Here is a 1,084,892-nt window from a genome sequence, read left to right on the forward strand (position 1 = left end):
ATCGAAAGACAATAATTTAATTTTCTATAAAAAAATATTAATTGCTGAGTGAGATTTTTTTTTCTCTAAGAGAGAAAAAAAAAAGTGTTTTTTTTAATGTTAATTTAGTAATTTTTTTCAAGAAATTCTTTTAATGTCTTGACTTTAAATTGTTTCAATGCATTTGTATTTTAAAAGTCTCAAATTTATAATTCAATATTTATCAGTCATTATATTTCCATGTTCGTTTATTTATTACTCTAGAAAATATTCATTTTGAAAGGTTTTTGTTAATCTTTCTTTCAGAGTAAGGAATGTTTTGTTTATTCTTTATTTTACTTAACCTCTTGCCCTTTGTCAGGTATATTATCTTTTCCGAATAGAGAGAGAGAGAGAGAGAGAGAGGGGGGGGGAGAACGCTTAACGTCTTATGGGATACGGAAAGGTATGGCACCGTGTATCCCAATAAGATTAAAAGGCGAATCTCTTATTCATGGAGAATCAGCACACTGATACCTGAAGAGAAACTAGCAGATGCATTCCTTAAGATGTCTAAAAGAAATCACTTTAGAGTCCACTGTTGTTCAATATTTAACTATGTTCAATAACTAATGCTCCATAACGTCTGCAAACAGCTTTGCTCGAATGAATGTTATTTATGGATCCATGTTGACTCTTTTAGGAATTGAGACAGTGGTCTACATTATCTCTAGTACAAATGAAATCAGTTGGGACAGAGTTTTTATAACCGTCGTGTTTGCAGAAGGTAATCGTTAATCTTTTCATTACTTTACATTCTGTAAAGGCGTCATGAACCCCAAGTAGAAACTGTATTGTTGTTAAAGAGAAAGGTAACGTTTGCGTTTCTATTCTTTTTTACTCTACTAGAATTAATTGTAACATTTCATTTGGGGTTTCAAATTCCCAAATAAATTAAAAATTATATAGGCTATCGGAATATATGGATAGTAATCATATTAATTTTATACCATTGTTTGATGTAAACGTGCTGTTTTAATCTGTTTCTTTTTTGCTGTTTGAGCTTCTGTAACTCAGCTGGTAACTACAATGCACTTGAAAAGACAGGGGTTTGAAGCCATCTAGAACGAGAAGGGCTAGAATGAAGATGAGTCAGCAAGTCAAATATAGGGGTATATGGGTTGCCTCTCGGAAACTCGTGTTTTTCATCCCAAAAAATAGGCAAACTTGACAGAAGAACATGGTTAATTAACGACATAATACTGGTCTCATAGCTGGTTGATTCCACCGTAATTCCAGTCGAATCCAACCCAATTCTTTGTTATTTCAGCAACGATAAAGGGGGAGGGAGTCACGTTTAGTAAATCAAGTCTTTGAGTTCCACATAAATAGAGCTTGCGGATAATTTTCTCGGAAGTCATATTAACTGAAATAGTAAGTCTCCCCATTAAGATCAACAAAAGATCTGATTTATAAAATTCTAAGATAAATCGTGTTTTGGTTTCGGGACTGAAAAACAAAAATTTTATGTGCTAATACATAAGGAAGAATTTTTGCTCATCTATATACATTTGCATACCTACCACCATCAAATTTTGCAACCCGCCTATCTGATTATGAAAAAATTGTAGACTATTCTTGAATCCAAAATTTTGACCATTTGCGGCAAGCTACAAACCCACGAAATATGTCCGTTTTGTGATTTTTTTACTTATTCACTAAGTATGTGGCTCTCTTTTAATTTTTCTTTTCTTTAACATTAGGTAACAGAATTCTTGTATAGTTATATTAATCATTATTTTGGCATCTGAAATCGTCCGATTGAAACCATAGTTGACATTACTAGACCAAGTTTAAAAGATATTCTAATAAACTTCATTTATCTGCCTATAGCAGAATTATTAGTATAATTCTGAATGGATTTGTCAATTTTTCACAATAAAATGGCTTGGTTAAACCGAAATTATACTGGGGGAACAAATTTTTGCAAGTACCCTAATTGCCAAATCTCATTTAATCATATTAAGCCAGAGCAGAGTTAATACTTGGCGTAATTTCGAAAGTTTTGACAAATTTGGTTTCTTTAAATCGTCTCAGGAATGCGAATAACCTTATTAAAGAATTTTTTCTCAGATGCAGGTGAATTCGCCGGTCTCATATGGAAGTGGCAAGGTTTCCTTCCAGTAGTTTAGATTTTCATCCCGCAAAACAGTCCAACATGCCAAAGAAAATACACAGTTTACAGACATAATATCATGGCCTCACAACCTTAGTTACTTCGGCCGTAATATCAACCGAATCAAACCAAACCAAGAAAATGGTCCGATTAATTTCCCAACAAATTTCTATGATGAGTGCAAATATCGAATTTCAATAAAATTCGTTCAATCAGAGTCAAAGAATAACATCACACATATGGAATGACAGGGAACTGGACAAAACGAAAAGATACTTGTACATTATCCGAAACGCATAAAAAGCGTTCTGTTGAGGACCAATGGCAATAGTGATTTATCTAAGTACTATTAATAATAATAATAATAATAATTTTTCACAGTTTTATTATTTCCAGGTAAGTTTCCTGCATAAAATTACAAATATTGTAATTAATAGTATTAATATCATTTGTAATATTATAATTATTTTTAAAATTATAGAATTTGATATATTTCAAGCAATTAATTGACATTCAACTATAATTCATGGTATTAGTAATAATCATAAAAATAATTTACAGTTGCATTTGTTACATTTAAACAAGGTAGGTGCATACTAATACACTTTTTGTTAACACATAACAGGCAACATTATTTTAATTTATTTTAATTAATTAATTTATTTTTAATTATTTATTTATGTATTTATTTATATTTATTCATTTATTTTTGTTTTTATTTTTATTTATTTATTTATTTATTTTTATTTATTTATTTTCATTCATTTTTGCACAAACAATTCTGATGTACAATGGTATACTGCTGCTGTTTGTTTTTAATATTTACGGTATATATTTCTTTTAATCACTTACAGATGTACTGTTGGTCAAAAAAAAAAACATAACTTATAATTATAATCTTAAAACAAGGTGGTAGGGAAATAAAATGGATAAGGGTTGATTATAAGCAAGGTGGTTTCCGGTTGCCTTCCTTGCCGTAGTATATGTTATGACTGTAGCCGTGTGTATTCACGTAACTGATTTGCCTGTTTTGAGGGATGAAAAACTCGAGTTACCAGGGGGGGGGACCCTCCACCTCTGTATGAGACCGGTTAACTCCCCTTTAGTCGAAAGAGAACAGATAAAGGTTCCTCTCTTCACTGATGGGAATCGAACCTAGGTCTTTCTGCCCAAAAGGCTTCGTCTATACTGACTGAGGACAAGCCAAACTCTACATGGATTGGCGAATATTGTTCTATGTTTATTGGTTTGGTGATTACTACTTTGGTGAATCACGCTAAACGAACTAACGAGCAGATGAACGGGTGTGGTATATGCCTGGTGAACAATTCTCTTACCAGAATGAGTAACCCCAAATATGAAATTCGAAGGTGGCAGTGTGATTCTGGTTTGACCTCGGACCTCTGTTTGTGGTGCCACAAACATTGAACTCCGAGGTGTATCTGAACATTGTGGACAATGCAATGCTTTCTACTTTGTGGTGTTTCTACGGAACTGACCATTGTCTCTTTCAGCAAGCCAATGATCGGTTCAAAGGACGTCCTCCCCACAACAGCTAGGATCTCATTACATGTCTACAATAAAAATAATCCAAAATTCCCATTGATCGTTATCGTATGCTTGTGATGTATGCTCAGTAGGATTGCTGCAGTGATCGTAGAGAAAGGAGGTCCTATATCTTGTTAAGGTGGGCCTCATGGCTGTTTGTTCCTCTCACTGTGGTTTGCATTGACTTCTTTCCCACCATCGTATAACAGCAATGCTCTAGACAGATACTCTCCATTTAGGATCACGCCAAAAGGTGTTCCTTTTGTATTTTAACGTCCAATGGACATTTTGCCATTTCAAAGCTGGGATCGAATACAGTTAAAATAAGTATCATATTGCATCTGTATTTGTAATTATATCTATATAAGTGCCAATTCGACATATATCCTGAGAATATACAAAATATTCTGCTGATATGACAATCATAAATAAATTAGACAGGAAGGATGCTGAAAATCTGGAGAGCAGAAACAAAACAGCAAAATTGATATAGACGACAAGAAACTTGGCAAGTTAGAATTAACAGAGCGAACTTCTAATTTAAGCAACTGACTGAACTGAACAACATAACCACCTTATTAATAATACAGAATGCTTCTTTTCACAGAGTCAACAGAAGTGTTGAGATCGCATTACATTCTAGACAGGACGAAACTATATGGTGTGTGTGTGTGTGTGTGTGTGTGTGTGTGTGTGTGTGTGTGTGTGTGTGTGTGTGTGTGTGTGTGTGTGTGTGTGTGTGTGTGTGTGTGTGTGTGTGTGTGTGTGTGTGTAAATCAATAATGCAAACTCTTTTACCACATCAGACCTTGTATACAAGAGAATGAAAATACATAATAAAGCTTAGCAATGAACAATATATGTAATCTCTTGCTTCAACTATAAAAATTGTTATAATTGGAAAGCCTATTTCAGCTCCGACGATGATTAACTTTTGTTAATTAATTTTCAACATTCGGTAGACTGTGAAAATAGCGATACGGAAAGCACTAAGGAGGGGTGTTGTGCGTGGTCACAGAACACCCCTCCTTAGTGCTTTCCGTTGGTGTGGTGTTAAAATCCAATAATTCATATTTCAGTCATTAATTTGGAACTACTGACTAAGGAAGTAAAGGATGAAGAGAAGCTCGGTTTTTGAGTGGCTGACTATCCATGACTATCCAATGGTGAACTCTCTGTAGATACGATAGCGAAGAACATTGCAAAGCATATAAAAAGCTATCTACAATGTGAATTAAGAATAGAATAACGAGTACTGAACCAGTTTCTCTGCATGTGATTAAAGTTAATATTGACTGTTGTTCTTGACCTATGTTGAAGATATTTAGCCAAACGCTGAATAGTGGTAGTTCTCTTAAGCTCTCTGGTTTCTTCACGGTACTGTCTCATATCTGATGCAATTACTCCTACAGAAAGCAAATGAATTTTTGATGGCAGCGTGTAACAGTTCGATGCTTTCATAGTTCCTCAAATGGATGTCTTCACTTGTCCCTCTGCTAATATATAATATATCAGTTCTTATGCAACTGCTTACAGCCTAAGGGCTGTATTTACAACATTGAGAATACATGACCATATCGAAAAGTCCTTTAATTTTTATAAGATTATCTTCGAAATAATTTGATTTAATTTGATTTAAGGAAATTTTTTCTAATTTACTAGTTAAGTGATAATAGGTTGCTTGTTTCTAAAAAGCACCTTAATTGTGATTTCATGCAACAACAACTAATGAAAGATAGATCGAAGAAAAATTCAATTAATTAACATTTTATCTAGTCACTAGAAGAAGAAGAAGAAGAAGAAGAAGAAGAAGAAGATATACTAATCGATATTAGTTCTCTTCCCTTTTCCTTTTCCCTTCACCTTTTCTTTTCTCCTTTTCTACTACGTACACTAGTTTTTGTTAAGTTATTTTTGGCAAATTATCGATCCATATCGAAGGAACGTATAAGACGACCTTCAGAGAACCATTATCAGGAAGGGGAACAGAAGCTGACAATGGAATCAGCTTTTGATCTCTGTTTTCCTGCACTTCGCGTCTCATTGGTCAAAAGCTCTTACTTAGATGGATTCTCTTTTCAGACAGAATCTATGAGAACGCATTTATTAATGTAAATTTCGCAAGAAAAGATTTTGTATATGTTCACTTTCAAAAAGACAAACTGGAAATGAATAAGTATGCAAATAGTTCCTATTGTTCAAACTTCGTTATTTGACATTTCGTCTTGTGTTTGTTAGTTGTATATATCGAAAAATGATACATTTCCACAGAAACACTTAATCACATCTTCCCAACTTTAGTTTCATACATTCAAACCATTATTATTTTATAATAGTATAATCATTATCCAAGTCCAATATTAAATTACTATGTGACAAATTCCAACATATTAATATAATTTCATAAAAGTATTTGAAGAATAAATGCGATAAACTCACTTTCAAAATAAACAATCCCGTATGCACACCATACCAATAAGCAGTACATGCATCCATTTGCCTTTAGAACTTTTGTCATTAGAATGAACAGCATTGTTTTCCCATTCATGTTTTCTAATGTCTTCATAGTGCATTCGACAGGATGTCTAGACATTTACCTTTCTGCTGGGGAGAATTTCGAGTTTGAATTTCATCTAGGGGGCCAAGAATCTTTATAAGAGTTTTTCTAATGAAAAGGCGGCAGGTTTTTCTTACAAACTCAGATTTCACATTCCGCACAATAGGCAAACCGGCCAAAAGAATACACGCAATTAATAGATTTATAATACACTCTTCGTAACCCTAGTTACCTCCAGTGTAATTCAAACCAAGCCCATTTTCCCTAATGTTTTATAAGAGTCATTTGATTTGTAATAACTGCTATCGACGTTTAACTTATTGTAAAATGTTCACTTACTTATGAACTCAACGCTTTCCTTTCTTCGCATGCTTATCTTTTAGGGTTAAACAGCGTTTGAGATATATTGATTTCTTAACTGGAAAAAAATCGCGAACATTTCTATGAACAAATCCAAAATTCACTACACAATTGAAAAACATGACAATAACCGCACACCTTTAAAGAAACACAACTAAATTTTATGAAATACGAATGGTTGTTCAGAAAGGGTGACACTTTACTTAGATGAGTCGTTATCCCATGTACACTTCAAATAAAGTGATATATTGTTTACACTGTATATCCGTTTATTTTAAATATATTTAACGAGTATGTATGACTCACAGAGAAGAAGATGCACATTTGAACTCAGTTTTTACATGGGAGTAGGCGCGCGCGCGCGCGCGCGCGTGTGTGTGTGTGTGTGTGTGTGTGTGTGTGTGTGTGTGTGTGTGTGTGTGTGTGTGTGTGTGTGTGTGTGTGTGTGTTACATTTCTGTAGCTAAAAATAACTTAAAAACAAAAGGATAAAATATAGAAAAAGGGAGTCCTTTTTGAAGTATCTGAAATTCAGGCTGTTTTAAAGAGGTTACTTAACATGTAAGGTTTAATATTTCTGTCAGAGACCCAACTGAATATACCCGGAAACAGGAATCTCTTTTAGGGAGGTTTCTGTTAAGAGAAGGCTCACTGTATATTAAAAAATTCCAAATACTGCTGTGTGATTTTTAGTGCAATATCGAAGTATTGAGTTTGATCACAGCTTAAATTTAGTATTTTATCGGAATTTTTTCATGATGCACTTTTCCTTGGATGATTACCACAGTCCAAGTAGCAGTAACAAGATGTTGCCATCTTCATAATTTCCCATTGGAATTCTTTTCTCCCGAAATCTATTAAGAGTAATGCATAATTTACCTCTCAAGTGTGCCATTTCATTGCCGGCCTGTTTGGTCGAGTGGTTAAAGCACTTGCTATCCTGTCAACAGGCTGCAGTTCTGAATCCTCCATGGACATGGATGTCCGTGATTGTCTTTGAGTGAGAGAGGAATCTCAATCCCAAGTGTGAGCCCACCGTTTCGCTTATTGAAAGCGAAACGGTGGCTTGAATTTTTTCCATTTTGGTCTCTAGAGTAGCGTTTCATGATTATGTAAATTAGCGTTTCTGGAATAAATAAAAATTTCATATAAAATAAAAATATTGCAAAATATTCCTAGCCTGCATATGGTATACTAATGTATTATAGGTTTACAGCCTTTCGTGAGTGTGGATCACCTAAAAAATAGGTTAATGCAAGGACTCGAGTCATTGATTACCTGCTGTCGATATTCTGCACAAAAGTTTCCGTTACAGGCTTGTGATACGAATTCAATCAATAATAAAATACTGATTTCCACATATATGCAAATGTACATTTTGTGTATTGGTTCGAATCAAAATCTCGCGAAATAAGTTCGGTCAGTGCTGTATTTAATTGTATACTATATTTCGACACGCTGGCATAGAAATAAATTAAAATGTCAAAATAAAAAGTTCTTTATTTACAAGATGGGTTATCACAAATTGTCTAGTTTTGCAATAGTGTTCTGTATTCTATTAGTAAAAAAAAAGTATGTTTATTTTCTTAAATTTTAATGATACTGAAAAAATACCTCTGTTGCTTATGATCGTCCACACGACATTAATTTACCTTGGAATTAATCAAATTAAGTATTTAATGTAACACTTATTTCTTCCAAATCCAGTAATTCAAAAAAGGTGTCTATGAATTTTTTAAAAAAAAAATGCAATTAAGAAAATTAACATAATAAATTTAGTTTAATTTCAGCAAACAAAGTTTGCGCCTGAAGTACCTTCAGGACTGAGGCAACTCCGAGCAAAGGTGGACCAAGCTCTCATCACTCCTTGTCTCAGTATCTCCCATAATGCAAAGCACATCTCCTTGTAGACCGGTTTCGACCTTTACTGAGGTCTCGTCAGTGGGAGCCAGACCCAGAAGTGGTGATACTAAGACAGAAGCAATGTAGTCTCACCACCTCTGGGCCTGGCTCGCACTGACGAGACTCCAATAAAGGCCGAAACCGGTCTGGGTAAGCCCTTCCCTTAATGCATAGCATTGTACATGTCCTCAAGAAGATGTGCTTTGCATTATGGGAGATACTGAGACAAGGAATGATGAGAGCTTGGTCCACCTTTACTACGAGTTGCCTCAGTCCTGAAGATACTTCAGGAGCAAACTTTGTTTGCTTACGCTTGGATAAAGGATTAAACTAAATTTATTATAGTCTAACTAAGTGGAAAATAAACTTCCAACATAATAAATCTTAATTTTCTTAATTTCATTTTTATTAAATCTTTTATTAAAAATTATTCATTTTAAATGACATTCACAAAATGCGTAAAATAGATTCATTTTATTCATTCATCTGTTTGTACCAACTTAAATATATATGCTATTCCTCGACTGGGGATGGACAGATTTTATTGAAATTCGGTGTTCGGAAAAATTTTCTAGCTATTTAAATTTTTGATTCAATCGGATCATTTATATATTCAAACCAAACGATTCGAAATGATTAAAAGGTATAACTCTACCGTGGCCACATGAAATTTAATGAAATCTGATATTTACAATGTCTACTGAAATGTAGACATTGTAAATATCAGATAAATGAGTAGAAATCCACTCATTTCAGTTTGGGTTTTAATGATATAATTTTATTATCAAACGAATTCAAGGAAATAATAATTCCGCTCTAGCAGGATGAAATATAGCGAGGTTTAATATGTAAGATATCTGCTAAACTTTGTTGAGTAATTTCAATTTTAGTGTCATTTGGTCCATTCACAATTGCAAAACAAAAAATGTTACAGCGTATACGTCTGAAATATCTCTGGTTTGAACTGTTATGACAAACGAATGGTGATGACACCATTGTACAAGAAGGCATTTACGAAACACATCTTTTTTTTCGTGCTCGTTCCCAATCAAAATAATAATATGTATAAGCTTAGCGGAAAGACCTTACAAAAAATATGACAAGGCTTATTTAAATTTTCAATTTCCAAAGCAAGTAAAGTAAAAAATGTATAATATTCGAAAACAAATTTTTGCGTCATTGATTTTTAAACAAGCAAAGGCACGTATTGAAATCTAAAGCTGAGTTTTTTTTAGATGTCGGTAAGTTTGTTTATTTGTGAGAATGCCGATTCAAGAGATGAATTGATTCCCTGATAACACAGAATAAATTGAATTATACTGAACACGTGAAGTATGGTTATATCTTTTTCTCTCCATTCTCAAATTAGGGAAATGTGAACCCAGTATTGAAAACATTAAATATTATTGTGAATATTTTATCATCAAATTTAAAACTCGAGTAAGATTACAAATTTGCAAATACATATCGCATATTTATTTAAAAATTTGCAAACATATAAAATTGGTCTCTATGTGGTAGTTGACTCTCGTATCACAGTTGAAAGAACGAGAAAATATGCGCCTTCTTGATGCAAAAAGACAGTTCGATTCTATCACCTTTTTTCTGTTTTTTTTTTTTTTTTTTTCAAATAAAGGTGAATTAGCATATCTATATGTAGGTTGTAAAGATTTTTTCCTTGAAACTCGGGTTTTTTTTTGTGTAGAGAATACACGCAGTTATTTAACAAGAATATTCTGTAGTGGTGTAGTAAATTAGTGGGCTGAGGTGTCTGTGTGTAAGGGAGCGGGGGGGGGGGTAGCACAGGTTGGTTTCCCGCGATTAAGAGCCCGTAGTGCAATGGGTTTCGACGATGCCCTTTAGTTGGAAAGACCTGGGTTCGAATCCTGTCTCTGATAAAGATTATCAGAGACAGGAGATGTGGCTAACTCCCTTTCAGTTGAAGGGGAGTTAGCCAGTCGGTATCACACGAACGCGGAGGGGTTTTTCATCCAGCAAACAGTCATTAGAATATACTCAATTAACAGGCATAATACACTAGCCTCATAGCCTGAGTTGATTCGGCAGTAAATCCAAATCAACCAATCTCCTGCGATGATTCCTCGGACGCCATGAAATAATAATAACTAACTTATTATTAAAAAAAAAAAAAATTAAAAAGGCTCCACTATATAGATAGGAAGGAAGGGTTGAGATATTATTATTACTTTTTTTTCTTTAATGTGAATCCACCCAAGAAAGATAATAAGTCTGTCGTAATTAATACCATGGGTGGAATAAGTTTAAATCTAGAGACCGGACATGGAACTTTTATCGAACTACTTCAGGGTTCCACTAAGCAATGCAGCAGTCTCAAGACAGGCAATGAAATCCATCAAGTGGGTCACAAACATCCATCCCGACGACAGTATATCAACCCCCAGGGCCTGTTGATTGGAGAATTGATACGCTACACACTCGAATAACTGGTGATTATCAAATATTTATTAAAGTTTTTTTTTTTTTACAAATTACGAATGTATTCGTAATTTTATTAAATTACGAATACATTCTCTTGTATTCGTAATTTAATTTTCATCACCATTTCACATATATTTGATGTATATAACATGTATTTGAAATTGAAATACATGTTATACAAGTCCTCTGCACCTTTCGCTGTCTAATGGCTATCAGTAACATTGGAAGATTGCTTAATATAAATAAAAAAACGACAAAAAACAAGTGTAGATAATTTATTATAGCTGTTAGAGGCTAAATCTTCAAGTGTAAAATACCTAGTTATTAGGTAGTACCAGCATGTTTCCGAGAAAGCGCAAATCATAGGTTCGCAATCAACAGTAAAAATGATGTTTTTCACATAAAATAAACAGCAATAGAGACAGCGCTTCCGTACTGATAATACGAAATGTGATAAAATAAAAATTAATATCAAAAATGACGCATAAGGACTTTTTAAAACTAATATTTAGTTATTGCAGTTTCAGAGCTTTTATGGTGCCACTTACCATTTTTAAAGCATTTTACTTTATTTATTTTTTATTATTTTTTTTTAAATTAACAACAAATACAATATACGTACATGGAATTATCTATCCACGGTAAATGACTCATTTACCCTGCTCTGTCCTTCAGGTGGAATCATAACTACTATAATTGGTAAACTGATGATTCATCGCTCTTTAAGTGCTGCTGTCACATCATGCCAATCGGGAATGCGAGGTTTCAGTATTATCGTTAATTATAAATTAATTCGCTTCCATTCAATAATACTATCATTCAAACAATAAAGTGATATTTCCATAGCTGGCAATTTATTTTTATTTTGCAATTTCTGAAATTCCTGACGTTTCTGTTAAATGAAAATTACGTTTTTGCTTGGAATAACAGCAGAAACAACTAATGTTATGAAGCATATTATGTCTGTTAATTGTGTTTCTTTCTTTCTTTTTTTTTTTTTTGGCCGGTTTGTACGTTTTGCGAGAGATAGACCCAGAGTATCTCAGGATAGAAAACCCTACTACCTCTATATGAAAGCAAATAGGAAACTGATCCAGAACAAATTTAATAAGAGTGTCACAAACTTTGCAACAAATAGAAGATCAATTCACGAATTCATGCTGCTCTACTCTAAATGACTTCTGTTTCCTGGTGGAATGCTACAATAATAACAATCATAATGAATTTGACTGTTCTCAGTGTTCATTTACAATGTGAAAAAAGACTAACATTTGTAAGCATCAGTTACAAAAACAAAAAAACTAAAAACAGCATCAGAAAATTAGATCCTTCCCAAATGCTATGAACAGCTGAAACGCAATTTCTGGAGCACATCTTATTTTAAAATGAATAAAAAGAAATAACATAAACTCGAAATCCTTAGAGTATGCATTTCATTGATTAAATTTCGTAATTGAGCTGGTGAAGTATAAGTTTTCTCTGCTGTGTCATGTAGTCACTCAAAATATTTAAGACGTTAAATATTTAATGTTTACGTTAAAAAAACTCACGTGATTCCCGTGCATACCACGAAATGTCGTGCATAGGAGTCGCTTCTTCTCATGCAGGTTATTAATGTTTATGATTTTACCAGTTCTTGGAAAAACTTGTCGGAAGAAAACCATTGTATTTAGAAAGAATTTGTAATAAACCCTCATTTGAATTTCGGAAATATTAGCGAAACAAGCAGGCATCTTTTGTATTATATTTTAAAATATGATGATATATACGGTAAAATGTAATCCACGGCATGTTTTATCGTGCTTGTTTCCTCCATAGGAAAGTAGAGAATATGCGAATGTTTATTTATAAGGGTGAGTATGCTGACGGAAGATGTTCAGAAAAGCGTTCGGAACATGCTTGCATATTTTTGTTTTTTTTAATTTTAAGCTTATCACAGAACTTCCCCTCTCTACTCCCTACCGAAGTCATGGAATTTTGCACAAATTTCACGCTATTCCTCCATGTCTATTATGCTTGTAGAATGAAGTCCAGCTATAGCTTAGCTTGATATGTCTTACTATCTATATATCTGTACAGTGCAGAGAAATGCAGAGTTTAAATTGTAATATTAAAAAAAAAATAGCGACCTAATAGGCAGCTTACTGAATTGTTATGAGTGGTGCTTGAATAACACGTCGGTTAATATCACGTTTGTCAATTGCAAGAGAGAGAGAGAGAGAGAGAGAGAGATTCCCTCAACTCTTATTAAAGAGAGATAAGTTCTTCCTTCTCTCTCTCACACGCACGCACGCACGCACACACACACACACACACACACACACACACACACACACACACACACACACACACACACACACACACACACACACACACACACACACACACACACACAGTATCCAATTAATATTTATAGTTATCCCAATTAATATAGTGTGTATAAATATAAACCATTCGTCGAACCATTTTGTTATTTTATAAGTGTCATCCCTTTGATCCAGACACGTACTATAGAATATTGTGATTAATTAAGTTCTTCAAACAATTCTACGAGTTTGACACCAAATTAGCAGTTTATAGGCGTTCTTTGAAGTGAAGTCATATATTTAAACACATCAGTTTATGAATGTTTCGAACAATTAAAATCGAATTCTTCGAGAAAAAAACTCCCATACAAAAAGCATTAAAATGTTGATTATATATAAACAAAATATGTTTATATTATATATATTTATAAAAGTTATAAACCTATCATAAGATTAGCAAGACGGGTGTTAAAGGTTAGATAACCATGAAATATAGGTCTAAAGCTCAATAATGGAATTTTTGCATGTATTTTCAGGTCTCCAGTAAGTAGAGTGGTAATTGCGCACTATAAATATCCATGCCCAAGCGAATTTCATCCTGTTCGTTGGAGAAAGGAGAAGCACTATCCACTCGTCTGACCAAGTCAGCAGCATACACTGTCTGATAAAAAATATTCGGACGCCTACTCATTTCAACTCTCACTCTACTATGAAAGGCGTTAATATGGAGTTGCTCGACTCTTTGCTGCTATAATGTTCTTCTGTCTTCCGGAAACTTTTCACTAGATTTTGGTACCTTGTTGTAATTCACTTCCATTCTTCCAGAAGAGCATTAGTGAAGTCAGTCAGTGATGTCGAACTATTCAGCTTGACTTGCAATCAGCGTTCTATTTTATCCCTCAGGTGTGTTTGGTGGATGGAAATCATGGGTCACTGCAGACCAGTCAAGTTCTTCGACACCCACTCGTCAAAACATTTCAGCGCAAATCTCGCTTTGTAGACGGAGGCTTTGCAGTGTTAATACAGGAAAAGACCTTCACCAAACTGTTGTCATAAAGTTGGAAGCATGACTACAATCTCATTAAAAGCCACAGCGTTAAGATTTGCCATCACTGGAACTAGGGGTCCCAGCGAGAACCATAAAAAAAAACACCAAGATTATAATGTCTCCTCCACCAAATTTCACAGCTGGCACCACACATTCGGGAAGATAGCATTCTCCTGGCATCCGCCAAACCCAGACTTGTCCTTCACTAGACTACCAGATGGTGAAGCGTGACTCATCACGCCAGAGAACGCGTTTTCATTGCTCCAGATTCCAATGGTGACAAGTTTTACACCCCTCCACCCGATGCTTAGCATTGGCTTTGCTGATGTTAGGCTTATTTGCTGTTGAGCGGCCATGGAAACCCATGTTCTTCAGCTCCCTACCAGTTCTGGTGGGACATTTCAGAAATCATTAGCGAGTGTTTCAACGAATGAGGGGCGATTTTTTTTCTTTTTTTTTTTCACACATGTATCAGCACTCGGTGATTTCGCTTTGTGATTTTAAGTGGCCCACAAGGCCGCAATTGGGCAGATTTGGTCCCATACGTTTCAATTTCACAATAATATCACTTACAGTTGATCGAGAAAGCTGCAACAGGGCAGAAATTTCTCGAAATGAGTTATTGCAAAGGTAGCATCCTATGAACGATCCATTTTACTGGTAATGTTCGTCTGTGAAGATCGTGTGCTTCCTTTTATATCTGTATCAGCCATGGTTGTGTTGTATATATAGCTATATACACCACTACAAAGAGATGTCCAGATATTTCTGCTCAGATAGTGTAACACTACAATTGTATAGCTGCAGCTTTACACAAAACAAAATTAATAATTTTGAAACCATTGATGTTTCACTCACAAGTTTTTCCAGTATATCAAATCAAAATTTTGATATTATCTAATTTTGTAATGTAAGTATATTAAATCGATATTGTGTTTTCAAACTGTGTTTTCACGCCAGTTTCATTGACCAAAGCAATGGGAAGAGGGTAGTCTTTCGACTGGAGCTGAAGCAATATGTCAACGAAAAGATAAAAAATGAAATTTTCCCTTCACAAAAATGATTAAAAATTGAAATAATCGAAATACTTGACTGCTAACTGAGAAATATTTAGAACACTGGTTTCTGTTAATGTTGGACTACTTCAGTATGAAAACTGACAAAAGAAGGAGTCAGTTTATGCTACTTAGCTTCGCAGGTGACAGTACACTCCATTTCAACTTTTCATTTCACAAATCATGTGCAGTGCTCAACAGTTAGACCTCTCATGATCCATCATGATCAATGTCAGGTGACAGTACACTCCATTTCAACTTTTCATTTCACAAACCATGTGCAGTGCTCAACAGTTGGACCTCTCATGATCCATCATGATCAATGTCTTGAACTCTGAGCTCCATTATATTCCAACAGGACAACCTCGTAGACTTCAGTGCCGCCAAACTTTAGTCTTGTCTGATCTCTCGCAAGAAAGAGCTCGCATCCCTTCTCTTAACGTTCAGTAATACTCAGATATTCAAACATGATCAAATGTGCCTTCTTGGACTAACCTGTACCTCTAACCTTTCCTAATACAAACACATCCCAACCACAGCTTCTTCAGCCTCCAAAAAAACTTGGTGTACTATTCAGCTCGAGACACTACTTCCCCAATTTACAGTTGCTAACTCAAATACAAATCCCAAATCCGATCATTCATGGAATATTGCTCACATATTTGGGGCGGTGCGCGAAAATCCACCCTAATATTTCCCGATGCCATTCATAAGAAGGCAGTCTAGTCAGTTAATGATCCCTCTCTAACAGTCCCATAGACGTTCAGTTTCCACCATTTCTAGAGATAGGACAGTGTTCTGCTGATTGACCATTCTTCCAAAACCATAAGAACAAGAGCTGCTGTTAACCAAATCCCATGTACAGTCCAGTGTGAAACTCCCAAACAACTTCTCTGCTTCCTGTTTCATTCCTTCTACTTCTGTTCATTGGAGCGGCCTTCCTCATTCTGCCTTCCCCAAAGAATACAATCTCCAGCTGTTCAAAAATAAATAAAATAATAATAATAATAAAATTTAAAAAATGTGTACAGATTCTTCCTTTCTTCTTCTTCATCACCTCTTACCCACACACGGTACTGATATACTATATATCTTACAACCTTTCTTGTGTGTAGAAGATATAAAATAAATAAATTCCGAATTACATACCATTCCCAAGGGAAGATAAAATGCGAACTGGTCAGGACGAAATTTCTAAAACAGGAATATCTCTGTGGAAACAGAGCTTATAGTAAGTCTAACGACGAATGACTTCCGAAGAAGTAAACTAGAAATAAGGAACAACTTCAGACCGATTCTTTGAACTCATAAATGAAACCTAAAAGTGAATGATTGGGTTTCAAACTCGACACAGAGCAGGCAATGGATGTATGGATTTCCCTGATAGGCATACATTAGAGAAGCTCTTGATTTTCAAATACACAAGTCACAAATACAGTTTCTTCTTCTTCGTTATGGTTGCCTGAATTTCAATGTGTTTTTCTTTCTTCCATATACTTGTTAGTGCTGCATGACGCAGTAAGAAGGTGGCTTTGTGAGAAGTGAATCCTAGATATAGCAAAGACTTTTCAGAAAAATGAATTAGGATCTCTAAATCAAAGAAAACTTTGTACCTGCTTGAAGAAAAGCTGAATGCTATAGATAAAATATAGATGCACAAAGCTGTCCAAGCTTCCTTGGACAGCTCTGTGCTCTCTTGTTAAAGATGATTTGGCAAATTCGTATTGTTTTTCATCCGTTTCCTATTTTGTTGCTTTCTTTTTTTTTATTTTATTTTTAGACTTATTCGTGCATTTCATTTCCATTTCCCCTTCCGCATTTTCTTTACGATTGCCTCATGTGTCAGGCACAACTCGGAAGCTTAGAGCAGATGTTGCCGTCTGCAAAATCGGCTTTAGCAGGGTTAGAAGGAACACTTAGTAATATGTCTGATTTCCATGAAATTCAAAGCTGCCTACCACGATAAGCCTGCAGTCGGTTCAGTGAAGGTTTCTTTTTTCTTTATATTCGCGCCTCAGTCTTTTATACTATTTCTAGGCAACGAATGCCAACAAAAGGAGTGAGACAGCCTTGAGGTCAATACTCTTATTCAGTTTAATATGAGTAACCTATAGCAAGAAGATCACTTACTTTAAAAATTCGCTTTGAGAGTTGCTACTGAGTAAAGGCAGAAGTTATACTTCGGTTGAGAAAAATTGCAGACATCGATTAAGCATTTTTAAAATTCGAGGAAAACGAGGAAGAGAAATTGCTATGATCTGTGGTCGTTTGTTGTTGTTATTTATGATTACATCACAGCAACAGAAGCTATAAAGTCAAGTTATTATTTCTTTTAATTTAGGTCTTCTGCTGTTTGTTTTGGGGTAGGGTGGGATATTCTTCACATCCTTATGAGACTGGCTAATTTATCTTCACTTAAAAGACTCTCATAATATTCATCGTATCCTACATGAGATTCGAACTCAGGTATTTCCAACCAAAGGTCACGTGACACTCACCCGAGTGAGTTTCTTAGCAATGCAGGTGACAGGCAGGAAAGTTTAGGAATGTGGACGCTGGAAAAATACAGTAAATCGGTTATTTTCATTTTAAATACAATTTTATTATATAAAATAAATCACTGTAAATATATGCAGGCAAAACTGTACTTGAAAATAGTGACTACTTTTGAGATTTGTTTTTAAATTAGTACTTTCTGGCTGATGCACGTTTCCGCTTGCGATCTCAGTTTTTGTGCTAGGAAAGTCGAGGGATAAATGAACTAATCTTATAAATGCGGCACGTGCTAGAAAGAGATCTAGCAGTGGCGCTCTTTAAATTAATGATCATCCACTCAGGGAAATGTCAGCTCAACGAACTGCAGTCTTTCGTTAAATGAAATAATAGACTAAGATTATTTTGACACTCATACAATGCGGAACGAAGTTAATAGCGAGCTCACTTCAGCGTGATAATAATAATAAAAATAATAAATAAATAACCTTCTTCTTTCTCTTTCATTTCTTTACTCTGTCATGTGAGTCCTTCTCCAACACTCTTTTTATTTCCATGAGAAGATTAGTATCAATTCTTTCTCTTTTTATTGTTCCATTTGAAGCTTTTATAGAGTCAGCTGGGCTTAAGTAGAGTATTTTGTTTGTTTTACTTCGCATAATTTCCCTATCCCGTTAGGATTAAATTTATTTGTTTTTTCTTGATCACACTAAACACTCTGCAATTCATCCTGAATTCCTTTCTATCCTTGGATATCGATTTTCTCATATAAGACTTCCCTAATGGTCGTTTTATTTGATAATTTTAATGCTCATATCTTCTACCGGTTCTTTGTTTTCAGTTCTATACAATGAACTGATAGAGATTACAAAGTATTTAATAATTACTGGTTTTCCCATTCAGTCGTTTCCGACCGTAAGTGACTTTGTATGCATTGCCCAAAAGGTATTCCTGGTGAGATTTTTACATGGTAGTTCACCATTGTTTTTCCCGGGCTCGGGAAAAGCAATGGTGAACTACCTGAAATGGCTTTTTATCCGGGCTCGGGACCGGAATCGAACTCAGGTCTTTCCGACCAAAAAGCTTCGTCTATACTTGACTGAGCTACGGAGGCTCTGTATTTAATATTAACGTATTCATCTTTAAGTTAAATCCTCTTTGTCGGTTCTGATTTTGTTCTGATCAAGTTATTTGATCATTTTTATTTTCATTTGAAAATAAAAACAAATTTGCATGTCCGTTGCACTGCTCTTCCAACTCCTGCACTGATGATTTGGGAACCCGTTTGGTTGATTTCAAAATCAACTTAGAAATTCAGAAGGTTTTCTTTTCTCCCAGCCTGTAACATGGTTTTTAAAAATAATACAACATGACAGCGAAGCTTCCTAATAAGGTATAAGATCAGCGTAAATTACTTGTGCTTACTAGAGAAAATTGGACTTATCGTCTATCTATACTTGTTTACTTTTGCTTGATTTTATATCCTTCAACACTAAAATAATTACTTAATTGGAGAATTGAAGCTGTCGGACGTATTTCCGCTTTTTCCCATTAATTAATTATCGAATTATCGTAGGCTCTTTTTAAAGCCACTGAGATTTATTTAAAAAAGAATATTTTAGAAGTCTAATTTGGTGCACAAAGGACAACACCTGATTCGCTGCATATATCACTGATTTCTAAATGGTAGGATACGATGCTGTGTCAACTGTGGGATGAAGTGATGTCTGGGTAACAAATTATTTATTAATAATTTTAATTAAAGCAGCTTATTAGCAGCAATTTGTAGAAAAGTATTTAATGAGAAGTATTAGCGATATGAAAATATTCTTAATGTAGAAGGAGTAATCAAAAGTTTCTAAACCACTTGCATATGTGGTTTTCGATATTTGATACGTTGCATTTTGTTTATTAGGTAACAAAAGAATGTTTAAAATATAACAGAGTAGATAATTTAACGTTTGATTGAATGAAGGATTTAATGATTCATATAAAGTCGCTGGTTATTTTATTTTATTTATTTTTTATTTCTTTATTTTTTGCCATGTATATTAAATCTTTTTAAATTACAGTATCCTGCCATAGGATCGTATTGTGTTTTCTCTTTACTTGTTTTTCATTATATGACTGTTTTAAGCTAAATATTTGATTTGATATATACTTTTTTAATTAATTTATCACCTGACAGTTCATTTCAAGAGTGTTTTATAAATAATTAATAATTTAACAAACATATTTAGGGAAAAAACAAAACAAATATTTTTGCTGGCCGGATTTGCCATCTAAGTTATAATAACTCAGTAAATTTAGAATGAAGATTCAAAGTTTGTCGAAATAACCTATGATCATAGTAAGAATATAAATATCCTGGAATAATCCACAGTAATAGGAAGTTTGAAATCATTTGAAAACGAGAAAATTATTGTAAAAAAATGGTAGTACAGAATGGTATTGTTTTGAAAATAAATGAAACAGAAGAATATTATAAGAACACCATTAAAGTACAAATAAATGGACTTGGACTTCAGGGCGTTTAATTTAATATCTCTCATTATGAGAGAAATTAAAATTATAAATTCATTCATTTATTCATTCATTAACGAAGTCCTTACTTTTCAGCTGATTTTATCTTTCATTTCTTAAAAATTGCGATAGAATAAAGAATCACGTCAAAAGCGATGTCTGAAGCTGTCATAAAAACCCTATTAATGCAAGGCAAGTTTTAACTCCCGAACCGGTACTGAAAGCACAAAACCATAGCAAAAAAAAAAAAACATTCATGGCATATTACCAATGTACACATCATAATGAACTGAATAATACACGCGATACTTAGATATTGTCTACGTCTCATAAATGTCACTAACAAGTAACTAATTAAAAGGCTGGCACCGATCCAAAAATAGGCACATAGACGGAAGCTAGTGTCAACTTATGTTTCATTTCATGACTACAACTTCATCATTCGTAGTCACGATACGCTTTCACTTAGCCATCCACATGGCATATATAAGTAGTAGAAAGTTATTCCTTCCAATTTAAGGCAAGGAAAAGGAAAACTGTACGTTTCCCTTTTCCTTACCTTTTGAACAGTTGTAGTACGAAAACATAAATATTCAAAATTTATTTTCTAATACAGCAATTGAGAATCTAAAGAATTGCATGTGGTCTAGTTTTGCAAAAGAACCTACCACTTTGTGTCGCAGTTCTGTTGTTGTTGTTTTGATCATGAGACACGTATATCGCATTTCTTAATTTTGGAAAAAAAAACAAGGACTTCCACGTGTGTGAGACTGCATAACTCCCTTTCGGTTGAAAATTCATTATAAAGGGTCATTGCATCCTAATATTCTAATCCAAGTCTTTCCAACTATATGATTAACTACAAATTTGATGTTAAGCCTAAACTTTAACCAAGTATACTTCCCTCACCCTCCATTTTTAAGGATAATCCTGTACATGAGAAGTTGTTCAACCGATAATAAATCAGTAGGGTGCATCGGCAGAAAATTCAGGAGAAACAAAATGTTGTTAACATTGGATTTGAAGTCCTATACTATTTAAGAAATATATAAGGGGAAGACTGTTACAAAAAAACAGTAGCCTTTTAAAAGAAATGTGGTATGCCTTTTTTTTTTCAAAAAAAAAAAAAAAAAAAAAGAAGCGGATTTTTGTACACAGCGAGTAGTACCGCTACGACCATTTGGAGAGCCTATTCGTTAACCAGAAGAAGAACCGTTTGCTTTTTTTTTTTATTATAAATAATTTAACTAACTCACAATTGTTGTACTTTTCTTAACTCGTACGACATGTATTTATTTAATTTTTTTGCTAAAATCCCCACTGTTAGAATAGTTTATCTTCAAATAATGAGGTATAATAAGGTATAATATCCCGACTCATTGGTCACTTTAAATTGAGTTTGTAAAGTTTGCTTCATTAAAATGAATGTTAGAAAACCACATCTTTTTATGAACAGCACGGTAAAATAGCACAGATGATCAAAATAAAAGGAATTCTCTCTACCTTCTGACAATTGGGTACTATATCATAATTGCCAAGTCTCAAACGAGTATGCTGAGAACGCCAATTTTCTCCTTTTCTTCTTTTTCTTCTCAGACAAATACACTGCCTAACAAACATCTACGGTTTGCACAGAATGGTACTAAAGAATGCTTTTTAATATATATAACTCTGTGGCTAGAAAATTCAGCATAATTTATCATCCTTCACGATTTAATGAAAATATACGGAACTAAATAGGCAGAAAAATGAAGAAAATCCAGTAAGATCATTTAAGACTTTAAATGATCTTACTAGAAATCGATTTGTTGTTGTTTTGTGCTCAAGGTTAACTTAATCTAAATGTCTTCTAAAATAAATGCTTAAGAAATTTTTCTAAAGTTTAATGTTCTGTACCAAAACATTGATCGAATAGATTAATTTCTGTACCAAAATTTTGAACGAATAGAAAAAAACTAATGTGCCAAGAAAAGAATTCCCACGCCATCGCACCCCCCACCACCAATAAGTTCAGTAGTTTTAACTCAAATAAGAAAATGGAATTTTATGAAATTAAATTTATTTTTAGCATTCATGAATATTGTAAACTGCACTTGAGAAAGTGCTCTTCTACATCGCTCTAGCATTTTAGATGACTGCTTCTACTTCAAGAATTGAAGAGTCCCTAAATAACAATGCGAATGATCTATTTTCATGCGTATACACGGAATGAATTTTATATGATATCAGCGTGCATTAATATACACTAAGTAGCCACTTTATTAAGAACAGTAGGACGAAAACAGTCCCTTTTTTTGCCTTTAAAACAGTCTGTGTTCTCCATGACATTGAGAATGCAAACCGAATTGTTGGAGATTGGATGGTAGCTCGTTGCTATTGCATGGAAGTCTATCCTATTGAGTGGAAATCTGGGAACTGAGCTGACCACTAAAATAAAGGAATCTCACTGTCATGTTTCTCGAACTACTTCGACACGCTATGAGCTTTGTTGCATGGTGCATTGTCTTGCTGGAAGTATTCATTTGACAATGGGTAAACTGTAGCCACGAATGGATGAATATGACCAGCTACGCCGACGATGGTAAGATAGACTGTGCATTCAGACAGTGTTCAACTGGTATCAGGGGAAAAAACACCTCCTGTGCCAAGAAAATATTTCCCACGCCATTGCACCCCGACTACCAACATGTATCAATATGAGCTGTTGATACCTGGCGAGAAGGGTCCATGGCCTAATGTTGTTGCCACCTTATTCTGGTTCTGCCATCAGCATGATACGGAACAAACCGCTACTCGTTATATCAGGAGACATTTTTCCAGTCATTAGCTGTTCAGTGTTGCATGAAGCCCACTGAAGCTGCATCTTCCTGTTCTTAGGTGACTACACAGGGACCCAAGATGGTAGCCTGATCCTGTACCCCATCCAAGACAGGGTGCGACGAACTGTGCACTCCAAGATGATGCTCTGACCACAACTGTTTTATATAAATCCACTGTTTTATATAAATTTTATATAAATAAATCCTTTAGCAACTTAATTGCTAAAAAAAACTGAATGCAAATATCAACAGACAAAACAAATATCATGGCTTTTAAAGGACCATCTCTAGTCATTAATGAACTAGCAACTACTATTCCTCCACTCCCCTAATCATCCAGAAACTAGAGCAGCCATTGTTCAACATGGATACACAGTCCAAATCCAAACATATCACACCGTCTCATAATCTTCCTTCATTCCAGCTGCCAGCGTTCTTTGGAGCAGCCTTCCTCCATGCTGTTTATACCAATGATACAACTCCAGCTTTTCAAGACACTCTTTAATAGATTACTTCCTTCTCCTTAATCACTAGCCTGCACATTGTACTGTTATGACCTCTCATGTTAGGGATATTTGTTCACAAAGTAATTTAAATTATCGGAATTCTACGTAATATCGCATTTATCGTCACCATATCTTCGTTTTTGCTTCTAAGTTCTTTATGTTTCATATTTCTTTTACATGAAGAAGTACGTGTAATTGAGATGAAACTAGTTATGTCATTAAATAACTACAGTTAATTTTGCATTTACTTCATTCTAGCGGCTTCAGTCATATGAACGTTTCTCTATATACAGGGTGTTCGGGATAAATTTGACAGTTTCGTAAGGAAAGGAAAAAGAAAACCTTCTTTGTATCTATTAAATTTAATGAATTGACAAAAAAACATTACAGGCAGAGTTAATTACAATACTATCAACAAGATTTACTCAAAATAACCACCATTAGCATCGATCACAGCTTTAATTCTGCTTCGGAACCTCGAACAAGCTGATGCTACAGTCTCCCTGGGAAGGGCCGCAAAAACTGTTTTAATTTTATCCATTAACTGGGCTTTTGTATTACTGGAAGTGCGATTGGTGTCTTTTTCAACTGCGCCCCATACAAAATAATCCATGGGGTTAAGGTCTGGGGAGTTTGGAGGCCAAACATTTGGACTGGTGAAGTCGTAGAAATTTTCAGACAACCATTTTTGACTTTTCCCAGAGGTGTGGCAAGGGGCCGAATCCTGCTGCCATACATACGGCCTACCATTGGCTACCCTTGTTATCCAGGGCTTGACTACAGTTAGCAACTCCACGAACAAAGCCCGAATTCCAATGCCAGGGTTCTTCAACACCTGTTCCTGCAGATTTGCGAGGAATTCTGCTGTACGAACGCAATCAGATCGTCTGCTAGGGATCTTTCTTCTTGCTACATCCTCGTAGTCACCATTGCAAGTCTCTAGTTCATGCCTGATTGTTTTTACTGTATTCAGGGAGCATTGGGCAGCAGTCGTAATATCCTTATTTTGATGGCGGGCACGAATCATCATGATACAAGTTATTCTCTTCCATGATTCAGGTGGGTTCCAGCTATCCATCCTTTCTGACATCTTGTATATGAATGAAGAAGGGTCCAAACTTTTAAATGAAGAGAAGTGTGTGTTAATACATGTAACTTACGGAAAAATATAATTAATTATAAATATGTCAAATTTATCCCGAACACCCTGTATGTATGTGCCTAAGTTTACATTCCTATATTATTAACATTCCTATATTGCGAAGGAAGTTTTCTATATTATATTAAACATCGAGATTAGCAATGAAATGATAATTAAAAGAATAAAAATATACATTGTGCAAAAATTATGATCGTTATTAATGTTACAGCCAACAATGATTCTAGTATTGCCGACAAGAAGTTGTTGAATTGAGATTGAAATGCCGTTTTCAAGAAAATGTACCTGGCCAACAACAGAGTTACCAAAACATAAATGGGTGGAGAATATGACTGAGGAAAAGTGAGTGGGAACAGAGCTTGGCAGAGCTAGCGCAGAAGTTGTTGATGGTTGCAGGAATGAACAGTATCTCTGGTATTCACATAAATATTTTCATAAACATCCATAATTCATTGGAATTCAAAGCCACATCTTTTTTTTCAAGCTTCCAATAAGCCTGTTAGTTAAGCTAATAAGTTTAATCGAAGTTGAAAAAGTACTATACTTTTTCTTGTTTGGCCGAGTGGTTGGCGTACCCTCTCTGACCTGCTGCGGATTATAATCCACATTAAGCATGGATGTTTGGGATTGCCTTTAGGTGGAATATGAATTTCACGTCCGGTGTGAAACCACTTCCCCGCTTATTGAAGGCCTGAAGTGGCTTGAAAAAAGTTCCATGCTTGGTCTCTCTAGAGCAGGGTTTCCGGACTACATAAAAAATTAAAAATACAAAAAATATAAAATTGATAAAATGGAAAAAAAAATCCCTAATTAGCCCACTCATAGTATAAAATGTACTATAGGTTTCCAAATAACCTTTCGTGGGTGGGAGCAACATTAAAAAAAAAAAAAAAAAGTTGTTCTCGAGAGCAAGATTCCCGAATTATTTGAACCTAAGCCCATCTATAGTACTAATTTACTACAGGTTTACAATCTTCCCTTTATAGTATTCTCATAAAAATATTACACAAAATAAATTTCTTTGTTTTACATAACCGTTCAAATGAAGTAAAAGTTGGTGTTAAAAATTGCCTAAAACGTGTCTGATATAACACTCACTTGCATTTCTAGAACAGTAGCGTAATACCATTGTTATATGATATTGGTATAGTGAGAGGCATATCAGCCAGTCTAACATTGATTAGCTAGAAGTGGGCAGCGCTTTATTATTTAAGCTAATTAATGGGAAACTCTCTAATTTACTTGCCACTTTACTAGCATCTTAGTGTGAACCCGGCCAAACTTGCCAGTTCTTTACCTGTCGGATTATCTCTCTCCAAAGCTGACATGTGAAGAATACGGAGAAAGAAGAAGCGAAGCATTTCGTACCAAAAATTACTTTCGCCTTGAACTAACTAATTGAAATTTTGAGTAGTGACAGCTTATTGACACAGTGTATGGCACAAACTACGAGGGGTACGAGATGTAACAGATTACAATTCATCAGGACGGACACACACACACACACACACACACACACACACACACACACACACACACACACACACACACACACACACACACACACACACACACACACACACACCATTTATGATGTAACCTGATAAAAATAAAAATGAATAAATAAAATAAAATAAATGTCTGGGAAGAGTGCAGATATTCTTATACATCTCCAACCTGAAAGTCGTAGAATCGTGAATATGATTCCTGATTGTTCTTTAAACAAACCTGAATAGCTCAGGATCTCCACTACGAGGGGTGGTCTGAAAGGTTCTCGGCCTAACAATGAAATATTTCAAAATTATTTTTATTTTTCAACATAATCTCTCTCAAAACTAATACAGTTATTCCAGCTATGCTCCAGCCCATTATCCCGTCCCTGTAGTAGTTCTCAGTAAGATCTGCAAAATACCCCTCTACAGCTGCAATAACCTCTTCATTCGAAGAAAAACGTTGACCAGCGAGGAGGAGTTTTAGTTCTGGGAAAAGATAGAAATCAGAGGGAGCCAAATCTGGGGAATATTGTGGATGTCCCAACAATTCATAGTGCAGATCCCTTAATTTTCCCATTGCCAAAAACATTTATGGGCAGGTGCATTGTCCTGATGAAACATGATTTTTAATTCTGCAAATCGGGTCTTTTCTCAAGAAATTTTTTCGTTTAGTCTGTTTAAAATATCGGAATAATATTCCCCGGCTATTGTTTTATCCTTTTCAAGATAATTAAAAAAAATGCCTTTAGCATCCCAAAACCCTTTCCTGCTGATGGAACCGACTTTATCTTCTTTGGCGCTAAACAACCGGCTTCTTTGACTGCTGTTTGCATTTTGGTGTCTAATGTTGAAGCCAAGTCTCATCCATAGTAATAAATCGACGCACAAAATCAGTTTTATTCTTGTTAAAACGCTCCAAGCACTGTTCAGAGATTTTGCGCAAAGCTTTTTCATTTGCAATTCTTCATGCAAAATATATCCTATACATTCTTTTAAAATGCCTATAGTCTCAGCAATTTCACGCACTTTGACTCTCCGGTCATCCAATACCATATCGTGCACTTGATCAATTTCTGGTATTGTTAAACTTTTTGAACGTCCTTCACGTGGATCATCCTCAAGGCAGGTACGGCCACGTTTAAACTCGGCAGCCCATTTCTTAATTGTCGAAAATGAATGAGAAGAGTGCCCATAAACTTTTATAAACTTCGAATGAATTTCTTTTGGCGTTAAACCTTCTTTTACAAAGAATTTTATAATCGCGCGATACTCAATTTTATCCATTTCAAGGGATACAGACAACACTTTTGCTTCAGACAGCTGTATAAAACAAACTGCTTGATAGAATGACTTGCAATTTCACATGGATGCTTATGACAAATGTACAACTTAGAAAAAAAAATCTTGCCGATAGTGTTGCCATCTACGGTCGAGGCCGAGAACTTCTGAGACTACCCTCGTACAAGAAGCATAAAAATATAAATTCTTGAGAATAATATTTTTTTTCTTGAATAACAGATATAGAAATTGGATAATAACTTTATCTTGTTTTGTTTTGATATGAAAATGCCACCGAGAAATTAAAGTTGATTAACACACAGTAGAAGTTTATGTTGATACTGAAGGTGGAACTGGCAGGGATATAAATGCAAATATTGACAAAAGCAAATACTGCTTTCAGAGAATTGAATAATATATGCAAATTATCCACATATCATAATAAAACCATAATAAGGATCTTCAATGGCAATATTAAGGCCATATTATTATATGAACCAGTGACATGGAAACTGACCGTAAACAGACTAAATTAAATACCTTTCAAAGAAAATGTTTGCGAAAATTATTAAAAATATTTTGGTTCCAACATATAACAATAACAAACTATGAATTATAAAAGCGTACTGGAAAAAAAAAAAAAACATTAAAAGTGAATTAAAAAACGCAGATGGAAATGGATTGCAAATGGACTAAGAATGGACAGCAGAGAGAGAGAGAGAGAGAGAGAGAGAGAGAGAGAGAGAGAGAGAGAGAGAGAAGAGAGAGAGAGAGAGAGAGAGATTCCAAGAGCTCTGAAAAGGATTCCGGAAGGGGGGAAGAAAAAGGGAAAGATCTAAATTAACCTGGCAAGGAATGACAAAAAATGTATAAAAGAAAAATGGTTGGTTGGAAGAGCTGGAGAGAAGCAGAATTAGTGTCACGAGACATGGGTATCTGGAAGAAACGAATCTCGGTCTAACGGGCCATGTGGTACTCAGAGGATAATTAATTGGTAGCAAACTGTATAGTGGCATTAATATTTGGAAATAATCATAACATTTTATTACCTTTGAATTTTACTATTATCACTGTTCTCTTTATATTCTGCTTATTAGAAAATTGGTCCGGGTGGTTAGCCTAGTGACTGTGCGCTTCGCAACCATATGTCTGGTGGAAGGAGTGTCCTAGGTTCGATTCCTGTCGACGACGTGAGGAGCTTAAGGATCTTCCTCAGCCATAGTCACGTTAGCCGGGCGTGGACAGTAGGGGTTTATCCTGGAGATGGATAAACTTTTACTGGAGGGAGATGGCTGGAGTGTTATGCGATAAGAGGGTGCCGATCAATCTGAAAGGCAAAATTTATAGGACAGTAGTGAGGCCAGCTATGACATATGCTATAGAAACTGTGGCCCTGAGGAAAAATAATATCAGCAGGATGGAAGTAGCAGAGATGAGAATGCTTAGGTGGATGTGAGGTGTGACCAGAAAGGATCGTCTGAGAAATGACTATGTCAGGGGAACAGTGAAAGTTACGAACTTAGGAGCAAAAATACAGGAGGCAAGGTTGAGATGGTTTGGTCATGTGATGAGGAGGGAGGACCAATATGTGGGAAGAAGGGTTATGCAGATGGATGTGCAAGGAAGGCGGAAGCGTGGGTGGCCAAAGAAGAGATGGAGGGAGCTGGTAGAAGAGGACTTGAAGATGAAGAACTTGGATGTGGTGACAGCCCAAGACAGGAAGGTGTGGAAGAGACTCATTACAAACAGTGACCCCACTTAAGTGGGAAAAGCTGCAGAAGAAGAAGTGTGCGTTTTACAAATTCTACACATACCAATTAAATTGGTTTGGCCCATCCAAAACACACAGACAATTCAGTTCTCACTGAACAGAGTTGAATTATATTTATGATATTGACTAAAGTTGTATCATCTCAATTTTAGTTTAAAGTGGTCTGTTTTTAGTGGCAAGATTTAAAAAAAATCGAAACCATATAAAATATTTGTTGCAAATGACAATTAAACTGTTTTGAATATATTCAAACGTGCAATTACAAAATGCATCTTTTTATGATTGTCTCAGATCATACATATTATTATTATTATTATTATTATTATTACGTAGCACCTCCAAGGAGAGGGATCCAAAAAACTCTTCGCGGGATGACACTCTTCACCAAACAACGCACCATTTACATTACTTAATCCACCATCTACACACTGCAACACTATGCAGTATTTTTTTATGTAACTCCCACCCACGAAAGCGTGTGAACCTATAATACATTAGTACCATGGGTGAGATTTGTTTTGTATTTCTTTTCATTATTTTTGTAATTTTCATTCAGTTTTTACTCCTTGTGCGGAAACCATTCTCTGGAAACAAAATACGAAGCTTTTTAAGTTCACTTCAGAGCTCCAATAAGCTAGGAAGTGGTCTCACGCCAGACAATAAAATTTCATCTTCTATTTAAAGACGATAATATGCATCCATGCCAAAGGCAGGATTCGAATCCACAGTCCTTTGATTGGAAAGCAGATATACACAAACCACACAGCTAACAAGGCCGACGTTATAGTATTTTTGTCTATTAACTGTGTATGTTCTCTGGATGATTTATCTATATGGGAATGAGAACTCATTTTTCAGTTTGCTAAGTTTCAGCAAATGAAACTCAGCAAAACGTCTACCTTGTATGAAATCGGCTAATTCAGTTGAAATATCTAATATAAATCCCTCTTGTCATGAGGAGAATCGAACAGCTCAGGTCTGTTTCAGTCGATGGAGACGATGTTCCTTCGTTATTCCGATTGAGCTAAGGAGACTCATTCTCGTTTATTCAGCGTAAAAATTATTTATGGGATTGTTTAAGGAAATCAATAAAATTCTAATCTCTTTCTGATAAATAAAAAATCTTAAAAACAAAAGAAAGAGATCTTTGAAAAGGGGGAAAGAGTATGAATATTGGAAGTTAGACGAAAATGATGAAATTCTGAATTAAAACCTGAATATCCAATAATTCGTTCTGTTTCTTGTATTATGCAGGAAAATTACTTAGTGGTCCACAGGCATTACCTTCACTTTTTTTGCCTGCTTTGGAGTTCATAACATTAGTGTGTGTATTTTCGATTTTAGGTTAAAACAATATCTAAAAATTCTTTTAACACACCAAAATATTATCGAAATTCGCTTGATACATATAAGAAATATATTGGGCAATGTAAAGCAGCATAAATCTTTAAATCAATAATTTTTACTGATCTATTTCAGAGATTTCTGTTTACGGAAACAGAGGTTTCACTTAAAAGAGCAGCAGAGGGAGAGGTGCTTTTCTAAGCTCTTCATAGCATATCTGGAGAAGATCTGCGAAGAACTATATGGGATTACAGCAGTTGCTTGTCTGTTTCAAAACGCTGTCTTTACGTTACGCAAAAGCGGCTGGCTGTCGCAGTTATTCACGTCACCTTCACAACTAGGACTAGTTTTGGATCCTAAAATTTAATTACAGTAAAAACAGCTAAAAAGGATAGCAGCAAATGTCTTTTGAAGAAGAGAAGGACCTCCCTTTTTAGGAGAGCAGCGAGTAAGGAAATTTCATAATCTAAAAGTAGTCCTCTTTCATATTATGAGCGGTCTCAGTAATCAGTTGTGAAGAAGACTTTTTTTTTTTTTTTTCAGTTTGCGCAATTCAGCATGTTGTGCAAGAGAGAAGGAGTTTAGTTGGAGTCTTTTCTGCTTCAAAAGTAAGTGCACATGCTAAAGATGTTGCCTTACGGCGCTGAAATACAGCGCTAGATCGTAATTGTTTTTCTTTAAGATAGGAAAGCTTTTTTATTATTATTTTAGATATAATAAAATTAAGACTTGCTGACTTTACCTTTTATGCTGAACAGCATGGCTTCAGCAGCAGACCTCGCCATCTTCAATAACTTCGTTTTTTGTTTATTGTTGTTCAAATTTCCGTTCTATAAAATGGCTGAAGTGGTTCTTTGGTTATTCTACCAACACCGCACGAAAATATAACTCAAAATCTTGCCTCCCGAGGACAATTATTACGAATAATGAAAAGCAGACAAGCAATGACGAAAAAAGTAATATACGGAAGTAGACTGTAATGAACTAATTGACACTTCCATGCTGGGAACGTAAAAGAAGGCAAGAAAAATTGAGTTGTAGCTCCACGCTCGCTGTCTAATTACTATTTATTTCCTTATCACTCTTTGCACGACTGTTTCCGACAGCTATCGGCGTCACGTGGTAAGAAGAGGGGAAAAAATGCGTCCTTTATAAATATAAATTAAGAGGAATTCCCTGTACTCTGGAAATGTAAAGAGATTCAGAAAATAACTCTGCTAGTGGTAAATGTTGCAGGGAAATTGGGACGTATACGCTCAAGTTTAAATTCCCTAAGGAATACTTCTACTTTGTCAGATGAAAAACGACAGACGAAAACGACACAATAAATGCAACAAGTTATGCTGACAAAGTCCAGTTACAATAACATAAAATATTTTAAATACAATTTTGAAGAGCATGAAAAACGACTTTATTCCCTTTGGTATTTAGTCTGTTACAAGATTGCAATGTTATTATGCTGATATAGTTGAGAGTTGTGTCTTGAGAGTTTCCGACCACTTTGGTATATCAACAATTTTAAAATTCTATCATTCTCATGTAAAATATTTGTCAAGCAGGCTGCTGCTTATAAATATCTTTTCCAAATTGGGAGTAATGCTCTTCAACTGAGTAAAGTTTTTTTTTTTTTTCATATCAAAACATCTTCTTGGGAAATTTTTAAGTTTACAATCAGAGTTATACCGAAGTTTGATTATAATCCTATCACTTGGAGTGTCCAGCAAAAAATATGCCATAATAGACTACCGTTATATCTGAGATATAGTGAAAGAACATTTTTATGATAAAAATATTTTTATTGGCCACTAAAGTATTTACAAATTATAATGAGAACATTGCAAATCAATAGAATAACGCCATTTTAATTCATGCAGGAAATGCACAATAGTATTCACTGGATTATACGATCTTATTGTGTATATTCACAAGAATAAGTATTGCACTTTTAGTTTTTAATAATTTGTCGCAGGAATGGTGCATATGTATTGTCCTTTTCAATTACTATAACATTTGTCCCCCTAATTTCAAAATAAGACAGAGTATAATAAGCCTGAAACACTGAGCTCGAGTACGACAAACCAGCCCAAAATACAACTGATAGGAACTAGTCCTATCTGAGAAAGTTGGTAACTCAATCTCACTCTCATACCCCTAGAGAATTTGAAACCGCGAGCAGTCACAATATAATAAGTGTTGTTTCCACCACGTGTAGCATGTCTTCACAAAAAAAAGCTACAACCCATAGTTTATTATTATTATTATTATTATTATTATTATTATTATTATTATTATTATTATTATTTAATAACAATGAATATAACTTGTTCGACTTGCTTCAGAGTCAAGGAATCTAGATGTAGAACGGTATTATGGACCCAAACACGTTTGCCATTGGAAGAATAAGCTACATGTTCTTCTGATATTATGAACGTACTACAACCCGACCTGTAATCACGGAACATCGGTGGGATAAAATGAAACATAGAATTAGGGCATCGTCAAGACTGCTTTCTTCAGTAGTGGAAATTAATGATATAAAGGGAAAGTGGACTACATTGTTATCAACTTTCTATCAGAATTTAATAGAAAGTTTTGAAGTAGCCCAAGGAGGCACGTTATCCATTACTGTAAATAAAGCAATAACAGTATTTTAATTATATCTGCAGATATCCCATAAGGCAGGGGTTCCCAACCTTTTTGTTTCCTAGAGCACATTCTAAAATACCGATAGGGCGACGGGCACCATTTATTTTTTCAAGCAAATTTTTTGAATTATTTTGTTAAATGAATACATAAAAAGTTTACATTATAATCAAATGTTTTATTACTTAAAAGTTTACATTATATAAAAATTTAAATATATATATGTAAGTTAGTGTGATCTTTGGCATTGCATTTCATTGGCCAGTGCTTCATAATTAGGAGAATATGATGATATTCCAGTTCTTAAACTAGAATGAACAACTTCGAATGCGCATCTACTTTATATTGTATGCGTTTAATACTCGTCATGTGTCATTAACGCATGCGTCTTATAGCATGCCATGAATTGTTGCGTGATTATTTCAAACTATACGGCACACGGTTGAACAGCGGCGGGCACACACAAATTGGTCGACGGGCGCCATGGTGCCCGCAGGCATAGGGTTGGGAACCCCTGCCATAAGGTTTACCATGGTAATGTATTATAGGTTTCAGGCCCATTTTGTGTTATTTAAAAAATATAAAATAAATTAAAAAAAAAAAACATTTTGTGGCTTTGTTCCACTAAAATAAAAACAGGCAGCTGCAGGTCAATAGAAATCAGATTACTGTATAATTTTTCAGTATACACAAATCTTAATATTGAGTTTCAATGTCATAAATTGTCAGTAGCTTTATTTTCAACAAATTTTGATTAGTAATACTTAGTAATTTCACTTTCATTATTTCAGTCACTAAGTTATCCAGCAGTATAACTATGTTTTTTTTTCTATTCTTTCCTCCGCAGGCAATAAGTTTTCTATGGACTCTTTGAGAACTTTAGATGATAATCCCAATTACACACTTCCTTGAAGGTTGGACATTCGGTGGGTCTTCTTCAGATGCCATAGCATAATCGCCAGGAATTCATGCTATTTCCGTTTTGATGGAAATAGCTGAGTTCGATCCTGTCTAGAAAGAAAGTAAGACGTCCTTAATAAGTGCTTTTAAACTGATGGTGAGTTAGCCAGTCTCATTCGGAGGTGGAAGAGTTTCACCTCCGGAAAACTCAGGTCTCATCCCGAGTTTTCTTCTGGCTAGACAAATTTGTCAGAAAGAACACTCCGTTGACAGACAAAATACATTGCTTCATAGCCTTAGTTGCTTGATCCAAAATTCCACCTTACTCAACGCGACTGACACCTATATGCATTGCGGATTTTTGTGAAGTGACAACCACGTAACCGTTCTTTCCGAACCACGTGAATATTCCATGACTTAGTCTTTTTATGATGACCCGTTGAAACATTGACCCAGTCACCTTCCCACTAATTATGAATTATGGGTACCTTCCACCAACTGATTCTTTGTGGAAGGTAGCTTCCACAAGAATCAGTGATATCATAATATCATGCTTCTATTGATGACAAGTAAGTTATCATCAAAATAAATGTATAAAAATAAATAAATATACTTCACCGAGAAGATCAACACACTGCCAAACCCATTCAAATAATTTCATCAAAGCCAGAAATATTCTATAAAATCATCCCTTATGTGGAACTTGATCTAATATATCCCACTGACTTCTGAAAATTATCATTAATTGGTTTCTAGTTCTACTAATGTTTTTTTTTTAATTTACCTTAAAGTCTTATAATTTGGTCAAAACGTTAGAACGGAAATAAATTTGCTGGTAGAGAATAGCATAGAAATACATCATATAGGCGAAGATCTGTGATAGCCGAGGTTGATTATGTGAGCTGCAGCCATGTGCATTATCCTGGTGGAGCAGCAAAGATCACAGATTCTGGTAGTAATGCCAACTTCTGCGTTCCTTTCTTTATTTTCTCGCGAGCAAAGGTAATTTTTCGCTCAGAGACAGTTTCTGCATCCTGCTCAGCCATAACTACACTCCAGATGCTCACAATGCACAATGCATAGATGCGTAGTCTTCAAGTTTGTTCTGTTATTCTAAGTGCTTTTTTTTTTCATGAGAGTACAGCAGGAATGAAAATAGCTTTCTTTTTCCCACGCATATTTCTAACCGAATGGCTATTACTGAAAGAAGTATTGGGAAAGTGGTGCGTTTTCTTCGCAAACTTTAATGGCCAGGAGATAACTCAAACTGAAAATAAGGTTTCTGTCAATGCCCATTCATGCTTTGTGAATGTCGCTTTCGACTTCAGGATGTTACCATTAATTTTAAAAGATTTTCGCTCCGGTGAGTTTTTTTTTTTTTTTTTTGATATGAACCTTTTTTAACGTACCATCTTATTGCCTTCGCTCTTTTGATCTTACTCTAACTTTCAGTTATCAATTGTGGATTCATCGGCATAATACTTGCTAAAAATTATTTCAACTGCTAACTAATCAGTTGGAGGAAGACTTTATGAACAAATTATTCTTTGCTTTTGATGAATATTGGTGGAAAATAATAGAGAAACTGCAATTGAAATGCAACAAAAAAAAACTGCAGGAAGTGAAAAAACTTAAAATTGTTAAAGAAATTTCATCCTTTTTTCTGGAAAATATCCTCACAAAATATTACAAAATATTTTAATTACATTTTCATTACTGAGCTGATCTTCCGTACTTTTTTAACCTTTCGTGAGTGTGATTACGTAATAAAAAACGTCACATGAAAAATTTTCTTTCGGAATGTTAATTTATTTGTTTAATCTCAAATTTGCCAGTTTATTATTCTATCCTCTAAGAAGTACATAATCTATTATAACTTGGTTGTTTTCTCTACAATTTTGATTAGAATATCTGTTTTTCTAATCGCTCATTATTTCCTTTCCTCTTCCATGTGGTGATACCAGTTGATAATTCAGCTCCACTTGTACATTCTCAGATATTAAAATGTCTATTAAGTTCCTTTGATGTTTTCATTTTTAGAATTTTGACACATTGACTTCTCCTGCACTACTTCACCTTATAACTGGCGTCTTCATAGTCTTTAATCACTTTGTTTTCCATCCTTCTTTTGTGTCCATATTGGCACTGTTTTCGTGTGTGTTTGCAAATTTCTCTTATTTCCTGTAAACGAAGTTTAAGTTTCGAAGTTTTTTTATTTTTATTTTTTATTTATTTATTTTTTTATGACTTGAATGCTCTTCCAGTGTACAAAAATATTCCGACATTCCTCATTAAAAGTAAAAGACTAACTCGATGCTTTTTAATTCTGATAATTTCTGTTTGGGACACGTTTTGCCACGAGGTGTAATCAACTAACTTTGTTCTGTTTTTTTGTTCGCAAGGAGACTGTGACTGAACCTATTCAGAACAAATTTGAAGTCATTACTAGAACTTGTAGTCATTTCTGAACTGACTCGAAAATTAAATAGATTTCGATACCTAATTTATGAGAATTAATACAAAACTATGCTTTCTCGCATTTAACAAATTTTGAAAACAATAACAGAAAACAAGTAAATGTGAAAATTAGTGATGTCACTAATTACAATTCGCCAACTGTTAGACTAGTTTTTGTCTCTATTCGCTTCTGAGCAAATAGAATATCGAATTCTGGCCAAGAGAATGTTATTAAAATTCCTTATCTGGGATCTCAAATGAAAATTTTTGAGGTATCTTAATTTTGGTTTTATTCTGATTCTGATGCTTTCTAGTAGTAAAACAATTCGAAATGATACACATGGCTGCTACTAAATTAGAAACATTTATGCAGATATACAGATATACGAAAACGTCACTTACACATCGTACAGGTAAAATACTTGGTTACGTGCGTCTCCACGTGTTCTACGCAATTATTTAAGAATGTTGCTGGTCAAAAATCGTCAATAGTGTTGATCACAATGACAAAAAAAATGAAACTCTGGAAAGTCGATAAAAGGCTTATTGTTTTCAAAATCGTGGCTGGAGTCACGATTTTGAAAACAGCAGCGCTGACTGATTTCTTAAAAGGTGTGATATCCCGTAGCTTAATCAGTGGAAAAATAACCCATTTTGCTTGTCTAAGAGGTGTAACTGTGGTACTAAGACATTCTGTTAGGAACGAGATCGCCGTCATCTGAGAAGGCTTTTACGAACAAAAAGAACTTCCTGTTTGCAGCAATTGACCGAAGCATTTAATGAACGCTGCTCCCGACCCACATCTCGCCGAACTATGCGCAAGGAATTGAAAAGAATCGGTATTCGCAGTCACATGCCTACTGAAACCATTATTGTTTGTGAGAAACCGGAAAGTTCGTCTACAGTGGTGTCAGGAACATCGTGACTGGACACTGAAAGACTACAAAAAACTCATGTGGTCCGACGATTCACAGTAGACCTTGTTCTGTACCGACGGTAGGCAGAGAGCTTGGTTGGAGCCCCATGAAGCAATGAACCTAGCTTGTCTTGTAAACACAACTCAATGTTCTGGAGATGGTGTCATGGTGTGGGACATGTTTCGTTGGTACGGAACGTGTCCCTGATATTGCTGGAAGGTCGGGTGTCCTCCAAGTTATCTAAACATTGTTACCGATCAAGTCCATCCTGCAATGTCGACTTTTTATCCAGCAGGTGATGGTTGTTTCATAGACGATAGTGCTACTGTCTATCGGGCAAGAATTATTCAGTAATAGTTCAGCGAGCACGATAGAGATGTCCGATTTTCCCGGTCTACCACAAAGTCTGGATCTGAACCTCTGGGATCTGAACCGAGATTCCAGCGGTTCAGACATGTTAGGAAAAACAGATTCGGGATCAAAGTCTTCCATCAAATCTGAGCCAGTTAAAGAAGTCTGGTGAACGCTCGGCATATTGTAGACGTAAATTCAATCTAACACCTTGTGGAATCTACGTGAAACTGCATATGTGCTGTAATTCGGATTAAAGGAAGTCCAACACAGTATTAAATAAAAGTTTCTAATTCAGTGGTCGTATGTGCAAAAATTAATAATTTTAATCTCGATGAATTTAATGAAATAAGATACTGTATTTATAAGGATCTTCATAACTCTGGATGTGTATCTCAATTTTAGTTTAAATCGGACCAGCTTTATCGCAGAATGATTCCAATACAAAAATGACAAACCAGTAAATAATTAAAAGAAAGGATAATAAATATCTTTGTTATTCAAAAGTTAAAAAAAAAACTTTTGAGAGTGGTCTGAGCTTATCAGCACGAATTGTCTTGCACTGTACTGCATTGTGCACTAAAAAGCTTTGTTTATGATGAATTCTGTGATTCGCTTTTTATTAGTGTTTTGAGTTCGTTGGCCTAGCAGCTATTTCGAAATAGTAGTGCTGTCTGACATCAGACAGAAATCCAATATACCACGTTAGTTCATGCTTGAAAGATGTTTTAATCATAAATGATAATCTCGATTGAGATGTAAGTCATAAACATTGAAGATTTTTTGGATCTTGTGGATGTCGACATTATCCTTTAATTGCGACCAGATAATCATTTGATCCGTCAATCAAAAGCACTAATAAAAGACATATGCTTCTGGGCGAATTCAGTATCTTAAGTAGTGCCTGTCAAGATAGTTTATGCGGAATGTCGTATTACTAGGTTATATTATGGACTTTTCATCAAAAAGTTTCAAGTTTCGAAGGCAAGCTAAAAAAAAACAAGGAATTTTTATAGACGTAATTTCCTTTAATGAATTTGTGAATGCCCAGCTGAAGTATCTTTGGCTCTTTTCTTCAATTTTTATAATAATAAAACTATTTACTGTATGCAGGTGAAAAAGCACCAGGTTCTTGTGATAATAGATGACGTCAATACCCAAAAATACTATTGTGAAAAGCATCTCTTTGTGATTGCCTTGAATCCTTTTCATATGTGTTTGAGTCTCCAACCTAATCCATATTTATTTTTAGGAGAAAATTCTAATATGCATGTCAAAATTATTTTTTTAAATACTACCTATAAAATTTTATTCATTGAATTAGTTACCGAGGTTAGAAACCGACATCTGCATGTCCTTTTCTTTTGAACACACGAGGTTATTCAGTTTGTGTGTGTGTGTATAAACGCAGAAACGGAACATACATGCTATCCAAGAATTACGGTTCTACGAGTATATGCAAATGTCTCCAATATTTTACAATTATTTGCCTACTTCCCGAAGAAAATATCTTAACTTTCACATCCTCTCCTTTTAAATTATTAAAAAAATATAATCAAAATGTTTTAGGATAAAAATATAATTTACTTAACTACGTATGGGATTTAATTTATAAGTTACTATGATTTACATATAATTTATTATCAATTGTAGTTTGTAGTTGTTTATGAAGAACTCGTGCGCATAAAATTAGTTGTTATTAGGAACAAAAACACTCTGATTACACAAATAATTGTTAAAGAAACTAAATTTAGATTTCTCGTCAGCTCAGTAGATAAAAGCATTGTTTGTTTCTTTGCTTACTACAAAGGCTTTGAGTTCGAATCCCGTACAAGGGGCGGATGTTTTTAAAACTCTGCTCTGGACGAACTTGTATATCTCCTTGAGTTTATAAAGCATGGCTTAAAAATGTAATTTAAAAAATAAAACATCACCTATATGCACATTTCTGGAGTCTCTCATCTTTCATTTTTTCATTTCATTTCTTCAATGATGAAGAAAATGTACCAGACCTAGATCCGATTCCATCAGGCATTCATGTTGACAAGTACTTTAATGCTGCAATTTGTATAAACAATTTACTGTATTCACACCAATATAAGCTATATTATGACATTTCCTACATAGTTAATTCGATAAAAATGCTCCAATCCTTATATCGAACATATATTTGTTGTGCAATTATTTACAAGTGAAGATGATCGCTATTGACAATATCTTAATAAAAAAAAAGTCCATATCTAAAAAATATCACTATATTCATTCCAGTTAAACTTAAAAACTGGCAACGCACAACTATATTCACAAGAAAGCACCAATATTTAGTTATATATCAGCTTATTCCGCTCCACTCCAATAGTTCGTAATTTTCATTAGACCAGTCTAACGAGTCCATTTCCCACCTTCCTTCTTCGTGAATACTGACATTGGTTCTCACATCTGTGTTTATACTAGCATCCTTATGTGTTGTCGATGACGTATATCATTCTAGGTTAGGGGTCGCCAAACTTCTTCGACCGTCGACCCCCTTCAAGAGTTTCTTGACTTTTTATCGACCCCTCTATTTTACTATTGCGTATTTATAATAGGACATGCAAAAAAGACGCTTATGTGAGTTTTTGGATTGTTTATTTTATAGTTATAGTGTTTATTGAATGTATGATATAGTATATATTATTATATTGGCTTAACGTCAAAGGGATACGTTTTTGTTTTTGACGTCCTTCTTAACATTACATATTTGATAGGAGGGATAATTAATATATAAAATATAAAATTTAATTTAGATAACAAAATAACAATAATACAATCTTCCTTATATATATGAAAATAAGACTTTTATTAACTTAGTATACATTAACTTAGTATACAATTTACTAACGTTGCCAACGTGAAGGTTGTGTTTCGTGACTCTTGACAAGATTAGCAATGCTGGGTTCAAAATTAGTAAGTTTCAGCTTTAAATTGCCACGAAATTCTATATCTAACTTATTTCTTTGTTTTGTTAAAATGGAATTAACATGGCTGAAACCAGCTTCAACCATGTACGAGCTTGGAAATGCAAGCAAAAAAGGGGATTACCACTTCAGAAAGTTTGGGATATTTTTCTACAACCTTTATATTCGTCCAAAAGTAACTTAAAGTCCTATTTTTAAAAAGCGTCTTAGCTTCAAGATCAACTGACAATTCAATAAGTTTATCTTGTAAGTTACATTCAATATTTCAATATCTGCAGAAAATGGAGTGATAACCCAATCTGGACTGTGCATTTTCATATTTTCATATTTTCTGGACTGTGCATGTCAAATTTTCATATTTTCATGACCTTGCTCCATCTTACAGGTCCTATTCATGTCACTGTTCCTATGATTCACTCTTAATTGCGTTGTCATTCAGGATGGAGATAATCCAAGTTAACCGAATTAAATATTACCCGTACAATGATGTTTTATATTTTTCAATCGACCCCCAATCGATCCCTGAGCCCGAATCGACCCCTGACAATGTTATATCGACCCGGGGTCGATATCGATCACTGTTTTAAGTGATTCTTCTTCAATCCACCATCCACCAGTTCCTTAGGATGGGTAGCCCCTGATTGGAAGTCACGGCGAATTAATGCAGCAGGCACTCCACTTTGCTGCTTCCCATGAGGGCAGGTATTCATGCCTGTAGATCTGTGTGCTCACGGGTTACTGGGAGGTTTGTCTGGTTTGAGAGGAGAAAAACGCTAGTTTCTGGAAGAAAAACTCTCCACTTTGCTATGAGACAAGCCAACTCACCATTTGATTGAAAAGACCTGATAAAAGTTTCTCGCGTCATAGACGGGATTCAAACTCAGGCGTTTCGAACTAAATCGTCTCGTCTCTACCAACTGAACTATGGAGGCTCTACCTGATTTCAAACATACTCGTATACTTAGTATGCCTGTTCTTGAATGCATATATTACAGGTGTATGGCTCAGTCACAAACATCAAGATAATCTTAACAAAATACTGAAAAATGCAGAAAAATAACCATTCGAAATAATTTACGCAAACATGGGAAGGATAACATTACCTCGTTAGGAGAAAATTTGTGATAAGGTATAATAAATTATATCAATCAGTTGTCGATCTGTCCGCATGGTTAGCCGAGTGGCTATGCGCTTCGCAACCTTATGCGTGGGAAAGGAGTGTCCTGGGCTCGATTCCCGTCGCCGACGTGAGGGGCTTAAGAATCTTCCTCAGCCATAGGTAAGTTAGCTGGTATTGGGCAGTGGATGTTTTTCTCCCGCAACCAGGCAAATCGGCCCCGTGAACACACGAATCTACAGACATGGGAGGCATAGGGCCAGCCACCTTATCCTCGGAACAGGTACGGCTTAGAAGGGCTAAGGATAGCCCCGTAACAGGCCACTAGGCCTAATACGTGAAGGGAAGAAGAAGCTGTCGATCTGTTATATTGTTAGGGCTTTAATTAATTAATAAAAATAAGCTTTTGGAATAATTAAACAAATGGGGGAAGGTAGATTATCGTATTATGACAATATTTGTAATAAAATATAATAAATAATTTATAATAAATTATATCAATCAGTTCAGGATGGACATCATCACCAATTCCCATCCGCCAAGGCGGGTTGAGGTCCCTAATTAAGGCTCTAGACAAATTAATGCAGGCGGTTTGCCACTCCTCTGCTGCATTCCCTGAGGGCAACTACTTATGAGTGTAGATTTGTGTGTCACGGAGGTGGTTTGCCTGTGTTAAGGGACGATAAAAACTGAGTTTCCGGAGAAAATACCCTCTATCTCCTTAGACCGGCTAATTGATCACCTGATAAAAAAAGGCTCAGCAGGTCAGAGACCGGATTCGAATCCAGGTTTCTTCAACCAAAAGGGTTCGTCTATACTAACTAAGTCGTCTGTGGAGGCGCCATCAATCAATTAATATTGTATTTACACAATAGAGTGAATAATATTAAAATATTAAAATAATAGCCAAAAATAGTACACAATATTGCACAATGCGTTGCATGTTTCAAAATCATTGATCATTACAACTTGTGAAATCTAGCAGTAAAATTGATTCATCGCATTTTCTTCATTCTGTTTAAATACTTGGTCTACACTTATAGTTCTTGAGCTTTTCGTTTTCAATTGTGCGAAAAATCTGTACTATTGCTAGTTACAATAATAATAATAATAGTAATATGTATAAACTTTATTTTTCAAGATCCGATTTCGGAATAAACATTATCTGGTGATACACGCTTAAAGCAGAAGGAAATATGGAAAGAACTGTAGAAATACATATAAAAGTATTGGAAAGACATCCTTTGGTGGGATGGGGGGAAGAGGAGTAGATAAACAAAAAAGTAACAGAGAAGGGAGTTTATTATTACCTTTCAATTTTCGTCATTCATTTGCCTCGACAGCTTCAAAACAAGTTGCAATCAATATCCCAAGATATTGTCTACAGCGAAAACGAACGAAAGTATCGAAGTAAAGTATCATACACCACGAGCAGCTATTGTTTCTATATTTCTGCGAAAAGATTAATAATGTAAGCGGTTCAATTTATGTTCTAATAAACTTCTTCCTCCCTTAAATAACAAACTCACCTGCGGAGTTTCCCCCCGCAATTTGGAAGCTGTGGTCTATAGGAAAATCTAGTGTAAATGTTGCACTTCTTTTTAATGGCACACTTCAGCTATACTTATGCATAACTATGCCCCTTACTCCATAATAAGGATCTAATGAATTACATAAAGTTTATCAATTTACATAATTAGCTTCTCCTCACACTAGCCTAGTTAATTATGTTATCTAGTTCCATATGCAGCAAACAGTAACACGGTTCTCGTGTTGTGTTTTGTGTTGCATGTTCCCATCGGTTCATTATTAACAAAGTGAGCTTGAAGTTTTCTGTTTTCGTGTTTACAGTGTTCTACTTTTTTATTACTGATTTCCATTCCAAATTTGTTACGGCACTTATTCAGTTTAGTTTAATGAGTGAAACCTATAGAGAATTTATTTAAAAGGTGATATCATCTGCTTAGAGTAAAGAACTGAATTTAATCTTTCTTACGTTTACATCGAGTTTAATATCACTTTCTTTAATGATGTGATCAGACAGGTCATAAAGAAGAAAAGATATTAATGTACAGCTGTACCTTATACCCACTTTAATCAGTCTCTTCGTAAAGGCGTTCAATTTAACTATCAACTTGCAATTGATCCAATATTTAAAACTTTAAAATTATTTCCTTCAGAGCCATTTCTTTTATTTTTCATCGAAACCATTATTTTTATTTTCAGAAACGGTTTTTACATGCAACGTATGAAAGTGGTAAATTCATCTAAGCCGTATACTAGAATCTATGATGGCATCGAGGTTATGAAATGGATAATTTCTTACCTAGAGTTAAGGAACTCTTGGTGTGTTAAAATATCACTTTATTCTTTTTGACAGTAGCATCATTTATTGGCAATACATTTATGCCTGACAGTGGAAACGTACATTGACTGTTCTGCCATCTAGTATATCCAAGCAAAACCTAATGTTGCCATGGGAACATGAAAGCATAATGTCACGGATGGGATGTTATTCTTCCATGAAACAGCCACACTATTTTATTATATACAGAAAAATATATTACAAAAGGAATAAGGTTGTCAAAAGTAAAAAAAAATGTTCAAATTTATAGAAGATAATGTTCACATTCAGAATAATGTATTAAAGATATAGAAAACCTGAACATCAAAAATGAACAAAACTCATAATATTTTATAATAAAGAGTAATTTTATTAAAAACAGATGTTAACTGAGCTGGACAAAAAATCACTCACAGAAAAGTAACTTAACATTAGAATTTGGAGTGATGCTCCAAGGCATTTTACTTGATCACTTGATCATACGTTAGTCGACAGAATGCATGTTTACTTTCAGAAAATAAATATTTGTGTTCGATTATTCATCTTCCCGTCAAATAGAGTTTGGTACTCCATATCAGAAAATAGATAGCTTGATCATATTTAGGAAATCTGTCACTGTGCTACTTACAAAATTCTCAAATCCCAAACATAAAAGCTGATGATTAAAAAAAAAATGCTCTCAAACTTCTTGAATTGTACCAAACCCTCGTAAATTATATATATATATGAGGGTAGTCTGAAAGGTTCTCGGCCTAACAATGAAATATTTCAAAATTATTTTTATTTTTCAACATAATCTCTCTTAAGACTAATACATTTATTCCAGCGATGCTCCAGCCCATTATTCCGTCCCTGTAGTAGTTCTCAGTAAGGTCTTCGAAATACCACTTCGAAAAAACCCCTCTACAGCTGCAATCAGGCCGTAGAGGGGTTTTTCTTCGAACCTCTTGATTCGAAGAAAAACGCTGACCAGCGAGGAAGAGGTTTAGTTTTAGAAAGAGATGGAAGTCAGAGGGAGCCAAATCTGGGGAATAGGGTGGATGTTCCAACAATTCATAGTGCAGATCCCTTAATTTTCCCATTGCCAAAACACCTTTGTGGGCAGATGCATTGTCCTGATGAAAGATGATTTTTTCTTCTCCAAATCAGATTTTTTCTTCTCCATAAACGGGTATTTTCTCAAGAAATGTTTTTGTCTAGTCTGGTTAAAATATCGTAATAGCATTCCCGGTTATTGTTTTACTCTTTTCAAGATAATTAATAAACAAAATTCCTTTAGCATTCAAAAAAAAAAAAAAAACTGAAGCCATGACCTTCTGCTGATGGAACCGACTTTGTCTTCTTTGGTACTGAACAACCGGCTTCTGTCCGCTGTTTTGACTGCTATTTGGATTCTGGTGTAATAGTGAATTCAAGTCTCATCCATAGTAATAAATCGAAGCACAAAATCAGTTTTATTCTTGTTAAAACGCGACAAGTAATGTTCAGAGATTTTAATGCGAGTGCATTTTTGATCTGCTAGAGCGGCACCCATCTTGCGCAAAATTTTTTTATTTGCGATTCTTCATTCAAAATATATCCTACACAATAATGCCTATAGTCTCAGCAATTTCATGCACTTTGACTCGCCGGTCATCCAATACCATGTGCACTTGATCAATGATTTCTGGTGTTGTTACACTTTTTGGACGTCGTTTACGTGGATCATCTTCAAGACACTGGTACGGCTACGTTTAAATTCGGCAACCTATTTCTTAATTGTCGAAAACGAAGGAGAAGAGTGCCCATAAACTTTTATGAACTTCAAATGAATTTCTTTCGGCGTTAAACCTTCTTTTACAAAGAATCATATAACTGCACGATACTCAATTTTATCCATTTCAAGGGATACAGACAACACTTTTGCTTCAGACATCTTGTATAAAACAAACTACTTGATAGAATGATTTGCAATTTCACATGGATGCTTATGACAGATGTACCAACTCAGAAAAAAAAATCTTTCCGATAGTTTTGCCATCTATGGTTGAGGCCAAGAACTTTTCAGACCACCGTCATATATATATATATATGTATATTTATAGAACAGCAATACGTATAAATTACTGATGGATGGGTGTGTAGTATAAAACTTTATACATACTTGCAGAACTATACGTGTTACTTGGGTAAAATTCAACAAGAAACTGCGTTATGCGCGATTATTCTTAGAAGAGTTTCACAACAATATTTATCCAAAAACTAGCTTCTCGATGAGTGACAGACATATACAAGAACTTTCAGGGTTGAATCGTAAAATACATATATATATATATTTGTTTTTTAAAAATCCAGTAACGCCTTTAATTTCCCAGAAGGAACAGGAGAGGCCATTTAGCTCCAACATTTGAAGAGAGCCTCTATATCTCAATTGATTTTGACAGAATCCTTTGGTTAAAATGACCTGGATTCAAATCTCGACTATGGCGCAAAGAACCTTTAGCAGGGCTTTTTGAAAGATGAATTAATCGGTCTCACAAGTAAACTTGATTTTGTCCCTCAAAACAGTCAAACCGACCCCGTGAAAACTTATCTGCAGAAATAAAATAAAATAAAATTCCATTCATATGCTGCATTAATTGTCCAAAATCCCTAATCGATGCGTCTCAATCCATATAGAAGAGACAAAATTGATGGAACATTTGAAGACATGTGGGTAGCTAGCATCCACACTTAGCCAATCACAGAATAACTGGCCCAAGTAATTCTGACTGACACTAGGGAAGGAGGGTATCTGCAGCCATCTCATTATACATAATCCTAACGCTATATATTATTGTCTGAAATGGTGTGAGTACTACGGTCGATTTTCTTGGGTTTACGTGATGCAAAATTCGAATTATCGGAATGAATCTTCTAATCGAAGAAACGTTTAGAAAGGCTTTGGACTAGTGGAACTTTTTAAGTTCAGCTAGTCGAAAGTTAGAATCGAACTTAAGACATCTTTCTTTGGGCAACCTAGCGCTATGAGTGGATGCAAAGACCATTTGCATAGGACTACACAGACCTGGTGAAATCATCTGTTATAATAATTTCATAAATAAGTAAACCCAACATTTTCGAAATTTGCCTGAAAATGACAAGCAGATGAGATTTTCGTATTTAAAAATAACTAAGATTTGTTTTGATATAATATTCTTTCCATATATAACTATTCCTGTCTGACTAGACGGAATTTGATAAAGTAGGGTGTTTGGAATTACTAGTAGAATTTGTTAAGCTAACTAAATTTTGGTGATTGAACCATTTCAAGTAACAAAATATTACACACAACAAATTATGTTACTAATTACAATAAAGAAACTGTGTACAATTAACTAAATACGCACTCAAAATTCAAATATTTGGATAATGTATTACGTCACTATTCTCTTGCATAATTTCCATACTTGGGGGAGGGGGGAATGATCATTTTTAGCAATTAGAATCGTCACAGGAAATTGAGAAAACTTTCCTAAATGACTGGTATGGGAGTTTCTAACCGGCTTAAGGATGAATATAATAAGGTTGTGCATACAAATACCCTATCCATATAATCAACCTGATAAATCTCAAACACCAGTGGTCATCTGCCGAGAATATCCGTTTCCCTTTTATTAACTAACTGTCGCAGCGCGCGAATGGAGCATTTCGATTAACTCCTCAAAATTCCCTTGGCAGATATTAACTTAACTTATGCTTTAGTGTTACAGAAATTGTGTAGTTTCCGAGATGGAAAAACGAACAAACGAACAAACAAAAAAGGCGTTATTTGTGGCACAAAATTATTGTAATGCATTACAAATGATGAAAGTAAAAGCAGTAATAACCCCCATAAACTAAAAGCGTCAGTATCAAGTGAATGGAAAACTGTGTGGATAGCATGTACATAGTAGCAAACTGCATGCTTTGTATCAGTTGTACAGCAAAACAATATATGAGAAGAAAACATTTATAACAATATATTTTCCCTTAATCCTCATATATATATATATATATATATATATATATATATATATATATATATATATATATATATATATATATATATATATATATATATATATATATATATGTTAATAATTCAATTTAAAACTGGAAATGTGTCAAAGATTTTTGTTGAGATCTAAGTTCCAAATTTTATAAAATAATATAAAATATAAAATTATGAAATTTTATAAGCCATTTCATATCGAATCATGTTGCGACTTAAACAACTCCATTTAAACCAAATATAATATTTAAACCAGATGCTATATTCACTAAAATCTGTCCATTCAGAGAGGAATTGTTATAGGCATATGGCGTGAAGACATACACAGACGAATAAACTCGAAGCTAATAGGCGCTAACCTGTTTTGCGAAATGCTACTAAAAGTGGCAAGGTGGTGGATGCCATTCGAGAAGCGGCAAAATTGGAAGTATTTCCGTAGCAGAAATACTTCTAACAGTTTGAGCACTAAAGTAAGTGATTCTGGTGTGTTTAGATTTGCTACTTAAAAATTAAATCGATTATGCTGATTTATCATATATTTATGAGCTAGTGTAAAACTGCGAATTTGTGGACAATAACCTCTAATAAGTAGAGCAATAATCAGTGCAACTCCTACAAGCCTCCCTTAACTCACGATGCTTGGTTATCTTGTTGACAAAAAGTTTGTTTTTCATTGTGGCTGAATATTAATACAAATATACTGTACTTCAGCTACACTCTTTAAATAGTTATTTCGACTTTTTTTTATTTAAATAGTATTTCGTTATAAACTGTATAATTATCCTTCGAAAATTAACTGTGACGTACATAATCACGTGTCAAGAGGAAGCCACTGCTAAACTATTCATGGATATGGATCCCAGTAAAAATGCTTCATTGAAATGATAATTGCACTACATCTATGCACGTTATCGAAGAATAAAAGAGAAGCCTCTTCTTTTCCTTCCAGTATGGCAACCAATATGAAATGTGTGGGGGAGGGGGGGTTGAACTGTGTGTCTCTTTTCCTAATACCCGCTAACTTCGGTAGATTATATGTTGTGGGTTCGAATTCTATCTTGGTATAGGTATTTATACAACTCTTTCCTAAGGTATTTTCCAAAGCGGACTTTTGGCAATACCTTAAAACTATCCAAAATGAATAAACAATTTTGAAATTATAATAACCCTAATGAAGTACTTAAAAACTACTAATGTACAAATATGGATTATACCGTTGAGCATTTCAGCAGAAATTTGTGATACATCACTTAATCGAAAAGTGCTATATTTGGAATCTCATCATAGACGCGAGAAATTTTACTGGCCTTCTTCAGTTAAAGCTGGATAGGATATACCAGCCGCAGGTGGAGGTGTCGTCCTGTAGGACGGAAAAAGAATCCAAGAGCACACATTCACGTACGTACGTACGTACTTCACTTTAGAGGGTAGCGTGGCAAGATGATGGACCTAGATCTGCCGGGAGAAGCTATGCAACTCCATGGAGATCTAATGATGACAATAATAGTTACAATGGTTATGTTGCAGGTGGCATAATTTATCGTTCGTTTGAACGCAGTAAATGAAATAAATTGAGAACGCTTAGCACAATAGACCGTGTTCTCTATTAAAACAATAACCGTAGACGAGCTTTCGAACTAGACAAGTTGCTACTATTAGCCATGTCTCTGACTGTCCATTCAAACGTGTTGAACTGCGGTGTTTGACAAGTCACAGCCATAATGAGGAAAATACGAAAGCTACTCCTTGAAAAACTAAAATGTTTGTTTACCTGATAGTAGTGAAGTATCGCGAATTAGAATGAATGAATACTAAGATTTCCTCTGCTTCTGTTTACCTTTTCTGTTCCCAGATTGTAAGTCACCAGTGTCAGTTGGAAGCCATCGCACAAGATCGAAGGAGGAAAGCCTATCGGTAGTAGTCAGATATTAAAACAATTCTGCCACTATATTTCTATATTTCGTAAATTCTCACTCACCTTTGGGAGACTGGGTTAGATGTACGGAGATGATGTCAGTTTCCTGAATTCTGCTCGATGAAAGAGATGACCTTTTAGAGCGTCTCTCTACAGAGTCGCTCCCGCGCTCTTCCATGTTGACCCTTCCCGTCATACTCTAGGCCACAAGGAGCCGTGATCTGCAGCGAATCGATAGCGAATGTCAGGTCGGCACTTCCGCCGATATAGTGGGTAGGAGTGTATGATTTACTCACTGGCGACTCATCTGTTCCTGAAATGGATTATGTTGTAGTGGAGTGGTTTGCTACATATGGTAAGTGGACCTTCCCTACTTGTGTCACGACCCCCTGGTGAGGATGAAGTGAACTAAGTTTGATCAATACAATAGCAGCAAAACAACCAACGAGTAATTTTGCCTGTAGACCATTCGTGCTCTCCATATAGTGAGCAGAATGTCCTGTTTATTCTCAACACGGACCGCGTTATAAATGATTGGATTGTTTTACTTCATTGTTATTTTTACAATGCGAATTTATTCACGTGGGATTTTCAGTATCAGGTCGTGTTGCCAAAGCAAGCTACTTCTTTTATGAGGAGAATCCATATACTTTGAGCTGAATAGAAATTTTCATTTAATGTGCTATGTATATGAAATTCAGCTACCCAAACGTGCCAGAAATATAAAGTATAATAATATAACAATGACTCATAACTATATGGTATGGATGCAGTTTTTTTTTTTTTTTTTGTATATTTGCATATTTCACACACATATCTGTATATTCATGTAACTCTCATCCATGAAAGATTGTAAACCTGTATTACATTAATACCGTAGATGGACAAGGATTTTTTTTCTATTAATTTTTATAATTTGTATTCATTTTTACATGTTTTTTCCGGAAAGTCTACTCTAGAGAGCTTTTTCAAGCCACTTCAGGCTTTCAATAAACGGTGCGGCAGACTAACATGGGAGGACGAAATTTATCTATCACCTAAAGACAATCACATACATCCATGCCTTCGGCGGGATCCGAACCAGCAGTCTACTGGTTGAAGTGCGAATAAGCTAACCGCTCGACCAACAAGTTGGCGATATAATCACTCATTAGAAGTTTTCAGAGATTTCTCAACTCATGTAGCAATATTTCAAGCAATGAGTTATAAGATAATCACAACTGTTTTATAAGGCGAGTCTATAAATTAAGTAATACCGCTATTCGAATTTATACATATCCTTTCCTGATATTTGCAAACTGTCAGAGAATCATTTCTTATCAAAAATTAGAACTTCCTTATTTAAGTTTTATGGGAGAAATTATCATTATTGTTTTTTTATATCTTGATTTTACAGTTAATATAATTACTTATTTGAACCTCGTTAGTTTATTCTTCATTTATGTATCAGATGAAACGTTAAACATGTACTGAATATACTAGAAAAGTGTCATCTAGTTCATCACAGAATTTATTAGAGCTGTCAAATTGATCCACTTGATTTAATTCGTGCCAGTTAATTAGCAATAATTTATTCATTTTTTATACTGTGATGGAAATTTAAAAAAGAAACAGAAAAATGGAGAAAAACTCATGTTATTCATCTTATAAGAATCTCAGACTTAAACAAAATGTTCATGCAATAATGCATAATGTTTTTATTTAATTTAAAAAAGTAAAACAGTAAAACAATGAGTCTATCTTTAGGCCATATTGATTATCATCAATACGCATTTCTATGTGCATATATTATAAGAAACAAGCCTTCTTTCTTTCTTTCTTTCTTTTCTTTTTTTAAAAGAGGAAAAAATTTATTGGCATAACATTTTAGCTTCTCTTTTAATTTATTACAAGTGTTCTCCTTTTTACCGAAAAGTGTTATGCAATTTATAGATGTAATGTTTATTTTATGTAATTATTATGGAAACATTTCCATAACAGTTACATAAAGTTGCATAATACGTATGAGCTCTATTAGGAATAATAAAGCTCATTTCTATTTACAGAAGAATGGCATGATCTTGAGGCCATTTTAACTGATAACTTAAATACGTTGAAGACTGCAACTAATCGTTCTATCTGAGACTACTTGCTGTTTGAAACGTAAATAGCATAAAATAGGTAGTGAAGAAAGGATGCCAGGCATATATTTCGAGGTCTTTTGTTTCTTCGTCACATTATGTAATAGTTGCACGAATCTATTTTAATGGTTATGTGCATTTTGTAGAAATACCGACCAGATCCTACTTTCTTGTCTGTTCTCTTAGCAATTGTGACTACAAGAATTATTGTAGACAGCGAAACTTTCATTATTTTGTAATCTGAATCCGGAATTTTTCTATGAAGCAAATTATTATCCCTCACATCTCACCATTTCAATATTTGTAAAGCTTGTAAAGCAGGAACTATAAGTAAGCAGATTTTTTTAAAAAAATGCAAACTAAATAAAACTGATAGGTTCGGTTTACAAAAATTAATTTAAAAAGGATCCAATATACTTGTACTGTATATAACCCTTAGCCCAAACTGGATGAAAGTGCGCATTTGATATGTTTATAAGATATGATTTTATATTATAATATCATTAATATCGTGCATATTTTACTCCTATTTAATTATTTATTTAATCCAATTGCTTATATTTATTTACCAATTTGCTTATTAGTAAATCTAATAGCCTATTAAATCTCATTATTTATGTGCTAGTACCTGTTCGGTGCGCTAAAAAAAACAATCAAATCTCTAAGCTTCTGGATTTGCCTAATTTAATCTAGAAAATGCTGACCACGAAACTGCTCTCTGAAAGTAAAAATAAGTCCTTTAAGACGCTCACCTACTCAAGCATAACTTCGTAGATTTGACATAGTATACTGGTTAGTCTGAAATGAGAAGAATCTTTTATCTGCATCTCACATACAAGATATTCTCTTTTTCCAGAACTTTCTTGAAAAAGTTATGGAAAAATAAATAAATGGGAGGCTAACATCATTTCGTGTTAGTTCCTGGGGTGATGTTCGGAGATTTCGGTATAAAGAATGCTTGGCAAACGTTTTACGTTTGAGTGTATCATAACAACTATGATTTTTGGTTGGGAAGGGTAATGGTCTGGAACTGTTTCTCTTTGTGCAGAGTCGGACTCTTTTTTTTTTTTTTTTTTAGTGGCTGGAAGGATGATGCCAAAAATATCTTCCTGGATAATGCAATGTTTCATTAATTACATTATTGGGATTTAATGGAACAGACGTATCTTTCAGTGTGACTTTGAACCGTGTCATACGGATGTTACTGCGATGTGATTTGAAGAAAGTAGTGTGGAAAAGCTTGGTTGACCTGAACAGTGTCCGGATCTCAACTTGCCAGTTTATCTTCGTTCGTGCACCCAGTGTTCCAATTTTCCCTGGAGACGAACTTCGAAAGTTGGTTACAGTTCAGATCAGTGCATATAACAATGGTACAGGAAACGGGCATCGTGCTGGAGGGTGGATTAAATAAATTTAATCTGGCATCTCTCTCTCTCTCTATCCTTCCTTCTCCTCTAAAAAAACAAATAGTCTATTGTATACATTGTTTGCACGGTATGAATATGCTTAAAGATACTTTCTAAAGCAGACAAAAAAGGTTAAAACTGTAAACGTGTACTCTGAGATGTCATAATTACACAATTATAACATCTCCGAGTACAAGTTTGTGATGTAAAAACTGAAGTTAATAGGAACTGGAGACAAGAAAGTGGAAACGTTAACCAGGATTTATAAACATAAACGACGAATTAATAATGGCATTGAAAAAATACCAGTTGACCATCAGCAACGTGAATACATTCTAAAGAATATGAAGAAATAAGAAGCATGACTTTAGTGGCAGTGGGAGCAAAACGAACCTGATAAATGCAGAGAGAAAAACAAACAAAAAACGCATTTAAGTAATAATATTTAGGCTATTGGATCCTAGACTGCCCTGCACTAAAAGTAACAAAAGGCATTCCGCATTCCTTCCTCGAACATTAGTAAAGAAAAGAAGCGCACAGTCTGTCTGACCAGGCTTGCGCTATTTTATTACCAATGTGTATTCAGTGTGTAATACATTCTGTTGCAGTAGAAAAATATACTTCTATGTTCACCCGACAAGAAAGTGCGATGTTTATTATGACAAACGAGATAGAAACCAAAAATTTTCAAATTACATTTTTTTCTCTAAGATAGTGGTGATGTCATCAATATTTTCTCTTCCTTATTCTCTTGAGTTTTTGGAAGTGAAAAAAGAAAGAAAGAAAGAAAGAAACAGAATGAGATGGAACTGATGATAGAGAAGCCAGTATCCAGTGTGACACTTTCAGGATTGTTTATACCCATCTTCCAGACGCCACAGAATGTCATTCTGACATTCTGTGGCGTCTGTGGTTTTGATTCATTGTTTGATCTTCGAATGAATCTTAATGCACAAATCCATGACTGTAAAGAAAAAACAATCAACAGACTTCCCTTCAGTTTTCAACTTGGAAACCAATTAATGCTTCAGTTTTGCTCTTTACCTATCTTGAAACAAACTATCTCAGTTGTGAGATGTTCCCCCAGTTTGAAGTATAACTTAATGCACTTACTTTTCTTTTTTTTTTTTTTTGAAAAATGCATTTTTTAAGGAAAAGAAATCTCAATGAATAAAAACACAAAATCAAACTTTTCAATTTTTAATAATGCAAACTACGACTGGAAAGAAAGAATAAATGACCCCATAGATTTTATTCTACATACATGCATTGGAATTTACAAATGTTGTCTGATGATCGCCAATTTAGTGAAACAGGTAAATTCCCGAAAAAAAAGTCTCTCGTTAACTGAAAATTTATTAAACAAAACTACTTCCTATATAATAGTATATAAGTGAAATAAATACAGTATTCATTCCTCGCGCAAGAAGCTTTCATATGATCGTGACAACTCTGAGAGATTTATATTGGCTTTAATTGTCTCGCTAAGCCTCTTGTGTTTTTTATAGCACTGTGTGATTTATATTGTATTTATACGGAATAAATTGAAGCAATGTCATAATACACGCTAATGTGCGTGTATTATTACAGAAATTATAATATACATGTTTCCCTCGCTTTACGCGATTAATTGGTTCTATGAAATAATCGCGTAACACGAAATTGCGTAAAGTGGGTTAAATTTAGTATGGGTGAGATAGTGAAAACTTTACACCTGTGAGCAAAAGAAATTGTAATAAATGAATTATTTAAACTTATAAACAAAACACACAAATTTTAATGAATGAATGGCCGGATGAATGAATTTAATTAATACGTAAAGACCTAAACACTACATACTTCTGACAGTCTTCAATCGGATAATGAATGGACTGGTCCGGTGAGTCTGGATCATCACTCTCTTGCTCTCTTGAAGTTCTTGGAATGATAGACTGATAATCTTCAACTTTTTTAATGAAATAGTCGAGACTCAGCCGACTGGCAGCATTCTTCTTCTCTCTATGAAGTTCTTTGTAGCAAGTCAAAGAATTTTGAATTTCTCTCTCAAGTTTGGCGCTTCTAGTGTCATTTGGATCATTTTCTTCAATTATTCTGATGGCACTGTCATGTGTTTAAAAAATTCAGCCATTTGTTTTGTTGAAAGTTGTTTGATGAGCTCAGCAACAAAGGGCTCCTGACTTTCATCATTCATGTTGTTTTCCATTTCCAGAAGATCTTCATTAGTGAGCTCTGATGAGTGGGACTCGAGCAGTTCATCTACATTTGTCTCATCTACATCCTCAAATCCAACAGATTTTGCCATTTTAACTATGCCATGTCGCACCTTGAAACGTTCAAACCACCCAGCACTTGCAGCAAAATATTGCACTTTAGAATCAAGATCTATAGCATTCAAATCATCAAGCAAACTTTTCGCTTTAGCCTAGATAATCAAGGTGGATTACGGAACAGCACGTTGATTTTCATGTTCAATCCATTGGGACAACATCCATTCCAATTTCTCCATAATTGGTGCCCTTATCTGTGTTATCTTAGTTGTCGACATTCTCGTCGCACTTTTACAACTTTCTTTTATTTTCTCTGCTTGATTTTTTATTGTTCTTAAAGTTGATTCTGAAATTCCTGTAGCTCTGACTATGTCGACTGTGCGCTGATTATGTTCATACCTCTTTATAACTTCTAATTTTTTCTCCAGTGTTATAACTTTTCTCTGTTTATTTAGTCTTTGGAGTATTTTTATCACAATTGCCTCTTTTATCTATAATGTTTGCGCTGCACAAGACTGCAACAATGGAGCTTACTAGTTCTACACCTTCTGTGAGACTGGCATGCAGCACGATGCCGCCTTGTCAAAACGGTCCGCGCACAGTCACGTGACCACGCACAAGGTGACTGCAAAATTGCTACCGGTTGCGATTTTTTAAATTAACTTTTTAAATCGCGTTATAGCAAAAACGCGTAAAGTGAGGTCGCGTATAACGAGGGATACCTGTACTTAAAAACTGAGGGGATAGAAAATTCGTGATACCAGAGGTAAACTGCTATTAGAGATCAATAAATAATAATTTACTGCTGGCATTGTTAGAAGAGTCACAAGTGTCAATCAACTTTAGGATGAATTATTAGGTTCTGAGATATTGGTCATTGAGTGGCTGAAATATACTAGATACCCATTAAAATAATTACACCACTTTTTTTTGACAGAACAAATAATCCAAGGCATCTGTATCTCAGTAGAAGTGTCGTTTGCTTTCTCTGCGCTAGGCTTCCCGAAGAAAGGCTGGTTCAATTCTAGTCGCTGACTAGAGAAACATTTTCTAAGTCTTTCTTCGACTGGTTCCCAAGTTAGTTGATCTCTGTCACGGACAAACAAGTTTTTATCTCCCAGAAACTCGGTTTTTTCTCCCTTAAACTCTAGAAAATCACAGACAATAACATATCGTGTTAGGGTTAGGGATCACAAGATGAACGCTTGCCTGTCGTCTCTTCGTCGGATGTCGCTTATAATCAGTGATGGTCTTGGGCCAGTTATCTCTGATTATCAACTGATTGAGGTTGAACTGCCCACTCAGTCTCCAAAAGTTAGATAGGACTAAAATGGTCTTGCCTACTCCCTACAAGGGAATAAAAGGCGTTAGCAGAACAAATAATTTTATTGGTGCATTCTAAAAAACTCCAACATCTTCAAAATATTCACTTAGGGTATTTATGCAATAAGTCAACCAATGTTCATAACATTTGGCAAACATTTCTTTTATAATTATCTTCAAAGACTGCAAACTTTCATTGGAATGTCTTCAGGGATGGTATATTATCCACGAAATCCTCTCAGGAGCATAGAGAATTCAATGAATGTGATTAGAGACTCTGAAAACTCTAAAGAGAAAACTCTAAACTCTAAAGAGTACTCTGAAAAAACTCGAAACTTTTAAGGGATCTAACTGACGCTTATTCGATGATGGGGTTGTCTTAGTGTTGCCGTTGATGCTCGATGCTAGCAACCCTCTGTTCTTTCAAGCTACCTTTGAAAAGTGACAGAAATCCTTAAGAAGTGAAGTGTGAAAAAGAAGAAGGAAGGAGGAATGGATGATCTAGCTAGGCGGTAACATGGTATACTAAAAACCGTTTCCTCTGACAACGCAATATAAACTGAAGCATTACATACCCTCCTCTTTCTTCTTTCCTCATCATCATTTTTATTAATCTTGGGAATGTTCTGACAACAGCTTTGTGCATTGTCACTTACATTTTTTACACTCTCTTTATGCTCTTTGTGTTAGTCAAAATGTTTCACTGGTGATGCTTTCTTGTTTGGGTTTTAACCTTTTCAGGGTCTCTCTCTTTATCGTAGAATTCTCCATCGTTATACACAACATTTAATGCTATTATTTGTTCTAAATCGGTAGCCAGTGTCGTAGGAACGCTTTGGTATTGGGACAGTTGCCATGTGCCCCAGTGGCAGGATATTTTATAGAAACTGTCACACTGTAAAAGGCGCTTAGCTACGAAGTCGCCAGGTGCGCTAAAAGCCTAGTTATGCTGCTGTCGATAGTTTAACTTCAATTGTTAGGTTTCTCAAATATCTTCCTTAGCCCTTTAAACTTTCACCGGACATCCAGTGAACAACACTTTTAAATAATAACATTTTCGGAAATTAAAAAAATAATAATAATAAAACTTAAAAATTTAATTCCAAAAAATAAGTTTCCTTTCATGTGCGACTTCCTGTGTTTCTAGTTTGCTGTAAAGAAACGGTACCTCAGCTTTCATTTGTTATGCAGAAAAAGCGACGCTGATGTTAGATATGCCACGAGACATTCCAAAATTAATCTTATTATGCTCACTGGAATATGTTTTGTTTGTAAATTGTATATGTTCCTTTGGCTAGTTTGCCCGACGAAAAATGTTTTTTCTGGAAGAAAAATCCCTTCACTTATGTCAAAATTAATTGACATAAGTGAAGAGTTTGGTCTGGTAACTTGCTGTAATTTTGTTAGTTTTAGTTATAATTTTCCAGCCTGATTGACTGAGTGGTTAGCATACCTGCTTCCCAACAAGCACGGAGTGGGTTAAAGTCCCTGTGTGGCCATATATGTTTTGTAGATGTCTTTATTTGGTATGTGAATTTCATTACTCAACGTGAGACTACCACTGTTTTATTTGAGGCCTGCCTGAAGTGGTTTGAAAAAGCTCGATGTTTGGTATCTGTAGAAAGGGTTTCCGGAGTATCTAACCCTGAGCTCAACCACGATCCTAATGTACGATAGGCTAATGAACAGCGTTTTGTGAGTGGGATTCAGATAATATTACATGTGTACTCCGGCCGATCTGCTTGTTTTGAGGGATGAAAATCTCGAATTTCCTGTAGGGAAGAAAAAAAAAAAAAAAAAAAAAAAAAAACCTCTTCACTTCTATATGAGCTTGGCTAAATCACCTTCATTTTAAAAAATATGATAAAGGTTCCTGGCATCCTAGACGGGAATCAAACCTGGTTCTTTTCGACTAAAAGGTAATTAGCATAATCCTTAGAGGTATTCCTATATAGCCTATCTTTGTAACGAAGAGCCTTTGTAGATTAGTCGGTTTCGACAAAGCCCTTTATTTGGAAAGTCCTGGTTTCAAATCCCAAGTAGAACTCAAAGAACATTTAGCAAAAATTTTTTCAATGGAAAGCGAGTTAGCTGATCGCATAAGGTGAAAGGGAACACTTGCAAATATTTATTAATTAAGGCATAAGACTAAGCATCATATCCTATATATATATATATATATATTATGAACACGATTCCTGAAAATAGAAAGGTTTGTAATCTGATAAAATAAACGACCTCAATATGATAATATAATTTTTACTGTAATTCCGCAATCGTTTCGTATTCGTTATTGCCGAATAAGGCTGTTTTAGTACAATAGTTTTTAGTAATGTATACAAACGAAAGATTTCTAGAAATCACATCATACTAATGCGTCGTCACGTATTTAAACTTAGTAATGTTTAAGTCAAGGCTAAAACAACGGGATTGCAGAATTTTTATGCTGGGCTGAATCAGCCTGATATTTGAACAAGAAATGAATGTCAGTTATTTCCCCTAGCTCATCTAAGAGAAAAAGGAACTTGTTCTTCTTTAAATGTCTTCTTAATTTTCTTCATAAAGCATTTGTTCCTTTGAAAGAAACAAAACAAAACAAAAAAAAATTAACGTAAACGGTGCTGATTGCATTTGTGAAGGTTATTTTCAAACTTTCTGGGACTGTAAACATTAATAACCTTATTATTAACGTAGAAAGGTTATGTGTGAAATCATTCTTCAGCAACATTAGGAAAAATCATAAGGTTTTTATGAGTTTTAACTTGAAGAAACTGAGCTCAGCACTTACAGCGGACAGGGGTAGAGTTAGTTCGTAGAACAACTTATCAGTAGAAATACCAGCCAGTTTTGGGGTACAAAACTGTTGAACTTGCCCAGGAGAGGGTGTATGTAATTGGCAAGATACAACGAACTATGTGCCCCTCATTCACTTCAAACTGCATAGAAAAAGAAGAAGGAGAAAAAAAAAAAAACTTACAGTTTCCTAAATATATGTGCGCACTCAAAATGCGCTCTCCTTCAGAGATATTATACCCTGGGCAATCTCATGTCTTGCTGCCACTAATGATCGCGATGCGCAAGTGTGATATTTTTAATTCTTCGAGGTGAAAACTCAAACCGCCGTTTTTTTTTTTTTCTTTAAGTCGCTTTTCAAGATGCTAACAGAAGTAAAAACTGTACAGAAATGCTAGATGTGGTAATTACAAGGCAGAGAATCATAAATTTATAAGAAGGTTAATTTTGTCCAAGTATGAAAGGAATTTTCTTTCCGTAAACAGTGGTATTAATACGAAACTGGTATTAATTAACGGAAGATTACACAGCCCAGTGACAGGCTCCATAGCTTGATAGAAAGGTGAGGATTATGAACAAATTAATTAAAAAAAAAAAGAAAACATAGGACGTTGTTGTTGTGCAAAAGTAACAAAGAGGATCAACTGCTTTTAAATACGAAAATATAAGAAGCATCATAAATTAATTAAATCTCTAGTTAAAAATACAAAAGCCAAGATTGCTAATTTAAGTAAGAGCCATCAAGAACTACTAGAATACATAACAGTTTCTAAAAACATCCTACAATAAAGTTTTTGTAAATTAATTTAATAAATATTTTACCCGTGGTTTATAATTATAAACTTTCTCTCTTATCCTACTGTCAGGGCAGCCCCTAGGAATTTTGCCGCCTCATGCAGTAGCATATTTTGCACCCTTCTCCCTTATTTTTCACATAGTTTATGCCAACTTTGCTGCCCCAAAAAACTTGTCGCCCCTTGCAAATGCACGTCTTGCACGGTCGGTAGAGCCGGCCCTACCTACTGTATAATCTGATGAATTGTGAAATTAGAAATCTGTTGGTAACGAGAGTGGTCAGACATCATAGGATTGATATTCACGTGGTGGAATATCTGCATCATCCATTCATTAAAACAGTTTTTAGCGATTATGTGACTTAGTACCTGGTTCTGAAATTGTACTATGATCAGTTCACAGAAGAAAAAACCCACAGATCGACTAACTGTACCGCTCGAAGAAAGGCTTCAAAAAGTTCCTCTATTCGGTGACTACATTTGAATTAGATCTTTCTTCGGGCGGCCTAGCGCTCTGGGTCCAACTGCCACTTCATATTATAGTGCTTTTCCTTTTATGGTACAATCATTGATGTGGAAATGATACAAAGCTAAAAAAATTCGGATATTTCAATTCTAATGGCAAATGAATGTTTTAACTAGCAATTGCAGAATGTGGTTTAATGCACCAGCATCAGCTGGCATTATTTTCTTCATAAGATAATAAGAATTTTTTTCGTTTAATGTCAGATTTTTTTTTCTTTATTTCCAAACATCAGCCTACTTCCAACACAGCAGTCAAACCAATAAACAATAACTAACCAGTGTCATCCTCAGATAAGCTTAATAAAAAGCTTCGAGGAGGCAAGCTGAAACATTACATCTCAACCGAGATAAACACAAATAAAAAAAAAATCCATTTATTATATTTAAGCGCTGTAGTTGCATTAAAGCAAAAATAGGAAATATATATAATTTATTGTTATTGTATAATGCTGCAAAAATATAATCTTATTCAACTGCAACTATAAATTACCAACTACAGTAATTATTATTAATACATTATACAAAAAAGGAAAATTTATATGAATTTGATTGTTATAAAAGCAGAACAACATATGTTGTAAATTATTATTGTTCATAATATATAATCATAATCTTAATAATAAAATTATTCCATTTTTAATAGAAATCTAATGTAGAAAATGAACTATAATCGGCAGCACTTAGTTGCTGTACTTTGTAAAATAATATGTTGGAATGTCACTTAAGAATATTATTTTATATATGTAAATATTTTGAGATCAATAAAAAAAATTATTATTATTATTATTAACATATAGCTACGGATATAGCTACGGAACACCTAAAAGACACCGTAATATAACTAAGCCAAAAATTGGCGCTCCCATTGAATCAAAAGATATCCAGTCAGTACATCGGTTATCACCAAAAAGGAAAAGAGAAAATAATTCCCATCCCCCTCCAGTCGTAATATGAGTCACCAACAGCCCAACAAAAATTACACTTATAAAAGCTAGCAGGATTAAAAAACTAGTAGTCAAGGATCTGAAAGGAGCCCACGACAATACCCCAATATACTTGTCCGAATACTAAACGCCTTATTACCAGAAACTATTCTACCAAACAAGGAAAGTAAAAACAGAAAAAAATTATCAGTTTATATGGATAAGAGACAGCAAAATATTCCTTAAAAAGACACAAGACACAAAACCAATCCAAATAAAATCCGTAGAAGACCCCAACAGCCTGCCACATTAAAAGGAATATTGACGACTCGTAAAAAAGGGAACAGCACTAACATACATGAATGAAGACCATCAAGCAGATGTAATCACCCCGGAACATGATAATTGCCACATTCTGAAATCAATAACAGAATGGAAACAAGTGGCTGTCCCCAAAAAAGGACTGTCTATTCTCCACGTCAACATCAGAAGCATTCAAAAATACTGGCTGACCCTTCAAGCTTGTCTGAAGGAAGATATATACAACATAAACATTTTAATACTGATTGAAGTATCTACGACAAACGAAGAGTCAACCATCTACCAAATGCCACTCTTTCAACAACACAAACACTGCAGACAAACTAAACTAGGAGGTGGTATAATAATATTTATCAAACATAAACTTGAAGTAACAGAAATAAACTATAAACTAGAATACGCAGAAAACATATGCATCAAAATTAAAAACATCAAACAAGAAAACTCCATGATATTAAACGCAATATACAGACCACCCAACTTAAGCACCATAAATTTTCTAGATGAACTAAACAGATGGCTCTCAACCATGAAAGAAGGCACCTCAGAATACTTGATAATAATAGGAGACATGAATATAAACATTAGGAACATAAATAGAACAATACCTAGACCTTTTATCAGCACATAACATAAACCCATCCATAGAATCGTATACACGAGAAGAGATAGTCGGAAATACAACAACCTCATCCTGTATTGACCATATAAATATAAGGGCTCCTCCAAACAGTCACACAGCAGCCGTCATAACATGCAAACTGGCAGACCATTACTTCACAGCATTACAGTTACACACTGAACCAGAACCCATAAAACTCACTGAGACTACAAAACTGTATTATAGGATTCTAAACGAAACAATAGTAAACGACGAAATCAAAAAAACAGACTGGATGCAGATAGCATCTTTAGACTCTGTTGAAACTGTATATAATAATCTTAAACTTGCATTTAATAAAATATATAACAAAGCATTGACAAAAATAAAAATACGCTCCCAAACAAAACAGAATCCTTGGATAACAGACAACATATTAACAGACATACAAAGAAAAGATGCCCTATGGAAACAACTTAAGAAGTTGCCAAACAATATCGCTTTGCAAGCTGAATACAAAAGAAAACGGAATCTACTAACAACACAGATTAGAACGGCAAAAAGAAACTACTATAGCAAAAATTAACAACAGCGCAGAACGACATAAAGGAAACCTGGCACCTGATTAATGAAATGCTGGACAATATATACAGAACCACTGCTCAGAAACAATAAAACACAGCTTTGCTTGCGACCCCAAATCCCTTAAACAGTTGGCAAACAACTTTAATAAGCACTTCGTGAACTCTGTCCAAAAACTACAAGAAACAATCTTTCCTCACACAAACGAACATTCTCCACTAGGTCCACGAGCAACCCAGTCGATGTGGTTCCCCACAGTAACAAAAGAAGAACTATCGCTGGCAATTCAACAAATGAACCCTAACAGAGGACCGGAGATAGACGGAATCAGACCAAAAAACATCAAGAAACACTCAACCAATCTATGTCCTTTTATACAAAAACTGTTAAATAAAATCTTCGAAACGGGACACATACCTGAAACACTGAAGACTGCATTAATCACACCCATACACAAACATAGAAAAAGAAACATTATAAGTAATTACAGACCCATCGCCACGTTGTCTCTAATCAACCAAATCATGCAGCGCATCGTGCATTGCAAACTCCCCACATACGTTGAAAATTTTGAAATCATACCCAAAACACAACATGGCTTTCAAAAATATAAAGGAACAGCAACACTCCTGGAAGATTTCACAGACCTAATAAACGCTGCATTGGATAAAAACAGAATAACATTAGTCGTATTCATTGACCTAACAAAAGCATTTGACACACTGACACACAAAACGTTGTTAACGAAACTCATGCATGTCGGAATCGGAGGTCGTCTACTCTAGTGGTTTAAAGCATACACGAAAAACAGGAAGCAAATCACACGTATAGCATCAGCGAACAGCAAAGAGGTACCGATAACCTGCGGAGTACCGCAAGGAGCTGTCCTATCTCCCATTCTATTTAACATATACACACACGACATAAGCCATCTTCCCTTAAAAAGTAAAATCTTCCAGTACGCAGACGACACGGCCATAGTATTATCCATTCACAACAACGCAAATATCGCTTACACAAAAATGCAACACGACATAAATCAAATCACTAACTGGTTAACCGAAAGCAGCATATATATATAAACCCTGGGAAAACAAAGCTAATGATATTCAAAACCTCCACACCTTGCCCATAGAAATTAAATATCTCACTATCCGACATTCACCCTATACACAAAGCGCTGAACCTAAAACCATAACCATCAAACAGGTGAAAAGAACATGCTATCTCGGACTTCCCTTTGATGCTGATCAAAGTTGGAATAGCCATATAAACTACCTACACGCCAAGCTTAGGATAATAGCAAGCAAACTATACCGGTTAAAAGACATATCCCCGGCACACATAAAAATACTAATCTGTAAAGCATTATGGGAAAACATTTTAAGTTACGCAATCATATCATGCATTCTGCGCAGACTACAGACTTAACAGGTTACAATGGTTGCAAGATAAAATGGTAAAACAACCCACACTTATGCAGGCAGCACGGAAAGAACACAAAATATTTAAGGTGAAACACTTATTCCACTACACAGTCATGTTAAAACATTACTACAGTCCAACCTATAGAGTAATCAGAACAACAAATCAGATAACAGACTACAGTCAACAAACTACATAAGATATAAAGTACAACAATCACCACGGCAAAGCCACCCGAAAGTTCAATGTACCTAACATGATAAACAAATTGCCATTCGACGACAGAAACCTTGGGACGACAGAAACCTTGGGACATGCTTGCGTGCGCGCGTGCACGCACGCACACACACAAAAACCTATGACAAACCCCTCTCAAAAAACACCACTACAAGGACACAAACAAACACACCATGTCCAAATTCAACCATACTTGCAAAAAAAAAGTAAAACTCTGTAATAGTAGTTGAAGTATCAAATGAAGTACCAAGCACGTACCAAAAACCTATGACAAGCTCCTCGCAAAAGACACCACAACAAGGAAGCAAACAAACACACCATGTCCAAATCCAACTCTACTTGCAAAAAAAAAGTAAAACTGTGTAATAGCAGTTGAAGTATCCCAAGCACGCACCAACAAACAGTAAAATCAACAGCTGGATTTAGACCGGTATAGAAACATAACCACGAAACCACAGCAATCTATTATCTTCCTCAGATAAGCTCTGCAAAGCTTCGAGGAAGAAATTAGAAATGCCTCCCAAATTATTATTATTATTATTATTATATTAGTTATTCACTTAAAAAAATAAATAAAATAAAAAATTCTGTGTAATCATCACTGTTAATATTAGAACATGTGTTGCAAAGGCATAATACAGAGTAAAGAGTGTTATTAAAATTAACTGAAATCCAATGTAGAAAAATTTTGTAAAATTATACTCAAGATAACTATTGTACATATATGTGTAAATGTTCTAGTAATGAATAAAAATATTATTTATAAAAAATTTATTATTATTATTATTATTATTATTATTATTATTATTATTATTATTATTATTATTATTGGAATTGTATGTGTAAATATTTTAGCCATCAATAAAAAAAATTATTACGAGAGATCTCCAGGCAGTCCGGAACTATCTTTGCTCACACCATAAAATCATAAATCCCATATATATCAAAGTCCTGAATGACTCTTTCAGAAGTTTGTGTCTCAATGATATTACCCTTCATTTTCATATTGCTAGTGTCTGCAGTCTACAAATTCTCAATTTGTTTTCGTAATCATATCATTCCACAATCATATCATTTTAACATCCAATCCTCTGTGTCAGATTCACAACGAAAAACAGGGGAGAAGACCTCCACGCAATATTCCAACTGAGCTTTTATCAAGATTGTAGAGATGCAAAATGACTTCTTTATAGTTACATGTCAAGTTTCATTTCAGCATTGCTATTATTTTCTGAGGTGTATTTGCAATTTTTGCTATATTGGTCTTGAAATTCAATTTCCTGTTAGCTAAAACCACAAGATCCCTAGCCCAATAAGTTTCTTCTAGCATAATCCTACAATACTACCACATAGGATATCTAATCACACCATTTAATAACATTGATTTGGTAGCCATTTTTACATACCCACAATTCCAGTCTTTTCAAATCGTTTTGAAAATACAGCATACCAGCAGCACTCCTGATTACCCTACCTCTCTTTGCATAATCAGCAAATAGCTGTAAGTTGCATGTGAAGTCTTTAACAATACCATTTAATGTACAGATTGAATTTACAGTCTGTATTAATCTCCATTGATGAGAAGATGCAATCTTCTCACCAATGGAGATTAATAGTAATCTCAAAATGAAGATATATAGTAATCTCATCAATCTTACCTGGAGAGATTACTGTTACACATTGAATAACAATTGACCAAGGACTAATCCTTGTGGCACAATACTAATTACCTAAAACTTGCAGACTTATATCTCCTATATACCACTTTTTTGATATCTGTCACTGAGCCATCCTATTATCAATGCAATAATTTATAATCCAATCCCATATTATCTAATTTAGGCAACAATCATTCATGCTGTATTCTACAAAAAGCCTTAGCAAAATTTAAAAGTGTTATGGTATATCCATTACCCTTGTTTAACTTAATGGCAACATTATTATAGAATGTGAGCAAATTGCTGCCAAACACGATCTTCCCTTAATAAACTATATTCATTGCAAAGTAGAAATCGGTCCAAAGTAGATATGTGTCAGCCCATACATGAAACGCATCCTTTACTAACTTTTCCAAAATCTTCACCACCACCACTCCAGAGATACTGATAGGTTAATAGTTGGATATATTAGATTTGAACCATCTGCATTCAGCAGAATTATTCTGGCATGTTTATTCTTTCTTTTATTTGCAGCATAACGACAGGATCATTTGGGTTTTCTTTGGCTTGTAGAGAAGTTTCTTTTGATATGCTTCTGTACAACAGCTATAACTCTTTCTGGCCTGCTCCTCATAATTTTCATAACTGACAGCATCCATAGGCACATAGTATTCCTTCCACATCAATCTTTCCTTACGAATCATTTGCTTAAATAGATTACACATTCATTTTACTCCTACCTTATTCATTCTTCGTACTCTACGGACACATTCTGATATTACATTATCTAAGTCTTTTAAGCACTTCCCACCAACAACTGATACCATGGGAGCAGAACTCAGCACTCCTAATGTGGTCATAATTTTCTGCTTGTAGTTCAGCATATAACCTTTTCTGAATGGAACACTCATAATCTTAGAATACTTCCCAAGTGAGAACGGTATGATGACTCTAACCAAGCAGAGACAGAATAGTTATATCTTATTCTGAAATCCTCCTATACTACTACTAATAATAATAAGCTAACAACTTTTATTCCCTTAGAGGGAATAGGCAAGGCCTTTTAACGCTATCTAGCTTTTGGAGATGGAGTGAGTAGTTCAATCAATTTACTGGTAGTAAATCAGAGATAACTGGCCCATGACTATCACTAATTATTGGCGGCAACCAACGAAGATACCGGCAAACAAATACTGCCATCTCTTGGTACCTAACCCTACCAGGATGTATTCCTGGCTGAAATAATGTGAACTGCGATCGGTTTTCTTGAGTTTCCCGAAAAAAACCCGCTTGCCTGTGCCAGAGATCGACTAACTTGTGAACTAGTCGAGGAAAGGCTTAGAAAAAGTTTCCCGTTCGATGACTAGACGTGAACTTAGGTGTATCTTTGGACAGCCTTGTGCAGAGAACGCAAGCGTCACTTCACTGAGTAACTCAGTGGAAGTGATGTGATTATTTTATTAATACATAAGTCTTCTAATAACTTTACAATCCTTCAAGGGAATAACGTCGAGCTTTTGTTCCTAAATTTTAAGAAATCGATCTGCAGCTGATATCAGCTTTCATAATGGTCTATAAAAAATAATAAATTAATAAATATGTAAAAACTGCTAACTAATTTTTATTCTCACATGGAGTAAGTGAAGTGGTTTAGTTTTTGAAGACCACTGAACAGTTTAGTTAATCATGGAAGGTTGGCACAAAGTTATCAATTATTTTTTATTATTTGGAATTCAGAGAGCAAAGTATGGCAGACATCTGTTGCTGAGTCATAGTATCTAACCTGAACCTAACATTATTTATATTATTGTTTGATTAATGTAAGGTTCTATGTCGATTTTTTCAGTTAGGGAATTAAACACAGAGTTTTCATGAAAGGAAACACTACATTCCAAGCAAAAGATCATCAAATGGGAATCATCTCAATAGTTCATTTTACTTCTACAGCGTTTCTGATCCTGACTGATATTTATTTGTATGTACTCTGTGATCCATTTACTAAGTGGTTGGAATTAAAATCTGAGTTTGTTCAAGGAGGCAGGGAGAACCAACTGCTTGCACAAAAGAGAACTAACTCTGAATTCAGACGAAAAATGATCCAGAAAAAAGTTCTGAAGTCAATGATCAGAATTAAAGCACGCTGATGTTTATTCCACAGACATCATGTCATGGCGGTTGGAACAAAGGTTTTCAGGACTTTTATTATTATTATTATTATTATTATTATTATTATTATTATTATTATTATTATTATTATTATTAATTTATTAATTATTGACAGAGAGAGGGCGCTGTGTAGGCAGACGGATGCACGTACGCTGTATCGCTGCTCCTGGTTTTATAGGTTTAAAGTGTTACTTAACTCATGTTTCTAACTTGAAAGTGCTACTTTTTAATTCTACTAGTCACGCTGAAGACAGGGACGTTCAAATTACCAAAATCGGATAAGTAAGATTCAAATTTTCAGTGTTGGAAGTTCATAGAGTGTACTGCAGTCACCAGCCAACGAAGAACAAAGGACGTCGCCATTTTAAAAGTCGCACTATAGTCGCTAACGGGAAGAAAGGCTAAAGATCACTGAGACAGCGAAGTTCAAGCAAAATGAGCTGTAACAAATGCAATAAGCGATGAAGGGGACGGGCCGCATTGTTCTGGGTGTAACAAAAAACAACACTTCCACTGTTCAGGGATCTCAGAAAGCACGTGGAAAGCAAAAGGAGCCGTGAAACGGACCGAATGGCAATGTCAACAGTGCCGTGAGAAAACGAAGAACAAAGACCAGACACCAAAAAAAAAGTAACGACGCACATCAAGGTAAGCCGCTTCCTGATCCTAAAATTACAGATAACTTTGATTCATTTAAACTGATGGTGAAAGACTTATTAAATGCACATATGGAACAAATTAACAAAAAATTCGAGGATTATGAACATTACATACAGTTCAATAACAAGACCTCTGAAAAAATGTTAGGAACCGTGCGAGAAATAAAGACGAAATTAACGGTAACGATAGATATGCAAGAAACACTCCAAAATCTACACAAACGAGACGACGAATAGACAACAATCCATGGATAAATGACGACATACTAAATACTATTACTGTAAAAGAAAATTTTTGGAAAAAACTTAAAAAGTCACCCAGTAATACACATTTACAAACCTTATACAAAAACAGAAATAAACTAACAATAAAAATTCGTAGGGCAAAAAGACGCTACTACTTCCAAAAATTCATGGAATATAACGACAACATTAAGCAAACATGGGCTACACTCAACGAATTAGTAACCCGAAAAAAAAAAACTTCAGCACAAGATTTTATTGCAAAAAGCTTCGGTCAGAACACAAACCAAGAGGAACTCGCAGACGCATTCAACCATGCTTTCACAAACAACATCACACAACTCAAAAAAGACAAACTACCAACGATCAACAAAAAATACCGACACAAAGTCAACAACAAACGATGTATTTTCCACCCGTAACAAAACAGGAACTGAAAGAAGCAATCCTACAACTAAAACCAAAGACCACTCCAGTAATAGACAAAATAAGACTCACAGACCATATAACACACTTTGAACAAATAAATCCAATACTTTTAAAACTCGTGAACATAATATTCGACACAGGCATTATTCCACAACAACTAAAAACTGCAATAATTACGCCAATATACAAACACGGCAAAAGAAACGGTACTCAGAACTACAGACCAATAGCTACACTACCAGTCATCTCAAAAATTCTAGAAAAAATAACACACACCTGACTACAGAACTATTTACAGAAGTACAACATCATCTCACAAAACCAATACGGCTTTCAGAAAACAAAAACCACCATTACTATTTTTTTAGAAGACATCGCCGAAACAATAAACCAAGCTCTCGACAAAAACAAGTATGCCGTCCTCATACTGTTGGACCTAACCAAAGCATTTAACACACTTGAAAATGCATACTACTCACCAAACTATACTCAATAGGTATAAGAGGAACACTGCATACAATGGTTCAAGAACTACCTCTCAAACAGAACACAAGTAACAAAAATAGGTACATGTCACAGTCGGAGTATACAAGTAAAACAAGGTGTACTTCAAGGTGCCATATTATCACCCACTCTATTCAACATATACATTAACGATGTTCATAACATATCCATAAGAAGTCAAATATTTCAATACCCAGATGACATTGCACTACTAGCAATCCACACAGACATTAACACAGCTCTCTGCAAAGCACAACAAGACCTAAACGAAATCACAACATACTTCCACCAAAACGCAATTCTAATCAACGGCACCAAAACACAGATGTTGATAATACACAACCCAAGAATCATACGTCCAGCATCACAATCGATACATTGTCACACATACCGCTGCATTAACAACAAAAATACCTGCCAATGTTCAGAAATCAAACCTGTAACACACGCAAAATACCTCGGTCTCTATATAGATTCCCACCTTAAATGGACACCAAACTCCGGATCATCACAGCAGATCTCTTCCAAGTTAAAGACATTATTCTACCCAACATAAAAAAACTCCTATATCACAGTATCTGCGGATCCCTACTCAGATACGGAATAACAGTCTATGAGAATACATCAGTCACCTAACAAAATTAGAAACACTACGCAGGAAAATCGTATCAACAGTGATCTGGATACCTTACACGCAACAACCAATATCCGACAAGCACATGGCGATACACAGAATTCTGAGCATTAAAAACCCGAAACACTACATGATATTTACAAGGAATGACTTCAACATCACCTATCGAAACAACAGAGACACATATCGTATAACACGACCTACGACAACTCTCTACATCCCCACACCGTTCAACAACTCATACGGTTCTTTTGTGAGATCACATCAGATACCCAAGCAATTCAATAACATACCAAGAAAGTTAAAACACGTAGATAACTACAGAACATTAAAAAACGAACTCTGGAAAATATATCAACAAAGTTAAGAAACCATTAACACTAATATACACATCACAAATCACCAGCATCCAATGCCTACATCACTTACATAAACAGTAGCAACAACACAAATAGTGAAGGGTAAATCCCACTCTCTTCATAAATGCTAACCCAAGCTTCGAAGTAGGTGGCATGAACTTGCCTCACTCATCTACAAGTAATCCTTATAAGCAAATGCAGAAATTTGTATGTATAATAACTCTTTCTCAAACTTAAAATAAAATAAAAATAAAATAAAAAATAAAAAATTATACAAAAAATTCTGTATAATCTTCATTGCTAATATTAGAAGAACATGTGTTGTAAATACATAATAGAAAGGCAAAAAAGTATTATTAAAAATTTTAATTGAAATACAATGTAGGAATTGCAGCACTTAGTGCTGAACTCTGTAAAATTATAAGGCGCAATGTCACACAAGATGTTTATTGTATGTATAAATATTTTAGCAATCAGTAAATATTTTAGCAATGAAAAAAAAAATTATTATTATTATTATTATTGCTGCTGCTACTGCTGCTGCTATTGGCACTTCCATGGATAAAAAGGCGTTAGTTGATTTTTTTTTATGTAAGATGGGCTGCATTGATTTTCCAGATTGTCAATTAGGGCTTCTACTTTTTCTTCATCTGAGTGTGCAGTTCCAAGATTGCTCTTCAAAGGGGAAGTGGTTCTCTTTTGGTATGAAGAGATTTTACAAACTTCCACATGGAGTTATCTTCTGGGTTGATTTCCATGAGTTTGGATTCCCGTTTAGAATTCTTGTGTGTGTGTGTGTGGAGGGCTTCTCAAACCTGTCTGTTCAAGGAGTTTAAGGTTGATTTGTCCTGCGGGGCTCTAGTGTTGTGATATCGCTTTCTGGCTTTAATTTTGGCCCTAATCAGGTCCATTATCTCTTCTGGGACCCAGTTAGGAGCGTGGAAGACAGTGATTTGAGTAACTGATGCTATTGCTGTGTTGATTTGCCTAGTTAAACAGCTTGGTCTATTTCTTCTTTTTTACAAATGACAGGGGGTGGACCGATGTGGACTGGGAGAACCTTAGAGAGTTTGTCCCATGGTAAGAAAGAATGATGGGGAGAAAGCTGATCTTGAAGTCCCAACCTGAGCAGGATGGGATTATGATCTGAGTTAAGCTCTTCTACTGTCTCCAGCTGGTATTGATATTTGATGTTTTTGACGATAACTATGTCTAATACATCAGAACTTCCTGATGGGCTGTAGTGGGCAGGTTCAGTGGGTCCAGCTACTATTGATGAGTTGAGTAACGAGTAGTTAAATAAGGTACGGCCTTTGGAGTTGATTGACGAACTGAACCAAGCTGTATGTTTGGAGTTAAGGTCTCCTGCTATAATTATGGAAGCCTTGGAGCCGAGAATGGAGTCTAAGTCTGCTGTCAATAGTGGAATGCTGGGGGGAATGTACGCTGTGTAGATTTTGAGTTTGCCTGCATTATTAGTGTGCACCTCCAAACCTGTCACCTCAAGGTTTAGAGTTTGGGGGTTGGTTAGCGAGTTGTGGCTTAAATAATGTTTAATAAAAATAGCTGTGCCACCTCCACTAGAGTTAAGTCTGTCTGTCCTATATAAAATATGACCTCTTAGTTTTCGGTTGTTTGATGGTCTGAGGTGGGATTTGGATTGTATCTTTTTCCGAATTCTTGCAGCTCGAGAATTTTGTTTATTAAGCCATTGGCATTCCATGCTGTTATCATGAGGGAATTCGGTTTAAATTTTTTAAACATTATAGAGAGCTGTTAATATGGATTGGGTTTCTAGATAGAATCTCTTTCTGGAAGATGGTGAGGTGCTTGCTTTGCTGAATTCATGCAGCATTGTTGCAAGTGACGAGGTTAAAGCTGATGTGAGATTTGAGCTTGTTCGCTCTTGCGATGAAGGAGTCTGGGTTCTTACCGCTTCCGCATATGATTTGGAGATGGATGAAGGTCGAGTGCCTTCCTGTGAAGCCAAATGTGAGGTATTATGATCTGGAGGGCGACCTGTTTCGTTGTTTGTGTCATTGCTTGGAGGTGCGTGGCTCGTTCTTGTTGATCCACGGTTTTTTGGGTGGAAAAGGCATTCCTTGTAATTAGAGGGATGTGGTCCTCTACAATTGTCACAACAGGCAGGTGTGGATCTGGGCTTGGTGCAGAAGTTAGTTTGGTGACCCTCACCGCATTTTAGGCATCGTAAGCAGCTCTGCACAGTTTCTGGTCATGCCCGAACCTCTGGCATCTGTGGCACTGCCCTGCTGATGCCTTCTTCCTTAGAGGTTCAGTTGTGATTTTAAGATTAGAAATGTCAGTAACTTCGTAGATTCTTTTTTGTGTGTTGAAGATTTCGACCAACACCAGTGGCATTGGAATTTTATCTGACCTCAACATTCTACTGACTTTGGTTGGCGTCAATCCTTGACTGATGAGGTCCGTTGTGATCTCATCAGTTGTGATGCCCTCAGCCACTCCTCTTAGAACCACCTTTAAGTTCTTCTCGCTTGCTAGTGCAAAGGTGTGGAAGGGCAATTTAGAGTTGTCCAGCATTGTCGTCATCATGCGGCAATCTGTGATAGTGGTAGGATGAATCTTTACACCCTCTTCAGTATTTCTTGCCCAGAAGAAATTGATATTTTGTTCCCCTAGGGATCTGGAGACTGAGGTCCATTTATCTTTATCTCGAAGGATAACAGGAGGGACATTTTCTTTTCTATCTTGGGTGACCTGATTTTGGAGAGTTGTTACATCTTCTTCCATTCCGTCTTCCAATGTTCTGCGTCTTTTATTAGATTGTTCTTCCTGTGAACAGTCGAACTGTCGGGGAGTCTTTGTAGGTGGAACAGGTGTAATATCCTCTTCGATGTCTTAATTATCATCTTCAGTGTCATTTACTTGAGTGAAGAGATTCAAGCAACCAAGATAATCCGTTTCAAATTTCTTTAGTATGAATTTGAGAATGTCAAGTGACATATCTTTGTTTAAAAATTGTATGGCGTCCTTGATATCTTTTACATTCTCCATCCTTGTGTACAATGGGGGAAGCTTCCAAAGTCTTATTCCTGACGATCTAGATGGGTAGTCTATTGACAAATCCCTTAGACTCACTCAAGAGTCTACCAGCTAAGAAATGAGTAATCACAAAAATAGACAAAACGAAAAACGCTTACCTCTATCTTTATCATTCGAGAATCCAGAAAGTATCACACTTAATCAAAAAACGCGAGCCGCCATCTTTTCACCGCCATCTTAAGTTCCACTTTCAATTGTGTCCAATTCCTTTTGGTTCCTTCTTCCTCTATCTCATAAATTCTCTCTCTTTTTCCCGCCCAAACCACGAAATTATCACGTGATCATTGTACAGTTCTCAATGCTAAGGCACGCGCTATCATGAAATAACTTAGTTTTCTGACAGCAGCCAATCAAATCACATTAGCAGAGTCCGTTAGAAATACTTTCACTTTCCGTAACAACAAATAAAATGCATATATTACAGTTCACTTAGGATACATTTACAAGTTATATTAATAATTTATACAAGATAAAATAACTAAAAAAAATTACAATTATTATTTCAATGAACAAATAACAGTAAGCGTTTAAATTACAATTTATTTAGGAGCAAACTTAGCTCAGGAAATGCAATTTATGTTAAATCATGAATGAAGTATTAATAAATCATAAAATTCTCCACTCAAAATTTAACAGTACATCAGAATGTTTTGACAGAAGTGCAGTGTAAAATGAAGTCAGGGATATTGGAACATATGAACTCCATAAATGACCATATAAGACTACCACCATTAAAAGCTTTACAAAACTCTAAGACAAAACAGCTCCTCTTAGATGCAATGCTGTAATTGAAACCATCACAACCAAAAGTATAAAGGAAACAAATCATCTCCTATACAGCACAGCCTATATCATTTCAGTTAAGCTTGTTTGCAAACCGAAAGAGCAAAAGCAGAAGATGAAACAATCTGCACCATGGAAAATCCGGTTAGAACGAAAAGCCAACAAACTTCGAGCTGATCTGAGCAACTTTAGAAAGTTATTGTTTTAGAGCCGTTCTTCTTTAAAAGGTGTTTTAAAGAAGGACGGCTGAAAAATAATAACTTCGAACACAAACTGATTAACACATATAATTTGGCCAACAAAACAATTGCTGAAGTTACGGAAAAGCTAAAACAGAGAATTATAGCGACTGCACAAAAAATTAAAAGATGTGAAGCAAGAATAAACCAATATGTACAAAATATGCAATTTAGACAGAACCAACGTGAGTTCTTTCAGTCTCTCCAGGGAAATATACATGCAAACCATCATTCACCAGGAAAAGAAGAAACACTGAAATTTTGGAAGTCAATCTGGGATAATCCTATTGAACACAATAAAGATGCCTCATGGATTAAGGAAATGGAATCAGAAATGAAACAAAAACAAATGCAAAATGTCATTATCACTAAAGAAATGGTCAGTGCTCAAGCTAGGAAATAAAAAAACTGGAGTGCACCTGGCAAAGACGAACTACCTGGATTTCGGTTAAAACATCTAACCAGTCTACATGATCGAATGGCAGAACATTTTAATTATTTGTTGCAGTCAGACTCAGTGAAAGACTGGATAATATCTGGGCGCACTTTTCTCTTCATGAAAGATAAGGGTGCAGGCCCAAGTAACTACGGTCCCATAACATGCCTCCCAACTATGCTTAAGCTGTTCACTGCAATTATAGCAAGTTCCAAATACCACTGTTTATCAGATAATCAGATTTATCCGATTGAACAAAAGGCAATTTTCAAAAATCTGGAGGAACAAAAGACCAGATCCTTATTAATAAAATGATTCTCGGAAACTCAAAAAGACGAAAAACTAACCTAAACATGGCATGGATAGACTACAAGAAAGCATTCGATTCCCTCCCACACTCCTGGATCCTAAAACCACTAAAAATATTTGGGATTAGCAAAAACATATGTTCGTTTCTGGATGCTGCTATGAAATCATGGAAAACTTTAATAGTGAATAAAAAACGATTTGGAGATATCAGCAATAAACGTGGAATTTTCCAAGGTGATTCCTTGTCACCATTGCTCTTCAATATTTCTTTAATACCTTTGTCTATGATTCTGAAGAAAACAAAACTTGGATATGAAATTCCTAAATGTAATATTAAAATTTCCCATCTGTTGTATATGAATGACTTGAAGTTTTTTGGAAAATCGGCCCAGCAAATAGATTCTATTGAACACAGTTCGTATTTTCAGTCAGGACATCAAAATGGAATTTGGTTTAGATAAATGCGCAATTTTATCTATTAAATGAGGAAAAATTAATGATACTGCAAGGTATATAAGAGTATATAAGATGATTTCGTCATGATTTTCTATGATGTTTCCACTATCTGTTGTTATAGCAGATATAGTTGGTGCACTCTTGTTGGCGTTTTTCCAGTGAGAAGAAATACTTTGTGGGTGCATCTGCGAAGTTAATGTGTTTGTGTCGTGCTCCTCTTGCAGAGTGCTCTAGGTCTGAGCATATAGTGACACCTAGGGACTGGTATTCCTCAGATTCCGGATGATGTAATTGCTGTTGTTGTTGCAGATTTTGAGGACTGAATATATATATTTTTATTTATTGTAAACATAACAGTATATATGCTTTTTTTCGGTAAATGTGTAGGAGGCGAGTTCACGCACCCACAAACCACTACTGCTCGAGCAGAGTTTAACTGTTTTTGCTAGCAGTGGGTTGGATTTGGATGTGGTGTGTTTGTGTCCTTGTAATGGTGTTTCAGAGGGGTTTGTTATAGGTGTGTGTGTGAGAGAGAGAGAGAGCTAGAGAGAGAGAGAGAGAGAGAGAGAGAAATTTCCCTCTAATTTTCATTCTTGCTGTAATATTTATATGGCACCTGTTTCGGCTTTCTGTAGGTCCCTAGGTTTGTTTCTGTCGTCGAATGGCAATTTGTTTATCATGTCAGGTATGTAGACGTTTCAGGTGGCTTTTCCTTAGTGATTATTGTACTTATATGTTATGTTGTTTGTTGACTGTGGTCTTATTATCTGATGTGTTGTTCTTGTACTGTAGATTAAACTGAAGTAATGTTTTAACGTAACTGTGTAGTGGCATAAGTGTTTCACCTTAAATATTTTGTGTTCTATCTTTGCTTCCGGGATAAGTGTGGGCTGCTCTCTTTGTTTCCAGAATATCAGTTTTACTATTTGAATTTGCAACGACTGTAATCTGTTAAGTTTGTAGTCTGCACAGAATACAGAATATGATGTAATTGCGTACCTTAAAATGTTTTAACATAATGCTTTATAGATTAGTATTTTTGTGTGTTGGAGACATTTCTTTTAATCGATATAGTTTGCCTGCTGTTATGCTGAGTTTGTTGTGTAAGTAATTTATATAGCTGTTCCAACTTTGATCAGCACTGAAGTGAAGTCCGAAATAATGTGTTGTTTTCACCTGTGTGATGGTTATGGTTTTAGGATCAGCGCTTTGTGTATAGGAGGATGGATGTCGGATAGTGAGATATTTAGTTTCTATGGGTAGGGTGGGGTTTTGAACATCATTAGCTTTGTTTTTTCAGGGTTTATTTATATGCCGTTTTTAGTAAGCCAGTTAGTGATTTGATTGATGTCGTGTCGCATATTTTTAAGCGATATTTGAGTTGTGAATAGCCATGAGATACTATGGCCATGTCGTCTGCGGACTGGAAGATTTTCTTTCTAGGGGAAGATGGCTAATGTCGTGTGTGTATATGTTAAACAGAATGGGTGACAGAACAGCCCCTTGTGATACTTAGATTACAGGTACCTCTTTACTGTGCGCTGATCCTATACATGTGATGTGCTTTCTGTTTTTCTTGTATGCTTTGAATCACTGGAGTAGACAACCTTCGATTCCGATATGTGTTAATTTGCTCAACAGTGTTTTGTGTGTTAGTGCGTCAAACCCTTTTTTTAGCTCAATAAAAACGACTAATTCTATTTTTATTTAATTCAGCGATTATTCGGTCTGTGAAATCTTTCAGGAGTGTTGGTGTTCCCTTATTTATTTATTTTTTTTGAAAGACATATTATGTTTTTGGAATGATTTGGAATTTTTCAATGTATGTGGAGAGTTTGCAATACACGATGCGCTCCATGATTTGATTGATTACAGAAATTGTGGCGATGGGCTGTAATTACTTATATTATTCCTTTTTCTATGTTTGTGTATGGGAGTGATTAATGCAGCCTTTAGTGTTATAGGTATGTGCCTGTTTCGATGATTTTTTTATAATTGGACATCGGTTAGTTAAGTCTTTTTTTGATGTCTTTTGTTCTGATATTGTGTCTATTCCAGGTCCTTTGTTAGGGTTAATTTGTTGAATTGCAAGTGACAATTCTTCTTTTGTTACTGCGGAGAACCAGACTGACTGGGTTGCTCGTGATCCTAGTGGACAATATTTCTTTGTGTGAGGAGAGAATGTTTCCTGTAGTTTTCGGACAGAGTCCGCGAAGTGCTGATTAAAGTTGCTTGCCATCTGTTTGAAGGATTTGGGCTCACAAGCAAAGTTGTGTTTTATTGTTTCTGAGGCAGTGGTTTTGTGATTATTGTCCAACATTTCATTGATCAAGTGCTAGGTTTCCTGTATGTTGTTCTGAGCTGTTATTAATTTGTTTCTCAAATAGTCTCTTTTGTAATTCTAATCTGTGTTTTAAGAGATTCCATTTTCTTTTGTATTCAGCCTGTAAAGAGATATTATTAGGTGACTTCTTAAGTTGTTTCCATAGGGCATCTTTTCTTTCTATGTCTATTAATATGTTGTCTGGTATCCATGGAATCCGTCTGGTTTAAGGGGTATTTTTATTTTTGTTAATGTCGTGTTATATATTTTATTAAATGTAAGTTTAAGATTATTATATATAGCTTCAGCAGAGTCTAAGGATGCTATATGCATCCAGTCTGTTTTTCTGATTTCGTCATTTACTATAGTTTCTTTTAGGATGTTATTATACTGTTTTATAATCATGGGTTTTAAGGGGGTTCTGGTTCAGATTGTAACTGTAATGAAGTGATATTGTCTGCCAGTGTGCATGTTATGATGGCTGCTGTATATCGTTTGGAGTAGGGTGGCATATATTTATATAGTCAACACAGGATAAGGTGATTGTGTTTTCGACTATCTCTTCTTGTGTATACGACTGTGTGGATGGAGTTATATGCTGATAAGAGGTCTAGGTATTGTGTTGTTATTTATGTTCTTAATGTTTATATTCATGTCATCTATTATTATCAGGTATTCTGAGGCACCTTCTTATGTGGCAGAAAGTCATCTGTTTAAGTGATCTAGAAATTTTGTGGTGCTTAAATTGGGTGGTCTGTATGCAGCGTTTATTATCAAGGAGTTCTCTTGTTTGATATTTTAAATTTCAATTCATATGTTTTCTGAAAATTCTAATTTATAGTTTATTTCTCTTACTTCTAATTTATGTTTGCTAAATGTTATTTTACCACCGCCTCGTTGAGTTTGTCTGCAATGATTGTGTTGTTGAATGCTTGCCATTTGGTAGATGGTTGCCTCCTCTTTCGTTGTGTCTACTTCTGTTAATATTCAAATATCTATGTTGTCTATATCTTCCTTCAGATAAGCTTGCAGGATCAGCCAGTATTTTTTGAATGCTCCTTCTGTTGATATGGAGATTGGATAGTCGTTTTTTGGGGATAGTTCATACTTGTTTCCATTCTTTTAGCGAGTTTAGAATGTGGCAATTGTCATGTTCTGGGGTGATTACATCTGCTTGGTGGTCTGCGTGCATGTAGGTTGATATGTTGTTCCTTTCTTTACGCCTCATCAGTGTTCCTTTTAATATGGCAGCCTGTCGAAGTCTTCAACAGATTTTATTTGCATTAGCTTTGCACCTTGTGTCTTTTTAAGGAATATTTTGCTGTTTCTTATCCGTATAAACTGGTAATTTTTTTCTGTTTTTACTTTCCTTGTATGGTAGAATAGTTTTTGATATTATGGCGTTAAGTATGCAAACAAGTATACTGGAGAATTTTCGTCAGCTCCATTCAGATTCTTGAGTACTGGTTTTTTAATCTTGCTAGCTTTCATGAGGTTAACTTTTGTTGGGCTGTTAGTAAGTCTCACCACGACGGGGGGGGGGGGGAATCGGTGTAAACCTTCTCTTTTCCTTTCTTGAAGTAATCGATGTACCCACTGGATATCTTCTGATTCTATGGGAGCGCCAATTTTCTGGCTTAATTGAATTACCATGTCTTTTAAATGTTCAGTATACATTTCTGGGAGATCATCTATGAGGAGATAATTTTTATACTGTTGTTGGTTTAGATGTTCGTAATGTTGTTTTAATGATAGTTCTTGCCGTAGTTCAGTTGTCTCTTTAAATAAGTTATGCTTACTTTCTGTTAGCTCTTTAACGCTGTTCTTAATTTCACTAAGGTCTGCAATACGTCCTCTACCGAACTGTTAGTAAATCTAATAAATTCCTCATATTGGTTAAATTTTTCGGTAATTTATGCGGTATGTTTTTCAATCAGTTCTCCAGCAAAATTGTTGTAACAGTCTTTTAGGGTTTGTAATCTATTTTCTAGTAATGCATTCAAATTGGGCTGACCTGAGATTCCGTTATTGTACACCCTGTTTTTCATTTCTTCTGCTGTTGATTGTTATTGAGTGCTGTTGATTTTAGCGTTAGCTGTTTCCTGACTGCCGTTGAAGGCTACATTCCTTTGTTTTCTATACAATATGGGCACTTCCACTCGTCACGTTTTGCATTCCATTTTCACTGCCAAATGGCCTTAGACAATCTCCAACATAGAAAATGCATATTTCTGTGAAAGTTCCTGCATGTTATGTAGTTTTCTTTCCCTAATAGATCTTCCTGGCATTTGTAGTACTTCATATCAACAAAGCCAACAGCCTTTGTTCATAGTGAAATGATGCTACCATTGAACCAAGGCTGAGGGGAGGAGGGAGTATGACAAACAACTATAGTCATTTGACCCTGAACATAATGTGCATATTATTGTTTACTGTTTGTAATAGTGTGAGGTCTGATGCTGTATTTTTGAGATGGGTTAAAAAAATTAGATAAAATCAGATAACGCCTTTATTGCCGTGTAGGGAGTAGACGAGGCCGTTTTAGTCCTATCAAACTTTTGGAAACTGACAGGACAGTTCAATCTCCACCAGCAGCCAATCAAAAATAACTGGTTCAAGACTATCACTGCTTATACGTGGAGTTGGCTGAAGAGAGAGAGAGAGAGAGAGGCGACTTATAAGTGCAGCCATCTCGTGGTTTCTAATCCTAATACTATATTTACTGCCTGAAAATACAATGTGTTGTATGGTCGATTTTCTTGAGTTTCAAAAACTAATGCCTTTTATTCCCTAATAGGGAGTAGGCGAGGCCTTTATACCCTATCTAGCTTTTGGAGACTGAGTGGGCAGTTCAATCTCCACCGGTAGCCAATCAGAGATAGCTGGTCCATGTCTATCACCAATTATAGCAGCCGCCGATGAAGAGGCTGGCAAACAAGTGCTGCCATCTCTTGGTACCTAACCCTAACAAGATATGTCACTGTCTGAAATAATGTGGGTACTACGGTCGATTTTCTTGAGTTTATGGGACGAAAACCCCGAGTTTGCAGAAAAAAACCGCTTGGCTGTGCCAGAGATCGACTAACTCAGGAACAGGTCGAAAAAAGGCTAAGCAAAAGTTCCTCTAGTTAGCGACTAGAATCGATCTACAAGGCTCTCTCTCTTTGAGCGATTTAGTGCCATGTCATCTCCACTGTTTTAATAGTGCGAGTTCTGATGCTGTATTTTTGAGATGGGTTAAAAAAATAAGTTATAATCAGCTAACGTCTTTTATTGCATACAGGGAGTAGGCGAGGCCGTTTTAGCCCTATCTAACTAATGGAAACAATGAGTTGCAGGGTGAAAACCATATTTACGTCTTTAAAAATGAGTAACCCGAGAACTGGCAGAGAAAAATTCTAGAAAATAGATTCAGGCAACGACTAGAATCAAGTCTTTTCCCACCTTACTAACACCAGGTTAAGATTTTTTGGACAGCTCAGTCCTAAAGAAGCAAACACATTTTCAAAGAGTCTATGCAGGCAATGTCACCACTACGACTACTATGGTTACTACTACTACTACTACTAATAATAATAATAATCGACTTGTCATAACCATTTGGATCATTTCTGCAGTTATGACCAAAGCAATATGGTAATTACCGCTCAGTAATTTGCCTCTCAAACAATATTTAAGTTATTCACTGGACGTCCAGTAACTTCAATTAGTCAATATATTTCATGACACCAATTCTGTCTGTTCAACAAAAGTAGTGTAGCAGAAACTCCAGATGAACAGATTATCAGCTAATAATTGACAATTTTGATGTTGTAAAATTCGAAAAGATATAAAGAAAACTAATATATCACATTAATTGATTTCCAAAATGGATTTGACCCTATGCCACACACACTTGAATTTTAAAATATCTACAAAGTTTAGCTTTGAGTAAAACACGTGGAACACTCGACATATTGTCAATGGAAACAATCTGGGTACAATGAATGCAAGAGAACTTCTATTGCTCATCCTAGCACTGAATCATCTGTCATTAATTCTAAAGAAAGCTAAGTTTGAATAACAAACATCAAAGCAAGCAGGAAAAATATCGCTTCTTTTATATATGGATGATCTTAAACTGTATGAAATATCATTCAGAGAAGTTACTTCACTGCTCAGTATAGTCTGCAGTTTCAGTGAAAACATTTTTATGAAATTTGGACTTGGTACATATGCAACAGCTTGAGAAATAATACAGACAACAAAGGAATCGCATTTGCGGATGGAAAGAAAATTAAAACTTGTCCGAGAATGAATCCTACAAATACGCAGGAATTCAACAGATGAACTAACCCTGCAATCGCATGAATAGTTGCTATCATTAGCTGAACACAAATTGATCTGGATGACTATTCGTAAAATACGAAAATTAATGACAGTGAATCATGCATTGTGAGAACTGATTGGAGACCTGACGTGGCTTGAAAAAGTTGCATGTTTGGTCTCTCGATCATAGTTTCTGGAATATATAAGCATAAATTTAAACATACAAATATATATATACTGTATATATAAAACTGATAAAAATGGGGAAAAATCCTTATCCCACTCATGATTCAAATGTACTATAGATTTACTAATAATTTTTGTGAGTGGGAACCACATAAAAAAAAATGCCTTGCATCCAGACAGTGATATGGATCGGTTACAATAGATAGTAAAGGTGGAGGACTTGGTCTTTTAAAAGTCAAGCAAACAATAGTAGTAGTAGAAGAAGAAGAATAAATAACGTAAGCTTTGAATGATTGATTACAAGAAAGCACAATAAATATGCTGGATGAAGTTTATAAACTAAATGTATTCGATTCAAAAAGGCTGTACAAGAATGAGATCAGAAAGTTGGAAGAATAGAGCACTTCATAATCAATATTTGAAGGATATTGTTGAAGGAAAAGTGACAGTTGCTTAACTTTGCATTTGCTTCAGCAGGGAAACATCAGAAAAGTGTCAAATCTGATTCTTGCTGTTCAGGAAGAAGCATTAAAATGAATGCAATAAATGCAAACATTGAGAAGATCCATAGCGATAACAAATGCCTGATCAACAGAGATGAAGAGGGAATGAATCACCTAATTAGTTCTTGCAGCAAGATTGCTCATACAGCCTATAACTTGCGAAGCCAATTGGGAATATGCATTTGAAAAAGTTATTGGAAATGAAAATGCCAAGATATGGGATGTTAAAATTCACACAGAGAGATATCCTGAACATAATATGCCACACATGACTGTAGTAAACAACATATGCGGTTTATTGGTGCAGCAGTACGAAAGGATAATAGAATAGAGTGAAAATGTGTATGAAAAACTGACCAACAATAAGGATCTAGAGATTAAAACTCAAATTACGCTGAACGCCTTCTATTCGCGTATAGGGAGTAGGCGAGGCCGTTTTAGCCTTATCTAACTTTTGGAAACTGAGGGGGCAGTTCAGTCTTCACTAGTAGCCAATCAGAGATAGCTGGCCCAAGACCATCACTGCTTATACGTGGCGTCCGGCGAAGAGAGAGAGAGAGAGAGAGAGAGAGAGAGAGAGAGGGAGGGAGGAAGGAGACTAATAAATGCAGCCATCTCGTGGTTTCTAATCCTAACACTATGTTTACTGTTTATGATACATTTTGAATCCATTTCCTGAAAAGTTTGGAACAAGCAGCAGTTCCGATTATCACAGGAGCGTTAGGAGGAATATCAAGAGCATTTATGAAACATTTATAAAAGTTGAGCCTCTCAGATATAATACCGTCTCATCTTCAGAAAATGTCACTTTTAGGAACATATCACAGTTTACGGCAGCATTTCTGAAACTTTTCCTACGATGGAACAACTTCACAATTCCTGAAATTTTCAAGGAAAACCTTGGTTATTTTGTAATGTATTAATTAATGATTAATTGTTAATTTAGCCGATTTTCATTATTAATTAATAAATTATCATTAATTATTAATTAATTAAACATCAATTAAACATAAACATCGTTAAATTAATTTGTGCTGATCTTCATTGACATTTCCCGTTCTAATCACCAAAATTTATAATATTATTATACGTACTTACGAGTGAATGCAGACTTTTTCTCCTGTCTGCTGATAGTTTTCCCCTCCTTTTGTACATCCTGGAGATCGCTTTGTAGGCTGGTGGTGGATGACTCACTATCTGTTGCGTCACAAACACCTTCAATAAGAGATTTCTTAATACCAAAATTAAACAAAGTCCCTCGTCTCTTATTCATATTAAAATTCAAATCTGCAGGCCTATTACTTTTAAAAAATCACGGCACTGCGGTTTCGAAACTTTCACCCTACAACACGAACTTGCGAAGAAAGTATTCAATAATACTAGATTTAAGGACCGGATACAGACTACCTTGATCTTCAATTTTAGTGGAAAAATTTTCTTTATACTTTGCTGCTGATTGGTCACTAACATTTGCAACACAGATGTTATATCTTTCAGTTTTGAGAACAGAGGATATGCCGTCCATTGTTGTAATCGGCTTGCAGGCAATTTTTATGATCGGTCATAAACAGTGATATTCCTTTTCCCAAATGTAGAAAGGTTTCGATGTGTGAAAATTAACGATAATTCACGAATACTTCCACGTTTAAAAATACACAGCTTGGTCACTAACATTTGCTACTCAGATGTTATTAGGCGTTCTGGGTCTGAGCTTTTCGACATATTCAAGAATATTATTCTCCTCAGAATATTTCCACTATAAAATATTTATTCATGAAAAATGCTTAGAAAACTAAAATGACAAATTCCAGGAGAACTTCTCGCGGAACACTGGTGTTTCGCAGAACACAGTTTGAGAAACCCTGGTTTACGGTATCTAGCCAGTTCCTCTGCCTTTGGTTAAGGCCCCGAATTGGATTCAATTTCCAGTCAAAGATTTCATTATACGTTTTCATGTTTCCTGTTAGTCTTTGACTGTGAGCTCTATTGTTTCAATATTCAAATCATAATGATTCCACATGATCTTATCTCATAATGGTTTCCCTGCCTTTTGGAAGTAGAACACATACAACCGTTCCAATATGACACAAGTTAACTTACTTTGTTGTTGGTAGTTCAAATTTCTTATAAATGTTTTTCACGTTATAATTAAATTTGAATCCATTTCCTGAAAACCAATCGATGTATTTACTAATTAAATATTAGACTCAACTAAGTTTGTTTAAATCATATATATAACTTTTATCATATATGTATCTCAACCTATCCACTTTGAATTAATGATATTTTGTTGTTTTAGGAATTTTATTATAGTACCCTAAATTTTCAGGGGTCGCTCTTAAATTTAGTCACATTCTTGTACACATTCTTGTATGTACTTTCGTGTTATTAAATTTTAAATTAAATATGATAGTGGCCCGGCGGTTTTCGTGAAAAGATCTGTTAAAATTTAAGTTGTGTGGAATTATTTTCGTTTCTTTTTATTCGGTATCACTTGCGGCCTTTCTTAGGCCCTCTATAATAAATATCATGTTCGTCATTTAAAACTTGAGGTGAGATTGAACGCTGACAAATTTATGCGGTTTAAATGTGTTTAGTAAATTTTCATTACCCTTTATATTACGCGTAGAGAAAGAGCACAATTAGCTTGTTGTAAATAATACGCTCGAATTTCGGTACATTATAAAATTAGTGGTTTAACATTATATGAATACATGTTAATCAAATAGGAATATACAAATCTAAAAGATGAATTGCATTTTTTTTTTAAATTTGTGATAATAAAATTCAAGGAAAAAAATTGAGTATTTTGAACAACCGTAAAGAATTATTTAGTTTAATTAGTTTTCCAAATTAAACCACTAATGTATTAAACTAAAATGATTTAAACCAAAATTAGTTGGATTTAATATTTAATTAGTAAATTAAATTACTACCATTATCGCCCATTTGACATTCACTTTTTGAAAATAAAATTTCAATAACAAAACTTTTATATTATGTGTTAGTTGCACTTGCACAGACCATTTGCGGAGGGAAAAGAGATGGGTGAATGGAGAGTAGCTAAGATGAATTCCGAATTTTAAAAGTATGTTGCAGCTATGGTTTGCTAATTGAATACTGTTTCTATTTCCAATCCTGCAGGTCATAGGTATGAATGACACAATGATAGATGTTTGTGAATGGATTTTAGACGGCATGCAATTTTCATTACTTGATGCAAGACCACCATACTCTGCTTGGCGGGGGGGGGGGGTGCTTAAGAGGCTTGTAAATTGAAACATGCCTTTTGGGGACTCAGTATTTCACATAGGCCACCAAGACATCTTCAGTGACACAAAGAAATCTATTAAGTACATGTATGCAGACACCAGCAGGAAGGCAAACAGATGGAATGAGATGATTGTACAGTCCAAACTCTTTATGGATGCAGTGATAGAATATTGCTGAAGGTCTCATGATGGTCTTTTAGATTTTTGGCAAAGTGAGGTAACTGGAGTTATTAAGATTTGGAGAATGCTGTAATGATGTGGCAGATTCTAGAAATGGTCTCCCAGATTTATATTATTAGCTTCTGCATAAAAGGGAGGTTTTGTTCCATTGGATCCAGTGATCCGTATATATGGCATGGTATCCTTCTCCAGATATGATGCAAGTAATTGAGATAATTTCTGTGCTCCTCCAGCAAATATTTGCCGTTCATGTTATTCAAAGTAAGATGGTTTGTAGGAGCAAGGGATGCTGTAATGCTGTAGACCCCAGGATGGTTTAGTATGGCTTGAAGGAAGTTGTGTCATACCTTTTTAAATGTTTATTTATATAATTGTTCATGTATTTATTTTCAGTGGTGCCCCAGCTAGGATGGCAATAGATTTTTTTTCTGTTCTGGATTTTTATTTTATTTTATTTTATTTTATTTTTTTTTTTGGAAGGGGGTGATGTTTTGATGATTAGGTGAAGGGGAAAGCAATTGGTTAAAAAATGTGTCATTAATGTGATTGATTTCTATGGAGAGACCAGTGTAGTCCTATCACTCAGTCTGTGTTTACCATCCTAATGTGCCTGTGTGCACATGCTTAGCATCTTTCTTTGTGCTCATGGAGATGCCTTGGTGGCCAAGATGAAATATTGGCATGTTAATTTATTAGCTGAATAAACTTATTAATTATTATCTCTAGACGTGCTTTTTCCAACTGAACTTCAACATGGAGATGGAATATAATCATAAGTACTAAGATGCTATTTTAAGGTACTACATAGATATTATTTAACCTGACACTGCCTTGGAGCCTGAATATCGCAGGTGACCCAAACTATCAACACAGTCTATCCTACCTCTTCTTGAATCTATTAACAGACACAGCTCTCACAACTGATTTTGGCACCCCATTCATTCACAACTCCAAGCAAAAAATCTAGTCCTCGCATTTATTAACCACACCTTTACTTAACTTCCAGGGATGACCTCTTGTTCTCCCCCTCCCCTCTAGCCGAGTACTGAAACATTTCCCCAGTATCAATCCTATGAAACCCTTTCAGTAACCTATATGTGTCTATCATATCCCCCCTCTTTTTTGCCTATCCACCAACTTCTGCAATCCACACATCCTCAATCTCTCTTCATAGGGAACATTCTACTGATTATTCATCATCTTGGTTGCTCACATCTGAATCCTCTGCCACTTCTTCATCCCCAAGAAATAATTCAGATGTTGATGTATCAAGGCATTATAAAGAGGAACCACTTCTGCTTTATAATGCCACTTTTTGATAGTCCAGCAGCTCCCCCCCCCCCTCTTATCCATATAACCAGTGTGGATAAGATCATATCCATCCCCATTTGTTCTAATTTGATTAACAGAATTCCATGTCATATTTGGTCAAATGCCTTTGCAAAATTAGGCAGAATCACCATGTAGCTGTTTCCTTCATCCAACTTAGCTATCACCCTATTATAAAAAGATAGTAAATTACTAAGACCTAACCAACCCTTCACAAAACCATGTTGCCTCTCATAGAGTATCATATGTTTATCCACCCATTCGTGTATTCTCTTTTACAATAATTTTTCCAGTACTTTATCACAACTCCTATGATACTGTCTATAGTTTGCTACTGCAGTCTTAGAGTCTTAGAACCTCCCTTATGAAAGGAAGGTTCTTTCCACTCCTGTGGAGCTCTACCAGAGCTGACTTAAAGAGTCTAGTCAGAGGCATTGCCAGTTCCCTTGCATATTCTCACAAAATGTGAGCTGTTATCCATGTAAATACACCTGTGTTATTAGATGCAATATCCTAAGAACCTTCAATTCATCCACCTCTGCCTCACTTCTGTCTCTGTCACATATGTTATAGGAGTAACCTCAAGGTGATACTCCCTTGCAAAGTGGTTACTCAGTATCTCAACTATTTTATCTGCTTCTGTCACCTTGTCACCATCAGCATTCATTAAGGTTATTCTCCCATAGTCATTCTTCTTCTTACTTGCCATATAGCGATAAACTCTTTGGGATTTCCTTTGGCCTGCTCAGCTAGTTTCTTCTTGTAATCTGATTTTGCCTTCTTTACCATGCTGTACACCTGTCTCACTAGACCTCTCTGCTGTACATGAGTTTCCTGGTCACCTTTCTCCTTATATACCCTCCCACAAGAAGAATTCCCTCTGCTGTACATGAGTTTCCTTGGTTACCTTTCTCCTTATATACTCCCCACAAGAAGAATCCCCTCTGCTGTACATGAGTTTCTTTGGTCACCTTTCTCCTTATATACTCCCCACAAGAAGGTGTTTTCACACACACACTCATTTACATTCACCCTAATTGCTTAAGTTTTCCTGAATTTGTGCTTCAGCATGCTTGGTAAACAAAGTTTCTCTGGACATGTAACACCAAAATCATTTAAATGCAGTCCATCAGCATTATACAAATCCTGCTTTCTGTCAGACCATCAGTCCATAAATCCTACATCAAACATTCTGCACAACCTGTGTGTTGATTCATTTGCTATCACTGCCCTCCTCCTCAATTTGCTTCTGTCATAGTATGGCAGGAGACTTAAAATCCTCATTTTCTCACTTTTAATTTTTGATTTGACCAGCAGGTTCTTCACATCCTCCCTCACCTCTCAGATCATTAATGCAAACCAAGACAATTAGTTCATTTGCTTTTCTGTATCCAGATGGCGTGATTAATATCATTAATTTTTGAGTGACGAAAACATAATTTTTCTATTTTCATTAAGTTCCTCCCTGATTGTAGGGTCTTCGTACACAATTTTCTTACCTCCTTTTTCTCATTAGTTCACACGATCTCAATTCTTACCTCAGACTGCCCAGTACTTTCTCTTCTCATCCCTGCTAAGTTGCCACTTCTGCAACTTTTTAATTTTGTGCTTTGTCCTGTGGAGGATAACATGTAAGTGCACTCTTTGTTTTACTGTATTTCCACCGTTGCATGTTCAACGTTGATTCCAACATCAGCATTATCCATTCTACCATTGATACTGTCTACTCCAGTAACATTTGCTTCATTCTCGCCACCTAGCTGGCACTCACTCTTGAAATGCTTCATAAATGCTCGCTAGTTTCACTCTCCTTACATAAATTCTTTAACTTTGACAATGAATACCTTTTACACACACACTTCACTAAACAAGATCATGTTAATTCAAATCGCTCAACAATGACGTCTTTGCTGCCATTGCTTTACCATGCATTAGCGGCATGCAAAAAATATCATGTATTATGCAAAATAATACAAGGTTTACTTACAAGCTGAATAACTCGGTCAAATCACATCCCCGTATAAAACAAAAACTACATTGAGTTAACCGAATGTTATTAGCTAAAATAAGAAAAAAAGACTTTCTGCAGTGCTACTAAGGACATAACATATACAATGCACCACCTCGTGGTGGACTCCACTGAGTTTTAATGCTAAGAAGATTTTTGTAGTTTGAAAAGAAATTAGTATTAGTGCACAAAAATGAGGTTACTTTGATTACATTATGATAGTCAGTGTTAGATGTGCTGGTGCGAGTTATTTTGAAAACTACAATTTTTCTGCTGTGTACTTGCATAGCAAAATCCAGAAAGTGCTAAGAAATGATCTAGCAACCAGAAAAATCTAGACAGTAGTAATCATGTGTCACACCAGAATCCAAACAGCAGTCAAAACAGGTGGACAGAAGCCAGTTGTTCAGCCCAAAGAAGACAAAGTCAGTTCCATCAGCAGGAAAGGTTATGGCGTCAGTGTTTTGGGATGCTAAAGGCATTTTGTTTATCAATTATCTTGAAAAGGATAAAACAGTAACCAGGGAATATTATTCCGATCTTTTAACCAGACTAGAAAAAAAAATCATCTTTCATCAGGACAATGCACCTATCCACAAAGGTTTTTGGATAGGTGCATTGGCAATGGGAAAATTAAGGGATCTACAAAATGAATTGTTGGAATATCCACCCTATTCCCCAGATTTGGCTCCCTCTGACTTCTGTCTCTTCCCAAAACTAAAACTCTTCCTCGCTGGTCAACATTTTTCTTCGAATCAAGAGGTGATTGCAGCTGTAGAGGGGTATTTCACAGATCTCACTGAGAATCACTACAGGGACAGGATAATGGTGCTGGAGCATCACTGGAATAAATGTATTAGTCTTAAGGGAAATTATGTTGAAAAATAAAAATAATTTTGAAATTATAAATTCATTTTTTCATTGTTAGGCCAAGAACTTTTCAGATCACCTTCGTACAGGAAGGTATTGTGATGTACCTTTTTTAGCATTCAAGGATGCACAAACACAACTAATCTAACATGGTATAGTTACTTAAACATAATGGGAAAGAAAGATTAGCAAAACACCAATACAAGAAATATTAGGATTAGGGATGCAGAGTTTTGTTGCCTTGATACAGTTAGTCCACAAATCATTGGTATTGTGAAACATAGTTAATGGAGGATGACTGACATACTGATGGAAATAGAATGTGATGGTTATAACATTTTTCAAAAAGGGAGAAAATTTAGAAGTAGAGGTGGGGTATTACCCAATGATGTTAAAAGAGTTTTGTCCTCTCAATGTGGAACTTGAGAAAGCAGTAATGATAATGGCAACACGCGCGCACACACACACACACCAAATGGCTATGAGGCCATTTTGTTTGAAGTTCAGGTTAGCAAATTTTAGATATTTAGTGAGATACTACAGGTGAAAAAATGCAGAGAGAGAGAGAGATGATTCTGAACTGTTCACAGGAAGGTGATAATGGGTGACTAACTGGCAACATTGACTGGAAGCAGGAAATATGTGTGAATAAGGAGATTGAATTCCTTGAGCTACTTAGAGACCACAAGACTCAAGTGTTATTCAATAAATATCATCTCATATAGTGATAATAGATGCCACCAATTGGGGAGAGTGATCACGTGGTTTTGATGTGGGCAGTGGATAGGCAGGTGCAAGCTTCATAGAACAAGAGAGATGTGTACAATTACAGAGCAGGGGACTGCTAAATTAAGGAAACAGATTGGTAATGTACAGTGGCTTAATCAGTTGAAATCATCACTACCTGGGACAGTTTGGAATCGGTTACTTATGGCAATGTCTGATTGTATTTCTAAGGTTTAAAGGATAAAATGCGGATGCTTCTGAGAAAGAGGAAGTATAAAGAACAGGGTACCCCTCTGCAGCATGAGGAGTATAAAGCAAAGCTGAGGAACGTGACAAGTAGTAAGGAAAGAGATTGGCTGAAACACTATAGTTATGTTGCTAGTACTTTGTTAGTACTAGCAACATGAGTACTTTGTTAGCGTATTTCATGTATGAGGGTTAACAGTAGTATTGAGTAGCAATAGGAAGGAGGACAGAAGACTGACAGTTCATGAAATGGAAGTGTTTAGAATGTTAATTAACCTTGATGCTAATAAAGCTGTGGGACTGGATGGAATATCACCATGTATATTACAGGAATGTACAAAAGTGCCCGGTGCCCTTGACTTGGTTGTTCAACAGAACAGTTCCAGAAGAGTGGAAAAGGAAAAAATAGTAGTGCCACTGCATAAGGGAGAATCCAAGTAAGTAGTATCATTCTATAGGCCAGTGTCATATTTCAAGTTTAGTGGTAAAGATGTTAGAGATAGAATTCAAACCTGGACCGATGAGAATAGAAATCTTTTGAGAGAGAGCAGCATGGATTTGTTAACTTGGTTACCTTTTATAATAGGATGACTAGTGTATCAAAAACAGAGGAGATGCTTATACTATGATTTATCTAGATTTTGTTAAAGAATTTGGTCAAGTACTGCATGATAAACTCCTGTTGAAATTGAGCAGGGTCGGATAGTTATTCAGTAGTTTGGTTACACGGATGATTAAATGATAGATGCCAGTGAGTTGTGTATAGAGGTGCAATGTACTGTAAAAGGAAAGTGATGAATGGGATACCACAGGTTATTTATTTTCACGGTGTTGATGAAAACAAAGAATGATAAGAAAACAATATTTATTAACTTATTTGCTGATATTTTGCTGGTATTATATCTGACATCTTTAGAGCACAAAAACAGTTTGTCACAGTATGCGAAACAACAATTTGGTATAACCACTCGGGCAGCTGGCCGAGTGGTTAGTGCATCCGCTCTCCAGCCGAAAGGCTGCGGGTTCGAATCCCGCTGTGGGCATGGATGTTTGTGATTGTCTGTGGAAAAAACTAGCGGTGGTAGTCGGTGGTAGATGGCGTTGGTGTAGTTGCAGTCAGTTGGTGGATTGAGTGGTGGAGAGACAGTTGTAGAGCAGGTGTCCTCCCTTGATGAGTCTTTGGACTCCCTGGAGGTGTCTAATAATAATAACAGTGGGACCATTGTTGTTTAAGTTATATATCTGTAACATAGTTCATGGTGTGAAAGGTGATTAATTTGCTTGCTGATGATACTAAATTAGTAAGAGCAATGTTAGGAAGTTCTGACATCATATTACTAGAGAATTTAAGTAGGTTGTTGCTTTGCTGAAGAATGGTGATATCGTTTCAATGTTGCTGAATGTAAAGTTATGAAGTTTAGCCAAAGAAGATGGAATGAGGTTTACCCTATTGGAGGAACTTTATTCAGGAGGCAAGAGATCTTGGTGGCTAGGGAAATGAAGTTCAGAGAACACATTGTACAAAAGTTGAGTTACCCAGAAAATTGCTGCTATAAAGCAAAGAATGCTGACATGTATGGATAAGGAGGTAATAAGTTCCACTGTATAAGGCACTGATCAAATCAGGCCTCATTTAGATTTCTATGCAAAGAACTGGTTACCTGGCTGTATTGGTGATAAGGAAACATAAAGACTCTTCGAGGACTCTGGAATGAGTGTGTGTGGACAGATTGAGGGAATGTGGTCTTTGAATCATGACAGATAGGAGTGCTATGACCGAGCTATGATAGATATATGGGGAATTATTGCATAGGAAAATGGGTGATGCAAGAATGAAAGGTTATCTCTGGATGCTGTATTATTTAGAATATGATGAATTTTTATGCAATTTGATGAAAAACAGTATGATATGAGATGCAAAAGAAACGCCCACAAAAATTGTAAATAAATAGTTTAATTCAGTAACAAATGGATTAATGAAGACAGTGATCAAAAAACAGGTCAATATGAGATTGCCAGAATGCCTCAATAAGGAATGTGGTCATTCCTCACAACAAAACACCACTCACAATGATGTTTCTTACTGTTTTTATTATTTATATGGGTACTCCATGGAATCAAAAGACTCATTGCAGGAGACTCACTCTATCCATTAACACGATACCTATCATACTCTAACCTATTTACTGTTGGGGCGCTCACAACCACCTCTGGCAATCCATTCCACTCATTTACCACTCTCCAAGTTGAAGAACCTAGTCTGTACACCCTTGCTAACCACACTTTTAGAAAACTTCCAAGTGTGACCGCATTTTTGAAAATTATGGAAACAACTACCATGTTTGAATAAAAACTTTAGTTTAATATAACTAAAATCTACATTCGACGTTTCGACCTTTATGTCAAGGTCATCTTCTGGAGCATACAACTATACACAGAAAACAAGCTACACTACAATCAAACTGGTTTGTTACAGACTCTGACCAACTGCTACAACAATTGTTGGCCTGACTTCTGGTGAAAAAAAAAAATTATACATCAACGCTAGTCCTATTATTAGTGTTATCTGTTGGTTGTATATAGATAGATACTTGTTGTTGTTGTGCCTAATGTATTTCTACAACCAACAGATAACACTAATAATAGGACTCTAGCGTTGATGTATAATTTTTTTTTTTCACCAGAAGTCAGGCCAACAATTGTTGTAGCAGTTGGTCAGAGTTTGTAACAAACCAGTTTGATTGTAGTGTAGCTTGTTTTCTGTGTATAGTTGTATGCTCCAGAAGATGACCTTGACATAAAGGTCGAAACGTCGAATGTAGATTTTAGTTATATTAAACTAAAGTTTTTATTCAAACACGGTAGTTGTTTCCATAATTTTCAAAAATGCATTTGGATCACCGTGTAAGCTTAAAAGAAAGGGTCCAAGTGTGACCACTTGTTTTTTCCCCCTACTCCCCATATATTGAAAAATTTCTTGTGTGTCAATGTTATAGAATTCCTTTAGTAACTCATAAGTTTCCCTCTCATCCAATTGTCAGCTAAACTCTGCACCACACACAATCTCAATCTATCCTCATAAAGAACATTCCCAAGACATGTCCCCAGCCTCGTCACTTATCTCTAAATCCTCTCTACCTAATCCCCCTAAGATATGCAAGTAACCATATCTGTGCTAGTCAACATGTGGCTGAACTTATTATCCCTCTTTAGAAGGATAATAACCTCTATCTTTACGTGTCAATGTGTTTTCTTCAGCATCCCTCTGAGCTATTTTGTCAACTCTTGCAATATGTCCTCTGAATTTCAGATCTCTATCCACCATCACCCCCAGATCCCTAGTCTGATCAATTTCCTGTAAACTACTACCATCAGTATGATACAAAGTGTGTAATATTTCAACCCAAAGTGTATTATTGTGAGGGTGATCTGAAAAGTTCTCGGCCTAACAATAAAAAACGAATTTATAATTTCAAAATTATTTTTATTTTTCAACATGATCTCCCTTAAGACTAATACATTTATTCCAGCAATGCTTCAGCACCATTATCCCATCCCTGTAGTGGTTCTCAGTAAGATCTGCAAAATTCCCTTCTATAGCTGCAATCACCTTGATTCGAAAAAAATGCTAACCAGCAAGGAAGATTTTTAGTTTTGGGAAGAGATAGAAGTCAGAGGGAGCCAAATCTGGGGAATAGGGTGAATGTTCCAACAATTCATAGTGCAGATCCCTTAATTTTCCCATTGCCAAAACACCTTGTGGACAGGTGCATTGTCCTGATCAAAGATGATTTTTTTCTTCTGCAAACTGGGTCTTTTCTCATGAATTTTTTCGTCTAGTCTGGTTAAAAGATCGGAATAATATTCCCGGGTTATTGTTTTACCCTTTTCAAGATAATTAATAAACAAAATGCCTTTAGCATCCCAAAACACCGATGCTGTGACCTTTCCTGCTGATGGAACCAACTTTGTCTTTGGCACTGAACAACCGGCTTCTGCCCACTCTTTTGACTGCTGTTTAGATTCTGGTGTGTAATGGTGAATCAAAGTCTCATCCATAGTAATAAACTGACACAAAAAATTAGTTTTATTCTTGTTAAAATGCTCCAAGCGCTGTTCAGAGATTTTCATGCGAGTGCGTTTTTATCTGCTGTAAGCAAGTGCAGCACCATCTTACGCAAAGCTTTTTCATTTGCAATTCTTCATGCAAAATATGTTCTGCACGTTCTTTTGAAATGTCTGTAGTCTCAGCAATTTCATGCACTTTGACTCACCGGTCATCCAATACCATATCGTACACTTGATCAATGATTTCTGGTGGTGTTACACTTTTTGGACGTCCATCACATGGATCATCTTTAAGGCTGGTACGGCCACGTTTAAACTCGGTATCCCATTTCTTAATTGTCAGAGACGAAGGAGAAGAGTGCCCATGAACTTTGAATGAATTTATTTTGCCATTAAACCTTCTTTTACAAAGAATTTTATAATCGCACGATACTCAGTTGTATCCATTTCAAGGGATACAGACAACACTTTTGCTTCTGATAGCTGTATAAAACAAACTACTTGATAGAATGACTTGCAATTTCACATGGATGCTTATGACAGGTGTACCAACATTAAAAAAAAAAACATCTTGCCGATAGTGTTGCCATCTATGGTTGAGGCCGAGAACTTTTCAGTCTACCCTCATACTTTACATTTTATAACACTGAATTGATAACCATTGTCCTTTGCCCATGCTGCCAGGTGATATAAATCATCCTGTATGATATCTACATCACTTTATCAGCTATTGCCCTCCCTAGTTTTGCATCATTGGCAAACAACTGAATATCCTTCTTCAGATCTTCTGCTATATCATTAATGTACAAATTAAAGAGTAATGGTCCTAGTGCAGAGCCCTGGATACTCCACTAGTCACCTTCATTTGCCTTGATCCCACTCCACTACACAACCCTCTACCAGCAACCCCATCCATGCCATCAGTCTCATATCCATTCCCATGTGCTCCAACTTATGTAATAGTTTTCCATGCACTATTCTGTCAAATGCCTTTGCAAAGTGGCATAGCCATTTCATTTATTCTGCATAATGCTACTGTCATGATGGGTGAAACAAAAATGCTTTTCATATTCCCCTTTGTCTCTAAAGGAAGCTATTTGGAAAAGGGAGTTTTGTGAGCTTTAAGCTCGTCCTCTTGGGGCAGTTGTATTAGTTATGATCAGCTAAGAATAGCCTTTGGTCTTTTGTATTTGTAATACTCTGTTCATTGTAATTGACAGCTTTATGATCAGCAGGTTTGAATGCGAACTTGACTTGACTTGACGAATTTTTCTGCGAGATCACGAAGACGGGGAGGAGATGTATGGAATTCTGGTTTCTCGATGAATCGGTGAATTTCAGATAAACCATGGGGCATCTTGAATCGTCCTTAGGCACTTATTGTGGATTCTTTGTAGTTTTAAATGTTTGATAGTGAAGTGCGACTCCATGCTGGTGAGGTGTAGGTAATAACTGGATGTATAACCATTCCGGTAAAGTAGTAATTTATTTTGTAAGTTCAGTTTACTCTTGTGGTTGACTATTGGGTAGAGTTGAGCTATTACTTTGTTCTTGGAGCCAATGAGATTGATGTGCTTGTTAAAAAAGGAGTTTCTTATCCAGTAGTACCCCAAGATATTTGGTCTCTGATTGCCATGGGATCTTTTGACCAGAGAGCAAGATGCCTTCTCTAATGCAGACCTTTTTTCTAGAGAATAACATGGCTGAGCTTTTGAGGGGGTTTACTCTTGCAGTTGACCATTGGGTAGAGTTGAGCCATTACTTTGGATGTCTTGGAGCCAATGAGATTGATGTGCTTGTTAAAAAGGAGTTTCTTATCCAGTAGTACTCCAAGATATTTTGGTCTCTGATTGCCATGGGATCTTTTGACTAGAGAGCAAGATGTCTTCTTTGATGCAGACCTGTTTTCTATAGAATAACATGGCTGAGCTTTTGAGGGGGTTTACTTGAATCCTCCAGTTGGTGAACCATTTTTCCGGTGCATTGATACTTCCTTGGAGTCTACTGATTGCCAGACAAGGGCTGAGAGACCTTGCTAGAATAGCGGTGTCGTCGGCATAAAGGGCCATAATGATTGTTCTTGAATTTAGAGGGATGTCTAATATGTAAATTGTGAACAGTAGTGGGGCCAGAAGGGAACCTTGAGGTATACCAGCTAGAATTTTGCACCTTGATGAAACAATTCCGTTAAGCTTTACTTTAATGTATCTTTTGCTAAGGTATGAGTTAATACGTTTTACTAGCTTAATTGGGATGTTGTTTTCAATAAGTTTGAAGATAAGACCTTGATGCCAGACCTCGTCAAAGGCCTTTGCAATGTCCAAGAACACAGCAGCAGTCTGGAGGTGCCAGTTGAAACCATGGATGATGTGTTCTGTTAATTGGTGAATTTGTTGCACTGTGCTGTGAGCTTTGCGTAAACCAAATTGCTCATTTGGAATTATTTTATGTTTGTCCATTGCTAGTTGTAGCCTTGTTAGGATGACTTTTTTCCTGTTATTTTACTGAAATAGCAGAAAAAGGACTGATGGACTTATTGCTTTAGGGGAGTTGTGGGTTATTACCAGGCTTTTTCAGAGGGATGATGTCAGCAGTTTCCAAGCTGTGGGAAAGTACTTGAGTCTTAATATGGAATTGGTTATATTAACTAGATGAATTATGGCCTTCCTTGGAAGTAATTTTATTATTCTATTGGTGATGCCGTCGGGACCAGGAGCTTCTTCTTTTGGGATATAATGTTGATTATTTCTGTTGGAGTAGTGGGGGTAATGAGATCTGAATTATCCTTAGGCTGTCTTAAGGCTTTTCTGACCTGACGATGAGCTTTATAAATGAGATTAATATTTAAGTTTCCGTAAGCTCCTGAAAGTCGAGAGCTCCTGAAAAGATTAGTTATTATTTTGTGTTAACATTAGATATTTTACTAGAATTTTAAGTAGTATTGTTTGCTTTTTGTTTCTTGCTGTGTCTGTGCAATTTTTGCGTGTTTTCTGTTATTTTAATTATTATTTTTAAGAAAAGATATCATACACATGGCACTGATAAAGAAAAAAATGGCGGCCAGGTCGCCATGTTTGTTTAAGAGTTTTGATGTAAACAAATTTATGCAATGTGCTGTCTGTGAGATGTATGCCTTGCAAAGAGCAGTGGGAGTCTGGTTAGAAAGTGATAGTGGAATTAATGTGTAGAAAGTGTAAAGAGAATGAGGACTTCAAGCGTGTTTCGTGTGTCGAGACTGATATCGTTAACGATAGTCAGAATGTAGAAAATGGCGGTGTGCTAGAGAATTGCGTGTTAGTGCCAGATAGGTGTGAGAGCGTCGCTGAAAGTGTAAATGAAGGTAGAAACACAGAAAGAATGGATGATTTGATCGATAATGAAAATGGTGAGATAAATGCGAGGAGCGAAATTGCCCGTTTGAATGGCGCGATACACAGAGCCAAAAGACAACTGGAGCATATGGAAAAATGTGTGTTGAACGTACCGACAAATAACCGGCGGAAGTCTGTGATGGCAAAAAATAGAATGTTCGTAAACGTCAATAAAATGAAGGAGCGAGTGCTGTATGGGGATTCGCTATTAAGAGGCGTAATAATTGAGAGTTTAACGAAGTCGTACCAGCCGGGTGCGAACATAAAGGACGTCAGCGAATCTATTCGACTGCAAAAACAGAGGGTGAAAGAGATGATAATCGTGGCAGGAACGAATGATTTGAAAGAGGACAAAATGGAAATGATAGAGGATGTGAGGGAGTTGTTTGAGGTAGCAAAAGAGAAGAGTGAGAGAGTTAGGATGGTGAGTATCTTACCGTGGTATGACAGCGAAGTGTTTAGAAGGAGGGCCATAATTGCCAATGACTTTATGCGTGGGTTATGCATGGAGAGTGGTGTGGAATTTGTGGATGTGTGGAATGAGTTCGATGGGCAAAAGGACTTATATAAGATGGATGGGTTACATTTGAATGGAGTTGGTGTACGGAGACTTGAAAGAGTGTTGATGAATGATGTGGAAGTGGATGTACAGACTCAGGGAAACTAGATTTATTAAGAGGGGGGGGGAGTAGATATGCAGACTTTGGGGGGGCAGTTAAGTGTATGAATGAGTATATTATGCCCGGGCAAGTACGACGGACAACAAATCAGAATGGGATAGTTAGTATAAAGCAACAAAGTAGGTATGGGACAAATGGTCTTCTGCGATTCATGTACACTAATGCCAGGAGTATTAGGAACAGGAAGGAAGAGTTTTTGGCCATGGTTGGCACTTCCAGGCCACAGGTTGTCGGTATTAGTGAAACATGGCTGACAGAAGATGATAAAGCTAGTGGGATTGAATGCGATGGGTATAGCGTGTTCAGGAGTGACAGGGTGAATAAAAAGGGGGGAGGAGTGTTATTGATGATAGCTGATGAGCTTCAGCCAAGGAGTATAGAAATTGAACTGCAGGATGGGGGAAAAAGCACATTTGAGTTTGGTGTGAGATAGAATCTAGCAGAACAAAATATACAATTGGGTGCTGCTATAGACCGGGTGATGGAGTGGATGGTGGGGATAGTATGCATAAGCAAATAGAAGAAATGAGTGGAAGGAGGGTAATTATTATGGGTGATTTCAATTATGGTAATATTGACTGGAAAGAGGAGAGGGCACATGGGAGGAAGGAATTGGATTTTATGCAGTTATTAAGGGACAACTATCTACGGCAACTTGTATTGGAAAATACCAGGGGGCAGAGAGTGCTGGACCTAGTAATTGCAACTGAGAATGTAGCTGTAACGAACATGACCATGTTGCCACCAATTGGTGAGAGTGACCATAAGGTCATGACTTGGAAGGTGGCTAAAGGAGTCGAATTTACAATTAAGACAGGGTACATGTGGAATTACCGGGCTGGTAAGTATGACAAGCTTAGGTGTGTGCTTGGCTCAATGCCATGGCATGTAAAACTGCAAGGGCTGGATGTTGATAGTGCATGGGAGGTGGTTAAGAACTGTTTGCAGGAGGCAATGGTTGACTGTATACCAAGAGCCCGAATAATAAATCAAGTAGGGGTTAAATGGATGAATAACACTATTAAGCTTGAGCTGCAAAAAAAAAGAAACAATTGTGGAGGGAATTTAAGGAGAAGGGTGACCATCAGGTGCAGGAACAGTATAAAGCTCATGCCAGGATGGTAACAAGGGTGGTAAGAAAAGCAAAAGCAGATTACGAAAGGAAATTGGCCATGCAGGCTAAAGAGAATCCCAAACAGTTTTTTCAATATGTTGCAAGTAAAAGGAAAAATGCTCATGGTAGACTGATCTTAAAAAATGCTGAGGGTAGGGAGGTAACCGAATCAGTCGATGTTGTGGAATTACTGAGCGAGCACTTTGCAAGAGTATATCATCCAGGTGGTGATTTTGTCGAAATGGAAGAACCAACAGCTTATACTGGAATTGTGATGAATGAAGTAGAGGTAACTAGTCTATTACAGAACCTCAATGTCAATACATCTGTGGGATTGGATGGTATACCAGCTCGTGTCGTACGTGAAGCGGCCAAAGAATTGTCAGTGCCCTTGACCATTTTGTTTAATTTGAGCCTCAGGACTGGGTCAGTCCCAAGGGGGTGGAAAGAGGGGAAAATAGTTCCACTGCACAAAGGTGGTTAAAAGGCTGCTGTTGAAAATTACTGGCCAATCAGCATAACAGGAATCATTATCAAGGTCTTAGAGAAAATAGTCGAGGAAAATACAAGATTGGATAGAAAAAAATGGGATACTGTATCGGGGACAGCATGGTTTTGTGAAGGGTAGGTCATGCCTCAGTAACTTGCTCACGTATTATAACACAGTGACGGCTGAACTGGATAAGGGTAATGGGTTTACAGTGATTCTGCTGGACCTTGCTAAGGCCTTTGACAGGATACCACATGGAATTCTAATCAGTAAATTGCAGCATATGGGAATGGACATAGGGTTGGTGAGATGGATAGGAGGGTGGTTGAAGGAGAGATATCAGAGAGTGGTTTACTCAGGAGTAGAGTCCACAAGACGGCCTGTGACTAGTGGTGTGCCACAAGGATCTGTTCTTGGACCACTGCTGTTTAATTTGTTCATAAATGATATAGGAAAGGATCTGAGAGGAACAGTTCATTTGTTTGCGGATGATGCAAAGTTGGGTAGGGCAATAGTGAATGCAGATGACGTCAAAATTTTGCAGGATGATTTGGATAGATTGGAGGTCTGGGCTAGGGAGAATGGATGTCAATTTAATGTGGCAAAATGTAAGGTTATGCATTTTGGGGTGAAAAGATTGGAGGCAGTTTACTGCATTGGTGGAACCGTGCTCCAGGAAATTGATGAGGCACGAGATTTAGGAGTGTTGGTGGATAAGGAATTGAAATTTAGGGGACACGTTGCAAAAGTGGCCAAATCAGCTCATCAAATCACTTGGTTGCTGAAGAATACGTTGACAAGCAGAGACAAGCAGGTTATTGTTCCTCTGTATCGAGCCTTGATAAGACCTCATCTCGACTACTGTGCTCAGATTTGGTCACCTAGGTTTCTTCTTGATGGGGAGGAGGTGGAGAGGATCCAGAGGCGAGTGACCAAGATGATAGCAGGTCTGTGGAATGAACCGTATGAGAACAGGTTGAGGATTTGTGGGTTGCAAAAATTGGTTGATAGGCGGAGCAGGGGAGATATGATTGAGACATTCAAATTACTGAAGGGTTTCTATAAAATTAATTCAGAAGATATTTTTGAGAACAGGGCTGGTTGTGGGAGGACTAGGGGACATCCATGGAAACTGGGGAAAAGTGTGGTTAGTAAAGGTGTTAGAGCTGGGTTCTTTACTTTTAGAGTAGTGAATGAGTGGAATGCGCTCCCTGAGTCTGTGGTGGATGCTGTGACAGTGAATGAGTTTAAGGCGAGGTATGATAGATACTGTATGAATGTCGAATAGTTGTGATGAATATGATTGGGGCCTCCCTCGATGAGTCTAATGACTCCCTGGAGTTGTCCGTAATAATAGTAATAGTAATAGTAAGATAGGCTGCGTTGATTTTCCAGGTTGTCAATTAGTGCTTCTACTTTTTCTTCATCTGAGTGTGCAATTCCATGTTTGGTCTTCCTAGGGGGAAGGAGTTGTCTTTTGGTATGAAGAGTTTTTAGAAATTTCCATATGGAGTTATCTTATGAGTTGATTTCCGTAAGTTTAGATTCCCATTCAGAATCTAAACTTATGGCTAATGCCTGTGTTTCTGAAGAACTTCTCAAACCTGTCTGTTCGAGTGTTTTGTCCTTCGGTGCTCTCTTGTTGTGGTTCACTTTCTGGCTTTGTTTTTAGTTCTGAGCAGATTCAAAATCTCTTCTGGAATCCGACTAGACGAGTGGAAGACAGTGGTTTGTGTGACTAATGCTATTGCTGTGTTAATTTTTCTTGTTAGGTTGTCTATTTCTTCTTTTTTTTGCAGATGACAGGAGGTGGGTCAAGGTGCTCTGGGAGAACCTTAGAGCCTATCCCATGCTATATCCCATGCTATAAAAGAGTGTTGATTCTGGGTACCTAGCTTGAGCTGGATGGGATTATGATCTGAAGTAAACTCTTCTGTCTCCAGCTGATATTGATATCTGATGTTTTTGAGGATGACTATGTCTAGTACATCTGAACTTCCTGATGGGCTGTAGTGGGCGGGATCGGTAGGTCCAGCTACTATTGATGAGTTGAGTGACGTGTAGTTAAATAAAGTGTGGCCTTTGGAGTTGATTGACAAGCTAAACCAAGCTGTATGTTTGGAGTTGAGGTCTCCTGCTATAATTATGAAATCCGTAGAGCCGAGGATAGAGTCTAAATCCGATGTCAATAGTGGAATGCTGGGAAGATTGTATACTGCATAGACTTTAATTCTACCTGCGTTGTTGGTGTGCACCTTCACACCTGTCACTTCAAGGTTTAAAATTTGAGGGTTGGTTAAAACATTGTGGCTTAAATAATTTTTAATACAAATGGCTGTGCCACCACCACTGGAGTTAAGTCTGTCTATTCTATATAGTATATATCTTCTTAATCTTGGGTTGTTAGATGGTCTGAGGTGTGATTCGCTGATCAAGATTATGTCCGGATTGTATCTGTTTGTGAATTCTTGTAGTTTCAAAATTTTATTTGTCAGGCTGTTAGCATTCCATGCCATGATCATGAGGGAGTTTGGTTTGGAGTTTTTATACATTGTAGAGAGCTGTCAATATGAATCGGGTTTCTAGATGGAATATCTTTCTGGAAGATGGTGAGGTGCTTGCTTTGCTGAATTCATGCAGCATGGTGGCAAGTGAAGTTAGAACTGATGGTAACTTGGCGCTTGTTCACTCTTGAGATGAAGGAATCTGAGTTCGTGCCACCATGTTTTGGTCATGGATGAAGGTCACGTGCCTTCTTGTGCTGCTGAATGGGAGGTATTTCGAACAGGAGGGTGACCTGCTTGATTGCTAATGGTGTCATTGCATGGGGGGGAGCAGGGTTCACTCTTGCCGACCCATGATTTTTTGGGTGGAAAAGGCACCCCTTGTAATTAGTGGGATGTTGTCCTCTACAGTTAGCACAACAGCAGGTGTAGATCTTGGCTTGGCACAGGTGTTGGTCTGGTGTCTCTCTCCACATTTCAGACATCTGTAGGCAGCTCTGCACAACTTTTGGACATGCCTGAATTTTTGGCATCTAATGCATTGCCCTGCCGATGCCTTTTTCCTTAGAGGCTCAGTTTTAATTTTGAGCCTGCAAATATCTGTCACTTCACATATCCTTTTCTGTGTGTTGCTGATTTCAACCAACACCAGCGGCACTGGCCTTTTGTCAGATCTCAGCATCCTGCTGACTTTGATTGGGGTCAGTCCTTGACTGATGAGGTCGGCATTGATCTCATCAGTTGTGATGCCATCGGCAACCCCTCTAAGCACCACTTTTAAGATTTTTCTTGCTTGCTAGTGCAAAGGTATTGAAGGACAATTTGGAGTTGTCCAGCATTTTCATCATCTTATGATAATCTGAAACAGTAGCAGGATGAATCTTTACACCCTCATCAGTATTTCTTGCTCTGGAGAAGTTGATGTTCTCCTAGGGACCTTGAGACTGAGGTCCAATTCTCTTTGTCTCGGAGGATAACTAGAGGGACCTTTTCTTTTCTATCTTGGGTATCGTGTTGCTGCATTCTCTTCCATATGATCTTTAGATGTTCTTCACCTTTTGTTTGATTGTTCCTCCTGAGAACAATCATATTGTCGGGGAGTGGTGGTGGCACAGGTGTGAAGCCCCCTTCAGTGTCCACATCACCTTCTTCCGTGTCATTAACCTGAGTGTAGATATTGAAGAAGCCAGGATATACTGCCTCAGATTTCCTTAAGGTAAATTTAAGAACGTCAAGTGGCAGATCTCATCTTAGATTTTGAATGGCATCCTTGATGTCTTTTATGTTTTCCATTTTTGTTCACTGTATACTGTTGGAGAATATTCCGGTGTCTGTAGATAATCCTGTAGATTTAAGAGGGTCTACTGACAAAAATTCCAAAGATCTTACGATCTTCCAGCAAAGTACCGTAGACACACAGATGTTATGGTACTTTGATCTCAAACTTAAGTTTAAAATACCCTGATTAATGAGGAAGGAGTGTCAAGAATTCACTTGGCCACAGGATGAAAGACTACCTCCCTAAAAAACCATAAATCCACCACTGGTCCTCATTTCAGGTGGGACCTACACAACCATCAGACCTCGTGCATTTTTCATGCAGAGGTGGAGACAGTAGGAATCAAACTGTGTCAGCGCCACTGCAATATGAGATTCCCGAAAAATCTTGTATGAAATCTAATCAGGCTCAATCTAAAATAACACGTCTGATCTCGTCAAAAGTCCAAGCGACAATTGTCAATCATTTATTCTGCTTCCTATGTCAGAGAGTAGTATTTTTCATAAGTGAACTCTTGGTCAGTGTATAATAGTAATCATAAAAGAAAGAGGCCATATGGCTTCATTTCAATGATATAAATTATATAGAAATAGTAGATATTAAAGATCCAACATTATTTCAAAGCTGAATATATCTAGAAACTTCGAAGAGTTTCAAAATTTTGACCAGATAACTGAATACAATCCTCAGCATCAATCACCTAGCTTCCACTACTTAAAAGATATGAGTGAGCGCTGCCCAAGCATCCAAAGAACTTTCCTTTAGTATTGAATAGGAGTTCTTGCTCTCTTAAGGTTTCCACCTGGTCTCTGAATAGAATCAGCCAGTTTCGAACAGCTGTCAGGCCAGGGGAACTTTTATCAAAATGTACTGATAAAAGGCAAACATAGAGATGCATGTGCAATACTCGTGACTTTTAAGCAGTGCAAGCTAAGGCAACTTCGATGCCAAGGATTATATTCTCATAAGCTCTCTGGTCAAAAATTTTCAAACTTTCAAGGTTAATGTTGGATCTTTAATATCCGCTATTTCTATATAATTTATGTCACCGAAATGAAACCGTATGGTCCTTTCTTTGATAATCAATATTCATGTCTTATTATAACAGACAAGCCTCTGTAGCTCAGTCATTATAGACAAAGCCCTGTGATTGGAAAGACCTGGATTTGATCTACAGACGTAGTGTTTAGAGAAGAGATTATTAATTGCCATTTGTTATGAGATAATGGTTATGTTATAAAAAATATATAAGATATTTTTTATTCTGAGTGTTTATTATTATTTACACAAGGGTTCAATTCCAGTTGATGCAATGACTTTTAACTGTTTCTTTTAGAATCCGAAAAATCAGTGACTCAAGACCAAATACAAAAAATATGCACATTTAATAAAACTAAAACAATATATACACTTTAGATAAAATTCCTTTAGATAAAAGCCTTCTAAATAAATCTACACTTTAGAGATTTTCTTATCCAAAAATATTAAAATCACCCATTCTCTGACTCATTCTATTACTGGATTGTTTAATATGTCTACCAGACTAAACACCTTGTTTTCACAACAAAATGTTCATTGTCAATTTCTTTGTCAGGGCCTTTTCCGAAAATATAAAATTCTCTTCTTCTTTTCCATAGGTTCCTTTCTTATTATTCTTGTTTAGTATACAATATTATTCCTCACTGAAGTATAAATACATCTTGCCTCTTGCAGCTCAGTTTGACGCACAATTTACTAATTTTTGTACCGGAGAAAAAAGTTTCTTCTACCACTTCATAAACAACATATCTAAGTTGAGCTAATTCCATCGTCCTTTCCAGTAGAAATAACAACTATATCCGGCATCCTTAAGACAGATGAAACTTTTCAATCAATGTTGTTTCCTCGAACATTCCTTTTGAACATCAACTGCAATATCTTTTTTTATTTACTAATTACTTGTTGACAGTCTCAACTCTTCCAGTTTTAAAGACTCGCAGTTTTACAATTCCTTTTTGGAATCTACTATTAATTTTCTTTGATTGTCACATAAAACTAAATAAATTTCATAAGAACAAAATTCCTCTGGCCTGCGTTCCTAAACTTCCATTAGCTCTCTCTTGTTTTTCTAGTTACTTCGATACAACACTCTATCAGCTGTCAATTCACCCATCAAACTTGGCAAGCATGTGCACTCCATGAAAGTGGCAAGCAAGAAGTTAGGTATAATGGCTGACTCGTCTCTATTAGCATGATGAGAATGTCTTTATAAAACACAACACTTAATAATTTTAAACTACATTAAAATTTCTGAAAGTAACTCAACTATCCAATTCCAGTAAGTACATAAATTTTTTAAATGCTTTACATTTCATTTTGACAAAATAACATCAATAACGGGCACATCACATTCGCAATACTATTATGAAACTAAAACTAATAATGTACTAACATAAACAATTTGTAAAAATATTCATAATTTTAAATTATGATTATTTTTACAATAGGATACACTGGGAGGCATATGGCTAACCACCTTATCTCAAGTTACGGTTGCAGTTGCAAGAATAAAAACCTCGACACCGGAAAAGGTAAAAGAGGAGGATTAAGTAAGTCCGTATTATAACCGACTATGTGTAGAAGAATAATCTGTAAAAAAATGTTTAATGATGGATCTAGTGAAAATTAAGAGTGTGGAGCAATGAGCTTAACCATGTCCAATGAACATAAATTTGCATCCATATTACTGTCCTTTGTTTGAAAGCAGTAATGTTAGTAAGTGTCAGTGATACTATTTTTACATGTGGGGAGGGATGAGGATTGTGCAATAAGAAGTAATTTTTATTTCCATTTATTTTATTTTATTTTATTTATTTTTATTTTTTTATTTTTTATTTTTTTCAAACATATACAGAAGTTAGAAAAGAAAAATTAAAATTGTTCAACCAAAGCATCATAGAATCAAAATAAATGCAATAATACAAGTGATATTATGCTCACTTGTATTATTGCATTTATTATTAGTGCATGTGAGCATGTGTCCATGGTTCTTTCTACAGAGTGATACCAGGCGTGCTCTGATCTGGAGAGAACCAGGGATGTGTTATCAATAGGATTAAGATCAGCAAACCTGGCTGGCTAATCTATACACTTACAATAGTCTCTTCTTGAAGATATTGGTCCATGAGCTTTGCTCAATGAGGACAAGCATTATCATCTTGTAGGATAAATATCTCCCCCTATCACACCAATATGGCTGACAGAAGATGATAAAGCTAGTGGGATTGAATGCGATGAGTATAGCGTGTTCAGGAGTGACAGGGTGAATAAAAAGGGTGGAGGAGTGTTATTGATGATAGCTGATGAGCTTCAGCCAAGGAGTATAGAAGTTGAACTGCAGGATGGGGAAAAAAGCACATTTGAGGCTGTTTGGTGTGAGATACAATCTAGCAGAACAAAATATACAATTGGGTGCTTCTATAGACCGGGTGATGGAGTGGATGGTGGGAATAGTATGCATAAGCAAATAGAAGAAATGAATGGAAGGAGGGTAATTATTATGGGTGATTTCAATTATGGTAACATTGACTGGAAAGAGGAGAGGGCACATGGGAGGAAGGAATTGGATTTTATGCAGTTATTAAGGGACAACTATCTACGGCAACATGTATTGGAAAATACCAGGGGGCAGAGAGTGCTGGACCTAGTAATTGCAACTGAGAATGTAGCTGTAACGAACATGACCATGTTGCCACCAATTGGTGAGAGTGACCATAAGGTCATGACTTGGGAGGTGGCTAAAGGAGTCGAATTTACAATTAAGACAGGGTATATGTGGAATTACCGGGCTGGTAAGTATGACAAGCTTAGGTGTGTGCTTGGCTCAATGCCATGGCATGTAAAACTGCAAGGGCTGGATGTTGATGGTGCATGGGAGGTGGTTAAGAACTGTTTGCAGGAAGGAGGCAATGGTTGACTGTATACCAAGAGTCCGAATAATAAATCAGGTAGGGGTTAAATGGATGAATAACACTATTAAGCTTGAGCTGCAAAAAAAGAAACAATTATGGAGGGAATTTAAGGAGAAGGGTGACCATCAGGTGCATGAACAGTATAAAGCTCAGGCCAGGATGGTAACAAGAGTGGTAAGAAAAGCAAAAGCAGATTACGAAAGGAAATTGGCCATGCAGGCTAAAGAGAATCCCAAACAGTTTTTTCAATATGTTGCAAGTAAAAGGAAAAATGCTCATGGTAGAATGATCTTAAAAAATGCTGAGGGTAGGGAGGTAACTGAATCAGTCGATGTTGTGGAATTACTGAGCGAGCACTTTGCAAGAGTATATCATCCAGGTGGTGGCTTTGCGGAAATGGAGGAACCAACAGCTTATACTGGAATTGTGATGAATGAGGTAGAGGTAACTAGTCTATTACAGAACCTCAATGTCAATACATCTGTGGGATTGGATGGTATACCAGCTCGTGTCGTACGTGAAGCGGCCAAAGAATTGTCAGTGCCCTTGACCATTTTGTTTAATTTGAGCCTCAGGACTGGGTCAGTCCCAAGGGGGTGGAAAGAGGGGAAAATAGTTCCACTGCACAAAGGTGGTTCCAAGGCTGCTGTTGAAAATTACCGGCCAATCAGCATAACAGGAATCATTATCAAGGTCTTAGAGAAAATAGTCAAGAGGAAAATACAAGATTGGATAGAAGAAAATGGGATACTATATCGGGGACAGCATGGTTTTGTGAAGGGTAGGTCATGCCTCAGTAACTTGCTCACGTATTATAACACAGTGACGGCTGAACTGGATAAGGGTAATGGGTTTACAGTGATTCTGCTGGACCTTGCTAAGGCCTTTGACAGGATACCACATGGAATTCTAATCAGTAAATTGCAGCATATGGGAATGGACATAGGGTTGGTGAGATGGATAGGAGGGTGGTTGACGGAGAGATATCAGAGAGTGGTTTACTCAGGAGTAGAGTCCACAAGACGGCCTGTGACTAGTGGTGTACCACAAGGATCTGTTCTTGGACCACTGCTGTTTAATTTGTTCATAAATGATATAGGAAAGGATCTGAGAGGAACAGTTCATTTGTTTGCGGATGATGCGAAGTTGGGTAGGGCAATAGTGAATGCAGATGACGTCAAAATTTTGCAGGATGATTTGGATAGATTGGAGGTCTGGGCTAGGGAGAATGGATGTCAATTTAATGTGGCAAAATGTAAGGTTATGCATTTTGGGGTGAAAAGATGGGAGGCAGTTTACTGCATTGGTGGAACCGTGCTCCAGGAAATTGATGAGGCACGAGATTTAGGAGTGTTGGTGGATAAGGAATTGAAATTTAGGGGACACATTGCAAAAGTGGCCAAATCAGCTCATCAAATCACTTGGTTGCTGAAGAATACGTTGACAAGCAGAGACAAGCAGGTTATTGTTCCTCTGTATCGAGCCTTGATAAGACCTCATCTCGACTACTGTGCTCAGATTTGGTCACCTAGGTTTCTTCTTGATGGGGAGGAGGTGGAGAGGATCCAGAGGCGAGTGACCAAGATGATAGCGGGTCTGTGGAATGAACCGTATGAGAACAGGTTGAGGATTTGTGGGTTGCAAAAATTAGTTGATAGGCGGAGGAGGGGAGATATGATTGAGACATTCAAATTACTGAAGGGTTTCTATAAAATTAATTCAGAAGATATTTTTGAGAACAGGGCTGGTTGTGGGAGGACTAGGGGACATCCATGGAAACTGGGCAAAAGTGTGGTTAGTAAAGGTGTTAGAGCTGGGTTTTTTACTCTTAGAGTGGTGAATGAGTGGAATGCGCTCCCTGAGTCTGTGGTGGATGCTGTGACAGTGAATGAGTTTAAGGCGAGGTATGATAGATACTGTAAGAATGTCGAATAGTTGTGATGAAAATGATTTGGGGCCTCCCTCGATGAGTCTAATGACTCCCTGGAGTTGCCCGTAATAATAATAATATACAACATGAACAACTAATCAAATGCATCAGAGATTTAGGAGTAGATGGAAAGATACCAGATTACTGATAAATCTATATTGGGAGCAAACTGCCTCAATAAAAATAGCAGGAGAAATCTCATAGGAATTCCCAGTAAAGAAGGGTGTCAGACAAGGCTGTGTTCTTCCTCCTATATTTCTAACAGATAAGCTTAGGCGTTGATGGTTATTCATGACTTATTTTTCACGGTATTAACAACACCACAAACACTTTTATCAACAAAGATGTTTTATTAACGCTAATATTTTGCTGATTTTCAACTCAGCATCATCAGAGCACAACACACATGTAAACGCGACAGTGAGTGAGTGAAACAATATAATTGCAAAAGACAAAAGATCTAAAGTCCTATTTTTGGCGCCCTCTAATGGGGAAAAAAAAAAAAAGCTAGTCTATACACTTACAATAGTCTCTTCTTGAAGATATTGGTCCATGAGCTTTGCTCGATGAGGACAAGCATTATCATCTTGTAGGATAAATATCTCCCCCTATCACACCAATATACAACATGAACAACTAATCAAATGCATCAGAGATTTAGGAGTAGATGGAAAGATACCAGATTACTGATAAATCTATATTGGGAGCAAACTGCCTCAATAAAAATAGCAGGAGAAATCTCAGAGGAATTCTATGTTAAAACAACCCGTATTTATGGATTACCAAAAATCCACAAAACTAATATTCCCCTACGCCCCATAGTTGATAGCATAGATAGTCCCACGTATAAACTGGCCCGGCATTTAGCTAAGTCGCTTGCCCCTCTTACTGGCAACTCCTCTACTTTTGTAAAAAATTCAATCCATTTCAAACACACTGGTTAAAAATCTAATCCTAAAAAATTCAGACATAATGGTTAGTTTCGATGTCACCTCCCTATTTACCAATGTATCACTTATAGACACTCTTGATTTAATCAAGTCTAAATTTCCCCCAGTTATTTCAATTTACCATGAACAGGTTACTTTACATGGGGGGGGGGGAATTCTACAAACAGATTAATGGTACTGCTATGGGTTCCCCCCCTCTCCCCAGTTAGCAAATTTTTACATGGAACACTTTGAAAACAAAGTACTTACCACAGCTACATACAAGCCACAAGTGTGGTTGCTCTATGTAGATGATGTGTTTGGATGCTTTTATCACCTACCTAAACAGCCAACACCCCAAAATTCACTTCACAGTAGAAAAAGAATCAAATAACTGTTTACCATTTCTTGACACATTAGTCACCCGCCTTTCAGATGGATCACTATTTTTTTCTATTTACAGAAAGCCTACACACACAGGAAGATACCTACATAAACAATCACATCATCATCCAGTCCAACAGTACGGCATTTTAAAAACACTTACACACAGAGCCAGAGCCATTTATTCTAACGATACAGCTCTGACCACTGAACTCCAGTACCTGCGCCATACGTTCTTAGCCAACGGCTACAATCCCTACAAAATAGATAAAATACTACATAGGCCCATTACTCTGCCCTCCCCTAATACACAAGAATACAACATGACCATTTCTATTCCCTATATCAGAGGTACATCGGAAAAGATAGCCAAAGTATTGTTGAAACGTGGCCTTCGCACCACCTTCAAACCTCATGTCAAGCTGGCAACTCTGATCCGCTCGCCAAAGGATAAACTTCACCCTTTAGCACACCCAGGAGTGTATGAAGTTCCATGTGACTGTGACTTGGCCTATTATGGGCAAACAGGAAGATCAGTGAACATCCGCCTGGAAGAACATGAAAGATACATTCGCTACTATTACTATGGCAAGTCGGGACTGGCAGACCACGCTTTGGACACTCCTTCACACAGGATTAGATGGAGGAAAACGAATTTGCTATTTAGGAGTCGTTATAGATCTGAAAGATTATTTTTTGAGTCAGCAATGGCTTTGAAGAATTCTCCCAACCTTAACAAATATGGTTGCATTAATTTGCCAAAAATTTGGGAGACAGTTATCCTAAGAAAAACTCCTGGATAACTGCTGTTTTTTTTGTTAGAGGGTGCCAAAAATAGGACTTTAGATCTTTTGTCTTTTGCAATTATATTGTTTCACTCACTCACTGTCGCGTTTACATGTGTGTTGTGCTCTGATGATGATGCTGAGTTGAAAATCAGAGAAATATTAGCGTTAATAAAACATCTTTGTTGATAAAAGTGTTTGTGGTGTTGTTAATACCGTGAAAAATAAGTCATGGATTCCTCCTATATTGTTTAACCTCTATACTGAAAATATCTTCTGGCAATTAGAAGAATTTAAAGTAGTCAGCATAGGAGGCAGGAATATAAACAACTTAAGATATGTAGATGATACAGTACTGCTAGCTGAAAATAAAAAAGATCTTCAAAACCTACTAGAAGAGATGCTGAAGCTAAGTGAAAAATATGGACTTAATTTCAGCTTCAAAAAAAAAAACCAAAACCATGCTGGTAACAAGAGAAAAAGGGGAAAATACCGATATAAATATTAAGATCAGAGGAAATACTTCAGATCAAGTAGAGAGTTATATATATTTGGGTCAACTAATTACAGAGAATGGAAAGTGTGATAAGGAAATATTTAGAAGAATAGAAATTGCTAGATCAACCTTCATTAGCATGAAAAGCATTCTGACCTCAAGGGGAAATTCACACAAAAACAAGAATTAGGCTGTCCAAATGCTACGTATGGTCAACAGTGCTATATGGAGCAGAAACCTGGACAATATCAGAATATTGTGAAAATAAACTAAAAGCCTTTCAGATGTGGATCCTCAGAAGAATTCTTAGAGTCCCATGGACTGCCAAAAAAACTAATTTAGAAATATTAGAGATGATGGGAAAAGATAGGAATCTGTTGAAAACCATTAAGAAAAGGAAAATTGCCTATCTTGGTCACATACTAAGGCATGAATCCCTACAAAAAACACTTCCAGAAGGAATGATACAAGGAAAAAGAAGAGGAAGACAAAGAACAGATTGGATGGGAAATATTAAGGACTGGACCTTTTTGTCCTATGAAGAATGCAAAAGAGAAGCACAAAACCATACATGGTGGAAGCTCATTGTAGTCAACCTCCTGGAAGGAGATGACATCTGACAAGACAAGACTATCGCACCCCTCATATGGACCAACTGGAGAGATCCAGGACCTCGGTCTTTATAAATTGCAGCATTTATGGTCCCATTAAGAAGCACATGCAAGCAAGAAGCCTTTCCAATTCATTTTCACTGTACGTGTCCCTTTCATGGATATTTACAGTGAAGATGATGATTTGGAAAGGCATCTTGCTTGTATGTGCTTCCTAGTGGGACCATAAATGCTGCAATTTATAAAGACCGAGGTCCTGGATCTCTCCAGTTGGTCCATATGAGGAGTACAATAGGGGGAGACATTTATCCTACAAGATGATAATGCTTGTCCTCATCAAGCAAAGCTCATGGACCAATCTTCAAGAAGAGACTATTGTACGTGTATAGACTAGCCAGCCAGGTTTCCTGATCTTAATTCTATTGAGTGTCTGGGATGCTCTAGATACAAACTAATTATAAACTTCTTTTTTTTTTTTTTTTTTCTGAAATATCAGAAATAAAGGAGAGGAATTTGGGGCATTGGGCAGCTCAACTTGGCCAAAAATTATTGGCATCAGCAAGACCTGATTGTCAGAGAATGATGTAGTTACAGGGATAGAACGTAATGGATATTGCATTTTCAGAAGAAATAGGGCAGGAGGAGGGGTATTATTAGTGATACCTGAAGAACTTTAACCAACAAAAATAGTAGTTGAGGAAGATTGTAGATCTGATGGAAATAGTTCATTTGAGGCTGTCATTAGTTGCTCCTATAGACCTGAGGGTCCAGAAGAAGATGTGGGCAACATACATCAGAAGATGCATCACAATGAGCGAAGGCTGAGCAATTATCATGGAAGATTGAACCCAGGCTAAACTTCAGCTTAACTCTCCTTTATTCACCAGACCTCCTTGTCCAATGGTACAATGCCAAAAAGATCACCCAATTAATTGTTCCTTCCATCTCCTTACATTCCTCTCAACATGTAGACTATAGTAATGCTATCGTTATTCCTTATATCCAGGACACCTCAGAAAAAATAGCCAAAACTCTAAAAATATACATTCTCTGCACTGCATTCAAACCTCATCTGAAGCTGGCTGCCCTCATCCACTCTCCCAAGGATCCTCTACCTCCTCTCTCTGTCCCAGAGGTTTACAAAGTTCCATGTTCTTGTAACTTATGATATTAATGATCAAACTGGAGATTTGTTTGCTAACATCCACCTAAAAAGAGCATAAAATATACATCTGCTACTCTAAGTATGGTCAGTCAGGTCCAGGTGACCATACCTTGGAAACCTTGCACAGAATCAAATGGAAGATACTACTATGCTTCACCACAACAAATATAAATCTGAAAGATTTTTTTTAGAATTAGCAGAAGATTTAAAAAACCAGTGTAATCTGAATAAGTATGGCTGTAGAGAACCAGGTGGTGGGGGTTGTGTGCCCTCAAGATTTGGAAAACTTTAATATTTAGGTCTCCTACCCAACAGTACCCATAGAGGACACCCCCTTATAGGACTTTAGGCTTGTCTAATTTTATCACTCATTGTTTTGTGTGTGTTTTTGCAATTTTAATATTGTTTCCCTAATGATGTCTCAGTGACTGAGATGAAATATAAAATCAATTAAACTTGTTTAATTATTTATATGTACTGTATTCATTCCATCAAACCTTATAATGAGTACTCTTCTATTCTTTCACTGTAATTTATTCTATTATTAACTTTCATTTTCACCTATACATTTTTGCATCCATGTAATGATTTTTTTTTATTGCCCTGCTGTACTCATACTTTCACACCACTGTCATTCTGTTCATTTCCTCATGGCTTAGATAAAATTCTTCCATTCTGTAAACTTCTCCGTTCCCTATTAAAAAAAAAAAAAAAAAAAGTACACATGACATAAACTGACAAAACAGCTTATAGGTTTCATTGTCATCACTATTGTTTACTAATTGCACACTGTGTTGACTACCAAATTTTAATTAGTTATTTTATTAACCTATAAACTATCTGTATATATATATATACACACATGCAACTACTTGAAAATTAATTCTGCATATACACAGTGTGTATATGCAGAATTAATGATGGAGGTCTCACATCCTGTGTGAGACCTCCATCCTGCTAACTGAAAGCCCATGAAATGGCATGAAAAGTTCACATTTGGTCTACAGAGCTAGGTTCCTGGACTATGTAAAAAAATAAATAAAAAATGATAAAATTCCTTAGTTTATCTTCAGTACTGTTATACTAGAGGTTTACACACACAAAAAAAGAGGGAGGGATACATGTGCACAGATCCCAGCTTTCATAAGAGTTACATTCAACACCCTCCCCCCTTCATATAACATGAATTTCTTGTGATTTGGATTTATAACCTACCTCACCCATTAATCACATGTTGCTCACATGTTTACATTACATTCACAGTATATGCATACATTAGTACATTCTGTTAGTTTCATTCACAGGATGTATGCACAAATTAGATATCAATATGTAATTATTAATGCAAAGCAATATAATACAATATAATATTATGAGAAAATAGAAAAAATTTTAAAAAAATGTTTAGTTTGATCTTCCTTATGAAATTATCAAGAGATGACAGCAGTAAACCAACCATTACTTGCCACAAAGGATTAAGAGTCATCTGGATATTTTGAGTTTATATCTTCAAAAAGACTTGCCTTCAACTGAATCATCATTAAGTTCAGTGAAATGCACTTTTGGATTTAGTCTTCAACCTGTTTCGATCTTTATTGAGGTCTCATCAGTGGAAGCCAGACCCAGAAGTGATACCAATGTTGAAGTATATACTACTTTAACATTTATTATACAAAAGGTAAAATACTTTCTACATTTATATCTCCTCCTGAGATTTTTATTTAATAAGGTTACCTTATGGTAACTTCTTTTGGTAAAATACTTATAAGCTCTGTATTACTAAATCTTGGTATTTCTAGCCTGGCTCCCACTGATGAGACCTCGATAAAGGTCGAAACTGGTCTGGGTAGTGGCCCCTTGCCTTTATTACAAAGCATCATACATCTCCTCCAGGAGATGTGCTTTGCATTATGGGTAAATATTAAGATTAGTGATCAGAGCTTATACTACTTTTACCATGAGTTGCCTTGGTCTTGCACTATGTGAAGGGTCAGCCAGACTTGCAACACTTGCAGGCGCAAACTTGACTTGTTTGTCTATTTGCTTACTTGGGAAATGGAGTAAAAACCAGGTTTAAAATTGCTTGGTATCTTTAACATTTATTATACCCAAGGTAAAATACTTTCTACAATGTTGAAGTAATGCAGAAGTCATATTTCCATATACAAGTAGCCAAAAGGTGTCACACCTTATTAAATAAAATACTCTGGATTAGAGATAGATGTTGCAAGTTTTTCCTCAATAAAGGTCGAAACTGGTCTGGGTAGTGACCCTTCCCATAATACATAGCATTATATATGTCCATAAGGATATGTGCTTTGCATTATGGGATACTAAGGCAAGTAATGTGAAGTCATTAGCCTCTGTGTACGAGTTGTCCAGTTGTGAAGTTACTTCATGCGCAAACTTTGTTTGCTTACACTTGGATAAAGGATTAAACCAAGAATATAATTCCTTGGCATCTTTAATTTATACTGAAATAAGAGGAAATTTATATAGTCACCAGTTCAAGTAAAATAAATGAAATTTTGCTTTACTGTATTGAATATTCCACAACATGAATTTTCCCTATTCATGATGTGGAAGTAAAATTAAATATTGTTGACAGTGACTCTGCAAAGAATATGATGACTGACATGTATGCATGATGGAATCATCTGACTGTTAAACTTTTTCAGACTTTAAATTAAGGGGATAAAAATCCTTTATTATTTTACATCCATTATGCAAAACTCTAAGATCGAAAACTATGATCTAAGAGTTTCATGCCGAAGAACTATCGGCGAATCCAAACGTAAGTGACCACCTGGTAGTACAACACCAAGGCAACTCAAAGCAAAGGTGGAGCAAGCTGCCTCACTATCCTTGATATTTTCTCATAATGTAAAAACACACAGCTCCTAGGAGATATAATACTGCTTTACATTATGAGGAGAGGTCACTACTCAGACTGGTTTCAACCTTTTTTGAGGTCTCATCAATAAGTAGCTAGACCTGGATGATATCAAAGTTTAAGTGAAAAGAACTTACATACCTTCACTATATGAATGCCAGAAAAGTGTGCCCATATATTATATTATAACTAAGATGAAAAGCCAAATGGCTATTTTTTCTGGCAAAGTTAATTAAATGAAGGGGATAAAAATCCCTTATTATTTTACAGCCAGTATTCGAAACTCTAAGATCGAAAACTACGATCTAAGAGTTTCATGCCGAAGAACTATCGGCGAATCCAAGCGTAAGTGACCACCTGGTAGTACAACACCAAGGCAACTCAAAGCAAAGGTGGAGCAAGATTCCTCGCTATCCTTGATATTTTCTTATAATATAATAAAATATAATATATGGGCACACCTTTCTGGATTTTTATAGCAGTTTTTTTTTTGATTGAAAGTATTACTTGATAAAGAAGTATGTTCTTGTTTTCATCCTTGTGTTCATGATTGAGCTGCATGTATATAAAGCAGTTGACTTCACATTCATCTTTTATATCCCATAATACAGAGCACACCTCTATACACAATGTATATTTTACTTTAATATTATAGTGTGATGTTTGCTTTGCATTTTGGGATATAAAAGGCAACTCAATGTAAAGCCAACTGTTTTATATATATATATAAAGCTTGGTCTTTGAAGATATTTCTGCAAACTTTGTTTGTATATATTAGGGTAAAATATAGATGAAAACAAGAAGTAACACTTGTTAAATTCAAGTTAAAATAAACACAGTTTGTTGATCCAGTTAATAGGGAATATAACATACCAAATGTAAGTGAAACTTGTGTTGCTGTTGAACCTTTCAGTATCATCTAGAACAGCCCTGTTCCAGATTTTATGCACTCATCAGACAGTGCCTCTAATAAAGGAAATGGTGTGAAAAATGTGTAGTTTACTATACCCAAGTGAGAATTATATATGATCTGATTGGAGTGGGATTTTATAATACATGGTGTTTAATGCATATTATTTTATATTTAATAGACAGAATTTATTTTAAATGATTTTTCCCTATTGTTTAAATAATTAACTACAATAGGTCTTATGCCATGAGGTTAATTGGATTTTTGAGGTGCCTCTCCAAGCTACCTAAAGATTATTCAAACTTTCCTGAAAGTTACATAGAAAGAACCAGAGAGCAAATTGAATGGAAAACACCAGATGGACCTCAGTATCAGAGAAGAGTAATAAAGAAAAAAGCATTTTATTATGGTATGCATAGAAGTTGGACAGAAGAATTCAGAAGAGAAAACAGCAAACAAGGTGTTAAGCCTGTTTTAATTGAACCAATTAAGCAGTGGTATGTCTTTAGAGGAGACAGGGTAAGTTTTTTTTTTAAGTCATTGGTATAGCTGAAGAGACTAACAAATGCATAACACACACCACTTGGTCATTCTGTGCAAAATCAAATTAAAAATTAAATTGAAGCTACATGATTTTGTATTTTGATGAAAGTGAGTTATTTTACCCTATCTTTTAAAATGGAAGTCATTTTTATTCAGTGAATCCACAAAATTTTTACAATTTCTGAGAGATTTAAAATTAATCACATCTTATGCTCTGATTTTTTTTTGCTGCCATTTTAATTCTCAAAGTATATATTTTTTTATTTCTTATTTGTATTTTCAGACAAACTAATTTTTTTTCACCTGTTTTTGCTGTTTCGAGTGCTTATTTTCATCAGTTTGTAGGCTGTAGTCTGACTTTGTGTTTTATATATACATGTAGTGAAATAGGGATGCCTAGTATCGCCTTGATTGAAGCCTTTCTTCTATTAACCCTCTTATGCATAAAGGCCTCATATGAGGACACATATTTTCCCTCATAATAATTATTCGTAATTTAGTGCTACTGTATTCATGTAAACCTCATCTGGGGAGACTAAAGTGTTCTTGGAAACTATACTAGATGGCAAGAGTTTCAACAGAGTTACAGAAATACCAATCTCTCTCTGCGGTGCATGGTGGTATCAAGGAGGAAGTGAAGAGCTGCTGTTTTGTTGATTTGAATTTGGTGATTTTATGATCTTCTGGAAAGGTTAGTATGGTTTTATATATTGTTATACCTTATAGATGAAGTGTGAATATTTAATTTGTTCATGTTTATTACCATATTCATAAAACAAACTTGAAAACAACCTGACCCCACATGAAGACAATATGTTTGTAAGGTAATCTATGCGGCAAATACTTTGAGGTTAGAAAGTACTTGTACAATATTTTTATAATTTTATTTATTTTATTTTTGCAAACATAAATGAATAGTAAGTGTGTTAATTGGCATTATCATCTCTTTTACAGATGAATAACCAAAAGCCAGGTCTATCAGGCATATAAAAAAAAGGCCTATTACCACAAGATACTTACTGAAGAGGAGATTGACAAACTGTTGGAGGAATCTGAAGATGGTTTGGAGCTGAGTGATTCTGATGATGATCCTATAGAGAATGACAGCTCAAGTGAAGACAGTGATGTTCAGGATGTTCAGTGTCCTTCCCCTGTTGGTCAGACTCACAACATTCAAAGTCCAGCTAGTGTGCAAAATACAGCTGTTGCTGGTCATATGCCATTGCAGAGACAACCAGTGTGGTTTAGTCAGAAAGATAATCCCTTTGCTGGTACTTAACCACAGTTTAGAGGAAAACACCAAGTAAATATTCACAGAGAGAGCCCTGTAGATTATTTTTCACAGCTGTTACCAGATGAATTGATGGATGAAATTGTGAAACAAACTAATCTGTATGCATGCCATAAAGGAAAAGATAATTTAGCACTTATTGTGACTGAACTCAAAATTTACCTTGGAATTGTACTTGTCATGACATACATAAAATACCCATGTGTAAGGCAGTATTGGTCTTCTGACATGGACTGTGCATGAATGTTATAGCTGATGCTATGTCAGTGAACAGATGCGAGGACATAAGGTGATATTTGCATTTTGTTGATTCAGACACAATGCCTATCAACAATAAAGACAAAGCAATATGTATAAGACCAGTGCTGCAAAAGTTTCATGAAACATTCCATGCTGCTGTCAACCCAGAAGAATTTCAGAGTGTAGATGAGATGATGATTCCATTCAAGGAACGTTCACAGCTCAAACAATACTTACCTAAGAAACCAAAAAAATGGGGTTTCAAAATGTGGGTGAGGGCAGGCATTTCAGGCTATATATTGTTTTGATCTTTATGTAGGTGCAGATCCTGGAAGACAAAATTGAGACTCATTCAGTGCAAGTGAAAATGTAGTACTTAGGCCTTTGTCATGATCTTGCTGATAAGAACTTAAAGGTATATTCAGACAACTTCTTCACAAGCATCCCCCTAATTAAGAAACTAAAGGAAGAGGATATTTATTATGTGGGTATATGTAGAAGAAATAGCAGGTGCTGACAAGAAACTGAAAAATGAAAAGGATTTGCAGAAGATAGGACAAGGAAATATGTCAGTTACCATGTCCTCTGATGGCACTAGATGGGTTGATAACTCGATAGTACATGTGGTATCTAGCTACTTAGGAAAGGAGCCTGTCAGTGTATGTCAGAGGTTCAGCTGGAAATAAAAAAAAGTATGTTGAAATTCCACTACCTTGCAGCATAGCTTTTTCTAACAAACATATGGGTGGAGTGGAGTGACCTTATGGACTCTCTTGTGGCTTTGTATTGAAGTGATACCAGGAACAAATGATGGTATATGAAAATTTTTTACCATATGTTGACCATACTTGTTTGTAATGCACAGATCATTTGGAAATGGGAAGCAAAAGAAAAATTGGATTTGTTGGAATTCAAATATCAAGCATGACAACTGCTTTGATATATCAAGATTTATACAAACAAACGAGGACTCCCTTCAAGTCAGACACCACCAGCACTAAAGAAACACCAAACTCACTCTCTGCCACATGAGAAACATTTTGACAGCGGTGAACACTTCCCAAAAAAGACAATGGATGCTAATGACAATCATTGCAGAGATGTACACTGCAAGAGTAAAACAAGACACATATGTGGTAGATGTGAGGTTCCAATCTGTCTGGAATGTTTTCAGTCTTTCCATACAAAATGAGGCAAAGAGAAAAAGACTGTCCTTGATTTACATAGCTCTACTGCAAATTCTAATTGTTCTACTTTTTTGTATGTACTAAGTAATCCATATAAGTGTACTTAACCCTCTCATGCATGAGAGAGTTAAGTACATATTCGGTGCATATTTAGTACATCCACCTATCAAGGGGGGGGGGGGATGCTTAAGGATCAAAGCTATATAACTGAGAGGAGACCTCCACATAGTCTTTAAAGGAATGCTGGGAACCAGGGCTTCTGACCTAACGTCCAATTCTCACCTTCTCATGGTGCACCCTGTTGGGTATCTACCTGGATACTGAACGAACGAGGATGGGCAGACAATTTGGGATTTAGCCGACCAAATTGTATTCCTATTGGTTAAACCAAAATACAAAATGATGATACAACATGACAAAATTTCATGCAGGCTGGGGTGTCGCCTGGTTAAACAAGGCCCCGTTGTTTTCGCCAGGGAACCAGGGCAAACAGCGAAAAGTCGCCTACTGGAACAAATCTGAAAACACACCACAACTCAACATCACCGGAGTTAAAGATCGGTACTATCAACATAAGAAGCCTGAATGGCAAAGAAATGGAGCTAGCGGAGGAATTAGATAAGTACCAGATCAAAATAATAGGGGTGACTTAAACAAAAAAGACATAAACTGGTGAGATCATTCTGAGCAATAAATACAAAATGTTATATTCAGGCAATGACAATCAAGTAAAAGAAGGAGTAGCCATAGTATTCAATACAAAATACGAGACTCATCTTCTTGAATGGCAGGCAGTGTCAAGTAGAGTGATTTGGGCAAATATCAGAATGGGGAACTGGACAATGAGACTTATTTGTGCCTATGGTCTCACAGAAGGTTCTACTAAGGTAGAAGTGGAGGAATTGTTTGCGGCTCTAGAAAGCAACTGACACAATGAAAAAGGAAAAGTTGGTCCTTGGTGGGGATCTAAATAGCAGAGTAGGAAGTAATTGTCAGACATACAAAAATGATTTGTGAAAATTTGGAGAACAGAACAAAGCTAATAATAATGGCAAATACCTGTTGGATTTCTGCTCAGGACATGGACTGGTTATTACTAACACCATGTTCCAACATAAAAATGTGCACAAATTCACATGGAGAGAAGAGGCAAGGAATAAGAAAAGTCTCATTGACTATGTTATTGTTGATAGTGATGTTTTCGCCCTTGTGCTGGACACCAGAGTGTACAGAGGATTTGAAATTGGAAGTGATCACTATTTAGTCTTGAGCAGGATAAAATTGAATTTCATATTGAAAAGAATGACATGTAAGAAAGTTTTAAAGCGAATAAAAGTTGAGCAGCTCTCAGATGTGAACTGTAGACGAAAATACACAAAGATTATTGAAGGAAAAATGAAAGAGTTTGAGAACAGGAACCAAAGAGGCAGTGAAGGAAAAGCATATCAAAAGTTCCTGGCAAATAAGTCAGCTTGTGCTCTTTAGAGAATACAGAGACAAATGTAAGAAAGCTAAACAGTGTGTAAAACTAGCTAAACAAGAGCCATGGGAGGACTTTGGCAAGAACATAGAAAATAAATATCAAGAAGGTGGCAAAATATTCTGCAGGTTGTTGAAGAAGCTTAGGAATGGAGAAAAGAGTGCTGTAAAAGGAGTTAGAGATGATAAAGGTGAAATGAAAACAGGAGAAAAAGATATCCTTGAAGTATGGAGTAATTAATTTGAAAATTTGCTAAATGAAACATGCAGTGATGACAGTACAGTGGTAAAAAACACTGACCAGGCATGCAGTCAGGAATACATATCCATACTTGAAGTAGAAAAAGCCATCAAAGGCTTGAAATGTGGAAAGGCAGCAGGAGTAGATGATATTCGACCAGAAATGCTGAAGTATGGTGGTATAAAAGTCTTACAGTGGCTGCACTGCATAATTCAGAATGCCTGGACAGAGGGTGAATTCCCAATGATTGGAGTAGAGCTCTGATAGTACCTATAATATAAAAAGGGAAATAAAACTGAATGTGAGAATTACAGAGGTATTTCCCTACTGAGTGTTCCTAACAAGATTTATGCAAGTATACTTGAGAAATGGTTGAGAAGAATTGTGGAAGAACAAGCTGGATTCAGGCCAAATAGAGGCTGTCAGGATCAGATCTTCACTTTACGACAAATAGTGGAGAAAGCATGAGAATATAACAGAGATCTGTATTTAAGTTTTGTCGATTTGGAAAAGGCATATGACAAGGTGCCAAGAGAGAAGCTATTCAATATGCTACAGTTATATGGTGTCAATGGGGCATTATATCAAGCAATACTTACTCTTTATTTGAGTTGTAAGTCAGCAGTTAGAATTGAAGGAAGTACAGGAAGATGGTTTAATGTTAAATGTGGTGTGAGACAAGGATGTACATTATCCCCTCTGTTATTCATTATCTGTATGGATCACATTATGAAGGAAAGTGGTATTAAACATGATATCAAAATTGGAGATATTAAAGTCAGCTCTTTGCTCTATGCAGATGATGTTATACTTCTAATAAATCAGCTATAAGTCTGCAAGATTCTCTGACTAAATTGAATAACTGTTGTAATAGATATGGTATGAAGGTCAGCAATAAAAAGACAAAGACGATGAAAATAGGCAGAATCATTGAAAATGTCAACTGTGTTGTGAATGGAGAACCTGTGGAACAAGTGAAACATTTCAGCTACTTAAGCACGATTTTTACTGAAGATGGTAAATTAAATATAGAAATAGACAACAGAATCATTCTGTTGTCTATTTCTATATTTAATTTACCATCTTCATGAGGGTACAATTGAATAAATTCATATGGAATAAGAGAGAAATTAGTCGGAACACTAAATTAGCTATACAAGACAGTGTTCAAACCAGTTTTAACTTATGGATCTGAGCGCTGGGTCAGAAGTAAAACACTTGACCAAAGACTTGAGACCGCAGATATGAGAGTCCTGAGAAAGATTAGAGGCGTGAACAGATGGCATCAATGGCAATATCATATTAAAAATGAGGATATTAGGAAAGAACTTGACATTGTCAGCATCTAGGAATGCGTTAGCAGAGCTAATCTCAGGTGGTATGGTCACTTAAACAGAATGGGCGAAGAAAGATTAGCAAAACAAGTGTTCTCTGCCAGGTTGGTAGCAAAATGACACAGAGGAAGACCAAGATATAGGTGGATTGATACAGTACAAAGTGCCTTAGACGATAGAAATATAAGATCTGATAATGTTGGAGTCTTGACAAGTAATAGACTGATTTGGAGGAAAATTGTAGATAGGAAGTTAGTAATGATGTAATTTTTTTCATGTAGTACTGTCATATCCTGTACACCCCTTGAGGGTACATGGCAGGAATTTGATGATGATGATGATATTAATATAAAGAGTTTATTAAAAATAAACAATTAAAAAACCTAAAAAGTTTAGATAATCTTTAAAAGCAATCAGCTCATCTACCGTTCCCAGCCAAATAATGAAAATATCATCAACATAACGTAGCCAAACTTTTGGTCTTTTCTGATAGGTTTTTAATGCATTTGTTTTGAAATTTTCCATAAATAGGTTGGCTAGAGCTGGAGAAAGGGGGAGGAACCCATGGTCCTTCTTTTTGTTTCCCAATTTGTCTTGAAAAATGAAAAAAGTATAGTTCGCCCACCGTTTCCAGGTCCCTGCTTCGCGTCTTTCCAAGAATAGTCGATTCATGCTGAAGGGGAGAAAAAAATGAAGGACGTCCGAATTGGTCACCAACACGCGAAATCACATGCTTTATAGGTAAAATTTTCCAACTGTTATACAAGCAACATAGTTAACTATAATAATCATAAAAGAGAAGTTAATTTTCCGACCGGTAATAATAAACAACTCATCCCACTATACGGACTGATTACTCTATTATCGGAATGGATTCTTCTTTTTCTGAGATGCACAGAAGTGTCGAGGGACCTCAAATCGGTGGGCGAACTATATTTTGCATGCAGTGTTTGAAAAGTCCTCGAGTGTCTAGTGCGAAAAGGTTTCCAAGTAGATCCACTGTGTCATTTCTGGATTTATCTAAACAACTTGCATCCCAATATGAAAGTTACCTTTGAACTAGAACAGCACAAAAGATTACCTTTCCTTGATATCCTTATTGAAATAAACAAAGAGAAAAAAAAGGTTATCCTTCTCCGTATACAGAAAATCCACCACAACGGGAAGATTTTAAATGCTGCTTCACACCACCATCCACTGCAAAAAATCAGCATACTTAAAACTTTGCAAGACAGGGCATACAATATATCTAGCATACTGATTAAAAGAAATGAAGAATTACTACCCGGCACAGAACCTTGCACTTAATGGTTTTGAACCCAAGACGATCAAAAAAATTCTTAATACAGCTCCTGCAACTCCCTTACTTAAACAAGATTTCAAGAATGCTATCACGCTGCAACAAAAATATCATGGGCAAAGTGGCTATGATGCTCCATGAGTTCAACATAAAAGTGGCGTTTCTACCTTTACAAAAAATATTAAGATTCCTATATCCACCAAAACTGTCACGTCACATCATACCACATCACCCCATGAAAAAACCAGGCGTCTATGAAATTCATTGCTCTTGTGGCAATTGTTATTGTAGGCCAGACAGGAAGGTTGGGAGAGATATGCATGTCTGAGCATATAAACGACATTGAAAAAAGAAGGGAGCACAAATCAGGTTTAGCACAGCCACTACTGGCCATCAAGTACTCTGGCAACAAACAAATATGTCATATATTGATAATAATTGTTTCACGAGAACATTTAAAGAAGCTGCAGCCAAATGCTTAGGATCCCTACACAGTGCAATAAAAATCAAGGCTTGATTTTACATCGTGTGGTCTGCCTTCATCAAAAATTTAACTGCCACAGACCCAGGATATAGCACACGTAAACTACAGAACGTAAAAACGCAATGTTCCGACACGCATACAGTAACGAATATATCATTTGTATTCTGGTTTCCCAATTATTTACCAATTGTGAAGTTATTGAAAAATCTAATATGTGTAATTAATTGTCACTAAGCTGTGTTAAACTTTTATGTACCATTACCCCTGATGATATAAGCCTTACGACACACAAAACTTGTCAGGTTTTTTAATTGTTTATTTTTAATAAACTCTTTATATTAATATGTAGTCTCATTATTACTACAGAACTGCTTAACCACAGAAACCTATGTTTTACGGCTGGTATTTCCTTTCAGATTATTTCCTATATCATGCACATACAAATTAAACAGCAATGGGCCCCAACACCAAACCTTGTGGCACGCTACTAGTCATCTGTTCTTATCTTGATTCTGCCCTTCCATATACCACTTTTTGATATTTGTCCAGCAGCCGCCCTCTTATACACTTAACCAGTGTCCTATCCATCCCCATTTGTTCTAATTTGAATAATAGAGTTCCATGTGTTATTCTGTCAAATTCCATTGCAAAAGCCAGCAGAATGATCGTGTAGTTATTTACTTTATACAACTCAGCTGTTACTCTTTATTAAGGCATGACGACCCTTCACAAAGACACGTCCCTCATAGAGTATCATATTTTTATCCACCCATTCTTGAATTTTCTATTTGACCAATTTTTCCAGTACTTTTTACCACCATGTCTGAAATACTGATTTGCTATTGCAGTCTTAGAACCTCCTTTAATCAAGGGAGTTATTTTTCCCTCTTTCCACTCTTTTGGATCTCTACCAGAGCTGAGACTTAAAGAGCCTAGTCAGAAGCATTGCCAGTTCCCTTGCATGTTCTTGCAAATCTAATCTAATCCCACAGCTGTATTTACATTGAGATTCTGCAATATCCTAAGAACCTCCAATTCATCCACCACTGTTCCCACATTAGTGTCTGTCACATATGTTAAAGCAAACCTCACTAGGATGACATACCCTTGTAAAGTGGTTACAGTAACTCAACTATTTGATCTGCTTCTGTCACCTCGTGACCATCACTCATTAAGGTTAATCTTCCATAGTCATTCATCTCACTTGCCATATAACGAAAGAACTCTTTGGGATTTCCTGTGGTCTGCTCCTCTAGATTCTTCTCATAATCTGATTTTTCCTTCCTTGCCATGCTGGTCACCTTTCTTGCCTAACTCTTGTACTGTTTGTGAGTTTGCTGATCACCTTTCTCTTTATATACCTCCATAGAATTTTCTTCTTGCACAGCTTGTGCTTAATGATATTACTCGTCCATCTAACTCCTATCTGATTAACCCTCATTACCATAGGTATACAATTTAATATTTCTTCCCCTAGATCAGCGCTTCCCAAACTGTGGGCCGCAGCCCCCTGGGGGGGGGGGACATGAAATAATGAAAACAAATTTAAAATGTTTTAAGACTAAGTAGTTTTTTTTTTTAATCTTAAAAGAAACATATTTAATTTTTATTATTATTTATTTTTTGTTATTTTTTATATTTTAATGGAAAAAAAAATCACACATTGGTGTTGGTTTACAAATTTTGCTTCCTGTGTATTTCGGTGCTTAATGAATATTAGTAAATATATGCTTATTCATATAAGTTTCATTTCAAAGGTATTGATAAGAAGCACAAAAAAGCTTACAAATGCAAAAGCTTGAATATAAATACAATAAATATTATAATGTCTGTATTACGGGTTTGTTTTCGATGGGGGTGGGCGAAATATTTTAATTTTTACAAAGGAGGCATTTACATCCATAAGTTTGGGAAGCACTGCTCTAGATGACCCTTACCCCAGAGTGTTTTATGCCGTGGCACAGATTTAAGCTTCCTCCTAAGCTCATCATAATCACCTGCTTTGTAGTTCCACATATACTTCTTCTTGACAGAATATTTCTCATGTTGTACAATCTTCCAAGTCAAGATTGCATGTTCACTTTTACCAATCAGAGGCAATGTGGTCACTTCAAATCCTATAACCTGTGGTTCAATACTCTCTCACACCCCTATTCCCCTCCATCACATGCTGCCTCAAGTAATTATCTCTTAGTAGGTGTATAAATTCCATTTCCTTCCTGCATTGTGATCTTTCTTCCTTTCAGTCTATATCTTCATAGTTGAAGTCCCCCACAATAATCACTCAACCTGTATTCATTGTACTAATTTGGAGATACATGTCTTCCAGATCATCCATGGAACTCCCTGGCCTATAGCAACAACCAACTGTATATTTTGTCTTACTGGCCTTAATCTCACTCAGACTGCTTCAAATGAACAGTCACTCTCCTACCTATCTCCTTTTTGGCTGCAATTTAATTGCCATCATCAACAGTATCCCTCACCCCATATATATATATATATATATATATATTGAACCTGAAGCCAAGCTCCTTGAAGAAAGATTCAAAAAAGCAGAGGAAATTGACACAAAACAAGAATGCATTATGGCTATATCCTAGCTAATGAGAAAAATATTGCTCTTTGCTACTACTCTGTTGTACTAGTCTAATTCAGAAATAAAGTTGTCGGTTTGCTGATTGATCATCTTTCTCTTTATATACCCTCCATAGCATTTTCTTCTTCCACAACTTGTGCTTAATGATATTACTCATCCATCTAACTCCTACCTGATTAACCCTCATTACCATAGGTATACAATTTAATATTTCAGGCATCAAAGGTTATTTCACTACACTGAATGATTATGTTTGTAGCATGTATGACACTATTAAAATTAAAATCGACTTACTATAGAATTTCTATCAAAACAGTATCATATATTTTGTTAAAAAAAAAAAAATTATGTTTAAGTGGTGAGTACCAGTTCTTTTTATTACCTAGCTAAGTATTTTATTACCTGGCTAAAATAGAAAAAAATTTTATCATCACTTCAAACTGCAGTGCACCTGTTCTTTGTAAACCTTATCAATATGAAACTGCATTGCCTACATAGCTAAGTTACTGGTTTAAAAGCAAATCATTTTATTTTTTAATGTTTTATTCTAGTTTAACATTAATGTTATTGACATAAAAAAAACTCAACAATGTAATTTTAAAAAAAATGCAGTTTGCTCCATTATCAAAAGCTCCCTAGGCTAGGCTGAAGAGATGAAAATAACAGAATATCAGTTTTACTTTATAGCTACCTACCTACCAATAAAGGAAGTTCATAAATCCCATAAATGAACTTCATCACCCAGACCATAGCTCACTTATTAGAAGCTTTGAAGTATCTGAAAGAAGTTCTGTGTTTAGTTTAGTCTATATATCAGAGTTTCTGGACTATGTAAAAAAACAAATTTAAAAAAAAAAAAAGAAGAAGAAAATTCTTAATCTATCCATGGTATTAAAATACTATAGGTTTACAAGGTTTATGGGTGGGAGTTACATGAAACCCAAAGAAAAAGAAAATTTTCAATGTGTCCCATGTAACTTTTTTGGGGGTGCTTCAAGTTTGTTTGTTTTTTAACATGAAGTTTTAAAGGCTTCAGTCAAGGTTGATTTTGGGACAAACGTACTTTACTGCACACATATAAGCACAAAAATTCACCATCTTGAAAAAAATTAGTTGTTTAAAATTGCACATTTTGTATCCAAAATGTGCAAAAAAGTTGTTTAAAAATGCACATTTTGGATACAAAAATGACAGTAAACATTCAGAAATTTGACAATCTGGAAATAAGCTGTTATTAATTTTAAAACCCTTCAGAATTCTGTGGATATGCCGAATAAAACTGGGAGCATAATTTTAAGATGCTAGACAAAATCTAAAAAAAATTTTTCTTCCATCTAAAGGATACAGTGGCAAAATAACTCATTCATCAAAAGAAACACACAAGCCTTATACAAAGATAATGAGGGACTAGAAGTGTGACTTCTCCCACAGACTTTGTTGGCCCACCAAGATTCAAGTCTAGGTTAGTTGCGCTTTACTTAATTTAATTGAGAAGCCCTGGTGTAGTATAATATACCATATAGTGTAATATATATGCAGCTATGATGATATATGTATAATATATACATATATCCTTGTATACATATAATATATACAATATATATGCTATATACAATATATGGTATATAGTATATAACTAGATATTATATAATTTTATACTCTATTATATGGTGTATATATATATATACCTGGTCTAGCCATAAATACTGTTTCAACTTGAACAGTGAATAAATCTTTTATCTGTCAGTAAATCATTTACGGCTTTCAGCACATACAAATCATATATAGCAGCGCTCAGTGTTCAAAATTTTCCCCTTTTGCCTTCATGCATGGCACACATAACATCCATTGGAAATGCTGCCACTGCCTGTTCCACATCCACCTTCAGGCTGGCTATGCTGAGGTGTTGTTTCTTGCAGGATATTCTCTCTCTCAAGCTCCGACCACAAATTGAAGTCAAACAGACTTCAATTTGTGTTTGGAGTTATATATTGGGACTTCCAGATGGCCAATCAGATGGTAATATATGGTCATGCACATTTGTCTCCAACCACTGTTGTGTGGGTCCTCACCTTGTGTGCAGGAGCTGAGTCCTGTTGGAAAGTCTACTGTCTACCATGAAACAAGGTGTTGTTTAGGGGCCATACCACAGGTTCCAGCATGGTATTTTGATACACTTTGACGAAAGTTTTGACCCCTTTCTTGCAGAAATGCAACTTGGGTACGACCTGATACGTCACTGCCACCAAACCATCACTGATGTAGGGTGATGACCTCTCAGAATCCTGGGTGCTATGTGTGCCCATCCGGGAGTCGTTTTGGCAGTTTAACGACTCTTCATTTGTGAAAAATCTTCTCATCTGTGAAGAGGATATCTATGTGTCTGTTCACATACTACCAGAGAAGTGCCTTTGATTTTATCTCCTTTGGCCACATAAGTTGTGCTGTTAGGAAGTGTAGAATGATGATAGGTTCTCACCCCCAAGTCATCAGTTAGTACACGTGACATCATTCTCTGCATAACGTTCATCTCTCGTGACATTACTTTCTGCATTCTCACAGGATTATGGCAGAGGCCTTCACAGTCCTCACAAACTGTTGCCTCATAATGCAGCATGGTCAGCCTGTTCTTTGGTGGTCAGATATATCTTCTATATTGTTATCATTATTATTATTATTTGAGACCTCCAGGGAGTCAAGGACTCATCGAGGGAGGCTATAATTCACCCAAATGACCTATCATACCTTCCCTTAAATTCATTCACACTAGATGCACTCACTACCCCTAAAGGCAAACTATTCCACTCACTCACTGCTCTCTGGGAAAAAAACTTAGATCTTACCCATTTCTTGACTGCAAATAAATTTAACTTCCATGGATGTCTCCATGTTCTCTCCCCACCTTCCATATAATGAAAAATTTCATCAGATGATATAACACCCATTCAAAAGTTTATAGACCTCTATTACATCACTCCCTCTTTCTCCTGTTGACCAGTCTGTAATCCACATACTCGCAATCTGTTCTCATAATCCAGGTATAATCTTTTTAAAATAACGAAACCTGTGGTGCGATCATAATTAAAACAAACACACGTATAAACCACAATGAAAATTATTTAATTGTTAATATTTCATCCTAAGTATCTTAGGACATCATCAGTACAGTATTTAAACAAAAATCATGCGCCCTAACATACAGTTAGGGCACATGATTACAATAGAATCTCATGAAAACATGCATAACGTGCTAAAGTAGTAAAAAAAAAAAAAAAAAAAAACGTTAATTATTTAACACAGTTTTATATGATAATTTCCCATACTTTAGGAATAGTAAGAACGTCGTTGCGGTTTAGGTTTGGTCTGTGTAGTAGGGCTTCAGAACTTTCTTTGTATAAACGTTCACGTTTAAATAAAGATCTATGTAAAAGTTTAGCCTTTTCCCAATGGATCCTATGGTTTGGATTTTCAATTCCGTGTTGAGAGAGGCCAGATTTCTGCGGTTTAAGAAGGCGAATGTGGTCTTGATGTTCCGAGATGCGTTTCTGAACAGACCTACCTGTCTGTCCAAAGTAAGATAATTTGCATGAGCATGGAATCTCATAAACACCAGGTAACATCAAGGGTGAGAATTTGTCCTTAGGAGAAGGTAATAAGTTGTAAATTTGGTTGATAGGTTTGTAAGTAGTGGCAAAATTGTATTTCTTCATAATTTTAGAAAGACGTTCTGAGATGCCTTTAACGTAAGGTATGGGAATCCTATGCACTTCTTCCTGTCTGGTTTGATGTATGCAGAAGTGACTGATGATTTTTTGAGTTGTTTTGGGATTATATCCATTTAGGATGGCTGTATTTTTGATAACTTCTAATTCCTGGTTTAAAGATTCTTCAGAGGAGCAGAATTTGTGTGCTCTGGAAACTAGTGATTTAATAATGCCAAATTTCTGAGATGGATGATGAGCAGAAGAATTGTGAATTTAGTGACCTGAGAATGTAGGCTTGCGAAAGATGGAAGTGGCGATGGAACCGTCTTCTTTTCTTTTGATGTGTAAATCCAAAAAAGAGATACCCTATGGCGATTCTTTTTTTTTTTTTGTACTACTCTAGCACGTTATGCACGTTTTCATGAGATTCTATTGTAATCATGCGCCCTAACTGTATGTTATTCCTAATTTTTGTTTAAATACTGTACTGATGATGTCCTAAGATACTTAGGATGAAATATTTACAATTAAATAATTTTCACTGTGGTTTATATGTGTGTTTGTTTTAATTAGGTATAATCTTTGTAACTTTTCTTTGCATCCTTTCCACAGCTTCTTTATCCCTTTGGAACTCAGCAGACCAAATCTGCACACAATAATCCAGATGTGGTCTTATCATAGTCTTATAAATTAGCAAAATGACTTCCTTATCCTTACATGTCAACGTTTGCTTCAACATTACAATTATCCTCTGAGTTGTATTTACAACTTTTGCTATGTGACCATTGAACTTCAAATTCCTCCTATTCACCAATATGCCAAGATCCCTTGCCTCCTCTTTTTCTTGTAGCATAACCCTGCTAATATAATATACCACTGGAACTCTAGTCATGCCAAAGTGCATAACTTTACACTTACTGACATTAAACTGACAGCCATTTTCGTTTGCCCAAATTTCCAGCCTATTCAAATCATTTTGTAAGTGCTGAATATCAGTAGCATCCCTGATTGCCCTGCCTATCTTCACATCATTGGCAAACAGTTGCACATATGATGTTAGACCCTGCCTGATGTCATTATTGTACAAATTGAACAATAATGGCCAAGGACTGAACCCTGAGGTACACCATTGGTCACCTTAAATCTGGCAGATTCACACCCACTGTATACCACTTTTTGATATCTATCTGTCAACCATCCCCTGATCCAAGTCAAGAGTTTATATTCCAATCCTATATTCTCCAGTTTATGCAACAGCCTTTCATGTGGTATCCTATCAAATGCCTTAGAAAAATCCAACATTATCATAGTGTATCCATTCCCTTTATCCAACTCGGCTGTAACATTGTTATAAAATATAAGCAAATTGCTAAAGCATGACCTTCCTTTAGTAAACCCATGCTGCTTCTTGCAGAGTATAGCTTGTTTGTCTACCCATTTCTGTATGCGAGTTCTTACTAACTTCTCTGAAATCTTCACTACTACACCAGAGATACTGATGGGACAGTAATAGACACATCAGTTTTTGCACCACCTTTGTACAATGTAACTATCATACATTCCTTCCATTCCTGTGGTATCATTCCTGAGCTGAGACTTAAGTTATACAAACATGTGAAGGGCCTAGCCAATTCGGCTGAACATTCCTTTAGCAAACGGGCTGATATCCCATCTGTCCTATAGACAAATTCTTATCCAGGGTATGCAACAGCTCATCAACCTCATTTTCTTGAACCTCTAACTCTTCGTCTAATATAGCAGTAGCACTGTTCATCATATTGCATACACCTGGTTGATATATCTTATGCAATGTGAGCACTCCTTAATTGAACAATCTCATTAACTTCTAACATCATCTACATTCAATAAAGTTATTCTTCCATATTCATTCTTTCTTTTGATTGTGGCATAATGATAAAATTCTTTTGGATTGCCTTTAGCTTGCATGGCCAATTCTTTTCATATTCTGATTTAGCTTTCTACACAATACTCGTTACTTTTCTGGCTTGAGCTTTATATATTTCATAACTCCTCTCACTATTATTCTCACTATATTCTTTCCACATCATCTTGTGGATCTCTTGCCTAATAAGATTGCATATCCATTTCACTTCCAACCTATTTATTCTTCGAACACTAGGGATACATTCAGATACAGCCACTTTTTCAAAGATTCCCATGCATTGCTGACGTTTTTCCCATTCAGTAACTGATACTATGGGACCAAGATAGTATTCTCCTAAGTTGATCATAATTTCCAGCTTTGTAGTTCAGCATGTAACCTGTTTTAATTGGAGCATCAATACAATTAGATACTTCCTAAGAAAGTACAGCATGATCACTGTCACCAATTGGTGGCAAAATAGCCATATTCTTAATAGAGACCCCTTCTGATGCTATGAGCAAATCCAATACTATTTGACCTTGAGTTCTTCTTTCATATGCTGCTTGAGAAAGTTGTCACGTAACAATTCAATAAATTCCTCTTCTTTCTTATCATGAGATTTCTCTTCTACCCAAGCAATGTTTGGAAAATTAAAGTCATCCATAAAGATTATTCGTTTAGTGCCCATAAGGCTAAATTGGCAATGCATTTCTTCGTCTCCTACAACTGAGCCGTCAAGTCTATAGCAACACCCCACCATATATTTCATTCTATTAACCTCCACTTCACACCAGGTAGCCTCAAACTCACCACTACATGGGACGTTGTTACCATCATTGTTTTTTTGCGTTTCTATCCTAACTAGATTTAAGTTGTCTGATCTCATTAGTAGTACTCCTCCTCCTCTGCTTTCTCTTCTATCATTCCTAAAAATAGTATATCCATTACACTTGAATCCACTTACCATATCTGATTCTGAGAGCCAAGTTTCACTAATGCCAACAATCTTAGGCCACATCGTATTCAATAAAGCAACGAACTCAACCCCTTTGTTTCTAATGCTCCTGGCATTTGTGTATAGGCATAATAAATTACCACCTAGCTTATTCTTATAATTAGATATGCAATCTATTTGGTCTTGTTCTAAAATTTTCTCTCTTCCTTCCCCATATATACTTAAAAGGTCCAAACCCAAAGCATATTTTCCCACCCCTTCGCTGCATACACAACCATGTTTGTGAAGACATTCATATCTTTATCATGTTTGCATACCATAACTGAACTTTCACACACATTTTTTCCAATTCCTATCTTGATGATCTAGTTTCCCTGACTCTCTGAATTAGGTTTCATACCAAGAAGTAATTTCTCCAGGCTCCTGATGCCAAATGAATTCAAGTGCAGGCCATCCTTCTTATACAAGTCTTTTCTGCCATCAAACTCACTCCACACATCTAAAAACTCGCATCCATTTCTTCTGTGCAGCCTGTGCGTGAATCATTTGCTATCATCACCCTTCTTCTTAACTCGGTACTATCATATCTGGGTAGCGAACCTACAATTTTTATTCTCTTACATTTCTTTCTCGCTTGTTCCAACAGATTTTCATATCTTTTCTCATACTATATTTATCACTACCTAATAATTTAAGTAGTGATAAATATCTTTTCTCATACTATATTATATTTATCACTACTTAAATTATTAGTACCTACCATAACCACCATTTCTTTTTCTTATTTGCTTTTAAATTACATTTGTCATATTTTTAATTTTCATCCCTGGGAAACTAGAATTGGTGACTCCCTTGGCAAGTGCAAATTTTAAGATTGAGTCACCATACCATATCGCTTTTTTTTTCTTAGATTTTTGATCGACTTACCTAGTTGTTATTAATATTATGGTTACCAACTTCAATACTTTCCTGTATGTTCTTGTTCTGATCCTTTTTCTTATCATGTCTAAGTTTAGTTAAACGTTTTTCCAATTCTTCAGTCGATTTTCTAATAATTTCTTTTAATTGAGATATTTCTAATGGCAACTTATCCTCAGATAAATTATCATTATCACTGCAGCAGTACTTTTGCTCATCAGGACAAATGTTCTCCTCAGTAGTAAGAACTTGAGCTTTAGACACTGCCTTGTTATGACAAGTTTTTGGCGCTATTTCTAAGAGTAGTAAAAACTAATAATATTTCTGCAATTATGTTATAAAATGCTGTAGTATAATAATTACACTAAAAAAACTACAATAATATACTAAAACTACACAATTAAATCCAAGAAAACACTTAATAAATCAATAAAATCACAGGTCTTTCTAACTGCATGTCTTTTCACTGATAACCTTGACACCAGTTATACTGGTTAATAGTCCAATTTACAAACATTCTACTGAATGATTGTATATATGATTATATATGAAATGGGTGGCTGCATTTAAACCTTGTGAAGTGTTACACCCGGTTCTCATAATCTCTCCACTGCATGTTAACTCATACAGCTAGACAGCTCTCTCTCTCTACTGATTAACATATGAATGTTGACTGCCCACAGTGCCACTAACAGATCCAGGATCTCACAATTATGTGGCCGACCCAGGGGTGTGCGGAAGATGTAACAGTATTTATGGCAAGACTGTGTATATATAATGTAGTATGTATTACATTTTATTTTAAAATACTTACTACGAGTAGTAGAGTGTGTCTTTAAAATAACAAATTTTGAATTTCATATGATGCAGCTGCTTATTATTTTTTGCTTTGAAATATAAGGGAAAAAACTGAAAATTTGAAATGATTTAGTATATTTAGGAATCGCAAAGTAAATTTTAAAATTTTTTATTTAATTAGTAATTTTTAACTTTTTTTTTTTAATGAACATCAACTTCAGCTATATGACAAAATGAAACTTTATTATTCAAAGATATTAATATAAAGTTTACAAATTCTTAAATTTACTGGTCTTCAACACTGGTATGCAGTTTGTTGTATTCATTCAAGGCCCTACATCTCTCTGCAATGTCATTGAAAACTCTCATGCATTGAACGGTGTTTTTACTGACTTGAATGATGACTCATCTTCATTCCATTCAGCAGCAGCATCCTTGTTCAGGAAATCAGTGGGAAGTCTAGTAGAGAAGAACCACAGAGTGTTTGATGTCACAAAGTCTTCCAGTTACATACAAATGATTATAGCTAGATCTATTGTAGTAAGTGTAACTTGTTTCATTGGACTACCTTCTCTGGACTTCTAAGCTTCAACTCAAAAGAAACTTTGCCAACAAAAATAACAGATGCAGTCAATTCCTCTAAAAGACACCAGAGATTCCCTAGGAATTTTCGAGGTGCAGCATTTCAGATTCTTTCATTTACTTCCTTGTACAGGTAAATGTCCTTCTGGAACCGCAGGTCTCCTAGAGGCAGACACAATAATGAATATGTTCAAGATTCCTTCTTCACCTCCGAAGTTTAATCATATGTACCAATAGTCACATTATGTACAGGCTGTACATTGTTCTGCAAATTCTGTATGTGTTTGCTGGCACAAGAGATGTCATGAATATTACATACACTAATTAATGACTTCCAGATGTCATGAAGTATAAGTGCTTGGTTTCTGTTTAGTGTGCCGTGTTAGCAACTGACCTCGGTAGAATCCTTGTATTCTCTTCTAAGTAAGGCATGAAGGAAGCTTCCCAATCTATTGTGTGATTTTCGGCAAAGATGTGTCCTATGAGTAGTCCGCTTCCTCCTCTTCTCTTATTTTCAACGTCACCTTCATGTTCTTTTTTACAGATTTCAAAACATCTCCCAGTTTAACCCACATACACTTTTCCACAAGAACAAGGAATCTTATACCCTCCAGGATGTTTGTAGAACAGGCAGCTGTCTTTAGGAGGACATAAGAAACTGTCAGTTTTAATCAATAAAATGTCTAAGCCTAATCCAGTTAATTATTCATGCTTTTTTTCTGGAAAAAGAAGGTGCCGGTACTCACCATGAAGATGTTATTACAGCAACTTCCACACTTTTAACATATCCTCCGATATACCCTCGTCGTCTCTAGATCACTTCTTGCTTTTGGTATCAACTGCAGAATGAACCTTGGAGCAACCTTGAGTCCACATATTTGATGCCTGAATGTCCAAAGGATGCTTTAGAGGAAGTAGTATATCTGGGACTTTATTTTCTTGAAGATATTCACAGAAACCACAAACTGCTTCTCTTTCATTTAAGCGAAATTTGCATGCTAACTTTTTAATTTCAGCTTCACAAATGTCAGATGCTTCCCAGGATTTTCTGGCCAATACTTGGAATCTAAAATCTTAGCACATTCAGGCAAATCAGCATCATCTCCATGCTAGTTTTCTGTTTCACAGGATCACAAGCTGATCCAACAATTTTTGCTTCTTCAGGCTTCCTTTTTTTACTCATTGGCATAAAAGTAACTACTTATTTTACTCATTTTGAACAATGATTGCACTGATTTAACTTAGATTAATTCAAAACTCACGTGAACACCTGCCTGTTGCAGAGTGAATATAGAACTGATAAACTGATATTGGAAGCAATCGGAAGTGAATACAACCTATGAAACAGGAAAGCAGGGTACCAACTTATGAGTAATCAAAACTGAAAATTTAATTCGTGAACACAGTACCATCTACTGGAATATTTATAAAACATTTTGCTGTCAATAAAAAGCAAATTTTTAAAAACTTAAGGAAAAAGGTGCCAGTACTGCGTACCGTTGCGTACTGCCAGAAAAAAAGCACTGTTCATAGTACATATTACAATACATGGTTTAACTTTATACTTATAGTTATACTGTACAGTATACTATATATTATACTATACCACATAGTAATAGATATTTTATAAGATAGCATATAATATGCATAATATATTATACTACATAATAATGTATATGTTACAAGACATCATATCTTCTTTTACTTTTTCTTATAGGTCGAAATTCTTGTGGGTACGGACAAAGGAAAACATGGCATAGTCAATTATATTGTTAAGGAAAGGAATTGGGTTACTGTGGAAGGTCTCAATTGTGTAAGAAAATTAATTCTCAGATTTTTGCTTCCAAAAATGTTTACAGTTATAATGTAGGACAAACTTTATTGATACCTGAAATAATATTCAGTTTATAGCAATTTTTATAGTAAAATCATTTGCTGCATAGGAGAGTTTTTTTGTTGTTGTTGTTTAAATTAACTACTTTTGTCTTTTAGATTGAATTTGGATTTGCCTATTTATCATGTAGGAATTTCCTAATCATTTATTTGACTAATGCATTAAACTTTAAAGACGCATTAAAATTTTTATGAGATAGAAAGGAATATTGCTAGCCTAAAATCACTGTATGTGTGTGTGTTCTTTTGTTTGAATTCCAATCCAGTTAAAATTAGTTCTTATAGTGTCACAAGGTATAGTGTCGTGCAATGCTCATGTCAGTGGCGGCAGCATTATCAAAAATGTTATCACGTGTTTCACTTCCATTCCTTTCCCCCTCTAAAGGAAAAAAAAAAAAAAACATTTCCAGCAAACAAGAGTCATGACAATATAATTTCAATACCATACGTATGGGGTTTTCTCACAAAAATTTTAAAAAATCCTAAAAGAATTATAGTAAAAAAACCCTTTGTACATATTAAGGAACTTAGCATCCGCCATCCTTCCTAAAAAAATGGACCAGCCATACTGACTCAGGTGTCTACAAGATTCTGTGTAGTTGAAGGCTTCCCTACTACTGATGATATTCTGAAACTGTAATTTATTCTTCTTCATGTGAAGAAAATATATATTTCCTTCTTGCTCTCATCTCTCTACATACAGAAAAACATACTTTTCACTTCCTTACACAATTTTATAGTACCTAAGGATGATCTTATTCTTCTACTGCCTATTGTCTTATGCAATATTTCTCTTATATCTGTCTGATAGGCTTCTCTTTCCAAATTATGTGTCTCAGTCATCTCACAACTTGTCTTCCTATTTGTAAAGCTTGGCAGAGCAGATATTCCTTCAATCTGTCATCTCAAATATCCAAAATTTCAAAGTTTTGAGACAATCTTGGTCACTTGCCTCGGTATTTTCTGTTTCCCGATCACTGAGTTATCCAAATGACCTGAGATCTATGCACCCAGTAGGTCACTTAAATATCTAGGTGAAAAATCACACCAAGTTCCAGCAACTTGCTATTCCAAATTGACTGAAAATGTTTCACCCAGGAGCACTGCTGTCATTTGGCTGAAAAACATAAGATGAACCTACATAGTTTTAATTTCTTTATGAAAAATCAGTTTTCTTAATTGTTAGTAGTGCCAGAGTACTTCTGAGAATTTATGGTATGTTTTTCTAGGTGCAGTGCATCCATGATGATAAAAATTATTATTTAAAGTTTTTAAGTTATTACTGTATTCAAGTCATTTCTTTTCTGTTTTTCTCATAATTTCTGTATTATATTACTCAAATGCATACTATTGATTTGATTTTAGGAATACAAGACAATGGATTATCCTGGTGGTGGTAAAGTAATGTATAAAGATGAAGTTCCTTTATTAATCACTAGTGAGATTGCACTTCTTGATCCATCTGACAAGTAAGTGAATTTAAATTAAGTTTTAAATTTTTGAAAGGAATTTATATTTTAAAGTGCAGTCATACCTCGACTTACGCAAATCCGGAGTTACGTGGTTTCTTATATATACGTATTCCCTTCACGCCTCACCACTAGTCGTATCTTTCAGGCACCGGCCATATTCGCCAGTGTCGCACATGCTGTGAACAAGCACTGACGTATTTCGCGCGTTCTCCATTCATACACGATTTTTATAGTCTACAAACCTTGCGATTGTTTAATGTTATGTTCTTGATAAAAATTTTATCACATAAAAAATAATAATGTCATCCAGAAAAAGCAAGTCCGATTCTTCTACTGCTAGCAAGAAAAGAAAAACATGGACTTTGGAAACAAAACTCAACATTATTAAGGATTTTGAAGGTGGAATGAAAATTTGTGAGCTAGCAAAGAAGTTCAATCTACAGGAATCCACAGTAAGAACAATCATAAAAGAATGGTTTACAGATTTTGGAGGACATAGATTCTAACGAGGAACAAATTGTAGCCACAAGGCAAGGAATAAAAAAATCATTAGCTTGCTATGAAGAAATTTTGCATGACAAGAAAAAGACATTATGCTGACATTCTAACATAATAATCTAATAATAAAATCCAACAGATTCTAACAGACGAATCTATTAGATTTTATGAAACCACCAACATCGAAATAACTTTCTTTTTTTTATGTACTGAAAAATTACAATTATGATTATATTTCTTAAAAAATATAGGTGTTTTTGTAAACCTTTGGTCCCAATTGTATGTTTGTATATATAAATTACATGCAAAATTATACCCCGAGTTACGCGAATTCGACTTATGAGCTTTTTGTTGGTCCCACCTACCGCGTAACTTCGGGGTTTTACTGTGTATTAACAGTGAAGAACTCCACATAGTTGGTAAGGAATGCAGACAAGTAACTAAGTCTTCTAACCCAATGTCCAGTCCTCACATTAATGTTGTTGGATCATACTTCCTTGTTTTTTATCCACCATCTTTGTTTTAACTGTTCTTAAACAAGTAATAAGTTGCTGGTTGATTACTAATTTAAATATAGAGAAATTTATATTTTTAGGCTGCACCACTCTATATCTAGATTAGTCTAATGGAATGTAGTGAAACCAAGCATCAACTAATTTTATATCAACATTATTTCTTACGTAGACCGAGTTTATCTCTTATCTTTAAAGCTCCCGCTAGGTCCGATAATTTCATGAATGGTGCAGTAAAAGAGATTCAGGCAAACACAATTTTAAAATCATCAAAACAAAACATTTAAATCAGGGTTATATATTATACATATAAACTCAATTCTGAAAACAAAATAATATAAACGTCTTAGCTTAACTGGTAAAGCTAAGAACACAACATCTTACAGATTCAGTTTATGGGCATTCTGCTATCAGACTTATAGCTTTCACAATATTAAAATAACTTTTAATAGAGATCAATATCACAAAATCTTTTAGTAACAAAATTTACTATCATCACACAGTCAGTGACGTCTCAATACATTAATGGTGACAACAACTGCTTCATGAGTATACACTTTCACACTTCATACTCTGGCTGATTTCAGCAAAAAACGTTATAGTTAATGTGGGGAATAACAGGAGGAATTACACATATATCTCTGCACTGAAGTAACATAAAATTGGACAGTTCTTACCGGATAAATCCTTTGCTCATCAATTTCACTATGGGCACACTTTATAACTATATTAACTTAGCACACTATGGCAGCACTATTTGGAATAAATCTCAATGATAACTGAACTATTAATGGTCGCACTTCACGTGTATAGATGTACTTGGATAAAGGAAAATGCTCATTCCTTCTTTAACACTATTTGACCAATTCAGCTCTCTGTTAAAGTTCCATGAAACTAATGGAACACATGGTAATTCTTTAACTTCTAGAATTATTCTCAGTTGCCTATTACTTTTGCGGTCCTCAATTAGTCCAATTACAGCACTAAAGTTCTAGACACAGCAATCCTTTGCATTCACTTTGCTGCCTTGAGTATTCTCCTCGTCTGTATGTGCTATACTCATTGCTCTCATGTCCCAGCATAGTCGGTCCTGAAAAAGAGAAGAGCCTCGGTTTTCTCCGCTCAGCTTATATACCTCCCTTCTTTTTCCTGCCCAAAATTATTTCTCATGCTCTCTTATGTCAATTCCTTCTCCGCCGTTGAATACCATATCTCGCGATCCAAGCACGCGTTAGCTATTTCTAGCCCGTCTCCATAGTAACAAACAAAATAAAATAAAAACAGAAATATTGCACAACATTATACCTTTACATACTGGTAGTGATAAATAAAAATGAAAATATTATAATTCACATAAGGCATATTAAACTTATATATACAATTCCTCATAATATTAATTTAGGAATAACCAAAATAAACAGAATAACATTTTAATACAAGGTCCTATCATTGCTAACACATATTTTAAGATTAATTAATAAAACATAATAAATAAACTCAAGGCAATTACATGAATAATAATTTACAATCATGGGATTAATATCAAATAATTTTTACAAGTATAGCCTTTGGTATGGTGGATTAAGTTGGATTCTCTAAGGAATATTAATAACTTAAATTTCTCCTTATTCAGAATCCAACAATGTGGTAACCCCATAGGAATGAGTGAAAATTTAAAATCCTAAATATTTTTATGTATTATTTATGTTAGTATGTTTATTAGTTTTAGTTTCATAACATGCATTGTCGGCACTTGCAATGTGCCTGTTATTGAAATTTTTTTGTCAAAGTGATATGTAAAGCAGTTAAAATTTTATGTATACTTACTGGATTTGAATAGTTGTGTTACTTAAAACAATTTTATTCTAGTTTAGAATTATCAAGTGTTGTGTTTTGAAGAGACATCCTTGTTACACTGACGTAATCTGCGTGTCAGCCATTGTATTTAGTTTCTCGCTTGCCATTTTTAAGGAGTGCGCATGCTCGCCGAGAAGTTTGATGTGTGATTGACAGCTGACAAGAACAGCGTTCGGTATCAGAGTAATGAAAAGAAAACAAGATAGTGTTCAGGGAGACAATTAGAACACAGGCCGGCAGATATTTAGATTCGGAGAAAATTGAGTTTTTTTGTGTGACAGTCGGAGGAAAATTGATTGTATATTCTGAAAAAGGAATCGTGGAACTATGAAGTTTCAAAGTGGAATAAGTATTGATAAATAAAAGAAAATATTGCTATAGATGTTTTAAAAGGAATATTCGAGGAAACGCTAATTGGAAGATTAGTAGTAGATTTCAAAAAGGGAATTGTAGAACTGGAATTTTTTAAAGTGGAAGAGTTAAGACTGTCAATAAGCATTAGTGAATAAAAGAAGAAATTGCTATTTATGTTCTAAAGGAATGTTCGAGAAAACTCTGATTAGGTAGTTTCACCTGTCTTAAGGACGCCAGATCTAACTGTTATTTCTACTAAAAAGAGACAGAATTGAGTTAGGAAGAATTAATGTGTGCTACATGAGTGATGAGAAAGGATCCTGTAAAAATGAAGAATAAAGTCATATATCTTCGGAAATGGGCCTTGACAGAGAGAGAAACTGGCTATGAACATTTTGTCATGGTGAAAACAAAGTGTTTAGTCTAGTCTTAAGTGTCAGTTTATTTTTTAAAAGGCCTTGGATCCAATTAATTCTGTAGTTAGTTATGTAAAGTTGTTTGAAGTGTATATATATATATATATATATTGTTTTTGTTTTATTTAATGTGTTTATTTTGGATTTTGGTCTTGAGCCAGTGATTTTTGGATTCTGAAAGAAATAGTAAAAAAGGAGGTCATTGCACCAATCAGAGTGAACCCTTGTGCATATGTAGGTACACTCGGAATATAAATTTAAAATAATTGTTGAACAGAGATCATTTCTATATAAACATCTAAATATAAAAATCTCTTTCAATTAACAGTAGCCCCATAGGAATGAGTGAATGAAGGCATGCTGGCAATCCAGGGCTTAACTAATGAATATATAGTTTCAGCCAATACTCTGTTGCTGAAACTGCATGTCCATAATGATGCAGCATATTCAGATATCATGCTGGCTAAAAAATCTCTCAGGTAAAATCAGTGGGCCAAGGTACCCACTGATTTTACCTGAGAACAAGAAGGCTGAGTGGTGAAGTTAACTATTATTATTATTATTATTATTACCATGGGCTACTCCAGGAGTCCTTAGACTCATCGAGGGAGGCCCTAAACATCATGTTCACACAGCTGTTCAACATTCTCACAGTATCTATCATACCTTGCCTTGAACTCGCTCACTGTCATAGCACCCACAACAGACTCTGGCAGCTTATTCCACTCATTTACCACTCTAAAAGTAAAGAACCCAGCTCTAACACCCCTGCTAACCACGCTCTTGCCCAGCTTCCATGGGTGTCCCCTAGTTCTCCCACCACCAGTCCTGATCTCAAAAATATCATCTGAATTAATCCTATAGAATCCTTTTAGCAATTTGAATGTCTCAATCATATCTCCCCTTTTTCGCCTATCAACTAGTTTCTGCAACCCACAAATCTTCAACCTGTTCTCATATGGTGCATTCCATAGACCTGCTATCATCTTAGTCACTCGCCTCTGGATCCTCTCAACCTCCTCCCCATCAAGAAGGAACCGAGGTGACCAAATCTGGGCACAGTAGTCGAGATGAGGTCTTATCAGGGCTCGGTACAGAGGTACAATAACTTGTTTTTCTCTGCTCGTCAAGGTATTTTTCAACAACCAAGTGAGTTGATGAGCTGATTTAGCTACTTTCGCAATGTGCCCCCTAAACTTCATCTCCCTATCCACCAACACTCCCAAGTCCCTGGCCTCATCAATCTCTTGGAGTACAGTTCCACCATTGTGGTATACTGCTGCTAATCTTTTCACTCCGAAATGCATAACCTTACATTTTGTCACATTAAATTGACATCCATTCTCCTTAGTCCAGAACTCCAATCTATCTAAGTCATCTTGCAAGACTTTGACATCTTCTGCATTCACTATCGCCCTACCCAACTTTGCATCATCAGCGAACAAATGAACTGTCCCACTTAGACCATTCCCTATATCGTTAATGAACAGATTAAACAGCAGTGGTCCAAGAACAGAACCCTGTGGCACACCACTAGTCACAGGCCGTTTTTTGGACTCTACTCCTGAATAAACTACTCTTTGATATCTCTCCATCAACCACCCAGCTATCCATCTCACCAACCCTATATCCATTCCCATATGTTGTAGTTTACGGATTAGAATTCCATGTGGTATCCTGTCAAACGCCTTTGCCAGGTCCAGCAGTATCACTGTAAACCCATTTCCCTTATCCAGTTCAGCCGTCACCTTGTTATAAAACTTGAGCAAGTTACTGAGGCATGATCTACCCTTCACAAAGCCATGCTGTCCTCTGTACAGTATCTCATTTTCATCAATCCATTCCTGTATTTTTCCCTTGACTACTTTCTCCAAGACCTTGACAACGACTCCTGATATGCTGATCGGTCGGTAATTTGCAACCATAGTCGTGGATCCTCCTTTATGCAGTGGAACTATTTTCCCCTCTTTCCACGCCTTCGGGACTAAGCCAGACCTGAGACTCAGATTAAACAACATGGTCAAGGGCACTGATAATTCATTAGCCGCTTCATGCAAGACCCGTGCCGGTATACCATCCAATCCCACAGATGTATTCACATTAAGGTTCTGTAATAGACTATTCACCTCCACTTCATTCATCACAATTCCCATATAAACTAATGGTTCCTTCATTTTTTCAACGTCACCACCTGGATGATATACTTTTGCAAAGTGCGCGCTCAGTAACTCCACTATATCGACTGGTTCAGTGAACTCTTTACCATCGTCATTCCTTAAAATCATTTTGCCATGTACAGTTTTTTTCTTGCTTGCAGCATATTGAAAGAACTGTTTGGGATTCTCTTTTGCTTGCATAGCTAGTTTCCTTTCATAATCGGCTTTTGCTGTTTTTACCACACTCGTTACCCTTCTAGCCTGTACTTTATACCGTTCGTGTGCCTGCAGGTCACCCCTTTCTTTAAATTCCCTCCATAGTTGTTTCTTTTTTTGCAGCTCAAGCTTAATGGTGTTATTCATCCATTTAACCCCTCCTTGTTTCACTATTCGGACCTTAGGTATACAATCAGCCATAACCTCCTGTAAATGCTCTTTGATCACTTCCCATGCTCTATCGACGTCCAGCCCTTGCAGTTGTACATGCCATGGCACTGATCCAAGCAATCTCCTAAGCTTGTCATACTTGCCAGCACGGTAATTCCACATATACCCTGTCTTAATCACAAATTTCACACCTTTAGCCACCTCCCAGGTCAAGACCTTATGATCACTCTCACCAATAGGTGGCAACATGGTCATATTCATTACAGTCAAATTCTCAGATACTATTACCAGGTCAAGCACTCTCACACCCCTAGTATTTTCAATTACATGCTGTTTCAGATAGTTATCCCTTAATAATTGAATAAAATCCATTTCCTTCCTCACATGTGTCCTCTCCTCCTTCCAATCAATGTTACCATAGTTGAAATCCCCCATAATAATTACCCTCCTTCCACTCATTTCATCAATTTGTTTATGCATACCATCTCCACCATCTATTCCATCACCTGGTCTATAGCAGCACCCAACTGTATATTTTATTCTGCCAGTATCAATCTCACACCAAATAGCCTCAAATGAGCTCCTTTCACTATCCTGCAATACTTCAATTCTCCTTGGCTGCAGTTCATCAGCTATCATCAATAACACCCCTCCCCCAATTTTATTCTCTCTGTCCCTCCTAAACATACTATAACCTACACATTCTATCCCACTAACTATATCATCTTCCGTCAGCCATGTTTCACTAATGCCAATAACCTGTGGCCAGGAAGAGCCAATCAAGGCCAAAAATTCTTCCTTCTTGTTCCTAATACTCCTGGCATTAGTATACATGAATTGCAGTGTTCCCTTTGTCCCACCCCTATCTTGATGCGTTATTCTAAATATCCCATTCCCATTTTTTGTCCTTATTGCTGGCTCAGGTACATTATATACATTTTTACACTCAACTGTCTCACTGATGTCTGGATATCCACTTCCCCCCCTCCTTGGTAGTTCTAGTTTCCCTGGTTCTGCACATCCATTTTCACTTCATTCAGCAACACTTTTTCCAGTCTCCGCACACCAAGTCCATTCAAATGCAGTCCATCCATCTTGTATAAGTCCTTTCGCCCATCAAACTCATTTCACACGTCCACAAATTCCACACCACACCGTCCGCATAACCTGCGCATAATATCATTTGCGATTATGGCCCTCCTTCTAAACTCCTCTCTGTCATACCGCGGTAACAGACTCACCATTCTAACTCTGTCACTCTTTTCTTTCGCTACCTTTAACAATACTTTCAAGTCCTCTCTCATAAAAAATTTATCACCTTTCAATTCATTCGTACCAGCCACAATTGTTATTTCTTTCACCCTCTGTTTTTCCACTCTAATGCTCTCACTTACATCCTTAAATTTCGCACCCGGCAAGTACGATTTAGTTACACTCCCATCTATTACTCCTCTTAATAACGAGTCACCATACAATACTCTCTCCTTCATTTCGGAAACTCGCCCACGCTGTTTATTTCCGTTAGCCGAATCACTCTGGAAAGAGTTTTGCAGGTGCTCTAATTGCCGCTGCGCATCTTGTATCACTGCGCGCAGCCTAGCGATCTCACTTCCTACAAATAATTCCTCATTTTTTTTATCATTCAAACCATTTTCTCTTTTTGTATAATTGCTCTCACTCTTTCTTAGATCACCGCTCACATTGCCATCTTGTACACCGCAATTCCCTATCGAGCCACTATTTTCACTCGCATTCTGGCTTTCTTCAACCATAACTGTCTCACAACCTGACACATACTTCGACTCCTCACTTTGCATACACTTTCTACACATTCTCCCACCACTATCACTTTCAACCCATACTCCAGACTCATTCGGGAATGCATACATTCCACACACATCACACCGGACAAACTCTCTCACACTACAGTTTTTGAACAATGGTGTCGTATTTTTGGACGCCATTATCTTACATCGCATTGGCGCCATATTCAAAAAAAAAAAAAAAAAAACAGGCTATTGGAACAATAGCCTGTTTAAAAACAGCCTAGTTTCCTGATGTCTTTAACAGAATTGAAGATAGGCTCCAACATAAACATTAACAGAAAAAGAAAGAAGTGTAGCTAGCAAAGGAGCTAATGACCAAAATAGGTGAGAGCCTTTTCAATAATAAGATCAATTCAGTCAAAGGAGAAAATAGTTATAGAATTCAGTAATAAATATGAAGATTCATATTAAATATTGAATGGAAGCCAATTTGAAGTTGAGTGATGGGGAAGATTTCAGAATGGGACAATGAGATTTAACTTGTGCCTGTAATTCCACAAAAAGTTCCAAGTAGGAAAGAAGTAGAATAGTTTTTAAAATCATTAGAGCTAATATAAGTTAAAGAAATAGCTGGTTCTTTCTGGAGACCTAAACTGCAGTGTAGAAAATGGATCCCAGACAGTGGCAGAACTAATAATAATGGTAAGGGTCTCCTGCTCATGACATGGACTAACCATTACTAAGATCATATTCCAACAATAAATGTGCATAAATTAGCCTAGAACAAACCAAGAAATTTATTGTATATAGCAACGTCTTCAAATTGGTCTGAGATAGGATATTGTTCAAGGGATTTGAAATACGAAGCTACCATTACTCGGTGTTGAGCAAAATTAGAATGACCTTGTTGAAATGAAAAAAAATGTGTACTGCAGTTTTCAGATGGGAACTATAGACTGAAACATACAAATATATTGAGGAAAATGTGAAGAAATTTGAAAGCAGTGACTAAACCTTCGAAACAGAATGGCAGAATCTGGGGAAAAAAAAAAATTGACTCATTTAGGAAGCATATAGTAATGTTTTCTCTAAAGAGAGAAAAATAAGAACTCCGGGGTATCAGAAGTTAAAGAAATGATCCATGAAAAGCAGTAATTGTATAAAAAGTTCTTGGCTAATAATTGTGCTCTCAGAGAGCATAGAGAAACATGTAGGAAAATTAAGCAGCTAAACAAAATCATGGAAACATTATTATGTGACACTCTGGTGGGTCCAAAGACTCATCGAGGGCACCTACTCTACAACTCTCCGTCTCCGCCAACTACAGTGAATCTCATCATCTACTGCTCACCACAATCACAAACATCAATGTCCATGGCAGGATTCAAACCTGACAGCCTTTTGGCTGGAGAGCAGATATGCTAACCACTTGGCCAACCAGGCCAGCAAAAGCACACTGCACCCGGTGTTCTCAGGTGGTGAACCTCCCAAGTACTGACCAGACCAAATGCTGCTTAACTTCGGTAATCAGACGAGAACCGGTGTATTCAGTCTTGTATGTTTTATTTTAGAAAGAATATAGAAGATAAAGACCATAAGATAGTAAAATGTTTTGCAGACTACTGGGAAAGCTTAGAAATGGAGGGAAGAGTACTCAAAAAAGAAATGATGTGAAAACTAATGATGAGAATATTCTAGATTTCTGGAGTAATTACTTTGAACAGTAATTGTAAAAGTATTGAAAACAAAAATCTGCAATGAATTTTTAAAAAGAATCACAAATGAGCAGCTTTTGGAGATAAACTGTAGACTTGTATATACAAGTATTATTGCAGAAAGAATTAAAAAGTTAGAGAACAAGAAGAAAATGTTGATTGATTTAGCCATGAAGATGTGTGATGAAGTTGTTTGCACATATAAAAAAAATCCAAACTTTATGATATACTCAAAGTTATAGATGCCTCTAAAGAAGAAGAAGAAATATCAAAAGTTTCTGGCAAGTAAGTCAAGCAATTAATTTAGAGAATATAGAGAAAAATGTAAGAATGCTATGTGTAAAGGTGATAAACACAAAAGTCATGAGAAGACTGGAAAGAATAGAAAAGATAAATTCATAAAGGTAGCAAGATATTGTGGAAGTTGAAAAAAAAACATTAGAAATGGAGGAAAGAGCACATGTAAAAGGAATCAGAGATAATAAAGTTGACATAAAAAAATTGAAGATAAAGATATTCTGGAGTAATTATTCTGAGAGATTGTTGAAATAAGCACTGGTAGAAAATAGAGGTAGAAATTATTCAGGGGAAATCCAATTAGTGTGTATGTGTGTAAGTAGATGACTACTAAAGTAGATGACTGTCACCAAAAACCTGGTATGTGGAAGAACAACTAGAGTGGAGATGATATTTGACAAGAGACATGTTCATATATGCAGGTTTAAAAGTTTTACAACTACAGTATATAATTCAAAAGGCCTGGTCAGGTGTTGTCAAATTCCAAATGATTAGAATAGAGCTCTCACAGAACAAGTTTTTTTAAAAGTGAAATAGAACTGAATGTGAAAATTATAAAGGAACTCTCTGCTGAGTGCCTCATTGAGATTTATGCAAGATTCTTGAGAAAAGGCTGAGAAAAATTGTGCAAAAGAAATTTGGGAAAGAATAAGCTAGATTCAGTCCAAAAAATAGACAAATCATGAAAATATAACAAGGATGTGTACTTGGGTTTTGTAGTTTTGGCAGAGGTATATGTAGAGTGGCATTAAAAAAAAAAAAAAAAGCTTTTTTTTTTCAAGTCACTACAATTACATGGTTTAAATAGAATAAGCTGGATTAAGAGGGGGTTGTCAGGATCAGATTTTCAGGACAGTTGAAAATCATGGAAATTTAACAAGGATCAGCATTTCAGATTTTTGTAAATCTAGAAAAAGTTCCAAGAGAAAAGCTGTTCAAAATGCCATATGGCATAAATGAACATTGCACCGAGTGATACACAATATATTTAAGTTGTAGTTAGGAGTTATGGGAAGCTGGTTCAATGCAAAATCAGGTGTGCGACAATGGTGTACACTGCTGTTATTCACCATCAGCTGCATTAGGTCTCTGATATCAAAATTTGGGAATATTCAACTGTACTCTTTGTACTAAAATCTGGTAAGAGCTGCAGGATTTCCTAAATGGATGCTTAATTGAATAACAGCTGTAATAAATTCACTGTTCCAACAGCTCCAACTCAACATCTAGAAGAAGAATAAACCCAACATAAGAAGAACTGAAGATAGGAACCATCAATATAAGGAATATTAATGGAAAGGAAAGGAAATCAAACTTGCAGAATTGGAAAAGTACGTAGATTGGCATTACTAAGACAAAGAATACAAAAACAGGTGAAATATTACTAAATAATAAGTATAGGATGCTATTTTCAGGAAATAATGATCAAGGAAAGGAAGGAGTAGCAATAGTATTCAACACCAAACATGAAGATAAACTTCTTGATTGGAAAGCAGAGTTATATTGGCAAACTTCAAAATGGGGAAATGGACAATGAAACTGATTTGTGTCTATGGTCCCACAGAAGGTTCTTCTAAGAAAGAAGTGGAGGAATTTTTTGAGTCATCAGAACAGACAACTGACATAAAGAAAATGGAAAAAGTGGTCCTTGTTGGAGATCTGAACAGCATAGCTGGGAAATGAATCTCTCCAGGCATATGGGAAAATTTGGAGAAAAGGGCAAAGTAATAATAATGGTAAGTATTTAACTGGACTCCTATTCAGGACATGGACTAGTTATTACTAACACCATGTTTCGACATAAAGATATGCACAAATTCCAAAGGAGAGAAGACATAAGAAAAGCCTGATTGACCACATCATTGTTCATTATAAAATATTAATACCAGAAACACATTTCAGCTAAGTTTCATAGCCATTGTCAATACAGTTATAGGAAAACTCAAAAAAGAACAATTTAATTGAAAGCATGTGATATGTGCAGGAGAATAGCTCCATCTGCATTAATAGATATTAAAAACAATTTACAATAAATTGATTTAGTTAATGATTTTTAGATTATAAACAAAATTTAATTGCAATTATGGAACACATGAATGGTGAGTATTGGTTAATATAACTTCCCAAAATTGAGAAAGTTCAGGCAATCACTTTTGTTCAGATTTGATGTGTGCTTCACAGCTTTCTTGTAGAGTCTTTCTAGAAGAAAGTAACTTTTGTGTAACACTTTGGTTTTGTTTCACTGAATTCTGTGTTTTGTAAATAAAGTGTGGTTTCCTAAACCAGATTTGTTTGGGTTCGTTAAGAGAAATGTATTCCTGATGTTCTTCCAGATGAATTTGTCCATAATAACATAAGCCACAAGAGCAGGGGATTCTATAAACTGCAGGATAAGATAGAGGAGGATATTTTTCTTTTTGATGAGATATGGAATGTATTGAGTTTGCAAACTGGACAGAAAGCAACTGTACATTAATCTGTCAAAGTAATCTTGCTATTTTTGCAGAAAGTCTCCCTTAACATATGGAATACAAGTTCTGGTAATTTCTTCTTGAGGAATAATTATATAAAAAAAAAATTATTTTTTTTGATAGTTTTTGCATTATAACCATTTGCACTAAAGGTAGTTCTGATAATAAACAGTTCTTTGTTTAAAAGAGAATTTGTAGAACAATTTTTTTTTTTTTTTAATGAGCTCTGTCAACTAAGGATTTGATTACACTATATTTCTGACAAAGGTGAAGATGAGAGTTAGAATCAGTCGTCGTATGACCACTTAAAGAGGATGGGTGAGGAAAGCTTAGAAAACAGGTGTTCGATGCCAAGATGAAGACCAAGGTCTAGGTGGATTGATTCAGTCAGAACTGCCTTAGAAGAATGAAATGTTAGATATGACACTATTGGGGTACTTACAAATAATAGACTAATTTGGAGGAAAATTGTGGATAGGATAATAATGTAAACTTAATCATGTAGTGTAGTGTAGTGCTGTCATAGTAACCTGCAAACACCCCTTAGGGGTACATATCAGGAAATTGATGATGAGGATGATAAATTCACTGTGAAAATCAGTAAGGAAAAACAGACTACTATGAAAATAGGAAGGAACACTGAAAACTGCATCCTGAATGGAGAACATATAGAACAAGTAAAAAATTTCAGATATTTAGGCACAATTTGTAGTTAAAGTGACAAACTAAATATGGAAATAGCTTGCGAAATTACCAAACCTGCATTGGTAGGGACTCAAATAAATTTATATGGAATAAGAGCAAAATTAGTTAAAAAAAAAAAAAAAACTAGCTATATACAAGACAGTGTTCAAATTAGTTTTAACCTAAGGATCTGAGAGCAAAGTCACAAATAAAACATTTGATCACAGACTGGAGACCACAAATGTATGAGAGTGGTGAGAAAAAAACAGATGGCATTAGTGGCACCACTTTAAAAATGAGGATATTATGAAAGAACTTTGACATTGTTAGCATTCCAAAATGCATGAGAAGAGCTAATCTCGTAGTATGGTCACTTAAACACAAAAGAGGGGAAATATTAGCAAAATAGGTGTTTGATGTCAAGATGTTAGGAAAAAAAAAAAGACCCAGAAGAAGACCAAAATTTAGATGGATTGATAATCCAAGTTTTATTACAAAGAAATTGGGATGTATGGAGTAAAAACTTTTGCTCTGTGGATGCACACAGAAACATAACTCTTTATCAGAAATTTTGAAACCTGCATGGAAGGCAACCTTCTTGATGGATGGCATAGATAATAATGATTTGAAGCTTTTCTTGTACTCTTTTGAACATTGCAGAAATATAACAATGAGCCATTATTTTATATCACTTGCTAAAGGTAAACTAATTACAAAATGAAGCAATGAAGATGATTTGCTAATTACAAAATATGGAACCAATAGCTGGTACTATTTGAAAAAATAAAAGAGGAATTCCTTCTATTTTATGAAATTCCTAAAAGAAGGCAAGCACCAAATAGTATATCTCTGGATTCAGAAAAGACGGCTAACATATGTATACCCGAGAAGAAAATCAGCAAGAAGAATGCTTGCTGATTACACATTTACAAAAAGCAGTTTGTGAACAGGAGAAAACAAAACCAGAATCATGGCTTTGCAAACTGGCATAAAGGTTGGGATGGTGCAGTCTACTGTTGTCCTGGAGGAGGAGAAGCAGCTCAGTTCCAGATATTTGCTTATAGCTAGGATGACGACATCCAAACTGGGGCATTTTTTGAGAGTGAAGTCAGGCTAAAAATAAATGTTTTTGACCGACAAGTTAGTTTTATTATATTGGTGAACCTATAAAATACTTCTCTTAAAAAAATATTTTCAAAAATAAAATTCTTTCTAAAGAAAATAATAACATATGACTGTCTCAATTAAAGAAAAATAAAAAAGAATCAATATAATAGTTTTTTATCGAAACATTAAAAACTAACATAAGCAGAATAATTGTTTTTGGTGAATATTCATGTACTTTAATCAGTTTATTGGCATATCTAAAGCAATGTCATTTGTATTAGTCTAGAGTGTTTTTTCAATATGATCTTATTAATTTTTTCATAAAATTTGCCTGTAGTCTTCTTCATAGTTGCAGCTTATGGTTAATAAATTTCAAATTATTGACACTTTGAGTTGACTCTTCTCTGCAGACCATAATAATTTTGAGAAAATACTCTATGCAAGTGCTGGTGTATCTAGTAAGCTCAGAGCAAATTCTACCAAATTGAGAATATTCTTAATTCTAATTTTATATCACCGAGCACTCTGCATGCTGTCTTTAAAAATAATTGTTTGTTATGTTGCACTGGGAAAAAGAAGATAGTGTTAAAAAATAAAAACCAGGACAAATGCTAAACTAGACAGGACAGTAGGAATATACTGGGACAGTCCTGACTGAATTGGGTATGGTCACTCTACTTATAGCAATACCCTGGCAGCATGCACTTGTTTTGGTTTTGAGAATAAAGATTGCATTGATGGCATGCCTTTGAACCTGCTCAGAATGCATGCCTTAAATTTCACCAAACACACAAAATGTTTTCAAACCAGTTTCTTATCACATCATGACATGCTGCTTCATCAATTTTTTTTTTTAATTTATTTAATGATACATTCATCCTATGGATCAGCAAGCACTTCTCTATAGACATTGCCAGGCATGTTCTTATGTCAGTTCATGCAGAATATGTTGACAGTTTGTTTTGCCAACCTTAACAGGCTGGCAAAGATGATGTTGCACAGTTTCCATTTTGGCGAGTTCACCCAAAAATCTACAAGTGCTTATGTCCAGATCTTTTGCAAGTAGTCATCCAGGATGGATTATTGATTGAATGCTACTTTTTTTTTTTAATATATATATAGAGAGATTGAATGCATTTCATCATAATGTTCTGGCATGTTGTTTTTAGATGTTTGAGACTATTTCAGTTGCAATAAGCTCATATTCAAACAATTCTGGCCACACGTTCTTTGGGAGAGGGGGGGGGATTACTTAGGCATTTGTATCCTATCTTTGATGTACCGTCATCTCAAAACTCTCCCAATACAACAAAATTTTCTGAAAAGTCATAACCAAAGCCCTATTGGTGCAATGCTATGATAAAAGAAATTCATTATAGTAAGCTGTTGACTATAAAAAACTATTCCTATAGTCCTATGAGCTTGCTGCAATGAGAGTCAACTGTATTTGTTCCAGTAAACATAAACATGCAAACATTTTATGGACAATTAACTTGGCTTTTTTATGAACCTAATTTTGGTAATGATGGATGGTTAGTGCTATGTGGGTTGTGGGTGTGTACATTCTGGCTTGTATGTGTTGCTGGAGAGAAAACCTTGCCACCACCACCAATATAAGACTGGTTAATTCACCTTCCATTCAAAAGTCCTTTTAAATGTTTCTTGCATCCTAAATTCCGTAGGTTTAAATTCAAGTTTCTTTTCAGCCACACCATTTCATTGCTATCAACTGCACTGTTTTCTTAAAGGAACATGCTTTTTAATTAGTTCACACATAATAGGTATAATTATTTATTGGCATAATAAATAATGAAAATACAATATAAAGATATAAATTCTGAAACTTATGGGTTACACTTGTAAAGTAGATGAAAGTGAAAGGAATTTATCTGAAAGAGTAAGCTAGTTTGAGAACATGTGAAATTGACAGATTTAAGACATCTTGTCCTGGTTATATTCTTTTACAAGAAATTTTTTTGTTTCTTTTTTTTTTTTCTACAGCAAACCCACAAAAATAGAATGGAGATACACTGAAACTGGAGAAATGGTGCGTGTATCATTGAGAACAGGACGAATAATTCCTATTCCTAAAAAAGCAGAAGAGACTATTGATTTTAAAGAAAAGAGTATATATGTTGGTAAGTAATAAATGTTCTTAGTTTATTTGTAAGTATGAAACCTTATGCTGTAGAGACAGTGTTATTGGTTGTAATATCAGTATAGCAGGCTGTGGTGTGCATTTCTAGCAAAGCTGTTGGATAAAAATTAGGTTTAACATAACAGACTTTCCCATAACTTATTATGGGAAAATTAAATTTAGGAAAACTTAGTTGGTAGTGTAAAAAAAAAAAAAATATATATATATGTGTGTGTGTGTGTATGTGAATTCTCTCGTTTATATTATTCTATTATTCTTTACCTTAATTGGTTTTTGCTCGGCTGCGCTTTTGTAATGCTTTATACTCACTTGCTTTTCATAATTTATTTTTACTTTCTTCTGAGTCTCTTCTTCACTTACTTAAATTCCCTTATTACCTATTCGTGTATCTATTTACCTAATTTTACTTCCAAGCAGTCTTCAGGTTAATGTTGGGCCGTTAATTTGTCTTAAGCAGAGTGCACGTGTATATGAAAATAAAGGGATTGCCGTTGGGTAGCACCAACCTCTTTGTCTCCATCCTAGTGCTAATCCTTTCTTTAGATTTAGAGAAAATTTCTAATATACTGCACTACTCTAATTCCTAGACCAGAGAATATCTTAAAGGTCAAAGAAATAGCACTCAGAGAGCACACTACTATATTACTCTTAGACAATCTCGTAACAACTCTTAAATCATTATGCAACTAATACCATTTGCTATGCAGTTATAGCTTCCCTTAAGTCTTACTTTCTCCCCCCCCCCGCCTTGGTTCTAACTTAATGAGAGGTGCAGTAGAAAGGAAATCAGGCAAGTTGTTAGGTAATTACAAAGAAAAACATTTAATTATCAACCTAAGGAATACACGGTTAACTTCAATTCTTGGCACATAATCACAGCTATCTTTGAGAGAAAGTATAATTAATTAAAACATATATTCTCTCTCTCTACTCATTTTTACAATCTGAATCTAGGCTAGAAATTTAATCAATGGTCAATCATTCATCTCGTGCTTAACATTCCTATTGGTCATTAATTTTAGCAAGATATGAGTATTTCACTTCATCACAATTCTGCACATTCCGTTTTCTTAGAACTTAAGGTGCGCAAATAAAGACTATTCCATTTAGCACTATAGTATATCAGAACTTAAGGGGTGCTTAAGGGTCAAAGCTGTATAACTGAGAGGAGACCTCCACATAGCCTTTAAAGGAATGCGGAGAACCGACCAAGGCTTCTGACCTAATGTCCAATCCTCACCTTCTCGTGGTGCACCCTGTTGGGTATCTACTTTGATACTGAACGAACGATGATGGGCTGGCAATTTGGGATTTAGCCGACCAAATTGTATTCCTATTGGTTAAACCAAAATAAAAAATGATGGTACAACATGACAAAATTTCATGCCGGCTGGGGCGTCGCCCGGTTAAACAAGGCCCCCGTTGTTTTTGCCAGGGAACCAGGGCGAACAGCGAAAAGTCAGCTACTGGAACAAATCTGAAAACAAACCCCAACTCAACATCACCAGAGTTAAAGATCGGTACTATCAACATAAGAAGCCTGAATGGCAAAGAAATGGAGCTAGCTGAGGAATTAGATAAGTACCAGATCGACATAATAGGGGTGACTGAAACAAAAAAGACCAAAACTGGTGAGATCTTTCTGAGCAATAAATACAAAATGTTATATTCAGGCAATGACAATCAAGGAAAAGAAGGAGTAGCCATAGTATTCAACACAAAATACGAGGCTAATCTTCTTGAATGGCAGTCAGTCTCAAGTAGAGTAATGTGGGCAAATATGAGAATGGGGAACTGGACAATGAGACTTATTTGTGCCTATGGTCCCACAGAAGGTTCTACTAAGGTAGAAGTGGAGGAATTTTTTGAAAAAGGCAACTGACACGATGAAAAAGGAAAAGTTGGTCCTTGTTGGGGATCTAAATAGCAGAGTAGGAAATGATTGTGAGACATACAAAAATATTTTGGGAAAATTTGGAGAAAAGAGCAAAGCTAATAATAATGGCAAATATCTGTTGGATTTCTGCTCAGGACATGGACTGGTTATTACTAACACCATGTTCCAACATAAAAATGTGCAAAAATTCACATGGAGAGAAGAGGCTAGGAATAAGAAAAGTCTCATTGACTATGTTATTGTTGATAGTGATGTTTTCTCCCTGGTGCAGTACGCCAGAGTGTACAGAGGATTTGAAATTGGAAGTGATCACTATTTAGTCTTGAGCAGGATAAAATTGAATTTCATATTGAAAAGAAAAACATGTAAGAAAGTTTTAAAGCGAATAAAAGTTGAGCAGCTCTCAGATGTGAACTGTAGACTAAAATACAGAAATATTATTGAAAAGAAAATGAAAGAGTTTGAGAACAGGAATCAAACCTTGGAGATTCAGTGGCAAACTCTGAAGGAAACATTGATTGATTCTGCCAGAGAGGCATGTGGTGAGGTTGTGTGCAAGGATAAAAAAATCAGAACTCCCTGGTGGACACAGGAAGTTAAAGAGGCAGTGAAGGAAAAGAAGAAAGCATATCAAAAGTTCCTGGCAAATAAGTCAGCTTTTACTCTTACAGAATACAGAGACAAATGTAAGAAAGCTAAACAGTGTGTAAAACTAGCTAAACAAAAGTCATGGGAGGACTTTGGCAAGAATATAGAAAATAAATATCAAGAAGGTGGCAAAATATTCTGGAGGTTGTTGAAGAAGCTTAGGAATGGAGGAAAGAGTGCTGTAAAAGGAATTAGAGATGATAAAGGTGAAATGAAAACAGGAGAAAAAGATATCCTTGAAGTATGAAGTAATTACTTTGAAAAACTGCTAAATGAAACAAGCAGTGATGACAGCACAGTGATAAAAAACACTGACCAGGCATGCAGTCAGGAATACATATCCATACTTGAAGTAGAAAAAGCCATCAAAGGCTTGAAATGTGGAAAGGCAGCAGAAGTAGATGATATTCGACCAGAAATGCTGAAGTATGGTGGTATAAGAGTCTTACAGTGGCTGCACTGCATAGTTCAGAAAGCCTGTACAGAGGGACGAATTCCCGATGATTGGAGTAGAGCTCTCATAGTACCCATATATAAAAAGGGAAATAAAACTGAATGTGAGAATTACAGAGGCCTACTGAGTGTTCCTGGCAAGATCTATGCAAGTATACTTGAGAAACGGTTGAGAAGAATTGTGGAAGAAAAGCTTGGTGAAGAACAAGCTGGATTCAGGCCAAATAGAGGCTGTCAGGATCAGATCTTCACTTTACGACAAATAGTCAAGAAAGCATGGGAATATAACAAAGATCTGTATTTAAGTTTTGTCGATTTGGAAAAGGCATATGACAAGGTGCCAAGAGAGAAGCTATTCAATACGCTGCAGTTATATGGTGTCAATGGGGCATTATATCAAGCAATACTTGGTCTTTATTTGAGTTGTGAGTCAGCAGTTAGAATTGAAGGAAGTACAGGAAGATGGTTTAATGTTAAATCTGGTGTGAGACAAGGATGTACATTATCCCCTCTGTTATTCATTATCTATATGGATCACATTATGAAGGAATGTGGTATTAAACCTGATATCAAAATTGGAGATGTTAATGTCAGCTCTTTGCTTTATGCAGATGATGTTATACTTCTAAATAAATCCGCTACAAGTCTGCAAGATTCTCTGACTAAATTGAATAGCTGTTGTAATAGATATGGTATGAAGGTCAGCAATAAAAAGACAAAGACAATGAAAATAGGCAGAATCATTGAAAATGTCAACTGTGTTGTGAATGGAGAACCTGTGGAACAAGTAAAACATTTCAGCTACTTAGGCACAATTTTTACTGAAGATGGTAAACTAAATATAGAAATAGACAACAGAATCAGCAAAGCTGGTATCGTGGGAAGTCAATTGAATAAATTCATATGGAATAAGAAAGAAATTAGTCGGAACACTAAATTAGCTGTATACAAGACAGTGTTCAAACCAATTTTAACTTATGGATCTGAGAGCTGGGTCAGAAGTAAAACACTTGACCAAAGACTAGAGACCGCAGATATGAGAGTCCTGAGAAAGATTAGAGGCGTGAACAGATGGCATCAATGGCAATATCATATTAAAAATGAGGATATTAGGAAAGAACTTGACATTGTCAGCATCCAGGAATGCGTTAGCAGAGCTAATCTCAGATGGTATGGTCACTTAAATAGAATGGGAGAGGAAAGATTAGCAAAACAAGTGTTCTCTGCCAGGTTGGCAGGAAAACGACCCAGAGGAAGACCAAGATATAGGTGGATTGATACTGTACAAAGTGCCTTAGACGATAGAAATATAAGATCTGATAATGTTGGAGTCTTGACAAGTAATAGACTGATTTGGAGGAAAATTGTAGATAGGAAGTTAGTAATGATGTAATTTTTTCATGTAGTACTGTCATATCCTGTACACCCCTTGAGGGTACATGGCAGGAATTTGATGATGATGTATATTAGAACAAAAGTCTACTTTACCAATTACTGTAGATTTGCCTGGCTTTTCCACACGTGTCTCGGGAGTGCCTCCGTCTCATTTACCTTTCTCCAAACAGATTACATCTACATGAAATGACTGGTAGGTTCAGGCATGCTTCCTCTCCATCGGTTCAATTCTCTCGGGCTTGCCGCTCTCAGGTCTGGCTGCTCGGCATGGCTTGTCGATCTCTGTACTACTTTCTGCAAGATCGGGAACTATGCTTCGCTGAGCTACCGCTTGACCAGTGCATTTCTTGTAGTCATCACGCCATGCTCCCACGACCTCCGAGGGATCTCTTGAACTTCTTGACCAGTAAAACACAGAAAACAAAAAGCCCTGAGCTGGTGCTGCCATGCTCTATATATCACTCGCCGATGTTCTATCTGCTACGTCATCATTCTTCTCCCATACACCTAGCGCCGCTGTCACCCCTAGTGTGCCTTGCTAGAAACTACCACTTGCAATTTCTCTCGGGTGCACATGTACTACTTCAGGCTATCCTTTCTAATCCGATTATCTCTTTCTTTTCATGACACAAATATTTTATACAAAGTTCACATAGTTTTAAAATTCAGAAATCTCACAGTAAGTAGTTATAACAAAGTACATAGATAATATTACTTAATTTACAAATACTGTTGGTAGTTTACAATTAGTTTTGTATTATCTGATACGCCTATATTGGCTCTGGGAATGCCGTTGCTTGTTAAATCGGAATGAAAAAATTATGGATGTAATTTTCTCTCATTCATAATTTAACAGTAGTCTCTCACCAAGTCACCAGAAAAATTGAAATACCAAGAACATTTTCACTGTGTATGTACGTTTCTCAGCATTGAATCATCTAAGGTTGTCCTTAGAAATTTTGCACAACACTATCTAGACTTAGTTCATTGATGATAATGATGGTTATTAGTAAAATTTCTTGCTTTATAGTTGGAAGGATTGTTTCTGTAGTGGTATTTTTTCAAAACATCATAATGTTTTTACAGCTATTGTTTTCTTGTTGTTGATTACACTGTTCATATTGACCAAAATTTTCATATTCATCTCAGACTTATAAATCAACCTGGGTACTGTAGATCTGTGTGGAGCTTTCATGCACAACTAGAATAGTACACTTATATTAAAGCAAAATCTTTTTGAGAGACTTGTTCAGGAAAATGTTGTTCATTGAGAACCTTCAGTACTGCAGATACTATACTTGTCTAAAATTTCTTTGAAATTCACATCCACACCTTGAAAAAATTGTTCAGATGCATGGAGATAATGACTAACATTTGCAATATCTTCATTAAAAAATTAGTGTCATACATAAACGATGCACTATACCACTAACTTTTATTAAGGTAATAAGGTATTTCCATTATTTCATGGAGGTGACCTACACACATGCATGTTTTGCTTTATTAATGCAATCGTTCAAATGGACCTTATCACTAAACCAGATGCTTGACATATTGCAGGATTTCTTTTTGAAAATCTCACATGAACATCAAGGGATTTCTATATTTGAATTTTGTGTAAAACAATTTCACATCTTCAAATGTGGAAAGTATATTGATAATTCCCCAAATATAGTTATTTATTTAGAAAACTTTTAGCAGGCTTATAATCTGTCTTCTTTCTCTCTTCATCCAGTGCAATTGCAGTAATTTATTGCTTGTAAACTAATCTGTTAATTGCAACACTGAACTTTGCTGCACTCCATTTTCGCTAGAAATTCACGCTTTGCTACCTCTGTAGAGCAATTGGAAGAATAACAGGACATTGCACCCTTCAATTGGAAAAGATGTTTGATTCTCACCATGATGAGAGGAACCTTCATATGGGCTTTTTTCAATTGAAGGTGAGTTAGCTGCAGGGGCACGCCACCCATATGTGCAATGTATGCAACGCACACAGGTGCCAGGATAGTAAAGGTGCCGAAGAGGAGGAAATACTTAAAAAAAAAAAACGTTTTTTTAAAGTGATTTTTTTTTTATTGGAGGGGGGGGGGGATAGGGGTGCCAACTAAAGTTTTGCACACAGGCACCAGACACTACTGGCGTGCCCCTGGTTAGCTGATATCATGTGGAGGTAGCGGGGTTTTTTCTCCCAGAAACAGAAAAATTGGCCATGATAACACGTGCAGTTTACAGACAAAAAATACTGTTGTTGGTGGTGGTATTAAGTGGTAGAAGGTGTGTGTCGATGGTAGTAGTGGTTGAAGGATTAAGTAGAGGAGATGGTGAGTTGTGTTCAGTGGAGTGGATTTCCCTCCTGCAAGGAGTCCTTGGAGGTGTCCTGTAATAATAACTTAAAAAACACTGACAGTCTAGTAAAATCTGTTCTCTATGTTGCAACACCTCATATACAACAGCCAGCTAAACTCCATTGATGCTTTAATTAATGAAAATAAAAAGGATTTATATCAAATTCAGAGTTTTTTTTATTGGACAAAATCTGCAAAAGTCCACAACCAACTTTTATAAGTTGGTTGGAAGCCTAGGTAGGAAAACCCAACCAATTGTTTAAAATTCTGATCAGATTAAGCTATATACCAAAATTTGGTAGGCATTGTTAAGTCAGAGTGAAGCAGAATATTAAAGAAAATTATGTTTCACTCGGACTTAACATCATTATCACTCTCTTAAAAGAATTAATGATTTATCAGAAATATTAAAGAAAATTATGTTTCACTCGGACTTAACATCGTTATCACTCTCTTAAAAGAATTAATGATTTATCAGAAATATAGGAGCACTTGTATAGAAATTTTACCTTTAGTTTTATATCTTATTTTGTAATGTGAAATTTCATTATAATTTTGGTGAATAGCTGCTTAGTCTCAGATACTATGTAAATAACTAACCATTTGCTGGGTGAGAGATAATAACCAAATTGTGAAATGGCCGACTTCAGAAATACGTAGTGAGAGTACAGGTACATCTGTTATGTAGCACCGTGCCTTCACCCCCCCCCCTCACTGCGACGCTACGAAAGTTACGAGAGGATTCCGCGAGCGGCGCTTAGTGCCGTATGACATAGATATCAATGACGAAAGAGAAAAGCGGCGCGCTGTTTAAAAGGAGCGGTAACGCTGCACACGAGGCTTTCTAGACGTTTTCCTGCTGCTGTATTCTTGTGCTTCGGAAGTCCGGCTGGTATGGAGCCTCCACATGGGTTTCCTTTGTTCGAGGAAGTTACGACCAAATGACCAAGGGAACTTACCAGTTGGAAACAAAAGCCCAGCAGATCATGATAGTGGAAAACTACAGAAATCTTCCAATATGAAGTATGGAGAAAATCGTAAAGAGTATCCAGTAAAGGGTGAAGTGAAGCGGTCAATGTAGGTAGATATCTGACGAGATACTGAAGCGGTTAAAGTAGCATACCAGCAAATTGGTAAGGTGAAAACTTTGTCTTTTAACTAATGGAATTGAATAAGAAGATTTTATTGTATGTGCTACTAGAGACTCTTTGGACTGTTAAGTGATAGATTTAAGAAAGAAATAGAATATTGTCTCACAAATGTACCTTGTGAGAGAGAGAGAGAGATATATATATATACAAGAGTTCTTAATTAGGCTTGAGATATATGTAAATTGAATAAGATTTGTCAGAGAAGATTGTGAATGGAATTTGTTATATATTAAGAATGAGATTTGATCGAGTAGAGTGATACAACGAGACTAAGTGATAAAATGTTATTAATTAGGTTTTTCAGATAGAAATTTATGGAAAGGATAAATAACTGTATGTAAGAGTGCTAATGCTGTACCAAAATTTTATTGAATGATTAACTCAGTACTTCAAAGTGTATTATATGTATTCTACTTGTAATTAAAATGTTTTGTTTAAATATAAATGTTGTGCCTGTAGTTAGATCCTACTGCACTTGCTCATAAAATATAGCAAACCTCGAAGGTGAGAAAATTAAATATTATCAGGTCATGACTGCAGGTTTAAAATTTATAAATGACAAGAGTGAATGCTGACCGGATTCTAGCTCCTTGGTCTTACATGTTTAGTATATCCTAGGATTCAGGGTGGCGCAGCGTTAATAAATAAATTTTCTCTGAATTTGAAAAGGGATAGAACCAGTGCTGAGACAAAGAAATAGGCATCTGCCATTTGAATTTCTTTGTCTCACAGAACAACAACTTCACTCTCGTCAACGATTTCGGCCTAAGTAATAAGTATATTGAGATAGAAGTTAAAAGATAAATGATATTGAAAAGGTAATAAGAAAGTAATAAGTGGGAATTATTGAAAAAAATATACATTAGTGTGATATATGTGTACAAGAGATGAAAGAGGGCCTTAAAACATAAGAGGACGACACAACAGCATATACTTTAGAGAGAATCTGCAGATTCTCTCTAAAGTATATGCCCACCAAAGAGAATCTGCCCCTTTGCTGCATATCTCCAGATATGTAGCAAAGGGGCCCAGTGAATCTTTACATTTCTTTAAGATGCATGTAGAATTGGGTGATCCTATTCTCTTGACATATAGAAGTGTTTGGAACAGACATTCTAATCCTGTATTATCATTATTATTTTCTGGTATATATACTCTCAAGGTGTGTACCACATTATGCTCTAACACAAATGATATTTTACAGTTAGTTTCTGATCAACAACTTGCTTTGAAATTGTCTATAGCTTTAGCTGTTATATTTTGATTTTAGGCACTACTAAATGCATCAGTCAACCTGTCATGGAGTTTTTTTCTGGATCCTTCTTGACATTTTTGTTTCAGACAGTTTTTTGAAAGAAGCTTGCTAATCTCTCATGATTAAGTGACCATATCTTAATTTGTTCTACTTACACGTTGAATATTAATCATGTAAAGTTATTTTCTGGCATCTTCATTTTAAATGATTCTGCCATTTACCATTCCTTTAATTTTCCTCAGAACTCAGTCATCTCCAATCTTAAATTTATTTCTAATCCAGTTCATATGTTAAAATTACTTTGACCTCTGTCCTAGATGGCACTTAAGTTTTTTGGCTGATTTCTCTTGTTCTATATAAATGTATTTATATAAATTCTAAAAAGCAGAACATAGTATAAAATCCCACCTTACACTCAATATAACATTGCACTACTTCCTTCAGTAGTGCAATGTTATATTTAATTTGAAACTTTGTATGAATTATGTGTTGTTCTGTATAAGGTTCCTATTTACACAAAGATTTGGTGGTATCAAAAAGTTCTCTCCTTGGTAATTTATAAGCTTTTTTGAGATCAGCAAAACTTAACACCATTGAGGTGAGAAGAAACCTCCTTGGTGAGGTTTCTTCTCACCATACTGCAGACATAGGAAAAATTAGAAGTTTTATTGTATGAATAATTGTACAGAAACATCTATGTTCTGCTTTTCAGTCTGTGTACTATATTTAGCAGCGATCGGTTTAATTAGAGACATCTGAAATGAAAATGACTACATAATGAAAAACAAACACCTATCCCACCACAGACACTATACTGCATACATGCAAGCAAAACGAAGTTTTTATTGTAGCACCAAATACAGCATCTAACTAAATAGATTTATGGTAATACCTGAACATGTGAGATTTTCTATATCAATAATGCAGTTCATAAATATATTAATTTACAAATAAAACTCTACTGAAAAAATTGCAACTAACATGCTGTATATATTATGGAAAACTTGGTTACCTTAGGTTAGGTAAAGAAGTAGTTCCTGCAGGAAGAGGAAACATTGCCTGGTCCAAATGTATTAAATACAGATACTCATGATTTTTTGACAACCATTATTTGTTCTACATCTTTGTTCATCACCCATTTTCTTTTCAATTCTTTTCCTCCTGTTTTTCAGGCATGCATAAATCTTTCCAAGAACACTTGAAACTTTGCTGTTCCCATTGTTTTATTTCTCCTTTCTTTTTATAAATTGTTGTAATTAGAACTCTTTTCTAGCCACAAGCACAGAGAACCTAACTTTGCATTGAACATTATGGGTTTATTAGTAATGTTTGCACAAGTTGCTCAAAACTCCTATTGCAGAAGAGGACTGGATACGGCATTGAAGACTTGTATAAGTTGGAGAATATGGATTGAATTATAAAAGAATATTAGTGGATAAGGGGATGTGAGTCTGCAATCAAGAATGCAACTGTTATGCTGTACTTTCAGAATGATTTGAATAGGCTGAAATTGTGGGAATGTGAAAATGGCTGTCGGTTCAATGTTAGTAAATGTAAAGTTATACACTTTGGTGTGATGAGATATCCAATGTCATAGTATATTGGTTGGATTATGCTAGAGGAAAGCAATCAGACTAGGGATCTTTGAGTTATAGATAGTGAGTTTGCCATATAGCAAAGATTGCAAATACAACTCAAATGTAAAGATAAGGAAGTCATTTTGTTTCTTTACACGGCCATGATATGACCACACGTGGACTATTGTGCATTGTTGTGGGTTGGTTTCTGTGGGGATGCTGATACAGAAGAAACAAAATGTTAAAGATATTGGGATTGTAGAATATAGATTGCAAGGACAGATTTAGAATTTGTGGCCTGTAGACACTAACAAACAGGAAAAAGAGGGATGATATAATTGAGACAAACTTCTGAAATGGTGATACAGGATACCAGTAAATGGAATTTTTCATTTTATGGAAGGTGGGGAGAGAACATCCATGGAAGTTGAGAATGAATGGAGTGAAAAAGGGCATGACAGCTAGATTTTTTTCCTGATAGGGTGGTGCATGATTAGAATAGATTGCCTTTGGAGGTTGAGTGCAGATAGTATAAATGAACTCAAGAAAAGATATGGCAGCTGGTTTGGGTGATATGTGACCTCCCTGGAAGCTTCTTAATATGGGATTCAACTTTCTGATCAAGCTTGTTAGTTGGAGTTATCAATAGAGGCAGTATTTGTGTTTGTTGTATGCCTTCTCTAACCAGTTTGCCTGTTTTGCAGAATGAAAAATTGAATTGTTTGGAGCCCCTCCATGTGAGACTGGCTAACTACTTTTAAAAGTTCTTCCATCACAGACATGATTTGAACTTGGGACTTTAAATGTCAGGACAATTGTTATATTTTTGCAACTGCACTACAGAGTTATTCATCCCTGTTGGATTATGCAGCATAGCCATTACAAAATTTTGATATCAGCATTTTGGAATATCATCTACTCTACTTTTCTATATGTTTCAGATTTCTTATAGCTTTTCAACCTAAATATTAATAAACTTTCTAGCATTTTTCTCTATATTCCTTAAAAGCACTTGTTAACCAAGAACTTTTTGATATGATTTCTTTTTTTCTTGGCCTATTTCTTTAATTAGGTCACTGTGAGGTGCATGTTTTTATCTTGCATACGAGTTAGCTGAGTCAGTTTTATTCAGATTTTGCTGCTGTCTCTAAGATTTATCTCTTACTTTCACCTTTTTCTCTTTCAATTTTGATTATTTTCAAAGGAGTACTCATTCTAATCTGACCCAACACTAGGTAGTGGTAAATTTCTGCTTCAAGTTCTCTGTACTCTTGTGGATATTGTGATACCTTAGAGTACGCTGTACCCTAAGGTTTTCTAAAGAACAGGAATGATTAGTTTGTGTTCTGAGCAGAAATCTAGTAAGTACTTACCTTTATTATTAATGTTATCATCTACCTACCCTTTCATCCATCTAAATTATTTTTATAAAATAATTTAGAGAAATCATTTTAGAAGATAGTGCAGTAATATAACATCACACTGTCTTCCTGTGTTATCTTCAGTTTTAATGACCAATTTGTAACTTTGTATGAGTTGTGTTGCTGTTCTATTTACACCATAAAGATTGGGTGTATTGAAGAGTTCTCTCCTCAGTAATTTATCATATGCTTTTTTATCAGTAAAACTTAAGATGGCTTTTTTCTTTTCTTTATATAAACTGTCTCCTGTAATGAACCAAAAATTCTTCTACTTCTTCCCTCTTAGAACCTTCTGTTGAGACCACGGGCACGAATAAGTCTTGTCCCACGTTACTCTACTTGAAATTAGCTCCCCTTTAAGAAGCTTATCTTATTGATATATGAATCTTGAATGGGATGATAATAAATACAAGATGACTATTCATAATAAATCTTATTTATATTATTTGGAAGGCTCTTATGTATTACTGGTCTTCCAGTCATGGTGGAAATATGTTGATATAACACTATTTCAGCATATTTCTTTAATTCTTCTGATTACACTTTTTGATTAATGCTTCATATTTGTTGCCCTATTTTCAATTCTGTTGAGGTTATTCCAGTATACTGCATTTTTCACTCTGATTACATGAATTTGGGAAGGTGAACATCATAGCAATGTTGTTCACAAACCCAAGAATAAATCAAGCCCTTACTGCTCACATCTTTGTGGAACACCATGAAATTGCTTGGTCGTTTACTTTCATCATTATTTTGAAAATCCTATCTCTCTCATCTTTTCAAGGAGTCTAGTGGAGTTAACTCACATGTCATTCTAAACAAGAATCAGAACCTTATTCTACACAACATTGAGAAGTCACTCATCCATTCTTGCAGTACACTAGTGTTTTTCTCTCTTCCAGCAGTCATCTGTAAGCCATATAGCATGTATGACTGTCATCTCTGGATTTTATTATTTTTATTTTTTTTTAAATAAGTAGTTTATGTTATACTTATATTCCAGTGTTTCATTCTAATGATGCTGTCAGATAATTGACAGTGAAACATATCTATAAATTACCAAGTAATTCACTTCTAAATAACTTAGGGAATTGAAACAACGTAGATCCGAATATAAATTAAATAATACTTTAATAGATATTTCCGATATTTCGGCAATGTCTCATTGCCATTTTCTAAAGGAACTTAACAAAAGGCAGGAGCACAACAGGCTCTAACAATATAGTAACTGGAAATGAAGATATGAAGCTATCTTTCTCCTAGAAGTCCTAATGGTGCCCTCTGGCGGGCTAAGTAGGCATTCTTGGCCGTTGGGCTGAAGGTCTGCTGATGTATGCCTCCCAAATTTGGGGCAGTCGCATACAACCAAATTTGTTGAGGTTTGAAGAGTTTCTTAGGGCAGAGGCTGATTCCATAAATAATCTTTCGAATTTATATTTGCTCCGGTGTATTATTTTTGCTTTCTTCCACCGTATTCTGTGGCGAGTATCCAGAGCATGGTCTGCAAGACCAGAATGGCTATATTTGTAAAACTAGATGTAGTCCTTGTGTTCAGAAATTAAAACCTACAAACCACAGCCCCCCTCCTCCATAAAAAAGATTATTCTAAATCCATCATCATTCCCTACATCCGAGGCACCTCAGAAAAAATTATCAAAATTCTAAAAAAACATGACCTCACCTCCTGTTACAGGCCTTACAGAAAATTGGCATCCCTTATCTGCTCTACCAAAGACCAACCACTTCCCCTAGACCTACCTGGTGTATACCAGGTCCCTTGCAGTTGTAAACTGTCGTACTTTGGCCAAACAGGCAGACAGCGAATATCAATTTCTGAACACAAGGACTACATCCGGTTTTACAAATATAGCCATTCTGGTCTTGCAGACCATGCTCTGGATACTCGCCACAGAATATGGTGGAAGAAAGCAAAAATAATACACCGGAGCAAATATAAATTCAAAAGATTATTTATGGAATCAGCCTCTGCCCTAAGAAACTCTCCAAACCTCAACAAATTTGGTTGTATGCGACTGCCCAAATTTGGGAGGCATACATCAGCAGACCTTCAGCCCCAACGGCCAAGAATGCCTACTTAGCCTGCCAGAGGGCACCATTAGGACTTCTAGGAGAAAGATAGCTTCATATCTTCATTTCCAGTTACTATATTGTTAGAGCCTGTTGTGCTCCTGCCTTTTGTTAAGTTCCTTTAGAAAATGGCAATGAGACATTGCCGAAATATCGGAAATATCTATTAAAGTATTATTTAATTTATATTCGGATCTACATTGTTTCAATTCCCTAAGTTATTTAGAAATGCATAACCAACGTATAAGCCTATCTACGAGAATCAAGTAATTCACTAAAACAGTTTCCACATTTAGATACTCCATCATTTAACCCAACACTTAGATATTTTTAGTGGCTTCTCCCCAAAATTTGTATTCAGTGCACTACACTATTCCAGTTCAATTATTTCTAAGCATTGCTTACAATATGGTCAACATAATGCTCGTCATTTTTTTCCCCTTAGGTTTTTATCCAGGACAAGAAAAATAAAAACACATACTCAAATTGTAATATAAATACGTTACTACTTAACGACTTCCTAGCTAAACTACTCTAATAATATTTTTAGCAGAGCTGAATGGGTTCTGTAATAGTAATATAATACATATAACAGTCAAAATTATACAGCTCAGAGGACTTGTTTTTGTACACATGCCACTTATAAAAAAAATAATTTGCTTTGCAGTAGGTACTGTGATGATGAAGGTTCTGCTATCTAAATAAACACTTAAGGTTTTGTTATTATTATTGCTAAAGGAAATTTCAGATATTAGTGTGAAAATGATAAAGTACTATTTATTGAGACATATTATTTTTACTTTTTTTTATCTTTTCAAGATCAAGTCAAAGATACCACTGCTAGTGTAGTTGAAAAAATTACTTTTGAGCCCAAGTTGATGACATTTGAACAAGACATAATGAATGAAATGGGCATCAAAGAAGATCGGCAGCCGTATCCTACTCACTGGTACTAATGTATGTGAATGAAGAAATTAAATAAGTTCTAAAGACCATTTTTATTTTTTTATTATTTCTTTTTCGGTATTAAATATCTGGGTAATTCTGAAATCACACCTCCCTCTACATGCAAGATGGGGAGGGGCATAATTTGATAGTAATGTCTTATATAGTCTTACAAATAGAACTACTCACAAATAGCTATTATGAACACCACTACATGATCAAGCCCTTATTTTGGCATGTTTAATTATATACAAATAGTCTTATCTATAACTGTATAAACACAGAAATTACAGCTTCGAAGAATGCATTTCTATAGCCAGATTTGAATCATCCAAAATTGAATTTAGCACATTTACACTGCATTCTGAACTAGCATCCACACTGCTTACAAAGCTTTATCAAGACAAGTACCTATGGCTAATTAATTATATTATCAAAAGAATGTTGATCCCTACAACATTCCTAAAGTGGACATAATAGAAAATGTAGAAAAAAAGGACAATGAAGATTTTTAGCAGACCTAATCTGTATTCAGATAGCAGCTATATTTCGAAAAGCAAACACAGCCTGACAGAAATATTTTCAAAATGGAATTTATCCCCCCCCCCACACACACACCAGAAATTACATTGCAACCACAGCAATTATAAAAAAAAAAGGACACAAAGACAGTGGTACAGATACTGAGGAATGCACATTTAAAATGAATAACTTGCTAAATAACTATAATATCTAGTACTTACTAGACTGATCCAACTGGCAGATGCACAAGACCAATCATATGATTGAGAGCCTTCTGGCCTGAGAAAATTAAAATGAATCCCTTCTGAATGCTAAGTATTCCAAGAATTTAGAATCCTAAAGATAAGAAGTGCCCTTGATTATGGATGCTAGAGTTTTACCAATTTTCCATAGCTCAGTTGGTATTGATAATGCCTTTTGGTTGGAAAGACCAGAGTTCAATTCCATCTAGGATACTAAGAACTTTTATCAGGGCTTTTCAACTGAAGATGAGTTAACTGGCCTCATACAGGAGTGCCATGGCACTTCACAAATATATTATGCTAGCATAGCCTTAGTTGCTCCAGCTGTAAATCTAAAACCAACCAACCAGCCTTTACAAACATCTGTCACAGCTAGTAGCATTGCACATAGGAAAAAGTCCTTTATATATACTGTAAAAAAAAAGGCGATAGATCCCTCACATCTGGCCTAGAGGTAATGAATCTGTTTGTAAAATGTCCTCCAAGAAGAACTGCTACAAAATCATCTTCCCAACACCTTTCTGCTGTTAAAGCATTGCATAGTAAAAACTTTCTTCCAGTTTCAAGAATGCTTTAAACAATTATGGGTTTACTGCTTTCTGTGACTCTAGCCAGTTTCATTATGGAGATACTTGGAAAGAAAACCATAGAAAACTACCATCAAAAACCAAAATATGGTTATTATGTGGATAATATATATTCATCACCCTACCAGGTTCAGCTAAAAGAGATTAGACTTCACAGACCAGCTGAACAGCCTACATATTCTTAAATTTCGCTCTTGAACTTGAAAAAAACAAACAGGATTTGGTTTTATACAGAAAAGCTTAGGTGTTATTCATTATCCATAATAAAGCTTAGAGGTATTCACTAACACCAAGAGGAAAAAATGCATTTATTAAATTCACTAATATTTTGCTGGTTTTCTACCCAGTGTCATCAGAGTACAATGAAACTGACAGGCACACAGCACTAAACCAAGTAATTGCAGAAACAATTTAAATTGTAACTGACACCTAATGTCTATGGGTAAATCCATCTGATGGAGAAAAACATCTTTATTACATGGAATTTGTTACAAGTCTGAGAGGCTATTCTTAGCATCAGCTATGATGCACTCTCCCAACCTCCCAACAGTTCAGTTTGGTTGCATTAATTTATCAAAGATCTGGAAGACTATCATTTTAAGACCTAATAACTGGACTTCTCTGAATTAACATAATAATATCTGATCCATAGAGCATGAAAGGACAAAATGGTGTGAGTTAAACCAAGTAATTGTTTCTACAATTACTTGGTTTAGTACTGTGTGCCTGTCAGTTGCATTGTGCTCTGATTGTTGATGCTGAGTAGAAAACTAACAAAATATTAATGAATTTAATAAATGTATTTTTTCCACTTGTTAGTTAGTTATACCATTAAGCTTTATTACGAACAGGACTTGGACACTCCTTTATTCAGTATATAGAAACCCTACTCATACTGGATGATTACCATGCCACATCTAACCACCATCATGCTCAAAAGATAGGAATAATCAAAATGCTAACTATGTTGTCTCTAGTACTATAGAGAAGGGCAATTAAGGACTTAGCTACAACCTATATAAAAATAAATATAAAACAAAAACATCTTGCAAATCCCACTCCCTTCCAGGTACAGTAATCCCCTTATATTCCCATCTAGCATATCATCATCAAATTCCTGTCATCTACTCAGTGGGGTACAGGATATTATGATAATGATAGAACATGAAAAGTTACATCATTACTAACTTCTTATCAACAATTTTTCTCCAAATTAATCCATTATGGGTAAAGACTCCAATATTATAAGATCTTACATTTTCTCTTCTAAGTTACTTTTTATTGTATCCATCCACCTAAATCATGGTCTTCCTCTGGGTCTTTTTCCTGCCATCTTTGGCAAAGAACACTTGTTTTTGCTAACCTTTCCTCTCTCATTTTGTTTAAGTGGCCATTCCACCTGAGATTAGCTAATACCGAGTTATTTCCTAATATCCTAATTTTTAATATGATACTGACAACATCCATTTATTCCCCTAATCTTTCTCAGAACTCTCATATCTGTAGTCTTTGATCAAGTGTTTCATTTCTAACCCAGCGCCCATATCCATAAGTTAAAATTGGTTTAAATATTATTCTATACAGCTAGTTTTGTGTTTTGACTAATTTCTCTTTTATTCAATATAAATTTATTCAGCAAACTTCCTGCCATATCATTTTTGCTAATTCTGTTGTCTATTTCTATATTTGATTTGCCATCTTCTCTGAAATGTTTTCTATGCTTCTGCCTATTTTCGTTGTCTTTTTACTGCCAATTTTCATGCCAAATTTATTACAAGTTATTCAATTTAGGAAATCCTGCAGACTTGCACTGTATTCATTTAGAAATATAACATCCTCTGCATAAAGTAAAGAGCTGAGATCAACATTATCAATTTTGATAACAGATTTAATATCACTTTCCTTCATGTGATCCATATAGATGGCGAATAACAGCTGAGATAATGTGCACCATTGTCTCACACTGATTTAACATCAAACCATGTTTTGTTTATCTAGTTAAACACAGTGCTTTGCTTTCTTACATTTTTCTTTGCATTCTCTAAGGCAGAGTTTCCCTGACTTTTCCTATGACGGAACACTTCACAAATCCTGAAATTTTCATGGAACACCTTGGTTATTTTGTAATGTATTAATTAATTCAACATAAACATCATTAAATTAATTTGTGCTGATTTTCATTGACATATCCCATTCTGATCACCAAAAATTTATAATATAAGTACTTACAGTGAATGCGGACTTTTTCTCCTCCTTTTGTACATCCTGGAGATCGCTTTTGTAGGCTGGTGGTGGATGACTTACTATCTGTTGCATCACAAACACCTTCAATAAGAGATTTCTTAATACCAAAATTAAACAAAGTCCCTTGTCTCTTATTTATATTAAAATTTAAATCTGCAGGCCTATTACTTTTAAAAAGTCACAGCACTACGGTTTCGAAACTTTCGCCCTATAATACGAACTTGCAAAGAAAGTATTCAGTATTACTAGATTTGAGAACAGGATACAGACTACCTTGACCTTCAATTTTAGTGGAAAATTTTTCTTTATACTTCCTTGCTGATTGGTCACTAACATTTGCAACACAGATGTTATTTCTTTCAGTTTTGAGAACAGAGGATACACCGCCCATTGTTGTAATTGGCTTGCAGGCAATTTTTATGATCGGTCATAAACAGTAGTATTCTCTTTCCCGATTGTTGAAAGATTTCAATGTGTGAAAATTAACGATAATTCATGAATATTTCCATGTTTAAAAATATGCCGCATGGTCACTGACATTTGCTACACAGATGATACATCGCCCATTGTTATAATCTGCTTGCAAGCAATTTTTATGACCAGTCATAAACAGCAGTGTTCCCTTTCCCAAATGTTGAAAGGTTTTGATGTGTGAAAATTAACAATAATTCATGAATACTTCCACGTTTAAAAATATACAGCTTGGTCACTAACATTTGCTACACAGATGTTAATAGGCGTTCTGGGTCTGAGCTTTTCGACATATTCACAAATATTATTCTCCTCAGAATATTTCCACTGTAAAATATTTATTCATGAAAAATGCTTAGAAAACTAAAATGACAAATTCCAGGAGAACTTCTCGCAGAACACTTATTCACCTTCCGCGGAACACGGGATGGGAAACCCTGCTCTAAAGTAACAAGCAAGCTTACTGACTTACTTCCATGAACTTTTGACATGGTTTGTTTTTTTTTTCCCCTGCACTGTCTAACTTCTTGAGTCCGTTGTTTAATTCTGATTTTTCTATCCTTGCAGATAATCTCACCACATGCCTCTCTGGCTGAATCAGTCAATATTTTCTTCAGGGTTGCCACTGACTCTCCAAGGTTTGATTCTTGTTTTCAATCTTTTATTTTTTTCTTGAATAGTGTGTGTATTTAAGTCTACAGTTCATGTATGAAAACTGTTCAACTTTGGTTTGCTTTAAAACTTTCTTACTTCTTTTCAGTATGAAATTCAATTTTATCCTGCTCAACACTAAATGGGATCACTTCCAATTTAAAATCCTCTTTCTCTCTCTATATATGTACTCTTGTGTCCTGAAGAAGTGGGGAAAGCACTGCTATCAACAATATCAGAAGTACACATGGCATCATGCATCTATTGTTAAACCATTTTCAACTGTTGATTCCATTCCAGTTAGCTTTGATACAGTAATCTCTATTATTTAGCTAACTCTCCCAAAGTGCAGAAAAGTTGAGACTTGTAGATAGAACTGATAATTTTTTTTTTAAATCACATATGTGATCCTTATGCTGGAATGCTCAAGAATTTCAATATGATCACAAAAGTTTTAGAAGCTAGTATTGGTGTTTATTTTTTTCATTAATTTACCATTTTACAAAGTGGGCATTCTCACATTTGCTGTTAGTTGGCTATATCAGTGTATATTCTGCCTTTAGAAAGGCAGAATATAGAGAATTTATAATTTTCTGTTTCTTGGAAATCGTGTACTCCATGAGCAGGCAAAAAATTTATTCAGATTTCAAATTACCTACATTTGAAAAATTATTTCTAATTCCAAAAAAATCTATGTACAAAGAAAATAACACGTTTCTACATAAATATGAAATGACAATCATCTCATTTCCGATACCACATTTGAATTGCTTTCATTCTTTTAATCTTTTTCTGTAACTGAAGAACCCCATAAAGAAGAGCTTCAGCAGTGGGTGGACAACCTAAAAAAAAATATTATTTAACATTAATGAGGCTTTTGAGGTTAAAACTAAGCAAATTACATTATTCTCAAATAAATAATCTTTTAAAGTAAAAAAAAGTAACAAATTTGTCCTAAGCAAAGTCATCCTCCACAAAGATTTAAAGTTATTTTATTATTTATAAGGATTTCAACTGAAGATAAGTTGGTCAGACTCAGAGGTGGCAGAGTTTTCCTTCCTGGAAATTCATCTCTCAAAACAGCAAATTGGCTCAAATAACACCCAGTTTGGCCTCATAGCTTTAACTGCTTCAGCATTAATTCAAAACAATAAAACAATCCAGCCAATTTTTTTATGTGTGGAAATCTTTATTTTCTCCATTTCACTTTAAATTTTTATCCCTTATCTAGGCATTGGTGTTCAAAATGTGTCAAGCTCCTCCAACTTTCTTTTCTGCTTGGACAGATGCAAATTCCCAAAATTGATTTTGAAAATGTCAAAAAGTAAGACTCAAATCACTCCCCAACAGCATTTAAGCTTTCTGATTCCCTCATTAAAGCCAGTAACACTAAACTTCTGACTGTATCCACATGCTGACCTGGTTGAGTGAGTGGATAGCTCTCAACCAACAAGCCATGGGTTCAGCAGTTTGGTAAAGATTTTATATGGTAGATGTTCATGGTATAGTTTGAGACAACTATCCTGCTTTACTGGAGACCTGAAGTGGGTTGAAAAATTACTTTTTAATTTCTAGTGTAAGGTTTTCAAATTATGAAATGTTCAGCTCCTGTGATGCTAAAATATATAGTAGCTTTCCCTTTCATTGATCGGATTCACATAAATAGATCTACTAAAAAAAAATTATCAAACTACAAAACTAATCCCCTAAATTTTGTTTATATAGCCAAGATAGTGGATGAAAATAAAAGCTATCAGCATTTGTGATTTTTGTTATGCAAATGGTTTCTTCTTGATTGGTCATCATTATGTAATGGTATGATGACAAAACATCAGCACAACATAAATATCCATGTTTAAGCACTATTTGGACTGCACACCAAGTACAGCTTACCCCCCCCCCCCCGTTTTGATGAATACCAATAGATCAACATAATTCTGATCATTCTCAAAGCATGTGCTGTTCACTCCCCATACTGTACACTGCCTTTTCACACTCCTATTCCCCCTGATTGAAAATTAGTCCAAGGAAAACACATCTTTATCTGATAATTTTTGTGTTTTCTTGTGATGATAAGGTGAAACAATGTGAACAGTTGCATGTGTTCATAAGCCTGGTTCTCATTTAAAGGATGAAAATTGCTCCTAATATTAGCTAACTTAGTTTTGTCTATAGAAGGCATAATAAAGTTACTCATTTCTTTTTTTCACTGGTACAATCTTAAACCAAGCTGCTTTCTTTCTTTCTAAAGCAAAACCACTTACTTAACCAGGAAGAAAATTTAAATGTTAATTTATTTGAGATGAGTTAGAAAAATGTAGCATTAGTTTGTAAATGGCAAGAACATAATGCTGGTCAACACTATGACAAGGAAGAAGAATGGGAAGTACGAAAATGATCCAAGGTGATCAAAAAAAAGAGTACATTTACAATAGTTATATATGAGGGGAGCAGGTCTGGAAAGTTCTAATAAACATCTAGAACAAAAATGATATAACCATAAGAAAGATGACATCAAATTCCTGGCATGCACCCTCAAGGGGTGTACAGGATATGATAGTACTACATGAAAAATTTACATCATTACTAACTTGCCATCTACAATTTTCCTCCAAATCAGTCTGTTACTTGTTAAGACTCTAACATTATCAGATCTTTCATATTTCTATCGTCTAAGGCACTTTGTACCGTATCAATCCACCTATATCTTGGTCTTCCTCTGGGTCGTTTTCCTATCAACCTAGCAGAGAACACTTGTTTTGCTAATCTTTCCTCACCCATTCTGTTTAAGTGACCACCTGAGATTAGCTCTGCTAATGCATTCCTGGATGCCGACAATGTCAAGTTCTTTCCTAATATCCTCGTTTTTAATATGATATTACCATTGATGCCATCTGTTCACGCCTATAATCTTTCTCAGGACTCTCATATCTGTGGTCTCTAGTCTTTGGTCAAGTGTTTTACTTCTGACCCAGCACCGTTTGAACACCATCTTGTATATACGGCTAATTTAGTGTTCCGAACTAATTTCTCTCTTTTCCATATGAATTTATTCAACTGACTTCCTACCATACCAACTTTGTTGATTCTGTTGTCTATTTCCATATTTAATTTATCATCTTCACTAAATAGCTGAAATGTTTTACTTGTTCCACAGGTTCCCCGTTCACAACACAATTGACATTTTCAACAATTCTACCTATTTCCATTGTCTTTTTAATGCTGACCTTCATGCCATATCTATTACAACAGTTATTCAATTTAGTCAGGGACTCTTGCAAACTTGTAGCGGATTTATTTAGAAATATAACCTCATCCGCATAAAGCAAAGAGCTGACATTAACATCTCCAATTCTGATATCATGTTTAATACCACTTTCCTTCATAATGTGATCCATATAGATAATGAATAACACAGGGGATAATGTACATCCTTGTCTCACACCAGATTTAACATTACACCATCTTCCTGTACTTCCTTCAATTCTAACTGTCGACTAAGTATTGCTTGATATAATGCCCCATTGACACCATATAACTGTAGCGTATTGAATAGCTTCTCTCTTGGCACCTTGTCATATGTCTTTTCCAGATCGACACAACTTATATACAGATCTTTGTTATATTCCCATGCTTTCTTAACTATTTGTCGTAAAGTGAAGATCTGATCCTGACAGCCTCTATTTGGCCTGAATCCAGCTTCTTCTCAACCATTTCTCAAGTATGCTTGCATAGATCTTGCCAGGAACACTCAGTAGGGAAATACCTCTGTAATTCTCACATTCAGCTTTATTTCCTTTTTTATATGTGGGTACTATTAGAGCTCTACTCCAATCATCGGGAATTCGTCCCTCTGTACAGGCTTTCTGAACTATGCAGTGCAGCCTGTAAGACTTTTATACCACCATTTCTGGTCGAATATCATCTACTCCTGCTGCCTTTCCACATTTAAAGCCTTTGATGGCTTTTTCTACTTCAAGTATGGATATGTATTCCTGTTGAGTGTTTTTTACCACTGTGCTATCACAGCTTGTTTCATTTAGCAATTTTTCGAAGTAATTACTCCATACTTCAAGGATATCTTTTTCTCCTGTTTTCACGTAACCTTTATCATCTCCAACTCCTTTTACAGCACTCTTTCTTCCATTTCTAAGCTTCTTCAACAACCTCCAGAATATCTTACCACCTTCTTGATATTTATTTTCTATATTCTTGCCAAAGTCCTCCCAAGACTTTTGTTTAGCTTTCTTACATTTGTCTCTGTATTCTCTAAGAGCACAAGCTGACTTATTTGCCAGTGTTGTGTCCTGAATAATCAAAAATTGGGACAAAAGATTAATTCTATTCAGGAACAACTATCTTTGATTGTAGGCAGAGAATGTTGTGCTTTGGCAAGGAAATAAAATTCTACATTATAACTTTAAGGCAAAACTGAAGAAATATTAGCATAAGAAATGTGAGATTTAACCTGTTTGTACAGAGTCAAATAGAGAAATTTAGATAAGATTATAATTTAATCAGAGTATCCCATTTTATGTATTGCATGAATGCAAGTTGAATGTAAGCCAAAGTCCAAGGGTCACACTTTAGAATAGTGTATGGTCTAAGGGAAAGAGAAATTATAAGGAAAATGAAGCGAGAACGCATTCTCGGAAGAGCGCCATGTGGTAAAAAACGTAGCTAAGTGTGAGAATCTCCGAGAAAAAAAGGGAAGAATATAAGAGTCAAGCTCCACCCGCATGAGGCTTTTTGGTTCCTGTTTCCTGCGCTCATGGACGTTGGCCAGTGCTCTCCGCCAACGTGAAGATTCCGAGTCGGCCGTAGAAGTCGTGTGAGGCCTATCGATGTTTGCGAGGAAAGGTTAGCTATCTCTTCATAACAGAGTAGCTATGCCATATCAAGTGACCAGTAATCCAGATGTGTGCCCGCGGTACCAGAGAAAGTCCAGAGCGGTACATTGCCTTATCGACTCGGGGAAGGGAACCAGGCCGTGCTGTTATTGTAAGTGACCCGGAGAATAAAGGTGTCTTGATGTCCAGACAAGGCTGAGGATAGAAGAGAAAGTCATTCCATGGGACGGTAACATAAAAATGTTAAAGTATCTGAATTCCTATTAAAGATTTGTGTGTGTATGGACATGCTGTAGAGAACTTTAGAGATTATCCCAATTTGGCAGTGACCTGTCCCTGTTTTGTTTTAAAGAATGTCTCCCATTGTGAGATATGTGTAGAGACCAGAGCATGATTGAAGTTTGTATGTTTATAGAAATATTCTGGGGATCTAGTTATTATGCTTGTATTCTTGTGTTAGTAATGATATCAGAATTTTACTAGGAAAGTGATTATGTTAACCATGTACTTTAATTTTCTCATGTATATCTTTTAAACCTAAATAAAAATGTTTTATAGCATTCGCCTGACTTGTGAATTCAAATAGCCACTCATAAAATTATTATCGAACCTAGTGGGAGAGATATATGAATATAAGTTGATTTTTTAGACCACGACTGCATGCAAAGACAAAGCGAATTGAAATTAGTTGAATTAGTGTTAGAAAGCCACCTTTGAATAAGAGTCTCATCTATCCTATATATTGCTGGCACAGCAAAATATAAATTCGTCAATATTTAACAGACGGACTGTCTCAGAGGGTGGACTTTAAGGCCTTGTCCCATACTTAGACAGAGCCCTTATGAGTGAAAGAATTACACGTGACTAAACTTAAGAGCGGCCTAAATTTTAGTTTGTTTAAGGATAGAAGGGAAATAACTGTGTACGAGTGAGTAATGGAACATACAAATATATAGGCCGCTCTTAAGTTTAGTCACGTGTAATTCTTTCACTCATAAGGGCTCTGTCTAAGTATGGGACAAGGCCTTACAAAGAATTACACGTGACTAAACTTAAGAGCGGCCTAAATTTTTGTTTAAGGATAGAAGGGAAATAACTGTGTATGAGTGAGTAGTGGAACATACAAATATATATAGACAGTAAAAGGTAATAATAAACAAGAAAAGGGTATGCAACACCAGGAACTTTTGATATGCTTTCTTCTTTTCCTTCACTGCCTCTTTAACTTCCTGTGTCCACCATGGAGTTCTGATTTTTCTATCCTTGCAGACAACCTCATCACATGCCTCTCTGGCTGAATCAATCAGGATTTTCTTCAAGGCCTGGTTCCTGTTCTCAAACTCTTTCATTTTTTCTTCAATAATCTTTGTGTATTTTAGTCGACAGTTCACATCTGAGAGCTGCTCAACTTTTATTCACTTTAATACTTTCTTACATGTTATTCTTTTCAATATGAAATTCAATTTTATCCTGCTCAGGACTAAATAGTGATTGCTTCAAATTTCAAATCCTCTGTACACTCTGGTGTCCTGCACCAGGGAGAAAACATCACTATCAACAATAACATAGTTCCTTGCCTCTTCTCTCCATGTGAATTTGTGCACATTTTTATGTTGGAACATGGTGTTAGTAATAACCAGTCCATGCCCTGAGCAGAAATCCAACAGGTATTTGCATTATTATTGGCTTTGCTCTTTTCTCCAAATTTTCCCAAAATATTTCTGTATGTCTGACAATCATTTAATACTCTGTTATTCAGATCCCCAACAAGGACCAACTTTTCCTTTTTCATTGTGTCAGTTGCTTTTTCTAAAGCTTCAAAAAATTCCTCCACTTCTACCTTAGTGGGACCATAGGCACAAATAAGTCTCATTGTCAAATTCCCTATTCTGATATTTGCCCACATCACTCTACTTGACACTGCCTGCCAATCAAGAAGATGAGCCTCGTATTTTGTGTTGAATACTATGGCTACTCCTTCTTTTCCTTGATTGTCATTTCCTGAATATAACATTTTGTATTTATTGTTCAGAAAGATTTCACCAGTTTTTGTCTTTTTTGTTTGTCAGCCCTATTATGTTGATCTGATACTTATCTAATTCCTCAGCTAGCTCCATTTCTTTGCCATTCAGGCTTCTTATGTTGATAGTACCGATCTTTAACTCTGGTGATGTTGAGTTGGGGGTGTGCTTTCAGATTTGTTCCAGTAGCTGACTTTTCGCTGTTCGCCCTGGTTCCCTGGCGATGCCCCATCGGTATGAAATTTTGTCATGTTGTACCATCATTTTCTATATTGGTTTAAGCCAATAAGAATACAATTTGGTTGGCTAAATCCTAAATTGCCAGCCCATCCTCGTTCGTTCAGTATCCAGGTAGATACCCAACGGGGTGCACCACGAGACGGTGAGGATTGGACATTAGGTCAGAAGCCGTGGTCGGTTCTCCGCATTCCTTTAAAGGCTATGTGGAGGTCTTCTCTCAGTTATACAGCTTTGACCCTTAAGCACCATATCTTAAAACTCTTTATCCCCCATGTTTTGTTAGATTGTAATGATTTGTTCCTTTAGGATATATAAGATGACATAAAATTAATTTTTGTTCTAGGTGTTTATCAGAACTTTCCTCCCCTTCATATATATTTATATTTGATGCAATAGATTTACTCGGCTATATGATATAATTAAAGAAATTTAATGACTAGAAGCTGAGAAAAAATATCATTTGACAGCATAACTAGTTTTGTCTTCTTAGAAGACTTCATCAGATGCATAACATGAAAAGAGAAATACAAAAATGTACATTACAACTATATCACAGCTATAAATTAACTTACAAACTTGAATCAATAGAGCCTGTCCTCAATCTGATCCATCTTAATACTGACCTTCGCTATAAATTATCTGATTGTCGCTATTCAGCTTTAGCATACACAAAATCATGCCCAACAATATACGTTTGCATGTTAATTTATAGCTGTTGTTCTCTTGTAATGTTATGCACCTGATGAAGTCTTCTAAGAAGACAACTAGTTGTTCCTTCAAATAATAGTTTTTTCTATTTTGGTATCTCTCGGCTTCCAGTCATTAAATTTAATTAAGTCATTCATTGTCATAGAATCTAGAGCTGTTTATGCTAATGCATAGACCTGTCACTTGCAACATACAGGCTACTTTTGTTTAGCCCTGCCGCTTTTTTTCAATGCCATTGGCTTTTTACTCAAAATTTAAGACATTACTAATGTGTTATAAAAACTGATATAGGAGGAAAATTCGGATATATCTTTTTGGATGTTGTTCGCTGTCTCCTTATCCCAGCAATATGCATTCATCTGCTGTTAAGCTGTTAAAGAAAGGGGTTTTAGGAAAAGTGGCGATATTATTTGAAAAAATCTGGGTTTTTTATATTTATATTATCAAGGGTCGGCAGAGAGCAATGGGGGGGGGGGGAAGGATCTGAAATATAAACTATTTTTTGGGGAAGAGGAAGGATTGATGGGAAAAGGTCAGGGGTGAGAGTTACCTTTTCCCATCAATTCTTCCTCTTCCCCAAAAAATAGTTTCTATTTCAGATCCTTCTCTCATCCCCACCCTTAATAATAATATAAATATTAAAAAAATGGATTTTTTCGAATAATTCTCCCACTTTTCCCAAACCCCCTTCCTTTAACAGCAGATGAATGCATATTGCCAGCCAACAACAACATCCAAAAAGGTATATCCCAATTTTCCTCTTATATTGGTTTTTATAACACATCAGTAACTTAATGGAAAGTTAACCAATAACAGAACAGATGCATTACAAAAAATTACATCTCCCCCCCAACTGTATAAAGATTAAGCAATTCATTTATTGTACAGAGAGAGTGTCAAGTCACACTTTCATGACATGCTCACATCAAAACCACATAACAACATGAATTCTATTCTCATCATCATGCGTATCAGGGATTTAGGCCTAGCACGGCCTGTTCCAGCCTTAGAAGTCATCGTTTAAGAGGACGTCCTGGTTTTCTTTTTCCTAATGGCTTGTACTTTAAGGCTGAATTCTATTCTTCAGGTCTTAATTCTTTTTTTTTTAATGATCATATAATGTACTTTAGAAACAGTGAAGTGGTTATCCAGTGACCACCGAGGACATAAGATAGAACTATCTTATCAATCCACCTTTGAATGTGTGCATGTCTTAGTAAGACATGCACACATACAAATCTGGTGTGATGCAGCACCATCATGTTAGAAAATTATACTAGAAACAAAAAACACATGACTTAGGTGAAAATTAATTAAATTAACATATGTATTTAGAGCATCTTCAGTACAACTACAAAAAAATGGAACAGCATAATATACAATTAACAAATATTCTAAAAAGCACCACAAATGTTTCAGTAAGGTAAGAAATGATTAGAAAAGATTAGTAGATTAAAAAGTGCTATCTCCCATAAAGAAGAAATATAGACCATCAGATCTATTTAAGTTTGGACAATGTAGTAATGTTTCACAAACTTCCTTATAAAGACATTCCATACATAATCAGCTCTTATATAGGATTTTAGTTTTATTCCAGAGGACTCTATGCTTAATAGCCACATGTTCACTGAATATATTTTAAATAGATCTGATGACCTATATTTATCTCCTTTGTGAGAAATAGCACTTCTTCAATCTACTAACTTTTTTAATTATATTTTTAAATTTCCAAAGCTTACTAAATCTATTGTGGTGCTTCTGTGAATTTTATATTATGCTCTTCCTTTTTTATTTTTACTTATACTGAAGATGCCTTTGGATACATAGAAGAAAATTAAAAATTTATTTAATGTAAGTCAGTCATTTCTTTTATTTCCAGCATTATGCTTATTCTTTATGTTCTTTCAATTCTAAAACAGCTAGAAAAGATGAATATTAAGTTAGCCACAGAAACCATGAGATAGGACCATCTCATAGCATACATCCAAAACCTGGTATAGTGCAGCACATTGGAAAATAATGAGGATTAAATTAGCAGCATAAGACACAGTTTAACATAAAAGAAACAATTTTGAACAATTCTGTTAATATTTCTCTAGTAATTTCAACTTACATCTTAAATTGAAAACAAGAACCAAACTCTGGAGATTCATTTGCAAATCCTGAAGAAAACACTGATTCAGCCAGAATGTGGTGAGGTTGTCTTGCAAGGATAGAAAAAAATCAGAACTCCATATTGGAGTTCTGATTTTTCTGAGCTCTGAAAAGGAAGCAAAGAAAGCAAAGCACTGTAAAACTAGCTAAACAAAGTCACGGGAAGACTCTAGTAAGAACATAGCAAAAATGAAGGCAGGAATATATATCCATACCTGTGGAAAGGCAGAGTAGATGATATTTGACCAAAAATGTTCAAATATAAAGGTACTAAAGTTTTACAGTGCTGCAATGTGTAATTCAGAGGATCAAACTCCTTATGACTGGAGTACAGCTCTCATAGTACCCATCTATGAAAAGGAAAATAAAACAATGTGAGAACTGCAGTGTTTCTGGTAAGATTTATGCAAATGGCTAAGAAAAATTGTGGAAGGAAAGCTTGGTGAAGAACAAGCTGAATTCAGCCTGGAACAGATTTGCACTTTAAGACAAATAGTTGAGAAATCATGGGAATATAATAAGGATCTGTATTTAAGTTTTGTGGATCAGGAAAAGACACAGGACAAGGTGCCAAGAGAAAAGCTGTTCAAAACACTAGTTATTTGGTATAAATGGGACATTATATCAAGTGATAGATTATATTTGAGGAAAAGTCAGCAGTTACAATTAAAAGAGGTAAAGTTGAGAAATCATGGGAATATAATAAGGATCTGTATTTAAGTTTTGTGGATCAGGAAAAGACACAGGACAAGGTGCCAAGAGAAAAGCTTTTCAAAACACTAGTTATTTGGTGTAAATGGTTTGATGTTAAATTGAGTCCTCAGATCTTATGCCTTCTGAGAATGAATCCTGTGTTCCACTTCCCAGTTTCCAAGCTCGATTCTATAGAATGCCTCGGTTTCACACTCAATGTAATAAATAACCTTTGTAAATCTCACTCATATATTCTTTTCCCTTAAAAATTAATGGGCTATGGCAGCCATATACAAATTTAAAAAGTGAAGTAAGAGGCCAAATAAAACTTTGTTAACTTGTCATCAGTAAGTAACAAGCAACCTTTGGTTCAGAACTCCTTAATAATTAAAATTAAGTTGTTTAACTTTTAAAAAGAAAATCTTTTTGGTTGTATATGATTTTAATTTCCTGGTGTGATACTGAAACTCTGCTTGTTTGAAAGCTTGTCGATGCTTAAAAAAGTTCATTTGTTTTCTAGAATCTGGTCTCACACAGTAGTGGTACAGGTTTTCCGCTAAGAAACTTGGAATTCATCTCACAAAACAGACAAACCAGCTGGAAATATACACACCGACTTCATAGCCTTAGCTGTTTCAGCTGTAATTGCAGCATCATTCAAAATCTAATCAGTTGGATTTAGTTTAGAAGATTCAGTTCATCAATAATTGTCATCTTTAAATTAAAACTTACCAGGCACATATATATCTACAGGAATGATTCTATCACATCCTCGAACAACAGAATAGGAATAATGATAATAGCCACCACCATTTGCACAGCTACCCATAGAGATCACCCATCTAGGTTCAGCCATTTGGTCATAAATCTAGATTTAGATAAATAATTAAAATAAATACAAATGCAAACATTCTATAACACATTGAGTTATATAATACACATCATATCACTTTTTTTTCATCATCAAAAATTTAATAAATACAGCTGACTCATTACAGCAAATAACATCGATACACACACACACATACACACACTTGCAACAACAAATTACTGACCAAAATCCCTATAGGCACAATACTATTCTAGAAGAAATTCCTCTTATGATCCCTACAAGTTTGGTGTAGTGAGAACCAAGTATAATACAAATAATCAAACAAAATCTAAAAACTTGCCCGATGTTATACTTTTTCCTATCCGACACTTCAGCAAACTGCAATTGCATGATACCTTCCCACAATTTCCCCTCCAACCTAAAAAAAAATGCAATAAACCAACTCCAGAATGATACCATGGATTAACTTCGTTCTGAATCTTATGTCATCAAAAACAAATAGCATTGTGTGGTCTTCAAGTTCCAGAAACTTGCCATCTAGTGAAAGACAGAGCTTAAAATTGTAAACACATAAAGCAAGTACAAAAACGATTGCAGAGAATCATTAAAAGATGAGTTTCATAACGATTCTTGTACAGTGACACAATTCATTATCATAAATGAACCTAGAATGATTCTTGGAACACATAATGTAGACATAATTTTCTCTAATTCAGCCATTAAAATAGTTCCAACGGAAATAAAAAAAAGTTGATAGTGATCCTAAATAAACATGGTACAGTTATACTGTAGGGTGGTAATAAAATTATATATACATAAGCATGAGTGGTAAAGGTCAATAGCAAACCCACTCTCTAATCAACACGATGCAGGCTCGAATTCCACCATGGGCACCGTCATTTGTCAATTTCTTTTATATGGCAGATGAATTTTATCATTTGCCATGAGAATGCTGCCCTGCTTATTGGAAAAATGAAGTGGCTTGAAAAGAGTTACAGGGATTTGTTTTAATGAATTTTCTTTAACAGAGTAATGATGCTATGACATTTTATTCAGAGCTTTTTTTTCCTTTTTTTTGCAGAGTGAATTCACTATATATTAGAGCAATGTAGCAAGATTTCACAGCTTTCTTTGTATACCATTCCTTGAGAAAATACTTTTTATGTAGGATTATAGTCTTTTTCCAAAGAATCCTGCATTTGTAACAGATGGTACTTTCTGCAAAGTCAGACTGTTCTGGCTTATAGATTTTGCAGAACATGCATTCCCTCCCAAACACAAAATTCTTTGGAAGAAGACTAAAGTACTCCCTATATGTATAATGTATAAAAGTATAAATATATTTTCTCATGTATAAATGCCATTTTCCATGAGAAAATGGCTTATGTATAATAGGCCAAATGGCTAAATCTTCACAAGGCTTTTTCAAAGGAGGTGAGTTAGGTGGTATCATATGAAAGTGGCAGAGTTTTCTTCTCCTAGAAGCTTAGGTTTTCATTGTAGAAAACAAACTGGCTAGAGAATTCACAAAACTGACAGGCATAGCAATTATTCAGATAGAATTAACTACCTAATCAAATCATAATTAGGCTTCTAAAAAAAACATTTTACTTGGCCGCAACAGGCTACTGAGTTTAACACACAAGGATGAATTAATCAACACTTCAAAAATGTACAGGTATCATTCCAGTAAAAAAATAAAAAAAAAGTATAAACATCTGTCTTCTCAAATGCTCACCATGTATTTATAAACAAATCCCATAATATAACATTGCAATCCTCTCCATGTTGCAGTTTTATGTGTGTATACCCACATATATATATCAACTCCCACACACAAAAGGTTAAGAGAGAGGGGGGGGAAAGGAATCTGTTGATTTTTTATTTGAACAGCTAGCAGTTGTAGTCTTCGGAAAGACTTCCAAAAAAAAAAAAAAAAAAAATGGATGATATGAAAGAAAAGAAATTGGTTTGACATGTTTAAAGGCTAGATAATAAATAAATGTTGAGAAGCAGTGGCCAGCTCAGCAGAAAAACATTCATGAAAATATCTACAGAAGAGACATAAGGCAGAAACATAATGTTTCTGCTTTATGAAAGACAGAGTAACTGGAGTGAATCTGTGGGAGAGGGAATATCTATTAATTGAATTGTACTATTCTGGACTGCATCAAGCACTTGTAGGGAGGTTTTTGGTACACCATCCTAAATGTGTGAGCAGTATTTGAAGGTTGGATGGATTTGTGACTTATACAGCAATTGTACGGAGAAGTGATATCTTGAGCAGAAAAGGACATCTGGTTTTCTGGAATGAAGAGGATATAGTTGTGATGTGATGTGCTTATGCAAGGAAAGGTTTAAGTGTTAAGTGAGTCCAAGAAGAGAAATGTGACATTGTGAAAGTTAGATGCTATTTAATGGGAAAAGAAATTAAGTCTTTCGTGTAAGAAAGTGTAAACCATCAGTAAATGTATACAGATGCTCTATGGTATTTTTATTTAATGAAATAAATGTAAACTTAAATTTTCTGTTTCAAATTATCAGTTTCTGTTGTTAGTGCATTTATATTATGTAGAAAAGCACAATTGGTTGTTTATAATAGTTGCGCATTGTAAATATATTATGTTTAAGTGTAGCATTAATTATTTTAACAGAGTGAGTTCATTCACTTGATTTTGTGTGACCAAAATAAGAATTAAAATTTTAGTGTTTGGATATGTTAGAATACATAAGTTAAAAGACATGTATTTCACTGAAAGACTGAGTTTTTACTGCTTACAAACAAAGTGCCATGAAGATAACATGTAATGGCAGCAGCTTCTTTCACTTTATAACTGAAGCAGAACCAGAAATGTTATGCTATCTGGAGCATGCATGAGTGGAAAGCACAGGGTAAGTAAGTAAACAGTTGAAAATAGTGCTGTGAGGGAGAGCTACAGATATGACTGATATGGAAGAATTTTTGAAACAAGTTTAATTAGTAACAGTAACAGGTATTTCATAAAGAAAGAAGTTTAAAAGATTTTAGCTCTCATGTTACAAAGGTAAATGAAATAACAGTTGTGGAAGAAATTTAAAGGAACTTGATAAATGAAGTTTCTTGTATAAGAGGAGAAATGTTTATCTGATATTAAAAATTCAATTAGTACAGTAATGATTTAATGACTATTTCAGAGAATAGTTACAGCAAGTTGATTTTTAAGTGTTTGATCATTTTTCTTTGGAAATCCTTTGTAAAGGAAGTTGGGAATCTTGAAGAAGAAAGTGGAAAGAAGAACGTTTTTCTGGAACACTGTCTAGCATTCCTTTAAACGAGGAATGTTAGTCAGTGTTCGAATTTCTGAATTTTATTCTCAAAATGTGAACTTTCGTATCTCTTACTAAGAATAGGAAATCTACTTATTTTCAAGATAAAGTGGTTATCAGGAGAGAGAGACAGGAGAGAAACCAGTGAAGAAATAAAGAAACTGTTTCCTTCAACAGCAATCCACATGTAAGAAATATAATGTTCTTTTTAGCTGGCATATTTTGGACCCAAAAACCAGATAAGATATGATTCGTTTAATTATCTTTTTAGATTTTAAGACATGTTTCTGTTGTGGTTAAAGTTCAGAATCTTGTATGTCTTTTAATGTATTTTAGTATTATTAAACTTTTTGTCATTTTTTATAGAGAAGTGTGAAGATTCAATTCACTTAATTATCATTGAGGTAAAGATTGATTTTTAAGAATAGGAAAGAATTATCACAGCAACATCTAGGATCTTACTTGTGTGCTTAGATTTCAGTATAAAAATCCTATAATCACCAGGATTTAATAAATAATAATCTAAACTTTCTACAAATAGTAGCAGTTAACATTTCTACAAAAAAACTGCATACACAGATCCAAAAACTGAATTCCAAAATACCAGATTTAAAATCAAATAACAAAAATTTAAAACAGCATGGCTTAATATTATAAGACTTTGGCTAGAATTTTTCGATAGTTTGAGCAACTGACAGTATTTTGCACAATTATTGAAAGTTTTTCACAGTTAGATATTAACTATTATGAAATTTAATATTTAAGATGCTGAGGAAAAATGTGAACAAATTTTTTTTTTTGTTAAAATCAGATAACTGCCACAAAAAAATAAGTATTACTTTACATAAAGAACAAATATATTTTTCACTGTGGTAGTGAAGTGGCAAGTAATATCAGTACACTAGTGATGCATGCTGTAGAATTAATCTTAGGTACTGGTAATTTTACTTGTTCTCTTGGAATATTAATTGTCCTATGAACAGAATTCTGAACTAATATTCCTTTTAAGTAACATATCTTACTACCATAAATGAGTACAGAATGTTATGTTGACTTATTCATAACCATTTGCAACTGTTTACTGTCCATAATCATTTGTAATGTGTCTTGGCTTAAACACAGTCCAGAAATGAAACAGCGGTCAAATGTTTGAATATAAAACACAAAGAAAGGAAATTATGAATATATGCAAACATGTTAAGTCTCTGCACATAATTCAGAAAAAAACCAGTACAGTTCTTGACAAAACGGTGGATTTTGTTTAAAACAATGGACTATACATGGCAATGGAGATGGTGGCAGCCATCAGAGGTTATATATATATATATATATATATATATTAGGATAACCAAGTTATTTTATAAACTTGGTTATTTTAACTCCTAATCCCAAGTATGCAAACAATTAAGTTTGCGCCTGAAACAAAGTTCAAGTCTAATGATGGTACAACACCAGGGCAATGCATTGTAAAGGTGGGTAAAGCTCTGATCACTATTCTTAGTATTTTCCCATAATGTAAAGCACATCTCACTAGAAGATGTATAGTGCAATGCATTATGGGTGGGGGTCACTACCCAGACCAGTTTCAACCTTTTTTGAGGTCTCCTCAGTGAGTAGCTAGACCCTAAATACCAAGGTTATAGTAATACGGAGCCTTATCAACTTTACCTATAGAAGTTGGAACAAGGTGTTTTTATTTTTAATAAAAATCTCTGGAGGAGATATAGATATATCTATACCAAGTTAAAAAATTTATTACATCTATATCTCCTCCAGAGATTGTTATTAAAAATAAAAACACCTTATTGCAACTTCTATAGGTAAAGTTGATAAGGCTCCGTATTACTATAACCTTGGTATTTACAGTATATCCCCAAGTTAAAAAATTTATTACATATATATATATATTCAAGGTATACATTTTTGGTCGTTTTTATAGATAGAAATATACTTTTATTAATACAGACCAGTATTTTACAAATAAACATTTATTAAAACCTACCAGTTTCGCCAGCAAACTGTCTGGCTTTTTCAAGGTATTATGGAGATATGAAAGTAAATGCAAATTAAAAGGAACATAAAAAACGTTGTAAACCAAACTAGTATCTATGGTTACACGTTTCGCGTGACAAAGATGGCTTATTGTTCTTATTCATTATCACGCATGCGTGTTTGTTGTAGACTTGTAATGTGATTACTGGCTAGCTGTAGTTCAGATTGATTGAGAGAGAGGATCAAGCTTTTCCACGAACTGTTGAGAATTATACCCTGATTTCTGTTGAGGTTTCCGCCGGTTATTAGTACTATTGTGGCTTCCTTAAATACACGATGCCTGTAGTCGTCATCGAGATATGGCATGGAGCTGTTTTGCCAATCTATCGTGTGGTTAGACGTGCAGAAATGATGTGCTAAGCCGGAAGAAATGCTTCTGTTGTGGTTTATACATCACCAACATGTTCTTTTTGTCTAATTTCTAAACTTCGTGAAGTTTGTCCAATGTAGGCAAGACCACAGGAGCAGGGAATGTAATATACTCCTGGATATTTGTAGAACGGAACTTTATCTTTTGGAGATCCTAAAACTTGTCTGATGTTGGTGGTTGGTTTGAAGACCACTCTGATGTTGTTGGCTCTTAGTATTCTTGCTATTTGATAAGAAATTGACTTGATGAAAGGTATCACTACAGTAGAAACGTGCTGACGGTGGGATTCTCCTTGTCTGGGGTTGTCATTGTATAGATATTTTTTGATGATGTTTTGAGGGTATCCATTTTGTGATAATGTGTTGGCTATTAGTGAGAGTTCATTCTGTGTATCCTCCTCTTCTGATATAAACTTTTTGGCTCTATGTTTCAACATGTGGATAATACTCAGTTTGTGTGACTTGTGATGGTTTGAAGTATAGTGAAGATATCTTCCAGTATCTGTGGGCTTTCTGTAAATGGATAATTTGACACTGTTAGGTTGTTTTTTTATCAAAATATCTAAAAAATGCAGTTGGTTGTTGTTTTCTACTTCCAGAGTGAATTTTATCTTGCTATGTATTGAGTTGATTTTATCCACAAACGATTTAAGGTTGTCTAAGCTGTCTTGCCATATGATGAATATATCATCCACATATCTCCGCCATGTAGATGGTTTCGGAGAGATTGCAGAGATAATTTCTTTTTCAAGTTTTTCCATGAAAAGGTCTGCACAAGATGGTGATAGTGGGCTTCCCATTGCTAGGCCTTCTAATTGTTGGTATATGGTGTTGTTAACTTTGAAGAAATTAGATTGAAGGCAGTGTCTAAACATCTGTGTGATGTCTAGAGGAAAGAGGTCTTGGATGATGTTTATTACCTCTTCTACTGGAACATTGGTGAAAAGGGATACAACATCTAGGCTGGCTAGCATGTCAGTTGGTGCAATCGTAATGGCTTGGAGTTTATTTACAAAATGTTGACTATTCTTGATATAGGATTCTGATGATCGTATTTTATTATTTAATAAGTTTGCAAGATGTTTTGCCAAAAAGTAGGTTGGTGATGATCTTCCATCAACTATTGGACGGAGAGGTATATCCTGTTTATGTATTTTAGGTGTTCCATATAGTCTTGGGGTGATAGGATGTGAGGATTTTAGCGTTCTCTTCACTTCTTCTCGCCAATTGTTACAATTTCTGATTAGTTGGTTTGTTTCATTATGATTTTTAATTGTGGGGTCTCTGTCTAGGATTTTATAAGTTGAGGTGTCTGATAGTAATACGTTTAACTTATCATAATAATCTTTAGAGTTGAGGATAACTGTAGAATTTCCTTTATCAGCTTTTGTAATAATGATATCTTTATTTTTCTTCAAGTTGAGAATTGCATTTCTTTCACTTATTAAATAATAAAATACGATCATCAGAATCCTATATCAAGAATAGTCAACATTTTGTAAATAAACTCCAAGCCATTACGATTGCACCAACTGACATGCTAGCCAGCCTAGATGTTGTATCCCTTTTCACCAATGTTCCAGTAGAAGAGGTAATAAACATCATCCAAGACCTCTTTCCTCTAGACATCACACAGATGTTTAGACACTGACTTCAATCTAATTTCTTCAAAGTTAACAACACCATATACCAACAATTAGAAGGCCTAGCAATGGGAAGCCCACTATCACCATCTTGTGCAGACCTTTTCATGGAAAAACTTGAAAAAGAAATTCTCTCTGCAATCTCTCCGAAACCATCTACATGGTGGAGATATGTGGATGATATATATTCATCATATGGCAAGACAGCTTAGACAACCTTAAATTGTTTGTGGATAAAATCAACTCAATACATAGCAAGATAAAATTCACTCTGGAAGTAGAAAACAACAACCAACTGCATTTTTTAGATATTTTGATAAAAAAACAACCTAACAGTGTCAAATTATCCATTTACAGAAAGCCCACAGATACTGGAAGATATCTTCACTATACTTCAAACCATCACAAGTCACACAAACTGAGTATTATCCACATGTTGAAACATAGAGCCAAAAAGTTTATATCAGAAGAGGAGGATACACAGAATGAACTCTCACTAATAGCCAACACATTATCACAAAATGGATACCCTCAAAACATCATCAAAAAATATCTATACAATGACAACCCCAGACAAGGAGAATCCCACCGTCAGCACGTTTCTACTGTAGTGATACCTTTCATCAAGTCAATTTCTTATCAAATAGCAAGAATACTAAGAGCCAACAACATCAGAGTGGTCTTCAAACCAACCACCAACATCAGACAAGTTTTAGGATCTCCAAAAGATAAAGTTCCGTTCTACAAATATCCAGGAGTATATTACATTCCCTGCTCCTGTGGTCTTGCCTACATTGGACAAACTTCACGAAGTTTAGAAATTAGATAAAAAGAACATGTTGGTGATGTATAAACCACAACAGAAGCATTTCTTCCGGCTTAGCACATCATTTCTGCACGTCTAACCACACGATAGATTGGCAAAACAGCTCCATGCCATATCTCGATGACGACTACAGGCATTGTGTATTTAAGGAAGCCACAATAGTACTAATAACCGGCGGAAACCTCAACAGAAATCAGGGTATAATTCTCAACAGTTCGTGGAAAAACTTGATCCTCTCTCTCAATCAATCTGAACTACAGCTAGCCAGTAATCACATTACAAGTCTACAACAAACACGCATGCGTGATAATGAATAAGAACAATAAGCCATCTTTGTCACGCGAAACGTGTAACCATAGATACTAGTTTGGTTTACAACGTTTTTTATGTTCCTTTTAATTTGCATTTACTTTCATATCTCCGTAATACCTTGAAAAAGCCAGACAGTTTGCTGGCGAAACTGGTAGGTTTTAATAAATGTTTATTTGTAAAATACTGGTCTGTATTAATAAAAGTATATTTCTATCTATAAAAACGACCAAAAATGTATACCTTGAATATATATATATATATATATAATAAATTTTTTAACTTGGGGATATACTGTAAATACCAAGGTTATAGTAATACGGAGCCTTATCAACTTTACCTATAGAAGTTGCAATAAGGTGTTTTTATTTTTAATAACAATCTCTGGAGGAGATATAGATGTAATAAATTTTTTAACTTGGTATAGATATATCTATATCTCCTCCAGAGATTTTTATTTGTAGAATACTGGTCTGTATTAATAAAAGTATATTTCTATATATATATATAATTATTCACTTATATTTAAGTTACTCTATTAACATTTTTATTCCATTATTAATAATTTATTTTTAATAATTAAAATATGCTAAAAAAAGGTAAAAAGACAACAGTCCAGAAATGAAACAGCGGTCAAATGTTTGAATATAAAACACAAAGAAAGGAAATGGTGAATATATGCAAACATGTTAAGTCTTTGCACATAATTCAGAAAAAAACCAGTACAGTTCTTGACAAAATGGCGGATTTTGTTTAAAACAATGGATATATTAACTATACATGATACATGGCAATGGAGATGGTGGCAGCCATCAGAGGTTATATATATATAATTATTCACTTATATTTAAGTTACTCTATTAACATTTTTATTCCATTATTAATAATTTATTTTTAATAATTAAAATATGCTAAAAAAAGGTAAAAAGACAACCCACAGAACAAAATACTTACTTGGAAAACCTATGAATATTTTAGTATGGGAGCTAAAATTTAGGTAATCCTGAAACCCTACTCTAGATATCAAATATACTTTTCGATACACCAGGTAATGAAAATCAACTCCATCTGAAAACATTTACAAGCATCCATAATACAATGACATTTGAAGTTATAGACTGTTAGTTGGAGAGTGAGAATGCTACCCATCAGCTAATAAGGCTAGCAGTATTGCATTTGTATTGATGAAAAACTGCAGAGAAAAATAGAAAGGAAAGAGGATTTTACAATTCCTAAAATGGTCATAATTTTTTTTTTTTTTTTTTAAGTATGAGAGTTCACAAATTATCACCACATATACTGATAATGTCAGCTGTAAGTATACAACTTCCTCTTTTCTGTGCTTGAGTACTCTATTTTCAAAATTATTCAGATGATGCCATAGCTCCTCCTACACTTCATTCAGCTTACTTCTCCAGATGATGCCATGCACGACTTCCCTGTAATGCAAATCAAGAGCATTTTTTTTTTTAATTATTTTCTTTCTTATTTGTATCTTACTTTTCTTTTTGTTATATTCTGATTTCATTTTTCTGTTTTCATACATCTCATTGTACCCCAAAATTTAAACACTGATCTTCATGCCTTCATTAATATAAACATGCTGGATATATATTTTTTTCCCTAGCATGTTTATATTCCTACAATTCAATTAAAAGAGTGTTTTAAATCTGCCCTCACCTACCAGTCTTCTGCTTCTGTTAATTTTTTTTAATACATTTAATTTAATACTGGATTAATATATGTGACAGAGAGCCTTAAATGAAATAGGGGCTGCTCTTACTTACTATTATAGCTTACCATCTCTTAATCTATGAAATGAACTAGTATATTCATAATAAAATATTAATTTATTTATATGCACTATTTTTGCAAGCTCTTTGGTCTGCTTCCTCAAGATTAGAACTTACATAAGATACCCTTACAAGATGTTAAATATACTTAGCATAAACTATATTATTTAAAACTTTTAAAAAATGCATTATAAGATACCATATGGTAAAACACAAAAATGATTTCATGATGTTAAGCAACACTTCATCTGGCTGAAATGTTAACTTCCTATTCTATCTCTGCTAAATTAAACTGTCTTATGAGAGCTGACCACAAGTAGCTGCATATTAAATCTGGGTTCTTATTGCACTGTCTGGTTGAAAAAATCATTTCTAAAGCTTCACTGAACTGTGGAATTTAACTATATGAAATATATGGCGTTTAGGTTTGATTCTAAATAAAGTTACATTTATATCTGCTTGTGTGGAAGACTCAACCAAAACAAAGTATTATTATTCTGTTAAGCAACTATGGAATACGGATATTTTCATGTGTATGTTGGAAGTGGGGGGGGGACAAATTAACAGTGGGAAAAGAAAAAAGGAAATTAAAACTGAAATATTACACTGAAAACAGTCTCTTCCTCTCTCTTTAACTGGATCTTATATCCTAGTTCATGTAACAGCCCATTATTTATGTTTCTATTCATGCAGAAGAAAATCAGTAATATTTGGCATAATGATCATGTTGGTCTGGTTGGCCCAGTGGTTAGCATACCCACTCTCCAACCAACAGGTTGCAGGTTTGAATCCTGCTGCAAACTTGGATGTTTGTTATTGGCTTAAGGTGGGAGATGAATATCATCACACCTCACTTATTAGGAGGCCTGAAGTAGCTTGAAAAAGTTCCATGTTTAGTCTCTAGAGTAGGATTTCCAGACAATGTAAAAAATTAAAAATTACAAAAAATATATAAAATTGAAGAAAAAATCATGAGCCTACCCTTGGTACAAACATACTATAGGTTTGCTAATAATTTTTCATGGGTGGGAACCACATAAAAAATAATTTATTTTTAATAAATTTTTATTTATTAATAAAATATAAAATTACAAATTAATAATTTAAATAAATCTGCTAATTTATGTTGATTAAAAAAAAAATAATACTTAAAATAATACCAAACATGAAAATATGAAGAAATTTTAGTTTCAATCTTATACATTCAAAATAATTAAATACATGTGTAATTACTAACATAACTATCACACTATGATACCATGTAGTAAACCCCTCTCCAATAATTTAGGTTATTTGGAGGAGGATAGAGGGGGAAAACTAAGTTTTTATGAGGTCCACTGAAAGTTTGTTGCCAGGGTAATTCAAAAAGCCATACTTAAGCCTACTAAATGCCATGCTTCTAAGGATATTCATTCAAAAGAACTAATTCCAAAGGAATATTTCTTCCCTTACAAATTCACTATAACAAGTTTTGCACTATATTAAACTGCTTCCATGGTCATATAAGTTCACTATAGTCAGAAATCTACTGTAAAGAAGAAAGAGAATTATCTAAAATATTGGTGGGGAGGAACTTTGGAAAAAACGTGATGTCAAGATCAGCCATTAAAAGCAGTTCACAGAAAACAAGACTGGGATGTCATAGAATATGATGAGCAATTTTCAGTTGAGAGTTAGAACCTAGCTTTTCTGTAATCCTATATATCTCTAAAGATAAACAATGAATGCATAACATCATCTTATAAAAATAATAGTAATTATTTAACTACATTGAAGGAGTACAATCAGTAGTTTTACACCACAAGAGAATTTATACACGTTACCTTCCTCAGTGCTGGTGCCATTTTATTAGTGAGAGTCCCTGCAACAATGATCACATCTGATTGACGAGGACTGGCTCTAAATACTACTCCAAAACGATCCATATCATAACGAGGTGCAGCCATATGCATCATTTCTACAGCACAGCAAGCAAGTCCAAATGTCATTGGCCATAATGAACCCTAGAAATTATAGAATATATTATTATTGAAATAATTATTACATTATCCAGTTATTTTGATTAGAGTTGAGGAGTAATTTTGCTATTTTGATGATGTTGATAAGCAATTATTACAATATAATAATTATAATCCAGTTTCTGATGCTTTAACCACCACACCAGTCATTATGGATCAAATACGCATCTTCATACACTTCGTATCCATCATATATTTCAATGTAATATCAATGGTATCAATTTTAATATGCACTTTGCATCCATGATAAACGATGTCTTGGCCAGTAGCATGTTTAAAGAGCACTAAAGAATCTAACAATATTTAATATTGTGTGTGTGTGTGTGTGTGTGTGTGTGTGTGTGTGTGTGTGTGTGTGTGTGTGTGTGTGTGTGTGTGTGTGTGTGTGTGTGTGTGTGTGTGTGTGAGGTGCGACAATTTAATTCCCAGAATGCACCTGTAAAATCTCTTCTTTTCTCATACTATCAAACACAGTCCTTTCTTATTTTTGGCAAGATTAGATTTCTCTTCTAGAACTCACATTTCTAGCCGTTCCTGGTTTAAAAACTTCATAAGACTTTAGTTATTCACATGTGGCATCATTTTGATGCTGTATGGTTACTCCTGTACCTCATTGGGTTTTGGGAGTGAAGCCTTCTACTAGAAGAAGTGGTAGGGTCACAGATGCTCTTTTCACAGAGTAAGAAGGACAATCAGAAACATCCATATCCCTGATGGGATTCGAACCTGCAGCCTCTTGGTTGAAGAGAAGCTACGCTAACCACTCAACCAACCAGGTCTGCTAAGATTATATAGCCTCAAAAAAAAAAAAACTGTATGTGTCCTTTTCTGTTAAATAAACTATGAAACTACTTCTCACTGACTGTTACCACTATATAAATCCCAACCTTGTTAGAGTACTGTTTTCACATTTCAGATGGTGCACCAAAAAACCTCTCATCGTCAAATTCCTGACATGTACCCTCAAGGCGGGGTGTACAGGATGTGATATTACTACATGAAAAACTTACATTACCACTAACTTCCTATCTACAATTTTCCTCCAAATCAATTTACCTGTCAAGACTCCAACATTATCAAATCTAATATTTCTGTCTTCTAAGGCATTGTTTATTGTATCAATCAACCTATATCTGGGTCTTTTCCCTGCCAACCTGGCAGAGAACACTTGTTTTGCTAATTGTATCAATCAACCTATATCTGGGTCTTTTCCCTGCCAATCTGGCAGAGAACGCTTGTTTTGCTAATCTTCCCTCTCCCATTCTGTTTTAAGTGACCATACCACCTGAAATTAGCTCTACTAACACATTCCTGGATGCTAACAATGTCAAGTTCTTTCCTAATATCCACGTTTTTAATATGATATTGCCATTGATGCCATCTGTTCACAACCCTAATTGTTCTCCCACAAAGGAGGAGTCTAACATATTCCTAGTTAGGAATATGTTAGACCTCTGTCTGTGTTTATATATATATATATATATATATATATATATATATATCTTTCACTCAGCAACACATATGAAATGCTGGAAATTCTGTAACAAATTTAGTGATGTGGTTGGTTAGTTAAAGAAAAGAACCAATCTGTTGTGGACTTGGGAAAACTCTGAGAAAGAATGTTTCAGACGGAGATAAATAGATAAAAGATCTATATGATAAGTTGTTTAGGCAGGTTTGACGCCAACAAGGAAATGGATGTTGACCTGCTGCTCATGCTTTTACAGTTTTAAAGGAAAATGGAGACTCTCATATCTGCAGTCAAAAAACCTCTCTAAAATGTTTATTGCTATCTACTAACAGATGCTCCCCCCCCCCACTTGCTTCTAATCCATCTACCTCTCACATACCAATCTCAATCACTTTCTTGTGGAAATTATGTTTCATCATCTTTTCCAGGTATTTTCTAGGCTGCAGTTGTGCACTGGCTACATAATTTCTCCATTTTCCTTTAAAACTGTAAAAGCATGAGCAGCAGGTCAACATCCATTTCCTTGTTGGCGTCAAACCTGCCTAAACAACTTATCATATAGATCTTATATCTATTCATCTCCGTCTGAAACATTCTTTCTCAGAGTTTTCCCAAGTCCACAACAGATTGGTTCTTTTCTTTAACTAACCAACCACATCACTAAATTTGTTACAGAATTTCCAGCATTTCATATGTGTTGCTGAGTGAAAGATATATATATATATATATATATATATATATATATATATATAAACACAGACAGAGGTCTAACATATTCCTAACTAGGAATATGTTAGACTCCTCCTTTGTGGGAGATAATTGCTTGCACCCATTATGGCATTGTCTCCACTAGACCACAGAAGGTATCCTGGACCAGCTAGACAGAATACCATCCTGGAGGTCAGCGACCAAGTAAGGCACCATCATTAACCACGGATACAGCATTCCACATTATCCCGCAAATGTTTGCTGGAATACTTATCAGGAGAATCAAGCAGAAGGAATACTTGGATATGGTCTTTTAACCATGCCTACACACACTGCGAACCTTGTGATGACACAGGGCACTGTCTTGGTGGAAGAGTCCGGATCCGTCAGGCCACATTGTCACCGTGCAGGGCAATACCTGGTCTAAAACAATCCCAGGTAAGAATGAGAGGTCAGGGTATTTGTTCAGTGGGGATGAGAAGGCCCATTGATATCCATGAGAACAATTGCCATACCAAGATGCCACCAACAACCATCCATGCAGTCTGGTTAGCGAGAAACAAGCTGGGTGGATCATGATGTTTTGGCTAATGAGTGTATATAAATTATTAATAATATAATTGTATGATGACAGGGTGCTTAAGGGTCAAAGCTGTATAACTGAGAGGAGACCTCCACATCGCCTTTAAAGGAATGTGGAGAACTGACCAGGGCTTCTGACCTAATGTCCAATCCTCACCTTATCGTGGTGCACCCTGTTAGGTATCTAACTGGATACTGACGAACAAGTATAGGCTGGTAATTTGGGATTTAGCCAATCAAATGGTATTCATATTGGTTTCAACCAAAATAAAAAATGACGGTACAACACGACACAATTTCATGCCGGCTGGGGCACTGCCCGGTTAAACAAGGCCTCCCTGTTGTTTTGTTTTCACCAGGGAAACAGGGTGAACAGCAAAAAGATAGTTACTGGAACAAATCCAAAAACACACCCCGACTCATCACCAGAGTTCAAGATCAGTACTATCAACATAAGAAGTCTGAATGGCAAAGAAATGGAGCTAGCTAAGGAATTGGATAAGTACCAGATAAACATAATATGGGTGACTGAAACAAAAAAGACAAAATCTGGTGAGAAATCTCTGAGCAATAAATACAAAATGTTATATTCAGGCAATGACAATCAAGGAAAAGGAGTAGCAATAGTATTCAACACAAAATACGAGGCTAATCTTCTTGAATGGCAGTCAGTCTCAAGTAGATTAATGTGGGCAAATATGAGAATGGGTAACTGGACAATAAGATTTATTTGTGCCTGTGGTCCCACAGAAGGTTCTACTAAGGTAGAAGTGGAGGAATTTTGTGGAGGAGTAACTATAGTATTGAACACAAATACAAGACTAATCGTCTTGAATTAGAAGTAATATCAAGTGGAGTGATGTGAGCAAATATCAAATGGGGAATTGGACAATGAGACTTATTTGTGCTTATGGTCCCACAGAAGGTTCTACTAAGTAGAAGTGGAGGAATTTTTTGAGGCTTTAGAAAGAGCAACTGACACAATGAAAAAGGAAAAGTTGGTCCTTGTTGTGGATCTAAATAGCAGAGTAGGAAATGATTGTCAGACATACAAAAATATTTTGGGAAAATTTAGAGAAAGGAGCAAAGCTAATAACAATGGCAAATACCTGTTGAATTTCTGCTCAGGACATGGACTGGTTATTACTAACACAATTTTCCAACATAAAAATGTGCACAAATTTACATGGAGAGAAGAGGCAAGGAATAAGAAAAGTCTCATTGACTATGCTATTGTTAATAGTGATGTTTTCTCACTGGTGCAGGATGCTAGAGTGTGCAGAGGATTTGAAATTGGAAGTGATCACCATTTAGTCTTCAGCATGATAAAATTGAATTTCATAGTGAAAAGAAGAACATGCGAGAAAGTTTTAAAGCAAATAAAAGTTGAGTGGCTCTCAGATGTAAACTGTAGACTAAAATACACAAAGATTATTGAAGAAAAAAATGAAAGAGTTTGAGAACAGGAACCAACCTTGGAGAGTCAGTGGCAAATCCTGAAGAAAACATTGATTCAGCCAGAGATGCATGTGGTGAGGTTGTCTGCAAGGATAGAAAAATCAGAACCCCATGGTGGGCACAGGAAGTTAAAGAGGCAGTGAAGGAAAAGAAGAAAGCATATCAAAATTTCCTGACAAATAAGTCAGCTTGTGCTCTTAGAGAATAAAGAGACACATGTAAGAAAGCTAAACACTGTGTAAAACTAGCTACACAAAAGTCTGGGAAGACTACTTTGGTAAGAACATAGAAAATAAATATCAAGTACAAAATTAATAATGGAAAAACTGACGTAGAAAGATTATTTAATAGTATAATTTTCACCTGTGTGTTACAGGCATCTTCAGTACATTTTAAGCTCAAATTAAACAATAACTGACAATTCCAAAAAGTGCCACCTAAGTAGCTAGTGTAAGATGACTAAAAAGGTCAATAAATTTCCTTAAAAAAATATATATATATATAATAAAAAGTTAGGAAAGATTAGCTGAATTATAAAGTACTATCTCCCATAAAGGGGATAGATGTAAACCATCAGATCTGTTTAAGTTAGGCGAGTGAAGTAAAGTTTCACATATTTCTTTATAAAGCCTATGAGGAACCGACTTTTGTGAAGGACTCTTGTCTTTTTCCAATGAACTCTATGTCTAGTGATGATGGCGTGTTCTGCAAGTCCAGACTGTTCAGGTTCAAGGTATTGAATATAAGACTGGTGTTCTTCTAGCTGAATAGAGGCAGATCTTCCTGTTTGTCCGAAATAAGATAATCCACAAGAGCAAAGAATCTGGTAAACACCTGGATAATTAAGATGTGGAAGCTTGTCCTTAGAAGTGAGAAAGGTGGAGATTTTTCTGAATGGTCGAAAGGCAACAAAAATATTCAGTGGTTTTAAAACTTCTGCTATATGTTCACTAATGCCTTGTACATAAGGGATATGAATGTGCGTTATTTCTTCTGTATTTGAAGAGGAAGACAAACTACTCATAGCTCTTTTGATGAAGGAATTCTTATATCCGTTAGATAGAAAGGAAGAAGTAATATATTGCAGTTCTCTCTGTAATAGATTGTGTGAAAAACAAAAGGAGTGGGCACGATGAACCAGTGTTTTAATAGTTACTGCCTTTTCACTGGGATGGTGATGAGATTCAGCATGGATATAATGGGTTGTATGAGTCTTCTTTCTATAGACTGAGAAATGTAGGTTACCATCTGGTTGGCAAAGAATTAGAAGATCTAAAAAGGCTAACTACTTATTTGATTCTACTTCTAGGGTAAACTGGATCCTTGGATTAAGTGCATTTAACTTATATGTGCCAGAAAAATTTTAAAATTTTTCTGGCACATTAGAACAATGTGTGGAAGCATGAATTTTTGAAGCATCACTTGCACCCAAAATTTTTTTTCATGCACGCATGAGCTGGCAAAAATTAGAGACAACATTGCTCATGTTGTTGTAACTTAGCCTGACCCATTCACCTGCTCTCCAACAAGTTCACCCCATCACTTCGATGCTGTCAAAATCTTTCCATAATCATTTGATCATGCTCAGTACTCTTACCATTTTTCCTAGTATTTCTAACACTCATTTGCTTCTTAATAGATATTTCTACATTGTTAAAAAAAAAAAAAAAAAAAATTAAACGAATTAACATAGCACCAATTTCTTCATGCATACTATGTAAAGGAATGAAGAATCCTTCAATGCATTTAACTTAGTGAGAAACTGTTGAAGTTCATCAGAAGAGCACCAGTCTTATATTCAATACCTTGAACCTGAATAGTCTGGACTTGCAGAACATGCCATCATCACTAGACATAGAGTTCACTGGAAAAAGACAAGAGTCCTTCACAAAAGTCGGTTCCTCATGAAATGGCTTTATAAAGAAACATGTGAAACTTTACTTCACTCGCCTAACTTAAATAGATCTGATGGTTTATGTCTATCCCCTTTATGGGAGATAATACTTTATAATTCAGCTAATCTTTCCTAACTTTTTATTGTGTATATATATATATATATATTTTTTTTTTTTTGTTAGGAAATTTATTGACCTTTTTAGTTATCTTACACTAGCAACTTTGACGTTTTTGGAATTGTCAGTTATTGTTTAATTTGAGCTTAAAATGTACTGAAGATGCCTGTGACACACAGGCAAAATTTATACTATTAAATAATCTTTTTACGTGAGTTTTTCCGTTATTAATTTTGTATTTATATGTCTGCTCACGGTTTGCCATTATTAAAACTTATAAATATCAAGAAGGTGGCAAAATATTCTGCAGGCTGTTGAAAAAGCTCAGAAATCGAGGAAAGAGTGCTATAAAAGGAATTAGAGATGATAAAGGTGACATGAAAACTGGTGAAAAAGATATCCTTGATGTATGAAGTAATTACTTCAAAAAATTGCTAAATGAAACAAGCAGTGATGACAACACATTAGTAAAAAACACTCAACAGACATGCAATCAGGAATACATATCGATACTTGAAGTAGAAAAAGCCTGAAATGTGGAAAGGCAGCAAGAGTAGATGATATTCGACCAGAAATGCTCAAGTATGGAGGTATGAAAGTTTTACACTGGCTGCATTGCATAGTTCAGAAGGCCAGGACAGAGAGACAAATTCCAGATGATTGGAGTAGAGCTCTCATAGCACCCATATATAAAAAGGGAAATAAAACTGAATGTGAGAATTACAAAGGTATTTCCCTATTGAGTGTTCCTGGTAAGATTTATTCAAGTATACTTGAGAAACAGTTGAGAAGGATTGTGTAAGGGAAGCTTGGTGAAGAACAAGCTGGATTCAGGCCAAACTGATCAGGATCAATTTTCATATTACAATAAATAGCTGAGAAATTGTAGGAATACAACAAAAATCTGTTTTTAACTTTTGTAGATCTGAAAAAGGTATATGATAGGGTGCCAAGAGAGAAGCTGTTCAAAGTGCTATAGTTGTATGGTGTCAATGGAGCATTAGACCAAGCAATACTTAGTCTTTATTTGAGTTGTAATTCAGCAGTTAGACTTGAAGTACAGGAAGATGGTTTTATGTTAAATCTGGTGTATGTCAAGGATTTACATTATCCCCTCTGTTATTTATTATCTATATGGATCACATTATGAAGGAAAGTGGTATTAAACCTGGTATCGAAATTGGAGATGTTAATCTCAGCTCTTTACTCTATGCAGATGATGTTATACTTCTAAATAAATCTGCTACAAGTTTGCAGGATTCCCTGACTAAATTGAATAACTTTTGTAATAACTTTGGTATGAAGGTCAGCAATAACAAGACAAAGACAATGAAAATAAGCAGCATTGAAAATATCAACTGCATCGTGAATAGAGAACCAATAGAACAAGTAAAACATTTCAGCTAATTAGGCATGAATTTTAATTGAGATGGTAAATTAAATATGGAAATAGACAACAGAATCAATAAAGCTGGTATGGTAGGAAGTCAACTGAATAAATTTATATGGAATAAGAAAGAAATTAGTCAAAACATTAAATTAGCTGTATACAAGACAGTGTTCAAACCAATTTTAACTTATGGATCTGAGAGCTGGGTTAGAAACAAAACACTTGACCAAAGACTAGAGACACAGATATGAGAGTCCTGAGAAAGATTAGAGGGTTGAACAGATGGCATCAGTGGCAATGTCATATTAAAAATGAGAACATTAGGAAAGAATTTAATATTGTTAGCATCCAGGAACGTGTTAATAGAGCTAATCTCAGGTCGTGGTGTGGTGTGGTGTGGTCACTTAAACAGAATGGGAGAGGAAAGATTAGCAAAACAAGAGTTCTCTGCTGAGTTGACAGGAAAAAGACCCAGAGGAAGACCAAGATATAGGTGGATTGATACAGTAAAAAGTGCCTTAGAAGATAGAAATATAAGATCTGATAATCTTGAAGTCTTGACAGATAACAGATTGATTTGGAGGAAAATTGTAGATAGGAAGTTAGTAATGGTGTAAGTTTTTCATGCAGTACTATCATATCCTGTACACCCCTTGAGGGTACATATCAGGAATTTGATTATGATGATGACAGTAGCAACTTGTAAATAATAACAGAAAAGCAGACTTTATTAATGCATTTCATCGTTATTATCATCATCAAATTTCTGATATATACTTTCTAGGAATATACAGAATATTATGATGTGCAACACAAAGCATTTACTTTATTATTACCTTCCTGTTGACAATTTTCTTCCAAATTAATTTGTTATCTATCAGTACTCTAAATATTGTCAGGTCTTATATTTTAATATTCTAAAATACTTCTATCTACATCAATCCACTCACATTTTAGCCTCTGGGTCTCTTTCCTGCAATTCTGGCATTAAATACTGTTTTTGCCAACTTTTCATCTTTCCGTTTCATTCCATGTAAGTAATCATATTACCTGAGATTAGCTCTACTCATACCTTTTAATACTAACAATTCCAAGTTCCTTCCAATATCTCCATTTTTAATATGATTCTGACAATGATGTCACCCATCTGTTCACTTTCGTAGTTTTCCTCATATCTGTAGGGGTTTTTTTTATTTTTTATTATTTTTTAACTCAGCTGTCAGATCCATGAGTGAAAATTTGTTTAATTACTGTCTTGTATACAGCTAGTTTAGTGTTTAGGTAGCTTCCAATGATAACTTATTATTGTCATTTGAAATAATGGGGAGTACTACAATAAATTTTTTTCAGAATCTCTGGAGGAAGGAAGAGGGGAGGGCAGGAAACCAAACTTGCCAGCACCAAAAATCAACAATTAAAGATTATTATCCTTACATTTAAACAGAGTACATCACTAATGATGTATTTACTATGCAAACATAAAAATACTAACCTTTCTTGCCCAGTTCAGCAAGTCATCAATTCTTGCAAGAGCAAATTCTGCTGTGTTAGCTGTATTTTGAAAAGGAGAATAAGGCCTTTTTTTAACTGGAACACTAGATGTTTGCACAGGTTCTGTAGATGTATTACTTAGTGCTCTGAAGAGTGGGACTGATGTAGATTTGTAAAGTTGTGGAAGTGGACGAAACATACCAATACATAAGGCTATAAAAGAAGGTAAATAACACTTGATTATATATATACTGATATAAATCATGATAATCAACACAATTTTAAGCAAATACATGGATACAGTTATTTCTTGTTTGGCAACAGTCTATCTGCAAATATGATTCATGCTTTGCCACATGAAAAGTTCTCTGGTACTCTTTGGATCCGTGATCTCCCTCAAGGATCTTAAAAAAATATTAACATCTGATCATGATGGAGGCTATAAGCTTAGCTTACCTCTATTCTCAACAATAAATAAATAAACTGATTCCATACTACATCTATTCATTATTATACTCAGTGGTGAGCTATGGAAATTTTAACAAAGGGCTCACATCGTCGAGCAAAGAAAAAGCTGTATTTCACACAAAAACTTTTATTAATACGAATTGTGTGCAAATGCCAATCAAAAAGTATGAGGGAACAATCTACCTGTAAAGCCTATCATTTTTAAACAAATATTTCATGATCTAAACAGAAATATTTCCACACAATCATCTATGTTAATTTATCTTACATAAGAAAAATATTTTTTAACTATCAAAATATAATAAGAATAAAATCTTTTATAATCGCACATATGCAATAATCTGCATTTTTTATAAACAAAATAAATTTGTTTTGTTTGCTATAGAAGTTTTTATGACAAACAATCTATAAATAATATAATAAATATTATCTAAACACAATAATATTGAAATACTTTTTTACTAAATAGCTTAAGGAAATTACAACGTATACTAGGCTATACATTAAAATAAATTTTAATACACTTCCAATATTTCGGCAACAACTGCCATTTTCACAGGAACTTAAAAACAAGACACATGCATGCAAGCACAACAAACAGTAAATGAGGATGAAGCAGGAAGCTATTCTTTCTCCTAAAAGTCCTGATGGCGCTCCCTAGCAGGCAATGTTGGTATTCTTGAGCGATTGGGCTGAAGATCTTCTGATGTAGGTTTCCCAAATTTGGGGCAGTCTCATGCAAATTTGGGAAACCTACATCAGAAGACCTTCAGCCCAATCGCCCAAGAATACCAACATTGCCTGCTAGGGAGCGCCATCAGGACTTTTAGGAGAAAGAATAGCTTCCTGCTTCGTCCTCATTTACTGTTTGTTGTGCTTGCGTGCATGTGTCTTGTCTTTAAGTTCCTGTGAAAATGCAACGTCATATTGCCGAAATATTGGAAGTGTATTAAAATTGATTTTAATGTATATTCTGGTAAACATTGTAATTTCCTTAAGCTATTTAGTAAAAATGTATAACCAACGTCTAAGCCTTTCCACGAGAATATTGAAATACATTATATTTCTCTTTTGTTTTTTATCCTTCAAGTGATAATCAACGATACCAATCAAGGGGCATTATTTTATAGTCCTATTTCTTTATATGTGATTACCAAAAGTGAATTCTTATTTGTAAAATGGTAATAGCAGTAACCATAATATTTTATTTAATAAAATTACTTTTGAGAAGATTTCACATGAAAAAAAAAAAAGAACTCACTGTCTGGTGCACATTTACTCAGAAAAAAACAACTCCTTTACAGGTTAATATTTACAAACAATTACTTTAAGGAAATACTTATGACAACAGCTGCCACACTTTATTTCCTTCCTCCTTCACATCTTGTGTTCTTCTAGGAGGATCTATAGCCGAGCGATGATTTTCTAGAAAAGATTTGAAACAGGGATTCGGATTAAATTTATTCAAAGGTTTCCCATTTATACATATTGTCATTAAATCTGAAATATGTTTTATAGTGAGAGAAGATCACTTTGTCACGATATTATTCATCACACTAAAAGCTCGTTCAGCTTCAGCACTGCAAACTGCAATTGTTGCCATAATCAATTTGGCTTTTTTTCACCATGCTGGGAATTTCATTTTGTAACTTTCCAGTCAAAGCCATTTCCACTAAATCTCTAAAATCATTAATTTTAATTTCATATTTCAAAATAAAATTTAAAGATCTTATTCTCTTTTCTCCTTCTAACCATGGACACATAACTTATTCCATGTTTCAGGATAACACATTTAAAATTTTTTTCAGTTCTTCATCTTCCAAATCTTCATAATTTTCATTTTTAAGTTTAAAATTACTTTGCTGCATTAATCTATCCTTTAAAGACATTATAAGAGAGTTTAGTAATATTTCTCGTGGTAGTTTGTGAAATCTGATTTTGCTTTCAATTTCTATTCCTTCAAATTCTTTTGATTTTAACATGGTATCAATTTTAGATTCATAAGAACCTACCTACACAATTTTTAAAATCATTAATTGCATTAATTGTTTGCATGATTAATGAGTTAGCCCTTATAATACTTATATTGCAACTCTGTAGAGCTTCTGACAGATATGATAATTCCTGTAGGATATCAATCATTAATGCTAGATCTTTTAAAAATTCCAAATTGAGAAGTTGGTTTAAAAAGCCCTTATATTTATCGTTCGATGCAAAATGCTTGCATAAAGCTGGGTAATTTTTCCACACAGCAAGAGCCATTCATAAACTGCAAGCTGTCCATCATAGTCCAAACACACGACTGATCCTTGAAATTTCGATACCAAGGTCTTTTGCAATCGTATTTAATTCTCATTGATTTTTTGGTGATTGATGATAAAAAGCATATAATTTATCCATAAATATTTCAAAATGATTTATTTCTTTAATGTTTTTTTATCAAATCGCCTAATGCTAATTGTAACGACGAGCTACGTAATGCCAAATCACAATGTTGGGAATTTTTTGTAGAAGTTTGATTGCAACACCCGATTTGTTTCCCACATCACACTAACTCCATCAGAACAAAATGCAATGAGATGATTTTTTAAATAGTCATCAGAAAATCCATATGAATTTAAAGTAGCAATTATAGTAGCATGTATACATTCTGAGGTGGTATTTTCTAGTTCTACAAGATCTACAAAAATCATACATGGTTCAGTGAGCTCAACTTGTACGTGAATAACTAAAACACTTATTTTCGATAATGTTGTCGATTTGCCTGCTATTATAGAATTTTTTTTTTTCTATGGAGAATATTTCTTTTTTTGGAGAATATTTCTAATTTTATTTGTTTAGAAATATATTCAACTATTCTAATTCCTGAGAATCTAGAATGCAATGATAATCATAGATCAATACCATTTTTAATTTGCAGCTCGATTAAATTTGGTAAATCACACATTGGTCGGTTTCTCTTCATTTAGTTTGTCAATTAAATTTGGTAATATAGATTTGTCACATTCTTCATTTATTTTTATAATTTTATTATGAGCAAATGATTCATTATGTTTGGATAGCTTTTTACGCAAAGATGCGGTTCTTGAGTCTGTAGTGTTTCCATTCGGTTCTATTTTCATTTCTACCCATTCCTTTGATAGGTGACAACTTTTTTCTCCTTCAACACCTAAGTTTTTATATTTTGAACAAACACGACATCCTAATTTACCATTTTTAACTTCTAACCACTTATACTGTGTTTTGAAATACGATGCTTGCTTCTCATTCCAGCAATCAGGTAAATGATTTTCTTTTTCTCCTCCAACTTGTTGCATATTCATTGAATCAATGTGCATATTATCTTCAACTTTATCTTTGACTTCATTTTCAACTGCAGTAGAATCGGCAGAATCACTTTTCATTATTTTTTCTTTCTCAAAAAAATTTAATAAATTTGACTGTCTTTTCATGTTTCACAGATAAAAATACTTTTACAATTATAAAAATAAAATTTGCTGAATATACAGTTTTTAAATATATTATTATTTTTAAATTTTAAACACAAACAATTGTTATACATCAGTGTACTGACGAACACAGAACTAATGTCCAGTGGAACAACCCGTTGATGACAGTTTTACGAACATTTGATTGGCTACTGGTTTTACCGTATGATTGGCTACCAGAAGGGAGAAGAGGAGTTATAGAGGAGTTGAAACAATAATTCCAAATAATCTATACATTGCCGAATAGACTAATTTTTGTTAGGTTACCGTATGAGTTTGCTGCTTAATATATATCAAAAAATTATGTTTTTTTTTTTTTTTTTTTTTTGAAAAAATAATAAAGTAAACAAGAAGAACAAGGAGTTCGCAAATTTGAGAAAAATTTAACAGCTCGCACGAGCCCCTTATAGCTCACCACTGATTATGCTGATATGTAAATCAATTAAATCATTTTTTTTTGTATTTTTTTATATTAACCACACAGAGAAGTAATCACAAAACCTATAACAGTATAGTACCATGTGTAGACAAGTGATCCTTGTACCTAGTAGTAAAAGTAGAAACCTAGTAACAAGGTTCTTAAAAAGCTGGGAAAAACAATATGGGGAAAGCTGTTCCAAAAAAACACAGATTTAATGAAGTTGAATTCCATCCATCCACCCACCAACCTGTGGATGGATGGTGATGAGTGGCTGCTTGTATCCTTACATGATTGGAGGAAATGGAAGAAAGGTGGTGGTGGTGGTGGTGGTGGTGGCTAGTTCAGTGAAAAGTACCTAAACAAAAAATAATAATGTATAAATAGCACCTATTGGGCAGAATGTCCTCTTCTGTATATCTCATAAGTCAAGATTCTTAGGGAGGTTTTAGGTGCACTATCCCAAATGTGAGAACAATATTCTAAGGATGGTCTGACTTGGGAGAGAAATAGCATCTTTCTTCTGGGTGATAAGACAGGACTTTCGATAGCTCTGAAATTCACTAGAGCAAGGGCACCAAATTATCTAACCCTTAGCCCAGTGACAGTTAAATGTATTATAGCTTTTAGTTTCTTGTAGATAGGATTGACATAAAAAAGTTTAGGTTGTCTTAGAGCAGCTTAATCCAGTCTGTATAGTATCTTAAAGACTGTAGCCACAGTCTTTAAGATAAAGTTTTTATTATTATTATTATTATTACCACGGGCTACTCCAGGAGTCCTTAGACTCATCGAGGGAGGCCCTAAACATCATGTTCACGCAGCTGTTCAACATTCTCACAGTATCTATCATACCTTGCCTTGAACTCGCTCACTGTCATAGCACCCACAACAGACTCTGGCAGCTTATTCCACTCATTTACCACTCTAAAAGTAAAGAACCCAGCTCTAACACCCCTGCTAACCACCCTCTTGCCCAGCTTCCATGGGTGTCCCCTAGTTCTCCCACCACCAGTCCTGATCTCAAAAATATCATCTGAATTAATCCTATAGAATCCTTTTAGCAATTTGAATGTCTCAATCATGTCTCCCCTTTTCTGCCTATCAACTAGTTTCTGCAACCCACAAATCTTCAACCTGTTCTCATATGGTGTATTCCATAGACCTGCTATCATCTTAGTCACTCGCCTCTGGATCCTCTCAACCTCCTCCCCATCAAGAAGGAACCGAGGTGACCAAATCTGGGCACAGTAGTCGAGATGAGGTCTTATCAGGGCTCGGTACAGAGGTACAATAACTTGTTTTTCTCTGCTCGTCAAGGTATTTTTCAACAACCAAGTGAGTTGATGAGCTGATTTAGCTACTTTCGCAATGTGCCCCCTAAACTTCATCTCCCTATCCACCAACACTCCCAAGTCCCTGGCCTCATCAATCTCTTGGAGTACAGTTCCACCAATGTGGTATACTGCTGCTAATCTTTTCACTCCGAAATGCATAACCTTACATTTTGTCACATTAAATTGACATCCATTCTCCTTAGTCCAGAACTCCAATCTATCTACGTCATCTTGCAAGACTTTGACATCTTCTGCATTCACTATCGCCCTACCCAACTTTGCATCATCAGCGAACAAATGAACTGTCCCACTTAGACCCTTCCCTATATCGTTAATGAACAGATTAAACAGCAGTGGTCCAAGAACAGAACCCTGTGGCACACCACTAGTCACAGGCCGTTTTTTGGACTCTACTCCTGAATAAACTACTCTTTGATATCTCTCCATCAACCACCCAGCTATCCATCTCACCAACCCTATATCCATTCCCATATGTTGTAGTTTACGGATTAGAATTCCATGTGGTATCCTGTCAAATGCCTTTGCCAGGTCCAGCAGTATCACTGTAAACCCATTTCCCTTATCCAGTTCAACCATCACCTTGTTATAAAACTTGAGCAAGTTACTGAGGCATGATCTACCCTTCACAAAGCCATGCTGTCCTCTGTACAGTATCTCATTTTCATCAATCCATTCCTGTATTTTTCCCTTGACTACTTTCTCCAAGACCTTGACAACGACTCCTGATATGCTGATCGGGCGGTAATTAGCAACCATAGTCTTGGATCCTCCTTTATGCAGTGAAACTATTTTCCCCTCTTTCCACGCCTTCGGGACTAAGCCAAACCTGAGACTCAGATTAAACAACATGGTCAAGGGCACTGATAATTCATTAGCCGCTTCATGCAAGACCCGTGCCGGTATACCATCCAATCCCACAGATGTATTCACATTAAGGTTCTGTAATACACTATTCACCTCCACTTCATTCATCACAATTCCCATATAAACTAATGGTTCCTTCATTTTTTCAACGTCACCACCTGGATGATATACTTTTGCAAAGTGCGCGCTCAGTAACTCCACTATATCGACTGGTTCAGTGAACTCTTTACCATCGTCATTCCTTAAAATCATTTTGCCATGTACAGTTTTTTTCTTGCTTGCAGCATATTGAAAGAACTGTTTGGGATTCTCTTTTGCTTGCATAGCTAGTTTCCTTTCATAATCGGCTTTTGCTGTTTTTACCACACTCGTTACCCTTCTGGCCTGTACTTTATACCGTTCGTGTGCCTGCAGGTCACCCCTTTCTTTAAATTCCCTCCATAGTTGTTTCTTTTTTTGCAGCTCAAGCTTAATGGTGTTATTCATCCATTTAACCCCTCCTTGTTTCACTATTCGGACCTTAGGTATACAATCAGCCATAACCTCCTGTAAATGCTCTTTGATCACTTCCCATGCTCTATCGACGTCCAGCCCTTGCAGTTGTACATGCCATGGCACTGATCCAAGCAATCTCCTAAGCTTGTCATACTTGCCAGTACGGTAATTCCACATATACCCTGTCTTAATCACAAATTTCACACCTTTAGCCACCTCCCAGGTCAAGACCTTATGATCACTCTCACCAATAGGTGGCAAGTTATGGCAGATCATTGTCCTATATCTCTGTATAGCTTCTCTGAGAATTTCAACAGAAAATTCCGAGGATGGGAATATACTGTTATTCCAACAATGAAATAATGTACACTACACAATTAAATAACAAAATCATAATTGAAAAACTTAAGTTAAACACTAACACGGAGGACTTCCTAAGTTATGCAGCAAGAGATGCTCTTGCCTATCACTTCTCTCTCTTTCTTTTTTATACTACCACCTCTACCATTAAAGACTATGTATGTGACATAAGTTTCTTTTTTTGAAATATGAATTTTAACTGATGTATTTTTTTCTATGGAAATCTTTTATAACTTATTTTTTATTTAAGCACTTTATAGTAAAAATTAAAGCTATGGCAATACTACTGGAAAGGATAAAGATGCTCTAAATTTAAAATACATTAACAAAATTATTTGATCATATTACATGATATAATTAAAAGCAATTTCATACTGCCTGTCAAATGAAACAATCAAAAGTAATATCCCTCCAATTTATGGCATTAAAAAGATACTGTTTCATTTGCTGAGCAACATGAAATATATCTATCATCTGTAGAACCTAGTTGTTGTTCTTTGGTGCATCAATCCCAAGATTGGTTAGTTAGAGCAACACATCATAACATCCTATCTTGAGACCTCCTTTTTATCTCTTCATAACTCTTAGTGCCAGTTAGCATTATTATGTTATTATATATGAAATTCTTGGTCTGCCTCATGGCCTCTTTCCTTCTACAGTCCCCTCCATTATTTCTGTAATCAGTCCCCATGCCTCAGATGGTGTCCAATTAGGATTTTTCTTCTTATTGATGTGGTTCATTAATAACTGCTCTTCATGAACTATATTTGGAACTTCATTACTTTTTTTTTCTGTCCAACTAATTTTCATCATCTTTCTCCAGCACCAAAGTTCAAATGTCTCCAACTTTTTGATGTCTTGTTTTGTTAGCGTGCAGGCCTCACAATAATATAATGCAATGCTCCATATGTATGTTTTCACTGGCCTTTTTTTTTTTTTTTTTTTGAGCTGGGTTACCAGTCCTTTACTGATAAAAATGTTTCTTCTGTTTTATGTTGTAAAATGAACATTTTACAACATAAAAGTATTTTATGTTGTAAAATGCTTTTTTGGCCAAGATTATTCGTGCTTTAATATCTGACTGGTTTCTTCCATTTATCTATTAGAACCTACTAATAGATAACTTACATAAAAGTGCCAAATCAGTTAAGAGAATAGAAATTTATAAATACAATATGAAGAAAAAATTCCCAACAATATGGAATAATGAAATGGTACAAAAAGGACACAATAACTCATATGAGAGCAGAAAGAGAGAAGAAGTAAAGTTACCAAAACAATAATATCAGAATTTCCTTCACATATGACTCTGATTTTTATACTTGTATATCATCATTGTTACAGGGTATTCAGGAATAAAATATACATATAGCAATACTGTAAAATCTTCATAAAATCAAAACTGTGGACTTACTTTTTATGGGTTGCTTGAGGGTCAAAGCTAGATAACAGAGAAGACTTCCAAATGGCCTTTAAGGAATGCACAGAATCAACCAGGGCTTCTGATCTAATATCTAATACTCACCTTCTTGTGATGCACCTCAGTTAATAGGTCTCAACCTAGATAGTAAAAAAAGAGAATGGGCTGGAATTTCGGACTTAGCCAACCAAACTGTGTTCTGTTTTGGCTTAAACCAACATGATGTTGATACAACAAGACAGAATGCCATGCCAGTTGGAGCATCACCTTGCTAAACAATACTGCTGTTTTTGTAAGAGAACAAGAGCAAAGAATGAAAAGTCAGCTACTGGAATAAATTCCAACTCAACATCAGCAGAATTCAGGATAAGCACTATCAATTTAAGAAGAATCATTGGTGAAAAAAATTTATAATAATAAATATAACATTGCGTGTCAGTTAAAGAGAATCTTTTAACTCGCAGGCAGTTTCAAGAAGAGTGAATGGGCAACCATCAAAATAGGGAACTGGAACACAAATGAGATATTTGTGTCTATAATCCTAAAGAAACCCTTAGTAAGGGAATACCGTGAGTAGACATATAAATACAAAATTAATGAAGGAAAATCTCACGTAAAAAGATTTTTTTAATAGTATAATTTTCGCCTGTGTGCCAAAGGCATCTTCAGTACATTTTAAGCTCAAATTAAACAATAACTGACAATTCCAAAAAGCGCCACCTAAGTAGCTCGTGTAAAATAACTAAAAAGGTAAATAAAATTTCCTAACAAAAAAAAAAAAAAAAAACTATATATACAATTAAAAGTTAGGAAAGATTAGCTGATTTGTAAAATACTATCTCCCATAAAGGGGATAGACGTAAACCATCAGATCTGCTTAAGTTAGGAGAGTGGAGTAAAGTTTCATATATTTATTTCTTTATAAAGCCTATGAGGAACCGACTTTTGTGAAGGAGTCTTGTCTTTTTCCAATGAACTCTATGTCTGGTTAAGATGGCATGTTCTGCAAGTCCAGACTGTTCAGGTTTAAGGTACTGAATATAAGACTGATGTTCTTCTAGCCAAATAGAGGCAGATCTTCCCGTTTGTCCGAAATAAGATAATCCACAAGAGCAAGGAATCTGGTAGACACCTGGATAATTAAGATGTGGAAGCTTGTCCTTAGGAGAAGTGAAAAAGGTGGAGATTTTTCTGAATGGTTGAAAGGCAACAAAAATATTCAGTGGTTTTAAAACTTCTGCTATATGTTCACTAATGCCTTGTACATAAGGGATATGAATGTGCGTTATTTCCTCTGTATTTGAAGAGGAAGGCATATTAAAACTACTCAAAGCTCTTTTGATGAAGATATTCTTGTATCCATTAGATAGAAAGGAAGAAGTAATATATTGCAGTTCTTTCTGTAAGAGATCATCTGAAGAACAAAAGGAGTTGGCCCGATGAACCAGTGAATCTTACACTAGCTACTTAGGTGGCACTTTTTGGAATTGTCAGTTATTGTTTAATTTGAACTTAACATGTACTGAAGATGCCTGTGACACACAGGCAAAAATTATACTATTAAAAAAATCTTTTTACGTGAGATTTTCTGTCATTAATTTTGTATTTAATCCTAAAGAAAGTTCTACTAAGGAGGAATACGAAGTATTTTAAGTCATTAGAGAAGGCAGCTGGCATAAAAAAACAATGGTTTGTATTGGAGATCTAAACAGAGCATGAAACCAGACATATATGACTTGAGAAAATTTAGAGAAAAGAGCAACACTAGTAATAATAGTAAGTACTTGTTACATTTCTGTTCAGGACAAGGACTAGTTATTACTAACACCATGTTCCAACATAAAGTAGTACATAAATTCTCACAGAGAGAAGATAAAAGAAATAGGAAGTCTACTGAATGTTAGTGTTGATAGTGATGTATATCATCATGCTAGTACAGAACACAAGGTATAAAAGAGATGTGTAACAGGAAGTGATCACCATTTAGTTCTGAGCAAAATAAAATTGAATATCACATTGAAAAGAAAGGTGATTAAGAAAGTTTTAAAAAGAATCAAAGTCCAGCAACTTCAGAGGTGAAATATAGAATCAAGTATATAAATATTTAAGAAAGAATTAAACCATTTAAAACAAGAAACACACCTTGGAGATCCAGTGGCAGACTGAAGTTGTCTATAAGGAAAGAAAATGCAATTTTCTTTGAAAATGAATTATTATTATTCAATTGAAAAATTATCAATAATTATAATTTTTCAATTGAATTTCAATTACTTGTACCATATTATGGATAAGGACCATGTTTTTGATGGGCCATATTTTATATACTGTGTATGTACTACACAGTATATAAAATTTATTCACTACATAATATATATATATATTAATTTAATTTATGTACTACACAATATATATATACATACATATATTATTAAGTGACATTTCTAATGAGTTCAAGGACTCGTCATGGGAAGGCACTTCAAATCTAAAAAATAACAATAATAATATCTGTGCATCTCTGATGTAATGAGAAGTTTAAAAATGTTATAATCAAGATTCAATAGAAAATCAAGTGGGCAGGAATTAGGAAATTAGACTAGCAGTACAGGAATAAAATAAAGCTGGAGATACCAAAGTGGAATATTTCACTGCAATGATTTACAAGGAACTGAAATTTATAGGGTATGCTGCAAAAATTGGGAGGATAACATAGAAGATTATTGCAATAACAGAGAATGCTGATAAACAGAAATACAGAATGAATTATCCCTTTAGTAATAATTAATACTAAGATGTAGATCTATATGCAGATTTAGTTATTCCTAATTGCATTTTCATCAAATTAGGATGCACAAATCTGCAGCATATTCATATTTGTTTCCAGGAAATTGTAAAAAACTGGAAAGAAAGAGTTACAAAAATTGTCACTGATCGCTGAAATATTAGCGAGACAAATTGCAGGGATGTGCATTTTAGAGTTTGGCATATAAGAGGAAAGAGAGGTAACAAATTGGTGAGGGCTATTAACACACTAATGAAAAAATATCATATGCTACAAAAAGCAGAATTAGAGTTATCGGGAGAAAGTAGACAAAGGACATATGAATGTAAGACAGAATCTAAGAAATTGTTCCTTAGTCAAGAGGATGCCATATCTGTTCTCAATCCCACTATGGACATGGATGTTTGCAAACAACTTTAGGTGGCAGATGAATTTCATCATTTTGTGTGAGAACACCTTACTTATCTGAGGCCTGATGTGAGCATCACTGTTGCTCTGAGCTGACACATTGCTTTTCATATCTCATGTCTGCTAAGATAAAGTAAGTTAAACACTATAATGGATAGACCACAAATGACTGAGTATTAACCTTTAGTTCATAATTAGAGATTGTCACTCCTGGATGAACAAACCATTCCTGATACTTTGTTCACTTAAGTGATCAGTAAAGGTATGAAGTTTGAAAACTTCAAGACTTCACACCTTTGCTTGAGTAGTCTTTAGAAGATTCGCAGATTATCTGATATATGTAAGTCCATCTACAGGGGGAAAAAAATGTCCTGCAGAATTGAATCTTGTATAGGTGAGACTGACAATAAAAAAATACATTCCATTTTTGAGTTAAGCAACAAATATCTACACTTTAAGATTTAGTGAACAAGGGTTTGTTTCAATTTAGAACGGTACATTTCTACAAATGGAAATTTGTTCCCTTATCCATAATATGGTAATTATTAATAATTTTTCAATTGAATAATAATTCAATTTCAATAATGGATAATTGAACACAATAATTTTTTTTGAAATTATCCATTATTGAAATTGAATTATTATTCAATTACTTGTACCATATTATGGATAAGGGAACCAATTTCCATTGATAGAAATGCATTGTCCTAAATTGAAACAAACCCTTGTTCACTAAATCTTAAAGTGCAAATATGGAATGCATTTTTTTATTGTCAGTCTCACCTATTATTATTATTATTATTGTTCCAGGCAACTCCAAGGAGTCGACAGACTCATCGAGGGAGGCCCTAACATCATGTCAAGAACAACTATTCGACATTGACACAGTATCTATCATACCTTGCCTTGAACTCATTCACGGTCGTAGCACCCACAACAGACGCTGGAAGCTTATTCCACTCATTCACCACTCTCCAAGTAAAAAACCTAGCTCTAACACCCTTGTCAACCATGCTCTTGCCCAGCTTCCATGCATGGCCCCTAGTCCTCCCACCACTAGTCATATTTTCAAAAATATCTTCTGGATCAATCTTATAGAAACCCTTCAGTAATTTGAATGTCTCAATCATATCACCCCCCCATCGCCTATCGACCAATTTCTGCAACCCACAAATCTTCAACCTATTCTAATAAGGTTCATTCCACAGACCTGCTATCATCTTGGTCACTCGTCTCTGGATCCTCTCCACTTCCTCCCCATCACGAAGAAACCCTGGTGCCCATAACTGGGCACAGTAGTTCAGATGGGGTCTTATCAAGGCTCGATACAGAGGAATAACAACTTGTTTGTCTCTGCATGTTAAAGTATTTTTCAGAAGCCAAGTGATTTGATGAGCTGATTTAGTTACTTTTGCAATGTGCCCGATAAACTTCAATTCCCTATCCACCAACACTCCCAAATCTCTGGCGTCATCAATCTCCTGGAGTATGGTTCCACCAATACGATATACTGCTGCTATTCTTTTCACCCCAAAGTGCATAACCTTACACTTTGCCACATTAAATTGACATCCATTTTTCCTAGCCCAGTCCTCCAAGCTATCCAAATCATCCTGTAAAAGTTTGACATCCTGGGCACTCACAATTGCTCTACCCAACTTTGCATCATCAGCAAACAAGTGAACACTTCCTCTCAAATCCTTTCCTATATCATTGATGAACAAATTGAAAAGCAGTGGTCCAAGAACAGAGCCCTGAGGCATACCACTAGTCACAAGCAGTCTTTTAGACCCAACTCCTGAATAAACCACTCTCTGGTATCTCTCCTTCAACCACCCTCCTATCCATCTCACCAACCCTATATCTATCCCCATCTGCTCCAGTTTACTGATTAGGGTTCCATGTGGTATCCTGTCAAAGGCCTTGGCAAGGTCCAGTAGTATCACTGTAAACCCATTACCCCTATCCAGTTCAGCCGTCACTGTGTTATAAAATGTGAGCAAGTTACTGAGGCATGATCTACCCTTCACAAAACCATGTTGTCCCCCATACAATATCCCATTTTCATCTATCCAATCCTGTATTCTTTTCTTGACTAATTTCTCTAAGACCATGACAATGATTCCTGATATGCTAATCGGTCGGTAATTTACAACAGCAGTCTTGGAACCTCCTTTATGCAGTGGAACTATTTTCCCCTCTTTCCACCCCCTCGGGACTAACCCAGACCCGAGACTCAAATTAAACAAAATTGTCAAGGGTACTGACAATTCTTTAGCTGCTTCTCGTACGACATGAGCTGGTATACCATCCAATCCCACAGATGTATTGACATTGAGGTTATGCAATAGACTACTCACCTCCACTTCATTCACCACAATTCCCGTATAATCTACTGGTTTATTCGTTTCTGCAATGTCACCACCTGGATGATATATTCTTGCAAAGTGCTCACTCAGTAACTCAACTATATCAACTGATTCAGTTACCTCCCTACCCTTGGCATTCTTTAAAATCATTCTGCTATAGCCCAAAAACTATACAAGATTCAATTCTGCAGGACATTTTTTTCCCCTGTAGATGGACTTGAATATATCAGATAATCTGAGAACCTTCTAAAGACCACTCAAGAAAAGGTGTGAAGTCTTGAAGTTTTCAAACTTCATACCTCTATGAAGGAATGGTTTGTTCATCCAGGAGTGACAATCTTTAATTATGAACTAAAGGTTAATATTCAGTCATATGTGGTCTGCTCATTATAGTGTTTAACTGGAAATATTCTCATTTTAAATAAGAATGCCTCCTTGACAATCATCTGGCTACAAATCAGATCAGATTTTTTTTTTTTTTTTTTTTATGTGGCTCTAACACAGGAAAGGTTTTTGCAAGCCTATGTAGTACATTCATACTGGGAGGGCTGAGCACTTTTTTTCCTATTTTTATTAATTTTATTATTTTTGGCTTATTTTTACATAGCCCAAAAACTGCTCTGAGAGATCAAACATGGAACTTTTTTCAAACCATTTCAAGGGCCTCCAAATAAGCAGGGCTGTGATCTGTTTACTGACTGCTATGTAAGTCACAGGAACAACTGCACTAGATTCCTTGAAGAGACAAGACAGGAAGTTATTTTTGAGATAAGCTTAAATTTCATTCATTTCATTTGAAGCCATTCTGTGAAGACATGAGCATTAAAGCCTGACTCATTAATTTGTAAGCAACATCACTACAGTGTTTACCTTCCTGGATTTCATAACTTCTCTCAGCACTTAAAAGCAATATGAAAAGCTTTTAAGTGTCAAAAGTGGTTCACAGAAGACTGACATTTTGTAGCACAAAAGTATACGTTGTGAAGCTCCATCAAAGAGTGGTTAAAAAAAAAAAAAATGAAGTTCGTACATTCGAGAGTAATAGCACATATGTATAAAGTTCTCTGTATACGACAATCTGAACTTTTTTTTCCCTTCTTAATCATTAGGAATCAGTTGCTTGTAAAGAATGTCTTTTTTTTTTTTTTTTCAGAAGGAAGGGCCAGAATGAGGATACTGATATGTACTAGTGGACTTTCTAAAAACATCAGGCAACATAAATTAGCAGCTTCTTTTGAGAATGAATTTTATTTTTTAGTAGAGCCAACTGTTCAGGTCATTCTGGCTATGTTGCAAATAAAAGTAAGCTTTCTTCAGAAATGCCACTCATATAGGCTGTTATCTTTAGCATGAAGCCAATCTCAGCAAAATTTAAAACTGGCTACCTAGTGATTTTGTCAATGCAGTGGCTAAACTCTTTCAGCCACTGCACTCTCTCTGGAAAATGACATATTAGGATTGTATATATATATATATAAACTGCGCAGTTAGCCGAGTTAGTATGCACTTCGCAACCACATGCTTGGGAAAGGAGTGTCCTGGGTTCGATTCCTGTCACTGATGTGAGGAACTTAGGATCTTTTTCAGACATAGCCAAGTTAGCCTGTCTTGGGTGTGGACTGCAGGTTTTTCTCCCCAGTTTATCTGGGATTTTTCATTCTGCAAGCAAGAAAACCGGCCTTGAGAACTCAACACTTCTACAGACAGAGGATACACCAGGAGGCATAGGGCTAACCACCTTATCCTTGTGTACAGTTGTGGTTATGAATAGAAAACCCTTGACACCATGAGGGAAAAATGAAGGATATATATGTGTATATATATATATATATATATATGATGATCACACCTATAAAAGGTTACAAAACCAATGCAAATTGGTATGATGGATGAGCTAATGGTTAGATAATCCCTGGAGAAACTAATTTTATTGTCTGCAATTTGGAAAATAGGGCAGCCATCTGAGAAATCCAGGCTAGCTAATAAAAGTAGAAAAACTTACCATAAGCAGAATTTTCCTTGTAACTATTACTGCTTAATTTCGGTTTAATCGATGAAAACAAGAGATACAAAGTTTTTTTTTTGTTTTTTTAACGCAAATCGCTATATGCGTACATATTATTGTGATATCTTCTGATAAAAAGTAGAGGAAGGGAAAGGGAATTTAGGCCCTCGGGGATTCATTAATAACTTGGAAAACTGAAAAACTGATTCACTTAAACGTATCACAATTAAAATATGCATCGAAAGAGTTTTAAGTATCAGATTAAAGACTTAGGAGAATTTTATGCTCCAACATATACATGTCGTGTGGGTGTATAGCTATGCAGAATTTTCAAATTCTTTCAACAAAGTAAAGTTCTAAAACAGCTAAACCATAATGATCCGTATCGTCATATTAAATATAATGCAGCAATTGCATGTTCCAAACATTACCTTGTCCAGCCATGTTTAGATTCAGCCCACCTAGCGTCTAATTTTGTAAACAGAGTGCACATAATTAACATGTAAAACATTTTGCACTTAAGAATGCATCTTGCAGGGAGATTTCGATACATATTCAAATTAAAATAAAAAACAACTAATTATTTACTATAAAATTAAAGTAACGAATATTAGTTCTATGAAACGAAAGTTTTAATATCAGATAGTATCATGTTGGCTTTCGGGAAAGATTTTTCACAGTCGTTCACTTTTTCCCATAAATTAAATGGAACATTCGATTCCGGATTCTAACTGGCCAGCCCATCCTTATCCTTAAAAGTTTTATTTTCAAGTCAAGCGTGCAGGTTCCAGCAAGGCAATGTTCTCTGTACGTGTCAGAGAACATTGCCTTGCTGAAACAGACATGGCTCTTCACCATAAAAGTCCATAAATGCAGGGTGTGCAGCCTTACCTAGAAAGTTGAGAGACGGTAGTATTAATAAAAAAGTACTACACCAATTATTATTATTATTATTATTATTATTATTTATACAGATATCTCCATGGAGTCAAAAGACTCGTCGCGGGAAACTCATAATACCCATTATTCACCCAGTACTTATCATACCACTTAAACGTATTCACCGTTGTGGCACAGAGCACTACCTCTGGCAATTCATTCCACTCTCCAACTAAAGAAGCTAGTCTGCACATTCTCAGACAACTTCCAGGTGTGTCCTCTTGTTCAATCTCTATTCCTCATGTATTTGAAAATTTTCTTTTGTGTCAATCTTATAGAATCCCTTTAGTAACTTATAAGATTCTCTCATATCCCCTCTCCTAAGCTAAACTCTGCAACCCACACACATATAATGAGAAACATTCCCACACCATCACACTTCATTAGCAAGCATTACAGTCGAACCGATTCAGAGTCTAGTCATAACGTTCGCCGAAAGATCCTGCTGGTTCACCATCATAAAAACAGCTGCATAGAGAGAGAGCTGTGGGCTCTCTCTCTCTCTCTCTCTGATAGAACAATGGAAATATGTCCTTTGGTAGGACACGTTTCCAGTGTCCTATCAGAGAGAGAGAGAGAGAGAGAGAGATTTAAGATCCACTACAACAATCGTGATTATTACCTCCACATTTGTTCTTTCGAGTAGGGTCTTCAAACATATTCACACTGATAGTAAGGAGAAGGAGGAAGTGAAGAGTAAACACTTGGTGAGAGTCATTTTAAGGTCGACAGCATCTAGTAGGTCTTTGCTGTGCAGAGTTAAATAGGACTTTCTGTTCTATTACTAAATTTCCTATTTCGCAGGATAAATTGCTGGTAGAGATATCTCATATATACAGAAAGACAATAGTATCATATGCATTTTGATCATGCCATCATAAAAATTGCTAGTGAGAGGTGATGGATACCAAAGACTTGTTCTCTCCAAAAGAATCGATATAAGGAACTGTAAAACGTGATAATAAATTTTTTGGTCAAAATTAAGCACTGAATGGAATATTAAAAGAAGGAAAGGTTGCAGAAGAACAAGATGAAGGAATGATCTAGAAATATTTGGTATGAGATCGTGGACATTAGCTTTACATAAAAACACCTGAAAAATTAAGGGGAGGGCGATATTCCAGCTGTGAATGGAAAAAGGCTGAAGAACTAAAAAAGATAATCGGCTGGTTTCAGTTCCTGTACGTATTGGATTTTGTAAGGATATCTCTTGAGGATGATCCTGAGTGATCGCCACACAGTCCCGTACGAAATGTCAGTTCGTCTTGAAATTTCGCGCGCACTGCATTCCCCATGTGCGGAAGCTGCCCTTTCTGTGTCGGTCTCGTGTTCGACCTCGTTCACAACTGCAATAGTTTTTTTGGGTCTCCCGCTTCTTGCACGTGCTTCCAAACTGCCAGTGTCCTTAAACCTTTTCATCAGTGAGGAACAAGACATCGGTCCCTTTCCACTTCTAATACCCCGCATCGAACGATAGGTGCGCAAAGCCACACTTGCACATAGTTCTGATAATACAGCTTAACTAAAAGTGCTTTATCTCGTAACGATAACATGCTTCACCTTGGCAGAACGTTTAACTTCAGTAATAAATGTTAAATGATGAAAGTTTAACTTCAGTATTCACTATATCTGAATTTACGTACCTCACCGTTTAAATAGTGACAGGTAGCAGCTCCGGGACCTTTACAGTGCCACTGTCGGTGATAAATGTAACTATTCCGGCAATAAAATTTTTCGTTATTAAAAAAAAATCCCATGTCTTTCTGTGCATTTCTGTGGAAATCGCATTGTGCTACTGTCTATACTTTTCGAATTATTGAATTTTTACTTTTTCTGTGACTTTTGGATCACCCAGTATATATATAAACATATTGTTCTCCAGTCCAATTTAATGTTGTAACCTAATAGATAATGATAATGATAATAATAATAATAATAATAATAATAATAATAATAATAATAATAATAATAATATTGTAACCTAATAGATAATAATAATAATAATAATAATAATAATAATAATAATAATAATAATAATAATAATAATAATAATAATAATAATAATAATAATAATAATAATTTTTAAACACTTTGTTATGTCTTGCATACATATAATAATTAATTATAAAATTATAGAAATTACAAATTTTAAAAATTCTAAAAATTACATACATTTTTACAAAACATGTTCTAGTTTTTTTTTTTTTTAGCAATGAATTTCATACAAATTTTCCTTTTTTTATATAACGTGTTAATAATAGTTACTATGGATGGTAACTTATAGTTTGCAATTGAATAAGATAACATTTTAACAACATTTATAGTATAACAACATGTTATATTTTTCAATTTATGCTTTTAATATGTTTATAATAATTTTTTTAATCTTTAATTCCTATATATTTTATTATTAAAAAAATCAGTTAACGCCTCTTTGTTCCCGTATAGGGAGTAGACGAGACCGTTTTTTAGCGCTATCTAACTTTTGGAGACTAAGTGGGCAGTGCAATCTCCACTGGTAGCCAATCAGAGATAGCTTGCCCAAGACTATCACTAATTAATCAGCATGAAGTGAAGAAGGCGGCTAGAAAGTGCCGCTATCTGGTGGTCCCTAATCCTGACACAATATATTTAATGTCTGAAAATAGTGTGGGAAAACTCTGGCTATTTTGAATTCGAAGGTAAACTATACAAACAGGTCAAAGGATTAGCTATGGGAAGCCCTCTCTCTCCTGTGTTAGCCAACATTTTTTTCGAAGACTTTGAAGAAAAGGCGATCTCCTCTTTTACTTTAAAACCAAAAATTTGGCTTAGATATGTGGACGATATATTCCTCATATGGGAGCATGGTACTGAGAATCTTAACAAGTTCCTCGACCACTTAAACAACCGCCATCAAGATATAAAATTGACTATGGAGATTGAAGAAAATAGTTCCATCTGCTTCCTAGATGTTAAACTCACCAAGACGCCTGAATCAATTAAAGTCTCTATTTTTAGAAAGCCAACACACACAGACAGATATTTGCATGCGTCCTCCCATCACCATCCAGCGCAAAAGTTGGGTATTATATCAACTCTAGTGAATCGTGCAAGATCTGTACTGTCAGATGAAGAAGAACTAAAAAAGGAACTACAACATCTTAAATGGACCTTTAAAAACAATGGCTACTCTCTAAAAAGTATTAACAACCAATTATCCCGCCACCAACGTAACAACGTAGAGACACAGGACGACTCCAAAGGTCATATCGTCTTGCCATATATCAGCACACTATCCAAAAAGCTGAGCAGAATTCTAAAGAAGTTTAACATAAAAACGTGCTTCTCGACTCTGCCAAAAATAAGATCACGCTTCAACAACTATAAACAACCTCACAACCTTCTACAATTCCCAGGTGTATACAAGGTTACTTGTGAATGCGGAAAGCCTTACTATGGACAGACAGAAAAATCTATCTTACTACGTCTCGAAGAGCATCAGAGAGACATTGCCTATAAGAGAGCCAGAGCTACTGCTCTGTCGGGCCATGTCCTGCTTTCAATAAACACGAACAACGAAGGCCGCCAACATGAAATAGATTGGACATTGACTTCAAACCTACACATCAGCCATGATGAAATAGAGCGCCGCATTGTGGAGTCAAGGGAAATCACCTTAGACCCTTTTCATTTGAATAATAATCTTAGCTATAATTTGGCAGACTCTTTCAACTCTACTATTAGATACTGGAGATCGCGTGATTCCACACACGCACAGGTGTACAACAATAGAACTTTAACTCGGACTGTAGTTCAAGCTCATAACTGTAATTTACAGTCGAATATTATGGCTTTATAGTTGTATAGCTTTAGAGTGTGTCAATGTTAATTTAAGTGTCTTTTATTGTCTTTCTATGTTCTTATCGCCTGAAGAAGTCATTTTTGACGAAACATGTTGCGTTTTTTTCAAATAAATGTCATTGTGTTATAATTCTCGGGTTTAAGTCAGTTAATTTAAAAAATGAACATATCCCAACCCCGAGTTAATAGTACGTTTCATCATATATATATATATATATATATATATATATATATATATATATATATATATATATATATATATATATATATATATATATATTTATGAAAAATATTGAATGACTAGAACCGAGATTTAATTAAAAAGGTTTTAATATAAACACACTACTAGTTTCGGCCTGTAACAGCCTTCTTCAGGTGACATTATAAAAGAAAAAACACTAAACATTGAGGGTTAAAAGACTATGAACATCATAGACAGTCTTTATACATAATTAGCATTAAAACGTTGTAGTTGTATTTGAAGCTGTTCTTTCATTTGTTGCATTGTTGGGAGAGTGCGTGCTTGCTGCATCACGTGAACGCCAGTACATGATTACAGCTGAATGACTATCCGGGAGGTTGTAGCTTAAGTTGTTATTTAGATGAACAGGATTGAAGATGAGTTCTCTCGATTCCACAATTTTTCTCTCTATTTCGTCACTGCAACGGAAGATGTTTGTAGATTTTTCCCAGCAGACTTTGTGACTTTGGTTATTATCATTAGGATTAGCCGAGAAGAGGATATGACTTCATAATGCACTTGCTCGCTGTCTCTTGTAAGTAATGTCTCTCATGTGTTCTTCCATACGCATTTCGACAGATTTGTCTGTCTGCCCGAAATAAGGAATATCGCAGTCACATAATATTTTATATACGCCAGGGTATTTGAGTTGATGATGACAAGGTTTTGGGTGGCTAATTAAGGAACGGATCTTTGGAAGTGGAGTGAACAAGGTTCTGATATTGTATTTTTTTAGAACTTTTGCTAATTTATGTGAAACAGTACTTATGTAAGGAATAGATATATTGCTTTTGAATCTATTTGTTTCTTCTGAGTGATGTCTGGGAGGATTAAGAAGGAATTTGTTAATGATTTTCTTGGAATATCCATTAACTTCGAAAGAAGTTTTCAGATGGTTTATTTCTGTAAGCAGTTCATTTGGATCATCAAGAAGAAAACGGGCTCTATGTCCCAAGGTGGACATAAACACCAAACTTTAGGTGTTTATTTTAACACCTAAAGTTTGGAAACGTTATGTGGATGATGTCTTCATTGTTTGGAGCCATGGACATGAATCCCTTATGGTTTTCCTCGAACATCTCAATAGCCGACATCAAAGTATTAAGTTTACTGCTGAGCTTGAAACGGATAATTCCTTGCCTTTTCTTGATGTCAAACTGACTCGCTCTTCTGCTGGTAAACTAAAAATATCGATATATAGAAAACCCACACATACCAACAGATATCTGCACAGTCAATCTCATCATTTCCCTCCTCATAAGCTTGGAATAATTGCCACCTTGGGACATAGAGCCCGTTCTCTTCTTGATGATCCAAATGAACTGCTTACAGAAATAAACCATCTGAAAACTTCTTTCGAATTTAATGGATATTCCAAGAAAATCATTAACAAATTCCTTCTTAATCCTCCCAGACATCACTCAGAAGAAACAAATAGATTCAAAAGCAATATATCTATTCCTTACATAAGTACTGTTTCACATAAATTAGCAAAAGTTCTAAAAAAATACAATATCAGAACCTTGTTCACTCCACTTCCAAAGATCCGTTCCTTAATTAGCCACCCAAAACCTTGTCATCATCAACTCAAATACCCTGGCGTATATAAAATATTATGTGACTGCGATATTCCTTATTTCGGGCAGACAGACAAATCTGTCGAAATGCGTATGGAAGAACACATGAGAGACATTACTTACAAGAGACAGCGAGCAAGTGCATTATGAAGTCATATCCTCTTCTCGGCTAATCCTAATGATAATAACCAAAGTCACAAAGTCTGCTGGGAAAAATCTACAAACATCTTCCGTTGCAGTGACGAAATAGAGAGAAAAATTGTGGAATCGAGAGAAATCATCTTCAATCCTGTTCATCTAAATAACAACTTAAGCTACAACCTCCCGGATAGTCATTCAGCTGTAATCATGTACTGGCGTTCACGTGATGCAGCAAGCACGCACTCTCCCAACAATGCAACAAATGAAAGAACAGCTTCAAATACAACTACAACGTTTTAATGCTAATTATGTATAAAGACTGTCTATGATGTTCATAGTCTTTTAACCCTCAATGTTTAGTGTTTTTTCTTTTATAATGTCACCTGAAGAAGGCTGTTACAGGCCGAAACTAGTAGTGTGTTTATATTAAAACCTTTTTAATTAAATCTCGGTTCTAGTCATTCAATATTTTTCATAAAACTATGTATGTTAACCGAGTCAATGATCATTCTGTCATATATATATATATATATATATATATAGAAAGTTTTTTACCTTGGATATAATATATGTTAAAGATAAAGTAGCTTGTATCTTTAACATATATATATATATATATATATATAAAGTCAACTGGCCAGAAGAAGTCTACTAACTTCCAAAAAAGTGCTATATGATTCCTTTAATTTTCAGTTCGGACCGTGAGATCAGGACCGTTAGAGTATAAGCCATCCTAGGAACAGTATTTATTGCCTGCAAATCCAAGAAAATATGTGAAATTAAAAACAAAAACTGTGTTTTTATAATTAGCAATAGTCTTGGCCAAGCTATTTCTGATTGGCTACCGGTGGAACTTGAGCTGCCATCCTCAGCCTCCAAAAGTTAAGGCTAAAATGGTCTCGCCTGTTCTCTATAGGCAATAAAGGCGCTAGTGATATAGCTGGTATACAATTTTGAGGGTGTTTTGCCATCCTTCAACTTCGCTGCTTCTAGGCATTTCTTTAGGTGATAGTGGTTTAACGGCTCTGCTTACCACTCTCATTTCAGAAATCACAGAGACTATGTTATGTGACCCAAATTTGTAGGGTCTTTTGAAGTATCATAACGAAGGAATGGAATTATGTTTTTTCTTCATTTTCTCATTCATAAGAAAGATTTGATTTTTATTTCCTAAGAAACCGCTACATATCCTGATCACCGTATAAGCATGAAAGAAAGGACTCTTCAAAAAATAATTTAAATTTTGTGTTATGTATTCAACATATTTTGACCACTATGAAGGGGGAAAATAGTAAACATTTAGTATAATAAATGTAATTATAACATGTAATTATCACATCACATCTTGCGTTTATATTAGTGTGTAATGAAACAGGGTTGACTCTAGGAATTTTGATATCCCGATGCAAACCTCAGAATGTCCCATAAAATAAAGACTTATTGTTACATAGACCATATATTTATAACGTACTTATGTTCTTACAAATTGCCTACCGGTTTCGCTAGTAATTGACTAGCTTTATCAAGGATTGCATAGTACAAAAAAGGTAAATGCAAAAAAGGTTTAAAAATACAAAGAACCGTTAGTATCTGTTAGGTAGCTATGGTGACACGTTCGCGTGACATAACTACTCAGCATCATGAACACGCGTTACATGTAAACGCGTAATATGAAAAAACCCAACGGATACTGGAAGTTATCTACATTACTCTTCTAACCATCATAGGTCACAAAAACACAGCATCACCCACATGCTAAGAAATCGAGCTAGATAATTTATCTCTGACGAGGAAGAAGTTCAAACAGAACTATCTCAAATAGCTACAACTCTATCACAAAATGGTTATCCTAGATACATCATCAACAAATTTCTATACAAAGATAACCAACAAGAAAGAACAGTCGCCCAGCAAATTTCAACAGCAGTCATCCCCTTTATAGGTTCAACTTCCACAAAAATTGCAAGATTGTTAAAGACACATAACATCAGGGTTGTATTTAAACCAACAAATAGCATAAGACAGGTCCTAAGATCTCCTAAAGACAGTGTGCCATTTTATAAATATCCAGATATGTATAATATTCCATGCACGTGCGGTCTTTCCTACATTGGACAGACTTCGAGAAACCTGGAAATAAGACAGAAAGAACATGTAGGCGATGTTAATCACAACAGAACGATCACAACAGAGCGAGGTTAATCACAACAGAACGAAGTTGAAAAGTGATTGGCACATCACTTTTCAACTTCGAACCACACTATAGGCTGGAATAACAGCTCCATGCCCTACGTAGACGAGGATTACAGACATGGAGTATTTAAAGAAGCGGCAGTTAGACTACGTACGGGAAGTAACCTAAACAGAAATCAAGGAGCCATTCTGAACGATACCTGGAAAAATCGAATTAACTCCCTCAGTTCAACAGAGCTACAGTACGCGAATAATCACATTACGCGTTTACATGTAACGCGTGTTCATGATGCTGAGTAGTTATGTCACGCGAACGTGTCACCATAGCTACCTAACAGATACTAACGGTTCTTTGTATTTTTAAACCTTTTTTGCATTTACCTTTTTTGTACTATGCAAGCCTTGATAAAGCTAGTCAGTTACTAGCGAAACCGGTAGACAATTTGTAAGAACATAAGTATACGTTATAAATATATGGTCTATGTAACAATATGTCTTTATTTTGTAACACTTTATGACCAAAAACATGTACAATTTAAATGTCCCATAAAATTAATTCTAGCGTAAAATTTAAACACAAACCTCTAAGCTCATTATGAACCGACTTATATTAAAATAATTTACATAGAATTGTGCGTACAAATATTAATACTAATGGGGTCAGTTAATTAATGGAGTGTATATATATATATATATATATATATATACAGGGTGTTCGGGATAAATTTGACATATTTATAATTAATTATATTTTTCCGTAAGTTACATGTATTAACACACACTTCTCTTCATTTAAAAGTTTGGACCCTTTTTCATTCATATACAAGATGTCAGAAAGGATGGATAGCTGGAACCCACCTGAATCATGGAAGAGAATAACTTGTATCATGATGATTCGTGCCCGCCATCAAAATAAGGATATTACGACTGCTGCCCAATGCTCCCTGAATACAGTAAAAACAATCAGGCATGAAGTAGAGACTTGCAATGGTGACTACGAGGATGTAGCAAGAAGAAAGATCCCTAGCAGACGATCTGATTGCGTTCGTACAGCAGAATTCCTCGCAAATCTGCAGGAACAGGTGTTGAAGAACCCTGGCATTGGAATTCGGGCTTTGTTCGTGGAGTTGCTAACTGTAGTCAAGCCCTGGATAACAAGGGTAGCCAATGGTAGGCCGTATGTATGGCAGCAGGATTCGGCCCCTTGCCACACCTCTGGGAAAAGTAAAAAATGGTTGTCTGAAAATTTCTACGACTTCACCAGTCCAAATGTTTGGCCTCCAAACTCCCCAGACCTTAACCCCATGGATTATTTTGTATGGGGCGTAGTTGAAAAAGACACCAATCGCACTTCCAGTAATACAAAAGCCCAGTTAATGGATAAAATTAAAACAGTTTTTGCGGCCCTTCCCAGGGAGACTGTAGCATCAGCTTGTTCGAGGTTCCGAAGCAGAATTGAAGCTGTGATCGATGCTAATGGTGGTTATTTTGAGTAAATCTTGTTGATAGTATTGTAATTAACTCTGCCTGTAATGTTTTTTTGTCAATTCATTAAATTTAATAGATACAAAGAAGATTTTCTTTTTCCTTACGAAACTGTCAAATTTATCCCGAACACCCTGTATATATATATATATATATATATATATATATATATATATATATATATATATATGTATGTGTGTGTGTGTGTGTGTGTGTGTGTGTGTGTGTGTGTGTGTGTGTGTGTGTGTGTGTGTTCATATTATTTACTGACTGAATTCCGAAAACAAATTAATTTCATTAAGCACACAACATGTTTCGTCGGAATGCTGACTTCTTCAGGCATGAGAACATTAAAAGCAAACACCGTAAAAAAAACACCGTAAAGAAACATTGTACCACTGCAAAAACAGACTATGAACTGAGGATAGTTATAACAACAGAAAGGGATATAGAATTTACAAAAAAGCAAAATTAGAACTTTTATCAGAAAGAATTAGTGATACCAAACGCAATTTAGCTTTTCTCTTTACGAAAAAAGCATCTTTAGAAAACCAATTAGCAGCATCCTTAGACTAAGTGTCATGGGACTACATTCAAGAGATAAGCATACATCGGACCTCAAGATCTCAGAACATTAATAAATATAAGTTAATTAGGAAATTTAATTCGCTCTAATCAGCACAAGAACGATCCGCCCATAACAATCATCATGAAGGCCTCAAAAAATTAGTGATAAACCAATGGTCGTATATTCTTAGTCCTGAAGAAGAACATGTTCTCTCAAAAGGTCTCAATTTTATCCTTTCACCTAAAACAATCCATAGAGATTTATTTCTCACTAAGATAGAGAAAGCTACTTCACTTCTTCCTACCGCAGAGGCGAATTTACTTCGCATGGAAGCCATATTGGCGATCAACAACGCAAAACCTCCAGTTGACAACATTTCTCCTGGTGAAAGACTAGCCATTAAAAAACTTACGAAGAACAAAGATGTTATCATCCTCCAAGCTAACAAAACTCCAAGCAAAATCTTAGCGTTATTAGAGTCAGACACATACTCGAAGCTAGAGAGAGCCCCAACGAGAGGGATACATAATAGAACCAACAACCTTCTAAAAAAAGACCATGGAACTTCCAAGAAACATACGCCTTTCCCTTCGTTGTCTCATCCACTCATACCCAGATAATACAACCTTCCAAAGGTACATAAAGAAAATTGTCTACTAAGGCCAATTGTTGATAGTATTGACTCACATATAAGTTATTAAAATATCTAGCATCCTCCTTAAAAGATTTAGCAGGGAAATCTCCTTCTTACATTAAAAATTCAAAGGACTTCGTCTCTAAAATTAAAAATATAAAGCTCAAGAATTCAGACATTATGGCGAGCTTTGATATTGTGGAACTCTTTACAAATGTTCCAACTCAAGAGGTTCTCAATATTTTAAGTAACAAGATCTCAAAAAAGATGCTTGCTCTGCTGTTACATTGTGTTAATTCGGGCTACTTTAAGCTTGAAGGAAAACTTTATAAACTAAATAAGCGATTAGCAATGGGCAGTCCCTGACTCCATTACCAGCCAACATTTTTTTCGAGGATTTCGAAGAAAAGGCCATCTCTACTGCTACACTTAAACCTAAAATCTGGCTCCGTTATGTGGATGACATATTCCTTATTTGGGAATACGGAATAGATAATCTTCACATTTTTTTAAATCACTTAAACAACTTCCACCAAGACCATCGAAATTGAAGAAACGTACTAAAATATCTGACTCCTTAAAAATTTCGATCTTCAGAAAATAAACGCACACGGATAGATACCTGCATGCCTCCTCGCTCCACTATCCAGCACAGAAGTTAGGTATCATCTCCACTCTGGCTCATCGTGCCAGGTCTGTATTGTCAGATGAGGAGGACCTGAAAAATGAACTACAACATCTCAAAAGAACCTTCATAAATAATGGCTAATCTTCATTAACTATCAACAAACAACTATACTGCCGTCCTTAAAACAACACGGAGACACAGGACAACCCCAAGGTGTATATCTCTTTACTTTACATAAGCTTGCTCTCCCAGAAACTAAGAAGAATTTTGAAAAAATTTAATATAAAAACGTGCTTTTCCACTCTTCCTAAACTCAGATCAATTCTAAGCTAATCAAAACAGGCTCATCTTCAGTTTCCAGGTGTGTATAAAATCATATGTGACTGTGGGAAGCCTTATTATGGCCAAACTGAGAAGTCCATTCTCCTGCGTATCGAAGAACATCAGAGAGACATCGCTTATAGTAGAACCAGAGCAAGCGACCTCTCAAGCCATGTCCTGTTCTCAGTGAACACAAATAATGAAGGCCGCTAACACGAAATAGACAGGAATACAACATCAAACATTTATATAGCCACGATGAAGTAGAACGCCACATAGTTTAATCCAAAGAAATTATCATAGACTCTTCTCACATAAACATTCACCTTAGTTATAATCTACCACAGCGCTTCCCAAACTGTGGACCGCAACCCCCTTGGGGGCGTAAGTTTTGTTGAGGGGGACGTGAAATAATGAAAACAAATTTAAATTTTAAGACTATATATATATATATATATATTTTTTATTTATTTATTTATTTATTTTATTTATTTTTTTTAGAGTCTGTGTAGCTCAGTGGATGTGGCGTTTGAACACCACAGCGCTTGTCCGCACGAAGGAAGACTTCTTGGTTTCGAAAATAGTCGGCGACTAGAAGAAATTTTCTAAGCCTTTTTTCGACCGGTTCCCGAGTTAGTCTACCTCTGGCACGGGCAAGCGGGCTTTTCTTCCCGGAAACGCGGGTTTTTCGTCCCGTAAACTCAAGAAAATCGACCGTAGAATCCACATTATTTCAGACATTAAATGCGAGTGTTAGAGTTAGGGACCAAGAGATGGCGGCGCTTGTTGAGCCATCTTTCTTCACTGCGTGCCGCTTAATTAGTGATAGCCTTGGGCCAGCTATCTCTGATTGGTACCAGTGGAGATTGAACTGCCCACTCAGTCTCCAAAAAGTTAGATATGGCTAAACGGCCTCGCCCTATATACGGGAATAAAAAGGCGTTAGCTGATTTTTTTAAATTATACATATATATATATTTAATCTTAAAAGAAACGTATTTAATTTTTATTATTTCTTTTTTGTTCTTTTTTTATATTTTAATGGAAAAAATCACACATTTGGTGTTGGTTCACAAATTTTGCTTCTTGCGTATTTCGGCGATTAATGAATATTAGTAAATATATGCTTATTCATATAAGTTTCATTTCGAAGGTATTGAAGAAATGTAATATTTGTTGGACAATCTGTTCTCTGTATATCTTATATCTTAGCTTATATATGTTTCTTTAATTTAATATTCGTTTTCTATTATTTCCCTTCTTTATTGTTCTACCTCAAGTAAAATTTTTTCTTGCGTGGGATCTCCAGATATTTATTTGATTTAAGACTGCGCCTCTGAAATTCCCCTATAGGCAAAAGAAAGTTTTTTTTTATACCCTAGTAGATCAATTAATCACTTATATCCTATTTTAGCCAAGGTTTGCAGTCATGGCAAAATTTACTCATAAATCACTACTAATCATTGGCGTTCCGATATCAGGTTCCAATGTTATTTGGATCAGTGCATTGCAAAAAAAAGATTGAATCGAACAACTATTTTTATCAACAACAACAACAAGTTTAATTTCTGATCAAATAATTATACATATCACTTGAAATCAGAAGATTCACTTATGAAAGATAATTCTTAGTCTTTCTCAATCACTCAAATTGGTTTCTATTAAATTCTTTCGCACTTACTTAGCTGGACCTTCAACAAGCATACTTTATAATACAAATATCAGGAAGTATACCTATAATATGAAATCGTTAGTTGCGCTTGACATTTCTAATTTAGCATCAATCAAAATACAACATACATGTATACAAATATATCTCTCAGAATCTCATTCCTTTCAAACACCTAATCATAATCTAGGCAATTATATTCATACAATCCACCTCATTGAGTTTCAAACATTCCAATGATACGATAGCAGGAACATTCTCTATCACAAAATTCAATCATAAGTACGCATGTAATCAATTAAGAAATTTCAATAGCTCAATCTTTTCTCCAAGGGGAATTAACTACGTTCATGCTTCACTCATTTGCGATTACACACATTTATGAGAAATATTAACACTCTAAATACTATATCCTTAAACGAGACAATTTAGCAGTTCGATAGAGAATTCTTTCTTTATTCACAAACAATAAATGAATGCATAGACTCACATTGGTCTCATCCTATCTTACATGTGTAATCCAATCTTAAGTACACCTACAATTCATTAAAGAAATTTCAATAGTTCAACATTTTCTCCAAGGGAAATTAACTGTGCTCATGCCTCACTTCTTTTTGCGATTACTCACATTTATATACTCTAAATTCTATCTCTTTAAATTAGACAATTTAACAGTGCGATAGGGAATTCTTTCTTAATTCATGAACAATAAATGAATATGTAGACTCACATGGGTCTCTTCCTATCTTGTATGTGTCTTTTGTCCTTCTTTCCTTATTCCGGGGCTTGATTGGAATTTTGGAATTAATTCCGTGTTTAGGAATTATCCTCGAAGCGACACCGGGCACCGATGAATAGTCGTAGTAGCAGGTGGAACATAGGGTAGGCGTTCCGGCGTCTTCAACTGCCCGGAAAAGGATTTCTGCATTGGCCTGGTCGCACTTATTCGACTACATATATTTATATGAAATCTTGCTGTAAAGGGACCTTCATGGCAAGATTTCTCCTTAACTATCGCCTCCGGACATCTTCGGCTGTAACTGGAACGACACTGGTGGATGGGTGTCTCCACCCTCCCCCTCTGGAACTTACACCTCGGGTCCTCTCTCGTGGATGGTTCACTCAGGATGAAGAAAAGGAAGTCCTTCTCATCTTTGAACCAACTCTTTTATACACCAGAGTCCCTGCACCTTTGATTAAGTTTTTGGAATCTCTAGCGTCCCCGTGCGAGTCTTGCTAGTAGTTTAGAGAACCCTGTATAATGTTTTCTGGAAAATTCGCCGACAATCTTACTTCCTCCCCTTACTGCCTTAATCTTGCCTAGGGGTCTTTCTTTTTGATTCTCGCCGCACCCTTTCAATATTGACCTTGAAGGTCACCTGCGATGAGTCTTGCACACAATCTTCAAAAGACATGCCGAATTTCGGGCGATGTTCTTAGTTTCAATACTTCTACATTACTTCTTAAACAATGAGCGAGTTAATTCCCTTTGGGCTTATTTTGCTCTTTATACAGATAGCTTTACATAGAGAAGTAAAATATACATTTGTACAAGAAAATTCAGGTGAACTCCTATAAAAAGTCGATGATTTGGATAATTTATTTTGGCAACATCGAATTTTTACAGAAACAAAATATTATAAACACAAAATCTTGAATATAAATTGTATTGAATATAAATACGATACATATTATTATAATATATGTCTATTTCGATGGGAGAAGTGAAATATTTAAATTTTTCCAAAGAGGCCTTGGCATCCATAAATTTGGGAAGCACTGGTCTACCAGACTCACATACCTCTGCTATCAGATACTGGGCACTCGTGAGGTCACACATTCGAAGATGCCTAACAATAGAACTTTAGCCCGGACTGCAGTTTCAGTTCAAACTTAATTCCAGTTCATAATCTGTTTTTGGAGTGGTACAATCAGTGGCGTAGCTAGGGGGGGGGGGAGTGGTCCACTCTGGGCGGCACTTTGCGTTAGATGAAAATACGATGAAACTCTTTGATTCCGAACCTTGAGTTTCTTATTCGGTTTTAAAACAATGTGGGATTTAATATCCCCTTAATTTAAATAATGTTTTACATCGCCGAAATGAAGCCTACTGGCCTTTTATTGTAAATAATTTATGGATGCATCTTTTTGACAACTCGTATAGCAGAGTATATAAGTTCTTTTCGCTATACTCACTAGCTACTCACTGATGAGATCTCAATAAAGATCGAAACCGGTCTGGGTAGTGACCTCCCACCATAATGTATAACATCATACATCTCCTAGGAGATGGGTTTTACATTATGGAAAATACTAAGAATAGCGATCAGAACTTTCTCCACTTTTGCAACGAGTTGCCGTAGTTTGTACTACGTACTTGAACTACGTGCTTTAGCTTACGCTAGTAGTCGCCAATACGTTTATAGTCACTAAATTCGGCATGAAACTCTTTGATTCCGAACCTTGAGTTTCTTATTCGGTTTTAAAACAATGTGGGATTTAATATCCCCTTAATTTAAATAATGTTTTTTACGGTGTTTTTATGTTTGTTTTTAGTGTTCTCACGCCTGAAGAAGTCGGCATTCCGAAGAAACATGTTGTGTGTTAAATTAATTTGTTCGTCTAATTCTCGGAATTAATATGAACATATCCACATACCAGTAAACATATATATATATATATATATATATATATATATATATATATATATATATATATATATATATATATATATATATATATATATATATATATATATATATATATGTTTTGGTTTTGCTGCCAAGCTAGGAACAGAGTTTAGTTAGAGGAATAATATAAGTGCTGATTTTATATTTTTCGAGAATTCTGGCTAACTTCTGTGAATCAGAGTCGATAAGCAGAAAAGAAAAGCATTTTACATCATTATTATCTTCAATGCGGTAAGCAGGGATTAAATAGGAGCTTATTAATAGTCCGCTTAAGATAACTGTTCTTCTGAAAGGTTGTTAGCAGAAACTTCAGTTCTTTGGCGATTTCTACTTCACTGATAAGGAAGTGAGCACGTTTAACTAATGTGGAAATCATGCCAAGCCTCTTTTGGTTTGGGTAATGATGAGATTGCGCATGAAGATATCTGTTGGTATGTATAAATTTCCTGTATATAGAGATCTTCAATTATCCTGACATTCGTGTGAGTTTGACATCCAAGAACGGGAGAGAACCATTAACTTGCAACACCACAGTAAACTGTATTCTAGGGTGCTGGTTGTTGAGATGGTTCAAGAATTCTTGGAGGGAATCGGCACCATAACTAGTTGTGCATTCAAAATAAAAATAAAATCTTGAAAATAGCTTTTTCTATATTATCATCCCTCGGTTTTAGAAGTCATTTAAATTTACGTTTCTTATATATATAATTGTCACATAATTGTACACTAACTTATATTTACTGTATACTTAGCTTCTCTTCATTCTTTTGGATTTTTATGAGATAGACCTATTTACTTAATTCAGCGATATGACCATTTGTTCATTTTTATCCCATTATGATATGACAAATATTTTTCTTTCACAGAGTCAAACAATGATAATAATATGTGTCTATTTCTCGAAACCATTCTGAAATGCGTTCAGAAAAAAAACAAAAAACGAATGCTTTTCAAAATCGTTCACAGCCAACATATACTAGTATAATACAAATGGAACAGTGGAACATATATAGCTGTGAGGAGTTTATAAATATATAGTTTCAAAATAATATTTTGAAACTATATATTACAGGCACTAATGGATTACAGGTTTCTAATTTTTTTTACAGAAAGGTTGGACATATACAGCACGAATGCCGAGGGTGGTTCAAGTTCGAAAAATCCGGGTTTTAAAGCTTCCAAATATAACACTCTCCTCTCACAACAACCCAGCTTCATAAACGTCTCTGTTACAGTTGGATTGCTTCTTCCTATCCAAGGTGAGTCGCTATACACTTGCCCCTCAGATCAGCACACAGGTCATACTAACTGGTATTTAGTCAGCAGTATACCAGCTCGGTATCCTCGGTAAGTATACCAGCTCGAGTCTTACGTGAAGCGGCAAGGGAATTATTATTATTATTATTATGTGACACCTCTAGGGAGTTCACAGACTCATCGAGGGATTGTCAGTGCCCTTGACCATATTGTTTATCTATGTCTCAGCTCTGGGTTAGTCCTGAGGGGGGGGGGGTAACCCAGAGCTGAGGCCCAAAGACTGCTTTAGCAAATTACCGATAGATCAGCATATCAGGAGTCGTTGTCAAAGTATTGGAGAAATTGATCAAGAGCAAAATACTGGAATGGATAGACGGAAATAGGATACTGTATGGGGGTCAGCATGGTTTTGTGAAGGGTAGATCATGCCTCAGTAACTTACGTTTTATAATACAGTGGTGGTTGAATTGGATAAGGGTAATGGGTTTACAGTGATACTGCTGGGCTTTGCAAAGGCATTTGACAGGATACCACATGGAATCCTAATTAGTAAACTGCAGACATGGGGATGGATATAGGGTTGGTGAGATGGATAAGAGGATGGTTGATGGAGAGATATCAGAGAGTAGTTCATTCAGGAGTAGTAGAGTCCATTGCTATTTAATTTGTTCATTAGCATGGACAAATTAAATAGCAATTTAACATGATATAGGAAAGGATCTGAGAAGAACTGTTCAGTTGGGATAAGGAGAATGGATGCCAGTTTAATGTAGAAAATTATAAGGTTATGCATTTTGAGTTGAAAAGATTATCAATAGTATACCAAATTGGTGGAACCGTACTCCAGGAAATTAATGAAGAGAGAGACTTTGGTGTGTTTAACTCCCTATCCACCAAAGTGGATAGGGAGTTAAAGTTTAGGGGGCACATAGCAAAAGTGGCTAAAGCAGCTCATCGAATCACTTGGTTATAGATGAATACTTTGACGAGCAAAGACAAGCAGGTTATTGTTCCTCTTTATCTAGTCGTGATAAGACTCCATCTTGACTACTGTGTGCAGACTTGAACGACAGGATTTCTTGGTAATGGGGAAGAGGTAGAAAGGATTCAGAGGCGAGTGGGTTACAGAAACTGGTTGATAGGCGGAAAAGGGTTTATATGATTGAGACATTCAAATTACTGAGGGGTTTATAGAAGACTAATTCAGAGGAAATTTTTCAGGACAGATGTTGTGGTGGGAGAACTAGGGGGGACATCCATGGAAACTGGGCAAGAGTATAGTTAGCAATGGTGTTAGAACTAGATTTTTACTTGGAAATTGGTGAATGAGTGGAATTGGTTTCCAGAGTCTATTGTGGGTGCCATGACTGTGAACAGGGCTGTCACTCACATGGTGAATGAGTAGAATTGGTTGCCAGAGTCTGTTGTGGGTGCCATGACTGTAAACAGGGCTGCCACTCACATTTTTCGAAATTCCCCAGATTAGACCTCACCATTTCCTCGGATTAGGGAAAAATTCCCCAGATAGTAATACCTAGGGCTCGGATTTTTAGGTCGTAAAAAAGTGCAAAATATGCGTCCAAGTATACACTAAAAACATTTAAAACATCAGAAATATGCTCTTAAATATGCAAAAAACTCAAACTATATACTTAAATATGCCTTTATTAATTTATAATTCTGCATGGTTTAATTAAAACATTACACATAAATTAAAAACATAATATAAAATACAAAAAATTGACATTTAAATAGTTACCTACTAACTGACCAGAAAAATGACTTAAAAATTTGCTCATTTTTTTTTATTAATTCCTTCTTTCTCTTTTCCTGTAACAAAGTATACTTTCACTTAAAAAAATGTATAAGTTTATATTATAATTGTATAATTTAATAATTAGACAATTCATTTTACCTTTTACCTGTTTAAATTTTACAATTTCTCCTCTTTTTTTTTTTTTTATTAATTCTCTCTTTCTCTTTCCATGTGACGAAGTATACTTTCATTTAAAAAAAATGATAAGTTTATATTATACGAAGAATATATGCTTAACTTACTTTAATTGACATTTTCTCTCTCTTCTTCTTCTTCTTCGCCAATATCTTCTAGTAATTGATCACATTCTCTTTGCTGCTTTGCGGTATTAAGTCGATTTTTATATCTATTATGAACTGTGTGACTTTCCAATTCCTTGATTAATGTTTTCGGTGGCTCCCAAGAAGTACACGTTGTATTTTGTCTCGCTAAGCACTGCTTTACTAGGATTCTGTCTCTCACAGTTTCTATTTGTAAAATTAGGGTAATTTTGTTTTTATAAAATTCACGTGTGAGAAAATTCGCTCCACACATGCAGATGAATGCGGCAGATAGTAAGATTTGTCATAAAATATGACAGTAAACCATATTTATTATTATTCATGCCATCTTTTATGTCAGTCAATGAATGCCAATATCGAGGAATGCCAATATCTTTAGGAATTGGTAGATCTGATGCTACGAGACGATAACTTCTCCACTCATCATCTATTTGATTTAACCTAATATCATCACCAAGTGAGGGGAATTGAGCAAAAAGAGGAATGATGGTAGATGATGACTGGCTAGGGTCACTAGCAACTTTTGGGTACAAGATTCGTAATTTTGCAACAATGTTGTCTTCTTCGAAGACAAATCTTTTCTTTATTTGCGAACTATGTTCCACAAGAACCTTTAAACAATCATTTTTAAATCTCAACAAAATAGAGTTATCTTCGAAAGGGTTTCTAATTAAGTGCGCCATTGCTCTACCACCGAAGTAAATATCATTGACATTTTTATAGTTGTTTTGGTTTCTTGGATTAATTTCTGATAATTTAGCTGTTCTTAAAATCTCATCTTTAATGAAGCAACTAAGTAAATTGAGATATTCTGTTGATATATTTAGGAATAGTTGGTGTAACCTGAAATGCTCTGATTGAAAATCTATGTTAAGTGTGTTTACTTTTTCAAGAATATACTGAAGGAAAAAAGCATTGGTCTGGTTCCAAGGTCAGTAAGTGTATCATAATTTTTTTTGGCATTGTCAATTTTATCTGTCCTTGATTCATTTTGAAAGTATAGAACTAATGCATCATACTGTTCTAAAATAGTTGATACCACTTTTTCCCTCGACAGTCACCTGGTTTGAGCAAGTTTGGGAATTTTATGTGTAGCTATATCAGCAGCTTTTTGAATGAGTACAAAATCTCTTTGCCGCTTATCACTGCGGGAGAAGTAGGAGGTTAAATCCTTTAGAAAAGCTTCTAAGTATGCGGGTAAAACACTGACTGCATGACTAGCGCATAGAGCAAATGAATGACAAACGCAACCCATTACAAAAACAGATGGGACATCATCTTTCAACAGTTTCTGAAATCCACTGTTAACGCCAATCACGGAGGAACAGTTATCACTATCAAACTCAATGATATTGCTAAGGTGAATGCCATGATCCAGTAGAAGAGTTTTGACAGCACTGTAAAGACTTTTAGCACTTCCGTTCTCTACACATACTATGTCTAGTAATGCATCAGCTACATCTTTTTTATCTGTATCAAAATACCGTACAACAACAGCCAAGATTTGAATGATGGAGATATCTGTAATCTCATCTATTATAATTGAAAATTTTTGATTCTTGCATATTTCGGTAAGTTGAGACTTCTCATGGAATGATATTCCATCCTGAATAACATAAGAAAGTTTAGTTTTCTTCATTGCCAACTTTCCAGCAATTTGGCTATCCGGAAATGCGCGTTTACACATCGTTACAAAATGATCAACATGAGAAAATGGAACGTTATGCTCAGAAAAGAAGCTAGCAATTATTAACTCACTCCTAGCTAATTGTTTATCCTCTGTTGACGCTTTCTTATTAAGAAATTGAGTAATAACAGTTGTCGACTTAGCAGACCGATAATTACTTTTATGTTTGGCTGAATCTTTATGCTTTATTAGCGCAGATTTCTTTGCGTTTTTAAATGTAATATTACAACACTTACAGTAACTGGTATCTTTGCCGTTCACGTCTTGCTGCAGCCAATCTTTTAATTCAGGATATTTTAACCAATCTTCTTTAAATGCTTGAGAATACCACTTCTATTTTTTCTTTGATGGCTCCATATGGTTAGATTGGAAGTACCATAAATATGAAAATAATTAAAAATATTGATAATTTAAGCAATTTGTCAAACACTGTACAAGCACAAGGATCTCTACGATAACACTGCAAGAGGTTGAGCTATATGTATGTAACGATGTAAAACCTGTGTGATAAGAAAAGGAAAACAAAACCAGAACAGAGCAAAAACGGTTTATTTATCAGATTTATCAAAAAAAAAAAAAATCGTGAATATAATAGTAAAATATGACAAAAATATTAAAATTCAAACTTCTGTTCAAATTTCTCAAGATTTTGGGAATTTTTTTATTAAAAATCCCTAGATCCCTAGGTAGCGGCTAAATTCCCTAGATCTTGAAAAAAATCCCAAGGAGTGGCAGCCCTGACTGTGAATGAGTTCAAAGAAAAGTATGATAGATACTGTGTAAATGCTGAATTGAGGGCCCTCCCTCTATGAGCCTAAGGATTCCTTGAAGTTTCCCGTAATAATAATAATAATAATAATAATTATTATTATTATTATTATTAACACACTACCGAATTATCATTGTTGCACAGTAAACAATACAGTGACTAGTGAAAGACTAGTAACTAATGTGAAAAATGAAGATGTAAAGTGAAAGACTAGTGAAAGAAACAGTTACTAAAGACATCCACAGAAGTGGCAAGTGTATGCTTGATACAGTGTATACCAACTCATAGAGTATGTGTTCTAAAGCCCATACTGGAGCACAGTATTCAGTTAAATAAAAGGAAATAACGTAATTGTTCTTAATCAGTTGCTCCCATAACACCAACGACGTTAATGGTGCTGTTTCAATTCAGCTTCTCTCATACTGCTATTCTTTTGATTTTTTTTTTTTTTATGGCTTCCACCCACGAAAGATTTCTATAAACCTATAATACATTCATACATTCGTGAGTGAGCTAAGGATTTTCTTTTTCATTTTTATTAATTATATATATATGTGAAAAGTTTTTTACCTTGGGGATAATATATATTAAGAATACCAAGTAATTTTATAAACTTGTTTTTTTTACTCCTTCTCCCAAGTAAGCAAAACAGTTAAGTTTGGAAAGATTATCTAAAATTAAAAAGCAGTCAAGGGGGATTCTCACTTCCCAGTTTAAAATGTTTATTTTACGCAAATACTCTTAAAACCATACGGAAGGCTTTAAAGTCAAACCATATTTCAGGCAACTTAATTAAATACTTCCTAGGACATTTCCTTCCATACTTCGGTTGTGCCTAAATGGTATTATTCACTTAGTAAACACATCAAAAAATTTAAAACAGAGGGAATAGATATATTAAAATGAAAATCACAAGCAGTATACTGGGAATTTTTCCAGCTTTCCATATCTGATAAGCCAAATTTAGATACAAATATGGAAATCCTATTCCAAAACATCAGGAATAGCTGGCGACAGCCGTTTCACAGGGATTTAGCATGGCGAATAGCCTACGGACAACTCTCCCTGTGAAACTGATCAAGTGCCGCTATAGACCAAGTCTGTGCGACTCCTTCTGTGACGTCTGTCAGAGCGTTGAAATGGTAGGACACTTCTTTTACTTTTGTCTCCCCGCCCAACGTGTCTGGCAAAGACTAAGTACAGTGTTGGGAATCCCGATGCTGCCAGTGGAGGAGGTCGTACATCTGCAATTCCCCCCTCCGGTCAGAAAAATCCAAAAATTCATAGTTTTTCTGATCAACGCGATCAAGTATCACATCTGGAAAGTGCGGGAAAAGTCCCAGATACGGGACGAAAGCCTAATCTACGCAAGAGTCGTAAGCGGGCTCTATTTCTATCTGTCACAGTTTCTAGCCCAAGAAAGGCATCTCCTAGGAGATTATAAATTTGTAAACAAATGGTGCAAACCACCCATAATATGTTTCCTTATACAGAGGCAAATAAAACCCTGTCTCTTCCTATATGGTAATCCACAGGTCTTACAATTCAACAAACAGGAGGGGGTCGGCCTGAGAACCCGAGAAGCGAAGGCTTACGTTGAGGCGGTGCGGCTCCTCGTGAAGGTTCTTCCCCCAAAATCTCCGTTCTCAAGTTCCCCCCCCTCAGTCGCCCTTCAAAACAATGGATCCCTTTAATTCGGCACTAAGCTAATCAGTTAAGTTCCAAAATGCAATCCTATATAATTTAAGTTTAAAATGTTTTCAGTTTTTCTTTCTTGTAGGAACAGAAGACATCCACAGACACCTGGTTTAATTTAATTTAATTTAAGTCACGTTTTTTTTTTTTTATATAGAACAATAGGTGTTAAGAGATGACATCTTCAGACACCTGGTTTAATCTAGTTTAAGCTATGGGGTAAAGTAAAGTACTTTTAAAGTTTTTTTTCAGAACAGGTGAGGAGAGATGACATGTACGGACCGTTTAGCTACAACCTCTTGGTTACATAGCTAAACAGGTTGACTGAGGCCTCTTTATTATCTCTTGCTATCATACTCTACCTTTCGTTCTCTTCCCCTCTTACTACCATCAGCACTCTTTATACTTCAAAGGCCGATGATGAGAGACATGAACTCCCATTCTTACTCACTGAGGAGACCTCAAAAAAGGTTGAAACCGGTCTGGATAGTGACCCCCCCCACCCATAATGTATAACAGTATACATCTCTTAGTGAGATGTGTTTTACATTATGGGAAATACTAAGAATAGTGATCAGAGCTTTACCCACCTTTATTAGACTTGAACTACGTTCAGGCGTAAACGTAACTGTTTTGCTTATATATATATTCTATATATCCTAATTCAGACAACAGCATTCATGTAAGGGTTTTATAATACCCTTACATGAATGTAAGATGGCGGTTGTTTTCCGTACTTGCGCTTTGATACCTCCAATCATCGATAACTCAAGCTGAGCTTTCAAGGATGGATAAAGGCAGAGATCGGATTTCTAAAGAGTTCATTAAAGCTAAAAGAGCTGTGCCTACACCCTTTAAAATAAAAGGCACTAGAGGAAGATTTTTTTTTTTTTAGAAATGTCTATTGTTATCGGAGGGTGGGGGTACTTCCCCCCGCAGCCCATTAAAACACCTATAGTGACTAACGAACATCTGCTCAAAATTCAACTTACATCTTATATATTTCCTAAAGAGCATAACTTGCAGACCTTCAAATTACTGTTTGATCTTTCTCCTCCACTTTTTGTCCATTCGTGATACAATACGTAGGTTGAACAATCTTTAATGTGTGAAATTACTATTATAAATAATTTAAGAAATTAAAATTAGTTATCCAGAGCGATATTAACTCAGAAGTAAAATATTGTGACGTAATCAAGTCTCAAGCTCAATATGAATTATTTAAAACCGAAGTTATAGTCCCGTAGCTCAGTTATCGACGATCCTCCTTTGACTGGAAAGACCTGGGTTCAAATCTCGTCTAGGACATGAAGAATATTTATATGGACGTTAACTGAAAATGAATTCTTGAATTATTCTGTTTCACGGGAAGGTAGCAGGATTTTAATAAAAAACTGGGAAATCAGTAAGAATGCGTGCGCATACACACCCACACTTACCCAGATGCTCACTAGCGCGCGATTGCAATTTGATGCTGTGAGTGCAAGTAGCATGAATGAATTCAAGAACAAGTATGACAGCTGGTGCGTGTAGTATGTGGGTTCCCTTGAAAAGTTCCTGATTCCCTGGAGGTCTTTCTTAATAATAATATAAATTATTTTTATATATTGTAAAGAATTTTTCTATGTATTTGGAAAAGAAACACACACAGGAACGTTTAAAATAATCTTCAGATTTTTATATAATTATTTGCGAGTGTCGTTCATCTTGGTGTCTTTTCTTCTATATTTATCTTTAATACACTGTATTTTTTGTAGTACCTCAAACTTTATCCGTCTGAAGTCCAGACTGGTAAATCTTGGAAATTTGTTGTGGTGGCTTATGTAGCTGAACTCACATACTTTTCAGAAGAATACTGTATGTCGTTTTTAATATTGTTTTTATTCACGCATAAACTCGTGAAAATCATTGCACTGAAGCAAATGGAATCAGTCAGTGTCAAAATAAGAACAGTGGCTTTCGTAATCTCAAAAGGAATGGAATGTTTTCATTATAAAAGTGTTGGAAGACTACAGGAAAGAAAGAAAGGAAAAAAAGTCTAATATTTTAATTAAAAAATAAATCCATATACGACTTATATATAAGTTATCAAAATATAACAAAATATACTCTTTATTTCTGCAACAGTTGCTTGTTTTATGAATGTTATATGAAAATACTTTATCCTCGATGTTGGATATTAAAAAACGGGATATGTTGGCGTTCCGAACGCATATCTGGCGACGCTGGGACACTTTTTGTGAAACCGGGACTGAGGGGGCACACCTATACTAGAAGGATATGTAGTGATTTCTGTTATCTACTTTCTGCTATACAGCACAGCCATAGTAATCATTGTGGGTAGCACAGAATCCTTTATTTGGGACTTGCGTTTAGTTCTGGTATGAGAGGAATATCTATAAAGGCTTTTTAACTGAAGATGGGCTATTTGATTCATAGGCGGTGGTAGTTTTTTTTCTTTTTTTTCTGGAATCTCAGGTTTTCATCCACTGACATGCCAACCAACCAGAAAACACACACACACACACACACACACACACACACACACACACACACACACACACACACACACACACACACACACACACACACACACACACACACACACACACACACACACACACACACACACACACACACACAAATTTCCTTTTATAATAGTAGCATTTATAATCTGAAAGCGTAATCTGAATTGATTCAGAGATTATGCTTAAACTTAACAAAAAGGCTGATTTCTAAAACAGAGAGTATGAGCTGTTTGTGAAAATAAAATAAAATATGTTCTCTGATGATATTACGCTCTAATACTCTTTATTTTATATGATTATCGCTCTGAATATATGCATCATACAGTGTTTTACAGTTTTATATACACTAAATATCTTCTGCTAACTAAGAATTGGCTTCCCTCATAGCGTTGACCCAAGTAGGAAATTACCGATCATTATAGTAAAATACCCAATTACAATAAATTATAATTATATTGCTCGGTATTTGAAATATATGATCATTTTAAAATACTTTACGTCATATAAAAATATTATATGACATAAAGTAAATTCCTTTTGCTGACTAAAGACAAAAGCTTTCATGCGCTGTCTTATTTTGGTAGTTGGGATTAGTGAAAAATTCAAACTTTGTAGTAATGGCATAGATCTTCTTGATAATCATATGTATCACATTTCTTCGAAAGGAATATTCCGGGATGCCTTAGCAACAGTCCTAGCAACCGCGTATGTGATAGCATGGAATGATGTGTGACGTCATCTTGAACATAAGGATGGGTGTGGTCAAAATTAGAACTACATTCGAGGTGCTATCTCGAGCAGTTGTATGTCATCCACGCCCACAGGAACGTAGCATCACGATTCAATCCAGCACATGGGGAACAAGGTTGTAACATTTACGGAGGAGCAGCTGGAAGATTATCAGGTAAAGCGGAAAATTAATAATTCTGAAAATCACGAAATTTTAAATTAGAAGTAGAGCTGGAATATATATATATATATATATATATATATATATATATATATATATAGAGAGAGAGAGAGAGAGCTATGTTAAAAAATACAAATAATAAAGATGATACTTTGTTTTAACGATAATTTCAGATAATATCATTTTTTAAAAAAGTCTGCTAGTAAATCCTGCATATGTAAGTTTTTATTTTGTCATTAGCTTTGTTTCAATTTCAGAAGCTCTTTGAATTACTGCTCAAACTTATGATTCACCAACTCTAGGACATTTTGAGGCCTGCAAAATGTTCTCCTCTTCCTACTCCTCTCTTTGAAAATTATCAAAGAGCTTCTATCCAGTCTCACGCTATGTGAAAAATCTATCGCGCAAACTCAATCAGAATTCAATCACACGAAGTGGAAAATCGGCGTTTTCAGAGGATACTTGATAGAGTCACACAAAGTATTTGGAATGATTGGTTCGAAATCTTGGGGGTCAGGATAATTGCACGGACTCACTTGAAAGAGTCATGCATCTCAGATTTTCTGTCAATTAGAGATCGAAATGATGCGAATCCTAAATTATGAAGTGTTTAAAAGAAGGTTAAAATAACATTGTATAAGTTTCAGTGATCATTTCCTACGTGTATCATAAAATAAAAGTCAGTGAAAAAATCGAAAAAAAAAATCATTGGTTGGTGAACAAAATTTGGGTGTCCATTTATGAGGCCTAATTTGTACTTTAAATTAAACTTGCCGGGAAATTATATTCTTGTTTAATCTTTGCCCAAGTGTAAGCAAACAAAGTTTGCGTATTAAATATTATACCAAACTTTGTTTGCTTACACTTGGGTAAAAATATGATTTCTTGGCAAATTTAATTTAATTTGCAACCAACTAAAAAAAAAAAAAGCTTCTATTTCTATTACGATGATACTTCTACTAAAAGCAGTTGGATTTTAGTTATTTTGCTTTCTCTATGAGTTGCTATGCAGTTCTAGCAAGTATTTAAGCCTTTTACATAAGTATTCGTAAATGCAATCTAATTAACAAACCGGAACACCAGAACATCGGAAATAATTATTTAATGGAACGCCTACAGGATCAGATTTCTAATACCATTTATCCTCAATCTCGCATATTGAGCGAAATATGTAGGATCCTCAAAGAAAGGACTCTATTTAGTTTTTTATTTACTATTATTTATTGTCTTGAAATGGCGCCCCTCCTGATCAGGCGCCTTTGTGCGGGACACAACCTGCATGCCAGCACGGGGCGGCCCTGCTTCTGTTATGTAATAATTGGCGAATGAAATAACACTGTTTTCAAAATTCTTGAAAACTAACTACCATGAATAAAATTTCATGTATAAAATAGTATTTGCTAAAGCAGATATACAGCGTTTTGGATAAAAAGTAGGTTGGAAAATCCCTGCAGAATGAATTCGTAATATCGATTCCTGTAGTAATTATACCCGTGTTAATGTGAAATGTTGCACATTGTCACTAAAATTGTAAATAAATTCAATATATAATTACATTAAAATTATTGGGACATAAATAGTAATATGAAATAAATTTAATTACATCATATTTTGATTAGGAGAAGAAAGTAGTTTTGACTAATAATTTATGGCTGATAATTTGATTATTATTAATTCCAAGCTTCTTCAAAGTAACAGAAAAAATCATAGCATTATTATAAAACAGCTGTAATTCTGAATACTAATTACTTGTTTTCTATTTCAGGATTGTACATTTTTTACGAGAAAAGAAATTTTGAGGTAAGTTCGTTTGCTAAAATATAACACACACACATTTTTACAGATTCTTTTCTTCAGATCTCTTTAAGTTAGTGGCAGGGGAGGAGAGGAATACAAGCCTGATCAAACTCTTGCGATTGTCTTTGTACTAGCGAGTGTGTGTGGGGGGGGGGGGGGTGCGCGCGCGCGCTAAGGTTGGAAAGAAAATACACCATCAGAACTTATGATTAGGCAAAATGCTACCATAGAACACCTGGGTGCATAGTGCTGATAACTGCTTCTATGATTAATACAAACACTCATTTAAACACCGCAACATGTGGAGTATGGACAGACGTGAAGTAATGTGCGAAAGGAAAACAAGCCTATGGATAAAAATCTGGGTTGCTAGAGTACAGATTGCTCGTGATTGCTGGCAAGGTAAGGGGAAGCATGTAGGAACTAGAACTTGGTGATATAGGCCGTACTATGGCTACTGACATTTCGATAAGTTTGGGTTTATTATTATTATATGACACCTTCAAGGAATCCAACGCATCACTTCGAAGAGCACTCTATACCCACACAATCCACTGTTCTTCATTGCTTAAACATCCATGTGCATATCGCATCTACACGGCATGCCGCTCTCTCCATGTATGGCGAAGAGCGGCACGCCACCTGCCGCCCACGAATAGTATTTCATCTCTTAATTGCATGTTTTCTCGATTTGCCTGTATATGGGATGAAATCAGAGTTTTCGGTAGAAACAATGATATTTATAACTCGTGTCAAGCTGCATTCTGCCCTTTCCAAAAGCTCTCTTCATTTTTAAGTTCTCGAAAGGATGAACTTTCTTCTTTGGCATTCCATTCTTGGTTCATCAGGTCCCCTGCACCTGTGGTTTATTTAACTTTGGAAAAATCAGGAAGATCTGCAGAAGGAACATAAAATTCACACCATTTACCATGAGATGGAACAGTCTTGACTTGCACCAACAGCAGAACATGCCAAGGTTTCAAGAAAAACTAAAAAGGATGATTCTTTACGGAAAGATGGAATCAGGAAAACCATGAAGTGTTTACATCATCGTGCTAATCCAAAATGATCCGAACGGACTGCGTTTATACCTATTGTGGAAAGTAGTACTGTTTAACTTTACTCATCGTTATTTATTTACTCTTTTTTTTTTTGCTATAACACTTCGCTATCAGTTTACGGATTTCATTATAATCAGACTGCTGCTTCTTTTTCAAATCTCATGAGTTTATATCTCTTGTAATCTTGCTATCGTAATCATGTAAAATTGTAATCGTGCTCTCTCTCTCTCTCTCTCTCTCTCTTATATATATATATATATATATATATATATATATATATATATATATATATATACATATACACACACATACTTGGATACTTGGGCTTAGTCCATCTTTCATACCGAAGACTAGCGATACGCTGAGTGATATTTTATGGTTAAAACGGTATTTATGGGTTAGAAACGCGTAATTATTAATATTTTAATGATTTATAACATCCTCCCAGAACCTTGTCCATTATTGTGATAAGGTTCGTTCCCTTGACTCTTATTGAATCAGAACTATCGCAGCATAGCGGTCATCGACGTTAAATTGCTAGTGGACCAGATCTTCTGTAGAAGATTTCTATTATTATTTCATGTATGCGAGCTTTTTTTTTTTTTTTTGTTTGTTTGTTTTAATATTTTTATCTTTGTTTACAGAGATATAAAACAAACTTTTTATGCTACTGCATTTCATTTGCATAAAATACGATTAAATATATCTATTTAGTAAAACTGAGTTTCACCTTTTTTTAATGGAGGCAACTTTCATGAGCACACCCATACAATTAATCAAGGCATACTGTTCACATTTTTATTGGTAGTCAAATTCAATTAGTTGAAATTTGCATTACTTAGATGGATATTCAAAACTTTAATTTTAGGCAGTGGCATAGCTAGGTGAGGGCGAAGGGGACGGTCCGCTCCGGGCGGCACTGAACTTTTTCAGTTAATTCCAAAATACACTCTCAAGAACTCAGTTTGTAATTTTCCTCACAATTGCTAGTTGTGAGAGGAGTTTTTCTAAATAAAAATTGATTAAGAATTACCTACATTACTATGAAATAGACTTCGCCAATATCATCGACGATTTTGCGAACAGAAAAGCAAGAAAAATAACATTTTAGAATGTTGGAATTAAAGTTTTACTTCAAAAACAAACATAGTGTTTTAATTAATTTCCGTATACGTCGTTTTGACTTTCTGTAGTAATTTTTGTGTGTATTGAGAGGGGCGGCAAACTCAGGGGCCGCCCCGGATGGCAAAAGCTCTAGCTAAGCCACTGGTTTTAGGGACTTTATATGTTTACTTTCTCTTTCCTCAGACACTGAATTTTAAGGATGTCGGATTGATAGCGATGTTCTCACAAACAGTTGCTCACTAGTTCACGTCCCTTCACACAACTGTTTATAACCTCAGATTTTCTAATGTAAGCTCAAAATTCAAGGAGCATGTGATATTCAGGCACACATGCTGGGCGGCAATATATGAATTTTAAGTACTACTATGAATGTTTAAGTTGTATTAATTTCTAAATGCATTCAGTGTCCATAGTTATGCAAATCGCTAAAATTTCTTAGCTGTCCAAATGAACTATCTCTCCCCCCCCCACCTTTTTTTTTTTTTTAAATTGATAAATAGCTTATCGAACATGCACACATGTTCTCCGCTCCCTTCAGCAGACCCTTGATTTCTATACTTACGAAGACACGAAAGACTCGTATATCACGCTGTTTGCGAACGATTTCCTTTGTGCTTAGCCGATGCAGGTGGTCGGAAAGCTTAATTATGCACGCTGTATCACATTTGCATAATATCTAAAACAATCAACTATTTCATCATGTCCGATTAATTCATTTTTTCAGTTCACAAAATTTCATTCCACCTGTGCATTCTTTGCGTTTCTCCTTTTTCATTCATCGTAATACTCGAGATGTTAATCCACATTGTAAACATTTTCAATCAATATACACAGCCACATTGATTTATAAATAATGAACACAATGATGCGAAGTTTAGCACACGTTTCGCTGGACCTACAACAGAAAAATGAGGCCCAATTTTAAAGTTCTTGTTTCGCCGTTTCGGGAATTTCTATTTCTAGAATCTATCCAGTTCATTTGGTACTTTCAGCTGAAATAATAAGAAATGCCACTTTAAATTCAACAGCTCGAAGAAAGAAAAAAAAAAGATTTGGGGAGAGGGGAAATTTGAGAATGAGTCATAGGATATCTCCCTTTTTTTCCTTATCTTTCTAAAATATGCTTTAACCAAAATAATGTTTTCTCTTCCAATATTGTATCATATTTCAGTGTTTAAGAGATTTTAAAAGGAATTGTTACGAGGAGCCGAGTTCCGAGCAGCTGGCTTTTACTATGGCGACCAATAGTTAGTCTTATCATCAGAAGACAGGTTTCTCTCTAGACACACGGACAATTGTGTGGCACTTTCCAGGTGTCAAAACAGACAACGAGTTAATAATATGCGGTGAGCACGAAAGGCTTAAAAATATAAGATCGTGATTAGATCGATCTGGGTAGGCACTATTCTAAGTGAGATTACATTCATCTCGGGAATTTTCCAGAAAAACAAAACAAAAAAAAAAAAAAAAGCTAATTCTCTGAATTTCCGGAAATGGTGAACAAATTAAAGGTAAAATATTATATTTCTTTCATTATAATTAAGTTCGGTTGCAAATTAAAAAAGAAACTTCATAAATATAAATAATTTTAACCTGTTATCACAAGAACTTTTATCTTAAAATATTTAACAATACAAAGAATAATAAAATAAAATAAAATTCATTATAAAAACAATTTTATTCTTTTATAACAATAAATAAAGATCGACTAACTTGGGAACTGGTTAGAAAAAGTCTAGAAAAAATTCCTCTAGTTGGCGACTTCTTCTGGGGCCTATGGAAGCAAACGCTATTTACACTGGGCTATACAGACTTTGTCCTTTTATCTGAACTTTTTTTTTCTTTTTTTTAAGAAAAATCAACTAGCGTCTCTTATTCCCTTATAGGAAGCAGACAAGGCCTTTTTTAACCCTGTCTAGCTTTTGGAGACTGATTCTCTGTTCAATCTCCACCGGTAGCCAATCAGAGATAGCTGGTCCAAGATTATCACTATAAGTGGCATAAAGGATTAAACTAAACACTTGGATAAAGGATTAAACTAAATATATAATTTATAATCTAACCAAGCGGGAAAAAATTTCCAACATCATTCTCTAATCCAGAGTAATTTATGAATAAGGGGTGACACCTTTTGGCAACTCGTATAGGTAAATATGACTTCTGCATTGCTTCAATTGCTTGGTATCAGGGTGTCGCTAGTGAGTCTTCACTGATACGGTTGTGAACTTTCTTCTCTGTAGAACGTGGTAATTAAATATGATGGTTTTGAAGTGTAGCTGCTAGATTAACTAGCAGAGACGCGTTTATTTAAAGTCATTAAATTGCGGACTATACTGAATCTAAGAACATCAGCAAAGGTAAGTGGACGGTAATTGCAACGAGGGCGATTCGTTAGGCCTAACAGCCGATAGAATCGCCATTGTTAGCATATCTATTCCAGATACATTTACTTGCGTTTATACGCAAACTGTCAATAATGAATGTGTCAGATTTGGACGCCCTCACAGATTCGCTGGACGAAGAGCCAGCGCTCATACTTGTAAATAAACTTCAAAGGAAATTTAAGCTCAAATGGCCATCAAACTTGATAGATCCTGATACAATTATAGACTCTCTAGATAAAGGATTGGCTTTCAGCTTCATAAAGAAACTCCTTAAGAAGTTCGAGCGTGAATGGCCCGGCTTCCTGAATCTTTACTCTTCACCTGAGACTGACGATGATCCAAATGAAGACACTCCTCAAATGGAGGAAAATTTAAATCCAGTCACCTCTGAATCTACTCATTCAGATCAAGGAGAGAAGCACGTGCGTAAAAAACGCAAAACTCTCGCCTCGGAGTCAGCAAACGAAAATGGCATGGATGAAGATGCCCCCAACATAGATTCCTCTGCCTCCACCAATGAAAAGGTGCCTCCAGTCATTCTTAGGGAAAAACAGAGATGGACAGCCCTAAGAACCACCATGGCCAACCTGCAAATAAATTACTCCACTGCCAAGAACATAGAGGAGGGCATCAAAATTCAGCCCACTACAGTGTCTGACTATAGAAATCTAACCAAGGAGTTGGACACAAGAGGTATACAATACCATACATTCACACTTACCTCGGAGAAAAATCTTAAAGTGGTACTCCGAGGAGTATCTGAAGACATTGAAACAGCTGAAATAGCTGCTGACCTCAACATGCAAGATCTGCCTCCCATCAAAGTCAGTAGAATGTATAGATCTAACAAGACCCCTATGCCTCTAGTATTGGTAGAAATACACAACATCTATAAAGATATTTACAATTTGAAGACAATCTGTGGACTCAAGATCTCACCAGAGCCACTTAGGAAGAGGGCCTCTTCTGGGCAATGCCATAGATGCCAAAAATTTGGTCATGCCCAGAAGTTGTGCAAAGCCCAATACAGATGTCTGAAATGTGGTGACACCCACCCCACATATACCTGCTCCAAGCCAAAAACCACACCGGCTAAGTGTGCTAATTGTGGTGGCCCCCACCCTGCAAATTACAGAGGATGTATATGCCACCCAAAAAACAGACAAACTGAGTTAATCAGTCAGTCTAGCTCACTGACAGAAACGAAAGCCCCAGAAGCCCAAGTTCATCAGGCTCCTATTAGCTTGAACAAGATGACAGGTGTTCAACCACCATCAACTGAGCCCTCTAAGAAAATAAATCTTCAACACCAAACAAGAACATATGCTGATGTGGCCCGCCCCAAAAAAGCAATCCATGACCAGAATATGACAAATCCACATTCAAATATAACAGCCATCATCACCTCTTCTCTTGTAAATATGTTACAGGATTTCAGTAACGCAAATCCATCACTGAGCACTACAAAAAGTTTCTTGCAGCAAACACAGCTCATTTTATCTGCACTCTCCAATGCATAGGAAAAAATTTACCCCAGATTCTCTAATGATTATCTCATGGAATGCCAACGGCCTTAAAAATAAAATACTAGAAGTACAGGAATTCAATGACAGATATAATCCGGATATATTATTAATTAATGAAACTCACCTGAGACCTGCTGACAATCCTAAATTCAAAGGATATCAGCTCTACAGGAATGATAGACTGGATTACAGAGGCGGTGGCACCGCCATCCTCATCAAAAATCACATCAATCATCATTCTGTAGCCATTCCTACAACCACCAATCTCGAACTTACAGGTATCAATGTCATCACAAACTCTATCGGAAACATAAAAATATATTCTGCTTATAACCCACCATCAAAAACATTGCTGACCACAGATCTGGATGCTATCCTCGGCATTAAACTGCCGGTTATTATTGCAGGAGATTCTAATGCAAAACATCACGCCTGGAGCAGTAGGTCTATAAATAGGAATGGCCGCATCCTCTATAACTACACAAGCTCAAATTGCGCAACTGTGGCTGGTCCCTCAGTGCCAACTCACCACAGTCCTACTGGCTCATCCGACGTCTTGGATATAGCTGTCCTTCAGAATGTTAACCTACAGTACTCCCTGGAATCATTGAATGAGTTATCATCAGACCACAATCCTATTCTGCTCCAACTGGGTTATCAGAGGGATCTTCCCCATTCGCCTCATACCTTCATTCCCTGGGAAAAACTATCCAAAATGCTTCCAAACTACATTGATCCCATCCCTCATATTAATTCCAAGGAAGAAATTGATTCTGCAGTCAATAAACTTACTGATCAAATCAACACAGCCATAGCATCTATCACCTCAAATTCAGTTGCCTTCAAGCCTAAACGACTACCAGATGACATAATGAACTTAATCAGGGAGAAAAATAAAGAAAGAAAAAGATACCACAACACCAGAGCACCCCAAGACAAGAAATATCTCAACAAAATGAACAGTGCAGTGAGAGATGCACTTAAAGTCCATAGAAACAAACTATGGGAAGATAAATTAGCCTCCATATCACCTGGTGATCAATCCGTTTGGAAGTTCCTGAGAAACATCAAAAACAAAAACAAATCTCTTCCTCCTCTCAAATCTGACCTGAACATTGTTTACACATATGCAGAAAAAGCCGAAACTAAGCTAAAAATTTAGAAAAACAGTGTAGCCCTTCATACAATAATCTAAATTTCAATCATATTTACAAAGTCCACCGCCACGTCAGACACGTGTTAAAACGGCCTGATACCTGTACTAGCCAACTCACACCTATTTCCCCAGCTGAAATTTATGACATTATAAAGAATTTAAAGAATAAAAAAGCTCCAGGGCCTGACGGCATCTCCAACAAAGTTATTAAACTGCTACCCCGAAAGGCCATCGTATATCTCACAACAATAATAAATGCTATGTTCAGGTTTAAGTACTTCCCCTCTGCATGGAAGTTGGCAGACGTAGTTCCTATATACAAACCAGGCAAGGATCCTCAGCAGCCTCAAAGTTATCGTCCCATAAGTCTGATATCTAATCTGGGCAAAATAGCAGAAAAAGCTATCCTTTCCAGAATTCAACTTTCAGTAAAAAAATTAAACATCCTTCCTTCAGAACAGTTTGGTTTTCGCCAATTTCACAGTACCACCCAACAAATTCACAGACTAATAGAATTCATTATCACAAGTTATAATTGGCATCAATACACCGGGGCAGTTTTTCTTGATTTAGAGAAGGCATTTGACAAGTTATGGCACTTTGGACTACTATACAAGTTGATTTTAGCTGGCATTCCATCAGATCTAGTTCAAATTATAAAGTCATTTCTTAGTGACAGACGAATGCAAGTCAAACTAAATGATATATTATCTACCCAACGACGCATCTTGGCAGGAGTTCCTCAAGGGTCCCTTCTGGCACCGATACTTTTCACGATTTACATGGCGGACATTCCGCACAATCCAATGTCATCCATCATTGCCCTATACGCAGACGACACAGCTATACTAGCCAGATCTATTAAACCTCACCTTGTCACGAAGAAACTGCAAGAAAATCTGCAGAGATTAGAGCACTGGTTCTCGGAATGGAGACTGCAAGTAAACCCTCAGAAGAGTATTGCCATGCTCTTCACTAAAAACTCAATACTCCCCAAAGATGATATCTTCCTATTTAATACCAAGATTCCCTGGAAAGCAGAAGCCAAATATCTGGGTGTACTGCTGGACAGAAAACTAACTTTCAGTTCACATATAAAAGCCTCATGTTCAAAAGCCTCAAGAGTCATTGCACAGCTTTACCCTCTTATCAATAGGAATAGCAAGCTGGATACCAAAATAAAACTGCTCCTTTATCAACTATTGATTCGACCCATTATCACTTACGCATCCCCAGCCTGGAGTCACACCTCAAGTACAAATATCCTCAAACTACAGAAAGTGCAAAACAAATGTCTCCGCATGATATTAAACGCACCATGGTACGTCAGAAATGTCCAACTTCACCGGGATACAAATATTCCCTACATCTATTCTTTCCTGCAGTCTTCAGCAGTGAAGTTCTTCTCAGTATCCTCTTCACATCCAAATGAATTAGTGCAACAAGCAGCAAATTATGATGAAACAGACTTCTCAAAATATAGGAGACCGAAGGCCATCCTACTTCCAAATGAAGATCTCTGAATCGCACCCACTCAGGCAGAGCTCTTAGCTCATAAACTTTTCCTCACACAGTAATCCTTATCAGATAGCAGGGAATAAAAAAGCATTTTGCTTCGCCCTTATAGTCAGCAACGTCTTGCTTGCTTGGTATCACCTCTTGGTCTGGCTCTCACTGAAGAGACCTCAATAAAGGTCGAAACCGGTCTGGGTAGTGACCCTTCCCATAATGCATAGCATTATACATGTCCGCAAGGACATGTGCTTTACATTATTATGGGATACTGAGGCAAGTGATGTGAAGTTTGAACCACCTTTGCCACGAGTTGCCCAAGTCCTGAAGATACTTCAGGCGCAAACTTTGTTTGCTTACACTTGGATAAAGGATTAAACTAAATATATAATTTATATATGCAAATTAAAATAATGATTGCTTATTTAGTAAAGTGGAAAAGTAAGTCAGGATTAACAGCACAGTTTTCATATTTCACCCTAGCATTTAAATACCATCAGCCCAACTGAAATAGCATTTCTACTTTCACTTTTCCTCTATATTCGATTTTTTTTCTTTTTTTCATTTTCTTAGCAAATCCCAATTTTTGTTGACTTAGTTCATCGAATACACAATTTTTCTGTACATTGTGGTAAAGTAGGTGGGTTAAGGTTTTTGTTTTCTATTTTTATCAATTTTTACATTTTTAACATAGCCCAGAAACCTCGCTCTAGAGATCAAACAAAGAACTTTTTTCAGGCAGCTTCAGGCTTCCAAAGATTAAGGCGATGTTATTAATCCAGCTAATATAAATAAATAAACCTTATAAATAAACCTTATAAATAAACTCAAGGAGTTCTAAAAACCTTGTTCACACCAGGCTTGTGGAATTTAAATTCACGACCTGTTGCGTGGAGAGGCGGGCATTCTAACCACTCGGCCAACCATGTGATGAAAAGCCTGCTGTACGAAGTGTTTTAATACAACCAGCAATCTCTCTCTCTCTCTCTCTCTTTCTCTCTGTCAATCTGTGCAACGTTAGGCTATACAGTGCCACAGCGAAGAATGATTGCACGTTCTTACTTTGTATGCTATCGTCCAATGTATTGCAATCTATCTCTCTCTTAATATACAGAAGCTTATCAAAATAATGGCGAATTTTTTTATTAATAAGCCGTAGGCTTACCTCGGGCTGTTATAACACCATGAATTAGACGTGGGATAGACTGATACAAGACATGTACATATGATAATGGAATTTGGGACCATACTTCCTGCAAAATATGTCCCAACTGTGCCAGTGATGTTGCAGGCGGAAAATGTGATCGAACTTTGGAAAACCGATTGGAGACAATGCTGTCCCTTTTTATACCTTGTCATAATCTTCGATATTGTGGCTCATGATATACCTACAATTTCTGCCGTTTGGGTTATGGCAGCTCCTGCAAGCCACACTCTAATGATCATACCTTTTTGAAGGTCACTAAGACTGACATTTTGCACACTAACTGCACAACAGCTAATTCAACATCTATTGTGGTATTGCTGTGTGATAGCCAGTATCATAAAAAGGTATAATAAAAAAACAAATATATGTGATAGCCAGTATCATAAAAAGGTATAATAAAAAAAACAAATATATATAATAAAAAGCCGCACTCCAATAATCATAACTCCAAAAAAAAAAGGTAGGATCATTGGAGTGTGGCATGCAGGAGCTGCCATAACCAAAACGGCAGAAATCGTAGGTGTATCACCAGCCACAATATCGAAGACTATGACAAGGTATGGAGACAGACAAGGCGTTGTCTCCAGTCGGTTCTCCTAGGTTCGATCACATTTTCCGCCTGCAACATCAATAGCACATATTTGCAGTTGAGACATATTTTGCAGGAAGAAGTCTTAAATTCCATTATTTGTTTTAATAAAGAAATACTGTGAGTAGGCATATTTAAGTAGATTATAAGACCGGAATAAACTTACGTAAAATATTATTTTATTACTATCATTTTCGCTTAAGTGTCAAAGGCATCTTCAATATATGTAAAAAACTAATCGAACAATAACTGACAATTTCAAAAGGCACCACCTAAGTAGCTAATGTAAGATAACTAAAAAAAGGTGTGTGTAGTTCAGTGGAAGTGGCGCTTGAGTCCTCTGCGCTTGGCCGCTTGAAGTGAGACCTAGGTTCTAGTCTAGTCGCCGACTGAAGGAACTTTTTCTAAGCCAATCTTCGACCGGTTCCCGAGTTAGTTGATCTCTGGCATGGGCAAGCGGGTTTTTCCTCCCGTAAACTCAAGAAAATCGACTATAGTACCCACATTATTTCAGACAGTAACATATCTTGTTAGGGTTAGGTACCAAGAGATGGCAGCACTTGTTTGCCAGCCTCTTCATCGGTGACTGCTGAAATTAGTGATAGACATGGGCCAGCTATCTCTGATTGGCTACCGGCGGAGATTGAACTGCCCACTCAGTCTCCAAAAGCTACATAGGATATAAAGGCCTCGCCTACTCCCTATAAGGGAATAAAAAGGTGTTAGCTGGTTTTTTTAACCCATTAAAATAATAATATCTTATTATTATTATTACTGTCGAGGTAATAATATGCGCTGTCGAGAATTATTCTACATTTAACCGCTATCATATTGAGGATAAGGTGGTTAACCCTATACCTCCCAATGTGTCCTGATCTCTATAAGTTAGGAGAGTGAAGTAAAGTTTCAAATGACCTTTTTTATTTCAAACGTGGTTTCCAGATGAACCACTCACTTATAAAGAATCACTGAACATAATTATCCCATTTTATGGGAATAACTTTGTAATAACTTACTCTGTAGTCGTCAAATGCTATTATTATCGTTATTTTTTTTTTCTGTTTTTCTTTCTTTCTCTATTTTTTTTTTTTTTAGAGTTCAGCAGCGTTTCCGGGAACTAGATCCTAGCAATGTACCTCGAGAAATGACAGGAGATGAAGCTCATACAGTAGCAGTGCCATTGGAAAAGGTGGAAAAAATGGCTGAGCTGAAGGTCAGTTCTCATTAACATTACCTTAAGGAGGGAAAATACTTGAATATATGTTTATAATATACTGTATGTATCTGTAAAAAGCAATTTTTTTAAAACTTTTAAAGAAGCATTTTCTCATGCAATTAATGAGTTTTAAGTGTCACGTGTACCTATTCATCCAAATAAGATATTGAACTCTCTTAAAACATCCTTAACTTTTAGAAATCATTTGCCTATTAAATGTATTATTATTATTATTATTATTATTATTCGTGACACCTCCAAGGAGTTCGAAGACTCATCGCGGGAGGACACCTACTGTACAACTCTCCGTCTCCACCACCACCGAACCTCTACTACCAATCAACTACATCAGCGCCATCTACTGCTCACCACAACTACAACAAGTACTTTTTGTCTGTAAATTGCGTGTGTTCTGAAGGGCCGATTTATCTGTATGCGGGATGAAAAACCCGAGTTTACAGTAGAAAAAACCCTGCTACACCCTCCAACGAGATCGGATAACTCACCTTCAATTGAAAAAGTCCATATAAAGATTCCTTCCGTCACGACGGGAATCGAACGCAGGCTTTTTCCAATCGAAGGGCGCAATGTACCATCGTTCTTCCAATTGCGCTATGGAGGAGCTAACTTTCTAGATCCACCAATTGGATACATTCGCATGTCTACTTTGTGTATATGGGGATAATCCGTAGATTCAGGAAGGGTAACCACATATACACTCTGATCAAAAATATCCGGACATCCAAGTAGTGGATATGGTTATATATATTACATACATGACTCATACAGGTATAAAAGGATGCACATGGTCTTGCAATCTTTATATACAAACATTAACGATAAAACAGGCAGTACTGAAAAGCTCAGCGACTTTCAAAGAATGGCAATAATCATAGGATGCCATGCCACAACTCGCTTCGGGAAATTTCTGTTCTGCTGCAGCTGCCTCAATCAACTGTGAGTGATGCATTATGAAGTGGAAACACCCAGGAGCAACAACAGCACATCAGCGACCTGGTAGGTAAGATGAAATCGTAGAACGAGACCGAAATGTGCTGAAGCGCGTGGCGCGAAAATCACCTGTCCTTTCAGTTGAAACACTCGCTACTGAGTTCCAAATTGCTTCTGCACACAACACCAGCTGTGTCGCTGGTGCTGCACACAACACCAGCAAGCGCGACACTAAGCATCGGGTGGAGTGGTGTAAAGCCTAACGTTATTGAACACTGGAGGAATTCCACTGCTTACAAATGGCACCATTTTGCACTCCGAAGGAGTTCTACTTAGTGTCACATGGTGAACTGCGATTCATCACTCTGGGATTGGCAGATGCCAGGAGAAAGCCACCCGAATGTGTTTCGTCAGCTATCAAGTTTTTTGGAGGAGGCATCGTGGTATGGAACTGTTTTTCATAGTTGGGGCTGGGTCCCTAGTTTCAATGATATGGAACCTTAACGTTAAAGTATAATAACATTCTAAACCAAATTTATGTCAGAAAGTCGATGAAGGCAATTTCCTGGAATAACACGACAATGGCCTCATTCATAAAGCAGGTCTTTTCAGGAATGGCTTGATGAGATGGATGTTGAAGAACTTGACTAGCCTGCACAAAGCCCTGATCGCAAACCTTGTGAAAAATACACCTGTTGAATGAACTGGAATACTGATTGCGAGTCAGCCTAATCACGTGACATCAGTGACTGACCTCAGTAATGCTCTTCGAAAAACGAAGAATGCAAGTCAATTACAGCAACAGCATACCAAAATCTAATAGAATTTTTTTCAGAAGAATGAACTCTATTATAGCAACAAATGGAGGACCAACTTCATGTCTTTCATATTAGAGTAAGAGTTCGAATGGGCAGGAGTCCGGATATATTTGATTACCGTATTTTTCGCCGTTGTATTGGACACATCACATTTGTCGAATTAAATATTCTTCGCAGTATAAGATGAACGAAAGAAAATAACACACTATTCCCGTTTCTGATACTTTTAGCATTAGTGTTCAAACACCAGCTACCTGCATGCTTTATTTGCACACTCTTCTCTGTAGTCTGCCAAACACAGCTGGATAACTTGCAGATATCTGTTCTTATCTGATGCTTTATTTATGCAGACATCATTGCGCTTGCTTGATAGGTCCAAACCTGATAAACACAAAATCATTCTCTCCTCATAATATCCATGATAATTCCCTTTATTAACACAGTAACATAATATTGTCGCTCTTATACACAAGTTCTCACTATTGCTCTCATCATAATTTAGTTTCCCTGGTTCGCTGTGTTAGGTCTCATAACATTTAAAAATAGTCAAGACTTATACCAAACGCATTCAAGTGGAGGCCATCCCTCTTATACAAATCTATTTTTCCATCAAACTCACTCAACACACCTAAACCTTTCATCATTACTTCTACACGGCCTATGCATCGAATCATTTGCCACATGGCCTTTCTTCTTCATTCATTGCTATAATATCTAGGGAATCTAATTACTATTTTCACTTTCTTCACTCTTGCTTCTTCCAACAACCCTTTTATATCTTCTCTCATACTGAACTTATTGCTAGTTAAGTCGTATCCACTACAATTACAATCTCGTCTAGTTTTCTTTTCTGTTTTTCGACTGCATGTGCTATATTTTTAATTTTTTCTCCAGAAAACTTGAAATAACCCACTCATAAATAGCATGCTTTATGATAGTCACCATACCAAACAATATCCTTATTTTTAGAATGAACCTCCTTTGATTTCCGTGCACGATATCTTATCTGATTCTCTGCTTTATTGTTTCTTATTTTGCTGCTTAATTTTTTTATCCTCTCTATGTTATTTTAAAATCCACTCGACTTTTTCAGTATTCTCCTCAATATATTAGGTTGACGAAGACAGAGATTTGGGTGTGTTGGTGGATACGGAGTTGAAGTTTAGGGACACAGCAAAAGTGGCTAAATCAGCACATCAGATCTTGGTTACTGAAGAATACTTTGACGAGCAGAGATAAGCAAGTTATTGTTCCTCTTTATCGAGCCTTGATAAGACCCCATCTTGACTACTGTGCCCAGATCTGGGCCCCTGGGTTTCTTCTTGATGGGGAGGAGGTAGAGACGATCCAGAAGCGAGTGACCAAGATGATAGCTGGTCTATGGAATGAACCTTATGAGAACAGGTTGAAGATTTGTGGGTTACAGAAATTGGTTGATAGGCAGAAAAGGGGTGATATGATTGAGACATTCAAATTACTGAAGGGTTTTTACAAGATTAATTCAGAGGAAATTTTTCAGAAGAGGTTTGGTGATGGGAGAACTAGGGGCCATCTATGGAAACTCAGCAAACATGTAGTTATCAAGGGTGTTAGAACTAGGTTTTTTACTTGGAGAGTGTTGAATGAGTGGAATAAACTGCCAGTTTGTTGTGGTGCCATGACTGTAATTGAATTCAAAGCAAAGTATGATAGATACTGTGCGAATGCCAAATAGTTGTTCTTGATATGATGTCTAAGGCCTCCCCGGATGAATCTAAGGAAGAATCCCGTAATAATAATAATAAATATCCTCCTTAGAAGGGAAAGCCTTCTTTTCTCGACTTCACTATTTGTTAGCAATCCGTTTCTTGTGCGTTTTGGCGCCATTTAAAATGGTATTTAATATCGCAATATCCTAATAAAAATATATGAAAACACCAAATACCCATAAAGCACGAAAATCTACACTAACCACTCTTAAAACACGAAAATCTACAGTAATATGCTATAAAAGACCAATATTCTAAGGAAAACACATATATTTAATGTACTATAGAGCCTTTGTGGCTCAGTCAGTATAGACGAAGCCCTTTGGTCAGAAAGACCTGTGTTCGATTCTCGTCAGGAATCTTTATCTGCTCTCTTTCGACTAAAGGTGAGTTAGCGAAGGTAGGGTTTTTTCACCTGGCAACTCGGGTTTTTCATCCTTACAGAACAGGCAAATCCTCCCTGTAAACACACACTTCTACAGTCATAAATATTGCCCCCATCCAATGCCAGACTCTGCGACAAGCAAGATAAAAAGCACCATAAAGAGGAAGAAAAATATTTAACCCCATAACATACAAAGACGTCTGTGACACGTCTTTTGTTTATTGCACCAGAATTGATTTTGAATTTTGGTACAAAATATACAACCGAATATAGACGCTAGACAATCTTGTGCCTATTTCTTTTCGACCGAGAAAAGTTGCCAACGGCGTGTATCAGCTATTTAGTTTGCGTTTGCACAAATTCATCATTGTTGTTCAAATAATGATGAATTTGATCCAGCAAATCATCCTCGCCCAAAAAATTGGCAAAAAAAACGACCACTTTCTGATTTTTAATTGGTACAGTAAGGGGTTAATGTACTGCATTAAGACCTGTGTAGCAGAAGTGATGCTTGCATCCTCTGCTCTAGGCTGCCCAAAGATAGACTTAAGTTAAAGTCTATTCGCCAACTGGAGGAACTTTTTCTAAACCTTTCTTCAACTGGTTCTGGAGTTTGTCAAGCTCTGGCATGGACAAGCGGGTTTTATCTCCCGGAAACTCAAGAAAATCGACTCAAAAACTCACACTCTTTCAGATAACAACATATCCTGTTAGGTATCCTATCCTATCCTATCCTACTCCTTGTAAGGCGTTCTTTTTAATATTATATATCGATTTTTATATAATATTATTAAACACTTTCAAAATAATGACTATTCTACTCATCTCTTCCAATGTTTGGAAGAGGTGAATAGAATAGTCCCCTCTTCCAATTTGGTTAACTCATCAGCAAACCTTTTTTGTTGTTGAAGACGTGTTTGATAAGCAGAATTCATTTCTCATGAAGTGAATCTTTAAACTTACGAACATCCTCAGTAAAGAGGGCTTGTGTCAGGATATGGGAAGAGAGGAGAGGGAACTCTTGCCATCCATAGCATCTTTGATGGAAATTATCCAATTGTTCATTGATAAAAATTTATGGATTGGGTAATAACAAAAGATTTCAAAATTAAATCGATCCAGGTGGTTCGGAATATTAACATCAATGTAAGTGATATTATTAGTGCTATAAACATACAATAAATACGACTATGCAAGGTTGCTATAAAATTTGTGCAATAAACAAACAATGACGGTTATACAAAGGTTTCGATGTTTATGAACATAAAAGCTCTTTTGAATTGATTTTGTATGCTAGTTTCAAAACAAATATGTTTTCTGTGCTTGCCATAGCCTTGCAGCAAAATTTCTGGTACTGTAATGCTCGACCACCAAAGGAAAGACTTATAGGATCGAGTTTAGTCACCTCCTAGAGGAATGTTTTCTAGGCTTTTTATTTATCAATAAGTTCTCAGGATAGTTGATCTTTAGCACAGACTCGCAGTATTCCCTCCAACTTCGGAAATTTGGTTTTTTATTCTTGCATCTCAAAAAACCGACCATAGAAAACACTATATTTTCAACAATGATAGAGTGTTAGGATTTAGGATCACATGGTGACTGCTGTTGTTTGCCATAGTCTTTCTCTGATGACTTGAAAAAATTGATGGTCACAAGCTGAAATACTGGTTATGGCCAATGGTGGGGCAGGCTACCCACTGATTTAAAAAAAAAAACCTTTGGGCCAAAAAATTTCTGGTACTCTCTTTGGACAATAAATGCACTTTAGAAAACTTATTTTCTTCTATCATGTAGTTTTTTCGAACGTCTAATGGTGTTTTTAGTGGTAAATTTGTTATAGTATAGCAGCCAATCAGAACTGTAAACGGAATAACAGAATCTCTTTAACCACTCGTAAATTATTACTTTGTTTCATGTTGATATTTCCATGCCATGTAGCTCAGTGGAAGTGGCATTTGTATCTTTTGTGCTTGCCGCAAGAAGATAGACTTATAGCTCGAGTCTAAGCCTTTCTTCGACTGGTTCCCGAGTTAGTCGATCTCTGGCACGGGCAAGCGGGTTTTTCTCCATGAAACTCGGATTTTTCATCTTGTAAACGCATGAAAATCGACCGTCGAACCCATATTTCAGACAGTAACATCCTGTTAGGTACCAAGAGATGGCAGCACTTGTTTGCTGGTCTCTTCATTGGTGGCTGCCTATAATTAGTCATAGACATGGGCAATAGCACACTCAGGATTTAATCTTGGGGGGGGGGGGAGTTGAGTAGATGATTTGAGAATACACCCTACTCATTGCATACGACCTGTGACTGAGCATCTGCAATGATCGCTAATTCATTAGTATAGGAATAGAAGACACGACACAACATAAATAAAAAAAATTAACTAGGAAAAGATTTTTCGAAAATTTTCTAGTGTTTTTTTCCTTTTTCTTTTGGGAGATCAGGGCCCCTTGGCCTCCCTTCTGTGTGTTCGCTACTGGACATGCCAGCTATTTCTGATTACCTACTGGTGGAGAAAGAACTGCTCACTCAGTCTCTGAAAAGCTTAATAGGGTTTAAAGGCCTCGCCTACTCCCTATAAAGGAATAAAAGGAATTAGCTTATTATTATTATTTATTTCCATGCCGTAAATGGTGCATGTTACTTTATGAGTGGTTAGACCGATTCCGTTAGTACGCACCTAGAGATGATAATAAACAACTAATGATAACACTACCATTCTCTTTGTCATCTCAACCACTAATTGCTTTTAAGTCGCATACGAGCAGCACTCTAAAAAGTTTTAGTGTGAGATGATTTCAGCAATGTCTTGTTCAAGCTTGGTTCTTTCCATTCGTGGTTTTTGTTATTACAGAGTCATTGTCAGTAGAAAGTTTTATCTCTGGGTAATACAATATATTATAAAATTATTTATATTATGAAAATTATATATCTATTATAAATTTCTACAACGATCTCTGGTCAGGAGTATTTAATGTGGTGACACACCATTTATGTACTGGAACATATGAAATACATGATTTCTACATTGATTTAACTTTGGCGTCTTTCTGGGTCTGGCTTCCAATGATAAGACCTCAGTAGAAGGTGAAACTGGTCTGGGTAGTGTCCCAGATACATAGCAATATACATATGCGAAAGGAAAAGTATATTTTTTATTATGAGATACTGAAGCAACTGATATGAGATCAATCAACAGCCTCAATATACCAGTAGACTAGTCGTGAAGATATTTCAAGCTTAAATTTCGTTGCATTCACCTGGGTAAAGGATTAAAACAAGAATATAATTATTTCTTATCATTTACAATATAAAGTCATTGTCTCTTGACTTTATTTAAAAAAAATTATTTTGTGACGTGTGCAGAAGTTATTGTTTGGGAAACAGATTCAAGACATCACTAACGTTCTAACCAAAGTGTATTATGCCTATTTTAAATTCAGTAATAAAATCAAGCCAAAGATCCATCATAAAGTTTTTCACTAGATTTCAAGGGAAATCTAGTGACAGCTTCTATTATCTCTAAGGTTTGATAATGAAAATGAAATAACCCCAACTTCAAAATAATTTAAGCCAAAAACATAGCAGAAATGAGGGGGAGATTATGAGAGAGAGTCGAGACCTTACAAAAATGAATTCTGCGGTTTCATGTTCTTTACAGTTTTGGTTTTTGCAGGATGAGAAATTTCTAGGGCTTTCAGCATTAATCTCAAAATGTCCATTCAGTTGTGTATTTTGCTGGAAGGAATATTCAAAGGTTTCAAAAGGAAGAGCAAAGTGGCAAAATCAGAACAGCGAAAAGAAATGAGAAGCATTATTCTAAGTGGCTGTTTAGAAAACCAATAATTAAAAAAAATAGCCTTATATCCTCAAAGAGCTATACAAGCTACTCGTCCAGAGTAGGCCTTTACAAACATCAATGCCCAAGGCAGGATTCAAATCCACAACCTGTTGATCGGAGATCGGGCATGGTATCTACTCGGTCAACCAAAATGACTTTTTATGTCACGATAAATGATACACCGTTTATAGTTGAAGATGAACATCTCTAAAAGGAAAAAATATAGTTTCAAGGAGGTGAAGGATTTTAACTCAAACAAAGCATAGACATTCCAGAAAAGATGCAGTTATCTGGCATAATCGTCTCTCCTCATGGTCTTAGTTTCGACAGCACAATTTAACAATCCAGTGTCAGAAGACAAATTTTGGATTGCTGACCATTGGTAAAATATTCTATGATCATGGAAATCAAAATTCCAGAGTTCAACACAGCAGTGTGAAGGCTTGTATCTAGTATGCATTGCATTTTTATTCAAACGATGGAACCATCATAAAGTGGGGAAGCCTTTTCCGTCTCCGGATCTTTTTTTTGAATCAGTTCTCTTTCCGGGTACATTGACAGGGATTCTTGAGTTTGAATCTCTTCTGGGATGCAAAGAACAATAAAGATGCAATAAAGGCTTTCGACTGAAAAGAAGTCGGCCGGTCTGATATGGTGAAGACATCAGAATTTTTCTCTCCTTAAAAACAACAAGAGAACATGTATTGTTCGACATAGCAGATTATGAAGACAGGAATAAATCTAACATAATTAACTAAATTATGTTTATAAAAAGCCAAGTTATCGATAACAGGCCATTGACCTAATTGGCAAAACAAAAAAGTGATGAGATTGGATTTAAAAAAATAAAATAAATAATAAAATACGAAGACAGAAAAGTAAACAAAATGCAAGTCTTCTGACATTGATTAAACGTTTTGAGAGTACTAAATGATTTCAAAGAATATGCCGTTTACTATTACTAATTCAGTAATAACTGAAGAATGTGTTATACTTTCTGTAGTCATTATAAATCATATTATGCTGGTGGTCAAGTAATTCTTCTCAATTTATTTTAGGAAAATCCATTTCGTCAGAGAATATGTAAAGTATTTTCCCACGATGGAAGTGGAAATATGACATTTGATGATTTCCTTGACATGTTGTCTGTATTTAGTGAGCAAGCTCCCAGAGATGTCAAGGTTGTATACGCTTTCAGAGTCTATGGTAAGTATCTGTAACCATAATTTCTGCATGATTCACAAATATTTACTCTATTTATGCATATTATGGAGTGAAAAACCTACCTGCAAAGGGCAGTATACTGATGGTGTGAGAAAACCTACTTGCAATGCAGAGTATACTGACAGTAAATGATTTCAAGCAAAGGCACTACAAGCAACAGGCATAAAACAAGTTTTGACTCATTATGAAATCAATATATGTCTTTTCTACATTCTTCCCCTAAGTCAAGGAAAATAAATTATAATAATAGATGGAATGGGAAAGTTGATTAAAACGACTTTAGTCTCACCTGTTAAAAACAATGATTAAATTACTAAATGTATCCAACATTTAGAGTATCCCTGTGGAAAAAGCATTTGTTTCCATAGTGAGAGACTATCAGTAGAAAAACTGTCATAAGTTCGATTCTAATCAGAAACTAGAGGAGGGTCTTTTTCTAGGCATTTCCTCACCTGGTTCCCGAGTTACGATCCTTGCACAAGCAAGTATTGCTTTATTCTTTTAGTGAAAATTGTTTTTTTTAAACCCCGAAACCGAGAAATATTGAATACACAACTTACGCTATTTCAGACGACGATATTATTATTATTATTATTATTATTATGTGACACCTCCAAGAAGTCCAAAGACTCATCGAGAGAGAGCACTTACGCTACAACTCTCCGTCTCCACCACTCCATTCACGAACTACAGCGAACCGCATCATCTACACCTGGGTGGCCACAACGGTCACGAGCCGCATGCGGCTCGCGTCACATGGCTCTTCACGCTCTACCAGGAAAAATAAACAAAAGAGAGAAGAGGAGACAACAAAAAAGAGGAACAAAATAAAAAAAAGAGAGAGAGAGGAGAGAAAGAAAAACAGAGTTAATAAAAATTACTGCAATAAAAAAGTTTAATTCGAAACACATTAAACGAAGTTTACTTTGAACAATTAGAATAATTTTAAAGTTGAAACAATAATTTTAGTTATTTACTAGCAGAGGCCTTTCTTGTATCCATTTTCTTAATAAACTCCTTAAACTTAAGTGTGTAATTAGTCAAAGCAGTTCTTACAAGTTCAAATGTTCATCGTTTAAAACAGATATATATTTAGATTTAATAAATTTAAAAGTCGAATATAGCGCTTCACAGGAATACGTGATCTCAAAAATAGAGATCAGTTCTCTGGCACTTTGCTTAAGTGTTGGATACCGTTGGTCTGCAACTTGCTTCCAAAAGTGAATTATGGAACTTCCACTTTGCTTCACTAGCTTGTCCTTCATCCTCTTGAAGTTCCAAAAGCTCGTTCTGCACCTTCGAAATCCATCACAATTGGTTTTGAAATAGGACAACCGCGCTCAAGCACGTTCGTGAGGAAAGGGTTTTCCAAAAAAGCGAATGTTGGCTTAAGTTCTCGAAGGTCGCAAAATCGATTGTTAGTTCTCAGGCCAGATCATTTAATTTACTAACATAAGATACCGTTTCTAATTCTACTCCTAGCGCATTTGATATATTTTTCAGACAAATGAAGTGATTGAAAGTTTTATTTTCAAGGTCTCTCTGGAAAAGTTGCAGTTTGCTTTGGAAGCTTAGCACAATCTCTGCGAGATCGGTTATTAGCTTTTCTTTCCCTTGAAGTGAAATGTTTAATATCTTTTACTCTGACCATGGAGTTGTTTTTTTTTTAAAGTTGAAAGTTTAGTTCATCTCAGATCGGAACCAAGAAGAAATTCTTTACTAAAATTACTGTGATGCATGTCATAATGACGCTTGAGATTGAATTGGCCGGCTTTGAATTGCGTGTTATTTGGTATATGGCACACATTGGTTTATTTTGTCGTTTCAAAAAAGAAACTCCTCTTCCCACTCTGGCCTAAAACTTGAGTTCCTCTTCATATTTACGTTTTTTTTATGCGACATTGTTAAGCACTTGAAAAAGAGTTCAATGAAAACAAGCGCTGCCAATGGACTCGCAATATGTTGAAAGATACCGATAGATGAGCGCCAGAAGTGTAACTAACGTGTTGTGGTGGGCAGGCATAGCTTCTGCATCCGCACCCACCTCGGAAAGCGCACTCACTCCCGTACCATTGCATCGGTCAAAAATTGCGGCTTTTCTGAATTATTTTGGCTACAAAAGGACGGGTAGTTGACCACCCCTGATTTATACTAGTATTTTTCAGACAATTACAAACATCCATGCCGACAGGATTCGAACCTGCAGCCTTTTGACTGGAGAGCGGGTACGCTAACCACTCGGTCGGGACCACAAAATGGTAGGCCCATTTTGATAGCCTCCAGAGTGGAATCTACCCACCGATCTTCAAAAAGTCAGTTAGGGCTAAAGGTCCTCGCTTACTTCCTGGGGAATAAGTGTAAGGGAATTTTTTTAAAAAAATTATCTACTATATTACTCTTGAAGTCAACACAGTGCTGTTTCGATAAATATAAATATATCCTCAATAAAATGACCAGAACAAAATGTTTTTCATGAATATTTTATTTTTAGCTGTCTGTGAAGGTGACTACATGAGGTAATAGGCACTATGTCACGTAAATTCCGAATAGCTAATAGACACTGATCTACCACTCAAGAGGTCCGTACACATCGTAAATTACCCTACCTAAAATAATAATGGCTTACTACATTCTATTCCATTTCACTTCATTCCAGTTTTTTTTTTTTTTAATGGTCTGCCACTAGACTGGTCGTCTAGTGGCAGACCACTAGACGACCAGTCTAGTGGTCTGCCACATTCTACATTCTATTCCATTTCACTTCATTCCAGTTTTTTTTTATTTTTTTTTTTAACTTACTCAGGGTGTTAGCTACATTTCCAGTACCTTCAGGATTTGTAAATCATCACCACCATTTAGATAATTCTTTGATGTGGCAGACCACTAGACGACCAGTATCAGGAAACTACATCTATAGTGCCAAGGGAACACTTTGTGTTCTCCTTGGCACTATAGATATAGTTTCAGGAAATAAGAATCTCCCAGGATAGTTGTTAGAAATGTTTTTTTTTCACCTGCGGCTGTAGCAACCTCAAGAGACAGTTGGTGATAGAAAACTGTAGGGTTCCATCAGCCATTACAAGAAGAGCAACGCAAGGTCGTGAGGGCCGATGGAACTCTACAGCTTTCTGTCACCAACGGTCTTTTAGGGTTGCTTCTGCCGCAGATGAAAATAACATTTCTAATTGGACTAGGTTAAGTAGGCTCATTTCGAGTGGACTGTATGCAAGGAAACTAGCAGTTTCCTTGCATACAGTGCGCAGGGGCAGACTGGCTAAGCAGGTTACGAGGATTTTCCGGTGGGCAAAACTATGAATGGGCCTAAATTGCTACCATGGTGTTTACTATTATTATTTCATTTAATTTTTTTTATCATTCAGATCATTTTTATTCGGAAAATACGATCATTAATACGAATGTTTCTTAAACCTGCGATGCAAATATGGCGAAATAAATATGTAATGGAATAAACAATTAAAATAAATAAATCAGCTAACGCCTTTTTGTTCCCGTAGAGGGAGTAGGCGAGGCCGTTTTTTTTTAGCCCTAACTTTTGGAGACTGAGTGGGCAGTTCAATCTTCACTGGTAGCCAATCAGAAAGAGCTGGCCAAAGGCTATCATTAATTAATCGGCACGCAGTGAAGGCGGCGGCTAGTAAGTGCCGCCATCTGGTGGTCCCTAACTCTAACACAATATTTTTAATGCCTGAAAATAGTGTGGGTTCGACGGCCGATTTTCTTGAGTTTACGGGACGAAAAACCCGCTAGATGTGCCAGAGATCGAACTAACTCGAGAACCGGTCGAGAAAAGGCTTAGAAAAAGTTCCTCTAGTCGGCGACTAGATTCGAACGCCTTTCGTCGCGCGGTTAGGCGCTATAGAGTGCAAACGGCACTTTCTAATTTTTAAGATAAACGAACTAGAATTTAGGGGAAAAAAAAAATCATAGAGACATTGGTTCCGATAACACAAGCGAAATCCAATAATCAATAATCTTTTTGAAGAATTTTCCTGTTGTATTTTAAGAATTTCGAAAATATACAAAATTGTATCCAAGAAAAAGCACTTCTAAACCTCGGCGAGGTATGAAAAAAATTTAACAATGATATCACAAAAGAAGTCTTACAAGCAGAGCTGATGGATTTTGCAAGAAATTCATCTATCCTGAATAATACTCCCCCACCACGTTTATCTTCCCTATCCTTCGATTTCTATCTCTGTTAGAACATCTTCCTCAGCCAAGTTTCAATGTCTGGAGAGACTGAGTCAATGAATGCCACAAACTCATTCCCTTTATTCCTAATTCTCCTAGCATTTGAATCCAGTGTATTGCCAGCCTTCTTATAGTTATTACTCCCGTCATACTCCACTTGGTTCTGTAATATAGTGTACACCACCTTCTTTCTCAAGCCATTATCCCCACTTGAGGCCAGCCCTGCAATATTCCACCTGTGCAATTCTAGTTTTCCTATCCTGACACTTACTTGCCCAGAAAACGAGTTTCACAAAATGCCTGTTCCTTCTGCATTCAAATGCAATCTATCACTTGCATACAACTTTCTTCTGTCCTCAAACATACTCCATGTATTCCAGACCCCTTTTCCTGCACACTTACTATCACCTCATTCATCAACACTGCTCTTCTCCTCCATTCCACATTATCATACTGTGGTAACATGCTCAATATCTTTCCTCAGACAGTTAGGCTGTACTATGTCTATCATCAACCTCCTAAAATCTTGTGCTACACAATTCACATTTTGTCTACTGTTGAAGGATACTATTTTTCCTCAGCACATATTCAATATTGATACTATCTAGCAGGACAGGAATTTTTGAGCTATTAGTCATTATTGTAATTTTTGCAAAATACATTTCAAATCCAACCAGCTTACTTGCATTCTTTAATTTGCTTATCAGTTCAGTGGAGTCTTCTTAAAAGATAATATCATCAGCAAATTGATAGATAAAGCATACCCCAACTCAACATCACCAGAGTTAAAGATCAGTACTATCAACATAAGCCTGAATGGCAAAGAAATGGAGCTAGCTGAGGAATTAGATAAGTACCAGATCGACATAAGCGGGGTGACTGAAACAAAAAAGACAAAAACTGGTGAGATCTCACCGAGCATTAAATACAAAACATTATATTCCGGCAATGACAATCAAGGAAAAGAAGGAGTAGCCATAGTATTCAACACAAAATACGAGGCTCATCTTCTTGAATGGCAGGCAGTGTCAAGTAGAATGATTTGGGCAAATATCAGAATGGGGAACTGGACAATGAGACTTATTTGTGCCTATGGTCCTACAGAAGACTCTACTAAGGTAGAAGTGGAGGAATTTTATGATGCTTAAGAAAAAGCAACTGACAAAATGAAAAATTGGTCATTGGTGAGGATCGAAAGAGCAGAGTAGAAAGTGATTGTCAGACATACAAAAATGTTTTGGGGAAATTTGGAGAAAAGAGCAAAGCTAATAATAATGGCAAATACCTGTTGGATTTCTGCTCAGGACATGAACTGGTTATCACTAACACCATGTTCCAACATAAAAATGTGCACAAATTCACATGGAGAGAAGAAGGCAAGGAATAAGAAAAGTCTCATTGACTATGTTATTGTTGACAGTGTTTTCTCCCTGGTGCAGGACATCCGAGAGTACAGAGGATTTGAAATTGGAAGTGATCACTATTTAGTCTTGAACAGGATAAAATTGAATTTCATATCGAAAAGAATAACATGTAAGAAAGTTTTGAAGTGAATAAAAGTTGAGCAGCTCTCAGATGTGAACTGTAGACTAAAATACACAAAGATTATTTAAGAAAAAACGAAAGAGTTTGAGAACAAGAACCAAACCTTGGAGATTCAGTGGCAAACCTTGAAGAAAACACTGATTGATTCAGCCAGAGTTGCATGTAGTGACGTTGTCTGCAAGGATAGAAAAATCAGAACTCCATGGTAGACACAGGAAGTTAAAGAGGCAGTGAAGGAAAAGAAGAAAGCATATCAAAATTTCCTGGCAAATAAGTCAGCTTGTGCTCTTAGAGAATACAGAGACAAATCTAAGAAAGCTAAATACTGTGTAAAACTAGCTAAACAAAAGTCATGAGAGGATTTTGGCAAGAACATAGAAAATAAATATCAAGAAGGTGGTAAGATATTCTGGAGGTTTTTGAAGAAGCTTAGAAATGGAAGAAAGAGTGCTGTAAAAGGAGTTGGAGATCATAAAGGTTACATGAAAACGGGAGAAAAAGACATCCTTGTAGTATGGAGTAATTACTTCGAAAAATTGCTAAATGAAACAAGTAGTGATAGCACAGTGGTAAAAAACACTCAACAGGCATACAGTCAGGAATACATATCCATACTTGAAGTAGAAAAATCCATCAAAGGCATGAAATGTGGAAAGGCAGCAGGAGTAGATGATATTCGACCAGAAATGCTGAAGTATGGTGGTATAAAAGTCTTACAGTGGCGGCACTGCTCAGAAGGCCTGGACAGAGAGATAAATTCCTGATGATCGGAGTACAGCTCTAATAGTACCCATATATAAAAAGGGAAATAAAACTGAATGTGAGAATTACAAAGGTATTTCCCTACTGAGTGTTCCGGGCAAGATTTATGCCAGTATATTTGAGAAACGGTTGAGAAGAATTGTGGAAGAAAAGCTTGGGGAAGAACAAGCTGGATTCAGGCCAAATAGAGACTGTCAGGATAAGATCTTCACTTTACGACAATTAGTTAAGCATGATAATATAACAAAGATTTGTATTTAAGTTTTGTCAATCTGGAAAAGGCATACGACAAGGTTCCAAGAGAGAAGCTATTTAATACACTACAGTTATATGGTGTCAGTGGGGCATTATATTAAGCAATACTTAGTCTTTATTTAAGTTGCAAGTCAACAGTTAGAATTCAAGGAAGTACAGGAAGATGGTTTAATGTTAAATCTGGTGTGAGACAAGGATGTACATTATCTCCTCTGTTATTCATTATCTATATGGATCACATTATGAAGGAAAGTGGTATTAAACATGATATCAGAATTGGAGATGTTAATGTCAGCTCTTTGCTTTATGTGGACAATGTTATACTTCTAAATAAATCCGCTACAAGTTTGCAAGATTCCCTGACTAAATTGAATAACTGTTGTTATAGATAGGTATGAAGGTCAACATTAAAAAGACAAAGACATTGAAAATAGGTAGAATTGAAAATGTCAACTGTGTTTTGAATGGGGAACTTGTGGAACAGGTAAAACATGCTACTTAGGCACGATTTTCAGTGAAGATGGCAAATTAAATATGGAAATAGGCAACAGAATCAACAAAGCTGGTATGGTAGGAAGTCAACTGAATAAATTCATATGGAATAAGAGAGAAATTAGTCGGAACACTAAATTAGTGTTCAATTAATATTGTCTTGTATAACACTAAATTAGTGTTATACAAGACAGTGTTCAAACCAGTTTTAACTTATGGATCTGAGAGCTGGGTCAGAAGTAAAACACTTGACCAAAGACTAGAAACTGCAGATATGAGAGTCCTGAGAAAGATTAGAGGCTGAACAGATGGCATCAATCGCAATATCATATTAAAAACGAGGATATTAGGAAAGAACTTGACATTGTCAGCATCCAGGAATGCATTAGCAGAGCTAATCTCAGTGGTTTGGTCACTTGAATCAAATGGGCGAGGAAAGATTAGCAAAACAAGTGTTCTCTGCCAGGTTGGCAGGAAATCGACCCAGAGGAAGACCAAGATATAGGTGGATTGATACAGTACAAAGTGCCTTAGGCGATAGAAATATAAGATCTGGTAATGATGTTGGAGTGTTGAGGTAAATTTTTCATGAAGTACTATCATATCCTGTACACCCCTTGAGGGTACATGTCAGGAATTTGATGATGTCTTTATTAGGTTATAAACTAAACATTATTAAAATATTAAATTAATTCCCATAATATTACTATTTGCCATTAAAAAACTAAGCAAGCTTAACTTTTTTTACTTTAGATTATGATGGTGACAGATTTATTGGGCAGAAAGACTTAGAACAGGCTACTGTTGCTCTCACCAGAAGTGAACTTAATGCTGATGAAGTACAACTTGTAGTTGAAAAAGTTCTAGAAGAGGGAGATGTCGATGATGATGGAAAATTGTCTTTCATGGAATTCCAGCACATCATTTCAAGAGCACCAGATTTTTTGAGGTACTTTTTTTTTTTTTTTTTTTTTTTTTTTGTAACTAACATTTTATGACCCAGCTGAGATTTGCTTCTCATCTTATGGTTCTCATAGAATGAAGGTATGGTATTAAAAAATAAACTGCTGTTTTAAGTGTTGCAGTATGATTTAAATCAGATGTGGCTGATGAACCTAAGTAGCTAAAACTATTTACTTGTTCTATTACATTAAAAATTGTTACTTTTGTCTTTCTTCACATCTTTTTTTTTTTTTTTTAATTTATTGATAAGAAATCGGCTAATACCCTTTTATTCCTCAAAGGGAGTATGCAAAACCATTTAGCACCGGGGGGGGTCCAACCCGGGCAGCACTTTGAACATTTTTGAACTTTTGCAGTTAATTCGAAAATACAGTCTCGCAAACTCAATTCCAACTATTGTAATATTAGAGTGAATTTTCCTCACAATTGCTGTAAGTGTTGTTAGTTGTGAGAGGAGTTTTTCTACATAAAATTGATTAAGAATTACCTACATTACTATGAAATAGACTTCGACAATGTCATCGACGATTTTGCTAACAGAAAAGCAAGAAAAATAACATTTTAGAATGTTGAAATTAAAGTTTTACTTGAAAAATAAACAGTGTTTTAATTTATTTCCCTATACATCATTTTTACTTTTTGTAATATTTTTGGTATTGAGAGGGGCGACAAACTCAGAGATCACCCCGGGCAGCAAAAGCTCTAGCTACACCACTGTTTAGCCCTAACTAAATTTTTAAGACTAGTGGACAGCTAGCATCCACTTTTAACCAATCACAGAATAGCTGGCCCAAAACTATCAGGATTTTAACTGATAGTTAAAATCCTGATATATTTAACAGAGTATGAAAGACAACTGCCACCATCCTGTGGTCCTTAATCCTAACACTGTGTAACACTGTTAATAAACGTTTAATTTTCTTGACCAAAAAGCTCTGGAAAAACTTTTATTGGGATTATATTGATCAAGTGTATATAATAAACAACTAAGTTATACAAACTAGTTTCACCAACTAAGTCTGTTGGCATCTTCAGGGAACAGGAACCAAGGACTAATCTTGCCCGTGATCTGGAAGACCCTTATCCTTCAACTAGCCAGAACTGAATTATAGTGCCAACTATAGAATGTTCCTAAATAACAACAAGTGAGATCATCCACGCTCTATGAATGTATTGTACGTGCTCTGTTCTTTGTTTAATATAATTGGAATCAGTTGATTTTAGTTTGTAACAGTTTTTTACTTTTTAGTGCCTTACATCAGTTATGTACCCTGAAGATGCCAACAGACTTAGTTGGTGAAACTAGTTGGTATAACTTAGTTGTTTATTATATACACGTGATCAATATAATCCCAATAAAAGTTTTTCCACTGTGTAACACTATTTATTGTCTGAAATAGTATGAGTTCTACAGTCTTTCTTGAGTTTGTGAGATGAAAAACCCAAGTTTCCAGGAGGAAAAAATCCCACTTACTCATGCCAGAGATTGACAGACTTGGGAACCAGTTGAACAGAGACTTTGAAAAAGTTCCTCTAGTCTTCAACTAGAATCAAACTTAGAGTCACTTAGCAATCGATGCAAGCACCATTTCTACATGGCTACAGAAGCCTCTGCTTGAGCGATACTGACGAATATATTTTACACATCAGCTAATTTTGCTATATGATACTGTTGATCAGGTTTAATACTTTTTATACGAGTGATGTCTGCAACTTATAATTATTTCTTTACTGCAATAGTGGGGTGCAATTCTAGCTCATCTCCTCATGGTGCATCTTGGATTACGCTAAAGAGCTAGAGCAACTTGGCAACCAGACTATCTTCTCAATCTCCTGGTTACTACACACACAAACTCAAACATACGAATTAGCTCTCGTTAGGGCAAGATGACTAGAAATATTGGACCTGTTGTCTGAATTTGCCAAATTAATGAAAAGGGTATATATAGAGCAAAATGTGAATACCTCTCAAAGATTTTATATGACAACAATGTTGACATTGTTCTTGTCTAAGAGACTCGCTGTAAGGTACACTGTTATGAATGTACTCACTCATACAATTTATAACTTTTAAAAATTTTTCTTTCTATATGAAAGACTTCATAAATATCCACTTTCAAGTTAAAAAAAAATCTCATTTCTCACAGGAATATTACAGGGTTCTTTTCACTCCATGCATGCTCCATGGCAACACACTCCCAGTTTTTGCTTTAATTATTATTATTATTATTATGATGGGCGACTCCAGGGAGTCCTTAAACTCATCCACACAACTATACGACATTCTCACAGCATCTATCATACCTTGCCTTGAACTCACTCACCGTCATAACACTCACACCAGACTCTGGCCGCTTATTCCACTCATTTACCACTCTAAAAGTAAAGAACCCAGCTCTAACACCCTTGCTTAACCACACTTGCCCAGCTTCCATAGGTGTCCCCTAGTTCTCCCATCACCAGTCCTGATCTCAAAAATATCCTCTGAATTAATCCTATAGAAATCTTTTAGCAATTTGAATGTCTCAATCATATCTCCCCTTTTCTGCCTATCAACTAATTTCTGCAACCCACAAATCTTTAACCTGTTCTCATAAGGTTCATTCCATAGACCTGCTATCATCTTGGTCTTGCCTCTGGATCCTCTCCATCAAGAAGAAATATGGGTGACCAAATCTGGGCACAGTAGTTGAGATGAGGTCTTATCAAGGCTCGGTACAGAGGTACAATAACTTGCTTGTCTTTGCTCGTCAAAATATTTTTCAACAACCAAGTGAGTTGATGAGCTGATTTAGCTACTTTTGCAATGTGCCCCCTAAACTTCATCTCCATATCCACCAACACTCCTAAGTCACTGGCCTCATCAATCTCCTGGAGTACAGTTCCACCAATGTGGTATACTGCTGCTAATGTTTTCATTAGCAGCGGTATTCGTTAATGAACAAATTAAACTGCAGTGGTCCAAGAACAGAATCCTGTGGCACACCACTAGTCACAGGCCGTCTTTTGGACTCTACTCCTGAATAAACTACTCTCCTATATCTCTCCATCAACCACCCACCCATCCATCTCACCAACCCTATATCCATTCCCACATGTTGTAGTTTACGGATTAGAATTCCATGTGGTATCCTGTCAAATGCCTTGGCCAGGTCCAGCAGTATCACTGCTGGACCTGGAGTGAATTGTGAAGTTCCTGGAGCAGATTATGAAGTGAGAAAAATGAACCACAATTACATGTTATAGTTATGGCACTTTACTTGAAAACAACAAATCTCACACACTTCATGTGTATGAGAAAATATGAAGATTTTTCATGCATTTAAATTAAATTGCAGTTATAACCATTTTCAATAAATAAATTTTTAAATCAATGCATTCATTTAGTTCAATATTAAACCTACACATATACACAGTATGCAAAACTTATGTAATGAATAATATATTATTTAAAAAAATTAATTGCACGTTCCTTATAATATAATTTCATCAACAAAATGAACTGGTAATTATAAACACAAAAAATTAAAACTGGCACAATTTAATTAAATACTGCAACACACACACACACCTTATTCTTCAAACAACTTTGGCTCTAATGCAGGGATGCAATTGTAATAGAGTATTGTCCTAAGCTTATTTTCACAGCTCACAACATGAATTTATTAAGTGTAATTAAATGCTTGAAAATTTTACATAATGAAAATGCTTTTTAATATTCAGAATATGGATATAAAGAAAAGTTCTTACTTCAAGTTTCATATGAATATTATATAAAAAAATGCAGTTATCTTGCAAAGACCAGATCATGTGATGGAGTGCACTGTGAGAATGAATGTGGCTCCACATCAAGTGATACTCACTTTCTTGTTTTTGTGAATTTTATTGTTTTCCTTGTTAAATTATTGTTCATGGATAATTTATATAAATTAATTCTTCGATATGAACAATAAATGAAAGAAAACACAAACTGAGTTGTGATGAGCTGTATTGAGGCATACATTTTAAACCCACCTTAAAGGAAAGCTGATTTCGGTATAATTACATGTACTGTACAGTGAAAAGTAAAGAATGTATTACTTTGTTTTGTCAACATAACATTTTTTTTTTTCTAACATCACCTATAACAATATTTATAAAGTAGACTGATACCTTGGGAGAGTAAACTTTTTTTCTGAGTAGTAGATTTAAGTTGTATTTCTGGAGCCCTGGTGTTGATAATGATGTATACTTAGTTAATTGCATGTGGGAGTGGGGGGGGGTTAGTTTGCATGTACACAGACCTATATTTCATATCGAATTATAATATTTGAAATTTTTATTCATCAGTATGTATTATGATGCATGGAACAAAATTAAGACCATTTTAAGTATTTTTCTCTGATTCCAGTTTTCTTTCTTTTAGCACTTTTCATATCAGAATTTAACATTAGAAGACAACAATATGGATAAAATGGATATTGCACCAGCATCCTCTACTAATATTTAGCAGACAAAGGTTCTATATAATATTCATATGAAACTTGAAGTAAGAACTTTTCTTTATCCATATTCTGATTTACCAATATTGCAGAATAAAACCTTTGTAAATTGTCTTACTAAGAAGAAAAGATTTAAGGTAAATTATGGCAACTGTATAAAATGTACATTGAGCCAAATATATGCCAGGATATATATATTCTAAGATTATTGCAGCTGCTTTTTTTAAATTGTTAAAAAATATTGAGATATGCATAACTAATGCTGTGCTCCTTGGAGGTTTGCAATAAAATATTATCTGATGTGAAACTATCATCTTGTGAAGAAAATCATGTCATTTGTACAGCTTACACTAACATATTTAATTTGAACAAGAAATGACAATTCTCTTAAAGCAATAATTCACAAAAATGGATATTTTTTTTAAACTTTCCAGGAAATTCATAATGGCAGTTTTAGTTCTGCATATCTGAATTTTACTGGAAAGCTGGGGATACTCAGCCTCATCTTTGTAATTCATTAAAGCTGAGGTAAATTAACCAAATTATTATTATTAATAATGACAATGTATGTCTGCACGTTAGCCTAGTGGCTATGCGCTTCGCAACTGTATGCCTGTGTTCTAGGTTCGATTCCCATCTACGGCGTGAGGAGCTTCAGGATCTTTCTCAGCCATAGCCAAGTTAGCCAGTCTTGGGCATGGACAGCAGGATCCCCCCCGCAAGCAGGCAAACTGGCCCCGTGAACACACACACACCCCTACAGTCAAACCCCCCCCCCCCGGCAGCAGGCTCGGCGACAGGTCGGTTGGGGTTGTACTAACAAAAAGTCGCATCAAAAATGTAACACGTGGATCCTGCATTGGAAGCAGAATAAACGCATAGAAGAAGATTAATGACAATGTATCTTTAAAAGGTTCTTTATTGGTCTTTTTACCAATAGTACTGGCATACTATTGGTAAAACACCAATAGTATGCCAGTACTATGAATAAATCAAAAGTAGTACCAGGGGCTCTATCCTAAGTAGAGGAAATTTATGCAAACATACATGAGAAAAAGCTAAAAATGAAATGTGGAAGGGAAACTTGGAGGAGAAAAAGCTGAGTTCAGGCCAAATACAGGTTGTCAGGATCAGATTTTTTTAAAGGCAGATAGTTGAGAAAATTATGGCAATAAAACAAGTATCTATATTTAAGTTTTTTACATCTGGAAAGGCCTATGCCAAGAGGAATATACCATTCGAACTGCTATAATTCTGTGGTGTAATTTGAGCACTGTACTGAGCAATACACAGTTTGTATTTGAAGTGTAAATAGCAGTTAGAACTGAAGGAAGTACAGTAAGGTGGTTTGATGTTAAATCATGTGTGAGACAATTTTATCAAATTTTATCATATTTATGGATGACGTTATGAAGGAAAGTGGCATTTAACCACCTTACCGGCCATTATAAATCAAATACACATCCTCATACACTTCATATCCATCATATATTTCAATGTAATGTCAATGGTATTACAATTTTAATATGCACTTCACATCCATGGTAACTTGGATGTATATATATGTCCTGGCCAGTAGCATGATTAACTTGATATCAAAATTGGAGATGCAAATCTCACTTCTTTATTTTATGCAGATGATATTATACTCCTAAATAAATCCAGTACAGGTCTGCAGGATTCCCTGACTATATTGAATAACTGTTGTAATAAATTTAGTATGAAAATCAGCAAAAAAAAAAAAAAAATAGAGAATGAAAATAGGCAGAAACATTAAAAACTTCAACTGCATCCTGATGGAGAACCTATAGAACAACAAGAAAATCAGCTAATACTTATTTTTATTCCCTTATAAGGAGGAAGAGGCCATTTTAGCCCTATCTAACTTTTGGAAACTGAGTGGGTGCTTCAATCTCCACCAGCAGCCAATCAGAGATAGTTGGTCCAAGACTCTCACTAATTATAAGCAGCAACTGATGGAGAGACTGGAAAACAAGTGCTGTCATGTCATGGTCCCTTAATAAAACTTAATATGATATGTTATTGTCTGAGATAGTGTTGTAAAGCATTTTAGCTTTTCAGGCACAATTTTCAATGAAGATGGCAAATTAGATATGGAAATAAAAACAGAATTAGGAAAGCTGGTATGGTAGGAAGTCAACTTATTTACATTTATATGGTATAAGACAGAAATTAGTCAAAACACTAAACTAGATGTATACAAAACAGTCTTCAAATCAACTTATTATTATTTTTACTATTATTACGTGACACCTCCAAGGAGCTGAAAGACTCATCAAGGAAAGGTACCTACTCTACAACACTCCATCTCACCACTTATCCCAACTATGCATCTGAAGGCTAAGTATGATTCTGAAAAAGAATAAGGGAGTAAATAGATGACTCCAGTGGTAGTAAACTTGGTGTTGTTAACACTGAGGAATATGTTAGCAGAGGTAATCTTAGGTAGTATGATAATGTAAACAAAATAGTAGAGGAAAGGTTAGCAAAACAGGTGTTTTATTGCTAGGGTGGCAGGAAAAGTAAGATCAAGAACCAGGTGGAAAGCATATATCAGGTATGAGTATATATAAGGAATTTGAAAATGATGATAATGATATTTTATAATGTTGTCCATCCAGTTATACACAGGAATGCTGTAACAAATGAAAATAACAGAAATGAGTGTTAGAAGGATATTCAAGTATTTATGGTGAAAGGCGTAAAAATACATATAGGCATTTTTATTTTTGCAAAGATTTAAACAACTGCACATGGTTCTTATCTAAAACTGGATGATACAGAAGATTTTCATTCAAACTAACAGTGACCACAGGAAGAGATTGTTATAGTGGATAGTTTGATGTAATGAATTTCCTTTAGAATAGTACTGTGCTATAAGGTTATGATCAGGAGTTTCAGTAGTTTGCTAGAATGATGCTTGATCTTTAAGAAATATATTAGCAAGTAGAATTGCTTCTTTTTATATGAAAGAGTAAATTTTTGTATTGTAATTCACAGAAACATTGTTATAAACACAATATCTTATTTAATCAATATTTTTAATAAATACAATTTACAAATTATTCTTTGAATGATGGGGACTTCAGAGTCCTTGAACTGATCTCTTCATGCAAGTTGTGTAAATGCTGATCTGTAGAGTATTCTGCTAATAACTCCTGTTGGAAAGTGAGGGAAATACAAAATTTTGTATATGAAATTTCTATAGCAGTTTGTCTTCATTCTTATGAAAATATAATCACAGAATAAATTGTGCAATTATAATTGAGCTATATAAATACATTAAATAACTTGTTAAATACTAAATAAACACAGGTATCTTGAATTCAAAAACATGTAATTTTTTACACAACTTTATTCTTGTAATTATTTTTGTGCAATCTTTACTCTGAGAAACACTGATCTATGTGACACTGAATCTCCATTCTTGTTTACAGTGATTCCTGACAACATGAAAAAAGGAGTCTCAGCCACTAGTGTGTATGTCAGTCAGGCACATTTGAATAATATAAACCCTAACATACAGTTCATCATGGTAATGAATCATGACAGATCACTACCTTTTTTAGAAACCATGATATCAAATATAAGGAAGGGTAATTGCTGGAATTTATGGTGTATTCAAGAATATGCGTATACTGTAAATATAAATTTGCACACTTGTATAGAAATACCTGCACACTGATTTTCTACTGCTCAACTCAAATTAGCTGAAGATGAACTCAAAAACTAGAAATGAAAAATATCAAAGAAATTTTTGTCCTAAATTGTAATAACAAAAACTGAAGAGCAGGGAAAATAATCAAAACCCAATGGAAATTCCAAAGCATTGTAACTATGCCATTCATTAGTACTAAAATAAACATTCTAACACTGATAGACCCAGAGCAAGATCAAGATAAAAAGGTATTCATCTGTGTGCATCTTCTACTGTAATTTATCTTTAAAAAAAGTTACATTTTTCCTTAAGAAGAATTATTGTAATTACAGAAAAATAATAGATTAGCTGAAGGAACATAAATCAGTACAGGGATATAACTATTATGCTAAGGAAAAAGACACTCATGAGTAGGAATAATTTTCTCTTTTTAATGTATTTCTCCAACTGCATATGGAGTTTGTGCATATTTAAAGTTTCAGGAAAATGTGGAAATAGTAGAGAAAGTGCAAAGATAGGCAAATAGGATGACTTCAGAACTATGAAATGTTGAATAAGAGGAAGGAATTGTGGATTGCATTTAGCATTACCAAACCAGGTAGAAAGCATAGGATACAACAGCAATATACAGGTTGGCAAAGGGATTCTAAGACAGATACAAGGGAGCTATTCCAATAGAGAGTTGAAGAGGAAAGAACAAGGATCATCTCTTATTCTTTCCTCTCCTTTGTGGTCACTATAGGAGGAAGGAGCAGATTTTTCTTACAGCAAGTGAGCAAAATATGTTGCTGGAAAAAAAAAAAGCTTCATTATAATGAGAAGAATAATAAGCATTACATGTATAGAATGAGTTTTTCATAATGGGTTCTAGGACTACAAGGGATATCCAATAATAATCATATGAAGTTTAGCCTCGTATTTAGTGTTGAATACTATGGCTACTCATTATTTTCCTTGATTGTCTAATTGCCTGAATATAACATTTTATATTTATTGCTCAGAAAAATCTCACCAGATTTTGTCTTTTTTGTTTCAGTCACCCCTATTATGTTGATATGGTACTTATCCAATTCTTTAGCTTGCCGCATTTCTTTGCCATTCAGGCTTCTTATGTTGATAGTACCAATCTTGAACTCTGGTGATGTTGAGTTGGGATGTGTTTCAGGATTTGTTCTAGTAGCTGACTTTTTGCTATTAGTCCTTATTCCCTGGCAAAAACAATGGGGGCCTTGTTTAACCAGCCGATGCCCCATCGGCATGAAATTTTGTCATGTTGTACCATCATTTTATATTTTGGTTTAAGTCAATAAGAATTCAATTTGATCAGCTAAATCCCAAATTGCCAGCCCATTCTCGTTCATTCAGTATCCAGGTAGATACTTAACAGGGTGGTGCACCACAAGGTGAGGATTGGACATTAGGTCAGAAGCCCTGGTCAGTTCTCCACATTCCTTTAAAGGCTATCTGGAGGTCTCCTCTCAGTTATACAGCTTTGACTCTTAAGCAACCCATAACAAATATATATAATATTATAAAACAGAACTAAATTATCTGAAAATCTTTAAGGGAGAAAACTGCATTCTGTATTTTTTTTTTTTTAATTTGACATTTTTATTTTCCTGTTTTAACAGCCATTTCAACAAGACTAAGGAAGACAATAAAATTGTCTTACTTCAGGAGCATAATGGGATTTGAAAATTGCCACATATTTTCACTACATCAAAAGATTAGAACAATCAAAGATACAATGGATTATTCCAAATACTAGAAATGAAACAAAGTGAGCTTATCTTGCCCACCACACCAGAGGAAAGAAAATATATTACATTACATTACATTACAGTTGTTCCTTATGAACAAGCACACTTAGCTATTGCTCCTGATCCCGTCAAACAAATTTGGCATGTCAAAAGAGTAAATTCAGTGCAAGAACATACATCATTCCCAACTGGATAAAATAATAAAATTAAATTAAAAAAAAAAAAAAAACTGGAGCATGAACAACAACAGAATATAACATGTCTGAAGGAAGTTCATCACAGTCCTTTAAGCCTGCCAAGTTCGAGACACTGCCACGATAGATGATCTTCACTCAACCCCACAACCAAAAAATCACATAGAGTAATATCAGGGGGAAACAAGGTGGCTATGCAACGGGAAAGAAGCTAATAATCATCTTTCTTCTGTGAAGTGATGCTGTAGAAGCTGCTGTACAGGTGCACAATGTGGGGAGGTGCTCCATCTTGCATAAAAATGGTCTGGTCTAGACATCGTCATTGCTGATGTGAAATGATGAAACTGTTTAGCATATTGCAATATTTTCATGCAGTAATGAAACAAGTTATTGGTACTGTCGGAATGATGTCCTCAGAAAAAGAAAAAAGGCCCTATTATAAAATTTGCTGTGTGATTTAAAATTAAAAATTCCCATTACATAACATTGGCCGAAAATGACCAAATGGTAAATTTTGCCAAATGCAATGGGAGTTCCTGGAACACATGGGGTGATTTGGAAGCCCAAATTCAACAATTTTGGGTGTTTACTGTCCTGTTCAAATAAAAATGTGCCTCATCTCCCCACAGAATTTTCCAAGGCCAGGCATCATAGACTTCCAATCTGGCCAGAAACATTAGAGCAAATGTCAGTTGCTTATCATAATCATTGTGTATCAGCTGATATTATATGGATAAGATGTAATCATTTTGTGAAAGTAGACCCAAAATTAATAGAAGAACAAAATGGATTCAGAAAATGCAGGTCTAGCATAGACTCTGCATTTATGTTAAAATTACTAATTGAAGAACACAGAGAAATGAACATAGAAATACACGTAGCTTTTATAGATTACACCAAAGCATTTGATAAAATTATCAGAGAAAAACTATGGGAAATCCTAGAAGAATATGAAATACCAAACCAACTCTTTAGAGCCTTATATAATATAATATATATCAAGATAATAAAATATCTGTGAAGTACAATAATTCAACATCAAGCTGGAAACCAATAAATAGAGGAATGTGTCAGGGTTACCCTCTCTCACCTGTTTTATGTAATATATACATAGATAAAATCATACAAAAATGGAAGATAACTAATGAAGGAGGATTCAAGATAAATCATAACAACAGATTAGCTATTCTACTTTTCACTGATGACCAAATAATCCTTGGAAACAATGAAGATGAACTACAAAAATCATTATGCAGTCTAAATAATCTGATAAAAATGTCAGGTATGGAAATATCAATAGACAAAACACAAGTCATGACCTTCAAAGGTACTAATCCAATAAGAAGAAAAATAGTAATAAACAACAAAATAATAGAACAAGTAAATGAATTCAAATATTTAGGATGCACAATATCATATGAAAATGAAGCTGATATAGAACCAAAGATATCAAACTTTTTAAAAGTAACAGGCATTATAAATAAAATTTTTAAACCCAATTGTACAAAAATATGTATATTTTTAAACCCAATTGTACAAAAATATGTACAAAAACACACAAGAATAAGAATCTACAATACAGTAGCTAAACCTACTCCTTACTTTATGGCAGTGAGATATGGACAATAAAAAAAAGCAGATGAAAGAAGAATTGAATCATCCGAAATGAAATTCCTGCGCAGAACCGAAGGAGTCACAATAACGGACAAAATGAAAAGCAGCGAATTCAGAAATAAACTTGGAATTACAAACTCCCTATTTGCTATAGAGAAAAATGAAAAGAACACATATTGAGAATGAATAGAAGCAGAATACCTAAACAAATTCTAAATTACCACCCAAAAGGTACCCGATGCAGAGGTAGACCCTTAAAAAGATGGAATTGAGTCCGGAACAAGCCACTTGGCCTATAAGCCCGGAAAAGAAGAAGACGACGACGACTTGGTTCAATAAATAAGGCATAGCCAATTGTCATGGTACTCCATGATCACATGAAAATATCACTACTAATAACATTTTTGTGTGATTTGTTGACAATTGCACTGGCAACCTCTTCAGTTACTTGTGGTGGCAATGGTGTCAAACTACCAAAGAACCTATTTCTTCACACTTCTGAATCATCAATCTAAGTGTGTTTAGCTGATAGAGGACCTTTTTGGCAGGTTCTAAACTCACAAAAGAGAATCTGATGCATTACACTCGTTAAGGTAAAATAACTTTACAAGTAATGAGTGATAAGGTAAAGTGAGGCACACGATGAACACGACTATCAATAGGAATGCATTTGTGAAGGCTCTTATGATGCCAGCAAAACAAGTGTTCAACTTCATTTTATGCAATTTTTTGGCTTCTTTGGGCTACAACAGCACCATATTCTCCCTATTGGCAACTTTTCTAACTAAAATTTTTTTTAGTGGGATCAAGACATGGGAGAATCCTCCCATGTCTTGATTAGTCTTCTTGCCAAATTTGGTGACATTACGGTTGTTAGATGAAGCTACATAAGGCTCTGAATAGGGGAAGTTTAATTATTTAAATTGTACATGTTTTGGTCATAAAGTATTACAAAATAAAGATTTATTGTTACAAAGACCATATATTTACAACGTACTTAAGCTCTTACAAATTGCCTACCAGTTTCGCTAGTAACTGATCAGCTTTCTCAAGGCTTGCATAGTACAAAAAAGAGGTAAATGCAAAAAAAGGTTTCAAAATACAAAGAACCGTTAGTACCTGTTAGGTAGCTAGGGTGACACGTTCGCGTGACATAACTACTCAGCATCATGAACACGCGTTACATGCAAACGTGTAATATGATTATTTGCGTACTGTAGCTCTGTTGAACTGAGGGAGTTAATTAGATTTTTCCAGGTATCGTTCAGAATGGCCCCTTGATTTCTGTTTAGGTTACTTCCTGTACGTAGTACAACTGCCGCTTCTTTAAATACTCGATGTCTGTAATCCTCGTCTACGTAGGGCATGGAGCTGTTATTCCAGTCTATAGTGTGGTTCGAAGTTGAAAAGTGATGTGCCAATCTTGAGGTGATCGTTCTGTTGTGATTAACATCGCCTATATGCTCTTTCTGTCTTATTTCCAGGCTTCTCGAAGTCTGTCCGATGTAGGAAAGACCGCACGTGCATGGAATATTATACATACCTGGATATTTATAAAATGGCACACTGTCTTTAGGGGATCTTAGAACCTGTCATATGCTATTTGTTGGTTTAAATACAACCCTGATGTTATGTGTCTTTAACAATCTTGCAATTTTTGTTGAAGTTGAACCTATAAAGGGGATGACTGCTATTGAGATATGCTGGGCGACTGTTCTTTCTTGTTGGTTATCTATGTATAGAAATTTGTTGATGATGTGTCTAGGATAACCATTTTGTGATAGAGTTGTAGCTATTTGAGACAGTTCTGTTTGAACTTCTTTCTCGTCAGAGATAAATTTTCTAGCTCGATTTCTTAGCATGTGGATGATGCTGTGTTTCTGTGACCTATGATGGTTAGAAGAGTAATGTAGATATCTTCCCGTGTCGGTTAGTTTTTTGTAAATCGACAGTTTGATGCTGTTTCCTTGTCTTTTTACTAGTAAGTCCAAGAAGTGTAGCTGTTCGTTATTTTCTACTTCTAGAGTAAATTTTATTTTATTGTGGAGTGCATTGATTCTGTTAACAAACATATGTAGGCTTTCTAAGTTGTCTTTCCATATGATGAAGATGTCATCCACATATCTCCACCATATAGAAGGTTTAGGAGTAATGCTGGTGAATATTTCATCTTCAAATTTCTCCATGAAAAGGTCTGCACATGGTTGCGACAGAGGGCTGCCCATGGCTAGGCCTTCTGTTTGTATATCTTGTTGTTAACTTTGAAAAAATTTGATTGTAGGCAATGCTCGAACATCTTTGTGATATCTGCAGGAAAGATATCTTTGATAATGTTCATTACTTCTTCTACTGGTACATTCGTGAACAAGGACACTACATCTAGGCTGGCCATTATGTCTGTTTGTGTAATTTTTATGTTTTTTAGTTTGTCCACAAAGTGTTGAGAAATTTTTAAGTAGGACTCTGTTTGTCTAATTTTTCCTTTAAGTAAATTCGCTAGGTGCTTAGCCAATAGGTACGTTGGGGATGACCTGCCATCCACAATCGGACGAAGTGGCACTTCTTCTTTATGCACTTTAGATGCCCCGTACAGTCTAGGAGTGATGGGATGCGAGGATTTAAGTTTTCGTTTTAATTCTTCAGGCCAAGTATTCATGTTACGGATCAGGAAGTTTGTCTCATTGTGGTTCTTCATTGTGGGATCTCTGGTGAGGATTTTGTACGTGGAACTGTCAGATAGTAAGTCGTTTAACTTCTTCATGTAGTCTTTGGAGTTAAGGATAACGGTGGCATTCCCCTTGTCTGCTTTCATAATTATTATTTCTTTGTTCTTCCTTAAGTCCCCAATAGCTTTCCTATCATATGGAGTGGTATTCAGTTGTGTTTGTTTTGCTGTTGCTAGAATGATAGTGCTTTTGAATCTAATGTCATTGGCTACACCTTGTGGTAGTGGGTAGAGACTTTTTTCAATTCCACACATAAAGTCCATTTTTGGGATGTAATTAGGAGTGATAGAAAAGTTAAAACCTTTTTTTAGAATCTCCGATTCATGTTTCGAAAGGCAGTGATTCGACAGGTTAAAGATCACTTTGCTAACTGGGAGGCCATTGTGTGTCTGGTATTTTTTCTTGTACAGTTCATTAAATTTTCTAATTTGTTTGGCTTTATTGAACTGGAAAGTTTTCTCGTAGCTCTGTTCTAACGTGTGGTCTATATAATTCCAGGTCGTGTAATCAAGACTGTTGGAAATGTCATCAAAATATTCGCGGCAATTAATATCACTAATATTCAATTGGTACCTGATGTGTTGGATTCTTTCTCTGAGTAGTGCCAAAGACGCCTTGTGGTAAATTCTTCTGGCTTGTATGGATTTAATATGCCCGTTGATTATAAGAAATTTAGGGATGATGGAGAAATCCCTACACCTTTTTAGGAAAGTTAAGTGGTTCAATAGCTTGGCCTTTCTGCATACTCCCAGATCTGCATCTCATAGGTTCAAATCCAGGCTTTGTGGTTCAATGATCACTATCATGCTCATCGAACCACTGCTGAACAATTGTTTCACGATTTCTTGCGTGATGGACTGTAGCAGTGTCTTCCATGAAACCATAGATCCTTTGTTTTTCCTATTATGATCAACACTACTGACGATTACTGACCAGCAGCATTCTTAAATAGTTGACTAGAACATGTAGTGATAAATGTGACCAAGTATTTTGCATATACGCTGCATAAGTGATGTTTATGTATATCTGCATAAAAGTTTCTAATTCAGTGTAACAGAAAACATGCATCTGATGCTATCTGTTGATTCTCTCATACAGTAAATTTACATGCCCAAAGGAATAATGTGTCATAGAGCAAGGCTCACCCATTGCTTCTGGAAAAACACTGATGCTAACTTTTTGGTAGTTTTCTCATTATAGTGAATGAATTCAGTATGATGGTTTCACCATAAAGATTTTCTATAAGTGAGAGATGACTGTACAAAGTCCAGCTTGATTATTAAAAAAATAACCGATATGGAGTATATGATATGGTATATAATGAAGGTGTGATTAATTACACCTTTATCGTATACAAAAAACACAAATCATTTAACTAGAAATTAAAATACACCAGTTTATTAATTACATTATTTTAATTCAACCCCCCCCCACATACAAATGTAGTTATTCAAGATAATCTTACCTCAATAGTATTGTTATCTATTGCAAGCTGTAATAGAATTTTTCTAGCAATGAATTCCACACGTTTTGGTTCCTTGAGATTGCTAACAGAAAGAATATGCTTCAAGCATTTCTTAAAAAAACTGAAAAGAGAAAATAAATTTTAATGAAAAAGAATGTGCCATTCTACATGATATGATATCGATGCATAACACACTTATGGGTGTATTTCATGAAATAAAAAAAAATAAAAAAAAACTGGCAATATATTTTTTATATGATCCTCAATACTGCAAAAGCAAACCTATACATTAGACCCTAGGTGGATTAAGAATTTTTTTGTATTCTTTATTTTTACATAATCTGAAAACACTGTTCTAGAGATCCAACATGGAACTTTTTCAAGCCACTTCAGGTCTCCTAAAGTGGGAAATTCATTTTCCACCTGAAGACAATCACAAACACACATGCATATAGTATGATTTGAATGCAGCCTGATGGTTGGAGAGCAGACACAATTACCACCCAGACAACCAGGCCAGCAATCAGGTTAACATTACAATGAATTTAATGGTTATTAATATAATTTACTTCAGTTCAGATTCAGAAACTGAGAACATGAAAATATAGGTTTCTTGATTATCAATGGCTTAACTTATATTGCAATTAATTCAGACACTTCTGAAATATCCTGACATTTCTCATATTGAAGAAAATAGGTGTGTTTATTTTATTTAATTTTTTTTTTTTTGGGAGGGGGGAAGAGAAACTGCTTTACTTCCTTTAGTAGTTTAGAGGGTGCCAGATTTGATTTAAGTATTTTTGCAGCCCATGTTGAATTTTGACAGACCTCAATGAAAGTATTATTATTTATTATATAACACGGTAGTTGTATAAATATAGTTTATTATTTACTATTAGAAGGAGATACATTTTTCAGTAAATTAAATTAAAAGAAATTTGATTATTAATTTAATTCTATAGAAAAAGTTCTGTTATCCACAATCAAGTTACCAAAAAGTCCCAGCCAAGGCCTCATAGCATCAGCCCCCCATGCTAAATAAAATCCAGTATAGCAAACTATCCTCTATAACAATCTACTCCTTTGGTTCTTGAGTTTTTCTATAGTGGAGTGACTGTATTTTTCAAGTTTTTATGAATATTTGAGAAAAATAAGTTCTTCTGGAATATCTCAGATCCCATTTTGTATTATACTTCATGATAATGTTAATGCCATACTACAGTTTTCTTATTTTATTCATCTGAAGGATATAGTTCCCTCAAAGTCTTTTAAATTCCTTCACTCACATTCTACATAATGTTGAAGTCCCCCCCCCGCCACTTTTACTCAAGGAGTCTTAGAGACAAGAACATCAACAATAGAAATGGCATCAAGTATAATCACCAAAGGAATACAAAATATAGCTTCTTTTTTTTTCTTCTTACTGTTAACTTCCTCATTTGTCTACTTTAAAATTGTATTATTACATATTCAGAGAAATAGTACGTGTGTAAGGATTTTTTTTTTTTTTCCCTGTAGGATTTAACACTGCATTGTACAAAGATGAGAGAAAGAATACAAGGAAAGGTTCTCAATATAATACGAATACTGATTCGTGTTATGCTTTAACTGAGTGAAATTGAATGTTAGAGAAATGCTTTATATTTTCTAATTAGAAAGTGACTGAAGTAGTACATTAACTATTTCAGCAAAATATTTGATGACCAAATTAGGTTACTGAATAGTTTTTCTTGGTTACCTATCAAGCCCACAGATTTCAAATAGCTTTTGCTCCTCTATGTGCAAATGTTAATTTTCTAAAGTCATAATATAGAACTATCTATTAATTAGTGATTGAATGAAGAACACTTTTCATAGTAGTTAAATTATTCCAAATTCAGAATATCACAACCTTTCTTCTGCATTTCATCTGTTATAAACATGCCATACATAATATTTTTCCATTATATATGTAACAACAGTATCTGGTCTGATATGTCATTAATAAATTTATGGCACAGAATGGCACTAACATCACTCTGGCAAACCAAATTTTTTCTTTTACAGACCATACGTCTGTGTACTGAATGAAACATATGTGTTATTCCTTAATTATTATATAAAGTCTCAATCCTTTCATCTGTGCTATATTTTTCAATGACAGGCCCTTTACAGGTACTTCATTCCCATGCTTGCCATATCACTGTCAACCATGTGTCTTTGCTGGAGTCAAATAATTGCTTTTAAGTTCAATAATTCCACATCTTCCCCTCAGTGATTTCATGTCTTGTTTATATAGTATCTACCGTCATGCAATAAGAGAATTTTTTTTGTTTTCATAATTGTTTTGCTATGATGTAAACAATAGAAGGCATTAATTCTTGTAGATAAACTTATACGTTGGTTACACATGACTTTAAATTTTTCAGGAAATTACAACGTATACTAAAATATTAATTGAAAAACTTTAATCAATACTTTCCAATATTTTGGCAATGTTACATTACCATCTTCTGAGAACATAAAACTATGATATGTGCATGCAGGCACTAACAACGAGCAAATGAGACTGAAGAAGGCAACTGGCGTTGGTCCTAAGGTTCCCCCCCCATCCCAAGCAGGCTAAATTGGATTGTCTTGGCTGTTGGGCTGATGTTCTAAGGATGCAGGCTTCCCAAAACTTGGGAGAGTCTCATGCACCCAAATTTGTTGAGATTTGGGAAGTTCTTTAGAACTGAGGCTGATTCCAGGAACAATCTTGGTGTAGTCAAGTGTCTTTCTTCCAGCGTATTCTGTGGTGGGTATCTAGTGCATGGTCTGCAAGTTCTGAGTGGCTGCATTGGTGAAATTATATGTAGTCTTTGTGTTCGAATATTCTGATATTAGCTGTCCTGCCTGGTTGGCCATAGTAGGACAGTTTACAGCTGCAAGGAACCTGGTATACTACAGGTAAGTCTAGGGGAAGTGGCTGGTCTTTGGTGGAGGGGATAAGGGATGTCAATTTCTTATGTGGTTTGTAACAGGTAGTCATGTCATATTTTTTTTAGGATTTTTGTGAGCTTTCAGCCATGCCCTGGATATAAGGAATGGTGATAGATTTAGTGTAATTTCTGTTAAGAAGGAGCGGAGTTGTGGTTAATTGGTTTTAATATTTTCTGGATTTTTTAGAGGTTGTAGCCATTGGCTGAGAAGGTGAAAGATATGATTAAGTTCAGTAGTTAGGGCATTGTTGTCTGAACAAATTAATTTATCCCTGTTACATAGGGTTTTTATAATCCCTTGTTGTGAGGTGGGGTGGTGTGATTGCTGGTGAATGTATCAACCTCTATGTTTGGGTCAGTTTTCTGTAAACAGAGAAAGCCAGGGATCCATCAGGTTGGCATGTAATCAGAGTGTCTAGAAAGGGAAGACTGTTGTTTTCTTTTTCCAAGGTGAACTGGATTCTGGGGTGTTGATTGTTTAAGTGTGATAGGAAGTTGTGAAGTGTGTCTAAGCCATGTACAGGAAATTTGGCTTAGATGAGATGTAAGGTATCTTTGAGTGAGACATTTGTGAATAAGGAGGAGACATGAAAACTGACCATTATGTCAGTGTGTTGGAGTGAGAGGTTCTCTATACTGACTTTAAAGTGGGCTGAGTTTTTAATGTGTGATGATGATGTGTTGCCAGTATGTGTGAGCACTTTGGCTAAATGTTTGGCTAATTTGTAAGTGGGGGAATCAATGCCATCCACTTTTGGAGCTTTTGGAGTGTTCTGATTTGGGAGCTAGTGAGATCATATTCAATGGGGAGCTAGGCAGAACGATCTAACAGTAAAGTTGAAAACTTACCTGCGTAGTCCGTTTAGTTGAGAACCACAGTTGCATTTCCCTTATCCGCTTTGGTGATTACTATTTGGCAGTTAGTCTTCATTTCTTGTAGAGCTTTTAGATAGGTTGGTTTTTGGTGGTTTAGCTTTGGCAAGAAACTTGTATCATTATTTCTTCAGATGGTATTGCATGCACTAGATACCCACCACAGAATAAGCTGGAAGAAAGAGATTTTACTACACCGTAGCAAATATAAATATGAAAGATTGTTCCTGTAATCAGCCTCAGCTCTTAAGAACTTCCCAAATCTCAACAAATTTGGGAAGCCTGCATCCTTAGAACATCAGCCCAACAACCAAGACAACCCAATTTAACCTGCTAGGGTGAACCTTTACGACTTTAGGAACAATGGCAGTTGCCTTCTTCAGCCTCATTTGCTTGTTGTTAGTGCCTGCATGCACATATCATAATTTTATGTCCTTAGGAGATGGCAATGTAACATTGCTGAAATATTGGAAGGTATTGATTAAAGTTTTTTAATTAATATATCAGTATACATTGTCATTTCCTGAAAAATTTAAAGTTAAAGTCAGAAGGCATTAATATCAGTCACACATTACACAAAGTAATTAAATCCAATAACTTGACAATTAATAATATAAAATTATTACTATAAAATACTTAAATAATACTAAAGTAATATTTTAGATTTCATCATAACAACTATATGAACATTCGTTTAGCAAAAATTATGTAATTTTCCTTAAAGTGGAATAATAAAAAACTAGATTTTTATGCATGATTAATTAAGCCACTGTACTTCATATGAATACACATTTCTATATAATGTACCCATTTCTGCCGCAAGAAATTATATTATAAATCTAGATATAGTTTAATGAGGCAATAGCTATTGAAATTGGCTGAAAACAACTGAAACATTGTAACAGAGTATGTTATGATAAACCTTAATAGCGTTTTTATATTTAGTCCATCACTTTTATTCAACAGAGGTACTCAACAGAATGTGGCTTTCCAAATTTGACTTCAAATTCATGTAATACTATAATTCTAATTCATAATAATAAACTAGAACACTCACTTTGTAAATGGCAGAAAATCAAAACCATCTGTCATTTTCTTTAAAATATTCTCCAGAAAGAACTTCAGAACCAATTCTGACCAATGCTGAAATAGTTAAGCTGCTGAAAAATCCCCAATAAATTCATCCTAATAAGACTACAATGAAAGTGGGGGAGGGGAGCTTAAAGTTTCAGCTGAAGACAAATTCAACATGTGGTATCATTTAACTGATTTGGACCAAATCTAGAATATAATTATCTTTTCCAGAGAAATGTTTACACTCAGATAATCTAAGCTCCTCACATGGACAAAAAAAAAAAAAAAAGGTGACTGTAAGGAAAGCTGTGTCCTTTGCCCATACCTTTACAGGTTAATTAATTTAACTAACCGTAACTAAGTTTGGATATAGTGATTTCTATGTATGTTCTGAAAAATTAAGATCAATCAAACCAAAGCAAGAAATAGGAACAGTCATATCCTTTTCAGATACTTTAACAGGTTGCAGCATTCAACTGATTTTGATACAATTTGAAATACAGCTATTTCTGATACTACTTCAAGTCTTCTGATATAATTCGGTCCAATGTGTGTGTGTTTGGAAAGAGAAGTTGCTGCTTCCCCAGATGCTTATGTAGGTCACCTCAGTCAAGTATTTCAATAAAATTTGGACTATAACTTTTTCTTATATTAGGATGCCCCTAACAAAAAATGAAATAGAGTTGTATAGGAGAAAGGAAAAAAAAAAAAGTAAAATGCCATAAAACACAAACTGAATCACTATAGAATAAGTGATTCTATAGTTTGCTGTAGTCTTGCTTGTATTTGTGTCCACATGCAGGGTAGCCCAGATGTTAAGAGGGTAGTCTGAGATTTCAGTCTTCTGATATTATTCAATTCATATGGACTAAAATGTGTGTGTGTGTGGAAAAATATATTAGCAGAATAAAATAATTATCAATTAAGAACATCATATTCATTAATAATAATTAAATAAACAAATAATAAATTATAAAAAAATAATAAACTGCAATGACTACTGTTCTGGTAGCTACCCTATTACTTCTGGGCCACACGTATATATGTTAATCCTCTCCCCATGAAAGGCTGTAAACACTATTAATATACTTTATGTATATTAATATTGTGGATGGGTTAAGGATTAAATAATCTGAAAACCATGCTCTAGAGGTCAAACATGGAATATTTTCAAGCCTCACTTCAGGTCTCCTATTAGTAGGATGTGGTCTTACATCGGATAATGAAATTTATCTACCACCTAAATACATTTGCAAATATCCATCCTTAGGCACGATTTTTACTGAAAATGGTAAATTAAATATAGAAATAGACAACAGAATCAACAAAGCTGGTATGGTGGGAAGTCAATTGAATAAATTCATATGGAATAAGAGAGAAATTAGTCGGAACACTAAATTAGCTGTATACAAGACAGTGTTCAAACCAGTTTTAACTTATGGATCTGAGAGCTGGGTCAGAAGTAAAACACTTGACCAAAGACTAGAGACCGCAGATATGAGAGTCCTGAGAAAGATTATAGGTGTGAACAGATGGCATCAATGGCAGTATCATATTAAAAATGAGGATATTAGGAAAGAACTTGATGTTGTCAGCATCCAGGAATGCGTTAGCAGAGCTAATCTCAGGTGGTATGGTCACTTAAACAGAATGGGCGAGGAAAGATCAACAAAACAAGTGTTCTCTGCCAGGTTGGTAGCAAAATGACCCAGAGGAAGACCAAGATATAGGTGGATTGATACGGTACAAAGTGCCTTAGACGATAGAAATATAAGATCTGATAATGTTGGTGTCTTGACAAGTAACAGACTGATTTGGAGGAAAATTGTAGATAGGAAGTTAGTAATGATATAATTTTTTCATGTAGTACTATCATATCCTGTACACCCCTTGAGGGTACATGGCAGGAATTTGATGATGAATATCCATCCTTGTGGTGAGATTCAGACCCACGAAAGTACTATCCACACAGCCAACCAAGCTAGCAAATATGTATGTATTCCAGATGATGAAACTGATGAGAATTCTGTCATATCAAGTAACTTAAGTTTATTTTAATTCATGTTATTATTCAAACATGATATTGGTCTTCACTTTTTTTTTCTTTGCAAAATGAATAGAGAAAGCATACACAAACACACAGATGCAAATAATTTTCATGTGCAAACTGAAACTCAAACATATGAATGGATAGCATACCCACTGTTTGACCAACAGGTTGTGCATTTGAATCCAAGAATGAATAGTTGTGAACCATCAATACTCAGGCAGGAGATGAATTTCATTGCACAATGTGAGACCTGCTGGAGGCCTGAAGTGACTAAAAAAAGTTCCATGTTTCTCCAACCATGGCATTAATGTACTTTGGGTTTAAAACCTTTTGTGAGTAGGAATCACATAAAAAAAATAAAACATAATATAATTTCTTTAATAAATAAATAATTTGTGTAATAATTAAACAAAAAAGTACAGTATTTGATTAACAGCATAAATAAAATATCTAACCGAATATTTTGTGAATCCTTTGCTAGTGCTGCTTCCAAAAGCCAAGCTATCTGACAATGGGGTTCCTTTTTAAGAGCTGAAGATGTGGTTTCTTGACATACTTGTTTCCATTTTTCCTTGTCTTTCATGTTCTAAAACAAATTAAAATTCAACTGATTTAAGCTTAAATTAGAAAAGCTTAAGCCAGAAATCTAAGATTTATAAATAGAAAATGAGACTGATTAATAAGGATAAAGATCTACATAGCCAAAATGTTCTAGAATTAAACACAGATATTCTTACTTTACATATAGCCTATACTAATATATGCTATATTGGTGGATGAGTTTCACTATCTGATGTGAAACCATTATCCACTATACTGGAGGAATCAAGTGACTTGAGTAAGTCTCTTGTTTGGGTTCTCTAAGAAAGCATGGTTTCTGAGTTATCTAATCCTTAACTTACCCATGAAAGTAGCATACTATATACCAACTTTTGTGGGTAGTATTCATATTAAAAAAATAGATATACCCTTACAGTCAACCATACATTTACTATCAATGATACACGGAGAATTTATGGATTGTGAAAGACTATCATAGGATGCTATATCACTGGCTTATCAGTTTGTGACATTTGTAAAATACTGCATTATTCAAATATAGGCAACATCAACTGGTGTTGCCTATATATACACACATATATATAGAGAGAAAGAGACAAGCTACATTACATTTTAAACTGTATGCCAAAGTGACAATGATCTGATCAACTGTTATTCTGTTGGCTTATTAGTGAGGGGGGAAAAAACCTATCAAAGCTATATCGTATTTATGACATGTTCAGAGAATGAATTCATATTAATTATTTTAAAAACATACACACACAACACTTTGTAAAAACAAAAAAAATTAAGGATATCAGACTTGATAAAAGTGATTTATTAGTCACTTTTGAGATATCTACTCTTCACAAATGTCCCAATCAGTGACACAGTTATTCTTTTATAGGACAAATTCCTACCAAAAAAGATGGCACAGCCATGGGTTTGGTGTCCCCCCCCCACACCAAATTGCTAACTTTTATATGGAAGCTATTGAGCGACATACTCTAGATATATCCATTTACTTCACAACCAAAGTCTTGCTTAGGTACATTGACTATGTTTTCTTCATCTGCCCTCGTGGCCACCATACTTTATACACCTAAACACAGGACACAAACATATACAAATCACAATTGAAATCACAAGTCAGAACACACTCCCATTTCTGGATACACTTGTCACGAGTCTTCCTTCTGGCAGTCTTTCATTCACTATTTACAGTAAGCCTACAGATACCAGCTAAATACGAGGGCTGTTCAATAAGTAATAAGACTAATTTTACTGTCGCGAAACCACTCATCACAATATTAATTTCTGTGGAATAAAGAAATGTTGCCGCCTGTATTAACAAAAGTGGTTGATAGATGGTGTATACGGGCTGATGTGCCAGAGTGTCACGTGACTAAACACAAGCTTGTTTCGGCACGCCGATGAGCTGCAACCAGTTGTCGAAATGGAAGCGTCCTTGGAACAGCGTTATGCAATTAAATTTTGTGTACGTTTGCAAAAATCGGCATCGGACACTTTTAACATGATACGCGAAGCTTTCCATGATGAAGTAATGTCGAGGGCAAGTGTTTTTCGTTGGCATAAAACTTTTAAGGAAGGAAGGCAACATGTGGAAGATCTTGAACGTGAGGGAAGACCTTCAACGTCCATCACAGAGACAATGATCAACACAGCAGCGATTATCATCAAGGAGGATTGCAGAATTATAGTACGCCAGCTGCATGTTGTCCTGAATATTTCTGTGGGAAGAGTGTTCATTCAATCATGGCTGAACATTTGGGACTGAAACGTGTTTGCGCCCGATGGATTCCCAAAAACTCTTGACACCGGAGCAAATGCAGCATCGAGTGGATGTGTGCACAGAATGGAATGAAAGACTGGAACAAGAAGGCGACAACTTCTTAAAACGCATCATTACAGCAGATGAAGCTTGGTTGTTTCACTATGACCCTACAATGAAACAACAAAGCAGTGAATGGAAGCATCCATCTTTGCCTACCCCCAAGAAAGCAAAACTGTAAAATTGGCTGGTAAAGTTATGACCATAATGTTTTTCGACTATGAAGGCATTGTTTACCAACACGCTGTAGAACACGGGAATACTGTAAATGGCTCATACTATGCGGATGTTTTACGGACAATGGTACAGCAAGTCAAAATGAAGCGTCCATTGCTGAAGAATGGCTTCTTATTGCACCACGATAATGCAAGGCCACATATTGCTGGTTGTGTAGTGGACGTTTTGCAGAAGAACAACATAGCTAACCTACCACACCCTCCATACAGTCCTGATCTCGCACCGTGCGATTACTGGCTGTTTCCTCAGCTCAAGAAACCACTAAGAGGCTGCCATTTTGAAAGCTACAAAGCATGTTTGCTGAGACGGTTTTGAAAGAACTCTCAAAAAACGGGCTTTCACATGTGTTTAAGAAGTGGACGCAACGTTGGGACAAATGCATCGCGTCTCACGGTAGTTACTTCGAAAAAGACCACGTAAATGATGACGATTAAAGGTAATCTGTTTTCTGTATAAATATAGTCTTATAACTTATTGAACAGCCTACGTATATACACATAAACTCTTACCACCATCCAACATCTAGGTGTCATTAACACACTAAAAAACAAGGTATTAAAGATTTGCTCTAATGAATAAGTGCTTAAGTATAAATTAAACATGATCAGCAATACTTTCCTAAAAAATAACTACAGCAAAAATACCACCAACAAAAATTTTCACAAGATTGCACACCTAATAATAAAAATAAACTAGATTAAAATTAAAAAGGAATTAATAAACATTAAAGAGGTATCAGATAAAATCAACAGAATGCTACAGAAATGCAACCTTAATGCCACCTTTAAACCTTCTGCAAAATTAAAGAATTTCCCCCTGGAGTATAACATAGTGAAACTGGATGTACAATTCCTATCAGAAAAAAGGAACATAAATGATACATTACATTTAATAACCACGGTAAATCTAACCTTTCTGATCATGTCCTGAATACTCTACATGGAACTGACTGGAAAGGCCCCTGTTCATCATATTACACAAAAAACACAGTATGAGTGCAAATTTAAAAGATCTGTGACATTCTAATCAACCAGCCTAATCTTATTGTTGGAAGTTTTTTCACTTGTTATGCTATAAATTAAAGATACAAAGAAATTATATCCTGTTTTAATCCTTTATCCAAGTGTAAGCAAACAAAGTTTGCACCTGAAGTATTTTCAGGACTTGTTGGCAACTTGTTGTAAAGGACCAAGGTATAATTTCTTGGTATCTTTAATTTATAGCATTACCAAGTGAAAAAACTTCCAACAACTTTTCTCTAATCCAGAGTAATTTAATGATAAGGTGTGACACCTTTTGGCAACTCGTATATAAAAATATGACTTCTGCATTACTTCAACCTTAGTATCGCCTCTGGGTCTGGCTCCCACTGAAGAGACCTCAATAAAAGTCGAAACCAGTCTGGATAGTGACCTTTCCATAATGCATAGCATTATACATTTCTGCAAGGAGATGTGCTTTGCATTATGGGATACTAAGGCAAGTGATGTCAAGTCATACCACCTTTACCATGAGTTGCCTCAGTCCTGAAAATACTTCAGGTGCAAACTTTGTTTGCTTACACTTGGATAAAGGATTAAACCAAGATATAATTTCTTGGTATCTTTAATTCACATCCTAATCTTAACGATAATATTGGTCTAAAAATCCCAATAATATGGATGGCACATACTCTATCTACATAACCTTTTGTCCTAAGAGTTCATTATAAATTATAATTAGGACTTTACTACTCCAGGATCTTAGCCTTAATATAATTTGTTCTCTGACCATGTTATAAATAAGATATAGCTTTGATGTAGAGACAATCTTTCAGTATACTGTGCCTTGTAGCTTCTGTTCATCCATTATATTGTTCTTCTGAACATCTTTTTTCCAGACCGGTTTCATTAAAGTTGAACACTTGGAGGTTGCATAACCATGACCAAGTTCTTAAAAATTTCCAAGGAAATCGTTAGCTGCAGCTATATCTGCTGATGCTATTTCCTCCATACCTTTTGTTGGTTTGATTTCAGTGCTATTCTTAAAATGCCAAAACTTCATATTTGCTTCAAATTCAGATATGCAACTTGGATTTTTTTTTTTTTTTTTTTTTTCCAAATCAGAAAATACAGTCTGCATCTTCTCACAAATCATTTCTGCCAACAATTTTATTTGGTTTAATTATGGATTTATTGGCACAAGGATGGCTAAGGTCATACTGTGCAAATACAAATAGTACACAAATATCGTAGCAGTATACAAGGTAATAATTATTAAATGAAAGGAACAGCATAAAACAGGTATAGAAATGAGTGTATATAAAAAAAAAAGTGTAAAAAGGTATACAAAAACAAGTGTGAAAAAGAAGTTAATAAAAAGGCATAAGAAAAAACAACCAGATATTAAAAGTCTATATACAAATAACTAAATTTTTATGAATAAAAATAATACATACAACATGTACATGTGTTATGTCGTTACTTTTGTGTAAATAATTTACTTTCTTTATGAATTTACCTCTCTACAATGACTACAAGACTTACAAAATTTCCCTGACTCTAATATCTGTATCCCTTCTTACGTGTTCATTCTATAAGGAAAGCAAATTCTATATCTCTAGCCGATTCCTAATTTTACTCACATGCTTATCCTGACTGTTAAAGGTTATTCCTTGCTAAAAGAAATGAATCCTCTAATTTCTTTCTAGGGCCGTCTCCTCTTCAGATATTGACAAATTTATTTTTTAAACTGTGCCAGCCAATATCTTAGAATAGAGGGGACTCTTATTCAGGGAGACTTTTCCAGACTTTTGGTGCACATAGGTGAATAAATTAGTGCTTAAACTCATAAATTAAATGCTGTACTGGCTAAGTAAATTCTGGTTTGCAGTAGTAACCTCTATAACAACATGTTATACCTTTCTTTCAATTCCCCCCCCCGCCGATATGGTTCAGATTAATAAGTGGTAGTTTTGATTCATATCACAGGCAAGCTCAGATATAGAAGAAAAAACATATTTATTGGAATCTAAAGACATATACACTTAGACCAATCTCACTTTCAATTAGTTCAATGACATGCTAAATCAAACTGTATCAAACTGATTAATACTCTAATGCATGAACAATAAATCCTTCTTTTATGTTAGAGATTGAACACACATAATATACACATTATACACTTCTAATCAATATTCTATCTACTATGTTAGTTTTGCACATTAAACTAGTCATAATCATCTATAATCATTCCAGACAATTTGTCTTATGGACATTAGCCACTGCTACATAATCACTTAAAGTTCCTAAATACTGTCCATACTCGATTATTACACTACAATGATCTTTCCCTTTTACTGACTGGGTAATTACACAACAAAATCTGTACTTTACCATTTCTTGGGGCAGGATCTCCAGGTCCATCTGGACTGTCCTTCTTTGTTTGAATTACCTCTCGATACTTCCATAAGCCTGCGTCCATGTGGTGGGTCACTATGGTCATCGGATTAAGCTAAGCTCTGAACCTGGCGTTGTTCCCACGTCTATTCTCGATCTGTTTCGGGCCATCCTCGTTTCTACTGCTGGTTCATAGGATACGTCCGCAATATTATTCCGTCGAAACTTTCAGCTAAGGAGCGAAGACAGCATATGCCGACATCTCACACTTTAATACCGGCAGAAATTCACACATCGAAGGGAAAGGCACACCGTCCGATATCGTACTATCACCAAGAAACACCATCGGGAACTTCTGGTCCATGGGAGAAGTCGAATCATCATCCATCAAAATAGGCGAAAAAAAGGCCTTGAAAAAGGGGTGCAAACCCTTTTTATTCTCCCTTCACTTCCCCCCTTTTTAGCAGCCTGTTACTAGCTGTGACAGTGCCTTCTTACTTTCTGCGATCTTTTCCTGCTTGCTACTTTCTTCGTCCACAGAGATTTCACACATCGCGAGATCTCTATCAGCATCTTCCGGGAAATGAATGTGCATCACTTTCCAAGATTGCCAATGCCTCAAGCCTGCCCGTGACCTTTGGACTATTGTTTACATCGAATTTACCCATTCATTGTATACATGATGCATTCATATAATACTAATTTATACACAAAGTTCTTTACATGGTATTACAATTCTACTAAAAGGAGGTAATTCTATTTCTATTTACAGTTAGTACTTTATTTCTTCTGCTCGAGTATAAGTTTTTTCTCCTTGTTTACATTTTAGACTTGTTAGATCCTGAATGAATAATTTCTTTTAATAAATGTTTCATTCAGGATGTAACACGTGATCTATATATATATACTGATGTTCTGTAAAAATTTAGAGATGGAAAGAAACTTGATGAATTTAACGAAACATTAAATTCATCAAGTTGTCTGAGTGTGTAGGGCTCAGGAATATGACTAAATGAATACTGCAGAACTTGCGCATAGGCATGTTAGCACCTTGCAATAGGAAGGAGTGTGTAAGATGACCATGATCTATGTGGAGCTGAGCAAGGACTTCCTACAGTCCTTGCATAGAACAGACTGCCACAATTTAATTTCAGGCTTGATTCAGTAGAGTGTGTTAGTGGGCTCTCTATTCCACGATGACCACCAATGAGATAAAAGTTTCTGTCTTATGATCTGCATGAATCAATTTAGGGGAGAAGCAAATGGTGAAAGTTTGAGAATTTGAGAAACGAGCTGACCTAGATGCAGTATCTATAGCCTCATTTCCCATATTCCAAACATGGCTTGGAATCCAACCAAAGTGCATGTACAAATGTAGCTGAAGAGGACATGTTTCTGCAGCTCACTGCCTGTACAGAGCTTCATGAATCTGCATATATAATGAATCACTGATAATGCTGCAGCCTTATATAGTTTAAGGCAAGCTCTTTGCATACAGCTCAGCATGGAAGTTGTTGCATTACAGTGGGATCTGAGCAAATATGCTATCTTGGAAGACAGTAGAAATCCCACTAGAGCCTCTAAATTTGAACTATTTGTGTAGATAGACAGAATATCAGGGAATTCCATTCTGTGTGCTTGAAAGAATTGCCAGTAGACACAGGAGGGGTGGAATGTTTGAGTAGCCTGCAGAAATAAAAGTTGTGTGGTGGTATATATGAATGCTACTGTAGCAGTGTATTTAATGGCATCTGTGCAATATTGGCTATCCAGATATTGCATCAGACTGCCATACAACTAAAGGGTTGTATGGCAGTCTGATGAATGTTATGGATTCTCCAGCCTTTGACAAAAAATAACTGGCCATGCAGGATGGTCAATGGCTTGCCGCAGCTGTCTTTCTATGACCCTCATATTATATGAATGGCAGAAGATGGTAAAATCATTCACACAGACAACATTACTCACAGTTGGAGAAAGCTGTTTGGTTCTCAAGGTAACCTTAATTGCAAAGAGGATGACACTTAAAACTGAACCTGTGGGACTCCCTCCTTTTTTAGGTATACAATTGAGAGAGGTTTTATCTAACCTGGAAGATTTGGTTGTATATAAAAGTTCTCAATGAAAAGTTCTTGATAAAAGAAGTAAAATACTAACTAGGTGAGTTAGGATTTTTAGTTGTGGCAGCTTGTGTTATACACTCATTCATGTGATTCACTTTATCACTAATATGTGCTGATAAGTTGTTTGGTTATCACGTTAACCTTGATTGCAGAAAGTGTGACACTAAAAACTGAACCATGCAGGTCTCCCTCTTTTCGGGCATTCAACTGAGACAAGTTGGTGCCCATTCAGACTTGGGAGGTTTGGCTCGATATAAAATTTCTTGACAAAAAGAGAAAGACTCTCTCAGTCCAAATCCCCAAGCAATGTTGTATGCTTTTTCCATATCAAAGAAAACTGACACTAAGTGCTTGAATTTTAGGAAAGCAATATCCAGTTGGACTATCATAGATAATCAGTTGTTGAGTGATGTTTGTGGAAGTCAGATTGTGTTCTGGAAAAAAAAAAAATTGTAATGTTGGTTGTTTCTCTCCAGAAACAATAAGAGACAAGAGTTAACAATTTTTTCCAGAATCTTACACAAGCAGGTGGTGAGAACAATTGGTTAACAGTTTTTATTGGAGATTCTGGATTGTTCCCTGGTAAAGCAATAATAATAATCTTTTTTCTGGATATCCAGAAACACATTCTCACAGAAAATTCTGTTGAATATGTATAACAACTGATCCTTGGCAGATGACAACAGATGCCTGATCATCTTATAATGGATGATATCTGGCCTAACAGCAATTGGGAAACATTTAAATAAAGCAGCTTTCATTTCTTGTTTTGTGAACGGTCTGTTGTAAACTTCCATACCACCTGAAGAGAACAGAATTTGTTGTTTTTCTGCTTTACACTTTTGGGCAAGGAACTTGGAAGGATAAGGAAATATTGCTAATGTTTGGCAAAAATCTCCCCAAGAGTATCAGCAACTACTGTTCGGTAGTTGCTGATACTCTTGGGGATGGTAGAGCAAATGGGCGCCTAGTATGTTTAAGGATCAAAACCAAGTGGGTGGTATATCTTCCCTTCATTTTCCAGATTTTATTCCAGACTTCTTTGCTATTAGTTGCTCTTGTTGTAGAAGATGTGTATTGGATTCAGGAATCCTTTCGGTTCTGATGATGCATGTGTCTTGCTTGAGCTCAGGCACACTTGAAAGCAATGGGGGTTGGTTATTGTGGGACATCTGCAGAATATGCTCAAAGAATTCTTCTAAGCTTCCTTGACTGCTGTGCAATCAGTGTACCAACAAAGTTTGGAAAAAATTAGAAAGCAACCAAATGTTTTAGGAATAGCAGTTGTGGCAGTTTGCATAATACACTCTGGTCTGTCATGTGATTCACTGAATCATTGATACAAGATGAGCTGACTATCACAGAATTGAATTCTAGGAAGAGAGGGTAAGGCAGTCAGCATCTTCAATTTCCCATTCAGTTTGTTAGACATCCCACTGGTCATGGGAAAATGATCACTTTCAAATAAGTTGTCATCAGTTCCCCACTTAAAAGTGGGAAGAGTGAGGGTGAGCAGACAGTTAGGTCAACAGCAGTGAATGTTTGGGTAGGTATACAGGTGTCAAGCATGTGCTCACCAACTGTTCCTTTGATGTTAGTTTGGGCACTACTCCACAGTATGTTTGTTTAAATCCCCCATAGTGTTATAAGAGATCTGATCGAGAGTTGGATGGTAACTGCTTGTATTACGTGAGACTTGCCAGAAAGGGGGGTATGGTTGCCCAAGGATGATGACTCCCCCATGAGTGGGTCCATCCCCTGTCCTGTTTTATGAATGATGGCTACATTTCATAATGCTGGATCATCACTGGGCTTTAAGTATGTTTCCTGCAGGCAAAAGCATATTGGTTTATATTCCTGCAAGGAGACCTTGATGTCACTAATATTTGATGGAATCCATAACAATTCCATTGTAAAAATGTTTTGAGGTCTTGTTTACACTGGCCTCAGATTTTTTCTTTTGGGGGAATTGCCAGTGTTCATAATTTCTTTTTCATCAGGAAAGATATTCAAAATTTTGTCAAACTGAACTCCCTCTAGAGCACTAGGTACATTAATTGTTTTATCTTCATATGCAGGAGTGAAAATATCCATCCTGTCTATTAATGGGTCTGGAGGCATGGCCTTGATTCTCTGCAGTACATATTCCATTATTATTTTTTTTTTTCACTAGTGGATTCTCATGTAGTGGGACCATTTTTGGTATGTTATCAGAAGTGAGCAATAGTGATTTTTCTCTTTTGATATGCTCGAAAGAGACACAAGCACATCATACCATTCAGGATGCTGTAGTTGTGAGAAGGCAGGACCGACCACGTGAGTTTAGGTAACTGTTGATGCATTCTTTACAGTTGTCTTCTCAGCATAAGAGGGTTGATCAGATGTTGCTTTTTGTGGAATACACTCTCAGCCTCCTGATAGGGAATGCTCTGCAGAGTCTTAATTTTTGGTATCTCCTTTTCATCTTTGGCATACTCAGGAATAAGCTGGGTGATCTTCCTCACAATTGGGGCATTTTAGTATTTTGCACTTATAGTCTTTATTCTCACAATCTTTACACCCACACTAGGCACAGATGGTAGAGCAATGACAATCAGTCTGAAAATGATCATACTTTTGACATTCAAAGCATAAAGGGTTCAGGATGCAGAGCCTTGCTGGGCAGTTGAGATAGCCTGCTGTGATAGCTGTTGGTGTTAAAATACTGGAAAGCTGGTTTTTTTGAAATTGTTACTGTTTTTCCAGTGTATTATCTTTTTTTTTAAGTATTTTATTATCAATTTTCTTTGCATTATATTTGAATTTTAAAAAGGCAGATTTAATTCACAGCCATTCTATTCTGAGTTCTCACTGGAACGCACTGTTACCACTCTTTTCTGAGGTTGTTTATTATTCCTATTTTCTGTGTTGGTGATGATAGGATTGTGATAGATGGTGTAGGTTTGCAATGAATGCTAAATGATAGACAGGCTGATGACAGGTAAGATACAAGTGTATTCAAGAACAGTGAGGAGTTTTGTTTTTCTATTTCTAACATTATGTGTAAACATGTGTTGCATAGTTTGAATATCACACAATGAGTCTTCAGACTCTATGAAGGTTCTCATGCAATAATAACAGTACACACAAAAGTTAGTGCATTTTTATAATTTAAAATAATAAAATAAGTCTCTGTAATTAAAAATAAAAAGACATAAAAAAGAGAGTACCATCATTTTAAATTGTGGTTTAAGCCAATAAGAATACAATTTGGTCAATTAAATCCCAAAATTACCAGCCCATCCTCATTCATTCAGTATACAGCTAGATACCTAACAGGGTGCACCACAAGAAAGTGAGGATTGGACATTAAGTGAGAAGCCCTGGTTGGTTCTTTGCATTCCTTTAAAGGCTATGTGAAGGTCTTCTCTCAGTTATACAGCTTTGACCCTTAAGCACCCCCAAAGAAGACATAAATATAAGATCTATAATATAATCTATAATATTATAGATTATATTATAATATTATTAAATATTATAATATAATATTAAATAATTATATTTAATATCAGAGATCTTATATATTTGTCTTCTAATAATATCTATAAGAAAGATATTATTAGAAGACAAATATATAAGAACTAATAATGTTGGACAGGTAGCAGATTGATTTGGAGGAAAGTTGTAGATAGGAAGTTGGTAATGATGTAAGTTTTTCATGTAGTACTATCATATCCTGTACCTACCCCTCCCTTGAGGGTAGATGTCAGGAACTTGATGATGATAAAAAAGAGAGATTTAATGACTTTATCCATATTAGCATCTCGACTAATGGTTTACACAAAAAATTTCCAGTATATCTGAGACATTGCCATGGAATACCAGCAGGATAGGATGATAGGTGTGATTCTGAGTTTAGAGCACAGTTTATTTACAACTTACATATAGCTGCAATACTATTACAAAGGACTTCAAATTTTCCTAAATTCAGAGACTTAACAAGATAATAATTCAGTGAAATTCTAAAATATTCCTTACATTCATTGCCAAATAGGATAATACACCCAGCTGCATTAAGAGTACTAGATGGAATTTTGAAGATCTGGAAAAAAATAAAAAAATTAATTGCACATAAATTTCAAAAAATTATAGCACAAGTATTTTTACATTTCTTAGAGCAATGTTTGAGTTCTCTTAATTCTCTGCTCAGCCATCCAGTTAAATTATAATACAATATTGTTTCTATAGTATGGTGCACTAAACATTGATTTATTTATTTATTTTTGAACTCAGAGATGTAAGAAGACCACAGTGTTAATATGTGATAGATTATGATTTTAGGAATTCCAATCTTATCACAGTTTAACATATATAACCCAATGAAAAGGAAAATAAACACATGTGTTTGTCTCTAGGTATTATAATACAGCTTTGTAAATATGTTAAATGGTTCAAACTTAAGAAAAAAGAGTAGTTATCATGTATTTCAACAAAAGACCACTCACTAGTTTGTGTAAATAACAGTGGAAATGTAAATACTTAATATTTGTTAGAGCCATAAGTATTAAGAGTTGTTGAATGACTTGCACAAATTTCTAAAGGGGATGTAAATCCAAAGGTCACGAAACAGTAATGCGAGTGGAGCGGTTTGCCCCGGGCAATCACGTACTGACGGTGCTCGAGAAGGATAGCGAAGAAAGGTAGACGGTGTGATGTCGACCCACGTGAAAGCGCTAGGTTGACATCGCGGAGTGCGAGAATTGCCAAGATAGAAGGCGAAATAAAAGGGTCAGGAACACCCCACACAAGGCTTTTTTGTTCCTAATCTCCTGGTGTAGGTCTCTCGGTGTCGTGAACTGGAGAAGGGTGACAGCGCCTCCACTCCGGAGGTTTCGATTGAGGGATCGGCGGAAACTCCAGGTCCATAGTCCCGTGAAGCGGGTATAGGCCCAGCCTGTCCCAGAAGAGAGAGTTATGTGCTCGTTATGCAGAGATTGTAAAAGTTCACTGATAACACAGAGAACCATGTGCGTACTTAGCCAGAGAGGAATCTATGGAAAATTCGATCAAGGAGAAACAGATTCCTGAAGATCAATTAATGTGATAAACTTTCAAGATAGATAAGTAGAATTTATTAAATTGAACCTTAAAACTCACCTTATCAAAATTAGCCGATGATCATATCTCGAATTGGGATGTCTTCCTAGAGCACACTCTGTTTGCATGCAGGACCGCCTTGCATACAGCCATAAAAGAAGCCCCTGCTGTCGTACTTTATGGGTTTCAACCCGCATTCCCCAGTGACTTCAGAAATAACCATGTGGACTCTGGATTTCCTGACATAGACACCTACCTAAAACTTTTTTAAATAACGAAACCTGTGGTGCATTCATAATTAGAAGAAACACATGTATAAACCACAGTGAAAATTATTTAATTGTAAATATTTCACTGTGGTTTATACGTGTGTTTCTTCTAATTATGAACGCACCACAGGTTTCGTTATTTAAAAAAGTTTTATTCCTTCACGGGGAAATGACAGCGCAGAAGACAAACTTACTAGGAAAACTGCAACTAAAACAGGGTAAGCTACGAGCTAGAATATCTTTTTAAAAAAAGTGCAGACGTGATAATCTTATTCCAACCTTTGCAAAACTGAAAGAAACCATCAAATCTCCAGGCGCCCATAAAATCTATCAAAAAGCAAGTCATTCCTTACTACTCAATTAGTTACGAGTGTCTAAGCAAGAACTAGCAACAAACAATTTAAATATTACAGAACTAGAAACAGATTTGTCAAATACGTTAAATCAAGAATTGCTACAATTAATTATAACTGTCTCAAAGAATTCGGGAAAAAAAGCTTTTGATAAAAGCAATAGTGCTCTACATATTAAATACCTTAATCTATTAAATCGATCAAAAAAGATCACTAACAAATTACCAACGGAAAAATGGGTAGTCAATTTATCTAACCATCAACTAACAAAAGATTAATTAAATGTTCTAGCAAGAGGCCATAAATTTGTGATTTCAACCAAAGTGTTTCCCATATTTAGACTTTATACACAATATAGAAAGAAACATCAAGCATCTCTCCAGTATTGAAGCCAGCAAACTTCGTTTCGAAGTAGCTAAAGTGATCTACAATGCCAAACCTTCAGAATTAAATATCCCACCGTCGGAATTTAAAGCTATTATTTCCTTAAAACGTAACAAAAATTTAATCATTACTAGAGCTGATAAAGGAAATACCACTATGGTTCTTGATACCAATTCATTTGACCGAAAAATGAATTTACTTCTTCGAGATCGTAATACTTACTCCAAATTGGATTTTGATCCTACGAATCGTCAACTCAGAAAATTAAATAAGCTACTTAATGAAACTTCCTCCTTAGATGAAGAAACAATCAAAAAACTTAAGACATACCATGCAAGACCTCCTAGAATTTATGGCTTACCTAAGCTACACAAAACTAATGTTCCACTTAGACCTGTCGTAGACTGTATCGGCTGTCCAACGTACAAGTTATCAAGATTCTTATCTAACCTTCTCCGCCCCCACATAGGCCACTCAGTCTCTTCAATCAAAAATTCTACTGAGTTTCACACAAAAATTAAAGCCATTCAACTATCAAAAACTGACTTGTTAATCAGCTTCGACATTGTCTCCCTCTTCACTAACATTCCCCATAAAGAAACAATAGAATTACTAACTCAAAAATTTCCGTCTGATATAGTTGAATTGTTCAAGTTTGTTATTGCATCAGGTTACTTCACCTGGAAAGGTCAAATTTACAAGCAAGAGGAAGGAACAGCAATGGGATCTCCTTTATCACCAAACCTAGCAAATTTGTTTCTAGAACACCTTGAGGAAAAAATATTCACTTTTGAACCCAAACCAAAAATTTGGCTAAGATATGTCGATGACATATTTGCAGTATGGAATCATCCCGAATCTGAATTACAACTGTTTCTAGATAAAATTAACCTTCTTCATCATCGCATCAACTTTACGTTAGAAAAAGAATCTCCACAGGGTATCTCTTTTTTGGATTTACACATCAAAAGAAAAGAAATCACTAGTTTCCAGAGCACACAAATTCTGCTCCTCTGAAGAATCTTTAAACCAGGAATTAGAAGTTATCAAAAATACAGCCATCCTAAATGGATATAATCCCAAAACAACTCAAAAAAATCATCAGTCACTTCTGCATACATCAAACCAGACAGGAAGAAGTGCATAGGATTCCCATACCTTATGTTAAAGGCATCTCAGAACGTCTTTCTAAAATTATGAAGAAATACAATTTTGCCACTACTTACAAACCTATCAACCAAATTTACAACTTATTACCTTCTCCTAAGGACAAATTCTCACCCTTGATGTTACCTGGTGTTTATGAGATTCCATGCTCCTGCAAATTATCTTACTTTGGACAGACAGGTAGGTCTGTTCAGAAACGCATCTCGGAACATCAAGACCACATTCGTCTTCTTAAACCGCAGAAATCTGGCCTCTCTCAACACGGAATTGAAAATCCAAACCATAGGATCCATTGGGAAAAGGCTAAACTTTTACATAGATCTTTATTTAAACATGAACGTTTATACAAAGAAAGTTCTGAAGCCCTACTACGCAGACCAAACCTAAACCGCAACGACGTTCTTACTATTCCTAAAGTATGGGAAATTATCATACAAAACTGTGTTAAATAATTAACGTTTTTTTTTTTTTTTTTGTACTACTTTAGCATGTTATGCACGTTTTCATGAGATTCTATTGTAATCATGCGCCCTAACTGTATGTTATTCCTAATTTTTGTTTAAATACTGTACTGATGATGTCCTAAGACACTTAGGATGAAATATTTACAATTAAATAATTTTCACTGTGGTTTATACGTGTGTTTCTTCTAATTACCTACCTAAAAGATCTAAGTAACAACAAGATAGCGTATGAAATGGTAGCCAGGTCCAGTGAGTCATGTTCCCAACGGGCTAGGAATTATGCGAACAGGCTAAGAAGATATAAGGACTTGAACCCTGGCAACCTCGTCTTGCAGAGCAAGGCTCTGTTAACAAGAAAGGAGGTAAATTTGGAAGGAGTGCTACCGGGCCGTTCGTGATTCAAGAGAAGTTATCCCCGGTGATGTTTAAAATAAAGGAACCATCCAAGAGAGGAAGAACTTGGATAGTTCACTCAGACCGACTAAAGCTATATAGAACTCGGTCAGAAAGACTGTTTTGTCAAGGAGAATCCCTGGAGAATATGTATGAGGAGAAGAAAAGCAACCTTCAAAGAAAAATGAGACCCAGTGAGAGGTCCAGAGCAGACAGGAGTAAGGATGAGTACAGTAGGGATGAAGAAAATCCTGCTGGAAGCAACTACCTATACAGATATTATAAAAACAGAGAGTACCAACAGGAAGAGGGCCTGGGTGAAAGAACTTCGTCCGAAGTGAGAAAGGCCATCTGTAATGCCGGAAATGAAAAGGAAGCATCAAAGCAGACTAGGTACAACCTCAGACCCTGGCGAAATGGTAAGGTGGACCACAAAACAAGGGTTTATCCTTTGCAGGAACGAGCCTCTGAAAGAGGGAATTCTGGAAAAGGAAGCCTAGGCTCGAATGAACCGCGATATGTTGTACCAAGGATGAATGGGGGTGGAATTACGACAAATAATAAAAAGGAGTCAGGAGAAAGGGATCACCATCATGACAAGGCGCTGGGTAGGACCAAATGCCTAAAGTTTATCAGGCAGTTCTTTAGCAGCCTGAAACAAACACTGCATTTTAAAAGCAAAACCATTCACAGTACGAAAGGGGGAAAAGGAACAAGGAGCCATTACATGAGACCCCCCCCCCCTTAGAACAGAAAGGAGACACTTGAAAAGGAAAATTTTAATTGGAAGGGGGAAACCTATGTTAAATTGTGATAGATTGTGATTTTAAGAATTCCAATCTTATCACGGTTTAACATACATAACCCAATGAAAAGGAAAATAAATACATGTGTTTGTCTCTAGGTATTGTAATACAGCTTTGTAAATATGTTAAATGGTTCAAACTTAAGAAAAAAATAGTAGTTATCATGTATTTCAACAAAGGACCACTCACTAGTTTGTGTAAATAACAGTGGAAATGTAAATACTTAATATTTGTTAGAGCCATAAGTATTAAGAGTTGTTGAATGACTTGCACAAATTTCTAAAGGGGATGTAAATCCAAAGGTCACGAAGCAGTAATGCAAGCAGAGCGGTTTGTCTGGACAATCGTGTACTGACGGCGCTCGAGAAGGGTAGCAGAGAAAGGTGGATGCTGTGACGTCGACCCACGTGAAAGTGCTAGGTGTACATCGCGGAGTGCGAGAATCGCCAAGATAGAAGGCAATTTAAAAGGGTCAGGAACACCCCACACACAGGGCTTTTTTGTTCCTAATCTCCTGGTGTTGGTCTCTTGGTGTCATGAACTGGAGAAGAGTGGCAGCGCCTCCACTCCAGACATTTCGATCAAGGCATCGGCGGAAACTCCAGGTCCGTAGTCCCATGGGGCAAGTATAGGCACAGCTGTTCCCAGAAGGAAGGGTTACGTGCTCATTATGCAGATATCGTAAAAGTTCACTGATAGCATGGAGAACCACATGCGTGCTTAAAGCCAGAGAGGAATCTATGGAAAATTCAATCAAGGAGAAATAGATTCCTGAAGATCAATTAATGTGATGAACGGTCAAGATAGATAAGTAGAATTTATTAATTTTGTTAACTATGGATGAAAGGATTTGTGCCGCGTTGTGATTCAGAGGAAAGAACATTAATAGTATCATAAAGAACTGAACTGAAGTGATCTTGAGATAAATACCGTAAATTTACTGTCTCCTTACGGAATTGAATTATAATATGTGTTTATAGAGTGTTATGATAAACTTCAGAGTGAAGAGTGATATTAGTAACAAATTGTAAAAGACATTGATGCTATCTAGAGTGGTTTGGTTGTGACTGGATTGGAATAATTATTGCTGTGAATATCATACCTAGTTAGAGTGCTAGTTTGTTGATAAGATTGATATTGCTAATATAGAAAATAATCAATTTGAATATCTGTATGTTGTTAGTGTTTTAATGTTAACCTAATTGTCAGGAACTCTTTTAGAATGAGAACTAAAATAACATGTACTGTATATATAGAATTATAGTGTTCAATAAACCTTGCTTTTGAATCCAATTAAGACTGTCTGTAATTTGGAATCCGATGCACCTCTTATAAAACTTAATACGAACCTAGGCGGGAAATTGGAAAGGAGAGGTTTTGGCACGTCTGCAAGGTCAAGGTATCACTTAAGTACTATCTAGAGATCGCCTCTTGATTGATATAGTTCATTTAATCTAAAAGCCCTAAGTGGTGCAGCAATAAAAATAATTTCTTAGTGCTTTATGAGAGGTTGATCTCAGATACTCTGGTATTGGCTCGACCCTGAGGCAATTCCATTGTTATTCAGAGATACCACATGATATGTGAGAAAGAGTATTACAAGTATTTGTATAATAGACAAAAAAAGTACATATATTAGAAGGAAGTCGACACAACAACAGAATGTTAAGTCAAAATTTTGAATTAAATGCATATTGTTTAGAAATATATTAATTATCCAGTGAAAGCATTATGACTACTAACAGATCAGCCATTCATCATAAATTTATTTTCATGCACAATCTTCCATTTGTGCAAGGACAAGAAGATATTTGTGTCTCCAATATACAATAATGCAAAACAAAATCTTGCATCTCATTTCATTACACTGACAGGATGACTGATTTATAAAGTGCTGGACTACAGTCAACTTTATAAGAAATTCCAAAGGATCAAAGGAACAGTTTCTGATAGTGGAATATGGTAATCTACTGTTCTGATAACTGAAGTACAGTTACATGGTGCTGTGCCAGAAGTCAGCTGACATGCAAGAATTGGTTAATTGAAAGGCTGTTCTTTTGAAGATCACATGAAAGGTAGATTACTTTTTTTTATTAAGTTTGCAGTAGTGCATTTATTTTATTACTATTATTATTATTATTATTACTATTATTACGGGCAACTCCAGGGAGTCATTGGACTCATCGAGGGAGGCCCCAAATCATATTCATCACAACTATTTGACATTCATACAGTATCTATCATACCTCGCCTTAAACTCATTCACTGTCACAGCATCCACCACAGACTCAGGGAGCGCATTCCACCCATTCACTACTCTAAAAGTAAAGAACCCAGCTCTAACACCTTTACTAACCACACTTTTGCCCAGTTTCCATGGATGTCCCCTAGTCCTCCCACAACCAGCCCTGTTCTCAAAAATAACTTCTGAATTAATTTTATAGAAACCCTTCAGTAATTTGAATGTCTCAATCATATCTCCCCTCCTCTGCCTATCAACCAATTTTTGCAACCCACAAATCCTCAACCTGTTCTCATACGGTTCATTCCACAGATCTGCTATCATCTTGGTCACTCGCCTCTGGATCCTCTCCACCTCCTCCCCATCAAGAAGAAACCTAGGTGACCAAATCTGAGCACAGTAGTCTAGATGGGGTCTTATCAAGGCTCGATACAGAGGAACAATAACCTGCTTGTCTCTGCTTGTCATCGTATTCTTCAGCAACCAAGTGATTTGATGAGCTGTTTTGGTCACTTTTGCAATGTGTCCCCTAAATTTCAATTCCTTATCTACCAACACTCCTAAATCTCGTGCCTCATCAATTTCCTGGAGCACGGTTCCACCAATGCAGTAAACTGCCGCCAATCTTTTCACCCCAAAATGCATAACCTTACATTTTGCCACATTAAACTGACATCCATTCTCCTTAGCCCAGACCTCCAATCTATCCAAATCATCCTGCAAAATTTTGACGTCATCTGCATTCACTATTGCCCTACCCAACTTCGCATCATCCGCAAACAAATGAACTGTTCCTCTCAGATCATTTCCTATAGCATTTATGAACAAATTAAACAGCAGTGGTCCAAGAACAGATCCTTGTGGCACACCACTAGTCACGGGCAGTCTTGTGGACTCTACTCCCGAGTAAACCACTCTCTGATATCTCTCCGTCAACCACCCTCCTATCCATCTCACCAACCCTATGTCCATTCCCATATGCTGCAATTTACTGATTAGAATTCCATGTGGAATCCTGTCAAAGGCCTTGGCAAGGTCCAGTAGAATCACCGTAAACCCATTACCCTTATCCAGTTCAGCCGTCACTGTGTTATAATACGTGAGCAAGTTACTGAGGCATGACCTACCCTTCACAAAACCATGCTGTCCCCGATACAGTATCCCATTTTCTTCTATCCAATCTTGTATTTTCCTCTTGACTATTTTCTCTAAGACCTTGACAATGATTCCTGATATGCTAATCGGTCGGTAATTTACTACAGCAGTCGTGGAACCACCTTTATGCAGTGGAACTATTTTCCCCTCTTTCCACCCGCTCGGGACTAACCCAGACCCGAGACTCAAATTAAACAAAATGGTCAAGGGTACTGACAATTCTTTAGCTGCTTCTCGTACAACACGAGCTGGTATACCATCCAATCCCACAGATGTATTGACATTGAGGTTATGCAATAGACTACTCACCTCCACTTCATTAACCACAATTCCCGTATAATCTACTGGTTTATTCGTTTCTGCAATGTCACCACCTGGATGATATACTTTTGCAAAGTGCTCACTCAGTAACTCAACTATCTCAACTGATTCAGTTACCTCCCTACCATCGGCATTCTTTAAAATCAATCTGCCATGTACATTTTTCCTTTTACTTGCTACATATCTAAAAAACTGTTTAGGATTCTCTTTAGCCTGCATGGCCAATGTTCTTTCGTAATCCTTTTTTGCTTTTCTTACCACACTCGTCACCCTTCTGGCCTGTGCTTTATACCGTTCATGTGCCTGCCGGTCACCCTTCTCCTTAAATTCCCTCCATAGTTGTTTCTTTTTTTGCAACTCAAGCTTAATGGTGTTATTCATCCATTTAACCCCTACTTGATTTATTATTCGGACTCTAGGTATACAGTCAGCCATTGCTTCATGCAAGCACTTCTTAACTACCTCCCATGCACTATCAACTTCTAGTCCTTGCAGTTGTACATGCCATGGCACTGAACCAATCAAACTCCTAAGCTTGTCATACTTTCCAGCCCGATAATTCCACATGTACCCTGTCTTAATTGAAAATTCTACACCTTTAGCCACCTCCCAAGTTAAGACCCTATGATCACTCTCACCGATTGGTGGCAATGTGGTCATATTTGTTACAGCCAAATCCTCAGATGTAATTACTAGGTCAAGCACTCTCTGACCCCTAGTATTTTCCATTACATGCTGTCGCAGATAGTTATCCCTTAATAACCGCATAAAATCCAGTTCCTTCCTCCCGTGTGTCCTCTCCTCACTCCAATCAATGCGACCATAGTTGAAATCTCCCATAATAATCACCCTCCTTCCACCCATTTCTTCTATTTGCTTGTGCATACTGTCACCACCATCTTTTCCATCACCTGGTCTATAGCAGCACCCAATTGTATATTTAGTTCTGCTAGCCACAATCTCACACCAAATGGCCTCAAATGTGCTCTTTTCTCTATCCTGCAATTCAACTTCTATTCTCCTTGGCTGGAGCTCATCAGCTATCATCAACAATACTCCTCCCCCCATTTTATTCTCTCTGTCATTCCTGAACACACTATACCCATCACATTCAATCCCACTAGTTATATCATCTACAGTCAGCCATGTTTCACTAATACCTATAACCTGTGGTCTGTTATAGCAATAATACTATAGAAGTTTTTGATAGTCTGTATAGTGAGTAAATTCATTATAATGGTATTTGCTACATTGAGAGTTGACTATATATGGGACAAAAGTCACTGGTTCCACCTCTCCCCTCCTCCATGCAAAAGGAAAATTGTCATGTTTATGAAAATAAATGTCATATTTATGTTCCCAGACTTTTCAGAAAGAAATTCTTATCAAACTTACCTCCTATCTCTGTAGTGGAAAATATGTTTAAAGGGATGACAAGGTGAATCAGAGCAGTCATACAGGTTGAATATTTGAAATTTTCTGATTGGATTAATATCATACTAATCAGTGGATCTATAAATCTATTTATACCTTTGTCTATGGAGCTATTTAAACTAAGTAGGTATGGAAACATTTATTTCCCATACACTTTATATTCAACTATTAGGCATACTACAACTAGCTTGAATCACTAATCTCCATCTATCTTCTACCTATTTCAAAAGTACTATATGTAATAACATGCATAATGTTGAAATAGCAGTCATACTTACTAATCCTCACCAATGCTTTTGCCTATAACTTTAATCCAACCTTGCTTCCACTTCTTGCATTTGGATGGTTATATTGCATTATTAATCAGAGAAAAATCAATCCTGATTTCTTACTTCTATTCCAATTCTTGCAATGATGATCTCAGTAAATGTCTCCTTCCACCATACCAAAAACTCAACGTTGAATTCGCCCCCCCCCATGATTTTTTTTTTTGTTTTTAAAGATAGAAAGAAGAATCTTAATAATCTGATTACTAAAAGTCTAGTAGTATTTTCTTTAGTATTCTGAAGGTTTAAAGAGATGACTCTACCTTTATGTTGCCTTTTTATATATTTCTATTTCACTTCTTCAGCTTGGAAATTAGCCAACATCACTAAGGTGGTGACAAATTTTTGTATTCAAATTATTGTCCCACTGCTTCTGAAAGTAATGGAATGGAAAAAAATAGAGGGAACAAGAGGCTCAAGAGTTTTGGATTTGGTCATAGCATCAGAACAGTCGATAACTGAGATGACATCTCTCCCACCAGTTGGAGAGCGTGACCATATGGTTTTGACTTGGAAGATGAATAGACATGCAGGAGTATCAAAGAGACGGGAACGTATGTGGAATTATAAGGCAGGTGATTATAATAGTCTTAGACGTCAACTTGGGGAAGTTTCATGGAGGGGGGGAATTGGAAGGCCGGGATATCATTAGTGCATGGGAAATTATGAAAGAATATTTGTTAGCAGCAATGGAAAGTTGTATACAACGAGTGAACAATTGGAGTAAAATGGATGACAAACAATATTAAACAGGAATTGCATGCGAAAAAGAGGCTATTGAAGAGATATAAGGAGACAGGTGAAGAGAAGATGCATGAAGAATATAAGACACAGGCCAGGAGAGTGATTAGTATGGTAAGGAAGACGAAACTGGAATATGAGAAGAGATTGGCCCTAAGATCCAAAGAAAATCCTAGGGAATTTTTTAGCTATGTAGCCAGTAGGAGGAGAAATGATTGTGGAAGAATGACATTGTGGGATAAAAATGGGAATAGAGTGACTGATGCAGATGCCATAGGAATTGTTCAATGAACACTTTAATGGAGTATTTCCTCCTGGAGGAATAAATTTTAATATTAGAGGGATAAGGCAGGTTCGAGGTTTTAGAGGTGCAGGAGGAGAGTGTGTTCCAAATACTGGGTATTTGGAACACACTCTCCTGGATGTCAGTAAAGCTGTGGGACTGGATGGTATTTCACCATTGAGTTCTGAGAGAATGTGCTAAAGAACTGACAGCTCCTTTTACTTGGCTTTTCAATGAAAGTCTGGCTACGGGAAAGGTGTTCAGGAAATAAAAGGAAGGTAAGATAGTGCCACTGCATAATCGCGGTAGTAGCAGACCGGAAGTGTGTAATTATAGGCCAGTCTGTTCATCAGTAGTTGTTAAGATCTTGGAGAAATTAGTGAGGAACCATATACAGCATTAGGCAGATGAGGGTAACGTTATCTGTGAGAGTCAACATGGATTTGTTAAGGGGCGCTCTTGTTTTAGTGAAATGCTAGCCTTTTATAATAAAGTTACAAGAGCAGTAGATGAGAGAAAGGCATATACTGCCATTCTCTTGGATTTAGCGAAGGCATTCGACATGGGTGCCACATGATAAGCTGATATTTAAGTTGCAGCACATGAGTTTGAATGTCAGGTTGGTCAACTGGATTCAGGATTGGCTGTCCGATAGGTATCAGAGAGTTGTGTATGGTGAGGCAGTTTCAAGGAGGCAGAAGGTTATGTGGGGTCCCACAGGGCTCAGTACTGGGACCTATGTTGTTTAAATTTTATATCAATGACACTGTCAGTGGATTGCAGGGGGTAATATTCAGTTGTTTGCAGATGATGTGAAGCTGGGAAGGGTTATTAGTAATAGTGCAGATGTGGTAGCCCTGCAACAGGATTTGAATAAGCTAGACAGATGGGCAAATGAATGGGGTGTCCGTTTTTTTTTTAAAGCAGCAAAATGTAAGGTCTTGAGGTTTGGGACAAGGGGACACTGCATACTCTATTGGTGAAGTTGTACTGGAGAAAGTAGGGTTGACAAGAGATCTGGGGTTGATGATTGATAGAAACCTGAAATTCAGGTGACATAGTGCAAAGGTGGTGAAGGTAACACAGAGGATTGCTGCAATAATGAGAAGGACGCTGACCTGCAGAGATAAAAGAGTTATCATTCCATTGTATAAGACCCTGATCAGACCACACTTAGACTATTGTTCTCAGATTTGGTCCCCAGGATTTGAAGGGGATAAATTAATGTGGAAAGGGTACAGAGGCAGATAGCAAAGATGGTTTCAGGACTGTACAATGTTAGTTATGAGGATATCAGCTGAGGGAATGTGGACTGCAGAGTTTGGTTGATAGAAGAAAGAGAGGTGATATGATTGAGACTTTTAAACTGTTGAGAGGTAGTTACAAGGTTGAACACTGGGGGAGTTCTTTCACTTGGTTGAACAGCAGGAAGGAGTGATCACAAGGGGTCATCCCTGGAAGTTACGAAAGGAAGCTGTGAGCAGGAGGGTGAGCATTGGTTTCTTTGCATGGAGGATGGTTGAACCGTGGAATGCATTGCCTGATAGTGTGGTGAGAGCGAGAACGGTCAATGAGTTTAAGGAGTGGAATGATAGACTTTGTGCTTCCTAGGAGGGACCTCCCGTGATGAGGCTTTTGATTCCATGGAGGCCTGAATAATAATAATAATAATAATAGAAATACTGGGTCACCTGAAAATACAGATAAAAATCAGGCACATTATCAAAATATTTGATCTTTTTGAAATTTAGTGTTCAATGTGGTACATAATAATATGTTAAATTATACATATTTGGTCGTTTTATAATAGAAATACAATTTTATTAATACAGACCAGCTTACAATAAAACTTATATTAAAACTACCACTTTCGCCAGCAAACTGTCTGGCTTTTTCAAGGCGTTTACAGAGATATGAAAACTAGTAAATGCAAATCGAAAAGAACATAAAAAACGTTGTAAACCAACTAGTAGCTAAGGTTACACGTTCGCATGACAGAGAGGACTTATTGTTCTTATTCATTATCACGCATGCGTGTTTGTTGTAAACGTGTAATGTGATTACTGGCTAGCTGTAGTTCAGCTTGATTGAGAGAGAGGATCAGGTTTTTCCACGAACTGTTTAGAATTACACCCTGATTTCTGTTGAGGTTTCCGTCGGTTATTGACACTATTGTGGCTTCCTTAAATAAACGATGCCTGTAGTTGTCATCGAGATATGGCATGGAGCTGTTTTGCCAATCTATCGTGTGGTTAGACGTACAGAAATGATGTGCTAAGCCGGTTGAGATGCTTCTGTTGTGGTTTACATCACCAACATGTTCTTTTTGTCTAATTTCTAAACTTCGAGAAGTTTGTCTGAATAATCGGCAGAAACCTCAACAGAAATCAGGGTGTAATTCTAAACAGTTCGTGGAAAAACCTGATCCTCTCTCTCAATCAATCTGAACTACAGCTAGCCAGTAATCACATTACACATTTACAACAAACACGCATGCGTGATAATGAATAAGAACAATAAGTCCTCTCTGTCACGCGAACGTGTAACCTTAGCTACTAGTTGGTTTACAACGTTTTTTATGTTCCTTTCGATTTGCATTTACTAGTTTTCATATCTCCGTAAACGCCTTGAAAAAGCCAGACAGTTTGCTGGTGAAACTGGTAGGTTTTAATATAAGTTTTATTGTAAACTGGTGTGTATTAATAAAATTGTATTTCTATAATGATATGTTGTCAAAAGTTCTGGGTCACCTGAGAAATATGGATGAAGATCAAAATATCGCTTTTTAATAAGGTATAAGGCCATCTTCGGTTTGTATCACAGCATTTACTCTATCTCACAAATATATTTCTGACAAGTTTTAGGAGAAATTAACAATTCTGCACACATTGTTCTACCTTATCCTAAAGTGTTCAACTGTGTAAGATCAAGAAAGCTTTAAGCTAGACAGTTCATTACAGGCATGCTATTTTTTCCTCAGACAAGTCATAGCAGAACTTGCTGTATGGCAGCCACCATGTTTAACAGCTGGGATGGCTGAGTTCTGCTTGTACCATTTACTGGTTTGTTGGCCAATTCAGAATCATCATCCTGACAAATACAGACCAACAAGATTTGTATTCCGATGTACCCATTTGTAGATGTACAGTTAAAAATTTAAGCAACATTGCAACTTCTGAGCATGAATTCTTGTTATCATGTTGAAACTTGTTAGGTTCTGCTCTGTGTTGTACTGTTTTAGTTTAAATCAAATGTAGCAGTCATTGACATCTCTTTATATAAGTATCTTCCTAAAGTGCTATCTATATTACAGCCTCAATAGACACATGCTTTGCACCATATACATTTCTCTTTGGAATGAGTACATTTGGCAACATAACATACAAAACTGTCTGGTTAAAAAATAATAATTAGAATCACTGCCTCAAATTCATCAAATGGCAATAACCATGCCATTTGATGAATTGGAGACATCTTTATCATCTAGCAAAGATGATAAAAAATTAATTTAATAGAAATTTTTTTGTTTAGCTTTCACTGTAGTATCTCAAGGGCATCATTAATACATACATAATTTTTATATACTAAATTTGCTGTTCTTATTCCAAAAACAATATCACACAACAAGGTAAATAATGTTTAGCTTTGTTTCCATATCCTTTTAATTTTCAATTAAATCGCAATTTAAAATTCAATCCAATTTTCCAGTTAGCAAAGAATGAGTACTGGCACTACTGTCTTGCAAAAAAAGCACTGAGTTTGACATCCCTACAATCAATAACACCTCACAGTCAAATGGAAGAAAATTAAATAATTCACTTGTTCAAAAGATGTTAAGATAAATAACAGAATAAATATTCTTGTAATCCTTCACAAGGTAAAAATCCTTTTAAAAATTTTCTCAGCTTCAAGAGAAATGATTGCATATATCACCTTATTTCCAAGTGTCCCAGATAACAACAGCAACAGTTCTAACTAATGCCATTTGTGTTTGTTATTCTCCCCCAGACTATTTAATTTATAATTTCATTAACTCATAAAATGATTGGTAAAAATATGTTACAGACATTAGAATAAATACTTAAAATGGAACAAAATGCATAAAACTTTATAAAAATTTATCTGTATGCAAGAGCATCAAAAATATATTTCCTGGAAGTAAAGATCTGTCATATTACTGAGGCTATACATAAACAATTAGAAATGAGTGAATGACATGGTTATGGGGGTTGCTTAAGGGTCAGAGACATATAACTGGGAGGAGACCTCCAAATTGCCTTTCAGGAATGCAGAGAACCAAATGGAACTTCTGATCTAATGTCCAACCTTCACATGGTGCACCTGTTAGTAGGTATCTACTGGGCAATGAACAAATGAGGAAGGGCTGGAAATTTGGGACTTCATATGATTGTACAACATGATGAGATTCCATGCCAGCTGGGACATTGCCCAGTTAAACAGGACCCTGCTGTTTTCATCAGGGAACCAGAGCGAACAGTGAACAGTCATGTACTGGACCAAGCTTCAACTCAGCATGAAGAAGAAGAATAAACTCAACATAAGAAGAACTGAAGATAAGAGCCATCAATATAAGGAGCATTAATGGAAAGGAAATCAAAATTCAAGAAGAATTGGAAAAGTACCAGGTGGACATAATTGACATTGCTGAGACAAAGGAGGCAAAAACAGATGAGATTTTATTAAATAATAAGTAAAGGAGGTTATCTTCAGGCAATAATCATCAAGGAAAGGAAGGGGTAGGGATAACATTCAACATCAAACATGAACATAAACTTCTTAATTAGAAGGCAGTTTCAAGTAGAGTTATGTGGGAAACTTCAAGGAAAAAGGACAATGAAACTTATTTGTGCCTATGGTATCATAGAAGGTTCTTCTAAGGAAGAAGTGAGGAATTTTTTGAGTCATTAAAACAGGCAGCTGACATAAAGAAAATGGAAAAAGCAGTCCTTGTTGGAGATCTGAACAACACAGTAGGAAATGAATTCCACCAAAGCATATAGGAATGTTTTGGGAAAATTTCGAGAAAAGGGCAAAGCTAATAATAACGATAAGTATTTATTAGACTTCTGCTCAGGACAAGGACTAGTCATTACTAACAGCATGTTTCAACATAAAGATGTGTACAAGTTCCACATGGAGAGAAGACACAAGAAATAAGAAAAGCCTCATTGACTACATCCATCGTTCATAGCGATATTGTAATGCTGGTTCAGGATACATAAGTGTACAGAGGATTTGAAATTGGAAGTGACCATTACTTAGTACTAAGTAGGATATCACATTGAAAAAGAACAGTATGTAAGAAAGATTTTAAAAAGAATTAAGGCTGAGCAGCTTCTACAGGTAAACTGTAAACTGAACTATACAAACATTATTAAAGAAAGAATGAAACAGTTAAAAAAAAAAAAACAAGAACCAAACTTCGAGTCTCAGTAACAAATTCCAAAGAAGACATTGACTGATTCAGCTAGGTAGGTATGTAGTGAAGTTGTCTGAAGGGATAAAAAATAAGAACACTATGATGGACACAAGAAGTTAATGAAGCAGTCCTGGAAAAGAAGAAAGCATACCAAAAGTTCCTAGCAAATAAGTCGGCAGATACCCTAAAAGAATACAGAGAAATATGTAAGTGAGCTAAGCTTTGTGTAAAACAAAACTCAATGGAAGACTTTGGTAAGAGCATGGAAAATAAATATCAGGTGACAAAATGTTCTGGAAGCTATTGAAGAAGCTCAGAAATGGAGGAAAGAGTACTGTAAAGGCATCACAGATGATAAAAGTGACATGAAAATATCCTAGATGGCTGGAGTAATTACTTTGAAAGACTGTTAAATGAACCATGCAGTGACAGAACCATACTTGAAAATTTTCAAGAGTAACGTAAAGAGGAGTATATATCAATACTTGAGGTAGAAAAAGCCATCGAAAACTTGAAATGCGAAAAGGCAGTTGCAACAGATGATATTTCACCAGAAACTTAAGTATAGTACAGGTATAAAAGTTTCGCAGTGGCTACAGTGCATAATTCAGAGGGCCTGTTCAGACGGTCGAATTCCCAATGATTGGATTAGAGCTCTTATAGTACCTGTCTATAAAAAAGTGAAAAAAAAACTGAATGTGAGAATTATAGAGGAATTTCTCTACTAAGTGTTCCAGGTAACATTTATGCATGCATACTTGAAAAGAGGTTGAGAAAGATTGTGAAAGAGAAACTTGGAGAAGAACAAGCTGGAATCAGGCCAAATAGAGGTTGTCAAGATCAGATTTTCACTTTATAACAAATAGTTGAGAAATCATGGGAATATGACAAGGAATCTGTACTTAAGTTTTGTAGATCTGCAAAAGGCATATGACAAGGTTCCCAGAGAAAAGCTTTTCAAAACACTACAATTATATGGTGTAAATGGGACATTATATCAAGCAATCAGTCAGCGGTTAGAATTGAAGGAAATATACAGGAAATTGGTTTCGTGTAAAATCAGGTGTAAAATCTCCACTCATATTCATCATCTATATGGATCCATTATGAAAGAAAGTGGCATTAGGTCTGATATTAAAATTGGAGATGTTCACTTAGCTCTTTTCTTTATGCAGATGATGATGTACTCCTAAACACATCTAGTGAAAGTCTCCAGGATTCTCTAAATAAATTGAATAACAGCTGTAATTAATGCAGTATGAAAATCAGCAATAAAGAGACCAAAACTATGAAAATAGGCAGGGACATAGAAAACTTCAGCTGCATTCTGAATGGTGATCCTATAGAACAAGTAAAATATTTCAGCTACTTAGGGACAGTTTTTAGTGAAGATGACAGGTTAAATCTGGAAATAGACAACAGAATAAGAAGAGCTGTGATGGTTGGTTGCCAGCTAAATAAATTTATATGGAATAAGAGAGAAATTAGCCTAAACAACAAACTAGTAGTATACAAGACAGTGTTCAAACCAGTTTTAAATTATGGATATGAGAGTTGGGTTAGAAATACAGCACTTGATCAAAGACTAGAGACTATGAGGATTCTGAGAAAAATTAGGGGAGTGAATTGATGGCATCAATGGCAGAATCATATTAAAAATGAAGATATTAGAAAGATACTTGACACTGTTAGCATTCAAGAATGAGTAAGAGGAGCTAGTCTAAGGTGGTATAGCCACTTAAATAGAATGTGTGAGAAAAGGTTAGCAAAACAGGTGTTTGATGCCAAGATGGCATTAAAGAGACCCAGAGGAAGACAAAGGTCTATGTGGATTGATTCAGTCAGAAGTGTGTTAGAACAAAATGTTAGATATGACAATATTGGAATGCTCAGAAGTGATAGACTAATTTAGAGGAAAATTGTGCATAGGAGATTAATAATGTAAGCTTAATCACATAGGTGCTGTCATAGTAATCTGAACACCTCTTGGGGATGCATATCAGGAAATTGATGATTTGAAAGCAGATAAGTATATGATTGTTAGGTTAGGTTAGGTGAGGTGAAAAAAGAAGGGCAAAAGAGTCAGTTTTTGAGTCTGTTGCAATGGAAGCTGGGCAGGAGAGCGCTGCGATTGCAAATCATTCAGTGAGTAAACTATGTGGAAGAAATAGTGTGCATTATGTTGATGCATGAGATGATTTTGATGGTCAAAAAGTTTATATCTGCATGGAGAAACTGCAAGAAGGGCTTGTCTTGATTGTAAAAAAAAAAACACAATAATAAAAATAAAAATATATTAATTAAATTAATATAAAATAACTTAAAAAGAAGATTAGGAGAAGCAGACTGTGTGAATGCAACATCTGTTTTAACTTTAGAACTGATATATCTGAATTTTAAAATAGCATGAATGCTAATTTAAAGAAACAGCAATAACACTTACGTCATTGATCCTGTTATCTGGAAAAAGTGACGAATTATTTTTTCTGCTTCAGAAGCTTTTCCTAATTTCAAATAAAACTTAACCAGAAACTGAAACAGAAAATATAATATGAATACTACATGAGCACATAGTAATAATATAAATAAATTCAAATAAGATTACTAATAACATGACTAATAATATTCTAGTTATGAGTGTCTTGTATTGTTTCCATCTTTTGAATGCACTGGGGATGTTTCTTAAGTCATATTATGCAAAGAACTGAGCATCAGTACTGGAATTTGCTACATTTCAAATGATTTGGATGATTTTGCATAAGTGTTCAAAACAACCACAACAGTCAAGTGATAATATAAAATACAATGTGGATATAATTTGAGACAGCAAAGTTAACTAGAATGGTATAGAAAATGGCACTTAGGAAATAGTTGTAGATGTTCTTGTGATTTGTTTATCTGTGAGCTGGAGGCTTACTGACATGAAAGGGAAATAGTAAACTTTTCTCAGCAAAACTATGAATAACATTTGATAAGTAAAAGGATATCACTGCTAGTTTCATTATTAATTATTTTCATAGCTCCAGGACTTATTGTGAATTTATTAATATATTTTTCTTTAAATTCATTCATTATTCAAAGTACTCACCTATCATACTATTAATAATGAAAATGCTGTTTGACATTTGCGGCTCATGAGAAAAATTTGCTCCTCACCTCCTTTGCTTTATCACTCAACTGCCAGGGATTGTCACAATTTTTTCATATTCACATATTTCTCTCAAATCTATCTTGCAAAATCCTTTTACCACCTAACGCCTCTATCGTGTCCTCTTCTTTTCCACCTATTCTATCCACGCTCACTTAATCTGTCCTTAAGCTCAACATTACAGACTCGCCTGCCTCTGTACATTCTTTCCCATTTCCATATCACTCCAAAACCAGGAAATCTTAATACAGCAGTGCATATGTGATCATAATGTTTAATCACATTTCCATCCTTATATTTTGAAGTAATAACCTCCCTCTACTCTTTTTTTTTTTTTTAACACAGTAGTATCCTTTGTAATATGCTCCTGTACTGTCAAATATTGTATCTAGAACCCTTGCTTCCTCAATCTCATAGAATGCAGTCTTGCGATGCAAACAGCCTGCAACTGTTACAATCCAAAATGCCAAACATCCATATTTCCATTTCCTCTATTTGGCACTACTCAACTGACATCTGTTCGCATAAAATCCATAACCTGCCAGCCTGATTGGCCAAGAGGATAGCACATCTGCTATCCAACCAACAGGCTATGGGTTTGAATCCCATCTTGGGCATGAATGTTTGTAAAAGCCTACTCTAGATGAGTTTGTATAGCTCCCTGAGTTTATATATATATATATATATATTTTTAATCCAATTATGTTTAATTCGTATATAAATATATGAAATCAGCCTGAAAGAAACAAGAAACGGAAAATCACCTGGAGAAGATAAGCTAGGTTCAGAACTATATAAATACGCAGGAACAAGATTAAAAAAAAAGACTCTTACTATTTTTAAATAAAATTTACTCAACTGGTATCCCCCCAATAGAATGGAAAAAAGCAATTGTGATTCCTATCTTTAAGAAAGGTAATAGAGATGACCCTAAAAACTATAGAGGTATCAGTATACTAAATTCCTGTTACAAAATATATAGCAGAATCTTAAATAACAAACTAATGAAATATTCCGAAAACTTTATTCTAGAGGAACAGAATGGATTTAGAAAAGGACGATCATGTATAGACCCAGCCTTTTGCCTAAAATTAATAGTAGAGAAAAGAAGAGAATATAATTTGGAAACACATATTGCATTTATTGACTTTGAAAAAGCATTTGACAAAGTTAAAAGAAACATATTATTTAACATATTAAAAGAAAGACAAATATCAAATAATATCCTGAAAGCTATCACAAGTATATATGAAAATAATCAAATACAAATAAGATTAAATCACGAGCTATCATATACAAGAGAGATAAACCAAGGGGTCCGACAGGGATGTCCCCTCTCAGCAACTCTTTTTAATATCTACTTAAATGAAATAATAATAAAATGGAGTAAAAATTTACACCAAGGAATTAAACTTTCACCTACAGTTAACTTAAACACTCTCCTCTTTGCAGACGACCAAATAATTACAAATTCTGAAGATAACTTGCAGAAAGCTATTTTAAATCTAAATGAGATATCCAAAGATTATGGTATGATAATATCAACAGAAAAATCAAAAACTATGGCCTTTAAAGGACAAGATCCAGCAAGAACTAAAATAGTAATAGATAACAAGATCTTAGAACAGGTGAATTCATTTAACTACCTTGGATGCATGATCACATATGAAAATGAAAAAGATATAAAAGTAAAAATTGCAAAATATTTAAAAGTAAAAATTGCAAAATATTTAAAAATAACAGGTGTAATTAACTCTATATTTAAACCAAACCTAGTTCAAACACAAACCAGGCTAAAAGTATACAATACATTAGCCTTACCGGTCTTAATGTATGGAAGCAAAATCTGGACAATAAAACAAAAAGACAAACAAAGATTAACAATAGCAGAAATGAAGTTTATGAGAAAAACTGCAAAGTATACCCTATTTGATCACAAAAGAAACGAAGATATTATGAAAGAATTAAGCCAAGAACCAGTAATAGAAAAAATTAAAAAATATAAACATAAATGGATGGAACACGTTCAAAGAATGAAAACAGAAAGATTACCAAAACAAGCCTTAAAGTACAAGCCATTAGGAAAAAGAAAACCAGGATGTCCTCTTAAACGATTCAACGATGACTTCTAAGGCCGGAACAGGCCATGCTAGGCCTAAATCCTTGATACGTATGATGATGATATATGAATTAAACATAGTGATCCAAGGAAAGGATCTTATGGCATCTCACTGGTCATTTCCATTCTTTCATGATTTTGTTGGAATAACCATCCTCTTATCCATGACACCAACTTAATATCAATTCCCCACCATTCTAATTTATGCAATAACATGCTATGCTGTATTCTGTCGAGGCCTTCGCAAAAAGTTAGTATTATAATATGGTGTGGCTACTCCTTATCCTCAAGTGTCACTTATTACAAAATATGAGCAGAATACATAGACAGTAACTCCTCTTAATAAAACTGTTTTGTATACTATAAAGTTTCATATTATTATCTGCACCTGATTTCTGATCTTAACAAAATTCTATTACTTTAACAAGACTTCAAATAACTACTGAACTGTACTTTGATGCCCTTGTTTTGTAATGTAATGGGTTTGTAATGGGATTATTTATCATCCTTCTGCTTCTTTAGAGAGTTAAAAACTCAAATTTAGCAAACAAGTCATAAGTACTAGCAATTCCATTGTACTTTGCCTTAACACAAAAGCTGACATTCTATCCAATCCCACCAGGGTATTTATATTAATTAATGAAGTTCTATTTATATTGCAATATTTTTAACACAATATTCTCTCATTTGTTTTCTTTCCTTCATTAGAAATTATATTATTTTCTTACAGATGATATACAGCCATTTGTTCAATAATTCAACATCTACAGTGGTCACTTTTCTACTATCCACATTCACAACTTATTTTTCCATAATCCTTTTTTTTTGCTTGATAGATAACAAAAGAACTCCCCAGGACCACCTTTGGGTTACACAGCTAATTTTCTCTAATAACCCAATTTTGCTTTCCCTACATACTTGTCACTTTTCGACTCTATGTTTACATCTTCATAATCTTTCTCTTATATTTCCTCCAAATCTTGTTTTTATGTTTAATCATGGCATTCATCTTTTTACCTCTCCATTTTATGTTTAACTCTAGGAATACAATTAAACAGTACCACTTTCATGCATTCTCTGATTAATTTCAATTAAATATGCAAGAAAAAAAAGTAGGCTAAAGTATATTCTGATGTTTTAAATAACGGCTTCACACATGCAAGAGAAAACTAAATAGAATTTATTAATCCTATATATTTCATTCAGTATGTCATGAGGGAAAAGGCAGAAAAATTTGCTACAACATTTAAATTATGGACACAAGAATGAGTCATATAACATGCATATACTTCCAGGTGTCTTGATCCTAGCTGTACAAGTAGGAGGAAACACTATTAGAATCAGAGAAGTAGGTATAGATGCATAATTAATTTTAAAAAATTATAAACAATTAACGGCTTCCCACAATTTAAAAAATAGATGATCAAATTTGAACCTATTGTAGTATAGCATTTTGGTTTGGTTCCAGTGAACTCTGTCTAGTGTTGATTGTATGAGAAGCAACGCCTTCAGATTCCAGAAATCTTATATAATCTTGATGTTCTTCACTAAAAAACACATGTACTAACCACAGTGATAAGTTTTAAAACTTATCACTGTGGTTAGTATGCGTGTTTTTTAGTAATAAATTCACCACAGGTTTCATTGTATAAAAAAAAAACTTGATGTTCTTGGATTCTAATTATAAAAGAATGGCCAGTCTATTCAAAGTAGCAAAGATAATAAGAACAGGGTATTTGATAAACGCCAAGCAAGGATAGAGACGACAATATATCTTTGATAGACAGTAAGAAAGATGACAACTTCTGAACTGGTTTGAAGATGATATACAGATTATTTCTGTGAAGAGTCTTTGTTATCTGTTCAGATGTTTCTTTAAGGTAGGGTATGCAGATCATTTTAACAATTATCAATTCTTTTCTCTATAGATGTTTTGCTGTATCCATTAAGTAATAGAGTAAGTTTTAGATGCTATCTTCCTGAAATTTTTTTTTTCATGTTGCTCCTCTAAAATACAATCAATATTCTTATATTGATTATTGAAGAATTAAATAAAATAAAACTTACCCGAGTAAGTTTTATTTTATTTAATTCTTCTAAAAGAAAAGATTCATAAGAACAAATTGTGCATGCTTAGTGCACAAAGCTTTGATAATACCTATTTTTTGTGAAGGATGATAATGTGAAGATGCACGGATATATAAAGGATAGCATCCTGTAAACAGAAAATTCAATATCACCAGCAGATATGATGTATTAAAGTACCCAAAAAAGGGGAAGACTGTTGTTGGATGGTCAATAGTGAACTTAATGTGGGTGTATAAGGAGTTAATTTTATCCAGAAATTTGAAGTAGTTGTTTCAGAGTGAGACCAGATTGCAAAGATATTTCATCCACAAAACACAGCCAATATGAGGTCAGGAAGAAATGGTGTTAGAAATCTGATCCTCTAAATGTTTTATAAAATAATCACCATATCCTAAAGGTGATATAGGACTACCCATTGCAATACCCTTGATTTGTTGAAACAATTTATTATGCCAAGTAAAATAACCAGCATTGATAATAAACTTGAATAATCTAATCTAATGATTAGATTATTCTACTTGAAAAAGCTGTCAAGTTTCTTGAAGTGTATACTTGTAAACAGTGAAGCTACATCAAAGGAAACCATCATTTCAGACTCTTGAAGATGAAGATATTTAATTTTTTCTTTGAAGTCAAAACTATTTTTGATATAAGAGGTGGTTTTTTCCAGCAAAGTTTCATAGAAGTCTTGAAAGATATTTTGTCAAATAATAAGTAGGAGATCCTATGAAATCAACTACTGGACATAATGGATAACATAAATGGGTCATGAAACATTAAACAGCCAACATCCTAAAATCCACTTCCCAGAAAAATAATCAAATAACTGTCTGCTCTTCCTAGATATGTTAGTTATATGCCTTTCAAATGATTCATTACCTTTTTCTATTTATAGAAAGTCTACATACTGGAAGATATTTACACAATCACACCATCATCTAGCCTAACAGTACGGTATTCTAAAAACACTAACACATGCACATACTCACAGCCAGAGCTATCTGTTCCAGTGATACTTCTCCTACCTCTGAAGTCACCTACCTTTGCCATTTTTTTATCTAATGGCTATAATTTTCAAAAAAATGACAAAATACTAAATCCCTTCCCTCTAATACACAAGACCACAGCAAACAGTCATCATCATCACCAAATTCGAGATATGTACCTCAGTGGGGTGTAAAGGATAATTATGATAGTACTACATGAAAAATTTACACCACTACTAACTTCCAATTAATAACAAAGGTTACTATCCAAAATATTCAGGTCAGTCATCACATCTGAAAGATATCCACAGAGTGCTTAATAAGTTCCACCCCACATATAAACTGTATATTAAACTAGCAACCTTCATTCATTCATTCACCTAAGGACAAACTTTCTCCTTTATCACAGCCATACGAAGTGCCCTGTGCTCATGATCGAGCATACTATGTACCGACAGGGACTCTTAGTCTGCCTAGGAGAACATGCAATATACATTCATCATCACTATAATGGCAAGTCGGGACTGGCAGACCATGTTTTGGACACCCTTCACACAGATTAAATGGAAAACAAACAAACAAACTGCTATATACAAGTCATTATAAGTTGACAAGACTGTTTTTAAAATCAGCATTAACTTTAAAACAAACACGAGCAAGTATGGCCATATCCATTTACCAAAAATCGGGAAGACAGTAATTTTAAGATCAAATAAACTCTTGTAAACCTCTCTTTATCCAACAATAGATGCCACTAATTAGGAATTTAGTTCTTTGTGTTGCCCATTACAATTTTCAATTATTCCTGCTATTAACTAATTGTTGCTGCTTGCATATTGTGACAGCGCTCTGAAGATGCTAGACATATAACCAGCAAAATAAATAAATATATTATTTATTTTGTCTTGTGAATTAAATCATAAACACACACACACACACATATATATAAACTGTATGCCATTTCATCATTCCACAGTACAAAATAGGAATATCATTTCCCAAAATTGACATTCCTGTTTATCTTCCTCTGAACCAGCCTGTTGAAATTCTCCTGAACTAGCAGACTGATTTCTTGCTTATTTTTAAATCTTTTGCAATCATTTTATCACTGATTTGCATACGTTATATGTATTGCATTCTCCATATTTCAGCATTTCAGGCTAAAACTACTTTCTTGCTATTTTTCTTTTTCTCTTCACCTATGAAATACTAACATGACAGTAAACCTAAACAGTATCAGTGCAGTTAAAATAAAAATCCCATCTCCCAAAAATTTCTTCCATATTCATTTCACCAACATTCATGATATAAACATCAATCTAAATTATGTGCACTTTACCTGCTGACATTCAAACATAATCTGGTGTTTTTATTAAAACCCAAAATCTGCCACAACAACTAGAGCCAATCTTAATGTATAAACTATGCCCTGTATGATTCCTTAGCCCATAAAGATGGTAATTGTACTTTTTTTGTATGATCCAATATTCCTTATGAGAGGATGACCAATCTTGAATTTCTCCTTTTAGGACTACTCGTAGCTTAACATTTCCTTGCCTCATTATGTATCATTCATTTACTGTCTCTTACTTACTTATGCTCCTTGCATGATGACACATAACGTCAAGATCCATTTTTCCCAGATACTTATCTTGTAATTCTGCTTCTCTCCAGCAATCCAACCAGCCATTCTTCTTTCCTTTTCTGCCAACTTAATTTAAACCTTCCTCCTTTTCCTTTTTTTTCTGCAATTCATGTCAAAGCCACTATTGGAATTTCTGCTGTCTAAGTATGTGTCCAACCCATTTCCATCTGTATATTTTTTATTTCATTGGAGATGCTTTTTTTTGCTGTAAGTTTATATAAATCATCATTTGTTATATGATGGGGCCGAAATATTTTTAATATTTTATGCAGACATTTTGTTTGAAAACTATTTAATTTAGCTTCCTGTTTCTTGGTCAGTTTCCATACCTCAGATTCATATAATAATAATAATTATTATTATTATTTGACACCTCCAGGGAGTCCATAGACTCATCGAAGGGGAGGACACTTGCTCTACAACTCTGTCTCCACCAACTGACCGCAACTACACCAATACCATCTACCACCATCCACCACTGGTATTTTCACAGACAATCACAAACATTCATGCCCATGGCGAGATTCGAACCTGCAGCCTTTTGGCTGAAGAGCAGATACGCTAACCACTCAGCCAGCCTGGCTGGACAATATGGCCTTAACATTGCTATTGAAAATATTTATTTTGGTTACTTAAATATAGAGATCCAACAGGCTTCATTTCGGCGAATAAACATTAATTAAATTAAGGCATAAAAAACTATAAACGTATTGGCGAATACTAGCATGAGCTAAATGCAAGTACTTTTATAGTTTTTTTAATACTATATTCGGCATGAAACTCTCTGATTCCAATCTTCATTCATCATCATCACCAAATTCCTGCCATGTACCCTCAAGGGGTGTACAGGATATGACAGTACTACATGAAAAAAATTACATCATTACTAACTTCCTATCTACAATTTTACTCCAAATCAGTCTGTTACTTGTCAAAACTCCAATATTATCAGATCTTATATTTCTATCGTCTAAGGCACTTTGTACCATATCAATCCACCTACATCTTGGTCTTCCTCTGGGTCGTTTTGCTGCCAACCTGGAAGAGAACACTTGTTTTGCTAATCTTTCTTCGCCCATTCTGTTTAAGTGACCATACCACCTGAGATTAGCTCTGCTAACGCATTCCTGAATGTTGACAATGTCAAGTTCTTTCCTAATATCCTCATTTTTAATATGATATTGCCATTGATACCATCTGTTCATGCCTATAATCTTTCTCAGGATGCTCATATCTGCGGTCTCAAGTCTTTGGTCAAGTGTTTTACTTCTGACCCAGCTCTCAGATCCATAAGTTAAAACTGATTTGAACACTGTCTTGTATACAGCTAATTTAGTGTTCCGACTAATTTCTCTCTTATTCCATATGAATTTATTCAATTGACTTCCTACCATACCAGCTTTGCTGATTCTGTTGTCTATTTCTATATTTAATTTACCATCTTCAGTAAAAATCATGCCTAAGTAGCTGAAATGTTTCACTTGTTCCACAGGTTCTCCATTCACAGCACAGTTGACATTTTCAATGATTCTGCCTATTTTCATTGTCTTTGTCTTTTTATTGCTGACCTTCATACCATATCTATTACAACAGCTATTCAATTTAGTCAGAGAATCTTGCAGACTTGTAGCGGATTTATTTAGAAGTATAACATCATCCGCATAAAGCAAAGAGCTGACATTAACATCTCCAATTTTGATATCATGTTTAATACTACTTTCCTTCATAATGTGATCCATATAGATAATGAATAACAGAGGAGATAATGTACATCCTTATCTCACACCAGATTTAACATTAAACCATCTTCCTGTACTTCCTTCAATTCTAACCTGACTTACAACTCAAATAAAGACTAAGTATTGCTTGATATAATGCCCCATTGACACCATATAACTGTAGCGTATTGAATAGCTTCTCTCTTGACACCTTGTCATATGCCTTTTCCAAATCGACAAAACTTAAATACAGATCTCTGTTATATTCCCATGCTTTCTCGACTATTTGTAGTAAAGTGAAGGTGTGATCATGGCAGCCTCTATTTGGCCTGAATCCAGCTTGTTCTTCACCAAGCTTTTCTTCCACAATTCTTCTCAACCGTTTCTCAAGTATACTTGCATAGATCTTCCCAGGAACACTCAGTAGGGAAATACCGCTGTAATTCTCACATTAAGTTTTATTTCCCTTTTTATATATGGGTACTATGAGAGCTCTACTCCAATCATCGGGAATTCGTCCCTCTGTCCAGGCTTTCTGAACTATGCAGTGCAGCCACTGTAAGACTCTTATACCACCATACTTCAGCATTTCTGGTCGAATAACATCTACCCCTGCTGCCTTTCCACATTTCAAGCCTTTGATGACTTTTTCTACTTCAAGTATGGATATGTATTCCTGACTGCATGCCTGGTCATTGTTTTTTACCACTGTGCTGTCATCACTGCTTGTTTCATTTAGCAGTTTTTCAAAGTAATTACTCCATACTTCAAGGATATCTTTTTCTCCCGTTTTCATGTTACCTTTATCATCTCTAACTCCTTTTACAGCACTCTTTCCTCCATTCCTAAGCTTCTTCAACAACCTCCAGAATATTTTGCAACCTTCTTGATATTTATTTTCTATATTCTTGCCAAACTCCTCCCATGACTTTTGTTTAGCTAGTTTTACACAGTGTTTAGTATTCTTGCTAAACACTGTTTAAAATTCTCTAAGAGATTCTCTATTCTCTAAGAGCATAAGCTGACTTATTTGACAGGAACTTTTGATATGCTTTCTTCTTTTCCTTCACTGCCTCTTTAACTTCCTGTGTCCACCAGGGAGTTCTGATTTTTTTATCCTTACAGATAACCTCACCACATGCCTCTCTGGCAGAATCAATCAATGTTTTCTTCAGAGTTTGCCACTGAATCTCCAAGGTTTGATTCCTGTTCTCAAACTCTTTCATTGTTTCTTCAATAATCTTTGTGTATTTTAGTCTACAGTTCACATCTGAGAGCTGCTCAACTTTTATTTGCTTTAAAACTTTCTTACATGTTATTCTTTTCAATATGAAATTCAATTTTATCCTGCTCAGGACTAAATGGTGATCACTTCCAATTTCAAATCCTCTGTACACTCTGGTGTCCTGCACCAGGGAGAAAACATGAATATTATTCGGTTTTAAAACAATGTGGGATCTAATATCCCCTTAATTTAATTAATATTTATTTTGATTTTATTATATTTTGATGATTTCTATATATTATTTAATTTTTTGGAAGTAGTATTTACTTTTGTCAATCTTTGCATTATATCGCAATCAGTTCCACCTTCAGTATCTACATTTGCTCCCAAGCACATAAAATTCTTAACTTCTACTACTGTATGCTGATCAATTTTAATTTCTTTTCAGCATAAGTTGTTCAATTTAAGAACTTTTGTTTTAATAATATTTATTTTAAGATCAAGCTTTTCAGCTATTTTATATAATGTGTCTGAATATGTTTGTATATGAGTGTTTTGATCATAATACCAGAACTACGTGGGCTGCATAACCTAGATCTTCCTACTGTGATTCCATTTAATTCTTCTTCTTACATTCCTGTAACTCCTAGTTTTCATATAGCATATTCAAAGTTGCTGTAAAATTGGTGAAATGGAATCATCTTGTCCAGGGATGCACAAACTTGTTAAGGCCGAGGGCCGCCAAAAAAAACTTGAAAGTTATCTACCATATATTGTTTTATTTTATTTATACCTATCATAATTGTTACAATAAAAGGTAATAAAAAGTAAGTGAATTTAATTTGATGCGTGACATTGCAATGATTTGACAATTGTTTTGATATTTGGTTCCAGTCTTGTAGTAGCCAACTGCAAAATTGATTCTAAATTTTCATCAGTCAAGCAGTTCCTATTTTTCGATTTGTTAATATTCATGACTGAAAAAGTTTGTTCACAAATATATGTTGAGCCAAAGGAGCTTGCACATTTTAATGCATTATCTAGCAACCATTTATAATTGTTTTTATCGACACAATGATAGAAGTTTAATAAATTGTCTTCGTTAAATTTATTTTGCAGGTTCTCATTGTTTTGAACGTCGATGAGTTCAAGCTGTGCTGATTCGGGTGCATTTTCGGGCTAAATAAATCTAGCAACGGTTTCACTTTTTTAAAATCAGAAAACCGATCCTTGAAGGCTGATATCAAGTTATCAATCTTTTCAACATACACAGTTTTGAAGTTGACATTGAACTTTTCAGAAACTTTCTTACAATTAGGAAAATGGATGTAATTCCCTGACTTCAGTTGGATTTGAAATAGATTTAACTTGCACTGAAAAGACAAAATGCAGCCGTAAAGTTGAGTAACCAATTGATCTTTGCCCTGAAGTTGCATATTTAACGCATTTAAATGATTAGTAATGTCAACCAGAAAGGCTAAGTCACATAACCAATCCAGACTTTTTATGTCAGGGACGTTATTTTTTTTTTCAGTCATGAAGATTTCAATTTCATCAATTAAATTTAGGAACTGTTCCAATGTTTGTCCACAACTTAGCCACCTCACTTCTGTGTAAAAAATTAAGTCACCATATTCACTTTTAATGTCTTCAAGAAATTTTTTAAACTGTCGGTGATTAAGGCTACGGGATTTTATAAAATTAGTCGTTGAAACCACAACTCTCATGACATGTTCAAATCCAAGTTTCTTAGGGCGCAAGCTCTCTTGGTGGATTATACAGTGGAATTGTATCAACTCATCGTCGTGCTGTCCCAAATGCTGTTTCAATAATGTTACCAAACCAGAATCAGCTCCTATCATGGAAGGAGCTCCGTCAGTCGTGATACCTGATAATTTTGTCAGATCTAAATAAATTTTGGAACACTGTTCCAAAAGCCCAGTGAACATGTCATTACATTTCGTTTGATCTGACAATGAACTCATTCCAATCAGCTCCTCACTTACCTCAAACTCTTGCGTTATTCCACATGCAAATATTAACAACTGGGCTGTGGAAGTAATGTTAGTTGATTCATCAATAGCTAATGAAAAATAGGCAAATTTCTTTGAATAAAATGTTAATTGGTCCTTTACATTTTCCGACATTGCAGTAATTCTTCTTTGCACAGTCATCCTGTTTAACTGAATTTTCTCAACATTTTTGGCTGATTCAGGACAAATTTTTTTAGTAGCTATCTCAAGGCAATCTTTAATGAGATCTCTGTCTGTAAATGGTTGGCACCTTTTTGCTATAAGGCGAGATATTTCAAAACTTATTTCTGTTCCGATTTACGAATCTTGAATAAGTTTTGTAAACATCACTTGCTGACCTCTCAATTCTCATTTCAAAAATGAAATCTTTTGTTTACGTAGTTCTTCGGGTAGATTTGAAAATGTAGAATGCAGACTTTCATAGTGTCTCCTTATATTGTATTCTTTTGGTATGGCTATAGCACTTTTGCAAATCAAGCACACGATATTATTAAAAGACTGCACAAAACCATATTTTTTGGTCCAGCTATCCTGAAACTGCCGTTTTTCATCCTGTAGTTTGCATTTCCTACTTGGCCCTGCTTTATCCATCGTAGAATTTATTTTTAGTGCTTCCTAGGGGTGATAATTAATTGTAGCAACTGCACCTATGAAAACAAAATACTCATATGACAAATAGACAAATTATAAAATTTGTTAACATTATTACTAACCGATTATCATAAGTAGACAGGCAATCGTGATGTCACAGCTACTTTGATTTGCGCATGTACCATTTTTAAAAATTACCTATTGTGTAACTTGTTAAAGTTACAATAATACACAGTGAGACGGGCCACCAGCAAATCAATGGAGGGCCATAGGCGGCCCGCGGTCTGTGCATTCCTAATCTTATCTAACCATAGTTTTTTTTTTTTTTTCAATATTTAATAAAGAGATCAGCAATAATAATTACTGATCCTGTCTTGTGTGCATGTGTGTATTAAAATCTTAATATTTCCCATTTGTTTTCTTCTATTATACTATTTTACAAAAGTAAATCAAAGTTTTTTTCATAGCAAATGAAAGCCAAGGAAATTGGATTATCGTGTTTTTTGTTTTTTTCCCCTCACTGCTTAATAGGAGGAAAAAATGTATAAATGATATGAAGTTGAGAACTATGTTCTACAATGTTTCTTATCTTTTCGTTAGTCATGGAAATTTAATAGGGTGTTTAATCTAGTACCTATAATTTTTTTGTAAAATTTAAAAATAAATAGGAGAAGAATAAATACAGGTCTATAATGTTTTATTACTATTCTTATACAGGAAGAGTGATTCATCTTTATTCTGTCATTAAAATTCTTTCTTTTATTAACATTATACACACATTTCTGCAAGTTTATAAGTAAGAGATAATTAATTCACCCCTTTCCCACCTTGAACATTTCTATTAGTATTTCACCAAATCCAAACATTTCCATTTTTCATTTTTAAGTGCATTTTTAACTTCATCTTAACAAGTTCTTTGCTACTATTTCAGTTTATTTCTTTTTATTTATATATAATTCCTTATAATTACTCTTTTTTTTTTCTTTATAATCAGTATTCCATTTCCATCTTCTAGGACTCTCACTTTTCCACAGTTTCAAGCAGCAGGAAAGAAACTTTGTTTTCTTTATAAATCTTACCATAAATTATTTTTTAAAATAATATTTGCATTAAAATCCCTCAATTATACTTAATTATATGAGACTAATCTTCCTGAATGGCAGGTAATATCAAGTAGAGTGATGTGGGCAAATATCAGAAAGGGGAACTGGACAATGAGACAACTGTGCTATGGTCCCAAGGAAAGTTCTACAAAGGAAGAAACGGAGAAATTTTTTGAGGCATTAGAGAAGGCAACTGGCACAATGAAAAAGGAAAACTTGGTCCTTGTTGGAGATCTAAATAGCAGAGTAGAAAATGATTAACAAACATGCATAAATGTTTAGGAAAATTTCGAGAAAAGTGCAAAGCTAATAATAATAATAAATGCCTACTGGATTTCTGTTAAGGACACGAACTGGTTATTACTAATAGCATATTCCAACATAAAAATGGACACAAATTCACATAGAGATAAGTTGCAAGAAATAAGAAAAGTGTCATTGACTGTGTTATAGTTGATAGTGATGTTTTCTCGCTGGTGCAGGACACTAAAGTGTACAGAGGATTTGAAATTGGCAGTGATCACCATTTAGTCTTGAGCAGGATATTTCTCAATATGAAAATTGAATTTTATATTGAGAAAAAGATCATGTAAGAAAATTTTAAAATGAATAAAAGTTGTGTAGCTTTCAGATGTGAACTGCAGACTAAAATACACAAACATTATTCAAGAAAAAAATGAAAAACTTTGAGAACAGGAACCAAATCTTCGAGAGTCATTGGCAATTCCTGAAGAAAACATTGACTGATTCAGCCAGAGAAGCATGTGGCGAGATTATCTGCAAGAATAGAAAAATCAGAACTCCATGGTGGACATAGGAAGTTAAAGAGGCAGTGAAGGAAAAGAAGAAGAAAGCAAATCAAAATATCCTGGCAAATAAGTCAGCTTGTGCTCTTAGAGAATACAGAGACAAATGTAAGAAAGCTAAACAAAAGGCATGGGAAGACTTCGGTAAGAACATAGAAAATAAATATCAGGAAGGTGGCAAAATATTCTGGAGGCTGTTGAAAAAGCTCAGAAATGGAGGAAAGAGTGCTGTAAAAGGAATACAGATGATAAAGGTGACATGAAAACTGGAGAAAAATATATCCTTGATGTATGGAGTAATTACTTCAAAAAATTGTTAAATGAAATAAGCAGTGACAGCACAATGGCAAAAAACGCTCAGCAGTCATGCAATCAGGAATACGTATCCATACTTGAAGTAGAAAAAGCCATCAAAAGCATGAAAATGTGGAGAGGCAGTGGGAGTAGATGATATTAGACCAGAAATGCCCAAGTATGGAGGTATAAATGTCTTACAGTGGCTGCACTGCACTGCATAGTTCAGAAGGCCTGGACAGAGGGACAAATTCCAGATGATTGGAGTAGAGTTCTCATAGTACCCATATATAAAATGGGAAATAAAACTGAATGTGAGAATTACAGAGGTATTTCACAAACGAGTGTTTCTGGCAAGATTTATGCAAGTATACTTGAGAAAAGGTTGAGGAGGACTGTGGAAGGGAACCTTTTGTGAAGAATAAGCTGGAATCAGACCAAATAGAGGCTGTCAGAATCAGATTTTCACTTTACAACAAATAGTTGAGAAATCATGAGAATATAACGGATCTGTATTTGAGTTTTGTAGACCTGCAAAAGGCATATGACAAGGTGCCAAGAGAAAAGCTATTCAAAATGCTACACTTGTATGGGATAAATGGGGCATTATATCAAGCAATACTTAGTCTTTATTTGAGTTAAGTCAGCAGTTAGAATTAAGGAAGTACAGGAAGATGGTTTAATGTTAAATCTAGTGTCCAACAGGGATGTACATTATCCCCTCTGTTATTCATTATTTATATGGATCACCATCACGTTGGAGGCTTAATGGATTGTATACAGCACTCAGAAAGGATTAAAAACAGAATTTAATTCTGCCTATATTTTGTCTCAGTCAATGAGACATCTTCAGGGATTACAAAAAAACTAATGTAACATAAACACAAATGACAAACAATACTAAGCCCAACCACGTGGGTGACACTAAAGTCCTATCTAGGTGGCCCGGAATGTAAAGTGGGATCTCTGGTGATAAGCGTTTCCCAAATCTTAGGAAGATTAATGCAACCATATTTCTTAAGATTTGGTTGATTCCTGAGAGCTGCTGCTGATTCTAAGAATTGTCTTCCTCTTTTGAATTTGCTGTGGTGGAGCATGGTGGTTTTTTCCATGAGATCCTGTGGGTTGTATCCAAGACATGGTCAGCCAGGCCTGACTGACCATAGTCGTGCTTGCAGATGTATGACTTATGTTCCTCCAGGCAGATAGTAGCTGATCTACCTGTCTGTTCAAAGTACGCCAGTTTACAGGAACAGGGTACTTTATAGACTCCAGGCACTGAGAGAGGAGAGAGCTGATCTTTTGTAGAGCGGATAAGAGTAGCAAGTTTGCAGTGGGGCTTAAATGCTGTGTGTAGGTTGTACTTTTTTAAAATCTTGGCTATTTTTTCGATGTTCCACGGATGTAGGGTATCGTGACGGCATTTCTAAACTCTTTTTGAAGAGAACACCGGGGAATGGGGGAGGACCTGATTATATTTTTTTAATGCTGTGATCGCTGTAGCCATTGGAGAGGAAAGTGTTGTGTTTGGTCAAGTTCAGTTGTAAGGGCAGTTCCACTGGAACAAAGATTGTGGGCTCTCTTGGTAAGAGTTTTAATAATGCCATATTGTTGAGCAGGGTGGTGGTGGGAGCACTTGTGGATGTATCTGCCTGTATGCATGGGTTTTCTATATACCGTGAAGGAAAGTGTACCATTGGGAAGGTGTGTAACTAAGGTGTCTAGGAAGGGTAAGCAATTGTTCTTTTCCTTTTCCATCGTGAACTGGATTCTTGGATGTAGGCTGTTGAGGTGACTGAGGAAGGCATCTAATGTGTCTGGGTCATGAGGCCAAATAGAGAACACATCATGTACATATCTTAGCTGGATGGAAGGTTTGAGAGGAGCTGAGTCTATGGCTTGTTTTTCAAAATCTTCCATATAAAAATTGGCAAGAGGGGGTGAAAGGGGGGAACCCATAGCGGTTCCTTCTATCTGCTTATAGATTTTGTTCTTCCAAGAAAAATAACCAGAAAATAGATGGCAAAGGAAAAGAGATCTCAGATGTCAGAAGGAAAAACGTTTTTTAAGAGTGTTAAGGTGTCAATTAAGGAATATTGGTAAACAATGAGGAGATGTCAAAACTTACCAATATGCCTGTGTTATTTAAAGTTAAATTTTCTATGAGGGTTTTGAAATGGGTAGAGTTTTTTATATAGCATGTGGAAAGTCCAGTGAGGGGGGGGGGGGAGAGTCAGAGAGTTGGCCAGCTGTTTTGACAGTTTGTAGCAAGGTGAGTTAGTGGAATCTACTATAGGTCTTAGTGGGAAATTGGGTTAGTGGATTTTTGGTAAACCATATATTGGGGTGGCCAGGAAGACACTTTTTAAAATAAGTTTTTTAGTTTTTTAACTTGTGTTCTAGCAGGGTGTAGGTAGAGCGATCTTGGAGGATAATCTCCATTTTTTTATTGTATTCCGTGGTATTACCCTGATCAGCTTTAGTGATAATGATACTTTTTTCTTTTTTGTAATTTCATGAGAGCAGTGCATTGGGAGGACGATAAATTACATTTTGAAGGCAAGACTGGGTGAGGATGTTGGCGACGTCAAGTCTGATGTTATTTGCTATCTCCAGTGCTAAGTGACAGATCCCGCTTTCGATGTTGAACATCACATTAAGCACCGCCGCTTCTTTCGGAGCGACTGTGAAATTGAGGCTGAGGCTTAGGGCAATGATGGCATTGTCGTTGAGCCTTTTGGATGATAAGTTAACTACTGTCTGGAGCAGTTGAATTTGCAGTGGCGGCTTGGCTTTACAAAGGTTGTTAAATTTCTTGATATGTTTATTTTTTATTTTTTAAAATTCTTTCTGTGTAGTAGCTTCCGAGATGCTAAAGAGAATAGGCCAATGTTCAGGGTTAAGTACAGCAGAGAGCTCCGATTTTAAGGAGCCAATGGCGGCGTTCGTCACGGAGAGGGTGGCACAAGTAGCGGCGATTTGTTCCCTCAGTAGTGGTAAGCTGGCATGGTTATAAACGCGGAGGGCTTTTTTGGAGCAGAAGTTGATCTTTAGCTTAACACAGTTCGGTATACTCTTGTATCCCGACATCTTTTTAAAAAGGCCAGCCTATTTGGTTGCCTAGATAGTCGTAGTTTTGACTTACCGTATTGTCTGGATTTGCGAGCTATATCTTCTCCATGAATGATTAGAATCCGTGTCTGGAGGCTTAAGTGCTGTGAGGACATCATGTTGGAGGCTTAATGGATTGTATACAGCACTCAGAAGGGATTAAAAACAGATTTTAATTCTTCCTATATTTCATCTCAGTCAATGAGACATCTTCAGGGATTACAAAAAAACTAATGTAACATAAAAACAAATGACAAACAATACTAAGCCCAACTATGTGGGTGACACTAAAGTCCTATCTAGGTGGAGTGCCCTTAGAGGGCACTCCACCTAGATAGGACTTTAGTGATCCACAAACCCAGTTCCCACTAAGACCTATAGTAGATGCCACTAACTCACCTTGCTACAAACTGTCAAAACAGCTGGCCAACTCTCTGACCCCCCCCCCCCCCTCACTGGACTTTCCACATCCTATATAAAAAACTCTACCCATTTCAAAACTCTCATAGAAAATTTAACTTTATATAACACAGACATATTGGTAAGCTTTGACATCTCCTCATTATTTACCAATATTCCCTTAATTGACACCTTAACACTCTTAAAACGTTTTTCCTTCTGACATCTTAGATCTCATTTCCTTTGCCATCTATTCTGGTTATTTTTCTTGGAAGAACAAAATCTCTAAGCAGATAGAAGGAACAGCTGTGGATTCCCCCCTCTCGCCAATTTTTATATGGAAGATTTTCAAAAACGAGCCATAGACTCAGCCCCTCTCAATCCTTCCATCCGGCTAAGATATGTACATGGTGTTCTCTATTTGGCCTCATGGCCCAGACACATTAGATGCCTTCCTCAGTAACCTCAAGCCTACATCCAAGAATCCAGTTCATGATGGAAAAGGAAAAGAACAATTGCTTACCCTTCCTAGACACCTTAGTTACACACCTTCCCAATGGTACACTTTCCTTAGAGGGCGCTCCACCTAGATAGGACTTTAGTGTCACCCACGTGGTTGGGCTTAGTATTGTTTGTCATTTGTGTTTATGTTACATTAGTTTTTTTGTAATCCCTGAAGATGTCTCATTGATTGAGACAAAATATAGGAAGAATTAAATTCTGTTTTTAATCCTTTCAGAGTGCTGTATACAATCCATTAAGCCTCCAACATGATGTCCTCACAGCACTTAAGCCTCTACACACGTATATGGATCACATTATGAAGGAAAGTGGTATTAAACCTGATATAAAAATTGGAGATGTTAATATCAGCTCTTTACTTTATGAAGATGATGCTAGCCTTATAAATAAATCCAGTACAAGTCTGCAAGATTCCCAGACTAAATTGAAATCAGCAATAACAAGACAAAGACAACGATAATCGGCAGAAACATTAATAATATCGACTCCGTTGTGAATGGAGAACCTATAGAACAAGTAAAATATTTCAGCTACTTAGGCACAAGTAGCTGAAATGTTTAGTGAAGATGGTAAATCAAATATGAAAATAGCCAACAGAATCAACAAAGCTGGTATGGTTGGAAGTCAACTGAATCAATTTATATGGAATAAGAGAGAAATTTGTCAAAACACTAAATTAGTTGTATACATGACAGTGTTCAAGCTAATTTTAACTTCTGAATCTGAGAGCTGAGTTAGAAATAAAACACTTGATGAAAGGCTAGAGATCGCAGATATGAGCTTCCTGAGAAAGATTAGGGACATAAACAGATGGCATCAATGGCAATATCATATTAAAAATGAGGTATATTAGGATAGAACTTGACATTGTTAGCATCCAGGAATGTATTAGCAGAGCTTATCTCAGGTAGTATGGTTATTTAAACAGAATGGGAAAGAAAAGATTAGCAAAACAAGTGTTCTCTGCCAGGGACAGGAAAAAGACCCAGAGGAAGACCAAGGACCAAGATATAGGTGATTGATACAGTAAAACGTCCCTTAGGAGACAGAAATATAAGATCTGATAATGTTGAAGTCTTGCAGATAACAGATTGATTTGGAGGAAAATTGTTGATCAGAAATTAGTAATGATGTAAGTTCTTCATGTAGTACTATCATAATATCCTGCACACTTGAGGGTACATCATGTAGCCTCAGGAATTTGATGATGATAATTGACAAGCTGTATAACTCAGAGGAGACCTCCGCATAGCCTTTAAAGGAATGCGGATAACTGACCAGGACTTCTGACCTAGTGTCCAATCCTCAACTTCTCGTGGTGCACCCTGTTGGGTATCTACCTGGATACTGAACAAATGAGGATGGGCTGGCAATTTGGGATTTAGCCGACCAAATTGTATTCTTATTGGCTTAGGCCAATATACAAAATGATGGTACAACATGACAAAATTTCATGCCGGCTGGGGCATCGCCCAGTTAAACAAGGTCCCCGTTGTTTTTGCCAGGGAACCAGGGCAAACAGCGAAAAGTCAGCTACTGGAACAAATCTGAAAGCACACCCCAACTCAACATCAACAGAGTTAAAGATCGGTACTATCAACATAAGAAGCCTGAATGGCAAAGATCTTTCTGAGCAATAATTACAAAATGTTATATTCAGGAAATGACAATCAAGGAAAAGAAGGAGTAGCCATAGTATTCCACACAAAATACGAGGCTCATCTTCTTGAATGGCAGGCAGTGTCAAGTAGAGTGATTTTGGCAAATATCAGAATGGGGAACTGGACAATGAGACTTATTTGTGCCTATGACCTTCTATGGTCTCACAGAAGGCTCTACTAAGGTAGAAGTGGAGGAATTTTTTGAGGCGGTAGGGAAAGCAACTGACACAATGAAAAAGGAAAATTTGGTCCTTGTTGGGGATCTAAATAGCAGAGTAGGAAGTGATTGTCAGACATACAAAAATATTTTGGGAAAATTTGGAGAAAAGAGCAAATCTAATAATAATGGCAAATACCTGTTGGATTTCTGCTCAGGACATGGACTGGTTATTACTAACACCATGTTCCAATATAATGCACAAATTCACATGGAGAGAAGAAGCAAGGAATAAGAAAAGTCTCATTGACTATGTTATTGTTGATAGTGATGTTTTCTCCCTGGTGGAAGACACCAGAGTGTACAGAGGATTTGAAATTGGAAGTGATCACTATTTAGTCTTGAGTAGGATAAAATTGAATTTCATATTGAAAAGAATGATATGTAAGAAAGTTTTAAAGCGAATAAAAGTTGAGCAGCTCTCAGATGTGAACTGTAAACTAAAATACACAAAGATTATTGAAGAAAAAATGAAAGAGTTTGAGAACAGGAACCAAACCTTGGAGGTTCAGTGGCAAACCTTGAAGAAAATACTGATTGATTCAGCCAGAGAGGCATGTGGTGGGGTTGTCTGCAAGGATAAAAAAATCAGAACTCCCTGGTGGACACAGGAAGTTAAAGAGGCAGTGAAGGAAAAGAAGAAAGCATATCAAAAGTTCCTGGCAAATAAGTCAGCTTGTGCTCTTAGAGAATACAGAGACAAATGTAAGAAAGCTAAATACTGTGTAAAACTAGCTAAGCAAAAGTCATGGGAGGATTTTGGCAAGAACATAGAAAATAAATATCAAGAAAGTGGTAAGATATTCTCGAGGTTGCTGAAGAAGCTTAGAAATGGAGGAAAAAGTACTGTAAAAGGAGTTAGAGATCATAAAGGTGACATAAAAATGGGAGAAAAGGATATCCTTGAAGTATGGAGTAATTACTTCGAAAAATTGCTGAATAAAACAAGTAGTGATAGCACAGTGGTAAAAAACACTCAATAGGCATACAGTCAGGAATACATATCCATACTTGAAGGAGAAAAAGCCATCAAAGGCTTGAAATGTGGAAAGGCAGCAGGAGTAGATGATATTCGACCCAAAATGCTGAAGTATGGTGATATAAAAGTCTTACAGTGGCTGCACTGTATAGTTCAGAAGGCCTGGACGAGGGATAAATTCCTGATGATTGGAGTAGAGCTCTAATAGTACCCATATATAAAAAGGAAAATAAAACTGAATGTGAGAATTACAGAGGTATTTCCCTACTGATTGTTCCTGGCAAGATTTATGCCAGTATACTTGAGAAACGGTTGAGAAGAATTGTGGAAGAAAAGCTTATTGAAGAACAAGCTGGATTCAGGCCAAATAGAGGCTGTCAGGATCAGATCTTCACTTTACGACAATTAGTTGAGAAAGCATAGGATATAACAAAGATATGTATTTAAGTTTTGTCGATCTGGAAAAGGCATATGATAAGGTGCCAAGAGAGAAGCTATTCAATACGCTACAGTTATATGGTGTCAATGGGGCATTATATCAAGAAATACTTAGTCTGTATTTGAGTTGCAAGTCAGCAGTTAGAATTGAAGGAAGTACAGGAAGATGATTTAATGTTAAATCTGATGTGAGACAAGGATGTACATTATCCCCTCTGTTATTCATTATCTATATGGATCACATTATGAAGGAAAGTGGTATTAAACATGATATCAGAATTGTAGATGTTAATGTGAGTTCTTTGCTTTATGCAGACGATGTTATACTTTCTAAATAAATCCGCTACAAGTTTGCAAGATTCCCTGACTAAATTAAATAACTGTTGTAATAGATATGGTATAAAGGTCAGCAATAAAAAGACAAAGGCAATGAAAATAGGTAGAATCCTTGAATTGTGTTTTGAACGGGGAACCTGTGGAACAAGTAAAACATTTCAGCTACTTAGGCATGATTTTTAGTGAAGATGGTAAATTAAATATGGAAATAGACAACAGAATCAACAAAGCTGATTTTGTAGGAAGTCAATTGAATAAATTCATATGGAATAAGAGAGAAATTAGTCGGAACACAAAATTAGCTGTATACAAGACAGTGTTCAAACCAGTTTTAACTTATGGATCTGAGAGCTGGGTCAGAAGTAAAACACTTGACCAAAGACTAGAGACCGCAGATATGAGTCCTGAGAAAGATTAGAGGCGTGAACAGATGGCATCAATGGCAATATCATATTAAAAATGAGGATATTAGGAAGGAACTTGACATTGTCAGCAACCAGGAATGCATTAGCAGAGCTAATCTCAGGTGGTATGGTCACTTGAACCGAATGGGCGAGGAAAGATTAGCAAAACAAGTGTTCTCTGAAAACGACCCAGAGGAAGACCAAGATATAGGTGGATTGATACGGTACAAAGTGCCTTAGACGATAGAAATATAAGATCTGGTAATGATGTTGGAGTCTTGATGTCTGATGTCAATAGCAGACCACCAGAACTACGTGGTCTGCTATTGACATCAGGTTTACTCAGTTCCTCATATACCTCCTGCTTACTCACCATCAGTGATTCTTACCCCTTTTCAAATGCTCTAAAGTTCAACATTATGTTACATTCACAAGGATGGAATACTTTAATGAAATGCTCCTTTAACACCTTAACTATATCCTAGGGCCTTAGTGGTTATCATTCAACCATTATCACTGACCAGCATTATCCTCCGATAATCATTCTTCTGTTCACATATCGAAAAATCTCCCTAGGATTTCTTTTAGCCTCATTTACTTACTGCTGCTCATACTGCACTTCTGCTATCCTTACCAAGGGAGTTACTTAACTTGCTTGCTCTTGGTATTTCTCATGTAAGGGATTATTGCCACTCATCTTGTGCTGCCTCCACAATGCCTTTTTTTTTTTCAGATGCATGCTTTACCTCTTCAGTCATCCATTTTACATCTACCCTATTTGATCTTTTGACCTTTAGAATAAACCCAGCCACTGCCTCTGCCAGATAGTTCCTGAGTATTGACCAAGAAGTACTGACTTCCTTCTCATCCAATTTCTCATTCCAATGGAATGAGGAATTTCTGCTCTTTATAACTTCATTTAAACTTTTTCATCAGCTTGGTGCTTGATTTCCCTGGTCATCTATTAAAATTTATCCCAAATCTCTTTATCTCTCTCACATGAGGTATGGAAATTGCCTTTCCTGTTAACAATATTTCTCACATAGCTTCCACTCCACTGACCTCTCTTCATTCAAATTCTGACATCCACAATACTGACTCAAGCTGATCTGTTATAATCAGTTACCTTATAATCTCAAAATTCCTCCTTTCTTTGAAACTCTGCATACCTATTTGTCTCTCCAGTCAAGACTACATGATCATTCTCACTAAATGCAAGTATGTCAGCCACAATCAGATCCTCTGACGAAATGACCAAATCCCAAACTCTTGATTCACATTTTTGCTTCTTCCACATGCTGCCTAAGACATTTGTCTCAAGAATTTCACAATATAATGATCACTTGCCAAATTAATATAGCTAAACATTTCCTGCTTGTTGCTATGTAGGTGAAGTAAAGTAGGTGTATGAACTAGAAATGGCAAGGCCGAACTATCTTGTCAACTAATATCAGCAAAAGAATTATGCAAGGAAATGATAATGACAAATTCTTTTATATGATTAAGAAACAAACAAAAACAGTTACAGTGGTATGGACTTGAGTATAGAATGCCTAATAAAAGGTTTCCTCATATTCTCTAAAACTGAAGAGTAGAAGGAAATGTACTGCCAGAAAGACCTATAAGGAAATGCTAGAAAACATCAAGAGTATTAGTGGTCTGAACTCTTGCAGAAATTTAAAAAGTTCCTGCAGATAGCCTGGATTGGAATGCTAGCATTATGGTATGGTAGCTTCAACTCCACCTCAGGCGGAAGGGAAAGATGATGATGATGAAATCCCTGTCAGTAAAAATACTGTTAACAGTAAATCTTAATTCTATATTAAAATGCAATTTTAATCTGAAAACATTAAATGATGTCTTAGAATCACAGTAACTTTAAGAATAAAATAAAGTATGTCAAACTGATACAGCTATAGCTGTGACAATAAATATTTACTGACTTGCCATCCTAAGAAATGTGTATGATTTTCTTGAACTGCAATGATGAGTTTACTTATTTGGTCTTTAGTTCCACCAGATAATAATATTGTGCACACGATCTGAAGTAACTGAAGAAGAGCTATCATCTGTTGGTCATTTGTAAACACTTTTAATGCCTAAATAAAAGAGAAAGCAATCATTATTAAATAAAATGATAATAAATATTGACTGTTATAGCCAAGTAAGAAAACTTCAAAAGTTTTAAGCTTGAACTTGAAATGCAGGCAAATTTTGTCTTTAAGGAAGAATTATGTAAATTTTTTTTTTGTTCTAAGTAATTATTCCAACATTTGTAACTTACATCTTATTCTAATTCAAACATTTATGAATATATAAATGTTTTTTCAACCAAAGGGTATGTCTTTCTGATTGTGTATGAAGATATCATTACTGCTATGAAATTACTGAAAAATGTCTGAACCAGCAATTTTTTTTTTTTTTTTTTTTTTTTTTTTTTTTTTTCAAAGAAGATATATGCTGACATCTAAGGCAGCTAAAAATATGATGGATGGGTTTATAGAATCTTATGGGTTCTGCAGGAGAAAAAAAACTGAATTTTTCCTCCTTCTATAAGGGGGAAAAATCTTACCATCTATAACTAAATCTGTCTTTTAAAAACTAACCAAAAAAACTAATAAATTTTGCTTAAAGAGTTATAGAAAATTTTAAAATTCTCCCCATCATAGATGAGAATGAAATTTAAAAGTAAGAGGAAAGGCAGTACTCTGTTTCATTAAATACATAATCACTTATTAGATGTATTTTGTCCATCTAGGTCTCTGTCATTTACATTATCTTTTGTTGTTGTTTTGTTTTATGTGAATTTCCCCTCAAGTAAGGTTGTGTCTTCTGCATGCATACATATAACAATTCTGACTGGTATTTGTTTTTGATGAAATCTGGCACTTGGAATCTTTATTAAAATCTGTTGTTCCATTTCAATTTTGGCATTAGTAGAGAATTCTAAACCAGAATTCAAATAAAACACCTTTTTTTTTGGAATTCTATCCCTCTCTCTCTTTTTTTTTTTTTTTACCATTATCAAAGAGAACTTATCTCAATATGGTGCGATTCCATTGGAAAATACCATAAATTACATAGCATCTAATCCCTCCCCTTATTGTAAAATAAAATGAAGCAGTTAGCTGAAAGAAATGAAAGTTTGGAATTAAAAGAAATTCTACCAAGCACCCTCCCCCCCCACCAACACACACACACACACACACACACACACACACACACACACACACACCTACTTATTGGTGAAATACAATTGAATGCAATATCAATGCCCATGGGTGTTGATAATCAGAATATTATAATACTGAATACTAAATGCTAAGATGATGCCTGCCAGAGGGCACCATCAGGACTTTTAGGAGAAAGAATAGCTTCCTGCTTCATCCTCATTTACTGTTTGTTGTGCTTGTGTGCGCGTCTTGTTTTTAAGTTCCTGTGAAAATGGCAACATCACATTGTCGAAATATTGGAAGTGTATTAAAATTTATTTTAATGTATATCCTAGTATATGTTGTAATTTCCTTAAGCTATTTAGTAAAAATATAAATGCTAAGATGGTTTATATCATTTTTATATATTTTAACATCCTTATGACAATACAATTTAATTAGTTCATTTTTTTTTTATATATGAAGGATGCCTTTTCTTAGGCAAAAAATTTCAAAAATCAGTAAAATCAGTAACTGCAATAATAATTTTTAAGAGCTATATACAGCAAACATTAAAGTGCATTAAGCAATTTTAATAATATGAGAACTATCCTTTCTCAAGCACAAAAAATTATGTAATAATTACTGCACTCTTTAGTATAAACCATAAAACAAAGCAAATCTGATGATAATTGGATAACACTGATACCAGATAACCTGAAGCTTTTTTCTTTCATAGTTACATCTATGAAAGGCTGGCAATCTATCATACATGAGTATAAATGATCAGATGATTTATTGTGCAGTATGGTGCAGTACTGAACTTTGACACCTGTTTACTCCATAACATATTGTAGTTATTCAGTACTGTTTTTTGTGCCATACTGTACATTAGTATATTAAAATAATCTTGCAAATCTCTTAGAGACCAAATATATCAATTTTCAAGGTATTTCAGGCCTTATCTTCGACATTCAGGCTGGTTCTATTACCCAAAGGAATTCATTCAGTGGTGATAAGTAGACATGTGGATAACTATACAACGAATAGGCTTGCTTTGAATACCACCAGCCATGGCTGTTTATGAATGCCTCCAGGTGGTAGATGATTTCTGTCACCCAGTATGAAACTACCACTCTGCTTAATGAAACCTGAAGTGATTTGAAACATCTAGAGCAGGGCTCTGATTATCCAATCCTTAGCCCTGTACTAAATGAACTATATGTTCACAACCTTTCATTGATGGGATTCACATAAAAGCATCCATGTCACAATTGGATTTGAATTCACAGTCCACTGAAGAAAGATATTATCACTTTGCTAGCTACATCAGGTGAGAAATAAACACTGGTGGCAGCAATTGTAGCAGTTTTTGCTTGTGAGTAAATGAATAAATTATACCTGAAAAGTATAATTAAGTATTATAGTATGGGAAGCACTTCTGGGGGCCTGTTGATTAAGGTGAACTCACACATGCAGTCTAAGAAAAGTCAGCTTACAGGAGAAATAGCTAAATGACACTTCCCACAATGACAATCCATAACAAGGAAAGAGACAATCTAAACTCTGTGTAGTAGAGCATTTAACATCTCATGTGATGACAAGAAGAGGAACCAACACTATGGCTCCATGGTACAATCCTGTCACAGAATGGCTATGAAAGAACAACATTAAAAATATATACAGGATGGCCATAATTGAAGAGGAGGTGTTTAGAGCCCTGCAGCATATATTTTTGTATTGGATGAAATTCAACCAAACTTGATGTAAGTATACTATGGAACATGGGGCTTTTATTTACAGAAGGTAAAAGATAGTACAAAATTCTGCTGCCAGGTGACATTTGGCGCTATAAGCACATGGTTTGGGATTAATTAAACAGTAATGGCTAGAAGAGAGACAACAAATCAATCTTCGTGCTGTGGTTCAATATGTCCTCCTTTCAGATGTTCTAAGAACTGCATTCTGTGAATGACATTTTCTACAGTGGAACGCAACAGATCTGCATGTGATACGCCTCACATGCTATATTATTCTGTCTTTCAAGGTTGCTAAATCAGGAACATGTTTTTAATACACCACATGTTTCAGATGGTCTCACAACCAAAAGTCACAGGGGTTGAGATCAGGTGAACGAGGTGGCCATGTGAGAAATGCACGACTAATCACTATATGTTCTGTGAAGTGTTTTCGTAACATTTGCAGTACTGGCAATCCAATGTGAGGTGCTCCATCCTGAATGAATATGGTAGCATCACCTTGCAGAACAACAATGTTGCACAGCATCTCTCAATACCTACAGCAGAAATGGTACAAGTCACTGGTCCTGTTGGGCAAAGTTCTTCGAAAAAGTATGGCCCAATAATAAATTATGCAGTGAAACCACACCACGCTGTGACTTTCAGTGAGTGTAAAAGGGTCTTCTCATGGAACACACGAGGATTATTCTCAGCCCAAATGTGGCAATTGTGAGAGTTAACACCATTCAGATAAAAATGTGCCTTGTCATTCTATGGTTATGCATCATCCACTCCATTTGAGCTAAGAATGTTAGGGCAAACTGCAGTTGAGTTTCCACATCACCATGAAGCAAAGCTTGAGCATGGAAGAACTTGTAGGGGAAAAAACTTCAGCAATTGGATGCAGGATTTTCCACACAGTTAAGTATGGCATGCCCAGTTGCCTTGATATTGCCTGAGTGCTGCTGGATCCTTGTGCATTATTCATTCTGTGTTCCACAACTGCAGTTGCAACTTCGTCAATTTGTTGAGGAATAATTCGTTTGCACCCATGTCCTGGCCTCACTGATAAAGATCTGCTATTTTCAAATCATAAAATCATTTTTGTAAGATTTGTTATTTCAATGAATCTTTTCTCCTATCCTTCAAATGTTGGAATTCTCAAAGTGCAGCATTAGTGTTACCACGCTGTTGATAGTAAAGCTCGACTAGCAATGCACATTCCAGTAAGGTGAGATCCATAGTACCTTCAGTCTTATCAGAATGACGTGAATCTGTTTTGGTCTTCCTTATATCCACCAACTTATCAGTAGAAACATAAGATTATGCAAATACTACATGATTCTAGCACCAACTGTCTGCTGGTGGCAGAATTTTGTACTTTTCAATTTTTTCTGTAAATCAAAACCCCATGTTCCAGAGTATAGTTACACCAAGTTTGGTTAAATTTTTCATTACAGGGCTTTGAACACCTCATCTTTAATTATGGCAACACTGTATATACGAGGGACGTCCACAAAGTAAGTTCTGTTTTTAAATATTTTCACTGCAGCGCTGTGATCGCAATGCCAAATGCATGCTGAGTTTGTTGATTCCATAGCAAGGCGTTGGTGCTATTTTCAGACATTCTCTTAGCGCGTATGCTTCTTGGTGTCTGTTTATAATGTCTAAGAAAATCGAATCACCTGCCACACATAAAACTGAATTGCCCGCAGCATGTGAAATTAGGTCAGTTATCCGTTTCTTGAATGTGAGGAATGTTAAAGCAGCTGAAATTCATTGGCAAATTATTGAGGTTTATGTAGAACACGCAATGAGTGATTCAATGGTACGAAGATGGGTAAGACTTTTTAATGAAGGAAGGACAGGTGTGCACGATGATGAACGGAGCGGACGGCCATCTTTAGTGACTGACAATTTGGTGCATTCAGTTGAAGAGAAGATTCAACAGAATAAGGGACTCACTACGATGTCACTCTCACTGCAATTTCCAGAAGTTTCATGTTCATGACTTCATGAAATTGTGTCAGAGAAACTGAATTATCAGAAATTATGTGCACGTTGGGTGCCGAAGTTGCTTACAGAACAATACAAAGTGAATTGGCTGGGAAGTGACATTGAAATTCTTGACACACTACCATGAGGATGCCAATGCTTTCCTGAGCAGACTTGTCACCGAGGACGAGACTTGGGTGTGGCACGCAACCCATGAATCCAAACAGTCCATGGAGTGGAGGCACATCTCATCACCAGTCAAGACGAAATTGAAGACAATGGTTTCCATTCAGAAAATCATGTGCACTGTGTTTTGAGACAGACAAGGAACTTTGCTGGTAGACTTCTTGGGTCAAGGCTCCACAATCAATGCAAGTATGTACTACCAAACCTTTAAGAAAGTGAGTCGTGCGATCCAGAATAAATGACGTGGCATACTTACCAGGGGCATTATTTTGATTCATGAAAACATCTGTAACATCCCCACACATGCGTAACACAACAACTTCTCACCACCTTTGGCTGGGTAAAATCCCCCCCCACCCACCACCACCATATAGTCCTGACCTCACGCCAAGCAACTTTCACCTGTTCAAACATCCGAAATCTTTCTTCCTTGGTGGCCAGCAGTTTCAAGACAACGATGAGGTCAAAGAAGCAGCCAATACATGGTTTGCATCACAGACGGCAACCTTCTACGACGAAGGTACACAACTTTTGGTGCCCCATTATGATCAGTGCCCGAACAATGGCAAATATGTAGAAAAGTAGTGAAAGATGTCTACTTTAATTTCCAATAAAGTTTTTTTTGTAAGTATATTTTTGTTTCTCTGACAGCCCATCGGAACTTACTTTCTGGACGTCCCTCATATATATGTATATTCTGCAGCAATCTCCCAGGGAAGGTTCAAACATCCAGGATAACAAGGACTGCAGATAAGCCATAACTCTATCATGCATTCAATGTGATGGATAGAATAGCAATGATACTGAAGCATTATGATATAAAAGTAGCCTTTACTTCCCAATGCAGAGTCATATATTTTTATGTCACCTAAACTGCCACATTTAACTCTAAAATAAAAAAGCTTAAGAATTTACCAAACCAGTTGCACATGTGGTATTTGTTATGTAGAACACACACACACACAGCCTTCTTAGGAGAAAATCTGTAACAGAACACATGAATGATATAGAGATAAAAAGAAAGCATAAGTTGACTCTTGTATTCCATACCAAAAGTGAGGATCATCAAGTGCTTGAACAACAAACCAAGATGGCTTATATTTCATATAACAGTTACATCAAGAGGTTCAAATATTCTGAAATGTTATACAGCCACGTGTAACAAAAAATCAGGGTTTTACATTAACCAATGTCTAGCCTTCTCTCATTAAACTGAACAACACAGAATGAGAACATGATGCCATTATGCATTTCATCTTAATAATATCACATGTGTGCAGATATATGTTTAATTAACCAATGGTTGTTTCCAATGTGTGACCATTGTTATACATTGGAAACAACTTTCTCTGATTTATAATATCTTAATTTATATTTTTTTAGTACTTCTGTTGAAGTGAGTCATAAAGAATGCATAGTCAAGAATAAATAATTTATTTTATTTTACTATTTATATTTATTTATTTATTTTATGGGCACATTCTGGAAAACCTTACCATACAAATGCATGAACACAAGAAAGGTTCTACAGGCAACATCAACAGGTATCTTTCTTTATAATCTATGCATTTTTAAACCTTTTCATGTGGGTTATCATTAAGCACCTATGGAAAACAGTTGGAAGAAGGATAGGACAATGCCACCTACAACTGGAAATGACCTGTCTTATCATGACGAAATCTTCATAGGGATTATTTTAAATTGATAATGAGTTAGCCACACTCATATGGAAAGGAGAGGATTTTTTATTTTCTCCCAGAAACTCAGGAAAATTCAGAATATGCAAAATTAACTCACCAAAATACCATTTAAGCAGCAGATAATGTAGATGTGATGGCAGATTATGTAGTGTATTAGTAGGTGATAGATGAAGCATTATATAGTGTGTGTGAATGGTAAAATAAGAAGTGTAGCTAGTGGAAAGTATCAACATCAGGTAGAGTGAGTGAGTGAGTGCATGGTTCTCAATCGTAGAGAAAATGTAAGTGTTAATAGTGTTATACACAATGGGAAAGTCCTGAAGAGTAACGAAAATTTCAAATATCTGTGCAATGAAATTCATCTACCACTTAAAGGCTAGATAAATTTAATCAATTCTAGTGATGGAAGTTTAGATCATGCAATAATGAGAAGGATTTCAATGGATCCAACCTTTTTTAAGAGTATAAGTAGTCTACACTGGGACAAATAAGATCCCATTGAAATGCAAACTTCTGATTAACAGAAGTTACTTTTTGTCCATTTTGTCTTATGCAGCAAAAACATGGAGAGTAACAAAAATAGATGTAAGTAGAATATAAGCAAAAATGCAAGTTTTAAGGACAATGTTAGTAAAAACAAGGAAGAAGATGATGGAAAGTGTGGTGTGAAGTGCCCTCCCATTATTATTATTATGTGAAATCTCCAGGAGTCCAAAGACTCATTGAGGGAGAGTGTGCCAACAGCATCGAACAATTGAACCCCTTCCAACAACTAACTGCACTCAAACTTGATTAACTTTTTGCGTGAGCCATTAGTAGCAGAGGCTCTACCAATCGACCAACCTTTGCTGGCTCAGTTATTATGAGTCCTTGAAATCAATGGAGGTGTCACATAATAATAATATACTTCTAATGCTTATGGTAGCAATTTATGAGAGAATTTTTATTTAGTAGGTAAATTTTTCAATTTTGAAATTTTGCATAGTGATAAACTTCCTAAATATGAATATTCTGTAAAATAATTAAACATGTTCCCAGTTTACGGGAAAATCATGTGTCATTAACTATAATTCATACCATAAACTACTGCTATGCATAATCATTATATTATCCATAAATCATTCATAATAATTACCAGCATAGTTACCAAGAAATCTTTCTGAGCAATAAATACAAAATGTTATATTCAGGCAATGACAATCAAGGAAAAGAAGGGGTAGCCATAGTATTCAACACAAAATACGAGGCTAATCTTCTTGAATGGCAGCCAGTCTCAAGTAGAGTAATGTGGGCAAATATGAGAATGGGGAACTGGACAATGAGACTTATTTGTGCCTATGGTCCCACAGAAGGTTCTACTAAGGTAGAAGTGGAGGAATTTTTTGAGGCTTTAGAAAAAGCAACTGACACAATGAAAAAGGAAAAGTTGGTCCTTGTTGGGGATCTAAATAGCAGAGTAGGAAATGATTGTGAGACATACAAAAATATTTTGGGAAAATTTGGAGAAAAGAGCAAAGCTAATAATAATGGCAAATATCTGTTGGATTTCTGCTCAGGACATGGACTGGTTATTACTAACACCATGTTCCAACATAAAAATGTGCACAAATTCACATGGAGAGAAGAGGCAAGAAATAAGAAAAGTCTCAGTGACTATGTTATTGTTGATAGTGATGTTTTCTCCCTGGTGCAGGACACCAGAGTGTACAGAGGATTTGAAATTGGAAGTGATCACTATTTAGTCTTGAGCAGTAGAAAATTGAATTTCATATTGAAAAGAATAACATGTAAGAAAGTTTTAAAGCGAATAAAAGTTGAGTAGCTCTCAGATGTGAACTGTAAACTAAAATACACAAAGATTATTGAAGAAAAAATGAAAGAGTTTGAGAACAGGAATCAAACCTTGGGGATTCAGTGGCAAACGCAGAAGAAAACATTGATGGATTCTGCCAGAGGAGGCATGTGGTGAGGTTATCTGCAAGGATAAAAAAATCAGAACTCCCTGGTGGACACAGGAAGTTAAAGAGGCAGTGAAGGAAAAGAAGAAAGCATATCAAAAGTTCCTGGCAAATAAGTCAGCTTGTGCTCTTAGAGAATACAGAGACAAATGCAAGAATGCTAAACACTGTGTAAAACTAGCTAAACAAAAGTCATGGGAGGAGTTTGGCAAGAATATAGAAAATAAATATCTTGAAATCAATGGAGGTGTCACATAATAATAATATACTTCTAATGCTTATGGTAGCAATTTATGAGAGAATTTTTATTTAGTAGGTAAATTTTTCAATTTTGAAATTTTGCATAGTGATAAACTTCCTAAATATGAATATTCTGTAAAATAATTAAACATGTTCCCAGTTTACGGGAAAATCATGTGTCATTAACTATAATTCATACCATAAACTACTGCTATGCATAATCATTATATTATCCATAAATCATTCATAATAATTACCAGCATAGTTACCAAGAAATCTTTCTGAGCAATAAATACAAAATGTTATATTCAGGCAATGACAATCAAGGAAAAGAAGGGGTAGCCATAGTATTCAACACAAAATACGAGGCTAATCTTCTTGAATGGCAGCCAGTCTCAAGTAGAGTAATGTGGGCAAATATGAGAATGGGGAACTGGACAATGAGACTTATTTGTGCCTATGGTCCCACAGAAGGTTCTACTAAGGTAGAAGTGGAGGAATTTTTTGAGGCTTTAGAAAAAGCAACTGACACAATGAAAAAGGAAAAGTTGGTCCTTGTTGGGGATCTAAATAGCAGAGTAGGAAATGATTGTGAGACATACAAAAATATTTTGGGAAAATTTGGAGAAAAGAGCAAAGCTAATAATAATGGCAAATATCTGTTGGATTTCTGCTCAGGACATGGACTGGTTATTACTAACACCATGTTCCAACATAAAAATGTGCACAAATTCACATGGAGAGAAGAGGCAAGAAATAAGAAAAGTCTCAGTGACTATGTTATTGTTGATAGTGATGTTTTCTCCCTGGTGCAGGACACCAGAGTGTACAGAGGATTTGAAATTGGAAGTGATCACTATTTAGTCTTGAGCAGTAGAAAATTGAATTTCATATTGAAAAGAATAACATGTAAGAAAGTTTTAAAGCGAATAAAAGTTGAGTAGCTCTCAGATGTGAACTGTAAACTAAAATACACAAAGATTATTGAAGAAAAAATGAAAGAGTTTGAGAACAGGAATCAAACCTTGGGGATTCAGTGGCAAACGCAGAAGAAAACATTGATGGATTCTGCCAGAGGAGGCATGTGGTGAGGTTATCTGCAAGGATAAAAAAATCAGAACTCCCTGGTGGACACAGGAAGTTAAAGAGGCAGTGAAGGAAAAGAAGAAAGCATATCAAAAGTTCCTGGCAAATAAGTCAGCTTGTGCTCTTAGAGAATACAGAGACAAATGCAAGAATGCTAAACACTGTGTAAAACTAGCTAAACAAAAGTCATGGGAGGAGTTTGGCAAGAATATAGAAAATAAATATCAAGGTGGCAAAATATTCTGGCAGTTGTTGAAGCTTAGGAATGGAGGAAAGAGTGCTGTAAAAGGAGTTAAATGATAAAGGTGACATGAAAAACGGGAGAAAAAGATATCCTTGAAGTATGAAGTAATTACTTTGTAACTGCTAAATGAAACAAGCAGTGATGACAGCACAGTGGTAAAAAACACTGACCAGGCATGCAGTCAGGAATACATATCCATATTTGAAGTAGAAAAAGCCATCAAAGGCTTGAAATGTGGAAAAGCAGCAGGGGTAGGTGATATTCGACCAGAAATGCTGAAGTATGGTGGTATAAGAGTCTTACAGTGGCTGCACTACATAGTTCAGAAAGCCTGGACAGAGGGACGAATTCCCGATGATTGGAGTAGAGCTCTCATAGTACCCATATATAAAAAGGGAAATAAAACTGAATGTGAGAATTACAGAGGTATTTCCCTATTGAGTGTTCCTGGGAAGATCTATGCAAGTACACTTGAGAAACGGTTGAGAAGAATTGTGGAAGAAAAGCTTCGTGAAGAACAAGCTGGATTCAGGCCAAATAGAGGCTGTCAGGATCACACCTTCACTTTACGACAAATAGTCGAGAAAGCATGGGAATATAGAAGAGATCTGTATTTAAGTTTTGTCGATTTGGAAAAGGCATATGACAAGGTGCCAAGAGAGAAGCTATTCAATATGCTACAGTTATATGGTGTCAATGGAGCATTATATCAAGCAATACTTGGTCTTTATTTGAGTTGTAAGTCAGCAGTTAGAATTGAAGGAAGTACAGGAAGATGGTTTAATGTTGAATCTGGTGTGAGACAAGGATGTACGTTATCCCCTCTGTTATTCATTATCTATATGGATCACATTATGAAGGAATGTGGTATTAAACCTGATATCAAAATTGGAGATGTTAATGTCAGCTCTTTGCTTTATGCGGACGATGTTATACTTCTAAATAAATCCGCTACAAGTCTGCAAGATTCTCTGACTAAATTGAATAGCTGTTGTAATAGATATGGTATGAAGGTCAGCAATAAAAAGACAAAGACAATGAAAATAGGCAAAATCATTGAAAATGTCAACTGTGTTGTGAATGGAGAACCTGTGGAACAAGTGAAACATTTCAGCTACTTAGGCACAATTTTTACTGAAGATGGTAAATTAAATATAGAAATAGACAACAGAATCAGCAAAGGTGGTATGGTAGGAAGTCAATTGAATAAATTCATATGGAATAAGAGAGAAATTAGTCAGAACACTAAATTAGCTGTATATGACAGTGTTCAAACCAGTTTTAACTTATGGATCTGAGAGCTGGGTCAGAAGTAAAACACTTGACCAAAGACTGGAGACCGCAGATATGAGAGTCCTGAGAAAGATTATAGGCATGAACAGATGGCATCAATGGAAATATCATATTAAAATTGAGGATATTAGGAAAGAACTTGATATTGTCAACATCCAGGAATGCGTTAGCAGAGCTAATCTCAGGTGGTATGGTCACTTAAACAGAATGGGCGAAGAAAGATTAGCAAAACAAGTGTTCTCTGCCAGGTTGGCAGCAAAACGACACAGAGGAAGACCAAGATGTAGGTGGATTGATACGGTACAAAGTGCCTTAGATGATAGAAATATAAGATCTGATAACGTTGGAGTCTTGATTTGGAGGAAAATTGTAGATAGGAAGTTAGTAATGATGTAATTTTTTTCATGTAGTACTGTCATATCCTGTACACCCCTTGAGGGTACATGGCAGGAATTTGATGATGATGATGAATAATTACCAGCCTGGTTAGCTTAGTTGGTAGTATATTTGCTCTCTTACCAATTAGCTAAGAGTTTGAAATACACCTTTAAGTGGTAAATGAATTCATTGCCTAATATGAGATGACCTACTAATTGAAAATCTAAAGTGGCTTGAAAAAGTTCTATGTTTGGTTTATGAGCAAGACTTCTGCCCTAGTACTGCTCCTACAAATATTTTCTAGTCCTTAGACTATCCACAATTGACAGCATTTTGTGGGTGGAATTCAGATATAAAAAAGTAATAACAAATACAGTATATAAACTGATCATAACTTATAATAAATATAAAATATAAAAAGTAACTTCTGATTAACAGAAGTTACTTTTTGTCCATATTGTTCTCATGCAGCAAAAACATGGAGACTAACAAAAATAGATGTAAGTAGAACACAAGCAAAAATGCAAGTTTTAAGGACAATGTTAGTAAAAACAAGGAAGAAGATGGTGGAAAGTGTGGTATGAAGTGCCTGCCATTATGAGTCCTTGGAATTCATATCTATACCTTAAAAGTACTAAAGCAATATTAAGTGAAAAAATTATGCAATAAACTAAACTTACAGAATTAATAAGTGGTTCAACAGTAGAAGTATTTTGTTGTGATATATGGTACAAAATTTCCATCAAGATAAGCCATTTCAATAATTCACCCCTGACAGGTCTATCCAACTGCACTAAAATTAAAAAGAAAAACATACTCAAAATGAGCAACAAAATTTATCCTATTCAGAAAAGGAAAAAATTTCTCACTTATATTAATTGCAAAAAAATTTTAAAAATAAGAAATTTAAGAAACAAAAAAATTAAGTATCCTTAACACATTCGCTGCCAACTACGAGTATACTCATAGTTGGTATATGAGTTTCACAAGCCAACTATGAATATACTCGTATGTCGATTACCGCCAGCTTCGAGATTATTTGTACTGACCTTGAAGGAGTGAAAGCGCTTGGTGTGTGGTAACAAACTACGCCTGAGGAGCGTGGCAGCGAACGTGTTAATTACTAGAACAAAACTTACTTTTCAAGCATTATTATCTATTCAGTTCTGGTCAGAGACAAATAGTTATTGTACCTTAAAGATATTTTATTATAATATTTTGTTTATGAAAAGTATACATATGATATTTTTTATTTTAATTTTATTTTTTTTTATTGTTGATCTTATTTCCCACTTTGGCTTTTTAAGAACTGAATAAATAATATATACCATTTTGGATTTTTTTTAAATCAAAAAATTATTTACATGTTTGTCAAAGCATTTCTTTAATGCAAGGATTGAAATTAACAGCTATAATTTAAATTGCAAACATAAAAGGCTGACTTATACTAATTACAGAACATGTTAGAGAATCATTTTATTGGAACAATTAAACACTGATGCATTATGTTCCAAGTTATTCAATCTACAATTTGTAAAAGGATTTCAAATATGAAGTTTCAGTTGAACCTTCTTCTAATTGTCAAATGACAATACCATGTTTGTAAACACATTGAAGAACTTCTTTTACATAATAAGGTAAGCTAATGTACAGTTCATGGTTTAGCTAGATTTTGATAAATCCAGTCTTTTATTTTATATTATTATTATCTGACCTCCATGGAGTCAAAGGACTTATTGCGAGAGGTGTATACTCTCTCATGCCAAAAGACTGAGCTTTCTCCACATTAATCTGGTAACAACTCCTCATCAACTTATATGTCTCAATCATATCTCCCTCTTGTATTCACAGAGCTCTGTAAGTTGCATTCCCTCAATTTCTCCTCATATTTGACATTCAATAAACCTGATGCTAACCTAGTAAACAACTCTGAAACTTTTCCACTACATCATTATAATTTTAGCAATGAGACACCTAAACTTCAAGTCTCTGTCCACCATCACTCCCAGATCTCTTATCAACTCTATCTCCTTCAACATTTCTCCATTAATTGCATACTCTGCATCCCAAGCTTGCCTACTAAATTTCAAGAACTTTAACTTTGCAACATTCAACTGCCAGCTCCAATCATTTGCCTACTCACATAGTCTATTCAGATCCTCCTGCAAAGTCACAATGTCTACCTTACTTCTCATAACCCTTCCCAACTTTATGCCTTCTATTATGCTATGCATTCCATTGATATTCTCCTTCCAAACCCACATAACTTTCTAAAGCTCTGTTTCTTGTGTATTTGCAAATGGGTCTTTTTTCTCTATTATGACCTATGTTATTGATCTGTTTGGTGACCATTATCCCTTGTTGTAATGAAATCCTTGCATCTTGAAATAACAAAAGAAGAATACACAATATGTTGTGTGTGTGTGTGTGTGTGTGTGTGTGTGTGTGTGTGTGTGTGTGTGTGTGTGTGTGTGTGTGTGTTGGGTTAAACCTTGAAATCTAAAATGCTAGTGGAGTTGTGTTTATGCCGCCTTGAGCAAGGTATTTTCCATAAAGCCTAGTCATTCACTACTAGTAACCACAACTGCTTTAAACTTCATATTGAAGAGGCTATTAGTAACTTATTTTATATAGTGAAACCTGTGGGGTATACATAACTAAAGAACAACACTTATGACACAGCAAGTACAGTGGAACTGCGGTTATCAAATTTAATTCATTCCCGAAGGCTGTTCGGAAAATGAAACCATTTTCCCATAAGAATTAATGTAAAATGGATTAATCCGTTCCCGAACCCCAGATGATTGTTCATTTAAACCTTTACAAGAGTGCTTCATGCATAAAATCATATACAAACATAATGAAAATGCATAAAATCTTACATAAAAAGAATAAACACAATTAATAGATAAAATAAAAATGAAAATTTAACATCACTTTAACTATGCATACGGAGGAGTTGATGGCATAAGTGGAAGGAGATGAGTAAGGGGAGTCTCCTTCCATAAAAACATCAGGTTACTGTCCTTCTGGGGTTTTTTCTCTTTCTCTTTTCTGTCTCTTGGCACCACTCGACTCTGCTTGAGACACACTGGGCCTCTGTCTCACTAAAAACCTGTCCAATGACATTTGTTTTTGCCTGCATTTTAAAATGTTTCTGAAGTGAGACATGCCACTGTCATTGAAATAGTTTATGAAGGTTTGCTACAGCTTTGTGAGGGTGATATCTTGCCACAAAACTTTGCACCTCATCCCATTTTGCACACATTTCTTTGATCAAAGAACTAGGATCATCATCAATCCCTTCCTCCATGTCTGCAGACATTTCTTCCACCTCCGTCTTTTGCTGCTCCTTCTGAAGGTGTTCCAGTTCTTCCATGGTGAGCTCATTCCTGGGCTCCATATCCTCCACTAACTCCTCCACATGAGCATTGTCAACTTTCAAGCCCATGCTTTTGTCCAGAGACACAATATCATTGACAAGTGAAACATGCTCAGTCTCAATGTCTCTGTCTGCTACACAGTTTGGCCACAATTTCCTCCAGGCCGAGTTCATCGTCCTGTAAGTCACTTGTGCCCAGGCTTTGTCAAGGATACTTAAGCAATGGAGGATGTTGAAGTGATTTTTCCAGAATTCTCTGAGTGTTAATTCTGTGTCAGAGGTCACTTCAAAACACCTTTGAAACAGTGCTTTGGTGTAGAGTTTCTTAAAGTTTGAAATGACCTGCTGGTCCATGGGCTGAATTAGAGAAGTTGTGTTAGGGGGCAGGAACTTCACTGTGATAAAATCAGACTCCACCACTAACTCGTCCTCCAAGCCTGGAGGGTAAGCAGGCGCATTGTCCATCACAAGAAGGCATCTAATTGGCAAATTTTTTTCTTGAAGGTATTTTCTCATACTTGCGGCAAAGACTTCATGGATCCACTCAATAAACAATTGCCTGGTTACCCAAGCATTACTATTATCCCTCCACATAACAGGCAATTTACTTTTCATCACGTTATTTTTCTTAAATATCCTCGGATTCTCAGAGTGGTACATAAGCAATGGCTTGTGTCCTTCATTGGCTTGTGTCCTGGCAATGCTTTTTCCTCCTGAGTGATGAAGGTCCTCTTTGGTAATTTTTTCCAAAATAGGCCGGTTTCATCACAGTTGAACACTTGTTGGGTAAGAAAACCCTCAGCCTTTACACAGTCACTAAATTCTTGCACGTATTTTTCAGCAGCTTCTCGGTTCGAACTCGCAGCCTCCCCATGCCTAACCACACTATGTATACCGCTTCTCCTCTTAAATTTCTCAAACCACCCTCTACTAGCTTTGAACACATCAGTATCAGCACTTGTACCAGGGTTTTTCTTTAACAGGTCATCATGTAATCGCCTCGCTTTTTCACAAATTATAGCCTCAGAAACACTATCACCAGCTAACTGTTTCTCGTTTATCCAAACCAGCAACAATTTTTCCACTTCTTCAATCGTCTGCGATCTTTGTTTAGTAAGAACTTTCACTCCTCTTGCAACACCAGCTCTCTTGATCACCTCTTTATTTTTGAGAATTGTACATATCATTGATTTCGCCATACCGAACTGCATAGCAAGATTCAAGACACGAACGCCATTTTCATGTTTGGATATGATTTCTTTTTTCATCTCTATCGTGGTTCTAACAACTTTTCTTTTCACTTTGCTGCTATCACTATTCTTCTGCGGCCCCATGGTGGCTTAATTAATAATAATTTATGAAAAAACAACAACAAAACAAAAAGAAAATTAAGAAAACTCACTGCAAATTCGAGCAGGTGTCTGCGCTGAACGAAGGATGCTGCGTAACTGAAGCCTTCCTGCCTTACAGCTCAGCACACAGAGCACATGGTTGCCGTTTGCTTGTTCGGGAACTGAAATTCTGTTCAGAAAATATGTTTGGGAATGGAATTGTTCGAGAACAGAGGCATTCGACAACCGAGGTTCCACTGTAACTTTATTTATAGATCTTCCTGTTTGTCCATAGTAAGACAAGTTACACAAACATGGTACTTGGTATACACCAGTTTGCATCATTAGTGAGTTTGTCTTTTGGAGAAGGTAGCAAGTTGTGGGTATCTAGTGCATGGTCTGCACTAGATACCCACAACAGAATATGCTGGAAGAAAGCCACTTTATTACACCTTAGCAAATATAAATATGAAAGATTGTTCCTGCAATCAGCCTCAGCTCTAAAAAACTTCCCAAATCTCAACAAATTTGGGTGCATGAGACTTCCCCAAATTTGGAAAGCTTGCATCCTTAGAACATCATCTCAACAGCCAAGACAACCCAATTTAGCCCACCATGGGTCACCTTTAGGACTCTAGGAACAACGCTAGTTGCCTTCTTCAGCCTCATTTGCTTGTTGTTTGTGCCTGCATGCACATATCATAGTTTTATGTTCCCAGAAGATGGCAATGTAACATTGCCGAAATATTGGAAGGTATTGATTAGTTTTTTAATTAATATTTTAGTATACATTGTCATTTCCTGAAAAATTTAAAGTCAACAAATCATAACATACTCTATTTTGAATGGAAAAGCATGTGAAGACTGCCCAGGGAATGCCTTATGCTCAAGTCTACTATTCAAACTATAAAATTTGATGGCTAGTTTTCCAGCTATGAATTCATGCTATTGGTCATAGTGCCTGAAGTGGATATACAGCACTTCTGGAAAAGACCCACATCTCTTTCAACACAATAATGTCCCTCTCGCACTATAAGTGCCATAGTGAGATGGTTTGAGAGCAAATGGTGAGAGAAAGCCTGACTGGTCCTAATCTTAACACCCAACATCCCAATGAAACACTGGAATGTCCAGAAACACTGGAACATCCAACAAAACAGATGGACTGGCAGTCATGTCAAAGGAAGAATGGTCAAAAATATCTGATTCATTATCATAACTAGGCAGAAAGTATGCCTGAAAGTGTGATCAGAATCAAAGGAAAGTCAGCATACTATTTGAGATGTGTATTGTCTCGATACTTATTTCAACATAGTGCATATATCACAATAAACAAATAAATTAATTAACAAACAAATGGACTAATGATAGTTTTATATTTTATTCCACAGAAGGAATTGAGTTCTCTGAGAATGTTTATACCTGCACAAGGAATATTTCAATATTTAAACTAACCTATTTTTTTGACTAACACAAGAAGTTTCTTCATGTTGTCTTTATTTACATCTTTTCCATAGCATGCAGCCAGTAAAATACTCCAGTTTGAAACTTTATCTGCCCGAAAAAAAATAAAAAATAAATACAATAAAATAATAATAACAACAACAACAATAAATAAAAATAAATAAATAAATAAAAAATAACTATGTCTAAACTCCTGGATAAATTATAAAATAACAATAAAATTGTTAAAAATCAGAAGTATAATTAAGTATACAGTCATAATAAAAAAAACATTAAGAATATCTCATCTTACAAATTTTAACTACTCTGCTTTCCTTGTTAAATCTTTGAAAATGCTTCTTTGATTAACTATGAGGAAAAAATTAAAATATATAATATAAAATATATCATTAAAATATATATTTATGAGTATGGATTAATAAGCAGGATTAAAGAAAAAGATCACGCTTACTTAGTTTTTTAATGTTAATCACGCTTACTTAAAGTTTTTTAATGTTAAAATGATAACAGCTAAATAGCCATCACTGTTGTTAAATTATTATAATTAAATTATTCTTGAAATACAATGAGTACATTAAGAGCGCAACTTTTATACATATGTGATATAAAAAGTAGTATGAATAATCTCAGTGGATTAACTGGAGAATTAACTTGTTTTTTTTTCTTTTTTGCAGTTTTCCGTTCATAAGAAAAAAAAAATTGTTTCAGTAATTTAAAAAAGATTGTCGTATGGTAAATACAAATCATCTGAATTTCTTGGTGCTTAAAACATAAAAATTCCAAACAAATAAAGAAAAAAAAACTCAAAATATGTTTATATTTTTTTTAGGTTTTATGTAAAAAAAAAAAATAATTACAATACTTGACAAGATATTATATTCCTTATTTTTGTTTTCAACCATATTTTACTCAGGTGTAAGCAAACAAAGGGTGTGCGCTTTAAAATATCTTCATAACTTGCACACAGACAGAGAGAGCAGGTGACTTTAAATCAAGTCACTCTTTCATAACTCAAAATAAAATTCAAAATATAACTAATTCCAAAAATAAACATTTCACTATTCAACCATCATTATCTTCCTCTTATGACAGGCTCGATGGTCAATCACAGCCAAGTAACTTGGCTTCACAGAAACTCAATTAAGGGCAATTAATCCTATCTACATAATATATGTCTATCAAATACATGTGTTTGTGTATTATTATTATTATTTCGGGAAAATCCAGGGAGTCCTTAGACTCATCGAGGGAGGCCCTAAACATCATGTCCACACAACTATACGACATTCTCACAGTATCTATCGTACCTTGCCTTGAACTCGCTCACTGTCATAGCACCCACAACAGACTCTGGCAGCTTATTCCACTCATTTACCACTCTAGTAAAGAACCCAGCTCTAACACCTCTGCTAACCACACTCTTGCCCAGCTTCCATAGGTATCCCCTAGTTCTCCCACCACCAGTCCTGATCTCAAAAATATTCTCTGAATTAATCCTATAGAATCCCTTTAGCAATTTGAATGTCTCAATCATATCTCCCCTTTTCCACCTATCAACTAGTTTCTGCAACCTACAAATCTTCAACCTGTTCTCATATGGTTCATTCCATAGACCTGCTATCATCTTAGTCACTCGCCTCTGGATCCTCTCCACCTCCTTCCCATCAAGAAGGAACCGAGGTGACCAAATCTGGGCACAGTAGTCGAGATGAGGTCTTATCAAGGCTCGGTACAGAGGTACAATAACTTGCTTGTCTCTGTTCATCAAGGTATTTTTCAACAACCAAGTGAATTGATGAGCTGATTTAGCTACTTTTGCAATGTGCCCCCTAAACTTCATCTCCCTATCCACCAACACTCCCAAGTCCCTGGCCTCATCAATCTCTTGGAGTATATCTTGCAGGATGAAAATTTATGGCACTTCCATGTAAGATTGGCTGACTCACTTTCAGCTGAGAAACCCTTATACAGTTCTTCATATTCCTGATAGGATTCAAATTTATGTCTTATCAACCAAAGGTGTCACATCATTACTGACTGACCTATGGAGGCTCAACTTTATATATATAAAGAGTAAAAAAAAAAAAAAAACATACATAACACTTGCTTTAATGGCCAAATTAACTAAGATTTGACTACAAGCTATTAGAAGCTTCAAGGAAAAAAAATTGCTAATTATATTTTGTAGACTAGCATTGAAGATTTTTTCCCTATAATCATATTTCAGGCAACTTGAATTTAGTAAACAATATTCAGCTGCTTTGCATGAACTCAACACTGGTGCAAGAACTGATCTTGTACTTATGAGCAATAGTAATGGCTTGAATAAATGAATTTTAATGTCTTTGTAGGGTTTGGAATTTTTTTTTTATTTTATTTAAAATTTCAACTTGAAGAAGTCTTGACAATTACAGATGAATTTTCCTATTGACTGTTCCTTGTAGGATTTATTGCAAATATACCTGAGAAAAGGTAAGGTTCAGGCCAAAGAGAAGTTGTCAGGATTAGATCTTCATTCTAAGGTAAACAGTCAAAAATTCATAGGAATATAACAAGGATTAGTATTTAAGTTCCACAGATCTGGAAAAGTCACAGGACAAGGTGCCAAGAGAAAAGTTTTCCAAAACACTGCAATTATGTGGTTTAAGTGGGAGATTATATTGCATAATACATAGTCTCTATTTGAGTTGTAACTCATCAGTCAGAAATGAAGATGGTAGGAAGGTGGTTTGATATTAAATCAGGTGTGAGAAAAGGGGTGCACATTATCTCCCTTGTTATTCATCATCTATAGCAGTGGCTCATAATTTTTTTTTGCCTGGTGTCCCTCTTTCAACTATTTGAATAGCCTGGCACCCCTGCTCAATTTTACACAAGGTTAATGGCTCAATAAGATAATTGCAATATATTATTAGGCAAACAACCTAAATTATCATCAACATATTTGAGCTGATAGTTAATTAAAAATTAATGACTTTGATACAAATGACAAAAGATGCAAACTTATAGTATTTAATAAGCCAATCATTAATGGCTACCCTGAGCCTGATGAGATACTACTAATTTTTCAATATCAGGTTAAATGTTCAACACACGAAGTCTCAAGTCTCCTCTTTCACTTATTTGCAATCTATTTTGCTGCTTAGCTAAGAATTGCAACACAATGCTGAATCCTTTCTTGAAAAAGTATGAAGGAAAAGCAATGAGCAGTAATTTTATTTCTTGCCAAAGCTGAAGATTCTGGCCAAACTTGCATTGCATGTTTGGCCAGAATCTTTCATACCCATGCTGCAGAAATTGTACTTGGGCTTCAAAATAATTTTTTTTTTTAAGTCAATAAATTCTTCACACGAATTTGGATGAACAAAAGTGGCATCAGAAGGAAATGGATTTATGATACAATTGGGTATCTTAAGCTCATGAAAGTCTTTGAATCTGATCATGAAGTCTTCTTTCAGTGTCAGAAGATGGGAACAATAACAATCCAAATCTGTATCTAATATTAAATCATCATCTATTATTTGTAGACTTGGGAATTGCAGAAAATCTCGTTTTGCAATATCTGCTTGTAGAATGTTAATTTGCTAATAAAAGCATTTATAATTCCTTTTGCTTTAATAAGATTCATATTGCTCCAATGCAATTTGATGTTAATCTCATTTAATTTGGTGAAAATATGGAAAGATATGCGATATCAACCTTTTCCTTTTTTTTTTTTTTTAGAACATTACACATGTTCTCATCACATGAATTAAGAAATTCAAAACGGTATCGTAGAAATCATTAAAGCGTCACAGATAGTTTCCATTTGAGAGTCATCTAACTTCAGTAGGAAGCAAAATATGCTCAAATTCTTTGTTTTCATAACACAGTTTCTGAAAAATACAGGTATTCAATGACTGGGCATTTATTTTATTCACTGCTTTAATAACATCATCCAAAAGTCTTATGTAGTCTCCTGCTAAGATGTTTTGCAACTAAGTGCTGATTATGAAGAATGCAGTGAATTGTAAAGATATTTGGATAAATTTTTAAATATTTTAATTTAAAAATAAATTAAAATAATTTAAAAAGTAATAATTTTTACTTATTTTAAATAAGTATATTTTTAAAAGATATATTGTTCTTTTAAATGCGCTATAAATCCATGGTGATAACCAATCATAGCTGGTGCTCCATCAGTTGCATACACAACAATATTTGTGAGGAATGTTTTTAGCATTAATAGTCTTTAACAACCTTAAAAAATGTAGAACCTTTCGTGTCAATTTTCAGTTGTTCAGCAAATAGAAACTCTTCAAGAATTTCTTCATTAGTAGTTATATAACGCACATAGGCCATTAATAAAACTTCATTGTCACATAAAGTTGTCTCATCGAGTTGCAAAGAAAATTCTGTGGTTTTTAAATCATCACAAAGTTTTTTTTTTTTCAATGTCCCTTGCCATTTCGCCGATTCTTGTTGATACTGAACTGTTGCTGAGAGGAACTGACGATGTCATATTACTTTTACCTGGGCCAATCATCATATCTAAAACTTCATTTATAGCCAGTAAGATGAGTTTCGCCAATAATATGCGACTTTCCACATTTGGCAATTAATTTTGAAAGTTTGTAAGACACAAGTCCCTTCTCTTGTTGGTTACTTTGTGCTGCGACCAACCCTTTAAGTCAAGGACGACTTTTAAATTTAGTCTTTAATTTGCAAAATTACTCCATCTCCATTTTTTGCATTATTTAGATGCTTTGTTCTTAAATGCTCAATCATTCTTGAAGGCTTCATTCCTTTGTTTGAAAAGTTTTTTCACATATTAAGCACATTGGTAACTGCTCATTATTTAGACATAGTATAACTCCATATTTTAAATATCCACTTGAATTGGCGACACTTTCTTTTTTCACTCATTTTAATAGGCTACAGCACTACACAATATCAATGAAGTGCACCACACGATATCATGGGCTAGATGCAAACTGCAATATGGTTGGAGGATAGGCATTAGGAAAAGTAGCAGATAAAGCTTATAAAAGTAGGGGATTCTGCTAAAAATAGCCCAAATTAATTATTTTCAATGTAGAAAAATTCAGACCAAATAGTGGCCCAATTACTTAACTTTCAATGTAAAAATGATGAAAAATAAGTAAAGTAGCAAATAAATTTGAACAGTATTGCCAGACATACAGTATTCTGAACAGTGTTGTCAAAAATATAATATAAATAGGGATGCTAGATTAAATATGGAATTTTTTTTTATTATATTAGCAGTATTATAACTTACCGCCTCCTTGTTGATACTGAACTATTGCTGAGAGGAATTGACAATGTCATGTTACTTTTACCTGGGCCAATCATCATATTTATAGCTGGTAAGATGAGTTTGCAGGGGGGGGGGGGCTACCACCCAAGTTAAGAACCACTGATCTATAGGATCACATTTCACATTAGGAAAGAAAGTGGCATTAAATCTGATATCAAAATTGGAGATGTCAATCTTAGCTCTTTACTTTATGCAGATGATGTTATACTCTCGAATAAATGGTACAAGTCTACAGGATCCTTAACTAAACCGAATAACTGCTGTAAAAAATTTAGTATGAAAATCAACAATATAAAGATAAAGACTATGAAAGCAAGGGCAGGAACAGTGAAAAGAACTGCATCCTGAATGGATAACCTATAGAACAAGTAAAACATTTCAGCTACTTAGGCACAATTTTTAGTGAAGATGGCAAATTAAATATGAAAATAGACAACAGAATTAGCAAAGCTGGTAATATGGTAGGAAGTCAAATGAATAAATGTATATGGAATAAGAGAGAAATTAGTCAAAACACTAAACTAGCTGTATAAAAAACAGTGTTTAAATTAATTTTAATATGTGGATCTGAGACCTGAGTTAGAAATAAAGCACTTGTTCACATAGACCATAGATATGAGAATTCTGAGAAAGATCAGAGCAGTGTTTCTCAACCTGTGATCCACAGGTAGACTTAAATTAAATAAATAAATATATATTTTTTAATTATCTAAACAAATTAAAATTGAATAAGTAAGTAAAAATTATTGAAATCAAATGTTAAGTGCTAACACATTGAGGCAAATTGAAACTACCCTGTACAAACAATTTGGCTAGTTATATACAATGATAGTTATTATCATCATCATCATCAAATTCATGATATGCATTCCTGGGGAGCAAGGTATAGGATATTATGATAGTACTTCATCAAATTTTTTTTTATTACTAACTTCCTATCAACAATTTTCCTCCAGATTAATCTGTTATTTATAAAGACTCAGAATGCTTTTATGCTCTGACTGAGCAATCTGTTTTCTAAGGTACTTCTCTAAGGTACTCAACCTTTCTAAGGCCAAGGACCAGTAAAATGCTGAAAACAATTCTACAGACCACTAAGTTACAGAGGCGTAGCTGGGAGGGGGGGGGGGGACGATCTGCCCTGGGCGGCACTTTTTTTGGCATTTAAGAAATCTTGCCTTACTGTCTATAAAACAGCAACTGAGTGATGAAATAGACTTCGACAATGTCATCGACAATTTTGCGAACAGAAAAGCAAGAAAAATAACATTTTAGAATGTTGGAATTAAAGTTTTACTTCAAAAATAAACATAGTGTTTTTGATTTATTTCCCTATACATCATTTTGACTTTTCATAATTTTTTAAAAAACCTAAGTAAGAATTACCAACATTTTGGAAAAACTGTGCCATTTATAACATAATAAATGTAAAAGTATGTTTTGAATACATATGGAAACATGATTAATTAAATTGGAAGTAAACGATTAAAAGTGTATCATCATTGAACAAAGTTTTAATTTTTATTAAACAAATAAATAATATGATCTAATTATGTTACTACTTACTTTTAATGAGATGGTTGAGCTTCTCAGCCCTTGCAGAGTTGCTGGATATCTGGCTCAATATTGGTCAAATTCAGTCAAAGATCGGCACACGCACACAAAGCCGATTTCTGTATTTTGTTTTTATTTGAATTATTGATGAAAATCCTTTTTCACAAAGATAGATTGTAGAGAACTGCATGACGATTTTCAATGCTGCTTCAGATAATTCGGGAAATTCACTTCTCACTGAAGACGAGATCCAAAATCAAGCCAAACCAAGATCACGGAATTGCATTTTAAGTCCAGTGTCACTTGAAAACTCAATTAACTGTTCTTTTTCAATAACGAAAGGTCGTTCTCTTGACCGCAAGCCTGGAATGGATTGCAAACTCACAGAAATTTCTTATAAAAGTTATTTGGAAAATATGTTTCAAAATTCCGTTTCAGATTTTTGAGGTGGTCACGAACCCTTTCCAGAAACTCAGAATCAACAAAAATATCATTTTTCATTAAAAAGGATTTGAATGTTGGAAAAGGTGCAAATTGTCTGTCTTTTACATAATTAATCCATAAAACCAGTTTTTTCTCGAATGCCTTTATTTTGTCGTAGGCAACAACAACAACAATTAAAGAATTTTCTTGAAGGGAGAGAGTTAGCTCATTTAATTTCGAAAAAATGTCTGAAAGATAGGATAGTGTTGATAACCATGCTTCGTCAACAAGGAGTGATGCAAAATCAGAATTATGTTCATTTACAAATAAAACTTTGTGCCTTAATTAAAATAACCTTGTTAGTACTTTGCCCCTGGAAAGCCAGTGAATTTCAGAAGGAAGCAAAAGTTGTATATATAGATTCACTGCCCATTTCATCGCAGAATACTGAAAATAACCTGTTATTTAACGGTTGAGCTTTAATAAAATTAACTAGCTTTACAGCGTTATATAGCACAGTTTTAAATTCTGGTGACATTCTTTCGGAGGCTAATGCTTCCCTATCTATGAAACAATGTGCCCAATTCATATCCGTAGCTACTTCCTTGACCATAGAAACAACCCCACTATGCCTGCCTGTAAGGGGCGCGAGCTCCATCCGAACAGAAGCCTATACATTTTTCCCACTGGATCCCTTTGTGTATTATGTAATTATTGAGAGTATGAAATATTTCTTCTCCAGTTGTTCGGGATGGCAAAGTTCTACAAAACAGAATATCATCATGAATGTTGTTATCATGCGCATATCTTACATAGCATATCAACTGTGCATCACTTGTAACATCGGTAGTCTTGTCTATTTGTAACGCATAATAAGGGCACTTCTTAACTCTTTCGATTAATTAAGATTCTATGTCACCTGCCATATCATTAATTCTGCAACCGACAGTGTCATTTGAAAGAGGAATCAAATCAACATCTTTTAGTAACTTGTTGCCAAACATCGTTTTTACCACATCTTTTATAGCTGGAAATAGCAAATTTTCCCTGGTAGAATGAGGTTTCCCTGTTTTCGCTACGCGCAAACTTAAGAGATAGGATGCTTCCAGTGCCTTGCTACTAATGGAACCCATGGCCGAAACTATATCTTTCCCATGATTTAATGTCCCTAAGCATCACTGAAAAAATTCATTTGGCTTATTTTTCACATCACAATGTTTAGTTTCTAAATATCATTGGAGTTTCGCAGGTTTCATGCACTCGTTCGACTACACTTCATAACACAAAACACATTGAGGTTTCTGTTCACTTTCATCTCCACATCAAGTAAACCTGAATTCCAAATATGAACTGTTATATTTCCTACTGTATTTTTTCTTTGAACTGCTTGTTTCTTCTTCTTCTTTAATAGTATCAGATTTATTTTAATTACTATATATGTTCATATAATAACGTGTACCAGTTTCGCTAGCAACTGTCTAGCTTTCTCAAGGCTTGAATGGTAAACACAAAAAAATGATAAATGCACAAAGTATAAAGAATACAAAACCGTTAGCAACTATAAAGTAGCTAAGTTGATATGTTCGCGTGACAATGTCAGCATGTATTGCAAATCTTTAGTCTGTGTCTCCACGGATGCTGACATTGTCACACGAACGTATCGACTTAGCTACCTTATAGTTACTAACGGTTTTGTATTCTTTATACTTGTGCATTTATCATTTTTTTTTGTGTTTACCGTTCAAGCATTGAGAAAGCTAGACAGTTTTGCCAGTGAAAGTGGTAGGCGTTATTATATGAACACATATAGTAATTAAAAAAACCTATGGTCACATAAACAATAATAAGTATCAGATTTACTCGCCATTACAACACTTGTTTCATCACCTGTTTCATTTGTCCTTCTTTTCAAAGTCCTAGTTCTAAGCCACTTTTCCATTATTAAAAAACGTTTCCAAAAAATATATAAATATATAATACTAAGGTTAACTCAGGACACACTTTGTCCAAGTATCCCTTAGCACTTCTCAAGATATACTGAGCCTTGGTTGAAGGAGAGAAACCTTCAATAATAAAACTCGATAAACAACAAGCCATTGATTGAAATGTGGATAACGCATGTTTACTTCAAATCTGACAAAACAGCAAGGGAAGGTGGAAGCAATAAAACCATATTATTATTCACTTCATCCCTCTTTTATTATTGTCATTCTGCTGCTACAAATTTAGCAGCAGAATGACGAATAATAAAAGAGGGATGAAGTGAACAACAATATAGTTTTATTGCTTCTGCCTTTGAACATTTTGATGATATTTTTTGCCATGAATATGCTCTTTGCATTAGAATAATCGAATGCTAATTTTCAAAATAAAACGCACAATCTTAGGTTGTTGTTACGTTGTGAACTTTTCAATGATTAATTTCCCAAATGTTCCTTAGAATACCTGAAAAAAATAAAATGATAAAGTTAAAAATCAAAAACGTTATTCACATTTTAAACCCATTTGTCACTTATGGGCAATCTTGTATTAGAGTTTAGTTCCTTTTTTAATTTTTGATATTAATTGCTGACAATAAAGAACTGCATTTGGCCTAATACTTCCCAAGTGTGTTATTACTTTTATATATATTAAAACTTAAAGTAGTTAAAGAAAAGTATGCACTTTCCAAATGCAAGCATCATACAGGTTCTCAATTTCCACAAATGACTGCTGATAATTCCATATGTTGAGATAAGACTTACTTTCATATTTATAATTCTCATTAGTCATTAATGTCATCTCTGACTGAGAATTAAACTGGATGTTAGCTTGTTTTTATCAATAAGGACCTATGACATATAAAATAACATGTAATTGTGCTGAACTGTTATTTAGTACTTTTACAATACTTTAGGAGAAAAGAAAAACAATTACCTGGCCTAAGATGAACTGCCTTCTGGGCACTTCGCAGAGCAGAATTTGTAAATCCAGACTGGAGATATGAAATACTAAGCAGAAGAGCAGACAGTGTAAGATCTCTAATGTGCACAGATCCACCTTGGGCACACACAACACCTAGCTTAGCAGAATCAGGATACCAGGATAACAAGCAAGTAACCAAATGTTTCCAGAACATACCTTCATAAGGCTGATCGTGAACGGCTTTTAGTAAGCAATTTCTAGCTGCTTGAAGTTTACTCTATATCAGCAATAAAGCAAGGATGTAAAATAAATATGCTCTTTTGATATATAAAAATACAAAACTGGACCAAAAAAAAAAATATATATATATATATATATATATATATATACAGTATGACAAATAAAGTTATGGCACTGGACATCTAAAAATAATAAGCAGTACTTTACTATGGTAATCTTTGAAATAAACTAATATGAAAGAATGTTATTTTTTTATTTATTTTTTCCAAACAGTCAATTTTCATTCCTATAAAACTAAAATTAATATTAATCATAATAATTTCGGCATGTATCTTCCAAGGATGTACACTATACAGGAATAATACAAATTTAATTATTAGTTAAATTTTTTATAAGTATCTTCCAATCTTGTTTTTAATTGTCCCATACTGTTTAGCATTTATTGTAAGTAAAATCTTGATACTACGGTGTTTGAGTAATAATGTTAATGAAATTAACATTACTCATTATTTATTTATTAACATTAAGATATTAAATATCTTAATGTCTAAGATATTAATATCTTAATATCTTAGACAAAGATATTAATATCTTAATATCTTAGACAAAGATATTAATATCTTAATATCTTAGACAAAGATATTAATATTAACCACAGACAAAGATATTAACAATCTACCCATCTTTTTTTGTCTGCCAACTGGTCTTTTGGTATTTGGTTTCCAATTTCTTACCAATATAGCTAATCGTTTTGAATCCATTCTATTAATACATTTGTTCCTTTCTGATCTTTTCTTTTTTACCAATTTGATTACATGCTGTAACTTCAAAGTTTAACTTCCCATCAAAATCATCACCTGAAGCACATATGCATTTCCACCCACCCATTTAAATCTCATCCACAAAAGGCTATTGTCCTATAGAACATTAATATTAGTACTGTGAGATGACTCAAGGGACCAAATATAAAAGCCAATTTTTCAAGCCAAATCAGGCCTCCAATAAACATGGTTGTATTTGTTTTCATACTGGAAGGCAAAATTCATCTACCATTTAAATACATTAAGCAAACTTTCACATGCATATGATGGGATCTGAATCCACTGCTTATCAGTTGAGTAATGACTTTTCCAATGCTAGTGAATGAACAAAAGTTCATTCCTTAGTTTGTTATATTAAATCTTGATATAACAAACTGACTAGGTGCCTCACCAACTAGTTGAGGTAATCAGCTTTCTTTTTATCTAATTCATTTTTACCTTCATGATTATTATTATTATCTTCCTAGAACCCCACGGAGTCAAAGACTCATCTAAGATGTCCCTTTGTTATACACACAGATCATCATACCATGCCTTAAATACATTCAAATTCTGGGCAGACGTAAAACTCTCAGCCAATGCATTCCAATCATTCACAACTCTCCATGCAAAAAAAATCCTCTTCCAGGATATTGCTTTCCCCCCTCCTCCATACACAACTTGCTGACATCTGTCAGATAGCTAATCTCCAATTCAATGCACTAATCTAATATTCAACCTCATCCACTCTAGTTTGACTATCAACTTATCATGCAGTAATATATCAAAGTATACTACAGTGTATCCATCTCCTCATCATGTAGCTATCACTTTATTATTATTATTATTAAGAGAGAGCTCCAGGGAGTCAGAGACTCATCAAGGGAGGCCACATACTACTACTACTACACACACACACACACACCAGCTATCATACTTATTTTTGAATTCATTCATACTGCTTGCATTCACAACATCCAATGGCAATCCATTCCAATCGCGCACCACCCTCTGAGAGCAAAATCTAGCCCTCACTCCCTTCTTAGTGGCCTTCATTCTCAGCTTCCAAAGATGCCCCCCCCATCCTTTCCCTACCTTCCATAAATTGAAATTCTGTATGACCCTTTCAGTCTCATACAATCTGTCTTCATAATCAGTATTCCACAATCCTGATATCATTTTTAACACTCTCCTTTGTACTCTCTCCAATATATCAGAATCACAATGGAAACCAGGAAACCAGAGCTGTGCACAATAGTCCAAGTGAGGTCTTATCAAGACCTTGTAAAGAGGCAAAATAACATCCTTATCTTTACATGTGAACATTCGTTTCACCATTGCAATTCTCTTTTGAGCTGTATTTGCAATCTTTGCCACATGGCTCCTGAACTTCAACTTCCTATCTATTAATACTCCAAGATCCCTAGCCTCATCAGTTTCTTCTAGCCGAATCCCACAAATATAATATGACATTGGATATCTAATCATGCCGAAGTGAATAACTTTACATTTACTGACATTGAACTGACATCCATTTTCCCATGCCCACAATTCCAGCCTATTCAAATCATTCTGCAAGTACAGCATATCAGCAGCATTCTTGATTACCCTACCTATCTTTGCATTATCAGCAAACAACTGTATGTCACTTGTCAAATCCTTACCAGTATCATTAATAATGTACAGATTGAATAACAGTGGACCAAGCACTGATCCTTGTAGTACACCACTAGCTATTTTTTAAATTTTATTTTTATTAATCTTTGTACTAGTTATGGGCAGTACTACCCTTACATCACATCCAGACATGATATAGGCCTAAGCCTTTACAAGTATTTTACCCCATGTCTGTTCTAGTTATCATTGTAGTCATTCTTTGGTGGCAACACCATACCATCAGTGTGCCCTATAGGGCCCCTCAAGGAAAGAACTTTCATATCCTTCTGCATAAGTCCAAGCTGTTTTAAGTCTTTATAACTATCTGTGCTCCATACACCAGGTAAAGAGATGGTGGCACTGGTAAACCTCAGAGTTGCCCCAAGCTCCTCCTGTATCTTACTAACTAGATCTTTGTTATTCTTATAATAGTTTATTTTATCTTATTATTATTCCTATAGGCTAGGGGACGCCTTGTTCCCACCACCTGGGCATCAACTACCAAAACATCACCATCTCTTTTAATCACTAAGTCTGGCTTACGCAAACCTGTGGAGGTCCTATAATGTGGTTCCACCGTGGTTTCCCAACCTTTGTTCTTAAAGCGGTTGTTCAGAATGGAGACCATGGCGTCATGCCTCTGCACATGGACCCCCATGGTGTGGAAGCAACACTGGGCTATATGAGACAATGTCTCACTGTCGTGGCAGCCATTACTACAGTTTGAGTCGTCACTACCCCATCGAGCTGTGCGGGCTCAAGTGGGTAGGGCATTGATCCTTGTCGTGATAAGGTCAATATATTCGAATCCAGGGAGGAGTCTGGTGCCATCCCTTACCCAATCATGCTGGGGAGGCACCAGATATGACTCTTTTAAAGGAGCACCATCTACAGAAGGCTGCAGCAGAGATGCCCATCTCTTGCATTCTGCAGGTGCTGACTCAATTAAGGTACCTTGATAATGGGACTAGCCTTTAGCTAACCTAAAGTCTTCTTGTATTAATGGGCTATAGAAAGCCTCCCTGCAGATAGGGGAAGAAGATAGTTCTAATTTTGCGATTCTGGACAGCCGCAGGTATGGAATTACCCATCTAAGTGATGGAACCCCGAGCCCGCGTCCTTCACCCTCAAGTGGAAATATGCAGTAGGGGTGTCAGGCGGCAGTCAGAGCCATGATCTCACAGCTGAATGGATAGCCCTGTCCATTCGGGACAGTACCGAGATATATATGTCCTACCAAGCACCAACTTGTGGTAAAAGCAAGGTAGGAGATAGTGGGAAAGGAGAAACAGTCTTTGCTGGGGGCTTGAGAGGAGCTTTCCTCAAAGAAGTGATCCCGGCTTCTAGGATAGAAGGGACAGACCTTCCCTTTGGGGTGAACATGATACTGACGTATCTCCACTCTTCCAGGATGGTCAAAAAACATGAAACAGCCTCCAGCGCAGGGAAATCTCTATAGTCTCGACCTTAAGCTTCTTGTCATGACCAGAGGGGTCAAGAGCTAAAGAGCAGGACTTATCTACATTAATAGAAAGGCCTTGAATAGAGAAAAAGTCGGCTGCCCAGTCAAGGAGTTCCTGCAAGCCTACCTTAGTAAAGGCTACGAGAATAAGATCATCAGCAAAGGGCAGAGTATTAAAGGAAGAAGCACCTAGAGAGTAGCCTATATGACCAGGAAGAGAGTGAAGAAACTCACCTGATGCAGTTAAAGAAAGGGGAGATAGAGGATCACCCTGGCGAACACCCCAACACTGCAGGAATAGCAGTCACACGGGATCCTGTAGTGACAGTGATAGAGCTCCCCAAGTATAGCTCCATAACATAGGAAAGAAAGGGTTCTGGACATCTAGTAATAGACAGCACTTGAAGGAGAGCAGGAAGGGAGACACCATCAAAGGCCTTTTGGAGGTCCAGCGACGCCTTATATAGAGGCTTAAGGCGGCATCGGGAATCAGAGAGAACAGAAGAAAGAAGATATAATATTCTCGGCACAGCCGTCCGAAGGGACAAAAGTTCTCTGTCTATAATCATGCTGTATATGTTGCTGAAGTCGTTTAACTAAGATTTTATGATAGAGTCTAAGTATCACAGGGGAGATGGTAATAGATCTAAAGTCTGATGCACAGCTTGAAGTTTCTTTCTTAAATCTGGCAGACTCACATCCCCCATATACCACTTTTTGATATCTGTCAGACAGCCATTCTCTTATCCTATAACCCAAACCCATTTTCTCCAATTTATGCAACAGTCTACCATACTGTATTCTGTCAAAAGCCTTAGAAAAATCTAAAAGAATCATGGTGTATCCATTCTCCTTGTCTAGTTCAATGGTAACATTATTATAGAAGGTGAGCAAGTTGCTAAAACATGACCTTCCCTTAGTAACCCATGTTGTTCATTGCAAAGTAGAGATTCACTGTCAACCCATTTCTGAATGCGAGCCCTACCCAATTTTTCCAAAATCTTCACCACCACTCCTGAGATATTAATTGGTTAATAGTTGGATACATTGGTATTTGCACCACACTTGTGCAAAGGAATTATCATACATTCCTTTGGAATCTTCCCTGTTCTGAGACTCATATTAAACAGCCTGGTCAAAGGAATGACCAGTTCAATTGAACACTCTTTTAGCACATATGCTGATATTCTATCAGTCCCTACTGCTGAATTCTTATTCAATTTGTATAACAGCTCTAATACCTCGTCCTCATATACCTGTGTTTCTCCATCTAGTGAAGAGGTAACAGTGAGCTCAATTTTGCATACACCAGGTTGATAGCTTTTAACAAAATGGGCACTCATTAACTGAACAACCTCTTCTGCATCTGTAACCCTCATGCCATCTTGATTTAGAAGAGTTATTCTTTCATACTCATTCTATCTTTTACTTGCAGCATATCGAGAGAATTCTCATGGGTTGTCATTAGCATGCAGAGCCAGTTTCTTTTCATACTCAGACTTTGCTTCCATACAACATTTGTGACTATTCTAGCCTGCCTTATAACATTCATAGTGTATGTCATCCTTATGCACAAGGCATTCCTTCCACATCATCCTTTTCTTACAAATCTCTTGCTTAATAAGATTACACATCCATTTGACTCCTACTCTAACTCTCAGGATACATTCTGATATGGCATCATTTAAGTATTGTTTAAATGCTTCCCATGCACTGTCAATATTCTTTCCATCCAGCAACCGATCCCATTCCACTGAACTCAGTATACTCCTCAGTTGGTCACAATTTCCTGCTTTGTAGTTCAGCATGTAACTTTACTGAAACTTAGACACTTCCCATGTGAGTACTGCATGATCACTGTCACTTCTAGCACTTTATTGCAATAAGTAAATTACTAAAACATGACCTCCCTTTAGCAAATCCATGCTATCCATCAAAGATAATACCACTATTTTCAACCCAATTCTAGATCTTGGTTCTCACCAGCCTCTCCAACAACAACACTTTAACCACAACACTCAACACACAAATTGGCCTATAATTTGATGCTTGAGTTCTGTCACCTCCCTTATGAAGTGAGTACAATCTTGCCTTCCTTCCACTCCTTTGGAACTTGATCCAATGTAAAACTCATATTAAAGAAATATGTCAGGCAGATGTCAATTTCCTGGTATATTCCTTCAAAATATGTTGTAATATATCACCAAATCACACAGCCTTATTAACATTGAGTTTGCTCAATTCACAGTCAGTCTCTCCTCCTCATCATCCATGGCTCTCAAATTCTACATGATGTCACATTCCCAAGGATGATATTTATCTTCCATATTGTTGCCAGAATTTTTCCATAACATATTTAACTTAGCTTAGTTGCTTTTTTATTCTCTCAATGCACCAACTGACTTACTAGGTAGCTAGGAATGTTTATTATGATTTCTTCTTTCCAGCATTGTCTGATAATTCCTGAAAAAGCTAAACCATAAAGTTTAGATTTTTTAGTCTTTGCAAACATCTTCCTCAGATGCCTCCCTGGCTTCAGATTTTGCTGATGAGTTCAAATTACTTTATTTTTAATTCAATAATATTTATATATTTGAGTACATTTCATTTTGAAAGCAGCTTGACTTTGATTATTTTTAAAACTTTCTTACACATTTTTCTTTTCAGTATGATATTTATTTTTATCCTGCTCAAATCTAAATGGTAGTGACTTCCTATTTTCCTGTACATCTTTTTTTTTTTTTTTTTCTTAACCAGACAAAGATATTAATAAGACCTTATTTTCTGTGTTGTCTGTTTTTTAAAGGTCATAGCTAGATAACTAGGAAGTTACCTCCAAATGGCTATTATAAGGATATGCAGAAACCCAACCAACTTCTGATCCAATGTCCAAGCATTATTACTTTCTTATAATACTTCCTCAGATATCTCTCTGGCAAGCCAGAGAGGAATCTGAGGAAGTTGTTCGCAAAGACTGAAAAAAATCTAAACTTTATGGCAGACTTAAGGAGTTATGCAGGCATTGCTGGAAAGAAGAAACCATAATAAATATTCCTAGCTATCTAGTAAGTCAGTTGCCTTGGTGCCTTGAGAGGATACAAAGATAACTAAGATAAGTTTAAAATGTTATGGGAAAATTCTGGCAAGAATTATGAAAGATAAATATCACATATACACATCAGAACCCTGGTCAGGAGAAGTGAATATGTGACCTCAGCAAAGATGCCACTACGACAACAGAAATGGCCCTGAGTCCTGCACGGCCCACACTCACCTTTCTACAGTGGCGGTAAGGCACCGAGTGAAGCCAGGGATGCTAAGAATCTCGCATATGAAAATAGGCCACCTCTTAAATCCATGAAAATGGCAATTGGTACCCTCAATACTCGAACTTTGGCAAGAGACTACAGAATAGATTTATTAATCAAAGAACTAACCAATATCAACTTGGATATCCTGCTAGTGAATGAAACAAAAAGATTGAAAGAACTGACAGCAAGATGGTACAATGGCTCACAGATACTCCTTGGAGCATCCTCAAACAATGGCAAACAAGGCGGAGTGGGCTTCATTGTTAAATCTAAGCTCACAAAGTCGATCCTTTCTTGTAATATCATATCTGACAGAATAGGTGTACTCCTAATTGGAACAGAGAACAATATAACAATAAAATTAATATCCTGCTATGCTCCAACATCTGTAGCTGATAATCAAGAAATAGAAATTTTTACATGAATATTGAACAGGCATTAAATTACAAGTCAACATACACATTCGTTGGTGGTGACTTTAATGCCAAAATAGGATGTGGAAAAGAAAATGAAAAGTTTAGGACCACATGGCCAAGGAGAAAGAAATAGAAGAGGAGAGAGATTAGCTAAATTTTCTGCAGCTGAACAACTCTTTATCATGAACACTTTTTTCAACAAACGCCCAGGAAGAAAATGGACTTGGCAATCACCGAATGGAGACACAAAAAATGAAATTGACTACATTTTAACAGACTGTAAAAGACTGGTACAAAATGTTGGTACAATAGGCGAAACATACTTCAACACAGATTCTGACACACACTCCTCAGAGCCATTATAAGAATAGACCACAAAAAAGAACAACATATCAGGGCAACATCAAACCACAAAAGACAACCGAAGCAAATAGACTACCACAAGTTCAGGAAGTACATAGAAGAGACCGAATGGACTATTAAGAACTGTTACATAAATGATGACTACATTGACTTTATTAATAAATTCATGAGTGCAAGAAAAAATCAGAAATTTCAGTGAAACAAAAGAAAAGAGAATGACTCTCACCTCAAACTACAGAACTACTGAAAAAGAGAAAAGAACTGAAGAAATCTGAAGAAAATTATCTGAATAGACTATTGAATGACACAAATGTACAATGGCTATATGAACAAAGAATTAACCAATATCTAGACAAAATAAAACAAAATGAAGAAATAGAGATAGAATGGCAATATAAAAACGATACTAAATGCAGCAGCAAATGAAAGCTTAGAAAAACACAAAAAATTCAATCAAAGAAATAATCAAAAAGAAAAAAGAAGCCTATCACAAATGGTTAAGCAGTAAAAGATTAGAAGATGAAATAGAATATAAAAGAATAAGAGCCATAGCTAAAAGAGAAGTCAGAAAAAGACAGAGAATCATGGAACAAATTTGTTTCTAATTTAGAACATGATTTATATAAAATAAGAACCAATGGATATAAAATTTTGAAACACTTAAATGCAGATACCAAAAAAACATAAAATTAAACACTGAATTGAAATTAGAAGAATTTCTAAATTACTACACAGAATTGTGGACAGACAAATATTTTAAAAAATACAACTGGCAAACAATTAACAAAAATGAAAAGGAAATAACTAAAGAAGAAATCAGCCTGAAAGAAACAAGAAACGGAAAATCACCTGGAGAAGATAAACTAGGTTCAGAACTATATAAATATGCAGGAACTAGATTCAAAGAAAGACTCTTATTATTTTTAAATAAAATTTATTCAACTGGTATCCCCCCAATAGAATGGAAAAAAGCAATTGTGATTCCTATCTTTAAAAAAAGTAATAGAGATGACCCTAAAAACTATAGAGGTATCAGTATACTAAATTCCCGTTACAAAATATATAGCAGAATCTTAAATAGCAAACTAATGAAATATTCTGAAAACTTTATTTTAGAAGTACAGAATGGATTTAGAAAAGGACGATCATGTGTAGACCCGGCCTTTTGCCTAAAATTAATAATAGAGAAAATAAGAGAATACAATTTAGAAACACATATTGCATTTATTGACTTTGAAAAAGCATTTGACAAAGTTAAAAGAAACATATTATTTAACATATTAAAAGAAAGACAAATACCAAATAATATCCTAAAAGCTATCACAAGTATATATGAAAATAATCAAATACAAATAAGATTAATTCATGAGCTATCATATACGAGAGAGATAAACAAAAGGGGTCCGACAGGGATGTCCCTTCTCAGCAACTCTTTTTAATATCTACTTAAATGAAATAATAAAATGGAATAAAAATTTATATCAAGGTATTAAACTTTCTCCTACAGTAAACTTAAACACTCTCCTCTTTGCCAATGACCAAATAATAATTACAAATTCTGAAGATAAACTACAGAAAGCTATTTTAGATCTAAATGAGATATCCAAAGATTATGGTATGATGATATCAACATAAAAATCAAAAACTATGGCTTTTAAAGGACAAGATCCAACAAGAACTAAAATAGTAATAGATAACAAGATCTTAGAACAGGTGAATTCATTTAACTACCTAGGATGTACGATCACATATGAAAATGAAAACGATATAAACGTAAAAATTGCAAAATATTTAAAAATAACAGGTGTAATTAACTCTATATTTAAACCAAACTTAGTTCAAAAACCAGACTAAAAGTATACAATACATTAGCTCTACCAGTCTTAATGTATGGAAGCGAAATCTGGACAATAAAACAAAAAGACAAACAAAGATTAACAACAGCAGAAATGAAGTTTATGAGAAAAACTGCAAAGTATACCCTATTTGATCACAAAAGAAATGAAGAAATTATGAAAGCATTAAACCAAGAACCAGTAATAGAAAAAATTAAAAAATATAAACATAAAAATGGATGGAACGTTCAAAGAATGAAAACAGAAAGATTACCAAAACAAGCCTTAAAGTACAAGCCATTTAAGGAAAAAAAAACCAGGACGTCCTCTTAAACAATGACTTCTAAGGCTGGAACAGGCCATGCTAGGCCTAAATCCTTGATATGCATGATGATGATGACAAAATTATCTGTATGTTACTAAGGAAAAGAATTCCAGAAGATTACAAAGCTTTCAGGATACAAAAAACTAAGAGAAGCAGTGCAGGCAAAAACCAGCCTGAAAAAAAATAGAGAAAGACTTAAATTTTAAACAGTCAATCCCATCTGCTTTACATGATCAAAATGGAGAAAAACATACTAATAGAAAAAGGATAGAAGAAATTGTGCAGAATTTTTATAATGATCTCTATGCAACTAAGTGCCACGTTTCAGAACCTATCATTCCAAAACCATGCAATATACCAGATGTACTTCCAGAAGAAATAGAACTTGTCCTTAAGAAAATGAGTAAAGGTAAAGCCTCAGGACTTGATCATGTTAAGGCTGAAGAAATCCAACAAGGTGGATCAATTATTTTCAAAGCCTTGGCTGCCAGATTCAAGTGGTACTTCAAAGAAAGAAAGATTCCAGAGGAATGGAAGACCTCAAAAAGCATATTTCTATTCAAAAAAGGGAACAAGGAAGACATAAAAAATTATCATCCAATCTTTCTACTCTCTTACATATATAAAATCATGAACAGAGTAATACTGAACAGAATCCAAAACACTCTCGAAGACAACTCCAGTAGAGAGCAGGCAGGATTCAGAAGAGGCTTTTCCACAATAGATCATATCCAGGTCATTACACAACTAACAGAAAAATGCAGAGAATAACGAATCCATCTATGTTTCCTATTTATTGATTTTAAAAAAGCATTTGATACCATAGAACACAATGCAGTCATCAGTGCCTTACTGGAAATAAATGTGGACCCTACTTACATCCACATGATAAAAGAAATTAACAAAAATCAGACAACACACAAATAACCCTATTTGATCAACATATAAATATAGATATATAAAGAGAGGGGTCCTCCAAGGCGATGTGATCTCCCCCAAATCTATTTACCAGCACTTTAGAATACATTCTGAAAAAAAAAGACCTAAATGGAGGAATAAGCATAGATGGTGAAAAACTACAAATCCTTATGTTTGCCGATGATCTAGTACTGATATCCCACATTTGATACCATAGAACACAATGCAGTCATCAGTGCCTTACTGAAAATAAATGTGGACCCTACTTACATCCACATGATAAAAGAAATTAACAAAAATCAGACAACACACAAATAACCCTATTTGATCAACCTATAAATATAGATATATAAAGAGAGGGGTCCTCCAAGGCGATGTGATCCCCCCCCAAATCTATTTACCAGCACTTTAGAATACATTCTGAAAAACTACAAATCCTTATGTTTGCCGATGATCTAGTACTGATATCCCACAACCAATATCAAAAGACCTAGAAGAAATGGGTGAAAAAATATACACAAACAGCAGTAAGATAGGTAGAAATGAATGTAGAAAAAAATAAAATGGATTAAAAACATCTACACAAGTGACAGTCACCTTGTATTGATAACATCCGTATAGAACAAGTTGACTCCTACAATTATTTAGGACAAACAATAAAAATGAATAACGATTTATCTGAAGAACTAACAAAAAGAAAGAAAGCTACATGGCTATCATTCAACAGACTAAAGATATACTTACTGATCCAAATCTTGACATCTCTGCGAAGGCAAAACTATTTAATTGTGACATTCTTCCATCACTCACATATGGATCAGAAACATGGAACACGACAAGAAAAGAAGAAGAGATTCTCAGAATAATTCAGCATGCAATAGAATGCATCAGCAAAATGGAACATGTTAGAAACACGGAACAAAGAAAGAGATCAGGCATAAAAAATGCGGTAACCTGCAGTAAATGAAAGCAAGATGAGATGGGCAGGTCACACAGCCAGACTCAGGGATAACAGATGGACATATAGAATACTCAACTGGCAACCAAGAATAAAGAGAAAACCAGGAAGACCACCTACAAGATGAGAAGATCCACTATTGAAATCTATGGATATAACATGGAAGGGAGAGGCTCAAGATCGAGATCGTTGGAGGCATCTTTGTGACCTGCATTCATGGAGAAATCATGAGTGAAAAATAGGTCTGTCAAGGTAAAATATCATGAAAGTGGCAAAATGTTCTAGAGACTATTGAAAAACCTTAGAAAAGGAGGAAAGAATACAGCAAAAGGAATCAGAATGATAAAAATAAAGATATTCTGAAAGTTGGGAGTAATTTTTTTTTTTAAATTATTTTCATATCAGTTCCACAAAGTTGCCTGCACGGTGTTGTACAATCAATATTTCTTGTACCCTAATACTAGACTACTAAAACAATAAGCCGAAAGGCCTTTCGGCTTAATTATCTTAGTAATTAACAATATAGGAGTGCACCACTTCGGCAATTCGATAGTAGAGGTATGTAAGTTTGTGTTCACTTGAAAAACTTGATATTCCAGGTCTATCTACTCACTGATGAGACCTCAAAAAAGGTTGAAACCGGTCTGGGTAGTGACCTCTTCTCATAATGTAAAACAATATATATATATATACATCTCTTAGGAGCTGGGTTTTACATTATGAGAGAATATTAAAGTTAGTGACGGAGCTTGCTCCACCTTTGTATGGAGTTGCCCTGGTGTTGTACTACCCAAGTGATCATTTACACTTGGGATCGCCAATAGTTTTTTCGGCATGAAACTCTATGGATTTCGATCCAAGTTTCGGACCCGGCTATAAAATAAAACAGGATTTACCATCTCCCTTTCAATTAATAATACTAGATTGTCAGAAGTTATAGGATCAATTCTAGATGCAGGCTAGAGGAACCTTTTCTGGACAATGTTTCAGCCAGTTCCCAGGTCAACTGATTTCTGGCAGTAGGCTAGTAGGATATTTTGTTCATAGCAACTGAATTTCAACTCTGCATCTCATCTCAGAAAAATCCACCATAGCAGAATTCACATTAATTCAGACAACAACAGCAATATGATTTAGGATCATGAGATGAGACAGAAGCAGTTTGCTGACTTCTTGCCCTGATGATTCTAAAATCATCCATAGTCAAAAGCTACTGACTGAGCTTTCATTGACAAGTGGGGGGTGGCATAAAAAGTGCACCATTTTGGATTGGAAGAAAAAAAATGACTGAGGTGAAAAGCTAAATGACATCTGTAAGAAAAATGACTTAATAATTACTAATCCTTCGTTCAAAAAATCATCCAAGATGACTCTACACATGGAAGAGCCCAGAAGTCATCACAAGGAATTCACAATTGATTTTATAATGATTAAACAGAGGTTAGAAAACTCAAGTAAGATAAGTTAAAATTTATCCTAGTGCTGACTGTAATTAGTGGATATAGCTACTAGTGGATAATTCAGATAATCCACTAGTAGCTGTAATAGAAAGAAAACTGAAGAAGTTAACAAAGAGCAGTAATAAAAACTCAAGACTGAATTGAAATGATGTTTCTGGTGCACATTTGAAGCCTGTTTGGCTTCATATGTGCACAAGAAACAGCTAATCAATTTAAAGATTTAAAAACAGCTAATCATTTTCTAATTCCCCATAGTGAATATGGGGAATTAGAAAATGAGGACAGCGTGGTAGGTGTAATAATGGAGACTCAGAATGATTTCAAGGAAATAATTCTCAAAACATTAGAAGGCCTAAAACACCTCTACAGAGAACAAGGAAAAAAAGAAAAGAACAGATGACTAATAATGACATTATGCAGTTAATTAAATTTAAAAAAAAATAGAAGGATAAAAATCTAAGTAAATATAAGAAATTAAATAAAAAAATAAGTCAGAAATGTAAGGAGGCAAAAGAAATATGGTTGAATGCAAATATCAAGAAATTGAAGTCTTAGACGGTCAAAATGATTTTACACAATACAATACAAAATATATAAAACATGAAAAAGGGGAATGTGTTGTTTGAAGAGACTATATCCTAGAACCAGTCTTATTTCACTATCACTGGAAAGCGAAAATTGCCTATAATGAATATTTGTTACAATGACATTTTTTTCAACTATTGTGAACTTACATTATACAGATTTCTACTGTGATGTGAACTTCTTTCTCCCTTTATTTATTTATTTATTTTTTAATATGGAACAGAATAATAAAAATCTTAATTTTCTTTTAAACATGTCTAGTATAAAATAGCCAGTTCTCACTCAAGTGAATTTACAGTTGGCCAAGGAGTAGTTTGTTAAATGAAGATTGCTATTTGATTATAGGGCTCTGGCAAGGATTTTTTTAATAGCTTGTTATAATGAGTCAGTTCACTAAGAAATGTAATTAAATCAATAAATGCTGCAGACATTTGCTACTAAAAATGTTATTTTTTTATTGCTGATTTTTCATACCAAATTTGTTATAGTAATTATTTATTCTGGTGAAAGAGTAGCAAACATATTTAAAGAGGATGATATCATTTTCATGTAGGAAAAAGTAAGTTTGATGTTTGCTATTTTGATGTCACATTTAACCTTCCTCAAGCAGCATGTGACAGAAGGAACTCGAGGTCAAAGAGTGTTAGATTTGATTATAGTGTCAGAGGGCATTTCAGTTAAAGACTATTCTATTCTGCCTCCAGTTGGTGATAGTGATCATGCGGTACTCACTTGGGAAGTGATCAAGTTTATGAATGTTCCATTCAGAAAAGGTTACATGCTGAACTACAAAGCAGGAAATTATGACCAACTGAGGAGTATACTGAGTTCAGCGAAATGGGATCGGTTGCTGGATGGAAAGAATATCGACAGTGCATGGGAAGCATTTAAACAATACTTAAATGATGCCATATCAGAATGTGTCCCGAGAGTTTGAAGAATAAATAGAGTAGGGGTCAAATGTGTAATCTTATTAAGCAAGAGATTTGTAAGAAAAGGATGATGTGGAAGGAATGCCTTGTGCATAAGGATGACATACACTATGAATGTTATAAGGCAGGCTAGAATAGTCACAAATGTTGTATGGAAGCAAAGTCTGAGTATGAAAAGAAACTGGCTCTGCATGCTAAACACAACCCATGAGAACTCTATCGATATGCTGCAAGTAAAAGATAGAATGAATATGAAAGAATAACTCTTCTAATCTAGATGGTGTGAGGGTTTCAGATGCAGAAGAGGTTATTCAGTTAATGAGTGCACATTTTGTTAAAAGCTATCAACCTGGTGAATGCAACATTGAGCTCACTGTTACCGCTTCACTATATGAAGAAATGCAGGTGTGTGAGGACGAGGTATTAGAACTGTTGCACAAACTGAATAAGAATTCAGCAATAGGAACTGATGGAATATCAGCATGTGTGCTAAAAGAGTGTTCAGCTGAACTGGCCATAACTTTGACCAGGATATTTAATATGAGTCTCAGAACAGGGAAGATTCCGCAGGAATGGAAGGAATGTATGGTAATTCCATTGCACAAGGGTGGTGCAAAAACCGATGTATCCAACTATCGACCAATTAGTATTTCAGGAGTGGTGGTGAAGATTTTGGAAAAATTGGTTAGGGCCCACATTCAGAAATGGGTTGACAGTAAATCTCTACTTTGCAATGAACAACATAGGTTTACTAAGATAAGGTCATGTTTTAGCAACTTGCTCACATTCTATAACAATGTTACCATTGAACTAGACAAGGGGAATGGATACACCATGATACTTTTGGATTTTGCTAAGGCTTTTGACAGAATACAGCATGGTAGACTGTTGCATAAACTGGAGAAAATGGGTTTGGGTTATACAATATTAGCATGGATAAGAGCATGGCTGACTGACAGATATCAAAAAGTGGTATATGGGGGAACTGAGTCTGCAAGGTTTAAGGTAAACGAGTGGTGTACCACAAGGATCAGTGCTTGGTCCACTGTTATTCAATCTGTAGTCTGCACGGTTAGCCTAGTGGCTATGCGCTTCGCAACCATATGCCTGGGGAAGGAGTGTCCAGGGTTCAATTCCTGTCGCCGACGTGTGGAGCTTAAGGATCTTCCTCAGCCATAGCCAAGTTAGTCGGTCTTGGGCGTGAACAACAGGGTTTACCCCCCCCCCCCCCCAGTTTATCTGGGGTTTTTCATCCTGCAAGCAGGTGTTAAGTTCTGAATGAAACTAAAACTGTATTAATTTATATTTTCTTCAGAACTTAACATGCATCTTACATTTTGGCATATACTGATATATCAGGTGGATAAAATTGCTTGTAAATGACCAGAAACGTTAATAATTTAAGAATCCTATTATTTATCCATAGTGCTGTAATGTATTTACTGTGAATAGTCCATTGTTTAAACTTTGCTAAATTTGTATAAATACTTGTATATTACTGAGAGAAGGCTAATCGGATTAAGTACCAATAGCAAAACACGTGCACTGTGGAAGAAGAGCACGCAACCCCTCCCCCCCCACACACACACCACACCACCACCGAAGAGTATGCTAGGGGAGATTGTGGCGCTAGGTGCTGAGAGATGTAATGTGACGTGAGCAAAGAGGGAGAAATTTAATGACGTAGTAAGGAAGTGTTGGGAGTGGAATTTATAAAGCGAAGCAGCGCTAGCTCAGAGCTTTTTGGCTGAATTTTTCTTCAGTCGTCCTCTTTGCCTGCCGATGTTCGTCCCCGTTCCTTGGAGGGATCGTAAATGCAGAGATCGTGGGAGAATGCCAAGAAGTCCTTGGGAGATCGCCGGTTAAGGATTTTCCCAGCAGAACTGAATTCCTGATTGCTGCAAAGACAGCTAAGCCTTGCCGAGTCTGATGATCAGTGAACGACAAGCACGTCTCCGTCGCCGGAGATATATCCAGTCCAGACCATTCAGTGGGGTAATGCAGACCAAGTAGAATGAAGTGGACCTGGAGGTGATGTTATGTTGTGAGATGTATGATGTTGTAATGGTTCCCCAGCAATTGGTAAAGTAGAAACTTTAATCTGTTTAGAGAATGTATAAAGGAAGAAAGACTGTAAATTTCAGTTGGACATTAAGTTTAGAAGGTTGTGATTTTTATGCAAAGACTTTAGAGATATAGTTTAAGAGGGCAGTGTAACTCTGAGACATGAATGAAGAAATTAGGGTTAAATTAATGTCTATGAATGAATAATCTTTAGTATTGTGGAGTTTTAGCTTATGATTTACCTTTGATAGAATGTTTTAACTGTACTGATATTTATACATGCTAAGAGAGAGTGAGAAGGGTTAGATAATTATGCTTTTCTTTGAAACTGATATTGAAGCTAGCATGTGCAAAGTTTATTCATGATGTGTAATCTAACTAGAGTGTAAATAAACGTTTTCTTTAGATTCAATAGTTGACTTGCCTGATTTCAGTTTCTATTGCACCGCTCATAAATAATCGAACCACGGCGGGAGGCTGCGACTGCAAACTAAGTTAGAGATAGATGAGATTTGAACTGTTTTATATAGTTTAAGAAATTAGGGATAGTGTGCTATGCTGAGTTCCGGTTCTTTGATTTTTCACTGTTCAAAAATCTAGGATTCAGGGTGGCGCAGTATAATATAAATTTTCCCTGAATCCGAAGAGAGAACCAGCACCAGCACTGAAACAAAGAAATTGCCATTATCTATTGGGAATCTCTTTGTCTTTTACCCACAAGCAATATCCTTAAAGTTGTTAACAGTCCAAAGTAAATGTTGAGACTGCATAAATTAAAGAGTTAATGAAATATAATTAAGGTTATAACAGAAAGTGTTGAATTAAGGAATTAATAACAATATAGACACGAAGTAAACATTATAAGCAAAGTAATAAGAAATATAAAGAAGTAACAACGTAACACAGGCAAACCAGCCCAGTGAACACACAAATCTACAGCCATAAATACTTAACCCCCATGAGGGGGGGGGCTCAACTCGCCCCATTAGGGATGGGGGAGAAAAGGGAGGGAACTCCATATGAATAAATACATTCTCTGTACATTAATGATATTGTGAAGGATTTGACAAGTGACATACAGTTGTTTGCTGATAATGCAAAGATAGGTAGGGTAATCAAGAATGCTGCTGATATGCAGTACTTGCAGAATGAAACTTGCTGGAATTGTGGGCTGGAAAATGGATGTCAGTTCAATGTCAATAAATGTAAAGTCATTCACTTTGACATGATTAGATATCCAATGCCGTATTATATTGGTGGGATTAGACTAGAAAAAAATGATGAGGCTAGGGATCTTGGAGTATTAATAAATAGGAAGTTGAAGTATAGGGGCCATGTGGCAAAGATTGCAAATACAACTCAAAAGATAATTGCAATGGTGAAACGAATGTTCATATGTAAAGATAAGGATGTTATTTTGCCTCTTTACAAGGTCTTGATAAGACCTCACTTGGACTACTGTGCGCAGGTCTGGTCTGGTTTCCATTGTGATTCTGATATATTGGAGAGAGGTACAAAGGAGAGTGTTAAAAATGATATCAGGATTGTGGAATACTGATTATGAAGACAGATTGAGAATTTGTAGACTACAGACACTAGCAAACAGGAGAAAGAGGAGTGATATGATTGAGACTTACAAACTTCTGAAAGGGTCATACAGGATTTCAATTGATGGAATGTTTCAATTTATGGAGGATGGGGAAAGGACACGAGGGCATCATTGGAAGCTGAGAATGAAGGCTGCCAAGAAGGGTGTGAAGACTAGATTTTTCTCTCAGAGGGTGGTGCGTGATTGGAATGGATTGCCATTGGATGTTGTGAGTGCAAGCAGTGTGAATGAATTCAAAAATAAGTATGATAGCTGGTGTGTGTAGTATGTGGTCTCCCTCGATGAGTCTCTGACTCCCTGGAGATCTCTCTTAATAATAATAATAATATCAGTTTTCTTAGTAATGTATCATCACAGGCTCACCTGTGATGAAAACAGGAAGACAGAATACAGCATCTCCTTACGTTCAGTTTAATATCAAACTATTTTTCTGCATTCTTCAATTCTAGATGCTACTTTACAACTTAAGTATAAATTATATATTGCTACAGAAAAGGTTCTATTTAAAGCTCCTAGTTTTGAATGCTTATTACTTGATAAGATCTATAAGATTATTTAAAAGAATTTTTAAGACCTTGACTATCATTCACCAAGTTAACCTTCAAATATTTTTCTTTTAAGGTTACACAGCGATCAGCATTCATATTTATGAATTTAGGGACACAAAACACACGTGTTGAAAAGATTATTTTACTGATTAATAATAAAATAATAACTTTACGTTTCGGCCCCTGTATTGAGGTCATCTTCAGAAGGATGCATGTGTATAAGAACCAAGCTACATGCTGTTGCACTCTATACAGGTAAATTACATCTACGTTGTTAACTAATCTTTTTTCTTAGCCTGCCCTCTAGTGATTTTAAAAAAAAAAAAAAGATAAAGTAAAATAAAATAAAAACTACAATAAACTCTGCTAAAGTCCTCACGAGCTAGGATTCTTCTGGAATTATACAGTTTATATTGTTATATTACGATTATCTTCTGGATTTGTAGAGTACAGGTTGCTATTGAATGTTCAGGAGAAAAAAAAAAAAATACACTTCACCAAGTCTTCTTGTACTGAGATTTTTCTTTGTGGTTGCTATCAAGGTTGTAGATGGGTCCTCCACATTCTTGGAATGGTTAGACCATCATTTTTATTCAGATTCGGATCACATTTGAGCATTTCACATGCTTCCTTGAATTTCTGCTCGAACCAGATTTTGGGCCAGTGTAGGGACTTGGTACCTTTCCAATCAGTTCTGTGGTATGTTTAGAGTTCGTGGTCAGAAAGGACGGTTTTTTCAAAATGGAGGTATTTTATGTGACGTTTGTGTTCATCCTTTCTGATTGGGATGGTTCGTCCTGCTTCCCCTATGTATGGTATGTTACATGTGCAATCTATTTTGTAAAACCCTGGGTGGGCTAGGTGTGGCAGGGGATCCTTGGAAGAACTGAGTAGGTGTCTTAATTTTGTTGGGGGTTTAAAGGTGGTTTTGATGTTGTATTTATGTAGTGTTCTGTCTATTTTTTCTGAAATGCCTCTAACATATGGTATAGCAATAGCATTCTTGAAATCTTTTTTGTTATTAGTGTTATCTTTGTGGTGGATCTTGTGAATGGTTTTTATACTGTATCCATTTTTTATAAAGGTATGTTTGATGGTCTCATATTCATGGTTAAGAGCTTGTTCATTTGAACAAAAATGGTTTGAGCTCTGTGTTTAAGGGTGCTTATGACCCCTAGTTTTTGTGTTGGGTGGTGATAAGAAGTTTCATGTATGTACTGGCCTGTGTGTGTAGGTTTGTGGTAAACTGAGAAGGAGAGACAGCCTGAAGGAAGACGTATGACAAGTGTGTCTAGGAACGGAAGAGAGAGTTGTTTTTTTTCTATTTCAATGGTGAATTGGATGCGTTTGTGTTGTTTGTTCAGGTGGCTAAGGAATGTATCTAGTGCTTGGCGGCAGTGGGGTCAAATGGCAAAAATATCGTTGATGTATCTGAGCCAAATTTTGGGCTTTAGGCACGCCGATTCTAGAGCTCGTTGCTCAAAGTCTTCCATATAAAAGTTCACTATTGGGGGGGGGGGGGAGTGGTGAGCCCATGGCTGTACCCTCTTTTTGAAGGTAAAAATTGTTTTGCCACACGAAATATCCGGAGCGGAGTACGTGGGCAAAGAGGGCCGTGATGTCGTGTGGAAATATGTTCTGTAAGAGTAAGATAGTATCATTGATTGGGACATTGGTGAAAAGGGAAGTTATGTCAAAGCTGACTAATAGATCTTGGTCATTGAGTGTAATGTTTTTAATTTTGTTTATGAATTTTTGTGTATTTTTTATGTAGGAAGGGGAATGGCCAACGAATTCCTTGAGTGCGACCACTAATTTTTTGGCTAAGTAGTAATTCGGACTGTCAATTCCTTCCACAATTGGATGTAATGACGTCTGTTTTGTGTACTTTTGACAGGCCATAAATTCTGGGTGGGCGGACATGCTGCGGTATTAATTTTTTAATTGTTTCTTCTGGCCACGTGTTAACCGATTTAAGTAGTTCAGTAGTTTTCTTTTTGTTGCGTTGCGTGGGGTTGTAATTTACCATTTGGGTAGGTGTTATGGTCCGATACCAAATGGTTCATTTTTTCAATGTATTTTGTCCGATTTAAAACAAGTGGCATTCCCTTTATCTACTTTTGTGATAATGTCATGGTTATTTTTTAGGGATTTGAGGGCCAGTTTATCCACTTTGTTTAGGTTGCTGCTTAATTTTTTGGTTGAATTTAGTAAACAGGCAGTTTCCGTTCGTATTTTGTCAGCTGAATTGGCGGGGAGGGATCTTAAAACCTCTCTCAATATGATATATTATATCTAGTTTATTTGCTGACCTTGGAGCAATGGTGTAATTTAAACCTTTCTCCAGTAGCGAGAGTTCACCTTGTGTGAGGTTGTAATCTGATTGGTTGATAACCAGACAGTGGTCCGATGGTGGTTGGTTGCTCCTAACTGTGTTTGTGGGTGATTGGCTGCTCCTTCTGTTATGGCGTCGTAATTGTCTTGTGCTTTCCTGTAGTTTTAATGCTTGAAACTTTGTTATTAATTGTTCTTTGTTTTTGAGTAGTAGGTGCTTGGGCGAGTCATCTGTAATCTTGTCTAGAATATTCTAAATTTCCGGATTAACGTAACTGGATAGCTCAAATTTTAGTTGTAACACTTTGGCTCGGGTAGATGCTAAGTTCTTTCATGCCTCGTGGATCTGTTCTCTTAACAATGCTTTTTTCTAGCCTGGCATAGATACAGAGCAGTTTAGCTGATGTAAATTTCTTCTTTAGTTTAATGCAGTTGGGTATTAAGTTGCTGTCTCTACATCATTTCAAAAAAGCCATTCAATTAATTAACATGGAACTACGTATCTTTAGCTTACCGTAGAGGTTGCACTGCTTCTGGGTCACATCTCCATGGATTGTGATGACTCTTTCTTTTAAGGTTACATGGTGATCAGCTTTCATTTTTATGAATTTAGGGACACAAAACACACATGTTGAAAAGATTATTTTACTGATTAATAATAAAATAATAACTTTACGTTTCGACCCCTGTATTGAGGTCATCTTCAGAAGGATACATGTGTATAAGAACCAAGCTACATGCTGTTGCACTCTATACACGATATTTTCGCCATTTGGCCCCACGGCCGCCAAACACCAGATACATTCCTTAGCCACCTGAACAAACAACACAAACACATCCAATTCACCATTGAAATAGAAAAAAAACAACTCTCTTCCATTCCTAGACACACTAGTCACATGTCTTCCTTCAGGCTGTCTCTCCTTCTCAGTTTACCGCAAACCTACACACACAGGCCAGTACATACACAAAACTTCTTATCACCACCCAACACAAAAACTAGGGGTCATAAGCACCCTTTAACACAGAGCTCAAACCATTTGCTCAAATGAACAAGCTCTTAACCATGAATATGAGACCATTAAACATAGCTTTATAAAAAATGGATACAATAAAAACCATTCACAAGATCCTCCACAAAGATAACACTAATAACAAAAAAGATTTCAAGAATGCCATTGCTATACCATATGTTAAAGGCATTTCAGAAAAAATAGACAGAACACTACACAGATACAACATCAAAACCACCTTTAAACCCCCAACAAAATTAAGACATCTACTCAGTTCTTCCAAGGATCCCCTGCCACACCTAGCCCACCCAAGGTTTTACAAAATAGATTGCACATGTAACATACCATACATAGGGGAAACAGGACGAACCATCCCAATCAGAAAGGATGAACACAAACGTCACATAAAATACCTCCATTTTGGAAAAACCATCCTTTCTGACCACGCACTCCAAACATACCACAGAACTGATTGGAAAGGTACCAAGTCCCTACACCGGACCAAAATCTGGTTCGAGCGGAAATTCAAGGAAGCATGTGAAATGCTCAAATGTGATCTGAATCTGAATAAAAATGATGGTCTAATCATTCCAAGAATGTGGAGGACCCATCTAAAACCTTCATAGCAACCACAAAGAAAAATCTCAATACAAGAAGACTTGGCGAAGTGTATTTTTTTTTTTTTTTTTTTTTTTTCTCCTGAACATTCAATAACAACCTGTACTCTACAAATCCAGAAGATAATCACAATATAACAATATAAACTGTATAATTCCAGAAGAATCCTAGCACGTGAGGACTTTAGCAGAGTTTATTGTAGTTTTTATTTTATTTTACTTTATCTTTTTTTTTTTTTTTTAAATCACTAGAGGGCAGGCTAAGAAAAAAGATTAGTTAACAACGTAGATGTAATTTACCTGTATAGAGTGCAACAGCATGTAGCTTGGTTCTTATACACATGCATCCTTCTGAAGATGACCTCAATACAGGGGTCGAAACGTAAAGTTATTATTTTATTATTAATCAGTAAAATAATCTTTTCAACACATGTGTTTTGTGTCCCTAAATTCATAAATATGAATTCAAATATTTTTGTTATACTTTTAAGTGTACTTGCATAAATTTCTGCCTATCTTAGGACACTCAATAAGGCAATTTCTTTATGATTCTCATAGGAACTTTTATTTCACAGGGATTCAACCCTCTGACCAATTATAGTCACACTGTAATTGGCCTTCAATTTTTTCCCATTTCTTTTTTAAATAGTAATTCCTTGCATTAACCGACTGGAAACTTTTTATTTCGTGGAAGGTGAAGGTTTGTTATTAAAAATAGAGCACATTAGTTACCATGGGTTGATTTTTTCCAAGGGATCTTTTTATCCAAGTTAGATAAAAAGATCCCTGTTCTAATGATTAAATATGGCCTATTTCGAACTTCTAATAAACAAGATATTGGTAGAATCGAGCACTGTAAATCAACTTGTTTGAGAACATTCATCACCTCAAATACCTGACCATGTTTCATCTTTGATGGACCATATCTGTCCCTGTAGTTGTTCGGTGTATCTTTTCTGGATCAATTTAGTCTTATCTAATTTCTTTATGTGTTTAAACCCTGAAGGGAACATGGTGGAAGTTTTTTCCCACTTGGTTAGACTATAATAAATTTAGTTTAATCCTTTATCCAAGTGTAAGCAAACAAAGTTTGCACCTTAAGTATCTTCAGAACTGAAGCAACTCGTTGTAAAGGTGGACCAAGCTCTCATCACTACTTGTCTTAGTATCTCCCAAAATGCAAAGTACATCTCCTTGCGGACATGTATAATGCTATGCATTAAGGGAAGGGCCATTACCCAGACCAGTTTCAACCTTTATTGAGGTCTCGTTAGTGGCCCTTTCCTTAATGCACAGCATTATACATGTCTGCAAGATGTGCTTTGCATTATGGGAGATACTAAGACAAGTAGCGATGAGAGCTTGGTCCACCTTTATCACGAGTTGCCTCAGTCCTGAAGATACTTCAGGTGCAAACTTTGATTGCCTACACTTGGATAAAGGATTAAACTAAATTTATTAGAGTCTAATCAAGTGGAAATCATGTGCCATTCATCAGTGGGTCTGGCTCCCAGTGATGAATAGCAATGCTGTAGCCCATGAAGTTAACTGAGGCACAGCTGTTGCTGTCACTCCTCAGATGACATATGAGCAAACGAGCAGCTCTGCTAAGTGGTGGGGTGAGCCTACCATGGGGTAGAGCCAATGCTAAGAATTTTTCTCAGTGGCAGGGTGAGCCTATTACTGAGGGGAACAATGCTGAGTTTTTGGAGTTTGACCTGTACTTGAACATTCAATAAAGGTCGAAACCAGTCTGGGTAGTGGCCCTTCCCTTAATGCATAGCGATGAGAGCTTGGTCCACCTTTACCACGAGTTGTCTCAGTCTTGAAGATACTTCAGGTGCAAACTTTATTTGCTTACACTTGGATAAAAGATTAAATGAAATTTATTATACTTGAAGGCAACAAGCTCTTATTTTAAATAATGTTTGGAACATGATATTTGGATTATATTCATGATTGGCTCAGCTTCAATCTTCTATTGCCACAGTAGTATTATAGTGCTTGAGTTTGTTATAAATGTGTTTACTACAGTGAGAGCTAAATGCAATTGACACATCAGCAAACAAGTATCTACTTTTTGAAGATTATGGCACCTTAATCTTCTCGAGCTGAAACAGCAATTTGATCTAAAGATATTAATAATGAAATTCAAGCTTTAAATTTTCTGAAAGTGTGTGTATGTGTGAGTTGTAATTCATTTGTGATAGTTTATAACTGCAGAGTATCTTATTCAATTCAAGATATGATGAACTGGTTTAAAAGATGTTTAATTTTGCAGTGTTGACATTTAAATGAGTTTTAAACTAGTTTTTTATGTGCTGTTCCTACTGCATAATTATACAGGGGAGGGAGCTGAAAAGTACTGATAAACACCTAGAACAAAAATGATATTAAAGCAACTGATATAACCACAAGAAAGAACATACTAGAAGTATAGAGGTATGAAGGTAACTTATGTTCTTATATTCTTATATCCTTGTATGTTCTTTCTTGTTATATCAGTTGCTTTAATATCATTTTGAACACACAAGGATATAAGAATATAAGAACTTAAGTTACCTTCATACCTCTGCTGCTAGTATGTTCTTTCTTGTGGTTATATCAGTTGCTTTAATATCATTTTTGTTCTAGGTGTTTATCTCCCCCCTCGTATACTCTGACGTGAATGAACATTCTTAATATATTTGTTTTTATTATGATGTGTGATGGAGTTCAAAGCTTTAAAAATTAACCAACCAACCTGCTGGTAAAAATGGGAAGCACTAAGAAAAGCCACATCAGGTCCATGAATATGATGATGCTTCAATGGTAATACTTCTTTCAGAGCTGCAACTATTAGTTTAGAATCCTTCTGCAGCAATCCCAAAGCACAAAGGGCTAGAAGACCTTGAACTGATGGGGGCTGAAGTCTAGAACTATGAAGAAGAGGAAGAAAAATGTTCCAGATTATTTTTGCAAAGCGAACTAATATGAAAAAAAAAAAAAATTAATGAAAGTAATGTCCAGTTAAAGCAAAACAAAAATGATAAATAAATGATTTATACAGTGATAAAATAGAAATTAAAGACAAAAATACTGAAAGTTTTTTCAAGAATTAGGAAATTTAAGGAGTATGCTTTAAAAAAAAAAAAGCAATTCAGAGAACACGATTATTAGGTTACTCCTTATGTAACTGCTAAACTCAAAATGTAATAAAAAAATAATAAATAGGCATAACATGATTTTTTTTTTTTTTTTTTTTTAAAAAGTGCACTGTGAATTTGATTTGGTTAAGGTAAGAAAAAAAGACTGCAAATCCATTATGAAACAAATCTATCTAAGGTTTATAATGTAAATCCAGTTCTAGAGAGAGGGGAGGGGAAGGACTGAAATGAAATCTTCAAGAACTCTGCACTAATCCTGTTAACACTTATCAATTTATAAGTGCTCTCTCCCAATATGCAATAAAAATACAGCAACTAAAAAATAAATTTTAGGGCTGCTTATGGGTTGTTGATGGACTAAACTCTTTCAGCCAATCTCACTTTCCTGTCAAGTGGCCTGTTTTTGCAAACAGGACTCTGGTTCAAACGAGTATTATCTTACAAGCATATCTTCCTTAGTTGGAGGAAATGCCAACTAGAATTCAGGTTTTCAAGAAATTTTTGTTGCTTTGTGATATACCATTACAACTCTGCTTATCAGATGCCTGGCTACTGTCATGTTTGGTCTCTCGTGGTGCATCCTGTTAGTAGGTATCTACCTGGATACTGAACAAATGAAGATAGGCTAACAATTTGGGATTTAGCCAACCAACTGTATTCTTATTGGTTTAATACAAAATGATATCACAACGTTTGAATTTCCTACCACTAGTTAAACATGTCTCTCCACCACCACCACCCAACTGTTTACCTCAGGAAACCAGGGCAAAAAAGCAAAAGTTAGCAAATGAATCAATTACCACCAGAAGAACTCAAGATTGATACAGCAACATAAGAGCAATGGAAAAGAAATGGAAGAAAAAGAACTAGAGAATTACTGGGTTGACAAAATTGGTTTCACCAAAACAAAGAAAAAAAAAACTGGAGAGATTCTTCTAAATAACCATTACAAGATGTTGTTTTCAGGCATAATAACCAGGGAAAGGAAGGAGTAGCTACAGTATTTAACACTAAACACTATGATACATTTCATGAATGGCAGGAAATATCTAGATGACTGAGTAGAACTCTCATAGTTGAGTGTTTCTATCTATAAAAAGGGAAATAAAACTGAATGTGTCTGGTATGGATGATTAGACACTGATTATTTATCATTCATGCTGATGTTAAGTGGAGAAAATGTACACCTACAGATAATAATTAACTAAATAAATGTATGTAGTTAATTAGATTATTAAGCCAATATTTTCTCTAAGACAAAATACTGGAATAAAGCAATATACTAAGCATGTGCATGCAGGCACACCACAAGAACAAGCAAGAACACAAACACAGACTGATTGCAAAAGGAAGACCAAGATGTAGATGGATTGATACAGTAAGAAGTGTCTTAGAAGACCAAAATATAAGATGATACTGAAGTCCTGACAGATAACAAATTAATCTGGAGGAAATTTTTCAAAAAGAAGTTAGTAGTGATATACACTTTTTATATAGTACTATCATAATATCCTGTGCATCCCATGAGGGCACAAATTAAGAATTTATGATGATGATGATAAAATATATAGATGACAGCAGATATATTCTTGTTTTTACTCTGTTACTTAAAGATATGGGGAAAAGCAAAGTATTATTATTATTCCTTGGGTAATGAAAGAGCTAATAATATGAAATGAATAATAAATTTTTGGAGGAATTCAGAACAGTTATCTGAAGCAAGATGGATGTGAACCTATTATGGGATGGGAGCTTCAATTTCATAAATAACAGAGGAATAAGTGATGTACTATATTAACTGTCACGTTGCTAAATCCACAATTTGTTCAGCTAAATCCCAAACTGCTAGCCCATCCTCATTTGTTCAGTATCCAGATAGATACCTAATGGGATGCACCATGAGATGTTGAGGATTGGAAATTAGGTCAGAAAGCACCAGTCAGTCCACCACGTTCCTTAAAAAGCTACATGGAGGTCTCTTACTAGTTATACAGCTTTGGCCCTTAAGCCCCCCCCCCCAACTTTAACAATTTTCATGTAGTAATATCATAATATCCTGTACACTCTCTGAGGGTACATGTCATGAATTTGATGATGATACATTAATTAACCAGAATCTCACCAGGATAGTGATCATTTGACCTTAGAAGGAAAAATTAAGACTAAGGAAAGAAATGATAATTATGATAAATGATGGAGTGGAATTTCAAAAATAACAACAACAACAACAAAAAAGAAGTATTAACTGGGAAACATTATTAAGATGATTAATCTGAAAAGTTTTTACATGTGTGTAAAAAAGGAAGTAAGAAAGAATATAACAGAAACTAATTAAGCATGACCAACAATACATTAATTTTGAATAGTTCAAATGGAGTTGTGAAAGAATTTAATGAGTATTTTTCATGTGTGCATATGAAAAAAAGTGGTCAGTTAAATAAGAAAACACTATTTGGGATGCAACATTCACTGAATGACATGATACACCAGGAGGATAATTGTGATTTCTTAAATGATTTGGCAACTGATACAGTTGAGCGTAAGGAAGGCATATCATCTTTGTGGTAAGAAGATGTATGTTAGATTAATTTATCCACTTCTGATCATCTTCAATGAATCACTGAAACTGAAAATAACACCTTTTGAATGGAAGTTTACAAGAGTTATTTCAATTTATAAGGATGCATCATTGTAGTAATGGAAAATTACAGAAAGCAGCAGGTATTACAGTTGATACTTCTAGCAAACTTTCTAATAATTTTTTCCAAATTAATCTGTTATTTATCAGGTCGTCAATATTGTCAAGCTCTTGCATTTCAAATTTCTAAGGTGCTACTAATTGCATCTCCCAATCTAGATCTTAATGTTCCTCTGGGTCACTTTCCTGACAATGACTTTGCTTTTGTAGCGTTCAACAATTCTGTTTAAAGACTATGCCACCTCAGATTACCTCTGCTTACACATCCTTGACACCAGCAGCATCAAGTTCCTTTCTAGTATCTTCATTTTTAATATGATTCTTCCATTGATGCTATTGGTTCATTCTTCTAATTTTACACATCTCTGGTCTCTGATATTTCATATCGAACTCAGCTTCAGATCCATAAGTTAAAACTGCCTTGAATGCTGCTAGTGGAATGTTTGGCTAATTTCTCTCTATTATCATCAATTTCCTGATATGTCCCGAAAGGGGTGTTTAGGTTACTATGACAGTACCAGATGATTTAGTTTACATTATTATTAATCTCCCATCAACAATTCCCTTCAAATCAGTTTAATACTTGTGAGCACTCCAATATTGTCATATCTAACATTTCATGCTTCTAAGTCTTTTGACGAAATGAATCCACCTACACATTGGTCTTCCTCCAGGTATTTCCTGCACATCTTGGCATCAAACACCTGTTTCACTACACATTTCTATTGGTCCATTTTGAATGGACCAACAGGAGGCGAATATACAGGCGCTTTGGCATGCATGCTTCCTATTAGGTTCAGCTAGGGCAACTCGTAGTATGGCAGCGAGTGTATTCCCGCAAGCTCTCAGGTCAATTTTCAATACAAAACTTTTATAGTTTCTGTATTCATCTCTGAAATTATGTTGGATTTAATATCCACTTAATTTATATCATTTTCATCACCAAATTGAAGCCTTTTGGCTCTTTATTTTAGTAAATTTCTCAACCTCTTTTCAAGTATGCTTGCATATATCTTACCTGGAATACTTAGTAGGGAAATCCTCTGTAATTCTCACTCAGTTTTATTATCTTTTTTATAGATGGGTATTATGAGAGCTCTACTCCAATCATTGGGAATTCGACCTTCTAAAAAGGTCCTCTGAATTATGCAGTGTGGCCACTGCAAAACTTTTATATCTCCATACTTAAGCATTTCTCGTTGAATATCATCCACTCCATCTGCATTTCCACATTTCAAGTTTTTGGCAACTTTTTCTACCTCAAGTATTGATATCTACTCCTCTTTGCATTCCTCTTGAAAGTTTTCTAGTATGCTTGATTTGTTTAACAGTCTTTCAAAGTAATTACTCCAGATATCTAGGATATCCTTATCTTCAATTTTCATTTTTGGTTCCTTTTACAGTACTCTTTCCTCCATTTCTAAGCTTCTTCCATAGCCTCCAGAACATTTTGCCACCTTCCTGATATTTATTTTCTATATTCTTACCAAAGTATTCCCAAGACTTTTGTTTAGCTACTTTTACATGCAGCTTAGCTCTCTTACATTTTCCCATGTATTCTTTTAGGGAATGTGCCGATTTATTTGCTAGGAACTTTTGGTATGCTTTCTTATTTTGCAGGATTGCTTCTTTAACTTCTTGTGCCCACGATGGTGTTCTTTATTATTCTTGCAAGCAACTTCACCAATACCTCCCTCGGTGAATCAATCAATGTCTTCTTCAGAGGTTGCCACTGAGACTCAAAGGTTTGGTTCTTATTTTCGATTTTTTCTTCAATAATGGTTGTAAAGTTGGGTCTACAATTTACTTGTAAAAGCTCCTTGACTTCTTTTCTTACATATAATTCTTTTCAATGTGATATCCATTTTTATCCTGCTTAATACTAAGTAATGGTCACTTCCAATTTCAAATCCTCTGTACACTTGTGTATCCTGAATGAGAATGAAGATATCACTATCAACAATTACATAGTCAATGAGGCTTTTCTTATTTCTTGTGCCTTCTCTCAATGTGAACATCTTTATGTTGAAACATAGTGTTAATAATGACTAGTTCTTGTCCTGAGCAGAAGGCAAGTAAATACTTACCATTATTATTAGCTTTTGCCATTTACTCCAAATTTTCCTAAAATGTTCCTATAAACCTGGTTAGATTCATTTCCTACTCTGCTGTTCAGATCTCCAACATGGATCACTTTTTCCATTTTCTTTGTCAGCTGCCTGTTCTAATGACAAAAAAATTCCTCCACTTTGGCAAGAACTTAGAAAACAAATATCAAGAAGGTGACAAGATATTCTGGATATTGTTGAAAAAGCTCAAAAATTGAGAAAAGAGTGCTGTAAAAGGAATTAGAGATGATAAAGGCGACATGGAAACTGGAGAAAAAGATATCCTTGATGTATGGAGTAATTACTGCAAAAAGTTGCTAAATGATGCAATCAGGAATACATCCATACTTGAAATAGAAAAAGCCATCTAAAGCCTGAAATGTGGAAAAGCAGCAGGAGTAGATGATTTCGACACCAGAAATGCTCAAGTAATGAGGTATAAAAGTCTTACAGTAACTGCACTATATAGTTCAGAAGGCCTAGACAGATGAACAAATTCCAGATGATTGGAGTAGACCTCTCATAGTACCCATATATATAAAAAGGGAAATAAAACTGAATTTGAGGTATTTCCCTACTGAGTGTTCTTAGTAAGATTTATGCAAGTATACTTGAGAAATGGTTGAGAAGGATTATGTGGAAGGGAAGCTTGGTGAAGGACAAGCTGGATTCAGGCAAAATAGAGGTTGTCTGTCAGGATCTGATTTTCACTTTACAACAAATAGTTGAGAAATCAAGGAAATATAATAAAGACCTGTAGTTAAGTTTTGTAGATCTGGAAAAAGCATAAGACAAGGTGCAAAGAGAAAAGCTATTTAAAACACTACAGTTGTATTGGTGTCAATGGGCATTATATCAAGCAATACTTAGTCTTATTTGAGTTGTAAGTCAGCAGTTAGAAATGAAGGAAGTACAGAAAAATGGTTTAATGCTAAATCTGGTGTCAGAGAAGGATGTACATTATCCCCTCTGATATTCGTTATCTGTATGGATCACATTATGAAGGAAGGTGGTATTAAACCTGATATAAAAATTGGAGACGTTAATCTCAGCTCTGTACTTTACGCAGATGATGTTTGACTTCTAAATAAATCCAGTACAAGTCTGCAAGATTCCTTGACTAAATTGAATATCTGTTCTAATTTATATGGAATAAGAGAGAAATTAATTAAAACACTAAATTAGCTATATACAAGACAGTATTCAAGCCAATTTTAACTTATGGATCTGAGAGCTGGGTTAGAAATAAAACACTTGACCAAAGAGTAGAGACTGCAATATGAGACTACTGAGAAAAATTAGGAGTGTGAACAGATGGCATCAATGGCAATATCATATTAAAAATGAGGATATTAGGAAAGAACTTGACATTGTTAGCATCCAGGAATGTGTTAACAGAACTAATCTCAGGCAATATGTTTGATTACTGCATAGATACAATTCCTTATTGTGTAACTGTTTTCCAGAACATCATGCAAAAAACATGAAAGTGAGCTATTTGAATAAGTTTGGAAACATTATACAAATGAGTGACTGAACAAACTTTAAACAGATGTGAACTGTCAAGGAAAGATTAGCAAAACAAGTGTTCTCTGCCAGTTTGCAGGAAAAAGACCCAGAGGAAGACCAAGATATAGGTGGACTGATACAGTAAAAAGTGCTTTAGGAGACAGAAATATTAGATCTGATAATTGTGGAGTCTTGACAGGTAATTTGGAAGAAAATTGTAGATGGGAAGTTAGTGGTGATGTAAGTTTTTCATGTAGTTCTACCATATCCTGTACACCCCTTGAGAGCACATGGCAGGAATATTATGATGATGAAATGCAATTTGGTTGGCTAAATCCCAAACTGTCAGTTCATCCTCATTTGTTCAGTACCCAGCAAACATCATGCACCACAAGAAGTAAGGATTAGTTTAGAAGTCCCAGTTTACTCTCTCTGCATTCCTTAAAGGCTAAGTGGATGAGGCTTTCACTTAGCTATGCTGAGAGCCAACTGGGGCAGCTCTCCTAATCCTTATATCTTGTGGTACATCATGTTAGCTGGGTATAACAAAACAAATATTTAAGTAAAAACAAAAACATAATTTTGTTATTATGATAAAGAGCCAAGAGGCTATTTTTCCAGCAGTGTAAATTAAGTTTAAGGGGATAATAAATCCCTCATTATTTTAAAGCTGGATACGAAACTTGGAGATCGAAATCTAAGCGTTTCATGCCGAAGAACTATCGGCAAATCCAGGCGTAAGTCAACACCTGGGTAGCACAACACTAGGGCAACTCGGAGCAAAGGTGGAACAAGCTCAATCATTATCCTTAATATTTTCTCATAATGCGCAGCTTCTAGGAGATGTATTCCATTATGAGAAGAGGTCACTACCCAGACCGGTTTTGACCTTTATTGAGGTCTCATCAGTGAGTAGGTAGACTTGGATAATATCAAGTTTAAGTGAACCGAACTTACATATACACCTATTAACAAACTGCAGGCTGGTGTGCCGATACACCGACCTGGCAATTCGTTAGTAGGGGTATATGTAAGTTTGGTTCACTTAAACCTTGGTATTATCCAGGTCTACCTACTCACTGATGAGACCTCAATAAAGGTCGAAACCGGTCTGGGTAGTGACCTCTCCTCATAATGTAAAACAGTAATACATCTCCTAGGGGCTGCGTTTTATATTATGAGAAAATATTAAGGATAGTGGTGGAGCTTGCTCCACCTTTGCTCCGAGTTGCACTAATGGTGTACTACCCAGGTGTTGACTTATGCTTGGACTCGCCGATAGTTTTTCGGCATGGAACTCTTAGATTTCGATCTCCGAGTTTCGTATCCGGCTTTAAAATAATGAGGGATTTATTATCCCCTTAACTTAATAATTTTGTTATGTTTTTTGTTTTTACTTTAATAATTTATAGAATCAATGGACAAAACTTTAAAGATAGCAGTGATAGGAAGTTGACACTGGCATCCCCCAGCACAGAGTGAAACCTACCCAAACTGAATGCACACGGTAAATAGTCAGACATCAGGGCTTCCCAACAGTGTATCAAAATTGACACACATGGGTAAATGTGATGATCTTAGCTATTTTGATTGTGGATGCCAGATAGGTCATTCTACTGCTCAAGTGGTAAGAACCCTAGGGTTCTTGATGGCAATCGTATCAAGGATCTACCGCAAGTATACCATCAACGGACATATCAGCACCCAGCGAGCAAGTGGTGGCCAACCACACACCATTGATGACTGTGGCTGATGTAGACTGTCCACGTTCATACAGACAAACCACAGAGCAATGGTGGCACAAATCACATACAGTTTCAATATTGGAGATCCAAGCAGAGTCAGCAAGCGAACAGTACAATATACCCTGCAAGGGTTATGGGAGCCGATGCCCCACACCTCCTGACAGCTCATCATTGTGGAATTGCTCCTTGCCAGGTGTCAGGACCATCAAAACTGAACCTCTGTAGAGTGGACCAGATTTGAACATCCAGTGGCCCACAAGGTTCCCGGATTTATATCTGATCGAATCTCTCTGGGATACCATAGAGCAAACCATGAAAATCCATTTATCTGGGACCAATAGCTAAGCTGCAGTTGTAGACAATGCTACAACATGCATGGCTGGAATTACCTCCAGCATCTGGTGGAGTCATCCTCAGAGAGTACAGGTTGTTTTTCATGCTAGAGGAGAACCAACATGCTATTAGGTAGGTATCTCTAATGTTTTGTCCATTGAGTGTACGTAGTAAAGAAAAATCAGTTTAATATCTTGGGAGCTAATGATGCCCCTTGTCAGATATTAAACTAAGAACAGATCTATAATAAATTTAGTTTAATCCTTTATCCAAGTGTGAGCAAACAAAGTTTGCGCCTGAAAGTATCTTCAGGACTGGGATAAGGTGGTGCAATCCCTTAATGCATAACATTAGACATATCCGCAACGAGATGTGTTTTGCATTATGGGAGATACTGAGATAGGAGTGTTAGTAGCTTGCTCCACCTTTGCAAGGAGTCGTCCTGGTGTTGCACCACCTTATCCCAGTCCTGAAGATACTTTCAGGTGCAAACTTTGTTTGCTCACACTTGGATAAAGGATTAAACTAAATTTATTATATTCTAACCAAGTGAAAAATAAACTTTCAACTTTTAAGAACAGATCTACACTTTTTTTTCCCATGTTTCTTAGCCTTTGGCTAAGATAAAAATGTATTATCTATTCTTATCAACTTAATATCTGATATTGGCCATAAGATATTAAACTGAATTTTGGAAGGCAGTGAAGTTTTTGAGGCATGACATGAGACTACCTTAGACACGAATTACCTAATATTGTAAAACCTCAGTTCCCTCAGGGTATAACTTCTCAGCCTTATATATTGCGTCTGTGTGCGTGCTGGGTTGAGATGCAAAATATATTTTTTATTGTGGGTCGTGGTCAGAAAAGTTTGAAAAGCACCAGTATAGCACACCTGTGGTATACTCTTCCCCTAATCAATGTAAAAAGTGCAAATGGTTTTTTTTTAAATATCTGGTCCCCACATGACCTATAGCACATTAGTGCCATGTGTGGGCAAGTGAATAGAAGAAAGGAAGAATCTGTTCACATTTTGCTTGAACTGAGGGTTATAATCTTTGGGGAAGGTAGAGAGGGGGAGACAAGACAGACTGTAAAAGGGTGTTCTTTAGCAGTGGCTCTTGTTTTAATGAATTTGGAGGAGAGTGGAGGAATAATAGTGGCCAATCCAGCAGAGCACTGTCCATGAAAGTATCTGTAGAAGAGGTCATTGCCCAGATGAAAAATCTTTTTATATTTTCCTAACAGGAAAATTCTACATATGAAAGTATAATATACATCTTATAGACAACAATGATGGGACAAAGTCTTTTAGTCCCTGAAATTTAAAGATTTAATGTATTGTAAAGTGTACCTGTGACATTTGACTACACATTCAATCAGATAAAAAACAGATATTTAAGCAGCATCTGTTTTCAAACTGCAAGGCTCCATTTTGGATATAAATATAATTTTTAAAATATACCTACCTTTGAAAAAGCAAAGGCTTTGATGCTTCCAATCCCTGCATTTTTTTTGCAACAAAGGCCATTGCAACAAGGATGTTTGATTTATCCTCTGTGCTTTCTGTCATTTGTGAAGCTTGATGAAACACTGCAAAAATGGAATAAAAAATCATAGTCACACTGTGTATACTATAACAATTCAATACAGCTACTATTTAACTGCTAATTTCTTATTTCTTTCTTTCTCCCACTAACTGATCTCATATATAAGGATCTGATTTGATCAGCTCTTACTTTTCTATCTTCTATAGCATTCTTAACTTGCACATTGATCACCTGTATTCTAGCATTCCCTTATTTGTCTTTTCTTGCTATTTTTACATCAAATAAGTATTTTGACAATTTCTGCATTACACTGGTGCCACCTGTCCATTCTGGCAATTTTCCTTAAGCCTCCATATGCTCATCAACTATTTTATTTCTGATCTGATTCTCAGATTTCATGTGAGACTGGTGTTTTGGCTGATTTCTTTCTTGTTCCATGTATGTATTCAACTGGCTCCCCACCATACAAATCTTACTTATTCTAGCATAGTATCTTCTTCATTTCCACTCGAGTAGGGTTACTGCAGCAGCAGATCAACCTCCTCCACTCAGTTCTGTCCAAGGCCATTTTATCTTCTAGTCTGTGGTCTCGGAAGGCTCCCCTCTCAAGCTGTCCAGCTATCATTGTTTAGGTCTACCCTTACTTCTTTTGCCCGGTGGCTTCATCTCCAGCACTATCCTTCCCACATAGCTTTTGTCTCACTGCATATCATAACATGACCAAACCACCTCAGCTTTGATTCCCTAATCTTCCCAGATACTTGGGTTACTTTCAATGTTCCCCTGATCAGTGACTTTTTTGATCTTGTCCAATATTGTTACACCACTTACAAGTCTCAGCATTCTCAATTCAGTTATGTCCATTCCCTTCTCCCATCTCTTGGTCATCTGCCAGGTCTCACTGCTATACATCTGTGCAGGTCTTACTACCAATTTGTAGATCTTTCCTTTTAATTTGCTAACCACTTTAATATCTCACAAGATACCTGAAACCTTTTTTCCATTATAATATAGTATAGCATATATTTCCAAATATAATTTACCAATTTAACTAAAAAATTGTCTATAAAAACTAAAATGTACTATTACCTATTCTATAGGTAATGGTATATTTCATTATTGTACATAGGTTCATTACCAAGAATACACAACATTTTTCTGCTCATCTTTTTTTTATTTATGAAAACAACATATTTTCAGAGCAGAGAGAAAAAAAATCTGAACTTATACGTTGATATCTCATTTAATACTACTTTCATGTGGTTCTTAGAGATCCTAAATATCAGACATTTTTAGATCTGGAATTCATTTCCTAGCTTTTTCATTAAGTCAGAGGTCCTTTCTAATGTCTCAAAAAAATTCCACTACTTTTTCTAGATACATTCAGTGGGATCGTAGGCATAATCTGACTGTCCAATTTTTCATTTTGTTCACACGACTCTACTTGAAACTACCTCCAATTCAAGTAACTGGTTTATTCTTAGTATTTTCAACAGTTCAATAGTTTTCGACATTTTTGCAGAAATTAATTTTTTTGTTTAAAATTAAATTTGCTTTCTAAAATTTTACTATCTGTATATAGTTACTGTCAACTTATTATTAATCAATATTCCATAAAGTAAAACATAAATTAATAATAATTTTACGAAAACAAATGACATTTACTGTTCTCTGGACTTCTAGTATCAAGACTACATATTTTTAATAATGAGAGACTAATTTTATTAAAATAACTATAAAACCTGACAAGTTTCATATTATCATCAGGGGAGCACAAGTGGTGTACTAATATATATATATATATATATATATATATATATATATATATATATATATATATATATATAAACTAGAAATAATAATTACACATAAAACATTTTTCACAAACTTCAACAATCTAGTACATATCATCACTTCGCATCAGACATTTTCTGTCCACTGCAGGATGAAGGCCTCTCCGAAAGTCCTCCATTTAGTCCTATCTTGAGCTTTTCTCTAGTACTCACTGCCATATTTCTGGGATACCATTCAGATATCAACTTTGTCCATTTTTGAGTCTTACTTCTTGAAATACAATATAACTTGTCCATTGTCATGTGGATCTTTTAATGGCAGTTACAATGTCTCTCACCATAGTCTGAGCTCTGATCCAAATATTGTGCTTTCTATCTTGAATGGTAATATCATGTAGTGATCTTTCCATTTTCCTCTGGATAGTTCCCGACTTAGTCAATTTTTTAGTCCAAGTGCATGCTTCACTTTCATGTGTCTTGGCCAGAAGAATGCAAATGTCAAATATTTTTCTTTTAAAGCAGATTGGGACATCTCCTTTGAATGCTTCACAGTATTTTCCAAAGGCTATCCAACAAAGCTACACTCTATGTATAATTTTTTCTTCACAACCCCCTTCCTACTGTGATCATATGAAGTCTTACTTCTTGAAGTATAACTTGTCCATTGCCATTTGGATCTTTTAATGACAGTTACAATCAGGGCCGGCTCTACCGATGGTACAACATGTGCATTTGCATGGAGCAGCAAAATTAGCCTAACCTATACAAAAAATAAATCACAAAAAAGTTATTTATTCCTTCTCTGTTGAAACCAGACTTCAGGATGTCATTAGTTAAATTTTTACATAATAAAACTTCATTGCACTCTCAATGTCAGACAACATGACAATAGCAGAACACCTTCTATCTTGCATTTATTTCCAATTCCATTGTTGGTCATGAGTTGACCTTGATCTGAGGTTAAAATACATGCATATTTATTAAGTAACATATTCTTAATGAATATAGAATTATAAGATTAGATTATATATAAAATTTCAGAATGATTGAATTAATTTGAAATTTTGTATGACGTGACAATGGTCGTTATTCTGTCTTCCATGTGAGATTTCCATTGTTTCTTATTTATGAGTGAGAATCCGACCAGTCCGCAGTGCAGTGTAAACATTGATGTGATGACCGTGTCTTTTCGTGTTTTACACTGGGGTGAGCCCAGGAAATGTAGCCGGTTCTGAAGTAATCTTCAACGATACTTTAAATGCAAATGCTCTCTTTTACCAAGCAGCGAGCGTAGTCTTTCAAAACAAAAGCTTATTAAAACTTATTTACATTCTACAATGGCTGAAACTCAATTGAAAATTCTTACCATGATTTCATTCGAACATGAAATCAGTCAGAAATCAGACTACATTGGCCTTATTTGTGATTTTGTGGATATGAAAACAAAAAAAGTTAATTTTCAACAGTGAAAATGTAAATTAACTTATGTTAAGACATGACACGTATTCTAAAATCTAAATAAAAATTATATTTACTATAGTTATGTGTTTGTGATTTAGCAGTTCTTCATTCTACATGACGTGATGAGCATTACTTACATGGAAATTAATAGTAATACATTATTTTCTTTCTTTCTTTCTTTTAACTATTTAAAGGCATTCAGAAAATATACTTGTCATGTAAAAAAATAAATTACCTTCGTGACAAAAATTAAAATTTTAGTAAAAAATAAAAAAATACATTTCTCTTATTATTATAAAGGAATCTAATGATCAATGATTTTTTGCATTTTTTATGAAAATAATGTATGCGAAGCAAATAAAATACCATTGCATGCAATTTAAATGAGAATTTAAATTGTGTGTTCTTGTGAGAACTGTGCAAACGGTGCCTAATTATCCCCAGAAAATAATGAAAACTCTACGAAAAACTTTTTAAAAAAAGATCGTGCAATGCGCTCCTAATTTGTAGTGTTTTTTTAGCAAGTTGAATCCGATTTTTTTATAAACCATAATTGTACCAAATTACAATACTTTTTTCTATGTTCATGGATTTTTCATGGTTTTTAAAAAACAATATTTTTTTTTAGATTGCATTGATAGTATGTGATATTAATGAATTTTGGAGCAATAAAATTATTGATTTTTCAAATAAATTAACTTTTAATAATTGCCAATTTGTTATAATTTAATTAAAATTTACAGCAAGTGTGCATTTACTCTGACAAGTATACTTTTCTTCGCTTGATTTTAATTACCCATGAAGATGCACATTTTCAGAACAAAATTTCACCGTTAAAGAGTTAATTGTCTGTCTCTTTGTGTAAAAATATAGTTTATGATCATTTTTCATTAACTTATGAATTTTCATTAGCTAATGCTACTATTTCGAATTTATGATCAGACATGTTGAAGCTTAGCTTAACATCATGGCTTTTAAGACGTCATTAAGAGTTTTTTTAGGGAGAAGGGGTGGCAAAATTCATAGGACCAGCCCTGGTTTCAATGCCTCTCCCCACAGTCTGAGCTCTGAACCAAATATTGTGCTTTCAATCTTGAATGGTAATATTATGTAGTGATCTTTCCATTTTCTTCTGGATAGTCCTCAACTTAGTCAATTATTTAGTCCCAGTGCATGCTTCACTTTCATGTGTCATGACCAGAAGTATGCAAATGTCGAATATTTTTCTTTTAAAGCAGATTGGAACATCTCCTTTGAATGTTTCAGAGTATTTTCCAAAAGCTAACCAACAAAGTTACACTCCATGTATATTTTTTTCCTTCACAGCTTCCCTCTACTGTGATCAACTGTCCAAGGTAAACATAAACATAGCTGGTTACTATATCATTTTTCTAGTATTTATTACACATTATTTTTGTTTTCTCTTTGTTCATATTTAATTATTTCTTTTTACTTTCTGCATTCAGTTCACTGAATTTTTCATTTCAGTGTTTCATTCTTCTATTTTTCCATTTGTGACTGATTTTATATAAACAGCTGAATTTTTATATATATGAATAAGCATATCAATATGTTGCAGGCGTAGACTTCTGTGGCTAATTGGTTCAAAAGATATATTTCGGTGATTACACCACATTTTTTTATTATTCAGTTATATAAAACACTGAAATAATAGTTCCCGACAAGTTTCGTAAATCATAGGATTTACATCTTCAGGGGGTAAATAGTATAACTTAAAGTTTAAACAAGAGAATTAATAAATACAAATCATAACCGTCTGGCTATTCATAAAACTCAAATAACAGAATGCAGATATATAATGTTATTGACGTTGAACAATACTGGACGATGTCACGTGTTCTTATTCTCGTTCATACAGTCCGAGCTCAGATTGACGTAGATTTTTTATTAGAGCTGACCACACTTGGAGAATTAAACCTTGATTTTTATTGCATTGGGTTGGGTTTTTTAGCATATTAGCAGCTTCTTTAAATTTTCTTATATAACTGTTGTTTTCTATGTTCTTTATAGGTGAAAAAAGTATTGTTTATACAATGTTTAAAAAGATTCAAGATGTCCGGAGGGAAGAGGTCTTCTAGGGTCTTGCTTTCCATACCACTTCCACTGGACACGATGTACTCTGGCATAAAACGACGATGTCATACATAGAAAACAACAGTTATATAAGAAAATTTAAAGAAGCTGCTAATATGCTAAAAAACCCAACCCAATGCAATAAAAATCAAGGTTTAATTCTCCATCAAGTGTGGTCAGCTCTAATAAAAAATCTACCTCAATCTGAGCTCGGACTGTATGAATGAGAACAAGAACACGTGACATCGTCCAGTATTGTTCAACGTCAATAACGTTATATATCTGCATTCTGTTATTTGAGTTTTATGAATAGCCAGACGGTTATGATTTGTATTTATTAATTCTCTTGTTTAAACTTTAAGTTATACTATTTACCCCCTGAAGATGTAAATCCTACGATTTACGAAACTTGTTGGGAACTATTATTTCAGTGTTTTATATAACTGAATAATAAAAAAATGTTGTGTAATCACTGAAATATATCTTTTATATCAATATGTTTTTTTTTTTTTTTTTCCAATTCCTTGATTTTTTTTTAGGGCTTCTCAAATAGCTAATGTTGAGATTATATCAAATGCCTTTCAAAATCAACAAAGGCCAAATCTTTTTTGTATTCATTTGTTTTTTCAATGATTCGATTTATTACTATATATATCAATAGTACTGTTGTTGTTGTTCTGAATCCTGCCTATTCTGGAGGTTGCAAAAATCTAGTTTGTTTTGTATTCTGTTATTAATGATTTTTGTAAAAGTTTTGTATATTAATTTTTAACATTTCCTAAGTTGCTCTTTTTAAAAACTATAATATAGATAGCGGTAGCATCCATAGCACAATTGGGAGAACAACAGAACATTGCACCCTTTGATTGGAAAAGACCTAAGTTCGATTCTTGTCATGATGAGAAAAATATTTATGAGGTCTTTTTCAACTGAAGTTTCAATGAGTTAGCTGATCTCATATGGAAGTAGCAGAGTTTTTTCTCCCAGAAAATTGGGTTTTTTCGCCAAAAAAATACTATTTGTGGTGGTGGCCAGTAGAAGATGATGTGTATTCATGGTCATGGTGTCATAGTGTATAATGGAGTGACGTGCACTTCTGTAATGAGTCCAAACACTTCATGGAGATGCCAAACAATGATAATAATTATTATTCCAACTCAGTAGGAATAATAATTATTCCCACTGAATTCCCACCATTATAAATAGTTCACCAACTGCTTTCAAAACTTCTATAAATATCTCATCTTCACCTGGTGTCTTTCCACTATTCATGCTATCCACTGCATAGTAAACTTCTTTTAAAATATCGGGGCATATTTCTTCTCCTTCCATTTGGGTATTACATTGTTGTTTTCATACTGGCTTAAGTATTGGGAATTATCATACAATTTTTAATAGGATTTTATTCATCTTATAACCTGTTCTTTGTCTTAAATTAATACTCCGCTTTCATCTTTAAGGGCTATTAATTTGTTTTGTCCTATAAATAACTCTTTTCTTACTCCTTTTAGACATTTTCTATTGTAATTCTGATTTTTCTTGTTCTTAAGTTTCTAATTTTTTTTTTGTGTTATCCTTCTCCTTAATTTTATTCTACTATCTTGTCTAGATCTCTTTTCATTTCTCTTCTCTTTCTGTGAAGGTTTAGGATTTCTTCAGATAATTTTCTTTCATCCTTATTTTTGTTAATTTCACCAAGCTCTCTGGTGAAATTTATTTATTATTTGGTAGTTTTTATCCAAATCTTCACTCATATCAATATTATAACACTTTGCTTATTTCTTTTTGGAAGAACTGTTGTTTTTCCAGATTTGGTAATTTAATGTACATTTATCAAATTTCATAGTGAAAAACTCATAGAATTAAACAATGTGTATGTTTGTAATATAACATCTAATAGATAGTTTTGCTGTCACATTCCATGATGCATGTCATATTCCAGATCCTTGCCTATCAGATTTTTAATAAACACAGACCAAACTTGGTGTTGAACCAAGCCTTGATTTTTGTAAAATGTTTTTGCTTGGTTATGGTTATAAATTAAATTTGCTAAATAATTCTATTCTTGTTTAATCCCTTATCCAAGTGTAAGCAAGAAGAGTTTGTGTGTGAAGAATCTTCACAACTAGGGTACTTGTACATGGAAGCTAATGACATTAATTGCCTTAGTGACCCCATAATGAAAACTCACACTTTCAGAAGTATAATGCATAGCATTATACATGTTAAAACTTCACTGTTCTTCCACCATTATAAATGGTGGAAAAGCAATGAATTTTATACATTCCAGATATCTTTATGAGAGAATGTGGAATTTTGATGGATGCAAGAACTTAGAAATCTTGCATTGGGATAGAAGCCATTTTAATGTCATAATTGCATAGCATTGCTGTCCATTACATTCTTGATGTGGATAAGGTGATTGCATTTCTGAAATCTTGTTGGAAGGAACTGTAGGAGGAGTAACCAAATTTTTGTTAAGGGAGAGAGAGAGTTTAAGGTAAAGGAGTTCTTTATTTCTTTCTTCTGTGGTATCGGAGCTATTGTAGACCGTCTCATAACATTTTTATCATGCTTATCTCTTTTGCAATGGATGGTGGTGTGAAGCAGCATGTAAGAATCTCCCAGTTTCGTTTTCTGTACTGAAACAACTCTCCCCCCCCCTTCTTCAGGTACTTCTACATAGATGCCAAGGAAAGGTAATTTTCTGTGATCCTCAAGTTTTACAGTGAATTTTATGTTTGGGTGCAAGTGTTCAAGATTATTTTTGAATTACTCTAATTCTTCAGTTGTTCCCAAATAAATAGTGAATACAACATCAATGTGTGACACAGCCAAGTTATTTTGGTTTTCTATGATATTTTTCAATGGCTTATCTCTAAAAGTTCTCTACAAATTGGTTTGGTAGGACTGGTAATGGAGGGAGGGTGAGAAAACATAGTAAGTCCTTGTGTTTGTTCCCAATATTTATCTTGGAATTTGAACACATTTTCAGTAGAAAAAAATTTCTTGAAGAAGCAACATGTCATCTCTAGGGAGCTGAAAGCTGACTGCATCTAAATTTTCTAAGATGTCTGAAGATTCTATTTTTAAATACTTTATCCTTTTTTAAAAAAAAAAAAAATTAAGCCATTATTCACATATGATTCTGTTTTGCCTGTGTATGGAGTTATCATACTTGAAAAATATTTTGCTAGGTTGGAAGTTGGAGAATCTCTGGTGTCCATGATAGGATGCAAAAGGAACTTTTTGTTTATGGATTTTCAGGATTCTATAAATTCTTGGGACTAAGGGAAGTTTGATGTTAGAGATTTCAATTCTTCTTGCCAGCCTGGTTGGCCAAGTGCTTAGCATATTCGAACTGTGGGTTCGAATCCTACCGTAGGCATGGATGTTTGTGAATGATTGTGAAAATGATAGTGGTGGTGATAGTCTGCAGTGGATGGCGTTGGTGTAGATGAAGGTAGCTGCGGTTGGTGGATTGTTGGAGATGGAGAGTTGTAGAGCAGGTGCCCTCCCTCGATGAGTCTTTGGACTCCCTGAAGGTGTTACGTAATAATAATTCAATAACTTTTTAAGTCATTATGCCAATGTGAGAGTAATAATAGCTTTGTTCTATCACATTCATACTGTTTAATTCAATGTTGTTTTTACTCTATTATTAATTTAATTATATGTTTAATTTTTACTCTAAAATTAATAATAAAACCTTATGGGTTTTATTATTAATTTCATGAAATTAGTTCACATTACTAAATATGTGGTCTTTATACTAGAAATCCAACGAAGAGTTACTAATCAAAGAATCAGACTTCAAATAACATTTACCTTTGAATGCCTGTTCAAATTGTCCATGTGAATATAAGCAAAGAGCCAAGCTACATAAAACTGAAGTATCAACTTTTTTGATTAGCATATAGTGTTTGATGGCTGCTTCTTGTTGATTTTTGATACTAAAAAAAAAAGAAAAAAAAATATAAATATTAAGACATGTTTCATTATATCATAATTACATCATATGTATTAGTCTTGTCAAATCTGAGGCAACTCCAAAAAATGCTAAAATCAAACTATTTTGAAAATTTTAAACCACCAGTGGTTTAAAAATTTTAAAATGTGTAACTATTAATCTGATATATGTATATTCAATTCTTACACAGTTTTTTTCACATACACTTTTATGTAACAAGCCTTTGTTCTCTATTGTCTACTGGCTGTGTATTTTGTTACATTTCCCTGATAGTATCATATTACTGGCCAGAGAGTGGTAGAAAGCATAAATGTTAGTTCATTTTTTGTAATGTTCTTTTTCATTCTATTCTTGCTTCATGTAAGTCTTTTTTCTCTCTTTTTTTTCTTTTTTCCTGCATGTGTGAGGGTTCACTTTAATGAAGTGATGAAATATTCATCACAAAATATGTGCTTTTATATTAAATTGGCTGAGCCCTCCTGCTTTGCCGAGGTGAACTTATACTGCCAATGGTTCACTTCAGGGTATTTACTCGAGTATTTGGTACTGGTGTTTTCATCCCGGTGTAGAATTATAAGCATTAACACTTCTTTGTAAACAATATTAGAAGTTTCATCATCCTCGACAAAAATAATTAAATGCTCAGGACTGCTTAACTTGAAAACATGTTACATATAACTGCTTGTGTCCAAAACATTCACCTCTTAAATCTAAATGTGCATATCTAAGGGTTTGTCCTTGGGCTTTATTAATCGTCATTGCAAAGCAAACTCTTATTGGAAATTGTAACTGTTTGAATGTAAGTAGATAGTCTGAAGGAATAAGGGGTATCTGAGGAATGAAGACAATTTCTCTGATACCAGGACGTAAATATCACAGCTTCTATCATATTTGCTTTCAGCGATTTTACTTGAAGCCTAGTTCCACTGCAAACATTGGGGGGGGAGAGCAAATTTTGGAGCAACATAATAAGAACATCTATTTTCAATTTAATTTCATGACTACGCAAATCCAGGTGGATTAAGCAAATTTTAAAATTCCTTTGGAAAATAAACTGCATCATTTACATCCACAGGAATATCTACTGATTGGTAAACAGATCCATTAACCCTATTAAGAATCAACTCATTCATTATTGATATGCTGTCATTTCGGGGTGCAAGGATAGCTCTCTCCCTGAACCAAGAAGATGACTTTTCTGTTATGTTGTCAATAGATGAGTAGATGGTGCACAACAGTTCAGACAATTTTCCCAATATTTAGGCGTGTTAATATAATTTTCCGTCTCTTTGCTGTACTTCACCATTGCAAATTTTTAACATTTTTGAGAAGAAGGAATGTGCATTAGAATCTCCATGTAAGTGAATACACATACTGGTTTTGAGAGAAAACTTCTCTATATCATGCCATAGTAACGATTTTTTAAAGCAGGAATTCACTTCGTCCACCCTGGTTCCACAGGATACGATGGACAGTGTTTGTCAAAAACCATCAGCAAATAAAACAGTTATTCCACTCATTCTTTGATCATCTGATCTGATATCCCTCTGTGTTCTGTCAACTGCTTCAACAGATGTTTCGTGGGACATTGTATATTCATCCCAAACAATCAAAGAAACCTTTTGAAATAATTTCAACAAATTACTTTGTTTGATATATTGCACAATAGGGATATCATTAGTGAAACTTGTAAGTGGTACTTGGAAAGTAGAATGAGCAGTTTGACCCCCTTGCAACAGAGAGCATCCAAGAAAAACAGTTTTCCTGAATGATTTTCACAGTTGTTAAAACATCATGAAAAATTTCAGCTCGATCTGAAGTTGGTGATTGTTCATGCCGATTTAATAAATCCTGAATTTCATTGAAATTGCATGAGGTTTCTTGGAATAAATCTGTATTTAGTGCAAAGGATTTTTGGTATCAGAAGACTGAAATCTTTAACACTTTTGTCACTTACTGACTTAACAATTGATTCAAGTCTCAGTAATGCTTCATTAAACTGAGCCTGAGAACGAGTAGAATGTTCTTGGTGTAAGATATCTTCTGAAAAATGATTTTTGTAAGTTGGCCATAACGATAGAGGGTAAGTCATGTTGCAGTGAACCAAGATTACAGCAAACAAAAGGTGCAAAGATGACAGTGAGTTTGAAATTATTGCATTGCAGAGACAATTGAATCAGTGAGCGTCATCTTCTATCAAATTCAAAGCTTTACGTGCATCCCAGTATGTCAGATGTACTACACCATTTACTGTTCTTAGGTCACTGAATGATTTCGGTCCTTTCACATGCATCATGAGCATTTGTAAATAAAAGCATTCAGGATTTATTGGGATGCATTCTATAAAGACAACCTAGAGCATTGTTCTTTTCACAACAGGATAACTGTCAATGTTGGCATCCTATCTTCTTCATTGAAATTTGTTCTGACGCCAAGTATAGTATGTAGGTACCTCATTATAGGTCAGTGTTTGGGCAAAATTATCTTTGATGCTTAACTTAAAAAAGGCTGTTAATGTTGTGTCCCTTGGTGATTCCAATATACTGAGTGTGCTACTTTCTGTGAAGTAAACTCTTTGACCATTTTCGAGATGAACTACAGTTGGATGGTGCTCATGAATATCAAAAGATAAAATCTGCCAAACTGCTTCAGAGGTATTGATGTATCATCTGCTTTTGTATAGATCAATTTCATTATGTTCATTTTGCAAACAAAGCATAGCTTGGTATGAGCCCTTGTTGATATACAGGTAACCCACGTATAACGCGGTACTTATACAACGCAGTCTACAAATTGTAGTAACCCTTGTTGAATGGGTACTTATACAATGCAGTTTCGATATAAAATGGTCTACAAACTGTAGTAACCCTTTATCTTTTCATATTTTTCAACGCATGACTTAAAAATCAAATTTTATCTTCGTTAAATTTGCATCTACCCGTATCGCGCATGTAGTTATAAGTAGCGAATTTATATTAGGGGAAATAAACTTTAGCATGCATGTACGTCAATTGTTTACCGTATAAAGTATTTATTGTTGACAATTGTCTTCAATTTCTGCCAGGAAGGCGCATTAAAAATCATAAGTGTGTTAATCTCAAGCTGAGCACTTTATTTTTTGATGAGTTACATACAATATGTAATGCTTTTTTTTTACGTAAAAAATATATTTTTATAGTAATGGCCACTTAGAATGCTTTTGCAATATACGCATTTGTTAATAGTGATAAATCCACCCACTGTAAACTGCCAAGGTAACAATTAAACAAGACTGAAGATACATTCGGTTTCGATCAGCACATGAGACTCAACCTTTGCAAACTTCATAAGTGCTCCAATCTCTTCAATAGTGAATTAATTGATGGAGAAATAGATTTAAATGAGGAAGAACTGGTACAATTAACATTCATTCATGTAGGTTTGAAATGAAATAAATTTGTAAAAAGTGATGATCATTTGGTTAGAATGGCAACAAACTTCCAGTCAAATGGTACACTTGGCCTACCTTGAAAGTAAACATGAACTCCCTTTCAACTATCTGCTTCCACCAAATGATGTCATTTGAAATGCAGAATTGTAAGCTCAAATAGTTTCAACAAATTGATGAGACTGTGGATGATGCATTGTAATGAATGATAATAATGGTTCAGGAGGAGCTGTGATTTCATTCAGTTTCACTCTTCCATTCAAACAACACATTCTGGGCGATTCATGTCTGTATTTTATTTTATTATATTTTTTACGTAAAGTATAGTAAGTTCATCATATATATCAGGTTGGTCAATCAGATGACGTCGAACCAAATGGCAGGGAAAGTTCTGCCAAAGATTCTGATTGTGATGAATCCATTAAATAATTCAGTTTAAAGAAATTAGCAGAAGGATTGGACTTGAGAAGAAATTTATTTTATGGATAATGATCTCTCAATGGAGAGCTCCGGGAAATTCACGAGACAATTGGATATTTGTTTAGCTCTATTATGAACGTAATAAAAAATTGCAACATAGTGGTAAGCAAGGTCTTATCTGACTTCTTGATAACTAAACCAGCCTAAGTATGCAATGAGAATTATACTAATGATGTCCAAGAGATTTCAAGTGATGACGGCGTTCGGCCACTCGTAAATAAAGAACATCTACGAAATGTTAGTTTTGCAGAGAGTGATGACGATTAAAATATACACTTTATTTTATTTTGCCTAAAACATTTATGTATTATGTGCAATGAAGTTTATGTACAATTTATAATTTTATAATATATATTTGTTTCATAGTTTGTTTTATTAACTTACATGAATTACCTGAATTAAATAAAAAAATATTTTTGTTGGATATGTCATTGTTCATATAATCTTAAAAAAAAAAACGATTTTGGAACCTAACCCTACTTTTTCTATGTGATCTGAGTCTCACATAACACGATTTATATAACGTGGCATTTTTGTGGAACCTAACATCTGCGTTATACGAGGGTTACCTGTTGCATACATATTTGATGGATTTCATGGAACAAATTTCATCATTTATGTGTGCATTAAAGGCTTGTGACAAAACCAGATTATAAAGCGCTATATGACAATTATCAATTTCGAAAGTTCCTTGGCTATTATGTATGGTAGCAATTCGGCCACCATCTGAAGGAGCATATCGATGATACAGTGGATATTCATCCTCACCTGTTGAGTTTCAATGATAAATAATCTTGGATATCTCTTTGTGCATGTTCCTGACTTCATGCACAGTGAGTTTGGATGAACAGGTTTGCATGGATCATGCACCATATGTATGATATCGAACAATTCTTTGTCACATTGAGGAGAAAGTATCTCGACACTTATAATGGAATTGATTTCATGACTCCTAATTTTATCTTTGAAACAAATTAATATATGAACATGTGGCAATCCCCTTTTTTTGCAATTCTACTGAATATATATAGCACCTCCACACTCCAAAAATCTTGTGCTTGATGATGAGATTCATAATTTCATCGGCTTGCCGTGAAAAAACCCTTGCAATGATGTCGTGCCTGTCATAAGTCCTATTATCAGGTAGCAAATTTTCCAAAATCACTGACCAATTACTGTTGCACATGAAAGTAATGAAAAGGTTAGCACCACCATACACTCCAACACAGACCACTGTATCCTGAGTATTTTCGTGGAAATAATGGGGACTTTCTATGAAAGAAAAGGCAATGTTTGAAGCATTTTAATCAGCAAGCAATGCATTGCAGAGATGTATATAATTATCTATCTGAAGTTTACTTTGGTTTAATTGCATGTAAGTGATTCGCTCAGATTCAATTTTAGCATACATTTCAACCCAGTACTGATCGATGAGTTGACTATATCTATGTAGTGGATTTAAATTTTCCATCTGGACCATAATGTGATATGCATAAAAATTCATTGCTGAAACTGTTTCTCTACTTGTAGGTTCACTTCCTGGATTCATTTGTGGCAAATCAATGCAATATCCATCCTCTCCTCTGCAAAATAAAAGTGGATATTGAAGTGCATTATAGGCTCTATGTGTCACACATATTCGTTTCAGTCTATCATTGTGCCAATGTAAAATTATGTCTCTGTAACCATGTAAAATTATGTCGGTTAAATTCTTGCCCAGTAATGACAATAACTACTTCTTCATTACCTGTAGGCACATTGAATCTTCTTGCATGATATCCTACTGGTGTTCAGTTTGCATGTATGGCCAGTCTTAGTTCTTGCACATTGTTAGCATTCTTTATAGCCAACTTAAAAGCTTGTATGTGTGTGTGTGTCTATATATATACACGTTATGCTGATGTAACAGTCTTTGTAAATCAAATACAATTTCTGAGTTCAACCTGTGATATGCTACAACAGAAAGCTGCTTGTTCACGTAGGTTTGAAATGAAATAAATTTGTAAAAAAGTGATGATCATTTGGTTAGAATGGTAACAAACTTCCAGTCAAATGGTACACTTGGCCTTGCACCTTGAAAGTAAGCATGAACTCCCTTTCAACTATCTGCTTTACACCAAATGATGTCATTTGAAATGCAGAATTGTTAGCTCAAATAGTTTCAACAAATTGATGAGACTGTGGATGATGCATTGTAATGAGTGATAATATTGGTTCAGGAGGAGCTGTGATTTCATTCAGTTTTACTCTTCCATTCAAACAACACATTCTGGGCGATTCATGTCTGTATTTTATTTCATTATATTTTTTATGTAAAGTATAGTAAGTTCATCATATATATATCAGGTTGGTCAATTGGTAGAGCCTCTGCTACTAATGGTTCATGCAAAAAGTTAAGCAAGTTTGAGCACGGTTAGTAGTTGGAATTATATGTAACAGCAACTAAGGATTGTATCAATGTCACAAATCAAATTATATTCTAGTTATTTAGAATCAATGATTGACAGTTAAATCCATGAGAAAAATGTATAGTTTCAGTTAAAATACATGTTTGTTGGACAGTTTACTTGTTTTGTGGAAAGAAACTTCGAGTTTAATATCCTGCTTGATTTCTGCCTGAAATTTGCACAAAAGGCTGTTGAAGAATTTATAATTATTGATTGAAAATGCTTAAATAGAGTGGTTCTCATCTAATCTGAAGCTCAAGGAATCAAAAAAATGATCAGTTTTTAATTTAAATTAATTGGAATCACATTTTTTTAAACTAGAGAAAAGTATACTCAAACAAATCCCATAAACAAGATGCTATTCTAAAGAAATTCATTATAGCAAATTATCCACGATGATAAACTATTCCTATGGTCTGTACAGGTTTACTATAACAAAAGTCAATCATGTTAGGCAGATCTGAAAGCAGTGCACAGAAATGGCAAAAGTGAAATAAACATTTCTGATCATAGCAGGTAAGATGGGTAACAGCACAGGTGTAGTCGAATGTTTTTTTGTTTATTTTTGCAGGAGGGGAGGGGAGAAGAAGCATGAAGATTCAGGACTTATCATGCGAGGCAACATCAAACTACATTATATAATCTGCTGGCTTTATTTTATTCTTAACTGTATGTGTTCTTTCTCTGACTGGCATGCTGTTTTGCAGGAGGATAGACTGAATCATGTTCCAAGGAGGAATCTACTACTTCAATATGAGGCTTACTAATTCACCATCAAATAAAAGAGCCCTTATGAAAGTTTTACATTATCATGAGAAATCCATATATGTATTTTCTGAGCAAAGAACATTCTTCTCATTATATTAAAAGGGTACTATTAGTAATGGACAAAATGTTTTATTATAAACTATAATTATTATTATTATGACACCTCCAGGGAGTCCAAGGACTTATCAAGGGAGGGTACCGGGTACCTACTCTACAATTCTCCATCTCTACCACTCAAATCCACCAACTACCCCACCACTTCCACTTTCACAGACAATCACAAACATCCATGCCCATGGCAGGATTCAAATGTGCAGCCTTTTGGCTGGAGGGGGGGGGGGGAAGAGCCCCACTTTCGAGTCATCAGAATTCAAGGAGAACTGGCCTACCAGTCCAGAACTCAGGGGGTTGGGTGCCGTAGGGAACAGGGGGGGGTACTCCCCCTTTAGAGTAATCAGAATTCAAGGAGAACCGGCCTACCACTCTGTAACTCGGAGGGTTGGGCAGCGTCGGTGCTGGGGGGGGGGGCCCTCCTTTTGAATATTCAACACTCAGGAGCTACCCTGAGTGTTGAGTCTTCAAAATTCTAGGAGAACCGGCCTACCAGTCCGGAACACAGGGGGGGGGGCGCCAGGGGGCATAGCCCTCCTAGTAATTAATAAAATAAATAATTTTTATGTAGCACCATCATAATATCCTGTACACCCCTGAGGGTACATATCAGAAATTTGATGATGATAAATAATTAACTGAGATTTTTATTTGTATAATGTCGAAGTGGATGTTTAGCTTTAGTTGATGTTTAGAGGTGAGGAACAAATAAAGTGATGCTATAAGGTACAGTGGGCAGAAAAGTGGTATGATGGTATGTGTCCTAAAGTTTTATATTAGATGTGCATTAATTTAATGTATTCCAGTACATGATGCAGCTACAAGGTAGGAAACAGTGTAGTTCTTGACAGGGAGGGTTCATGTGATTCAGATTATCATAGAACTATCGCCACTTGCATTTTTAGAATGGGAGATGAATTTCATCACTCAGTGTAAGACCACCACCTCACTTATTAGAGCTCTGAAGTGGCTTGAAAAAAAGTTCCATATTTGGTCTCTATAGCAGATTTCTGGACGAAGTAAAAATAAATAAAAAAATACAAAAAATATATTATATTTTGTATTTTTTTATTAGCACACCCATGGTACAAATGTACCATATGTTTGCTAATAACCTTTCATGGGTGGGAACCACATATAAAAATTCCAGTTTCAGTAAAGATATTAACTAATAGTGGTAATATCTGCTTAACAGACAATTATACTAGTAAAATCAATTTCAATAGTTTATCATAACAGATCATGTAAAAAAAAAAACCTAAATATTTTATTCCAATATTTTATAATACAGTAACTGAGGAAATTTCAAGATTAATGGCAACAATGAAAACAAAGAATAACTGAATAAATAAATTTTTTATCTATTGTGATAAACCATTAAAGTTTCATGTATAACTATCACAAGTTTAAACATACATATTAACAGATAAGCTGTAAATGATTTTTATACTTAAACTGGGTATGCAGTGAAATATTGTAAATAATAGACAAGCTGATAGATACAAGCTGCATCCCCACCTCCTTGTTGCCAATAAATTAACTGTATCATGTAGTTTTAACTGAATTGAATGAGCTTAGTCATTTTTTGTAGTAATTTGAACCATAGATATATCTATTTTTAGTGAGTGGTTTTAGTTTAATTTATTATTCTCTTTCATCTGATTTTACACTGTAAATGTCTAATATTCAATGTAATAAAATAACTTGTTTATTAAGTTGCATTTTAATTTATTAGCACAATTGCTGACAGTCTGTTTTCCAAGATAACTTGCAAGTGCCACGGAGTAATTTCATTTTACAGTGTGGAAAATGCCAAATATTAATGAGCTATGTGCATGACAATAAGTTCAGGTATAAAAATTAAATTTATGAGTGTCTCTTTTCTGTTTATTCAGAATAATTTTGTAATTTTTCATGTGTGTGTGTTTTGTCCTCCTCTTGCATGTGATTTTATACCATAATTGTCTGATATTCAAAGTAATAAAATGACTTGTTTGTTAGGTTCTGTTTTAACTTACGAGCATACTGATAGCCTCTTTCATTGATATAACTTGCAATTTCCACGGTTATTTAATTTCAGAGGAAACACAGTAATTAATTAGATGTATGCATAAATTAAATTGATGAGAGTCTCTTTTTTTTTTTTTGTTTATTCATACTGATAGCCTCTTTCATTGATATAACTTGCAATTTCCACGGTTATTTAATTTCAGAGGAAACACAGTAATTAATTAGATGTATGCATAAATTAAATTGATGAGAGTCTCTTTTTTTGTTTATTCATAATAAGTATGCAATTCATCCCTGCCCCTTTGATCCTACTGTTACCTCAGTATTTTCTGTACCTTTATAACTTCAGTAAATAATGTGCAGCAAAATAAAATAGAAAATACACACATAAAAATGTCCCTTGATAAAATGTCAAGTGATAAGTAAAATCACAGTTTTTAAATGGTAGACAAAATTACACCTATGCAACAAAATTGAATTATTGTATTGAATTATTAAAAATTTCTTCTGTTCACCAGTCTGATGGACTCTGATGAAATTTAAGAATCTTCTACACTAAATTTCATCAAAGTCTGCAAAAGCAATGAAGAGAAGAAAAGTGCTATAGATAAAGAACAAACTTGTTCATAAAATATTGTTTACTATTGCTTCACATAAGAAATTATTAATAATCATTAGAATTACAAAGTTCACAATTACTAAATATCATATGAAAATAATAAAAATATATAAGTGAATGATGCTTCACATAAGAAATTATTAATAATCATTAGAATTACAAAGTTCACAATTACTAAATATCATATGAAAATAATAAAAATATATAAGTGAATGATCTTTTTACCCAAGAAGTCTTGCATAATTTATGCGAGCTTTCTCTGCATTGCCAAACTGATCTTCCTTTTCTAGAAGTGTTACAGCTCTGCGAAAGGTATCACAATAAATTATGTTATAAAATGATTATTAAAAATTTATTTTTTCAAAATGAAAAATGGAGTAAAGAATAACATTTTCCATAAAGTTCTTATTATGATAACCATTATTACAATCTACCATTTATCTATCCAACTTTTCAATTATCAGAATGGTGAGTTCTGATGATTGAAGGATTGGATAATTGAAGTACAATTAAGGTGTGCTCTACCAAAAGTTGATTAAATGAAGGGTCATTGTTTTAAAGGTTGGATAAATGGTGAATTGTTGTATTATTATTGCTTAAGTACAGTTTTGTGGATAGCATGTTTTTTTTTTAAAGTCTTCCAGTATATGAAGAAGATGGGAGGTCTGATACACAAGATGCCCAAAATATGCAGAAATAAGATGCAAAAATTATGTGCAGGTCATTGTAGATGTTACTTAATTATCAATGAACTCTAAAGTACATGTGACATTGAGTTAATACTTAGCAAGCATGACGTGTGGCTCAGCAACACAGTGAAAAGTGATGAAAAAATGCAATTCCAATTGAAGTTATTCAAGCATATTTACTCAATGAGTATAAATGGAGCATAAATAAAATATAAGCAACCAGCAACTTACATGGCATTTGGAGAAGGCTTTGACCAAATGTTCAGTCCAGAAATGGTTCAAACTATTTGCTCCAAGTGATGAATCACTTGATGATGCACTCCCATGAGGAATAAGTAACTTTCAGTGATAACAATAAACTAAGGGCCAGAGAGTAAGATTCAAGTTAAGCATGCAAGATGACTGCAGAAAAATTCAATTTGAGTGATAAAACCATTTATTTACATTTGCATCAACATGGAAGGTTAAACCTCAGCAAACGGTTTCCACATAAACTTAGTGACAACAGATGCTGTCAATTTTCTTGGCAATGCTTTTACATTAAAATAATGAACCATTTTTTGGACTGGCTGGATGTGTAACAAAAAAACATTGTAAACATACAATGATACCGAGTAACCACATCACTGGTTAACCAGTAGGTAAATCGGGGTTTTCTCTGTATGCAACACATACAATGTTGCATACCCAGTAAAACCCACAATTTACTAACAAAAGATTACTCTCTGGTGAGACTGTAGATCAGTTAACATCTGCCTTGAAGAACACAAAAAACTATGATCATCTGTATGGTGAGATGGGAGGACTGGTGGACCATTGCTCTGGATATACTTCTTCATACAGAATTAAATGGAAGAAGACATCAGTATTGCATAGACATTGCTATAGGTCTGAATGGCTACTTTTAGAATCAGCATATGAAACATTTCTTCCCAACCAGTATGGCTGCATTAATTTGCCAAAGATCTGGGAGATCGCTCTGAGACCAGACAGCCTGACTTTTCAAAATTATCGTTATGATTATCCAGCCCATAGATGGCACCATGTTAGGACATGTTCCAGTTACAATTTGAATTGCTTCTAATGATTTAGCTGAGTGCCTGTGTGCTTGTCACAGTTATAATTTTAAACTCTGAAGATGATGGGTAGAAAATCAGCAAAATGTTAGTAAGTTCAATAATTTATTTTTTCCTCTCTTATGAATATCTCTTTATCAGTTCAAATGCCATTATCTACAGTTTTTATGTAAAATAAAAGTTATTCAAGCATACACAACAGAAAATGATCATTCAACTGACTCTAGAAAAAAAAAAAGTTCCTTGACTGAAAAAGACACAAATTGGAATCCCATCTATAACACAAGAAACACTGAGTAGCTGGTTAATTTATCTCACTTTTATCTATGCAACAACAGACAAACCAGCCAGAAGTGGCAAAAGTTTTCTATGTCTTAACCTCAACAGACCACTTGGCCTAACACACACACACACATATATATTTTTTTTAAAAGAATTGAATGACATAAACCGAGAGTAAAGGAAAAAGGTTTAATGGTATCACACAACTAGTTTCGGCTTTTTATAGCCTTCTTCAGGAGTTTTTATACAAAAAAAAAAAAAACATTAAACATTGAAGATAAAAACTGTGAACAGCACAGGAACATTGTAGGTGCTAAGGAATAGGAAGAGATAGCTTTAACTTCAAAATCTTCCAGATAAATGTTGGCAAGTACAGGAGATAAAGGATTACCCATTGCTAGACCATGATTTTGCTTGTAGATGGTGTCCTGAAATCTAAAATATCCAGACTTGATGCAATGAGTAAGGCTAACATTTTTTTAGATAACTTATCTTTGAGTAGTGTCAGGATTTCATCTGTAGGAACATTTGTAAACAAGGATACTATGTCAAAGCTAGCCATGATGTCATTTTCTTGAACAGTAATATCTTTAATGTATGATACAAAATCTGCAGAGTTGTTAATAAAAGACGAAGACTTTCCAGAAAAACATCTAAGATATTTTGAAAGGTTGTATGTTGGTGACTCAATGCCCTCAACAATGGGACAAAGTGGGGTATTTTCCTTGTGGATCTTGGGAACTCCATATATGTGTGGCATGAGCAGATGGAGAGAGCGAAGAGAAAGGCGAATGTTTCTAGACAGTTCAGAAGTTGTTTTCAATAAATTGTTGGTACGATTTTGAAGTTCACGAGTGGGATCTCTCTCAAGAATTGAGTAAGTGTAAGATACATATTTTACATATGTGTATATATATATACATATGTAAAACAGCCCTATATATCCAAAAGTTCCATATTTTTTAACTGAATTACTTTATTCAACACCACGAGAAAAACTAATGTCAGAGGTTCAATGGAATGAAATCAGCACTGGGAAAGGATTAAAACTAATGTTTAATGCTTTCAATATTCCATTTCAGTCACAAAGATTTCAGGGAATAAAATAGTAGCACATACAAGGGCAACATAAAAGTCTAGAGGTCCTAACTAGGTAGAGTGCCCTTTGTGAGCACCTGCCAAAAGCACTGATTGTAACACGGGATCATTAAATTTTTTTTCCATTCTTAAGAATCCTTAAGAATGCTTTCCATATTTTGGGAAGTTTAATGTATCCATTTTTTTTATTTTGATTAGGTTGCCTTTTAAGGATTGCTGCAGATTAAAAAAAAAAAAACGTTTCATTTCTAAATTTGCTGTGATGAAAAATGGTAGTTTTTCCCCCCTGTTTGAATCTGTATATATTATCCAAGGCCAGACCTGGCAGGTCCAGTGGACCTATAATGAGGTACTGGAAGCATTAAACATTAGTTTAATTCCTTTCTGAGTGCTGGTTTCATTCCATTAAGTCAAACATGAGTTCTGTCCACCAGTTATGCATACAAGAAAAAACTGAAAAAATTCATAAAATTAAAGTCAATACCTCTGATATGCAGTCAGTGCTCCATCGTACAATTTCTGTCGTTCCAGCAACATTCCTAACATTATATATGCTTCTGCATTGGTGTCAATTTGGCCTGTCAAGATATAAAACAAAATTAAAAATATTATAATTAAGATTATTCTTTACAGACAGTACTTTTTTGGGATGGTACACAATGGTACCATCCCAAAACTTACCAGCACTATCTTTATTAAAATCATGAACGACATATGGATGCAGTATATTTAGATATTATCAACATTCAGTAATTTTCACACATTTACCTGGTGTACAAACTAAATGCACAAAATATACAAACTGAACTGGTTGCACAAACTGAATAACAATTCAGTAATAGGGACTGATGGGCACAGGTGCTAAAAGAGTGTTCAGCTGAACTGGCCTTTGGCCAGGCCATATAATTTGAGTCTCAGAACAGGGAAGATTATGCAGGAATAGAAAGAATGTATAGTAATCCCACTGCACAAGAGTGGTGCAAAGACCAATGCATCCAGCTATCGACCAATTAATATCTCAGGAGTGGTATTGAAGATTTCGGAAAAATTGGTTAGGACTTGCATTTCAAGAAATGAGTTGAAAGTGAATCTCTACTTGCTAAAGCTTCTGACAGAATACAGCATGGAAGATTGTTGTATAAATTGGAGAATATGAGTTTGGATTATTATTATTATTATACTGGCACCACCATGGAGTCCGAAGACTCATCGTGGGAGACCCAATCTATCATACCTCTCCTTGAACCCATTAACAGAAAAAGCACTCACAACTGATTCTGGCAACTCATTCCACTCATTCACTACTCTCTAAGCAAAAAAATCTAATCCTCACACCCCCTACTAACCACACCTTTATTCAACTTCCAGGGATGACCCCTTATTCTGGTCCCTCTAGACAAGTGCTGAAACATTTCTCTGCATCTCTCCTATGAACCCTTTAAGCAACTTAAATGTTTCTATCATATCCTCAGTTTTTCTCCTATCAACCAGCTTCTGCAATCCACACAACTTCAATCTATCCTCATAGGGAACATTCCACAGACCACTCACCATCTTGGTCACTTGCCTCTGAATCATCTCCACTGGCTTCCTCATCCCCAAGAAACCAGACTTTTGAACACAGTAATCAAGATATGGACATATGAAAGCCTTATAAAGAGGAATGACAACTTCCTTATCTCTACTTGTTAATGTGTTCTTCAATAGCGAAGTAATCTTATGGGCTACCTTAGAAATATGTCCTCTAAACTATAATAACAATAATAATAGAGATTTAAGGGTGTCTACCACCACCCTTAAATCTCTAGATTCATCTATTCCCTGGAGTACAGTGCCATCAATGCGATACATGGCTTGTAATCTATTTATCCAAAAATGCATAATTTTACATTTCTCGACATTAAACTGACACCTACTATCTTTTGCTCATACTGACAGCTTATTTAAATCGTCCTGCAAGTTCTCAACATCACCTTGATTAACTATTACTCTACTTAATTTCACATCACCAGCAAACAACTGAATATTTTCTTTCATGTTATTTCTTATATCATTTATATACAAATTAAACAGCAATGGTCCCATCACTGAATGTTGTGGCACACCACTGGTCACCTGTTTTCACCTCGATTCTGTCCCTCCATATACCACTATTTGATATCTGTCCAGCAGCCACTCTCTTATCCACTTAACCAGTGTCATATCCACTCCCATTTGTCCTAATTTGCATAACAGAATTCCATGTAGTATTCTGTCAAATTCAGGGGTCTTGTAGCAAAAACTGCAAATACAACTCAAAAGATAACTGCAACTAAAACAAATTTTAACATGTAAAGATAAGGATGTCATTTTGCCTCTTTATAAAGCCTTGATAAGACCTTACTTGGACTATTGTGCGCAGGTCTGGTCTCCTGGTTTCCATTGTGATTCTGATACAGTGGGGGGAGTGCAAAAGAGAGTGTTAAAGATTATATCAGGATTGTGGAATACTGATTATGCAGATAGATTGAGAATTTGTAGACTGCAGACACTAGCAAGCAGGAGAAAGAGGGGTGATATGATTGAAACTTACAAACTTCTGAAAAGGTCGTACAGGATTTCAGTTGATGGAATTTTTCATTTTATGGAGGGTGGAGAAAGGACAAGAGGGCATCACTGGAAGCTGAGAATGAATGCCACTAAGAAGGGGTGAGGGCTAGATTTTTCACTCATAGGGTGGTGTGTGATTGGAATGGATTGCCATTGGATGTAGCGTGTGTGTGAGCAAGCAGTGTGAATGAACAGAAGAATAAGTATGATAGCTGGTGCATGTAGTATGTGTCCTCCCTCAATGCATCTCTGACTCCCTGGAAGTCTTTCTTAATAATACAAATAAGCTCAGCTACTTAACAATGAAATTTACACTTTTTTGCAATGTCTATTGTTAAGATATTCGATATATGAAACTTTTCTATATATTTGTTTAAATAAAACTTTTATTAAAAATCAGTAGTCAAAACACACACCCCATGTTCCTTCCCCCCACCTCTTCTCCCCCGTGTATAAACAACCTTCAGCAGGATCATGGAATTGGAAGGCATCGTAGAACGAAAACAAGGTATATACAATGAAAGCCAAAAGGCTATTATTCTGGCAACCTTAATAATAATGAAGGGGATACAAATCCTTTGATTTTTATCTGCCAGTAAGCGAAACTCTAAGAACTAGGACTAAGATCTATGAGTTTCATACCGAAAAACTATCGGCAAATCCAAGTGTAAGTAACCACTTGGTAGTACAACACCAAGGCAACTCGTATCAAAGGTGGAGCAAGCTCCCTCACTATCCTTGATATTTTCTCATAATGTAAAAACACAACCCCTAGGGGATGTAATACTGTAATTACATTATGAGTAGAGGTCACTACCTACTCACTGATGAGACCTCAAAAAAGGTTGAAACCAGTCTGGGTAGTGACCTCTAATCATAATGTAGTATTGCAGTATTACATCCCCTAGGGGCTGTGTTTTTACATTATGAGAAAATATCAAGGATAGTGAGAGAGCTTGCTCCACCTTTAATACGAGTTGCCTTGGTGTTGTACTACCAAGTGGTTACTTACACTTGGATTTGCCGATAGTTTTTCGGTATGAAATTCATAGATCTTAGTCCTAGTTCTTCGAGTTTTGCTTACTGGCAGATAAACATCAAAGGATTTGTATCCCCTTCATTAAGGTATGTACAATATTTTTCCACCTCTTTTATTCTGCCATAATTGCCTTCTATACTCACCCATAATGCTCTAAAAATATATATATATATACCCCTTTTTTGAGTAATGATAGCCAATGTATTAAAATAAGGGACACTCCTAAACAAAAACAGGCTATAATAGCCGTAATTATAGTAATAGTGTTTAAGAGGAGTAACATGGGAATTTTCCCAGAAACTTATACTTAACTTTATTTATTTTTATATACTTATACAATAAATTTATGCTTAATAATTTGTGCTACATGCTTCAATTGTTGTTCATGTTTCAAAATGATACACTAATAAAGTAAAATATCAGTAAATTTTTTTTCTCTCTTTTCATATCCTTTTAATTCTCAATTTTAACCACTTGTAAAGAATAAATATTGGCACCTATTGCTTTAAAAAAACAACACCTAATATCTGTTTACAGAAATTCCAAAAGAAATCCATGTATCTTAAAATATGTGATGGATTTCTTTGTTAACTACTGTTGCTCACTATTTTCCTCACTTTAATCATTTTCATAGTACAACTCCAGAGGTTGCTATAATAATAATAATAATCTCTTGATATTAATGAAATTAATAACAAGAATGATGGTCGTCAGATTGCTGTAGCAGTACTACCCATGGAAATTTTCCAAAGTATAAAAGGCACATGTCAGAAACAGAACATTTAGGAGAAAATGACTGAAGTGAGGCTGTGTGCGAGACTCTGAACAGAATCAAAAGAAGGCAATGCTAAAAAAAAAGCATCAAACATTTTTAAGCAGATTTCTGATGAACCATCTCAAATGTCAGAAGAGCTTTCTAAGACTGAATGAAATAAGATTTTTCTATAGCATTAGTAGTTGCATAGATGAGAAGGAGAATGGAAAAAGACAGCAAGTTTCTGAGAAGCTAGGGAGGCTATGGATATGATATACCAGAAAAAGGCTAAAGGTGTAAACCAGTTCCATTCTTGAGAATTATCAAAAGTTAGAGGGAGTGAAAAAAGATTTATCTTTTCTTATGAAAATGTGTGAGAAATAAGACAGGATCTTAGTTTGCTAAGTTACCACTGAAGATACTATATTATCAAAGATCTTGAAGCATGGAAAATTTGAGCATCACACAGAGGTTTGCCAAATGTAAAAGAGGAATGGAGTGAACCATGGATAAAATTTCAATTAGTATGAGGTTATTAAGATATTAGAAGGAAGGATTAGAAGGAAGAGCATAGGCAAGATACTCCAGAATCGGTGAGGAAATCTGAAAAGAGAAAATCATCCACCATGATGTGAATTACCAGACAGAAAACTAGCAGTTTAATTGCAAAGGACAGAAGACATATCATCTAAGCCAGACCAGATCATATTCCCTGGCAGTGACAATTACTGGAGTTTCTCCAAGCTGTGGAGTGAGTGGTGGAATCTATTTTGATGATCACTAATTAATTGGTGGGCATACAAGGAGCAAAGAAGTTGGCTGTTGATAGTGACATTGTTTTAAAAGAACTTAGTTGAGGATAACTGGATAACAGTTTGATGGCTGACTTTTATCATCTTTTTTATTTTTTTTTTTAAAGGATAGACTAATAAGCTTGCTTCCTTGCAGTCAGGTAGAAGAGGCCAGATGAGCGTGACAACTTGTACAGATGATATAAGATGGATATTTATTATAGAGCAAAGATTCTGAGCACACAATTTCAGTAATATTATGTAGATCACAAAACCTCTTGGTATCCAAGCTATTAAGAATTATTATGAAGTCTTTTTTGGCAAAAGATCAAAGGCAAATGAACTGTTCTTGGTATAATGTATAGGTGGGAGGTGATTTGCCTTTGTTGCTACACAAAAGCTGGAAAAGAAGATTGATGTGATGAAACCATCTTTATTGTTGGGCTATGTTACAAGGATCATCTGAATGACATGTAGATATATCGAAGAGGATACTGAACTCAATAACTAAACTGTTTGAGCTGAGAAGATTTTCTGCATTCAGCCATTTCAAAGTCTGATTTAGATTTGTTGATTTTCATACATGTGTTGTGAAATGATAACAAAGACACGAATTTTTGACAGGAACCACATGAGACATGCAAGACTTTTTTTTCTTGGATGGCAGTTTTTTATTTTGTTCTAATGATCTGAATCCCACTCACAAAAGGCTATTAGCCTATATCATCAAATTACTGACATGTACTGTCAGGGAGTGTACATGATATTATGATAGTATTGCATGAAATAGTTACATCATTACTAACTTCCTATCAACAATTTTCCTCCAAATCAATCTGTTATCTGTTAAGACTCCAACATTATCAGATGTTATATTTCTGTCTTTTAAGGCACTTATTACTATATTAATCCATCTACACCTGTTTTGCTAATCTTTCCCCTCTCATTCTGTTTAAGAGACCATGCCACCCGAGATTAGCTCTACTAACACATTCCTGAATGTTAACAATGGTTCTTTCCTAATATCCTCCTTTTCAATGTGATACTGCCACTGATGCCATCTGTTTACTCCACTAATCTTTCTCAGAACTCTCATATTAGAGATCTCCAGTCTTTGGTCAAGTGTTTATTTTTTAACCCAGCTCTCAGATCCATAAATTAAAATTGCTTTGAACACTGTCTTGTATACAACTAATTTAGTGTATTGACTAATTTCTCTCTTATTCTATATAAATTTATTCAGCTGACTTCCTACCATACTAGCTTTACTAATTCTGTTGTCTTTTTCCATACTAAATTTGCCATCTTCACTAAAAATTGTACCTAAGTAGCTGAAATGTTTTACTTGTCTTATAGGTTCTCCATTCAGGGTAGAGTTCATGTTTTCAATGTTTCTGTCCATTTTCATCATCTTTGTTTTTTTATTGCTGATTTTCATACCAAATTTATCATAGCATTTATTCAATTTAGTTAGGGAATCCTGTCACATGCACTGCATTTATTTAGATCATCTGCCTAAAGTAAAGAGCTCAGATAAATATAACCAATTTTGATATCAGGTTTAATACCACTCTTCTTCATAATGGAATCCATACAGATAATGAACAACAGTGGATACACCTGACTTAACATCAAACCATCTTCCTGTACTTCCTTCAATTCTAGTCGCTAACTTACAACTCAAATACAGACTAATTATTTCTTGATAAAATGTCCCATTTACACCGTATAACCGTAGCATTTTGAATAGCTTTTCATTAGGCACCTTATCAATGCCTTTTCCAGATCAGGTTTTTGGTGAAGATAGGAATCAAGGCACTAAAATTCAGCAAAGATTATATTAGTTAATATCAGTTTTACAGGACAAGTCATGCCTGCATAAATTCCTTTATCTTACGGGTGTGCATTTTAGTAAATGCTCTGTAGCATAACTTCCATATCGAAAGATTTTGTCATAGGTCGGTCATACAGCAAGCCATTTTTAGCACAGTTTCCTGGAATTAATTTCAGTATAAATGAACAGAAATCCATTAGATGTCTCCTCCCATCTAACAGTAGCCTTACTAGAAGATTTTTAATTTCTATATCCTCCATTGCATACAGTACATATATTGACATAAATTTTAATTAATTTATTAATTAATACTACCACAACTATATTTAAAATTTGTATTTATAGTATTCTATATTAATTCAAAATCAGTCTTACTTACAAAAACAAAGAATTTATAATTTTGAATAATATGTTTCAATAATGGCAACCCATCTGGAGTGACAAGGAGTTGTATCAGAAGCATCCAGGTGATTCCAATAACTCCTATAGATGCAGGATGGTGATTCAAGAATGTGAAATTTGATAAAGCCTAATTTTTCCATGCTTCTAATTAATAGCATGATTAATCCTAGAAAAACCGTGTCTGCTTTCAATTAGAATTTACTTCTGACAGTAATAATTCTTCTATTGATATATGAGGTGCATCCAGAATGTAAGGTCCAGTCAAGAATTAAAAAAAAACTGGTAGAGAAGAAAAAAAATTTATTATATGCTAAATTACCTATATATATACTTTATTTTTCCACACAGTCGCCATTGACTTCCAGGTATTTTTGGTATCATGGCACCAGCTTCTTCATACCCACATTAAAAAATTCTGCCGCCAGTGAATTCAACCACTGAGTCACAACATTCTTCAGTTCCTCATCTTCTTCAAAGCATTAAGTGGGAGTCACTGCTTCATATTCAAAAACAAGAGGTAGTCAGTGAATGCGAGGTCAGAGCTGTAGGGTAAGTAGTTGAAAAGTTCTCACCCAAACTTCTGAATTTGCTGGACAGTTCGAGCTGCAGTGTGAACTCGAATGATGTAAGATCGCTAATGACAGTATGCCTCATCTTTTGTGAATTTCTTGTCTGAGTTTCTTCAGTGTTTCACAATATGCATCAGAATTAATTGTGGTTCCTCACTTAAGAAAATCACTGAGCAAGATCCCTTCTTGGTTCCAGAAGACAGTAGCCATAATTTTTTTTGACTGACAGTGTCTATTTGAATTTACTGTAAATCTTACACAATTGTCAGTGAATTTCTGCAACCAAAATCCGTATCATACCAAGAACCTTGCAACAGAGGGATTTTGTTTATAACAACACTCATTATATATTAATCGTAGAAGACAACAAATAATAATGTGACAAAAGTAAAATGGTCAACGGCTAGCTAATGAGTCACTCTATGTTACCATGCATGCATAACCCCTTTCCAATATCTTATTTAGTGGTAAATTCTGAACGGACCTCATTTAATGGATGTGTCTCATATTTCTAGACTTTCTCCATTCTTCTTTCAAGAAATTGAGATGCATGCAGGTATTTTGGCATTCCAAAAGCTTTTCATAGGTAATTTCTATATATTCATTCATAGCACTTCCTTAGCCAATTGATCTGCTTTCTCATTTCAGAATATTTCAATATGCACTTTTACTAAGAAGTGTTATTACACTCACTATCATTAACTGATGCTAACTCTGTCGCAAAAATAAGATCAATAAAACAAACTCAAGAAGAAGCATGAAATCAGCAAAATTAATGAAAATAGAGAAATAACCAGTCATCACCAGACTAAGGACGGAACATTTTAAAGGCATGAAAATTCACACTGACGGTACTAGAAGCTATGAAATATGCAAGAACTGTCCAGGAGTTGAACTAACACCTGCCTATATCTATTGTTGTCCAGCAATTGCCGCTGCTGTACAGAAAATTGACAATAACCCTATAGGAAAGCTCTACTCCATCAAAGTTCGACAGATTTCCAAAGCAGTTCTACAGGCCACGGTCATATCTAGAAGCTCGGACTCGACAACAACAACTAAGAGGTGTTCAATTTACCATTCTCCCTCTCCCCAGGATAAGAAGCCTTACCAGATTATCTGCTTGCTTGCACTTCTAGGTTAATTTTTTTTTTTTAAATACTATTTATAGTGACTACTATTTGTAGTCTTTTGTTGAAAGATGTTGAGCTCCAGATCTGGGAGTAGACTATGGCAAGCTGTTTTGTTGAATTATTGAATAGCGGGAATATAATTTAAAACAATCTTCTATAACAATTTATCCACAACAGACTATAAAATAATAGCCAATGCTTCTTTTTATTTTGTTTCTGTCAATATAAACGTTATATTTCTGACTGCTTTCAGAGTTTTCCTTCTCCTTAAAGTATATTTTCTTAGCTGGGTGGATCCACTCTTGCTGTATTAAAGAGGAAATTCTTAGTTTAGATGAATGTTAACATTTCCATCATATCTTCTCAAATAATTTCCTATTTAAGGTAGAATTTTTGCTTTTTTTTTTTTTTTCAAACAGATCAGTGTTAAACCAGCAATAAAGCTAGCTACATCATGTTCTGTATCCTCTGATTTTGCATGTGTAAGGCATCATATTCTGTTTTTTTGTTGATTGCTCTTAGATTTTAGTGCCTCTTTCTTAGCAGGTGTAGCATATTTGGTCTGACTCAGGAATCCTGTGGTTGGATTGCCAGCTTTCTGTCTGGATGCACACTGTGTGTGATGGTGGATGGTTCCCTATCCTCTCACCATTCAACTAATGCTGGGGTTCCACAAGGTTCTGTCATCTCACCAACCCTCTTCCTTTTGTATATCAACGACCTACTTCAGTTGACTGCCAAACCAATACACAGTTTTGCAGACAACAGCACATTACACTCCTCGCTTTCATTTGATAAACCTTACCCTACACAACTCACCTCAATCTACAGAACATCAACCACAACCACCCTCAATTCCGATCTCCAAACCATCTTACAATGGGGTTTGGATAACCTCATCAATTGCTAATAAAACCCAGTTCTGTCCTATTTCCCATAAAAAAGAACCATTTTTTCCCAGTAATCTTTTTGACAATATCCAAATTTCCAGACAGTTTGAGATCTCTTTTCTTGGATTTACCCTCACATCAAACTTCTCCTGGCATAAACACATCACAACCATTGCATCCTCAGCTTCAAAAAACTAGGATTTCTCTTTTGCTCAAGACGTTACTTCACCCCTGAATATAGCTCTTAACATTATACAAATCACATATCCGCCCAGCTATTGAATACTGCTCCCACATATGGGGTGGGCCCCTAAAAGCTCCCTCAAAATGCTTGACTCAATACAGAGGAGAGCATAATAAATTTAGTTTAATCCTTTATCCAAGTGTGAGCAAACAAAGTTTGCGCCTGAAAGTATCTTCAGGACTGGGGTAAGGTGGTACAACACCAGGGCAACTCGTTGCAAAGGTAGAGCAAGCTACCGGTGTTGTACCACCTTACCCCAGTCCTGAAGATACTTTCAGGCGCAAACTTTGTTTGCTCACACTTGGATAAAGGATTAAACTAAATTTATTATACTCTAACCAAGTGAAAAATAAACTTTCAACAGAGGAGAGCAATTAGACTAATTAATGACCCATCTCTTACTAACTCCCCCCCCCCCCCACTTTCACACAGACAGCTTTCTGCAATATGTATATTCTACAAATATTTCCATGGGAAATACTCATCTGAAATAACATTAGTAATTCCTGCACTCGGTACTAAGTTCGTTGGAACACGTGCAGCTGCTGCTCAACATCCTTCACAGTACATCTAGAAACAAACAGAACAAGTTTCTTTTCCTCCACCTTCATCCGTGCAACTGCTACACTGTGGAACAGTTTCCTCCTTGTCATATTTCCCAAGGAATACAATTAACAGTCATTTAAATCAAATGTAAACAAGTTCCTCCTTTCCCAACCTGCTACCCATACACAGTACTAATGTACTATAGGTTGATGAACATAAAAAATAAAATAATAAATATATATATATATATATATATATATATATATATATATATATATATATATGTCCGTGCGGTTAACCTAGTGGCTATGTGCTTCACAACCATATGCCTGGGGAAGGAGTGTCCTAGGTTCAATTCCCGTTGACAACTTGAGGAGCTCAAGGATCTTCCTCAGCCATAGCCAAATTAGCCGGTCTTGGGAGTGGACAGCAGGGTTTTCCCTCCACAGTTTATCTGGGGGGGGGGGGTTCATCCTGCAAGCAGGTAAACTGGCCCCATGAACACACACGGATTACAGTCATGAATATCACCCTTAGGGTATGCAGCAGAGGAGTGGTGAACCAGCTGCATTAATATGCCAGTAACCCCTCATTAGGAGGGGACTCAACCCGTCTAAGGATGGACGAGAAGGATATATATATATATATATGTATGTCATCAGCAGCAAAATGCCTCCTATGTATCTTGTATTCACTGGCCTTATTCCCAATTTATTCTTGCTGATTAAACTATTGCAAACTTTTGTCAAAGACAAAAGATGTGCATGTTAAAGTCGAACTTGATATCAATAATTACTGCCAATTATTTAAATTCACTGACAACCTCTAATACTTCCTCACTTAAGAGAAATAACTGTAATGAGCTGTTTTGATTGTTTATGTGAAAATGAACTTGGTGCTATTCAATGTTACTTTCCTCTAATGCATTACATCCATTATGAGATTTTAAAGACTTCTTCATTGTTATTGCATCATTTCTCTCCTCTGTATGTGCCTGCTGGGATTGTATCAAAAATGCACCTGATAAACCAAAGTAAGTGTTCTATAATATTCTTGAATTCCTGAAGATATATAGTCAGTATGAAGTACTTTATTATAGTTAGAAATTTGTAAATGTTCATATTTATTTATTATTATTATTATTAATAATAATGACACCTCCAGGGAGAATCCAAAGACTCATCGAGGGAGGGCACCTACTCAACAACTCTTTGTCTCCACCACTAAAATCCACCAACTACAATGAACTGCAAGTACACCAATGCCATCTACTGCCCACCATCACTAGTATTTGCACAGACAATCACAAATGTCCATGCCCACGGCGGGATTTGAACCCGCTGCCTGGAGAGTGTGTATGCTAACCACTCAGCCAACCAGGCCAGCAATATTTTGTAATCTATTGGAATATTCATGTGTTTGTTTACTGATGCCACAGCAGAAATCACTGTATAGTGGAAATAAGAAGGCTGTATTAATCTTATAAAGGCCACTGTGCATTGTAAAATTGAATAATATAATTAATTTTGAAGTAAAGCTTTAAAAATGCATTAAATATCTGTTTCTCAATTAATTAATCAACTTGACATTTATGCTAGCAGATGTCTTTGAGAAAGTGATGGCATTGCAATAGCTTACACAGTGTATATGACCTTCTGCATGAATCATACTATCATATCATTTCTTGCTCAGATATAAATCCAGGTAGAGATAAAAAATATTTATACCAGAATTCATCATGAAAACCTTCTAACCTTAGCTTCTTAGCAGTTGTCAGCTCTCTCATTAGTTTAAAGAGAGAGCTAACAACTACTAAGAAGCTAAGGTTAGACGGTTTCAGTATAACAATTTTAAACTCAATGAGTTTAAAACAGTTCTGTTAATTTAGTGAAATGCTAATAAAAACACTAACAAGTGAAAAATATGGTCACCCTTTCATAGCGTGTCCTTTCAGAAGCATAATAGTAGGCTGATTCATGCATACAACATAAGCTATATATAATAAAGGTATGAGTTTCTCAAACTTAGTTTCATTGAAAGAGTTGGCAATTTATAACACAAACATTGAGGATAAGCTACTGAAGTGAGAGAGAGAGAGAGAGATAACCTGTTCTGGAGATACTTTTTTTTTTCTTTTTGTGTGTTTGCTACTTCAGGTCTTTGGTAAGATGGGTGATAGTGGTCTCACAACAGGAAACAATGAAAATTATCTAAAACTTAGTGAGTACTGTCAAAAGATTTCACGGGGGTGGAAGGCTGCACTAAACAATTGTGTTCAAAGAAAGCTCTTTTCGTGAAGAAATAAAGTTGCAAACTTGGATTCTTGTAATGTCTCAAAGACATCGCCTAGATGATTTCATGCAGAGAAGAATTATTGAAAAGCTTGAAGAAGGCCACAGAATTACTGATATTGGCAGAGAGTTTGGAATCTCATGTAGCATTCTATCCAGGCTCTGAGCAGCATTTCAAACCAATGGAATGTGTTTCATACATTTGCTAAGAGATTGCCCTCACTCTACCACAGAGCACGAAGGCATATTTTTGGCTATAATAGCAAAATGTAATTGATGCACCATGGCAGGTCAGCTTGCAAGTCATTCCATCGAAGCACAGGTATGCAGATATCTCAACAAACTGTGGCAAGATGTCTGCATCCCTTTAATCACAGATCATCATAGAGCATGTTTTCAGTGGTGTTATATCCATAAAAAAATTGGACAAGACACCAATGGGCTAATGTACTCTACAGATGAGAGTCATTTTAGTCTTTCCTCCAATTCTAGACAACACTTGATCTGGAGTGAAAGTGATACTGCTTACCATTGCAAGAATGTTCTTGAAAGGGATAGATACGGCAGTCTGGGTCATGGTGTGGGGAGGCATTATGCATAATGGATGCACTGAATTACAAGTGCTGGAAAAAAGGGACTATGATTGGTGAATGATACTGCAATGAAGCTCTTCAACATCATGTTCGATTGTTCTGTGGTGTTGTAGGTGAAGAATTCATTTTTATGGACGACAATGCCACACCACATCGTACATGAGCAGTGGAGATATTTCTGAAGACCAAGGATATTAATCAAATCGATTGGCCAGCATGCTCCCATGTTTTGACACAATAGGGAGATGCACTACTGCTTGAAATTCCCCTGCATAAAACAAACAAGGCCTTATTCTTTCTCTAAAGGAACAGTGGACCAGTTTGCCTCAAGAACTCCTGAATCATTTGGTGCTAAACATGTTACAATGTTGTAGGAGCTGCATCGCAGTTTGTGGTGGACATATTCCATACTGAAATGTCTCTCTGCATAGTTTTCTATAAGCACTACACATTAATTCCTTAACTAAATCCTTAGCAAATTTGTAACTTTTGCCAAAAACGTATTGCAATTTAATTTGTACAAAATTTATGACAGTTTTTGTGTAATATAATTTATTAGTATGCTGGTAATAAATTTATATCTACATTTGACTATAGTCATGAAAAGGTTTTCATACATAGGTAAAAAATATAGTTCGTCCTTAGCTTCTGGGCACCAGTGTATGTTAAGTTATAATAATTTTTGAGAAAAAAATCATAATTATTAGGATTCTTGCTACAGAGCTATAAGGGAAGTGTTTTCTGTTGAATGTTAGACTTTTCTACATTATGCTACAGATCCAGCTGCTAATTTTAATGGAAATTGTCATAAATTTTTTGTACATTAGATATTGCAATTTGTGCTGAATATTTGAAAATAGTTTTCTCTGCAAAAAAAGAGCAACAGAAATGCTATAATTATAACAGAATGAACTTGTACAAGCATGAGCTGTGTTGGCAAAGCTGAGCAATGCAAAAATATTATGAAGCTTTGATAATAATATGTCTTGTTATTAACAGAAAGTTATGGATTTAGGATGAATAAAAAAGTTTTATTCTGTTAACCAGTCTATTTTATTCTTTCCTCTTTATAAAAAAAATAAAGAATCTTTCACCCTTCAGTGATTGATTTCTTGGATGATTCAACAAATATCAAAATAAATCCAATGGCAGACTACAGTGGATCTGCTTAGATAAGTAGAGCTAATGCATAAGGTGCTCTAGGATAAGCTTCTAGAGCTCTACTGCTATAGAGAAATTGTAGTGCTATTATGAATTACACAAATTACCTCATTTTAAAACATTGAAAACATTTTTACATGTAAATTTTGAATTAATGCATATTTCAGTCTTATAACATTTTATAATATAGACATCAAAATTAAGATTAAAATCAGTAAAAGAGAAAGGTAATTTTTAAAAGACAGAGAATTTTTCTTATTTGCACAACGGAACTAACTATGAAATGATTATGATTTCTATTGAAACAAATTATGTGAAATATGTACATTTTGCTTAATATATATATATATGAAAAGTCTTTTAAAAGACTTACATGTATATTTTAACATGCTCTCAGCAGCAACAGGAACTGCATGCATCTGTTCAATGTTATATTTGTAAAAACGTTTCTCCTTATTTTCTTGTAACATTGTACACACCCAATGGCCATATCCCAATAATCCTTCTGTCTATAAAATCAAAAGGCATAGTTAAACAATAAAAAAAAAAAAACAATATTTAAACCAAAAACTAACAATAAATTCTTATAAAACTCCTTAATGAGTGATCTTGTCAGAACATCATCACATTAAATTTTACCATTTTGCCTCTAATACACTTGCAACGAAGAAAATGAAAATGGAATATTGGTATTTGGTAGGGAAGGAAATTAGCAAGAAAAAGAAAGTAAACTGCAAAAAAATAATTTGTAATGAATGAAATCTGATAAATAGTTGATGGGATTCAAACAAATATTTAATAAGAATGTAGAGAAGGCACTAACCAATTTAACAATTACTTATGTGATGCAGCTATTTAATCAAACTTCTTGTGGTCAAGAAAATAACATCTATACACCATAAATACAAAGATGTTCTGATGCATAGAAACATTACAGATTATTTCACTTTAGCTCTGTGCCAGGCTAAGTTATGACAACACAGTTCTACATATTTTTGGTAGGTGAAGCCTCACTATCTTTATGATATTCCTTGAGTGTAGTAGGACTTCAGCTACTACCTTAAAATGATTCTTAATACCTTCATATTATGAGTTTTTAGAGAACTGACACAGAAGCAATTTTTCTGTAGCTAGAGGCAACAGAAGAAAGGGGGGCATTGAGAGTATTCTCATCAAGGTGTGAGGAATAGATTTTTTCAATTGAAGAGCAGTGAATGAACGGAATGAGTTGCCAAAGTCTGTTGTGAGTGCTGTGCTTCATTGATCAATGCATGCAAGGAGAGGTGCAACAGATATTGTGTGAATAGTATGAACCTCCTTGGAGTCTTTAGACTCCAAGGAGGTTCACATGCAATAATAATAGTAATAAAATGGTGGGAAAATGTATACTGATGGCAGAACTCAAAGGATTGGCAAGATACAAACATAAAGAACCCAAAACAACATGAAAAGTACAAATGCAAACAATAATGGCATTATATAAGAAAGAACTAGAATAACAAAGAATTATAAAAATTAAAATGCAGAATTAATGTTTAAATTTCAAAATTTATGTCAGCTCACATTAATGTAATTTACCTGAAATGTTTGTAAGGGAACTAAATAAGTACAGACTGTACCATTAAAATCAAATATTCAGCTCAAAAAATCAAAAAAAATGTTTACCCCATGGATAAAGTATGTTTCAAACACAAAATGAGCTGTTATCTATGCAAAATTCACAACTTTTAATTAAACTTCAAATTAAAGAATTACTGCATATTTTGCCACATTTCTTTAATTTGCAGTTCTAAGAGAACAGTGTCAATCTATGCTAGCTGTAATTAGGTTTCTGTCCAAACAAAAGCTGACTTGTTCACACTAGCTTTTCCAATCACTTTTTGGTACCCCCACCCCTTAAGCTGACTAATGTTCATCACTTGCTTCCTCTCTCTATCGCTGTAATCAGAAGTATTCAATTATAAAGTTGATTGACTGATTGCTGAAGTTTTCAGGTTAGTTTTGATTTTAATAGTACAAGATTGCACATATTTAGTTTATGATGAAGATTTCAGGAAAGCAAAATTCATTTAAGTTAATACAGCTTTTCAAAATTGAAACATTAATTCTGGATCTTCATTTTTATAGTTTCATATTCTAGTTCTTTCATATGTCTTCCATTATTGCTCATGTTTTTACTTTTTTCATGTTGTTTTGTGTTCTGTTCTTTACGTGTGATTCTTGCCAATCCTTTGTGTTATGTCATCTGCATATAATTTCCTGCCATTTCCTTTGATTTCCTTTGTTATTTCTAACATTGCAAGGCATGGGGGGAGGAGATAAATCTTTCTTCCTTAATTCGTACAGAAAGGTTAAGGTGTTGTTCATTATCCATAATAAAGCTTAATGGTATAACTAACATCAAGAGGACAAACATTTATTAAACTCACTAATATTTCACTGGTTTTCTACCCAGCATCATCAAATCATAATGAAACTATGAGACACAGCACAAAACCAAGTAATTGTAGAAACAATTTAAATTGTAACTGACACTTAATGTTCTTATGTGGCACCCTCTATATGGGTCAGATATAGAGGTCTTATTAGATCTTAAAATGATATAAAATCTGACCCCTGGTGCCATGTAAGGACATTAGGTGTCATTTACAATTTAAATTGTTTCTACAATTATTTGGTTTAGTGCTGTGTGTCTGTCACAGTTTCAGTAGAAAACCAGTGAAATATTAGTGAGTTTAATAAAGGTATTTTTTTCTCTTAGTGTTATACTTAAGGTTTCTTCCTTAAATTTGCTATAATGAACCTTGTGCTATAACAAACTATTTCTCTGGTTTCTAGACTTTTCTATAGAACTATAAAATTTACCAAGCAACATAGCTTGTACTTAGTTGGAAGGATGTTCAGGAAGATGATTTGATGTAAAATAAGGTTTAAAACAGATGCATTTCCAGTGTCTCCACTGTCATTCATAATCTATATTTACTACTTCATTGACGAAAAGTAGTATTAAACCTGACATTCAAATATTAAGCTTATCTACATACATGGCATTATCTTCTTAAGTAAATCAGCAACAAATGTTAAAGGGTTTCTTAAGCCAAATTAAATAATTGGTGCAATAGTTGTGCTATGAAAATCAGCTATATAAAGACTAGAATTATGAAAGTGGGCTATTTACACATATTTAAGTATGAAAGTATATAATAGAATAAGTAAGGTTTGTAAGGTGAAAGTTGAATAAATTTTTATGGGGCAACAGAGAAGTCATCCAACACGCCATGTTAGCAGTAGACAGGACAGTGTTTTAAACAAATTTTAATACAGAGATCAGAGAGATGGGTTAAAAAAAAAACAAAATTCTTAAAATAAAAAAAAAAAAAAAAAAATCTGATACACCACAAAACAGACAGTGAAATTTTACAACTGCTGAATATACAGAAAATAACGTTGCACTGATGGTCATCTCAAAAGTTCTGCACACTACGAATGTATGGTCAGTGAGATAATATAACAGTCCTCCATCTTCACATGAGTAAACTTTGAGTAAAAACACTGCACACTTGTTTTTTGTTTCTGGTATTCTTATTGAGCAAAATAAGATTCAAAATGAAGGACAAATCTGTCTAAAGTTGGATATTGTGCACTTTGCACCTAAGTATCTGATTTTATGTATGAATTGACATATATAAAATGCATGTCTCTCTTCAACATAATGAAGTGAGCTCTCTGGTCTTCAATTCCCTAAGCTGAAAGAACCTGTCCATGGGAAACACTTAACCACTAGCGATGGAGTTTCTCCTGAAGGGACCCAACCTCAAACACATCAACAAAACGTATTTTGTTAAATAAATGTTTGGTTTAATCTCCATCACTCAATCCACCATCTACAGCAAGCCGTCTCATCTACACCAATGCCATCTAATGCCCACCACTAATATTTATACAGACAACCCCAAATATCCATTCCCATGGCGGGATTAGAACCCAAAGCCTTTTGGCTGAAGAGCAGATACATTACCCAGTCGGCCAACCAGGCTAGTACGATGCATCTTAGCTTTTTTTTATCTAATGCCTGGATGAATGATATAGTTCATCATCATCAAATTCCTGCTATGTACCCTCAAGGGGTGTACAGGATATGATAGTACTACATGAAAAATTTACATCGTTACTAACTTCCTATCTACAATTTTCCTCAAATCAATCTGTTACTTGTCAAGACTGCAACATCATTATCAGATCTAATATTTCTATCGTCTAAGGCACATTGTACCGTATCAATCCACGTATATCTTGGTCTTCCTCTGGATCATTTTGCTGCCAACCTGGCAGAGAACACTTGTTTTGCTAATCTTTCCTCGCCCATTCTGTTTAAGTGACAATACCACCTGAGATTAGCTCTGCTAACGCATTCTTGGATGACAAATATGTCAAGTTCTTTCCTAATATCCTCGTTTTTAATATGATACTGCCATTGATGCCATCTGTTCATGCCTCTAATCTTTCTCAGGACTCTCAAATCTGCAGTCTCTAGTCAAGTGTTTTACTTGACCAAAGTAAAACACTTGACTCAGCTCTCAGATCCATAAGTTAAAACTGGTTTGAACCCTATCTTGTATACAGCTAATTTAGTGTTCCGACTAATTTCTCTCTTATTCCATATGAATTTATTCAATTGACTTCCTACCAACCCAGCTTTGTTGATTCTGCTGTCTATTTCCATATTTAATTTACCATCTTCACTAAAAATTGTACCTAAGTAGCTGAAATTTTTACTTGTTCCACAGGATCCCCGTTCACAACACAGTTGACATTTTCAACAATTCTACCTATTTTGTTGTCTTTGTCTTTTTAATGCTGACCTTCATACCATATCTATTACAACAGTTATTCAATTTAGTCATGGAATCTTGCAAACTTGCAGTAGATTTATTTAGAAGTATAACATCGTCCGCATTAAGCAAAGAGCTCACGTTAACATCTACAATTCTGATATCATGTTTAATACCATTTTCCTTCATAATGTGATCCATATAGATAATGAATTACAGAGGGGATAATGCGCATCCTTGTCTCACACCAGATTTAACATTAAACCATTAATATAATTACGGCTATTATAGCCTGTTTTTGTTCAGGAGTGTCCCTTTATTTTAATACATTGGCTAACATTACTCAAAAAGGGGTATAAATATTTTAGGGCATTATGGGTGAGTATAGAAGGCAATTATGGCAGAATAAAAGAGGTAGAAAAATTTTGTACACACCTTGTTTTTGGTTCTATTCCAAGATCCTGCTGAAGGTTGTTTATAAACAGGGGGGGGGGGGGGAATAAGTTTGGAAACCCTGGGTTACTATTAATAATATATATATAAATATATATATATATATATATATTATTTTGTTTAGGGCCGCATTTTTGTGGGGGGAAGGAGAGGGGGAGAAACGAAGGGAAAGGGTATCCTTATGTGGAAACTGGGACAGGGTTAACGGGGTGTGGACCGTTTCGGTCGTCGTCTGACCATCATCACATTAAACCATCTTCCTGTACTTCTTTCAATTCTAACTGCTGACAAAACTCAAATACAGATCTTTGTTATATATCCAGCTTGTTCTTCACCAAGCTTTTCTTCCACAATTCTTCTCAACCATTTCTTAAGTATGCTTGCACAGATCTTGCCAGGAACACTCAGTAGGGAAATACCTCTGTAATTCTCACATTCAGTTTTATTTCCCTTTTTTATATATGGGTACTATTAGAGCTCTACTCCAATTATTGGGAATTTGTCCCTCTGTCCAGGCTTTCTGAACTATGCAGTGCAGCCACTGTAAGACTTTTATACCACCATACTTCAGCATTTCTGGTCGAATATCATCTACTCCTGCTGCCTTTCCATATTTTAAGCCATTGATCGCTTTTTCTACTTCAAATATGGATATGTATTCCTGGCTGTATGCCTATTGAGTGTTTTTTACCACTGCGCTATCACTGCTTGTTTCATTTAGCAATTTTTTGAAGTAATTACTCCATACTAAGGATATCTTTTTCTCCTGTTTTCATGTCACCTTTATTATCTCTAACTCCTTTTACAGTACTCTTTCCTCCCTTTCTAAGCTTCTTCAACAACCTCCAAAATATCTTACCACCTTCTCGATATTTATTTTCTATGTTCTTGCCAAAGTCCTCCTATGACTTTTGTTTAACTAGTTTTACACAGTGTTTCGCTTTCTTACATTTGTCGTTGTATTCTCTAATAGCAAAAGCTGACTTATTTGCCAGGCACTTTTGATATGCTTTCTTCTTTTCCTTCACTGCCTCTTTAACTTCCTGTGCCTACCATGGAGTTCTGATTTTTCTATCCTTGCAGACAACCTCACCACATGCCTCTCTGGCTGAATCAAGCGGGGTTTTCTTCAAGCCTTGCCACTGAATCTCCAAGGTTTGGTTCCTGTTCCTGTTCAACTTTTATTCGCTTTAAAACTTTCTTACATGTTATTCTTTTCAATATGAAATTCAATTTTATCCTGCCCAAGACTAAATAGTGATCGCTTCCAATGCAAATCCTCTGTACACTCTGGTGTCCTGCACCAGGGAGAAAATATCACCATCAACAATAACGTAGTCAATGAGACTTTTCTTATTCCTTGCCTCTTCTCTCCATGTGAATTTGTGCACATTTTTATGTTGAAACATGGTGTTAGTAATAACCAGTACATGTCCTGAGCAGAAATCCAACAGGTATTTGCCATTATTATTGGCTTTGCTCTTTTCTCCAAATTTTCCCCAAATATTTTTGTATGTCTGACAATGATTTCCTGCTCTGGTATTTAGATCCCCAACAAGGACCAGCTTTTCCTTTTTCATTGTGTCAGTTGCTTTTTCTAAAGCATCAAAAAATTCCTCCACTTCTACCTTAGTAGAACCTTCTGTGGGACCATAGGCCCTAATAATTCTTATTGTCCAATTCTCCATTCTGATATTTGCCCATCACTCCACTTGATATTGCTTGTAATTCAAGAAGATTAGTCTTGTATTTTTGTTCAATACTATAATTACTCCTTCTTTTCCCTGATTGTCATTGCCTGAATATAACATTTTGTATTTATTGCTCAGAGAAATCTCACCAGATTTTGTCTTTTTTGTTTCAGTCATTCCATTTCTTTGCCATTCAGGCTTCTTATGTTGATAGTACCGATCTTTAACTCTGGTGATTTGAGTTAGGGTGTGCCTTCAGATTTGTTCCAGTAGTTTCGCTGTTCGTCCTGGTTCCCTGACAAAAACAACGGGGGGCCTTGTTTAACTGGGCAACGCCCCAGCTAGGATGAAATTTTGTCATGTTGTACCATCATTTTCTATATTGGTTTAAGCCAATAAGAATACAATTTGGTCGGCTAAATCCCAAATTGCCAGTCCATCCTTGTTCATTCAGTATTCAGGTAGATACCTAACAGGGGTGCACCACGAGAAGGTGAGGATTGGACATTAGGTCAGAAGCTCTGATCGGTTCTCCGTACCGATTCCTTTAAAATAGTATGTGGAGGTCTCCTCTCAGTTATACAGCTTTGACCCTTAAGCACCCCATGATAGTTTTATACTATAATTTATGAAATTTGTTAAACAGACCCTTGATTGGATGATTCCTATGATCTCATAATAAGGAGAGATTAATTTTTTCTGTTATCATTCTTGTATAACTACAGTAAGTGCCCTTCAGATAATACTCTTTTAAGTATCATGAGAATATATAAGAAATATAAGAATACATTAGGATATATAAAAATTGCATATTTTCCCAATTCAACATGCCATAAATGGATAATATGTGTGTGGCACTTTGAACTCGAACAAGCAAATGAACCCAGATAATGTATGCCATGAACACAATGGAATAATAGTGACTACCAGAAGACAAAAACAGAGCCCATCCATCAAAAGGTGACAAGTTTACCAGGATTATTTCAGAAAGTGTTTCTGCTACTCATCTTGGAAATGTAGGGGAAAATCTTGCCGTAACGACTTTCAGTAAGAATAATTCTTGCTGAAAGACAAAGGTGAATGCTAAGGACCAATGGCACATGCAAACTTCTCTTGTAAAAAGTCAAGATTATTAAAGAGATTATCATCAAGGGGGTTCAAAAGAATTTTCTAATGCAGATTAACAGCCAGCTGAATATGCAAAATAAATAGTCACAGCGTCCTCAATGGGAAATAACACTCTCTTGCAGATATAAAAATACTTTCATATATTTGGACTGCTCATAGATGACTGTACCAGCATACCAGAGATAGGATTTCAAATTGACCACATGGAGGTTAGTTTGGATCCTGTATAAACTATCTCTATAGCTCATGATAGTGAAAGATTTTTAATAATCTAGAGAACATTATGGGAGGAACAATAGGCTGGAGTGGCATATTTTAGACAACTATCCAACTATGAAATGGCAATACTAGTGCCATAGTGAAACTGTCACTATCATTGCCAATACCTATTGAGCCAAGAAAAAGGAAAAATAATTTTAACAGAAGACAATAAATTCAAACAGATGTATAAACCAGCACAATTTCCCCACCTAGATCCTACTCGATACAAGCAAGATATTCTGGAGAGGTGTATAAACAGCAGGAGCAATTATCTGCTTCTGTCTCTTTTATAATAAGATATAATTGTGGAACAGTAGTTCACAATCTGTCTGGATGAACTGTGACCCATTCTCAATTTAATATTATGCCATGCCATCATAAAAGTAGTTTTGAAAACAAAGTATTTTAAAGGCTAGTTTGTCATTCTCCAATTTTTTTCCTAAGTAATGTGTATATATATTGCTTTTTTATATATATATATATAATGTATATATATTTACACTTATATATATATTTACATTGCTTGGAAAGTCAACAACACCATAGTGTAAGGAACAAACAGCCATGGCATCCAGCTTAATAAGATGTATGACCTCCTTTTGCTGTGATAACTGCAGCAATCCTATGGAGAATACTTTCCAAAAGCATACAATAGTGATCATTGGGAATATTTGAGCATTCTTCCTGTAGGCATGTAATCCGGTCCCAGGCTGTTGTTGTGAGGCAGATGTCCTTGACCTCACCCGACACTCCTGTTCATCCTACAGATGTTCAATAGGGTTGAGATCAGGGCTCTGTGGAGGCCAATCAAGTGGTGACATTCATGTCCACAAATCACACAGTTACAGCAGCAGCCTTATGATATGGTGCATTGTCTTGCTGAAAGAGACAATGGCCAAATCAAGAAAAACAGACCATACTATCACACTGCCACCTTCCAAATTTCATCATTGGGGTTAAGCACTCTGGTAAGAGATATTTCCACTGGGCATCTGCCACACCCACCCATCTGCTCGATAGAGGGTATAGCATGATTCGTCATTCCATAACACAGCTTTCCAAGCTTCCACATCCCACTGTACATGCCCTTTGAACCATTATGCTGCATGCTGGTTTGGGTAATGTGGGGGCTTGCATATTGTAGTCCTACTAGGGGAAATCCATGTTGTGAGCCTAAGTTCTGAATGTTTTCGTGCAGATTCATGTTCCAGTTGATACCAGAACTCTTAATTCAACATGTCGGTGTGGATTTTGCATATTACCCTTCGGAGTGTGGTGGATCATCCACTGTGGGTAGCACTTGTTGACTTCTTGTGCTTCCATCTTTGTATGGTATCACTGAATGTTGATCTGAGATGACTGAATTTGTCAACAAGTTGCCAAACAGATAAGCCTGCAACATGGCATTCTATCTTAATGCCTTTCAAATTCTATCAGTTCCCTTCTCGCAGCCATTTCACCCAGACACAGTAGCACTGACTTGAGAGCATCATAGTACCCCAATTTATAGCCATATACTGGCTACAAACAAGTGACTAATACATGACATGACACGATACACCTTGCCCATGGGGGGGGGTGTAAGATGACTCGTTTCCAAGCAGCGTATAACAAGTAGGCGGCAACTATTTGCTTCAGTCTCTTACTTATACGATATGTATTATTATTATTATTACCTGAGACTTACAGGGAATCAAGGACTCATTGGGAGAGGTTATAAATCACCCAAACTAGCTGTCATACCTTCTCTTAAATTCATTCATACTAGATGTACTCACTATCCCCTAAAGGCAAACTATTCCACTCACTCACTCTACAAGAGAAAAACCTAACTCTTACCCCTTTCTTGACTACAAACAAACACCTTCTGTGGATGCACCCATGTTCTCTCCCCACCTTCCATATAACAAAAAATTTCATCAGATTATATCCTATAACACCCATTCAAAAGTTTACAGACCTCTATCATATCACCCCTCTTTCTCTTGTTAACTAGAGTCTGTAATCCACATTCTTGCAATCTGTCCTCACAACCTAAATTCCATAATCCAGGTGTGATTATATCAAGGGCTTATAAAGTGGCAAAATGACTTCCTTATCCTTACATGTCAAAGTTCGCTTCAACTTCGCAATTATCCTCTGAGTTGTATTTGCAATTTTTGTTATGTAACCTCTAAACTTCAAATTCCTATTTGTCATTATGCCAAGATTCCTAGCCTCATCAGTTTCTTGTAGCATAACCCTGCTAACATAATATACCACTGGAAATCTCATCACGGCAAAGTACATAACTTTACACTTACTAACATTAAATTGACAGCCATTTTTGTTTGTCCAAATTTCCAGCCTATTCAAATCATTTCGTAAATGCTGGATATCACTAGCATCCCTGATTTCTTTGCATCATCAGCAAACAATTGAACATCTCCTGTTAGACCCTTTCTAATGTCATTAATGTACAGATTGAACAACAATGGCCCAAGGACTGAACTCTGAGGTACACCACTGGTCATCTTAAATTTGGCAGATTCACATCTACTGTATACCACTTTTTAATATCTGTCTGTCAACCATCCACTGAAGTCGACTTTATATTCCAATCCGATATTCGCCAGTTTATGCAACAGCCTTTCATGTGGTATCCTATCAAATGCTTTAGCAAAGTCCAACATTATCAGTGTATCCATTCCCTTTATCCAACTGGGTTATAAAATATAAGCAAATTGTTAAAATATGACCTTCCTTTAGTAAACCCATGCTGCTCTTTGCAGAGCATAGCTTGTTTGTCTACCCAAGAAATGTATGCGAGTTCTTGCCAACTTCTTTAAAATCTTCAGACTAGAGATACTGATAGGTCGGTATGGTTATGGTAAAAAACTGATCCAGAATCTGCCTGGATGAACTCTGATCACTTCTTAATTTAATATCTCAGTATGTAGTAGGAGTTTTGAAGATAAGGTATTCTGAAGGCAGCTAAACCATTTGGCTTTCAATATTTTTTTTTTAGTAACGTGTCATAATAATTTTAAACTTAAAATAATAAAACAACTAAGTTTAGTAAATCAGTTCCTAAATTACAGGAAAATTAATAATGAAAAAAAAAAAAAAAATTACATGGATACTGAGAGAAACTGCATGTCGAAATAAGTCCATTGTCTCTTCATGATCAACACTTTCACGTTCAGAAGTAATGGCTTGTCCAATCCAACAAAGAGGATAAGTGGGATCAATAGACTGAGCAACTTTAAAAGCATCATTTGCTAGCTGAAATAAATAAATGATTATAACAATGTTAATATGAAACAGAATTATTAGTCAATTACATAAATAAACTCCTCTTGAAGTAAGGAAACTCAACTATCAATTATCAAATTATGATTAACAAATTAATCACACAGTCAACCTCCAATTACAAAATAACTAGAAAATTATATTAAAAACATCTATCTTAAATAAAATTGAAAATGCAAAACATTAATTAATTTTATATGCATAAGAATAAAAAAGAAATGATTAAAATCACAATGATCCAGAATACACAAACTTTCATTTGTCTGAAGTTAATTTTTAAAGATGAACTGGAAATGATTCTCCTAAGATCCGATATCCAGTTTTTCATCTTTAATTATGTAAATCTGTCAAATTTCAAGAAGCTAGTAGTAAAGTTTGATTAGATTAAGATTAATGTTAGAGTGGCCCTGTAGGAAATCTGGTGGATAAGCACTTTTGTTAGGATCATATATCTGTTGACCAAATCTTGAACAATGATGGCCTCAAATATTTTCAGATTTGTTCAACACATATATGATCCCACCAACAATTCTCATCTGCTACAGAATACTATACTACAGTAACATTAATCTCAGGATAATCAAACTCTATAAATAAAAATAATGATGATTGTATCAGCTATTGATTGGCTACTTGAAATTTTGGAAGTTGATATCAATAAGCACAATAAGGACTCTAAGCTGTGAATGATTACATTAATATAAAGTGTCAAGAGACTAATTATGGGGGTTTAATAACTGGATATCAAAAACGGGAATTTTCTCACTGGCTGATGTAATTTACAATTGTTAATTAATTAATTTTTTTTTTTTACTATTTTATTTTTATATATTTCACAAGAAGTCAGACTAATCATGTTAGTCAGTATTAGACATTATGTAGCTCACAACAGTACTGTGCAGATTGCTTTAAGATAGATATACATTATATCTATCTTAAATATAATGTAAAGGTCAAAATATAGATTTTTAATGTTATTAAAGTTTTCTTTTGTTTTTTTAATCTCAAAATGGTAACTAATTCCATAAATCTAATATAATGAGCACAGAAATAAAGAGATTGCAGTAAAGATCAAACTATATATATGTAGATAGATATGGTCTGATAATGAAATTCAAGAGTTTTAAAGGCCAAAAGGCGTAGTTATGCAGCCATAATAAAATGTGCAGATGTGAGAATCATGGGAGCACTAATGCATTGCAAGGAATATGTTAAGCATCTGAAATTTGGATTGTAAATGAACTGCTGTATTATATTATGAAAAGACCCCAATGGATGCAGGTTTTTTTTTTTTTAATTCTATATTTTATTTATTTTTTATGTGGTTACCACCAGTAAAAGGCTATTACTAAATCTATAGTACACTTGCACTTTGAGTGGGCTAAGGATTTTTTTTTTTCAGTTTTGTCAATTTTTTATATTTTTTTATAATTTTTTAAAATATTTTTACATGGGTCTGGAAACCCTGCTCTAGAGACCAAACAAGGAACTTTTTCAAGCCACTTCAGGTCTCCAATAAGTGGGGCAGTGGGTCTTGCACTGGGCAATGAAATGCATCTTTCACATACTTTACCACATACTTGACTGAATTGAGAGTAAGCTTGCTTCATTTTTTTTTTTTCCTGTCTGGCTTGACAGGAAAAAAAAAAGAGGAAACAAGTGAGCTAATGGGATGCCACACTAGCAACTTAGACTATAACATCCTAAATTAAAAAAAAAAAAAGTCAAAACACATTAAGATATAACTCTAAACAGATGTAAAAGTCTACACTCAACAATCCAATATATTTTAATATATATATACCCTTCATTTTCTAGATTTTGCCTAAGACCTTTAATGTTTGTTGATGAAGTTATAAAAGATGTGAACTGGATCCAGAAGTCCTTTTGGCTCTAGTGGTAGATATATTGTACTTAAGTAGATGCATGCTTCAAACAATTAGGTTTGAAGTACATATCTCCCCCACCCCCAACCGAGAAGGTTAGAGTGGGGGGGGGGGGGATATCTCGAGAATATACTCAAAATTTTTTTGAGTTTTCCTGCAGGCTGTGCATTCTACCATAGTTTGGGGGAAACTGGGAACCTGCTGGATATTCTGGGCTGCAATAATGGTAATTTCTGTTATAGACTGTAACATGATTCACTTCTTTGCTGATTAGGAGAATAGCTGACTGTCACATAAACAATTCTGCTGAGGATGTGTCTCAATCAGCCAATCTATTTTCCATTTTGATATCCATGATAGGATATACAGTTGGATATCACAGGAAAATGATTGCTCCCATATATATTATTTTCCACTTACTACTTAAATAGTGGAAAAAGTGACAGGATACAGGTGGTTAAATATCGATAGCAGAAAGTTTACTGTTGTTAAGCATGTACCCTACAAATGTCTCTGATGTTACCTTGTGCACAACATCACAGAGCATTATAGACATTTAAATCCCTATCATGATGAGTACAGGGGATGTTAACTGTAAGACAACATAGCTGTTCTGATATATCTACACCAGGTAGTAAATAGATGAAGCATACTATGATAAGAGGACCTACTGAGAGGCAGATAGCAATTGCCACTAGGTTGGTGCTCAGTGGAACTTTGCTTTCCATTGCAAAGCAGTATATCTTATATACTGCTTTGCAATGGAAACATACCTGCACATATGCATATATAGAGTTATGTTTGAAGGATTCACCTGGCTTCAGTTTTTTTTTTCTTTCTCCCAAATGTTATTTTTAATCGATCTTGGACTTTTCATTTTTAGGGAATTATGGACAACCAGTGTCCATGTTTTCTTCCTTATGAAAAAATATTTAAGACATTGCTCAAATGTACTCTGTCAAGGATACTTGAAATTTTAATGATTTTGGATTCTTCTATAGATAGAGTAATATGTTTTTTTCTTTTTTTTTTTTTTGCTGGTATGTCTAGAGACTTTTCCTTAAGAATCAGTGGTACTTGCATTATCAATTTTTTAAGTAAAGGATTCTCATTCTCATGTAGTGGTATCATTTACGGTGTGTTTTCAAAAGTGAGACCACATTTGTAGAAAAAAAAAACAGGGAGTGAGATTCCTTGATCATTTCTGCAAATGTGATCGCACTAAATATAAGATTTTCAATCTCAAAATAATAATAAACATTTATACCAAAAGTAGTTGGCATGTTTGTCCCATTTCCATAAGCATGAATATAACTGGCAAACAAATGTAATGTTTGCTTCCATGAAAGTCTGAAATGACTTATGCTGTTGACACAGAAATACATATCAACAACAGAAGTTATTCTAGTACCCATCATAATGCCTACATATGTCAGACATTCAGCATCTAGCATAAAATGCCTGCACAATCCAGAGACATTCAAATTTTATTCAAAACCATCTATCTGTCTGCAAAAAGCACATTTTTAAAATAAAATTTATATTTGGTAATTAATAATAATTAAAACCAAAGAACTTAATTATTATAATATCTTATCTCTATCAATAAAAATAAATGAAAATATTTGGGCATCTACTTAAAAACTGATTATATATTAATTCAATTACCTTGCTCTCTTTGTTTAGTAGATATAATACTCCCAGATTGGTCCAAGCCTCAACATTCTAAAAAAATAACAAATTTAAGATTTGTAATATACATTCATTCATTTATTAATGTACACCTATTAGTATGCTGTAAATCCTGAAGCTCTCTTGGGAGTATGACTGCCCTGTTTCTATCAATCTCATAAATGATGGTAACCAGTTAGCACACAATAAAAATTGATAATATTTAGAGAATCTTATGCTGTAATGTTTTTATTATATATAAACTACATAAATGTCTACAAAATATATCTTTATTCTGAAGTTACACACAAACACATGTGAAAAATATTATTTAATCAGAAGAAATTAACTACAAATAATTTGATACACATATCATGGATCATCATCAGTGTAATACAGTTGGAAATTAAGAAATTAAACAATTATCTCTTAATTAACATATGAAGTATATCTGTATTTAAAATTTTAGTAAAGTTGAAATATTGATTTTACTATGAAAAAACTTTACTACATAATTCTGTGTAAACGGTTCACACTGTAATTTAAGAGATTAAACTTAAAGTATTGTTCTACTCAATCAAGTAAATGCATATGCAAATTCTAATTGAAACAAACATAATTTTTTAGTAATAATTTTAAATCATCATCATCGATTATCAAGAAGGTGGTAAGATATTCTGGAGGTTGTTGAAGAAGCTTAGAAATGGAGGAAAGAGTGCTGTAAAAAGAGTTAGAGATGATAAAGGTGACATGAAAACAGGAGAAAAAGATATCCTTGAAGTATGGAGTAATTACTTCGAAAAATTGCCAAACTGAAGTATGGAGGTGTAAAAGTCTTACAGTGGCTGAACTGCACTGCATAGTTCAGAAAGCCTGGACAGAGGGACGAATTCCGATGATTGGGATAGAGCTCTAATAGTACCCATATATAAAAAGGGAAATAAAACTGAATGTGAGAATTACAGAGGCATTTCATTATTGAGTGTTCCTGGTAAGATATATGCAAGTATACTTGAGAAACGGTTGAGAAGAATTGTGGAAGAAAAGCTTGGTGAAGAACAAGCTGGATTCAGGCCAAATAAAGGCTGTCGGGATCAGATCTTCACTTTACGACAAATAGTCGAGAAAGCATGGGAATATAACAGAGATCTTTATTTAAGTTTTGTTAATTTGGAAAAGGCATATGACAAGGTGCCAAGAGAGAAGCTATTCAATATGCTACAGTTGTATGGTGTCAGTGGGGCATTATATCAAGCAATACTTAGTCTTTATTTGAGTTGTAAGTCAGCAGTTAGAATTGAAGGAAATACAGGAAGATGGTTTAATGTTAAATCTGGGGTGAGACAAGAATGTACACTATCCCCTCAGTTATTCATTATCTATATGGATCACATTATGAAGGAAAGTGGTATTAAACAAAATAATTTTAAATATATAAGTTAATTTGGACTCTACAAGATGCCAAAAGTGTTCCACAGACAGTGTTTCATTTAGCTCAATTCTGTGGAGGATCTTTTGTGAAGAGTTTGTTCTGCTTTCTCTATAGATGCTCAAATGGGTTAAGATCCAGTGGACATCTGAATACCATAGTGGAATGATGTCAATGTCACTGTGCTATAGTATTGAGACCAAAACACCTCGCACCATTACACTAGCAGACTATACTGTTTCTACTAGGCACAATATAATCCATTGGCTTATGGTGCTGTCATCTCATTACATCCAGATCCAGCTTTTGGCAAGAAAAAAATTGCAACTAAGATCTTTTTGGACTAGGCAACCTTTTTTTCAATGTCCTTTATTACACAATGTCCTTCATGTCCTTTATCACATCTGTACCCACTATACTCATGCTTGTTTTTAAAAGGTGATAGGACTGGAACTTTGCAAAATCATCAGTTGCTGTCCTCATTTATGATAGGATCTGACAAATTATATATTACAATAATGCTTAGCAGACCACTGTTATACTGCTCTGTCATGTAATGCATTGTGAATCTGTTAGCCTGGCATGATTTTTGTATCTCTGATCCACTGGTATCTCCATTGCTTGCCATATACACACTCTCAGTGTTGTATGTGAGTAGCCTAGCATAATACATGTATCTTTCCTTCATGCTTACATGGTGATTAGAATACATTTTATGAAAATTATGGATATTATTATGAATATCCATATTCATAATTTTTATGAATGGACATTTTATGAATATACAACTACTGTGTTAGAGTAAAACTTTAATTTAACATAAACCAAAATATACACTCAACATTTCATAAAATGCATAATACATGTACTAGAACATATCTGGCATTAACTATTACATCATATCAGGTTCAAAGTCACTAGGTCATGCTAATGGCCTGTTATTACATTAGACTGCATGTGCATACAATCCCAAATATTTTGGCTACCTGCGATATGTAACCCAGCATAGACACAACATGGTTTCTAACAAAGTGGTGAATATCATAAATGGTGGCATCAACAAATTCTTGATATGGACCCTCAAGCAGTGGTGTGTATTTAATAGGCTTTCCAACCAGCATGTGCACATGCAATACAAATCAAGTCTAGCTTTCCACAAAGAAAATGAAAGTCATTGAGTACTCTGGCAACAAACCAAACTTGTGTTAAATATTATGAAGAAATGAATCCTCTAATTTCTTTCTGGGGCCGTCTCCTCTTCAGATATTGACAAATTTATTTTTTAAAGCTGTGCCAGCCAATATCTTAGAATAGAGGGGACTCTTATTCAGGGAGACTTTTCCAGACTTTTGGTGCATGTAGATGAATAAATTTAGTGCTTAAACTCATAAATTAAACACTGTACTGTGGCTAAGTAAATTCTGGTATGCAGTAGTAACCTCTATAACAACATGTTATATCTTTCTTTCAATTCCCCCCCCTGCTATGGTTCAGATTAATAAGTGGTAGTTTTGATTCATATCACAGGCAAACTCAGATATAGAAGAAAAAACATATTTATTAGAATCTAAAGACATATACACTTAGACCAATCTCACTTTCAATTATGTTGTTTATTATTTTAACGGTATAATAGAACACAGAAACTAAGTAAATAATTAATTTATTAACTTGATGCTGATATTTCGCTGGTGTTATAACCAGCATCTTCAGAGCACAAAAACACTGTTTGTCACAATACGTGAGACTAAAACAACATGGTGTACTTAAACAAAATTGTAGCAGCAACACAAAGACTAGAGTCCTGATTTTGACGCCCTCTATCTGGGAGAAAAAAAAAAAAAAAAAAAAAAAAGAAAAAAAAAACCTATCGTATATTACTAGAGTCTTGGAAAAGTGCTAGTTTTTTCTTAATATGACTGTCTCCCAGATCTTCGGCAAGTTAATACAGCCATATTTGTTGAGATTTGGAGTGTCTTTTACGGCTTCTGTCGCCTCTAAGAACAATCTCTCTGATTTATACGGGTTTCTGTGTAGTACTTTTGTGTTTTTCCAGTTGATCCTGTGTGCAGGGGTATCCAGAGCATGGTCTGCTAGGCCCAACTTCCCATAATGATAATTCCTGATGTATCGTTTATGTTCGCTGATGCAGATGTTCACAGTTCTTCCTGTTTGACCATAGTAGGCTTGATTGCATGAGCAGGGTACTTGGTAGACTCCTGGATGTGATAAAGGAGGAATACTGTCCTTGGGTGAGCGGATGAGGGTGGCTAATTTGCTACATGGTCTGAATGTAGTGCGTAGTTTATGTTTATTGAGAATTCTTGAGATCTTTTCGGATGTGCCTTTAATGTAAGGGATGGTGACTGTTTTGTTGTAGTTCTCTGTGGTGGATGGTGGGAGGGGTTTCTTAGGAGTGTTTAGTATTTTGTTTATTTTATGTGGATTGTAGCTGTTGGCCAAGAAGGTGTGGCATAAGTGAGTCAGTTCAGCAGTAAGAGCCTTGTCATTGGAACAGATTGCTCTCGCTCTATGGGTTAGCGTTTTTAATATGCCATATTGTTGAGAAGGATGATGGTGTGATTGTTTGTGTAAGTATCTGCCTGTATGTGTGGGTTTTCTAAAAACTGAAAATGATGGGGAACCATCTGGTAGATGTGTGATGAGTGTATCCAGGAAGGGCAGACAGTTGTTGGTTTCCAGTTCCATAGTAAAGTGGATTTTTGGATGTTGGCTATTTAAATAGCCAACATCCAAAAATTTTGGCTATTTGACAGTTCAGTTGAAACTGTCCTTTCAACTGAACTTAAACACATACACAACACCTTCCTTTCCAATGGCTACAGTGACTACAGAATTAAAAAAAATAATCAAGTCCTTCCCCATTCCCCAACCATCTCTTCAGAAGGACTTCAGAAATACCATCACCATACCTTACATCCATGGTACATCAGAAAAAATAGCCAGATCATTAAAAAAGTACAACCTCCATACAGCTTTTAAGCCCCACCGTATGCTACCTTTATCCGTTCCACCAAAGACCAGCTCCCCCCCCCTCAGTGCCTGGAGTGTATAGAGTACCTTGTGTCTGTAAACTGGCACAAGGTACTTACTTCGGACAGACAGGCAGATCAGCAACAATCTGGTTAGAAGAACACAGGTCATACATTTGCAATCACGATTATGGTCAATCTGGCCTTGTTTTGGATACTACCCACAGGATCTCCTGGAAAAAAACACCATGCTCCACAATAGTAAATTCAAAAAAGAAAGACTATTCTTTGAATCTGCATCTGCACTCAGGAATCAACTGAATTTAAACAAATACGATTGCATTGAACTTCCCAAAATTTGGGAAACATTAATTATCAGAGATCCCTCTTTACATCCTAGTCCACCTGCAAATCCCCATAGAGGGCACACCACCTAGATAAGACTTTAGTTTCATTCACTATTGTATTATATTTGTGTGTGTGTGTTGCTACAAAAGTTTTTTTGTAATCCCTGATGATGTCTCTGTGATGGAGACGAAATATTGGAAGTATTAAAATTGTTTTTAATCCTTTCTCAGTGCTGATAATATTTCATTAAACCTCCAATGTGAATTCTTCACAGCACTTAAGCCTCGACACACCAAAACACACTGAAAGGTGCATTCATCATCTGTCACATCCCTCCTTTCCAGAAATATGGTGTTATCGAAACCGTAGCAAATGTTTATCAGAAGTATTTGTTTTGATCACACTAGTTTCTCCACAAAAACCAATCACGTCCAGGACATTTTTTTAGCCAATAGCTTTCCCAACAAAATAAACAGAACTCTCTATCATCCCCTAATCTTCCTGTAAAAAAAATCCAGTACACAAAAAAATCATTGTCATCCCCTGTATCCTGCACCTCATAAAAAAACTTCATGTATTCTAAAAAATGAGGGTTAAGAAAGAAGAAACCTATTGATATTCTTCTTAAAGAAGCTGTAGGTACAAATTGTTCACAAACACATTATGAGGAAGCCTGTTACAGATGACAAAGAGAGATGGAATAAATGTCTCTGGGGGATCATAAATACAGAGGCCTGGTCTTTCAGGTTGGAGGTTATATTCAGAGAGATACTGAACATATATATACATATATATGTCTGGTCTGAAGGCTGCAGTCAGCACTCCTGTCATTAGACTTGCTCTTATATGGCTGGCAACCAAATCAGAGGACCAATTTATTACTTGCAAGTCTCAACACAAGCAGAAACTGGACAGAGAAATTGGAAATGGTAATTGATGAAAATTTATTTATCACTAGGTTAGACTATAATAGATTTAGTTTAATCCTTTATCCCAGTGAGAGCAAACAAAGTTTGCGCCTGAAAATATCTTCAGGACTAAATATAGTGTTGTACTATCTTATCCAGTAAGTAGTGCAACACCAAGGCAACTCGTGGCAAAGGTGGAGCAAGCTACCAGGCACTTCTAACCCAGTATCTCCCATAATGCAAAACACATTAAACTAAATCTATTATGGAAATGGTAATGAAAAACCGGAAAAGATATAATCAAAATAGCAGAGCATTAACATGGAACGTCAGAGGAATAGCTAACAAAGATGATGAACTAGAGAAAATACTAAACCAGTATGATATAAAAATAGCAGCAATAACAAACAAAAAAGAATTAGAGTTAAATGACTACAATCAAATATTTAGTGGCATAAAGAAATCAGAAAGAGCAAAAGCAGGAACAATACTAATGATATCTAAAGACTGGAAAAATAATATAATTAGTTACAAATATTGGAATGGAAGAATAATAGAAGCAAGATTAAAAATACAAAGAGGAAATATAACAATATTTAGTATCTATGCCCCTAAGGAGAATAAAGAAGAAGAATCAGAAGAATTTCACAAACAGTTTCAACAGATAATTAGCAAAACAAATAAAAATGATCATATACTTATATTAGGAGATTTAAATACAAGAATAGGTAACAATCCAATTAAAGATTGTATGGGAAATAATGGAGAACCACAAAAATAAAAATGGAGTAAGATTAATAGACTTTGCCCTGTTCAATAACTTGAAAATAGTAAATTCTTTCTTTAGACATAAAGAAGTTCAGAAATACACCTGGGAAGCAATAGGCTACAAATCTATAATAGACTACATAAAAGGAAATATAAAAAATGGCAAAGCTAATAACAGACATCAAAGTCTATAGAAGTCTACATCTAGATACAAATCATTATGAAGTAATGTATTTGGAGGTATTGACATATTGAAATATGTCAATACCTCCAAAATGGCTGAAGCTGAAAACAAAGAACCATAGAAAACATATTTAAAATAAAATTATTACAAGAAGAAATTAAAAAATTGTACCAAACTAAACTAAAAGAGAACTTACAAGAAATAGAGGTAAAGGAAAATATTGAAACATAATGGAAGAACATTTGCAACATAATAAAGAAAGCAGCCAATGACAGCCCGGAGAAAAAGAAGAAATGGCACAGGAAAAGAGGCTTATGAAATTGGAATGAACATATAGAAAAATACAGCAGAAAAATGAAGCCTATAGAAAATGACTATCTTCATATACAATCGAAAATAAATTAAACTAGACAAAAAATACCACAGCGAAAAGAGAAGTTAGATCTTTACATAGAGAAAAATGGAATAACTATGTAAAAGAGAAGTAGAGTTATACAGTATGCAGCTAACAACAACATATAAAATCTTGAAATATTTAAACAAAGAAATTAAAGAACAAATTAGCATAGACGTTATAAGTAAAAAGGAATGGAATAAGTATTACGAAAACTTATGGAAAGATGATTTAGCAAAAGATTTAGGAACATTGTTAGATATCGTGAAGAAGTGTCAAAGGGAGAACAGTGTACTGTCCTTCCTTTGTACTGCCTTGTTTTGATAATTATGAGTTAAGTAGACGAGCGATGATAATGAACGATATGATTGCAAGAATGTGCAAAAAAAAAAAGGTCTGGAATTTGTTGATGTCTGGAGTGTGTTTGAAGGCAAAAGACAGCTGTATGCAAGAGATGGGTTGCATCTGAACATAGAAGATCATAAGCATTTGAAGAAGTTACTGTTTTCTGAACAAGTTGAAGTAATTGGACAGGGAAACTAAAATTTAAAAAAAAATGAGTGCAAGAGAGAGAAATTTATGCAGTGAATGCATATTTGTTGATCTTTTTTCTTGGAATAATTTGAAGAATAGAGTGGATAAAAATCGGCATGGGACTACTGAAATTAGTAGAATGTATATCAGCTCTAAAGCTGGTACAAGAACTAAAGGGAATCTGCAATTTTTGTATACTAATACAAGAAGCATTTGAAATAAGAGGGAAGAATTTTTGGCATTATTCAGTGCAATCTCTCCAAAAGTTGTAGGCATTAGTGAAACTTGGTTGTCAGCAGAAGATGTGGTTACTGGAATTGAATGTGATGGGTATATGTTCAGAGAGGACAAAGAAGATAGAATAGGGGGAGAAGTACTGTTGATGATAGATGATGAGTTGCAGCCAAAGAAAGTAGTATATCAAGAAGATAGATGTGTGAATGATAGTTCATTTGAGGTGGTCTGGTGTGAAATAGTGGCCAATGCAACCAAATATACAGTTGGTTGCTGCTATAGGCCAGGGGGTGATATTGAATTCATGCATCAACAAATTAGTGCACTGAGTGCAGGGTAGTGATTATTATGGGGGATTTTAATTATGGTGATATCAATTGGAAGGAGGAAATGGAACTCATACATCTTCTAAGAGATAATTACTTGAAAGCGCACATAACTGAAGCAACTCATGGTGTGAGAATGTTGGATCTGGTCATAGGTTCAGAGGACATATGCATAAGTAAGAGGTGTCCTTGTTACCTCCAGTTGGTGAGAGCGATCATGTGGTATTGACTTGGGAGGTTGCAAAATTTGTGGATTTCTCTCTTAAAAAAGGGTATATATTAGTTACCATAAATCACCATTTATGCGGACATGTCTGCATTTTGATAATGAAAATATCTGTCACAATGCCAGTGCTGAAAAGCTCTTTTCATTAATACAAGCTCAATGGACCAAGGAAAGAAATAGACTTACCATAGAATCTATGAAAGGACTTACTACAGTTATATTTAATTACAGACATTTTACATGTAAAAATATGTTTGACTATTTGTGTCGAAACAAAGAACTGCTAAAGAAAATTAGGTCTAGTGAAAAAATATGCATGGGCTGCAAAGTAATGTAGTGTGATAAGTCTAATTCTTTTTCATGTAGGCCTACTCTTGTTTCATAAGACTTATGATGACACTTAAAATCTCATATTTTTGCGTGTTCCAATAAGCATACTCATCACATCTAATTAATGAAAAGCTTACAAAGGTAAAGATTTCAAACATATGTATTTATTTTTGTGTTAGATGTTTGTGTCTGGAACGAGTTGGTCAGGCGATGGGGTGTCAGCATTTTGGCATTTTAGAATATGGTAACTCTAGGTATATACGGAACTACAGGTTAGGTAATTATAACAAGCTTCGGAATGAGCTTACAGCTGTTCCATGGCAAAACATATTGCAGGGGAAAGATGTTAGCAGTACATGGGATAAAATCAGCGGATATCTGAGGAAGGCAACATCAGAATGTATTCCCATAGTCAAGGAAGACAAACAAGGTAAGCGTTAGATGGATGAGTAGTAGTATCAGGCTTGATCTGCAAAAGAAGAAAATGTTATGGAGAGTTCAGATGTAATAGTAGAGTTACTGAGTGATCACTTTTAAAAAGTCTATCATCCAATTGAGGATATCTCTGTACATGTAGCAATAACCAATGTGAGAATTGAAGTTAATAAATCAGAGGTACTTAGTATATTGCAGAATTTAAATGCAAACACTGCTGTAAGGTTAGATGGAATATCAGCTCGGGTGTTACGTGAATGTGCAAAGGAATTATCAACGCCTCTTACTTGGTTATTTAACTTAAGTTTGAACTCTGGTATGGTCCCTAGGGAGTGGAAGGAAGGCAAAGTGGTTCCTTTGCATAAAGGTGGCTCTAAGATTGCAGTAGTTAATTACAGAGCAATCACCATCTTGAGTGGTGGTAAAAGTATTGGAAAGGTTGGTTAAGGACAGAATTCAAGAATGGGTGGATCAGAATATGATACTCTATAGGGCCAACATGGTTTTGTTAAAGGTCGATGCTCTCTTAGCAATTGATTAACTTTTTATAATAGAATGACATCTGAGTTGGACAAGGGAAATGGCTACGCAGTGATACTACTGGATTTTGCTAAGGCTTTTGACAGGATACCCCATGGAATACTGTTGCACAAATTGGAGAAGAGGGGATGGATACTAGGCTGGTGATATAGATAAGAGAATGGCTCATGGAGAGATACCAGAAAGTAGTGTATGGAGGAGCAGAGTCTAGGATGAGGCAGTGACCAGTGGTGTGCCTCAGGGCTCTGTGCTTAGGCCGTTATTGTTTAATTTGTACATAAATTATATAGGAAATGGCTTGAAGGGAGATATTCAGTTGTTTGCTGATGATGCAAAGTTGGGTATCGCAATAAAAAATCAAGCTAATGTTGAGAGTTTGCAGGATGATTTAAATAAGCTGCCAAAATGGGCAAAAGGTAATGAATGTCAGCTCAATGTGGAAAAGTGTAAAGTTATGCATTTTGGGATTAAAAGATTACCAGCTGTGTACCAGGTAATTGGGGGTGTTGGTGGATAGGGAGATGAAGTTCAGAGGGTACATTGCTAAGGTGTCCAAGATTGCACATAGGATTACTTGATTATTGAAGAACACAGTAACATCCAGAGATAAAGAGGTTATTATTCCCCTTTATAAGGTGTTAATACTCCCACATTTGGATTACTATGCTAAAGTCTGGTCACTTGGATTCCTTGGAGATGAGGAGGTTGTGGAGAGGGTTCAGAGGAGAGTGACTAAGTTGGTGAGTGATGTAAAAAAATGCTCCCTACATGGATAGATTGAGAGCTTGTGGATTGCAGAGGTTGGATGATAGGTGGAGAAGAAGGGATATGATAGAAACACTTAAATTACTAAAAGGTTTTTATAAGACTGATGCAGGGGAAATATTTCAGCTGTGTGATAGTGATGGAAGAACAAGAGGTCATCACTGGAAATTAAGGAAAAGTGTGGTTAACAAGGGTGTGAGAACTAGATTTTTTGAGGGTGGTGAGTTGGTGGAATGCATTGCCTGACTCAGTTGTGAGTTCTTCGTCTGTAAATGAATTCAAGAAGAGGTATGATAGATATTGTTTTGATAGTTTGGGTCTCTCACGATGAGTCTACTGACTCCATGGAGATACCCATAATAATAATGATGATGATTTTTATACTCTTGATATAGCACTTAAAAGTGATAAATCAGATATCATAACATTAGATGAATTAACAGAAATTCTAAAGAAAATGAAAAATAAGAAAGCATCTGGTAATGATGGATTAAATTTAGAATTATTTAAATATACTAACTTAGAACCACATCAGAGATTATTAAATTAAACTATAAAATTTAAAAAAAATTAGATTACTAAACAAAATTTTACAAACAAGAACAGCTCCAGATGATTTGAAAAAATCAATTATTTTACTTATTTATAAAAAAGGTGATAAATCAAATAGCTCAAACTACAGAGGAATAAGTTTGCTGGATTCTGGATATAAAATATACACAGCAATCTTGAAAAAGAAAATAAACAATTATATTGAAAAACATTTAGTAGAAGAACAAAACGGATTTAGAAAGGGTCGATCATGCATTGACTCAGTCTTCACTTTAAAACAATTAATTGAAAAACAAAGAGAATTTAACCTAGATACTCATATGTTATTTACAGACTATGAAAAGGTCTTTGATTTAGTAAAAATAAATAAACTCTTTGAAATATTAATTAAAATAGAATTCCCTCCACAATTAATAAAAGCAGTGGGCAATATTTATGAAAATAACATCGTAATAGTGAAATCCAAAGACACACCTACAGAGTGGATAAAAATAAATAGAGAAGTAAGACAGGAATGCAGCCTATCTCCAATTCTTTTTAATATATATATATATATATAAATGAAATACTAGAAGAATGGCAGTGTATCAATAATACAGGAATACAACTAGAAATAAATTACTGTTTAAATACATTATTATATGTAGATGGCCAAATTTTAATCGCTAACACAGAAGACGAATTACAGTTGGCTCTCTACAATCTTGAGAGGATTGTTACCAAATATGGAATGAAGATATCTTCTGAAAAAACAAAAGTTATGGCATTTAAAGGAAGGGCACCAATAAGAAGCAAAATAGTTCTAAACAATAAACCAATTGAACAAGTTAATAATTTTAATTATCTCAGCTGTAATATAAGTTACATTGAAGAAACTGATTCAAAACATAAAATTAGTAAATTCACCAAAACTATAGGCATGATTAATAATATTTTCAAGCCAAATTTGGTACAAAGAAATATTAGATTAAGAATATTCAACGTTTTAGAAAAACCTGTAATATTATATGGAAGAGAAACATGGACAATGAAGTAAATAGATTACCAAAGAATAACATCAGCAGAAATGAAATTTTTAAGAACTGCAGGCTATACTAAATTAGGTAAAAAAAGAAATGCAAATGTTTTAAAAGAACCTCAACAACAACAACAAATTTTACAAACACCAGAAAATTATAGAAACAAATGGATCCAACATGTAAATAGAATGTCACCAGAAAGATTACCAAAATGAATACTAAATTATAAACCAAAAGGGAAAAGAAGTAGAGGAAGACCCCTAAAAAGGTGGAGTGAAACTGGAACAGGCCAGTAGGCCTAATACCATGGAAGGAAGAAGACAAAAAAAAAATAATAATAATAATAAAAAAATTAAATTTAAAAAAAAAATAATAATAATAATGGAAAAGGAAATATTATTAATTCAAGTACATTTTTGAAAATTATGGAGACAACTACCGTGTTTGAGTAAAACTTTAGTTTAATATAACTAAACTCTACATTCGACGTTTCGACCTTTATATCAAGGTCATCTTCTGGAGCATATGCACTATATATGGAGAACAAGCTGCACTACAATCTATCTGGTTTGTTAAAGTTACTGACCAACCGTTATAATTGTTGGCCTGACTTCTAGTGGAAAAAAAAAAAAATAGAATATACATCAATGCTAGAGTCCTATTATTAATATTATCTGTTGGCTGTAGAATTACATTGGGCACAACAACAAGTCTGTTTGTGTGTGTGTGTATACACACACACATGTATTTGCAATATGATTACACAGTGAGATAACAGAGAGAACATTTCTCGACCACTTAAACAACCGCCATCAAGATATAAAATTGACTATGGAGCTTGAAGAAAATAGTTCCATCTGTTTCCTAGATGTTAAACTCACTAAGACGCCTGAATCAATTAAAGTCTCTATATTTAGAAAGCCAACTCATACAGACAGATATTTGCATGCGTCATCCCATCACCATCCAGCGCAAAAGTTGGGTATTATATCAACTCTAGCGAATCGTGCAAGATCTGTACTCTCAGATGAAGAAGAACTGAAAAAGGAACTACAACATCTTAAATGGACCTTTAAAAACAATGGCTACTCTCTAAAAAATATTAACAACCAATTATCCCACCGTCAACGTAGAGATACAGGATGACTCCAAAGGTCATATCGTCTTGCCATATATCAGCACACTATCCAAAAAGCTGAGTAGAATTCTAAAGAAGTTTAACATAAAAACGTGCTTCTCGACTATGCCAAAAATAAGATCACGCTTCAACAACTATAAACAACCTCATAACCTTCTACAATTCCCAGGTGTATACAAGGTCACTTGTGAATGCAGAAAGCCTTACTATGGGCAGACAGAGAAATCTATCTTACTACGTCTCGAAGAGCACCAGCGTGACATTGCTTATAAGAGAACCAGAGCAACTGCTCTGTCAAGCCATGTCCTGTTTTCAATAAACACGAACAACGAAAGCCACCAACATGAAATAAACTGGCCATCAACTTCAAACCTACACATCTCCCATGATGAAGTAGAGCGCCGCATTGTCGAGTCAAAAGAAATCACCTTGGACCCTTTTCACATGAATAACAATCTTAGCTATAATTTGGCTGACTCTTTCAACTCTACTATTAGATACTGGAGATCGCGTGATTCCACACATGCACAGGTGTACAACAATAGAACTTTAACTCGGACTGTAGTTCAAGCTCATAATAACTGTAATTTACAGTCGAATATTATGGCTTTATAATTGTATAGCTTTAGAGTGTGTCAATATTAATTTCGTGTCTTTTAATATCTTTCTATGTTCTTATTGCCTGATGAAGTCATTCTTGACGAAACATGTTGCGTTTTTTTCAAATAAATGTCATTGTGTTATAATTCTCGGGTTTTAAGTCAGTTAATTTAGAAAAATGAAAAAAATATATATACACACACACACACACACACACACACACACACACATAGACTTGTTGTTGTACCTAATGTAATTCTACAGCCAACAGATAATATTAATAATAGGACTCTAGCATTGATGTATATTCTATTTTTTTTTTTTTTCCACTAGAAGTCAGGCCAACAATTATAACGGTTGGTCAGTAACTTTAACAAACCAGATAGATTGTAGTGCAGCTTGTTCTCCATATATAGTGCATATGCTCCAGAAGATGACCTTGATATAAAGGTCGAAACGTCGAATGTAGAGTTTAGTTATATTAAACTAAAGTTTTACTCAAACACGGTAGTTGTCTCCATAATTTTCAAAAATATATTCGGATCACCGTGCAAGCCTAGCTAAAAGAAAGGATTATTAATTCAAACTGGCAAGTATTGTGAAGAATTAAACTTCCTTTCTTTCAATAATCTTTAAAAATTTGGTTTAATTGTGGATAGCTGAATTCTAATATCAGGAGTGGCATCCAACTTACTTCTGTATCTTGGTTTTGTCACAGTGCAGAGCGAAAATCTGCTTTCAGACAAATATGTGGTATTAAATGGCAACAAACAATGAATTGCCTTTTGAAAAAATTTGGATATTCTTCTTTTAAGTCACACCAAAACTTGTTTAATGAAATTTTATTAAATTTAATTTTTATTTGGCTGTTTAATGTCAGGTCGATGAGATTTTCATATTCTGAAGTAGATAGTTTCTCTGGTTTTTCTTTAATACTGAAAGGATTGAAAACCCAATAGTTACTGTTATCTTTTAGTAGAGGAAAGTATTCATTTAATGCCACATTTATTGATTTTAGATGACAAATAATTTCTTTTAGAATTTCCTTGTCAATTTCACAGTTCCATTCCCGTAAAAAGTCATTTAAAATTAGAAATGGTCCAGTGTTGTAATTTTTGCAATAAATGATTGTAATTTTGTTGAAAATATTTACATTATTTCCTTGAAAGGAGAGAGAAACATCATTCAATTTTGTGAATATATCTGCCAGATAAGCAATTTGACTTAGCCATGAAACGTTTTTAAAGCTGTACTGCTGCGCTTCCGCCTCACTACAAAACCTTATACAGATGATTTTGTCAGGAGGATATGACAGCTAGAGGTGGGAGAATCGAATGACAGAATGAATCAAATGAATGAATTTCTAAAGCTGTACCCCCACCTCATTACAGATAATTTTGTCAAGGGGAGGGGGGGTATGACAACTAGTGGCAGGAAAATCAAATGAAAGTATTCAATTCCCTCAACCACCACTTGACTCTACAGATTTTATTGACATTTTTGAAACTTTATTTAAATAAATTTTTCATACATATTTTAAACTATTAATTAGAGACTAATTTTATTGTGGACCCCCAAATTTTATCAGCAGAACCCTAGGGTTCCACAGAACGCAAATTGGGAACTGCTGATCTAGACTATTCTGGGGTCTACAGCATCCCTTTCACATAATTATGTGATGAAACTGTCTTACTTTGGACAAACAAAAAGAACAGCTAATACTGATAGCACTATGGATATACATCACTGGATCCAATGGAACAAAACCTTATACAGAAGCACATATAAATCTGCTTCTATAGAAGATTTCTATATAATGTTTCTAAAATTTCGTCTTATATTTCTAGAATCCACCAGAGCACTACAACATTCACTAAATCTTAAGAAACTCAGCTGCCTCACTTTGGCAGCCGAGTTTCTCCCAAAAATATGGGAGACCATCATTGTGAAACCAAAATTCCATCACTGCACCCATAGAGGGCACCAGTTAGGATGGTAGGATCCTACCTCTCACCCTCAGTCTTCTGCTTACCTTCCTGCTAGTGTATTTTTTAATTTTTATTTATTTATTTTTGTGCCCAAGAAGATGCCTTGGTTGCAAAGTTAAAATATCAGCATACTAATTTAATTAGCCAAATAAATTTAGTTAGTAATTATCTCTAGATGTGTTTTTTTCACTTCAAATCAAAATAAGTAATAATCAGCAATGACAGCTTGCTAACCACATGATGGGCTGGAGACAAATTGCAAGATAACACATGATTGCCTAAATTATTGACAGAATGGAAACCTATGATGACCAGACAAAGAGTAAGACCAAGAAAATATGGCAAGATAAAATTGTTACAACTGATAGAATGCAATGAATGAAAAAAACTGATAAACAGAATGTATTGAGACCTTCGTCCAGCAGTGTTGTGATCCAGGCTGAAGAAAAGGGGAGGGGGGGAGGGAGGAGGAAAGAGAGAGAGAGAGAGAGAGAGAGAATGGAATATTAGGTCACACAATAAGTCACAGAGAGTATAGTTTGGTTATAGCAGTTCAGTAAGAGCAGTCATGTGTGAAAGAGTGTTGTCAGTATGTTGGGAAAGCATTTTGCTAAATGTTTAGGCTAATTTGAATGTGGGTGAATCAATGCCATATAACAATGGGGAATTACAGCACATTCTGTTTGTGGATTTTTCGTAGCCCATATATCGGGGGGGGGGGGGGGGGGGAAGAGGCTAGAATTTTAATTGCTCAACTACCTTCCCTTATACAATGACTCAACCAATACACAGATCATATCATTTCACAGGTTCCTTGAAAGGTCACCTCCTGGCCTGTTGAAATTGCTAATAAACTAAAACCATACAATTCCAGATCCCACCCTCATCTCAGATATATAGGTTACTAAAAATCCACAAACAGAATGCACATTACACCAATTGTAGATGACACTGATTCACCCAATACAAATTAGCCAAAGTACTTTACCAACATATACTGACAATACCCCTTCACAAATAAAAAAATCAGTCCACCTTAAAACCTCAAAGAAAACCTCACACTGCAACACATTCACATAATGGTCAATTTTGATGTCTCTTCTCTGTTCATCAACATCTCAATCAAAGACACTTCAGATCTTATTCAGGTTCAATTACCTAAATATTTCAGCCCAGTTTAAGTTCACCATGAACTTAAACCATGAACTTTGGCATTTCATTCGGCAAGAAAATTCTAAAATCAAATAGTGGGACAGGCATGGGGTTCTCCACTTTCTCCTCTCCTGGCTAACTACTTCATGCAAACATTCAAAAAGAAAGCTTTAAACACTACCCCATATCGACTACTGTTTGTCTACACTTTCTCTATTTGGTCATATGGGGATGCTCATAACATTATTTTAACATGTTTAGAAGTTTAACACATCTAAATAACCTACATCTTGGGATCCAGTTCACCTTAGAAAAGGGACAATCCTCCCTCCCTAAACACTTTGATTACATGCTACACTATTCCTCCCCTCCACCCCAGAAATATAGGATAATTAAAATCCTATATAACAGTGTCCCCTCCATTAACTTGACCACATTTGCAAAACCTTAACCAATGGCTATAATCCACACCCATCCAAAAAATATTAAAACTCCAAACCACCTTTCCCTCTCTAGAACAGAGACTATGCCAGTCCATACATTGGGAATACATATGAAAAACCAGCTAAAATCTTTAAAAAAATACAACCTTACAACCATTTACAGACCATATGAAAAATGACATCCTTTATCTGCACCACCAAAGCTATGTTACAGTCCCTAGAACTGGCAAGTGTTTACTAGGTCCCTTGTAGTTGCAAACCATCCTACTATAGCCAAACAGGCAGGACAGCTAACATCAGAATTGATGAACATAAGGACTATATCTGTTTTCACTACCACTACAAGCACTCAGGACTTGCTGATCATGCTTTGGCCTCCCATCACAGAATACATTAGAAGAAAGCCACTCTACTTCAATGCTTTATCTTATTGGTGCCTTTTTGTTGTATTTACTCTTTAGTTTATGCTCTGGCTCCCTTACTTTCACTTACACTGTAATTTAACGAATTTATTTGATTTGCAACTGCACCAGTTAAACTACTCATTGAGTGCGAGTTTTGTAAGAATTATAAACAAAGATAAAGAAGATATTATTCCCCATTAACTATGACTCTTAATTTATATCAGTCGTGGCTTAACTTATCTCTTATCAAAATATAAATATCTTACCCCTTATTAGTCAGATTCAGATTACGTAGGTTCGTATTTTTCAGATTCGTGGATTGACAAACCAGTCTCAATGTGTCTCACAAATCAATTTAATTAAATCACATCTATACATAACTCATTTTCACAAAAGCATTGTGATACAATGAAATTTCAAGTCTTGGATAATAATTACAAGTGACTCTGGTTTAGGTTTAGATCTCCTACAATTCTATCTTATAACCTAAACATAACTTCTTGTACCATTACTAGTCATTCTTACCCATTAAACTTGTCAAACGTATGCTTGATTAACAATAACTTATGTTTACTACACAGCAATATGCTTGCTCTTAGAATAGGTACTTACTCATTTACATTGATAACATTTACATTAATACAATTGCTTGAGGAACAAAACACAGAATGTGATTTGTCTGGAAGTACATACATATCTTTCTTTGTACTTACAACAAATTACTCGTCATATCTTTCATTCATTCACTACAGCCTTACTTGATTCCTTTGTCTACTAGTTGAAATTCCTCCTCCTTTCCTCTGTATGTCTGTTTTCTTCTTTCCAACTGTTTTTCTTTGTCTTCTGTCATTGATAATCTTTTACCTTCAGATTCTGGTATTCAGCAACGTGGTGGCCTCAGCCACTCATCATCAACAAAATTATGTTTAGATCTCCTACAAAGTCAATGAGAGTAGGTCATTTATATAAATCATGAAGAAGGGTGGGTGAAATGACACACCCCTGAGGGACACCTACATCAACAAGAAAATCTGAAGAGAGAACACCTTCCACTATTACACGTAGAGAGTGATCTGAGAGAAGACTAGCAATCCAATTACAAAAGAAGGAGAGCAGTCCATATGATGGTAATTTATGTTATATATTACATACTTATGTAATATATAATTTTATATTATCATATACTTCTGCCTTAAACTTTTTGAATTACTTTAAAATCAACATGGAATTTGACTTGTTCAAAGTAAACTTGAAACCATCTTTTGCAGTGGTACAATGTTGCTGATGACAATAGCACATTTCTAAATATCTGACTTCTGTTTGCTTCATGAGCACAATACTTAATCCAGGTATTCATCACATATATTAAATTTAAAAAAATAAAAATGCTTAAAAGAAATATATTGCTGTGGTATAATATACAGTTTCTACAGAAAGACAAATAAGTTAATGGTATGTATTCAGAGGCAGTTATTTATCATAAGATTTGCGAGGAGATATGTTCTTCAGAAAATTTTACAAATAATTATTCAAGAATGATTTCATGAAATAACAGCAAGCATGCAACGTCAGAATCATGACAATTTGTGAGCGAAAAATTTTTAGATGGATTACAAAATAACATCAGAGTTGCGAGTGTGAAACTCCTCTAACAGATGTAAGGTAGAATTTGCTGAAAAGTTTTGCTTTTGATTGAGAAAACTGCCATGAAAATCTTCAAAATGTTAAAATATGCTGTCAAAAAAGAAATAAAGAGAAGAACTCAAATGTGTGATTAGTTTCCAAGTTTAGAAGTGGAGTTATGCCTATTAAAGCCAATAAACTTTGGAAATACCTCTCAACAAGCAAAGTGGAGATCAAAGAAACTTGTCTACAAAAACAGATGCATCATTATCTACAAATCACCACTCATTTGGATCATACCAAAGCATTGTGACTCAAGTTCTGAACATGTGATAATGGTTTTACCTTTCTTCGTCTATATTAAAATAGTGGCCACCCTGAAAACTATGATGCTGTATGCTCTTCTGTTTTTCCAGATATGTATCAATAAACTTCTCTTCAATCCATTTTTTTAAAATCAAAATGCTCAGAAAATTCCAGTTAAATTCATTTCACTGATGAAATGAATTTAACTGGAATGATCTCTATTCTAAGATGAATAAAAACATTAGTCAGGCACTGGGCAAACTATTGACGAGCAATGGACTGAAGAGAAGCATGAAAATATAAGATATTCACAGGAATCTGTGAATCATATATTAATTTAATTTTATTTAAAATATTTAAAAAATGTAACTTACATTTACTTCAACCATACTGGATTTTATAAATGCATGTTGAGCCAGTCTATAGTCTTGTATTTCTGAAGAATAATTTAAAATTACAAATAATTAAAATGTTCATCTAAAAGATAAGACATCTAGTATTTATAATAATAAAAGCAAATTGTGTATAAATTTTTTAAGTGAAGCAAATTTTAAAGATAATGTTGTTTATATCTCAAAAATAAAATAAAATGAAATAAATCATTTTATTATAGTTGACTCTCACTTCATAACTATGAGGATTTGGTCAGGACTTTTCTGTAGTTTGTAATAATGGCAATTTGTTATAGATATAGTAGACATACTGTAAACAATGAATTTTTTCCCATTTCTCTATTTTATTATAAAGGAAAGTCTTATCAAATCACTGCAGTGCCTGCCTATGATTCTCACACCTCAAACAGCTTTTCAACTTCTAAACTGATTTTTGTGAAACTCTACAGAAAAGACATGCAACTAAAGGTTATTTCAATCTCATATTTTATGAACTTTGAAAAATAGCAGTGGTGCAGTACATCAGGACATATACATTTTTAAACACATTTCACAAAATAAGCACCTATTACATTCATTTTGTATACATATAATACATTCTGATATGATGGATTTTAATGAGATTTGGTATTTGGAATCTTCATTAAAATTTGTTATCCAAATTTTTCATAGTAAAATGATTTGAAATGATACAAAATTGCATGTTATAAATGACATTAAATAAATTTTCTGTAGAAAAAAAAAAAAGCAGAAATAGTTCTAGATTGAACTGTTGTAATAATTAATGGTATTATACAAGAATACTATTTACTATTACAGCGGTCATCTGCATATTGTGATACCACTTACCTTCATGCCTACATTAAATTGTAACTTTTCTTCTGACCCAAAAAATCATGGTCAAATCTGCAAATGATTTTCTGATGCACACAAATTCTAATTCTTCCCCCCCCCCCCAGTTGTAATGAGTGAAATTTGATGACACCTATTAGTAAAAAATACTTAAGGAATAAGCACTGAATCCACAGGATGATTTGTCATAAAATACACATTAAACAAACATGTATGTGCTCGATGTGTTTTTTCAACAAACCAAACTGTGTGTGTGTGTGTTTATATATCAGATGGGGTGTATTTCTAGCTCACCTCCACGTGGGGGCTGCCCTGGATAATGCTAAATGCGCTAGAGTGATTGCTAGCAGAAAGACCTATCTTAACGATCTCCTGACTATAGACACATGAAATCACAAATTATACAATTACCAAATGGTTGGCTGGGTACAAATTTTCAGATTTGCCAACTCAACATTGAAGGAATCGGTTTTGCTAAAAGTCAATATCTCTCAAAATTCCTTCTAGAAAATGATATAGACATAGCTGTCATTCAAGAGACACACACACAGATAATGAATAATTGAAATCTAGAGGAAGAATTGCAGGGTATGATATACTAGGAACTACACATCACCAAGCTCATGGCTGTGCAACTTAAATATGCAATAATATAGAGAATTCACTTAATATCAGAATATACACATTATCATAGCAAAAATCGAACATCTCACAGTGGTTAACATCTATAAGCTTCCCTGGTAGAATGGCCACCTGAAGTAATGTCCATACCAAGCATGAAATAACTTAGGCCTTAAAGGAGATTAAAACTGGCAAACATCAGGCTTTGATGGGATTCATCCTGAATTCTTGGTTAACTTTGGAAAAAATGCTTGTCAGTGGCTAACAAGATTCTTTTCTCACATTTTAAGGATGGGAAACCTTCCAACAGCCTTTAAGAGAACCAAAATAATAGCTATATTAAAACCCAACAAGCTTCAGGATCAAGCAGAGAGCTATTGCCCAATTATGCTCCTCAGTTGCTGTTATAAGCTTTTTGAAAGACTCTTCCTTAACAGAACTGGGCCAAGAATATCTGAGGTTATCTCTGCTGAGCAAACAGGCATAAAGACTCAAAGTAATTGTACAGAACAAGAACTAAGCCTTACTACCCATATCAAGGCAGGCTTTCAGAGATGTTCGCAAACTTCTGTTGTGTTTGTTGACCTTACTGCCACATACGACACAGTATGGAAAGAGGCGGGGTTGCTATACAAGAACCTGTCAGGAAGCATGTTATCAATAAGTCGCATACCATGCCAATCCATTATGCGACTTATTGGTAACATGATTTCTGACAGATTCTTTCATGTAGTACTGAGAAACAAAATGAGCAAACTGAGAAAGCTGAACAACGGGCTCCTGCAGGGCTCAGTATTTGCACCAATCTTATTCAACTTATATACATCTGATCTACCGACAACTAGGTCAAGAAAATTTGCTTATGCTGATGATATAGCCCTTACCATCCAACATAAGAACATCAAAGCAACTGAAGATATTCTCACAAATAACTTCAGACCCATTCTGGAATACTTTCATAAATGGAGACTAACACCAAACCTCAATAAGACTGAGGTTAGCTTTTTCACATAAACCCAAATTGGTATATAGGAAACTTCATGTCAACTTTAACAACCCAAGATTTCCCTAAATATCTGGATGTTACCTTGGATAGAACACTATCTTCCAAAAGACATCTGGAGAATATCTCTTTAAAAATCAGAACCCATAATAACATCATACAAAAACTGTGTGGTTCTACATGGGGTTCTTCTGCTACTACACTGCAATTCTCCATTTTAGGCCTAGTCTATTCTGCAGCAGAATACTGTTCACCAGTATGGCTAACAGTTCTCTATATCAAGAAAATCAACATGCAAATAAATGCAGCAATGAGGACAATAACAGACTATATCAAATCCACTCCCCTCTATTGGCTTCCAACTTTGAGCAACATTGCAACCGAACCTGCACAGACAAGATGCTCTCACAAAAAGAGTACAAAAAAATAAATAGTAATCCCCTGTTACCAATACATAAAGACCTCCCACATAAGTATAAATCGTCTTAAATCCTGACGGCTTCCACTAATACTGGCTGAAGAACTAGTAAATAGCGATTTCATTAATTCAAAATACTAGAAACTTGGAAAGAAAAATCGCCATCAGGCTTAAACAAGTATATCATTCCCAATCAAAATCCAAATGCTATTGAGCTTCCACATCATCAATGGAAAAGCTTAAATAGAATATGCGCAGACAGCTTACACAAGTGGGGAAGATCACCTACACCCAAACTATCCAGCACATTGTCGAGGATTACTGCATAAGAGCCTACCAGGTAATCCAACAGACTTTTTTTGAGGCATATCCTTCAGCTCTTGAATGGCTAGCTGAACTAGACTTAAAATTTTAGTGACTTTTTTGCCTGTTATTTGTATATGTACACTACCTGTCTCATTTACATTGTCTACACAAATATGTATTTATATATTTTGATGTCATGTGTCTTTATTTTATTATGCTATACACTAAATATAAAATATATATATATCAGATTTGTTTCTACTTCCAGTTAGTTATAGAGCAAGAACAAAATTTCATGTTTTCCCTCTCATCTGATGTGAGAGAGCAAGATATATCATGTAGGTAACACCAAATTGGAAAAAAAAAAAAAAAATGCAAGAAAAATTCAATGGTCATGAATCATACATGACTCAGTCAAGAGGTTGCACTCAGTTAGTACATACACTTACAATGGGTTTTTTTTATGTGTGTGTGTGTGTGTGTGTGTGTTGGGATTTCAGAACATATAAACACTTTTCATTATCAAAAGTGAATTTCAGTGATTCAATATAATTTTGTGAACTGGTGAAATGTTTGCCTAGTTATCACACAAAAAAGGAATGATGCTGAATCTGTTTCAAACAAAAACAATGAATCTAAAAAAGTTTAAGAATTTGAGTACAAAATTTTATATCAATGAATGGGCTAAAAAAAAAGGAATGTGAAAAAAAAGACAATCTGTTTTGCATATGATTTAACATTTTTTCATTCAAATTTTTTGTTATAATTTTTTTTTTAAATTACTCAAATGCAATGGATAGTAGTGCTTATAAGTGTTCAGATTTTAATAATTTTTTGTTTATGAGAATCCTTACAAAAATACATTTTTCATTTTTTTTTATTAAAATACAATTTACAGATGTGTTTACATAATATTTTCATGAAAAAGAAATTGTTATGGCATGTTTTTTTTACACATACTTTATTAAAAAAAAAAAATGTATATTTTTACAAAAGCAAACATAAGGAAATAATTTAGACAATTTTACTAAACTGGTACCTATTGCTTGTGGTTCATGAAATTTGTATACCATGAAGTATTTTCAATGGTAATTAAAGTAAATGAACACTCAAACTCAACATCAGCAAAATTCAACATAGGCATTATCAATTTAAAAAAGTATCAATGGAAAAGATGTGGAGAAGAATTAGAGAAGTCTGCATCAATGTAACTGATACTAACAAAATGAAGATGACAAAAACTGGTGAATAACATCTCATTGTTATGTAGAAGAATCTCACTTTGTCTTCTTCATTTTGCTAGTATCAATTACATTGATGCAGACTTCTCTAATTCTTCTCCACATCTTTTCCATTGATACCTTTTAAATTGACAGTGCCTATGTTGAATTCTGCTGATGTTGAGTTTGAGTGTTCATTTACTTTAATTAATTGAGGTTGAAAATACTTCATGGTATACAAATTTCATAATCAACAAGGCAATAATGATCAAGGAATAGAAGGAGCAGCTATAGTGTTTAACACTAAACATGATGATAATCTTTTTGTATGGCAGGTTTCAACTAGACTGATGTGAGTAAACATCAAAATGGGGAATAGGAAAATGAGAATTATTTGTGCCTGAGGTCTCACAAAAGATTCTATGAAGAAAGAAGTGGAGGAATTTTCTGAACAAATCCACATGGATAGTAGACACAAGAAATAAGAAATTATCTATGTTAAGTCTCTAAATTCTCTATTGTTGAGACTGATATCTTTATACTAATAAAAAATACAGATGATTCGAAATATAAAGAGATCACCATTTAGTTTTTGAGCAGATAAAAATTAATTTTATACTGAAAATAAAAATATTTACAAAAGTTACAGAAAGAAAGAATCCAAAGAAGTCATGAGAGTCAGTTGCAATGCTTGGCTTATGACTATCCCACTCTTTTTTATTTTTGTAAGTATTCAGATGCAGTGTGAATTTTTATATGTAAGACTGAAATCCCAAAACACATTCCAACTCAACATCAGTAGAGTTCAAGATTGGCACTATCAATGTAAAAAGCATCAGTAAAAAAAAAAAAAAAAATGGAACTAGCAGAAGAATTGGATAAGTACCAGATTGACAAAATAGGCCTAACTGAAACAAAGAAAACAGAAACAGGAAAGATCTTTCTAAGCAACAAATATAAAAGGATAGTCTTGCTAGCATGTGAAAATGGATGCAACGCATGACATGAGCTATTAAAAAAATATAAGTATTAGTAGTAAGAAAATATATTATTATGTTTATTTTGTGACAATACTGGTTTTTCAGTTTGCACTATTCGAATTGACGATTTTTTTGTTATAATTGTGTGGTAATTTGTTAGGATTTTGCTATCTGAGTATTGTCTCCACATGTACCAACTATATTTAACATAGTGGCCGCAAGTTATATCACTACAACAACCTCCTCTCACCATTTAAAGACTACATTATTCATAGCATAGCTGATGATGCTATGCTATGAATATAAACCTACTTGCTACACATGCAGTAGGTACACATCTCATTGCTTAAAAATATGGCAGGTACAAGATGAGAATATGTATGTGCGCATGAAATGTATGCAGTGCCACTAAATCTCATCTCTCAGTGCAATGTATTCGCTGAGAGATGAGATTTAGTGGCAGCAAAGATAGTGCTTTGGGATTTAGTGGAAGCAGAGATAGTGCTTCGGAAATGAAGCACTAGAATGGTGGTATCAAACTATAAGATTGTTTGTATTTCTTCTGTAGTTGTTAAGAATTCATATACAGAATTGGGTAGATGAAGGTAATATTATTTATGTAGACCAGCATGGTTTGTTAAAGGGTGCTCTGAATTTTTCCAAGGCATCTAACAGGGTGCCACATAAGAAGTTGATTTTAAGTTGCATCATATGGGTTTGGATAACAGGTTAGTATATTGGATTGGCGATGCGTATTATTTTTCTAATATTTAAAAATAATACACAAGATAAGTTTAGAAAAGACTGCATTAACAAGTTAGTAAAGTAGGTTTTATCGAAAAAAAAAAGTCAAAGAAACACAGGAAATAATAGTTACCAACAGCTGAAACACCAAGCCCATTCCAATACCTCCAACACATAGGATCCAAGCATACAGCTTTTTGAAAACAAAGTAGAGATTTATTAAGCTTTTCTTTTTTCTGAACAGTATCTTTAGAGGCCTTTGCCTGATGATAGTAATTGACTCCAAGGTCATACCACAGACCACCTACTTCAGGCTGAAGAGATATCGCTTGACGATACAATCTGAATATCAATAAATATGCATGTAAATATCAAACAACAACAATAAAGAAACACTGTTACTTAAAACTGAATTTAATGCCAATACAATTCAGTATAATCTATATAGATTGCACTTGAAACTATTCACAATTTATGACAATATTAATATTAAAATAATAGCATATTTTTTTTTTACTTAACAGTAATTTTTTAACATGAATATGTTTGTGTTAGATAAACCAATGCAAAGCTATGAAACTTTGTAATTTTCATGAAATAATAATAAGTACTGTAAATTCTCAATATAGCTTGAGAGATTTGTATCAAGAATTCTTTCATCATAATGTTAACATCATCACCACCACCACCATCAAAATTCCTGATACATTCCTTCAATGGGTATAGAGGATACTATGATAGTAATAATGTAAACTTATCATTCAATGCTAATTTCCTGTCAACAATTTCTTTTTTTAGGCAGGGCTTAATTTAAAAATCAGCAAAACAAAAGTGATGCCTTCTAGCAATTTAGATGAATTTATGATTAAGAGAGATAAAATAGAGGTTATTCAAATTTATGATTTACTGGGGTCCAGAATTAGAAATTATGATCAATGTGAAGGTAAAATTTAAAAAAAAAAAAAAAAAAGATAGCCATGAGGAAAAAAGGTGTTAAGCCTGAAAAATTATGAAAGATAGAGGGTGTTAGTAAGGCCATGAAAGTTAGAATTGTCAAAGCATGGTATTTCCAGTAGTGATATATGGATTGTGAAAGCTGGATCATTAAGAAGAAGGAAAGCAAATGTATTAATTTCAATTATGGACATGGAGGAGACAATTAAGAATCTCATGTACTGCAAGAATGACTAATAAGGTTTTAGAGCATATAAAGACAGAATGCTTCTTGAATGCAATGATCGCTAAACATAAATTAAAGTACTTTGGGCATATTATGTGAGCAGATAAATAGTTGGAAAAGGAAGTTATGCTGGGGAAGATTGAGGGCATGAGAAGGGAGGGAAGACTGCAAAAGAGTATGATGTATAACATAAAAGAACTCACCAACTTGAATTTACAATTGAAGTGGAGAGCCTTTGTCCACAAAAAAATACCAAGAGTTGTAAATGACTGGATAACACACAAATACAACACAACAAAACACTTTTAACTGTTAAATGAGTAATTCAATAAAAGACTGAGTAATTCAATCCAATTACTCAGTCTTTTACCTTCCATCAAACACTTGTTTATATAACTTTTATTCTCCAATTCTCATTCAGTAACCATAACACTTAGATTAGTACTGCTACCCATTCTTAATTTTTATACGGATCCCATACATGAAAGATAGAAATAAAAAACTATACACATCAGCGCTATATGTGTTTGGAGGGGGTGGGGAGGGAGGTTACAGGTGAGGAGGATTGAGAAAACACCAAATTTGTTAACAGCAGTTATTCAATTTAAAAGAGCCCCTGAAGACTTTTGTACTGAATTTATTAATAAGTAGAGCATCATTCATAGACTGACAATTATAATATAGCTTTAATGTCACTTTCTTTCATAATATAGATGAACTTAACAAAGAAAACAGCTTGCATCCTTGTCTTACATCTGAATTTAGATCAAACCATCTTTCTGTATCTCCTGCAATTCTAACAGTTTACTTACAACTTAAGTAGATAGTATATTGCTCTGTATAATCTTCCATTTATATAAGACCTTGATGAGGTCATATATGAATTGCAACTGACTAAAGTGGTTTCTGGTCTAAGAAATGTTGCATGTGATAGACTGAGGAAATGCAATTTGCAGAGTGTAGTGAAGAGGAGGTGGGGATATGACTGAAATATATAAGTCAGTAAGGGGTTATTACCAGTTAAGCCATGTACAGAAAAATAGAAATTTTATTCCTTTTTTTTTTCTTGTAACAAGTACATCATCAGAGAGAGAAGATCAGTTTACAACATTCAAAAGATGAGCTGTGTAACATGTTTACCTGTTCGTGTCTAGATCACAGCTGAGTAAATAAGAACACATTACCAGAGTTCAAAAGGAAACAGTGATGAGCATTTGAATTCAAATACAAGGTTACACACAAATCACTCATTATTAAAAAAAGGAAAAAAAGTTATGAATAGTTAATTCTCATTACTTCCCAAAATAGAGACAAGCATGTAATCAGAACAGTTAAGATTCAGACAATGTAAAGTATCATGGAATAGACAATCCGATTACTTAAATTAAATGGAGTGCAGAATCTTAGGTTGATTTCAAAAAACTCAACAGTATGGTAAGCAAGACCAGACTTACTGGTCTTGCTTACATGGAATTACTGGGAATTGAATTTGATATAGTCCTATGTTCCTGGATTCTAATCTAAGCAGAATGGCCCATCTGTCTAAAATAAGAGCTGACATGAGAAGGGTATTTGATAGATACCTGGCAAGGAGAGATAATAATTTATCCATGGTGAATAACAAAAAAGAACAACACAGTAGCCAAAACAGTTGGAAGGTGGTGCACAGATTATACTTGTGAAGAATCCATGCTTTGTTCAGATGTTCCTTTAGGTAAAGTATGGATTGTAGTTGGGTTGAGGGACGATATCTATTGATAATTTTCTAACTAGCAGCTTGGTTATATCCATTAGCAGTGAAAGTGATTTTTTATTCATAATAATGCTTAACAGTATAAACAACACCAAGAGGAAAAAATACATTTACTAAACTCACTAAAGAGGTGTTGCAAAGGTCCCTGAGCTGAGTTTCAAGGACTGCGTTATTTGAACAAATAGCCCTGGCTTGGTGAGTAACTCTTTTGAGGAAAGGATGGTAATGAATCCAAAGGAGAAAGTAAATCCAAACCTCCCAAGAATAACATTCCACCAAAAGAAATATCAGCACTTAGTCATTAAGAACGAAGATAAGTACAACAGAAAAATGAATCATCATCATAAAGATTCCTTCACTTATCAGATCACAGATTGGGATCCTACAAAAATCCCAAAAGTGTATAAATTAACAAAAGTTACATCCTGGCCTTAAAAAAATTAATAAAAAACTTAAAAACCTTATCATGTCGAATCACTATGGATGTATGAGATCCCTAATATTCACAAACCCATCCATAGACAACCTCCTACAAACTGGCTAAACATTTATCCAAATCACTTTCCTTCCTTACAGGTAACTCTCCCTCATCTATTAAAAACTCTTTGCACTTTAAAATATTAACAGAAAATCTAACTCTGACAGATTCTGACATCATGGACATTTTTGATATCACCCCACTTTTCATTAATGCACCTTTGACAGAGACCCTTAACCTTATTAAGCCATATTTTCCCTCTGATATAATTGAATTATTCAGATTCACCATATAAGCAGGTTATTCCTATAGAAAGGAAAATATACAAAGAGCTAGACGGGACTGCTGTGGGTTCCCTTCCCCCCTGTGGGTAGAAAACCAGTGAAATATCAACGAGTTAATAAATGTATTTTTTCCTCTTTGTGCTGTTTATACTATTAAGCATTATTATGAATTATGAATGACACCTAAGCCTTTCTTTATGTGATTTTTATTTAATTCTTCTAACAGATGATGTGAGCTTTGTATATAAGAGTTTTGATACCTGTCTTCCATGATGGAGAGTGGTGAGGACAGATAAAAATTGAATACTGCCTTAGAAGTGAGATTATTCAAGTATCCTGAAAGAGAAGGCTCTTGCTGGATTTACATTCAATGGTAAGTAAACTTGACTGAGGAGTACATGGAGTTTATTTCATCCAGAAATTGTAGTAATTCTGTCTCTGAGTGCAACCTTTGAAATATCAACCATAATGTGAAGCTAAATATGAGGATGAAGCAAAAATGGCACTGAAGAGATGACTTTCCACATATCCCATAAAACAGTCAGCCAAAGGTGGTGAGATAATACTGGCCACAGCTGTTCTCTGTTCACCTGTACAATAAGAGAAACTACCAAGAAAACACATGCCATGTGACTCATGTTCCAATCCTCTCTTCTCTCATTGATGATGTAGTAACAAGAAATACAAAGGAGTTAATAAATTCTGTTTTCCTGTACATGTATTAACTATTACTAATAGTTAATGTATAGATGTGTAATACATGTTCCATTAAAACATCAGATTATTACTAGGTTAAAGCAGAAGTTTTTCACTGAGTGAGGGAGAACAAAAGCCCATCCTTGGAAACGTATAAAAAGGGTGTGAGTAGGGGGAAAGCAAGTGTTTTGCATGGAATGTGGTAGATAATTGAAATGTGTTACCTGAGAATGTGATGAGTGCAAAGATGGTGAATGCATTTAAGGCACAGTTTTTTGTTGAGTTATGTGTGTGTGTGATAGTGGGGACCTCCCACAATGAGTCTTTTGATACTATGAAAGTTAAAAAGACTCATCATGGGAGTCCTCACTGTCACATACATAACCTAAACAAGTGTTTAGGTAGATAATTGAAATGTTTTTTTTTGGGTTCACCCCCATCACTATGGCGTCTACGAGTAAAAAGCATAAATCAAGTGATTCTTGTCAGGTTTTTAATGAAAAGTGGACTAATGTAAACTTTTTTGACGATAAGCTAGTGTATTTAATTTGTCATGAGTCAGTGTCAGTATCAAAAGAATACAATATAAAACGACAATATGAGACAAAGCATGTGTCCAATTTCGATTACCTTCAAGGGCAGCTTCGTGTGGACAAAGTGAACCGTCTTCAAATTTATTTAAAATGCCAGCAGGGTACGTTTAAAAGACAGAGGGAAGACAGCGAAGTGTGAGTCAAAGTAAGTTATGTAATAGCTGAAAAAATTGCTAAAAAATCAAAAGCCTTCTTGGGTGGCGAGTTTGTGAAAGAGTGTCATTGCTGCTGGGGATATTCTGTGTACAAATAATAAGGACGTGTTTAAAAAACCGAGTTTGTTTGGGGTAACTGTAGCACGACGTGTCGAAGAACTTGCCAATTACATTGAAGGAACTTAAAAAAAATGGTCATCCGAATTTGCGTCATATTCACTTGCTTTAGATGAGAGCACAGATGTGAAGGATACAGCACAACTGGCTATCTTTGTCCGTGGCACTGATCAACAATTCAATGTGACAGAACTGCTAGCTCTCGTACCTAAGAAGGGGAACAACAAAAGGTACTGATATTCTTGAAGCCGCCAAGAAAATGTTCCAGTGTTTCAACCTCAGCTTAATCAACCTCGAGGGCGTGGTAACTTATGGTGTCCCTGCTATGGTGGGAAAGAACGAAGGGTTTGTTGCACTGCTGTGGAAAGAACCGGAACTAGAAGGAAAAGATTTCGTTCATTACCACTATTTAATCCACCAGGAGAATTTGTGCGCAAAAACTATTGGATTTGAGAATGTTATGAAATTATTGTGACTGTCGTCAACATTATTAGGGCAAGAGGATTGAATCATCATCACCTTGTGAATCTGGAAAGCACCTTACAATTATAAATACTGCAGTATAGCTTAGTGGCCCGTGAGCTTCATTGAAATTTTTAATGTAGCCTGCACTGTCTGAAAAGTTGAAGACCCCTGCTGTAGACCTTTCTTCATCCTTCTGTCATTAATGTCATTCACAGTGTGCACTCTCAGTATAATATGGTTTCAAAAGCATTATACACTTGCTTGGGACTAAGGTGTTCATTTGCAATAAGTTTGCCAAATTCATTCACATATACTCGATAGCCAGCATAATGCAGTTACAACAGCATTATAAACTTGCTCGGTACTGAGGTGCTCATCAGCTATAAGTTTGCCAAATTCATTATAAATTTGCTCAATATTCCCGTTCATATATATCGGATAGATAAATACTGCAGTATAGCTTAGTGGCCCGTGAGCTTCAGTGAAATTTTTAATGTAGCCTGCACTGTCTGAAAAGTTGAAGACCCCTGCTGTAGACCTTTCTTCATCCTTCTGTCATTAATGTCCTTCACAGTGTGCACTCTCAGTATAATATGGTTTCAACAGCATTATACACTTGCTTGGGACTAAGGTGTTCATTTGCAATAAGTTTGCCAAATTCATTCACATATACTCAATAGCCAGCATAATGCAGTTATTACAACAGCATTATAAGCTTGCTCGGTACTGAGGTGCTCATCAGCTATAAGTTTGCCAAATTCATTATAAATTTGCTCAATATTCCCGTTCATATATATCTGATAGCTCCTTCATTGTCTGTAGACTGTTTTTCACAACAAACTGTAAATAGAATTTTCAGAGCACTTCTTAACCTTTTAAATCCATCCTTCACCATAGTCACACTGACACAAGAATATACTTAATTATTTAAGCACATCTCTGCTGACCCCATGGTCACAGGAATTTCAAGTGCATTCTTGTAATTTTGTATGGACTAAAAGAGGTGCCAGACCATTTATTTCCAGAAAATCAATGGTGTACCTGAAGTTATTATTATTATTATTATTATTATAAAGGTTTCTCCAACTCATACTCAACCAGTAAGTCCAACTCATCTAGGGAGCTGTATGTCACTCAGTGCTTATATCTCTTCTTGAACACATTCAATGTTGATGATCCAACAGCAATTCCACACACTCTCCAACATGCAATGAGAAGAAAGTGGACCTCGCATACTTTCTAATCACACCCTTACTCAACTTTCATGGATGATTCTAAGTTCTCCATTTAAATGCAAGAGCTGCAAAATGTTACCTTATATCATAAGAAACCCCTTATCAACTTGTATGTGTCTATCTTATCTCCCTTCATATGACTATTTCTCAAACTTTGAAGATCACATATCTTCAAGCTGTCTTCACATGCACAATTCATAGGCCAGATATCATCTTGGTCACTCTTCATTTCATCTTTTTGATTGTCTCTTCTTCTCCATGGAACCTGGGTAACCATATCTGAACATAATGATCCAGATATGGCCTTATCCATTTTATAATATGGGAAAAGAACTTCCACATCCCTACAAGTCAGGATTTTCTTCAACACTGCAGTCATCTAATGTAATAACTAACATCCGACAGTAATTCCACACCTTAGCTGTACGTCCTTAAACTTCAACTCTCTGTCCACTATGATCTCCATGATTCATTGACCACTTGTAGATTACACAGAAGTTAAACAACAATGATCAGCACATCCATATATCACTTTTTAATACCTATCAGACACACTCTTATCCATATCACAATTATATTTTGCATACCTATCCCTTTAAGATGATAAAACAACCTTTCATGTGGAATCCTGTCAAACTCCTTAGCAAAATTATAAATATCACAGCATATCCATTCTTACTATCAAACACCGTCATCACTCTTACTACAGAACTTAAATAGACAGCTAAAACAAAATCAACCTTTAATAAAGCCATGCTGTCCCCTATAAGAGATCTGGATGTGGGTGATTACCAGACTCTTCAATATCTTAACAACAACTCCAGTGATACAAATGGCATATAACTAGTTGTCTTAGTCCTAGATCTACCTTGTTATAATGGAATTATCCTGCTCCCTTTCTGCTCATTGGGAATCTTGCTTGTTCTGAGACTCAAGGTGAAAAATCAGCTCCTTCAAACACCTGTACCGATATTCCATCCTATCCCACTGTTATAGTGGAATCAAGCTGTTACAATAGCTTTAATGCAACTAACTCAGTCCATAATATCAGAGCAGTTTTTGATTTTTTTTTTAAATTTGATTTTTATGGTGCAATGACATCAAAGGTCATACTGCACAAGAACACAGGTTACAGCAATACATGTGGTAAATAATTAGTAAGACAATCACAAACATCCATGCCGTCGGCAGGATTCGAACCCACAGCCTTTTGGTTGAAGAGCGAATGAGTTAACCACTCCGCCAACCAGGTCCACTATCAGAGCAGGAACAATAACAAATACACACATACACATATATATATTGTTAAAATTACAATTTTCTTACTAAATGAATATTAGTAACTCATTATTTTCAATATTAACTCACACATGGCACTGATGTGCTATAGGTTCTTGTACCTCTCGTGTGCAGGATAAATACAAAAGCTTTCAGATATTATTATTATTATTATTTAATTTTAATCCTTGAAGAATTTCTACTGGTTTTTAATAAGATTACTTAACGCTGTTTTAATATTAATTTAATACTGATTCTCTTGATACATAAAACTGATTAATTATTACATTTTCATTTCTCACCTGTTTCCAATGCCCAGAAGTTCAAGCTTGTCACATTTTACTGTTCCTTCAGCATAACTTTTGGGTATAAGTTTAGATGGCACAAGAATAGGAAAGTAATCATGACTTAGAATTTGTGGCAGAGTGCATGCATCCCCCATCATTTTCCATAAGCATGACACACTTGGATTATAATACACAGCTCTATATATTAGAAATATTTTTTAAAAAAATGTAAAATAAATATAATTTATCTCAGAATTTAATTAAATAATACAAAAATCAAAAGGAAGTTTAATACAAAAGAATGCAACACAGGAAGTTTGCATTTCTGTGACATTCTCTCCTCTGCCAAAATGTGATTATATCATTACATGTACAGGGTGTTCGGGATAAATTTGACAGTTTCGTAAGGAAAAAGAAAATCTTCTTTGTATCTATTAAATTTAATGAATTGACAAAAAACATTACAGGCAGAGTTAATTACAATACTATCAACAAGATTTACTCAAAATAACCACCATTAGCATCGATCACAGCTTCAATCCTGCTTCGGAACCTCGAACAAGCTGATGCTACAGTCTCCCTGGGAAGGGCCGCAAAAACTGTTTTAATTTTATCCATTAACTGGGCTTTTGTATTACTGGAAGTGCGATTGGTGTCTTTTTCAACTGCGCCCCATACAAAATAATCCATGGGGTTAAGGTCTGGGGAGTTTGGAAGCCAAACATTTGGACTGGTGAAGTCGTAGAAATTTTCAGACAACCATTTTTGACTTTTCCCAGAGGTGTGGCAAGGGGCCGAATCTTGCTGCCATACATACGGCCTACCATTGGCTACCCTTGTTATCCAGGGCTTGACTACAGTGTTTAGCAACTCCACGTAGCCATCTGAAGTCAACCTGAGGCCCTCTTGGAAAAAATGCGGAGGCATCACATTGCCTTCAGAGGATACACATCCGAAAACCATCACAGTTTGGGGAAATTTAGTCTGCATTACACGAGGAATGTCCTTTGTACTGTATGCAAGCCATCTGTTATTCTGCGTGTTGTGTTTTTGATCCTGGCAAAAGTTTTTCTCATCGGAAAAGAACCAGATTGTTTGTGGTTCCGCAGGATGTTTCACTTTGCTTAGAAGTTTCTTCGCGTTTATCAAACGTTTTTCACGGGCCTTTTCTGTAAGCAGCTGACCTTTGCGGCGCTTGTATGAGTAGTAGCGGAGGTCTTCATTGAGTGCAAGCTTCATAGTAGAGGCTGCAACATTCATTTCACGTGACAAAGCCCGAATTCCAATGCCAGGGATCTTCAACACCTGTTCCTGCAGATTTGCGAGGAATTCTGCTGTACGAACGCAATCAGATCGTCTGCTAGGGATCTTTCTTCTTGCTACATCCTCGTAGTCACCATTGCAAGTCTCTAGTTCATGCCTGATTGTTTTTACTGTATTCAGGGAGCATTGGGCAGCAGTCGTAATATCCTTATTTTGATGGCCGGCACGAATCATCATGATACAAGTTATTCTCTTCCATGATTCAGGTGGGTTCCAGCTATCCATCCTTTCTGACATCTTGTATATGAATGAAGAAGGGTCCAACCTTTTAAATGAAGAGAAGTGTGTGTTAATACATGTAACTTACGGAAAAATATAATTAATTATAAATATGTCAAATTTATCCCGAACACCCTGTATATGATCAATAAGAAAATATCCTCCCCTCCACAAATGCTATTTATAAATTATATCTGTTATTGCCTCAATTACATCAGTTATATCTGAAATATCAAAGAAACATCAACCATTTGACAAAATAGTACAACTGACGACAGGTACAATCGACATAGAATAAAACTGCTAAGATAATTCTAAGAAATAAGAAAATTGAGTAATCAGACATAGATTTCATTTATACAATAGCATAATTTGGTCTCCCTTCATGAGTCCCTGATTCCCTGGAAGGTCTCTCTTAATAATAATAATGAATGAAAATACTTCTAATGCTATTGGAGATTCTGTCTCATATTTATGAAATGATGAATTTTTTCAGCATGTGAATTTAAGTCATCGTATCTAATTTTACAAGTGATCATCCAAATGAAAATGTAGAGGCATTTTTTGAGGCAGCTGAAAATTTTATGATGTAGATGGTCTGAAGGACAGTTACTCTTGGTTTTGAAGTCAAAACTTCAAGGAAATGCTAAACATTTTGCCCAGAACTCCAGGAGACTCAGAGAAGCAACTATTTCCTTGATTTCCTTGAAAAAATCAAGGATTTAAAAATCAAACAGTCTGAGTTGCTAGTCAGTTTCGACATTGTATCTCTGTTTACCAATATTCCATTAGCTGACACAGTCAAATTATTATATGAAGATTACCCTCCAGATATTGCAAAGATTTTCGAATTTGTTATCCATTCAGGTTATTTTAGTTGGAAAAACAAGTTCTACAAAACAAGTTGAGGGTACTGCCATGGATAGTCCTTTGTCTCCACCTTTGGCTAACTATTTTTTGAAACAATTCGAAGAGACTATGTTTTCATCCATTCACCCTCAACCATCTCTTTGGTATCGTTATGTCGATGATGTTTTTGCCATTTGGTCACATACTGAAGATGAGCTTTCCACCTTTCTCAACAGATAAATAGCCTTCACCGTAGTATCCAATTCACCATGGAAAAGGAAAATTCTGGTACTTTACCATTTTTGGACATCCTGCTTACTCGAACTTCTGGTACCTTATCTACAAGCATCTTTCGAAAGCCCACATTTACTGGCAGATATATTCATAAAAAGTCTGCTCATCACACATCTCAAAAATTTGGCATTCTTAAATCTCTAATTAATAGAGCACAAAGTTTGCTCTTCTCCAGAAATCTTACAACAAGAACTTTCCATCATTAAAAAGTTAATGGAATCTAATAATTACCACCCTAATCAAATCCAACAGATAATTGAATCTTATGTTCCAATACCTAAGGTTTCTTCAACAGTCTGCAGAGTTCCAATCCCCTACATTCCAGGAATCTCAGAACCTATAGGCAGAATTTTAAAAAAGTACCAATTGATTCCCACATATATTCCTATCCACAAAATTTCTTCCTCACTGCCTTCTAGAAAAGATAAACTGTCATCTCTATCTTTGGCTGGCGTTTACCAAATACCATGTGAATGCGATGTTGCTTATTTTGGACAAACTGCCGTTCTGTGGAAAAAAGAATTAAAGAACATCAATATTATATTGATTACAACAAACCTCAGAAGTCTGGTCTAGCACAACAAGTATTAACACTACCCATAATATCCAGTGAGATAAAGCTGTTCCTCCTCCATAGATGCAGGTTCAAATATGAACGCCTCTTTAAAGAAAGTTGTGAAGCTATTTTACACCGACCAAATTTAAATCGAAATGACTGTCTCTCTCTCTCTCTCTCTCGAAGATCTGGGAGACTTTTATTTTATGTAATCATTAAAAAAAAACAATTATCTTAAATATTAATTATTTATTAATTTCTTTCATTTCCTAGCTCGCGACAACAAAGTATTTTAATAGGTGATCCACCGAATGTTCGTTACTTGTATTCCATTACTATCTGTTTGTAACACTGAAAATGTACTATTAGTTTTAGTATGAAATATTTTTACCTTATTTATTAATTAAAAGTTATTACTATGGACCAAGTGTTCTTTAATAAAAACACGTGATGAAATTTTAAAGTCTATTCTGAATATTCAAATTTCAGTTAACCACACACAGTAAAGAATCTAACGAAAGTTTAAAGATTAATAAATGTTCTCAGAAACAAAATTTAGGGGAAAAAAACAATTTAGGTGTTATAGATGTTCAAGAACAGGGACATATTGCTAGGAACTGCCCCAAAATTTATTTAGAATCACTAATATATTTGATAAGAAAGCCCATCCTTCTAAAAACACAGGATCTATGAATACTGTTCAAGTTGGTAAGAAATCTTTTTCCAGTTTGGTTACTCCTCCTTGTAAGACTTTGACTACCCTAGATACAGTTAACAGCGAATCATTGAATTTAATTACTACAGAGATTGCAGGAATTCTATGTAAGGTACTGTTAGACACTGTGCTCATATTTCAGTGATCACTTGGCAATTCTTTGCGCTCTTGAAAAATAAATTACAAGAAAACTTACAGATCATAGATATATGTCATTCCAAGGGATATTTCATCAGGAGTTGTCTGTTACTCAGAGTATCTCTGTAGATGTATTCTTTCCTGATTTTCATCTTGCTATGTTACATGAATTATTGGTTTCAAATGCTATATCCAGTAATATATTCCATGTTGTTTTAGGAGAAGAATTCTTATTTTTGTATAAGTATCGCTGTTGTTGGCTTTGTCTTTCATCCAACCTTATATTTGCTAGCTGTTGGTTGACTCCACTTTCAAACATAAAGAAAATTTTTATTATTACTGCACCACTCTATGTTTGAAATTACACAATTATTGTGAAGGAATTAAGCATCAAATAGTACAACAACAACAACGTGAGCTTACTACAGGCCGAAATTTTCTTATTTATACTTAGGGTTTCTCACAAGATTCGTATTTTAATGAGCGGTGCAATGAAACTGAAATTAGGCAAGCACAAGAATCAAGTTAAACAAGATATTTAATTCTCTCACAAAATTATTCTGACATAAGAAACAAGAACTCTATTAAAATCAATACAATTAGAAAATAATTTATACATTCAATAAAGTATTAAGATTCTTTATTGAATGTATAAATTTATTGTGGGTTTCTCACAAGATTCGTATTTTAATGAGCAATGCAATGAAACTGAAATTAGGCAAGCACAAGAATCAAGTTAAACAAGATATTTAATTCTCTCACAAAATTATTCTTACATAAGAAACAAGAACTCTATTAAAATCAATACAATTAGAAAATAATTTATACATTCAATAAAGTATTAAGATTCTACTCAGCTGAGTGCATCATTTACTGCCAGAACTTATAAGGCTTTCACAATTCTCATCCGTTAGGATTTCAACTTAGTTTCACTTTAAACAACATCAATATTCAGCAAAACATTTAAAATTTAATTCTTTTTAGTCTCATAGAATAATCATAAACTTCAGTTTTATCAAACACTTAGCTGGCATCATCAATATCTATCAGAGGATTAAAATAATTCTTAAAAGGCTCAGTCTTGAATTTACATATACATTGTGAGATAACACATTCAAACACGAACTAATTCTTCAATGAAATTTCTCACATTAGTTTCACAAGGAAATGTTTTATAATATCACTCATTCAAGCTTGACTAGCTGGCTACAGGAACATGAAATTTGACCAAGTTCTCCGGACAGAAGCAACACTATCACACGTTAGTTATTGAATAGATATTCTTACCGGTATGATCATCATAGCTTGCACATTATGGTAGACTATTACAACACTTCTAGGCACTCGATAATCTTCCACTATAGGCAACACAAAACTTATAGTATCCCTGAGTTCAAAAACTTATTTGTTAAGACTGGAAAATGTATTTTCTTGCTCGTAATAACTTATCTTACGATAAATCTCAATCATATTATTATCCTTTCACTTGGGTAAATTCCTTTATAAAGTGTTGAAAGTTTATTTTTCACTTGGTTAGAGTATAATAAATTTAGTTTAATCCTTTATCCAAGTGTGAGCAAACAAAGTTTGCTCACACCTTACCCCAGTCCTGAAAGTATCTTCAGGACTGGGGTAAGGTGGTACAACACCAGGGCACTCCTTGCAAAGGTGGAGCAAGCTACCAACACTCCGATCTCCTCCAACACTCCTGGTGTTGTACCACCTTACCCAAGTCCTGAAGGTACTTTCGGGTGTAAACTTTGTTTGCTCACACTTGGATAAAGGATTAAACTAAATTTATTATCCTTTATAAGGTGACAGGAAACTATACATAAATACGAGTTCGAAGTAAGATTCATTAAAATCGGAACAAGTTTCCAAATCTTTGTTACGTCGTACGATCCCAGGTTAGATCACATCTCACAACCATCCTACACTCTCTCCATTTTCCTTCTGGTTCTTTCTTCCTCTATCTCATAAATCCTCTCTCTTTTTCCCACCCAAACTTGTTTTTTTCCACTCTTTCAGTTTATAATGAAATTCCTACGTGAATGTTGTACAGTTCCCAATGCTAAGGCACGCGCAATCTCAAAATAACTTAGTTTTCTGACAGCAGCCAATCAAATCACATTAGCAGAGTCCCTTAGAAATACTTTCACTTTCAGTAACAACAAATAAAATGCATATATTACAGTTCGCTTAGGATACATTTACAAGTTAATATAAAGAATTTATGTAAGATAAATAACTAAAAAAATTTACAATTATTATTTCAATGAACAAAAAACAGTAAGTGTTTAAATTACAATTTACTTATGAGCAAACTTAGCTCAGGAAATGCAATTCATGTTAAATCATGAATGAAGTATTAATAATCATAAAATTCTTCATTCACAATTTAACACTGTGATTATTCTTCTCGGATAATTTCATTACATGGAATTGAATTTTGCAAGGAGTCCACTAAGTGTGCTACTGAAATATCAGCACACTGTCCTCCAGCTAAGGATGAAACTGATGTCTGTCACCTGATGAATGAAAGGTTGCACACAGATGAGATGAAAACTCCCCCTGATGCTTTGAATAAGAATTGTTTTTATACTAATGTTAATGTAACATCTTTAAGTTCTTCTAAAAAAAGAAGAAATGGATAGGAAGTCCACAGATGAAATTTGAGATATTAATTCCATAAAGATTGCTCAGCAGGAAGATCCATTTTGGGATCTATATACATAATGACTCAGGAAGGATTGATACCTGATGATTTTGTACCTTTTAATCCAGCTAGGTTATTTTTGAGTTCAGAAGGTATACTCTGTATAAAAGATTAGAATGTAAGAACTAATTACAGAATAGTAGCAACTTCTAAAATGATTACAAATGAGTATCATTCATCTAGTTTAGTAGGTCATGTAGCATGGGTAAAGACTTACAATGTATTAAAGAATGTTATTTTTGATTAGGACTTCATAGTGAGGTCACACAGTTTGTTAAGGGTTGTCATTCATTGTCAGCTGAGAAATCCTTTTAAGACTACTTTACAAATAGTGCAGATGCTGGTCAGCCCTTTTCAGCTGATATATTAGGACCTCTACCACAATCAGAAGGAGGAAATAAGTATATATTTGTGGTGGTTTATATGTTAACTAAATACCCAAAAGCTTCTGCTGTTGAAGATCAAAAGGCAGATACTTTGGAAAAATGTCTGATGGAATTATATGTAGATATGGTTGTCCCGAAACACTGCTGACAGACAGACAGAGGAGCAAACTTTATCACTGAACTGTTACTCCAAGTTTGTAAGATGTTGCACATAAAGAAATTGTTCATAACAGCTTATAAATCCCAGTTTTTTTTTTTTCATTTCTTCGTATGGAATTTCCTCCCCTTTTCTCCCCATCCCTATTGGGACGAGTTGGACCCCTCAAGGGGGATTAAGTATTTTATGATTGTAGATCTGTGTGTGTGTTCACAGGACTGGTTTGCCTGCTTGAGGGATGAAAACCCCCAGATAAACTGGCAGAAAAAAATCCTGCTGTCTACGCCCAAGACCGGCTAACTTGGCTATGGCTGAGGAAGATCCTTAAGCTCCTCACATCACCGACAGGAATCGAACCTAGTGTAAAAACTTAAATATTCTGTTTTCAAATTATCAGTTTTTTTGGTTGTTAGTGCATTTATATTGTGAGATCTGTATGATTAATTGCTTGTTTATTTATATATATATATATATATATATATATATATATATATATATATGTGTGTGTGTGTGTGTGTGTGTGTGTGTGTGTAAATAATGTATATATGTATGTATTACAGTTGAATATATTTGTTCAAGTCTTTTTACCTTATGTTTAAAACATAAGGTAAAAAGACTTACATGGTTGACTGAAAATGTGAGTTTTTACTACTTTCAAGCAAAGCGCTGTAAAGATATGTGTAAAGGCAGCAGTTTCTCTTACTTCATGACTGAAGCAGAATCATAAGTATCATGACAGCAGAAGCATGCGTGATTGAAGAGAACACAAAACAGCTGAATAGAGTTGTGTAAAGCGTGACATAGATATGTTGAAATATGGAAGAGTTTTTGGAACAAGTTAAAAGAAAGTTCCATGCGTTCCTAAAGTTCCAACAATTCAGAATGAAAGATGTTTTGAACGCTATTTAGCTGTTATGTTAAAAAAGTAACTGGAATAACAGTTATTGAAGATAATAGAGAAATAAAAAATTTCTCTATTAATAATAAAAAAATAATTAAAAAATAAATAGGAACTTTGTAATTTGATAAATCAAGTTTCTCAAATAGAAAGAGAAATGTTTATCGGATATTAAAGGTTCCATTAGTGCAGTAATGTTTTGATAACTGTTTTGGAGGACAGAGCGAGTTGATTTTTAAATGTTTGATCATTTTTCCTTGAGAATCCTTTCTACAGAAAGAGGAAAAAGATTGTGAATCACGAAGAATAAAGTGGAAAGGAGCAACACTTATGTGGGAATTTTTTTAGAAGTCATTAAAGAAGGAATGCTAGACATTGTTCAAATTTGAAGCTTTTATTGTCAAATTTGAACTTTTCATATTTCTGTTTATTTCCAAGATAAAGTGGTTTTCAGGAGAAGAACTCTTTTGACCGAAGAAATAAAGAAATTGTTTCTTTCAAGAGAGGTCCAGATGCAGTTAAGAGACAATGTTCTCTGGATATTTACATTAAGAGTGTAGAATTTGATTTCAGCTTTTGAAAGTAAAATCCTTAGAAAAATATTTGGGCCAGTGAATGACAACGATCTCTGAAGAATCAGATACAACTCTGAGTTATATCAACTTTATAAAGAACCTATGATATTCAGTGGAATCAAGTTCAAAAAGTTGCAGTGAGCAGGATATGTTTTTTGAATGGAAAATGACAGTATTCTGAAGGGTAGGTCATGCCTCAGTAACTTGCTCACGTATTATAACACAGTGACGGCTGAACTGGATAAGGGTAATGGGTTTACGGTGATTCTACTGGACCTTGCCAAGGCCTTTGACAGGATTCCACATGGAATTCTAATCAGTAAATTGCAGCATATGGGAATGGACATAGGGTTGGTGAGATGGATAGGAGGGTGGTTGACGGAGAGATATCAGAGAGTGGTTTACTCGGGAGTAGAGTCCACAAGACGGCCTGTGACTAGTGGTGTGCCACAAGGATCTGTTCTTGGACCACTGCTGTTTAATTTGTTCATAAATGATATAGGAAATGATCTGAGAGGAACAGTTCATTTGTTTGCGGATGATGCGAAGTTGGGTAGGGCAATAGTGAATGCAGATGACGTCAAAATTTTGCAGGATGATTTGGATAGATTGGAGGTCTGGGCTAAGGAGAATGGATGTCAGTTTAATGTGGCAAAATGTAAGGTTATGCATTTTGGGGTGAAAAGATTGGCGGCAGTTTACTGCATTGGTGGAACCGTGCTCCAGGAAATTGATGAGGCACGAGATTTAGGAGTGTTGGTAGATAAGGAATTGAAATTTAGGGGACACATTGCAAAAGTGACCAAAACAGCTCATCAAATCACTTGGTTGCTGAAGAATACGATGACAAGCAGAGATAAGCAGGTTATTGTTCCTCTGTATCGAGCCTTGATAAGACCCCATCTAGACTACTGTGCTCAGATTTGGTCACCTAGGTTTCTTCTTGATGGGGAGGAGGTGGAGAGGATCCAGAGGCGAGTGACCAAGATGATAGCAGATCTGTGGAATGAACCGTATGAGAACAGGTTGAGGATTTGTGGGTTGCAAAAATTGGTTGATAGGCGGAGGAGGGGAGATATGATTGAGACATTCAAATTACTGAAGGGTTTCTATAAAATTAATTCAGAAGTTATTTTTGAGAACAGGGCTGGTTGTGGGAGGACTAGGGGACATCCATGGAAACTGGGCAAAAGTGTGGTTAGTAAAGGTGTTAGAGCTGGGTTCTTTACTTTTAGAGTAGTGAATGGGTGGAATGCGCTCCCTGAGTCTGTGGTGGATGCTGTGACAGTGAATGAGTTTAAGGCGAGGTATGATAGATACTGTATGAATGTCAAATAGTTGTGATGAATATGATTTGGGGCCTCCCTCGATGAGTCCAATGACTCCCTGGAGTTGCCCATAATAATAGTAATAATAATAATTCTTAAGACAATAATGGCAAAATTATTGGTTAAAATACAAAAAAGAACACCTAGAACAAGATGGATAGACTCCATTAGTCAAGACAGCAAGAGGTGAATATCCATCAGCTGAATCACCGCCTCCTGAACTGCAACAAGAATTTTTAGGGGTGTTCTGGGTTCACCATTCCAAACACACAAACAGATACTATTTCAAAGAGTGTTGTCTACCCCCATTAAAAATAAAGGAGATGGTAAGTGCAATATGAGAGATATCTGAGCATACTATTATAAGAGATCTGTGTGAGAGTTTGATGGCAATTACATCCATGTTTTTATTAAATGAGACTTGTTGGAAGGGGGTATGGTTGCAACAAAGATGGCAACTCCTCCAAGGGCAGATCCATCCCCTGTCCTCTCCATACAAATGATAGCTACATTTCGTAATAATGGATTGTCACTAAGCTTTGGGTGTTTCCTGCAGGCAAAAACACACTGGTTTATACTTCTGCAACAGAGTCTTGACCTCTATGTTTTGATAGAATCAATAACAACTCCATTGTAGAAATGTTTTCATTTATTTATTTATCCTGGTGTCATCAGAGGTGAGGCAATGTTTTCATTAGATATGATTTTTTTTTTTTTTCTTTTTTGGAGAATTGTGGATAGTCAGTGTCCATCATTTCTTCTTCAAAAGGAAAAATATTCAAGATATCATTAAACTGGACCATCTGTAGGACACTAAGTATATTAACCGTTTTATCTTCTTGTAGGAAATAAAGAGACCAATCCTGTCTTATTAATGGATTAGAGGCATCCCCTTGATTTGTTGTGGCACACATTCCATTATTTTTTTCATTAGTGGATTATCATATAGTTAAACTATTTTTGGCATGTCATCAAGTGTGAGCCCATATCAATTTTTTTTTTTTTCATACACTCTAAAGAGACAGTTTAATACCGTTCAAGAGTGTTGTAGATGTGAGAATGCAGAAACAACATGTGTTAAGGTTCTGTCTGATGATTTTTTTACATTAGCATTCTCAGGGTGAGAGGATTTATTACTAAATGATGCTACTTTTGTGGTGTCTTCTCTGTCTCCTGAATAAGAGATGATCTGCTCCATTGTTATTTTAGATTTCCTTTTCATCCTTTCACCTTTGCCATGCTCGGGAGTATGCTAGGTGATCTCCCTCATAATTAGGGCATTTAAGCCCCAGTCCTGAAAATACTTCAGGTGCAAACTTTGCTTGCTTACACTTGGATAAAGGATTAAACCAAGTATATAATTTCTTGGCATCTTTAATATATAGTGTAACCAAGTGAAAAAACTTCCAACAACTTGCTCTCATGATCTTTACTGATGCATTCGACACAGACAGCAAAACCAAGACAGGCAGCCTGAAAATGACCATACTTTTGACATTTAAAGCAGCACAAAGAGTTCAAGATGTAGAGCCTCAACTGAGCAACCAAGATATCCTATTTTCACAGCTATTAGTCATTTAGTTGTAATGAATGTAAGGATGACATTCCTAGCGGGAACCAGGTGACATCTCTAAATATCAGTATTCTTCTTATGGATGTCACTCCTCAGCCTTTCACTTCAGAGCAGATCAATTCAAACATAATGAAATAACACGAACTAATGTCATGCAACTGGGGCATTGCCTGACAACAAATGGCCTCAGTAGAAATGAAGATAGGCACTGATATTATAAGATTTTACCACTCATTTTTCTAAGGCACTATTAAATGCAATGACTAAGAAGGAAACATAAGATCTTGTAATACTAAAGATCTGGTAAAAAAAAAAACTGTTAAAAGAGAGCTAGTTGCATAGTACCATCATGGTATCCTGCATAACCCTTGACAGCACTTACCAGAACATGACGATAAAGTATATACAGCTTCATCATCCTCATTTCATGAGATGTACCCTCAAGATGAATACCTACTACATGATTAAATTTATATTACTGTTAATATCCTATCAACAATCTTACTTCAAATTAGTCTATTTCTTGTCAGCATTCCAATATTGTCATATCTAAGATTTTGATCTTTTAAAACACTTTTGACTGAATCAATTCACCTAGCTCATGGACTTCCTCTGGGTCTTTTTCCTGCAATCTGGGCATCAAACACCTGTATTGCTAAACCTTTCCTTTCCCATTTGGTTTAACTGACCATACCATCTTAGATTAACTCTGCTTGCACATTCTTAAATGCTAGCAATGTCAAGTACATCCCTAATATCCTCATTTTTAATATGACCCTGCCATTTGGACAGTCATCTAATTTTTCTCAGAACTCTCAAATTTTTTCTCAGAATTTTTTTCTCAAATTTTTTCTCAGAATTTTTTTCTCTAATTTTTCTCAGAACTCTTGATCAAGTGCTTCATTTCTAACCCAACACTGAGATCGGTAAAACTGGTTTGAATTCTGTCTTATATACTGTTCATTTAGTGTTTTGGCTAACTTCTCTCTTATTCCATATAAAATGATTCAACTGGTTCTTCACCATATCAGTATTGCTTATTCTGTTGTCTATTTCCATATTAATTTGTCATCTTCATTAATTTTGCTAAGTTTGATGTCATAACTACCAGCTATATAATTTGAGTCTCAGAACAAGAAAGATTCCACAGGAGTGAAAAGAATGCATGGTAATTCCATTGCACAAGGGTGGTGCAAAGAAAGATATATCCAACTATCGACCTATCAGTATCTCTGGAGTGGTAGTGAAGATTTCAGATGTGAAAAGTTTGTACTCAGAAAGAGGTTGACAGAGAATCTACACTTTGCAATGAACAGCATCGGTTTGCTAAGGAAGGATCATGTTGAAAGGTCAGTTTGAGCAACTTACCTACATTTTATAATAATGTTATCATTATTAGACAAGGGGAATGAATGTCCACACAGTGGCTATGTGCTCTGCAACCATATGCCTGGGAAAGGAGTATCTTGGTTTTGATTCCCGTCGCTAACATGAGAATCTTGCTCAGACACAGCCAACTTAGCCAGTCTTGGCCATGGACTGCAGGGTTTTCTCTCCAGTTTATTTGGGGTTTTTCATCCTGCAAGCAGGCAAACCGGCCTTGAGAACTCAATGCAGACATACGATATGCCTGGAGGCATAGGGCTTACCACCTTATCCTTGTGTACGGTTGAAGTTAAATGAATAGAAAAGCCCTCGACACCGCAAGGTAAAAGAGGGAAAAGGGAAGAAGAAGAAAAAGACAAAGGGGAATGGATACACCATGATACTTTTGGACTTTGTTAAGGGCTTTTGAGAGAATACACCATGGAAGACTGTTGCATAAAATGAAGAATATGGGATCAGATTATAAAATATTAGTAGATAATAAAATAGCTGACAGGATGGATGAGTGACAGATATCAAAAGGTATAGTATATCAGGGATGTGAGTCTGCAAGATTTAAGTTGACTAGCGTAGTATACCACAATGATCATTCCTTGGTCCATTGTAATTCAATCTGTACATCAATGACAGAGAGAAATATTTGACAGATGACATATATATGTTCATTGATGATGCAAAAATAGGCAAAGTAATCAGGAATGCATCTAATATGCAATAGTTGCAGAATGATTCAAATAGACTGGCTTTGTGGATGTGAAAATAGCTGTTAATTCAATGTTGGTAAATGTAAAGTCATGCACTTTGATGTGATGAGAAAAAAAAAAAAACATTATATTATTGTGATTAAAACTTGGAGGATAATTATAATACTGAAACAAATCTTGAAATGTACAGATAAGGAAGTAATTTGCCTTGTTACAAGGCCTTAATAAGACTCACCTGAACTAATGTGTGCAGGTCAGGTCTCCTGGTTTTCATGGATTCTGATACAGTGGAAAGAGAGAGTACAATGGATGATAGCAGGGTTGTGGAATACAGATTATGAAGACAGATTGAGAATTTGTGGACTGAAGACACTAGCAAACAGGAGAATAAGGGATGATATGACTTAACTTCTGAAAGGATATCAGTGGATGGAACTTTTCATTTTTTGGAGGGTGAGAAAAGGAAGCAGTGGCATCTTTGGAAGTTGAGAATGAATACTGTCAAGAAGGGGATGAGAGCTAAATTTCTCTGGAAATAGAATGATGTGCGATTGGATTGCCCATTTGAGGCGGTGAGTGCTGGTAGTGTGAATGAAATCAAGTACATACATGACAGCTGGTGAAAGTAATATGTGACCTCCCTCAAAGAGTCTCTGACTCCCTGAAGGGCTCTCTTAATAATAATAATATTAGATAAGTGTTTGTTTGTTTTTTGTTTTAGTTTGGATATCTACAGTTCTGTTGAAGTTAATATATCAACTGATGTATGATGCTCATCTAATAAACAAGTGATTTTTATATATCACTGTTCAAGTTCTGTAAAAAAATCTTCATAATTTAAAATTAGTTTATTGGAATTGTGCAGACTGTTTTTGTAACATGTGAGAATAAATGCTGGCATCACTGTTATTTTTTAAATTCACACTTCCAATGTATTCAAAGTCCATTATTTGTTATCTACAGTTTACTAATAATATATACAACAGTCTTTATTTGTTGCAAACAATGTTTTTCAACAATAGGCCAAATAAAAGGGCCTAGGGAGGGGAAATGAAGACATTAATCTCAGGATAGTCAAATAGAGTGTAATCGTACATCATAATGTTCCAGGTCACATTTTTTAAAACATGGATGGAAATGATATTTTGGCCACAACTATCTGGAACATGCCAAACTTTGGTAAAGTATGCAACAACCAAATCTGCTGCTCACACCTTCACTTAGTAGTAGCCCTGGATATATCTCCCAGCTAAAGAATCATTAGATCATCACACTAGAGGAAACTATCCAGGAGTGAACTAATGCAGATAGGGATTAATGTGTGGTACTTAAGTTCCCCGTAGGAAATGCCAAACCACTGTAGCACCAGGCATCATTAAATGATAAATAAGTTTCATTACCTGGTATAAGAGCACCCCCCTTTACTTATGGGAAGACCAAAGAGGCCAAAAACTATACTTGGATTCTAGAGCAAAGTCCCCATTCCTTTTTTTTTCCATTTATTCCAGCCTGTGATACAAGTGATTTTTAAGAATTTTTTCTAGGCTCTATGTGATGTTCTTAAATTTTTTTTTGGTCTCTCTACGATGTCACACATCATAGAGACAACAGAATTTCTTTTTCAAGGGTACAAGCTTTAAAATGTTATCTGGCAAACCATCCACTAAATATTGGACCAACCTAATTATTGCTTTAGGAGGCTTCCTGATTACCTAGAAAATAATCTGGTTCATATCTTATTTTTTTACAGTATTACAACAATAAAATAGTAAATCATAAGTGAATGAATTCCAGAATAAGTATGATAGCTGGTGTGTGTAGTATGTGGGATCCCTTGATAAGTCCCTGACTTTGTGGAGGTCTCTCTTAATAATAATAATAATATAAAGATATTTATTAATGCTTATATTTTGCTGGATTTCAAGCCAGTATCTTCAGAGCACAATTACTTGTTACAATACATGAACAAGAAAGAATACAGAAAACATTCGAATTGTAAAGAACAAAAGACTTCAAGTCCTAATATGGCATCCCTTCGAATGATTAAAAGTTTTTACTGTTGTTGGGTTGCTCTTGAGATGACTGTCACCCAAATTTTCAGCATATCAATATGGCCATACTTGTTGACGTTATGAAAATGTATCATAGCTACTAATAACTCTAAACTAGTCTTTCCGACTTGTAATGACTTCTATAAAGCACACTGGTTTTCCTTCATCTGTTCTTGTGTGAAGAGCTGGCCAAAGACGTGGCTGTTAATCCTGGCTTGACATAATGATAGTAGCAAATAGTTATTTACTTAGGCAATTACAGACAAATTAGGAAGAGACTACTGAATAGAATGGGTCTGGAGTGGTTTATTGTGACAACATTTACACACATTTGGAGAAATATGTATCTCTCCAAAGATCATAAAATGAAACTTAATCAAACTACATTCTAATTCTCTGGTGCAGAGAATTGGGATATCAAACAGGGATTAATAGGTTTGAGAACAGATATTCAAGGAAGATAAATCAAACAGCATGGCATGAAATGAAGAAAGGTAAGGTGATAAGAAAAAAAGTTAAACAACCATAATCTCAAGAAAAGCAAGAATCAAAGAAGAAAAGCTGCAATGGTATGGACATGTAGAATGCATAAAGAAAGCCATCTGTAAATGGTCAAGAATGAAAGATATCTCCCAGAGGACCAAGAAAGAAATAGATAGAAAATATCAACAACTAGATTGAACTCCTATAGAATAACTTAGCTGCAAACAGACCAGAATGAATAGATGTACCTTACTATTCATGATAGCATCATCTAGGGCATATGATAAAACCTAAGGTCATAAGACAGTTTTTTGTCTTGCAGGATGAAAAAACCTGGGATTCAGGAAGGGTATGCTAGCTGCTGAAGAAACCAAGTCATCATCATCAAATTCCTGCCATGTACCCTCAAGGGGTGTACAGGATATGATAGTACTACATGAAAAAAAAATTACATCATTACTAACTTCCTATCTACAATTTTCCTCCAAATCAGTCTCTTACTTGTCAAGACTCCAACATTATCAGATCTTATATTTCTATCGTATCAATCCACCTATATCTTGGTCTTCCTCTGCGTCGTTTTGCTGCCAACCTGGCAAAGAACACTTGTTTTGCTAATCTTTCTTCGTCCATTCTGTTTAAGTGACTATACCACCTGAGATTAGCTCTGCTAACGCATTCCTGGATGTTGACAATATTAAGTTCTTTCCTAATATCCTCGTTTTTAATATGATATTGCCATTGATGCCATCTGTTCATGCCTATAATCTTTCTCAGGACTCTCATATCTGCAGTCTCTAGTCTTTGGTCAAGTGTTTTACTTCTGACCAAGCTCTCAGATCCATAAGTTAAAACTGGTTTGAACACTGTCTTGTATACACCTAATTAAGTGTTCTGACTAATTTCTCTCTTATTCCATATGAATTTATTCAATTGACTTCCTACCATACCAGCTTTGCTGATTCTGTTGTCTATTTCTATATTTAATTTACCATCTTCAATAAAAATCGTGCCTAAGTAGTGAAATGTTTCACTTGATCCACAGGTTCTCCATTCACAACAAAGTTGACATATTCATGATTCTGCCTATTTTCATTGTCTTTGTCTTTTTATTGCTGACCTTCATACCATATCTATTACAACAACTATTCAATTTAGTCAGAGAATCTTGCAGACTTGCAGCGGATTTATTTAGAAGTATAACATCATCCGCATAAAGCAAAGAGCTGACATTAACATCTCCAATTTTGATATCATGTTTAATACCACTTTCCTTCATAATGTGATCCATATAGATAATGAATAACAGAGGCGATAATGTACATCCTTGTCTCTCACCAGATTTAATATTAAACCATCTTCCTGTATTTCCTTCAATTCTAACTGCTGACTTACAACTCAAATAAAGACTAAGTATTGCTTGATATAATGCCCCACTGACACCATACAACTGTAACATATTGAATAGCTTCTCTCTTGGCACCTTGTCATATGCCTTTTCCAAATTAACAAAACTTAAATAAAGATCTCTGTTATATTCCCATGCTTTCTCGACTATTTGTCGTAAAGTGAAGATCTGATCCTGACAGCCTCTATTTGGCCTGAATCCAGCTTGTTCTTCACCAAGCTTTTCTTCCACAATTCTTCTCAACCGTTTCTCAAGTATACTTGCATAGATCTTGCCAGGAACACTCAGTAGGGAAATACCTCTGTAATTCTCACATTCAGTTTTATTTCACTTTTTATATATGGGTACTATGAGAGCTCTACTCCAATCATCAGGAATTCGTCCCTCTGTCCAGGCTTTCTGAACTATGCAGCACAGCCACTGTAAGACTCTTATACCACCATACTTCAGCATTTCTGGTCGAATATCATCTACTCCTGCTGCCTTTCCACATTTCAAGCCTTTGATGGCTTTTTCTACTTCAAGTATGGATATGTATTCCTGACTGCATGCCTGGTCAGTGTTTTTTTACCACTGTGCTGTGATCACTGGTTGTTTTATTAAGCAGTTTTTCAAAGTAATTACTCCATACTTCAAGGATATCTTTTTCTCCTGTTTTCATGTTACCTTTATCATCTCTAACTCCTTTTACAGCACTCTTTCCTCCATTTCTAAGCTTCTTCAACAAACTCCAGAATATTTTGCCACCTTCTTGATATTTATTTTCTATATTCCTGCCAAAGTCCTCCCATGACTTTTGTTTAGTTAGTTTTACACAGTGTTTAGCATTCTTGCATTTGTCTCTGTATTCTCTAAGAGCACAAGTTGACTTATTTGTCAGGAACTTTTGATATGCTTTCTTCTTTTCCTTCACTGCCTCTTTAACTTCCTGTGTCCACCAGGGAGTTCTGATTTTTTTATCCTTGCAGACAACCTCACCACATGCCTCTCTGGCAGAATCAATCGATGTTTTCTTCAGAGTTTGCCACTGAATCTCCAAGGTTTGATTCCTGTTCTCAAACTCTTTCAGGGGGTGCTTAAGGGTCAAAGCTGTATAACTGAGAGGAAACCTCCACATAGCCTTTAAAGGAATGCGGAGAACCAACCAGGGCTTCTAACCTAATGTCCAATCCTCACCTTCTCGTGGTGCACCCTGTTGGGTATCTACTTGGATACTGAACGAACGAGGATGGGCTGGTAATTTGTGATTTAGCCGACCAAATTGTATTCTTATTGGTTAAACCAAAATAAAAAATGATGGAGAAACCAAGTCTGTTAGACTAATTCCATCTATTAATTGTATGTATTCTCATGCTGTTTTGCTTTTTAATGAAAAACCATACCATTTTCATAGTTTTTCATTCCATAAAACACTCTTTGAATTATAAATCACCTTTAAATTTAAAATCCTTATAAAGGATTTTAATCTACATCTTAATCCACAAAGGCATAATCACCTCATATCTGTAGATATTCCACTAGGATTAAGAACAGTCAACAGCTGAGCTTTCTCTATGTATCAACATATTAACAACCTGACAGGCTAAGTTATAGCACTTCTGTCCTCTAACATACAGAGAGAAAGCTCAGGCTGTTGACTGTTCTTAATTTAAATGGAATTTGAGAATGAAAATATATTCATAGTGGAATCTCTGCGACAAAATCCCACTGTGATATTATGCTTGATGTCCTCACACTACTTTTTGTGAAAGTAATTTGAAAAAAGTATTATATAAACAACCTTGAGTAGGGTTTCTAAATTTCTGGAGTAGAGTTTCAATCTTGAGTAGGGTTTTTGGATTATGTCCACCCACGGTAATAATGCAGTATATGTTTACAACTGTTCATGAATTGCCCATGGCATCCAGGTATAAATGGTTCCTTACAGAATGAATAATAAAGTTCAATTTAAGTAAGGTTTGTATGATCTACAAAATGTAAAACAGATGATGCAGGGTATTTGAGCAACAAGATGTTGTTCTGAATAACAAAATATATTATTTTTATGGCTATTTAGCCTATTTTTGTTTAGGAGTACCCCTTTAGGAGGGGTACTCCTTTAACACTTATAATAACTTGTGTTTTGTAATCCAACAACCCCTCAACCATTGGCTCTCTACTCAATCCCCACCCCCACTTCCCCACTCATGAAACACTTTAAAATAGTGCCACTTAGCACACACACTAACACAAGCCTATGTCATGATCTCACAGCACACATTCAATGATTGCATAAACTTCACAAAAGAAACATACCAAAAAACCATCCTAAAATACATCGTTCAAAAAATACACATTAAATTACTTAAAAATTGTCTCGATCGCAACATCATCCCAAAATTCGCTGTAGTATGCGGCAACAGCACAATTCCCCCGAAACAAAAAAATTTGTTACCAGGCATCCAGAGCACTCATAAAACAGGTCCTAAACATGAGATTTAAAAAGAAAAAAAACAGATATATTTATACGTTCATCAAACAAAAAACAGATTAAAACATTACTGACCCCAAACGAATGGGCGTTTTTTTCAGAAAGTGCCCAATCACATATCAGATTACACACAATTAATCGAAACTCAGTACACAAAAAAATGGAATACCCTAACAGACCCCTCATAACAACAAAAGCACAGCTTCCAACCCCTCGGATAATGCTACCACACAACCTACACCAAACGATTCTATTATAAATCTATCACATTATAACCTCACACCTAATGAAATCACCATCCTGGATAATTTTAGGGGTACTCTTAAACAAAAACAGGCTAAATAGCCATAAAAATAATATTTACTTGGAGTAAGATGGGAATTTTCCCAGAAATAATACCTACAAAAAATATATTTAACTTAGTTCTTATTTATTGATAAGTTATCAAAGATGGTTAATGCAGCAAAACATCTATATAATGGGCTCTTATTATAACAAATTTGTAGAAATTAAAGGAATAATTTTTTACAGTGGAAAGAAATTTTTCATAATTTTTGAAAGTTTGTTATAACAGTATTTGTTTTTATAATATTATCTAATTTTATAAAAGTTTTAAGGTGGAATATATGAAAATTAAATATTAAGGAATTCTACACTAGAAACATTAATTGCCTTACAGCAGAAACATCTGTCTCTGTTGTTAAGAGAATCAACATTCTGTTGGTTGCATTACCAACTTTTCTAGGATAGATGCTCACTAAATGAAATGCCATCTTGCTTACCTCAGCTTCCTGTGGCAGGGTTTGTCTCTTTTCCATTTCTATGCAGCATGAGCAAAAGGGCATACTAAACATACTCTGGTAAACCAAAACTCCTCCATTTGAAAGTACAGCAATAAAGTGGTTACAACAGCCCTGATTGTGTATAATTCTGCTGCTATATATTCAGACAAATCTATGCTGGAAGGTAAGTTTGAGTTAGTATGTGAGGGACACCACTGAAGTCCATTTTGGCAAGAAGCTTAGGTACGTTCTGTAAGGGTAGTATGGCCACATATCTATTTCTTCTTACTATGTCTCCTTAATTTCTTCGACTAATTAAAAAATGACCACGAATAGAATAACAAACAATTACAGTCACTGAGGTTTTAAAAAAATCTTCCTCAAACCAAAACTAAAATAAAATAAAACAAAATAAAAATTTCTCCAAATCATTTTCACATCCACTTCAACATTTGCAGCATAAACACAAACAGAAATTAGATACATCACTAGGAGCCTCCATAGCTCAGTTGGTATCAATGATGAACTTGAGATGGAAAGACATGAGTTCCAATCCAGTCTAGGATTTATTTACTCCATACTTCAAGGATATCTTTTCTCCTGTTTTCATGTAACCTTTATCATCTCTAACTCCTTTTACAGCACTCTTTCCTCCATTTCCAAGCTCCTTCAACAACCTCCAGAATATATCTTACCACCTTCTTGATATTTATTTTCTATGTTCTTGCCAAAGTCCTCCCATGACTTTTGTTTAGCTAGTTTTACACAGTGTTTAGCTTTCTTACATTTGTCTCTGTATTCTCTAAGTGCACAAGCTGACTTATTTGCCAGGAACTTTTGATATGCTTTCTTCTTTTCCTTCACTGCCTCTTTAACTTCCTGTGTCCACCATGAAGTTCTGATTTTTCTATCCTTGTAAACAACCTCACCACATGCCTCTCTGGCTGAATCTATCAGGGTTTTCTTCAAGGCTTGCCACTGAATCTCCAAGGTTTGGTTCCTGTTCTCAAACTCTTTCATTTTTTCTTCAATCTGAGAATACGAAATTCAATTTTATCCTGCTCGAGACTAAATAGTGATCACTTCCAATTTCAAATCCTCTGTACACTCTGGTGTCCTGCACCACGGAGAAAACATCACTATCAATAATAACATAGTCAATGAGACTTTTCTTATTCCTTGCTTCTTCTCTCCATGTGAATTTGTGCACATTTTTATGTTGGAACATGGCGTTAGTATTAACCAGTCCATGTCCTGAGCAGAAATCCAACAGATATTTGCCATTATTATTAGCTTTGCACTTTTCTCCAAATTTTCCCAAAATATTTCTGTATGTCTCACAATCATTTCCTACTCTGCTATTTAGATCCCCAACAAGGACCAACTTTTCCTTTTTCATTGTGTCAGTTGCTTTCTCTATAGCCTCAAAAAATTCCTCCACTTCTACCTTAGTAGAACCTTCTGTGGGACCATAGGCACAAATAAGTCTCATTGTCCAGTTTCCCATTCTCATATTTGCCCACATTACTCTACTTGAGACTGACTGCCATTCAAGAAGATTAGCCTCGTATTTTGTGTTGAATACTATGGCTACTCGAAGGAGTAGCCATAGTATTCAACACAAAATACTTTCCTTTCTTAAATCATTGCTTTTCCTTGATTCTTCAGTCACATTTGAAGAAAAAAATTCAGAAGTTAACACCATTATAGTTTTGTAAATATATCTTTAACCCATTTAAAATATTAAAACTTTAAAGATTTCCATAAAAAAACAGCTGTCTTTAAAATGCTTCTTTTGCTAATCATGTTTTTGCTTGTCGTGGTAATTATATACCAGAGTAGATTATTAACTTTTTGGTTAATATCACAGATTTGAATCTGGGATTTTATTATAAAAATCAGTTAGCTAAACAGATTGAGTGAGAGACAAAGAAGATTCAAAATTAATCTCTTTATTTGCAAACAAATAACATTAGTATAAATTTAGCTATTACATGGATGTAATAGTGTGTGTGTAAAAAATGTTTGCTTTGCAAGTTTTGCATATATGAATCAACATCATAACTAAAACTTATCTTCTAAAGAGAAAAAGGCCTTAAAGAACAAACACCAGAAAAGATTTCTTGTCATCTCTTCGAGATCACAGGATTTGTTGAGAATACATATACAAAAGCAATTAACTTCAAACTTATAAAGTACAGTTTCTTCCACTCTCAACAATAGCCATTTAAATATAATTAGTTAACTCATACCTGTTTTTTTTTTTTTGAAAAAAAAAATTGTGCATAACCTTTCTTAAGAAAGAATCTATTTCTTCTTTAACATATCAACCAGTTCCTTTTTTGTTCTTTGAAACACAAAGATAATTTTAAAATTCCTTCTTTCTTTTTTTTTTGTTTCCCCCATCTGGAAATTTTTTCCTTATCCTCGAGCACAAAAAGTTTGATACTTTAGAGCAGTGGTTCTTAACTCTTTTGAAGTCACAGAACACTTTTGATTTAAGAATAATTTGGGGAACACCAAAAGCATTAGGGTCATAATGCTAACAATAAAAATATGCATGGACTTACCTTTTATAAAAATGGAACTTATTTAAATGTGATCCTTGAGCTTGTCAGCTTTTGCAGATTTCAGCAATATCAGGTCTAATATGTGATATAATTACCAGCATCTCTTTGTCTGTATTAGTGTCTTTCACGCTTTTTAGTTTTTATATTGGTTAATATTGAGAAACGAAGCTCACACAAATATTACGTTAAAAATTTAATAAAATTAGTTTAATCCTTTATCCAAGTGTGAGCAAACAAAGGTTGCGCCTGAAAGTATCTTCAGGACTGGGGCAAGGTGGTACAACACCAGGGCAACTCGTTGCAAAGGTGGAGCAAGCTACCAACACTCCTATCTCAGTATCTCCTATAATGCAAAACACATCTCCTTGCAGATATGTCTAATGTTATGCATTAAGGGAAGGGCCACTAACCAGACTAGTTTCAACCTTTATTGAGGTCTCTTCAGTGGGAGCCAGGCCCAAGTGGAGATACCAGGCAGAAGCATTAGCAGGTCATCTCTACCTATAGGAGTTGTCAAATGGTGTGCTACCCTTTTTTTTAATAAATTACTCTGGATTTAGAGAAAGATGTTGAAAGTTTATTTTTCACTTGGTTAGAGTATAATAAAATTAGTTTAATCCTTTATCCAAGTGTGAGCAAACAAAGTTTGCACCTGAAAGTATCTTCAGGACTGGGGCAAGGTGGTACAACACCAGGGCAACTCGTTGCAAAGGTGGAGCAAGCTATCAACACTCCTATCTCAGTATCTCCTATAATGCAAAACACATCTCCTTGCGAATATGTCTAATGTTATGCATTAAGGGAAGGGCCACTACCCTATACCACTACCAACACTCCTATATACTATAGGAACGTTGGTAGCTTGTTCCATTATGGGAGATACTGAGATAGGAGTGAAGTTAGCTTGCTCCACCTTTGCAACAAGTTGCCATGGTGTTGTACCACCTTGCCCCAGTCCTGAAGATACTTTCAGGCGCAAACTTTGTTTGCTCACACTTGAATAAAGGATTAAACTAATTTTATTATACTCTAACCAAATGAAAAATAAACTTTCAACATCTTTCTCTAAATCCAGAGTAATTTATTAAAAAAAGTGTGGCACACCATTTGGCAACTCCTATAGGTAGAGATGACCTGCTAATGCTTCTGCCTGGTATCTCCACTTGTCTCCACTTGGGCCTGGCTCCCACTGAAGAGACCTCAATAAAGGTCGAAACTAGTCTGGGTAGTGGCCCTTCCCTTAATGCATAACATTAGACATATCCGCAAGGAGATGTGTTTTGCATTATAGGAGATACTGAGATAGGAGTGTTGGTAGCTTGCTCCACCTCTACAACGAGTTGCCCTGGTGTTGTACCACCTTGCCCCAGTCCTGAAGATACTTTCAGGTGTAAACTTTGTTTGCTCACACTTGGATAAAGGATTAAACTAATTTTATTATACTCTAACCAAGTGAAAAATAAACTTTCAACGTTGAAAATTGTAACAAAATTTTCATTGACCTTGTGGAGAGAGCTGGGTATTCAGCTTGGACAAAAATCCAAAATTCCTCAAGAGTTATTTCAGATAATTCCATTTTCAGAGTATGATCCGCTGACAAGGTAACTAATTGTTCTCCTTGTAACGAAAATTCACAACTCGATGGATTAACTGTGTCAAATGGATTTCGTATCCAGTCATAACTGTGTGTATTTAAGAAAGGAAAGTAACTTGAAATCTTTTCTTCCAATATAGTTAAATTTTTACACATTAAAAATAGTACCTATAAATGATATTTTATTGGTTTAGAAGTCAAATCACAAAGCAATCTTCAGTTGTTAGGATCAGAGTAACCAATTACACTCAGAACTGTATCATGTGACATCTTTCACTAGAGGAACACTTGTAACCAGTTCACGGAACACAAGTGTTCAGGGAACACTGGTTAAGAACAACTGCTTCAGAGTTTACAGTATTTAACTATGAAGGTGATTCCACAAGTTTCCAGCTTGACTAACTTTTAGAGGTGATAGAAAGAAAACAACTGTGTCACTTGTCAACATAATCTCCCTGAATGCAGAATATTATACTTTTCACATCTGTGAATTAACATTTCTATGCCCTTGACAAAATAGTCTGTACTTTTGTCTGCAAAATGGCCTAAAACTGCATCTTTCACCTCGCTATCATCTGCAAATTTTCTTCCTCGAAGGTGTTTCTTCAGTTTTGAGAAGAGGTAGCAGTATCTACCAGGTGCTAGATCTGGGCTCTATGTGGGTGTTCAATCTCCCAGAAGCCACAGTCCTTCGTGCAGCCTTTGCAACAATAGCTATATGGACTGGAGCATTGTCATGAAGCAGGCAAACACCATGACTAAGCATTCCTCGCCTCTTCTTTTTTATGGCGCCACACAGTTTGTGCAGAAGTGAAGCATAATATTCTGCATTCAGGGTGGTATTCCTTTCCTTGCAGTCAATCAAGAGAATTTCCTGGCAGTCCCAAAAAAATTGTTGCTATGATCTTCTTGGTGGACTGAGTGATTTTGGCTTTCCTCGGCAGTGCTTTGCACCACTCCATGGATTCCTTTTTGGAAAGAGGGTCATAATAACCATGAGAACCATGGTGCCATCCATACTGACAATGAATTCAAGCACTTCTCTCTGATTCCCTTGGCACAGCTCTAAAAACTTGCAGGAACAGATCACACGATGCTCCTTTTGAATTGAAGAGAGAAGTCAGGGCACGCATCTTGCACTTACCTTCATCATGTGAAAGACAGTTGTTATAGAAAGCCCCAACCTTGCCGAGACTTCTTTGAGCTTCAGCTGTCTGTCATTGAATAGTTCATCCTCAACAAGAGAGAGATTTTTCTCAGTCATCAGTTCCACAGGCTGACATCACGAGGATCACTTTGATGCTCTCTTTTCCTAGGCGAAACTGTTTAGCCTATTCCTTCATGATAGAATATGAAGGGAAAAGCTTCCCCATAAACACCACCCAATTGTTGTTTGATAGCACTTGGAGAAAGCCCTTCTTTAGTGAAAAACTTTATCACAGCACGGTACTCAATTTTTAACATTACAGCCACTTAGCATGCCACATGCCAACTGAATGATGCAGGGAGAGAGTTGAAATTGATGTGCTAACCTCCCCACAGATGTGCTATCTGTCATGCACAGCATTTTAAAATCGATGCGAATTTTGTATGTCAGGCAGGAAACTTTTGGAACCTACCTCGTAGAATAAATTTCATGTATGACATATAAAAAAGAACCCTCCATTGCTTTGGGAAAAGCTATTTAATTCTTCTTATTCTTTTTATTTACACTCCAAATTAGCTTCCTTTGAAAGAAATTCATGTGTTTATTTTGGGGTAATTGTTTGTTTCCCCTCATAACATGCTTTCCACCTTTTTTGGCTTAAGAATTCCTCCCCTAAACTTTCAACTTTAAGAACATATTCTTCTCTAATTCACATACAACACTGTTTTGTTTTTTTTCTCTCAATATATCAACTTCCTCTTTGGTAATAAAAACTTCTTATGCAAGCACACTACTGCCTCATGTAGAAAATAACATAGCACAAAAACAAAAGTAAAATCACTGCTTGTTATGTAAACAAGGCTACAGTTCTTTAATAGTGCGAAAATTTATTCAAAATTCAAAATTGATAAAAATAAAAAAAAATAATATAAGATAATCTGATAATCCAAAATAGCAGATATCCTAAAACATCTTACCTTGTTAAGATCTCTAAGACACTCTGAAAACAATCTCTAGATTTTCCAAAACAACCTTGACTTAAATAATTCTGAGCCTGGGATAAAAATGTTTCAGCTAAGCCTACAAAATTTTACATAATAATCACTCTGATCTTAAATGTCATAATTGATGGGAAAAAACTTTTTATTTTCTTAATTATATATATATATATATATATATATATTATTTATACACGTAGTACTGTCATAGTATTCTGTATATAATGTAACTATACCTTCAATTATATGATCAGCAAAATTATTTCCTAAAGCAACTAGACCACTCAGTGATTAGTGTAAAATAGTTGACAAGTTTCAATTATGCACCTATGATACTAGTACAACTTATTATTATAGATATTATTTCTGGAAAATTTCCATGTTACTCTTCTAAATAAATATTAATTTTTATGACTATTTTGCCTATTTTCTGGCAAGGATAGAAAATTATGACCCCTAATCTTGTTTCATCATTTTCTATCCTTCTCCATTCCCCCAAAATTTCTTTTGCCTTCTTCCCAAAGAATTCACAGCCCACCCTTGAAACCTGGGTTTTAAATTTCACATATGTTGTGTCTTACCTGTAATTCTCCTACATCTCTCTATCTCCACATTTCCAACCCCCCCCCTTCCTTTCAAGTCACACTTCAGTAATATTGTTATATGCCAGGTGTCACTCACTAAGAAGACAACTGGGAACGCCCTAAAAAAGGTATGTCCAAAATTATTCCTTCTTATATTCTTCATATATCTATATCTTTAAAACATTAGTAATGTCCTAAAAATTGAGTAAAAAGCCAATGACATCATAAAAGAGGTACTCCTAAACAAAAATAGGCACATAGCCATAAAAATCATCATCATCATAATGCTAATTATGGGTATAGACCTTATTGGTCTGTTTGGGATATCGGGGTGTTGGCCATTTGGTTTACATGTTCTATACATTTATAATTGTTTAGTTTTCTTCTATTGATTTTGTTTTTAGTTCTTTTAAAATATCTTCATTCATTCCTTTTTGGTCTAATAATGTGTATTTTGCAGTTCTCATAAATCTCATTTCACTTGTTTTTATTCTTTGTTTGTTTATTGCCCAAATTTCACTACCATATAATAACGTGATCACTGCTAAAGTACTGTATATTTCCAAGATGTTTCTTTTTGAACTATATTTGGATTGAGTGTTCTATTTATCAGGCCTATAATCTGTAAAAATTTTGAAGATTTTAATTTTATGTCCTTTTCTCTTTCATATAACATTTCACATCCAAGATAACTGAAAGTATTTATCTGTTCTATTATTTTATTATTACTAAGTATTTTACTTCTAACTGGAGTTTGTCCACAAAATGCCATTGTTTTAGTTTGATCTATGGATATTTTCATTCCAAACTGTTCTACTATAATGTTTAAATTATATATTGCTCATTGTTAATTGTCTTCCTTATTTGATATTATTACCTGATCATCTGCAAATAATAGAGCATTTATTTTGCTATTCCAGGAAATTTCTATACCTGGATTGTTTAAGGCGTTCCACTGCATTAATATTTCATTAATATAAATGTTATATCTGCGCAGTTAGCCTAGTGGTTTGCGCTTCGCAACCATATGCCTGGGGAAGGAGTGTCCTGGGTTCGATTCCCATCGCCGACGTGAGGAGCTTAAGGATCTTCCTCAGTCATAGCCAAGTTAGCCGGTCTTGGGTGTGGATAGCAGGGTTTTTTCATCCCGCAAGCAGGCAAACTGGCCCGTGAACACACGGATCTACAGCCATAAATACTTAACCATAAATTCATAAAGGCCAATAGCAAAAAACTCTTCTCTTGTTCAAATGGTAGTTGCGCCTTGTGGTTCCTCACAAACGTCATTGGATGCAACTTCTGCTCAACTGCATTCCCATCACTCACTAACTCCTGCAGAGATGATGATGGCAAATCCCATTCTTCCATACCAGCAACTGAGCACCATATACATCCTGTAGCCTTTCAACAGAAAGACATAAGAAGAATGTTAAGTAACCCAAACAGTACAAAGTTGTCTGGTCCTGATGGAATCTCTGCTACTGTACTCAAACACTGTGCTCCAGAGCTAACAACTGTCCTCTATCATTTCTTCAATCTTCTATATTCAGCTGGCACCTATCCCATCTCATGGAAACTAACATATATCCCACCCATTCCAAAAAAAGGGAGATAAAAATCTACCATTTAACTACCAACCAATTGTCATCACCACAATCCTTTCAAAATAATGGAGAAAGTTAACAATGGTCAACTTCTTCACTACCTAGAAGCTCAAAAGTTTATAAGCGACCACAGCATGCATTCTACCAATCCAGATCCATGGCTGATTTGGTTTAGTTTATTTATGGCCGAATATGGTGGATTTATGGCCGAAGCAACTCAGTCTATGAGGCCAGTGTTATTATGTCTGTTAATTGAGTGTGTTCTAATGGCCGGTTTGCCTGCTTTCCAGCATGAAAAAATCCATGGCTGATATCATAGCCTGCATTACTTACCACTGGACATGTACCATGGAAAGGTTCAGAGAAATGTGTTCTGTCCCCCTTGACATTTCCAAGGGTTTCGATCATGTTAGGCATCAATTCCTATTTTGCAAATTACCTTCGTTTGGTCTACCTGCCACCCTCCATAACTGAATAGCCAGCTTTCTCTCTCTCTCTCTCTCTCTCTCTGGTCACTGCACGTCATGATGGACAGCACTCTCTTCGAGCTTTGCCACAAATGCAGGGGTGCCTCAGGATTCTGTTCTCTCATCTACTCTCTTTCTATCATACATAAATGACCTATTTTCAATCACTACAAATCCCATCCATAGCTTTGCCAATGATAGCACTTTCATTCTACTCCTTTGACAAACCATGTAATGCCCAGACATTGATCATCTGCAACCCCATATAAATCCTTCAGTGGGAGAAGAGTCACCTTCAATGCTGCCAAAAATTAGTCGTGCCTTTTCTCTCGCAAAAGGGGATCTCACCTCACCTTCCCTCAATCATCAATTTTTGCAGGATGATTTGGATAGATTGGCAAACTGGGAAAAGGAGAATAGATGTCAGTTTAATGTGGCAAAGTGTAAGGTTATGCATTTTGTGAAAAGATTGCCCAGCTGTATACCATATTGGTGGAATTGTACTCCAGGAAATGGACAAAGTCAGAGACTTGGGAGTATTAGTAGACAGGGAGTTAAAGTTTGGGGGGGGGGGCACATAGCAAAAGTGGATAAGCAGTTTATCAGATCATTTGGTTACTGATATGGTTGATGAGCAGAGACAAGCAAGTTATTGTTCCTCTTTATTGAGCCTTGATAAGACCTCATCTTGACTAATGCGCACAGATCTGGGCATGAGGGTTTCTAGGTGATGAGGAGGAGGAGATGGAGAGGATCCAGAGGCGATGGAATGAACCTTACGAGAATAGGTTGAAGATTGGTAGGTTACAGAAACTGGTTGATAAGCAAAAAATGGGTGACATATCATTGAGGCATACAAATTACTGAAGTGTTTTTACAAGATTAATTCAGAGGATATTTTTCAGAACAGGTCTGGTGGTGGGAGAACTAGGAGCTATCCTTGGAAACTGAGTATGAGTGTAGTTATTAAGGATGTGGATGTTAGAATTAGATTTTTTTTGCTTGAAGAGTGAATGAGTGGAATAGGTTGAAGTCTATTGTGGGTGCCATGACTGTGAATGAGTTCAAAGCAAAGTATGATAGATACTGCACAAATGTTGGATAGTTCTTGACATGATGTTTGGGCCTCCCTTGACGAGTCTAAGGACTCCTTGAAGCAGCCTGTAATAATAATGATAATAATCTATATGGACTACATCATAAAAAAAGTGGTATTAACTTGTATTATGCCTCATTTAAATTGCTTGTTCATTCTACACTGATGATATACTCTTATTTTCTGTATGAAATATCTGTTGCTAAATTTCGATAAATATTTAGTTGTGCCTGCATATATCATACTCTATCAATATGTCCCAGGTTCCATTAAAGATACAAAGTGGTACTAAATTCAATATCTTAATAGCAGATATTAAGCTTAGCTTAAGAGAATGATGTCATCTTCATAGAGTAAACTTTAGGGATATGATATTATATTCTTAAATAAATTTACTATAAATTTTCTAGTCTTTAGCAAACTAAAGAATTACTGTGATAGTTTCAAAATCAGTATTAACAAAAGACTTAAAGTATAGAAATTGCCTGGGAACCAGAAAAAATCAATGGCATTATAAGTAGTGAACTAAATGAACAGGACAGATTTTATGTGTTTAGACACAATTTTTAAAAATTAGAAAGTTATATATAATTTTGAAATATACAATTTTTGAAAATAGAAAGTTATATATAAAAACAGATCATAAAATAAATAAAAGGGGTATGTGAACTAGTTGAATAAATTTATAGGGAACAAGAAAGAGAGAGAGAGAGAAATTAGCCAAATAATCATGCTAGCAGTATTCAATTTTATTTTACACTGGAAGGTTGAGTTACAAATAAAATAAATAATCAGTGATAGAGAGCACAGATATAAGAGTTGTGAGAAAAAGCCAAGGAAACAAATGACATCAATTACTATTCAAGAATGTGTTTAAGTGGAGCTAATCTAAGATGGTATGATAAATTATACAGAATGGTAGATAAAAGATTAGCAAAACACGTGTTTGAAGCAAAAATGGCAGAAAAAAAGACCCAGAGAAAGATCATTAGGTGAGATTTAAAACCTAACATAAATCTTATTGTATCGTGTTCATTTTTCAAGTTACCGAGAGAGAAAATATATATAAAAGATTGTCATCGCATTCGGCCGAGTTCATACACATCGCCCAGGAAGGGAATTCTGAGGATAAAACGAAATCGGCAACCAAGACAAAGAAATTGGTGAGAAGGATAAAGCAGGCAGACAACAAGAAGAAAAGAAACATTGTCGCTGAATATCCACTTCAATGTTGTCTTTAGTAGAGAAAACCTTCTTGTTCACTACTTTGCTGTTCTTGAAAGTTTATTTTTCACTTGGTTAGAGTATAATAAATTTAGTTTAATCCTTTATCCAAGTGTGAGCAAACAAAGTTTGCACCTGAAAGTATCTTCAGGACTGGGTTAAGGTGGTACAACACCAGGGCAACTCATTGCAAAGGTGGAGCAAGTTACCAATACTCCTATCTCAGTATCTCCTATAATGCAAAACACATCTCCTTGCGGATATGTCTAATGTTATGCATTAAAGGAAGGGCCACTACCCAGACTAGTTTCGACCTTTATTGAGGTCTCTTCAGTGGGAGCCAGGCCCAAGTGGAGATATCAGGCAGCAGCATTAGCAGGTCATCTCTACCTATAGGAATTGCCAATTGGTGTGCCACCCTTTTTTAATAATTTACTCTGGATTTAGAGAAAGATGTTGAAAGTTTATTTTTCACTTGGTTAGAGTATAATAAATTTAGTTTAATCCTTTATCCAAGTGTGAGCAAACAAAGTTTGCACCTGAAAGTATCTTCAGGACTGGGTTAAGGTGGTACAACACCAGGACAACTCATTGCAAAGGTGGAGCAAGCTACCAACACTCCTATCTCTATCTCCTATAATGCAAAACACATCTCCTTGCGGATATGTCTAATGTTATGCCAGTCCTGAAGATACTTTCAGGCGCAAACTTTGTTTGCTCACACTTGGATAAAGGATTAAACTAAATTTATTATACTTCGCTGTTCTTGTTAGTGTTCTGATTCTTCTGCATTTTTGGCACCATTTTAGTTTAATTAATACTACAATATCACAATAAAAATGTTACAAAGACACTAAATACTATAAAAGCATGAAAATCCACTCTAATATACTATAAAACACTAATTTTCTAAGGAAAAAACACAATAAAACAGATAAAAATCACCAATTTTACACGAGCGCTAAATTATACCAACCACTCACAATAAAACCTCTGTGGTTTCTGATAGGAGTACCCTAATTACTGAACTTCACCATATTATCAACTCTTTTGTAGCCAATGGATATAATCCCCACAAAATCTCAAAAATATTAAAACTCTGTAACTGTAACCCCCCCCCCCCCCCCGCCCTTTCAGAGCAGAGATTACACTAAATCTATCCATTCCATATATCTTGGGCACATCAAAATAATTTACAAAAATCCAAACAGGCAGGACAGCCAATATCAGAATTTCAGACAAGGACTACATTCGGTTTCACCATTATAGCCACTCGGGACTTGCTGACCATGCTTTGGACATCCACCACAGGATACGCTGGAAGAATTTGGGTGCATGAAACTGCCCGAAATTTGGAAAGCAATCATCCTCAATCCAACAGCCAAGATCAACCAAGTTAGCCTACTAAGCAGTGCTATTTAGGACCTCTAGGCCTGACTTTGGTTGCCTTTCTTCAGTTTCATTTGCCCAGTGTTAATGGCTGTATGCATATATCATTGTTTTATTCCAGATCCCCAATGTAATGCTGCCAAAATATAGGAAAGTATTCATTAAAATTATTCTAATTAATATTTAGTATACGTTGTTATTTCCTGGAAAAAGCTAACGTATAAGCCTTTCTACCAGAACATAATTCATGTAATAATCATGATATTGTGTTGTTAATAACAATATGCCAATAAACTAAAGAATCCCACAATTCAATTTTATTTACAATTCACTAAAACATGACAGTAAATAAGCATCTGCATACAAAAAAGAAAAAAAAAAAATCCAATGCCTACCTTTCAAAGCTGGAATATATGATGGCTCCAAGAGTAAAATACTGTTATACACTTGTATAGCTTCTGGATATGCACCTAACAGATGCTGAATAGTGGCAACTCTAAAGAATGTTAACAAAAAAGATTTTTCTCACTCATTATATATAAAACATTATACAATAGTGCAGTACAATATAGCAGATCAGACAATAAAATCAATTAGTCTCCCAAGGAAAAACAAAGCCAAGTCTGTATCTGAAGTTTTAAAATTTCCAAATCATTAAAAGAATTCTGATTATACAGATCAACATGGATTTTATAACCAGGATTCTCATTTTAGAACAATGAACTGAAAATTCACGTGAAACTCCCCTCCCCCCACCACCAGCACATCACTTTTTGTTGCAAATGTGTCAAAACCATAACCATAGCAAAGATATCATAATGTAAATAAGCATAGATGAAAAAATACACAACCTAAAAATGCTTACAAGTACTTATAAGTACAGTACTCTCCTTCAGTCACGCCAGCATTCCATTTTTCCTAATACTATTATTCTATTATCATGACGTTCTAGTGAAACTGTTCATCCTGCCTCGTCATTCACTGCACCAAAGTGCAAGTGAGAATGAAAGTGAATCTTCAGTAAGATTAGCCCTCAATTCAATAAAAAAAATTCTTGTGATATTTTGTTACAAGTCAATCAAACTAGTTCTTTATCATTTTCAGCATTTCTGTTGCCTAAAACCTCTTTAATAATATCTCAGAATCTTGAGACATCTAGTCCTATCTTGGGTGAAAAATGCTTTTTCTGAATTTTTCATCTTTTAACACTCTGCTATGAGCTTACAAAATACAAACAGCTTAAGTTTGTCTTCTAAAATTTTTGGAAATCTCACAATTAGGTAACAATTAAATGCAGGTCCATTTTTATCCAATGGTTTACAATTTTTTTCCACAAGTTTCACCAAGTTTAACAGACAATGATGATTAGGAAAAAAAATTCCTTGTGGTTAGTGAAGAGCTTTTTATATTCTTGCTTCATTCTAAAAGCAAAAATTTTCATTTGTTCCTAGAACTAATAAGCTCTATCAGTGAATATGAAATTCAAGCAGTTCAGATTTTTAGATAAATTCAAATCTCTACTCATACAATTCCTTTTGTTCAACCAGATAAAGTTTGTCAATAGCTTCATAAATGTTTTCATCTGATGACTTCACAACACCAGCAGGTTCATAATCCATTAGGATCCCAATATCATGCAGTGATGGTGGAGCAGGCTGGAAAACCTAAACAGCAAGGCTGCACAGGTCATACTGGCAGATTCTAGGAATGAGTACAATCAAATGTTTGTTTTTCATATATATATATATATATATATATATATATATATATATATATATATATATATATATATATATATAAATAAACATACGCCACCACATCATCACTGTTTCGGCATAATGTGGTGGTGCAGAAATAATAAAGTTGGATTAATTCATCAAGTTTTCTCCAAGAAACTTGTGATTTTCATTCTGCATACAGGCAAATCAGCCAGAAAACACAAAGAGAAAAATGAGTTGGCAGGAGATGTCATAATGGTTATAGTGGATAGTAACATAGTATATGTAGATGTATTATGCAGGCAGAGGATTAAGTAATGTAGATAGTGGATTGTATGGTTTAGTTTCCCAAGATGAGTACTTGGGCTCCTTAGAGGTATCACATAGTAGTAGTAATAGTAGTAATAATAATAATAATAAAATATTCCAAAAGCAATGAAAAGCATCATCATATCAAATTCTTAATGTGCACCAGTGAGGGGATGGGGGGGAGTGCAGGTTACTATGACAATACTACATGATAAATATATTTATTAGCAACCTAACTGACAATTTTCCCCCCAAGTAATCTGTTATTTGTTAGGCTTCCAATATGATTACTTTAGCATTTCAATCTTCTAAGGTCACTTTTAACTGCATCAATCACCTAGATCTTTCCCTCCTATCCTGGTATCAAACACCTGATTTGCTAACCTTTCCTCTCCCATTAAGTGACCATACCATTTGAGATCAGCTCTGATCACACATGCCTGAATGCTAGCAATGTCAAGCTCCTTTTCAATATCTTCATTTTTAATATGATTTTACCATTGATACCATCAGTTCACTTCCCATAATTTTCCCTAATCAACTAAGGGGAGTGAACAGATGCAATCTGTTCACTTCCCATAATTTTCCCTAATCAACTAAGGGGAGTGAACAGATGCAATCTGTTCACTTCCCTTAGTTTTATTTCTAACTCAGCACTCATATCAAAACTAAAATTAGTTTGAAAACTGCTAGCGCACAGCTACTTTAGTGTTTTGACTAATTTCTCTTTTATTCCATATAAATTTATTCCACTAACACCTCATCACACCTTTGCTTATACTGTTGAATATTTCCATATTTAATCTGCCATCTTTTCTATATAGTTGAAATATTTCAATTGTTCTATGTTTTTCCATTCAGGATGAAGTTATGTTTTCAATCTTTCTGCCTATTTTCATAGTCTTTGTCAAATGCTTAAATTCTTATTGGCAAAATTAATTTTCACCATTCATGTTGAACATTTCAAGTTATGCCCAAAAACTTGAAAACAAAATGACGAAACGTTATGACTAAGACTAACAGGAAAGACAGTTTTACTTACTGGAGTAGTGGATAGAAATCTTTAGGTCTCATTTCTGATGCCAAAGAAAAAGCTTTCAGAGCAGCTGTATAGCTTCCCCGTTGAAGATATGCATCACCTAAGCACTCCAAGCAATGACTGCAAATAAAACGATATAAGAAGATAAAATTTGCAGAGATAATGCTGTTCTGATTATTTTCTATGAATGTGTTGTGTGTGCAATTTTCAAGTTATACAAAAATATATGAACATGTCCTTTTTTTCTTTGTAAAATTATATTTTAGAATTTACAGCAATGTGCAGAGAAGCAAGAACAAGGAGAGAGAGAGATGGTGCTATATATATATAGATAGATAGTAACTGTAAACATATATGAATCAGGTAAAATAAGGCATCTATAATTGCAAAATACAACTTTTAATCTACTTGTATTGTATTTAAGTCTTATTACACTTGGTATAGGATCTTTATCCTTAATTTATTTTGGTCAAGAGAAAAGAGCAAAAAATCCCTCTTTCGTGTTCACTCTGAAAACCACTTAAACTGTGTTTAATATTTCTGATGATACTGCTGACATGTCCTACATGCAAAGAAAATGAAAATATAAATACAGTATTACCACAAATGTAAAAACTGTTGTTTGTAGATATTATTACAACTCTGAATACTGAGTCATTGTTCTGGCTATTTATTCCATGAAAATAGTTGCTTTTATTTAGTGCATACTCAATCAAAAGAAACAACTTGATTTTTGTATAAGTTATCAATGCATAACATTTTAAACAGTAGCATTTATTTTCTTCAATTCTCTATTTCAGTAAAACAGGTGCTCCTCACTGAGTTTTTAAAAAAAGTGAAATGCCAAGAAAAATACAAAGGTATATAAGAATTATGTGGCAAATGGCATTAGGTTCTTCATTATTCCTCTTGCTGTAAACTGTTGCATTACATATATATCACTTTGTGTTCGAACTAGTAGATTATATGACAGCACTGTTCATTTTTTTTTTTATGATAGGAAAAAAAAACTACTTCCAATTTTTTAAAAAAGAAACTATTCTTGAAGAATTAATTCTAGATTATTTTATTTTCATTTCATCTTTAAAATTCCATAGAAAGGATCTAAAACTATTTCTTTTATAAACAGTTATCCGAAGCAGTGCCGTAACGAGGACGTGGCGAAGGAGGCCCCCGCCATGGGCACAACTAGGTTTGAGGTGCAAAACGTATAACATTTTTGTCATTTATGGGTTAGGGAGCGCAAGTTAGACACTTGCCACAGGCACTTCATACCCTCGTTACGTCACTGATCCAAAGAGTACAAATTTGCAAGTTATACAAAAAATATATGCAATTTTTTTTTTTAAATTATATTTTAGAGTTTAGAGCAATGAACAGAAAAGCAAGAATAAGGAGAGATGGTACCAGTGGAGGCTGAAAAAGAAACAAAAAGAAAAAGGGCTGTTGTGTTTGTATATTAAGGTAAGGAGTAACAGAAATAAGCAAAGCTAAGTTTATGGCACTGATTGAATCAACATGTCCAAAGATAATTAGAAGTGAAATTTGGTTCTTTAATATTTATTATAATAAATTATAAAATTTATTAATAATAAAAATTATTAATAATTTTATTATTTCATTTTATTATTTATTATGTAGAATGAAGGAAAACTTGTGTATGAAGAAACTAAGAGAGTGAATATGAAGAGTTTCTAAAGGATAATTATATTAGGCAGCATGTCACAGAATTAATACAAGATTTTGGAGTACAAAGTCTTTTCATTTGGTTAGAAATTAAATTAACCTTGCCAAGGTTAATTTCATTCTTGTTTAATCCTTTATCAAAGCATAAGCAAACAAAGTTTGGGTGTGAAGTAGCTTCATAACTAGGCTATTCAATTATGGAGGCTGATGACTTGACATTAATTACCTTAGTATCCTATGATGTAAAGCACACTTCCTTTCAAAAGTGCATAATGCTATTCATTATGGGAGAGCCACTAAACAGACTGGTCTTGATCTTTACTTAGGTCCTGTTAAAGTGTGGAATAGAACTCCCCAAAAACTCAGAGGGATAATTGGTAGTGATATCAGCTGCATGAAGAATATAAAATGTAGGCTAAAAAGTGACAAGCACGGCTAAGAAAGAAAAAGTGCAATATCAGAAGAGATTTATTAGTCAGGATAATGAAAATTCAAGGGAATTCTTCTGTTGTGTAGCAGGAAAAGGGAAGAATAATTATGGAAAGGTGACTGGTGGCTGGTTAAAGCACTAGTAGTGTGACCATTTGCAAAAGATACAGCAGAATTTTTATATAATGAAACCTGTGGTGAATTCACTAAAAAACTAACCACAGTGATAAGTTTTAATACGTAAATGTCCCAAAATACTTCATCCCAAGTATCTTGGGACATCATCAGTACAGTAATTCAAACAATACTAGGAATAATATACAGTTAGGGCTCATGATTACAATGGAATCTCAATATCCATGCAGTGACGTGTTATAAAAAAATAAAATAAAATAAAAATTAACATATATAAAGATTATTTTACACAATTTTGTATGACAATTTCCCATACTTTAGGAATAGTAAGAACATCGTTGCGGTTTAAAATCGGTCTGTGTAGTAGGGCTTCAGCACTTTCTTTATATAAATGTTCATGTTTATATAAAGATCTATGTAAAAGTTTTGACTTTTCCCAATGGATCCTATGGTTTGGATTTTCAACTCCATGTTGAGAGAGACCAGCCTGATGATGGACAATATGTGACTGCAATTGACTGTGCCTCTGACCTGGTTGGTTGGGTGTTCAAAGTAGATAGGAAGTACACACAAAAGTATATATTAACACTGGATACAGGCATATTGTTTTATTTATATTTTGATATATTTTTCCCCTCATGAAAAATTTTGGAGAATCTCAAGTGATTGCTCTTAATATCTTTAAGGCATTTGATGGAGTTTAGCACAGAGACTTGTTGAAGTGCCCATCATATGGTGTGTCTTCCAACTTCTGCAACTGGGTTGTCAGCATTCTCTCTCTCTCTGTCTGTTCGTACATGCACATCTGAGAGTATATAGATCTTTATCCATGAACTTTGCAATTAATGCTGAAGTTCCTCAATGTCCTGCTCTTTTATCTATTCTATTCCTTTTATATATCGATAATTCTCTCTTCAAATTTGCTACAAAACCATACAACATGTGAAATGAATAACTTTGTGATAGGAGGAAGCTTATTTAAGCATAAAGATATAAATAAAATGATTTGGTTATCACTAGATGGTAAAACCAAAACCCCAAATGATCATATTGCAATCAAGGGTAATTTTAGGAGTTCACACTTAGATGTTAAAGTAAGGCAAGGAGCTGATGTAGGAACTGATCACTACTTAGTAACAGCCAAAATTAAATTAAAATTCAGAACTGGAAGGTAAAATGTGATATGTCTAAATTTAAAATAAATGAAATTAAGAAAACTTCTTCTATTAGATAATTTTTATTTTCTCATGCTATCAGAACCTCTAATAGAAATTAGAGGTTCTGATAGCATTGTTAAATTCAATGCTACCAAAACTCAATCCTGTTCCTCACACACACAATAACCAAAAAAAAAAAAAAAAAAAAAAAAAAAAAAAAAAAAAAAAAAAAAACCTTTCATCCAGTCTTGCTTTTGACCAGATAACTGAACAAGCTGAGATTCTTCTTCTTCTTCTTCTTCTTGGGCTAATGTTAATCTCCACTCTCTCTTTCTTGTGGCATAAAAAAGCACAAATATCACTTTTAAGAAATTGGATTTTCTCTTTTGCTATAAACAACTAATGAATGCCAGTTAACTTTATATAAATTGCAAATTAATCCAACCATTTTAAGTACTGTTCTGTTATCTGGATTTGCTCTTAAGAGATCACCAAAAGTACTAGACAAAAAGTACAGAAAGATGCAATGAAGTTGATTAAAGACTCATCTCTCACCAATTCAATCTGCTTTCTTTCATGCAGACATTAGTTCTGTTGAGTGCATTTATTACAAATATTTCTATGGTAACTGTTTTCATTAAATTGGGATTGCTAAATTCACCATTTACCTCAATATATGCTGTGAATAGCTATTCAAAGTTCAACTCCATATAAAAAGAATAAACTTCTCTTCACTTTCATTCATTTCTTCTGTTGATTCTATTGCTGTCTTTTGGAGCAATTTCTCTTGTTCTGTATTTTCTAAATCTTCATATCCAGTATTAAGAAATTTCTTCTTTTCTTCCTTTTTCCTCCTCAACTTTCTGCCCATTCATGGTATTATTGTACTGTAGGTTCAACAACCTTTGATGAAAATTTTTCTTCTTCTTCCTATGGTTTTACAGTCCAAATCAAGTATTTGCTGCCTCCAATCCTCTCTATCCAAAACCTTACTTCTCCAGTTTGGATGCTGCAATATGATGTTATCTTACCTAATGGTGTCCATCCATCTTGTTCTTGGTTTTCTTCTTTGTCTTTAAGCAATAATTTTACCATTAATTGTCTAAAGAATACTGTCATTTTTTATATGAAAAACATGTCCTGAGCACTGCAACTTTTTGAAGTTGATTACATTGGATATTGTGGGTTCTTCATAAAGTTGATATAACTCATGATTGTATCCAATTCTCCACAGACCATTTTCATTCACTGTGCCAAATATTTTTGTAAGGATTTTCCTTACAAAAACTAAAATCATATCTTCCTGCAGAAATTCAAGTTTCACATTAGTAACTTACAACTGGATGAATTACCAGTTTATATATTGGTATATTTTGACCTGAATATATATGAGCAAAAATAAAAGCATTGATTACACCTGTAGTATCTCATTTGGTTACCTTGTAATTATCACTCCTAAATATTGAAATTGAGAGGTTGGTAGCATGGATGGGGGGGGGGGTTGATATGCAGCATCAGAGGATCAGAGGGTGACAAATGGAGTACTCCAGGGGCTCTGAGCTAGGACCACTACTCTTTAATTTGTACATTAATGATATAGTGGAGGATTTGAGGGTGAATATTAATATTCACAGTTGTTCACTGATGATGCAAAACTGAGGAGGACAATAGTTAATAAAAGTGATATAGATATTATTGATGCTACCAGATTACAAGAAATTTATGAGGTTCAGGATCTGGGGGTGATGGTGAATAGAGAGATGAATTTCAGAGGACATATTGCAAGAGTTAACAAAATAGCTCAGAGTATTACTTGGATGTTGAAGAACACATTGACAAGTAAAGATAAGAGGTTATTATCCCTCTTTACAAGGCTATGATTCAACCACATGTTGACTACTGTGCACAGACTTGGTCACCTGCATTCTAGGGGAAAGGGAGGTGGTGGAGAGGATTCAGAGACAAGCTCATGACAGATCTATGGAATGGACTCTATGAGGACAGATTGAAAGTGTGTGGGGGTGCAGAATTTAGCTAACAGGTGGAGGAGAAGACATATGATAGACACTTATACGTCTATCATATGTCTTTTTTTTCTTTTTTCTTTTTTCTATAATTTCTTTTGTGTCAATCCATAAGATTGACACAAAAGAAATTTTTAATACATGGGTAGTAGCGGGGAAAACAAGGGGCCACATCTGGAAGTTGTCTAAGAGTGTGATTAGTAAGGGTGTGCAAACTAGGTTCTTTACTTGGAGAGTGGTGAATGAGTGGAATGAATTGTCAGAGGTGGTTGTGAGTACCCCAACAAGGAATAAGTTTAAGGAGATGTATGATGGGCATTGTATTAATAGATAGTGTGGGTCTCTCATGATGAGTCTTGACTCTATGGAGTACATTCTGCTTTCTCTATTTCAATGTTATCCAATTTCGTTCTTGTATCAGACAACTGTAAATTAAAGATTAATACTATGGATGAGACTTAGATACACACCAGAATCCAAACACAGTCAAAACAGTTGACAGAAGCTGGTTGCTCAGCGCCAAAGAAGACAAAGTCGGTTCCATCAGCAGGAAAGGTCATGGCATCAGTGTTTTGGGATGCTAAAGACATTTTATTTATTCGTTATCTTGAAAAAGGGCAAAACAATAACTGGAGAATATTACTCCAATCTTTTAACCAGACTAGATGAAAAAATTCGTGAGAAAAGACCCAGTTTGCAGAAGAAAAAAATCACCTTTCATCAGATCAATGCACCTGCCCACAAAGGTGTTTTGGCAATGGGAAAATTAAGAGATCTGAATTGTTGGAACATTTACCCTATTCCCCAGATTTGGTTCCCTCTGTCTTCGATCTCTTCCCAAAACTAAAACTCTTCCTCGCTGGTCAACGTTTTTCTTCGAATCAAGAGGTGATTGCAGCTATAGAGGGGTATTTTGCAGATCTTACTGAGAACAAACTACAGGGATGGGATAATGGCACTGGAGCATTGCTGGAATAAATGTATTAGTTTTAAGGGAGATTATGTTGAAAAATAAAAATAATTTTGAAATTCTAAATTCTAAATTTATTTTCTCATTGTTAGGCCAAGAACTTTTCGGACCCCCCCCCCATACATCTCTTGCTTTAGTATCCCCTAATGAAAAGTACATATCCTCACAGACATGTATAATGCCATGCATTATTGGAAGATTTACTACCCAGATTGGTTTCAACCTTTATTGAGGTCTCATCGATACAGTGGGAACCAGACCAAGAAGTGATACCAAGGTTGAAGGTAATGCAGAGGTCATATTTCCATATACAAGTAGTCAAACGGTTTCACACGTTATTACTAAAATACTCCAGATTAGATAGATGGAAGTTTTTCCACTTGTTTATATTATAAAATAAAGATGCAGAAATTATATTCTTGTTTTAATCCTTTATCCAAGTGTAAGCAAACAAAGTTTGCAGTCCACCTCTATTTTTTTTCCTTTAATTTTGTGTTTGGAAATTGACTTTAACTTCATTTTCCTTAAGCTTTTGAAAATTAAACTTTAATGGTCTTTGGTTTCTTTGTTGCTTTTTTTTGCTGAGATTCTGTACCTATACTTCATTTTGACTAGACAGTGACCTGAATCACAGAAAGCTCCTCTACACAATCTTACATCCATAATACTTGATGTGTCTGTATCTTTTATCTATAAACACATGATCAATCTGATTAAAGGTTGTACCATCTGAGGATATTGATGTTCTTTTGTGGATGTCTTTAGGAGGAAAACATCTAGAAGATATATTCATATTTTTGCTTACAGTTTCTGTTATCATTAGATGGCGCTGAATCATACAACCTCTCCATTTTACAGGAAACAATCACCTTTTCCATATCATTTCTTTTTTTTTTTCTGATGGTGTATGAGTATTTATAATCCATAAATTAAAAAGTTTGTTCTGAATCTTATTGTGCATAATCTTGCATTCAAAAGTCTAAAATCTAAAACATTCTCTTTAATATCTCTATATAAACACTACTCTGAATTCCTCTCCATTCCTTCATTTTTACCATTTGAAAAGATAGTGAATTTTCCAAAATTTTGGATTTCTGTTTCCACCTTAAAAGAATTTGAAATGAAAAGGAATTATTCATAACAATTTCTAGAACCATATATAACCATTTTCTTGTAAGATTGCTAGAACGCATAACTGAAATAATTTTTTTTTACCCTTATTATTCTTCCTGTTCAAATTTGTTGCCTTTGGAACAATCTTTTTTTTTTCAAGTGTATTTCCCTAAAATACTGCAATCGATGTATATTAAACCCGGTATTCTCCTGTTTCTTCCATCCATTTCCAACCTGTTAGCCATTTTCTGCTAATTAAACAGCCTTTTATTTTTGGAAAATATTAAAATTTTATTTTCAAAGAAATTAAAACTTTTTTCCCTTCCAGTCAAATAATGGTGTTTTAAAAACAAATAAATGTGATTTGTTTAAGATTTAATTTTGATTCTGGAATACATAATTATTCTCAACTGTCTAACATTATTTTGCACAGATGCTAGAAATTCCTACAAAACAATCATTCTGATACGTCACTACTGACTGCAGTTTCATTTCATTCTCATTAGAATTACATTTCAAACTTAATGGACAAAATGTTTATGAATATATTGATAAGCATTCATTTATTACAGTTAACTTCTATTCAGGTGGCTTGTACAAAAATAAAATTATAGAACTGCAAGTAAGGAAATGATTATAAACAAATGAAAAAGAGATGTGTTCCTTAACTGTATTATATATATATATATATATATACGAGGGTGGTTTGAAATGTTCTCAGCCTAACAATAAAAAAACAAATTTATAATTTCAAAATTATTTTTATTTTTCAACATAATCTCCATTAATACTAATACATTTATTCCAGCGATGCTCCAGTGCCGATATCTCATTCCTGAAGTGATTCTCAGTAAGATCTGCAAAATAACCCTCTACAGCTGTAATCACCTCTTGATTCGAAGAAAAACGTTGATCAGCAAGTTTTAGTTTTGTGAAGAGATAGAAGACAGAGGGAGTCAAATCTGGGGAATAGGGTGGATGTTCCAACAGTTCAGATCCCGTAATTTTCCCATTGCCAAAACACCATTGAGGGCAGTTGCATTGTCCTGATGAAAGACGATTTTTTTCTTCTGCAAACTGGGTCTTTTCTCACGAATTTTTCATCTAGTCTGGTTAAAAGATTGGAATAATACTCCCCAGTTATTGTTTTGCCCTTTTCAAGATAACGAATAAACAAAATGCCTTTAGCATTCCAAAATACCGATGCCATGACCTTTCCTGCTGATGAAACTGAATTCATTTTCTTTGGCGCTGAACAACCAGCTTCTGTCCACTATTTTGACTGCTGTTTGGATTCTGGTATGTAATAGTGAATCCAAGTCTCATCCATAGTAATAAATTGATGTACAAAATCAGTTTTATTCTTGTTAAAACGTTCCAAGCACTGTTCAGAGATTTTCATGCAAGTGCATTTTTGATCTGCTCTGAGCAAAGTTTTTTCATATGCAGTTCTTCATGCAAAATATATCCTATACGTTCTTTTGAAATGCCTATAGTCTCAGCAATTTCATGCACTTTGACTAACCGGTCATCCAATAACATATTGTGCACTTGATTAATGATTTCTGGTATTGTTACACTTTTTTTGGATGTCCTTCATGCAGATCATCTTCAAGGCTGGTACGGCCATGTTTAAATCAGCAGCCCATTTCTTAATTGTCGAAAACAAAGGAGAAGAGTGCCCATAAACTTTTATGAACTTCAAATGAATTTCTTTTGGTGTTAAACCTTCTTTCACAAAGAATTTTATAACCACACAATACTGAATTTTATCCATTTCAAGGGATACAGACACTTTTGCTTCAGACAGCTGTATAAAACAAACTACTTGATAGAATGACTTGCGATTTCACATGGATGATTATGATAGATGTACCAACTTAGAAAAAAAAAAATCTTGCCAATAGTGTAGCCATCTGTGGTCGAGACCGAGAATTTTACAGACCACCCTCATAAAGTCATTAGCCTCTATATATACAAGTTGCCCAGTCCTGAAGTTACTTCACATGCAAACTTAGTTCGCTTACACTTGGATAAAGAATTAAACCAAGAATATAATTTCTTGGAATCTTTAATTTACAGTTGTCTGATACAAGAACGAAATTGGATAACATTGAAATAGAGAAAGCAGAATGTACTCCATAAAGTCAAGACTCATCGTAAGAGACCCACACTATCTATTAATACAATGCCATCATACATCTCTTTAAACTTATTCTTTGTTGGGGCACACAACCACCTCTGACAATTCATTCCACTCATTCACCACTTTCCAAGTAAAGAACCTAGTCTGCACAACACTCACTATTCACACTCTTAGACCACTTCCAGGTGTGGCCACTTGTGTGTTCCCCCCTACTACCCATGTATTAAAAATTTCTTTTGTGTCAATCTTATGGAATCCTTTTAGCAACGTATAAGTGCCTATCATATCTCTTCTCCTCCACCTGTTAGCTAAATTCTGCACCCCCACACACACTTTCAATCTGTCCTCAGAGTCCATTCCATAGATCTGTCATGAGCTTGGTCACTTGTCTCTGAATCCTCTCCACCACCTCCCTTTCCCCTAGCATTCAGGTGACCAAGTCTGTACACAGTAGTCAACATGTGGTTGAATCATAGCCTTGAGGGATAATAACCTCCTATCTTTACTTGTCAATGTGTTCTTCAACATCCAAGTAATCCTCTGAGCTATTTTGTTAACTCTTGCAATATGTCCTCTGAAATTCATATCTCTATTCACCATCACCCCCCAGATCCTGAGCCTCATCAATTTCCTGTAATCTGGTAGCATCAATAATATCTATATCACTTTTATTAACTAGTGTCCTCCTCAGTTTTGCATCATCAGTGAACAACTGTGAATATTCACCTGCAAATCCTCCACTATATCATTAATGTACAAATTAAAGAGTAGTGGTCCTAGCACAGAGCCCCTGGAGTACTCCATTTGTCACCCTCATTCACCTTGATTCCGCCCAACCATACACTATCCTCTGATGCCTGCCTATCAACCCCCCCCCCTTGACTTGCAATTTCACATGGATACTTATGACAGATGTACCAACTTAGAAAAAAAAAATCTTGTCGATAGTGTTGCCATCTACAGCCGAGGCTGAGAACTTTTCAAACCACCCTCGTATATATACATTATTCATTATCCCAATTGAACCTAGAACTGTTTTTGGCACAAGCACTGTAGACATAGTTTGCATTAAATTTGAAACAGTCTGGTACATTTTAATAGATCTTGATTATTATTATCTAAGATCTCTAGGAAGTCAAGGACCCAAACAAGTTGTCATACATTCCCTTAAATTCGTTTACACTAGATGCACTCATTACCCCTAAAGGAACACTATTCTACACACTCACTCATTGCCCTGTGAGAGAAAAAACTTAGCTCTTACCTCTTTCTTGACTGTGAACAAACTTCCATGGATGTCCTCATGTTCTCTCCCCACCTTCCATATAACAAAAAATTCCAGATCATATACTATAACACCCATTCAGAAGTTTTATAGACTCTATCATATCAACCCTCTTTCTCCTGTTAACCAGGGTTTGTAATCTGTATACTTGCAATCTGTCCTCATAATTTGGATATAATCTTTATACCTCTTATTTGCTCCCTTTCCATAGCCTCTTTATCTTCTTGGAACCCAGGAGATCAAATCTGTGCACAATGATCGAGGTGTAGTCTTATCACGGCCTTATAAAGAGGCAAAATAACTTACTATCCTTACATGTCAGGGTTCGGTTCAATATCGCAATTGTCCTCTGGGTTGTATTTGCAACTTTTGCTATGTGACCTCTAAACTTCAAATTCCTATCCACCATTATGCCAAGTTTCCTAGCCTCATCAGTTTCTTGTAGCATAACCCTGCTGCTTGAAATCTCATGATGCCAAAGTGTATAATAAGTATTTACACTTATTTACAGTAAACTAATAGCTATTTTCGTTTGCCCAAATTTCCAACCTATTGAAATCATTTTTAAGTGATGGATATCAGTAGCATCCTTGATGGCCCGGTCTATCTTTGCATCATCAGCAAACAATTGCACATCTCCTGTTAGATCCTTCCTAATGTCATGTAATGTATGGAGTGAACAGCAATGGCAAAAGGACTGAACCCCGGGGTACACCACTGGTCACCTTAAATCTGGCAGATTCACACCCACCATATACCACTCTTTGATATCCAGTGATCCAAGTCAAGAATTATATTCTAATCCTATATTCTCCAGTTTATGCAACAACAACCTTTCATGTGATATCCTATCAAATGCCTTAGAAAATCCAACATTATCATAGTGTATCTGTTCTCTTTATCCATCTTGGCTATAAAATTGTTATAAAATATGAGCAAATTGCTAAAACATGACCTTCCTTTAGTAAACCCCATGCTGCTCCCTGAAAAGTATAGCTTGTTTGTCTACCCATTTCTGTATGCAAGTTCTTACCAATGTCTCTAAAATCTTTGCTACCACACCACAGATACTGATAGGTCAGTAGTTAGACACATTAGTTTTTGCACCACCCTTGTACAATGGAACTATCATACATTCCTTCCATTCCTGTAGTATCATTCCTGAGCTGAGACTCAAATTATACAAACATGTGAAAGGCCTAGCCAATTTGGTTGAACATTCCTTTAGCAAATGTGCTGATATTCCATCTGTCCCTTTTTGACAAATTCTTATCCAGGTTATGCAACAGCTGTTCAACCTCATTTTCATGCACCTCTAACTTTTTATGCAATGTAGCAATAGCAGTGCGCACCATGTTACATACACCTGATTTATATATCTTAGCAAAGTGAGCATTCATTAAGTGAACAATCTCATTAGTTTCGGACATTAGAGTACTATCTGCATTCAATAAAATTACTCTTTCACATTCATTCTTTCTTTTGCTTGTGGCATAAAGATAAAATTCTTTTGGATTGCCTTTAGCCTGCATAGTCAATTTCTTTTCATACTAAGATTTAGCTTTTCACACAATACTCATTACTTTTCTGGCCTGAGCTTTATATAAATCATAATGTTGAAAGTTTATTTTTCACTTCATTAGAATATAATAAATTTAGTTTAATCCTTTATCCAAGTGTGAGCAAAACAAAGTTTGCACCTGAAAGTATCTTCAGGACTGAGATAAGGTGGTACAACACCAGGCAACTTGTTGCAAAGGTGGAGCAAGCTAACTTCACTCCTATCTCAGTATCTCCCATAATGCAAAACACATTTCCTTGCAGATATGTATAATGTGATGCATTAAGGGAAGGGCCACTACCCAGACTAGTTTCGACCTTTATTGAGGTCTCTTCAGTGGGAGCCAGGCCCAAGTGGAGATACCAGGCAGAAGCATCAGCAAGGTCATCTTCACCTACAGGAGTTGCCAAACGGTTTGCCACCTTTTTATTAAATTACTCTGGATTTAGAGAAAGATGTTGAAAGTTTATTTTTCACTTGGTTAGACTATAATAAATTTAGTTTAATCCTTTATCCAAGTGTGAGCAAACAAAGTTTGCACATGAAAGTATCTTCAGGACTGAGATAAGGTGGTACAACACCAGGCAACTTGTTGCAAAGGTGGAGCAAGCTAACTTCACTCCTATCTCAGTATCTCCCATAATGCAAAACACATTTCCTTGCAGATATGTATAATGTGATGCATTAAGGGAAGGGCCACTACCCAGACTAGTTTCGACCTTTATTGAGGTCTCTTCAGTGGGAGCCAGGCAGAAGCATTAGCAAGGTCATCTTCACCTACAGGAGTTGCCAAACGGTTTGCCACCTTTTTATTAAATTACTCTGGATTTAGAGAAAGATGTTGAAAGTTTATTTTTCACTTGGTTAGACTATAATAAATTTAGTTTAATCCTTTATCCAAGTGTGAGCAAACAAAGTTTGCGCCTGAAAGTACCTTCAGGACTGGGGTAAGGTGGTACAACACCGGGCAACTCGTTGCTATAGGAGTTGCCAGAGTTTGGCAACTCCTATAGGTAGAGATGACCTTGCTAATGCTTCTGCCTGGTATCTCCACTTGGACCTGGCTCCCACTGAAGAGACCTCAATAAAGGTCGAAACTAGTCTAGGTAGTGGCCCTTCTCTTAATGCATAACATTATACATATCCGCAAGGAGATGTGTTTTGCATTATGGGAGATACTGAGATAGAAGTGATGTTAGCTTGCTCCACCTTTGCAACGAGTTGCCCGGTGTTGTACCACCTTACCCCAGTCCTGAAGATACTTTCAGGCGCAAACTTTGTTTGCTCACACTTGGATAAAGGATTAAACTAAATTTATTATATTTCATAACTCCTCTCACTCTTATTCTCACGATATTCTTTCCACATCAGCTTCTTCTTGTGGATCTTTTGCTTAATAAGACTGCAGATCCATTTCACTCCCAACCCACTTATTCTTCAAACATTAGGGATACATTCAAATACCACCTCATTTAAGCACTTTTTTAAATATTCACATTGCGCATTTTTCCATTCAGTAACTGATACCATGGGACCAAAGATAGTATTCTCCTAAGTTGATCATAATTTTCAGCTTGTAGTTCAGCATGTAATCAGTTCTAATGGGAACATCAATATAATTACATACTTCCCAAGAAAGCACGGCATAATCACTGTCACCAACTGGTAGTAAAATAGTCATTCTGAACGAAGACCACTTGTGACACTATGAACAAATCTAACACTCTTTGAACTCAAGTTCTTTCTTTCACATGCTGCTTGAGAAAGTTGTCTCACATCTTAAATACCAAATTTCATTAATTAAGCTGCCGAGAAATTATATTCTTGTTTAATTGTTCATTCAAGAGCATGCACACAACATTTGCATATGAAGTATCTTCATGATACTTCACATGCAAAAAAGATACTTCACTATATACTAGGCTACTTGTATATAGATGTCCATAATGCATGCATGCATTAAGGTAGGGTGACAACCCAGAATGGTTTCAACCTTTATTGAGATCTAAGCAGTGGAAGCCAGGTGACCAAGTGAAAAACTTTCTATAACAAATTGCATCATGTCAGGGAGAAACTATTATCATTATTTCAAATAATTTTGCCAATAAAAAACTTCCAATTATAGACAAAATAAATTATAATGACATGAAATTATTTCTACAATAAAAATGGGATTATAATGGGATTTTTTTTTCTTTTGTAAGTCAGCCTTAAACCTCAGAAAGGTTTAAGACAGGTTTATTTAAGTGAATTACTGCATATAGGAGAAGAGACACAATCCACTCAGCTAACAAGGCTGGCTTTATGATGATACCATCATAATTTCTAAAAAAAATCATTTAAGAAATTAATTAAATTCAACTTTTGGAAAATAAATTACCTATCAGTAGGATCTATGCGTAGAGAATTTTGAAGTGCATATACAGCATCTGTATAATTACCACGTCTCATGTGACAGAGACCAAGTTGAAGCCAGGCCCATTTTCCACTATGAAAGAGAAGAAATACACAAACATATTATATATATATATATATATATATATATAGATACAAGGGGGTACCCAAAAATAACCAGAATTCTTTTTTTTTTTTTTTTTTTAATTTTATTAAAGTTTATAATACCATATTCTAGTCCCCTTCAAAGTACTCTCCATGTGAGTCAATGCACTTGTCTCAATGTTTTTTCCACTGCTAAAAACAGTTCTGGAACTGTTTAGCTGAAATACTTTTTATGGTTTCCAGCAACTTTTCATTCACTTCGTCCACATCAAATCATTGCCCTTTTCATGCTTTTCTTTATCCATGGGAATAAAAAAAAAGTCACACGGAGAGAGAGATTGGATGAATAGGGAGGTGGTTTTTCCAATCCCTCATGTTGTTTTTCGTCAAGAGCTGTTGGACAGACAATGGCGTGTGGGCTGGGGGATTGTTATGGTGCAGCAACCAATCTTCACTACTCCACATTTCTGCTGATTTCATTGCACACTATCACAATCAGCTGCAGTCTGTGATAGTGTGCAATCACAAAGCAGCCAGAACGGTGAACCAGGTCACACACACAGGATGATGCCACTTGCCAAACTGGCATGAAAAACTGCACACTCACAATACCTAGCAGCATCATCCATAACTAGAAAATGTGTGCATGACACATTCGGATTCTGGTTATTTTAGGGTACCCCCCCCCCCCCTTGTGTGTGTGTGTGTGTGTGTGTGTGTGTGTGTGTGTGTGTGTGTGCATTTTTTAAAAATATATATTTAATGACTTTAAACCAAGATAAAAAAATTAAGTTTTAATGAAAATGATACAACTAGTTTCACCTTTTATAGCCTTCATCAGGTATCCTAAAGGTAGAACACAATAATAAAAATTGAAGTCACAAAAAACTGAGAATTACAACATCAGGATGTATTACAAAATACAAAAATTACAAAATACAACGTCAGGACGTATTTCACTACACTTCCTAAAGTCCGTTCTCTTATAAGCCATCTGAAGCCTATTCATCACAACCTGAAATATCCAGGTGTATACAAGTTATGGTGTGATTGTAATATTCCTTATTTTGGACAGACTAACAAATCTATTGAACTATGTATAGAGGAGTATAAGAGAAACATCTCCTATAAAAGATCACATGCATCTGCGCTATCCAGTCATGTTCTTTTCTCAAATAATCCTCATGATGATCTACAAAGTCACTCAGTTTGCTGGGATAAATCCGAAAACATTTTTTGCTGCAGTGATGAGTTTGAAAGGAAAATTGTAGAGTCCAGGGAAATCCTCCTTAATCCTGAACATTTGAACAGCAATTTGAGTTACAATATCCCTGATAGCCATGCTGCAGTTGTTCAATATTAGCGTTCACGAGAAAATGTGTGCGTGCTTGCAAGTTCACAACAAACAATGACGCGTTGGATAGAACAACTTGAAAAATACAACGTTTTTGTGTCAATTATGTACTGCATTTTTGGCTGTAATTCTCAGTTTTTTGTAACTTCAATTTTTATTATTGTGTTCTACCTTTAGTGGATACCTGATGAAGGCTGTAAAAGGCTGAAACTAGTTTTCATTAAAACTTAATATTTTATCTCGGTTTAAAGTCATTAAATATCTATTTTTAAAATGCACCATAACAACTGAGTAGAAGCTCAGGAATATATATATATTTAATATAGGTATAAAATTAAAAAAATGTGTGTCTATGTATTTACACACACACACACACACAACACATACACACAAATAAACATTATTTTTAATATAGGTATTAAACTAAAAAGTAAGATGTTTGTGTATTTAGATATACAGTGGTACCTTGAGATATGAGTTTAATTCATTCCATGACCGAGCTCGTAAGTCAAAATGCTCGTATCTCAAATCAATTTTCCCCATTGAAATTAATTAAAATGAGATAAATTAGTACCAGTCCCCCAAAAAAACCAGTCCAATTTTTTTATAATAATGTATTTATAATGAACAAACATTGTATACAAACAAAATAAAACAAAATGCATACATACATGTAAAAGAGAATCTAAAGAAATAAACAGATGTTGACGGAGCCGATTAGCGTATGGTATTAATTTTTTCTTTCACTTCACTTTTGCTTAACTTAATTTTCTTCTTCACTAGTTTTTTTCTTTTTTGCTACGCTTTCGTCACTTTGATCCGTAGGGCGTTTCAATAGAAACCTGTCCAAAGGAGCTTTGTTTCTTCCTCCCTTTCAGAATGTTTCTGAAATGAGTTAGGCAAGTGTCATTAAATAGCGGCGCTGCACGACCAGTTGCAACTTTTTCAGGGTCTTTCTTTTCAATAAAGTCCGAAACTTTTTCCCACATTGCCAACACTTTCTTTATCTCACTTGAAGAGATAACCTCCTCTGCCTCTGTGATTGTACCAATCTCCTGCAGAACCTCCGTATGTTGCTGCTTGTGTAATTCTGTCAACTCCTCCGTCGTCAGTTCCTCGGAATTGACGTCAGTTCCCATGGACCTTCCGAGGGACACAATCTCCTCCAGCACTTCCTGTTCAGGTCTAAATCCTTCAAAGTCCCTTTCAGCCACAGCCTCAGGACACAGCTTTTTCCATGCAGAGGTCAAGGTCCTTTTTGTAACACCCTGCCAGGCCATATCAATAATTTTGAGACATATGACAATGTTGTAGTGGTCCTTCCAGAACTCTCGAAGGGTGAGGTTTGTGCTCTCCGTAACCTCAAAGCAACGTCAGAACATGTGTTTGGTAAAACGTGTCTTGAAATTGGAGATCACCTGTTGGTCCATGGGCTGTAGGATAGGGGTGGTGTTGGGTGGAGAGTAGAGAACTTTTATAAAGTTGAACTCCTCGAGGATGTCGTCCTCAAGTTTGGTGGGTGGGTAGGAGCATTGTCAAGGACGAGAAGGGCTTGCAGGGGTAAGTCATTGACCACGAGGTATTCCTTAACGGCAGGACCAAAGACCAAGTTGACCCACTACACAAAAAACTGCCTGGTGAACCCACGCCTTTGGGTTTGCCCTCCACATAACCTGCAGTTTTTCTTTTAAAACCTTATGTGTCTTGAAGGTTCTGGGGTTTTCTGAGTGGTATACGAGCAGCGGCTTGATCTTGCAGTCGCCACTCGCATTTGCACACAGTGCGAAATGTGTAAGTTTTGCTTGGCTTCTTCCAGAAGAGCCCTGTCTCGTCACAGTTGAAAACTTGTCGGGGGATGTATCCTTTGGCTTCGATCAATTCAGCAAAGGTTTTTACAAATTCCTCAGCTGCCTTAGAATCAGAGCTCCCTGCCTCACCATGCCTGACAATGGAGTGAATGCCGGTCCTTTTTCGGAAATTTTCGAACCACCTGCGACTGTCTTTGAACTGCTCTTGTGAAGCCTCCTGTGTTGAAGTATCTGGGATCTGCTGCAGCAAATCTGCGTAAATGACTCGTGCCTTCTCGCAAATTATAGTCTCTGTCACAGTGTCTCCTGCGAGCTGCTTCACTGTGAACAAAAAATCAGCAGGTTCTCCATCTTTTCATGGACAGAGTTGCGTAGCTTTGAAATAATTTTAAAGCCCTTAGCTGGAGTTATAGCCTTTATCGAGTCCTTCTGCTTCAGAATAGTACATATCGTAGAAGTAGTGCGATCGTACTGCGTTGTCAAGTCTATTACTCTTACACCTTGCTCATGTTTGTCTATTATCTCACGCTTTAATTCCATGGATATCACCTTTTTCCTTTTCTCACCACTGTTCTTTACACTCACCTTCTTTGGACGCATGGTTATACGAAAAAAAATTAGCCAAATAACTGTACATACAAAAAAACAACAACACAAAATTAAAACTCAACACGACAGAATGAACGAATGAGTGAACTGAACGACGCGCAAGACTCGGGAATCTGAGCAGAGTGGTGGTTCCGAAGCAGGCTCGTATCTCAAATTCTGGCATCTAACTCAAGGCAAAAAATCGACCAAGTGACGGCTCGTATCTCAAAAAACTCGTATGTTGGGGCACTCGTATCTTCAAGGTACCACATTTATGTACATTTAATCATACACTGCTTGGAAAGAAGTCAATGGACAAAGTGCATTGTGCCATGTAACAAGTCATGTGTTTGTAGCTGGTATTAATTGGATGAATATGATGCTCCCAAGTCAGTGCAACTGTGTCCGGGTGAAATGGTTTAACTGAGTTTGAAAGAGACGTGATAGGATGCCATGTTGCAGATCTATCTGTTTGGCAAATTGTTGACAAACTGGGCCATCCCAGGTCAACAATCAGTGATATCATACTAGGATGGAAATGCTACTTGCAGTGGACAACCTACCACACTCACCAATCAGGAGAACAGGGTGTTATGAAGAATGGTATGTAAAAACCATTATTTGTCAGTCCGCCGACACATTGAATGCAGAGTCAACTGGAACATAAATCTGCACAAAAAACATTCAGAACGGAGGCTCACATGGATTTTCATGGTAGAACCACAATATTAAAACCTCATTAGCCAAACAAACATGCAGCATCATCTTCAGTGGTGCAAGGACTGTATACAGTGGAATGTGGAAGCTTGGAAAGCTGTGTTATGGAGTGATGAATTACGTTACACCCTCTACCGAGCAGATGGACAGGTGTGGGTATGGTGGATGCCTGGTGAACATCTCTTACTAGAGTATGCAACCCTATGAAATTCAGAGGTGGTGGTGTGATGGCACGGTCCTGTTTTTTCTGGCTTGGCCTCTGTATGTGGTATACCACAAACACTGAACTCTAAGAGGTAGCTGACCATTCTGGCCTATACAATGCTTCCTACATTGCAGTGTCTCTATGGAACTGACTATTGTCTTTTTCAGCAAGACAATGGATCATGTCATAGGACTGCTGCTACTGTAACTGTGTGGTTTGTGGATGTGAATGTTACTACATTGACTGGCCTCCACAGATCACTAATCTCAACACTACTGAACATCTGAGGGATGAACTGAAGCATTGGGCGAGGTCAAGAGACGTCCTCCCCACAACAGTCCAGGACCTCATTACATGCCTACAGGAACAATGGTGGTCCAAAATTCCCATTGATTGCTATCATATGCTTGTGGAAAGTATGCCCCCAAAGGACTGCTGCAGTTGTTGCAGTCAAATGAGGTCCTACATCTTATTAAGGTGGACACACATGGCTATTTGTAACTCACACTATGGTGTTTGTTGACTTTTTTTCCCAAGCAGTGTGTGTGTGTGTATACACACGCACATATATATTTATTTATTTTTTTTTTTTTCAAGCAGTGTGTATGGGGGGGGGGGCTGGAAAGTTCTGATAAACACCTAGAACAAAAATGATATTCAAGCAACTGATATAACTACAAGAACATACTAATAGAGTTATGAAGGTAACTTATGTTCTTATATCCTTGCATGTTCTTTCATGTGGTTATATCAGTTGCCTTAATATAATTTTTGTTCTAGGTGTTTCCCAGAACTTTCCAGCCCCCCCCCCTCGTATATATATTTGTGCAAATATTTCATGCCAAGAGATTTCATTACACCACAGAATAACTTATGCAAGCAAGGGTACACCTGTAATGCAACCATTTGTAAAAATTGAAATTTCATAGACATAGCCTGTTATATGAACAGATTCTCGAAAATGTGATGCCACAATCATGACTCTCCCAAAGACATAGCTTGTTATATGAACAGATTCTTGAAAATGTGATGGCACAATCATAGCTCTCCCAATGCAAAACTGCAATTTAAGCAAGAAATGTACTTTTGGCATTCAAACAATACTGTATTTAAAGGAAAACAGCAATGTGTTTATATTATATTTTAACTTAAAAAGGCAAAACAGCGAAAGAAATATATGAGCTGCCAAAAATAAGTATAACAGAAATTCTAAAATCATAGACATATGTTTGAGTGGTTTCATGGATTTTAAGATGTAAGAACATCAATCAGATATAATCTGAATTTGAGATAATCTTCAACAATGAAAAATACAGAAACTGTAGAGAAGATGCACAAATGAGTTTGAAGTAATAAAGTATTTATTTTATGGTGAATTATCTAAACATAAAATTCATGTTGCTCCAATTTAAAGTTATTGCATTTATGGAACAATGGAGCAACCTCAATGCTGCCTATTCTCGAGCCAAATAAAAAATGGAAATATCTAAAACAAATTTATAAGTGAGAACTGATGCAATCTACCGATGAGGATTCTTGTTTCAAACTTACTAGATGTGGTGGGGTAGATGCAGAGTTTGAGAATAATATGAAATGTTACAAAGATAAGAAGTTGTGGATCAAAATCCAATCCAAGAGCATGATCCAAATGATTTTGAAATAAAGGAATATTGATGTATAAATTTCAACAGGGAGGAATGGTATTTTACCATTTTAGTTATTTTTTTTATTGTACATGAGTGGAGAAATAAATCTTGGTATCGCGAGTGTGTTTTGATCAATCACCCTTAGAAGAATGACGATGGAGCATATAAGGTGATATTCCATATATTAGATAGCATTAGATTCTGAATGTGTTTGGTTTGTTGGAAAAAGTGAATAGTACTTTTATCTTATTTAACTTCCAGGCTGTCAAGATTATGTAGTCTTGTTGAAATTTATGCTTTTGGGATTAGTTCAAACAGCAAGAGTATAAAGTGGTGTTTTTAATTCTTGGTATTTGGAAATGCATGTACAAATGCAGTACCTGGAGGGTTTTTATTTTTATTTTTTTAATGGTATTATTTTGATATATGTGTCTAAATAATTATGGAGAGGAATGTTATGATCTTGAAAGAGTTGCTGTAAGCAGCTGACTGTAATCCCTATATGTGTGCGTGTGTAGTTTTGCAGCTGGATTGAAAACGGAAACTATAAATTGTGCAATGACATTAAAATATTATTATTATTATACAGGCACCTCCACAGAGTCAGAAGACTCATCGTGGGAGACCAAATCTATCCACACAATCATACCTCTCCTTGAATCAATTAGCAGAAAAGCACTCACAACTGACTCTGGCAACCCATTCCACTCATTCACAACGCTCCAAGCAAAAAATCTAGTACTCACATCCCTACTAACCACACCTTTATTCAACTTCCAGGGATGAGCCCTTGTTCTGGTCTCCTCTAGCCAAATTCTGACAAATTTCCCCTGTATTTATCCTATAAAACCCTTAAGCAACTAAAATGTTTCTATCATATCTCCTTGTTTTATCCTATCAACCAACTTCTGCAATCCACACACCCTCGATCGATACTCATAGGGAACATTCCACAGACCACTCGCCATCTTGGTCACTTGCATCTGAATCCTCTCCACTGCTTCCTCATCCCCAAGAAACCTAGAAGACTAGACTTAAGCACAGTAATCCAGGGTGTATCAAGACCTTATAAAGAGGAATAATAACTTCCTTATCTCTACTTGCTAATGCGTTCTTCAATAGCCAAGTATTCTTAGGTGGCTACCTTAGCAAAGTGTCCTACAAACTTTAACTCTGTCTACCACCATCCCTAAATCTCTAGCTTCATCTATTTCCTGGAGCACAGTACCATCGATACATGGCTTGTAATCTATTTATCCCAAAATGCATAACTTTACATTTCTTGACATTAAACTGACACCCTATGTAAATCGTCCTGCAAGCTATTGAACATTGCCTTGATTATCATGCTGGAGGCTTAATGGATTGTATACAGCACTCAGAAAGGATTAAAACAGAATTTAATACTTCCTATATTTCGTCTCAGTCACTGAGACATCTTCAGGGGTTACAAAAAAACTAATGTAACATATATACAAATACCACACAATACTAAGCCAACCAAGTGGGTGACTCTAAAGTCCTATCTAGGTGAAGCACCCTCCATGGGCAGTTGTAGGTGGCCTGGAATGTAAGATGGGATCTCTGATGATTAGTGTTTCCTAAATCTTAGGAAGCTTAATGCAAAGATTTGGGAAACACTAATCATCAGAGATCCTGCCTTACATTCCAGGCCACCTACAACTGCCCATAGAGGGTGCTTCACCTAGATAGGACTTTAGAGTCATCCACATGGTTGGCTTAGTATTGTGTGGTATTTGTGTATATGTTACATTAGTTTTTTTGCAATCCCTGAAGATGTCTCAGTGACTGAGACGAAATATAGGAATAACAGAATATTAAATTCTGTTTTAATCCTTTCTGAGTGCTGTATACAATCATTAGGCCTCCAACATAATGTCCTCACAGCAATTAAGCCTCAACACACAAATTGCCTTGATTAACTATTATTATGCCTAATTTCTCATTTTCAACAAACTGAATATTTCTTTTCAGGTTATTTCCTATATCATTTATGTACAAACTAAGCAACAATGGTCCCATTGCACTGAACCTTGTAGCACACCACTATTCATCTGTTTTTGCCTCGATTCTGTCCCTCCATATACCACTTTTTGATATCTGTCCAGCAGCCACCTGTTTATTCACTTAATGTCATATCCGTTCCCATTTCTTCTAATTTGCATAACAGAGTTCCATGTGGTATACTGTCAAACGCCTTCGCAAAATCCAGCAAAATCATTGTGTACCCATTTCCTTTATCCGACTGAGCTGTTACTCTATTATAAAAAGTTAGTAAATTACTAAGGCATAACATATCCCTTCACAAAGCCATGTTGATCCCCATATTTTTTATCTACCCATTCTTGAATTCTCTTTCTGACTAATTTTTTAATTGTACTTTTACCACCAACACCTGAGATACTGATTGGTCTATAATTTCTCTGCAGTCTTAGAACTCCCCTTATATAAGGGAGATCTAAGATTGTAGAGAAATTATAGACCATTTTGCCCTCTTCCCACTCTCTTGGAACTCTACCAGAGCTGAGACTAAAATTAAAGAGCCTAGTCAAAGGCATTGCCAGTTCCCTTGCATATTCTTGCAATGTGCAAAGGATTATGTGAGATATCAGCTAGGCCCACAGCTGTATTTACATTGAGATTCTGCAATATCCTAAGAACATCCAATTCATCCACCTCTGTTCCCAAATTAGTGTCTGTCACATAGGTTAAAGCAGTAACCTCACTAGGATGATATACCCTTGCAAAGTGGTCACTCAGTAACTAAACTATTTTATCTGTGTCTGTCTCCTCATGACCATCATCACTCAATAAGGTTAATCTTCCATAGTTATTCTTCCTTCCTCTTACTTGCCACATAATGAAAGAATTCTTTGGGATTTCCTTTGGCCTACTTGGCTAGATTCTTCTCATAGTCTGATTTTGCCTCCCTTTCCATGCTGGTCACCTTTCTTGCCTGAGTCTTGTACTGTTCATGAGTTTGCTAGTCACCTTTCTCTTTATACACTCTCTACAGCATTTTCTTCTTCTGCAGATCGTGCTTAATGATATTACTCAGCCCTCTCACTCCTACCTGATTAACCGTCCTTATGCTAGGTATACAATTTAATGCTGCTTCCTCTAGATGACCCTAAACTATATCCCATGGTCCACTAACATTCTTACCCTGCAGTGTTTTATGCCATGATACAGATGTAAGCTTCTTCCTAAGCATGTTGTAATCACCTGCCTTGTAGTTCCACATGTACCCCTTCTTGATAGAATATTCCTTGTCTTTTACAATCTGCTTTCACCAATTGGAGGCAATGTTGTCACCATGGTTATAATTTTTCTGATCCTATGACCAGGTCCAATATTCTCTTGCCCCTAGTCCCCTCCATCACATGCTGCCTTAAGTAATTATCCCTTAGCAGGTGTATAAATTCTATTTCTGTCCAGTCTATATCTTCATAGTTGAAGTTCCCCATAATAATCACTTGACCTGTACTCGATGTACTAATTTGGCAATGTGTGTCTTCCAGATCTCTGTGGAACTTCCTGGCCTATAGTAACAACCAACTATATATTTTGTCTTTCTGGCTTTAATATCATACCAGATTGCTTCAAATCAACAGCCACCCCCTACCTATCTCATATTATTTTTTGGTTGTAATTCATCTACTATCATCAGCAGTACTCTCTCCATCCTATATTCTATATCTTCCCTGAAAACCCTTCACATTCAATCCCTGTAACTATGTAACTACATCACCTGCAAGCTAGCCAAATCTCACTAATGCCTATAACTTTGACGAGGTTGCACATTTGAAGACAGCTTCAAGTGAACTGCCACCCTCCCTCCTGTCTCCTATTCTTTTGTGGCTGTAATTCATCTACTGTCATCAGCAGTACTCTCTCCATCCTATATTCTATATCTTCCCTGAAAACCCTTCACATTCAATCCCTGTAACTATATTATCTGCATGCCTATAGCAACAACAACTGTAAATTTTGTCTTACTGGTTTTAATCTCATACCAGATTGCTTCAAATGAACAGTCATTCTCCCTCCTATTCTTTTTGACTATAATTCATCTGCTATCATTAGTAGTCCTTCCCCCCCATTCTATCTTCTGTATCGTCCTGAAAATACTAAACCCTTCACATTCAATCCCTGTAACTATGTAACTACATCACCTGCAGCTAGCCAAATCTCACTAATGCCTATAACTTTGATGAGGTCGCACATTTGAAGACAGCTTCAAGTGAACAGCCACCCTCCCCTCCTGTCTCCTATTCTTTTTGGCTGTAATTCATCTACTGTCATCAGCAGTACTCCTCCCCATCCTATCTTCCCTGAAAATACTAAACCCTTCACATTCAATCCTTGTAACTACATCATCTGCATGCCTATAGCAACACCAACTGTATATTTCATCTTACTGGCTTCTCATACCAGGTTGCTTCAAATGAACAGCCACCCTCCTTCCTGTCTCCTATTCTTTTGGCTGTAATTCACACACTCATTCACTCGCCTCATGGGTGCCTCCACAAAAAACTCACTTGTTTCCACCCTAATTGCTTAAGTTTTCCTGAATTTGTGCTTCAGCACTCAATGAACAAAGCTCTCTCTCTCTCTCCAAACACATAACACCAAAACCATCTACATTAATCATCTGTTACAAATCCTTCTTCCATCAAACAGAGACTACAGATCAACAAACTTGCATCATTCCTTCTGCACAATCTATATATAGATTCACTGGCCACTATCACCCTCCTCCTCAGTTCGCCTCTATCAGAGCATGGTAGGAGACTTACAATCTTCATCTTCTCTCACTTCAGTTTTGCCTCTTTAACAACTCCTTTACATCCGCCCTCATAGATTACATCGTATACATTTTTGAATATTTACAGAATATTTTGTAACTTATAACTGGTTTTCAAAATTACCTTATCAATACATATAATCATCAGATATATCAAGACTTATATCTGATGAGTTTGTAAATATTTTGAATACACAGAAATTTTGATATTTTGAAAGTTTGAATTACCTTATTCCTGTGGATGGCTGCATAATCATTTGCTAAAGCGATAGCATAATAAAATGTTGTGCATAACATTGGTTGTGGAAAATATACTTTAAGCATATGATTCTCTTGCTTTAATGCAGTATTTGATCAAGAGTATTTATGGCATCAATGAAATGCATTAAAATAAGATGCCTTAATACTGTAGGTAGTTGGTAGATTTTAGTAATAATACAGTATAACAGTTGGATATAGAGAAGCAGGTAAATTGATCTAATAGTATTAAAAAACACACATTCTTCTACAAGAAACAGAACATTAGAAATATATATCAAGTATCTCAATAAGTCAACAGGAGAAATTTAATGAAAAATGACTTTCTATTCAATCATTTGAACTTAAAAAATATAGATGTAGCACCACTGATCAGTGATGCTGCATCTATATTTTTTCAAGTTCAAATGATTGAGTAGAAAGTCATTTTTCATTAAATAAGCAAAAATATTCTATTTTGTCCAATCTACAGCTACTCACCCAGTTGGCAAAATATACTCACGGTGGTGAGCACATTTGCCAACCTCATAAACATAACTATTTATGTTTATGAGGGAAATGAATATCTGCAGAAGTTAATTTAGTATGAATATCTTAATTCTCATAGAAAGGCTCATACGCTGGTTATACATAATTATTAATTGATTTAAGGAATTCACAATGCACAATAGAATATAAATTAAATTAAACTTGAATATATATTTCCAATATTTCAGCAACATCACATTGCCATTTTCAAAGGAACTTACAATTAAGACACGTGCATGCAGGCACTACATACAGTAAATGAGGATGAAGCAGGAAACTATCATTTCTCCTAAAAGTCCTGATGGTGTCCCCTAGTGGGCTATGTAGGTATTCTTGGCTGTTGGGCTGAAGGTCTTATGATGTATGTCTCCCAAATTTGGGGCAGTCTCATGCAACCAAATTTGTTGAGGTTTGGAATGTTTCTTAGGGACTGAGGCTAATTCCATGAAAAGTCTTTCAAACTTGAACTTGCTACGGTGTATTATTGTGGCTTTCTTCCACCGTATTCTGTGAAAGAAATGTGAAAAACGGATGTAGTAGTCCCCTGTGTTTTGTTTTTCTGATATTCACTGTCCTGCCTGTTTGGCCAAAGTAGGACAGCTTACAGCTGCAAGGGACCTGGTATATACCAGGTAATTCTAGGGGAAGTGGTTAGTCTTTAGTGGAGCAGAAAGGGATGCCAATTTTCTATATGGTCTGTAACAAGAGATTTTTTTTAGATTTTGGTAAATTTTTTCCGAGGTACCTCGGATGTAGGGAATAGTGATGGATTTAGAGTAATCCTGGTTGTGAATGGGGGGGGGGGAGGTACTGGTTTCAATATTTTTTGGATTTTTTGGGGGGTAGCCACTGGCTGAAAAAGTGTTAAGGATGTGAATTAGTTCAGTGGATAGGGCACTGTCATTTGAACAGATTAGTTTAGCCCTGTTGTAGAGTGTCTTAATAACTCCATATTATTGTGACGGGGGGGGGGGGGGAATTGTTGGTGAATGTATCTGCCTGTATGGGTGGATTTTCTATAAACAGAGAAAACCAAGGTTCCATTAGGCTGGTGGGCGACTAGTGTGTCTAGGAAAAGGAGCTGTTGTTTTTCCTCTTTCTCCCGGGTTGAACTTGATTCTGGGGGTGTTGGTTGCTTAAGTATGTGTTAAGAAGGAGAGGAGTGTGTCAGAGCCATGTGGCCAAATAGCGAACACATCATCAACGTAGCGAAACCATATGGTTGGTTTTTGTGGGGCAGAGTTTAAGGCTTTCTCTTCAAAGGTCTCCATAAAGAAGTTGGCCAAGAGTGGAGAGAGTGGTGAACCCATGGCTGTCCCCTCTATTTGTTTGTAGAATTTTCCCTGCCAAACGAAATAGTATGCCTGAGTTCATTGTGAACTGAAATAGGGCTGGGATATCGGGAGGAAATTTAGCTTGGATTAGGCCTAAGGTTTCCTTGAGTGGGACATTTGTGAATAAGGAGGAGATGTCAAAACTGACAATTATGTCAGTATGTTGGAGTGTAAGGTTTTCTATGCTGGCTTTGAAGTGGGCTGAGTTTTTTATGTGTGATGGTGTGTTGCCAGTATAGTGTGTGAGCACTATGGCCAAATGTTTAGCTAATTTGTATGTGTGTGTGTGGGGGGGGGAATCAATGCCATCCACTATGGGATGTAATGGCACATTTTCTTTATGTATTTTTGGGAGTCCATATATATATATATGGGGGGGGGGGAATAGAATTAAACAGTTTTAATTTGTCAGTAACTTCCACAGTTTTCTAATTTGTGAGTTAGTGGGATTGTATTCAATGGGGAGGTAAGTAGCACGATCTAATAATAGAGCATTAAGATTACCTCTTTAGTCCGTTTGGTTGAGTACTATGGTGGCGTTCCCCTTATCCGCTCTGGTGATTACTATTTCTTTGTTTTTCTAAATTCTTGCAGAGCTTTATATTCACTATTGGATATGTTGGTTTCTGGTGGTCTTGCTTTGGTGAGAACACAAGCTACATCCAGTCTAATATTGTTGGCGATGTGGTATGGAAGGTGGCAGATCCCGCTGTTCAATCTGGATCATTATATCCTCGACTGGTATTTTCCTGGGAGCAATGGTGAAGTTGTGGCCACATGATAGTGTGATGAGTGCTGCAGCCTTCAATGTAACTGAAGAAAGGTTGACTACAATGTTGGTTGGAAGTTTTGGTTCGGAGGTCGAGCTCTTCTTTAATTTCTCAAATTTCATGATATGTCGACGGCGTATTTTTTCAAATTCTTTATCTGCTGCAGTGCACGAAACGTCATATAAAATAGACCAAAGTTTGTGATTTAATGTATTGGAAAGCTCTTCTTTAAAGCGCTGAATGGCTTTGTTTGCGTCAGCTAGGAGAACTCTTGCTAGGAGAAGAAAGCTACAATAATACACCGTAGCAAGTTCAAGTTTGAAAGGACTTTTCATGGAATCAGCCTCAATCCTAAGAAACATGCCAAACCTCAACAAATTTGGTTGCATGAGACTGCCCCAAATTTGGGAGACATGCATCATGAGACCTTCAGCCCAATGGCCAAGAATACCTACATAACTCACTAGGGGACACCATCAGGACTTTTAGGAGAAATGCTAGCTTCCTGCTTGGTCTTCATTTACTGTATGTAGTGCCTGCGTGCATGTGTCTTTATTGTAAGTTCCTTTGAAAATGGCAACGTAACATTGCTGAAATATTGGAAATATATATTCAAGTTTAAGTTAATTTATATTCTATTGTATGTTATGAATTCCTTAAGTCAATTAATAATTAAGTATGAATATCTATATTTTCATCCTTTAAAAGTAAAGATGAATGATGTTGAGAATTCTAGGGACATCAACATTTATGTAAAAAAAAAAAATGCTGTATTGAAGGAGGTTAGAACATTGAATGATTATTATAATATTATTGGCATCTTCATGAAGTCATCACGAGAAGCCCAGAACATTATTCATACAATATCTATCATTGTATAAATAATGTTCTGGGCATCTCACCAACAAAGCACACTCCCAACAATGTCTAGCAATCTGTTCCAATTATTCACCCTCAATGAAAAATACAGTTTTTGTGCCCTTTACTAACCACACTCTTACAAAAGGGAGGGGGGGGGGGTGAGCGCTTGTTTTCTCACTTCCTGTCATATACTTAAAAAGTCGTGTGTGTCAATTCCATAAAACCACTTTTAATAATATGTTTAATGCACTGCCCTCTGTATCTCAGTACTCCTGCCTAATTTCTTTTGGCTTTAATTCTGCTAAAACACCTGTCCCCATCCTGTTCCCTCTGAAAATCACTTCTTACATTCCATCCTTATGATTATATTATCATCTGAAAACCTTAGTCTGACTAACTCCTATAACATTTTGGCCAAGCTGAACTAATTAATGCCAAAAACTCCTCTTTCTTTTCTGAATCTTTCTGGTATTAAAATATACATTAACTGCACCATCCATCGGCCCACAACCTCCCTCATACATTATATTGACTACTCCAGTAAATTTCAGAACCCGAGGAACTATATTCAGCATATTTTGATCATTCTATCACTCACTCACTCACCTCAATGATGCATGTGCATCTCCTTCCCCACCTCAATAGTTCTAGTTTCTCTGATTTTGCATTTCAGACTCATTAACACCTTTAATCTCTGCCCCTGGGAAACATGAGTTCATCATGCTCTCCTCTTATCATGGAATCCCCATACAAACCTTACCCTTCTTATTTTGCATGCCCATTCATACTCTGCTTTCTTTTCCCATACACTTCTTCCTTATTTCATTTGTCTACTACATGACTTTCTAGGTGTTTTTCCAACTGTTCTATCTCATGAATATGTAAGTTTCTATGATTTAACAGTTTTGTAGAAAGCTTCCAGTATTGAAATTATGTTTTTAGATAAAAATAACGAGTGTAATAAAATAAATAAATACAACCCCACAAGTTCATAAGTTGTCAGATGTACATCATCAGGAGTACTAGCAAAAGTTATATACAAAAAAAACTACACATATTAGATGTTATCAGAACTTCACAATTGGTACATACAAATAAGTAACCATAATAATAACAAAAATATTTTTTTTTAATTAAATTAATTGCTGTATACATGTGAAACAATGTTAATTGTTGCTGTCACATACTGTAGAATCATGAATATCATGTCCTAGGTCTGTGATAGTTATATTTTTAATGAAAGCAGACCAAACTTGGTGTAGGATTAAGCTTTGATTTTTGTTACATTATGTGGGGATTCCTAGCATTTCAGAGGCTTCCTTGAACTTTTTTGTAAAACAATTATGATCAATACAAGGCATTTTTGTTTGTTCCCAAACTACTTGATGACCTGTGTTAGTTGTAAAGGATGTCAAACCTGATTTATGCTGTCTTCTTTTTTCAATGTCTTTCACATGTTCAAATATGTGGATCTCTGCAGACCTTCCCATATGATCTGCATAGCAATGCCACAGGAGCAATGAATCTCATAAATGCCTGGTTTTTTTATTAGATGATGTGGGGGGGGGGGGGGGGTTGGTGGATTTTATGCAATTTTATGCAATGATAAAACATCAACTTTAATGTTGTACTCCAGGAACAATGCTGCTTTGTTTCAACATTCTTGATGTAAGGAATGCGCCTGCATTCTTAAAATCTTGTTTAAGTAAAGGAACTGTCAGAGGTGTAATAAGACTTCTGCTGATTGTCTTGAGTTCATAATTACCATTGAGGGTGAGGTTATGCCTCAAGTAGTGCAGTTCGTCATTCCTGTTAATCTCCAGTACGTTTAGAGAAAGGCTCTAAACGTACTGGAGATAGTGTATGGTCTATCTCGTAATGTTTTAATCATACCTATCTTTTGTAATGACAATGTGAAGTGGCATTTAAAAATCTTCCACTTGTGGTAGGTTTTCTGTATACTCAGAAGGTCAATCGTTTTTCTTCTTCATTTACTTTGACAAGGATATGAAGAAACAATTTTTTGCAATCTTCCAGTTCAAGAGTGAATTTTTCAACAGTGAAGTTCTGATAACATGTAATGTGTGTAATTAATTGTTTCTAGTTTTTTTTTTTGTGTATAACTTTTGCTCGTAACCCTGATGATGTAAGTATGATAACTGACAAAACTTGTAGGGTTATATTTGTTTATTTTATTAAACTTGTTATTTATCTAAAAACATGTGGCCTCAATACCAGAAGCTTTCTAATGTTCTATCTCATGTTTCATCTCCTCATTAATTCATTTCATCTCCTCATTCTCCTCATTTTTCATTGTTTTTTCCATAGATTGTTCACCTTTGCTTGCTTCTGCAGCTATACTTCCACCTACATATGAACTGATGTTCTCTCACCTTCTATCAATTCATTGTCACATATTTCTGGTACTTGCTTTCAAAACCCTTCTTACACATGTGCTCACCAGTCTTGCTGTCCTTCCACTAATCTTTCACCCTTCACAACAAATACAACTACATTCACTGTACATATACACTGCAATGAACAAAACCACATGTTAAGTTTTATCAGTCAGTGTTCTGCCATGCATCAGTGCCATAGCAAACAATATAGTACAATAATAACTAACAGCTTTTTCAAATAACTTCACAAGTAAACTCTTAAAAATAAACAAGCAAATACTCATAAAAATAGTAAGCCTCTAAGAATGAATACAAGATCAATTTTTTTCCAAATATGATTTATCTTATTGGGAGTTATGTTGCAAGAGTGCAACATAGCTCAGATCACTCAGATATTAAAAACTAACAAATAGAAAAGGAAGTTATTATCCTTCTTTATAAAACTTGCAAAAAACACATCTAGAATACAGTAAGCATAGATGGAGATGAAAAAGTGGCGAAGAGAATCAAAATGGTTATCTGCTAATTTCTGTGAAGTGCTCCCATGAGATTTGTAGGTTACAATGTTTCATTGATAAGTGGTAAAGAGGAGACATGATAGAAATATAAAGTGGTTTTATATGATACATACAGAAGAAATTTTTCCAAGGAGTCCATAAAATGCGAATATATGAATGAGTGTGGTTAGCAAGAGTAAGGATTTTTTTTTTTTTTTTTTTTTTTTGCTTGGAGAGTGTTTTATGAGTGAAATGGGTTACCAGAAGAAGTCACAGTGCTCTGTTTGTGAAGAAGAAGTTTAAAGATAGTTATGAGGAGCAATAAGTTATACTATATTATTATTTTAAGAACAACTTTACAATACTTTACAATAACTTTTTTTTTGAAATCTCTGGCTTTTAAATCGTAGCGTACCATCACTTCCTATAATTCGTGTATGTGTGTATTAGTTTATGAACTCATGAATTCTCTCATAATTTTTTTTTAAATATGAGAATCCTTACTTATGAAAGGCTCTAAACTATTATATTAATCCTATAGATGACTAAAGATCAAAAAATCTGGAAACCCTGTTTTAACTGCTAAACAGAAATTTTTCAAGCCACTTCAGGCCTCAATGTAGTCTCATACCAGATTACAAAAACTAAATTATAATTTTATTTAATCCTTTGCTCAAGTGTAAGCAAAGTTTGTGCATGAAGTATCTTCATGACTAGGCTAGTTGTATATAGAGACTGATGATTTTGCATCAATTGCCTTAATATTCCATAATGCAAAGCACACATCCTTTCAAAAAATGTGTCAAAAAAGAAAACTTCAGCTGCATTCTGTATAGAACAAATAAAACATTTCAGCCATTTGAGTACAGTTTTAGTGAAGATGGTAAGTCATCATCATCATCAAATTCTTGCCATGTACCCTCAAGGAGTGTACAGGATATAATAGTATTAATGAAAAATTTACATCATTACTAACTTCCTTTCTACAATTTCCTTCCTAATCAATCTGTTACCTAGCAAGACTCCAACATTATCAGATCTTACATTTCTATCTTCTAAGGCACTTTCTACCGTATCAATCCACTATATATTGGTCTTCCTCTGGGTATTTTTTTTCTGCTATCAACCTGGCAGAGAACACTTGTTTTGTTAATCCTTCCTTGCCCATTCTGTTTAAGTGACCATATCACCTGAGATTAGCTCTGATAATGCAATCCTGGATGACGATGACAATGTCAAGTTCTTAACTATTATCATCATTTTTAATATGATATTGTCATTGATGCCATCTGTTCATGTCCCTAATCTTTAATCAGGACTCTCATATCTGTGGTCTCTAGTCTTTCGTCAAGTGTTTTACTTCTGATCCAGCTCTCAGATCCATAAATCAAAATTGGTTGAACACTGACTTCTATACAGCTAATTTAGTGTTTTGACTAATTTCTCTCTTATTCCATATAAACTTATTAAACTGACTTCCTACCATACCACCTTTGTTGATTCTGTTGTCTATTTCCATATTTAATTGACTATCTTCACTAAAAATCGTGCCTAAGTAGCTGAAATGTTTTACTTATTCTATAGGTTCTCCATTCACAATACAGTTGATATTTTCAATGCTTCTGCTTATTTTCATTGTCTTTGTCTTGTTATTGCTGACCTTCATACCATACCTATTACAACAGTTATTCAATTTAATAAGAGAATCTTGCAGACTTGTAGCAGATTTATTTAGAAGTATAAATCTGCATAAACCAAAGAGCTAACATTAACATCTCCAATTTTGATATCAGGTTTAACACCACTTTCCTTCATAATGTGATCTATATAGAAAATGAGTAACAGAGGGGATAACGTGCATATTTGTGTGACACCAGATTTTACATTAAACCATCTTCTGGTACTTCCTTCAATTCTAACTGCTGACTTACAACTCAAATAAAGACTAAGTATCACTTGATATAATGTCTCAATGACACCACATAACTGTAATGTTTTGAATAGCTTTTTTCTTGGCACCTTGTCATATGCCTTTTCCAGATCTACAAAACTTAAATACAGATCCTTGTTATATTCCCATAATTTCTCAACTATTTGTCGTAAATTGAAAATCTAATCTGGACAGCCTCTATTTGGCCTGAATCCAGCTTGTTCTTCACCAAGCTTCTCTTGGTGAAGAACAATCCTTTACCATTTCTCAAGTATACTGGCATAAATCTTGCTAGGAATCACTTAGTAGAGAAATATCTCTGTAATTCACACATTTAGTTTTATTTCCCTTTTTATATATGGGTACTATGAGAGCTCTACTCCAATCATCTGGAATTCATCCCTCTGTCCAGTCCTCTGAACTATGCAGTGCAGCCATTGTAAGACTTTTATACCTCCATACTTTTACATGGAACATTTTGAGCAACTTGCCTTAGGTTCCTCCCCTCTAAAACCCAAAGTCTGGCTTAGATACGTTGATGATGTTTTTGTGATCTGGTCCCATGGCCGCCAGACATTAGACACATTCCTTAGCCACTAAACAAACAACACAAATGCATACAATTCACAATTGAAATTGAAAAACACAACATACTTCCGTTTCTGGATACACTTGTCACACGTCTTCCCTCTGGCAATCTTTCCTTCACTGTTTACCAGAAACCGACACGTACAGAACAATATATACACATAAACTCCTACCACGACCCAACACAAAAACTAGGTGTCATCAACACGCTAAAAAACAGGGCTCAGGCGATCTGTTCCAACGAACAGGCACTGAAAGATGAATTTAAAATTATCATTAATACTTTGCAAAAAAACGGATACAGCCAAAACACTATTAACAAAATTCTCTACAAAACCTCAATAAGAAACAAAGACAAACCAGACTACAGTAAAACTATAACCATTTCCTACATTAAAGGAACATCAGACAAAATAAACAGAGTACTACAAAAATACAACCTCAAAGCCACCTTCAAACCTCCTGCAAAATTAAAAAGCTTGCTCAACTCATCCAAAGACCCACTCCCTCCACTAGCCCACCCTGGAGTATACCGGATTTATTGTACTTGCAACACACCATATATAGGAGAAACAGGACGCACAATTCCTATCAGACAAAAAGAACATTAACGACACATTAAATATAATAATTATGGTGAAGCTGGCCTTTCTGATCATGCCCTGAATTCCTTACACAGAATTGACTGGAAAAGAACTAGCTGTCTACATCGCACTAAAACATGTTATGAACGGAAATTTAAGGAAGCATGTGAGATTATTATCAACCACCCCAATCTGAACAATAATGATGGTCTAAAAATCCTAAACATATGGAAAGTATATATTCAACCCATGGAATGTTCCTCACTAAGAACAACTATAAACAGGACTGTAGAAAATCCAGTATCTTAAAAGCAAAAATAAGAATTGTAATACTAAAAATAGACATCATTGTTTCTAAAAGAAAACCATCTGAAACAATGTTTATTCCTGTTGTTGAACTCTGAATGGTCTTGTTACTTCCTTTCAGCAAATCATTCAGATTTCAACAAGCACAACTCAGCAAACTGAATATTTAATAGTAGAAAGTACTTGCATTTAGTCAAAATCAAATAATATTGTGTCAAAAGTGTGAAATTATAAGATAATGAAATATAACACTTAGAATGTATCAGTTTATAGAATTGTAAAGAAGTATAACAGATTGGAATTATACTGTGTTATTTAGATTTTTTAAATGAATTATAAATCAAAATTTAGTATTATACAGTGCAGCTGAAATTAACTTGAATATTCCACTAAACAAAGTTTAAGAGTGGGTCCGAAGGTTTGGTGTTAGTGTAAGCACTTGAGGCTGCATAATACTAGGAACAGGTGTGCGTAATAACAGTTCCGTGATTCCAACCACAGAAAAAGTGCTGACATCATCGGAGATCGAGACTAGCATATCGCTGCAAAGGAGTTTCAGGAGGAAATAGGGGACGCTATGTGATGAATGATATAAGTGATTGCAGGAGAAGGAGGAGGAAAGGATTTTTTTCCAGGATTCGAGGTCATGAGGAGGTCCAATCGAGGTAGTGGTTTCCGGGCAGAACAATGGGCGAGGATGCGTGGCAGCGGGAAGTTTGAATCGGGCAGTCCATGAAACTACAGGCGGAATTCCGGCGTGACGCAGCTAACACTTTCATTATAAGCTGGTGCTATGTCGTAGATGTTCCCGTAAAGTCCTCAGATGATAAAGGTAGCCAATGAGCGGATAGAGGATAGCCACTTGGCAGGAATTTAACGCCGTGCATAATCCAAACAAGGAATCGAACCTCGGGTACTTCCACAACAGTATTAACCAGCAGACCCATTCCGTAATCGAGTGAAGGTAATGTAAACGTTTGTTATTTATATTTTGGGAGCCTGTGTGTATGAAGAAATTTAGATGCAAGAAGTATGAAATGTCAGGACAATATTAACTAGTGAACTCTTAAGTAATTGTTCCAGTAGGCTATAGCCAGATATCAAGATTGTTTAAAAGAGTTTAACAGAATTGTAGAGAGAGGAATTATGAGCCATAAACTAATGATAATTTAACTTAGTGTCCCCAGATTTATAGAGGGAATTGTTAGATGAGTGAATTGTGCTAATGAAGATTAAGTTTAGCAATTTACTAGATATCATATTTTGCATGCATTAGGCAGCCCTTGAAAGAATCAAGTTTCCTAACTTAGCTTTTATGTATAATTGTAATCTTAGCAAGAGTGAACTTATATATGTGTATAGTGTATTTAAAGTTGTAAAATAAACATGTATTTTTTTTACCTCAATCTGAGTCTTGCCTGACTAAGAGCGTCAACTCACCACTCTAAAATTACGAACCTGTCGCAAGAGGGTAAAGTTAAGTTGAGAGATTTTGCCACGACTGACTGAGGGAGTTAGAAAGTAGTTATATATTTGGGTTATTGGAAATTTCTCCCTGAATAGTGCATTTTATTATTATAGGGAATTGACTGGCGCAGTCATTAAAAAATATAAATGTATTTATGCCTAAAAGGGAGATAGGACCAAAAATCCAGGCCAGTACTTAGAGCAACTGCATAGAAAGTTTGATAGATACGATTTAAGTCAATTTGCATATATAACGACACAACACTCATTGTAAATAGAATTTAACTTGATATAATTTGAATTTTTTATTTATTTTTTTTCACTAGAGGTCATGTCAGTAGAATAACATGTGATCAAAGCATTGTTTCTTTAGCTTACAGTTAATAATGTAACTCAGCTTGTTTTGTATATTGATGTATGCTCCAGATGATGATCTTGATGTGACGATCGAAACGTCTGGATAATAAAAAAGTTTTTTTTTAACATGGTTGTAAATTCCATACATTTTTAAAATTAATTCTAAAATGAATGCTGATCACAGTGCAACACTAAAAGAAAGGATTAATCATATAGTGCTGTCATAATAGCTGAATACATCCTGATTGTACATATCGGGAAATTGATGACGATTGCTTTATGAATATAAATAAAATAGCATTAAGTATTTTTATTGTCAAAATTCAGGATAATATATGATCATGTTAATTATTCTTATAATCATCACATTTAATTAGGCTTCACTCCAGGTTCTTATAAACTTTATTTTTTCTGATTATCAAATAATAACAATTTGATAATTATTTGTTTTCCAAGTAGTAAAACAAATGCTGTAATTCATCTCTCTCTCTCTCTCTCTCTCTCTCTCTTTTTTTTTTTTTTTTAATTTTAGTAGAATAGCAAATGCTATGATAATTTTTGGATAAGCACACAAGTAGCATAATTGTTGCTTCTTTTTTTTTAGCATTTTTTAGTATCCATCTCAAGAGTCCCTGTAGTTCTGTAGGTATAAAAGTTCTTTGGTTGAAAAGGGCTGGGTTTGATTCCTGTCCATGACGTGAGGAACCTTTATCGGTCTCTTTCGATTAAAGATGAGTTAGCCAGTCTCATATGGAGGTAGAGGATTTTTCCCACTGGAAACTTGAGTTTTTCATCTCTCAGAACAGGCAAACTGGCCTCGTGAACACACACGGATTTACAGTTATGAACACTTACAACAATATGTGGAAGAGATATGGTCCTCACCACATGTTTTTATGCCCATAGTTAACCATGAGTCGCATCGTGGCAGTCAAGCTCCTAGGATAGGAGACTAGGATAGATGGGAATATCCATCTCACCTACAAATAGTACATAAGTACCATGGACAAGAATAGTTTTATTAATAAGAATAAATAATGCATACAGAAAAACAAAATCTGACTAGTGGAAAAATTAAAATAAAAACTTAACTGTACTTGTTTGGAATGTGAAATATTAAATTCTTAAAATTAATACAAAAGTTTACAATTAAAAGATTATTATTATTCTTTTAAGAATAAATAATGCATATGGAAAAACCAAATCTGAATAGTGGAAAAATTAAAATAAAAACTTAACTGTGCTTGTTTGGAATGCAAAATATTAAATTCTTAATATTAACACAAAAGTTTACAATTAAAAAGAATATGCACATGCAAAAGATATTAAGGTAGAAAAAAAAATAGCATTAAAAGAAGAAAGCTTCAACAACTTAATGAAATAAAAGTAAACAAAGGTTTACACTATAAAATGAAAAGTTTCTCAACATATTTTACAAACACAGATCCCAAACAATAGATATTGGTTATAATTATTAATTTGTGCATTTGATGCAATAATTTATAAACTTCTAAAGAGCTTCCATAGCTCAGTCGGTATAGATCCCTTTGGTTGGAAAGACCTGGGTTCAAATCCCATCCAAGACATGAGGAACCTTTATTCTGGTTTCTTTCAACTAAAGGTGAGTTAGCCAGTCTCATACAGAAGTGGAGGGTTTTTTCACAGAGAAACTCAGGTGTTTTGTCCCTCAGAACAGGCAAACCGGCCCATGAACACACGGATCTACAGCATAAAATACATACTTAATTCCTCATTAGGAGAGCTCCGGGAACCCCATATGAAATAAATAAATTTCTATAATCAAATAACAACAAACAATAATTTGTATTAAAAAACAGAAATTCTGATATCAGAAATCAGCATGACATGAATTCATTAATTTGTGTCAATTTTAAAAATTAATACTTGTGAAAATTTCACCTAATTCTGATTTATTGTTATTTATTATAAAATTTATGATTATTCTCATCATGCTGTATTGCACTTTTTTGAATACTATCACTGGTAAAAAAGGCAATGCACACACACACATAAATTAAGTTTTTTATTAATGAAATGTGCAAATCTGACAGATGAAACCAAGAGTAGTGGTATATTAGTAATGAAATTCACATATCCAATGCACAGCAGTGCCACTTTAGCATATACTTCATTTTTTCATACTAGAGGTCAGTGTTCCAGAGCCCTCTAGTATGAAAAAATTTCTGCTATCGGAAACATCAATTCCTAAGCTATTCAAATAATACATAAATCATATTAATTAATTTGTTATTTTCTACATTTACAAGGGTCATGATGGATTACACAAACACCAAAATAATAATTTAGTAATTATCTAATTATGCATAATTCAATAGAAATAGCATCATATATATGTCATATATAAAAATTCATATGTATGAAATAAAGAATTCATATATAGAAATTGCTGGCCTGGTTAGCCAAGTGAATAGCACACCTGCTCTCCAATCAACAGGGTTTGGGCTCAAATCCCACCTTGGGCATGGATGTTTGTAAAAGCTTTCTCTAGACTAGTATGACAGCTCTTTAAGTCTTAAGGTTTGTCTTGGTTAAAAAAAAAAATTCAGGTATAGAAATATATAAAATTTAACTACTTAAATTTTAAAGTAGCCATCAAGGTTTATTTAATGCATAGAATGAGGTATATTTTCGCATTTAAATATTTAATGTCTTGAAACTATAAAAATTCTAAGATTGCATTTTATATAGCAAATTGTGTGTGTGAAATATCTTTATTTTTTTTTTTTACTTTCTGAAACTAAACAGCTCTATCTCAAAATAATAAAGTAATACTAAATATGAGAATTCATTTTATAATCTTACCTAGATGGCGACGTATGGTCTGTTGCCAGTTTTAACACATTCAAATTGGCATCCTAAAACAATCATGATAAGCAAGAATAATATGAAATACACAAAACACTAAAAGCAAAACATTAAACAATATCATTATCTACATATCATTATACATTATGTAATAAATGATGTAGGGCATAATGAATGTGATATTTTATTAGGGGAACTGATAGTAGCATATGAGCAAAATATATCATAATCCTTTATATTTTCTTTATTTTTTATACATCCAGAACCTTAAGTTAATTGTATTACTATATTTTTCTACCCTTATATGGATGAGATTTCTCTATAATGGAAAATTATAACCTACAGGTGGCTGATGGAGAGATACTAAAGAATAGTACATGGGGAGAAATTGAATCCAGGAGGAAACAGAGATCAGTGGTGTATCACAAGACAACATACTTTGGCTGCTGCTATTTAATTTAAATATCAATGATGTAAGAAATTATTTCATATCCAAATTTTTGCTGAGCATCTAAAACTAGGAAGAGTAATAATCAAGGATGATACAGAGATACTGCAGAATGACAAATAAGCTAACAGTATGGGAAGGATTACAGCTACCAGTTTAACGTGGTAAAGTAAAAGGCCGTGCACTTTGGATGAAGAGATCATAAGTCATGTGCTACAGGAAATCGATAAGGGATTTGGAGGTTGTTATGGAGAGGGAATTGAACTTTAGAAGACATATTGTAAAAGTGGTCAAAATAGCTCATCAAGTTACATGGATGTTGAATTACTCTGTGACAAGGATGGGTTATTATGCTTCTTTAAGAGAATTTAATATGACCCCATTCAGATGACACAAATCTGGATTGCGTCATCCAGATTTTCGATATGACTGAGAGAATCCAGAGATGAGGAGATGAGTGAAGGACTAGATTTTCTACTTGGATGATGGTGAATGGGTGGTTACCAGAGGCAGTTGTGGGTGCTTTGTCAGTGAATAAGATCAAAGAGAGGTATGATAGGTATTGTAAGAATAATGGTGAGTATGGTTAGTACAAGCTTCCCTGAATGAGTTTTTGATTCCACGGAGATGCCAAAGAAATAATAACAACATTACATGTGTAGGGTTCTGTAGTTGCATTTTTTTCATGCTTTAATAATTAACAACCATTATAACCACAGAAAAATTTTTAATTTTTATTTCAATTGAATAATTTTGAAAACTCTCTGATCTGCTTCTGGATTAAGTAGGCAAAAATAAACTAAGATGTTATATCAATAAACAATCAAAATGTTTAGTGCATTAGAGCATTAAAAACACTTTCTAGTCTTCCAATAATCAGCATAAATGTCCACAATTTCAAATATATATGTTTTTGTTATCCTATCCTATTCCTTCAGCCATACAGCTGGTGGGGGTAGGTATGGTATATGCTACCATACTAGGGAGATGATTATGAGCAAGGTGGTTTCCTGTTGTCTTCCTTGCCGTAGTATATTTTATGACTGTAGCCATGTGTGTTTGCAGGACCAGTTTGCCAGTTTTGAAGGATGAAAAACCCAAGTCACCAGGAGAAAAAAAACCTCCACCTCCGTATGAGACTGGTTAACTCACCTTTACTCAAAAAGAGATCAGATAAAGTTTAATCCTTTATCCAAGTGTGAGCAAACAAAGTTTGCGCCTGAACGTATCTTCAGGACTGGGGTAAGGTGGTACAACACTGGACAACTCGTTGCAAAGGTGGAGCAAGCTAACATCACTCCTATCTCAGTATCTCCCATAATGCAAAACACATCTCCTTGCGGATATGTCTAATGTTATGCATTAAGGGAAGGGCCACTACCCAGACTAGTTTCGACCTTTATTGAGGTCTCTGCATAACATTAGACATATCTGCAAGGAGATGTGTTTTGCATTATAGGAGATACTGAGACAGGCGTGTTGGTAGCTTGCTCCACCTTTGCAACGAGTTGCCCTGGTGTTGTACCACCTTACCCCAGTCCTGAAGATACTTTCAGGCGCAAACTTTGTTTGCTCACACTTGGATAAAGGATTAAACTAATTTTATTATTTCAGCTATTTATGCACAGTTTTCAGTGAAAAGGGCAAGTTAAATCTGGAAAGAGACAACAGAATAAGCAAAGCTGGTATGATGGGTAGCCAGCTGAATAAATTTATATGGAATAAAAGAGAAATTAGCCAAAACACCAAACTAGCAGTAGTTATGGATCTGAGAGTTGGATTAGAAATAAAGCACCAGATCATAGATTAGAGACCATTTCAAAAAAATTAGGGGAGTAAACAGATGGCAACAATGGCAAAATCGTATTAAAACTGAAGATATTAGAAAGGAAAATATTAGAAAAGAACTTGACAGTGTTAGCATTCAAGAATGTGTAAGTAGAGTTAAGCTAAGGTGCTGTAGCCACTTAAATAGAATGGGTGAGGAAAGATTAATAAAACAGGCGTTTAATTGCAAGATGGCAGGAAAGAGACAAGAGTTAGACCAAGGTCTAGGTGGACTGATTCAGTCAGTAGTGCCTTAAAAGCACAAAATGTTAGATATGACAATATTGTAGTGCTGACAAGTAACAGACTAATTTGGAGGAAAATGGTGGATAGGAGATTGTTGTCATAGTCTGAACATCCCTTATTCTATAACATCCCTTATTACTATAACTATTCCATACGTTGGTACCATCTCCAAAAAACTAGCTCGCCTCCTAAAACCACACAATATTAGAGTGACCTTCAACCCAGTTGAAACTATCCTGAAATTTCTAAGATCACCAAAAGATTTCAATATTTTCTACAAACATGCAGGAGTTTATAACATCCCTTGTTCCTGTGGTCCAAGTTACATTGGTCAGATGTTTAGAAGCTTCGAAGTGAGACAAAAGGAACACATCAGCTATGTTAGAAACAACAGACCAGATATTTCTGGCCTTTCTTCCCACTTCTCTACAACCAACCACATTATTGAATGGAATAAAAGTCTTATGCCAGATATAGAGGAAAAGTACCATTCAAGAATCTTCAAAGAAGCTGCTACAGTCGCTCGTTCCACAAATAACCTCAACAGGAATCAGGGTTTAATCCTACCAGATATATGGAAGACTTTAATTAGATCAATAAACACACAAGAAACGAACTTCAGTGCAAACTACAAAATGCATCTCAACAAGTAAATCATGTATCCACGACACGTGCATTGTTTCATGTGCACTACTATTTTGTTATTGAAATAGAATTGTCAGTTAACGTATAGCTTGTAATTTTCGTTTCTTTTGCTTTCATGATTGTACCCTGAAGAAGCCGACAGCATAAGCCGGCAAAACTAGTTGGTAATTAAATTAGTTATTCACCTACACTTGACCAATATCTAAGTAATAGTTAATTTTCATTAATCTTTGTAGCCAAGAATTAACAATTTCTAATATCCCACACATTCTTTTGAAATGACTATAGTCTCAGCAATTTGATGCACTTTGACTTGCTGGTCATCCAATACCATATAGTGCACTTGATCAATGATTTCTGGTGCTGTTACACTTTTTTGGACGTCCTTCACATGGATCATCTTCAAGGCTGGTACACCCACGTTTAAACTCAGCAGCCCATTTCTTATTTGTTGAAAACGAAGAAGAGTACCTATAAACTTTTATGAACTGCAAATGAATTTCTTCTGCCGTTAAACCTTCTTTCACAAAGAATTTTATAACCGCACGATACTTAATTTTATCCATTTCAAGGGACAGTCAACACTTTTGCTTCAGGCAGCTGTATAAAACAAACTAATTGATAGAATAGCTTGCAATTTCACATGGATGCTTATGACAGATGTACCAACTTAGTAAAAAAAAAATCTTCCCGATAGTGTTGCAATCTATGGTCAAGGTCGAGAACTTTTCAGATCACCCTCGTATAAAAGTGAGCACTTGCGTGAAATTATGGTAACTATGCAAACATTCTTAATTGCTCGAGTAGTTCTTGGAATAGACAAAAATGAAAGGAGTGACAGCTTTTATGACCACCTGCATTGGATAACAGTCTGGTTTATAACCTACTCTTGTCCTCAAGAACCAATCCTTCACTATCAACCTCTCCAATGTCTAGCCTCTGGCCCTCCACCCTCACTTTACCCAAACACTGCTGCAGCTGTCATATCAGTTAAAAGCAAACCCTTCCATCCGAAACATGTCTACTAAAAAAGTGTCTCTCGGTTTGCAAACGTTTTCTTTGTCCTCTTCAACAGTATCAACATTGCAAAAGAATAAAGATGTTTACATATCGACACTGGAAAACAACATAACCAAAATAAATAAAAAAATCTAGAAAGTGCAAGCTTACAAATGTTCATGAAGCATTGCTTCAATGGTTCACTACACAAAGTACTGGATTCTCAACAGACAGTCTGATCTTGAAGGATCAGGCAGAAAAATCTGCTAAACAATTTGGAAACAACAATTTTGTACTGAAAAATGATTGGCTGGATTGATATATGCCATCAGTTATGCCAGTTTTTAAAAAACTAATTGAAATCATATTTATTATTAATTAGTATTGTTTTTAATTATGAAGAAATAATGTGATTTTAGTATTAAGTTTATAGTTTTAAAATTATAGACAAATAAATTGTGTTTAATATTAAGTGTATTGTAGTTTATACAAGCATATTCATACAAGTAATACCTTGGTATCTAATTATATTTTTTCTCTTTAATACTTGAATCCCTTTTATTTTATCAAGTTATTGAAAATTTAAAAAAAATAGGGGGCAGATTTAACTCATCACTAATATAGTGAATAATGGTTATAACAAAGAAATTTGGTCAGTCCTGTGGTGCTCATTATAAACAAGTTGACTGCACATCCAATTAATTAAAAACTATATATCAAAACTCAACGGCCAGTATAAAACTAGAACATCGGGGAAAAGAATTTGGTATTGGTAGAGAAGTAAGGCAAAAAGATCCTATATCATCCAAATTGTTTTGTGATACATTAAAAGTCTTTAAGAAAGTCTCACTGGAAAACTATAAAATTAGCATCAATAGAAAAAAATCTCAATCATTTACATTTTGCAAATGACATTGTTCTTTTTAGAAAAAATAAAATAAAGAAGCTCAGGAAATGCTGAATGACCTTGATAGACAAAGAAGGGGGAAAAAAGTTTAAAGATTAACTAAAACCAAACTGATGGCAAATTCACATTAAACCAAACTAAAAATTAACAGATTTCATACTGAAATTGAGGACTATATTTACCTTGGTTAATTAGTTGGCTTAAAGGAAAAACAAGATAAAGAAATAAAGTAGAAGAATCACACAAGGAAACAAAGCATTTTGGCTGTATAAAGATTATCTGGTAGGAGATTTATCTATATGCCTAAAAAGAAAACTCTTTAAATATATGCATTTCTAGTGTTTACCTTAATAGTAATACAGGATACAGCCAAGAAGTATCTTGGCCCAATAAGAAGACCAAAAGATCCATGGATAGCAGATTCAACATGGGAATTAATCAAAAGAAGGCAGTTAAAGAGACATAGAGACTGGAGAATATAAGAGATTACAGAGAAGTCAGAAGAGCCATCAAGCAGGACAAGGAAAAGTTCTATACTAATAAATGTGAAGAGATAGAGTTCCAGATGAGGAGGCTCAATTATAAAAGGATGTTTTATTTAGTTCGTGACTTAAAGCAAACTTTTCAGTCCAAATTGAATGTCATCAAAGACAGGAATGGAGCATTAGTAACAGAAGAAATGCAAATCAAAAAGAGATGGAAAGAATACTGTGAGGAACTGTACAGTAGAGTGGATAAAGAAAATATGGAGGGGTCCTCTCACCAGGAAAATTTTGATTTGGAACCTCCTTCAGTTAAGCAGCTTAACAGTAATAAGGCACCAGGTGCAGATGAAATCCCAGCAGAGTTAGTTAAGGCCACAGGGGATGGAGGTATAAGAGTGTTTCATAGATTGGTTACAAGGATATGGGAGACGGGATCATGGCCTAGAGACTGGAAGAAGTCTGTTTTCATACCACTACATAAGAAAGGAGATATGAAAGTGTGCAACAACTACAGAACTATTAGTTTAGTATCTCATATAAGCAAAATTTTATTGAAGATCATGCTAAATAGGATTGAGGCCAAAGTTGAGGCAGAGATGCCTGAGGAACAAGCAGGTTTTAGGAAAGGTAAGGGCACCAGAGATCAGATCCTTTGCCTTAGACAAATAATAGAAAAATATAAAGAATTTAGACTTCCTCTGGTAATGTGTTTCTTAAACTACTCTAAAGCTTCTGACTGTGTTCAGCATGTGAAACTGTGGGAAGTAATGAAACGAATCAACAAAAGAATTTTCCTCAACACACCATCTGGTTGATAGCTAACTTGTACAGGGAGAAAGCCACAGTAAAAACAAGTGTTGGATTGACTGATTGGCTTCAGGTTGGAAAAGGAGTAAGGCAAGGATGTTTACTTTCTCCTCACTTGTTTAGTATATATACGGAGGACATCATGTGTGAAGCATTGGATAAGCTCAAGACAGCAATTAGGATAGGAGGTAGATTGATCAGTAATCTGAGGTATGCTGATGATACAGTACTGCTTTGTAATGATATGGAAGAACTATGACAAATTCTTGACATAATTAACAAGATCAGTAATAACAGAGAACTTCAACTAAATCCTAGCAAGACAAAGATTATGGTTCTCAAAGGAAATACAAAAAGGGAAGCTCTGGAGAAACAAGTTTACCTTAATGGAAAAAGAATTGAAGTCAGCAAGTGTGAGTACCTGGGATCCATTATTAATGTGAAGAATTGCTGTTCAGAAGAAGATTAGGAATGGTAAAACAACAGTCAAAGATTTGTCTAAAATCTGGAAGGATGGATCTATCTCCATGGGAACAAAGTTGAAGATTTTGGATGCAGTTGTTTTTCCAACAGTGACTTATGGATGTGAGACTTGGAACCTAAAGAAGTCAGATAAGAAAAGGATACTTGCTTTTGAGATGTGGTACTACAGAAGGCTGTGGAGGATCATATACTGAAAGGTGTATAAATGAATGGGTGTTAGAAAAGATCAGTAGAACTTTAAGGATCCTTAAGGATATTGACAAAAGAAAGTTAAAATATTTTGGACACATTGAAAGGATGGAAAGAGGACTTCTCAAAACAGTAATAGAAAGTAAAGTTCCTGGAAAAAGAGGAAGGGGTAGACCATCAATGAGATCGATACATGGTGTGTGTGGAGCAACTAATCTTCAGAGTCGAAGTCTCCAGAAAAGCAAGCAACAGGACTACATGGCAAGGCCTGGTGTGGCACATCACTGAGCGTCGGAGTGACCATACAGCATCTGTGAATGTCCAGTGAATATATAGATAGTGTGTTTACCTATGGCCAGCCCATCTCCATTTACATAAAGCATGTAAATGGAGATGGGCTGGCCATATTAGAAGACTGCCAGACAAAAGGTTGACAAAATTAAACACCGGGTGGATACCAAAAGAAGGTTACCAGAGAAAAAGATAGAGGGATGACCTACAAAGGTTTGACATGAAATGGTGGACATTGGCTAAAGACAGGAAGAACTAGAAAGTTAAGGGAGAGGACCATATCCAGCCTCCCTCCAGATGGAAGGAGACTAAAGTAACATCTTCAAGCAAAGTGAAAAAAACACTCTTTTTGAGGAGGCAATATTTATAATATGTTCATACTAAGGTTAGAGTAAGAACAAGAAAAAAAATCCCATCCTGTCCAGAGATTTTGAGAACAGTCTTTGATTGTTCTCAAAAGTAAGACTGATAAAATGGTTTATTTTTGCAAGATACGAGATAGAGATTTTATAAGTGCTCATATATACAAAGTTAGCAGATATTGCTGAAGAACGGTTTGGAGATCACCAATTAGAGTTGCAGAAGCTGATATTCTGGAAGTTTTGTTGACTTGCATATGGCAAGGTTTGTCAAAAGAGAAACAGGAAAATAATGTCCTAAAATGAGAAAAACTGTCGATTTGGTTTGCAGCAGTCAAATAATGCTGGAGTTCCAGGCAGTCTCATAGAAAGTCTCATTCACAATCACATGTATGTGAACAGAAAGAAAACAGCCAATCCAGTTTCAGAAGTCAGACTATATGATGAGAGCCTACTTAACGTGCCTTTGTGCCAAACCTGATCAAATTGCTAGGGACAGAAGACGGCAACCATTTCTGAAACCCCAAACTTTACCATGGTGTATGTCCAAATTCTCAACCCCTGTTTACTGAGAGCAGCAGGGTCCACAGTGGTGATCATTTATTAGTTCAGTGGGTTCCAGATAGTGCAGAAATTGAATGCTAATGGTTTCCTCCATTACTTTTGAAAGAACTGAGGTAAGAGAAACCAGATAGTAACTTGTTGAGAGTTTATTTTTCACTTGGTTAGACTATAATAAGTTTAGTTTAATCTTTTATCCAAGTGTAAGCAAACAAAGTTTGCACCTGAAAGTATCTTCAGGACTGAGCTAAGGTGGTGCAACATCAAGGCAACTCGTGGCAAAGGTGGAGGAAGCTATCATCACTCCTATCTCAGTATCTCCCATAATGCAAAGCACATCTCCTTGTGGATATGTGTAATGCTATGCATTAAGGCAAGGGCCACTACCCATACCGATTTCGACCTTTATTGAGGTCTCGTCAGTGGGAGCCAGGCCCAGTGGTGGAGACACCAAGGCAGAAGCAATGAGAGTTTATCCCCACCTATAGGAGTTGCCAAAAGGTGTACAACCTTATTATTAAATTACTCCGGATTCAGAGAAAGATGTTGAGAGTTTATTTTTCACTTGGTTAGACTATAATAAGTTTAGTTTAAACCTTTATCCAAGTGTGAGCAAACAAAGTTTGCCCCTGAAAGTATCTTCAGGACTGAGCTAAGGTAGTGCAACACCAAGGCAACTCGTGGCAAAGGTGGAGGAAGCTATCATCACTCCTATCTCAGTATCTCCCATAATGCAAAGCACATATCCTTGCAGATATGTGTAATGCTATGCATTAAGGCAAGGGCCACTACCCATACTGGTTTCGACCTTTACTGAGGTCTCGTCAGTGGGAGCCAGGCCCAGTAGTGGAGACACCAAGGCAGAAGCAATGAGAGGTCATTGCACCATCTTAGCTCAGTCCTGAAGATACTTTCAGGTGCAAACTTTGTTTGCTTACACTTGGATAAAGGATTAAACTAAACTTATTATAGTCTAACCAAGTGAAAAATAAACTCTCAACATCTTTCTCGGAATCTGGAGTAATTTAATAATAAGGTCGTACACCTTTTGGCAACTCCTATAGGTGGAGATGACCTCTCATTGCTTCTGCCTTGGTGTCTCCACTACTGGGCTTGGCTCCCACTGGTGAGACCTCAATAAAGGTCGAAACCGGTATGGGTAGTGGCCCTTCCCTTAATGCATAGCATTACACATTACACATAGCAATACACATATCCACAAGGAGATGTGCTTTGCATTATGGGAGATACTGAGAGAGGAGTGATGATATCTTCCTCCACCTTTGCCACGAGTTGCACCACCTTAGCTCAGTCCTGAAGATACTTTCAAGTGCAAACTTTGTTTGCTCACAATTGGATAAAGGATTAAACTAGACTTATTACGGATAGTAACTTGATGGTAAAGGTTTGTCATTCTTCATAGCAATGAGCTGAATATTAGCTAATTTCCAAGCTGCTGGATAGAGGATAGGTACCAGAAGAATCGGAAAATAAAAAGGTAACATAGAATACAAGTCATCTCTGGAGTACAGACCTTCAGAACAATCAGAAAAATGCTAATAGGACTAGAAGATTTTTCTTGTGAACAAGATTTATCTAATCTATTTCTGTTAAAATAACAAAGGGGGTCATTGAATGCTGGGTATGGAAAAACAAACCACATTCCCCAAGATCATGAATGCAAAAACTGGGGAAAGTAAGAAGCTAGGATATTGCATAGTAAGGATGGATGGACAAAAGTTTTGACCAACAGCTTGGGAAGAAGACTAGAAGTCATAATCATTTCTTCTCTTCTGCATACTTCTTGGAGAATGAAGGCTTAGATAAGGAAAGAATTTAAAGTAGAATGGAGAAGAATGTACTCATACCAATAAGAAATGCTTCAGCAATGCATTCAGTGCAACTGTTTCAATTCAGATGATTGCAAATAATATTCCAAACAAAAAATCACAAAGATCATCCCATTTGGCATTCTTAAAATACCAGATAACATGTGTTGCTATATGAGTGAAGAAATGAATGCTAGATTATGGTTGTAACTGCATAGAAGACAAACAGCATCCATGATATTCTCAGCAGGCTCATTAGTGAGAAAGAGATCTTGGGTGCTTTGCCAGTGATTGGAATTATCGTGTATTCTATCTAAGCGTGTGAACAATTTGTGTGAGATCACTCACGATAGCAAATGTTTCAGCATTTCTAACTGCTGGATCAGTGCAGATGGATAATGAAAGCCAGATGGAAGAGTTTCATTAAAATATCCAACTTCTCTATTAGGAAAAGCCAAAAAAAATAAAAATAAATAAATAATCAGCATTTAAAGAAAGTAAATCAAAAAGTTTAGTATGACTGGTATCATTAAAGGAACAACAGAAACAGCCAATGAATTTGATAGAATATGAGGCAGAGATTTTAGCCAAAGAAGATCAAAACAATGAGATTTCAAGTTGGTCATTCTCTGGCATGGTAAAACAGAGTGAGAATATGCGAAAATGCCACCTTTGAAATGAAAGCAATCGAAGGGTATTTAACTGGGAAACCGAGATGAGCAATGCTGCAATAAGGTGAAATTTGAGTTCCAGTTAGGAAAACTGGAAGAATAGAATTAAGACTAAGTAAATCTGCAAAATGAATGCGGAAGATTCTGGAAGGTTTGCTTTTTTTTCTGTAAATCATCTCTTTTTCTCTGCTGACTTTTCATGGTTGTTGTAATCGAAACTGGGAAGGAAAGATGTTGAATATGCAATAATGAATTCTTTACTAATCCATAATCATGGAGAATTTTGCCCAACTACTCTGTAAACTGCGGGCTTTTGCAATGTACCCACTTACTACTACTACTGGACTACATCTAGGCACATCTAGCAAAATAATGGCAGCAAAATTATTTGCTAATTGATCTAGAGCCCTTAAATTCCTTCCCCCCCTCCTCCTCCAGATATACAGTTTACCTAAAATCCATAAGCCCAATTCCCCACTCCCCCAAAACCTAACAGTAGATGCGATGCTACTGATTCCCCTTGCTATAAATTATCAAACCAGTTAGCAAACTATCACATCCCATATAAAAAAAAACTCTACTCATTTTAAAATCTCTATTGAAAATCTAACATAAATAATACAGATATATTGATAAGCTTTGACATCTCACTGTTTACCAATATTCCCTTGAATGACACCTTAACACTGTTAAAAAACGTTTTTCCTTCTGATATCTTAGAACTCTTTCCTTCTGCTATCAGTTCTGGATATCTTCTTCTTATCCTTCTTATCTAGTGGTTACAATTCTTACAGAATTAAAAAATAATAATCCCCCCCCAATCTTCAACCTTCTCTTCAGGATTTCAGCAATGTCATCATTATCCCTCCCTACATCCAAGATACATCTGAAAAAACTGCCAAATCTTTAAAAAAAATACAACCCTCTGCACAGCTTTTTAGCCCCACTGGAAACTTGCTATCCTTATCCTTTTCACTAAACATCAGCTCCCTCCTCTCTCAATGCTTGGAATGTATAAAATATTATTATTATTATAAGGCACTGTCATGTTCCTGATAGTTAGCATACTTCACAGCAAACAGACAGGTAGATCAGCCACTGTCCACACATAGATGAACACAAAACATGCATCTTCAATCACGACTATGGTCAATCTGATCTTGTAAACCATGTATTGAATACTACTAATGGGATCTTCTGGAAAAGAAAAAAAAAAACTCCATCATGGTAATTTTAAAAAAGAAAGACTGTTTTTGGAATCTGCAGCTACACTTAGAAATCAACTGAATTTAAATAAATAAAAATGCAAGAAACTTCCCAAAATTTCAGAAACATTAATCCTCAGTGATCCCAGTTTACAACCTAGGCAGCCCATGACCACCCATAGTAGGTATCCCACCTAGATAGAACTTTAGGTGAGATCCACATTTAATTTATTACTGTTTCCTTTGTGTGTGTTTCACATGTTCATTTGTACACATTGAAGATATCTCAGTGACCAAGATGATATATTAGAAGAATTAAAATAGTTTTTAATCCTTTCTTAGTGCTGTTAATACCCCATTCAATTTCCAACATAATAGTTGACTTAGATATCTTAACTAATGCTAAATTGGCAGAAATGATAAACATCTTAATTGTGTATGTCACAACTGATACTGAAATGGTATAAATGACAAATTGGAATACATACCTCTTCACCTAAAGTGTGCAACAAATCGCTAAGCATCATTCCAGCTTCTTCATCACTAACATCAAGCTCAAATGCCTTTTGATAGCATTGTCTGGCTTTTCTACATGTCAAAAAGATTAAAAGAAAACACTTAATCATTCCTCTCCATCATCTCCTTTTTTTCCATCAAAATTTTGCAATCATTTTAGCTATTTCAATTTTTGCATTGGAGCAGAGATTCCAAACTTGAAAGGCATTAGATTTTTTTTTTATTATTATTATTATAAGTCACTTAATTCTCATATTATCTGGATTCTAACAATGACTACTGTAAAGTAGAACCCACAGTTGTGCTATAAGTAACGGATAAGCTGTTACTAACTCTGCAATATGTAGATTAAAATACTTTTGACAGTGTTTAGTCATAACACTTAATCAATAACCAATATCTTCAGTATGAGGATACATTTTGAAATTATTCATAGCATAAAAAACAACATGACAGAATCTTGTTAAGTAAGAAATTAATAACAAGGTCTCAAAGTCCTCTGACATGGAGAACATAATCCTACTTGTAAGCTGACAGAAAAAGATAATCGGATTGAATCTATGGGAAACAACCCTGGAATAGAAAAGGTAAAACAAAAATGGAAACGACAAAATATAATACACATAGCAAACTGGAATGTAAGAGGAGTAGCATATAAAGAAATAGAATTAGACCAATTATTAAATGAAAGAAATTTTAAATAGCAGTAATCACTGAAACAAAAAAGAAATTAAAAGGAACTATGAGAACCAAAAATTTTAATGTGATATACAGTGGAGTCGACAGAGACCAAAGAGCACAAGCAGGAGTCATGATTTGGATTCATAACTCCCTTTCAAAACAGTTAAAACATTATAAATTATGGAATTAAAGAATAATAGAAGCTGGAATAAAAATAGATAGAGGCTATTTAACAATAATTGGTTTATATGCCCTAGAAGAAGGAAGAGAATAGAATAATATTGATTTTTATAATCAGCTACAAAACATATAATAAAATAAATAAAAATGATTACGTAATTTAGCAGGAGACAAATGCAAGAACTGGAAACATGAAAATTAATAATATAGGAATACATGGAGAACATACTCTAAACAGGAATGGTAAAAAATTGACTGACTTTGTAGTTTATAATAACCTAAAAATAATGAATTCCTTCCATAAACATAGATATACATAAATATATTTGGGCATCAAGAGGATGGAAATCAATATTAGATTACTTCATATTAAATGAAAAGACATCAATATTTTCACTAGATGTTAGAGTTCACAGAATTTTAATGGTGTTAAAATTTTCAGTCTCTAATACTGGTTCTATAGCGTTCTTGATATCTATTATTTCTTACACTTACAAAATATCACAATTTCTGTCAAATTTACTCACTTCTTCAACTAGAAGAACTGCTACATATATAAAAAATTCTGTGGACTTCTGAAATAAAATTTTTGATCTGCATCTAGACGATTCAGAGATTATGATTAGTCTAGATGTTGTTTCGCTATTTACGAATGTTCCGTTGGCGGACAGCATAAAATTGCTGCACCAAGAATTTCCTCCAAACATTGTCAAATTATTTGAATTTGTAATAAAGTCCGGTTATTTTTCCTTCAAAAACCAGTTATACCAACAAATCGAAGGGACAGCAATGAGTAATCTAATATCTCCTATTGCCAACTACTTCATGGAGCATTTCGAACAGCGTATCTTTGACAACATTACACCGACCTAACATTTGGTTCATATATGTGGACGACATTTTTGCTATATTTTTAGAGGGACCTATGGCATAGTATAATTATTAAAAACAACACGTAAGTCCACAGTAATAACTTTAATTAATAAATAAGATAGATATTTCATACTAAAAATAATAGTACATCTTCAGTGTTACAAACAGATAGGAATAGAATACAAGTAATGAATATTCGGTGGATCACCTATTAAAATACAATGTTGTCGCGAGCTAGGAAATGAAAGAAATTAATAAATAATTAATATTTAAGATAATTAGTTTTTTAATGATTACATAAAATAAAAGTCTACCAGATCTTCGAGAGAGAGAGAGGCAATCGTTTCGATTTAAATTCGGTCGGTGTAAAAAAGCTTCACAACTTTCTTTAAAGAGGTGTTCGTATTTGAACCTGCATCTATGAAGTAGAATAGCTTTATCCCACTGGATATTATGGGTAGTGGTAATACTGTTTTGTGCTAGACCAGACTTCTGAGGTTCGTTGTAATCAATATAATATTGATGTTCTTTAATTCTTTTTTCCACAGAATGGCCAGTTTTTCCAAAATAAGAAACATCGTATTCACAAGGAATTTTGTAAATGCCAGCCAAAGACAGAGATGACAGTTTATCTTTTGTAGAAGGCAATAAGGAAGAAATTTTGTTGATAGGAATATATGTGGGAATCAATTGGTACTTTTTTAAAATTCTATCTATAGGTTCTGAGATTCCTGGAATGTAGGGGATTGGAACTCTGCGAACTGTTGAAGAAACCTTAGGCAATGGAACATAAGATTCAATTATCTGTTGGATTTGATTAGGGTGGTAATTATTAGATTCCATTAACTTTTTAATGATGGAAAGTTCTTGTTGTAAGATTTCTGGAGAAGAGCAAACTTTATGTGCCCTATTACCACCCTAATCAATTCCAACAGATAATTGAATCTTATGTTCCATTACCTAAGGTTTCTTCAACAGTTCGCAGAGTTCCAATCCCCTACATTCCAGGAATCTCAGAACCTATAGGTAAAATTTAAAAAAAGTACCAATTGATTCCCACTTATATTCCTATCAACAAAATTTCTTCCTTATTGCCTTCTACAAAAGATAAACTGTCATCTCTGTCTTTGGCTGGCGTTTACAGAATTCCTTGTGAATGCGGCGTTTCTTATTTTGGAAAAACTGGTCGTTCTGTGGAAAAAAGAATTAAAGAATATCAATATTATATTGATTACAACGAACCTCAGAAGTCTGGTCTAGCACAAAACAGTATTACCACTACCCATAATATCCAGTGGGATAAAGCTATTCTACTTCATAGATGCAGGTTCAAATATGAACACCTCTTTAAAGAAAATTGTGAAGCTTTTTTACACCGACTGAATTTAAATCGAAAGGATTGCCTCTCTCTCTCGAAGATCTGGGAGACTTTTATTTTATGTAATCATTAAAAAACTAATTATCTTAAATATTAATTATTTATTAATTTCTTTCATTTCCTAGCTCGCGACAACATTGTATTTTAATAGGTGATCCACCAAATATTCGTTACCTGTATTCTATTCCTATCTGTTCGTAACACTGAAGATGTACTATTATTTTTAGTGTGAAATATCTACCATATTTATTAATTAAAGTTATTACTGTGGACTAGCATGTTGTTTTTAATAATTTTTGCCATATGGAAGGGCACCTCAGAAGAACTACAACAGTTTCTCTCAAAAATTAATGCACTTCATCCAAGGATTAAGTTCACCCTAGAAGTAGAAGTAAATAAGCAGTTAGCCTTTCTAGACCTCTTGATTCTTCACCAACCAGATGGTTATCTACAATTCACTGTCTATAGGAAAGAGACTCATACAGGCCAGTACATCCACGCTAAATCACATCACCATCCCAGCCAAAAGGCAGGTACTATAAAAACACTAGTTCATAGAGCCAACTCCTTTTGTTCTTCAGAAGAACTTTTACAAAAAGAATTACAGTATATTAATTCTTCCTTCATATCCAATGGCTATAAGAAGTCCTTCATAAAAAGAGCTTTAAGTAGTTGTGCTCCAGCATTCTCTTCAAGTACAGAAGAACCTACAGGTGAACGCATAGCTAAGGTGCTAAAACCACTAAATATCTGTGTGGCTTTTCGACCCATCAGAAAAATCTCCACATTCCTAATGTCTCCAAAGGACAAGCTCCCACATCTCAGCTATCCAGGTGTCTAACAGATTCCCTGCTCATGTGAATTATCATATTTCGGACAAACAGGAAGATCTGCTCAGGTCCGGTTAGAAGAACACCAGTCGTACATTCAGTACCTTGAACCCGAACAGTCTGGAATTGCAGAACATGCCACCAAACCAGACAGAGTTAAGTGGAACAAGACAAAAGTCATTCACAAAAGTCGGTTCCTAATGGAACGGCTATACAAAGAAACATGTGAAACGTTACTTCACTTCCCTAACCTAAACAGATCCGATGGTCTACGTCTTTCCCCCTTGTGGGAGATAGTACTTTATAAAGCAGCAGATCTTTCCTAACAGGAAGAGCTGTATACACATATATATATTTAAAAAAAAAAAAAAAAATTTATTTTTTTTTAATTATTATAATTGAATTGAATAATTAAATAATTATTTAATAATTAAATAACTAAATAATTAAATTTAAATAATTAAAAATAAATAAATAATAATAATAATTAAATAAATTTAGGAAATTTAACCTTAGCTACTTAGGTGGCACGTCGTGAATATAACAGTTATTGTTTAATTAGCCTTGTACCTGTACTGATGATGCCTGTGATCCTCAGGTGAAAATTCTACGAATAAAAAATAATTTACGTGAGTTACCTCCATTATTATAATAGTTAGTAATATGTCTACTCACAGTATTTCCTTACTGAAACTTATAAGTAACTGGTAATTAATTTACGGAATTAACAACGCATATAAAGTATATTAATTAAAGATAACTTTAATGAATCACTTCTATATTTCGGCAATGTCACATTGCCATCTTCAGGAACATAAAGATATGGTATGTGCACTAAGGAACTAACAAAGCAAATGAGGAAGAAAGTAAGAAACTAATTTTGTTCCTAAAGTCCTAATGGTGCCCTCTTGCGGGCTAATTTGGTAGTCTTGGCAGTTGGGCTGAAGTTCTCATAATGAAAGTCTCCCAAATTTGGGGCAGTTTCATGCACCCAAATTTTTTGAGGTTAGGAATGTTTTTTAGAGCTGCTGAAGATTCTTTGAATAATCTTTCGTATTTAAACTTGCTGCGATGGATTATTTTTGTTTTCTTCCAACGAATTTTATGGTGGGTATCTAAGGCATGGTCTGCCAGCCCAGAGCGGCTGTACTGGTGAAACCGGATGTAGTCTTGGTGTTCTGAAATCCTGATATTTGTTGTTCTTCCTGTTTGGCCAAAGTAGGACAATTTGCAGCTGCAAGGGACCTGGTATACACCAGGCAGGTCTAGGGGAAGTGGTTGGTCTTTGGCAGAGCGGATAAGGGATGCCAACTTTTTATATGGTCTGTAACAGGAAGTAAGGTCATATTTTTTGAGGATATTAGTTATTTTTTCAGAGGTGCCCTGGATGTAGGGGATAGTGATAGACTTGGTGTAGTCTTTATTGTGGAGGGGGGAGGGGGGTTGTGGTTTACAGGTTTTAGTATTTTTTGGATTTTTTTGGGGTTATAGCCATTGGCTAAGAAAGTGTGAGGATGTGGTTTTAGTTCCATAGTCAGGGCCTTGTCATCTGAGCAGATTAATTTTGCCCTGTTATATAGTGTTTTTATCACCCCATATTGTTGTGGGGGGGGGGATTGCTGGTAAATGTATCTGCCAGTGTGGGTGGGTTTTCTGTAAACAGAGAAAACCAAAGATCCATCAAGCTGGCGGGTGATTAAAGTGTCTAGGAAGGGGAGGGTGTTGTTTTCCTCTTTTTCTAAGATGAACTGGACTCTGGGATGTTGGTTGTTTAAGTGTGTTAGGAAGGAGTGGAGTGTGTCTGAGCCATGTGGCCAAATAGCAAACACATCATCCACATAACGAAGCCAAATAGTGGGTTTTTGTGGGGCGGAGTTTAAGGCTTTCTCTTCAAATGTCTCCATAAAGAAATTGGCCAAGGGTGGGGAAAGTGGTGAACCCATGACTGTCCCCTCTATCTGTTTGTAGAACTTTCCTTGCTCTAAAAAAACAAGCAGCTCTAAAAAACGTTCCTAACCTCAACAAATTTGGGTGCATGAAACTGCCCCAAATTTGGGAGACTTTCATTATGAGAACTTCAGCCCAACTGCCAAGACTACCAAATTAGCCCGCAAGAGGGCACCATTAGGACTTTAGGAACAAAATTAGTTTCTTACTTTCTTCCTCATTTGCTTTGTTAGTTCCTTAGTGCACATACCATATCTTTATGTTCCTGAAGATGGCAATGTGACATTGCCGAAATATAGAAGTGATTCATTAAAGTTATCTTTAATTAATATACTTTATATGCGTTGTTAATTCCGTAAATTAATTACCAGTTATGTCTAACCAACGTATAAGTCTTACTACTAGAATCATGAAACTTATAAGGAAAGTATATGGTGAAGTTGCCTGCGAGGATAGAAAAATAAGAATGCCATGGCAGATACCAGAAGTTAATGAGGGAGTTTGGAAAAGGAGGCATACCAAAAGTTCCTAGCCAATAAGTAGGTAGATGCCTAAAAAGAATCTAGAGAAATATAAAAGAGCTAAGCTATGTGATAAAGTAGCTAAACAAAAATCATGGCAAGATTTTGGTAAGAATATAGAAAATAAATAACAGGAAGGTGGCAAAATGTTCTGGAGGCTATTCAATAAGCTTTAAGCTTATTGGAGGAAAGGAAAGAGTATGGAGTAGGGCTATCATAGTACCCATCTATATAAAAGGGAATAAAGCTAAATGTGAAAATTAAAGAGGAATTTCTCTACTAAATGTTCCAGAAAAGATTTATGTAAGAACTTAACACCAGCTGAATAGAAATGGGAGAAGAACAAGCTGGCTTCAGGTCAAATAGAGGTTATCAGGATCAGATTTTCATTTTATGACAAACAATTCAGAAATCATGGGAGTATGATATGGATCTTTTGTAGATCTGGATAAGGCATACAACAAGGTGCCCAGAGAAAAGCTGTTCAAAACATTACAGTTATATGGGGTGAATGGAACATTACACAAGTCAAAACATAGTCTATATTTAAGTTCTAAGTCAGCAGTTAGAATTGAAGGAAATACAAGATGGTTTATTGTAAAATCAGGTGTAAGACAAGGATGCACACTTTCTCTATGCATATTTATCATCTATATGGATCACATTATGAAAGAAAGTGGCATTAAATGTAATATTAGATTTATGCAAATGATGTACTCCTAAACACACCCAGCTGTAACAAATTTGGTAATATTGTAAAGTGTCTTTTTTAGCAATAAAAAGACTAAAACTATGAACATAGACAGGAACAAGAAAATTTCAGCTGCATTCTAGAGAGCGCCTATAGAACAAGTAAAATATTTCAGCTATTTAGGCAGTTTTTAGTGAAGATGGCAAGTAAAATATGGAAATCAACAATGGGATAAGTAAAGCTGGTATGGTGGGAAGCCAGCTAAATTTATATGCAATAAGAGAGAAATTACCCAAAACACTAAACTAGCAGTATACTATAAATTAAAGAAGCCAAAAAATTATATTCTTGGTTTCATCCTTTATCCAAGCGTAAGTTACTTCACGCACAAACTTTGTTTGCTTACACTTGTATAAAGAATGAAACCAAGAATATAATTCCTTGGCATCTAAGTGGATTGATTCAGTCAGAAATGCCTTAGAAGAGCAAAATGTTAGATGATTTATTTTTCATTTATTTTAATATCTTTATTTATAGTATAACCAAGTGAAAAAACTTTCAACATAGGAGTACACTAGACAATGTTCAAGCCAGTTTTAAGTTATGGATTTGAGAGTTGGGTTAAATACAGCACTTGATCAAAGATTATAGACCACATATGAGAGTTTTTAGAAAAATCAATGGCCTGAACAGATGACATCAGTGGCAATATTATTAAAAATGAAGACATCAGGAAGGAACTTGATGTTGTTTGCATTCAAGAATGTGTGAGCAGGGCTAATCTAAGGTGGTATAGCCACTTAAATAGAATGGAAGAGGAAAGATTAGCAAAACAGGTGTTTGATGCCAAGTTGGCAATGAAAAGACCCAGAGGAAGACCAAGGTCTAAGTGGATTGATTCAGTCAGGAATGCCTTAGAAGAGCAAAATGTTAGATGATTTATTTTTTATTTATTTTAATATCTGGTCCACACACAAAAAGCCACAAAACCTATAGCACACTAATGAAATGTGTCATCATCATCAGTTGCATCAGTCTTGGGACTGGTAGCTCAGCAGCAATTTCCTCCATTCCGCTCTGTCATTGGCTTTCTTCTTAACCTCCTGGTAACTCCTCAAACCCGTGCTGTCTTTGACTTGGTCAAGAAAGCTTTTCCTTGGTCTGCTTCTTCTTCTTTCCCCCTCTAATTTGCCTTCAGTTATTCTTTTCACAAGTCCATCATGTCAAAGTATACGTCCAAACCACCTATCCCTTCTAATTTTGATCGATTTTATTAGAGTTCTTGTTTCGTTTATCTCTCTCAGGACTTGTTGGTTTGATTTTTTTTCTGTCCATTTTATTTTGTTCATGCGACGCCAGCACCACATTTCAAAAGCCTCCAATCTTCTTACATCTTCTCTGCCTAGAATCCAGGATGTGTGAGCTTTGGGGAAGTGTGTGTAATCTTTGGGGAAGGCAGAATGGGGGAGACTGTTCCAAAGGACAGAAATAGATGGAATAAAAGAGGAGGCAGTGAAGTTGGTTTGGTGAGTTTTAAGATGAACTGTAAAAGGGTGTTTCACATCCATACAGTGCAATACTCCATATCAATGTCTTGACTAATTTTTTTTTTCAATTGTAGGTTGAGGTTTCCTGTTAAAATGCTTTTCATCTTAGAGAATTGGGCTTTTGCGTTGTTTATTCTTGATCTTATGTCTTCTCTTGTTCTGCCATTTTCTGTAATTAGGCTTCCTAAATATTTAAAGCTTTCCACTTGTTTTATTTGTTCCCCGCTGATGTCTATATGCTCTGTATTGATAGGGATTTTGCCTGTAACAATAATTTTAGTCTTATCTGTGTTGATTTTCATTTTATATTTTTCAAGGTTATTATTTAGTAATTCTAGCATTGTTTTTAACGTTCTTCTGTTTTCTGCTACAAGGGTTATGTCATCAGCAAATCTTATACACATGACTTGCTCACCATTTATCTTTATGCCACTATTTATTTTATCTTTAGTTTCCTGAATAAAATAATAAATATCAGGAGTGGAGTAAGACAAGAATGTATATTTTCACCACTTTTACTTAATTTATATATTGAAAAGGCCAATGAAATGTGTAGGCAAGAGGAATAGAAGAAAAGAAGAGGAATCTGTTCTCCTCTTTCTGGAACAGCTGAGGGTTGTAATCTTTGGGGAAGGCAGAGTGGGGGAGACTGTTCCAAAGGACAGAAATAGATGGAATAAAAGAGGAGGCAGTGAAGTTGGTTTGGTGAGTTTTAAGATGAACTGTAAAAGGGTGTTGGTTAACAGTGGCTCTTGTTTCAGTGATTTTGGTAGAGAGTGGAGGAATAAAATAACAGTGGCCAAATTCAGTGAAGCACTATCCATGAAAGTATCTGTAGAAGAGGCATACTGCAGAAACTGAACGTCTATGAGAGAGTGACTGAAGTGAGTCAGTGAGAGAGGGATCATTAATTAGCCAAAATGCCCTCTTCTGAATAGAATCGAGCAATCATAGAGATGATTTAGGTCCACCACCCCAAATATGTCAGCAATATTCCATGGTGGATGGATTTGGGCTTTGTATAGCTGTGAAGGTGTGAAGTAGTGTCCTGTGCGAAAAGTACACCAAATTTTTTGGCAGCGGCAGCTGCAGAAGCTATAGTTGAAATATGGTTGTGCAAGTCAGTCCAAGAAGAGAAATCTAATCGTGTTTGGATATCTCAGTATTACTGAAGGTAAGGGGGAGAGATGCGAACTCTTTCTTGCAAGAGATCAGAAAGAACTGAGTTTTGCTGGCATTCAAATTTACAAGGTTGTCCTTGTCAAGCTGGGATATAACTAGGAGATCTGAGTTTGGATCCCTGGTCATGGTAGATCTTGAAAGAAAACTCAGTTAATGTAAAATTCGCCGTACCAAGTACGGTGAATGAATTCACAAAGAAAGTAGAGGAAGAAATGAATGAGAGAAATATACAAGAAAGTGGTGATGTAAGTGAAAAATGGAAGATTCTGAAGGAAAGCATAATTACTGCTACAGAATTACATTTAGTCAAAAAAGAAGAGGAAAGAGAGAAAAGAAACCATGGATGACGGACAATATTTTGAGGAAAATAACACAAAGAAGAAAGTTAGTTAATAGTAAAACAGAGGTGAAAAAAAGCAGTATAAAGACTTGAGTAGGGAGATACAAAGAGAGATAAGAAGGAAAAAGGAAGAATGGTTAATAAGTAAAGATACAATAGCAAAGGCAGAAAGAAATGACATAAAAGGTGTTTATAAAAACATTAATATGATGACAGGAAGGAGAAAGATGCAAAGGACTGGAGCAATCAAGAATGAAAGAAGTGAAATTCTGATAGAAAAAGAGAAGATATTACAGAGATGGGAAGAATATGTAAGTAAACTTTATGAAGACAGAGAAAGAGGAGAAAATCAAATGAAAGAACATAGTGGGCAGAGGCTGTACACCATGAGGGAGGAATTGAATCTAGCAATTCAAAAGATAAAAGAAGGAAAATCACCTGGAATAGATAGTATACAGATAGAACTTATAAGAAATATAGGTGAAAAAGGTATGGAAGCGTTATGGCAAATTATTAATGGAATTTATGATGGACAAGAATTACCAGTGGAATTTAGAAGATCAATTTTTATCCCCATTCCAAAAAGGATGGGAGTTTTAGATTGTAACACTTTTAGAAAGATAAGTCTTATAACTCACACAGCAAAAATTCTGGTGCAAATAATTTTAGAGAGAATTAGGAATAAAATAGAAAAAGAAATGAATGAGGAACAGTTTGGATTCTGAACCAACAGAGGAACTAGAGAGGCTATAACTTGTCTAAGAATTATTGGGGAGAAAACATTAAACCATGGTGGAAAGCTGTTTTGGGGATTTCTAGATTTTTAAAAGGCATTTGATACAGTGAAACATAAAAGGCTTTTTGACATTCTAGAAAATATTGTTATTAACTGCTATGACTTGGAAATTTTAAAGAGATTATATTGGTCACAAACAGTGTCAGTAGGTGTAAATGGAGAGGAAACAGGAGAATTCCTGGTGGAGTGAGGAGTTAGACAAGGATGCAAGTTATTACCATTATTGTTTAACCTTTATAGTGAACAAATGCTTAGAGAAGCACTTGAGGATGTAGAAGAAGGAATAAAATTAAACGGAAGAATCATTAATAACTTAAGATATGCGGATGATGTAGTAGTGATGACAGAAAGTGAAAATGGATTACAACAAATTGTTCAAAGAATTGAAAACTCTTGTAAAGAGTACGGACTAAGAATTAACACAGAGAAGACCAAGATAATGATAATGGATAGAAAAATAGGAGATAATGTAAAAATAAGATGTAGTGGAAAGGTTTTAGAAGTGGAAAGATTTCAATATTTAGGTAGCTGGATCTCGGAGAAAGGAACTTCAGAGTTGGACATTAGAAATAGAATAGGCAAAGCTAAATCAGCATTTATGGAAATGAAGAGAATTTTAATAAACAAGAATACTAAAATAGATGTTAGAATTGGAATAGTTAAAGCAACAGTTTGGAGTATTGCAAGTTATGGAAGTGAGTCATGGACACTCAGAAAGAGAGATATGGAAAGAATTAATGCATTGGAAATGTGGTGTTATAGAAAGATGGAAAAGATTAGCTATAGAGAGAGAACAAATCAAGAAGTTTTAAGATGAGTTGGGATGGAAAGAATACTGCTGAAGAATATTATGCAAAGAAAGACTAGATTTGCAGGACATCTTCTGAGAGGTTCTTCGGGACACCTGACAAGAACTATATTACAAGGGAAAGTTGAGGGGAAGAGAAGACGTGGAAGAGAAGACCAACTAGAAAGTGGTTTGATGACATCGTGGATTGGACTCGTTTAAGAATGACGGAAGCGACAGACAGAGAGAAATGGAGAAGAGCTGCTCATCTGCTGCAACCCTCTTGCTAGAGGATGCTACCGGATGACGACGACAAAAGTTAATCATGTAGTGCTGTCATAACAGCCTGAACATCCCTTGAGGGTACATATCAGGAAATTTATGATGTCCTTAATTTTTGAAATACACCATTAAATGTTCATGAACATGTGAATACAATGCAATATTGAATTTGAGCATATACTAATTATTACAATGAAATACAGATGCTATTTACACTTACCTCAGATCATTAAAATATAACTTGTAACACTGACCAAGATAAAAATAGTTTCGTGAAAAGTAAGGGTCCAATTTAACTGCCTAGAAAGAGAAATAAACAGAAAATTCCCATTAGCTGATGAATAATCACTATAGTGAAATTAATTCTTTCATAAATAAAATAAGTTTTACTGAACAAGTTATGAAATAAAAAAACTTATATTTAAAAAAAAAAATATCTACACTGAACAAATCATTTCCAAAAAAAGTATGAAAACGATCAGAGACAAGCATGAAAGTAAGCATTTTGTATTATTACCATATATTTTCGCATATAATGCGAACTAGAACTTTTATTTGAAAACTAGTCCTAAAATGCCATGTCCACGTATAATGCGATCTATTAATCTTCTTCCATAACATTATAAATAATACAATACGAATTAACGAAAGAAATATTTATTTTAAAACAAAATGTCAAAATTCCATAAATTCTTCTTCATCTTTTGAGTCAAACATTTCATTTATAAATTCATCCGTAGGCTGCATCATCAGTGTAGCAGTTGTCATCATCGTCATCATGCTCTCCATTTTGTTGTTCGTCATCCTCGCTTTCGTATATGACGTCATCTTCGGATCCATCCATTGAATTACTTATTCCACATTTAAGAAATGAGCATTGAATCATTTCAGATGGTATCGAATCCCAAGCTTCTTTAACCCAGCTGGTGACTAGAGTGATCTCAGGCTTCTGAAAATTCCCACTCTTTGTCATCTTCACCAAACCAGATGACATCCATTCTCTCCATTTTTCATGTAAGTGATCTTTAAATGGCTTAATCAAGCGGCTGCAAAACGGAAGTTAGACCACCCGGTATGACTGCTAGGTCTGTACGTAACTCACGTGCTTTCTCTTTGCTTGCCTCCGTTAAATGCGCCCGGAATATCCCAGGCTAGCATGCTTCGTTGACATAACAAGCTGCCTGGACATATGTTCCATACTTGATCCAGCCACAATTGTACACCTTCTTCATCCATCTAACCTTTCTGTTTGGTGCGAACAATGACAACTGGTGGAAATTTCATATGCTTTGGAATTTTCTTCCTTTTAAATATCACTGTCGGCTTTAATTTGGTTCAGTCTGCCATGCATGCTAGAAACAACAGTAAAATGCATTTTTTCATGTCCCGTTGCTTTTATGAGGACACTCTTTTCACCAACTGAGTTTACTGTTCGATTCCCAGGCATATCACAGTACATGGGTGTCTCATTCATATTGCCTATTTGGGAAAGTTCATATCCGTAATTTTATGATAAATTTATGGAAGGACGCCACTTTTTCTTCAAGCTGCTTTGGTAACTTCTGCACAATATTTGTTCGGTGTTGTAATGTTAATGCTTTGCATTCAATAAATCAGTTGCACCACCCAGGCGAAGCAAGAAAATATGAAATACCTGGTGTGTCCTTGAATTTACCATTCTTGAGTTGTAGAGCTCGAAAACGAATTGCATTTCCTGTTACTATAATGCCATCTTGTCGTTGCATTAAAATCCATTCATTTAGCTCTTCCTCGAGTTCTGGAAAGGATGCTACATCTCCACGACGGGCACATTTGGTTTTGGAGATTTTTTCAAGACTGTCTTTTAGCTTATGCCAAAGTCTAATATTACTCTATACTACACCAAATTTTCTCATAGCAACACTGTTATTATGTTCTTCTACAAACCGCATGACACACAAATTAAATCCTGCTTCAAAAGATGAACTTTACATTTCTGTTGGCTCATTTTCAGGCTAGGTTTGTTTAACAAATAATATTTAAAATGAACTGTGGTTAAACCGATATAACTGTGCTAATATCCCTCCAAGGGGGTGGGGTTATTAGCACTACTTACATTACTGGCTTTATGCACAGATACGATGTGCGCTTGGTCGCTGAATGCAAGTGGGTCAAGTAGATTTGGTTGCATAGGCATTAGGTAATATATATTGTGTGTGCAAGTCTAATAAGATGTTATATATTTTAAGATCTGCATATTTTAAGATCAGGCTAGGTTTGTTTAACAAATAATATTTAAAATGAACTGTGGTTAAACCGATATAACTGTGCTAATATCCCTCCAAGGGGGGGTAGGATATTAGCACTACTTACATTACTGGCTTTATGCACAAATATGATGTGTGCTCGGTCGCCGAATGCAAGTGGGTCAAGTAGATTTGGTTGCATAGGCATTAGGTAGTATACATTGTGTGTGCAAGTCTAGTAAGATGTTATATATTTTAAGATCTGCATATAATACAAACCCCTAACTTTAAGTAGTATTTTTTACCTAAATTTTTCGCATTATATGCGGTAATATATGGTAAATATAAATATGTTAAGTGATACTGTTCATTATCACAAAATTAAACCTAGAGCCATTTTGGGCTTATGTATTTTGGACATACAATTTTATTTTGCATAATTTTGCTAATAAAAATATTAACTAAAATAAACAAAAATGAGATGACATTCATACAGATCACAGATCTATATGAATGTCCTCCATATACCACATTTTAATATCTGTCCAGCAGCCACCCTCCTATCCACTTAACCAGCTTCATATCCATCCCCATTTGTTCTAATTCGTGTAACAGAGTTCCATATGGTATTCTGTCAAATGCCTTTGCAAAATCTGGCAAAATCATTGTGTAGCCATTTCCTTTATCCAACTTAGCTGGAGTTGTTATTATTTTGTCCTCTTTCCAATCCCTTGAAACTTTACCTGAGGTGAGACTAAAATTAAAGAGCCTAGTCAAGGGATTGCCAGTTCCCTTGCACATTCTCGCAAAACCCTAGCTGATATCACATCTAATCCCACAGCTGTATTTACATTGAGATTCTGCAATATCCTAAGAACCTCCACTTCATCCATCTCTTTCCCAAATTAGTGTCTATCATATAGATTAAAGCAGTAATCTCACTAAGATGATATATCCTTGCAAAGTGGTCACTCAGTAACTCAACTATTTTATCTGTTTCTGTCTCCTCATGACCATCATCACTCAATCGATAAGGTTAATCTTCCATAGTCATTCTTCCTCTTACTTGCCACATAACGAAAGAACTCTTTGGGATTTCCTTTGGCCTGCTTGGCTAGATTCTTTTCATAGTATGATTCTGCCTTCCTTTCCATGCTGGTCATCTTCTTGCCTGAGCCTTGTACTGTTCATTAGTTTGTTGGTCACCTTTCTCTGTATATACCCTCTACAGCATTTTCTTCTTCTGCAACTCGTGCCTAATGATATTACTCATCCCTCTTACTCCTACCTGATTCACCATCCTTATGCTAGGTATACAATTTAATACTGCTTCCTCTAGATGACCCTTAATTATATTCCATGCACTACTAACATCTTACCCTGCAGTGTTTTATGCCATGATACATACAGATTTAAGCTTCTTCCTAAGCATGTTATAATCACCTGCCTTGTAGTTCCACATGTATCTCATGTTTTACAATCTCCAGAGTCAAGATATGGTCACTTTCACCAATTTGAGGCAATGTTGTCACCTTGGTTATGAATAGTTTTTCTGATCCTATGACCAAGGTCCAATATTCTCCTGCCTCTAGTCATCCCATCCCACTGCCTTAAGTAATTATCTCTTTGTAGGTGTATAAATTCTATTTCCTTCCAGTTGAAATCTCCACAGTTGAAGTTCCCCATAATAAGCAGTCGACCTGTACTCATTGTACCAATCTGGCAATGCATGTCTTCCAGATCACCTGTGGAACTCCCTGGCTACAGCAACAACCAGTGGTGAGCTATAAGGGGCTCACACGAGCCCTTTGTTAAATTTTTCTCAAATTTGCAAGTCCCTTGTTTTTGTTTACGTTTTTATTCTTTCAAAAAAAAATTTTTTTTTTGAAACATATTAAGCAACAAACTCATACAGTAACCTAAAAAAATTTGTCTAATCGGCAGTGTATAGATTATTTGGAATTATTGTTTCAACTCCTCTATAACGAATGCACCCAAGTTCGAAAATTAAATAAGTGCATGCGCTACTTTACCCTTCTCCTTTCTGGTAGCCAATCATATGGTAAAACCAGTAATCAATCAAATGTTTTATAAAAGATTCCATTCTTATTTTATTCTGATAGTTAAAAAATGTTTTTCTTATGTAAGATAAATTAACACAGTTGATTGTGTGCAAATATTTCATGTTTAGATCATGAATATTTCTTTAAAAATGATAGTCTTTAGAGGTTGATTGCCCTCTCATACTTTTTACACAAGTTGTATTAATAAAAGTTTTTGCGTGAAATACGACTTTTTTTTTTTTTTTTTTTTCTCTCTCGATGATGCGAGCCCTTTGTTAAAATTTCCATAGCTCACCACTGGCAACAACCAACTGTATATTTTGTCTTACTGGCCTTAATCTCACACCAGATTGCTTCAAATGAACAGCCATCCTCCTGCCAGTCTCTTATTTCATTTTTGGTTGCAATTCATCTGATATCATCAGCAGTACTCCTTCCCCATCCTAACTTCTCTATCTTCCTTGAAAATACTAAAACCTACACATCCAATCCCTGTAACTACATCATCTGCTGTTAGCCAAGTCTCACTAACGCCTATAACTTTTGGTGGTATATATTTTATAATTAAATATTTTAGTATTTGCATCTTTGATAATGAAATTGTAAATAACAAAAACAGTCCATTCAAATAAAGGCTTGGATGGACTCCATTTATTTTCATCCACCTCTCTTTCTGCTGAGGATCCCAACATAATCCTTATCATGGTAAGAGCTAGGAGGACTACCAAGTTTTACATACTGCTTCCTCTTGTCACAAACTAAAATACAAAATAAGTTTTTTTTAAAAAGCTATCACAAGCAACTGCAAGAGACTGCACACCTTGGAACATAGTGTATAGAACATAGAGCATAGTGTACGTGCAATACTAAAGTGCTCTTTTTGGAATCTAGAAGGTAGGGCTGACAACTGAATTTTATGCCAGTAATCTACTTAGCATGAAATGATGAATGTTTATTATTCTCCCTTTCAATATGGTTAATTGTCACACATATGGTTAATTGTCATAAAGGAGCCAAAGTCTTTTTGGCTCCTTTCTTCATTAAGAGGAAAAGAGTTCACTTATGAAAAATGCATAGCTCGAAATATAAACTATTGTGGTATTCTTGATTTCTAAAATATATGCTAGTTTCTGATAAGAATTCAAAGTTCAAAGCAGCTGTTAGGTCATTGAAAACCTAAATCAAAAGTGTTAATAAAAGATGAACACACACACATGCTCTTGGATGGAGACTAGCTTTTAAGTACACTAGCAAAGAAAGACATGCTGAATATTTGAAATTTCAAAAGCTCTTAATCACCTTCAAAATTTGTAAAGTTGCAAGCAAACTGTTTGCCTTCTATTGAATGAGATCATTCTGATGAAAATGTTGAAGAAGATACAGAGAATTATAAAATGTTGTATTCTGGAATCACAATCTTATACAGTGACAACATTAATTATCAGAAATGAATCTAGAGCTGTTCTTGGCATAAAATAGATTTTTTTTTCTTTTTTTTTTTTTTTTGCATAATTTTGCCATTGAAATCATTCCAAATGAAACCATTTGATGAGTTTTAAGACTGATCCTAAATATTATTTCCTCAAATTTCATCAATAAAACTTATCAATTACAGTTGATACTCATTATGGCAGATACAATAATAACAAATAACTGAAATGACTTAATCAATGCTCCACAGATACAATGTTATTAAAAAGAAACTTCACAATAGCAAAACTCTTATATAACAAACAATTTCAGTGGAAATTGGTTTTATATAAGAAAGAAAGAAAAAAAAGAAAAATATTATCATTGTAAATTGATTTTACAAATTAATTTTGAATAAAAAATATATTTATAATGAGAAAATAAATTAAAAAATAAACATTTCATTGATCAGTCTAGAAGCTAGGAATGATTTAACAATGGAAATTATTGCATGAACAGACAAAACAGACAATTCAATATCAAGCTGTTACAATTGTTTACATACAATACAAGTTGAAAATGTCCAGAGCTGAATTTTTGATTGTTAATATTTCTGTTGTAAGAACCAACAAAACAATTATGGCAAATTTACATAATTCAAAGAATTCTATTAAGTAATGATATTTCGTAAAAAAATCTGACAAGTGTGTCAAAAGTTGTATTTTCATTCAACTCTGCTTGTTTGATTTGTTGTTTTATAGTGCAAGGACAGCAAAGGTCATACTAAGCCAGGACATGGATTATTTAGGAAATAATCAAAAGGAGACAAACCAGCAAATAAGATAAAATGTATGTACAAGTATCTTGCTCCCTACATTGATAGATTGAGAGCTTGTGGATTGCAGAGATTGGTTGATAGGCGAAGAAGAGGGGATATGATAGAAACATTCAAATTACTAAAAGGTTTTTATAGGATTGATGCAGGGGAAATGTTTCAGCTGTGTGATAGTGATGGAAGAACAAGAGGTCATCTCTGGAAATTAAAGAAGAGTGTGGTTAACAAAGGTGTCAGAACAAGGTTTTTTGCCTGGAGGGTGGTGAATGAGTGGAATTCATTGCCTGACTTTGTTGTGAGCTCTTCATCTGTAAATGAATTCAAGAAGAGATATGACAGATATTGTTTTGCTAGCTTGGGTCTCCCGCGATGAGTCTACTGACTCCATGGAGATACCCGTAATAATAATAATAAATCTACATATCAAAGGTATTAATAGTGATAAATAAAGTATATGTAAAAAAAATAGGATATCTCTACATTAACAGTATTAATAAATAGTTATGTATACAAGATATTAAAAATAGAAAAATATAAATTATTAAACAAAATGTATGTTAAGGTTTAGTATCTACAATACAGGATCTACATATAAACAAATTTGTAACCAAATATGACTGAATAAATTAATTCTCTGTAAAAATTTTAAAATGTCATGCACTTTGTCCATATCTGAGAACAGCTACCTAAGTGTATAGGGCTCAGTCAGATAAGTAAAAATGTTATTCCTCTCTCATGTAAATTCTAGTAGTAAGACTTATACGTTGGTTAGACATAACTGGTAATTAATTTATGGAATTAACAACGCATATGAAGTATTTTAATTAAAGATAACTTTAATGAATCACTTCTATATTTCGGCAATGTCACATCGCCATCTTCAGGAACATCAAGATATGGTATGTGCACTAAGGAACTAACAAAGCAAATGAGGAAGAAAGTAAGAAACTACTTTTGTTCCTAAAGTCCTAATGGTGCCCTCTTGCGGGCTAATTTGGTAGTCTTGGCAGTTGGGCTGAAGTTCTCATAATGAAAGTCTCCCAAATTTGGGGCAGTTTCATGCACCCAAATTTGTTGAGGTTAGGAACGTTTTTTAGAGCTGCTGAAGATTCTTTGAATAATCTTTCGTATTTAAACTTGCTGCGATGGATTATTTTTGTTTTCTTCCAACGAATTTTATGATGGGTATCTAAGGCATGGTCTGCCAACCCAGAGCGGCTGTACTGGTGAAAACGGATGTAGTCTTGGTGTTCTGAAATCCTGATATTTGTTGTTCTGCCTGTTTGGCCAAAGTAGGACAATTTGCAGCTGCAAGGGACCTGGTATACACCAGGTAGGTCTAGGGGAAGTGGTTGGTCTTTGGCAGAGCGGATAAGGGATGCCAACTTTTTATATGGTCTGTAACAGGAAGTAAGGTCATATTTTTTGAGGATATTAGTTATTTTTTCAGAGGTGCCCTGGATGTAGGGGTTAGTGATAGACTTGGTGTAGTCTTTATTGTGGAGGGGGGGAGGGGGGTTGTGGTTTATAGGTTTTAGTATTTTTTGGATTTTTTTGGGGTTATAGCCATTGGCTAAGAAAGTGTTGAGGATGTGGTTTAGTTCCATAGTCAGGGCCTTGTCATCTGAGCAGATTAATTTTGCCCTGTTATATAGTGTTTTTATCACCCCATATTGTTGTGAGGGGGGGGGGGATTGCTGGTGAATGTATCTGCCAGTGTGGGTGGGTTTTCTGTAAACAGAGAAAACCAATGATCCATCAAGCTGGCGGGTGATTAAAGTGTCTAGGAAGGGGAGGGTGTTGTTTTCCTCTTTTTCTAAGGTGAACTGGATTCTGGGATGTTGGTTGTTTAAGTGTGTTAGGAAGGAGTGGAGTGTGTCTGAGCCATGTGGCCAAATAGTAAACACATCATCCACATAACGAAGCCAAATAGTGGGTTTTTGTGGGGCGGAGTTTAAGGCTTTCTCTTCAAATGTCTCCATAAAGAAATTGGCCAAGGGTGGGGAAAGTGGTGAACCCATGGCTGTCCCCTCTATCTGTTTGTAGAACTTTCCTTGCCAAACGAAATAGCCTGAGTTCATTGTGAACTGAAATAGGGCTGAGATATCGGGAGGAAACTTGGCTTGGATGAGCTCAAGGGTTTCTTTGAGTGGGACATTAGTGAATAGGGAGGAGACGTCAAAACTGACCATTATGTCAGTGTGTTGGAGTGTGAGGTTTTCTATACTGGCTTTAAAGTGGGCTGAGTTTTTTATGTGTGATGGTGTGTTGCCAGTGTAGTGTGTGAGCGTTTTGGCTAAATGTTTGGCTAATTTATATGTGGGGGAATCAATGCCATCCACTATGGGACGCAATGGCACATTTTGTTTATGTATTTTTGGGAGTCCATATAATCGGGGGGGGTCTAGAGTTATAAGGTTTAAGTTTGTTGGTGACTTCCACAGGCCAAGAAGTGACCTTCTTAAGGAGTCTGTGGATAGTTCTAATCTGAGAGTTGGTCGGATTATATTCAATGGGGAGGTAAGTAGTACGGTCTCGTATTAAAGAATTTAGCTTACCTTTGTAGTCTTTTTGATTGAGTACCACAGTGGCGCTTCCCTTATCAGCTTTGGTGATTACTATTTTTTTGTTGTTTTTTAATTCTTGTAGGGCTGTATATTCGTTTTTGGATAAGTTGGATTTCGGAGGTTTGGCTTTAGTGAGAACACCGACTACATCCAGTCTCACGTTGTTGGCGATGTGGTTCGGCAGGTTGCGAATTCCACGCTCTATTTGGATCATGATTTCTTCAGCAAGTATCCTTTTTGGAGCTAGGGCGAAATTGTGACCACGTGAAAGTGCGGTGAGTGCTTCAGGCTTTAAAACTGCCGACGAGAGGTTGACTACTGTGTTAAGTGGTGGCTGGGGTACAGAAGTAGAAGTCTTTGTCAGGTTTTCGTATTTTTTCACGTGCCGACTACGTATTTTTTCGAATTCCTTTCTTGCCGATGTGCATGAGATGTCATGAAGTATAGACCAAAGATCAAGGCCGAGTGTGTTAGAAAGCTCTTCTTCTAGCGCCCGTAAGGTTTTGTTTTCGTCGGCCAGGAGAACGCGCGTCGCGGTAATTTGTTCTCTTAACAGGGCGAAGCTAGTGCGGTTATAAATGCGTAGAGCTTTCTCGGAAGTGAAACGGTGCTTCAATTTAACACAGTTGGGGATCACTTTGTTATCCCGGCAGCGTTTTAGTGCACATACCATATCTTGATGTTTCTGAAGATGGCAATGTGACATTGCCGAAATATAGAAGTGATTCATTACAGTTATCTTTAATTAAAATACTTCATATGCGTTGTTAATTCCGTAAATTAATTACCAGTTATCTCTCATGTAAAGTTTTTCAGCACTCCACCAAAATATGACAAATGATAAGACAGGTGGATACATTTCTCACACATAGTGGGAGATGACTTTGACCTATGCAGAGCCTAGTAAGAACAACTTCCTCTGTTTGAGCTCTGCGAAGGATAGACTGCCATAATTTAATTTCAGGTTTAATTTGGTAGAGCTTATTATTAGTATCTCTGTTCCAAGATAGCTGCCACTAGGATAGGAGTTTTGTCTGATAATCTCTGTATAGTATAAGCAGATGGTTGATGTATGAGAGGAAAGCTGATCCTGCTGCAGTATCTGCAGCCTCATTTCCCTTAATCCCAGTATCTGATGGCTTGGAATCCAACAGAAGCAAATAGTTGTAGCTTCCATAACTGAGAGAGGAGGTGTGTTGAATTCGAGAGAGAGTATTGGAAGTTACTGTAGCTCTACTTCTTACTGCCTAGAGAGAAATCTGCGAATCTGAAAGGTGCATAATATTACACCTTTCAAAGAAATTGAATCTAACGTATTTTAATGCAAGCTCTATTGCATAGAGCTTTGCTGTAAAACTGCTAAAATCTGGTGGGATTTTTGTAGATATAATGGTGTCTGAAAAGATATGGCAAAAGATCCCACTAGGTCTTCTGATTTTTGAGTCATTTGTGTAGACAGATACATAATTAGAGTATTCAGTTCTATGAGCTTTGAAGAGCTGCTGGTAGACAAGAGCAGGAGTGGAAATTTTTGATAGCCATCTGAGAGAAAAAGTTACATGTTAGCAGGTAAGATTGCCAGAGCAGAAGGGGTTCACCACTCTCCCCACCCTTGGCCAACTTCTTTATAGAGACCTTTGAAGAGAAAGCCTTAAACTCTGCCCCACAAAAACCAACCATATGGTTTTGCTATGTTGATGATGCGTTCGCTATTTGGCCGCATGGCTCTGATACACTCCTCTCCTTCTTAACACACTTAAACAACCAACACCCCAGCATCAAGTTTACCCTGGAAAAAGAGGAAAACAACAGCCTCCCTTTCCTAGACACACTAGTCACTCGCCAGACTAATGGAACTTTAGTTTTCTCAGTTTATAGAAAACCCACTCATACAGGCAGATACATTCACCAACAATTCCCCCCCCCTTCACAACAACATGGAGTTGTTAAGACACTATACAACAGGGCTAAACTAATCTGTTCAAATGACAATGCCCTATGACCAATGAACTAAATCACATCCTCAACACTTTCTCAGCCAATGACAACCCCCTCCCCCCCCCTCCCAAAAAAAATCCAAAAAATATTGAAACCAGTAAACCACAACCCCCTATCCTTCACAACAAGGATTACTCTAAATCCATCACCATTCCCTACATCTGAGGTACCTCGGAAAAAATTACCAAAATCTTAAAAAAACATGACTTGACCATTTGTTACAGACCATATAGAAAATTGACATCCCTTATCTGCTCCACTAAAGACCAACCACTCCCCCTAGACCTACCTGGTGTATACCAGGTCCCGTGCAACTGTAAGTTATCCTACTTTGGCCAAACAGGCAGGACAGCGAATATCAGCATTTCAGAACACAAGGACTACTACATCCGTTTTCACCAGTATGGCCACTCTGGTCTTGCAGACCATGCTCTGGATACACACCACAGAATACAGTGGAAGAAAGCCAAAATAATACACCGTAGCAAGTTCAAGTTTGAAAGACTTTTCATGGAATCAGCCTCAGCCCTAAGAAACATGCCAAACCTCAACAAATTTGGTTACATGAGACTGCCCCAAATTTGGGAGGCTTACGTCAGGATACCTTCAGCCCAACGGCCAAAAATACCTACATAGCCCACTAGGGGGCACCATCAGGACTTTTAGGAAAACCATTGCTACCTCACTTCATTCTCATTTACTGTGTTTAGTACCTGCATGCACGTGTCTTTATTGTAAGTTCCTTTGAAGGTGGCAAAGTGACGTCGAAACATTGGAAATATATTAAAGTTTAAATTAAGGGGATATTAAATCCCCTTAATTTAAAACCGAATTGTTTCAAAACCGAATAAGAAACTCAAAGATCGGAATCAAAGAGTTTCATGCCAAATATAGTAAACTATAAAAGTATCGGCGGATACTAGCATAAGCCAAAGCACGTAGTACAAACTAGGGGAACTCGTAGCAAAGGTGGGTAAAGTTCTGATCACTATTCTTAGTATTTACCATAATGTAAACACAACTGCTAAATAATGTTACATCACTGAAATAAAGCCTATTGGCTCTTTATATTTAAGTAATTTAATGGGTGCACCTGTTTGACAACTCGTATAGCAATGTATATAAGTTCTTTTCACTATACCCTCAGTATTAATTTGGTCTACCTACTCACTGATGAGAACTCAATAAACTTCGAAACCAGTCTGGGTAGTGACCTTCCACCATAATGTTGTTGTGTCCTGAATAATCAAAAATTGAAAATAAAAAAATGTAAAGTATTCAGGAACAATTACCTTCAATTGTAGGCAGAGAATATTGTGTTTTGGAATGGAAATTGAAATGTACATTATAATTTAAGGCAAAACTGAAGAAATGTCTAGTCTAAGAAATGTGTGACTTAACCCGTTTGGTACAGAGTCAAATGAAGGAATTTATTTAAGGTTATTATTTAATTAGAGTATCCCATTCTATGTATTGTGTGAAAGCAAGCTGAGTGTAAGCTAAAGTCCAAGGGTCACACTTTAACCGTCCAGTACAACGTATGGCCTGAGGGAAGGAGAATGTATAAGGAAAGCGAAGCTAGAACACATTCTCGGAAAAAACGCCACGCGCAAGTGAATGAGTGCCGTGCGGTAATCAACGTAATTAAGCAAGAGAATCTCCGAGAAAGAGAGGGAAAATATAAGGGTCAAGTTCCCCCCCACAAGAGGCTTTTTTGTTTCCTGCGCTTTTGGATGTTGGCTCTCCACCTCCGCCAAAGGGATGATTCCGGGTCGGCCGTAGGAGTCATGAAAGGCTTATCGAGGTTCACGAGGCAGAGCTAGCTATCTCTTCATAACAGAATAGCTAAGCTATATTGAGTGACCGATGATATAGATGTGTTCCTGCGGTTCCAGAGAAAGACCAGAATGGCACATCGCCTTATCAACTCGGAGAACCTGATTGTGATGCTATCATAAGTGACCCAAAGAACGGTAGCCCATAAAGGTGCCTTGATGTCCAGACAAGGCTGAAGACAGAACAGAAAGTCATTCCACAGGATGGTAACGTAGAATGTTAAAGTATCTGATTTCCAATTAAAGATATGAGTGAACTCTGTAGGTTAATTTATGAATGGACAAGTTGTAGAGAACTTTAGTGATTATCCCATTTGGCAGTAACCTGTCCCTGTTTAGAAGAATGTTTCCCTAGAAAGGATCTGTATGTGAAATAACTTTGATATATTGTGAGAGATGATTAGTGACCTTGGTGATTGAGGATAAGATAATTTAAGCTGGAAAATTGTAGGTTTATAGGAACTCTATGGTCCAAGTTATGATTTATGTATTATAGCGTTAATATTGATATCAGAATTTTGCTAGGAAAGTGATTAAGTTAATCATGTACCTTATAATTTTCATGTATATCTCTTAAGCCTTAATAAATATGTTTTATATCATCTGCCTGAATCCAGCCAATTTTATGAATTCAAATAACCACTCATAAAATTACTAATGAACCTAGCGGGAGGGACATATGAATGTAGTTTAATCTTTCAGGCGACTGCATGTAAAACAAAGAGAAGTTAGAACAGTTAGATTTAGAGTTTGAAATTTTATTACTGTGTATTATTCTGAGACAGCCTCCTTGGATAAGAGTCTTATCTATCCTCTGTATTGGCTGGTGCAGCATAAAAATAAATTCGTCAATATTTAACAAGCAGACTGTCTCAGAGGACATAAATTTAGGGCCTTGTCCCATACACAGACAAAGCCCTAATGAATGAAAGGATTACACGTGACAAAATTTTGGGAGCAGCCTGAATCATGGTTTGTTTAAGAAAAAGAAAGTGATAGCTGATTTATTTAACTTATTAGAAAACTATTACAGAAGCCGGAAAGGAAGTTACTGTATGGGAGAGTGTAGATAACAGTGGTAAAGACAATAGCAACGATAGGAATATACAAAGTAGAAGAAAATATAGATATAACAATGTATAACATCATACATCTCCTAGGAGTTGTGTTTTACATTATGGGAAATACTAAGAATAGTGATCAGAACTTTACCAACCTTTGCTACGAGTTGCCCTAGTTTGTACTACGTGCTTTGGCTACACTAGTATCCGCCGATACTTTTATAGTTCACTATATTTGGCATGAAACTCTTTGATTCCGATCTTTGAGTTTCTTATTCGGATTTGAAACAATGTGGGATTTCATATCCCCTTAATTTAAATAATGTTACATCACCGAAATGAAGCCTATTGGCTCTTTATATTTAAGTAATTTAATGGGTGCACCTCTTTGACAACTCATATAGCAGAGTATATAAGTTCTTTTCGCTATACCCTCAGTATTACTTTGGTCCACCTACTCACGGATGAGACCTCAATAAAGGTCGAAACTAGTCTGGTAGTGACCTTCCACCATAATATATAACATCATACATTTCCTAGGAGTTGTGTTTTACATTATGGGAAATACTAAGATAAATAATAAATTTCCTTCCGATATCTCAGCCCTATTTCAGTTCACAATGAACTCATGCTATTTCATTTGGCAGGGAAAATTCTACAAACAAATAGAGGGGACAACCATGGGTTCACCTCTCTCCCCACCATTGGCCAACTTCTTTATGGAGACCTTTGAAGCCTTAAACTCTGCCCCACAAAAACCAACCATATGGCTTCGCTACGTTGATGGTGTGTGTTTGCTATTTGGCCACATGGCTCTAATACACTCCTCTCCTTCTTAACACACTTAAACAACCAACACCCAGAATCAAGTTCACCCTGGAAAAAGAGGAAAACAACAGCCTTCCCTTCCTAGACACACTAGTCACCTGCCAGACTGATGGAACATCTGAGGTACCTTGGAAAAAATTACCAAAATCTTAAAAAAACATGACTTGACCATTTGTTACAGACCATATAGAAAATTGACATCCCTTATCTGCTCCACTAAGACCAACCACTTCCCCTAGACCTACCTGGTGTATACCAGGTCCCATGCAGCTGTAAGTTGTCCTACTTTGGCCAAACGGGCAGGACAGCGAATATCAGAAAAACAAAACACAAGGACTACATCCGGTTTCACCATTACAGCCACTCTGGTCTTGCAGACCATGCTCTGGATACATGCCACAGAATACGGTGGAAGAAAGCCTCAGCCCTAAGAAACATGCCAAACCTCAACAAATTTGGTTGCATGAGACTGCCCCAAATTTGGGAGACATACATCATGAGACCTTCAGCCCAACAGCCAAGAATACCTACATAGCCCACTAGGGGGCATCATCAGAACTTTTAGGAGAAACGATAGTTTCCTGCTTCATCCTCATTTACTGTATGTAGTGCCTGCATGCACGCGTCTTTATTGCAAGTTGCTTTGAAGATGACAATGTGACGTTGCAAAAATATTGGAAATATATTAAAGTTTAATTTAATGTATATTCTATTGTACATTGTAATTTCCTTAAGTTATTTAGTAAGCAGAGCAGAAGGGAATTTGGAAGTGTCTGAGCCATGTTGTCTGCCCCCATTTTTAGAGCTTGTAGGAGAATTTTTATCAGCAAACTAAAGGGTTTTATTGCAGCCTGTCAAGTGTTGTAGAAATTCTCGAAATGTTGTCAAAAGATAGTTGGATATGCGAGGTGCTCTGTTAGGGATTTTATTTTAGTTACGTATCTGAGAACATCTAATGCAAGCTCTATTGCATATAGCTCTGTAAAGTTGCTACAATCTGTGTATGGTAACGTCATTCACATCTCTCGGCACCATAGACAACTGTTGGCATCAAAATGACAAAGGTAGTTTCTTTGCCTCGACATATGGACTAGGAATAGGTGATGTGCAAAATGCTTCAGGTGCAGTTCTGATGGCTTGAGAGTGAATAGGGTCTAGCCATTTCAGTGTATTCTCCCTGGCTGAGGTATAGACTTGGGACCTATAGTCAAGTTTTGATCTTATCAGTGCTCTGTACAATTGAAGCACAGAACATCTGTCCGCACCCAGTGGGTGGAAGACAGGTTGAGTAGAATGTTCATTGCTTTATGGAACTTGTCCCATAACTGACATACATGAAGGAGGAAAGTGAGCTTACTATCAAATATCAGTCCCAAGAACTTGGCTTGTGGTGTATCCGTGATTAGTGATTGTCCTAGTCAGAGATATGAGTCTGGATGAAGACCATGCCTCTGGCAGAAATGCACACAAACTGTCTTTTACTGTGAAAATCTAAATCCATTTGAAAGCTCCTATTATGAGAGATGGTCAATGGCTAGCTGCAGCTGTCTTTCTATGTCTTTCATATTACATGAGTGACAGAAGATGGTAAAGTCATCCACATACAGAGCATTACTTAATGATGGAGGACATTGTTCTGCTATCAAGTTGACCCTGATTGCAAAACGTCTCATGCTTAGAACAGAATTTTGTGGGACTCCCTCTTCTTGGTTATAGAGGCAGGAGAGGGCAGTACCCAGATGGACTTGGAAGATTCAGTTGGATAAGAAGTTTTGATAAAAAAGAGGGAGATTCCCTGTAAGGCTGAAATTATATAAAACTTTCAGTATTCCAAATCTCCAAGCAGTGTCATATGCTTTTCCATATATAAAAAAAAAAAATGATACTAGATACTTGCTTTTTTAGGAAGGCATCTGCAGCCAGACAAGATGAGCAGTAGTAGAATGATAGTTTTGGAAGCCAGATTGTGTTCTGGAGGAAAGGTTGTTTCTCTCCAGAAACCATAAAAGATAAGAGTCAACCATTTTTCCAGAATCGTGCACAAGCAGCTGGTCAGTACAATTGGACGGTAGTTATTTGGGAATTTTGGATCTGTCCCCGGCTTAGGAAACGCAATAATCGCCTTTTGCCAGGTATCTGGAAATATGCACTCACAGAAAATTCTGTTATAAAGGTGCAGCAGTTGATTCATGGCTGACATTGACAGATGTATACCATAACACAATGGATATTATCAGGTCCCACAGTAGCTGGACGACATTTAAGCAAAGCAGCTTTCAGTTCTATTTTGGTAAACAGCCTATTGTATTCTTCCATGACGTTAAGAAAACTAGATTTGTTGTTTTTGATTCTACAGTTTTGATCAGAGCTTAAATAATAATTTTTATTAAATTTCATCAAGCCAATACAGAATTATTAAAATCAGTTTGAATCATTCTAACATTTAAAATACTCAAAAACTGAACTGCATGGACATCTTATGTCTATCCTAAATTTTATTAAATTCCATCAAGCCATAGTGAACTTATTGTAAATCTATACTGTCAAAAGTTCTGTAGCTTTATGATCCTGCAAATGTGTGCATGATGCAAATATTAAATGACAAATTTTTGTAAAGATTCCGAATACGAAATCTGAATAAAATGTGACCAGCAAGAGTGCAAGAATAACATACATACATATAGAGGGACAAATAAAATGAATCTAAAAATGGTATTTCCACATCTTTTCAAACAGAAGAATGCAATATGAAAATATTTACATAATGTTTTCTAAATTTGTGACTGTTTCAGGGTCTATGATTTTTAATTGTGGAGTTGTGCCGACACTTGAACTCATGTATTATCCACTTGACATAACCATCTCTGTTGGTTGGCAATAACTGAAAATATTTACTCTCTGTAAAGAAAGCGATCTCTTCAAAATAATAGTAGTAGTAGTGTCCTAGTAAGTATAATGAAAGATAATACACTTTTACATAGCACGAGAAATGGTATTCATAGAAACTCAATTAGTGAAGTTTATGCTCACTGGATGAAAAAACACCACCCTACTGATAATGCATGCTTCTTCACAGTATCATGGCTCACCACTGAAAACTCAACTAGTATGAGCAATAATATATGAAACTTATGTTTTTGTGATGAATCCCTCATCTTTTCATTTGCTTGAAAAGGAGTTTTATTCGATCTAAGCCAATTGGAAAGAGAAGGCAGGGTAGACCTCAAAAAAGGATCGTGGATGGATAATGAGACCGGAACAGACCAATATGGTCTATACCCATAATTAGTGGTATGATGATGATGATTCAATCTAGCTACAAATTGGCCAAACAGGTTGGCATTAAATTAATACCAACTTGGTTGGCTGAGCAGATAGCATATCTGCTCTCTAACAAACAAACTGTAGGTTCAAATTCCACCATGGACATGGATGTTTGTGAATCTCTTTAGATGGGAGATAAATTTTGGCACCTAAACCTGAAGAGCTTCAAAAAAATTATATATTTGGCTTCATGTGCAGAGTTTCAAGATTATGTTGTCGTCCGGTAGCATCCTCTAGCAAGAGGGTTGCAGCAGATGAGCAGCTCTTCTCCATTTCTCTCTGTCAGTCGCTTCCATCATTCTTAAACCAGTCCATTCCACGATGTCATTAAACCACTCTCTAGTTGGTCTTCCCCGTCTTCTCTTCCCCTCAACTTTCCCTTGTAATATAGTTCTTGTCAGGTGTCCCGAAGAACCTCTCAGAAGATGTCCTGCAAATCTAGTCTTTCTTTGCATAATATTCTTTAACAGTGTTCTTTCCATCCCAACTCGTCTTAAAACTTCTTGATTTGATATTCTTTCTGTATAGTTAATCTTTTCCATCTTTCTATAACACCACATTTCCAATGCATTAATTCTTTCCATATCTCTCTTTCTTAGTGTCCATGACTCACTTCCATAACTTGCAATACTCCAAACTGTTGCTTTAACTATTCCAATTCTAACGCCTATTTTAGTGTTATTGTTTATTAAAATTCTCTTCATTTCCATAAATTCCGATTTAGCTTTACCTATTCTATTTCTAATGTCCAACTCTGAAGTTCCTTTCTCTGAGATCCAGCTACCTAAATATTGAAATCTTTCCACTTCTTCTAAAATCTTTCCACTTCTTCTAAAATCTTTCCACTACATCTTATTTTTACATTATCTCCTATTTTTCTATCCATTATCATTATCTTGGTCTTTTTTGTGTTAATTCTTAGTCCATACTCTTTACAAGAGTTTTCAATTCTTTGAATAATTTGTTGTAACCCATTTTCACTTTCTGCCATCACTACTACATGATCCGCATATCTCAAGTTATTAATGATTCTTCCGTTTATTTTTATTCCTTCTTCTACATCCTCAAGTGCCACTCTAAACATTTGTTCACTATAAAAGTTAAACAATAATGGTGATAACTTGCATCCTTGCCTGGCTCCTCTCTCCACGAGGAATTCTCCTGTTTCCTCTCAATTTACACATATTGATGCTATTTGTGACCAATATAATCTCTTTTTTAAATAATCTCTTCAAGATTATGTACAAAAAAAAAAAAAAAAAAAAGCAGCCCACTCACAGTGCTGCAGCATTATAGATTTACAGCCTATAGTACATTAGTGGGTGGGTGTCACATTCAAAAAAGTCCATGTTGCAACAGTAAGAAATATTAAAAACATGATTATAGCAATATAGAGCCAAGAGGCTATTTTCCTGGCAGCGAAATTAAGTTAACGGGATATATGAACTGAACTTACATATACCCCCTACTAACAAACTGCCAGACCGGTGAACCCATATATTATTATTACTACGATAAAGAAGCTATTTTTCCGGCAGTGTAAATTAAGTTAAGGGGATAATAAATCCCTCATTATTTTAAAGTCTGATACGATAATCTGACTAAGATAAGAAGAATTATTGGCGACTCCAAGCGTAAGTCAACACCTGGGTAGTACAACACTAGGGCAACTCAGAGCAAAGGTGGAGCAAGCTCCATCACTATCCTTAATATTTTCTCATAATGCGCAGCTCCTAGGAGATGTATTACTGTTTTACATTATGAGGAGAGGTCACTACCAAACTGGTTTTGACCTTTATTGAGGTCTCATCAGTGAGTAGGTAGACCTGGAATACCAAGGTTTAAGTGAACTGAACTTACATATACCCCTACTAACGAATTGCCAGACCGTTGAACCCATATATTATTATTACTACAATAAAGAGCCAAGAGACTATTTTTCCGTCAGCGTAAATTAAGTTAAGGGGATAATAAATCCCTCATTATTTTAAAGTCGGATACAAAACTCAGAGATCGAAATCTAAGAGTTTCATGCCGAAGAATTAGCGGCGAATCCAAGCTTAAGTCAACACCTGGGTAGTACAACACTAGGACAACTCAGAGCAAAAGTGGAGCAAGCTCCATCACTATCCTTAATATTTTCTCATAATGTAAAACACAGCTCCTAGGAGATGTATTAGTGTTTTACATCATGAGGAGAGGTCACTACCCAGACCAGTTTCGACCTTTATTGAGGTCTCATCAGTGAGTAGATAGACCTGAAATACCAAGGTTTAAGTGAACCGAACTTACATATACCCCTACTAACGAATTGCCAGACCGGTGAACCCATATATTATTAATACTATGCTAAAGAGCCAAGAGGCTATTTTTCCGGTGGCATAAATTAAGTTAAGGGGATAATAAATCAATCATTATTTTAAAGCCGGATACGAAACTCGGAGATCAAAATCTAAGAGTTTCATTCCAAAGAACTATCGGCTAGTCCAAGCATAAGTCAACACCTGGGTATGGAAAGGTCGAAACCAGTCTGGGTAGTGACCTCTCCTCATAATGTAAAACAGTAATACATCTCCTAGGAGCTGCGTTTTACATTATGAGAAAATATTAAGGATAGTGATTGAGCTTGCTCCACCTTTGCTCTGCGTTGCCCTAGTGTTGTACTACCCAGGTGTTGACTTTCGCTTGGACTCGCCAATAGTTCTTCGGCATGAAAGTCTTAGATTTCGATCTCTGAGTTTCATATCTGGCTTTAAAATAATGAGGGATTTATTATCCCTTTAACTTAATTTACACTGCCGGAAAAACAGCCTCTTGGCTCTTTATCATAGTAATAATAATATATGGGTTCACTGGTCTGACAATTCGTTAGTAGGGGTATATGTAAGGTCAGTTCACTTAAACCTTGATATTCCAGGTCTACCTACTCACTGATGAGACCTCAATAAAGGTCAAAACCTCTCCTCATAATGTAAAACAGTAATACATCTCCTAGGAGTTGCGTTTTACATTATGAGAAAATATTAAGGATAGTGATGGAGCTTGCTCCACCTTTGCTCCGAGTTGCCCTAGTGTTGTACTATCCAGGTGTTGACTTTCGCTTGGACTCGCCAATAGTTCTTCGGCATGAAATTCTTAGATTTCGATCTCCGAGTTTCGTATCCGGCTTTAAAATAATGAGGGATTTATTATCCCCTTAACTTAACATGATTATAGATTTAAATCATTTCAAAATGTAAAAATTACCTTAATAAAAGTATGAAAAGCATCCTTTTCTCTTTGGGTTTCCCAGTATACTACACCAAGAAGATGAAATGTGAAAGCACTTTCTTTTTCACTTAGAGCGTTCAATAATCTACAAGAAAATACAAATCTATGTAAATTTCTTGCATAAGATTATAACATGAAATATGTAATGAAAATAGGTAAAATAATTTTTGATAAAAAAAGAGAAAGGTTACATAAACAACTCAAAATAAAATTAGCACCTCGGCTCTTCAACGCTGAAATAATCCCATGGAAATGAACAAAACAGTTATCACTATTTCAGAATTATGGCTGAATGAATGTGATACCAGCTAACCATGACTGTAAAATGCTCTTCAGTCTGCTTTGCCAGTTTTGCAGGAAACCCAAGTTTCCAGGAGGGTAACCCAATCCTGATGTGAAAACCAAGCTAGCGAACAGTTTTATATATTTATTTTATTCATGTGGGGGTTCCCCCATTCTTCGACCGTCCCTTAGGAGTGGTCGAGTCCTCTTAATGAGGGATTAAATACTATATCCTATGATTGTAGCCTGTGTGTGTACAAGGGACCAGTTTGCCTGCTTACAGGATGAAAAACCCTGCTATCCATGTCCAAGACTGGCTAACTTGGCTATGGCTGAGAAATATCTTTAAGCTCCTCACGTTGTCGACAGGAATCGAACCTAGGACACTCCCTCACCAGGCATATGGTTGCAAAGCGCATAGTCAGTAGGCTAACCACATGGACTAGAGAACAGTTAACAAAGCAGATATTCTATAGCTTATGATAAAAAAACGGTTATTTTTGACCACGAGAACTATAGGCGATAATGACTAGTATTTAGGTTTTTTTGGTCAAATATATTTATTTTAAACTAAGTTATACCAATTAGTTTCATAGGCTGTTGGCTTCATCAGGGTTAAAATTATATAAATGTAAGAACACTTAAACACTAAAAAAACTGTTTGCACTGAAACCATAAATGAACCGAATAAACTGCATTTTTAGAAAAGCAAAAGAACGCGTACATCACACGTATAGCACGTGTATGATCTACTAGTTATTATGCAGGAATGTTCTGTAGTTGGCAGCAAAATTTAATTCTGGCATGTTGAAAGATCTAATGAGGGACTTCCAGATCTCAGGCAGAATTAATCCTTGGTTTCTATTTAGGTTTTCTTCTGAACATGGAGAACTGTTGTGGCTTCTCTTATCATTCGGGAACGGAAATGCTCCTCTAAATAGGGCATGGAGCTTTAATTCCATTCTATAACATGGTTACTCCTGGCAAAATGAAAGGCTAACCCCAATTTGTCTTCTCAATTATTATTGACGTCTCCTACATGTTCCTTTTTTCTGATTTCAAAACTTCTTGAAGTCTGGCCAATATAGTTTAAACCATAATAAATTTACTTTAATCCTTTATCCAAGTGTGTGCAAACAAAGTTTCTACCTGAAAGTATCTTCAGGACTCGGGTAAAGTGGTACAACACCGGGCAACTCCTTGCAAAGGTAGAGCAAGCTACCAACACTCCTATCTTGTGCTTGGCTCCCACTGAAGAGACCTAAATAAAGGTCAAAACTAGTCTGGGTAGTGGCCCTTCCCTTAATGCATAACATTATACATATCAGCAAGGAGATGTATTTTGCATTATGGGAGATACTGAGATAGGAGTGTTGGTAGTTTGCTCCACCTTTGCAAGGAGTTGCCCGGTGTCGTACCACTTTACCCCAGTCCTGAAGATACTTTGTTTGCACACACTTGGATAAAGGATTAAACTAAATTTATTATAGTCTGACCAAGTGAAAAATAAACTTTCAACATAGTTTAAGCCACACGAGCAAGGTATGTTGTAGACTCCGGAATATTTGAAAAAGGATGACTACTTGGCTAAAAACAATTTCAAAACTTCAAGAAGTTTTGAAATCAGAAAAAAAGAACACATAGGAGACATCAATAATAATAGAGAAGAGAAATCGGGATTAGCCTTCCATTTTGCTAGGACAAACCATATTATAGAATGGGATAAAAGCTCCATGCCCTACTTAGAGGAGGATTTCCACTCCCGAATGATAAAAGAAGCCACAACAGTTCTCTGTTCAGAAGAAAACCTAAATAGAAACCAAGGATTAATTCTGCCCGAGATCTGGAAGAACATCATTAGATCTTTCAACATACCAGAATTAAATTTTGCTGCCAACTACAGAACGTTCCTACATAATAACTAGTAGATCATACACGTGCTATACGTGTGATGTACGCATTCTTTTGCTTTATAAAAATGTAATTGTATTCGGTCAATTTATGGTTTCAGTGCAAACAGTTTTTTAGTGTTTAAGTGTTCTTACATGGGGTGCTTAAGGGTCAAAGCTGTATAACTGAGAGGAGACCTCCAGATAGCCTTTAAAGGAATGTGGAGAACCGACCATGGCTTCTAACCTAATGCCCAAACCTCGCCTTCTCGTGGTGCACCCTGTTGGGTATCTACCTGGATACTGAACGAACGAGGATGGGCTGGCAATTTGGGATTTAGCCGATCAAATTGTAATTCTTATTGGTTCACCAATAAGAATTACAATTTGATTGGAAAGAAAGAATCTGAAAAAACACCCCAACTCAACATCACCAGAGTTAAAGATCGGTACTATCAACATAAGAAGCCAGAATGGCAAAGAAATGGAGCTAGCTGAGGAATTAGATAATTATCAGATCAACATAATAGGGGTGATTGAAACAAAAAAGACAAAAACTGGTGAGATCTTTCTGAGCAAAAAAAATATAAAATGTTATATTCAGGTAATGACAATCAAGGAAAAGAGGGAGTAGCCATTGTATTCCACACTAAATACGAGGTTAATCTTCTTGAATGGCAGGCAGTCTCAAGTAGAGTGATGTGGGCAAATATCAGAATGGGGAACTGGACAATGAGACTTATTTGTGCCTACGGTCCCACTGAAGGTTCTACTAAATCAGAAGTGGAGGAATTTTTTGAGGATTTAGAGAAAGCAACTGACACAATGAAAAAGGAAAAGTTGGTCCTTCTTGGGGATCTAAATAGCAGAGTAGGAAATGATTGTCAGGCATACAAAAATATATTAGGAAAATTTGGAGAAAAGAGCAAATCTAATAATAATGGCAAATATTTGTTCAATTTCTGCTCAGGACATGGACTGATTATTACTAACACCATGTTCCAACATAAAAATGTGCACAAATTCACATGGAGAGAAGAGGCAAGAAATAATTAAAGTCTCATTGACTATGTTATTGTTGATAGTGATGCTTTCTCCCTGGTGCAGGACACCAGAGTGTACAGATGATTTGAAATTGGAAGATCACTATTTAGTCTTGAGCAGAATAAAATTGAATTTCATATTGAAAAGAATAACATGTAAGAAAGTTTTAAAGCGAACAAAAGTTGAGCAGCTCTCAGATGTGAACTGTAGACTAAAATACACAAAGATTATTGAAAAAAAAAATGAAAGAGTTTGAGAACAGGAACCAAACTTTAGAGATTCAGTGGCAAGCCTTGAAGAAAACCTTGATTGATTCAGCCAGAGAGGCATGTGGAGAGGTTGTCTGCAAGGATAGAAAAATCAGAACTCCATGGTTGACACAGTAAGTTAAAGAGGCAGTGAAGGAAACGAAGAAAGCATATCAAAATCAAAATTCTTGGCAAATAAGTCAGCTTGTGCTCTTAGAAAATACAGAGACAAATGCAAGAAAGCTAAACACTGTGTAAAACAAGCTAAACAAAAGTCAGAGGACTTTAGCAAGAACATAGAAAATAAATATCAAGAAGGTGGCAAAATATTTTGGAGGTTGTTGAAGAAGCTTAGAAATGGAGGAAAGAGTACTGTAAAAGGAGTTAGAGATGATAAAGGTGACATGAAAACAGGAGAAAAAGATATCCTTGAAGTATGGATTAATTACTTCGAGAAATTGCTAAATGAAACAAGCAGTAATAGCACAGTGGTAAAAAACACTCAACAGGAATATAGTCAGGAATTCACATCCATACTTGAAGCAGAAAAAGCCATCAAAGGCTTAAAATGTGGAAAGGCAACAGGAGTAGATGATATTCGACCAGAAATACTGAAGTATGGTAGTATAAAAGTCTTGCAGTGGCTACACTGCATAGTTCAGAAGGCCTGGACAGAGGGACGAATTCCCGATGATTGGAGTAGATCTCTCATAGTACCCACATATATAAAAAGGGAAATAAAATTGAATGTGAAAATTACAGAGGTATTTTCCTACTGAGTGTTCCTGGTAAGATATATGCAAGTATACTTGAAAAACGGTTGAGAAGAATTGTAGAAGAAAAGCTTGGTGAAGAACAAGCTGGATTCAGGTCAAATAGAGGCTGTCAGGATCAGATCTTCACTTTACGACAAATAGTCGAGAAAGCATGGAAATATAAAAAAGATCTCTATTTGAGTTTTGTAGATCTGGAAATGGCATATGATAAGGTGCCAAGAGAGAAGCTATTCAATATGCTACAGTTATATGGTGTCAATGAGGCATTATATCAAGCAATACTTAGTCTTTATTTGAGTTGTAAGTCAGCAGTTAGAATTGAAGGAAGTACAGGAAGATGGTTTAATGTTAAATCTGGTGTGAGACAAGGATGTACATTGCCCCCTCTGTTATTCATTATCTATATGGATCACATTATGAAGGAAAGTGGTATTAAACATGATATCAAAATTGGAGATGTTAATGTCAGCTCTTTGCTTTATGCGGACGATGTTATACTTATTAATAAATCTGCTACGAGTCTGCAAGATTCCTTGACTAAATTGAATAACTCTTGTAATAGAAATGGTATGAAGGTCAGCAATAAAAAGACAAAGAGAATGAAAATAGGCAGAATCATTGAAAATGTCAACTGCATTGTGAACGGAGAACCTGTGGAACAAGTAAAACATTTCAGCTACTTAGGCATGATTTTTAGTGAAGATGGTAAATTAAATATAGAAATAGACAACAGAATCAGCAAAGCTGGAATGGTGGGAAGTCAATTGAATAAATTCATATGGAATAAGAGAGAAATTAGTCGGTACACTAAATTAGCTGTATACAAGACAGTGTTCAAACCAGTTTTAACTTATGGATCTGAGAGCTGGGTCAGAAGTAAAACACTTGACCAAAGACTAGAGACCGCAGATATGAGAGTCCTGAGAAACATTATAGGCGTGAACAGATGGCATCAATGGCAATCATATTAAAAACAAGGATGCTAGGAAAGAACTTGATATTTTCAACATCCAGGAATGCGTTAGCAGAGCTAATCTCGGGTGGTATGGTCACTTAAACAGAATGGGCAAAGAAAGATTAGCAAAACAAGTGTTCTCTGCCAGGTTGGCAGCAAAATGACCCAGAGGAAGACCAAGATATAGGTGGATTGATAGGTACAAAGTGCCTTAGATGATAGAAATATAAGATCTGATAATGTTGGAGTCTTGACAAGTAACAGATTGATTTGGAGGAAAATTGTAGATATGAAGTTAGTAATGATGTAATTTTTTTTCATGTAGTACTATCATATCCTGTACACCCCTTGAGGGTACATGGCAGGAATTTGATGATGATGATGTTCTTACATTTATATAATTTCAACCCTGATGAAGCCAAAAGCCACAGTTGGCAAAACTAGTTGGTATAACGTAGTTAAAAATAAATATATTTTACCAAAAATACCCAAATAGTAGTCATTCTCTCCTATACTATAGCTTACTTATGTATATTGTGATGTAGCTTATGTTTTAATTCATAGATATGTATTCCTGATGATGACCTTAATATAGAGGTCAAAACATTGTTACTTTTTCTTAGTTGTAAGTAAAGTAATTGCTCTAACATTTCATTTTTGCCTCCATGAATCTTTTAAAGTAATTACTCCAAACATCAAGAGCATTTTCAGTTTTCTTATCACCTTTATCAACACTGATACATTTTACTGTGCTCTTTTCTCCATTTCTGAGCTTTTTTTTGATAGCCTCCAGAACACTGGATATTTTCTGATATCAATCTTCTGTAAATGTAGCTAATCAGAAGAATTAGCTAACTGTAAATGTAGCTAATTGGGAAGACTTATCAGTCTTTACATGACTTCTGTTTAGCTACATTTACATATCACTTTGCTTTCTTCCATTTTTCTTTTATTTTCTCTCAGCGCACATGATGATTTACTTCCTAGATAGTTTCATGACACTTCCTTCTTTTCAATGACTGCTTCTTTAACTTCATGAGTTTCTGATTTTTCCTTTCTTGCAGACAATTTCATTACATGTCTCTTGGCTGATCAATCAATGCTTTTTTTGTTTTTTTTTCAAAATCTGTCACTGAGATTGCAAGGGTTGATTTTTTTTTTTTTTAATTCTTTCATTTTTTCCCCCTTAAATATTTATATATTTCAGTCTACAATTCAACTTTGACAGATGCTTGAATTTGATTCTTTTTAAAATTATCAAATATATTTTTCTTTTCAATATGAGATTAAATTTTATCCTGCTCAAAACTAAATGGTGATCACTTTCTATCTTGAATCCCCTGTATACTCTAATGCCCATGCTATCAAGATATTCAATGAAACTTTTATTTCTCGTGTTTTCTCTCCATGTGAATTATTTGTGCACATCTTCAAGTCCTGAACGAAATTCCAGTCAGTACTTACCATTATTATTAGTTTTGTTCTTATCTCCAAATTTTCCCAACATATTTCTATATATCTGATATTCATTTTCTTCTCTGCTGTTTAGATTTCCAACAAGGACCAACTTCCCATTTTCTTCATGTTAGCTGCCTTCTGTAATGATCTGAAAAATTCCTCCACTTTTATCGTTAGTTTAACCTTATGTGAGAACAAAGTTCAAATAAGTCTCATTGTCTTGCTCCCCATGATGTGTGTCCACATCACTAGTTAATATCGTTTACCATTCAAGAAGATTATCCTCATGTTTAGTTTTGAGTACTATAGTTATACTTCCTTTCCATGATTGTTATTGCCTGAATATTATATCTTGTGTTTTATTATTTAGAGGAATCACACGCCTCTTTTTGTCTTCTCTGTTTTGATGCCACTAATTATGTAAATATGGCACTACTCTAATACTTCAAACAGTTCCATTAATTTCTTTTTTCTTTTTGTTGATACTTCTTATGTTGATGATGCCTATCTTGAATTCTGCAGCTGCTGAGTTGAAATTTGTTCTGGTAGCTGATTTTTCATTTGCCATGGTTCCCTAAGGAAAACAGCAGGCCTTGCTTAATTGAGCAATACCCTAACCTGAAATTTCACAATGTTGTACTATCATTTGTTTTAAGGGAATACAGACTACAATTTGGTTGGCTAAATTTCAAACTGCTGGCCCATCCTTGTTCATTCACAAGGTAAGGATTTCACATTCGGCAGAATCTGATTGGTTCGGTTCTCTGAACTTTTATGTGGAGATCTTCTCCTAGTTATCTAGCTTTGTCCCTTAAGCAACCCCTACAGGATACTATGATAGTACCATATGATAAGTTTACATTATTACTCTCTCTCTTCCTATTAACAACTTCCTCCAAATAAATTAGTTATTTTCAGGAACAGAACATTGTATTCTTAGGCACTTCATGCTGCATCAATCCATCTAGATCTAGGTCTTCTTTTGGATCTTTTGTTTGTTTTTTTTCTGTTATAAAATACCTCTTTTGCTAACTTTTCCTCTCCTGTTTTGTTTAAGTATCCATACCAATTTACATTAGCTCTGCTCACATGTCCTTGAGTGCTGACAATATCTTGACAATCCAGTGCAAGTCTTCATGATTCCTTAACTAAACTGAATTTAGTCAACTCTTCCTACAGAAAACACTATTATAGCAAACCCATTCACAAACCCTTGTTAAGTCCTGACCAAATCTCAATGTTAAAGAAAATTCAAACAATTTGTGTTGTTCTTATAAGTTTGCTATTTTTAATGCAAGTCGATAGCTGCTGTAACAACTTTTACTTAAAAATCTTCATTAAAAAGTCAGAAACTATGAAAACACACAGGACCATAGAAAACATCAATTGCATTTTAATGAAGAAACTATGTATACAGATTCTTAGTGCAAATGATAAACTTAATTTAAAAATAGATAATAAAATAAGCAATGTGTTAGTGTGGTTGGGAGCTAGCTGAATAAATTTATATGGAAAAAGAGAGAAATTAACTAAAACATGAAACTAGGAGTAACCAAGAAGTGTTCAAATCAAATTTTAACTTACGGATTTGAAAGTTTAGTTAGAATAAAACATTTGAACAAAGACCAGAAACTACAGATATGAAAGTAATGAGAAAAATTAGCAGAATAAAGAGATGACATTCACAGCAGAATCACATTAAAAATAAAGCCATTAGAAAGGAAACTGATACTGTTTGTATTCAAGAAATGTATGAGTAGAACTAATCTAAGTTGGCATGGTCACTTAAACAGATTAGGAAAGAAAAGCAACACATTTTTTATTATTACTGATTTATTTATTTATTTATTTTTTTATCAGGATGGAATTAAAAGATTCAGAGGAAAACCAAAACCTTTGTGGATTGATGCAGTTTCTTAGAAAAACGAAATGCAAGATCTGTCAGCATTGTGGTCCAAACACATTATAGATTAATTTGGAAGGAATATATTGTAGGAAGCTAGTAATGTAAACTAATCGTGTTGATTAAGTTGCATATCAAAAATTTGATGATGATGATGATATTTTTATATTTCTGTTCTAATTATTTTATTTAGGAAGCACTTACCTGGATGGTTTACATGTTTCATGTTAACATTGTATTTGTGTAGGTATCTTGCTCTTACATCTTCCAATGATGCTTTTTATGTTAATGGTGGTGTAGACTGTTCCAGAAGCTGACCCATTATTTGTGGAGAGAAGGGATGAGGGGCTAAAACCACCTTATTTAATACCAATGCTTTGCAGAAGAGGATAATACAATTAACTGATGATCCCCTGGTTCAGAGACTTATTCTAATCATGCTCTCACAGACATTCAGTTTCTCACAGACACATCTGACTTAAATGTGTCTCTTCAATGGGTATTTTCATGAACAATATTCTGCTGAATGACCACTATTATTCCTGTACTTTTTTTTTTTCTTCCAAATACTGCCTCTGTTCTCTGGAACAGTCTTCCTTTCACTGTGAGAAAGAAAGCCTGTGAGGAAGACTTTCTTTCTTTCTCCTTCTCCTCTTGTTCATACATACAATGTGCTATAAGTTCTGCAATTTTTCATTAGCAATGTGATATGCAGTTTTTTTTTTTTTAAAATAATGTGACAACCTCATTAGATGCTCTGATTTAAAGTGACTCCAAAATTTTAGCATGCAAGCAAGCACTCACACACACACAATGTACACAGGATAAATTATATAGTAAAAGATTCATATTTTAAATTTTAAACCAACTTATGAATTATTATTATTATTATTATAAAAAATGCCAAAGAAAACTAACTAATCTTACTGTTTTTCAGCTTTTGGGTATTTCTTTTGTAATAGTAATATATGTCCTTCATATTGTAATGTCTCCGAACAGCTATCCAACTTTTCCTGAAGTTCCTTGCACATCTGTCAAATTATGCAAACATTTTATACATAGTTTGATAGTCCTGAGACACTACACAGCAAGAAAACAATAACATTATAGTATATGGCATATACACTGAATGACCACTTTATTAAAAACACTTTCCCATTTAGGAAAATAGACCATTCCAGAAGATGCTGAGTCACATGGCTGTAGTTTGCTTTATATGTATCTGGCAGACAGGGCATCCGACAGTTTTTTGCTTATGATGCATCAGAATGGGTAAAAGGCATGACTTAAGCAACTCTGAGTGTGGTATGATAGTTGGTGCCAGACATGCTAGTGCAAGGTATCTCAAACATCTACTCTGGCTGGCTTTTCATGAAAAACAGCGTGCCAGGAGTGGTGTAATATCCAGACAATTTCAAGCCAATGGCAGTCCTATGGATGGAAATAGATCATTGATGCACAAGATCAGAGAAGGACAGTAAGGATTGTGGAACATGATTATGAGGGGACACAACCAGTCAAATCACAGCTCAGCACAACATTGACTGTGGTCAGAACACCTAAAAGTGCACAGTTTGCCACACGCTGTCATGGATGGGGTACAGGAGCAGACAACCATCCTGGGTCCCAGTGCTGTCAGCAAAGAACAGGAAGATGTGGCTTTAGTGGCCACATGATCACAAACAATGAACACCTGATGGCTAGAAAAGTATTGCCTGGTCTGACGAGTCCAGTTTTGTACTGTATCAAGCTGATGGCAGAACCAGAATATGGCAGAACAACTTAGGCCATGGACTCAAGCAGCAACAGCTCATGCTAAGGTGGGAGTGTAATAGTGTGGGGAACGTTTTCTTTGCACGTGTTAGGTCTCCTGATACCAGTTAAACATTGCCTGAATGCCACAGCCTATCTTGACATTGTCACTGATCGTGTTCACCCATTCATGGTTGCAGTTTACCCACTATCAAATGGATACTTTGAGCTAGACAATGTGCCATGCCACAAAGCACATAGAGAGTTCGAAGTAGTTCGAGGAACATGACAGCAAGTTTCCTTTACTTCAGTAAAGCATCTCTGGGATGAAGTAGAATGAGCATTTCTCAGTAGCACCATTGTAACAGCATGGACAAACATCCCAGAGGAACTTTTTAGCACCACTTAGCTGAATCAATGCCACAGACAAATTAAAGATATCAAGAAATTATGTACTTGGTTTAATCCTTTATCCAAGTGTAAGCAAACAAAGTTTGCACCTGAAGTATTTTCAGGACTGTGGCAACTCATATAAGGAAGCTAAGACTTCACATCACTTGCCTAAGTATCCCTTAATGCAAAGCACATCTCCTTGAGGAGATGTATAATGCTATGCATTATAGGATACTAAGGCAAGTGATGTGAAGTCTTAGTATCCCATAATGCAAAGGACATCTCCTTGTGGACATGTATAATGCTATGCATTATGGGATACTAAGGTAAGTGATGTGAAGTCTTAGCTTCCTTATACGAGTTGCCCCAGTCCTGAAAATACTTCAGGTGCAAACTTTGTTTGCATACAATTGGATAAAGGATTAAACTAAGTATATAATTTATTGGTATCTTTAATTTATAGTATAACTAAGTGAAAAAACTTCCAACAACTTTCTCTAATCCAGATTAATTTAATAATAAGGTGCGACACCTTTTGACAACTCATATATGAAAGTATGACTTCTGCATTACTTCAATCTTAGTATCACTTCTGGGTCTGGCTTCCACTGAAGGGTTCTTAATAAAGGTTGAAACCGGTCTACCTACTCACTAATGAGACCCCAATGAGGGTGGAAACTGGTGCAGGGCAGATCTGGCTTTGGGAGGCTCTGCTTGGAAGTAGGTCTTTGCCTGTCTCTGAGTGGGGCCTGAGATTATGGCTCTGCTTGGTGGTGGGGTGAGCCTGCCACTGGGTAGAGCCAATGCTGAGAAGTTCTTCTCGGTGATAGGGTGAGCCTGTCATTGAGTGGAACAACGCTGAGTTGGGTGATCTTTCGGGATCGTCTTATTTTTAGAGCCCGCTTCACCTATACAAAAGATTGAAACCGGTCTGGGTAGTGACCCTTCCCATAATGCATGTCACGTCAGCAAGGAGATGTGCTTTCATTATGGGATACTAAGGCAAGTGATGTGAAGTCTTAGCTTCCTTATACGAGTTACTCCAGTCCTGAAAATACTTCAGGTGCAAACTTTGTTTGCTTAAACTTGGATAAATTATTAAACCAAGTATATAATTTCTTGGTATCTTTAATTTATAGTATAACCAAATGAAAAAAGTTCCAACAATGTCACAGATAACATGGCCATTCAGTGTGTGTGTGTGTAAAATATAAATATAAAAATCACACTTGTCTTCCCGTTGGTGAAATGCATGTGTCTGTGGTTCCATAACAGAGGTCTGCAAATTTTGTCTCACTCCTCCCCAACACACACATACAGAAGCAGTACTAGTTTTATTAGCAATCACTAACAGTTATATGAATTATTTATGATTTATATAATAAAGGTGATGCAAAAAAATAATAATAATAATAAGGATATGCTGATTGTCTTGAATATCCTTAGAAAAGTTATCAATGAGATATGCAGTGATAGAATATATTCAAGATGAATGCAATCAGAGTACATACATATCAATATTTGAGGTATGGAATCTAAAATGTAAAAAGGAAGCTAGATTAGATTTGACCAGAAATGTTTAACTCGTTAAATTAGAGGTCACGGTCACATAACAGGACACAACATTGTCATATATGGACAAGGAATTTGTTAACATGTTTCTTGAAAAGCAGGAGAGTACATTCATTGGGAAAAATGGTGAAAAGATGGTATTGAGAAAGCTGTTCCAAAGAGGTAAACAGAATGAAGGAAGATCAAGTTGGTTCAACATGCTTGGAATTTCAACTGTGCATAGATGTTGATTAGTGGCTGCTCATATTCTTACATGATTAGAAGAAAGCAGATAAATGTCATTTCAGTGGAACAGTACCTATGAAAGTATGTATATAAAAAAATAATAATAAAGATATATAAAATAAATAAAAGGTAATGTAAAAAACAATGTCTATGAGAAAGTAAGTGAAGAGTGTCTGAGTGGAACCAGTTTTTTTAGGCAGATTGCTCTCCTCTGTATACAATCATGAATTCTTAGGAAGGACATGGGCACATCATCCCAAATATGAGAAAAATATTCCAAAATCTGTCTATAGTGGAATTTACAAAGTATCAGGAGTTGAGCAAGAGAGAAACAGTGTTTTGAATATAAAAACATACTAAGTGTTTGGGAGGTTCTGGGGAGGCTAAGACTGTTCATGCCAAGATAAGATAGACATGAAAGACAACTCAGGAGAAAAAACGACATTGATTGGAGACTGGAACATCAAAAGTTAGAAAGACTGAAATAAAATCTTTCCTCTGGATAAAAAGACAAGACCATGTTTTGATAGTACTGAAATTCACTAGATTATGTTCATCCCACTTGAGAATGGTTATGAGATCAGTGTTTAAGACATAGGTTATGGAAAATCTTGAGGATTGAATCATTTGAGTTCCACAAAGCTTCTCTCAAATGAAAGTGAGAAATGGAGAGTACTATCCAAAACAAAACTATGGATAGATTTGGGATTAAAGAGAGAAGGTTGCTGATGTATAGAAGGGGAAGGAGAGTACAGAACAATGGCTGCTCTGTCACTGAAAAAGAAATTTGATGACAGGAAGCCATCATGACACAGTGAATGACCAGAGAGGAAATTGGCAATTCAATCACAAAAGTCAAGAAAGACCATAAGCTGGAAGCATGGTAAGAAGGCCTTGCTTTCAGGCATGGTCAAATGCCTTGGAATATCAAGAGCAACCACATGAGTTTCTTCAAATCTTTCCATGGCTTAGGTCCATCAAGTTAGAGAGGTCTGATGTAGAGAAGAGTGACACAGTCAACAGGATCCATGGTGGTGATTACTAGTTAAATTATGGGTCTTAAGATGGTGAAGAAGCTAGCTGTTAATAACCTTCATGACTTTAGAGGGTACTGAGGTGACTATGATGAGACAATAGTTTGATGGTCGACTTTCATATTTTTTCATATTTATAAGATAAAAGCTTGTATAGGTGATACAGAATGGATGTCAATTCTGGAAGTCACGTTTTTAGTGCAAGCAGACAGATATCACATGGACCAGGAGACATTAGTATCAAGACTACCGAGAATTTTTCTGATATCCTTCTGGTGAAAGATCAGAGGAGGCATAGTGTGAGCAATTTGAGGTAAAGGCAATTTACTTTGATTGTCTATACAAGAGTCAGAAGAAAAGATTGCCAAGACTTATCTTTAGGTGATGTCATCATGGTATCAACAGCATGTGAGAAAAGTGGAAACAAGGAAGGGCAGAAAAATTACATCCAAATATTGTCAAAATAGTGAAAATATTAATGCAATATTAATGAGTTATTAACGCAATGAACTGAGAATAAACAACACATTCTACCAACATAAACAAAATCATAAAATAACACACAAAGGGTAAGAAACTTATCTACAATAGGCTATATAGTAACAAATAGAAATGTTAGACATAAAGAAATAATTGATATCTAAGTTCTAACATCAGCTGATAATAGGAGCTAACAAAGCATTACTTATTGGAGAATTGAGATTCCGAAAATAAAAAAAAAAACAGTACAAACAGATTAGTAAGATCAAAGAAAGAAAAACGTTTAAGGCAGACTGTTACAGGAAGATAGTATTAAAACATTATATCAACAAAGGATAGAAAAGCAGTTTAACGAACACAATTTTTGTGAAAACACAGAAGTGAATGAAATCAGGAAAATCTATAAAAATAATATTATATGAGCAGCATATGAAGCCTCAGGAAAGAGAAAACAGTTGGAAATAAAGGAAGAGATTGTCTTCTTGCTACTCATAAGTGGTTAAACTACTGGCACAAAAGAAAAATGAAGTTGTTTTAGAATACTAGAAGATAAATCTAATGAAGAAAAGTATAAAAGGTACAAAAGCTATATGAAACTATATATATGTTAATATATGAAACCAGCAACGATATCTGGAAAATAAAAACAAGAATTCTGGGATAACTACTCAAAAACAGCTTGAACATATGCCACATAGAAGCAAATATGAAGATTAACTAGAAACCAAAGAACTGAATTATGTAAGTATACACACATATCCATAATTGAAAAATATGTTGGGAAGAACACTTTCCAACACTGTATGAAGATGAAGATAAAATAACATTACCTGACAACCTGAAAGATGATGAAGACTTAGAAGTATCATCAATAACAGAAAACATTTTAAGAAAAATTAGAAATAGAAAAACAGCCCGAAGAGACAAAATATAGAATGAGTTATTAAAATAACGAGAAAGAGAGAAATAGTAATTCAATTAACGATGTTATTAAAAAGAGTCTCCAGCTCAGTCGGTGTAGACAAAGCCCTGGGTTCAATTCCCATCGATGTTGTGAGGAACCTTTATCTGGTCTCTTTTGACTAAAGATGAGTTAGCTGATCTCATACAGAGGTAGAGGGTTTTTTCATCTGGAAACTCAGATTTTTTCATCCCTCAGAACAGGCAAACCGGTCCCATGAACACACATGAATTTACAGCCATGAATACTTATTACAATATGTGGAAGAAATAGGGTCCTCACCACATGTCGTTATGCCCGTAGATAACTATGAGTCACATCATGGTAGTCGACCTCCTGGATAGAAGACGGCAGGAAATGAAGACAGAAATCTTCATTTCCTGCCAGATTTAAAATTGCAAGTGACCATCACTTAGTTTTAAGTAGGATAAAAATGAATATCACATTAAAAAGAACAGTGTGTAAAAAGTTTCAAAAAGAATTCAAGTTGAGCAGATTTTACAGGTAAACTGTAAATTCAACTATAAAAACATTATGAAAGAAAGATTTGAAACAATTTAAAAGCAAGGACCAATCCTTGAAGTCTCAGTGACAAACTCTGAAAAAAAAAACACTGATTGATTCAGCTAGAGAGGCATGTAGTGAAGTTCTCTGCAAGGATAGAAAAATAAGAATACCATGGTAGACACAAGAAATTAAAGAACAGTTCAGAAAAAGAAGAAAATATACCAAAAGTTCCTAGCAAATAAGTCGGCAGATGCCTTAAAAGAATATATAGAAAAATGTAAGAGAGCCAAGCTACATGTAAGAGCAGCTAAACAAAAGTCATTGGAAGACTTTGGTAAGAATATAGAAGGTAAATATTAGGAAGGTGGCAAAGTGTTCTGGAAGCTACTGTAAAAGCTTACAAATGAAGGAACCAGTACTAAAAGGAATTAAAGATGATAAAAGTGACATGAAACATCCTAGATATCTGGAGTAATTACTTTGAAAGCTTGTTAAATGAAACAAACAAACAAACATAGTAAAAAATATTCAAGAGGAATCTAACAGGATATCAATGTGAAAAGGCAACTGGAGTAGATGATATTCAACCAGAAATACTGATATATGGAGGTATAAAAGTTTTGTAGTGGCCACACTGCATAATTCAGAGGACCTGGTCAGAAGTTCGAATTCAAGATGATTAGAGTAGAGCTATCACAGTTCCATCTGTAAAAAAATGGAATAAGGCTGAATGTGAGAATTACAGAGGAATTTCTCTACTAAGTGTATGTACCAGGTAAGATTCATGCAAGCATACTCGGAAAGAGGCCGAGAAAAATTGTGAAAGAGAAACTTGGAGAACAATATACTCAATTCAGGCCAAATAGAGGTTGTCAGGATCAGATTTTCACTTTGCAACATATAGTTGAGAAACACAAGAATACAACAATGATATGTACTTGTTTTGTAGATCTGGAAAAGTCACACAACAAGGTGCCCAGGGAAAAGCTTTTCAAAACACTGCAATTATATGGGATAAATGGAACATTATACAGAAAAATACATAGTTTATATTTAAGTTGTAAGAATTGAATTGAAGAAAATTCAAAACTCAGCAGTTAGAATTGAAGAAAATACTGGAAGATGGTTTGATGTAAAATCAGGTGTAAGACAAGGGTGCATGCACATTATCTCCACTGTTATTCATCATCTATATGGATCACCTCATAGATGTTATCTGATATTAGAATTAAAGATATCAAACTTAACTCTTTGGTTTATGCAGATGATGCTGTACTGCTAAACACATTCAGTGTAAGTCTTCAAGATTCTTTAATTAAATTGAATAACAGTTGTAACAAATTTGGCATGAAAATCAGCAATAAAAAGACCAAAACTATAAAAATAGGCAGGAACATAGAAAACTTCAGCTGCATACTGAATGGAGAACCTATAGAACAAGTAAAATATTTCAACTATTTAGGCATAGTTTTTAGTGAAGATGGCAAGTTAAATCTGGAAATAAAACTGAATAAGCAAAGCTGGTGTGGTGTAGAGTCCAGTTGAATATATTTATATGGAATAAGACAGAAACTAGCCAAACCACCAAACTAGAAGTATACAATACAGTGTTCAAACCAGAACAGATGGCATCATATTAAAAATGAAGGCATTATGAAGAAACTTGATGTTGGTTGCATTCAAGAATGTGTGAACATGGCTAATGTAGCAAGGTATGGTTACTTAAACAGAATGGGAGAGAAAAGGTTACCAAAACAGGTGTTTCATGCCAAAATTGCAGGAAAAAGACTGAGAGGAAGACCAAGATCTAGGTGGATTCATTTTCGAAATTATGGATTTTACAACCGTATTATAACTAACTCTTTTTATTATCCCGACTTTTTGATCTTCATATCAAGATCATCATCTGGAGCATATACAAATATACAAGACAAACTGAGTTACATTACAAACCATAAGCTAGAGAAACAATGATTTGATCACATGTTATACAACTGGCATGATCTCTAGTGAAAAAAAAAATTACAAAATTATTTACAAATTACATCAAGCTAGATTTAATTTCAGATAACATGAATAAACATTTTTTCTTATAGATGGTTTTCTTTCAGTAACAGTGATATCTTATTTTTAGTATTACAATTGTTATTTCTGATTTAGGATCCTGAATTTACTAGTCCTGTTTATAGTTGTTCTTAGAGAGGAAGGATCCGTGGGTCGAATATATGCCTTCCATATGTATGGCATTTTTAGATCTTCATTATTGTTCACATTGGGGTGGTTGATAATGATCTCACAGGCTTCCTTAAATTTGCGTTCAAACATGTTTTAGTGTGATGTAGACAACTAGTGCTTTTCCAGTCAATTCTATGTAAGGTGTTCAGGGCATGATCAGAAAGGCCAGCTTCACCATAATTATTATATTTAATGTGTCGTTTATGTTCTTTTTGTCTGATAGGAATTGTGCATCCTGTTTCTCCAATATATGGTATGTTACAGGTGCAATGAATACGGAATACTCCAGGGTGGACCAGCAGGGGGGGGGGTCTTTGGATGAGTTTAGTAAGCTTTTTAATTTTGCAGGGGATTTAAAGGTGGCTTTAGGTTGTATTTTTGTAGTACTCTGTTCATTTTGTCTGATGTCCCTTTAATGTAGGGAATGGTTATAGTTTTGTTGTAGTCTGGTTGTCTTTTTTTTTTTTTTGAGGTCTTGTAGAGAATTTTGTTAATAGTGTTTTGGCTGTACCCATTTTTTTGGAAAGTATTGCTGATTATTTTAAATTCGTCTTTCAGTGCCTATTCACTGGAGCAGATTTTCAAAGCCTGTTTTTTACTGTATTGATGACACTTAGTTTTTGTGTTGAGTGGTGGTAGTAGGAGTTTATGTGCATATATTGGCCAGTATGTGTCGGTTTTCGGTAAACCGTGAAGGAAAGATTACCAGAAGGAAGACGTTGACAAGTGTATCTAGAAACGGAAGTGTGTTCTCTTTTTCAATCTCAATTTTGAACTGTATGCATTTGTGTTGTTTGTTTAGGTGGCAGAATGTGTCTAGTGACCATGGGACCAGATAGCGAAAACATCGTCAACGTATCTAAGCCAGACTTTGGGTTTTAAAGGGGAAGAATATAAAGCAAGATGCTCAAAATGTTCAATGTAAAAGTTAGCAATGGGGGGGGGGATAATGGCGAGCCTGGCTGTGCCTTCTTTTTGTAGGTAGAAAGCATTTTGCCATACAAAATAACCAGAACATAATACATGTGCAAAGAGTGGTGTGATATCTGGAAGGAATTTGTTCTGTAAAAGAAGGATTGTGTCATTGATTGGGACATTCATAAAGAGGGCAGAGACGTCAAAACTGATTAATAAATCATCTTTTTCTAGTGTAATGTCTTTGTGATGATGTTTATGAAGTGTTGTGTATTTTTGATATAGGAAGGGGAATGACCTACCAACTCCTTGAATGTTGCCACTAATTTTTTGGCTAAGTGATAAGTCGGGCTATCTATCCCTTCAACAATAGGCCTTAGCGGTGTGTTTTCTTTGTGAATTTTCGATAGTCCGTAAATTCTTGGGGAACAAGCATAGTGCGGAAATAGTTTTTTGATCGTATCTTCGGGCCATGTGGTAATTGTCTTAAGTAGTTTCTCTGTTTTATTTTTTATTCTGTTGGTTGGGTTGTAGTTAACTAATTGGTATGTGTTATTGTCCGAAACCAGCAGATTCATTTTTTCTACATAAGTGGTTTGGTTTAAAATAAAAGAAGTTTTTTTTAAACCGAATGTTCTCACCAAAATATTACCATGATTTTGTTTAGCTAGTTTTACACAGTGCCATGCTTTCTTACATTTGTCTCTGTATCCTCTAAGAGCACAAGCTGACTTATTTGCCAGGAACTTTTGATATGCTTTCTTCTTTTTCTTCACTGCTTCATTAACTTCCTGTGTTCACCATGGAGTTCTGATTTTTCTATCGTTGCAGACAACCTTCACCACATGCCTCTCTGGCTGAATCAATCAATGTTTTCTTCAGGGCTTACCACCGAATCTCCAAGGTTTTGTTCCTGTTCACAAACTTTCATTTTTTCTTGAATGATGTTTGGGTATTTTAGTCTACAGTTCCCATCTGAGAGCTTCTCAACTTTTATTTGCTTTAAAACTTTCTTACATGTTCTTCTTTTCAATATGAAATTCAATTTTATCCTGCTCAAGACTAAATGGTGATCACTTCCAATTTCAAATCCTCTGTACACTCTAGTGTCCTGCGCCAGAGATAAAATATCATTATCAACAATAACATAGTCAATGAGACTTTTCTTATTTCTTGTCTCTTCTCTTCATGTGAATTTGTTCATATTTTTATGTAGGAACATGGTGTTAGTAATAACCAGTCCATATCTTGAACAGAAATCCAACGGGTACTTGCATTATTATTAGCTTTGTTCTTTTCTTCAAATTTTCCCAAAACATTTTTGTATGTCTGTCAATCATTTCCTACTCTGCTATTTAGATCCCCAACAAGACCAACTTTTCATTTTTCATTGTGTCAGTTGCTTTCTCCAAAGCCTCAAAAAATTCCTCCACTTCTACCTTAGAAGAACCTTCCATAGGCACAAGTAAGTCTCATTGTCCAGTTCCCCATCCTGATATTTGCCCACATCACTCTACTTGAAATCGATTGCCATTCAAGAAGATTAGCCTCGTATTTAGATGAATGGCTATGGCTACTCTTCCTTTTCCATGTCTGTCACTGCCTGAATACAACATTTTATATTTATTGCTCAGAAAGATCTCACTAGTTTTTGTCTTTTCCATTTCAGTCACACCTATTATATCGATCTGATACTTATCCAATTCCTCAGCTAGCTCCATTTCTTTGTCATTCAATCTTCTTATGTTGATAGTACTGATCTTGAACTCTGGTTCCCCACTCAGTTCTCCATTCTGATATTTGTCCACATCACTGTACATGAAACTGCCTGCGATTCAAGAAGATTAGCCTTGTATTTAGTGTTGAATACTATGGCTACTCCTTCTTTTTCTTGATTGTCACTGTCTGAATATAACATTTTGTATTTATTGCTCAGAAAGATAGGATGACTGTTAAAAAAAAAAAGTTAGAATTCATGAATTATGCATGTACTAATTTCCAGTTCTTTGCAATATCCATCATCATCATTTTATGTTTTGGTTTGTTATGTTTGGTAGTACTATCATATCCTGTACATCCCTTGAGGTATCAGGAATTTGATGATGATGATGATGATTGCAATATTCCTTGTACAATCAGTAATAACAGATTATGATATTCCTGGAGTGTTCAATTTAGGACCAACTAGAATATAACCCCGTCTCAGACTGCTTTATAGTGCAGATCATGAAATGACTACCTTATAGCAACACTTGATGATATCAAAAAAAAAAAATCCATTAGGATGTGAAAGGAGCCAGTCAGTACCGACTGTGACAAATCTCTGTGATTCATATATCTTCTAAGGATCAGGAAATTATGCTACAATAAAATAACTTCACTAATTTAAAATGTGTAGCTGAATAATATAGATCATCAAATTACAATGGATGATGGAAATGACTGCAACTGAATTTATAACTGAATTCCCATCTTTTGCTATGTTGCTTTTTATCTGGACAGTCAAGTATTGTTTCAGTATGAAATGATAATAAAATGGAGTCGATACCTTACATGAATGACTGTTTGCCTGATAAGACATTAACAAATATAAACAGATACAAAAATAATACACATATACAATATATAAAATCAACTTACCACCTCTGCCTTTTCTAGCTGCTCCATTTTTATCAACATACTGCAGAATACTTTTATTACCTCAGGAGTTCTTCCCAGTAATTCAATGCACTTGTCATGATGAAACAATTGAAAATAAGTAAAATGACAAATACTTACTTTTCATTATCACATTATTAAATTATACTAGTTTATAAAATAATTATGCTAATTCCATAATAAACAAGAATAAAAACTTCCATCAACCAATAAAATGGTTGATGGAAGTTTTTTCACTTGGCTATGCTACCAATTATATATTTGGCTTAATCCTTTATCCAAGTGCAAGCAAACAAAGTTTGTGCCTGAAATATTTTCAGGACTGGGGCAACTCGTGGCAAAGGTGGTATAACTTCTCATCACTTGCCTTAGTATCCCATAATGCAAAACACATCTCCTTGCAGACATGTATAATGCTATACATTAAGGGAAGGGTCACTACCCAGACTGGTTTCAACTTCTATTGAGGTCTCATCAGTGGGAGCCAGACCCAGAGGTGGTGATACTAAGGTGGAGTAATGGAGAAGTCATATTTCCATATACCAGTTGCCAAAAGGTGTCATACCTTATTATTAAAATTCTCTGGATTAGAGATAAGTTGATGAAAGGCAAGTGATGAGAAGTTATACCACCTATGCCACAAGTTGCCCCAGTCCTGAAAATACTTCAGGTGCAAACTTTGTTTGCTTACAATTGGATAAAGGATTAAACCAATATATAATTGGAAGAATAAAAAATGGTATTTTTTGAGGTAAGCTAGCATCCTGGAAGCTATTTCAAGATTACATCACCTATACAGTATGGTATAGATAACTTCTGATTTACATGGTTTTTTTCCCAGCCCACTGTACAGATACATGTTATGCCACTGTCTATGTTACTATGAACTTGTGTACACAGAACATTACCCATCACAGCATATCATGTCATATCTGCAAGTTTCAAAATTCATTGCTGATTTGAACACAAACTTAAAAACAGAGGTACATAAATGTAAATTCAATACATTCAGATGCTATTGTTTCTACATATACATAATTATTACAGATTTAATTTGCACACTTATTGAACATGCTGATAAGACTGGCAAAGGAAAATCACAACAATGAGGATATGCTAGCACATAAAACAGAGACATGATATTATTATTAATTTGGATACAAAGTTAAAAAATCATAGAAAAATCTCAAGTTGTTTTAAGATTGTTGACATTCCACATGAATTTAAATTAAGCAAGTCAACAATAAAAACAATCTTTAAAGATACAGATAAAATTAAAGAAGGTGAAAATGTTACTCCCTTCTTGGAAAAATAAATCACCCATTCTCAGAGTGAAACCATTCAAAAATCAGAAAAATTGTTGAATGGATTGAAGATTTAAAATCAAAAATCAATACTTGTCAACATATGAATTATAATGAATAAGGCTATCAGTCTATATGACAATCTCGAAAACAAACTCAAGGATAAATCATTAGTTTCAACATTTTTGGTCAACAAGGAATGGTTCAATCAAGTCAGAAAGTAAGCAAAATTTGCACAATTTGAGAATAATGGGAGAATTAGCAAATGCCAAAACAGAAAGTGTTGGCGAATTCGTGAATGAATGTCATAAATCAAGTAGAAAAAAGTATCCACCTAATTTAATTTTGATGAAACTGATCTTTACTAATAATTTAAGTAACAACGATCATAGTATGAGAGGGGATATGAAAGGTCTGTTGGAAGAAGTGAGAAAGAAATGTAAGAGAGTAAAAATTGTAGGTTAGTTACCCAGATATGACAGTACCCGAGTTAAGGAGGAGGGCAATGATAGCAAATTATTCAACATGCAAGCTGTGTAGAAGAAAAATTGATGCGAGTTTTTAGATTTGTGAAGTGCATTTGATGGCAGAAAGAGGAACAGCCTACACTTGAATTCATAGGGATCCTACAAAAATTACGTATTGGGATGAGACCTAATGCAGAGAGTCAGGAAAACTAGGTCGTCGAGGGAACAATGGGGAAATTGTGTGTGAAAGTTCGACTATGGTATGCAAACGTGATAAAGATGAATGACTTTGAATTTGGTTATGCAACGGGCAATGGGATGGAAATGTATGCTTTAGGTTTGGACCTTCTGAGTATGTCTGGGGAGGAAAAAGTTCTATAAGGCCAAACAGATTACGTATCTAATTATAAGAATAGCCCAGGTGGTAATTTGTTATGTCTATATACAAATGCCAGGTGTATCAGAAATAAAAGGGTTGAGTTCGTTGCTTTATTGAATACCTTGTGGCCTAAGATTGTTGGCATTCATGAAATCTCACCATCAGAATCAGATGTTGCAACTGGGATTGAGTGTAAAGGGTATACCATTTTTAAGAATTACAGAAGAAAATAGGAAAGAAGGGGGGGGGGGAGTAGTAATGATATCAGATGACAATTCCAGTTAGGGAAGAAATGCAAGAAAGAAAACAATGATGGTAATAATGTCCCATGTGGCAATGAGTTTGCAGCTATCTGGTGTGAAGTGAAGGCTGGCAGAATAAAATGGCAGGTGCAGCTACAAATCTGGCAGCTTAGTTGCAAGGGACGATGAAATGCATTGCCAATTTAGCCTCATGGGTACAAAACAAGTGATCATTATGGGTGACTTTAATTATCCAAACATTTGGGTAGAAGAGAAATCTCATGATAAGAACGAAGAGTTATTTTATTGAATTGTTGCAAGACAACTTTCTCAGCAGCATGTGAAAGAAGGAACGTAAGGTTAAAGAAAGCTGGACTTGTTCATAGAGTCAGAAGGGATCTCTGTTAAGAATATGACTATTTTACCATCAGTTGGTGACAGTGATCATGCTGTACTTTCTTGGAAAGTATCTAATTATATTGATATTCCAATTAGAAGAGGTTACATGCTGAACTATAAAGCTAAAAAATTACGATCAACTGAGGAGAATACTATTATTGGTCCCATAGCATCAGTTACTGAATGAGGAACATGTCAGTAATGAATAAGAATCCTTGATAAAAGTTTTGGAACCTAGAGTCCAAAGAATAAATAGGTTGGGAGTGAAATGGATGTGCAACCTTATTAAACAAGAGATCCACAAGAAGAAGATGATGTGTAAAGAATATCATGACAATAAGAGTAAAAGGAGTTATGAAATATATAAAGCACAAGCCAGAACAGTATTGCGTGGAAAGCTAAATCATAGTATGAAAAGAGATTGAATATGCAGGCTAAAGGCAATCAAAAAGAATTTTAGTGTTATGTTGCAAACAAAAGAAAGAATAAATGTGGAAGAATAACTTTAATGAATGCATATGCTACTCTAGTCAGAAGCTAATGATATTGTTCAATCCACTTTGCTAAGATACATTAACTAAGTGTATGTAACATGGTGCAGAGCTGCTGCTACTACTAGTATAACTACTGTACTACGAGGGGTGGTCTGAAAAGTTCTCAGCCTAACAATGAAAAAACAAATTCAAAATTTCAAAATTATTTTTATTTTTCAACATAATCTCCCTTAAGACTAATACATTCATTCCAGTGATGCTCAAGCGCCATTATCCCGTCCCTGTAGTAGTTCTCAGTAAAATCTGCAAAATACCCCTCTACAGCTGCAATCACCTCTTTATTGAAAAAAAAAAAAAAACGCTGACCAGCGAGGAGGAGTTTTAGTTTTGGGAAGAGATAGAAGTCAGAGGGAGCCAAATCTGGGGAATAGGGTGGATGTTCCAACAATCCATAGTGTAGATCCCTTAATTTTCCCATCGCCAAAACACCTTTGTGGGCAGGTGCATTGTCCTGATGAAAGATGATTTTTTTCTTCTGCAAACCGGGTCTTTTTTCACGAATTTTTTCGTCTAGTCTGGTTAAAAAATCGGAATAATATTCCCTGGTTATTGTTTTCCCCTTTTCAAGATAATTAATAAAAAAAATGCCTTTAGCATCCCAGAACACCTTTCCTGCTGATGGAACCGACTTTGTTTTCTTTGGCGCTGAACAATCAGCTTCTGTCCACTGTTTTGACTGCTGTTTGGATTTTGGTGTGTAATGGCGAATCTAAGTCGCATCCATGGTAATAAATTGGCGCACAATATCAGTTTTATTCTTTTTTGTTAAACCACTCCAAGCACTGTTCAGAGATTTTCATGCGAAAAGGTTTTTGATTTGCTGTGAGCAAGCGTGGCACCTATCTTGCACAAATTATTTTTACAAAGCTTTATCATTTGCAATTCTTCATGCAAAATACATCCTACTTCTTTTAAAATGCCTGTAGTCTCAGCAATTTCACACACTTTGACTGGCCGGTACCATATCCGATACCATATCGTGCACTTGATCAATTTCTGGTGTTGTTACACTTTTTGAACGTCCTTCACGTGGATCATCCTCAAGGCAGGTTTAACCACGTTTAAACTCTGCAGTCCATTTCTTAATTGTCGAAAATGGAGAAGAGTGCACATAAACTTTTATAAACTTCAAATGAATTTCTTTTGGCATTAAACCTTCATTTTACAAAGAATTTTATAACTGCACGATACTCAATTTTATCCATTTCAAAGGATACAGACAACACTTTTGCTTCAGACAGCTGTATAAAACTTGATAGAATGACTTGCAATTTCACATGGATGCTTATGACAGATGTACCAACTTAGGGAAAAAAAAAAAATCTTGCCAATAGTGTTGCCATCTATGGTCAAAGCCGAGAACGTTTCAGACCACCCATGTACATTGAATGAAGAGATAGAAGTGCATGAAAATGAAATGGAAGAGCTATTGCATAATCTGGATAAGAATTTGGCAACAGAGACAGATGGAATATCAGCATGTATGCTAAAGAAATGTTCAGCTGAATTGGCTAGGCATTTCACATGTTTTTAGAACTTGAGCAATTTTAGCAATTTGCTCATATTTTATAACAATGTTATGGCTGAGATGGATAAAGGGAATAGATACACAACGATAATGTTGGATTTTGCTAAGGCATTTGATAGGATACCACATGAATGGCTGTTACATAAATTGGAGAATATGGAATTCGAATATATAAACGCTTGAGTTGGATATGTGGATGGTTGACAGACAAATACAACATGCTTCTTTTCAATAAGCTAAAAACACTTGGGATCAGCAGGATGTTTGTGTATCGGTTTTTTGTAACCATTCATTATAACAATACAGAAGACGTACTCACTGCCAAGGAACAGGTCGACCATGCTGCATTAGGATGCAACAGCTGTGAGGGCTGTGAAGGCACACCTCCCATAATCCTGTGAGAATGTAGAGAGTGATGTTGCAAGAGATGAATGTTTCATAGAAAATGATGTGCCATATACTAATAACCTTGAGGTGAGAGCCTATCGTCATTCTACAGAGCACTTCCTAACACCACAACTTATGCAGCAGTTGAGGAATAGATACAGAGATAGCCTCTTCACAGATGAGATGATTTTCACCATTGAAGATTCATTTAACGACCAAAACGATCAAGTACATGTCCCGGATGATCACACAGCACATGCCATAACATCCAGGATTCAGAGAGGTCAATGCATGTCAGTAATGATTTGGTGGGGGAGTCATGTATCAGGATTCCAAGTTGCATTTCTGTGAGAAAAGGGACAAAACTCTCTACTAAAGTGTATCAAGACAGGTATCCGGAGAGTTCATCGAAAAGGCAATTCATCGAAAATCCAATTCATCGAAAAAACCGAAAAGTTTAAATTTTCGAAAATGTTATCAGAAAATTGATCCATTTAGAACAAAACCTGAACCGTGAATAAGGAGATTACAATGCTACTTTAATAGGGAAAAATTATAGAACAATATAGTTTCTTATAGTCTTTCTTGTCCGATAACTGTTTCATGTCTGTTTATGGGACTGATTTGACTGTTTCCGGAAGAAAAGCCCAGCCGTATCCATATTATGCCTGCTAACTTACCTTTAGCCTGAACAGGACTGATAAAAATTATGCACGTGGTAAATGGGATCCAACTACCGGTCTTTCTAATTAAACAGCTTCGTTTTTACTGACTGAACTATGCGGGCTTCATTATTATTATTGTTGCTAGTAGTAATATGCGACCTCAATACAGCAATTATTATGGGATGAATTTTACCCAGATTTGCTATTTGAAACTTTTACAAGAAAATGTCGAACCGTTCCAGTTTTCAGTTCAGCTATATTCGGGGCAACAAATAAATAATGTGCCAAAATTATGTACTGTACTTCAAAAACTCTCTGACTTAACAGACTTAGTAGAAGTTGTTGGTACAAGAAGCTGTCTGCATGGTTCAGTTTTTGTTCTGAATGGGTTACTTTTACCATAACATTATCGAAAATTTAAAATTTTTGGTCAATTGTTTTTTTCGATGAACTGCATTTTTGACAAATTGTTGTTCGATGAATTGTCTTTTGATGAATTAGCTTTTCGATGAATTTTCCTGTAACCATCAAGACACTATGCTGGAACTTGTGGTATGGCCCCTGAACAACACCTTATTTCATAGTAGGCAGTTGACCTTCTAACAGAACTCAGCTCTTAGCACACAAGGCAAGGACACAGCAGTGGTTGGAGGCAAATGTGCTTGACCACATATCACCATCTGATTGGCCCTCTAAAATACCCGATCTGAATCCGTTCGACTTCAAATTGTGGTCAGAGCTTGAGAGAGTAACTACAAGAAATGACACCCCACCATCACCAGCCTTCAGGCGAATTTGGAGCAAGCAGTGGCAGTGTTTCCATTAGATGTTGTGCGTGCCACCACTGATATGTGGCATCACAGACTTCAGGAATGCATGAAGGCAAACGGGGGGATATTTCGAACATTACGTGCTGCTATACGCACATTATACATGTGGTTTGTATGTGATGAAAGCTGTAAATGATTTACTGATAAAGGTTTATGTGCTGTTCAAGTTGTAACAATATTTATGGTTAGACTAGGCACACACGGTTTTCTGAGATGTCCAACATTCTTTGTACTCATCATCATCATCAAATTCCTGACATGTACCCTCAAGGGGTGTACAGGATATGATAGTACTACATGAAAAATTTACATCATTACTAACTTTCTATCTACAATTTTCCTCCAAATCAGTCTGTTACTTGTCAAGACTCCAACAATATCAGATCTTATATTTCTATCGTCTAAGTCACTTTATACCATATCAATCCACCTATATCTTGGTCTTCCTCTGGGTCGTTTTCCTGCCAACCTGGCAGAGAACACTTGTTTTGCTAATCTTTCCTCAGCCATTCTGTTTAAGTGACCATACCATCTGAGATTAGCTCTGCTAATGCATTCCTGGATGCCGACAATGTCAAGTTCTTTCCTAATATCCTCGTTTTTAATATGATATTGCCATTGATGCCATCTGTTCACGCCTCTAATCTTTCTCAGGACTCTCATATCTGCGGTCTCTAGTCTTTGGTCAAGTGTTTTACTTCTGACCCAGCTCTCAGATCCATAAGTTAAAACTGGTTTGAACACTGTCTTGTATAGCAGCTAATTTAGTATTCCGACTAATTTCTCTCTTATTTCATATGAACTTATTCAATTGACTGCCTACCATACCAGCTTTGTTGATTCTGTTGTCTATTTCCATATTTAATTTTACTTCAGTAAAAATCGTGCCTAAGTAGCTGAAATGTTTTACTTGTTCTACAGGTTCCCCGTTCACAACACAGTTGACATTTTCAACAATTCTATTTTCATTGTCTTTGTATTTTTAATGCTGACCTTCATACTATATCTATTATAACAGTTATTTAATTTAGTCAGGGAAACTTGAAAACTTGTAGTGGATTTATTTAGAAGTATAACATCTTCTGCATAAAGCAAAGAGCTGGCATTAACATCTCCAATTCTGATATCATGTTTAATACCACTTTCCTTCATAATGTGATCCATATAGATAATGAATAACAGAGGGGATAATGTACATCCTTGTCTCACACCAGTTTTAATATTAAACCATCTTCCTGTACTTCCTTCGATTCTAACTGCTGACTTACAACTCAAATAAAGACCAAGTATTGCTTGATATATTGCCCCATTGACACCATATAACGGTAGCGTATTGAATAGCTTCTCTCTTGGCACCTTGTCATTTGCCTTTCCAGATCGACAAAACTTAAATACAGATCTTTATTATATTCCCATGCTTTCTCAACTATTTGTCGTAAAGTGAAGATCTGATCCTGATAGCCTCTATTTCCTCTATTTGGTCTGAATCCAGCTAGTTCTTCACCAAGCTTTTCTTCCACAATTCTTCTCAACTGTTTCTCAAGTATACTTGCATAGATCTTGCCAGGAACACTCAGTAAGGAGATACCTCTGTAATTCTCACATTCAGTTTTATTTCTCTTTTTATATATGGGTACTATTAGAGCTCTACTTCAATCATCAGGAATTCGTCCCTCTGTCCAGGCTTTCTGAACTATGCAGTGAAGCCACTGTAAGACTTATACCACCATACTTCAGCATTTCTGGTCGAATATCATCTACTCCTGCTGCCTTTCCACATTTCAAGCCTTTGATGCCTTTTTCTACTTCAAGTATGGATATGTATTCCTGACTGCATGCCTGGGCAGTGTTTTTTTACCACTGTGCTATCACTGCTTGTTTCATTTAGCTTCTTTGTACTCTTATTTGTTAAATCATAAAATACATTTCTCATTAAAAAATATATTATATATATATATATATTAGTCTAAAAAAATATAGTCTACTTTTCCACAAAGAGAAAGAATAAGGACTAAGGAAAAACTGTAGTATTTCCAGCATTTCAATTAAAAAATTTTTAAAAAAATGAATTTACTGTAATAATTTGTGACAAATTTACTACTGATTGTACTTTTGTAAAAATTCAATGAGTGTGTTAAAAACTATACTGCACTTTATGAAATGTGAAAAGGTGAAATGCAATTAGAAATGATCTGAAATGACTTACTAAATTTTAACAGATTCTGATTTATTGTTTTTAATTAATGAAAATCCCATCCACTGGAGGGTGCTCAACCTACAGTAGGTTTGTATTGTGAATGGGCAGAGGTAAGAAGAAAGAAGAATCATGTAAACAAGATATTTCTAGGCCTATTGACTGCATGCTTTAGAAATACATAAGAGTAAAGACTGTTCCAAAGATAGCAATAAAAGAAATGAATGAATGAATGAAATTAATGAAGAGAAAAAATATATATTTATTCTAGTTATTTATTTGGTTTATCTGGTTATTTATTTATTTATTTTATTTATTTACTGTGAGTTTGAAGTTGAACTGCAAAGGGGTATCAAATAGCAGTGAATATTTTAACCAATTTAAAAGAGTTGGAATGCTATGGATGCCAATTCATGAACAATGTCCACGAAACATTTGCAGAGCATACAAACAGCAATGCACTCTCTCTCTCTCTCTCTCTCTCTCTCTCTCTCTCTCTCTCTCTCTCTATATATATATATATATATATATATACACACACACACACATACTGATTCAAGTATTTTTAGGGAGCTCTTGAGGAAACCACCCAAAGTGTGAGAACAGTATTTAAATCTGATTGGTATCAAGTTAACAATGTTATCAAGCTATTCATAGGTAAAGCAATACCTTCTGAAATAGAAAACTTAATTCTTCAGATGATGATGAGACAGTATTTATAATATGTTTATGCCAAGAAAGATGGATTCTAGATGAGATTAATCTCAAAAAAGAGAAACGTTATTTTGTCTGCATATTTGGATTATTGTTTAAATAAGCCTGAAAATTTTGTGTGTGTGTGTGTGAGAGAGAGAGAGAGAGAGAGCAGGATTGAGTCTTACTAGCCTTGAAATTAACAAGGTTATCACAAAGAAACTCATCAAAGAATGGTTTAGAGATCAGAATTTAGGGCTGCAGAAGTTGATGTGCTTGAAGATTTTTGTAATTTGTGTAATGCAAGAGCTGCTGTCAAATGAGAAAGACAGAACAGTGTATTCAAAATCTGTGTATCATATCTCCTATAACACAGTATACGTGTTGCCAAGTCACTGCATTATAGAATTTCTTGCAATAAAAATAGCAAGGCATACAAAGAAAATAAGATTATGGGCAGAAACACTCAAAATCTGTACACTCTTATAAGTAATACTGTACACTAAAAATGCTATTACAGTTTTAAGCATCTTTAATTCCAAATAAATAAATGAAGAAATACAGTGAATCCTGTATTTCTTTAGGCCATGTTCTAATTGACTATGCAGCATTTCAATTATTCCTGCTAAACTGTTTCTTTTATTTTCACAGCATCGTCTCTGATGATGCACAATGTGATTCCTTTATGCCTGTTGCTCTCACAATTCTTATAACCAAAATGCTTACTCATATTTAGGATACTGTATTAAATACTTATCAAGAAAAGTACAAAACTTTGAAGAACAGTGCAATACACACTCATGGGACAACATGTGATTCTACTAGAGAGAGAGAGAGAGAGAGAAAAGTTGAGTATTCCTCCATAGGTCGCTGTTTGGTCAGATGCCATTTTTCACATATATGTGAAAGCTAACACACCTTCACATTTTAGTGATTTTATTACTCTATTTATATATCACATATGAACAAATTCAAGATTATAGAGGTGTATTATAGGAGAAACAATGGTACTAAATTCACAGTTGGCTGGAGAAGGTCATCATGATATACAGAAGGTAAAGAACAAATGACAGAACAAAGCACTATGGAACACTAGAAGTAGTTGCAAAACTTGAGGATAAAGATGACAGCAATACACAGAGTAATAAAAAATAGTTAAATAGTAAAAGATTTTTTTTTGACTCATTGGCATCTGTGGCTATAATGTGCCATGTCAAATGGTAAAAAAAAAAGTAATGAATATTTACGTATAAGTAAATAAGTTGAAAAATAATATTTGATGTATAAAAATAAAAATTAAAAATAGCAGATTAAATATATAGTTATAGGATGTTATATACTTGTATAAAGATCAATTTCTTGTAAAAAAATTTAAAACAAGTGGGTATATATATCACATTCACAAGTCAGAGAAAATCTCCCTGAATATAAGGCTCAGGTAGATTTACTAAGAGCAGTAAAATAATGACTGTTCTTGATAAAGAATGATTCATATAACCAGAGCAGTCAATTAAAATATATGTGATGGTTAATGCAGAGCCATGGTACTCACACGTCATCACTCCTCAATAGAAAGGAATGTGTAGATGACCATAGCCTACATGGAACCAAGCAAGAACAACTTCCTTACTAAGAACCCTGTGCAGACTTAAAGTTAACTTTCAGGATTATTCTAGTATAGCTTGCTGTTCTCTCTCTCTTCCTATGCTGTAATGGTTGCCTCTGTTATTAATCTCTGTCTTATCATATGCCTGTAATCCATGCAGGGGGACAGGTCAGGTAAACGATGGTATCCTAAGAAACAAGTTAACCTAGTTCTACAATCAATGCCTTATTTCCCTTGAATTTGGCTGGGATCCAACACAGACAAGCATCCAGACAGAGCTTGTAGTAATGATTTTATTTGCAAAGGGATATACAATAATAAATTAAAGAGTTAGTCCTGTAGGTTAGTCAAGTAAATAATAGTTTAATATCCGACATGTTTCACTGACTAATATCTGTCAGCATTTTCAAGGATACACTGGCAAGCAATGGAAAGTAACAAAAACTAGGAAACTAACCGACAATTCTAAAAATTATATAAAGTTATCACTGTGCGTGATACAATACGCGTGTCACAAGTACAACGTTTTATTTGTTGAGATATTTATTGTAATTTTCATGAAAGTTCATTTCTTTTTGGTTAAATGATCTGATTAGACTTTTCCATATATCTGGTAGGATTAGGCCTTGATTCTTATTTAAGTTACCTGTTGAACGGGCAACTGTAACAGTTTCTTTGAATGTTCTGGAATGGTAGTTCTCTTCTATGTAGGGCATATGACTCATATCCCATTCAATATTATGGTTGGTAGAGGCGAAGTGGGAAGAAAGGCCTGATATATCTTGTCTGTTATTCCTTACACAGCCTATGTGTTCTTTTTTTCTTGTTTCAAAACGTCTAGATGTCTGTCCGATGTAATTGATACCGCATGAACAGGTAAATTATGCTGTAAGCTCCAGAGTATTTGTAGAAAGGATGGCTATCTTTCGGGGATCTTATAAACTTTTGAATGGTCTCAATAGGTTTGAAGGTTACTCTGATATTATATGGTTTTAGAAGAAGAGCTAATTTTTTGGATATGGTACTAACAAATGGAATTGTTATAGAGCTGATGTATTGGGTTTCATCTCGTCTTTGCAGTATGTCATCAAAGAGAATCTTGTTGATGATTCTTGTAGGGTAGCCATTTAGGGATAGATCTCTGGATATTTTTATTAATTTTCTTGTAAGTCACCAGGGTCTGTGGTACACTGTATAGCTTTTTTTTTGAGCATATGGATAATGTTGAGTTTCTGGGATATGTGGTGAGACGAGTCGAAATGGAGGTAGTGTCCAGTGTTAGGGTTTTCTATATACTGACAGGTTGATGCTATTGTCAGTTTGTTTCTTAATAAGGACATCTAGGAATGGAAGTTTATTATCTTTTTCTAGTTCCAATGTGAACTTGATAGTGTTGTGGAAGCAATTAATTTTGTTTAGATAATTATTATTAGTTCTTTTTTGTGATTCCAAATGATGAACATGTTGTCAACATACCTGAACCATGTGGTTGGTTTAGAGGTAATTTGGGATAAAATTTGAGTTTCCAAATTTTCTAAGAATAGGTCAGCACAAGAAGGAGAGAGAAGGCTACCCATGGCTAATCCAGTAAGTTGTTTGTAGTAGGTTTTTTTGCCATGTAAAATAATTCGAAGTTAAACAATGCTTGAACAACTTGGTGATGTTTGGTGGGAACAAGTTTTCTAAGATGTCGATGACTTCTGAAACTGGGATATTTGTGAATGGAGATGTGACATCCAGGCTAGCCATAATATTATCTTCAGAGATACTGGTGTTTTTTAATTTCTCCAAGAAATGTTGGGAGTTCTTGATATAAGAATCAGTGTTGTGAATGTGTTCTTGTAACATTTTGGATAGATATTTTGATAGTTTGTAAGAAGGAGAATGGATGCCATCTACTATTGGACGTAATGGTTACCTTCTTTATGGATTTTGGGAACACCATATAGTCTTGGAGTTAACGGATGCACATTTTTTAGTTTTTTGATTAAGTCCACATGCCAGTTGGACATATCACGTAATACTTCATTGGTATCAAGATGGTTTTTGTGATACCAATGAACTATTACGTGACAAGATATATCAGGCCTTTCTTCCCACTTTGCCTCTACCAACCATAATATTGAATGGGATATGAGTCATATGCCCTACATAGAAGAGAACTACCATTCCAGAACATTCAAAGAAACTGTTACAGTTGCCCGTTCAACAGGTAACTTAAATAAGAATCAAGGCCTAATCCTACCAGATATATGGAAAAGTCTAATCAGATCATTTAACCAAAAAGAAATGAACTTTCATGAAAATTACAATAAATATCTCAACAAATAAAACGTTGTACTTGTGACACGCGTATTGTATTACGCACAGTGATAACTTTATATAATTTTTAGAATTGTCGGTTAGTTTCCTAGTTTTTGTTACTTTCCATTGCTTGCCAGTGTATCCTTGAAAATGCTGACAGATATTAGTCAGTGAAACATGTCGGATATTAAACTATTATTTACTTGACTAACATACAGAATTAAGTCTTTAATTTATTAATACTAGTGGTCAAGAAAAAGGTCATAATAGGGATATATAATAGTTTGAGAAGTATTGTGAAACCCGGGGTTTTCAAATTAAATTCCCACCTTGCATCAACCCCCCACGTTTCCTAAATCCCCCCCCCCCCTTTTAACAGCCTAACAGCAGAAGTATGCAGAACAAAGACAACCTAACATCCAAACAAAGTATGTGCAAAATTTCTTCCTTTACTAGTCGGCATATATTTATCTTTAAAATACACCTATAATGCCCTAAGAATTCTTAAGCAAACAGCCAATGTTTTTCAAAATAAGGGACACTCCTAAACGAAAACAGGCAAAAATAGCCGTAAAAATAATAATTCATAATAGTGCTTCATAAGAACACCAAGAGAAAAAAATATCATTAATTTATTAAACTTACTAATATTTCTCCTGTTTTCTACCTGGCATCTTCAGAGCACAAAGCACTCAATTAAATTATAGTAGAAACAATTTGAATTATAACCTAAAAAAAAAAAAGTCCTAAGATGACACCCTCTATGGGCTAGATAACCATAAAGTTAATTTGGAGAAGTTGGGCAATTGCTCTAAGAATGACTGTCTTCCAGATTCAGGCTGTAGACAACATTTGTGGTAAAAATGCATGCAAACATTCATTATAGGTGCTTGCTCTCAGAATGACTGTCTCCTAGATCTCTGGCAAATTACTGCAACCATACTTGTTGAGGTTTGGGGAGGAGTTCACAGCAGATGCTGTTTCAAAATATCACATCTCTCTGAACTACAGCAACTTCTATACAACACTGATGTTTCTTCCACTTAATTCTGTGTGAATGAGTATCAAAAGCACAGATCACTGGTCCTGACTTGCCATACAGATGATCATGAATGTATTCTCAAATGGGTAGAAATGCTTATGTTGGCAGTTCATGATTAGTTTATTTGGTTTAATTCACAATACAAGAATAATAAGAAAATAATTAATATTTATTTAAATTATTTGCTGATATTTCACTTGTATTATACCCATCTTCACAGCACAAAAATAGTTTGTTACAGTATGTGAACACCAACAATTAGTTAGCAGTGGGACCAGTTTAAAAATTATAATGGACATCAAAAGGAACTAAAGATCTAATTGGCACTATCTATTGTTGGATTAAGGAGAGAGAGAGAGTTAACAAGTATTACTGCTGATAATACTGAATTTTCTGCTTACAGGAAGCCACCCTTTACAGACAGATATATCCATGCATTTTCACAGAATCACCCTTCATAAAAAAAATAGGTATTATCAAAAGTCCTGTATATTGAGCAGACATAATTTGTTCTTCTAAGTCTATTCTATTAGAAGAATTAAATAAAATAAAACTTACTCTATTACTTAATGGATACAGTGAACCTTGATACAGAAAATATTTGATAATTATCATCCCCCTTCATGATTGCAATCTGATGTTAAAATGATCAGCATACCCTACCTTAAAGAACATCTGAACAAATAGCAAGGATCCTTCACAGATATAATTTGTACACCATCTTCAAACCAGCTGAGAAGTTGTCATCTTTCTTACCACCTATCAAAGATACCAAGATATGAAATATATCACCTTTATCCTTGTCTGATGTTTATCAAATACCCTGCTCATGTCATCTTTGCTACTTTGGACAGACCGGCCATTCTGCTATTATTAGAATTGAAGAACATCAAGATTATGGATTCTGAAGGTTCAGGCCTTGATTCTCATGCCATTGACACTAGAAACAGACCTCACTGGAACCATATCAAGATGCTAGACTATAGTAGGTTAAATTTGATCATCTATTTTTTAAATTTTGTGATGTCCTATGCCACTATCCTAATCTTAATCAGGCAGACTGTATACATATTTCTAAGTTTTGGGAAATTATTGCTGTTAATTGTTTATAATTTTTATATATTTAATTCATTATTATTTTTAAATTAATTAATTAAGATACATCTATTCCAATGTCTCTGAACTCTAATAGTGTTTCCTCCTACTAGACAGCTGCAACTGAGACATGATGATAAACGCATGCTGTATGACTCATTCTTGTATTCAGAATTTAAATGTTGTTACCAGTTTTTCTGTCTTCTCCCTCAAAGAAGCTCATGGCATACTAAACAAAATATTAGGAGTAATAAATTACATTTAGTTTTCTTTTACATTTGTGAAGCCATTATTCAAAAACAAAATACAGTATATCTAATGTGCATGTCCCTATTAAACAACTAATAATATGTTCTTTTTATAAGTGTATCCAGTCTTATCAATAATCTATGGACTGGATGGCTTCAACAACCTGAGGCAATGCCTTGAACTCAATTAAGAGCAGCCATATGAAACAAGGCAGGTCATCAAGAGTTGGAGTCAGCCACAGAATACATAATTATTTATTATGATGCACAATAAAAAAAAAAAAAACATACAATATAAAAACAAATTCCAAAACCTTGTATCATTGTAGATTTAAACATTTATTTGAGAGTATGCTATAAACTAGCCTTTTGTACACATTGCCCATTAAAGCATACCCTATTTATTTTTAATTTAAAATAATATTTATGGTGTATGCTGCAAGTAGTGTTGAGCACATTACTACTCAGCCATTGATGATTATCTATTTCACTCATCAGAATAATCTATGGACTGGATGGCTTCAACAACCTGAGGCAGTGCCTTGAGCTCAATTAAGAGCAGCCATATGAAACAAGACTAGTCATCAACCATAAGCAGAACCAATTATGCGATGAAGCATTACGTCACATCTATCTTGACAAACCAAATATTATTATTGTACAAAGAAATGTTTTTTGTAGATTACTTACTTTTTCAACAGTCTCCAAAGCCCGCTGCCAACATCTCTGTCCTGCCAGTGCTTGACTGAGCAATAAATATAATTTACCAATTACTAATGCTGATCTTGAAGATGATTCAGCCAGCTTAACTCCTAAAATATGAAACAAATAATAATAATAATTTATATGACTATATTGAGGACAAAAAAAAATTTGGAATTTTTTTTTTTTTTTTTACCATAAATATCTTGCAATATATCTAAGCTAAAACAGTGAGATGCAGTTCAAAGCACATGCACTATTTTCTAACACTCTGGTTTTATCTACATTATCATCATAATCTGCATGTTTATTTACTCACAAATAAGCTGTTAAATAACAGCATGATAGCAATGCTTTTCCCAGTATTTGCTTATTTTTTTGTTTAGTCTTCACAACTGTCTCTAATATGTGTGTCGCAAGTGTCTCCACAAAAGAGTAGAAATATTACAAAAACTTGCTAATAGAGAAGCAGTGCAAATGATTTACAAGCAGTATGTCTTCTGCAAAATTTCTACTCAAGTGATATGGACTAATTACTACATTAAGTTCCAACATAAAAATGAACATACAGATGCAGAAGGAGTCCGCACGGTTAGCCTAGTGGCTGTGCGCTTCGCAACCATATGCCTGGGGAAGGAGTGTCCTAGGTTCGATTCCCGTCGGTGACGTGAGGAGCTGAAGGATCTTCCTCAGCCATAGCCAAGTTAGCCAGTCTTGGGCGTGGACAGCAGGGTTTTTTCCCCAGTTTATTCTGGGGTTTTTCATCCCGCAAAGCAGGCAAACTGGCCTTGAGAACTCAACACTACAGGCTATAGGATACACTGGGGCATAAGGCTGACCACCTTATCCTGTAAACGGAGTGAGGTCCGATGATCAATGGACCCTCGACACCGCAAGGTAAAAGAGGGTATAAGATGATGATGATGAGATGCAGAAGGAGAGACTTGTTGTTTTGGAATTATGGACAAAGCAATTAAGACTATGAAGATAGTGTACTATGTCAGTTAATTGCATGCATTCTCCAAACAGTTTGCCTGCTTTGTGAGGTATGCCATTCTCTCCTCTGCCATGTGGAGAATGACTCTAAACAAGAAAACTAATTACATTATTTATGATAGCAATGTCCTCAGACTGGGCCAAGATACAAGAGTGTACAGAACTGGATCAGAAAGTGACAGTCACCTAGTGCTAAGGAATAAAATTAATGCTTGAAATGTTTTGGTTGTGAACCTACAGAACAGCTTACACATGTCAGCTCTTTAGACACAATGTTTTGTGAAGACGGCAAATTAAATATGAAAACAGATAATATGAGGGCTGTTCAATAAGTAATAACACTATTTTACTGTCGCGAAACCACTCATCACAATATTAATTTCTGTGGAATAAAGAAATGTTGCTGTCTGTATTAATAAAAGAGGTTGATAGATGGCATATACGGGCTGATGTGCCAGAGTGTCACGTGACTAAACGCAAGCTTGTTTCGGCGCGCCTACGAGCCGCAACCAGTCGTCGAAATGGAAGCGTCCTTGGAACAGCATTATGCGATTAAATTTTGTGTGCGTTTGCAAAAATCAGCATCGGACACTTTTAACATGCTACGCGAAGCTTTCCACGATGAAGCAATGTCGAGGGCAAGTGTTTTTCGCTGGCATAAAACTTTTAAGGAAGGAAGGCAAAATGTGGAAGATCTTGAACATGAGGGAAGACCTTCAACGTCCATCACAGAGACAATGATCAACACAGCAGCAATTATCATCAAGGAGGATCGCAGAATTACAGTACGCCAGCTGCATGTTGTCCTGAATATTTCTGTGGGAAGGGTTCACTCAATCATGGCTGAACATTTGAGACTGAAATGTGTTTGCGCCCGATGGATTCCCAAACTCTTGACACCGGAGCAAATGCAGCATCGAGTGGATGTGTGCACAGAATGGAAAGAAAGACTGGAACAAGAAGGCGACAACTTCTTAAAACGCATCATTACGGCAGATGAAGCTTGGTTGTATCACTATGACCCTACAATGAAACAAACAAAGCAGTGAATAGAAGCATCCGTCTTCGCCTACCCCCAAGAAAGCAAAAACTGTAAAATCGGCTGGTAAAGTTATGACCATAATGTTTTTTTGACTACGAAGGCATTGTTTACTAACACGCTGTAGAACCTGGGAATACTGTAAATGGCTCATACTATGCGGATTAATGCAAGGCCACATATTACTGGTTGTGTAGTGGACGTTTTGCAGAAGAACAATACAGATATCCTACCACACCCTCCATACAGTCCTGATCTCACACCGTGCGATTTCTGGCTGTTTCCTCAGCTCAAGAAACCACTAAGAGGCCACCATTTCGAAAGCAATAAAGCATGTGTAAAAGCTGCAGAGGCGGTTTTGAAAGAACTCTCAAAAAACGGACTTTCACATGTGTTTAAGAAGTGGATGCAACGTTGGGACAAATGCATCACGTCTCACGGTAGTTACTTCGAAAAAGACCATGTAAACGATGACGATTAAAGGTAATCTGTTTTCTTATAAATATAGTCTTATAACTTATTGAACAGCCTACGTATAATAAGCTGAGTTGGTATAGCAGAAAACAAATACATTTATATTGAACAAGAGAGAAATCAGCTACGACACCAAACTAGCAAGCAGTATACAGGGCACTGCTGAAACCAATTTTAATATATGGACTAGAGAGAAGTCAGTTAAAAAAAAATGACCCATAGTGTTCAGCTGACCAAATGCTGAACACTATGGGTATGAGAGTTCTGGGGAAAATTAAGAGTGAATAGATGGCATCAATAGGAAGACGACATTTAAAATTAAGATATCGGAAAAGAAGTTGACATTACTCACACTCAAACAAAACATGTATGCAGAACTAATCCAAGATGGTACAGTTACTTAAACAGAACTAGGATGGAAAGATTACCAAAACAAGTGTCTGATGCAAAAATGGCAGGAAAAGTCTCATAGGAAGAAATAAGTGGGTTGGAGGATGGCTTGGAGGTCAGAATTAAGGGATGTGGTGGTTGATGCTCTGCAAGTTGAAGTGAGCTGTGTAGAGTAGGGTTTGTCAAATGAAAGGGAAGAGTGCAATGTGCTGTCATCTGCAAAACTGTGTATTGGGTTGGAGGTCAACTGAAGTGGATCAGAAGGAAGAGGGTCGGTGAGAGAACTGAACTTTGTGGGACCCCAGCATTAGTTGGATGGTGAGAGGATAGGGAGCCGTCTACCATCATACATAGTGTGCATCCAGACAGGAAGCTGGTAATCCATCTGCAGAAGTCCTGAGACAGTCCAAATGGTAAGAGTTTGCTTAGCAATCTTATCATACATCCAACCTATAACTCAGCTCTTACGTAAGTGTGTGTGTGATAAAGTCAGGATGACAAAACCAAAAAACTGGTCCTTTTCTACAAAACCATTTATTTGGGAAATGGGTATTCAAAGTTCTTGAAGTGTTATGTTTCTCAACATTAGCAGTTACATAAGAATTTACAAGAATTTATATATTTATGAATCAAATTCTTAGAAAGGCTTATGTGTTTGCAGTACATGTAAAATAGTCCCATATACAAACTTACTAAACATTTAGCTAAATTACCCTCAAATTAATTATGTTTATAGAAAACCCACACATACAGGAAGATATTTGCACAAACAGTCACATTATCATTCCAGCTCAATGATATGGTAGCCTAAAAACACTAATTCACAGAACTGGAGCTATCTGTTCCAATGACAATGCTTTTACTGCTGAACTCACTCACTTGAGTCACACTTTCTTAACCAATAGCTAAAACACTAAATGCTCCACAGAAATCCTCTCCTTCGCCTATCACACAGGACTACAGCAAAACTGTAACTATCCCATACATTCAAGGCACATCTGAAAAGATGTCTAGAGTACTTAATAAATATCAGCTATGCACCATGTTTAAACCATATGTCAAATTGGCAATTCTCATCCGTTCACCTAAGAACAAACTCTTTTCTTTATCACATACAGGAGTTTATGAAGTGCCCTGTTCTTGTGAGCTGGCTTACTATTGACAGACAAGAAGAACTGTTGACATCCACCTTGGTGAACATAAAAAATACATCCGGCACTATCTTTATGGCAAGTCAGGTCTAGCAGACCATGCCTTGGATACCCCCTTCACACAGGATCAAATGGAAGAAAACAGAAGTGCTATGTAGGCACATCTACATAAGTCATTATAAGTCAGAGAGAGAGAGACTGTTTTTGGAATCAACAGTAGCTTTAAAACATAAAAAGTGTAGTGTTCTATCTATTTTTCCAAAATGCCTCTAACATAAGATTTCAAGAATGCTATTGCCATACCTTATGTTAGAGGCATTTCAGAAAAAATAGACAGAACACTACACAAATACAACATCAAAACCACCTTCAAACCCCCAACAAAATTAAGGCACCTACTCAATTCTTCCAAAGATCCTGTTCCACACCTAGCCCACCCAGAGGTTTACAAAATACAATGCAAATGTAACGTATTATACAGAGAGGAAACAGGGCAAACCATCCCAATTAGGAAGGACAAACACAAACGACACATTAAATACCTGAATTTTGAAAAACCGGCCTTTCAGACCACGTACTCCAGACATTCGACAGAAATTATTGGAAAGGTACCAAGTCCCTACACCACACCAAAACCTGGTTCGAGAGGAAATTTAAAGAAGCATGTGAAATGCTAAAACAATCCTAACCTGAACAAAAATGATGGTCTAACCATTCCAAGAATGTGGAGGACCCATTTGCAACCATTATAGCAACCAGAACAAGCCAAAGAAAAATATCAATACAAAAAGACTTGGTGAAGTTTTTTTTTAACATTCAATAGCAACCTGAACTGTACAAGTCCAGAAGAAAATCTTAGTAAGGGAGGACTTTAGCAGGGTTTATTGTAGTATTTTTTTTACCACTAGAGGTCAGGCTAAGTAAAAGATCAATTAACAGCGAAGATTCAATTTACCTTTGTAGAATGCAAGAGCATGTAGCTTGTTTTCATATACACATGTATCTTTCTGATGATGACCTCAATACAGGGATCGAAGCGTCAATTGTTATTTTATTAATAATAAGCAAAACAATAATTTCAATACATGTGTTTTGTGTCCCTAAATTCACAAGTATGAATACATTTACTTTTAGGTAGTTAATTATTGAGAGGCAAATTAAATTTAATGTAACTATCAAAATAATTTTCAGAATAAATTCAGTATTTCGAGAATGAAGCGAAACATGCGGGATAAGAATATTAACTAATAGAATAATTAAAACATGGAATAATAAAATTCTACTTTTCATTTCTAATTTTCTGTTTTCATATTTCACCTAAGTATCATATTATATTAGAAAACACAAAAGGAAAACAATTACATTTAAATTACTGAAACTACATGTATCTAAACTGTTTCTAACATTTCATAAGAATTTTCATTATACTAATGAGCCAGCACTATGCAACAGAATGTTAAAAGAAGGAAAATAAAGTCAATAATTGGGGGGAGTGGGGGAGAAGAGACATTGTGAGTACAAGAAAAGGCTGATTTAGTTATTAAGACAAAGTATGTAAAAACCAAGAAAAGGCCGATTCACTTAGTGTAATTAATATCAATGATAATTAGTTAATAAGCAGAATTCCTATTAAAGATAAAACAATTTATAGAAGAATAGTTATATAAAGTAGTTTTGGAGTATGAGCAACTAGAATAATTATTTATTTTTAAAAAGAACTAATATAACAGTAATAACTAAGTGTGACTTTTATGACATAGTGGTAGGGAAATGAAAGTAACTAAAATAAATGTATAATACAGGAACTAATAATAAAGAAATTGTACATTGTTTCTTTGTAAACAAACTTAAAAATATGCATATTTAAACATTTAAAAACCTTTTAAAGCAGAAACTTCAACTTCTTGAAAGTGAGAGATGACCAGCTGACTTTGTGCAACAAGCAACCATCCCTCCACGCAATCAGGCAGCTGCATCAAACCTAAAAATACAAATGAAAAACCAGGTTTTTTCATTACATTTGCACTATTAAAGAAAATGCATTTTTAAAAAAAGAATACTATAATTGAAATAATTGAAATATAAATAAAATAACTGAAAATAATAATAATAATAATAAAATAAAATAAAACAAAAAGAAACTGTTGCTGACATGGACTCACTGCATCAATCTACATTAATATATGTAGACAGTTTGCAAACCTGTCGACATTTAAGCTGCACCAAACCTAAAAATACAAATGAAAAATGAAATGTAATGAAAAAACCAGGTTTTTTCATTACATTTGCACTATTAAAGAAAATGCATTTTTAAAACAAGAATAATATAATTGAAATAATTGAAATATAAATAAAATAACTGAAAATAATAATAATAAAATAAAACAAAAAGCAACTGTTGCTGACATGGATGGACTCACTGCATCAATCTACATTAATATATGTAGACAGTTTGCAAACCTATAAATCAAATTCAAATGCTACTGTCTAAGGCTTTCCATATTTATATGTTATATCACCAGTTTTAGTTTTGTGTGATCAAGTTACAACAGCACTTTTTTTTCCAATGCAATTTTAGAAAGAAACAAGTATTTCAATGTGAATCTAATAAATATTCATATCACTATCAAGAGAAAACAAAATTGATGTATAATAAATACATCACCAAAAAGCTAGTACAAATAGAACACCAAGAAAATGGAACAGTAATCTCCTATATTTACAACAAAAGATCATACAGGAAGAAATTATACATAGAATTCAACTTGGTTGGAGAGCCTTTAGAAAACACTGAAGTACTCAAAGGAAACATCCCAATCTGTCTTTAAAATATACTATTTGACAGTTGTATACCAATCATGACATATGGAAGTAAACATGGCCTTGAACTAAAAAATTGGCCAACATGTTGAGGACTATCCAGAGGAAAATTGAAAGATTATCACACAGTATTACCATTGTAGACTGAAAGTGCAATACTTTGGTCAGAACTCAGAATACAGTGAGAGACATTTTAATAGTCATTAAAAGATCCAAATGGCAACGAATAGGTATATAACAGGAAAGAGAACAACATGAAGACCAAAGAGATGGTAGGAGCATCAGATTAAAGAGATGGCAGAAACTCAGTGGCATAGAAAAGCTCAAGACAGGGCTAAATAGAGGACTTGGGGGAGGTCTTTGTCCAGCAGTGGACAGAAAATGGTGAAGAAGATTCACTAGCAGGCCTAACTGAGGATAGAATACCTGCTCTTCAACTGATTGGGTGTTTCTGAACATCTTTAGGGGAGTGATAAATCAGTGGGACCACTGCCCTGCTTACTGGATGTATAAAGTGGATTGAAAAAAGTTCCATGTTTAATCTCTAGAACAGGGGCGTGGATTATCTAACTGTTAACCCACCTAATGTTATAATTCTGATGTACTATAGGTTTACAACCTCTTGTGGGTGGGATGAACATTAAAAAGCACAAACCTAATTTCTTGAACCACCATGTACAGCAGCACTTCCCAAACTGTGGGCAGCAGCCCCCTTGGGGTCCAAAGTTTTGTTAAGGGAGCTGTGAAATAATGAAAACAAATTTAAAATGTTTTAAGACTAAGTAGTTATTTTTGTTTAATCTTAAAAGAAACATATTTAATTTTTATTATTTCTTTTTTGTTCTTTTTTATATTTTAATGGAAAAAATCACACATTGGTGGTGGTTCGCAAATTTTGCTTCCGACGTATTTCGGCACTTAATAAATATTAGTAAATATATGCTTATTCTTATAAGTTTCATTTCAAAGGCATTGATAAGAAGCACAAAAAAGCTTACAAACACAAAATCTTTGTATTGAATATAAATACAAGAAATATTATAATAATATATGTCTGTATTATGATTTTTTTAATGATTATTATTTTATGATTAAAATTTATGATTAAAGTATTTCGATGCCCCATCGAAATACTTTAATTTTTCCAATTTTTCCAAAGAGGGGCCTTTACATCCATAAGTTTGGGAAGCACTGATGTACAAGACTGAAAACCATGTGTTTTTAATATGCTTAAAAGCTTAAAATGATAAACATTTCGTTGCATATAGCATGGGATAAAATACTGCACACTTGCATATAAATAAAAATATATTTGCATCATCATCATCAAATTCCTGATATGTACTCTCAACGGGTGTAGAGGATATGATAGTACTACATGAAAAACTTACATCATTACTAACTTCCTATCTACAAATTTCATCCAAATCAATGTGTTACCTGTCAAGACTCCAGAATAATAAATATCAGATTTCATATTTCTATCTTCTAAGGCATATTTTACTGTATCAATCCATCTACACCTTGATCTTCTTCTTTTTCTGCCAACCTGGCAGAGAACACTTGTTTTGCTAATCTTTCCTTTCCCATTCTGTTTAAGTGACCATACCTTCTGAGATTAGCTCTGCTAACACATTCCTGGATACTAACAATGTCAAGTTCTAATATCCTTATTTTTAATATGATATTGTCACTGATACCATCTGTTCATGCCTCTAATCTTTCTCAGGATTCTCATATCTGTGGTCTCTAGTCTTTGGTCAAGTGTTTTATTTCTAACCCAGCTCTCAGATCCATAAGTTAAAATTAGTTTGAACACAGCTAATTCAGTTTTTTGACTAATTTCTCTCTTATCCCATATAAATTTAATCAGTTGACAACCTATCATACCAGCTTAATTGATTCTGTTGTCTATTTCTATATTTAATTTACCATCTTCATTAAAAATCATGCCTAAGTATCTGAAATGTTTTACTTGTTCTATAGGTTCTCCATTCACAATGCTGTTGATATTTTCAATGCTTCTGCCTATTTTCATTGTCTTTGTCTTGTTAATGCTGACCTTCATACCAAATCTATTACAACAATAATTCAATTTAGCAGATTTATTTAGAAGTATAACATCATCCACATAAAGTAAAGAGCTGAGATTAACATCTCCAATTTTGATATCAGGTTTAATACCATTTTCCTTCATAATATGATACATATAGATAATGAATAACAGAGGGGATGTACATCCTTGTCTGATACCAGATTTAACATCAAACCATCTTCCTGTCCTTCCTTCAATTCTAACTGCTGACTTATAACTCAAATACAGATTAAGTATTGATATAATGCTCCATTGACACCATACAACTGTAGCATTTTGAATAGCTTTACTCTTAGCACCTTGTCATATGCCTTTTCCAAATCTACAAAACTTAAATATAGATCTTTGTTATATTCCCATGATTTTTCAACTATTTATTGTAAAGTGAAAATCTGATCCTGACAGCCTCTATTTGTCCTGAATCCAGCTTGTTCTTCACCAAGCTTCTTTTCCACGATCCTTCTCAACCATTTTTCAAGTATACTGGCATAAATCTTATCAGGAACCAAATTACAGAGATATTTCTCAGTAGAGAAATATCTCTGTAATTCTCACAATCAGTTTTATTTCCCTTTTTTATATATGGGTACTATGAGAGCTCTACTCCAATCATCTGGAATTTGTTCCTCTGTCCAAGCCTTCTGAACTATGCAGTGCAGCCACTGTAAGACTAATACCTCCATACTTGAGCATTTCTGGTCGAATATTATCTACTCCTGCTGCCTTTCCACATTTTAGGCTTTTGATGGCTTGCCTGATTGCATGCCTGTTGAGTGTTTTTTACTACTGTGCTGTCACTAGTTGTTTTGTTTAGCAATTTCTCGAAGTAATTATTCCATACATCAAAGATATCTCTTTCACCAGTTTTTCATGTCACCTTTATCACCTCTAATTCCTTTTATAGCACTCTCTTTCCTCCATTTCTGAGCTTTTTCAACAGCCTCCAGAATATTTTGCCACCTTCTTGATATTTGTTTTCTATATTCTTACCAAAGTCTTCCCATGACTTTTGTTTCGCTAGTTTTACACAGGTGTCACCAGGAACTTTTGATATGCTTTCTTCTTTTGCTTCACTGCCTCTTTAACTTCCTGTGTCCATGTTGGAGTTCTGATTTTTCTATCCTTGCAGACAATCTCACCACATGCCTGTCTGGCTGAATCAATCAATATATATTTGCAGCAATCCCAAATTCTGAAAATACTTAATATTTGGTATTCATTGGTATTCATTAACACCTGCTTTTTTTAGAAAAAATCTTACATGACTAAAACATTAGCTTAAATTTAGAATCAATTCCTCACTTGGTCATGAAGCTCTATCACATTATTTAATTTTAAAAGAAATGACAACAAATGCTGTTGATGATACACATTACCACATAATTTGAGCTATTAAAGGATTATATTAAATGTTAATACTCTGATGAATTCATTCATATCTAAGAAAATTCCTTAGATATGGAATCACGCACACACACACAAACTCCAAGCACAATATAAATATAAGAAGCCTCAAAATATAACACTTCAATCTGAATATAAATGCAAAAAATGATAGATGTGGACTGTAACCAAAATAGCAGTTACTGTGTCATTGTTATATTCCCATGATTTCTTGACTATGTCTTCAAGTAAAAATCTGATCATGACAACCCTTATTTGGCACAACCAGCTGGCTTCTTCCATAAACTTCTCTTCCCCAATTTTTCGTAGCTTCTTCTCAAGTACATTTGCATACAACTTGCTTGGAATGCTCAGCAGGGAAATTCCTGTGCGACTCTCACATTGTTTTATTTCCTGTTATCAGGAATTCGACCTTCTGACCATGCATTCTGAATTATATACTCGTAGTATACCCACTGTAAAAAGTTCTTTACCTCATACTGAACATTCCTCTAGCTGAATATCACTCTGCACAGTCTACATTTTTTTTTTTTTTTTTTTTTTTTCCAAGTATTGATACATGTTCCTGAACTGAATTCCTCTTGAATATTTTCTATAATCTGTTGTGTCTGCTTGTTTTGTTTAATGAAATAACATTATGGATGTCTGAAGTAATTACTTGACATCTGGAATATCATTATCTTAAGTTTTCATATCATCTTTATCATCTTTTTTTTTTTACAATACCCTACCCTTCATTTCTATACTTTTCAATAGCTTCATGATATTTATCTTCTATACTCTTACCAAACGTTTTCCAAGAATTGTATTCTCTGAAGGCACCTGCTTATTAACTTTCCAGGAATTCAACATTTCTTCTTTTTCAGGATTATCTCTTAAATGTCTTGTTTCTGTCATGAAATTATGATTTTGCATACAACCTTGCCATGGATTATCTCAATATTTTGTTAGTGAGACTCAAAAAACTGGCTCTTATTTTCAAACTTTTATTTTATTATTTATTTTTTGCAATAGTGTTTGTATATTTGAATATATAACCCTGAAAGCTGCAACTTTGATTATTTTTAAAACTTTGTCACATATTTTTCTATTCAGTATGATTTTACATTTTTATCCTGCTGCCACTAAATGGCAATCACTTCCTTTTTCAAATCTCATGTATACTTTTGTATCTGTTGTGTGAATTTGATTCATGTGAATTAAGTTACATCTTCATATTGGTGCATAGTATTAATAATGACCAGTCATCATGAACAGATATCCAGAAGTATCTGAGGAATGGCTTTGTTCTCTTATCCATGTTTTTCTAAAACATTTCTATATGTATGGTATTCATTCCTTACTCAGCTGTTCAGATGTCTAATGAGAACCAGCTTTTTTTTAAATCATTAGTTCAGTGCCATCTCTAATGATTAAAAAAAAAAAAACTCTTTCTACTTCTGCCCTATCAGAATCTTCTATGAGATCCAATTTAATCACCATCAAATTCCTGATATACAAGGGACGTCCAGAAAGTAAGTTCCATTTTTAAATATTTTCACTGCAGCGCTGCAATCGCAATGGTGCGCATACATGCTGAGTTTGTTGATTCCTTAGCAAGGCGTTGGTGCCATTTTCAGACATTCTCGGAGTGAATGTCTGTACACACCAAGAAGTGCATACACTTCTTCGTGTGTGTTTATAATGTCTAAGAAAATCGAATCATCCGTCGCATGTGAAATTAGGTCAGTCATCCATTTATTGAATGCGAGGAATGTTAAAGCAGCTGAAATTCATCAGCAAACTATTGAGGTTTATGGAGATCACACAATTAGCGATTCAATGGTACAAAGATGGGTAAGACTTTTTAATGAAGGAAGGACAAGTGTGCACGATGATGAATGGAGCAGCCGACCATCTTTAGTGACTGATGATTTGGTGCATTCAGTTGAAGAGAAAATTTGACAGAATAGGGGATTCACTATGACGTCACTCTCACTGCAATTTCCAGAAGTTTGATGTTTATATCTTCATGAAATTGTGTCAGAGAAACTGAATTATCAGAAATTGTGTGTGCGGCGGGTGCCGAAGTTGCTTACAGAACAACACAAAGTGAATCAGCTGGGCAGTGCATTGGAATTCTTGACATGCTACCATGAGGATGGCGGTGCTATCCTGAGCAGACTTGTCATCAGATGAGACTTGGGTGTCGCACGCAACCCCTGAATCTAAACAACAGTCCATGGAGTGGAGGCATACCTCATCACCAGTCAAGACGAAATTGAAGACAACAGTTTCCACTCGGAAAATCATGTGCACTGTGTTTTGGGACAAGGAATTTTGCTGGTAGACTTCTTGGGTCAAGGCTCCACAATCAATGCAAGTATGTACTGCCAAACCCTTAAGAAACTGTGTTGTGTGATCCAGAATAAATGACGTGGCATGCTTACAAGGGGCATTGTTTTGATTCATGATAATGCCCGGCCACACACACACACATGGCCAGCGTAACACAACAACTTCTCGTCACCTTCGGCAGGGAACAATTCCATCATCCTCCGTATAGTCCTGACCTTGCACCAAGGTCAGGACTATATGGGGGATTTATCTTCATGTCAATAAAAATTTATCTTCATGTCAATAAAAATTAAATGTTTATTGACATTTAATTTATTGAAATTATATGCCAATATTTATAATATTGACAGATGACAGATTAATTTGAAGGAAAATTGTTGGTAGGAAGTTAGTAATGATGTAACTTTTTCATGTAACACTATTATAATATCTTGTAAACTTCTCCTGAAAGTATATATGAGGGACGTCCAGAAAGTAAGTTCCGATGGGCTGTAAGAGAAACAAAAATATACTTACAAAAAAAAAAAAACAATTGGAAATTAAAATAGACATCTTTCACTACTTTTCTACTTAATTTCTGCCATTGTTCAGGCACTTATCATAATGGGGCACCAAAAGTTGTATACCTTCATCGTAGAAGGTTTCCGCCTGTGATGCAAATCACTTATTGACTGCTTCTTTGACCTTGTTGTCGTCTTGAAACCGCCGGCCACCAAGGAAAGATTTCAGATCTTTGAATAGGTGAAAGATCTGAAATCTTTCCTTGGTGGCCAGCGGTTTCAAGGCGACAACAAGGTCAAAGAAGCAGTCAATAAGTTATTTGCATCACAGGCCGCAACCTTCTACGATGAAGGTATACAAACGCTTAGTGCCCCATTATGATAAGTGCCTGAACAATGGCAGAAATTAAGTAGAAAAGTAGTGAAAGATGTCCACTTTAATTTCCAATCGTTTTTTTGTAAGTATATTTTTGTTTCTCTTACAGCCCATCGGAACTTACTTTCTGGATGTCCCTCATATATATTTTCAGGAGAGGTTTACAGGATATTATAATAGTACTACACAAAAAAGTTACATCATTACTAACTTCCTACCAACAATTTTTCTTTAAATTAATCTGTTATCTGTCAATATTATCAAATCTGATTTTTTTTTAATTTTATGGCATGTATCAATCCAACTAGATACTGGTCTTCCTATGGGTCTTTTTCCTACGATCCGTGCAAAGGACACTTGTTTTGCTAATCTTACCTCTCCCATTGTGTTTAAAGTGACCATACCATTGTATAGTATATGGTCACTTAAACAGAAGGTATGGCTATTTAATGGTATGATACGTAAAATATGGTATAGCCACTGAAATGTGACCATACCATAAGTAGTTACACTTATCGTATTAAAAATAAGGATATTAGGAAAGAACTTGTTCACGCATTCCTGAATGCTAACAATGGCAAGTACTTTCCTAATATCCTCATTTTTAATATAATACTTCCATTGATGCCATCTATTCACTCCACTAATCTTTCTCAGAACTCTCATATCTGTGGTCTCCAATCTTTGATCAAGTATTTTATTTCTAGCCCAGCTCTCAGATACATAAGTTACAATTGGTCTGAACACTGTCTTTATATAGCTAATTTAGTGTTTTGACTAAGTTCTCTCTTATTCCATATAAATTTATTCAGCTAACTTTCTACCATACCAGCTTTACTAATTCTGTTGTCTATTTCCATATTTAATTTAACATCTTCACTAAAAACTGTGCCTAAATAGCTGAAATATTTTATTTGTTCTATAGGTTCTCCATTCAGGATACAGTTCATGTTTTCAATTTTTCTGCCTATTTTCATTGTCTTTGTCTTTTTATTGCTGATTTTCACACCAAATTTTTTACAACAGTTATTCCATTTAGACATGGAATTTTGCAGAGTTGTACTGGATTTATTCAGAAGTACATCTGCATAAAGTAAAGAGCTAAGATTAACATCACCAATTTTGATATATCAGATTTAATACCACTTTCCTTCATATGATCCATATGGATGATGAATAACTGCGAAGATAACGTATCCCATTGTCTCATACCTGATCAAACCATCTTCCTGTACATCCTTCAATTCTAACTGCTGACTTACACTGAAATATGGACTAAGTATTAATTGGTTGCACCACATAACTGATATAAAAATAATCTTAATTTAAAATTATGAATCATTTTACAATTGTTTCTCTGTTAGTACATTATTAGTTTTGCTTTCGTAACGCATATGATTGGCACTTGAGATGTGCCCATTATTGTCAAAATGAAATGAAAAGCATTTGAAAATTGATGTCCTTACTAGATTCTGATAGTTTGTAATAATTCAAGTCGTCTTTATTGTAATTTATACCTGTTAAGTGTTGAGATATCTTTTGTTTTTTTTTTAAGACGTTCTGTTGTCGCTAACGAGACAACATGTCAGCCATTATATGTAACTTCTCGCTTGCCATTTACATGAAGTGTGAATGCTCACCAAGGAGGTTGATTGGTGATTGACAGTTGACAGTGAGAGCGTTCTGTATCTGGGGAAATGACAAAAACAAGTACAGAGAGAGAGTGAGAGAATGAAAATTTGAGAATGGCAACAAGAGAATTTTGTTCTTAAGAAGTTTTTAAGAAAACATGACATCCGGGAGAATATTAATAGAAGATTCCGAAAAGGAATCATAGCACTGTGAGTCTTTAAACTGGAAGAGTTGAGACTATCAACAAGTATTAAGTAAATAAAAGATGATGATGGAGATGACGTTCTAATTCAATGTTCGAGGAAATGCAAGAATGAAAAGTTTCATCTTCTGTCTAAAGGATGCCAGATCTATTTGTTATTCTACTGGAAAAAAGTGATGGAATTAGTAAAATCTGGAACTGTAAAGAGGTTAACATGAAGAGCTCTACTTAGATATGTTGTTTTATGAAGTAGTAGAAGAAACTTCTTTCCCTAGTACAAAAATTAGTAATTTGTGCATCAAATTAAACTGTGAGAGGTAATAATGTTTATACTCCAGTGAAACAGGAGGAATGATTGAACAAATCATATGCTAAATAAAGAATTTAAAAAAAAAAAAAAAAAGGATCCCATGGAAGTGAAGAGGTAGTTCTGTTTTCAGGAAAGGGCCCAACAAGAAAACTGACTGATGAACATTTTGTTATTGTATAAAGAAAGTTTTTAGTGTGGTAGACATGATTAAGTATATGTTAAACAAACCAGTTATAAAATGAATGATTTTAATTTTTTTGGATAAGAAAATCTCTAAAGTGTAGACTTATTTTAGAAGGCCTTGGATCCAATTAATTTTGTAGTTATGTGATTTTATTTAAACTGTATATAATGTTTTAGTTTCATTAAATGTATATATTTTTTAATTTGGTCTCGAGTCAGGTTTGGATTCTAAAAGAAATAGAGTTAAAGTCTCACACCTGATTAAACCATCTTCTGTACATCCTTCAATTCTAACTGCTGACTTAAAATTGAAATACAGACCAAGCACTGCTTGATATAATGTCCCATTTACACCACATAACTGAAGCAATTTTGAACAACTTCCTCTTGGCACCTTGTCATATGCCTATTCCAAATTTACGAAATTTAAATACAGATCCTTGTTATATTCCCATGCTTTTTCAACATTTGTCTTAAGGGGAAAATCTGATCCTGACAATCTCAATTTGTCCTGAATCCAGCTTCTTCTTCTTTAAGCTTTCCCTCTAAAATTTTCTAAGCCATTTCTCAAGTATACTTGCATACATTTTACCAGGAATACTCAGTATAGAGATTTTTCATTTTGTCCAATTGCCATTCTGTCTGATTTCCATTTTGAATGAAATTGTTTAGTGCTGATTAGTATAACTATCTCCTCCTTCTTCTGATTACTATTACCTAAATAAAATTTTAACAGTTATCACAGTAATTGCTCAATTATCCAATCTTTTTTTTTTTTTTTTTTTTTATGTGGTTCCCACCTACAAAAGGTTATTTGTAAACCTATAATACATTTGTATCATGAGTGGACTCAGGATTTTTTTTTCCATTTTTATCAATTTCATATATATCTTTTGTTATTCTTTATTTATTTGTTACATAGTCTGGACAGCCTGCTCTAGAGACCAAATATGGAACGTTTTCAAGCCTTTTCAGGCCTCCAATAAGTGGAATGGTAGTCTCTCACACTGGGCCATGATATGAATTTCCCACCTAAAAACAATCACAAACATCCATGCCTGCAGCAGGATTTGAACCCATAACCTGTTGGCTGGAGAGCAGGTATTGCTTGTAACCATAGTGACTACGGTGGGAAAGCTATTTACTAGTTGGATAATGAAGAGTCAGGTAAATGAAGGTACAATTGAATAATGCTGTGCCAGAAGGTGGTTGACATACTATTTAATTCAAAAGACAGTTAACTGAAGGTTCAGTCTTTAAGGTCAAAAATAATTGAGAGATCAATGTATTTATAAGTATCTCACTTGTGTGTTTTTTAACTTGGTAACAGCAATTTTGTTGAGCTTTCTTCATTTTTATTGAAGCCGAACTTGTTTCTAGCTAACTTTTCATTTGTCCTGACAAAACAGGAGGAACACTGTTCAAGAGGGTAATACCTCAACGTGTATAACATTTTATCATACTGTACTGTACTATCAGGGACATAACAAAGACACTGTAGAGACTCGGAGCTTTTCTATCAAGGCTACAGCAGCAAATCACTTCCACAGGCAAGTCACTAGGTAGTATGTGCAATGGTACTAGGACTCTAAACAATGGGAAGCCTGATAATAAATCAAGAGTCTTAGACAATCATGCTGCAACTTATTCTGCCAGATTGGATCTGGAGGGAGTCTGAATATGACTTATGCAAGAAGCCTGTCAAGCTCACTCGTGGACAGGAGAATGAGCTGCTTCTGTATAACTGGTAAGTTCATGAGTGCACATAGCTACTCTTTTTATTTACCTCGTCAATATCAAACTTTACATCCCCCCCCTCCATTAGCATCACACAAGCAAAAGGTCAAAACACTTATAGAGAATCATTATGATGTATGGAAGAAAGTAAAAGGAAAGAGTGGAGAAAGTGAGGCAAGCTCTTCCAAAGAACACAGATATATAGAATGAAAGAGAAGAAGAGTTGTTTAAGTCTGAAGCTAAGCAGTAAATGGATGTTAACCAGCAGGTGCTGATGTTAGTTTTGGAAGAAAGGCCAGTTCAGAAACTTGTCCATGGAAATACCAACAGAAGCATAAAAAGAAAGAGAATATCTATGAGAGAAAGAGAGAGGATGACTGGAGTAAATCAGTGAAAGAGGAATTATCAACTAATTGGATTGCCCTCTTGGGATGGTATATCAAAAACCTAAGAAGGTTTTAGGTGCATCATCCCAAATGTGTGAGAAATATCTCAAGGTAAGGAAGATTAAGGATTTATATGGAATTAGCAGTTATACATACAGGTGAGAAGTTGTGTCTTAAACAGAAAATTATAGCTAGTTGTTTGGAAGGAGAAAAAACTATGGCTGAGATGCATTTCTGTCATAAGACAATAGAGCAGTGATGGTGAACCTTTTTACCCAGGTGTGTCAAACATCTTTTTTTTTTAAATATTGACGTTGTTGATGTGCCACTGGCATACATGCATTATAAATTTAACTACATAATCATAGATGGTGACTTATACATATCATATTAGGTTATTTATTTAATAGGACATTGATATAAAATCTATGAATTCATATTATACAATTAATTTAATAAAGTGAATTACCAACTTACATTACATTTAATGACTTTTCTGTTGCTGAGTACAGGAAGAAAGTTGCTTTATAGAAGGGCTATAGTGTGTACATTTTAATGCTACACAGGCAGCGCTCAAATCATTGCTCAATCTATTTCTCCCTTTCGATTTGATATTATTTAAGGCAGAAAATAGACTTTCACAAGAGTATGTAGAAGAGCTATAGCTTTAACTACAAAATAAAATAGAAATAGGCTAACTATAAAATATAATTCTTTCAATGAACCGAAACCTACCTTCGCCTTAACTGAGAGCGATCTTACACACAATTTATCGCAGTTTTTTCATCAGAATACCAATATTTTTCAACATCCAAGGTGTGTCACCTGAAACCCTCAAGTGTGTCAGTGCTGACACGTGTATCATAGGTTTGCCATCACTGCACTAGAGGTTAAATCAACCCAAAAAAGGGACATGATCCTGTTTAGCATCAAGAATAAGTGGAAACGAGATCTTTCTTTCTTAAAAGAAATAAGACAGGACTGCATTTTAGTGTGTTATTCACAAGTGCATCCTTGCTTCCAACCCTGAAGAATAGCAAGTAGATCAGAGTTAGGCATTGGTTATGAAAAATCTTGAAGCTTCTGATGACTGTGCACTACAGGGCCTGGAAAGTTTTGGAGAATGAAAAAGAAGAATGGAGTATACTGTCATCAGCATAACTATGGATTGGACCTGAGGTTATTTATGTAGAAGAGGAAGAAAGGGTAACATACAGAGTCTCTGTGGTACTCCTGCATTGGTGGGAAAACCTGCAGCAAGGAAACCACCAACCATGGTTGGTGGTTTCCTTGCTGCAGATTTTCTCACACACACACACACACACACTGAATGACCAGAAAGAAAGCTGGTGATGCAATGGCAAGAACAGAAGGCAGACCATAAGATAAGATGGTCACATGCTGAACAGGCCTCCGAGTCAGAACCGAAAATATACTCTAAAAATATGATGAGCAATTGGGTAAGTTTCTCCAAAACTTTCCATGGCTTGAGTCTAAGGTGGATGGAGATGGCTAGAAGATCAGCTGTGAATTATGAGTAATGAACTCCATGTTTCTGGTCAATGATTAACTGGCGGGTCTCCAAGTGGTGAAGAGGTTGGTGGTGATAAGCTTCTTGATTTTTTTGAGAACAATGAAATAAGTAACAGCAATTGGATGATAGTTTGTTGGCTGAATTTTATGAGTATATTTTTTGAATGTGTTGATTACATTCTTGTTCCCATACTGTAGACAGGTGCTAACTGAATGGGATAGATTGAAACGGTAGTATAGGTGTTAATTTACAGGGCACAGGTTTTTAAAACAATAGGAGGGATTCATCAGAATCAGATTACTTTTTTGGGGATATCTAAGCTATTCAGAATTATTCTGATTTCTTCAGAAAGAAATCAGAATTCTTCTGATTTCTTTCTGAAGAAATCAGAATTCTTCTGATTTCTTTCTGAAGAAATCTTTCTGATAAAAGATTAACGAAGGCATGCAATGAGCAATCCTTGGTAAAGTGTGTATGTGGGATTTGATTGATTTACTGATTTGGATTATGGCCAAAGCAACTAAGACTACGAAGCCAGTGTACTGAACTCCATGTTTCTGGTCAATGATTACTGTCTGCAAATTGTGTGTTCTTCTGGCTGGTTTGTCTGCTTTGAGGGATGAAAAACCCCCACCATCTCCATATGAAACTGGCTAACTCACCTTCAGCTGAAAAGTTCTGATAAAAGTTCTTTGCTCCCCACATTACATTCAAAGTGATGGAGAAGGAACTGGCTTGGATATCAATGCAAGAGTTGGACCAAAATGTCCACTAGATCAGCCTTGTCTTTGGATAATTTTATTGCAGTAACATCTGAAGATGGAAACATGAATGGGCAAAAGTTGCACATCTAATGGCCTTGGCAAGGGACCAAAAGGTTCAATTGTTGTCTGAACAGGAAATGAGTGGATTATATGTGGCTGAATATTAAATCTTGATTCCTGCTGCATTAAGTGGATGAGGAATTCATTTGCAATGTCTCTTTGAACTGTATATTTTTTTTTATGTTTCAGTGTGTGTTCAAAACCTACAGTGCATTAGTATGGGCAGGTTAGGGATTTTTTAATTAATTTTTTAAGCATTATTATTTCTTTTTTACATAATCCAGAAACCCTGCTCTAGACAGCAAATATGAAACTTTTTAAAGTCATTTCAGGCTATAAAGACAATTACAAACATTCATCCACATCAGGATTTGAAACCATAACCTGTTGGTTAGAGAGTGGACACTAACTATTCAGATAAGCACACCAGCAAATATAGTTATTATATAGTTATATATATATATATATATATATATATATATATATATATATATATATATATATATATATATATATATGAGATGTAAGGAATTTTGGATTTCTACCAAATAACTTTGTCTTCTTCAATTGTTTTGGAAAACTAAATCCAATTTCTGCAATCTCTTTTTTTTCTTCCTTTTTTTTGTATGCTTTTAATATATTCACCTATACAGAGATTTCCAAATTGGCAGCATAAAAAAATTTTAGAAACTCAATGGGCTATTATTTTTTATATATCTTTTTTTTCAATACCCAACAAGAGTAATTAAAAAACCTACACCATGCTAGTGCTATACGTGGTAAAGTGATTAAGAAGCTTAATTCAGAAACAAGCAGACCAAAGAGTCCACAAAACTAATTTAATAAGGTTGTATAAGTTTGAGTGGACTTATAGAGTATTTTTAAGCAAAGAAAGCCTTATTAATTTAGGGATTAATACTACGTAATGTGATATGTTTCACTAAAGTTGTATTTGGGATTCTTTTATTTATTTTTTAGTCAGAAAAAAAATGCTATTTTAGTACTTTTTTTTAAAAATATTTTTTATGTTTATTTAATGCATAGATAAAAATACAAGAAATTAATGAGCAAAACTATACAGATTGGCAGTTCAGTTAACCAGCGAGTGAAGCACTCATCAATGATATGATGCATAGTCTGCAAAGCAACACACACAAAAAGGGAATGTGAAATTCCTCATAGATCTAATAAGTGGGCATGGTAGCTTTGTCCTATTCTAAATCTGTTCAGTTGGCTCCAGAGGTATTACAGCAGATTGAATCCTGGAGGTTTGACAGTTGGATCTGTGATCAGATACTTGCTTGTAGTTCATTTCAGAATCTTCTCCACCAGCCCTGGGGACCATCATCTGGTATTTCCACAAGCCAGATGGGAGATCTGAAGGTAAGGTGGTGAACTGGAGGTGGAGAGATACCTTGATGTATATGGGAAGGTTGATTTTATTTCCGATTTTTAAAAAAAATTTTTTTTTAATAAACTTGTATAGTTTACGTGGACCTATGGAGTATTTTTAAGCAATACATGGTTATAACAAAAAGATAGGGATAGCTGACTGGGTGAAAAAGAGAATATAATCTTGCACAGAAAAGAATGCTTACTTTTTTAGATGATGTGGAAGCTATTAATACGATATGTTTATGCTAGGAGAGGCTAGAGGTAAATAGAAATGCTAGTCCAAGCAGAAAGATCTGATGTTGTCTAGTGATTTGTGTATCACTGAGGGTAAGGAAGTGCTGAGATCCTTTTAACGAGAGAAAAGGGGCAAGACTGTATTTTGGTGGCACTGAGGATAACTAGGTTCTCCTTGCCCTCTCACCCCCTTTACGGATGATATGCAGATCAGTGCTGAAGGCACTTGTTGAAGATGATTAAGTTTGGGACATCTGAACACTGCATGGTCTATCAAATGAATAGGACAAAATGGAATGTACTATTATCAGCAAAGTTGTGAACAAGATTTGTGGTGACAGAGTAGGTCATTTAAATATAGAAATTCTGAATAAAATGGTGAGTGATAAAGCCCTGAGGCACTTCTCCAATGATGACTCAGGCACCATAGTATATGAAGGCTGATATGGTGAGGAGCCAGCTAAATAAAATTATATAAAACAAGAATGAAATCTGCCAACAGATTCCTTCTCTCTCTCTCTCTCTCTCTCTCTCCCCCCCTCTTCACTTAACCTCTTGCCCAGAGACAGTAGTGATATGCTTCTGCAACCTTTCATGTGTGGTTTGATATCTTCTTCTTCTTCTAGTTTTACAACTCTTTATGAGTTTTAGCTTGCAAAACAATTTTTAGTCATTCTTTTCTGTGCACTATTCTTCCAATTCTTAACTTTTAAAGTTGTAAGATCTTTTTGCACATCATCAATCCATCTTCTACCTTTCTTCCTTTGTTCTAATGGTTTCCATTCAAATAGTTTTTTTTAACTCCTCTATCTTTTTCCATTCGTTCTATATGCCCCAACCACGCTATTCTTTGTGTCTTTATATATGTCTCTATTTTGATTTTTAGTTATAAATATGGTCAGTTATTTCCTGTATGCAGTGATGTTATCCTCTTAAAATCATCTTTTAAAAAAAAATGAAACAAAATTAAATTCCTGATACAGTAAATTTTGCATGAAAATTAGATTTTTTTTTATAAAAGACAAAAAATTACAAAAATAGAGGGAGGAGAAAAAACAGAAAACAAGAACTATATTCTCAATGGTAAACTTAGAGAATAAAAGATCTTAATTATTTAGGCAAATTTTTAGTGAAGATGACAAATTAAATATGGAAAGAGATAATAGTACATGAAAGGCTGGTATGGTGAGGTGCCAGTCAAATAAAATTATATAAAACAAGAGCAAAATCTGCTAATTAGATCTTTTGCTGATGAAGGGAACAGCATTTTGTTAAAAGCAATTTTAACATATAAGTTGAGAAATGGGTAAAAACTAACAGTTAAACAGATTAGAAACCACAGGCAGAGATTTCTTAAGAAAATCAGAAGAGTAAAGAAGTGATTCCAATGGCAGAATCATATTAATTATTATGTTAGAAAATGAACATTGTTAGTATTCAAGAATCTATAAACAGACTCACCATAAGGTGGTAAGGTCACTTCAAACTGCTTCAATTATTATCAAACATTAATCCCCTTTCAGTGTTCAGCAGATTGATTAATGAAGAACAGAAGAAGCAATGAGAAATCAGGTTTTTCAATATACAGGAATCGAAATCTTGTGATTATTGAAAGAAAGATTAAGATGATGTAGCAACATTATTTTATATCTGTTAAATCAAATATGAAAGCCATAATAAAATGAAATGGAATGAATACAGTGATGACAATAAGAAAATAAGTCTGGCTGTGGTTGGAAGAAGCATTAAGGAAGATGAAGAATGGAAAATCTCCTGAAATAGATGATTTGTCTGTCAAAGTGATCAGAGCTTCTGGTAGTATAGGACTGAAATGGTTATGTGACGTCTTTAAAGTGATCTGGAGAAAGTGATACCTGATGATTGGACCAAGGGGATTATTGTTCCAATATATAAAGGAGGATCAAGAAAGGAGTGTCGTAATTACAGAGAAGTAAAATTACTGTGTCACTGTTCAAAGAGTTATGAAAGGATAATGGCAACAAGAGACAAAAATAGAGGAAGGTCTAAGAGAAGAGCAGTGTGGTTTTAGAAAAGGAGAGTCAACTGTTGATTTGATTTTTGCTGTAAGGGAAATGATGGAGAGACTTTATATTTAGAAAAAGACTATTTATAGCATTTCTTGATGTGGAAAAAAGCCACTGATTGGGTTCAACTGGAAAAATCTGGGAAAGCTTGGAAAAGATAAGTATAGAAATAGAAGAAATAGTTATGATCAAGAATATATATGTTAAATATAAGAGAAGGGGGAAGACCAAATTTGGTAATTTGGAGTGGTTTACACTTAATAATGGAATGCAACAAGAACTGTCTTATCTCCATTGCTGTTCACTGTGGTGATGAATAGTATCCTAGATACAGTTAACGACCAGAAAGCAGAAAGAGCTGTGTTTGCAGATGATGTGGTGATTTAGATGAATTCAGAACAGCTAAAGAAAAAAAAACTGAACAAATGGACCAATGTGACACAGAATCATGGGTTACATGTCAATAGCAGAAAGAATGAGAACACAGTTTTAAATTGTAAAGAAAACATAAACATTAATGGTGTTGTTACCAACAGCAAGTCTTGAAGAGTAATGAAAACATAAAATATTTCTGGTGATAGAAGTTTAGATTAGGATAATGAAGAGGATTTCACTGGGTCAAACTTTTTTTAGCAGTGTAAGTAGTCTACTTTGGGACAGTAAGGTCCCACTGAAGAGCAAGTATTTGATTATCAGAAGTTACTTTTTGCCCATTTTGTCTGGAGACTAACAAATACAGACGTAAGTATAATACAAGCAATGTAAATGAAATTGTTAAGAACAGTGTTGGCAAAAACAAGAAAAGATAAAATAAATGTGGACAATAGGAATAATTTGGAAACAGAAAGTGTTGAAGAAATGCTTAACTCTGACTTGAAGTGGTTGGGACATATAATGAGAATGAATTTAGAATAAATATCAAGAAGAATGTATGAAATGGAAAGTTAGAGACCAGTTAAGAGAAAATTCAGAAAAAGAAACCTGAATTAGAACAGCGTTCATGAAGAAAAAATTTGAAGGGATAGAAAAGAAATAGAAAGAAATGCAGAACTTTGATCTGACTGAACTGACAGTTTCTATTGGAGAAGTTGTTGATAAAGAAGAAGAGTGTTCAGCAGATATTAATAATCAGCAAGATAAAACAATCAAAATACTGCTAAAAGATTGAAAAGAAATCCAGTATAATAGTTACGAATGGATTAGAAACATAGCAACCTACTGCATTAATGACGAATTAAAAGATTATGTTCAGTCTGAGTATGAAACTTTCAGCAGATTAAACTGAAACTAAAGATCACATCAGAATGAGAGAAGCAAAAAGGAAAGGGGGAAAAAAACCAGAGAAAGATAAAAAAATCTAGATGGTATAATACAGTCAGAATTAGAAGAAATGAAAGAGCTTATAAACTGGATAAAAAAAAACATAATAAAACCTTAATTATGTTGGATTATCAGAGAATCCAGTATCATATATAACAAGCATTTTTGTATTTTGCTCGGTCTACTGGTCTCTGAAACAAATAAGAAATTATGGAATGTGGTGGGGGCAAAGGGATGATACTATTACAAATGAATGTGTACATTAGTATGGATTAAATGGCCTGAAGCAAAGTATAGCTGAATGAATTTGACTCATTAAGCTGAAGGGTGTATTTCAAAGATTTGATACCAAGAAGCAATGAGAGAGGTCTACCAAGAGTGATGATTTTGAAGTTAAGATTAAATTAAAACAGTTTTAAGTAAAGGTTGTTCTTTCAGAGATTAAATTTTTCCTTTTTTAGCATTGAGGCTTCAGTAATTGTCCTTGCTAAGGCCATTAGGAGATCCTTTGGAATTACATTCACGTATAGGTTGTTATGAAGAAAAACTCACAATTTTTTGAAGTTTTTTCCCTCCTGACAAACAATGTTATCTCATAATTTTTATTGCTATATTATCCATTTCATGTTGTATTGCAATGTGGAATACTTCTGAATAGATGTTATTATTATTATTCCTGACACCTCCAAGGAGTCCGAAGACTCATCGTGGGAGGATACATACGACTATCTCAACCACTACACCAAACCTCTACTACGAATCAACACCATCTACCGCCCACCTCCACCACCACCACAACTAGTATGCTATGTCTGTGAATTGCGTGTGTTCTGAAATGGCCAATTAGTCTGTATGCGAGATGAAAAACCCGAGTTTCCAGAAGAAAAACCCTGCTACCGCCACAACATTGGCAATCACTATATAAAGTGATTGCCAATGTTTAAGGAAAAGTGTTGTCATGCTGAACTTCCCACCCTTGATTCCACCTCTTGCACATCTCAATGAGACCTTGGAACTTCACTCAAGAATAAGACAACTTCTTGGCATAAGTCTTTTCCTCCAAATATTGTTTAGATGACCAAGGCAAATCACCTCCAGAACCACCATAAACAGCCAAGTGCATGCTTCCTCTGATCGTTAACCAAAGGGTATCAGAAAAATCCTGATTACTGTTGATACTAATAAGTTTCCTGGTTCAGATGGTATTCCTTCAGTTGTGCTCAAAACTTGTGCTCTGAATTCTATTACACCATCCTGTATCATCTATATAAGTTCTCATATTCATCTGGCATCTACCATATAGCATGGAAGCAAGTCTTTATCCAGCATGTACCAAAAAAGGAAGATAAACGTTAGCTATCATCCCAATGTTATCACCTCAGTACTCTGAAAGTGAAGGAGATCATCAACAACCAGCTTCTTCACTACCTGGAGACCATCAAAAGTTAGCGTTAACCAATATGGATTCCACCATTCTTGTTTTACAGTAGACCTCCTCACTAACTTTTCCCACCTTTGGATACATGCCATGGAAAGATTTCAAGAAATCCATATGGTCGATCTCGATATTTCAATCATATCTGATCGATCGTGTCTGACATTAAGACCTTCTGAACACGCTACTATCTTATGATCTCCCTCCTACCCTTAGTGATTGGATTGCCAGCTTCCTCTGGCCATTCATTGCACATCGTGGTGAATGGCTTCCTTTCATCATATATCCTTATCAATGTTGAAGTACCCAAGGGTTCTGTACTTTCATTCACACCCTTCCTCTTTCTGACTTCAAATCCTATTGATAGTTTTACTGTTCTACTTCTTCATTCAAGAAATCTTGTATTACTTAAATGACTGAAATCTCAAAATCTTACAAAACTAATGACTTAAATACTGTTCTCCTCAGCATTCTACAGTGGGGTGTATGAAAACAACTTAGTGAATTTCAATGTCATTAAAATTCCACCATTCCACCTGTCTTATTATCCACAAGAAAGATCCTACTTCACTAGAACTAATTTTTGATGATGTTCCAATACCCTTTCAAGATCAGTTTTCTCTTCACTACTGCCACATCCAGCTTATCCTGGCACAAATATCACATTAAAGCCCTCCTCAGCCTCTAAAAAACTTGTTCTTTTTGTTCAAAACATTACTTCTCTCTTGCTTGACTCTTTATACTTTATTCTAAAATCCAACCAGCCTCGGAATATTGTTCTCACGTATGGGATGGTGCACCCAAAATCTTCCTGAAAATTCTTGATGATATACAGAAAAGGATGTTCCACTTAATAAGTAATACCTCACAGGCTCTCTTCAATCAATTTTTTTAGTTACTCCATTTCTGCATTATACCTTTTCTAGAGGTACTTGCATGGCTCTGCCAAACTGGCTACTACCATTCCTCCACTTTCTTCTAATCATGTAAGAACTAGAGCAGCCACTGGTCAACTGTCCAACTTAAAACATGCTATACAAACTTATCATCTTCCTTCATTATATCCACCTCTGTTCTCTGGAATAATTCCTCCATACTGTTTTTCTTAATGAATACAATCCCCAACCTTTTAAGAAACATGTCAATAAATTACTTAATCACCCACCTTAATCTCTTTAATCACTCACCCAAACATCACACTATGGTAAAGGTCCTGTGACCTTTCATGTGTGGGGCATTATAAATAAATTGGCATATATAAGTAGTCACTGCTTTAATTGTCAGGTAATAATTCTAAATTATCCAATCCAGCATAATGCTGAAATAATAATATATATTCATGTATAATTTCCACTTACCTTCTTTCATTTCTTCTATAGCTTTAACATAATTTCCTCTGGACATCAAAATCATTCCATGACATAAACGCAGTAAGCCAGAACTGTTACCTTGTTCTATCATAATGTCAACAGCTTCATCGATGCCACCAAGACAAATACCCTCAGCTGCATAAAAAATTTTTTCTTTAGATTTCAAAATGCCCACTTAACAAAAATAAATAAATAAATAATAAATAAATAATCACACACACACACACACACACACACACACACACACACACACACACACACGCCCAATTTATTCCAAATAGACTGCTTACACCCAAATTATTCCAAATAGACTGCTTCCCAATTAACCGATGGGCCAATTAACTGAATTCTGCTGAATTCAGTTAATTGGGCCATCAGTTAATTGTGAAGTAGACTATTTGGAATAAATCTTAAAGAACAAAACTAAACTGAAAGAATTGCCAGAGTTTTCTTTGATTATTTGGGAGAGCAAGCTGTTTATTTGGGACAGGAGATTGCAACAGACAAGGAATGTGCATCAGTGGTCCAATGTTAAAACAAAACTTGGTCGTGATGATTTTAAATAGGATTTCATTGAAGGACTTGAAGGAAAACAGGGCACTGTCTCTTTTGATATTAATAATGAAGGAAATTTAAATATGTACATATTTTGCTATTATAATTAATTTGAATAAATAATTTGTTGCTCGATCTTTTTATATCATTTTAACTATTAACATAAAACTTTTCATAATTGGACAGCTGCTTAATTGGGCTAAAATGTTTTAGTCCCGATGTGTCCCAATTAACTGAAACCTACTCTCTCTCTCTACACACACACACACACACACACACACACATATATATATATATATATATATAACTATAAATTTCTGATATAAATTTATTTTTAATAACAAAATAAGTTGAACAAAGTTAATTTCTATTACACTTTTTTTATATAATCTTTGTCAAGTAGCTTTATTTTATCCTCCTACATGTCTTATGAATAGTCTTATGAATAACTGTCAAGAAAAAATTCAACATAACAAAGTTAATTTCTAATTGGGTCATTTTATTAAATACTGTTACAAATGTATCCAACAAGTTCACTGTATGAAAATGAAGTAGAAACTTTCAAATGCATGTCACATCTCTGCAACACAATTAATATCATACTAGGTTAATGAAGAATTAGGATCCAAAAGTCTCACGTAACTATCTAATTTATCTGAAGAAATATCCCCCACATCTAAATCACCATTATGCATTCTATTACAAGATAAGTGAGAAAATGAAAATGGACAAATTGCAAAAATGACTGTCAAGTCTGGCACACTTTAAATTCAAAACTGCAAACCCAACTACCCTTAAAAGGAAAGCTTTCAGTTAACTGATCATCACTCCACCCTGACTTGGGTGCACTCTCAGAAACTCATCATAGAGTGGACTGGAAGACTACTATCATTTCTGAAGCCTTGCAAGAGACTACCACTGATATATATATATATATATATATTATGTAGCTCCTACCCACAAAAGGTTGTAAATCTTTTGTGGGCAGGAGCGGGTGTATAGTACACCTGCACTTTAAGTGGACTATGGATTTTTTTCCTATTTTTATTAATGTCATACATTTTGTGTATTTCTTATTTACTTTTTTACATAATCCAAAAACCATACTCGACAGACAAAACATGGAATTTTTTAAAGCCACATTAGTGCAATATGCAAGGCAGTGGTCTCACATTGCATGATGAAATTCATCTCTCATCTAAAGACAACACAAACATCCATGCCTATAGCAGGGTCCAAACCCACAGCCGGTTAGTTGGAGAGCAGCAGATATGCTAACCATTTGCCAACCAGGCTAGCATTTACAATGCTTGAAAAGAGGTCTAATTCTTGACAAAGTTAACAAGATCAGTAATAACAGAGGACTTCAACTCAATCCTAGCAAGACAAAGATCATGGTTCTCAAAGGAAAAACAAACAGAGAAGCTCTTGAGAAACAAGTGTACCTAAATGGAGAAAGAATTGAGGAAGGTCGGCAAGTTTGAGTGCCTGGAATCCATTATTAATGTAAAGAATTGCTGTTCAGAAGATGTCAGAAAAAGGTCAGGAATGGCTAAAACAACAGTCAGACACCTGTCTAAAATCTTGAAGGATGGATCAATCTCCATGTGAACAAAGTTGAGGATTTTGGATGCAGTTGTTTTTCCAACAGCGACTTATGGATATGAGACTTGGAACCTAAAGAAGTCAGATAAGAAACGGATATCTGTTTTTGAGATGTGGTGTTACAGAAGGCTGTTGAGGATATCATATACTGAAAGGCGTACAAATGAATGGGTGTTAGAAAAGATCAGTAGAACTTTATGGCTCCTTAAGGATATTGACAGAAGAAAATTAAAATATTTTGGACACATAGAAAGGATGGAAGGAGGACTTCTCAGAACAGTAATAGAAGGTAAAGTTCCTGGAAAAAGAGGCAGGGGTAGAGCATCAATGAGATGGATGGATGGATGGATGGATGGATGGCATGTGTGGAGTGACTGATCTTCAGAGAGCTGAGGCCACCAGAAAAGCAAACAACCAGACTGCATGGCGAGGCCTGGTGTGGAACATCACTGAGCATCGGAGTGACCATACGGCATCTGTAGATGCCCAGTGAACATAGTAGTAGGAGGAGGAAGAAAGAGGTCGACAGACACCATAGTGTGAGAAACCATATGTTAAGGATTAAGTGCTGAGAAAAATTCATAATAAAAGTTTAATGGAGTGAAACAGCACTAGCTAACGATTAAAAATAGTATTTAATTCTTCCAACATTTAAGTAACAGAGACATCGTCAGGGAGCACAAAATGAGACTTGTAACACACACAAAAAGGCAGCACAAAACTATCTGTAGTCCCTGATGATGTCTATGTAACTGAGATGAAATACTGGAAGCAGTAAATACAATTTTTAATCCTTTCCTAGTGCTGTTTCACTCCATTAAATTTTATTATGAGAGTGAGGAACAAATAGCTATGGCACTTATCTTAATAAGATGCAGGATCTCCTGTCACTGCGATGACTGCAGTAATCCTGCAGGGCATATTTTGCACATGCACACAATAGTAATCAATGGGAATTTTGCACCATTCTTCCTTTTTGGATGTGATTAGGCCCTGGACTGTTATGGGTTGGGTGTCCCTTGACCTCACCTGATGCTCCAGTTCATCCCACAAATGTTCAATAGGGTTGAGCTCAGGGCTCTGAGGAGACCAGTCAAGTGAACATTCATGTCCACAAACCATGCAGTTACAGCAGCAGCCTTATGACATGGTGCATGGTCATGCTGAAAGAGACCACAGCCAATTCTGTAGATATACTACAAAGTAGGAAGTATTGTATTGTCCAGAATGTTCAGATACCTCTTGGAGTTCAATGTTCATGGCATCACAAACAGAGGTCCAAGGCCAAACCAGGAAAAACAGGACTAACCATCACACCGTCACATCCGAATTTCATAGCTGGGGTTATGCACTCTGGTAAGAGACGTTTCATTGGGGATCTGCCATACCCACAGCCGTCCATGTGCTCAGCAGAGGGTGCAGCATGATTCAGCGCTCCATAACAGCTTTCCAAGCTTCCACATCCCACTATACACACTCTTTGCACCAATGAAAATGACATGCATGTTGGTTTGGGTAAGTGGGGCTTGCATACTGCAGTCCTACCCATGGAAACCCATGTTGAGCCTCAGTTCTGAATGTTTTTGTGCAGATTTATGTTCCAGTCAATGCCAAAAAATTAAATTTTCAGTAAATACATCATATTTGATACTGCTTACCATTGCAAGAATGTTCTTGAAAGGAATAGATACGGCAGTGCTGGGTCATGGTGTGGGGAGGCATCATGCATAATGGACGCACTGACTATAAGTGCTGGAAAAAGGGACTATGACTGTTGAATGATATTGCAATGAAGTTCTTCAACATCATGTTTGATTGTTCCATGGTGCTGTAGGCAAAGAATTCATTTTTATGGATGACCATGTCACACCACATGGTACACAAGCAGTGGAGATACTTCTGGAGACAAGATATTAATTAAATCGAGTGGCCAGCACTTAACCCCATAGAACACGTTTGGGAGACAATACGGAGATGCACTGCTGCTCAAAATTCCCCCTGCAGAAAACAAACAAGGCCTTATTCTTGCTCTGAAGGAGGTGTGGGTCAGTTTGCCTCAAGAACTCCTGAATCATTTGATGCTAATGGTACAACATTGTGAGAGTTTCATCACAGTTCGGAGTGGACATATTCCATACTGAAATGTCTCTCCACATAGCTTTCCTGTAAGCACTGTACATTAACTCCTTAACTATGTCCTTAGGAAATTTGTAACTTTTGCCAAAACATATTGCAATTTAATTTGTATAAAATTTATAACATGTTTTGTGTAATATAATTTATTAGTATGCAGACAATAAATTCATGTCCACATTTGGCTGTAGTCATGAAAATAGTTTCATATACACAGGTAAAAATGTAGTTCATTCCTTAGCTTTTGGGCACCAGTGTAAGAAGAGTGAAAGAAGAGATTAGGAGACCAGAAACAACGAATGCGAAGCAAATCAGAGTAGAAATGAGAGAGAGAGTTATGAGAATGATAGATGGGAGAGAATAGGAGAACCAGTGGAAGAGAGGGAATGAGAGTAAGGTGAGACAGTACAGGAACCAGGGAATGAGAGATGACAGGAAGGAAGGTAAGTGGGAGAGCAATGAGAGAAAGTATCAGAGAAGAAAAAGAGAGAGAGAATCTCCACATATCACACCTCTTACCCCTCTGTTCCAAGGAAGGAACAGAGTGGTAAGAAGTGTGATGTATGGAGATTCAATGCTCCATGGTGTGCAAGACAGAATGCCAGAAGAGTGTTTGCCTAGAGGAATGAAAGACAATGTGACTATAGCAATTAAGTGAGGTGAAAAAGTAGATGGTATGATTGTCATGGTGGGCACAAATGACTTCAGAGATAGTGTGAATTGGGTGGCAAGAATCTGAGACTCATTCTTGAGGTTACACGTAAGAAGACAGAGAAGGAAGATAGTGTTTTGCTCAGGCATGATAATGCAGAGCTAAGGAGAAGAGTGTCAATAATGAAGAGTATGATAGTCAGAATGTGTCGAAAGAGAGGCTTGGATTATGTGGATGCTCGAAAAACATTTGAGGACAAAAAGGAACTACATACAGGAGCCAGTTTGCATTTGAATGAGAAAGAATGTAGGCATCTATAGAGAATGATCTCCAAACAAGTCAGTGTCAATGCAGAGAAACTAGAATTATCAGGTGGATGGGAGAAGGGGAAATACATGGTGCAGAATCCGGTGAAATCAAGAGGAAATAATGATAGGTATAGAAACAGTGACAATGCATTCAGGATTCTTTATACTAATGCCAGGAGTATCCGGTGTTGCTGATGGCCTTTCTATAGATTATTGGAATCAGTGAAGTATGGTTGATGGAAGATGATATACTGACAGAAATAGAAGTAGCAGGTATAGCATATTTCAACAGGATAGGAAGGGCAAACATGGTGGTGGAGTACTGCTTATGATAAGTGATGAGTTGTGTCCTCTCAGAGTGGATGATTTGGAGGGCAATGGCACTAATGGGTTTGCGAGCATATGATGTGAGGTGGAAGTAGGCAGAACAGGCTATTTAGTGGAGTGTTGTGATTCATCAGGGAGCACAGAGTGTGAAGAGGAGGTGATGTTTAGAGAGTTGTGGCTTGGTGAGTGCAAAAAGGATGATTGTTATGGAAGATTTTAACTACAGCAGTATAACTAGGGAAGAGGAAACTGCATGTAGTAGTAGTAGTAAGGGAAAAGAATTTCTGGAATTCTTGAGGGACAAATGTCATAGGCAACATGCAGTAGAAGGAACATGAGGTTCAAGAGTTTTGGATTTGGTCACAGTATCAGAAGATTTGACTGTAACTGAGATGGCATCTCTATCCCGGTCAGAGAAAGTGACTAGTTTTGACTTGGAAGATAAACAGACATGCAAGAGTATCAAAGGGAAAGGAATGTATGTGGAATTATAAACCCAGGTGATTATAATAATCTCAGAAATCAGCTTGGGAAAGTTCCATGGATAGAGGAATTGGAAGAACAAGATATCATCAGTGCTTGGGAACTGGTGAAGAAATATTTATTACCAACAATGGCAAGCTGTATACCACGAGTGAAAAAGATAACACAATTTGGTGTAAAGTGAATGATAAACAATCAAACAGGAAATGCAGGTGAAGAAGAGAATATGGAAAAGATATAAGGAGAAGGATGGAGAGCAGATGCATGAAGAATGTGACTCGGGCCAAAGAAAATCCTAAGGAATTCTTTTGTTATTTGGCCAGTAGGAGGAGGAATGATTGTGGAAGAATAACATTCTTGGTTAAAAATGGGAGTAAAGTGACTAATGCAAAAGACATAGTGTAGTTGTTCAATAAGCACTTTATTGGGATATTTCACAGCAGGGAAGTAGGTTTTAAAATTAGAGGGATGGGGCAAGTTCGAGGTTTAGAAGTGCAAGAAGAAAGTGTGTTTCAAATACTGAGTATTCTGGATGTCAATAAAACAATTAGACTAGGTGGAATTTCACCAGTTTTTAAAGAATGTATTAAAGAATTGACAGCTCCATTGATCTAGCTTTTCAATGAGAGTATGGCCATGAGAAAGGTGTCCAAAGAGTGGAAAGAGGGTAGTGCCACCATATAATGGTGATAGTAGAATGGATGTCAAACCACAGAGTAGTTTGTATTTCATCAGAAATTGTTAAAATTTGGAGAAATTACTGAGGGATCATCTACAGCATTGGGAAGATGATGGTAAGGTTATCTGTAAGAGTCGGAATGGATTTGTTAAGGAGCGCTCTTGTTTCAGTAATATGATTGCCTTTTATAATGAAGTAAAAAGAACAGTTGATGAGGGAAAGGCATATGCTGCCAGGGTGCCACAGATGATAAGCTAATATTTAAATTACAGCACATGGATTTAAAAATGTAAGGTTAGTGAACTGGATTGGCCGTCTAATAGATATCAGAGAGTTCTTTATGAGGGAGCAGTACCAAGGAAGCAGAAGGTTACAAGTGTGATCCCGCAGGGCTCATTACTGGGTTCTGTATCATTTAACCTTTATATTAATACACTGTCAATGGATTGCAAGGGGACACGCAGTATTTGCAGATAATGGGAAGCCGGGAAGGGTTATTAGTAATAGTGCAGATGTGGTAGCCCCTCAAGAGGATTTGAATAAACTGGATAGATGGGCAAATGAAGGGGGTATTGGTTTAATTCAGCTAAATGTAAAGTCTTGAAGTTTGGGATATATCGATGGGAGGTTGCATATTGGATTGGAGGAGTTGTACTGGAGGAAGTAAGAGAGACAAGAGATCTGGGGGTGATAATTGATAGAAAACTGAAATTCAGGGAGCATATTGCACAGGTGGTGAAGGTAATCCAGAGTATTGCTGCAGTACAAAGGATGCTGTAATATCTTTCAATGTAATATAGTTGGGGAAACATCAATGGGAGGCTCATGCTCTGCCGGAGGAACTATACTGGAGGAAGCGGGAGAGGTAAGAGATCTTGGAATGATGATTAATAGAAACCTGAAATTCAGGGAACATATTGCAAAGTGGAGAACATAACTCGGAGGATTGCTGCAATACTGAGAAGGATGCTGACCAGCAGAAATAAAAGAGCTGTCATTCCATTGTATAAAGCCCTGATAAGATCACACCTGGACTATTGTGCTCAAATTTAGTCCCAAGGATTTGAGGGGGATAAATTAACCCTGGAAAGAATACAGAGGCAGATAACAAAAATGATATCACCACTGTACAATGCTAGTTATGCAGATTGACTGTGGGAATATGGACTGCAAAGACTGGTAGACAGAAAGAGAGGTGATGATTGAGCATGAGCATTTAAACAGTTGAGAGGTAGTTACAGGGTCGACAATGGGGAATTCTTTCATTTCGTGGAACGGGGGGGAAGAGAAAAGACAAGGGATCATCCCTGAAAGTTGTGAGCAAGAAGATGAGAATGGTTTCTTTGCATAAAGGGTGGTTGAACTGAGGAATGCATTGCCTGATAAGGATGGTGAGAGCATGAATGGTGAACGAATTCAAGGAGTGATATGAAAGACTGTGTTTTCTAGGGTGGGCCTCACATTATGAGTCTTGTGACTCCATGGAGGTCCTGAATCATCATAATAGTAACTACTTTTGTACTTTGCCATCTTATTCATTTAAAGAAAAAGTTTATCATGAAAACTAAATAAATTTAAAATATATCTATATACCCACTTACATGAATACTTTTCCAAAGCTAACTGGCACACAAATTCCAAAGAGACTAGGCTATCTGGATGAGCAGAAAGAAATTCTCGAGACATTTGAACAGCTTTTTCTTCTTGTCCACTCTAATTACACATCAAACAAATAAAAATTGAACGAAATAAGCAAGTAAAGAATTTTATATATTGCATGATTCATATAAAGAAATAAATTTAAACAAATACAAAACAATATTAATCCTATGCAAAGAATAGAAAAATAATTGCACACAATTCTTATTTACATCTTTGTCATCAATTTCTGGTAGATATATTACTGGAGTGTACAGAATACTATAATAGTGTTAGATAACTAAGTTTGTTATTACCAGCTTAATATCATTCATTTTCTTCCAATGTAATATCATTTGTAAGATGTACATTGTCAGATCTTACATTTTTAGTGTCTTCTAAGGCATGCTAATCATATCAATCATGAAAACTACTATAATTTCTGCTATAATTCTATTCAATTGCCATAGCACCTAGAACTACCTCTACTCACTCAATTCGCTCTACAACAATTATCTTGAATGATGATGATTGCTAGATTCAAATTGTTGCTAACTGCTAAACTACACATTCTCCAATGTCTACTTCATTTGTTATATCTTCATTTTTATACAATTCTGACACTGAGGCCACCTAACTTTCCAAACTTTTATCAGATTTCTGATATGTGACCTGTATATTTTAAAATTAGAATACCCTGAGTTGGCATACTACTAACAATAAAAGACAAAAAAACTTGATTCAAACCCATGTCATTCCAGGACAGGACCATGTTTCCTAAATGAGCCACATATACTATACAAACAACATTTATGGAATAAGTTACTTTCACCAGTACATAGCTTACCACCGTGCTATATGAATAATAATGACATCAGTATCATTATTCCTGACTTCCTACTCTTGCTTGGTTACCAGTAACTCTTACTAAACTATAAGTAGAGCAAGACACATGTGAAGATAAAACAAACAACTTCATTTTCGTTTCAACTTCACATGTATCACATGTGAAGATAAAACAAACAACTATCATATATATCATAGTTTTTATAGTAATGCCATGCATTAAAAAGGTGAAACTTATAATTCACTAGTACTGAGAAGGTGCTAAAGAGACAGACCATACAAATGTGACATAAGTTAGAATGAATCCAAATTGCAATTTTTTAGAACTAAATCATGATTTAAAGTGAATTTCTTTATTTAATGAAATATAAAAAGTAAACTGAGAATGACTCACCTTGTATAAATACACAAAATATTTTCTAAAAAGTTCCATATGGCACTCCTCTGTCAAATTTTCATCACTGTGAAGGACTTTATTATATGCAGTTTCAAGCTGATAAACAAAACACATGAACATATAAACAACTATAGAAATAATATACTTATCTGAATATAATATTTGTATAAAATATCTGAATAAAAACCAAATAAATTGTAATACTGACATGTTGGAAAAAAAAAGACTCATCATCATCAAATTCCTGTCATGTACCTTCAAGAGGTGTACAGGATATGATAGTACTACATGAAAAAAATTACATCATTATTAATTTCCTATCTACAATTTTCCTCCAAATCAGTCTGTTACTTGTCAAGACTCCAACATTATCAGATCTTATATTTCTATCGTCTAAAACACTTTGTACCGTATCAATCCACCTACATCTTGGTCTTCCTCTGGGTCGTTTTGCTGCCAACCTGGCAGAGGACACTTGTTTTACTAATCTTTCCTCGCCCATTCTGTTTAAGTGACCATACCACCTGAGATTAGTTCTGCTAACACATTCCTGGATGCTGACAATGTCAAGTTCTTTCCTAATATCCTCATTTTTAATATGATATTGCCATTGATGCCATCTGTTCATGCCTATAATCTTTCTCAGGACTCTCATATCTGTGGTCTCTAGTCTTTGGTCAAGTGTTTTACTTCTGACCCAGCTCTCAGATCCATAAGTTAAAACTGGTTTGAACACTGTCTTGTATACACCTAATTTAGTATTCCGACTAATTTCTCTCTTATTCCATATGAATTTATTCAATTGATTTCCCACCATACCAGCTTTGCTGATTCTGTTGTCTATTTCTATATTTAATTTACCATCTTCAGTAAAAATCGTGCCTAAATATCTGAAATGTTTTACTTGTTCCACAGGTTCTCCATTCACAACACAGTTGACATTTTCAATGATTCTGCCTATTTTCATTGTCTTTGTCTTTTTATTGCTGACCTTCATACCATATCTATTACAGCTATTCAATTTAGTCAGAGAATCTTGCAGACCTGTAGCAGATTTATTTAGAAGTATAACATCACCTGCATAAAGCAAAGAGCTGACATTAACATCTCCAATTTTGATATCATGTTTAATACCACTTTCCTTCATAATGTGATCCATATAGATAATGAATAACAGAGGGGACAATGTACATCCTTGTCTCACACCAGATTTAATATTAAACTATCTTCCTGTACTTCCTTCAATTCTAACTGCTGACTTACAACTCAAATAAAGACCAAGTATTGCTTGATATATTGCCCCATTGACACCATATAATGGTAGTGTATTGATTAGCTTCTCTCTTAGCACCTTGTCATATGCATTTTCCAGATCGACAAAACTTAAATACAGATCTTTGTTATATTCCCATGCTTTCTCGACTATTTGTCGTAAAGTGAAGATCTAATCTTGACAGCCTCTATTTGGCCGGAATCCAGCTTGTTCTTCACCAAGCTTTTCTTCCACAATTCTTCTCAACCGTTTCTCAAGTATACTTGCATAGATCTTGCCATGAACACTCAGTAGGGAAATACCTCTGTAATTCTCACATGCAGTTTTATTTCCCTTTTTATATATGGGTACTATGAGAGCTCTACTCCAATCATCGGGAATTCGTCCCTCTGTCCAGGCTTTCTGAACTATGCAGTGCAGCCACTGTAAGACTCTTATACCACCATACTTCAGCATTTCTGGTTGAATATCATCTACTCCTGCTGCCTTTCCACATTTCAACCCTTTGATGGCTTTTTCTACTTCAAGTATGGATATGTATTCCTGACTGTATGCCTGTTGAGTGTTTTTTACCACTGTGCTATCACTGCTTGTTTCATTTAGCAATTTTTCAAAGTAATTACTCCATACTTCAAGGATATCTTTTTCTCCTGTTTTCATGTCACCTTTGCCATCTCTAATTCCTTTTACAGCACTCTTTCCTCCATTCTTAAGCTTCTTCAACAACCTCCAGAATATTTTGTCACCTTCTTGATATTTATTTTCTATATTCTTGCCAAAGTCCTCCCATGACTTTTGTTTAGCTAGTTTTACACAGTGTTTAGCATTCTTGCATTTGTCTCTATATTCTCTAAGAGTACAAGCTGACTTATTTGACAGGAACTTTTGGTATGCTTTCTTCTTTTCCTTCATTGCCTCTTTAACTTCCTGTGTCCACCAGGGAGTTCTGATTTTTTTATCCTTACAGACAACCTCACCACATGCCTCTCTGGCTGAATCAATCAGGGTTTTCTTCAAGGCTTGCCACTGAATCTCTAAAGTTTGGTTCCTGTTCTCAAACTCTTTCATTTTTTTTTCAATAATCTTTGTGTATTTTAGTCTACAGTTCACATCTGAGAGCTGCTCAACTTTTATTCGCTTTAAAACTTTCTTACATGTTATTCTTTTCAATATGAAATTCAATTTTATCCTGCTCAAGACTAAATAGTGATCACTTCCAATTTCAAATCCTCTGTACACTCTGGTGTCCTGCACCAGGGAGAAAACATCACTATCAATAATAACATAGTCAATGAGACTTTTCTTATTCCTTGCCTCTTCTCTTCATGTGAATTTGTGCACATTTTCATGTTGGAACATGGTGTTAGTAATAACCAGTCCATGTCCTGAGCAGAAATCCAACAGATATTTGCCATTATTATTAGCTTTGCTCTTTTCCCCAAATTTTCCCAAAATATTTTTGTATGTCTCACACTCATTTCCTACTCTGCTATTTAGATCCCCAACAAGGACCAACTTTTCCTTTTTCATTGTGTCAGTTGCTTTTTCTAGAGCGTCAAAAAATTCCTCCACTTCTACCTTAGTAGAACCTTCTGTCGGACCATAGGCACAAATAAGTCTCATTGTCCAGTTCCCCATTCTCATATTTGCCCACATTACTCTACTTGAGACTGACTGCCATTCAAGAAGATTAGCCTCGTATTTTGTGTTGAATACTATGGCTACTCCTTCTTTTCCTTGATTGTCATTGCCTGAATATAACATTTTGTATTTATTGCTCAGAAAGATCTCACCAGTTTTGGTCTTTTTTGTTTCAGTCACCCCTATTATGTCGATCTGGTACTTATCTAATTCCTCAGCTAGCTCCATTTCTTTGCCATTCAGCCTTCTTACATTGATAGTACCGATCTTTAACTCTGGTGATGTTGAGTTGTGGTGTGCTTTCAGATTTGTTCCAGTAGCTGACTTTTCGCTGTTCGTCCTGGTTCCCTGGCAAAAACAACAGGGGCCTTGTTTAACCGGGCGACACCCCAGCCGGCATGAAATTTTGTCATGTTGTACCATCATTCTATATTTTGGTTTAACCAATAAGAATACAATTTGGTCAGCTAAATCCCAAATTGCCAGCCCATCCTCGTCCGTTCAGTATCCAAGTAGATACCCAACAGAGTACACCACGAGAAGGTGAGGATTGGACATTAGGTCAGAAGCCCTGGTCGGTTCTCCACATTCCTTAAAGGCTATGTGGAGGTTTCCTCTCAGTTATACAGCTTTGACCCTTAAGCACCCCGGGGGAAAAAAAAAGAAAATAAAAACTTCCAGCATAAAACATTAAATTCTTTTCACATAATTTTTTCTTCAAATCTACTTGCAGAAATGGATTAAAATATCACATTACAAAAGCTTAATCACTTACCACAAAACAACAAGTAAGAAAGCATTTATTTATTTACTTTTTTGAAAAACTGAAGCCTGTGTAGCTCAGTAGAAGTGGCGCTTGACCGCATGATGAAACGCATTTGAATCTAGTCGCCGACTAGAGGAACTTTTTCTAAGCCTTTTCTCGACCAGTTCCCAAGTTAGTCGATCTCTGGCACAAGTTAGCGGGTTTTTTCTCCTAGAAACTCGGGTTTTTCGTCCCGTAAACTCAAGAAAATCGGTCATCGAACCCACACTATTTTCAGACGTTAAAAATATCGTGTTAGGGTTAGCACCACGAGATAGCGGTACTTGCTAGCCGCCTTCTTCACTGCGTACCGATTAATTAGTGATAGCTTTGGGACAGCTATCTCTGATTGGCTGCCAGTGGAGATTGAACTGCCCACTCAGTCTCCAAAAGTTAGATAGGGCTAAACGGGAACAAAAAGGTGTTAGCTGGTTTTTTTTTTTTTTTTTTTTTTTTTTTTTTTGTATTCTATGGGGAAGGCAGAGTGAGGCAGCATGCTGTTCCAAACAATAGAATCAGATGGAATGAAAGAGGAGGCGGAGTATGGTGAGTTTCAAGCTGAACTGTAAAAGGGTGGTTAGCAGGTTAAAAGGGTGTTGGTTGGCTTTTGTTCTTGTGATTTTGGAGGAAAGTGGAGGAATAATAGTCGTCAGTTTAGCAGAGAACTGTCCATGAAAGTATCTGTAGAAGAGGCATAAAGTGAAACCGTGATTGAAGTGTATGTTGTATAAAGTCAGCATCAGTGAAGGTGTGAAGTAGTGTCTTGTGCCAAAAAAAAAGGTATACCAAGTTTTTTGACAGTTTTAGAAGCTATGGTTGCAATGCATTTATGGCAGGAAAGGTTAGAGGTATAGGCCAGTCTAAGAAGGGAAATCTGATCATATTTGGATATCTGGGTATTACTGGAAGTTAGTGGGATGAATGTGAGCTCTTTATTGCAAGAGATCAGACAGGATTGAGTTTTGGTAGCAATGAAGTCTACAAGGTTGTCCTTGCCTCATTGAAATATAGCTAGAAGATCAGAGTTCGACACATTGATCATAGTGGATATTGAGGATACTGACAATTGAGCACTACAAGGTTTGTCAAATGAAAAGGAGTGTACTGTCACCAGAGCAAAGCTATAGATAGGATTAGAAGTCTGTGAGAGCAGATCATTTATATACAAGAGGAAAAGAGTGGGTAAAAATACAGAACCATGAGGATACTCCTACAATGGTGGAGAAATCTAAGGAGATGAAACCACCCATCATGACATGTAGTGAGCAACCAGTGAGAAAGTTGGCAATATGGTTGCAGAGTGTGGAAGGTAGAACACAGGTGGCAATTCGCTAAATAGGTCCCTGTGCTAAACACAATCAAATGCTTTTGAAATATCGAGGGCAACTATATGAGTGCAATAAAATATTTTATTGTTGATATTTCACTCACGGCCGGAGTCATTTTCAAAGTTAATCACAAAATCATCAGAAAGGCACAACGTATAACTAAATAAAAGTATGAAATTTCATGCAAGCACTATAATGTTCTGAATATGTCCTCTTGTGCAGTCAAAGGTGATCGGTAGTTTTGTTTTTAGCAAATGATATTTTCCCAAATCTTTGGCAATTTTATTTAAGTTAGGAGTGTTCTATAAATCACATGCTGATTCCTGGATGAAGTGGAGTCTATTTTTTGGAAAATGGCTTTTTCTCTACCTTACTGATATTGAGCACATTGTCTGCTAGTCCATTTTATTGTATTCATAAACACATAATTTGAGTGTTCTTTGTTTAGCTGCAGATCTACCACTGCTTGTAATGGAATTTACACTAGCAGCATATCTTTTACACTCCAGTAATAAAATAACTGCTTTCTTACCAATCATGTTGTGACTGTGATAAGACATTAAATTTTCATAGTATAATGCACAGCTAATAAATAAGTCTAAATATGCATATAATCATTCCAGTTTCTTTGCTTTTGTCATCTCAAGTTCTTAGTTTATAATGCCATCTTAAGCACCCTTAGTTTATAATCTAAACGTTTCACAACAAATTAGCATAGTTAATAATAAATGAGATATTATTATTATTATAAATGAAATATAATGAAGTTAACTGTTTAAAATAAATATTTACAAATTCAATATGGTTACTTTACTAACCATAAAAAAGATACAAAAAAACATTAATTAATAGAGAAATGAAGTACAGGGACTATTAATAATGGAACATGGATTTACTGCTACTTTCACACTGTATATGATACATTATTTGTTAGCTGTCTCCACTGCTTGCTAGTAGAATAGCAGAAATCCAAAGTATTGTAGTATCTAATTAGGAAATTTTGCACAATTAAGCCTCGATTCCTATATAGGATTACACAAGAGTTAAATAACCTCACTGGATTCTTTCAAACATCTGAGATCTTTTCTTCTAATAAGGCTTACATCACATCTGTCAACCATTGCATGGACTGGTCTACAGCCAGTCTATAATATTAATATTTTATTTTTATTTAATTTTTTTTTTTAATGGATAAGGATGTGATACACTCAGCTCAACTGGATTTCTTCTGGTGGTGACTTTTCTGTATATATTAGCAGCCTTTTCTTTTTTATATCAACCACTATAGATCTTCTTCTTCAGGCATTAGATGTATCTGTTGCGACCAAGACTTCACCTTCTTTAATAGTATTTTTTAATCTTTTTCTAGGTCTTCCTGTTCTTCTCTTATTCTATGGTTTCCAACATACTTGTTTTATTATTCTACCTTCACTTCTTCTTTCCACGTGTTCAATCCATTTTATTCTTCAGGTTGCTACCCAATTGTTTATTGCTTGTATTTCACACTGTTTTCTTAGATCTGTATTTTTTATTTTATCTAATCTAGTTTTATTTACTATTTCTCTTAATATATATTCATTTCACCTGTGTTTAACATTTGTCTTGCTTTCCTAGTGTCTGGTCTCGTTTCTGCATTATATGCCATAACATGCCTCATTACTGCTTTAGAAATTCTGGTTTTTGTCTCTACTCTAAGATGTTTATTTTTCCATATTGTTTCGTTCAAGCATCCTGATATTCTTGCAGCTTTTGCAACTTGTTCTCTGACTTCTAGATGTGGCCTTCCTTCCCAGTTCAGTTGTATACCTAAATAGTTGAAATTCGTTATTTGTTCAATAATAGTATCTTCCAATTCTAATTTGCATCTTTGTGGTTCTTGTGATATTGTATGACAATATCACAAGAACCACATTTTGTTTCAATTTTGTTTTAGTTTTTGATATCTTCATATTATACAACTTTGCTGCTTTATTAAATGTATGTAGTAATATTTGTAGCTGAGTTTCAATTTCTGCAATTAATATTACATCATCTGCATAACATATAGTTATTATTCTATTGTTTACTTTCACTCCTGTATTTTGTATTTTATTAACTTTTGTATTATTTCATCCATTACTATATTGAATATTGTTGGACTTAAAAGTCTCCTTGTCTAATGCCATTACTAATTTCTATCTCTTTACTTATTTTTCCTTGTGTTTTATTATACAGCTACTATTATCATATATTTCTTTAATTATGTGTATTATGTTTTCTCCTACTTTTCTTCTCAGTAATATTTCTATTACATCTTGAATTAATATTCTGTCAAATGCTTTTTCCAGGACTATTTAGCATATAAATAGTTTCTTATTGTATTCTATTGTTTTCTCTATCAATTGCCTGATTATGAATATTGCATCTGTACATGATCTATCTTCTCTGAACCTTGTTGTTCATCTATTAGATTAATTTCCTTTTGTTATTTTATTATTTAAGATTCTTGTTAGTACTTTTAATGAGGTATTTAATAAATTTATCCCTATATAATTTTCTGGGTTATTTTTATCTCATTTTTTAAATATTGGTATTGTTATACTTTTCTTCCATTCTACTGGTATCTGTTTTGTATTTATTCTTTGGTTGTCAATTTGAAAACAAATCTGAACAAATCTGAAAACACACCCCAACGCAACATCACCAGAGTTAAAGATCAGTACTATCAACATAAGAAGCCTGACTGGCAAAGAAATGGAGCTAGCTGAGGAATTAGATAAGTACCAGATCGACATAATAGGGGTGACTGAATCAAAAAAGACCAAAACTGGTGAGCTCTTTCTGAGCAATAAATAGAAAATGTTATATTCAGGCAATGACAATCAAGGAAAAGAAGGAGTAGCCATAGTATTCAACACTAAATACGAGGCTAATCTTCTTGAATGGCAGGCAATTGCAAGTACAGTGATGTCGGCAAATATCAGAATGGGGAACTAGACAATGACTTATTTGTGCCTATGGTCCCACAGAAGGTTCTACTAAGGTAGAAGTGGAGGAATTTTTTGAGGCTTTAGAAAAAGCAACTGACAGAATGAAAAATTGGAAAATAATGATATAGTGACTAAATATATGAAGGGCCAAAAGTTCAATTCGGCAACGTAAAATTATTTAAGTTAAGGGATATTATATCCCATGTTGTTTCGTAGCCGAATAAGAAACTCAAAGAGTTTCATGCCGAATATAGAAACTATATAAAGTTCGGCAAGTCCAAGCATACGCAAATACCTGGATAGTGCAACACCTGACCCATTTGGTAGTGCAAGCTGAGGCAACTCATAGTAAGGATGGAGCAATTCCATTCACTGTTCTTGGTATTTTCCCATAATGTGAAACCCATCTCCTAGGAGCTGTATTACTGTTCTACATTATGAGAGAAGGTCACTACCCAGACTGGTTTCAACCTTTATTGAGGTCTCATCATTGAGTAGCTAGATCTAAATAATATAATACCAAGTTTGTAGCGAACAGAACTTACATACCCTACTATAAGAATTGCCAAGGAGGTGTCCTTATAAATTACTAAATATATGAAGAGCCAAAGGCTTCAATTCGATCTTGCTCCACCCTTACTATGAGTTTCCCTGTGTTGCACTACCAGATGGACAATGTGCTGCACCATTCAGGTATTTGCTTACGCTTGGACTTGCCAAACTTTATATAGTTTCTATATTCGGCATGAAACTCTTTGAGTTTCTTATTCAGCTGTGAAACAATATGGGATGTAATATCCCTTAGTTTAAATAATTTTATGTCGCCGAATTGAAGCCTTTGGCTCTTCATATATTTAGTAATTTATTTGGACACCTCCTTGGCAATTCTTATAGTACGGTATGTAAGTTCTGTTCGCTACAAACTTGGTATTATATTATCTAGGTCTAGCTACTCACTGATGAGACCTCAATAAAGGTTGAAACCGGTCTGGGTAGTGACCTTCTCTCATAATGTAAAACAGTAATACAGCTCCTAAGAGCTGGGTTTCACATTATGGGAAAATACCAAGAACAGTGAATGGAGCTTGCTCCACCCTTACTATGAGTTGCCCTGTGTTGCACTACCAGACAGACTATGTGTTGCACTATCCAGGTATTGGCTTACACTTGGACTCGTCGAACTTTATATAGTTTCTATATTCGGCATGAAACTCCAAGAGTTTCATGTCGAATGTGAAACAATATGGGATGTAATGTGAAACAATATGGCGGCTGTGAAACAATGTAGGATGTAATATCCCTTAGTTTAAATAAATGATATAGTGATATCATTGCCCTATCTTTATAGTGATATATCATTGGCCTACCTTTATAGTGTTAGCTCTTCCAGAACAGTAGCATTCTTGAAAATTAAATTGCAATGGTTTCCTTTTGGGTTGAGATACATTTGAAGAGAGTTATTTAGGTATAAGATTTAAAATGATGTAAATTACATAATAAAATATTAAAAATCAAAGTCAAAATGTACTAAAAGCAATGGAATGAAGGGATAAAAGAATTCAGAATTCTTTGATGTGCATACTGGTCCTGGAGCAGGCTGCAGTACAGACCATTGACTAGTAAGAGCCAAAGTAAGACTGAGAATCTGAAACCTTCCAAGTCAGGCCCATCCCATCAGACTGGGTCAGAGTAATCTCTAGTAGGTTCACAGAAGAAATATCAACACTGTTGAATAAACTTTTGGAGGTTTGTGAGGAGAACTCACCTGAAATGCTCTTGGAAGGAGTCAAGATTATAATATATGATACACCCAAGAAGTACCCAGGCCCAATTAGAAGACAATGAGATGGATATCATATTCAACATGGGGATCTGATCAAAAAGAGGCAGTTGGAGAAACAAAGAGAAGTCAGAAAAGCCATCAGGCAGGATAAGGAAAATTTTTATGCTAACAAATGTGAAAAGATAGAGCTTCAGATGAGGAGACACAATTATAAAAGGATGTTTTGTTTAGCCTGTGATCTTTTCCACTGATCCCCTGATCTAAAATACAAGTTTAAATCCAAATTGAATGTCATCAAAGACAAATCAGTAGTCTCACTGATATTGTGAAACAAGAATAGAAACATTCCAGTAATTGGACCACATGTTTATTAAGCTAAATGAAAATAAAAAACAAACCCGACAAGTTTCGTAAGTCGTTTGACTTACATCTTCAGGGGTCAAAGGTAACTAAAGTTTAAACAAAAGAAATGAGAAAATATGCTAGGCCTGATTTGTGTTCTCTTCTTTTTTGTATGTCTTTTTGGTGTTCGTTCATGCAAATTTCCCCTGATCTTCCCGTCTGGCCTGCATAGCAGATGCCACAGGAACAATGAATTTTATATACACCTGGTTTTTTTAAAGGATGGTGTGGAGGTTTTGGGGATGTAGAAATCTTGAAATTTTTTCAGCAGTAGAAAAGCCACTTTGATGTTATGTTTGTTTAGTAATTTGGCCATTTGTCTGTAACATTCTTGATGTATAGAAGCGTGATTGCAAACAAACACCAAAAAGATGTACAAAAAAGAAGAGAACACAAATTAGGCTTAGCATACCATACAACTTCCACCGACCATAATGTACTCTGGCAAAAAACAAACATGTCTTACATTGAAAAAAATTGTTACATAAGGAAATTTAAGGAAGATGCAAACATGCTTAGACTTCCAACGCAGTGTAACAAAAACCAGGGCCTAATTCTACACCAAGTTTGGTCAGCATTGATAAAAAATATACCCAAGTCAGACCTCGGACAATGTGAACGTGAACAACAGAACGTGACAGCATCCAGCATTGTTCAAACTTAGCATTGCACTGAATCTACATTCGGATATTCAATTTAATAACAGTTAGACAGCCACAACTGTATATAATGAATTATTTTGAGTAATTTCTTATTTCTCGTGTTTAAACTTTTAGTTACCTTTGACCCCTGAAGATGTAAATCAAACAACTTACAAAACTTGTCAGGTTTGTTTTTTATTTTCATTTAGCTTAATAAACATGTGGTCCAATTACCGGAATCTTTCTTATGAAGAATAGAAACATCAAAAATACTACAGATAAATGCAACATGTGAAATGAAAACATTAAGAAAAATAGTGAATAAAACAAAATTTGATAGAGTAAAAAATGAAAAGATTTATGAAGAATGTCAACTACAACCCATAAATGCATAGATAAAAAAGAGGCAATTAGAATGGAATCAACATGCTCATAGAATAGACCAAAAAAGGATAGTTAAACTAGCAAAAGACTGGAAATCAAATACAAAAAGACCAGTTGGTAGACTAAGAAAGTGATGGATCAACTGACTGCATGAAGTATTAGAGATGCAACAAGCTGAAGCCTAAAGCAAAAAGAAGATACTGCCTTATGAATTCCCATGCACTGTCAACATCTTTTCTGCACAGCTCATTTAACCAACATATTGATGTTCATAATCATTCACCTTATAATTTCATATATATTCTTTTTTTTGGCAGTAACCTTTTCTTGTATCACCACTTCCCAAAACAAGTATCCTTACCAACCAACAGCAGTATTAATACCTCACTAACAACTACATCTTGTGAAGTTACCACCAAATCTAACACCCTTAAACATCTTTTCTACACAGCTCGTCTAACCAACATATTGATGCTCATAATCACTCACCTTATAATTCCATATATATTCTTTTTTTGGCAGTAACCTTTTCTTGTATCACCACTTCCCAAAACAAGTATGAGGAGACACAATTATAAAAGGATGTTTTGTTTAGCCTGTGATCTTTTCCACTGATCCCCTGATCTAAAATACAAGTTTAAATCCAAATTGAATGTCATCAAAGACAAATCAGTAGTCTCACTGATATTGTGAAACAACCAACAGCAGAGTTAATACCTCACTAACAACTACATCTAACAACTACACCAAATCCAACACTCTTAAACCTCTAATTGCTTCTGTCACATGCTGCTTAAGACATTTATCCTTAGAAATTCAAACTCATTTTCCTTGATCCTGTACACTATCTTCTCCTTCCAATTTATATTCCTGTAATTAAAGTCTCCTATCAGGATCACCTTCTTTTACATTTGGGCATGAATGTTCAATATGCTTAAACATTTCATATCAGTATTCTCTACATTCCCTAGTCTATAACAGCATCCTATCAGATATACTAGTTAATTTCAACTTCACATCACACACAGATTCAAAATCTGCACATGCACTATCAACTTCCATACTTTGTTTACACAATTCCTCTGCAATCATTAATGGTACTCCCCTCCCCCCCCTTCGCTTTTCACCTTCCTATTCTTCCAATAAATTGTATATCTTTGATTTCTATTCCTGACAGTACATCATCCTCAGACAACCAAGTTTCATTTATACTGCTTATCTCTAGGCATACTAACTCAATCAATGCAACAAACTCAGCTACATCAGGAAAGCATGTTTTGCATACTTTATTATTCAACACACCTGTAATGATTGAGCCCACATACATATTTTGGCAAAACAGTGATCAGAAAAAGGAAGGAGTAACTATAGTATTCAATGCTAAACAAGAACATGAACTTCTTGAATAGCAGACAATTTCAAGAAGAGTGATGTGGACAAATTTCAAAATGCAATATTGGACAAAAAGAATTATCCAAATCTATGATAACACAATGTTCTACAAAGGAAGTATAGGAATCTTTCAAGTCATTAAAGGACAACTAACAAAGAAAAAGGAAAGCTAACTCTTGGTAAAGATCTAAACAGCAGCAGGGTATGAAATGAACACGAAACATGTACAAATGTTTTGGAAAAATTTGAAGAAAAGAGCAAAAATAATAATAAGAGTGAGTGCTTGCTGGATTCAGGACATAGACTAGTCAATACAAACACTATGTGCCAACATTAAAATATGCATCAATTTCTCGTGGCAGAGGGAAGAGAGAGTCACACAAGATCCAACCAGCAAACTCTGAATTGAAAACCTACTGTGAACATGGATTTTTGTGAATACCTTTGGATCATAGATGAATATTATTGTTATGAATGTTATAAGTTTTTAGGATATTAATACCAGACATAGAAACATTTTGGAAAAATCTGCAGAAATGGTAATGCTAATAATAATTGTAAGTACCTGCTGAATTTCTGTTCAGGACGTACATTAGTCATCACTAATATCATATTCAACATAAACATGTGCACAAATTCACAGCAGAGTAGACACGAGAAAAAAATAAGAAAAGTCTCACTATGTTATTACTTATAACAATTAATAATATCTTCAAACTGTTTCAGGAAACAAGAATACCAGGGGATTAGAAACAGGAAGTTATCTCCACTTAGTTTTGAGCAGGATAAAATTGAATATCATATTGAAAAAAAAATATGTGCAAGAAAATTTTAAAAAGAAATTAAGTCAAACAGCTTTCAGGGAAACTCATATATACAAATAAACTATAGACTCAAATAGCTAAACAAAATGCATAGGAAGATTTTGTTAAGAACATAGAAAATAAATACAGGAAGGCAGAAAAATGTACTGAAGGCCATTGCAAAAAAGAGATAGAGAAAAAAGTATTGTAAAAAAGAATCAAAGGATAATAAAGGCAGCATGAAAACTGAAGATATTCTATGGAGACAACTACCGTGTTTGAATACAAACTTTAGCTTAATATAACTAAAATCTACATTCGACGTTTCGACCTTTATGTCAAGGTCATCTTCTGGAGCATACAACTATACACAGAAAACAAGCTACACTACAATCAAACTGGTTTGTTAAAGACACTGACCAACTGCTACAACAATTGCTGACTTGACCTCTGGTGAAAAAAATAAAAATATAAAAAATAAAAAAATAAAAAAATAATAAAAAATAAAGAAAATCATACATCAATGCTAGAGTCCTATTATTAGTGTTATCTGTTGGTTGTAGAAATACATTGGGCACAACAACACGTATCTATCTATATAAATATATTAACATCATGTACATTCCAGCCAGTTGGTATGGAATGGTTTCTAATACTAGCTGAAGATTGGCTAGAGTCCTGACTTATGCTGGATCTTATATATTAGGTAGGCTAAATGTGTGCCATCCAGATCCTTGGAATTTTCATGCCATCTTTGTTGTTGATATTTGGGTGGTTTATCAGGATTTTGCAGGCTTCCTTAAATTTCCTTTTGTACCAGGTTTTTGTGCGGTGTAAAGAGCAGGTGCTTTTCCATTTAATTTGGTGTAAGGTGTTGAGTGTGTGTGGTCTGAGAGGCCTGTTTAATCATAATGGTAATATTTAATGTGTCTAATGTGTTCTTTCTTGCGTAGAAGGATTGTCCATCCTGTTTCACCAATGTATGGTAAGTTACAAGTGCAGCAGATGTAATAGACTCCAGGATGTGCTAATGGGAGGAGAGGATCCTTAGAGGAGTTGAATATTGTTTTAAGTATAGTGGGTGGTTTAAAGGTGGCATTGAGGTTATAATGTTGTAGGATTCTGTTGATTTTTTCCGATAACCCTTTAATGTATGGGATGGCTATGGTTTTACTGTAATCTAGATTCATTTTTGTTGTTGTTTTATGGAGTATTTTATTAATAGTATTTTTGTTATAGCCATTATTTATGAATGTGTCGCTGATTATTTTTAGTTCTTGTTTCAGGGCTTGCTGGTTAGAACAAATTGTTGTAGCTCTGTTTTTAAGGGTGTTAATGACTCCATATTTTTGTGATGGGTGGTGGTATGAATTAGCATGTATGTATTGGCCAGTGTGTGTCGGTTTTCAGTAGACCGTGAAGGATAGACTGCCTGAAGTAAGATGTGTGACTAGTGTGTCTAGGAACAGGAGCGAATTTTGGTTTTTGATTTTGATGGTAAATTGTATGCGTCCGTGTTGTTTGTTCAGGTGGCTAAGGAACGTGTTTGGCGTTTGTCGCCCATGCGGCCAGATCGCGAACACGTTGTCAACATATCTAAGCCAGACTGTCGGTCTTAGCGTGGCGGAATCAAGAGCCCTTTGCTCAAAAGTTTCCATGTAGAAGTTAGCAATTGGGGGGGATAGTGGTGAGCCCATGGCTGTACCTTCTTTTTGTAGGTAAAATTTTGCCACACGAAGTAACCGGACTGTAGTACGTGGGCAAAGAGGGCCATAATGTCGGGCGGAAATTTGTTCTGTAGTAGGAGATTTGTGTCATTGCTGAGGACATTAGTGAAAAGGGCAAAAACGTCGAAACTGACTAATATGTCGTCTTTGTCGAGTGTTATGTTTTTAATTTTGTTTATAAAGTGTTGTGTGTTTTTTATGTAGGAGGGGTAATGACCTACCAACTCCTTGAGTGCTGCCGCTAATTTCTTGGCTAAGTGGTAATTGGGATTGTCTATTCCTTCCACGATTGGTCGAAGGGGCATTGTTTGTGTATTTTCGGGACCCCATATATTCTGAGGGGGGGGGGAGACATAGTGGGGTTTGAGTTTTTTAACCGTGTCTGGTGGCCAAGAAGTGACGGACTTGAGTAGTTTCTCTGTTTTATCCTTTATCCAATTATTCTGAAAGACTGCTAAATAAAAAAAAAACATACGATAGAATAGCAGTGTAAAATATTCATGAGAAATGCAATGAATGAGAAGTATATATCATTTGAGTTAGTAAAAGCCATTGAAAACTTGAAATATGGAAAGGCAAATAGAATAGATGATATTCAACTAGAAATACTCAAATATGAAGGTATGAAAATTTTCACTGCCTAATTTAGGCTTGGTCAGAGTTGAATTCTGGATAACTGGAGTAGAACACTCAGTGAAAAAAAAAAAAAAAAAAATGAAAGATAGTTACAATTTCCTCACTGAGTTTTATTCTAAGTGAGAATATACTTAAGAATTGGCCAAGGAAAATTATGGAAGATCAGCTTCGTAAAGAACAAGTTGGGTTCATGTCAAACAGAGGATGTCAGGAACAGATTTTCACTTTAAGACAAATAGCTGATAAATCAATCATGTAGACAGGTTAAATATTGGACGTTATAATTTTTTTTTAACTGTATCACAATCCAAAAACACTAAAAATATGTTTATTGACTAGTTTATACTTTGTTGGATTTCAAACCAGCATCCTCAGAACACCACCAGTTACAGTCCACATGAGATAGCAGGTAAGTGAAACAGTTCAAATTGCAAAGGACAAAAAAGATCTGAAGTCCTAATAATGAGCTGTGCAATGTTGTAAATAAGTCATTTTTGTTTCTTGTTTGTTTATGTGGCTTTTTTTTTTTTTTTATGTTCCACCCACAAAAGGTTTTTCTGTAAGAATATCATACATTAGTACTGTGGGTGGGCTAAGAATTTTTTATTCTATTTTTATTCATTATATATATATATATATATATGGGAATAATATTATCCTAATATATATATATATATATATATATACAGGGGGTCCTCAACCTACGTTGTCCTTGACATGCGTCATTTCGACTTTACGGCGGTAATCCCATAAATAATTTAAAAAATAAATTTAGACTTGAAGCAGCGCGACATAAAATTCAAACATTATGGGCGAACTTGTTTGTGAGCGCAGCGGAAGAATACGCCGTTACGCAGCGTTTGTTTGGGAGAGGTGGCGTCGCTTGGATCCCAGCATACACTCTTTGGGTACCGCGTGCTTTGTTTACATCCGCTCTCTCACTTTTGTGTTTGTGTTTTTTTGTGACTTTTTACCCTTCAATATGGCTCCCAAACGTAAGGCAGACTCTTCCGATGGCAGTGTGTCGAAGAAAAGGAAAGCTATTACATTAGAAGTGAAATTAGACATTATTAAAAGGGCAAAAAAGGGAGAAACGCTAACGAACATCGGCCACACACTGAACTTAAGTCGTACCACAGTCAGGACTATTATCAAGGATAAAGTTCGCATCCTTGAACATGTGAAAGGATTGGCGCCCATGAAATCGACTGTGATTACGAAAAAACGTAGTAAGCTCATGACTGAGATGGAAAGGCTTCTTGTTCTTTGGCCGGAAGACCAGCATCAACGCCGTATCCCAATTAGCCTCATGTTAATTCAAGAAAAGGCAAAAAGATTGTTTCAGGCATTGAAAAGTGAAAGGGGGGAAACGAGTGCAGGTGAAGAGTTTAATGCTAGTAAAGGTGGGTTTATGCGGTTTAAGGCTCGGGGCAATTTACATAACCTTAAGGTACAAGGTGAAGCTGCTAGTGGTGATGATAAAGCAGCTGAGTTTCCTGAGGGGTTGGCTGAGATAATAAGGGGGGGGGGCTGCAGTGCTCAACAAGTGTTTAATGTGGATGAGACAGACCTATTTTGAAAACGTATGCCTAATCATACCTATATCGCCAACGAGGAGAAGGCAGCACCAGGCCATAAAGCTGGTAAGGAGAGACTGACTTTGCTTCTTGGGGCTAATGCTGCTGGTGACTTAAAACTGAAGCCCTTGTTGGTCTATCAGACTGAAAATCCAAGGGCACTAAAGGACCAACTTTAGGAAGGGTCAATTGCCTGTCATCTGGAGGTCCAATAAGAAGGCATGGGTGACTTCAAATCTTCGAGGATTGGTTTACGCCCCTTTCAGTGTGCAAGCCAATCACAGGATAAAAGGTAAAGAATTGTTTTCATTTTTTTTTTGTTTTTTAATCATCTGTACAGAATGTACAGTTTTGGGGATTGTTCTCATTTTTATGTTTGTTTTTTTATTACAGTTTCATTTTTCTGTACTATACGGTAATTATGTTCTCCCTTTCATTTTCCTATGGCTTAGTTCTGTTTCTTGATATATACGTATGACTTTAGGGGGTCCCTGGTACAAAAACACACTAGAATCAGACTATATAATGTCTTGTCAAAACCAATTCTACTATACAGAAGCGGAACATGGACCATGAAAAGGAAAGATGAAAAACGAATTCAAACGGCAGAAATGAAGTTCCTCAGAAAAACAGCTGCATATACCAAGTGGGACCACAAAACAAATGAAGAAATCTTACAATCCCTGAAAATAAAACCAATTAATTACTACATAAGACAGTATAAACAAAAATGGCTAGAACATTTAAATCGAATGGACAACAGCAGACTACCAAAAATATTATACAGATACAAAATAAGTGGAAAAAGAAGAATCGTAAGACCAAGAAAGAGATGGCATGAGACCGGAACAGGCCACATGGCCTAAATTTCCATGTTAGGAAGAAGAAGAAGTAACTCAAGAACCCCCTGTATATATATATATTGAATTTGCTTAAATTTATTTTTTACACACTCCAGAAACCCTGCTCAAGAGACCAAAGTGTCTCCCAAATTTTTGGCAGATTAATATAGCCATACTTGCTGAGGTTAGAAGTTCTTCACAGCCATTGCCCACTCTAAAATTAATCTCTCTGACCTGTAATGACTTCTATAATAACACACTGGTTTTCTTCTGTGTGAAGGAGTGTCTAAAGCATGGTCTGACAGTACTGACTTGCTGTAATGATTGTGGCAAAAATGTATTTCTTATGTTCTATGAGGTAGATGTTAATAGATCTTCCTGTCTGTCCATAGTACGCAAAGTTAAAATCATAAAGTAATTTTATTCCTGATACAATCCAAGATGTGCTAAAGGATGGAGGAGAACATATCAGTGTTGCTAATTTGATGTTCGACTCAGACCATAATTTGCTTGTTATGGAATTAAGAATATGATATAAGAAAATAAACAAAGGTAAAAACAAGAAAAGGCGGAACCTAGAAAAACTCAAAGGAGATGCAGGTAGGAAATTCAGAGAAGAACTGGAAAATAAAATAAGGAACAAAGAGAATATATCTGAAGAAACTATGGATGTTAATGCAAAATGGAATCAACTGAAAAACTTGATATATGAAACAGCTGCTGAAGAGATAGGTTTTGTGGAAGGGAAAAGAATTAAAAAACCATGGATTACAAATGAAATAATAAGAAAAATGGAAGAAAGAATAAGATGGAAAAATGTAAAACACTGAAGAGGGAAGAAGAAATACAAAGTATTAAATAATAAACTGAGAAGAGAAACTGATAGAGCAAGAGAGGAATGGTTGAAATTGAAGAAATGGAAAAAAAGGGGCGATATGATAAAATGTTTGAAAAAGCAAAAGAAATTACAAATATTAAAAAAAGCATAAGAAATCTGCCATTAGAAGATAAGCAAGGAAAACTGATTTATGATATTGAAATACAGAGTGAAAGATGGAATACATCGAAGAACTTTACGCAAAAAATGAAAGACCAACAAAAATTGAATTGGAAGAGCAAAATGAAATCTCAACAGAAGAAAGAGGTCCTGAAATACTAAAGAGAGAAGTAGAAACAGCAAATAAGAAATTAAAAAGTGGAAAGATGGAAGGAGTGGATGGAATACCTAGTGAAATCCTAAAACAACTGGAGAACAAAGGTATAACAGAAACATGGAAACTCTGTAACCTCATTTACAAAACAGGAGTATGGCCTAAAGATTTCACAGAGAGTATTCTTATACCAATTGAAAAGAAAAGCAATCCTGCTAAGTGCAGTGACTACAGAAGCATACTCTCACATGCCTCCAAAGTACTGCTAAGAATATTAAATCAAAGATTGTATAATAGAGTGGAGCATTTACTGGGGATCAATTTGGATTTAGAAAAGATAGAGGAACCAGAGATGCAATTGGAGTAATGAGGACCATATGCGAAAGGAATATAGAAGTAAATAAAGAAGTTTATATTTGTTTCATCGACCTTGAAAAAGCATTTGACATGGTGAAATGGGAAAATCTGATGGAAATATTACACAAAATAAGTTTAGATTGGAGAGACCGAAGGTTAATAGCTGAATTATATATGAACCAGACGGCCATAATAAAGACAAAAGTAGGAAAAACTAAAAAATGTGTGATTGGCAGAGGTGTAAGACAGGGATGCTGCCTGTCACCGATGCTCTTCAATATATTTGCAGAAGAAATAATAAAAGAAACATTTTATGAAGAGAAAAGAGGAATCACTATTGGAGGAAAAACAATACAAAATATTAGATTTGCAGATGATCAAGCAATATTAGCTAATACCGAAGATGAACTACAGCACCTAATGCAAAAATTTGAAAATATATGCAAGAAATATGGTATGAAAATTAACGCAAAGAAAACAAAAGTGATGAGAGTCTCCAGGAAACCAGGAAGTATCAAGGTGATGATGAATGGAGAAAGTGTAGAGCAAGTGAGACAATACAAATACCTTGGTAGTATAATACAAGAAAATGGAAAATTTTCTGGAAATTTCATGGAAATAAAAGAAAGAATTAACAAAGGAAAATATGCCTTTTATAGCAAGAAAAATTTGTTTATTAATAAAATGAATAAAAATCTAAAGAAAAGGCTTATTAAGTGCTATATTTAGAGTATGACCTTATATGGGTCAGAAACATTGACAATTAGGAAGAAAGAAGCTAAAATGTTGGAGGCATTTGAAATGTGGTTATGGAGAAGAATGGAGAAAATAAAGTGGACTGAAAAAATCACCAATGAAGAAGTATTACAAAGAGTTGAAGAAGAAAGGAATTTACTAAAGCCATAAGAAGAAGAAAGCATAACTGGATAGGACATGTATTAAGAAGAGACAGCCTAATGAAAAGAATGATAGAAGGGAAAATTGAAGGAAAGCGACCAAGAGGAAGAAGATGACTAATGATGCTTGATGATATAATGGGAACAAGAAGATATCAGGAAATGAAGGAGGAAGCAAGAGACAGAGGAAATTGGGGGAAGAGAATCTGCTGAGTTATACCATTGAACCTGTCAAGAGACAGAACACTAATGATGATGATGATGAATTTGATGTGTGGTTTGAAAGTGGTATGAAAGTTATATTTAATTAGTACTTTGGCTAACTTTTCAAGATGTACTCTGGACATATGGAATAGGAATAGTGGTGATTTGCTCCTGTGTGTTTGATGAGGGAGAAGTAGGGGGACATGTAGTATTTTTTCTATTTTATGGAAAAAATACATAATAAAATAAGCAAAGCTGGTATGGTGGGGAGCCAGCTGAATAAAGTTATATAGAATAAAAGAGAAATTAGTCAAAACACTAAACTAGCAGTATACACAACAGCAGTGCTCAAACTCATTTTAAATTATGGATCTGAGAGAGAGAGATCTGAGTTTTGTTTCTTATCATAGGTTAGAAATAAAACAGTTGATCAAAGACTGGAGACCACACTTATGAGAATTCTGAGAAAAATTAGGGGAGTGAACAGAGAGCATCAATAGAAAATCATATTAAAAATGAAAATATTAGGATGGAACTAAACACTGTTAACATTTCAGAATGTGTAAGTAGAGCTAATTTCAAGTGATACAACCAATGATAACTTAAACAGAATGAGAAAGGAAAGGTTGGCAAAACAGTAGGTATTCGATGCATGATTTTGGTTTAGAAGCACCTTAGGAGACAAAAATATAAAATCTTATAATACTGAAGTCCCAACAGATAACAGGCTTATTTGGAGGAAAATTGTCAATAGAAAGATAGTAATAATGTAAACTTTTCATGTGGTATTATCCTGAGAGTCCTTTAAGGATACATATTGGAAATTTGATGATGATTTATTCAACTGGAGATGAGGATGGAGACAAAGATTCTGTGGATAGAAAAATGGATAGATGAAAAGAAGAGGAAAAACTAGAACTAATGCTGCAACTAATATTAGTCATGGACTGGTCTTGAATTACTGGCTTGAAAAACAACTGTTTTATACCAAGTATTAAGAAGCAAATAAAAAAATTGAGAAAAGTGTGTTTCCTTTCTAAATACAGGGTGTTTCAAAAAGAATGACCCGATTTGAAAATTGTATATCTCTACAACCACGAACCATAAATGAATGCGACTTGTACCATTTGTAATTGTGGTGAGTGAAACTTTAGGCCTTACTTAATACTTGGTATGTAACTGTACCACATTTTCATTATTAAATATAATTATTTGAAATTGGGTCATTCTTTTTGAAACACCCAGTATACCATCCTGCTCATGTTAAAAGTTTTTTTGTGTGTTCATCATCATCATCAAATTCCTAACATGTACCCTCAAGGGGTGTACAGGATATGATAGTACTACATGAAAAATTTACATCATTACTAACTTCCTATTTACAATTTTCCTGCAAATCAGTCTGTTACTTGTCAAGACTCCAATATTATCATTATCAGATCTTATATTTCTATCGACTAAGGCACACTGTACCGTATCAATCCACCTATATCTTGGTCTTCCTCTGGGTCGTTTTCCTGCCAACCTGGCAGAGAACACTTGTTTTGCTAATCTTTCCTCGCCCATTCTGTTTAAGTGACCATACCACCTGAGATTAGCTCTGCTAAGGCATTCCTGGATGCCGACAATGTCAAGTTCTTTCCTAATATCCTCATTTTTAATATGATATTGCCATTGATGCCATCTGTTCACGCCTCTAATCTTTCTCAGGACTCTCATATCTGCAGTTTCTAGTCTTTGGTCAACTGTTTTACTTCTTTTTTGCTTCTTCTTACTTCTGTTTTACTTCCCAGCTCTCAAATCCATAAGTTAAAATTGGTTTGAACACTGTCTTGTATACAGCTAATTTAGTGTTCTGACTAATTTCTCTCTTATTCCATATGAATTTATTCAACTGACTTCCTACCACACCAGCTTTGTTGATTCTGTTGTCTATTTCCATGTTTAATTTTCCATCTTCACTAAAAATCGTACCTAAGTAGCTGAAATGTTTTACTTGTTCCACAGGTTCCCCGTTCACAACACAATTGATATTTTCAACAATTCTACCTATTTTCATTGTCTTTGTCTTTTTAATGATGACCTTCATACCATATCTATTACAACAGTTATTCAATTTAGTCAGGGACTCTTGCAAACTTGTAGCGGATTTATTTAAAAGTATAACATCGTCTGCATAAAACAAAGAGCTGATATTAACATCTCCAATTCTGATATCATGTTTAATACCACTTTCCTTCATAATGTGATCCATATAGCTAATGAATAACAGAGTGGATAATTTACATCCTTGTCTCACACCAGATTTAACATTAAACCATCTTCCTGTATTTCCTTCAATTCTAACTGCCGACTTACAACTCAAATACAGACTAAGTATTCTTGATATAATGCCCAATTGACACCATATAACTGTAGATTGAATAGCTTCTCTCTCTTGGCACCTTGTCATATGCCATTTCCAGATCTACAAAACTCAAATAGAGATCTTTTTTATATTCCCATGCTTTCTCAACTATTTGTCGTAAAGTGAAGATCTGATCCTGACAGCCTCTATTTGGCCAGAATCCAGTTTGTTCTTCACCAAGCTTTTCTTCCACAATTCTTCTCAACTGTTTCTCAAGTATGCTTACATAGATCTTGCCAGGAAGAACACTCAGTAGGGAAATACCTCTGTAATTCTCACATTCAGTTTTATTTCCCTTTTTATATATGGGTACTATGAGAGCTCTACTCCAATCATCGAGAATTCATCCCTCTGTCCAGGCACTGTTAAGATTTTTATACCACCATATTTCAGCATTTCTGGTCGAATATCATCTACTCCTGCTGTCTTCCCACATTTCAACCCTTTGATGGCTTTTTCTACTTCAAGTATGGATATGTATTCCTGACTGCATACCTAGTCAGTGTTTTTTACCACTGTGCTATCACTGCTTGTTTCATTTAGCAATTTTTCAAAGTAATTACTCCATACTTCAAGGATATCTTTTTCTCCTGTTTTCATGTAACCTTTATCATCTCTAACTGCTTTTTCCGGAACTCTTTCCTCCATTTCTAAGCTTCTTCAACAACTTCCAGAATATCTTACCACCTTCTTGATATTTATTTTCTATGTTCTTGCCAAAGACATAGAAAATAAAGAGACAAATGTAAAAAATAAAGAGACAAATACAGAGACAAATGTAAGAAAGATGTTTAGCTTTCTTACATTTGTCTCTGTATTCTTTAAGAGCAGAAGCTGACTTATTTTCTAGGAACTTTTGATATGCTTTCTTCTTTTCCTTCACTGCCTCTTTAACTTCCTGTGTCCACCATGGAGTTCTGATTTTTCTATCCTTGCAGACAACCTCACCACATGCCTCTCTGGCTTAATCAATCAGGGTTTTCTTCAAGGTTTGCCACTAAATCTCCAGGTTTGCTTCTTGTTCTCAAACTCTTTCATTTTTTCTTCAATAATCTTTATGTATTTTAGTCTACAGTTCACATCTGAGAGCTGCTCAACTTTTATTCGCTTTAAAACTTTCTTACATGTTATTCTTTTCAGTACGAAATTCAATTTTATCCTGCTCAAGACTATATAGTGATCGCTTCCAATTTCAAATCCTCTATACACTCTGGTGTCCTGCACCAGGGAGAAAACATCACTATCAACAATAACATAGTCAATGAGACTTTTCTTATTCCTTGCCTCTTCTCTCCATGTGAATTTGTGCACATTTTTATGTTGGAACATGGTGTTAGTAATAACCGGTCCATGTCCTGAGCAGAAATCCAACAGGTATTTGCCATTATTATTGGCTTTGCTCTTTTCTCCAAATGTTTTCAAAATATTTTTGTATGCCTGACAATTATTTCCTACTCTGCTATTTAGATCCCAAACAAGGACCAACTTTTACTTTTTCATTGTGTCAGTTGCTTTTTCTAAAGCATCAAAAAATTCCTCCACTTCTACCTTAGTAGAACCTTCTGTGGGACCATAGGCACAAATAAGTCTCATTGTTCAATTTCCCATTCTGATATTTGCCCACATCATTCTACTTGAGACTGCCTGCCATTCAAGAAGATTAGCTTCATATTTTGTGTTGAGTACTATGGCTACTCCTTCTTTTCCTTGATTGTCATTTCCTGAATATAACATTTTGTATTTATTGTTCAGACACCAGTTTTTATCTTTTTTGTTCAGTCACCCCTATTATATCGATCTGGTACTTATCTAATTCCTCAGCTAGCTCGATTTCTTTGTCATTCAGGCTTCTTATGTTGATAGTACCGATCTTTAACTCTGGTGATGTTCATTTGGGGTATGCTTTCAGAATTGTTCCAGTAGCTGACTTTTCGCCCTGGTTCCCTGGCGAAAACAATGGGGGCCTTGTTTAACCGGGCGACGCCCAGCTGGCATGAAATTTTGTCATGTTGTACCATCATTTTCTATATTGGTTTAAGCCAATAAGAATACAATTTGGTCAGCCAAATCCCAAATTGCCAGCCCATCCTCATTCGTTCAGAATCCAGGTAGATACCCAACAGGGTGCGCCACGAGAAGGTGAGGATTGGACATTAGGTCAGAAGACCTGTTCGGTTCCCCGCATTCCTTTAAAGGCTATGTGGAGGTCTCCTCTCAGTTATACGGCTTTGACCCTTATGTGTGTTTGAATGCTATATATTTTTAGTGTTTGTGTGAATCCCAATGCCTCACTACAAAGAAAAATAGATGATGCATTAAGTTGTTATCCAGACACTGAAGAGAAAAAACAAGCCTCTGTTCGGTCATCCCTTGATAATTTCACAAGGAAAGTCAAATGATAAATATAGTATATTTTTAATTTTTTTGCTATTTTCTTATAGTGTTTATACTGTACTGTATTACTTTGGTTTAATAACATACTAAATCCAATCTGTGTGTAAAGTCTGTGAATAATACTAACAGAAATAATCTTTAATATATGTTAATGGTATGATTAATGGGTGAGAGATTAAATCCAACTTATGTAAAATTTGGGTTATGTAGTTTGCATAACTCTTACACAAGTCAGGGATCCCCTGTAATTAATTTCTACTATATGCAGAGAAGTATTATATAGCATCAGTTTAACATATGAGTCAAAACTGAAATAAAATATTTCAACAAATCTGAAATATATAATTAACAAATTCTTTACTATACAGAACACATGATGTGCAAATGACATACTTTTTTAATGGGAAAAGAATAGCAAGAGGCACAAAGAATGTACTTTACCAAAAATCCAACTGAATGGTAGGAAAGAGAATTTTTAAATAACAGAGTGTAAGAAGAATGATTATTCTGAAAATATATATCATGTTAAAGTTTATTTCCAGACAAGCTGCAATTTCATATGATTTTATATGCACAAACTATAAATCTGTGCATATAAAATCTGGTTATGAAAATTATTTTGATTATATTCACCTGCAGAGTATATATTCAAAGACTTGGCAATATACAAAAATCCATCAAGTCATATTGCAGAGGTACACAAGAAAGATTATACATTGCTAGATGCGATGGTTATGATTAAAAGACAATGGCCAATTTGCTTGTGAGAAGTTGCAAATATAAAGACAATCGAAAGGAAATCAGAAAGGAAATCCTTCCTCAAAAAAAAAAAAATTGAGGTTATTGACACCATCTTCCCAGATGAGGAAAATATCATCCATATAGCGATACCAGAATTTTAGTTTAAGGTGGAAGGAATGAATGGTGTCAACAACCTCAATTTATTTTTAGACCACCTAAACAAGTGTCATGATAAAATCTCTTTTACCTTCGAACTGGAATCCGATGACTGCCTCCCCTTTTTAGACCTGAAACTTACCAGATGTGCTGAGAGTATTAAAATCTCAATTTTTAAAAAGCTTACTCATACTGATTCATGCTTCATGAATTAGTATGAGGAAGCATGAAGAGACCTTCATGCTTCCTCCCATCACTATCCCCCACAAAAATTTTATATTATTTCCACCTCAGCTCACCGTGCAAAATCTTTACTTACAGAAGAAACAGAAATTGAAAATGAACTCCTTTTTCTTAAAAAAACTTTTATTAATAATGGTTTCTCTCCTAGGAAAATTGACAAATTTTCTTCCCAGAGTCACTCAACTACTTCTGAAGACCCCTCTTCCCTCAGAGCCTTCATCTCTTTGCCTTACATCAGCTCTCTTTCACCAAAACTGGCAAAAATTCTCAAGAAGTTTAACTTCAGAACTTGCTTCACTAAACTCCCAAAACTTCGTTCAATACTTAGTAAACCTAAAGAGAAACATCTTCCAACTCAGTTTCCAGGAGTGTACAAGATTTTATGTGATTGTGGAAAGCCATACTATGGCCAGACTGCTAAATCCATCCTTCTATGTTTGGAAGAACACTTTAGAGATATCTCCTATAACAGGACTAGAGCCAGCGCTCTCTCTAGCCACGTTCTCTTTTCAGTTAACTCAGACGAAGGCTGCCAACACATTGTGAACTGGACTCAAACTTCTAACATCCATGTGTGCTATGATGAACTCGAGAGAAAGATTATCGAATCTAGAGAAATTTCTCTAGATTCTTCTCATATCAATAACAGCGTAAGTTTCAATCTCTTTGATGCACACATTGCCTCCGTTCAGTATTGGCGAACTCGCAACAGCATATAGTATAAGTTTTATTATTATTATTATTGTTCCAGGAAACTCCAAGGAGTCGACAGACTCATCGAGGGAGGCCCTAACATCATGTCTGGAACAACTATTCAACATTCACACAGTATCTATCATATCTTGCCTTCAACTTATTCACGGTCGTAGCACCCACAACAGACTCTGGAAGCTTATTCCACTCATTCACCACTCTCTAAGTAAAAAACCTAGCTCTAACACCCTTGTCAACCACACTCTTGCCCAGCTTCCATGCATGGCCCCTAGTCCTCCCACCACCAGTCATATTTTCAAAATTATCTTCTGGATCAATCTTATAAAAACCCTTCAGTAATTTGAATGTCTCAATCATATCAACCCTCCTTCGCCTATCGTCCAATTTCTGCAACCCACAAATCCTCAACCTATTCTCATAAGGTTCATTCCACAGAACTGCTATCATCTTGGTCACTCGTCTCTGGACCCTCTCCACTTCCTCCCCATCACGAAGAAACCCTGGTGCCCATAACTGGGCACAGAAGTCCAGATGGGGTCTTATCAAGGCTCGATACAGAGGAACAACAACTTGCTTCTCTCTGCATGTTAAAGTATTTTTCATAAGCCAAGTGATTTGGTGAGCTGTTTTAGTTACTTTTGCATTGTGCTCCCTAAACTTCAACTCCCTATCCACCAGCACTCCCAAATCCCTGGCCTCATCAATCTCCTGGAGTACGGTTCCACCTATGCGATATACTGCTGCTATTCTTTTCACCCCAAAGTACATAACCTTACACTTTGCCACATTAAACTGACATCCATTTTTCCTAGCCCAGTCCTCCAAACTATCCAAATCATCCTGTAAAATTTTGACATCCTGTGCACTCACAATTGCTCTACCCAACTTTGCATCATCAGCAAACAAGTGAACACTTCCTCTCAAATCCTTTCCAATATCATTGATGAACAAATTGAAAAGCAGTGGTCCAAGAACAGAGCCCTGCGGCACTCCACTAGTCACAAGACGTCTTTTTGACTCCACTCCTGAATAAACCACTCTCTGGTATCTCTCCTTCAACCACCCTCCTATCCATCTTACCAACCCTATATCTATCCCCATCTGCTCCAGTTTACTGATTAGGGTTCCATGTGGTATCCTGTCAAAGGCCTTGGCAAAGTCCAGTAGTATCACTGTAAACCCATTACCCCTATCCAGTTCAGCTGTCACTGTGTTATAAAATGTGAGCAAGTTACTGAGGCATGATCTACCCTTCACAAAACCATGTTGTCCCCCATACAATATCCCATTTTCATCTATCCAATCCTGTATTCTTTTCTTGACTAATTTCTCTAAGACCTTGACAATGATTCCTGATATGCTAATCGGTCGGTAATTTACAACAGCGGTCTTGGAACCACCTTTATGCAGTGGAACTATTTTCCCCTCCTTCCACCCCCTCGGGACTAACCCAGACCCGAGACTCAAATTAAACAAAATGGTCAAGGGTACTGACAATTCATTAGCTGCTTCTCGTACTACACGAGCTGGTATACCATCCAACCCCACAGATGTATTGACATTGAGGTTATGCAATAGACTACTCACCTCCACTTCATTCACCACAATTCCCGTATAATCTACTGGTTTATTCGTTTCTGCAATGTCACCACCTGGATGATATATTCTTGCAAAGTGCTCACTCAGTAATCAGCTATCTCAACTGATTCAGTTACCTCCCTACCATCGGCATTCTTTTAAATCATTCTGCCATGTACATTTTTCCTTTTACTTGCTACATATCTAACTGTTTAGGATTCTCTTTAGCCTGCATGGCCCATGTTCTTTCGTAATCCTTTTTTGCTTTTCTTACCACACTCGTCACCCTTCTGGCTTGCGCTTTATACCGTTCATGTGCCTGCCGGTCACCTTTCTCCTTAAATTCCCTCCATAGTTGTTTCTTTTTTTGCAGCTCAAGCTTAATGGTGTTATTCATCCATTTAACCCCTACTTGATTTATTATTCGGACTCTAGGTATACAGTCAGTCATTGCTTCATGCAAGCACTTCTTAACCACCTCCCATGCACTATCAACTTCTAGTCCTTGCAGTTGTACATGCCATGGCACTGAGCCAATCAAACTCCTAAGCTTGTCATACTTTCCAGCCCGATAATTCCACATGTAACCTGTCTTAATTGAAAATTCTACACCTTTAGCCACCTCCCAAGTCAAGACCCTATGATCACTCTCACCGATTGGTGGCAATGTGGTCATATTTGTTACAGCCAAATCCTCAGATGTAATTACTAGGTCAAGCACTCTCTGACCCCTAGTATTTTCCATTACATGCTGTCGCAGATAGTTATCCCTTAATAACTGCATAAAATCCAGTTCCTTCCTCCCGTGTGTCCTCTCCTCACTCCAATCAATGCGACCATAGTTGAAATCTCCCATAATAATAATCACCCTCCTTCCATTCATTTCTTCTATTTGCTTGTGCATACTGTCACCACCATCTTTTCCATCACCTGGTCTATAGCAGCACCCAATTGTATATTTAGTTCTGCTAGCCACAATCTCACACCAAATGGTCTCAAATGTGCTCTTTTCTCTATCCTGCAATTCAACTTCTATTCTCCTTGGCTGTAGCTCATCAGCTATCATCAACAATACTCCTCCCCCCATTTTATTCTCTCTGTCATTCCTGAACACACTATACCCATCACATTCAATCCCACTAGCTATATCATCTACAGTCAGCCATGTTTCACTAATACCAATAACCTGTGGTCTGGAAGTGCCAACCATGGCCAAAAACTCTTCCTTCTTGTTCCTAATACTCCTAGTATTAGTGTACATGAATTTAAGACCCCCATTAGCCCCCCCCAACCCTACCTTGATGCCTTATATTAACTATCCCACTCTGGTTTGTTGTCCTTATTTGCTCTAGCATATTATATTCATTCTTACATTCAAATGCCTCCCTAAGGACTGTATATCTACCCCCCCCCTTAACGAATCTAGTTTCCCTGAATTTGCACATCCACTACATTCAGCAACACTTTCTCAAGTCTTCTTACACCATAACCATTCAAATGCAAGCCATCCATCTTATATAGATCCTTTCGCCCATCAAACTCACTCCACATGTCCACAAATTCCGCACCACTCGTCATACATAACCCACGCATGAAGTCATTCGCAATTATGGCCCTCCTTTTAAACATTTCACTGTCATACCGTGGCAAAAGACTAATCATTCTAACTCTCTCACTCTTTTCTTTTGCTACCTCAAACAATTCATTCAGGTCTTCTATCATTTCCATTTTATCTCCTTTCAAATCATTCGTACCTGCCACAACAATCATTTCTTTCACCCTTTCCTTTTGCTCTCTAATAATTTTGTTTGTTTGGAACTCAAGCTCGCTTTTTGTTTTCAAACACGCTGTCTTTTTTGTACTTGTTCTGTTATTACAATTTTAAGTCTCTGTAATTCTTTATCTATTTCTTTGATTGTGATACCTGAAGATGTTGATCTATTCAACGAAACTAGTAAACTAGTAGTATCTTTTCAAATATACCATGTCATCTTTTTTTCTCTCGGTATCAGTCATTAAAGCTTTTTCATAATATTCCAACCGAGTAAAAATGAATTCTGAAAAAAAAAAAAATAATATATATATATATATATATATAAAATTCTTACCAGCATCTGATTTTCTTTACTTAAATTTGGTTCATCAGAAAACTCATTTACCACAGCCTTCCAAGCCAAGCTTTCTTGAGAGATATTATCAGAAGCCAGGCAGACATATCTTTTTAGAAGTTCAAAATGCTACAAAAAAAATATTACTATTTATTAGAAAATCACAGAAAATGATAATAAACAAATTTATAAATAAAATGGATTAATGTACTGTATTTTATATCCCATCTCATCCTATTTTTTATATTAGGCATAATGAACTTGTTACCCTCAAGTAACTTAGCTTCTTATCAATTAATTTTTATTAATGATAGACAGTTAGTCCTATCCCCACACTCGGCTGTCTGTCAATATGTATGTATGTCTCTGGCTTGTTGGTGTGTTTTATGGGGGTGGGGACCCACTTCTGGGAGAGAAAGGAACCTTGCTGCCTCTGCATGAGATAGCTTGAGATGAAAAGTCTTTTATAATAGGCTTATATCCTAGACAGATGAAGAGCACCCTGAATATTTTCAAGAAGAAGGGGACTTGTCACTACTAATAACATTGTAAAAGCAGCACTTTTATACACACAAAATCTTTCAGGGCACAGAAATATATTATTATTATTATAGATTTGTAGAAGAAAGGACCCAGAGTTTCAGTGTGTTGAATCTGTAGAAAATTTTACTGCTAAGTTACAAAGTATGCTATACTTGACAAGAAATTATACTCTTGTTTTAATCCTTTACCCAAGTGTAAGCAAACATAGTTTACACATGAAGTATCTTCATACTTAATATACTTATATATAGAAAGGCTGTTACCTTTATTATGCTGGTCTGGTTGGCCGAGCAGTTAGTGTATCTGCTCTCCAGCCAAAAGACTGCAGGTTCAAATCCTGCTGTGATTGTCTGTGAAAATACTAGTGGTGGTTGGTGGGTGGTAGATGACATCGGTGTAGATAATGATGATGGTAGTTGCGGTTCATTGTAGTTGATGGATTGAGTGGTGGAGACAGAGAGCTGTAGAGCAGGTGCCCTTCCACGATAAGTCTTTGGACTCCCTGGAAGGATCATGTAATAATAATAATAATAATTATTATTATTATTGCTGTTGTTGGCCAAAGGATATAAGAGATGTGGATGACACATAATGGCAAATTAACTGAAGGCAAGTAATCATTATGGGGGGGGAATTCAAACTGGAAGGAGAAAATATACAGTACATGGAAATGGAAGTTATGCAGCTAATTAGAGAGTTACCTAAAACAGAATGTAGCAGAAAGGAACCAGAGTTTGAGTGTGTTGAATCTGTAGAAAATTTTACTGCTGAGTTACAAAGTATGCTATACTTGACAAGAAATTATACTTTTGTTTTAATCCTTTACCCAAGTGTAAGCAAAACATAGTTTACACATGAAGTATCTTCATACCTGGTATACTTATATATAGAAAGACTGCTGACTTGACATCAATTGCCTCCATATGCTGTGCTGAAAAATTATTATGGGAAGGATCATTACTCAGACAAGTTTAACTTTTATTGAGATCTCATTAGTGGGAGTCAGCCCCAGAAAGATACCAATGTTAAATCAATGCAGAAGTCATATATTTTCTATATACAATTTATTACTTGTATAGTGATAGACCATTTTAAAGGTGTATCACTTCACCAGTAATGAGACTTCAATAAAGGTCAAAACCAGTCTGGGCAATAATGTAGTCCTTCCCCATAAAGTTTTTGCATCAAAGGATATTGAGGCAATTCATGTGAAGTTGGCAATCTTACTATACAAGTAGACTAGTCATGAAGATACTTCATGCAAACTTTGTTTGTCAAATAAAATGTGCTGTATCTGATAACAGCATCAGAAAATTTGTCCATAACCAAGATAACCAACCACTATGACTCAAAATGGCAAGAGTAATCATAGTATTCAGACCAGGGATATGCTGAGTATGTGGAATTTTCAATTAAGAAGGGATACATGTGAAACTATATGAAGGAAAGTAGTATTAAACATGATGTCAAAATAGGAGATGTTAATGTCAGCTCTTTGCTTTATGTGGACGATGTTATACTTCTAAATAAATCCGCTACAAGTCTGCAATATTCCCTGACTAAACTGAATAACTGTTATAATAGATATGGTGTGAAGGTCAGCATGAAAAAAACAAAGACAATGAAAATAGGCAGAATCGTTGAAAATGTCAAACGTGTTGTGAACTGAGAACCTGTGGAACAAGTAAAACATTTCAGCTACTTAGGCACAATTTTTAGTGAAGATGGTAAATTAAATATGGAAATAGACAACAGAATCAACAAAGCTGGTATGGTAGGAAGTAAATTCATATGAAATAAGAGAGAAATTAGTCGGAACACTAAATTAGCTGTATACAACACAGTGTTCAAACCAGTTTTAACTTATGGATTTGAGAGCTGGTTCAGAAGTAAAACACTTGACCAAAGACTAGAGCCTGCAGATATCAGAGTCCTGAGAAAGATTAGAGGCATGAACAGATGGCATCAATGGCAATATCATATTAAAAACGAGGATATTACGAAAGAACTTGACATTGTCAGCATCCAGGAATGGGTTAGCAGAGCTAATCTCAGACAGTATGGTCACTTAAACAGAATGGGAGAGGAAACATTAGCAAAACAAGGGTTCTCTGCCAGGTTGGCAGGAAAACGACCCAGAGGAAGACCAAGATATAGGTCGATTGATACGGTACAAAGTGCCTTAGACGATAGAAATATAAGATCTGATAATATTGGAGTCTTGACAAGTAACAGACTAATTTGGAGGAAAATTGTAGATAGGCAGTTAGTAATGATGTAAATTTTTCATGTAATACTATCATATCCTGTACAACCCCTTGAGGGTACATGGCAGGAATTTGATGATGATGATATGTGAAACTATAAAAATGAAAAAACTCGAGAGACAGTTGGAAAGTATCATAGCATAAAAAACTTTAAGGAAGGGATGTTAATGGTGTACAGATTAGTAGCATCATTAAGGAGGAGCAGCAAAAATAAATAAAATGCTGTAGAGGATATGCAAGGAGAAAGGTAATCAACAGGCTCATGAGTAGTACGAAGCAAAAACAAGAGCAATAGCACAGTGAAGAAGAACAAGATCAGATTATGAAAGGAAATTATCATCATCAATTTCCTATTATATACCCTTAATATTTTGATTAAATTGACATTGTTAATCTCTATCAAGAATTTTCCTACAAATTAGTCTATTTCTTGTCAGCACCTCGATATTGTCATATCTAACATTTTGTTCTTCTAAGGCACTTTTGACAGAATCAATTCGCTTAGACTTTGGTACTCCTCTGGGTCTTTTTCCTATCATATTGGCAGCAAACACCTGTTTTTGCTAATCTTTCCTCTCCCATTTTATTTAAGTGACCATACCACCTTGCACACATGCTTGAATGCAAACAATGCTGAGTTCTTTCCTAATGGTTTCATTTTAATATGTTCTGCCATCCATGCCATCTGCTCAGGCACCTTCCAAAAACTCTCATATCTCTGGTCTCTAATTTTTCATCAAGCACTTTTTTCCTAATCCAACTCTCCAATCCATTACTTACAACTGGCTTGAGCAGTGTATTGGTCAAGAAATTGGTCAAACTAGCAGTATACAATACTGCTAGTTTGACCAATTTCTCTCATCTTGCATATAAATTTATTCAACTAACTCCCCATCATACCAGCTTTATTTATCTGTGTATCCTCACAAAAAACTGTGCCTACATAGCTGAAATATTTTACTTGTTCTGTAGGCTCTCCGTTTATAATGCAGCTGAACAAAGAGCCTATAGAACTGTCATAGTTTTAGTCTTTTTATTGCTGATTTTCATGCTAAATCTATTACAGATGTTTTCAATTTAGTTAGAAAATCCTGGAGACTTGCACTGGATGTGTTTAGGAATACAACATCGTGCTTAAGGGTCAAAGCTGTATAACTGAGAGGAGACCTCCACATAGCCTTTAAAGGGATGCAGAGAACCAACCAGGGCTTCTGACCTAATGTCCAATCCTCACCTTCTCGTGGTGCACCCTGTTGGGTATCTACCTGGATACTGAACGAATGACGATGGGCTGGCAATTTGGGATTTAGCCAACCAAATTGTATTCTTATTGCCTTAAACCAATATAGAAAATGATGGTACAACATGACAAAATTTCATGCTGGCTGTGGCGTCGCCCCTGGTTAAACAAGGCCCCGATTGTTTTCGGCAGGGAACCAGGGCGAACAGCGAAAAGTCAGCTACTGAAACAAATCTGAAAGCACACCACAACTCAACATCACCAGAGTTAAAGATCGGTCCTATCAACATAAGAAGCCTGAATGGAAAAGAAATGGAGCTAGCTGATGAATTAGATAAGTACCAGATCAACATAATAGGGTTGACTGAAACAAAAAAAAGACAAAAACTGGTGAGATCTTTCTGAACAATAAATACAAAATGTTATATTCAGGAAATGACAATCAAGGAAAAGAAGGAGTAGCCATAATAATCAACACAAAATACGAGGCTAATCTTCTTGAATGGAAGGCAGTCACAAGTAGAGTGATGTGGGCAACTATCAGAATGGGGAATTGGACAATGAGACTTATTTGTGCCTATGGTCCCACAGAAGGTTCTACTAAGGTAGAAGTGGAGGAATTTTTTGATGCTTTAGAAAAAGCAACTGACACAATGAACAAGGAAAAGTTGGTCATTGTTGGGGATCTAAATAGCAGAGCAGGAAATGATTGTCAGACACACAAAAATATTTTGGGAAAATTTGGAGAAAAGAGCAAAGCCAATAATAATGGCAAATACCTGTTGGATTTCTGCTCAGGACATGGACTGGTTATTACAAACACCATGTTCCAACGTAAAAATGTGCACAAATTCACATGGAGAGAAGAGGCAAGGAATAAGAAAAGTCTCATTGACTATGTTATTGTTGATAGTGATGTTTTCTCCCTGGTGCAGGACCCCAGAGTGTATAGAGGATTTGAAATTGGAAGCGATCACTATTTAGTCTTGAGCAGGATAAAATTCAATTTCGTATTGAAAAGAATAACATGTAAGAAAGTTTTAAAGCAAATAAAAGTTGAACAGCTCTCAGATGTGAACTGTAGACTAAAATACACAAAGATTATTGAAAAAAAATGAAAGAGTTTGAGAACAGGAACCAAACTTTAGAGATTCAGTGGCAAGCCTTGAAGAAAACCTTGATTGATTCAGCCAGAGAGGCATGTGGTGAGGTCGCCTGCAAGGATAGAAAAATCAGTACTTGGCAAATAAGTCAGCTTTTGCTCTTAGAGAATACAGAGACAAATGTAAGAAAGCAAAACACTGTGTAAAACTAGTTAAACAAAAGTCATGGGAGGACTTTGGCAAGAACATAGAAAATAAATATCAAGAAGATGGGAAGATATTCTGGAGGTTGTTGAAGAAGCTTAGAAATGGAGGAAAGAGTGCTGTAAAAGGAGTTAGGATGATAAAGATGACATGAAAAACAGGAGAAAAAGATATCCTTGAAGTATGGAGTAATTACTTCGAAAAATTGCTAAATGAAACAAGCAGTGATAGCACAGTGGTAAAAAACACTCAACAGGCATACAGTCAGGAATACATATCCATACTTGAAGTAGAAAAAGCCATCAAAGGGTTGAAATGTGGAAAGGCAGCAGGAGTAGATGATATTCGACCAGAAATGCTGAAATATGGTGGTATAAAAATGTTACAGTGGCTGCACTGCATAGTTCAGAAAGCCTGGACAGATGGACGAATTCCCGATGATTGGAGTAGAGCTATCATAGTACCCATATATAAAAAGGGAAATAAAACTGATTCCCTACTGAGTGTTCATGGCAAGATCTATGCAAGCATACTTAAGAAATGGTTGAAAAGAATTGTGGAAGAAAAGCTTGGTGAAGAACAAGCTGGATTCAGGCCCGGCCAAATAGAGGCTGTCAGGATCAGATCTTCACTTTACGACAAATAGTTAAGAAAGCATGGGAATATAACAGAAATCTGTATTTAAGTTTTGTCGATCTGGAAAAGGCATATGACAAGGTGCCAAGAGAGAAGCTCTTCAATACGCTACAGTTATATGGCGTCAATAGGACATTATATCAAACAATACTTAGTCTGTATTTGAGTTGTAAGTCAGCAGTTAGAATTGAAGGAAGTACTGGAAGATGGTTTAATGTTAAATCTGGTGTGAGACAAGGATGTACATTATCCCCTCTGTTATTCATTATCTATATGGATCACATTATGAAGGAAAGTGGTATTAAACATGATATCAGAATTGGAGATGTTAATGTCAGCTCTTTGCTTTATGCAGACAATGTTATACTTCTAAATAAATCCGCTACCAGTTTGCAAGAGTCCCTGACTAAATTGAATAACTGTTGTAATAGATATGATATGAAGGTCAGCATTAAAAAGACAATGAAAGACAATGAAAATAGGTAGAATTGTTGAAAATGTCAATTGTGTTGTGAACGGGGAACCTGTGGAACAAGTAAAACATTTCAGCTACTTAGGTACGATTTTTACTGAAGATGGTAAATTAAACATGGAAATAGACAACAGATCAACAAAGCTGGTATGGTAGGAAGTCAGTTGAATAAATTCATATGGAATAAGAGAGAAATTAGTCAGAACACTAAATTAGCTGTATACAAGACAGTGTTCAAACCAATTTTAACTTATGGATTTGCGAGCTGGTGAGAAGTAAAACAGTTGACCAAAGACTAGAGACCGCAGATATGAGAGTCCTGAGAAAGATTAGAGGCGTGAACAGATGGCATCAATGGCAATATCATATTAAAAACAAGGATATTAGGAAAGAACTTGACATTGTCGGCATCCAGGAATGCATTAGCAGAGCTAATCTCAAGTAGTATGGTCACTTAAACAGAATGGGCGAGGAAAGATTAACAAAACAAGTGTTCTCTGCCAGGTTGGCAGGAAAACGACCCAGAGGAAGACCAAGATATAGGTGGATTGATACGGTACAATGTGCTTTAGACGATAGAAATATAAGATCTGATAATGATAATATAGGTGTCTTGACAAGTAATAGACTGATTTGGAGGAAAATTGTAGATAGGAAGTTAGTAATGATGTAAATTTTTCATGTAGTACTATCATATCCTGTACACCCCTTGAGGTACATGTCAAGAATTTGATGAAGACATCATTTGCATAAAGCAAAGAGCTAAATTTGATATCTCCAATTCTAATATCAGGTTTAATGCCACTTTCTTTCATAATGATCCATATAGATGAAGAATATGACTAAAGATATTGTGTATCCTTGTATCACACCTGATTTAATACCAAACCATATTCCTGCATTTTCTTCAATTCTAACTGCTGACTTACAAATTAAATATATATACTATGAACTGCATTATACAATGTTCCATTTATCCCATTATACAAGGCAATATACAGGCTCATTAGCAGTACAAAGCCCAAGCAAGAAGAATGACAGCATAGTGAGTTATAAAAGATCAGATTATGAGAGGAAATTATTATTATATAGCTTTCTCAATGAAGTCCAAAGACTCATCATGAGAGACCCACTAATCATTAATCACACAGTATCTATCATACCACTCCTTAAACTTGTTCACTGTTGTGCACTCATGACTATCTTCTGCAATCTGTTCCAGTAATTCACCACTAATTAGCCAAGCACACCAAACAGAAATCCCAGAATCTTTTGCTTATGCAAAGAAGAATGATCATGGAAAAATAACTTTAATGAGCACTGATGGTAGGGAGATGACAGAAACAGAACTATCTGATTGACTGTGTGATCTTGCAAACATGTATCATCCAAGTGGAGATAATCCAGAGATTGATGTGAAGGATTGATATGAGAGTAGAGATAAATGGGAATGGATGGAATAATAGCCCATTGGTTACAGAAAAAGAAGCAAGAAAAATTGCAGTACCCCTAAGCAGTCTGTTTAATTTAAGTCTCAGCGCTGACAGCATCCCAATGGAGCAGAAAGACAAACAGTCCCATTACATTAAGGAGGCTCCCAGACAGAGCTAACAAATTACATACCAATTGCTATCTCAGGTATAATGGTTAAGGTACTGAAAAGATGGCCAATGGCAGAATTCAGGACTGGGCAGATAGAAACATTACTATGGGAAACAGCATGGGCATTTGTGAAGGGGACTATCAATAACTTTATGTAACTCCCACCCAAAACATTACTCGCTTTGAACAGGCAATAGCCAAGTTGGATAAGTGAAATGGCTATAACCATGATACTGATAGACTTTGTGAAGGCATTTGTCAGAATACGGTATCACAAGAAACCTTATTGCATAACTTGGTGACAGATAAGAAAATAGCAATTGGAGAGACATTATAGAAATATGTGGTGAAGTATATGAATCAAAGAGAAGGCAGGTGACCAGTGATGTGCTAAAGGTAACTCTGTCTGTCTATAGAATCTCTTTAGAGGATGTCCTGGTTTTCTTTTCCCTAAGGGTTTGTAACTTAATACTTGGTTTGGTAATCTTTCTGTTTGTCAGTGTGAGGAAAAAAAAAAAAAAAAGGATAATAATAATTGACAGTTTAACAAGATAAAGTGTCAAGTTATACACTATGGGCTGAATTAATTGTAAATTTATGTATTATAGTGATGGAATTGTACTGCAGGAAACCGATGAAACTATGGATTTGGGGACGATTGGTAATTGCTTAAAGGACACTTCAATGCTAATAAACATGCAGGCTGAAAAGCAAGGATAAGGAGAGTACCGTATTTTCCGGTGTATAAGACATTCCTATGTATAAGACGCACCCAAAAAATTTAACACAATTTTCTGGAAAAAACCTAAACTTTAAAGTATGATTTTAAAAAAAATGGATAAAATAATAGGTAATTTTTAATGTGTACGAATCATTTTTGTTGAAATGGCAATGCCATTTTGCCGATTTTCTTGCACCCATTTCAAAACTTCAGTCTCTAGTTCTGGCCACTTCGCAATTTTTCCACATTCTGCGTGCTTTTCATTATGCAAATTGTAAAAAATCTCCTTCTGACCACGCCAAGTTCTAATCATTTTTTCTGTAGGCGGAGGTCCAAAATGTCTTTCAGCTTCCCTATTCCCGTGTTCTTCTGCATATTTTACAACCTGCTATTTGTAACTTGAAGTATATGAATGTCGCCTGTTTTTTTCCATCACTAAAATCTACGGGGAATATCAAACTGAACACAAAATATCTCAACACGTCAACTCAATACTGATAAACATTGGTAACTGATTACTCGGATAAGATATTATGAAACTTGAATAGGGACTCCCCGTTCTTAGCCAATGATGCGCTAGAAGTCACGTGAAGGTCGCGCATCAATTTGATTGCACCATTAACTGCCTACAAAGATCTTGGAACATAAAAGGGAGTGCGTATGACTTTGAAAAGAGGAAACAATCTTTACCTTCATTATATAAGACACACCCCATTTTTAAGATGAATTTTTAAGGTAAAAAAGTGCGTCTTATACACCGGAAAATACGGTACTCTCTCTCTCTCTCTCTTTAAAGACTTCTTTGATATGATCCCATTTGGACTAAGATGCACAAATTTGATTGTCTGAGTTTCTTGGGGATATGAAAAAGAGTGAAGAGGGTTCAGAAGCAAGTGACCAAAACAGTGACTAGTCTGTGAGGTGCTCCCTATCCAAATTACACATTCAATGGTACATAGGCTAGTCAATCTGTAGTACATAAGAAATAGTAGGCAGAATGTTTAGGAAAAAAAGAATCAATAAATAAATTCTATTATGCACCTTTAGTCCTCAAAGATAGTAGACAGAATTCTTCTAGCTCTAATGTTTTGGAAATCAGTAGGTAACTGGCCTCCACTCTTTATCATCACCAGTAGTTGATAATCATCCACCATACAATTGTCACCTATAACTACCAATGATTGAATACAGGTGGCAAATGTATGGCAGATGATTATTGCCAGATCATGTTCCTAACCCCAACTAGTATTATATTGTTTAAAACAGCTGAAGTTCTAGTCAATTTCTATGGGTGACATGGTTAAAAACTAAACTTTCCAGAAGTGGGAGCCCTACTTCCTCTTATGTGAGTACTGTAATATTTTTCATATAAAAAATAAAACTGTTTTGTTCAACACATACATACACACACACACACATGCATATGTGTGAGAGAGAGAGAGAGAGAATTCCAAAAAGAGATTTGGCATTAAAAACCATTTCAAATCACCATCGATTACTAGACAGACAGAGAAAAGGTGTAAATTTGTAACTACTCAGGGTAAACAGCATTTTAAGAAAAGCTTACTTTCTCTTTTTTCCCAAGCACCTTAAGAAGCTTTGCCAACTTCGGAATTAATTCCAGCTGTTTAGTTTTATCACTATAAAAACAATAGTAACAGTAATTAAACTTACTCGTTTATAAAGAACAAAAACAAATATGCATCAAATAAAAACAAATACAGTGAAATCACTATTTTGTAACATCAACTAATAGAATAAAAGGCATCAACATTTTGATGAATTTGTTATTGGGTTGAATTAGAAAAATCTTTTGTTAAAAACCAAAGATTTTTCTGTTTATTCATTTTTTTTCTATTAGTTTGAAAAAGTATGTCATTTTTAACTATTTTAATTTATTTGAACTTTCTAAGTGATCATTCTTGTGTTATGTTTCCCATATCCCCATGAAAAATTTAACCCATCTGCAGATCATAGACAGTCATCTCATATTGGACTTACCCATGGGGCAGGGCAGATAAATGAATTTGTCTAGCTTTCTGTTTGTATATCAGGTGGATATATAAACACACACACAAACAAATTATGGCATTTGCTTTCCATTGAAATCAAAGCTGTGTAGAGGAGGAAAAGAATCTGTTGCTTTCAGGATATTTACCTAAACTAATTATTAAGAGAAAATTTCTATGAGTTACATGTAAACCTACATCAAAGAGATATAAACCACTTGAATATGATTGGCATGTTTAAGCAAGGAAAGAAGAAACATGAACAGAAGTATTAATTAGAGACAAATAAATTACCAATTTACAGTCATGGTATCATGATGTGTGTTGTCAAATAAATTACTTGGAAGCAAAATTATTTAAAAAATAATTTGCTGGCCTGGTTGGCCGAGTGGTTAGCATATCCTCTCTCCAGCCAAAAGGCTGTGGGTTCGAATTCTGCTGTGGGCATGGATGTTTGTGATTGTGAAAAATACTAGTAGTGGTGGTGGGCGGTAGATGGCGTTGGTGGATTGAGTGGTGGAGAGTAGGTGCCTCCCCTGATGAGTCTTTGGACTCCCTGGAGGTGTCAGTAATAATAATAAATTCCATTACATTATACATTAATTTATAAGTTCTAAATTATTAATGTTTATGTATAACATTAAAATTCATCAAATACATGGGAAGCTGCCCTTCAAAATTTGAACAATATGGTGACATCTTGGATTTCTAGTTGGCCAATTTACCTCCACCAATCTCAAAAAAATTTTAGCAGATTTCCAAATTTTCAGCAAATCAGACCTCCAATGGTACATCACATTGGCATGGTCATTCTAGAAGAAACTGTTTAGTGTAAGGATCTTGGTGTATTGATACAGTAAGTTCAAGGTCATATAACAAAGACTGTAAATACAACCTAAATAATAGCAATGCTGAAACAAACAGGATAAATAGGTCATGTTACCTGTGTCATTTTTTTTTTATTTATTTAAAAGAGAACTTGATATGACCTGCACCTAAATTATCTAAAAAAAAAAACCCAGATCTGTGCATTACTATGTGCAGATTTGAGTAATGTAGATACACTGCAGAGGGTGCAAAGGATGGTGTTAAAGATGATATTAGGACAGAATGAGAATGTATGGACCACAGACACTAGCAAACAGAATAAATATAGGTGGTATGATGAAGACCATTTCTAGAGATCAAACAGCATATGAGCAGATGAAATTTTTTATTTCATAGAAGACAAGAGGACATTCTTGGATGCTGAGAATGAATGTGGTCAAGAAACAGATGAGGGTTGGATTTTTCTCTCAAAGAGCAACGTATGATTGGAATGGTTTACTTTTTGAGTAGTAATGAGTGCAAGTAGTGTGAATGAATTCAAGAATAAGCATGACAACTTGGGTGGGTAATGTGCAGTGGCGGCTCGTGGCTTGAAATCGTGGGGGCGTTGTAACTTTCGAAATATACATACACACTGTAAGTACAGTGTATACATGTTTGTATAAAATATCAAAATTATGGTAAAAATTTTAAAAAAATTAAACATGAAAAAATATTGTTTACTATCGATAAAATTATACAGTTGAGTATAATTCAAAATTATTTAAAACTAAAATCCATTATCATAACCCCAATACTGTTCTAAAATAAAAACTATAACAAATGTTATGTCTTTAATTGTAATGTCCAAATATTTAAAGAGATGGAGTAAACATGATAAGCACTACGAACACTCTACTACTGGCACAAACTGCATATAAACAACAGTGGAACTGCGAACCGGAAAGTGCCGCATTACGCTAATAGCTCGCATCTCATTATATGTGTATATGCTTGCGTGCGTAGCAATGTGACACTGTGGTAAACAGTGCTGCTAGAGTCCTTCACTCTCCTAAGTGCTACAAGATGGATTTTTATTATTTTTTATACAAAATAAGAGAATTGTATAGGATTGTTAATGATAAAATTAAATATTACAAGCAAATATAAATAAATTAATAAATATATTTATATATCAAGAAAAATTGGGGGTGTTGCAGTTCCCAGTGCCTATGCATGAGCTGCTCCTGGTAATGTATAGCCTCCAACAATGAATCACTGATTTCCTAGAGATCTCTGATAACAACAGGAGAAAAAATTACATATAACATAATTTCTAGACATATATGTGTGCATTTATAACTACCCAATAATAAACAACATATGTACATACTGGTATTTTAGTAAATGACTGAAGATGTTAGTCTGATGACTAACGACACTTGTCGGGTGTTGTTTTTAGTACAGTCATACCCCGACTTACGCGAATCCGGAGTTACGTGGTTTCTTATATGTACGTATTCCCGTCCCGCTTCACGCCTCATCACTAGTCGTATCTTTCAGACGCCGGCGCCAGTGTCGCACACGTTGTGAACAAGCACTGACGTGTTTCGCACGGTCTCCATTCACACACGATTTTTATAATCTACAAACCTTATGATTGTTTAATGCTATGTTCTTGATAAAAATTTTATCACATAAAAAATAATAATGTCATACAAAAGAAGCAAGTCCGATTCTTCTACAGCTAGCAAGAAAAGAAAAACATTGACTTTGGAAACAAAACTCAACATTATTAAGGATTTTGAAGGCGGAATGAAAATTTGTGAGCTAGCAAAGAAGTTCGATCTACAGGAATCCACAGTAAGAACAATCATAAAAGAAAAGTTTACAGATTTTGGAGGACATAGATTCTAACGAGGAATGAACTGTAGCCACAAGGCAAAAGGCAAGGCATAAAAAAAATCATTAGCTTGCTATGAAGAAATTTTGTGTGACAAGAAAAAGACATTATGCCATCAGACGAATCAATTAGATTTTATGAAACCATCGACATCGAAATAACTCTTTTTTTTATGTACAAAAAACTACAATTATGATTACATTTCTTAAAAAATATAGGTGTTTTTGTAAACCTTTGGTCCCAATTGTATGTTTGTATATATAAATTACATGCAAAATTATACTCCGAGTTATGCGAATTTGACTTACACGCGTTTTGTTGGTCCCACCTACCACGTAACTTCGGAGATTTACTGTACTTGTTTAGTTTTAAAAACAGTTTTCTTTAATAAACATGTGGTCAGTTAGAAAACTGGAATAATTATATTGAATACACTCCGCTGATAAGATCCTATCAGCCTAATACACTATGCTGATAGGATTAAACATGGTATCAGACCTTTAATTAGGTTTCCATGAAGCCCAATGTACTTAAATGACAGGCCATTGGGCCTATCACATAAGAGAGAGATGAGAAAGGGATCAATATTTTACAAACCCACAACATATGGTTTGATTTTCTTTTATGCACACAAAATTATTTATATAATCTCATTACATTAGACATTATTTTAGAAATCATAAATTATTTGTATTTAAATATAACATGTTCTACTAAGAATTGTTCTTTTAGATAATTCTTAAGCAAACTCGTATAAAAATTATCTTCCAGAGAATCCATCTTTTAACCAAAAGATCATCAAGAAATTTTATAATAATGGAATGAGTATGGTCCTTACTACTCACTGTGTGTTTTCCACCTGCATTCACACTGAAGTTTCTAAATTACTGACATTTTTTATATTTGGAAATCTGGATATTGTAGTTCCTGAGAAACCTTAGGAATTGCTAAAAATTTAATTGATTCATATTTCCAGTTTCTTTTTCAATAAGAATTTTTGTATTTATTCTGATCATAAAAAACTATAATAATAAACTCTACATTTCAGCGTATAGGAAAAAAGTAAATTTTGAATAGTATTAGATATTAAAAATTAAGACTCAAAATCTTATTACTGAAAAAAAAAAATATTACAGCATACACATAAGTAACACTATACTTAGAGCCTCTGTAGCTCAGTCGGTATAGACGAAGCCCTTTGGTCAGAAAGACCTGGGTTCAATTCCCGTCCATGACATGAGGAACCTTTATCTGGTCTCTTTCTACTAAAGGTGAGTTACTCAGTCTCATATAAAGTTAGAGTTTTCCCAGAAACTCGAGTTTTTTTGTCCCTCAAAACAGATAAACCAGCCAGTGGAACACATGCAATTTACAGACAAGAAGACTTGGAGGCAGGGTAACCACCTTATCCTCGTATTACGGTTAGGAAATCCAAAGATACTTGGAAGGATATGGGCGCATGTGCCTGTTAAAGCCACTGATGGATGGATGGAACACTATACTTATATTTTGAGATTAATATTATAGAAATTTTAAGTACATACTAATACTGGAAAGAAAAGAAATAAATTAATACCAATTGAATATTTAGCCTTACATGCTGGTATGAACGAATTTTAAGGTTTAATGGAATAAACACAGCACATATAAATAATTAAACAGCACGTTTAATCACTCATTCTGGATCCAGGTGAACTCATATAAATAAGGCCAGATGTTACATAAGATGCTTTGGTCAGTTCTCCACATTTCTTAAAAGGCAGTTTATAAAATCAGAAACCAGTTAGCAGTAATTTTGATTATACTTCTAATTCTACAAGCTTAAAAATGGTTAAGTCCGCGCGGTTAGCCTAGTGGCATATGCGCTTCGCAACCATATGCCTGGGGAAGGAGTGTCCTAGGTTCAATTCCCGTCGGTGACGTGAGGAGCTGAAGGATCTTCCTCAGCCATAGCCAAGTTAGCCAGTCTTGGGCGTGGACAGCAGGGTTTTTTCCCCAGTTTATTCTGGGGTTTTTCATCCCACAATGCAGGCAAACTGGCCTTGAGAACTCAACACTACAGGCCATAGGATACACCGGGGCATAAGGCTGACCACCTTATCCTGTAAACAGAGAGAGGTCCGATGATCAATGGACCCTCAACACCGCAAGGTAAAAAGAGGGTATAAGGAAGAAGATGTATGTAAAAATGGTTAAATACATTTTATACAAAGGTAGCGCACATAAGAAGCATAAGATCTCCCAGGAATATCAATTGCAATTTTTATTGATTGTTTTATATCAAACATAAAATAAAAATCAAAGGAGTGTTAGTTTATTGTTTTTTTTATTTTTTGAATCAAAAAATAAATATCAAAGATATTTTAAAATCAAATTTTGATTTTATTATGAGAATGAAAGTGTTTTGCATACTGATTAGTATGTTGATTCAAATTTTCAAATTAAAGAAAAAAGAAGTAATTTCTCACTCTTTCAGGAGATCAATAAGTTTCTCATATACTTCAACATGCTCTTCTTTCTTGTCTTCTGTACAGCACTTCTCGTAAAAGTTACTAAGACCCTGTATTAAAAAAATAATAGTTCAATCATTATTAAATTAAGGTTGTTTTTTTTATCACTTATATAAAACTTTATACCTGAAATCAATAGATTTCATAAATGATTCCTTTCTTTTCTTTTTTTTTATTTAATTTAGTGCACTTGTCATTGTAAATTCCAAAGCATACAAAATCATGCACTCACAGGAGACAGAAATAATGGAGAAGAAAATAATACTAATAGCATTATTTTCTTTACCATTATTTAGGTTTCTTATAAGTCATGATTATAAGTGCATTAGTATTATTTCCAGGTCCAAACCCACAAGACTCATCACAGGAGAGAACGTTTCCTACGGACCACAATGCATATCACACCTTGACCTGACATTCAGGACTGGACATTTGCCACTCACTTTGGCAATGCATTCCACTTGCTATGCAAAATATCTCATTTTCTTTTACTTCATTACTAACATAACCCTTATACAGTTTCCAAGGATGACCTAGCCTTCTCTCATCACCTATTTTCCTGCATCTATGTGATCCTCCTCTCATCAACTTATGTCTGAATCATATCACCTTTCAGTTCACTGCAGCAGCACTCATGATATTACATATAGAAAAGATATCATGCAGAAACTGAACATCTATAAAAAAAAATTGAGAGGAGTGAATCTGTTAGAAAGGAGTCATCTATTAAGCTGTTTTAGATAGCATCAAACATTTTTTGGATGGTTTTTGATACACCACACCATAGGTAAACGCAGCATTCTAGGGATGGATGGATTGGTGATTTATAGTGTTAGAAGTTGTACAGGCGAGAAGTATCATTTTCAATGGAAGAGGACACCAAGGTTTTTGGAGGCTAAAGAAACTACAGATATAATATGATCATGCCAGGAAAGGGTGGAGATGTTAATCCAAAAAGAGCAATCTGAATATTATCAAGAGTAAGTAAAGTGAGGATCTTTCTTAAAAGAAATAAGACAGAAATGCATTTTGTTAGCACTAAAAATTGAGATTTTATTATTATTCTCTATGACCTCAAGGGAGATTATATATCACCTAAACCAGCTGCCATATCGTCTCTTAAACTAATTCACACTAGATGCACTTACCACTTCAAGAGGCAAACTGTTTCATTCACTGCTCTGTAAGAGAAAAATTACCCCTTTGCTAACTTTCTTACTTCTTTCTTTCTTAACCATGAACAAACCTAACTTCCATGGATGCCCCAGTGTTGTCTCCCCAACTTCCATATAACAAAAAATTTAATTAGATGATATCCTATAACACCCATTAAAAAGTTCATATTCCTGTATCATATCACTCCTGTTAACCAGTCTGTAATCCATATATACCTCAATCTGTCCTCATGATCTACATTCCATAATCCTAATATAATCTTTGTAACATTTCTTTACACCCTTTCCACAGCTCCTTTATCCCCTCCAAACACAGAAGACCAAATCTGCAGTCAGTAGTCCAGGTGCATTCATATCAAGACATTTTGCCTCTTTACAAGGCAAAATGACTTCCTTATCCTTACATAGGATAGGGTTTGTTTCAATATCGCAATTATCCTATGAGTAGTATTTGTAATTTTTGCTATGTGACTTTTTGAACATTAAATTCCTATCCACCATAAATGCCAAGATCCCTAGCCTCACCAGTTTCTTGCAGCATAACCGAGCTAATATGCCTTCGAAAATCTTATGCCAAAGTGCAAACTTGTCACTTACTAACATTGAACTGACAGTCATTATCATTTACCCAAATTTCCAACCTATTCAAGTCATTCTGTAAGTGCTGGATATCTGTAGCATTGCTACTGGACATACATATCCTTGCATCATCAGCAAACAATTGAATCTCCTGTTGGATCCTTCCTAATATTCACACCCACTGTATACTGCTTTTTGATACCTGTCAACCATCCAAGTCAAGAGTTTACATTCCAAATCCATAGTCTCCAGTTTATGCAACAACCTTTCATGTGGTATCCTATCAAATATCCTTAGCAAAATACAACTGCATAATAGTATATCCATTCCATTTATCCAACTCAGTCATAACGTTGTTATAAAACATGAGCAAATTGCTATAACATGACCTATGTTTTATTTAAAATTTAAAACATTTTAAAAAATTAAAATTTTAAAAAATAATGACCTCCTTTTAGTAAACCCATGCTGTTCATTCCTTACAAAGAATAGCTTGTCTGTCAACCCATTTCTGTATGTGAATTCTTACTACTACTCTGAAATCTTCACCACCACTCCAGAGATACTGATAGGCTGGTAGTTACTTGGTGATACTGATAGTAGATACTGATCGAGTGGTGATGCAAAGACATTGGCTTTTGCATCACCCTTTCAACAGAACTATTATACATTCTTTCCATTTCCGTGGTATCTTTCCTGAGCTGCTATCATAGCCATCATTAACTTGGTACTGTCATGTATCGGTAACAACCCAACAATTTTTACTCTCTCACTTTTCTTCCTCACTTCTCCCAACAGACCTTTCACATCATCTCTCATACTATATTTGTCACTACTTAGATCACTAATTCCAACAAGAACCATCTCATTTCTTTTGTTTTTCTATTACATTTGTTATAACTTTAATTTTTGCCTAGGTTGCAAACATTTTCCAAGTTTTTAAATGTGTCACGACTTTTTCAAATTCTTTGGTCAATTTTCAATAATTTCACACAATCAGGATATTTCCAATGTCAGATTATCCCCAGTAATATTATAAACATCACTGTTGCAATGTTTCTGTTCAGCAGGACAAAGGTTACTATGTAAACTTGTGCTTTAAATACTGTCTTGTTGTGGCAAGTTTTTGGAACCATTTTTAAGACTATTATAGAAACAATCTTGGATCTAAGAAAATACTCAATAAATCAAAAAAATCCCCGATTTTACAGGAGCTTCATAACATTCATTATTGCCCTTGGAAATGCCAAGGGCAATAATGAATGGCTCCAAATCTTTTCATAGCTTATGCCCAAAGATCACAATTGTTGATGTTATCTACTGTGAAGTAAGAGTAGTATAATTCATTCATATTATGCTACTCTTACTTCAATGTAGATATCATTACTAATAGATAAATCACTAATTTGGTGAGCCTTCAGGTAGTAAAGAAGTTGCCTTTTGAAGATCTCCATTGTTTTTGAGAGGAACAGTAGAATGGCAACTTAATAGTTTACCGACTTTTATTTCCTTTTTTATTTTTTCCCCTCGACAGAGTGAATATAGGACTGATTCCATGCTCTTAAATTAGGTAGATGCCAGATAAGCATGACAGCATATACAAGCAATATAGGATAGGTACTAATTCTGGGTGTATATTTTGAGTGCAAATGTGGGAGGGAGGGGGGGGGGGGATACCATCTGGACAAGAGAATTATTGGCATATAAACTACTGATGATTTTTCTGTCTTTCTGGCAAAAGATAAGAGGAGACTTGAAGTAAGTTGTTCTCAATACAGCGGGAATCACTTTACCATCATTATCTATCTATCTATACAAGAGTTAGAGAAGAAGATTGATACCAGAAAGTCGACTTTTGTTACATGAATGTAATACTGAATAATAATAGTATTTCTGGTTACTCTGATATTTCTAAATAATGGAATTTTTAAATTGCAACAAAATGTAAAAAGAAACATTTTGATTGTAATAAAATAGTGCCAAACACCTAAGTAAACTGCCCCCACTCCTTTTTCTTTTGTATGAAATGCTATTAGACATTATGAAACAAGCAGTGACAGAACATAAGCAAAATATATTCAAGAGGAATGTATATTCAGTACTTGAGGTAGAAAAAAATTATCAAAAGACTGAAATAAGAAAAGACAGGAGGAGGAGATGATGTTAGACCAGAAATGCTCAAACATGGAGATAAAAGATGATTGGAGCAGAGATCTCATAATTCTCATACATTAATAAAAAATAAAAGTAAAAAAAAGGAAAAGGAAAATAAAACAATGTGAAAATTACAGATGAATTTCTCTATTAAATATTCTAGGTAATGATTTAAATAAGTATATCTCAGAAGAGGCTGCAAAGAATTGTGGAAGAGAAGAACAAGCTGGGTTCAGGCCAAATAGAGATTGTCAGGATAAGATTTTCACTTTATGGCAAGCAGTTGAGAAATCCTAAGGATCTCTACTGAAGTTTTGTAGATCTCGAAAAGTTATTCAGAATTCTACAATTATACATGGCAAATGGAACAAAATGTATATTTAAGCTGTAAGTCAGCCATTAGAACTGAAGGTGTAAGACAAGGGTGCACATTATCTCCACTCTTCTTCATCATCTTATTTATATCATAGTGCAAAAGAAAGTGGCATGAACTAGAACATTAGAATCAGAGATGTGAAACTTAGCTTTATACTTTATGTAAATAATGATGTACTCCCAAACAAATCCAATATGAGTATACAAGGTTATTTAACTAAATAACCTTGTATACTCATAAAACTCATAGAGAAATTATAAAACAAGTAAAATATTTCAACATTTAGATACGATTTTTTGTGAAGAGCAAATTAAATATGGAAACAGAACAACAGATTAAGCAAGGCTTATATGATAAAGAGTCAAATGAATAAATTTATATGGAATAAGAAAGTGCAAGATAGCTGTACACAAGTCAGTGTTCAAAGCAATTCTAACTTATGGATCTGAGAGGTGGGTTAAAAGTAAAAGATGATCAAAGATTAGAGATCATAGATATGAATGCTCTGAGTGAACTTTCGTATCTGTGGATATGATAGTGAACAGATAGCATTAATGACAGAATCATATTAAAAATAAAGATATTAGTAAGGAACTTGATAACATTGTGAACATTCCAGAATGTGTAAGCCATGTTAATCTAAGGTAGTATGGTCAAAATAGAATGGAAGAGGAAAGCTTGCAAAACAAGTGTTTGATGTAGATCATATGGAAAAACAGACCTAGAGAAAGACCAAGCACATTCTTGTAGCACATCAGTGATATCCCATAGATTCACATAAAGGTTTTGTAATATTATTATGAACACACCTTTGCAAATAATGAAAGAGCTCTCATTACCTTTGGCTGACTAAGCTAATTTCTTCTCATAATCTGATTTTGTTTTCCTTAGCTTAACAGGCACTTTCTTGGCTTGCATTTTGTACTGTTTATGAACTTGCTGATCATATTTCTCTTTAAATTTTCTCCATAATCTTTTTTGTGGCTCCTGCTTAATGATGCTACTCATCAATTTAATTCCCACTTGATTTATCCTTCCAACTAAAGATATGTAGTCTGCTACTACTTCAAACACTCATTTATCATTTCCAATGCACAACGACATCTTTCCCTTGCAGCTTCTTATGCGATGACACTGCTTCATGCAGTCTCCTGAGTTTATCATAATTGTCAGTTCTGTAATGCCACAATTCTTAACTGAAAAGTCCACATGTTTAGCCACCTCTCCAGGTCAAGGCTGCATAAGCACTTTTGCCAAATGGCAGAATGTGGCCACCTTAGCTACAGACAAACTTGTTTATGCAATTACTAGATCTAGAACTCTCAAATTCCTGTTATCTGCCATTACATTTTGCTTCATGTTTAACTATTCAGATAATTGTGATAAAGAGAGAAGAAAAATCAAGATTTTACCAGCCACCTTAAAATTATTATTATTATTATTATTATTATTATTATTATTATTATTAAAACAAGACCTCATGGAGTCAAAGACTCATCTAGGAGGTCCTTTTATCTCACACACATCTCATCATACCGGGTCTTAAACACATTCAAACTCCTTGCAGACACCACACTCTCAGGCAAGGCATTCCAATCATTCACAACTCTGCACAAAAAAAAACTGCCTCTCACTCCCCTACTCACACCCTCTTTATACAGTTTCCAGGTATGACCTCTGGTTCTCCCCTGATTTCCCACTATTCTATGTAGAACTTCTCCACCATTGATCCTATAACAACCCCTCACCAACTTGTAGGTCTCTATCATATCTCCCCTCTTCCTTCTCTCCACTAGACTCTGCAAATTACATCTTTTCAATCTTTCCTCATACTCAACATTCCAGAGGTCAGAAACTACCTTAGTCAGTCGCCTTTGCACCCTTTCCAACATCTCTTCATCCTTCTGAAAACCAGGCGACCAAATCTGGGCACAATAGTCCATGTGTGGCCTAATCAAAGCCTTATACAATGGAACAAGAATCTCCCTACTTCTACACGTCAGTGTCTTCCTCATCATTCCCAGAAGTCTTTGTGTTGTCTTCACAATTTTGGCGATGTGTCCCCTAAATTTTAGATCCTTATCCACTATCACTCCCAGATCTCTTATTTCCTCTACTTCCAACAATATATTCTCACCAAGCATAAATTCTGCATCCCATCTTTGTTTTCCAAATTTTAAAACCTTACATTTTGCAACATTGAACTCGCATCCCCATTTGCTTGCCCAATCACTCAATTTATTCAAGTCTTCTTGCAAGGCCACAACATCTTCACTACTCTTTATGGTTCGTCCCAACTTTGCATCATCTGCAAACAACTGAATATCTCCATCCAAATCTTCGCCAATATCATTAATATACAAGTTAAATAGTAATGGCCCTAAAACAGATCCCTGAGGCACTCCACTAGTGACTTTCCTTTTCCTGGATATTGCACCCCCATACACAACTTGTTGATACCTATCAGAAAGCCAGTCTCCAATCCAATGCACTAATCTAATATCCAACCCCATCTGCTCTAGTTTGACTGTCAACTTATCATGAGGTACTCTATCAAAAGCTTTTGCAAAATCCAAGTATATTACTGTGTATCCTTCTCCTCTGTCCAAGGAAGCAGTCACTTTATTGTAATAAGTAAGTAGATTACTAAAACACGACCTCCCTTTAGCAAATCCACGCTGTCCATCAAAGATTATACCATTGTTGTCAACCCAACTCTGGATCCTAGTTCTCACAAGCTTCTCCAACAACTTAACCACAACACCTGACACACAGATAGGCCTATAGTTTGATGCTTGAGTTCGATCACCTCCTTTATGAAGTGGCACAATCTTGCCCTCCTTCCACTCTTTAGGGACTTGACCAAGTGCAAGACTCGTATTAAAAAAATATGTCAAGGCAGGTGTCAACACTCTGGCACATTCCTTCAGAATACGCGGTGATATATTATCAAGTCCCACAGCCTTATTTACATCTAGTTTACTCAACTCCCCAAACACCTCTTGCTCACTTACAGTCAGTCTCTCCTCCCCATCATCAACTGCTCTTAATCTCTCCATGAAGTCACATTCACAAGATTGAAAGATCTTTATGAACTGCTCATTAAGTATCTCCACCACACATTCTGCAACAGCTGTCTTTATACCATTTCCTCCAATCAATGTCATCCTTCCATAATCATTCTTTCTTTTGCTGGCTACATATCGAAAGAACTCCCTAGGATTCTTTTTAGCTTCATTAGCTAACTGCTGTTCATACCTCTCTTTAGCTACTCTCACCAACCAAGTCACTCTCCTTGCCTGGTCTTTGTAGAACTCATGAAATTGGTTACTTCCACTTCTCTTATGCTGCCTCCACAATGCCCTTTTTCTCTGTATCGCATGCTTAATCTCTTTATTCATCCATCTCACACCTAACTTATTTAACCTTCTCACCCGTGGTATACATTTAGACATTGCATCCACTAAATATTTTGAAAGTTTATTTTTTCACTTGGTTAGAGTATAATAAAATTAGTTTAATCCTTTATCCAAGTGTGAGCAAACAAAGTTTGCGCCTGAAGTATCTTCAGGACTAGGGTAAAGTGATACAACACCAGGGCAACTCGTTGCAAAGGTGGAGAAAGCTACCAACACTCCTAACTCAGTATCTCCTATAATGCAAAACACATCTCCTTGCGGATATGTCTAATGTTATGCATTAAAGGAAGGGCCACTACCCAGACTAGTTTCGACCTTTATTGAGGTCTCTTCAGTGGGAGCCAAGGCCTGTTATTTCCACTAGGGCTTGGCTCCCACTGAAGAGACCTCAATAAAGGTCGAAACTAGTCTGGGTAGTGGCCCTTCCTTTAATGCATAACATTAGACATATCCGCAAGGAGATGTGTTTTGCATTATAGGAGATACTGAGTTAGGAGTGTTGGTAGCTTTCTCCACCTTTGCAACGAGTTGCCCTGGTGTTGTATCACTTTACCCTAGTCCTGAAGATACTTCAGGCGCAAACTTTGTTTGCTCACACTTGGATAAAGGATTAAACTAATTTTATTATACTCTAACCAAGTGAAAAAATAAACTTTCAACATCTTTCTCCAAATCCAGAGTAATTTATTAAAAAAAGGGTGGCACACCATTTGGCAACTCCTATAGGTAGAGATGACCTGCTAATGCTTCTGCCTGGTATTTCCACTAGGGCCTGGCTCCCACTGAAGAGACCTCAATAAAGGTCGAAACTAGTCTGGGTAGTGGCCCTTCCTTTAATGCATAACATTAGACATATCCGCAAGGAGATGTGTTTTGCATTATAGGAGATACTGAGTTAGGAGTGTTGGTAGCTTTCTCCACCTTTGCAACGAGTTGCCCTGGTGTTGTATCACTTTACCCTAGTCCTGAAGATACTTCAGGCGCAAACTTTGTTTGCTCACACTTGGATAAAGGATTAAACTAATTTTATTATACATCCACTAAATATTTTTTGAAAATCCCCCAAGCTGCATTGATCTCTTTTCCAGCTAACTCCTCATTCCATGCTACACCTGCAAGCTGTCTCCTGAGCTCTTCATAATCACCCCCCTTGTAGTTCCACATATTGATACACAGCGTGAGAAAGGTGGATGCTCCAAGAGGAGGTGAGAGAATGTGTAGGCAGGAAAGTAATGGGATGATCAGGGATCAAAAGGAAACAGATGGAATTGCAAAGGGTTCTAAAATGAAGAAGCAGAAAGGGAAATGGCCCCAGTCCAGCATGGAGAGATCACATCAAGTGAGTGGTATCAGTGGAACTAGCTGTAGATCCAGAAATGAGTTGTTGTGTTTGTATACCAATGCTAGAAGTATAAGAAACAAGGCGGATGAAATGGTTGCACTAATTGCGTCTGTGCACCCAGAGATTGTCGGAATAAGTGAGACATGGTTAGATGAGGATGACATCCTGACAGGAATAGAGATGGAAAGGTATGATGTGTTTCGTGAGGATAGAAATAAATAAAGAAAATACATATTAAATGTTTACATCAAGAATAAAATGAAATATGAACAACACATTAAATTATTATTTATTTGCAGAATTTTCATCTAGGTTTCATAGCTATTATCAATAACAATAATAATCTAAATGTTTACATAGTTTTGTTCTTGGTGGACCACTGATAGCAATCTGTACCACCGCACGACACAAACTAATTTAGGCAAACAAAGTTGAATTTCAATATATATATTCTGCTTAACCAATAAATGACTGAATGACTTACCTGCCATGCTAAAATTTGATCTGGAGATATTTCTATAGCTCTTCTATAAGCAGCTACAGCTTGTTCAGGCTGATCCAGTTCCTGTGCTGATACACCCACAAATACATATGCATTGTAATTTTTTTTGTCTATTTTAAGGATAGCCTAAAAAAAAAAAAAAAAGAAAGAAAGAAGAATTGCAGGACCTGTGCATATTTCTACTATTTGGTTTCTAAGGTGTTATTAACAAGTCCAAACCAGTTACCAAATCCAAATACATATTATCATCATAAACCCTATGAAATCACAAATCATTTTAGGAAAGCTTATACTAGTCATTATTATGCCTGTCATACTTTCTCTTAAACTTATTCAAAGTAATTACTCTTTGGCTATGCATTTTACTTATCCACCATCCTCTATACAAAGAATCTATTCATTCTTTGTATAGAGGATTCAGCTTCCTTCTCTGTCACTTACCACTCTAAGTCAATCATCCCCCTCCCACCCTCTCCATCTTCTGAAATCCAGATGATTAAATCTATGAAGTGGACCAGTACAGAATGATCCAGTATTTATATAACGGCCGACCTGGTTAGCATACCCACTCTCCATCCAAAAGGCTGCGGTTTCGAATCCTGCTATAGGCCTGGATGTTTGTGATTGTCTGAGAAAATATTAGTGGTGGTGGTGGTGGGTGGTAGATGGCGTTGGTGTAGATAATGGAAGTTGCAGTTTGTTGTAGTTGCCAGAGAGTTGTAGAGTAGGTGCCCTCCCTCGATGAGTCTTTGAACTTCCAGGAGGTGTCAAATAGTAATAGTAACAACCATGGCATCTCTCATTTTCTCTCACTCTCTTCTTTTTAACTCATCTTTTATTTATTTTAAATATGAAATCCAATGGCCAGTTAGATCTGATCAGGATAACTTTAAAAAAGCAGATTGTCAGTTGCACATTCACGGAACAGTCGGAAGAGTAAAAATCCAACGCTGAAAAAATAACAATAAAAAATAAAATAATAAAAAAAAAACTCTCCTTCATCTGAGACCAACCAACTCAAATAAAAACAATTATCAAATGTTCCCCTCATTGTTGATTGAATTCATGCCCAGGTCTTTCCAACCAATGAGCATGTATCATTCTTCCGATTAAGATGGAGGGGATAAGGTGGCAGCAATATGAAACTTCATAGGGTTTAAAAGGAGGCTATTTATAGTTTATAACAAAGTGACAACATAGATGAATAAAGAAAATGATTATATATAATGCTAAAGCTTGCAAAGGCCTATGAGAGAATACCGCATGATTGGTAATTGCAGTATTACCAATCAATAAATCAAAGTAAAGGAATAGAAATTAAAAGAGAATGAGGATAACAGTGGGGAAAAGTCACTTTTACTTAAAGGTGACCTATGCTTCTATCCACTTTAACAGCATCTGAAGAACAGATCTCTGTGCCCTTCAAATGCTGTTGAAGGACACAAGGTTTCACATAAGCTTCGCATGTTTAATTTGCGTATTACACATATTTTCAATGGTTTCAAAAGAGAGAAGAATATTCAGTCCTTGACTGGTAACGCAAAGTGGTAGCAGAGGAAAATGATAAGAAACAATATAGCATCTCTTCAGTACTTAACAAAGCTGACAGCGGTGAATGGATGCCAGGTCAGCATAATGCTCTTTCTTTTCAATAACTGAAAAGAGTCTACACTATACATTATAAAAGTGGAACTGAACTGCACTGTTGGAAATTAAGTGGACAAGAAGTCAAGATTCAGCAAATATATTGCAAGTGGTAAAAGACAACACAAGAAATTTCTGTGGGGACTGAACAGAACTGAGCACTAATGAAAATGAATAAGAGGTTTGTTATACTTCTTTATGCCCTTATCCAGTTGCACATAAAATGCTGTGCACAGATACTTAGGTTCAATGAGATATAGAAACAATAACAGAAAATGTAATGAGTAATAACTAAAATTATTATTATTATATAGGCACCTCCACGTAGTCCATAAACTCATCACAGGAGTCACAGTAGCATTTCACCAAGCACTAATCATCATTTGCACAATACCAATATGATACTTTGCCTTCAACTCATTCACTGACGAGGTGCTTACAAATAACTCCAGCAATCCATTCCATTCACTCACTAATCTACAAGCAAAAAACTAGTCCTCACACACTTGATAACCACACTGTTACTCAGTTTCCAAGGATGATCCATAGTTTCCCCTCACACAATTCAAGTACTGAAAAAATTCCTCTATATCAGGTCACACTTGGAAGTTGTCTAAGAATGTGGGTAGTAAGAGTGTGCAGACTAGGTTCTTTACTTGGAGCATGATGAATAAGTGGAATGGATTGCCAGAGGTAGTTTTGAGCACACCAACAATAGTGAATAAGTTTAAGGAGGCATATAATAGGTATTACGTTAATGGACAGTGTGGTTCTCCCACAATTATTTTGACTCCTACCCCATATAAATAATACTGATCCTATAACACCCCCCCCCTTTTTTGCCTATCTACCAAGAAACCTAGGTGACCAGATAGGTACCCAACAGTTCTAGATCGGGCTATATCAAAGCCTTATAAAGACGAATAATCCCTGATCATCAGTATGTTCTTCAACAATTAGGTAATCCTATGAACTATTCTGGCTGCTAATAAGGGGCTGTAGTTTGATATACAGGAAGAACCTGAAGACTGATAAAGACCTTCAAGCTTGCAAACAGTCCTTACATGAGAGATGTCTCAATTCAATTCACAATAGGCAGAAAAGATGAGAAGAAAAGGAGCAGATTTTGCCTAAAAGTAATATAAATAGGGGGGGGGGAATTGTGAATGAATTCAAGGAATGGTATGACAGGCAGTATGCGAATTAGAGTAGACCTCTCACATTGAAATCCACGGATGTCAACCAGATATCAACCAAAACCAGCAAAAAAATTTAAGGAGTTCATATCAACAAAACTTACTTTACAATGCTTCAAAGCTGTCTTAAAATCTTTTTCGCGAATAGCTTCTCGTGATTGTTTTAACAGTGACTTTATCTCTTTGGAATCCATCGAGTGTTTTTTTATTATTATTAATATGATGATGATGATCACTTTTTAAATGCATACATAAAAATATGCTTATTTTATCTTATGAAGTTCATCACAATAAATAATGCGTGTTTATACAGTAACGTCATCGTGAACATTCTTGTCCACGATGTAACAAGTTGTTATCGAACCAAATTTGTACTCATCTAATATAAAAATAAAAATCATCAACATAAAAACAGAATTACAATGAATACAAAAAAAATCACATTCAGTGAAAAAAAAAAAGTTCAACACTATCATACGCAACTCCTGATGCACGCTAAACACATGTGGCTGCCAAACTCCGCCCTCTTTCTCTTTTTCTTCTTTCTTCAAAATGATACGCAATTGAAAAAAATAAAAGAGTCACCATCACACAATGGCAGAAATTAAATTTGTGTATTGGCGTACCTCTAATTTTCGGCAAAAGCTACCTTTAGTGGCTCGATTAGAGATTTAAAGTTTTTCCCCCCTCCTTAGCACTTTCACTAAACCTACGAAGAGCTATCTTCTTCCATGACTCTTTCTTGCATGATTTCGGGATATATTATTATTATTATGATTATTATTCCTGACGCCTCCAAGGAGTCCGAAGACTCATCGCGGGAGGACACCTACAACTGTCTCACCCACTACACCGAACCACTACTACGAATCATCTCCATCAACCACCCACCTCCACCACTACCACAACTAGTATGTTTTGTCTGTAAATTGCTTGTGTTCTGAAGGGCCGATTTGTCTGTATGCGGGATGAAAAACCCGAGTTTCCGGGAGAAAAATCCCTGCTACCTCCGTAGGAGATCGGCTAACTCACCTTCGATTGAAATCGACCAGATAAAGATTGGTACGACCAGATATGGTAGTTATTATTATTATTATTATTGTTGTTGTTGTTCCGGGAAACTCCAAGGAGTCGACAGACTCATCGAGGGAGGCCCTAACATCATGTCAAGAACAACTATTCAACATTCACACAGTATCTATCATACCTTGCCTTGAACTCATTCACGGTCGTAGCACCCACAACAGACTCTGGAAGCTTATTCCACTCATTTACCACTCTCCAAGTAAAGAACCTAGTTCTAACACCCTCGTCAACCACGCTCTTGCCCAGCTTCCATGCATGGCCCCTAGTCCTCCCACCACCAACCTGGTGGTGGGAGGACTAGGCTGAAGACTTGTTCTTTCCACAGAGCAATTGATCATAGCTACACTGCTTGGAAAGAAGTCAACAGATACCATAATGTAAGAAACAAACAGCGCCATGGCTTCCGCCTTAATAATATATAGGACCTCCTTTCGCTTCCATGACTGCAGCAGTCCTACAAAATATATCGATAAGCATACGATAGCTATCAATGTGAATTTTGGACCATTGTTCCTATAAGCATGTTATGAGATGCTGTGCTGTTAAAAACCACGCAATTACAGTAGCAGTCTTATGACATGATGCATTGTCTTATTGAAATAGACAATGGTCATTTAGGTAGAAATTCCACAAAGTAGGAAGCATTGTATTCTCCAGAATGTTCAGATACCTCTCGAGGTTCAATGTTCGTGGCACCACGAACAAAGATCCGAGACTAAACAAACAAACAAAAAGTCCTACATTGGAAAGAAACCCATGTCGTGAGCCTCCGGTATGAATGTTTTTGTGCAGATTCGTGTTCCAATCGATACTCGCAACTCTTCATGCAACTTGTCGGCCAACGAATTAGGATTTTTATATATTATCCTTCGTAGTACCGTACGGTCACGTTTGGTGTGCGTGGTAGGTCGTCCACATTGTATCACTGATTGTTGACCTGAAATGGCCCAATATGTCAACAATTTGCCGAACTAATAGGACTGTTCTCATCCCATCCTATTATGATGGGATGGGATGGGATGAGAACTCCGTCAGTTCCCTTCTTGCAGCTCTTTCATCCAGGCATGTCTGGATCTACGCATAAGCTAGAAACTCTACAGCTTATGGCCTCCATCATTACAAGAGTCTTCGAAAAGCTATAAAACCAAAAATTTACTCAGCAGAAGAGTCTCTTAAATGTTATCACTTAGGGGTAAAGCAACCTTAAATCAAGCACAGCATTTAGGCAACCAATTCGACTTCTTGCCATAATAAAAAAATAAAACATTTTGACCACTTTTCTCAATATATTCCTATTTATGACGCTCTTCCTGCTGCCACAAACCTAACATAGCATACACATTAATAAGATCATCTTGCTTGGCAACTTGGCATCAATTTAATCATTCCTTCCTTGCCTACACTCAAACAGCAGAAATGCACTTGATTTAGCCTTTACTATATTTTCAGCTGATTAATATTTTCAATTAACCCGTGTTTTTCTGACAATAATCTTTATTCTCGCCATAATGTCTTCATTTCCCCAAAAGTGAGTTTATATCTAAGTAATACAACCCAATACAGCCTGTTTTACTGAGTGGAAATGTTGTCTGCTTCCTCCGTGTTGGCTGCCAGAAGAAAGACCTAGAGTCCATTTTATTCGCCGATTAGCGGAATCTTCGACTGGTTCCTAGCACAGGCAAGCGCGTTTTTTCTCCAGGAAACTCGGGTTATTGGTTCTGTAAACTCAGGAAAATCGACCTCAGAACACACACATTATTATAGATAAGTTAGGGTTAGGAACCGCGAGATGGCGACACTTGTCAGTCTCTTTGTCGGAATCCGCTTATAATTAGTGATAATCTTGGGTAGTTATCCCTGATTGGTTGCCAGTAGATAAGGAACTGTTCACTCAGTCTCCAAAAGTTAGATAGGGCTAAGTGGCCTCACATACACCATATGAGGGAATAAAATAAGTTAGTTAATGTGAAGATGACCTTAGTCACAATTATGTCTAACTTGGATTATAAGACGTACTGTTAGGAAACTCCAGAAAAATCTGTGATATTTTGTTGCTTTATTGAGTGTTTTTTTTAATCAATGGCGTATTTTTAGTATAATATTGTACTACGGCATTTAATTATATAATTGTGGAAATATTATACGTTTTTATTATGTACTAAACAGTGATCATTATCGGTGACTCTAATTATCCAAACATTGACATGTTCCATTTTTCACATGCTGCTTTCTGCTGCTTGAGAAAGCAGCATGTGAATGAACTCGAGGTCAAAGAGTGTTAGATTTGTTCATAGAATCAGAAGGGGTCTCTGTCAAGAATATGGCTATTTTACCACCAGTTGGTGATAGTGATCATGTAATGCTTTCTTGGTAAGTATCTAATTGTATTCATGTTCTCATTAGAACTAGACTTACCATAAAAAAATTTTATCAAACCAGGACATTTTTGAGAGTTTGCTCAATCTGTTTTGTAGAAGGCGTTACTTTCTGTTAAGTAATGCCTTCTACACTAAGTACTTATGATTCAAAAGGCTAAATAACGGAGTGGTTAACAAAAAACAACATTTCGTAGTAATAATTTTTAATTACACTTAACTGAACATAACTTATTATTAAAAAGTTATTAATATTTATCACTAGCGTGAACTTTCTTTAAAAATTTTTTGTTATTATTAAGCGCGTCGAAAAATTCACTACAATTTAGTTCACTATTAAGTTCGCAGCGCAATACAGCTTTTACTATTGATTCAGCCATTCTACCTCTTTCTTCAGACCGTATGTTATTCATTATTGAGAATATCCTTTCAACAGGTGAAGATGTGCCTGGCAGGCTGAAAATGTATTCTATAATTTGGACAAGATTGGGCAATGAAATGTTCTTTTCTTTGAAATGACTGAATAGTTGTAACCATTTTTCATCGCAACTTGTATTTTTCAAAATATCATAATTTGCCGACCAAAAAGCTTTTGCAATCTCCACTTTATCAAACAGTTCATCCATGTTTATTGCATTATTTGCAAGAGTTTCATTAATTTTTTCACCTGAAGCTTCAATTTCCGAACAAGTTAATTCATTGTTGTTTATCCAAGTAAAAGATTCAGCTCCACCAAAACTGTTTTCCCAAAGCAGAATGTAAGAAAGACATCGGTCATAAAATTTTGTAAATTCTTGTAGTATTGTATTAATATTAATACTTCCATTATTTTCCAGTATTCTAAAAAGCTTTTTTGCTTGTTGGTGTATAAATTTATTATCACGCCTTTCCTCAAGATTTGTTTTTAATTTTCTAAGTTCAATGACAATATCTGTTGCACTGGCTTTTGAACTTTCCATAATCAATATAGATTTGTTAAACAATTTGAGTTGCCCATGCACAAACCACAAATACATTTCACCAAAATCATTATCAAAGTACTGTTTTATCATCACAAGACAGTGTTCTTGTAAAATAAAATATGATTTCAGTCCCTCACATTTTTCAAGTATTCTGTCAATAGCTGGAAGTAGCAAAAGAAAACGGGTGTTGCCATGTTGAAGAACCTTTTTATACTCTACATCTACAAATTCACAGAACGCTTTTAGTTGAGTGACTCGAACCGTATAAATGTGGAAATATTTATAAATTTTGACTACTAAAGCTTCTATTTCAATAGGTAGAACATCAACTGCAGTTTGAAGACAGTTATAAACGATGTGAGCACTGCAATCAATGCCCACAATATTTCTTCCTAGTCCCTTCTTCAATCGATTGTAAATGACTGTAAAAAAACACCCCCAAAATTGGTATTGCAGTTATCTCCACAAAATCCAATAATTTTTTTATTTTATTATGAGTTTTCATAACTGACATTAAATGGTTTGTCAGTATTTCTACAGTTTCACCGGGAACTGATTGAAAGTCTAAAAGTTTAACTTTTACTCCACAATCTGATGCAAAATACCGCACAACACGTGGCACAGTTTTAATTTCTTTCCTGTTGGAAGAATCAATTGATAATATCACAAAATTTGTTCTGTTTAAATCTTCACAAAGTTGCTGAAACAACAGTGGCTCAATCACATTAACAATGACAGCTTCACATTTTGTTCTACCCAGTCTAAACTTTGTTTCAAAAAGCATTGATATCAATTTAGATGAACAATCGGCAGACTTAAAAATTATTATTAAATAATTTTTAAGTTTTAAATATTTAATAATATTTAATCATTAATATTTATTATTATTTCAGTGGATGTGGCGTTTACACACCACGGCGCTTGTCCGCACGAAGGAAGACTTGGTTTCGAGTCTAGTCGGCAACTAGAGGAAATTTTTCTAAGCCTTTTTTCGACCGGTTCCCAAGTTAGTCGATCTCTGGCATGGGCAAGCGGGTTTTTTCTCGGGGGAAACTCGGGTTTTTCGTCCCGTAAACTCAAGAAAATCGACCGTAGAACCCACATTATTTCAGACATTAAATGTATTGTGTTAGGGTTAGGGACCACGAGATGGCGGCACATTTGAGCCGTCTCTCTTCACTGCGTACCGCTTAATTAGTGATAGCCTTGGGCCATCTATCTCTGATTGGTACCAGTGGAGATTGAACTGCCCACTCAGTCTCCAAAAGTTAGATAGGGCTAAATGGCCTTGCCTACTCCCCGTATAAGGGAATAAAAAGGCGTTAGATGATTTTTTTATTAATTTAATATTTATTATTTATTAAATAATAAATATTTAATAATATTTATTATTTAATAATAAATATTATTAAATAATAATATTATTATTATAAATTATTAAAGCTGAGATTGTGAATAGCAACATGAAATGCAAAAGTTGCTTCTTTAGCAGCTATTAAAAATTCTTTGTCACTTGGATCGACACCTTGAAAATATGACAATATCTTTGCTGAAGTTCCTGGCGCTGCTAGGCTAGCCTTATGTCTCGCACATGACAAGTGATTTTTTATGTCCGAACGCACACTATGAGCCACAGAAAATTCTGAAGAGAACTGTTCACATTTCACTTTGTCAATATGACCGCAAACGTTTTCAAAAACGGATAACCTTTTTTTAATTCATCCGTAAACACAGTTTCTTTTTGGCATTTTGGGGTTAAATTAATTTAATGAAGTAAAAAAAACACAAACAACACGCCGAAAAGAACATCATATGTAGGTTCGAATCCCACGTAGACATGGGTGTTTGTTATGGCCTCTCCCAATATAGACTGGGTCACCATGGGAGCAGTAGATTCAAAACCTCCCACAATGGGAGAGGCTTTCACCCTGTAGTGGGTAGAAAAATAGGCTAATTTTTTTTTTTTTTTTTTTTTTTTTTTTTACATGCTGAACTACAAAACTGGAAGTTATAATCAACTTAGAAGAATACTATCTTTTGTCCCATGGCATCAGTTACTGAATGGGAAAAATGTCAGTAATGCATGGGAATCCTTGAAAATGAGGCAGTATCTGAATGTATCCCTAGTGTTCGAAGAATAAATAGGTTGGGAGTAAAATGGATGAGCAACCTTATATCAAGCAAGAGATCCACAAGAAGATGGCATGGAAAAAATATCGTGAGAATAAGAGTGAGAGCAGTTATGAAATATCTCAGGCCAGAAAATTAACGAGTATTGTGCGGAAATCTACTGTCAATTGGATTATGAAAGATATTGAATGCAGATGCTACTCTAGTGTCGGAAACTGATAAGATTGTTGAATCGATGAGTGCTCACTTTGCTAAGATATACCGACCAGGTGTATGTAACATGGTACACAGTGCTACTCTTACATTAGATGAAGAGTTAGAGGTGCATGAAAATGAGGATGAAGAGCTGTTGCATAACCTGATAAGAATTGTCACTAGGGACAGATGGAATATCAGCACTTTTGCTAAAGAAATGTTTAGCAGAATTGGCTATGCCTTTCACATGTTTGTATAACTTGAGTCTCAGCCAGGAATGATACAGGAATGGAAGTAATGTATGATAGTTTCAGTGTACAAGAGTGGTGCAAAAACTGACGTGTTTAACTATCGACCTATCAGTATCCGACGGAATGAAAAACTATTTCCAGAAAGATGGGAACCCTTTGACCCCCCCCCATATTAGACTGGTATCTCACTTTCAGCCAAACAGTCCTGATAAAAACTCTTCTTGTTTTAGATGGGATTCGAACTTACTTCTTTCGAACAAAAGGGCTTCATTCAAACTGACGAAGAGAAGGTGGCTAATCAGATATAGCTTGCCCAAGACTATCACTAATTATATGTCAATCGCTTCTTTTCCGGTTAAGAAAGGCAGCGACAAGTACCGCCATCTCGTACTCCTTAATTATTCTAACACTATGTTTACTATCTGAAATGGTGTGAAGTCTACGGTCCATTTTCTTGACTTTAGGACGAAAAAACACGATTTTCAGAGAGAAAGAACCTACTTCCTCGTTCCAGAGAGCGACTAACTCGAGCACCGGTTAATAAAAGGCTTAAAAAAGTTCTACTCGGCTACTAGAGTCGAACTTAGGACGCTCTTTCTTCGGGTGTCTTAGTGCTGTGGACTCACGCATTACTTCCACTGGGGTACACAGGCTTATCCTGTTGCATCCTCATAAATTTCGATCCATATGGAAAGCAACCAAATGGAATACCCTTATAATGACATCTCCAAGAAGCCATTGCCAGCCTGGATGGCCGAGTGGTTAGCGTATCCGCTCTCCTGCCAAGAGGCTGCTGTTTCAAATCTCGCCAAGGGCATGGATATTAGTGATTGTCCTACTAACTGTGTACTAATGTAACCTGCATCCTGGCATAGTATGACTTTTGATGTCTTTGCCCCATAAAAATAACATCAAAATCCCAGAACCATTGTAAAGGTATGGAACCATGATATTATTATTATTATTGTGTGACGCATCCAGGGAGTTCAAAGACTCATCGAGTGAGAGTGTGCCAACAGCATCGAACGATTGATCCTTCCAACTACTAACCGCACTCAAACTTGCTTAACTTTTTGCAAGCCATTAGTAGCAGAAGCTATACCAATATTATTATTATTATTAGTAGTAGTAGTAGTAGTAGTAGTAGTAGTAGTACGGGCAACTCCAAAGAGACCTTCGACTCATCGAGGGAGGCCCTAACATCATGTCAAGAACAACTATTCGACATTCACACAGTATCTATCATACTTCGCCTTGAACTCATTTACAGTCATGGCACCCACGACAGACTCTGGCAGCTTATTCCACTCATTCACCACTCTCCAAGTAAAAACCTAGCTCTAACGCCTTTGCTGACCACACTCTTGCCCAGCTTCCATGGATGGCCCCTAGTTCTCCCACCACCAGTCCTGTTCTTAAAAATATCTTCTGAATTAATCTTATAGAAACCCTTCAGTAATTTCGATGTCTCAATTATATCACCCCTTTTCCGCCTATCAACCAATTTCTGCAACCCACAAATCTTCAACCTGTTCTCATAAGGTTCATTCCATAGACCTGCTATCATCTTCGTCACTAATCTCTGGATCCTCTTCACCTCCTCCCCATCAAGAAGAAACCCTGGCACCCAAATTTGGGCACAGTAGTCTAGGTGGGGTCTTATCAAGGATCGATACAGAGGAACAATTACCTGTTCGTCTCTGCTCTTCAAAGTATTTTTCAGCAAACCAAGTGATTTGATGAGCTGATTTAGCCACTTTTGCGATGTGCCCCCTAAACTTCAACTCCCTATCCACCAACACTCCTAAATCTCTGGCTTCGTCAATCTCCTGGAGTACAGTTCCACCAATGTGGTATACTGCTGCTAATCTTTTCACCCCAAAATGCATAACGTTACATTTTGCCACATTACATTGACATCCAATCTCCTTATCCCAGCCCTCCAAACTATCCAAATCATCCTGCAAAATTTTGACATCCTGTGCATTCACTACTGCTCTACTTAACTTTGCATCATCAACAAACAAATGAACAGTTCCTTTCAGATCCTTTTCTATATCGTTAATGAACAAATTAAACAGTAGTGGTCCAAGAACAGAACCCTGTGGCACATCACTAGTCACAGACCGTCTTTTGGACTCTACTCCTAAATAAACCACTCTCTGATATCTCTCCATCATCCACCCTCCTATCTATCTCACCAAACCCTATATCCATCCCCATGTGCTGCAGTTTACTGATTATAATTCCATATGGTATCCTGTCAAAGGCCTTAGCAAGGTCCAGTAGGATCACTGTAAACCCTTACCCTTATCCAGTTCAGCTGTCACTATGTTATAAAACGTGAACGAGTTACTGTGGCATGATCTACCCTTCACAAAACCATACTGTCCCCCACACAGTATCCGATTTTCATCTATCCATTCCTGTATTCTGCTCTAGACTATTTTCTCCAAGACCTTGACAACGATTCCTGATATGCTGATCGGTCGGTAATTTACAACAGCAGTCTTGGAACTTCCTTTATGCAGTGGAACTATTTTCCCCTCTTTCCACCCCTTTGGGATTAATCCATACCCGAGACTCAAATTAAACAAAATGGTCAAGGGCGCTGACAATTCTTTAGCCGATTCACGTACGACACTAGCTGGTATACCATCCACAGGGGAGCACCAGTAGTGTCCGGTGCCTGTGTGTAAAACTTCAGTTGGCGCCCCTATACCCCTCCCCCAATAAAAAATCACTTTATAAAAACGTATCAGTGAGTAAAAATGAAATACGAAATATATTAATTATAAGTTTAATGAACAAAAAGCAGAAATTACAAAAAAAAATGTATAAAAAACAATAAACATACAAGAAGGGAACAAAAACAACAAAAATAATTTCGAAAAAAATAAATAATAAATAATAAAATAAATAAATGATAGTAATTTTCAAGTATATAAAATTGGAATGTATATAACATTATTGGGTAAAGAAATAAGTAAATAAATATTTAAACAGAAAGAAAAATCACTTAGTGAATTAAACTTTTCTAGTTTTCATTAATGAAAATTCTCGAATAATATCATATATCAAGTTGATCCAAAATATCTGACTCTATTGATATAATGCAAGATTTGAAAGTCTGTCTTGTACCATTGTGGAGCGCAAGTAGTTTTTAATAATTTTATGTTTAGAAAAGGACCGTTCCGCAGATGCTACAGATACCGGTAATGACAAAAGAATCCGAAGGGCAATTGTAAAGTTTGGATAAACTGTGATTAAGTCGTTTGAATTACACGTAATATACTGAATTATCTGATATATTAGTATATCGTTTTTAAAATTAGGAATAAATGGTTGGCAGTGTAAAATTTCTTCGCATAAATCGTCTACGTCAATGTCTGAATAATTCTCATGTGTTAATTTTTGTCGTAACTTTTTAAAACAAGATAATAAATATTCTTGTTTTGTGAAGTACTTAACAAATACAAAAACTGAAATTAATTCATATGTTCTTTTAATAAAGTAAATCCTTCCTGCAAAGATTCTAATGTTTGATCTATTATGCAGAGAAAAAAAAATTACTTTAAATGAAATTTCAGGATCTACTATATTTTCATTTTCATGTTCGTAATCAAATTGTGTTGTCTTTTTACATCGCCTTAGTGATCTACTACTACAAAATACAGATTCTGCGTCAAATTTTGCTGCAATTAATTTTGAGCTTTCTACAATTTCTTTGAAAGTTTCATCAAACCTATAATCATTTAAAAATTGATTTAGATCATTCAATGCATCTAAAGCAAGTTGGAAATTCATAGATGAAAACTGCAGTAATTTGCTGACAAAATTCACTAACATCATACCAAATCTTTGGCGCCTTTACTATCCTAGCGCCTGTGTGATTCGCGCACATATTGAACATATGGCCGACGCGCTCCTGCCCATCCAATCCCACAGATGTATTGACATTGAGGTTTTGTAATAGACTATTCACCTCCACTGCATTCACTACTATTCCTGTATAAGCTGTTGGTTCCTTCATTCCTGCAATGTTACCACCTGGATGATATACTCCTGCAAAGTGCTTGCTCAGTAATTCCACTATATCAATTGATTCGGTAGCTCCCTACAATCGGCATTCTTTAAAATCATTCTGCAGTATACATTTTTTCTTTTATTTGCAACATATCGAAAAAACTGTTTGGGACTCTCTTTAGCCTGCATGGCTAATTTTCTTTCATAATCCACTTTTTCTTTTCTTATCACCCTTGTTACCTTTCTGCCTGCGCTTTATACCGTTCATGTACCTGCAGGTCACCTTTCTCCTTAAATTCCCTCCACAGTTGTTTCTTTTTTTTGCAGCTCATGTAATACAGAGCTTATAAGTATTTTACCAAAACAAGTTACCATAAGGTGCTTTGACCTTATTAAATAAAAATCTCAGGATGAGAGATAGATGTAGAAAGTTTTTTACCGTGGGTCTAATATACGTTAAAGATACCAAGCTATTTTAAACCTGGTTTTACTCCATTTCCCAAGTAAGCAAACAGACAAGTAAGTCAAGTTTGCGCCTGCAAGTAGCGCAAGTCTTGATACCCCGCACGTAGTGCAAGTCTAGGTAACTCGTCGTACAGGTGGAATAAGCTCCGCTCTGATCACTATTCTTAATATTTACCATTAATGCAAAGCACATTACTTGAAGGAGATGTATGATGCTATGTATTAAAAGCAAGGGGCGCAAACTTGACTTACTTGTCTGTTTGCTTACTTGGGAAATGGAGTAAAACCAGGTTTAAAATAGCTTGGTATCTTTAACGAATATTATACCCAAGGTAAAAAACTTTCTACCTCTATCTCTCATCCTGAGATTTTTATTTAATAAAGTCAAAGCACCTTATGGTAACTTGTTTTGGTAAAATACTAATAAGCTCTGTATTACTTACATCTTAGTATTTCTAACCCTGGCTTCCACTGATGAGACCTCAATAAAAGTCGAAACCGGTCTGGGTAGTGGCCTCTTGCTTTTAATACATAGCATCATGCATCTCCTCCAAGAGATGTGCTTTGCATTAAGGGTAAATATTAAGAATAATGATCAGAGCTTATTCCACCTTTACCACAAGTTGTCTAGACTTGCACTACGTGCGGGGTCATCCAGACTTGCACTACTTGCAGGCGCAAACTTGACTTACTTGTCTGTTTGCTTACTTGGGAAATGGAGTAAAACAAAGTTTAAAATAGCTTGGTATCTAACGTATATTATACACAAGGTAAAAAACTTTCTACATCTATCTCTCATCCTGAGATTTTTATTTAATAAAGTCAAAGCACCTTATGGTAACTTGTTTTGGTAAAATACTAATAAGCTCTGTATTACTTAAATCTTAGTATTTCTAAGCCTGGCTTCCACTGATGAGACCTCAATAAAAGTCGAAACCGGTCTGGGTAGCGGCCTCTTGCTTTTAATACATAGCATCATACATCTCCTCCAAGAGATGTGCTTTGCATTAAGGGTAAATATTAAGAATAATGATCAGAGCTTATTCCACCTTTACCACAAGTTGTCTAGACTTGCACTACGTGCGGGGTCATCCAGACTTGCACTACTTGCAGGCGCAAACTTGACTTACTTGTCTGTTTGCTTACTTGGGAAATGGAGTAAAACAAAGTTTAAAATAGCTTGGTATCTTTAACGAATATTATACCCAAGGTAAAAAACTTTCTACATCTATCTCTCATCCTGAGATTTTTATTTAATAAAGTCAAAGCACCTTATGGTAACTTGTTTTGGTAAAATACTAATAAGCTCTGTATTACTTAAATCTTAGTATTTCTAAGCCTGGGTTCCACTGATGAGACCTCAATAAAAGTCGAAACCAGTCTGGGTAGTGGCCTCTTGCTTTTAATACATAGCATCATACATCTCCTCCAAGAGATGTGCTTTGCATTAAGGGTAAATATTAAGAATAATGATCAGAGCTTATTCCACCTTTACCACAAGTTGTCTAGACTTGCACTACGTGCGGGGTCATCCAGACTTGCACTACTTGCAGGCGCAAACTTGACTTACTTGTCTGTTTGCTTACTTGGGAAATGGAGTAAAACAAAGTTTAAAATAGCTTGGTATCTAACGTATATTATACACAAGGTAAAAAACTTTCTACATCTATCTCTCATCCTGAGATTTTTATTTAATAAGGTCAAAGCACCTTATGGTAACTTGTTTTGGTAAAATACTTATAAGCTCTGTATTACTTAAATCTTAGTATTTCTAAGCCTGGCTTCCACTGATGAGACCTCAATAAAAGTCGAAACCGGTCTGGGTAGTGGCCCCTTGCTTTTAATACATAGCATCATACATCTCCTCCAAGAGATGTGCTTTGCATTAAGGGTAAATATTAAGAAAGTGATCAGAACGGAGCTTATTCCACTTGTACGACGAGTTACTTAGACTTGCACTACGTGCGGGGTCATCCAGACTTGCGCTACTTGCAAGCGCAAACTTGACTTACTTGTCTATTTGCTTACTTGGGAAATGGAGTAAAACCAGGTTTAAAATAGCTTGGTATCTTTAACGTATATTATACCCAAGGTAAAAAACTTTCTACATATATATATATATATATATATATATATATATATATATATATATATATTAGGAGAATTAGTCAGTAAACTTATTTCATATATATACTGTATATATATATATATATATATATATTATTATTATTAGGGTTACCCAGTAATTTTATAAATTTTTAATCCATTATATATATATAATATATATATTTTTTCGATCGTGATCGGAGCTTAATCCACCTTTACCGCGAGTTGCCTTGGGAGGCACTACCTGCAGGGGTTGCCTCAGTCTTGAACTACGTGCAGGCCGGGTGCAAACTTGACATACTTGTCTGTTTGCTTACTTGGGAAATGGGATTAAAAACTAAGTTTATATAAAATTACTTGGTATCTTGAATACATAATATACCCAAGTTAAAAACTTTCTACATTATATTATTATATATATATTATATATTTTATTATATATATATATATATATACCGTACATATATTATATTATAATATGTAATGTTTTCTCTCTGTATATTGTTCCAGTGGGTGAATATATGTATATATTATTTATTATTATTTTCATTACTGACACCTCCAGGGAATCCAAAGACTCATCGAGGGAGGTCACCTACTCTACAGCTCTCTGTCTCCACCACTCAATCCACCAACTACAACAACGCCATCTGCCGCTCACCACCACTACTAGTATTTTTCACAGACAATCACAAACATCCATGACCATTCGAACCCGAATTCTTTCGGCTGGAGAGCGGATACGCTAACCACTCGGCCAACCAGGCCGACACTGGAAAAATATACAGAGAGGTAACACATGTGTTCAAAAAACACTGAGTTTGAGATAAAAATAAAAGAAATTCTAAGTAAATACTAATGCTAGTAGAAAAATTAATACCAACATTTACATTTATTGTTAAAATAGAATTTTAAAAAGCACAAAGCGTTAATTTCTCGGTCGGATCTTTGTTCAATTAAAACTAAACCTGAAGAAGAAAAAGCTCTTTCATTTTGGATTAACATAGATCTCATTGTTAATAGTGCATCTAACAGAATTTTTGGATTCGGCACTAGTATACATGGCACTCCATATAAATTAATTTCGCTTTTAACGATGAAAATATTTTGATTGATTGATTTAATTGGCTTTCATTTTGTCTTCAAAATGAAAATGAATATATCTTTGGCAATCTGTGCTTTTGAATCGAGTGTAATTCTTCAAGATTATAATTTTCCATTTCTTTGTTCGTATGATTTTCTGTTCGAATCGCTTCTACTGAAGTACACCTTTTTTAAAAATTCGTTCAATTATCAATTTCGCATATCGCATAAACTCGTTCAAATAATAAGAGATACTAAGACTTTATATCTACGTTTAAAAAGTTGCTGCTGTTGTGTTTCTTCTAAAAGCCTTCTCACTCACAGGCTTGGTTTGCCCAATTACGAAAAAGGAATCTAAAAATTTCTTCACTTGTTATAGACTTGCATCATGATTGCTTAGTGCTTCAACTGGAAGTCTTATGAGAGTTAAATAATTTATTATATTTTCAGTAATTTTTGAATATTCGTCCATCCATAGATAAGAGCAGGGACGGCTCGTGCATAAGCACTACGGAACTGCAGCACCCCCAATTTTTCTCATATATAAATATATTAATTTATTTATTTATATTTGCTTGTAATATTGAATTTTATCATCAACAATCCTATACAATTCTCTTATTTTGTATAAAAAAGAATAAAAATCCATCTTGTAGCACTTACGAGGGTGAAGGATGCTAGCGGCACTGTGTTTACCACAGTGTCATATTGGTAGTATTTGCTACGCGCGCAAGCATATGCACGTCATAGTGAAATGTAAACTATTAGGGTAATGCGGCACTGTCCGTCGCGCAGTTCCACTGTTGTTTATATGCAGTTTACGCCAGTAGTAGAGTGTTCGTTGTGCTTATCGTGTTTACTCCGTCTCTTTAAATATTTGGACATTACAATTAAAGACATAACATTTATTATAGTTTTTATTTTATACACACACACACACACACACACACACACACACACACACACACACACACACACACACACACAAACACACACAAGAGTTAAAAATAAATAAATAAGATAGCCTGAGTGAATGGTATAATTAACCAAGAGATGCGAAAAAGATATCGGGAAGGAAGTCAAAGAAAGGTGAAACTCAGAAACTTTTGTTTGTTTGAATGATGATCGAGGAAACTATAACTATAAGTCAAGTGTGTCTGTGTGTGTTTGCGTTTTCCTCCCAATAGTAACCCTACCAGGAGGTAATTTATTCCTACATGCTCCATTGCATACAATGCTTATATTACATGTAGCTAGTAAGTACGGATTAACATTTCTATTTATATTTTTGTATCAATTTTCATATTTACATTTAGATTTTTATATATACATATATTAACACTATACAGTATAATTCACATAATAACAGTATTTATGTTAGATCACAGGGACTGGAAATTGATTTTATTAGCAAATTTAGTTAATTCTATGTAATAGTTTTCGATAAATCTCTGTCTTGACACTGGCCACTTGTTTCCGGAAGTGATGACATGCTGTATTAGGGGCATCCGGATGGAGTCCAATAGCTGAGAGTCGTAAAGTATGTGGTCAACAGTCTGTTGAAGGTGTGGACTGCAAATGCACGATGGTGATTCCAGGATATGGAATCTGTGAAGGTAGTGTCTTAGTTTTCCGTGTCCCGTTAGTAGCGTGGTCAAACGTGTGTGTGTGTGTGTGTGTGTGTGTGTGTGTGTGTGTGTGTGTGTGTGTGTGTGTGTGTGTGTGTGTGTGTGTGTGTGTGTGTGTGTGTGTGTGTGTGTGTGTGTGTGTGTGTGTGATCGGTTGACTCACCTATACGGGAAAAGCTCTAAAAGGTTCTTCGTGTCGTATATACTCCTCATGATCATGAGGAGTATATATGGAGGAGTATATACGACACGAAATATAAAATGCAACAAGTTAGAAGGATGATAATAAGGAAAGAAAATGAGGAGAAACTTGCAAAGAAGGCAGTGGGGATTCCTAGACGGTTTATTCTGCAGCGACTAGTCCAAATGTTGGCGAGGCCATTAAGGTCTTCTATAATTATAAAATTACATTATAAAATGATTAAGAAACTAATTAAGAAATTTTTAAGCGGAAGGCTAATGACTTACCTTGTTGTTATTATTATTAATCATTGATAACTTACGATTTACTTTTCTTTCCTTCCTGTTATTTTTCTCCTGAGTTCTCTTTCCTTTCTTAGTTCTTGTAAACGTTTTTCTGCTTTCTCCAATTAGGTTGCATAACCATAATTTTAGAAAAAAAAAGTTAGTTTTATGCCTAAATATGTATTCTTATGTGCAAATTGTATATGTTTTCCTGGCTGGTTTGCTCGGTTTAACGATGAAAAACCACAGTTTCCGGAATGAAAAATCCTCTCGCCTATGAAACGTCTAACTCACCTTCATTTGGAAAGTCCTGGTAGTAAAGGTTCTTCACGTCCTTGACCGAACCCAAGTCACTATATACAGTAAACGATTGAATTTGGCAATCTCCTAATATTCTACTTCTATGTTCTAAGTTCTATGATTGATCATTGAATTTCATATATTATTTGTTTTTGGAGATAACTGACAGATGTTACATTTCATATTTATAAGCATAGATGTTAATATTTCTCTTATTCTAATTATTTTTTAAAAAAATTTAATATCCAAAGTCCTGGTGAGATTTATTCAGTTGTATATTAATATCCTGTGAGGTGCGAAGTTTAGTGGTGGAAGTCTGTATAATGAATAAAAGTAGTTCTACCAACAGTATTGATTTCCTTGCCTTCCGCATTCTCCGGCAACCGTCACCCCCCCCCCCCCCCCTCGCCCCCAACTAACCATTTACTTGATTAAGGAGCTATTCCGATCCCTACATTATTTGAACATTTAGAACTCTTCACTATTCCTATTGGTTCTTTTGTAAGTGCACATTAGAAGTGTGTGGACTATACCCATTCACCTGTCTAAATATGACTATCAGTTAAAGTTTATTGACATTTCAGGAAATCAGCAATTGAAATATGAACAAACTGGGGTAACGCAAAAACCACTTTAGTGGATCACAAAATGCGAAGAAAAGCTAATTGTCATATAAAACAGGTAAAAGGTGGTGCTGGGGCAAAAGTTTGAATAACTGTTAAGCTCAACTTGTTTCCTTTATTTCCTTACGCACGCACAAACTTCGAAAACCAACCACATATTCACGAAACTCCTGTCAACCCAAAGGCCATTTACAGTAGCATGAAAACTTCACGGAAGTATGCAAAATTAAATGGAACATATACATACTGTTGAATATTTCAACCGACAAGGTTTTAAATAGTTAACAAGTAAGCATCAATATGCAAAAATATTTTAGAGGGAGATCCTTTGAAATAAATGCATGCCCTTTTTATATACATTAAAATAATTCTTCTATATAAAATTCTAGTTTTTTTTTTAATTAACCAAAGTTAAACTAGATAATAAGTAAATGATTTCTGATTTTTTGATGTAAAATGCAATTTTCAAGAAGCTTTTATTTTTTTTTTTTGTCTTTTATTTCTATATATATATATATATATATATATATATATATATATATATATATATATATATATATATTTATTTATTTATTTATTTATTTTATTTTATTTTTTGTTGCTGTATATTTTAGATGAGGTGGTCTGTTTATTTTTATTTTTATTTTATTTATTTACTTCTTTTTTTTTTACAATTTAAGAGAGAGAGAGAAAAATCAAAATTGGGAGATAATTCTTTAAGCAAAAAAAAAAAAAAAAAACCTGAGAATAAAAAAATATTCCTAAAGAATTTAACACGATAAAAATAATAATTTAGTACTGGGTCTCTAACACTCTGCTAATGGAAACATAATTCTCAAGAGATCCCTCAAGAGAAAGTTCAACTGCGAGCAACTTTTAAACTATAGTATTTACAATTAAAAGAAGATGCTAGAAGTGTATGTGCTATTTGTCATAATGATATGCGACTGAGCAATAATTTCCTTTTTTCGAACTGGTTCGAGAGGAGGGGAGAATATTTTATTTCCATTTTTTATTGGCAAATCTCTTCAATATATTATATATTAATGAAATTTACAGTCATTTTTAATTTTTTAAAAAAATTTTCTGTTTAGATTCACTATTAAAATTTGTCGCTTCAGGCGGATTATTTTAATGGGAAAATTAAAATTATGTCTGTATATATGCTAAAAACTCTACGTTTAGCTAATTGGAATGATGAATGACGCTTAACTATATAAGTATATTATTGAGAAACGAAACTTAAAAAAAAAAAAAAAAGATCATTTGCAATCATTTCTTTATTTGTTTACATAATCTCATCTCATCTTCTCCCTCTTTTACCTTGCAGTGTCGAGGGTTAATTAATCATCGGACCTCAACTGTATTCTATGTCCGTAATGTTGAGTTCTCAAGGCCGATTTGCCTGCTTTGCGAGATGAAAAACCCCAGGATGAACTGCGGAAAAAAAACTCCTGTCCACGCCCAAGACCGGCTAACTTGGCTATGGAAGATGCTTCAGCTACTCACGTCGCCGATAGGAATCGAACATAGGACACTCCTTCCCCAGGCATATGGTTGCTAAGCGCATAGCCACTAGGTATATTTTATTAACACTAAAGCATCAATGTACAATCAAAATAAATATATATACAACTATTTACAATATATACATTTGTACATAGAATGTTTATTCTAATTCGCATTTTGATTTACATTTCTTGATATCTTAATAATATATATTATGTACAATTTATTTTTCCTTATTTTTAACATCATAATCTGCTCAGTGTCTGCTTCTTCCTACAGTCCTTTTTACATGAGTTGAGCAGTATTTTTCTTTTAATGTAATATAAATTTACTATCCATGGAATTCTGTATTATGAATTTAAGTTACCAGTCACATTTCTATTTCCATAAATCATATTTCCTTTTTATAATGAAATTCCTATATTTTTGTGGTATATTTCCAATTACATATGGGATTCGATCTACGTTATTATCTCTTGTGAGAGGACACCTTTCCTTAAACCTATGTAAGGTTTGTTTTAAAATATACAACAATGGATTTTATATTGTTAACTAATCTGACAATATTCATATATAAATATACATATTTATACATGTATGTACATATACACACATATATAAATAGTCACATGTACTATGCATGTGACTATTTTACTTATAATACATATAATTATTCTTTCGGAGACACTTCTTTATAGACCTTTGTTATGTGTGACTTGACAATTTTACATTTGGACTGTAAGCATTTTGGATTGTACATTATACATATACAGTTTGGATTATACAGATATAGTTTGGATTATACATTATTAACTTATCATGAAGTGTTAAGCGCTATTTACATATACCATATTTATACATACACATGTAGTTACCTTACATATCATAAATATTCTTAACATATAATTACTAAAACTTGTTTTTGCATATCATTACATGGTTTATTGCATCATTATTATCACTTTCAGATTGCAACTGTCTATATACATATGCAGTGTTTGTTTTAACATAGAAGGAGAGGGTTACATTTTGGCAGAGATTTGAGTCATCCACCGGATCAGTAAAATGTCATCAAGTTCTTCCACTATATAGACTGTCATTGACATTTTTGATACATAAAACTAAACTACAACCTCTATAGTTGACAAATATTATGCACAGAACTACAATTAATTATAGCATAAAGCAATTAATATACAAGTGGTTATACAGCTTAATGAAAAAGTTTACAATATACATTTCTTTCGCTTATGTATATTTATTTTATCATGTATATGTGTGTTTTATATTGTTGTTTTTTTTATTTATGGTGGGTCCTTTATTTCTATGATTTGCAGTTGTTCTTCGAATTCTGAGATGAGACCTATTTGCCGCCATTGGTGTTTTGTTATTTTGTTTCTGTTTATGGTATCTGTGATTGTTTCTTTTAATATGTTGTTTATTTTCTTGAGTATGTCTGGTCCTGTTTCCCTCCCGTAAATTTTGTCGCATCCGTATGTCCAAATCGAGTACATGGTTGTTATAATAATGATTGCTTTATTTGTGTTAATGTTACCTTCGTTTAACCAGTATAATGTGTGCTCTGTAAAGGGTTGTTTGTGTTTTATGAATGTTTGAACCGTGTTCCATATTCGGGAGGCGTGAAGACAGTACATCATTAAGTGGTAAAGTGTTTCTGGTTGGAACAAAAATGACATCTGGCTGGGCCTTGAAGAGGGATCCCTTTCGCTGTGCACCATATTTTGGTGGGAAAACAAGCGTGGTGTACTTTGTAGTAGAATGTTTTTAATTTTGGGTTTATGGGCAGATTGAAAGCTTTTTTAAGTGCATTTGATAGTCTTAATGTCCCTCTTTCAATCTCCCGGTGTTGTGGTGGTGGTATAACTGTGAGCGTGAGTTTGATGTGTGTGCTGCTTTAGGTCTCATCTTCAAGAATTCGTTTATTCCTATGTATTTGTTAATAAAGTTGTAACCTTCCGCAATCTCGTGGAACATTATTGGTGTTTTGCCACTCGAATGCGGAAGGGAACATATTACTTTGTCGGGCATTATCTTCTGCATATAATATATTATATATGCGCTCCACGCTTTTTCCTCTGTGTAAGCTCTCTCTGTGATTTTTGCTCTCGCACTTAGAGTTTTTAGGTGTACGTTTATTAAGCCGAGTCCTCCTGCCTCAATGTCATGGAATGTTGTGGATCTTCTGATGAGTTCGTATTTGGAATCCCAGATGAATTTTGCACACTCTGTGTAAACAAGTCCACTCGGTTAGCCTAGTGGCTAACCGAGTGGACTTGTTTACATAATATGTTTTTTTTTTATTCTAAATAATTTATAAATTTTAGTTATAAATAATATGAAAATTTTTTATATTATTTATAAAAAAAATTTAATTTTTTTATGATTATTCTTTTTTAGGGGAAGTTGGTAAACTAGTCAGCAAATAACTAATCGAAATTGGTCGACTCCCGACATAACTTATCATAGTTTATTGTCAGTTACAACAAAATCTATCACAGTTTACCTATTACTTTTTCTCTCTCTCTCTCTCTCTCTCTCTCTCTCTCTCTCTCTCTCTCTCTCTCTCTCTCTCTCTCTCCCTCTCTCTCTCTCTCTCTCTCTCTCATGTACCTTCTAAAAAAACCGAGCCAGAGATAAGCTTCCTAGTAGTAATGATATAAAAAATAATAATTCTGTTGCTTTTTTTTTTATGAAATTCTTTGTAAACTTCGGTCTTTTAAACTTTTTTTTTTGTTGTTTTGTTTTGGAAATCGCCACTTTAAACTTTTTTTTCCCAATCAATAAAACCTTTTCTAATCATTTTAAATGGAGCTTGTTAATTCAATTTTTGCAATTAAATTCAATTCAATTTAAGTTAATTCAATTTAATAATCAAAAAGCCAATGAGTGGCTTTTTATTTTTTTATAAATTTGGGACTTTTCAATTCAATCCACGTAATTTTTCCCTATCTTATTAAATGCATGATATTTACAGCATTTTTAACTGAAGCTTACAGCTTAGAAAAATAGTTATATTTATTTAAAAAATGCTTTGAAAAAAAAGGTCTTAACTGCCTTGATGAAATTAGGACTCAGGTCTTCACACCCAAAGAGGCGTGCGCGTCCTACATTCATTGACGTTTTCCCAAAAGTGGAATATCGTAGTGCATGCATTGAAAAACAAGGATCTATTGCATTGAAAAAACGTCTTAGTTTTGTCTCTGAAAAAGGATACGGAAAGCGCAATGACAAATATGAAATTCATTTGTAATCAGTCTGTTATAAATAACTATAACGATCATATTTGCATATCACACTTTGACTTCCTGTGGACTTTCATGGCCTATGCGAATGCTTTAAGAATTACGTAATCAAATTTTGAAAAGAACACTTAAAATGTATGACGTAGTGCATTTTATGGAACAATTCGTCTCCAGGATAATCTATTCATCGTGTTCACACTAAAATATGGAAGCACGGCATCACATCACGCAAATACAGGTAAATATCTACGTACAACATGTTTCAGGTACAGCAGGTGAAAATTTTAAGCTCTGTTTGGAAAGCTGCGCGCTTATCGAAGGAATCAACAAGATGAAGCAAACAGAGCATCCTTCAGGTAACAACCCATTGTCCTTTAAAGATGGCATTGCCACTAATTTCGAGAGTAGATGTAGGGGAAAGTTAAAAGGACGATATTAAAAGTACATGTTAAACATCTACTTTTACAAAATTGTAATTAAAGATAACAGAGGTTAATGAAGAATTATATAAAACTAAATTGAAATTTTAAGTTTTTATCTGTTCTCTTATTTGAGTAGAGTGACAACAAGGTTTTTCAGGGTTTTTTTTTTTTCTTTCTTCAAGCGCTACGTGGTGCACACAGTTGAAAACGATACTAATATTTTGAAGATAAATTAACATTAAAATTAGCATTTGATCATTATTTCATCACCCTTCAAAGAACTGGCTTTCTTTACCGATATAATACGAGTGTGTTTTTTTTTAATTTCCATCAAATTGTTTTTTTGATTTATTGTGTTGCCCTTTTTTTTTTTTTTTTTTTGAAGTGATGTATAGCAAATGCTTCTGTCTTTCCAAAATTCAATGCAAAATCCAAAGTGAATGGCTCAAACTGAATCAAATTCTAATACCAGGACATTGCTGAACAGAGGACAGGATCTCCACAGAAAGCATTCTTCTTCCCATTTGCCAAGCATGTCTAAAACGGCAAGATGAACTAAAGTTGGAGGAAACATCAATAGCACTTTTTTTGCTGTTTTTATTTAGATATTTCAATACACTTTTAACACACCATTGTTCTTTTAAGATTTCTGGTATCCTTGTGTTATTCATTAAAAAAATACTGTTGGGAGAAGGAGGAAGGCTTAACTGTGAATCCACAAGCAATTCTAATTGCCATATCGTATAAGGCCCTACTCTAACTTTACATACTCATTGTGAAATCTTTTCAAATGCATCTTGCAATAATGCACGAATACTTATCAACACATCTTTATCCTTTGGTTTCTATGCAAAATAATTTTTTATATAAAAAGGAAACGGCTAAAATTAAAAAAAGTGCTTTTTTTGGATTGATGTATTTGTCACTCTATTTCAATTTTATTTTAAATGAACAGTTTTTATTATAAAAAAATCCATGAAATAATAAAATTATATAGTACAGCATTACAGTATAATCAAAAAAGTTACTCTACGAAAAGTGCACAGTTTCTTTGCAACATCTCTGTGAGCAGTGGAATATTGCACTGAAATGATCAGATAAAATTTTGTAGCAGTGGTTGTATTAGAGAATAAACAGGCTTTCTGTAAGTGGTTGAATGAGTAGGCCATGAGATGTACATGCTATCCTGACAAGGTCTTTTCAGGCCTTATCAGAATAGCATGAGGTATGCCCGGGTAAGAAGATCATTTGGTGTGTTTCGTACTTATTTATAACTTCCTCTGATTGATCGGAAACGTAAGAACATTCATCTGTCCAAATGAATGTTCTCATACAACTTTAACAGTATGGCGATCTCATCGCAATGTTATATTCAATACGGGATAGAAATTACATTGTGCTAAACGATATTCATTTCAAGCTGCATGAGAATTATGGTGATGATTCCACTTTTAGTAAATTACGTAAATATGAAACTTCATTTAAGCTTATTAAACGAGCAGATGATTTACATTATAAAATAGCTGGTAATCAGCTGTTTTATAATGCAGCATAATGTTCAGGCACTAAGAATGATGTTGTATGAAACATTCATCCAGCAGGAGGAGAATTCTTACATAATCTTATGCAAACTTATTTAGGTGCATCATGTTAAACAGGCAAAGCCTGACAATGGACGGATTACGTTTCATAAGTGTTATAATTTTCATTGTAAATAAACTACATTTGAATTTAGAACAGAGATTCTAGTCAATCTAACTTTTTTTTTAACTTATATAAACTTATAACGTATTAGCAACTTATAAAGTTTAAACTTATAGGGGGTTATATTAACATAAAAATCAAATTTACAATAATTTGCAATTATTTGATGTGATTAGTTCTTAAGGAGTAATTAGATTAATGTGGATGAGATTTTTCATAGAATGACTGGAGATAAGGAGAGAATAGAGGTCATCCCTGGAAGCTGTGGGAGATGACGAGTAGTTTTTTTTTTTTTTTTTTTTTTTTTGCGTGGAGAGTGGTGGTGATTGGAATACTTGCCTGAAAGAGTGATGAGTGTGGAGACAGTGAATGCATTTAAGTCATGGTGTGTGTGTGTGTGTGTGTGTGTGTGTGTGTGTGTGTGTGTGTGTCATTCTTCCCGCGATGGAGTGTCTTTGGTTTTTTTATAGAATAAAAGTCAGGAGCAACTTCTAAAAACCGAAGAAACGCATTGTATTGCCTGTTTTCATGGGATAAGTTGAAATTTTCAAACCAGAGAAGAATAAGTCTTATGCGCTGGGTATTAAATATATACAGAAATGTTGAAAAGAAATGTAAACGACTGTATGGAAAAACATTTGATCAAAGAACCAAATGGATTTTGAAAGGGTCGCTCATGTACGTATTCATTCAGTCTTACTGTTAAAAAAAAGTTAATTGAAAAACAAAGAGAATGCATCTTAAATACTCATATCCTACTTTAATTTTGAAAAAAAAAAAAAAAAAAACTCTGATCTAGTAAAATAAAGCAAACTTTTTAAAAAAATATTAATCAAAACAGAACTACCTTCGCGGTTAATAAAAGTAACTGGCAATATGTACTAAAACAATACCATAAAAATAAAAACCAGTGATATAACTACAGAATGGACTAAAATAAATAGAGGTGCATGGCAGTGGTGTAGCTTGTGTGCAGATTTTTTAATAAATATATATTCATTAAATACTAAAATAATGGCATTGTGTAAACAGCAAGGAATACGGTTAGCATCATGTGGACTAAATATGCAGTTGACCAAACTTAATTGCAAGCAATACAGAAGATGAAATTAGAGTTAGCTCTGTACAACCTTGTTACCAATTACGACATGAGAATATCTTCTGAATAACAACAGATATAGTATTTAAAGGAAGAGAGCCAATAAGAAGCAAAATAGTATTAAATAGCATTCTAGTTGAACAAGTTAAAAATATTCATTATCATGATATTCTAATATAAGTTACAAACGTCACTTATATTTTCATGACTAATGATAATTAAATTAAATTTCGTACAATGAGATATAATTTAAGAAAATTCAAAGTTTTAGCTGCACATCTGTTATTATATCGGTGTGAAATATGGACAATAAAATAAAACACCGAAGTATAATATAATTAGAAAAAAATGTTGAGAAGAACAGCAGGATATACTAAACTACATAAGAAAAGAAACAGAAATCTTACAAGAATTACAAAAAGACATCCTTTCAAATAATAGATAATTATAAAAACAAATGAGTTCAACATGTGAATATGTCACCGAACAGACTAGAAAAATAAATAAATAAATAAAAATAAGCAAATAAAATAACTAAAAGGGAAAACGGTGAAAAATCGACTGACCTAACTGGAAATGTTTGCCTTATTTTTTTTTTAAATTATTAATTAATTAATAAAGCAATCAATAATCAAAATATTAATGTTTGCCTTATAAGCCAAAGCCCGTTGCAACGAGTGAGAATTACCTATAACAACAACAACAAAAAAAAAGTTGGAAAACTAGAATAGTATTTCACTATTAACGCTATAACGAACAGTTTGCATACTTAATTGGCTAATGAATAGGCACTCTCAAATTCCACTGCGGGTAGGGATGCCTGTGAGTGTCTATTAAGTGAAAAATGAATTGCAGCGCCCAATGGAGGATCATCAAACCTGCTTATCGGTTTGCTGAAGCGACTTGAAAAATGTTTGATCCTTAGAACAGAGCTCGTGGATTATTTAATACTTATCCCACCCACAATACTAATGTACGATAAGTTTCTTTGCTTTTCATCTAGCAAAACCACGCACACACACACACACACACACACGCACACATACACACACGCACACACGCGCGCGCAATTGATAGCCATAACTATGAAGATTGGATTAACCGCTTTATTAGAGCATTAATTAGGTTTCGAAGGAGCCAAGTTACTTGACCGTGACAGGCCACTGAGCTTAATAATTCAGGGAAAATAGAAATATGACATCGACTTTACTTGCATTTCTGTGTGCGTTACTGCCACTTGGTAACTGCAAACTAACCGTCATCGACAGATATACACGTAAACCTCAGCTCAACATCCTTCCCAAAACTACAGCGTCGCAAATATAGTACTCAGCAGAGCTCACTCTGTTTCTTTGTTTTTGATACGGCTTTACGACAGAAGTTCGTTACCATATATTCCATGCATGCTACAGATGTTTAGCATGCATGGGATATATGAACTTAGTGATCCTTTGGATCATCAACGCCATGAGACCCTTTGTCTTTCTAAAGGATCCTATAGCATCGACAACAATGAATATGGGATCCTTTGGAAAGACAAGAAGTTTGTTAACAAGCAGTTTTAGGCATCACTCATATTCAAAGAGCACTCTGAGGCCTTGATTGCATCGCCTAACTTTTTTTCCCCTCGCACTAGTATATGCAACAATCATTTTGTTAAATTTTCACCTCATCATATGCGTTTATATTATATTACTCTTAGATATGCGGCACTGCGTTTATCGGTTAACCCATTGTTATACGTTTTTATTTCGTTTAAACTAGATTGCTGTCGTTGTTTCACTGAAGATGGTTCCAGTTATTCTTTCCAAAATATTTGTTGTTTAAATTTACCAATAAATATTTTACTGCGTTTACGTCCTACTATAGATATGATGTTCTGTAAGCCAAACTATTTAGTACTTGCTCCACTGTATCGAGGGGGGGGGGGGAACCAAAGGAGTGCCAAGAAACACATGGTCGCACACAGTCACCTCTTAATACCAAATAAAAAGTGTGTGTGTGTGTGTGTGTGTGTGTGTGTGTGTGTGTGTGTGTGTGTGTGTGTGTGTGTATTAATCATGTCCTGTTTAAATCAAAATTCTAATATTTTAAATTTTAGTAAAGATCTCAAATACTAATTGTCATTAAAATATATAAGCATTCAACAGTTGCAATTAGCAAAGGAGAAGAGTCGTGACCTTAAAGTGTTCTGTTTGGTATTGTCACGAGGCTGGAAAATACCTAATAATAGACATACAGTACTTATGAACGGAAGTTATAAATATTAATTTCTTCCTCTGTTGGCCGTCGAACCTACAAATGAACAAAACAAGAGATAAATGTAACTGCACGTGTCCTTTTTTACAAAACTATTAAATTAGTTTTGCTTTTATTACTCTCGTTTGCCTTTTCATGCTCTTATAATGCTCTTTATGTAAGATTTATCGTTAGCAACATCTTTACATAGCACTTGCAGAGCCAAAGCTTTCTATACCAGAAAGAGAAACACTCAAGACACTGTAAAGGGAAACAATGAATACATCCCCCCCCCAAGTGAATCTACCGAAATTAGAGCTGTTAGAACTCCCCCCCCTCCTCCACCTCCTCAAATTGCTTATAAAATTGCACCCAAAAAAAGTATCATTATGGCAAATCTCTTTAATTCCATAATCCGGTAATCTCAATATAAAGAAGTTAGCTGATCTGCGACCTAACGCAGTGACTGAATTAGTGCCATGTAGCTATTTAACTCTCATATGACAGATGGATTCTTTTTTCATAACCTCTTACTCCATTATACTAATAATACCTCCATGACTGTTCAGGTCATTAAGCGCATAGCACCATAATCATCATACACCAGATAAACCATAATCCTTAACCCAATAAACACTCCATGGTTGTTAAAGTCGTCAAGGTTATGAAAAGGTGACTTAAGATGCACCTGTTTAACGCCAGAAATCGAGGTCATTCTCGAACCTTCTAAGGATTGCATTATACTTACGGAAAACCTGTGTCAAACGCCATACTTAAATGCTGTCCAGTGTCACAGTTCGTTGGCCTTGTGACAATGACAGAGCTGAGGATGGCGGATTTTATCGAATGGGGGTTCCGGCCTCCTATATAATAGGACCAGGGAAGCAGCAAACCGAAACCTCCTGTATAGCAGTTTATTACCAGTTACTCAGAGAGCTGGCAGCAATTCGGACGTTGCAGTTGAAAAAGCAAGTATAGCCTTTAAAAAAGTTATCAAAAGTTCACCTCCGAATAGAAGGTAAGTTTTCGTATTGTCTCACTAGCAGAATCTCCGATAACAATCTGAACTGAAACTAATTTTCTTAATTTGAAAATATAAAATAAATCTAAAAAAGGTAGATCAGAATAGCAATTATTAAAACTGATTTTCATACTGTGTCAGTTAATCCCAGAGATCATTAAAAGTAACTTGCTTAATTAGTCTGTTTTTTTTTATTTTTATAAATCCATGTATTCAAACGTTTATGGATAAAATATTTTATTATGATTATGAACTGACTTTTGATATTTGAATTAACTTTTTTAAAAAAGTTCTTACTAACGTATATTGATCACCCCTTTTAGTAGAGATGGCTACTTCTATAATGATTATATTAGGCTTAATTTTGTGCTTATCTTACTACAAAACACTCAAAAGAAAAACAGAATGAAAAACAATAAAAAAAAGAGGTATTCCATAATTTTTCCTTCTTTTCGTGAAGGCACACACGCATACACATATAAAGTAAGATGCAATCACTTACTAGTAAATGCTATGGAAAAGGTCGGGACAAGCAACTTTAATGATTCCAAAATTTGAAAGCATCAAGAATTAAACCATTTATCCTGATGAGATAGGATTTCGTTTTATATTCGTAATGTGTATGTAACGGTGCAAAATATTCCATAAAATTCCATTTAAATAACCGTACAGTAAAATTCAGTATCTAGCACAGGGTTCAGTACAATATCTTGTACATGAAGAATGCAGTTTTCTGTTTTCTGATGTGTTATCTTTATACAGTTCCGTTCTTTCGCGAACAACTAATCGGAATGGATAAACGAACAAAAAAATCCTAACGATCATTTTTAATCTTCTTTATTTGTTTAATAAAGTCTAATTAAACAGCCAACCTAGCTGGAATCTGTCAGTCGAAATAGATGTGAACAAAACTGTAGCTGACATTTTTAGGAATCTTTCGACACTTGCTACGAGTATATATTATACCAGCCATTGTATTATCTTGATAGATAATAGATCTTTCAAGTTATTTATGACCAAACCCTATATACAGGAAGAACCAGCAATATGCTGTTGTAATGATTTATGAGTTGACGCACTACGATTACTGCTGGAGTAGAATTATACGAGTCGTATGTTACTTCGCATCAGGGACAGTGATGGTAAGGAAGTAAGGTGTTAGGGGCAAGAGCTTAAACCCCTCCTCCATCAGAAATTACTTCGCCTTTTCAATATCTTTAATGGTAACCTCCTCCTAATTTTCCGCCTCCGACAATATCGGAGCAGTGTCCCATCCGTCCATGCCCTAACGCATTACCGATAAGGAAGACCTGGTTCACGAATGAAGTGGAAAGCAATAAATGTTGATTTATATGGTGTTCTCTATTAGTGAATACCTTAAATAAGTGAGTGCATTATATCGAAATACGATACCTTTTTTTTTTTTTCTTGTTCATTCCAATTCAGCAGCATTCAGTGAAGCATAGGAGTTGCGTGGAATTATTGTCACCTTTTAATTCTTGTTATTGACAGTTCAATGGAATGAAACTGTTTATATATCATTCAATCCTGTAATGATTCTTAGGTTGAAATGATACGTCTGGTAATATCACATGACTAAGCAAGACATTCAAAAAACTTCGAGCTTCCGTAGTACAGAAGAACAACAATACCTATTAGTTATACATACGTTCGATTCCTCTCTAAATGCGAATAACTTATTATTATTATTATTATTATTATTATTATTTGACACCTCCAGGGAGTCCAAAGACTCATCGAGGGAGAGTGTGCCAACAGCATCGAACGATTTGACCCCTTCCAACTACTAACCGCGCTCAAACTTACTTAACTGAGCCATTAGTAGCAGAGGCTCTACCAATCGACCAACCTTTGCCGGCAATATATAAGGGTTTTTCAGATGAATTAGCCGGTCATGTGAAAATTTCAGGGTTTTTCCTCCAAGTAGCTCAGATTATTACAAAACAGACCAATAAACTGGAGCAAATTAACCATCATAATCCATTTGTCTGATGGTCTTAGTTGCATCAGCGTATTATTAAGCGATCCTAATCATAAGCTTCGAGTGATTTCGTTGTTTGATTATCACGTCAATGCAGTGAAAATTGTTTAATTATATCAAGTTGTTGGATGAAAGATATTTTGACCTAAGATTATATAAATTCATACTGTATTCCTGAACTGAACTGGAATACCACATAACGACAAGGCCAATGCATCTCACTTCGACGTTGCGATGATGACTGGCGTCGATAACTTTCAGTATGATATTGGGAGAAAGCATGAAATGTTCCACGAAGGACTACTCATTTATTTCTGGCTATACTTTGCACTTAATTTTCTTTATTTCTTTGAAAAAAAAAAAGCGTCATTACTGTTGTTGTTGGCATTCTTCTTCACAGTTATTATGGTCTGCTATAATGGCAATGCCGTTGTATATCATATTTGGGAATTGTTACATTGAATTGAGAATTTCATGGATTTCCAGCAAGGCTCGTTTTTTATGCAGAATGCGAAATAACTTTTTCTTTTCACAGTAGCTCCAAGAAAGAAAAAAAAAATGGCTTAGACTAGTAGTCAGAGAAGAATCGCTCACTCACAACTCAGTAATAAGCAGCGCCTTAAGTTTGATGAACGGTACTATTGAGCGTCCATCATGTGTGATGGATCATATCAAACAACAAAGCTGCTGACCTAATTCACTTGTGCTTAAGAATCCCTTAAGTGAACTTAAAAGGTCTCGTTCACTTAATGATACAGTTTGCAGTATTCAGTTTTGAGGACCGACTCATTAGTAATTGACATTCTCCAGTTTTCTTTTGTATCGCAACTACATGTGAAAGCTTTTAATATTAGTATAAGCAATATATAAATATCCAAGTCATTGATAGAGGTACTCTATTGCCTCAGTTTTACCTTTGTAAAGCCGCGTACCGAATAGGGTGGTACTATAACAAGCTCTAAATCACAATTGGATTAGAGCAGTCACCAGTAGCAAGATATTAAAGTTGCATACCAATTCCCGAGGTTGATGCAAATATACGTAATCAGTGCACATGGCAAATATTATCCACTATACTACAAGCACACTTCACATATCAAAAGTTTCTGGAAGAGCCACAAGGAGCTCGTATGGCTAGTATGACTTGGTAACTATTTTTTGCATTGCTTCGTCATGAATTAGTCTGATGAGCATGGACATCAATAGCTCCAAGGGTTTTCAGGCACAGTTTAATCTTGCATGTTTTCCTGTTATGTTCTTCGATATTCGAAATGTGGGAAAGATCAAATAGTTTGCATCGATTTTGCTTTTAAACTCAGTAAAACTGGTGAGAGTCTTTCAAAATATTACAAAAAGGAAAAATCTACCAGTACCACATCCCAGGAAAGCTAGGCAGGTCTGATCGAACTTGGAGCATGAATGAGTTTTTTGTTTTCTTTAATTGTGAAGGGGACTGTATATTAGAAATTCGTTCTTTTTGTAGCTCCAAACAAAAATGAAAAAATGTTACTCTGGCTTTTAAGCGAGATGATCACCGAAATAGGCCAGAAAGTGGTTGCGCCACCGCTATAGTTACTTGAAGATCACTGCTGTGTGTGTGTGTGTGTGTGTGTGTGTGTGTGTGTGTGTGTGTGTGTGTGTGTGTGTGTGTGTGTGTGTGTGTGTGTGTGTGTGTGTGTGTGTGTGTGTGTGTGTGTGTGTGTGTGTGTGTGTGTGTGTGTGTGTGTGTGTGTGTGTGTAAGAGTTTATGATGAAAAACAACATTTATTGTTGTACTCAACACATCTTGCAAACTACTGGACTATTGATTCCTTGTGACTTCTTTCTTTTTCTGCAATATGAAATTAAGCTTAAAGGTAATGGAAGATTGAGATGTGGGAAAGTGTGAGAGTTCTCAGAAGGAAGCTCAGGCAGTAATAAACGTAATCTCAAAGGACTTCTAAAGACATTTTTAGCAATGATAGTAATGCTCGAATCGGTAAATTCACAGCGGACTACTTTGAAGAAAATATAAGTAATGAAACTAATTTTAGTTAATCCTGTACTTTATCCTGTTCTTGAATTTTGTGAAAGTATTTCATAATTTACATTTAAAAACAACATTTAATAAAAACTTTCAGATGCCATTAATATCAATGAAATTCCCAAGTGCTAAGTTTTCCTGATGATTAACAAAATCTAAATAATGAAACGAAGCATAGCATGTATGGAAATAACTACATACAATCATAAAATGGTGCATTTCGGAGTTGCATTCTTGTATAGCTATGTCAGCCATTTAATTCTTTATTATGATGGGAACTGAATTTAGGGACCCTTTTTGGCTTACGTACTTTAGTAGGTTACCAATTTTCATTCCTCAGACATACTTTGTTTTGCATAACATTTCCTAGAATGAAAGTCTGATTTTAATGAAAATTGAAAATACGCGAAATCCTTCAGACTTAAATATTTGGACCAAATTTCATTAAATTTGGTCCAAGTAGAAGGGAGAATTTTTTATATCCATTCGAAACGTGTTGCATAATTCTCCCTCCTGCAAATTGCTTAGTTATGCAAAAAAAAGTGTATCTCATGATACATTTCGAGAGGAGTAGTAAATACTAGTGTTTTTTTTTTTTTGTTTGTTTGTTTTTTTGTTTTTTCGTCCAGCCATAATGAAGTGCTTAGACACGTTTTGTTTCCGTAGAACTTCTCCAGAGCGGACTTCTTATACAGAAACAAAATAAATCTAATAGGTGCATACCTATTTGGCGAAACTCACCTGAAAAAAAGGATTTCGTCATCCGATGCAAGACCAACATCCCGCTTATCGGAGACCTGAAATGGTTTGAAAAAGTACCACTTTTGTTCTGTAGTGGACAGATTACTTAATCCCTAGTCTATTTGTTGGAGATTTACAACTTTTCATGGGTGAAGTTCCCATAAAAAGCAATAATAAATAAATGAAAAGAATATGCGTGTTCAGAGAAATAATTGTTATCAGTGACATGCATTAGAGGTTTCCTAAGGTAGCAGTTCAAATGTATTTCCATCCAAATTTTGTATTGTTATATACTAGTTTCATAAATCAGTAACAAAAATTCAATACAGCAAAGAAATCCAGAAAATATGATAATCGTGAACAATTAATCTTATGTAGCGGGACACAACACTTTTAGGCATTTATGTAAGTGTTCAAAAACAACTATTATTTTGCATAAGGCATATGCCATGAGAATTCCTCATCATTTTCGACATTTTTCTGGTATGCATTTTCAAAGAAATTGTATTTGTTACAATTTTTGCTTAAAATTATTGTTTAGTGAGCAATTGTAAAAATAAAATATTATAATTTACCTATGAGCCTTAGCAGCTCAGTCAGTATAGACGAAGCCCTTTGGTCGGAAAGACCTGGATTCGATTCCCGTCAGTGACACGAGGAACCTTTATCTGGTCTCTTTCGACGGAAGGGAGTTAGGTGTCTCATACCCGGAAAGTCGGGTTTTTCATTCCCCAGAACAGGCAAACCAGGCCCCGAGAATACACGCTTCTACAGACATAGGACACCTCCAGGAATAAGGAGTAACCGACTTATTCCGTAGAATTTCGGTTCCGAATGCCTATACGGTAAAACGTTGGTCTACGCGTGAGCGTAAATTAGGATAGGATAGGAATTTATCTATATTTTTTCTTTGTACGTATATACAATGATCCTAAAGTAGATGCATATAACCAAGCATGTGTTCATGCTTGGTTATGGGAATGTTTATAGGAATGTATAGTTAGTAAGGGAATAGGAAACATTCCCTTACTAACTATATTTTTAATTAATTTACAAAGGTTACTCCTTGTCGTCCTCCTTCCCCGCAAATTTGTTTTCATTCTATGAAAAGTACAGTTTTTACTTCATATGATGCTCGAACCCTCGAACTCCATGGTCAAATTCTATAATCAGAACTGTCTTGATTATCTGCCTCCGTAACGTACATATCAAAATCTCCTAAAAATAAATCTATTCACTTGAGGTCTGATCAATTTTTTTTTTACAAACGTATAATACCAACTTTCTTTACCCTACATATACGTATACACACGGCACAAATAATGTACTATAAATTCTGCAAATTGGACATAAATAAATTTGATATTGAAAAACTGGAGTAAATTTAGATATATGGATTGCTATTTTAAGCTAATGTCTGGATCCTCTTCTGTCTTAGCGTCTCAGTGAGAACATTTAAAATCGGGAGCATCAAACTTGAATAGGATATTCCATAAAATTACACTAATCATCATAAACGAGATACACGAATCTCTAAAATATAAAATCCGTTTCCTCACTGACAATCTTACAAAAGACTGCATGAGTGTCTTTTATGCCAAAAACCACAAAGAAATTTAGTAATTTTACCAGAAATAAATAAATAAGTAAATAAATATGAATATATATGAATTTCGTGAAATTTGTAATATTTATATTACGAACCAACATTTCCTTAGCTTAGTAGGTGTCGAAGATGCCCTTCATTTGGAAAGATCTGGGTTCGAATCCCGTCTTATATGTGAGAAACTTTTATATAGGCTATTTATTTAAAGGTGAATTAATTGCTTTCATGTGGAAATAGAGAGGTTCCCCCCCCTCTCGTAAACTGAAGTGTTTCAACTAGGACGACTGACAAACTGTCCATAGAAGTCAGTTAAAAGACAGTAGATTAAGGAAACAAGGGCTAATTACCATATATCCTGAAAGGGTTCGAGAGCATATGTGATATAAGCGTAAATGGAAGATAATCATATGATATAGTGAACAGGAGTATGTTATGAGAAAAACTTGAATTCTCTACTGAAAAAGACTACACAATAATCAAAGGTTGCATGCACTTACCAAACCTAAAATACCTAAGTTCGGTATTGTATAATACTGCTACAAAGGGATGTCAGATTTTAGAGAAATAGTCATCTAGTCTATGGCTATAAGTGAAATCCTTTGGACCATATTGGTTCGATATGATGCTCCATAAACTCCCGAATCGTTTGTGTTCAACTTTTTATTTAAAAAAATCCCATTCAATTTAATTATCAGGAACTTTATCGAAGTTATTAATATCCATTCTGTATTATATTTATTGCATAATATGTAAACATTTCTTGATGTATAGGAGCATTCAGTTATTATACAACGTGTAAAAAATGTGGATCAATTTCATCCTTTTGACCTCTGAAGCGGAAAATATCTGAAGTATTAATTGTAAATACATTAAAGGTTTAATTCCAACTAAGCAAATTTAAGTGTTTGTGATTTGAATAGTTTCGATTTTCGTTGTTTGACTTCAAACATTTCAGTGAAACAATTGAGGACATAAACATCGAATTACGGAACGCTGTCATTTTCTTTTAGCGCTTTTTTAGGTTTATCTATGTATCATGGGGCGGCATCACAGTTATTCACGCAGCCTTTGCTTTATACTCAGTGCTCTCATACGCAGAACTTTGTTAGTCACACCAACAGGATACGAGCCACAGTTATGTGCACACACACAGGAAACAGCAATCTATCACGCCAACCCGTCAGTTGTCGGAAACGAATTGCATAATATGATTTCATTGTCACTGCCATACACAAGGCAGATGGACATGTTCCATTTCTCCCTTTTTTTCCAACTTTTTTTTTTCCAAAGATACTCCCCCCCCCCTCCCATGTTGGATATCAAAAGGTATGGGTCGGTGACCTGCCACTTAAGATAACTATATTTTCATTTCCAGGTTTAAAAAAAAAAAGAAAGTATAATGTTATTTCTAATCTGACTGACTTAGGCTGCTCTCACTTTTGACGGATTAGCAATGTTTCATTCTTTCTCTTGCTATCGTGTTTCTAATTAAAAAAAAAAAACTATCTGTGTCCAACGATCGTTAGACTTGCTTGAATTTCAGCTATGATGTAATCCGATAAACCCACAAAGAGAAAAAATTCAATTTAAAACTTTGAGTAAATGGGTGGAGGGATGAATGGTGGGAGAGAGAGAGAAAGAGAGAGACTTCTTTTTTTTTCTATAGTTAGTTAGAATTGTGCGTTCAGAATCACTGGATGAATGATTCTAATTAGCAGTGGCCACTTCCATCCTTTCTTTCTTCATTGTTTTAGGTTTTATTTTACAGGATTTTTAAGACCAGGTGTTATCCCACGTTGCTTATATGGACTGCAAGCCCATATAAGCAACATGGGCTGTAAGCCCAGATAGACAAGACATTCAGATAATTCACTCACCCGTAAATAATAATAATAATAATAATGAAGCCGTAGAACACCCACACCAGCTATCATATCTACTCTTAAACTTATTCACACTGGATGCACTCACTACTTCAACAGATATACTGCTCCATTCACTCACTGCTCTGCGAGGAAAAAATCTAGCTCTCGCCCTTTTCTTAACTGCACACAAACTTAGTTTCCAAAAAGCTACTGTTTTCTCCTTCCACCTTCCATATAACGAAAAATTTCATCTAACGATATCCTATAACACACATTCATTTTATAGACCTCTATCACCCCCCCCCTCATGTTTACCAGAGTCTGTAGCCTTCATACTCTCTATCTGTCTTCATAATCTAAATTCCATAATCCCGATATAATCTTTGTAGCTCTTCTTTGCATCCTATTGACGCCTTCTTTATCCACTCCAAACCCAAATCCAAATCTATACACAGTAGTCCAGGTGTGGTCTTATCAATCCTTGTAAACAGGCAAAATGACTTCCTTAGCCTCACATGTTAATATTCATTTCAACGCTACAATTATACTCTGAATTTTATTTGCAATTAATAATATGTGACCTCTGGGTCTCAAATTCCTATGCACCATAACTTCAAGATCTCTGGTCTCATCATTTTATTATAGCATAACTCCTCCCCCCTCAAAATAATATTCCATTGGAAATCGCATCACGCCAAAGTATATAATTTTACATTTACTAACACTGAAACGAGAGCCATTATCATTTACCCAAATTTCTAGCCTATTCAAATCATTCTTTAAGTGCAGGATATCAGTAACAACACACGATTGCAATATCTATCTTTGCATCATCAGCGAACAATTGAGCATCTCCTGTCAGGTCCTTTCCAATATCATTAATGTATAAACTGAAGAACAACGGTCAAAAGACTGATCTCTTCTCTGGGTTACGACACTGGTCACCTTAAATGTGATAGATTTCCCCTCTCTACCCCAATATATCACTTTATGTCCGTCGGCCAACCATTATTCCAATCCCATATTCTCCAGTTTATACAACAGCCATTGTCGTAGTTTCATATCAAATACCTTAGCAAAGTCCAACAGTATCATAGTGTATCCATTACATTTATCTAATGTCTTAACATCATTATAAAATATGAGAAAATTGCTCAGACATGACCTCTCTTAAGCAAACTTATGTTGTTCTTTAAAGTATAGCTTGTTTGTCACCCATTTCTAATATCTTCATAGTCACTCTCCAGAAATAGAGACAAGTCGATAGGTAGACATATTAGTCTTTTCACCACCCTTGTGCAATAAGATTATCGACACATTCTTTCCATTCTTGTAGGATCTTTCCTGAACCCAGACTCAAGTGATACAAACATGCCACGGGCCAAACCAATTCGTATGAATATTCCTTCAGCATACGTGCTAATATCTCATCTGGCCCTGTTCCCGAATTCGTATCAAAGTTATACAACAGTTCTTGAAACTCATTTTTCATTCACCTCTATCTCTTCATCCAACATATAGCCAACATATAGTAACACTATGCATCATGGTGCATACACGTGAGATAGATCTCAGTAAAGTGAGCACTCATTACTTGAACAATCTCATCTGCTTCTGAGGAGTGTGCCGTCTGCATTCCCTAAAGTAATTCTTCCGCATTCATTTCTTCTTTTTCTTCTTTTACTTTTCACCATAGCGATAAAATTCTTTTGGATTGCCTTTAGCCTGCATTGCTAATTTATTTTCATACTCCTATTTAGCTTTCCATACATGCTTGTACATTATAAGACTTTTCTGGCCTGCGCTTTATATATTTCACAACTTCATGCATTCTCATTCTCACGATATTCCTCCTATATCGTGCGAAGAGTTTGAAGAACAAATAAGGTCAGGGTTAATAAGATTTTATATCCATTTCACTCTCACTCTATTTGTTCTTGAAACTCTAGGGACACATTGAGATACCGCCTCATTGAAGCACTTTTCAAAGTTTCCTATACATTGCTGATATCCTTCCCATTCTACAACTGATACCGTGGGAGCAAAGTTAGTATTCGCCCGAGTTTTCATAATTTCAGATTTGTAGTTCAGCATATAATCTGTTGGTGGCAAAATAAGCATACCTTCTGACACTATGATCAAGTCTAACACTCTTTGTCGTCGAATTGCATCTTTCACATGCTGCTTGAAAAGTCGTCACGCAGCAATTCAATAAATTCTCCATCGTTTTTATCAGCTCCAATTATGCCATTGGAGCTTGTATCTCTATCTGAAGAGTAAAATAAGTAGTCGGTCCAAATAAAGGATTAGAAATAACGAGGTCATCCCATTTGGCGCTATTGTAATGACAAAGAACACGAGTCCGACATTAACTATGAAGGGGATTGCTCAGAAAACGAGACTTAGATAAGGCTTTGGTCTGCTTTACTAAGAGTTTCCACTTGGTAATGCTGATGACTACATTGTATTTATCAGGAGAAATAGTTAATAACATCCAAGGTATTAAAGATATAGAGTTGATCATCGGGTATTCTAGTGTGTAATTGGGGAATTTTTGATTGTTATTGCCAGGAAATATCTCAGCGCGTCTGCCAGCTTGATTGATCAAATTAGAAAAGGGAAATAATTCTGAATTGTGAATGTTAAATTCTCCAAGAAAGTCAACATTACTATTTTTGGTATTTGGATTGTAGATGACCGACTTCTTACACAGATAATTGAAAAGATCAAAGGGATCATCACAATTTGGAGAGCAATGTAGACAGTAAATAAGCTTAGCTGAATGGACAAAGAAATTTTAAGACACAACAGATTGTAAAGAGAGGATTGATGGATTGCCATTTCTTCTGTAATGCGATTTCTATCTTCACAAATGTACGGGTTTTTCCGCATCCCTTCTTCTGGATGAAGGAATTCTAGTATGGTTTGATAAATCGATGGCTGAAGTTCGACTAGGAATAGTAGATCAGATTTAGACGTTTGTAAGTGGTAGTGGTGTATATTGTTTACATTGGTTATCGATATTGAGACCGTGATTCATATCTATTTTAATGGATATGAATCTTTTTTCTCCCTGATATGGGATTTTGTTGATTTTTTATTTATTTTTTGTTTTGAAAGGATTGTTTTTGCTAATTTTTTATTGTTTTTGAGTGAGATTTTTTACGCACAGTGATAAATAAAATTTCTTATATTCACTTTCATTGTTCTTTAATGATTTGGAATTAAAGAAAGCAGCATGGAATGGGAGTGAAACACCTATTTGCTAGCTGAATATTTTCATTCCATGGGAGAATGATAAGAAAACGACGAAAGCATCAGCTAGGAAAAAACTTACAGTTTCATATGTTTGAACACTACAGTGTTCGTCAAACGAAAAGTGGGATTGAATGTGCTATAGTAGAACATACAGTACTATAGATAGCATTTGAGTTAGTAAGAGAGGTCCTTTTATTTGTAGAAGGAAGAGGGTGAATAAAAGTACGCTTTGGAGCGGAGCTGATCTTAAGATGGCAATTCATTAAGTGGGTCTTCATGCTAGAATAGCTCAAATTTTATGAAAATATCAAATAGTAATCATTTGTATTTTTTCAGACATTTCCACAGCTTATGTCTAAAGGTGGGTAATGCCTATCGAGAGCTCCAGTGTCGATTCAGAATGATGGATGATTCCATATTGGTGGTCATTGATTAATTTAAGTTCCTTCAGTGGTGAAGGAAATGATTGCGGATAAGTCTCAATTACTTTAAAAGAACTTCACTGAGGACGGACAACTGAGCGATATTTTAATGGCTGATTTTTATCTCACTTGGGGGGGAGCGGTTGGCTGAATACTGACTTACTTTATGGTCTAGATAAGTGCTAGATGAATATAAACGATTGTAATGATCACTAGCGTTGGGTATGAACATAATTTGGGGAGTGAAAATACCATCAGCAACTAAAGATTTGTTGGAATCCAAATTATTCAGGATTCTTTTTATATCCATTTGGGTGAAAGACCAGAAGAAGCACGTAATGAGCTGTTTCTAGATTAGTTGGAGGTTATTTGCGTTAGTCAGGTATGCAAGGATTGAAGGAGAAGAATAATGCCAAGGTCAGGTTTATCTTTGCTAATGGCATTCAGTACCACTGAATGCAAGAGATATGGAAGGATGGATGGACAGAAGTCGCTTCCAGTAGCCTTGGCAAGGACTAGAAAGCACAACAGCAGATTGAGCATTACTTTTGTTTTTCTGTGCTTGGCTTTCGAAGTCACATTTGGATTTATTGATGTTTTTTATTATTTTATTTTTATACTGCATTTGCAAATGGTTTATTGTGAGATGAAGGCACTCATTGCAGCAAATAATAATTTTAGCTTTTTGGTCAGAGAAAGTGTATCTGAACACTTTCTGATGATCACAGTAGAAACAGTAATCAAACTAACAGAAGGAAGGATAAAAATAATTCAGATCTTCCCACTTTATGCAATTATAGTGCCTAAAGACACAAGATTGCTTGTCAAGGGGGGGGGGATTCCACAGAAAGAGAAATTTATACCTGATGATAGGCAAGCTAAATAAAGATTGTTGATAATACCTATGGTATATTTAGAAGAAGAACTGGTTAAGTGAACGCCAAGCATATTGAATTATCTGGCATTTCAGAGGATAAGTGTACAATGTACTATAAATTCTTGATAATCACAAATACCTCGGCATTTTTTCCGTTTAAATCATTGGAATTAAAAAAGGAAAGCCAAAGAAGATAACCTCACCAAAAGGCCTGTTGGCCTGTGTTGCTCAGTGGAAATATTTTTGCATCTTCTGACAAGGGCAAGCAGATTTTTTCTCTTGGAAACTCGGGGTTTTTGTTTTCCCATAAACTCAAGAAAATCTACCATAGAATCCACAGTATTTCAGACAATAACATATTATGTTAGGGTTAGGGACTACAAGATGGCAACACTTGTCAGTCGTCTCTTCATTGGGTTCCGTTTATAATTAGTGATAGTCTTGGATCAGCTGTCTCTGATTGCTACCAGTGAAGACTGAACTGCTCACTCAGTCTCCAAAAGTTAGATAGAGCTAAAACATCATCACCTTCTCCCTATAAGGGAATATACGGCGTTAACTTTTTTTATGAGATAATTTCACTATATAAACGAATTGCAAAAATCAATTTCAGGAATCAATATTCAAAAATAGCAAAAGGATACGGCCGAAATAGACAAAAATTTGTACCAGCCAGGCAAAATCAACCAAGAGGAGATTCAAGAGTTGGGATTTTCTTACCCTGGATGTCAACTCTTACGACTGCAGTACCTAGCCACGACTGTGACTAGGTACTGCAGTCCTATAGTACTGCAGTCTAATAGCTGTTCATGAAGTAGCTTTAGAATGACTTTTTAATGGATTTTTATTGGTTGTTATTTATTATTTATTTATTTTCTTCTGCAAAGATGATCCACAGTGATACTGCAAATGATGTGTTTATAATGCATTTTGCTGGTGTAGAAGAGTTACTAAAATAGTAGGGTATGAATTGTGGGGATGAAAGATCTCTCAAACTGAGAGTACCAGGTCACACTGTGGAGTGGAGTGGAGTGACCTTGTCTGTGTTCTCATACCATCATACTTAGACTTCATCCATGCATAATCTGTTATAGAAAGTGATATAAGAGTTGAGATGAATTCTGATAACTTTTGATAAGATTTGGTGCTGTATACTACTTAGGGATTGGCATGCAGAACTGCTTTCACAGCTGTAACCTACAATATTTTACCATGTCCCAGAAAGATGTCACGCACATTGCATAGGCATGTTTTTGTGGCAATCATGATCTCCAGAATCCGTTTGCAAAAACAGAACGCACCTGGAAAGTGTATATTAACAATTCATTAGTAGTTCAATTGAGCCCAACAAGTTCTTTCTCTCTCTCCTAAAGTATTTGCGAGTTGCAGTCAAAAAATCATATACGGACACCACTGAGTAAAATTCGCAGTCAAAATAATAATACATATATTGATTTTATCGTTATAATGGTGTTGATATCATTAGCATACTATATATTAGTCATTAATGTTCTGTGGCCATTCGAAATGGGTGATATCTCTATGTGGGCTTTGAGGTAATATCCTACATCCTGTGGGTTGGAATGTAGCGCTTTCGCCCTGAGAACAGGTACAACATAATAGAGTTGAAGTGGACTGTCACTAGCTGCTGATAGGTTCCATCAATCATAGGTTGGTCAATATACAACGAAGGTCTTAATCTGGCTAGAAATACCCCATATCATGATACTAAATTTATTAGACTGGAGTGAAAATCATCACCGATTCGTTTTGTTCATACCACATGCCTTTTATCGTTACGCAGCAGAAACCTCTGTTCATAGCGCCTGTTTAGCATAAAACGGAAGTGTTGTTGCAATCACAGTAGTCGCATTTAATAACCTTCTATTCTAATCCCTATAGGGCGAGAACGTGGTGCGTCTTCATCTGGAATATTTTTTCGATACCCAACATAACAATGATATATATAGATCGGTTTATGTATTGTTTTAGCACATATGAGGCGTTGAACTTTTCTTTCATTCTAAATATCCCTTTTCTATGTTTATATAGTTTAGTTTAATAGGAGGTAGTTTAGCTTGCCTGGAACCATTCCGTACAGTAATTACACTGTGTTGGTAACGGCGACAAAATGTGCCATATCTGAGATGGAGGTACACGACTTCGAGAAGCCGTCTCCTTTTCGAATTCTGTGATGTCGTTAAGAATAGGCGAACTCATCCCTTAATATAATAAATCTCTTTGTATTTTTATTTTCAAGGCCCTTAAGGCCTACAATCTCCCAACTATCCTTCCTTTTTCATAAGCATAAATTTAAGATGAGGCGTTGGACTTTTCTTTCATTCTAAATATCCATTTTCCATGTTTATATAGTTTAGTTTTATATCGTCCGCGCGGTTAGCCTAGTGGCTTTGCGCTTCGCAACCATATGCCTGGGGAAGGAGTGTCCTAGGTTCGATTCCCGTCCACGACGTGAGGAGCTTAAGGATCTTCCTCAGCCATAGCCAAGTTAGCCGGTCTTGGGCGTGGGCCGCAGGGTTTTTTCCGCCAGTTTATCTGAGGTTTTTCATCCCGGAAGCAGGCAAACCGGCCCCGTGAACACACAGGTTACAGTCATAAATACTTACGGCAAGGAAGGCAACGGAAAACCACCTTGCTCATAATCATCTCTCCCTAGAATGGTAGAATATAGCTACCCTCCTGCGGCCGTATGGCAGATGGGAACCAGAAGAAGATAGTTTAGTTTTATAGGAGGTAGTTTAGCTTGCCCGGAACCATTCTGTACCGTAATTATACTGTGTTGGTAACGGCAACAAAATGTGCCGTATCTGAGATGGAGGTACACGACTTCGAGAAGCCGTCTCCTTTTCGAAATCCGTTATGTCGTTAAGAATAGGCGAACTCATTCCTTAATATAATAAATCTCTTTGTATTTTTATTTTCAAGGCCCTTAAGGCCTGCAACCTGCCAACTATCCTTCCTTTTTCATAAGTATAAATTTAAGATAAGATAAGGTCTTATGCCTAAATATATATATTTTATGTTCAAGTTGCGCTTGCTTTCTTAAATTTTTTTGCGGAATAAAACTCCAGTTTTAGGGAGGAAAACCTTTCAAAACAACTTAAATAACTTAAACAACTTAAAAATGGAATAAAGGTTTCTGATAAACCTTCTTCGTGTTCTAGACGGGATTCGAATTCGGGTGGAAACAAAGAACTTCATCGAAACTGAATGAGCTAAGGAGATTCATAAATCACGAATATAATAGAGCCCATTTATACTTTCAAATTTAAAAGAACACTTTGAATGTTTGTAATGTAATAAATTCATTTGCTATTAAGTAATTTGTTGTAGCTTTTCATCTGAGTAAATGTAGTTCTTTCTTTCTTTCTAACTTAATTTTAGAACCCTATGCAGTATAGATTTCATTGCCATAACTAGACATATAAGACGTTTAACGTATTATTTATCCAACAGAATTTTTTAAGAAAAAAGGACACGGAGTACGAATGAACTACAATGAATTCTTTAAAAGGTGTCCCTTTGACATTCTTCATCATTATTGTAATAATAATCCATCATTCAACTGGGCAAATTCCTGTTCCCTTCCTAATGAAGAAACTATCATATGCAATCAATCACTTTGGTATTCATCTCTACCGTTCGTTGAAAGTGCCAGAAACAGATGGCGTGGCCTTTAGTCCTGTAACCATAGCAACTTCTCTAGCTATGTTATTAGGAGGCGCTAATGGAAGAACCGCTCACAATCTTCACCAGGCTCTCTATCTTTGGGGTTTGCAACCAAACGACGTCCATCTTGCCTTCAGGAATCTGTTATTGCATCTCAGAACTAACTTGGGAGCCGATATCTGTTCCGATAACATGAACGATAGAATTTTCCGGCAAGAAACTAGTCCAAACTATCAACTAGTATTGTGCAACAGCATGTATATGCAGAGAGATGTCGGCGCACAATATTCGTACCAAAGTTTTATACAATATTTCTACAATGCAAGTATTAATGCTCTGGACTTTGGGATGCACAGAGAAGAGAGTAGGCAACACATCAATGCAATCATTGATAGAAACACTAGAGGTAAGATTAAAAATATCCTTCCACAGATTCCTTCTAGAACAGTTAGTCTACTCCCACTTAATGCTCTTGCCTTAGATGGGCAAGTGGATCCTGTTGTATCTACAAGTCGTTCAAGAATGCATACAGACTACAGTGGACCACTTGCAAGCTATAACGATCGTTTTCAGGAATACGACCGACCTCCAATTTATCCTTATGAACGACCTGTTCCTGATCCTACACATGGAAGAAAACCAGACTTTCGTTATGGTCGTTATGATTATCTGAGTTGTTCAGCCCTTGAGGTACCTCTGCGAGGCGAAAAGCTATCTCTGGTGCTTCTACTCCCTACAGACAACAGTGACCTTATACTAATTGAAAACAAGCTCAATGCCCAACATTTTGATGACATTTTGAACACAATGAGATCTCGGCAGATCATACTAGAGGTAAGAATTTCTTTACTTTTTCTTCTTTTTTTTCTCTTCAATTTCTGTTCTTAAAGTTCCTTAAAAAAAATCTGTAAACTGAATTTCCCTTGCCACTTTCAGCATAATCTATATCTGGTTGGTTAATGTTAATTTGTACATTAATAGTCAGATAAATCTATATAATATAATATAATATAATATAATATAATATAATATAATATAATATAATATAATAAAAAATGTCGGAATAATGCGTTCCGTGAAATAATTTTCATCCCAAAAGATTAGAAAACCATGGAAATGGTTTCGGCATCAGAAATAGTTGCTTTAAAAATTTAGTAATGCAGATTATTTGTTTTAAGAAACGCTACCATCGGATATTAATGGAGATATTTGCTCTATTGTAAAGGTAAGCCAGAATTAATTCTCAAAAAAATAAAATAAATAAAAATAATAAAAAAATAATAATAAATAAACGGCCGTTCGATGTAACAGCAATCGAAATCCAAACGGTTAGAAATCAATTTGTTTAAAAATGTCAGCTATTCACCTTGTAGTTCATATTTAAACTGAAGCTAGAACAACAGAATTTTGCAGAGCAAGTAAATACTTTTGAATCCACAATAACCATGAAGATTTAATATCCAAACTTGGGTTCATTAATGTGCAGAAGTGCAGAGCAAGTCTTGTATTAACATAAATTACAAGTAAGAATTGTGACTTTTATTAAAAAAAATAACTAAAAAATCACGTCACTGCTGAAATACTTGATATGCAATATAAATAAATTGAATATAAAAATACTTTATATTCTAATATAAAAATAAGTTTTAGAGATATATTAAGACAGTATTATATCGCAATTATGCAAGTAGATAGTTTGATTTAATAGTAACGGTTGCTCATTAGTGACCTGGTTGGTAGAATGGTTAGTATATCCGCTCTCCATCGAATAGGAATGGAATTGAATCCTAATATCGAGCGTGTTTGGAAATACCGTTGGGAAGTAGATCACTTTTAAAAAATATCCATGTTTGGTCTGTATAGGAGGATCTCCGATTATCCGATTCTTATTCTTCCAACGATAATAATGCAGTAAGCTCACAGCCTTTCATGGTGTAATAATTACGTAAATAAAAAAAGAAGAATCAATCACTGTTGATTCAGATATCTTTCACAAAACAATATTCAAGCAAGTGATAGGAACAATGACACACAAATTTTGTATATATATATATATATATATATATATATATATATATATATATATATATATATATATATATATATACATATATATATAATATAATATAATATAATATAATATAATATAATATTAATATCATAAATGAACATTAAGAATTAAGCTTATCATGACTGTGTAGGTAGATACTGGTGATATACATTTGTGTAATCAAATCTGTCAAAAGCTTTATTATCAGTGAAAGTTGTGTAGATAATCAAGTATAATTCTTTTTAAAACGCCTTTTAAAATAATCTGTCAAATTGCTTGTATAAAAGAGCATGATGGAGGTGCAGCAGTAAGTTGTTATGTAGCAAAAACTGCATAAAAATAGAAAAGATCCCCCCCTCCCAAGGATACACACACTTTTCTGGTAGTGCTGCATACTATTCTTCTAATCTACTTTCACACAAGCAGTCCTATGATGGCCTATAATAGCCATCATAAGATGGCTATTATTATTATTACACATTTTATTCATCATAGAATAGATAAAATGTGTAGTAAGGTGTCGTCGTTTGTTGAATCAAATCTCTGAACGTGCTCTTTTTGGACTTTCTTGAGCATACAGTGAAATCCTTAAGCAGAAATACGGATTAAAAGATCTTTCCTAAATGGCTCACATCCTGCAACTATTAAATAATTACATCAATCTGCCTTTTAAAGTTGCCCTGAAATAATATTATATGAAATGGATGAATGCAGTAGAGCAAATCAGACAAATTCGTTTGTCTAACCGATTGAGTGCATTTTGTAAGTATTGTTGGATAAAAATAAAATAAAGCTGGAAGAAACGTGGACATATAAGCTTGGAGGTACTGAGGACAACTCTTTACAGTAATCATCCCGATGATGTGAGCTCAGCTGACAACAACGAAAGCAGCGGAGAGGAGTTATGCGAGTAGAATTATTTGTTTCACGAGTATGCATAATTTCATGCTTGGTTGAAAGAAGGGTAGAATATCACGTTAGGATTTCAGTATTATGATGGATTACATTTCTACTCGATATGTATGATTTCATGTTTCAATAAAATTACATTTAAAAAAAAAAAATCTGTATAAATCTGAACATCTCCAAATTTAACTTTATTTTCCCTATAAATTGTAATGGCTCGGCTGGTCATTTACCCACGTGTAAAACACAATTTAGTATTTTAGCTCGTACTAAACACGGAATCCACAACCAGATCGTGGGTCCTAACTGAGAATCAGACGTCGAAAAAACTCGTCTTCCCACACCCTTGATAAGTGTATTGACGCCTTTTTTAAAATAAATTTTATGACTTTAATTTCATTTCAGCTGAAAGATCATTTCGTATGATAATGATCAGATCATATTATGAATATCACTAACTGTCAATATCAATCTATCCAAACTATAGCCCACAAGCTCTACATGATGAATACAACAGCAGAACCTATTTTTGAAACACCGAAATCCAAGATTGAGGGGATCCCCCCGCTCAATCTTGGATTTCGTTTTTTTTTAATAATATGTAACAGTTCAGTAACGAAGTGCAGAGAGTTTCATGAATTTTGTTAACGTTCTTATGTTAAGCAACGATCTTTTGATAAGCAACTCTTCAATCAATTTTGTATTTCTATGCATGTACATCAGCGAGTTTGCATTTCAGAAGAGCAGAATATCACAAATTATTTATTAAGGGAGAAAAGGAAACAAAATTTGGAGCGGACATCTTAAAAATCCTTTAAAAACTTCTGCAATAAGCATTCAGCCAAATTTTGAAATATCGTGTTCACAAAAGGCAGGCTGTGATTCACTTAAATTCACTATTTTTTCTTTTAATTTTATTTTTATGATTGTAAGAATACACTCATGTTCATAGAAACCGAATCACCTTACATACTCGTAAATATAGTTTTTAGTAGTTAAATGGTTATTTTCATTGGTTTATGATTAGATATTTCGTTGTATTACATCATCTATCATGTAATAGTTGTTGCTATTGCGTTAGAATTTTTATGCTATAAATAGACAACAAGAGCTGTTTCGCATTTTGTGCCGAGATCGCTATGGCTAGTTACATGTTAGTTAATTAGTTAATTAACACCTCGCAGAAAAGGTGTGATTCAAGCTTTGAATAGAGAAGGCTGTTTCATCTTGCGAAATAACTAAAAGAGTGCCTTGTAGTCAATCTACTGTGGTACGGCTGCTCTCTCGAAAGTGAAGGAAACCGGATCTGCTGAAAGGAAGAAAGCCACTTACACCATGCTAAGATCGAGTCCTGAAGCGACTCTGCCTCAAAAATCACCGCCGTCCTGGAAACTGAAACGGGACTGGAAAGAACAAACGAGAGTTGTGGAAAGCTCCGTAACTGTCAGAAGAAGACTCATTCGACAGGAAATGATAGCCAGGCGCTCTAAAAAAAAACCTTATTAACAGAGAGAGAGAGAGAGAGATTGGCTCGGTTGAATTGGTGCAATGAGCATGACAAATGGATCCCTAATCAGTGGAAAGAGTAATTTTTTTTTTTCTGACGAAAAAAAGTTTAACCTGCAGAGCGCAGACATTCGAAGACGGTCGGGGAGGGGAAATTCAACCTTGACTGTCTGGCGTCAAGAGTCAAATTCTCAGCCACTCTCAGTCAAATGATCTGGGGCTGAATATCGCATCATGGTGTTGGTCACTTGCATTTCACGAACTGTTCAGTGAATGCGCAAGTGTAAAAGAAAATTTTAGAATTGCTGCCTACCATCGGAGAACACTTTACTGTAACGACGAATTGCATCTTTCAGAATGACTCTTCCCCTTGTCATAGGGCAAAAAGTGTAAATAATTATTATATTATAACCCTAAAATGTACTATATGAATTTAGAGTTTAGAACTAAAAAAAGCTTTAGTTTTTGTTGCGGGTTAATAAGTGGCTCAATGAATACTTGATGCAGCGACTCTTATAGCCAGGAAACAGCCTAGATCTCAATTCCATTGAGAATTTGTGTACCAAATAGAGACTAAAATACACAAGAAGCCGAAAGCATTTCGGGATCTCCAAGAAGCATTATAAGGGTATGGAATCATGAATTGACAATTGCATCCATCAGAAAATTGATTTTGTCAATGCCAAGTTGTAATAAAGGCAAGAGGAGGACCCACAAAGTACTAAACACCAAAAAGTACATTTTCAGCTTTGAATGTTAGTAAAACTATGTACTTAAGCTAAATTTTGATATTGTCATTTGTTTCTCCAGTGAAAATATCACTGTCTACTCCATTTTGAAATATTTGAAAATTTGTAAAATTTTTTGTCATTTCTTAATTATGTTGCATCTTGTATTAAAAAGAGCCAAATCTAAGTAAAAAAAAAAAAAAGAAAGAAAAATGTTATATTTTCTTCTTCATTATTTCTAACAATTATTTTATCCCTTTTCAAATAGGCATTTAAATTTAATTACTAAATAAACATTGTTATAGCAGGTGATGCGGTTTCTATGAACATGAGTGTATTTATCTCTTGTAACACGTAAAGGATAATTATCGGATTGAAAAACTGTCCCATGATTTACACATGCCGGCCACTGAATTGAAAACTTTTATGCAGATGTCCATAATCGTCACTTACGCATCATATATGCAAAATACTTGGCCATGTGCATAACCACGTGTTCTAGGTGACTATTTAAGAATACCTGCTGATCAGTAACCATCAATGATGTTGATCACAATGGGGAAAACAAAGGATCTTTCGGAGTTCGATAAACGGCTTTTTGTGGAATGTCCATCTAGTTGGAGCCACGATTTTGAAAACAGCGGAGATGACTGCTTTCTCAAAAGATGGGATATCCCAGTTTTAATCAGTGGGAAAATAATCATTATTGCTTGTCAAAGTGGCATAACTGTGGTCCTGAATCCGTCAGAAACGAGATCGCCACCGTCTGAGACAGCTTATATATGGACAAACAAAAATTCTTGTGTGCAGCAATTGACCGAAGCATTTAATGAAGGCTGTTCCCGACACATATCACACTGAACTATACACAGGGAATTGAAGAGGATCGGAATTGGCATTCACATACCTATACGGAATCCACTGATTTCTGCAAAGAACCATATATTTTGTCTACAGGTGGTGTCAGAAACAACGTGAATGAACACGAAAGATCGGAAAAACTCATGTGGTCCGATGAGTCATGGTATGCCTTGTTCTGTACCAAAGAGAGGCAGAAAGTTTGGCGCAAGCCCCATGAAACAAGAACCCAGCTTGCCTCGAAAACACAATTCAAGGTTCTGGAAGTTATGTCATGGTGTCTGGCATGTTCTGTAGGTACAGAATAGGTTATTATTATTATTATTACTATTATTACGGGCAACTCCAGGGAGTCATTAGACTCATCGAGGGAGGCCCCAAATCATATTCATCACAACTATTTGACATTCATACAGTATCTATCATACCTCACCTTAAACTCATTCACTGTCACAGCATCCACTACAGACTCAGGGAGCGCATTCCACTCATTCACTACTCTAAAAGTAAAGAACCCAGCTCTAACACCTTTACTAACCACACTTTTGCCCAGTTTCCATGGATGTCCCCTAGTCCACCCACAACCAGCCCTGTTCTCAAAAATATCTTCTGAATTAATTTTATAGAAACCCTTCAGTAATTTGAATGTCTCAATCATATCTCCCCTCCTCCGCCTATCAACCAATTTTTGCAACCCACAAATCCTCAACCTGTTCTCATACGGTTCATTCCACAGACCTGCTATCATCTTGGTCACTCGCCTCTGGATCCTCTCCACCTCCTCCCCATCAAGAAGAAACCTAGGTGACCAAATCTGAGCACAGTAGTCTAGATGGGGTCTTATCAAGGCTCGATACAGAGGAACAATAACCTGCTTGTCAACGTATTCTTCAGCAACCAAGTGATTTGATGAGCTGTTTTGGTCACTTTTGCAATGTGTCCCCTAAATTTCAATTCCTTATCTACCAACACTCCTAAATCTCGTGCCTCATCAATTTCCTGGAGCAGGGTTCCACCAATGCAGTAAACTGCCACCAATCTTTTCACTCCAAAATGCATAACCTTACATTTTGCCACATTAAACTGACATCCATTCTCCTTAGCCCAGACCTCCAATCTATCCAAATCATCCTGCAAAATTTTGACGTCATCTGCATTCACTATTGCCCTACCCAACTTCGCATCATCTGCAAACAAATGAACTGTTCCTCTCAGATCATTTCCTATATCATTTATGAACAAATTAAACAGCAGTGGTCCAAGAACAGATCCTTGTGGCACACCACTAGTCACAGGCCGTCTTGTGGACTCTACTCCCGAGTAAACCACTCTCTGATATCTCTCCGTCAACCACCCTCCTATCCATCTCACCAACCCTATGTCCATTCCCATATGCTGCAATTTACTGATTAGAATTCCATGTGGAATCCTGTCAAAGGCCTTGGCAAGGGCCAGTAGAATCACCGTAAACCCATTACCCTTATCCAGTTCAGCCGTCACTGTGTTATAATACGTGAGCAAGTTACTGAGGCATGACCTACCCTTCACAAAACCATGCTGTCCCCGATACAGTATCCCATTTTCTTCTATCCAATCTTGTATTTTCCTCTTGACTATTTTCTCTAAGACCTTGACAATGATTCCTGATATGCTAATCGGTCGGTAATTTACAACAGCAGTCTTGGAACCACCTTTATGCAGTGGAACTATTTTCCCCTCTTTCCACCCGCTCGGGACTAACCTAGACCCGAGACTCAAATTAAACAAAATGGTCAAGGGTACTGACAATTCTTTAGCTGCTTCTCGTACAACACGAGCTGGTATGCCATCCAATCCCACAGATGTATTGACATTGAGGTTATGCAATAGACTACTCACCTCCACTTCATTAACCACAATTCCCGTATAATCTACTGGTTTATTCGTTTCTGCAATGTCACCACCTGGATGATATACTTTTGCAAAGTGCTCACTCAGTAACTCAACTGATTCAGTTACCTCCCTACCATCGGCATTCTTTAAAATCAATCTGCCATGTACATTTTTCCTTTTACTTGCTACATATCTAAAAAACTGTTTAGGATTCTCTTTAGCCTGCATGGCCAATGTTCTTTCGTAATCCTTTTTTGCTTTTCTTACCACACTCGTCACCCTTCTGGCCTGCGCTTTATACCGTTCATGTGCCTGCCGGTCACCCTTCTCCTTAGGTTCGCTGATATTGCTGGAATATTGGGTATCTCCTCCAAGGCATATCTGAACATTGTCACTGATCAAGCCCTGATACACTTTGGCAGAAGTTTTGACCCCTTTCTAGCAAAAATACAACTTGGATACCTCTTATGTCATCTTCTACCAAACCATCGCTAACACAGGGTGATGACCTCTCTGAATCCTGGGTGCTATGCCACGTGGTGTGCGACGATCCAGGCATATACCCAATCGTTTTGGCGGTTAAAAAACCACTATTCGTCAGCCAACATGTTGATTGCTGAGTTCCGTGCATCAACTGAAAAATGAATCTGCCCAAAATTCTTCAATAGTGAAAATCTCATCTGTGAAGAGAATATCCCTATATCTGTTGTTTCACATACCACCAGAAAAGTGCCTTTGATTTCATCACCCTCTGCTGCATAAGAACGATGATAGACTTGCTCATCGTCACTCTTATGCAGACTGACCTAGTACACATGACATCGTTATCTGCTAAATGTTCATCTGTTGTGACATCACTTTCTGCGTTCTCACAGGATTACGATTAAGTACCCTCACAATCCTTACAAGCTGTTGTATGCTAATGCAGCGTGGTTGATGTGTTTTTTGGTAGTTAGATCCTTCTTCTGTATCTTTATAACAGTTAATATTCTGACACATTCTACTGATCCCAAGTGGTTTTAGCATGTTAAAATAATAGGTGGCTGCAGTCTAACCTTTTGAAGTGCTATTACAAGTACACGGTTCTCATTAATCTCTCCATTGCATGTTAACTGTACAGCTAGATAACTCTCTCTCTCTACTAACTAATAAATATGCAAGCATTGGCTATGCACAGTATCATTAAAGGAACCGAGCTCGCACAATTCTGTGAGTAGAAAGGGGGTGTTCGGAAGTTGTAACCATATTTATGGCAAAAGTGTGTATATGCAGTGTATGTGTGTGTGTATATATATATATATATGTAGAAAGTTTTTTTACCTTGAGTATAATATACCCAAGGTAAAGATAACGATACTAAGCTATTTTATATGTATATAAATATAAACTTGGCTTTAATCCATTTCCCAAGTAAGCAAACAGACAAGTCAGTCAAGTTTGTGCCTGCAAGTAATGCAAGTCTGGGCAACTCCGCATGTAGTGCAAGTCTTAGGCAACTCATGGTAAAGGTGGAATAAGCTCTGATCGGTGTTCTTAGTATTTACCTTTAATGGAAAGCACATCTCCTTGAGGAGATGCATGATGCTATGCATTAAAGGCAAGGGGGGCCACTACCCAGACTGGTTTCAACCTTTATTGAGGTCTCATCAGTGGGAGCCCACTGATGAGATGTCTCTCCACATAGCTTTCCTGTGAGCACTATACATTAACTCCTTAACTATGTCCTTAGGAAATTTGTAACTTGGCCAAAATCGTATTGCAATTTAATTTGTACTAAATTTCTAACACATTTTTTGTGAAATATAATTTATTAGTATGCTATCAATAAATTTATGTCCACATTATGCTGTTGTGTTGTGTAATGTCATGAACATTTTTTTCATATATATATATACAGATAAAAATATAATTCGTCCTTAGCTTTTGGACATCAATGTATATTGTGTTAGGAATCAAAATGGAAAATCCCAGTGTCTCTTCAGATGCCATTTATAATTAATGACAGTTATTACTGAGTCATATCAGTAGCGGTGGAGATTGAACTGTACCCTCAGTCTGCAAAAAGTTAGATAGGGCTAAAACAGCTTCACCCTATGGAAGAGTAGATATAAAAGGAATAAACTGTGTTAGTGGTTGTTTTTTTTTTTTTAGATGCTATTATCCACCACATGACAGTAAAACATGTCAGAGAAACATTGTTTTTATGAATTATCAGTCAAAATACCAAACTATCAAGTACAGACAATGTTATAACAATTTAAAGATTAAATAAAATAATAATATACATATACTCGTATACCCCGACACACAAGAAAGGTCACAAGATTTATAGCAAATCATTGCCATAGCAGAGGGGTAAAGAGAAAGCAATCTGTTGATATTCCTTTTTAAATACAGGAGGTTATAGTCCTTGGGATAATAAAGTCTTAAGGTAAATATAGTCCTGAGGTAGTAATAAAGAACAAAAGTAAATAAATAAAATGAAAGCTGAATGGATTATAGAAGGTTCAGTGAATCAGCAATTCAACTTAAAAGGATGATAGGCAACTGTTGCGTTATTGTAGGTTTAACAGAAATGGAGATGACAGGATGGATGCTATTTCTGCTAATACAATGCCCATGGAAATATCTGTGTAAGAGGGACAATGTGCAAACTGATCCTCTGTGAAACAGCATATGGAGAAAGGGATCATCAGTTAAGTGAAATACCATCCTGCAGACAGCAATATCCCAATCCTTGCTTTGTTTTTCTACTTAAAATTCATTCATGTACATGAGTAAGGTGGGAGAATATGAGTCCAGAGTAGTTAGTAATATAATGATACTCTCCTCCCCCCCCCCTTCAGCTTGTATATGGAAAATATTACTTCTGCATTGATTTAACTTTCATATCTTCTTGGGTCTGATTCCCACTGCTGAGATCTCAAAGGTTGAAACTGGTCTGAGCAGTGACACTTTCCATACTGATTTTGTATTATGGGATACTAAGATAGCTGATGTGAAGTCAACAGCTTCTGTGTATACAAGTAGACTAGTTGTGAAAGTATTTTACCCTTATGCTTACACCTAGGTGTAAGATTAAATCAATAATATAATTTCCTGTCAAGTATAATGTTTATTGCATGCAAGTGGAATTTCACGACTATTGTTTAGATTACTTGGAGATGTAAATGGTAGGCATGACCTACCCGACAATTATCAGATCTTTAACCATCATACTTCCTTCTCTTCACAGTCATAATGGAAAATAAGTTGTAGAATTTTGAATATGTGATAATTCAATGGTACGATGCCTGATAAATATTGAAATTACTAGATGATCAATATGGTCAAAATCCATTACTGCAAATAACATTGTAATAAGCACCTATTTCTCATGTCAGGTAATGTGACAGCTCAAAGAAATGATATTATGAATTCCACATTTTCTTCAAACCAAGTATCGCAATTTAAAAAGCATGGAAATGAAATGCCTTTGGAAGATGACAAGTCCTAGAGATTAATGAAAAATATAAATCTGATTAAAACATCATCGAGTTATTTTAAAAAATGAGAGTGGGAATGACATTACTAGTGCAATGAGCTGGAGATTTAGTATGTAAACTTTGGATTAGGGTTGTTCAGAATTGATGATGAAGCCAAAGATATATTGGATATGGATATTTTAAGCTAAAGTGTTTTTTAGTGATTGCATATGCTCTGAAACAGATTCATTTTGTAAGTATAAACATAGCCACAAGTAGGAAAGGCAGGGCTGTACTTATGCATAGGTGCACGAGGCTGTAGCTGGGAACCCTGAAAAATTAGAACCAATTTAAGGATCCCAAACAATGAGGAGGGGGGCCCTTGGAGCACATTAGTGGCTCACGAAAAGTATAAATATGCCCTGAAGAAAGGAAAACCTTTGACATGAGATCAGCTCACTTAGTACCAGTTGTAAACACTTATAACTTGCAACTGCATTATCCAACATTTTCTCTCTTTGGTTGTAAAAAGGAGTCAATTCTGTCTCAGATACAAAGAACTTTTATAAGTTCTTTACTAACGATGAGTTAATCAATCTCATATAGAGAAAAGTTTGCTCCACTCAAAAACTCAGTTCCCCCCCCCCTCGTCTGCAAAACAAGCAAAGCAATCAAAGAACACTTAATAGACATAATGCACTGGTCTAATAGCCTTAGTTGCTTTGGTCTTAATTCTAACCAATCCATTACTTTTCCATTTTATTGAAAATTTTAATGAATTAATACAAAAAGCAAAATCAAAAACTATTTTAATTTGCCTAATTATAATAAACATAAGATGCAACTTTTTTTTTTTATTTGAAGGTTTTTAACTAACAATATTTAAAAAATTACAGATGCCAAATATATCTTTAGAAGACAGCCCAAAAAATCTTACTAATGCCTTGATTCGAGGTGGTTTAGCCAATCTTTTTACACCTGGAACAGCTGAACTTTATGGGATTAGTGATTACCGATGGCTGCATGTTACAGATATCATTCACAAAGTAAGCATCAACATTCAAACTGCTAATAATGTCAATTTGACTCCATCAAATAGCGGTGAAACAATTCATCTCACAGTAGATAAACCAAGTTTGTTTTTCATCATTGATAATCCCACTGGACTTACAATAGCCATGGGAAAAATTGTTCCCCGACAAGTAATATAGTGCTCATAAATGCCTGCTTATATTTGTATATGTATGTTTTTTGAAAAGTACACTGCTGTGATTACACTAAATGTGCACTGCTATGTAAATTCTTGTTAGAGAAAACAAATAAAGCCAGTGATAAAGAATTTTTGAATCACTATATATTTTGCACTAAGAAAATTTTTCATGCAAGCATTATTCAACCTTTAAATAATTAAGAGCATGGGATATTAAGTATACTATCACTTACACAAACAAAATATAAATAAGTTATATTCAGTTTTGCTCAATTATGTTTCTGATATTGTCCATTTGTGATTACAGGAACATAACTATAACTATAAAGGAATAATTAACTGTAATTTGGATTTTTATTTTGTTTTATTTTTTTTAATCAACCCAGTATGAGAGGTTAGAAAGCTTATAAAACAAAAGAGCTACATACAGGTAAGTGGTCTAGAAAAAGGAATGTGTAGATGTGTTTCTTGAAAAGCTGGAGGTGATAGTCCTTGGGGAAAAGAATATGTGGAAGATAGGTCTAAAGAAGAGACACAGATGGGAAGTTGGTTCGCTAAGTTTTAAGCTCAGTCATGTAAGGACATTGAGGGCCATGCAACAGCTGCTAATACATTTATTTACTCAACTCTAAGCATGTAGAGTAAAGTGGGGATAAAAAAGGCAGCCAGTTCGGTGGAGCAGCATGAAAATACTTGGAGAAATGGCATAAGCAGAAATTTAGTAAATCCAGGAATAATCAATGAACAAACTGAAAAAAAAGGGAAAAAAAGTAATATATGAGGTACTTTTGCAGATCAAGTATTCGTTCAAAATTAATCATTCAAAATCTTCAATAAGTTTATTATTTATAATAATAATGTCCTATATATAACATATCTTTAAACAAAACTAAAACAGCAGATTTCTGGAGTAAATATTTCATATGAACTTAAACAATGATTGAAACTAAAACCTAGAAAAATAAACACATTTTCAATATTTAGGAAGTGATGTAACATTTAATACTGATAGATAATAAATTAGGATTATGTAGATAATATACATATAAGAAGACAATGAAGCATCTATTTTCAAATAATCTGTGACACTCTAAGATGAACAAAATGGCAAAACAAGAAAAAACTAGGGTCATGGCAATACCAACAATATAACAGTTCTGAGTTTATTAACAACATAATTATAATTTATTAGCTAAAATGAAATTGCTTAAAGCAATTGAAGGAGAACATGTAAGAGTGGATAAAATAGAAAATGATGAAATAAATTAAAATTACAAATAAGCCAAATAAAAGAAAAAGAATTGGAGAGAATCATTTCTTGATCTTTCTTGTTGCTCTGTGTCATGTTTTGTTTTCTCAATTATATCATGAGCTTTCACAAAAAAACAACAAACTGAAAAGCCTCCCAAAGCCATGTAGCATTAAGGCTGTAACACTAGAAATTTGTTAAATTAAACTATTCCTTTATTCCCTACAAGTTTGTTACAATGAGAGTTGACTGGATTGGATAGACTTTTTCTCCCACATATTGCTAACAATATACAAATAAAACCATATGATTAAAATCTAGAAAAGCAATGCAGATATATTTGTGTATATATATATTATCGCCAATGCATCATCAAATTCCTAATTTAAAGGGCATACAGAACAATGTGGTAGTATCACATGATTAATTTACATGGAGGGGATGCTTAATGATCAGAGCAAGATAACTGAGAAGAGAGACCTTCACCTAGCCTGTAAGGAATGCAGGAAATCAACCTCTTACTCTTATTAGGTAATGTAGACCAATAATACATTAGTACTGGGGTGGGCTGAGGATTTTCTTATCTTATTTTTTTTATTTACTTTTTTGAATATTTATTTATTTTTTAGCACTAGAATTATAATGAACATTAGAAATGAACTAACAATTGTACGTTAATTATGAATAAGCTCTGTCGAGCTATGTCCAAAAGCAGTCTCGAATCCAGTTAAAAGACAGCATTTGTAATTAAGATATTCAATAATCCTACAACCCTTGCTGTTCTGTGACAAATTCTTCTCATTCAACTAAGTAGATTATATAAATGGGATTGCTAATCATAAAGAATTTTTTAAAGGCAAGAATGGGAGAGAGGAAGTATAAAGTACATATGGTATACTAATAATGGGAATGGATTAAGAATTAGATAAGCTAAGAACCCTTGCACCAAAAATGAAACATAAATTATGCTATTTAGAGTTTTCTGTGGCAGAGTGAAGAGTATAGCCCATCTTGGCAACTGAAATTGACATATAGGACAAATATAAACAATATTAATTTTTGTGTTTTGAAAACATGATTACAAGATTCAGTTTTGCATACTGATTAATTACTTTATCTCAACATGCTTGATACTGAAGTACTTGTTTCTGCTTGTGCTTTAATAATGAATTTTCTTCTTTTATATGTGAATAAAAGAAAAAATACTGTTTTACAAATATCACATGAGTCCTAGGTCTAAACTGGATATTATGCTTCCAAACTTCATAAAACAATGAAGTAGGAAAGTATAAAAAGGCTTTGAGAATTCTTCCTCTTTCAAGATTTAGGCTGTGATTCTGTTTGGGTTTCTAAAAGATTTTCGTGATTTTCCTTGGCTTTCTTATACCTTTTTTCCCCTTTAGAAGTTTATATTTAACTATTCTGTTTGGTAGTTTTCCATTCATTGATCCCATGTGCACAAAGGCATGTAGAATTACTGATAAACTTGTCTCAAATAATTTGTTTTACCTTTTTTCTCAATCCTCAGCTACATCCAACACATGACACTGATGCACTTTTAAAAGTTCAACTTCTTATGTAAGGTATCAATATTAAAAAAAAAATCATAATGCTATTTAATTTATTGATGTTTGTGATGAAGAATGTATAAAAAGTGTAAGTTGGCTAATGTGCAATTACACATTAACAATGATCATAACATGTTTATTAAAATGCTTCATTTTATGAAAGATTTTAATTTCTGTGATAAGGATTTTTTAAAATTTCTTTCAATGTAGTTTGTGCAAATATATGTTTTGACAAATATTAAATAAATATTAAATATTAATTTTGCAAAATTTGCCATAATGGTGGGATAAACAATCCCTTTCTGATGTATATTCTCAAGAAACATACTAGATATAATTTGTATAAGCAGGATGGCCTACACCTGGATGCGTTTGGAAAAACTAATAACTGATATGAGACCTAACACAGAGTCAGGGAAACTAAACTATAAAGGAAGGAATGATGGGAATATGAGTGCGTAAGAACAATGTTATATAACTGTGTTAATGAAGGGAATGGACTTTATCATGGAAATGTTGATGAGGAGAGAACGATTTCGACTTTGTGTTCATCCAGTTAGGACCTATCAAACATGTGCAAAGATGTCTACATGTATAAGGAACCAGAGAAGAATAGAGATCTGCAAGTTGTCCAACTGTCATGCAGACTGCAGACAAGAGCATACAAAAGAACATGCAGGTAGATTATTATGTCTGCACATGAATAGTAGGAGTATCAGAAACAAAGGGGTAGAGTTTGTTTCTTTGGTCAATATGTTGGGACCTCAGATTATAAGCATTAGTGAGATATCAGAATCAGACATAGTATCGAGTGTCAAGGGTACAGTATTTCTAGGAAGGATAGGAGAGGAGGGACGCACTACTAATGATATCGGATGACTTGAATCCAGTTAGATTTGAGACCTATGATTGTAGTACTACTACTAACAGTATTTCATGTGTGCAGTGAGTTTGAAGCCATCTGGTTCACGGCAGAATCTGACAAGATCACTTATATAGAGGGGTGTTGTTACAGACCTGGTGGATCAGATGCTAGTAATGAAGAAATGCATTACCAAATGGAAAAGATGAGTGCAAAAAGAGTAACAATGGGAGACTTTAATTATCCAAATACTGATAGGGTATCAGTAGAATCTCATGAAGAATGAAAATGAATTTATTGAGCTGTTGTGGGACAACTTCCTCAAGTAGCATGTGACAGAAGGAACTAAAGATCAAAGAGTGTTAGATTTAATTATAGTGTCAGAGGGCATTTCAGTTAAAGATGTAACTATTCTGCTTCCGGTTGATGACAGTGATTATGCAGTACTCACTTTGGCAGTGACTAAGTTTATGAATGTTCCATTCAGAAAAGGTTACAAAGCTGAACTACAAAGCAGGAAATTATGATCAACTGAGTTGTATACTGAGTTCAGTGGAATGGGATCGGTTGCTGGATGGGAAGAACGTTGACAATGCATGGGAATCAACAATACTTAAATATTGAGATATCAGAATGTGTCCTGAGAGTTCAGAGAATTAACAGGGTAGGAGTCAAATGGATGTGTAATCTTATTAAGCAAGAGATTTGGATGTGGAAGGAATACCATGTGCGTGAGGATGATGTTCATTATGAAAATTATAAGCAGCAGGCTAGAATAGTCACAACTGTTGTATGGAAAGCAAAGTCTGAGTAAGAAAAAAAAAAAATGGCTCTAGGTGCTAAAGACAACCCACAAGAGTTCTATCAATATGCTGCAAGTAAAATAAAGAAAGAATATGAAAGAATAACTAAATGCAGATGTTGTGAGGGCAACAGATGTAGAAGAGGTTGTTCAAAACAAAATGGATACTCATTAGTAAATGAGTATCCATTTTGTTAAAAGCTATCAACCTGGTGTATGCAACATTCAGCTCACTGCTACCTCTTCACTGGATGAAGAAACTCAGGTGTAGGACAAGGTATTAGAGATGATGCACAAACTGAATAAGAATTCAGCAATAGGGACTGATGAGGATATCAGCATGTATGTGCTAAAAGAGTGTTCAGGTTATTTCTTTGACCAGGCTATTTAATATGAGTATCAGAACAGGAAAGATTCTGCAGGAATGGAAAGAATATATGATAATTCCATTGCACAAGGGTGATGCAAAGACTGATGTATCTAACTATCAACCAATTAGTATCTTAAGAGCAGTGGTGAAGATTTTGGAAAAATTGATTAGGGCTCCCATTCAGAAATGGGTTGACAGTGAATTTTTACTTTGCAATAAGCAACATGGGTTTACTAATGGAAGGTCATGTTTTAGCAACTTGCTCACATTCTGTAGCAATGTTACCATTGAACCAGACAAGGGAAATGGATACACTATGATACTATTGGATTTTGCTGGCTTTTGACAGAATACAGCATGATAGACTCTTGCATTTTCAATTTATGGAGGGTGAGGAAAGGACAAGAGGGCATCCTTGGAAGCTGAGAATGAATGCTGCTAAGAAAGGGGGGGGGGGCTAGATTTCTCTCATAGGGTGGTGCATGATTGGAATGGATTGCCATTGGATGTTGTGAGTGCAAGCAGTGTGAATGAATTCAAGAATAAGTATGATAGCTGGTGCATGTAATATGTAGCCTCCCTCGATGAGTCCCTGACTCCCTGGAGGTCTCTCTTAATAATAATAGAACATGGAATTTCGTTACAAGTTTCTGATCACCAATTTTCATCCAAAATTGTATGTCAGAACAGAAAACTGATCAAATAAATTATCTTCTAAAGAACTCCAAATTACATTAATTCACCTACACCTTGATCTCCTGGTTTTTTTTCTTGCCATTATTAGTTCAAATACTTGTTTTACTAATCTTTTATTTCCCTCTCTCTGATTAACTCTGCTTACAACTTCCAAGAGGATATTAACAATGTCAATTTATTTTCTGATACTTTCATTTTTAATATAATTCCCACTGATACGATCACATCACCTCCAAATTCCCATATCAGTGATGACCAGTCTTTTAAAAGTTGCTTCATTTCTAACCAACTCTCAGATCTATATACAACTGAGTACAGTCTTGCATATAATACTATTAGTTTGGTGTTTTTAGTTAATTTTTCTTATTCCACATACATTTATTCAACTGGCTCTTCACCATAGAAGTGTTTATTATTTTATCCATCTCCATATTTAATCTACCGTGTTCACTAAAAGTTGTGCCTAATACACACAAAAATTATATTTATTTACCTGTAGACTAGTGGCTACTGTCACCTTCCAAGTAATCTTCTTGTACAACAATGCATTTAGACTATGCTATTGTTCAAAACATTTCTGGGACTTGTCTTCTGGAACATCTTTTATTAGTCACCAGATGTAAGAAATGTCAGAAAATCTGTGTCCTTTCAAGAACTTTTTCAGTTATGTGAACAGCAAAAAGTTGCAAGGGGCTAAGCCTAGCAAATACAGAAGATGGTACATTTTTTTTTTTTTTTAAGTCAGAAACTTAGATACAGCTATTGTTGATGTCACATGCATTTCATGATGGATAATCCAACTGTTTGGCCACAGGTCAGGTCTCTTCTTACAAACTGTTTCACATAAATTTGTCAGCACTTTTAATAACAATGTTGGTTCATCGCTTGTCTTTATTTCATGAATGTGAAGTGAATTATGTTCTTATGATAAAAATAAAATAAAATATTTTTTTTTAAAAAAAATAACATTGTTTTGATTTGTAATTGTGATATTTGTGACATTTTTGGTCTTGGTGAAGATATTTTCCACTGTATGTGTTGAGTTTTGTTTCAGAGTTGTACTGAAAGCACCAAGTTTCATTACCAGTAATAACAATCAAAAATAGCCAACTGAAGAAAGATCATGACAAGCATCGAAGCTGCTTTCGATCTTCACTCAAAATTTGCAGAACCCAACCCTCTTCACAGAAACTTTTCTCATTCCTAAATCATCCATCAAAATCTTCCTCACTGTTTCGCTGTCTAAATTTAATTCTTCTGCCATTAACCATACACTTAATTGTTTGTCACATTGAACTAACTACCATTTTCCACATTTTCTCATGTTTAATGAGTTTGTGATAGGTCAGTTTCTTTTGTGGTCTCTCACTTCCCTATACTTCCTTAAACCTGTTATGCCCCTTAAATACACTACTTTTTCAAGGCATCATCAACATAAACCACTCATAACATATCTAGAGTTTCACTTGAGCTTCTGCCTATCATAGCCCAAAACTTGATGTTAATATGCTGTTTTAGATTCTGTTCAGTTATTCCCCCCCCCCCAAAAAGTAACAAACCGAAAATTGTATTATCATTTGGATACAGTTCAAAGCAATAGACAGACATGTCTGAACATGCACAGCAACATAGTTCTGCCTGACTCACCATATGTGCAATTATTATTATAATTGCACATATAAAATAATATAAAATAAAAGAATTATAAAAAGGGAGGAAAACTCCATAAAAAAAGCTTTATTAATGTAGAATTGTTGCCCAAGAATCATAAGCATTAGCAATACAAGATCACAGAATGCCAATTAAACAATAACAAAAAACTTTAAAAAGCACCTGAGTAGCTAATGTAAAAAGTCAATAATCTCCTAATTTATAAAAAAATCATCTAGAAAAACACAAAATCTTATTAAATACCATGAGCCTTAATAGTCTGGACTTGTGGAGCATGCTATCAACACTAAACATAGAGTTCATCAGAATAAGATGAGTCCTTTATAAAAGTTATTTCCTCATAGAATGTCTTTATAAAGAAATATGCGAAACTTTACTTCACTGTGCTAATTTAAATAGATCCAATGGTCTACATCTATCCTCTTTGTGGGAGATAGGAAAGATCAACAGATTTTACGTTATTTATTTTAGTTATTTTACATTAACTTTTCACGCAGTACTTTTTAGAATTGTCTGTTATTGTTTAATTGCCATTCTGTGATCTGGTACTAGTGATGCCCTATGATACTTAGGCAAAAATTCTACATTAATAAAGTTTTTACACAAGTTTTCCTCCATTTTTATAATTCTTTTCCTTATGCCAACTCAAAGTATTTCATTATCGAAACAAATGTGCAATACTTTGGGACCATTCCAGGAATTTAATTGTCACAGCTTGTATTTTGCAGGTCCATCATCAAGAATACAATGAGAATCAAAATAAAAATGAAGATATTGAAAAGACCTTTCATTATTAATATCCAAGGTGGATATTAACAATGGTGTAAGGAAAGTTAATCTAAGAGAGATGAAAAATAGTAAAATGTTTTGCTAATATTATAGTAATATAATATACTCACCTATGTAAACACCAATCTTTGACAAGGTTTTTATATATATATATATAAAATCAAACATTTCATTCAAATGGATGTGTTAATTACTGTTATAAAGTCAATATTTAGGGCTGGAAATAATTAAAATGAAATAAACAATTAAAGTCACTGAAATATGCCTATGTGTAGTATGATTGCTAGTTGTTTATATAAACCAAGAGCACATGCATAAAACAACTTAGCTTTGGCAATAACACATAGTAAAAACAAATAACAAATTACTAATTAATGGCATAATATTTCTAAATTAATAACTCATTTTCCATCTCCCTTTATGTAAAAAGACAGGTTTGAAAATAATAACCTACACAAAAACTAGTTAATAGTTCCAAGGCTAGTGCCTCATGACTGACACTGTGATATCAAAACTTATTAAAATCCATTTCAGAAAAGAAGCAAAAAAAATTTTTTTTTAAATAATGCTGTTCAAGATCATAATTCCTAAACATTTAGAATGGTTAGCCAATCATTCTGATTTAGGTTTAGAAGTTTTCTCAATATCCAATAGTGTCTATGAATTAACTTAGTATTTACTATAGGTTCCTAAGGCTAGTTTCAACACCATATTCAGCCAGTTTATATTTCTGAGGTTTTTGATATCATGAATTGTGCTTTGTGTTCATCTTCTTTTTGAATAGCCTCTCTGAACAAAATAAAAAAACATATTTACATGCTATCTGATATTCAGAGGCAGACATTGGAGCATGTATTTCTTGACTTAGAAAAGCTCTGAATAATTTTAATACTTTTTTAATGTAAATCTCACCTATGAAACAACTGCATCCAACATTAGTACTGTGAATAGGTCAAAAGTTAAATAACCCAGGAATCCACCAATTCAGGCTTCAAAAGCAAGTAGTAGCAGTTTCAAAGCAAGGGGAAAAATGTCACTTTACAAACATTCATGGTGCAGTGGGATTTTGAATCTATAGTCTGTTAAGCTGGCGTATCCACTTGGCCAACAGAACTTTTGTATCCTGGCTACTCAAAGATGCCTGATATGTATGTGTATCTTATTTTAAAATGTGGCACTAGTTGTACATTATCTGATTCTTTGGATAACTTTGGGAAAACACCATTTTAGTGCACTGTACATTTAACTGTGTGAAGTCTGAAGAAGTGTCTCAGGAGCAAATAGTGTGGATTCATAGAGGCAGTCAGTAAATGGCTAGTCAAAGAAAATTCAGAAATCCTTCTATATCATTCCAACTTGAATTTGATTCATGGAACCATTCCATTAAGGCTGAGATCTTGAACTACATTATGATTTTATAGCCTTGCTCTTCTTCTGGTTCCCATCTGCCATACAGCCGCGGGAGAGATGATTATGAGCAAGGTGGTTTCCCGTTGCCTTCCTTGCCGATAGCCTTGCTCTAAATGCATTCAAAATAATTGTCTCATTTTCTTTGCATAATTTAGATATTTTGTATTTCATTTTAAAACATCATCTCAATCACTATGGAGGTATTTGATCATGGCAAACTCCAGTAAATGTAATAAACAACTTTTATTTTCAACCAGGAGATAGTATCTTATTTAAACAGTCTATGAAGGAATTGATAAATTAATTCCTTTGTAGACTTATTTGTCCCTGCAAAGTGTTTCCACAAAGATATTACCTACTATTATATATATTAAATTAAATATTAAATTTAAGATGAAGAATTAAAGGATGAAGTTCATTTATTTCACCACCAACTGTAATAATAAGAAATAAAAAATTTATTATTATTATTATTTTCGGGCTACTCCAGGGAGTCCTTAGACTCATCGAGGGAGGCCCTAAACATCATGTCCACACAACTATACTACATTCTCACAGTATCTATCATACCTTGCCTTGAACTCGTTCACTGTCATAGCACCCACAACAGACTCTGGCAGCATATTCCACTCATTTACCACTCTAAAAGTAAAGAACCCAGCTCTAACACCACTGCTAACCACACTCTTGCCCAGCTTCCATAGGTGTCCCCTAGTTCTCTCACCACCAGTCCTGATCTCAAAAATATCCTCTGAATTAATCTTATAGAATCCTTTTAGCAATTTGAATGTCTCAATCATATCTCCCCTTTTCTGCCTATCAACCAGTTTCTGCAACCCACAAATCTTCAACCTGTTCTCATATGGTTCATTCCATAGACCTGCTATCATCTTAGTCACTCGCTCTGGATCCTCTCCACCTCCTCCCCATCAAGAAGGAACCGAGGTGACCAAATCTGGTCACAGCAGTCAAGATGAGGTCTTATCAAGGCTCGGTACAGAGGTACAATAACTTGCTGTTCTCTGCTCGTTAAGGTATTTTTCAACAACCAAGTGAGTTGATGAGCTGATTTAGCTACTTTCGTAATGTGCCCCCTAAACTTCATCTGCCTATCCAAAAACACTCCCAAGTCCCTGGCCTCATCAATCTCTTGGAGTACAGTTCCATCCATGTGGTATACTGCTGCTAATCTTTTCACCCCAAAATGCATAACCTTGCATTTTGTCACATTAAATTGACATCCATTCTCCTTAGCCCAGAACTCCAATCTATCTAAGTCATCCTGCAAGACTTTGACTTCTTCTGCATTCACTATCGCCCTCCCCAACTTTGCATCATCAGTGAACAAATGAACCGTTCCACTTAGATCCTTCCCTATATCGTTAATGAACAGATTAAACAGCAGTGGTCCAAGAACAGAACCCTGCGGCACCCCACTAGTCACAGGCCGTCTTTTGGACTCCACTCCTGAATAAACCACTCTTTGATATCTCTCCATCAACCACCCACCTATCCATCTCACCAACCCTATATCCATTCCCATATGTTGTAGTTTACGGATTAGAATTCCATGTGGTATCCTGTCAAATACCTTTGCCAGGTCCAGCAGTATCACTGTAAAACCATTTCCCTTATCCATTTCAGCCGTCCCCTTGTTATAAAACTTGAGCAAGTTACTCAGACATGATCTACCCTTTACAAAGCCATGCTGTCCCCTGTACAGTATCTCATTTTCATCAATCCATTCCTGTATTTTTCTCTTGACTACTTTCTCCAAGACCTTGACAACAACTCCTGATATGCTGATCGGTCGGTAATTGGCAACCATAGTCTTGGATCCTCCTTTATGCAGTGAAACTATTTTCTCCTCTTTCCATGCCTTCGGGACTAAACCAGACCCGAGACTCAGATTAAACAACATGGTCAAGGGCACTGATAATTCCTCAGCCGCTACATGCAAGACCCGTGCCAGTATACCATCCAATCCCACAGATGTATTCACATTAAGGTTCTGTAATAGACTATTCACCTCCACTTCATTCATCACAATTCCCGTATAAACTAATGGCTCCTTCATTTTTTCAATATCTCCACCTGGATGATATACTTTTGCAAAGTGCGTGCTCAGTAACTCCACTATATCGACTGGTTCAGTGACCTCCTTACCATCGTCATTCCTGAAAATCATTTTGCCATGTACAGTTTTTTTCTTGCTTGCAGCATATTGAAAGAACTGTTTGGGATTCTCTTTTGCTTGCATAGCTAGTTTCCTTTCATAATCGGCTTTTGCTGTTTTTACTACACTCGTTACCCTTCTGGCCTGCACTTTATACCATTCATGTGCCTGCAGGTCACCCCTTTCTTTAAATTCCCTCTACAGTTGTTTCTTTTTTTGCAGCTCAAGCTTAATGGTGTTATTCATCCATTTAACCCCTACTTGTTTTACTATTTGGACCCTAGGTATACAATCAGCCATAACCTCCTGTAAATGCTCCTTGACCACTTCCCATGCTCTATCGACATCCAGCCCTTGCAGTTGTACATGCCATGGCACTGATCCAAGCAATCTCCTAAGCTTGTCATACTTGCCAGCACGGTAATTCAACATACACCCTGTCTTAATCAAAAATTCCACACCTTTAGCCACCTCCCAGGTCAAGACCTTATGATCACTCTCACCAATAGGTGGCAACATGGTCATATTCATTAGTCAAATTGTGAGATGCTATTACCAGGTCAAGCACTCTCACACCCCTAGTATTTTCAATTATATGCTGTCTCAGATAGTTATCCCTTAATAATTGAATGAAATCCATTTCCTTCCTCATGTGTCCTCTCCTCCTTCCAATCAATGTTACCATATTAAAATCCCCCATAATAATTACCCTCCTTCCACTCATTTCATCAATTTGTTTATGCATACTATCTCCACCATCTATTCCATCACCTGGTCTATAGCAGCACCCAACTGTATACTTTATTCTGCCAGTCTCAATCTCACACCAAATAGCCTCAAATGAGCTCCTTTCACTATCCTGCAATACAACTTCAATTCTCCTTGGTTGCAGTTCATCAGCTATCATCAATAACACCCCTCCCCCCCATTTTATTCTCTCTGTCCCTCCTAAACATACTATAACCTCCACATTCTATCCCACTAACTATATCATCTTTCGTCAGCCATGTTTTAGTAATGCCAATAACCTGTGGCCAGGAAGAGCCAATCAAGGCCAAAAATTCTTCCTTCTTGTTCCTAATACTATTGGCATTAGTATACATGAAATGCAGTGATCCCTTTGTTCCACCCCTATCTCGATGTGTTATTCTAAATGTCCCATTCCCATTTTTTGTCCTTAGTGCTGGCTCAGGTACATTATATACATTTTTACACTCAACCGTCTCACTGATGTCTGCATATCCACCCCCCCCCCATCCTTGGTAGTTCTAGTTTCCCTGGTTCTGCACATCCATTTTCACTTCATTCAGCAACACTTTTTCCAGTCTTCACACACCAAGCCCATTCAAATGCAGGCTATCTATCTTGTATAAGTCCTTTCGCCCATCAAACTCATTCCACACCACACCATTTGCATAACCTGCGCATAATGTCATTTGCGATTATGGCCCTCCTTTTAAACTCCTCTCTGTCATACCGCGGCAACAGACTCACCATTCTAACTCTGTTAATCTTTTCTTTCGCTACCTTTAACAATACTTTCAAGTCCTCTCTCATAAAAAATTTATCACCTTTCAATTCATTCGTACCCGCCTCAATTATTAATTCTTTCACCCTCTGTTTTTGCACTCTAATACTCTCACTTACATATTTATATAAGAATTTATATAAATATAAGAATATTTATATTCTTATTTTCTCATCAGCCTCTTTAACCCTTAAGTTATGCAATTGTAATATAATATTGGCTTAAGCTTATTTTAAAAATTTGTTTGGAGTAATTATATACTTGAACATTTTTACACGACGAAAAGAATTTCTTTAATAACGTTATTTAAAAAACAATTGTCTTGCAATGACCAGTTAAAGAGTGGATCATGTCTCTGACATCACACCAAGAAAGGTTACTCTGGCTGTTGTTGGTGTTGACCATTTCTCATAAACTTCATTATTTGTCTTTTCTATTGAATTATTTTTATGGATAATTTATATAAATTCACCTTTGTTATGGACAACAAATTAAAGAAAATGCAAACTATACTTTTTACTGCAAAACTAAATGCAAACGTAAGGACCAGAAAGTATTCAAACTACTGGAGAAAATAGTTCTGTTGTGTCATCAACTAAAAATAATGTGCTTTCTAAGACAAATGGTTCAAAGAATTTGAGTGGTAGTGATACAAAGGCCAAGTTGCATTCTGTAATGTATAAAAAATATCCTGGAGTTACTAAGAGAAACTCTAGATTAATAGGAGATTTTCGAGGCCCTTTAAAAGTAGAGTCATTACGCTTCATGAGATGTTCAATTTTCACAAAAATGCTGCGACATACTTTACCAGAAATCAATTGAGTAACAATACCTCTAGCTACTCTTCAAAGAAAGGTGGATTTGAAAATATTTAAGCTCGTGCAATGCCTTTTTTTTTTAATATAGACTATTATAAAACTAAATTCAATAAACCAATTAACTTCAAAAACTCCATAGTCTCAGTAATAAAACAGTATCAAAATGTCATGAAATATAAAGAATTTCTGTCAGCTATATAGAGTTCCCATAGTTAGTTTTCATCATCATCAAATTCCTAACATGTACACCCCTTCAGGGTATACAGGATATGATAGTGATGATGTAAATTTTTCATGTAGTACTAACTTCCTATCTACAATTTTCCTCCAAATCAGTCTGTTACTTCTCAAGAATCCAACATTAGCAGATCTTATATTTCTATCTTCTAAGCCACTTTTTACAGTATCAATCCACCTATATCTTGGTCCTCCTCCTCCTGGTCGTTTTCCTGCCAACTTGGCAGAGAACACTTCTTTTGCTAATCTTTCCTCACCCGTTCTATTTAAGTGACCATACCATCTGAGATTAGCTCTGCTAACACATTCCTGGATGATGACAATGTCAAGTTCTTTCATAATATCCTCGTTTTTAATATGATATTCCCATTGATGCCATCTGTTCACGCCGCTAATCTTTCTCAGGACTCTCATATCTGCAGTTTCTAGTCTTTGGTCAAGTGTTTTACTTCTGACCCAGCTCTCAGATCCATAGGTTAAAACTGGTTTGAACACTGTCTTTTATATAGCTAATTTAGTGTTTTGACTAGTTTCTCTATTATTCCATATAATTTATTAAGTTGATTTCCTACAATACCAGCTTTGTTGATTCTGTTGTTTATTTCCATATTTAATTTGACATTTTCACTAAAAATTGTGCTTAAAGAGTTTAAATGTTTTACTTGTTCTGTAGGTTGTTTTGTTGTTTCATTCATGATGCAGTTGATATTTTCAATGTTTCTGCCAATTTTCATTGTCTTTGTCATGCTGACCATCATACCATATCTATTAGAACAGTTATTCAATTTAGTCAGGAAATCTTGCAAATGTGTAGCAGATTTATTTAGAGGTATAACATCGTCCGCATAAAGCATAGAGCTGACATTAACATCTCCAATTCTGATATAATGTTTAATACCATTTCCTTTCATAATGTGATCCATATAGATAATGAATAGCAGAGGGGATAATGTGCATCCTTGTTTCACACCAGATTTAACATTAAACCATCTTCCTGTACTTCCTCAATACTAACTGCTGACTTACAACTCAAATAAAGACTAAGTATTGCTTGATATAATGCTCCATTGACACCAAACTGTAGCGTATTGAATAGCTTCTCTCTTGGCACCTCTTCCAGATCGACAAAACTTAAATACAGATCTTCGTTATATTCCCATGCTTTCTCGACTATTTGTCGTAAAGTGAAGATCTGAACCTGACAGCCTCTATTTGGCATGAATCCAGCTTGTTCTTCACCAAGCTTTTCTTTCACAATTCTTCTCAACTGTTTCTCAAGTATACTTGCATAGATCTTGCCAGGAACATTCAGTAGGGAAACATCTCTGTAATTCTCACATTCAGTTTTATTTCCCTTTTTATATGTGGGTACTATGATAGCTCTACTCCAATCATCGGGAATGCGTCCCTCTGTCCATAGTGGCTGCACTGCATTGTCCTTTCTGAACAATGCAGTGCAGCCACTGTAAGACTTTTATACCACAATACTTCAGCATTTCTGGCTGAATATCATCTATTCCTGCTGCCTTTCCACATTTCAAGCCTTTGATGGATTTTCTACTGCAAGGCTATGTATTCCTGACTGTATGCCTGTTGAGTGTTTTTTACCACTGTGCTATCACTGCTTGTTTCATTTAGCAATTTTTCGAAGTAATTACTCCATACTTCAAGGATATCTTTTTCTCCTGTTTTCATGTAACCTTTGTCATCTCTAACTCCTTTTACAGCACTCTTTCCTCCATTTCTAAGCTTCTTCAACAACCTCCAGAATATCTTACCACCTTCTTGATATTTATTTTCTATGTTCTTGCCAAAGTCCTCCCATGACTTTTGTTTAGCTAGTTTTACACACTGTTTCGCTTTCTTACATTTGTCTCTGTATTCTCTAAGAGCAAAAGCTGACTTATTTGCCAGGAACTTTTGATATGCTTTCTTCTTTTCCTTCAATGCCTCTTTAACTTCCTGTGCTTACCATGGAGTTATGATTTTTCTATCCTCGCAGACTACCTCACCACACATGACGCTGTGGCTGAATCAATCAGAATTTTCTTCAAGTGAAGAAAATTCTTTCATTTTTTCTTCAATAATCTTTGTGTATTTTAGTCTACAGTTCACATCTGAGAGCTGCTCAACTTTTATTTGCTTTAAAACTTTCTTACATGTTATTCTTTTCAATATGAAATTCAATTTTATCCTGCTCAAGACTAAATAGGGATCACTTCCGACTTCAAATCCTTTGTACACTCTGGTGTCCTACACTAGGGAGAAAACATCACTATCAACAATAACACAGTCAATGAGATTTTTCTTATTCCTTGCTTCTTCTCTCCATGTGAATTTGTGCACATTTTTATGTTGGAACATGGTGTTAGTAATAACCAGTCCATGTCCTGAGCAGAAATCCAACAGGTATTTGCCCTTATTATTAGCTTTGCTCTTTTCTCCAAATTTTCCCAAAATATTTTTGTATGTCTCACAATCATTTCCTACTCTGCTATTTAGATCCCCAACAAGGGCCAACTTTTCCTTTTTCATTGTGTCAGTTGCTTTTTCTAAAGCATCAAAAAATTCCTCCACTTCTACCTTAGTAGAACCTTCTGTGGGACCATAGGCACAAATAAGTCTCATTGTCCAATTCCCTATTCTGATATTAGCCCATGTCACTCTACTTGAGACTGTCTGCCATTCAAGAAGATTAGCCTCATATTTTGTGTTCAATACTATGGCTACTCCTTCTTTTCCACGATTGTCATTGCCTGAATATAACATTTTCTATTTAATGCTTAGAAAGATCTCGCTAGTTTTTGTCTTTTTTGTTTCAGTCACCCCTATTATGTCAATCTGGTACTTATCTAATTCCTCAGCTAGCTGCATTTCTTTGCCATTCAAGCTTCTTATGTTGATAGTACCGATCTTTAACTCTGGTGATGTTGAGTTGGGGTGTGCTGAAAGCACACCCCAACTGGTTCCCTGACGAAAACAACAGGGGACTTGTTTAACTGGGCAACGCCCCAGCCACCATGAAATTTTGTCATGTTGTACCATCATTTTTTTATTTTGGTTTAACCAATAAGAATACAATTTGGTCGACTAAATCCCAAATTTCCAGCCCATCCTGTTTGTTCAGTATCCAGGTAGATACCCAACAAGGTGCACCACGAGAAGGTGAGGATTGGACATTAGGGCAAAAGCGCTGGTCGGTTCTCTGCATTTCTTTAAAGCCTATGTGGAGGTCTCCTCTCTGTTATACAGCTTTGACCCTGTTTTCTTCTATAGATATTACATATAAGGAGAAACTTGTTCATTATAGAGATGCATAAATAAAAATCAGAAGAAACGTGTTCACATAATTCCTCTTCAAATCTCAGTTGAATTTTACTTTGATATTAAAATTGTTTCACACATGTGCATGCATGAAATATATACACACACTTTTTTTTTTTTTAAAAAAATTCATGCTATGAGCGAGTAAAAATTTTTTTGCAACCAGTATATTTAAGTGGTATTTCTTAAAACCTGCATATAATCCTTTTTTCCCAACATCTTTTCAATTAAACAGATTCTAATAATTAAGTTGGATAATTCTAATTACTAATAATCAGAAAGGTACATCATTTCTGAAAGATGGAATGAATTAAGTCTAAAAATACTTGCCTTTATTAATCATAAATAACTAGATTTTCAATGTAAATGAATGTTATTATAGATATAAAAACTACTCAATTACCACCCCCACCTCCCTTCAAACACCATTACTGTATAACATCAGAGTCAGAGAGAGACACAGAGAGAAAAGGACTAATGATTTTCAATTTATGCCAATGAAAGCTCGAGAGACAGGAGATTTATTGTAATGTTTCATATTTTATAATTAATGCATGCACTGTATTCAAATCAGTTTTAACTTATGGATCGGACACTTTAGTTAGAAATAAATAAAGCAGATTATCAAATGAGACATCACATATGAGAGTTCTGAGAAAATTAAAAGTGACAGGTAGCATTAATGGTAGCACAATGTTAAAAATGAAGGCATTAGGGTCTTGATATGATGCTTATCATTCAAGAATTAAGAGCAGAGCTAATCTAAGGTGGTAAGGAAACTTAAACAGAATAGGAGAAGTAAGGTTAACAGAACAGGTTTTTGATGCTAAGATGGCAGGAAAAAGACCCAGAGGAAGATCAAGATCTAGGTGGAATGTACAATTAGAGGCACCTAGAAAACAAATTTAAAGATCTTATGGTATTGAAGTCAACAAATCGCAAATTAATTTGAAAGTTAAATTGTCAATAGGAGATTAACAATAATGTAAACTTAATCATGTAGTTTACATTATTGTTAATCTCCTACTGACAATTTAACTTTCAAATTAATTTGCAATTTGTATATATACCCTCAAATGGTGCTCAGGATACTGAGCACCATTTGAGGGTATATATACCACTTAATCCATCAAGAGGTGGAGATAAGAGTTATAGAGTAGGTGCCCTTCCTTGATGAGTCTTTGGACTACTTGGAGGTGTCACAAAATAATAATAATAATATATCAGGACTGATGATGCCAGTAGTGCTTCTAAAAGCAAAATAAATATTAAGAAATTTTTAAATTAATCAGAATAAAAGTCCAATTCATTTGTGCATCAAAACAGCATATAAGTAAGTATTACCAGTTATTTAAATAAAATAAAAAAAAGAATATAAAACATTTCATTCTTTCTTTCTTGCACTGAAATATGATTCTGAAAATAGCATGGTACCTAAGCCAACCAAACTGTATTTGTACTACTTGCATTACACAAACATGATGGTACATAATGAACAAATGCAAAACTGGTAGTATCACTTGGTTCAAGACCTTGTAAACAGCTTCCAGTATTGAGACCACGTGTTTTTAGATAAATATTGAATTTAATAAAACTAAACAAATATAATCTTCCAATCTGACTTACATCGTAAGATGTAAGTCATAAGGGATATTAGCCAAAGTTGTATAAGACGGTTTTTTTTTTTCATGAAACCATATACTTTATATATGAGTGTATGTATACACACACATGCGCACACACTCTTCCTATCATTGGGCATTATTTCAACACTAGCAGGAAGAGTCCACCACATCATTACTGACAAGGATGAACTAGCTAAAGAACTCCAATGTTTAAAAAACACTTTTCTACAAAATGGCTAAAATGAGCGCACTGTCTCAAGACTGCTTAGCCAACATGTAAATTGAGATATTTTGAATGATTAGGAAATCAAAGGTTTTATTACTCTTCCAGATATTAGTTCTATTTCCATAAAAATACTTAGAACAAATTCGTAACAGTATTCACTCCCTTTATCAGGATGAGATCACTACTCCAATCCATAAAACCTTGACATGGCCCACTAAAATATCCAGGAGTTCCAAGTGCAAATACAGGACTAAAATCACTTCAGTGCATTGAAGAACACTTCAGAAATATTAAATACAAAAGAACCGAGGTCTCAGCTTTGTCATTATACATACTCTCTTCAGCCGACCACAAGATGCTTTGGCTGTGAGACATCAAGCATTATGGGATGAGTCTGAGCAATTACACTATTGCTATAACATAACTGAGAGAAGAATTTGGGAGTTCTTAGAAAATGGCACTGGTTCCAAAACACTTAATAAACCATAGTATCGACTTACCAGAACGTACTAGTCATAGGCAGCTAAACACATGAATGTGTAAGCGCGCACACACACACACACAATGAGCTTAACAATCCAACGCATAGTTAGAAATATTTTTAAAAATCAGATTCTTGTATAACAATATAGTGGATGCCACCTTGCTAATCTTTTACTGTTTGTCTACTAGTCTTTGTTTTACACCTGAAGAAGTCCTATGCAATTAGGATGAAACATTGTGTTTTTTGATTAAAGTAATTATGTATAATTAGTATGAAAGTTAAAAAAAAAAAAAAAAAAAAAAGCCTTTCTTGTCACCATATATGTTCAACACCTACCTACTTTACACTGAAAATTTTCCAATAAACATGGACTAAATCCGATGATATATCATATAATACCAGGTATTTTAAAAGCAAATGGAATGACTGCATTGTATGCACTGATTTTCATAACTTAAGGAACAAAGAGACAACACACAAAATACTATGTTAAATTTATATGCAGGTCAGTGAAAAGCAGTATGATATGAGATGTGAAAGAAACACAAAAATTGTAATTAAATAGTTTCATTCAGTAACAAATGGCTGCATGAAGACAATTTAAAAACAAGTGGTCAAAATGAGATTGTCAAAGTACCTTAATAAGGAACGTGGTCACCCCTGACAGCAAAACAGTGCTCATGTTTCATGCTATTTATGATGGAGTCAGCAGCTCATTTGGTAATAACAACCACTGCTCCTGCAAAACCCTCCTAAGTTCCTCAAGGTTTTTTTTTTTTTGGTGTGGGTGGGTGTGTGTGTGGGGGGGGGCACCAATACATCTACCTAGAGCATTGCAGATCTGCTCAATAGGATTAATGTCAGGAGACCTGACTGGCAAATCCATATGTATGATAGCCTCTTCTTAACAATATTGGTGGATGAGCATTATCATCTTATAGGATAAATGTCTCCCCTATCCCAATTGCATACAGACAAACAGTGTTCAAGACCTCATCTCTATATGTTATAGCATTCATGGTTCCTCCAGGAAGTACATACAGGCTGCATCCACCCAATGAGATACCTTCTCAAACCATCACAATATCTCTACTATAAGTATCCCTTTGGTGGATATTAAAGAGATGCTAACATGTCCCTAGTTCTCTCCATATCACAGCATGCCAGGTATCACTGTGTAGAGCAAATTGAGACTTAACAGTAAATAATACCACTCCCATTGGTCTTGGGTCCAGTTGACATAGTGCCTGGCACTTTTCAAATGTTCTCTCCTGTGATGTGGGGACAGGGGCATGCAGACAGACAGACTACCTTTGTGAAGTCTTCTGAGCCCAGTTGAAATGGATACCAATGTTCTTGTACATGGTGCGAAATCAGATCATAGCTGATTCAGAGTGGCACTCCTATTTTGGAAAATAGATAATTGGAGACATCGGTTTCCCACTGTGGTTGTAGTCTGTAGCCTTCCTTCGCTGTATCTCCCAGATACTGTTTGTGACTGCTGAAATTGGTTCTACAGTCTGTGAAAACAATGGAACAACTCACATGTAACCCACCTGAATACCTTAACTTCGATCAGTCTAGTCTTATGATGGCTTACCACCTCAGTTCATCAGTTAAATGATGTCTTGCAGCCATATCCAAGAATTTTGCTGTTGTGAAATGTCTTGTTCTCACTCCAGACATGAAATAGAAAACCACTCCAAAATGCCTACTTCTATGCTGTGGTCATTTGCATATATGGTTAACAGTAGCATTCATTTCTGAACAATAACCAGATTTGGCATCACTTTCACTTGTTACACGACTTTCATGTTTTTTCCTTCCCAAGTTATCGCAACATTTCTCTTTGTTCCTTAATTTATGGAGAAAACCAGTGTATATGACTAATTAATAATGGTGGGATGATTAACATTAGCAAGCATGAGAAAAATTCTCTAAAGGCTATTTTATATCAACTCAACCCTCCTATGTTTTTATCAGCATGTCATATCTTTACCATTCGTATGTCAAATATAAATGAGCTCACTTCAAAAGTTACCCTGTAACAAATAAATAAAACTGAATAGAATGAGAAGTTTAAATAAAGAATACATGACAATCTAACATAATTGCAAATCCTGATATGTTTCCATTTTCAATTTTATATTAACAGCTTTTCTCAAATTAACATCCAAGTTAACTCTGAAAACAGTTTGATCCTCAGCTATAGTAATTAACACCAACAGAGTTCCTCAACATTATCATAATCATTAGGAATAATATTTAAAAAGTAGAACAAATAAGGAAAAGTAAAAAGCAGGTAGAACTTGCTTTTTTGTAATGATTTTTACAATGTTTATATATATGTAATGATTTTTGCAATAATACATATACACACACACAAACACATTTTTTTAACACAAAGATTTATAACCATCTTGTCAACAGATAAGCATGATGTTTTAACTCGTTGACCGCTGTATGAATCAAACACAATTCACACTACATTTTTTCAATGCGTTGTGTGAATCATATTTGCTTCACATAAAGATTTTTCTTTCAGGTTGCGTAGTTCACCCGTGATTCATATCTAAATGAAATGCTTTGGTAATGGAAATGTGGGGCCTGGTAAACAGGTTTATATAGTTAGTGCAGTAGAATTTCAACTATATGTACAACAGGTGGCCTATTATAGGGTTTTATTTTTACCTGATTTAAGCCAATTTCTAATGCTGAATAAAACAATAACAATGGTGCTAAATATTTATTTATAATATATGTCATTAGAAATGTGTCAAATCATAAATTTTTCTTCTAAAAAATTGAAAACCTAATAAACAAAAAACGACAAACAATAGACAAATAGATATGAAAAAATAATTAGGTGAAATTATTACTAGACAATTACAACTACAGTTATGCACAATAGTAAAACATCGAACACAGTAAAATTTTTCGTACTGAACACATTTCCACCATGTTTGTGTCACCTTAGATGTTGTATATTTTCTATTATGTTCTTCAGTTAACTTTGTAGCATGATGTACATCTTCTCCTATTACTGGTACCAACCTCTTCTAAAATATGTTTTTCCTTGTCTGAAGTCGAAGTGACATTATTTTCCTTTGGTGTAATTCCTAATAACTCTTTTGTGATTTTTTCTCTAATTCTGTGATGCCAATGTTTTTATCAGTAACTCGCTTATATACTATGAAAGCGTTCACCACAGCAGAACCTAAAAGAATTTCAACTGCGAGTTTTCGGTACCATCTCACACTTCTTTGAAGACAAGAAGCATAGGCTTTTACCTGATCGGATAGATCAATAAAACTTTTGCTTTTGGTATAGTCCATAATAGATTCCGGCTTTTGCACTTCATTACCATTTCTTGCTGTAAGGGATTTCATTTTTTTTGTGTGTTTTGGTGATAACAAACACTTCACGTTTATCGCACCATTTTATTACACCACCCCTGTGTCACTTTCTTTACCAATTATTTCACCCTTTTTCAATTTCTTCTGGGTAACATCCTGTGGAATTCCCTTTCGATTTTTTCTCAAAGTGCCTACAAGGTGTGTTTGTCTATTCAAAAGTTTGTGCGCTAATTCAATACTGGTATAATAATTATCTACAAATATTGTGCATCCATGGTCAAGTAGATTCTCACAAAGTCCCATAACAATTGAAGTCGGAACACTATTAGTAGTATTGGTCTTTTCTGCACCGCAGTATATCTTGAAATCATATGTATATCCATCTTCAATACACAATTTGAATAGTTTTATGCCAAATTTGTGTCGTTTATTCTTGATGTACTGACGAAAGGCACTAAAGTTTCATCAACGCAAATATTACTCGAAGGAGTCATTATTTTCTCGAAATTTTTTCTTATATGATTTATGAGAGGTGTAATTTTATAAAGTCTTTCAGAAGTATTTCCACCCTCGTTGCCTGTGAAGTGCCAGTTACTGAGAAGAAGAAGATCGAACCGATTCCTCGACATAACTTGTTTGATTTCTGTAGAATAGAGGATGTTATTTGACTAATAACACTCTAATTTTGGCATCTGCACTAAACCGAACCAAATTTGCAGACCCAAAAATATCATTTCATTGGGATTTGTGTTTTTCCACTTTCTTATCCTTGCTTTTGGTAAAATCGTCTTACTGAGTTTTTGAAGAGCATATCTGTTAGTTTCTTGCACCATTAGGTCCAGCAGTCCTTCATCAACACACAAAAAAAAAAAGAAGTCTACAGGCTGTTTATCATGCATTTCTTCAATAACATTTTGTTTTATTCCAAAATTATTATCCACAAACTGAAAATGTTTCAGCTTATCACCTGTAATTTCATTCCATTGTAGGTCAGTTGAATTCACATTTCCAAGTATTTCATCTAAGGAAGAATCATTAGTCAAATGCAGATTTCTTATAACATCATCAATTATTTGTTCTACAGAATGAGCAGCAGTAAACTGAGATGTACTAGGAGCGAAAACTTCGGTATTACCAGTTGCAGATACTTCTATTCTCTTTCCAGCAATTAGAGAATCAGAATCTGAAGGCACAGAACTAAGATCACTTCCGTTGTAACTTTCTGACGAATATTCGTATGGTTCGTCATCAGATAGAACTTCATTTATCAAGGCTTCTAAATGACGCTGCTCTTTTTCATAGTCTCCTATGTTAGGGCAATTTATAACAATATTTATCACTATAACAAATTGATTCCACTGGACAAAACACTGAACGCATATAACTGTCCGTAAGTATCATAGATATGCAAGTTTGACCTTGTATGAAGTGCGAATCATGTGTGCACCACTCGGCCCAGTCAATAAAAAAAATTTTTCTCAGGCTGCATGGTGCACACATGATTCGCACTTAACAAATCTATTTAGCTGCATGAAATAGATAAAAAATCATAAAATATGATTATTTTATGTTACTTTCAGCAAATTGCAAAACAAAAAGAAGTTGGCCTGGGGATCACAAAATTTTTTAACATTACAGCGGTCAACGTGTTAAATCCCATTTTTTTTTTTAAAAAACTATTCAATTTCACTTGTTTATGTATATATTCTTTGTTGTGGATGTGTTTTATGTATGTGGAAAGATGAATGAAGAGAGAGAATAAAAAAATTTTGCCAATTCTTTGTCTGTTATTAAGAATAAATTTTAGACTAAAGAAAATTAATAAATTAATAAAATATATTACAATAGCATAGAACGCTATTGTAATATATTACCCTATATGAGAGTATATTTCAGAAAATAATAACTGTTCACATGACAGATGTCACTGAAGAAAAGCCTTCTGCAAATTATGAAAAAGTATAAACTTTATTCCAGTAAAGTAATTAAAACAATGGAAGAAAATAGACTATTTACACTGCATTATTGTAAAATGCTGAATAATCATTTCGAGCATTCAGCAAACAGGAACAAAACAATAAATAACAGAATGTATTTACAAAATTCTTACAAAGCTAATTACACTGGGATGTTGTGAAGAGGAAATCATACTAACACATAAGACATTTATTAAAATGTTCTGTTACAGTTTCATCTGATTTAACTGACACATTTCAAATACATTTTTTCCCCTGCCTCAAACACCATTCATGTGAAGAAATCATGTTTGCTCTGTATAACAGTATCTACACGTTCATATTAAAGGATGGATAATCAAGAATCCTTATTGCTAAAAAAGTAAAGAAACTTATTTACTCAAGTTAAAAATCTTCATTAATTTTTTGCTGCCGATGCTCGAGCAGCTGGATCCACATTATTTACTATCCATGGATGAGAAAGAGCCTCATCTAATGAACAACGATCAGCAGGATTATGTTTTAGTAACTGAAAGTATAAAAATATACATATATTAAGGATATGAATCAAACTATACAAAATCAATTAATATATAAGATAACTACTTTTAAAGAAAAAAAAAAAGTTCATCATCATCAAATTCATGACATTTACAGGATATGATAGTACTAAATGAAAAATTAACATCATTACTAACTTCCTAACTACAATTTTCTGCCAAATCAATCTGTTACCTGTCAAAGCTACAACATTACCAGCTCTTATGTTTCTATCGTCTAAGGCACTTTGTACCGTATCAATCCACCTATATCTTGGTCCTCCTCTGGGTCATTTTCCTGCCAACCTAGCAGAGAACACTTGTTTGGCTAATCTTTCCTCGCCCATTCTGTTTAAGTGACCATACCACCTGAGATTAGCTCTGCTAACGCATTCCTGGATGCTGACAATGTCAAGTTCTTTCCTAATATTCTCGTTTTTAATATGATATTGCCATTGATGCTATCTGTTCATGCCGCTAATCTTTCTCAGGACTCTCATATCTGTGATCTCTAGTCTTTGGTCAAGTGTTCTACTACTGACCTAGCTCTCAGATCCATAAGTTAAAATTGGTTTGAACACTGCCTTGTATACAGCTAATTTAGTGTTTTGACTAATTTCTCTCCTATTCCATATAAATTTATTCAGTTGACTTCCTACCATAACAGCTTTGTTGATTCTGTTGTCTATTTCCATATTTAATTTACCATTTTCGCTAAAAATCGTGCCTAAGTATCTGAAATGTTTTACTTGTTCTATAGGTTCTAAATTCACAATGCTGTTGATAATTTCAATGCTTCTGCCTATTTTCATTATCTTGTTATTGCTCACCTTTATACCATATCTATCACAACAGTTATTCAATTTAGTCAAGGAATCTTGCAGACTTGTAGCAGATTTATTTAGATGCATAAAGCAAGGAACTGACATTAACATCTCCAATTTTGATATCATGTTTAATACCACTTTCCTTCATAATGTGATCCATATAGCTAATGAATAACAGAGTTGATAATTTACATCCTTGTCTCACACCAGATTTAACATTAAACCATCTCCCTGTACTTCCTTCAATTCTAATTGCTGACTTACAACTCAAATAAAGACTAAGCATTGCTTGACATAATGATCCACTGATACCATACAACTGCAGTGTTTTGAATAGCTTCTCTCTTGGCACCTTGTCATATGCTTTTCCCAAATCTACAAAACTTAAATACAGATCTTTGTTATATTCCCATGACTTTTCAACTATTTGTCGTAAAGTGAATATCTGATCCTCACAGCCTCTATTTGGCCTGAATCCAGCTTGTTCCTCACCAAGCTTCTCATCCACAATCCTTCTCAACCGTTTCTCAAGTATACTGGCATAAATCTTACCAGGAACACTCAGTAGAAAAATACCCTCACAATCAGTTTTATTTCCCTTTTTATATATGAGTATTATGAGAGCTCTACTCCAATTATCTGGAATTCATCCTTCTGTCTAGGCCCGCTGAACTATGCAGTGTAGCCACTGTAAAACTTTTATACCTCCATACTTGAGCATTTCTGGTCTAATATCATCTACTCTAGCAGCCTTTACACATTTCAGACTTTTGATGGCTTTTTCTACTTCAAGCATGGATATGTATTCCTGATTGCATGCCTGGTCAGTGTTTTTTTTTTTTATCACTGTGCTGTCATCACTGCTAGTTTCATTTAGCAATTTTTCAAAGTAATTACTCAATACTTCAAGGATATCTTTTTCTCCAGTTTTCATATCACCTTTATCATCTCTAATTCCTTTTACAGCACTCTTTCCTCCATTTCTGAGTTTCTTCAACAACCTCCAGAATATCTTGCCACCTTCTTGATATTTATTTTCTATGTTCTTACCAAAGTCTTCCCATGACTTTTGTTTAGCTAGTTTTACACAGTGTTTAGCGTTCTTACATTTGTCTCTGTATTCTCTAAGAGCAAAAGCTGACTTATTTGCCACAAATTTTTGATATGCTTTCTTCTTTTCCTTCACTACCTCTTTAACTTCCTGTGTCCACCATGGAGTTCTGATTTGTCTATTCTTGCAGACAACCTCACCACATGCCTCTCTGGCTGAATCAGTCAAGGTTTTCTTCAAGGCTTGCCACTGAATCTGCAAGGTTTGGTTTCTGTTTTCAAACTCTTTCATTTTTTTTTCAATAATCTTTGTATATTTTAGTCTATAGTTCACGTCTGAGAGCTGCTCAACTTTTATTCGTTTTAAAACTTTCTTACATGTTATTCTTTTCAATATGAAATTCAATTTCATCCTGCTTAGGACTAAATGTTGATCACTTCCAATTTCAAATCCTTTCTACACTCTAGTGTCCTGCACCAGAGAGAAAACATCACTATCAACAATAATATAGTCAATGAGACTTTTCTTATTCCTTGCCTCTTCACTCCATGTGAATTTGTGTACATTTTTATGTTGGAACATGGTGTTAGTAATAACCAGTCCATGTCCTGAGCAGAAATCCAACAAGTATTTGCCATTATTATTAGCTTTGCTCTTTTCTCCAAATATTTTTGTATGTCTGACAATCATTTCCTACTCTGCTATTTAGATCCCCAAACAAGGATCAACTTTTCATTTTTCATTGTGTCAGTTGCTTTTCTAAAGCATCAAAAAATTCCTCCACTTCTACCTTAGTAGAACTTTCTGTGGGACCACAGGCACAAATAAGTTTCATTGTCCAGTTCCCCATTCTGATATTTGCCGACATCACTCTACTTGAAATTGCCTGCCATTCAAGAAGATTCGCCTCGTATTTAGTGTTGAATACTATGGCTACTCCTTCTTTTCCTTGATTGTCATTGCCTGAATATAACATTTTCTATCTATTGCTCAGAAAGAGCTCACCAGTTTTGGTCTTTTGTTTCAGTCATCCCTATTATGTCAATCTGGTTCTTATCTAATTCCTTAGCTAGCTCCATTTCTTTACCATTCAGGCTTCTTATGTTGATAGTACCGATCTTCAATTCTGGTGATATTGAGTTGTGGTGTGTTTTAGGATTTGTTCCAGTAGCTGACTTTTCGCTGTTTCACCCTGGTTCTCTGGTGAAAACAATGGGGGCCTTGTCTAACCGGGCGATGCCCCAGCCGGCATGAAATTCTATCATGTTGTGCCATCATTTAATATTGTTGTTTAAGCCAATAAGAATACAATTTGGTCAGCTAAATCCCAAATTGCCAGCCCATCTTCGTTCGTTCAGTATCCAGGTAGATATCTGACAAGGTGCACCACGAGAAGGTGAGGATTTGATATTAGGTCAGAAGCCCTGGTTCGTTCTCCACATTCCTTTAAAGGCTATGTGGAGGTTTCCTCTCTGTTATACAGCTTTGACTCTTAAGCACCTCCCCCCCCCCCCCCAAAAAAAACAGTTTATGTGTGAACTAATTTAGATATGATTAGTCATCATATTATGAGGACTAATCAAAAATATTTGAAGTAAATTTTTTTTTGTAGGAATTAAAGTATATAAGCAACTATAAGTTATACGATTCCATTAATTTTCAATTGTTTAATGCATCTGTGGTAGAGCCCATTTGGAAATAGCTTGATGCTGTCACATACTGAGTTATACAATCAACTGTTACAACAGTAAACATTACAGTAAATACACTAACAAAATATCCAAAGAGAGAGAATCCAGGCCAAAACACAAAAATGCTATTCAAAACTTCCAATATAACTTTTGGTCCCTATTAGATAGCTATAGTAAAATCTGACCATACATGTGATGTGTAAGCTCAAGATGTGTACTTTTTGATTTCTTATTTGCATTTTCAAACACAATTTTTTTTCAAGATACCACTTACCTGCTTTAGGTGTTGCAAGTGCTCATTTTCTCCATTTTGTATAACTGTCTCCAGGTCTGATTTGTGTGTGTTTTATATATAAATGCAGTGGAATATTGCCCAAAATTGAAGAAATGAAGAAAATTAAAATAAAAATCGAAATTTTTTTTTTATGAGATACTCTTGATAGGTGGTTATAAAGCAAAATTATCTTTTTCTTTCCTTTCTATCTGAAAATACATAAGAAATTAAAAGGTACACACCTTAGGCATTAAAATGGCAGCTGGACAATCTGGAAATAAGCTGTAATTAATTTTAAAACCTTCCAAAACTGAATTATTTATTCATTTATTTAGCATTTAACACATGCAGTACAAGTAAAAAGAATAAATAAACACAAACATAAAAATTTTATCAGTCTTTATAAGATCGCACTTGGAAAACTGTGCACAGATTTGGTTCCAAGAGGATAAAGAAGCCATGGTACGGGTACAAAGAAGAGTTATAAAGATTATATCTGGATTATGGGATTTAGATTATGAGGACAGATTGCAAAATATGTGGATTACAGATATAATCTTTAATACAGACATATCCACCCTCTTTCTCCTTAACAGGAGAAAGAGGGTGGATATGATAGAGGTCTATAAACTTCTGAATGGGTGTTATAGGATATCATCTGATGAAATTTTTCATTACATGGAAGGTGGGGAAAGAACACGAGAGCATCCATGGAAGTTAAGTTTGTTCGCAGTCAGGAAAGAGGTAAGAGCTAGTTTTTCTCTCTCAAAGAGCAGTGAGTGAGTGGAATAGTTTGCCTTTAGAGATAGGGTGTGCATCTAGTGTGAATAAATTTAAGGGAAGGTATGACAGCTAGTCTGAGTGATTTATAGCTTCCCTTGATGAGTCCTCGACTCCCTGGAAGTCTCAGCTAATAATAATAATATTTTTATTGTCTGACAAACATAATATCAATACCTCAATGACCTGCACTTCTTAATGGTTTCCATCACAAAATTGAGTTCATTATCAAATTAGAAAGAAAAACTACAATCTTCTCTTTCCATATACTCAATATATTACTCATTAGCAGAATAGGAGGTGGCATACTACTTCATATTTATAGAAAGCCCATCCATTTGTACAGGTCAGTATCTTCAAACTAGCTCCTTCCACCACCCTCAAGCAAAGTTCAGCATTATTACCATGTTAATTATCCATATCTCAGAAGATAAGAAAAAGAGTATAATCTTCTCTACAACAAATTCATTCAAAATGGTTAGCTAAAATGATCTGTCTATAAAATGTCATATATAAAAACAATGCCATGTGCTACACATACTTCAGATGTAAGGCATATTTTTTATCATATTTTTGTGAGAGACTTTTATTGTGAGAGTGTTTTATTGAAAAAAAAAAAAAAAAAAACAAGAAAAAAACATCTGAAGGGCTACTTGTTTTTGGACTGAGCATCAGCAATGAAGCATTTCTCAGATCTTTAGTATGGCTGCATTAATTTGCTACCCTGGTTAGTCAAGTGGGTTATATGCCCACTCTCTCTCTAATGAATAAGCTGTTGAGTCTGAATCCCACTATTGCATGTGAAAGCTTTATGTGATACATAATTTTCAAAGTCCAGTATAAGGCCACTGCACCACCATCCTGCTTACTAAGTTTTAAAAGAGGTAAACCGTGAGTAGACATAACTATACATAATAAATAACGGAAAAACTCACGTAGAAATATTATTTAATAGTATAATTTTCGCCTGTGTGTCACAGGCATCTTCAGTACAATAATTGGCACAAAAATTAAACACTAACTGACAATTCCAAAAAGCGCCACCTAAGTAGCTGGTGTAAGATAACTAAAAAGGTCAATAACTTTCCTAAAAAAAAAAAAAAAAAAAAAAAATTAATACAATAAAAAGTTAGGAAAGATTAGCTGATTTGTAAAGTACTATCTCCCATAAAGGGGATAGACGTAAGCCGTCGGATCTGTTTAAGTTAGGAGAATGAAGTAGAGTTTCACATGCTTCTTTATAAAGGCGTTCCATGAGAAATTGACTTTTGTGAAGAACTTTTGTCTTTCTCCAATGAACTCTGTGTCTAGTGAAGATGGCATGTTCTGCAAGTCCAGACTTTTCAGGTTTAAAGTATTCAATATAAGATTGGTGTTCTTCTAGCCGAATGGAGGCAGATCTTCCCGTTTGTCCGAAATAACATAATCCACAAGAACACGGAATCTGGTAGACACCTGGATGATTAAGATGTGGAAGCTTGTCCTTTGGAGAAGCGAGAAAGGTGGAGATTTTTCTAAACGGTCGAAAGGCAACAAAAATATTCAGTGGTTTTAAAATTTTAGCAAAAATTTTAGCAAAAATTTTAAAACCACTGAATATTTTTGTTGCCTTTCGACCGTTTAGAAAAATCTCCACCTTTCTCGCTTCTCCAAAGGACAAGCTTCCACATCTTAATCATCCAGGTGTCTACCAGATTCCGTGTTCTTGTGGATTATGTTATTTCGGACAAACGGGAAGATCTACCTCCATTCGGCTAGAAGAACACCAATCTTATATTGAATACTTTAAACCTGAAAAGTCTGGACTTGCAGAACATGCCATCTTCACTAGACACAGAGTTCATTGGAGAAAGACAAAAGTTCTTCACAAAAGTCAGTTTCTCATGGAACGCCTTTATAAAGAAGCATGTGAAACTCTACTTCATTCTCCTAACTTAAACAGATCCGACGGCTTACGTCTATCCCCTTTATGGGAGATAGTACTTTACAAATCAGCTAATCTTTCCTAACTTTTTATTGTATTAAATTTTTTTTTTTTTTTTTTTTTTTTTAGGAAAGTTATTGACCTTTTTAGTTATCTTACACCAGCTACTTAGGTGGCGCTTTTTGGAATTGTCAGTTAGTGTTTAATTTTTGTGCCAATTATTGTACTGAAGATGCCTGTGACACACAGGTGAAAATTATACTATTAAATAATATTTCTACGCGAGTTTTTCCGTTATTTATTATGTATAATCCTGCTTACTGGAGGTTCAAGGTAGCTTGTAGAAAGTTCCATATTCCAGGTTAATACCATTGAAATGGATTACCAAAACCTTAGTGTTACAAAGTCACTCACAAATGGGAGAGTTCTGCTACGATTACCTTGTGCTCAGTATATTTGCAACCCAAATGTCTAGCTTGAAGGGATGCACACTAGGACCACAAACTATCTCTCTCTCTATTCCATTAGTCACCTGACTGTAGTGTGCCTCGTATTCCAATGATATGTTTTTTTTTTTTTTTTTTTTTTAATTCCAAAGATGCTGATTTGAATCCAGCAAAATATCAGTTTCTTAATACTTTATAAATTACATATTTAATTTGTTCTTATATAGATATGCAAACAAGGAATAAAGACAGTTTATGAAAAATAACTGAAGAAACTTATTAAGAAACATTCTTCAGCTATAAAATCACAAGACTACTACTACTACAGGTTATAAATGCAGTAATAAAAACTATCAAGTGCCTATAGTCACAAACGTGTGCAGAAGTTGTACTATTTGTTAATGGTCAGTTTTGTATAGCTTTTTTTTTTTTTTTAAACCAAGGTGATGAAGAAAGTACATATTCAACAGATAATTTTTTGAATAAACACAAAATTCGACAGAATTAATGACGAATCCAAACTTTTGGAAACTACGGGTCATTCAAACTAGTCTGTCAACTATAGTTGGCTCAGTCATTAACATTCAGCGCTATTATTCTCAAGATTTGTTTGTCTTGATAAGAGAGTTCTAGTTCTATCCTATATTTACTGATTTTTATTAAATAACTCTTAATAAAGAAGTACATCATCTGCATAAAGCAGATGCAAATTTGGTAAAATCAGCAATAAAAAGACCAGACTTATGAAAAATAGGAAAGAATATAGAAAACTTCAACTGCATTCTCAAAGGGGAACCTATAGAAAAAGTAAAACATTTCTGCCATATAGGCAGAGTTTTAGGTGAAGATTAGAAATTAAATTTGGAAAAATAGACAACAGAATAAGCAAATCTCATAGGGTGGGGAGTCAGTTATATAAATTTATATGGAATAAGAGAGAAATTAGCCAAAACACTAAACTAGCAGTATTAGAAATAAAGGACTCAATCAAAAATAAGAGATCACAAATATGAGAATTTTGAGAAAAATTAGGACTTGAATAGATGGCATCAATGGCAGAAGTCACATTAAAAATGAAGATATTAGAAAGGAACTTGACATTGTTAGCATTCAAGTATGTGAGTAGGGTCAATCTAAGGTGGTATATGGTCACTTAAACAAAATGGGATAGTAAAGGTTAGCAAAACAGGTGTTTGATACCAAGATGGTGGAATCAATCTAGGTGGACTGATTCACTCAGAAGTGACCAAATGTTAGATGCGACCAACATTGGAGTGCTGACAAGTAATAGACTAATTTGGAGGAAAACTGTTGATAGTATTACATGATTGAAGTTACATTATTACTAATCTCCTATCCACAATTTTCCTTATCAGTAGCCTGCAACTGAGGATACATATCAGGGAAATTAAACCAAACTTGCCAAGAAATTATATTCTTATTTAATCCTTTATCCAAGTGTAAGGAAACAAAGTTTGTGACTTTAATAAAAAGTTCAATAAAAAAATCTTTGGGATAATATATAAACATCAAAAAATGATAAATACAAAACACGCAGATCTATAAACTACTGTAGCTTTCTTACCTTGTCAATGAAATCTCTAGCTAAAGGTGTTACATGAAAAGGGAAGCTATAATCAACTTTCACAATTCTTTTATATGTTTCTGTAGTACTATCTGATTCAAATGGAGGTTTTCCAACTAGAAATTCGTAGCACAAGATCCCTAAACACCATAAATCCACCTTTTCATCATAAACTTTGCGTTCAATCATTTCAGGAGGCAAATAATCTAATGTGCCACACATTGTAGCTCTCCTAGAAGAAAAATATGAATAACTAAAGGCAAAAAAGTAATGGCATAAATAAATAAATAAATGTCACAATTTCAAAAAAATTAATTGTAGGCATCATAGTCCTAATGCAGAAACAATTATGTACTTTTAATATTTTTACTTAGCTTTGTAATCAATTAAACTGAAGCAAACTCGAGCAAATTAAAAAATAATAATAAGAAGGAGATTTTTAAGTTAATATTTCATCTAGTACAGAAATTTACATATTTTACTTATTTGGACTTTATTTTTAACTACAATAGCTAATAAAAATGAGAATTATAAATAGTATTCTGTGTGTTATGAACATTACCTAAAATTTATGCTTTTATGTTCTGTTCATAACATAAAAGCAACAGTTATGAACACAGGAGAATTGGATTATTTAACCCTTAGTTCACACCATACCATATCATACCATGGTACAAAAGATTCACAACATTTTTTGTGGGCAGGATTCCCATAAAATCCAAAAGAATTCTAAATAAATTCTGTCGTACTATTTGACCAGCAAGTATAATAGTCTTAAAACACTCACCTCGATGAAGGTGCATGAACAGACCATCCGAAATCTGACATTTTTAATTCACCATTCAGACCAAGTAATAAATTTTCTGGCTTTATGTCACGATGAATGACCTTTTTTGAATGACAATATTTCAAAGCATGACATAACTGTACAATATACTAGAAGGGAAAAAGAAAAATATAATTAAAAGCAATTATTGTGACATACAGGATTTTTTTTTAATGCATAGAAAATTCTTCCAAATTGAAAGCTAGTTGGATTGTTCTGATAGCTGCAAAAGCAACTTCTCAATGACTCAACCAAGTGCTGTGTATGTAAATTGATACAAAAGAATTACATCCCCCCCCCCAAACTTCCCTTCCAGTGAAAAGCTTATATTAAATAACTTGAACAGTTAATATAAAGTATTAAACAGCAGGTTTAATCATGGTGAGCATTGATGTCACCTTCTTATTCGCAAATATTTCCTTTTCTGACACTAAATTTATTGAAAAATGCTTTACCCATGAGATTAATGACTCTTTAATTTTACTATCCATACTAGTTAATTCTTTTGAAAGGGAACCTTACATAAACACATAGAAAATACTTCAATGGACTCTTACCTCCTCCCCCTCTCAACTCTCCGGTCAATTTCTATATGGAGCATTTTGTAAAAATGTTCTTGATACTGCCACTCTTAAACCTATTTGGTTAGGTTGGCCACATGGCTCAGACACATTGTACTCTTTTCTTCTTGATCTCAATCTCAACAGCCAACACCCTAAAATCCAGTTCACTATAATAATTTAAAAAAAAAAAAAAGCTTGCTTTTTTTTTTTTAGATCCTCTAATCACAAGTCTGCCTAATGGCAACCTTTCTTTTGCAATTTACAGAAAACCCACTCACATGGGTAGATACATATACATACACTTTCTCTTCATCCCCCCCTTCTCTACTACAATATAGTGTCATTAAAACCCTTGTCAACAGAGCCTCTAACCTCTGTTCCATCCAAGCTTCTCTTACAGCTGAACTTGCCTTTGTTTGCCAAACCTTCCCGTCCAATGGTTACCATATCAAAATGATCTATAAATCATCTGTCCCTTCTACTTCCTCACATCCCTTGCAACATAAAGACTAGAGTAATGCTATTACTATTCCCTATATCTGGGGCACTTCAGAAAAAATAGCCACAACTTTAAAGAAATATAATGGACGGTAGATGCCGTTGATGGAGACGATTCGTAGTAGAGGTTCAGTGTGTAGTTGAGACAGTTGTAGGTGTCCTCCCGTGATGAGTCTTCGGACTCCTTGGAGGTGTCAGGAATAATAATTTCTGCACTGCTTTTCAGCCTCATTTGAAGCTAATTTCTCTTCTGCACTCTTCTAAGGATCCATTTCCTCCCGTCTCCTGTTCCAGGTGTTTTCAATATTCCTTGTTCTTGCAACTTATATTATGGTCAGTCAGGTTTAGCTGATCACACCTTGTATACCTTGTGCAGAATCAAATGGAAGAAAACTATTATGTTCCATCACAGTAAATACAAACTTGAATAACTCTTTTTAGAATCAGTAGATTAAAAAAAAAAGCAAAAAAAAACAGCCTAATATTAAAAACAAAATATGGTTGTTAAGCTTCCCATGATTTGTGAAACTAATTCTTAGCCTCCCCACCCAACAACTAAGGTTAGCCAACAGCACCCATAGGGGGTACACCCCTCATAAAACAGTCTTTATATAGTCTAATTTCATTTCTTCCACTTATTGTTCCTTGTGTGTGTTACTACAATTTTAAGATTTCATTCCTGAAGATGTTCTGCGACTGAGATGAAATACTGAAATGATAAAGCCTGCTATTTAATTATTTCTCTTTGTGCTGTACTTATTCCATTAAATTGCATTACGAGTGTAAACCACACTACCACAGCACCTAATCTAAATACACATTCAATATAATGATTCAAATTCAGACTTTTCGAACAGTAAGAAAGTTGTAAATCACAGATGCTCTTTGAACAGATGTTATGGGAACCTCTGGAGAACATAATACATGTTTTTACACACACACAATCTTATTTAACTCAGAAAATTCACTATCTCATTTAATCCAAAGTGGCCTCCATATCCTTTCTATGCTTAATTCTTAATATGAACACAAAAAAAACTTGGCTGATCTAGTTTTGATTAATTTAAAGATTAAAATATTATTACTACTCAAAAAAAAATCATTATCCCCCCCTCCTGCACACCATTTTTTTTTCCCCTCTATAGCAGCGTTTCTCAACCTTTCTAAGCCCAAGGACCAGTAAAATAACTAAACAAGTTCTACGGACCACTAAGTTACATTAATATATATTTTTTAAATGTATGTAGGGATTACCAACATTTTGGAAAAATTGTGCCTATTATATCATAAATCTAAAAGCATGTTTTGAATACATATGGAAAAATAATTAAGTTGGAAGTAAACGATTAAAGTGTATCATCACTGAACAAAGTTTTAATATTTATTAAACAAATAAAGGTATCAGTTTCCAATTTGCTGTGGGTAAATGAATGGGTATGTCAACGCTGTTCTGCTGATACACCCATTAATCTGCCCATAGCAACTTTTATATTTTATATGTTATCGCCCATTCATCTACCCATACTCATGAAGCCCAATAAAAATGGCCCCATAAAAACTTTTATCTTCATGCAATCTCTGATTCAACCTGCGAAATGCAAACCGTTCCATTCTCTAAGCGTCATTCTCTTTTTTCCTCGAATGCCTTTATTTTGTCGTAGGCATCAAGAACATTTAAAGAATTTCCCCGAAGGGAGAGATTTAGTTCATTTAATTTCGAAAAAAATGTGTGAAAAACAGGATAGTGTTGATAACCATGCTTCGTCAACAAGGAGTGATGCAAAATTAGAATTATGTTCATTTACAAACAATAAAACTTAGTGCTTTAATTGAAATAATCTTGTTAGTACTTTTTCCCTGGAAAGCCAGCGAATTTCAGAATGAAGCAAAAGTTGTATATATTCACTGCCCATTTCATCACAGAGTACTGAAAATAATCTGTTATTTAATGGTCGAGCCTTAATAAAATTAACTAGCTTTACAGCGTTGTATAACACAGTTTTAAATTCTGGTGGCATTCCTTTGGAAGCCAACCTTTCCCTTTGTATGGAACAATATACCCAATTCATATCCCGAGCCACTTCCTTGACCATAGAAACAACCCCCAACTATGCCTGCTTGCCTGCCTGTAAGGGTGCAAGCTCCATCCGAACAGAAGCCCATGCATTTTTCCCACTGGATCCCCCTTGTGTATTATGTAATTATTGAGCGTGCGAAATATTTCTTCTCCAGTTGTTTGGGATGACAAAGTTCTACAAAACAGACTATTGTTATGAATGTTGTTATCATGTGCATATCTTACGTAGCATAATAACTGCGCATCATCTGTAACATAAGTAGTCTCGTCTATCGTCTTAACTCTTTCGATTAACTGAGATTCTACGTCACCTGCCATATCATTAAATCTGCGACCTACAATGTGATTGAAAGAGGAGTCAAATCAACATCTTTTAGTAACTTGTTGCCAAACAGTTTTTACCAAATCTTTTATAGCTGGAAGTAGTAAATTTTCCCCAATAGAATGAGGTTTCTCTGTTTTCGCTATGTGCAAACTTAAGAGATAGATGCTCCAGTGCCTTGCTACTAATCAAACCAATGGCCGAAATTACATCTTTCTCATGATTTAATGTCGCTAAGCGTCGCGAAATTGCTTTTTTTTTTTTTTTTTTTTCCAATTTGCTTATTTTTCACATCACAGTGTGTTTAGATTCTAAATGTCGGAGTTTCACAGGTTTCATGCACTCATTCGACAAAACTCCATAACACAAAACATTGAGGTTTCTGTTCACTTTCATCTCCACATCAAGTAAACCCGAATTCCAAACATGAACTGTTATATTTCCTATTGTCTTTTTTCTTTGAACTGCTTGTTTCTTCTGCTTTAATAGTATCAGATTTACTCGCCATTACAACACGTGTATCACAATTAGGGTTAGCATCACCTGTTTCATTTGCTCTTCTTTTCAAAGTCCTAGTACTAAGCCACTTTTACATTATTAAAAAAATCTATAAATATAAACATACTGGGGTTAACTCACGACACACTTTGTCCATGTATCATTTAGCTCTTCTGAAGGTATACTCAATCTTCAGTAATAAAAATCAATAAACAAGCAATTGGTTAAAATGAGGATAACACATGTTCACTTCAAATCTGACAAAACAGCAAGGGAAGGCAGAAGCAATAAAACTATATTGTTGTTCACTTCACTTCACCTATTCTGCCACTAAATTTGTAGCGGCAGAATGACGAATAATAAAAAGGGTGAAGTGATCAACAATATAGTTTTACTGCTTCCGCCTTTGAACATTCTGACGATATTTGTGTTGTTTTTTTAATTCTCCATTCGATTTCAATAGTTTTTATTTACTTATTCAATTTTAATTTGTAAGGGTCAAAGCTGTATAACTGAGAGGAGACCTCCACATAGCCTTTAAGGGAATGCGGAGAACCGACCAGGGCTTCTGACCTAATGTCCAATTCTCACCTTCTCGTGGTGCACCCTGTTGGGTATCTACGTTGATACTGAACGAACGAGGATGGGCTGGCAATTTGGGATTTAGCCGACCAAATTGTATTCTTATTGGTTAAACAAAAATAAAAAATGATGGTACAACATGACAAAATTTCATGCCGGCTGGGGCATCGCCCGGTTAAACAAGGCCCCCGTTGTTTTCGCCAGGGAACCAGGGCAAACAGCAAAAAGTCAGCTACTGGAACAAATCTGAAAACAAACCCCAACTCAACATCACCAGAGTTAAAGATCGGTACTATCAACGTAAGAAGCCTGAATGGCAAAGAAATGGAGCTAGCTGAGGAATTAGATAGTACCAGATCGACATAATAGGGGTGACTGAAACAAAAAAGACCAAAACTGGTGAGATCTTTCTGAGCAATAAATACAAAATGTTATATTCAGGCAATGACAATCAAGGAAAAGAATGAGTAGCCATAGTATTCAACACAAAATACGAGGCTAATCTTCTTGAATGGCAGTCAGTCTCAAGTAGAGTAATGTGGGCAAATATGAGAATGGGGAACTGGACAATGAGACTTATTTGTGCCTATGGTCCCACAGAAGGTTCTACTAAGATAGAAGTGGAGGAATTTTTTGAGGCTTTAGAAAAAGCAACTGACACAATGAAAAAGGAAAAGTTGGTTCTTGTTGGGGATCTAAATAGTAGAGTAGGAAATGATTGTGAGACATACAAAAATATTTTGGGAAAATTTGGAGAAAAGAGCAAAGCTAATAATAATGGCAAATATCTGTTGGATTTCTGCTCAGGACATGGACTGGTTATTACTAACACCATGTTCCAACATAAAAATGTGCACAAATTCACATGGAGAGAAGAGGCTAGGAATAAGAAAAGTCTCATTGACTATGTTATTGTTGATAGTGATGTTTTCTCCCTGGTGCAGGACACCAGAGTGTACAGAGGATTTGAAATTGGAAGTGATCACTATTTAGTCTTGAGCAGGATAAAATTGAATTTCATATTGAAAAGAATAACATGTAAGAAAGTTTTAAAGCGAATAAAAGTTGAGCAGCTCTCAGATGTGAACTGTAGACTAAAATACAGAAATATTATTGAAAAGAAAATGAAAGAGTTTGAGAACAGGAATCAAACCTTGGAGATTCAGTGGCAAACTCTGAAGGAAACATTGATTGATCCTGCCAGAGAGGCATGTGGTGAGGTTGTGTGCAAGGATAAAAAAAATCAGAACTCCCTGGTGGACACAGGAAGTTAAAGAGGCAGTGAAGGAAAAGAAGAAAGCATATCAAAAGTTCCTGGCAAATAAGTCAGCTTTTACTCTTACAGAATACAGAGACAAATGTAAGAAAGCTAAACAGTGTGTAAAACTAGCTAAACAAAAGTCATGGGAGGACTTTGGCAAGAATATAGAAAATAAATATCAAGAAGGTGGCAAAATATTCTGGAGGTTGTTGAAGAAGCTTAGGAATGGAGGAAAGAGTGCTGTAAAAGGAATTAGAGATGATAAAGGTGAAATGAAAACAGAAGAAAAAGATATCCTTGAAGTATGGAGTAATTACTTTGAAAAACTGCTAAATGAAACAAGCAGTGATGACAGCATAGTGATAAAAAACACTGACCAGGCATGCAGTCAGGAATACATATCCGTACTTGAAGTAGAAAAAGCCATCAAAGGCTTGAAATGTGGAAAGGCAGCAGGAGTAGATGATATTCGACCAGAAATGCTGAAGTATGGTGGTATAAGAGTCTTACAGTGGCTGCACTGCATAGTTCAGAAAGCCTGGACAGAGGGACGAATTCCCGATGATTGGAGTAGAGCTCTCATAGTACCCATATATAAAAAGGGAAATAAAACTGAATGCGAGAATTACAGAGGTATTTCCCTACTGAGTGTTCCTGGCAAGATATATGCAAGTATACTTGAGAAACGGTTGAGAAGAGTTGTGGAAGAAAAGCTTGGTGAAGAAAAGCTTGGTGAAGAACAAGCTGGATTTAGGCCAAATACAAACTGTCAGGATCAGATCTTCACTTTACGACATATAGTCGAGAAAGCATGGGAATATAACAAAGATCTGTATTTAAGTTTTGTCGATTTGGAAAAGGCATATGACAAGGTGCCAAGAGAGAAGCTATTCAATATGCTGCAGTTATATGGTGTCAATGGGGCATTATATCAAGCAATACTTAGTCTTTATCTGAGTTGTGAGTCAGCAGTTAGAATTGAAGGAAGTACAGGAAGATGGTTTAATGTTAAATCTGGTGTGAGACAAGGATGTACATTATCCCCTCTGTAATTCATTATCTATATGGATCACATTATGAAGGAATGTGGTATTAAACCTGATATCAAAATTGGAGATGTTAATGTCAGCTCTTTGCTTTATGCGGATGATGTTATACTTCTAAATAAATCCGCTACAAGTCTGCAAGATTCTCTGACTAAATTGAATAGCTGTTGTAATAGATATGGTATGAAGGTCAGCAATAAAAAGACAAAGACAATGAAAATAGGCAGAATCATTGAAAATGTCAACTGTGTTGTGAATGGAGAACCTGTGGAACAAGTAAAACATTTCAGCTACTTAGGCACAATTTTTACTGAAGATGGTAAACTAAATATAGAAATAGACAACAGAATCAGCAAAGCTGGTATCGTGGGAAGTCAATTGAATAAATTCATATGGAATAAGAAAGAAATTAGTCGGAACACTAAATTAGCTGTATACAAGACAGTGTTCAAACCAGTTTTAACTTATGGATCTGAGAGCTGGGTCAGAAGTAAAACACTTGACCAAAGACTAGAGACCGCAGATATGAGAGTCCTGAGAAAGATTAGAGGCGTGAACAGATGGCATCAATGGCAATATCACAATAAAAATGAGGATATTAGGAAAGAACTTGACATTGTCAGCATCCAGGAATGCATTAGCAGAGCTAATCTCAGGTGGTATGGTCACTTAAATAGAATGGGAGAGGAAAGATTAGCAAAATAAGTGTTCTCTGCCAGGTTGGCAGGAAAATGACCCAGAGGAAGACCAAGATATAGGTGGATTGATACGGTACAAAGTGCCTTAGACGATAGAAATATAAGATCTGATAATGTTGGAGTCTTGGCAAGTAACAGACTTATTTGGAGGAAAATTGTAGATAGGAAGTTAGTAATGATGTAATTTTTTCATGTAGTACTGTCATATCCTGTACACCCCTTGAGGGTACATGGCAGGAAGTTGATGATGATGTATATATAAATAATTTTTGATCATCACTTTTGGATGATAGGTGGAATTCTCCACCTATTTCCAAATTCCAACTTCATCACAATTTTTTTTTCTTTTTTTGTCAGTGTTTTGCAACAAACATTTATGCTACAGTAGGATAAATCCCACTGTAGTATAAATGTTTGTTAATGTCTTTGGTGGTATATTTTCACTACCTAGTACAAGAGCATGACCAATTCTGCTTACTGATGATCTGAAGCAACTTTGGAAAAGTTTTAAGTTTGGTCTCTAGATCAGGGTTTGGTAAAAGCATGTGGCAGTAGCCTGCTTTCCAAAAGCCAAGACGTTCATAAGTGAAACTGTGATCTAGTGCAGTACATTAGTGAAGTCACCAGAAGTAATGTCAATTCAAGCAATTAGTGCACTAACACCCATAAGACTAGAAACCATTGCACTAATTTTTAAAATATTGAATTTCAAAAAAAGAAATAAGTAAAAAAAAACAAAACAAAAATGTCATATATTACGCATAAAGCAATAATAAAAACAACACAATTTCATTAAAAAATTCACACAAGAAAAATAAACCTGTTGAAATAGAAACAACTCAAAAACTATTACCCATAACACCACAATCACTTACAAAAGAAATCAAACAGATGATAACTAACATATCAAGATTTTTCATATGCACGGTAATAAGACAAGTTAGAAGCAATGGAATATAACATAAGACTACATAAGTTATATTCCAATCCATAAATTATTCTGTTACACATGCAATTTATAGATAAAATATACTGCTGGTACTTGTAGTGGTAGATGGCGATTCATGCTGATGAAAGTAGTGTCTTTGTGGTAGTAGTTGAAGGATTAAGTAGGGGAGACGGTAAGTTGTGTATAGTGGAGTAATGTATCTTCCCGCAGCAAGTCCTCCGATTTCTTGGAGGTGTCATGTAATAATGATTTTATCCACTTACAGTTATTGATAAAGATCTCACTACTAATATTTCTTCACTTCAGTAGTGAAACTTGTCACCCAGTTTTGTTAATGTGCAATATTTCCTTTATGTGGTTATATTAGCTGTAATTTGCTAAGAAAAATTCAGTATAGAAGTAATGTAACAATTTGGGAGGGAATCTCAGCAGAAATATTTCTAATAATAGAAATAGTCCAGAAAAACTGACATGATGGTTTTAAAACCACATAAATAATCAAATAAACAAAACATTTGCAAATTTATTTTATTTTTAAATTTAACACTTGCATTTACTGGCAGAAATGTATGGGCATACAAGAAAATTATGTACAGCATTTTTTTCCCCTTCTCTCCCCAGTTACATTCTTTCCACTTAGCCTGTATGCCTTTTAAGCAACCTTTCTATTATTAGAGTGATTGATTAATTTCAAATTACATAAAATCCAAAATTCTTATGACAATGAAAGCAGTAATCTAAAGTAACAAAAATTTAAAATACTCACAGATGCAGTTCTCTTTTCATCAAAATGATCTTCCTTATTAAGAATTTTATATATTTCGCCTCTTGGAGCAAATTCAAGAATAAGATATATTTTTCTTGCATCAGTAAAATAATTATACAAACTAAGGATATTTGGATGCCTGAAAGATAATACATTTCTGATTAGAATTTTTATTTGAAAAATAATAAAAAAAATTACTATACAGGGTGGCCTATAAGTCACAGAATATGCTGTAGAAAGGATCCATCTTTGTAAAGCACCAAGTTTTTTTGTTTTTTTTAAACATTACCAGATTTTTTTTTATTAGTTATGAAAAACAACATCATGTAAATGCCTTCCATTTTCAGCCTCACAAAGATAGGCCTTTCCTATGGAATGTTCCACGACTTATAGGCCACCCTGTATTATAACAGAATATTATTTTAATTTCAATGATTTAAACATTTTAATTCTAGAAGAGGAAGAGCAACTATTCATTACAGTATTCTTCATCACTATGTCACTTTGTTGCAGTTATTTTATTCAATTTGTCCATATCCATACAACTGCATATCATTTACTTTAGCAGAAATATATATATGAGCTAACTGGATTACCATTAATTTATTTTCAACAATAATAATAATAATACTTCAGAAGATTAATGCAAATTTACATCCAATACAGATACTTCATTCACTTGTTTCAGTCCATATAACAAATACTGCTAAGATATATCAACCATGTGTATACAGCATGGCTAACAGTCCTACTGCTACATCAGATGAAGACATAGAGGTGCATGAAAACAAGGTAAAGAGCGATTTTCTTTGTTGCCAACTTCATACTGTTTATCACAGGATAAAACATGTGATTTTGTTTACTTCAGAGTGAAAAGTGGAAATGTTAACTAGAATGGAAGACTGAGTCTGTTGGAAGTTAAGTAATTATGAAGAAAATGTTGTCAAATACAGTAATGGGCCATATAAACTATCTTCTAGTTTTAAGAACTTCATCATCATCAAATTCCTGCCATGTACCCTCAAGGGGTGTACAGGATATGATAGTACTACATGAAAAATTTACATCATTACTAACTTCCTATCTACAATTTTACTCCAAATCAGTTTGTTACTTGTCAAGACTCCAATATTATCAGATCTTATATTTCTATCGTCTAAGGCACTTTGTACCATATCAATCCACCTATATCTTGGTCTTCCTCTGGGTCGTTTTCCTGCCAACCTGGCAGAGAACACTTGTTTTGCTAATCTTTCCTCGTCCATTCTGTTTAAGTGACCATACCACCTGAGATTAGCTCTGCTAACGCACTCCTGGATGCCGACAATGTCAAGTTCTTGCATAATATCCTCGTTTTTAATATGATATTGACATTAATGCCATCTGTTCATGCCGCTAATCTTTCTCAGGACTCACATATCTGCGGTCTCTAGTCTTTGGTCAAGCGTTTTACTTCTGACCCAGCTCTCGGATCCATAAGTTAAAATTGGTTTGAACACTATCTTGTATACAGCTAATTTAGTGTTCCAACTAATTTCTCTCTTATTCCATATGAATTTATTCAACTGACTTCCTACCACACCAGCTTTGTTGATTCTGTTGTCTATTTCCATGTTTAACTTAACATCTTCAGTAAATATTGTGCCTAAGTAGCTGAAATGTTTTACTTTATTTATTCACAACACAGTTGACATTTTCAACAATTCTACCTATTTTCATTGTCTTTGTCTTTTTAATGCTGACCTTCATATCATATCTATTACAACAGCTATTCAATTTAGTCAGAGAATCTTGCAGACTTGTAGTGGATTTATTTAGAAGTATAACATCGTCCACATAAGCAAAGAGCTGACATTAACATCTCCAATTCTGATATGTTTAATACCACTTTCCTTCATAATGTGATCCATATAAATAATGAATAACAGAGGGGATAATGTGCATCCTTGTCTCACACCAGATTTAACATTAAACCATCTTCCTGTACTTCCCTCAATTCTAGCTGCCGACTTACAACTCAAATAAAGACTAAGTATTGCTTGATATAATGCTCCATTGACACCATATAACTGTAGCGTATTGAATAACTTCCCTCTTGTCACCTCTTCCAGATCAGCAAAACTTAAATACAGATCTTGACAACCTCTATTTGGCCTGAATCCAGCTTGTTCTTCACCAAGCTTTTCTTCCACAATTCTTCTCAACTGTTTCTCAAGTATACTTGCATAGATCTTGCCAGGAACACTCAGTAGGGAAATACCTCTGTAATTCTCACATTCAGTTTTATTTCCCTTTTTATATACGGGCACTATTAGAGCTCTACTCCAATCATCGGGAATTCGTCCCTCTGTTCAGGCTTTCTGAACTATGCAGTTCAGCCACTGTAAGACCTTTATACCACCATACTTCAACATTTCAGGTCAAATATCATCTACTCCTGCTGCCTTTCCACATTTCAAGCCTTTGATGGCTTTTTTTTACTTCAAGTATGGATATGTATTCCTGACTGTATGCCTGTTGAGTGTTTTTTACCACTGTTCTATCACCGCTTGTTTCATTTAGCAATTTTTCGAAGTAATTACTCCCTGTCCACCATTCCTAAGCTTCTTCAACAACCTCCAGAATATCTATCTTACTACCTTCTTGAAATTTATTTTCTATGTTCTTGCCAAAGTCCTCCCATGACTTTTGTTTAGCTAGTTTTACACAGTGTTTCGCTTTCTTACATTTGTCTCTGTATTCTCTAAGAGCAAAATCTTGACTTATTTGCAAGTAAGTATTGATATGATTTCTTCTTTACCTTCACTGCCTCTTTAACTTTCTGTGTCCACCATGGAGTCCTGATTTTTCTATCCTTGCAGACAACTTCCCCACATGCCTCTCTGGCTGAATCAATCAGGGTTTTCTTCAAGGCTTGCCATTGAATCTCCAAGGTTTGGTTCCTGTTCTCAAACTCTTTCATTTTTTCTTCAATAATCTTTGTGTATGTTAGTCTACAGTTCACATCTGAGAGCTGCTCAATTTTTATTCGCTTTAAAACTTTCTTACATGTTATTCTTTTCAATATGAAATTCAATTTTATCCTGCTCAAGACTAAATAGTGATCACTTCCAATTTCAAATCCTCTGTACACTCTGGTGTCCTGCACCAGGGAGAAAACATCACTATCAACAATAACAACAACAATAACAGTTGCTTTTTCTAAAGCATCAAAAAATTCCTCCACTTCTACCTTAGTAGAACCTTCTGTGGGGCCATAGGCACAAATAAGTCTCATTGTCCAGTTTCGCATTCCCATATTTGCCCACATCATTCTACTTGAAACTGCCTGCCATTCAAGAAGATTAGCCTCGTATTTTGTGTTGAATACTATGGTTACTCCTTCTTTTCCTCGATTGTCATTGCCTGAATATAACATTTTCTATTTATTGCTCAGAAAGATCTCGCTAGTTTGTCTTTTTTGTTTCATTCACCCCTATTATGTCGATCTGGTACTTACCTAATTCCTTAGCTAGCTGCATTTCTTTGCCGTTCAAGCTTCTTATGTTGATAGTACCGATCTTTAACTCTGGTGATGTTGAGTTTTCGCCAGGGAACCACAACTGGTTCCCTGGCGAAAACAACAGGGGACTTGTTTAACCGGGCAACGACCCAGCCGACATGAAATTTGTCATGTTGTACCATCATTTTTTATTTTGGTTTAACCAATATAAATACAATTTGGTCGGCTGAATCCCAATTTTCCAGTCCATCCTCGTTCGTTCAATTTCCAGGTAGATACCCAACAGGGTGCACCACGAGAAGGTGCAGATTGGAAATTAGGTCAGAAGACCTGGTCGGTTCTCTGCATTCCTTTAAAGGCTATGTGGAGGTCTCCTCTCACTTGTATTAAGTAAATCTGCTTTGAAATATTTTAGTTTTTGCTTCTCAGATGGGCAAATCATCTTTTTCTTATGTACAGCTTCCAAGAGGAGGGGGACACAAGTTATATTTCAATATGATTAAAATTACATGACACCTCCGGGGAGTCCAAAGACTCATTAAGGGAGGGCACCTACTCTACAACGAACCACAACTACACCAAAGGCATCTACCACCACTAGTATTTTCACAACCATCCATGGCAGGATTCGAACCCACAGCCTTTTGGCTGGAAAGCAGATATGCTAAGCACTCGGCCAACCAGGCCAGCAATATAGTCAACTCTCACTACAGCAAACATTATAACAACCTCATTCACTATGAAAACCTACTCCAAAATACTAACCAAAGCACCACATTAGTGGTCACCAAAGGGGTTGATATGACATTGTTAGGGATCGATTAGGGCTCAGGGGTCGACAGAAAAATATAAGACATCATTGTGTGGGTAATATAATTCAGTTAACTTGGATTACCTCCATGACAAAAGACATGTAGGTAATGACAACGCAATTAAGAGTGAATCGTGAGATCAGTACCTCCATCTTACAGGTCCATGAAGAGGACCTGTAAGATGGAGTAAGGTCATAAAAATAGTTACTGAGGCCAATCAAGTAGGTCAAAATGACGTATTTACCAATAAACGGATGTTGGTGGTTCCTGCTGGCCGACGCAGTGGGAGCGAGATTGCAACACGTGCGTGGTTCTTATTTACTTACTAGTATTCGATCCCAGTTTCATTTTTGCGCATCAACATACAAGTAAGCGTTAATGTTCTAAAATTCATCAACATACATATTATAATTCAATCGTTATTCATTCACGAACTAAACTTCTCTATGTTGAAGAGTTGAGCAGTGCTGGTAGTAATACCAGTGATATTAATAGTAGTAGTAGTAATAGTAATATAATAATATATACTATATCATACATACAATAAACACTGTAGCTATAAAATAAACAATCTAAAAACTCACATAAGCATCTTTTTTTGCTTGTCCTATTATAATTACGTAATAGTAAAATATAGGAGGTCGATAAAAAGTCAAACGCTTGAAGGGGTGGTTGACAGGCAAATGACTTTGGCGACCCCTGCACCACACAAACAATACTATGATGAAGGACATTCACTATAGCAAACTATTCCTGTAGATAAACATTATAATGTTATGAAGAAAACTAGTAATGATATTATAATATCATTACTAGTTTTCTTCAAAATTTCTTTTATTTGCCAGGTATCTGATTTGATAAGCTTTTACTTTTTTTTTTTTTTAAAGCTTAATGCATTAACTCACCTATATCTTAGTCATTCTCTTGGTCAATTATGCAAAACAGAAGATGAAAGATTAACTAGAGGCAAAAATGACAGGAAAAAGAAAATTTGTTCTGCTTACTAATTCTTGATTAGTCAAAGTTGGTTCTCTGTAATCCCTACAGCCTACGTGGAAACTTCTCCCAGTAATCTTACCTTGACTCCTGGTGGTGAATCCTATTACCAAGTATTTGCCTAGATATTGAACGAACTAGGATAGGCTAGCATTTTGGACTTAGCCAATTAAATTGCATTTATTCAGTATTGGCTTAAACCCAAAACAAAACTGTTACATCTTATTATGGTACAACATAATAAGTCATAACAGATGGGGAATTACACGATTAAACAAGCCTCCTCCTCCGCCCCCCTCAATGTTTTTATCAGGGGAACTAGGGCAACAGTGAAGAGTCAGCTACCAGAACAAATGCAAAGTAAGCAGAACTGAAACATAAGAAGTATCAAAAAAGAAGGAGGGGGAACTAGAAAAATTAGAGAGTGGGGTTAGTAAAATGAAAAAGACATCAAACACATCAGATAGTGACAATTAGAGTACTCTAACTACAGCAGTGGTTCTTAACCAATTTTTGCCTGGTTCCCCCCCCCCCCCTTTCAACTATTTGTATGGCCTAGCACCCCCTGCTCAATTTTACACTAGGTTAATGACTCAATAAGATAATTAATATATTATTAGGCAAACCTAAATTACTATTAACATATTTGAACTGATAGTTAATTAAAAATTAATGACTGATACAAATTAATATTTATTCAAAAAATATGTCAGATTCCAATATCACGTCTAATATTCAACAAATGAAGTCTAAGGTCTCCTCTTTCACTAATTTGCAATCTACTTCGCTGCTTTGCTAACAATTGCTGCACGATGCTGAATCCTTTCTCAACCAAGTATGAAGGAAAAGCAATGAGCAGTAATTTTATTTCTTGCAAAAGCTGAGGATACTTGCATTGCGTGTTTCGCAATCTTTCACATCCATGCTGTTGAAATTGTACTTGAGCTTCGAAATCATTTTTTTAAGTCAAATTCTTCACACAAATTTGGATGAACAGACATGGCATCAGAAAGAAATGGATAAATGAGCCAATTGGGTATTTTATGCTCAAAGTCTTTGAGTCTGATCATAAAGCCTTCTTTCAGTGTCAGAAGATGGAAAGAATAACAATCCAAATCTGTATCTAATATTAAACCATCTGTTATTTGTGGACTTGGGAACAGCAGAAAATCTCGTCATACAATGCTCTGCTTGTAGAACGTTAATCTGCTGATAAAAGCATTTACAATTCCATTTGCTTTAATAAGATTCATGTTGCTTCCCTGCAATTTGATGTTAACCTCAATTTGGTGAAAATATCAGAAATATATGCGATGTCCATTTCCTTTGCTTAGAACACTACACATGTTCTCATCACGTGAATTAAGAAATTCCAAAACAGCATCATAGAGATCATTAAAGCATCACAGACAGTTTCCATTTGAGAGCCATTTAACTTCAGTGTAAGGCAAAAGACGCCCAAATTCTTCATTTTCATGGCAAAGTTCCCGAAAAATATGGGTATTCAATGACTGTGCTTTTATTTTATTCATTGCTTTAATAACATTAAACAAAATGGGTTGAATGATTTGCAATTCTAATTTATTGCATAGAAAATAATTTATGCAATTATTTTCTATGGTAATATGAATTATGCTAATTCATATTACCAAATATGAATTAGCATAATCTAAATCTATGTACTTTGTAGATTATATAATCATGTCAACACATAAAAATGTAATATAAATTATAAGAAAACTTATTTGAAAACATTCACAAAATTAGAATAATTTTTAATGTGGTTCAAAATATTAGAAGAATGCAAAAAGAAATGCACAAAAATTACAGTCAAAAGGGAAACATTGACCATTCTTAAACAGTTGGGCATATTATTTACTAGTAGTTCACAGTCTTTTTTTTTTTCAATCAAAACATGTCCATATGGTCTGCAGACTAGAAACAAGTTGAATTTTTATCTCTTGGGGCAACTTCTTGAAGATGTTTCTTCATAATTTTCCACAAATTCTCATTGGGGTTTAGATCTGGTGAATTTGCTGACCAAGGAATTACATTGATTTGCCTTTCTTTGAACCATCTAGTAGTGGTCTTGGAAATGTGACAAGAAGCTGAATCTTGCTGAAAAAGGAAATCACCATCACATAAATCTTCTGATCTTATGGTAACAAAGTGCTCAAGAATTTCCTGGTACACTTTAGAATTGACTCTTTTGTACACAATACACAGCCTACCTGGATCCTCCGCAGTCATACAAGCCCACACCGTGACAGAGATTGCAAATTCCAAATGTTTCATGCATTCTTTATCAAATGCTTCTTGCTTAAGATGCCAAACATGTATCCCTTGATGACCATGGGACACACAAACATACTTTCATTACTGAAAAGTACCTTTTCCAGTAGTCTTAACCCCACAACAGTCTTTGCTTACAGCATCGCACTCTAACTGCCTTTTGCTTGAAAGTTATAAGTGCTTTGTCATAGGCACACACGATTTAAAACCTAATTTGTGAACTCTTCTTAACATTGTACATTGAGACACATTCACACCTAGTTCTTTTCATCTCCTGTGAAAATGTCTTACACTTTGGAAGCGGTTTTCCTTCACGATATTCTTCAATCACCTCTCATCTCTTGATGTGATTTATTACCTTACTATTATACTCTACTCACACTTGTTTGAAAACATTTCAATTCATCAGCTATAAACTGTTGAGCTTGGTCTTTTTTGTGTAGAGACACTTCTTAGCTTCCGATATGTCACTCATTCTACCCATGTTTAGCAAACAAGTAACTGAAATCTACACACAAATGATTCCTCACACGAGTCGGTCCTGCAGTTACTGAAATATATATGCTATTTCTATACTCTCTTCAAAACCAATCAGAAAAATTTGGAATATTCTAATATTTTAAACCGCGTTAAAAATTAATCTAATTTTGTGAATATTTGCAAATAACAGTTTTCTCTTATATCGTATATATTTTCTCTTATATATATATATATATATATATATATATACATGGTTAATTAATCCCTCGATGTTACCATGTATATCAAAATCACGTTAATCAAATCTAACAATCAATGGAAAAAAATTACAATTCGTCCATGATCGATTACTGTATTAATAGTTCATTTTATATGGTACTCTTTTAGGAAAGATAAAAAATGAATGCAAAGTAAATGCTTAATAAATGCTTGTACCTACATTAGTTACTGCAATTTTTTTATCAAAAAAAGCTATCAAGAGTCGTTTGAACAGTTTTAGTTTTTTTCTTATCGGCATAAATTCTATGATAACAAACAAAATGACTCTCCAGACCTCGGCAAACAACAATAAAACAAAGAAAAAACACTGCAAATATAATACATGATGGTACAAATTAAGTGGATATTGAATCCAACATTATTTCATACACGAATATAGCAATTACAAGAGTTTTGTGTCGAATATATAGAACTAAAAGTTTCAGCATATGCAAGCATAAGCAACCTTATGGGCAACTCGTTAAAGGTGGAGTAAGCTCCTGATCACTTTCCTTTAGATACAAATGCTAGTCTTGAAATTCACGCTTGCTCATTATCATTCAGGGAGTGAGAGGTGTGATTGAAGTCTGATTAGCGGAATAATGAATTACTAATACAAATAGAATATCATTTGTAAAATAAATGTTGTATCTTTTTCAATTTAGCTACTTGAATACAAATTCTACCCTACGGTTCTTCTTCTTTATGAACTGGTCAATAACATCATCATAAAAAGTTGGTTGCAACTTAATTTTCCAAAGCAACATGCACACTTGTAAAGGCTGGCTGAAGCTCACGGGCCAGACTACGTTGACGGCGTATGGCCTGTGTTTAAGCAACAGAGTGAGACAATGTGAAATGGCTATGCATGCATGAAATCACAGTGCTGCTGCAAGGATCTGGAAGCTCCTACAACCGAGCAGGCATCAGCCTTCATTATACAAAGCAAAGCTCGATTATTGCCATGCAAGCTTAAGATTTCTTCTGTCTACAAAAATAAAAGCCTAAATGGAATGCTTATAAATGCATGCATTTATTAACAAATAAATATTACTTATTTCTCAATTAATGAGCTTGTGCAGCAAGCATGGAGAATTCGCCCCTGCTTTCCTTAGTATTTTCCATAACGTAAAGCACGTCTCCTACAGGAGATGTATGATAAATAAGCCTTTGGCTCTCTATTTCAGTAATACATGATGGTTTATTTATTTTCAGTTACAATCTAGAAATTATTGAACAAAGAATTAAAAAAAAAAAAAACTAAACCATACTATACTGACATCGGAGGTCATGGTATCTCTCATATACAATTTACTGTCAAATATCACAAACCTTTACATAACGTGCTAAACCAAAATGACAGCAAAAAAATTTGTGGAATATCACTTGTAACATACGAATGCACAGCTACTCATGACCTCCAAGCTATACACTAAATTGCGTAAGAATATTTATATTAAATATTTGATTAATGCGCCTTTAACCCTGCAGAGCAGGGTTAAAGGTGCGTTAATCAAATCCTGCATTAAGCAAGGGATACCTGTATACGTAATATAATTATATCATCATCATCAAATTCCTGACATTTACCCTCAAGGTGTACAGGATATGATAGTACTACATGAAAATTTACATTATTACTAACTTTCTACCTACAATTTTCTGCCAAATCAATCTGTTACCTGTCAAAGCTACAACATTGTCAGATGAGACCATATCAATCCACCTATATCTTGGTCTTCCTCTGGGTCTTTTTCCTACGAACCTGGCAGAGAACACTTGTTTGGCTAATCTTTCCTCACCCATTCCGTTTAAGAGACCATACCACCTAAGATTAGCTCTGCTAATGCATTCCTGGATGCTGACAATGTCAAGTTCTTATATGCAATATAAATTATATTATATGGTTATATGATCTACAAAGTACATAGATTTAGATGATGCTAATTCATATTTGGTAATAATTATTTTCTAAGCAATAAATTAGAATTGCAAAGCATTCAACATGTTTTCTTTGATTATTCTGATTTGGAGGTGTATTTAATAACAAGGTGTTACATCTTTTTGCTAATTGTATACAGGAATATGACTTCTGCATTATTTCAACCTTAGTATCTCTTCTGGGTCCCACTGATGGTGGCAGTTTTTTGCCTGCAACTGAATGGAGCCACTTCTTAGTTTCCCATCTTGGGTTGATGAGTTCAGTAGCGATCCTTTAGGTCTCTTAGCAAGCTATAGATTAATCTTGTAGATCACTCAGGAGTTTTGGAAACATACCCCCCCCCCCATATACACACCTTAACAATACCTCAAAGGTCAAAATCAGTCTGGTAGTGGCCCTTCCCATAATGCATAACATTATACATAGCTGATAGGATGTGTGCTTTGCATTATGGAATACTAAAGGCAATTAATGTGAAGTCATTAGCTTCTATAATATAGAAGTATCCTAGTCATGAAGATACTTCATGTGCAAACTTTATTTGTTTACACTTGAATAAAGGATTAAACAAGAGTAGAATTTCTTGGCATCTGTAATTTAATTTATAACCAAGTAAAAAAAACTTTCAACAATACTAAACTAGCTGTATACGAAACAGTGTTCAAACCAGTGGCGGCTCATCCATAAGGGCTGCAGCCCCTTCAGTATAAAATGAAAGTTCCTGTTTTATTATTGCTGTTCTTAAATTTTTATATATTTATCTAAAAACCATTATTTTCTTGTTTGTAATACAATACTGCTCAACAGTATTTTATATAATTCATTTTGTAGCAATAGTCAATATGCTATGCAGGCTAGGGCTAGTATCAGTACTGGCTAGTATACTCAACGCTGGAGCTGCATTCAATGCAGGCCGCACCAAACCACTACCTAGTGGGGTCATGCGAGATGTACATTCAGTTTGGGCTGGTAGCATTGCAGGCCAAAATACATTGCTGCTACACGGGCACAAACAACACAAATTAATGTCACTGTTGTTATCATAGGTAAATATTGTGCAGTTTTTCTTTTTTCCATTTGATTCTAGCATTTAATTTTTATCTTTGTAGAAATGAACGAAGAGAAGAATTCTGTTAATTATTGTTAGATTCTGTTATATTTTAGTTTTATTAATGATATAATTTTTTCAATAAATATTGATGATTTTTTTTTTTTTTAATTTTATTTTTTTTTTTTTTTATTGCTACAGCCCCACTACTACAAATTCTTACGAGCTGCCACTGGTTTAAGCCAATTTTAACTTATGTATCTGAGGAAAAGTTGGGTGAGAAATAAAATAGTTGATCAAAGACTAGAGACTCTAAATGTGAGTTGTAAGAAAAAAAAATTAAGGAGCTGAAGTTGGCATCGAAGGCAGAATCACAAGAAAAATGAAGATATTAGTAATGAACTTGACGTCAGCATCCAAAATCATCTAAGCAGAGCTAATCTCAAGTATTCAGTAATTCAGCATTCAGTAATTTATACTAATTTACTGCATGTGATTTCATATCATTAATAACAATATTTAAGCAGTGATGCTTAAACAGAATGAGACAGAAAAGGTTAGCAAAAGAAGTGTTTGATCAAGATGGCAGGAAAAGACCCAAAGGAAGATCAAGATCTAGCTGGATTGATACAACCCACATATAAAATTATACTAAATGTGAATCGGAAATACCCTAGAAGACCGAAATCCAACATCACAGAGCTGCATCGCTGACAAATAAGACTATTTTGGAGAAAAATTGTTGACAGAAGAAGTTAGGAATAATGTAAGCTTAATCATGTGGTCTATTCATAGTATCCTGTAAGCTTCCTGAAAGCACATATCAGGAATTTGATTACTTGCTTTATTCTGTTAATCAATATTATAAAAAATTATCATCCGTTAAGTACCCACATCAGGTTACTACAATATTTCTATTCTAGAAGTCCATATACAGAAGTTGAAACATGTGCTTAAAATTTTCTCTTCACAGGAGTTATTGCCAGGAATGCATTCATTTATTATGTGGAAAGTAAAACAGCCAATGTTTTACAGACATTTCAGACCAGTTTGTTGAAATATATATTTCAGAAATGCATGTTTTCTCAATTTTTTTTTTTTTAATACAACTGTGAAATTAACATATAATTTCTGAGCAAAGATACTGTTTCAAAGAGAAAATTTCTCTTAAGACAGTAAACATCATCATCATCATCAAATTCCTGCCATGTACCCTCAAGGGGTGTACAGGATATGACAGTACTACATGAAAAAATTACATCATTACTAACTTCCTATCTACAATTTTCCTCCAAATCAGTCTGTTACTTGTCAAGACTCCAACATTATCAGATCTTATATTTCTATCGTCTAAGGCACTTTGTACCATATCAATCCACCTATATCTTGGTCTTCCTCTGGGTCGTTTTCCTGACAACCTGGCAGAGAACACTTGTTTTGCTAATCTTTCCTCTCCCATTCTATTAAAGTGACCATACCATCTGAGATTAGCTCTGCTAACGCATTCCTGGATGCTGACAATGTCAAGTTCTTTCCTAATATCCTCATTTTTAATATGATATTGCCATTGATGCCATCTGTTCATGCCTCTAATCTTTCTCAGGACTCTCATATCTGCTGTCTCTAGTCTTTGGTCAAGTGTTTTACTTCTGACCCAGCTCTCAGATCCATAAGTTAAAATTGGTTTGAACACAGTCTTGTATACAGCTAATTTAGTGTTCCGACTAATTTCTTTCTTATTCCATATGAATTTATTCAATTGAGTTCCCACGATACCAGCTTTGCTGATTCTGTTGTCTATTTCTATATTTAGTTTACCATCTTCAGTAAAAATTGTGCCTAAGTAGCTGAAATGTTTTATTTGTTCCACAGGTTCTCCATTCACAACACAGTTGACATTTTCAATGATTCTGCCTATTTTCATTGTCTTTGTAAGACAGTAAACTGATTATCCAAAATTAAACATGGGAGAAGTAGGAACTTTGTTTCTCATTCAATATAGTTAAATTTATACTAACTTACTGCATGTGATTTCATATCATTAATAACAATATTTAAGCAATTTTCACAATTTGAATTATAGTACATTCACACCTCTGTCAATACAAGTGTCTATACCGAAGACCGATAGTGTCACAAAGATGATTTAAGACCTGATAAATTCATATTCAAAATTCATTCTTCATATCTAAAATTATACTAAATGTGAAACAGGACTACAAAAGATTTGGTTTAACCATTAAATATTTAAAATTAAAATGCTCATATGCAAATGCCAACAATCGTGTAACTATCATGCTATGAAAATCTGTAATAAAGGCCTCGGAGACTGAGGAGGAAGGGGAGGGGTGTAAAATCAAGACTTTAAGAGGCTACTTGTTGTAGAGAAGGGAATACTATACATCTAAGGATGTATGGTATTCCCTTCTCTACAACAAGAAGTTTCTCCTATACAGGAATGATATATAGTCATTATGGCCAACACCACTATAACAACCCACATATAAAAAAACTACTGGAAAGTGTCAGCCAAAGCACCATAAGCACAATGCTATGATCAAGGAAATTTATTATAGCAAATTATTCTTGTTGTCCCTATGAAGCTCATATATTGAAAGTCATTGTAAAAAAAAGAATTACATGTGCAGTATTTTCCTAAGATAGGAATTATCAAAACAATCTATCCATTAATTTCTTGTGCCATTATTTACTAATATGTCATCAATTAGTTACAAAAACTGAAGCATTACAGAAACTGATCAAAATGACAATGTCATAATATGTTACTTTTTTTTTTTTTTTTTTTACTTTGAAAGGTTATCAAAACACAAAGAGGTAAGAGAAGCAAATATTCCTTGAAGTCTCCAATTACTGAAGATGAAATAAGTCCAAATAAATATTTAAATATTAAATAATTCTATAATATTAATGGGAGTATATACTTTCATCAGGGATGACTCAGATACTATGAATCCATGCATATGCCATTAGTGTCTTACCATGAACTTCATTAGCAATGAATTGCTCAGCACAACACACTACCAAAAAAAGTTTTACCAAAAAACCTATACTATTCAACATTATTCTAAAGAAATTCACTACAAACTACTTCTTTGGTTCTTAAGACTGTTAGAGTGAGGCAGACAATATATATATATATATATATATATATATATATATATATATATGTGTGTGTGTGTGTGTGTGTGTGTGTGTGGGTGTGTGGGTGGGTGGGTGTGTTATCTGCCTCCATATAAAAAAGAACATTACTTTAAATGATCTGCAACATAGGCAGGGAAATGTGAAGGAGATATATTTGTAATAAATTTATATCATACCTTAGATTAGCCTGGATTTCAATTTCTCTTCGGAGCTGATGTTCTACTCCATTTTTCTGCAGCTGGGACTTAAATAAGACCTATAAAAATGCATTATAAATAAATTAAAAATGTCATTATTTCATTGCAGAAGATTGAACAAAGACTGAATTTATAATAAAACTGAAGAGCAGATATCATGAAATACAAAAAAAAAAAAAAAAACATTTTTTTCTAAAGTATATACTGTGTATTTTTAAAATAAAGTGCATTTTCTTCAGAAATGTGTTTAAATGATCTTGAAAAGAGATTACAGCTCAATCAGCAGTTACATTTCATTATGTTAGAAGGTCCTGGATTCAAAGATCCGTCCCATCTAGGACGGATTGAATTGTTTTGAATTATTGCCAAAATAACTAAGGCTATGAAGCACATGTATTATGTCTTAATTTCCTGTATTCTTCTATGGTTTGTCTGTTTTATATCACACACACACATAAAAAAAAAAACTTCTTTACAGGAGAGAAATCAACATCACCTTCAGCTTTTCCTTCTGCAAAACAAGCAAGCTGTTAGTCTCACAAAGTATAGATATAGCAGTGACTATGTACATAGGATTAACCGTTATATCATAGGATTAATTATGTTTATGTGACTTCACATAAACACATGTTCCAGTAACACATTAAGAGAAGATCACTTCAAAAATGTGCTTATTTAGATTTTATTCAGCAGACTTATGCTAAAATAAGATCTCAACTCATTTATCTCTTACATATTAGGTTCAATGGCTTATCATGGCCAAGTAACCTAGCTATATAGAAACCTAATGAATGCTAAGACAGGGTTGATCAATTCTGTTGTAACTGGTTGGTTTGCTATGTCTGTAAACTGCACGTATTTTCTGGACAGTTTTTTGTCTTGCAGGATTAAAATCCCAAGTTATCAAGAGAGAAAACCTTTCCAACTGCATGTGAGACCAGATAACTCATTTATAGTTATAAAGCTTTACAAAAAAGGTTCTTCACATCATAGGCAGGATTTATACCTAGATCTTTCCAACCAAAATGCACTGTAGTTACTGGTCAAGTTATGAAGGCACAAAATACACATAAAATAAGATAATACTTTGATTCTCAATTATACAATGAACTAATTACTAAAAATATATATTGATAAGATCAATGCTAGATAACAAGTAGACTGTCACATATCCTGAAACAAATGCAGAAAATGCAACTGATATGTTTGTCCTAATGTCAAATCATCTTTTCTTTTTTCCCATTTAGCAAGTATATACACTTGAATATGGTTATATTGAGCACTGTGTAATTCACAGAATTTCCTCTTTATAACCATTACTCGCTATATCAGTAATGAGTTAAATCTACCTCCTATTTTTTTAAATTTTCAATAACTCAGTAAAAAAAATTGATTAAAAAAAAAGCGTTAGAGAAAAAATAATATAATTACATACCAAGGTATTACTTGAACATGCTTGTACAAAGTACAATACACTTTATATTAAGCACCATGTTTTTGTCTATAATTTTAATACCATACACTTAATACTAAACAGTTTATTAGATAATTAAAAATAATTAAAACAATACTAATTAATAATAAACATGATTTCAATTAGTCTTTTTAACCAACATAACATTGTCATGTCAGGTTTTAAATTGATCCAGTCAACTGTTGTTTGCTACATACAAAATTACCACAACCAAATTGTTTAGCAAATTTTTTTGCTTGCGCCTTCAAAATTGGACTGTCTATTGAGAATCCAACACTTCTTTGTGTAGTGAACATCGAAGCAATGCTTCATCAACATTTGTCAGCTCGCACTTTCTAAATTTTTTTGGTTATGTTGTTTTCCAGCACTGATATGTAAACATATTTATTCTTCGTCAATGTCGATATTACTGAAAAGAACAAAGAAAACTTTTCACACACTTCAATACTGCTCTCATCGCATTCTAACTCATGACTAATTTTGATTTTTTTGTGAACCGAGAAACATTAGTCCAGTAGAAGGGTTTGTTTTTAACTGATTTTATAGTTGTGGCAAAGTCTGTGTAAAGTGAGGGAGGAGGACTGGAAGCTGAACACTTGAGAGAGAGGGAGTGAGGGGGGAGGGGTTGCTCCCCAAGAACAAGATTATGTTGTAAAACAATCCATAATCTGATGGAGGTAGTCATAAGAGCTAAGTCATTCCTTTCATTTTTGTTTATTTCAAGAACTACCCAAGCAATTAAGAATGTTTACATAGTTAGCAAAATTTGTAGGATACAGAGATGTACTATGCTCATTATACAAGTGAGCAATTGTATAGGAATATGCATAAATTGTCATTATGGCTTTTTTACTCATTATAGCCATGATCTTGTTATTTCCGCACTTGTTACAACAAAGAGAATTGTATATGTACTTTGCTGGTGTGTGTGTGTGTGGATGAACTTCTGTCCACTAAAGAATATAAACCTATAATGCATTAGTAATCGACAGCTAAGGGTATAGATAGTCTGAAAATCCTTTCTCTAGAGACTAAATATGGGGGGGGGGGGGGAGCCAAGTTATTTCAGGTCTTCAATACACACAATGATTGTTCCACATTAGGCAATGAAATTCATCTACAACCCTAAGCAATAATTTTAGCAATTTAAACTATTAAGCAATAATTTTAAGAACTCCTCAACAAAACACCAGAATGCTTCAAATGCAGTAAATAGTAAATCCCAGAACACATTAAATGTTACTTCATTTTCTCCACTAAATTTATAAGGGGATTAAGCTGAATTTTTTTTTATTAGGCAAATATACTTAAACAACTTCATTTATTTTCAGCTTAACAATATATTAGTCGTCCAGTCATCATCAAATTCCTACCATGTACCCTCAAGGGGTGTACAGGATATGACAGTACCACACGAAAAATTTATATCATTACTAACTTCCTATCTACAATTTTCCTCCAGATCAGTCTGTTACTTGTCAAGACTCCAATACTATCAAATCTTATATTTCTATCACCTAATGCACTTTGTACCGTATCAATCCACATATATCTTGGTCTTCCTCTGGGTCTTTTTCCTGCCAACCTTGCATAGAACATTTGTTTTGCTAATCTTTCCTCTCCCACTCTGTTTAAATGACCATGCCACCTGAGATTAACTCTGCTAATGCATTCCTGGCTGCTGACAATGTCAAGTTCTTTCCTAATATCCTCATTTTTAATATGATTCTCCCATTGATGCCATCTGTTCATCCCCTAATCTTGCTCAGGACCCTCATATCTGCTGTCTCTCTTCTTTGGTGAAGTGTTTTATTATACTTCTGACCCAGATCTCAGATCCATAAGTTAAAACTGGTTTGAACACTGTCTTGTATACAGCTAATTTAGTGTTCTGACTAATTTCTCTCTTATTCCATATGAATTTATTCAATTGACTTCCTACCATACCAGCTTTATTGATTCTGTTGTCTATTTCCATATTTAATTTACCATCTTCACTAAAAATCATGCCTAAGTAGGTGAAATGTTTTACTTGTTCCACAGGTTCCCCATTCACAACTCAGTTGACATTTTCAACGATTCTGCCTATTTTCATTGTCTTTGTCTTTTTATTGCTGACCTTCATACCATATCTATTACAACAGTTATTCAATTTAGTCAGGGAATCTTCAGACTTGTAACAGATTTACTGATAAGTATAACATTGTCTGCATAAAGCAAAGAACTGACATTAACATCTCCAATTTTGTAATCATGTTTATACCACTTTCCTTCATAATGTGATCCATATAGATTATGAATAACAGAGGGGATTATGCGCATCCTTGTCTCACACCAGATTTAACATTAAACCATCTTCCTGTACTTCCTTCAATTCTAACTGCTGACTTACAACTCAAATAAAGACTAAGTATTGCTTGATATAATGCCCCATTAACACCATATAACTGTAGCGTATTGAATAGCTTCTCTCTTGGCACCTTGTCATATGTCTTTTCCAGATCGACAAAATTTAAATACAGATCTTTGTTATATTCCCATTATTTCAAAACTATCTGTCGTAAAGTAAAGATCTGATCCTGACAGACTCTATTTGGCCTGAATCCAGCTAGTTCTTCACCAAGCTTTTCTTCCACAATTCTTCTCAACCGTTTCTCAAGTATACTTGCATATATATTATCATGAACACTCAGGTAGGGAATTACCTCTGTAATTCTCACATTCAGTTTTATTTCCCTTTTTACATATGGGTACTATGAGAGCTCTACTCCAATCATCGGGAATTCGTCCCTCTGTCCAGGCCTTCTGGACAATGCAGAGCAGCCACTGCAAGACTTTTTACTACCATACTTCAGCATTTCTGGTCGAATATCACCTACTCCTGCTGCCTTTCCACATTTCAAGCCTTTGATAGTTTTTTCTACTTCAGTATGGATAAGCCATCAAAGGCTTGAAATGTGTTTGTTGAGTGTTTTTTTACCACTGTGCTATCACTGCTAGTTTCATTTAGCAATTCCTCAAAGTAATTACTCCATACTTCAAGGATATCTTTTTCTCCCATTTCCATGTCACCTTTATCATCTCTAACTCCTTTTACAGCACTCTTTCCTCCATTTCTAAGCTTCTTCAACAACCTCCAGAATATCTTACCACCTTCTTGAAATTTATTTTCTATGTTCATGACAAAGTCCTCCCATGACTTTTGTTTAGCTAGTTTTACACAGTGTTTAGCTTTCTTACATTTGTCTCTGTATTCTCTAAGAGAAAAAGCTGACTTCTTTGCCAGGAACTTTTGATATGCTTTCTTTTCCTTCACTGCCTCTTTAACTTCCTGTGTCCACTATGTAGTTCTGATTCATCTATCCTTGCAGACAACCTCACCACATGTCTCTCTGGCTGAATCAATCAAGGTTTTCTTCAAGGCTTGCCACTGAATCTCCAAGGTTTGGTTCCTGTTCTCAAACTCATTCATTTTTTCTTCAATAATCTTTGTGTATTTTAGTCTACAGTTCACATCTGAGGGCTGCTCAACTTTCATTCGCTTTAAAACTTTCTTACAACTTTTTCTTTTCAATATGAAATTCAATTTTATCCTGCTCAAGACTAAATAGTGATCACTTCCAATTTCAAATTCTCTGTGCATTCTGGTGTCATGTACAAAGGAGAAAATATCACTATCAACAATAACATAATCAATGAGACTTTTCTTATTTCTTGCCTCTTCTCTTGATGTGAATTTGTGCACATTTTTATGTTGCAACATGGTGTTAGTAATAACCAGTCCATGTCCTGAGCAGAAATCCAACAGATATTCCATTATTATTAGCTTTGCTCTTTTCTTCAAATTTTCCCAAAATATTTTTGTATGTCTGACAATCATTTCCTACTCTGCTATTTAGTTCCCCAACAAGGACCAACTTTTACTTTTTCATTGTGTTGGCTGCTTTCTCTAAAGCTTAAAAAAAATTCCTCCACTTCTACTTTAATAGAACCTTCTGTGGGACCATAGGCACAAATAAGTCTCATTGTCCAGTTCCCTATTCTCATATTTGCCCACATCACTCTACTTGAGACTGCCTGCCATTCAAGAAGATTTGCCTCATATTTTGTGTTGAATACTATGGCTACTCCTTCTTTTCCTTGATTGTCATTGCCTGAATATAACATTTTGTATTTATTGCTTAGAAAGATCTCACCAGTTTTGGTCTTTTTTGTTTCAGTCACACCTATTATGTCGATTTGGTACTTACCTAATTTCTCAGTAAGTTCCATTTCTTTGCCATTCAGGCTTTTTATATTGATAGCACCCATCTTTAACTCTGGTGATGTTGAGTTGGGATGTGTTTTCAGATTTGTTCCAGTAGCTGACTTTTCGCTGTTCACCCTGGTTCCCTGCTGAAAACAATGGGGGCCTCGTTTAACCAGGCGACGCCCCAGCCGGCATGAAATTTTGTCATGTTGTACTATCATTTTGTATTTTGGTTTAAGCCAATAAGAATACAATTTGGTCGGCTAAATCCCAAATTGTCAGCCCATCCTCGTTCGTTCAGTATCAAAGTAGATACCCAACAGGGTGCACCACGAGAAGGTGAGAATTGGACATTAGGTCAGAAGCCCTGGTCGGTTCTCTGCATTCCTTTAAAGGTGTGGAGGTCTCCTCGAAATTATACAGCTTTGACCCTTAAGCACCTCTAGTCCTCCAGTTAAACAAGATAAACTAGAAGTTCATTATGCCAATATTTTGATAGATCCAAACCAGTATCTTCAGAGCATAAATTCAATTCACATAAAACAACAGAATTAAGCAAAAACTTGAACTACTCAACAAAACTATCAGAATGCTTCAAATGCTTACGTCCCAGAACACTTTAAAACACTGCTTTGTTTTCTCCACTAAATATTCTGCCTAAATAATTGAAATATTTTTACTTGTCCTATAGGTTCTCCATTTAGGATGCATTTGATATTTTCCATGGTCTTGCCTATTTCATCTTTTCATTGCTGATTTTAATGCTAAATTTGTAACAGCAATCAAGAGTAACATCATTGACATAGACAGCCAAAATTAACACATTCCCAATTTTGCTATTAGTTTGAATGCCACTTTCCTTTATAATGTAATCCACGCATATGAATAAGAGAGAAGGTTAGTGTACACCATTGTCTTAAACCTGCTTTTACAATTAGGCCATCTTCCTATTACCTCCTTCAATTCTAACTGATGATTTACAACCTGAAAGTGGATTTAAAAGGATGGGTCAAACTTGGGCACTTGTCCCAGGCAGTAAAAACAAAACATGAATCAAAATTGTATGTCGAATACAAAATAAAAATACACAATATGGCAACTAATTGCATCACACATCATAAGATGAACTTTATGGCTGTTTTTAAGTTTCTTCAATCACTTCATTGATTGATCTTTGTTATAAGATAAAGTGTGTGTGTGTGACATTTTGAAAATTTCTGGAACAGAGGTAAGTGTGGATATGGTCATCTAAGAAATTTTTATGCATATGACTAATTATAGAAATAGAGACTAGAACAGAAAGTGAGAGAAGCGTCCAGAAACTTTACACTTCTTTATGGGTCTGAAATAACAAAAACAACAATCTGAGATTTACAAAAACATGAAACAGATCTAGAATGAAAATATGCTCAGGACCTAAATACCATCACTTTTTGTCAAACATCCCCCCCCTTCCCCCAAGGTCAAGTTATACTTGTATTCAGCAGTATGAGAGAAGTCAGGCTTTCAGCCTTCTGCAAGAAATCCATAAAAAATTACTTGCAAGAAGTCGTCCCAAATCTTTGGATTGCACTGAAAATTTACTCATAACTGTATGTTGTGAACACAACTTTAACAAAAGGAAATGCATCAGAATTTTTTTTATAATTATTAATATTATTTAAAGCATAAGTTAGAAACACTTATGCCCAGCAATCCTTGCCATCAAAAACAAAACAGCACATAAAATAAACTGGCAGATCTGCGATCAAATCATAGATTCAATCATTAAGCAGAAAGCTAGCAAAGCAAAATTTTGAAGAGACTTTTTTTTTTATTTATATAATTTGCTGAATTTGTATTTCTGAATTTTCAAAACAGAAAATGAAATCTTATAATTTTTCTAAGATATTTTTCTTTGCCCAAAGTACAAAGCATTTGTGCTTTTAAAGAATAATTTCTCAAAACTTTGATAGGAGTGGCAGAAGTCAGTCCCTGTTCCTGTCAGATTTTTTGTAGATCCAACCCAATTTACAACTCAAAACACTAAGTATAGCTCTGTATGATGTCTTATTTGCACCATATATTGGTAGCATTTCACCAGCTATTCTCTAATCAAAAGTATAAACCTAAAACCTGTAGTCAACGTATTATGCATATAAACTATGTTCTCTCTAGCCTGTTTATATATTATGCAGGATGAAAAACCCTACCTCTAAGTTAGCAAAAGAAAAGAGTGAGAGAGTTAGAATGATTAGTCTTTTGCCACAGTATGACAGTGAAATGTTTAAAAGGAAGGCCATAATTGCGAATGACTTTATGCGTGGGTTATGTATGACGAGTGGTGTGGAATTTGTGGATGTGTGGAGTGAGTTCGATGGGCGAAAGGATCTATATAAGATGGATGGCTTGCATTTAAATGGTTACGGTGTAAGGAGACTTGAGAAAGTGTTGCTGAATTTAGTGGATGTGCAAATTCAGGGAAACTAGATTTATTAAGTGGGGGGGGGGTAGATATACAGTCCTTAGGTAGGCAGTTGAATGTATGAATGAATATAATATGCCCGAGCGAATAAGGACAACAAATCAGAGTGGGATAGTTAATATAAGGCATTATTGGGTTGGGGCTAATGAGGGGGTCTTAAATTCATGCACACTAATGCTAGGAATATTAGGAACAAGAAGGAAAAGTTTTTGGCCATGGTTGGCACTTCCAGACCACAGGTTATTGGTATTAGTGAATCATGGCTGACTGTAGATGATATAGCTAGTGGGATTGAATGTGATGGGTATAGTGTGTTCAGGAATGACCAGGAGAATAAAATGAGGGGAGGAGTATTGTTGATGATAGCTGATGAGCTACAGCCAAGGAGAATAGAAGTTGAATTGCAGGATAGAGAAAAGAGCACATTTGAGGCCATTTGGTATGAGATTGTGGCTAGCAGAACTGAATATACAATTGGGTGCTGCTATAGACCAGGTGATGGAAAAGATGGTGGTGACAGTATGCACAAGCAAATAGAAGAAATGAGTGGAAGGAGGGTAATTATTATGGGAGATTTCAACTATGGTCGCATTGAATGGAGTGAGGAGAGGACACACGGGAGGAAGGAATTGGATTTTATGCGGTTATTAAAGGATAACTATCTACGACAGCATGTAATGGAAAATACTAGGGGTCAGAGAGTGCTTGACCTAGTAATTACATCTGAGGATTTGGCTGTAACAAATATAACCACATTGCCATCAATTGGTGAGAGTGATCATAGGGTCTTGACTTAGGTGGCTAAAGGTGTGGAAATTTCAATTAAGACAGGGTACACGTGGAATTATCGGGCTGGAAAATATGACAAGCTTAGGAGTTTGATTGGTTCATGGCATGTACAACTGCAAGGACTAGAAGTTGACAGTGCATGGGAGACAGTTAAGAAGTGTTTGCATGAAGCAATGGCTGACTGTATACCTAGAGTCCGAATAATAAATCAAGTAGGGGTTAAATGGATTAATAACACCATTAAGCTTGAGCTGCAAAAAAAGAAACAACTATGGAGGGAATTTAAGGAGAAAGGTGACCGGCAGGCACATGAACGGTATAAAGCACAGGCCAGAAGGGTAACGAGTGTGGTAAGAAAAGCAAAAAAAAGGATTACGAAAGAACATTGGCCATGCAGGCTAAAGAGAATCCTAAACAGTTTTTTAGATATGTAGCAAGTAAAAGGAAAAATGTACATGGCAGAATGATTTTAAAGAATGCCGATGGTAGGGAGGTAACTGAATCAGTTGATATAGTTGAGTTACTGAGTGAGCACTTTGCAAGTATATATCATCCAGGTGGTGACATTGCAGAAACGAATAAACCAGTAGATTATACGGGAATTGTGGTGAATGAAGTGGAGGTGAGTAGTCTATTGCATAACCTCAATGTCAATACATCCGTGGGATTGGATGGTATACCAGCTCATGTCGTACGAGAAGCAGCTAAAGAATTGTCAGTACCCTTGACCATTTCGTTTGAGTCTCGGGTCTGGGTTAGTCCTGAGGGGGTGGAAAGAGGGGAAAATAGTTCCACTGCATAAAGGTGGTTCCAAGACTGCTGTTGTAAATTACCAATCGATTAGCATATCAGGAATCATTGTCAAGGTCTTAGAGAAATTAGTCAAGAAAAGAATACAGGATTGGATAGATGAAAATGGGATATCGTATGGGGGACAACATGGTTTTGTGAAGGGTAGATCATGCCTCGGTAACTTGCTCACGTTCTATAACACAGCGACGGCTGAACTGGATAGAGGTAATGGGTTTACAGTGATACTACTGGACCTTGCCAAGGCCTTTAACAGGATACCACATGGAACCATAATCAGTAAACTGGAGCAGATGGGGATAGATATAGGGTTGGTGAGATGGATAGGAGGGTGGTTGAAGGAGAGATACCAGAGAGAGTGGTTTATGCAGGAGTGGAGTCTAAAAGACAGCTTGTGACTAGTGGTGTGTCGCAGGGCTCTGTTCTTGGACCACTGCTTTTTAATTTGTTCATCAATGATATAGGAAAGGATTTGAGAGGAAGTGTTCACTTGTTTGCTGATGATGCAAAGCTGGGTAGAGCAATTGTGAGTGCCCAGGATTGCAAAATGTTACAGGATGATCTGAATAGTTTTGGAGGACTGGGCTAGGAAAAATTGATGTCAATTTAATGTGGCAAAGTGTAAGGTTATGCACTTTGGGGTGAAAAGAATAGCAGCAGTATATCGCATTGGTGGAACCGTACTCCAGGAGATTGATGAGGCCAGGGATTTGGGAGTGTTGGTGGATAGGGAGTTAAAGTTTAGGGGGCACATTGCAAAAGTGACTAAATCAGCTCATCAAATCACTTGGCTTCTGAAAAATACTTTAACATGCAGAGACAAACTAGTCGTTCCTCTGTATCGAGCCTTGATAAGACCCCATCTGGACTACTGTGCCCAGTTATGGGCACCAGGGTTTCTTCGTGTTGGGGAGGAAGTGGAGAGGATCCAGAGACGAGTGACCAAGATGATAGGTCTGTGGAATGAACCTTATGAGAATAGTTTGAAGATTTGTGGGTTGCAGAGATTGGACGATAGGCAAAGATATTTTTGAAAATATGACTGGTGGTGGGAGGACTAAGGGCCATGCATGGAAGCTGGGCAAGAACGTGGTTGACAAGGGTGTTAGAGCTAGGTTATTTACTTGGAGAGTGGTGAATGAGTGGAATAAGCTTCCAGAGTCTGTTGTGGGTGCTACGACCGTGAATGAGTTCAAGGCAAGGTATGATAGATACTGTGTCAATGTCGAATAATTGTTCCTGACATGATGTTAGGGCCTCCCTCGATGAGTCTGTCGACTCCTTGGAGTTGCCGGAACAATAATAATAACAATAATAATAAGTTACCTTAGTTTAAAAACTCCTTTATAAAGCTTTTTCAACTGCAGGCTGTTTTTACCTGCACTTATAATTGAAAAGGATGCACTAATAATAGTGTTCTTCACTCTTCCCAAAGAACACTAGCACTGACTATGCTATGCAAATGCTGTCTGTAATGATATGGGTATAGTACTTAAACTTTCATGCTGCAATGCCTGTTAACAATGATATAGCACATAAGATACTAATCCAATAACACAGTTCATTTCACTAATAATATCATAATAATCATTTATTTTTATTCCTGTGTGTAGAAATTGCAAAATTTTTCTTGAGAAATTGCAATGAAATTGAGATGAGATAGCAATGAAAATGAGAAAAACTATTCCAGAGTAGAAAGGCTGATGGAAGTATGTGCATTCCCATCCACAAAAGGTTGTAAATCTATGGTATATAGTACTATGAGTAGACAGTTAATTTGATACAAGAATTATAGATAATATTATCTGACATATTCATAGACATATTAGAAAGGAACTTAATATTGTAGGCATTCAAAAATGTGAACATAGCTAATCTAAGGTGGTATGGCCACTTAAGTAGAATGGGTGAGAAGAGGTTAGCAAAACAGGTGATACCAAAATGGCAGGAAAAAGATTCAGAGTAAGATCGAAGTCAAGGTAGACTGATTCAGTCGAAGTGCCTTTAGAAGAACAAAATGTCAGATATGACAATATTGGAGTGCTGACAAGTAATAGACTAATTTGGAGGAAAGTTATTCATAGGTGATTAATAATAATGTAGAGTTCATCATGCAGTGCTGTCATAATAGCCTGAACAGGGTAAATATCAGGAAATTCATGATGATGATATAACTTAACTAAAAAAGCAGTATTCATTGAGAAATGAGTCTTACCTGTGAATTTTTTTTTTTTAATATTAACTCCACATGAGAGAGATGTTAAGTTATATTAGTTCCATGTATGAAAAATTGGAGTAAAAATAAGAGGTGTACTGATTATTATTATTATTATTTTTTTTTTTTTGAATAATTAGAAATTGCAATCCTTGAAGGAGAAGGAAACATGAGAAAAACTATTCCGGAATAGAAAGGCTGATGGAAGTATGTGCATTCCCATCCACAAAAGGTTGGGAATCTACAGTATATAGTACTATGAGTAGAGAGTTATATTATAAATGCAAACTCTAGAGGAAAGTTACTAAATGTGACTTTCTTCCAACTGCTTCAGGCCTCCAATAAGCTGAGCAGTGGTCTCACATGCCAGGCAATAACATTTGCAAGCATCCATACTCAGAGATTTCAACACATATCCTGTTTGAAGAGTGAGTAGCTATTCATATGACTAACTGGGTCAGCATCTGCAACCAAAAAAGATGAGAAGTTTGTTCAGTAGTTTAAAAGCTGCAATTCAAGTTGCTGTTGATCAACAACTATGATGACAGAATGATGTAAATTGGATAAGTCAGTCATGTTATGAAAATACTTACAAAAGGCAAAAGAAAAAAAAAATGCATACAATAAAGCAATTCTAGAGAAACTTTAATGGGAAGTCATCAGCTAATCAAATTGCATTTTTCTGGAGATACTAATGCTTTTTATAGATTTTTTGCACGACACCATAAACATGAGAAAATTATTCTAAGGTTAGACTGATTTGTATAGTTGTCCTGTGTAGTAAAAGATGCACCAAATTTGACAGAGATTGAGTATGAGTTAAAGGTGTAATGCATCTGTGCTAGAAGATGCAGAAATCAATATATGTTGATTTTGCTCAAGCTTCTGTTGAGCAAAAGAAGACAGAGCTACATTTTGGTAGCACTAAAGTTGATGAGATTCTTCCTCATTCCACTTGAGAATGACCTTTTGCTAGTATTTATGGCAGCATGGCTATGGATATATTTTGAGATTAATGAAAATGGGTCTTTTAATGTATATGAGGAAATGCATAAAAGAAAGCTGATTATACGCAAATTACTAAGGAAAAAATGAAGTACATAACACAAAACAACTTGCATTTTGTGATATCTCATCCCATCAGAGTGAATAAAATGGACAGCTACATGAAGCAAAAATGGAAATGAAAATAAATATTACAATATATTCTTTTGTAATTATTTATGAATGAGTGCAGAGCTCTTATTTCAGACTTGACTATTTAAAGGGAGTAAATTAAAGTATATAGAATATTTGCCACTTCAAAATATTATTTGTTAGCTTCAAGCTTCATCTAAAGAAAGGTCATGTAGGTTCTTTGCTATCTATAGCTGTTGTTATTCTTGTTACCTGGAATTATGGCCAACAGAACTATGGGGGGGGGGGTCAGGCCAGTACACTGTCTATATTATGTGTGTTCTCTGTTTTGCAGGATGAAAATTCTAAATTTCTGGGAGGGGAAATTTCTCCCACATCTGTATGAGGCCATCCAACTCATCTTTGGTTGCAATTGTCCCTCAACTATTCCAAATGCTGCATATTCAATGTTCCTCCATTCTCTCTCTCTCTCTTTGTTCTTTTGTCAGAAACAGAACATTCTATGAATAAAGAATATTTTATGTGAGCTAATTCTGCTATTATAATAGTAAGCCACTTTTCATGCTTTCTTATTCCACTAGTATCAACCCCACAGTCTGGAAATTTGTTTATATTCAACCCAATTCCAAGAAAGGTAATAAATTCCCTAGAGTGAAACTATCACCCAATCTCTCTCTTTTTCTCATCTTGGTCCTCTCCAAAGTAATGGGGGGAGGGGGAACAACCCATCAACACCTAACTCCTATGCTACCTTCAAGGCACCCTTCGGTATGGATTCTGCCATTGCCAATCAACATGGGATATGCTTATATATATCATCCATCTCAGGACTAATACCAAGGAAAAGTCTGGAAAATCAAGGGGTTGCATTTTATGCTCTTGACATTTCCAAGTCTTTTGACTTGGTATAGTACACAGGCCTATTAAGTTACCTTCCATCATTTGGTCTGCCCCATGACTTCTGCAACTGAGTGCCAGTTGACCCCGGATGCATGCTAGCTGTGCAATTAATGCTAGGGTTACACAATGCTCTGTTCTCTTGCCCACCCTCTTTCTTGTTTATATCAACAACCTACGCTACTTGAAAGCCAACCCCGTACAGAGTTTCATTGATGAGAGCACATTGCACTTCTTTTTGTTGAACAAACTTTGTGCTAACAAGTCACCACAACTTACAGAGTATCAACCTCCACTACCATCATATTCTGATCAGTAACTGCCAATTTCAATGCTAACAAAACAAAGTTTTGCCTTCTTTGAACAAAAAACCTGTTTCTCTAACTTAAATTAAGGGGATATTAAATCCCACATAGTTTTATAACCGAATAAGAAACTCAAAGATTGGAATCAGAGAGTTTCTTGCCAAATATAGTAAACTATAAAGTATCGGCGACAGGAGCGTTAGCAAATGCAAGTGATCCTAGTACGTAGTACAATACTGGGCAGCTCGTTGCAAAGGTGGAGAAGTTCAGATCGCTATTCTTAGGTATTTTCCATAATGTAAAAACACATTTCCTAGGAAATGTACGCTGTTATTACATTATGGAGGGAGGATATATAAATTAAGTAACTTAATGGTTGCACCTGTTTGGATAACTCGTTCGCAGAGTATATAAGTTCTTTTCGCTATACACTTTGGTATTATTAGGTCTAGCTACTCACTGATGAAGCCTCAAAAAAGGCTGAAACCGGTCTGGGTAGTGACCTCCCTCCATAATGTAATAACAGCGTACATTTCCTAGGAAATGTGTTTTTACATTATGGAAAATACCTAAGAATAGTGATCTGAACTTCTCCACCTTTGCAACGAGCTGCCCAGTATTGTACTACGTACTAGGATCACTTGCATTTGCTAACGCTAGTGTCGCCGATACTTTATAGTTTACTATATTCGGCAAGAAACTCTCTGATTCCAATCTTTGAGTTTCTTATTCGGTTATAAAACTATGTGGGATTTAATATCCCCTTAATTTAAGTAATGTTTTCATTGCCGAAATGAAGCTTATTAGCTCTTTATATTTAAGTAACTTAATCGTTGCACCTGTTTGGATAACTCGTTCGCAGAGTATATAAGTTCTTTTTGCTATACACTTTGGTATTATTAGGCCTAGCTACTCACTGATGAAGCCTCAAAAAAGGCTGAAACCGGTCTGGGTAGTGACCTCCCTCCATAATGTAATAACAGCGTACATTTCCTAGGAAATGTGTTTTTACATTATGGAAAATACCTAAGAATAGCGATCTGAACTTCTCCACCTTTGCAACGAGCTGCCCAGTATTGTACTACGTACTAGGATCACTTGCATTTGCTAACGCTAGTGTCGCCGATACTTTATAGTTTACTATATTTGGCAAGAAACTCTCTGATTCCAATCTTTGAGTTTCTTATTCGGTTATAAAACTATGTGGGATTTAATATCCCCTTAATTTAAGTAATGTTTTCATTGCTGAAATGAAGCTTATTAGCTCTTTATATTTAAGTAATGTTTTCTCTAATATTACCTTTGCCAGCACTCAAATCTCCAGATGCAATTTCTCTTCTTGGCATAGCATATCAGAATCCAAAAAACTAGAATTCATCTTTTGCTCAAGACATTACTTAACCTCCAAACAGCAATTAATTATACAAATTGCAAATCCATACACTATCAAATACTGCCCTCACATTTAGCATGGTGCTCCCTAAGAGCTTCCTAAAAACACATGATTACAAATACAGAAGAGAACAATTAGGTTGATTAATGACTTGTCTCTTACAAATTCATTCCACCTGCTTTCATAAGGTGTTTGATTTCAGCTTGCATCTTTACAACTGTTCACATGAATCAGCATCAATAAGTCTTCTACTCCCTACTAAATCCACTGAAATGCATGCGGCTGCCACCTAACACCTCTTCGCATTTCAAATTCAAACCCACAGAACAAGTATCACTTCCTCCTCCTACTGCTCTATTCTGGAAGTCTCTGTTCTTATCCATTTCTCAGGAATACAATGCTCATTTTCAAATTACATGTGAAAAAGTTTCTTCTTTCCCAACTCTCTACCCATCTATAGTACTAATGTACTATAGGTTGACTAACAAACCTTGTAGATGAGATAAAAAATAAATAAAGATACTGCATAATGGAAATCCAAAATTCATAAATTTTTTTTGTTTAATTTTTATATGTGACCAAAACAAAAGGAATATCATAGTATTATTATTTAAGAAAGATTTAATTACAAAGAGGAGTAGTAGTAGACAATTTTCTGTGTTCAGTATGAAACCACGACCCTCATACTTACTGGAGGTCTGAAGTGAATTAAAAAATATTCTGTTTGACCACTAGAGCAAAACCAGATTACCTAACTCTTAGCACAAAATATATAAGATTACAACATTTCATGGTGAGATTTACATAAAAAAAATAAAATATATAAGTAATGAAGTATATTCTTAGGTCTCTAGATATGACTGGATAATTATTATATGAAATTAATACTGAATTAGGACTATAGGTATAGTATCATATGTCAACCAAAGAGGATGCTATTGCTATGATAAGCATAGCAATAGCATTATATACATGCTTTTATTAAGAGTCATATGCAGAGAGTCATATTTAATCCATGGAACAAACATAACATAAGCAGGGAAATGTAACTTGTAATATCTGAGTTATACAATAAGCTTTCAAATATGCCCCAGCAACTCAGAATTTTAAACTTAAACCAAAATTATTAAGAAAATATACTGAAGATAAACTAGTTGAAGGGCAAATGCCATTCAAAAAATAATAATAATAAATAAATAAAATAAGATATAAAATGAAACTGACCTTAAGAGCGATTATATATTTGGATTTCTTCTCCCTGGCCAGATAAACATTTCCAAATTTTCCTTTTCCTAATGGTCTTCCAATTTCAAAATCATTAAGCGTCCATTTTTTTCTGTGTGCATACAATTGTTAATTTAGTATCATTTAAAACATAATATTCTCAAATAATTATTCAACTGAAATTAAATCCCTACTTAGTAGCATTAACTGATTTAAAAAAAAAAGCAATGTAAATGATCTGAGATAACAAGGGGACATTTTGTAATAGCATTCTCATCTAACAATGTCATTCATTACAGACAAACCAGTAGAGCTACTATTTAAAGAAACAAAGCCAGATCTGTTTGAGTAGTGAATAGGTGAAGGCCACAGACTACACTACAATAAATGAATACCGTAATTTATAAATTCAAATTTAAATGTGGCAAACATTTAAAAAAGGCAAATGTGGCCTAGAGAAATGCATAAGCACACACACTAAACACTATAATCTAAGGAAAGTCACTGCTAACATTCCATAGATGTTGTTTTAAGCAAATGCTGAAAACACTTGATTTAGCAAACTGAATTTACTAGCAAACAATAACATATATGGATAACACTCACTACAGCAAACACTGTTATAACAAACTCACTCGTACCAAAAAGTATTGATCAAAGTCCTATAATGAATTTTCTTTCTAAGGAAAATTCATTATTGAAATAAAGAGTCAAAAGGCTTCACTTCGGCGATGTTAAAATTTAAATTAAGGGGATATTTAATCCCACATTATTTCGAAGCCGAATAAGAAAACTCTAAGATAGAAATCAAAGAGTTTCATGCCGAATATAGCAAACTATAAAAGTTCGGCGAGTCCAAGTGTGAGCAAACACCTAGGTGGTACAATACCGGGCAAGTCGTTGTAAAGGTGGATATAAAGCTAGGATCGCTATTCCTAGTATTTGCCCTAATGTAAAACTCATCCCCTAGGAGATGTATGTTGTTTTACATTAAGAGAGATAGGTCACTACCCAGACCGGTTTCAACCTTTATTGAAGTCTCATCAGCGAGTACAAAAACCAAATAATACCAAGATTACAGTGATAATAGCTTTAATACTTTACAGTATTAAAGGTGCAGAGATAAAGTAATGAAATAAAGAGCCAAAAGGCTTCACTTCGGCGATGTTAAAATTATTTAAATTAAGGGGATATTTAATCCTACATTATTTCGAAGCCGAATAAATTCAGTGGATTGAGTGGAGACAGAGCTGTATAGTAGGCACCCTCCCTTGAGTCTTTGGACTCCTTGAAGGTGTCAGTAGTAATAATATTTTTTAAAAAAATTATTTACAAACATCATTTATAAATTTATTGTGATTCTAGTAATATGAATAGAAGAAATTAACTAAAACTCACGGCATATCTTGAACCACGGGCACTATAAAACCTTCTGTTTCATTTCCAAACTGATTTTTATTTTCTTTTGGTTTTGTAGTAGCTTCATTATAGCTGATATCCTGAATAACAAATCATATTACTGAATATAAATTCACTAAAAACTTCCAAACTTCCATGAACATTATGAGATTCTTCAATATTTAAATTTTCACAGTGCATAACACTGTTTATTATTATACACTGGCAACATGTAACTTAAAAAGTCACATACATATCTTAGCTGTTTATTAATAATATCCATAAACAAAGTAATAAAAATTCTAATTTCTTGGAAAACAAAACACACACACACACACACACACACAATGAAGATCTACAGTTCAAATATCCAAAACAATTTGAGAAAATTGTTTTGGATAGGTAACTAAGATGGATGACAAAATTCTTAATCTGTTGCTGCTCATTTCTCAATTTCACCATTTCTTTTCATTTATCATTTCTTTTCACTTGCACATTATGTTGATTTATGGACTTCTTTTTTTTTTTTTTTTTTTTTTTTATAATCACTGATCATTAAAAAAAATTTAAATGTTTCAATTATATAAAATATTAGTTTTTTTATATTATATTATTTTATTTATTTATTTTTTACAAATTTTTCTTGTGATTTCTCATGGAACTGTTAAAGCACCATAACCATGTAAAGTATAAATTAAAAACTAGATTTTGGTATGTTATTAAAAAGACATTCCCTCTATCTTTTATTTGTGTGCGTGTGTGTCTTATTTCCAATTACAGAACAATAATCCTTTCCTTTAATGTTACCCTGTGATCAGCATTCATTTTGATAAACTATGGAGACTACAACCATTATATTCTTTGATTCTAATCAAAGCAGAGAGTGGCCAGTCTTTGACCAGTCTGTCCAAAGGCTGGCCACCTAGTGGTGGTGGTGGGGGGGATGTTAATTTTATTTAATGCATTTAACAAAAGGGAATCATATATCATAAGCTATGAAGAGCAGATTGCATGAGCTCTATGTACAAGATTGATAATACCTATCTTCTGTGATGAATGATTGCATGAGGATGAGTGAATGTATCTGCCAGTAAAGGTTGGTTTTTGATAAATCAAAAATTCAACAACCATCTACCAAAAAAGGGTAGATAGTTGTTGATTTTATGTACAATAGCGAACTTGATACGGGAGTACAAAGTTTTTTTCCTAGGAACTGAAGTAATCTGACACACTAAGTGGGACCAGGTGGCATCAATAAACCTAAGCTATATACGAGGTTGAGGGAAAATGGTATAGAGGAGATGAATTTTTAGGTGTTCCATAAAATAATCAGTTAAAGTTGGTGAGATAGGACTGCCCATCACTGTTCCTTCAATTTGTTTGAACATGATCTTCCATATGAAATAACCTGCACTGATGGAGAATTTAAATAAGCTAACAATGTCTTCTGGAAAATCAGATTGCAACATTTCCTTCAAACCAGCTGGATAATGTCTTCTTTCTTATTATCTACAAAGGATACATTCACACCTCTCTCTCTCCTTAACAGGTGTCTATCACGTACCCTGCCCATATCATGATACTATTCACACTAGGCACAGATTTCTTTGGAACCAGACAAAGATTATTTTATTTAAGCAGGCTTAAATTTGATCATCTTTTCCTTGAAACATGTGAAACATTACAAAATCATCCAAACCTTAACTGCTTAGACTGTAAGCCAGTCTATAAGTTTTGGAAGTTATTACTATTAACTATTCTTTTTTTTTAATCTGCACAGGATTTTACCATTGTTCCTCTGAACTCTAACAGTGTAATCCTGTCAACTCAGCAGTAACCAAGACACAAGCTAGTCAACACATGCTACATGACTCATTCTTATGATTCATGTTTTGAATGTAAAGTAGTTACTAGTCTTTCTCCCTGATGACATCCATGGAACGTTGAATGAAATATATATCGCAATTTCTTGTTAATAAAATTCTATATTTTTTCTACATGCATATACCATTAAGTATCTATAAATATGTCTAGTATATGTTCCATTAAAACAACTGTAAATTATATATCTATATGCTGTTTGTTCCAGTATCTGCTTAAGGCTTTAAAGTTTGGTCACCATGGGACCATATAGTGAAAACATTGTCGGCATATCTTGGTGAATAGGAGAAAAAGAGAAAATATGACCCAAACCTTCAAGTTAATTAAGGGATTTTATCAGGTTAATACAAAAGAAATTATAAAAAGAGCGGATGATAAGAATTCTTCCTTTTACATCTCGATTTTTATATGAAAAGTTGTATATAGATGTGGTGAAGAAGAGAGTGAGAAGTAGATTTTTTCATGTGGAGAGTTGTTAGTGGGTGGAATGCACTGTCTGAGTGCAGGTAGTGTAAAAAACTTCAAAGCTCATTATGATAGACATATTACTGGTTGAGTGGGTCTCCCATGACGAGTCTGTTGACTACATGGAGGTTACCAAATAATAACAATAAAGCTGTATAACTGAGAGGAGGCCTTTAAAGTAATGTGGAGAACCGACCAGGGCTTCTGACCTAATGTCCAATCCTCACCTTCTCGTGGTGCACCCTGTTGGGTATCTACCTGGATACTGAACGAACGAGGATGGGCTGGCAATTTGGGATTTAGCTGACCAAATTGTATTATTATTGGCTCTTATTATGTGCCTTTCACCAGGGAACCAGGGTGAAACAGTGAAAAGTCAGCTACTGGAACAAATCTGAAAACACACCCCACCTCAACATCACCAGAGTTAAAGATCGGTACTATCAATAGAAGAAGTCTGAATGGCAAAGAAATGGAGCTAGCTGAGGAATTAGATAAGTACCAGATCGACATAATAGGGATGACTGAAACAAAAAAACACAAAAACTGGTGAGATCTTTCTGAGCAATAAATATAAAATGTTATATTTTTCAGGCGATGACAATCAAGGAAAAGAAGGTAGCCATAGTATTCAACACAAAATATGAGGCAGTCTCAAGTAGAGTGATGTGGGCAAATATGAGCATGGGGAAGTGGACAATTGAGACTTATTTGTGCCTATGGTCCCACAGAAGGTTCTACTAAATTAGAAGTGGAGGAATTTTTTGATGCTTTAGAAAAAGCAACTGACACAATGAAAAAGGAAAAGTTGGTCCTTGTTGGGGGATCTGAATAGCAGAGTAAGAAATGATTGTCAGACATACAAAAATATTTTGGGAAAATTTGGAGAAAAGAGCAAAGCTAATAATAATGGCAAATACTTGATGAATTTCTACTCAGAACATGGACTGGTTATTACTAACACCATGTTGCAACATAAAAATGTGCACAAATTCACATGGAGAGAAGAGGCAAGGAATAAGAAAAGTCTCATTGACTATGTTATTGTTGATAGTGATGTTTTCTCCGTGGTGCAGGACACCAAAATATACAGAGAATTTTAAATTGGAAGTGATCACTATTTAGTCTCAAGCAGGATAAAACTGAATTCCACATTGAAAAATTTTAAAACATATAAGAAAGTTTTAAAGTGAATAAAAGTTGAGCAGCTCTCAGATGGGAACTATAGACTAAAATACACAAAGATTATTGAAGAAAAAATGAAAGAGTTTATGAAAGAGAAAGAGGACTTTGGCAAGAACATAGAAAATAAATATCAAGAAGGTGGTAAAATATTCTAGAGGTTGTTGAAGAAGCTTAGAAATGGAGGAAAGAGTGCTGTAAAATGAGTTAGAGATAATAAAGGTAACATGAGAACAGGATAAAAAGATACCATTGAAGTATGGAGTAATAACTTCGAAAAATTGCTAAATGAAACAAGCAATGATAGCACAGTGGTAAAAAACACTGAAGAGGCATACGCTCAGGAATACATATCCATACTTGAAGTAGAAAAAACCATCAAAGGCTTGAAATTGTGGAAAGGCAGCAGAAGTTGATGATATTCAACCAGAAATGCTGAAGTATGGTGGTATAAGAGTCTTACAGTGGCTGCATAGTTCAGAAAGCCTGGACAGAGGTCCGAATTCCCGATAATTGGAGTAGAGCTCTAATAGTGCCCATATATAAAAAGGAAAATAAAATTGAATGTGAGAATTACAGAGGTATTTCCCTACTGAGTGTTCTTGGCAAGATCTATGCAAGTATACTTGAGAAACATTTTGAGAAGAATTATGGAAGCTTGGTTGAAGAACATGCTGGATTCAGGCCAAACAGAGGCTGTCAGGATCAGATCTTCACTTTACGACAAATAGTCGAGAAAGCATGGGAATATAATAAAGATCTGTATTTAAGTTTTGTCGATCTGGAAAAGGCATGTGACAAAGGTGCCAAGAGAGAAACTATTCAATATGCTACAGTTATATCGTGTCAATGCGGCATTATATAAAGCAATACTTACTCTGTATTTGAGTTGTAAGTCGGCAGTTAGAATTGAAGGATGTACAGGAAGATAGTTTAATGTTAAATCTGGTGTGAGACAAGGATGTACATTATCCTCTCTATTATTCATTATCTATATGGATCATATTATGAAGGAAAGTGGTATTAAATATGATATCAGAATTGCAGATGTTAATGCCAGCTCTTTGCTTTATGTGAACGATGTTATACTTCTAAATAAATCCTCTACAAGTTTGCAAGATTCCCTTACTAAATTGAATAACTGTTGTAATAGATATGATATGAAGGTCAGCATTAAAAAGACAATGAAAGACAATGAAAATAGATAGAATTGTTGAAAATGTCAACTGTGTTGTGAACGGGGAACCTGTGGAACAAGTAAAACATTGCAGCTACTTAGGCACAATTTTTAGTGAAGATGGTAAATTAAATATGGAAATTGACAACAGAATCAACAAAGCTGGTATGGTAGGAAGTCAATTGAATAAATTCATATGGAATAAGAGAGAAATTAGTCGGAACACTAAATTAGCTGTATATATATATATATATATACAAGACAGTGTTCAAACCAGTTTTAACTTATGGATCTGAGAGCTGGGTCAGAAGTAAAACACTTGACCAAAGACTAGAGACCGCAGATATGAGAGTCCTGAGAAAGATTAGAGGCGTGAACAGATGGCATCAATGTCAATATCATATTAAAAACGAGGATATTAGGAAAGAACTTGAGATTTTCAGCATCCAGGAATGAGTTAGCATAGCTAATCTCCGGTGGTATAGTCACTTAAACAGAATGGAAGAGGAAAGATTAGCAAAACAAGTGTTCTCTGCCAGGTTGGCAGGAAAACGACCCAGAGGAAGACAAAGATATAGGTGGATTGATACGGTACAATGTGCCTTAGACAATAGAAATATAGATCTGATAACAAGGATGTACATTATCCCATCTTGTCAAGACTCCAATATTATGTACATAATATTGGAGTCTTGACAAGTAATAGACTGATTTGGAGGAAAATTGTAGATATGAAGTTAGTAATGATGTAAATTTTTCATGTAGTACTATCATATCCTGTACTCCTCTTGAGGTACATGTCAGGAATTTGACGATGATGATAAATTTTAAATGTTTCAATTTTCTATGTCACTTTTCGAAGCATACTACTTAAACACTTCCAATTAAGTCTGAAGTAATTCCTTCAATCAGTCTATAAAAATTTGAAACACCACGAAAAACACCGTGAGAAATTTACATGTTAAAACAATATTGCAGTGTTCTGGGCCTTCATTCTTATGAGTACACAATTTCTTTCTTGGAGGGGGGGGGAGGATTTCTTGATAGAGATAATACCATCAAAAGCTCAGCAGTATATTTGTGTAATTTACAAATTAGGGTCTTCATATTTTGTTTCTTTAAAATATCGAGTTTTTAAATAATAGGATGTGGCCATATTTTTAAATGTGGTATATAATGTGGTATATAAACTGGTATATAAAGCTATATACCAGTGGTGTTCAACCTTTTTTAGTACGCGAGCTACTTTGCTATAAAAAGTTATTCGGCGATCTACTCTCTTATATAGATCACGTTCCCCCAACCTGATATCTAATTATGCACAAATAACTAAAAAAAATACACAAGTAAAAACTTTGTGTATTTAAAAATTTATTTATCACTTTTAATTATTTTAATACGACAAATATATTAATACAACAAAAAAATATATATATATTGGAATAAAATATTTATTTCTCTATTTTGGAAAAAACCAAAGTTAGAAAAAACAACAGATTGATTACAAACTCACAAGTAACAGGAAATGCTGGTTCATTAATAAAAAAAAAGTTAATGTGAAATTTGGAATTGTTTGGATCTTGGAATATTTTCATAGTCAAGTTGATATGAAGAAGTGGCCAATCGCAGACAATTATCCAAATGATCATTTGTAATTTGGTTTCTTAATTGATTTTTTATGACGTTTATATTTGAAAAAACAGATTCTGACATGTATGTCGATCTGAAACACAACAGAATTATTCACACAATATCAGTTAATATTGGAAATTTTTCATGTGCACTTCCAAATGACTTCATTGTTTATTGATTTTAAATGTAAACTATTCTGAATGTTTATTATCTCAAGTTCTACTTCAGCTTGGTTTATATCAAACAGCCCACTAATTTTATTTGAAATTTCTGTGATGTTCAAGTTTTCTTGAAATGGATTATTGATAAAAGATACAATCATTTCAGTTTTATTAAAATCTTTAAATCTTGAATTTATTTCTTCCTCAACTAATTCTATTTCACGAATAAATTATTTTAAATCATAGCGAAGCATTTTTTGATTTTGTTCAAAAAATTTTAATAAATATGGCAGATGTCTAAATTTGCGGTCATTTATATTTTTCTTTAATAAAAGTAAGTATTAATGGAAAATTTTTATTGAACTTAACATGTCAATTATATCTCTACCTTGTAACTCTAAATTTAAATTACTTAATTTCACAGAAATCTACTAAAAATGATGAGTGATAAAAGATGGTTGTTACACTTAATTGTGGATAAATATCTCCTTTTACATCAAGAAAAATTTTTTTATCGTTAATTAATACAAGAAATCTTTCTAAAAATTGACTTCTGCTGAGCCAGCGAACATTATTCTACAACAGAAGTTCCCTATCATCATCTGCCTGTAATTTAAATAACCGGCAGTGCAGGGCTTTTCCTCAAACAGAATTTACAATTTTAAATGTAATATCCAAAACATCTTTTGTGTTTAATCTTTTACTACGCAGTACTTGTTGGTGAATAATACAGTGGTACATTAAAAAATCTGGATATTTGTCATCAATTTTACATAATGAAATGAAGCTTGATTTATTACCTATCATTGCAGGAGCACCATCAGTAGTAATAGACACAAGTTTAAAAAGTGGAAGTTTGTGTTGTTTTAATGGTATAATTTTCAAAAGTTCTTCTTTACTTGAATAATCTTGAAATACCATGCGAATAAATACCATTAACTGAGCAATATCAGTGAAGTCGTTTGATTCATCAAACTGTAATGAAAATGCAACACACTGGTGAATGTCTGACATTACCATGGCCTGGAAACTTTTCTCCGGAACTGGAACTCTTCCTTTTGGCAATTTGAAACCTTGTCTGCAGCCTAGAAGTAGTCTCTCTCTAGCAACGTCTTGAACCAAGAAGCTCCTTTCTGGAAGCGGGAAACTCTTCTCTCAAGCGACGTGGATCCGGGCAGTCTCTTTGACAGAAATTCTGGAACCGGGACCCCTTCTACATGCTTCAGCCCCTTTTTTATTAGGCCTCCTCTATCTGAGACCTCACATAAAGTTTGGCAACCCCAAAAGAATCAGTATGAGTCTTTCATCCTAAGTTTCAAGTTCGGCACGCCTTTTGTTCTCCTCCGCTTTCTTTTGATTGCAAGTTGCCCGCAATTGTAAAGTTGTTTGAACTCTTTCTGACTGACTTCGGAGATGTTTACACTTAGAGCCTGCAAGCCTTTCTCATACATACAAGTTTCAATAACAATCTTTCTAATGCTGCCATGTACAGTGTCGGTGACAAAAACATTGTCTTGGCTTTTATTTGAGTTATTTACAAAAACATCTAATACAAACTATACCGAGACAAACAAAGTTTATTTTTTTACAATATTCACATGGGACTTAACCTAAGTAAAAAATCTATGTAATGTGCTTTGGAATATTTAAGCTACAATCGAGTTTTAAAACTTTGCTTATAATTGTATTCACTCGGCTCTCTGTTTGACTTCCACTGATCCAAATTAATTCATTTACCCGGACTTATAAGAAAATTACTGATTTGACAATTTTAACGAATAATAAATAAACAATAGCAATACATTTAAAGCGAATTAAAAATAATACAAAATAATGATAAATAAAATATGTTTTCAGTTTTAATTAAATTTGTAAGTAAGGAGGAATACACAAGAGATCGATCAAAAATCGCTCTGCAATCGATGGGTTGAACACCCCTGCTATACACTAACCTAGAAGATACATTGTTTCTGTAGATCTGTGCCATAAAATTAACAACAGGGTTACTAGCATACTGCATTTATGGATTTTTGATAATCTACAAAGCTTAACTTGATATGAATGGCAAGATTTTAATTTTTTGGCATGTGATTTCAGAATACTAACAGGTGATCTTTTTAAGTAGTTTAATTAGTCTTCTTTCTCTAAAATAAGTAGGTACCTTCTGGTGAGTGATGTTGTTCTCTTGGAAAGATACATATTTTGCTGTTTCAGTTTTAAATGTTCAAGATTACAACAAAACTCCTCTCATATATTTGTTCCAACAGACAGTTCAGGGAAATTCAACAGCATACAGATATTTTTTTGAATATTTTCAACAGTCGAAGTTAGTACAGAATTGCATAAGAGAAAGCTAAGGTCCTGATAAGTTCCAGTACATAAGTATGCACATAAAGATTATAAATAAACACCACATGCTGAAATTCCAAAGTCATGAATAGAATGTAAATTATAGAGAAAATTATAATATCCTTGAAATATCAGATATGGGTACTGTGAAAGCAAAGTGTAGCAAATGTAAATATCTTCAACTGTAAGTAAATATTTGTATTCAATGAATGTAAGTATCTATCCCTTCACATCCCTAATTCCTTGAGAATACCAAGTGACCAAGTTTCACATCAAAATATCTAAAAACAGAATAACAGGGTACACATCTTTGGAAATGAATGGGGTGTGTGTGTATAAAATGGAAAATTAGAATAGATTAATTATGAATACTTTTATTTAACAATTATTCATAAACATACCATCATTCAACTTGTAATGTGGAAACAGGCTTGTTTTCATTCATGTACATCTGAAAGAAAAACAAAATCAAGTTATTTACACATCTTAAAACACACAAATTTCAAATTACAAATCTGAAAACACACCCCACCTCAACATCACCAGAGTTAAAGATCGGTACTATCAACATAAGAAGCATGAATGGCAAAGAAATGGAGCTAGCTGAGGAATTAGATAAGTACCAGATCAACATAATAGAGGTGACTGAAACAAAACAGACAAAAACTGGTGAGATCTTCCTGAGCAATAAATACAAAATATTATATTCGGCAATGACAATCAAGGAAAAGAAGGGGTAGCCATAGTATTCAAAACAAAATACGAGGCTAATCTTCTTGAATGGCAGTCAGTCTCAAGTAGAGTGATGTGGGCAAATATGAGAATGGGAAAGTGGACAATGAGACTTATTTGTGCCTATGGTCCCACAGAAGGTTCTACTAAATTAGAAGTGGAGGAATTTTTTGATGCTTTAGAAAAAGTAACTGACACAGTTGGTCCTTGTTGGGAATCTAAATAGCAGAGTAGGAAATGATTGTGAGACATACAAAAATATTTGGGGAAAATTTGGAGAAAAGAGCAAAGCTAATAATAATGGCAAATATCTGTTGGATTTCTGCTCAGGACATGGACTGGTTATTACTAACACCATGTTGCAATATAAAAATGTGCACAAATTCACATGGAGAGAAGAGGCAAGGAATAAGAAAAGTCTCATTGACTACATTATTGTTGATAGTGATCTTTTCTCCCTGGTGCAGGACACCAGAATGTATAGAGGATTTGAAATTGGAAGTGATCACTATTTGGTCTTCAGCGGGATAAAATTGAATTTCATACTGAAAAGAATAACATGTAAGAAAATTTTAAAGCAAATAAAAGTTGAGCAGCTCTAAGATATGAACTGTATTCTAAAATACACAAAGATTACTGAAGAAAAAATGAGAGTTTGAGAACAGGAATCAAACCTTGGAGATTCAGTGGCAAGCCTTGAAGAAAGAAGTGAGTGTTTTACCCAGGTCAGTGGTAAAAAATACTGACCAGGCATGCAGTCAGGAATACACATCCATACTTGAAGTAGAAAAAGCCATCAAAGGCTTGAAATGTGGAAAGGCAGCAGAAGTAGATGATATTCGACCAGAAATGCTGACGTATGGTGGTATAAAAGTCTTACAGTGGCTGCACTGCATAGTTCAGAAAGCCTGGACAGAGGGACGAATTCCCGATGATTGGAGTAGAGCTCTCATAGTACCCATATATAAAAAGGGAAATAAAACTGAATGTGAGAATTACAGGAGGTATTGCCCTACTAAGTGTTCCTGGCAAGATCTCTGCAAGGATACCTGAGAAACGATTTAGAAGAATTGTGGAAGAAAAGCTGGGTGAAGAACAAGTTGGATTCAGGCCAAATAGATGATCAGATCTAAACTTTACGACAAATAGTCGAGAAAGCATGGGAATATAACAAATATCTGTATTTAAGTTTTGTTGATCTGGAAAAGGCATATGACAAGGTGCCAAGAGAGAAGCTATTCAATAAGCTACAGTTATATGGTGTCAATGGGGCATTATATCAAGCAATACTTAGTCTTTATTTGAGTTGTAAGTCAGCAGTTAGAATTGAAGGAAGTAGGAAGATGGTTTAATGTTAAATCTGGTGTGAGACAAGGATGTACATTATCCCCTCTGTTATTCATTATCTATATGGATCACATTATGAAAGAAAGTGGTATTAAACCTGATATCAAAATTGGAGATGTTAATGTCAGCTCTTTGCTTTATGCGGATGATGTTATACTTCTAAATAAATCTGCAATAAGTCTGCAAGATTCTCTGACTAAACTGAATAACTGGTGTAATAGATATGGTATGAAGGTCAGCAATAAAAAGACAAAGACAATGAAAATAGCAGAATAATTGAAAATGTCAACTGTGTTGTGAATGGAGAACCTGTGGAACAAGTAAAACATTTCAGCTACTTAGGCACAATTTTTGGTGAAGATGGTAAATTAAATATGGAAATAGACAACAGAATCAACGAAGCTGGTATGGTAGGAAGTCAATTGAATAAATTCATATGGAATAAGAGAGAAATTAGTCAGAACACTAAATTAGCTGTATACAAGACAGCGTTCAAACCAGTTTTAACTTATGGATCTGAGAGCTGGGTCAGAAGTAAAATACTTGACCAAAGACTAGAGACCGCAGATATGAGTGTCCTGAGAAAGATTAGAGGCATGAAGAGATGGCATCAATGGCAATATCATATTAAAAACGAGGATATTAGAAAAGAATTTGACATTATCAACATCAAGGAATGGGTTAGCAGAGTTAATCTCAGGTTGTTTGGTCACTTAAACAGAATGGGGAAGAAAGATTAGCAAAACAAGTGTTCTCTGCCAGGTTGGCAGCAAAATGAACCAGAGGAAGACCAAGATATAGGAGGATTGATATGGTACAAAGTGCCTTAGATGATAGAAATATAAGATCTGATAATGTTGGAGTCTCGACAAGTAACAGACTGATTTGGAAGAAAACTGAAGATAGTAAGTTAGTAATGATGTAATTTTTTTCATGTAGTACCATCATATCCTATACACCCCTTGAGGGTACATGGCAGGAATTTGATGATGATGTTATTTACACAGATAACAAAATTATAACAGCAAGAAATTAAAATTATAATGTAATGTATTATGTCCAGGATGCACCTATCTATTTGTAATCCATGTGACCATATATACACACAGAAGTGGACATTATTTATACCACACTGATAGATATATTTATTATGACCCATTGATTACTGAGGAAATGATCTTCTACATGCATTTATCTAACATGCAAGATTAGTAAAAATGCTATTAGAAAGTATGAAATGAGTTTCTATACTTTTATGTTTTGTTTACAAAGGGCAGGCTTAGGGGAGTGTTTTATTCCAAAGTCTAGAACTTTGGAATAAAACTCTGTCTAGAGTTTTATTCCAAATCAATTGGTTAACTCTTAAGACTCCAATATTATCAGATCTTATATTTCTATCGTCTAAGGCACTTTTTACTGTATCAATCCACCTATATCTTGGTCTTCATCTGGGTCATTTACCTGCCAACCTGGCAGAGAACACTTGTTTTGCTAATCTTTCCTTGCCCATTCTGTTTAAGTGACCATACCACCTGAGATTAGCTCTACTAACACATTCCTGGATACTAACAATGTCAAGTTCTTTCCTAATATTCTCATTTTTAATATGATATTGCTATTGATGCCATCTGTTCACACCTCTAATCTTTCTTAGGACTCTCATACCTGCACTCTCTCATCTTTGGTCAAGTGTTTTATTTCTAACACAGCTCTCAGATCCATAAGTTAAAATGGGTTTGAACACAGTCTTGTATACAGCTACTTCAGTGTTTTGACTAATTTCTCTCGTATTCCACATAAATTTATTCAGTTGACTGCCCACCATACCAGCTTTGTTGATTCTGTTGTCTATTTCCATATTCAATTCACCATCTTCACCAAAAATCGTGCCTAAGTAGCTGAAATGTTTTACTTGTTCTATAGGTTCTCCATTCACAATGCTGTTGATAATTTCAATGCTTCTGCCTATTTTCAATCTCTTTGTTTTGTTACTGCTTATCTTCATACCACTATTACAACTGGAAAAATATGGAACCTAATTCATACTTTCTAATTGATTTTTTTTTTGTTAATCTAATTCTATGTTTTTATATCTTTTCTCTGGTTCAATGAGGAGTAAACAGTACCCTGGTGATATTTACTATCTTGTCATGCAGTTTCCCTTAAATTCATTCTTCTTCAAGTTAACTGGATCAAGTTAAATGGCCTCCATTCATATTTGGGGGGGGGGGGGGCTTTTTATCAGCAAAATAAAAAGAATCGAAGGCAAGAGAACATAACTAATGAGCGCTATAAGAGAAGTGTATAACAGATGTACTGGTCTCATAGCCTTAGCTTACAAAACAACCTTTCATCATCTCCTATGTTACTCAAACGTATATGATAAAATACAACCTCTTAACTGAATTAACAGATGACGTATATTCCAACCTAAGAGTCATTTCTGACTCCCCACTTAAAAAGGATAAGTTGTGTTCCAATCGGCTAAATTTATTAATTTCCGAATATTCAACAATTAAAATAAAATAACACATATTTAACACAGTTCCTATTAAGAAAGGCCGTTTTCACTTCCGTTACATCTTCTTTGTAAAAAAGTTTAATAGCACAAGAAAAATAGAAGCTGGTCTACTCAAACCAATGTTTGAGAAGTGCTGTATTATTTCTAATTTCAGAAAGGAAAAAACAAACATGAATTTGCATTTATACAGTTTCTTAAAACAGAGGATATTTAAATCATTACCTACAAATCTCTCTCATAACACTTTCAATTCTAGCGGCTAACTTTAAACTAAATAGTATATGAATATGATTGGCGGGCAAGTTGCCAATCATGTGCTGTGAGCAAGGCTATTTAGAGCCTTAGCTGTGAGGTTTACCTTTTGTGAAAATTTTCTATTTTGCCTAACGTAAATTTACTAAGTAAAATTGCTCGAGGCAGGATGAAATTGACTTATTCGTGCTATACATATATTATTTTGAAAACAGTTATTTTTAGGTATTTTAGGTATTTTCGTAAAATCGATAAGCATCTGTAAGAGTTCCGCATACTCTTACTGAACATATTTTATTAACATTAAAAAAAAAAAAAAAACAGCTAACGCCTTTTTATTCCCGTATACGGGGAGTAGGCCAGGCCATTTCGCCCTGTCTAACTTTTGGAGACTGAGTGGGCAGTTCAATCTCCACTGGTACCAATCAGAGAAAGATGGCCCAAGGCTATCACTAATTAAGCGGTACACAGTGAAGAGAGACGGCTCAAATGTGCCGTCATCTCGTGGTCCCTAACCCTAACACAATATATTTAATGTCTGAAATAATGCGGGTTCTACGGTCGATTTTCTTGAGTTTACAGGACGAAAAAACCCGAGTATCCGAGAGGAAAAACCCGCTTGCCCATGCCAGAGATCGACTAACTCGGGAACCGGTTGAAAAAAGGCTTAGAAAAATTTCCTCTACGCGCCGACTAGACTCGAAACCAGGTCTTCCTTCGTGCGGCCAAGAGCTGTGGTGTGTGCAAACGCCACATCCACTGAGCTACACAGGCTGATTTATTAACATTTGGTATTTAAAATTCTTACAAAAAAAAAGTCACTCAATTGTAACTTTTGTATCAAGTGTACCAATTGTGCACGGGAATTAAGGGGAAGGAAACGTTTCGAAGTTAGATGCAGCGCAACTGCATTCTAGCTTAAAGTTCAGAGATCATCCCCATTAATACCTATATACTTGGGCTGTGCAATCCTAGCTGGCCTCCTCGTGATGCACCCTGGATAACGCTAAATGAGCTAGAGCGGCCTTGGCAGCTCTAGTTCATTTAGCGTTATCCAGAGATCTCTATCCATGGATCTCCTGACTACTAACTACATGCAGATATCAGAAGTGAATGGCTTGAAGAACCAACTAACTAGAAATCTCGGACCCCAAGTCCGAATCTGTCATCTTAACATTAGCAAATCTTAACATTTGCAAAAGGAATTAGCAAATCAAAATGTCAATACCTTTCAAAATTCCTTCTTGACTAAAATATAGACATTGTACTCCTCCAGGAAACGCATGCTGCTACTGAAGAAGACTTGTATAGAAGAGGGAGAATACATGGATACCAGCTTATAGGAGCAACTTACCACCATGCATATGGCATAGCAACATATGCTCGCAACAACATTGAGAAGATCGAACTTGTTACTGCATCAAGTGATGATGATGTCAGCTTGATCGTGACGAAGTTGGGCGACCTGACGTTCACTAATGTCTACAAGCCACCAAACGTCCAATGGCCTCAACAAGTCGTCCCTCTTTTGAGCCACCCAACTATATATGCAGGAGACTTCAATAGCCACCATGAGTTATGGAAGTATGCTCAGAATGATGAATGCGGCATAGCCCTCGCCGACTGGGCTGAGACCTCCAATATCTACTTGGTCTTTGACGTTAAAGAACGTGGCACCTTCAGATCAGCAGCATGGAGAAGAGACTATACTCCTGACCTCTGTTTCGTCACCTCTAACAACATCTATCTGCTCAAAGAAGAGTTCTCGGTGACCTCCGTGAGGGAAGTCAACATCGACCAGTCCTCCTTGAAGAGGGAATAAAAATATCTCTTGTCCGATCAATTCTCCGCCCGAGATGGAATCTTCGAAGAGCCGACTGGGAAAACTATGCTATTGACCTTGACAAGTGTGTTCGTTTCATACTAATAATCAATCGATTTGTAGGAGCTGTCATCTCTGCAGCAAAAAAACATATCCTCAGGGGCTATAGAAAGGAGTATATCCCTGGATAGAACGAACGGAGTGAACAGCTCTACAAGAATCGCAGAGAATCTCCTCCACGACTTGGACGCAGCAAGACAACAACGCAGGATCGAAACAGTTGAGGGACTAGACCTCAGGCACTCCAGCAGAAAGGCCTGGAGTGTATTATAGAAGCTAGGAGGTGCTACAACGATGACTACTAAAAAGACAGATGTCACACCAAACCAAGTTGCTAACCACAGTACTAGAATCTCGAGATGCCAACGTGATAGAAACCATACCATCAAAAGTTAAAAGAGAAGTCAGAGACTTGAAGGCAAAACTACAAGACGAATCAGAATATGCAAGACCCTTCAGCAAAGAGGAATTCAACAGTGCACTAGCTGAAAATACGGAAAAGGCCCTGGGGCTTGACGGAGTTCACCCGTAATTTCTTATTCATGCTGGCAAAAATACCAAAAAATGGCTCACCCATTTCTTCTCGGAAATAATGAACACAGGCGTGTTGCCAAAGGAATTTAAGAGAGCTAAGATCATATCCTGTCCCCAACCCTGAAAATCAACTGACAACCCACAAAACTATCGTCCAATTGCACTGCTAAGATGCACATATAAAGTACTGGAAAGACTACTGTACAACACCATCCTTGAACACGTTCCGAAAGAAAGCAGGCAGGCTTCAGGCCCAATCGCTGCTGTTGTGACCAGATTCTGGAGAAATCGCATTCTGTATAAACTAATGAAAGTACTACCGTGCGAAGAACAATACAGCTTAATAATATGCTCAGCAATAGATATTTCCATGTTGTCCTTGGAGAAAATATCATTAATCAGAATAAACTCAACAACGGCCTACCACAAGGTTCAGCACTGGCCCCTCTCTTATTTAATCTATACACAGCTGACCTGCCAGGTACAGCATCTAGAAAATTCTGCTATGCGGATGACAGCGTTAGCCACCAGAAATAGAGAACTAAGACGGACAGAGGAAACTCTCACAAATGACCTTGCTGCTATGCATAACTACTTTAAAAAATGGAGACTGCAACCAAGCCAAAGTAAAACTGAAGTGTCAACATTCCATCTTAGCAATAAACTGACACATGACGAGTTAAACATTCAATTTGGAAATTCAGTTCTACCATAACAAATATCCTAATTACCTAGAAGTTACACTTGATCGCACCTTATCATATAAGAAACATACTGAAAACACAGCTGGAAAAATAAGAACTAGAAACAACATATCCAGAAATTATGTGGCACTTTTTGGGGTGCAGCAGCAACCACATTAAGAACATCCGCACTCGGATTGGTTTTTTCGGTGGCAGAGTACTGCTCTCTTGTTTGGCTCAACAGCTGCCATACCAAACTGATTGACAGCCAGCTTAACAACGCAATGCAACTTATCACTGGAACCATAAAAACAACTCCTATTTACTGGCTCCCAATGCTGAGTAACATAACACCACCAAACCTACGAAGACATGATATTCTACTACGTGAATATGCTAAAATACTCAGATATATTGAATTGCCTATATATACACAATGGCATACTAGAGCTACAGCCCAACAGACTAAAATCAAGAAATTCCCCCTCTCTGTGAAGCTAAACACCTGAGAACGACCAACTACAACACCAAAGAACAATGGAAACGAACTTGGAGCATAAATATCAATGTTCAGCTGCAAACTTGGTTTGATAAGCATCGTCTCAACATCCTGGGTATGGAACTGAGCTGAAAGACATGGACAACGTTGAATAGGATTCGCATTGGACATGGAAGATGTGCAAGCTCTCTGTACAAGTGGGGAAAAATTCCATCACCAGAATTTGACTGCGGGTACCAGAATCAATCAATCCACCACATCTCTAGTGAGTGCAGTCTTCATGCATACATAGGTCAAATAAACGACTTCCTGGAGGCGATACCGCCTTTTATAGACTGGATCAGACAATTTGATCTTAACCTATAAGTGTTTTGTTTGTTGAAAGTATAAGTGTCTTTGTTTTATTTTAATTATTTGTCCTATAAGTGTTTTGCTTGTTGAAGCGCCATTTGTGTGGTAAAGTGTTGCGACACGAGAAAAAAAGACAGCGTGACAACTGACAGTTCAGGGTTATTAAAAATGGAGCGCTATACGAAAGAACAACGCATTTTCATTGTTGAACAATATTTTAAAAATAATGAAGGTTTGGCAGCTATAGTTCGCAATTTTCGTACAAAATATGGTCGGAATAGTGATTTAACTTCATCAACTGTGAAAAGATTAATTAAAAAATTCAAGGAAACTGGATCAATTAGTGATCTTATACACTCTGGCCGTCCTTCAACAAGTTGTTCAACAGAAAACATCGAAGCAATTCGTGAGAGTGTTGCTGAGAGTCCAGGAACATCAATTGGGCACCGTGGTCTTGAATTGGGCATTTCGAGAAGCTCTCTACAGCGTATTCTCACGAAAGATTTGCATCTTTATGCTTACAAAGTTCAATTGACTCAAGAACCGAAGCCTACTGACCACACACAGTGAAGAGAGTTCGTTGAATGGGTTATGGAACAACAACAAGTGGATGCTTATTTTTCGAACAAATTCATCTTCAGCGATGAGGCTCATTTTCATCTTGATGGCTTCGTTAATCGACAAAATTTCCGCATTTGGCGTTCAGAAAATCCACGCGTGATTGTTGAGAAACAAATGCATCCACAACGTGTCACTGTTTGGGTGAGGATTTTGGGCTGGAGGCATCATCGGTCCATTCTTCTTCTTCGAAAATGCCGCTGGTAAGGCAATAACAGTGCAATAAATGTTGCTCGCTATCGCGACATGATAATCCAGTTTTTGTGCCTAAATTGCAAAATATCGATGTGAACGACATGTGATTTCAACAAGACGGTGCCACATGCCATACAGCCCGAGAAACAATTCAATTACTGCATGAGTCATTTCCTGGTCGTGTAATTTCCCGTTTTGGTGATCAGAATTGGCCGCCCAGATCATGTGACTTAATGCCGTTGGACTTTTTTCTTTGGGGTTTTTTTGAAGTCTAAAGTTTATTGCCAACAAGCCCACGACCACCTACGCCTTGAAGGAGGAAATTGAGCGCTGTATCAACGAAACTCAGCCACATTTATGCAAAACGGTCATGGAAAATTTCGATAAAAGAGTGCGTATGTGCCAGCAAAGCCGTGGAGGCCATTTACCCGATATGCTATTCCATGCATAACCCTATATACTGTGTACTTTATGAATCAATAAGAAATTACAATTTTTAATTAAAAACCTGTGTTTATTATCAAAATTACTCCTTGCGTGAATTTTGGGACACCCTGTAAAACTGGGTTTTAATTGGTCGGAGATTTGTACAGAGATATAGCCTATTAGTTTCGCCGACTTGACTGCTGACTTCGTCTAGGCACACAAATGATATTTTCTGTGCAAATTCATTTAAATAATCAGGCAATGCCAATTTACTTTCAACATATTGGCTTGGACAAAAAGAAGCAAAAATTGTCCAAGGTGGTTCAAATCTAGTCACCGACTAGAGGAAATTTTTCTAAGCCTTTTTTCGGCCGGTTCCAGAGTTAGTCGATCTCTGGCACGGGCTAGCGGGATTTTTCTCCCGGAAACTCGGGTTTTTCGTCCCGTAAACTCAAGAAAATCGACCGTAGAACCCACACTATTTTCAGACATCAAAGTGTTAGGGTTAGGGACCACGAGTTGGTGGCACTAGCTTGCCGCCTTTTTCACTGCATACCGATGTATCAGTGATAGACTTGGGCCAGCTATCTCTCTGATTGGCTACCAGTGGAGATTGAGCTGCCCACTCAGTCTCCAAAAGTTATATAGGGTAAACGGCCCCGCCTACTCCCTATACGGGAACAACATAGGTGTTAGCTGATAAAGTATCGGCGATTACTAGCATGAGCTAATGCAAGTAGTCCTAGTACGTAATACAAACTCGGGCAACTCGCAGCAAAGGGTGTGATGTTCTGATCGCTATTCTTGGTATTTTCCATTATGTAAAAACACATTTCCTAGGAAATGTATGCTGTTATTACATTATGGTGGGAGGTCACTAACCAGACCGGTTTCAGCCTCTATTGAGGCTTCATCAGTGAGTAGCCAGACCAAATTTATACCAAAGGGTATAGCGAAAAGAACTTATATACTCTGCTATATGAGTTGTCAAAAAGCTGCCCCATTAAGTTACTTAAATATATTTAAGTTCTGATTTCATTTTCAATCTAACATCTCCTTTTGAGGTTCACCAGGCATTCTCTTCCCAATTGATTTATATATTATTATCTGTTTAGGATATTAGGTGTTGGCCATTTGGTTGACATGTTTTATCCTTCTTTGTATATGTTTAGTTTTTCTATTCTGAAAAATTTCCTCTGTACTAATCGTGAAGAACCCTTCAGTAATTTGTATATCTCAATGATATCACACCTTTTCCGCCTGTCAACCAATTTCTGTGTACCACAAATCTTTAACCTTTCCTTCCATATACCTACTATCATCTTGGTCATTCGCCTGTGGAGGCTCTCCATCTCCTCCCTATTAAATCAAGGTAACCAGAACTGTGTACAGTAGTCAAGATGAGTTCTTATCACTGCTCTATAAAGAGATATAATAACTTGTTTCTCTCTTTGGGGTAGTCTTCAGTAACCAAATTATCCAATGAACTGCTTTAGCCACTTTCATGACATGCCCGTTAAACGTTAACTCCCTAGCTATTAACACCACCGAATCCCTGGCTTTATTAATTTCTGGAGTACGGTTCCATCAGTTTAGTACATATCTGGTGATCTTTTCATCCAAAAAAAAAAAAAAATAACCTTACAATTTTCCCCATTAAACTGACATCCATTATTTTATAACTATTCGTATAAACTCGTGTAGTAAATGCTCATATCATTAGTGCACATAAAGTGTACATTAGGGTACACAAAGTTCCTAATACCAAGAGCATTCAAAACAAGGGAGAATTTTTGAATTGCTTAGTTCATCCTGTAGAAAGGTTATTGGCATTAGTGAGACATGGTTGACAGAAGATCAATCCAGCAATCCAACAAGACAGAACAATCCACCACACTAACTGAACGTGACTGTAGTGACATAAAAACCGCCATGTTGGCCAACACGTGAATGTGAAGTTCCGACTGGACCATGAATCTGCACAAAAATATTCAGAACCAAGGCTTACACTGGTTTTCATGGTAGGACTGCAATATGCAAGCCATACATTACTCAAATCAACATGCAGCAATGTGGAAAGCTGTTATGGAGTGACAAATCACCTCACACCTCTACTGAGCAGAAATATTCAAATTTCAAAAACTTATGAAATTCAAAGGTGGCAATGTAATGGTATGCTCCTTTCTTTCCTGGTTTTGGGTGAACGATGAACTTCGAGGTATTTGAATGTTCTAGACAATGCAATGCTTCCTACTTTATTATTAAATTAGTCTTTACTTTGGCCAAACAGGCAGGACAGCAAATATCAGAATTTCGGAACACAAGGACTACATCCGTTTTCACAAATACAATCATTCTGGGCTTGCAGACCATGCTCTGGATACATGCCACAGAATACGGTGGAAGAAAGCTACAGTGATACACCGTAGCAAATACAAATTTGAAAGACTCTTTATGGAATCAGCCTCAGCCCTAAGAAATTCTCCAAACCTCAACAAATTTGGTTGTATGCGACTGCCCCAAATCTGGGAGGCCTACATCAGCAGACCTTCAGCCCAACGGCCAAGAACACCTACTTAGCCCGCTAGAGGGCACCATCAGGACTGTTAGGAGAACAATAGCTTCATCTCTTCATTCCCAGTTTCTGTGTTGTAGTGCCTACGTGCACGTAACTTTTTTGTAAGTTCCTTTAGAAGATGGCAACGTGACGTTGCCGAAATAACGGAAAATATTTATTAAAGTTTAATTTAATTTATATCCTTGACTACGTTGTTCAATTCCTTAAGTGTTTTAATAATGCATAACCAACGTATAAGCCTGTCTACGAGAATCAACTTCCTACTTTGTGTTTCTACAGAACTGACTATTCTCTCTTTCAGCAAAAGTATGCATCATATGGTTGCTGCTGTAAATGTGTGGTTTGTGGACACGAACGTCACGCTTGACTGGCCTCCACAGGACCCCGATCTGAACATCTGTGGAATGAACTGGAGCATTAGAAGACCAGGACCTCATTATATGCCTACAGGGACAGTGGTCCAAATTCCCCTTAATCACTACTGTATGCCCCATAAGATTGGTACATCTTATTAAGATAGGTGCCATTACTGTTTGTTCCTCACAGTATGGTGTCCATTGATTTCTTTCCAAGCAGCATATGTTATCAGTTGAATGAACGTCCCATGATGAGTCTGCCAACTCTATGGAGGGTGTAGTAATAACAATAATAAACAATCCTGTAATTCCAGTAGATATACAAATTCAAATAATGTATGTAGATCCAAACTGTAGTATTCATTCCTGCATTCATTACAACGAAATTCAGCTCATACCATATGTATTTACGTAGTAATATCCCCTCAATTTCTGCCAGCTCGTGCTATGAAAAACATTTTGTGCACAAGTTTCTAGTCTCAGACTGTGAGTAACCTGTTCTCACAATAGTCAAAGTCACAAACTCTTAATTTCATACACCTAAAGTCAATGATAAGATCTTTGTTAAAAGAACTTGTAGGCTGCATGCTAAATATTTTTCAAGAGCAACCAAAATACTTACCCTTGAGTTACTTAAATACTGCATATACATGCAGTTTATAAACAAATGACATTAGCCCAGCCACTCAAATATAAACTTGCATGTAATTTCAACAATGACATTGAATGTTTAATGCACTAAAACTGCTAATATATTTCTCATATCAATGTTGCCCCGACCCTTTTTTTATATATCTAGCTATAACCTGCAAAAGGTCGAGCATTAAATTAATTTGCATAAATCTGCATTGTACAAGTTCAAGTGACTACTGTCTAAACCAGTTTTTCATTTTGCAAAAATTTTTCTTTTTCCATCCATGGATACTGAGCAAGAGTGTAGTTAGCAAAGGTGTTAGAACTAGGTTTTTTACTTGGAGAGTGGTGAATGAGTGGAATAAGCTGCCAGAGTTTGTTATGAGTGCCATGAATGTAAATGAGTTCAATGCAAAGTATGATAGATACTGTGCAAATAGTTGTTCTTGGATATGATGTTTAGGGCCTCCCTCAATGAGTCTAGGGACTCCTTGGAGTGGCCCGTAATAATAATAAAAACAATAGGTGGTGGTATTCATTCATTGTTAGCAAATATCTTTACTGTAGATTTAGTATCATCGTTATCAGATTCCTGGCATGTACCTTCAAGGGGGGGTGTATAGGATATTATGATAGTATTATATGAAAAACTTACATCATGAACTTATCAGAAATTTTCCTCCAAATCAATCTGTTATCTGTCATCACCAGATCTTATATTTCTGTCTTTTAAAGCACTTTTTACTTTATCAATCCATCTATATCTTAGTCTTCCTCTGGGTCTTTTTCCTGCCAGCCTGGCAGAGAACACTCATTTTGCTAATCTTTCCTCTTGTAGTAAAAAATGAAAATTTCATCAACTTATTTGCGTACTAGGTAAACATGCAAAAAAAATATTGAATATTACAATCTACATGTATCACATCAATATCAAACATCGCTGTTAATAAAGGTACCAATACACTGTACCGTTGTGTACCATCCCACAAAAAAAAAAAAGTGGTAAATATGATTTACCATATAAATCATTTTCACAGTTTATTCAAAAATTGACTGTAAATTAGAAATTCTGGAAGAAAAAGTTTGTGCTCAGTTGCTAGGCATGTGCGCTTCCTTTTTTGAGTATTGTGCACATGGCTTAGAGGGAACACTGCTATAGAGCACTATCAAAAACTGTGACTTTAGTGATCATCAGTTTGATGTAGTGCAATTATTCTGCTCAGAATGCTCTCTAGTAATGACCTAATTTTTCCAAAATTGTCAGATGTTTCAAACATTGAAATGAATATAAAAAATAATTTCTGAAAATTGAAAACCGAGAATTGCAAATTTCTCTACTTGAACTGAAAATGCACATTATGAGCTTTATTGTAAAATATTTCCTTTATACAGTAAATCCTTGATTTAACGGACTAATAGGGGCTAAGGGCCTTTAAATCGTGAATTTTTTAAAATAAAATATCCCTAATTATATACTGCAATTTTATCAATATTGTAATAACAAAAAAATTGTTTTAAACACAATTATTATTATTCCTGACACCTCCAAGGAGTCTGAAGACTCATCGCAGGAGGACACCTACAACTTTCCCAACCACTACACTGAACCTCTACTACAAATCGTCTCCCTCAACGCCATCTACTTCCCACCTCCACAACTGGTATTCTTATGTCTGTAAATTGCATGTGTTCTGAAGGGCCGATTTGTATATGTGATGAAAAAGCCGAGTTTCCGGGAGAAAAAACCCTGCTACCTCCGTATGAGATTGGCTAACTCACCTTCGATTGAAAATCATCCAGATAAAGATTCCTCCCATCTTTTAACACAATTTTCACTTTTAGATAAGTTAATGTGAAGTTAATGTTCAATGTTGAGGTGTTTGGTTTAGATAATCCTGCTTTGAAAAAACTATCGTTTTTTTTTTTTTTTTTTATAATCAACTCCCTAAAATTACGAAAATGTGTGTAATAAAACTGCCGCAGAAAGTCATGCCACGGGCAAAAGAACCAATTATAGTGCAATTGATGTGATCATGTCCTAATCATTCAGCAAACATGTTTTATGAGTGGCGACTCATTTATGTCGGCTAAATTACTAGCGTTTTTTCAACATATGGCCTATTTGCCAAAATTTGTTAAAAATATAACAGGCAATTAATAACAAAAAATAACCTGTTAATTTAATTATAAGCAAATCTTGGTTAAAAGCATTTTAAAATTAACAGGGTGTTAATTTTCATGTGACATATGAACCGGAAAGTTTGTCCGTTAAATGGAGGGTTTACTGTACACAGATTTATAGTTGTGATAAGTAGTATCTGAACATGATACTACTTATAGTATCATGTTCAGATAGAAATATAAATTTCAAAAACTACAATTTTAACAAAAAAATAATATTTATACTGGTTATTGAAACCTTACTTAAATGTCAAATTTAAAAATTTTACTGTACTGTAATTTTTAACTTGAGTCGTTGAAAGAACTATTTTATACAACCTGCACACCTTTCACTTATAAGGCCATATTCTAAAATTACTACGAAATTCAGAAGCATGATGTAAGTTCATGCTCATCATTCCTCACTTGTATTTAGTATATTTAGTAGAATTTTGTCCCATTTTCAAGCATAATAGGATGCCTGATTCTATTATGTTTGAACAAGATAACATTTTCCACAGTAGTAGTATATACTGGTGTAGAATACTACTGCAAACATTATAGATAAATAAGACATAAATCATTAAAAATCAGACAAAAGTTATTTTATTATTGTGAAAGAAAAACAACTAAATGCACAAATATTTTTAAGAATGCCAAAATTTGTAAGACAATGGAAAAGCAAGCATCACAATCCAATAAAATGCAATGAAATAAATTAATGTAAGACAGAACAGTGAAAAATCTTTTTTTCTGCAGCATACATGGCCAGCATATTTTGCATTTACATTCTTTCTTAAAACTAAATACAGTTACTACTAGCTCTCAAATCTATGATTGTCAATGCACATATCTCTGAATGTACAAGGTTAAGCCTTAATTAAGGCTTGTGGTTAAAAAAGAATCAATTCACTGTAAATATGTAAATTACTGAAAATGGTAGTTAACTTTTAAACACAAAAATACTCATTGACCCAAAGAAATAGCTACTATCATTATGTTGCTAAGATTTACTATAGCAAATAAATATTCTAACTCATTCATTGCAGTGAGAATGACTGAAACAAAATATATTCCATTTTGAAAAATTATAATTTTGATCCTGATGGAAGAATAACAGTGAATATCTAAATAAAGAAATTTAAAATTTATATATATGGAAAAAAAAAGTCGAGACTCCATTAACGGGTTTCCAACAATAAAAAAAAAAGTAACAAGAGAAACTAGTTGCAAAGTTAAACCAAAGCAGAATTTAAGTAGATGTGTGGAAACTAGGTCACAATTTTTCTCCCAGTACAGTTTGCTTTCACTAGCAAACCCACTCACACTACAATAACAAGAAACTACTAAAAAGTCCCAGATCGTGAATGTTACTCTAAAATCACTAATAGTAACAAACCTTCCATATAACAAACTATTTCTTTGGTCCATAGGAGTTGGCCACAAGCAAGGGTTTACATTTTTTGTTTCAAGTAGCTAAAAATTCCTTAGCACCATGTGATAACATACAGGACAACTAGTAGAGTTTTTTTTTTTTTTTTTTTTTTTTTTTCATGTAGTGAGATAAAGAGTATCTCATGTGCTTAAAGGTTTAATGTTGATACTAATAACTGTCATCAAACTGTCCATAGCCAAATTTTTTTTTAATGCCTTTAATCTCAAAGTTTTAATGACTCAAAATTAATGTGTTTTTGATTCAGGTTTCTTTATATATAATGCACAATTTTGATTATCCCAAGAAATATGTACATACAAGTTGTAAGGACACAATTGCTGCTCCAATCACAAAAACTTTAAATGGTCCACAAGTAGCTTTCTTCACTCACTCTCAACAATATTTCAATGTGGAAACATTGTCGAGCATCTACCACTGCCACAAACAGAACTAATTTATTTATAATTAATAATTTAAAAAAAATCACCCTCTTTTTTTAGACTCACTTTTGTTATTTCAATGTTTGCAAAATCATTTTAACTTTTTGGTTCACTATTATTTTTCCATATTTATATTACTAAAAGAATAAGAATCATGATCATACATTTCTTGGATTGCTTCATCTTTTATATCTTCCACCATTATCATGGCACTTTTTTATTTGATGCTAATATTAAGGAAAGAAACAAAATGTAAGAATGTGCTATCTATCTCCTTTCTAAATCCAGGAGGAAGGGGGGAATGAGAGAGGGAGGGAAGGAAGACTTCACTAATGTTTTAGTGCCATGATTACAGATATGGTTAAAAATGCAAATAGAAACTTCAGTCTAGACATTTTCAGAGCACAGTACTAAGAGGTTACTTTAATATTATTTCACTTCTTAACAAGTTTTTCTAATGATAACATAAAAGCAAATTGGTTACTTAACTATATACAGTAATAACCCAGTTAGCACTCAAAAACACTACCCAAAAACAGTACTAAAAGGGGTCATTATAGCATGTTTTATTAGATAGGTGAAATGACAAATACCTAGAACATTAATGAACTTTTGCAGAGTGAATTTTTATGAAATCTAATAATTATACTGCATTTTAAATCAGAAACCAGATTGTGATCTGTGACCTCGGAAGAAAACAGAAGCTCTTATCTACATCTGCTAATGTACAGTGGCAGCTCTCAGTCTGCACATATATATATCTACTCTCTCTCTCTCTCTCTCTCTATATATATATATAAAGATAAACCAAAATTTGAAACATTTTTTGTCTTACCAGCCCAGAACTCGGGGGGGGGGGTACCATAGGCAAGCCCCTTAGTATATATATCTCCTGCACAAAGTGAACTGAATGAATGTTAGTGATGATGTGATAATGGATTCTCTCAGGAATTAGCAAGCATGACTACAGTGCTAAATGGGATATTACTGTACATTCATTTTTAGCATTTCCCTCATTTTAATACACCTAGTTATTCAATTAGTTAAATTAGTTAAATCAATCTGAGCTAATTATTTAATTTTATATAATGAATTACAATTGTCATTCATTATATAAAACAGCCTCAACTTCAAGTACCTGGATACACTGCCATTCATTCAAGAATGATTGACAATGTATACAAGGTACTTTATTACTGTATCAAAAGTATTGTGCAAGAAGATGTTAAAGGATATAATAGCATTTCAAATTCAATCAACAATTTTTTTACAAACTCTGATGTATATTTATATATCAAACAATGAGTATGATGTTATTGGATTTCTGTCTTCTCTCAAAATACACACACACACACACACAGATTAAAATAAAACCAGCTCGTTTAAGTTCTTAGTATTTTCTGCTACTACTAGAAATACATATGAAGGAGATAAAAAGGTATTCAAATTCTAGATCAGTGATGTCAAACCTTTTCTAGCCAGCATGCCAAAACAAAATAAAAGGTTGTTGTCCAGAATGCATACAAGTGTGTTGAATTAAAGTAATCTACTTAGTCCACATTTTTGTGTACTCATTTTTATATATAAATAAAACTTAATTATTAAAAAAAAACTACTATGTACAATTTATTTTTTTGATTATCTCAACAAATACAGCTGACTCTCACTATAGCAAACTTAAACCACAAGAACAGTTTATTAAAACAACAAAACATAGTGAATTTCTTTTAGAAAGATTTGTATCTAAGGGACCTGAGTCAGGACTTTTCAGCAGTTTGTTACAGTGGTCTTTGCTATAATGAGTCCAATGTAAATTAAAACAAAGAAAAAAGTTAGACAGGGAATAGGGAATCTTTATATGCAGATCTGGAACTTATTTTTTGAAGTCCAAAACTGCAGAATTCTGAAAATTCTTTTTAGTCACTTATCAACACAAGTAAAGCTTGCTTAGATATATGGATTTTTTCATCCTTTCTGAATATATACCAAGTAATATTTTCCAGACATTTTCTTCTAAATAATTTCGTTAGTATAAAGATAATGCTTTGCTATGTGTACATGTGTCTCAAATAGAACAACAATGCACATCTCTGATATTTACTTGGATTGTATATAAGGGACTATATCCATCTTGCTATATGTCATGTGAAAACTACCAATTAATGTTTTTCCTTTACAAAAATAAAAACTAATATGATTTTCCATGTTAGGTTCAATGGCCTATCACAGACAAGCAACTCAGCTTCTTTGAAATCTAAATAATGCACTGATAGAGCAGTAATCCTATCTCATTAGTGTATTATGGATGTCAATTGTGTGTGGTTTACCTGTTTTGTGGGATAAAAAAACCAGAATTTCCAGAATGAAAAACACTACCACCTCTGCTGTATGAGTCTAGCTAATTCATCTTCAACTAAAAAGTCCATATCAAAGTTCTTTGCCTTCGATATGGGATTTGAACGTAGGTCTTTCCAATCAGAGGGTGGTGTCAAATTGACTGGACTATGGAAGTTACCTGCCAAACCTTGCTCTATATGAAAATGTTGACCACAGGAGGAATATTCTTTCTCTCTCCAAACATATGTTTATTCAAACACACAACTGAGGTTCTTCACATATTTGATTTGATTATATGCAAATAAATATTTTGTGTGCCATTACTGGCACGCATGCCACGTGTTTGCCACCACTGTTCTAGGCAATGCTTATTAATTATATATTGTAACATAACATAGAATGAATAAATTTCTGATTTTTAACTTTTAGGTAGCAGTTCATTTTAACTTGTACATGTGTGTATGAGAGAGAGAGAGGAAGGGGGGGGGATGGAAATAATAATAAAAACCATGCCTATGTACATCCACCACCACAAATATTTTACTTTAATAACACTATGAACAAGTGATAGTGTTCCAAACAATTCATATTTGAAGCACAAAAATTACTGTACATCTGTATGAAAAATTATGCAAATATAATTTACACTACATTTCATAAATTAAACATCCATATTTTGAGGAATTTGAAATACAAAAATTCTGAAAAAGGACCATATTACAAGAATATACATGTTTAAACTCCTCATATTCATATTCAGTATATATAATAGTGAGTGTTCTGTACAGTTCAAACTTTACATATCAAAATAAGTCAAAAATGAGAAGATGAAAGTGGTGATGATGTGGATATGGCATTCCAAAGCTTTAAATATGAAATAACAGTTGCTTATTCTGTAGCCACCTCTTCGCCACACTTTACTTCCTTTTATTAAGCTGAACTGTTATTTAGAGGAACCCTTATAATTATTTATAAAAATATATGTCATTCTAATATGTCTATATCTTCTTCCTCTTGCAAGTTACAAGTGCTCAAAGACAAAATTTCTTCATTAACAAACAGTCCACTTCGTTTTTCTTTAAGCAACTGACGATATTCTTTAGAATTTTGAAAATTCTTCAACTGAGGTCTTTTGGTCTTTTGTTTCTAATGAAAAGAAAAAACACATAGTTTTAAACATCTGTCCACTGGTTAATTGTTGCACTTAAATGAGGTACTTTCAAGTCAGACTATCAGCACACTATCTGTTATTAAGAAATATACTATTTCTTAGCATAATACACCCCAGATTTTGTATTACATTTTGCAACAGGATTATCCTTACTCTATACAACATAAAAACTGATTCTTAGTAATTAATTACTTTGTACAAAACCCAAAGAAAACTTTCCCCAAAAAAGTAAGGGCAGTATTGCTTTCAACACATTTAATTTATGAAATATATGATAACTTATTACATATATACAAGTTTTAAGATATGTTATTTTTAGAGGTACTTGTGGCATAGTACAATTATTAAACATATAAGTCCACAGTGATAACTTTTAATTAATAAATAAGGTACAGATATTTCATACTAAAACTAATAGTGCATCTTCAGTGTTACAAACAGATAGGAATGGAATACACAAATGACGAACATTCAGTGGATTACCTATTAAAATACATTGTTGTCGTGAGCTAGGAAATGAAAGAAATTAATAAATAATTTCTATTTAAGATAATTAGTTTTTTTTTAATGATTACATAAAATTTTATGTAATCATTATCCTAATTATCTTAAATATTAATTATTTATTAATTTCTTTCATTTCCTAGCTCGCGACAACAATGTATTTTAATAGGTGATCCACTGAATGTTCGTCACTTGTGTATTCCATTCCTATCTGTTTGTAACACTGAAGATGTACTATTAGTTTCAGTATGAAATATCTGTACTTTATTTATTAATTAAAAGTTATCACTGTGGACTTAAGTGTTCTTTAATAATTGTACTATGCCACAAGTACCTCTAAAAATAAGAATCATCATACTTCACAGGGAAGACTACTTAGCAAACAGGAAGACTAGGAAAACTATCGATTTTACAAGGTAAACTTTGAGCATGGATTGCCTTCCTCAAAAAATGTCATGATACGAAAGTTATTCCTACATTTGACTGAATTGTTTAAAGAAACAATTCAGTCTCCTGAAGCCCACTCTATTTACATTCGTGCAAGTTTCTCCTTAATTCGTAATCAACTTTGTATTGAAAAAGAATTAGCTTCTAATATTAAGTCTATTTCGGAACTCGAAGAAGAAATTTCAACTGTTCTTAATGATGAATTACTAGATATTGTTCTTCGTTTATCAAAACAATCTTTAACCCATTCTTACAAAAGAAATTTTCACAGACTTATGCAAAAATATAATTCTTTATATCACAAGCAAAAGAAAAACTTAACCTCTGACATCACTTCTACTAATAAATAGATTATTAACATTTCCGATTGCCCTTTATCCGACGCCGAAACCAGTGCTTTAGCAAAAGGCCTTGATTTTGCAGTTATTCCTACACGCATTCTGTATCTTGATTTTTTTTTACATAATATAGAATGCAATCTATCTGGACTTTCTAGCGACGATGCTAATAAACTTCGTTTTGAAGTTGCGACTTCGTTATTTAAAAGCAAATTACCTCCAAGCAATTTATCAAATGATGAAATCAAAGGGCTAACTTCTTTAAGAAGAGATAATAACATATCTATTTCTAAGGCTGATAAAGGAAAGGCTATTGTAATCTTGAATAAGACTGACTATGAGACAAAAGTATTCAGTCTTTTAGAAGACAGCTCTACCTACAAAGAGATCATGCATAATCCTACAAATTCTCAACTTAAACAATTAAATAAATTACTTGATGAGGTCATCTGTTGGGACCCAAATTTTGTGGATAAATTACGAACCTACTTTGGAATAACTCCCTGTCTATATGGTCTCCCGAAAATCCATAAAGAAGGCTATCCAGTACGACCAATCATGAATTGCACTGATTCTCCTACTTATCGAATTGCAAAAGTCTTGTCTCATTCTTTAAGTGCTCTCACTAGACATTCCAGATCCTACATAAAAATTCAACAATTTCCTTGAAAAAATCAAGGATCTAAAAATCAAAGAGTCTGAGTTGCTAGTCAATTTTGACACTGTATCTCTGTTTACCAATATTCCATTAGCTGACACACTCAAATTATTATATGAAGATTACCCTCCAGATATTGCAAAGATTTTCGAATTTGTTATCAATTCAGGTTATTTTAGTTGGAAAAACAAGTTCTACAAACAAGTTGAGGGTACTGCCATGGGTAGCCCTTTGTCTCCACCTTTGGCTAACTATTTTTTGAAACAATTCGAAGAGACTATGTTTTCATCCATTCACCCTCAGCCATCTCTTTGGTATCGTTATGTCGATGATGTTTTTGCCATTGGGTCACATACTGAAGATGAGCTTTCTACAACGGATAAACAGCCTTCGAGCACATAAAGTTTGCTTTTCTCCAGAAATCTTGCAACAAGAACTTTCCATCATTAAAAAGTTAATGGAATCTAATAATTTCCACCCTAATCAAATCCAACAGATAATTGAATCTTATGTTCCAATACCTAAGGTTTCTTCAACAGTCCGCAGAGTTCCAATCCCCTACATTCCAGGAATCTCAGAACCTATAGGTAGAAATTTAAAAAAGTATCAATTGATTCCCACATATATTTCTATCAACAAAATTGCTTCCTTATTGCCGTCTACAAAAGATAAACTGTCATCTCTATCTTTGGCTGGCGTTTACCAAATACCATGTGAATGCGATGTTTCTTATTTTGAACAAACTGGCCATTCTGTGGAAAAAAGAATTAAAGAACATCAATATTATATTGATTACAACAAACCTCAGAAGTCTGGTCTAGCACAACACAGTATTACCACTACCAATAATATCTAGTGGGATAAAGCTATTCTCCTTCATAGATGCAGGTTCAAATATAAATGCCTCTTTAAAGAAAGTTGTAAAGCTATTTTACACTGACCGAATTTAAATCGATATGATTGTCTCTCTCTCTCTTGAAGATCTGGGAGACTTTTATTTTATGTAATCATTAAAAAAACTAATTATCTTAAGTATTAATTATTTATTAATTTCTTTCATTTCCTAGCTCGCGACAACAATGTATTTTAATAGGTGATCCACCACATGTTCATTACTTGTATTCCATTCTTATCTGTTTGTAACACTGCAGATGTACTATTAGTTTTAGTATGAAATATCTGTGTACCTTATTTATTAATTAAAAGTTATCACTGTGGACTTACATGTTCTTTAATAATTTTAAGATATGTATTATTGCTCAAGATATGTCATATCAGGAATACTATCAAACATTCCTAATGGGACATATATGCATGCACACATGCAAAACTGCATGTTGGCTTTCAGCTGAATAGTTGTGCAACACTGGGTCACGGTACAAATTAAGTATTGGATGCTGCAAGATTTGGTAAATAAAAAACTAACAGCATACTCCTCTTGAGATTAGAAAGGTACTAGTTGGGATGACAGCAGCATCTTACATGTGCATAGAATAACAATAAACTGAAAAACTTCTCAGGAATGCAACCAAAATCCTGCTTCAACATCATAATCAAAGTACAGGTAACCCTCGTATAATGCGGATGTTAGGTTCCATAGAAATGCCGCGTTACATAAATCGCGTTATACGAGACTTAGATCACATAGAAAGAGTAGGGTTAGGTTCTGAAATCGTTTTTTTTTTTTTTTAAATTATATAAACTGCAATGACATATCCAACCAAAACAATATTTTTATTTAATTCAGGTAATTCATGTGAGTTAAGAAAACATAAACTATGACAAATACGTAGTATAAAATTATAAAAATTACAAATTGTACATAATGCATAAATGTTTAGAGACAATAAAATAAAGCGCATATTATAATTGTCATCACTGTCTTCAGAAATAACATTTCGTAGATGTTCTTTAAGTGGCCAGAGGTCATCACCACTTGAAATATCTCTTGGATCATTTGTATAATTCTCATTGCATACATCAATTGGTTTAGTCATCCAGAAGTCAGTAATAAGACTTTGCTTTCCACTATGTTGCAATTTTTTATTAAGTTCATAATATGGCGGTAAACAAATATCCAATTGTCTCGTGAATTTTCCCGAGCGCTCCATTGAGGGATCATTATCCGTAAAATAACTTCCCAACTTTCTTGCCAAGTCCAATCCTTCTGCTAATTTCTTTAAACTGAATTCTTTAACAGATTCATTACAATTAGAATCTTTGGCAGAACTTTCCCCACCATTTGGTTTGACACCATCTATTAATTGTACCAGTTCCTCCTCATTTAAATCTGTTTCTCCATCAATTAATTCACTAATTTCATTTTCAACCATATCACAAAAGCCCTCTCCACCAAAAATCTGCGCGATGTAGCTCGGCATCCGCTGGAGGTACGAAATTTTGTTCCATTACGGGGCTTCAGGCCATATTTTTTTCCAGCAAGCATTCAGCATAGGGGGTTGTAATTCCTTAATGGACAGAGAAATAATTTTTACACAATTCAATATTGAAAACTCTTTCCATGCTAGAGTTTTCCAGTTTCCAGTGTCATGTTTGGATTAGATTCCATTTTTTCCAAAATTAATTGAAATGTTCACTGAATATAATATGACTAAAATGTTGATATTATTCCTTGGTCGAGTGGGTGAATAAGTGAGGTAGTATTAGGCAGAAAAAAAAGTTAATATTCAGATGGCTTAAATTTGTTGGGTGGCCTGGTACGTTATCTAAAATTAGTAGAATTTTGAAGTCCACATTCTTTTTCTTTGTGTAACTTTCTACATCGGGTACAAAACACTTGAAAAACCAATTTTCAAGCATGCTAGCTGTAACCCATACCTTTTTGTCGGCCCGCCAATAAACAGTTAGGATGGACTTGTTGAGCCCTTTCATCGCACGAGGATTTGCAGATCAGTTAATAAACATTGGTTTTGTCATGTAATCACCTGATGCATTACTACAAAACAGTAGAGTAATTCTATCTTTGGAAACTTTGAATCCAGGAGCTGATCTTTCATTTTTCGAAATATAGGTGCGTTTTGGCATTTTTTTCCAATATAACCCAGATTCATCCACATTGAATACCTGGTCTGCATAACCACCTTCTTTAATGGTTTTTAAAAGTTCTGCTGGGTATTTCCAGGCAGCTTCAACATCTGCAGATGCTGATTCTCCCTGGATTTTAAGATTATACAAAAAAAAACCACTTTTTAAAGTTTTCGAACCAACCCTTACTGGCACAAAATCCATGCTGAGAGATTTCTTCTGAAGAATCTTGATCAAGTTCTTTTAAATGTTTATAAACTTTGAGGGTTTTTTGCTTAATAAGGTGTCCATCCAAAGGAATTTTCTTTTGAGTGCAATCTTCTATCCAAATCATTAGAGATTTCTCCATTTTTTTCTATTAGAATATCGCGAACACGAGCAACGTGCTTTGCACTTACCGTTGACCCAGCAATAACACTTTCTTGGATTTTATGTTCATTTTGTTTGATTGTTCGAATTGTCGATTCATTTAAATTCAGAGTCCTTGCAACAACTCCTGGTTTTTCTCCAATTTTCAACCAATCCAAGATTTTAATTTTTTTCTTCGAGAGAAATGAATTTCCTCTTCAATGTTGGTTTTTTCCCTTTCATTGCAGTTTTAGTGGTCATTACAATAAAAATAAACTTTTACATTAAAATAAAAAAAAGCATTACATATGTATGTAACTCACCAGAAAATAAACTGCTCTGCTTGAGAATAACACGCTTATGATTTTAAATGCGCTTTCCTGGCAGAAAACGAAGACAATTTTCAACAATAAACACTTTATACAGTAAACCCTAGATAGCGAACCTATGGCACTCGTGCCAGAGGTGGCATGTCTGAGAATTTTGCTGGCATGTCAATGATTTACAAGTGATATCCTTTTATACACTTATAAATTATTCAATTTTTTTTTAATTGTTACAATACGTAAAACCTGAATTTTGTTTTACACAAGATAGCAGCTATAAAGACGTGCATATGATTGGTGCGGTATTAACAAAAGATCGCACGACCCAAAGACAAAAGCAAATGACAAGTGTTGAATTGAAATGCTAATTCTCTTCAATTGAATTTCATAACATCTGAAACTGTTATAACAACATTCACTATTAGTTTTAACACATTCACAACAGGGTGACATTTATCATTCCGATGGAACTTCTCATTACTGACTAGCTCAACTCACAAACGTTTCAACCCTTGGTTGAATTTTATGGCTTTGGCTTCTTGTTTGCGTTTGAGGTGGCAGGCGAACTCACACATTCATTATATAGTACATTTCAATTCTTGGTAGTCTTTTATTTTAAAGTTAGCCTTTGAGATCTGTCATAATGACATCGAGAATTTCAAATGCAATAAAAAAATACTTATTTCATAATTGAAAAATTGGACAACAGTTTTTAGTTAGATACTGTGTTTCAGTGCAACATATGGTTTTGCTTAGGTCTATACAGCATAGTTTCTGTGAGAGGGGACATGTGATTTATTAGTTAGCACACTGTTTTTATTCCATCTGTCTCTAATTGCACTGTTTGTTGAGAATGATAGAGACTGCAAAAGCCTCTGTACAGTACCTTATTCAGTGATACAATAAAACTAAATTCGATACTTATAACTACTTGTGCAATATGGGCAGACACAAATTTAACGAAGATAAAATTTGATTTTTAAGTCTCATGGTGAAAAATATGAAAAAAAAAATATAAAAAATAAAGAGTTACTAGAAATTGTAGACCGCGTTATTCGAGGGTTACCTGTACTGTCATATTCTGGTACACATTTTTCATTTTTAAGAGGACTTTGGCAAGAACATAGAAAATAAATATCAAGAAGGCGGCAAAATATTCTGGAGGTTGTTGAAGAAGCTTAGGAATGGAGGAAAGAGTGCTGTAAAAGGAATTAGAGATGATAAAGGTGAAATGAAAACAGGAGGAAAAGATATCCTTGAAGTATGGAGTAATTACTTTGAAAAACTGCTAAATGAAACAAGCAGTGATGACAGCACAGTGATAAAAAACACTGACCAGGCATGCAGTCAGGAATACATATCCATACTTGAAGTAGTATTTATGTAATATGCTGCCTTTCCACATTTCAAGCCATCAAAGGCTTGAAATGTGGAAAGGCAGCAGGAGTAGATGATATTCGACCAGAAATGCTGAAGTATGGTGGTATAAAAGTCTTACAGTGGCTGCACTGCATAGTTCAGAAAGCCTGGACAGAGGGACGAATTCCTGATGATTGGATTAGAGCTCTCATAGTATCCATATATAAAAAGGGAAATAAAACTGAATGTGAGAATTACAGAGGTATTTCCCTACTGAGTGTTCCTGGCAAGATCTATGCAAGTATACTTGAGAAACGGTTGAGAAGAATTGTGGAAGAAAAGCTTGGTGAAGAACAAGCTGGATTCAGGCCAAATAGAGGCTGTCAGGATCAGATCTTCACTTTACGACAAATAGTCGAGAAAGCATGGGAATATAACAAAGATCTGTATTTAAGTTTTGTCGATTTGGAAAAGGCACATGACAAGGTGCCAAGAGAGAAGCTATTCAATAGGCTGCAGTTATATGGTGTCAGTGGGGCATTATATCAAGCAATACTTAGTCTTTATTTGAGTTCTCAGTCAGCAGTTAGAATTGAAGGAAGTACAGGAAGATGGTTTAATGTTAAATCTGGTGTGAGACAAGGATGTACATTATCCCCTCTGTTATTCATTATCTATATGGATCATATTATGAAGGAATGTGATATTAAACCTGATATCAAAATTGGAGATGTTAATGTCAGCTCTTTGCTTTATGCGGATGATGTTATACTTCTAAATAAATCCGCTACAAGTCTGCAAGATTCTCTGACTAAATTGAATAGCTGTTGTAATAGATATGGTATGAAGGTCAGCAATAAAAAGACAAAGACAATGAAAATAGGCAGAATCATTGAAAATGTCAACTGTGTTGTGAATGGAGAACCTGTGGAACAAGTAAAACATTTCAGCTACTTAGGCACAATTTTTACTGAAGATGGTAAATTAAATATAGAAATAGACAACAGAATCAGCAAAGCTGGTATGGTGGGAAGTCAATTGAATAAATTCATATGGAATAAGAGAGAAATTAGTCGGAACACTAAATTAGCTGTATACAAGACAGTGTTCAAACCAGTTTTAACTTATGGATCTGAGAGCTGGGTCAGAAGTAAAACACTTGACCAAAGACTAGAGACCGCAGATATTGAGAAAGATTAGAGGCGTGAACAGATGGCATCAATGGCAATATCATATTAAAAATGAGGATATTAGGAAAGAACTTGACATTGTCAGCATCCAGGAATGCGTTAGCAGAGCTAATCTCAGATGGTATGGTCACTTAAATAGAATGGGAGAGGAAAGATTAGCAAAACAAGTGTTCTCTGCCAGGCTGGCAGGAAAATGACCCAGAGGAAGACCAAGATATAGGTGGATTGATACGGTACAAAGTGCCTTAGACGATAGAAATATAAGATCTGATAATGTTGGAGTCTTGACAAGTAAGAGACTGATTTGGAGGAAAATTGTAGATAGGAAGTTAGTAATGATGTAATTTTTTCATGTAGTACTGCCATATCCTGTACACCCCTTGAGGGTACATGGCAGGAATTTGATGATGATGATGATGATGAAAATCCACTTGTAGGTAAGAATTCTGATTAAAAAAAAATAATAAAAAAAATGGATTAACAATTAAAAAAAAAAACCTAGAGAGATCACCGAGTTGTAGAAATTCTTTGTGGACTTTGATTTCAAGTGTTTTAAAGACACTATAATAAATCTTTTATTGTGGTGTCTGACAAGAGATTAGCTAATATGAAAATAATAGCAGTCTCACACACTAGACAATGTAAACAATCTTCTGCCACAAGAATTTGACAAACATTCAAGCTACAGATTGGGATTCAAATCTGCAGTTTTCTCAGTGAAAATAAATGGTGCTATTTATTGTCATCCAAGATAGATAATGTCTAACAAAGTTTAGTAGTGGATTGACAAAAGGCATGTAACAGAGTTTAAAACAAAACTATATGGTGTAAATGGAAGCATATCAAGGGAGATGTTTACACTGCTCACACTTAAATTGAGTCAGCAATCAGAATTAATCTATGTACAGGAAGGCAGTTAGAAGTTAAATCAAATAATGAATAGTTGCTGATAGTATAAATTAGTTACCAACAGATGTGTTTTACATTGTCAAACATTATCACAAACATAAAAAGGATGCAACATAATATGTGAGATGAGGTGTTGCCCAGTTAAACATGACCCCTTCCCACTGCACTTTTGTCAAAGATGATCAGCTACAGGAACAAACTCAACCCCAGAAGAACACGGAAGGTGGGCACCATTAAAACAAGTAAAATGCAAGAGAAGAGAAACCAGCCAAAGAATAAAAAAAGCGCCGTGTATAGAGGCTTAAGTGCTGTGAGGACATCATGTTGGAGGCTTAATGGATTGTATACAGCACTTAGAAAGGATTAAAAACAGAATTTAATTCTTCCTATATTTCGTCTATCAATGAGACATCTTCAGGGATTACAAAAAAACTAATGTAACATAAAAACAAATAACAAACAATACTAAGCCCAACCACGTGGGTGACACTAAAGTCTTATCTAGGTGGAGTGCCCTCTAAGGGCAGTTGTAGGTGGCCTGGAATGTAAAGTGGGACCTCTGGTGATAAGCGTTTCCCAAATCTTAGGAAGCTTAATGCAACCATATTTGTTAAGATTTGGTTGATTCCTGAGAGCTGCTGCTGATTCTGAGAATAGTCTTTTTCTTTTGAATTTGCTGTGGTGGAGCATTGTGGTTTTTTCCCATGAGATCCTGTGGGTTGTACCCAAGACATGGTCAGCCAGGCCTAAATGACCATAGTTGTGGTTGCAAATGTATGACTTATGTTCCTCCAGGTGGATAGCAGCTGATCTGCCTGTCTGTCCAAAGTACGCCCGTTTACAGGAACAGGGTACTTTATAGACTTCAGGCACTGAGAGAGGAGGGAGCTGATCTTTTGTTGAGTGGATAAGGGTAGCAAGTTTGCAGTGGGGCTTAAATGCTGTGTAGGTTGTACTTTTTTAAAATCTTGGCTATTTTTTCAAATGTACCACGGATATAAGAAATAAGAAAATTAATAAGACACAAATAAGAAAAGTGCCACAATGATAAATCTGGTATTATTGAAACAATACAGACTAAGAGAGGCAAGATACTGCTAAATAATAACTACAAATTATGATTTGAAAAAAAAAAAAAAAAAGAAGCAGTCATTAGTATTCAACAGAAGACACAAATAAAATTCTTGAATGACAGGCAATGTCAAGTAGAGGGAAATGTGAAAATTTAAACAGTGAATTGGAAAAAAATTTAATTGTGCCTACGGTCCCAGAGATGACCCTATTATGAAAGAAATAAAAGCATTTTTCAAGAAATTAGAGAAGGCAGCTGCATAAAGAAAAAATAGAAAAGAGTTGGTTCTTGTTAGAGATATAAACAGGAAATATATATACTAGACACATAGAAATTTTTTTTGGAAAAGGAGCAAAATTAATAATAATATACCTAATGAGCAATTGGTGTAATTTAGTGCTCATGTAAAATTAGTGATTTTATCTGTTTTATTGGCTTTTTTCCTTAAAAAATTATGTTTTATAATATATTAGAGTAGATTTTCATGATTTTTAGAGTATTTAGTGTCTTTATAACATATTTTTATTGTGATATTGTAATATTAAATACAACTGAAATGGTGCCAAAAATGCAGGCGAAATGGAACATTCCTACTAACAAGAATAGTGAAGTACTAAACAAGGATTCTTCCATTAAAGACGATATTGAAAATAATTTAACTTCTCAAATTGCTAGGTCAAAGCAGATTATTACACAGATGACAATAGAATTACAGAAAGTTGAGCAGTGTATACAGGAACACAGGGAGAATAAAAAATTCAGAAGCCAGGAAAACAAAGCATGAAATCAGGTAAGTTAGTGCATGATAACAAAAATCAGGTAGTAAACTTGATTATAGAAAAAAGGATGTTATTTGGTATGGTGATTTTATCATAAAATATCCACTGATGAGTGAGTTATAATGTCAAGATTTCTCAGAGCAAAAATTAAAACTATAACGCAAGTAATTGAAAAACAGAAAAGAAAAGCAAAAGGGATAGCCTAGGCATTTAGCATTAAGGATCTTGAAAATTTATTAATTGACATGAGACCTAACACAAAAATTAAGGGAAATGAATTTGGATGGGAGGAATCGTGAGAATCTGTGTGTAAGAGCAACAATGTTAGGTAACGGTGTTAATGATGGGAATGGTCATTATTATGAAAATGATTATGAAGAGAACGATTCTGTGTTGTATGATTCAAACCTATCAAGCATGTGTAACAATGTCTGCATAAGTAAGGAACGAGATAATAACAGAGATCTGCAAGTTGTCGAACTGTGTCATGCAGACCACAGACAAGTGTATGCAAAAGAGCATGCAGGTAACTGATGTCTGTATGCAAATGCTAGACTATCAGAAACAAAAGAGTAGAGTTTGTTGCCTTGGTTAATATACTGAGACCTCATGTTGTAGGCATTAGTGAGACTTTGCTATCAGAAGCAGACATTATCAAGTGCAAAGAGTACAGTAGTATTTTTAGGGAGGACAGACAGGGTAAAGAGAAGGGGGAGGGCATGCTGCTAATGATATCAAATGTCTTGAATCCAGTTAGAATTGAGACCTATGACTGCAATACTAGTAACAATTTTTCATGAGTTAGAGGCCATCTGGTGTGAGTTGGAGTCTAACAAAATTAAATACACAGTGGGGTGTTGTTACAGATCTGGTGGATCAGATGCTTTAATAACCAAACATTGATTGGGCAGCTATGAAATCACATTAGAAAAATGAAACTGAATTTATTGAGCTCGAGGTCAAAGAGCATTAGATCTGATTAAAGTGTCAGAGGGAATTCAGTTAAAGATGTAACTAATCTGCCTCTGGTTGATGACAATGATCATGCAGTATTCACTTGGGAAGTGGCTAAGTTTATGAATGTTTTATTCAGAAAAGGTTACATGCTGAACTACAAAGCAGGAAACTACGACCACCTGAGGGGTATGCTGGGTTCTGTGCAGTGGTATCAGTTGTTGGATGGGAAAGATATTGACAGTGCATGGGAAGTGTTCAAAAAATACTTAAATGATGCAATATCAAAATGTGTCCCTAGAGTTCAAAGAATAAATATGGTAGTAGTGAAACGGATGTGTAAGCTAATTAATAGATTCATAAGAAATATCGTGTGCAGGATGATGTTAATTATGATAATTATAAACAGCAAGCCAGAAGAGTCACAAGTGTTGTACAGAAAGCTAAGTTTGAGTATGAAAAGAAACTGGCTCTGCAAATTAGAGACAACCTAGAAGAATTCTATTTTATGCAAATAGAATATGCTGCAAATAAAAGAAAGAGTGAATTTGAAAGTATAACTGTAATGAATGCAGATGGTATGCCAGTGACTAATGCAGAAGTGAATGTTCAACAAATGAGTAGCCATTTTGCTAAAAGCTATCAACCTGGCATATGCAACATTGAACTCATAGATACCTCTTCACCATATGAAGAAATCATGTGGATAAGGAGAAGTACTAGAGCTGTTGCACAAACAGAATAAAAATTTTGCAATAGGAACTGATGGGATATCAGGATGGATTCTAAAAGAGTGTTCAGTTGAACTGGCCTATTCCCTTGAACAGGCTATATAATTTGAGTTTCAGAACAGGTAAGATTCCACAAAAGTGGAAAGAATATATGGTAATCCCATTGCACAAGGGTGGTGCAAAGAACAATGTGTCCAACTATCAACCAATTAGTATCTCAGCAGCGGTGGTGAAGATTTTGGAAAAGTTGGTTAGAGTTCACCAGAAATGGGTTGACAGAGAATCTCTACTTTGCAACGAACAGCATGGGTGATCTTTTGGATTTTGCTAAGGCTTTTGACAGAATACAGCATGGAAGACTTGCACAAATTGGCAAATATGGGACTTGATTATAAACTACTGGTGGATAAAAGGATGGCTGACTGACAGATATCAAAAAAAAAAAAAAAAGGTAACCAGTAGTGTGCCTCAAGGATCAGTCCTTGATCCATTGTTATTCAATCTGTATATTAATGATATTGGGAAGGATTTGACATGCAACATAGTTATTTGCTGATGATTGATGCAAAGATAGGTAGGTATTCGGTATGTGCAGAATGATTTGAATAGGCTGGAATTGTGGGCATGGGAAATGGCTTCATTTCAATGTGAAGCCATGTACATTGGTGCGCTTAGATATCCAATGTGGTATTATATTGGTGGGATTATGCTTGAAGAAACTGATCAGGCTAGGAATCTTGGAGTTTCAGTAGACAGAAAGTTGAAGTTCAAGGGTCATATAGCAAAAATGTAAATACAACCTCAGAGAATAACGGCAATACTGAAACAAACCTTGACATGTAAAGATAAGGAAGTTTTTTTGCCTCTTTACAAGGCCTCGATAAGACCTCACTTGGACTATTGCATGCAGGTCTGGTCTCCTGCTTTCTGTGATGATTCTGATATAGTGGAGAGAATACAAAAGAAAATGTCAAAAATGATATCAGGATTGTGGAATACTGATTATGAAGACAGATTGAGAATTCGTATGCTGCAGACATTAGTAAACAAGAGAAATAGAAATAGTATGATTGAGACTTACAAAATTTCTGAAAGGGTTATACAGAATTTCAGTAGATGGAATTTTTCATTTTATGGATGGTGGGGAAAGGACATGAGGGCATCCATGACAGTTGAGAATGAATGCTGTAAAGAATGCTGTTAGGGGTAGATTTTTCTCTCGTAGAGTAGGGTCTGATTGGAATGGATTGACGTTGAATGTTGTGTATGCAAGTAGCATGAATGAATTCAAGAACAAGTGTGAATAGTATGGCCTCCCTTAATGAGTCTAACTCTCTGGAGGCTCTTAATAATAATAAGTACCAGTTAGATTTCTGTTAAGGATATGGACTAGTCATAACATGTTCAAACAGATGTACATAAATTTATATGGAGAGAATATACAAGGAAAAGTTATATTTCTGTTGGCAGTATCTTGTGATCAGATCAGGATACAAAAGCATGTAAGGGGATTTTGTCACTATGTAGTTTTGAAGAGGGTAAAAATAAATACCATACTGAAAAAAAAAAAATAATAATAATAATTTGTATATGAATGAAAGTTATGGGGGGGGGGATCAAAGTTTCTGAGGTTAACTGCAGACATTACATGCATAAGTAATTGGAGGAAAAAATACTAACTTTGAAAACAAGAACCAAATATTTGAGATTCAGCAAAATCAGGAGAAAAGTCAATAAGGAAGACATGGTGAAGTTGTCTACAAGGCCAGATAAATCAGAACTTTATGGTGAACTCAAGACAGTTGTAGAAAAAGAGAAATCATGTTGACAGTACCTGATAAATCAATCAGCGATCCTAAGGAAATACAGAAGAAAAAATTTTAAAAAATATTTTTAAAGATGCAAAGAAATGTAAAAGTAGCTAAAGAAAAGTCATTGAAAGACTGGCAAGAATACAGAAGCTAAATATCATGAATCAAAGTTTTAATGATAAATGCTATTGTTAGCAGCAATAACAGTTGAGACTTTGAAAACAAAAACCAAGGCTTGAAAACTTAGTGGCAAAATTAAAAAAAAAAAAAAATTGAATGATTCACAAAGGGAGGCATAAAGTTATTTATAAGGACAGAAAAATTAGAATTCAAGTGGATTAGTCAGCAAAGACCCTAAAAAGGTATTCATTTTCGAAATTATGGATTCTACAATATTCGCCAGGGAACCAGGGAGAACAGCGAAAAGTCAGCTACTGGAACAAATCTGAAAACAAACCCCAACTCAACATCACCAGAGTTAAAGATCGGTACTATCAACGTAAGAAGCCTGAATGGCAAAGAAATGGAGCTACCTGAGGAATTAGATAAGTACCAGATCGACATAATAGGGGTGACTGAAACAAAAAAGACCAAAACTGGTGAGATCTTTCTAAGCAATAAATACAAAATGTTATATTCAGGCAATGACAATCAAGGAAAAGAAGGAGTAGCCATAGTATTCAACACAAAATACGAGGCTAATCTTCTTGAATGGCAGTCAGTCTCAAGTAGAGTAATGTGGGCAAATATGAGAATGGGGAACTGGACAATGAGACTTATTTGTGCCTATGGTCCCACAGAAGGTTCTACTAAGGTAGAAGTGGAGGAATTTTTTGACGCTCTAGAAAAAGCAACTGACACAATGAAAATGGAAAAGTTGGTCCTTGTTGGGGATCTAAATAGCAGAGTAGGAAATGATTGCGAGACATACAAAAATATTTTGGGAAAATTTGGAGAAAAGAGCAAAGTTAATAATAATGGCAAATATCTGTTGGATTTCTGCTCAGGACATGGACTAGTTATTACTAACACCATGTTCCAACATAAAAATGTGCACAAATTCACATGGAGAGAAGAGGCTAGGAATAAGAAGTCTCATTGACTATGTTATTGTTGATAGTGATGTTTTCTCCCTGGTGCAGGACACCAGAGTGTACAGAGGATTTGAAATTGGAAGTGATCACTATTTAGTCTTGAGCAGGATAAAATTGAATTTCATATTGAAAAGAATAACATGTAAGAAAGTTTTAAAGCGAATAAAAGTTGAGCAGCTCTCAGATGTGAACTGTAGACTAAAATACAGAAAGATTATTGAAAAGAAAATGAAAGAGTTTGAGAACAGGAATTAAACATTGGAGATTAAGTGGCAAACTGAAGAAAACATTGATTGATTCTGCCAGAGAGGCATGGGGTGAGGTTGTGTGCAAGGATAAAAAAATCAGAACTCCCTGGTGGACACAGGAAGTTAAAGAGGCAGTGAAGGAAAAGAAGAAAGCATATCAAAAGTTCCTGGCAAATAAGTCAGCTTTTACTCTTACAGAATACAGAGACAAATGTAAGAAAGCTAAACAGTGTGTAAAACTAGCTAAACAAAAGTCATGGGAGGACTTTGGCAAGAATATAGAAAATAAATATCAAGAAGGTGGCAAAATATTCTGGAGGTTGTTGAAGAAGCTTAGGAATGGAGGAAAGAGTGCTGTAAAAGGAGTTAGAGATGATAAAGGTGACATGAAAACAGGAGAAAAAGATATCCATGATGTATGGAGTAATTACTTTGAAAAACTGCTAAATGAAACAAGCAGTGATGACAGCACAGTGATAAAAAACACTGACCAGGCATGCAGTCAGGAATACATATCCGTACTTGAAGTAGAAAAAGCCATCAAAGGCTTGAAATGTGGAAAGGCAGCAGGAGTAGATGATATTCGACCAGAAATGCTGAAGTATGGTGGTATAAAAGTCTTACAGTGGCTGCACTGCATAGTTCAGAAAGCCTGGACAGAGGGACGAATTCCTGATGATTGGATTAGAGCTCTCATAGTATCCATATATAAAAAGGGAAATAAAACTGAATGTGAGAATTACAGAGGTATTTCCCTACTGAGTGTTCCTGGCAAGATCTATGCAAGTATACTTGAGAAACGGTTGAGAAGAATTGTGGAAGAAAAGCTTGGTGAAGAACAAGCTGGATTCAGGCCAAATAGAGGCTGTCAGGATCAGTTCTTCACTTTACGACAAATAGTCGAGAAAGCATGGGAATATAACAAAGATCTGTATTTAAGTTTTGTCGATTTGGAAAAGGCATATGAAAAGGTGCCAAGAGAGAAGCTATTCAATATGCTGCAGTTATATGGTGTCAATGGGGCATTATATCAAGCAATACTTAGTTTTTATTTGAGTTGTGAGTCAGCAGTTAGAATTGAAGGAAGTACAGGAAGATGGTTTAATGTTAAATCTGGTGTGAGACAAGGATGTACATTATCCCCTCTGTTATTCATTATCTATATGGATCACATTATGAAGGAAAGTGGTATTAAACCTGATATCAAAATTGGAGATGTTAATGTCAGCTCTTTGCTTTATGCGGATGATGTTATACTTCTAAATAAATCCACTACAAGTCTGCAAGATTCTCTGACTAAATTGAATAGCTGTTGTAATAGATATGGTATGAAGGTCAGCAATAAAAAGACAAAGACAATGAAAATAGGCAGAATCATTGAAAATGTCAACTGTGTTGTGAATGGAGAACCTGTGGAACAAGTAAAACATTTCAGCTACTTAGGCACGATTTTTACTGAAGATGGTAAATTAAATATAGAAATAGACAACAGAATCAGCAAAGCTGGTATGGTGGGAAGGCAACTGAATAAATTCATATGGAATAAGAGAGAAATTAGTCGGAACACGAAATTAGCTGTATACAAGACAGTGTTCAAACCAGTTTTAACTTATGGATCTGAGAGCTGGGTCAGAAGTAAAACACTTGACCAAAGACTAGAGACCGCAGATATGAGAGTCCTGAGAAAGATTAGAGGCGTGAACAGATGGCATCAATGGCAATATCATATTAAAAATGAGGATATTAGGAAAGAACTTGACATTGTCAGCATCTAGGAATGCATTAGCAGAGCTAATCTCAGGTGGTATGGTCACTTAAATAGAATGGGAGAGGAAAGATTAGCAAAACAAGTGTTCTCTGCCAGGTTGGCAGGAAAACGACCCAGAGGAAGACCAAGATATAGGTGGATTGATACGGTACAAAGTGCCTTAGACGATAGAAATATAAGATCTGACAATGTTGGAGTCTTGACAAGTAACAGACTTATTTGGAGGAAAATTGTAGATAGGAAGTTAGTAATGATGTAATTTTTTCATGTAGTACTGCCATATCTTGTACACCCCTTGAGGGTACATAGCAGGAATTTGATGATGATGATGTATGGGATTTTTAGACCATCATTATTGTTTAGATTGGGGTGGTTGATAATGGGCTTCCTTAAATTTGCGTTCATACCATGTTTTGGTATGAACTCAAATTCATACCAAAACTTCATACCTGATGTAGACAACTAGTGCTTTTCCAGTCAATTCTATGTAAAGTATTCACAGGGCATGATCAGAAAGGCCAGCTTCACCATAATTATTATATTTGATGTGTCGTTTATGTTCTTTTTGTCTGACTGGAATTATGCGTCCTGTTTCTCCTGTGTATGGTATATTCCAGGGTGGGCCAGCGGAGGGAGTGGGTCTTCGGATGAGTTGACAAGATTTTTAATTTTGCAGGAGGTTTAAAGGTGGCTTTGAGTTGTATTTTTGTAGTACTCTGTTTATTTTGTCTGATGTCCCTTTAATGTAGTCTCATTTGTCTTTGTTTTTTATTGAAGTCTTGTAGAGAATTTTGTTAGTGTTTTGGCTGTATCCATTTTTTTGAAAAGTATTGCTGATCACTTTAAATTCGTTTTTCAGTGCCTGTTCAGTGGAGCAGATCATCAGAGCACTGTTTTTTAGGGTATTGACGACACCTAGTTTATGTGTTGGGTGGTGATAGGAGTTTGTGTGTATATATTGGCCAGTATGTGTCGGTTTCGGTAAACAGTGACGGAAATATTGCCCGAGGGGAGACGTGACAAGTGTATCTAGAAATGGCAGTGTGTTATGTTTTTCGATCTCAATTATGAACTGTATACTTCTGTGCTGCTCGTTTAGGTGGCTAAGGAATGTGTCTAGCGGCTATGAGACCAGATCGTGAAAACATCGTCAACGTATCTAAGTCAAATTTGGGTTTTAAAGGGGAGGAACCTAAAGCAAGTTGTTCAAAATGTTCCACATAAAAGTTAGAAATAGGGGGGGGGGGATAATGGCAAGCCCATGTCTGTGCTTTCTTTTTGTAGGTAGAAAGCGTTTTGTCATACAAAATAACCAGACCAGTAATACATGCGCAAAGAGCGGTGTAATATCTGGAGGAAATTTGTTCTATAAAAGAAGGATTGTGTCATTGATTGGGATATTCGTAAAGAAGGCAGAGACGTCAAAATTGACTAATAGATCATCTTTTTCTAATGTAATGTTTCTGATGATGTTTATGAAGTGTGTCAAGATATACGGTCAAAAAACTATTTCCACACTACACTCGTGCCCTGAGAATTACGGGCTACCGAAAATTCACAAAGAAAACACATCACTAAGGTCGATAGTCAAAGGGATTGATAGCCCGACTTATCACTTAGCCAAAAAATTAGCAGCAACACTCAAGGAGTTGGTAGGTCATTCCCCCCTCCTATATCAAAAACACACAACACTTCATAATCATCATCAAAAACATTACATTAGAAAAAGATGATTTATTAGTCAGTTTTGACATCTTTGCCCTCTTTATGAATGTCCCAATCAATAACACAATCCTTCTTTTAGAATTGTGTCATTGTATTACGTTCTGGTTATTTTGTAAGGCAAAAAGCTTTCTACCTACAAAAAGAAGGCACAGCCATGAGCGCACCATTATCCCCCCCCCCCATCCCCATTGCTAAATTTTATATAGAACATTTTGAACAACTTGCTTTAGGTTCCTCCCCTTAAAAACCCAAAGCCTGGCTTAGATATGTTGACGATGTTTTCGCGATCTGGTCTCATGGATTTGAGAATTGGTTATGAATAAAACATTTGATCAAAGACTAGTTTTGAGAAAAATTAAGGGAGCAATCAGATTGTATTAATGGCAGAATCTTATTAAAACTGAAGATTATGAAAAAAAGAACTTGATGTTGTTAGCATTCAAAACACTAAGTAGAGCTAATCCACTGTAGAATAGTCACAGAATGGAAGAGAAGAGAATTAATAAAATGGGTGCCTGATGCAGGGATAGCAGAAAAAATGAGACCTAGAGGAATCCTAGGTAAATAATGCAGACCAAACTCTACACTGAGCTTGTGTAGCTTAGCAGAAGTGGCATTTGCACTCCTCAATGCTAGGTCATCCAAAGAAAGAATGTCGTGAGCTCGATTCTAGTCATCAAACAGAGGAACTTTTTCTAAGCCTTTCTTTGACCAGTTCTCGAGTTAGTCAATATCTAGCATGGGCAAGCAGGTTTTTTACTCCAGGAAACTTGGATTTTTCATCCTGTAAACTCAAGGTAATCAACTGTAGAATCCACAGTTGACATTAAAAAAAAAACGATGTTAGGGTTAGGAAGCATGAGTTGGTAGCACTTCTCAGCCATCTCTTCACTGGATGCCGTTTAAAATCAATGATAGTCCTAGGCTAGCTAACACTGATTGGCTACCAGTGAAGATTGAACTGCTTGCTCATTCTTCCTAAAATGACTTGCCTACTCCTTATAAGGAAATAAAAGGTGATAGCTAATGTTATAGTACCTTGTACACCACCTGAGATTACGCATTAAAAATTGGCAATGCGTTAGCAAAAAATATAAATGGTTGTAACATACAAACCATAACTTCACAGATATAAACAAATTATACAATATAATAAATTTAGTTTAATCCTTTATCCAAGTGTAAGCAAACAAAGTTAGCGACTTAAGTATCTTTAGGAATGAGGCAACTCATAGTAAAGGTGGTAACGCTCTCATCACTCCATGTCTCAGTATCTCCCATAATGCAAAACACATCTCCTTGCAGACATGTATAATACTATGCATTAACGGAAGGGATACTACCCAGACCAGTTTTGACCTTTATTGAGGTCGAAATACTTTTTTTGACCTTCATTAATAATAAGGTGGTACACCTTTTGGCAACTCGTATAAGTAAATATGACCTCTCCTTTGCTTCTGCCTTAGTATCACCACTTCTGGGTCTGGCTCCCACTGACAAGATCTCAATAAAGGTCGAAACCAGTCTGGGTAGTGGCCCTTCCCTTAATGCATAGCATTATACATGTCTGCAACATGTGCTTTGCATTATGGGAGATACTGAGACAAGGAGTGATGAGAGCTTGGTCCACCTTTACTATGAGTTGCCTCAGTCCTGAAGATACTTCTGCGGCAAACTTTGTTTGCTTACACTTGGATAAAGGATTAAACTAAATTTATTATAGTCTAACCAAGTGGAAAATAAACTTCCAAAATTATACAATAGTCTGTACAACATGAAAACAATTTTTTATATTATGATCACATTAATGGTTTGATTTCCATGCATTTCATGTGGAAATCAAACATTAAATTCTACAGGAAATTAACATCTTAATTACTAAAATAAAGAGCCAAAGGCTTCAATCTGGTAAAAGTAGCTACCGTATTCTTTGCCTTATAAGACGCGACACTGTACTGGACATTTTTCATGTCAAATTTTTCATGTATATATTAATTTTTTTAATTAAAATTTTAATTCATGTATTATCTGTTTATTAGATAAAAAAATAATTATTCTTAAAAAATTTTCAAATCATTAAAAAATGTAATTATATATATATATGTTAAAGATACCAAGCAATTTTAAACCTGGTTTTACTCCATTTCCCAAGTAAGCAAACAGACTAAAAGTCAAGTTTGCGCCTGCAATTGATGCAAGTCTAACTGATCCCACAGGTAGTGCAGGACCAGGGCAACTCGTGGCAAAGGTGGAACAAGCTCCGATCACTAATCTTAATATTTACCCTTAATGCCAAAACACATCTCCAAGAAGGGGATGTATGATGTTTTGTATTAAAGGCAAGGGGCCACTACCCAGACCAGTTTCGACCTTTATTGAGGTCTCGTCAGTGGGAGCTAGGCTAGAAATACTAAGATTTAGTAATACAGAGCTTGTAAGTATTTCACCAAAACAAGTTACCATAAAGTGTTTTAACCTTATTAAATAAAAATCTCTGGAGGAGATATAAATGTAGAAAGTATTTTTACCTTGGGTATACTTTCTACATATATATATATATATATATATATATATATATAATCATAATATAAAAATTTTTATAAATTTCATTAATCTTCTTTTCTAATCTTTATTCATCTTCATCCTCAAATTTTTCTGAACTTGATTAACCTCAGTTTCTAATGAAGAAACTGAGTTGTTGCTGTCTTGAAATAATAGGTCATCCTCCGTACTGTCAACAGAGTTACTGATGCCACACTTTTGAAAAGATTTTATAATAATTTTGGGTTTCACTTTATTTCACGAACTGTTTACCCATTCGCATACCTGCAAAATTGTGGCCTTTCTCCTACCCGTATGTGTTTCTTCAAAATTTGGAGAATACATCAAATTTATCCATTTTTCCCTCACAAATCCTTTAAATGGTTTGTTTATTGATATCTAAAGGCTGAAGTGCAGAGGTGAGTCTTCTTGGGATTACAGCTATTTTTGTGTTCATTTTGCAAAGTTCATACTTAACAGATTAGGTTTTATGGCATCTAAATTTATCACATACTAACAAAGTAGGTTTCTGATGCAAACTGCCAGGATGTCCGAACCACACCTTCTTTATCCAAACTTCATCACTCCCTCATCCATCCTTTTGGATGAACATGAATGTAAACTCCTTTTGGAAGTTTTTCTTTGGGCAATATTTTTCTTTTAAAAATTAAAAAAGGTAGCAATTTTGTTCCATACACACAGTATGAAAAAACAACAACAACAAAACAACAGTATAGTGGATTTTTCCGTGGACCAGAAGTTTTAACAGTGTTATTTTTTTTTACCTTTTGAGTCAAGTTTGAGGGCACTTTAAAAGTCAGAGGCAATTCATGCTATTAGCTATCTGTGAAAGTTCAAAATTGACTTGTTTTCTAGCATTTATGATGAATCTGTGAAACTCGATCAATTTATTTTTGAATTTGTCTGGCATTTTTTGTGATATTTTTGTTTTCGAACACATGCATAAACCATTTCTCTTCATAAATCTAAAGCACAATGTTGGCAACCTTGTAAAATCAATGATATTTCTTTCTATTGCCAATAATTTTGCTCGTAAAATAATCATTTTTGTAGATGCGCAGCAATCTGATCTTCTTTGATCCATTATCCAAGTTTTTAATTCATTTTCAATTTATGGCCATTATGCCGGTTTTCTGCAGAGATTGTGTTTTTTAGAATTTGCTTCTACTATTGCTGCTCTTGTTTCCTCCAAGTTCATACAATTTTTTCTGTAGGCAGAGGTGCAAAGTGCCGCTCTGCTGCCCTCCTTTTTTTGCATACTAAATCACACTACGCTTAAACACAATCGTATATCTATGTCTGTGCTTCATAGAATCCACGGATTATAAAAAAAATGTAATCACTAATTTAAATGCATGACCGTTAACAATCGTGCAGCTATTTACACTGATCACACATTACCCACAAGTGATGACACACTGTAACTCCGCATACATAAAAAAACACATCAGTGTATTAGAGGCATTTGACTAACTTACACAACAGATCCTAATTTTCAGATAAATTTTAGGTTAAAAAAAAAAAAAAAACGCATCTTGTAAGGTGAAAAATATGGTAACTATGTAAAGGATATTTACATATCCATTTAGATCTTACAGCCAAATCAAAATATTCCTGCATGGTCTTACTGAGAAAACCAAAAAGTTTGAGTCGTTAGGCCAGTGAAATCTAAATGCACTAATAAAAGGCGAATATATGGGCTTGTGGGATGAGCTTGTGGGTGAAAAACCAAGGAAACAACCACAATGAATATATATTCATTGTGGTTGTTTAAACTCCATAAATAAACTCCATAGATCTTCGGTGTTTTAACATGGAAGGGCTTGAGTTTGTTAACTGTGTCTTTGGGCCAGGAAGCGACTTTTTTCAATAATTTTCATGTCTTATTCTTTTGCACACACTATTACAAGATCAGTCAACATACAAAATTATAGATCGCAATCCCAACACACAAAAGAATAAGACACAAAAATTATTGAAAAAAGTCACTTCCTGGCCCAAAGACACAGTTAACAAACTCAAGCCCTTCCATGTTAAAACACCGAGGATCTATGGAGCACCAAAAATTCACAAGCAAGGCACACCCCTACGCCTAATTGTGGACAGTATAAATAGTCCCACATACAAACTGGCTAGACATTTAGCGAAGCTACTAGCCACTCTCACAAACAATTCTCCCTCCTTTGTCAAAAATTCAGCACACCTAAAAAGCAAAGATCTTACAACACCTTACCCTAAAAAGCTCAGACTTAATAGTAAGCTATCACTTCACTATTCACAAATATACCACTAATAGAAACCCTCAATCTACTGAAGTCACACTTCCTCCCCTGATATATTTGAACTATTCAAATTCACAATACATGCAGGATATTTCACATGGAAAGGGAAAATATACAAACAAATAGATGGGACAGCCATAGGCACCCCCCCCCCCAGCCAACTTTTATATAGAACACCTGGAAAAACAAGCAATCAATACAGCCACTCTCAAACCAACACTTTGGCTACGCTATGTTGACGATGTGCTTGCTATTTGGTCACATGGCCCAGAGACACTGAAAACATTCTTAGCACATTTAAATAGCCAACATCCAAAAATCCACTTTACTATGGAACTGGAAGCCAACAACTGTCTGCCCTTCCTGGATACACTTATCACACGTCTTCCAGATGGTTCCTTATCATTTTCAGTTTTTAGAAAACCCACACATACAGGTAGATACTTACACAAACAATCACACCATCATCCTTCTCAACAATATGGCATATTAAAAACACTAACCCATAGAGCGAGAGCAATCTGTTCCAATGACAAGGCTCTTACTGCTGAACTGACTCACTTACGCCACACCTTCTTGGCCAACGGTTACAATCCACATAAAATAAACAAAATACTAAACACTCTTAAGAAACCCCTCCCACCATCCACCACAGAGAACTACAACAAAACAGTCACCATCCCTTACATTAAAGGCACATCCGAAAAGATCTCAAGAATTCTCAATAAACATAAACTACGCACTACATTCAGACCATGTAGCAAATTAGCCACCCTCATCCGCTCACCCAAGGACAGCATTCCTCCTTTATCACATCTAGGAGTCTACCAAGTACCCTGCTCATGTAATCAAGCCTACTACGGTCAAACAGGAAGAACTGTGAACATCCGCATCAGCGAACATAAAAGATACGTCCGGAATTATCATTATGGGAAGTCGGGCCTAGCAAACCATGCTCTGGATACCCTTGCACACAGGATCAACTGGAAAAACACAAAAGTACTACACAGAAACCCATATAAATCAGAGAGATTGTTCTTAGAGGCAACAGAAGCCCTAAAACACACTCCAAATCTCAACAAATATGGCTGTATTAACTTGCCGAAGATCTGGGAGACAGTCATATTAAGAAAAAACTAGCACTTTTCTAGGACTCTAGTAATATGTGATAGCTCTGTTTTTTTTTTTTTTTCAGATAGAGGGCGCCAAAATCAGGACTAGTCTTTGTGTTGCTGCTACAATTTTGTTTAAGTACACCATGTTGTTATAGTCTCGCGTATTGTGACAAACAGTGTTTTTGTGCTCTGAAGATGCTGGTTATAACACCAGCGAAATATCAGCAATAAGTTAATAAATTAATTATTTACTTAGTTTCTATGTTCTATTATATACCGTTAAAATAATAAACAACATTTTTATATATTATTATTATCTGAGACCTCCAAGGAGTCAAGGATTCATTGAGGAAGCTATAAATCACTCAAACCAGTTGTCATACCCCCCTCCCTTAAATCCATTCACACTAGATGCACTCACTACCCCTCAAGGCAAACTATTCCACTACTTACTCACTGCTCTATGAGAGAAAAACCTAGCTCTTATCCTTTTATTTTTTTACTGTGAACAAACTTAACCTCCATGGATGCTACCATATTCTCCCCCCCAACTTCCATATAATGAAAATTTCATGAGATGATATCCTATAACACCCATTCAAAAGTTTATAGACATCTATCATATCACCCCTCTTTCTCTTGTTAACCAGTCTGTAATCCACATGCTTGCGATTTGTCTTTATAATCTAAATCTCATAATACAGATATAATCTTTGTAACTCTTCTCTGCACCCTTTCCACAGCTTCTTTATCCTTTTGGAATCTGGGAGACCAAATCTGTGTATAATAATCCAGGCGTGGTCTTATGAAAGCCTTATAAAAAGACAAAACGACTTCCTTATCCTTAGATGTCAAGGTTCACTTTAACATTGCAATTATCCCCTGAGTTGCATTTGCAACCTTTGAACTTCAAATTCCTATCCACCAATATCCCCTTGCCTCCTCAGTTTCTTGTAGCATAACCCCACTAAGGGCATAACTTTATACTTACTAACATTAAACTGACAGCCATTTTCGTTTGCCCAAATATCTAGCCTATTCAAATCATTTTGTAAGTGCTCAATATCAGTAGCATCCTTGATTGCCCTGCCTGATGTCATTAATGTACAGATTGAAGAATAATGGCCCAAGGACTGAACACTGAGGTACGCCACTGGTCACCATAAATCTGACAGATTCACACCCACCATATACCACATTTTGATATCTGTCTGTCAACCATCCCCTGATCCAAGGCAAGAGTTTGTATTCCAATCTCATATTCTCCAGTTTATGGAGAATATGGGATTGGAATATATCAAATGCCTTAGAAAAATCCAACATTATCATAATGTATCCATTCCCTTTATCCAACTCAGCCGTAACACTGTTATCAAATATGAGCAAACTGCTAAACATGACCGTCCTTAATAAATTTATGCTGCTCCTTGCAGAGCATAGCTTGTTTGTTTACCCATTTCTCTATGCCAGTTCTTACCGACTTCTCCAAAATCTTTACTGCCACACCAGAGATACTGATAGGTCAGTAGTTAGACATCAGTTTCTACACCACCCTTATACAATGGAAATATCATACATTTCTTCCATTCCTGTGGTATCATTCCTGAGGTGAGACTCAAGTTAAACAAACATGTGAAAGGCCTAGTCAATTCAGCTGAGCATTGCAACAGCTCTTCGACCTCATTTTCATGAACCTCTAACTCTTCATCCATTGTAGCACTATACACCATATTACATACACATATCTTGGCAAAGTGAACACTCATTAACTGAATAATCTCATTAGTTTCTGACATTAGGCTACCATCTGCATTCAACAAAGTTATTCTTTCACGTTCATTCTTTCTTTTCCTTGCGGCATAATGATAAAATTCTTTTGGATTGCCTTTAGCTTGCATGGCTGGCCAATTTCTTTTCACACTCCGATTTAGCTTGCCACACAATACTTGTTACTTTTCTGGCCTGAGCATTATATATTTCTTAACTTCTCTCGCTCTTATTCTCATGATATTCTTTCCACATCATCTTCTTGTGAATCTTTTAATAAGATTGCACATCCATTTCACTTCAAATCTATTTATTCTTAACACTAGCGATACGTTCAGATACCACCTCATTTAAGCACGTTTTCAAAGATTCCCATTCATTGCTGACATTTTTCCATTCAGTAACTGATACCATAGACCAAAGATAGTATTCTCTTAAGTGGATCATAATTTCCAGCTTTGTAGTTCAACATGTAATCTGTTCTAATCAGAGCATCAATAGAATTAGATACTACCCAAGAAAGCACAGCATGATCACTGTCACTAACTAGTGGTAAAATAGTCATATTCTTAACAGACTCCCATTCTGATGCTATGAACAAAACCAACACTCTTTGACCTCGAGTCTCTTCTTTCACATGTTACTCGAGAAAGTTGTCTCGTAACAATTCAACAAATTCGTCTTCTTTCTTATCATGAGATTTCTCATCTACCCTATCACTGTATGCAAAATTAAAGTCATCCATAATGATCACTTGTTTGTCACCCATAAGGCTAAATTGGTGATGCATTTCTTCATCCCCTGCAACTGAGCCACCAGGTCTGTAGCAACACCCCACCATATATTTCATTTTGTTAGCCACCACTTCACACCAGATAGACTCAAACTCACTGCTACATAGGATATTGTTACCCTCATTGTTTTCTTGCATTTCTACTCTACCTGGACTTAAGTCATCTGGTATCATTAGTAGTACTCTTCCTCCATTTCTGTCATTCCTAAAAGTAGTATACCCATTACACTGATCCCAGTTACCATATCTGATTCTGATAGCAAGGTTTCACTAATGGCAACAATCTTAAGCCACATCATATTCAATAAATCAATGAACTCAACCCTTTTGTTTCTGATGCTCCAATTCAGCTGAACATAATAAACAACCACCTAGCCTATTCTTATAATTAGCTATGCAATCTATTTGGCCTTGTTGCAGAACTTTCTCATTTCCCTCCCCAAGGACATGCTTAAAAGGTGGTACTTAAATCATACTTAAACTTTGACACCTAATGGTGTCAAAGCATAACAAGATAACAGCAGCTACGACATCAATGTTCAGGGAATTTAACTTTGTAGATTCAGCATGTGCATGTATGCATGACACAGTACTGAAAATAAGAGGTGTCTCAGGAATGTTACAAAAATGAGTGTCAGAAGTGTTAAGAAGCAAAACACCCAGCACTATGCTGACTGCACGTGATAAAAGATGCAAAAGCATGACGGTTGTAGATTTTTTTGCTCTTATATCAGATTATGGCCAAAGCAACTAAGGCTACAAGGACAGTATATTATGCAGAATATATACAACTACAAGCTGATGACTAAGACAAACTTAGAAAGCAACCTGGAGCAGTTCTACCATAAGCAAGTGCAAAAAAATGGTATTTCAGAAAAGCAATATCAGCCAAAATATACAGGATCAGAACAATAACATGGAATGGGAGTTAATGGAAGGATAACTTTAATGAACAATATGATAGAGAGGTGACAGAAACTAAAGCAATTGAATTACTATCGATCCCTTTGTGAGTATCATCAAGGTTGATATAATGCAGCAACTGATGTAACAGAACTAGAGGCAGATGAACTGATTAAAAAATCTCGATGCCAATACATATAAGACTGGATGGAATATCAACTAGTAAGCTATAAGAAAGTGCATGAGAAATGGAAGTACCTCTAAACAGTCAGAAATGACTGAGTTCCCAAGGAAGTGTAAAGAGAGCAAGACAGTCTCATAACATAATGACGGCTCTGAAATAGAGTTAGAAAATTAAAGACTATTATCATTGCATGAGTGGTGATTACTGTATTGGAGAAGTTATGGTTAAAGATAGAAATTCAGGATGAGTTGGATAGGAATATGATACTCTACAGAAAGGAAGTAGTTTGTGAAAAGGTCTTTATCAAATTCCTGATATGCACCCGTAAAGGATATTATGACAGTATTATATATACAGCTTTCATTATTACTAATTTCCTCCTGTTATCTGTCAGGACTCCAATCTTGTCAGATCTTATATTTCATTCCACCTAGATCTTGGTCTTTCCCTGGATTTTTTTTCCTGCCACTCTCTCAAAAAAACACTTCTTTTGTTTACTATTTACTCCCCATTTCGATTAAGTGATCATAAAACCTGCTCACACAATCTTTAATGCCAATGTCAAGTTGCTTTCTAATATTCTCGTTTTTAATATGATTATGCTTTTAATGCCATCTGTTTACTCCCCTAAGCTTTCTTAAAAGCTTAGGGGAGTAAACAGATGAGGAGACCAGAGATATAATTCTTTATATCTCTGGTCTCTAGTTTATCAAGTACTTTACTTCTAACTCAGCTCTCAAATCCATATATTAAAATTGGTTTGAACAGTCTTGTATACAGCTAGTTCAGTGTTTTGATTAATTTTTCTCTTATTCCATACAAATTTATTTTCAGTTAACTTCCTACAAGCTTTGCTAATTCTTTTGTCCATTTCATATTTAATTTTCCATCCTCACTAAAAACTGTCTGCATGCTAATTTTAGTTATTCTTTAGGTTCTCCATTCAGAATCCAGTTGATGATTTAAAGTTCTTGCCTATTTTCATACAAAATTTATTACAGCAGTTATTCATTCAGTTAAAGAATCTTGTACTGGATTTATTTAAGTGTATAATTTCATCAGCATAAATGAAAGAGATGAAATTGGAGATGGATTAACATCTCCAATTTTGGTACAAGTTTAATACCACTTTCCTTCATAATGAAATTCATATAGATGATGAATAACAGTGAATATAATATGCATTATCATATTCCTCAGCTCTTGATTCTATTTGATCACAAGGTACTATCATCATCAACCTTAACACAAATTTTCAAGATATGTGCTGACAATATGCTAGTATGTCATAATTAAGCTGAATCATAATCTCCAACAATGTAAGATCCCATATTTATATCTTTAAGACACTATTATCTACCTCAATCCATATAGATCTTCCCATAGGACTATATCTAATGTATATAGTCTACCTGTAAGAAATAATCCTTGGCAACTTTTCAAATGAATTTTCCAAATCTACAGAACTTCAATACAGATTCCTGGTATATTCCCATGATTTCTTAACTATTTATCTAAAAGAAAAAATCTAGTCCTGACATTCCATTTGGTCTGAACCCTGTTCTTTACAAAGTTTACTGAACAATTTTTCTTAGCCTGTTCTAAGTCCATTTGTAAATCTTATCTGAAACACTGACATATCAACACAGAAATTTCCCTGTGACTCTCACATTATTTTATTTCTTTTTTTATGGATGGATATATACCTATGAAAGTTCAATTGAATCATCTAGATTTTGACCTGATAAATGTTGTGCAGCCAGTTTGTACCTAGTATTGCTACAAATACTGTTGCAACTTCTGCATACCCTCACACTGCCCACAGAATTTTGTGCAAGCCCGGTTTTGTTAGTTGTACGGGTTAACATGCAATGGGGAGATTATGAGAACCGTGTAGTTTGTAATAATACTTCACAAGGTTGCAATGTGGCCACCTGTTATTTTCAACATGCTAAAAACACTGGAGATCAGTGTCTGTGTATCCAACTATTAATCATTACAATAATACAGAAGATGTATCTGACTGCCAAAGAACAGGTCAACCATACTGCATTAGGATGCAATAGCTTGTGAGGAAATGCCTCCACTGTAATCCTGTGAGAATGCAAAAAGTGATGTCGTAAGAAATGAACATTTCACAGAGAACGATGTCAAGTGTACTAAGTGATGACCTGGGGGTGAGAGTCTATCATCATTCTACTTACCACTTCCTAACACCACAACTTATGCAGCAGAGGGTGAAAAAATCAAAACACTTCTCAAGCCGTATGTAAAAAACAGACATAAATATCCTCCAGATGAGATTTTCACTACTGAAGACTCATTTAACTGCCCAAATGATCGGGTCTATGCCCCAGATGGTTGCACAATAGAACCCACGATTCAGAGAGGTCATATCATCCTATGTCAGTGATGGTTTGGTGGGAACAATGTATTGGGGAGAGTCAACTTGCATTTCTACAAGAAAGGAGTCAAAACCTTTGCCAAAGTGTATCAAGATACCATGCTAGAACCTAGCCTGCAAGTCTAAAGGTGGATTTGGAGTTAGCAGTGGCAGCATTTTTAGTGGATGTTGTAGAAGCCACCATCAATATCTGGCCACAGACTTTGGGAGTGCGCGATGCCAAAAAGGGACATTCTGAACATTGCGTGTTGCTATATACATGTGATTTTCATGTGCTAAAAGCTGTAAATGATTTACTGATAGATTAAATATTTATGCACTTTAAGTTGTAATCGTATTTATGGCTAGATTAGGTAAAACTTAATACCTACAAACAAGAATTTCTGGTCACATATCATCTACTCCAACTGCCTTTCCAAATTTCCTGTTTCTGATAGCTTTTTCTACCTCAAGTAATAATAATAGGTACTGTACATTGTCATTACTCAAAAATTTTCCATCTGTTCTGTCATCATTCACTTTATTAACTATTTTTCAAAGTAATTACTCAAACATCCAAAATATCCTCCATCTTCAGTTTTTATAATTTCTAATTCCTTCTACAGTACTCTCTTCTTCATTTCTAAGTAATCAGCTTCTTATATTTTTCTATGCAGTCTCTTCAAGAACTTAGCAGTTTATTTGCCATGAACTTTCAATACGATTTCTTCTTTTTCACAACTGTCTAACATCTCCAGTCCAATACGAAGTTCTGTTTCTTTTATCCTTGCAAAGGGATTCACTATATCATGACCAAATGAATGTTTTTTTGAGATTTTGCAACAGTCTCTAAGGTATGGTTCTGGTTTTTACACTCAGTTTCTATCCAATAATATTGTATATTTGACTTCACCTACACAGCTGTTCAACTTTGATTCTTTTAAAAACTTTTGTACATTTTTCTTTTCAGTGTTATTCACAGCTATCCTGCTAAAACTAAATGGTGATTCACTTCCTATTTCAAATCTCCTGTACAACTTGTATCCTGTATCACACAGAACTTTAGGAAAGAAAAAAGAATAATCATTTTCTTATTTCTTGGGTTCTTCTCATGAAATATGGTACACCATTTCCTTGAATATCCAGTAGTGTATGCAGCAGATTACTTACCATTATTATCAGTTTATTTATTTATTTTTTAAGGTAAAACTCAATCAAACTCGGTAAGACTACAATTTTCCCAGATCATAAAACTTTTAAAAATTTAAATGTTAAAAATCCATTTATGTATAGTAGACATATTGCCCATCATAAAAAAAAAATCTTTTGTAATTAAAAATAAAGTGAGTCACACAACATTGAAACCTTTTCATATGGTTCAGTTCCTCTTATTTGACTTAGTGCAAGAATTATTTTATTTTATATTTTATTTTATTAACATTTACTTTCTGGCTGTTGAGAAAAAAGTGAATAGATATATTCAGTAAGAAATGACTGATAAAGTAACAGATTTAAGAAAACAGAATACTTGAGAAGAAAAATGTGTTGATAAAAAACAGTAATAAAATAATATTTTTAAACACTACTGTCAAAATCCTGAGGATACAGTACATTCTTAGAAATTCATCTAAGCAGATTTGTGAAATTAGTAAGTGTTTTGAGTATAACTTTAATTATCTTGGAAACATACTCCTGATATAAATGTATTTCTATTCTGCTGGCAAGCCATCAGACTGCTGGTTCAAATTCCACTGTCACATGGATGTTTGCAACTGTCATCAGATGACAGGTGACTTTAATGACCAGGGTGGGAACACCAGTTTATTTGGAAGTTTCTGGATTTAATTCCAAACCCCTTCACCATTTCCAAATGATATAGAGAAGTTATTTGGGTGAAAAAACCTGGGTTCAAATTCCATTTAGAATGCAAAAAACCTTTATAAGAGATTTTCATTTGAAAAAGCTAGCTGATCACATACAGAGGTGACAGAATTTTTTCTCCCAGAAACTCTAGCAGGTAAATTAATCGCTTAGCTGCAAGTTCCTTGAACCTAACACAAAAGAGGAAAATGAAGATAACCCACTTATGGTATTAATGCATAAGTTTATAACTTTCATGGATGTACTTCACAAGAACATCCATGACAAAATTGTTGACATCTTGTTACAAAATAAATAAAAATATAATCAAATCAATGAAGTTAAAGATCTGTCTGTTGACATTAGTTATCATTGCTTTTATTTAAAAAAAAAAAAGAAAAGTAGTATTGTTATTATAAAAAGCTCAGTATTTTGTAGTTAAAACAAATGAAAAAGCATTCTCCGACCTTATAAATTCATCACAAAAGAAATTTTTTCTGCATGGAGTCCTAGTGTTCAAAGAAATCTTATAATAAGATAAAGACACTGCAAGCTTCCAGATGGAACTGCTTGATACGAGTTTCCATTTATCCTCATTCATCTGTAAATGTTACTAACAAAAGAAACCTCAAAATTTGGTTAAGTGATATGTTTAAGGGGTCAAATTATGTTGATCAAACCCTTAAAATTTTGAAGCTACAATTGTTGTTTAGAGCCGAGTTGATCAATAATGGCCACACATGCTTCTTTAACCCACCCAGAATTTACATATCAACCCCATTTTGTTGATATGTAACTTCTGGGTACATTTCCAATTAACCATGAGGCATGTTCCTAGTGTACTGTCAGAAAGGTCATCCACAATTTACAGTGTTGAATAAACAGATGTGCTATTTATGTTCACATTTTCTGATGTTAATTCTACAATGGGCCATTTATGTAAATATGCTAAATTTAGTATACTGCCTTCAATGAGAAACTAAATAAGTGCCTTAATTTCATAGGAAATTTAAAAGTAGTTTTCATGTTAAATTTTAACATGAAAACTACTTTTATGCTGCTTACATCCTGCTTATTTGTTCATATAGTAATTTTTCATAAAGAATGGATATTATTTTCAGTAATCAGTATTGTCCATGTTTTATTTTATTGTTGATAATTTTATTCATTTCATGTTGGATGCTTAATGGAATATATACAGCACTCTGAAAGGATTAAAAACTGATTTTAATCCTTTCCAAGTGCTGTATATATTCCATTAAGCCTCCAACATGATGTCTTCACAGCACTAAGCCTCAACACACGGAATTTTATTCAGCATTTTTATGTCACATCACATCACATCCCCTCCCCCACATGCCCATAATTGTACTTATTAATTGAAGTTCCAATTATTCCTAATTTCTGTGTTGGGTGGTGAAATGAATCTCTAGAAACATACTGGTTGCTGAATGGGTTCACAATAAGTGCTAAACAATAGGACTCTGGGATTGTTCAAGCAATTTCACTGGAAGACTACAACAATTTTTTAATGATGCTAAGTTCTCTTTGAATAAAGGACTCAAAGGTGACTCTAGTTGGTATAACATCAAGATGAAGTTATAACAACTTCATCTCGATGTTTTAAATTTTTTACTTTGTTTCTGCCATGAGAGGTAGGCCAGTCAAAGTTAATTAGTTTTAATCTTATTCCCGATTCCTGTTGTAATGTTGCTCATGTTTTTGTGTAGATGATCATCTTGATATATAAATTTAAATGGATAGTTTACTACGGTGAATTTCTTTTAGTACAATATGTATGTATAGTGTGCTTTGGATGGACAGGAATTTGTTATGAGTCAAATGTCTAGAGCAGGGGTGCACAACTTAAATGCTGCCACGGGCCAAAATCAAGTAATTGTTCCCCCTATGTGGGCATTTTTCAAAACTTGAATTTTTAGTGAAAAATAAAATGTATATAAGTTCAATAGATATGTTTATTGAAAATAGGATTTTAATGTGATACATTACATTTTTTTAACCAACAATTTTTTTGGATTAATATTTACAAGTAATATTAACAAAATATTTGTAATATTTATAAGTAACTACTTCACAAACTGACAAAATAAATGTTACCCAATTTACATAGATATAGTATAACACACATTGTTTTCATGCGAGCATTGCTGGTGCAAAGTTGAGAGACTAACCGATCAAATTTTAGTATTTATAAGTGCACACGTTACAGCTGATTTCTGTCAAGGTGCAAGGAATGTAAACAAATTCTCCCAATTAATAAAAATATTTATTGACATCAACAATAGCAATATGTGAATCTACTGATTTTTTAAATCATTTAATATTATACAAATATATTTTCTTCTATTTATTCTATTTTACCAAAGGTTGCATTGAAATCATTGAACAGACTGCATTTGGCCCAAGGATCGCTGTATGTTGTGCATCCCTAGTCTAGAGTGATTTTTTTTTTAAGGTAATTAAAGTTACTTTATCAACACATTGCAGTTGATTCCATAAATCTGTTATATTTTGGATGCTGCATGCATTTATTCATATGCAAAGGAAAAATTCTTGAAAATATAAATTTAGAATAGTCCTGATAAATATATTAAATTATTTGTCATACCACACACACACACACACACACACACACACACAATAATACAACATCAACTTCACCTACTTTTGATAATTTAGGTTTAAAGTTAGATGAATCTGAACCTGTTGAACTTTCTTCACAGTTCAAAGATGGCAGTGATTTGGTACTTCCAGCAGAACTCTGAGAGTATTGATATAAATGTCTTTTAACAAAATCTTTAATGAGCTGAAGCTTCATATCAGTTAAACAAGAAAGATCTGCAAAAATTAACATTTAATAAATAATAAATTATAAACTTGTTATGAGTATACTTTTATAAGTATATTTATGAAGGAATAATTATAAGCCATTTTATAAGGATACTTCTATAAAAAAATTATATACATAAAACAATTTATAACAAATTACTTTAAATAGATTAAAATAAAAGATATACTTACAAAACAAAAACTAACTGAATGAGTGCTAGTTATAGAAAAAACTAATTTTTGATCTTGTGAGCATAGAATGTGTATAAGCAAGAATTTTTGTATTACAGATAGCGACACTATGAGAGATTCCTTTCAGACATGTCATAAATGATATTCAGGAAGTTAAAACACTGAGATACTACAAGCATCACATAAGTAAAAGATAAGTAAAAAGAGCATTTAATCATTACACCTCTTGTGTAAATCACTTTGATTTACAGTGAAGAAGTTATAACCATGATGAATAAAAGTTATTATAATGAGGTATCAAATCATCCACCAATTGGTGAAAGTGACCATGAGGTGATTACTTGGGTGGTTGCCAGCAGTGCAAGGACCCCTGTGAAAAAAGGGTATATGTGGAACTACAAGGGGGGGGGGGGGTGATTATGAAGAGCTCAGGAGACAGCTTGCAGGTGTAGCATGGAATGAGGAGTTAGCTGGAAAAGAGATCAATGCAGCTTAGGGGATTTTCAAAAAATATTTAGTAGACGCATTGTCTAAATGTATACCATGGGTGAGAAGGTTAAATAAGGTAGGTGTGAGATGGATAAATAAAGAGATTAAGCATGCAATACAGAGAAAAAGAGCATTGTGGAGGCAGCATAAGAGAAGTGAAAGTAACCAATTTCATGAGGTCTACAAAGACCAGGCAAGGAGGGTGACTTGGTTGGTGAGAGTAGCTAAAGAGAGGTATGAACAGCAGTTAGCTAATGAAGCCAAAAAGAATCCTAGGGAGTTCTTTCGATATGTAGCCAGCAAAAGAAAGAATGATTATGGAAGAATGACATTGATTGGAGGAAATGGTATAAAGACAGCTGTTGCAGAATGTGTGGTGGAGATACTTAATGAGCAGTTCATAAAGATCTTTCAATCTTGTGAATGTGACTTCATGGAGAGATTAAGAGCAGTTGATGATGGGGAGGAGAGACTGACTGTAAGTGAGCAAGAGGTGATTGGGGAGTTGAGTAAACTAAATGTAAATAAGGCTGTGGGACTTGATAATATATCACCGCGTATTCTGAAGGAATGTGCCAGAGAGTTGACACCTGCCTTGACATATTTTTTTAATACGAGTCTTGCACTGGCTCAAGTCCCTAAAGAGTGGAAGGAGGGCAAGATTGTGCCACTTCATAAAGGAGGTGATCGAACTCAAGCATTAAACTATAGGCCTATCTGTGTGTCAGGTGTTGTGGTTAAGTTGTTGGAGAAGCTTGTGAGAACTAGGATCCAGAGTTGGATTGACAACAATGGTATAATCTTTGATGGACAGCATGGATTTGCTAAAGGGAGGTCGTGTTTTAGTAATCTACTTACTTATTACAATAAAGTGACTGCTTCCTTGGACAGAGGAGAAGGATACACAGTAATATACTTGGATTTTGCAAAAGCTTTTGATAGAGTACCTCATGATAAGTTGACAGTCAAACTAGAGCAGATGGGGTTGGATATTAGATTAGTGCATTGGATTGGAGACTGGCTATCTGATAGGTATCAACAAGTTGTGTATGGGGGTGCAATATCCAGGAAAAGGAAAGTCACTAGTGGAGTGCCTCAGGGATCTGTTTTAGGGCCATTACTATTTAACTTGTATATTAATGATATTGGCAAAGATTTGGATGGAGATATTCAGTTGTTTGCAGATGATGCAAAGTTGGGACGAACCATAAAGAGTAGTGAAGATGTTGTGGCCTTGCAAGAAGACTTGAATAAATTGAGTGATTGGGCAAGCAAATGAGGATGTGAGTTCAATGTTGCAAAATGTAAGGTTTTAAAATTTGGAAAACAAAGATGGGATGCAGAATTTATGCTTGGTGAGAATATATTGTTGGAAGTATAGAAAATAAGAGATCTGGGGGTGATAGTGGATAAGGATCTAAAATTTAGGGGACACATCACCAAAATTGTGAAGACAACACAAAGACTTCTGGGAATGCTGCGGAGGACACTGACGTGTAGAAGTAGGGAGATTCTTGTTCCATTGTATAAGGCTTTGATTAGGCCACACATGGACTATTGTGCTCAGATTTGGTCACCTGGTTTTCAGAAGGATGAAGAGATGTTGGAAAGGGTCCAAAGGCGACTGACTAAGGTAGTTTCTGACCTCTGGAATGTCTAGTATGAGCAAAGATTGAAAAGATGTGATCTGCAGAGTCTAGTGGAGAGAAGGAAGATATGATAGAGACCTACAAGTTGGTAAGGGGTTGTTATAGGATCAATGGTGGAGAAGTTATACAGAGAATAGTGGGAGATCAGGGGAGAACCAGAGGTCATCCCTGGAAACTGTATAAAGAGGGTGTGAGTAGGGGAGTGAGAGGCAGGTTTTTTTCGTGCAGAGTTGTGAGTGATTGGAATGCCTTGCCTGAAAGTGTGGTGTCTGCAAGGAGTTTGATTGTGTTTAAGACGCGGTATGATGAGATGTGTGCGAAATAAAAGGACCTCCTAGACGAGTCTTTGATTCCATGAGGTCTTGTTTAATAATAATAATAATAATAGTTGCAGGAAGAGCCTGAAAGATTTGGATATTAAAAATCCATTGTGCTTTCAAAGCCAAATATTTGAAACAGACCTGAGAGCTTATGAGAACACAACCCTCTGACTCAGAGTTACTTTATACTGCACTAGTTAAAAAAAAAAAAGTCTGTACAAGTGCCCATACATTTGTCTTTTATGATTAATATAATCATAAATTTAATATAATGTTGAGCTCAAACTTAATGAAAAGCAATAGCCTGACAATTGTTTTGAAGTGCTGGTTCTCAGAGACCAGGCAGAAATCTTACAAGAGCAATAATCCTCTTTTCAATATTAGAGCAATCCTATGACAGAAAGCAGTATTTTGTATAAGTGGGTTTTTGATCATTGTTAAATAATAATCCTTGATGAGAAGCTAAAATACTTCAATTTTGGCAATGTAAGGAAAGTTTTGGCCTTCTGAAGGTTTCGACCTAATCGCTAAGAAAAACCAACAGTTCAAGACAGCTGACAGGCCTGTGACAGTGAAATTTTAACAAAAATGCACTAATAAAAAGAGAACATATGGACACCTAAGCACAGTTTGTATCTTAAATAGTGCAATACCAAGGCAAGGCCAATAATGAAAAACAAAAGTTTCAAAATAACTAAGATTTAATATTTGAAATTCAGTACTTTTTATAACCTGAAGAAACAGGAAGGCAGGATAAAAAAGCAGTTCAAATATTTTTCAATATATGTTGTGTCAAGTACTATAAAAAATCACTATAAAGCAAACTGATTAGCAAGTCAAGTTGTTATTACAATCTGAAACTTGCAGATCATCTTCAGAGTAACTGGGAAACTTTCTCAATCATATATATGGAGGTTTGCCTTGAATAATATTACAATTTCTGCACACCTACAGAATAGTGCAAACTCAGTTCTGTTAGTGAGAGAGAGTTGTCTGACTGTACAAGTTAATATGCAGTGGAGAGATTATGAGAACCATGTAGCTGTAATACACTTCACAAAATTGGAATGCAGCCACCTGTTATTTTCAGCATGCAAAAAACACTTGGGATCAGTAGGATGTTTGTGTATGAGACTATTAACTGTTATAACAATACAGAAACATAACTGACAGCTAAAGAACAGGTTGACCATGATGCATTAGGATGCAACAGCTTGTGAGGGGGGGGGGGGGGTGAAGGCATGCCCCTGCTATAATCCTGTGAGAATGCAGAAAGTGACGTTGGAAAAGATGAATGTTTCACAGAGAACAATGTCACATGTACTAACTGATGACTGGGGGGGGGGGGGGGAAGAGCCTGTTGTTGTTCAGGACACTTCCTGACACCACAACTCATGCAGCAGAAGGTGATAAAATCAAAATGCACTTCTTTGGTGGTACAAGAACAACAGACACAAAGATATCCTCTTCACAGATGAGAAGATTTTTATCTGTGAAGAATTGTTTAATTGCCAAAACAATTAGGTGTATGCCTAGACAGTTACACAGAACGTGCAATAGCACCCAGGATTCAGAGAGGTCATTGCCCTGTGTCAGTGATGGTTTGGCGAGGGATGACATATCGTGGGGGGGGGGTATCCAAGTTGTTGCATTTCTGTGAGAAAGGGGTCAAAAGCTCCACCAAAGTGTATCAAGACAGCATGCTTGAATCTGCGGTATGGTCCCTGAACAATACTTTGTTTCATGGTAAGTAAGCAAGTGTACCTTCCAACAGGACAGCCCATACACCCAAGGTGAGGACCACACAACAGTGGTTGGAAGCAAATGTGCCCTACCACATATCATCTGATTGGTCATTCAGAATCCCAATCTGAATCCACTAGACTTCAAATTGTGGTCAGCACTTGAGTAGCCTTCAAGAAGAGTAACCCCAGCATCGCAAGCATGAAGGTGAATTTGGAGTGAGCAGTGGCAGCGTTTCCATTGGATGTTGTGCATACCACATTGAAATGTGGCCTCACAGATTTCGGGCATGTGCGAAGGCAAAAGGGGAACATTTTGAACACTGAGTATTGTGTATGTTATACATGTGGTGTGTATGTACTGAAAGCTATAAATGATTTACTGATAGATTAAATGTTTATGCACTGTTCAAGTTGTAACAATATTTATGGCTAGACTAGGTATATATATACAGAGTAATCAAAATTAAAGCATCTCTGCTTAAGGTTTTGTGCAGCACCACCCAGTGATCCAAATGCTACTTCAAGAATACACTGTGCATCATGCGGAAGCAATATCTGAGAGAAAAAAAAAAGCAGTTCCAAAATTAACCACCAGGGTGCACCATATGATGTATTGAATGTAGATGTAGTAATTTTTTCTGTGTGTAAGAAGGAGAAAAGCAAAGAAAGTATAACACATTCACTTTATTCACTTCCATTATGCATTTCAGGGTTGTACTGTCCTTCCCGGTATGCCACAAATTGCATCCTTTGCACAGTGTGTTCAATGGCAGAACGCAGCTAGTTGGGATTGACGTTGCACGCATGCTGCATTATGATGTCTTTCAGTGCTGGCAAGTTATCAGAATGATCCCGATAAACCCCCCGTCTCTGAGAAATCCCCAGAGCCAGAAATCAGTTGTCAGAAGTCAGATTAGTTGAACCAGGCAGCCATGGGAAACATATGGCTGATCACTCTAGATTCCGTGAAATGTTTTCGAAGAATCTCTGTACAGATTGACCAATGTGTGGAGGGGCTCTCATCCCACATGAAAATGACTGAATCCATGCACAAAACACTGCTGTGCATGGATAAACAACAATTTTCTTTCATCATATCACAATACCTCTCGGCAGTAAATGAGCAAGTCAGGACCTGACTGGCGAATGTCCTCAATTGTCTAATGATAAATGAAGCTGTAAACCTGCTTCAGATAGAACTTTGGGTGAAGGAATTTGTTGGATTGTATGAGAGTTTTGCATAGCCCATATCTGGCAACTGTAGGTATTCACAGCTCCAATCAGGTGAAAGTAAGCCTTAATCTCCCCACAAAATCGTTCATGGCCATACAGCATCCAACTCCACTCAAGCAAGGAATATTAAAGTAAACATCAGTCAACTTTCAAAGTCCCACAGGTGCAACTACTTTGTCAGGATTATCTTGAATAGGTAGAAATCCAGAATCTTCTGTAGAATTTTACAGACAGTCATGTAAGGCACATCCATGTGTCTCTTGATACAGCATGTGAACTGCAGGAATCAATACTGTTATTCATGGCCTGCTCCAATGGCAAAAGGAACTTCATTTGCTTGTTGTGAACTGACTGGTTTGTGACCTCTTCCAGGTCTAACTCCCAATGATCCTATTTCTTTAAAACAACTAATCATTCGCTAGAGAGCACATGGAGATGGTGGACCTTGTGGACATTTGTTCTGGCAATGAAATTCACAGAGTGCAGATGGGGCAAGGTTAGTGCCATCACTGTGGACAGTAATAGCAACCAGAATGAAGGGGAAAAATCCCAGGTCCATCTTTTTAAAATCTCTGGCACCTACCAAGTTGCATGATATGCAAAGTCCATGCATTTGCTGTTTTGGAATTTCCAAAACACCAAATGACCGAAAAATTTGACTATATTCCGCAATAATAAACTTCCTTGGGTCTGTGTGTGTGTTCATACACTGTTTTTTCAATGTCAGAAGTGCTTCTACAAACTCATTTAGTTATCCTCCTCCAGGGGAGGAATTTGCCAAAGACCTTTCTGTTCAACAAGGTATGGCTAGGATTTCCTTTCTAAAAAAAAAAAAAAAACCCAGCCACAATTCTAAAATAATTTCCAGATTGAAAGAAACCATGAAATCCCCTGGGTGTGTTTATCAAATTTCTGTCAATAGTAGCAATTCACTCATATGCAATCAACTTTGACTTTGAGTTGCCTAATGTAATCTCTCTTTTAACACTCATTACATCTGGGCTACAAGCGACTTACCTCCATTCTTAATGCTTGGCTTGAATCACTCTTGTCAAAGCAAAAACTGGTAATTGACAACTGTGACAAATATGTGGATAGTCAACATCTCTGAATGTCTTCTTACCCACACAGAAACAGCTGTTCTCTCCAAAGGAAATAATTTTACTACTGTTCCAAAGACTATTCCTTTTCTTGATTTCCATCATGACACTGGTGTTTTTCTCCTCTCTCTTTCTCAAGTGATGATCGATGCCAATAAACTCCAACTTGATTGCTTTCATCCTATTCAAAGCTAAACTTCCTCTCAAAACTTATCAACCCTTCAAATTTGGTCTTAAAATCTGAAAAAGAATGGCAATCTAGCTGTTATGAAAGCTCACAAAGGAAGAGCTCTAGTAGTCATGGATACCACTGATTGTAGCAAGAAATAACTGTTCTCTTACAAATTTCTTGGCCAAAATTAAAAACATCCTTACACCTCCCCCTTACATAGTCAGTCGCTCATTTTTATTTTCTAGTGTTTCAATGCCTGAATTCCTTCACCTGCAGTCATAAGTTTCCTTCAAGTGTTTCAAACTTTTGATTTGTCAGGTGGACTGCTTCACCTGTGAAAATTAATCTATTTTATAAACAGATCAATCTGTACTGCCATGGGGAATTCCTTCTCTAGCAAAATCACTATGGAGAAGGTAAAGGACATAAGGAAAATTAGTATTCCTGGGCATCTCTCTCTCTCTATATATATATAGGCTGGTTCAAAATTAACCATATTCACATAGGAAAGCATGACCGGAAACACCACCGGAATATACCAACAGGGACACAAAGATACAGAAATAACACAAGCCAGTAGTGTAAAAAACTTTATTAGGCGTAACTGAACACTTCAATAGTAGTTGGATACATAATATGGTTTCACATCAGGTGTTCAAAGTTACGACCATTAGCAGTGATGCATGCCTGACACCGACGATGCATTGATTGCCATACATTTTTGAAAATATACCTGGAATTTCCTGGATATTAGCAGCAGCGATGGCAATTCTTGCCATGAGGTCCATGTGTCAGAGGCAACAAGCGTTTCGTACACCATGGCTTTAAGGATCCCCACAGAAAGAAATCAATGCTCAATAAATCAGGTGAGCGTGGGGGCCATGCAACGGGTCCACCACGCCCAATTCATCAAGCCCCAAAGGATTTGTCCAAATACTGATGCACAGAAATGCCAAAATGGGCTGGAGCCCCGTCGTCTTGGAACCACATCTGCCGACGCACAGTCATTGGAACATTGTTCAGTAAATCCGGCAGATCTTCTTCCAGAAAGGTCCGATACTTCTGGGAGTCCAGTCGGGGTGGTAACAGGCATGGGCCGACTAAACAGTCAGTGACGATACCTGCCCATACATTAATGGCAAAGCGTTGTTGTGCAGCATGTGATTGCACAGCGTGTGGGTTCTCATGGCCCACACATGAGCACTGTGGTGATTGAAGACCCCCTTCGTGGGTAAATGAAGCTTAATCCACGGATTTTCCAACTTGTGTTTATGGCAATTTTCTGCAGAAACCACTGGGCGAATTCCACATGTTGAGGATAATCTTAGGCCATCAGTAACTGGACCCATTGCAGATGAAATGGATGCAAGGACTCAGAGTGCAAAACGCACAATACATTGGATCGAGATACTCCTATAGCAGAGGCAACAGCACGTGTGCTTATCTCTGGATTATTGTCCATCGCATACAACACCTCTTCCATGGCAGGATTTCGTATAGATCGTGGCTGCCTAATATCATGCCTGCAATCCCTGAATGATCCATAGTCACACAAATTCTGATGCAAATGAACAAACATTTGGTGATGTGGTACACGTCTGTTTGGGTACCTCTTGCAATACATTCGTACAGCAGCTCATCTATTATCATCAGCTAACCCGTAAATGAGGTGCATGTCTGCTATCTCAGCATTCGTAAAGCAATGCATGTTCTTCGTACGACGTCGAAAGCTTGAATGAGGATGCTCCAATTGCTCACCTGGAGCACTGGCGAACAGCACCACCTATCACTTTTGGGTGGCGTTTCCGGTCATGATTTATATATGATTTTCACTTGATACACAGTTGAGAAATAATGGGAATGAAACACCTGTAGTTAACTTTTGTAGATTTGGTAAAATCATACAACATAGCAAGAGAAAAAAATGTTCCAAATGCTACGGTTATATATGTTACACGAACATTATACAGAGCAAAATACATGGTCTATATTTAAACTGCAAGTCAGCAGTTAGAATTGAAGGAAATGCAGAAAGCTGGTTTGATGTAAAATGAGATGTAAGCCATGGATGGACATTATCTCCATTCTTATCTATTTCGATCACATTATGACAAAGTGGCATTAAACCTAATACCAGAATTGAAGATATTCAACTTAACTGTTTATTTATGAGGATAATGATATGCTGTTAAATAAGTGTTATGTCTTCAGGATTTTTTAACGAAATTAAATAACTGTTATAGCAAGTTTGGTAAGAAAATATGCAAAAACTATGAAAATATGCAGAAACATAGAAAACACCAACTACATTCCCAATGGAGTACCAAATGAATAAGAAATATGGACATCAGGAATCTTCTGGTACTAGAAAGTGCTGATAAAATGCTTTGAACTCCTACTGAAATGGTCTGGACATATAAGAATGAATTCATAAAGAATGCCAAGAACATAAGAAATTAAATGAAGGAGAAAATGCCACTGGAAAAGATCACATAAACATCAAAAAACCAGATAAGAGGAGACTTAAAAAAAGCTAGCACAGGATTCATAAAGAAAGAATATGGGAGGAATTGAAAAAATGGATAGCTCTGATCTGCCTGACCTGACAGTTTCTGATGATGGAGTTGTTTAAGATAGAATATTAAATTTGGAAACAGATAATAGAATAACCAAAACTGGAATGGGGAGCCAGATGAATACATTTATATGGAATAAAAAAAAGAGAAATTAGTCATAACACTAAAATAGCAGTATATAGATGGTGTTCAAACCAGTTAACATATGGATCAAAGACTTGATTAGAAATAAAACAACTGATCATCACTGAGAGAGGACTTGAAAGTATTGTTAAAGGTAGCGAAAGAAAAGAGTGACAGAGTTAGAATGGCGAGTCTGTTGCCGCGGTATGACAGAGAGGAGTTTAGAAGGAGGGCCATAATCGCAAATGACATTATGCGCAGGTTATGCAAAAGGTGTGGTGTGGAATGAGTTTGATGGGCGAAAGGACTTATACAAGATGGATAGCCTGCATTTGAATGGACTTGGTGTGCGAAGACTGGAAAAAGTGTTGCTGAATGAAGTGAAAATGGATGTGCAGAACCAGGGAAACTAGAACTACCAAAGATGGGGGGGGGGATATGTAGACATCAGTGAGAGAGTTGAGTGTAAAAATGTATATAATGTACCTGAGCCAGCACTAAGGACAAAAAATGGGAATGGGACATTTAGAATAACGCATCAAGATAGGGGTGGAACAAAGGGATCACTGCATTTCATGTATACTAATGACAGGAGTATTAGGAACAAGAAGGAAGAATTTTTGGCCTTGATTGGCTCTTCCTGGCCACAGGTATTGGCATTATTGAAACATGGCTGACGAAAGATGATATAGTTAGTGGGATAGAATGTGGGTTATAGTGTGTTTAGGAGGGACAGAGAGAATAAAATGGGGGGAGGGGTGTTATTGATGATAGCTGATGAACTGCAACCAAGGAAAATTGAAGTTGTATTGCAGGATAGTGAAAGGAGCTCATTTGAGGCTATTTGGTGTGAGATTGAGACTGGCAGAATAAAATATACAGTTGGGTGCTGCTAGAGACCAGATAATGGAATAGATGGTGGAGATAGTATGCATAAACAAATTGATGAAATGAGAGGAAGGAGGGTAATTATTATGGGGGATTTTAATTATGGTAACATTGATTGGAAGGAGGAGAGGACACATGTGAGGAAGGAAATGGATTTTATTCAATTATTAAGGGATAACTATCTGAGAGAGCATGTAATTGAAAATACTAGGGGTGTGAGAGTGCGTGATCTGGTAATAGCATCTCACAAATTGACTGTAATGAATATGACCATGTTGCCACGTATTGGTGAGAGTGATCATAAGGTCTTGACCTGGGAGGTGGCTAAAGGTGTGGAATTTTTGATTAAGACAGGGTGTAAGTGGAATTACTGTGCTGGCAAGTATCACAAGCTTAGGAGATTGCTTGGATCAGTGCCATGGCATGTACAGCTGCAAGGGCTGGATGTCGATAGAGCATGGGAAGTGGTCAAGGAGCATTTACAGAAGGTTATGGCTGATTGTATACCTAGGGTCCAAATAGTAAAACAAGTAGGGGTTAAATGGATGAATAACACCATTAAGCTTGAGCTGCAAAAAAAGAAACAACTGTGGAGGGAATTTAAAGAAAGGGGTGACCTGCAGGCACATGAACGGTATAAAGTGCAAGCCAGAAGGGTAACGAGTGTGGTAAAAACAGCAAAAGCCGATTATGAAAGGAAACTAGCTATGCAAGCAAAAGAGAATCCCAAACAGTTCTTTCAATATGCTGAAAGCAAGGAAAAAACTGTACATGGCAAAATGATTTTAAGGAATGACGATGATAAGGAGGTCACTGAACCAGTCGTTATAGTGGAGTTACTGAGCACGCACTTTGCAAAAGTATATCATCCAGGTGGAAACATTGAAAAAATGAAGGAGCCATTAGTTTATACGGGAATTGTGATGAATGAAGTGGAGGTGAATAGTCTATTACAGAACCTTAATGTGAATACATCTGTGGGATTGGATGGAATACCAGCACGGGTCTTGCATGAAGCGGCTGAGGAATTATCAGTGCCCTTGACCATGTTGTTTAATCTGAGTCTCGGGTCTGGTTTAGTCCCGAAGGGTGGAAAGAGGGGAAAATAGTTTCACTGCATAAAGGAGGATCCAAGACTATGGTTGCAAATTACCGACCGATCAGCATGTCAGGAGTTGTTGTCAAGGTCTTGGAGAAAGTAGTCAAGAGAAAAATACAGGAATGGATTGATGAAAATGAGATACTGTACAGGGGACAGCATGGCTTTGTAAAGGGTAGATCATGCCTGAGTATCTTGCTCAAGTTTTATAACAAGGGGACGGCTGAACTGGATAAGGGAAATGGGTTTACAGTGATACTGCTGGACCTGGCAAAGGCATTTGACAGGATACCACATGGAATTCTAATCCGTAAACTACAACATATGGGAATGGATATAGGGTTGGTGAGATGGATAGGAGGGTGGTTGATGGAGAGATATCAAAGAGTGGTTTATTCAGGAGTGGAGTCCAAAAGACGGCCTGTGACTAGTGGTGTGCCGCAGGGTTCTGTTCTTGGACCACTGCTGTTTAATCTGTTCATTAACAATATAGGGAAAGATCTAAGTGAAACAGTTCATTTGTTCGCTGATGATGCAAAGTTGGGGAGGGTAATAGTGAATGCAGAAGAAGTCAAAGTCTTGCAGGATGACTTAGATAGATTGGAGTTCTGGGCTAAGGAGAATGGATGTCAATTTAATGTGACAAAATGTAAGGTTAAGCATTTTGGGGTGAAAAGATTAGCAGCAGTATACCACATGGGTGGAACTGTACTCCAAGAGATTGATGAGGCCAGGGATTTGGGAGTGTTGGTGGATAGGCAGATGAAGTTTAGGGGGCACATTGCGAAAGTAGCTAAATCAGCTCATCAACTCACTTGGTTGTTGAAAAATACCTTAACGAGCAGAGACAAGCAAGTTATTGTACCTCTGTACCGAGCCTTGATAAGACTCATCTTGACTACTGTGCCCAGATTTGGTCACCTCGGTTCCTTCTTGATGGGGAGGAGGTGGAGAGGATCCAGAGGCGAGTGACTAAGATGATAGCAGGTCTATGGAATGAACCATATGAGAACAGGTTGAAGATTTGTGGGTTGCAGAAACTGGTTGATAGGCGAAAAAGGGGAAATATGATTGAGACATTCATGTTGCTAAAACGATTCTATAAGATTAATTCAGAGGATATTTTTGAGATCAGGACTGGTGCTGGGAGAACTAGGGGACACCTATGGAAGCTGGGCAAGAGTGTGGTTAGCAGTGGTGTTAGAGCTGGGTTCTTTACTTTTAGATTGGTAAATGAGTGGAATAAGCTGCCTGAGTCTGTTGTGGGTGCTATGACAGTGAGCGAGTTCAAGGCAAGGTATGATAGATACTGTGAGAATGTTGTATAGTTGTGTGGACATGATGTTTAGGGCCTCCCTCGATGAGTCTAAGGATTCCCTGGAGTAGCCCAAAAATAATAATAATAATCATAGACCAGTTCAAAGACATTGGCATTCTGAGAAAAATATGAGCAGATTGTATCAACGAAGTTGGTAACAGACAGCAGAAGTATAATCAAAATAGAAAAGAACCTGACATCATTAGCACTACAAGGAGGCAAGTCATTGAAATGAATGGAAGAGAAAAGGTTAGCAGAACAGATGTTGGCTGTCACATCAGCATGAAAAAGATCCTGAGGGAATCCGTCATCTAGGTGGATTGGTAGTTTAGTGCCTTAACAGAGATCTGAGAAATAAATTATTTTTGAAGAAAATCGTTAATAGGAAGATAGTAATAATGCAAATTTAATCATGTAGTAATATCATAATATCTTGTATGATCAGGAATTTTATAATAATGATAAGTCAACCCTGCAGTCATTATTCAAAAATATTTTACCTTTTTTAGTCATCTTTATCTAACAGCAATTATGTCCGCAGTATATTTCCCAATGAGTTCCATTAGTGGTATTCCATTGGAAGAGCTTTCACAATTTCTCAGTTCATAATGAAAATAGCAAGGCCACAGGCTTATTTACTTGGGAAAAGTGCCAATTAGTGACATTTTCAATGTTGTTGTACTATCATCAATGTTGATCAGCCAGCTACATTCCAAATTGCTTGCTTATCGTTATTTCAATCATTATCCAGTAGATATATTACTAATTTCTCATCACATCCAATTCAAGTTCCTCCCACAAAAAAAAGTAAAGGAATGGACATCATCAGAAACACTAGCTGATTTTCAATATTTCTAAATGAAAATTATAATTACTACTCATTAGTTAGCATCAACTCTTAAGCAATCTCTTCCATTTCAAATACAACTGTCAGTATAATTTTAATAAGTTTAATTCAATATGCATGGATTACTAAATTCCAACCACTAGAGTATACATGTTAATTCCCTTCTATGTTTTGCAATTACCACAAAATAAAATCAGACAACAAAAAACAGTTTTGACCTAAATGAAAACAAACGATGTATCATCACTGCCTACAGATAATAGATCTCACCCACTGTTAACTGAGCCTCAGCATGTAGCTACTGCAAATGTCCAAACTCCAGCTCTATAATTCTTTTGCCCTGAGAATGGAACTTGTCTGTTTGTGTGATGTGGCTTATGTTATATCTAGAATTTTCTCTTTGACCTTCTCTAGCACGAAATTTCCACAGCATATTCTATTACATTCAATTGCTGTCTGTATTGCTCCCGCTCCCTAAATTCTAATAATTATTCCAACCTCTTCAAACTTTTATCTGTTAATTTTCTGCCATCTAATTATATCTAAATCCTAACAGTTAGACCATCTTCCTTGCGTTTTTACAATCCCAAAACTCCCCCTTTACAAACCATTGCACAAACTGAAATATTTACTCTTACTCCATTACTCCTATTCATTGAACAATGCTAAACATTCAATTCACCGAGGTTAATCACTGATCTTAATACCATCCTTCAGTGGGGTGAGGAAAACCTCAACTTCAACACTAACCAAAACGAGTCCAAGTCCCATCTCATACTACCTGCTAATCCTTTGCAAATCCTAAATGCACCCAACCAGAATACTGTTCTCACATTTGCAGTGGCACATCCAAACTGATGGTATCCAGAGGAGGGAAATGCAGTTAACTGATAATCCCCCCCCCCCTTCAGACTAACTACAACCTTGTTCTATTTCTGCCTTGCATAAATATCCCTACCTTTTGATGGACTGTCATAAATCTACTTCCATCTTTTTACAAAGCCTATAAAACACACATCCCTACTGGTCAACACCACCTCACAGTCCAACTTCAAATTTCATGAATCAATTTCTCCTTTTTCTAGTATTTTTCCCCCCCCCACCCCCCCCCCCCCCCACCCCCCCCCCCCCCCACCCCCCCCCCCCCCCACCCCCCCCCCCCCCCACCCCCCCCCCCCCCCACCCCCCCCCCCCCCCACCCCCCCCCCCCCCCACCCCCCCCCCCCCCCACCCCCCCCCCCCCCCACCCCCCCCCCCCCCCACCCCCCCCCCCCCCCACCCCCCCCCCCCCCCACCCCCCCCCCCCCCCACCCCCCCCCCCCCCCACCCCCCCCCCCCCCCACCCCCCCCCCCCCCCACCCCCCCCCCCCCCCACCCCCCCCCCCCCCCACCCCCCCCCCCCCCCACCCCCCCCCCCCCCCACCCCCCCCCCCCCCCACCCCCCCCCCCCCCCACCCCCCCCCCCCCCCACCCCCCCCCCCCCCCACCCCCCCCCCCCCCCACCCCCCCCCCCCCCCACCCCCCCCCCCCCCCACCCCCCCCCCCCCCCACCCCCCCCCCCCCCCACCCCCCCCCCCCCCCACCCCCCCCCAATAAAAATTACAGAATTACTTAATTCTATAAAATAATGAATATGAAAATAAAAGAAACTGATTCAGTCACACTGATGATGTTCTAAAATATTATAGGCCTAAAGATGTGTGTGTGGGGGGGGGGGGGAGGAGAAGAAGATGTTCTTCTTGAGATAGTCAAGATACTGCTGTAGTACTTACAGATTAAACTTCGTAAGTCTATCCAGCATATGTTCTGTGAACAAGCACAAGAAATTTGAGCTGTCTCAAAGTGGGAATAAAGTAACTAGTGGAAGGAGTGAATGATGGTGTATTTTAAATAATAAAATAATAGTGTATTATGAAATTATATATAAATATGAATGAGAACATGAAAGTCATTGAAAGTAATTATTATTATTAAGAGAGACCTCCAGGGAGTCAGAGACTCATTGACGGAGGCCACATACTTTACACACCAGCTGTCATACTTATTCTTGAATTCATTCACACTGCTTGCACTCACAACATCCAATGGCAATCCATTCCAATCACGCACCACCCTCTGAGAGAAAAATCTAGCCTTCACACCCTTCTTGGTAGCCTTCATTCTCAGCTTCCAAGGATGCTGAGAATGAAGCATCTCATCCTTTCCCAATCCTCCATAAATTTAAATCATGTATGACCCTTTCAGAAGTTTGTAAGTCTCAATCATATCACCCCTCTTTCTCCCATTTGCTAGTGTCTGCAGTCTAAAAATTCCCAATCTGTCTTCATAATCAGTATTCCACAATCCTGATATCATTTTTAACACTCTCCTTTGTACTCTCTCTCCAATATATCAGAATTGCAATGGAAACCAGACCTGTGCACAATAGTCCAAGTGAGGTCTTATCAAGGCCTTGTAAAGAGGCAAAATAACATCCTTATCTTTACATGTGAACGTTCGTTTCAGTATTGCAATTATCTTTTGAGTTGTATTGCAATCTTTGTCACATGGCCCCTAAACTTCAACTTCCTATCTACTAACACTCCAAGATCCCTAGCCTCATCAGTTTTTTCTAGCCTAATCCCACCAATATAATACGACATTGGATATCTAATCATGCAGAAGTGAATGACTTTACATTTACTGACATTGAACTAACACCCATTTTCCCATGCCCACAATTCCAGCCTATTCAAATCATTCTGAAAAGACTGCATATCAGCAGCATTCCTGATTACCTACCTATCTTTGCATCATCAGCAAATAACTGTATGTTACTTGTCAAATCCTTCCCAATATCATTAATGATATTGGGAATGATTTCAGATTGAATAACAGTGGACCAAGCACTGATACTTGTGGTACACCACTTTTCTTTTTTCTTTTTTTTAAATTAATCTTTGTACTGGTTATGGGCAGTAGTACCGTTACACCATGTCCAGACTTGATATAGGCCTAAGCCTTTACAAGTGTTTTACCCTATGCCTGTTCTAGTTATCATTGCAGTCATTCTCTGGTGGCAAAGCCATGCTACCAGTGTGCCCTATAGGGACCTCAAGGAAAGAACTTTTATATCCTTCTGCATAGGCCTAAGCTGTTTTAAGTCATTATAACTATCTGCACTCCATACGGTGGCATTGGTAAACCTCAGAGTTGCCCCATGCTCCTCCCGTATCTTACTAACTAGATCTTGGTTATTTTTATAATAGGCCTAGGCCTTATAATAGTTTATTATTATGACTATAGGCTAGTGGGCGTCCTGTTCCCACCACCTGGGCATCAACTACCCAAACGTCACCATCTCTTTTAATCACTGTCTGGCTTATGCAAACTCACAGAAGTCCTATAATGCGATTCCACCACAGCGTCCCAACTTTTGTTCTTAAAGCGGTTGTTCAGAATGGAGACCACGGCATCATGCCTCCGCATGCAGACCCCATGGGTGTGGAAGCAACACTGGGCTATATGAGACAATGTCTCACTGTAGTGGCAGCCAGCCCTACAGTTGGAGTCATCACTACACCATCAAGGTATGTGGGCTCGAGTATGCAGAACATGATCCTCATCCTGATAAGATCAATATACTCGAATCAAGGGAGGAGTCTGGTGCCATCCCTTACCCAATCATGCTGGGAAGGCACCAGATATGACTCTTTTAAAGGAGCACCATCTATAGAACAGTGCAACAGAGATGCCCACCTCTTGTGTTCTGCAGGTGCTAACTTGATTAAAGTATCTTGATAAGAGGACCAGCCTTTGGCCCACCTAAAGACTTCTTGTATTAATGGACTATAGAAAGCCTCTCTGCAGATGGGGGAAGAAGATAGTTCTAAATGCGCGATTCTTGATAGCCGCAAGCATGGGATCAGCCATCTAAGTGATGGAACTCCAAGCCCACCGTCCTTCACCCTCGCATGAAAATATGCAGTAGGAGTGTCAGGCGGCAGTCGGAGCCATGATCTCATGGCTGAAAATGGATAGCCCTGTCCATTCGGGACAGTACTGAGATATATGTCCTACCAAGCACCAACTTATAGTAAAAGCGAGGTAGGAGATAGTGGGAAAGGAGAAACAGTCTTTGCTGGGGCTTGAGAGGAGCTTTCCTCAAAGAAGCGATCCCAACTTGTAGGACAGAAGACCTTCCCTTTGGGGTGAACATGATACTGAGGTATCTCCACTCTTGCAGGATGGTCAAAGCATGCAACGGTCTTCCATGCAGGGAAAACTATAGTCCAACCTTAAGCTTCTGGCACAACTAAAGGGGACAAGAGCTAAAGAGCAGGACTTCTCTACATTAATAGAAAGGCCCCGAATAGAGAAGAAGTCAACTGCCCCGGTCAAGGAGTTCCTGCAAGCCTATCTTAGTAGAGGTTGAGAGAATAAGATTGTCCGCAAAAGCCATAGCATTAAAGGAAGAAGCGCCTAGAGAGTAGCCTATATGGCTAGGAAGAGAGTGAAGAAAATCATCTATGATGCAGTTAAAGAAAAGGGGAGATAGAGGATCACCCAGGCGAATACCCCATACTGCAGGAATAGAAATTGCACAGGACCCTGTAGTGATAGTGATGGAGATTACCCAAGTATAGCTCCATAACATAGGAAAGAAAGGGTTCTGAACATCCAGCAATAGACAGCGCTCGAAGGAGAGCAGCAAGGGAGATGCTATCAAAGGCCTTTTGGAGATCCAGCGACGCCATATATAGAGGCTTAAGGTGGCATCGGGAATCAGAGAGAAGAGAAGAAAGAAGATATATATTCTCAGCACAGCCGTCCAAAGACTGAGAGTAGACTCAGATCCCACGTATTATTTGATATCTGTCAGTCAGCCATCCTCTTATCCATACTACTATTGCATAACCCACACCAATTTTCTCCAATTTATGCAGCAGTCTGCCATGATGTATTCTGTCAAAAGCCTTAGCAAAACCCAAAAGTATCATGGTGTATCCATTCCCCTTGTCTAGTTCAATGGTAACACTGTTATAGAATGTGAGCAAGTTGCTAAAACATGACCTTCCCTTAGTAAACCCATATTGTTCATTGCAAAGTAGAGATTCACTGTCAACCCATTTCTGAATGTGTGCCTTAACCAATTTTTCCAAAATATTCAGCACCACTCCTGAGATACTAATTGGTCGATAGTTGGATACATCAGTCTTTGCACCACCCTTGTGCAATGGAATTACCATACATTCCTTCCATTCCAGCAGAATCTTCCTTGTTCTGAAACTCATATTAAACATCCTGGTCAAAGGAATGGCCAGTTCAGCTGAACACTCTTTTAGCACACACTAATATTCCATTAGTCCCTATCATTGAATTCTTATTCAGTTTGTGCAACAGCTATAATACCGCACACATGTGTTTCTTCATCTAGTGAAGAGGTAGCAGTGAGCTCAATGCTGCATACACCAGGTTGATAGCATTTAACAAAATGCTACCTCTACTGAACAACCTCTTCTGCATCTGTAACCCTCACGCCATCTGATTTAGAAGAGTTATTCTTTCATATTCATTCTTTCTTTTACTTGCAGCATATCAACAGAATTCTTGTGGGTTGTCTTTAGCATGCAGAGCCAGTTTCTTTTCATAATCAGACTTTGCTTTCCGTACAACAGTTGTGACTATTTTAGCCTGCTGCTTATGATGTTCATAAGGGACGTCATCCTTATGCAAATTGTATTCCTTCCACATAGTCCTTTTCTTATAATCTCTTGCTTAATAAGATTACACATCCATTTGACTCCTACTCTATTTTTTGAACTCTCAGGACACATTCTGATATCCCATCATTTAAGTATTGTTTAAACGCTTCCCATGCACTGTCAATATTCTTTCCATCCAGCAACCGATCCCATTCCACTGAACTCAGTATACTCCTCAGTTGGTCATAATTTCCTGCTTAGTAGTTCAGCATGTAATCTTTTCTGAATGGAACATTCATAAACTTATTCGCTTCCCAAGTGAGTACAGCATGATCACTGTCACCAACTGGAGGCAGAATAGCTACGTCTTTAATTGAAATGCCCTCTGACCCTATAATCAAATCTAACACTCTTTGACCTCGAGTTCCTTCTGTCACATGCTGCTTGAGGAAGTTGTCCAGCAACAGCTCAATAAATGCATTTTCATTCTTCTCATGAGATTTTACTGCTACCCAATCAATATTTGGATAATTAAAGTCTCCCATTATGATTACTCTTTTCGCTCTCACCTTTTCTATTTGGTGATGCATTTCTTCATCACCAGCAACTGATCCAGCAGCTCTCTTATAACACCCCACTATGTAATTTGTCTTGTTAGATTCCACCTCACACCAGATGGCTTCAAACTCACTGCCACATGAAATATTGTTAGCAGTATTATTACATTCATAGGTCTCAACTCTAACTGGAATTAAGTCATCCAATATCATTAGCATCACGTCCCTCCTCTCCTATTCACTCTATCCTTCCTAAAAATACTGTACCCATGACACTCAATACCAGTTAGTAGGTCTGATTCTGATAGCGAGGTCTCACTAATTCCTACAATCTGAGGTTGCAACATACTGACTAAGGCAACAAACTCTTCCCCTTTGTTTCTGATACATTTGTGTACAGACATAATAATCTACCTGCATGTTCTTTTGTATACTCTTGTTTGCAGTCTGCCTGGCACAGTTGGACAACCTGCAGATCTCTATTCTTCTCTAATGCCTCACAAATGTAGACATCTTTGCACATATATGATGGGTCCGAACTGGACAAACACAAACGCGAAATCAATCTCGCCTCGTCAACATTTCCATGATAAAGCCCATTCCGTCATTAACACAGTTATATACCACTGTTGCTCGTACACTCACATTCACACCATTCCTCCCTTTATAATTTAGTTTCCCTGACTCTCTGTGTTAAATCTCATACCGGTTATTAGTTTTTCCAGACTCCTGATACCAAAACGCATTCAGGTGTAGGCCATCCCTCTTATACAAATCCAATCTTCCCTCACACTCACTCCACACATCCAAAAACTCACATCCATTCCTTCCACACAGCCTATGCATCGAATCATTTGCCATCTTTTTTCCCTTCTTTTTAATTTATTTTTTTTATCATAGCAAGGTAAAATACTAACGATTTTCACTTTCTCACTCTTGCCTCTTCAAGCAACCCTTTCATGTCCTCTCTCATACTGAACTTATCGCCAGTTAAATCGTTTGTACCTACTACAACTACGATTTCATTTACTTTTCTTTTCTGTTTTGGAATTACTTAAGTTATATTTTTAATTTTAATGTGGACAATTAGGTGACAGTGGAGAGAAAAATAGCATTATGAGGAGTCTTTTCATAAATGTGAGATAGAGTGACTGGAGAAACGAATTCTGTGTGATACAGAAGGAGGGAAAATGAAAGAAAAAGTGAATTGGAAAAGTATAAAAGTGCAAGAAACTAGATTTAAGGAGATAATATCATATGGAGATGATAAGAAATGTACTTAATAAGAAAGTGACAAAAGAGCATGTTTCCCAGGTGTGAAGATCAAGGATGTTAGTGAAATGTTTAGTCTGTAGAAGGGAGAAGTGAAAGAGTTAAATGTTTTGGCACACACAAATGATTTTAAAAGTGATAAATATGCAATAAGAGAGAGAGAGAGAGAGAAAAAAAATATGGAAGAGTTGTTGAAAAAAGCAAAAATGAAGAGTGAGAAAGTAAAGATTGCAAGTCTGCTACCTTGATACAACAGGACAAAATTGAGAAGAGTCAGGATTGCTGATGAGTCAATGAGAATATTTTGGAGTATTTGAATGGTTTTGGAGTCAAATATTTAGAGAAATTGATCAGTCAAAATCAGAGAAACTAGAGATATTATAGAGGATGCAATCAAGCATGTGTCTAGCCATCCCAGGACAAATGAGTGCGAGTGCAGAAATAACAGTTTCTCAGGTTTCAAATCTGAATGTTTTGGTAATGACATTATGCAAGGATAATTGTGGGTCTAAAAGGATGTTGAAACGCACGTACACAAATGCTAGAAGTATCAGAAGTAAAGGAGAGGATATTATAATATATAAAAAGGGCAGAACTTAGTTGGTAATGGAACTATATTGTATCTCCAACCAAAAGATAAATTAAAAGATTAATATAAATTTTAATTAATACTGATGAGTAATTTACAAGACATGGCTAGTTGTATATTTTTGGAAGGCGAGGGAAAAAAAAAAAAATTGGAGGCAAACTTCATTTGTGCCCAGACCATGTGGTAAGAGAATGATATTGATATGATGCATAAATAAGACCAATAAACAAGGAAAATGATGAATAAAATGGACTATAATTTTTGAAAAGGAAAGTTTTGGACACTAAAAATTTCATAGGTTTTAAAAGGATCAAAAACTAGTGAAATATATACAGGACCAGTGGCATGACAGCAGTGCTGACATTTTGTAAGAATTTTCAGATGATACATGGTACATTATGAGCTGCCATGTGGTTAGTTAAGATTATGTATTAAGAGGAGTTCAGTTGGTTCAAGATTAATGGAAGGCGAGTTACTTTAATTTTCAAGAGAGAAAAATTAGATAGGGTCTTTTCTGTGTTCACAGCATCTTGACTGGTTCTTATTGCTAGAAATTTGGAACAATGTAATTTGGTTTCGTTATCGTGTAGATCAATGATGATAACTTTCTTCCAGGGATGCATTTAGACTGTATCGCATACAATGATATTTCAGTGGTGGGATATTATTGGTGTGGTTTTGTATGCATTTCTTTTCAGTATTGGAATTAAGTATTCTAGTGAGGGGATACTGTAATCTCGAATAGTTTAAAAAGCAAATAGTAGATCCAGTAGAGCAAGTATTGCATCCCAATTGGCAGTTAAACTTAAAATGACAATGTGCCATAGTAAAATGTCAGTCTGAGATATTGTGGGTTTATATTTCAGTAAATTGTGTAGTTTGTTGCTTGTAGTGAAAGCAATTCTGTAATTTCAATACTTGAAAATGTGTTTAATGGCTTTTATGATTAATAAGTTTAACTGCCAATCAAGATGCAATACCTGCTCCAATGAATTTACTATTCGCTGCTTAAAGTTTTGCTTAATGGAACATTATCAAGATTGCAATATCCCCATACCAGAATACTTACATTCCATCACTGAAATATCACTGCATGCAATACAATTTAAACACCTCTGAAATTGATAAAATTACCATCATTGATTTCCAAGATAATGAAACAAGAAACAAAAAAGGGGTGCTTAAGAGTCAAAGCTATATAACTGAGAGGAGAACTCCACATAGCCTTTAAAGGAATGCAGAGAACTGACCAGGGCTTCTGACCTAATGTCCAATCCTCACCTTCTCGTGGTGCACCCTGTTGGGTATCTACCTGGAAACTGAACGAAAGAGGATGGGCTAACAATTTGGGATTTAGCTAACCAAATTGTATTTTTATTGGCTTAAACCAATATACAAAATGATGGCACAACATGACAAAATTTCATGCCGGCTGAGGCATCGCCCGGTTAAACAAAGCCCCAGTTGTTTTCGCCAGAGAACCAGGGCGAACAGCGAAAAGTCAGCTACCGGAACAAATCTGAGGATATAGCTGAGGAATTAGATAAGTACCAGATCGATATAATAGGAGTGACTGAAACAAAAAAAGACAAAAACTGGTGAGATCTTTCTGAACAATAAATACAAAATGTTATATTCAGGAAATGACAATCAAGGAAAAGAAGGAGTAGCCATAGTATTCAACACAAAATACGAGGCTAATCTTCTTGAATGGCAGGCAGTCTCAAGTAGAGTTATGTGGGCAAATATCAGAATGGGGAATTGGACAATGAGACTTATTTGTGCCTATGGTCCCACAGAAGGTTCTACTAAGGTAGAAGTGGAGGAATTTTTTGATGCTTTAGAAAAAGCAACTGACACAATGAAAACGGAAAAGTTGGTCCTTGTTGGGGATCTAAATAGCAGAGTAGGAAATGATTGTCAGACATACGAAACTATTTTGGGAAAATTTGGTGAAAAGAGCAAAAGCCTATAATAATGGCAAATACCTGTTGGATTTCTGCTCAGAACATGGACTGGTTATTACTAACACCATGTTCCAACATAAAAATGTGCACAAATTCACATGGAGAGAAGAGGCAAGGAATAAGAAAAGTCTCATTGACTATGTTATTGTTGATAGTCATGTTTTCTCCCTGGTGCAGGACACCAGAGTGTACAGAGGATTTGAAATTGGAAGCGATCATTATTCAGTCTCGAGCAGGATAAAACTGAATTTCATACTGAAAAGAATAACATGTAAGAAAGTTTTAAAACGAATAAAAGTTGAGCAGCTCTCATATCTGAACTGTATACTAAATTACACGATGATTATTGAAGAAAAAATGAAAGCATTTGAGAACAGGAACCAAACCTTGCAGATTCAGTGGCAAGCCTTGAAGAAAACCCTGATTGATTCAGCCAGAGAGGCATGTGGTGAGGTTGTCTGCAAGAATAGACAAATCAGAACTCAGAGCTGCATGGTGGACACAGGAAGTTAAAGAGGCAGTGAAGGAAAAGAAGAAAGCTTATCAAAAGTTCCTGGCAAATAAGTCAGCTTGTGCTCTTAGAGAATACAGAGACAAATGTAAGAAAGCTAAACACTGTTCAAAACTAGCTAAACAAAACTCATGGTTAGACTTTGGCAAGAATATAGAAAATAAATATCAATAAGATGGTAAGATATTCTGGAGGTTGTTGAAGAAGCTTAGAAATGGAGGAAAGAGTGCTGTAAAAGGAGTTAGAGATGATAAAGGTTACATGAAAACAGGAGAAAAAGATATCCTTGAAGTATGGAGTAATTACTTCAAAAAATTGCTAAATGAAACAAGCAGTGATAGCACAGTGGTAAAAACCACTCAACAGGCATACAGTCAGGAACACATATCCATACTTGAAGTAGAAAAAGCCATCAAAGGCTTGAAATGTGGAAAGGCAGGAGGAGTAGATGATATTCGACCAGAAATGCTGAAATATGGTGGTATAAAAGTCTTACAGTGGCTACACTGCATAGTTCAGAAAGCCTGGACAGAGGGACAAATTCCCGATGATTGGAGTAGAGCTCTAATAGTACCATATATAAAAAAGGGAAATAACGTGATTGTGAAAATTACAGAGGTATTTCCCTACTGAGTGTTCCTGGTAAGATATATGAAAAACTTGAGAAACGGTTGAGAAGAATTGTGGAAGAAAAGCTTAGTGAAGAACAAGCTGGATTCAGGCCAAATAGAAGCTGTCAGGATCAGATCTTCACTTTACTACAAATAGTTGAGAAAGCATGGGAATATAACAAAGATCTGTATTTAAGTTTTGTTGATCTGGAAAAGGCATATGACAAGCTGTGAAGAGAGAAGCTATTCGATATGCTACAGTTACAGGGTGTTCGGGATAAATTTGACAGTTTCGTAAGGAAAAAGAAAATCTTCTTTGTATCTATTAAATTTAATGAATTGACAAAAAAACATTACAGGCAGAGTTAATTACAATACTATCAACAAGATTTACTCAAAATAACCACCATTAGCATCGATCACAGCTTCAATTCTGCTTCGGAACCTCGAACAAGCTGATGCTACAGTCTCCCTGGGAAGGGCCGCAAAAACTGTTTTAATTTTATCCATTAACTGGGCTTTTGTATTACTGGAAGTGCGATTGGTGTCTTTTTCAACTGCGCCCCATACAAAATAATCCATGGGGTTAAGGTCTGGGGAGTTTGGAGGCCAAACATTTGGACTGGTGAAGTCGTAGAAATTTTCAGACAACCATTTTTGACTTTTCCCAGAGGTGTGGCAAGGGGCCGAATCCTGCTGCCATACATACGGCCTACCATTGGCTACCCTTGTTATCCAGGGCTTGACTACAGTTAGCAACTCCACGAACAAAGCCCGAATTCCAATGCCAGGGTTCTTCAACACCTGTTCCTGCAGATTTGCGAGGAATTCTGCTGTACGAACGCAATCAGATCGTCTGCTAGGGATCTTTCTTCTTGCTACATCCTCGTAGTCACCATTGCAAGTCTCTAGTTCATGCCTGATTGTTTTTACTGTATTCAGGGAGCATTGGGCAGCAGTCGTAATATCCTTATTTTGATGGCGGGCACGAATCATCATGATACAAGTTATTCTCTTCCATGATTCAGGTGGGTTCCAGCTATCCATCCTTTCTGACATCTTGTATATGAATGAAGAAGGGTCCAAACTTTTAAATGAAGAGAAGTGTGTGTTAATACATGTAACTTACGAAAAAATATAATTAATTATAAATATGTCAAATTTATCCCGAACACCCTGTATATGATGTTAATGGGTCATTATATCAAGCAATACTTAGTCCGTATTTGAGTTGTAAGTCAGCAGTTAGAATTGAAGGAAACAGAGGAAGAGGGTTTAATGTTAAATCTGGTGTGAGACAAGGATGTACGTTATCTCCTCTGTTATTCATTATCTATATGGATCACATTATGAAGGAAAGTAGTATTAAACATGATATAAGAATTAGAAATGTTAATGTCAGCTCTTTGCTTTGTGCTGACGATGTTATACTTCTATATAAATCCACTACAATTTGCAAGAGTCCCTGAAGGTCAGCATTAAAAAGACGAAGACAATGAAAATAGGTAGAATTGTTGAAAATGTCAATTGTGTTGTGAATTGACATTGTGTGAACGGGGAACCTGTGGAACAAGTAAAACATTTCAACTACTTAGGCACGATTTTTACTGAAGATGGTAAATTAAATATAGAAATAGACAACAGAATCAACAAAGCTGGTATGGTGGGCAGTCAACTGAATAAATTTATGTGGAATAAGAGAGAAATTAGTCAAAACACTGAAGTAGCTGTATACAAGACAGTGTTCAAACCCATTTTAACTTATGGGTCTGAGAGCTGGGTCAGAAGTAAAACACTTGGCCAAAGACTAGAGACTGCAGATATGAGAGTCCTGAGAAAGATTAGAGATGTGAACAGATGGCATCAATGGCAATATCATATTAAAAACGAGGATAATTGGAAAGAACTTGACATTGTCAGCATCCAGGAATGCATTAGCAGAGCTAATCTCAGGTGGGATGGTCACTTAAACAGAATGGGTGAGGAAAGATTAGCAAAACAAGTGTTCTCTGCCAGGTTGGTAGGAAAACGACCCAGAGGAAGACCAAGATGTAGGTGGATTGATACGGTACAATGTGCCTTAGATGATAGAAATATAAGATCTGATAATATTGGAGTCTCGACAAGTAACAGACTGATTTGGAGGAAAATTGTAGATAGGAAATTAGTAATGATGTAAATTTTTCATGTAGTAATATCATATCCTGTACACCTCTTTAAGGTACATGTCAGGAATTGGATGATGATGATGAAACAAAAAATTATATTGATCCGAGTCTCTAACAATAAGAACCAATTGCAATTCTATAAACAAAAAGACAGTATCTAATTTTGTACACTTGGGAATTAAACCAAATAAATTACTCTCCATTAATCTCAAACAATCCAAACTTCCAATTACTCTTGAACCAACCAAACTCCTTTTAATACAGAATCTTAACCACATGGCAGCTTTTAGTTTTGCACTGTTTATCATCTAACGGCGATTCTCATGAAACAGCCAGCAGTACATTCATGCTGCTAATCCTGTATATATTTCACTAGTTTTTGTTCCTTTTTGGTATTTAATTTTTAAAAAAAAATTTGGTTTCCAAAACTCTCCTTTTCAAAGTGTATGTTCATTTTATTTGTTTACTGCCTTATCTATGCATCTTTTTTCTGTTAAAGTTACATGGTGGTCAGCATTCAGAGTAAAAAATTTATGGAGCTAAACACACGTGTTGGAGTAATTACTTTGCTTATCATTATGAAAATAACACTTGACATTTAAACCTCTGTATCAAGGTCATCATCATCAGGAAAACATAAGGTAAAATCATTTACCTTAGCTTCACCTCTGGCGAAAAATAAAGTGAAATAGAATAAAATAAATATATACAAAAATATAAATTAACGAAATATTGATACAATAAATTTTTTATTCATTCAAAAAAATTTTTTTTTGTTTTATTAATTAATTTTTGTATATATTTTATTTATTATTTATTTTATTTTTTTCATCGCAGATCAAGGCCAGGGTAAACAATTAACAAAGCATTTAGATTTACCTTACTTTTGTGTAAGTGTCATGTAGCTTTGTCCTATGCATATATATATTTTCCTGATGACCTCGATACAGAGGTCTAAATGTTGAGTGTTATTTTCTTAATTATATGAAAAGTAATTATTCCAATAAGTGTGTGTTTTGGTCTCCATAAATTCTTCACAATGAATTACCTATGCATCATTATCAACCATGTTCTCAGCACAATGAAGTTTGGTTCCATATACTTTTGTCATCCTCACCTTCCAAAAAATATATATATAAAAGACATACCAACAAGTATGTCTTTTAAATTACTCTTCGGTATTAAAACTTTATATTAGTTTTTTTAGTTTTTTTTAACTGGGTCTCTGGTAGGAGATTATGGGGTAGTTTCATTACCTACTAAGAGCTGCTATTTTTATATTATATGACATCAAGAATCACAAAATCTTAAGTTTAGAAAATTCATGCTGTAAAGAAGAGGAGTTTTAGACACTGGTCAGCTTGACTTGGCCAAAAATTATTGGAATCACTAGAATGACAGAAAATTATATAGTTACAGGAATATAATGTAAGGGATATGGTATTTTCAGAGAAGATACACAGAATAGGGCAGGAGGAAGAGGAGTAGAGGTATTACTAATGATGGCTGAAGAACATTAATCAACAAACATAGAAGCTAAGGAGGATTTTAGATCTGAGGAAGATGTTTCATTTCAGGCTATCAGGTGTGAAATAGAGGATAAAATATGTTTGGGTGCTGTTATACACCTGGAAGTCCAGAGGAAGATGTGCATGCCGAGCAATTATTTATCAGGAGACTTCAACTATAAGGATATACACAGGAAGGAGAAAAGGGCACATGGCAAGATAGAAATGGAATTTATACAGTTACTAAGGGATAATTACCTGAAACAGCACATGGTGAAGGGGACCAGAATTTTGAGTGTTGGATCTGGTAAGCATTAGAAGATTTGTCTTAAACTACAGTAGTAATTCTACCACTAATTTTTTTTTTCTTTAATATCTGGTCCACACACACGAAAGGCTGCAAGACCTATAGCACACTAGTGCCATGAGTGGGCAAGAGAAATAGAAGAAAGGAGGAGTCTGTTCACATTTTGCTTGAACAGCTCAGGTTTGTAATCTTTGGGGAAGGCAGAGTGAGGGACTGTTCCAAAAGACAGAAGTAGATGGAATAAAAGAGGAGGCAGTGAAGTTGATTCGGTGAATTTTAAGATGGACTGTAAAAGGGTGTTGGTTAGAAGTTGCTCTTGTTTTAATGATTTTGGAGGAGAGCGGAGGAATAACAGTGGCCAATTCAGCAGAGCACTATTCATGAAAGTTACCTATAGAAGAGGCCACAAGACAGAAAATGAACGTCTATGAGAGAGGGGATCATTAATTAGGCAGATTGCCCTCTTCTGAATAGAGTCAAGCAATCTTAGAGAGGATTTTGGTGCACAGACAACTCCCTAACCTGGGAGCAATACTCCATGACTGGGTGGATTTGAGCTAGGAGGAGAGTTAGCAGCTGTGAAGGTGCCAAGTAGTGTCTTGTGCAAAAAAAGTACACCAAGTTTTTTTAGAGGCTGCAGAAGCTATAGTTAAAATATGGTTGTGGTAGGAAAGACTGGAGGTGCAAGTCAGCCCAAAAAAAAAAGAGAAATCTGAATGTGTTTGGATATCTCAGTATTACTGATGATAAGAGAGAGAGAGAGAGATGCAAGATCTTTCTTGCAAGAAATCAGACAGAACTAAATTTTGGTGACACTGAAGTTTACAAGATTGTCCTTGTCCCACTGAGATATAGCTAGGTGATCTGAGTTCAGGTCCCTGGTCGTGGTAGACCTTGAGGATTCTAATACTTGAGCACTAACAGGTTGGTTGAAAGAAAAGGAGGAATGGAGTGTACTGTCATCAGCAAAGATCTGGATAGGATTGGAAGTCTGTGATAGCAGGTTGTTTATATGCAAGGGGAAGAGAGTGGATGAAAGAACAGAACCCTGAGGTAATCTCCTGAATTCGTGGGGAAATCGGAGGAGAGTAAGCCATCCACCATGACATATAGTGAGTGACCAGAAGGAAGAAAGTTGGCGATCCAGTTGCAAAGTGGGGAAGACAGACCGTAGGATGGCAGTTTGTCGAGTAGTCAAACCCTGTGCCAAACCCAATCAAATGCCTTTGAAATGTCGAGGAAAACTATGCATCTCCATGGCTTGAGTCCATAGGTGGGTGGTGAAAGCAAGAAGATCAGTTGTAGATCACGAGTGGCAGAATCCATACTGCTGGTCACTGATTAGTTGATATGTATCAAGATGGTTCAAGAGTTGGTTGTTGATGACCTTCTCCATAATTTTTGAGATAACAGAAGTGAGAACAATTGGACGGTAGTTCTTTGGTTGACTTTTATCACCTTTCTTTGGGATAGGCTGGATGTGCAGCTGTTTCCATGTTGTCAGGTAGATGACAGTGGGACAGGAAAGATTGAAGACGTGATACAGGATAGGTGTTAGTTCTGGGACACAATTTTTTAACACAACAGGTGGGATACCATCAGGGCCAGATGCCATGTTTGTGTTCAGGTTGTTAAGGATTCTTCGGATTTCTTTTTGTTGGAAAACTATGGGAGACATTCTTTGTGGAGTGGAAGGAACTTTGCCCCGGTCATCAATGCAGAAATTGGAACAGAAGAGTGATGCAAGTAAGTTGGCCTTGACTTTTTTTTTTTTTTGGTTTTGGGCAGGAGGTGAGTTTGCAGCATTTGGCCCTTTCAAATTCTGACATGGACTTGATTCTTTTACAATTATTGCGGGCTTGAGTACAGGCAGAGAGGGCAACTGGAGTTTATCTTGATCCAATTGTAGGGAGCAGATGTTTTTTCTTTTACAGCATTGGAACACTTTTTTGAGAATTGAGACTTGGATGGTGGCTGAGAGTTTGGACTGGAATAGGGAATGAAAGCCTTCATTCATGTGTGAGGATGATTTCTGCTATTCAGTCTGAGCAGGTGTTTTGATCAGAACTGAAGCAGTAGTCAGACCATGGGAAGGAGGAATAGAAGTCATGGATATCCCTCCCAGTTGGAACCCTTGTAGTGCCAAAGGACATGAGACTGTGAACTGGTGGATGCAGGTTGTTTTGCAGCAAAAGAGACTTGTATGAGGTTGTAGTTGGAGTTTCCAAGCAGAGAACCAACAACCACAGTATACCTGGAAGAGTAGCTTGTTAGGAAGATGTCAAGTGTGTTGACAAACTGAAGGTTGTCTGGTATTCTGGCAGGAAGATTGATGATCTGAGATAGGTCATTGCTGATGGCAACACATCAGCATCCTTGCCGGCTTGATCAATGAAAACTGGAGAAGGGGAACCAATATGAGCTGTGGACATTGAAGTCCCCTAAGAAGGATGACCTCACTACTGGGATACTTAGACTGCAGAAAGTCTAGCTTTACAGAGAGAAAGTTGAAGAGGTCAGAGTGGTTGATGGAGTTTGGAGAGCAACAGAGGGAGCATATGAGAAGGGCAAGTTTATTTGGTAGAGAAATTGAGCCAAAGCAGATCAAATAGTGGGGATTCAAGGGGAAAGTGACCACACAGTCTTGTTCTGGAAGGTAGCTCAACATGTGGAATTCATAGTCAAGAAGGGGGTTTGTGTGAAACTACAAAGATTGCAATTATGGCAAACATAGGTGGCAGCTTGGAACAGTGCCATGGCAATTAGAAGTTACAAAGAAAGAATGTCGGTAGTGCATGAGAATGTTTGAGAGGTAGTATCAGACTACATATCCAGTGTCAGGAGGATAAATCGAGTAGAGATTAAATGGATGAGTAGCAATAGAAAGCAGAGCTGCAAAAAAAAAAAAAAAAAAGCATTGTGGAAAGAATATAAACAAAAAAGTGATCAGCATACTCATGAGCAATACAAAGTACAGGCAAGAGAGGTGACTAATATGGTAAAGGTAAATCTGATTATGAGAGAAAATTGTAAATGCAAAAGAGATTTTTGCTATATAGCGAGTAAGAGAAAGAATGATTATGGAAGGATAACTTTACTCAGTGCTGATGAGGAAAGTATAGGAAGTGAAAGAAACAGCCGAGCTACTAAGTGATCACTTTTCAAGAATGTATCATCATGGTTGAGACTTTGCAGCCACTGATGAGACAACCGAGGCAAACTGGAGGTGCTCAGCATAATGAAAAATATCAATATGAACACAACAGTGGGACTGGATGGTATTTTGGGCCATGTGCCATGTGAATGTGCAAGAGAACCGGCAGTGCCACCGATGATGTCATCTAATCTAAGTCTTAGCTCTGGCAAAATTCCAACAATGTGGAAAGAGGGTAGATAGTTCTATTGCATAAAATGTGACTCCAAGACAGAAGTAGCAAATTACAGACCACTTAGTAACTTAGGAGTGATGGTTAAAGTATTGGAAAAGATGGTTAAAGGTAAAATTCAGGAATAGGTGGATATGAATATGATATTCTATAGGAAGCAACATGGCTCAGTAAAGGTAGGGCCTGCCTTAGTAATTTATTCACATTTTGTAATAAAGTGACAGTGAAATTGGATAAAGGAAATGGCTACACCATGATACTGCTGGGACTTCACAAAGGGATTTGAGAGAATACTTCATGAAAAACTATCACATAAGACGGAACAAATGGTACGGATATGAGGCTGATGGCATGGATGGGGAAGAAGTTACTTCAAACATCAGAGGATAGTGTATGGTGGAGCAGAATCAAGGCAAATGAGGGTGAAGTGTCTCAGGACTCTGTACTAGGGTCACTACTTTATAATTTTTATATTAATAATAAAGGAGAAGATTTAAGGGGAGGGGGAGATATTCAGTTGTTTGCTGATGATGCAAAATTGGAGAAATGAATAGTTGATAAAGATGTAGATATCTACATCGCTTTTCCCAAGCTGCCAATTTATTTAAATTGACAGCTTGGGATCATGAGCCTAAGGATATAGGGATAATGGACAAAGATCTGAAGTTCAGAGAACATACTGAAAAAGTTGGCAAAATAGCTCAGAGGATTACCTGGATGTTGAAGAACACATTGACAAATTAAGATAGGGAGGTTATTATCCCTCTTTATGTGGCTGAGTTTTAGTTGCACCTTGACTACTGTGCACAGATTTGGTTACCTGAGTTTCTTGTGAATCAGGAGGTGGTAGAGAAGATTCAGAGATGACAGGATTGAAATGCTCCCTATGAGGGAAGACTGGAGGAGGGGCAGGTTGCAGAATTTACTTGACAGGCAGAGGAGAAGGGAAACAATAGAAACTTAAAAGTTAGTAAAAGGATTCTATAAGACTCTGACACAAAAGAATTTCTTCAATACATGAACAGAGAGAGAGAGCTAGAGGTCAACCCTGGAAATAATGTAAGAGTCTGGTTAATAAGGATGTGCAGACTATATTTTTTGCTTAGAGAGTGGTCAATGAGAGGAATGGATTACCAGAGGTAGTTGTAAGTGCACCAACGGTGAATGAGTTTAAGGATAAGTATTGAATGAAAAATAGTGCAAGTCTCCTATGCTGTCTTTTGACTCCATAAAGATAATCCATATAAATAATAACTCCCTCAGCCAACAAATATAAAATCGGTCAAAGAAACTATCTAATACCGTACCAACATTCCTCAGAGAAAATGTTAAGCCTCTCTGGTGCTAGGCACTGCTATGTGGTAGTGGCATATCATAGCTGTTATACTGCCTTTGTTTTAATGGAAGCTTGAAAAAAGTGTGTTTGGGATACAGAACTAGGACATGGTTCACTTTTATTCCATTCTTCCAACTGTGCGATATCAGTATTGTTTTTCAGAGCTACATGAAACATCATGGAGACTAGACTTTTTTTTTTTTCTGGATACGACTTCAAAACTTATTCTGCAGAGTGGCTGTTATATAGTGATCCAAACAATTTAGAATGCTTCCAGATCTGCTAGTGAATAATCTTTTTGCCATTATAATGCCAAGTGTGCTTGAAGGAAGTTTAACACATTCATGCTGGGCAGTATCTGCACCCTCACAGGAACTAGATTTACGGTTTGTAAACCACTTCTGTCCACAGCAAGCACATTTTCCAAAGTTTATATGTCATGTTAGTTGCAACTTTTTTTTGGTAGAATATCATTTGTAAAATGATATTCATGGACTGTTTAATGATATCAAAAATCTCAAATGCGATTTGAACTGATTTATGTTCAGACAGTTTATGTAAAGAAAGCAAACAATTTATGTAAAGCAAATAAAGATGTGCATCTTTATTTGCTTTACATAAATTGTTTGCTTTCTATACCCAAAGACTGCATTATAAACAGTTGTTACACATATTTTCTGCAACTGAAAATTTGAAAGAGGATGTTAGAACAAAATTTTTAGTTAGATACTATGTTTGGTGCTATAATAAATGTTTTGCATGCATGCAGCATAATATATGTGGCAGGGGACATGTTTTTCATTATGAAGTGTGTTATTCTAATTGTTGCTAAATATAGTACATAGACTATAGATATCTGTACTGTATTTAGTGATACAATAATACTTATTTTTCTTGCTTCTGTAGCATTATGTCTGTTGAGGATGTAATTTTTTCACACTAATAGGAATATTTTCATTCCAGTCTTGATAAAGAACAGACGTGTTAAATAAAATTTCATATATTCATGAATAAAAATGAATCCTTCTATGTATTGTAAGAAGTGGAATGAGTCCACTGATCTCTAGCAAAATACTAGAATATGATTACTGATAAGACAGAATAGTCACTGGCAAAAAAATAAAAAAAAAGTTATGTCATGAACTTAGGATTCACGAAAGTGGATAATTCTGATGATCGGAAATTATTTCCATATATATTACTAAGTAAAGTGTATACTGGTCATCAGTGAATAAAAGACAATTCTTAGAAAACAAAGCATGACAAACCAAACCGTAGAAGATGATTTGCTGTTCCATCAACCACACATATACCCTACCACACCTAGATGAATCATCTGATCAATTATTAGTTCATTGGATTCCTCCCTATGGATATTTATGGAGTGATCTAATATATACATGCTGTTTATTATTGGTTCCTTTATATTTTGCAAGCAAATCCTTTTCCTCTCGTCATAAGTTTTTTTTATTTTCTTTTTTTATTATGCCCATCATAAATAAAATATGCATGCCTAGAGTTTACAGGATTACATGTTATTTGCTCCCCAGCAAACTTAAAGAACACATACATCACAAATGTGAATTTTATTAATAATTCATTAGTCAGTAATAAAAAGAATCTACATTCACACCTGTTCTTCCTCTCCCTTATATTTGTCTATCATTCTCACATAGCTCATTCATTCTTTCTTTTGTGATGATAATGGTGCAGAAACGTCATCCGAATCTCACCAAGAATGATGGATTAATAATTCCAAGAATCTGGAGGACCCATCTGCAATCTATATAGCATCCAGAACATGATTTCAGAACCTCAACACAAGAAAATCTTAATATAAAAGGACTATAGAGATGTGTTTAATGTACACTATCTACCAATAATTGTCTGGACACTTTAGCAATTTACAACTGATACCAGCAGGCAAACCTTAATATCGGGTTTTGGCTTTGATCACTTCCTGCACCCTTTGAGGAAAATTTTCCACCACTGTGCAGCAGACATCAATGTGGAATTTGGCTCCATTCCTCCATCAAAGCAGCACTGAGTTCAGCAACCTCAATCACTGTTCCAATTCATCCCACAGGTATTCAATGGGGTTGAGGTCAGGACTCTGCACAGGAAAGGGTAGGCATTTCACACCCATCTCTTCATACCATTCCATAACAGCTGCAGTTTTGTGGAATGAGGCATTGTCATCTTGATAGTAACATGGTACGTTCAATAAAAACTCCACAGTGTCGGTAGTACCTGATTATCCAGAATATCAAGGTACTGAGCTGGCTTCATGGAACCACAAACAACGACCAGTGGACCCACTCTAAACCAGCTGAAACCCCACACCATTACTCCTCCACCACCAAACTTTACTGTGGGCACAACACACTGTGGTAACAGCGTTCACCAAGCTGTCTCCACACCCTGCCATCAGAGTGGAAACAGGTAAACTTTGATTCACTGCTCCAGAGTACTGTTTTCCACTGGTCAATTGTCCAGTTTACATGCTCTTTGCACCAGACCAGATAAGCTGCCTTGTTTGTTGTTATGTTGGGCTTATGTGCTGCTGCTCTTCCTTGGAAACCAAGTAAACGGAGTTATTTTCATACAGTATTAGTGCTCACCATGGTGTTATTACTGGTGCTCTGAAACTCATCACAGATGGTTTGTGCTGATTGTAGCCAGTTTTTGTGTGCCACCCATTTTAACACCTTCCTGTCATGTCAGTCATTTTTGGCTCCCACCCTGGGTGTTTTTCTGCACTAGTGATCCCAGAAGGTTCCCATTTGATGATCACATTGCCAACCATTGATTTTTGCATGCTCCTGTTGAGCAGCAATGGAATATATGGACATGCCACCAATGTGACAGCCCATGATGACACCTCTCTTGAAGTCACTGAGTTTATGTCATGTTGCCATACCACCCGTACACAACTGCTATGATGAAATACTGCTTCCTACTATCTGTACACTGGTTTTTATATTACCAAACCTGGAATGTCATAACTTCAAATAACAGGAGTGTCCGGACAATTATTGGTAGAGTATAGTTCCTCTATACATTTTTTTTTATTTGTCATCTATCATACACATTATATATAAAAGACATTTATTTTGGTAATTAATTAATTTATATTTGTGTATAATTTTTTTATTTATTACTATGCCTTTTTTTCCCCACGAGAGATCAGGCCATTGTAAACAATTAAAGAATTCAGATTTATGTTAGTATTGTGTGTAGTGTCATGTAACTTGTGTCCTGTGCATATGGGTGTTTTCCTTATGATGATGACCTTGATACAGAGGCTGAAACGTACGTTATTTTCCTAATTATAAATAAAGTAATTACTTCAAGTGTATTTTTGTGTTCATAAATTCTTCACAATGATAACTCATTAATATTAGTTCACATATTCTCATCTTTTGATAATTCAAATATGCCAACCGAATATTGGATTTTTCATAATTACTGTTGTCTAACATATCCTGAACAGATCTGGTTACAACTGAATAACTCGCCACAATGTGTGTATGGTACATCCACTAATACACAAACAGGAAATTGTGGAGGGATGTGGTACTTTCTCTCTGCTATGCCAGATGGATAAGGTCGTGGTGAGACAATTCCTATCCCTCTGATGTGAACCTGTTAAGTAGCTGTGTGTGTGGGGGGGGGATATTGTTGAGCCAATGTGAATAGGACCAGGAATATTCAGTCTCAGTCTGTCACATTTCACCACAAGCATAACCTGTTTTTTTTTTGTGTGTGCACCTGTACGTTGCACAAATTGTGAATGTGATTTATCTTTTTTTTTTTTTGGTAAAAACAAAGCATAGCAAGTGAAAAGAGAAAAAAAATGCTTCCATTAAAATGAGCAAAAACTTGAAGCTTTAATGACTAGAAAAAGGAAAGTCCTCACAAAAAAATTGCATCCAAGGTTGCTGTGACAAGAATTACAATTAGCAACTGGAAGAGGAATAGCAGCAAGTAAGAGAATTGGTGAACTGATAAGAGCTTCTAATTATGGAATAACGAATAGAAAATAAACATAACAAAAACAAGGACGTGACTGCTTCTAAGTTGTAGAAAGTTTTTTTAACTTGGGTATACTATGTTAAAGATACCAAGCAATTTTATAAGATAGGTTTTAATCCTTTTTCCCAAGTGAGCAAACAGACAAGTAAGTCAAGTTTGCGCCTCAACGTAGTTCAAGTCTGAGACAACTCGTAAGGTGGAGTGGGCTCTGATCACTTTCCTTAGTATTTCCCCCTAATGCAAAGCACATCCCCTTATGGAGATGTATGATGATGCTATGCATTAAAGGCAAGGGCAACTACCCAGACCAGTTTCGACCTTTATTGAAGTCTCGTCAGTGGGAGCCAGACCAAAAAAATGCCAAGGTTGAAGTAATGCAGAGCTTATAAATTTTACCTAAGCAAGTTGCCACAAGGTGCTTTGACTTTAATAAATAAAATTGCATTACTTCAACCTTGGCACTTTTTTGGTCCGACTCCCACTGACAAGACCTCAATAAAGGTCGAAACTGGTCTGGGTAGTGGCCCTTGCCTTTAATGCATAGCATGATACATCCCCATAAGGGAATGTGCTTTGCATTGGGAGAAATACTAAGTGATCGGAGCTTACTCCACCTTTACCACGAGTTGCCTCTGACTTGAACTACGTTCAGAAGTAAACTTGACTTACTTGTCTGTTTGCTTACTTGGGAAAAAGGATTAAAACCTAGCTTATAAAATTGCTTGGTATCTTTAACATAGTATACCCAAGTTAAAAAACTTTCTACATCTTACTCTCATCCTGAGATTTTTATTTAATACGGTCAAAGCACCTTGTGGAAACTTGTTTAGGTAAAATTTATAAGCTTTGCATTACTTCAACCTTGGCATTTTTTTGGTCTGGCTCATACTGTACCCGTTAACATACAAAAACACCTGTGACAAGTCTTTTGTTTATTGCACCAAAACTGATTTTGACATATCGCAGACGAAATTTGCATCAATTTCAAACGAATATAGAGTTAACATACAAAGATGTCTGTGACACGTATTTGTTTATTGCACCAAAATTGATTTTGATGTATCGCAGATGTTATGAATATCTGATATCGCAGATTAGACTGCAAGAAAAAAATTGGGCACATTTCTCTGAACATATATTCCCTACTGATAAAAAACAACATCCAGCAAAGAGATGCCATGTATGTGCCAAGCATAATGAGACTACATGGCAATGTAAACAATGTTTGATACCGTCACATTTACCTAAGTGCTTCGAAAAGTATCATAACTTGCAAAATTATTAATATTCTTTATAATAAGGTAACAACTAACGAAATAAATCACATGAATTAAGGGGATGTGCTTTGCATTGGGAGGGGAAATACTGAGAAAAGTGATCAGAGCTTACTTCACCTTTACTATGAGTTGCCTCAAACTTGAACTAAGTTGAGGCGCAAACTTGACTTACTTGTCTGTTTGCATACTTGGGAAAAAGGATTAAAATCTAGCTTATAAAATTTCTTCTAAGTTGTGTTATGAGATGCTGGGGGGGGGGGGGGCTCACCACAAGAAAAACAAAGCAGAAAACAAACTGTAATCACTAATTTGTTTAAATAAACCTTTGCAAAGACTACATTGTATAATCAAGTATTTGCTGTAATTTTTACAGTTGAATAATGGATTATTGTATTAACAGACAAGATGATTTTCATGTTGGGGTGCTTAAGGGTCAAAGCTGCATAACTAAGAGGAGACTTCCAGATAGCCTTTAAAGGAATGCAGAGAACCGACCAGGGCTTCTGACCTAATTTCCAATCCTCACCTTCTCGTTGTGCACCCTGTTGGGTATCTACCCTGGGATACTAAACGAACGAGGATGGGCGGGCAAATTGGGATTCAGCTGACCAAATTGTATTCTTATTGGCTTAAACCAATATACAAAATGACAGTAGAACATTACAAAATTTCATGCCGGCTGGGGCATCGCCCAGTTAAACAAGGCCCCCATTGTTTCTGCCAGGGAACCAGGGCAGACAGTAAAAAGTCAACTACTGGAACAAATGTGAAATCGCATCCCAACTCAACATCAACACAGTTAAAGATCGGTACTATCAACATAAGAAGCCTGAATGCGAAAGAAATGGAGCTAGCTGAAGAATAAGATAAGTACCAGTTCGACATAATAGGGGTGACTGAAACAAAAAAGACAAAAACTGGCAAGATCTTTCTGAGCAATAAAAACAAAATGTTATATTTAGGAAATGACAATCAAGGAAAAGAAGGAGTAGCCATAGTATCATCATCATCAAATTCCTGCCATGTACCCTCAAGGGGTGCACAGGATATGATAGTACTACATGAAAAAAAATTACATCATTACTAACTTCCTTTCTACAATATTCCTCCAAATCAGTCTGTTACTTGTCAAGACTCCAACATTATCAGATCTTATATTTCTATCGACTAAGGCACTTATTATCATATCAATCCACCTATATCTTGGTCTTCCTCTGAGTCATTTTGCTGCCAACCTGGCAAAGAACACTTGTTTTGCTAATCTTTCTTCGCCCACTCTGTTTAATTGACCATACCACATGAGATTAGCTCTGCTAACGCATTCCTGGATGCTGGCAATGTCAAGTTCTTTCCTAATATCCTCATTTTTAATATGATATTGCCATTGATGCCATCTGGTCACGCCTATAATCTTTCTCAGGACTCTCATATCTGCAGTCAGTAGTCAAGTGTTTTACTTCTGATCCAGCTCTAAGATCCATAAGTTAAAACTGGTTTGAACACTGTCATGAATATAGCTAATTTCGTGTTCCAACTAATTTCTCTCTTATTCCATATGAATTTATTCAATTGACTTCCCACCATACCAGCTTTGCTGATTATGTTGTCTATTTCTATACTGAATTTACCATCTTCACGAAATATCGTGCCTAAGTAGTTGAAATGTTTTACTTGTTCCACAGTTTCTCCATTCACAACACAGTTGTCATTTTCAATGATCCTGCCTATTTTCATTGTCTTTGTCTTTTTATTGCTGACCTTCATACCATATCTATTACAACAGTTATTCAATTTAGTCAGAGAATCTTGCAGACTTGTAGTGGATTTATTTAGAAGTATAACATCATCTGCATAAAGCAAAAAGCTGACATTAACATCTCCAATTTTGATATCATGTTTAATACCACTTTCCTTCATATTGTGACCCATATAGATAATGAATAACAGAGGGGATAATGTACATCCTTGTCTCACACCAGATTTAACATTAAACCATCTTCCTGTACTTCCTTCAATTCTAACTGCTGACTCACAACTCAAATAAAGACTACGTATTGCTTGATATAATGCCCCATTGACACCATATAACTGCAGCGTATTGAATAGCTTCTCTCTTGGCACCTTGTCATATGCCTTTTCCAAATCGACAAAACTTAAATACAGATCTTTGTTATATTCCCATGCTTTCTCGATTATTTGTCGTAAAGTGAAGATCTCATCCTGACAGCCTCCATTTGGCCTGAATCCAGCTTGTTCTTTCACAATTCTTCTCAACCATTTCTCAAGTATGCTTGCATCAATCTTGCCAGGAATACTCAGTAACGAAATACCTTTGTAATTCTCCCATTCAGTTTTATTTCCTTTTTTATATATGGGTACTATGAGAGCACTACTCCAATCATCGGGAATTCGTTCCGCTGTCCAGGCTTTCTGAACTATTCGGCGCAGCCACTGTAAGACTCTTATACCACCATAATTCAGCATTTCTGGTCGAATATTATCTACTCCTGCGCCTTTCCACATTTCAAGCCTTTGATGGCTTTTTCTACTTCAAGCATGGATTATGTATTCCTGACTGCATGCCGGGATCACTGCTTTTTACCACTGTGCGGTCATCACTGCTTATTTCATTTAGCAGTTTTGCAAAGTCATTACTCCATACTTCAAGGATATCTTTTTCTCCTGTTTTCATGTCACCTCTATCATCTAGAACTCCTTTTACAGCACTCTTTCCACCATTCCTATGCTTCTTCAACAACCTCCAGAATATCTTACCACCTTCTTGATATATATTTTCTATGTTCTTGCCAAAGTCCTCCCATGACTTGTTTAGCTAGTTTTGCACAGTGTTTAGCTTTCTTACATTTGTCTATGTGTATTCTCTAAGAACAAAAGCTGACTTATTTGCCAGGAACTTTTGATATGCTTTCTTCTTTTCCTTCACTACCTCTTTAACTTCCTGTGTCCACCATGGAGTTCTGATTTGTCTATTCTTGCAGACAACCTCAGCACATGCCTCTCTGGCTGAATCAATCAAGGTTTTCTTCAAGGCTTGCCACTGAATCTGCAAGGCTTGGTTTCTGTTTTCAAACTCTTTCATTTTTTTCTCAATAATCTTTGTGTAGTTTAGTCTACAGTTCACATCTGAGAGCTGCTCAACTTTTATTCGTTTTAAAACTTTTCAGTATGGTATTCAATTTTATCCTGCTCAAGACTAAATAGTGATCACTTCCAATTTCAAATCCTCTGTACACCCTGGTGTCCTGCACCCAGGGAGAAAACATCACTATCAACAATAACATAGTAAATGAGACTTTTCTTATTCCTTGCTTCTTCTCTCCATGTGAATTTGTGCACATTTATATGTTGCAACATGGTGTTAGTAATAAACAGTCCATGTCCTGAGCAGAAATTCAACAGGTATTTGCCATTATTATTAGCTTTGCACTTTTCTCCAAATTTTCCCAAATTATTTTTGTATGTCTGACAATCATTTCCTACTCTGCTATTTAGATCCCCAACAGAGACCAACTTTTCCTTTTTCATTGTGTCAGTTGCTTTTTCTAAAGCATCAAAAAATTCCTCCACTTCCACCTTAGTAGAACCTTCTGTGGGACCCTAGGCACAAATGAGTCTCATTGTCCAATTCCCCATTCTGATATTAGCCCACGTCACTCTACTCGAGACTGCCTGCCATTCAAGAAGATTAGCCTTATTTTTTTGTTGAATACTATGGCAATTTTGGATTTAGCCGACGAAATTGTATTCTTATTCGTTAAACCAAAATAAAAAATTATGGTACAACATGACAAAATTTCATGCTGGCTGGTGCGTTGCTCGGTTAAACAAGGCCCCTGTAGTTTTTGCCACGGAACCAGGGCGAACAACGAAAAGTCAGCTACTGGAACAAATCTGAAAACACACCCCAACTCAACATCACCAGAGTTATAGATCAGTACTATCAACATAAGAAGTCTGAATGGCAAAGAAATGGAGCTAGCTGAGGAATTAGATAAGTACGAGATCGACATAATAGGGGTGACTGAAACAAAAAAGACAAAAACTGATGAGATCTTCCTGAGCAATAAATACAAAATGTTATATTCAGGCAATGACAATCAAGGAAAAGAAGGAGTAGCCATAGTATACAACACAAAATATGAGGCTAATCTTCTTGAATGGCAGGCAGTCTCAAGTAGAGTGATGTGGGCTAATATCAGAATGGGGAATTGGACAATGAGACTGATTTCTGCCTATGGTCCCACAGAATTTTATCCTGCTCAAGACTAAATAGTGAAGCATTCACTATTTAGTCTTGAGCAGGATAAAATTAAATTTCATACTGAAAAGAATGACATGTAAGAAAGTTTTAAAGCGAATAAAAATTGAGCAGCTCTCAGATGTGAACTATAGACTAAAATACACAAAGATTATTGAAGAAAAAATGAAAGAGTTTGAGAACAGCAATCAAACCTTGGAGATTCAGTGGTAAGCCTTGAAGAAAGCTCTGATTCATTCAGCCAGAGAGGCATGTGGTGAAGTTGTCTGCAAGGACAACTTCACCACATGCCTCTCTGGCTGGATCAGGAGAATTAGAACTCCATGGTGGACACAGGAAGTTTTAAAGAGGCAGTGAAGGAAAAGAAGAAAGCATATGAAAAGTTCCTGGCAAATAAGTCAGCTTGTGTTCTTAGAGAATGCATAGACAAATGCAAGAATGCTAAACACTGTGTAAAACTAGCTAAACAAAAGTCATGGGAGGACTTTGGCAAGAATATAGAAAAATATCAAGAAGGTGGTAAGATATTCTGGAGGTTGTTGAAGAAGCTTAGAAATGGAGGAAAGAGTGCTGTAAAAGGAATTAGAGATGATAAAGGTTACATGAAAACAGGAGAAAAAGATATCCTTGAATGAAGTAATTACTTCGAAAAATTGCTAAATGAAACAAGCAGTAATAGCACAGTGGTAAAAAACTCTCAATAGGCATACAGTCAGGAATATATATCCACACTTGAAGTAGAAAAAGCCATGAAAGGTTTTAAATGGGGAAAGGCAACAGGAATAGATGATATTCAACCAGAAATACTAAAGTATGTTGGTATAAAAGTCTTACAGTTGCTGCACTGCACAGTTCAGGAAGCCTGGACAGAGGGACGAATTCCCGATGACTGGAGTAGAGCTCTCATAGTACCCATATATAAAAAGGGAAATAAAACTGAATGTGAGAATTACAGAGGTATTTCCCTACTAAGTGTTCCTGGCAAGATCTATGCAAGTATACTTGAGAAACAATTGAGAAGAATTGTGGAAGAAAAGCTTGGTGAAGAACAACCTGGATTCAGGCCAAATAAAGGCTGTCAGGGTCAGATCTTCACTTTACGAAAAATAGTTGAGAAAGCATGCGAATATAACAAAGTTCTGTATTTAAGTTTTGTCAATCTGGAAAAGGCATATGACAAGGTGCCAAGAGAGAAGCTATTCAATATGCTACAGTTATATGGTGTTGTCAATGGTTCATTATATGAAGCAATACTTAAGTCTTTCTTTGAGTTGTAAGTCAGCAGTTACAATTGAAGAAAGTACAGGAAGATGGTTTAATGTTAAATCTGGTGTGAGACAAGGATGTACATTATCCCCTCTGTTATTCATTATCTATATGGATCACATTATGAAGAAAAGTGGTATTAAACATGATATCATAATTGCAGATGTTAATGTCAGCTCTTGGCTTTATGCGGACGATGTTATACTTCTAAATAAATCCGCTACAAGTTTGCAAGATTCCTTGACTAAATTGAATAACTGTTGTAAGAGATATGGTATGAAAGTCAACATTAAAAAGACAAAGACAATGAAAATAGGTATAATTGTTGAAAATGTCAACTGCATTGTGAAAGGAGAACCTGTAGAACAAGTAAAACATTTCACCTACGTAGGCACGATTTTTAGTGAAGATGGTAAATTAAATATGGAAATAAACAACAGAATCAACAAAGCTGGTATGGTAGGAAGTCAATTGAATAAATTCATATGGGATAAGAGAGAAATTAGTCGGAACACTAAATTAGCTGTATACAAGACAGTGTTCAAACCAGTTTTAATTTATGGATCTGAGAGCTGGGTCAGAAGTAAAACACTTGACCAAAGACTAGAGACCACAGATATGAGAGTCCTGAGAAAGATTAGAGGCATGAACAGATGGCATCAATGGCAATATCAAAAAACGAGGATATTAGGAAAGAACTTGACATTGTCAGCATCCAGGAATGCATTAGCAGAGCTAATCTCAGGTGGTATGGTCACTTGAACAGAACGGGCGAGGAAAGATTAGCAAAACAAGGGTTCTCTGTCAGGTTGGCAGGAAAACGACCCAGAGGAATACCAAGATATAGGTGGATTGATACGGTATAATGTGCCTTAAACGATAGAAACATAAGATCTGATAATGTTGGAGTCTTGACAAGTAACACTGATTTGGAGGAAAATTGTAGATAGGAAGTTAGTAATGATATAAATTTTTCATGTAGTACTATCATATCCTGTACACCACTTGAGGGTACATGTCAAGAATTTGATGATGATGATTTTCATGTTAACTTCAATCGGACTTTGTTCAATTTGTGTTTCTATCATCCCACATTTGCCATTTCCGTAATATCCAATGTTTTTATTTATCCAACCATATCAGATAACCAGGACTTTACTGTATACCACACACTATTTCCATTGTTTAGTCAAAAACGATGATACCCTTTGGACGCAACCTGAGTTCAAGTTCTGCTTAGGATGTGAAGAATCTTCATAACATCTTTTCAAATGAAGCTGAATTAACTCAACTTGAACTGAAAAAACACATATAAAACTCCTTTAGGCAATGATGAGAATTAAACACAGGTCTTTTTAAAGGATGATTGTCTCTTCAAACTGCACTTTCTGAAAATGTTTATATATATATATATATATATATATATTTTTTTTTTTTTTTTTTTCTTCAGAAAAACTAAATACAATATATGATTAAAGCAATTAGATATAGATCTAAAATACTGAATTCCTAACCAAGCAGTAGAAATATTATTTCTGCTAGAAACTCCTGTTTTTCATCCTACAAAACAGACAAACCAGCAAACAGATACAGTAAATTATGAAAACAGGATTAACTGCCCTATCAGAGGATTAACTGGGTTCATAACTGGGTTGAGTCGCTTGGGGTCGCACGGATTAGATCGTCGACTTGTTGAGAGCTCCTGAAAAGATCAGTATTATTTTGTGTTAACATTAGATATTTTACCAGAATTTTAAGTAGTATTGTTTGCTTTTTGTTTCTTGGTGTGTCTGTGCAATTTTTGCGTGTTTTCTGTTATTTTAATTATTATTTTTAAGAAAAGATAGCGTACACATGGCACCGATAAAGAAAAAAATGGCGGCCAGGTCGCCATGCTTGCTTAAGAGTTTTGATGTAAAAGAATTTATGCAATGTGCTGTCTGTGAGATGTATGCCTTGCGAAGAGCGGTAGGAGTCTGGTTAGAAAGTGATAGTGGAGTTAATATGTGTAGAAAGTGTAAAGAGAATGAGGACTTCAAGCGTGTTTCGTGTATCGAGACTGATATCGTTAACGGTAGTCAGAATGTAGAAAATGGCGGTGTACTAGAGAATTGCGTGGTAGTGCCAGATATGTGTGAGAGCGTCGCTGAAAGTGTAAATGAAGGTAGAAACACCGAAGGAATGGATGATTTGATCGATAATGAAAATGGTGAGATAAATGCGAGTAGCGAAATTGCCCGTTTAAATGGCGCGATACACAGAGCCAAACGACAACTGGAGCGTATGCAAAAATGTGTGTTGAACATACCGACAAATAACCGGCGGAAGTCTGTGACGGCAAATAATAGAATGTACGTAAACGTCAATAAAATGAAGGAGCGAGTGCTGTATGGGGATTCGCTATTAAGAGGCGTAATTGAGAGTTTAACGAAGTCGTACCAGCCAGGTGCGAACATAAAGGACGTCAGCGAATCTATTCGACTGCAAAAACAGAGGGTGAAAGAGATGATAATAGTGGCAGGAACGAATGATTTGAAAGAGGACAAAATGGAAATGATAGAGGATGTGAGGGAGTTGTTTGAGGTAGCAAAAGAGAAGAGTGAGAGAGTTAGGATGGTGAGTATCTTACCACGGTATGACAGCGAAGTGTTTAGAAGGAGGGCCATAATTGCCAATGACTTTATGCGTGGGTTATGCATGGAGAGTGGTGTGGAATTTGTGGATGTGTGGAATGAGTTCGATGGGCGAAAGGACTTATATAAGATGGATGGGTTACATTTGAATGGAGTTGGTGTACGGAGACTTGAAAGAGTGTTGATGAATGATGTGGAAGTGGATGTACAGACTCAGGGAAACTAGATTCATTAAGAGGGGGGGAGTAGATATGCAGACTTTAGGGGGGGCAGTTAAGTGTATGAATGAGTATATTATGCCCGGGCGAGTACGACGGACAACAAATCAGAATGGGATAATTAGTATAAGGAATCAAAGTAGGGATGGGACAAATGGGCTTCTGCGATTCATGTACACTAATGCCAGGAGTATTAGGAACAAGAAGGAAGAGTTTTTGGCCATGGTTGGCACTTCCAGGCCACAGGTTGTCGGTATTAGTGAAACATGGCTGACAGAAGATGATAAAGCTAGTGGGATTGAATGCGATGGGTATAGCGTGTTCAGGAGTGACAGGGTGAATAAAAAGGGGGGAGGAGTGTTATTGATGATAGCTGATGAGCTACAGCCAAGGAGTATAGAAGTTGAACTGCAGGATGGGGAAAAAAGCACATTTGAGGCTGTTTGGTGTGAGATACAATCTAGCAGAACAAAATATACGATTGGGTGCTGCTATAGACCGGGTGATGGAGGGGATGGTGGGAATAGTATGCATAAGCAAATAGAAGAAATGAATGGAAGGAGGGTAATTATTATGGGTGATTTCAATTATGGTAACATTGACTGGAAAGAGGAGAGGGCACATGGGAGGAAGGAATTGGATTTTATGCAGTTATTAAGGGACAACTATCTACGGCAACATGTATTGGAAAATACCAGGGGGCAGAGAGTGCTGGACCTAGTAACTGCAACTGAGAATGTAGCTGTAAGGAACATGACCATGTAGCCACCAATTGGTGAGAGTGACCATAAGGTCATGACTTGGGAGGTGGCTAAAGGAGTCGCATTTACAATTAAGACAGGGTATATGTGGAATTACCGGGCTGGTAAGTATGACAAGCTTAGGTGTGTGCTTGGCTCAATGCCATGGCATGTAAAACTGCAAGGGTTGGATGTTGATGGTGCATGGGAGGTGGTTAAGAACTGTTTGCAGGAGGCAATGGTTGACTGTATACCAAGAGTCCGAATAATAAATCAGGTAGGGGTTAAATGGATGAATAACACTATTAAGCTTGAGCTGCAAAAAAAGAAACAATTGTGGAGGGAATTTAAGGAGAAGGGTGACCATCAGGTGCATGAACAGTATAAAGCTCAGGCCAGAATGGTAACAAGGGTGGTAAGAAAAGCAAAAGCAGATTACGAAAGGAAATTGGCCATGCAGGCTAAAGGGAATACCAAACAGTTTTTTCAATATGTTGCAAGTAAAAGGAAAAATGCTCATGGTAGAATGATCTTAAAAAATGCTGAGGGTAGGGAGGTAACTGAATCAGTCGATGTTGTGGAATTACTGAGCGAGCACTTTGCAAGAGTATATCATCCAGGAGGTGGCTTTGCGGAAATGGAGGAACCAACAGCTTATACTGGAATTGTGATGAATGAGGTAGAGGTAACTAGTCTATTACAGAACCTCAATGTCAATACATCTGTGGGATTGGATGGTACACCAGCTCGTGTCGTACGTGAAGCGGCCAAAGAATTGTCAGTGCCCTTGACTATTATGTTTAATTTGAGCCTCAGGACTGGGTCAGTCCCAAGGGGGTGGAAAGAGGGGAAAATAGTTCCACTGCACAAAGGTGGTTCCAAGGCTGCTGTTGAAAATTACCGGCCAATCAGCATAACAGGAATCATTATCAAGGTCTTAGAGAAAATAGTCAAGAGGAAAATACAAGATTGGATAGAAGAAAATGGGATACTGTATCGGGGACAGCATGGTTTTGTGAAGGGTAGGTCATGCCTCAGTAACTTGCTCACGTATTATAACACAGTGACGGCTGAACTGGATAAGGGTAATGGGTTTACAGTGATTCTGCTGGACCTTGCTAAGGCCTTTGACAGGATACCACATGGAATTCTAATCAGTAAATTGCAGCATATGGGAATGGACATAGGGTTGGTGAGATGGATAGGAGGGTGGTTGACGGAGAGATATCAGAGAGTGGTTTACTCAGGAGTAGAGTCCACAAGACGGCCTGTGACTAGTGGTGTACCACAAGGATCTGTTCTTGGACCACTGCTGTTTAATTTGTTCATAAATGATATAGGAAAGGATCTGAGAGGAACAGTTCATTTGTTTGCGGATGATGCGAAGTTGGGTAGGGCAATAGTGAATGCAGATGACGTCAAAATTTTGCAGGATGATTTGGATAGATTGGAGATCTGGGCTAAAGAGAATGGATGTCAATTTAATGTGGCAAAATGTAAGGTTATGCATTTTGGGGTGAAAAGATGGGAGGCAGTTTACTGCATTGGTGGAACCGTGCTCCAGGAAATTGATGAGGCACGAGATTTAGGAGTGTTGGTGGATAAGGAATTGAAATTTAGGGGACACATTGCAAAAGTGGCCAAATCAGCTCATCAAATCACTTGGTTGTTGAAGAATACGTTGACAAGCAGAGACAAGCAGGTTATTGTTCCTCTGTATCGAGCCTTGATAAGACCTCATCTCGACTACTGTGCTCAGATTTGGTCACCTAGGTTTCTTCTTGATGGGGAGGAGGTGGAGAGGATCCAGAGGCGAGTGACCAAGATGATAGCAGGTCTGTGGAATGAACCGTATGAGAACAGGTTGAGGATTTGTGGGTTGCAAAAATTGGTTGATAGGCGGAGGAGGGGAGATATGATTGAGACATTCAAATTACTGAAGGGTTTCTATAAAATTAATTCAGAAGATATTTTTGAGAACAGGACTGGTTTTTTGAGGACTAGGGGACATCCATGGAAACTGGGCAAAAGTGTGGTTAGTAAAGGTGTTAGAGCTGGGTTCTTTACTTTTAGAGTAGTGAATGAGTGGAATGCGCTCCCTGAGTCTGTGGTGGATGCTGTGACAGTGAATGAGTTTAAGGCGAGGTATGATAGATACTGTATGAATGTCGAATAGTTGTGATGAAAATGATTTGGGGCCTCCCTCGATGAGTCTAATGACTCCCTGGAGTTGCCCGTAATAATAATAATAATAATATGATACAAAACCAAGTTATTATTACATTGCACTGCCATGAAGTTCTAGGACTAACTGTAAGAGTCCTGAGTCCTAACTGGACACTACAAAATATCTAAACACACTAAAGAATATTTTTTCTATTAATTTCATGTGTTCTCTGAGCAGCTGTTCTGCAGGAGGAAAAAATACTTCTACCTCTATATGAGATTGGCTAACTCAACTTGAACTGAAAAAACACATATAAAGCTCCTTTAGGCCATGATGAGAATTAAACACAAGTCTTTTTAAAGGATGATTGTCTCTTCAAACTGCACTTTCTGAAAATGTTTATATATATGTTAAAAATACCAAGCAATTTTAAACCTGGTTTTACTCCATTTCCCAAGTAAGCAAACAGACAAACAAGTCAAGTTTGCGCCTGCAAGTGATGCAAGTCTAGCTGATCCTACAGGTAGTGCAAGACCAAGGCAACACGTGATAAAGGTGGAGTAAGCTCCGATCACTAATCTTAATATTTACCCTTAATGCCAAAACACATCTCCAAGAAGGGGATGCATGATGTTTTGTATTAAAGGCAAGAGGCCACTACCCAGACCAGTTTCGACCTTTATTGAGGTCTCATCAGTGGGAGCTAGGCTAGAAATACCAAGATTTAGTAATACAGAGCTTATAAGTATTTTACCAGAACAAGTTGCCATAAGGTGTTTTAACCTTATTAATTAAAAATCTCTGGAGGAGATATAAATGTAGAAAGTATTTTACCTTGGGTATATTACCTGTAGGATCAGCTAGACTTGCATCACTTGCAGGTGCAAACTTGACTTGTTTGTCTGTTTGCTTACTTGGGAAATGGAGTAAAACCAGGTTTAAAATTGCTTGGTATTTTTAACATTTAATATACCCAAAGTAAAATACTTTCTACATATACATATAAACATTTTCAGAAAAACTAAATACAATAAATGATTAAAGCAATTAGATATAGATCTAAAATATTGAATTCCTAACCAAACACTCAAAGTCTAATATTATTTTTAAAATGTTTCACTACAAACCAAGATTTTGAAGAAGATGTGCATTCAGGCGATCTGCTTCTTCTTTTATCTGGTTTAGGAGAGCTTGGTGAATTAAAAATACATTCTGAGCTACTGTCACTAGAAATTAGATGGTCAGTGAAGGAATTGGTAAGTGAGTTTGTCCATTCAAAGGAACTTAATCCTAGGTGATCTATATAAAAATAAAAACACATAATTAAGTACAGCATATTAAAAAAAACTATTGATATATAAATTTTAAAAACTATGTACTCGTAAGAAATGTGGAACAAAAAATAATTTAGCTACTATGTGGTTTTGGTGCAGTTTAAGACAATACAACACTTGCTTATCAGTGAAAGCAGAGGTTTGCATTTGGTCTAGAATACCAGGAAGGTTCATAACTGTTTTTCAAATTACAACTGCAAAGAATAGTAAATACATCTAATTATTTTCTAAAAATTTGGAGAAAAGGTCAAAGCTAGTAATAACAAAGCTAAGAACCTGATGGATTTATGCTCAGAAATGCTAAACACAAAGATGTGCACAAATTCACATACAGAGAACAGACAAGAAATAAGAAAAGTCACTATGTTATTGTTGAGGATACCTTCAGACTAGTTCAGGATACAACAGTATGCAGGGATATGAAATAGGACATGATTACCTTTTAGTTTTGATCAAAATAAAAATTAATATCAGATAAAAAGAAAAATACATACACAAATTTTAAAAAGAATGTCAAGAAACTTTCAAGAGGTGAACTGTAAACAGATTTAAATAAACAAGAAAAAATGAGGTTCAAAATCAAGAACTAACCTTAGAGACTCAATGGCAAAATATACAGAAAATTAATTTACATAGATAAGCATGTAGTGAAGGTGATCAGAAAATCAGAATGCAATAGTGGATTCAAGAAGTTAGAGGCAGTTCTAGAAAAGAAGAAATTATACTGAAATTTCTAACAAGGCAACATGTGCCCTCAGAGAATACAGAAAAAAAAAAGTTTAAAAAAGTAAGGTACGTGTAAAAGGTAAATATCATGAAGATGGCAAAATATTCCCAAGGCTTTGTTGTTTCCTGAGGGTACCAAAAAAGCTTATAAAACTGAGAAGAGTAATGCGAAAGGGATCAAAGATGATAAAAGTGAAACAAAAACCAAAGATAAGGATATTCTAGATATCTGGAATACTAATACTGATAGAAAACACCAAAGGAAGAATGCAGTCATAAGTATATTTTAGCATAGAAAAAGCAGTCACAAATTTGAAATATGGAAAGGCAGATGTAGATGATATTCAACCAGCAATGATCAAACATAGTGGTCATAATAATATAATAAATTTAGTTTAATCCTTTACCCAGTGAGAGCAAACAAAGTTTGCACCTGAAAATATCTTCAGGACTGAATATAGTGTTGCACTATCTTACTTGGGTAAGTAGTACAACACCAGACAACTCGTAGCAAAGGTGGAGCAAGCTACCAACACTCCTATCCCAGTATCTCCCATAATGCAAAACACATCTCCTTGTGGATATGTATACTGTTATGCATTAAGGGATTGGCCACTACCCAGACTAGTTTCGACCTTTATTGAGGTCTCTTCAGTGGGAGCCAGGCCCAGAGTTGGAGATACTAGGCAGAAGCAGTAGCAAGGTCATCTTTACCTATAGGAGTTGACAAAAGGTTTGCTACCTTTTTTTTTTTTTTTTTTTTATTAAATTACTCTGGATTTAGAGAAAGATGTTGAAAGTTTATTTTTCACAAAAATTATCAGATAAAAATTTCCACAAAGAAATTGTCACGAGAGTCTTCACCACTCCATATTGTTGTGTGTGTGTGTGTGTGGAGGGGGGGGGGGATTGTTGGTGAATGTACCTACCTGTATGGGAGGGTTTTCTACAAACTCAGAAAACCAACGTTCCATCAGGCTGGCGGGTGACTAGTGTTGAAAGCGAGGCTGTTGTTTTTCTCTTTTTCCAGAGTGAACTTGATTCTGGGGGTGTTGGTTGTTTAAGTGTGTTAAGAAGGAGAGGAGTGTATCAGAGCCATGTGGCCAAATAACAAACACATTATTGACGTAGCGAAGCCATATGGTTGGTTTTTGTGGGGCAGAGGCTAAGGCTTTTTATTCAAAGGTTTCCATAAAGAAACTGGACAAGGGTGGGGAGAGTAGTGAACCCATGGCTGTCCCCTCTATTCGTTTGTAGAATTTTCCCCTAAACGAAATAGTCTGAGTTCATTATGAACTGAAATAGGGCTGAGATATCGGGAGGAAATTTAGCTTGGATTAGCTCTAAAGTTTCCTTGAGTGGGATATTTGTAAATAAGGAGGAGATGTCAAAACTGACCATTATGTCAGTATGTTGGAGTGTAATGTTTCCTATGCTGGCTTCGAAGGGGGCCGAGTTTTTTTTGTGTGTGATGATGTGTTGCCAGTATAGCGTGCGAGTACTTTGGTGAAATGTTTAGCTAATTTGTATGTGGGGGAATCAATGACATCCACTATGGGACGTAATGACACATTTTCTTTATGTATTTTTGGGAGTTCATAAATACAGGGGGGAGGTATAGAGCTAAGAAACTCTCCAAACCTCAACAAATTTGGTTGCATGAGACTGCCCCAAATTTGGAAGGTTTACATCAGCAGACCTTCAGCCCAACAGCCAAGAATACCTAATACCTACATAGCCCATTAGGGGGCACCATCAGGACTTTTAGGAGAACAATAGCTTCCTCAATTTATTCTCAGTTACTGTGTTGTAGTGCCTACGTGCACGTGCCTTTTTTGTAAGTTCCTTTGAAGATGGCAACGTGACATTGCCGAAATATCGGAAATATTTATTAAAGTTTAATTTATATTTTTATGTACATTGTCAATTCTTTAAGTTATTTAGTAATGCATAACCAACGTATAAGCTTGTCTACGAGAGTTTATTGTTTACACAATTTGAAAACCTTGCTTGGAAAAGTGGAACTTTTTCAAGTCATTTCTGACTTCCAGTAAGCAGAGCAGTAGTTTTATACTGGGCAATGAAATTTATCTTCCAACTAAATTCACATTAATCTATGTTATAAAATTAACAAAGTGTTTTGTAACTTCAGTCTTGGAACTACTCTGACATCTATTTTATCTAATAACATAAAATATTAATGTAAACACATTGATCAACATACCTGTAATACTTTCTTCTTCCAGAGGACCAGATAATAAAGTATCTGATGACGATAAAAAGTTATAATCACTACCTATATTATCTGAGGTCAAGTCAACATATGGCCAATCATCAGTATCTGAACTTGTACTTAATGAGTGAACTGGACTGGGTGAACAACTGGAAAGAGTTAATTTTTCCATCCTGCAAGTACATAATGATTTATTGTAAATTTTCATCATTAACATTTGTGTAATTAAAATATCACAAATTAGTTTACATGATTTACTGCACACAAATTGCACTGGTCTTCTTAAGATTATAATAAATATATACAAGTAGATATGCAATATAGCGAATATCACTATAGTGAAACGATGCACTGACGAACTAAGTCTCAGCCTAAGTCCAGAGAATTTAATGTTATTTTAAGCCAAAGATTTACAAACAGTAAAAGCTCAAAATCTTCACCATGAATGGAACTTCCTAGCAAATGATATCGCAATCAGCAGATCAATGAAATGGTGAAAAATCATATGACAACATATCAATGTTTACGTATGTCAAGTACCATGACCATGAATAAAGTGAGGAAATAGTGGGTAAGAACAGGGGGAAAAAAAAGGAAATCATGGAAAATATAATGGCAGGAAATTATACATTGATGACAGAAGACAAAAGGATTAAGAGGAAGCAGATATGAACAAAAATGCTCCATATCCCCACATAATGTAACAAAAATCAAGTTCCTACACCAAGTATGGTCTGCATTCTTTAAAAATCTAACAACCATGAAAATAGGATATGACGCATGTAATGCCACAGAATGTGTCAGCAAGAACTAGAATTGTCCCAATGCTTGCAGATTAGTTAATATAACAGTTTTTCTGATCACTTTGTTTACAATGTGCTAGTATGAAGTTTTGATAACTGCTGTGTGTCATTTTTTTCTAGTCTTTTTATACAAGTCATGTACCCTGATGATGAAACTTGTTGGGTTCTAGTGTTTATTTTCATAAACCTGCTGTATTCTAAAAATATGTGGTCTCAACACAGGAAATTAAATGAATAAAGAACACAAAACAGTAATATGAAAAAGTACAAATGCAAACAATAACAGAAGACATAAAAATGCATCAGAGATGTATAAAATTATAAAAAATGAAAATGCAGAATTAATATTTAAATTTTGAAATGTTACATTAGTTTAAATTAATATCACTTACCTAAAATCTTCATAATGAGATATACAAGCAGCCTGTACTATTAAAATCAAAACTTTAGCTTGAAAATCAAAAATTCTAAATAATAACAGTTTTTTTACATTGTGAGTAGAGACTCCGTAGCTAAGTCAGTATAGACTGAAGCCCTTTGGTCAGAAAGACCTGGGTTCAATTCATATCCATGATGTAAGGAATCTTTATTTGGTTACTCTTTCAACTAAAGATGAATTAGCCGGTCTTATACAGAGGTAGAGGGTTTTTCTACTGGAAACTCTGGGTTTTTTGTCCTTCAGAACAGGCAAACTGGCCTGTGAACACGGATCTAGTCATAAAATACATACTTAATCCCTCATTAGGAGGGCTCAACCAGTCCAGGGATAGTTGTGGAAAGGGGAATCCAATACGAATAAATAAACCTTATAAGTAAACAATCTTCCAAATAGAGCTGTTAGCCATAGCTTCATAATTTTTAATTAAACCTCGAATTAAAAAAAAATTGTATACTGTGACATAGTTCTTTAATTTACAGTTCTAAGCAAAGAGTATCAATTTATGCCAGCTGTTAATCATTGGGTCACTGTGCAATTAGGAAGCTGGTTTGTTTACACCAGCTGTGCCAATTACATTTCTCCTCACCTAAGTTGACTAATGCTAATTAATTCAGACTAACATTCATCACTTGAGTCCTTTCCCTCTTTGTAATTGGAGGTTATGAATTAAAAAGTAAAGTGACTTTGTTAAGCTTTGTTAACAAAGCTACTAAGAGGAATGCATACCTTACTAATCAACAGCTCAAATGTCAAAAATTTAACAAAATAAATATTTCCACAGACACCTTGCATCCTTCTCAATATACAGATTGCAGTAAAACTGTAATTATTATTATGGGCTACTCAACAGAGTCCTTAGATTCATTGAGAGAAGCTGTAAACATCATGCAAAGAACTATCCTATATTTGCATAGTATCTATCATATTTTGCTTTGAACTCATTCATACTCATGGCACCCACAACAGACTCTGGCAGGCCTATTCAACTCATTCACCACTCTCCAAAAAAATCTAGTTCTAATACCCTTGCTAACTATACTCTTATTCAGTTTCCAAGGATGGTCCCTAGTTCTCCCACCACCAGACCTGTTCTGAAAAATTTCCTCTGAATTAATCTTGTAAAAACCCTTCAGTAATTTGTATGTCTGAATCATAACCCTTTTTTCTGCCTTTCAACCAATTTCTGTAACCCACAAATCTTCAATCTGTTCTCATATGGTTCATCCCATAGACCTGCTACCATTTTGGTCACTCAGCTCTGGATGCTCTCCACCCCCCCCCCTCATCACCAAGAAATCCAGGTGATCCTATCAAGGCTCGATAAAGAGGTATAATAACCTGCTTGTCTCGGCTCGTCAAAGTATTCTTCAGTAACCAAGTAATCTGATGAACCGCTTTAGCCACTTTTGCTATGTACCCTCTAAACATCAACTCCCTATCCACCCGCGCTCCCAAATCTCTGGCTTCATCAATTTCTTGGAGTAGAGTTCAATCAATGTAGTATACAGCTGGTAATGTTTTCACTTTACACTTTCCCACATTAAATTGACATCCATTCTCCTATGCCCAGACTACCCAGTTCTATCCAAATCAACCTACAAAATTTTAACATCTGTATTAACTATGATTTTGCATCATTGGCAAACAAATCTCAGAATCATATGGCATCAAAGGCTTTTGCAAAGTCCAACAGTATCGCTGTAAATCTATTATGTTTATCAAGGTCAGCTGTCACATTATAAAATGTTAGCAAGTTACTGAGGCACTATCTACCCTTCACAAAACCATGTTGCCCTCTTCCATACATATAGTATCTCATTTCCATCTATTCATGCCTGTATCTTGCTCTTGACCAACTTCTCCAGAACTTGACAACTCCAGATATGCTGATCGATCGGTAATTTGCTAAATCAGTCTTCAAGACTGCTTTATGCAATGGAACTATTTCCCTCTCCACCAGACTGGGACTACCCCAGAGCTGAGATAGATTAAACAATGTGGTCAAAGGCACCAACAATTACCTAGCACCTTTTCGTAAAACTCAAGCTGGAATACCATCTAATCCAATAGCTGTATTCACATAAAGGTTCTGTAATATGCTATGCACCTGCATTTTATTCACCTCACTTCCCATAAAAGTCTTAGCCTCTCCCATTACTGCAATATCTCCACCAGGAGAATATACTCTTGCAAAGTGTTCGTTAGCATTCTACTATTATGACTGATTCAGTTCCCTCACTACCATCAGCATTCATTAAAATCATTCTGCCATAAACAATCTTCCTTTTATTTGCAACATATTGAAAGAACTGTTTGGGATTATCTCTGGGCTACACTGCTAATTTCCTTTCGTACTCTGCTTTTGCATTTCTTACCACACTGGTCGCCTTCTGCCCTACGCTTTGTGCTGCTCATGTGCCTGCTAGTCACCTTTCTCCTTGAATTCCCTACACATTTTTTTTCTTTTTTTTTAAACACCGGCTTAATGGTGATATTTTTATCCATTTAACTCCCACTTAATTTACTCTCTCTCTCTCTCTCTCTAGAGGTGCTTCAGAGTCAAAGCTATATAACTGAGAGGACACCTCCACATAGCCTTAAAAGGAATGCAGAGAACTGACCTGGGCTTCTGATCTAATGTCCAATCCTCACCTTCTCGTAAGGCACCCTGTTAGGTATCTACATGAATACTGAACAGACGAGGATGGGCTAGCAATTTGGGATTTAGCCGACCAAACTGTATTCTTATTGGCTTAAACTAAAAATTCAAATTATGGTACAACACGACAGAATTTCATGTCGGATGGGGCATCGCACGGTTAAACAAGGGCCGCCATTGTTTTCATCAAGGAATCAGAACAAACTCTGATTATTGCAGTAGCAAAAAGTCAGCTACTGCAATAAATCCTAAAACTCACCCCAACTCAACATCACCAGAGTTCAAGACCGGTACTATCAACATAAGGAGCCTGAATTGCAAAGAAATGGAACTAGCTGAGGAACTGGATAAGCACCAGATCGACATAATAGAGTGACTGAAACAAAAAAGACAAAAACTGGTGAGATCTTTCTGAGATCTCACCAGTTTAATACCAAATGTTATATTCAGGCAATGACAATCAAGGAAAACAAGGAGTAGCCATAGTATTCAACACTAAATACGAGGCTAATCTTCTTGAATGGAAGGCAAACTCAAGTAGAGTGATGTGGACTAATATGAGAATGGCGAACTGGACAATGAGACTTATTTGTGCCTATAGTTCCACAGAAGGTTCTACTAAGGTAGAAGTGGGGGAATTTTTTCAGGCTTTAGAGAAAGAAAATGACACAATGAAAAAGGAAAACTTGGACCTTGTTGGGGATCTAAATAGCGAAGTAGAAAATGATTGTCAGACATACAAAAATATTTTGGAAAAATTTGGAGAAAAGAGCAAAGCTAATAATAATGGCAAATATCTGTTGGATTTCTGCTCAGGACATGGCCTGGTTATTACTAACACCATGTTCCAACATAAAAATGTGCACAAATTCACATGGAGAGAAGACAAGGAATAAGAAAAGTCTCATTGACTATGTTATTATTGATAGTGATGTTTTCTCCCTGGTGAAGGACATCAGAGTGAACAGAGGATTTGAAATTGGAAGTGATCAATATTTAGTCTTGAGCAGGATAAAACTGAATTTCATATTGAAAAGAAGAACATGCAAGAAAGTTTTAAAGAAAATAAAAGTTGAGCAGCTCTCAGATGTGAACTGTAGACTAAAATATACAAACATTATTCAACATTATTCAAGAAAAAATGAAACAGTTTGAGAACAAGAATCAAACCTTAGAGATTAAGTGGCAAGCCCTGAAGAAAACTGATTGATTCAGACAGAGTCATGTGGTGAGGTTGTCTGCAAGGATAGCAAAATGAGAACTTCATGGCAGACACAGGAAGTTAAAGAGGTAATGAAGGAAAAGAAGAAAGCATATCAAAAGTTCCTAGAAAATAAGTCAGCTTGCGCTCTTAGAAAATACAGAAACAAATGTAAGAAAGCTAAACACAAGTCATAGGAGGACTTTGTCAAGAACAAAGAAAATAAATATCAAGGTGGCAAGATATTCCGGAGGTTGTTGAAGAAGCTCAGAAATAGAGGAAAGAGTGCTATAAAAGGAATTAGAGATGATAATGGTGACATGAAAATGGGAGAAAAAGATATCTTAGAAGTATGGAGTAATTACTTTGTAAAACTGCTAAATAAAAGAAGCAGTGATGACAGCACAATGGTAAAAAAACACTGATCAGGCATGCAGTCAGGAATATATGTCCATATTTGAAGTAGAAAAAGCCATGAAAAGCCTGAAATGTTGAAAGGCAGCAGGAGTAGATGATATTCGACAAGAAATACTAAAGTATGGACACATAAAAGTCATACAGTGGCTGCACTGCATAGTTCACAAGGCCTGGACAGAGGGACGAATTCCAGATGATTGGAGCAGAGCTCTCATAGTACCCATATATAAAAAGGGAAATAAAACTGAATGTGAGAATTACAGATGCATTTCATTACTGAGTGTTCCTGGTAAAATTTATGCAAGTATACTTGAGAAATGGTTGAGAAGGATTGTGGAACTTGGTGAAGAACAAGCTAGATTCAAGCCAAACAGAGGCTATCAGGATCAAATTTTCACTTTGCACAAATAGTTGAGAAATCATGGGAATATAACAAAGATCTGTATTTAAGTTTTGTTGATCTGGAAAAGACATATGACATGGTGCCAAGAAAGAAGCTATTCAATATGCTACAGTTATATGATGTTAATGGGGCATTATGTAAAGCAATACTTAGTCTTCATTTGAGTTGTAAGTCAGCAGTTAGAAGTGAAGAAAGTACAGGAAGATGGTTTAATGTTAAATCTGGTGTCAGACAAGGATGTATATTATCCCCTCTCTTATTCATTATCTATATGTATCACATTATTAAGGAAAGTGGTATTAAACCCAATATCAAAATTGGAGGTATTAATCTCAGTTCTTTGGTTTATGTGGATGATGTTATTCTTCTAATTAAATCCGCTACAAGTCTGCAAGATTCCCTGACCAAACTGAATAACTGTTGTAATAGATATGGTATGAAGGTCAGCATTAAAAAGACAAAGACAATGAAAATAGGCAGAAATGCTGATAATATCAACTGAATTGTGAATGGAGAACTTATAGAACAAGTAAAACATTTCAGCTACTTAGGCATGATTTTTAGTGAAGATGGCAAGTTAAATATGGAAATAGACAACAGAATCAACAAAGCTGGTATGGTAGGAAGTCAACTGAATACGTTTATATGGAATAAGAGAGAAATTAGCCAAAACACTAAATTAGTTGTATACAAGACAGTGTTTAAACCAATTTTAACTTATGGATCTGAGAGCTGGGTCAGAAGTAAAACACTTGACCAAAGACTAGAGACTGCAGATATGAGTCCTGAGAAAGATTAGGGGCATGAACAGATGGCGGCAATGGCAATATCATGAGAGAGGAAAGTTTAGCAAAACAAGTGTTCTCTGCTAGGTTGGAAGGAAAAAGACCCAGAGCAAGACCAAGATATAGGTGGATTGATACAGTAAAAAGTGCCTGAGCACAGCACTTTCCAAACTGTGAGTTGTGGCCCCCTTGGGGGGGGGGGTTTGTTGAGGGTTTGTTGTTGAGTGAAATAATGAAAACAAATTTAAAATGTTTTAAGACTAAGTAGATTTTTTTTATCTTAAAAGAAACATTTATTATTTCTTTTTTGTTATTTTTTATATTTTAATGAAAAAAAAATCACACATTGGTGAGGGTTCACAAATTTTGCTTCCTGTGTATTTCGGAGCTTAATGAATATTAGTAATTATATACTTATTCATATTAGTTTCATTTCAAAGCAGAAATCTAGGAATTGCAATTTTCAATATTTCACCTGCTATTGACTTTTTTGTGTAGCAGTCACATTAAATTGTTATTATTAAACTTCATTCAAGTTTTTAATTCTTTCTTTATTACTAATCGTTTGACGTTTCATGTGCTTGTACTGCAAATGTACAATAACAATATATCTATCTATATAAAAATATGAGCTAATGTGCCATGTCAAATGTGTATGTAAGATGCTAAAAATGTAATATTTGCATTTGATTTTTGTAATATTCGCTGTGCATGTTTTGTATTGAATATAAATATAAAAAATATTATCATCATAATCACATTCCTGCCATGTACCCTGAAGGGATGTACAGGATATGATAGTACTACATGAAAAAAATTACATCATTACTAACTTCCTATTTACAATTTTCCTCCAAATCAGTCTGTTACTTGTCAAGACTCCTATCAGATCTTATATTTCTATCATCTAAGGCACTTTGTACTGTATCAATCCACCTATAACTTGGTTCCTCTGGGTCGTTTTGCTGCCAACCTGGCAGAGAACACTTGTTTTGCTAATCTTTCTTTGCCCATTCTGTTTATATGACCATACCACCTGAGATTAGCTCTGCTAATGCATTCTTAAGGGTCAAAGCTGTATAACTGAGAGGAGACCTCCACATAGCCTTTAAAGGAATGCAGAGAACCGACCAGGGCTTCTGACCTAATGTCTAATCCTCACCTTCTTGTGGTGCACCCTGTTGGGTATCTACTGGGATACTGAACGAAGGAGGATGGGCTGGCAATTTGGGATTTAGCCGACCAAATTGTATTCTTATTGGTTAAACCAAAATAAAAAATGATGGTAAGACAAAATAAAAAATGAAAAAATATTATAATAATATATATTCATATATTACAATTTTTTTTCGAGAGGAGGGCCGTGAAATATTTTAATTTTTCCAAAGGGGGGGGTCATCTAGAAGTTTGGGAAGCACTGCCTTAGAAGACAGAAATATAAGACCTGATAATATTAGTCTTGACATTTAATAGACTGATTTGGAGGAAAATTGTAGATAGGAAGTTTGTAATGATGTAAATTTTTCATGTAGTACTATCATATCCTGTACACCCCCTTGAGGGTATATATCAGGAATTTGATGATGATGATGATGATTAATTTACTCTCTTGACTATAGTTTGACAGTTTGCTATTACTTCCCCCACACGCTCTTTTGCCACTTCCCATGCACTATCAACATCCAGCCCTTGCAGTGTCACATGCCAATGCATGTGACACATGCATTGGCACTGATCTAAGCAATATCCTAAACTTGTCATACTTACCAGCCCTGTAATTCCACATATACCCCTTCTTAGCTGAACATTCAATACATTTAGAATGTGTTGAATGTTCAGCTAAGAAGGGGTATATGTGGAAAGCCCCCCCCCTCCCACCCTCCAAGACCATATGATCACTCTCACCAATTGGTGGCATCATAGTCATATTGGTTATAGTCAAATTCTCAGATGCAATTACTAGATATAGCACTCTCAAACCCCTAGTATATACCATCACATGCTGTCAAAGATAATTATTCCTTAATAATTCATACATTCATTCATACATACATTCTATTCTCTTCCTCCCATGTGTCCTTTCCTCCTTCCCTTCCAATCTATGTTCCCATAGTTGAAATCCCACATAATAATTACCTGCCCTCCATTCACTGAGCTTATTTGCCAATCCATACAATCCCCAATCTCCTGGTCTATAAAAGCATCCAACTGTATGTTTTGTTCTGCTGGTCTCCATCTCAACTAGATTGACTCAAATGTGCTATTTTCACTGATCTGCAGTTGAATTTCTACACTCTTTGGTTGTAGTTCATCGACTATCATCAATAACACCCCCCCCATTCTTTTCTTTCTGTCCTCCCCTAACACATTATACCTTTCACATTCTATAACACTAACTACTTCATCTTCTGTCAGCCATGTCTCACTAATGCCAATAACCTTTGTATTGAATATAGAGAATATTTGATATAGGGAATAGTAATACTATTCCCCTATATCAAATATTCCCTATATATATATATATATCACAATATATCACTATATTCTGAAGGAATGTGCCAGGGAGTTAACATCTGCCTTTACATATATATTTAATGAGTCTTGCACTAGGTCGAGTTCCAAAGGAGAGGAAGGAGGGCAAGATTGTGTCACTTCGCAAGGGAGGTGATAAAACTCAGGCATCAAATTATAGGCCTATCAGTTTGTCAGGTTAAGTTTTGTCAGGTTTGTCTGGTTAAGTTGTTGGAGAAGCTGGTGAGAACTAGGATCCAAAATTGAGAAAAACAATATTACCTTTGATGGACAGCATGGATTTGCTAAAGAGACGTCATGTTTTAGTAATCTACTTACTGATTACAATAAGGTGACTACTTCCTTGAACAGAGGAGAGGGATATACAGTAGTATACTTAGATTTTGCAAAGGCTTTTGATAGATTACCACATGATAAGTTGATAGTGAAACTAGAGCAGATGGGGTTGGATATTAGATTAGTGCACTGGATCAAAGACTGGCTATCTGATATCTGATAGATATCAGATATTTTGATATCTGATAGATATCAGCAGGTTGCGTATAGGGGAGCAATATCCAGGAAGAGGTAAGTCACTAGTGATGTGCCTCAGGGATCTGTTTTAGGACCATTGCTGTTTAACTTGTATGTTAATGATATTGATGAAGATTTGGATGGGAATATTCAGTTGTATGCAGATGATGCAAAGTTGGGACTACTTCTTCTTCTTCTTCTGCAGCTTTTCCTACTTAAGTAGGGTCGCTGTTTGTGGTGAGTCTCCTCCACAGCCTCCTGTCTTGGGCTGTAGCCACATCCAAGTTCTTTCCTACTTAAGTAGGGTCGCTGTTTGTGGTGAGTCTCCTTCACAGCCTCCTGTCTTGGGCTGTAGCCACATCCAAGTAATTCATCCTCAAGTCCCCCCTCCACCTCTTCTTTGGCTGTCCACGCTTCCTCTTCCCCTGCACACCCATCTGCATGACCTTTCTTCCCACATACTCTCCCTCCCTCCTCATCACATGACCAAGCCATCTCAACCTTGCCTCCTGCATCTTTGCTCATAAGTTTGTAACTTGCACCGTTCCTCTTACATAATCATTTCTCAGACGATTCTTTCTGGTCACACCGCACATCCACCTAAGCATTCTCATCTCCGCTACCTCCATCCTGCTGATGTTATTTTTCTCAGGGCCACAGTTTCCATAGTATACGTCATAGCCAATGTTCCCTCTAAGCTGTGCGCATGTGCACGCACACGTTTTACAACTAGAGCACAAAGCAAAAAATATGCGCACACTAGATTTTCAAGATGAAATTAAAATTTATTAATTAAAAAAGTTCCACCTAAACATTAACTTATAAATTCTTTAAAAAATACGGTAACTCAGCATTTCATAACCTTGCATTTTTTATAACATTCTCGAAGTTGCACAAAAATTATAAATTATTAACAGTAACCCTATTTGAGGCTAGCGATTTGATGCCAAAGTGAAAGGGGTGTGGCTTAAATGTGTAATTTTTAAGTAGCATATCGAATGGCATGCAGTTTGTTTACATCTCAGGCCTGACTCATGGAAAATTCCCAAACGTGATTGGCTGATCAAATTAGTTAAAGATCATGACGAATTAAAACAATGGTTTCATAATTTTAATAAAAATAATTAAATACTTTTAAAAACTTAAATTAGAGTACAATTAAAAATATTATAGCATTTCAAAATTCTCTAATTTTTAAAAGGAATTTTAAAATAGTAGACTAAATAATTACATTCATGTACACGCATTGAGATACAACCAAGTTAATTAAATCTAGCCTCTAGGCATATCTTTTAGCTCTTGTGTTGCCCTCGGCAATGTTTAGTGTTGGTTCAGCTTTTGCCTTGCCAAGTTATTCAGTGAATAGTGTACATTTGTAAATTTATAAAAACAATAAAAAACATTCTTCAAATAACAAAATTGCAAAAAACTGATATACCATGTCAAATTCAAAGGAGGCAAAATGTGTGAAGCGAAAACGAACTGCTAGCTGCTTTAAAAGTGTATGGCTGGATGAAATAGTGAAAACTGCTAAGCCAAAAGCTCATGAGTTGATAAACATTCAGCTGCATGAAATATTTATGTATGATGCTACAATTGGTGTTGTTTGTATTTATTGTCGCGATGCAAAGGTTGCTGGGGATTTTACTAATGGGAAGAAGTTTGATGTCACTTGGAAGTTGGACTTTTTGAAACGCCATTTGACGAGTAAAATACATCTGGATGGTGTACACAAACTTAGGCAACAAAATTGTTCATTGCCAGCTACAGGAGCACTGCGTATGCTATGTGAAAGTTCAGATGACCGAGAGAGAAAATGATCAAACCCAGAGCAGATTAAAGTTCTTATTGACAGTGTCTTATTAGTTGTTAAGAGGAATAACTCTTTACTTTCAGTTCAACATATTAATGAACAAGAATAATTCAGTTGCAGGCATGTGATGCCTCCTCCATTGTGGTAGCTATTAAAGTTTTATCAAGAAAAGAAACCTGATCTCCAAAAAATGGTGATGTTTACCTCTGATGGAGCCGCAGTGATGCTGGGCAAAGTTAATGGTGTTGTTGCAAAACTTAAATTAGAAGTTTCACATCTTGTCCAGCAACACTGTGTAGCTCACCGTGAGGATTTGGGGATCTGTGATACATGGAAGGAAATTAAACTAATCAGAGACATTGATACATTAATGAGAACAGTGTACACACTCCTTTCTTGTTCCACAGTGAAAATACATGAATTTAAAGAAATTGTCGAGGCGTCTGAAAATGAAGCTATTGAATTCAGACCACTCAATGAAGTGCAGTGGCTATCCAGACATTTTGCATTACAGGCAATAATAAACTATGAGGGACTGATCACATATTTTGAAAAAGACAAATCAAATGATCGCATGGTTAATTCTTGTCACAATAAATTACATGACATTCAAAGTAGCTGTTAATGTTTTAAGTGATGTTTTTGAAGAAATGGCTTACCTGTGCAAAATCTTACAAAGGAGGAACCTTACACCACTACACAGTCATCATTTTGCCAGAGGGAAGATTAACAAAATCAGGAATCAGTATTTAGAAGGTGACACTTGCTGGAGTGACAGAGTAAATGCTTTACTTAAACAAGAAGAGACTGAACCAGTAGATACTAGGTCCGTGTTAAATTTTATAAATTGTTTATGTGCACATTTAGAGGACAGATTTCCTGGGAATGAGATACGAGAATGGTCAGTTTTTGATATCTCTCCTATATTTCACATTGTGATTTCTCATTTGGTAGTGAACATGTTAATGCCCTTTGTCTTAAATATCATGATTTTCTGGATGATAATACAGAATTAAATTAGTCAGTTTAATGATTTCAAATTTTCTGTACAAGAAAAAAATAATGCAAATCATCATCATCATCAAATTCCTGACATGTATCCTCAAGGGGTGTACAGGATATGATAGTACTACATGAAAAATTTACATCATTACTAACTTCCTATCTACAATTTTCCTCCAAATCAGTTTGTTACTTGTCAAGACTCCAATATTATCATTATCAGATCTTATATTTCTATCGTCTAAGGCACTTTGTACCATATCAATCCACCTATATCTTGTTCTTCCTCTGGGTCATTTTCCTACCAACCTGGCAGAGAACACTCGATTTGCTAAACCTTCCTCTCCCATTCTGTTTAAGTTACCATACCACCTGAGATTACCATTCCAGTCAGCATCCAGGAATGCTAATGCATTCCTGGATGCTGACATTATCAAGTTCATTCCTAATATCCTCGTTTTTAATATGATATTGCCATTGCTGCCATCTGTTCATGCCACTAATCTTTCTCAGGACTCATATCTGCAGTCTCTAGTCTTTGGTCAAGTGTTTTACTTCTGACCCAGCTCTCATATCAATAAGTTAAAATTGGTATGAACACTGTCATGAATACAGCTAATTTCGTGTTCCGACTAATTTCTCTCTTATTCAAATGAATTTAATCAGTTGACTTCCCGCCATACCAGCTTTGCTGATTCTGTTGTCTATTTCTATATTTAATTTACCATCTTCACTAAAAATCATGCCTAAGTAGCTGAAATGTTTTACTTGTTTTATAAGTTCTCCATTCACAATAGAGTCGATATTTTCAGCATTTCTGCCTATTTTCATTGTCTTTGTCTTTTTAATGCTGACCTTCATACCATAGCTATTTAGTCAGGGAATCTTGCAGACTTGTAGCGGATTTAATTAGAAGAATAACATCATCCACATAAACCAAAGAGCTGAGATTAACACCTCCAATTTCGATATCGGGTTTAATACCACTTTCCTTCATAATGTGATCCATACAGATAATGAATAAGAGAGAGGATAATATACATCCTTGTCTGACACCAGATTTAACATTAAACCATCTTCCTGTACTTCCTTCAATTCTAACTGCTGACTTACAACTCAAATAAAGACTAAGTATTGCTTTACATAATGCTCCATTAACATCATATAACTGTAGCATATTGAATAGCTTCTCTCTTGGCACCTTGTCATATGCCTTTTCCAGATCGACAAAACTTAAATACAGATCTCTATTATATTCCCATGCTTTTTCAACTAATTGTCGTAAAGTGAAAATCTGATCCAAACAGCCTCTATTTTGCCTGAATCCAGCTTGTTCTTCACCAAGCTTTCTTCCACAATTCTTCTCAACTGTTTCTCAAGTATGCTTGCATAGATCTTGCCAGGAACATTCAGTAGGGATATACCCCCTGTAAGTCTCCCATTCAGTTTTATTTCCCTTTTTATATATGGCTACTATGAGAGCTCCACTCCAATCATCAGGAATTCGTCCCTCTGTCCAGGCTTTCTGAACTATGCAGTGCAGCCACTGTAAGACTTTTATACCACCATAATTCAGCATTTCTGGTCGAATATCATCTACTCCTGCTGCCTTTCCACATTTCAAGCTTTTGATGGCTTTTTCTACTTCAAGTATGGATATGTATTCCTGACTGTATGCCTGTTGAGTGTTTTTTTACCACTGTGCTATCACTGCTAATTTCATTTAGCAATTTTTCGAAGTAATTACTCCATACTTCAAGGATATCTTTTTCTCCTGTTTTCATGTAACCTTTATCATCTCTAACTCCTTTTACAGCACTCTTTCCTCCATTTCTAAGCTTCTTCAACAACCTCCAGAATATCTTACCACCTTCTTTATATTTATTTTCTATGTTTTTGCCAAAGTCCTCCCATGATTTTTGTTTAGCTAGTTTTACACAGTGTTTAGCTTTCTTGCATTTGTCTCTATATTCTCTAAGAGTGCAAGCTGACTTATTTGACAGGAACTTTTGATATGTTTTCTTCTTTTCCTTCACTGCCTCTTTAACTTCCTGTGTCCACCATGGAGTTCTGATTTTTCTATCCTTGCAGACAACCTCACCACATGCCTCTCTAGCTGAATCAATCAGGGTTTTCTTCAAGGCTTGCCACTGAATCTCCAAGGTTTGGTTCCTGTTCTCAAACTCTTTCATTTTGTCTTCTTCAATAATCTTTGTGTATTTTAGTCTACAGTTCACATCTGAGAGCTTCTCAACTTTTATTCGCTTTAAAACTTTCTTATATGTTATTCTTTTCAATACGAAATTCAATTTTATCCTGCTCAAGACTAAATAGTGATCGCTTCCAATTTCAAATCCTCTGTACACTCTGGTGTCCTGCACAAGGAAAAAACATCATTATCAACAATAACATAGTCAATGAGACTTTTCTTATTCCTTGCCTCTTCTCTCCATGTGAATTTGTGCACATTTTTATGTTGGAACACAGTGTTAGTAATAACCAGTCCATGTCCTGAGCAGAAATTCAACAGATATTTGCCATTATTATTAGCTTTGCTCTTTTCTGCAAATTTTCCCAAAATATTTTTGTATGTCTGACAATCATTTCCTACTCTGCTATTTAGATCCCCAACAAATACCAACTTTTCCTTTTTCGTTGTGTCAGTTGCTTTTTCTAAAGCATCAAAAAATTTCTCCACTTCCACCTTAGTAGAACTTTCTGTGGGACCATAGGCACAAATGAGTCTCATTGTCCAATTCCACATTCTGATATTTGCCCACATCACTCTACTTGAGACTGCTTGCCATTCAAGAAGATTAGCTTCGTATTTAGTGTTGAATACTATGGCTACCCATTCTTTTCCTTGATTGTCATTGCCTGAATATAACATTTGTATTTATTGCGCAGGAAGATCTCACCAGTTTTGTCTTTTTTGTTTCAGTCACCCCTATTATGTCGATCTGGTACTTATCTAATTCCTCAGCTAGCTCCATTTCTTTGCCATTCAGGCTTCTTACATTGATAGTACCAATCTTTAACTCTGGTGATGTTGAGTTAGGGTGTGTTTTCAAATTTGTTCCAGTAGCTGACTTTTTGCTGTTCGCCCTGGTTCCCTGGTGAAAACAACGGGGGCCTTGTTTAACCGGGCGATGCCCCAGCCGGCATGAAATTTTGTCATGTTGTACCATCATTTTCTGTATTGGTTTAAGCCAATAAGAATACAATTTGGTCGGCTAAATCCCAAATTGCCAGCCCATCCTCGTTCGTTCGGTATCCAGGTAGATACCGAACAGGGTGCACCATGAGAAGGTGAGGATTGGACATTAGGTCAGAAGCCCTGGTCAGTTCTCTGCATTCCTTTAAAGGCTATGTGGAGGTCTCCTCTCAGTTATACAGCTTTAAACATCCCAAATGATATCAAATTTTACACAAATGGTTGCATTTGCTCTTCAAAATGAGCAGTTTTGTGATTTGGCAAAGTTGATGGATATTGCAGGAGGCTTCCTTGCATCTAGTGCAGACTGTGAGAAAGGTTTTAGTCTAATGAATCAAATAAAAAACCAACTTAGAAACTGTTTAGGAGAACGTCATTTGGATATGCTAATGAGAGTGAAAAGTTACCAATTATATGGAAATTCAATTAATTTAGCTGGTGTGTATAAAGAGTGGGTGAACACCAAAGACAGAAGAGAGAAAATATAAAGAGATAGAAGCTAGAACTAAACAAGATGAGAATTAGTAACGGACTTAATATGAATGTTTAAGAAGGTGAGAATTAATCATTGGAATATTTTATTATGTATGTTTAGAATTATTTGCAAAATTAGAAAATTTAATTAAAGGCAATCAGTCACTAATGTTATCTTTTTTTTTTACTTTATTTCTTACTTCTAATCAGATCAATATCAAATACATATAAAATATTTATGTTAGCTCTGTGATTGATGTCACAGAACTTACTTGGTGATGGTAATAATACGCACACTTAGAATCCTATCTAGTACAGTCGGTATCATGTTGGCCTCACATGCACGAAGTATCAGATCGAGTCATGCCCAAGGCCTGTGAATCGTGATTTCCGACTGTTTACTGGGGAGGCTACTGCCGCGTGTGGGAACACGGTGGGGAGTTGGGGTGACCTGGCTGATATCCCATTGACACCAGAAGGTAAAGAGTGAACTAAAATCTTTTAACTTTTTTGCTTAAATGATCAGTATGGTGACTCGTATGGGTGTGCACGTTCTTTTCAAAAGAAGGCAAATTTTGCACACATGCATAGCAAAAAATTAGAGAGAACATTGGTCATAGCTGGTCTCACTACTGTCCTGTACATTTTGCCTTTAAGGTTGATCAGTACCCTCTTATCAGTACCCTCCAATTTTCCAGTTTAACTGCCACTTCTTCTCTTGATTCTGCACACAGCATGATGTCATCTACATACAACACAGTCCAAGGCACGCTTCTCTCACCTCCTCCATCACAATATTAAACAGGAGTGGACTTAATGCTGACCCTTGATGCAAGCCAACTGTCACTGGAAAACTTCCTGTCTCTCCCAGGCAGGTTTGAACTCTTGTCTTCACATTTCTTTACATCTCCTGCACCAACATGAGATATTTCTCCGGTACCTTCTTCTCCCTCAAACACCTCCAGAGTTCTTGCCTTGGCACTTTATCATAAGCTTTCTCCAGATCAATAAAAACTAGATGTAGCTCCCGTTGCTCCTCTCAAAACTTTTCCATCATCTGTCGTAACCCAAAGATAGCATCTGTCATCGATTGACCAGGTATGAAGCCAAATTGCTCCTTTGCAATCTCCACCTCCTTCCTCAGTCTTCCATCAAACTATGAAAAGTAGAGAAGATGCTGTGGCCTTACAAGAAGACTTGAATAAATTGAGTGAATCTCCATGGAAATGGGGATGCGAGTTCAATGTTGCAAAATGTAAGGTTTTAAAATCTGGGAAACAAAGAAAGATAGGATGTAGAATTCATGCATGGTGGGGATATATTGTTGGAGGTGGAGGAAATAAAGGATCATGGAGTGACAGTGGATAAGAATCTGAAATTTAGGGGACACATTGCCAAAATTGTAAGGACAACACAAAGAATTCTCGGAATGATGTGGAAGGCACTGACTTGTAGAAGTGATCCTTGTTCCATTGTATTAATCTGAAAGTCATTTTTCATGAATAAATATTTTATAGTGGAAATATTCTGAGGAGAATATAATATTTGTGAATGTAACAAAAAGCTCAGACCCAGAACACCTAAATAACATCTATGTAGGAAATGTCCAGTGGTGGCCAGTGAAAATTTTAAGTGGTGGTGCTACACATACAAAATAAAAAATATATTTTTTTCCTAATCAGTAACCAATTTATTAATAAATAAATTTACATATTAAAAAATTGCTTTATTAAAAATATTTCACCCTCACCATGAACAAACACCAATAATAAAAGTTTCATATCTCACAGAAATAACGTGCGCAAGCATATGATACACTGGCCAAACGATCAGTGTCAGAATCGCTTGTAACATGCAATGAGAAGCACAAATAAATATCGGCGAGGCTAGTTGCAGGCCTAATGTGATAATTCTAACACTGCATTAGATCGCAGTGCATTTGTTTCATAATCTAAAGTATTAATCGAACAATTCCAATTATTAACTATTCAATCAATGTCAACACATAAGCTGTAACCTTTAACATGTTGTGTTGCATTTATATAATCTTGTAAGCATTGTTATTATTTATAAACAGAAACAAAATTTAATTTTTTCATTTTTTTCCTTGGGGATGCTGCAGTGTCGCGGTGCTTATATATGAACCACCACTGGAAATGTCAGTGACAAAGCAGCATATTTTTAAACATGGAAGTATTCATGAGTAATTGAGAATTTTCAGACATCGAACTCGTTCAACATTTGGAAGCCCATTGGCTGTCCTGCAGTGAAGTTCAAGAGAGGTTATATGAACTCTGAAAGGAAGCTGAGCTATTTCTAATTAATAAGACATGTCATTGTGTAAGTAATAAGACTGGTCTAAGCGATGGGAGGGGGGGGGGATTCACTGTATTCAACACAAAGGCTTTGAACAGGTAATGTGCAAAAACCACCATTAGCTAATATATACCCTGATAGGTCACTTGCAAAACTGTAAACCTAGGACCCATAATCAATCTCTGAATGTACAAGTGCACAATAAATGCAGAGCTATTTCCAGAATAAGAAATGGGTAGCGAGGCTAGCATATCTCAGCGATATATTTTCTTACATAAACGGGTTGAATTAAAACTTCAAGTTCCAGATATAACAAAATTTAATGCTTTGAACAAGGTCGAATCATTCAAAAAGAAACTGAAACTCTGGTTTAACATGATTAAGAAAGAAATAATGAAATGTGTCAGTCGTACTCAGATTCTATTATGGAAGCAAATGATTTCTATGCACACAATTCAGTGTCAGATGTTGTTGTCGTTTGAAAAGTTTTATCCCAAACATGAGGATCCCCAGAGGCAAAATATGTGAACCACTTTGTTGAACACAAAGAGACAGCCCCTTCCCATATGAAGAAATCCTTCAACTTTTGGATTATCATCAGACAAAGGACTAGAAAGTACTTTTAATTCTATGAGTAATTCGAATTCTGGATAAGAATGAAAATGAATATCCAAATTTACATGAAATAGCAATGAGATTTCTTCTTTGTTTTTCCACCACATATATTTGTGAAACTGCATTTTCTGTCATGACTGTGCTTATAACAAAACAGGCAAACTGCTTGCAACTTCCTGACTGTCTCTGTTTGGCTGTCACTTCGATTCATCCCAGAATTAATAAGCTAACGGACAGATAACAGCAACAAAATTCTCACTACCATAACTAAAACTTTCAAAAACTCCGTTGTAGTAAAAGAAACTGTTTAACTTTTTCAATAAATTTTAATTGCTGCGTTAAAGTGATGTGGTTTTAAATGCAAAATATTAATTATTGTTGGAACCAGTGTTTAAAATTGAGAGATTCATACATTTTTATGTAATAAATTACATACTTTGCATATATAAATATTGGGTGATTGTATGTGATAAAACCGTATTTATTCAAATATAATTCTCACTTTTTTCCCCATAATTAAAACTAAAAATTTGTAGCACGAGATATATGAGGAAATTTTCAGAAACCCAAACAGTAAAATCTTCCTTCCCATTATTCCAAGCAAAAATTAACATTAATTTACAAGACTTGAGATACATAAAGAACAATCCTTCATGAATGACTAATGAGAAGTGAAAGCATACCACGAAACAGACAGCAATGGTAGGCCAGTATAGATAGAACAGCTATGAAGACGTGCATGTGATTGGTGCGATATTAACAAAAGATCACACAACTCAAAGATAATAGCATTTCAATTCAAACAATTTTTGAATTGAAATGCTAATCCTCTTCAATTGAATCCCATAACATCTGCAACTGTTATAACACTCACTATATATTTCTTACTTTTAACACATTCATGAAGGGGTGTTGTTTATTGTTCCTATGGAACTTCTCATTATTGGTGGGCTCAACTCACACAAAGTTTCAACCCTTGGTTGATTTTTATTGCTGCTTGTTTGCATCTGAGCTGGCAGGGGAACTCACACAAGCATTATATGGCATGTTTCAATTCATGGTAGAATTTTATTTGAAGTTAGCCTTTGTGATCTGTCATAATGACATCTAGAATTTCAAATGCAATCAAACAAACACTTATTTCATATAACTGAAAAATTGGACAATAGTTTTTAGTTAGATACTGTGTTTCCAGTGCAACATATGGTTTTGCTGGAGCTTATACAGCATAGTTTCTGTGAGAGGGGAATGCGATTCATTAGTTAGCGCCGTTTTTATTACAGCTGTCTCTAATTGCACTATTTGTTAAGAAATATATTACACAGACTGTATTAACATCTGTTCCTTATTCAATGACACAATAAAACTACTTGTTTTTCTTGCATCTGCAGTATAATGGTTGTTGGGGAGGAAGTATTGTTAACCGCAGGGAGTGAGTTACTATCACCTCGACGTGAACATGTTCAAACATTTTTCGTGTGCGAGGTATATGTAAAACTTTTCAATGTATTTTTTCGTAAAGTAAAATCAGGGTTGCGAGTTATACATGAGGGCAAGTTATATTCGAGTAAATACGGTAAGCGTTTCGCCGACAAGTTGACATCCTTCTGCTGCTTCCCCTGCTCAGCTGATGTCTATGGTGAGTTAAAATGCCTAAATATTTTTCTCACTGCCGTTTTTTTTTCCAAACCAATATCATTAAAATCAATTTAATTATACGATAATCAATTTTACACTGAATAATATTATAAATTTATGTATTAATAAATATTATTAATAAAATAAAATATTTATAAAATTATAAATAATTAAATTATATATATATATAATATATATTATAAATAAATTAATTAATTTTCTATTAATTTTTCCTCTATTAAAAACTGCCCAGCACGTCAGCAACTTGATTTGCAAATTTTTGGTATGCACCGGCACATCAGCAACTCGATTTGTAAACTTTTGGCACGCGCATATAAAAAGGTTCACCACCACTGTCCTAGATTATTATTATCCCAAGATCCCATGGAGTTAAAGACTCCATGGAGTTTTAGGATAATAATAACTTCACATCCACTCAAGTGAAATCCATTAGTCACAAGTTCTTTCATCCATCAAATTCACTCCCCACATCAAAAAATATTAATCCTCCTCCACAATTTACATATTAAACTTATTTACATTCTTCTCAGTTCACTTGTATCACACCTTGACAAAAGATTTACAAATTTTATTCTCTGTCTCTCTCTTTGGTGCTTCTTCAGGTAACTCATTCATACATGTTCACCTTTTAAATCATTTATTCTTGCCAGAATTATTAATTTTTACTTTCTCTATCTAAAAACTAGTCATGGATATCTCTAATCTTTGCACCAGGAAAGCACAATTTCATCATCAATACATACTCCCTAATCATGGAATCGCCAAATAATGCCCATCTCTTTATTCTATTCAATTTTTTTCTTTGTTCATTAATACTATCCTTACTTTTTTTCTCTCCACATCACCATTCTTAGTCTTCTCTGCCACACCATTATAAAATCTTGCACGATAAGTAATTCTATAACTTATCATGCTCGGTTTTAAAAGGATCTAAAGTCAGGAAAATACCTAAAATGTAATATAAAATTGATATAGTGTATATATGATAATAGTTAATAATACATAATATATGTAAGGTTTTGATATTGCTTGTAATCGTTTGTGCTCAACACAAAAGAAACAAAACTTTCTTTGTCAAATAATGAGCCAGAAAAAAAAAAGTTGTCTGGATTATTATTATTACCCCAAGACCTCATGGAATCAAAGACTCATCTGGGAGGTCCTTTTATCACACACACATCTCATCATACCATGTCTTAAACACACTCAAACTCCTTGCAGACACCACCCTCTCAGGCAAGGCACATTCCAATCATTCACAACTCTGCACGGAAAAAACCTGCCTCTCACTCCCCTACTCACACCCTCTTTATACAGTTTCCAGGGATGACCTCTGGTTCTCCTCTGATCTCCCACTATTCTCTGTAGAACTTCTCCACCATTGATCTTATAACAACCCCTTACCAACTAGTAGGTCTCTATCATATCTCCCCTCTTCCCCCTCTCCATCAGACTCTGCAAATTACATCTTCTCAATCTTTCCTCATACTCAACATTCCAGAGGTCAGAAACTACCTTAGTCAGTCGCCTTTGGACCCTTTCCAATATCTCCTCATCCTTCTGAAAACCCGGTGACCAAATTTGGGTACAATAGTCCATGTGTGGCCTAATCAAAGCCTTATACAACAGAACAAGAATCTCCCTACTTCTACACGTCAGTGTCCTCCACATCATTCCCCAGAAGCCTTTGTGTTGTCTCACAATTTTGGCAATGTATCCGCTAAATTTTAGATCCTTATCCACTATCACTCCCAGATCTCTTATTTCCTCTACCTCCAACAATATATTCTCACCAAGCATAAATTCTGCATCCCATCTTTGTTTTCCAAATTTTAAAACCTTACATTTTGCAACATTGAACTCACATCCCCATTTCCGTGCCCAATCACTCAATTTATTCAAGTCTTCTTACAAGGCCACAACATCTTCACTACTCTTTATGGTTCGTCCCAACTTTGCATCATCTGCAAACAACTGAATATATCCATCCAAATCTTCACCAATATCATTAATATACAAGTTAAACAGTAATGGCCCTAAAACAGACCAGTGAGGCACTCCACTAGTGACATTCCTTTTCCTGGATATTGCAACCCCATTCACAACTTATTGATACCTATCAGATAGCCAGTCTCCAATCCAATGCACTAATCTAATATCCAACCCCATCTGCTCTAGTTTGACTGTCAACTTATCATGAGGTACTCTATCAAAAGCCTTTGTGAAATCCAAGTATATTACTGTGTATTCTTCTCCTCTGTCCAAGGAAGCAGTCACTTTATTGTAATAAGTAAGTAGATTACTAAAACATGACTTCCCTTTAGCAAATCCATGCTGTCCATCAAAGATAATACCATTGTTGTCAACCCAACTCTGGATCCTAGTTCTCACAAGCTTCTCCAACAACTTAACCACAACACCTGACACATAGATAGGCCTATAGTTTGATGCTTGAGTTAGACACCTCCTTTATGAAGTGACACAATCTTGCCCTCCTTAGGAACTTGACCAAGTGCAAGACTCGTATTAAAAAAATATGTCAAGGCAGGTGTGAACTCCCTGGCACATTCCTTCAGAATACACGGTGATATATTATCAAGTCCCACAGCCTTATTTACATCTAGCTTACTCAACTCCCCAAACATCTCTTACTCACAGTCAGTCTCTCCTCCCATCATCAACTGCTGTCAATCTCTCCTTAAAGTCACATTCACAAGATTGAAAGATCTTTATGAACTACTCATTAAATATCTCCACCACACATTCTGCAACAGCTGTCTTTATACCATTTTCTCCAATCAATGTCATCCGTCCATAATCATCCTTTCTTTTGCTGACTACATATCGAAAGAACTCCCTAGGATTCTTTTTGGCTTCATTAGCTAACTGCTGTTCATACCTCTCTTTAGCTACTCTCACCAACCAAGTCACCCTCCTTGCCTAGTGTTTGTAGACCTCATGAAATTGGTTATTTCAACTTCTCTTATGCTGCCTCCACAATGCCGTTTTTCTCTGTATCACATGCTTAATTTTTTATTTAATTTTTTTCTTTTGTTCATTGATACTATCCTTACGTTTTTTCTCCACATCGCCATTCTTAGTCTTCTCTGCCACACCATTATAAAATCTTGCACGATTAATAAAAAACAAAAGAAAGTTCCTGAAGGGAAAAGTCGCAGTGACTTGCAAAGGTCAGAGAGCATCAAGAACAAAGACTTCAGAAAAGGTGGACGAATAAAATTGATAAAAATTTGCAGTAACTAATGCATTTATTAAACATTTACTTTGCATTCATTTTTTATCTTTTCTAAATGAGTACCATATAAAAAGAATTTGAACCCAAGTTGTGAGTTATATGGGGAAATCAGTCAAGCCAATTGTAACAGCATCCCTTGTACATAAATTGGTGCAAGAGGTCAGTTTCACCTCTCTTAAAGCATCTAATCAAGCATCTAACTGTGCTAACATTGGCAGTATCATTTCCATACACATTTTTAGATGGGTATGAATTTCCATCAGACACATATCTACTATAGTAATGAATTAAACTGCCACATATGCATTATAACAGCCACCATTTTGAACTTATGTGATGCATTCATGCGACTAATTGCAGTGCCACTTACTGCAATGGAACTAGAGACTATGATTCTCCACCCAGTGATATATATCATTTTTGTACTAAGCTCACATAGAGAGAAATAGAGGATTCAGTTATAACTTATGAGACTGATAGAGGTTAGTTCTACAAACTGAACTAACTTATCTTCCAATATTAAAACTGAAAGATAAATTATTTTAATTATTTTCTTAAATATCTATTTCTTCCATTAGATCATAAAAACTGAAAAATTAACATCCAAGCTTAAATATATATATTTAAGCTTGGATGTTGCTAATATATTTGTTGCTTGGATATATTTGCTAATGTAATTGGATGTAGAGCAAAAATAAGCAAACTAGCTGCTCACTGTTTTGATACATCCCCAACAGCTATAAAATGACAAACTGTGTAATAAGAAAGAGAATATATGCAGACAATGCGATTCCTTAAGATTAGCTAACTCTATTAATTTTATGTATACTGGCTATTAAAAAAAAGCAAAAAATTACAATAGCAATGTCATTATCGACACATATTATTAAAGAAACAAAAGTAATCAAAAATTTCAAGTTTGTATCATTATATTCAACAGTAGTTTTTCTAACAATCAAGGAATACTTTGACACTGTACACATTACCTGCCAATATCATAGTCTGATTCTAGGGGTTCTGAATAAATAACATCAGTATGTTCAATAGCATGAAGTGGAAACAAATCTGTGCAAAGAAATGGATCAGAATTCCAAGGGCTGAAATATTAAAAATTAAATATTTAAAGTTTTATTTTAGTGGTAGCAAATGAATGTATTCTAATTAAGTAAAATAACTTTAATATTTACCAATAAATATATAACATTATATCAATTTAATTAGTTGGCAACTATGATACTGAACTACCATTTAAATTATCATTCAGATGGGTTATAAGTAGGTGGTATAAGGATGACCTATGTATTGCTAATATTAATCAATCCCATTCAAGATATAACAACAGGAATGAAAAATGGAACTGGCTGCTTCCTTAGAGAAGAAATTGCAGTCAAAATCTGCTAGCATAAAAACTGAACACCCTTTTGTGCCTTGTAAACATTGTTTTGTATATTAATATAATTTTCTCAATAAATAGAGAAGATGAAGTTGATAAAATTATTTATAAAGCAGTTCACATATTCCTATTAAACACCCAAATGGTCATATATACAGTATATGGATGAAATTTTTTGGAAGTTTTTTCCAACTTGGTTAGACTATAATAAATTTAATTTAATCCTTTATCCAAGTGTAAGCAAACAAAGCTTGCACCTGAAGTATCTTCAGGGCTGAGACAACTCATGGTAAAGGTGGACCAAGCTCTCATCACTCCTTGTCTTAATATCTCCCATAATGCAAAGCACATCTCCTTGCAGACATGTATAATGCTATGCATTAAGAGAAGGGCCACTATCCAGACTGGTTTCAACTTTTATTGATGTCTCGTTAGTGGGAGCCAGACCCAGAAGTGGAGATACTAAGGCAGAAGCAATGGAGAAGTCATATTTACCTATACGAGTTGCCAAAAGGTTTACCACCTTATTATTAAATTACGCTGGATTTATTGATAATAAATTTAGTTTATTCCTTTATCCAAGTGTAAGCAAACAAAGTTTGCACCTAAAGTATCTTCAGTGCTGAGGCAACTCATGGTAAAGGCGGACCAAGCTCTCATCACTCCTTGTCTTAATATCTCCCATAATGCAAAGCACATCTCCTTGCAGACATGTGTAATACTTAACATTAAGGGAAGGGCCGCCACTATCCAGACCAGTTTCGACCTTTATTGAGGTCTCGTCAGTGGGAGCCAGACCCAGAAGTGGTGATACTAAGGCAGAAGCAATGGAGAAGTCATATTTACCTATGAGAGTTGCCTGAAGGTGATACTAAGGCTTCGAATTATGGGCCAATCTTCTTGTCTGGAGTTGTGGTCAAGGTTTTGGAGAAGCTAGTGAGGACAAGGATTCATAACTGGGTGGACAGGTGAAATTCTCTTTAATGGACAGAATGGGTTTGTTAAAGGAAGATTGTTTTAGCAATCTGCTTATTTATACCATGTGAAGAATACATTGGACAAGGAGTATGCATATACAGTAGTATATTTTGATTTTGCAAAAGCTTTCGATACATTACCACATGACAAACTAGTAGTTAAATTGGATGATGGAGTTGGATAGTAGATTAGTATGTCGGATTGAAGATTTGCTGTATGATAGGTATCAACAGGTTGTGTATGGAGGGGGGGGAGGATATCCCAGAAGAGGAACGTCACTAGTGGTGTGCCTGTTTTGGGGACATTGTTTATTTTGCATCTGTATGTAAATGACATTAGAAAGGGCTTAAATGGTGAAATACATTTGTTTGCAGATGATGCAAACTTGGGGAGAGCCCTAAATAGACTCTGAATGAGTGAGTGTATGGGGATGTCAATTTAATGTTGCAAAGTAAGGTTTTCAAATTTGGGAAGCAAAGATGGGATGCAAAGTATTGGATTGGTGGGGATATTTTAGAGGAGGTGGAGATAATATTGGATAGGGACTTGAAATTTCGTGGACACTTTTGCTGAAATTGTGAGGACACCATAGTGGAATATGGGAATGATATGGAGAACACTAATGTGCAGAAGTAAGGATGTTTTGATTCCATTGTACAAGACTTTGATCAGGCTTCATATGGATTACTGTGCACAGATTTAGTTGCCAGGTTTTTGAAAGTATGATGAAATGTTGGAGAGGTTCAGAGAGGATTGATTAAATTCGTTTCTGGTCTCTGAAATGGAATATGAGTACAGATTGAGAGAATGCAAATTACAGAGCCTAGTGCATAGAAGGAAGAGGGAGAGAAATGATTGAGATGTATAAGTTGATAAGTTATAATTACCAAATTAGCGTGGATTAGATTTTTCTTAAAATATCTGGAGACAGAGAGAATGAGAGGCCATCCCTGGAAGCTGTATAAGGTTGGGATGAGGAGTAGATTTTTTTGCATGGATGGAGAGTGGTAGGTGATTGGAATGCATTGCCTAAGAGTGTGGCGAGTGCAGGGACAGCGAATGCATTTAAGTCGAGATATGACGAGTTGTGCATGTTAGAGTGGGACCTCCCACAATGAGTCTTGACTCCATGGAGGTCTGTATGGAGTCAAGACTCATTGCAGGCTTTATTATTATTATCATCATCATGATGATGATAATAATAAAACTTCAAAATAGCAAATGTACTCATGTCTATTATTAAACTCTATTGTTTGAACATTAAAACCTTCCACTCCCATTATTGGATTCCTTCTCTAAGGAAATTGAGCTTGTCATGTAGTTTGCTGTACTCACAGCAAACTCATGGTTTGATATACCTTTCTTCGTGTGTCTGAAATTATCTGTGCCTAGGAAATGATGTAAAGAGCAAAAATGTCAGTACACAATGCTGAACATGATTGTTGAACATTTTTTTTTTCTCGTCTTCTTATAGTACTCATTCTTTTAGTCTTCAAAAACAAACCCATGCAAGTAATGTTGTTTTAACTACTGGACCACCATGCTAAGTTTATTCATCATTAAAAACATGGAGGTGAAATGCTTATTGAAATTGAAATAACATTTGGTTGCCATTGAAATAACATGGATACAAAGTGAATTATTCGATATATTTCATCCATAATAAAGTGACTTAGAAGAAGTCGAACGATTTTGCCATCTTTCAACTCCTTTGGAACCTGGGCTAATCTATGACTCATTAAAAATGTACATTAAAGCTGTTGATAACTCCCTGGAACTCCCTCAAGACACGCGATGATATACCAGCAAGTGTCATGGTCTTGTTGACATCAAGTTTATTCAATTCCTCATATACCTCCTGCAAATTCGCCATCAGTGATTCCTCCCCCATTCTCAATGCTCTTAAGTTCTGCATTATGTTACAATCACAAGGATGGAATACTTTCACTGCTCATTACACACCTCTACTATATCCTCCTCAGTGTTTATCATTCTCCCTATATCATTCTTCCTTCTACTGGTGACATATCAAAAATACTCCCTAGGATTTCTTTTAGCATCATTTGCTAACTGCAGCTCATACCACACTTTTGCTACCCTTACTAAGTAAGTCACCTTCCTTGCTTGCTCTTTGTATTCCTCATGTAACTGATTATCTCCATTCATCTTGTGTTGCCTCCACCTCTTCAGTAATCCATTTCACACCTAGTATATTTAATCTCCTTACCTTTGGAATACACTCATCATTGCCTATGTCAGATACTTCCTGAGTAGAGACCAAGCAGCATTGATTTCCTTCCCATATCCTTCCTCATTCCATAATGACTACCACTACCAACTCTTTTGCTACATACTCCTCTTATCCAATGCTTCAACCATCCTGCTCATTCTACCTCCCAGAAAAGACCTTGTGAACATTTTCACTTACCACATCTCTTATCATCGAATCTCTGTACATTGCCATTCAAATCATTCAATATTTCTTTCAGATCTTTACTCCAATTCTTCCTTACATTCCCATGCAAATCCATAATTCTCCTGAGTTCATTCCTCATGCATCTAATCTCTTGCCTCATCTTTAATAACTCCGCTTTCATATCTTCAATTAGTTTTCCAGTACCATTTACACAAATGGCATTTTCACTACCTCACACATCCACTGTCTTACCACTAACTCCTGCTAACTCGCCTCCATCTCTCTTACCATAGCCATCTATGCATGCTGTCTTACCAATCAAAATAAATAACTCATCACCAATTTTGCCCACTGTCTTACCATTACTGTTCAACCACTCAGCCGTGCTGTCAACTCCGCTTACTCCGTAATTACATCCACAATCTTTTGCCCGCTACTGCTTACATTCAGTGATAGCTCATAATCCATAAGTATGCTAACTTCTTGGCCCATACTCTCTCATCTCTCCTATTTATCCTCTCCACATAAACATCTTCAATCTCTTCCCAAGCATACATAACTGCATTCACGGCATCTGACCATTTTCGAAAAATTTATGATACTTGCATTTGTCTTTCACACCATCTTATGTTTCACTACCATTTTACTCACATGCAAAGCTGCACACAAGAAACACAATATTTAAAAAACTAATTATCACCCTTTTCTTCTCATGTAACTGATTATCTCCATTCATCTTGTGCCATCTCCACAATGCCTTTTTCTTCCAGATTGTATGCTTCACCTCTTCAATCATCCATTTTACACCTACCTTATTTAATCTCCTGACCTTTGGAATACACTCAGTCATTGCCTCAGCCAGATACTTCCTGAGTAGAGACCAAAGCAGCACTGATTTCCTTCCCACACAATTTCCCATTTCATGATATCGATGCAAGCCGCCTCCTGAGTCTGCCATAATCACCAGCCTATAGTTCTTGCCTTATTATGGTAGACAACAATTAAATGTTCAAACAATTGCTAAAAAAAAAGACATCATAATATCAACTTTTGGCTTTTCTGATGAGGGTTCAATACTGAAATGTTAAAATCCCAAATTACAGATATCAGCATAAATCAATTTTTGGACTTTTCTAATGTTAAAATTGATATTCAATTTTGGTAAAATTATGGAGAATGCTACCATATTAAGAATAATAAATTTAATTTCCTGATGATGATGACCTTCATATTAAGGTGGTCATCTGGAGAGAGAGAGAGCGCACGTGTACACACACTGAAGATATGAAAAGAAAACTAAAAAAGTATCTATATTGTTATTTCATAATGTGATAATCTAGTCAACCTGGTTGGCTGAGTGATTAGTGTATCCGCTCTCCAGCCAAAAGGCTGCGGTTTCGAATCCTGCTGTGGGCACTGGATGTTTGTGATTGTCTGTGAAAATACCAGTGGTGGTAGGAGGTAGATTGCGTTGGTGTAGATGATGGTAGTTGGTTTGTTGTAGTTGGTGGAGACGGAGTTGTTGAGAAGGTGCCCTCCCTCGATGAGTCCTTGGACTCCCTAGAGGTGTCACGTAATAATAATAATGTTTTCTTTCTTCAAGATTGTAGCTATTACTGTTACTGTTACTATTACTTTTGCCAAAATAGGGAACTTCACTGTGTGCTCATTCCTTAGAAATCTTCAAGCTAATCTTTTCCACTCCAAATTCTTCCCACACATTTACATAATGAATATACAAGCAGGACTGTCATAACTCATTAAGCAACTAAGACAATGCTTAAATTTTGGTTTTGAGGTCAACGAAAACCAGAAAAATTTTATTTCAGCCATTAAATAAACACCTTAAAAAAATTACATATTGCCTTGGATTTAGGAGCAACATATACCCTAACAAAGGTCCTACATCAAAACCTCTCTTTTGAAGATTTTAGCCATTTATACTTCACACAGAAGTTGTCTTGTCTTTTTTTTTTTGAAATCGACAGTCCAGCAACTTGGCAAGTCATTAACGGCAGTCATTCCTTGCTGTTGGATGCTGATACCATCATGAACAAAAAAAGTCTGACAGTTTCTGCAGTTAACTCTTCGCTCATTTTCTTGCTTGTTTTTAATTTCTTAACTATGGAAGGGAAAAAGAAAGTAGTAATTCTTTTCATTTGTTACTTTACAATTTTTTGTATTACCTCTTAGATAAACAGAACATCTGGAAAAGGTAGATAAAATCTAATAAAACGATTTACTTCACTTTTTTTTAGAGGAGAAGAGATAAATCAACTTGTGTTGTACTTAACCTTCAGGCAGGACACGAGAATTTGTCCAGTGTTTTCCATTTGTGTATCTGGTATATACACTGCTCAAAACAATTAAAGGATATTTTAGTTTCTGTCAGATAATTATAAATTTCTGCAAATAATTATAACTATTGTGTACACTATACATGAATAAATATTTCTTACTAATTTCTGATGGATAGGGTATAATTGATGAGATACTGTTTAAATAATCGATATTTATTACAAATTTAGCAAATTATACATTTTAGCATGAAATAATTTTAACAAGAACAACAAGAATAGCCAAAAACGCTTTTGTTAATTTTTAATAGGGCATATGATCTCCATTAACAGCCAAAACAGTGGCACCTCTTGATTGCATGGACCAGATATGATGATCAAACAGTTCTTGTGGGATATAACGTATAATGTGTTATAACGTATAATTTGACAAAACACGTTAGAGATAAGTATGGCACCTGTGCGAAGCAAAATAGCGGCCAGTAATGAAGGTTCGCCATCGTTATCAAAGAACGGTAGCATAAAAGAAATGAGTCAGTGTACTAGCTGTGAAATGTACGCTTTGCGGAGTGCGGTCGGAGTGTGGTTAGATGTTAATAAAGGATTGAATGTGTGTAAAAAATGTAGGGAGAATGAGGAATTGAAGTGTATTTCGGATCGTGAGTGTGATATTTTTGTCAACCTTCAGAATGAAGGAAATAGGGATATGACAAGAAACGACAAGGTTGTACATGAAAATTGTGAGAGTGTGAATGTAGAAAGTGTGAATGATAGTATAAATGGTTTCTCAGACGCATTGAGTGAGATCGCATTGTTGAATAGTGCGATAGAAAGAGCAAAACAGCAGCTAGAGTGCATGAACAAAAGTAGACTGAATGAACCAACCAATAATAAAAGGTATGACAGGAAAAATAGACGTATGAATGTGAACATGAACAAAATGAAGGATAGAGTGCTGTATGGAGACTCGTTAGTACGAGGTGTGTTAGTAGAGGATTTGACAAAATCGTACCAACCTGGTGCGACCATAAAGGACGTAACTGCGTCTATTAGAGAGCAAAAGGAAAGGGTGAAAGAAATGATTGTTGTGGCAGGTACGAATGATTTGAAAGGAGATAAAATGGAAATGATAGAAGACCTGAATGAATTGTTTGAGGTAGCAAAAGAAAAGAGTGAGAGAGTTAGAATGATTAGCCTTTTGTCACGGTATGACAGTGAAATGTTTAAAAGGAGGGCTATAATTGCAAATGACTTTATGCGTGGGTTATGTATGACGAGTGGTGTGGAATTTGTGGATGTGTGGAGTGAGTTTGATGGGCAAAAGGATCTATATAAGATGGATGGCTTGCATTTGAATGGTTACGGTGTAAGAAGACTTGAGAAAGTGTTGCTGAATGTAGTGGATGTGCAAATTCAGGGAAACTAGATTTGTTAGGGGGGGGGGAGTAGAGATACAGTCCTTATGGAGGCAGTTGAATGTAAGAACGAATATAATATGCCAGAGCAAATAAGGACAACAAATCTGAGTGGGATATTTAATATAAGGCATCAAGGTAGGGTTGGGGCTAATGGGGGTCTTAAATTCATGTACACTAATACTAGGAGTATTAGGAACAAGAAGGAAGAGTTTTTGGCCATGGTTGGCACTTCCAGACCACAAGTTATAGGTATTAGTGAAACATGGCTGACTGTAGATGATATAACTAGTGGGATTGAATGTGATGGGTATAGTGTGTTCAGGAATGACAGAGAGAATAAAATGGGGGGAGGAGTATTGTTGATGATAGCTGATGAGCTCCAGCCAAGGAGAATAGAAGTTGAATTGCAGGATAGAGAAAAGAGCACATTTGAGGCCATTTGGTGTGAGATTGTGGCTAGCAGAACTAAATATACAATTGGGTGCTGCTATAGACCAGGTGATGGAAAAGATGGTGGTGACAGTATGCACAAGCAAATAGAAGAAATGGGTGGAAGGAGGGTAATTATTATGGGAGATTTCAACTATGGTCGCATTGATTGGAGTGAGGAGAGGACACACGGGAGGAAGGAACTCGATTTTATGCGGTAATTAAGGGATAACTATCTGCGACAGCATGTAATGGAAAATACTAGGGGTCAGAGAGTGCTTGACCTAGTAATTACATCTGAGGATTTGGCTGTAACAAATATGACCACATTGCCACCAATCGGTGAGAGTGATCATAGGGTCTTAACTTGGGAGGTGGTTAAAGGTGTAGAATTTTCAATTAAGACAGGGTACATGTGGAATTATCGGGCTGGAAAGTATGACAAGCTTAGGAGTTTGATTGGTTCAGTGCCATGGCATGTACAACTGCAAGGACTAGAAGTTGATAGTGCATGGGAGGTAGTTAAGAAGTGCTTGCATGAAGCAATGGCTGACTGTATACCTAGAGTCCGAATAATAAATCAAGTAGGGGTTAAATGGATGAATAACACCATTAAGCTTGAGTTGCAAAAAAAGAAACAACTATGGAGGGAATTTAAGGAGAAGGGTGACCGGCAGGCACATGAACGGTATAAAGCGCAGGCCAGAAGGGTGACGAGTGTGGTAAGAAAAGCAAAAAAGGATTACGAAAGAACATTGGCCATGCAGGCTAAAGAGAATCCTAAACAGTTTTTTAGATATGTAGCAAGTAAAAGGAAAAATGTACATGGCAGATTGATTTTAAAGAATGCCGATGGTAGGGAGGTAACTGAATCAGTTGAGATAGTAGTGTTACTGAGTGAGCACTTTGCAAAAGTATATCATCCAGGTGGTGACATTGCAGAAACGAATAAACCAGTAGATTATACGGGAATTGTGGTTAATGAAGTGGAGGTGAGTAGTCTATTGCATAACCTCAATGTCAATACATCTGTGGGATTGGATGGTATACCAGCTCGTGTTGTACGAGAAGCAGCTAAAGAATTGTCAGTACCCTGGACCATTTTGTTTAATTTGAGTCTCGGGTCTGGGTTAGTCCTGAGCGGGTGGAAAGAGGGGAAAATAGTTCCACTGCATAAAGGTGGTTCCAAGACTGCTGTTGTAAATTACCGACCGATTAGCATATCAGGAATCATTGTCAAGGTCTTAGAGAAAATAGTCAAGAGGAAAATACAAGATTGGATAGAAGAAAATGGGATACTGTATCGGGGACAGCATGGTTTTGTGAAGGGTAGGTCATGCCTCAGTAACTTGCTCACGTATTATAACACAGTGACGGCTGAACTGGATAAGGGTAATGGGTTTACGGTGATTCTACTGGACCTTGCCAAGGCCTTTGACAGGATTCCACATGGAATTCTAATCAGTAAATTGCAGCATATGGGAATGGACATAGGGTTGGTGAGATGGATAGGAGGGTGGTTGACGGAGAGATATCAGAGAGTGGTTTACTCGGGAGTAGGGTCCACAAGACGGCCTGTGACTAGTGGTGTGCCACAAGGATCTGTTCTTGGACCACTGCTGTTTAATTTGTTCATAAATGATATAAGATATGATCTGAGAGGAACAGTTCATTTGTTTGCGGATGATGCGAAGTTGGGTAGGGCAATAGTGAATGCAGATGACGTCAAAATTTTGCAGGATGATTTGGATAGATTGGAGGTCTGGGCTAAGGAGAATGGATGTCAGTTTAATGTGGCAAAATGTAAGGTTATGCATTTTGGAGTGAAAAGATTGGCGGCAGTTTACTGCATTGGTGGAACCGTGCTCCAGGAAATTGACGAGGCACGAGATTTAGGAGTGTTGGTAGATAAGGAATTGAAATTTAGGGGACACATTGCAAAAGTGGCCAAAACAGCTCATCAAATCACTTGGTTGCTGAAGAATACGTTGACAAGCAGAGACAAGCAGGTTATTGTTCCTCTGTATCGAGCCTTGATAAGACCCCATCTAGACTACTGTGCTCAGATTTGGTCACCTAGGTTTCTTCTTGATGGGGAGGAGGTGGAGAGGATGCAGAGGCGAGTGACCAAGATGATAGCAGGTCTGTGGAATGAACCGTATGAGAACAGGTTGAAAATTTGTGGGTTGCAAAAATTGGTTGATAGGCAGAGGAGGGGAGATATGATTGAGACATTCAAATTACTGAAGGGTTTCTATAAAATTAATTCAGAAGATATTTTTGAGAACAGGGCTGGTTGTGGGAGGACTAGGGGACATCCATGGAAACTGGGAAAAAGTGTGGTTAGTAAAGGTGTTAGAGCTGGGTTCTTTACTTTTAGAGTAGTGAATAAGTGGAATGCGCTCCCTGAGTCTGTGGTGGATGCTGTGACAGTGAATGAGTTTAAGGCGAGGTATGATAGATACTGTATGAATGTCAAATAGTTGTGATGAATATGATTTGGGGCCTCCCTCGATGAGTCTAATGACTCCCTGGAGTTGCCCGTAATAATAGTAATATTTCCCCACTCTTCTCTGAGAGCAATTTCGAGTTCCTGAAGTGATCGTGGTGGCACCAGTCGAGCAGAAACAAGCCTACCTAAAGCATCCGAGGCATGTTCGACTGGATCACAATCCGGTGAACAGGCAAGCAAGTCCATTTGTTCAATATCTTCTTCCTCAAATCACTCTTGTACCAAATTTGCACGGTGTGGATGAGCACCGTCATCCATAAAAATGAATTCTTGGTCAATTGCAGCAGCATATGAACGAACTATAGGTTCCAAAATCTCATCGCAATACCTTTGGGCTGTTAAGGAACCGTTTCTGATAAAATAGAGATCAGTATGGCCACCTATACTTATTCCAGCCCATACCATCAAACTTCCACCTTGATGTTGTGGTCTTTCATGAACAAACTGGATTATTTCTTGTTCCTCTTTCACGCCATATCAAGATACATTGGTTATCTGGTTGCAGACTGAACCTGGATTCATCACTAAAAAGTACACGAGCCCAATCCTCATTTGTCTAATTGCGATGTTCCTGTGCCCAAATTCTTTGGGCTCATTTGCAATTTGCAGTAGGTGGAATGCAAACCATTGGTCTTCAAGCATATAAACCTGTGGCATGAAGACGATTTCAAACATTTCCTGTCTCCAAAAGTCGCGAAATTACGCTTTGAGATACATGACACGGTTGAGCTCTGCCATTTTTAACAAAATATTGGGTGGTAGGTGACAAGTTTACAATTGAAGTGATAATTATGCACTGTGGAAGTGAGCGCAAGAAGCCATGCTTTTATACCACCCTCATGATAATATGGCTAAGACATGTTTCGACAAGTCTTAACATGATTCTGTACACAGTTGCATGTTCTACACTGTTGTATATTAAGAATATTTTAAAATAAATGTGTTACATTTGTAAATTATTTTTATAACTTTATAATATACACGAAAACCAAAATATCTCCTTATTGTTTTAAAATTAGGTGATATTTCAGAATTAAAATGACCCTATATAGTGAAATACATCTTTCTCCCTACCAGCACCATACTGCACAGATGCACACAAAACAAAGTAAATTTTTATTGTAACAGTAAAAACAGCACACAGACACAGTCAGAGTTTACCGAATTTAGTGAAAAATACAGTAATCAGAATATCTACTGCACTGTAATTAGAAACAACTGAAATGAACACCATACTGCCATAGTCACAAACTAAACAAAGTATTATTATCCCAAGCTTCACATGGAGTCAAAGACTCATCATAGAAGGTCTTTGTCTCTCACTCACTCACACACACACACACACACACACACACACACACACACACACACACACACACACACACACACACACACACACACACACAGCTTATCATGCCATGCCTTATATTCAAATTCATCATACTTCATACAATCAAATTCTCTGCAGATACCCACTTTCAAGGAATGCATTCCAATCATTCACAACTCTCCATGCAAAAAAAAAAAAAAAAAGAAGACTGCTACTACCTCCTTTACTCACACCCTCCTTATACAGCTTCCATGAATGACCACTTGTTCTTCCCTCCCCATCTCCCAACATTTTATGAAAAACTTTTTCAACATTAATCCTATAACAACCCCTTACCAACTTCTATGTCTCTATCATATCATCCCCTCTTCTTCTTATTCACTAGACTCTGCAATTTGCATCTGCTCAATCTTTCTTCAAACTCAACATTCTGGAGACCGGAAATTACATTAGTCAATCACCTCTGGACCTTTTCCAACATCTCTTCATCATTTTGAAAACCAGGTGTCCAAATCTGTGCCCATTAGTCCTATATATGACCTAATCCAAGACCTTATACAATAGTACCAGAATCTCCTTACAGCTACAAATCAGTGTCTTCTGCATCATTGCCAGAATTAGTTGTATTGTCCTCACAAATTCGGCAATATGTCCTCTAAATTTTAGATCCCTATCCACTATTACCCCAAGATCTCTGATTTCCTCCACCTCCAACAATACATTCCCACCAGAGTAAAAAAGAAAGACCAAGAACTAAATGGATAATCAATAAAGGCTAATTCCGACTTACAAACCTATAGATAGAAGCTCACACCAGCCATGCAAGAAACCGAGACTCCTGGAGTGTGTTGTGGAAACATGGAAGGCTCAACCTGTCCCTGACAGAAGAGGACAGTAAGTAAGAGTAAATTCTACATCCCATCTTTGTTTTCTAAATTTTAAAACCTTACATTTTGTAACAATGAATCTTGAATCCCCACTACAGTATCCATTCATGTAGTCTATTCAAATCTTCTTGTAAGGTCATAACTTCTGCTCTACTCCTTGGTTTCTTCCTAACTTTGCATCATCTGCAAACAACTGAATATCCCCATTCAAATCCTCCTTAATATCATCAACAAAAACGTTAAACAGCAATGGCCCTAAAAAGACTCCTGAGGCATACCACTAGTGAATTTCATCTTCTGGGATATTTTCCCCCCCATACACAACTTACTGATACCTATAAGATAGTCAATCTGCACTCCAATGCACTAGTCTAATATTCAACCCAATCCACTCTACTTTGACTATCAACTAATCATGTGGTAACCTATCAAAAGCCTTTGCATAATCTAAGTATATCAATGTGTATCGATTTCCCTCTTTCAATGCAGCTGTCACCTTATTGTAATAAGTAAGTATATTACTAAAACATGATCTGCCTTTTGTGAATCTATGCTGTCCATCAAAGATAATACCACTGTTGTCAACTCAATTCTAGATCCTGGTTCTCACTAGCCTCTCCAACATTTTAACCACAACACCTGACACACAGATTGGCTTATAATTTGATACTTGAGTTCTGTCACCTCCCTCATGAAGCAGTACAATCTTTCCCTCCTTCTGATTCTTTGGAACTTGGCCCAAATGCAGGACTCATTAAACAAATATGCCAAGGCAGATGTCAATTCTCTGGCACATTTATTCAAAATATGTGGTGATATATCATCAAGTCCCATAGCTTCATTAACATCAAGTTTGCTGAATTTCCCATACACCTTTTGCTTGCTCACAGTCAGTCTCTCTTCCTCCTCATCCACTGCTCTCAAACTCTCTGTGAGACTGCATTCACAAGGATGAAAGATCTTTATGAACTATTCATTAAATATCTCAACTATACCCTCTACAGCAGATGTCATATACCATTTTCTCCAATTGATGTCCTACCATAATCATTCTTTTTTTTTAGCTGGCTACATATTTAAGGAACTCCCTAGGCTTTATTTATTTATTTATTTTTGCTTCATTAGCAACTGCTGCTCATACTGCACTTTTCTACCCATACTGAGTCACCCTCCTTGCCTGGTCTTTGTAATCTTCATGAAACTGATTATTACCATTCATCTTATGTTGCCTCTAAAATGCTTTTTCTACATTGCATGCTCATTCAACCATTCCACACCCACCTAATTTAACCTTCTGACTCTTGAAATACATTTAGACATTGCTTCTACCAGATAGTTCTTAAATAGCACCCAAGCAGCATTGATCTTCTTTCCACCCAACTCCTCATTCCACTCTACAACTGAGCTGTCTCCTGAGCTTCTCATAATCACCAGCCTTGTAGTTTCACATATACTCGTTCCTCACAGAAGTCTTCACATGATTGGCAACTACCTAGATAATCACTTCATAGTCAGTCTCGCCAAGTGGAAGGAGATTTGACACCTCATTTTAATGACATCCTCTAATGATATGATCAACTCGAAGACCCTCAATTCTCGCATACTATGAGGAATTGAGGGTCAATTCTTGTGTAAAGTCAAATCACCCATAATGATCACCCTTTTCCTATTTGCTTATACATTTCATGATCACTGCCCTCCACATTACCAGGTCTATAGCAACATCTAAGTATTTCATTCTATTCACCTCTACCTCACACCATATACTGCCTCAAAACCAAGCCAGTATTTCTCTCCCTTGTATTGGACATAACTCTTTTCTATCCTGGTAGATAGACTTATACATTGGTTATATATATTAAAATATTAATTCTGATAACTGTAATTTATAATTTCTACTTTCCTATATTTCAGGAATGTTACATTGCCATCATTAGGGATCACAAAAACAATGATATGTGCATGCAAACATTAACACTAGGTAAATGAGGCTCAAAATAGGTAACCAAAGTCTGTGCTAGATTGGGTGATCTTGCCCTGTTGGGGTGAAGATCTGTGGATGAGTGTTTCCCATATTTGAGATAGTTTCATGCATCCAAATTTGTTGAGGTTAGGTTTCTCAGGGCCGAGGCAGATTAAATGAATAGCCTCTTGTATTTGTAGTATAATAGTCTTCTTCCAGCGTATCCAGTGGTGGGTGTCCAGAAGATGGTCAACAAGTCCTGAATGGATGAACTGGATGTAGTCTTTGTTTTCAGAAATCCTGATATTGGCTGTCCTGCCTGTATGGCTATAGTAGGACAGTTTGCAACTGCAAAGGCCCCAGTAGGTCTAGGGAATGTAGTTGGTCTTTGGTGGAGCAGATAAGGGATGCTTTTTTTTTTCTTTTTTTTTTTTTGTGGTCTGCAAGGTTGTATTTCCTTAGAATTTTTGTTAATTTTTTAGATGTGCCCCAGACATATGGAATGGTGAAAGAGCTTGAGTAATCTCTGCTCTGAAGGAGAAGACTGCAGTTACAGGGTTTAAATATTTTTTGGAATTGTAACCATTGGCTAAGAAGCGTTGAGAATATGGTCAAGTGCAGTAGTTAAGGCACTGTTATCAGAACTGATTAATTTTGCCCTGTTATATAGAATTTTTATAATCCCATATTGTTGGAAGGGAGAGTATGTGACTGCTGGTAAATGTATCTATCTGTATGTGTGGGTTTTCTGTAAACGGAAACTGCCACGGATTCATCAGACTAGTTTGTAATCAGAGTTTATAGAAATGGGAGATAGTTGTTATTTTCCTTTTCTAAGGTAAACGATCCTAGGGTGTTGATTATTTAGATGTGTTAAGAAAATCTGAAGCGTATCCAGGCCATATGGAGAACACATCTACATAGCATATCCAGACATGCTAGGCAGAGTTTAAGGCTTTTTCTTCAAAGGTCTCCATGAAGAAGTTGACCAGGGGTGGAGAAAGTGGGGAACCCATGGCTGTCCCCTCAGGTTGCAAAAGTTTCCTTGCCAAATGAAACAGCTTGAGTTCGTGGTGAACTGAAATAAGGATAAGATATTGGGAGGAAATATAGCTTGGATGAGGTCTAAGGTGTCTTTGAGTGGGACATCAGTGAATAAAGATGAGACATTAAAACTGACCATTATGTTAGAGTGTGAAGTTTTCTACACTTGTTTTAAAGTAGGCTGAAATTTTTATGTGTGAAGAAGTGTTGCTACTATATTGCGAGAACACTTTGACTAAATATTTGGCTAATTTGCATGTGGATAAATCAGTGTTATCCACAATGGGACATAATGGCACATTTTGTTTATAGATTTTTAGTATCTCATATATTCGGGGAGGTCTAGAGTAATAAAATGGTTTTGGTTTATGTGACTTCCACAGGCCAAGAGGTAACCTTTTTAAGGAACCTATGGAGTGTTGGTGGGATCATAGTCTATAGGAAGATAGGTATCTCAAAGTAAGGAGACAATCTTACCTTTGTAATCTGTCTAAAACCAGAGTGGTATTTCTCTTATCCACTTTGGCAATTACTATTCTGGTGTTATTTTTAATTTCTTGCAGAGCTTCAAATTCTTTTCTTGAGAGGCTGTTTTTCGTTTTTCTTTGGTAGTAATTGCCAAAGTGGATAAGGGAAATACCACTCTGATTTTAGACAGATTACAAAGGTAAGATTGTCTCCTTACTTTGGCTACATCCAGTCTGATGTTGGCAATGTGGTTGGGAAGGCTGAAGATACCTTGTTCTACTTGAATCGGAATTTTTTTAGATGCCAGTGCGTAGTTATAGTTATGGCAATATGCGAGTACACTAATTACTTCCAGCTTCAGGATGATAAGTGTACTACTGTGTTAGGAGGTAGCTGAGGCTTGAAAGCCAAGTTTTTTTAAGTAGATTTTAATATCTCTTGACATGCTGACATCTTATTTTTTGAAATTCTTTGTATGGTGAAGCATTTGAGACGTCTAAAAGGATCATCCAGAGGTCGATATCGAGCATCGCTGCAAGTTCCTCTTCTAACACACAGATAGATTCGTTAGTGTCAGCCAGGAGAACACAAGCAGCGGCAATATGTTTCTGTAAAAGACAAAGTTAGTGTGCCTGTAAATGAAGAGAGCCTTTGGTGAAGTAAACCAGTGTTCCAATTTTACACAATTAAGGGTAACGTTATTATCCTGGCAGCGTTTTCTTCAACTTCAGCTTGTCATATTGACAGGCCTTGAATGTGATGGTATCTCCATGGATAATAGTAATTCTAGTAGACAGGGCTTATATGTTGGTTACTCATAATTATTAATTTTCAGGAATTAATAATGCATGCTAAAATATTAATTGTTATAACTTTAATTAACACTTTCCTATATTTTGGCAACATTGCATTGCTATCAACAAGGATTTAAAAAAAAAAATAAATAAATAAAAAAAGATGTGCATGCAAGAAATAACAATGGGTAAATGAGGCTGAAGAAAGATAACCAAAGTCGGGCATAAAGTCCCAAATGTCACCCCCTGGTGGACTAGATTAGAGTCTTGGCCATTGGATTGAAGATCTGAGGATGAGTGCTTCCCGAATTTATGGGGCAGTCTTTTTTATATCATCCATAATACTCCATCTCTGTTTCTACCCTTTCTATCTACACAAAAACCTCACACCCTTCCATTTCCATTCATGTCAGAATGTCATCCTCATCCAATCAAACAATTTTTGGGTGAACAAAGTCGATAAATGCAACAGTTTCGTTTTCCTTGTTTCAGATATTTCTACTATTCATATACAAACATAACAGCTCATTCCTGGATCTGTAACAAGTTTCACTGATATCACATATTAGATGTGACTTCTTTATACCTTCCTGAAGCGATTTTTTTTCCCTTCTTACCAGCCACGAACCTTCTTCAAATCCAACTGTTCTCCCTACATCCCAGGCTATTCCACTCCCATCTTGTCCACACACACACTCTTTGAATATCAACCTTTCTCATGCTACGTTCCTCTGTCCATCCTGAGTCTTGCTGTTTGTTTTGCACACTTGCACAATGCCACTCTTGAGTCTTTCATTACATCTTTCATACCAACATAATTCATTCTAGTCTTCTTCTTCACTCTTCCATACATCTCTACAATTCTTTTCATCTCACTCTGTATCTACTTCATCTTCACACTCAGCTTGCAATCTTGCATCATTCTTTCACTATCATTCATTCTCACTATCTTATCATCAATTACACAAGCTTGTTTTCAGTTAATCCTGATTGCTATCTTACTGTTAACTGCAATGTTTTTCAACACCATTATGGAAACACTAAAATACAGCAGTCCTGCATTGAGATGCAACTCGCACAGGACACAGCCTGGTGCAAACATGTTAATAAATATAATAAACAAGAAAGTCATTTAAAATTCTAAAAATAGTTATAGCAAATATGCAAATTTTATTATATAACTAAGTTTGTTTGAATGCTAAATAAACATGCAAAAAATTTACTGAATATTACAAATTTCTAAATGTACTGCATCAGTATGTCACATGTCAATGTTCACTAGTAGTGCCAGTAGGCTGTACTACTGCATACCATCCCCCCCCCCAAAAAAAAGCACTGTATCTATAGGAAGTTACATTACAATTCAAAGTATGCCAAAGTATCACTAATTTGATCAACTATTACCTGGCCTGACCTCTGGCAGGAAAAAAAACTACAAAGTCATCATCCCATTGCATGGTCAGAAATTGAATTCATATTAACCACTAATGGTAGCAATAGCTTAATTGTTAATTAAAATAAAAGATGAGGTTTGTTACTAACAAATTATGACTAAGATCCTGAAGCACTATAGAAGCCTGAAGACAAAGAACAGAAAATCCTCTGGGGTAAATGATTTGCCTGTTGAATGATCAGAGCTTCTGGCAGTATAAGATTAAAATGGTTATGTGGCATCTTTTGACTGATGTGGAGAAAGAAGGTGATACCTGATGATTGGACCAAGGGAATTTCATAAAGGAGGCTGAAGAAGGAAGTGTAATAATTATAGACGAATGTTATTATTGTATCACTGTGCAAAGATTTATGAAAAGACGATGACAACAAGAATAAGATATAAAATACAGGAAAGTCTAAGAGTTTGGTTTTAGACAAGGGCGATCAACTGTTAATTTTCATTTCTGCTGTAAGGGAATGGACACACACAGGGAATTTAGAAAAAGCCTATTTATGACATTTCTTGATTTGGGAAAAGCCTTTGTGTTCAAGAGGATAAAGTCTGGGAAAGTTTGGAAAAGATACACTGAAAAATAAGAAATGGTCATGATCAAGAATATGTATGTTAAATTTAAGAACTGTGTGAAGACTTGATTTTGTAATGCAAAGTGGATTATACTTAATAATGGAAGGATTTATTGCAGATTTTTCCAGAGTTTATCCCACTGAACCCAATTAACAGTTTTTTTCCCCCCAAATATAGAAATGCCACTGCTGTTCACTGTGGTGATGAATAGTCTCCTAGAAAAGCAGCTGTGCATGCAAATAATGTGGTCATTTGGGTACATTCAAGAGAAAACTTACAAAATAACTGGATAAATGCAACAGTGTTACATGGAACTATGGGTTACATATGAATAGCAGGAAGAGTGAGAGCATGGTTTTAAATTGCAGAGAAAATGTACATATTAATGGTGTTAGACTCAATGGGCAATCTCGAACAGTGAAAACTTCAAAACATCTGAGAAGTATACGTCCCAAATATTTGAAACCTTTTTTTTTTTTTTAAACAATGCAAGTAGTTTAGTTCGAACAGCAAGGTCCCACTGAAGTTGAAGCTTGTGATAAAGTCATTTTTTTCCCATTTTGTCTTATGCAGCAGAGATATGGAGGCTAACAAATATAAATTAATTCATTAAAAAAAAAAAAAAGACACAGGTAGAATACAAGCAAAGAAAATGAAAGTTTTAAGGACAATGTTGACAAAAACACGGAATGACAGAATGAGAAATACAGACATCAGGAAGGGTTTGGGACTGGAAAACGTGGAAGAAATACTTGTAAATTATTTGCTTGTTTGGAATATAATGAGAAAGAATTTAGAACAAATGCCAGGAAGAAAAAGAATGATAAAAAAAAATACGGAGAGCTTTGATCCACTTGACTCAATAGTTTCTGATGAAGTAACTGTTGATGAACAAAGAGTTATGTGGACCTAATATGTATATCCAAATTCTTGAGATTTTCAGGCCATCATATTATTGCTTTATTGTGTAAAGAACAGGTGCCATTCTAGTCAACTCTGTGTTGAGTATCCATGGCATGATCAGAAATGCCAAATTTACTATACTTATTAAATTTAATGTGTCGTTTGTGTTCCATATTTTTAGGTGCACTCTAGCAAAAAATTTTGTTTGTAGTACTTTTGAGCCATTTTTTTTTAGGAAAGTACTACTAACAACATTTAATTCACACTTGCTCGTTGAAGGAAATCTTTATAGCTATTTTTAGCATGTTAATGATACATAATCATACACTATGTGCATGACTACAGTAAACAGTGATGAATTTTATCACTCCAACACACACACACACACACACACGAAAGGCAACAATGCCTATAGCAAATAAATGCTGTGTATGGGCTGAACAGGAGGGGAAGTCTAGAGCAAACCGATTAGTGAAAGGCCATTGAAAGTTGCTGTTGAAAAGATCAAATTTAATTCCTGACATATATTATTATTATTATTATTATTATTATTCAGGCCTCCAAGGAGTCAAAAGACTCATCGAGGGAGGTCCTTTCTAAGACATAAAGTCTGTCAAGACTCATCGAGAGGAGGTCCCCCCCCTGAGAAACACAAAGTTTATCATACCACTCCTTAAACCCACTGACCGTTCTCGCTCCCACCACTCCATCAGGCAATGCATTCCACGGCTCAACCACCCTCCACACAAAGAAACCACTCCTTACCCTCTTGCTCACAGTTTCCTTTCGTAACTTCCAGGGATGGCCTCTTGTCATCACTCCTTCCCGCTGATCAACCAAGCGAAAGAACTCCCCAGTGTCAACCCTGTAACCACCTCTCAACAGTTTAAAAGTCTCAATCATATCACCTCTCCTTCTTCTATCCACCAAACTCTGCAGTCCACATTCTCTCAGCCGATCCTCATAACTATCCTTGTACAGTCCTGAAACCATCTTTGTCATCCGTCTTTGTATCCTTTCCACAGTTAATTTATCCCCTTCAAATCCTGGGGACCAAATCTGAGAACAATAGTCCAAGTGTGGTCTGATCAGAGACTTATACAACGGAATGATAACCCTCTTATCTCTGCAGGTCAGTGTCCTTCTCATAATAGCAGCAATCCTCTGTGTTACCTTCACCACCTTTGCAATATGTCCCCTAAACTTCAGGTTTCTATCAATCATCAACCCCAGATCTCTTGTCTCCCCTACTTCCTCCAGTATAACTCCTCCCATAGAGTATGCAGCATCCCATCGATGTTTCCCAAACCTCAAGACCTTACATTTTGCTGCATTAAACTGACACCCCCATTCATTTGCCCATCTATCTAGCTTATTTAAATCCTCTTGCAGGGCTACCACATCTGCACTATTACTAATAATCCTTCCAAGCTTCGCATCATCTGCAAACAACTGAATATCCCCCTGCAATCCACTGGCTATGTCATTGATATAAAGGTTAAACAATATAGGTCCTAGTACTGAGCCTTGTGGGACCCCACTTGTAACCCTCTGCCTCCTGGAAACTGCTCCACCATACACAACTCTCTGATACCTATCAGACAGCCAATCCTGAATCCAGTTGACCAATCTGACATCCAGACCCATGTGCTGCAACTTAAATATCAGCTTATCATGTGGCACCCTGTCAAATGCCTTCGCCAAGTCTAAGAAAATTGCAGTATATGCCTTTCTCTCATCTAATGCTCTTGTAACTTTATTATAAAAGGCTAGCATATTGCTAAAACAAGAGCGTCCTTTCACAAATCCATGTTGATTCTCACAGATAACATTACCCTCATTTGCCCAATGCTATACACGGTTCCTCACTACTTTCTCCAAGATCTTAACAACTACTGATGACACACAGACTGGCCTATAATTAGACACTTCCAGTCTGTTACCACCCTTATGCAATGGCACTATCTTACCTTCCTTCCATTCCCTGGGCACCTTTGCCAAAGCCAGACTTTCATTGAAAAGCCACGTTAAAGGTATTGTCAATTCCCTAGCACATTCTCTCAAAACTCGTGGCGAAATACCATCCAGTCCCACAGCTTTACTGACATCCAGAGTACTCAGTATCTGAAACACACTCTCCTCCTGTACCTCCAGACCTCGTACCAGTCCTATCCCTCTCCAGTATATGTCAGGAATTAAATAATTTACCATACTTGTTAAATTTAATGTGTCGTTTGTGTTCCATTTTTTAGATACAATAGAAATATCAATATATGGAATGGCTATAATTATATTGTAATCTACTGTATTTTCGATTGCCATCAGAAACGTAAGTAGCTTAAGGATTTTTCCTCAGCCACAGAGCCAAGTTAGCCGGTCTTGGGCATGGACAGCATGGTTTTTTCTCCAGTTTATTCTGGGGATTTTCCTCCTGCAAAGCAGGCAAACCTCCGGTGAATCCTCTCCGGTGAACACACGCTTCGACAGACATGGGATACTACTGGGAATAAAGAGTAACCAACCTATTCCACGGGATTATCGGTTACGGAAGCCAGAAACTTACATGGTAAAATGTGTAGGCCTGCACGAAAGCGTAACATACGATGAGAACGATATTTCAGGATCTTATGACAGTAATGATATAATTTTTCATATAGTTCTAATTTCCTATCAACAATTTTCCTCCAGATTAGTCTGTTATTCTATCAACATTCCAATATTATCAAACCTTGTATGTCTGTCTTCTAAGGCAGTTTTTACTGTATCAATCCACCTACATCTTAATCTTCCCCTGGGTCTTTTCCTGCCATCCTGATAAAGAACACTGGTTTAACTATTCTTTCCTCTCCCATTCTGTTTAAGTAGCCATACCACCTGAGATTAGCTATCTGTTCAGTCCCCTAATCTTTTTCAGCTCTCATATCTGTGGTCTACAGTCTTTGATCAAGAGTTTTATTTCTAACCCGGCTATAAGATCCATAAATTAATAATGGTTTGCACATTGTCTTATATAAGCAAATTTAGTGTTTTGACTAATCTCTTTTATTCCATATAAATTTAATCAGTTGACTTCCTACCATATCAGCTATGCTAATTAAATTTCCAAATTTAATTTGCCATCTTCACTAAATATTGTGCCTAAGTAGCTAAAATGTTTTACTTGTTCTATAGTTTCCCCATTCAGGATCCAGTTGATGTTTTCAATGTGTCTGTCTTTTTAATGTTGATTTTCATAACAAATTTATTACAGTTGCTCAATTTGGTCTGGAAATCCTGAAGACTTGTCCTGGATTTATTTAAGAGTATAACTTCATCTGCATAAAGTAAACAGCTGAGATTAACATCTCTAATATGATATCAGGTTTAATACTGCTTTCATTCATAATGTGATCCATATAATGTACATGCTTGTCACACACCAGAGTTAATTAACATCAAACCATCGTCCTGTTCCTCCTTCAATTCTAATTGCTGATTTACAACTGAAACAGAGAGTATGTATTGTGTGATCTAATGTCCTATTTACATCACATAACTGGAGCATTTTGAACAGACACCTTATCATATCCCTTTTCCAGATCTACAAAACTTAAATACAGATCCTTGTTATATTCCCCACAATTTCTCAACTATTTCTCTTAAAGTGAAAATCTGATCCTGACAACCTCTGTTCGGCTTCAACACTGCTTGTTCTTCTCTAAGCTTCTCCTCCACAATTTTTCTTAACTGTTTCTTAAGAATAGTTGAAATTCCTCTGTAATTCTCACATTTGGCTTAATTCCCCCCCCCCCCTTTTTTTTTTAAACAGATGGGTGCTTTACTCCAATCATCTAGAATTTGACCTTCTGACCAGACCTTCTGAATTATGCAGTAGCCACTCTACAATTTTTATATTACCTCTATTTAGCATTTCTGGTCAAATATCATCTTCTCCAGCTACCTTTCAACATTTCAGGTTTGTGATATATATTCCAGATGGCATTCCTGTTGATGTTTTCCATTTCTTTTCCTTTGATGCTTCTTATGGTGATGATATCAATTTTGATTGCTGCTGATGTTGAGTTGGGGTTTGTTCGAGTAGCTGATTTTTTGCTGTTCATCCTGGATGCCTGATAAAAACAACAGGGCCTTGTTTAACTGGGGACGATGCCACAGCTGGCATGTGATTCCATCATGTTGTACCAGCATTTAGAGTTATGGTTTAAGCCAATAAAAATACAATTTGGTTAGCTAAATCCCAAATTGTCAGCCCATCCTCGTTTGTTCAGTATCCAGGTAGTCCTCAGTATTCAGTATCCAGTTCAGTAGTTCTAGGTGCGGACTGGACATCAGGTCAGAAGTTCTGGTCAGTTTTCTGCATTCCCCAAAAGGCCATGAGGTCTCCTCCCAGTTATCCAGCCTCGACCCTTAAGCACTCCTGTTGAAAAGATAACTCTTATTTTTATAGTAAAGTAGCAATTTAGAATCGAGTTTTGGTAGTTTTCTTCATTTTTCATGGCTTGGCATAGCTGAGTGATTGTGGAGATGTGTGTTTGAAATAGACATTTAATATTTTTGAAGCTTGTGGTGAATGACAGCAAAATGGAGGTACGAACAAGATCAGCACATCATGCTGCATGAAAATCAAAAAATGTAATAAATGGCATGGACTTTTTGAGAATGGTACATTGTTGTGAATGACATGTATATGTGGCAAAATGTAAAAAGTGTGTTTGGGGAAAGGCTGAACAGGAGACAAGAGAGGGTATATGCATATGTCGAAAGTGTAATATTCTGTTGGACTACGAGGTATCAGTAATGCGAAACTGGCAGATGGAATGAAAGTGTAATTTCAGGAATAAATAACCATTTGATTCACAGAACAGAAGCAATTGCAGGAGCAAATGATTATAAATCATGGAATGGAAATGAGCAGGACTACCGAAGTAAATGAATGTATGGCTGTAGAAACGAAAGAGAGAGTGACACTGTGGAAGCAAAGGAAAGTCAGAATGAGGAAATGAATGACCAACTGACGGTGTAAATGCCAGAATGCAAGACCTGAAAAATGAGTTGATCAGAATGAGAAGTAAAATGAAAAATATGCATAGCAAGATGAAACGTTTGGTGAATAAGAATGGACAAGTAAAAAGGTTACGATGAAGGAAAGCAGAGAA

The 1,084,892-nt window shown here is 35.4% G+C and overlaps 9 protein-coding genes and 1 pseudogene across 12 annotated transcripts in view; 4 read left to right on the forward strand and 6 right to left on the reverse strand.

Moving 5' to 3' along the window:
• The first annotated feature begins 87,334 nt into the window (after positions 1-87,334).
• On the forward strand, positions 87,335-175,662 carry mRpL24 (mitochondrial ribosomal protein L24). Of its 3 annotated transcripts, none has more exons than XM_090416066.1 (7): positions 87,335-87,513; positions 109,585-109,686; positions 121,388-121,670; positions 142,409-142,504; positions 143,950-144,053; positions 160,278-160,414; positions 175,487-175,662. In XM_090416066.1, the coding sequence occupies exons 3-7, from the start codon at positions 121,398-121,400 to the stop codon at positions 175,621-175,623; spliced, it is 747 nt and encodes a 248-aa protein (XP_090272192.1). In that variant the 5' UTR covers positions 87,335-87,513; positions 109,585-109,686; positions 121,388-121,397; the 3' UTR covers positions 175,624-175,662. The 3 variants fall into 3 exon arrangements, with proteins under 3 accessions (XP_090272192.1, XP_090272193.1, XP_090272191.1); XM_090416067.1 differs by having other exon boundaries at positions 109,585-109,668; XM_090416065.1 differs by lacking the exon at positions 109,585-109,686.
• Positions 175,663-180,948: 5,286 nt separating this feature from the next.
• Positions 180,949-230,204, reverse strand: LOC150108608 (uncharacterized). 2 transcript variants are annotated; one of them, XM_090416069.1, is made up of 5 exons: positions 230,119-230,204; positions 213,257-213,468; positions 203,949-204,128; positions 191,728-191,863; positions 180,949-181,171 (listed from the first exon to the last, which is right to left on the reverse strand). In XM_090416069.1, the coding sequence occupies exons 1-5, from the start codon at positions 230,129-230,131 to the stop codon at positions 181,074-181,076; spliced, it is 639 nt and encodes a 212-aa protein (XP_090272195.1). In that variant the 5' UTR covers positions 230,132-230,204; the 3' UTR covers positions 180,949-181,073. The 2 variants fall into 2 exon arrangements, with proteins under 2 accessions (XP_090272195.1, XP_090272196.1); XM_090416070.1 differs by lacking the exon at positions 230,119-230,204 and adding an exon at positions 222,121-222,261.
• A 20,823-nt stretch (positions 230,205-251,027) lies between these two features.
• On the reverse strand, positions 251,028-251,657 carry LOC150108609 (uncharacterized). Its single transcript, XM_090390491.1, has one exon. It carries the CDS (start codon positions 251,655-251,657, stop codon positions 251,028-251,030), a length of 630 nt encoding a protein of 209 aa, XP_090246617.1.
• A 5,815-nt stretch (positions 251,658-257,472) lies between these two features.
• Cib2 (Calcium and integrin binding family member 2) lies at positions 257,473-293,346 on the forward strand. Its single transcript, XM_090416071.1, has 6 exons — positions 257,473-257,553; positions 259,325-259,359; positions 271,012-271,129; positions 279,938-280,085; positions 288,123-288,318; positions 292,738-293,346. Exons 1-6 carry the CDS (start codon positions 257,503-257,505, stop codon positions 292,757-292,759), a joined length of 570 nt encoding a protein of 189 aa, XP_090272197.1. The 5' UTR covers positions 257,473-257,502; the 3' UTR covers positions 292,760-293,346.
• A 699-nt stretch (positions 293,347-294,045) lies between these two features.
• On the reverse strand, positions 294,046-779,286 carry LOC150108611 (tetratricopeptide repeat protein 37). Its single transcript, XM_090416072.1, has 40 exons — positions 778,909-779,286; positions 775,947-776,090; positions 766,376-766,467; positions 760,756-760,828; positions 750,401-750,529; positions 719,246-719,344; positions 717,969-718,080; positions 709,614-709,760; positions 687,366-687,467; positions 681,425-681,546; positions 664,780-664,869; positions 652,993-653,096; positions 643,487-643,595; positions 622,315-622,394; positions 610,032-610,131; positions 597,589-597,641; positions 571,601-571,708; positions 556,718-556,834; positions 554,044-554,144; positions 547,264-547,366; positions 519,980-520,162; positions 511,577-511,785; positions 505,282-505,343; positions 485,266-485,322; positions 481,535-481,684; positions 470,429-470,564; positions 455,704-455,797; positions 452,300-452,377; positions 442,071-442,195; positions 432,814-432,937; positions 422,550-422,724; positions 396,373-396,637; positions 386,154-386,252; positions 380,666-380,778; positions 367,958-368,113; positions 342,635-342,723; positions 323,355-323,418; positions 311,664-311,794; positions 304,252-304,372; positions 294,046-295,992 (listed from the first exon to the last, which is right to left on the reverse strand). Exons 1-40 carry the CDS (start codon positions 778,996-778,998, stop codon positions 295,897-295,899), a joined length of 4,602 nt encoding a protein of 1,533 aa, XP_090272198.1. The 5' UTR covers positions 778,999-779,286; the 3' UTR covers positions 294,046-295,896.
• Positions 431,945-432,112, forward strand: LOC150108612 (U2 spliceosomal RNA; annotated as a pseudogene).
• Positions 779,287-824,161: 44,875 nt separating the features above from the next.
• On the forward strand, positions 824,162-836,834 carry LOC150108613 (iris-like). Its single transcript, XM_090390492.1, has 2 exons — positions 824,162-825,073; positions 836,520-836,834. Exons 1-2 carry the CDS (start codon positions 824,162-824,164, stop codon positions 836,832-836,834), a joined length of 1,227 nt encoding a protein of 408 aa, XP_090246618.1.
• Positions 836,835-862,175: 25,341 nt separating this feature from the next.
• On the reverse strand, positions 862,176-927,975 carry LOC150108614 (aurora kinase C-like). Its single transcript, XM_090416073.1, has 9 exons — positions 927,896-927,975; positions 923,475-923,524; positions 914,227-914,327; positions 912,829-912,940; positions 895,851-895,930; positions 881,183-881,321; positions 871,884-872,032; positions 871,097-871,328; positions 862,176-862,508 (listed from the first exon to the last, which is right to left on the reverse strand). Exons 2-9 carry the CDS (start codon positions 923,478-923,480, stop codon positions 862,398-862,400), a joined length of 930 nt encoding a protein of 309 aa, XP_090272199.1. The 5' UTR covers positions 923,481-923,524; positions 927,896-927,975; the 3' UTR covers positions 862,176-862,397.
• An 11,453-nt stretch (positions 927,976-939,428) lies between these two features.
• LOC150108615 (uncharacterized) lies at positions 939,429-980,232 on the reverse strand. Its single transcript, XM_090416074.1, has 2 exons — positions 980,065-980,232; positions 939,429-944,198 (listed from the first exon to the last, which is right to left on the reverse strand). Exons 1-2 carry the CDS (start codon positions 980,215-980,217, stop codon positions 944,037-944,039), a joined length of 315 nt encoding a protein of 104 aa, XP_090272200.1. The 5' UTR covers positions 980,218-980,232; the 3' UTR covers positions 939,429-944,036.
• Positions 980,233-1,031,577: 51,345 nt separating this feature from the next.
• The window catches only part of LOC150108616 (uncharacterized), a 58,465-nt gene continuing 5,150 nt past the window's right edge, over positions 1,031,578-1,084,892 (reverse strand). The window contains exons 2-4 of the mRNA XM_090390493.1: positions 1,059,871-1,059,981; positions 1,034,775-1,034,956; positions 1,031,578-1,031,789 (exon numbers count right to left, since the gene is read on the reverse strand). Of these exons, the coding sequence (XP_090246619.1) occupies positions 1,031,578-1,031,789; positions 1,034,775-1,034,956; positions 1,059,871-1,059,981 (505 nt within the window). The remainder of the gene's footprint in view (positions 1,031,790-1,034,774; positions 1,034,957-1,059,870; positions 1,059,982-1,084,892) is intronic.

Source organism: Typopeltis vanoorti, chromosome 3 (assembly GCF_054136105.1).
Source record: "Typopeltis vanoorti isolate ZY-2024b chromosome 3, IOZ_Tvanoo_1.0, whole genome shotgun sequence".
NCBI classification, from domain to species: Eukaryota; Metazoa; Arthropoda; class Arachnida; order Uropygi; family Thelyphonidae; genus Typopeltis; species Typopeltis vanoorti.

What these genes read in the sequence shown, in the direction of transcription:
- mRpL24 (XM_090416066.1), top strand. Translation starts at nt 121,398, where the DNA reads ATGAGGTTAATTGGATTTTTGAGGTGCCTCTCCAAGCTACCTAAAGAT. An exon ending in CTTCTTGATCCATCTGACAA is followed by an intron (nt 144,054 to 160,277) that starts GTAAGTGAATTT and finishes TTTTTTCTACAG; the next exon opens with CAAACCCACAAAAATAGAAT. An exon ending in AGAAAAGAGTATATATGTTG is followed by an intron (nt 160,415 to 175,486) that starts GTAAGTAATAAA and finishes TATCTTTTCAAG; the next exon opens with ATCAAGTCAAAGATACCACT.
- LOC150108608 (XM_090416069.1), bottom strand. An exon ending in TGCTGAACTGGGCAAGAAAG is followed by an intron (nt 204,129 to 213,256) that starts GTTAGTATTTTT and finishes TATAATTTCTAG; the next exon opens with GGTTCATTATGGCCAATGAC. An exon ending in TGGCACCAGCACTGAGGAAG is followed by an intron (nt 191,864 to 203,948) that starts GTAACGTGTATA and finishes ATCTAAATCTAG; the next exon opens with ATTTATGACCAAATGGCTGA.
- LOC150108609 (XM_090390491.1), bottom strand. Translation starts at nt 251,657, where the DNA reads ATGTGTAAACGCGCATTTCCGGATAGCCAAATTGCTGGAAAGTTGGCA.
- Cib2 (XM_090416071.1), top strand. Translation starts at nt 257,503, where the DNA reads ATGGGGAACAAGGTTGTAACATTTACGGAGGAGCAGCTGGAAGATTAT. An exon ending in AAAAAATGGCTGAGCTGAAG is followed by an intron (nt 271,130 to 279,937) that starts GTCAGTTCTCAT and finishes AATTTATTTTAG; the next exon opens with GAAAATCCATTTCGTCAGAG. An exon ending in AGAGCACCAGATTTTTTGAG is followed by an intron (nt 288,319 to 292,737) that starts GTACTTTTTTTT and finishes TCTTTCTTTTAG; the next exon opens with CACTTTTCATATCAGAATTT.
- LOC150108611 (XM_090416072.1), bottom strand. Translation starts at nt 778,998, where the DNA reads ATGGATTCCAAAGAGATAAAGTCACTGTTAAAACAATCACGAGAAGCT. An exon ending in TACCCAAAAGCTGAAAAACA is followed by an intron (nt 643,596 to 652,992) that starts GTAAGATTAGTT and finishes ATTTTCTTGTAG; the next exon opens with ATTATTGAACGCTCTAAGTG. An exon ending in AATTATGCAAGACTTCTTGG is followed by an intron (nt 442,196 to 452,299) that starts GTAAAAAGATCA and finishes TTTTTTTTTTAG; the next exon opens with TATCAAAAATCAACAAGAAG.
- LOC150108613 (XM_090390492.1), top strand. Translation starts at nt 824,162, where the DNA reads ATGAAGAAACTATCATATGCAATCAATCACTTTGGTATTCATCTCTAC. An exon ending in CTCGGCAGATCATACTAGAG is followed by an intron (nt 825,074 to 836,519) that starts GTAAGAATTTCT and finishes AAAAAATTACAG; the next exon opens with ATGCCAAATATATCTTTAGA.
- LOC150108614 (XM_090416073.1), bottom strand. An exon ending in GAAATCCAGGCTAATCTAAG is followed by an intron (nt 881,322 to 895,850) that starts GTATGATATAAA and finishes ATTATCTTTCAG; the next exon opens with GCATCCAAATATCCTTAGTT. An exon ending in GTTCATGCACCTTCATCGAG is followed by an intron (nt 871,329 to 871,883) that starts GTGAGTGTTTTA and finishes TTTTTCTTCTAG; the next exon opens with GAGAGCTACAATGTGTGGCA.
- LOC150108615 (XM_090416074.1), bottom strand. Translation starts at nt 980,217, where the DNA reads ATGAAGCTTCAGCTCATTAAAGATTTTGTTAAAAGACATTTATATCAA. An exon ending in TTAAACCTAAATTATCAAAA is followed by an intron (nt 944,199 to 980,064) that starts GTAGGTGAAGTT and finishes TCTTTTCATTAG; the next exon opens with AAACAAAAGACCAAAAGACC.